General features: G+C 41.8%; 5 protein-coding genes and 2 long non-coding RNA genes across 12 annotated transcripts in view; 2 read left to right on the forward strand and 5 right to left on the reverse strand.

Moving 5' to 3' along the window:
- Nucleotides 1–12,251: 12,251 nt before the first annotated feature.
- selenok (selenoprotein K) lies at nucleotides 12,252–20,514 on the reverse strand. The gene is made up of 5 exons (XM_067998741.1): nucleotides 20,428–20,514; nucleotides 15,799–15,889; nucleotides 15,606–15,692; nucleotides 13,158–13,247; nucleotides 12,252–12,508 (listed from the first exon to the last, which is right to left on the reverse strand). The coding sequence occupies exons 1-4, from the start codon at nucleotides 20,444–20,446 to the stop codon at nucleotides 13,163–13,165; spliced, it is 282 nt and encodes a 93-aa protein (XP_067854842.1). The 5' UTR covers nucleotides 20,447–20,514; the 3' UTR covers nucleotides 12,252–12,508; nucleotides 13,158–13,162.
- A 53,386-nt stretch (nucleotides 20,515–73,900) lies between these two features.
- On the forward strand, nucleotides 73,901–707,042 carry cacna2d3a (calcium channel, voltage-dependent, alpha 2/delta subunit 3a). Its single transcript, XM_067998742.1, has 38 exons — nucleotides 73,901–74,007; nucleotides 74,410–74,491; nucleotides 187,942–188,058; nucleotides 274,428–274,487; nucleotides 346,236–346,398; nucleotides 374,204–374,335; nucleotides 380,980–381,040; nucleotides 381,127–381,277; nucleotides 383,891–383,965; nucleotides 421,770–421,859; nucleotides 430,254–430,367; nucleotides 453,964–454,042; nucleotides 464,636–464,769; nucleotides 472,103–472,120; nucleotides 482,056–482,127; nucleotides 482,456–482,536; nucleotides 487,909–487,983; nucleotides 525,955–526,038; nucleotides 528,347–528,418; nucleotides 530,078–530,139; nucleotides 530,250–530,317; nucleotides 533,975–534,020; nucleotides 535,235–535,332; nucleotides 535,430–535,523; nucleotides 540,667–540,762; nucleotides 565,224–565,345; nucleotides 574,737–574,817; nucleotides 616,352–616,413; nucleotides 620,984–621,028; nucleotides 621,923–621,985; nucleotides 636,039–636,109; nucleotides 638,091–638,166; nucleotides 639,228–639,280; nucleotides 645,006–645,061; nucleotides 660,784–660,895; nucleotides 702,478–702,587; nucleotides 704,765–704,847; nucleotides 706,950–707,042. Exons 1-38 carry the CDS (start codon nucleotides 73,901–73,903, stop codon nucleotides 707,040–707,042), a joined length of 3,258 nt encoding a protein of 1,085 aa, XP_067854843.1.
- On the reverse strand, nucleotides 264,769–392,130 carry LOC137334183 (uncharacterized). The gene is made up of 3 exons (XR_010966091.1): nucleotides 391,993–392,130; nucleotides 268,176–268,247; nucleotides 264,769–265,091 (listed from the first exon to the last, which is right to left on the reverse strand). It is a non-coding gene; the product is annotated as an uncharacterized lncRNA (long non-coding RNA).
- On the reverse strand, nucleotides 583,821–605,091 carry LOC137334181 (leucine-rich repeat and transmembrane domain-containing protein 1). Its single transcript, XM_067998743.1, has 3 exons — nucleotides 604,775–605,091; nucleotides 591,909–592,505; nucleotides 583,821–585,235 (listed from the first exon to the last, which is right to left on the reverse strand). The coding sequence occupies exons 1-3, from the start codon at nucleotides 604,779–604,781 to the stop codon at nucleotides 584,802–584,804; spliced, it is 1,038 nt and encodes a 345-aa protein (XP_067854844.1). The 5' UTR covers nucleotides 604,782–605,091; the 3' UTR covers nucleotides 583,821–584,801.
- Nucleotides 707,043–724,778: 17,736 nt separating the features above from the next.
- LOC137334182 (uncharacterized) lies at nucleotides 724,779–843,747 on the forward strand. The gene is made up of 3 exons (XR_010966090.1): nucleotides 724,779–725,206; nucleotides 837,398–837,737; nucleotides 842,266–843,747. It is a non-coding gene; the product is annotated as an uncharacterized lncRNA (long non-coding RNA).
- A 19,478-nt stretch (nucleotides 843,748–863,225) lies between these two features.
- On the reverse strand, nucleotides 863,226–895,896 carry wnt5a (wingless-type MMTV integration site family, member 5a). Of its 3 annotated transcripts, none has more exons than XM_067998746.1 (5): nucleotides 895,834–895,896; nucleotides 884,691–884,821; nucleotides 882,877–883,124; nucleotides 880,003–880,295; nucleotides 863,226–865,637 (listed from the first exon to the last, which is right to left on the reverse strand). In XM_067998746.1, the coding sequence occupies exons 2-5, from the start codon at nucleotides 884,768–884,770 to the stop codon at nucleotides 865,179–865,181; spliced, it is 1,080 nt and encodes a 359-aa protein (XP_067854847.1). In that variant the 5' UTR covers nucleotides 884,771–884,821; nucleotides 895,834–895,896; the 3' UTR covers nucleotides 863,226–865,178. The 3 variants fall into 3 exon arrangements, with proteins under 3 accessions (XP_067854847.1, XP_067854846.1, XP_067854848.1); XM_067998745.1 differs by lacking the exon at nucleotides 895,834–895,896 and adding an exon at nucleotides 894,910–895,342; XM_067998747.1 differs by lacking the exon at nucleotides 895,834–895,896 and adding an exon at nucleotides 893,504–893,700.
- A 38,188-nt stretch (nucleotides 895,897–934,084) lies between these two features.
- LOC137334185 (ERC protein 2) overlaps nucleotides 934,085–1,153,433 on the reverse strand; it is a 631,578-nt gene continuing 412,229 nt past the window's right edge. For 2 of the 4 annotated variants that reach the window (XM_067998749.1, XM_067998748.1), the window contains 5 exons: nucleotides 1,152,725–1,152,885; nucleotides 1,073,572–1,073,719; nucleotides 1,062,432–1,062,560; nucleotides 992,002–992,190; nucleotides 934,085–936,473 (listed from right to left, as the gene is read on the reverse strand). In XM_067998749.1, the coding sequence (XP_067854850.1) occupies nucleotides 936,336–936,473; nucleotides 992,002–992,190; nucleotides 1,062,432–1,062,560; nucleotides 1,073,572–1,073,719; nucleotides 1,152,725–1,152,885 (765 nt within the window). In that variant the 3' untranslated portion in view covers nucleotides 934,085–936,335. Of the gene's footprint in view, nucleotides 936,474–992,001; nucleotides 992,191–1,052,397; nucleotides 1,052,478–1,062,431; nucleotides 1,062,561–1,073,571; nucleotides 1,073,720–1,152,724; nucleotides 1,152,886–1,153,433 lie in introns of those variants that run through there. The other 2 variants (XM_067998750.1, XM_067998751.1) reach the window with 2 other exon arrangements.

The raw sequence follows: 1,153,433 nt of genomic DNA on the forward strand, positions 1-1,153,433 counted from the left end.
TTGCCCGTGCTGCTTCCTGTGTATGTGTCTCTGCAGATCCTGTGCCCGTGCTGCTTCCTGCGTTTGTGTCTCTGCAGATCCTGTGCCCGTGCTGCTTCCTGTGTTTTTGTCTCGACAGAACCTGTGCCCGTGCTGCTTCCTGTGTTTGTGTCTCTGCAGATCCTGTGCCCGTGCTGCTTCCTGTGTTTGTGTCTCTGCAGATCCTGTGCCCGTGCTGCTTCCTGTGTTTGTGTCTCTGCAGATCCTGTGCCCGTGCTGCTTCCTGCTTTTTTGTCTCTGCAGATTCTGTGCCCGTGCTGGTTCCTGCATATGTGTCTCTGCAGATTCTGTGCCCGTGCTGCTTCCTGCGTATGTGTCTCTGCAGATCCTGTGCCCGTGCTGCTTCTTGTGTTTGTGTATCTGCATATCTTGTGCCCGTGCTGCTTCCTGTGTTTGTGTCTCTGCAGATCCTGTGCCCGTGCTGCTTCCTGCGTTTGTGTCTCTGCAGATCCTGTGCCCGTGCTGCTTCCTGTGTTTGTGTCTCTGCAGATCCTGTGCCCGTGCTGCTTCCTGTGTTTTTTTCTCTACAGATGCTGTGCCCGTGCTGCTTTCTGTGTTTGTGTCTCTGCAGATCCTGTGCCCGTGCTGCTTCCTGTGTTTGTGTCTCTGCAGATCCTGTGCCCGTGCTGCTTCCTGTGTTTGTGTCTCTGCAGATTCTGTGCCCGTGCTGCTTCCTGTGTTTGTGTCTCTGCAGATCCTGTGCCCGTGCTGCTTCCTGTGTATGTGTCTCTGCAGATCCTGTGCCCGTGCTGCTTCCTGCGTTTGTGTCTCTGCAGATCCTGTGCCCGTGCTGCTTCCTGTGTTTTTGTCTCGACAGAACCTGTGCCCGTGCTGCTTCCTGTGTTTGTGTCTCTGCAGATCCTGTGCCCGTGCTGCTTCCTGTGTTTGTGTCTCTGCAGATCCTGTGCCCGTGCTGCTTCCTGTGTTTGTGTCTCTGCAGATCCTGTGCCTGTGCTGCTTCCTGTGTTTGTGTCTCTGCAGATCCTGTGCCCGTGCTGCTTCCTGTGTTTGTGTCTCTGCAGCCCGTGCTGCTTCCTGTGTTTGTGTCTCTGCAGATCCTGTGCCCGTGCTGCTTCCTGTGTTTGTGTCTCTGCAGATCCTGTGCCCGTGCTGCTTCCTGTGTTTGTGTCTCTGCAGATCCTGTGCCCGTGCTGCTTCCTGTGTTTGTGTCTCTGCTGATCCTGTGCCCGTGCTGCTTCCTGCGTTTGTGTCTCTGCAGATCCTGTGCCTGTGCTGCTTCCTGCGTATGTGTCTCTGCAGATCCTGTGCCCGTGCTGCTTCCTGTGTTTGTGTCTCTGCAGCCCGTGCTGCTTCCTGTGTTTGTGTCTCTGCAGATCCTGTGCCCGTGCTGCTTCCTGTGTTTGTGTCTCTGCAGATCCTGTGCCCGTGCTGCTTCCTGTGTTTGTGTCTCTGCAGATCCTGTGCCCGTGCTGCTTCCTGTGTTTGTGTCTCTGCAGATCCTGTGCCCGTGCTGCTTCCTGCGTTTGTGTCTCTGCAGATCCTGTGCCTGTGCTGCTTCCTGCGTATGTGTCTCTGCAGATCCTGTGCCCGTGCTGCTTCCTGCATTTGTGTCTCTGCAGATCCTGTGCCTGTGCTGCTTCCTGCGTATGTGTCTCTGCAGATCATGTGCCTGTGCTGCTTCCTGTGTTTGTGTCTCTGCAGATCCTGTGCCTGTGCTGCTTCCTGTGTTTGTGTCTCTGCAGATCCTGTGCCCGTGCTGCTTCCTGTGTTTGTGTCTCTGCAGATCCTGTGCCCGTGCTGCTTCCTGTGTTTGTGTCTCTGCAGCCCGTGCTGCTTCCTGTGTTTGTGTCTCTGCAGATCCTGTGCCCGTGCTGCTTCCTGTGTTTATGTCTCTGCAGATCCTGTGCCCGTGCTGCTTCCTGTGTTTGTGTCTCTGCAGATCCTGTGCCCGTGCTGCTTCCTGTGTTTTTGTCTCTACAGATTCTGTGCCCGTGCTGCTTTCTGTGTTTGTGTCTCTGCAGATCCTGTGCCCGTGCTGCTTCCTGTGTTTGTGTCCCTGCATATCTTGTGCCCGTGCTGCTTCCTGTGTTTGTGTCTCTGCAGATCCTGTGCCTCTGCTGCTTCCTGTGTTTGTGTCTCTGCCTATCTTGTGCCCGTGCTGCTTCCTGTGTTTGTGTCTCTGCAGCTCCTGTGCCCGTGCTGCTTCCTGTGTTTGTGTCTCTGCAGATTCTGTGCCCGTGCTGCTTCCTGTGTTTGTGTCTCTGCATATCTTGTGCCCGTGCTGCTTCCTGTGTTTGTGTCTCTGCAGATCCTGTGCCCGTGCTGCTTCCTGTGTTTGTGACTCTGCATATCTTGTGCCCGTGCTGCTTCCTGTGTTTGTGTCTCTGCAGTTCCTGTGCCCGTGCTGCTTCCTGTGTATGTGTCTCTGCAGATCCTGTGCCCGTGCTGCTTCCTGCGTTTGTGTCTCTGCAGATCCTGTGCCCGTGCTGCTTCCTGTGTTTTTGTCTCGACAGAACCTGTGCCCGTGCTGCTTCCTGTGTTTGTGTCTCTGCAGATCCTGTGCCCGTGCTGCTTCCTGTGTTTGTGTCTCTGCAGATCCTGTGCCCGTGCTGCTTCCTGTGTTTGTGTCTCTGCAGATCCTGTGCCCGTGCTGCTTCCTGCTTTTTTGTCTCTGCAGATTCTGTGCCCGTGCTGCTTCCTGCATATGTGTCTCTGCAGATTCTGTGCCCGTGCTGCTTCCTGCGTATGTGTCTCTGCAGATCCTGTGCCCGTGCTGCTTCATGTGTTTGTGTATCTGCATATCTTGTGCCCGTGCTGCTTCCTGTGTTTGTGTCTCTGCAGATCCTGTGCCCGTGCTGCTTCCTGCGTTTGTGTCTCTGCAGATCCTGTGCCCGTGCTGCTTCCTGTGTTTGTGTCTCTGCAGATCCTGTGCCCGTGCTGCTTCCTGTGTTTTTTTCTCTACAGATGCTGTGCCCGTGCTGCTTTCTGTGTTTGTGTCTCTGCAGATCCTGTGCCCGTGCTGCTTCCGGTGTTTGTGTCTCTGCAGATCCTGTGCCCGTGCTGCTTCCTGTGTTTGTGTCTCTGCAGATTCTGTGCCCGTGCTGCTTCCTGTGTTTGTGTCTCTGCAGATCCTGTGCCTGTGCTGCTTCCTGTGTATGTGTCTCTGCAGATCCTGTGCCCGTGCTGCTTCCTGCGTTTGTGTCTCTGCAGATCCTGTGCCCGTGCTGCTTCCTGTGTTTTTGTCTCGACAGAACCTGTGCCCGTGCTGCTTCCTGTGTTTGTGTCTCTGCAGATCCTGTGCCCGTGCTGCTTCCTGTGTTTGTGTCTCTGCAGATCCTGTGCCCGTGCTGCTTCCTGTGTTTGTGTCTCTGCAGATCCTGTGCCCGTGCTGCTTCCTGCTTTTTTGTCTCTGCAGATTCTGTGCCCGTGCTGCTTCCTGCATATGTGTCTCTGCAGATTCTGTGCCCGTGCTGCTTCCTGCGTATGTGTCTCTGCAGATCCTGTGCCCGTGCTGCTTCTTGTGTTTGTGTATCTGCATATCTTGTGCCCGTGCTGCTTCCTGTGTTTGTGTCTCTGCAGATCCTGTGCCCGTGCTGCTTCCTGCGTTTGTGTCTCTGCAGATCCTGTGCCCGTGCTGCTTCCTGCGTTTTTGTCTCTGCAGATTCTGTGCCCGTGCTGCTTCCTGTATATGTGTCTCTGCAGATTCTGTGCCCGTGCTGCTTCCTGCGTATGTGTCTCTGCAGATCCTGTGCCCGTGCTGCTTCCTGTGTTTGTGTCTCTGCATATCTTGTGCCCGTGCTGCTTCCTGTGTTTGTGTCTCTGCAGATCCTGTGCCTGTGCTGCTTCCTGTGTTTGTGTCTCTGCAGATCCTGTGCCCGTGCTGCTTCCTCTGTTTGTGACTCTGCATATCTTGTGACCGTGCTGCTTCCTGTGTTTGTGTCTCTGCAGATCCTGTGCCCGTGCTGCTTCCTGTGTTTGTGTCTCTGCAGATCCTGTGCCCGTGCTGCTTCCTGTGTTTGTGTCTCTGCAGATCCTGTGCCCGTGCTGCTTCCTGTGTTTGTGTCTCTGCAAATCCTGTGCCCGTGCTGCTTCCTGCGTTTTTGTCTCTGCAGATTCTGTGCCCGTGGTTTCCTGCGTATGTGTCTCTGCAGATCCTGTGCCCGTGCTGCTTCCTGTGTTTGTGTCTCTGCATATCTTGTGCCCGTGCTGCTTCCTGTGTTTGTGTCTCTGCAGATCCTGTGCCCGTGCTGCTTCCTGTGTTTGTGTCTCTGCAGTTCCTGTGCCCGTGTTGCTTCCTGTGTTTGTGTCGCTGCATATCTTGTGCCCGTGCTGCTTCCTGCGTTTGTGTCTCTGCATATCTTGTGCCCGTGCTGCTTCCTGTGTTTGTGTCTCTGCAGATCCTGTGCCTGTGCTTGTGTCTCTGCAGCCCTTGCAGCTTCCTGCGTATGTGTCTTTGCAGAGCCTGTGCCCGTGCTGCTTCCTGCGTACATGTCTCTGCAGATCCTGTGCCTGTGCTGCTTTCTGTGTGTGTTTGTGTATGTGTATGGATGGATGTCAGTGCATATGTCTTGAAGGGCTTGTGCTGCTTGCTGTCTTTCTTTCAAGTGCCTGTACAATTGTTGTCTGCTGATGCTGCTTGTTCTGTGTGTGTGTGTCTTTGTCCCTAAAGATCTTATGCTCAGAGTTGCCAATACTAGATGAATCCAAGGAAATTTTTAACTGTGAGCTGTGTCCCTGAGGCATCCACCCATTGCCAAAAACCTAAATATGGTTAAAAATGTTATGCTGCATGTCCTTTTATGGGCCAGTCAAGTGACATTAATGCATTTTCCTTAACTGTTTTTTCTTATCTTTCTCTCTTCATAGCACTTTTGATTGCTATGGGATTTGCAAGTGTTTTTTTCTTGCTTTCTGTCAATGAAAAGTGAGAGAAAGCAAGAGATCACTAGGAAGGCATGGCTATCCTAGCATTTATAGTCCTAATAAAAGCTCTATTAAAACAATGGGCTATATAGATTTAATTGAGGACTTTCACTATTGCATCAACTTCTTGGTGGTGCAATAGTCCCACCTCCATAATGTGCACATGCTTTCTTCTTCTCTCCAGAAAGAGAAATGTAAGGACTTATCCGTACCACACAATCCCAGTGGGAGATCATGACCCTCAGACCAAATGACTCTTGTCCATTTGGCCAGAATTGGTACATGTAATAAATGAAATTCTGCATTTGAAATCTTGTCATTGCTGTAATATGTTTAAGTGGTTGGAGGCAGTTTAATCTTTTTTATTTATGTGTATCTGAGCAAGAACACAAAAACAAGAACAGAAAAAGGGTCAGCTTAAAGGACTGCACCATTATTCAGGTAAGGTGGGGGGAGGGGGGGGCAGTTTTGCATTAAAAAAAGTCTTGAATTTGGATATGTTGAACAAGCAGGAAATATTTAGTTACACTAAGTACTGTCACAGAGATGTTTGGTGAAGAAGGAAAGATGCAAGTAAATTTAATATTTTCTCAAGTTCTGGGTCCACACTATTTACAAAATGCACATCTGCTGTTCAGAACATTGGCCCAGAATTTACTGGAACGGGGCATCTCGTGTTTGTTAGATTTTTTTCATTACCCTTCAGCTCGAAAATGTTTTGCTCTGGAAATTGCTGGAAGTGCGACATCAATGGAGCATCTGGGACCTTGGTGCATGACAGGACCAACAGCCTATCTCCTTAACCAATGAGATTTAAGGATTAAGAAAGAAACAGAGGAACGACGGAGAAAGAAATAGGATGAATTAGAGTCAAATTAGGTACAAAAAGAGAAATAAAGAGGTAAAGAAAGATTGGATAATGAGAGAGAGGAAAAAAAGCGACAGACGGACAAGTAAGAAAAAAAAATTTAAATTCAAAAAATCTCTATGAACAATTTACTACCTGCAGGAACGAGACTCCACGGTTTCAATTGTTCTTTTTCTGGTTGGAGAAGCTGAGTGGTATTGCAGGAACATAAATCTTGTCATTAATAGGGACCTTACACTGTTAAGTACCAGCCTTAACTTTCTGCAGGGAGTTTAATTGGTAATTAATGCACAAATGCAGCAAAATTTCATGAAACTCGCGGGGAGGTTGACGGTGAGCTGCCGTTTTCGTGACACTGATGGTGGAATGGCGCAAATCGTCCAGCAATTTGTGGCGATTCGCAACTCACAGGGATCTCTTCCTTGCCACAAATTACTGGACAATTTACACACTAATAACAGCACGCATATTAAACTCAGCATTATTTTGCCTGCAAATTCTGGCCCAACGAGTTAGTCTCTTCTCCACCCTCCCCCTCCCCACCCCGGACAGGTAGGTGCTTTTCACTTTATTACCACTTGCAGAAAATTAATTATGAAACTATCAAGCATTTATTAACTTTGGCTAACTGTTAACCAGTAAGTATAACAGATGTATTTATATTGCACGTGGACTTTCTTTTGTATTCTGTATTATGGAAACCAATTAAAACTTTTTAAAGTGTCGTGACATATTAAAAAGACAAAGTTAGACTTTAATAAGCACTGTACATAAAGCCAAATCTGTTGTCATCTGTTAATTTCGATGTAGCTAGGCTTATATGTCAAATTTAAAAAGCTGGGAATTTGCTTTCAGGGGATTCACAAGCAAAAGCCAAAGTATTTACATTTGAGTGCCTCTCCAATGTTGATGCCATTCAGTTTAATACAGTTTACATTCGTCTAGAGTCTTTTGATCCTGTAAACAAATTCAACAGTAACTGCGTTGCCTTCTTCTGGCTCAGTTTAAAAATCAGGAATACACAAGACACTGTATAAAACTGATGATGCAATGAATATAATCAAATGTTCATTTTTTTCCCCTTTTAATGTTATTGCTGTTTTATATTATGCTGCTTTACTTCCATTAAACCACTAGTAATGAGAATGGATATAATTCCAGCAATTTTATTCTCAACAAGACATTACTACCTCTTTAAAAGGGACTATCAGAACTTTCTAGAACAAGTAAAAATACAATTACCCTAAACTAAGCATTTTTTAAAAAATGGGGGTAAGAAACTCCTCTATTTTCTCAGCAGCCTATTAATATCTCCTGATGTCAAGGAGGCAGGTGGGTGACCCACTCATAGGCCAAAATATCACATACCTAATCATTTGGTGTGCAACAGTGAGCTAGGATCAGGGTTCTTCCAACTTTTATTCCTCCTGTGGACAGCACCTGGCCTCCACTCTGTACTTCCTCAAAAGCATGACTGTGATCAGAAATGTGATGCTTTTTTGCAGATGTTGCTTGCAAGGTACTGAACTCTAATTATCTTTGAACAATGAGCTAATCAATGCGATATGGTGGTGGGTCCCCCAAATACATTATGAATTTCCATGGCCCAAGGGAAGATCTCAAAGGATACTAAGTGGAAGATACAAAGAGTATCTGTCAGAGTAATTGATTCATATGGGCTCCCAGGGGATTGGTGGATGCCAATTTTAGTTTGAACATAGTTCTTCAGGTCCCCAGTAAGAGGGGGAAAAGGACATTCTAATCTTTCTCATTTCTTCAATGACAGCAAGGTCTCAATGCAATTAAGCTTGCGGTTTAGAAGGCACATGTCCAAATAGTTCTCCTTCATGGAGCTTCTAGGCATACAATGGAAGGATTTTGTTCAGCTCATTTTTGAGACACAGGACCAAACTGAGATCAATCTGTGGCAAAAAGGGAAAACAGTTGCAAGAAGGAGATGGTCTACTACTGTCACTTAGTACCCTTGGGCAAGATTGGTTAAAATCAACCCTTAAGTTAGGCAGCACAGTACGTTGTGTAGATGCGAGTAGGAAGTTACAAAGGGGCATAGACAGACTAACTGGGCAAAACTATGGCAGATGGAGTTCCACGTGGAGAAGTGTGAGGTTATCCATTTTGGATCCGAGAAAGACAAATCGGAATATTTTCTTAAGGGTGAGAGACTAGGAGTTGTGGAGGAGCAAAAGAATTTAAGTGTCCATGTACACAAATCACTGCGCTAGTGCACAGGTACAAAAAATAATCAAAAAGGCTAATGGAATGTTGGCCTTTATCCCGAGGGTTGGAGTACAAAAGTGAGGAAGTGATGTTTCAGTTGTAAAGAGCCTTGGTCTGACCGTATCTGGAATACTGCATTCAGTTTTGGGCACAGCCCTTCAGAAAATATATATTGGCCTTGGAGGGGGTACAGCCCAGATTAATCAGAATTACAGTGAGGCTTAAAGGAGTAAATTATGAGGACAGGTTACAAAAACTTGATTTGTATTCCCTTGAGTTTAGAGGGTTGAGAGATAATCTAATCAAGGTGTTTACAACGATAAAGGGATTCAATTGGGTAGATGCGGAGAAACTAATTCTTCTGGCAGGGGAATCCAGAACAATGAGGCATAATCTTAAAATTACAGCTAGGCCAGTTAGACGTGGAATCAGGAAGAATTTTTTCACACAAAGTGGAAATCTGGAACTCTCTCCCCCAAAAGGCTGCAGACGCAGGGTCAATTGAAATTTAAGACTGAGTGATAGATTTTTGTTAGGTCAGGGTATCAAGGGATATCGAGAAAAGGCAGGTAAATGGAGTTTGGGGTACAGATCAGCCATGATCTAATAGAATGGTGGAACATGCTTGAGGGGCTGAATGGCATAGTCCTTTTCCTACAGAAGCATGCATATCTCTTTGCAAAGCCTCTTACACAAGTACCCAGTATTAAAGTATGCAGTATTATATTTGGATATATACTTGTATATTAAGTGGCTGGCATATCACCAGCTGTCCTAAGGTCCTTTCATCACACTCCAGACAGATATAAATTATACAGCTGATGAGGAAACTGGAGGCTTCTAACATTGGGTGTGAGAAGGCATTTTCATTGCCAGGTAATGCAAATGTATATGCAATGGCTACCTATATAGGGTTACAAAAGGGCAAACAGTAACTTCTGAAGTTCCGAACGTCAAACTGGTGGAACCATTATTTGACAGGGAATGATGTGTGTTTAAGCTATGGTCAGGAGAATGGTGACAATGCACTCACACAATTCATGGTGTTCACCATGCCCTTTGAAAGGAGATTCATATATCTTGTGTCTGCCTTGAGAAGCCTCAAATCAATGCTTGTTAATTATCTAAAAAGACAGCTGGTGACTATACTCCTTGGGCAGGCAGGGGTCCTAGCAGGACAAATAGCTGGAAGCTTACCAATGCTCCGTACTGGTAAGATGCATAGTTTTTGCAGATTAAACTCCAGTAGTATTTCTATACACAAAAAGGTTTCTAGGACTTGCTTCTTGCCAACCTCTGTCCATGTCAGGCAAATGGATATTATTTCTGTGAGTTTCTCGACAGTTAGATTTGGAGATTCTTAAGCATAACAGTAAGATTCCACACGTGTTGGTCATCGAGTCAGAGTCTACAGCACAGAAATATGGCCATTTCGCCCAACTGGTCTATGCTGGCATTTATGCTACTTCTTCTAACCCTATCAGCATACCCTTCTATTCCTTTCTACCTCGTGTGTATATTTAGCTTTCCTTTAAATGCATCTATGCTATTTGACTCAACTTCTCCTTGTGGTAATGCATTCCACATTCTTACCACTCTTTGGGTAAAGAAGTATCTCCTGAATTCCCTGTTGGATTTATTAGTGACTATCTTATATTTATGACTTCTAGTTTTGAACTCCCCCACAAGTGGAAACATTTTCTCTACGTCTACCTATCAAACTCTTTCATTATCTTAAAGACCTCTATCAGGTCACCCCTCAGCCTTCTCTTTTCTAGAGAAAAGAGCCTCAGAGTGTTCAGCCCCTCCTGATAAGTACATCCTGTCAGTTCTGGTATCTTCCTTGTGAATCTTTTTTCAGACCAGGGGTTTTATCCTCTCTAAGTTTGATTAGTTAATCAATTATCTCCCCGCTTTCTATCTTAAATGTTTTAATATCTTTTTTGATCTCTTCTTCGAATATTGTTTCTCAGTATTTACCAGGGAGACTAAGTAACTATTCAATAGGTCTGTCATTTTGCTGTCATTAATCTGAGAGTTTATCTTGTGCATCCCTTAGTGGTGCTATCCCTAACCTAATTTTTCTTTTGTTATTTATGTGTCTGTAGAATACTAATTTATTTTGATAATTTAATCCTGTAGCTCCCTTTTGCTTCCTAATTTTTTTTTACTACTTTCCTAACCTCTTCATATTCCCTTTTGTCATCCTCTCCTTTATTCTCTACGTACTTAGAGTATGCCTTTTCCTTTAGTTTCAATTTCACCCTTATCTCTATTCATCCATGGTGTTTGGTTAATGGCTAGTTTGTTCCTTTTTTAAAAAAAAATATTTCTCCTGAACTCTATTGATCACAGTTTTAAATATTTCCCACTGCCATTCAATCTCAAAAATTTTTCTCATTTACTTTCCCTAATTCAATTCTCATCCCCTCAAAATTAGCTTTTTTCCAATTTTTGATCTTTGTCTGTCTTATGTCATTCTCAATCATTATTTTAAACCTTATGTTATGATCACTATTGCCTAGATGTTCCCCTACACTTCTCAAAATCTGCTTTGGTTCATTTCCCATTACTAGATCCAGCAGTGATTCCTCCCTTGTTGGGCTTCTCACACACTGAGTTAAAAAAGGAGTCTTGTACACACTGTAAAAACTCCATTCCCTACCTCCTCTTGCCAGTTTATTTGGGTGTAGTTGAAATCTTCCATGATTATTATTCCAGTTTTTAAAAAACTAATTTCATAGATTTGCCTACATATTTCTTCTTCCACTATTAGGTGGTCTGTAGAATATACCTATTAACATAATCAATCCCTTCTTATCCTTTTAATCCATATGGATTCTGTTTCTATCTTATTACTGATGTCCCTTTTTTCTATTGCCATTTTGTTGTCTCTAATTAGTAAAGCTACCCCACCCCACCTCCTTCCTTCCCTATCTTTTCTAAATACGTTATATCCTGCAATATTTAACTGCTAGACCTGTTCTTTATGCAGCCATGTTTCAGTTGCCCCTACTACATCTGGCTCCTCGCTATTAATTATTGCGTCCAGTTCCCCCATTTTGTTTCAGATGCTGTGCACATTGCTGTACAGGCAATTTAATGTTTAATAATTGATCCCCTCACTTTATTTTGTCCTTATGTTCTATAACTGTATTTGTTCCCTGACCATTTATGTTACCCGTATTCCTTACCTTGGTCTGACCTTTACACTCATCTCCTATTTCTTTTATCTTCAGACTTATGTTATTTTCACCAGATCCCTCCCCCCATCTCACTAGTTTAAAGTCCAATACACAGCCCTATTTATCCTTTCCGCTAGGACACTGATTCCACTCTGGTTCACGTGGAGCCCGTCCCAGCGGTACAGCTCCTTCCTGTCCCAGTATTCCATGAAATGGAACCCCTCCTTCCCAGATCAGTCTTTCAGCCACACATTCATCTTCCTGATCTGTCTATCCGTATGCCAATTAGCACGTGGCTCAGGTAGTAATCTCGAGACTACCACCCATGAAGTCTTGTTTTAAAAAAATTTAGTTCCTAACTTCTGATATTCTCTTAGCGGGACCTCTTCCCTTTTCTTCCTATATCATTGGTCCCAACATGGACCACGACAACTGGATCTTCCTCCTCCTCCCTTTCCATGTTCCTCTCCAGTTGCACGGAGATATCCTTTACCCTTGCACCAGGTATGCAACACGCTCTCCTGGACTCTCGGTTGCAGCTGCAGAGGACACCAACTATCCCCGATTATAGAATCCCCAGCACTACAACCTTTCTATTCTGCTCCTCCATTAATTTTTATTTAATGCAATTCGGAGCCTTTTAATGTTGGTATCCACTATTTAGTTAGTTAATTTTATCCCCTCAGATCTAATTAATTACTGATTATTTATTTATCTATTTACTGTTGCCCCTTGGTTTAAGTTACTTAGCAGTTCCTTCTCCCTTGGTACCTAATTCCCACTCTCACCAAATTTCCATCGTCACTGTGTTTAGCAAGTCACTCCAACTCTCACCAACACTTACCAAGCTCTGTGCCTAATGACATGTAGCTAACAAAAATACTGCTGTAGTACTAGGTGTTTCTGCTCCACCACTGCAGACTAAGCATCTTTAGTCTGCAAAACTAAACATTCTTAAATACTTTACTGATGACAAGACTTGAAGAACAAAAGCTCAGCTCCCTATAGGACTATTCAAATATAAGTTTTGAAAGGAATGCTTGAAAAGTCAATTTTATTAAACACAAGTACAGTTGCCTTTCCATTGTGCCAGTGCCTTTACATTCAGGTATTCCTGGCACGACGTCATTAATCTGTGTATTCAACAGACAGCAACTCTTCTGGATGGACAAGCGCTTTCACATCATCAGTAACAATTCTGATCTTTCCAATTTTCCTATCTTCTCGCAATGTTCTTGCACTGTCACCTTGCAAATGCATGTCCAGATGCCTGCTTTAGAAAGCAGGCATTTACCTGTAAAGAAGTTTTACAAAATATATCAGTCACTTTTTCCCCCCCCCAATAATCAATCCAAAGTTTGATTCCAATGTGTAATTACTACATAGCAAATGAAATTTTACAGTGGAGTATTGTGCAACACACTCTGCCATAGGTTGTGGGTTTGCACCTGGAGGTCCCCAATCTCATCTGGAGAAATGTTTAGGACAGAGCATTTCCTGATCAACCCCAATATAAGTGCATCACTGATCATGCTTATAAACCAACACCATGAAACGGATGATTTTGCTACCTACAGGACCATAGGTTTAATAGAAAAATTGCAGAATGGAATCCCTTAAAATACTGCTGAGAAACCGCATAAAACCCCATGCAATAAGAATGGAATTTGACGTATTCAGCCACTGTAATGGGTGGCCCTCCTGACTTGTTTGACTATTTTCTTGTTTGTAAATAATAAATATGGTATTCTTAAGCCTGCCATCATTATTTTTACTTGATTTGCTGTCCATTGTACATATAAAAACATGAGCCTGAAACATTACAGGAAAAAGAGTGACTAGAATTCTAATAGAACTAGTCAGTAAATAATCATTTTACATACAACTAACATTACAAACAAAGTTTAGTAACAAATATTCTTGTTTGGAAACATACGTCTTACCTTCCTCATCCCCCAGACATTGGCGGAGCTGCAGGACCTCCTCCACCATGATTTATTCGACCCATATTTCTCCGTGGAACTCCTGGAGGGCTGTTTAAAAAAAAAAATTCCTTGCTTACTAAATGAAGATTGCTATAATAGGATTCATATACACAGCCAGCTCCTATTACAGGTAATAATCCAGGATGAACAAGTGATGTACAGCAGAACCTTCTATACCAATTTAATAAGCAATCCCCAAGGGCCTTTTACATTACAGGCTAATCAGTGAGCGAGGGGACGGAGATTGCTGGTCTCCTGAATTTACTTTTAAATTGCATCACCAGTCTCCACATGAACCGACGACAAAGGGGATGTGCATGCACTAACTGGCCACAACATTTTGGCCAGCTTACATTCACAGAGTATTGACGATTACAGAGCTAAAAAGTTTGTGTTGATGCCATGACGATGCAATGATGTTGTCACTGCAGCAGCACATTTACTGGCCCCATTAAAAATGGTGGCAGCCAGGAAGACCAGTGAAGAACAGGTCTTTCTCACTGCTGGTTTTTAAAATTCCAGCAAGTTTAATTCAATGTGGTCAATGACTCCAGGAGGTCTGCACTCCAGGAGTCATTGGTCAAAAAACAATAAGCACCTCCCATCAAAGTTTGTTGCATGTCTATTGACTGCATATTAGCTACACTGTGTAAAACAGTGAATGAGAAATATGTAAGCAAAAATGTTTTGGTTTCCTCAAAATGTAATAAAAATATACCAATTAATCAATTAGAAATCATTATTTCCCCCATCATGTTTTGTCCACACAAGGCAAATGCTTGGTAGCAAAATTACATGTCACACTTTGAAATAAGCACAATTCTTACAAATGCTGAAGTTCTGTCATTTTATCTTTCCAGATTCAAGGTTTTACTTGATTCATTACTTCTAATTTTTTTTCCAATTAAATCTATAGCTTTGTTCAGTAGAAGTTTTCAGTTTTTCCAAACTCAGATGTCTAGTACATGCCTGGATATATTTTACTTATTTACATGACTTCAAAATTGGAGCGGTTATATTTTTATGTTACAGTAAATACAACACAGGTGGATAAGCATAATGATTTTGTGGCTGCATATCATAATCATTCGTATTTCTTTAATAGTCTTTTGTTTGTACAATAGATGCTATAAATGTAACAGACATTTTGTCTAATTTAGATTTTATTTATGAAAAGGAAAACAATATTACTAATGTATTGTACAAATTTACATCCAATTTGTCAAAGAATGTGTCAAAATACTGCACTAGGCAATATACTGCGAGGGAGAATCATAGAAATCAGCACGGGAGGCGGCCATTCGACCCATCGAGTCCGCCCCAGCTCAATGCAAGAGCAATTCAGCTCCCCCACCCTTTCCTTGTGGCCCAGCAAAATTTTTCCTTTCATAGAGTCATAGAAAGGAGCTAAAGTATCAGTACATAACATATACCTTGAAATTACATTGTGCAATACCATTAATGTATGTCTTCCAAAATATTGAACAGAGGAACTTTATGTGAGTGTGTTTAAGGTGACTTTATCTTATCTATTTTAACTTTTCAGGATGTATTCTAAGATCAACTTACATCCATAATGTAAGAGCTAACGTTCCAATTAGTATACTGGGCAAAAAAAAAAGTAAATTACAAATGACTGTCTTTAACTTCAACATTCTTGTTTTAAGTTTTTATATATTTGCTTAAATATTTTTGGTCAAAACACTTAGTATTTACTTTCAGAAGTTACTGAAGCTGATAGTGTGAGGGAGAAGAATTGAAGCTAATAAATCTGAGTTCATGACTATTGCCTTGGAATCACGTTGTGCAATAATAGCAACAAATGTGTTGACATATATGAAATTCCTTTGCTATTTCAACAAAGGTGTTACTGTTCATCTTAAACACTGAACAAAATTTAAATTTTACATTTTGTTTTACGACAGAGGCTCTTTAAGTTGATATAATTTAAAAAAAAAGATTGTTTATATTCTCATTATTACAGGTTTAGGCTATAGAGATTAATTGGAGCTTAAAAAAAAACTAAAAGTCGGAACTTCCTTGTCCCATCTACCATGGCATTACGTTTAAAACTAAACTTTTTATATACAGTAGGGGAGATAACACTCAAACCTCTCCTCTTTAATACCCCCTTGTACTACATGGTTACCTCAAATGACAGGTTGGATTCAGCTGTGATGACCCCCACCACTGAATGGCTGACACATAACAAATGGTCACCTAGCTGAGATATCAGAGACCACCAACACCCATAGAATGTACCCCCGTCTGAATTTCCACTTTCAGCAGAGCAGGTGTAAGGAAAGAAAATTAGAGGAAAAGGTCTGAAGGAAAAGCTTCAAAACACAATGAAAAAGGTACTTGACTGAAAGAAATACCCTCTGTTTGCTTTTAACATAGAATTACCCTCTTCCATCGTCGGGTCTACCCCAGGATGACTGACTTCCAGTTCTTTTATATTCAGCTCCAGCTGGGTTGAACAATGTCCGACAGCTAAATGTAGAACACAACTGTTTATTATTATTTCTCATATACAGCTATAATCAATATAAATATTTTGTACATTTAAGAACGATCATAAATGCAAGTTGAAACTTACAAAAAACAAACAAACTCCACTATTCCCCAGAAAAACTGAATAATTGATGACAAACTCCATGGTGTCTGACTCCTGCTATCCACAACTTGCCCTGCAAAAGAATTACAGTATATATAACACTTATGCATTTTACTCAGTACACAACAATGAAATGTAGAAATGTATAATATTCATCAAATTAACGTTTAAAAGCTCTGGTCCTCTTTAGCCCCTACAGCTTACAATGACCAGTTCAAATCTCAGGAAGCAGTTCCACTACAATCTGTGTGGAATGGGCATAACCTTGACTATTCTTGAGCTGGCTGTTTCACGAAAACCAAGTAATTATTAAAATCAACCTTCACAAAGTGTTTTTTCCCCTTGCGTAGCTTTTTATTCTCTGCAGATCTTTCTAACAGTTGTAAACAAGTACTGACGATATATAGGAGAAATATCATGGCCAGCATTGAGCCTAGGAAAATCTCTCTGTCATCTCAAATTGTCGATTACACATGGCATGGCATTACGTTTAAAACTAAACTTTTTATATACAGTAGGGGAGAAACTTCTTCACTCAGAGGGTAGTAGGTCTGTGGAATTTGCTGCCCCAGGAAGCTGCATCATTAAATAAATTTAAAACAGAAATAGACAGTTTCCTAGAAGTAAAGGGAATTAGGGGTTATGGGGAGCGGGCAGGAAATTGGTCATGAATTTAGATTGGAGATTAGGATCAGATCAGCCATGATCTTATTGAATGGCGGAGCAGGCTCGAGGGGCCGATTGGCCTACTCCTGCTCCTATTTCTTATGTTCTTATGTAAACCAATACAAGCAACTTTCCACTTGGATATGAACAGCTCTGTACTCTATTCAGAGGGGTCTGCTGGCCACGATTTTGAAAGTCCCCCGCTGAAAGGTTAAATGTTAGGGGACAATGCAGCTCATTAAAGGTCAATTTTATATTTTAAAAATAGCATTTCTGTTGGTGATCCTCATAGTACCACTCTACATTAGACCATTAATCAAAAAAAACAAGGAGTGTTATACCCAGGCAGAAGTTGAGCCCTGGCAGTAGCTGTCTGCAGAGAATATTGGCAGAGGTGTGGAAGCAGAATGTAGGCTCCCCCTCATCAAGGCAAAGGAGAGGGAGAAATTAAATACATAAAAAGAAAACTTAAACAAAAAATAGATGGTGTATTTCAGGTGTTCCAGGAGCCTATCACATCAATAATTCAGTTTTATCAAAGGCATATTTAGTACATTGGTACCAGTGTTGTATAGGAAAATTGCACTTAAACCAATTTATTTTAACACTGTCCAATTTTTTTGGGGAATACTCTCTGTCATCTCAAATTGTCAATTACAAAATGGCAGATCAATAACCAACAGTACTTCACCATAATGGTTATACATCTCAAAACACTATCCAGAAGCAACCCAAGTTTGTAAAGACACCTATAATCCAAGTGAACAATTACAATTCAAGTGAATATAGTACAAAAATTTCACCTGTACACCATTACATTTTACTGAAATGTGTTGTAACATTTTTATGTAGTGATGACATCACAATGACACTGACCTAGTTTTATCCAAAAAAAGCCAACTCATGCCTTTTAAATGTTTGCTAACTACAGCACTGAAGTAAGCGAGCATTCAGAAACACAACAAAGTTTAATCTTTTGCGGTAATATGAATTGGAACAGATATTTAATTAACATGATTCTCTCTCCCCTCCCCCAAGTAATTGTATTTGGTTCAGATTAGCAGTGCACAAATGGCAAATCTTGGATTGAAGATTCCTTCCCACCACACTTCCAAAAGTTTCAACCGTCTCATACATAGAAACTGAACAAAAAAAAAATGGAAGATCTGTACGTATGAATCCCTTAATCCTATTCACTTTATAAACGCAAGCAGTACAAATCAACATGAACCAGACCACTACACTTTTACAGGAAAATGGACAGAATCGCATAATGCAATCCCCAAAACACTGACAAAATCCCTGAATACCATTTAATAAACATAGTATTTGACATAATCAGTCACCGAACACGATAACTTCAGTTCAGTCAGGGAATTTATGCTGCTCTCTCCTAGCCTAGGGCACACTTCTCAACCTCTTAGAAGATCCAAAAGTAGAATATGCAGAGTAACACATCATTTGGCACTCAAATTCACTAGCATTAATGTGTGAATTCAAATTTTGACATGTTTAATGGAGCTAATTGCCAAGTGATAATAGAATGAAACAAAACATGTAGCACAAGCTTTTGTCAAGTTTATACATAAACTAGCAAAGATTTGACTCTGAAACTTTTATCTAATCACTAACTAGTTGGTTAACAACAACAACAACTTGCATTTATAAAGCACCTTTAATGTAGTAAAATGTTTCTAGGCACTTCACAGGAGCGTTATCAAAAAAAATTTGACATCGAACCACATAAGGAGCTATTAGGGCAGGTGGGTCAAAGAGGTAGGTTTAAAGAAGCGTCTTAATAGGAGAGGGGTTCAGGGAGGGAATTCCAGAGCTTAGAGCCTAGGCAGCTAAAGGCATGGCTGCTAATGGTGGAGTGATTAAAATAGGGGACGCACAAGAGGCAAGAATTGGAGGAGCGCAGAGATCTCGGAGGGTTGTAGGGCTGGAGGAGATTACAGAGATAAGAGAGGTGTAAGGCCAGAGGGATTTGAAAACCAGTATGAGAATTTTAAAATCAAGGAGCTCCCGGACCAGGAGCCAATGTAGGTCAGTGAGCACCGGGGGTGGGGAGGGAGGGGGGGGATGAAACAGGACTTGGTGCGAGTTAGGAAAGGGGCAGCAGAGTTTTGGGTGAGCTCAAGTTTACGTAGGGTGGAAGATGGGAGGTCGGCTGGGAGAGCATTGGCATAGTAGAGTCTAGAAGTAACAAGGGCACGGTTGAGAGTTTCAGCAGTAGATGAAAGAGAAAAAAAACAGCTGGAGAAAAGAATAGCGTGAGACAAAGTAAAACTCCCATCAGAAAGGTGTACATTTCTAGAGACAGGAACTGGTCCAATATAAATAGTTACATCTCTCAGCTTGCAGTTAACATAAGTTTACCAGCACTCCTGCCCTGGAGTCTGGTTGTGGGTTGAAGCTCCACTCCAGGACTTAAGCACGCAAGAGACTGAATTCTGGTGGGAGTTCTTCTGCTCATCCGCCATCTGTTTGGCGGATGAGCCGCAAAAACCCCAGAAAAATTGGCATAAACTCTTTTTCTGGAACAAGTGCAGCTCGTGAAGTTACGGTAGACAAGCAGGAGAACCCCTGCGACAACTCACCCCGATAATTTACTGCTCAGTCTTCAGTGCAGTATGAAGAGAAAGGCACATTCTCAGAAACAGAGTTCTGAAGAAAGGTCATTGATCTGAAATGTTAACTCTGTTTCTCTGTCCACAGGAACTGTCTGACCTGCTGAGTGTTTCCAGCATTTTCTGTTTTTAATCTCAGGAACGAAGGCCTTGATTTTAACTCCCCCTGCCTGACAATCTGACCGATTGCAACTTTAAATTGAAAGCGGCAAGGACACCTACAGGGGGCTGGATTGAGGGACAGAAAAGGCCCAGAGGTAAGTTTTAAAATTTTTTTACAAAAGTTTCCTTGTGGGTCTGGAGGAACAAGAGTGCTCCTCTGGGCCCCACAAGGAAACCTCAGGCCTCCCTTGCCCTGATTACCCCTCACCACATGCCAGGTACCATTCCTGTGGGTCACTGATGGCAGTCTCCTGCACCCAAATTCCTGCTCACACCCACCAACCAGGCATTAATTCTTACTGGGTTTGGGCAAAAGTCAGAGCATGAATATTTAAATAAGGCCTGGGAGTCAAAATCGCTTCGAGCCTCGGCATGCAAATTTGTTGGTCGCCACACACACTGATCCCGCCTCAACTTAAAATAGAGGCCACTATTTTTCAGATGAGATGTTAAACTGAGGTTTATATGCTTGCTCCAGTGGATATCAAAGATCCCATGGCACTATTTGAAGATCAGGCCCAGTATCTTGGTCAACAGTTCTCCCTCAGCCAACACTACCAAACAAATTAACTGGTTGTTGCTGTTTGCTGTCAAATGGTTACAATGTTTACCTACACAACTCACTTTACTTAAAAGCAATTATTTAATGTAAAACACCAAGATACTTTTAAGAATTACATTTGTAAAATTCACTTTCTTCTTTCTCATACTCTTCTAGCCGAATACATCCCAGTTTGTATGATTAAACGTTGTAGAATCGTGTGGCTTAAATCCTTACTGCGTAGGCACCTCCTACCATTAATTCTACAAACTATATTATCAATCTCTATCCCCCATCATCCTCCTCCTCCTCTGCATGTTTATAACACATCTTAGTTGAAGGTGCGGCAGTTTAAAAGAGTGGGTTAGAGTGACTACACCATAATGAAAATAAATTTACACACTTGTGTTTGTTATAAACAGGAAACAAGACAAACAAGACATTGCATGGGATGAAGTTGCTCCCACAGGTGAACAACAGGCTACTGGACACCAGCCTTAAGATCGCTCGATTAATTTAAACAACACCACGTACTATAACCCTGAATTAGAGACATTTGCCCACAACCTCATCAGACACGGTTTTAAACCCCCACGGATGTCGCTTTCTCACCGTTAGACACGTACACCATTTTCTTCCGATTTATCTTCGCTTCCGGCTTCGTGCAGGTTCCTTCCGGTCACGCGGCCGGCTGTACAGCGGTTTCACGGCAGCCATGTTGGAAACCCCCGCTTTCCGTTTAGCGCCTGTTCTGTTGCAGCGAAGAACTGCACTCGGATTAAAGTAAGAGTATTTAAAGAAAATCAAAAGCTTCTGCGAACCATTCCTTCCTCCAATCGATGAAATGGCGATACAGTTAACGCTGCTGTAAAACTGGCCTGTTTACATCGCGAGGCTATACAGTGTCTACGTTTCTCTTTGTTTCCTGTCCGGCAGTGATTTATATCTAATACAATTAGGTGTATATTTTAATGATGCTGCAGTCACTCTGGCCGCCTTTCTGTATAATACATCCAAAAACTTAACATAGCCCAAAGTTACCTGATACTTGTGTAACTGATATTTCTGAAGTTCGATAGCAAATTTCTTCGTGGGTTTTTGAAAAAATGCTTACTGAGACCTGCAATATATTTAATCAAAGTCACGTCAGTCACAGTGCACCCAAGACCTTTTGGATCCCCCTCCCCCTCTTGTCCAGAAGGACTAAGTAGTTGGCATGGACATACCAGTTCTGTATAATAATGATGTGGAGATGCTGGTGATGGACTGGGGTGGACAAATGTAAGGAATCTTACAACACCAGGTTATAGTCCAACAGTTTTATTTGAAAATCACAAACTTTCGGAGATTATCTCCTTCGTCAGGTGAGTGAGTGAATGAGAGGTTCTCAAATCGCATATCTTATATTAGGCTGGGACACCATCACATCAATCAAAGGTGTCGTTGATGTTCAGACAGGTTAGCCACGGAAAACAGTAGGTCCCAGTATACTGAATACACAATGGGTCAAATTACACAGACAAAGAGAGAAAGAGACCCGAAAGGCAGAGAGAGAGAGAGAGAGAAAGAGAATGTCCAGTTGTATTAAAAACAGATAACTTTTTTTTCCTGCTGGTGGGGTTACGTGTAGCGTGACATGAACCCAAGATCCTGGTTGAGGCTGTCCTCATGGGTGCGGAACTTGGCTATCAATTTCTGGAGCAGCAGAGATAAGAGGCTGTGAAAGTGAGGCGCCATGGCAGAAGACTGCAGCCTGATATATCGCCCCTATTGGTCGTACTGCATTTGTTTTATACCAACTTTCATGTGTAGGGAAATGAGCTCTCCTGGAAATTTGGACGCAGAAACTGGTATAAAATTTAGTGTAATTTCTGCGTTTCTGGAAATTCCTGGTCATCACATTGTAAGCATTTGTATTGCATTTAGAGGTTTTAGCAACAATTTTTAGTTGCATTTATATAGTGCCTTAAATATAGCAAAATGTCCCTGGGGATTTCACAGTTGGATTAGACAGGAGCGAGAGTAAGAAGTGGACTGGGGCAGTGGCCATAGGCGCTGTTTAAGTGATAGAATTTAAGATAGATTTTGAAAGTGGGGAGAGATGTAGCAAGATGAAGGGGTTTAAGGAGTGTCAGAGGGGGCCATTTGGCCAAAGGCTCAGCCATCAATGGTAGAGTGGAAATATGAGGGAATATGCAGTAGAACAGTGTTGGAAGAGCAGGTGGGTATGGACAGAGATGTAGGACTCCAGAAGGTTGCAAAAGTAGAGGGAAGTCTGGTCATGGAGTAGCTTGAAGATGGGAATGAGGATTTTGAAATTGATGTACCAGAGAACGGGAAGCTAATAGCGGTTGTCAAGGCCAGGGATGATAAGTGATCAGGACTTTGCGTGGGATAGGATGTGAGGATGGAATTCTGGATAAATTGGAGTTTGAGCAGGACACCAAGATTGAACATCGTTGGGTTGCACTTAAGTCTACATTTGGCTATGATTGGGAGTTTAGGTGCAGAGTTTCTGTCAGGGGCACTATTTGTGTTTTGGCAATACTGAACTGCAAAGATTTGGGTTCATCTACAAGCAATCAGGCAAGCAGTCCAACAGCATGGTAACAGGTATTGATTGAATCAAGGGTAGTAGTGGAGCAGTAAAGATGGCAATCTTCAGCATACAACAACAATGTGCATTTATATAGCACCTTCAACATAGCAGAACGACCAAGCTGCTTTATAGAGGCTTAATCAGCGACGACAGAGGAAAGGAGAGCGGCCTATGAAAGAGGTGGGAGTCGGAGGCCCAGGGACAGCGGTGGCGGTAGAGGAGAGGAGAGCGACCTGTGAGAGAGGCAGGAGTCCGAGGCCCAGGGACAGCACAGCAGAGGAGAGGAGAGCGGGAGCCCCAAGGGAGGGCGAGTGTCAGGGAGAGAGAAAAAAAACACAGTGACGTTAGCAGAGGGAAGGAGCTGATTGGTGAGTAGCTGTTGAGTGTTTTATTTTAAGTCTTTAGTTTATTTCTGTTAAGTTTAGTTAATAATGTAATAAATAAAGGCATGGCAGGACACCTCAGTCCCATCGAATACACATCTTGTGCCATGTGGAAACTCCAGGACGCCTCCCGTTTCGTGGACAACCACAGGTGCAGGAAGTATTGTCAGCTGGAGGAGCTCGAGCTTCGCGTTTCGGACCTTGAGCAGCAGCTGGCGTCACTGCAGTGCATCTGCGAGGATGACAGCTACATGGAAAGCATGTTTCTGGAGGTGGTCACCCCGCAGCATAAGTGAATGCAGACAGAGAGGGAATGGGTGACCGCCAAACAGACAAGGAGGACCAGGCAGGTAGTGCAGGAGTCCGCTGAGTGCATTTCACTCTCTAACTGGCATTTGAATACTAGTGAGGGAGAGGGTTCCTCTGGGGAGTGTAGCCAAAGCCAAGTCCACGCCACCTTGTTGGGGGGGGGGGGAGATTAGAAAGGTCAGGGGACCAATAGTGATAGGGAATTCAATTGTTAGGGGAATAGACAGGCGTTTCTCCGGTTGCAGACGTGAGTCCAGGGTGGTATGTTGCCTCCCTGGTGCCAGGGTCAAGGATGTCGCTGAGCGGTTGTGGAACATTCTGAAGGAAGGGGGAGGGCGAACAGCCAGAGGTCGTGGTCCATATCGGTACCAACGACAAAGGTAGAAAGAGGGATGAGGTCCTGCAGGCAGATTTTAGGGAGCCAGGAAAGAGATTAATAAACAGGACCTCAAAGGTAGTAATCTCTGGATTACTCCTAGTGCCACGTACTAGTGAGTATAGAAATAGGAGGATAGAGCAGACGAATGCGGGGCTGGAGAGATGGTGCAGGAGGGAGGGCTTTAGATTCCTGGGGCATTGGGACCAGTTCTGGGGAAGGTGGGACCTGTACAGGCCGGACCTCAACAGAGCTGGGGCCAATGTCTTCCCGGGGAGGTTCACTAGTGTTGTGGGTAGGGTTTAAACTAATTTGGCAGGTGAATGGGCACCAGGATGTAGCATTGGAAAGGAGAAATAGGGTGCACAAAGGATTGGGAGAGACTGATAGCACTAGAGGAAGAAATAGTATGGTATTAGGTGGGACCAGACTAAGAGGGAAAGCAAGAAGGTCTAAGATAGCTTTACAGTGCATAATTGCACGAAGCGTAGTAAATAAGGTTGGTGAGTTGCAGGCGCAATTAGCCATATGGGAATACGATGTAGTGGCGATAACGGAGACCTGGCTCAAAAAAGGGCAGGATTGGATTCTAAATATTCCTGGATACAAGATGTTCAGGAAAAATAGGGAAGGAAATAAAGGAGGGGGGTGGCAGTATTGATTAAGGAGAATATTGCAGTGCTGGAAAAAGAGCATGTCCTGGAGTGGTCAAGGACAGAATCTATTTGGTTAGAGTTAAGAAACAGTAGAGGTGCTTTTACGCTACTGGGTGTATTCTAGGGCACCAACTAGTGGGAAGGCTATTAAGGAGCAAATTTGCAGGGAAATTACAGAGAGCCATAGAGTAGAGATAATGGGGGACTTCAACCATCCTAATATAGATTGGGATAGTAATAGTGTATAGGGCAAATAGGGGGAGGAATTTTTGAAATGTGTTCAGGAGAACTTCGTTGACCAGTACGTTTCCGGCCCAACGAGGAAGGAGGCATTGCTGGATCTGGTTCTGGGGAATGAGGTGGGCCAAGTGGAGCAAGTGTCAGTGGTTGAACATTTAGGGAACAGTGATCATAGTATCAGAAAGTTTAGATTAGCCATGGAAAAGGACAAGAAGCACTCTAGAGTAAAAATACCCAATTGGAGGAGGGCCAATTTCAGTAGGATGAGAACAGATCTGGCCCGAGTAAATTGGATCAAAGATTGGCAGGCAAAACTGTAATTGAACAATGGGCGGCCTTTAAAGAGGAGATGGTTCGGGTACAGTCTAGGTACACACCCATGAGGGGGCAAGGTAGGGCAACCAAAGCCAGAGCTCCCTGGATGACGAAAGAGATAGAGAGTAAGGTAAAGCAGATAAAGGGGGCAGATGACAGATGTCAGGTTGATAATACAAGTGAGAACCAGGCTGAATATAGAAAGTTCAAAGGGGCAAAGAGAGAGTATGAAAATAGACTGGCAGCTAACATAAGAGGAAATCCAAAAGTCTTCTACAGGCATATAAACAGTAAACGGGTAGTAAGAGGAGGGTTGGGACTGATTAGGAACCAAAAAGGAGATCTACGCATGGAAGTAGAGGGCATGGCTGAGGTACTAAATGAATACTTTGCATCTACTTTACCAAGAAGATGCTGTCAAAGTCACAGTAAAAGAGTAGGTAGTTGAGATACTGGATGGCTAAAAATTGAAAAAGAGGAGGTACTAAAAAGGCTGGCTGTACTTAAAGTGAATAAGTCACCTAGTCCGGATGGGATGCATCGCAGGTTGCTGAGGGAAGTAAGGGTGGAAATTGCGGAGGTAGTGGTCATAATCTTCCAATCACCCATAGATTGTTCAAAAAAGGGTATAAGGATAAACTCAGCAACTACAGGCCAGGCAGTTTAACCTCGGTGGTGGGGAAACTTTTAGAAACGATAATCCAGGACAAAATTAACAGTCACTTGGACAAGTGTGGATTAATTAAGGAAAGCCAGCACGGATTTGTTAAAGGCAAATCGTGTTTAACTAACTTGATTAAGTTTTTTGATGAGGTAACAGAGAGGGTAGATGAGGGCAATGCGGTTGATGCATATACGGACTTCCAAAAGGCGTTTTGATAAAGTGCCGCATAATAGGCTTATCACCAAAGTTGAAGTCCATGGAATAAAAGGGGCAGTGACAGCATGGATACGAAATTGGCTAAGTGACAGGAAACAGGGAGTAGTGGTGAACGGTTGTTTTTCGGACTGGAGGGAGGTATACAGTGATGGTCCCCAGGGGTCGGTACTAGGACCACTGCTTTTCTTGATCTATATTAATGACTTGGATTTAGGTGTACAGGGCATAATTTCCAAATTTGCAGATGAAACAAAACTTGAAAATGTAGTGAACAGTGAGGAGGATAGTGATAGACTTCAAGAGGACATAGACAGGCTGGTGGAATGGGTGAATACGTGGCAGACAAAATTTAACGCAGAGAAATAAGAAGTGATACATTTTGGTCAGAAGAACGAGGAGAGGCAATATAAACTAAATGGTACAATTCTAAAAGGGGTGCAGGAACCAAGAGATCTGGGGGTATATGTGCACAAATCGTTGAAGGTGGCAGGGCAGGGTGAGAAAACGGATAAAAAAAGCATATGGGATCCTGGGCTTTATAATTCGAGGCATTGGGGGTGATTTAAAACCCTAAGAATGGGTGGGTTGGGGGCGAGTGGGAGTTGAAAATTGTTGTTTCTTGGGTTGCGACCGCAACCTGGCTTTATTTCTGGGTTTAACGTTGGCGCGTAAAAGTACAGGCTTTGCATTAGGAATGCAAAGTCCGAAAATTTTGCCGTTGTGATCCAAAAAACAACTATTTTCAACTCCCACGCGCCCCCAACTCACCCGTTCTTGGGGTTTAAAATCACCCCTATAGAGTACAAAAGCAAGGACATTATGATGAACCTTTATAAAACACTAGTTCAGCCACAACTGGAGTATTGTGTCTGGGCACCGCACTTTAGGAAGGATGCGAAGGCCTTAGAGAGGGTGCAGAAGAGATTTACTAGAATGGTTCCAGGGATGATGGACTTCAGTTACGTGGATAGACTGGAGAAGCTGGGGTTCTCCTTAGAGCAGGGAAGGTTGAGAGGAGATTTGATAGAGGTATTCAAAATTATTAAGGGTCTAGACAGAGTAGAAAGAGAGAAACTGTTCCCATTGGTGGAAGGGTCAAGAACCAGATGACATAGATTTAAGGTGATTGGCAAAAAAACCAAGGGTGACATGAGGAAAAACTTTTTTTTACACAGCAAGTGGTTATGATCTGGAATGCACTGCCTGAGGGGGCGGTGGAGGCAGATTCAATCGTAGCTTTCAAAATCGAATAGGATTAGGACTTGAAAGGAAAAAATTTGCAGGGCTACGGGGAAAGGGGGCAGATTGGGACTAGCTGCATTGCTCTTGCAGAGAGCTGGCACAGACTCGATGGCAGAATGGCCTCCTTCCGTGCTGTAACCATTCTATGATTCTAATCAGACAGAAAATGGAGGCCGGGTCAAAGAAGGTGCTGTTCGGAGGGGTAATAAAAAGCATTTTGGTGATCTTTAAGGAGGAGACATTGATGTAGATGTTGTGATGCATCACGGAGGGGGGAGAGTTATCTGGACAGTTTGATCCAGGAGGCAGTCACCAACCCCCTGCCCCTTAAGATAGGTAGTAGTTTAGAGTTGGTCAGTGGTCAGGGACAGGAGGATGTGAGTGCGAGTCAGCCAGGTAAGAGGACCCAGGATGCAGTGATGGAGGAGCCTCAGTTTTTGACATTGTTGTACAGGTATGAGGTACTTGCTACCTGTATGGATGAGAACAAGGGCTGAAGGGAGGATGGGCAAACTGACCACAGCATCGTGGTACAGGAATCCATTCAAGTGGGAGGAGTAAAAAGAAATGTAGTAGCTGTAGGGGATAGTATAGTCGGGGATAGATGCTGGGTGCTAAATGGGGCGCCCGTTGTTTCGGCACATTTCCTTCGTGACGTGCGCCAGACGCCATCTTGGTATAGGAGTTAGCGCATGCGCTAATCCCGAACGCTGGAAGCATGTAAAGTAGGGAGAAAATGGCTACAATCAGTGTGCAACGCTGATTTAAAGTGATACACACCATTTTGGACCTTAACGCTCAACTCAACGCACAGTCTTATCCGCGACCATCTAAACGTTTCTTACAGTGTCTGAAGGACCTCCCACCAGCGCTATTTAAAGGGCGATGCAGGTGTTGCAGGTTAGTTGTTGGTTATTGCTTCTTGCTGCTGGAGGAGTAGGAAGTGTTTTTTAAAGCTCCCTATGCTTATTGAGAGTTCCTCAGGGCAGTGTCCTAGGTCCAACCATCTTCAGCTGCTTCATCAATGACCTTCCCTCCATCATAAGGTAAGAAATGGGGATGTTCGCAGATGATTGCACAGTGTTCAGTTCCATTCGCAACCCCTCAAATAATGAAACGGTTCGAGCCCGGATGCAGCAATACCTGGACAACATCCAGGCTTGGGCTGATAAATGGCAAGTAACATTCGCGCCAGACAAGTGCCAGGCAATGACCATCTCCAACAAGAGAGAGTCTAATCACCTTCCCTTGACATTCAACGGCATTACCATCGCTGAATCCCCCACCATCAACATCCTGGGGGTCGCCATTGACCAGAAACTTAACTGGACCAGCCATATAAATACTGTGGCTACAAGAGCAGGTCAGAGGCTGGGTATTCTGCGGCGAGTGACTCACCTGACTCCCCAAAGCCTTTCCACCATTGACAAGGCACAAGTCAGGAGTGTGATGGAATACTCTCCACTTGCCTGGATGAGTGCAGCTCCAACAACACTCAAGAAGCTCAACACCATCAAGGACAAAGCAACCCGCTTGATTGGCACCCCATCCACCACCCTAAACGTTCACTCCCTTCACCACCGGCGCACTGTGGCTGCAGTGTGTACCATCCACAGGATGCACTGCAGCAACTCGCCAAGGCTTCTTCGACAGCACGTCCCAAACCCATGACCTCTACCACCTAGAAGGACAAGAGCAGCAGGTACATGCGAACAACAACACCTGCACGTTCCCCTCCAAGTCACATACCATCCCGACTTGGAAATATATTGCCGTTCCTTCATTGTTGCTGGGTCAAAATCCTGGAACTCCTGTCCTAACAGCACTGTGGGAGAACCTTCACCACACGGACTGCAGCGGTTCTAGAAGGTGGCTCACCATCACCTTCTCAAGGGCAATTAGGGATGGGCAATAAATGCCTGCCTCGCCAGCGACGCCCACATCGCATGAACGAATAAAAAAAACCACTACTTTTGAGAGTGCTTTGGCAGGTGTTGCCTTACGGGTCAGAAAGTTACAACCCTGGTGGGCTGCTAGGGCTCCCGTTGGGCATTGAGCATGATTGGGAGGCCACGCCCAGCAGGTCAAGCTGCGAGGAGATGGAGGACGAGGAGGCGCAGGACACCGAGCAGAGGCCCTATCCAATGAGGGCCTTCAGCGATCAATTCTCTTACCTCAACATGACCGAGGAGGATTGCATCCGATGCCTGAGGTTCACCAAGGAAGCCGTCACTGAGATCTGTCAACTGGTGCGGCCACAACTGCAGCTTCAGAGCAGGGCAAGGACAGCATTGCCTGTGGCTGTGAAGGTCATTGTGGCACTAAATTTCTACGGCTCAGAAGCATTTCAGGCCTCTGCTGGCGACGTGCAACATCTCGCAGTATGCAGTGCACTGCTGCATAAGGGAGGTCACAGATGCACTGTACCATATGCAGAACAGATACATCACCTTCCTCTCAACAGAGACAATCAGAACGAGCGAGCACGGGAGGTTCGCCCACATTGCTGGCTTCCCATGGTGCAGGACGCCATGGACTGCACACACATTGCCCTGTGTGTCCCACAGATCAACTCGGCTGTCTTCGTCAACCACAACCTGCAGCTGGTGTGCGACCACACGCATCGCATCTTGGAGGTCAATGCCTGCTACCCTGGGAGCAGTCACGACGCTTTCGTCATGCGGCAGTCCAACGTGCCAACTCTCTTTCATTCGACTCGGCAAGTCAAAGGCTGGCTATTGGGCGACAAGGGCTATGCCCTCACGATGTGACTCATGACACCGGTCAGGAATCCAAGCACACATGCACAACAGGCCTATAATGAGGGCCATGCTGCCACATGCAACGTCGTGGAGCACACCAGAGGCCTCCTCAAACAACGCTTCCGCTGCCAAGACCAGTCTGGAGGAGCCCTGCAGTATTCCCCTGAGTGGGTGGCCAGATTCATGGTGGTCTGCTGCATGCTGCACAACCTCACCATCATGAGGGACCAGCCTTTGCCACCAATGACTGCAGAAGATCCTGAGCCAGAGGTGGAGGTGGCGGCTGAGGAGGAAGAGGCGGAGGAGCAGGATGAGGAAGAGGCTGAGGAGGAGCAGCCTTGTCTGCAAGGGCTGTGCGTGCTCGCCTGATCTGTGCCCGCTATCAATGATTGGAACTACATCCCCCAACTCACCAACAGTCCTACATTCCCCACCTTTCCCCTCCCATAAGACAATCAAATCGCCCTCCATCAGATTACACATTGGTGTCCCTCTCAGCTCATTGCATGAATAAAAACCACCACCAAATGCAAAATCAAACTCTCATTTATGGATTAATAAATGAAAATATGCAAACATAACAGAACTATTCACCCTTGTACATTCCCTCAGTGCCTGTTGTCTGTGTGCCTTCACCTATCCTAGTGCTCCTACGAGGTGCTTCCCCAGTGGCTGGAGTATGGGTGGTGGAAGGCTGCTGGCTTTCAATGGAGGAATGTTCAGATAGCCTTGGAGGACGACCTCGAGCAGCTCTGGGCCTGGAGGGCCCAGCTTCAGACTGCATCATCTCAGCATGGGCTGCAGCAGTCTGGCCTGGCTGGCCGACAGGCAACAACACGGGCACTGTCAGAGTGGCGGGTGGGAGCAGGAATGCTGTCGTCCTGAGAGAGGTCAACGGGCCCGACTGCCATGGCGCTTCAGCACTCCTGGTGATCGGCTGGAGAATGGATTGCTGGAGTGCTGTGATGCCCTGGAAGCCCCGTTCCACAGTGGTCCCCAGAGCCACGATAGCAGCAGTCTGAGCTGCAAATGCAGCAGTCAGACCTTGGATGGCAGATGTTTGTGCTGCAATGGATGCTGTGACATCAGTCATCAGACGCTGCATCATGGTGGGTTCCACAGGTGCTCTGATGGAGGTGACCACCCGTTCCATGTTGGAAAGGATGAGCTCCAAGCTCTGCCCAAAGCCCTGTGCCAAGTTGGAGCTGGACTCCTCCATGCCCCTTCTCATTATGCGCAGGCTTTCTAGCAGGCTTTCCAGTGCCCCAAGCATTTGTTGGTGTACGCCCATCAGCCGTGTTCCGCAGCCTGGCCCATCAAAGTCCTCATCTGACTCCTCTGCAGCAGAACTAGTGAGCGACCTCACCCTCCGGTGAGTTGGCTCCTGTGATATCCGTTCCCTCCGCCCCGGCTCCTGCGCACTTGTGCTCGGTGTCTCACCGCATGCAGATCCCTCCTCTAACCTAACCTCTCAAGGATGCGCTGTCTCAGTCTCTGAGCTGGTGGAAGCAACTGTCAGATCGAGTGACGGTGTGGCTTCAGTGTCCTCCTCCTCCTCCTCGGGTGCCGCCACATGTTCATGGGTATCTGCAATGACAAAGGGAAACAGGTTGAGTTGTGGAGTGGGGAGAGGCGCAAGTAAGAAGTGCGTGCTGGCAGCATATGCAGCACGTGAGTCAGAAAAGATTATGGGAGGACGGAGATGTGGAAAAGGAGAAGGATCATTAGATATGCAGAGACCCCCTTGATCGGGACCTCCAGCGCGGCACTTTGTAACGCCTGCAGCGAAGGCCCGCCCAATAATCTGCAGTACCGTCTCCTCTAGAGTGGTGAGGACATGTAGATGTGCCCGTCCAGCCTCAGGTCCCTCCTGCTGGCGGATGTTATACGCCACCTCTCCTGCAAGACAGAGGACAGTGTGTCAGTGAGTGTCCTGCAAGGTGTGAGGGTGATGTGCCTGTCATGGTAGAATAGCTGCCAGTTTGTGTGACTTGAGTGGTGGTTGTGTGGCCTGCAAGTGTGTATTATATGCGGGTGAGATGCAGCATTGCGTATGGATGGCAGTGTTTGTTGGTGGGTGGGTGGGTGACGGGAGGTGTCGTGCATGGAGTATTGGTGCAGTTGGTAGGATGTGCCACTTGACACTTGCATTCACTCACCTTGACCACTCGTATCAAATCATTACATTTCTTGCGGCACTGCTCCTCGCATTCACCTCCTGTGCCACGGCCTGCCAATGCTTACGCAGCTGTATTCTAGACGGTCTCCGGCTACCCCGTGGTTACATGGCTGCCCTCCTCTGGTGCACACCTTCCACCAGGGCCTCCAGAGCATCGTCTGAGAATCTTGGTGCCCGCTCTCTTGCTGGTGCAGCTACACGTGATGCCATTCTCCCTTCTCCTCCTTGGCTGTGTATCTGCCATTGGAAATGTGCTTGCATCTTTAAGTAGTGCAGGCAGCTGATGACATGCGCTGTCCACACCCCATTTCCAACTTCCTCATTTTCTGTGCAGCCTCCTAGTAGCGAGGGCTGCGCTTGCTGCACGGAGATTTCAGGGTATCAGGCAGCACGAAGTTCACGTGCTGCCTGATACCCTGAAAGTAAGTCCAGAACAGACCCTTATCCAATTTTGCCCCCTCTGTTCTCTGCAGCCGCGACCGGGAGTCCCGAGGGCCGAATTGCCTGCCTGGTGCCAGGGTTAAGGATATCTCCTCACGGCTGGAGCATGAGGGGGAGGATCCAGTTGTGGTCGATGAAGGAACCAACGACATAGGTAGAACTAGGAATGAGGTTCTGATGAGGGAGTTTGAGGAACTAGGGTCTAAATTAATAAGTAGAACCTCAAAGGTAATAATTTCTGGATTACTGGCTGAGCTACGTGCAAATTGGCATAGGGTCGAACAGATCAGAGAGTTAAATGCGTGGCCTAGAGTGGTGTGGGAGACAGGGGTTTTGATTCATGGGGCTTTGGCACCAGTACTGGGGAAATAGGGAGCTGCTCCGTTGAGATGGGCTCCACTTGAACCGGGCTGGGACCAGTGTCCTGGTGAATCGAATAACCAGGGCTGTAGATAGGGCTTAAAACTAAAAAAAAAAGTTGGGGAGAGAGTTCAGGTGAGGGGAAATTTAGAAATCTAAAGAGAAAAATCAAGTAGTAGAGCAGTGAAGCGATTTGGGTAAAGATAAGCAGAGTGTGACAGGAAGGGACAGAGAGTTTAACGGTAATAGTGCATCAGTGAATAAGGTCAAGTCAAGAAAAAATAGTAAAAAGTTAAAATTAAAGGCGCTTTATCTGAATGCACAAAGCATTCAAAAAAGATAGATGAGTTAATGGCACAAATAGAGATAAATGGGTTTGATCTAATAGCCATTACAGAGACGTGGTTGCAAGGTGACCAAGGTTGGGAACTAAATATTCCAGGGTACTTGACGTTTCAAAAAGATAGACAAAATGGAAAAGGAGAGGGTATAGCCCTGATAATAAAGGATGACATAAGGACAGTAGTGAGGAAGGACCTTGGCTCGGAAGATCAGGAAGTAGAATCAGTATGGGTGGAGATAAGAAATAACAAGGGGCAGAAAACACTAGTGGGAGTAGCTTATAGGCCCCCTTACAGTAGCTCTACTGTTGGACAGATTATTAATCAAGAAATAATAGGAGCTTGTAACAAAGGTAATGCAATAATCGTGGGGGACTTTAATCTTCATATAGTCTGGACAAATCAAATTGGCAAAGCTAGTTTGGAGGACGAGTTCATGGAATGCATTCGAGACAGTTTCCTAAAACAATATGTCATGGAACCAACCAGGGAACAGGCTATTTCAGATCTTGTCTTGTGTAATGAGACAGGGTTAATTAGTAATCTCATAGTAAGGGATCCTCCGGGGAAGAGTGATCATAATATGATCGAATTTCACGTTGAGTTTGAGGGTGACGCATTTAAGTCCGAAACTAGAATCTTAAACTTAAATAATGTCAATTACATAGGTATGAAGGGTGAGTTGGGTATGGTAGATTGGGAAATTAGATTAAAAGGTATGACAGTAGATAAGCAATGGCAAACATTTAAAGAAATATTTAATAATTCTTAACAAATATACATTCCATTGAGGAATAAAAACTCCAGGGGGAAAGTGATCCATCCGTGGCTAACTAAAGAAGTTAAGGATAGTGCTAGATTAAAAGAAGAGGCTTATAATGTTGCCAAGCAGAGTAGTAAGCCTGAGGGTTGGGAGAGTTTTAGAAACAAGCAAAGGATTTCCAAAAAATTGATAAAGAGGGAGAAAATAGAATATGAGGGTAAACTAGCAAGAAATATAAAAGCAGATTGTAAGAGCTTCTACAAGTAGGTAAAAAGGAAGAGAGTAGCAAAAGTAAACATGGGTCCCTTAGAGGCTGAGACAGGAAAAATTATAATGGGGAATAAGGAAAAGGCAGAGATGATAAACAAATATTTTGTACCTCTCTTCACAGGAGAAGACACAAAAAGCATACCAGAAATAGTGGGGAACCAAGGGTCTAATGAGGGTGAGGAACTTAAAGTAATTAACATTAGTAAAGAAAAGGTACTGGAGAAATTAATGGGACTAAAAGCTGACAAATCTCCTGGACCTGATGGCCTACATCCTAAGGTTCTAAAAGAGGTGGCTGTAGAGATAGTGGATGCATTGGTTGTGATCTTCCAAAATTCCCTAGATTCTAGAACGGTCCCTGTGGATTGGAAGGTAGCAAATGTAACCCTGCTATTCAAGAAAGGAGGGAGAGAGAAAACGGAACTACAGGCCAGTTAGCCTGACATCAGTCATCAGGAAAATGCTGGAATCTATTATTAAGGAAGTGGTAACAGGCCACTTAGAAAATCACAATATGATTAGGCAGAGTTGACATGGTTTTATGAAAGGGAAATCATGTTTGACAAATCTATTAGAGTTTTTTGAGGATGTAACTAGCAGGGTGGATAAAGGTGAACCAGTGGATGTAGTATATTTGGATTTTCAAAAGACATTCGATAAGGTGTTAAACCAAGATAAGGGCTCATGGGATTGGGGGTAATATATTAGCATGGATAGAGGATTGTTTAACAGACTGAAAACAGAGAGTAGGAATAAATGGGTCGTTTTCAGGTTGGCAGGCTGTAACTAGTAGGGTACCACGAGGATCAGTGCTTGGGCTTCAGCTATTTACAATCTGTATTAATGACTTAGATGAAGGGACCGGGTGTAATGTATCCAAGTTTACTGACGATACAGAGCTAGTTGGGAAAGTAAGCTGTGAGGAGGACATTAAGATTCTGCAAAGGGGTATAGACAGTTTAAGTGAGTGGGCAAGAAGGTGGCAGATGGAGTATAATCTGGGTAAATGTGAGGTTATTCACATAGAAAAACAGAATATTTTTTAAATGGTGAGAAACTATTAAATGTTGGCCCATAAAAAGGCAGGATTCGGAGCACAGAGATCAGCTGAGGCAGCGGAGCAGAGGAGAGGGAGCGGCTCATAAAAAGGCAGGATTCGGAGCGCAGAGATCAGCTGAGGCGGCGGAGCAGAGGAGAGCCAGAGTCGGAGCGTGAGGGCAGAGAGGGACTGGATGACCACCAGACAGACCAGGAGGAGCAGGCAGGTAGTGCAGGAGTCCGCTGAGGGCATCTCACCCTCCAATCAGTATTCAGTTCTGAATATTGGTGAGAAAGAGGGTTCCTCTGCGGAGTGCAGCCAGAGTTAAGACCGTAGCACCATGGGTGGCCCAGCTGTACAGGGGGGAGGAGAAAAGTCAGGAGAGCAATAGTGATCGGGGATTCCATACTTAGGGGAGCAGACACAGACGTGATTCCAGGATGGTATGTTGCCTCCCTGGTGCCAAGGTCATGGATGTCACTGAGTGGCTGCAGAATATTCTGGAGGGGAAGGGTGAACAGCCAGAGGTCGTGGTCCATATCGGTACCAACGACATAGGTAGAAAGAGAGCTTAAGGAGTTAGGAAAGAGATTAACAAGCAGGACCTCAAGGCTAGTAATCTCTGGATTACTCCCAGTGCCATGCGCTGGTGAGTATAGAAATAGGAGGATAGAGCAGATGAATGCGGGGCTGAAGTGATGGTGCAGGAGGGAGGGCTTTAGATTCCTGGGGCTTTGGGACCGGTTCTGGGGGAGGTGGGATCTGTACAAACTGGACAGGTTGCACCTCAACCAGGTCCGGGACCAATATCCTTGTGGGGAGGTTTGCTACTGCTGTTGGGGAGGGTTTAAACTAACTTGGCAGGGGGATGGGAACCTGAGAGGAGATTCAGAAGGGAAAGTAAAAAAGCTGGAAGTGGAAGGCAGAAAAGTAGAAACAAAGGCCAGCAGCAAATAAGGTCAAAATAGGAAAAAATGTTAAAAAGGCAAAATTAAAGGCACTTTATCTGAATGCACGCAGCATTCGCAACAAGGTAGATGAATTGACGGCACAAATAGAAGTAAATGGGTATAATCTAATTACCATTATGGGGACGTGGTTGCAGGGTGACCAAGGTTGGGAACTGAATATTCAAGGATATTTGATATTTAGGAAGGACAGGCAAAAAGGAAAAGGTGGTGGGGTAACGCTGTTAATAAAAGATGAGATCAGTACAATGGTGAGAAAGGATCTTGGCTCAGATGATCAAGATGTAGAATCAGTTTGGGTGGAGCTAAGAAACAGCAAAGGGCAGAAAACATTGGTGGGAGTTGTTTATAGGCCACCAAACAGTAGTGGTAATGCAGGGCAGGTATAAAGCAGGAAATTAGAAGTGCATTTAACAAGGGTATTACAGTAATCATGGGGACTTTAATCTACATATAGATTGGGCATGCCAAATTAGCACTAATACTGTGGAGGACAAATTCCTGGAATGTATACAAGATGGTTTTCTAGATCGGTATGTTGAGGAACCAACTAGGGAACAGGCTATTTTAGATCTAGTATTGTGCAATGAGAAAGGGTTAATCTTGTTGTAAAGGAGCCTTTAGGGAAGAGTGACTGTAATATGATAGAATTCTTCATTAAGTTTGAAAGTGGTGTAGTTCAATCCGAAACTAGGGTCTTAAATCTAAACAAAGGAAACTACGAAGGTATGAGGCGCAAGTTGGCTGTGGTTGATTGGGGAACTACATTAAAAGGTATGACGGTAGACAGGCAATGGCTAGCATTTAAAGAATTAATACATAATTTGCAATAAATATATATTCCTTTAAGGCACAAAAACCCAACAGGAAAAGTGGTCCAACCGTGGCTAACAAGAGAAATTAAAGATAGTATTAAATCAAAGAAAGAGGCATATAAAGTTGCCAGAAAAAGCAGTAAGCCTGAGGGTTGGGAGCATTTTAGAACTCAGCAAAGGAGGACCAAGGAATTGATAAAGAAAGGGAAAATAGAATATGAGAATAAACTAGCGAGAAACATAAATACAGACTGTAAAAGCTTCAATAGGTATGTAAAAAGGAAAAGACTGGCGAAGGCAAATGTGGGTCCCTTATAGACAGAGACGGGAGAATTTATAATGGGGAGTAAGGAAATGGCAGAGAAATTAAACAAATACTTTGTGGCTGTCTTCACGGAAGAAGACACAAAAAACCTCCCAGAAATACTAGAGAACCAAGGGTCTGGCGAGAACGAGGAACTGAAAGAAATTAATATTAGTAAAAAAAATAGTACTAGAGAAATTACTGGGACTGAAAGTCGATAAATCCCAAGGACCTGATGATCTACATCCCAGGGTTTTGAAAGATGTGGCTATAGGGATAGTGGATGGATTGGTTGTCATCTTCCAAAATTCTATAGATTCTGGAACGGTTCCTGCAGATTGGAGGGTAGCAAATGTAACCCCACTATTTAAGAAAGGAGGGAAGAGAGAAAACAGGGAACTACAGACCTGTTAGCCTGACATCAGTAGGATGGAAAATGCTAGAATCTATTATAAAGGATGTAATAACAGGACACTGAGAAAATAATAATAGGATTTGGCACAGTCAACATGGATTTAGGAAAGGGAAATCATATTTGACAAACTTATTCGAGTTCTTTGAGGATGTAACTAGTAGAATAGATAAGGGGGAACCAGTGGATGTGGTGTATTTGGATTTTCAGAAGCCTTTCTATAAGGTTCCACACAAGAGGTTGGTGAACAAAGTTAGAGAACATGGAATTGGGGGTAATATACTGGCATGGATTGAGAATTGGTTAACGGACAGAAAACAGAGAGTAGGAATAAACGGGTCCTTTTCAGGTTGGCAGACTGTGACTAGTGGGGTACCGCAGGGATTCGTACTTGGGCCCCAGCTATTCACAATCTATATCAATGATTTGGATAAGGGGACCAAATGTAATATTTCCAAGTTACCATGTGATATCAAGAAATGGTTGAGTGCACTGGATACAGCAAAGGCTATGGGCCCCGACAACATCCTGGCTGTAGTGCTGAAGACTTGTGCTCTAGAACTAGCTGTGACTCTAGCCAAATTGTTCCAGTACAGCTACAACGCTGGCATTTACCCGACAATGTGGAAAATTGCCCAGGTATGTTTTGTCCACAAAAAGCAGGACAAATCCAATCCGGCCAATTACTGCCCCATCAGTCTACTCTCAATCATCAGCAAAGTGATGGAGGTGTCGTCGACAGTGCTATCAAGTGGCACTTACTCACCAATAACCTGCCCACTGATGCTCAGTTTGGGTTCCGCCAGGACCACTCGGCTCCAGACCTCATTACAGCCTTGGTCCAAACATGGACAAAAGAGCTGAATTCCAGAGGTGAGATGAGGGTGACTGCCCTTGACATCAAGGCAGCATTTGACCGAGTGTGGCACCAAGGAGCCCTAATAAAATTGAAGTCAATGGGAATCGGGGGAAATCTCTCCAGTGCTGGAGTCATACCTAGCACAAAGGAAGATGGTAGTGCTTGTTGGAGGCCAATCATCTCAGCCCCAGGACATTGCTGCATGAGTCCCTCAGGGTAGTGTCCTAGGCCCAACCATCTTCAGCTGCTTCATCAATGACCTTCCCTCCATCATAAGGTCAGAAATGGGGATGTTCGCTGATGATTGCACAGTGTTCAGTTCCATTCGCAACCCCTCAGATAATGAAGCAGTCCGAGCCCGCATGCAGCAAGACCTGGACAACATCCAGGCATGGGCTGATAAGTGGCAAGTAACATTCGCGCCAGACAAGTGCCAGGCAATGACCATCTCCAACAAGAGAGTCTAACCACCTCCCCTTGACATTCAACAGCATTTCCATTGCCGTATCCCCCACCATCAACATCCTGGGGGTCACCATTGACCAGAAACTTAACTGGACCAGCCACATAAATATTGTGGCTACAAGAGCAGGTCAGAGGCTGGGTATTCTGCAGTGAGTGACTCATCTCCTGACTCCCCAAAGTCTTTCCACCATCTACAAGGCACAGGTCAGGAGTGTGATGGAATACTCTCCACTTGCCTGGATGAGTGCAGCTCCAACAACACTCAAGAAGCTCGACACCATCCAGGACAAAGCAGCCCGCTTGATTGGCACCCCATCCACCACCCTAACCATTCACTCCCTTCACCACCGGCGCACAGTGGCTGCAGTGTGTACCATCCACAGGATGTACTGCAGCTACTCGCCAAGGCTTCTTCGACAGCACGTCCCAAACCTGTGACCTCTACCACCTAGAAAGACAAGAGCAGCAGGCACATGGGAACAACACCACCTGCAAGTTCCCCTCCAAGTCACACACCACCCCGACTTGGAAATATGTTGCAGTTCCTTCATCGTTGCTGGGTCAAAATCCTGAACTCCCTACCTAACAGCACCTTGGGAGAACCTTCACCATACGGACTGCAGCAGTTCTAGAAGGCGGCTCACCACCACCTTCTCAAGGGCAATTAGGGATGGGCAATAAATGCTGGCCTTGCCAGCGATGCCCACATCCCATGAACGAATATATAAAAAAAATTAAGAGCCTTGCCTGTCCCGGTCATGTTAGGGAACTACTTTCACCACTGGTCTGCTGTTCTGGAGGATGAGAGAGTTGTTACTCAGTGCCAATGCTACCTCCCTCCACATGGCACTAGAGTTTTTTTTAAGGTGACCTCCAATGGAGAATCAGCAGTCTGTCTGTTCTCCATTCAGTCTCCTTGATGAAAGTTTGGAGGTCAGTCTCATTGAAAGTGTGAGCTCTTCCTTTGTTCCTCCTTGCAATGCCCTTGTTCCTCTTCAGCTGTCTAAGCCAGATTCTCCAGTGGAAGACATTCTTGAAAAGTGGAACAAAATCACATATGAGCTGTCCAATGCAGCTATCTGACAGTGAATTTAGTGATCCAAGTACTTACCTGGATCGTAACCAACCCTTCTTATTTCACTCTGCTTAAAGAGGGAACTAACTTATGATCTTGCAGTATATGTATCCATCTCTCCTAGCAGCACTTACTTGCATACACCTCATTAAAACCCCCTCCTCCACTTTAATAGGGTGATACCACTTGAGTTTTACATTAGCTCTCCGATGCAATGTGAGAGACGGTCCTCAATTGCTAGACCTCACCTAATTCATTCAATCTTCTTGCAGGAGCATCTTGTGCACAATGTGAGATGCAGGGGACTGGAAGGGCATCCCCGGCGTCAAGAAACTCACTCCATGTGAAAGCCAGACCATGAAGCTACTGAGAAAGCACTCTGCTCTTGTTGTGAGAGATGGTAATGTCAGGGTACAAAGCTGGTGCCAGGTTAGTTAGTGGCTGCACAGCTACAAAGTCGCTGTAGCATCCCTGTAAAGCAGCACACAGAAACAAGCTTCCACATCCTTATCTGTCTCCTTAATTTCAATAGAGAAATGCTTATTTATTCTTAATTTGTACCCTTTTCTGCAGATCCACCATAGCAAATGGGGCAGTGGGCAAGTCAGGAGATGAAGAAAAGGAAGAATGATGAGGAGAAGGGATGGAACTTCTTCCTCATCAATTATGAGGATAGTGAAGGCGGGGAACATAATTATGAGGAAGTCAAGGTCAAGCCCACCCATGAGTTCCTGATCAACATGTTGCCCCGTGTTCCTCTGCCACAAACCCCTTGTTTTCATCCCTGTGTCACTTTTTTCACTCCCACATACCAGCTCAAATTCTTTCACCCAAGGGGAATTAGATAGTGTTGGTGAGGATGTGGGGCCAGGTGATTCACAGTGCAAGAGAAGTGGGTGAGGATTTGCCACCTTCCCAGCGGAGACGAAAGAGAAGGCTGTCTGTGGCTTTGGAATTGTGGGACCCAAACTCATGGCTATTCACCTGAGAAGAACGATGTTTCAAGAATATCACATCTATGCAGGCTCTGCAGTCAGGCTCTGAGGATATGTGGCAACTGACAGCTGTGACTTTAGAGTCCACAGCCCTCATTTGTGGCAACATCAGGGAAGCTTTTTCTTCAATCAATAATGCATGGAGCATGCTTCATAGAGTGTATTCTTAGAAGGTCTGGTTGCTATCCTTTATCTTGACAGACCTGTTAAGGCCTTTAGACTTCTTCCTGCCCTGTAAATCAGTGTCTGGGGTTGTGTAGCCCACACGTACAAATCTCATCACCTCCCTCCTGGTTCTGAGCTGCACTCATTGGGGACTCCTCCTCTCTATTCCAAAGAGGGAGTGCCTCCTGTCTGTAGCCTCATGCAGGAATACTTTCGCATCTGCATTAGCTAAGCTGGGGCCCCTCAGTCCTGCAATAGTTGTTTCAGTCATTCTATGCAGGAGATCTTTGTAGTCAGAAAGAAAAAAGTCTTCTGAGAATGGCTGCCCCTTCAAGTTGCTGCATGAGTTTAAAGCGTGCAGCAGCACATTGTCTCCAGTCCCCAAATTATGCAAATCATGCTGACCCAGAAATGAATTATGGCAAGGTCATCACTCGAACCATGAGGAGGGGGAAGTCCCACTCTACCACACTTCTCGTGTAAAATCTAGGTTGCAATTTCCCAACAATCACTGGTTCATTATTTCTCAGCCTGCAGTATTGATGTCACAAACATTAATTGTGTTGTGTGAATATTATCATACCTTAAAGATGTTAACTTTTAAATCTCGGCAGCACTGTTCTGCCATTGGAAGTATGATGAGGCAAGACTTTTAAAAAAAATTCGTTCATGGGATGTGGGTGTCGCTGGCGAGGCCAGCATTTATTGCCCATCCCTAATTGCCCTTGAGAAGGTGGTGGTGAGCCGCCTTCTTGAACCACTGTAGCCCGTGTGGTGAAGGTTCTCCCACAGTGCTGTTAGGAAGGGAGTTCCAGGATTTTGACCCAGCGACGATGAAGGAATGGCGATATATTTCCAAGTCGGGATGGTGTGTGACTTGGAGGGGAACGTGCAGGTGGTGTTGTTCCCATGTGCCTGCTGCCCTTGTCCTTCTAGGTGGTAGAGGTCGCGGGTTTGGGACGTGCTGTCAAAGAAGCCTTGGCGAGTTGCTGCAGTGCATCCTGTGGATGGCACACACTGCAGCCACAGTGCGCCAGTGGTGAAGGGAGTGAATGTTTAGAGTGGTGGATGGGGTGCCAATCAAGCGGGCTGCTTTGTCCTGGATGGTGTCGAGCTTCTTGAGTGTTGTTGGAGTTGCACTCATCTAGGCAAGTGGAGAGTATTTCATCACGCTCCTGACTTGTGCCTTGTAGATGGTGGAAAGACTTTGGGGAGTCCGGAGGTGAGTCACTCGCTGCAGAATACCCAGCCTCTGACCTGCTCTTGTAGCCACAGTATTTATATAAATGCAATAAATGCCGGCCTCGCCAGTGACGCCCACATCCCATGAACAAATAAAAAAAAATATGGCTGGTCCAGTTAAGTTTCTGGTCAATGGTGACCCCCAGGATGTTGATGGTGGGGGATTCGGCGGTGGTAATGCTGTTGAATGTCAGGGGAATGTGGTTCGACTCTTTCTTGTTGGAGATGGTCATTGCCTGGCACTGGTCTGGCATGAATGTTACTTTCCACTTATGAGCCCAAGCCTGGATGTTGTCCAGGTCTTGCTGCATGCGGGCTCGGACTGCTTCATTATTTTAGGGGTTGCAAATGGAACTGAACACTGTGCAATCATCAGCGAACATCCCCATTTCTGTCCTTATGATAGAAGGAAGGTCACTGATGAAGCAGCTGAAGATGGATACTGCCCTGAGGAACTCTTGCAGCAATGTCCACCTGCGTATCTGGCTTTGCTCTGACTCCGTCCCAAATCACGAGGACAGTCCATTTAAATATTAGCAGCAGGCACTTACGGCAGCATTGGCACTACTGGAGTGCCCACTCTGCGGACATGGTGGCATTTTGGAGCGGCACTTAGCTGCTCCATTGGGGAGAGGTGAGGGGAGGCACAGGCTAGTTTGACAGAAAATCTAAAGGGAACCACATATCTTCTCTATGCTCCATTGCTAGTTGGCCCCATATTCAAATGGCAATCAGTCACTCGTGGATTGATTGCTATTTGAATACAGCATTCCAGGGCCCACATATGGCCTTCGTACACTTCCTTCATTCAGGTGCTGGCTGCTCAGGATGTGTAACTGGCAGGATTTCTGGGGGAACGTGGGACCTGGCAGACATGCCCCAAAAGTGATGTTGGGTGGAGGTGGGGGGTTGGGGGGGCACGGGGGGCAGGCGGAAGAAGCACCCTTGCCCCAGAAAAGTTTCTCTTTGGAGATTTCCACCTCAAAAAAGATCAGAATGGCTAGGCCATGAAGCATAGTGACAGCTAGTGCCAAAATAGCCATTAACCATTCTGTATTCTACAACAGCTGTCTAAATTATTAATTTTCTGGAAATTCATTTGCATGGGTCTTTTTGATTAACCAAAGAAGGATCATAAAATTCGAAAAGCATATTTAGGGTTAGAGTAAACCACTAAGTCAAAATACTGTAACAAATTGCAAGAAAAGCTTTGCATTACTCTGTAATTACACAGCTTCCGTTAGAAATCTTAGTCCATCTGTGCAATCGCTGTTAGGTAGAGGTGGAATGAAAATAAATGTTTCTCACTGACATTTAAGACAAATTGAAGTAATGGCAAACTTTGGATGTATTTTCTTAATTGACTTAATGTTTAATTAGAAATTACATTTAGAGCATCTACTTAACATTTGACTGCTGGGAATTTCAAGAAATATGGATTTTGGGGATTGATGAAACCATTAATTGAAAATGAAGTGTGATTTCATTTCTGAAAATGTCAAATTCTAAACTTTAAAGAACCACACTTCCTCAATAAACTCTTGGGTCTAAGTGATACAGGCGTATTTAGTTGCCATAGATGTGAGATGGGTTAATACAATACTAATCTCATTATTTATAAATGTAAAAATTGGATGCTACTTCCATAGGCTGAGATTTGTTTTTTTTTACAAAGGTATAATTTTATTTTACAGATATACAGTGGCTTTGTCTGGTGCTGGTGTTGTGCAGTGGCTTTACAATTATTTTGCATCTATATTTGTAATTATTAAAATTATGCATAAGAACTCTTTTAATATGGAGATAATATATGATATCATGATAATTTAACAAACTGCTTTTCATATGTCTAAAGTAGTTTGGCTTAGATTGCTTAATGTGTTTGGTACATTATAGAATTGTTTTTTGGGGAAAAATAGTTTAATGAGATATATTTTAGGAAATAATGTTAGCAATATATGCCACCAGGTGGCAATGTTTGTTTTTGATATTTTCAAACTTTACAAGTATTGATGACTATAAGAAGCTACAACAATCAAAAATTCTGATGTAGCAACACATTTATTGACCTATGTTGAATTTAATATCGTAAACATTTTGTGAATTTAGAATGAAAAAATTACAAAGCTAAAAATCAGCATTGGCTTAATATCTATGTTGTGCCCAATTTGTTTAGTATACAAAGTGTACCAAAAGCTTTATTCAGCAATTTAACTAGGAATTTTCAAAATCTTGTTCAACTTTTTAAAATTCCATAGTTAACATAATCTATTGCCCATACTTTCCACGTGTTGAGATGCACTGCTTTTATGCCACTGGAGTAAGAGCTGTGCCCATTGATGATCTGGAGGGATATTTTCATGAAAATTTCCCAGATCAACTCATTTGCATAGCGATTGAAGTAGTGATTGAGGTAAAACCTGTGTAAAACAGGACTAATCTGCTGAGGTGCATGGAAGTTAGAGTAGCCTTCAAACAACCAGTGCTGGCTGAAGATTGAAGCAGCAGGCTGGGGGAGCAGCAGCACATAAGGAACTGCTTGGCTCAGTCAGTTGACTGTCAGCTAGCTTGACTATATGTTTCATGAATGTTTTTGTGCCATTTTTCAAGATTGTCTACTGGCACAGGCAGCTAATCAAGGGACCAGAGGCAGTATCTCTCAAGATAGCAGCACATAGTCTCTGGCTTTCCTCCTCTGAGCACCATGTCAGTGGAATGTGGGAGGCAACACCAGGTTGCCCAGGAACAAGCTTCAGCGATGCAGCCAGCAATGACTCCTTTCCAGGAGCAAGCTGCCATGAAAGGAGAGCCACCTTAGTCCCGTGAGCCTTTTGTAGAACATGAGCAGCCAACCACCTCGTCGCACTGGCCCTCAACTTTCACCTATGAGAAGCACTTGAATAGATGAAAGAAAGGCATGTGTGACCATCCAGGTGAAGCATTGTGTTAGAAAAGAGTAAATCGTCTAGTGTTCATTTTGGCATTCATTGTAATAAAACGGAATGTTGACTGACATCATGCTTTGTTATTCATGACTTTTAGAATCACATAGAAAAGGGTGTAATTATTTGGTGCTGATTTATTCAATCAGGTCATGATTATTGGCACGGTCAAAGAAGCCCTGATGTATTGCCATGTTCTAGGATAGGTACTGGATTGAGGGAATATTCCTTCATTTGAAGGTGGAGGAGAAGGAGGTATGGCTCCAGTGTCAATGGTAGACTGTATTACACAGAGGAGAAGACTTCAGTGATGCGACGTGTTCTGATGCCCCTTGCAGTAGTTATTGAGGACTCCTCTGAGTGCCAGAGTTTCCAACAATGTGGGGGTGCCCGAGATGTGCTCATAGTCTTGTGGGTGCCCACCTCATGGAGGTCTGATGCTCTCCCACTGATCCTGCAAACTTCAGCGGGGTCAGCAGTAGAGGGCACCAGTGGTTGTGATACCAACGTAACTGCCAGGATCGCATCCCATGGATTTTTGGGTCCCAAGAAATTACTGGTATTTCTGAATACTGTATATTAAAATGCTAAACCTAAATTATTGATGTAAATTGTTCCTACTAGTGAATCTAATTTGCTATGAATTTGTTTCATTTTTCCTCCTTTTGATGGGAAGAATATTATCAGAGCAAATTTAAAGACATATACTTAATTTATATGGCAAAAATGTATTTGCAATCAAAATGTAAAATTTGCTAATGTATTTTTACTGCTGTATCTAAATGCAACCTATGTGAAGTAACTTTCAAAATAACATGAGCCACTTACAGGGGTTAGAGGCCTTCTGGTATTTATTCATTCATAGGCTATAATTGTTTTCCTCTGTCTAATAATTTTGCATAGCAGACCATAGCACGGTGAAATGGAGTTGCAGCCATACAACAATTGCTGGTGGCATTATAATATAAATAAGGTAGTTTCTTGACTGCTCCAGCAAGCATTTTTCTTTGAAATCTAATAACTCAAAAAGACAGATTATAAAGGGCACTGAACTAAAAAGAGAAAAAGTACAGCCTAGACATTTGAAAAGTGCTAAATTGATCTTAGCAAAATGATTCCTTAGAATGAAAGTAAGAAAACTGGATATTATGTCAATGGGTTACAGCTATCTATTGGAAAATAAACAGGAATGTGGGATGAATTGTAGGCCTCAATGATAAAACACAGTAACTTGATTTTCTGACAGAATCAGAAGGTAAGAATGGAAGTGTGTTGAAGTAGCAGATGTGTTCAATGCCCTCAAGACAAATTAACATCAGTGATATAACAACAAGAGAGAATCAGGACTTGCAAGCTGTGATGTCTATTGGAGTGTGTCAGTTCTTTCTCCTTTTTAGTTGGCATTACTTCGAAAGAGTGTATTTGTAGTTTTGTCTTGAGGGAGGGCATAATTACTTGAGTTGATTATAGTTTTAGTAGTAAACTAATTGTTTCACTGTTACTTACCTCATTTGCTGATGACTTGTTTGCCATGCATCAGCATATCCGATCCACAGTGGCGATATAAATTTCATTAATTCTTGCTAATGTTCCCAAACACAACCCATGTGACACGGTATTATGCTACATCACATTTGAAAACCATGTTAGAAGTAACAAATACAGGGTGATAATGCAGAAATTCATAAAGATGTATTCTTATAGAAGAGATGGATCATTAAAATGCTCACGAAGATTGTATGTGAGAAAAAAATTGCAGAGAACAATTAAATGATTGCTGACTTTTTAAAAAACTCATTCTTGGGATGCGGGCAATGTTACAAGGCCCAATTTATTGCCTATCCCTAGTGGCCTTTAGTTGTTGGTGGTGGGCATTCTCCTTCAGCCACTGTAGACTTTGTGGTGAGGGTGCTCCCACGATGAGTTTAGGTAGGAAGTTCCAGGATTTTCACCCAGCAATGATGAAGGAAAGGTGATATATGTTCAAATAAGAATGGTGTGTGACTTAGAGAAGAACTTGGAGGTGATAGTGTTCGCATGACATTGCTGCTCTTGTTCTTCTTTGTGATAAATGTTGCAGGAGAGGAAGGCGCTGCCGAAGTGACCTTGGTGAGTTGCTCCAGTGCATCCTGTAAATTATACATAATGCAGCCACAGTGTGCCAGTGGTCGAGGAGATGGATATTGAGTCCAATTGCAGGGACGATGATTCTGTCCCCAGAATTTGGAACAGGGTCTCCAGTCTGGGTAGGGTGGGTGGGGGTTCCGCTCTGCTACATTTGGGCTGATGGAGCAGATTTCCCCCTGAAATTTGGGGATACTGAATGTCTCTAATGATCAGCATATCACTTTCTGTAACCATAAAAAAGCCATTTTAAATAGTACCTGGTATCAGTGGCTGAGTCCCTTCAATGTTTGCTGTTTAAAAGAAGCACCTGACTTCGGATACCACTCGTAGTTTGAGGGTGGGGACAGGTACTAGTGTAATGAAGGCATGAAGGATACATAATTGCATCGACATCCTAATGATGTCATTTTGATTGCATTAAAATATATTGATGAAGCTCCTGCCTGTTTCAGACAGGAGCTTCCTCTGCTGTCAAAGACACGAACAGGAAATCGAGCAAGGTGCAAACTGGGCAGAATTCAAGCGGAACTGATATTTGCCCTATTTCATGGTCTATTACACCCCATCTGCCCTTGAGATTGGTTCAATCATGTAAAGGAATCAGATTGAGACAGCCGTCATGCAGGTCTTAACAATCTCATTGCTGCCCAGTAACCTGCTTCCACATAAATCCCTGGCCGTGGTGAGGAAATGTCCAGCTGCAGTGTAATGGCAGAAGCTGGCACAGGTGATGTAGGTGTCTCTCAGGAATGCACCACATCTGTAACATCCAGATTCCCCTCTCAAATATATCAGACAGCATATAAGCCCACGCAGCCACCACATCAATAGAGGATTCTGCACCCCTCAGGTTGATCAATTAAACAATTGGTAGTCAGTAGTCGTAGACAGTCTGTAGTAATTTTTTTCTAGAGAGAGCTAGCTGTCTCTCTCTTTGTAGAATTAGCAGTCTCTCTGTTAGTTCACTTAGGTTCTCTTTATTCTGTAACAGCCTTTGCCTAGCAGATGCAGAAAGGTGACATTACAGGTACAGCGTATTAGGACAGGGAGTAAAATACCAAATTAGCTTGTTAGGCTGTACCTGCCAGTTGCAGGCAGAGGATAGTGTCACTTAATTTTATGAGTCTGAAATCAGAGAAAGTGTGAGAGTGAAGCCAGCCCAGATATCTTTGCTCGTGCATAAAGTCTTTTCAGTCAGAACCGAGGATCCAATGCAAAGTAAAATAGATAACCCCGTCGCGAAGGGGTTCGTTGACCCAACACTCCAGAAGCTAACGTCCTAGGGATGGAAGGAGAGTGACTCAACCACACCGCTCATGAGGATGGGGCCGTGTAAGCTCTGAATGTTGTTAATTACATGTGATCTTGAGCTATTTGATAGATTGGCTGTTCAAAACTGTTAACTTGTCAGCTATCTAATGAATTATTCTTAAAGCAACCTCAGATTCTGGTTGCTGCTATAGTCAATGCTTAGGGTTCATTAGTGCTGACTTACAGTGATACATTGAGTTGCCTGTGTAACCTTTGCTACTGGTTTTGTTAAGTAACTCTGTTCACTAGTGATTTGCTACCCTGCTAGATAAATTTGATTGCATTTATGCCTGTCTACTAAGTGTTCACATACCCAACTTTAAGTTGTGATTTGTAACCAATAAATAGTGTTTAGTGCAGGAGTTGTGGTCAGGCTTCTTCTTTGGTGATTTGGCAAACTCACTCAGCTTGAGGATAACCTAATTGAAGATTAGTAAATTCATTTTGATGCAAAATGGTAAGCTAGTTCGGTGAGCTGAGTCAGGCCTTTAGACCTACGATGGGAGATAAAACCCCAGTTTGTGAGCAGTTAAAGGAGGGTATTAAGGATTTGCATAGATCCTTGGTATATATTCGTCAGGATATCAAAACCCAGCTTTCTTCCAAAGGCACACACCATGCACTGTCACAAAGAGGATATGCTGGGAGAAAAGTCACTGAACACCTACTGTACCCATTGTTAGGGTAAATAAAATGTGGTTTAACTGGTACTCAAATGTCATAAAATTTCATGTAACTTGGAGTGGAATAAGATAGTTTGGGAGAAATGGGTCTTGAAGTAAGACTGAGGGAAATGACAAGGTGCTGCTCTTTGCAGAGTATTGGGCACGCAGGTGACTGTTGTACATTGGATGGTACAGACATTAAATGTATGTGTTGGTTATTGCACCGTATTTTAAAACTCCTGGGTCAACATCTGGTTCTGTAGACATCTCGAGGTCGAAATTCACTTAGCCTTCAGTTCAGTCCGAAATAGGGCTTCGTGCCAAATTAACATTATTTGGGCGAACTGCTGATGCCTGTCACGCCTTCACAGGCAAATTGCCCATTTATAAAGATAAATGTTGTGCTGCTTACCTTACTGGTAGTGGCCCAAAGGTATGTATCTTTTGCTCCTCCTCGCTCCACAACAAACTTTAAAAAAACGTACCTTTTTAATGGTGGCCGCTTGCTAAGCCATATTCAAGGCTCGAAATCCTGAGCGGAGCAGACACAAGGCAGCCCAATTTCCCAGAGGGTCCTAAAACCCCTCATTAGCATATGCAAGGGTCCGACTACCTGTTTTAGGTGGCCACCTTGGACGCCTGAACAATGGCCTGCCCTAATATCGGGTCAGACATCTTTCAGGCGGTCTTGGGGCATAGTACATTGGTACCCGAAATTGGCCCTTGCTGCCGGGAACAATGAGTTCTAATTTCTACCCCCTCTTGTTTTCTGGTTGAGGTCTTCTTCAGCCTCAAGTTGATACTGGTTCTCTTCTATGATCCATTGCAATAGTCCTTTGCAGGGTGAAATTGTATAAAGCACCACAGCTTTGAATAATTGGGATACCTTGGTCTGGCTGCACAGACTCCACTTGCTGAGTTAAGGCATCAGAACCTTTACTTCAGCATCCTAATGACCTGATGCACCAAGATCATGATAGCTGTCTGTGTCTCATTGTATTGCTGTTCAGCTCTAGTCCCTTAGGTTTTTCAAAGAGGTCATTTGTCGGGATTCTTCTGGACAGGCTTGGTCCTCTAGCAGCCATCCAAGGGGAAAGGAATGAAATCTGAGGCTCAGGTAAATGCACGTGTCACCTGCATGATGCACCTGTGTCCTGCGGATTGTGATATCATCACATATCTCCTGCTATTGTTTAGAATGACCCAGCAACACAAAACTTCAAGGCAGCACTGCCTAGACAGCCACTGACAATCCCTGTCCTTGAAGTGGCTTCAAGATCTAGCTGCAAGAGAATGCAATTTTGTTTCAGTCTTTCTGTTAAATTATATTATTCGTGTGTAGATACCCTTCCACATATGGAAGTACAGATGCCTTGGCCTGTGTACATAGTTGGCAGCAAAAAGGTGTCATATTCTTGAGCACCTAAGGTGTGAATGCATCTGCCTTGCATGCATCCATTGATGGTCCTCTTCTCCCTTCACAATCTGCAGATAGAGATACCCATACATGCTATGTAAGCTCTGTGCAATTGCAGTTTCTCTGGTAAATCTCCTCAGATGGGAGAGGTGGTGCAACATTAGGAAGTTGTGCAGAGCTTCAGTATTGAATTGAGAAAATAAATTGCAAGTTACAAGAACAAAGAACACTCCCTTTAAAAAAAGAGAACCAAACATGGCTGACTTTGGGGCCTATCCTCGAGAGCCCGACGACATGGATGGGGCTGAGTGACTGCAGGTCTGTTCAGGCACTGAGGATATATTGTGGGGCCATCGGGATATAAGCATAATTTTCAGGGCCTAGAATGCAACAAATATGCAGGCTCTCAGTGACACAGGGCTTGAGGATTTTAGTATACAGTGCTGTGCATACTGAACAGACCTCAGGCTTCAGTGCCCAATAATGCGAAGGTCGGCTTCTTCCGTTACCTCCCGATCACCTTTATGTTGTGCAGTTGACTATGAAATGTATGATTACATCATTAAGGCCTTGAAAGAAAATATATGGAAATGTATCATATTCTGTTGGAGTGGTATTTAATAGGGATTGGATAAACGTACAATTATTCAAAAATGTATGAACAGGTTAAAATGGTCTTAGTAGTCAAGACTAACATTAATGGAGTTTTTCCCCCTAATATTTAAATTTGATAGCCTAAAGCAAGTCTTCATTTTTCAAATTTCTGCTTGAAACATAATATTAACGCAGGTGGTTGCTGAACTCTTTCTAATGTTTAGCAGCTGGCAATAAAATCCTGGGTTATGATTTTCAAATGAACTTTTGTTTTTCTTTTATCTGGTGCATCAATGATTGTTGCCTGAAGAACTTCTCAAAGTAGCTTAGATGCATTAAGATAACTTCAGCACCTCTTGCCAAGCGGAAAAGAATAATTCCATAAATAAAGCATCAATACCATTGCTTGTGGAGGATGTGCGTCATATCTGCTATTGAATTTCAACAATAAAACCCTAATGTCATTGCAAGTTTGAAAATGCTGTTTGGTAGACTATGAAACATTTTAAAGGGTATTTGCATCTGGTAATGTGCTTTGCAAGATACTTTCTCAGGTTTCCAAACAAAGCTATATGCAATGAAATAATTGACAATACATTAACATTGATAGCATATACCTTACTAGATTTGTAAACATGAATGAGAAAGAACTCCCTCTTTACAAAAATGCATTGAAAAGTTGTCAGATATTTTGCTGCCAAACAGAATTTCGTGTGTATTTTTAAATTGTGAAAGCTAAAACTTTAAAGCTTAGTAAAACATGATGTTAATATTGAATGTTTCCACTAGGTGCTGATTTCTGTGGTTTGTAGAACAGAATTTTTGCCTTGTATTATGAACAGAAAGCAGTTTTCACAAACATAAATTTATATTCTTCTGCATTTATTGGTTGAAACTTGTGTTTGTGCTAAAATTTCTATTCCCAATTCTGCCCTGGTGCTAGTTTTTTTACTCTACAAGCAATCTTTGCTTCTGAACGGATTCATGATAGAGTGTGTTAATATTAAAAATGTTTTACTTATTTTTAGCTAGACCAAAATGACTGGATTGGGGATTGGGGAGTGGGGGTGGGGTGGGGTGGGAATGAGCTATTTCAGGAAACAATAAGCAAATCTAGATAGCCTCAGACCAGTATTGTTGTGCCTGGAGCAGAGATGGCGGGCAGCCCATTCACAGAGTTACCTATATTAGCTCAGAAGAGGTGTGCTGGGTAAGCCTAATTGTCCATGTCCAGGTAATAATAAGTAGGCTCTTTTCGACCTATGTGCAGAATTAAAGTTGCATTTAGAGAGTTGTTCTTATTATTAATTATTAATACTACCATGGTTGAAGATGCTGGCAGCACTCAACTTCAGTGCTACTAGCTCAATCCACTCGCTTGCTAAATCCTTTATGGGCATCAGACAATTGGCATGTATAATATCATTAGCTAGCTAATAGCTGAATTGATTTACTGAGTAGGTTATATATTGGTTTCCTTATTATTCCTGAATCGAAAGAGTAAATAGGAAGATAATTTTATAATTTAGCTGATAATGCACACATAGAGCTATAAGCACCTTTCCTGATTTTTTTTTTCTGTAATAGAAAGGGTGAAACTGATCTGTGAGACTAACCACTTCATCACATATGTGTTAACATCATACCCAGGTTCCATCCGTGAATGATTCTGAAACTTGCAGACTGTACAGGCACCATCTAGCTCTTTAAAATGCGGGATATGAGGAATAGACTCCCTGCAAAAGCAATTGGTTCTGTGCCAATTAACTCCTTTAAAAAGAAACTGGCTGAATATCTGGTTGAAAACAGGGTGATATTTTTTTCTTTTCTCTAAATAGTGGTTAAATGTCTCTTTTTTTTTCTTCATTGCACATGATCTTCCAACAACATGGCAGAAATGTGTTGTTTTGAAATGTGAAATTTTATTAAATGCAAATTTCTTAGTGGGAACGGTAAAACAATCATAAAAAAATTCAATGTAATGACAATCCTGTAACACTTCTCAAGCAGTTAATTAGACCTGTGGTGACAGAAGGGTGGGCCTAAAGGGAGCATCCAAAGTGCAGATGGACTTGGATAGCATGCCTCCTCCTCTAGAACCTGCATATAGAGAGGTATGAATTACATATGACTGCATGCAAATGAATTTACTAATACACTTTACAACCTTCCGAACTCAACATTGAGTTCAACAACTTCAGATCATAACCACTGCTCCCGTTTTTTCGGATAGCAGGTGCTGGTAATGGTTCTGCAGTTGCCATTTACAGCTCCTCTCGACCCATCTTTTGTTTCTTTACTTGTCCCATTACCACCCTTCTTGTCTTGCACCATCATCCCTTTTGGCATTTAATCTCTCCTGCCCTCCACCCTATCACAGCCAATCCCTTTTGTTCTTTCTTCCACTTCTCCCCTTCTTCCTGCCCCCCCCGCCTCTTTGCCTGGCTCTGTACTTGCTTAAAAACTGTTAAATCTTTAACTTCTTCCAGTTCTGATGAAAGATCATTGACCTGAAACGTTAACTCTGTTTCTTTTTCCACAGATGCTGCCTGACTTGCTGAGTATTTCCAGCATTTTCTGTTTTCATTATCACTAATAGCTTCAGTTGTACAAACAGGCACAGGTAAGAGTGCAGCTTTAAAAACTTTCTTTGTCCATCAACTCCAAAATAGTGCAGTATCGGTAGTTACTAAGAGATACAGCAAAACATCACCTCCAATAGCATTATTGGCCCCATTGTCTGTCCTGTATCATCTATTTTAAGACAGGATTTTACATTATGGAGTGAGCCTTTGACTTGGTAGTAGCGTTCTCGCCTCTGAGTCAGAAGGTGAACGGTTCGAGTCCCGCTCCAGACAGCCCTGACTAGTAGAGACCAGAATATGGTCTTTAAGTACTGGGTTAACATCCAGCAGGGTGCTCCCGTCTGATGAGTGTGGGTGGCCCCCTACACCATAAAGGGTAGATGGGGCTCTTTAGCCTTGGTTGCAGGCCACTGATGAGAAGGTACTCTGAAGATAACGAGAACGGTAACGCAAAACCACCTCAGCTACTCTTTAGTATGTAGCTCAAGAATCTCGTGTGATACTCGAGTTAGGACCTGCCCTTCACAATGGACGGCTAGATTTTACATTAACTTTGGATCATTCAATGCTGTTAGGCCTTGTTTATATCCATAAAGTTGGTGGATCACTTGTACTTCTGTTTATTTGGTAGAAACTGATTTGTTAAGCTGTTGCCTGAAGCCACAAATCAACTTTCAATAAACATTTTAATCCTAGACGTGTAGCCCATGTTAAGCTAGAGTTGTCTTCAATACTGACAAGTAGCTAGAAGGAAAAAGTTGATCTGAAGCTGTACAAAAAAAAATCTACCTATTCATTTAGATATTGCCTTTTTTCCTTAGGAATCTCCATACTGTTACCTTGCAATTAGAGATACAGTTTGAAATTTTTAACCTTTTGGAGGGTGGCTGATAAGTATTGTAATCTTAGAATTTTCTTTCTACAACTTCACTGCTGAATTGATAATTGTATTGTTTCTGATCAATCATCAGTTGCTAAAAAGCAGAGCAGAAGAAATGTATAAGGGCAAAAACAAAAGGATAATAGCACCAATTTTCTTTGCTGTGCATCCCAGGTGTGCCCTATTTGGGAGTGAAAAGTAGAAGAAAAATTGGTGGAGATCTATTATGCCGGTTCTCTGCCCCAGTTGCTCTGCCATGTATTTCTGGTTGTGGTCATTGGAAGCTGACCTCATTGTGACTCAAAGAGGCATTGTAATGCAAATGATGTTACAATAGGGGGTCAATTGACACAACTGTGACTTTTAACCAGCTTTCCTCTGTTTTGTCCATAAAAATTGGGCACTGGACATGGAACACAGTGTTTTAAAAGCACTTTACTGTTAAAGTGAGAGGCTGCAAGTTGGAGAACATGTGGAACATTTTTGTATTAAAGGATTTCTGATATTTATCAAATTTGTTGTTGCACTAGGGGAGCACCATGTACCCAAACATCAGGGTTCACCTGGGAAGTGCTTAGAGTGCACCATACCCTTTAGCACAATAGGTTGTCTTTTGGGATACCATCATACTTTAGCCTATTTGGAGGAAAAGAAAGAGTACAAGTCGGATACAATTTTGGATCCCAGGGAAGTGAGGCATCATAAGAGAAGGAGTGCACTAGCGTTACCCAGAAAGACAAATCTATCTGCCCTGCAGGAATTTTATGAATCTTACCACACCATGGAAAAGATAGATTGGAGAGATTTAAGATAATTGGCAAAAGAACCAAGGGGTAGATGAGGAGACGCAGCAAGTTATGATCTGGAATGCATTGCCTGAAAGGCTGGTGGAAGCAGATTCAATAGCAACTTTCAAAAGGGATTGGCTATATAATTGAAAAAGAAAATTTTGCAGGGCTATGGGGAAAGAGCATGGGAGTGGGACTAATTGGATAGCTCTTTCAAAGAGCTAGCACAGGCAAGATGGGCCAAATGGCCTCCTATGCTGTAAGATTCTGTGATTCTATACAAAGGCGCATTGGATTTGCAGGCTTTTTTTAATGAGGGCAATGGTGCAAGAGCTTTGCTTTGTTGGAGAAGGCCCCTTCATTCTGCTGTTGGATACCTACAGGGAAAGGGATTAAAATCATTTGCCCTGCCGGACAATGCATCAGTCAACTTCTTGACGCATCTGTGAACTGCGGATTCACCAACATTACTGATGTCCCCAGTCGCAGCTTGGAATGAAACATTTTCTGTGCCGGAGGTTGACTGGAGGCCAAAATGTCACAACACTGTCATGGCCTTTTCAGTCAAGCATAAACTGTAAAGATAGCTCTCCTCCAATATTCCAAGGGAGATGTGTCTTGTCCATAGGTAGAGCTTCATATCTAAAGATGGGTACGGGCAGTCTCCCATTGATGCATTTGGCCTTGTTTCACATTCTTTATTTCAACCTCTTCTTCATTCTCCAAGTAGTATAGACAAAGAGGAATTCCCATTGGAATACTCATTAAAAAAATTATAACTGTAGCAACTAAAACTGCAACTGTCAAAACTCTGGATAAAGAGATACTAAAGAAAAAGCTGACATACAACATCTCTGAAATACGATCCAGCACCATTGTAAAAATAGATACATTTTCAGATATTGCTTTAGAAAAACAGCAGGATCTTATTTTAAAGGCTGATTTTCTGTCAGCCCAGGATGTGCCTGCTCCCAGGGCATGTTTTATTTTGGTGAACTCACAGCTCCTGGCAAAATTATGGGACATTGTGTGTATGGTCAGAAGCATGTTATTACAATTCATTAACAAATTGAAATGAAGTTCTTGCCAGCTCTCAGTGAAAGATCCTAAGGCTCAAATTAAGGTATAACCATAAATTTGCATGTGGCACAGAATGGGTGAGATTCTTGCAAGATTGAACTCGATTTTCTGACTCCTCCCAACACTTGTACTGCTCCAGCAGCATTAGGGATGATGACCATAAAATTTCCCTCCCTTCTTAAACCTTCCAGTTCTGCTAGGTTCAGGAGACAGCAATGCAGTTTTTTCCCATATCTGCTGCATCAGGCGCTTCTGATAGGGTGGTAATTTCTGATATAATTGTTTCTTGCCTTTCCCTCACTCCCATAGGAGTGTTTCCAGTGGTTCGTCATTACCTCTGCTTTTTCTGAGTGACAGCCGCCATAGCACAAGAAAATTGTAATATAAACAGTTGTCCTGCTCTCCTCCCTACTATTGCAGGGGATTAAATAACTGTTTAGTGTTGTTAACAGGTGCTGGCCCTGATTGTTGACCTTGCTATTCCATTGAATAGCCTGCCGTGCAGGTGATTATAGCACAATTTATTGCTACTCCAGGCAACAGTGATCTGAGTTATTGAGTGTGTTTATTAATGCTCAAAAAAATAAGAGGTGTTCAGTTGACCCTTGCGTAATGCTCGTCCAGCAATTTCTAAACTATATCTAGGGTACTGCACCATGATATAATGTCCATTCTCCAGCGCAAGAAAATACAGTAGCAAGAGAGTGGGAGACAACAGTTTATAAAAAATTCCCTCAGACTTGCAGCATTAAGTATTGCAAGAACTCTGTGATAAGCTATCAAATACTAACGCTGTGAAACCTTGGTATAACACACCTCCTAATAACATAATCCCATTTATAACCTTTATGTTTATGGCTTCTGTTGTTCATGACTTTTCATATTGTACTTGCCAACTGTACTTGTAATGTAGTTGGCAAATCTCAGCGTTTAGTCCGTGATATATTGCTCAGCTGTTTAAACTGCTTCTAAGCAAGTGTTGATCAGCAGATTGCTGTACATTCAATAATGGCCTCACCAGCACATTGGAGAAGACTTGCCAAACACAGTTCAAGTGCAATCACCAAGTACAATAAGAACCAATCATGACCATCGGAAGTCATAAGTGGGATTGTGTTATTGGTAGTCCTATTATAACAATGTTCCATTGCACTAATAATTAATAACTTATTATGCAGTTCCTGATATATTTAATACTTTAAATCCTGTGTGTAAATGTTATTACATTTTTTTGTCCTATTGTCTTGAAATATACTCTAATGAAAGATAAAGAGCTTGCTTTTCGTTGCTGAATTTTTTCGTTAAAATAACTGTTTTTTCCTTAAGCTGCAGCAGCTATATAGAATTACATGTCTGCCTTTAGTATTATCATCATCATTAAAAATGGTACTGGGATTGGTATCAATAAACTTCAAGGTATAACAAAGCACAAGATAACATAAACTCCAGGCTTCAACTTAATATCTCATGAAGAACTCAGAAGGCATGGGAATACATGGCTGAATCTTGAATTTTTATTTTGGATATATACTGCAGTGTCAAGATCTGTGTAATGAGACGTTCATATGAGGAACTCACTGAGCTTATTTGTCTTGAACAAGGAGTGGGCAAAGTTACCCCCTGTCATCCCCTTTGATATCTTTGTTGATGATGTGTAGGAATGCATCATAAGGGACAGTTTCAAAACAATTGTTCCAGACATTTTTGAAAGAACTCTGGCAGCCCTTTTAGCAGATGATGCTGTGTTGTTGGCAGACTCAACTAGGGACCTGGTATACTCTACTCACCATCTTGAACAATGGGCTAGCCATTGGGATATGGTAGTGAGTGCTTTGAAGTGCAGTATTATGGCTTTGGACGACTCAAGAGGAGATCCTGAAAGTATTAAGTGGACGGTAGAATGAGCAAATACCCCAACTGTTGATTTAGATCAGTACCTGAGAGTCCTGATGGAAAGCAGCATCAATCTTGATAGTTCCTCACTTAGAAAGGGCAAAGGGTGCTTTGGACTATTTTGTCATCCTTTAATGAAACAAAGTCCCAGTGTGAGCTAAGCTGTGGCTTATAAGACATGTGCCCAAACAGTTCTCTCTCATGGTTCCAAACTCCTCAGAATGTAATTGAAAGATTTTTTTTGGTCTATGTGTGAGATCCAGTGCAAAGCTATGAGGTACATTTGTAATAAAAAGAGGAAATGAATGCAGAAAGGGAAGGCTTTGGTCTACACAACCCTGTTGCTGAGCACCTTGGAGGGAGAGCCAGCTTGATGATGGACACATCTCATTGTGAAAGCCTCTCACATGATCTTGATAAGTAATTGATGATTAAGCCTTACATTCAGTTTTAGATTTTGACACCTAAAACATTATGCTGTGTGTCATGTAGCAACCTGTTCTGCATAGGTCCTTCCACCATGCTGAAGGCAGGTGTCTATTGTAAACCTGATTTGAACCTAAGTTATCAGAACTTAGGTAATGTAGGTGCCTCTCTAGGAATAGAGTGTGCAATATATATTGGACAGACAGAAACTTTGCCTGCGTGGATTTCTCAGTAGCTTGGATGGAGACACTTAAGCAAAGTGATTGGCTTCCATGAGTGTCAGGTACTCTGCTGTTTTACTAGTCACCATATTATGAGGGTTGGGCTATTTGTTTCTGGAGCATTGGTTGCTGAGTCCAGGCAGCATGTTATGTTTTAGAAATGATACCAGAGCTTAAGGGGTAAAGTATGAGGACAGGTTGCATAAACTTGGCCTGTATTCCCTTGGGTTTAGAAAGTTGAGGGGTGATCTAATCAAGGTGTTTAAAATGATAAATGGATTTGATAAAGTAGATACATAGAAGCTATTTCCTCTAGTGGGGGAATCTAAAGCAAAGCGGCATAATCTTAAAATTAGAGCTTGGCCATTTAGGAGTGAAATCAGAAACAATTTTTCATACAAAGCCTAGTAGAAATCACTCCCCCCAAATGCTGTGGATGCTGGATCAATTGAAATTTTTAAGACTCAGATTGATAAATTTTTGTTGGGTAAGGGTATCAAGAGATATAGCACAAAGTCAGGTAAATGAAGTTGAGGTACAGATCAGCCATGATCTAATTGAATGGTGGAACTGGCTTGAGGGGCTGAATGGCCCACTCCTGTTCCTATGCTCCTATGTAACCATTCTGTGTTCTGAGGGGTCTTGGAGTCCATGACAAAATCAGTTAAGAATGGCTCTAGAAAATGACAAATTTAGAAGCTCCTTTAATAGAAACTGCATATTAACTTTTCAGGTGGAGATGCTTCAAATTCTCTTCAGGAAGACCGGGGTGAAGGTGAGGTAGCAGCAGAAGAAGGAGGGCCACCTCAATGCCTTGCAGCAAGAGATATGAGGGACGAGTTAAATGCATACTGATTCCAGTGACCTGCTCATTCCCCTGGCCTGAAAAGTTACACAAAGCCCCTCTGCATTAATGGTCCTTGTTACATCCATGACATCCTTACAACAATTACATACTGGCAATGAAGATGCACACGGACTGCAGTGGTTCAAGAAGGCGGCTCACCGCCACCTTCTCAAGGGCAACTAGGGATGGGCATTAAATGCTGACCTCACCAGCGATGCCCACATCCCATGAACAAATTAAAAAAAAGCTGCTATAAAACCACACTGCAGACCGAAGTGCCAAATGTGATAAGAGTGATAATTTTAATTCCCAACACAATAATTGCCTTCCATTCATTTCTCACCCAAATGTCAACCCATGGTGCCTTTCTTATACGAAGGTTTATTAAACCTACTACACCTATGAGGTGCTCCCTTAGTTGCCTCAACAAAGCTGGTAAATGGCTGCTGTTTCTTATGTTGGGACCCTAGAGATATTTGTAGTCGATGACTTCTGGGTGCTCAAACCTGTGAGGGCTCAGCTGCAGACTGCTATACTTTGGTTACCGCCGGGGCAGACTGGCCCAGTTGACTTGCTAGCACCATGGTGGTATTGGTCGAGGGGTGGTGAAGGAACAGACATGCTGACATCCTGACAGCAGGCAACATGTACTGCTCCCATTGCGTCACTGTCACTTCCATGGGGCTGGGGCTCATCACTTCCACTGATCTATGGGAGAGCAGACTGCAGAAGATGAGTAACTCCTTGAAAGCGCCTATCTATTTGGTCCACCAATCTGTCCAAGATGCACACCTGTCTCTCCAAGGTGGAGCCCAGATCCTGCATGGCAGCAGTTTGAGCTTCCACCAAAGGCGCAAAAGCTGGTGACATTGACGCCCTTTGTGAGGGCCCAGCCACAGCATCTCTGGAGGTGGCCACAGTCTCCAAGATAGACTGGAAGTGGGCTCCTCCATAGTGCTGAAACTCCTTGGCAGGCCTTCCAATACCTACTATAACTGGTATTTTTGCTTGAGAGGCAAGCAGGCTTCTTTTCATGGCTGGGCCCCTGATGTCCTCATCTCTGACCTGTTCAGCAGAGCTAAAAGAAAACCACACCCTCCGGTGAGCTTTCTCCTGGGCTGTCCATGCCACCTGTATCCACTGCTGCACACTTGTGCTGGGTGTTTCACCCCCGTGCAGACCCCTCTAACTCATCGTCTAACCCACAGGGACTGCCAATATCTATGCTAGTGCTTGGGAGGGATGGAGGCCATGATGGTGCAACTTCAGGAAGATTGTTCTCCTCCAAGCTGTATTCTCCTGCAGGGTCCAGGAGCTGAGAGGGACCTAGGGGAAAGAGAATGGAGATGAGTTAGGATGGCACTTAGAGCTTTGATAATATCAGGTGACATTCTTCAGAATGCAGTTTGAAGTTGTGAAGCTTCCTGAATATTTGCTGAGATCAATGAAGGGTTACAGGTAATATGCAGATACCCTGCTTAGATAAGCCGCCATCCTTGCATTCCCTGATGCTCATGACTTTGTCTGAGCCACTAATCTCCTGGGCTTCCTGCTCTGTTTGGGTGAGGGCTATGATGCCTGGGACTCCTCCCCTGGTCTTGCACCGCTTCCTGGAATTATGTGCTGTCTTAACCTGCAGAGAGAGAGGGCAAAAGTTAATGAGTGGCTGTTGAAAAGGTCAGTGGAGATGTGTAGGGCTTGTGTATATAGTGCATGTGCAGAGAGCTGGACAAGAAACAAGATGGAGGTGATGAATGTAAAGTGAAGTATGTGGAATGTGAAGGGAGGAAGGTGTACTGGGAGGAGTTGCTGGTTGTGCAAGTGCTACGATGTGACAAGAGAATGCTGTTTGTGTGTGGTGTGAAGAAAGCAAAGGAAGAGGTGAGTGGGTGTTTGGAATGAGAATGAGAGGTGTTGCAATGTTCCCTTGTGATTGTATGCTGAAGGATGTGATGGAGGTGAGGCGATTGTTGCTCTTGTGAGGTCATAAGAACATAAGAAATAGGAGCAGGAGTAGGCCATACGGCCCCTTGAGCCTGCTCCGCCATTAAATAAGATCATGGCTGATCTTCGACCTCAACTCCACTTTCCCGCCCAATTCCCATATCCCTTTATTCTCCTAGAGTCCAAAAATCTATCTATCTCAGCTTTGAATAGACTCAATGACTCAGCATCCACAGCCCTCTGGGGTAGAGAACTCCAAAGATTCACAACCGTCTGAGTGAAGAAATTCCTCCTCATCTCAGCCCTAAATGGCGGACCCCTTATTCTGCGACTATGCCCCTTAGTTCTAGACTCTCCAGCCAGGGGAAACCACCTCTCAGCATCTACCCTGTCAAGGCCCCTCAATCTTATATGTTTCAATGAGATCACCTCTCATTCTTCTAAACTCCAGAGAATATAGGCCTAGTCTACTCAGTCTCTCCTCATACGACAACCCTCTTATCCCAGGAATCAATCTAGTGAACCTTCGTTACACCGCCTCCAAGGCAAGTATATCCTTCCTTAGATAAGGAGACCATTGAAGCATTTCCTACTTTGAACCCAGGTCCTGGGGGTGATGCTGCTGGCAGTGACTCTCTCAGGCACCTCTGTCCAGGCCTGCTGAATAGCCACTCTGGGGATGCTGGGGAACAGTACCTTGCTCCTTGCCCTGACCTCCTCCACAGTTATCCAGTAGGGCATCTGAAAACCTTGGGGAAGCTTCCTGATTCATTACTGCCAAGATGATTGTCTCCATACTATTCCAATGAAATCTTCCAGAAGGGAATGCAACCTCACTTTAAGAGGTGCATTTCCGCTTTAAATAGGCATCAGGTGGCCTGCTGGAAAATGGCGCCATGTAAATGGGCGGTCTGACCTTCCTGACACCATTGGATGGGTAGCCTGTCAATCATGTTAACATCGCCCGGACCTCACACTGGCGATGCTTTGGGGGCTTCCCACTTGCCCCTTCCCCGTGGCCCGCCCAATTCCCACTCTGGGTTAAAATCGAGCTTAAGCTTCGTAATCAATTTAATATCAATTTTGTTGTCTAAAGTAGAAAGCACGAAAGATAGCAATAATAATTTAAGTAACTGTAGTTTCCTGTTTTTATAACAGATTTTCATTTAAGAGACTGCACAGAAAGTTGAAATATGATTATATCCTAGCAGTATTAACGGATGAACACAATGCATCTGCATCTCTAGCCATTATTTCAATACAGAAGATAAGTTGTTTATTTTCAATCAGTAGAGACCCCTTCTTTATAAAGGGAGACAAAGGAATGTCACACAAACATGTTAAGTGTTCGTTCGCTAACATTACCAAAAGTAATTTCTAGGCAAAGCTGTTATAATATCCCGTCACAACATGTACATCACTTAATAAAATGTATCATCAGACAACAAATAATCTTAGATTGTTTATATGGTGAGAAGTATTTTAACTATGTTTGCAGTACAGGTCTGTAGAGATCATCTATAATGTAATGCTGTATTGACTGACATCTTCAGTCCATGCATCAGCTGGTACTAAGTCACAAGGTTAACCCATGTGCTGTTCACCCTCCCCTCTGAAAATATCAGAAGGTTCAGATCAGGCTGATGTAATGTGGAATGTGAATATTCTGCTTCCCATAAATATGAATTTGTAATCATATTGTAAACACAGCTTATGTTATTCAGGCACTATCCAGTATTTTGTTTCACTTTCAAACAATTTTGTCTAAAATGGATGTCATGATGGTAGTGGGAGAAGGCACAAATGAAATGCTGCTCTTTTTTGCTGGGGTGAAGCTGTAATTTTCCAACTGCACTATAATTATTTCTAGTTAATTATCTCTGTAGTGCACTTTACTGCTCTTAACAAAGAGCATTTGGATTCTCTGTTTAGAACAAAAATGAAAGCAAATTCTTTTGAAGTTGCAGTGAGATGTTGACAAACCCAAACACTTGCTCTTCTAGGTTATAAAAGCAGTAATCGGGATATTAAGCACCAATTACTTTACATCAGGTTATAGAGCTCTGAAAAGCTATAAATATCTCATGGCCCCACAGATCTTGAGAGTGAGTATTTATTTGTGAAGCTGTACAAAAAAACTAGAGCGGTTGAATATTGGGAGAAAGCGGCAACAGGTTAATTGTCTGAGCCTTCCTCTCCTCAAACACTTGTACTTGTAAAAACTTGGAAAGAAGGTCGGTTGAATTTGTTAAAGGTAATAAATATTGCATTATTTCACCGCACATTATTTCACGGCATATTGAATGGTAAGTATTTTACAGATGTTCAGACCCGGTATAAATATAGATTATGAATGCAAAGACTTGTGAATATTGGGAAAGCAGTAATTATCCCTGAATTTTGTCCAGAATAAAGATTTAGCATCATTTTTTGACAAATCGTGGTGGAAGAGGAGAAGGGGACTCAGGAATGAAGAGTGCATTGGAGACACATGAGTCACAGTAGCTACAGTTTCAGGCACGGGTCTACTGTAATAAACTCAACTATCTGGGTATGGCAGAGTATCAGTGCCTGATGTTGCTCAGCAGTAGGTTATGACAAAAATGTGCCATCTGGTCCACAAAGACTTGCAGGTACAGCCAACCATCTGCCATGCTCTACCAGTGGCTATTAAGGTCATAATTACCCTCAATGTTTATGCTACAAGAGCTTTTCAGGCACTTACAGAGGGCATCTCTGGATTCAGCTTTTTTCGCTATGTCCTGTTTTCTTAAGGTGGTAACTGAAGCCCATATCATCATGCACTCTGCCACATACACCTCAATTAGAATCAGCACAGGCTAACCATTGCAGGCAGGAAGACCAGTGAATCAGGGTCTAATTTCCCAATTCTTTAAGTCAGCAAAGCAATTAGAAACTCACGATTTATTTTGGACATATTTATAATCATGGAACCAGCTATTTGCCATACCTGTTATTTTTGTTGTGTATTATATATGTTTTTTTAAACAACTAATGATTTATTTTCTGCACAACGAAAAGAATCACGGTTGCAAGACATGGTAACACTGAATTAATTTGATCAAGTTGTGCTGGTGGTAGATGTGTCTGAAGTGTTGTGCTGCTGTGGGGGGCCCCTTTGGGCGGCATGAACTTCTCTGTGTTGGTTTGGCTGTCGTAGGAAAATTGTAGCCAACACATTAAAGGGTTAATTTTGTTACAAATATTTTTGTATAGTGTTTTGGAGACCTAAACCTTTTAACTTTGGAGGGACACAGATGGGGAGATTTTTTAAAAATGTATGTTTAGTTGGTTATTAACAACAGAAAGATTGGAATTTATTTTTTTGACAATAACTTGCTAGTATATTCGGACAGGTTAATTTAAATAGCAACTCCAATCTTTGTGAGGAGTGACTGATGGATCAGATTGCCTGAAGTACAGTTTTAATCTCGATAATCTAAAAAGAGGAGGTGTTTCTCTCTCAGCCATCAGGGTGGCTATTCAGCGATTTTCTTCTGCAATTGCACAATCCATAGCTGGGTGAACGAACTTTCTGACATTTATACCAGCTGAATAGCTCGGTAGCTGCTTCTGAAGTGTTAAAGGTTCATAATTGCTTGTGCATTGTGATTGACTGCTATTCTTTTGTTATTGCTAATGAAATTGCTTCCTAAAGAATCATAGTATTTGAAGTGGCATTCTTGTGATCTTGTTAGTGCTTCATTAATTTTGTCAAATAGTAGGCATTTTTCTCATTCATTTCAAAAAATTGAAATGTCAGTCCCACAGAGTGGTATGTTAAGAACTAACCTCATGTAACTGAACGTGGTCAGAGTTTTAAATAAAATAAAAGAGTAAAAAGTCTGATCATCAAAGTTCACGCAGGAACACTTAACCGCATTCTTATTGCATTCCTGACTTTGCTTTTTTCATGCAAGCATTATCTCATTTATTTTAAACCATTAAATGCCTGCATACAATAGTGTATATAGGAGTGTAGTACAAATGCATTCAGCATGTGAATATGAACTTCATCAATCACAATTTCTACTCTTAAAAGTTTTGGCTTGGTGTTCATGCTGACCGTGTACCCTGCGCTAATTAAAAAAGTGTCATTTACAAAACTGTGAGTAGGTGGAAAAGGCATTTATCATTTATCCCTAAGGCAATATTTTCCACTATTTAGGCTTTTTGCTGTGTTGTTCGAGCAAAGCTAGCCAGTAGCATAGTGACTTGATTTCTCCCACCTGGTCACTTGAATAATTATTCATAACTGCTTGTGCAGCTTTGGCCTCTTGCAGGAAGCAATAGGAGATGTGGACTATCAAGCCAACAAGCCTAACTTAAAGGGGCATGGTGTGTTTAAAAGGTAAGTGGCTGCTTATGGGGACAAATATTATTTCAGCTTTTATCAATCTTCAAAATTAATTTTAGATATTTGACAGCATCACATTTTGGGATTTTTTTTGACTATTATTGAAAATTTGCAATGAAAAGTTTGTCTAATGGTTTGGGGTAAATGTAAAACCTAAATATCAATAGACAGTATGAACAGAAGGTCTCAAATTCAATATATGCTCTGTATTGAGTTAACTGAGTGCAGCTGGAGCACTGTATTTGACTTCAATGTTTCTAGGCTAGGAAGAGAAAAGATCAGCCTGCTCCTGGACGGTATCCTGTAACCCTGCTAAAAAGTGTGTCTGTAGAAGTTGGGTGAGGACAGATCAGGTTCATCGGTGATATCTTCCATGGTTGAATAACTTGTCAGCACTACCTTGTCTAAGTTTAAATATAAATAAATGTCATGTGGGCAAAGTACCAGAGTTCTTCCAGTGCCTATGGAACTGCATCCTAGCTTGTAATAGCACCTTTATGAGAGGAAAGGAGCAAATTGGGGGGGGGGAAAGAATATTGCATCAACATTCTTATTCTCTTCCAAAACTAGCGGCACATGAGGCAACCCACTGCTTTTACATCCAGCAGATCATGCTCTGGATTGTTTCTGTAACAAAGACCCCTTTTTATGTGGCCAGGATGCTAGCCTAACCAGGGGGAACTGGCTCGTTGCAATGGGGTGCGGGTGTCACCACTCCACTCCACTCCACTCCCATCAGAGGCAAGTACTCTCTGGGGATGACAGCCCAGTACTCTGAGGCCGGTTCACTGGTCTCCTGCTCGCTGGGGCTGTCTGGAGTGGGGCTCAAACCCATAACCTTCTGACTCAGAGACAGGAATGCTATCACTGAGGTAAGGATCACTCCTTGCACCAACATTGATGCAGGTTAATTCTGTTCTTTTTGTACATGTGATTATTTTTGAACAGGGAAGGAGGAGGAATTATTAGAAGTATACCAAACCTTATAATGCTTCACTTAAGGTAGTGAGTACAGAAAATCATGGGATTGTTCAACAGATTTTTGCTAGTTTTTGGCACAAATAGAGGGCTTATATGTGGGAAACCACTGACATTTTTGAAATTCCAAATTTAGTTGAGCTTTGCTGAGCAAAGCATGGATTTGCCTTGATCCTCTGAATTATTAAGAGTTGGGATGGTTTTGTACTTTGACCCCGTTATGGCTTTGGCCCCAATCAGAATTAATCAGAACAAAATTTTACATAAGAATTTTTAAAAATCCAAAGGTGTAGAGGTGCACCTTCATATACAAGTCTACCTGAGTGTGGTTTGAGAGCTAGAGTGCACAGAGGAGATGATTTTTCAAAGAATGAGAACCAGAGTAACCCTTTGTAGTTTGTCTCAAGTGCAAATGCCTTCCAACCCAATGACAAATCAACATTGCATATACTAAACATCTAGTTTCTGCTGAATCAAAGAAGATGTATCTTGATTCACTATTGCTGTGTTTGAGGCCAGGGATTTTCAGGGTAGCTTCGTTAGCAATTTCTTGATGTTCACTCTTTGAAAAGGCACTTGGTAGCGACAAAAAATAATCAGAATGTACAGATACATTGAGTGAGTAACAGGAAGAAACATGTCAGAGAGATATCCCAAATGAATAGATACTGCATTTTTTGCCACATTGTGATATGTCTACTTTACCAAGGAGATTCCTCCACGTGAACAAATTAATTATTTATTCACAGGCTTGAATCACTTAGCCTGCATTGATTTACTTACGTTGCATTTCCTTTAATTCACAAGTCTTTTAAGTCTTAATTCTTGCTTAACATACCAATGCAGTAGTTTAGTTTAGTAGTTCTGTGCACATAAGTAAGGACTGGTCCTATAACTGAAAGTATGATCTTATCGAGATGTGATGGACACAGTCCATTCATCAGAAAGTTTTTAACTTTGTTAAAGATGAACTTGACGTGTATAGCAATCTGAATTGCGTTAGTCTTTTTCTCCAACAATTCTATCTGAGTGAATGTGTGTACTTTGTAAGATACTCAATTACAAGCTACGTGCCCCATCGGCTGAATAGGAAAAACTGTTAAGCAGCGCCACACTGAATGCAATGAAAAGTTTTCAGTGGAGCAGATCAATGATGTTGGAAACAGGTGAAGCCCAATCCAGAACAATCAACAAGTGGCTTATTTTTTGAAATATTCACTGCAAGAACAGTGCAAAAAATGCCATGGGTGCCACCTGGTCACAGAAAGTCTACTGTAAGCTTGTCGGCTTCGTATACGAAAATTCTAATGTCATGCAGGTGCTTTCCGAGATGAAGCAAGAGCATGATAATCTTGCACGTCCTGGCTTATGAATGGCAGAATTATACTAGTGCAGTGCAACAACAACTTGTACTTATATGGCATCTTCAATTTTGCAAAAGTTCCTTCACAAACAAAGGGGGTTGGGAAACAAACACAAAGATGGTTAGGATTAGAGTTAGAGGAAGTGACTGAAGGTATGATCAAAGAGGTAGGTTTTGAAGAAGCTTTTGAAGCTGAAGAGAGATATGCAGGCAGAGAAGTTTAGAACAACAAGTTGCATTTTTATGTCTTTAACTTAGAAAAATGATCCAAAGTGCTTCTCAGAAGCAAAATTGAAAAAATGGATGCCAAGGCAAAGAAGAATATATTAGGAAGGGTGGCCAAAAGCTTTGTCAAAGAAGTGGGTTTTAAGTACGGTCTTAAAGGAGGAGAGGAAGGTAGAGAAACTGAGGCAGTTTTAGAGGGAATTCCAGAGTGTGGGGCCTAGGTGGCTGAAAGCACTGCCACTAATGATGGAGTGAAGGGAGTGAGGGATGCACAAGAGGCCAGAGTTGGAGGAACAGAGGGTTTAGGGAAGGCTGTAAAGCTGGAGCAGATTACAGAGATGGGAGGGGCAATGAAGGGATTAAACATGAGGATGAAAATTTTAAATTAGAGGTGTTGGGAGTGAGGACACAAGTGATGAGTGAGCGTGACTTGGTGCAGGATAGGATAAGAGTTTTGGATGAGTTCAAGTTTAAGGAGGATAGAGAATGGGAGGCTAGCCAGGTGAGCATTGGAATAATCAAGTCTGGAGATGACAAAGGGATGGATAAGGGTTCAGCAGCAGATGGGCTGAGGTAGAGGCAAAGGTGGATGATGTTACGGAGGTGAAAATAGGCAGTCTTTGCGATGGAGAGGATATGGGGTTGGAAGCTCAACTTGGGGCCAAATAGGATCCAAGCAATCTGGTTCAGCCTGAGACAGTGGCCAGAAAGGGGGATTGAATTAATGATAATAGCACGTAGTTTGTGCTGGGGGGCAAATATAATGGCTTTTGGTCTTCCCAATGTTTATCTGGAGGAAATTGCAGCTCATCCAAGACTGGATGGACAAGCAGTCTGATAACACAGAAGCAGTGGAGGGGCTGAGAGAGGTGGTGGAAAGGTATAACTTGGTGTCATCAGCACACATGTGGAAGCTGACCCCATATCTGCGGTTAATGTTGCCAAAGGGCAGCATGTAGATGCAGTCGAGGAGTTTAGGAATAGATTTTAACAGTGCAGGGCCGCAATGGTTGATGGTTTTGTCACCAATAGTGGAGTGGAGGGAGGAAGGAACACACAATAAGGCAGAGTCAGAAGAATAGAGGATGTGAGCTGGGATGTTGGACTAGAGTGGTAAACTGAGGCAGGGCCATGGATTGATTTGTGAACTAGGGCAAGAGTTCTGAATCAATGCTTTGAGGAGTTGGGTGTAGTGGAGGTCACTGAAGAAAAGGTTAGATGAGGTAGTCTTAGTACAGAATAGGATGCATGTGACACATTTTTGGATGAGTTGGAATTTATGTAGGGTGGAGGCCGGTGAGGAGATCATTGGAGAAGTCGAACCTGGAGGTGTCAAATGCTTGGATCAGGGCTTGAGTGGCAGTGGTGGTAAGGCAAGGACGGAGGTAAATTCTTTTACAGTGTGGGAAATAGGCTGTCTTGGTGATGGGCAGATAATTGAAGCTTAGATCAGGTTCAAACAGAACACCAAGATTGTGCACTGTTTAGCTTGAGCAAGCAGCCACAGAGGGCGATGGAATCAGGGTTTGAGTTTATTTTTTCATATTTGGCAGGAAGCAGGGTAGTAATTATGGAGTCACAGTTGGCAGAGGTGGACCTGGGTGTCACTGCGGGGTAGCATGTGGAACATGAATATGAGAATGTCAAGGTTGGAACCTCGGGAGACACCTGAAGTGACCATACACACAAGGCAAGGAGAAACAATTACAGGAGATGTGCTAGCTAATTTGGGACAAGTAACAATGCAACTGTGTGACTGTGGTACCACAGAGATGGACCATAGAGGAGAACTAATGGAGCAGTAGATTATGCCGAAAGCCCAGATAGATTGAGGGGAACAAGGGAGAACAATGCACTCCAGTTGCTGTCACTAAGGATATAGCTGGGCATTAACTAGGGTAGTTGCAATGATGTGTGGTGGATGAAAGTCAGACTGAAACAATTTGAACAGGAAATAATGGGAAAAATGAGCATGGAGCTGAGTGATGAAAACACATTTGAGAACCTTAGGAAAGGAAGAAAGGTTTGAAAAAGAACCATGGTTAGGGAGGATGGAGGGGTTGAGGGTGGATTTTAAGGAAGGCAGGTTGGGGGGTGGGGAGATGGGGGATGATGACTGTAGTTTTGATTGGGGGAACAGTGCCTGCACAAATGGAGTCTTAGAACGAAAGTCCTCTGACCAGCTTGACCTACACACTACTTGGGCAAAGATAAACAGCACAACAACAACAAATTGCATTTATTTGCAAGGGTCCAATAAGAAGAGCCAGGTGATTTTAAATCACACCTGATGGTGGTGTTGTCTGCAGGACTCTCTCAATACAGTGCACAGTCAGCACCTGAAGCTGGGTTTGTTTACCCAAGTGTGGCAGCACCAGATCAAAAGGACTTAAAAGCAGGCCATTCCTCTAGTGAGATCCAGTCTGACCCGTTGATATGCAGTACATTTGCCAAGTCATAGAGAATGTGTTGGGATTCACTATTACTGTAGTTGAAGGGGTTGATTATCAGGGTAACTTTGTTAGTAATTTCTTGAAGTTCAACCTTTAAAAAAAGCACTTGGCAAGAAATTGTTCGCACAGAAAATAATCGGAATGTACAGATACATTCTGTGTAGCAGCAATGAGCATGCCAGAGAGATGTCCCAAATGAACAGATACTACGTTGTGTGTTAGCTTGTGATCTTATACATACTTTACCAAGGAGATTTCTCCACATGAGCAAATTAATTATTCATTCACAGGGTTGAGTCACTTAGCCTGCATTGATTTACTTATCAGAAACAAAATACTGCGGATGCTTGAAATCTGAAATAAAAACAGAAAATGCTGGAAATACTCAGCAAGTCAGGCAGCATCTGTGGAGAAAGAAACAGAGTAAATATTTCAGATCGATGACCTTTTGTCAGAACTGGAAGAAGTTAAAGATTTAACAGTTTTTAAGTAAGTGCAGAGCCAGGGAAAGGTGGCAGGGTGGGGTGGGGTGGGGGGAGGGGGGGCAGCGGTGGTGGGGGGGAGAAGAAGGGGATGGAGGAAAGAACAAAAAGGAGGGTCCGTGATAGGGTGGAGGGCAGGAGTGATTAAATGACAAAAGGGATGCTGGTGCGAGGCAATTAGGGTGGTAATGGGACAAGTGAAGAAATAAAAGATGGGTCTAGAGGACCTGTAAATGGCAACAGCAGAACCATTACTAGCACCTGCTGTCCAAAAAAATAGGAGCAGTGGTTATGATCTGAAGTTATTGAAATCAATGTTGAGTCCGGAAGATTGTAAAGTGCCTAATCGAAAGATGAGGTGCTATTCCGTTGAGTTTCATTGGAACAGTGTAACAGGCCGAGGACAGAGAGGTCAGAGTGGGTGTGGGACAGAGAATTAAAATGGCAAACGACCAGAAGCTTAGGGTCATGCTTGCGGACTGAGCGGAGGTGTTCAGCAAAGCGATCACCCAATCTGCATTTGGTCTCCCCAGTGTAGAGGAGACCGCATCATGAGCAGTGAATACAGTATACTAAATTGAAAGATGTACAAGTAAATCACTGTTTCATCTGGAAGGAGTGCTTGGGGGCCCTGGACGGTGGGAAGGGAGGAGATGAAAGGGCAGGTGTTGCATTTCCTGCGCTCGCACGGGAAGGTGCCATGGGAAGGAGAGTGGGTGTTGGGGGTGATGGAAGAGTGGACCAGGGCATTGCGGAAGGAACGGTCCCTGCGGAATGCTGAAAGGGGAGGGGAGCGGAAGATGTGTTTGGTGGTGACATCGCGTTGGAGATGGCGGAAATGGCGGAGGATTATACATTGAATGTAGAGGCTGGTGGGATGGAAGGTGAGGACAAGGGGGACTCTATCTTGGTTCTGGGATGGAGGGGAAGGGGTAAGGGCAGAAGTGCGGGAAATGGGACGGACACGGTCGAGGGCCTTGTCAACTACAGTGGAGGAGAATCCTCGGTTGAGGAAAAAAATTATTTACTTACGTTGCATTTACTTTCATTCACAAGCCTTTTAAGTCTTAATTCTTGCTTAACACACCAATGCAGTAATTCTGTATTATAAGACTTAATTGAATTTGTTCTAGACCAGATGGATTCAGTCTGTTCATCTGAAAGCTTTTGCTTTTTTAAAGATGATCTTGATATGTCATGGCAATGTGAATCCTATTTGTTTTCTTCTGTGATAATTCCGACTTCGAGTGTGTGCGCTTATTTTTGTCTGAGAGTTACTCGATTCACTTTGTAGTTAACTCCACCCCGTCAGCTGAATAAGAAAAGCTGTCGAGCAGCGGCGCACTAAATGAATTGGGACGTCTCCAGTGGGTGTTCACCATCTCAAGTGTAAGGTCCGTGAGTCACTTTGAGCTCAACCCCCTGTCAGCCCTACAGCAAAGTGCTTCTCACTCAGCCTGCTATCAGTCCTGGAAGAGGCATTGTGTCACAGTTTTCAGTGCTCTTACTGGCTTTCATCAGCACTTTCCATTAATGCCTGCTCCGGTGAACCAGCGCTGCATGACTTGATGTGGGATGAATGCTCGAGGTTACCAAGAAGATAAAGGGAGCCTGCAGGCAGCTTTACATCTATAGAGTGAGCATTAATTGTGAGAAGATAGCTTACTCTGTTGAAATCAATAGACTCTTGTGGCCTGTAGCAGAGGGCACACTGGACCGGCAGTAGGTCACTGAATGATGATATTATACAGGGGACTGCATACTGCAGAGTTGTTAAGAAGTAAATGCAACTGCCTGCAGTAAAGGTAGAAACGCTGTCACTACCAAGGATATAATACCAGCAGCAACATTTTAAACTCACTGGAGCTTTCCAGTTGCTTCCCTGTTTTTCTTTTATCTGGGATGTCCCAGAAATGAAGATGAATTGACAGTCTATTTGGTTCTGTACAGCACAGTATTCCATTATTAATCAGATTTACTCTAATTTTGCAAGTCGTTCTGATCTGTGGAAGTACAATAATGCCGAGAGATATGCATATTTTACAAGCTTTCTGTAGCTTTTCTGTAATCGTGTGGACATCTTTCAGTATTACACTGGCACAAGCAAAAGAATCACAGCAACAAATTCCCCTAAATGTGTAAGTCTTGATTTCTGTTCTTTTGCATTTCATGTTCGGTCAGTTATTGTGTTTGCAGTTAAATGACTGCATGTATGATGAAATTTAAAGTTGGTTTAATACTAGTGTCTTGCAACGCTGCAGGATCTCTATGCTTCATAAAACATAACCTTATGTTCTGCATAATAGCCAGAAATCTATAGTTTAGAGAGTCTGACATGTTTGATATGCATACTGATATTTGGATCTCAAATGTGCTTGATGAAAAAATGTTACTATCTTCTTGTCAAATTACAAAATTAATCAGATATTGTTTGATGAAAAAACAAGATTACTTTCTGTAGGTTTCAACCAGAAGTTAAATTGCTTTTTTCTCTCTTTCCATTGTTATATATGTTACCATATTTTAATGTTTTTTTTTAGGGTAAAACTATGGGCTTCAGCCTTTGGAGGGGAAATCAAATCTATTTCAGCCAAATATTCAGGTTCACAATTCCTGCAGAAGGTAACAGCTTTTTTCTAATTTTTATTTTGAGAACCTTTGTTTGATTGTTTTAGAACTTAATTGCCACTGAACAACTGACTGCATTTTAAGTAGCTGAACCCTTCAAAAAGCTATGATATTTATCATTCTATTTTAACTGATGTGCATTTAACTGAACGTTTGGCAGTGCTTTTTTTTGATGGCTGTCCACTTGCAGAAGTTAAGATTTATGTCACGTATTATGACTGATACTCATTTAATTGACCATTCTTGGCTTAGTTAGCAGAGTGCAAGGCTAATTTCAGTGTTTTGACTGGTGACTGTTCAACTTTTCACTTGACTTTTTGAATACATTTTAGTGAGAAAAGAGAACCATATAGTTGTATGTGATTTCTGCAGCGCGTATGCTTTCTTCATTTTCTGTCATTTTGCTCCAATGCTGGGATGTATTACACCATTACAGATAAGAGAAATGAGTATCTTATCTGTCTGTTCAGGTGCATAGCTGGATAATATTCTGGTGCACTGCTGCAGGAGTCTGAAAAATGTTGCACAGTCCATTAAATTACTATTGTAATGAAGAATACAATTTGAAACCTGTGTCAGAAGAGTGACTTTACCACTAAAATACAAAATAAATATGTGCCTATAATAATTATAAATAGAAAAGAAGTTGCATGCTTTTAATCAGCTTATTGTTTAATAGACATGTGCCATTTTGGAAAAATTAAAATGTTAAAATCACATTATGATTCTTTGAAATAAATGAATTTTAACGTACAGATATGCCAATACGCAATATCATAAATAAATGTAGTAATGATGCATTGTGGGAGTTTTTCACAAGCGTGAAGAGCCCATATGTTACATGCACCAAGGCACAAGTAGCATAAGATCATGTTTCACAAAAGTGAAAGAACACTTTAACGCACTGTGCTTCTATCTCAAGTAATTGTATTGTGAGGTTATATGATGTTCTATTTATTACATGGGTGTCTTTTTAACAAAGTCTGGAAGACGTGATGAATAATTTAAGTACTGTAATGACTAACAGCAGTTAGGTTATTTTGTTTTGACAACCATTAGTTATCTTAATCCTAAGTACTGAAAATATTACTGAAATCCATATGGTTAATTTAAACATCTAAAATGTGTTCAGCCAGTTAGTCTCCATGATTTCATTTTATTATTTATCACTAGTCTCTAAATCATCTTGGTTGTTCTCCTTCTGTGTCATATTCAAAATCTGAAAATGTACAACAACTAGAAAGATACGTTTCTGGTTTCTTACTGTGATGGCTGAGCTATGTGATATTTTGTGCCATTGTGTGTCGACAATTTGAAATACTAATGCAACCATATTTAAGAATATGAAGATATAAAGAACCAATTTATTCTTTTATCTATTGTAATCCATGTACTATAACCCATATAACAAAAAGATAAAAGTTAAAGTATTTGGAATATCTAATATTTCCAATTATTATGCTTTGCCTTATTCTGATGTTTTGGTATTTCAGAATGTTACCTAAGTGGTCCAATATTGTCAAGGATTACATTTTAGATATACATAAATAATATATATATGAAAAAGGTTCAGATTGACTAACAAATTCAAACTAGATAGTATAGATATTGGTCATAATCATGTATTTTTAAAAATCCAACATTATAAGCATCACAAATATAAAGGGAAAAATGCTGGAAATCTTGACAGGCCCTGAATGTTTGAAGGGTTTACACCAGTAATGTTAACCTATCTTTTCCGTTTGCAGATGTGGCCAGACCTCCTGCATATTTCCAGCACGTTATGTATTACTATAAGAATCACATTAACTATAGGTGCAGATTCAATAGTTCTAACAAATTTTATCCTGATTTCTAAATTGCAGACTTATGCATTAGTGTGATGATTCTGAGTAATTACCGAAGTACAGATTTCTGAAATAATTTTCCTATATTATATATTCTCTGTGTATGTGTGTGTATATATATATATATATATATATATATACATACATACATATTGCTGCATAACCAACAAAGATGATTTACAAGATTTTTACAGTTGTCATGTAGATTTCACAGTATAAAAGGGATTGTCAGCCTCCCACAGAAGGCCCATGCTTACATTGTGTAAGACTTGGCAAAGCATCTCTGCTAACTGATGTTTCTTTGACAGCATTTAAAAATAAATTAATCTGGCTGCATGGCACCATCTTAAACCACCAGATTCAGTCGAATATATAGAGAATTTTTTTCAGATAATGCAGAAAATACTTAAAACTGAAACTATCACACTTTTGTGGTTTTAAAAGTTAGCTTTTCTTTTGATTGCAGCAATAATGCATTAAAAGAAAGATGATTGAGTTTTTAAGTGGTGCACAGGATGAGTCAACAATTTTGCAATCAGATTCTTATTGTTTATTCAGAAACAGCTGTTTTTCCATTACTGTTTAAATTTCTTCATCCATCTTTTGCTTGGAATTTTACTGTTAGTTTGTGAATGATTTATCCATACATTTAATAACACTGTCAACAGTCTACATGTTTATGAGGGTTGTATTAATAGTATTAACAAAAACCTTGGAAAAGGAGAAAAATGTTATTAAGTGTTCATAGTGCAAGAGACAATGAAAATTATAAACACATTTGAGTTGGAAAATACATTAAAAAGCTTATATTAGTTGAACATTTGAATCATAACTAGAGTTTAGCAAATTATATCTGTCGGTGAACAATATTGCAGTATTATGTATAATGAATAACTCAATAACTCACTTCAAAAATAACACTTTTTACTAGCCACATAATCAAAGACGTGTGTTTGATAATGCCATAATACTTGCACGTGGTCTGAATTTATGAAAATTGGTAAATTGTTGAGAAAATCATGAAATTAAATATATTATATTTGTGTGTGCGTCAAAGGCGGTGACACATTTTTTGAGATTTAGATAATGTGTAGGAAAAGCTGGGGTTTGTAAATCATTTATCGCAGGCTGTCCATGATTGTGCCACAACTTTATAATTTTCTTTTTTCTATTGATTATTCTATATATGATTAAAGGATGATCAGATTTGAATTGGACATGCCCCTCTTTAAGGATATTTACTTTTGGTAATTTACTATGATCATCTCTCATCTGACTTGTTTTATTAACATAGTCTGTCAGGAAATAAATAAAGAATGAATACATTTGCCAGCAGTGCTTGTACCTTAAGATGCATGTTCTATATCAACTTGTACCTTACAGTCCAGTGAAGAATGCATCATTTTTAAGGGATGATCCTACTCTAGATTAATGTTAAAATTCTTTCTTCATGGAAACATACAAAGTTAAAAGCATAAATAATGTTTAGCCTGTGATGAGTGGACAATTCTCAAATTCTAATATTTCCTAAAGGGGTTTTGGGACCCCTGTAATGTTAGGCTAGCCTTTTCCATTGTCTTGCAAACATATGACACAATGACATCATTTAGTGTGTTGAAGAAAATTATGCTGGGTTTATAACAAATTAGTAATTGTAACTTCCTCTGAAAAATGGTGACAAATTCTTTTTTCATTGTACTTTGAAATTAGTATTGTACTGAGAAAATTAATAGTCTCTTCACCAGAAGCATAACTTACTAAAAAGGAGGTAAGGTCTGGAAAATACTTTCTGTTCAAAGTCCTTCTCCAATGTCCATCTGGAAATTGCATATATATTTGTTCCCCATCATGAATGCCATGAATTTGCTGCCAATGGGAAACCTGCTATTTTTCAACACCCTCTTCCTCCTTTGCTCATAACACGTTTTTTAGGGGATCAATATAGTTTTTCCTGGGGAATAGTATGCAATTCTTCCCATAAATGGACATCCTGGAACAGCTGAGGAGGGAGGGAGGGAGACTCTAAATGGTGGTTCACTGGGCAGTCAATTTCTGACAGGTAACAAATGCAGATGTTACACCATATATTTTCCTCCAGATAGACAATGCAAATACTTCCCCTTTAAGTAAGTGATACTGATGTGGAAATCTAAGCAGTTTCAAGGCAACCTCCTATTCTGATTATGGCATATTCTTAAAATAATAGTGCACATGAATCAGTGGATAGATACAAAACAGTATTTGCATAGCCTGGATTATGCAGATGAATTTAAGCAAAGGGAATACAGATCCATAGTCTTTATTTGTCATTCTTATGCAGATGTCATTACCTAAGATGCATGGTTATTTATAAAGCATAATTATTTAACTTTGGTCTTAAATTTGTGGTAATACTTTTGCCAGAAAATATGAAGGCATTGCTTATAATAAGAGTGCATGAGTTATCTGTGCCTTTCTCTAGAAGGAAGGAAGAATAAAAATACAAATTTAAAAAATAACCTATGGAAATAGGAAACAGCATAATTAGGCAACATTACATTAGGAAATCATTTATCGCAGGCTGTCCGTGACTTAAAGATTGTAATATTATCCTACTGTTGGCTTCCATCACGAATGAAAATTTCTACTAACGTAATAAAACATATATAACATAGCAGAGGCGTTCTTTTGTGTGCCAGGTGTTGTGAAATGGTAAATGAATTTAGAATGTGTTTACAATTTTGCCACAACTAATACACAGAGGAATTTTTCCCTGCACAGTTATGTAAATGTAGCTACACAGCAATATTGATCTTTTATTTAGACAATGTTACATATTATGAGCTAGATACACGGATACTTGGGGCTGGATTTCCCTGCTCCCACCCCTACAGGGTCACAGTGAGACATATGCCTGCTTCCCAGACCCTGTCACTGGGTTGCTCATTGACCCCCATGGTGTATTGGATTGAACAGTCAAATGTTTTCATTCAATATGCTTGTTATATATATAGATGGTATTAATAATTGTAATTAGTAACTGTGTTCTTCTGGTTCATTAGTGATTCTGTTTGTTTTACATTTTACTATTTTACTATGAAAGATGAAGCAAGCATTTATACACTGATTGTTCAACGTGACAATGATATGGGTTTTAAGATAAATAGCAGCAGCTAGGAAAGGAGTGAGATGTCTGGCAATACACAGGACACAAATGTAAAAAAAAAATCATAATTTACATAGTAAAATATCACCTAACTTATCTTTAGTTAGTTTCGTGTTCACAAGGCTTGGTTCCTAACTAGGCCTTGTGTTGTTGGAGTGAGATCTGTGGTCACTGATTCCTTTTTTAAGTGCTTTTTATTTTTATTTAGTTTGCAATGTACAACTACAAAGTGCCAAGCTGTGCCACATTAATATATATAGAAATCAATTTTGCTGAAAACTTTATGTTAAAAATGTTTTTCAATATTCCCTCTAATAGTTATGTGAACACATTATCAACTATTTGGAAGATCTTGCTACAGATCTGAAAAAAAGTTGCATTACTTCATTACTTAAGGAAGAAAAAAGGCAAGGCAAAGCATGATTATAATTGTGCAGTCAATAAACTTGAACCGCTATAGAGAAACATTAATAATAATGTAGAGATAGTAGAAATGAAAATAGCAGGGTTATGCAAATTACGTTGTACATGCCATGATGGGAAAAAAGATGTACTGCAGGGATAAATTTCCATGAGTCAAATCACGCTGTCTCAGTCTCCATTGCTTTTATGTTTAAGTTAAGCTTGCATATAACAGAAAGGCGCAGTGTAGAATAGCTGGTGAACCACATGATGTAAAACAATTCACTCCATATAAGGAAATAATTGGGCTTTTTAAAAGAGAAAATTAGGAAAGTATTGGAACTGTGGAGATTGGTTGAGTGTGCAGAACGATTAGTATATACCACAATAATCATCATATATTTTATGATTTGAATATTTTACATCAACATGTCCATATACACTGATTAAGCACAAGTGTATAATAGTACATGTAATTATAATACAGTACTCAAATGCATGTATGCCTATGTACTAATAATGTCCCATCTGCACAGAGCAAGAAGAACCTAGTGGTCAGCTAGTGCACCCAAAGAATACCACCTACCTAAGCACCAACTGTCACCACTTCCATACGAACCACATACTAACAATGATACAATAATTTGCTCTTCACATGTGGGAAGACATCTGAGAACACTTTACAATATGGAGGAAAGACATAGGAGGGGATCACTAAGGTAGGATGGGGTGAGGCAATGAAGACATTTGAAGTAAGGATGAGAATTTTGCATGGGCAGCCATTGGGAATTACAAAGGGCAGGGGTAATGGGTGTATGGGACTTAGTGTGGGTGAGTATATAGGTTGTGCTATTTTGGATGAATTGAAATTTGTGGAAGGTTGATGAGGGGAAGCCATTTAAGAAGACATTGGAGAAATCAAGCCTTGCGGCGATGAACATGATAATATACACCTTATGGGAGAAGATCACTATGATGTTGAGGAGTAGCACAGGTTGAGGCACTCGTAAGGAAGTAGTAGCACTGATGGGGGTTAATGAGCAGACAGCTGGTTAGTTGTAGGGGTTACACATCTTAGTAGGTTTGCATTCCAGTGGACTATGCTGAACAAACAGCGCTATACTGTAAATTGCAAGATGATGCGGGCAATGTGACAAATTCAAAATCTCAGGTATTCACTGTTGTCTTCCACACAAGTGATGTTGTACATCAGTTATTTGTACTGCAGTCTACTATTATGTACATGGCAACACCAGTGTAATCTGCAGTGGGGACCTTGCAATGCGACTCATAGGCACGGGAAGAGTATCTCTCATTGATATTTCTGCTATTGCTATGGATGCTTTGGGCCGGCATCAGCTCACTTGGACAACAAAATTCTGAGCCCTCATCAATGCCTGTAATACAGATCAGTGGGTGTCATCAGGAGATGCCCTTCAGCAGCAGCATACATGGAGTAGTGCAGAAGCAGCTGGTTTACACTGATGTCAGCAGATGTTCAGTGTCATCACATAGCCTGAACAAGTGGAAGTTGATGCTGCCCCTGAAAGCAATGAGCCCACAGCAACTCCAGCAAAGAATGTGCATCAGATTTAATCAGCCCTGCCACCCCTGCAGCTCTCCAGTTCTCTTTACAGCCATCCACCTGGGGGAACATTTAGTCATAGGGCACATGGACCACCAATATAAAGTTCATGACACACTACAGACAAACATTAGAAAATGCATTAGACACATAGACAAGCATTGAAAAACTCAAATCAAAATTAAATCACTTTTAATATATCTTGCAGTCTGCCTGCCTTTCATTGTGGTGAACTTCAGTGATAGTGCATGGCAGATGGTTAACTGTCCCTGCAGGTCTTTGTGGATCAGGTGAACCTTTTTGTAATTCATATTTAAGTATTAAAATAACTCACAATTTCACTGATGTTTAAATAGTCCAAATCAAATTTCATACCCTGTTCTTGTGTAACAAAATTGTGGGATTTTTTTTTCTTTCAAAAATGTTTTGTTTTTAATCTCCAATTTTCATTTATCTTTCATTCTTCCTTTCTGACCTCTTTTCCTTCTATAGCACATAACCATTCCCAGTAGAAAAGGTATTAAAAGTCCTAAGCCTATCAGTGCGATTGTGTAACTGGCCACTTGGAGGTGCATGAGAGCTGCTTAAGTTGACCACTTTGATTTCCTCTCAGCAGAAAGATTTCACTTCTGCTTGGTGTCTCCCCAGATGGTCCCAGAATGGGACCTTTATTTGTTCCTATATTAACATTTATAATAAAGAGAATTCATTTAACATAATCTTTTTATAATTCACAAGTGTACATTCAGTATGTTCACATTGCAATTGTATTTTAATCACCTATATTAAAGTGTTTCCTGAATATGTTCTTCATTGAAGCAAAAATACAGTTGATTACCAGATATCTTCATTGCTATAATTCATATGCTAAAATGATATGTTTCTGCCAATACGCATGGACTAATGAAAGAAATTAGGGTTAAATTCAAATAAGAATTTATACTATTTACAGTGAGGTTCGATATCAGCTCATTGATTTCATCGTATCAATGCTACTTTTTTTAGTCTGTATTTTTGTTTCTTTTTAGTGCATTTTTTAGCTGTAGAAAATATTTTTAAGCTATTTGTGGAAAATATTGCATTGCATTAATTCTTAGAATTTAAAAAAATTCAATTGTTTGTAATTGACACTCTCAGTGTTCGTAGAGTTAGTCTTTTGAAATGAATAATCAGATTGTTGTTCAGGTGTTTTTTTCAATAGTTCTGAACTCAACGTTAGAATATTCGGCTTTCTGTTCTGAGACCATTTTATGCAGTAAATGGGCAGATAATAATGAGTCCTACTCTTTCTTACAATGTGAGAGATATCTGAGAGAACCTTTAATAAGTCATATATAGTTAGGGGCATTTATTTGAGGCTAAAGCCGATTGATTGGATACTGAATAATCTTCAAAAATTTTTAGTTGATTTTTACTGCTAGATATTTAAAAATAGTATATACTAAAGGTACTTTAGCAGGATTAGCAGCAGTCCAGGGCATTATACCAGTAGCCCCACGAATTTCTGAGCCCTTTATCTCCCACCTTTCAGGTATAGTATACAATTTGGGTTTTGTAATTCTTACAGTTATGAGATTACTTGGGTGTAGCCTGTGCTACCAGTATAGTTTGTTGTGTAATAATGAAATGACGGGAGCACCATCATTACAATAGTGAGGCAATTTTATATAATGCTGGTTTGGGAATAAGGAAGCCAGGAAGAAATGTGCTTTACTTTACTGGAAAACCAATTCTGATTGCCTAACAAGTAATGTATTTTCTAATGACCAATTATATTGTGATACATTAGTAATTCAAATACAATGGCAGTATCGACAACTAGAAAATGCCAGTCTTGCAGCTGCTGTGCTTATTGAGCACAATGCTATTGATTAATTTAAGAGGTTCAAGGATGAATCAGGTTCAGTGAAGTAAATTTTTGAAACTAACATAGATGGAGTTGTGTGTGATTTCAGAGAATTAATTGATACTCAGAATACTGTATACTTGTATTTTTGCTTGATAAATGTTGTCTCATAAAGCAATACAAATTTTTTATGCCAAAAGGTAGATTATTCCATATTTAAAGTGTGGTTAATTTTGAAGTGTAAATTTCAGCTACAGTATGCTCTGTTAGAAAATAGCAGTAGATATAGTTATTATCTTCATAGAATTACATAGAATGTACAGCACAGAAATAGGCCATTCGGCTCAACAAGTCCATGCTGGTGTTTATGCTCCACATGAGCCTCCTCTCACCCTACTTCATCTAACCCTATCAGCATATCCTTCTAGTTCTTCCTCCCTCATGTGTTTATCTAGCTTCATAGATGCATTTATGCTAGTCACCTCAACTACTCCTTGTGGTAGCGAGTTCCACATTCTAACCACTCTCTTGTTAAAGAAGTTTCTCCTGAATTCCCTATTGGATTTATTAGTGACTATCTTGTATTTATGACCCCTAGTTCTGGTCTCCCCTGCAAGTGGAACCATCTTCTCCATGTCTACCTTATCAAACCCTTTCATAATCTTAAAGACCTCGATCAGGTCACCCCTCAGTTTTCCCTTTTCTAGAGAAATGAGCCCCAGCCTGCTCAACCTTTCCTTATCGGTATAACCTCTCAGTTCTGGTATCATCCTAGTAAATCTTTTCTGCACCTTCTCCAGTACCTCTGCATCCTTTTTATAATATGGAGACCAGAACTGTTCGCATACTCCAAGTGTGATCTAACCAAGGTTCTATACAAGTTTAACATAACTTCATATCATAGTATCATAGTAGGTACAGCACAGGAGGAGGCTATTCGGCCCATCGTGCTTGTGCCGGCTCTTTGAAAGAACTATCCAAATTAGTCCCATTTCCCTGCTCTTTCTCCATAACCCTGCAAATTGTTTCCCTTCAATTATTTATCCAATTCCCTTTTGAAAGTTACTATTAAATCTACTTCCACCAGCTTTCAGGCAATGCATTCCAGATCATAACAACTCACTGCGTAATAAAATGTTTCCTCATGTTGCTTCTGGCTCTTTTGCCAATCACCTTAAATCTGTGTTCCCTGGTTACCGACCCTTCTGCCACAGGAAACAGTTTCTCCTTATTTACTCTATCAAAACCGTTCATGATTTTGAACACTTCTATCAAATCCCCCCTTAATCTTCTTTGTTCTAAGGAGAACAACCCCAGCTTCTCCAGTCTCTGCACATAACTGAGGTCCCTCATCCCTGATATCATTCTAGTAAATCTCTTCTGCATCCTCTCGAAGGCCTTGACATCCTTCTTGAAGTGTGGCGCCCAGAATTGAACACAATACTCCAGCTAAGGCCTAACCAGTGTTTTATAAAGGTTTAGCATAACTTCCTCGCTTTTGTACTCTATGCCTCTATTAATAAAGCCCAGGATCCCATATGCTTTTTTAACCGCCTTCTCAACTTGTCCTGCCACCTTCAAAGATTTGTGAATGTGCATCTCCAGGTCTCTCTGTTGCTGCACCCTGTTTAAAATTGTACCATTTAGTTTATATTGCCTCTCCTCATTCTTCCTATCAAAATGTATAACTTCACACTTCTCTGCCTCCACAAGAAGATCCTTTTTTTGTCCCTAATCGGTCCCACCCTTCCTTTGACTACCCTTTTACTATTTATATGTTAATAAAAGACTCTTGGGTTCCCTTTTATGTTAGCCGCTAATCTATTCTCATTCATTCTCTTTGCCCTTCTTATTCCTTTTTTTAGATCTCCTCTGTACTTTCTATATTCAGCCTGGTTCTCTACTGTATTATGAACCTTATATTTGTCATAAGCCTCTTTTTTCTGTTTCATTTTAATCTCTATGGGGGCTAAATTGGGCCACGTTGTGCCCGATGTGTAGGTGCTATGTGGAATCCTAAGCACCGAAAATGGCATCCAAGATATGCACGCACACTTCCGGCATGACGTGTGCAGGACGCCATCTTGGTAAAGGTGGTTGCGCACCAAACGCCGGCAGCATGTAGAGTAGGGAGATTATGATGTAAATCAATGTGCAACACCGATTTGAAGCAGCTGGTGGCATTTACCAACACCCCGCTCCAGCCAGCACTGTCTTAACCGCACACAGCTGAACAAGAGTAAAAGGCATGAAGGACCCCCACCAGTGCTACTTAAAGGGAGCATGAAGGAGTTACAGGTTAGTTGCTGGATTAGTTATTCTGGCTGCCGGTACAATCGTATGTGTTTTTGGAAGTTTCCTATACTTTGAGAAAGTTGCAATATATAGTGAGTGGTCTTGCAGTACTGTTAGTGGCATTTAAAATAGTGTGCTGAGCAAGGTTGTTTCCAGACATGGGTGGTCTGCTAGGGCTTCCTCTGGGAATTGAACATGACTGGGAGCATGAGAGCAGCCACACAGAGCAGGACAAGCTGCGAGAAGAGGGAGGAGGAGGAGACGCAGGACACTCAGTAGGAGGCCATATTCAACGAGGGCCTTCAGGGACCAATTTTCCTACCTCAACTTCACTGACGACCAGTGCATCCGATGGCTGTGGTTCATGAAAGAGGTCGTGACTGAGATTTGTCAACTGCTGCAGCTACAACTGCAGTCTCAGAGCAGGACAAGAACACGTGGCTGTCAAGGTAACAGTGGTGCTTAATTTTTACGGTTCTGGCTGCTTTCAGGCTGCTGCTGGTGATATAAGCAACACCTCGCTGTTTGCAGTCCATTGTTGTACAAGGGAGGTCACGGAGGCTCTGTACGCACTCTGAAACAGATTCATCACATTCCCTCTTGACAGAGACAAGCAGCATGAGTGAGCACTAGGGTTTGCTCGCATTGCAGGCTTCCCCATGGTGCAGGGTGCCATTGACTGCACGCGTATTGCTCCACATCAGAACTCTGCCATATTCTTGAATAGAAAGGGACTCCACTCCCTCAATGTGCAGCAGGTGTGTGACCACACGCAGCGCATCATGTAGATTAATGCCCGCTATCCTGGCAGCAGTCATGACTCCTTCAGTCTGTGGCAGTCCAACATGCCATCTATATTTCAACCAGCACAGCAAGTCAAAGGCTGGCTACTGGGAGACAAGGGTTACCCGGTGTCTCCACGTGCAGATCCCTCCTCTATCCTAGCCTCTAAAGTACGTGCAGTGTCAGTATCTGAACTGGTGGCTGCGGGTGTAAGATTGAGTGACAGTGTGTCTACATCATCACTGTTGTTCTTCCTCTGCCTCCTCTGACTGTGCCGGTTTCAGTTCTTGGGTATCTGAAATGACAAAGGGATGCGGGTTGAGTTGGGCTGACACCATCTGCAGCACGTGAGTCAGAAAAGGATGTGGGACAAGGGAGACATGGGAAGCGAGAAGAATGATTATGTATGCAAAGACCCTCATCAGCAATACCTCCAGCACCACCAGTGGCCACGGCCACAGCCACAGCGATGGACCGCCCAATGATCGTCAGCATGGTGACCCCCATGGGGGTGAGGATGTGTAGGTGCGTCTGTCCTCCCCCAGGTCTTTCCTGTGTTATGTGCCACCTTCTCTTGCAAGAAAGAGAGAAGTTTGTCAGTGAGTGCTCTACAAGATGTTTGAGTGATGTGGCTGTCATGGTTGAATAGCTCTCAGCGTGTGTGACATGTGAGTTGTGGGTGTCCGGCTTGCAAGAGTGGTAACGTGTGAGGGTGAGATGCAGCATCTGATTCGCAGGGTCGTGTACTGATTGAAAGAGTTCGTTGGTCGGGGGGTATCGTGCGTGGAGCAGTGGATGAGACTAGTGGTGCAGTTGGTAGGATATGCCACGTGATAGTTAAACGCACTCACCTTGACCACTCGTGTCAAATCATTGAACTTCTTCCTGTACTACATCCATGTGCGTGGAACAATGCTTCTGGCATTTACCTCATCCGCCACAGCCTCCTACTGCCTCTTGAGCATATGTCTGGAGGGCCTCCTGTCGCCCTCCATCTATCCACCTCTTCCACCAAGGCCTCCAGTGCACCGTCTGAGAACCTTGGTGCATGCTCTCTCACAGGCGCAGCCATTCTTTAATATCTTCCAACCCAGAATCACTTCTCACACCACTTCCTGCAGCCACACTGCACCTCCCCTGTAAGAGGTGCGGGCTGCCTTTAAGTAGTGCTAGGCGCTCTCGATATCAGGGCCCCCTGCTGGTGCATGCAGCCATTCATGGTGCAGGTAGCGCTGGCTGCACGCAGCAATCATGTAGATCATCAGTCAGCACGAATGTTACGTGCTGCTTGCATCTCAATGACTGGGCGTGGGTTAATTGCGCACCGCCATCCCCGTGCCTGTTTTTTGGGGGTTAACCAATTTAACCTGCTTTATTTTTAGGCATCTGGGGAGCTCTAGGTTTGGATGCCTTTCCTTTCCCCCTCGTACCTGAGCCAACTCCTCCTTGAAGACCTCCCGTTGTTCAACTACTGTTTTGCTTGTCAATTTTTGATTCCAATCCACCTGGGCAAGATCCCTTTTTAACTCACTGAAATTAGCCCTCCTCCAGTCAAGTATTTTCACATTTGATTGTTTTATCCTTTTCCATAACTATTCTAAACCTAATGATATTATGATCACTGTTCCCCAAATGCTCCCCCCACTTAAAGATATTCCACCTGCCCCATTTCATTCCCCAAGACTAGATCCAGCACTGTTTCCTTCCTCATTGGGCTGCAGATATACTGTTCCAGAAAGTTCTCTTATATACATTTCAGAAATTCCTCCCTCTCTTTGCCCTTTACACTGTTACTGTCCTAGTCTATATTGGGATAATTGAAGTCCCCCATTATCGCTACTCTATAGTTCTTGCAACTTTCCGTAATTTGCCTGCAAATTTGCTCCTCTCTCTCCTTCCCACTATTTGGTGGCCTATGGTATACACCCAGTAGCATAATAGTGCCTCTATTGTTCCCAAATTCTAACCAAATGAATTCTGTCTTTGACCCCTCAACTACATCATCCCTTTCCAGTGCGATAATAGTTTCTTTGATCAATACTGCCAGGAATATTAAGTACCCAATCCTCCCCTTCTTTGAGCCAGGTCTCTGCTTTTGCCACTATATCATAGTCCCATGTGGTGACTTGAGCCCTGCAGCTCACCAACCTTATTTACTACGCTATGTGCATTTACACACTTGTACTCCAAACTCATCTTAGTTTGCCACGCATTTGCCTTCTGTCTGATCCCTCCTATTTCTGAACTCATCTTTACTCTAGTGCTATTTGTCTCTCCCAGTCCTCTGTGCACCTTGTTTCTCCTCTCCAATGTTTCACCCTGGTTCCCACCCCCCTGCCAAATTAGTTTAAACCCTCCCCCACAGCACTAGTTAACCTCCCCACGGGGACATTGGTCCCAGCTCTGTTGAGGTGCAACCCGTCCATTTTGAACAGATGCCTCTTGCCCCAGCACTGGTCCCAATGCCTCAGGAATCTGAAGCCCTCCCTCCTGCACTATTGCTCCAGTCATGCATTTACCTGCCTTATCCTACTATTCCTATACTCACTAGCACATGGCACTGGGAGTAATCCAGAGATTATTACTTTTGAGGTCCTGCTTTTTAACTTCCTCCCTTCTCTGCTTTTAAATTCTATCCTTCTGTGAACCGCAGTGCTTAATTTGCTTTTTTTATGGTCTTATTAACTTGCGTCGCTACTTTTAGTGATTTGTGTATCTGTACCCCCAGATCCCTCTGCTCCTGTACCCCATTTAGACTCTCTTAATCCAAGCAATATATGGCCCCCGTGATTTTTAACGGTTGAATGTTGGATTTTTGAGCAAGCAATCAATTGAAAGTTTTGTTATTAGTGAAACTGTGTTGCACAGCGCATGCAACACTAGGGTAAATTTTCGTCTTCACTGCCTGGGCAGTAATTTCTCAGAGCAGGTTGGCTGTCCTTTATAGAACCCACATGATTTTCATTGCATTTGGGATAAAAATTGGATGAGGTTCTGCAACAAGTGAGCAGTCTGCTCTGCCAGATTACTGCCCAGGTGGTGAAGATGAAAATATACTCCACTGCCTCTTCACCTTTGGCACTTAAATCCAGCTAAATTTGATGGATTGAGAATTATTCAATCTGCTAGTGTCAATGAATTTATTTGGACTGAATTTATGCAGTCTCATTCCAGTGACTGATGAGTTTGAATCCACAATAGAAACTGGTCTTAATTCAGCTGAAACTGGTCTTAATTGAGCTGAAACATGTATTAATCTGGCAGTCTCATTGGGCTATAAATGTGCTTCTTGTGGGGAAAGGATGCGAAGGCCTTAGAAAGGGAGCAGAAAAGAGTCGTTAGAATGGTTCCAGGGATGAAGAACTTCAGTTGCATGGATAGACTGGAGAAGTTGGGGTTGTTCTCCTTAGAGCAGATAAGGTTGAGAGGAGATTTGATAGAGGTATTCAAAATCATGATGGGTCTAGACAGAGTAGATAGAGAGAAAATGTTCCCATTGGCGGAAGGGTCAAGAACCAGAGGACGTAGATTTAAGGTGATTGGCAAAAGAACCAAGGGCGACATGAGGAAAAACCTTTTTACACAGCGAGTGGTTATGATCTGGAATGCACTGCCTGAGGGGGTCCTGGAGGCAGACTCAATCGTGGCTTTCAAAAGGGAATTGGACAAGTACTTGAAGGAAAAAAAATTGCAGGGCTTTGGGGAAAGGGCGGGGGAGTGGGACTAGCTGGATTGCTCTTGCAGAGAGCCGGCAAAGACTCGACGGGCCGAAAGGCCTCCTTCTGTGCTGTAACCATTCTATGATTCTAAAAAATGGAAATGCCAAGTTTGTCCAACAGCTCTGACAATTGGACTAAGGCATCATCGGAGAAGTGTATATGAGAGATATCCTCTGATTCATTTTCAGTGCAACAGCAAAAAATGCTCTGATAACCATTTGTGGCAAAATCAAATCAATGAAGGCGGCGGAACAGGTAGATAAGGTGGTAAAGAAAGCATATGGGATACTTGCCTTTATTAGCCGAGGCATAGAATATAAGAGCAAGGAGGTTATGATGGAGCTGTATAAAACACTGGTTAGGCCACAGCTGGAGTACTGTGTGCAGTTCTGGTCGCCGCACTACAGGAAGGATGTGATCGCTTTGGAGAGGGTGCAGAGGAGATTCACTAGGATGTTACCAGGGCTGGAGCGCTTCAGCTATGAAGAGAGACTGGGAAGATTGGGTTTGTTTTCCTTGGAGCAGAGGAGGCTGAGGGGGGACATGATTGAGGTGTACAAAATTATGAGGGGCATAGATAGGATGGATACTAAGGAGCTTTTTCCCTTCGTTGAGGGTTCTATAACAAGGGGGCATAGATTCAAGGTAAAAGGCGGGAGGTTTAGAGGGGATTTGAGAAAGAACTTTTTCACCCAGAGGGTGGTTGGAGTCTGGAACTCACTGCCTGAGAGGGTTGTGGAGGCAGGAACCCTCACAACATTCAAGAAGCATTTGGATGAGCACTTGAAATGCCATAGCATACAAGGCTACAGACCAAATGCTGGAATATGGGATTAGATGAGACTGGGCTTGATGGCCGGCGCGGACACGATGGGCCGAAGGGCCTCTATCCGTGCTGTATAACTCTATGACTCAAAGTGGGCTCATTTCAATAGGGTGTTTTACCCTGTTCTGACTCATACTATGACTGGTCTGGAAGTGCTTGATTCTGATACTAGATGCCCAAAGTGGATAAGAGTTCCATTTACCCAGCACTGACAGCCATCACTTTGATAAGATGGAAGTTTGTCTTCACCACCAGAAATGTTAAAAAATAGCCCAACTCCTAATGAATTTGGATTTTAGAACTCATTTGTTTTATAGTAGGTACCACTCAAACAAATTGATTCCTAGTACAGGATAAATTGTATTAATGGTTTGATGTTAGAATTACAGAATCATAGAAAATTCAGTGCAGAAGTGGTTTTTTGTCACATTATGCTGAATCTAGCTGTCCCGCCAAAGCTACCTACTCTAATTCCATTTTTGTAGCCTTTATATTCTCCTGCAATTATTTATCTAATTTCCTATTAATGAATGACTGCTTCAATGGACACTTGTAACTATTTGTGTGAAAATATTTTTTCTAGTTTCTACCTTTATGCTTCTAGTACTAATCCTTAATTTAATGCCCCATTATCACCAATTAATTGACCAGTAGAAATAATATTTTAGTATTAACCTCACAAACCATTCCATAATTTTTGAGTACCTCTATTAGATCCTCACTTAACTCCTCCAGACATCCCCAACTTCTTAAGTCTCTCATAATAACTGTATTATCCCTGTTGTTCCAGCGTCCTTTGGAATAGGAGCCTCCCTAATCATTTTCCAGTGTGAGGAGCGTTCACCCGTGACTATAAATATAGGTCTGCTGGTATTGGGGTAGGCATAGAACATCTCTGGTGCAGCCTGCTCTGCCTGGTGCTCTTCTGTTGGTCCTCTCCTTATAAACATGCCCGATAGGGGGATTCTCATTAGCAACCCCCAATGGTGTCAGCAGTGGTGAATAAGATTCCAAGATTGAATTACTTAAACTCATTATATGTTTAATAATAGACTACATAGTACTTGTCTATATTTTCAAAAAGTGTTTTAAGCTGAATGTTTTACCCTACTCTGACTCATACTATGCCTGATATGGAAGTACTTGATTCTGATAGTTGGTGCCCAAAGTGGAAAAGAGTGCCATTTCCCCTGCACTGACAGCCATCGCTTTGATAAAAAGAAAGTTTGTCTTCTCTACCAGAAATGTTAAAAATTAGTCTCCAACTCCTAAGTAATTTGGATTTTAGAACTCATTTGTTTTATACTAGGTACCACTCAAACAAATTGATTCCTAGTACATAACAAATTGTATGAATAGTTTGATGTTAGAATCATAGGAAATTCAGTACAGAAGTGGGTTGTTCGGCACATTTTGCTGATGCTAGCTATCCCACCAAAGCAGCCTACTCTAATTCCATTTTTGTAGCCTTTAATATTCTTCTACAAGTATTTATCTAATTTCCTGTTAATGATTGACTCTGTTTCAATGGACACTTGTAGTAATTCTTTGTATGAAAATATTCCTTCTAATCTCCACCTTTATGCTTCTAGTACTAATCCTTATTTTAATGCTCCATTGTCACCAGTTAATTGACCAGTGGAAATAATATTTTACTATTAACCTCTCAAATCCTTCCATAATTTTTGAGTATTTTTATTAGATCCTCACTTAACCTCCTCTAGACATCCCTAACTTATTGAGTCTCTCATAATAACTATATTATCCCTGTTGTTCCAGTTTCCTTTGGGATAGGAGCCTCCCTAATCATTTTCCAATGTGAGGAGCATTCACCCATGACTATAAATACAGGTCTGCTGGTATTGGGGTAGGCATAGAACATCTCTGGTGCAGCCTGCTCTGCCTGGTGCTCTTCTGTTGGTCCTCTCCTTATAAACATGCCCGATAGGGGGATTCTCATTAGCAACCCCCAATGGTGTCAGCAGTGGTGAATAAGATTCCAAGATTGAATTACTTAAACTCATTATATGTTTAATAATAGACTACATAGTACTTGTCTATATTTTCAAAAAGTGTTTTAAGCTGAATGTTTTACCCTACTCTGACTCATACTATGCCTGATATGGAAGTGCTTGATTCTGATAGTTGGTGCCCAAAGTGGAAAAGAGTGCCATTTCCCCTGCACTGACAGCCATCGCTTTGATAAAAAGAAAGTTTGTCTTCTCTACCAGAAATGTTAAAAATTAGTCTCCAACTCCTAAGTAATTTGGATTTTAGAACTCATTTGTTTTATACTAGGTACCACTCAAACAAATTGATTCCTAGTACATAACAAATTGTATGAATAGTTTGATGTTAGAATCATAGGAAATTCAGTACAGAAGTGGGTTGTTCGGCACATTTTGCTGATGCTAGCTATCCCACCAAAGCAGCCTACTCTAATTCCATTTTTGTAGCCTTTAATATTCTTCTACAAGTATTTATCTAATTTCCTGTTAATGATTGACTCTGTTTCAATGGACACTTGTGGTAATTCTTTGTATGAAAATATTCCTTCTTATCTCCACCTTTATGCTTCTAGTACTAATCCTTATTTTAATGCTCCATTATCACCAGTTAATTGACCAGTGGAAATAATATTTTACTATTAACCTCTCAAATCCTTCCATAATTTTTGAGTATTTTTATTAGATCCTCACTTAACCTCCTCTAGACATCCCTAACTTATTGAGTCTCTCATAATAACTATATTATCCCTGTTGTTCCAGTTTCCTTTGGGATAGGAGCCTCCCTAATCATTTTCCAATGTGAGGAGCATTCACCCGTGACTATAAATACAGGTCTGCTGGTATTGGGGTAGGCATAGAACATCTCTGGTGCAGCCTGCTCTGCCTGGTGCTCTTCTGTGGGCCCCCTCCTTCTTATAAACATGTCAGATAGGGGGATTCTCACTAGCAATCCCCAATGGTGTCAGTAGTGGTGCTGGAAGCAAAAAGGCAAAAATTTGCACAAAGGCAAATAAGAACTTAAGTGACAACAGAAATAAAAAGTAGGAAAGACAGAAAATGGCTTTGAAGTTGTACAATCAGCTTATTTACTGTTCCCATTAAATGAACTAAACCTCACAGTTGATCCTTTGCAACCCTGAACATCCATTAATCATTGGTGTAAACATCATTGAACATCCTACACACACAATACATTAGGAAATGGCATGCAAGGCATTCAAGGCCTCATTTTAATATTTCAATGAAGTTCCCTATTGTTTCAGAGAAGCTGTCCCCTCTCCTTTTTCCCCTCCCCTGGCAATTGTGGCTAACATGCAAAGAGGGGAGAGGTCCAGCATAATGAATCTTCTTCTACTTTTTGAATTGAGTTCACCTATTTACATGTGGCAACCTGATTGGAAAATCTAAACTTATGGGTTTAAACTGTTTGTAATTAGAACCTCAGATACACTTCAGACTGATAATTAATTGCAATTTGCTAAAATAACACTCAAAACGATTAAAAATGTTCTGATCAGACATTTGGATCAAAACTTAACTTGAAAATATATATAGAAACTGAATGGCTGACAATGAGTCACAAGGCAGTAATTCAATCCAATGGTTTTGATGATGCAATAAATCACAGGAACAAATCTTTGACAAGTCAACGAATGTCAATAAGATCCCAAGATTGAATTACTTAAACTCTCACTATGTTATATGTTTAATAACAGACTACATAGTACTTGTCTATATTTTAAAAAAATGTTTTAAGCTGATTGCTGCACATGTGGCTTGACATAAGTAAAAGGCGAATAAAGTTGATTCTGACACTAGCTAAATTTATATCTGGCAAGTCAAGTTATACTTGATTTCTTTTACAACAATACCGGAAAATTGACTTTACACTATATATTACCAAAGCAGAAAGGTTCACTTTAGAGTTGTAGGTATGTTTTTCACCACCTGGTCCCCATTCAGACATTCTCACTGTTGGCTCTTCCAAAATAATAAATTATATGTCTTTTGCATGCATAAAATTGCACTGGATATAATTAAATAATATACTTTTGTCATTTGCTATAGTGTAATATAAATATTAAAAAATTTAACTTTTTAAGGGCCCATACCATCTGCACGCAGCAGATGACTTATTGGTGAATTGCGGGTACATTGTCAACAAATTTCTATCCATTGACATTAATGGGAGGAAAATCGCAAGCAATATACTTGCAGTTTTCTGATAATCCACTCACTGCTTGCAAGGCTATGCCGATCGTGTGGGGCTCAGAAAGTTCCACCCATAGTAGAGATGATAGAGAGAAAGAAATCGATAAATACAGAGAGATTGTTATTATAATACACATTTGAGATCACCTTAGTAACCCAGGTGACAATATTCTATTATCTATTGCTTTAAAATTGTGGTCAATATTTATTATAATCTTTGGCTGCAATGAATTACCAGTATTTTAACCTCACTAATTCAGTTACACGAGTACCTTGGAGAGCCATACTTCCTATTAGCATATCAAATAGCAAAGGATGATCCACTATGAATTGACATAGAATTGCATTATGACATCAGATTAATACCACATGATAAGTTCCATGTGAAAACAGCATATTTTATTGGATCAAAATAATTTTTAGACATCCAATAATGATTTACTGCAGTAACTCAAAATTACCACAGGGTGGAGGATGATTTTTAAAAAAGAAATACTGATTTCAAAAAGTTCTTGTTTTAGATTGATACAATACTAAAACATTGTATGTTAGAGGGGTAACTTTTTTCAAATGAATATGCAAAGTCATCATTTTTAAATGTTAACTTCATTTTCAAATATGTTAAACAAGATTATTTTCCTGCCTAATACAAAAGTACCACGCAAATGTTAATTGGTGAGGTTTCAATTATTTGAATCTTGGTTTAATATTTAGGTCGCACCTATCATTTACTTCATACCATTGTCTTTTGGAAACCGGGTTTAGCACAAGTGATTTAAAATCTGAGTAAATGTAATTCACGATTGATTCACAACCCAATGCATTAGGGAAGCCATGAGAGGCAGCTCTCAGTTCGACTTGGTAATGATAAGTGACCCTGATAACATGCAGAGAACCATTGTTGTGGCATCACTGGGTCATAACAATCACAACATGATTACATTTGATGCAATCTGGGATTCAGCACCGTTGAGGACCAACATCCAGATGTACAATTTTAGAAAGGACAACATCCAAGGAAATTAAGAAGCAACTAAAACAGATTGACTGGGAGAAATTGTTTACTAATACATGAGTTGAGAACAAATGAGATATTTACAAAGGCATACTGAAGAGCTTACAGAATAAGTATATATCTAGGACCAGCAAGCATAGGCTAAACAAACACAACCATAACTGGATAAACAAGACCCTCAAAGTGAAATAATAAAGAAAAATCAGCTCTACAAAACCTGAAGGAAGAAGGATGAGGAATCAACCAGGAAGAATACAAGAACCTTGAGAAACATTTTAAAAGGGTGGTCAGATGGGCAAAGTGGAACCTGGAGAACAATATAATTACAGATACTCAACACAACAGCCAGAAATTCTTCCATTACTATAACAGTAAAATAAAATTCTTCCAACACTATAACAGTCAGGGAAGAATTGAGAATCTTAAAGAATGTTAATAGGGCTGAAACTGATTAACAGAAAATAGTTAAAATACTCAATGATTACTTTCTTGAAATATTCACTAGGGTAGATTATGGTACTATTCCTCCTACAAATGGAGATAATTCAAGCATATATATAGACTTTGATATTAACAAAATGAAGGTTTATGAAGTGCTAATCATCATAAGAGAGTCATTGATTGCTGGATTGGAAACAAGCTAATTTAATACCATATTGGAAAAGGACTCAAATCTACCCCAGAAGGTTAAATGATAGAATAATTATAAGGAGAATTATCTCTGTAAAATAATAATCTTGGACCTGAAATTAGGCCGTGAGGTACTATCTCACCAATGGTTAATGCATTTTCCTGAAATTTCTCTATTATTTTAAGGGAGGTATTAACCCATTTTAAAATAAATAGATTAACACATCCACCACAATAGCGGAGAGGGGAATTTCAAATGAACACGTTCAGAGTTTGTGTGCTATTATCCCATGGCGTATTTTCAGGGCTCTATTAAAAAGCAGTCAACAAGTCTTCAAAAGCTCAACATAAGCTTAACCTGCATGCAGGTCACCACAAGCTTAACCTGCATTGGGACTTGCTGTCAATGAAGAAAGATGAGAAAGGCCAAAGTGTCCTTCGTCCCTTCTTAATGTGTTCCCAAAGGACTGTGTCTAGGCCTTACATGGCCAATCTCTTTGACTTCCCAAGTGGACTGTAGTAAACCTTATGGCTTGGTGTAGCTGAACTTATGCAAAGCCTTTCACAAAATTCTTCATGGCAGGCTGGCACATAAGCTTAAAGCCATGAGAATTCGAGGTAAGGCAGGAAATTGATACAAAAATTTGCAGAAGGACAAGAAGCAGTCGTTGTTTGGTGGTGGGGGGGTGGGGGCGGGTATGTCAGAGTGGTGGTAATTATTGAATGGAGTGCCCCAGAACTAGGTGCTGGAACCCTTACTGGTTTTAATTTATATCAAGATGGTGGACTCATCTGGCGATCTAGTGCATTTCTCCCACTGTCTTGAACAAGGACTATCCAGTGGAATATGGTGGTGGGTGCCCCCAAATACAGTATTATAGCTTTGTATGGCTTAAGATTGGATCTCAAATGTATTAATTGGTAGATATGTTCCAATTGTTGATTTATATCAGTACCTGATGGATGCTAACTTCTGCCTAGACACAATCCTTTGGGAACACACTAAGAAGGGACGAAGGACACTTGGGTTACTCTCAGCTTTCCTAAATGACAGCAGAGTCCCAATGCAGGTTAAACTTGTGGTGCACTAAGACATGTATCTAAACAGTTCCTCTTCATAGTCCAGAACTCCTAAAAGGAAAAAAAAAGAAAGAATCTATAAGATGACACCTTCAACAATGCAGTATTCCCTCAGTACTGCAGGGAGATGTCAGTCTAGATTATGGCTCAAGTCTCTGGTATGGGAATTGAATGACAACCTTCTAACTCAGAGGCGAGAGTGCTACCACTGAGCCATGGCTTTTTGATTACTTTTTGTAACTGCGCACTAGCTTTTAGTGATTTGTGTGCCTGGACACCCAAATCCCTCTGCTTCTCCACAGTTTCTAGTTTCTCGCTATTTAGAAAATATTCTGATTTGCCTTTCTTGGATCCAAATTGGATCACCTTACACTTCCCCCACATTGAACTCCATCTGCCACAGTTTTGCCCACTCACTTAATCTGTCTATGTCCCTTTGTAACTTCCTGTTCCCATCTACACAACATACTGTTCCTTCTAACGTCGTGTCATAAGGATCGATGCACCAAGTCTTTCTGGCTGCATGTTGCGCTCAAACATTTCTTCCTTTTCTTCTTCCTCTGCAAGGTTTCAGGCTGGGGTGGACTAATGCACAGCTCTACTGGGCCTGTGCCAGAGGACTTTCTTCATCTGCTTGTGGCGGCCTCCTGGTTCTCGTAACATTTTATGCAAGTTGCAACAGCTTTTGGCACCAAACCCTACCCTCTCCAGTCTTATGAAAATTTACAAATAAGTGCGGTGAAATGGTAGGCATGACAACATGAGTTCTAGGGTTAGCAATAGGCTAGGCTTTGTTTTTTAAATAGGTCCAAAAGCATTACTTAGAACTGTAGTGGCAGTATTTTAGTGTATTTTTTAATCTTAAAATATTCATAGTAATTACAGGATTTTCTGTATCTCAGTAGATTTTTTTTTCTTATCATTCATTCATGGGATGTGGGCGTCACTGGCAAGGCCAGCATTTATTGCCCATCCCTAATTGCCCTTTGGAAGGTGGTGGTGAGCCGCCTTCTTGAACCGCTGCAGTCCGTGTGGTGAAGGTTCTCCCACAGTGCTGTTAGGTAGGGAGTTCGAGGATTTTGACCCAGCGACGATGAAAGAACAGCGATATATTTCCAAGTCAGGATGGTGTGTGACTTGGAGGGGTTGGGGTTCCCATGCGCCTACTGCCCTTGTCTTTCTAGGTGGTAGAGGTCTCAGGTTTGAGAGGTGCTGTCGAAGAAGTCTTGGCGAGTTGCTGCAGTGCATCTTGTAGATGGTACACACTGCAGCCATGGTGCACCGGTGGTGGAGGGAGTGAATGTTTAAGGTGGTGGATGGGGTGCCAATCAAGCGGGCTGCTTTGTCCTGGATAATGTCGAGCTTCTTGAGTGTTGTTAGAGCTGCACAGGCAAGATTCCAATCTAACATTGAATAAAAGCTCTACATTTATTTCCTGCCATTCCTTCCTCCAAAAATTGTTTTGCCTCTTAAATTAATGAGTTGAAGTAAGTATCCGATAGCGGGAAAATTGAATTACTTTGAGCAGATGGTACATGTAGCAGATATGACTCACGGAATTTACAGTCCGCTGTTAATTTATTTTACTTCTTTGTGACAAAATTAAGCAGTTTCATTTAAGCATAGTACATTGTGGTATGATTTGCTTTATTAATGCAGAATGTAAACATTCTACTGGTCAATTTCTTCATGCATGTTGCAACGCTTTTGTGTTTTAATGGATCTGGAGGGAGGGTGGGGGGGAAGAGTTGTTTGGGGGTGCGGAGGGGCCCTCACTGTTCTTGGTGCCGAGGGTCTCAGGAATTCTTAATCCAGTTCTGTTTCAGGCTGTTCTCTTGGTCCTCTTGCTGTATGGTTACCCTTCTCCTGATGCAGAAATTGTGCAATTTACAGCAGATGCAGATCATTTTCAACACCTTGTCAGGACTATGCAGTAGTAGTCCGAACAACAGAGTCTTTTCTTTAGCTTGCCAATTGTATGCTCAAAATTTGGTTGAGGAATGAGCTCCATCGTATCTGTGTTCTGCCTCTGTTTAGAGGTTTCTGTGTTGGGTCATTAGCTAGGGCTGCAGCAGGTATTCGCAGTAATCCAGCAGCCAACCATACAACCTGCCTGTCCCTTCAAATAACAGTGACACAATGGACTGGTAAAAAAAATCAAGGCATTGTGGCTGCTTCCAGCATATCATGCATTTACTTGCAGTATTCTGTTTCTATACCCCGACACTGCTCACACATTAACAGAAGAAAAGCCTTTCGTATTTAATATGTGCCACGTAGTGTTTTACTAGAGGGTCTTGATGGCCACATGTTTACCTTTGAAAAGTCTACCACCTGGTAAAAGTGCTGCACCAGTTTATGCAGTTGATTCATTTCCCTGAAGGTGTTTCCTCTGGCATAGCAACATTACTGCCACTGGTTTTATGCCTCAGTGGACTGAAGACAGACTGATATGGCAACTGTCATCAAAACTGTGTCAAAATTTGAATACTGCAACCATGGGCAGGATTGTCCCTGTGATAAGTCTTATCTGGAGACTAGGCTCAATGAGATTGCATAACTCTGTGACAACCTCCCTCATGAAGCATAGACAGCAAGGGAATTTCTCCTCAGACATACCCAAGTAGATGTGCCTAGATACTAACACTTGCGTTCTGGAACAAGCCTGCATGGGCGCCAGATGCCCGAGATGTAATCACACTTACTTTTCTCCCCCTCTGCATGAACTCCCCTTCCTTCTCAAAATTCAGCACTGTCATTTGAATGCCAAAAGGATTTCCTGTGCTGAACACTGTAGTTGCTGCTGATAAAGCAAGTCTTACAATGCAAAATCTCAGCTACAATGCTAGCAGCAAGTAATGCAACAAACAAAATACTGATACAGGTATGTGCAAAGCAAAACAAAATCCAGCAGTAAAAGTGTTATACTAAACTGTCAATGTCACCGCTAAAAATCAATCTCCTAAAGACCAGAGCAGGAAATCCCAGTTTTATACAAGTGAGTGGCATTGAAAGAGTGAACAGGTGAAAAAAAATTAATGACTACTAGATAATAAAACCCACAGGACTCCAGAGGCAGTAGTGAAAACTGACTCTTTCCAGTCCTTCAAGAAGGATTTTGTTAGATTTTTGGAAAACAAGGTGGTGGTCATGGCATTTGAAGGGTAGGATGAATTATTCTGGAATATAAATAACGGGTTTGAAATCTCATGGGGTTTACCTGTTTGCCGATAAGGGTTCGGATAGGGATTTTTGTCGGAGGACTCCTGAATTGGCTACAGGTAGAAGGATAACAAGGTGGAAGGGTTCAGGGAAAGAATTCCAGAGTGTTGGCCTAAGATGGCTAAAGGCTCTGCTTGGATTTTTATTATAGTGTGGGGCATGTTTACATAACAACTTCAGGTTACCACAATGATGTCATTCAATGTGTTAAATGTTTTGAGGTATTAGCATGTTGGCATAGGATTAATTTTTCTCTGAAATACAGACCAGCATCAGCATAATGAACCTAAAGTAAACATAATTAAATCTTTTACATTAGTAAAACAATTAGGTTGATTGTTAACATTTCTATTGTTACTTCCAAAACAAAAGCACTAAGGGCATCAAATGGAATGTATTAATACAGGAATATTACAAGAAGTTCACAACATTTCCATGTTAGAAAAATAATTACTTTTTTACCAGATGTTGTGATTAGCTGTGCTTCAATTATTTATATAGGACCAGATTGTTTCATGTACAACAATGGTTTCCCCCATATGTGAAGTCATAATTTATTTTGCTTGAACAATATTTGCAGGACCACACTTTAATACACTGAGGGAAGATTTCTTTTAAGCACAATGTGCAACAAAATCACAAACCCATTTATAAAAATTGCACTTATGATTTCACTGCACATGTTGCACAGAGGAAATCGTTCCCCTGTGAATCTGTTGACATAGTTGTATTTTTTTTATGCTGATGGCATAAAAATGTTGGTGTTTCAGCAACTGCCTGGTCCTGTCAATAAGTTCAAGTACCTTTCAGTTCATGTTTTTTTCTGTTCCTTCTCACTGCAGCAACAATGTATCTTAGATTGTTCAAAGCTTTTAGTACTCAAAGGAAAGTTTACTTTTATAACAGTATTCCTTATATTGCACAGCTGCTAAAATTGGTCAGATCACAGCAATAGGAGCATGAATGAACATTAGTATTCAAAAAGGATTTTGTTTTGTTATGTGCAAGATCTTTTTTCTTTATTGTAATCTATTTTCTCCAATTTCTGTTAGGATCTTCAATTTCATTCTCTGAGTACGAGGGAGACAAGTAACATGCTGCCCAACTACTTTGTTTAGCACTTTTAACCAGTCTCCACATCACACATAAGAGCAAAACAGGGTGACTTGTTCATTTTCTCTCTCCCTGTGAGAAGCATTTATGCTTGTTATTTAACCACAATGTCACAGATGGCACCCCAACATTATGGGCAACATGGTAAAGTAAAACGGGCAGTACTGCCAAAAAGTTGGAGGGAGCCAACCTTTCCGAGCAATTGGCCTGTGCTGACTTCCTCTAGTCACTGAAGAAAGCATGACAGTCAGAAAAATTGTCACGAACTGCAATATTTCAGAACTGTTTCTTAAAGAGCTTATGCAACATACATAGGTTATATGCCTTTGTTCATCAATTGTGCTTGACTGTGTCACTGGACTCAGAAAATTGTCTTATAGGAAAATTAAACAAAAGGTGAGAACCAACATTCTGCCATCTCAGCACAGAGCATCAGAACACCACTGTACTGGGTACTGCATTGCCACACTCTCTTATTTTAGTTTTAAGATAAAGATACTTTAAGATAAAGATTCTTCAGTCCTCAGGGACTGGTTGGGTTGGCCAGATGTGACGTCACCCTGAGAGATTGTTGCCTCATTCTGTACCTTCTCCTTTGGATGCTGGATATCCCTTGCATATGTCCAAAGATTTGTGTGGGAGCAGATGCTTGGTCACTACTTGGAGTGGAAAGCCGAGCATCAAGGCTTTCTCAAAAAAATCCCCTAACCTCTCTGAACCAGAAGTGAAAGCCTCAGCCACAGGCACAATGTTTGTAAGGGAACTGCATCTGTGCTTTGGATTTATCCTCAAGGATCCACTGAAGATGCCCATAGAGTTGCTGCATGTTTTCCATTACTGTACAGAGCAAAACTTTTACATCTCTGACTGCCATGCAAGGAGCTCTGAACATTCTCAAAAGACTGCATGAAATGCCTCTACTTATTAATGAGCCACCGTCTATAGACAGTCCTCTAAGGTAAGAATCTACAGCAGGGGAAAAATCTGGACCTGGCCATCTGTTCAGGCTGTTCTGTTGTTCAGTGCAGCCAAAGCAACCCTTAAAAGCTTCTCACATAATGTCCCCTTCTTCTACCATCCATTGTGCTCCCTGCACTCGTGGAAAATGTAGAGGGAGCACGATAACATTCTGAATATGAACTGATCTTGCTGAATCTGGAAAAATCAGCTTTGAGTTGCATGAAGGATCGTGGTGGGGGGCAGGGGGGGCAGTGCCATTTTGCCTCAGGATCACTGAATCGGCCCCAATATACCACATTTTTAAATATATAGTTGGCTGTGGAATTCAGAAGGTTTAGAACAACTGTTCTGGTTAAGAAATTAATCTGTTTTGATTATTTTGATATTAGTAGCCACTGAAGTATTTCCCTTTGTGATTTTTTGACTGGAATTGAAATGATTCAAACTGGAAAGGACAGTTGAAGTGATGGTGTAATGTGAATAATCTGAGAAACAATTAGTGCTCTTTTAATAGATTTGCATAATTTCACGATTTTTGTTAATGTACTCTACATAAATATCTCATATAAACAAGTATCTATCAAATCATACAGAGTTCTAATGTCACAAATGCTTGTTTGAAATTACATATGCAAAAAAAATTCTGATGGCCCATTTACTTTATTATTTTGGTATTTATGACAGCTCCATCATTGATATAAATGGACAATATAACCGGGGACACTGATGTGGCCAGAGGCGATGCGCACCACCAAATGTGACGGACCTAAGTGTTTAATGTGGCGGGTAGCATGCGCACGCGCCCATCCTACACCAGAAGTGCGCTGTCTGCCATATTGGATCGGGTTCCTCCATAGGTGCCAGGGCGCACGGCGGCAGTATATAAAACGGTAATTAAAATACTTAAATAAGGCTCCTACACTTCTAGGATGCTTTTCTGAAATTGGGTTACCCCAGTGCTTCACATGTCACGTGACAAGTTCGCTCAGCAACTTGTGGAGCTAAAAGGCTGCAAGGACCCTTCAGCAGACTTATTTAAAGGGCTCATCCACTACGTACAGGCTAGTTGCTGGTTTATCGGTTTAGTCTGCTGGTTAACTTCTGGTCGTAGTTTGGCCTAATTTCTTACTTCTATAACTTAATTCTGAAAGGCTCTTGTAGATTAGATTTTCACTCTCAAATGAGGAAAAAGCAATTTTTTAAATGCAGGTCTTGAATAATAAGTATTCCATTTTCATTTGTTCTTTAGGAATATATAGAGGCCTTAACTGTTGTAATTATTGGGTTCTGCCAGACTAAAATATAATTTGACTTAAAAATAGAGCTGTTAATGAGATATTTCAGCGTTCATGTGGTTTGCCTTATTGGTTTAATAGCCGATTACCTCATTTTACATTATTCACTTTATAATATATCAAATCTACAATAATTAAGGTGAAAAGAAAACTCAAGCAGTAACCCAAACCCCCAGCTGAATTTTTTTTAAAGCTTTATCTTTTAGGGTTTCTTACCCCACACAGTTAGTGCATGGGCTGAAAATCTTCAGCCCTTTTGGCACATTCCTGCTGCAAATTCGACTGGCCCTTACAAGGCTAGTGATGTCAGAGACAGAGGGGCCGACATCAGGTGGTGGAATTTCATGTGGGTGTGTAATCAGGAAATTACACTTGAAATTTCACCCATTTTGTCAATGTCTATTTACACCCAAATTTCCTGCCAGTCTCATTAGTATACATCAGAATGCAAAAATTGGCATAAACAAGTAGAAATCAGCATAAACAATCGGGGCCCGAGGGAAGCCCCGAACATACACCATATATTTTTTTAAGTATGAAAATTAAAGTTTTAAGCCATCTAACTGTCATTCATGCACATTAAGTAAAGCATGTTTAAGAAAATGCAATCATGGAAGCTTTTCAATTTTTAATGTGACATATTGATGCCATAAAAATGCATTCAAAGAAACAGAAAACACAATGCAGGTCTCAAAATGTTTTTATTTGATTTTAATAAAACACCGGAAAAATTACTTTCTTGCTATGCCACAACACATTATTGCAAGTGCGATTCTCCCACAACACAGGCTAAAAACAGTTAAGAAAACATTTTGCTTCTAAGTAAACTTTAAAGTTTATTTTATTTTAAATTTAAATCCCTTTAACTGCATTGAAGTTTGGAACTTTGAAAACAGCAGAACTTTAACATACTCACATCTATGAATCACTCTTCTCAAAGCATTATACCAGTAAATAATCTATGCCTGTTCTGCAATAATTTGCATAAATTAAATACGGCTACTGTAGTCAGTTTGGCTTTTATTTGATACTCTGTAATATTTATTAAACTACACAAGGAATCTAGCTGCTACAGTAAAGATAAAATGTCTTCAAAAAAGCTTAGAATAAAAAATACAAAATGAACTTTTTTGAGTAGAAGGTTCCCTAATCTTTCTTCTTTATTAGTGGTGATAGGTACAAAATCACCTTGATGCTGGGCTGTGCAGCTGACATTTACAATACTTAGGCTGTGCTTATTGTGTGAAAGGCTTAGTATGTACTCACATTAATCTTGCTGTCAGTAAAGACATGCAAGGCCTATATTTATTATGTGAGGTGGGACATTATGAATAAATTGAATTCACTGTTGAAAAGACATTAGACACCTATTATATAGTTGCAATTAATCATATTGGTTCTGTTTTATTAAACTAAAGTCTTAGAACAGTAACACTAAAGAAACAGAAAATGTTTTTAAGCAGGATACAGAAACTTTCACGTGTGAAATCGTATACCTGCCATGAATGAGTTATGTAAGTTGTTCATCAAAAAACATTGAGTTTGCAACTTCCCCTACTATGCTATGTAAAAGGCCTCATTCTTCACCATTCTGTTAGATTTATTTTCCATCACTGACAGCAGATCTCTCTGTTTTCCAACACTGAAAACATTTGTAATTGCCATTTATGGTCTCCTATTTTGTCTTTTGACTGCAAGAAAGGAGAGCATTAGTGAAAGCCTTGTGATGTGTTCAGAGAATGTGCCTGTCATGATAGAATAGTTTGTATTCTGTGTGTAAGATGTGCGGTGTGGTGAGAGTACAAAGTGCAGAGTGTGTGAGTAAGAGGAGAAGGAGATGTAATGGAGTGTGGTGTAGTGAGTGAAGGGATGCGGGGGAGGAGAGTATTGTGAGTAGAGAGGGTGCAGGTGTGAGTAGATAGAGAGTAAGAGAGCAGGATTCTTACTTTGACAACTGTCATTGAACTTTTTTCTACATTGCAGCCATGTTCTGGGAGCTAAGCTCCTGGCATTAACCTCCTAATTGACCTCTTCCCATTGGCGGCGAAGGTGTTGCCTTGAAGGCTTTTTACCCCCAGGGGAACATAGGAACTGGACTAGGTCATTTAGCCCCTCGAGCCTGTTCCGCCATTCAATGAGATCATGCGTGATCTGTTATCTAACTCCATATACCTGCCTTAGCCCCATATCCCTTAATACCTTTGGTTAACAAAAAATCTATCAATTTCAGATTTAAAATTAACAATTGAGCTAGCATCAACTGCTGTTGACGGAAGAGAGTTCCAAACTTCTACCATCCTTTGCGTGTAGAAGTGTTTCCTAACTTCACTCCTGAAAATCCTTACTCTAATTTTTATTGTATGTCCCCTAGTCCTAGACTTCCCAACCAGCGAAAATAGTTTCTCTCTATCTACCCTATCAATTCCCCTTGATATCTTGAAAACTTCAATCAAATCACCCCTTAACCTTCTAAATTCCAGGGGATAAAACTAGTTTGTGTAATCTCTCCTTGTAATTTAACCCTTGGAGTCCAGGTATCATTCTAGTCAATTTACGCTGCACTCCCTCCAAGGCCAATATATCTTTCCTGAGGTGCGGTGCCCAGAACAGTACTCCAGGTGTGGTCTCACCAGGGTTTTGTATAGCTGTAGCATAACTTCTACCCCCTTGTATTCTAGTCCTCTAGATATAAAGACCAGCATTCCATTCGCCTTTTTGATTATTTTCTGTACCTGTCCATGATATTTTAGTGATCTATGTACATGGACCCCGAAGTCGCTTTGGACCTCCACTGTTTTGAGCTTTTCACCATTTAGAAAGTCAGGAGGGAGTGGCCCTGGGAGTCCTCAACATTGACTCTGGACCCCATGAAATCTCATGGCATCAGGTCAAACATGGGCAAGGAAACCTCCTGCTGATTACCACCTACCGTCCTCCCTCAGCTGATGAATCAGTCCTCCTCCATGTTGAGCACCACTTGGAGGAAGCACTGAGGGTAGCAAGGGCACAAAATGTACTCTGGGTGGGGGACTTCAATGTCCATCACCAAGAGTGGCTCGGTAGCACCACTACTGACCGAGCTGGCCGAGTCCTGAAGGACATAGCTGCCAGTCTGGGCTTGCGACAGGTGGTGAGCGAACCAACACGAGGGAAAAACTTACTGGACCTCGTCCTCACCAATCTACCTGTCGCAAATGCATCTGTCCATGACAGTATTGGTAGGAGTGACCACCGCACGGTCCTCGTGGAGACGAAGTCCCGTCTTCGCACTGAGGACACCATCCAACGTGTTGTGTGGCACTACCACCGTGCTAAATGGGATAGATTCAGAACAGATCTAGCAGCTCAAAACTGGGCATCCATGAGGCACTGTGGGCCATCAGCAGCAGCAAAATTGTATTCCAGCATAATCTGTAACCTCATGGCCCGGCATATTCCTCACTCTACCATTACCAACAAGCCAGGGGATCAACCCTGGTTCAATGAGGAGTGTAGAAGAGCATGCCAGGAGCAGCACGAGGCGTACCTAAAAATGAGGTGCCAACCTGGTGAAGCTACAACTCAGGACTACATGCATGCTAAACAGCAGAAGCAGCATGCTATAGACAGAGCTAAGCAATTCCACAACCAACGGATCAGATCAAAGCTCTGCAGTCCTGCCACATCCAGTCGTGAATGGTGGTGGACAATTAAACAACTAACGGGAGGAGGAGGCTCCGTGAATATCCCCATCCTCAATGATGGCGGAGTCTAGCACGTGAGTGCAAAAGACAAGGCTGAAGCGTTTGCAACCATCTTCAGCCAGAAGTGCCGAGTGGATGATCCATCTTGGCCTCCTCCCGAAATCCCCACCATCACAGAAGCCAGTCTTCAGCCAATTCGATTCACTCCACGTGATATCAAGAAACAGCTGAGTGCACTGGATACAGCAAAGGCTATGGGCCCCGACAACATCCCAGCTGTAGTGCTGAAGACTTGTGCTCCAGAACTAGCTGCCCCTCTCGCCAAGCTGTTCCAGTACAGCTACGACACTGGCATCTACCCGACAATGTGGAAAATTGCCCAGGTATGTCCTGTCCACAAAAAGCAGGACAAATCCAATCCGGCCAACTACCGCCCCATCAGTCTACTCTCAATCATCAGCAAAGTGATGGAAGGTGTCGTCGACAGTGCTATCAAGCGGCACTTACTCACCAATAACCTGCTCACCGATGCTCAGTTTGGGTTCCGCCAGGACCACTCGGCTCCAGACCTCATTACAGCCTTGGTCCAAACATGGACAAAAGAGCTGAATTCCAGAGGTGAGGTGAGAGTGACTGCCCTTGACATCAAGGCAGCATTTGACTGAGTGTGGCACCAAGGAGCCCTAGTAAAATTGAAGTCAATGGGAATCAGGGGGAAAACTCTCCAGTGGCTGGAGTCATACCTAGCACAAAGGAAGATGGTAGTGGTTGTTGGAGGCCAATCATCTCAGCCCCAGGGCATTGCTGCAGGAGTTCCTCAGGGCAGTGTCCTAGGCCCAACCATCTTCAGCTGCTTCATCAATGACCTTCCCTCCATCATAAGGTCAGAAATGGGGATGTTCGCTGATGATTGCACAGTGTTCAGTTCCATTCGCAACCCCTCAGATAATGAAGCAGTCCAAGCCCGCATGCAGCAAGACCTGGACAACATCCAGGCTTGGGCTCATAAGTGGCAAGTAACATTCGCGCCAGACAAGTGCCAGGCAATGACCATCTCCAACAAGAGAGAGTCTAACCACCTCCCCTTGACATTCAACGGCATTACCATCACCGAATCCCCCACCATCAACATCCTGGGGGTCACCATTGACCAGAAACTTAACTGGACCAGCCATATAAATACTGTGGCTATGAGAGCAGGTCAGAGGCTGGGTATTCTGCGGCGAGTGACTCACCTCCTGACTCCCCAAAGCCTTTCCACCATCGACAAGGCACAAGTCAGGAGTGTGATGGAATACTCTCCACTTGCTTGGATGAGTGCAGCTCCAACAACACTCAAGAAGCTCGACACCATCCAAGATAAAGCAGCCCGTTTGATTGGCACCCCATCCACCACCCTAAACATTCACTCCCTTCACCACCGGCGCACGGTGGCTGCAGTGTGTACCATCCACAGGATGCACTGCAGCAACTCGCCAAGGCTTCTTCGTCAGCACCTCCCAAACCCGCGACCTCTACCACCTAGAAGGACAAGAGCAGCAGGCACATGGGAACAACACCACCTGCACGTTCCCCTCCAAGTCACACACCATCCCGACTTGGAAATATATCGCCGTTCCTTCATCGTCGCTGGGTCAAAATCCTGGAACTCCCTTCCTAACAGCACAATGGGAGAACCGTCACCACACGGACTGCAGTGGTTCAAGAAGGCGGCTCACCACCACCTTCTCGAGGGCAATTAGGGATGGGCAATAAATGCTGGCCTTGCCAGCAACGCCCACATCCCATTAACGAATAAAAAAAAAAGAAAGTACTCTGAACTACCCGTTTTACGTCCAAAGTGGATGACCTCACTCTTGCCTACATTGAAATCCATTTGCCACAGTTTTGCCCATTCACTTAATAGCTCTCTGTAATTTTATGCTTCCATCTGCACTGCATACAATGCTACCTATCATTGTGTCATCAGCAAACTTGGATATGTGGCTCTCTATGTCTTCATCTAAGTCATTAATAAATACAGTGAATAGTTGAGGCCCCTGTGGGGCGCCACTAGTCACATCCTGCCAATTTGAGTACCTGCCCATTATCCCTACTCTCTGTCTTCTGCCACTCAGCCAATTTCCTAACCAGGTCAATAATTTGCCCTCAATTCCGTGAGCTTCAACTTTAGCTAATATTCTCTTATGAGGGACTTTATCAAATGCCTTCAGGAAGTCCATATAAACAACATCCATAGACATTCCCCTGCCCACTACTTTAGTTACCTCTTCAAAAATTTCAATCAGGTTTGTCAGGCATGACCTACCATTTACAAATCCATGCTGGCTCTTTCTGATCAGCTGAAAATTTTCATTGTGTTCAGTCACTCTATCCTTAATTATAGACTCGAGTAATTTCCCAACCACAGATGTTAGGCTAACTGGTCTATAATTCCCTGGTTTCCCCCTCTCACCTTTCTTAAATAGCAGAGTGACATGTGCAATTTTCCAATCTAAATGAATGGTTCCTGAATTGAGAGAACTTTGGAAGATTATAGTTAGGGCTTCTGCAATGTTCTCACCTACTTCCTTTAAAATCCTGGGATGGAAACCACCTGGTCCTGGGGATGTGTCACTCTTTATTTTCTTCATCACTGTTAATTTGCTTACGTTAATTATGGTAAGTCCCCTTCCCTGATTCAAATTAGTTTCCTTGGTTGTGGGGGGGGGGGTCTGGCATGCTATCCTCTTCCTCTACTGTAAATACTGACGCAAAGTAATTATTTAACATGTCCACCATTTCCTTATTTTCATTTACAATGTCACCATTATCAGTTTTTAAGGGGCCCACATTGCTCTTGATCACCCTCTTTTTCCTAATATAATTGTAAAACAATGTTTCTGTTGATTTTGATATCCCTTGCAAGTTTCTTTTCCTGCTCCCTTTTTGTAGCTCTTACTATCTGTTTTGTTACCCTTTGCTGTTCTTTGTATCTCTCCCAGTCACCAGCATCTGTGCTATTTCTTGCATTTTTGTTTGCTTTTTCTTTTAGTTTTATGTTGCCCCTTACCTCTTCTGTCGTCCACTGCTTTTTTTTTGGCAAGTAGAGCTCTTGCCCTTTAGGGGTATAAACTGGTTCTGTATCACATTAAATTCTTTTTTGAACAGGATCTCTCTCCTCCTGTCCACCACCCAGACCAGGGCCTTCAATGCTGCATCAGAGAACCAGGGTACCGCCTCTGGACCTCTTACAGCCAGTTTTCCCACTTGTGAAGATTCCCTGCTCTCTGTAGCCAGAGTGCACCTCCCCTTTAAGAGGTAGTGGCTGATTTTAAGTGGTATCAGTGAAGCCCGATTTCCTGCCCCCACCCCCAACTAAAACATGCGCACAGCCAGTGAATAGCGTTGGCTGCATGCCTGAGTCATGATTATGAGCTGGCAGCAGAAATTTCATTTGATCCCTGCAACCACATGAACAGGCACGTGCAGTGCGTGCCCCGCCCCTTGCACACTCATTTTCAGCCGCGATTTAATTTCTAGGCCCATATGTTTTCTCAGAGCTAGACTTCGCAGGAAATTGACGGGTTTTACATCCCGCCCAATTTTACTTTCCACTGTGTGTGTATGTGCTTGTACCTTTTTGCTGACATATGCAAAGTAGATGTCAATGCTATTAAATGTAAATCATATACAACCCAGGCCTTTTAACATTAGCAGTCTGCTACAAAATTAATTATTATAGAATCAAAGAAAAATACAACCCTGTGATAATAACTCACTGGTTTTATAGAAGGACTCACAGGAAATGGCAAGAAAAATAATTGCACTCATCTACCATGATTGTTTTTTCCCCCACAGGTATTAAATATATTTTTGTGGCACAGTGTTTCACATGAAAAACATCTAGTGCTGCCATTAATTATAGATTTTATTTTGACTTTTTGCAGCAGTACTGAGATTTAAATGATTGGATCACAATGGACGGAGCAGGGGCATTAAAATTAATTATTATAACCTGGTGATGCAGCGATGATCCAGTGAAGTTATGTTACCTAAGCCTGGAAATTAATCTCTGCAGTATCACCATACAAATGCTTAATGTGTTTGTATCAAATTCCTTTGCCTACCATTTAATGGAGACATTAACCAGTTTCACATAATTTTCAAGTAAGTTGCCTCACACGTCCACTAAAACAGTGGACAGAGCAATTTGGCCATAGTGGTAGGATGCAGGTTAGCATCTTAAATTCCCAACATCTACTCATTTTGGCGGTGCAGATGAAAGGAGGTTTCAAGCAGAAGCAGGGAGGGAAAATTGGAGGGCAAATCACTGCAGCAACTGAAGAATATTATTAGTAAAGGCTTGTGAGCAAATTACTTCCTGCCCAACTCCTCGACTGAGAGAAAGACTATCATTGCATTTAAAAAGCAGGTGAAAAATCCAAAAACAAAAACAAGCAAAGTTTATTAAAATTCTTTGTCCCACAGACTTTAGTATGACGGTGTTGATAAGGTTGCCTTTTAGATGGTGTCATGAAGGCACACTGCTACCAAAGGTCAATTTGATTGAAAAAGAAACAAAAATCAAGAATTAGAGTTGCTTAACATATTTATGCCTGTTTTCAGTTTATTTGTACATGTTATGAAAATAAAATGAATTATACCAGGGATAATGACCCCTAGATTTATGGGGGCAATTTCCAACTTTTGCTAGCCCCGTTTATGCTGGAAAATGGGACGCCAGGCAGTAGAAAATTAAATAAAGTTGCCCACCTCCTGATCTTCCAAGGCCAGCCTGATGCGATTTTCAGGCGGACCTGCAATTAGGAGGCCAGCGTAGAAACAGGCAGAAGCCTACTTAAACATGTAAATTGGGGTCATATACTGGTTGTAGTCGCCACTTGAGATTTTCAGTACCAATGGGCGGAGGTTACTTACAAAACAGCCACAAAAAATGTCTTTGTGTATTTTTGTGGGGTCGGGAGGAGCAGGAGTGCTTCTCCTGGCTCCACAATAATATTCTGACCTGCTGTCATGCGCTCAGTGAGCCCTCCTCCCCCCCCCCCCCCCAAGAGTGCCTCTACTCCCTTTACACTTTTCCTCTGGCTCAGCTATGGATCTGCCGGATTTTACATCTGCAGATCGGTAAGCTGTCTGTTGGCACTCATTGAGCGCTTGGCAGCTCATTAACTCAATGCAAATGAGGCCCGAGCTTGAAAATGTTTCAAGTATCACGTTACTGGTATCGGGCAGGTGTTATGATTGTTCCACTCACCTTCTCCTGACACAGGTGAATATTGAAAGTCTCCCCATGGCTTTTCTCTTCCTGGCAGTTTTGTGCCAAAATTGATGATAACAGTAGGAGATAATTATAAGCATATCATTCAATGGCTATGAACATCATGCTAGTGATGCCAATGCATGATTTTTAAATTCTACCCATAGTGTTTATAAATATCTATTTTTCAAGAATATGGCATTTAATCATTTATTAAAATAGTATTTATTACATTTAGCCTGTGTAAGCTGGTGGAACAGGATAATATTCCTTTAAACTTAGCATAGGTTTGAATGTTAGAATAGGCCATGAAAACAAATAATCTACTCCTGTTACTTTGCTGTTCCGACAAAAAAACACAGTGGCATGAAATTCTGCATGCCAGTTGGTTTTCCAACAGTAGAATGATAACCAGCTGCACAGAGAGACATCTGTCCGTTAGTGATAGATGTTACAAGTTTCCAATGTCATCTCACAAATGGGTTGCCAAAGCTATCAGAAAAACAGCAATCAAGTTCGTTACCTAAGGAAAGGGGAGGATGGGCCACGTTGCAGTTTCCACATATTTAAAGGAACTACAGATCTGACAGCTATAAATTCAGATGAAGTATTGAGCTAAGGGGACAAAGTATTTTCCAAATTGAGTAGCAGTACAACAATATTGAAGTTTATCCTTTGGCACTTCCATCATCCATTCAGATGGTGATAGTGAGACCTGTGGGAGGTTTGGGATAATCTAATTGCCACCCATTTCAGTCAAGGAAATAGTTCATGCAGAGGCACATGTTGGTCCAGTTGATACCAGGCCAGCCATTCTCAATCATCAAAGAACCTTGCATCAATAAGAAACATTACACAAACTTTTACTTTACAATAATAGAGTAATTCAAGCTATTTTGTCAGACCAGCAACTATTATCATTAAATGGAATGTATCACGTTTGACTCTGTTGGTAGCATTTTTACCTATGGGTCAGAACGTTCTGGATGTCTAATCAGCAATAATATGTAATAGAGGGGACACAAGCAAAGATTGTGATGTAAATAAATTTATTGCACTTTTCAATGAGTGCAACTTGTGCCCACTATATATATTTTATGGTCTCCTTCATGCATGTTGTATAATTTTCATCCAGTGAGTATATGCCTGTGGTGTTACATGTATCAGAGGCTTTAGTAGAAAGACCCATTTCAACTTCTGTAAACTTTCCAGGCCAAATAATCTTATGGCAGCATCATCAGGTAAGGTGAACACTTTCACCCTGTTTGGCTGGCAAGAAAAAGCTAAATATTGCTTGGTTTTCTTGCTAGTGTCATGGAATCTTTTCCAATGCTTGCTCGTCTGTGCATTTTCAGACTGTCCATGAGGAATGTTGAAAAATCAACAATATTTCTTGATGAGAGCAAGGAATACTTTGAACAGTCACTGCCGAGTGATCTCTGTCTTCCAATGGAGTTTCAGAAGAAATATCACCAGGGTGGCGTGATATAATGGACAGCCTGTTGCATGAATTTCAATCTCCTACCTGAGTTTGTAGTGCTGTACATGGGCCGTTAGTGATGGGTATCTTCTTATGTCTGTCACTGAACTATTTGAAGACAGTTCTTCATGAATGTTGACTGCTGTTATAAGGGTAGTGCAAGCTCTATCCCTGGTTACTGCAGGATAACGGAGGGACTGCCACTAAGAGCGCAGAAAACAACTTTCTAACTTACAAAACAATACCCATGCACTGCAACTTGCATACTGACAAATCAATAGTGTAGATCACACAATGGTCCATAAATTGCTCTGAGCGGTGAACCAACAGTGCTCGGCACTCATTAGATTTAATTTCACACACAATGTTACCGCGTTCTTTTTGGCGGCAACTTCCTTGAAATTCAAGTTCAAAAAACAGCAGTGTTCTTTCCTGGGCTGTGTGAGCGGGGAAAGGATCTCTGTGTCCCCTCAACCAATCAGCTTGAAGCAAGCCACGCTGTGAGAACCAGGAAGTGATTCTCATTGACAAACTGCGCAGACTAAAAACCAGGAAGTGCCCAATAAGGTTAGTAAATGTACTATAATACGAGATAGAGAAAGCGAAAGAAAGAGAGGGTGAGATTAAAAGAGTGAGATAAAAGAGACAGAAAGAAAAAGTTAAAAAAAATTAAAACATTTTCTTAATTAAAATTTTATTTTTAAATGTCCAAAAACTATTAAAATCAGGAGTAATGAGATTCCACGTTTTTAAAAGTTAATTTTCAGTGCCAAAGAGGTTGTTTGACAGTTATTAGTACTTACCACACTGTAAAAATTTAGTTTAGACCTCAAAAACTCATGATTAGTTAGTTTCCAGCTGGGCAGGAGAGCAAATTCATGCTGGTCCATTGATTGCAGCCAGCCAGGTCCCTTTAACACGAAGCTTTCAGATTACTGGTGAATCAGGTAGAGCAAATGCCGGATTTCCGTCTTTCACTGCACATGTGTGGTTACCGGAACTTGCTCTTTCCGGCCCATTGTAGTACACTGTGGTAAAATCCTAAATATAGATAACTCAGTGTAATTTTTCACTACTCCAATCAATTCCCTATTGTATTTTCAAACCCTAGTGTTTCCACAAGTGCAGTGACAGAAATGCTCACATAAACCTGGTTAGTAAATAGGGGCATTGAATACTGAAACATGGAAGTCATGTTAAACCTTTACAAATCACTGGTTGGAGTATTGAGTACAATTCTGGGCACCACACTTCAGGAAGGACGTCAAGGCCTTGGAGAGCGTTCAGAGGAGGTTTACCAAGATGATACCAGGGATGAGGGGCTTCAATTATGTGGAGAAATTGGAGAAGTTGGGATTGTCCTTAGAGCAGAGAAGGTTAAAGGGAGACCTAATGGAGGTATTCAAAATTCTGAGGGGTTTTGATAGAGCAAGTAGGGAGAAACTGTTTCCTTTGGCAAGTGGGTCAGTAACCAGAGGTCATAGATTTAAAATAATTGGCAAAGGAACTACAGGGGAAATGAGGAATTTCTTCACACAGAGGGTTGTTAAGATCTGGAACGCACTACCTGAAAGAGTAGTGGAAGCTGATTCCATAGGAACTTTCAAAAGGCAATTGGACATGTACTTGAAGAGGACTAATTTGCAGGGCTATGGGGAAAAAGCTGGGGTGTGAGACTAAATTACACAGGTCTTTCAAAGGGCCGGCACAGGCACAATGGACTGAATGGCCCCCTTCTGCACAGTGAGATTCTATGATTCTATAAAGCATTCACACTAGAGAATATCCACCTTGTCGCTAGAAAGTGGCTGCATCTAGTCTTGAATAAAATAAATGTTCACATAAAGCAACAACTGGACATGCTGCAGAAAAAACCTTTGAGAAAAAGTAAAAGTTTTTAGAAGCCGCATTTTGGCAGCTTGATTTGTCATTTTTAAACTTCTTCATAGTGAACACTAAATAAACACACTTGTGCCTGTGACTCCCAAAAATCCAGCTCACCGTGAAACTTTTCTGCCTTAAGTTTGTGCAAACCCAAAATGGGATAAAGTAATGGTTCTAACAATCCTCGCGTTTGTCTTTTAGCTGATCTGATTGGATCTGACAACGTCCTCCTACCTCCCAACTGATCTGAATAATTTTATTGGCAATCCCTTTGCAAAAAGCTGATTTTACTGGTGAAACACTGACAAGTTGACACAATGGAAAGTAAAATTGGGCGGAGTGTAAAACGGGTGCCCAATCCGATCCTGTCATTTCCCTAGATTAAAATTACTCCCATGAGTTGAACTGCTGACTATCATCATGTTACATTGCCCCAGCTGGTGAATTTTTCCTAGGCTTGCTTTCATGCACATGGATTGGGATGTGTACTCGAACTAGATATGGCCAGTGTCTTTTGCAGAATCAAATTCACCACTACATCAATAAAACACACCTCACTTGTTGACTTTTGCAATCTGGTTCTAAATTTTCCACTCAGTAGATCCATATTGGTTAAAAGTTTATTTCTTATGGGGATCAAAAGATTGATTTTCTGCATGTTAAGTTTCTAAATTCTGGCAATCACTATTCTGCTCTGTTTGCTCAATGATGTTTCTAGTGGTGGCATGGTTCTCGATGTAGGAGTCATGGGACATGTCCAGAGGGGATGGCCCTAGCTGCCCAACAGCTAGTCTGTAACCTGCCAGCCTGGTTGGAATAAAGATGGCACAGAGGATTGGTGGAGGATGAAAGAGCCATGACTGCAGCAAGGATAGCGGGCACAGACCTGCATGATGTGTTGCCCGTGGTCGCAAACTAACTATGCTGAGGGAATAGAATCCCTTTTGATTAATAAAGATGCCAGGCTGGTGACAGGGAGCATGCAAGGCAATGTGGATGCAATCTATGGCACCTTGGACCCTGGGGAAGCCTGCCATGCGGGCAAAGTCTAGTGATCTCTAGTCCTGCTTTGCTCTGTCCATAGGCAAGGAGGTGTAGGTGTTCCTCCTGGTATAGAGAGCCTCGATGACCTTCCTGATGCAATGGTGCACTGCAAACTGGGATATGTCACTGATGTCACCTGCTGCAGCCTGGAAAGAGCCCGTGACATACAAGTGAAGGACCACACAGTGACCTTAATAGCCAAAGGCAGTGCTGTTTTGAGGCTCGAGTTGTGGTGGCAACAGGTGACATAGCTTGATAACAGCGAAGGCACCTGAGACATTGCTCCTCAGTAAAGTTGAGGTAGGAGAATACCCACTGTAGATATGGCCTCCTGCGCAGTGCTCTCCTCCTTCTCCTCCTTTTTCTGGCAGCTGCTCCTGCTCTCCAGTATCTTCCTAGCTGCTCCCCCTTGTCCTCCAAACCGCCCATGACTGCAGCCAAACTATCTGAGGCAGCCAACAACAGTGCAACACCAGCAAAATCTTGTTTTCAGAAGGCAAACTTAACTTTCCAGAGTGATAAAACACACCAAAAAAAGTCTAGAAGTTAACCAGCAGCCTGAAATGAGAAACCAGCAACTAACCTGCATGAAGCCTTTAAATATCGCTGGTGAGGGGCCCTTCATGCTGGTTAATGCCACTTGTTGCTCTATGAGTTCAGCACGTGTCCATTTCTGTCTAAGTACTCTTTTAGCAAAGTGATAAATGTTAATTACTGCCAGACAACCTCTCTGGCACTGAAAATTAACTATTTCAAGTGCAGAGTCACCATTCCTTCAGGCTTTAATTGTTGTTGGAGATTTTAAAAAACCGAAAATAATTTCTTTTTAAAAAACTTTTTCTTTGTCACTTTTTTCCCTCTTTCTTGATCCAATCTTTCCCTCTCTTATTTCTCTTTCTGTACCTGATTTGACATTGAATTCACCCATTCTAATTAAACTTCCTTCTCAGTTCTTGCACTGTTTATTTCACAATCCTTCAATCTGATTGGTTAATCAGAAAGGTCATTGACCTGAATATTTAACTCTGTTTCTCTCTCCACAAATGCAGCCTGACCTGCTGAGTGTTTCCAGCATTTCCTGTTTTTATTTTACACAGTTACTTGCTCTGTTCACTCAGATTCCAGATGCCCTGTAGAAGGCGCCATGCTGTTTTCATCTCGCACTTACAGCAACTCGCAGCGCAAAATATCATGGAGATTAAACAGGCAAGGGCAAGACAAACTAACAGCGGACGCTGTTCGATGACCAGTTACAGCAAATTCTGGGCCAATATAAATCTATAAAAGAAAGCATTCAAAGGCTTTTTATGATTGTAGAATCATGCAATTTCACAGAGAATCATGGTAGGCATACTAAAATTTATCACACATGTCTGAAGAAAACAGGGGAACAACTGTACAAGGTCTTGTTGATTACTGGAATTTGAGATTTTCCTGTCTGTAGAACTTAGTGGACCCAATTTTACTATTGAATACAGAGATTATTGTACATACAGATGTGACACCAGTCTGACCCTATAAATTATGACGTTCTTACAATCCTGCCTAGGATCTAAATCTCAAACTGTACAGGTTCATATACTTAACTTTTGTATGACCTTAAATTTCTTATTTTGGAAATGGTCACACTCCTTGATTTGGTTTTGCCTTGCAGATTAAGTGAGCTTTAAGCTTTCTTGGTGATCAACTCTTTCACACTGTATAAAACAGTTCTTAAGCTTTGTCTCCAATTCTTGCCCAAGATCATATTTGAATTTCATCCCAGGACATTTTAGTGCTCAATGTTTATCTTGTGCCTTATTCTTCTGAGGTTGAAAATAGGTTCCCAATGTTGATGTTTATAGTCTCTTCTACTATATGGTGTGCCCTGGTCAGACCATATATAGAGTACCATGTTCAATTTAGATTGACAGAACATAAGAGAAATATTCATGTCATGGAAATAGTACAGAGAAGAGTCATGAGACTGATCCCTTGGTTCAAAGGATCAAGTTATGAGGAAAGACTGGAGAATCTGGAATTCTTTACCCTTGAAAAGAAGTGAGAGGGGACCTTATAGAAGTGTACAAGATGTTGTATGTTATAGATAAGGTAAATCTGGAGCTCTACTTCAAAGTAAACCAAGATACTAGAAGGTAGATTTTCAAGTTGCCATGCGGGCAAGTTAAAACCAATGGAATTGAAAATCGGTGGTTTCTATAACGGGTAGATGATCTACAATGCCAGTTTTATGCCAGGACAACAAGTTGAAACTCTACTCCTGGAACACAGGGGCAAAGACTAAAACTGGTGAGTGGACAATTTAGGATAAATGTCAGGAAGAACCTTTTCACGCAAAGAGTGATTGAAACTTTTTTGCGTGGAAAATTGGGTGTAAGTGATTTGTGTAAGCTTGTGTGCCTTTGAAATGCTTCCTCCAAATTTCTTCATGCTTTATGGCTTTTCCCATGATCTGTCCACCAATTCCACAGCTGCCTGTCAGCCAGTGGCACTGTCAATTCGAGTTTCCTGATTTTAGCCCTCATCACACTCTGGGTATGTGAGACTAAAAATAAGAGGAGCAGCGCTTACCTGTGTCATCTGATCAAGTGAAAGTTGGGGGTTTGTGAGCTTGGAAGAGTCTTTGAAGAGGCTCTGGCGTCTGAGCAACTCAGGAACAGGAATGTCTTTTCCCCAGGGCATACTACTGTATGTCATTATTATTATTATGGAGGAAGAGCCTCACAGATTGGAGGGAAGGAGAATCATGCAACATGCCAGAAGTATGCAGTCCACGAGATATTACCCACACCAAAGATTTTACAAGCAGCACAGGTCCTATGAGGACTTCTCTGAGGAGCTGTGCATCAGAAAAGTTTTCTTCTCTAAAGCCTCAATCCGATTTTTAGACCCAAAAGTCTGAAAATATGGAAAGGTCCAAAATAGTAAAGCACAACGAAAGTCATAAATTTAGTTGTTCAGTAATTTTTTCAGGTGAACCTGAATTTTTAGAGCTTCATATGAACCAACCAATAATATCCCAACAGAGCATTGGTGGGTTAGAAGGTTTTCAGCAACTGAGGCATCCCTTTGCTTTGGTTTTGATGTTTCTTTATACTGGTAAGTGGCCTGAGGAAAGAACACCTAATTACATTGACGTTAAATTTGACATGTAAACTGCCAACATTTTAATTTAGCATTACATTCATATTAAAAACCAACTCCTCAATGATATAAAACAAATTCTTTGCACTAAATTTAAATTGTAATTAGAATTTTAAAAAATGAGTGGGTTAATTTCACTAGTTAGTTGTCAAATATACAGAATATATATATTGCAAAACACTTGAGTAAACACATTAGAAAATGGACTATATTCTTTTTAGATGTGTGAAGGTTTCATGATCTCTCCTGCTGACTAGGCGCTTAAATCAATATTGCGTCACAGCCAAATTTCCTTCACTACTGTGCTGTGTTAGATATTGGCACATTTGTCAATGTTTGAAGATTACAGCAGTAAACACAACAACTTACATTTATATAACGCCTTTATCGTAGAACAAAGTCCCAAGGCACTTCGTAGAAGGGTAATCAAAAAAATGGACTCTGAGACAAAGAAGAAGATATTAGGAGGGTGATCAAAGGCTTGGTCAAACAAGGTGGGTTTTAAGGAGGGTCTAAAAGGAAGAGAAGGAGGTGGAGAGACAGGGAGGTGTAGGGAAGGAATTCCAGAGTGTGGGGCCTAGGCCGATTAAGGCATGGCCACCAATGGGATGAAGGGAGGAGGCATGCCCAAGAGGCCAGTCAGAGAATTTGGGGGGTGGGGGTGGGGATTGAGGGGTGAAGTCAAGCAGGGATTTAAACACGACAATGAGAATTTTGAATTTGAGAGAGACCGTGAGTCAATGTAGGTCAGCGAGGAAAGGCTGGTGGATGAGGAAGACTTAGTGCAGAATAGGATATGGGCAGCTGTGTTTTGGTTGAGCTGAAATTTATGGAGGGTAGAGGATGGGTGGTCTTGTTATAAGTTCTATGTATTTTTATGTGATACTGCATGAAGATGAAAGCCAAATCATCAAAGTCCGAAGCTGAAATAACACATTGGATTTACTGTAGAGAAGAACATTCAGCTACTGCTTACTTTCCCAAGAAGCATGCTGTGGATGGGAAGTAAGCAGCTTGGTCATGTCTCATGTGGAGGACAGAGGTCTTGAACATTTAAATAAAATCCATTCAGGAGAAGCAGGTGACTGCTTCTATTAAAAAGTAATACTTGAGGAGCCATGTGTAAGGGATGGAGAGTGTGGTTGTGTCGTTACAAATAAGCCTTAGGTTTGTGAAAGCAGCCCTTGAGCAAGTCAATGCTGGGAAATTGTGGCTCTCGGCCAGAAGTTAGTAAAGTACACCTGAAATAGAAAGATCGCTCAGTTTCCCCAGTGGAAAAGCGACGGTAGTGTCCCTAAAATTATGTGCAGTGACCTACTGCCCTATTGCGGAGCGGCCCCCTGAGTCAGGCGGTAGGCCCAATTAAAGTGTCAAACAGGGTCCTGGGACATACCCAGGATCCTGATTACCATTTTTGGATTCAGCTGTGCACGCTCCGACCAGCATCAGGTGGCGGTCCGACCGAAGAGGATCCCACAGGTGAGTTCCTCTTAATTTTTGTGGGGCGGAGCATGAGTGCTTCTCCAAGCTCCACAAACCCAGCCTGGACTGGTGCCATTCCGACTCCCCCACCTCCACAGATCAGGGCCTTTCCCAGGAATCTATTTTCCTCCGGCCCGGAGGCCAGCCAGGGAGACTGATATTGCAGTGATCTGGGGAGCTGGTGGGCTGCCCCAGGCAATTGGTTTCCATCCACAGCCTGCCGGCTAGATACAAATGAGGTCCGGTCCTCAAATTGGACCAGACCTCCTGATAGCATTCCGCCAGCCAGTCACACAGGTACTGCTGCGAGGGAAAATTCACCCCTCAGTGTTTTTAATAAGCAGATTGTTATTAGTACTATTTCAGTATCATCAACTGTCAACAATAACGATTAAGGAGTACTTTTTCTGTAAAGCACACGGGCCATGGTCGTTCATGATGGTTTTTCGCTATAACTTCAGCGGGACTCTGCCGAAAACGAGGTAGGACCTGTCCTAGTGCCAAGGTTTCCAGCAGAAAAGGATGGAAATAATGGGGGTGGGCCTACATAGATACCTGGCACGTGGTCAGTACCAGTACCCCTGGTGTGATCAGGCATACCAACTGAGCAAGGAGTGGATCGAGGGCCCATTTCGGGGGCCAGGCCAGGATTCTGGCTCTGGTGGAGAGCAATAGTGGAGAGAATAGAGACCAGGTGGCTTGGCAGCTTTCAAACCATGGTGGCTGTGATGCATGCTGTTGTCTCTCAGGGATTTCATGGTCCGATAGCTGCCATTAGATCAGACCTCTTGCTGCTCAATGGGGGCACAAATCCAGGACCCTGTGGAATGGCGATGGCTGGAGTCAATCTCTCAGGACAGCAGCACATGCCAGGCCTCCAGCCTTCCCACTCAGTCCACCATAGCAGTGAAACATAGGAGGCGATACCAGTCTTCCCAGAAATAAGCTCCAGCGATGTAGCCAGCAGTGGTTTCCTGCCAGAATCAAGTTGCCATCAGAGGAGGGCCATCTCAGTCCGATGACCCTGTTATAGAATATGAGCAGTCAACTACCTCCCGGGATAATGCACCTAGGAGAAGCACTAGAATAGGTTAAAGTAAGGCACGTGTAAGCACCCAGGGAAGTCTGGTGTTTGGAAAGAGTAGATTGGCTTGTGTTCGGTTTAGACTTCATTGAATTAAAAGAGAATACGTACTGTTATTGTGCCATGCTTTTCATGGAGGTTAGAGTCATACAGGTGCTGGCTTACATACTTAGGCGATGATTATTGGCATCCTTATGTGGAGGCAAAGAGGGCTGATGTGCTGTCAGGTTGTAGGATGGATAATAGAAGAGAAAATGTCCCTTTATTCAAAAGTGAGCGATAATACATTGGTGTCAAAGATAGATTGTGTTGCACAGAAGAGAAGACTTCAGTGATGAGATGTGCTATGATGCTCTTTGCAGCAGTCACTGAGGTAGGTCATTATGTTGCAATGGTGCTTGGCCTTACCAGCAATGTCAAAGTCCTGCCCTTTTTTAATGGCACAATTCTGAAGGGCACAGCAGGCTAAAACCATTCATTTCACAAGATCTGGAGTACACTACAGAGTCCCTCCTGACCTGACCAAGCAGCGAAAGACCTCAATTGTCTTCTCGATGATCACTCTTATAGAGGCATGTATCTTGTTATAGCACTCCTCCGCTGTTTTTTGGGCCAATTTTACTGGGGTCATTATGCACGGGACTTGAGGGTAGCCTTTGTCACTCAGAAGCCATCTATTGACGTGATTTTCTTCCATGAAGAGATCAGGAAAGGCCAGGTTTCAAAGCAGGAGATGCATCATGAAACTTCCAGTATGGAAGATCCTCTGTATGTTGTCACACACAGTCTGTACATTGAGGGAGAGGAAGCTTTTCTTGTTGAGGTAATTGAGGAGGTGTCCTGTAGGAGCACACAAAGCAACATGGATGTCATCAATTGCATCCTGGACTTTGGGGAAGCCAGCGACCCCTAAAAATGAATGGCCCTTTCTCGCTGCCAACTTCCTGTGATGCCAAAGATGATGGCCCAGAAATTGCTCGGAGCTGCGAACTAACAGTGCTCGCCGCTCCATAGATTTATACTAACCCACTAACTTATCCCAGTCTTTACTGCATGCACTTCCTCTAATAGGAAGCCGAGAAGGGCCCAGCATGAACTCCAGTGAAGCTATGACCCATGAGAGAAGCGAGAGGATCAATCTCTTCCCTCGATCAATCGGATTGCAGCATTTATGACAAACAGTAACTTACTGCGAACAGTTTCTGCAAGTTGGAATATAAATCATTTGTAGAAACAGTTATAGACAGCAAAAAAAGGGTAAGCAATAATCAAATTAAATAAAAGAGACAAAAGGAAAAAGTAAAAAAAAGCTATTTTAAAATTTTTTAGGCAAAATTTTTTTTTAAATGACCAAAAACTGTTGAAATAAGGAGTAATAAGACTCCACCTTTTTAAAAGTTAATTTTTAGTTGTTTGGCAGTCATTAAGACTTACCACGCTGTTAAAACTTAGTTTAGACCTGGTATTTTTAAGCGTACCTGTTTTGTGGCGATATTAGTTATTTTTCAGCTGGGCAGAAGAGCAAGTTGGCGCTGGTCCATTGCACCCGGTGATATCCTTTTAATGCAAAGCTGTCATATCATCGGTGAACCAAAAGGAGCAAGTTCCGGATTTCCACGTTTGACTGCGCATGTGCAAACACTGGAACTTGCTCTTTCATTTGGCCACTAACAACGGTATTTGCTTACCATTTTTAACCAGTTTCTGAGCCGATGAGTTTGCCAGCTGTCTTGTAAAGTGCATTAGTAACCTGATGAATGCATGACCATACTGCAGCCTGACTGATATTGCAAGTGCAGCAGAAATGTATGCAGGCTTTGGGCCTCCTAGAAGCTGTTCAGAAACAGTAGCTAGAAGGCATCTGCCTGAAGGATCCTGTGCCACACCTAAAGAAAAGAAAGGACACCTACTATTTTCTGCCTCTATGTGTTTGCTGCCTGCTCCTTCTTAGACGCTCCGATCTGAGAGGGCTAGGCACAAAAACACTAAGGCCCACTAGTTGTGGGTGCCATTCCGTTTGGGCTTCCGCCATGAAAATGAGGCGGGAGACATGAGGTGGTGAGCTAACTTCCAGATCATCTTTGAATGCTTGTGCCTTTTTGAGGTACAAGCACTTCACCCCTCCTCAAGAAAATCCCCAAAAGTGGGAGTGTAGCACAAAAGAAAGGAAAATTAATCCTTATGGCGTTTTCATTTCTCAATTCACATTAGGGAGTTGGACATTGTGCTATACATGGGGAAATGGCTGTCCATTTTTTTCTCCCAGAATAGGGGTAAAGAAAGTAGTCTAGCAATTATTTTCATGTTTTTAATGTTATGAGAGGAAAACATTTTTATGGATGTTTTGCTGTTCAAGAGATTTCCAATTTTCCTCTGTCATCAGCTGAACAGAGCCACCAGAGTAAGTTAGCATTTCTGAGCAGCTATGTAAATAGAATAAATTAGAAATGCTGATGGGTGAAGGAATTGTTTTCGTTGCCCATTTTAATGCATTGTTAGGCATATCAATGCACCTGCACAATATCTTAAAACGAGAAACATTAGCATGGATATGTACAGGTCATGTGAAATTTTTAAAGTGCAGGATTGAATTTTCTACTACCTGGAATTTTCCACATTCCAGGTAGTGGAAAATCCAATCCTGCAATTTAAAAACAGTCACTTTTTAAAAAAAATCAGAAGTTCATTATTTAATGGGTTCATTAAAATAAAAAATAAAGTTATGAGATGTTATAGTTTTACGGCAATATTCACATAGTAGATTTGTAAAATAAGTATGATGGACTTCTTGGATTTTTTAGCTCCATGTTTGCACAACATTGTTGTTATTTAAACAATAACTTTTTGGCTTGAATGTGTGTAGGTTTGGGAGGTGTAAAGTCATGCACTTACATTAATTTATCAGCTATTATTGTTAGTCTTATTATTTATAGTGTTCTGAGAGTAGATTCATTTTAAATACCAACTATACAAGCTAACTGAATATGGCAGTTTTATTTTCATGCTGTTTTTCTGGTGCTGACGGGCTCCAGCTTACCTCTTCATCATCATTTCTTGATCGTAATGATGGAAAAGGACTAATCTACCCGCATTAGCAACAGAACATATATGGCATCTGTAGATTCAGTTACTTAACACATCAAATTTAGCTGTTAATGTCATTTTCTGGGGCTGGGAATCCTGCGGCCACTTCTCTCCTCCACGGGGAATTTAGATTAATGGAATTAGGTTCCGCCGTGTTTGACAAGTTGCTGGCATGTACTGCATTTTTAGAAAGCAGATCGTATTGAAATCTGTTTATTGGCAGTGGTTCTTCACTTTGAGAAACAATTTCGAAGATTAACATGATTCATAGAAAAAATGTCAGTATTTATAACTATAAATGATTTGACATCTGATACGAGGCACAATGTTTATTTGAGCCAATAAGGAACCTTGTCCACTGATTGATTTACACTATGCGATTAGCTGCAAGGTTATGAAAAATTAGATGGACTATTAACAAACCTGTTTCTCTGTGATAAGAATATTGAAACTGTTGCACACCATTGTGGGGCAGAATTTCCTATTCCTGCATCTTGGTGTATTGGATCACCTGGGCACAGTGCATTTGGGAAAATTAGGTGGGGGGGGGAGGGTCACATGCCTATAAGGAGGTTTCTTCTAATCTTTCTTTCGTTGCTCACCAGTGCTTAGTGATCTCCTCATACTCAATTAATACCACCCCCACCCCAAGCCTTTTTCCTTTACACTCAGAAGTAGTTGCAGTTACTGTGAAGGTGATGCTGCTTTACTGTTCTTTCTGGCATTAGATCTTTGCACATACTTGTGTGCAGTGAGTGTGACTTGTGACTACTGAATCAATCCTTATTGTGCATGAGTCTGTACCACCCTTACATGATGCTATTTTAACTAACTCATTACATTCAATAATAGGAAACACTAGGTAGTTGCCACAAGGCTCACAAGCATTTTTAAATTTATGTGAAGGTTCACAATTACTTTTCCCCTTTTGTTGAGGTCATTAAACTTCTTTCAGCATTGCACCCAGATCCTTGGCCTCAGCCACCTCTTACCATGCCCTGCATACCACTGCCTTCATTACCTTCTCTCCAGGGCAGGGAAATAGGCTTCCCTGTTCTCTCCACGGGCTGTCATAGAATCATAAAAGTTTACAACATGGAAACAGGCCCTTCGGCCCAACATGTCCATGTCGCCCAGTTTATACCACTAAGGCCCCAAATTGCTTCATGTCCCTTTAGGCAGCCTCAGGCCTGTGCCATCATGACCAGCACAATAGGAAGCCTTAGCACCTACCCATGTAATACCCACAATATGCAAATTATCCCCGAGAGATAATTGCAGTGCAGAAAAGGGACATCAGGTACTGGGCTATTCCATTGCAGTGCTCATTTCTATGGGACCCAGGAAAATCGGCCCTCCAATCTGCTACTTAGATCCATCTAAACTTATACCTTAAGTTATGTTAGTGACCTGACCTAAAATAGTATTGCTACATCTTAGGAAATTAAGTACACTGCATATGGTGAGACCGCACAATCCAAATTCAGCTCAGAGTCACAGGTCTGGGCGAAAATATAAAGTCCGAGCCCAGGCTTTCAAGAGAGGCTAAAGCCTTCAAGTAAAAACTTTAATTAAGGCATTAAAAGTCACAAAAGACAATTCAATAGATAAATGTAAATGCATTGTGAAATATGTAATTTTTGAAATTTGAAAAGAGGATGGCAGAGGAAGAAGTTGGAAACGGGGTGAAAAATTGGTGAGGGGAAGAGGTCAGGGGAGGGAGAGCGGGGAGAGAGTAGCAAGAAGACAGTGATGGGGAAGAGGACGACATAGTCGAAAATAAAAATGGAATTGAGAAGAATTAATTGAATGAAGATGGGTAATTCTTGAATTTACACCGAATGGGGAGAAATGGCACTAAATAAATAAATTAAAGAAGATTGGCAATGGTGGGGATAAATGAATTAAATAAATTGGGGCAAAAGTTGACAAAATGAGGTTAATAAATTGAAAGGGCTCTTAAGCATCAGCAACTTTAATTAAATATGTCCCAGACTTCAGACTACAAAATTAATTAAAATCAGGGCTTCTCTGAGGAAAATTCATTAAATAAAAATTGGGGCTTCACTGGGGAAAATTAATTAAATACAAGGTCACCAGGAGGCCAATCGGTAGGGATGGGGAGAAGCAGCGCCAACAACTGGCTTTTTCCTTTACTTACCTCAACGCTATCCGGGATAGTTGCAGCAAGCGACAGAGCTGCATTACTGCAAGACCAGCGAGGTGGGTCAGTGAGTGATTGAGCAAGGGCAGTTAAGCAGCCAGTAGTGCCAGGGCAGCCATTTAACAAACAATGGGGGAAAAAGGCATAGGTGCAGCAGGAATACTGCCAGTAAACAGAAGAAGCTGGCGAGTGGAGTAGTCCCCAGAAACCAAACTCACACTACTCAGCAAAAGCAGCTGAGGGGAACATGAAAACACAGAATTATATGGGCTCTGACATGAATTTAATGAACTTGCCTCTACTTACCTTTAACAAGATATCTGTCATTCTCTTGGAAATGCTCTGTGGCAAATATTAAATTTGCAGTTAGAATTGACCTAAAGAGCTTGAGTTCAGTTAATTGATGGTCACGTAAAGTTACCCTCATAGCACCACTGAATGTTGTGGCCACTCAAATAATAGATAGATAGATATAGATGACATCAGAGTTGAGAACAGGAGGCACTGTGAGGTTACAACGGAATGGTTTTTCATCTTTATCACTTGTGTGTTAAACATCTCCTGGTGGAGCACAGAAAGGAAAATCTGGCACGAAGGTTCACATGCCACTTATAGAACCCACTGATTTCCTTCCATTAATTTGAATGGAAGGAAAATTAGGCAGGTTCTGTTACCAGCGTGTGATCTTCCCTGGTAGATTTTCCTTTCTGCCTTCTGCCTGGGAGATGCTTAACACCTAGGTGGCAAAAACAAAAATCGACCCCAAAGTTCCATGGACGTCAGTGGATCAATTTACTTGATGTATGGTAATATTTACATCTATCTCATTAATCACTTAATGTCTGGTATAAATGAAATATATGATGAGGGTATGATGGAATATGATCTATAATGCATTTGTGGCCCTGATTGTAACTCAGGAGCAACTTTGTCATTTGTCAGGTTAGGCCACTCCTAGAATATGAATCATATTTTATGTTTCCTCTTCAGATATTCTTGAATTGATCCTTGGAGTTTTGAATTGTGTTGGACTTGATTGTACCTACTGTAGCAATGAGAGCCATCTAAACTCTGTTACATGCTGCATAACCTTACCATGCTGGCAGACATTTACATGAATATTAGTAAGAAACCTCTGCCTTGGCGAGAGATCAAGAGAGACTTTGAAAGCCTGCATCAGGGATAACGTTTATGACAACTTTTTTACGCATCTCTATAGTTGAGAGGCTCTTGCAAATTCACTGTCTAATTTCAGTTTTTTTTCATATCAGCTTACACATTGGTGTCATCTCTGCACAGAACATGATAGATAAATGGAATTCACCAATTCCTCTTTTCATTTCATAGAGTATGGACCAATTTATTTTGCATCACCACTAATTAATGAAACAAATAAACAAAATGAGGTGCAGAGTCATTTATATTTTCAAAAAATTTAATTTACTTAGGAGGTACCCATTGTGTATATTTTTGCATTTTGCTCTGTAAGTCCCTTACATCTCTAACCAAGTGGATATGTGCTCCTTATTGTGAAACTTATACTATAAGGGAATATGCACTGTTGGGTGTGAGCATAGTAGAGGGATCCACATCACTTACCTGTATTAAGGCAAAGAATATCTTGAGCCACCTTGGGGCCGATTTTCATTGCCTTTTCCTGGTGTCAACGAGGCCTTAAATTTGGGTCAATAGCCGTACCGCTCCGTTAACTCCGTTGATGCAGTCAACTCCATTTTGAAAGGGGCCTATCACCAGCTGTCCAAACCACCCTCCCTCTTTCAGGTGATAGGCCCCTTTTAATTTTGAAATCGGGGTCAGACGACGATGGAACTGAAAATGCCCGCCAAAGGTAAGTGTTGAGTTATTTTTCTGGGCCCCGGAGGAGCAGGAGTTAAAAAATTACCTGCTTCACAATCTCTGGGCAAAGATCTTACACTTGTTTCCAAATTCTTTCACTGGAGATATATACCCCACCTACAGTTCTACACCCCAACAACCCTTCTGCAACAGTATAATATCTAACTCACCACCAGCTAAAACCATGCACAGAGCCTCAAATTTATAATATAATCATCTTGTGCACATTTTGCACATCGCACACTGGGGCATGATTTTAACTTGGAGTGGGGAACTCAGCGGGTGGGTGGATTTGTGCATGGGGAACCTGGGAGTCAAGTCTGCACGTTTAAATCTGCGATCGCAACTCGATTGCAGGCAGTTTTCTTTGCTTTCAGGTTTCCCTTTTCCAAGCTGTGAGACGGGCATACTGAACACCCGAATGATGCGATTTAAAGTCCACTATTTGCAGGGCCAGTCCAATAATGGATTTTGAAGGAGAAATGGAGTCCAGGAAAGGCTGCCCCTAGATTTAATGATGCCTCCCTGGATGTACTGCCGACTGCAGTGAGAGCCAGGAGGGAGGTAATGTTTCCAATGGATGGCAGGAAGAAATCTGGGTTCTGTAACTAAAAATGCTTGGTTGGAGGTGGCAGAAGAGGTGAGCAGCAGGAGCATGGTGCCTAGGTCTTGGGTTCAGTGCAGGAAGCGTTTTAATGACCTAATCAGGTCAGGAAAAGTGAGTGCAGTTGTTGATTCACCCACATCCTGTGTTGTTCAACACCCCCCCTCACTCTGTGTTGGCATCACATAACTCCTCACGCCCACTTAAGTGTTAGCAGCAGCAACCATCCTTCATTTTCTATGCACTTCCTTAACTGCCCATTTATTCACTCACCACTGCCACTCACCTCAATCCTGATGCAATGTGATATGTCTGTCTGATATCCACACTCTGATGCATCTCTTTCATGATCAGCCTCACCCAAAGCAATGCATTCACAGGGTGAATACGTCATCTTAAGTCACTCACAGGTCTGTTCTTTCTTCCCTTGTAGGAGAAAGATCACAAAATGCAAGGGAAAGGAGCAGAACTGGAGGTGGCCCACTAAATATTGGAGGTGACAGATGTGGGGGAGGAGGAGGCCATGGAAATAAGTTGGACTGTCGCATTCCGATCCATTGGAGATGGAGAGACTAGCAACCAGCAGGTAGCTGGTGACAGAACTTTAACATCTTTCACAGACATAATGAATTGATTTTATCAATGATGTAACTGTGCCAGACCTCAGTGTGGTCATTGGAAAGATTGTTACTTCTGCGATGAATCAGTAATATCGCTTTCTGTTGTCTTCCAGGGCCTTCATGTCTTCATGAGGAATCAACAGAAATGGAAGAAAGTGATTCCTCAGAGGTGCTCATTCCTTCTGAGGGTGCACCGTCAAAGGACGTACACCAGTGCTGATACTCACACTTCACTGAGTCCTGTTAGACAGTTATTTGCGTTGTCACCTGGTGATTTACCACTCACAAGTGAGCACAAGCAGACACTGGTGGCAGGGGCAGCTGTGGAGAGTCTGCATCGGAGGGTGCACTCCTTTCCTAGCTCTGCTCAACTGGACATAGGTGCTGAACCCCAGGGGCCATCGTTGAGAAGGAGAATGATAGAGGTGCAGCAGCAACTTTGCGAGGTAATGGAAAAAGTGCCACGCACACTCTCCACAACAGCGGAGAGGATGGAGGAGTCCAACTCCATCGCTAGTGGATTGGTGGTGTAAGTAAGTGTGAGAATGTCTGCGATGGAGAAAATGGTAGCTTCCATTGAGCTTCAAGCACGACTCTCAAATGAGTCCATGGAGGCCATGACAACGGCCATGCGGATTCTGGATGCCAACATGTCTTCCGCCTTAAACAGGCAGACAGATACGTTAACCATGGCCTTACAACGTGGTACATCTGCTTACCAACCTGCTGACCAGCAGAGTGGGGGAGTGATGTTGCGTTAGTCCGTGAGGGGGATGATGGTAAAAGGGGATATGGGAGTGGGGACTCCACTCAAAGCAGTCCCACGTCTCACCCGTTGCTCCCTCCTCAACCAGTACCTGCAATGCTGCCTTCTCTCCCGGTGGCTGAGTCTGCCCCTGCACAGGTGCAGGTGGAGCAATCTTTGGTGGGGCCTTCATGGGCTCCAAAACCCAGCGATCGTAGGCAGTCCAGGCTGGGGTCTGAGCAACCTGCCAATACCTCTGCTGAAACCACAGGGGATGCAGCAAGTAGAAGTGGTAGAAAGAGAAAAGCTAAGCAATTGTAATTCACCAAGAGTTTGCACAAGGGCAGTTGACGAGCTATCATGTTGTTAATTTATATATTTTTTTGCTATGGCACATTAAATTTATTCATTATCACCACCACTGCCAAGTCTTGGCCATTAATTTGCCCTCTCATGTGCTTCATCATGAATTCCAAGACATGATGCCATCCATTGGGCACTTGTGCAGTGGGTCTATGTGTGGTTGAAGGACTGTTCTGTGCAAAGTCGGCGGGGGTGGGGGGTGGGGCAGTTGGTGATGGTGGTTGCTCCAGGCGGCCTGAGTAGCTCAAAGTCTTCAATTTGAACATCTCATTTTGAGAACCTTTTACATGAGGGCATCCCAGGCATCATGGGCAGCAATGTGCACGGCTGCTCTGGCATTGGGTTCCCCATCTTCATTTTCCTCCTCCTCAGATGTACTGTGGAATAGGTCCATTCCACCCCCCCATCCTGAACTTGTCAGTTTGAGGGGCTCCAAAATGTTGGTAAATTTATCTGAACACAAGAATTCTCAGTCTCAACGAAGAAATCTCAGTCTAAACACAAAAAACTCCGAGCCAAACGTTTGTCTGAGAGAATTGAGTGCCCAGCTGCAATACCTCACCTTTTATTGAGGTGTGTCAATCATTGGCTTAAAGGGCCAAATGAGCTTCGGCTGCAACTTGTTTCCATTTCAATGGCATGTTGCAGAAGCCACGGAAGACACGGTCAGGAGTAGTTAAATCCGTTTCTGTTGCAGAATGCACAAAAAGTTAGGTACCTAAAGTGTTTCAACTACCTGAATTGGCCCTTTAAATATTGGCCCGCTGGCTTTAAGTGGGGACAGGACTTCTGGGTTTCTGTTGTGTGTGCACATCCTAATGCGCCTGGGTTAATCCCTGCAGTGGGCACGTTGGAGCTGGGATGCGGTCCCGCTCCATAAAGCTGCTACTTTAACTTCCCATCCGCCCCCAACCACCCGTTTTTGGGGGTTAAAATTTCTCTACAGATGCCACACTTTGTTACAGATGCAAAATAATATCAAAGAAAAAAACACCAGTCATTTAAAATCCTGGATGTTGGGTGTTTCTGACTTGGAATCTGGAACGTAGAAACATTTTCCAATCTGTGCAATTCACTCACCAAACATCAGTTAAACTCTGATTGATCTGAAGCGGTGTTTACTTAACAGCAATCAGACTTTCTGGCCTGAAAGGGAGGCATCTTCACCTTAGCAGTAGAATAATGCATTGTGCACTACGTGGTATGACTCTGCGGTCCTTATAAAAGTGTATCATCCAACTTACCATGGCCAGTGCTACTGATATATATATATATATATATAGTTACCTTTCTAATATATTATCCAGAAATTAAGAGCTCTAGCAAAAAAAATAACATAATATATGTCATTATTTGGGGTTGAAGTTTTCTTTCTTATTTGGATTTATGAATTATTTTCTGTTGCCTTTCCATTTTTTCCTTTGTGGGAAAATGCAGAGAAAACAAAGCTAAAAAATTCCCCTTGGGGTTATATTGAAATAATCTAAAAAGTAAATGATGCAATAGCATTTTAAAGTGTGTACCTTAATGCTGTATATTTAAATCTTACTCAATAAATTTTTTTCCCCAAAAATATTTTTATAAACAAAAATTAAGTTTAAAAAATTTGGTCTGAGGTTGGTTGCTTATAAAGTTTTTCTAGAGTTTACTTGGACATTCTAAGTACTTAGCAAATATTGAAGGGTCAACTGTATCAAATAATGAATAACATTAGAAACAATGTAATGTTATCAAACATTGTACTTCACCAAAATCTATAGAGACTACTGCACATTTTTGATATCTTTTGATTCCTTTTCAGCGATGGTCTATGATTCAATTGTTGAAGGAGGATACTTTTGTTTACTATTTAAATGATGTTACTATTGAGAATTACCCAGGCAAAGAACATTTTAATTTCTGAAAGTCAAAAGCCTACTGGTGTCAGAATGGGGATAGACTCCCTTCATTGCAACTGAGCTGTTCTCTACTCTACACAATATTGCAAATTGCTCTCACAAAAGAACACCGGTCTTACATGAAGTGGAACAATTAATTTCACGCTTGTCATCTCCGTTTCAATAGTATGTTGATTTGAATCAGATATTTGCAGCATATTAACATATGCAGTGGACAGTCTTGATGCTTTGTGAGTGCCCACATCACTATAATTATTTCTACCATAAAACAATCCATCAAGAAGATTAATTATACTATTGACTAAGAATGGATGGATGTTCTAGATTAAAATCTATTCACAGAGTTCACTGATAGAATAGTTTATTTGATATTTCTTCTACCACCAGTCACTGCAACAACTGCAGGGCTAATATTAGGGAAAGCTCTTAATAATTACTGCTGAGTCTAAATTTCCACCTCACTGGTTCAAAAACAAGTTGACTATTGCTTGAATGGCATTTATGACAATTGCACAAGCCAATGTAAAAAAACATCATGTAACGCTTACAACATCAACTAAGGTAGTGTTTTTCAATTGATCTCCGATGACAAGTTGGTGGGAAATTGGGGATTTCATGAAGGAGGTTCTTAAGAGGCCAGGTTTATAATCATTGCACTGAGACATGCTAAGTACTCGTCATATTATGGGGGTGTTGGGAGACAAAGTCAAAGACTGAGATAGCTGGAAGAGGTCTGTTGTTGCATTGACAGCAGCAGCTAAGATATCAACTTGACCTGAAATACTATTTCTAATAAGGGCACACCAATTGTTACATTGAATCAAGCACATCTGCATTGAATACATTTATTTCACAGTAGACATTTTTGTTCCATTTATAACCAGACAAGGTAATTACACAGCACTAAATATTATTCCTTCAGAAAGCTGAACATCAGTGTTCATTAAGTGCCATTCACAAATAATTAAGTTGGGACCATACATGTCGTTGATCTTACAAAATTCCCTGTGATAGATGACAGTGCATATCTTTGCAGCCCTAACATAGTGCAAGCTTTGGTGAAAAGAACTCAGCTTGGCCATTTCTGCTTCTTACTTCAAAACCAGTTGCAAATCAACAGTATATTGAACATATTTTTTGGCTTTTAAAGCTTGTTTAAGCAATCTGACAATGGTTTTCACAAGTAGACCACAGTTCTGACAATGTGAAACTGGCATGTCTCTGCCCTTGCAGAGGCAACACAGCCCTCATCAAACAATTAACCTTAATTGAGGAAAATTGTGTACTCTCATTTATATATGATTCTTACTATGTCATTGGTCTAGTGGATAGCAAAACATGTAACACACTTTCCTTTCAATTTCATGATATGACAACAGTATCAGATTGAAATAGTATCTTTTAATAAAAAAAGAGACACCTGCTGTATCTTTTAGTTTGGGACTTTCATGTGAAATATATGTCAAATGCCCATGGAACTCTTTTTTGTTTGAAAATCCCTTACAAATCCAGTAAGAATGAAGGAACCAGAGCAAGTTCCTGACTTTGATTCATTTAATTCCTTTGAACAGGAAAGCAATTTCATTGATGTAAAAACCCAGATATTCTATCATATAATATTACCCATCAATTATACCTTGGCAGACCACCCAGCCATTTTAATGCGGAGTAAAAATCAAAAATCACATTCCTGACTGACATAAACCACAATAAAATACTTACAAATTCCCATACAAATATATTTGGTAGCTAAATGTTGCAGGATATGCAATTTCACACTGCTAATATATCACACAATCATTTGTTTTAAATGTGACAGCTAAGACCCTTTGAAATATGGACGAAAGGCACAATCTGATCATCATCATAATTGAAAAACCAAGCACAAAGGCAACGTCACCAATACCCACATGGAAAGCTGTTATTGTCACTTTAAGAATAGCTGGTTTCCCCTTTTCTAGATCAAAGGAAAACAAATCCCTTTTGAAATGAAAAAGAAAAAAGTTATTTATTTTAATCTGCGTTTGAACAAAAATATACTATTTTTCTATACATCATTATTAAAAAGGCACAAATTTCATAATGTGACAATATTCTAAAGCAACTGTAATTATTAATATTCCTACTGAAGTGAGTACTGGGTGACCCATTGGGGGGAATTTTAACCACCCCCCCAACGACGGGCATGAAGTGTGGGGGGGGGTTTAAATTGGCAAGTTTGCGAAACCCGACCCGCTTGCTTCTGACTGCGTCTCACAGGATCAGCCCATGGATGTTTTTCAGACCCCTACACAACTGCAGTCCAGGCATCTCAGGAAGCAGGCATGCTTTTTCTTATGGGCATATCACTCACTGCCATTATCGTGGAGGAGCAGCAGCACAGGATGGAGCAAAGGAAAGCCTAGCAGCATTTAAGGAGGATGCAGCCCACCAGGTATTACTCTCTGCTAAAGAACATACAGGCCTCACAGGCAATATCAGGAACTCTCTGAGTTGTTCTGTGACAGAAGAGTATACTTTGCCAAAAAGGCAATACAGCATCTCTGTGATCTGCAGTATGAAGACCTGATGCCGCGCTCATCTTCCCGCACTGCCCTCTCAGTGGCTGTGAAGGTGTCCACTGCCTTTAACCTCTACAGCACAGGGTTATTTCAGGCAGTCATAGGAGATCACTGCAACTTAAACCAGGGAGCATTACAGCAGGCAGTCTTCAGGTTATTGACACCCTTTACAGCAGAGCAGTCCAGTTCAACGTGGGCATCACAACGAGGCACCAAAAATATAGGGCCATACATTTTTTACGGGGTTGCTGGCATCCTGTAAGTTCAGGGTAGAATCGATGGCACCCACATTACATTCCGTTACCTCAACAGGAATAGGCTCCACTCCCTTAATGTCCTAATAATGTGTGACAACAATCAGAGGATCCACCATGTCAACACCCATTATGCAGAAAATTGCCATGATGCCGTCAGCCTTCATTCGGCCCTCAGTGACCCCTTCAGGAACGAGAATCAGATCCATGGATAATTTCTGGGCAACAAAACACACCCTCTGCTTCCATGATTAATGACCCTAATCAGAGTACCTGCAATTGCAGCAGAGGAGCATTACAATGAGGCACACCCAGCTACAAGGCTGTTCATCAAGAGGACCATTGGGGTGTTGGAAGCGCACTTTCACTGCCTGGACGGGTCAGGAGGGCATCTGCTGTACAGTCCAAATTGGGTGTCTAGAATAGTGAAAGTGTGCTCTGCCCTTTACAAAATTGCTATTCAGGAAGGGCTGCGATTTGACGTGGCTGAGGAGGAGGTTCTTGCTTAGGTGGAATTCTCGCTGACTACTGCAAGGGGCATTAGAATACAAATCATTTTGGAAGTCTCCTCAGTGTACCTCCTCCCCAGAGACATTCCCTCAAACCACTACCCATCCTACCACCTGGTAACATATTAGCCCTCTTTGCTCCAACATGATCGTGCCAATAATCATTACCTGAGTGAAGAAGTCAGCACCAAGTGAGTTCACACTTTTCTGTATGCCTGTAGCCTCCATGAATAACAAAGCACCATGTCAGTGCAGTCTATTTTAATACAATAATTGCAAAGTGCAAACAGTCACCCTACACTTTCCTAACATGATGCTTTCCCTGGATGCCTACATGTGGCTTTCTATCACCAATTCTAGTGCTCCTTCTAGGTGCTACTTAAGAGTCTGGATCACGGGGGATGGTGCACAGAATGGTCAGGTTACAGAGGTGGCCCTCGTCTCATGGCAGTTGGTTCCTGGCATATAGCAGCTGCTGGCTGCATCTCTGAAGGGTGCTCCTGGGCAGCCTTCCACATTCCACTGGCATGGTTCTATGAAGGCCCAGTGTTCTATCTTGCCGGCCCTGGAGAGGTTGTTGAACTTTTTTGTGCCACTGGTCTGCACTCCTGGGGTGAGGGAGCTGGCACTCAGTTGGCCTCAGTGCTGTATTTCCATGAGATTGTGGCATCTTCTTCTCTGTCTTTGTGCCATGCCCTGGTCCCTTGTTTGGTCGCCTCTGCCAGGTTGTCCTGTGTTAGACATTCTTGTAACATGGCACAAAAGCAGTCATGAGACATTGAGTGAAGCTAGCTGACAGTCAATTGACTGAGCCAAGTACAGCTCCTTACTTACCTGCTGGATTCCCAGCACGCTGCTGTAATCCTCGTCAGAACTGACCTATTAAAGGCTGCACTCTAATTTCCATGCACCCCAGCAGATTATGCCCATTATTCACAGCTTTTACCCTAATCACTACTTCAGTGGCTATGTAAATAAGCTGACCCAGGAAATTCTGGTGTAAATACCTCTCCAGCACATGAACAGGCGCAACTCATTTTCTATTGGCATAGAAGCAGTACAACTAGAAATTATAGACCTCAGTGTCCAAAATAAAGTTTTAAACAAAGTTTGAAAAGAAATTAAATATATCTATTGAATTGTTTTTCATGTCTCTTAATACATTCATGGCCTCAGCCTGTCTCAAACGTCTAGGCTTCAGCAGGATATTTTTACCTCACAATCGTTAGAGCAAGCTTTTAATCACAGCTGTGCAGTTTGCAGAACTTTCCAGAATGCAATCTGTGCAACAGAAGTTAAAGGATAGAAAGGTGTGTCCTCTTGTGAGGATTTGAGAGTTTCTTTGCTTTTTCCAAAAGACTTTTAAAGAAACTTCAAAGCTTTTATTTCAGGCAAGTGATGAATTTATATAAATATATTACAATTGTTCCTTTCCATTATGAACTCCTCAGAGAAAAACGCAAGATGTACATATGAAGAGAAAGAGCTGCTATTATGTGAGATAAAGCAATGGGATAATTAGCAGGTCTTTTTGTTTTTTCTGGTTAAAAAAGAAAACAGATTGTTTATAGAGAATCCATTTTTTAAAATCTATCATCACTTTTGATTGTATGAATTTGGTTTAAAAACTCTCCTGAATGGTTTTTGAGGCTTAATGATTTCTTTTTAATACAAAAATTTGGAAACTGTATAAGCCATTAATTTTCAGGGGTAGAAATTTGTATGCGTTGCATCCATTTATTGGGTGTAAAATGGACACAAAGTGTATCAATTTAGCAGTGGAATGCCCTGTGCGTAATTTGTGCAGTCATTGGGCCCACTGCTAAATTCGTGAGGCCTATTTTTAGGCTTCCTGGACGACTGCCTAAAACCGGTGTAAGGCCCTTTAAATATATTAATTAGGGGTCTAGCGCCATTTGAAGGATCCCCAGTGTAAAATTTGTTACTGATGAGTGAGACAGGCCTCGGGCCAGCCACGCTCTGGATTCTTCAGCGTCCCTGTACTGCCAACTACTGGTAAGGTATTTTTTCTGTGGGGCCAGGAGGAGCAGGTGTGTTCCCCCAACTCCACAGTTTTGGCGATCGGCCCCCCCTTTTGCCTGCTCCAAATCCCCATCTTGGAACGCACCTGATTTTTCTTGTCGGAGAGCTGCCTGAGGAGGTGCGACCTGCGCCGGCAGCTCGCCCCGAATACATAGATAAGTCCCAAGGACCAATTCCTGCCGATCCTGGGCCTTTTTGTTTGAGCGTGTACTGCATCCGCAGCGCCCAATCTGGGCTCGAAAACAGGTCCAGAAGAAAATCTACACCTCAGTGTTTAATGAGTTAAGTTTTGTTCGTTGAAGGAAATTTAAGTTTATTAAAGACTGTATAAGTCAACAAACTCACTAACAGTGCATTCCTGGTGAATGCTGGGAGTGCACATGATATTCTCTTAATTAATTTTAACAAACAGAAAATGTATGCTTAAATACTTGAAGGCAAGAACATAGAAATAGGAACTGGCTGATGATGGGGAAAGTGGTGCTGGGGGAACATGTGAGGATGGTGGTTCAGAAGGAACCAATAACAGTTTGGGTCCCATTCTACTGAGCCCCCCTCACCCACAAAGTTATTGGCTACTGTTCCTTCTAATACTGCCAGATTCTAGTGATCCCCTATGCTGCCAGACTCTGTCCCCCAATATCTCAAAACCTCCTCCTCAGTGTTGCTGGGTGCCAGACCCCCCACTCCCAGATACCTGTATGTCCTCTTTGTACTCAAAAACCCATAGACTGCATTCCCAGTGCTCCCTGATCCCAAAATCACCCCCATGCTCCCAGAACTTGAGAACTCTCTTCCCCAATGCCATTAAGTCCCAGCAATCCAAATATGGGTTCCGCTGTTCTCCTGCTGGAGAACCTCCATGGAAATTCCAGGTGCTATATCTGGCTTGTGGATGTCACACATGCAAATTGTTTCACACAGATAGTCCCAATTGGCTCAGAATTCCCAAGAACCTGTCACAAAACACTAATTTCACTGTCGCTGCGTGTGTCACTCACAAGCTTCTTTCCAAATACTTTCAGTGCCTTGTGTACCTCCTCCCTCTACACACGCCAATGTTCCCTTGCATCATTTTAACCTCCACCTCACCTTAAGCAATGCCATGGGTGATCTGCTAGTTGTTTCTAATGATGTGTCACAGCTGCTTCAGTTTTAATATTTTTAATTGGTGCTTTTTTAATATACTCCAAAGAAATCTTATTGCTACTACCATTTCCAGTACCCATGGCAAGTACTTAATAAATATTATGATTAGTTCTAGAAAATGGAAGATGGGAACTGTTGCACTGTGTTACCAGATTCACCCACAATAATGATAGTATTGATGTTCTGAAAAGTCCAACTAGCAGTGAGTAGAAACAGCGGAGCCTCCATCATAGGAAGACAAGTAAGACAAATCAGTAACAATTTTTTTGTCACAAAAGACAAGGTAAAGGAATAGGAGGTTGGTGCAGTAGAAGTCAATTATGTCCACCACAGAGTGAAGCATTACAGCAGTTAACTGAGCTGACTGTGGATTGAAGCTGGCCGAGAACACCCACTGTGACGGGGACAACTGTAAAGAATGTAATGTCACCAGCATCTATTGAAATAAAGCAAGGTGTCAAGATAAATCATTTTCGCTATCAACTGATGTTTCCAAAAAGGAAGTAGAAATATTTATCTGTGTACAGTGAGATACTTCACCAAGGACTTAGGGACTGTCAATAAAATTCTTAATTTCTGGTGAAGACCTTGAATAAAAAACAAGCGCTATTGCAGAAAGAAGCTGAAAAGCTGGAGCCAGAATTGAAAAGCAAGCACATTAAATCACAAAAGTTGCTTGTGCTGCAGACAGTGATTCAATGAATTTTGTTAAACACTACCCTGTGTTTAAACTTCTACAAAGCAAGATTCCCAGTTACTAAAATAATGCCATTTTTAATTGCTATAACAAATCACATATTTACTGTTTCAGTGAACTACGACATGTATTGCAGAATAACTCAGTGGGCAAATGCACCATGTGATATGACACCACGCCAGCAGATCATGAAGGCCCTTGTTCTCTGATCAGTGGTGAGTTAGCTGATCACAGCTGGTGCGGAACAGTGCAGGTGGTCTCAGCACCTTTGGATTAGGAGGGAAAAAGTCAGCCAGGTTCCTATTCCTAATTAGGATACATTTACTGCTGGAAGTTTGTTGGGCAGGTATTGCTGTAATAGCCCCTATAATTAAATATAGGGGCCTTGATTCCGACCTACCCATCCGTTCCACCATGCCTGGAGATAAAATCTACCCTCTATTTGGTTCCCCAGCGGCTCAGTCAGTTGCAGCAACTAGGAGTATTCCAGGTTGATCCTTTATCTGTTCAGGGTTAACTAATCTCAATCAGGGCACTTTAATTGGCTCAATGGCCTCTCTTAAGAAAATAAGTCAGAGTTTCCACTCCTGATTGCTATCCAGCAACCCCTGCTGGAAGTACATGTGTATGAGTATCCAGTGAAAACAGGAACAGGCTTGGCTTGATGTCCCTTGTAGATGAATAGCCTGCCAACACTTACTGTTAAGGCTCACACACGAACATAATAACTTGGGCAAGGCACCGGACGGCGATTGGTGCTCTTGGAACTGTATCCCAATAAGAAATCAACTTCAGAAGAGATGAGGGAAAAAACTGATATAGAAGGTTGGCTAAAAATGAAATTATGTTTGAATAATTTTACAATACAATTTGACGCATTAAAATATATAAAGTTAGGCGGTAAAGTTTTACTCTAGAGTCAGTTGATACACTAGTCCTAAATTTACCAAGGTCCATTGAAATGGCTATTTTTAAAAATTTTTACTGAGAAACAGACATATTCAGAGCAATAGTTGGATTAACATATTAATTTAGTAATCACCACTGTGTCTCATGTTATTTTGAATCATGACAAGGATCTCTTGGAGAACCAGCAAGGCAAGTGAGTGTATGGTAGATGATGTTGCTGCACCCATAATAATGCCATCATATCATATTGTTTACTAATGCTAATTTCTTGTTCAGAAGCCAGAAAATAGAATGCATTCATGTTTTAAAATTACTGCCTGAAGCCACTGCTGTTTTAATAGTCAAAAATTCTAAATAAGCTCGTGTGTTCTACTGTTATTAACTTACCACTGTTCATTTGCCATAGGAAAAACTTGGCCTTAAACAGGTAGTAATTCAGTTGTTCAAAGAAAAGTGAAATATTATCAGAGATAATGTGAATAAGTTTTCATTGAGTATGTTATGGATTGTTCAATATGTTCCTATTGTGAAGTTTTGTATGGGACATAATTGAACAATTTCTTGCCCCGTCACCACACTCCAGCATAAATCGAGCAATGCACTGCACTGGCATGGAAACACCTCTGGGAATAGGCAGATACCCCAGATCGGAAGAGGCAACTTGTATGTTGCTGCCTGCAGCAGCACTAATTTCTGCTAGCTTTCGGGCCACTGGCTGCTGCCAAAAGTGGCAGGAAGATGGCTCCCAGTCCCACTGCTCCTCTTTTCTGGCCCATTACAATTCCCTACCTACCTTTGTGAAGGCGATAGAAGGCCCTCCAATCTGAAGGGGCTGACCACAATTTCTAAGGCTCGCTTGGAATGGGCTTTTTCTTTTTGTAGGTGTCTGCCAAGTGGAAACATAGGAAAATGACATGGGAGGAGCTGTGATGTCACCACAGCTTCCCACCTACGCTGGGATATGTCCCAGGAAATGTGCGTCAAGCAGGAAGGAGGAGGCGAACTGGCTCAGCGTGTTCCCACTGCAATTTTTTCTGCTCAGTGCCCCAGAACCAGGTGTACATGGGGTACTAAGCAGAGGAAAATTGACCTCTTATCTTTCCTGGTTAAATCTTGCATTGAAAGCCAAGAACACTGAACTACTGCAGTGCTTAATTATAATGTATATTAGTAATCCTGACATTATCCTGGAAGTTCTTTGTTAAACAGATTAAGACCAGTACTTTTCTAAATACTCATCCTGTTACTGATCAGTAGCATTAAGCTTGCATAAAGTTTCCAGAAGAATGCCCATTTGCTTTTATTCCAGTAATTCTCTACTGGAAACTCAGAGCCTTGTGTAAAGAGTATGTGATATAAATTGGACAGTCAGTAAGTTGATAATTTAGATTTGTTCCCTTTTTCTGTCATAGCTATCTTTTGTTTTAAGAATAGTACAGAAGAACAGTACTGTACAAATCTAAATAGTTTTAGAAAGAAAGACTGCCTCTGTAGTGAAGTGGATGCAAAGGAAGACTTTTATTTATATAGTGCCTCATTGTGCCTCTCTGGCGGCCTGACACCCCCGCTAATTTACACTTATGCCCTCCGACTTTGAGCAGGAGTCATTGTCAGGACATGTAAATGAGGCCTAGGGGTTAAAATCGTTGGATTAGATGGATCACCATCCATTTTGGCCCCTGTACCCCCGATTCCCGTCCCGAGTGAAAATATTAGGCTAATGTTTAGAGCTTACCAAAGATCTGGAGGCAGGAAACTGCGCTGACACCAGCCCTCAAAGAGTCGCAGATAAAATTGCGGCTACTTAAGAACATAAGAACATAAGAAATAGGAGCAGGAGTAGGCCAATCGGCCCCTCGAGCCTGCTCCGCCATTTAATAAGATCATGGCTGATCTGATCCTAACCTCAAATCTAAATTCATGTCCAATTTCCTGCCCGCTCCCTGTAACCCCTAATTCCCTTAACCCCTAATTCCCTTTGCTTCTAGGAAACTGTCTATTTCTGTTTTAAATTTATTCAATGATGTAGCTTCCACAGCTTCCTGGGGCAGCAAATTCCACAGACCTACCACCCTCTGAGTGAAGAAGTTTCCCCTCATCTCAGTTTTGAAGGAGCAGCCCCTTATTCTAAGATTATGCCCCCTAGTTCTAGTTTCACCCATCCTTGGGAACATCCTCACCGCATCCACCCGATCAAGCCCCTTCACAATCTTATATGTTTCAATAAGATCGCCTCTCATTCTTCTGAACTCCAATGAGTAGAGTCCCAATCTACTCAACCTCTCCTCATATGTCCGCCCCCTCATCCCCGGAATTAACCGAGTGAACCTTCTTTGTACTGCCTCGAGAGCAAGTATGTCTTTTCTTAAGTATGGAGACCAAAACTGTATGCAGTATTCCAGGTGCGGTCTCACCAATACCTTATATAACTGCAGCAATACCTCCCTGTTTTTATATTCTATCCCCCTAGCAATAAACGCCAACATTCCGTTGGCCTTCTTGATCACCTGCTGCACCTGCATACTAACTTTTTGATTTTCTTGCACTAGGACCCCCAGATCCCTTTGTACTGCAGTACTTTCCAGTCTCTTGCCATCAAGATAATAACTTGCTCTCTGATTTTTCCTGCCAAAGTGCATAACTTTTCCTGCCAAAGTGCATACTTAAAGGAAAGTGGCCACGTATTGGGATAAAAATTGTTGCAGGCTTTACGAAAGCTGTACATATTTTTAATATACATTTTAGCCTCTCCAAATGCTGTATGGGGCAAAAAAAGTGGCTGGTAAAAAAACAAGTGACCGACAAAAGGAAGCTGTCATGATAAGACAACTCAACATGCCATTTATTAAACAAACAGTCAAAGTATGCATGGCAGAAAATTTTGCCTATAACCTGTTTCTCATTGACTACTGGCTCTGACACAACCTTACCTCTCTTACACTGCTCATCACGCATGTGCATCCTTCAGCAGGGCACACATTCAAGCTGCAATTTACAACTGACACTCTTGGTACATTCATATCTTCAAAGCATTTCACACATTAAATTATTGCAACATAATCTGCTTACATGATACATGGTCCCTCACTGACACACAGGATGGCCTGCAACATCATAGAATCATATGCTGGGATTCTCCTGATAGGCTGACGCAACTTTGGCGGAAACCCCAGCGAATCCGCGTAAATGAGGTTTCAGCCGATCTTCTGCCAAAGTTACGATGGCCATTTGGGAGAAACCCTGAGGAAATTTTTGTGGATAGAATTTTACAGCACAGAAGGAGATTATTCAATGACATCACACCTATACTAGCTTCTGAAGGTGCTATCCATTTAGTGTCATTTCCGTATCCTTTACTCATACTCTTTTACATTTTCTTGTTCTTTCTTGTTCCATTATTTATCAACTTCTCTTTTAAAAATTATGGATTCCAACCACAGTTTTTGGTGCAGCATTCCATATCTTAACAACTCGCTGCTTAAAAAAAATCTCCTAATATCTCCCCTTGTTCTTTTGATGATGATCGTAAATTTTTGCCTTCTAGTTACTGACTCACTGACCAGTGAAAATGGCTTAGATTACTTTGTAGACCAAGGCTGGACTGTGGATCAACAACACCAACAGCAACTTGCATTTATATAGTGCCTTTAACGTAGTAAAATGTCCCAAGGCGCTTCACAAGAGCGTTATCAATCAAGATTTGACATCGAGCCACAAGGAGATATTAGGACAGGTGACCAAAAGCTTGGTCAAAGAGGTAGGCTTTAAGAAGCATCTTGAAGGAGGAGAGAGAGGTAGAGAGGCACAGAGGTTTAGGGAGGGAATTCAAGAGCTTATGGCCTAGGCATCTAAAGGCATGGCTGCCAATGATGGAGTGATTAAAATCGGATCTGCAAGAAGCAAGAATTGGAGCAGCGCAGAGATCTTGTAGGGTTGTAGGCTGGAGGAGGTTAGAGACAGGAAGGGATTTGAAAACAAGGATGATAATTTTAAAATTGAGGCATTCCCAGACCGTGAGCCAATGTAGGTTAGCGAGAACACGGGTGAATGGGACTGGGCAGATAGGATATGGACAACAGAGTTTTAGATGAGCTCAAATTTATGGAGGATGGAAGATGGAAGGCTGGCCAGGAGAGCATTAGAATAGTTAAGTCTAGAGGTAACAAAGGCAAGGATGAGGGTTTTAGCAGCAGATGAGCTGAGGCATTGGCAGAGACATCCTCTTGAGTGGTCCAAACATTGGAATTGTTATTTTAGCATACCTGTGGTGTGTTCCATAGCAATTCGGGAGATAACATGGGCTTGATTACATTTGTACTGTGGTACTGTGAAGGGACTTCTGATTGTAGTTATCAGCATGGATGTAATGGTCTCCCAACTGCTTATTTTCTCAAGATTTCAAGTGCAAGTGCCATAGATTACTATGGAATACAAACAACAACAACAATTTGCATTTATATGGTATCTTTAATGCACAAAAATGTCCTAAGGCACTTCACAGAGGTGTAATCAGGCAAAAATGGATGCTGCGCCAGAGGAAGAGCTATTAGGAGGGGTGACCAGAAGCTTGGTTAAAGAAGTGGGCTTTAAGGAGGCTTTTAAAGGAGGAGAGGTAGAGGCGGGAATTTCAGAATCTGGGGTCTAGATGGCTGAAAGCATAGCCACCAATGGTGTGATGAAGGGAGGGGGAATGCTCGAGGCCAGAGCACGAGGAAAGGAGAGTTCTGCGGGGTTATTGGATTGGAGGAGGTTATAGAGATAGAGAAGGGCAAGGCCATGAAGAGATTTAAACATGAGGATGAGCATTTTAAGTTGAAAGTATTGGGGGTCAAGAGCCAATGTAGGTCAGCAAGGGAGGGTAAGTAGGACTTAGTGCGGGATAGGATATGAGTTTTGGATGAGCTGAAATTCACAGTGTGCAGGGGATGGGAGGTCTGCTAGAAGACCATTGGAATAATAGAGTCTGGAAGTGACAAAGGCATAGATGAGAGTTTCACCAGCAGATAGACTAAGGCAGATGATATTGCAAAGGTGGAAGTAAGCAGTCTTTGTGATGGAAAGGATATGGAGTTGGAAGCACAGCTCAGGTACAAATAAGACACTGAGGTTACAAACAGTCTGGTTCAACCTGGCCAGGTAGGGGAATGGAATTGGTAGCAAGGGTACGGAGTTTGTGCTAGGGGCCAAAGACGATGGCTTTGGTCTTCCTAATGTTTAACAAGAGGAAATTGTGGCTTATCCAAGACTGGATGTCAGACAAGCAGTCTGATAGTTCAGAGGCAGTGAAGAGGTCGAGAGAGGTGGTGGAAAGGTAAAGGTGGGTATCGTCATCGCACATGTGGAAGCTGTCTTTGCATGATGTCATCAAGGAGCATCATATACATGAGGAAAAGCAGGGGGCCAAGAATAGATTTCTGGGGCACTCCAGAGGCAATTGCAGTAATAACAATGAGTTGAAAGCAGCAATGTGGTCTAGCAAGATCTTGTATGTCTCAACAGCTTTGTTCAGCATTGCATGCTGATCGCCAATTGGGGTGAAATCTAAAAACGGTGACCCAATAATTGCCCATTTTCACTAGCTCACCAAAGCTGGTCAGCCAACAACATGCGGTGGCTGATTACAAAAACAGAAAGACAGAATGCAATGACCAGATATAACAATTGCAGTTTGTAACATCAGAATTCTACTTGACTGACAGGATGCTGATCTTTTAGGGCAGTGTTGTTTGCCGAGTAGATCATATGGTGCAGAGCGTATATTGCCAAGTCAAGAATTTTAGGTGAGACCTAACTCTGGAAGATTTGGCTGAATACAATTTATTCTGGAAGGGCAGATGATTAGATGAGGCATTGTGTGCAGCAGGTATAGAAGTTACATTAAATCCAGCATCATGAGCCACCTAGAGAGTCTTCCTAATAGGATCAGTACACAGCTTAGAACCATGTGTTTACCATTGAAGAACAAGCATTTTATGACCACCAATTGCACTTAGCGATGACCATGACAAATTATATTGCAGTGAAAGACAAATTCTACATTGATGTGGATCAATTGATGAGATGTGCATCAGTCAAAGGCAAGCGCATATTGATGGATCACTTAAGTGCACCAATTGGGTATAATGCTATGAGCAGTAAGTTATCATTGGAACATATGGTATTGGGAACACCAACAACACCTTCTTTCTATTCTCCATGTGTGGAGCATGAGCTGGTAATCAACATCATCTTTTCAATTTTTTTATTAGTCAGGTGTCAGAAACATGTGGAAACCCACCACCATATTAGAGTCTCCAAAACTTAGCTGCTAAAAATTGTACACAAGTAGAACTTGCAGTTGCCCAATGTTGTTTGCATGCTCTCTCTCGATAGGTACACTTATCTAATTCCAGAGAGCTTAGGCGCAGGTTGGCACAACCAAGGCTTACGGACTCCCAAATGTGTGTAGCTTACTGTTGGAATTTAACCGGCTAATATTGCACAGCTTCCCAGTACAATACTTTTCACAGAAACAGAACCTGCGGGTTGAAGAGCAATTGATCACTGATTTCATTGGTCTTTACTTAACATCAGATAAGCTTTGTGACCTTAAGGGTGCACAGCTTTACTTTAGCAGTAGAGTAATACATTACATGGTGTGTGTACAAATGAAATAGTGGAGGGATGGGTGAGAATCCTGGGATCTGAGAGGAATTTCCGGATGTGGAAGGACAGGAAGGTGGATGCTGGGGCGTGGGTTAACTGGGACGTCCTGTGATATGGGATGGTTGAAGGTGGTGTTCTGTGATCTGGGAGAACTGGGGAGAGGTGTTCCTGACTGTGGAATGATTGGAGTGGTCCTGGTTTGAACTGTGCGAGAGGGGTCCCAGTGTCTTAGAATGGGGAGAGCGGGTTTGAAGAATCTGGGAGCCTTTGGGGGTGGTTCTGGATTTTGGAAGTGCTGATGAAGTGTTCCTGGGGTTAATAAATGGGGCATGGTTGCGCTGTGAGAGAGATTTGCGGGACTGTAGGCATTCGAGGATTGGGGTCTGTCAGTGTTGAGGGGTCTGGGAAGATTCAGGGGAGGGGGAATGAGAGAAACATAGCCTAATGTCCTCCCCCTGCCTTTTTGGGAAGTCAGATTCTCCTCTCCCTCTCCCAATGGTGTTGCTGTGCTCTTCCTGATGGTCAGGACCCCTATCAGGCCTTTTCCAATGCCTTTTTCACCCTTCAGTCCAGTTCTTCTGTTTTAGGTTGCTTAGAATGTGAAAAGCATTCTTTTAATATTTGCTGTCAGTTACTTTGGAGCCAAAGTTTGGAGGGCTCAATCAGAAATAAGTAAAATAAATAGGTAAGTTTAAGCACGACAGGCATGACACAAATAGTGTGACAGCAAAAATATGGTGGAAATAGTATGACAGAAATGTATTACAACAAGTAAATTTGACATTTCCAAGAAGTACGCACCATATGCGAAACTGTAAATTTATTATTATAGATACATTGGGCTTGATTTTCGCACCCGGGATCGGGAGCGTTCGTGGTGGGGGGGCTGCGAAAATCCGGGATTCTCGGGCGGGTCTGGAATGCACGCGCAGCTGCCGCATGTGGGACTCCCGCCGGCAATTAAAGCCGGCAGGGTGCTACTTAAAGTACTTAAACAGGTACTTCAGGTTGTTTACAGAGCTGATTGACCTGATATTTTAGGAGGGATGGGATTTTGAAATGAACTGAGACTGTTTCCCGTATTGCCTGTGGCAGCTGCAAAGGTCCATTTGACAGGTAGGGGGGAGACCCTCACTCATTGCAGGAGGCCACTCTGTCACTTTGGACAAAGTTTGGCCTCCACCACCCTCCCCCTAACAATAAAATTCACAAACTTGCACACTTACCCCGGGGTCCAGACACGTGTACCTACCTTGTGGACCCCCTCAGATGTACATCTTCCGGATGGGGGCCGCCGTAGCTGCAGTCATGACCTCCTCGGAGGGTGAACAGCATCACCAGCCTCGCCGGCCACGCCGTCCACCTCTGACACGTGGAGCTCCACACCACAGAGCTGTGACACATCCACCTGCACAGCAGGAGGGAGGGCAACCGCAGGGAGAAATGTGTCGCAGAGGGCACTACCCTCGCCACAGGGTCCACAGACTGAGGCTCAGCTTCCTGGACCTCTCTGAGCAGCAGTGCACACAGAGGCTCAGAGTCATTCGACATGTAGTCGTGGACATCTGCAGCCTCCTTCATGCCGAGCTGCTCCCGGCTGGCCCGAGCACCATCTTCTTACCTGTCGCTGTCAAAGTCACCACTGCCCTCAACAACTTCTCCTCCGCATCCTTCCAGGGTGCCACCGGGAACATCGCCGACGTCGCTCAGTCGTCTGCACAAAAGAGCCCTGCAAATACACCTACACCCACTCTGCAGTGACACAATGGGTGGCATCAGTTGTGGGTCTTCATTGTGATCCTCAAGAAAGGGCATTATTGCACAAACCAGACAAGATTTGCAAAGACGTGGCAGTAGTGGTGACAATATAATATGTTGTGAGTTGATCAGAAATTAAATATAGGTAAACACCATGTCAAACCCTCAAACATCCTTGTGCATCCCCTTCATGCTTATGACACGTTTGCCTTACGCTTCCTACTGCACATATGTGATGCATGCCCTGTGGCTGCAGCACAGGTATTGGCATGTTGAGTGAAGCTGACCGTGAAAGAGATGAATGAGAGGTTGAGTATAGGATAGAGCCATGAGATTGTCTGAGGATTAGGTTGAGTGGTAGTGGCGGGATGAGTACTGGTGAGGTGAGTAAGTGCAGGTAAGATGAGGATGACCTTTGAGTGGGTGTGAGGGGTGATGTGATAGAATAGTCTTGCAGTGCAGAAGGAGATGTGGGGTGGGGGCGGTGATGTGGCAGACGGAGGGGAGGGGAATGACTAAGTGTACTCACTTCGGCTGACCTACTTAGGTGATTGAAGTGCCTCCTGCACTGTATGCAGGTGCACGATATGTTGGTGGTGCAGGTGACCTCCTCTGCCACCTTGAGCCAGGCCTTCTTGGTGGCAGAGGCAGGCCGCTTCCTCCTGCCCGCCGGGGGGAAGATCCATGTCCTCCCCCTCCTCCTCACCCCATCCAATGATACCTGGAGTGAGGCATCATTAAACCTGGGAGCAGCCTTCCCCCTGGGCTGCTCCATGCTGTAATTTTTCCTATTTCCTGCAGCATCAGTCAGTGGAGGACTGTCCCTTTAAATAGGGCTCCTCCAGCTGACAGACCTTGCTGCGCATGCGCAGTCCTCCCGCCGCGCAGCTTACCAGCGGGAAACCCGGAAGCACAGGTAAGTGGCTCCAATTAGCCTGTAATTGCGTGCGAAGCACACTGATCTCACCGGGCGCGTTGCCCACGTGCCCAGTCGACCCCCCACTGCGAACCCGCCGTCCTGCTAATATTGGGCCCATTATGTATGTAAGAGAGGGTTCGAAGAATCTGGGAACTTTTGGGGGTGGTTCTGGAGTGTTGAAGTGCTGATGAAGTGTTCCTGGGGTCTCAATATGACTTTTAGTTTTGAAGTAAAGAAGACTATGGCCAGGAATTTCAGCGGAAGTGCGGCAGAAACCCTGTTTACACAAGTAAACAAAATTTCTGCTTCACTTCCGGCAAAGTAAAGACGGCGAGTGACAATAACTCCGAGGAAATTCCCGGCCCATGTAACTTGTGAAGAGCAACTTTTTTCCTAATCTATTTATACAAAGTTTATGTTCTATTCTTATTTATAGGCTCCAGTTTTTTTGTTACTGTGTTGAAAATTAATATAAAGCCACCTTTTTAGTAAAGAAGTTTTGTACTGGTATAGTAGCTTGTTTTCCCAAATGGTGCAGAATACTATGAAGAAATGCTATGGTTACCGTGGTTACGGGTAGGATTTTCAAGTATCCTGAGAGCGAAAGTGAGGGTGTATTATTGTTACATTACATCAGCTTTGCAGCACAAGTGAGCTTTGTTTCTGGTACTATTGGCACAGAAGCTCAACAGCAATTATTAGGTGCAAATTGCTATGGTTACAGCTGGCTTTTATTGTTGCTAAATACCAACACCGAGCTGTTTGAATTTTCTTTTTCAACTGCTGGTTTCTCCTGGGGAAATATTCCTAGTTACATTTGTTATCTCACGTACATTGATTAAGTTCTATATTCTTCATGCAGGACATTACAGTTATATATGGCACAATGTTGTTGGCTGCATACTTCGTATAAACATGTTCATTCCTTCATAAAATACTGAAATCAGGAATATGTCAGAAATTACATTGAATATATGTTTTCAATGATCAGACTTTTTCATCTGCAATACATATTAGTGATAAATGCTGAACCAAGCTGAATCTGAATTAGTCCAAAATTTCAAATTTCAAAAAATCTGTAAAATTTAATATTGTTTGTTTTTAACTAGGCAGATGCATCATGGATTTTGATGCATCTGCTTAGTTAAAAATAAACAAAAAAAATTACTGGAATTAATTTATGTTATTCCCTTCTTCTTGTTAAATGATAGCCAAGGATAGAATCATGCACATCAGCAAAGATGTTCACAGTTCTGACAGGCTGGTATTTCCACAGTGGTCAGGCTAGGGAATGGAGTTATGCACCCGATTCCCGAACAGTTTACTGGGGGAATGGTATAAGTACTTAATCTATGGAGGTCTCATGGTGTGCCTGTATTTGCTTTCTGGTGGCATAATGGTGTTTCTACAGTAGCCTATGTGTAGGTCCTCGGGAGTGTGCTTTTTGGCCTGACTCCTCTTCCTACTAAGTTGTCATGACGGGAAAGCCACAACGACTTCCCACGCAGACTTCTGGTTAAAACAGAAGTCGAGCCGCGATGACGTCAACCGAGCCTGGTCTGCATATTTAAAGAAGGACCTTGCTGGTTTTCTTTAGGCCTACTCAGAGGAGCAAGTTAAAATTGGAACCTTCGGGAAGAGAGCGAGATATCGCTGCGTAAGTCCCACAGGCGATTTTAACTGCCTGCCTGTCTGGTTTTACTTTCTATCAGCAGAATTCAATCAACAATTTTTATATCTCAGAGAAAGTGGATGGGAAGTGGTGTGCCTTTGCAACCAGCATCCTCTGTGAATAACCAGGTTTATTGTCAATCATAGACATTTCCAAAAATAACTTCAGATCAGATATAAGAGTGCTAAAATATTTTGCACGTTGTTATCAGTTCTTTGTCGGAAAAAATAATTATCTGAGATGGCTTCTAGGATTTTTCACTCAACCATAGATAATTAGTTTTTCAGTTACCCTCAGCTATATAAATTTTATGTAAACATGATTTATTTCTGAAATGTAAACGCAAACAATACTGCACTGTCTCTTCCTGCTTTTTTGTCTCTCAGTATGATATATTTTGTGAAATAATAAAAAGATATTATTTAAATTTTAGTTGAAAATCTTAGTTTATTGTCCAGTTGATATTGAAACTCTTTTTAAAAACACACAAACTGAAATACTATTATACGTGAAGACACAGTTTGACTTTTTGACTGAGAAAAATAAATAATAGATTTTTTTGAAATTCAGATATAAGCAACAGCAACTCAGTACTAGAAAACTGGTGAAAAAGAGGCAGGAGCCCTGGAGAGGCAGACAGACACTGCATTGTGTTAGGGGAGTGGGTGGCGGGGGGAGAGGGGGCACACAGCTAAGATCTGAAATGAGGGGTGGAAAATAATGGCTCCAGCAGGAGCCCACTGGAGCAGCTGGACTGTGCAGTAGAGATGCGGCACAGAAATAGGTGGCAGCAGCAAGAACTTGTGGAAACGGGCAGTGTAAGAACAGGAATGGATGGGAGTAGATGGGGCCTTAATGGTGGTGAGAACAGACAGGGGTCCTGTTAAGAAGTTTAAAATGAATTTTGAAACATTTAACATTTTAACTTTTTACATGTAGGTTGTAAAATCTCAGGTGAGTGCCCACAGTACCACCTAGGTTGGAGCTGGACCTTGTAGTCTCAGGTAAATAGTCAGCAGTGCCATCTACCTTGGAGATCACGCGTGAAGGATTCTATCAGAAGTAAACAAAATCAATAGGAATACATTAGCAAGACAGAAAAACATGACCAAAAGTATGATGGAAATAGCATGACAGGAAAAACATTACAGGAATTAAGTGTGACAGTTATAGGAAGTGTGCACATACACGTGACTTTTAATGTAAGATAGATATTACTGTATCAGAATACACAGTAAAATTCACATGTTGACATAAATATCGTAACAGTGTATCCAGTGTGAGATGCATTTCTAATTTTAGTAGTCTAATGTTGGATGCATTTAATTCATTTTGGTATGTGGTTGCCATCTGATTCTTGACAGCGTAATGGTGCGTTGATTTCGCATTTTGTGGACTTTGTGAAGCTGAAATGAAATAAACCTCAACTCTTATCCACAGTAGAAATAGCATCAGGTTTTATGAGAAGTCGGTAGTGGATAAAAATTTAATAGAATATGTGTTATACAAAGTAGATAAACCCAAATCAAAATTTTGAATCTGAAAACTCGGAAATCTAAGTCAGTATTTGAATTCCCCCAGTATGTTCAAACCTAATACTTTATAATAATGGTTTCCAGTATAATATTACAGAGTTATTCCTCTATATACTGTATGGGTGTTTGGCTTGGCCAGTTGGTAAGTACTCACTCAAATGCATTGCAACAGGATTTAATGATGAAGTTCATTTGCACACCGTGGCCATTTCAGTTGTAATTTCCACTTTTTTATCTATTGAAACAGCTGAGGACAAGGAGATGACAGAGTAATAGATGACCATGGTTTAACTTAGGAGATGATGGTACAGATGCAGCCTGATAGGCTTAACATTTCATCATCAACCTGCCACTGTGCATTGCTGTGGTTTAGATTTGTCTGTCTGTGAGGAGGCCAGACTCTGCAAATTCACTCATACATGGCAGTTTTATAATGAGGTGATACTTCATTCTCTGAACTAGTGAACTAGAACTGCACAAACAGATGTGGGCCTATGGCATTATTCTGTATGCAGCAAACATTAGAAAACTGTTTTTTCCCATAGAGCAGAGATGTTGTGAAAGAATAAACTGATAAAAATTCTAAGTAATAAATTCGTTTCCATTAAGATTTGATTATCCTCTAGCTCTAAACACAATTTGGAATTCATGATGACAAATTGTCACTGTTCACAGAACTAGTATGACAGTTCATGCACTAAGCCGGGAAAAGCTGTAACATAACAGTAACGCCTGTTTTTATATTTTTGTACGCATCGCTGTAATATTTGTACTAACTAAATCAAGATTGCCTTTGTGCCAGAAATAGCAAAATGATTTGGGGGGAGGGGGGAAAAAAGTTGCTATTATTTAACTCCACTATAGGATAAAGGCTAACCTCAAACATATAGTATTAATTACTGTTCATTTAATTTAAAATTCTGAAGGAAACAAATGATTCTTCTCATGATAAATATGTGTATTTTAAATATAACTTTTTTCTTATTACCCTCCCCACAAGAAAAAAAAACGTGCCATGGGTTGCGCCACATTGTAATTAGATTTACTGAAGGTAAAAAATCTTTTGTAGCAATTTAAAAATGTAAAAAAAACAAACCGCGCTTTAGTACTACCCTATGTTACCACAAAAACGGCACCATGATGCCAATTGCTAGCGCTCCTATATTTAAAAAAAATACCTAACAAAGATTTGTTGCACTGTGCAGTACAAAATATGGTTTGTTTTAGGGCAACAAATATGTTTGGGTATCTATGTGTCGTCCTATTATAAACCTGGGGAGCAATAGATGACGAGCACTGAGGTACAAGACAGTAATTGAATTGAAGTGCTCTGATGGCATCATAAACCCCAAGGTTGAAGGTGAAGAGCTTTTTGGCATCAACAGAACTTCAGTTCAATCACTGCATCTACTTCTGCCAGTTTTGTTTAATTGTTTATAATGTGTGCTAGGGGATGTTTCAGTTTCTTACTAAAATTAGCTTGAGTTCCCGGCTTCCAGGTTTTGGCCGTATTGTTCCTCAGCAGTTGGAAAATTAGGTTTCTGTATGATGAGGATAAGTGTTAGGGATAATTCATGTGGAACCTGAAGACATACAGCATTATCTGTGTGGTACTATATTAATACTGGGTTTTTTGTGTTAGTAGTACAGGAAAGTATATTGGGGTAGAAATTGGTATGTGTTGTGCCCATTTTTTGCATGTGAAATGGACACACTGCATACCAATTTAGAAGTGGGATGGCCTGTGTCCAATCTGCGCAGGTGTTGGTCCCACTACTAAATTCATGAGGCCCTTTGTTTAGGCGTTCCAGGCTGATGCCTAAAACAGGTGTTAGGTCCCTTTAAATATGTGAATTAGTGGCCTAATCCCTGTTGAAGGACCCCTTGAGAAATTCGTCAGCGATGAGTAGGACAGGCGTCGGGAATCTTCAGTGGTCCTGTCGTCCGCCAGCTCCAGGTAATTTCTTTTTTGCTGAAAAATCCTCCAATTCCACAGGGGTAAAGATTGCCCCCCATCTGGGGACTTACCTGAAGACCGCTGCCGGCGAGGCAGGCGTCTGACATCAATGTCTTAGCTCAGTCGAATTTCCTATGGAGGTGCGAGTAGCACCACCAGCTCATGCCGAGAATGCTGATGAGACCCAAGGACCAGTTTCTATCGATTCTCGTGCCTCTCGGTTTAGGTGCGTGCTGGTCCAGACTAATTTCTGGATCATTATGTGGAAAATAATAGACAAGTTATAGTGATTATAAGTAAGTAATCTCATTGAAGATTTCAGATTAGAAACCACTAAAGCAAACGTTGAGTGACTTTAGAACCATTACCTGAGATCAGTTCCACCTATCCATTATATTTTATAATATATACTTGTGGTTTTGTTCCATTTTGGGTCAGAGTTTTTTGTTGCCAGTGAGTGTAATGGTGGGCACCTACCATCGTGTATTCCATGCAAAATGTATGTTGTTCACACTGGAGGATGAACAACTCTGAAATAATCACACCACATTTAATTAGTAATAATCAAAAAGTGGCTATTCAGATACAGTATATTGTAACGAAATAATCATTTGCCTGTACTTCATAAGTCAAAACTTGAAAATTATCACATTTTATGGATTTACATTTGGTAACCAAGATATGAGTATTATGCTGTTACTTATTTAGTCTAAAATAAACAATATAAAAGATGATGTGTCCAACATTTGTCTTTTAATAAAAGACAGCAAAATGCTTACTTTTTAGCATGATAAAAAAACTAATGTAAGTTTGGTAATTAGTGGCTTCAAAATATGCACTGCTGTGATTTCTTTAGCAGCAATGAAAATCTAGTTGCCAATTATGATACACCTGCAATAATCTCTAAGCAGGTATTGTAAATGTCAAAAAGTTTATTAATCCTGCTGTGGAATGTGAAGTTTTTGGTGAAAAATGTCTGAACAAGAAGTGAGAAGATCCCAATTTAATGCCAAGGCCCTGCAGGTGCTGATAATAGACTACCTGAATACACTTTGGTGTGGGAAGACAGCCAACAAATATGCAGAGGCACCAAGTGCATAACTATGCGAACTCTGTCTCAGTTACTCCAATGACCTAGCTAAAAGAAGGAGATCTGAAAGAAGCTGCATGACTTAAAAAGAAGCATAAAGGCAAAATATGTATTACTGTAAATTAGCAGCACAGAACATATATGAACAAGTAGTTGTTAAAGATTAGAAACTGTTGACATGGAGAATTGTTAGCAAGAATGTAGCAAACAATGGGGGTTAAATTGGGCAGCCTAGCACCCGTTTTTAAGGCACTACGCCCTAAGACCCCAAAATGGTGGGCAGGAAGCATGCACACAATTCCGACCAGAAGAGTGCCGCCTGCCAAATTAGGTGAGGACAAACAAGAAGCATTCTTTATCCTCACCTGAAGCATGCATTAGGCTCTATGCATATGCAAACAAGGGGCCTAATGCCCGCTTCAGGACCCTGCTGCAACTTTGGTTTGCCCTGAGGCAGCTAGCACCAGCGCTGGCTGCTTCAGGGAAAACCAAACCTTATCATTGCATAAATGAAAAAAAGGTAAGTGCTTACCACAATCACTGCTGCTCCCGGTCCCGAGGGTATGATCTTGTGGCCATTACAGAAACATGGCTGCAGAGTGACAACGACTGGGAATTAAATATGCCAGGGTATTTAACAATCAGGAAGGACAGGCAGGAAGGAAGGGGAGGTGGGGTGGCTATGTTAATAAAGGAAGGAATCACTGTAATACAGAGAAATGATATTGGGACAAAGGATCAGGATAATGAAACAGTTTGGGTAGAGATAAGGAATAATAAGGGGAAAAAAACACTAGTGGGCGTAGTATATAGGCCTCCTAATAGTTGCAACTCTGCTGGAAGAAGTATTAATCAGGAAATAGTCTGGGCATGTAATAAGGGAACAGCTATAATTATGGGGGATTTTAACTATCATATTAACTGGACAAATCAAATAGGGCAGGGCAGCCTTGAGGAAGAGTTTATTGAGTGTATTAGGGATGGATTTCTTGAGCAGTATGTAACTGATCCTACAAGGGGGCAAGCAACCTTGGACCTGGTCCTGTGTAATGAGCCAGGATTAATTAATAATGTCATAGTTAAGGATCCCCTTGGAATGAGTGACCATAACATGGTTACATTCCATATCCAATTAGAGGGTGAGAAGGTTGGTTCTCAAACAAGCGTACTGAGCTTGAATAAAGGAGACTATGATGGTATGAGAGCGGAATTGATTAAAGTGGACTGGGAAAATAGATTAAAGGGTAAGACGGTACATGAGCAGTGGTGTTCATTCAAGGAGTTATTTTACAACTTTCAAAAAAAATATTCCACTGAGGAAAAAAGGGTGTAAAAGAAATGACAGCCATCTGTGGCTAATAAAGAAATTAAGGATAGTATCCGACTAAAAACAAGGACATATAAGGTAGCCAAACTTAGTGGGAGGATAGAAGATTGGGAAGTCTTCAAAAGACAGCAAAAAGTAACTAAAGGATTGATTAAGAAAGGGAAGATAGATTATGAAAATAAATTAGCAAAAAATATAAAAACAGATAGCAAGAGTTTCTACAGTTATATAAAAAGAAAAAGGCAAACGTAGGTCCCTTAGAGGATGAGACCGGGAAATTAATGGTGGGAAACATGGAGATGGCAAAAACGCTGAACAAATATTTTGTTCCAGTCTTTATGGTAGAGGACACTAAGAATATCCCAACACTGGACAAACAGGGGGCTCTAGGGGGGGAGGAGCTAAATACGATTAAAATCACTAAGAAATTGGTACTCAGTAAATTAATGGGACTCAAGGCGGATAAATCCCCTGGACCTGATGGCTTACATCCTAGGGTCTTGAGGGAAGTGGAAGTAGGGATTGTGGATGCTTTGGTAATAATTTTCCAAAATTCTCTGGACTCGGCAAAGGTCCCGGCAGATTGGAAAACTGCTAATGTAACATCCTTATTTAAAAAGGGTAGTAGGCAGAAGGCTGGAAATTATAGACCAGTTAGCCTAACATCTGTGGTGGGTAAAATTTTGGAGTCTATTATTAAGGAGACAGTAGCAGAACATTTGGATAAACATAATTTAATAGGACAAAGTCAGCATGGCATTACGAAGGGGAAGTCATGTCTGACAAATTTGCTTGAGTTCTTTGAGGACATAACGTACAGGGTGGATAAAGGGGAACCAGTGGACGTAGTGTATTTAGACTTCCAGAAGGCATTCGACAAGGTGCCACATAAAAGATTATTGCTCAAGATAAAGAATCACTGGATTGGGGGTAATATTCTGGCATGGGTGGAGGATTGGTTATCTAACAGGAAGCAGAGAGTTGGGATAAATGGTTCATTCTCGGACTGGCAACCAGTAGCCAGTGGTGTTCTGCAGGGGTTGGTGCTGGGTCCCCAACTCTTTACAATCTATATTAACGATTTGGAGGAGGGGACCGAGTGTAACATATCAAAGTTTGCAGATGATACAAAGCTGGGAGGGAAAGTGGAGAGTGAGGAGGACATAAAAAACCTACAGGGGGATATAGACAGGCTGGGTGAGTGGGCGGAGATTTGGCAGATGCAATATAATATTGGAAAATGTGAGGTTATGCACTTTGGCAGGAAAAATCAGAGAGCAAGTTATTATCTTAATGGCGAGAAACTGGAAAGTACTGCAGTACAAAGGGACCTGGGGGTCCTGGTGCAAGAAAATCAAAAAGTTAGTATGCAGGTGCAGCAGGTGATCAAGAAGGCCAATGGAATGTTGGCTTTTATTGCTAGGGGGATAGAATATAAAAACAGGGAGGTATTGCTGCAGTTATGTAAGGTATTGGTGAGACCGCACCTGGAATACTGCATACAGTTTTGGTCTCCATACTTAAGAAAAGACATACTTACTCTCGAGGCAGTACAAAGAAGGTTCACTCAGTTAATCCCGGGGATGAGGGGGCGGAGAGGTTGAGTAGATTGGGACTCTACTCATTGGAGTTCAGAAGAATGAGAGGCGATCTTATTGAAACATATAAGATTGTGAAGGGGCTTGATCGGGTGGATGCGGTAAAGATGTTCCCAAGGATGGGTGAAACTAGAACTAGGGGGCATAAACTTAGAATAAGGGGCTGCTCTTTCAAAACTGAGATGAGGAGAAACTTCTTCACTCAGAGGGTGGTGGGTCTGTGGAATTTGCTGCCCCAGGAAGCTGTGGAAGCTACATCATTAAATAAATTTAAAACAGAAATAGACAGTTTCCTAGAAGTAAAGGGAATTAGGGGTTACGGGGAGCGGGCAGGAAATTGGACATGAATTTAGATTTGAGGTTAGGATCAGATCAGCCATGATCTTATTGAATGGCGGAGCAGGCTCGAGGGGCCGATTGGCCTACTCCTGCTCCTATTTCTTATGTTCTTATGTTCTTATCCATGACCACCAGTCTCCCCTATCTCCCTCCCTGCCCCCCAACATCAATCCCGAGGACCCCATAGCATAAAACAATTCACTCCATATTGAGCAGAGACAATTTAGAAGGCAATGAATTTGGGGCTGTTGCAATTGGCGGTGTGCAGAATTACTGATTCTATAATTATATATTTACAAGATATGTTGCATTAACATGTCCATACATAGTGATTGTCACAATTACTTTTGAATGTATGTAATGACAATAGGGAACTCAAATGGTTAATTGTGCTTATATGCCCGTCTGCTGCTTTCATAAAGCAAGGATGCAGTCATTCCACAACTGAGCAAAAACTGTCATTACTGCCACTTGAAGTAGGTACCGGCACAGATATGCATACTAAGGGAAAAATGCTTAGTGTTAAGGATGTTGATTTACAGGGTGAGGGCCAAGCACTAGTGAGCAAGGACTAGCTGAAATGTTAGTTGATGGCCTAACAGGTATGAGGCAGTTGTCCAGCATACAAAGTGCCCCTACTGAATTTTATAGGAATGCAAACCTTAGTGGGCCTGCTTTCAAACACAGGCTGTCACTGCAGCAGCATTGTATTGTGATGACACATGATTCCAGTCACAGTACATTGGGAAGGTGGTGTGGGTGCTGTGGGGAATCCAATGCACAGATGTTAACAACCATCTCTCACATGAGTGATATCATGGATGTCATTTATACTGCAATCTGCTATCAAGGTATGGCAACACCAATGTGATTAGCAGTGGATATCTCACTTATGCAGGCCACAGATACAGTAGAAATATAGTTAAATCAACAGTGATGGAAGGAATCAGAAATCCTCGTAGAACACGCACTGTTCTATGCTTATACGGATCAGTGAGCATGATGACGAAATGTCTTCCAGAAGTAGCATTTAAAGAGTAGTACATGAGCAGCTGGCCGGCATCGTGTCAGTGGCAATTCTGTGGCATCACATTGAGAGCCTTCAGAATCCCTTGCAGCTGGCCAGTTGGCTATATGACCAGTCGCTGGTGCTACATTCTCAGCTTGTGCAGCACTTAGTAGTCAAGCACATTCACACCCAGTACTGAGTTCATTACACACAGGGGGGCTGGGGGAGGGGGGGCACCAGGGGGGAGAGCGTGATAGAAAAATGCACTAAACATGTACACAATTATTCCTCCACAACTGAAAAAGTTAATTTGCTTTTGGCATATCATACAATCTGTCATAGTATCATTGTGCAGAAAATAAAGCATCAGTTGTCCAAAAGCAAAACAAAGTGTCTGACACCTGTGCAATCCCGCTGTTCAATTTGATTGTGTCGGCACGGAATGCTGTACGAATTAATTGTATAAGGTCCTGCATGCCAAATCTTGATTCTTCTCTCACTGTTTGCTAGTCTATTTTAAGGAAGGATAGAAGTGCTCAGATCAACTCTAAATGTGGACAAATCATCCATTGGTGCTTTTCTCCAACAATATATCACTTTTTGTACACATTGCATTGGATTTCTAGGGGGCTTCTCTCACTTGTTTGCTCTAATTTCCAAGGAAATTCACCTCCATTCTCTTTTTTTACTTCCTTAAGCAATTCCTACAGCATTCCATGTGCCTAATACGCTTTAATTGTAGGGACTCATGTGAGATGTTAAGAAGTCTTGACTGCAGAATTGTCTTGATTGAAGAATTTACAGAACAGAAACAGGCCATTCGGCCCAACAGGTCTATGCCAGTGTTATGAGCCTCTTCCCACCTTCATCTCACCCTATCAACATATCCTTCTATTCATTTCTCCCTCATGTACTTGTCTAGCTTCCCTTTAAATGCACCTATGCTATTTGCCTCAACCACTCTGTTAGCGAGTTCCACATTCTCATCACTCTCTGAGTAAAAAAGATTCTTCTGAATTCCTTATTGGATTTATTAGTGACTATCTTATATTTATGGCCCCTAGTTTTGGACTCCCCCATAAGTGGAAACATCTCTATTTCTACCCTATCAAGCCCCTTCATAATTTTAAAGACCTCTATTAGGTCACCTCTCAGTGTTCTCTTTGCTATAGAAATGTGCCCCAGCCTGTCCACCCTTGTTCCGTTCAGAAAGGACACAATCTTTTCATTCACACACAAAAATCTTTATTTAGATTATCAGTCTGATCAACATCTGCCCTGTTCATATGAAGGTATTCATATCAATTCTGGCATGGGTGGGAAATTGGGGCTATGACATTAAAGCCCATTTGACTCACAGGGTGAGTTTCCGCAGAAACCTCAGAAAAATGGCATAAATAGTGTTTACACCATTTTTCCGGGGTATTTTCTTCTGAAGTTATGGCAGAGGAGTGGGAGAACCCCCATGGAAATTCACCCTGTTGTCTTTATGTTAGCTGGGTTCATCAAAATTCTTCTTTTGTCATGATCTGTAAATATACACATGCTGAAGGAACTAGCATTTACAGATTTTGTTATTTTTATTAGACACAAAGAAAGCTAATTTAATGAGTGAATGTATTTTTTGCACCAATCAGAAAACATCAGAGTTGGCATTAGTATTTGTTTAAGGAAAGGGTTAATCAGAATGACTTGAAGTGTGCTAATGTAATACCACTATTGATTTCTCTTTATTGTAGTAATGTTAATGTCTAGCCTTTCCCTATTTAGTAGGGAATCATAATTCTTAAATTGTAACATCTTAAAATACTTACAAGTGTACTAAGATGGTAACCACTGAACTTTTGAACTGAGACTGACCCTTACAGCACAGGCAGAGTTTATATGAAGTAACTACCTACTTAATGATAGAAGTTAATTGGGGACGTGCCATCATATACTGGCTCCTAGGTTTTAGGGATATTGTCCTGCAAAAGGAAAACATCTGGGCAAAACATTATACTTTTAATCAAACCGGTGCTGAGCGATACATAATCAAAGACAGACTTATAATTAATAGTAGTGAAATAGGAATTATATGTAACAAGAGAGAAATTTGTGATAAGATAACAAAATAGGGAGTTATTCTGATCTTGTTAGCCCAAAGGAAAGGGAGCGCATTAGTGAGGAACTTAGTTTATTAAATGGTTATTGTTAAGGTATAGACTCTAATTAGTTTCTCCTTATACAGAGTTGTATTTTAACTTTTGGTATAATCATGTAATGTAGAAAGGTGCAAATTGTAGGGGTAAGAGAAAGGTATTGCAATTTGTGTGGAGAGTTAGGATGTGAAGGGTTCGATCAACCTGAATACTGAACTCAGAACTGTAACATTTTGAGAACCTTATTGATTTCAAGGAATAGATAGAACATCTAAACATAAATAAAAACCATCCTCTAACGCTAATGCTAAGTCATACTTTCTGATCAAGGATAATCTCAGTATTAAGCAGTTTTTATCAATGGAATAGAAATGGCTATTCAGCCAATTATTAAGGGGCTCACATTTCCACCAACAGTGTAAATATAACCAGTGGAGCTGAAAATGTGTGTACTCAGCAATGTGGTATGAATTAATAGCACAAATCTATAAAAAGTGCAATTACATTTGACAATCCAACGACAGCTTCCAAATGTTCAATTGCATATGAAATATTAGGCTTGTTACCTAAAATATTATAAAAATAATCTCACTCAAGTTAGTTTCAATTTTTGGCACCCTAAAAAAAAATCACATCTATAACATACTTCATATTGCATTTAGCTGTCAAGGAAGGTTAGTATGTTGGATTCTAAAGTTAAGTGGGCTGAATAATGCCCCCCTCCCCCATCTATACTTATCTTTGTGCAAACTGATTTAGAATAAAAACCACAAATTATTATACTGTTAAAAATTGTTTGTGGTCAGATATTTTGTTTGAGCAAGATATTATTTGCTCAATAAGTCATAAAACACTTTTAGTGGATTGTAAAGGCCTTTGTCATGGAAATATTTTCTCTTCATAGAAATTTTGTGCTGCTGTTAGAATTAACTGAAAATTCTATTCCAATAAAACTACTAGTTCACTGTAAATTTTATAGTTCACATTGCAGGAGTAATTTTTCAGATTAACTTGTTAAAAGAGTTACCCTACATAATTCAGGCCTAAGTTAAAGTTTATTAATGTTACATACTTTAAACCTTGCCTGTGGGTTGTTCAAACCTTTCCTTCTATAAAGCTGCAATTTGTTCCTGCACTATTTAACATGCAATTTTTTATAAAGTACATCTGTAATATATTAAAATCCCTCCACTATCATGAAAACCTGATTCTCTCTTTAGCAAGAAGTAATGGGTGCTGTATTCTTCTTCCTCTTCGTGTATGACTGACAGCACTATGCTTTTGCTGTACTTAGGCTTCATACTACAATTTTTTTTTAATTGAGGTGAAGAGCCAAGGTCCATAGTGCAGGACATCACCAAAGTTGAAAAGAATAAAGGAAATGAAGTAAGTCAGGAAGTAATGATTAGAATTCATGCTGTTTGGAAGTACTTATCAAATAATGTTTTATCCGAGCTTCAATATTAAAAATATATATAGAAAACCCTGAGATTACTGTATACAATGGTTGATTGGCATTTTCAGGATATTGTAGTATTTTTGAGGCTTGATGGAAAGGAGTTGGACAATGATTGTGTTCACTGGTTTAATCATTCATTCTTATTTCCTCACTGAAAAATAGAAAATGGTGGATCTGAATTAAATCCTTGTAGCGTTTTTAGAATTCCATTGCTTTAAACAAGAAAAGCAATTTGGAAAATTTTAAATGCAACATTGTTTCACAATATGTTGCAGGCAATGCTACATTTTTTTATTTAATTATATCATACAAGACTGAAGTTTTAAATATAGAAAATCCTTTTGTCTATATAACATATACACTAATTACTCACTGTTAATGTTTTTAAGGTTTCACTGGATAATCTCTCATGTTCAGAACCAAAGATCAGTCCCATAAGCAAACTTTTGCTCCCTACTAACTGCAAAGTGACTTTATATGCACAATATCTGGTATTGAAGTATTGCCCAGGGGTTGAATGGAAATGCTTGCCTTTGGGGATCGGAGAAGAATTTCCAAAATTATTTTTTCCCCTGAATTAACCAAGGGTTTTTTATATTGTTTTTGTCTCTCCCAGGAGATTACATGGCTGCTGGTGGGTGGGAGCATTATGGCTCATGAAGCTTAATTGCAGCATGACTGCATGGGCTAGGTTTAATGGACCAGCTGTGCCTTTTCTTACTGTCATTTTCGTATGTTCGTAACTGGTTACTGAATTGACATGAGCCTTTCTTGCACTTCAGATAGTGGAAGGATAAACACTCTATAAGACCATATGACTTAGGCTATATACTATAAATCAAGTTTGTAAAAAGTAGACACTAATGGAAGATCAAGACAACAGATTTCATTTGAATTTTAGCTTACAGAATTTTTAACTTCTGGCCACCTCAGGTACATACAAATACATAACATCTCACTAACTTTTAGTAATACTAAACCGGAACCCATGTCCATAACATTAAACTTATACGTGAAGTTTTATGAACCAAAACCGAGTCTCCAGTCTCTATAATGGTGGCCTCAGAAGAACTGAACAGGCCCCAGTAAATGCTCCAGAACCTCCTGATAAAAGTAAATAGTGCATGGCTCCCCTTGGCACTAAGGGCATTCTTTGGGCTGCTCTACCTTCTGGCAGACAGATCAGGGTGTGCAGTGCTAAAGCACCCTTACAGGCCCGATAAACCTGCCCTACTTTGTTCCTTGGATTTCACTGGTAGAGTGGGTCCCCAAAAATTTCAGGGCCTCAGACTTTGGGTTAGATACGTTTAGCTGGAATTTCACTTCTATTCAAATGTACTGTGGAGCCAGATCGCTTTGTGGAAACTGCTTTACAAAGATGCCAGTATAAATGTAGCCTTACAGTGGAATGCCTGCACATATACCACTATGTAATGCATACTCATTTTGTCTGACATTTTCTGATAGAAATTTTGAAAAATGACTTCAATCGTATTGACTTTAATCTGCTGACATATAGTAAGGCCTGGTCCGAGTATAATTTATGATACAGCTAGAATACACCATGTAATGATTGATTTGCAGTGTGACTTAAGTTAATCAAATCTGCCTCAACCAATAATTGGCTCAATTGGTGGTTTAAATCCACTGACATAAAAGATTTTCCTGCCATGTTAAACCTGTGCTGGAATTTATAAACTTACATTAATATTGGCCAGAGACAGGCATGTGAGACAGGCATTTTTTTGTCTGTATAAAAATTGCTACCTGTTGAGATAGTGCTGTCAGTTCTACAGTAATATATTGGTTAAGATTTTATTCTCACTACCTGTGATTATGCTGATAGTGATCTTAGAAACATAGAAAATTTACGGCACAGAAGGAGGCCATTCAGCCCATCGTGTACATGCCGTGATATCTTGCAAAATATGTTTTTTTCTCTGTTGCATTATTTTTGTTTTGCTTGCTGCATATTTAAATCATGTGCACTTTCATGTTAATACATTTGCTGGCATCAGAAGGAATGGCAATGCAAGGTGACAGGTGTTAAAGCAATTACTTTTCCTCCAATGGCACAATATTTAGAATTGTGTTTTTCCAAAGTAAGTAGCACAAAATTAATTGGGAATCCCAGTTCTGCTCTATTATTTTATTAAAGAAAAGTTTAAAAAATTGAAATGTTTACTCGGTCTCCAGGTAGGTTTAGCTTTGGAATGAGTTGAAACTGTGTGCTGCGAACAAACGTAAACTACTTAGCACTCTTTCCTATGTTTAATTAATGATGGCTTACCTATCCTTTCTCCTTCTGTAGTTTCATGCGAATCCATCAACACTGTTATAGGAAAATTAAAGTTCATTACTTTTTGTCAAGCCATTGAATAGTTTTAGCACTATTTTACTTGTAGATAGATGACTCAGACATCAAAGTTGAATGAAGATTTTCTTCAGACAACTTGGCATTTAAAGGCCAATTCTGCAGTCGGCCACTCCCGGTGCAGAACGTTGCTTGCAGGAAGTGCTGGCTAGGAAATCATGGGCCCCATAGTGTCTGATCTTCCATCCATTTTGAATTAATGCATGGAAAATTGAGCAGTGAGCCCATTATTTTCTGGCCAGGGTTTCCGGTGAGCGTTGTTCCATGCGGAGAGCACTCGATTGCAGAATCATCCCTCTAAAGTCACACGCCATTAATTTCCGTGGAGGTTATCCTGAACGTCTGCCGTAACCATGGCGGAAGATTTGCAGAAACCCCAGTGAATCCATGTAAATGCCATCTACTCTGTTTCTCTGGAGTTTCCACGGAACTTCTGCTGAAGCTAGAGTGGACATTTGGGAGCCCCGTGGAAATTCTGCCCCATAGTAATTTTAAGAAAATTAGGAGTTGTAGATTTCATTGTAGAGAGTACTGCTTCACTTGGACATAGACCAATAGATACAGGTGTTAATGGTTATACAGCTGACTGCTCCAGAAGATTTCAATATTTTAACTTAAAATTATTAAAAGCATAACTTTTCAATGACTACAAATTATGCACAGTCTTAGAAAATTACTGTGAAATAAAATATTGCAATCTCTGGCAGTTATCAGTTTGTTTCCATGGTAGCACTGTCTGTCACCTTTGAGTTAAAAATTCATGGATTCAAGCTCCACTCCAGGACTTTGGCACATGAAGTAGGCGAACAGTTCAGTACAGTACTGAGAGAGTGCTGCATTGCTGGAGGTGCTGTCTTTTGGATGAGATGTTAAATTGAGACCCTCTCTGCCTGATCAGGTGGACATAAAAATCCCATGGTGCTATTCAAAGAAGAGCAGGGTAGTTCTCACTATGTCCTGGCTGCATATCCTTCAAAACAAAATAACAAGATGTTTAACTAATTTGCGATTTGTGGGATCTTACTGTGTGCAAATTGCTTGCTGCATTTGCTTACAATTACAACAGTGACTACAATTCAAAGGTAATTCATTGATTCTGAAGCACGTTGGGGTGTGCTGAGGACTTCGAAGACGCTATGTAAATGAAAGCTCATTCTTTTTCCTGGAGCTAACACAATAGTACCGTAGCACCTGAGGCAGCTAATTCATAGGCCTTTCTGGAGATTGTTAATTTAAATTTGGTGGTCATTTCTTTGCAACAATTTAATGTCCCTTACACTATGAATTTTATGCTCAACTGATGCATTAGTTGGTTGAATCTGAAATTAACTTATTTATGCAGCCTCTGCATAGACCCACAAAGCAGCTGCTCAGTGCTGAAGTGACATTACAATGGCTCATTGGGAGAACCTGTGATGAAATTCCTGGCAATTGTGTCAGCTCCAGAATAACAGCTGGAGTTGATACTGAGCTCCAGGAACTATTGAGAGTCAGAGTTGAAAGTATGCTATTTGTTCACTATCCCTTTGAGCTGACAAATTTGTAGCAACACATAGGGTGAATGAGTACCCATATCTGGATGAAATCATGGAATCCTAGAATGTTACAGAACAGAACCAGGCTATTTGGCCAAGCAAATTTTCACTGGTAAATTGCCTGTACACATTGGGTGATTGAGTAATGTAATACCTACATGATCCACAACACTTTGACCTTCAAAGCAAACCAGAGCACCATTTTCTGTAGACAGTACAGCACAGCTGGTGAAAGTGAGGTGCTATTATTTAATATACCTCACTTATACTAGCAATATGAGTGTATTAAGGGCATAAGTGTTATGGTGGCAAGTATATTTGGAATTCCCCAGGTATAATATTTTAACTTTTCTACACCAGCCACCCAATGGTTTTTAATATTGCTGTAGCTGGTAATGCTGTAAACCATGCAAGAAATATTATTCAAAAGCTCTATCTCAATTACTCGTCATTGAATTGCCTGAAGATTTACCATCCATGTCTAAGGATTATTAGATATTTTGGCTTGCTTCTGAACTGTATTACCGTACCCAGTCCAAAGTATATCAACATTGACACAAACCAACCAACTAGAGGATGTTGTACACTACTGAGTGAACTAGCCAACCACTTCTTGCTGAAGTCACCAAAGGCAATCAGACATCGAAATCTGTGGACTAATACTATTTTATTAATACTTCATTCATAACATAATTAATGACATCATAAGGTTAATCACTGAATTAATGCACATTATTGGGTAGATATTATTAACTTACAAAGTCTAAGACCATTACAGGCATAAACTCAGTTAAAGAGTATCACAGTATCTCAGCATTAGCTGGGCTTCTAACAATAAAACTGTTGTCCAGGATTATAATGGGCTGGATTTTCCTGTGAGCGGCGAAGCCATTCGTTAGACATGCATTTGCCCATAGACTTTTCATGGGGTTTTGCACGGCAAGTTCCTCTCATCAGGCGCTCAATCCAACCCGGTGCCCTCTACAGGGCATCTGGGACTTGTGTGAATGGGACATGCAACTATGTATCCCCATAACCAATCAGATTGAAGCATTGTTAATGAGCAGCGCAGTCAGAACCAGGAAGTGTAAGATAGAATAGTAAATTCAATGTCAAATCAGTTACAGAAAGCAAAATAAAGAGAGGGTAAGAAATATTGAACTAAAAGACAGAAAGAAAGAGTGAAAAGAAAGAACTAAAAAAATGTTTAAAAAAATGTGCAACGTCAATTAAGATCTGAAGGAATGAGACTCCACACTTGTAAAAGTTAATTCTCAGCGCCAGAGAGGTTGTTTGGCAGCCATTAAGGGCCCAATATTACCATGGCAGCGGGTTCGCAGCCGAGGGGGTCGATTGGGCGCGTGGGTAACGCGCCCGGTGAAATCAGTCTGCTTCGCATGCAATCGCAGGCTAATTGGATCCACTTACCTCTTGTTCCTGGTTCCCCGCTGCTAAGCTGCGCGGCGGGCAGACTGCGCATGCGCAGTAAGGTCTGCCAGCTGGAGGAGCTCTATTTAAAGGGGCAGTCCTCCACTGACTGATGCTGCAACAAATAGGAAAAATTACAGCATGGAGCAGCCCAGGCGGAAGGCTGCTCCCAGGTTAATGATGCCTCACTCCAGCTCTTATTGGATGGGGTGAGGAGGAGGGGGAGGAGGACAGAGATCTTCCCCCCGGTGGGCGGGAGGAAGTAGCCTGCCTCTGCCACCAAGAAGGCCTGGCTCGAGGTGGCAGAGGAGGTCACCTGCACCACCAACATATCGCGCATCTGCATACAGTGCAGGAGGCGCTGCAATGACCTAAGTAGGTCAGCCAAAGTGAGTACACTTACTCATTCCCCTACACTCCGTCTGCCACATCACCGCCCCCACCCCACATCTCCTTCTGCACAGCCAACACTACTCTGTCACATCACCCCTCACACCCACTCAAAGCTCATCCTCATCTTACCTGCACTTACTCACCTCACCAGTACTCATCCCGCCACTACCACTCAACCCAATCCTCAGACAATCTCATGGCTCTATCTCATACTCACCCTCTGATGCATCTCTTTCACGGTCAGCCTCACTCAACCTGTCACTACCTGTGCTGCAGCCTCAGGGCATGCATCACATATGTGCAGTAGGAAGTGTAAGGCAAACGTGTCATGAGCATGAAGGGGATGCACAAGGGTGTTTGAGAGTTTGTCATGGTTTTTACTTCTATTTAATTTCTGATCAACTCACATCACATATTATATTGGCACCACTACTGCCACATCTTTGCAAATCTTGTCTGGTTTGTGCAATAATGCCCTTTCCTGAGGATCACTATGAAGACCCACAACTGATGCCACCCATTGCGGGTGCTAAAATCGAGCCCTAAGACTTACCACGCCGTTAAAAGGGTGTTTAGACTTTTTTCGGTGAGATTAATTTGTATCCATTAGGTCAGTGCAGGAACTTCATGTTGTTCCCTTCATTTGAATGGGGAGCCAGCCAGCGAGATGCTGGGGGGCGTTGGAGGGCGATCCCAGGACTGTAGAGTCGGTGTAGTACAGGTACAAAAGTAATCAAAAAGGCTAATTAAATGTTGGTCTTTATCTCAAAAGGGTTGGAATACAAAAGGGAGGAAGTTATGCTTCAGTTGTACATAGCCTCGGTTAAACCCCATCTGGAGCACTGCGTTCAGTTTTGGGTACTGCACCTCAGGAAGGATATATTGGCCTTGGGAGGAGTACAGCACAGATTCACCAGAATGATACCAGGGCTTAACGGATTAACTTATGAGGACAGATGTATAAACATGGCTTGTATTCCTTTGAGTTTAGAAGATGTTCATACTGGGGCAGTGCTCAACAACAGAGGCATAGCTGGAGAAGGCATGGATAAGACTGTTGTCTCGCAAGGCATGTATCTGATCCATCTAGCCCCTCTGTCAAAGTTTCAGTAGACATGCCAGAAAATTGGCAGAGCCACACAACCACAGCATTGCAGCTGTGGGTGAATCAGTTGTAGGGTCGCCATAGGAACCAGTAAAGGATATATAGGGCCATCTGAATTGGAACAAGCTCACACTAAAACACAGCAGCCAACTAGCATGCTCATTCCTTCCACGGAGGAATCACTTGGGATACCTCAAATTTAAAATTCTCATCCTTGTATTTAAATCCCTTCATGGCCTCACCCCTCACTGCCTCTTTAACCTTCTCCACCCTTCAAAACCCCCCACCCCATTGAACTGTACATTCCTCTAACTCTGGCCTCTTGTGCATCCCCCCCCTTCACCCCACCATTGGTGACTGTGCCATCAGCCACCTAGGCCCACACTCTGGAATTCTTTCCCTAAACACTTCCAACTCTTTATTTCCCTCTTGTGCTTTAGGACCCTCTTTAAACCTCACCTCTTTGAACAAGCCTTTGGTCACCCTTCCTAATATCTCCTTCTTTGGCTCAGCATTCATTTTTTCCTTACACCTCTCTATATTAGAGACACTATATAAATGCAAGTTATTGATGTTAGAAGAAACCACAGGTTAGGAGTTAGAAGTTAGAAGTCACCCACAATACATTAACAATAAGGGGAAAATTCACTAATATCATTAATACAAGACGCAAAATAGTTGCATGTAGATCTTTGTCCAGAGAGCTTCCCTTGGTAGTATACATAAGGTAGGAGCAAAGCAAGGGATGGGCATTAATGTTAGTTAAGGAAATGTAAAGGAGAACATTGAAGACAATGTTTGAAGCCATTTTCTTGTTGCTATGTGGACAGCAGGGTTCCTTACAGAGACAGTGCAGATACTTAGCTGAATTTTCTTGGATGATTGTCTGTTGCCCAGGCCTTTCTGACTGCACTGGTGTTTGTACAGCAACACCCTCTTGGCATTGCAATCAGCTAAATCTCAACACAGAGAACTGAGGGAGGGGATCAGAGGCAATTCTTTGACTCCCTCTCTAACTGTAATAAAGGCAGTCTGATCAAGTTTGGATTTGAGAAGTCTTGTTTTCTCCCCAGCCAGAGGAACGCTGTGAAAGACTTCATGTCAAGACATGAACATATGGAAAGGTTATATTAGCAAAGGTTAGTGCCAGGTAGTTTCATGGATAGCTGGTCTGTAAAATGAATTTTGCCTGTTAACAGAGGTAGAGTAGTGTATTTTGTTATTTTCCTTGTTATGAGGAGTAATATGAAATTGATTAAATTTCAGTGAAAACTTGTGACAGTATAAAGACTATCAGGGTTTTAATGACAGATTTTTACTATTTTAGTGCAGTGGTTCAAATTCTACCAGAAAAGAAAAACAATTTTCAAAGTAATTGATTTAATCAAACAATGCTTTTTTTCAGGAGGTCATTTGAAAATGGGTCAGAAAACAAAAATACTGCAGTGAAACATAACAGTAAACACACTTGTACTATACAATATCTCATCTGGAGTTTCCTCTTTGATCATAAAATGTGAACTCTTTTTGTCTCTCTTTAACCTTGGGTGAAAAATATTTTTGATAAAATATTCCCAATTAGAATTGGGAATAGAGTTTTTCTCTGTGGTGATAGCCAAGTTGGTAGTATCAAGGTTTGATATTTTTATCAACTCTAGTCTGAAGTGATAGTGATCAGTTTGACTGTCATGAGATAACCTTTCTAAAAACCTCAAAGGCAATAAAATCAATGGGGCAGATTTTAACACATCAAAATTGGCATTAATGGGGCAGTAATGGCCTCAAAATGGGATTGATGGACTTACCCTCCCCCATTCCCCCATTAACTCCAATGCTTTTGAGATGTTAATATTTTTGAGTTTGTGTACTGGTGGAAGTAAACATATCCACTATCTCCAACCTGATCCATCAGGAGTCTACTGTTAACACCTTATTTACTTGAATGGTGATAATGGTTCATGCATTGATTATCTGACCATTGTGAAGAATTTATTTGATCTACAAATGCCTGTGCTTGGGCTTGAAAATTGTAAACAATTTTACAACACCAAGTTATAGTCCAGCAATTTTATTTTAACTTCACAAGCTTTCGGAGGCTTCCTCCTTCCTCAGGTAAATGCTTGAAATGCAAGACAATAATATAACTGAGCAACAATGGCGGTTTTTTTTGTTCCTTGGTTCACATTATCAAGTCAGCTCGAGGTGGCCAAAGTGGGTTTCATGGTTTGATCACTCACATAATGTTTTATCAAACACTTAGGGGGTGATTTTAACCCTATCCTGGAAACCAGGCAAGTGGAGAGTTAAAATCGCCCAGGTTACTTACTCGCTGGCAAGCTGCTAGGAATTTACTATTCCGAACCCTACCCAACCAGTGGAAACCGGGCAGGTGGAGAGTTAAAATTGCCCAGATAGTTATTGAAAGGAGCTAAGATTTTGGCCTCCTTATTTATTTTGAAACAGTTTAAGCACTGGTGCAAGTCAAATATTGTACTGCTGGTCACTTGCTACATTCTTCTGTCTCTGTGTAATTTTTTTTACATGTAAATAAAATGAACGGTTGGTTTTTTGAATTCTATTGAATTCGGGCTGACATCATGATATTTAACACTTTTTGGAGTGGATATGACAATCAGATGGGCAGATCACACGGTGTTCGGTGCACAATCTTGTGGTAAAAGGGTAATAATTCTGTGGTACACTATCCCATTCACGACATGCGTAAGGGTACATGTTTCAAGTGACGGGGGACTTAGTTCAATATGGAAGCTGCCTTTTTGTTGTGAACAAGAGTTAAAAGTGTTGGAAGGAAGTCCAAATCATAATAGCATGTATTGTTTTTTAACCTTAAGTCAATCATGTGATATATTGCTTTTGTAAATTTGCTGTGATGAACAAAGTGTTGTCCTATTGAGACTGCAGCAGGTCCCCAATAAACACCAGAAACTACACTCCAGATGCACCCCCCCCACCAACTAAGTCGTACTTTTTGCATTGATGATCAGCTATCAGATGGCAAGCTGTGCACCCCCTGCCCTTCAGACACACATCAAAGCCACGGTTCCTGCAGTGTGAGCACTTAAGGATTTGGATAGACTTCATTTCCTGGCTCCTCTTGCTGCCTTCGTACTGTCCTGCATTGTCTCTCTCCATCATGTAAAATAATCAAATTGATTACCAGAAGTAAACTTGAGGATCATTTTTACAATAACAGTTTAATGAACATCAGTCAACATCGATTTGGAAATGGAAGACCCTGCATGACCACACTCCTTAACTTCTCTTAGGAAGTAATAACCCAAGTGAAATATATTTGTCCTGGATTTAGAAACTCAAAGCAAAAGTGATCAAATTTGCAGATGATACCAATTTTAGGGAGGCAGTGGACTCAGAAGCAGCTGCTTAGAAACTACAGAATGAGTTGGACAAAATGAGTTGGGCAGTGTCCTAGGCGCAACCATCTTCAGCTGCTTCATCAATGACCTTCCCTCCATTATAAGGTCAGAAATGGGGGTGTTCGCTGATGATTGCACAGTGTTCAGTTCCATTCGCAACCCCTCAGATAATGAAGCAGTCTGAGCCCACATGCAGCAAGACCTGGACAACATCCAGGCTTGGGCTCATAAGTGGCAAGTAACATTCGCGCCAGACAAGTGCCAGGCGATGACCATCTCCAACAAGAGAGATTCTAACCACCTCCCCTTTACATTCAAGGGCATTACCATCGCCTAATCCCCCACCATCAACATCCTGGGGGTCACCATTGACCAGAAATTTAACTGGACCAGCCATATAAATACGGTGGCTACAAGAGCAGGTCAGAGGCTGGGTATTCTGTGGCGAGTGACTCACCTCCTGACTCCCCAAAACCTTTCCACCATCTATAAGGCACAAGTCAGAAGTGTGATGGAATACTCTCCACTTGCCTGGATGAGTGCAGCTCCAACAACACTCAAGAAGCTCGACACCATCCAGGACAAAGCAGCCCGCTTGATTGGCACCCCATCCACCACCCTAAACATTCACTCCCTTCACCACCGGGCGCACTGTGTACCATCCACAGGATGCACTGCAGCAACTCGCCAAGGCTTCTTCGACAGCACCTCCCAAACCTACGACCTCTACCACCTAGAAGGACAAGGGCAGCAGGCACATGGGAACAACACCACCTGCATGTTCCCCTCCAAGTCACACACCATCCCAACTTGGAAATATATCGCCGTTCCTCCATCGTCGCTGGGTCAAAATCCTGGAACTCCCTAACAGCACTGTGGGAGAACCTTCACCAGATGGACTGCAGCGGTTCAAGAAGGCGGCTCACCACCACCTTCTCAAGGGCAATTAAGGATGGGCAATAAATGCTGGCCTTGCCAGCACGCCCACATCCCATGAACAAATAAAAAAAAATACATAAGGGGGCAGAACAATGGCAGATAAATCTTAATGCAGACAACTGTAAAATGATGACACACATATTCCATGAATGATGTTGAAATAGCTAAGGATGAAGCTGAAAGGGGCCTAAGAGTCTTAGTAGACTCGATGCTGTACATATCCAACCAATAGAGCAACAAAACCAATGGAATGTTGAACTGCAAAGCTAAATATTAGAACATAAGTCAGAGGAAGTAGTGATCAAACTGCAAAGTGCTCTGTTCAGACAGCACTTTGAGTACCATGTCCATTTCTGGCTGCCAAGAAAAAAGGCAGACACTTAAACGCTGGAGGTAGTGCAGAGAAGAGCCATGAGGCTGATCCTCAGTTTCAAGGGCTTGAGATATGAAACCAGACTGGAGAAATGTGGATTTTTTTAGCCCAGAAAGGAGGCATCTGAGAGATGTTTATAAGATTGTTAAGGGTATAGGCGAAGTTAATCCAAAATATTAAATAAACCCCAGAAGTAGAACAAGGAGTTACAGGTTCAAACTAGTAAAAGGTAGGTTTAGGACTGATATTAAATTCTTAGACAATGTGTGATCAATGTGTGCAATACAGTAAAGTCAACAAAAGCCCTGGAATCATTTAAGAAACAATGAAATGGCACATTGAGGATATTATAATCTTTCTAGATGGATTCTTTAAATGGGCTGAGTGGCTTTCTTCATCTGTAATTGTCTTATGATCTACCTATCCTTCCGCATGTCAAAATGCACATGCTCCAAGATTCCAAAACCGCAACTACCAGTTTAAAAAAAAAGACGAATTCTATACATTTTTGTATATTTTGTAACTTTCTTTTAAATCCCAAAAGCTAACAGTTTACATCCAGCTCATTGCACTCACTTGAACCAAATAAACTTTTAGACCAACCACCTCAGCCGTAGCCCCTGCAAAATACAACTCGCATATATAGCATATGTCGGCCATGGCAGGCAGAACAACTCGATGCTGTCCACTCGCAGCACTCTCAAAATTGTATCACTGAAATGTACATTCAAGCTTTCTGACCACTGATTTGTAACAAATTTACATATTTTAGTTCACCATTCAAAGGATAATTGTTTATTTGAGAACAAGATTTCTGAAAAGTAAAACATGTCTAAAACAGATTTTTACATTACAGTTGTAAACACAAAAGTTTTCAACATGCAAATCGTCTGCATTATGTGTTGCTATGTGAAATGAATTGTGAAAATATTCAATTTTAAAACAACGTTGTGTTACCAAATGATGTTTCCTTCCTAATCGCTTCAGATTTCCTGCAACTCTCTAGTATGTATCTTCTTATCTTCTGGTTTTTAAAAATATGTTTTCAAGGATAGCTGTTATGATTAGTTTTTGTCCTATCTCTTTCTCCATGGCTTTGTTCTCTGCATGTCTCCGATCCCCTACCATACCCCCACCTAACTTGTCTTTCATTTGTACTGATTTTTTTTTAATGTCAATTGTTTGGATTTGCCAAAATCATTCAAACTTGAACTCCCTCTAGCTCACTTTTGGCAGGTTATTACTAGATGCTCAGTTGTCTTGAAAAAAATGTGACCCAAAAGCATGAAAAACATTAAATGTGCTGACAGTGAAGTAGTGGTTTTCTTTTCCTAGTGTTTGTGTGAAATGATCTGGTAAAGTGGATGCTGTTGTAGCAATGCTTTACTGCATCCCCGTCAAAAAATGATAAATCTTCTTGTCTTTGAGCCTAAATCCCTACCAACCAGAAACACTTCCCACTGAAAAGCAGTGACTTTCCAGCTGTGCTTCTAATGTACCAAAGAAAAACTTGATTAAGGAGTATTTACTTCTCATTTTCAGAAGCTACTGTTCATTTATCTTTCTAAATGAAGCTGATTTTATTAAAATATTTATATGCTAACATGTGAATTTAGCAGTGTTACTATAAAGATTTTCTACAAGTTTTCTGGTTTCCTGATCGCTACATGAGTGCAGACTATTATGCTCGGAACACAAGGGAAGCCAGCCACTGTTGCAAATCCCAGAGATCTCTCATTCTGGCTGTTAGGATCCATCGCAAAGGTAATGTACTGGTTTGCTTTGACACGGAGAGCATTGGTGACCTGTGTGATGCAGCTGTGAACTGCAGACTGGGAGATGCAGGCAACATCTCCTGGAAGGAGCCTGTGGCGAAAAACTTTGACAATCACTGGCAAAGCATGGCCCCCTGGTCCAGCAGGCAGCAAGAGGCTGCATAGGTCAGCAACAGCCTGCCTGGTGAAGCACAGCCTCCTCAGAAATATCTAAGAAAGTAAGTCTTGGCCTATAGACTCTTTGGGCTGGGTCAGACCTTCTATGAGTAGCCCTCCTCACCCGCTGTCTTCTATCAGGCCCAGCTGCTGCCTGTCCTGATTCTTCAGATTGTTGTTGCTGCTGCTCCTCTTCCTCCAAGTGTTCGTCCATCCAAAATAGTGAAGCAAAAACAGCACCCGTGATAAGCAGTGAGTGCTTAATGAGGGTAGGTAAGAGGGGGAAAAATCAGAAAGAAGCAAACTGGAAGCGCAGGAAGACTTGACTATGCACTACTCAGAATGGCACACAAATCCTAATGACCTAAGTGTTTGTAGGTGAGTGCCTCTTTAAATGCAGCTTCCGGTCAATGCAATGTGTCACACATTAGTTGAATGTGAATTCATACTCTGAGTTACTATTACATCAGTTTCTGGATTTTGGCCATGGTAGGTGGCATGGCAGCATTTCTCTACTGAAAGAGAAAGAAACACGGAGGGGATAAATCACTTAATGGCTCAATGAGCTTATCCAATGAGTGAGTGATTTCAATGGAAAGGAAAGTTGATGGTTTCTATAACAGGAACCGAACCTGCAATGCCAGTTTTACACTGTAGCAATAAGTTGAAAATTGCACCCAATGAGTAATATCAGCCTGGGAAAACTATTGGGTAGAGTATCCCAGGGATCAGATCTGGGGCCTCCTACTGTTCGTAATCTACATAAATTATTTGGATTCAGAAATGAAATTCAATTTGGTTAAATTTGCAGAAGGTACTAAACTGGAGTGGGGGGGGAGCACTCGACTTTGGCAAGGCAGCTAAGGAACTACAGGAGGTCTAGACAAATTTGCAAGTAGGCATCTGTCATAGAACTATGGCAGATTAAATTCGACGCATAGGGGTCTAAATTCAGCATCATTGCACTTGTTTTATGGGCCTAGAATGGGTGCAGTAAAAACCAATTTAGCAGGGCAGAGATCCATGCCCAATCTGCATGGGCATTCGGGCCACTGCAAAATTGATCAGAGCAATTTTTTGGGTTGGCCCATTTCAGACCAGGATTTCTAAATTAGTTTACCTTAGTTGGAGCTTGTGCTTCGACTATCATTTCTGGGTCTCGAGCAGCCAAACCAACAGTTCTTAAAGGGCCACTCAAAAAAGGCGCCAAAACTTACAAATTGTCGCTTTTTTGTGGAATGCTCCTCCTGGCTCCACAAAATAACCGTGGGCCGCTGACAGCTTGCCCTCACTACCCCCATCTGATCACTTCCCCTCTCTTGGATTTAACTGTGGGCCTTGGCCTGGGGCAAAATTGGTAAGGCCCTGACAGGCGAGCTGCATCAGGACGGCTGATTGGCGCCTGTAGTGTAGCTAAATTATTATGATGAGACCCAGTGATGAATTTATGATAGTCCTTGGTCATCTCCGTTCTGGCTGTGCACCGCCGGAATCATGCCCATTTTCATGTGCTAACAAATTTAGGGGCCATGTATATGCTAATAATAACATACTGAAAGAAAGAATTGGAGGGACAACTTAATCATTAAACTGTTGAACTAGTTAGGAAAATGATCTGGGAGTGATAGTAGACTCAAAATTTAGCATGCGTAGACATTGTTGATCCCCAGTCAAAAAGCTAACAGTATGCTGAACTGATTAGCAAGATTGCCAAATCAGCATAGTACATGTCTGAGGTCTTCATAGTGAAGCTGTACACTGCTCTGGTCAGGCCACACCTAGAGTATCGTATTTAGTTCTGGACACTGAGGCACAAGAGAAACACCCAAGCCCTGGAGGTAGAGTACAAAAGGGCCACATAGCTGATCCCCTCGTGACAGAACCGAATATGGGCTAGGCTAGAAAAATGTGGTCTCTTAAATCTTAAAATAATGTGAATAAAAGGTTATCTTATTGAGGTACATTAAATACTAGATACAATAGAAAAGATAGCTCTGCAGCACTATTTTAAGTTAAATGCCAAATGTAAAGGATTAGTTCAGGACAAATGTCAAGAAGTAGTTTTCCATGCAATAATTGCAAAGAATTACACAATGGAGGAAAGCTGAAAAAAGGTTTTCTGGGTGGAGTAATGGAAGCAAAAGCTCTGGAATCATTTAAGACGTAATTAGATGCTGCGATGGGGATTGTAGATTTCTATGGAAGGATGACTTAGAGGGTCATATGACTTCCCTCAGCTGTACTTTGTGAGCTCTAAGAGAAGAGACTGCCAAATCAGATTGAGCATTTTAAAAAATAGAGTTTTACTCAGGAGGCTGAACAGCCAAGATACCGAAGGGTTGGCTCTACAATGGATTTCAAAGATTGGTGTGGAGAGATAGAGGAAATACTGGCAACATAAGTTTTTTAACTTCAACATTTAGAAAAGTATTTTAAGTAAATAAAATATCAATGCTGAGTAGAAATGTGGTTTACAATTATTTGTTGTCATCTCCACTACATTCTGATATAGTCTGCGGAATACAAAAGGATATAAGGAGAGGACAGGGCAATGGATTAAAGTTGAAAAATCAAATTGCATCCTTTTGAGCTGTAATTGCTATGATTCTATGAAGGACTAAGGGTGACGCATCAAAGGTGAGAGATGATAAGTGTTGATCAGAGTTGTGAGAGATTTGAAGAAACTGTTCTTGAAGAACTGAAATAAACAACATGTTCATCGCCCCATTGAAGGGCACATAGGTCAAAATGCGATGATTCAACTATTGCACACGAGTGGACTGGAGGCTGTGAACATTCAATCAAGTTGGTGAATGTAAAGTGGAATCCTCAGCATTGGTATGGATAAGCTTGGATTATGAGTAGAGGAAGACATTGATATGAAGATGGAGCCGAGTGGGAAAGAGGAAAGAGTCCTGGAGGAACCCTCTAAATTAACGGACAAAGACTCCGGAGGCTAAGCCATCAGCCACAGTAGAGAGAGAGATTTGGGAGGAAAATAGAAAGTAATGAACATTGTTTTGGTGGGAGACCATGGGCTCGCTATTACCAGGGCTGTGGGTTCGCGGCGGGGGGGGCGATTGGGCACGTTGGTAACGCGCCCGGTGAAATCAGTCTGCCCCGCGCGTGATCGCAGCCTAATTGGATCCACTTACCTGGTCTTCTGGGTTCCCTGCTGCTGATCTGCGCGTTGGACGGACTGCGCATGCGCAGTAAGGTCTGTCAGCTGGAGGAGCTCTATTTAAAGGGACAGTCCTCCACTGACAGATGCTGCAACAAATAGGAAAAATTACAGCATGGAGCAGCCCAGGGGGAAGGCTGCTCCCAGTTTAATGATGCCTCACTCCAGGTATCATTAGATGGGGTGAGGAGGAGGGGGAGGACAGAAACCTTCCCCACGGCGGGCGAGAGGAAGCGGCCTGCCTCTGCCACCAGGAAGGCCTGGCTCGAGGTGGCAGAGGAGGTCACCTGCACCACCAACATATCGCCCACCTGCATACAGTGCAGGAGGCGCTGCAATGACCTAAGTAGGTCAGCCAAAGTGAGTACACTTACTCTTTCCCCTGCACTCCGTCTGCCACATCACCGCTCCCACCCCACATCTCCTTCTGCACTGCCAACACTACTCTGTCACATCACCCCTCACACCCACTCAAAACTCATCCTCATCTTACCTGCACTTACTCACCTCGCCAGTACTCATCCTGCCACTACCACTCAACCCAATCCTCATACAATCTCATGGCTCTATCTCATACTCACCCTCTGATGCATCTCTTTCACGGTCAGCCTCACTCAACCTGCCACTAGCTGTGCTGCAGCCACAGGGCATGCATCACATATGTGCAGTAGGAAGCGTAAGGCAAACGTGTTGTGAGCATGAAGGGGATGCACAAGGGTGTTTGAGGGTTTGTCATGGTTTTTACTGCTATTTAATTTCTGACCAACTCACATCACATATTATATTGGCACCACTACTGCCATGTCTTTGCGAATCTTGTCTGGTTTGTGCAATTATGCCCTTTCCTGAGGATCATAATGAAGACCCACACCTGATGCCACCCATTGTGTCACTGCAGAGTGGGTGTAGGCGTATTTGCAGGGCTCTTTTGTGCAGACGACTGAGAGACGTCGGCGATGTCCCCGGTGGCACCCTGGAAGGATGCGGAGGAGAAGTTGTTGAGGGCAGTGGTGACGTTGACAGCGACAGGTAAGAAGATGGTGCTCGGGCCAGCCGGGAGCAGCTCGGCAAGAAGGAGGCTGCAGATGTCCACGACTACATGTTGAGTGACTCTGAGCCTCCGTGTGTACTGCTGCTCAGAGAGGTCCAGGAAGCTGAGCCTCGGTCTGTGGACCCTGTGGCGAGGGTAGTGCCCACTGCGACGCATCTCTCTCTGCAGTTGCCCTCCCTCCTGCTGTGTAGGTGGATGTGTCACAGCACTCTGTTGTGGAGCTCCACGTGTCAGAGGTGGACGGCTTGGCTGGCGAGGCTGGTGATGCTGTTCGCCCTCTGAGGAGGTCACGACTGCGGCTACGGCGGCCCCCATCTGGAAGATGTACATCTGAGGGGGTCCGCAAGGTAGGTACATGTCTCTGGATCCCGGGGTAAGTGTGCAAGTTGGTGAATTTGATTGTCAGGAGGAGGGTGGTGGAGGCCAAACTTTGTCCCAAGTGACAGAGTGGCCTCCTGCAATGAGTGCGGGTCTCCCTCCCCACCCGCCCCCCCCTCTCAAATGGACCTTTGCAGCTGCGACAGGCTGATAGCTGCAACACGTTCATTTCAACTGGGAGTGTTTCCCCCAGTACGGGAAACAGTCCCAGTTGTTTCTAAAATCCCACCCCTCCTCACATATTCCCTTAATCAGGTCTGTTAATGACCTGAAATAGCAATGTAAATAGTCTCAAGTGGCACCCCGCTGGCTTTAATTGCCTGCGGGAGTCCCACATGCGGGGGCTGCGCGTCATCTGTGGGGAACCTGGAAGTGGGCGGGTTGGAGCCGGGCTCCCGACCCGCTCCGGGATTCCCCGATTTTCGGAGTCCCCCCGCCAGGAACGCACCCGACAGCGGGTGCTAAAATGAAGGCCCATATGTTTGTAACTTCTTTGGAAGTACATATATTTCTAACCTCTGAATAGATTATCATTCTTTATAGGCAATAATCATTTGATAAAATAATTCCTTTGAAGTACAATGGGTGCTATCACAACTAACAACATGATTTGCCAAAGAACTTCATTATAATTAGAGATAAAGATAGAAAATGCTGGCAATACTCTGCAGGTCAGGCAGCATCTGTGGAAAGAGAAACAGAGTTAACGTTTCAGGTCGATGCCCTTTCATCATTTTCTGTTTTTATTTCAGATTTCCAGCATCCGCAGTATTTTGTTATTATAATTAGAGACACACATTCATTTTTAATTCACATAAGCAACATTATAAATCTATCAGAAGTGTTAAATTATACTGTAAATTTAATGTATTACACAATTAAAGGAATCATTAAACAAATGATGCATACTGCTCAAGCTGTATGTAGTGTCACCATCAATCACTTTTAATGGTTTATAAAGTTTAGCTCACTGGGTCAATAACAAAGTTGGAATATTTATGACACAAGAAATGCTTTTGGACCAAATAACCAGAAGAAGCTTTTGTTAACTGTTCCTTTTTTATTGAACTTTAACTTTAGCGAAAACAAAAACTTACATCCACTCATGTAGATCTACTGTTGCAAGGATTTGGAAACGATAGAGCTGATTTTCTCGACCCTTGACTCAGGAATATTCAGTTCCCCAGGTTCAAAGGTCAGGAAAAAGTTTGGGGGGAAGACTTAGTTTGTCAATATTGCAGGGCCTTTTATGTAACCCTGGGATTTCTGGGGCTTTTTTGGGGGTATGGAGCTTGGCCTATGCTGCAATGGATGCAGGCCAAATGGAGCCACTTAAATGAGGTAGGAGGTGGCATTCCTGGCCTGCAGCTGTGCATGATTTTCCTGCTTCTGCTGCTGATCGAGCTTGCCAAGTGACAGTCGTGCGCCGGGGGATGCCTTGGGCTATGTACATGACCTGGGACAGGAAATCTTGGCACTCCTGGCCCTGGATAGGAAGGAGCAGTGCATTTCCGGTGTGCTGCTCCTGTCCACCACAGGGGTAGGGGAGACAACAAAATCTGCCTAGAGTCACTTGGATTGAAACTTGAGTGAATTGCAAGTTAAAAGTTACATGTGGCATGGTCTATTTTTATTACATATGGCAATTAGGAACAGGTGTGGGCTAAAATTTCTTCTTAGAAAAGGTACCAAATATTAAAATATTGGATATAAAATTCTGTATGTGGGGTAAGTTTTTACTGGATACTTAGCACTTCAAAGCATAACAAATGCAAACTGTCCATCACACTCGTGTTGGATTGGCTCAGATAGGCACTATCTGTTACATTGATCATGCTGATTTGCTCAATTATTGAAAGATAGGAAAAGCTATCAGTCACAAACCAGCAAACCACTCAAAATGAACTAATCAAATTGCTCATTTATTTTTCAAAGCTACCAATCAGAAATCAGCAACTGCCACTAAATGATTATAGTCAAATTGCTCAAACATTTTTTTTCCAATTTCTTTGACCAATCATGTTTTCTCAGCTAACTAACTACATACAAACCTAAAAAACACAATCACATGCAAATTTAAATAATTTACTAACATATTTAAACTTATGCTTATGTCTTATTATATTATTATATCTTATTATTTGTCCAATAAGATGCGCTCTTATGGGACTATATCTTCTTAGCCTGGGTTTGGGATTTGCTTCTTTCCTAGAGTTTTCTTTATATAATTGGGTCTTATTTATACATACAATGTATTTTTTTTTGGTGGGCAAGTGCTAGCTCAGTCCCTTTCCCCCACAAGAGATAAAGTGGTCACACTTTAATCACACTTGCTCCCCTCTGCTCCCTTTGGCCTCCTCCACATGTAATACATTTTCACAGCTGTGTTTCTAGAGGGAAGGGGACCGCGCTAGTCAGCTAGCATGGTGGCCTAAAAATAACCCACAGAGAAACTCATCACAAATCCTGCAAGAGCTCTTCCAATCCTTTAGTCTCCCCTTCTCCCCCTAAAATAGATAAAATTCTCAAACCGTGACAAAAATGCACAAGATCAATATTTTTAAAACTATGTATCTCTCCTGGTATTGCTCACAGTAAATCGTTGGATACGTTATCTGACTTATTTTGTGTTGTTTTTGTATTGCTAGTTGTACATGTCTTTCTCACTCTCTCGTCATTTCCTTACCCCATGTGATTCTATCTCCTCTGACGGCAGCACATCACCATTGCCTTGTACTACTTCATCACCTGTTACTCTGTCACATCCTGTCTACTGTCGCTTTTTGAAATGTTGCACACACTTGAGCCTTCTGTAATATTCATATCCTTTGAAACTCTACGAAAAAGAAATGTAACTGTACCAATGTTTTGGATGTGCTAATTTGTTTAAAATTTATGCTAAATTGGTATCTTTTTCAGTTTTGGTTCTGTCCTGTTTACAGCAGAAGTTGATTCTGCATTAGGATTTATTTGGAGTTTGCTGAGTTCAGGATGATCTATAAGGCTGGATGTTACAAACACTTAACACACTTGATTCAAATTTTTTACTCTTTTAAAGGAGGAGTTGACCCATTTATCTTAAATGAGCTAATGCCACCATTAAAGTAATGGAGAGAAGAATTTGATACAAACGTTCTAGTGTTTGTATGATATTCATCACAGTAATTTCCAGGCTAGAGTTTACATCAAAGAAAGAAAGAACTTTCTCCCAAGAACGATCCCAGGACGTTCTAATGCATTTCACAGCCAGTGAAGTATTTTTGAAGTGTATTCACTGTTCTAGTCAGGTTTAGGCATGAAATTTAGAAGATGATACAGTATTGTCTAACTAGAAACATTTTATTTTCCCTAGTACCTGCTAGCAAGAATAGTGTTAAACACATGAACTGATTTCCTTTTGTTTTTTTACAGAAATATAAAGAGCATGAAAAATCTGTAATTGTTGAGGAAATAGATGGCCGCCAGCTTGTCAAAAAACTGGCAAAGGATATGGAACAAATGTTTCATAATAAAGCTGAAGCAGTAAGAGTAAGTACATCCATAAGATGTTTTTTGATAATGTGCATTGTAACAGAAACCTGTTTGCATCATATAGATATTTTCAATCATGAAAACCTTCAAAGGTAATATTCTGAAACAATTAATTGTTAAAGACAACCTTTTCCTAGGTGCAAGTGCACACATGAAGATGCTACACTGTAGCAGTACACTGTTCACATGATTAATGAGAATTGAATCTGCATCCCACTGATAAGAATGTAATCCCCCTCTACTCTGAATTGCCCACAAGCTGCATCAAAACGTGAAAAATATTAATTCTGTAAGACTGTTATTGCTCATTCTAACCTAATTAATTTTATATATATATATATTGCATATAACCTGTTCCCGAGACCTGTCAGTAAATCCTCTCATTTTCTGGTGAGGTGAATGAGTGGAAGTAGGAGCGGGAACACATTGCAACTCTACTAAATCTATTCCTTTTACCTTAGCCTAACTATTTGTAATATGTACTTGTAGTTGGCCTGCATTACTTTGCAACTATAATTGTAGGTTGCCATGTCTTGGTGAGAACTCCCTGCACTGAACAAGTGGCAGGTAATGCTTTTACTATAACCTGCAATGAATTGGTGCCACACTTTTGCTTACCTCGCAACATAAGGGATTATTTCTGTTTAATACACTTCAGTTTTGCTCAAAAGTTATACTTGCTACACAATTGGGCACTTCAGCTGCCGAACACATGTATTTGCTGAATGTCATAATGTCATACATTGCATATTTGTGTGTGCAGCACCCAGTATAAACTCATCCACACATATCATGTAAGAACAAACTTGCATTTATATAGCCACCAAAGCATCTAGTATAATTTCACTTTCATTGGTCCTTCCATCCATTGTGTTCTGCCCTAACTCAAATCTCAAACATGAGATTCCTGAGCCACTTACTAGGGAAGAGTAGCTGAGGTGGTTTCTCATTGACTTCCTCATGGTTTTTATCTTCACAGTACCTTCTTTTAAGAGGGCTGCAGCCAAGACTAAAGAGCCCCATCTACCCTTTACAATGGCATGACACCCATTGGAGGCTAGTATCCCTGCTCGATGTCATCACAGTATTCAGAGCCGACATTGCACAAAGTTATTCCTAGCTGCAGAAACCTTAACTGAGGCTCACCTCGCTCTTCAGGATTAGAAACTCCTCCCTTCTGCCTATCTCAGTTGATCCTGGCAACAGCTGTGCCTCGCAATTCTCAGTCTAATTTACCCCAAGTGCCTTGCAAGTGTAATAGCAGGAAACTTAGAACTGCAGCGCAACTAGCCTTTAGTATATTTTATACAACTAAGGACACTGAGGACTCGATAGGCAGATTTCAGAAAGCGTGAGGGAATTCGGGGGAATAGATTATGGAGTGGAAATCCATTATTAACAGCTTCTAACCCCATTTTGCTGCCATGAAAGTTACTTGTCTTCTTGTGGAGGCAGAGGTACTGAATGAGTACTTTGTATCTGTCGTCACAAAAGAAGAGGATGAAGTTAATGTGGCAGTTGAGGAGGAGGATGTAGAGAAATTGTATAGGATAAAAATAGATAGAAAGAAGGTGCTAAATAGATTGGCATCACTCAAAGTTAACGGGCATGATTTTAAATGGGAAAAACAGGTGGGTTGGGGCGGGGGAGGCAGTAAAAATTTTATAAATCTAAAACCCGCCCCCAACCCACTTCCAACCCGCCCACTTCTGGTTTTAACGGAGGCGAGACGAGGGGTGGGTGACCAATCCGCTCTCAGGAGGCGGGTCGGTCATTAAAAGCTTTCAAGGAGGCTACAGGCCTCCATTTTGACAGATTTTTTGTTTTTAACCCCTGGGCGCCGGGATTCCCGGGCCTTCTCCTTCACGCCATCTGAGAGGAGGCAAGAAGACCCGAAACTGCAGGTAAGTGCCTTTATCGCACTGCTTCTGGGGCCGGAGGAGCAGGAGTGCTTTCCCCAGGCCCAACAAGCCCACCTGCAGTGACCACCCCCACGATCTCCGACCCCCTCCCCCACCACGATCTCCGACCCCCTCCCCCCTCCACGATCTCCGACCCCCTCCCCCCACCACGATCTCCGACCCCCTCCCCCCACCACGATCTCCGACCCCCTCCCCCCCACGATCTCCGACCCCCTCCCCCCCCCACGATCTCCGACCCCCTCCCCCCCCACGATCTCCGACCCCCTACCCCCCCCCACGATCTCCCCAATGACTGAGCCCCTCCCCCGATAATTGAGACCTCCGATGACTCGACTGACCCCCGATGATCCCCAACCCCCACCATCTAACACTTACCTGTTCACGTCCTCTTCCCTCCTCTTTTCCCATTCGGCTGCGGCTAGCCTGTTAACCAGGCAGGCCTGTCGGGCGGGAAACATACAAAAAAAAACTCGTCCTTACGACAAAACCGACGCACCCCCGATAAAATCATGCCCAACAAGTCATCCAGTCCAGATGGGATGACTCGAAGGTTGCTGAGGGAAGCAAGGGTGGAGATAGCAGAAGCTCTGACCACAATCCTCCTTGGCTATGGGAGTGGTGCCAGAGGACTGGAGGATTTCAAATGTTACACCCCTCTTCAAAAAAGGGGAGAGGGATAAACCTGGTAACTACAGGCCGATCAATCTAACATAAGTGGTGGGAAAGCTATTAGAGACCATTGTCAAGGACAAAATTAATTCTCACTTGGAGAAGCTTGGATTAATAAGGGACAGCCAGCACAGATTTGTTAAAGACAACTTGTGTCTGACTAACCTGATTGACTTCTTTGATGAAGTAACAGAGAGGGTTGATGAAGGTAGTGCAGTAGATGTTGTGTATATGAACTTTCAAAAGGCATTGATAAAGTACCACATAGCTGACTTATTTGGAAAATAGAAACACATGGGATTAATGGGAATGGTGGTAAGTTGGGTACGTAATTAGCTACGGGATAGGAGGCAGAAAGTAGTGGTGAATGGATGTTTTTCTGACTGGAGAGAAGTATGCAGTGGGGTCCCCTAGGGGTCAATATTAGGACCGCTGCTTTTCTTATATATAAGTGGCATGGACTTGGGTATAGGGAATACAATTTCAAAGTTTGCGGATGATAGAAAACTTGGCAATGTAGTAACTATAGTAACTACAGTGAAACCCGTACAAACGGATACCTGCAAAAAACAGACACCTGCAAAAAACAGACACTCATTGACAGTCCCAAATAATTTACGTTGTAAAATATACAAGCTGCACCTTGAAACAACGGACACTTGCAAATTCCGAACTACGGACAGCCTTCAATGCATCAAGTCCATTTACAACTTGAAACACGGGACATGCAGGTAAGGCAACAGTGCGATAGAGCAGTTTCTCTGCCGCTATGGATGCTGGGTAAAGAGCTCCCTATTCCACAAAAGCCGGGAATTGCACCTGGCAACATCAAATCTCACTCCACATGAATAACAGACACTTATTTGAGGTACCGCAAGTAATGACTAACCATTAGCCTGGCATCGGGAGTCAGAATGAGGTTAAACCGCATTAATTTTAAACAGAATCATATCCCACCTTTTCCATGGAGCTCGTCACTGGCTACTGCTCGTTGCTGTCACCCGCAGAGAGCCTCGGCTGGCCGGGGGAGTCGGGAATCAGGAACCCTGATGTTGCTGGGGTGGGGGTGGCCTGATATCACTGGGGGAGGGGGGTGGCCTGAAATCATGGAGGGGGGCTCAAAAGTTTGGGGTAGATCGAGACTGAGGAATGGGGGGGGAGAGATGGAGACTGGGGACTCGGTGGGAGAGATGGAGAAAATGGTTTCTCCCCTTCACCTGCTCACGGGTAGCCTCCTGGTTCTTCGAACTTCTTACATAACAGCTGCTGGTGCAAAACCACAAATAAAGATTCGCAACTACAGGGGACCCAACCTTTATAAGGTAAATCCAATAACATTTGTAGGGTCATGTGATCAGGCATCACATGGTCAGATGGTCAGAACATCACGTGATCATGCCTCCAACCAGAGTTGACAACCCTACTCCACCAGCATGTTAGATACTGATGAGCTGCAACAGTTCCCTACCCACTCCCAGCACTTCAAACATTAGCAGCTGTAGCACATGGAGGGAGGGGCTCCTGGACAGCGGTCTGCAGGACATTAATCTCCCACAATTTGGCTGTGACTGCTCAGGCACTCTGGCTCTACAGCAGCCACCGTGCTCTGTGCAGGCTTCCAACATAGCAGATCCCAGGATCAAGACATCCCTCCCTTAATGGTAAAGGACCCTGGGATGGTAATGAACTGGGAAACCCAATAAACAGAAAATGAACTGAAATCACATCCTGCTGGCAGGGCTCTAGAATTAGGCACGATCCCAGGTGAGGACGAAAAAAAGGAATGCTACAGGAGACATAGCCAATCTCGGGATATTTGGCTCATCCGGTTTATTGCACATGCAATGACCATTTTGAAAATAGGGACACCTGCAAATAAAGGACACCTGATGCAAGTCCCTTAGGTGTCCCTAATTTGCAGGTTTCACTATTGTGAGGAGGATAGTAGCAGACTTCAGGAGGACTTAGATTGGCTGGTGAAATGGGCAGACAGACGGCAGATGCAATTTAATGTGGGTAAGTGTGAAGTGATGCTCTTTGGGAGGTACAACATGGAAAGAAGGAAGTATATTCTAAATGGTACTATTTTGAGGGGGTGCAAGAGCAGAGGGACCTGGAGCCACCTCTTGAACAAGTAAGATTCTTGTAAGATTGATATTTTTAGAGGATAACAGATCTAAGAATAGCAGACATTACCAATTCAGCATTGTCTATTGATTTCAAAGGACTGGGGTGTTACAGTATTACACATTGATGTCAGTGTACTGGGATTGTGACACTGTTACCAGCTCGAGGATGCTGATGAATCGCTCATGGCCTTGCTAACAGTTAGTCAGAGGAAATGGTATATCTTTTAGTTGTGTTTACTGTAACAGGCCAAAATAGCAGTGGTCCAGGGTGACTTGTGCCACAGTGCCAGTGGTGGAAGGGCTAAGTTGCAGGTATTACAGTGTTGCCATTTGAAAGTAATAGAAGCAGTGATTATCATTATACTTTAGGCATTACCTCAATGCATCATAACTGTCACAAAGCATTACTAAATTGTGACAACAGGGAATAGGATACCAAACAGAAAGTTCAAGAACTTTTAAACAACTTTTTAAAAATGCATTTTTTGGGATATTTGCGTTGCTGGCAAGGCCGCATTTATCGTCCATTGGTGAAGGTACTCCCACAGTGCCGTTAGGTAGTAATTTCCAGGATTTTGAGTCAGCAGCGATGAAGGAACGACGATATCGGTCCAAGTTGGGATGGTGTGTGACTTGGAGGAGAACTTCAATGACTAATCAAAAACTATCAATGAGAAACTACTAAGGACTTATGAAACCAACCAATCCTGAATGACTAGTCAGGAGAATTATGAATAAAAGAAAGGGAAAGGCAAACCAAACCAAACCAATCACTCAATAAATTTCCAAGTGTTTCATTAGCCATTTCAGGACCTCGGCCTTTCTCAAAAGTTTGGGATTTTCCCCCCGAATAATTGATGAGAGTTTATCAATTACACCCATGCAGATAGAGCACGTGCTGGCTTTTCTCTGCAATTCTGAGTACAAATTTTTTATTCTTAATTCTGTGACAGAATCTTTCAACACTGTGTCCCCATATTTGCACAGGCTACAATTCTAGCATCAAGCCTGCTAATGCGTTCAAGCAGTGGCCCCACTGGAGTATGGGGATGTCAGGGGGAGGGCATTTAATCTGCAAGGGGCTGGCAGGTTCCCACACTGCCAGGGGCACATCTCGGACATCTCTGTGCCTTTCCCCACATGGCCTAAGTCAGGGGGCCACTTTAAATTTTTTTTTAAAATTCTCACTATCTTTGGGAGTCCAGCTCCGACCTTGACCTGGAGCTCTTGTTTGGTCCACTTGCATCTTCCAGGAGGCCGGTTTCTCTCATCTCGCTTGATGTATTGGCCTCCAAACTTATGCTGTATGCTTCTGAGGCTGAGCTGATGGAAACTCCCAGTCTGTGCCCTTGGCCCTGCCCTTTTCATGTCATTGGTTTTGTTTGGGGTGGGCAGTTACTGAAAACTCCCATGTAAGGCTGGGATCTGACATTTCGGAGGTGTTTGCAGCAGTTCTGTCAGACTTGTGCTATTTCAGAGCCTATAAATGCAGGCTTTCATATTTAAACCATTACCAAATGCTTATTTTTCACTTGAGAGAGAACATGGGGGTAATTTTAACTTCTGTTGTGGGTAGGGGGTTAAAATATTTAAAATGGGCAACTCGACTCCAACCTGCCCACTTCCGGTTTTAACGGAGCCCAGTTGGGGGGCGGGCCACCAACCCACTCTGAGGAGGTGGGTCGGTCACTAAAATACTTTAAGAAGACTGTGTGCCTCCAATTTAACTTAACTTTTAATTTTAATGTCGGTAGGCCGGGTTTCCTGGGCCTCAGGAAACCCGGCAACTGAAGGGAGGTGAGAGGGGCTGGATCCATCGGGTAAGTGCCTTTACAGCACTGCTTGTGGGCCAGGAGGAACCAGGAGTGCCTCCCCCCGGCCCACCAAGCTGATCTCCATGCGATCATTCGACACCGCCCTCTATGATCTGCTGACCGGGTTGGCGGGCGAGGGGGGTGGTGGTGGTTCGGTCAAGTTAAATTCGGCAGGACCTGCAGGAAACCCGCACTTCCCTCCTTGCAGTTATTATTGGGGTCCATAAGTCAGAGGCAATCACAGGCAGAGACAAAGACAGAAATGGAGAGAGAGAGAGAGACAGACAGAGATGGAGCAATTATGGTTATGGAGAAATAAAGCACAAATTTAATCACATACTTGTGAAATATATATTTTTCTATGCTTATTATCGTAGATTATTTCTGAGGGTTTTTTTCCTCTTAAAGGAAATCAAAATGAACTTTGAAAACTTTTAAGCAAATCAGGCTAATGATATCACTTGTACTTTTTATATTTAGTTTTTGCCTTTGAGAAGCTAATTGCATCATCTGTGTTATCTGATTGTAAGCATTTTAATTAATTACAGCTGTGTTCATTGTAGAATAGATGTAGAGTCAGAAACGACAGTATTGAAATGTTTTTTGCCATTGCATATCCCCGATTTTCTTATCCATTAAGTTCAATGGAAAAGAAAATCAGGCAGTGTGTAAAATGGGCTGCCGATCTGCTCTGGGTCATTTTGTGCCACTGCACAAGACCAACGTTCTTTCTTTAAGTTGGTAGTTCTTCCAACCACTCACCACCAGTTACAAATGGCAGCACATGAGAAAAGCACATTACTGAGGTGGGGGGCAAGTTAAACATTTCGCACCACTGTGCAAGTAACTGTTTAAAAACAGAATCGTTCCTCTTTATTATCTCTTTCATTCTCTCCCTCGGAATGCCAATTATTTTCGTTCCTTCTCACCATTGTTTTTCATCCTGACTGCTATTATTTTTTTACCAGTCCCTCCATTCAGCTGCTATTCTTCTAGACATTTCTGACATTGTTAACATTCGCTTCTGGCTATACATTTTCTGGTTTTGGGCTCCTTTCGTGGGCATCTATCTTTCTCAATTGTCTTGCTCATTTTTATTTCTCACCAACCTGGCTATCCCTGAAAGAATTTCAGCAAATATACTGAACATGCCTACAGTGTGAATATTTGGTTGAACAAACACAAATTGACTTCTGAGGTTGTCAGCACCAAACCATATCACTAAATCCTATCAGCATACAAATATGCCAACGGTACTAAATGTACACATTTCATACAAATACAGAATATAAAAATAAATTGCTTAGTAGGCTGGTAACTTATCAGAAATTAAGAAAAAATGGAATTGGTGAAGCACCTGCCGGCAGTAATTGCTCTTTGGGCAATAGGAGAAAATTATACCCAGTTTCTAATTCTTTTTAAATATATGACATAACATATATTTGTGAAAATCATTTCTAGTCATAGTTTGCATTTTACTGTAATGGAACTTAGTGACTATTAAAGAAAATTAAACAACGGCATTATGACTAAGTGGATTGAAAATTATTTTGGTAATAAAAAGGTAAAAGACTATAAGAGGACAAGATTGTTTGGAAGTGACAAATGGAATCCACGGATATCTATGCAAGTATCCTTGTTGTCTTGTTGTTTAGAATATTCATGAAAAAAAAGTACTTTATCTCACATTGGAAGGTTTGCTGATAACATTGAATTATGTGTAAAAGGAGGTTGATAACATTGAAATGTATCAGGAGAAATTAAACTGATGCAAAAGAATGCAGATAGAATTTAATGTGGTTTAATGCAAGTTATTGAGCACCAGAACAGAAAACATGAAAGATGTGTACATAGCAAATAGATAAATGCAAAGGTAGAAAAAGATTTAGATGTGATTGATGATTAGATGAAAGTATTGTCAATCTGAGAATTTTATAATCAAATTTCCTGAAAATCCATTATTATTCAGGAGAAGTATGATTGCCATTATTATTCAGGAGAAGTTTTAATATTTAAAAATATGAACTTGTTTATGCAGGTAAATTATACTGAAACAAAATGCATGACAAGAAACACTAAAATTTTTGTGCAAAGTCTTATTTGTTCACACAAAATTACAACATTATTATTCAAAAGGATTATTATTGGCATGTGTAACTAGGATCAAATATAGATTCCAATTTACAAGGTCCAAGAGGTCTGATTATCACATTTTTTGAATAAACATAAATGATGTAAAAATGTTTTATGCAGAGAACCTTTTATTCAGACAGCCTTTTGACTGCTTTTCTTTTGACATGGATGCTCATTATTGCTTTTGAATGAAAAGTAATTGCTACTGTACAGTAATTCAATTCCAGTGTGTACACGCTTCAGTTCACTGATGTGCTATGGTTGTATTGGTCGAAGAATTTTGTCATGAAACCTCAGTGTGAGACAGTCACATCCTATTACTTTTTACAGTGCATTACTATTTGCATTAATGTGATGTTTTCTCCATTAATGTAATGTTTTCTTGGTATTATGAAAGGATTTTTCTGGTTAATTTTTTGATATTGTACTACCATGACTAACTTTCAGGTGAAATTATCTTATTTTGGTCTTCCTTGAAACCTAACATTCAAGCAAGAGGACAATTTATTGGCAAAAAATTGCAGTTTGTCCCAATAAGCAATAATAGTTATTGTCGGGTGATTCTATGTTAAAGTAGTAGTCAAATATAGGTTTATCAAGGTACAACTGCTCAATCAGTTCCAGACATGGTCATCCTACATAGAACATTGTTGTTTTGATATATATGAAAAAAATTTTTACTATTTGGTACTTTTTGATTTTAAATAAATGCCATTGATTAGAGAAGTGTTGCTTCAGAGGGCCAATTCAAACAGTGGCTTCAAACATAATAGCGAAAGACATTTTTTAGTTCCCAAAAAGTTTTTTTTATATAAGAATTTCTACGACTTACAGTTTTATTCTGTAACAAAACAGATTCTTGAAATATTATTATGATATAAGGGAACATTTTCTGCTCCTATGCACTGGTAACCTGGGGGATGGGGGGATTGGGGGTGGTGTTTGGAAAATTCAGGGGAGACTCGTTGATCCAGAAGTGCACAGGGAGCATGCTGTCCAGTATTTTCTGATTGGGCTGCACTGGTAATGCAGGAGGTTGTATGTCTGGTACATGCAGGTCTCATTGAGGGAGTGAAAAGCACATAAATGAGGCAGATCTTCCATCCTCTACATTTTCCATGGTTTGCTTCTGAGATGCAACATCCTCACTGAGTGCCATTATAAAATAACGCAATTCCAAAATGACTTCTTGGCATTTAGAACTGAATGCCTTAAACGTGTGTGTATCTAGTTTCTTAGCGAATGTGAACTACTATTTTTTTCTTTCTTAGTTTGCTTTTGTTGTATTTAATTGGATGCATTTTTTTTTAGATATAGGAGTTCAATTCTGTATTTTACTTATTTTTTTTTACATTTTTCATCAGCTACCATTGAAGGGAGTTTCATTGTCAATTGAAGCCTCCGCTAGTAAGAAGGGTATTCATCTCTTGATTCCTTTTGCCATCAGGGCACTAGAGCATGAGGAGCAGTCCCACAGGAAAGAACAAAGACAGGTGTGTCTGCCTCATGCTCTTATCCAAGTAGGCAGGTGTACAGACACCACCAGAGGGATTTGGGCATGTCTGCAAAAAATCTGGCACTTTAACCACTTCAGTTTAGACTGGCATTCTCCTCCCCTCCCCCAGTTAATGCTGGCACTTTTCTTACCTGAGAGCTGTTTTGTTTTTTTGTTAAATTGTTGGCTAGCTTTTGTTAGATTTCTAGGTTGGCATGTATAAAGGAAAAACAAATCTGACAACATCTAAAAGGCAACCATTTCAATGAAAATTCAAAATCAACCCAGTATAAGCATTGCTGAATACATGTTTTCAATGAAGCGATACACCAAATCCCATGCACGCCATTATCCTTCATTTGATGTCACACCATGCATGTCCTTCCATTCAACTCCTGATTCAAAAATATACCCCAGGACAAATGAACCTTTTGCAAAAATTCTAAATCCAGTTCTGATCATTTATTACTCAAGAGTGCTTGGTATGTTGATGTTTCTTACTTCGGTGCTTTTCCTTTGTTCTGTGAGATCCAGATACCCAGCTGAGAGGCAACATATCCTGTGCCTCTGGGGCAGCAACATCTTCCTCCTTATGTGCTACCAGAAGCTGCTTATATTTATTTGTGCTCTAAGTGTCACCTGTGCACTCCCTTCTGGGTCACTCTCCAACTTCCCCAAGGTGGATATCTCTGAGCTGGTGCTTAGAAAGGAATTGAGTGAGTGATAGCGTGTGCTGTGAAGTGTTGGCAGTGTCGGATGCAGTGAGGCCTATGTCATCTTCCTCTGGCATATCTAGTGGAACAAAAGCAAAAGAGAGATTAAAATGGTTTCCTGTGATGGTTCCCTAAGGAGCCATGCTCATGTTACTTTCCGTAGATTTTCATAATGTAGTTTACTGACAGTAAATAAAGGGTACTGAGCACCTCTCGTGCTGCCTGACCAGCCTAGCATCCTTCTACTGCTTGTCTTCTTCCAAAAAACAAAGGCACAGAGGAATTCCCAATGGGAACCGCATTGTGTGAAATGATGATGGGAAAATGGCAGCAACCCACCCAGCAGCAACTAAAGTATAGAATCATAGAATCATAGAAGTTACAACATGGAAACAGGCCCTTCGGCCCAACATGTCCATGTCGCCCAGTTTATACCACTAAGCTAGTCCCAATTTCCTGCACTTGGCCCATATCCCTCTATACCCATCTTACCCATGTAACTGTCCAAATGCTTTTTAAAAGACAAAATTGTACCCGCCTCTACTACTGCCTCTGGCAGCTCGTTCCAGACACTCACCACCCTTTGAGTGAAAAAATTGCCCCTCTGGACCCTTTTGTATCTCTCCCCTCTCACCTTAAATCTATGCCCCCTCGTTATAGACTCCCCTACCTTTGGGAAAAGATTTTGACTATCTACCTTATCTATGCCCCTCATTATTTTACAGACTTCTATAAGATCACCCCTTAACCTCCTACTCTCCAGGGAAAAAAGTCCCAGTCTGTCTAACCTCTCCCTATAAGTCAAACCATCAAGTCCCGGTAGCATCCTAGTAAGTCTTTTCTGCACTCTTTCTAGTTTAATAATATCCTTTCTATAATAGGGTGACCAGAACTGTACACAGTACTCCAAGTGTGGCCTCACCAATGCCCTGTACAACTTCAACAAGACATCCCAACTCCTGCATTCAATGTTCTGACCAATGAAACCAAGCATGCCGAATGCCTTCTTCACCACCCTATCCACCTGTGACTCCACTTTCAAGGAGCTATGAACCTGTACTCCTAGATCTCTTTGTTCTACAACTCTCCCCAACGCCCTACCATTAACGGAGTAGGTCCTGGCCCGATTCGATCTACCAAAATGCATCACCTCACATTTATCTAAATTAAACTCCATCTGCCATTCATCGGCCCACTGGCCCAATTTATCAAGATCCCGTTGCAATCCTAGATAACCTTCTTCACTGTCCACAATGCCACCAATCTTGGTGTCATCTGCAAACTTACTAACCATGCCTCCTAAATTCTCATCCAAATCATTAATATAAATAACAAATAACAGCGGACCCAGCACCGATCCCTGAGGCACACCGCTGGACACAGGCCTCCAGTTTGAAAAACAACCCTCTGCAACCACCCTCTGTCTTCTGTCGTCAAGCCAATTTTGTATCCAATTGGCTACCTCACCTTGGATCCCATGAGATTTAACCTTATGTAATAACCTACCATGCGGTACCTTGTCAAAGGCTTTGCTGAAGTCCATGTAGACCACGTCTACTGCACAGCCCTCATCTATCTTCTTGGTTACCCCTTCAAAAAACTCAATCAAATTCGTGAGACATGATTTTCCTCTCACAAAACCATGCTGACTGTTCCTAATCAGTCCCTGCCTCTCCAAATGCCTGTAGATCCTGTCCCTCAGAATACCCTCTAACAACTTACCCACTACAGATGTCAGGCTCACCGGTCTGTAGTTCCCAGGCTTTTCCCTGCCGCCCTTCTTAAACAAAGGCACAACATTTGCTACCCTCCAATCTTCAGGCACCTCACCTGTAGCGGTGGATGATTCAAATATCTCTGCTAGGGGACCCGCAATTTCCTCCCTAACCTCCCATAACGTCCTGGGATACATTTCATCAGGTCCCGGAGATTTATCTACCTTGATGCACGTTAAGACTTCCAGCACCTCCCTCTCTGTAATATGTACACTCCTCAAGACATCACTATTTATTTCCCCAAGTTCCCTAACATCCATGCCTTTCTCAACCGTAAATACCGATGTGAAATATTCATTCAGGATCTCACCCATCTCTTGTGGTTCCGCACATAGATGACCTTGTTGATCCTTAAGAGGCCCTACTCTCTCCCTAGTTACTCTTTTGCCCTTTATGTATTTGTAGAAGCTCTTTGGATTCTCCTTTGCCTTATCTGCCAAAGCAATCTCATGTCTCCTTTTTGCCCTCCTGATTTCTCTCTTAACTCTACTCCGGCAATCTCTATACTCTTCAAGGGATCCACTTGATCCCAGCTGCCTATGCATGTCATATGCCTCCTTCTTCTTTTTGACTAGGGCCTCAATCTCCCGAGTCATCCAAGGTTCCTTACTTCTACCAGCCTTGCCCTTCACTTTATAAGGAATGTGCTTACCCTGAACCCTGGTTAACACACTTTTGAAAGCCTCCCACTTACCAGACGTCCCTTTGCCTGCCAACAGACTCTCCCAATCAACTTCTGAAAGTTCCTGTCTAATACCATCAAAATTGGCCTTTCCCCAATTTAGAATTTTAACTTTTGGGCCAGACCTATCCTTCTCCATAGCTATCTTAAAACTAATGGAATTATGATCACTGGTCCCAAAGTGATCCCTCACTAACACTTCTGTCACCTGCCCTTCCTTATTTCCCAAGAGGAGGTCAAGTTTTGCCCCCTCTCTAGTCGGGCCATCCACATACTGAATGAAAAATTCCTCCTGAATACACTCAACAACTTTCTCTCCATCCAAGCCCCTAATGCTATGGCTGTCCCAGTCAATGTTGGGAAAGTTAAAGTCCCCTACTATTACCACCCTATTTTTCTTGCAGCTGTCTGTAATCTCCTTACATATTTGCTCCTCAATTTCCCGTTGACTATTTGGGGGTCTGTAGTACAATCCTATCAAAGTGATCTCTCCCTTCTTATTTTTCAGTTCTACCCATATAGACTCAGTGGGCGAACCCTCGGATATATCCCCTCTCACGACTGCCGTGATGTTCTCCCTAATCAAGAACGCAACTCCCCCTCCTCTCTTACCTCCTGCTCTATCTTTCCTATAGCATCTGTACCCTGGAACATTGAGCTGCCAGTCCTGCCCCTCCCTTAGCCATGTTTCAGTAATAGCTATAACATCCCAGTCCCATGTACCCATCCATGCCCTGAGTTCATCTGCCTTGCCCATCAGACTTCTTGCATTGAAATAAATGCAGTTTAATCTAGACTTCCCTTGGTCTTTGCCCTGCTTTCTCAGACCATCTGTCCGGTCATGTTCTGTACACTCTCCCTTACTGCCTTTTGTTTCTGTCACCACTTTATTTCCCACTGACTTCCTGCATCGGTTCCCATCCCCCTGCCACATTAGTTTAAACCCTCCCCAACAGCACTGGCAAACACTCCCCCTAGGACATTGGTTCCAGTCCTGCCCAGATGCAGACCGTCCAATTTGTACTGGTCCCACCTCCCCCAGAACCGGTTCCAATGGCCCAGGAATTTGAATCCCTCCCTCTTGCGCCATCTCTCAAGCCACGTATTCATCCTAGCTATCCTGTCATTCCTACTCTGACTAGCCCGTGGCACTGGTAGCAATCCTGAGATTACTACCTTTGAGGTCCTACTCTTTATTTTAACCCCTAACTCCCTAAATTCAGCTTGTCGGACCTCATCCTGTTTTTTACCTATATCGTTGGTGCCTATATGCACCACGACAACTGGCTGTTCACCCTCCCCCTCCAGAATGTCCTGCAGCCGCTCCGAGACATCCTTGACCCTTGCACCAGGGAGGCAACATACCATCCTGGAGTCTCAGTTGCGTCCGCAGAAACGCCTGTCTATTCCCCTTACAATCGAGTCCCCTATCACTATAGCTCTGCCACTCTTTTTCCTGCCCTCCTGTGCAGCAGAGCCAGCCACGGTGCCATGAACCTGGCCACTGCCACCTTCCCCTGGTGAGCCATCTCCCCCAACAGTATCCAAAACGGTATACCTGTTTTGGAGGGAGATGACCGCAGGGGACCCTTGCACTGCCTTCCTACTCTTCCTCTGTCTTGGTCACCCATTCACTATCTCCCTCAGTAATTTTTATCTGCGGTGTGACCAACTCACTGAACGTGCTATCCACGACTTTCTCAGCGTCGCGGATGCTCCAAAGTGAGTCCATCTGCAGCTCCAGAGCTGTCAAGTGGTCAAACAGTAGCTGCAGCTGGACACACTTCCCGCAGGTGAAGGAATCAGGGACACAGGAAGGATCCCTGAATTCCCACATCCCACAAGAGGAACATGACACGGCTCTGGGATCTCCTGCCATGACTTAACCCTTAAGTTAGCTTAACAACAACTACAATGTCAAGAGAAAAAAAAGGAAAGAAAAACTACTTACCACTCCCTTTAAGGAGTTTACTCCTTTAAATTGTTCTTAATTTAGAGAATGTTAACTACACTAGGGACCTTGATTTACTAAAAAAAACGCTACTTCCTATAAGACCTGCAGACCTTCCCTTTCTTTTTACTTTAGTTACTGTAGATAAGTAGAAATACTCACCTGAACCTACTCACCAATCAGGTGCCTCCCCTGTGTCGCGTCCCAACAGCAAAAAAAAACATCATAAATAAGCTTTAAACTTGATGCTAGGCTCTTTAAATTCTCTTCCATCTTCTGCTGAACACCTACAAACCCAGGCTATCTAGTTATACAGGCAACAAAATGAATCAGCAGAAATGAGAAAAATTGATGTCATGATGTCATGTTTGCATGGGAATGCCTAAAAATGGGCAAGCTCTTCCTGTGGCCCCTGAAAACGACTATGGAAAATATGACTGGAGAAAAAAATGGATGGAGATTCAGCATTACAAAATCCCACTCAATTTTCCGATTAGATCCATCCAATTTACATCTGTAAATTAGGTGAATCTGATCAGGAAATCGATAGTTAGCTCTTCATATTATAAAATGCTAAAACTCTATTGACCACTGTGGTAAACCATTGCTATAATTCATAATTTGAAAACAGCTAAATTGTGTATTGTAGATCAGATGCAGATATGGTTACAGACACCCTTAGTAAGTTTTATTTTGAAACAGTTAAAAGCCTGGTAGGAAACTTGCCTAATGTATAAAAACATATAGCCTAGAAAACCCAGGGTTTTGAAGAGCAGAAATCCAATGTAGTTGGAGGCAGGGGCAGGGGTAGGAATTTGGGACAGAATACGTTTCCGCTGCTTTCTGGCTTTGAAAACAAATTCAGACGGAGAATTGCAGGTACCTCGTTTGTCCGCCACCCCTCTGTCATGGTGTGACCCTTGGGGCACAGTTGGACTCCCCTGGAAATCCCACCAGTTCTGCCTCTTGTACAGCCAGAAGTAAATACTCCTGCCTCTGCCGTACAGAGCCGTTAATGGTGCTCACAATGCTGTATCCAAAAGGAAATATATTCAAGAGAGATCAACTGCTATTTGGATATTGATAGAATGATACCCGGACTTCAAGGGTTAAGTTACGAGGAGAGATTACACAAATTGGGGTTGTATTCTCTAGAGTTTAGAAGGTTAAGGGGTGATCTGATCGAAGTTTATAAGATATTAAGGGGAACAGATAGGGTGGATAGAGAGAAACTATTTCCGCTGGTTGGGGATTCTAGGAGTAGGGGGCACAGTCTAAAAATTAGAGCCAGACCTTTCAGGAGTGAGATTAGAAAACATTTCTACACACAAAGGATGGTAGAAGTTTGGAACTCTCTTCCGCAAACGGCAATTGATACTAGCTCAATTGCTAAATTTAACTCTGAGATAGATAGCTTTTTGATAACCAAAGGTATTAAGGGATATGGGCCAAAGGCGGGTATATGGAGTTAGATCACAGATCAGCCATGATCTTATCAAATGGCGGAGCAGGCACGAGGGGCTGAATGGCCTACTCCTGTTCCTATGTTCCTATGATATCACATCTACGGAACAGCATTAAAAGAAGATTGGTGCCTATAGATAGAGTGGCCTGACGTGCCAAACAGAATTCTGCTCACTTTACCTGGCGGACGTCATAGTGGCGCTGTTAATGGTACGGGCACTTGCTGCTAATGACACCGGCCCTAGGATTTGGAATGGGATCAAGGAGGAGGCAAACGGGTGAGCAAAGTCCCATACTTGCCTCACTGCCGATGGCGCAGCACTGGCACAAAATTTGTTTTACTTAGCTAAATTAAGAATCATTTGACCACTGATTTTTCTGAACTTCATTTGTGCTCTTCTGCACTTTCACTTATAATTTGTTTTTCTCTGTGAAATTCAGTTATTTCAATATATGTAATTCAGTAACATGACTTTTTCAAACATCTTGTACAGATTTGACTCAATAACTTTAACTCTAGCATCACTGTCACCTACACTGGACTGTATTGTACAAACAACATTTATGTTTTTGTATGCATTTTTTGTAGATTTTCCATGGTTTACCATGACATAATCTGATATCATCCATACTTTGTTATTAGTGGTGATTTTTTTTTAGAACATTCAGGTGATTGGCTCAGTGTCCGCCACAGCCGCTAATGCTTCTGAATCAGCTGACCATGCATGATAATGTGAGGTCAGTTCAACTGAATCTTTAATTATTGCTGTCAGCATGTTGCTTACGACACAATGGGAGAGTGCCGAGTTTGTGATGTTACGTCCAAATAAACAATTAAATTGATGTGGTAATGACTAACTGCTTTTATTTCCAAGGTCCTCTGGAATATTCCGTCAAAAAAATAACAAAAGCAGTACAAGAGAGACGTTGGAGTGTAATTGCTACAATCTGCTTACTCACATCAGGGGGCCATCTAGTGTTCGATTAACACTATGCAAGTACCATACATATCACATGAAGGGGACACAATTTCTTGTACCAGCAGCATGTACTTGTGTGCTGCCACATTCAGGGAAATGGACTTTTTTGGGGTGGGGAGGAGAAGATGGCACCTAAGCAAGATTGTTTTTTTGGTGCCCTATAGTTGAGCTACAGTAAGCTGGATATCCCTTTTGAAAGTTCAGGACAACTTTGAGGGAAAAAAATAGACTTCAGTTTAGCCCACGCTTGCAACACACATTTGTAATGACTGGTAAGCTTCTTGGGTGCACTAACCACATTATAGGACCTATGGCCTCATTTATATTGCAAATAGAGTTTGAGCTTTGCACATAATTTAGTGCACATGCTCCAGAAAAGGTGATTCCAGCACACATTGCCCTGCAGTCAGCACATCAGTTGTGGAGTAGGCCTTAGGCCTCTGTGCCAAATAATACAGGGCTGTAGGTCTCAAATACCACAGGCTATACTATCAGCCTCAGTATGTTGTCCAAAGAAGTAGGATAACAACCATGTTTTCCTGGCTAACAAGTTATAGTTGGAACTTGAGTGGCAAGAGTAAATCAGGGACTGATATAGTCTGAGGCTGCACTTGTGCATTTCCTAGTGGCAAATTACAGGGATTTATTCACTCTGGTTTGGAGCAGATTATTTAAATGTCTGAGAACTTCACTATATCTTGTATACTAAAACAATGTCAAATTTTTAATTTACTTTGAATCAGTAAACTTCCTGTAATTGTAAACATGTCTTTAACTACTTATAATATGTGACATCAGAAATTTATTTAATCAATATTGACTTACAGGGAGAGGTTAGACAGACTGGGACTTTATTCCCTGGAGAGTAGGAGGTTAAGGGGTGATCTTATAGAAGTCTATAAAATAATGAGGGGCATAGATAAGGTCGATAGTCAAAATCTTTTCCCAAAGGTAGGGGAGTCTATAACGAGGGGGCACAGATTTAAGGTGAGAGGGGAGAGATACAAAAGGATCCAGAGGGGCAATTTTTTCACTCAAAGGGTGGTGAGTGTCTGGAACGAGCTGCCAGAGGCAGTAGTAGAGGCGGGTACAATTTTGTCTTTTAAAAAGCATTTGGACAGTTACATGGGGAAGATGGGTATCGAGGGATATGGGCCAAGTGCAGGCAATTGGGACTAGCTTAGTGGTATAAACTGGGCGACATGGACATGTTGGGCCGAAGGGCCTGTTTCCATGTTGTAACTTCTATGATTCTATATGATTCTATGAATATTCTTATGTTATCTATTAGAAAAACTATAAAGAAAATTTTATATGCAATGAGCTAAAGAAGAGTCAAAGTATTTCATTATGTCTCAATGCTCATAAGAACATAAATGAAGTAAGGAAAAGAAAATGCTAGTTCATTTTAAGTCATTCTCGGACTATTTTCATCTGCTCATTTATTGACACCAAGCTTGTATCCCAATACTCTGCGGATTCATAAATCGGTCTCATTTTATTTTTAAATGCTTCAACCAATTCCGTGTTCCCAGGATGAAACTCAAAGCTGCTTAAGAATTCTTGGGGGTTCTAACAGGGAAAGAATAAATAGGGCGGTGCATAATGCTTTAAACTAGCAAGATATGGGGAGGGATTTGGTAGCAATAACAAAAGCTTAAAGATAAAAGAAACAGGAGATGAGTGTAAAGGTCAGACCAGGGTAAGGAATAAAGAAAACATAAACAGTCAAGGAACAAATACAGCTATAAAACAGAAGTATAAAAGGACTGCTAAAAATAAAGTAAAGGGAATAACTATTAAAAATGAATTAAACTGCCTGTACAGCAATGTACACAGCACCCAAAATAAAATGGGGGAAACTGGAGGCAATAATCCGTAGTGAGGAACCGGATGCAGTAGGAATAACTGAAACATGGCCCTAAAGAATGGGACTGGCAACTAAATATTGCAGGTTATAACATATTCAGAAAGGATAGGGAAGGATGAAAGGGGGTGGAGTAGCTGTATTAATTAGAGATAACATAATGGCAGTAGAAAAAAGGAACATAACTAACTGAAGGATAGAAACAGAATCCGTATGGATTGAAATAAAAGAGAAGGGATCAATCACGCTAATAGGGGTATACTACAGGCCACCTGATAGTGGAAAGGAGGTGGAGGAAGAAATATGTAAGCAAATATGTGAAATGAGTAAAGGACATAGAATAATAATCATGGGGAATTTTAACTATCCCCAAATAAACTGACAAGAAGAGTTAGGTAAAGGGGTAAAGAGAATGGAGTTTTTACAATGTGTGCAGGACTCCTTTCTCACCCAGTATGTAAAAAGCCCAAGAGATGATACACTGCTGGATCTAGTAATGGGAGATGAACCAGAACAGATAAGAGAAGTAAGCGTAGGGGAACATCTAGGCAGTAGCGATCACAACAGAATAAGGTTTAAGATAAAGATTGAGAAGGACATAAGTAAGACAAAGACCAAAGTAATAAATTGGAAAAAAACTGATTTTAAGGGGATGAGAATGGAAGCTGGGAAAATAAACTGAAAACATTTACTGATAGACAAAGAAATAGAACAGCAGTGGGAAATATTTAAAATGGTGATCAACAGAGTCCAGGAGAAATGTATCCCACTACAAAGCAAGAACAAGCTAACTGGTAATGATACACCATGGATGAATAAGGAAATAAGGGCAACATTGAAACTAAAGAAAAAGGCATACTCTTAGTACATAGACAACAAAGGAGAGGATGACAAAAAGGGAAAAAAGGGTTAGGAAAGAAGTTTAAAAAAAACAATTAGGAAGGCAAAGAGAAACTATGAAATTAAATTATCAAGGAATAAGGAATATAAGAAGAAATTCTAAAGTATTCTACAGACGCATAAATAAGAAAAGTAAAACCAGGATAGGGATAGGGCCACTAAGGGATACACATGATACACTCACAGGTAATGACAGCGAAATGGCAGAAATATTAAATAATTACTTTGCCTCAGTATTTACCAGGGAGACTAACATGATAGGCATGACATTAGAAGAAGAGATCAGAAATTATATAAAGACATTTAAGATAGAAAGGGGGGAGATAATTGATAAACTAATCAAACATAGAGAGAATAAAACCCCTGGTCTGGATGGATTGCATCTGTGCATATTAAAAGAAGGAAGGGAAGAGAAAGCAGAGGCACTATTACATACATAAATAAATATATATATATATATATATATATAAAAAATCATTAGAAAAGGGAATAGTGCCAGAGAACTGGCAGGCAGCTAAATGTGATTCCGATACTCAAAAAGGTAGATAGAACCAGTCCAGGGAACTATATACCAATTAGCTTAATGTCAGTGGTAGGAAAGATAATGGAATCGTTACTCAAAGATGTAATAGAAAAACATCTAGAAACCAAAAATATAATAAAGAATAGATAGCAAGCTGGCTACAAAACAGAAAACAGAGAGTGGGGATTAAAGTTAGTTACTCAGACTGACAAAAGGTGGGAAGTGATGTTCCAAAAGGATCAGTGCTGGGACCACTGTTGTTCACCGTTTACAGAAATGAATTAGACTCGGGAATCGGAAGTACAATTACAAATTTGCGGACGACACCAAATTGGGGGGTATAGTTAATACTGAGGAGGACTGCGACAAAATACAGGAAGACATTAATAAACTTGCAGAATGGGTGTGTAATTAGCAAATGAATTTCAATATAGATAAATCTAAGATAGGAAGAATAAGGTGGCCACATACTGCTTGGATAATAAGAGTCTAAATGGGGTAGAGGAGCAGAGGGATCTGGGGATACAGATACACAAATCACTAGAAGTAGCAATGCAGGTTAATAAGGTCATAAAAAAAGCAAACCTAGCATGGGGTTTAATTCTTGGGGGATAGAATTTAGTTGTGCAGCGTGTGAATGTTGCCAGATTGAGGTGCTACCCCTTGATGCTTGTACTTGTTTCACCTTGTGTAACACCTAGTCTACCATTCCTAATAATAGATTTCCTCATGGAAGGAGTAAGTCTGTGGGCTGATTAGCTGCAGGGTTTCACTGACAGCTTACTGGGAATCTGGTGGCCTGCTGAGAATCTACTGTGCATTGTGACATCCCCGCCTGTGAGTAAGTCACATCGATGATTATAGCAACTGACTGGCGCTACCAACCCCTCAGCCATTTCCTCCCATGCCTGGCACATCGGGTGCTGTGTGGTGGATGAGTGGAGTCATTAGTCCCATAAATTGCATCTCCTTGCCTGCAAAACTGGCTTTTCTCACTCTGTAATAATATGTATGGTACTTACATATTGTTAACTCTGCATTAGATGGCCCCCTGATGGGAGTAAGCTCATCATAATGATTATGCTCCAAGGTCTCTCTTCTATTGCTTTTGTTATTCTTTGATGGAATATTCTAGAGAGTCTGGAAACAAAAGCAGCAAGTTATTACCACACCAATTCAAGTGTTTATTTGTACTTAAAATGTAATACCCAATTCTACACAAATATTGCTGTCTAAACATCTATATCTTCCCAGTGCTATTTCAGTTGCTTAGCTGACTCCTAAATGTTGTTCACAGCTGTTTCAGACAATTAGTGCTTCCCCCTTTCACTGGCTGGCCTGATGTGCAGAGATATAGCCCACATTTTAGCGCACAGACTGAAAACAGCAAACCCTCATGTAAATCAGCAGGCTTTATTACTGCCAAAACCTTTTAGAAACCCACAATTAACCTCACGTGAACAGCAATTTCTAGGCTTGATGCCTTGTGGAATGACACTCTGGTGCTAAAAATACCTTCCTCACTACACCAGATTAATGCCAACAAAACATATTTTGCTGCATTGAGAAAGCAGTTCCTGGATACAAAAAGAATCAATCTGAAATGGATGTTCAAAATATATAACATGAACAGGGAAAAGCACACAGGAATAGATTCATCAAAATATAAAACAGAAACAAGGAAAACCACACAGGAATAGACTTGTCATTTTGGTAAAAACCATTTCTATAATGCATCTCTGCAGGGTAGCACATAAAACAATAAGTACCCCTTAGTTGTAACAAAATAGTAGGCAAATAAATTCAAAAACTCATCTGAATTGCTATCTGGAGATTGCATTATGTTGAGATAATTATTTTAATGACAGCAATCATAGAAACAGAAGCCATCTGGTGCAGCCAACTTCAATAAAAGCAGTTCCACCCTTCACATTTCTCTCATCTTTTCCTTTTTTCTGTATCTTTTATTGCACATTGTGAATAATTGGTTTGGTTCTAAGTTTCATTAGTTTTAAGTACAATTAGTTGTTAAATTTGTTTAGAACACCAAACATTAAATTTTGGACTCCTAAATTATATGTATAACCCTGAGTAAAGTATGATGCATGAGGCTGATACAATTTTACAGAAGGAAACAGTAAAATATCAAGAAAGAAAGGAAGCTTTCTTCAAAAATGTAGGTGTTTGCGATATTTAGTATCTTGTAAAATTTCTGTTTCAGTATTGTTGAGGGGGGAAATTTTTCTTGGGCAGTCGTGCAAAATGGGCGATAGAGCGTAGTTTCACACTCCGTCTGATTTTCTTTTCCAAAATTGATGTTAATGGGACAGTTACGGCCTCAAACTGAGGATGCCCTGTTAACGCCGACATTCTGCCTGCTATCTGGCCGAAACGCCTGCCTGTTTTAGGTGGTAGGGTTCTTTTAATATGTAAATTAGGGTCCCATGATGCACATAGGACCTTGAATGCCATTTTACAACAGAACTGGTTGGAGCGTGTGCCGTATATTCTCTGACCAGTTTTACTGGCGATACGGCTGAAGGTGCCCGAAAAGGTAAATTTTAAATTACTCTTGTGCGGCCAGAACAACCAAGAGTGCTCCTCAAGGCCCCACAAAAATAATTGGCCGCTGCTGTTCCGAGATCCCCCCCCCTTCCACGATCGCACTTCGTCCCCGGACTTACTTTGCTGCTGGCCGGGGGTCTCCGAGCCACCCGATATTACGCCGGCAGCTCACCAGCTAAATGAGGCTTGGCCCTTAAAATGGCTCCAGCCTCTTCGTTGCCAGAACAGGTGGGCTGCCACATAAAAGTTAAAATTGATCCCGTTGACTTGCCCCTTTTAAGATGCTGCAGCTGGGGAAACACTGCTGCAGCAGTGGATTTCTGCCACTGCTAATGGAGAACACACATAGCACTGAAAACCCACCCAACAGCCCAGATTGTTGTGTAGGGCCTGGAAGAACACTCCTGCAAAAATAATTTTAAGCTTATCTTTTTGGGGGCCTCTTTGGCTCTATTGCCTGTAAAACAGGTCGGAGAGTGCATGGTGCACGTCCCGACCAGATTTGTTCTGAAATGGCAATCGGGGTCCTGTATACATCATAGGATCCCTATTTGCATATTAAAAGGGGCCTAAATAGGCAGACACTTCGGCCGCTCTACAGAAGCCCCTGTAAAGGGGCAGCAGACACAGTGCTGGCTTATTCGGAGCAGTAATTGTACCGACCCCATTTTGAGGCTTGTACTGCCCTGTTAATGCTGATTTCAGCAAGTTAAAATCGGCCCAAATGTATCAAATTCACCCTGACCCAGGAAAACAGGATGGGTCAGTGCTGGCGAGTAAAATTCCTCCTCACCCATTTCTGGCAGGAACCCTGAAGATGATGAAAATCTAGGCCAGCATGCATCAGGTTGAGATTGTAATTAGAATCGATCTTCAATTTTTGAAATATAATATGATATTGACATGGAATTTATTCTACCACTTTTACACAGAGTTAAAAAAAAATTGTTTTCTTGAAACAGAAATAGGTGAATACTACAGTGTGTGATAAAAATGGAAGCTTTTGAGTTGTGGTGAAGCAGGCAAAGTGCTGCCATCATTGTACTTTAAAGTCAGTTCTTGCATAGCATTGAGCAGCCCAGAGAGGTACTGACTGCACTGACTAATCAATTTACAATTGATTGTTCAAATGAAAATCCTTATCAACAGAAAATTAGATAACCAATTAATTTGGTGGGCATCAAGCCAGTCAGTACAGGTATGATCTGGTATTGCAAACACATTTTATTGGTTCTGTCATATTCTATTCTACAAAATGCACAATGGTGGTAGGCTTCTGAAACCTATGCTGCAGCATACAATGTAGATGTTAAAGAAATTACAATCAAACAAAAAAGGTTTAACCCTAGTCAGATTTTATAACAAAGACCATTTTCCACTCCAGGCTAAGTTTACGTTTTTTCATTTAGTTGTTCACATTTTTCTGTGATCTACTCATTATTTATGGCTTATCCTTGTGCAGTGAGCCAGCATAATGAACGATACGGAAAATCTGGTCAGCAGGTCAAATTCAAAGTCATGTATGTACTTAAAGGTAAATGGGGATGAATATAGCTTTAGCTTTTATAAACTGTAAAAATTAATTTTAAATATTTGTCAGCCTTTGACAAGGGTGGGGGGTGGGTAGAGAGGTGAAATAAGAGCTGGGCAAAAATCATAGAATCATACAGCACAGAAGGAGGCCATTTGGCCCATAGCGCCTGTGCCAGCTCTTCGAAAGAGCTATCCAATTAGTCCCACTCTCCTGCTCTTTCTCCATAGCCCTGCAATTTTTTCCATTACAAGTATATATCCAATTCCCTTTTGAAAGTTACTATTGAATAAAATAAAATTAAAATTATACCATAGTGCTTGTTTCTGGATGTATAAAAGGTGACCTAAAAAAGCAAAGGAATAACTGGTGATTTCAGAAAATATGGCTGATAACTGTGGTATATACTTGTTACACAACAAATGAACTCACAAATCCATTATTCACTAACTGTGTTAGGTCCAATTCTGATGAACTATAGTGAGAGTAATATATTCTTTATTTTCTCCTGTATTGGGGGGATTTTAATATGGATGATTCGGAGAAAGTTTAGCCAATCAAAACTGGGAATAAAACATACAACGTTCTGCAGTATGATGAGGTTGGTTGACTTGCACAGACTGTTAGAGAATTCTTTTTGCTATTTCCTCTTGGCACAGTGCTTACTTATACTAAGATGCCAGCAAATACTACTGTTCAGTAAAACATTGTTTCAGATTATGCCCTTCTACACTCTCACTCCTGCAGAAACTAAGATAATCCCTAGATAATAATTCCATAATTTATTATCTGATCATGGTACTTTCTTAAATAGAGTTCCAGTTAACACAGACAATTCTATGTGACCCTTGATTCCTCCAGGTAGGATCCACTAAAGATAGTGCAGAGAAGGCAGATAATTAAGTTTGTGGTACAAGGGTAAGGATAAAAATGCGATTGGTGACAGATTTATGGAAGAAAACCTTTAGTTTTAGAATTTTTAAAGGGAAAGGAAAGGTTAAGCAGGATATGTTTTGATCAGGTTATTTCCCATTTTCTAATGAAAAAATGTATATATTGAAAATTAAAAAAAACGATCATATTTCTTACGCCAACAGAGATCTGCCATGTTGGGACTCCTTACTCTGGCCTACTCAACATCAAAAACGTGCATCTACATAGCACCTTTAACATAGAAAATGTCCCAACATATTTTACAGAGGAGGGAGAAAAAAAAAGGAATGGAAAGGGAATAGGTGCTGAGTCATGGTCGGAGCGATTAGAAGTGGTGGCCTAAAGCTTAGTTAAAAAGTTGGGTATTGAGAAGGATTTTAAAGGTGGAGCGAAAAGAGAAATGAAGGGTTTTAGGGAGGAAATTCCAGAAACTATCGCTGAGGTGGCTAAAGGCTCTGCCTCAGTGGTAGCACAAAAGGGAGGGGGGGATGCATAATGGGCAAGAGTCAGAAAACCTAATATAGGATATAAGGCTAGAGAAAGTTGCAGATAAGGTGGTACTAGGCCATGGAGTGATTTGAAGATGTGGGTGAGGATTTTAGATGTAATGCTTTGGGGACTGGGAGCCAATGTTGGTTAGCAATGATGTGGAGCAGGACTTAGGGCAGGATCTCTTATATATACACACACATGCACAGCTTCTCTGTTTTAAAAAATATTCAACATAAATTTTACATCAGTAAAGCTTTTGAAACATGTCCTGTACATCCAGGGAGATTAGATGCACTCCACATGTTCAGACTGCATAATCCAAATTCAGCTCACAGTGTCAGAACTCTGGAAAAAGCTATCAAGTCCAAGCTCAGATTTTTGGGAGTGGCTGAGGCTATCAAATAAAACTTTAATGAAGGCATTAAATGACTCAAAAGTGGATAATTCAATCATGTTATTGTGTATAAGGAATATTTTGATTTTTAAATTTTGTTTAATCCCTTATTTTGGAGATTAGAAATTTCACTTACTGAAATAAACAGATGGAAACAATTTCAGAATGCATTATCAGTGATGTGTGAGCACCCAGTGGCAAGATTGCACAATGACAGGGTGATATACTCTCACTATAAAATAGCAGCAATTGTGTGTCACACAGAGTGACAACTTTAAAATGGAAATGGTCTATCCCAACGCCACCTACAGGAGTAATAGATGCTTATAATGAGTTTTCAATTAACCATGCATCTCTCATACTGAAATTAATAAATAAAAGGTATGCATCAATGGTCTGCTACCTGAGCCTGTAGATTTGTACCTCTTCTGGACAAGGCAAAAAATTCACAGCCAAGCAGATGAATGGGAATCTCCTTGCAATGCAGTTGTACAGGCAGAGAATACTGCATAGATATCCCAGATTATAGAAAGCCTTGTAGGGGTCTTTGCACAGACTCTGAATGAATGAGGAATGATCAATTTCTTTTATACCAATCTGTGCAAAAGACTGAATTTGAGGCAGAGATTCAGAATTTTGAAAAAAATAATTTTTGGCTTCCATCTATTGGTGGCTCTGCAGAATGTTACCAGACATTTCTATCCACAACAAATTCAGTGTTAGAAGCTTTTAACTGAATGTTCATAGATTCTCTGATTCACCAATTAGAGCATTTGTTTTGTCACGACCAAGACAAGGAAAATTGTTCTCTGATATAGTAGCTGTTATCGCACTTTGCTGCTGAATATAGGCAACAAAATACTAGTTAGGGTAGTATGGATAATTAGGTGTGGAAAATGTCCTCTGATACTTGCACATCAGAGATAGAAGATTAAGCATTTTACCCAACCTGCAATTTTTATCTCTGAATAAAAAGCATCGAGTAGCAGTCTCGCTCATTTTAAACTTGACTTTGGCTGCACATTGCTAAATAACTATGCACTTTATACTGGGCCATAGGGATATAATTTAATTTCCCTTGCCTGCTTTGGGTGCGGTCCTAGAAACAAGTTTGATATCTGCACTACTGTTATTATAGATTAAATTTCCTGGCTGTTATCAAAAGGACAGATCCACTCATTTGTGGACTCTGCATGATTAGAAGAAATAAATTTTTCTATATAGTTATATAGTCATGCTATTGAAAGACCAGAAAATTTTGTCCCTCCTCATGCTCTGAATATTGGATTTTTGGAAAAGTTCTAGTTGTAAAGTAAAATGGAGCAGTGGACGGAATTTTTGCTTATTCAAGAATGTTTCCAGTTAGACACAGGAAATTGATGCCTCTGAAATAATCCAATGCGGTTTTAAAAAAATACACTTTTGGTAACTCTTTTCTGAGATATCAAATGGAGGGGTGTAAATATTGGGGAATTAGATACTTTTCACTTTTTGTTACCCAGCATGTCTGAACAAGAACCCAGAAATTGTTGTTTGTGTGCTATTGAGGGCTCAACTTACCATTGCCTCAGATTTTTCAGTCATTAAACAGATTTGTTAACCCCACATTTTACTGTTTCCAGGAGCTGCACTAAAATGCCAGTTTTAATGCATGCGCAGCATGCCATCTGAAGAATCGGCAGAAAGAATAATTCAAACAATCAGTGGTGACCTTCAATTATGATCCATTTAAACAGCTGAAATAGTACATGAGGAAACCAGGGCAGAGCTTACTGAACAATATTGCTGAAGAATGGAGTATTGCAGACAAAGGAAAGCAGACATGGGGGGCTCAATTTTAATGGGGAAATTGCGGGTCCATTGGGAGCGGGGGGCTCCGAAAATCGGGGAAAAACTGTTCGGGTTTGGAGCCCAGCTCCAACCTGTCAACTTCCGGGTTCCCCATTGATGCGTCTGGGTGCGTGCGCGCCTCCCGAATGCGGAAGTCCCACTGGCAATTAAAGCCGGCGGGATGATACTTTTACGTAGTTGTTCAGGTATTTTAAGTACTTGAGGTACTTAATTTTCTCCAGATTTTGTCAGGGGTGCGATTGTGAAGCATCCTCAGCATGTTTCCCGTGCTGTGGGAAACACTCCACATTGCAACAGACGTGTTTCAGCCAGCAGCCAGAGGGAGATTCAAATGCTTAATTGACAGATGGGGATAAAAGATCACTTATTGCAGCAGGGCACTCTGTTATTTCAGACAGAGTTTTGGCTGCAAGATCTTTGTGTTTGCACTGAAAATTCTTACTTTCCACTCAAAATTCTGCTGTTTAGATATATTTAACTACTTTGTGGACCCCCTCAAACTCACACCATCAGGATGGGGGGGCCCCATGGCTGCATTCACCACTACATCCGAGGACGAGCAACATCACCAGCCTTGCCATGCACGGCATCCACCTCTGCCACGTGGAGCTCCACAACACAGTGCTGCGCTACAGGGACCTGCATAACAGCACAGAGGACAACAACAGAGAGAGCGATATCGCAGGAGGCACTACCCTCGCCAGAGGGTCTACAGACCGAGGCTCAGCTTCCTGGACCTCTCTGAGGAGCAGTGCATACGGAGGCTCAGTCAGTCACCAGATAGTCACGGATATCTGCAGCCTCCTTCATGCCGAGCTGCTCCCAGCTAGGCCGAGCAGCATCTTCTTACCTGTCGCTGTCAAAGTCACCACTGCCCTCAACTTCTTCATCTCCAGATCATTCCAGCGGGCCACCGGGGACACTGCCAGGGTGTCTCAGTCGTCTGCACACAAATGCATACGGCAGGTCACCGACGGCTTATTTCGCAGGGCCTCGCACTACGTCAACTTCCCCACGGACGACCTCAGCCAGACGGAGAGGGCAGTGGGATTCCACCCTGGCTGGCTTCCCACGGGTGCAGGGTGCAATCGATTGTACCCATATAGCAATCAGAGGACCTCCACACAAGCCAGGACTGTTCATCAACAGGAAGGGGTATAACTCCATCAACACTCAGCTCATTTGTGACCACCGCAAAAGATTCCTTCACGTGTACGCCAGATACCCTGGCAGCTGCCACGATTCCTTCATCCTCCGGGAATCCAACATCCCGCCCCTCTTCCACGCACCAAACACCCGCAAGGGCTAGCTCCTCGGGGATAAGGGATACCCCGTGCACACGTGGCTCATGACACCTCTGAGAAACCCCATCACCGAGCAATGTTGATTTCTATTCAGTTTACAACATGGCACAACAGAGAGGGGTGCCACTTGAGGAGGCCCTATCCACATCTGCCATCCACATTGAAGAGGAGGAGCAACCCATGGGCAGAGCAGCAGCTCATCTGGCTGCTCGTGAGGCCAGGGAGTCACTGATATGTGAATGCTTCGCCCAACAGCAGAAAGTGTGAAGAATCCAATCCTCACACCACCGGATAGAGCAGTGCCCACACCAGCCCCCCACCCCTCCTTGGACAGAACAGGCCTGCAATTACATATAAACCCACTGTAGAGTGACCCAATGGGTGGCATCAAATGTCGCCGCTCATGGTGAACCTCATGAAAGGGCCCTTTTGCAGAGGCCAGTCAAGAATGACCAAGACGTGGCAGTAGTGGTGGCAATAATACTATTTAATGTGAGTTTAACAAAAAGCAAATAGAAATAAAAATCATGACCAACCATCGTACACCCTTGTGCATACCCTTCGTGCTTACAAAACTTTTGCCTTTCTCTTCCAACTACTTCTACGTGGTGCATCCCCTGTACAATTGTAGTCATGATGTGGAGATGCCGGTGATGGACTGGGGTTGACAATTGTAAACAATTTTACAACACCAAGTTATAGTCCAGCAATTTTATTTTAAATTCACAAGCTTTCGGAGGCTTCCTCCTTCCTCCTACCTCCTTCCGCATCGTTCACCTGAGGAAGGAGGTAGCCTCCGAAAGCTTGTGAATTTAAAATAAAATTGCTGGACTATAACTTGGTGTTGTAAAATTGTTTACAATTGTACAATTGTAGTAAGACTTCCTTAATCTTGTACTCCAATCCCCTTGCAATAAAGGCCAACATTCCATTTGCCTTCCAAATTGCTTGCTGCACCTGCATACTAACTTTTTGTGTTTCTTGTATGAGGATATCCAAGCCTTTCTGAACACCAACATTTAATAGTTTCTCACCATTTAAAAAATATTATGTTTTTCTATTCTTCCCTACCAAAGTGAATAACCTCATATTTCCCCACATTATACTCCATCTGCCACCTTCTTGCCCATTCACTTAACCCATCTAGATCCCTTTGCAGACTCTTTGTGTCCTCCTCACAGCTTACTTTCCCATCTAACTTTGTATCATCAGCAAATTTGGATACATTACACTCGGTCCCTTCATCTAAGTCATTAATATAGATTGTATATAGCTGAGACCCAAGCACCGATCCTTGCGGCACCCCACTAGTTACAGCCTGCTAACCTGAGAATGACCCGTTCATCCCTACTCTCTGTTTTCTGTCCTTTAGCCAATCCTCTATCCATGCTAATATATTACCCTCAAACCCATGAGCCCTTACCTTGTGTAACAACCTTTTACATGGCACCTTATCGAATGCCTTTTGAAAATCCAAATATATTACATCCACTGGTTCTCCTTTATCTACCTTGCTAGTTACATCCTCAAAAAACTCTAATAAATTTGTCAAACACGATTTCCCTTTCATAAAATCATGTTGACTCTGCCTAATCATATTATGATTTTCTAAGTGCCCTGTTACCACTTCCTTAATAATGGATTCCATCATTTTCATGACAACCGATGTCAGGCTAACTGGCCTGTAGTTCTGTGTTTTCTCTCTCCCTCCCTTCTTGAATAGCGGGGTAACATTTGCTTCCTTCCAATCCACTGGGACCGTTCCAGAATCTAGAGAATTTTGGAAGACCATAACCAATGTATCACTATCTCTGCAGCCACCTCTTTTTGAACCCTCGGATGTGGGCCATTAGGACCAGGGGATTTGTCGGCTTTTAGTCCCATTAGTTTGTCCAGTATTTTTTCTCTAATGATATTAATTGTTTTAAGTTCCTCACTCTCATTTATCCCTTGGTTCCCCACTATTTTTGGTATACTTTTTGTGTCTTCTACTGTGAAGCCCAAGCGATGCAGATTTGAACATGTATGGTGCATAACTGGTTCATTGTCAGATCTTGCTGGATCACATTGAGTACTATCGGGTCCTGCACTCCTCTTTCAAAACTGCTCACTACTCCATTATCAGACTGAAATGCAAAGATAACCTCCGGCTTCTTTTCTCCACTACCAACCATCTCCTTAAACCCCACTCCCCTGCCCCTCCTCCCTCACCTCCAACAAGAAATGTGAGCAGCTCATGGACTTCTTTGGCACTAAGATTAAGACATCCATTCAGCTGCCTCTGCCTTATCCCTCCTTTCCACTTGCCCACCAAGCCAAACGTCCACCAAGATTCCCCCCTGCCCTAGCCTAGAACTATTTTCTTTCTCCAGTTTCTATCCTATCTCTCCTCATGCCCTCTTCGAGCTTATCTTGCCCATGAGACCTATCTACTGCTTTCTCAACCCTATTCCCACTAAACTGCAGACCACTCAACTTCCCTTTCTGGCCCCCTTGCCCAGTGAGGTTGTTAACAGTTCCCTCTCCTCAGGTACTGTCCCCCTCCCTTTCAAATCTTCCATCATCATCCCCCTCCTTAAAAAACCTACCCTTGATTTCTCTGTGCTTGCAAACTACTGCCCCATCTCCAATCTTCCTCCCTCTCCAAAGTCCTTGAATGTGTTGTTACCTCACAAATCTGTGCCCCTCTTTTCCGCAACTCTATGTTTGAAACCTCTCCCATCAGGTTTCTGTCCCTGCTGCAGCATTGAAATGGCCCTAATCAAAGTCACAAATGATATCCTATGTGACCGTGGTGCACTATCCCTTCTCATCTATCTCTGCCTGTCTGCAGCCTTTGACACGGTTGACCACATCATCCTCCTCAATGTCTTTCCTCCGTTGTCCAGCTGGGAGGGATTGCCCTCGTCTGGTTCCACACTTACCTATCCAATCATAGCCAGAGAATCTCCTGCAATGGCTTCTCTTCCTGCCCCCACATCATTACCTCTGGAGTCCTTCAAGTTTCTATGCTGGGCCCCCTCCTATTTCTCATCTACATGCTACCTCATTGACAACATCACCCGAAGACATGGGGGCATGATTTTAGCATGGAGCAGGGAACTGAGCGGGTTGATAGATTATCGCATGGGAAACCCGGAAATCAAGTGAATGAGCTGGAATCTGCGATTGCAACTCAATTGAAGGCAATTGATCTTACTTCCGGGTTTCCCGTGACAGCCAGCCAGATTGACAGGCTGGCTTCCTGTTGGGAGGGAAAGCAGCCAGGCAGCAGATGCCAGGTAAGTTTGAGATCGCGGTGGGGGAAGGCGGCCATCAAAGTGAGGGTGGTCTCGGGGTGAATTGGGATTTGTTTTGACATTTCTGGCAGTTATTTTTTCCAGAATTCAAGTTCACAACTTGGTATTTGAACTTTCAACCGATAGATTGATAGTCCAGGACCACAGCCCCCTATTCTGTCATACTCTTATAGAAAAATCGAGAGCGTACTAAAATGAGGTGCTGGACAGTTACTGAATAACACTGTTTTTTGTGAGTTCTCAGTCTGTGTCTGGCCGCAGACTATGTAACTCATTTGGTTGATACTAATTTGTGCATGACCACGAACAGAAAACCTGCTGTTTAACTGTGCATTTGATCTGGATTTGGAGGAAAAAGCTGCCTTATCTCTAGGTTTCAGTTGGGAAAAAATTACAAGGAAGCAAAATCAAACTTTAGTGCCGTGCAATTTGATATAGATTTCTGACGAAAAAAAAATGCTCAGTGTCCATGAAGTTTAGATTGGATTCAGAATTCTGTTTTCCTCAGATAAGCAAACAGTGTTAAAAAAGACACTACAGTGGATCTTCTGTTATCTGTACTCCAGTTATCTGCCTGCCCAATTATCGACCAGAATTCTCATGGACAAACGTGAGATGTTAGGTTATTGTGCGGCCTGCTTATATTTCATTAGTTATTTGTACTCCGTGTCCTTTTTTGTTAAATAAAAACATTTATTTTTTACTTTGTATTGTCTGCCTCTCTCCCCATCACTAGGGTTTTGCTATGCAAGATAAAAATTTGTGGTGATTCAATTATCCACCGATTTTTATTATCCATTCTTCCACTCTTCCTTCCTCTCAAATAAGGTTGGTACAGATGCTTGTATTAAAATGAGGGTATCACAAGGGCTTCTGGGAAAGCAGGCATACACCTAATTGATTCAATGTTGATGGTCACATACCAGCTGGATATTGAAAGAATGAAAACTCTTTGGTTCATATAGGACATATTATACGGGCCCAAATGACCCCCAGACACTTGCAATCTGTACAGTGGTATTGCCCTATCACATTGTTGCAGTCAGTGACAAAAATGATGGCGTTATTAACCCTGCTGAGACTTCCTAGATACATCTGTGGATAGCAAACACGCTGACACTTCATATGTCCTCAGCGCTAACCTATAAAGAGCTGACACAATAAAGTTGAGGGTAGTGGTGACTTTGGCTACTATCAGTACAGTACAAATGTTAGATACTGTCCTCAAGCCTTCTTGAGGCAGATGACATAGCTCTGTTACAGTATTCAGGATCAGCCTCAGCCTCCTTAGGTACATCTCTTCCATGAATGCCATGTTAACTGTACCTGGTGTAGTTGTTAGTGTTGTGTTGCATGCTGACAGGACCTGACAGTACCACCTGACATCATGGACAATCCTTTCCTGTCTTTATAGGTTCGCTTCTGGCAACCACAGTGCTAGTTTAGCACTAAATCCAACCCCCATGGTGTTCACAAAACTGTAGATTTCAACTCAAGTTACAGAGTAGCTCATCTTTCTTGACCTGAGAAAAAGATCGAACATCTTTTGTTAGATGGGAGATTTGATAGAGGTGTTCAAAATCATGAACAGTTTTGACAGAGTAAATAAGGAGAAACTGTTTCCAGTGGCAGAAGGGTCAGTAACCAGAGGACACAGATTTAAGGTGATTGGCAAAAGAGCCAGAAGCGACAGAAGGAAACAATTTTTTACACAGCGAGTTGTAATGATCTGGAATGCATTGCTTGAAAGGTGGTGGAAGCAAATTCAATAATAATTTTCAAAAGGGAATTGGATCAATACTTGAAGGGAAAAAATTTACAGGGCTATGGGGAAAGAGCAGGGGTATGGGACTAATTGGATAGCTCTTTCAAAGAGCTGGCACAGGCACGATGGGCCGAATGGCCACCTCCTATGCTGTACCTACTATGATATCATGATCTGAGTTAGTGGAGGGTTATAGAGCAGCAGCTCCATTACCCAACAAAGGCCCTGATTTATTTACGTGTTGGTTCTTTCCAGTCTGCCACTGGGGACATTTGCCGTATCAGCCCGTTTGCTGTCGCCTAATGTATCCGAGAAGTTACAGATGCATTATTCAGCAGGACTAACAATACCATCACTTTTGTCGTGGATGAAGAGCAGATAGTCAAGCAAATAGACTGTAGCCTCATCAGCAATGTTGTTATAATATGAGGACAAGCAGCGTAGGTACAATTTGTTTGTATTAGAATATAGTGCACTTTCTGCTTAAGTACCTATTATGCCGGCAATAAGACTAATTACTCTAAAGGACAGCTTCATTGTTGTGATGCACAGAAGCAATTTTAATTTGGCAGCACATAAATGGGTGAAAACTATGTGCCCCACAGTACATGCTCAGTAAGCCTCCGGGGCTAATGCAATTTACCCCTCTGCTGTACTGACATGAATTTTCTGTTTCCCACAACAGCTTCTCTGAGTAAGATAGATATTATGGTGCCCAATCAATTAAGAACAGGACTGACAGACTGCCCAAATCATTTCACACAGTTGCCTCATCTTCTGCAAGTCTCGTGATTTGCCACTCTCCTGGTTTGCTTGGTTCCAGATCTGCAGCTTTGTGGCTCTGGGCTCCATTCTCTGTTGTTCTGCCTTATTCCCCATGCCACTAGCCTTTTTAGATTCCATTTCGCACCACCTCAGATCCCACTCCCTGTGGCTTCAGGCCACGTTTGCTGTGAATCCAAACTGTGTTTCCTGTAGCTCCAGACTCCACTTCAGACTCAGTTCACCACCTTGTTACGCAACTCAAAACACAGTCCAACATCACATTACTTGACGACATGAACAACAGTTGCCAACCTTAAATTTTATATTTATATTGACATTAAATAAGGTTTGCATTTGTACTCCTACTGTACTCCAATGCCAAGCACTCCACTCTGAGTACAGTATAGCCTCTGACTGATGGGAGATCCACTAGTATTTTTAATAAACGGTGCTACAGTGAGCAAAAAAATATTCTCTGAGCATGAAAAATGTGAAAAATCCCGAACAAATTTTTCTCTTTGGCTACATGTTACAGTAAAAAGTCTTTTAAGTTTTACTTAAGGTGGTTCCCCATTAAACAATTACCAGTATGATAGATATAATTTTCAAGTAAATAACTTACAACTTTTAATGCATACTTATTGGGAAAGGAAAGTCTAAGGATGTACATTATGTTGAAACCATTCCGCCTTTTTACAGAGAAAATAAGTCTTAACAGAAATTTCTTCTGACATTTTTGTTTAAGAAACGATATCATTTTAATTGATGGAATGGAGACCCTTGCATAAAATCTTTCTTACTGCTGAACTGCTCCAGTTGCCTCGACTATATCCTAGAGCAGCTCTATTGCTAACAGTTAGGATCGCAACTTCAAACTGGACTGGGAGATATACCAGATGCACTTAACCCTAGGAAGCTTTAAAGAAAATTTACAAGACTTTTTAAGACAACGTGTAACCAAAAATAAGAAAAATCTACATTCCCAGCTAGCAGTGTGGTTTCTCCGGGTTGGGTGACTCTTGGACTGGTTTGAGATTTTGTTTGCAATGGGACACACTGGGGCACTCACTGTAATTGATGTCAAAGATGCAGCCTAACAAGGAGAGAAAACCTACTCAAAAGTTTCCACGTTGGCAATAAAATTACTGTTTTTAAAGAAACAACAAAGGCATTTCTAATGAGTATTTTTATAAAAAAGAGATAGTACTCTGAAGTTGGAGGCCTAGAAATTGGTTTGCGCTCGACTTTGGGTGCGAACCCTATGGTGGCCATGAACCGCTGCGTTGAAATTGGTCCTCTTGCATCATCAGAATCCCAGGGTGACTACAGGGCTCTCTAACCAATATGACGTGTGGCGCATACCCAGTGCGGAATATGCATGCACACGTGCATGCCATATTGGACCTTTGAACGCCTGTTTTTCACCTGAAAAATAGGCACTCTCATGATCCAATTTCTAAACCAAAGTATCCTCCCTGGATTTTTCTTGCCCTGTAATCACATAAGAAGCACCAGCAGCAGCTATTGTACCCTATAACTTGAACATAAGTTCTTTTATTTTTACTGAGTGCTTCTTGACTCCAGTTTGACGACTAGCAGGCCGCTGCCTACATCTACATTGTCCAGTTAAATGCCAGCAGCATCAAAATTGTTCTGGATAAAGAAAGCCAATCTGCATATTCCCACAACACCAGAATCTCTTGCTTACTAAATAATTAATTAGCACAATGATGGTGCTTCACCTCTTTTTAGCTTCTGATAATCTATCATTTAATGTATTTTGTTCCAAAGTGTAATTTCAGCAGAGGACATTTAAATGTGCGGTGTTTTGATACTACATTTAATGTGCATCTTTTTATAATTTAATTTGAATGTTGTGTCTTTGTAGTTCTAATCAGACAGCCACAGCTTGAGCTTTACAACAATGTCAGATGCAGTTAGTTAGAAACCAAAATTTAATGAAAATATTTGCTAACCAATTTAAGTATAAGCGATAGTTATTATTTACATTGATTGCTTCTTTTGGTGCCCTATGCTCAAATGGAGACTATGCTGAGATGAAGAAGTAATCTTAAACTGGAAGGGATAAGCTTTAATGAACTGTCAGTGAACTAATTTGTTTTCCTTGCTGAATTTCTACCTTCCCATCCTCTGCTGAAGACATGATTCCTTACTGGGATATGGTTCCACAAGGTCCAGCTGACCTCTGGTGCTTTGCTCAAGTGGCCATTATTCATGTGTGGCCTTTGACAATGAGTGCTGGCAAACTAATACATTCAGTGGGACATCATGAACGAGCCCAATACTGTCCTTTTCTGATTCCCACACGCATGCACATTCCAGCAGGGATCACTAGACAGTGACCAGAAGTGGGAAACTTGGCAATTTGCTCCCATGTAGCTCAAGGTAATTGAGACTAATTGTAGCACAGCTACTATGTCAACTTGGCTCAATTGCTATCACTCTTGTGAATAAGTCAGAAGGTTGTAAGTTCAACTCCAGGACAAGCACGTAATCTCGGCTAACAGTGCAGCATAGTATTGAGGGAGTGCTTCATTATCAGAGGTACTGTTTTTCAGATGAGATGTTAAACCTAAGCCCTGTCTGCCTGTTTAGGTGGATGCAAAAGATCCTGTTGTACTGTTTGAAGAAGAGTAAAGAGTTCTTCCAACATCCTTCCCTCAACCAGCACCACCTTAAACCTGGTCATTCATCTGATTTACTGTTGGGGACCTTGCTGTATGCAAATTAGCTGCCATTTTTGTCCAGATAACAGCAATGTGACTTCCAAAAGTAATTAATTGGACGTGAAGTCCTTTGGGAAGTCTTGAGTTCTTGATGAGGTGCTATAAAATGCAAGTTATTTCTTACTGCTACGCAAGCTGAGATCAGCTACTGAGCATAGCCCAGGATCCAATGTGAGACCTTCCTGTTCTACTCACTGCATGAACTTGCTTAGCCATTGAGGGAGCTGTAAAATTGTTATTGAAAGAACGGTGCCCTGCGGGGAGTTGAATTGATCACGGGCTGATCGATTCAACTCCCAACTATAAATATTACCTTTTCAAAAAAAAAATTGCAATTTTCGTCAGAAGCAGCCAGCCTGGTTTTGCTATGGCAAATGCCCGGGGCATAGTGCCACGATTTTCCTGCCTCCCCTAAGGCCGGTTTCCTGATAAAGGTGGGAATCCTGCTGGGAGCCCATCAGCATTATTATATATGCGCTGACCTTGGAAAATAGGATAGGGTCAGAGGCAGGCGTTTGGGTGGGCAGGACTCCCGTTGCACTCACAATGCGCTGGGATTCCACCGAGGCAGAAAATCCTGGCCTTTATGTCCAGTTAAACAGGCAGATTGGGCATCAGTTTATAGTGAAGAGCCAGAGGAAACACAATGGGCTGAATGACTGCCTTCTGTGTTGTAATTAATTTGGTTTCTTTCACAAATTTGGCTGCTTATGCTGAAGTATCTCTCTTAAAATTAAATTTCTGAGCCCACCAATTGAATTCATTTTAAAGAATGCAATCGTGCAAAATGAAAATTTACATTTAGGAAAAGTGCAATTTGAATATGCTTTTGTGAATTTCCACTGGGATTCAGTAAACAGCAATTTACTATAGTCACTGCTGTGCAACAAGCTGCTGATGGAGTCAGACTAATTGGTTTTGTAAAGGATTTAGTAAAATATTTATGCATAATAAGAAAGACAGTTTAAATGAATTAAACCCTTTAAATTATATATTAATTGAACATAAGCACATGAGAAATAGGAGCAGGAGTAGACCATACGGCCCCTCGAGCCTGCTCCGCCATTCAATAAGATCATGGCTGATCTTCGACTTCAACTCCACTTTCCCGCTTGATCCCCATTTCCCTTGATTCCCCTAGAGTCCAAAAAAATCTATCGATCTCAGCCTTGAACATCCTCAATGATTCAGCATCCACAGGCCCCTGGGGTAGAGAATTCCAAAGATTCACAACCCTCTGAGTGAAAAAATTCCTCCTCATCTCAGTCTTAAATGGCTGACCCCTTATCCTGAGACTATACCCCCTAGTTCTAGTCAGTCCAGCAAGGGGAAACAACCTCTCAGCATCTACCATGTCAAGCCCCTCAGAATCTTGTATGTTTCAACTTCTGCCTCATGTTTCCCTCACTGTAAGTTCTCTTTTTTTCTCTCTATCCACCAAAAATTGTACTTGCATTTGTGATAAAAAAGAAAGCTAATATTTGTAGCAAATAGTAAAGTTAAATAGGTGAAAGAAAGATAATAATTTAATCTATAGAAATGTAAGAAACTCACCTGGAAAATATTCAAATGTAAGTCCATAAATTGTGCGATCTGGAGAAGTGTAATTCAAGCTTAATTACAGCATACATGGAGGGGGCATTAATTTGGTGTGGGAACTCAGATCCACCAGGTTTCCACCCCTCAAAGTGCCCAGCAAGTTGTGCTTCTTCTGCACAGCCCAGTTATATTTTGGCAATATTCTGGGCACATTTCTGGGAATGTTTGGTGAGTTGCTGCTATGCATCTTGTAAATAATACATACTGTAGCTATGGTGCACTGGTGGTGGATGGAGTAGATATTGATGATAAGAGATGGTGCAGTGCATAAATATAAGATGGTGTTGCAGTCCCCTACCTTGTCCTTCCTGGTGTAGTAAATGATTTTAAAAAAATATTTGTCCTCAGGATGTGAGCTACATTTATTGCCCATCCCTTGTTACCCTGAGCAGGTTGTGGTGGATCACTTTCTTGAATTGCTGCATTCCTTGTGGTGATGGCGTTCTCATGATGTTCTTAGGGAGGGAATTCCAGCAACAATGAAGAAATAATGATATCAGGATGAAGTATGACTTGAAGGGGAACTTGGAGGGGATGGTGTTCCCATGACTTTGCTGCTCTTACCCTTCACGGTGGTAGAAGTTGTGGAGCTGGGAGGTGTTGTCAGATTAAGTTTGGTGAGTTGTTGGCATACATCTTGTAAATAATACATACTGTAGCTACAGTAGCTACTGGTGGTGAATGGAGTGGATATTGAATACAGTGGATGGGTGCCAATCAAGCAGGCTGCTCTGCACTGGATAGCGTCAACCTTCTTGAATGCACCCATCTAGGTGAGTGGTAGTATTTCATCTCATTCCTGACACTGGAGTCACATCCTCTACACAGTGCTGTTTGCATTGATGGAACCTGCCACCTTATTGCTCCATTGTTTTGCTTACCTGACACCCATTTCTAGAAACAGGAGATACCTTGTAATAAACACTTGCTACAGCCTCTTATCCAAGTAGGTGCTTTGCTTCTCCCTAGACTACTGCCAGACATGTTTCCAGCTGCATAGCTAATTTCTGCAGCTTGCATTAAAAACAGCAATGTTGCCTTTAAGGGTTTGGAGTTTGGGCCCGAAAGTTTCCATGATGACAGTGGGAGAATACATGAGAGATGCTCTTACCGTGCACTTACTGTGCTTAAGAGAGATCTCCAATGCAGAAGCTGTATGACATGCTCAATAGCAGGTTGCAGATCTCTAGTTTTTCAAAAAATACCAGAAAACCTCAAAGGCAGTCTGAGCACTGGGCATAAGTATCCTGGGAAAAAGAAACCAACAGGGGAAAATGAAAAAGCCACACAGATCCAGTATCCACCATGGTACTCCAGTAGTGACATCAGGCCAGTTCCTCTTATTTTCTTCACTGATGGGTTTCTGCTAGGTTAAAGATTCTTATGTTACTAAAAGAAAAATTTGTGAACAAATTGAATCAGGCATGTTGGAAAGAACAACCATGTGGAGAGTTATCTATTTCACTTTGAGGGGGAGTTCCTCAGTTTAAAAGGATAATTTTCTCATATGGGTCCAAGTGTGTTCTCACTGGAAATAATTTGGCTTCCGATGTGAATACTTTGCTGTAAGGTTCTGGCAGCAGCTAAATTTGTGGCTTCAGATGCTATGCTCTTCATGACACTGTCACAATTGAACCTTCTTACTCAACGATCCTCCAAAAGCACTCCACTATTCCAGAGGCAAAGATCAATCAAGTGTCAACAACCTGCTTGAAATTGTTTTCCCAAAAGATACATGCATTTCAACTTACAAATTGTATTGCCATCTCTCTCATCTTATAGAATGTATATCGTCAAATTGCTTTGACCAAAGGTGTTTGCACCCAACTGGTGCAGGTGTGACAGGCTGAATGTCCTCCTCCTATGCTGTAATTTCTATAATTTCTGTGAACCACAGACCTATCTGACCCATTGAAGCTTTGATCTACGTGGTTGGTGCTACAATATTTCTCAGTCTATTTCCTCTGCTAACCAATGCCTTTCTTAATGAACAAGTATTGCAAAGTCCATGGACAAACAAGTAGAGATCTGATACCATTCTTTGGGTCTCAACTTACTTCCAATCTGGTGCTGTTGTCATTAGATTACACTTTCTGCCTACTGTCCTACTGGAATTCAGAATGTGATGTCAGGCAGTCAGAATGTGGATGTTCCTTATGTGAGAGTATCCAGAAATGGATCTGCACAAATGGGCTCCCATTCTGATCGCATTCCCATCTCATTCTTTATGCATTCCCTCTATTTCTTCTGATGCAAGCATTTTGCTGAGCATGCTGGCAGAAGAAGCAGCAGTTATTCTGGTAAATCCTTTCTTAAAATTTATGTAAGTTAAAATAACTAACCATTTAAAAGTTGTAACTGAAATTTTAGTTAAGTAAGTTTAAATATCTGTAAACATTAAAAAATTCAAGATCTGACTTAACTACGTTGAAAGTCTGAGCATGGTCATGGTCTGAATCCCTGGACATGCCAAAGACTCAATTTATGAGCGGGGTGAATCAAAAGTGTTAGATGCTGAGGTCTACCCAATTCAAAAGAAAATAATTTTTGTCTGTAAGCAATGCCACTGGGGATCGGCAGTTTAATTTTACATTATTCTAGAAGGTTGAGGGGTGATTTAATCGAGGTGTTTAAAATATTAAAAGCATTCAATAGGGTAGATGCAGAGAAACTATTTCCTCTGGTGGGGGAATCAAGAACGAGGGGACATAATCTTAAAGTTGGAGCTAGTCCACTTAGGAGGGAAATCAGGTAGCACTTTTTCACACCAAAGATAGTGGAAATCTGGAATTCTCGCCCCAAAAAGGCTGTGGATGCTGGGACAATAGGAGCTTTCAAGATTGAGATCGACTGATTTTTGTTAGGTAAGGGTATCAAGGGATATGGAGCTAAGGCGGGTAAATGGATCTGAGATGCAGATCAGCCATGATCTAATTGAATGGGGGAGCAGGCTAGAGGAGTTGAATGGCCTTCTCCTGTTCTTGTGTTCCTATATTAAACTGACATTTGGCTTCTGTCATCAGAGATGCATTTGAATTATTCCTGTCTTTCAAAGACTTACTAGAATTGTACTATTATGATGTAGAACAATAATCTACATGGAGGTTGTGTGCTGTTTGACCTGCTACATTTTGTGTAAGTTTTGTTTCCTTTTAAAGCAACAATTTCGAAGTGAATCATTCAATTTGCCATCTTTTGACAACTATGAATTATTTATAAGTCATTCAATGAGCTCAAGAACTGAAACGTCAAGAATCTTGAACACAAGTACATTTATGGTACTTTGAGTTGTATATTCACTTTGAAATAACCTAAGCTGAAAGAAAATAATTACACAGAATTACATAGAATGTACAGCACAGAAACAGGCCATTCGGCCCAACAGGTCCATTCCAGTGTTTATGCTCCACTCGAGCCTCCTCCCTCCCTACTTCATCTAACCCTATCAGGATATCATTGCGTGACAGTTACATACAGGGTCATGTGCACACACTTCGCTCTGTACTTATAGAAACACAAAAACTTGACCATATAGATAGGAACAATAGAACTAGGTTGATTTTGTTGCCTCAAGAGCTGTATGGAAAAACTCTTTCCTTAAAGTTCACTAAATTTAGACCATATTAGGTTTGGATGTGCCTCACTGCTACCCAAAGTGGTCTTATAGTGAAATCCAAATTAGAACCTTCTCAGGACACCATTGGGCTTACTATGCGCCCACTGTACATAGCACCAAAATGAACCTAAAATTCTTTGAGCGCTTAGAGCCAGCACGCAGACAGTGCTCAAGGTTCATTATAACTACAATTTTATGTTAATGCGGAGAGAGCATTTGGTGAAGCACTGAAGACAAGTGAGGAGGTGAAAGTGCAGGTGTAAATGCAGATGACTCCAGAGGGCCAGCTCAAGGCTGCCTTCAACTGCTGTGCCCAGGTATTTCGACCTTCTTACAAATATTCTTTGGTAGCTCAACATCAGCATTTCATGCAATCATTTTAGACTGAGTTACACGGTCTGCGTAGTTTGGGGTTGTTTATAAAGGAGTCCACAACCCACATCTGTGCAGTCCAGCATCAATGTCTGACCAAATTGCAAATTACCATATTAGACCACACAATAGATTATAGAAATAACATAACAACTTCTTACTTTCCTTTCTTCAGAACACTGCACTCAGGAGCCAGTTGACACTTAAGTTGAAGGCTAATTTTTTACTAACTTTTTATTTACTTTTAGAACTTGTATAACTTATATAGACTGTGATAGCCCAAGTCCTGCATGTCACAATGAGATGATTGCAAAGCCAGCTAAGACAAAAGAACCATCTTCTATATTGTTCTTATAGATCTTGGTTAACAACTCACGACACAACCTGAGGTATAATTCCAGATGTAGCTCAATGAGTTTCTCTCTCCCCTTCCCGTAAGCCTAATCTCTTTATCTCTTTCTCTCTCAATTCTTTCTTGTTTTGCATAACTGTTACGAGATGTAAACATATGAATGAGTGCAGGCAGTATGCTTAACACAGTCTTGTGACATTCCTCTTTCTGTTGATTTTATGCAGGTGCCTTAGCTAACATAGTGAACCGCGGAATGCATTAAAGCCCTGATTTTAACCAGGGGTGGATTTGGTGCGGGTGGAGCGCCCAGGAGACCCCACGGACTTGTCAGTGAGAAGTCTGGGCCATTTTCACTCACAGGCATCATTTAATACTGCAGATCTGTCTCCCGCCCGAAGCTGATATCAAGGCCAGCAGGCGGAAACGGGAATTGGGGTGGACCCAATGGAATGATCCCCGGCACAGTGCTGGGAGATCGGGAGGGTTTCCAGAACCAATGTCAGTTGGGGGTTGGAGAGACAAGATTGCGGCAGGGGAGGCCCACGGATACTTGCGGGTTTCAGGGAGGCACTCCTGCTCCTCCTGGCCCCCAAGGAATCGTTCCAAAAATTAAATAATTTCACTTACCGTGGTCCCTTCTGGCCACGCTGCTGCCTCACGCCAGGTTTCACTGGCGGCTTTGCTGCTGTGTGAGCCTCCAATGATGTGAAGTTAAAATCGCGGTGCGGCCCAATGACATCACATTTTAATTGGCCTCCCTCCTACCTGTGGCGGGTGGCCTTCACGTTGCTTGAATCCCGGCAGTTAAAATAGCAGGGGCGTGGGAACGCTGCCAGAATGCAGTGGCTTCCACCCGGCTGGCATTTTAACTCCTCCACCCGCACCTTTCTTGCTGGGTGGGCTGGGTTAAAATCGGAGCTTAAGTGTTCGTCTGTTGATATCACCAGCTATAATTTCTAGGCTATTATGATATGATGCAGTAAAGAAAATATTGCTGGTCTTGAAGATGCTGCTGAACAAGAAGCACAGAACTTGTTTGATTTCAGTTAACCTTAACAAAAAGCTGAGGTTGCATCAGCTTTGTCAGCATTAAAAAAGTTTAACATAAATTTAGATTAAGGGAAACTTTGCATTTGATTATGCTTTTATATGAATTAAGATGCACTGTTGTTAGGGCATGATTAACAATTGCCAATTAACCTATTATTGCATCTAAATAAACTTCTTTATATATCTTTTAAAAAATCCCTTAAAACTATATTTGCACTGTAAACAGGGTGAATTTTAACTGTACATAGGTACTTTGAAAGCTGCTGTGCCTTAAATAGGGTTTCAATGTGGCTTGAATTAATGCATTAATGTATATATCTATCCTTTGAACTCAGGGGTGCAATTGAGATGAGATTCTTCATGCAGAAAATTGCTATTCTTATGGCACTAGTTTCAGTTAGGAGGGTGAGTGAGTTTCACTCCATGGTCACTGATCAGCTCCATCTCATGTGGTACAAAAAACAAGCAATTCTTAAGATACCTCAAACATTTCATTTGACTGAAACAATCTTGAAAATGTATTTTCTGTTCTTCTCATGGATGTGATGAAAGCTCACTATTACTATCAAGATAGAATGGAAAGTCAGAGCAAATCTGTACAACTGTTTGTGTCTTGTGGAAGTAAGCTTTGGATAAACCTCCCATCAAATATATAGTGCACTGTTACTGAACTCTGGGGCAAGCCAGGAGACCAAAATGTTCACTATCCAGTCCTATACATGCCTATGTTATGAGCTTGCAGGGAAGAAATATGTCGTAAGATTAACAAGTCAGTTTTACTACATTTTGTGCAAGTGCAAAGAGGTTCCAGCTTTGTGTTGATGCAAAGTGCATTATGTAATTTGGGTGTGAAGTTGAAGGAATCAAACTCTGATAAATTCAAGGAAGTAGTCGACATGGCTTCTTCCCAGGTCCTGGAACTGTTGCAAAATGTGCCGTAAAAAGTTCCTAGATGGTCCAACTTCAATTTCAAAGAGCCAACTGTCCCTTCAGTTCTTCAATGTCTTGGCATTATTTGGCATTTGGACCAGGTAACAATAGAGTTGAGAGCTCTGCATTGCCAGAAAGCCAAAGAGAAATCCAAAGCTGACAAGATAGCTCAGCATTGTTACTTCACTTTGCTTTAAGCAGTTACTGGTCTCACACAGAGCCAATAGGTTCACCCTAAAGGAACATAAGAATATAATAAGAAAATATAGAACAATAAAAAGTGTTTTGGCCCTTGGAACTTGCTTCTTCCAATGGTACTGTAACAAACTCTTCCCAACTTTTTTAATATACTGAGGAAAGTCAATAACTACAGGTAAAAACTTCGAAAAAAGGTAAAATCTTGTGAAGATGTTCATGACACGGCAGTTAATGAAGGTTAAAATCAAGGATGTCAATCTAACGTAATAGTTTACTGATCAGTTGAATTCCATAATTAATTGTACGGGTACGGTAGCACAGTGGTTATGTTACTGGACCAGTAATCCAGAGGCCTGGACGAATAATCCGGAGTCATGAGTTCAAATCCCACCACTACAGCTGGGGAATTTAAATTCAATTAATTAAAATTTCAATTCATTAAATAAAATCTGGAATTAAAATACTAGTATCAGTAATGGTGGCCATGAAACTACTGGATTGTCGTAAAAACCCATCTGGTTCACTAATGTCCTTTAGGGAAGGAAACCTGCTGTCCTTACCCGGTCTGGCCGATATGTGACTCCAGACCCACAGTAATGTGGTTGATTCTTAATTGCCCTCTGAAATGGCCTAACAAGCCACTAAGTTGTAGAATCTCGCTTAAAAAAAGTCATAAGAATAAAACCGGACGGACCACCCAGCATCAGACCACTAGGCACCGGACATGACAAAGGCAAACCAAGCCCAGTCGACCCTGCAAAGTCCTCCTCACTAACATCTGGGGACTTGTGCCAAAATTGGGAGAGCTGTCCCACAGACTAGTCAAGCAACAGCCTGACATAGCCATACTCACAGAATCATACCTTTCAGCCAACGTCCCAGACTCTGCCATCACCATCTCCTGGGTATGTCCTGTCCCACTGGCAGGACAGACCCACCAGAGGTGGCGGTACAGTGATATACAGTCAGGAGGGAGTGGCTGTGGGAGTCCTCAACATTGACTCCGGACCCCATGAAATCTCATGGCATCAGGTCAAACCTGGGCAAGGAAACCTCCTGCTGACTACCACGTACCGCCCTCCCTCATCTGATGAATCAGTCCTCCTCCATGTTGAACACCACTTGGAGGAAGCACTGAGGGTAGCAAGGGCACAGAATGTACTCTAGGTGGGGGACTTAAATGTCCATCACCAAGAGTGGCTCGGTAGCACCACTACTGACCGAGCTGGACAAGTCCTGAAGGACATAGCTGCCAGACTGGGCCTGCGGCAGGTGGTGAGCGAACCAACACGAGGGAAAAACTTACTTGACTTCGTCCTCACCAATCCACCTGTCGCAAATGCATCTGTCCATGACAGTATTAGGAGTGACCACCACACAGTACTTGTGGTGACGAAGTCCCGTCTTCACACTGAGGACACCATCCAACGTGTTGTATGGCACTACCACCGTGCTAAATGGGATAGATTCAGAACAGATCTAGCACTGGGCATCCATGAGGTGCTGTGGGCCATCAGCAGCAGAATTATATTCCAGCACAATCTGTAACCTCATGGCCTGGCATATTCCTCACTCTACCATTACCAACAAACCAGGGGATCAACCCTGGTTCAATGAGGAGTGTAGAAGAGCCTGCCAGGAGCAGCACCAGGCGTACCTAAAAATGAGGTGCCAACCTGGTGAAGCTACGACTCAGGACTACATGCATGCTAAACAGCGGAAGCAACATGCTATAGACAGAGCTAAGCAATTCCACAACCAACGGATCAGATCAAAGCTCTGCAGTCCTGCCACATCCAGTTGTGAATGGTGGTGGACAATTAAACAACTAACGGGAGGAGGAGGCTCTGTAAACATCCCCATCCTCAATGATGGCGGAGTCCAGCACGTGAGTGCAAAAGACAAGGCTGAAGCATTTGCAACCATCTTCAGCCTGAAGTGCCGAGTGAAGTCCCGATATCCCCACCATCACAGAAGCCAGTCTTCAGCCAATTCGATTCACTCCACGTGATATCAAGAAACGGCTGAGTGCACTGGATACAGCAAAGGCTATGGGCCCCGACAACATCCCGGCTGTAGTGCTGAAGGCTTGTGCTCCAGAACTAGCTGCGCCTCCAGCCAAGCTGTTCCAGTACAGCTACAACACTGGCATCTACCCGACAATGTGGAAAATTGCCCAGGTATGTCCTGTCCACAAAAAGCAGGACAAATCCAATCCGGCCAATTATCGTCCCATCAGTCTACTCTCAATCATCAGCAAAGTGATGGAAAGTGTCGTCGACAGTGCTATCAAGCGGCACTTACTCACCCATAACCTGCTCACTGATGCTCAGTTTGGGTTCCGCCAGGACCACTCGGCTCCAGACCTCATTACAGCCTTGGTCCAAACATGGACAAAAGAGCTGAATTCCAGAGGAGGTGAGAGTGACTGCCCTTGACATCAAGGCAACATTTGACCGAGTGTGGCACCAGGAGCCCTAGTAAAATTGAAGTCAATGGGAATCGAGAAAACTCTCCAGTGGCTGGAGTCATATCGAGCACAAAGGAAGATGGAGGCCAATCATCTCAGCCCCAGGACATTGCTGCAGGAGTTCCTCAGGGTAGTGTCCGAGGCCCAACCATCTTCGGCTGCTTCAATAATGACCATCATAAGGTCAGAAATGGGGATGTTCGCTGATGATTGCACAGTGTTCAGTTCCATTCGCAACCCCTCAAATAATGAAGCAGTCCGAGCCCGCATGCAGCAAGACCTGGACAACATCCAGGCTTGGGCTGATAAGTGGCAAATAACATTCGCGCCAGACAAGTGCCAGGCAATGACCATCTCCAACAAGAGAGAGTCTAACCACCTCCCCATGACATTCAACGGCATTACCATTGTCGAATCCCCCACCATCAACATCCAGGGGGTCACCATTGAGCAGAAACTTAACTGGACCAGCCATATAAATACTGTGGCTACAAGAGCAGGTCAGAGGCTGGGTATTCTGTGACGAGTGACTCACCTCCTGACTCCCCAAAGCCTTTCCACCATCTACAAGGCACAAGTCAGGAGTGTGATGGAATACTCTCCATTTGCATGGATGAGTGCAGCTCCAAAAACACTCAAGAAGCTCGACACCATCCAGGACAAAACAGCCCGCTTGATTGGCACCCCATCCACCACCCTAAACATTCACTTCCTTCACCACCGGTGCACAGTGTTTGCAGTGTGTACCATCCACAGGATGCACTGCAGCAACACGTCAAGGCTTCTTCGACAGCACTTGCCAAACCTGCGACCTCTATCAACTAGAAAGACAAGAGCAGCAGGCACATGGGAACAACACCACCTGCACGTTCCCCTCCAAGTCACACACCATCCTGATTTGGAAATATATTGTGTTCCTTCATTGTCGCTGGGTCAAAATCCTGGAACTCCCTAACAGCACTGTGGGAGAACCTTCACCACATGGACTGCAGCGGTTCAAGAAGGCGGTTCACCACCACCTTCTCAAGGGCAATTAAGGATGGGCAATAAATGCTGGCCTCGCCAGCGACGCCCACATCCCATGAACGAATAAAAAAATAAGTTCTCCCATGGTCCCAATCGAACTGGACCAGCCACATAAATGCCATGGCTATTACAGCGAGTCAGAGGCTGGGTGTTCTGCGGCAAGTTTCTCACATCCTGTCTCCCCCAAGCCTCTCCACCACCTACAAGGCAGGGGTCAGGACTGTGATGGAATATTCTCCACTTGCCTGGATGGGTGCAGCTGCAACAACACTCAAGAAGCTCAACACCATCCTACTGCATGAATGCACCTCATCCACTGGCCTAAGCATTCATTCCCTTCACCATCGGTGTACTGTGGCTGCAGTGTGTACTATCTACAGGATGCACTGCAGCAAATTGTCCCGGCTTCTTCAGCAGCATCTTCCAAACCCATGACCTCCACCACCTAGAAGGACAAGGGCAGCAGACGCATGAGAGCACCATCACCTGTATGTTTCCCTCAAAGTCACACACCATCCTGACTTGGGAATAGATCGCCATTCTGTCATCATTGCTGGGTCAAAATCCTAGAACTCTCTACCTAATAGCATTGTGGGAGCACCTTCTCCACATAGACTGCAGCAGTTCAAGAAGAAGGCCCACCACCATCTTCTCAGAGCAACTGGAGATGGACAATAAATGCCAGCCTTCCAGTGACACCCACATAGCAGAAATAAATAATTATTTGATTATCACCTGTGCTTTGTTGACAGTTAGAAATTATTGATATCAGTGACATGGAATAAAGAAGCAGGGGGTGAGAGGGAGAGACAGGGAGACATATACAGGCAGTGTGTCTTTGCTCATCATCTGATTATATTATGTGCTTTTTAATAGTTAGAAAATGTAAACATTCTTAACACCTCTGCTCTAAGGAGAACAACCCCAGCTTCTCCGATCTCTCCACATAATCTAAGATCCTAAGATGTTTTATAAGTATATTAAGGGTAAGAGGATGACTAGGGAAAAAATAGGGCCCATTAGGGACAAAAATGGCAATCTGTGTGTGGAGCCGGCAGATGTAGGAGGGGTTCTAAATGAATTTTTTGCATCTGTTTTCACTATGGAGAAGGACGATGTAGACATAGAAATACGGCAGGGGGACTGTGATATACTCAAACATATTAACATCGAGCGGGAGGAGGTATTGGCGGTTTTAGCAGGCCTAAAAATGGATAAATCCCCAGGCCCGGACGAAATGTATCCCAGGCTGCTGTGTGAGGCAAAGGAGGAGATTGCGGGGGCTCTGACACATATATTCAGAACCTCTCTGGCCACAGGGGATGTGCCAGAGGACTGGAGAACCGCTAATGTAATACCATTATTCAAGAAGGGGAGTAGGGAAAAACCGGGGAACTACAGGCCAGTGAGCCTAACATCAGTGGTAGGAAAATTATTGGAAAAAATTCTGAAGGACAAAATTAGTCTCCACTTGGAGAAGCAAGGATTAATCAGGGATAGTCAACATGGCTTTGTCAAGGGAAGATCATGTCTGACTAATTTGATTGAATTTTTTGAGGGGGTGACTAGGCGTGTGGATGAGGGTAACGCAGTGGATGTGGTATACATGGATTTCAGTAAGGCCTTCGATAAAGTCCCCCACAGGAGACTGGTCAAGAAGGTACGAGCCCATGGAATCCAGGGTGCCTTGGCACTTTGGATACAAAACTGGCTTAGTGGCAGAAGGCAGAGGGTGATGGTTGAAGGTTGTTTTTGTGACTGGAAGCCTGTGGCCAGTGGGGTACCACAGGGATCGGTGCTGGGTCCCTTGCTGTTTGTGGTCTACATTAATGACTTGGATATGAATGTAAAAGGTATGATCAGTAAGTTCGCTGATGATACAAAAATTGGGGTAGGGTGGTAAATAGCGAGGAGGATAGCCTCAGTCTGCAGGACGATATAGATGGGTTGGTCAGATGGGCGGAACAGTGGCAAATGGAATTTAACCCGGAAAAGTGCGAGGTGATGCACTTTGGAGGGACTAACAAGGCAAGGGAATACACAATGAATGGGAGGACCCTAGGCAAGACAGAGGGTCAGAGGGATCTTGGTGTGCAAGTTCACAGATCCCTGAAGGCGGCGGAACAGGTAGATAAGGTGGTAAAGAAGGCATATGGGATACTTGCCTTTATTAGCCGAGGCATAGAATATAAGAGCAAGGAGGTTATGATGGAGCTGTATAAAACACTGGTTAGGCCACAACTGGAGTACTGTGTGCAGTTCTGGTCGCCACACTACAGGAAGGATGTGATCGCTTTGGAGAGGGTGCAGAGGAGATTCACCAGGATGTTACCAGGGCTGGAGCGCTTCAGCTATGAAGAGAGACTGGGAAGATTGGGTTTGTTTTCCTTGGAGCAGAGGAGGCTGAGGGGGGACATGATTGAGGTGTACAAAATTATGAGGGGCACAGATAGGATGGATACTAAGGAGCTTTTTCCCTTCGTTGAGGGTTCTATAACAAGGGGACATAGATTCAAGGTAAAAGGCGGGAGGTTTAGAGGGGATTTGAGAAAGAACTTTTTCACCCAGAGGGTGGTTGGAGTCTGGAACTCACTGCCTGAAAGGGTTGTGGAGGCAGGAACCCTCACAACATTCAAGAAGCATTTGGATGAGCACTTGAAATGCCATAGCATACAAGGCTACGGACCAAATGCTGGAATATGGGATTAGAGTAGACAGGGCTGATGGCCGGCGCGGACACGATGGGCCGAAGGGCCTCTATCCGTGCTGTATAACTCTATGACTCTATGACTCTATGATAATTGAAGTCCCTCATCCCTTGCATCATTCTAATAAATCTCCTCTGTATCCTCTCCAAGGCCTTGACATCCTTCCTAAAATGTGGTGCCCAGAATTGGACACAATACTCCAGCTGAAGCCTAACCAGTGATTTATAAAGCTTTAGCATAACTTTGGTGCTTTTGTACTCTATGCATCTATTTATAATGCCTAGGATCCAGTAGCCTTTTTTAACAGCCTTGTCAACTTGTTCTGCCACCTTCAAAGAAGGGCCACCCTCAGGTTCCCGCATCCACTTTAAAATTGTACCATTTAGTTTATATTGCCTCTCCACATTCATTCTTCCAAAATGCATCTCTCAGAACGGTCCCAAAGAGCTTCATATAGTATGAATGACATTATGCAGTTACTGGTGTACCAATTGTTTACCCACATGGCAACAATAACTGCGCAGTGTAGTTCCAAAATTAATGCCAATACTGATGCTTACTTGGAAAATTCACCCCTCCACCTGCAGTATTGTGGAGAATATGAGAAAAATCTCTTAAAGGAGCAATTTTACTTTGTGATTTCCTTTACTGCTTTATTGAGCTTAAGTACAACATGTAGATGATTTGAACAATTAGGAATATTGGCGTAGAAATTGCTGTTGATGTGCTGTTTCTGGGTTCACCTTGGATTACTGAAAGTTTTTGGAAGAATTTTCTTCTGCCTTTTAAACTCCAGAATTGCTGTTTTTAGCTAAATCATGTGCTGTATCGACTGAATACGGGCTGATCAATGGAGCATCAAAACTGATTGAGTGACAGAGAAGTAATAAAATGACCTATGTAATATTTAAATCACTGCAATTGCGCAGGGGAAAACAGATCAAGGATTGCTGCAGCAAAATTCCTGATGGCTCATAATAAAAGGGAATGGAGCAGAACTAAAAGAGGTTCCATGCATTACAAATCCTTGATTCCATTTGAGGAGGCCACCTTGGATATCATAGGACACATTAGCAGTGAAAGAGTAGGGCACAGCAGAACTGGAGTACTTCCCAAAGCTCGGAGCTAGTATCACCTTCTTATTATGTCTTGTCCCCTACTCAGTTATTGACAAACAGGGATATTCTGAACCTGAAAAGCATCAGGCATAGTGGGGGAGAAATTGTAATGTGCCCTGCACGTTTTTGGGGTCCAGAATGGATGTGACAAAGTTGAATACAGCTGTGTGACATAAAGCGCCAGATGTGCGTGCGACGCCATATTGGTCTGGGTACTCAATAGGCATTCATGGCAGCTGCCTGCAACAAGCATAGGCATCATTTAAATATCATAAAAAGGGTCCTGCGCCTGAATCAGGACCTTTTTAAATTGGTGCTCGGGCACGCCTGAAACACCACTTCCTTAAATTGCCCAGGAAATCATGGTGGGAACAATCAATAAGCAGCTTTTGCAAGTGGTATTTGAAGTGACCCTCACCTCCATCAAGGTAAGTCCCTGGTTAATCAAAGAAGGGGAGGGTTAGCAACTTAATATTCTTGGCTACAAGGTATTCAGGAAAGATAGGGAAGGGAAAGGAGGAGGAAGGGTGACTGTATTGATCAAAGAGATATTACAACACTGAAAAGGGATGATATAGTTGAGGAGTCAAAGACAGAATCTATTTGGTTAGAATTAAGGAACAATAGAGGAGCTATTATGTTACTGGATGTATACTATAGACTACCAAATAGTGAGAAGGAGATAGAGGAGCAAATTTGCAAGCAAATTGCAGAAAGATGCAAGAACTATAGAGTAGTCATAATGAGGGACTTCAATTATCCTAATATAGAATGGGATAGTGACAGTGCAAAGGGCAAAAAGGGGGAGGAATTTCTTTTTTTCATTCGTTCATGGGATGTGGGCGTTGCTGGCAAGGCCAGCATTTATTACCCATCCCTAATTGTCCTTGAGAAGGTGGTGGTGAGCCGCCTTCTTGAACCGCTGCAGTCCGTGTGGTGAAGATTCTCCCACATTGCTGTTAGGTAGGGAGTTCCAAGATTTTGATCCAGCGACGATGAAGGAACTGCGATATATTTCCAAATCGGGAAGGTGTGTGACTTGGAGGGGAACATGCAGGTGGTGTTGTTCCCATATGTCTGCTGCCCTTGTCCTTCTAGGTGGTAGAGGTCGCGGGTTTGGGAGGTGCTGTCGAAGAAGCCTTGGCGAGTTGCTGCAGTGCATCCTGTGGATGGTTCACACTGCAGCCACAGTGCGCCATGGTGAAGGAAGTGAATGTTTAGGGTGGTGGATGGGGTGCCAATCAAGTGAGCTGCTTTGTCCTGGATGGTGTTGAGCTTCTTGAGTGTTGTTGGAGCTGCACTCATCCAGGCAAGTGGAGAGTATTCCATCACACTCCTGACTTGTGCTTTGTAGATGGTGGAAAGGCTTTGGGGAGTCAGGAGGTGAGTCACTCGCTGCAGAATACCCAGCCTCTGACCTGCTCGTGTAGCCACAGCATTTATGTGGCTGGTCCAGTTAAGTTTCTGGTCAATGGTGACCCCCAGGATGTTGATGGTGGGGGATTCAGCGATGGTAATGCTGTTGAATGTCAAGGGGAGGTGGTTAGATTCTGTCTTGTTGGAGATGGTCATTGCTTGGCAATTGTCTGGGGTGAATGTTACTTGCCACTTATCAGCCCAAGCCTGGATGTTGTCCAAGTCTTGCTGCATGCGGGCATGGACTGCTTCATCCTGAAATGTGTACAAGAGAACTTTCTTGATCAGTATGTTTCCAGCCCAACAAGGAAGGAAGCAGTTCTGGGGAATAAAGTGGGGCAAGTGGAGAATGTTTCAGTGGGGGAGCTTTTGCGGAACAGTGATCATAATATCATCAGGTTTAAGGTAGTTATGGAAAAAAGCATAGAACATTCAGGTGTGAAAATACTTATCTGGAGGAGGGCAAACTTCAGTGAGTTAAAAAGCTATCTGGCCCAGGTCGATTGGAATCAAAGATTGGCAGAGAAAACAGTAATTGAGCAATGGGAGGCTGTCAAAGAAGAGATATTTCGGGTACAGACTAGATAGATTCCAATGAGGGGGAAAGGAAGAGCGACCAAAGCTAGAGCTCCCTGCTGGAATAAAAATATAGAGATTAAAATCAAACAGAAAAATGTCAAATGCTTATGACAGATGTCAGGTTCATAATACAATAGAGAACAAAGCCGAATGCATAAAGTACAGGTGGGAACTGAAAAAGGAAATAAGAGGGGCAAAGAGAGAGTATAAGAATAGATTAGTGGGTAACATAAAAGTGAATCCAAAAGTCTTCTATAAATATATAAATAGTAAAAGGATAACCAAAGGAAGGGTAGGGCGGATTAGGGACTGAAAAGGAAATCTTCTTGTGGAGGCAGAGGGCATGGTTGAGGTACTAAATGAATACTTTTCATCTGTCTTCACTAAAGAAGAGGATGCTGCTTACGTAGCAGTAAAGGAGGAGGTAGTAGAAAAATTGGATAGGATAAAAATAGATAAAGAAGATGTGCTAAAAAGTCCGGATGGGATGCATCCTAGGTTGCTAAGGGAAGTAAGGGTGGAAATTGCGGAGGCTCTGGCCACAATCTTCCAATCCTCCTTACTAATGGGAGTGGTTCCAGAGGACTGGAGGATTGTAAATGTTACACCTCTGTTCAAAAAAGGGGAGAGGGATAAACCCAGCACCTACAGGTCAGTCAGTCTAACGTCAGCGGTGGGGAAACTTGTAGAGATGTTAATCTGGGACAAAATTAATCGGCACTTGGAAAAATATGCATTAATAAATGAAAGTCAGCACGGATTTGTTAATGGCAAATTGTGATTGACTAACTTGATTGAGTTCTTTCATGAAGTAATGGAGAGGGTTGATCAGGGTAGTATGGTTGAAGTGTATATGGACTTTCAAAAGGTGTTTGATAAAGTACCACGTAATAGACTTATTAGCAAAATTGAAGCCCATGGGAATAAAGGGACATTGGTAGCCTGGATACGAAATTAGATAAGGAATAGAAAGCAGAGAGCAGTGGGGAACTGTTGTTTTTCAGACTGGAGGGAGGTATGCAATGGTGTCCCCCAGGATGGTATTAGGACCATTGCTCTTTTTGATATATATATTAATGACCTGGACTTGGGTATATAGTCCATAATTTCAAAGTTTGCAGATGACACGAAACTCAGAAATGTAGTAAACAATGAGGATAATAATGGACTTCAGGAGGACATTGACAGATTAGTGAAGTGCAGACACAGTGGCAGATGAAATTTTATGCAGAGAAATGTGAAGTGATACATTTTGGTAGGAAGAATGAGCAGAGGCAATATAAGCCAAATGGTACAATTTTAAATGGGGTGCAGGAGCAGAGAGACCTGGGGGTCTATGTACACAAATCTTTAAAGGTACAGGACAAGTTGAGAAGGTTGTTAAAAATGCATACTGGATCCTTCCTTGGCTTTATTAATGAAGGCATAGAGTACAAAGCAAGGAAATTATGCTAAACCTTTATAAAACACTGGTTGGGCCCCAGCAGGAGTATTGTGTCCAATTCTGGGCACCGCACTTTAGGAAGGTGTTGAGGCCTTAGAGACGGTGCAGAAGAGATTTACTAGAATGGTGCCAGGGATGAAGGACTTCAGATACGTGGAGAGACCGGAGAAGCTGAGATTGTTCTCCTTAGAACAGAGAAGGTTAAGTGGAGATTTGATAGAGGTGTTCAAAATCATGAACAGTTTTGATAGAGTAAATAAGAGGAAACTGTTTCCAGGGGCAGAAGTGCCGGTAACCAGAGGACACAGATTTAAGGTAATTGGCAAAAAAAACAGAGGCGACATGAGGAAAAAGATTTTTATGCAGCAAGTTGTTATGATCTGGAATGCATTGCCTGAAAGGGTGGTTGAAGCAGATTCAGTGGCAACTTTCAAAAGGGAATTGGGTAAATACTTCAAGGAGAAACATTTGCAGGGCTATAGCAAAAGAGCAGGGATGTGGGACTAATTGGATAGCTCTTCCAAAGAGCCGGCGCAGGCACAATGGGCCGAATGGCCGCCTTCTGTGCTGTATCATTCTGTGATTCTAGTAATTTTCTTCATTTACATTTGACTTGAGGCTGGTTGCATGGTTTTAGGAAACTGCCTTAATATGCTTGATAGAAAATTAGGCTTGCAGTGAGGCTTCATGGCCGATTTCATGACTCTTGCGTGCGAGGCCCTGCCAGCCTGGCAAAACTGGTGTCAAATCAAGTGCCTTCTGCCCAGAGAGCCAGCATGGTTCATGCCTCTGCTGCAGTGCCTAGTGAATATATGCTCAGATCTTATTGCTGCTCACGTATCCACTTCCATGTTGACCAGTGGATATGCTAAGTGAGTGGCCAGCAGCTGTGGCATGGGTGGAAAAGGTATGCATGAGGCTGCTGTGTGTAAGGGTGATACCATATCTAGCCCATCCAATATCCCTGTACAAGTGACAGGAGATGTGCCAAAAAGCGGGCAGGACCAGCCAGCTACAATTGTAGCATACGTGGCTGAATCAATTACAGGATCATTGCATGAAACAGCCCAACAGGTACAGAGCCACCTGAATCACAACAGGCTGTCACTGAAATTCTGGAGCTAGCCAGCACACTTAATCAAGGGAGTCACTTAGAGGAAGCCACAGGTTAGGGGTTAGATGTCGCACATAATATACGACCACTAACGTGAAGCACTGTGGTAAAACACACTGATGTCTCTCACACATCACATAAAGTAGGAAACAAATATTGCAACCTGTCACGTGATCCAATATACCTTTGCGTCCTGCATCAAAAAAATTGTAACTCCTGTTGACTCTGATCCTATGATCTAGAAGCAAATTTAAAAAAAAGATTGGAAATTATTTTTTAACATGGTGACCTACTGGTAAGAAAAAAAAGTAACCTTAGCATTTTGCATAGTTTATAACAACACTTGTCAACTGATCTTAAGACAGTAATGCAATCAAGGGATTCAGAAAAGGAACATAAACCATTAAGCGTCTCTTTTACAGTTGCCACAATTTGATCTACTCAGCTGGATTGCTACTTTGTAAATCATTATTCTTTGAAAAGTCAGCTTGATGTAGTTGGTAGCATTCTCAACATTAAGCCAGACGTCTGTGGGTTCAAACTGTACTCCAGGACTTGACCACATAGGCCATGAGAATCCATGGCTGCTTCAGTGGACTGCTGCCATGAGTTCACTGGAGCAGCTGCAAGCTTCCTAGATTTGCTGGGTCTCGGACTTAAAGCAAAGTTTCCTATTTAGCCTTGTGAGGTAGAGACTCTGCCTGTCCCTAAAAGACCGTTGACATAAGGGGCTCAGGGCTAGGGGTGAGGACTACATAGGTTGGGCATCCCCTCAATTGCCATTTAGCGTAGAGGGCTTCACTAGGCATACCTGGTGGAAGCAGGGCCAGGACCCCTGAAGATAAGTGGGACAGAATTTTTGGGGGGTTTTTGAAGCAGACCCTTTGTAAGGGTGCTGCTTGAGGCACCAAGATTGTTCTTCTGGTGAGGGTGGATCCTGCACCCTCCCCAGACCGGCCAGCTACCATCGGCATTTGTGGGGTCTTCACCAGGGTGTGGGGAGGGTGGTGGTGGTGGTAGACATCCTGCAGATGCATCTCCAAACCATTGACTGCAACTCCTGCGGGTTCCTCTTCCTGACTCGTGAACTTCAGCGCATTTTCATAGAATCATAGAATGGTCACAGCACTGAAGGAGACCATTCGGTCCATTGAGCCCGTGCCGGCTCTTTGTGAAGGCAATCTAGTTAGTCCCAAACCCCCACTCTTTCCCCGTAGCCCTGCAAATTTTTTACATTCAATAATTATCTAATTCCTTTTTGAAAGCCACAATTGAATCTGCTTCCACCACCCTTTCAGGCAGCATATTCCAGATGATAACCACTCACCTGGTAAAAAAGTTTTTCCTCATGTTGCCTTTGGTTCTTTTGCCAATCACCTTAAATCTGTGTCCTCTGGTTCTCGACCCTTCTGCCAATGGGAACAGTTGCTCTTTATTTACTGTATCTAAACCCATCATGATTTTGAACACCTCTATCAAATCTCCTCTCAACAACCCCAGCTTCTCCAGTAAATCCACATAACTGAAGTCCCTCATCCATGGAACCATTCTAGTAAATCTTTTCTGCACCCTGTCTAAGGCCTTCACATCCTTCCTAAAGTGCAGTGCCCAGAATTGGACGCAATACTCCAGTTGTGGCTGAACCAGTGTTTTGTAAAAGTTCAACATAACTTCCTTGCTTTTGTACTCTATGCCCCTATTTATAAAGCCTAAGATCCCATATGCTTTTTTAACCACTTTCTCAACCTGTCCTGCCATCTTCAAAGATTTGTGCACATATATTCCCAGGTCTCTCTGTTCCTGCATCCCCTTTAGAATTGTATCGTTTAGCTTATATTGCCTCGTCTCATTTTTCCTGCCAAAATGTAACACTTTGCACTTCTCTGCGTTAAATTTCATCTGCCATGTCTCCACCCATTCCACCAGCCTGTCTATCCTCTTGAAGTATATTACTATCCTCTTCACTGTTTACTACACTTCCCAGTTTTGTGTCATCTGCAAATTTTGAAATTGTGCCCTGTACACCCATGTCCAAGTCATTAATATATATCAAAAAAAGCAGTGGTCCCAGCACCTCCCCCTGGGGAACAACACATTATACCTTCCTCCAGTCTGAATTTTAAAGCCACATTCTAGACAGAAGTCCAATGTAGCACTGAGAGCACTAGTCCTTCAGAAAAAATGTTAAACCAGTGATTTTTCTGCCGGTTCCACTGGTTCATCTGGAAGTTCAAAATCTTGTGGCACTATTTGAAGAAAAGTAGGGAGGTGTTCTGATCCAAAATTCTTCCCTCAATCAACACTACTAAAAGTAAATAAACTGGTCATTCATCTCACAGCTGCTATGTGCAAAATGGCTGCCATGTTCACCTACATATCAAAAGTGACTGCACTTCATTGTATGGGAAGTACTTTGGGACATTTATGAGAGATGTGATAAGATGCCACATAATTGTAAGTCCTTTCTTTATATATTGCATCCTAGATGTGGAACTTCTTGGTAATCAAGTGCAGAAATTTTGCTGAATCTGCAATAACACCATTTAAATCATTAATCATCCTGTATAAACATTATCATACATCAAGAATATGGAGAACGCTAACAGTTGATGCCCATTCAGAGAACACTGCCAGCACAAAAAACTACCAAAAGCAGAACAAAACACCGACCTAAAATCAAGGCAGTATATATAATTAAAAATAACAGGTAACAGGGAGTGATTTCAAGGCTATAATCTAATCTGTGACTCAGAAGACAGTGAATTGATGTTGCCTAAAATAGTCAGGGGGATTGCAATTTTCTGATCACCCCTAGATATTCATTATTCTATATATAAACGTCAGTAGACAATTAACTGGTACAATGTTATATTCTGTTATATAATGGAAAATGTAAGTCGCACAGGACAATGCAAGATTTTTAATTATTAGAAGTGACAGAGTTGTTGAACTATCAAAGGCAGTGCTGTTTCTGAATATTAATGATCAAATGAAACCATTTGCGGATTAACTTGTTGAAGGCTTCCCAATATTAATCTACATTTTAACCACTTTATTCATTTATACTCCAAATTAGTTCTGCACATAAAATTGAACACAAGATCAGGATGCCCTGAATATCAAGGTATTGCTTGGAATGATGAAAGCTAATCTTTTGCAAGGTTGTATCAAATGAAGTTTATTTTTTTTAATCTTCTAACTCCAAGAAATATACAACTACATAGAACCAAGGATGAGTGCAAATTCTATTTTACTTGTTTACCCATAGAAAATTCTTATCCAGCGTAAGTGGCTGGATTGGTTTGAGTTCAGCTGATTCTTGGCATCAGCATCAAACCAAATCTGACAGTGGGAAAACAGTCAAAATGCTGCTTTGGGCTGTACATTGTGAAATATGGGTTTAGCCAAAGTTAGTATTATCCTTTGCTTTTTTCCATAAAATTACCAGATTTCAAAAGTAATCATTCATTCTCTATACATGTTCTAAAGCATATCAATATCAGCCTTATAAAGTGTCAGCCATGCCTCAGTGGTAGCATTCTCATCACTGAGTCAGGAGGCTGTGAGTTCAAATCCCATACCAGAGACTTGAGCACATAATCCAGCCTGACACTTCAGTGTAGTACTGAAGGAGTGCTGCGCTGTCAGAGGTGCCGTATTTCAGATGAGATATATTTTCATTTTGTTGGAACTATTAATATTTTGTTGTAGAAATATGTTCTTCATCTGCAAAAGAAGACTGGGAAAGAATTCTTTTGTTCATTATTTGTAGCAAAATCTTAAATGCATTCTTTATAAATGTATTTATGCTTTCATTACAAATAGCTAACAGAGGAAATCTTTCTTCCTATGCCCCCACTTTTCCTCCTCCCAGCCCTGACAAAGGCTGCCAAATATTTAAAATCCATTTTGAATCTTTTCAAAGGCTGAAACAATATTTGGCCCCATGTGCAGCTACTTACCTTCAATTGGGTATATCCCTTTAAATTTGAGCAGCCAGCCAGATTTTCAACATCTTTCATTAGGCTAGCTGCCAGTACAAGGCTAAAGCTGTGCTGAAAGCTTATGTTAATTGTTCAAATGACCTGACCCCACAAAACTGTGTACAGTCAGCTCAGTGTGCGGTACACTAGATTTGGCAAGCAACCAGGAATTCAAAGCACAAATTTTGCTGGAAACACAAAAATTGGACCATAGTTATTTAGAGTTTATTAATTCAATGGGACCATCAAAATGAACATATACAACTGAAATTAATTTTTCCTAGAATTATTCAGTATCAACTTACACTTTAACATAGCAAAATATCCTAGAACCCTTCATGAAGGGGCAGATTAGATTCTAAGCAGGAAAAGAGTGAAGATCAGGGCAGTTGTCTAAAAGGTAAGTTTTGAAGATTTCAAAGCTACAGAGAGATGGAGCAAGGTGGATAGATTTGGGAAGAGAACTCTGAACTGCAAAGCCATGACGGCTGAAGACTCTGCCTATTCATGCTGGAGCAGGGATGGGGAATGCATAGTAATCCAGACTCAGAAGAATGGAGGTTGGAACATAGAGCTGGAGAAGGCTGCAGAGGCAGCATGGAATGAGGTTAAGATGAGACTTATAAAAGAGATAAGGCTTATGAAATCAATTTGTTGGAGGATGGGGAGCCAGTGGAAGTCAGAGAGGATTGACATGATGAATGAATGTTTTGGATGTAATGTGGGTACCTCAGCTCTAGATGATTTAGAGTCGTGTAGGGTTCAGCTCAGGTAGCCCAGTAGGGAGGGCATTTGAAAAGTTCAAGGTGACAAAGGCATGTATGAGGGTTTCAGCAGCAGTTGGAGTGAGGTAGGGATGGAGACTGTCCATGCATCAAAGGCAGAAATAGGAAGTTGTGATGGACTGGATGTGAGGTTTAATTGAACAGGATGCCAAGGTTAAATAAGGGTAATGGTGGGCATTGGGTTTAGTCAGCCAGTTCACTGGGTGATAATGTACATGATGGGATAGGGAGGAATGGAACCATGAAAGGGTGGTTTAATTGATGTATACCACAAAGGAGAAGTAATGGAGGAGGATGGTCAACTATATTGAAAGTGACAGAAAGGTGGAGGAGGATAATGAACTGCAGTCACATTAACCAGGAGATCATTGGTCAGGATGGTTTTGATGCTGTGAGTGTGTCAGTAACTAAACTGAAGGGATTCCATCAGAGAGTAGTGAAGATAGGTCACCATTGAGTTGGGTGATGATTCATTCCAGCAACCTAGAGAGGAAGTGGAGGTTAGAAATTGGATGGTATTCAAGATATCATCTTGAAGTGTAGAAATGCAGTAGTCATTGGGGATTCGATAGTCAGGGGGACAGACAGGTGTTTCTGTGACCGCCGACGAGAGCCCGTGTGGTGTATTGCTTCCCTGGTGCCAGGGTAAAGGACATCACAGAGAAGGTGCAGAACATGCTGCAGGGAGAAGGAGAACAGCCAAAGTCGTAGTCCATGTGGGTACGAACGGTACCAACAGAGAAAAGGGATGAGGTCCTGCAGTCAGTGTTCCAGGAGCTAGGGAGGAAGTTAAAAGCAGGACCTCAAAGGTAGTAATCTCTGGATTACTCCCAGTGCCACGTGCTAGTGAGTACAGAAATAGGCAGATAAGGCAGGTTAAAGCGCGGCTAGAGACATGATGCAAGGAGGGCTTCAGATTCTTGGGGCATTAAAACCATTTCTGGGGCAAGAAGGACCTGTTGAAGATGGACGGATTGCACCTCAACAGAGCTGAGATCAATGTCCTCGCGGGGAGGTTCACTAGTGCTGTGGGGGAGGGTTTAAACTAATTTGGCAAGGGGATGGGCACCAGGATGTAGCATTAGAAAGGAGAAACAAGGTGCACAAAGGATCGGGAGAGACAGCAATAGAGTAAGAAATAGTACAGTATTAGGTGGGATCAGACTAAGAGAGAATATGAGAAGGTCTAATATAGGTTTAGAGTGCATGTGTGTAAACGCTTGAAGCATGGTAAATAAGGTTGGTGAGCTGCAGGCGCAAATAGCCACGTGGGAATATGATGTATTGCCGATAATGGAGACCTGGCTCAAAAAAGGGCAGGATTGAGTACTAAATATTCCTGGATACAAGGTGTTCCGGAAAGATAGGAAAGGAAAAAAAGGAGAGGAGTGGCAGTATTGATTAAAAAGAATATTGCAGCGCTGGAGAGAGAGGATGTCCTTGAGGGGTCAAGGACGGAATCTATTTGGTTCGAGTTAAGAAATAATACAGGTGCCATTACTCTACTGGATGTATTCTATAGGTCACCAACTAGTGGGAAGGATATGGAGGAGCAAATTTGCAGGCAAATTGCAGAGGGGTGCAGGAACTATAGAGCAGTGATAATGGGAGACTTCATCTATCCTAATATAGACTGGGATAGTAATAGTGTAAAGGGCAAAGAGGGGAGGAATTTCTGAAGTGTGTTCAGGAAACTTTCTTGATCAATGTTGATGGCCCAACAAGGAAGGAGGCATTGCTGGATCTGGGTCTGGGAAATGAGGTGGGTCAAGTGGAGCAAGTGTCAGTGGTTGAACATTTAGGGAACAGTGATCATGGTATCATGAGGTTTAGATTAGTTGTGGGAAAGGACAAGTAGCAATCTAGAGTAAAAATACTTAGAGGCGGACTAATTTCAGTGGGTTGAGAATGGATCTAGCCCAGGTAAATTGGAATCAAAGATTGGCAGGCAAAATTGTAATCGAACAATGGGTGGCATTTAAAGAGATGGTTCTAAGTACATTCCCATGAGGGGGAAACATAGGGCAACCAAAGCCAGAGCACCCTGGGTGACGCAAGAGATAGAGAGTAAGATGAAACAGAAAAAGGGGGCGGATGACAGATGTCAGGTTGATCATACGAGTGAGAACCAGGCTGAATATAGAAAGTACAGAGGAGAAATGAAAAAGGAAATAAGAGGGGCAAAGAGAGAGTATGAGAATAGACTGGCGACTAACATAAAAGGGAATCCAAAAGTCTTCCATAAGCATATAAATAGTAAACAGGTAGTAAGAGGAGGGGTGGGGCTGATTAGGGACCAGAAAGAAGATCTACGCTTGGAGACAGAGGACATGGCTGAGGTACTAAATGAGTAACTTGCATCTGTCTTCACCAAGGAAGAAGATGCTGCCAAAGTCACAGTAAAAGAGGAGGTAGTTGAGATACTGGATGGGCTAAAAATTGATAAAGAGGAAGAACTAGAAGGGCTGGCTATGCTTAAAGTAGATAAGTCAATAAGTCACCCGGTCTAGATAGGAGCTGAGGGAAGTAAGGGTGGAAATTGCAGAGGTGCTGGCCATAATATTCCAATCCTCCTTAGATATGGGGATGGTGCCAGAGGACTGGAGAATTGCAAATGTTACATCCTTATTCAAAAAAGAGTGTAAAGATAAACCTAGCTACTACAGGTCAGTCAGTTTAACTTTGGTGGTGGGAAAGCTTTTAGAAACGATAATCCGGGACAAAATTAATAGTCACTCGGAGAAGTGTGGATTAATAAAGGAAAGCCAGCATGGGTTTGTTAAAGGCAAATCATGTTTAACTAACTTGATTGAGTTTTTTGATGAGACAACAACAAGGCCAATGCGGTTGATGTTGTGTATATGGACTTTCAAAAGGAATTTGATGAAGTGCCACATAATAGGCTTGTCAGCAAAATTGAAGCCATAAGACCATAAGAGATAGGAGCAGGAGTAGGCCATTCAGCCCCTCGAGTCTGCTCTGCCATTTAATGAGATCATGGCTGATCTGATTTTTACCTCAACTCCACTTTCCCACCCTTTCCCCATATCCTTTGACTCCCGTGCTGATCAAAAATTTGTCTAACTCAGCCTTGAATGTATTCAATGACTCAGCCTCCACAGCTTTATGGGGTAAAGAATTCCAAAGATTCACGACCCTCTGGGAGAAGAAATTCCTCCTCATTTCCGTCTTAAACGGGCGACCCCTTATTCTGAAACTATGCCCCCTGGTTTTAAATTCCCTCATAAGGGGTAACATCCTCTCAGCATCTACCATTTCGAGTCCCCTCAGAATCTTGTATGTTTCAATAAGATCTCCTCTCATTCTTCTAAACTCCAATGAGTATAGACCCAACCTGTTCAATCTTTCCTCATAAGACAACCCTTCCATACCCGGAATCAACCTAGTGAACCTTCTCTGAACTGCCTCCAATGCAAGTATGTCCTTCCTTAAATAAGGGCACCAGAACTGTACGCAGTACTCCAGGTGTGGTCTCACCAGCACCCTGTTCAGTTGTAGTATGACTTCCCTGCTTTTATACTCCATCCCCCTAGAAATAAAGGCCAATATTCCGTTTGCCTTCCGGATTACCTGCTGCATCTGTATGTTGACATTTTGTGTTTCATGTGCGAGGACACCCAGATCCCTCTGTACCGCAGCATTTTGTAGTATTTCTCCATTCAAATAATATTTTGCTTTTTTATTTTTCCTCCCAAAGTGGATGGCTTCACAAGCCCATGAAATAAAAGGGGCAGTGGCAGCATGGGTACGAAATTGGCTAAGTGACAGGAAACAGAGTGTAGTAGTGAACGATTGTTTTTCGGACTGAAGGAAGGTATACAGTGGTGTTCCCCACTAAGATCACTGCTTTCTTTGATATATGGGGCATCATTTTAGCACCCGCTATCGGGTGCGTTCCTGGCGGGGGACCCCGAAAATCGGGAAATCCCGGAGCGGGACCGGAGCCCGCCTTGAACCCGCGCACTTCCGGGTTCCCCGCTGACGCGCCGGCGTGCGCGCGCAGCCCCCGCTGGTGGGAATCCCGCAGGCAATTAAAGCCAGTGGGATGCCACTTGAAGGTATTTATTTGGCTTGTTCAGGTCATCAACTGACCTGATTAAGGGATTATGTGAGGAGGGGTGGGATTTTAGAGCAAACTGGGACTGTTTCCCAAACTGGGGGAAACACTCCCAGTTCAAATGGACCTGTTGCAGCCATCAGCCTGTGGCAGCTGCAAAGGTCCATTTGACAGGTTGGGTGGTAGACCCTCACTCATTGCAGGAGACCACTCTGTCACCTGGGACAAAGTTTGGCCTCCACCTCCCTCCTCCTGACAATCAAAGTCACTAACTTGCACACTTACCCCGGGGTCCAGAGACATGTACATACCTTGCGGACCCCCTCAGATGTACATCTTCCGGATGGGGGCCGCCGTAGCTGCAGTCATGACCTCCTCGGAGGGCGAACAGCATCACCAGCCTCACCATCCACGCCGTCCACCTCTGACACGTGGAGCTCCACAACAGAGTGCTGTGACACATCCACCTGCACAGCAGGAGGGAGGGCTACCGCAGAGAGAGATGCGTCGCAGAGGGCACTACCCTCGCCACAGGGTCCACAGACCGAGGCTCAGCTTCCTGGACCTCTCTGAGCAGCAGTGCACACGGAGGCTCAGAGTCACTCGACATGTAGTCGTGGACATCTGCAGCCTCCTTCATGCCAAGCTACTCCCGGCTGGCCCGAGCACCATCTTCTTACCTGTCGCTGTCAAAGTCACCACTGCCCTCAACAACCTTTCCTCCGCATCCTTCCAGGGTGCAACCGGGGACATCACCGACGTCTCTCAGCCGTCTGCACAAAAGAGCCCAGCCAATACACCTACACCCACTCTGCAGTGACACAATGGGTGGCATCAGTTGTGGGTCTTCATAGTGATCCTCAGGAAAGGGCATTATTGCACAGACCAGACAAGATTCGCGAAGACATGGCAATAGTGGTGCCAATATAATATGTAATGTGAGTTGGTCAGAAATTCAATATAAGTAACAACCATGACAAACCCTCAAACACCCTTGTGCATCCCCTTCATGCTCACGACACGTTTGCCTTACGCTGCCTACTGCACATATGTGATGCATGCCCTGTGGCTGCAGCCCAGGTAGTGGCAGGTTGAGTGAGGCTGGCCGTGAAAGAGATGCACGAGAGGGTCAGTATGGGATAGAGCCATGAGATTGTATGAGGATTGGGTTGAGTGGTAGTGGCGGGATGAGTACTGGCGAGGTGAGTAGGTGCAGGTACGATGAGGATGAGGTTTGAGTGGGTATGAGGGATGATGTGACAGAGTAGTGTTGGCAGTGCAGAAGGAGATGTGGGGTGGGGGCAGTGATGTGGCAGACGGAGTGTAGGGGAATGAGTAAGTGTACTCACTTTGGCTGACCTACTGAGGTCATTGGAGCGCCTCCTGCACTGTGTGCAGGTGGGCGATATGTTGGTGCTGCTGGTGACCTCCTCTGCCACCTCGAGCCAGGCCTTCCTGGTGGCAGAGGCAGGCCGCTTCCTCCCGTCCGCCGGGGGGAAGATCTCTGTCCTCCCCCTCCATGCTGTGATTTTTTCTGTTTGTTGCAGCATCTGTCAGTGGAGGACTGCCCCTTTAAATAGAGCTCCTCCAGCTGACAGATCTTACTGCGCATGCGCAGCCCGCCCGACGTGCAGATCAGCAGTGGGGAACCCGGAGGAGCAGGTAAGTGGTTCCAATTATGCTACGATCGCGCGGGGAGCTGACTGATTTCGCCTGGCGCTTTACCCACGCGCCCAATAGTCCCCCCGCCGAGAACCCGCAGCCCTGGTAACATCGGGCCCATAGTAATGACTTGGACTTGGGTGTGCAGGGCACATTTCAAAATTTGCAGATGACACAAAACTTGGAAGTGTAGTAAACAGTGAGGAGGATAGTAATAGACTTCAAGGGGACATAAACAGGCTGGTGGAATAGGTGGACACATGGCAGATGAAATTTAATGCAGAGAAGTGCGAAGTGTTACATTTTGACAGGAGTGTTATATTTGTCAATGTGAACTAAATGGTACAATTCTAAAGGGGGTGCAGGAACAGAGAGACCTGGGGGTATATGTGCACAAATCTTTGAAGGTGGCAGGACAGGTTGAGAAAGCGGTTAAAAAAGCATACGGGATCCTAGGCTTTATAAATAGGGCCATAGAGTATAAAAGCAAGTAAGTTATGTTGAACCTTTATCAAACATTGGTTTGGCCACAACTGGAGTATTGAGTCCAATTCTGGGCACCACACTTTCGGAAGGATGTGAAGGCCTTAGAGAGGGCGCAGAAAAAGATTTAATAGAATGGTTCCAGGAATGAGGGACTTTAGTTACGTGGATAGACTGGAGAAGCTGGGGTTGTCCTCCTTAGAGCAGAGAAGGCTGAGAGCAGATTTGATAGAAGTGTTCAAAATCATGAAGGGTTTAGATACAATAAATAAAGAGCAACTGTTCCCATTGGCAGAAGGGCGGAAGAGTCGAGAACCAGAGGACACAGATTTAAGGTGATTGGCAAACGAACCAAATGTGACATGAGGAAAAACTTTTTTACGCAGCGAGTAGTTATGATCTGGAATGCACTGCCTGAAAGGGTGGTGGAAGCAGGTTCAATTGTGGATTTCAAAAAGGAATCGGATAAATACATGAATGTAAAAAATTTGCAGGGCTACGGGGAAAGAGTGGGGGAATGGGACTAACTGGATTGCTGTTACAAAGAGCTGGCACGGGCTCGAAGGACTGAATAGCCTCCTGTGCTATAACCATTCTGTGATTCTATGATTCTACTTTGATGTAAACAATTGTATTTGGACATTTTTGGCAGTAATCCAAAATCAGGATTATTTAACAAGAACAGACTCTTTTATTTTCATTGCTCCATTTGTATGTTTCAATAATTTCTGTGGAAAAAATGTTTCTTGCACTAATGCTGCCGTATGTTTTAGAATGTAACAAAATCCCAGCTAGGCAAATCTTTCTTTGTGGAAGCAGTTTATAACACTTTGTGGAAACTTTGTGATAACAGTTTCAATCTTCATGATTTAACTTTAAAAGCAGCATCACAGAAGAGTTACAACATATAAAATGATTTACTACTGTAATGGATGTACTAACCACAGATGTGCAGCCCAGTTTATTGAAATCTATAACTTGAAAAGTTCTGTGTATTTCTGAGGATTGCTGAAACTGAAAATATCATTTCTGCACCTGAAGATAAAAAATTTTGACCCTATGCTCATCGTCAGATAATGTTCCCATGCTGCTTGATCAATTTTGTATTTATTGCTTTTTGATACTAGTTTATAGCTACATCTAACATGAAGGATTTTCTGCATAATTTGAAAGAAATTACTCATTTTCTGCAAGTCTTGCATTACTGGCTGTAATCCAGCAATGGCAATGGAATATTTTACCAGTAATTTGTTTTTTAATTTAAAATTGATTTGATACAGTTTCCTTAGTTTTGATTGTACTTCAGTAAGTGGAACATTAACCACTAGTTCCATTTTCTCTTCGGACCTGTAGGATGTATTAAGCTATGTATAGTTATACATAACCTGTTCTTTTGTCTCAGTAAAAGAAACATGTTGCTGATGAAAGTTTGCTACTTAATTAACCTTTTCATAAATTTGAATGCCAGTGGGTTAGATTATTTGTTATTAGTTTAACACTAATAGTGAAAGTTTGTGGTCAAAAACTTTTTTTATGGTGTATCAAATTAATCAGTGGTGCAATTCCAATACTTGGGACATGACAAGCTGAAGAACTATGAGTTGAATGCAACATGGAAAGCAACTACTTTATACATAAATTGTTTAACTAGGTTTGTATGTCAACATTTTCAATTTATGAAGACAAGAAGCAATAATAACAGTAAGTGATATTATAGGGGATATTTTCTGATCTTGTGCGCACTGCACTTGCTTGTGTGCACCTAGCCTGAGGTTGTAGTAAAATCAAGAGTATGTTTATCACTGCCTGTACTGGGATCACGCTCCCCATTATTTTGTGGCCAGACTGTGCTGATATCACAGGAGGCTCGTGTTGTCAATGTACATGGTCTCAGTATCGGTTTGAAAATGATACTAATGAGGGTGGGACTTCCCTACCCCGTATTTTGTGAGGATCCCACCAGAAATGCAACAACATCACTGAAGACTCAAATAAGATGAGCGCATTTTCAAACTCACTTCCTGGCCTTTTAGATTGAGTTTCCAAAAGCAGTTTTTAGCGGGTTAATGCATGAGTGCGAGTTAGTATTATTTTTGCCTTTTTGGATTATTTTTGTTGCATTTAGTTTGATGCACTCCTTGTTTTTCTACAAAATGTCAATATTTTTTGCATTTTTGTATTACTTTTTTTTCCACCTCATGCCATTGAAGGGAATTTAAGGGCTGGATTCTCCACTGTGATGCCGGTAGGAGAATGAGAGAAAATTTGGCCGATGAGGCCTATACCCTTATCTGGATTTTCCTACCCCTGCCTTTGCCAGGACCAGCACTGACTGGTCCTTTCTCCCTCTGGCACATGCAAACGGTGGCAGCAGTTCTGCCATCCACAATTTTCCATCCATTAATTTTAGCGCTAAATTGGAGAATTACATCTTCACTCTAGGCTGATACTTGTGAAGAAGGGCTGCATTATCGGAGGTGCCATTTTTAAGATTAGACCTTAAGAGCAGGATGTTCCCCTCATATCTTCCCTCAACCAACACCAACAAAGATTGATTAATTGGTCATTCATCTCATTTGCTGTTTGTGAGATTTTGTTCTGTGCAAATTGGCTATTGCATTTGCCAACATGACAACAATGACTGCACTTAAAAGTAATTTTTTGGTTGTGAATTGCTTTGAGAGTCATGTGAATGTGAGAAGGCGCTATAGAAATGTAAGCTCATATAAATAGGTTGTATGTGACTGTTACAAATTTGACAGATCTGCAGTAGATATTAACTTGGGCTCAGCTTCACCAGTCACTCCCATTGGAAGAACTCCCCCTCCTTTGATCAGGGGTGCACCCTAACTGCCCAATATCTATTTAAATGAGTGTGTGACTTAAGGATCGTAACATGGAGAATTGGATACTAAGATCTCGCACATGCTATCACATGTATTCTTTTGCCTTTCTGAAGGCAGATTGAGAAGCGCTCTAGTGAGGTGAGGCATGATTATAAAGTGACAAACTGGTTAATTTTATATGAAGTAAATGAGTGATCAGAATACAGTTTTTACAGTGAGATTCAATTAATCCTCTTCTGCTCCTCATACCATAAAATAACAAAATACTCAACTCTACAACTATTAATGGTGAATCTCACTTACAAGTTAACTGCACCTCACTTACACTGTCACAGGCTGTACGCATTCATACTTAGACCTGGAGTCTCTCATTCTTCTTGACTAACGAGAGAGCTCTCTCTGTCTTACAAAGGGAGAGAGAGAAAAACAAAAACTGTCTTTTGTCACCATCCTCAACACAGTATGCTGAGGACTGGCTCACTGAGTTGCCAATTAAAGTTATGCTTTGCTGCGGAAGCTTATGGCCCTTGTATATCTTTTCAGCTAAATCTCCTGCTGGGAAAAATGAATGAAAACCTTCCTAGCACCAGCGTGTGAACTGCTTTGGGACATACACAATAACTTACCATTGTTTCCTAATTAGCATCCTAGCTGGCTCTAAAGTTTAGTTAATAAATGTTGTATCTCTGAGAGTTAGCACTTTGTAAACTGAATCTAACCTTTTATCAATATCATAACATGAATTAAAACAAAATCCCTTCCAGGCTATATATGTAAAAGTCCCAAATAGTTGGCAGCTACAGAAGGAAAACAAATCTAGCAATGTATAATAGACAACAATTTTCATTAAAATTTAAAGCCAACACAAACATTGCTAAAAACACACCTCCAAATGAAATAGCCCACCAAACTCCATGCTCACCATTATTCTCCACTTGACTTCAGCTTCCATGCATGCCAATCCATTCATCTACGACAGAAATCTGCCCTAGTACAAGTGAACTCAAGTAATTTATTGCTTCCACAGTGCTTAGTGTCTCCCCGCCGGTGCATCCCCTTTGTGACTGTGTAAAGTGGGTGCTGCCTATTACCTAATCTAGTACCCCTTCTAGGTGCTACCCTACTGAGATGGTTGGCTCATGGGTGTCAATATGTGGATCCTGGGATGGAGGTGATCCTTTACCTCCTGCAGAGTCATAACATGGCACTGCAATTGCAGACTGACGCTGTGGGTCATTTGAGTAGGACAACTGGGTGGCATGGAATTTGAGACATTCTGAAAAACAGTTCTATCTTCTGTAGCTGTTCCTGCAATGCCTCTACTGCTGCGTGCTCCCTCAGCATGTCTATCTTGGAGCAGACCTCAGGGCTGCAATGAAGTAATTGAAGCCCCATGTCAGGGTACTGTCCAAACAATTCTCCAGCATGGTAAGTCCAGACAGGATAGATTCACGGATATTGGAGCCCAAGGTATCCATAGCATCGGTTAGAGTATTCCCAAAAGAATTCCAAGGTTGCGCTTAGGACCAGTGTTTTTGGGGCCAGCATCTGTCACATGCTCCAGAATGGACTGCAGTTCTTTCAAATGGTCAAACACGACTGCACAGATATGGTTAGTGGTCCCTTGCATACTATCTGTCACACCCTCCAGCGTGCTTTATGTAAGATTCTAGCTAACATATTGTCTTATTAGTGTAAGACTCTAGCTGACGCCTTGGGGGGAATTTTAACCCCCGAGAACAGTTGGGTGGGAGTTGAGAATAGTTCTTTTTTGGGTCATGACCGCAACCTGGCTCCACTTCCGAGTTTAACATGGACGCATATTAGTACAGGCTTCCCACTGGGAATGCAAAGACAGAAAATTTTGTGGTCACGACCCAAAAATCAGCTACTTTTATCTTCCTACCGCCCCAACCCACCTGTTCTTGGAGGTTAAAATTCTCCCCAAGTTGTCTTACTAATTAATAGGTTTGAGAGTCTATTGTCAGCAACTTTAATACTTCATTAAGAAATATAAGATCAGCAGATTTTCTGTCCTCTATCTATTGATACATCAATCGTAGTAAACATGCAAGTCCTGCGCATCCACAGTAACTTACATCAGTCAGCCCACTGGATGGAAACTTGGTGTCTTACGATCAAGCTGCCTCCAGGCCACTAGCTTAGGCCAACCTCTATACTTTTTCCTCTAACACAGCCTACTTCTGTCACAGGATACGATGTAACCACAGCAACTCTGCTATTGCCTTTCTTTGAAAAATGTGAGAAACTGGTTTTGTCCAGATGTGTAGTACAGACAGTAGGTCTAGGGTGGCCAACTCTGGTTGGACATAGGAACATAGGAACCTAGGAACAGGAGTAGGCCATTCAGCCCCTCGTACCTGCTCCGCCATTTGATAAGATCATGGCTGATCTGTGATCTAACTCCATATACCTGCCTTTGGCCCATATCCCTTAATACCTTTGGTTGCCAAAAAGCTATCCGTCTCACATTTAAATTTAGCAATTGAGCTAGTATCAATTGCCGTTTGCGGAAGAGAGTTCCAAACATCTACCACCCTTTGTGTGTAGAAATGTTTTCTAATCTCGCTCCTGAAAGGTCTGGCTCTAATTTTTGGACTGTGCCCCCTACTCCTAAAATCCCCAACCAGCGGAAATAGTTTCTCTCTATCCACCCTATCTATTCCCCTTAATATCTTATAAACTTCGATCAGATCACCCCTTAACCTTCTAAACTCTAGAGAATACAACCCCAATTTGTGTAATCTCTCCTCGTAACTTAACCCTTGAAGTCCGGGTATCATTCTAGTAAACCTACGTTGTACTCCCTCCAAGGCCAATATGTCCTTCCAAAGGTGCGGTGCCCAGAACTGCTCACAGTACTCCAGGTGCAGTCTAACCAGGGTTTTGTATAGCTGCAGCATAACTTCTGCCCCCTTGTACTCCAGTCCTCTAGATATAAAGGCCAGCATTCCATTAGCCTTATTGATTATTTTCTGCACCTGTTCATGACACTTCAATGATCTATGTACCTGAACCCCTAAGTCCCTTTGGACATCCACTGTTTTTAACTTTTTACCATTTAGAAAGTACCCTGTTCTATCCTTTTTTGATCCAAAGTGGATGACCTCACATTTGTCTACATTGAATTCCATTTGCCACAGTTTTGCCCATTCACCTAATCTATCAATATCGCTTTGTAATTTTATGTTTTCATCTACACTGCTTACAATGCCACCAATCTTTGTGTCATCGGCAAACTTAGATATGAGACTTTCTATGCCTTCATCTAAGTCGTTAATAAATATTGTGAATAATTGAGGCCTCAAGACAGATCCCTGCGGGACTCCACTAGTCACATCCTGCCAATGTGAGTACCTACCCATTATCCCTACTTTCTGTCGCCTTTCGCTCAACCAACTTCCTAACCAAGTCCGTACTTTTCCCTTGATTCCATGGGCTTCTATCTTAGATAGCAGTCTCTTATGTGGGACCTTATCAAATGCCTTCTGGAAGTCCATATAAATAACATCCATTGACATTCCCCTGTCCACTACTTTAGTCTACTTTATTCCTGGAGGTGTCATCACATGACTTTCTTCCTCCAACCGCCCCGCCCCCACAATCCTGCTGTTGGTCACCGAACATGTCCATACTCATAGTGCACGCCTTCTCTTGCCTGTTGGAAAGCAAATAGGCTCTTCACTACCTGATTGGGTGATTCTTGACTGTCACTCAAACAGGCTTTCTGCTCATGTCAAGTTATCCTAACATAAGTCATTTTTTTTCACTATTACCCCTAAAACCCACTTTGCACACTCAAATTATTGAAGTAACAGGGCACAGAAAGCAGCGTTTTTTATATATAATCTAGTCCTGTTAATTCAAAGTTGCTTTTTGCTCAAAAGAAAGAAAGAAAGACTTGCATTTATAAAGCACCTTTCACGATCTCAGGAAGTCCCAAAGTGCTTTACAATCAATTAAGTATTTTTTTGAAGTGTAGTTACTATTGTAATGTAGGAAACGTGGCAGCCAATTTGTGCACAGCAAGCGCCCACAAACAGCAATGTGATAATGACCAGATAGTCTTTTTTAGTGGTGTTGGTTGAGGGATAAATGTTGACCAGGACACCAGGGATAACTCCCCTACTCAAAATGGGAATTATCCAGTAGGTTGAATTAAACAATTTAAATAAAACAGCACAGGAGGCATTTTTTGCATGATTTTAATGCAAATAGACAGATAATTTGAATTAAGAGGAATACAGTCCCTGGATGGCATCAATCTTGGAACTCAACAGTTGAGGGTGTTCTTGGCCCGGCCCTCCAGAAATCTCATTCCTACTCTTCTGCTGCTGCTTGCACTTGTTCCTTCTCACTGGTGTTTCCCTCAATGTTCACTCCTTAAAGTCTAAATCTGAATCTCTGGAATGGATATTCCTTTGCTAGTGTTTGTGACAGATGTAGTGAGTGCCACTGGACTATGTTGAGTGGTGGTAAGCTTAGCAACCTCTGGGCCTACAGCTGTTGGCTCAAAGCTATAGAAACACAAGGGAAACAAGTATTACAATGTTAGCAGCAACATACTGTTTTTAATAAACATAATTTGTCAATACTTGCAATGCTGTGATGCATGCAAAGTTTGTGATTGACAGAGTGCCTGAGTGTTCGAAAGATTTTGGAATGAAGGTATAGCAGCAATGTTGGTATGAGCTTGAAGGTGTAGAATGCCCTCTTGCATGACCTTTTCCAGTTGTCTCCAACAATTCCAGCCCCGCAACAATGATTAATTATTTAAATGAACAGACCTCGCAAACTCTCTCGGGGTCCGCTCCATGTGCCCCCTGACATGCGATGCACCAGTGTAGTGCTCGTCACATGCCACTGTGCACAAGTTGTAAAATCAGATCTTATGTTTCAATAGCAAAGGTATTTGTTTTTCGCTGAAATAAACAATGAAACGAACAGTATGTGAATTAACTACAAATGTTAGAATGGAACCTAATTTTCCATTTGAAATCAGAAAAAAGATGTTGATTTTTTGGGTGATTTACATCCTGATGCAAATAGGATATAATGTTGCCTTCAAGTAAATCAATATATAACTGGGTTTTAAAATAAGGTTAAAGATCTCAAATTACCAAAACAAGTAAGTGACAAAAGTCACTAGACTGTTGCAAACAACAGTCAACATATTAAAATAGAGAAACGCATTAGCTAAGTGGTACAATTAAGTGTATTTAGACTGTCAAATTGTACAAAATTGTACCACTGTGCCTGAAAATGATTACAAAATGCTTTGTGTTTTCACCATTTTCAGGCATAATAAAGAGACATAAAAATATTAATGAGCATTTGTTTTTAAAAATAAACAATAATTTTAATAGCTATATATTATTTAAAATGCATGATGATGGCCCAAAATTCCACTTGTAATAAAAAATGAGCGAATGGCTTTTTTTCCTCTAATTAAAGGATATTAATTGCAGGAATGTGTGGCTTTGAAGCTTGCGATTTATCAATATGCAATTTCATTATAGGGTTGTTAATTATGGAGAAAAACGGGCATTATCTTGTTTTTCATTGAAAGAAAATTTCAACCTAAATTTCTTAGTGACCCAATGGATGCAAATAAAATTTTGGTTTTAATGTCTATTTGAAGCAATATTACAGTTGCTTTCTTCTCTCTCTTCGTTTTTTCTGTGTTTATCTATTTTTCTCTTGTTGTCCTCCACTTTTGTAAGTAACAAACTCAACTGCGATCTTTGTAATCTTTTGTATTTCTTTGTTAGCTGTCTTTGTAACCTCTTACTGAGTTTTTTTCCCATTTGAACTTTATCTGTCCTTTGCTTCCTCATTTCTTCAAATTAAATTATCATGCAGTCTCTTTGCACGAATGAAAAAGCCTTATTAACTATAATAGGATCATAATTTTATGGACACTGTTTTACTCATGATTTGGATGATGAAATAACTGCGCCTCCTAATAGAGTCTCCTGTTTCCTTTTACTGGAAAGTGAGAGGGTGGGATTGCAGATCTATATGTGACTAACTGCAGTTAGGCAGACCCGGAATGGACTGGAAGTAGAGAAGGCAAGAGGTGCCCGCTGGGGAGTGGAAAGGAGTCACAGAGGGAAATTTGTTTACTTCCATATAAATAGGATTTACAGGCAAATGGCTCAGTTACAAATGAGCAAAATTGTATTGCAGGTGATATGATTGGTTTGGGAATTCAGCAACATTGTATTCAAATTAGGTTTATATACAAAGGAGTTGCATTGAAGCAAACTTCATTGTATTAAATAAAAACAGAAAATGCTGGAGAAGCTCAGCAAGTCAGGCAGCATCTATGGAGAAAGAAACAGAGTTCACCTTTCAGGTCGAAGACTCTGATACTGCAACCTCCTTGCAATAAAGGCCAACATTCCATCTGCCCAATCATGTCTCCATGACTTTACTTTCCTCCCCCAGGTCACTTCTGTTTTCTGTACCAATGGCACCTAGCCTTCTGAAAGCACTCAACACTGGCCTCTGTACGTTTTTGTACAAAGCATTGCAAGTTGAAAATTCTCTCTCAAATCTAAATTCTAAACTTCCAAAGTTGCACGTACTGATGGAATTTCCAGGAAATAGAGGGAAGTAAATTTTCACCTTCACAGGCAGGTCAATAATCTGGTGGAGTGGTTTGTCTGCCCAATAAAATCAATTGTACAATGTGCGGGCGATCTGCTCTGTCAGATTACTGCCCAGGCTGTGAAGGTGAAAATTTACTCTACTATACTTCCTGGCAATTCCATGCGTGAAGGTGAAAATTGCCCCCAGGAAGTTAAAGGAACTTGCATGCATATCATTGATATAAAGATAAATTCAATGTGTACAGTTTACGAATAAGCCTAAATCCCAGTTTGTATAAGTACTATAATCTAGGGGGAGTATTTCTTTTTCAAAGTACATTATAGGAAAAAAATAATTGACTTATGCCAAATTTCTTATTTATTCTAAAATGCTTCAATTTTATCACTGAGTAAGGGCTTCCTCCTCCTCTGGTTACTCTGGTGATAACAATTACAGGGAGCAATCTAGAGTGACTCCATGGCTCCAATTGCAGAGGCCATGCTTTCAAGTTAGCTTAAGGACTGCTCCAGAATTGCCTGACCAGAAGAAACCACCCTACAGAATGGGAAATTTGCATCTCTAGCCCTTAACATGGTTTCCTACTTCCTACGGTTCTGGAACTGCACTCAGGCTGATTTAAAATCACCTCTCCCATCGTTTACTATTGAGCCACTCTGGTATGTATGGGAATGCTACCAGGAATTGACAGCACTAGTGTGGACTAACAGGGAGAGAGACCTTACTCAAGGTTTCTGTATCAATGATGAAATTGATGTTTTTAAAAATGGTTGAAGAAAGTTTATTGTTTCCCTGCATAGACTTTCCTTCACCTTTAATTATTTTCCTCCACCAGTAAGAAGAACTATCAATTAATTCAAAAGCGTAAAGAAGTATACTAAATTCAATTAAAAGCAAAATGCACTTGTGTAAACAGATACCATGAGAAACATTTCACTATTCATAGGAATATGCACTGGAACATCTATCATTTGCCAGCGTGCACCTACATTTCCAGCTGTGATCTGTGTGCCTGCATACAGCTGTAATCTGGATTTGATTTTTAGATCCATGGTGCCTCCCTGTGTCAATATCAAAAAAACAAATTAAAATCATTAAAGGATTATACCTGTACTTAGTTACCCTGAAATATGCACAGTTTGGATCCGGGGAATCTAGGTCTAAAGTGATGCACCTTCTATGCAGCCTCATTTTCAAAACCTGTCTTGTGATATCTGTTGAAATTTGATTTAAATATCCCATTGGATAATTGAACCCTACGTAGTAGAGATGTCGTCCACCTTGAACACATTGATGCCCACTACTGTGACCATCCATGCACAGAATATATTAAATTTGACTTGTTAATAATACTCAATGTGGATGAAGCCAAAATTGTATATCGTATCACAGGCACAAGGAGGTTGTGTCTCAAGGAGGTTGTGTCTCAAGGAGGCTATGGCTGAGATTTTCCTCCATGATTTTGCCCAGAATTGGGAAGGATCGCAATGCAGATTGAAGGATGATGTGAACGCTGAAGCCTACCGTTACATAACCATCCGACTTTCCCGCGAGAACAACTGGCACCTCCTTTCCCAGCTGCTGCATGTGTAGGAGGGGGTGAGGGGAAGGGGTGGAACTCGGGTCTCTGGAAGATATCTCTCCCATCTGCCCTATTTACTGGTGCTTCCTGGGACCACCATTGGAAAGGCAGGGTTAGGCCCTGGGAAATGGTGGTAATGGCCCAGAGGCCCCTCTTGGAGGAAGAGGGCCTTGTGGTGGCCTAGTCTCCCTCCAGTCTGGTCATCAACACTCACCTTCTGAAAGTTCTGGTCTTTGCCCAGGCCTTCAGTTGGGCAGCTGTTCTGATCTTTGGACGCTTCTACCCCTTAAGATCCCTCACTGCCACATACTCCATCCTTCCCAAGCACCAGCACAGAGATTGGCACCATGGGTTGGTTAGACAGTGAATTAGAGAGGTCTGCACTTGGTGAAGAACCCAGCACAAATGAGAAGGAGCAGGTAGTGATAACAGGGACAGTCCAGGCCCAGGGAGGGTGAGGTCATCTTCCAGCTCTGCTGGGCAGGAAAGAGATGCTTACCTCAGGGGTCCAGCCTTTAAAAGAAAACTCCTCATACAAGAAGAAAGAAAGAGTGTTAAACTACATTAATGTTTGATGTGAGCATTTAGTAACAGTAAATGGTTCCATTGGAAATGCTTATACTGCAGAATAAATTGTATGCTTGCATAAGAAGTTCACATCCCTGAAGGTAACATTCATATTGTGACCTGTTTGATATAAAATTATTCTAATTGAAGTACCTGCTTTAATTTTTGTAGTTCCACTTCATCTAGTGTAATTTGTTAAGTTATCATTTCATGCATTTCTCAATAGGATTGAGAGTTATGTAATTTTCTAGGTGACAAATTTCATATAACCTGAGGGACATTGTAAGCTATGGATATCTACTTCTGCAATCCTCATTTCTCTACTGCCATTTATTTATTATATTCATTTATTAGAGCTGGAGGAAATATATACTGCAACATATGCATTTTAGAAAGAAGGGAATATGAAAATGTTGCAATTAGTCACTAGTGGCCAAATAAAGAAATGTTTTTTACATTGTCCCCCAAATCTTCACTGATTAATGATAATGATTGTAGCTTTTTTCATCATAATTTGTGACCACAGCCATCCAATTTCAGATCACAATTTATATTGTAGTGTTTACTGAAATATTACCAAAAAGTGATGTGGAAACAAAAATGCACTATTGACAGAATTATCATCTCACAATTGCAAATAAATTTGTCTCGGCCCCTGTATTGGGTGGACATTGTTGTTTAGTACTGTGTGCACTTGTTATCATATGCAGTGCACAAAATGTTTGATGTCACACTCAATATGCTGAACATATAAGAGGCAATTTTGGCCCTCAGCACCTGGACCCTGGAAATCGATGGGAATCAGGCGGACAGGTGATTAAAATTGCTACAGAGTACTTATTGCATTGCTCCTGCTTCGTTCCCACTGGCTGCCATTTTAACCGTGCAGTTTTTTCAGTTGGCCAAGACACCCACCAGAGACAGGCAGAGGCCTCATGGATACATACAAATCAGGGTCCAATGACACAGTTAGGACCCCAGCGCAATTTTAACTTGAAATAGAGGACGTCCCGCCCAGTGCCCAACCCGCCAGTAAAACCTAACAAGATTGGTGTCTCAGAGCCACTGAAGTATTATTTAAAGGGGCACTCACCTGCAGGTAATTGGATCATAGGATTTGTGTACCATTGTGCTGTTTGGATTGCCAGGAGAGCTTCCAACTTCCAGATCACCTCTTTCTGATATTTTTTGCCTTACTTACATTCAGTAAGCTCTATCTGCCTGCCATGGCTGCTATTATTGCTGGTTTCATTTGGATGGAGGAACAGTTAGAGGAAGAGGGGTAGCCGCAGCAGCCTAAGCAATCAACATGAGTAGCAACTGGGCCTATTAGAGTTCAGCAGGTGAGGATGGCTGCTCGTAGGAGGCATTCCCAGCACACAGAGTGGACAGGCCAAGAGTCAGTTTCTTGGATCTTTCTGAGGAGATATGTGTCAGGAGGCTGCACTTCTCCAGGCAGGCTGTTGTAGACCTCTGCAGCTTCCTGAAACAGGACCTGCTTCCTGCTGGAGCAGTGGGCTATGCTTTGCCAGTTGCTGTAAATCTCACCACAGCCCTTAACGTCTTAGCCACTGGCTCCTTCCAGTCTGCTACAGGGTGCATCTCCCGTATCTCCCAGTCTGCAGTGCATAGCTGCATTAAGAAGGCCAACAATCCCTTGTTCACCAGGACTGACCAGTACACCACCTTCCACATTGATCTCAACAGTCAACTCGAAAGAACTTGGGGATTTGCAGTAGTGTTTGGCTTCCCTAACATCAACGCGTCATTGGCTGCACACATGTTGCCATTAAGGCACCAGGACACCAACCAGCAACATCTGTGAACAGGAAGAGCTACCACTCCATGAATCTTCAGCTAGTCTTTGATCACAGAAACAGGATCATGCAAGGTTGTGCAAGGTACCCAGGCAGCTGTCACAACGCTTTTATCCTGCGACACTCAACCATCCCCCCAATATTTGACCCTTTCATCAATATGATGGGATGGCTGCTGGGGGACAAGGAATACCCCCTACACATGTGGCTCATGACACCTCACCTCAACCCCACCATGTCTGAGCAATACAGATATAATCAATGCCCTGGGACCACCAGGATGATTATTGAATACACCATAGACCTGCTGAAAAAAAGGTCTGACGGCTCCCTAAAATATGCCCCACAAAGCATCTCCATATTGTGTTGCATGCTGCACAACCTTGCCATACAGAATGGACTGGATTTGGAGGAGGCACATCAACTGCAGCAGTCCTCATCAGATGAGGAAGACCAATGTGAAGGTGAGGAAGTAGTAGAAGGAGGGCCGCCTCAAAGCCCCGCAGCAAGAGATGCAAGCGATGAATTACTTACACAGCGATTCCGATGACCCGCCCTGAAAACTTACACAAAGCCCGTCTGCATTCGCAGTCCTTCCCTCCCTCACCACTCCTTTAATCTCCATTAAAGAACATTGAAACCATTCAGCCAACTTTTTATAAATGACATACTGACAATGCAGACGCAGAAGCTGCTATTAAACCACACTGCAGACCAAAATGCTAAATATGATTACGGTGATGAATTTAATTCCCAACACAATAATTGCCTTCAATTCATTTCTCACCCAAGTGTCAACCCATGGTGCCTTTCTTCTAAGAAGGTTTCAGAAGTCTACGATTCCTATGAGGTACTCCATGATGACCTATGAACTCCAAGAAACAGTTCAGAAATTTGGCTCACAGGCATGACACATTTAATAGGCAAAACCCATTCTAAATGTGGATATAGGAATTTATAATGTCAAAAAGTTGACACAAAAATTGTGATTAAAAACATGACAACAGGAAGTCAAGTGGTGCAGACAGGAAGTGGCATAGATGTAAGATTTTTAATAAGAGACCAATATTACTGTGTACACTGTATGCAAAGAGTGATTATACTATGATCTGTTAATAGTCTTAGCCTAATATACAAAGGCATTTTTTCTCATCAAGTTGTTCTGCCTTCCTGATTCCTTGCTAGGACACAGTTCCATGTGACTCCCTCTTGTATACTGGCCAAGTGATCATTATTCATTGCTCATCTTGACAGTGTCACCAGGCTACTGTTCCATTGGGGTGGGTGCATCAGAATTTCTGATCTTGTCCTTACCCGATATCTACACATACATGCTTCAAACAAGAAACAATGAGTAGTGATCAGGAACAGAAACTCTGACTGATTTCCCCTTTGGTAACCTAGGGGAGTTGCGATCTATGGTAGCATGCCTCCTGTCACCCTGGCTGAGATCAGCTAACTCAGCACAGATCGAGGCCCTTCCTGGTCATATACACACTGGGTAAACATGCTAAACTATCAGGGAAACCCCATGAAGTCATTTCGGTACATCGCTGCTATTATAAACCATGAAAACTGCAACTAACAATCTTGAAATCCAAAATTGGAACGACTAATTATGGCTGCAAGAATATATTTGAAAGTCTATTTGGAGACCATTTACATTTGAATTGGTTTTTAGCACACATCATCGTGAAAAATGCTTTGACCTCAAGAAAATGGCACACTATCATTATGAATTAAGTTAAATAAAGATTTGCAGATGCATGAGAATATAACAACTGCATTTATATTGTGTTTCTAAGGTAGAAAAATGTAAAAAATAGTATAGTGAATATGTTGTTGAGAAGAGGAGTACAGTCCTCTCGAGGAATCGTTTTGGATCAGAATGTTTTGATTCTGTTAAATAAATGCTTCTCTGAAGCAGAATGATTTCCAATGCCATGTAACGATCCCCTGAATTCTGCTGCTGTATTTTAATAGCACTTCAAATAAAGACTGGACTTTTATGTTAGTCTTTCTCAGATAATGCGCTGCATATTACACATTACATAGTTTGGTCCTACCTGGATTCTTTCCAAATACAGCTAGACAGAAACAATATTTACAGTTTGAAGCCTGGATTATTTTATGCTTTTTCTTATCTTTGTAAAAATAATACAATGCAGCAAAGCCCATTGAGCCCCAGTTACTGGTTGGGGAAACCATCCAGTCAAGTATTGCTGTGAGCACCTTGTCCCGGCCCAGTTTGAAGTTGCCTGACTCACAAAACACAAACTAGCCACATCTGACAGTATCTCTCTTTCTCAGTTCCAGGAGTTCTTAAATTACATCTCACTACTTAATGTTAATTAGTTTTATTAATTACCCTGAACTCTGCGGCTACCAGCATTTTAATTAAAGACTGTTCTTTGGCGTTAGTATTTCAAAAACAAAAAGTCAATGGAAAAGTAAAATTGGGCGTGGTGTAAAACGGACAGCCGATCCAATTCTGTCCGGTTCCCAATGGGTGAGTTAGGTTAAAATTACCATCAAAGTGTTAAAAAATTGATTATACTTAACGTTCAGTCCTATCTGGCTTCCTTCCCAACAAATCTAACACAATCTATAGTTTAAAGGTTCAGTTTAATTCTCGCATATTGGAATAAATTGTATTTTTTGTTTTAATTCCCTGACCCAGGATGATTCACTTATCTAATGGATACATTTTTAGGTGATTCATTTTGTTTTTTATTCTCTTGACAAGTGATTTCTCCATAACAAACTACTTGTACTGATCTGTAATTGAATTTAACAGTATTTATTTTTGCTTTTGTGGTCAGTTAATAATTTTTAATGGTTCAAAGGTAAGGATATGTTTACCAAAATCATTAAATTATAAAAATATATATACATATATACTTTGCTATTTAATGTGCATGTAGTAAATATTAGTGTATATGTGACACACTGTGACTGATTTTCATCCCCCCTCCATTAGACAGGAATGGCCGGCAGCACAATGGCAGTGCAGGACTTACTGCCCCATTTCTACTCTAGTCTTGGTCACTGCCATTTTGAATGGGGGCTTTGAAATGGGCAGCCCAGGCACTCACTGGAAACAGGCGGGAGTCTCATCAACCTATTTGAATATAGTTTTCTCTACCTCAATATTCATGTACCAAGCATATGTCAGTGACCAAAGGTAATAATGTAATATAAAAATGTAAATATAAAATAACATACAAATAAAATTAGCTTGTCTAATTTAGATGCATTTTGTTTCTCCTTCACAGCGTCTGGTTGAAGCTGCTGAAAATGCTCATTTGGAGCACGAATATAATTCAGATTTGGAGGTAAGTAAATGATCTAATCAGGAATGTGCTAGCTAGTTTATTTTCACTAATCATTGAATGTTGTATTTGAACAACTGAGTATATATAATGAAGTGTTTCAGTGTCTAAAATAGACTCTTAACCTGTTGACCTTTAGGTGGTAATGCATCATTTTCTGCTACATTCCTATGAATGGTTGTGCACCTGATTATCATTTATTCTAAGGATAATGGAAAAGTTTTCCCTAAAACCTACCTCCACAAAATGACTCGGTGTGACTAAATTTAAAAAAAATCAGAATTAGCATTACTGTTAATAAGCTAAACTCTCTTAATTTTTTGCTATCATTAAGTTTGAATTATATCATGTCAACATTTCTGCATCATATCTAATGCAAGTTGGTTTGAATTAGTGGAGTTTTATTATATTTTGAACATATTATAATTAACAATTATAGTTATAAATTCCATTTTCAGGAAGGGGAAAACAAATTGTTTTATGAATAGAGGATTTATTTAGCATTAGTGTTTTCAACACAATCTGCTGTTTGTATCCAATGACTCCTGGAGGTGAAGAGTTCTGTTTTCCCAGTAAAAGCCCTAAGATTTTGATTAGTGTTATGTAGTGATGAGGGTAGACAGTCTTTTTGGTTTGTTAAATGGCCACTGAATACCTGTAGCATATACATTTGAAGGTGGGTATGATTTGAAGTTATTGATAGTATTAAATAGATAGAAAACAATTGTATACAAGGTACAAAATAAATAAGGAAGGAGCATAACTTTTATTTCCCTGTGCAGAACTTGGAGAAGCCTATTTATTTTCGTACATAATTGCAGGATAAGACAGAAACATATACAGTTTGCCATTCTACTCAAAAAAATATTTTGCAGCAATTTTCTTTTATAAAGATGTCACCATCCTGTCCAATAATGTTGTTTCCTGAATAATCTTTATATTGCTTGTTAAATTGCTTGACATACTATCTGTTATGCTAACAGTGCGGAGACCCAGTTTATTTAACAGGATGAGGTTTAATTTGTCCATCTGTATTAACGTAAGTGCCTGGAAGTCCACAAGCAGGAGAAGAAGTAAATGGGAGTCTGGGGGCATTAATAATCGAGAAAAAGTATTGGGGACAAAAAAGGAATCAGTTGAGTGTAATAAGTGTAAAAACCCAAAATCAGGTGAAAAAGACGACGTTACAGCTGGGAGACAGAACTGAAAAGTTTGCTCAAAAGAGCCACCCAGTGGCCACAGTGTGGAATAGCATTGTGACATCAACATAGGAAAATTGAATGGGAAATGTAGACATAGACATTTATAATGGCAAAAAATTATACGAAAGTGTAGCCAAAAATATGACAAGACAACAGGAACTTAGGAAGTGCATTGTTGACATTGTCCAGGTGAATCTTAATTTTAGTCAAAATTATCCCTACATTTATTCTAATCTATCCAAATTTCTTTAATTTGCCTGATTGGCTAATTCTAATACGTGATTGTCTCCCAGCCCTGATTTCCATTTTCTCTGGAAATGCAGCAGACCAAGTAAGCTTAAAACAAACTAAAAACAATTGAACAGTTCCAAGCTAGGTGTAAACGAAGGAAGGTTTAAATTTTTTAAACACTGATTTTTACAATTAGGGCAATTTACGCCTTCTACCTATACGTGTGTCTCTTTTTTACAAAGGCAAAGCAATCTTAAAAGGTGTGTTTCAGTTCCCTCTCGCCAAGAAAATACCAGTTATGCTGTGTCCAACGTGTTAATTCACCTGCCCAATCAAATAAACCAAGAAATCTGATCTGCAGCATGACCTATAATTGACTCCAAAATTCATTTTAAGAACACAGAGTCTTGCAGCAACATACACCTTCATTCTATTTTATATGGCATAATGTTATATATTTTATTTGAAAATAACTTTTGGGTAACTCCATCTGAATCAATGTAAAATTCCATGTTAAAAAATATATGAGATTATAAAGAGAGGCCAACAATATAAAAACAGAAATAGGAAAACAAGGTTTTATGCTGGGTTGTTTTATGGATGATGATAATAATAATACTAACATTAGTAATAAAACAAACTTGAATGAGATGGATGCAGTAATTGTATCAATTAAATACGCAATTAAAACCAAGATTAACTGAGATTAAAATTTTTAATTGTGAGATTAATTTCAATTAATTTTTTAATCGCTTGACAGCCCCAGTTTGAATATTAAATATTTGATGAATTTCAATATAAAATTCTTCACAGGATATTTATAACAATATTATGAACTATTCAAGGTTATCTTTTGAGAGCCCTTATTATTTTTCTACAGTTTAATTACTCATTTGGACCATGTTTTTCCCTGATTGACAAGTTGTGACTAAAAGGCAATGCAATATCAATAGAAATGGAGGGTGGGGAATAACAACAAATAACAACAACATGCTCATTTAACATAGAAAAAAAGTCCTAAGGCTCTTCATTGAGGCATAAGGAAAAAATGAACACTGAGCAACAAGAGGAGATATCAGGAGTGCCTACTAAAACGTTGGTCGAAGATGTGGGTTTTAAGGAGGGCCTTCAAGAAGGATAGGGAAGCGGGAGGGTTTAGCGAGGAATTCCACAGTATGGGGCCTAGGCAACTGAAAACACAGCTGTCAATGGTGGGGTGAAGGGAGGATATTGTACAAGTGATCAGAGTCAGAGGAATGGAAAGTTTGGTGGGGAGATTGATCAGCTGGAGTAGGTTACAGAGAAAGGGAAGGGGTAAACCCATGAAGGGATTTAAACATAACAATGAGAATTTTAAATGAGAGTATCAGAGACTACAGAGAGGTTGAGGAGGATGGTGCAATTGACGGTGTCAGAGACTACAGAGAGGTTGAGGAGGATGGTGCAATTGACGGTGTCAGAGACTACAGAGAGGTTGAGGAGGATGGTGCAATTGACGGTGTCAGAGACTACAGAGAGGTTGAGGAGGATGGTGTGATTGACGGTGTCAGAGAGTGCAGAGAAGTTGAGGAGGATGGTGTGATTGACCATGTCAGAGACTATAGAGAGGTTGAGGTGGATGGTGTGATTGACGGTGTCAGAGACTACAGAGAGGTTGAGGAGGATGGTGTGATTGACGGTGTCAGAGACTATAGAGAGGTTGAGGAGGATGGTGTGATTGACGGTGTCAGAGACTATAGAGAGGTTGAGGAGGATGGTGTGATTGACAGTGTCAGAGACTACAGAGAGGTTGAGGTGGATGGTGTGATTGACGGTGTCAGAGAGTGCAGAGAGGTTGAGGAGGATGGTGTGATTGACGGTGTCAGAGACTACAGAGAGGTTGAGGAGGATGGTGTGATTGACGGTGTCAGAGACTATAGAGAGGTTGAGGAGGATGGTGTGATTGACGGTGTCAGAGACTATAGAGAGGTTGAGGAGGATGGTGTGATTGACGGTGTCAGAGACTATAGAGAGGTTGAGGAGGATGGTGTGATTGACGGTGTCAGAGACTACAGAGAGGTTGAGGAGGATGGTGTGATTGACCATGTCAGAGACTATAGAGAGGTTGAGGAGGATGGTGTGATTGACGGTGTCAGAGACTACAGAGAGGTTGAGGTGGATGGTGTGATTGACGGTGTCAGAGACTATAGAGAGGTTGAGGAGGATGGTGTGATTGACAGTGTCAGAGACTATAGAGAGGTTGAGGAGGATGGTGTGATTGACAGTGTCAGAGACTACAGAGAGGTTGAGGTGGATGGTGTGATTGACGGTGTCAGAGACTACAGAGAGGTTGAGGAGGATGGTGTGATTGACGGTGTCAGAGACTATAGAGAGGTTGAGGAGGATGGTGTGATTGACAGTGTCAGAGACTACAGAGAGGTTGAGGTGGATGGTGTGATTGACGGTGTCAGAGACTACAGAGAGGTTGAGGAGGATGGTGTGATTGACCATGTCAGAGACTATAGAGAGGTTGAGGAGGATGGTGTGATTGACGGTGTCAGAGACTACAGAGAGGTTGAGGAGGATGGTGTGATTGACGGTGTCAGAGACTATAGAGAGGTTGAGGAGGATGGTGTGATTAAGAACATAAGAAATAGGAGCAGGAGTAGGCCAATCGGCCCCTCGAGCCTGCTCCGCCATTCAATAAGATCATGGCTGATCTGATCCTAACCTCAAATCTAAATTCATGTCCAATTTCCTGCCCACTCCCCATAACTCCTAATTCCCTTTACTTCTAGGAAACTGTCTATTTCTGTTTTAAATTTATTCAATGATGTAGCTTCCACAGCTTCCTGGGGCAGCAAATTCCACAGACCTACTACCCTCTGAGTGAAGAAGTTTCTCCTCATCTCAGTTTTGAAAGAGCAGCCCCTTATTCTAAGTTTATGCCCCCTAGTTCTAGTTTCACCCATCCTTGGGAACATCCTTACCGCATCCAACCGATCAAGCCCCTTCACAATCTTATATGTTTCAATAAGATCGCATCTCATTCTTCTGAACTCCAATGAGTAGAGTCTCAATCTACTCAACCTCTCCTCATATGTCCGCCCCCTCATCCCTGGGATTAACCGAGTGAACCTTCTTTGTACTGCCTCGAGAGCAAGTATGTCTTTTCTTAAGGATGGAGACCAAAACTGTATGCAGTATTCCAGGTGCGGCCTCACCAATACCTTATATAACTGCAGCAATACTTCCCTGTTTTTATATTCTATCCCCGGATTGATGGTGTCAGAGACTACAGAGAGGTTGAGGAGGATGGTGTGATTGACGGTGTCAGAGAGTGCAGAGAGGTTGAGGAGGATGGTGTGATTGACCGTGTCAGAGACTACAGAGTGGTTGAGGAGGATGGTGTGATTGACGGTGTCAGAGACTATAGAGAGGTTGAGGAGGATGGTGTGATTGACCGTGTCAGAGACTACAGAGAGGTTGAGGAGGATGGTGTGATTGACGGTGTCAGAGACTATAGAGAGGTTGAGGAGGATGGTGTGATTGACCGTGTCAGAGACTATAGAGAGGTTGAGGAGGATGGTGTGATTGACCGTGTCAGAGACTACAGAGAGGTTGAGGAGGATGGTGTGATTGACGGTGTCAGAGACTATAGAGAGGTTGAGGAGGATGGTGTGATTGACCGTGTCAGAGACTATAGAGAGGTTGAGGAGGATGGTGTGATTGACCGTGTCAGAGACTATAGAGAGGTTGAGGAGGATGGTGTGATTGACCGTGTCAGAGACTATAGAGAGGTTGAGGAGGATGGTGTGATTGACCGTGTCAGAGACTATAGAGAGGTTGAGGAGGATGGTGTGATTGACCGTGTCAGAGACTATAGAGAGGTTGAGGAGGATGGTGTGATTGACCGTGTCAGAGACTATAGAGAGGTTGAGGAGGATGGTGTGATTGACGGTGTCAGAGACTACAGAGAGGTTGAGGAGGATGGTGTGATTGACGGTGTCAGAGACTACAGAGAGGTTGAGGAGGATGGTGTGATTGACCGTGTCAGAGACTACAGAGTGGTTGAGGAGGATGGTGTGATTGACGGTGTCAGAGACTACAGAGAGGTTGAGGAGGATGGTGTGATTGACGGTGTCAGAGACTATAGAGAGGTTGAGGAGGATGGTGTGATTGACGGTGTCAGAGACTACAGAGAGGTTGAGGAGGATGGTGTGATTGACGGTGTCAGAGACTATAGAGAGGTTGAGGAGGATGGTGTGATTGACGGTGTCAGAGACTACAGAGAGGTTGAGGAGGATGGTGTGATTGACGGTGTCAGAGACTACAGAGAGGTTGAGGAGGATGGTGTGATTGACGGTGTCAGAGACTACAGAGAGGTTGAGGAGGATGGTGTGATTGACGGTGTCAGAGAGTGCAGAGAGGTTGAGGAGGATGTAGATGGATAATGCACCACAGTCACAATCACAGAGCATGTCATTTTTGATTGGTGATTACCAGACATTTTCAGACACTGCTGTCTTTGATTGGAAATGTCCTTATGTGGTTGAAATGCAGAACAAAATTTCCATTACCAGCAACCATTTGACTTTCAAATTCAATATCCCATCTCCAGCCCAACTATGACAACTGAACAGAGGATAGGCACATGTTTCTTCAAGATGACACTGTGATCGTGACGAAAAATCTCACACCTAGAAATTGCCAGTTTTTACAGCTCTGTCTTCTGATTTGCTTTCTCAAACCCATCTTTGGGCATTTCTGTCTGCTTCTGCCCTATGTCATTATCCCATTCATTTCCACATGAAGCACCACCACCAGCTCCTCTCCTGCAGTCAGTCCCAGCCCACATATCCTGACTTCATTCTTAAAATAAAAATAACTATCTACACATCACCATTGGATCTCCTACTACTATACCCTCCATTTTCCTCACCATAGCCTTTTCCCTTGTTCCACAAAGTTGTTCTGGTTCTCATTATCTGGAACCTGCTTGATACTGTTATTTGCTGCTGTTACTTTTCTTACAGCCTCTTTTTACTGTAACCCAATCACTGCCTCCTCTGTTAGCTTCATCACCCTCTCTTCCAGCTGGTCCCCATGCTCCACTGTTTTTCTTACTGAGTCCCAGACCGGACATTTATCATTTATGAACCTTTTGCGCTCAGAAATCCCCACGAACATATGAACCCTACACTCCAAATCCATTATTAACTCTTTCAGGTAACTGATTAGCAAATAATATTCATAACCAGTAGCTCTGTATGATTCTCAGTTCTAATGACTATAAACATATGTTACACACGAACCATTGCTGTAATTTTATCTTCCATCCCCTTATACAATGAGGCCCTGATCTAAAAGTATTTATGGCCTTCTCACGATATTAAAACATCCTTTAAATAACCTAATATTTTACTTAACTTAAATACAGATTTAACTGACATTTAATTATATATCTGGATTAGGTGTTGCTGCAAAGATATCTCTCATTTCGCAGAATAAATTTAATTTTAAAAAAGAAAACTTTTGGCAGTCACCCAATTGCTTCGCCACTTCCTGGGAGCCTGAGAGAAATGAAATGTTGTTCATTGTGAAGAACAGCTGCAAAGTGAACTATTGCACTGAATGTGCAATTCAATTGTTGTACTTAGTGAGCCTCATACTGAGATAAAATTGAACATCCATTATATTCATTGCAAACACAATGGTTCCATACAGCAAATTATCATATTACTTTTTGCTAACAAAGGTAAAGGTATCCTTCCACACAAGTAAAGACTATGTCATGAAAATATATGTGCATATGAAATGGCATAATACTGTGATATTTGTAGTAAGGCCCATTACAAAAATTGAGCCATTTGCAAAACAAATTCAGAAAGTAGAAGAAAAAATTATGTTAACAAACCAACAAAAGCTTTGCCAATAGGAAAGAAACTCCTGAATTAATGAAAAAATACAGAGGATGAGCCATAAAATACACCAAAGATACAGAGTGATTTGAGAGAGAAGTAGAAACCGTGAACATAGCTTTGATGGAAGACCTTATGATAGTAAAGTGTTTCATTGTGTGCAGCACAAAATCCTGCCAAATGCTTTTGAAGTGTAAAATACAATGACATTAATTACAAAATTGTTCAAGAACAGAGTTCCAGAGATGTGTAACATAGGCAAGAGGATTGTCAATGGAAAGCCCATGCTAGACACCACCTAATGGGTGTGGATTAGGTTAGACTATACTTTGAGAGCCAACAGCAGCTTCCATAACTTCAGATGCATGACACCTGTCCAGTGCTGAGGCGGGAACATTGGCCCCTTAATTTAAAAAATCCAAATTTTATGTCTGTACACACTTCCTGTCAACTTGTTCCATTGTAAACTCTTATGTCCATGCTCATAATAGAAACTCCTAATTACACCCTCCTACCAGTGGTGGTGCGGTAGTGCCTCAGTTTGGTATCTGCCAGATCCTCAGCCTATACAGCAGAGAAACTTTTATGCTCCGAGCAAGTTTGCATCTCCGCCTTGCAACTGTAAATAACAATATAAACTCAACGTATTGTTTCAAAATAGAACAGAACTCAATTATCTCTGACTGGCCTGGACTAATATTTCACACCCTCTAACCCTGCTCCACCTGAAGAATTTCCATGGGGGTTTTGCCAAACATCTGCCATGGCTTTGGTGAAATAGCTGCTGAAATCCCGGAAAATATACCAAAGTTACGGCAGACCAGCGGGGGAGCCCTCTTGGTCTCATTTCCTCGTGTGCAACGCTATGGGAGCATGACTCGTATTAATAAAATGTGAGAACAGTTACAGAATGTGAATTACCTCTCATTTATATTTAGTGCTTATATCTAGCCAAACTGGAATTTAGTTTAAAAATTAGCTTTGATCCATGGCACATTCAAATTAGAGCAACATTTCAAGTAAGTACTCTTTCAGTTAAATGTTGTCTAGTCTTGTGAAATGGCATTTCATTTGAGGACTATTTTGGAGCTTTTTTTCTGAATTCACTTGTAACATTTATCAAAATAAAATATCTATTTTTCTCACTCTATGCGTGGAGATGAATAGGATATTTAATTTTGAATCCGATATTTATTGCATTACTTCTAAATACATTTTTACAGTTGGAGAGTTGACATAAACTTAGTCATGGTGACACTGCCTGAAAAACTGTTACAGTAATCCGTGACATCAAGTAATGTAATCTATCAAAGTGATTTCCTTTCCATAAGCCACTTTTACTGAGTCATTGGTTTGCTTTTTACTATTTAATGTGTGATTCTAATATTTGAAAGTAAAATGTTCATTAAATATTTGCATTGTTAAGAATTTGTTGGTGTAGAATTGCGCAGGCTTAATGCTGGGTGAAGTGCATATTCTTCACTGTAATCAGCATTGGGTCCCAGTCTGGTTGTCACCAGTGAGAAGAGAAGGCAATAGCAAAAGAGAGGGAGAACCATGAGGTTAATCTGTAGAAAGATAAGGAAATTTGTTTAGGGGTGGGGAAGGTGGAGGTAAACAGATATATAAAGAGGAGCTGGTTAATTGGGAAGATGGAGAGGGACAGGCGAGGTGTGAGATTAGATGAAGGGTGAAAAATAAAACAGGTAAAATGTGGGAATGCTGCTTATCTGGAAAATAATGAAGATACACCTGTATTATAACAATGTTCCACAATAATGGACACAGTACAGCTGGAAGAACAAACTGTTAGTTGTCAGGCCACATATGATGTAAAGTAGATTATCTCACCAAGTTCGGCACAATTTGGAGGCTTGGGTCTAGAAATTCGATTGTGCCGTGCCCGTTTTTCAGGCGTTAAATCGGTGAATAAGTCTCAGATATGGCAGGCAGGAAGCACGCGCTTATTTTGAGCTGAAAAACACTGAATAACTTATGTAAATAAAGGTCCTAAGCTGTTGAAGGACCCTTTTCCAATTCTGATATGCCCCAACGCCTGACTCGCCACGTGGTAAACTCGCTCAGCAACTTGTGGCACTAACAAGCAGGAAGGACTCTTCTCCAGCGCTATTTAAAAGGATCATGCAGTACTTAGAGGTTAGTTGCTGGTTTGTCATTTCAGGCTGCTGGTTAACTTCTGGATTTTTTTTTGGTCTGTTTCCTGACTCAGTTTCCTTGATTGCTGAGAAGAAGATTTTGCTGGTGTTGCACTGCTGTTGGCTGCCTTATAAATAGATTGACTGCAATCATAGGTGGTCTGATAAGGCTGCCTTCGAGGCTGGAGGAGGAGGGCAAGCAGCAAGGAAGAGAGTAGGAGCACCTACTATTACCTGGTAAATGCTCATCAGCCTCCTTTGGTAGGCTGAGCCCTTGAAGTTAGCATCAGAATCCTCTGCAGCAGAGCTACTATGTGACCTCGCTCTCTGGTGAGCTGTCACCTGCAGCGTCCTATCCCCCTGCTCTAACTCCTGCGCACTTGTGCCCAGTGAGTCACCATTTGAAGACCCCTCCTCTAGCCTAGCCTCGAATGTAGACATGGTGCCAGTATCTGAACAGGTGCTTACGAGGGTGAGGACAAATGAAGCTGCATCATCAGAAAGGCTGGCTTCCTCTTCCTCAATTGGTAAGGTATGTCCACATCTTCACCACTTGAAACAAAAGAGAGGGACAAGAGTTAGCTTTTAGTGTAAAGAGAGAAGTGGAGAGAGAGAAGTGGAGAGAGAGAAGTGGATGATGAAGGCATCTGCAGTTTGTCCTGCAGAGTGTGTAGGGTGAGATAGAAGTAATAATGGAAAAGGTGTGATGAAACCCTGTGCGACATCTCTTCCAGTGTTGCCAGTTGCCACGGCCATGACTTGGCCCGTGATGGCCAGCACGTTTTCTTCGGCGGGGGAAAGGGTGTGCAGGTGGGTATTATGTGTTGTGAGTATTGTGAGTAGTGAGGCTCGAGGTGGTGGTGGTGTGAGCAGAGACTAAGTCCCGATAATAACGTGGAGGCAGGAAGGGAGCAGGGGGGGCAGATTTAGCGGCTAGGAAACCTGGAAATATGGGTTTCCAGGAGGTCCTGCCGAATTCAACGGCAGGACCTGTTTTAAATTTTTCAAATTGGTTACCTGCCCAGAGCCAGCTAGATTGAGAGGCTGGATGTCGGGCAGGAAGACTGGTGGCGCCAGGCCGCAGCCGGGGAGCGGAGCGGAGTGGAGAGGAGGAGGGAGGGACAGATTATGGGCAGTGGAGGACATCAGGGTGGGGGCCGTGGAGGACATCGGGGAGGGCTGGGGAGGACATCGCAGGCCGGGAGGAGGAGATAGGGGGGTCCAATGCCATGAGGAGATCTGGTGGTGATGGGGGGGAGAATTGGACATCGGAGGTCAGGGGGGAGTTGGACACCAGAAGTTGGGGGGGGCGTGTCGGACATCGGAGGTCCAATCGCGGGGGTGGGGTCAGCCAATTGAGTGGTTCCAATCACAGGGATGGAAGCAGGTAAGCTTTGTGGGCCGAGGGGAAGCACTCCTGCTCCTCCTTGCCCACAAGCAGTGCTGGAAAGGTACTTAGCTGTTCTATTCAGCTGTTCTCGCCTTCCTTCAGCTGTCGGGTTTACTGAGGCCCAGAAAACCTGGCCCCCAGGAGTTAAGTGTGAAAGAGAGGTTTAATTTGAGGCAAGCAGCCTCCGGAGAGCAGGTTAGTCGCCCACCCCTCAACCTGTCTCCATTAAAACTGGAAGGGGGTGCGTGGAGGTTTCTGATTTTTAAATTTTTAACCCCTCCCTGCCTCCTCCCCCGCCTGTCCTGTGGGGTTAAATTTACCCCTTAAGAGAGCTTATCTCTTTGACAACTCTGGTGAGGCCGTTGAAATTGAACTTTTTACGGCATTGCAGCCATGTTCTTGGAGCTAAGCTCCTGGCCTTGACCTCCTAAGGACCTCTTCCCATTGTCGCCTGGAGGGCTTTCTGCCCCCTGGCGGTGGGGGGTTGGGGGGGGGAAGAGGATCTCCCTCCTCCTGTCCACTGTCTGCACCAGGGCCTCCACGCCAGCACGGAAAATCTTGATGCCCTCTCTGTGCTTGCTAGAGCCATTTATCTGTTCGGAAGTATTTCCCTCCTTCTGCAGCTAGACTGCACCTTCCCTTTAAGTGGTGCTGGCTGCCTTTAAAGAGAGGCAGAGACACCCAATATCCAGCCTAACAAACAGGCCAATGAATACTGCAGGTAGCGCTGGCTGCACGCCTAACTCATGATAATGAGCAGGCAGCACGAATATTACCTACTGCCTCGGACGACACTAACAGGCATGTGCAGCGCGCACCCCGCCCCCTGTGCACCCTTATTTGGTTGCGATCGAATTTCTCGGCCTTGGAGTTTAGGTAGCACGTATATCTCTTAGGAATACACATTAAAATCACTATAACAGTTAAATCAATAGGGCAGTAAAAGGTGTGTAAAGGATTTTGTAATTTATTGTCATGCTGTATTAAAACTAATCAATTCTTAATCTTAATTCAAGTGACCCACTACTAGCCTTTTCTGTGATTTGTTATTCTTCATCAAATTCTCTCTACCAATAAAAAGGGCCATTAATTGTCTTTTATATTGAATGTTTGGAGAAAGGACAAAATCAATATTAGGAATGCTGTACCATCCTCTTGAAACTAAGATGATCTCTCATTGGTATTTACATGCAATTTAGAACGATGATTTTAGGAGTAACATTAAGGGGGAAAAAATTCGACAGGGCCCATTTTCGGGCGCGGATAGCGTAATCCGTTATTACCCCGCGCCCGATGGTCCCTACGTGAACTTCGTGCTGCCTGCTAATTAGAATGATTTCTCCGTGCAGCCTCTCAGCAGCATGGGAAGCAGGAAGCCGGAAATGGGGCGTGTTCAGCGCATGTCATCAGCAGCCTGCACCTCTTGGGACATGCACAGTTCACTAGGAGGAGGGAAAGATGGCTGGAAGGATGGCAGGACCGGCGCAAGACCGGGCCCCATGCTTCTCCAATGATGCACTGGAGGCCGTGGTGAAAGGGGTGGATGGAAGGACGGCCAACATATACCCGCAGGGTGGCAGGAGACCCTTCAGACTGCAGCTCTGCAGGCACTGGCAGGCTGTGGCGCAGGAAGTGAACATCAGGAACTGCGTGGGCGCAGTGCCGAAAAAAGTTCAATGATTTGACATGAGTGGTCAAGGTGAGTGAATTCAAGTGTTAAGTGGCACATCCTACCAACTGCATCACTGCTCTACGCATCACACTACCCGTCACCCACCCACCAACAAACACTGCCCATCCATACGCAATGCTGCATTTGGCATGCTGCATCTCACCCGCACATAGTACCACAATTGCAGGCCACACAACCACCATTAATAGGTCACACACACTGGCACCTATTCGACAACGACAGGCAGATCACCCGCACACCTTGCAGGATATTCACTGACACACTGTCTTCTGTCCTGCAGGAGAAGGTGGCGCATAACGGCCGGCAGCAGGAGGGACCTGAGGCTGGACGGGGACACTTGCACGTCCTCATCCCCCCTAGAGGAGACAGTGCTTTGGATCATTGGGCAGGCCGTTGCTGCATCCGTGACAACATGCAGTGCTGGAGGTCCCGATCAAGGAGGTCTCTGCATACCTGATGCTCCTTCTCATTTCCCACATCTCCCTCCTCCCATAATCTTTTCTGACTCACGTGCTGCAGATGCTGTCGGCACACACATCTCACTTGCTCCTCTCCCCACTCCACAACTCAACCTGTTTCCCTTTGTCATTGCAGATACCCAAGAACAGGTGCCGGCACCTTCCGAGGAGGAGGACACTGAAGCCACTCGATCTGACACTTGCTTCTACCAACTCAGATACTGACACTGCGCATTCTTTAGACGCGAGTTTAGAGGAGGGATCTGCACGTGGTGAGACACCGAGCACAAGTGCTCACTAGTTCTGCTGCAGACGAGTCCGATGAGGACTTTGATGGGCCAGGCTACAGAAGACAGCTGATAGCCGTACACCACCGTGGGGTACTGGAAAGCCTATGCACAATGACAAGGGGCATAGAGGAGTCCAGCTCCAACCTGGCACAGGGCTTTGCGCAGAGCTTGGAGCCCATCATTTCCAACATGGAACGGGTGGTCACCTCCGTAGCACACCTGTGGAACCCACCATAACGCAGCCATTGCAACACAAACCGAGGTCATCAAAGGTCTGCAAGCAACGGTTGCTGCTCAAACTGCTGCAGTGGAAGCGCAGACTGCTGCTATCGTGGCTTTGGGGACCACTGGGGCTTCCAGGGCATCACACCACTCCAGCAATCCATTCTCCAGCTGATCACCAGGATTGCTGAGGCGCCGCCCCGGGAGAGTGCCAGTGGTGCCATGGTAGTCGGACCTGCTGTCCTCTCTCAGGACGACAGCATTTCTGCTCCCATCCCTGCCACTCTGCCAGTGCCCTTGTTGTGGCCTATCAGCCAGCCAGGCCAGACTGCTGCAGCCCATGCTGAGATGGTGCAGTCTGAAGCCAGGCCCTCCCGGCCCAAAGCTGCTCGAGGTGGTCCTCCAAGGCCATCTCTGCACGCTCCTCCATTGAAGACCAGCAGCCTTCCACCTCCCATGTTCCAGTCACTGGGGAAGCACCTCGTAGGAGCATTGATAGGTAAAGGCACACGAACAACAGGCACTAATGCAATGCACAAGGGTGAATAGTTTTGTTCTGTTTCCATAATTTCATTTATTCATTGCTAAATGTGACTGTGAATTTGCATTTGGTGGTGGTTTTAATTTGTGCGAGGAGCTGAGGGGGAAACAATGTGTAATCAGATGGAGGGCGATTTGATTGTCTTGTGGGAGTGGAAAGGTGGGGAGTGTAGGACTATTGGTGAGTTGGGGGATGTAGTTGACCTTATTGATAGTGGGCATTGATCAGGCGAGCACGCAGAGCCCTTGCAACAAGGCGTCTAGTCCCTGTTGCACCCTTGCGTCTTCCTCCCCTCCCTCTCCTCCTTCTCCTCAGCCTCTTCCTCCTTCTCCTCCTCAGTCTCTTCCTCCTCAGCCTCCTCCTCCTCCACCTCTGGCTCAGGGTCTTCTCCGATCATTGGTGGCAAAGGCTGGTCCCTCACGATAGCGAGTTTGTGCAGCATGCAGTATACCACCACGAATCTGTCCACCCACTCAGGGGAGTACTGCAGGGCTCCTCCAGACCGATCCAGGTAGCGGAAGCGTTGTTTGAGGAGGCCTATGGTATGCTCCACAACGTTGCGTGTGGCAGTATGGCTCTCATTATAGGCCTGTTGTGCACGTGTGTGTGGGTTCCTGACCGGAGTCATGAGCCACGGCATGAGGGGATAGCCCTTGTCGCCCAGTAGCCAGCCTTTGACTTGCCGAGTCGGGTGAAAAATAGCTGGCACATCGGGCTGCCGCATGACGAAGGCATCGTGACTGCTCCCAGGGTAGCAGACATCGACCTCCATGACTCGATGCATATGGTCACACACCAGCTGCACGTTCAGGGAGTGGAAACCTTTATGGTTGATGAAGACAGCCGAGTTGATATGCGGGGCACGCAGGGCAATGTGCGTGCAGTCAATGGCACCCTGCACCATGGGGAAGCCAGCAATGTGAGCAAACCCCCGTGCTCGCTCATTCTGCTTGTCTCTGTCAAGAGGGAAGGTGATGAACCTGTTCCTCATCTGGTACAGTGCGTCTGTGACCTCCCTTATGCAGCAGTGCACTGCATACTGCGATATGTTGCACATGTCGCCAGCAGAGGCCTGAAATGATTCTGAGCCATAGAAATTCAGTGCCATGATGACCTTCACAGCCACAGGCAATGCTGTCCTTGCCCTGCTCTGAGGCTGCAGTTGTGGCCGCACCAGTTGACAGATCTCGGTCACGACCTCCTTGGTGAACCTCAGGCGTCGGATGCAATCCTCCTTGATCACGTTAAGGTAAGAGAATTGGTCCCGGAAGGCCCTCATTGGATAGGGCCTCCTGCTCAGTACCCTGCGCCTCTTTGTCCTTCCTCTCCTTGCAGCTTGACCTGCTGTGCGTGGCCTCTCTGCATGCCCAGTGGAAGCCCTAGCAGACCGTTCATGGTTGCCAGGAATGTTGTTCAACCACAATTCCGAACCGTAAGGCAATACCTGCCAAATCACTCTCAAATGTACTGTAGGAACTCTCAGTAAGTATAGGGAGCTTCAAAAAACACTTCCTATTCCACCAGCAACCAGAAGCAATAATCGAGCAACACCTGCATGGTTCCTTTAAATAGCACTGGTGGGGGGGTCTTCCAGGCACTCTAAGACACGTTCAGGTGGTTGGGGGTAAGACTGTGCGTTGAGTTGAGCGTTAAGTGCCAAATTGGTGTCTATCACTTAAAATCAGCGTTGCACACTGATAGCACGCATTTTCTCCCTACTTTACATGCTTCTGACGTTCGGTATTTGCGCATGTGCTAATTCTTATATCAAGATGGCGTCCGACGCATGTCGCGCTGGAAATGTGTGTGCGCAGCCAAGACGCGATTTTGGATGTTGGAGAGGCCTCGTAGCGCCAAAACAACGGGCGCTACATGGCCCAATTTAGCGCCCACTGTGTTCTAATTCTGTGTAGAAGACAGTGCTGATGTTACTTCTATGAACCTGAAAGAATGGGGCAAAAAGCGGATTGGGTGACAGTCATAGGAGAGATCTTTTTGTCAAGGTGATAATGAGTTCGGCCATATGGCACAATGAACATGTTCATTCCAACAGATGGTATGTTATATATTTTGTTTTATATACACTATAACTGAGGAAATAGCTAAGCCTCTGAATTTATCCAACATATTGATTTAGATTTGCTCTCTGGTTTGTTTCTTTGCGAAATGCAACTGTGTAGCCATACTTGTGATAGTGTGGCATTGTAAAAACTGAAGCACTAATTTGATACATCTTTCTTGTATTTGTGAGGAACTTGCTAACTGCAGAAAACCAAATGATGTGATAATGAAAGTAATGTAAAAAAGAGGCTCTTGTGTTCATTGAAGCACAATGGAATATGTCGCAAAAGAATTTCATGTAATGGTTCCATCTGATTTTGCTGTACCTCCCTCGTTTGAGTTAGCTTATTGTTTGAATAATTGTAATGTTGACAGATGATGCTGAATGGAATAATTTCCTTCAATGCATTTTCAACTAGATTGGTCTCTAGAGGCACTTAAAAATTCCTATGTTTCTTATAATATCCACGTTCAGTCCTACATGAGGTGTACAGCAAATGTGATGTATTGAGTGAAAGAGAATATTATAAGTATTTTGTGGCATTTAGTTTGGTCAATGAGTGGCACTGGCATTAACAATTGAAATTTTCCCACTGAAAGTATGAAAAATATCAGGAATTACATTATTTGCTTTTGAAATATTTGTCCTTGAGTGGCATGTTATGTTGCAGACATACAAATACCACTTATACTAATCATATACTAATGCCAATAGCATAATTGGGAGACGAAATATCTAGCTGGCAATAATTTTTTACTACTGTTGCACGGTCAGTACTAACTGTTGGATTATCTGCATGCTCACAAGGCCATTGTTGGGACAATAGCTATGAGCTCTGGTAAATATCTTTAATGCATTCAATTCTTACAGCCAACTAAATGGACATTGCTGCTTTCAAGTGCCCATGAGAGACACAATAAGAACTTGCAGTGTTTTTTTCATCTGCGAATGGAAGGGACTCGGTGCCAAATGAAAATCGGTTATAGTGCTGAAAGAATGAGTCTTCTGTCTACATGCCTACATGTCAGGATGAAAGGGAAGGGGCCACGGCTATTTCTGCATTTACTTCTCAACAATGAGAGGAGATTGAATTATTGATTTTAAGTTGTTTATTGGTTTGGTCCGGGTCCAATGTACTACAATTTGAAAGTATCAGTGAAATCAGGGGGGGCTTCATGTAACTTCCATCTGTTTGGGAAAGGGTATTTTAATCAAATGAAGCCACTTGTTGAACACCCTCTTCTGCATATGAATGGAGATTTATATTTGGAGTTCTCACCCGTGATGTAATTTTCCTCTCTGTGGCCAGGATAATGGACCCTGTCAGTCAATTGTAGATGGGAGTCTTGGGCTGGATTTTAACTTGGAGCCGGGAAGAGAGCGGGGGGGGGGGGGGTGGGGGGGGGGTTTGTGGATGGGAGACCTGAAAGTAAGGGTTTCCCGCAGATCCTACCGAATTTAATGGTAGGACCTGTTTTAAAATTTTTCAAACGGTTTCCTGCCCATTGGCCAGCTTGATTGACAGGCGGGCGGGAAAGCAGCGGATGGAAGATAAGTCGGAGTTTGAATGGGGGGAGGGGGGAGGGGAGAGATCAAGATCTTTGGGGGTTGGATGGGGGGTCGGGGAGAGATCGGGATCCTTGGGGTTTGGATGGGGGAGCAATCATGATGGGGAGGGGGAAGCCGAAGATTGCTGGGGAGGTGAGAAGTCGGACATTGGGGGGATCTCAGACATGGGGGGATCTCAGACACCACAGAGGGTCTTGGACATCGGGGAGATCTTGGACATCGGAGGGGCCTCAGACACGGAGGGGTCTTGGAAACCAGGGAGGGTCTTGGACATGGGGGGGGCAGGGATCTCAGACGTCGGGGGTGGGGTGTCTTGGCCATTGGGGGGGTCTTGTATAGCAGGGGGGTCGAACACGGTGGCGGGGGGGGGGGGGGGTGTCTCGGCCATCAAGGGGGTCGTGGATATTGATAGCGGGGGTCTCGGACATCAGGGTGGGCTCGGCCGATTGCGGGGGTCTGATCATGCCAGGTAAGCTCGTTGGGCATGGAGGGACCACTCCAGCTGCTCCTGGTCCACAAGCAGTGCAATAAAGGCATTTACCTCATCGATCTGGCCCTTCACACCTCCTTTTCATTGGCGAGGTTCATGAGCCCTGGGAAACCCGCACTGGAGGCATTAAATTTAAAGGTCAATGAAAATCAATTTAAAAAGACCTAATTAACGTCTCATAAGGCCGTTAATTGCGGCAATAACTACCTGCCTGTCTTCACTAATTAGGGTCCGAACTGTAGCGAGTAGGTTACTTGCACACATCCAAATGCACCTCCGTTAAAGCCGCAAGTTGGTGCCAGGTTACGATCGTGCTCGAAAAATTGGTTATTTTAACTACCCAACCCACCTGTTCTTGGGGGTTAAAATTCCTCCCATGGTGGGGGTGGGAGGCAGGTTTCTGTGAATGGGCAGAGCTTTTGTTGATTATTTCTGCTTTGTAAGCACAACAGATGTATCTGGTGACATTGTAATTTTCTCTTTTTATTAGAGTTGTAGGATACCAATGCCCATCAGTGAGACATTGACTGGTTCTGGGTATTCTGAAGTGGGCAAATTGTTTCCTACATATCTAGAGCATTGTTACTGGCATTGAGCACTGAACGCCACAGTTCACTATGGAGAGGAGACCATAATCTGAGGAAATGGCAGCTATGTGTTCCCAGAGCTGTTAATCTGAATTCATTTTCAGTTTCCACATTTTAATGTTGTGGGCTTAATTAAATTCACATTCTTCTGCAACTCCTGCATTTTGTCTGGGTAGTATATTACTCAGCTAGGGAAAAAAGATACAATGAGTGCTGCTGTCCAATTTTCTGTAATTTTTGGAATTATGTCCTAATTATCTTTGCTGGTAATAATATTTGATGCAAATAGCATTCCCTGGAGCATTAGAAATAATAAATGTATTCCTCTATATTCTTTGTGGATTATTTTGCTGCTGTCTGATTTGCATTCATTTTCTCACCAATTTCTCAGGACATTCCTATTCCATAGGAGTATACAGTTAGACCTGTCGGGGTGGGTCTGGGTTTCACTAGCTGTCTAATAAAGTTACTACTATTGAATGCAAAACTTTGGGTTATTTTTGATGATGCCTTAGGTTATGGACTCAGACTGCCTGTTGCAAGCTCAGAAGCTGAGAGATAGGGGCACTGAATTGGTTGGTTTAAGATGTGAGTTCCTGATGTGGAAGGATGTGGGTATGTACAATATATTGTCCCTGCAACTGTGAGACCAATGCTTGTGTGTATTACCTGTTGGGGAAGGTATAGAGAACAATGGTGGTTTAACCAAACTTGTATCTCAACTGATCTACTGCACAGTAGGGAAAGAAACTGTGTTTTATACCCCAAAAGTATATAAAGCTGATGAGGATGGACAATTTGGCAAAATGACAGTTCTTGGTAGACACAGTACACAGTTAATACTCCAGATTTGTGGACTTTTAAACTTGAATTACTCTGCATTTTCTCAGGAGTTTCTAAACCAGGAATTTTGCTTAACAACTGTTCTACTTTTCAATTCCTCTGTCTGATATGTGCCAAGCGGTTACATCAAAACTACAGCACAGAAACAGGCCATTCAGCCCAAATGGTCTATGCTGGCGTTTGTGTTCTACAAGAGACTCCTCCCTCCCTACTTCATCTAACCCTATCAGGATACCTTTCTATTCCTTTCTCCCTCGTGTGCTTATCTAGCTTCCCCTTAAACATATCTATGCTATTTGCCTCAACTATTCCTTGTGGTAGCGCGTTCCACATTCTTGTTAATTGTATCCATGTGATTTATATCAATTAGTGTTAATTGTATTCAGGTGGTATGTATCAATTAGGAACTCTCTTGTATCCATTTATAAGAGAGCTGATCTAAGGTATGGTAGTGGTAATGTGGATCTCTGTGAATAAAGGCTTGAAGCAACTGAAGACTAGGATCTAGTAGTCTATCCTTTACCACCTGGCTATCCAGTTTGCAACATTCTTACCACTCTTTGGGTAAAGAAGTTTCTCCTGAATTCCCTATTGGATTTATTAACAACTATTTTATATTTATGACCTCTAGTTTTGGACTCCCCCGCAAATGGAAACATTTTCTCTAGGTCTACCCTATCAAACCCTTTTATTATCTTAAAGACCTCTATCAGGTCCTCCCTCAGCCTTTTCTAGAGAAAAGAGCTCCAGTCTTTTCCTGATAAGGATATCCTCTCAGTTCTGGTATCATCCTTGTGAATCTTTTTTGTGCCCTCTCGAATGCCTCTACATCGTTTCTATAATATGGGGACCAAAACTGTGCAAAATACTCCAGGTGTGGTCTAAGCAAGTTTAACATCTATACAAGTTTAACATAACTTCTTTGCTTTTCAATTCTATCCCTCTAGGAATGAAGCCCAGTGCTTGATTTGCCTTTTTTTAATGGCCCTTATTAACCTATGTCACTACTTTTAGTGATTTGTGTATCTGTACCCCTAGATCCCTTTGCTCCTCTATCCCATTTAGATTCTTATTATCCAAGCAGCATGTGGCCTCCTTATTCTTCCTACCAAAATGCATCACCTCACATTTATCTATATTGAAATTCATTTGCCAGTTACATGCCCATTCTGCAAGTTTATTAATGTCCTCTTGCATTTTGACACAATCTTCCTTGGTATTAACTATGCCCCCAATTTGGTGTCAGCCGCAAATTTTGAGATTGTACTTCCGATTCCCAAATCCAAATCGTTAATGTAAATTGTGCATAACATTGGTCCCAGCACCGATCCCTGTGGAACACCAATTCCCACCTTTTGCCAATTTGAGTAGCTACCCTTAACCCCTACTCTGTTTTCTGTTTTGTAGCCAGCTTGCTATACATTCTGCTACCTGTCCCCTGACTCCACATACTCTGACCTTAGCCATGAGTCTATAGTGCGGTACCTTATCGAAAGCCCTTTGCAAATCCAAATATATTACATCTACTGCATTACGCTTGTCTACTCTTTCTGTTATTTCTTCAAAGAATTCAATAAGGTTGGTCAGGCATGACTTTCCCTTCTGAAATCCGTGCTGACTATTCATTATATTTTCGTTCTCTAGATGTCTTTCTATTACTCCTTTGAGTGAAGATTCCATTATCTTTCCTACCACCGACATTAAGCTAACTGGTCTATAGTTCCCTGGAATTATCCTATCTCCCTTTTAAAATATAGGAATAACATTAGCTGTCCGCCAGTCCTCTAGTACTTTTCCCTTTTCTAGCGAATTATTATATATATGTAATAGTGCCTCAGCTATCTCCTCCCTAACTTCTTTTAATATTCGCGAATGTGATCCATCCGGATCAGGGGTCTTATCCTCCTTTGGTTTGATTAGTTTATCAATTATCTCTGCTCTTTCTATCTTAAATGTTTGAATATCTTTTTCAATTGTTTCTTCTAAAGTCCTGCCCACCTTGGCACTCTCACTAGTAAATACTGAGGCAAAGTAACTATTCAATATTCCTGCCATTTTGCTGTCGTTACCTGTGAGTTTATCTTGTGCATCCCTTAGTGGCCTTATCCCTATTCTGATTTTTCTTTTGTTATTTATGTGGATGTACAATACTTTATTATTTCTTTTTATATTCCTTGATATTTTTCTAATTGTATTTTTGACTTAATTCCTAACCTCTTCCTTTTCCCTTTTGTCATCCTCTCCTTTGTTGTCTATGTACTTAGTGTATGCCTTTTATTGTAGTTTCAATTTTGCCCTTATTTCCTTATCCATCCATGGTTTGTCATGACTGGGATGTTCTCATCTCAATTATTGCCAGCATTTTAAATACCTTATTAGGTATGCCAAATTTCAATTGGTTTTAAAATCTATTGCTTTTTTAAATGTTTGAATTTATCACATACAATATCTATTATGTGAACGGCATGCTCTTATAAAAAGAACAACTTATGTTTGTAATTTATAAAACCATCCTGTATTAGGTTGAAGTACAAGCAGTGACAATCCAAATAGCACAGCAGGAAATTTCATTGAGGCCAGTGCACTGTTGTATAAATTAAAATGTATTTTACTCAATAGACTTTAATGTGAAGTTAATTGAGCTAACTCCAGTGAAACCTTTGATCGCCGTGTTGCTGAGTGAGGTTGATGAACTTTTATACAGCCTCTTAAAACTTCAAGAAACATGAAGAGTGACTTGAATACATTGGGGGGTGAGGGTTGTTATCAATTACAAACAAGGTGAATTGGTGCCATCATAGGACTCAATGGCATATACCATTAGATAGCAACTACAGTATGGTTATTCAGGGTTAGTCTGACCAAGCTGGTCCAGGGAATTATATCTACTGCAGCAGAGACATTTAAGAGGAGACTTAATCATGGCTTTTATAAGTGTGTTGATAGGGTGAATAGGAAAAAAACAATATCCTCTGGTTAGGAAGTCAGTGACAAGGGATCATTAATTTAAATTTGTCAATAAAAGAGTGAGGAGAGAGGTTAGGATAAACTTCTTTTGCAGAAATTTGTTGGAGCATGGAATGATTTGCTAGTTAATGTGAAGTTAATTGAGCTAACTCCAGCGAAACCTTTGATCGTGTTGCTGAGCTAGGTTTCCTGGGGCATTTTCCCTGGGGTAGTGGAATATAACCTCTGATCAACCAATGCATCCATTTGCTGCCAGGAAATCTTTGTTTTTGTTTAGATGCATAGTTGTCTCATTTCTCGGTCTGACTTAAGATTCGCCAGGGCCATATTTAATGTTTTACTTAAAGTATTAACAAAAATTTCCAAAATAAAATGACATAGTTTATTTATCTGGATATAATCTAATTTTAGTGCTTGGCTTTACAAAGAAAAATGGTCCCTGGTGTGAACCTCTTGCCATTAGAGAACCTATAGAACCATAGCAGTTTACAGAACAGAAGAAGGCAATTGATCCCATCGTGTCTGTGCCGGCACTTTGCTGGAATAATCCAAAACTAAACCCATTACATTGCTTCAAACATTTATCCAGTTCTGCCTTAAAAGGTGCAATGGTGTCTACCTCAACTATTCCCTTCTGGAAGTCCATATAAACAACATCCATTGATATTCACCGTCCACTACTTTAGTCACCTCTTCAAAAAATTCTATCAGGTTCATCAGGCATTTGCAAATCCACGCTGGCTCTCTCTGCTCAGCTGAAAATTTTCAAGGTGTTCAGTCACTCTATCCTTAATTATAGACTCTAGTAATTTCCCCAACAACAGATGTTAAGCTAACTGGTCTATATATCCTTGGTTTCTCTCTCTCACCATTCTTAAATAGCGGAGTGACATGTACAATTTTCCAATCTAAAGGAACGGTTCCTGAATCAAGAGAACTTTGGAAGATTATAGTTAGGGGATCTGCAATGTTCTCACCTACTTCCTTTAAAACCCTGGGATGGAAACCATCTGGTCCTGGGGATTTGTCACTCTTTAGTGGCATTATTTTCTTCATTACTGTTAATTTGCTTACATTAATTATGGTGAGTCCCTGTCCCTGATTCAAAATTAGTTTCCTCGTGGTGTCCGGCATGCAATCCTTCCTCTACTGTAAATACTGACGCAAAGTAATTATTTAACATGTCCACCGTTTCCTTATTTTCACTTACTATTATCAGTTTTAAAGGGGCTCATATTGCTCTTGACCACCCTCTTTTTCCTAATATAATTGTAAAAAATTTTTGAGTTGATTTTTATATCCCTTGCAGGTTTCTTTTCACACTCCCCTTTTGTAGCTCTTAATATCTGTTTTGTCACCCTTTGCTGTTCTTTGTATCTCTCCCAGTCGCCAGGATCTGTGCTATTTTTTGCATTTTTGTAGGCATTTTCTTTTAGTTTTATGTTGTCCCTTACCTCTTTTATCGTCCACGGCTGTTTTTTTGGCAAGTAGAGCTCTTGCCCCTTAGGGTATAAACTGATTCTGAATCACGTTAAATTATTTTTTGAACACCTCCTACTGATGTGGTTTTACCCATTAACAGATTTGCCCAGTTGACTGTGGACAGTCTCTGTCTCATCCCGTTGAAGTTGGTCTTACCTAAATTTAGAATCTTAGTAGCCAATACGGGTTTCTCCCTTTCAAATACAGCATTGAACTTGATCGTATTATGATTGCTATTAGATAAATGTTCACACACTGTTAGGCTGTTAACTAAATCTGGCTCATTACTCATTATTAAATCTAATATGGCCTGTCCCCTTGTTGGTTCTAGGACATATTGTTGCAGAAAGCTGTCCTGAACACACTCAAGAAATTCGCTACCTTTCTGACAGGAGTTTGTCTGCTTGTCCGAATCTACATGAAAATTAAAATCCCCCATTAAAACCACTCTGCCTTTGCTACATGCTTGTCTGATCTCTGCATTTATACATTCTGCCTCTTTACAGCTGCTACCAGGGGGCCTATACACAACTCCCGCTACAGTCTTAAATCCTTTTCTATTTCTTAATTCTACCCATAAAGTCTCCACTGCCTGCTTACCTCTCGTTATATCCTCTCTTATTATTGAAGCAATTTCATCCTTATTCACTAAGGCTACTCCTCCCCCTCTACCAGTTTCTCTATCCCTCCTATAGACCTTATAACCTGGTATATTCAGTTCCCAGTCCTGACCGCCTTGCAGCTATGTTTCAGTAACGGGTACCATGCCGTACCCTCTAAGTTGAATTTGCGCCTGCAATTCATTCAATTTGTTCCTTATACTCAATGCGTTTGTATAAAGTTCGCTTATTTGGGCCACACACCCTAACTTGTCCTTCTGCTCTAATGTTGTTTCTCTCACACATTTCTTATTTCTCCTGATTTAATTACTTTACATCTTTTAGTTTTCTCTTTACCTGTAATGCCTAAAGCATAACTTCTGACCATTACTCTACTCTCTTCCTATTTGTTTGTTTTAGCATTATTGTTTATACTACCTTTTCCACCTGAACCCTCCCCCTCTTCCCCTTCCCTGTATTTACTAGTTTAAAGTCCTTGTGACTGCCCTATTTATCCTTTCCGCTGGGACCCCAGTTCAGGTGGAGCCCGTCCTAATGGTTGCTTTTTGTCAAATAATCCTGAAAAAAATTCCTTTTATCCGCTCCCTTTATACTTTTAGTTCTGCTCCTGAATTTATGCCCCTTTATCAATTCATTAACCCATGGAAATAATCTGTTACTATTTACCCTCTCAAACCCTTTCATAATTTTGAATACTTCTGCTAGATCCCTCGTAACCTTCTGTGTCCTAGTAAATAAATGCCCTGATTTTTAAATTTCTCTTAATAATTATATTCATCACTGGTCGCATCGTGGTTGCATCCTTTACAATGGTCTGATAGCCTTTCTATAATGAAGTGCCAAAAACTACACATAATACAACGGCTATGGCCTAATCAAGGTTGGCAGATGAAGGCAAAAAGTATAATTTGGTTTCTGGTCCAGCATCAGTTGACATCAGTTAAGATAACTGAGTGTCCCAGCTGTCAAGGTTATTGGCTGGCATTCAGTTTCATGGCATGAAATTTACTAAAACAACTTTTGGCACCAAACAAAGCAGTTACCTAGGAAGTGATTCCAGTTACCTGTCTCTCGCCTGAAAAACATCAGTTGGAAATCGGGGGCTCCATTCTTGCCCAAAGCAATTTTCAGGCAGGCCTTCAAATGGACGAGAAGCAGGAGGCTTTGTAAGTATGCAGATTGTGGTCCTACGGTGGTTGTAGGCCCTGATTGCAATTTTCAGGTACAAATGGCCGAACATGCATCATGCATACTCTGCCCATTTGTACCAGTGTAAAGTGGTCTAACCAGCAGTCCTTCAAGGAGGCCGCTTAAAAAATTATGCAGGAAGCTTTCAATTGTTTTGGTGGACCAAAAGGAATTGCCTCCCCTCCCTTCCCCCCACCTCTCCCTAGACCCGACCTGCTGGCCAGCTTAGCATGGGAGCCGGCCAATTTCCGGTCCTCTAGGAACTGGTGAGTTGCAGCAGGGCATCTGCTTGGTGCCTACAGCTCACTGGTGCCATGCTAATGAGATCCGGGCTTCAAAATGGCTCTGGCCTCATAGTGGCACGAATGGGTGGGCAGAGTGGCTGCTCTGCTGACTTCGTGACGGTCTTGGGCGCTACTTGAAAGTCGCCACCAAAGATCTAAAGCAGGTCTTCATCTTTAATGCTGATCAACTTTAATGCTGATCCATAATTAGACGTGGTCCAAGCAATGAAGCTAACATAGGTATGGTAATAAACCATGCAGAAAGAAGGTTGCGGACTTAATTTCTGGCTCATGCTAAGTTAGTTGATCTCAGTTCGGGCAGTGATGGGAACACTACATTGTTTATTAAATGGCAGTATTCCAGGTGATTTTTCCCTTTGAGATGACAGTAACAAAAGGTTGAACTTCTTTACAAAGAGACAGGAAGAATTTATGGTAGATAATCTAACATTTCAGTTTTTGAGAGAACCGTGAATATTTATTTATTCATTCGTTTCCTGTGGCTTGCCTTTATTCATTTATTTCCTTGTGGCTTGTCCTGTTCTATAGTCAGACACTTTCTCCCAACTTTGGTTCAACATTGTTAAAAATATTCATTCTATGCAGAAATGCTTTAAAATGTTGAAATAGAATATATTGTACATATTCCTATTACTCAGTGTTAAAGAAGTAATGTTGCTTACCTATCACTGCTGATTGTGATTCTGTGAAATGGAAACTATTTTACAGTAAGTACAATATTTTGTGTTAGTCAGAGACAGTGAGAGATTACAGACAGTGAATCACTTATGTTTCTGATTTTCTTGGCTTTAAATACATTTTCCATATGAGAAAATTTACATTCGTTTGATCAGTTTTCAGGCCAGTTGGTGCTTTTATGTAATGCATTGATTGAACTCATATATATTGAGAGAAAATGCTGTGCTGATGTATTTTTAAACATGTCTCCTGCTGTTAAAACCCTTGAGGTAGCTGGAAGTTGAGACTTTCTCAGAGTTGCTCGGTCATTTTACTACACTACCACTAGAAGGTTTAATCAAGCATGTTGAAGGGACAAAGAACATTATCTTTGTTTTATTTGCCATGTCCATGTTCCCTTTTGTTAAATAATATTTGTAGTACTTGATAATATTTGCTCAATTTAATTTATATTGATTTAAATCCTTGAAGCATTGAACTATAAACAAATGCAAGCATTATGGTAACCAGGTGCCAGGACAATAGCTAAGTCAGCATCTTTGAAGAGAAAAGATAGGTTATGACATTTAAAGAGCATACCCTTCATCAGACTGAGGGCTCTTTCAGCCCATAGTCTGATGAAGGGTATACACCTGAAACATCATGACCTGTCTTTTTTCTTTACAGATGCTGACTAAATTGCTGTGCATTTCCAGCATTTGCAGTTTTTCCTTTTTATGAACAGAATCTCAACTGTTAATACCAAGATATGCAAAGGAATTCATGCATATAAGTAGTATAATGAAATAAGAAACCTCAGTTACACTGCATTGAAATTATGAAGCTGCCTTTGAAGGCAGCCGTGCTTGGACAGAACGCTAGGTGTTTTAGATGGCAATGGAGTTAGTAAGAAAGAACTTGCATTTATATAGCATGACTTCAGGACGTCCCAAAGTGCTGTACAGCCACTGAAGTACTTTGAAGTGTAGTCACTGTTGTAATGTAGCTAATTTGTGCTTAGCAAGATCACACAAACAGCAATTAAATAAATGACCTGATTATCTATTTTAGATTTTAGTGGCAGTAAAACATAAGTGTCAGATTGCCGATCTAAGTCCTAGGAACATTAAAGTTGGATAAGTGAAACTTCCTCCACTCGGGGTTTCATACCAAAAACTCTGTTGTTTTGCAGTTCAGGTGCAGTACCAGAACTTATCTACGGTTTTCTCCTCATGGAACTTGTTTGAAAATAGAATCTACTCTTTTCTTTGCAAATTCAAGCAGTTCTCTAAACCTACTTTGCATGGTCTGCCGTTGTACACATGATTGACCATGTGTACATGCATCTTCACACTGACATCTACATACACACGTATTCTGGGGTGACAGGGTCTGCTTTCCTATTACTAAAATAAATGCAACAGACATAGGTGGCAGCAGAACTCTAGTTTATCCTCCCATTGTGTAAACACTTGCAGATCTTACACCATCATGTGCATTATTATTGCAACCTTAATAATATTAGTCTTCATTAATGTCTGCTATATTTTAGAAAGGGGAGGAACAGAGTTATACTGTGGATCTGAACACTTCTGAGACCAATCGTATAAAAGACTTTTAGAAGATTTTAATACTTACCAGTAAGCCTGGAAATTATAGTTGGCAATACTAGCGGATGAATGCTTAACTGGTTCCAAATACATTTTTCTCTCCTCTATTTGAACACTCACATTAGTTAATTTAATATAAACAGGTTACGCCTGCATTACAGGGGCAGACAGAGAAACATCATATGAATCTGTGAAGAAGTTTCTGCTATTATTAACAACTGTGATTTCGAGGCTATTTTTAAAAATATGATTCTAAACAATTTATAAATATTTCATAAATATATATAATGAAAATAAATTCTACTTACGTGTTTTGTGCTAATGCCAGCAGCAATGTGTTCAGGTTGCAATCTTCCAATATAGCTTACTACTGCTACTTCAGCTTTCTCTGGTTTCATTTAAATTACTGTGTGTGTATGTAGTGGTTGATTGACTTTGGTAAGAGTCAACATCCTTTTTCGGAAGTTAATTAAAGCTGGTAATTATTATGGACTAAATTGATAGATAATGAGTTTGGTTGTTCCATATGAGTAAGCATCTGCATGGTCATTTTCCTGACCCTACTGTAAGACTGTCCTTTAGTTTAAATTACATTGATCATTTTTTCTCAACACACTAACCTCAAACAAATAAATTGCATTTATCAATTTGGGAATAATTAAAACAGTTTAGTGTAATAAAAAAAATGGACTGGAACAAGCAATGAAAATTACTTAGAGCTTCATTACTATTTGTTAAATAACTGATTTAACAATAAAATAAGATTGCGACATAATGATAAACTTTAAGGGCTGCTGGCTTGAGCACAGGGTGTATGTTGACATGATTTAAATAGCCTGAGGTTGCAAACTTAGGAGAGGTCAACTTGTGCGAAATGTGTGCAAAGTGCAGCTGTCCTGCTGCCACTACAGCAAAACCACATTATCAGCCCCAGGTCCACCTTATCCAATATATTTTGTTACAATGCTTACTTCACCTATTTCGCTGCACAATTCCACACACTTTTGAATATTATTTACGTTTTTTAACATTTACCTATGTGATTCCAGTACACTCTTGTGTTATAAATTACAGAACATAAAGAAAAAGTTGTCACATACAAGTGAAGGAGTGAGCTCTAAATGCAACAAGATTATTTTTGGGAACCTTGGACTATTAAAACAGAAATATGAGAGTAGATTATCTGTAGTGTTCACTGAAGCAGCAGGAAAAGTACAGAGCACGATTTACCTGAATGAGGCATGTTGCATTGATCTCTAACTCTCATGTCAGCATGAGTTGAGCCTATTACTGGGTGCTCACACAATGCAGGATAGGACAGGATTTCTAATGCTGCTGCAACTCTTGAAAAGCTGCAGCAGTATATTAAAGGGATGTGGGCTCTTAAAGATAAGTGGCCACATCTGGGGCCAAAACTAGTTTCAGAATAGCAAAAGGCTGTGGTTTCCTAAAATTGTTGAAATTAATGTTTGGAAAATTGTGGGCAGCGCTTGCCCAAATTTCCAATTTGCATTGCTGATGAAGGAGGCTCCCTGCTGGCAGTGTGGACTCGTAAAATTACATCTTAAGTCCCACTCATCTATCACCACTGCCTCACTGACCTTCACTGGCTCCCTGTTCCTCCACATTCCAAATTTCAAAATCTTTATCCTTGTTGATAAATCACTTCAAGTCCTCATCTCTCCCTACTCGGGATAAATATTGGTTTGGACACTGGGAGAACTCCCCTGGTCTTATTCAATCTTTTACAGTCTGAGATCTTTGACATTCATCTAAGATGGCAGACGGGGCCTTGGCTTAACATTTCATCCAAAAGATAGGAATCATGGTAAATGGGAAAGGGTCCTTATGGCTTCTTTTTTATTACATCCAACCTCTGCCAGATTTCCTTATATTTTTGTCTGCAATATTCTACATTTCAGCAGAAAAATTACATGTATTATGTAGTGACTTAAATGTGGGTTGGAAAATAGATGTGGGTGTAGATTGTAACTATTTTCTACGTGCATCTTAAGTTTCTCTGTTGATCTATCTACAGTAAGTCCACCCACTCACTGATTTGAAGCCCCTTCCCAATTTAATTCAACTGTTATGGAAATTAGTTTAAATATTGTCATCAAAGTCAGTTAACATTAGTTCCCCCAATGTCTCAAATGGGAGAACAATGCAGCGTATAAAAATAATATCCATTTTCCTTCATGCCTCTGGGAAATGCCTTGGGATGCTTTCCTACATTAAAGGTGCTATATAAATGCAAGTTGTTGTTCTAACTGAAGTATACAGACAAGAAGGCACTAGGTTCAATTCCTGGTTTGCGCTGGATTACCTGATCTTATCTGGGATGGCAGTAAGATTACTACGATTTGGCTCAATGCCCTTGAGTTAGGGAGAAGAAAGGCAGCAATGAATCCTACTTCTGATCACTATCCATTAACCCCTGCTGGAAAGTTTGCATGTTTGAATGTTTGGATGAAGTGCCTTGAGACGTTTTATGACGTTACGAGCACTATATAAATACACATTGTTGATTTGTTGTTAATCTCTGCCAGCTTTATGTCCACTGAGAATCCTGGGGCCTTTGTCATTGCAGACCATCAGATGGTACTCCTTCTTCTGCCATCGTTTTTCACTGTTGAAGTGTTATTCCAGCTCTCTGTCTCTCTATCCCCCTTCTGAGTGACAAGCTCTGCTTCTATCCATTTCAGCAGCAGCAGCTTTATAACTGCTGAAACCTGACCCAATTTTCCTCGCTCCCTGCAATGTAGATGCAGTGAGGAGCAGGATTCTCGTTGAAATCCCACTCTGCATATTAAATGAGGCCCCCCCAACGAAAATGCAGTTAGGTACCAGTGGAATTTTGTGGTTGGGCAGAAGTCCACCAGGCCATTTTACCAACAGTGACAGGAAAATTCAGGCCTTGGTATTGGAAGTAAGGTTTATAGCATGCTGGAAAAAATTATGGCGCTTATGATCCTGAGCTGCTCTTTTCATCCATGTTCCATTTACAGATTTATTTATTGTGTAGCTGTGGCATATGAGGGGAACACCGTTATTCCTTTATTTATCTATCTGGAGTGGGTAAAGAAAACCCTATTTATTATCCAAGAATCAATCAGAAAAACACCTACGTCACTGTTTCTGAACATATCCCTCACAAACTCCTTTCCAAATCCTTTCAGTGGAATCATGCAACTCTCTTTTCTCCCCCATACTAGCACCCCTTGCAACAGCATTATTCCCAATTCACCATTATCAGTGCCATGGGAAATCCACCAGTATTATCGAAAACTCTAGGATAGAAATTAGTCCTCATCACACCCATTTTTGGGGCACAGATTCATGTTAATGGACCAATTCTTGATCCCCCGCTGGAAATGTGGCAGCTGCCAAATTGGATGTGCTAATCAGGGGCCTAATGCCAATTTTAGGACTCCGCTGCCAAATTTGGCAGAAACTTTGTGGAGCATGTGCTGTGCATGCTGCGCTCAGTTTTTCTGGGTGTACCACGTCCTGATCAGCAGTCCTTTACAGGACCATGGCGGCCGCCAAAGAAAAGGTAAGTTTCAGTTCTTTTTACATAACTTAATGTGGAGCCAGGAGGAGCACTGGCTCCTCCAGTTCACCTCCACCTCCTGAGGACTTATCTGCAGGCTGCATCAGCATCCAAGCCAAATGATTTTAAGAAGACCGATTGATGTCCGCAGATCACCAGTACTATGTAGATAAGGCCCGAGGCCCAATTTCAAGCCAGCCTTAGGCCTCCGTCTTTGGGTGCATATTCCAAATGTGCCACCCACTTCGTGCTAGTTTTTGACGTAACACCAATACCCTGGCTGTTGCGTTTGTGTGAATGTGTATCTATGTGAATATGTAAGTGTATCATTATAACATGGTAGAGATTCTTAGACCAATCAAATCATAGAGCAAAACATTGCCACCCTGTAACCTATCACATCGCAAAAGTAGAAGCAATTAGATCCCATAGACCACAATCCTTTGGATCTGTCCCTTGAACCAATCAGATACTAGAATGAAGGACGCGTCAGATCCTAAAACCATCTCTTCGTTCCTTCCAATTGGTACAGCCATAAAACGATCAATGAAAACATTTCCATGCAGTTGCAACAATTCCTCACCCATCCCTCTATCTACTGCTAAAGTTAAAGGGGTTGAATTTCTGTCGGGGTTTACAAGACCCTCCACGAAACTTTGGCGGAGTATCTGCAGAAAACCTGGGAAAATGTTGTAAACAGCTTGTTAGTTGCTAGGGACACATTAAAGAATCACCACATAGAAATGGATAGAAGTTACAATATGGAAACAAGCCATTCAGCCCAATGAGTCTGTATCAGCAATTACCTCTATGTGACCAAATCATTACTTTAGATGAAAGCAAAATACTACAGATGCTGGAAATCTGAAATAAAAACAGAAATGCTAGAAACACTCAGCAGATCAGGCAATATCAGTGGAGAGAGAAACAGTTAACGTTTCAGGTCGATGACCTTTCATCAGAACTGGAAGATGTCAGGGATGAATAGCTTTAAGCAAGGGGAGCAGGGGAAGAACAAAAGGGAAAGGTCTGTGCTAGGGTGGAGGGCAGGTGTGATTAAATGAGAAAAGGGTTGATGGTGCAAGGCAAAAGGGAGTAGCTTGGCCCCTCCCTATCCCTGTAACCTCGTCCAGCCCTACAACCCTCCGAGATCTCTGTGCTCCTCCAATTCTGGCCTCTTGTGCATTCCCAATTTAATTGCTCCACCATTGGTGGCCGTGCCTACACCCTAAGGCCTGGAATTTCCTCTCTGAACCTCTCCGCCTTTCTATCCTTCGCTTCTCCTTTAAGACGCTCCTTAAAATCTACCTCTTTGGTCACCTGTCCTAATATCTCCTTATGTGGCTCAGTGTCAATTTTTTTTATTATTCGTTCATGGGATGTGGGCGTCGCTGGCGAGGCCAGCATTTATTGCCCATCCCTAATTGCCCTTGAGAATTTTGTTTGATAACGCTTCTGTGAAGTGCCTTGGGAAGTTTTACTCAGTTGAAGGTGCTATATAAATGCAAGTTATTCTTGTTGTTGTTGACAGGACAAGTAAAGAGACATCCTCCAGTGCAATGCATCTTTTTTCTCTTTACTTGCTTCTACAATGTGGTAAGATGACAAGGTGCAGGATTTTGACTCAGCAACTATGAAGGAATAGCGATATATGCCCAAGTCAGGATGGTGTGTGACTTGGTGGGGAACTTGGAGGTGATGGTATTCCCATGCACCTCCTGGACTTGTGATTGGTGGTTAGTATTTTGTTGCCACCAACAAAATTTTATTCTCAGAAAATACATCCTTCAAAGTCATGTGTTCCCAAGATTCTGTTATTGGTTCATTAATTACATTGAAAAATAGGCTCTGCCTCATTTTCCATTAAAAGGGGAACATTGGGCTTTTTACTTCTTTATTCATTAGTTCCTGCTGCTCCTACTATCTGCACTACACAATTCTTCATCACTGCCATCCAAGCTGTACTACAATTGGTCAGTAGAAGGCATGATTCAAGCAGAACAAATTGAATAATATAATTTTTCCTGGTCCTACTGGGTAACTCCAACTTGTGGCTCAGCTGGAAAATAGTGAAACTCACTTAGCTGTGGCAAGGAAGTTTGAAAGTCTTGGGAATTAAATTTCTGGTTGGAAGTTAGGATCTTTGTGCTTCTGGATCATATTAGCATTTTCATATTTATATCAAAACGCCATCTAGCATCACAGAATTTAACGAGTTATTGTGAAGTGGTGAAAAGGTGTACTATTAATGTACCTTTACTTTTTGATCCAATGTATTTTAATTGAATTCCTTTGGACTTTTTGACTGTGCCAGTTAAACTATTTATATAAAGCGGAATTCAAAAATGTCAATCAAATTGCGTCCAAGCTTTAATTAGCATTTAAGTTGAAAGCTCTGAAGGATCACAGCATTAATTCTTACAATGCAGAAAATATTTACCATTCTGCTTATTTGCATCATTATTTAAGGTTAATGTTGATTTTTTAAAAAAGTTTCAGTGACCTCTCTGGTAATAAATGAAGATATTGAGTTAAATTATGCACTGAAATAATCAACACAGAAAACAAAACGTATCAATTAGCCATTGAAATGTTACGTTATGCTTTGATACTGCGAGCATCGAACGCATGTTCTTGCCTTGTCCAGTTATCATTTTACAGCTTTGTGGCAAAATAACTGTAATCTAAGAGACTCCGTGTTAAAAGTACCTTCTTTACAAAATAATAGACTTAGATGTATCATTGACATAATTTTATGAGAAAATTTCTGTGATCTACAGTTAGATACAGAAATTAATTGATATAAAACATTTTGTGCATAAAAACTGACTGTATGATATGTCTTTCTTATTTTTTGCAAGTAGAAATGTTGAATGTAAAACCAGTGAAGAGTAATATGAAATATTAAAAGGCTTGCAGTGCAAGAACTGATAAAGCATAGCAGCAGAACATTGGTTGCTGGAGTATTGAAGAAGCCAAATCAACTATAATAGAGAGAAGGGAAGTAATTATATAACGCTGTTAGATTTTTGTCTACAAATGCACTCTCTGAATTATACTGACCTATTTCTTGTTCTGTGTGCAATGTCATTGTGTTACTTATGTAAATGTCCATTTACAGTCTATTAAGAAAACATTTTCTCAGTGTCGTTAAGCGGGAGCAGGCTTTGATTTTTTTCTACTGGGGTCACATCAAATGTTGACCTTCTCGACAAGATTAAATTGAAGTCATTTTCCTTTAGTATTCAGCAGTCTTCTATGTAGTCAGCAAACAAAGCCTTATGATCATTCCCTTGAGGAATTTTCAAGTGTGTCATCTGAAACTGATGTCAAACTACTGGATGGATGAGAACGATGTACAATACATATTTATATTTGAAATAAAAACAGAAAATGCTGGAAAACACTCAGCAGATCAGGCAGCATATGTGGAGAGAGAAACAGAGTTAACATTTCAGGTCGCTGACCTTTCATTAGTGCAGCACATTTGTTGATCAGCTTAATTAACACTCAAAATATGTTTGCTGTTTGTGATTCTGAAATGTTTGTTGAACATCAGAATCCATCAATGATGATCTGAAAACAGTAATTCTCATTATGTAATTACAGATTGAAATATACAGGTTTTTAAAAATATTTTAGATACATTGGGGGAAATTTTCAATTTTCAATTGTCCGTTTCTCACCTGGCCTGCCTGGTGCAATTTTCAGGCAGATCTGTAAATGGGCGAGCAACCCCTCCCTCCCAAAAAGTGTATGGCTGCTTAAATATGCAAATTTGGTTATAGGACGTTGATTGCAGATTTGAGGTACAGATAGGCAGAGCATGAGCTTTGTACCAAGCATTGAACGGCCTAACCAATGGACTACTGGAGGTTGCATAAAAATGGGTCCAGGGAATTTTTAATTTTAACCTTTGACCCTTCTGGGCCACAGAAAATCCCTGGCCCACTGCTGGTCAGATCGAGGACTCCCCGGGATCTCTTGCTCCCCTACCAGACTCGATCTGCCGGCCGGCTCAGTGGCAGCTGGCCCATTTCCTGCCCTTCCAGAACTGGTAAGCTGCAGCAGGGCACCCATTTGGTGCCCACAGTTTGCTGGCAGTATTTAAATGAGGCCTAAACCCAAGTATGGTTTGCGCCTGTTTTGGGCCGTACTCAAATTTATCCCCTATTGTCTTATTTTCAAGGTCTATACATCTGTTGATTGTCATGAGTTGGAGTGAAAATGATGTCCACAATTTTTGAAAATATCTCTTTGTCCCTACTAATGTTGAATCATGTGACCCTCTGCAGTCATTGAAGTAATTACATCACAAACAAAAACTTTGGTGTCCTATGATCTACATGAAGCATTGCTCATTTACAAATTGCAACATAACAACCAGAAACTTTTTACCTTTATAGAAGACAATAATGGCAAAATAATTTGAAAAAAGTAGCCAAATTTAAAATGAATTCAGCAACAGAAAAAATATTGACAATGGCAGCTTTTGATTATTAATTGATGAAGAAATGTCCAGTTATCTTCGTCACAGCATCATTAGCTACACAAGGAACTATAATTTCCACATTTAAATAGTAGTGGATATATAATAAATAGAATATAGCAGTGCAGTTGTGGACTTATGTGATATGCAAGACCTCATGTTTCACTTGCATCTGCAGTGCTCATAAATTATTGGCCTTTCATTCTTTTGGCAGCAGTCATACATGTACTTTGAACTTTGTGTAAGTATCAACACTTGTAGGAGGCATCAAACTGAACAATTGTTTAATGGTTTACTCTAGGCCAAGCTACGCTGTGATTCAAATTTGCATTCATACACATTGGACTGATGAACAGATGCATGCTATTAATGGGATAACATCAAGAGAGTATTATTTGGAGCAGCAGGGAAAACTAACTGATATATTACAATTTTACTCACTAGGTGATCACTTTTGGTGATGCAGTAGCTACTTAATTTAAATCATTGATGTAGGTGGGCAGTCTAACTGTGAGGTTAATTTGTTTGCTTTATTTGAATTTTAAGGTTCAGTTGGCATCAGGTGAATTCCGCAGAGATAGATTCGAACTGCCATGGGATACATAAGCAATACATAGACATTTTATTATTAATCCACTACTGTGTGACATTTACTAAGAAGTTCAGTGAGTAACCACTAGAAAATACTCCAAAGCTTCAGAACATGTGGTTTGTAGTCATCAACCACTTTTAGAACACTTCATTAACAACAATGATAACATCTATATTAATTGTAAAGTCCAAAGGTTCCAATATTAACAGTTTAACTTAAGTTATTGTTAGAAAAATCATTGTTACATGATTTCGCACTATTCTATTACTCCTTGTTGTTAGGATAGTGGGTTTTTTATTTGTACTGTTCATGAGAGCTTTTTCCATCAGATGTTCCAGCTGTGATGCTTGCTCACTCTTCTGTTGCTTACTGGCCACAGTCTTATCTTCCGTTGTAGTCTCTTATGGTTGTGCTATTTTTATTGTGGGCTGGTTGGGTAGCTCCAATTGTGGTATACAGATTGCAACCACACTCTCGAGTATCTCCATAAATAAAGGTTTCTGTTTTCTGCAGGTGTCTCCCGTTTCTCCTCAACACCTTCCTATCTTTTTTATGTTCTTACATTGTAGGATCTGATATCCACTGGCTATTGCATTTGTGCTTGTAACTGTACTAACACTGACTCTTTTCTACAGTGGTTTCATTCTGTTCTGTTCTGTTCTGTTGAACATGAGCAGTGAAGCGTTAGAATCCTAAAGCTTTCTGCTACTTGGATCATCAAACTGTCTCAGGATTTTATTCTCAGGTAAAAAAGTGACAGTAGCCTGACAATTTGGTCAATCAAGTTTGCCCCATCCAAACACGGTGAAGACATGTACACCATTTTTGGGGCCATTACATTTACTCCATACAAGCTGCACTTGGAAGTAATGTGTCTAGTTTTGGTCCCCATACATAGTAGCAGATATCGAGACCTTGAATAAGGCACAAAGGAGGGCAACCAAAATGATACTAAGTCTTATTGAAGGTTAAGGGGTGATTTGATTGAGGTTTTTATGATTTTGAAAGGAATTGATAGGGTAGATAGAGAGAAACTTTTTCTGCTGGTGGAGGAGTATAGGACAAGGGGACATAACCTTAAAATCGGTGCCAGGCCATTGAGGAGAGAAGTTAGGAAACACTTCTTCACGCAAAAGGTGGTAGAAGTGTGGAACTCTCTCCCACAAAAAGCAGTAGATGCTAGCTCAGTTAATAATTTTAAATCTGAGATCAATAGATTTTGCTAGCCAAGGGTATTGAGGGATATGGAGCCAAGATAGGTGGATGGAGTTAGGATGCAGATCAGCCATGATCACATTGAATGGTGGAACAGGCTTGAAGGGCTGAATGGCTTGCTCCTGTTCCTATGTTCCTTCGGGCTCTTAATTATCAGGACAGGCTTGAAGAGTTTTGGCTATTTTTATTTGTGAAACGTAAACTATTATCAGCACAGAAGATGATTTAATTCTTCACAGTAGATTATCTGAACTACTTGTTACTTTGTTCCACAAGTGCGTGCCTATAATCAACATTTAGCTTCACAGCAAAAAAGCTATAGTCCTACCTGAGGCTCACCAAAATGGAATAAAAGCTTTCTTCTGCTTTTATTTTATTTATCCCAAGAGCATCAAAAGAAAGCAAATATCTATTGCAATTTTGCGAATTGATTAACTTTTCCCTTTTAGCTTACATAAATAATCTTCAGCACGTATTAACGCCCTTAGTCTGATACCATCTTCTCTGAAAGACAAGAATACACAGAAAAGTTGACTTTCTGAGTTTGTGTTAGAGGAGGTTGATGGCTAGGGGGATGGGGAGACACGGAGTGAGGGAGGAGAATGGGAGAGGGGAGAAAAGCTGGTGCTCAGGGTGGGGGAGGAAACAAGGGAGAAAAATTGCCTCGGGTGGGGTGGGGGAGAATGCGGGGGGAGGGGGGTAGGCAATGGGTAACGGGTAAAAAAGCAGTGACTGCTGAGTACTCCTGTGGGCAGTGAAGAAAGGAAGCAGATGGTAGAAATGTGAGCACATCTGAACAGTAAACAAATTATCCTGTGGCCAACATCTTTCCTGTTAGTGGGTTTGGTGGCAGAAATCACTACTGTGGAGAACGATGATAGCTTTTCTTTTCAGTGACTGGGATGATAAAATCAGCAGTGCAACCTCCACCTCACATGACTGATGCTTTGGTAAATACGGCTTGTATATTACCAATGCAGATTGAGGTGAGAATGCAGTGACACTATATCAGAAATTACGGAACAGTCACACAATTGGCTAGAATTTCAATCAAGGTGCACCCATTTTACAGGCATAAAATGGGCGCCTAAAGTCCCAATATAGTGGGCAGTGAGCACGGGTTTATTCTGCACTGGAAATGCATCACCTGCCATATTGGATCGGGCTCCTCCGTAGGTATCTCGGGCGCATGTGGAAGTATTAAAAATGCTTATTATAATATTCAGATAAGGTTCCTACACTTGTTGTCAGACACTTTATTGAAATTGATCTGCCCCAGCGCCTGACTCACCACATGATAAACTCACCCAGTAAAACATGGCTCTAACAAGCAGGAAGGACTCTGCAGCAGTGCTATTGAAAGGCTCATCCACTCCATCCAGGGTAGTTGCTGATTTGTCCTTTTAGGCGCAGGTTAACTTCTGGGCTTTTTTTTGCCTATTTTCAGCCTTCTGCAGCTGTATTGTGACTCCTGCTAACAGGTTTTTGCTGGTGTTGGACTGCTTTAGTCTGTCTTGAACACAGTTTTATTGCAGTCATGGGTGGTTTCGTAGATCTGCCTTTAGGACTGGAGGACAAGGGGAAGCAGCGAAGAAGACCGGATAGAGCAGGAGCAGATGATAGAAGAGGGAGGAGGAGGACACTATACAGGAGGCCATATACACAGCAGGACTTCAGGGATCACTGCTCCTACCTCAACTTCACTGAGGAATAGTGTCAGGTGCCTTCAGTTTACCTGCCGCAGCCACAACTCGAGCCTTAAACCAGGGCATGGACAGCACTACCTGTGGCTGTCATGGTCACTGTGGTCCTTACCTTTTATGCAACAGGCTGCAGCAGGCGACATCTCACAGTTTGCTGTGCACTGCTGTATCCTGAACATCACAGAAGATCTTTACACTAGGAATTACACCTCCATCACCTTTCCAATGGACTAGAGTGAAACAAAACGAGAGAATTGCAGACATCCCCAGAGTCCAAGATGTCATAGACTGCACCCACATTGCCTTGCCTGCTCCCAGAACCATACTGGAATCTTTCTGAATCGAAAGGGAGTCCATTCCCTCAATGTCCAGCTCATTTGCGACCACAGGCAGTGCATCGTGCAGGTCTGTGCCTGGTTTCCTGGCACCATTCATGATTTATTCATCCTGCACCAGTCTTCTATGCTGCCTTTATTCCAACCAGGCCATCAGGTCTCAGGCTGGCTATTGGGTGACAAGGTGTATCCCCTTCAGACATGGCTCATTGAAGTCCACGGGGAAAGAAAATCAAGCACGGTGTAAAACTGGCTGCAATTTGCTATAAGCCCCTTTTGCGCTATTAGCGGATACCATTTTCACCCCCACAAATTTTAAAAACAGGACCATGGGGAGAGGGAGGAGGAAGATCTAAAGATTACCTGATACAAATGTAATTTTTAAGAAAAATGAGTAACTGCTATATTCTCTAGATGTTTCAGAAGCAGGAAGGAAGGCTAAACCAGACCAGAAGGCCTAGATTGGAGGAAAATATTTAGAAAGGGTTCAAAAAATCATGTAAAACAAGTTACTAAAAAATTATAATACATAGTTAAACATTTTTACAATATAATCTCAGTATAAAATAGCATCTACTGTATGGGACACTAGGGTGGGTGAATCTGTGACAGGCAAGATGTGAACTACACCACTTACCACTGTAATTGGTACGACAGGCACTATAATGGATTTTACCCATAGGTAGAAGCTTTGCATGAACATTTTCAATCAAATGTGCAACCCACATGCCATCTTTAACATATAATAGATTTTTTTTGCTGTTATAGTTACGTTATATTACGATTTTTTAAATAATGCCAAGATTACATTTTAAAATGTTTGAAAAAAAATTTTGATACAAAAACAACTTGCATTTATATGGTGCCTTTAATAAAATATAATTACCCAAAATACTTCAAAGGGGCAAAGAAATCAGGACACTGAGCAGTGGTGGGACAAAGGTTAGGCGTGATGACTAAAAGCAAGATCAAAGAGGTCGATTTTCAGGAGGCTTTTGAAGGCGGCCGAGAGGTAGCAAGGTGAAGGGGTTCAAGAAAGCTTTTCCAGAGTAATGAGCTGAGATGGCTGAAGGCTCTGCAGCCAAAGCAGGAGAGGAGGAAAAGGGGATGTAAAGAGAGGACAGAATTTGGAGGAGTGGAAGCCATGTACCAGAACATAGAGCTGAAGGAATTTGCAGAGGTAGCAGATGAGGACAAGGATTTTGAATTTGATGCATTAGGGGGAATGGAGTCAATGAAGATGGGTGAGCATAGGGATGATATGGGAATAGGATTTAATGATAGATTTAAGGGAGGAAAGCAAAACAAAAAGGAATAATAAAAACAGAATCCTTTGAGAAAGCAGGCATAGCTAAAGAGTTAAACATGTAGCATGCTTGAGAGCGTAAAACTAGATTGGAAATAGTTTCATATTTAACCCTGTTTTAAGAATGGGGACCTGGAGGATAACAGGAGACTCAACTTTCACCATTCTGCTTAGTTGGATATAATATTCATTTGCACTATTTGCTAAATTGAATACTGTACCTGGATTCAGCTGTAAGTGTTTCCTTTCTTGAATATAGCTCAGCACAATTAAATATAATGTATACTGGGCATAAAATTTCCCCATAGTCAATTGCAGATTATTTCTTGATTAACTTTTGTTTGGCAGCTCATATTAAGGATATGAGATACATACCTAATATGTAATGTCTATACTGACATCCAGTCCTGGCACAAAAAGTGACCATGAACAGAATCGTTCACTACATAAAAATAATATATGTCAAGGAGCTCCATACACAAAAATGGAAGATCCCCCTTTACACAAAAAAATCAAGAAGCTCCATAAACAAAATTGATCCACCCCATGCACTAAAAAGCAATACGATTCGAGGCCCCCCTATTCTCCTATCCCCGCATCCTCCCCCTTCTTTCCTATACCCATCCTTCTCTCCTGAAGCCTGGTTCTTTCGCTGTTTCCTTCTCATTCTTTCATTATCCTTCTGCATCCTCTTTTCTAATCATCTCCTCTTTGGGTCCTTTCTCTGTCAGCTCGTCTCTATCCACTTACTCGCTCATCTGGTTGTCTTTCTCTCTCCTCTGTTCTCTCTCTTTCCCCCATTTAGGTAACTGTCCATCTTCAAAAAGATCCACTTTAAAACATGTTTTCTCTGTAAGTACTGCCGGTGGGAGAGATCTGGCCAGGGTCACTAATGTCACGTAGGGAGTGGGAGAGATTGCCAGGACTGAAGTTTTGGTAAACATTGACTCTTGATTGGTCAAAATCCCAAATCAGAGAGCAGCCTTTTCCAGTCTACAAGGCCCAGGAATTTTAAATATCATGAAGGTGCAGAAGTTGGCATTGTACATAAGTACAAAGAGTAAGGGAATCTGCAGGAGTTTCACAGGAAAGATCGAAGAAGCTCATGGGTCACATTTGGCCCACTGGCCATATCTTGGACATCATTGCTGCACATTATAAGAGAAATTATCTGACTTTGTGCTTCTGGGAGGGAACTTTTCCCACTGGAAGCACACATCGGAAATTCACGATTATGATTGGAAAGTCATGGCCTAGAAATTAGTATGGGCCTGTTTTTGCCCCTGCTCCTCCTGGTTCCACAGGATGGATTTTTATTTTTTTTTTAAACGTACCCGGAGTTGGCGGCTGCAAAGGCCGCTGAAGAATCCTGAGCAGGGCAGATCCAACGCCTGACCTATTCATCATCAACTAATTTCTTGATATGATCCTTCAACAGGCGTTAGGGCCATAATTTACATATTTAAAGGACCTAACGTCTGTTTTAGGTATCTGCCCAGGACACCTAAAAAAAAAAGGCCCTAAGAATTTAGCAGTGGGATCACGCCTGCGCAGATTGGGCGCAGGCTGTCCTACTGCTAAAATGGAATCCGTTTGCGTCCGTTTTATGCATAAAAAACGAGCATAAAGCATATCAATTTCTACCCCCATGTGTAGTGTGCAGCCAAATTTCTGTTCTGCATTCCTGGCCGGGAAACTCAGTGTGAAGTCAGAAAATTACCCCTTATAAATGATAACAGATATTGAGAAGCAATTCCATGACTGTGATCTAATTTCTGAATACAGATGACATTTATAAACTGCTTTGAGTTTTGCCCCTTGGTATTTTGATGGCATCTGAAAGACCTCCATTAAATTGCCTTGTAATCACTTCCTAGTATCCATTATTCTCCATTTAAACCTTTAGGCTTTTCTGACAAGTTTTCTATTAGTAGCAAAAGTGTCAGTGCAATAATATTAGTAGCACTCCTAGTACTTCAAATTTTATTGCTAGAATCTTTTCACTGACAAGTATGCTGATTGTTCAGAAGTAAAATGGACAGGCCAGTGACAGCTGGAAAGGGACGAATGAAAGTACAGGCAATATACTAGAGGTAATAAATGGCTGCTGCTTAACAAATATGATGAAGATTGTTAGAGCAGATGCTGTATTACATTTAATGTAGTGCTGTCCAACCAGAACTGATCACTAACCTGGAAGATGTGAACATATTTTTTTCTACTGATCACTGTATAATTGAATATGATTTTGCATTAAACACTAAAATCAAAAGTAATAATACAGAGATACACAGAGGAGAGAACACTGAGAAAAGGACAAAGAAAGTTAGATGATCGATAGTGCCAAAATGAACCGAGAGAATTTTTTTATCTGTGTCGGAGACGTATTATAAATAAGTCATTTAATTTTTTTTTGAATTTTGCTATGATATATGTGCTGGTGTTGTGTATATTTTGATACGAATCTGTTGACATAGTGTGACATGTTTCAGAATCGGGGTTTTTATTAGTGGTGCCCATGGATGGGCGAGTAGTTGGGCATTATATAAGAACATAAGAAATAGGATCAGCAGTAGGCCAGTCAGCCCCTCGAGCCTGCTCCGCCATTCAATACGATCATGGCTGATCTTCAACCTCAGTTCCACTTTCCTGCCCTATCCCCATATCCCTTGATTTCATTAGTGTCCAAAAATCTATCGATCTCAGTCTTGAATATACTCAACAACTGAGCATCCACTACCCTCTGGGATAGAGAATTCCAAAGATTCACAAGCCTCTGAGTGAAGAAATTTTTTCTCATCTCGGTCCTAAATGGCCGACCCCTTATCTTGAGACTTGGCATTGGGACACAAGGACTACCCTACCTTGTCCAGGAGCAGCATTTGGTTAGGTTGTTATTCCTGTGGCACTTAGAACAGCAAAGAATGTATTCCCATTTTGCTTCTCATCAGCCTTCTTTCTATCAGCATGTGCTATTTATGGTAAGAGGTTTTATATTACAGACTCCAGCAAGGAGGTCAAGACTGGTTGGTTCTTTCCAGGCTGAACATCACTCACTCTGATTACAATATGATAGATAACATCTTCCACTGCTTTATACCAGCAGCAGTGGTGTAGTAAAGTCAGTGTTGGGGTTGGAAGCAGGGGAAAAGTTTGGAAATGCTACTCCTCCATCCATTTCGTGCTGCCTGAACAAATCTAGTTGGGCATAAAGTTAGCATTCAGCAGTCTTATCAAAAGCCAATTTGATGCTGATTTTAATATTATAATGAGTAGCATAATAAGATGCTAACATACTTCCAGGTTTTGCAGCTGAAGTACAATTGACATTAATTGAAAAAAGGGGACCAACATTTTGGAAAATATAGAGGGTAAACGACCCTTAAAGCTGCACTTTTGAGTGTTATAGGACTGAGCAGCTTCATGTTGAAAGGTTTTTTTTTAAAAGGCTATTTTTCATTTGTTTGCCCTTTTGAAACTTTGCAGTTTGCACCTATCTCTTTGCTCTCATTTTGAAAATGCAAATGCTGAGTTCCTGATGGGAATCCCACTGTATGTTTCCTTGATGAAGAAGTGGAGCAAAGGAAGGATGCCCAGCAACACAAACTACTCTTCAAGCTGCAAATATCAACTGGGGTAATTGTACCACAATTTATCTGTGGAACAGTGCCTCAAGAGGCTGCACTTCAACACAGAGGCTGCGACAGAGTTGTGTTGCATGTTTCAAGAGACCTCTGGCCGTGTTTCACCTCAGATATGGCACTGCAAATTTCAATGAAGGTGAGCACGGTTCTTAGTTTCTGTGCCTTAGGATCCTTCCAGACACCCACAGAAGACATGACCCACATCTGCCAGTCTATCATCCATTGGTGTATACAGCAAGTGACTGATGCACTCACTGTTCGTTAGAGCCAATCAATTGATCTCCTTACCCATGGACAATCAGCAGCAACATCAATGAACTGTGAGCATTATCACTGCGCTATGAATTTCTTCTCATATGGCAGGATTCCCTCAAGTTCAGGGGATCAGAGATGGACACGTGGTCCTGCGGGCACCTGCCCACAACTCCTGTGCTCCTATGCCCTTATGAATGGTGAGGCATAATACTCCTTCAATGTGCAACTTGTGCCTGTCCGTGAGCACAGGATCATGCATGTCATTGCCCGCTACTCCAGCCACCATGCTTTCATCCTCAGATAATCAAGTGTACAAACACTGTTTGAACCACAAAGAAGATTGCAAGGTCGGCTGCTAAGAGACTAATGATATCGTTTGCAACCATGGCAAATGACATATGTGAGACATCCAGAGGCTCGAGCCAAGCACTAGTACACCCAAGTACATGGAGCCACCGAAGCAGTGAGTTAATGAGTAAGTAGATAGAATGAGAATAAAGAGGATGATAAAAATATTTCTAGCTCTCAGATTGGGGGTGGGGCTCCCCACCCCTTCTACAGTCTCTGTAACAAGTAGCCCAAGCACCACCTCTTCAAATGGACTCAGGAGCCGGTCTTTGCTGTGGCCCTTCTCTGTTCTTAATGGTTATGCATGTGACAGAAGCCAGCATTGTGGGTGTCAAAGGTATCTTGTGGCAAAATGGTCATGCATGATAAACATTCAAATGAGTGATAGGCAGTATGAGGGGACTGCGATGTGCCATGCATACTTTGGTGTTCCACAAAAAAGAATGTTGTCATGCTTGGATCACCTTAGCAGGCCAGCTAAGATCTTTGAACTTTATAATGCTCATGAATGTATCTTCTTTGGGAGTTACTATGTGCGTTGATGCCCTCCCAGGCACTTTGGACCTCTCTTAGGTACCAAAAATAGCTGCCCTCCTGCAATGCACTTGTTCCAACAGGACCGCAAAGCTGGCATGTATTCCTTCTTCTATACTACTCCAATGTGTATTGCCTGTCACAAACCCTTCTCCCTTTGAAACCTGCTGCAAGTCAAATTCCTCACTCATAAAATCATGAGCTCTCAGAGCAGTAGCTACAATGCAGGGAGCTCACTTCCTAAATGTTATTGAGATGGGCCACACATGTCTGAATGTGGGTCACCTCCAACCAAATTGGTAGGCATGAAGTTCATTGTGCCCACTTATTCAACTCTGGGACTGGAGGATTTATCTTGATATGTCCCATAGATGCAGGGGGTGCATTTTCTTGCCATTAGCAATGAAACTTGCACTGGTCTGTGCATTATAGGGGGTCCTCAATCCCCCAGGAACAAGTTTGGAGTAGGTCTGACAGGATCACATGGCTTTTGTAGTGTCCCAGTCTATTGTCCAGAGCGTTTTGGATTTGGGAGGAGGCATCAGAAGGTATGTGCTTCTCTGGCCATGGCCTTTTGAGCGCTCAGCAGGTAAGGAGGGATGGAATCTGTGGAACATGTGTAAGGTGCAGTACGTTTGGTGTGTTTCAGTTGACCCATCATTGTATTGCATGTGGTGGTTACGTGCATTTGTCTCCAAACATCTGGCAACCAAGATCTCACTCCAAGGCTGCCTTCAGGCTTTCTATAGTGTCTACCAACATGGAGGTGAGTGTGATGTACAAGACGGAGATACGTTTATAGAATTGAGGAGGTGCCGGCCTATTAAGGACCAGATCTTACTGGAATTTGCATAATATTGCTGAGTCCTAGAGGAAGTATTTAATTTGGAGGTAGCACTAGACATCCAATTGGATGAGGTGAAATTTATGTATCAGTTGCTTGAAGGAGAAGTTCCTACCTTTGTCTTGTCTAATATACCGTTTGGAGAAGTTTTTCTCCATTTGTGTCATTTGCATCTTTCTTTTAGGTGTCAGTTGCAGAACTGTCCATTAAAATCAGACCCATGAGCAACAAACTAAAGTGGCTTCTCACTCAGTCCTCTTAATGTTAGGAAATGGACACAAACTAATGACAAATTTATCAATAGTAACTATTCTTACCATTTCTTTGTTATTGGTTGCACAAATAACTTAACTGTGTTTTCTGAAAGTCATGCCTTGGAATGTCAAAAATGTGTTGGTTTGAAGGAAACTGTTTAAAAATCCATTTCCTCCAATTACTGGTATGCTTGATGTCATTTGGGAAGAATCTCTTAAAGTGCCTAGAAGAACAAAATACTGTCGTAAATTATATGGCCACAGTTACTAATAGTTAAGGGTTAAATTATGAGGACAGGTTTATATTCCCTTGAATATAAAAGATTAACAAGTGATCTAATTGAGGAATTTAAAATTGACCAAATGATTTGATTGGGTAGACTGAGAGAATCTATTTCCTCTGGTGGGGGAGTCCAGAACAAGGGGGCATAACCTTAAATTTAGAATCATAGAAAATTTACAGCACAGAAGGAGGCCATTCAGCCCATCGTGTCCATGCCGTCCGAAAATTAGCCACTCAGCCTAATCCCACTTTCCATCACTTGGTCCGTAGCCTTGTAGGGCATGGCATTAGAGCTAGGCCATTCAAGGGTGATGTCAGGAAGCACTCCTTCACACAAAGGGTAGTGGAAATCTGGAACTCTCCCCCAAAAAGCTGTTGAGGCTAGGCCAATTGAAAATTTCAAAACTGAGATTAATAGATTTTTGTTAGGTAAGGGTATTAAGGGTTACGGAACCAAGGTGGGTAGATGGAGTTAAGATACAGATCAGTCATGATCTAATTGAATGGCGGAACAGGCTCAAAGGGGTGAATGGCCTACTCCAGTTCCTATGTTTTTAATTCTTTAAAATATTTGAATGCAACTGTATAACATTGAATAAATATTTGAGATTCTTTTTATGAGTAACTTAATTAATTATTAACAATGGTTATAAAATTAAAATAATCATTCGGATTTTTAGCAGTCAATCATAAATATTCAAACCCTACATATAACTAATTACGCTGCTTTACAAAGCCAAATACTGTCAAATAATATTTACGGTAAACCCTCATCGTAAAACTCACTTGAAATTTTGTAATTTGAGAAAAAACATGGTAATCTCATGACTTCCAGTTCATTACTTTCATCAAATACTTCAGTATAATTTATTTTTGGAAGTCCTATTTTATTACTGCACTTTGGGAGCAGCAGCTGGTGAGACAAGGCTGAAGCTATCAAAACAATCTGGAAACAAAAGCCATATGAAGAGAATAACTCTCGTAAGCCTGGGGGCAAAAGAAAACAATCTGGATATAAGAGCCACAAACAAGTAGCACACAGAAGCACAAAGACAAGATGGGACGAGAACATCAACTCAGCAATGAGAGCCACAACCGGGGAACCAAAAGGGAAAGTAGAGTGAAGGGGAGAAGATGGGATGAAATGCATACCTGAAGAAGGAAGAGAGAAGCTAGGATTGAAAGAAGCAATCTGGGAATTAACTAAGCAATTAATAAGTAACAAAAAATTTGAAATCAGTAAAGAATGCAAATCAGGGGCCAGTTCTAATATAGGTACTAGTCCCAGACCAGTACCTATATAGTGCAAAGCAGAGCCAGCAGACTCAAGTTAAGCTGTCAACTCTCAATTAGTCCTCATTCAGTGACCATAGGGCTTCACTTACGTACATACGAACATATGAAATTGACAGGCAGGAAAAGACCAGCTGGCCCATCAAGCCTGCCCCACATCATGATGGCCAGACCATCATGGCTAAAACACTTCTTCCCTCCCCCATCCTCTCACCCTCACACCCACCCCTGCAGCCATATAGTCTCCTAGGAGAGGCAAAAAACAGATTTCATGACTTCACTTCATAAAAGATCCCATGGCACTATTCAAAGAAGAGCAGGGGAGTTCTTCTGATGTCCTGGTCAACATTTATCCTTCAACTAACAGCAAAAACAAAACAGATGATATGGTCATTTATTTAATTGCTGTTTGTGGGACCATGCTGTTCGCAAATTGGCTGCCGCATTTCCAACATTACAGCAGTGACTACACTTCAAGAGTACTTTATTGGTTGTAAAGCTCTTTAGGGTCCTAGGGTCGTGGAAGGTGCTACATAAATGTAAGTGCTTTTTTTTTCTTCTGATAAACTATTGTCTCAAGATGAATGAAGCAATAACATTAGCAGAGATTTTGGCTAAACAATTCAAATTACTGCGTCATTAATTATTATTGTTTGTAGAACTTTTAGTGCTGTAAATGATTACAATAGGGGGAAAAGTTGGACATCGATACATCCATTTTTCAAACGTGAAATAGGTGAAACGTGGTCCAAAATCGGGTCGTAATTTTCCATGCCTGATTGGCCCTGGAATTATACCAGGTGAATCAGGTGAGATTTAGCCGCCCAGGGCTTTGAAGCAGGCGGTGGGCTGATTTGGTTATTGAAATCAGGTTGCTACGCCGTTAGTCGGACCCCAATGTGAAATTGGACAGCAACTAAACAGCTCTCACTCGTTCTTCTGGGTCTAGAGCAGCTTCACCAGCGGCCCTCAAAGGGACCAGTGGAAGCTGCTGTAAAAAGCCCCATAGCCCCAGTGTCGTGGCCTGGAAGACCCTGTAAATCTTTGCTGCCAGTGCCAGCATAAAGGGCATCAATCCTCTCGTATGTTTGGACTTTTGGAGCTTCAGGAGTGGAGGTCATTGGCACCCGACCTGCTGTACTTACGTTAGTGGAGTGATGCCAAGCATTTTCAGGGCTACAATGTTTAACCTATATCTTTGTTAATGTTTTTTTTTATTCACACCAACAACTTGCATTTCTATAGTACTGTTCACTTTTTTTATAAGCTATTAGTGGATCTCCAGCGGTACTCCTCACAGTAAGTCAGAGGATGTACTTTTTTATAATGCTAGGAATATTGTACCATGAAAAGCACAATGTATTATTCTGCAACTGAAGTGCAGTTGTAACCAAAGTGTGGGTGTGGCTCCCTTTGAGGCTACAAGGGTGAAAAGAGCTAAATAGATGTAGTAAAAATGCAAATTATAAGAGGTAAAGGATCGATCTTATGACTTGGAGATATACAAGCATTCAATCTGTTTATAATAACCACCCACTAAAACTGAAAAAGATTGAATTATAGATATTAATTTATGTTTTGTAATTTACTGTTAAATACTAATAGATGCTGAAAAGATAACTGTACGGTGCCATTTATAACAGACCTCGCTTGTCACTCATAAATTGAGCAATTTTCCCTCTTGGGATAAAAATCATATTCAAAATCATATATTGGCTTTGGAGGGGGTGATGTGCGATTCACCAGAATGATACCAGGGCTAAAAGGGTTATATTATGAAGAAAGGTTGCATAGACTAGGCTTACATTCCCTTGCGTATAAAAAATTACATGGTGATATAACTAAGGTGTTTAAGATGATTAAAGGATTTGATAGGGTAACTAGAGAGACACTGTTTCCTTTGGTGGGGAGTGCAGAACAAGGGGACGTAACCTTAAAATTAGATCTTCATCATTCAGAGATGATGTCAGGAAGCACTTCTTCACACAAAGGCTTGTGGAAATCTGGAACTCTTTCCCCCCCCCGCCCCCCCCCCCAAAAAGCTGTGGAGGCTAGGTCAATTGAAAATTTCAAAACTGAGATTGATAGATTTTTGTTAGGCAAGGGTGTTAAGGGATCTGGAACCAAGGCGGGTAAATGGAGCAAAGATACAGATCAGCCATGATCCAATTGAATGGCGGAACAGGCTCGAGGGGCTGAATGACCTCCTCCTGTTCCTGGTAAAAAGTTAAAAACAGTGGATGTCCAAAGGGACTTAGGGGTTCAGGTACATAGATCATTGAAGTGTCATGAACAGGTGCAGAAAATAATCAATAAGGCTATTGGAATGCTGGCCTTTATATCTAGAGGACTGGAGTACAAGGGGGCAGAAGTTATGCTGCAGCTATACAAAACCCTGGTTAGACCGCACCTGGAGTACTGTGAGCAGTTCTGGGCACCGCACCTTCGGAAGGACATATTGGCCTTGGAAGGAGTGCAACGTAGGTTTACTAGAATGATACCCGGACTTCAAGGGTTAAGTTACGAGGAGAGATTACACAAATTGGGGTTGTATTCTCTGGAGTTTTGAAGTTTAAGGGGTGATCTGATCGAAGTTTATAAGATATTAAGGGGAACGGATAGGGTGGATAGAGAGAAACTATTTCCACTGGTTGGGGATTCTAGGAGTAGGGGGCACAGTCTAAAAATTAGAGCCAGACCTTTCAGGAGTGAGATTAGAAAACATTTCTACACACAAAGGGTGGTAGAAGTTTGGAACTCTCTTCCGCAAACGGCAACTGATACTAGCTCAATTGCTAAATTTAAATGTGAGATGGATAGCTTTTTGACAACCAAAGGGATTAAGGGATATGGGCCAAAGGCAGGTATATGGAGCTAGATCACAGATCAGCCATGGTCTTATCAAATGGCGGAGCAGGCACGAGGGGCTGAATGGCCTACTCCTGTTCCTATGTTCCTATGTTCAACAATAATCACTGATTATCCTCCATACATTACATCCTTTGCAGTACAACATAGGATTGATAATAATTGATTTTCTATTTGTGACACCTGAAAATGTAATTAAATCTGTGGGAGACATAACATCAACAAAATCAATGTTCATACTCGGTAAGTGGAAATGATTGATAAGAGAACTGCCGCTGCAGCAATCAGTGATTAATCATTATATCGCATTATAGCAACATAGGAACAGGAATAGGCCACTTAGCCCCTTGAGCCTGTTCCACCATTCAATGAGATCATGGCTGATCTGTGACCTAACTCCATATACTCGCCATAGCCCCATATCCCTTAATACCTTTGGTTAACAAAATTCCATCAATCTCAGATTTAAAATTAACAACTGAGTTAGTACCAACTGCCGTTTGCGGAAGAGAGTTCCAAACGTCTACCATTCTTTGCATCTACATGAAAGTCCTGGCTCTAATTTTTAGGCTATGTCTCCTCGCTCTAGACTTGTTTCCAGGGGATTCAGAGTTGCTGCTCACAAAATTTATGCATATTTAACAGCATTATAAAGCATATTAGCCCGTAAAAACATGAAATAAAAAGTGGCATAGGAGCTTAATTTCTCTTGACAGCGCACTCGAAGAACAAATTAACAACTGCGTCAAAATAATAGACAAATGTGCATACAGAAGAAATTAACCCCCATGAGGCATGAAAGAGAAGGCCCGGGAATCCTGGCCCCCCAGGGTTGAAATCGGAAACTGTGGGAAATCCAGATCTAGCTCCTGTACAAGTATTTGCAGACAAATAAATTGCCACACAGTGTTTCCAGACACAACATGCTGTACCTTCCATCCAGGTGAACTGCCGTGTTCCTATCATCTCCCTTGTTGATCCCTTCACATTGCCCTTCCCGACAAAAACTGTCCTCACAAAGGAAAAATAAAGTGCTCAAAATTTATTACGTTACATTTACAAATAAAGGCCCTCTAATGGCTGTTACCATATTTTCCCTTGGTGATCCTATAGGGAGGCTCCTCTTACTTTCTGACCAAGTGCTACATCTAAGTGTGAAGTGTATTCTTTCTACTTTCTAAGCTAGTGCTATATCTAAGTCCTCTTTGGAAGAGTAAATGCGGTGACAGGCAGCTGTTGTTCAGTGTAAGTCTCAAGAGATGGAGATGGCGTTGTGCCTCTGGATGCAGGGTTTTGAGAGGGCCCTGCTACATTTGGAGAAGACAGTGGTTACCTGCACTTGCACACTAACTGACATTTCTTCAATCCTTTGAAGAGTGTGTTGAATTGCATAGTTGTGAAGTCACCTTAAGAGGGAGCTGCCTCCTTTTTCCTGCTTTGTCCCAGATGCTGGGCACCTCTGCAGGATGACCAGCAATCTACATAAGAGAAGACCATTGGGTATCCTTGTGAAATGTGAAGTCCACTGTCTAGTGTCTTGAGCTGATCTCCCAATCTGCTAAACCCAGCAGAGAGAGGCTCCTGTAAGTTGGAGTCCAAGATCTCCATAGTCCCAGCCACTGCATTTGTAAGAGAAATTTGCAAGAGAAATTGTTTCTATCCTTGGTCGCTCTATCCTGTGAGGTTCCCTGTAGATGGCTATGAAGTCGTCATGCATGGTGGACTGCAGTTATGAAAATCCATCACACATCGCTGTACAATCTCCCGACAACCCTTGCAAATTTTCAGTAATCTCAAAAGATGTAATGAATGTTACTTGCTGATGACAGCCTGAGAGCACATGAAATCAGACATGCCTTTGAGATCAATGAGATCCCAACTGCTTTGGGGGCCAGTCGATCTTGGAGTTTAGCACTTCTACTGCCACTTGAACAGGGAGGCTTGACAGCCTGGACTTGTCCTCAGCTTAAGATTCAGCCACCTGTCCTTTGACTACTACAGGCGTGCAACCTCTGCTGAGCACTCCCTAAATATGTTCACTGATCTGTCCAAGAGTAAAATTGTGGACATTTTGGAGGTCTGTCAATTTCTGCCTCAGGGTTGTCTTTACCTAGTCTTCCAGCATGTTAAAGTTGACCAAGTGAGCATTTTAAAGATTTGATGCTATGGCCTCTATAGCAGCAGTGCGAGTGTGAAGGAAAGCAGCGTTTATAAGTTATTGAAAATACACTGAACTTGAAATGTCTCAGTTTGTGTTCCTTATGGCTATGCTGGCATCGTGCCAATGATGCGCTCTGGCACTGACCCTGCCAGAGCTTGCCAATTCCCTCTTTGATCCACTATTGCTGGTTGCTCTTTCAGCCACCAGGTAATCTGGAACTCCCTCCCAATATCCCTCCACCATACCTTCTCCCTTCTTGCTTTCAAAAGTCTACTAAAGACTTTTCTTTTCAAGTATGCTTTGAGACCTGCTATCAACCCCATTCTGTTCTTTTCCCTCTGTTTGGTATCCATTTTCTTCTTCTCATAATATAATGTGAGATGTCATTCCAATATAAAAAGCGTTATATCAAGGAATATGGGCATAGGGCGGGAAAGTGGAGTTGAGACAGAAGATCAGTCATGATCTTATTGCATAGCAGAGCAGACTCGAGGGGCCGTAAGGCCTACTCCTGCTCCTATTTCTTATGTTCTTATATAAATGCAAGTTATTGCTGGTCAGCTATATAACCACTGAATAATGTTAGAAACGTGCAATCTTGAAGCTGCTATTAATACTATGCACAGTTAATGGAATAACTGCTGAGTTTGTGCTACAGTACAGCACTAAGCTGTAATATTCCCCTCCAGTTTTATGCTATTAGCATTGTAAGTATTTTCTCAAACTAATCAAAAGGTATGTAAATCTCTGGGAAATGTATGCAAATGAAGTGTATCTGACATGCTGACCTAATTTTAATGTCACAGTGGGTTTTTTTGCCAGAAGGAAGGTTTAAAATAGCTGAATTTACAATAGAAGTAAGTTGTAGGATGCACAAACATTAAAGATGCTGAAGTGGACTAATTAATTTAAGTTTTTTTTTGCAAGAAAGGGATCTCTGGTACTATCCACTGTCCTCCAAAATTGCAACAGGAAAAGAAATGGGAGAAAGTTACTAATAGGATTAAGGCAATTTTTCCAGTTAAAAAGGTTAAAGAGGACAATCAGAATCACTTTAATGATGTCTGTTAGTGTATAAATCTGATCTGCTTTAAAATGCTTGCAAGTGGACCTGCCACCATCCAACATCTCACCTTGACATGGGGGTCGATTTTAGGATGGCCGAGTGGGTGAGTTGGGGGCGGGGGGGGCCCGTAAAATCGGGGAATCCCAGAGCGGGTCCGGAGCCCGGCTCCAACCCGCCCACTTCCGGGTTCCCCAGTGATGCAGCTCCTGCATGTGGGACTCCCACCGGCAATTTAAGCCGGCGGGATGACAATCTAAATACTTACTTACCTAGTTGAGGTCCTTGACAGACCTCATTGACAGGAAATTTTGGCAGGGGTGGAATTTTCAAGTGTTTTCAGCGTGTTTCCCATGCTGTGGGAAACACTCCCTGTTGAAGCAGACGTGTTTCAGCCAGTAGCCAGTGGGAGATGCAAAGGTTTATTTGACAGGTGGGGGAAATACCTCATTTATTGCAGCAGGGCACTCTTGTCACTTCAGACAAAGTTTTGGCTGCAACACCTTTGTCTTTACACTCAAAATTATTAATTTATACCCTAAACTCTGCTGTGTAAACACACTTACCTACTTTGCACACCCCCTCAAACTCACACCGTCAGGATGGGGGATGCCATAGCTGCATTCATCACTTCATCCGAGGACGAGCAACATCACCAGCCTTGCCAGGCACGCCGTCCACCTCCGCCACGTGGAGCTCCACAACACAGTGCTGCACCACAGGCACCTGCACAACAGCACGGAGGGCAACAACAGAGAGAGCAGAATCCCAGGAGGCACTACCCTCGCAACAGGGTCTACAGACCGAGGCTCAGCTTCCTGGACCTCTCTGAGGAGCAGTGCATACGGAGGCTCAGAGTCTGTCGCCAGGTAATCGCGGACATCTGCAGCCTCCTTCATGCCGAGCTACTCCCGGCTGGTCTGAGCAGCATCTTATCTGTCGCTGTCAAAGTCACCACTGCCCTCAACTTCTTCACCTCCGGATCCTTCCAGGGTGCCACCCGGGACATCCCCGGGGTCTATCAGTCGTCTGAACACAAGTGCATAAGGCAGGTCACCGACGGCTTGTTTTGCAGGGCCTCGCACTATGTCAACTTCCCCATGGACGACCTCAGCCAGACGGAGAGGGCAATCGGATTCCACGCTGTGGCTGGCTTCCCACGGGTGCAGAGTGTAATCGATTGCACCCATATAGCAATACGAGCACCACCACACGAGCCAGGACTGTTCATCAACAGGAAGGGCTATCACTCCATCAACACTCAGCTCATCTGTGACCACCACAAGAGATTCCTTCATGTGTGCGTCAGATACCCTGGCAGCTGCCACGATTCCTTCATCCTCTGAGAGTCCAACATCCCGCCCCTCTTCCATGCATCGAACACTCGCAAGGGTTGGCTCCTCGGGGACAAGGGATACCCCCTGCACAAGTGGCTCATGACACCTCCGAGGAACTCCACCACCGAGCAACAATGTCGATATAACAACAGCCACATTGCTACCAGATCTACAATTGAGCGTGCTATAGGGCTGCTCAAGATGCGCTTCAGGTGCCTTGATCGTTCTGGGGGAGACAGAGTGGGACGCATTATAGTCGTCTGTTGTGCCCTGCACAACAGAGAGGGGTGCCGTTGGAGGAGGCCCCATCCACATCTGCTACCCAAATTGAGGAGGCGGAGGAGGAGGAGGAGGCCGAGTAGGAGGAGCAACCCACGGCAGAACAGCGGCTCACCTCGCTGCTCGTGAGGCCAGGGAGTCACTGATATGTGAACGGTTCTCCCAACATCGGACAGTGTGAAGAGTCCAGTCCTCACCACCTGGACGGAGGAGCGGCCACACCAGCCCCCTCCCCCTGCACAAAGTAGTCGTGCAACTACACCTACACCCACTGTAGAGTGACCCAATGGGTGGCATCAAGTGTGGGTGTTCATGGTGAACCTCATGAAAGGGAGTTATTGCACAAGCCAGTCAAGAATGGGCAAGACGTGGCAGTAGTAGTGATAATAATAAGATTTATTGTGAATGGAAAACCAAACAAATATAAATAAAAAACATGACAAAGCGTCAAACACCCTTGTGCGTCTCCTTTGTGCTCACAAAACCTTTGGCTTACGCTTCCTACTACTCCTACGTGGTGCTTCCGCTGTGGCTGCAGCAAAGGTAGTGGCAGGTTGCTCTTGTTCATGCCCTGACTGATTAGATGCTTTGGGCCGACGCCCTCTGTGTTTCAGTGCCCGTGAGGGCCCCTCCAAAGACTGCTCCACCTGCACCTGTGCAGCGGCAGACTTGACCACCTGGAGAGGAGGCAGCATTGCGGATACTGGTTGAGAGGGGGGCAACGGGTGAGACGTGGAAGCGCTTTGAGTGGCGCCCCCACTTCCATGTCTCATTTCGCCATCATCCCTCTCCTCGTCAAGGCCCACATCACTTCTACCACTCTGCTGGATGACAGTTTGGAGGACATGTGTGAAGCCTTGTAAGGCCAGTGCTAGTGTATCTGCCTGCCTGTTTAAGGTGGCAGAAAGTTGCTCACCCTGAGTCCGAACGGCCGTTGTCAGGGCCGCAAAGGCCTCATTGTTGAGCCGTGTTTGAAGCTCGATGGAGGCTAGCCTTCCCTCCGTCGCAGACATTCCCGCACTTCCCCGCGACACTATCTCAGAAGTGCCTTCATGTCCCTGTGACAGTATCTCAGAGATTCCCTCCTGTACCTGTGCCACCATTCCACTCATGCAGGAGTTGGACTCCTCCATCCTCTGCGCGATTGTGGAGAGTGCGCGTGGCACCTCGCAAATGTGCTGCTGCCCTTCGATCATTCTTCTTTCAATGGATGGCCCCCAGAGTTCAGCATCTGTGTTCAGCTGAGTAGAGCCTGGAGAAGAGTGCTCCCACCGACGCAGACTCTCCACAGCTGCCCCTGCCACCAGTGTCTACTCATGCTCACTTGTGTGTGGTGACTCATCATGTGCAACCCCAACTAAGTGATGACGGGGACCCACTGAGGTGTGTGTATCTGCGCTGGTGAATGGCTCGCTCAGATGTGACGATGCCCCCTCAGAGGCCGGCAGGTCATCTGAGGAATTGCCCTCCGCCGTCACAGCAGTCGCTGAAGGCCCTGTAAGAGAACAGAAGGCAATATTAAGCATGATGACAGATGGTGCTGAAGATGACAAGGCATGTTAACATCATTTGCTATTGTGAGTGCTGAATGTTAAAGTTCTGTCACCAGCCGTTTGTTGGGTGCCAGTCTCGGCATCTCCCATGAACAGGCACTTGAGGGTGCGGCTCAATTCGAGAGGACCACCAGATGTTGCGGCCTCCCTCCGGTCTTCGCCCTCTCCCTGCATTCTAGGCTCTCTTCTATAAGGGGAGAAAGTAGAGAGACGTGAGTGAGGGATGGTGATGTGGCTAACCGCTGAATGCATTGGTTTGGGTGAGGCTGACCGTGAAAGAGATGCATCAGAGGGTGAGTATGAGACAGAGGCATGAGATTGTATGAGGATTGGGTTGAGTGGTAGTGGTGGGATGAGTACTGGGGAGGTGAGTAAGTGCAGGTAAGTTGAGGATGAGGTTTGAGTGGGTGTGAGGAGTGATGTGGTAGAGTAGTATTGGCAGTGTAGAAGGAGTTGTGGGGTGGGGGCGGTGATGTGGAAGACGGAGTGTAGGAGAAGAGTAAATGTACTCATTTTGGCTGACCTAGTTAGGTCATTGAAGCGCTTCCTGCACTGGATCCATGTGTGGGAGACGTTGCTGCTGCTGGTGACCTCCTCTGCCACCTTGAGCCAGGCCTTCTTGGTGGCAGAGACAGGCCACTTCCTCCTGTCGGCCGGATAGAATATGTCCCTCTTCATCCTCACCCCATCCAGTAAGACCTGGAGTGAGGCATCACTAAACCTGGGAGCAGCCTTTCTCCTGGTCTGCTGCATGCTGCTGTTTTGGTTCTTTGCTGCAGGAGCAGCATTGGAGGACTGCCCCTTTAAATAGGGCTCCTCCAGCTGACCGCCTGTGATGCGGGTGCGCAGTCAGCCCGCTTTGCAGGTTTCCAACCCGGAAGCCAAGGTAAGTGGCTTCAATTTACTTGTGATTGCGTGGGGAACCCACCGATTTTACTGGGCGGGTTACCCACGCGCCCAGTCGACCCCCCGCTGCCGTCCCGCCTCCCTGGTAATATCGGGGCGATGGTCACAGTTCTACTTTCAGTCATTTTAAATCATCTGCTTTTCTTCTTTATGAAAAATAATTTCCCTATCTCTTCAGGATCATTTGCAATCCCAAGATTACTCCATAACCTCCTTAATATAAGTCTGTGTATATACTAGCATTGGGAGTGCTGCTGAACATAAAGCAACAAACTGCAAATACTGAAAAGCAGAAAATGCTGGAAACACTCAGCAGGTCAGACAGGGTGTTTCAGGTGTGGACTCTTCGATAACTGTTGTTTTGAGGTTGCTCTAGATTGTGTGGATTCCACCCTGTGTATGTGTTGTCATCTTAGCTTGGAAACAATAAATACCCAGAATTGTTCAAATGCTTTTGAAGGTCAATGCAGAACATGTGTGACTAACTGAGTGTAAAATAATTACTGAGAAATGTCTTGGGAGATATGCAGATTGCTGTAACCCAAAGCTTCAAGCATGATGCCCAAATAAAATTCTCACTGGCTGTGCATGACCACCTGGAACAAGAAATGACAAAGAAGACGACGTACCACAATCCGACACTTCCTCGGATACATTCTCTGTTAACGCAGCCCCCTCCCCCCACTTGGAGTGCTAGATTACGAAATAATACATGATGAACATACTTTATAACCTGCTCCATCAGCATCGGAGGCAGCCACGATCCTCTCACGGACTGGTGGAGACCTGGCTACTTTCCTCTTTGAAGTGAACAGTTGCAGCACAACTTCTTTCCTCCTTTTCTTTTTTTCTCTTTGCCTTGAATCAGTTTAGAAATGGTACGCAGTTTATTTCAGTTTCTGCCTCAAGGGTAGATTCAGCAGACAGATAAAGGACCAAGAAATATAGATTGAACATGAATGAGATTGTGACGGACAAATCGAAGGCACAGTTAATCCAAACTCCAGTATCAATATGTTATTCAGTGGCCGTCCACTGGCCAAAGACATCATTAATTAATATAAACCTGAAAATCCTCGGCCATTATGCCTGGATCACACCCACCAGTGCCTTACTGCGCAGCCCTGCTGGAGATTGTGGGATCAGTGCAAGGGCACCTAATATATATTTGCGAATGCACATGCGGTACACTAACGATTGGGAACAAATTTAAAATGCAAACTATGAGGAGATAAGCTATAATTCAAAAATATCAAATGTGTCAAGAGGCTTAGATATACATTATACATGCTTTAACCATTTAGTAGCATCGGGGTCAGCATTGTGGAGTCTGAAAAGTCCTCCTAGTAGCCCAGCATGAAATGAGCAGCCATTCAATAGATGTGCGGTGTCCTCAACTGCACCACAGCTGCACATCTGCTGTTCCTGAATTCACTGTTGTCATTTACCACACACCTTACCACCTTACAAAGAATTACAGAGAATGTACAGCACAGAAACAGGCCATTCGGCTCAACAGGTTTATGGTTTATGCTCCACGTGAGCATCCTACCACCCTTCTTCATCTAACCCTATCAACATATCCTTCTATTCCCGCCTCCCTCAAGTGTTTATCTAGATTTCCCCTTAAATGCATCTATGCTAGTTGCCTCAGCTACTCCTTGTGGCAGCGAGTTCCTCTGGGTGAAGAAGTTTCTCCTGAATTCCCTATTGGATTTATTAGTGACTATCTTATATTCATGGCCCCTAGTTCTAGTCTCCCCCGCAAGTGGAAACATATTTTCTACGTCTACCCTATCAAACCTTTTCATAATCTTAAAGATCTCTATCAGGTCACCCCTCAGTCTTCTGTTTCAGAAAAGAGCCCCAGCATGCTCAATCATTCCTGATAGGTATAACCTCTCATTTCTGGTATCATCCTAGTAAATCTTTTTTTGCACCTTCTCCAGTGCCTCTATATCCTTTTTATAGTGTGGAGACCAGAACTATTCACAGTATTCCAAATGTGGTTTAACCAAGGTTCTGTACAAGTTTAGTACAACTTCTCTGCTTTTCAATTCTGTCCCTCTAGAAATGAACCCCCGGGCTTTGTTTGCTTTTTTTATGGTCTTATTAACCTATGTCGCTACTTTTAGTGATTTGTGAAAGTGTACCCCTAAATCCCTCTGCTCCTTTACCCCATTTAGACTCTTATTTTCCAAGGAGTATGCGGCCTCCTTATTATTCCTACAAAAATGTACCATCTCACACTTACCTATATTGAAATTCATTTGCCAATTACACGGCCACTCTGCAAGTTTATTAATGTCTTCCTGTATTTTGTCGCAGTCCTCCTCAGTATTAACTATTGCCCCCAATTTGATGTCGTCCGCAAATTTTGAAATTGTACTTCCGATTCCCAAGTCCAAATCGTTTATGTATATGTGAACAACAGTGGTCCCAGCATCGATCCTTGTGGAACACCACCTTTTGCCAGTTTGAGCAACTACTTTTAACTCCTACTCTCTGTTTTCTGTTTCGTAGCCAGCTTGTTATTCATTGTGCCACTTGTCCCCTGACTCCGCATGCTCTGACCTTAGTTATGAGTTTTCTATGCAGTACCTTATTGAAGGCCTTATTGAAGACCTTACATATAAAATATTTGAGCTTGCATCAGAGATGGCATGGCAGCTCGAAGCCAGGCAGTCTCTCATCAAGCTGAGTGATAAGGAAGGCGTTTCTCACAGAGGGAGTGACTCATCTCCATTCTGTTAGCCATAATGCGGCAGCATCCGCCATGGAGGCGGTTGGTAGCATTGTCTAAATTGGTCTTCTGCTGATGAGTCAGGGGTGAGGTGCCTCCCACATATCTTTGAAAAGTGACAATTATGGCGCCTCCTGAATTTTCTCAAGGAGGTTCTTTGCTGCAATATAACAGCTGATGTTAGGAGGCCATAAATTTGAGAGGACTGGTAGTCATTCGGTGTCTGTTGACCTCATAGAATTGTAGTCTTTGCATGCAGATTTCCTCAGACATGTCCAGGTACAATTGCTTTGTCCTGTACACACGGATGGTGAGGTAAGAGTGACTGTAGACTAAAGGATATGGAGCAATCTAGAGTAAAAATACTTAATTGGAGGAGGGCCAATTTCAGTGGGTTGAGAATGGATCTCGCTCAGGTAAATTGGAACTAAAGATTGGCAGGCAAAACTGTAATCGAACATTGGGCGGCCTTTAAAGAGGAGATGGTTTGGGTACAATCTAGATACATTCCACGAGGGGGAAAGGTAGGGCAACCAAAGTCAGAGCTCCCTGGATGACGAAAGAGATAGAGAATAAAATGAAGCAGAAAAAGGGGGCGTATGACAGATGTCAGGTTGATAATACAAGTGAGAACCAGGCTGAATATAGAAAGTACAGAGGAGAAGTGTAAAAGGAAATAAGAGGGGCAAAGAGAGAGTATGAGAATAGACTGGCGGCTAACATAAAAGGGAATCCAAAAGTTTTGTATAGGTATATAAATAGTAAACGGGTAGTAAGAGGAGGGGAGGGGCCGATTAGGGACCAAAAAGGAGATCTACGCATGGAGGCGGAGGGCATGGCTGAGGTACTAAATGAGTACTTTGCATCTGTCTTTATCAAGGAAGAAGATGCTGCCAAAGTCACAGTAAAAGAGTAGGTAGTTGAGATACTGGATAGGCTAAAAGTTGATAAAGAGGAGGAACTAGAAAGGCTGGCTGTACTTAAAGTAGATAAGTCACCAGGTCCGGATGGGATGCATCCTAAGTTGCTGAGGGAAGTAAGGGTGGAAATTGCAGAGGTGCTGGCCAAAATCTTCCAATCCTCCTTAGATACAGGGGTGGTGCCAGAGGCCTGGAGAATTGCAAATGTTACACCCTTGTTCAAAAAAGGGTGTAAGGATAAACCAGGCAACTACAGGCCGGTTTAACCTTGATGGTGGGGAAACTTTTAGAAACGATAATCCGGGACAAAATTAAGTCACTTGGACAAGCGTGGATTAATAAAGGAAAGCCAGCACGGATTTGTTAAAGGCAAATTGTGTTTAACTAACTTGATCGAGTTTTTTTGATGAGGTAACAGGGAGGTTTAATTAGGCCAATGTGGTTGCTGTTGTGTATATGGACATTCAAAAGGTGCTTGATGAAGTGCCACATAATACGCTTGTCAGCAAAATTGAAGCCCATGGAATAAAAGGGGCAGTGGCAGCATGGATACAAAATTGGCTAAGTGACAGGAAACAGAGTAGAGACGAACGGTTGTTTTTCAGACTGGAGGAAGGTAGACAGTAGTGTTCCCCAGGGATTGGTACTATGACCACTGCTTTTTTTGATATATATCAATGACTTGGACTTGGATGTACAGAGCACAATTTCAAAATTTGGAGATGACACAAAACTTGGGAGTGTAGTGAACAGTGAGGAGGATAGTGATGGACTTCAAGAGGACATACACAGGCTGGTGGAATGGGTGGACATATGGCAGATGAAATTTAATGCAAAGAAGTGTAAAGTGATACATTTTGGCAGGAAGAATAAGGAGAGGAAATATAAACTAAATGGTACAATTTTAAAGGGGGTTCAGGAACAGAGAGACCTGGGGGTATATGTGCACAAATCTTTTAAGGTGGCAGGACAGGTTGAGAAAGCAGTTAAAACAGCATATAGTATCCTGGGCTTTATAAATAGAGGCATAGAGTACAAAAGCAAGGAAGTTGTGTTGAACCTTTATAAAACAATCGTTCGGCCACAACTGGAGTATTGTGTCCAATTCTGGGCACCACATTTTAGGAAGGATGTGAAGGCCTTAGAGAGGGTGCAGAAAAGATTTACTAGAATGGTTCCAGGGATGAGGAACTTCAGTTACGTGGATAGACTGGAGAAGCTGGGGTTGTTCTCCTTAGAGCAGAGAAGGTTGAGAGGAGATTTGATAGAAGTGTTCAAAACCATGACGGATTTAGTTAAGTAAATAAAGAGAAACTGTTCCCACAAGCGGAAGGGTGGAAAACCAGAGGACACCGATTTAAGGTGATTGGCGAAAGAACCAAAGGCGCCATGCAGAAAAATGTCTTTACGCAGTGAGTGGTTATGATCTGGACTGCATTGCCTGAAAGGGTGATGGATGCAGATTCAATCATGGCTTTCAAAAGGAACTGGATAAATATTTGAAGGGAAAAAATTTGCCAGGCCAAGGGAAAAAGGGGGGGAATGGGACTAAATGGATTATTACAAAGAGCTGACACAGGCTCGGTGGGCTGAATGGCCTCCTTCTGTGCTATAACGATTCTATTTTATGATTCTATGTCTTGAATGCTTAAGATGTAAATGTGTTTGCCTTGCATGCCTCCCTTGACCTTCCTCTTTCTCCTCCAGAACCTGCAAATGGAGTGGCGTGCCCAGTGGAGCTATTGAGGCTCCCACCAATTAATGTTTCCTTTGGTAAACATCCCCAAATGGAAAATAGGGTGCAGTTTTAACACGGTTAGAATTGCTTCAAGTGGTGAACCAAAAAATAAGCAAAAAAATAAGCAAATTGCTGGATTAATTTGCAATCAAGCAGACTCTCCTTCAAGAAAAATATGGCTGAATTGGTCTACCAACCAGTGCCCATTTTTATATGGGCCCTGAGTGACTGCAATGCTATTTAGGTGCTGTGAACATATCATAGTGCTAACAATTCATTTCATTAAATTTCAGGGCCTTAATAAGCCTAGCATGTTAGGTGTGAAGGCCTCAGTGCCCAAAAATACAGGCCACCTATGCTTGATGCACATAAGTGTTATCAGTGCCAACTACCAACATGGCTCTATAAATTCTTTAGGTGTTTTAGTATGGCCTGTAAGACTAATGTACAGATTACAGATTGGTTTGGTAACATCAGTTGGCAGAATTTTAATTGTGAGATTTATAAACTTTGTCAGCCGTTTTAATGTGCTGAGGATCTCACTATGAGCTTTTGTAATCCTGCAATTCAATTTTTCCTCTCTTAAAATGGGACATCATTTTCATGAAAATAGTTTGATAGTGCATCATTGCAATACTTATTGATGGCATCATTGTTAAGAAATTACCTGTGGCTCACCTCCCTCCCCAAGCAAAAAAATCCTTTTAAGCAATTACCATAATTTTCTGTGCCCATTTTTTTCTCCAGTTTGAGATTTGCTCTCCACGTGCCACATTTCATTCCACAGCTCAGAGGAATAGCAGACAACTGGCTACCAATTTCTGTCATATGTCTGTATGTAATTGGTTGCTAGATGGTACACAAGAATGATGTGGGGTATTTACTCTCTAATTTTCACATTGCATACATAGCCAAATTCATGAACTTATGAGATGCCACTTTAGTGCACATTATATTGGAGCACTTGTGATTTTATTTAATTTGTGTAATATCATCTATTTCTTATGATATTTCACCAAATAAAGAAATTAATCTTACTACGTAATCTGAACAAATATTATTATAGTCATTGACTGTAAACTTCATGAATTTTTACCACAACCTCTTCATCTTTAACACTATATGATTCTTGAGTGCTGGAGGCTTGCAATAATGTTTTAGTTTGGTAAATGGCTGCAGCTTAAAATGGAAAAGCAAAACTTTTTCACCTTACATGTTCACATTTATAGGTGAGTCATACTTAAAATAGCCATGGCTTTTAATCATTACTGATTAATTGAACTGATAGATGGGTTGTCTTGGTAATTGATGACTCTATTGTTGAAATACATGAGCTGCGACGAATGCTGCAGCACAAGGATAAGGTAATGTGGCTACAACTGATGAAGGTTACCTGAACTCAAGTCAGCCTGAAAATCTCTTCACAGTGCAAGAATGGAAATGACCTGGTACTGATTACATCTTTGGTTGAAATATTTTGATAAATGATAGTCTGAATTTCTGTCCTCATGTGGACATGTTCATATTTCTGCAGGGAATACATTCTTCAATCAAATTCTTTATGCATGATATTTACAAGTGAATCTTACTTAGTAGGTGTTTGGAAACATAATGATGTATGAAAAGCAGGATAAAAGTGCTTTCGAGTTGCCAGACACCATGAGCAGCAGTTTTCTCCACTGGGTTATAGACAATCAATAATAATGTCACTGCTGCTCCCACTCATCCTGTAACATCCTCTTTCAATGAAAATGAGATGAGATGCAGCGGTCCTTGAACTCAGAGAGGACATTCACATCATGGGAGTCATTGTAATTAACTGGAGGATCTCCTGGACCGATTCATGATTTTTAGCTATAGCTAACCCTTTTGTTACATTGGTGTAGGTTTTCCCCCCGAGCAGACATTGGGCGGCTGGCTAAAGGGAAGCCCAGTCCATTTTAAGGACCATACCTCATTAGTTAGTGTAGGAAGTGTAATGACAGGTACTATTATTGCACTACATTAGAGAGCAGAATTGTGAAGATATGTTTAATTTGTATACTCTTGATTTGATTAACCCCTTTCTGAAAACTTTGGAATAAGTTTCTGATAGCAGTGCAGTTGAGGTTTTTGTGCTGCATTGTTGGTGCAAATCGCACCAGTGGAGCAGTGCAATTACTGCGCTAAAATTTCCCCTGCAGCTCATTTGAATAATTATTCAAAGCTGCTAGTGCAACTTGGCCTTGTGCAGGGAGCAAGCCCAATGAGGCAAGTGGAATTTTTGGCCAGAAGGTCCAAATTAAAGAGATTTCTAACAGCTTTGTTGAGGCCACTAGGGGGGCATCTCATAGAAACAGTAGAGTTAAGAAACCTCATTATAAGACTAGCGCCATGGGTTGACACTTGAGTGAGAAATGAATTAAAGGCAATTATTGTGTTAGGAATTAAATTTATCACCTTAATCACATTTGGCACTTTGGTCTGCAGTGTGGTTTAATAGCAACTTCTGAGCTTGCATTGTCAGTATGTCGTTGATATAGAATTTGGCTGAATAGTTTCAGTGTTCTTTAATGCGGAATTAAGGGAATGATGAAGGATGTAACAAGGACTGTTAATGCAGAGAGACTTTCTGAACATTTTCAAGGCAGGGGAATGAGCAGGTCACTGGAATCGCTAAGCAATTAACTCATTCCTCACATCTCTTAATTTGAGGTGGCCCTCCTTCTTCTGCTGCTTCCTCACTTTCATCCTCATCTTCCTCGTCTGCTGTTTCACTGCTTCCTCTAGATGCAGGTTTCTCTGTATGGCAAGGTTTTGCATGATACAGCACACCATTATGATGCAGAAGACTCTTTGTGAGGCATATTGTAGGGAGCCCCAGGATCTATCCAGACATTTGAATCATTTTTTCAGCAGGTCTATGATGTGCTCAGTAATCATCCAGGTGGTCCCATGGCATTGATTATATCTGCATTGCTCAGACATGGTGGGGTTGCGGTGGGGTGTCATGAGCCACGTGTAGGGGGTATCTCTTGTCCCCCCGCAGCCATCGTGTCATGGTGGAAGGGTCGAAAATTGGGGGATGGTTGATTGTCACAGGATAAAAGCGTTGTGACAGCTGCCTGGATACCTTGCACAAACTTGCAGGATTCTGTTTCTATGATCAGAGACTAGCTGGACATTGATGGAATGGTAGCCCTTCCTATTCATGGTGCCTTGATGGCAGCATGTGTGCAGTCAATGATACCATAGAGGCAAGGAAAACCAGCCACTGCTGCAAATCCACAAGCTCTCTCCTGTTAATTGTTGAGGCCGATGGGGAAGGTGATGTACAGGTTAGCACTGGTGAACAGCGCATTGGTGACCTGCTTAATGCAACTGTACACTGCAGGCTGGTGGATGCGGGTGATGTTCCCTGTAGCAGACTGTAAGGAGCCTGTGGCAAAAAAGTTAAGGGCTGTGGTCACTTTGAGAGCCACTGGCAAATCATAGCCACCTGATCCAACAGGCAGAAATTCCTATTCTGCGAGGCCACAAAGGTCTGCAACAGCCTGCCTGGAGAGGGGTAGCTTCCTGACACACATTTCCTCAGATAGATCCAAGAAACTGACCGTTGGCCTCCTATGACCAGCTCCCCCACCTTCTGTCTTCTAATAGGCTCAGGTGCTGGTTTCTGAGGCTATCGCTGCTCCTCTTGCTTCAGCTGTTCCTCCACCCAAATAAAACTAGCCATAGTAGCAGCCATGATATGCAGATAGAGCTTACCGAGAGTGGGTAAAGCAAAAATGTGAGAAAGAAGCAATCTGGAAGCAGTAAACTCTCCTGGTGATCCAAACAGTACAATGGTACACAAATCCTGTGATCCAATTAACTTCAGTGAGTGCTCCTTTAAATGCTGCATTGAGAGACCAATCCCACTGGATTTTATTGGCGGGTTAGGCACAGGGCGAGATTTCCATGAAAAGAAACATAAGAAATAAGAGCATGAATAGGCCGTACGGCCCCTCAAGCCTGCTCCGCCATTCAATTAGATCATGGCTGATCTTCAACTTCAACTCCACTTTCCTGCCCAATCCCCATATCCCTTGATTCCCCTAGAGTCCAAAAATCTATCTATCTTGAATATACTCAATGATTCAGCATCCACAGCTCTCTGGGGTAGAGAATTCCAAAGATTCATAACCCTCTGAGTGAAGAAATACCTCCTTATCTCAGTCTTAAATGGCCGACTCCTTATCCTGTATCTATGCCCTCTAGTTCTAGACTCTCCAGCCAGGGGAAACAACCTCTCAACATCTACCCTGTCAAGCCCCCTCAGAATCTTATATGTTTCAATGAGATCCCCTCTCATTCTTCTGGACTCCAGAGAGTATAGGCCCATTCTACTCAACTTCTCATAGGACAACCCTCTCATCCCAGGAATTAATCTAGTGAACCTTCGTTGCACCGCCCCTTAGGCAAGTATATCCTTCCTTAGATAAGGAGACCAAAACTGTATGCAGTACTCCAGGTGTGGTCTCACCAAAGCCTGTACAATTGTAGTAAGACTTCCTTACTCTTGTACTCCAACCCCCTTGCAATAAAGGCTAACGTGCCATTTGCTTTCCTGATTCTCTGCTGTACCTACATGCTAACTTTTTGTGTTTCTTGTACCAGGGCACCCAAGTCTTTCTGGACACCAACATTTAATAGTTTCTCACCATTTAAACAATATTCTGTTCTTCTACCAAAGTGAATAACCTCACATTTCCCCACATTATGCCTCCATGATTTCGACTTAAAATCATGTCGGCATCCTAATTGCTTCATAGGACCCCAATTTGGAAGTACTCATGAGGCCCCCACCAGTCTCTAGCGGGGTGCCTGGGTCGACTAAAAAAAGAGTGTTTAAAATGGTGGCCGGCGGGAACACAACGGTAACCGAGTGCTAAGTTCTGCACAGCAATTGTAATCGACCATCCGCCCACACCATTCCTGCCAGCTGGGTAGGGTTAAAATTGCCCCTACAGGGGCTTAAATTCTAGGGTCTCTGTTCCACTGCCAGAAGTGCAATAGAGTGGGACTTCCATACACCGACTCTTGAGGCCGTTTATACCATCCTAAATTCAGGGGACAGGGCCATTGCAATAATCGGGATTGGTAGCCCGCACCTGTAGCGATGTAATGGAATTTCCCACTCTGAGCAAGTGGCAGAAAATCAGAGCGGCAGGGTGCAACTCTAATTGGGGAGTTAAAGGCAGTTTTTGAGCTGGAGATAATTTTAAAATATTCTTCCCATGTGGGCTGAAACTTTTGACACTGTAAAATAATCAATCCCCTCGAGTGTTTGGAGCCTTTTTCAGGGCTCAATACTGAACACAGGCCTTTTCTCAGCAGGCATGGCTTCCGTTGGGCCTAACCAATGCATGCTGGCTGGAATTCCTGGGGTAAGCAGGGAACACGCTCAGCCACACCCCCAAAGCTGGCTGTGGGCACATGAAGGCTTGTCCGCCCCTTTCTGATCTGAATTTGGGCAGCAGTGTAAAATGGGTGGAAATTTGGCAGATCCAGGTTCCACTCAAAATTCTAGGTTCACCTTGGCAGAAGTCTCATTTTCTGCCCTCCTAACCCAGGAATTTCAGCCTCCCACTCTGCATTTCACCATCTCTCAAAAAAAATTCTATTCATAAAACAAGGAACCAAAGACATTCCTCAATAAAAGCCTTTGGATGTCATGGCAGTATTCTATTTCCCCCTCATTTCCTGCTCTTCTGATTCTCTCTGCCCTCTACCCCCACCATTTTATGGATTGTTAACGTGAAAATGTTAATTCCTGATGTGCCCTTATCCCCGCTGTCATATCTCTTCTGGAGACCTCACTGATTCTTCTACCAATGTCATAGACTTCCCCTCTTATCAGCCTTGCTCTTGCATTTTGCTCCTTTATTGAGGGGCAAAGAAGTAAAGTAAGAAAGTACTGAAGGCCAAAAATGAGGAAAGCAGAAAACAAAATTATTAAGGAACGGTAAGAGTAGTGAGTAGTAGACTGGGAAGATGAATATAAACTAGGTTGTGCAAATGCAAATACAACTGCCACTGCCACTTTTGCATTGTGTAAAGCAGTTTTAGGTGTGCAAAATCACAAAATTGCCAGTATAATTATGGAGTTAAACACTGATCTGATTCCAGAATGCAATGAAGTCACATGTTGTGAGACCTCCTAAAGAAGTCCATCTCAAATTGCTTTGCACTAAGTATAACTGCAGTCCTAAATGTTTTCATTCTTTAATCATCTGTCAGTTTTCTCCTTCCTCATAGGTTAAGTTACCAGGAACCATTTAGGGGAGCTGGTGTCTCAGTTAGGACTACATTGTGGGGTTGCTGCTTCAGAATGGGAACAGGAGTGGGTGGTGGTAAAAATCAAAAGCCATACTCCAGGCCCTGGACCTACAACCTCACAAGAGATCTATTAATAAACTATTATGATTGGTCAAAGTGAAGAATTATTGGCCTAGATTTTCTGATTGGCTTAATTTTATGCCAGCGGCAATTCAAATTAGGTTACCGACAGTGTTAAAATAATACCAATTGGAAAATCTAGGCTATGTTCTTGGACTGTTTATTAAGCATGAGTATCCAAGTTGTGTTACTGTGCAATTATGTACCTGCTGCATTCATTGAAAATTTGATGATTCTTTGAACTAAACAATCATATTTAGTTAATGGTAGAGCTTTTAGTTTTTAAGACCTTATATTAAAAAGCTGATGATATAACAAATGTGAATATTTAAAATGCTTGCATTTATTGCATCTCAAGTAATTGTAAAGTAGGCAATTAATAACATTAATGACACTTTATTTGGGTTATTTATTTCTGGAGATACTGCATATCTCCTGAACGTCTAAAATATTTGTTATCAGCACAGCTTCCTTCGATTGTTACATTACCACTATTTAAGATGTCCAATATTTTGTGCTGTACAACATTATGCTATAAAGCACAAATAACTGTGTGCATGCCCCCTGCTGACTAAAATGTGATGCTATTGTTTTGTTATGGTCATACATTTCATTGAGTTGATTATCCATGATGAACTTACTTTGTTTTCAGTATGAATACTTCAATGCTGTTTTAATAAATGAAAAGGATGAAAATGGCAACTACGTGGAACTTGGGAAGGAATTTATTTTGGATCCCAATGAACATTTTAATAATTTGCCTGTTAACATCAGCTTAAGTGATGTCCAAATACCGACCAACAAGTACAACAAAGGTATGTCAGAATTTTATATTGTTTCTGTTTGCTTTTCTTCTGTTAATACTGGTACTTTATATCGGATAGCTGTTAAACATCAGAAAGATTTGATTGCATTAAACCATAGGTTTAAAACTAAATGCTTTGTGCTTCAAACAGAAAGAAATACATAAACCAATGTTAGTTGTTAGTAAATTTACAGAATTTATTTAAACCAAATGATTCATAGTGGCAGCCAATTGTACAACAATCTCCAAACTGTGGGCAGTTCTGAATAATTACATCGTATTCATACATTGGACCTTCAATACCCCAGTGATCAGCTGGGATATTGAAGATTATTTCTTGATAAACATGCTTGAATCATGCTATAATCCTCCTCAGTGTATGTTATTATGCACACTGACAGTTAGTGTATACACTAACACAACTGGCCAAAAGTAATATAATCCCATGTTCACACCTATACACAATATAATAAATAATAATAGATAAAGTGGAATGATTTCAAGGATGTAGTCTATTCTCTGGGTTTAGACGATGGTTCTTAATTACTCAAGCTTGTCTTACGTAGTTTGTGATATCATGTAAATTAAATGACTGCCTTATAATCACATTCTGGCATTCATTAGCCTATATTTGATCCGGGGGGAGGAAAGATTATATGTAATATATTAAGCATGATTAAGAAAAACTATAATTTTGTTTTTACCTATCAAACTACTGATTTTTGAAAAGTGCAGTATTCAGATATTTAGTTTGTCAAAACTCTTGGTTCATTGTGAATTGAATATTTATATCATAGCTGCAAATGATAATTTCACTGCCCGGCAACGTGAAAGTTCCCTGAAGTGAATTGTCACTTAATGTTCTGATTTGCAAGGAACGTTATGAAACATAAAAGAAATCACCCATGAAATGAATAGAATATTGCACCATTGATAGCGTGCTACAGACATTCTTTTACTCAAGTGAAATACCATTTAACTCACTTATGTCTTTGGTATTTGTGACTTATAGGTCCTTTTTCACTCATGCAAAAAACTGGTATGATAATTTTCTTCACCTTGACCGTATTTACAACTGGGACCGTAATCCATTCAAAAGTAATTTGATTTTAATAGTAAAATTAACTTTCAAAGTAGCTATGATGAAGATTTCTAGAATCCATTTTTTAACCGTTCTTGGGCTATAGACAAGTTAGCTTGTCCAGGCACAATCACACTGTTTGTGTCATGGATGAATTGACTCGTCCTGCAGTAGGAGGTCTTTTTAAAAATACTTTCTCAGCCAATTTTAAAACATGTCAAAGATTGATCTTGATGTGCCTATATCAAATTTTACAATTCTGGATTTGATTGGCCTGGTTTTCAACTACAACAGAACAATTTTTACCCACCGTCTGAAAACAGGCCCAAGTTTATTAAAAATGTTCAAGCATCTGCTCCTGACACTCAGATATCTAAAACAACCCTTTCTGATACCTTGACAAACATGTAAAGCCAACTGGCATTTTCTTTCAGTTGAAGTGCATTAGCAGAGTAGCAGGAGATGTTAAATTGTTGACATATTCATGTATTGTCCATTCTGCTTCTGAATTTCTATAAATCAATGGTCCCCAAATTTCCTTGGGCATTTCACTACATATCTGGTGGAACCGACTGAAAAATGGCAGAGACTGGTTGCACCAGGTCCCCACCATTTGTGAGATTTTCCCATTGGCCTTGTAAAGGCTAGTAACTTACAAAGTCATTGATGTCAGGGGAGCCCGCAGGAACGGAAATGGGAGCAGGGACACCCTACACTGGGAATTCCTGCTTTCCTGGCTCAGTTCAGATCTGATGTAGGACTGGTTACTGGCATGGCGAGAGAGAAAAGGGATCAGCGCCTCCAGGTGGTCACAGCTGGGCCCCACCGTAGGGGCCCCACAGATGAGAGATGGTTTTCTATTTTCCCAGGAGGCCAAGAGAGCTCTCAATGGGAGCCCCTGGGAAACTCACCCAGTGGCAGGCAGGTAGGCATCAAAGATGCTCTCAATCATAGCACAGGCGCCCGCGGTCCCATACATATTAGGTGGCCACCCACCAACCCCGCAAACTCTAGCAGCATCACGGTACACGATTAACCCACACCTGGTCTTTGAGATGCAGGCAGCACATAATATTCGTGCTGCCTGGTGATTTCAGTGATTGCTGTATGCAGTCATTGCTACCTGCGCTATTGAGTGACTGCACACACCAGCAGGGGGGCCAGATATCGGGAGTGGCTGGTCCCTTAAAGGGGAGGAGCACTGTGGCTGTCAGAAGTGATGGAAGTTAATTGTGGAGTGAATCTGTGCTGCAATACAGTGAAGCATGGTGATGATGGGAACTCTGGAATTTTTAATGAGCAACAACTTGGCTGCTCAAAGTTTGCAGGACTCTTATATTTTCAAAATATAAGGTACGAGTCTGAATGGAGATCAGAAATCGCACAAGTGAAACACAAATACAGGTCCCATCCTTATGTTTAAAAACTGTTGATTTATTTTAAAACGTTGATGAAAGGTTGCTCACAACTACATCCTACATTCTCCAATCTGCATGCCAGACCCCACCAATCTGCCGATCTGAGTTTGTACTGGGCCTGCGAGAGAGCGTGCACCAAGGTTCTCTGATGATGCACAAGAGGCCTTGGTGCAAGAGGTGGACAGAAGGTGGGGCATCCTATATCTGCAGATGGGCAAGAGGCCCTCCAGGTATATGTGCCAGAGGCAGTAGGGGATGAGGTCAATGCCAGGAGCATAGTGCCAAGAACATGGATGCAGTGCAGGAAGCAGTCAGTGATTTGACATGAGTGGTCAAGGTGCGTGAATTCAACCGTCAAATGGCGTATCCTACCAACTGCACCACTAGCCGCATCCATTGCTCCACGCACTGCACCCCCCATCACCCACCTACCAACAAGCTCTTTCAATCAGATGCTTCATCTCATCCTCACACATTACCACTGTTGCAAGCCGCACACCCACAGGTCATACACGTTGGCTGCTATTCAACCATGACAGCCCCATTACCCAAACATCTTGCAGGACACTCACTGACTCACGTCCTGCTTTCTTGCAGGAGAAGATGGCGTGTAACAGGAGGCAGCGAGCGGCAGTGGCTACATGGAACATGAACCTGTGGTCCTCTCTCAGGATGACAGCATTCCTGTCCCACTCCTGCCACTCCACCAGTGCCCTTGCTGTTGCCTGTCAGTTAGCCTGCCCACTCCCTGTAGAGTATTGAAACTTTATTATATGAACATAGGAACAGGAGTAGGCCATTTAACCCCTCGAGCCTATTCCACCATTCAATGAGATCATGGTTGATCTGTGACCTAACTCCATATACTCGCCTTAGCCCCATATCCCTTAGTACCCTTGGTTAACAAAAAACTATCAATCTCAGATTTTAAATCTAACAATTGAGCTAGCATCAACTGCCATTTGCAGAAGAGAGTTCCAAACTTCTACCACCCTTTGCATGTAGAAGTTTTTCCTAACTTCACTCCTGAAAGTCCTGGCTCTGATTTTTAGGCTATGTCCCCTCGTCCTAGTATTCAAGTATGGGAGAGCTCCAAAAACAGGTACAAATGCATCAGCAGCCAGAAGCAATAATCCAGCAACTAACCTGTAACTCTTGCATGATCCCTTTGTTGGGTGAAGTTTGGGAGGCTGGCATGGAGAATGTTAGTGAAGTCGATATCAGTACCAATTCTAATGGGTAAATAAGTAAGTCTACTTAAAAAAGTTAAAGTTCCAAGTTCTACCGATTCATGGTATAAATCTCTGAATTCATGGTATAAATTAATTCCCAAGCCAATCCTTGAAAATAGCATGTGTCATCTATGGAAAATGATCTGTTGTCATATGGTACAAGAAGAATAATCTTCATTCAGCATCCATCACGTACTGATGGATTTGGGCCAAGCTACATCATGTTCGGAGGAAACCACGTGGCAGGCGATGCTTTTGAGTTACATTTTGTGAGTTCAGACAGAGCCGGATTCTTGTGGCCCTGGGCACCCAAAACATTTGGGGCCCCTCCATACCCTCTAAACAACACCTCCGATCCATTAAAACACGAATCCTGCCTCGTTTCCTTCTGACAGTATTTTTAAAGGCTGGAATACTTTGATCCAGCGTTTGTATGCAATTTTCCTGTGTTACCAGGGGGCCCATATTTGGCTGGGGCCTCTGGGCAAATGTCTTGTAGGCTCACGTGTTAATCAGTCCCTGGTTCAGGTCTTTTGCACAGCCCAGATGTGGCTCCAACATGGGCCTGTCCCCTGACAATAGCTTGCTCCCAGAATCAGGGTAAAAAGCCAGGTGTTGCCGTAGGCCTGAGATGGCTGCCAACTGTGGTTGCATGTCCTTAAACAACAGCCAAGGGTCTCCAGCCGTGAGAAGTCCCTGAATAAAGAAAGGCTGCTTACCCTTTTTTGGCCAACTTTGTCTTACAGTCTGCTGCTTTCAGACCCTTCGATTTGAGGTGGCCAGGCGCAAGTAGCTTATTCAGGTGCCCCTATGTCTGAGTGCCTTTCCAGCAAACCAGCAGGAGTATGAGGCTGGAAAGCTGGGATCTCCCCATCCTGCTTAATTTACGTGGCAACATTTTACCTGCACCTGTTGTAAGTGGAAGCACTTTGCCCACTGTTGAAAAAAACCTGGGAAATTCCAGGGCAACATACAGGGGGCCCAAGACCCAGCGTAACAGGTCTCCACCTTCTTCTCTTCTTCACACCTTGGAGCTGAGCTGGTGCATTAGAGAGGTATATTGGGCCCAAACATCTTATTTGGAAATGGATCTGGATCAGAGTAAGACTGACAACTATAAAGATACCGTAGACATATCTGCTGCATTTACTCCATTTAGTTTATGTAAACTGATAATGCTTCTTTTTTGATTCCCCTAGATCATGTCACACTGCTGGTGTAAATTTAAGACATACAATCAGGCATTTTTGACATCAGATAAATTTAACACATTTCTCATGCAAATAAGCAACTTGATCAATGTTGGTGGTAGTAAATCTGCAAAATGGGTCGGAAGCAATGAAAACAAAGAGTCTTTACTCAGTTCCAAAGCCACTTCATCCATGCCACCTTGCCTGTACTAACGAATAGTCCATCATTCTTAGAAGAGAAATCATTACTCTGATTTCTTCAGTAATGCCTATAACTGTCAGAAAAGAATCATGCCATGAGTGTTCTTCATAGTGTAAAGTGGAATCCAACAGAATGATCAAAAAGTGCACTTTGTGGTTAAAAAGCCCACATAAATGTTCTGGCAGGACCAGAGAAAATCACCGGGCAGATTTATTATAATACATAATATTTGTACTTCTATAGTGCCATATCACATCATAAACATTTTTCAAGGTGCTTTACACAATGTATTTGTTGTGAAGTGCTTTGGCGATTGGGATTTTTATTTCTGAGGCAGCAAGGGCTGATTTTACAAATGTGCGCTATTGGTGGAGAGCCACCCCTGCTGGCCATGCATATCAGGATATCAGGAGAAAGCACCTATTATTTCCCATATAGACAGTTGGCAGGTGGGGCTTCCCGCTGGTAACTCACATTCGTAGAATCAGCAAGGTGGCCTCAACTTGTAATAAAGTGCAAAACAAATTAAGATTAAGTAAAAAAAAACTTACCTTTATAGAATCATAAGGCACAGAAGGAGGCCATTTGGCCCATCGTACCTGCGCCAGCTCTTTGATAGAGCTATCCAATTAGTCCCACTCCCCTGCTCTTTCCCCATAGCCCTGCAAATTTCTTTTTTTTAAAGCATATATCCACTTCCCTTTTGAAAGTAACTATTGAATCCGCTTCCAGCACCCTCTCAGGCAAAGCATTCCAGATCATAACAACTTGCTGAGTAAAAAGAATTGTCCTCATCTCCCCTCTGTTCTTTTGCGGTTACCTTAAATCTGTGTCCTCTGGTTATCAACCCTCCTACCAGTGGAAACAGTTTCTCCCTATCTACTCTATTAAATCTGTCCTTAATCTTCATTGCTCTAAGGAGAACAATCCCAGCTTTTCTAATCTCTCCACACAGCTGAATTCCCTCATCCTTGGTACCATTCTGGTAAATCTCCTTTGCACTGTCTCCAAGGCCTTGACATTCTTTCTTGAATAACCTCTTCTGCTTCTGATCCTCTTCTCATTTGACTTTACCTGGTGGGAAAGCCATGGTAGTTTCCATAAGAAATAGGAGCAGGAGTAAGCCATATGACCTCTCGGGCCTGCACCGCTGTTCAATAAGATTATGGCTGATCTTCTACTTCAACTCCACTTTCCCGCCCTATCCCCATATCCCTTGATTCCCCTTTTTAAAAAATTTGTTCATGGGATGTGGACATCGCTGGCAAGGCCAGCATTTATTGCCCATCCCTAATTGCCCTTGAGAAGGTGGTGGTGAGCTGCTTTCTTGAACTGAGTGGCTGGCTAGGCCACTTCAGAGGGCGATTAAGAATCAACCACATTGCTGTGGATCTGGAGTCACATATAGGCCAGACCAGGTAAGGATAGCAGGTTTCCTTCTCTAAAGGACATTTGTGAACCAGATGGGTTTTTACAAAAATCCGGTAGTTCCATGGCCACTATTACTGATACTAGTTTTTTTTAAATTCCAGATTTTATTTAATTAATTGAATTTAAATTCCCCAGCTGCCGTGGTAGGATTTGAACTCATGGGCCCGATTTTACCAGTGGTGCGGGTTCCCGGCGGATGGGCAAGCGGGCGCGTTGGTAACGCGCCCAGTGAAATTAGTGGGTTTCCCGCGCGATCGCAGCAGGCAATGCACTAATTGGATCCACTTACTTGCTCCTCCGGGTTCCCCGCTGCTGATCTGCGCGTCGGGCGGGCTGCGCATGCGCAGTAAGATCTGTCAGCTGGAGGCGCTCTATTTAAAGGGGCAGTCCTCCACTGACAGATGCTGCAACAAATAGCAAAGATGACTGCATGGAGCAGCACAGGGGGACGGCTGCTCCCAGTTTAATGATCCCTCACCCCAGGTATCAATACATGGGGTGAGGAGGAGGGGGAGGACAGAGATCTTCCACCCGGCGGGCGGGAGGAAGCGGCCCGCCTCTGCCACCAGGACGGCCTGGCTCGAGGTGGCAGAGGGGGTCACCCGTGCCACCAACATATCGCCCACCTGCACACAGTGCAGGAGGCGGTCCAATGACCTCAGTAGGTCAGCCACAGTGAGTACACGTAGTCTTTCCCCTACACTCCGTCTGCTACATCACTGCCCCCACCCCACATCTCCTTCGGCACTGCCAACATTACTCTGTCACATCACCCCTCATACCCACTCAAACCTCATCCTCATCTTACCTGCACCTACTCACCTCGCCAGTACTCACCCCGCCACTACCACGCAACCCAATCCTCATACAATCTCATGGCTCTATCCCATACTCACCCTCTCGTGCTTCTCTCTCACGGCCAGCCTCACTCAACCTGCCACCACCTGTGCTGCAGCCACAGGGCATGCATCACATATGTGCAGTAGGCAGCGTAAGGCAAACGTGTCGTGAGCATGAAGGGGATGCACAAGGGTGTTTGAGGGTTTGTCATGGTTGTTACTTCTATTGAATTTCAGAACAACTCACATCACACATTCTATTGGCACCACTACTGCCATGTCTTCGCGAATCCTGTCCGGTTTGTGCAATAAAGCCCACTCCTGGGTATCACTATGAGGACCCACCACTGATGCCACCCATTGTGTCACTGCAGAGTGGGTGTAGGTGTATTTGCAGGGCTGTTCTGCGCAGACGACTGAGAGACATCGGTGATGTCCCCGGTGGCACCCTGGAAGGATGCGGAGGAGAAGTTCGGGAGGGCAGTGGTGACTTTGACACCGACAGGTAGGAAGATGGTGCACGGGCCAGCCAGGAGCAGCTCGGCATGAAAGAGGCTGCAGATGTCCACGGCTACATGTCGAGTGACTCTGAGCCTCCGTGTGCACTGCTGCTCAGAGAGGTCCAGGAGGCTGCGCCTCGGTCTGTGGACCCTGTGGCGAGGGTAGTGCCCTCTGCGACGCATCTCTCTCTGCGGTAGCCCTCCCTCCTGCTGTACAGGTGGATGTGTCACAGCACTCTGTTGTGGAGCTCCACGTGTCAGAGGTGGACGGCGTGGATGGCGAGGCTGGCGAGGCTGGTGATGCTGTTCGCCCTCTGAGGAGGTCATGACTGCAGCTACTGCGGCCCCCATCCGCAAGATGTACATCTGAGGGGGTCCGCAAGGTAGGTACATGTCTCCGGACCCCGGGGTAAGTGTGCAGGTTTGCGACTTTGACCGTCAGGAGGAGGGTGGTGGAGGCCAAACTTTGTCCCAAGTGACAGAGTGGCCTCCTGCAATGAGTGAGGGTCTCCCCCCCCCCCCCCCCCTGTCAAATGGACCTTTGCAACTGCCACAGGCTGACAGCTGCAACACGTCCATTCCAGCTGGGAGTGTTTCCCCCAGTACGGGAAACAGTCCCATGTTGCTCAAAAATCACACACAGTCCCTTAATCAGGTCAGTTAATGACCTGAAATAGCAAAGTAAATAGCGTCAAGTGGCATCCCGCTGGCTTTAATTGCTTGCGGGATTCCCACCAGCGGGGGCTGCGCGCGCACGCCCGCGCGTCAGCGGGGAACCCGGAAGTGGGCGGGATCGAGGCGCGATCCGGTCCCGCTCCTGGATTTCGCAATTTTCGAGGCCCCCCCGCCGAGAACGCACCCGAGAGCGGGTGCTAAAATCGGGCCCCATGACTCCGGAATATTAGTCCAGGCCGCTGCAATACTAGTCCAGTAACATAACCACTATACTACCGTACCTGCTACCAGTGTCCAAATATCCATCGATCTTAGTTTTGAATATACTCAATGACACAGTCCTATGGGGTAGAGAATTCCAAAGATTCACAACCCTCTGAGTGAAGAATTTTATACATTTCAATGAAATCATCTCTCATTCTTCTAAACTCTAGAGAATGTAGGCCCATTCTACTCAATCTCCCCTCATTGGGCAACCCTCTCATCCCAGGAATCAAGTAGTGAACCTTTGTTGCACTGCCTCTAAGGCAAGTATATCCTTCCTTAGGTAAGGTGACCAGAACTGTACACAGTACTCCAGGTGTGGGTCTCACCAAAGCCCTATATAATTGCAGCAACACCTCTTTACTCTTAGACTCCAAAGCCCTTGCAATAAAGGTTAACATACTATTTGCCTTTCTAATTGCTTGCTGTACCTGCATGTCAACTTTCTGTGATTCATGTACAAGGACACCCAAATCCCTCTGACTACCAACATTTCTTAGTCTCTCACCTTTTTAAAAATATTCTGCTTTTCTATTCTTCCTACCAAAGTGGATAATTTCACATTTCCCCACATTATACTCCATCGGCCACCTTCTCACCCACTCACTTAACCTCTCTGTATCCCTTTGTAGCCTCTTTGCATCCTCCTCACAGCTCACTTTCCCACCTAGCTTTGTATTGTCAGCAAACTTGGATACATTACTCTTGGTCCCCTCAGCTAAGTCATTGATATAGATTGTAAACAGCTGAGGCCCAAGCACTGATCCTTGTGGTACCCCACTAGTCACAACCTGCCAATCCGAAAATGACCCGTTTATTCCTACTCTCTGTTTTCTGTCCAATCCTCAATCCATGCTAATATATTACTCCCAATCCTATGAGCCCTAATCTTGTGTAACAACCTCTGTATAGCGCCTTATCAAATGCCTTTTGAAAATCCAAATATACTACATTCACTGGTTCCCTTTTATCTGCCCTGCTAGTTACAACCTCAAAAAATTCCAATAGATTTGTCAAACATGATTTCCCTTTCATAAAACCGTGTTGACTCTGCCGAATCATATTATGATTTTTTATGTGTCCTGTTACTACGTTCTTAATAATAGATTCTAGCATTTTCCCTACCACTGATGTCAGGCTAATTGGCCAGTAGTTCCCTGTTTTCTCTCTCCCTCCTTTCTTGAACAGCAGGGTGACATTTGCTACCTTTCAATCCACGGGGACCATTCTAGAATCTAAGGAATTCTGGAAGATCAAAACCATTATCCACTATCTCTGCAGCCACCTCATCTAAAACCCTAGGATTAAGCCATCAGGTCCGGGGGATTTGTCAGCTTTTACTCCCGTTAATTTCACCAGTACTTTTTTTTTACTAATCTTAATTACTTTAAGTACCTTGGTCTCATTAGACCCTTGGTTCCCCACTATTTTTTTTTGTGTTTTTTGTATGTTTTTTGTGTCTTCTACTGTGAAGACAGATACAAAATATTTATTTAACGTCTCTGCCATTTCCTTACCCCCATTATAATTTCTCCTGTCTCTGCCTCTAAAGGACCCATGTTTACTTTCGCTAATCTCTTCCTTTTTATATACTTGTAGAAGCTCTTACAATCTGTTTTTATATTTCTTGCTAGTTCACTCTCATATTCAATGTTCTTCCTCTTGACCAATTTCTTGGTCATCCTATGCTGATTTCTAAAACCCTCCCAATCCTCAGACTTACTACTTCCCTGCTCAGGTTGGAGTTAAAATCTTCCTTGGGGCCCAATGACATTAGATCAAGATCTGCACATTTAAAAAAGGGTAGGGTTAAAATCGGCCACATGGTCCCAGATCCTGACACATTGCCAGCAGCTGGTTGACATATCAATAGCACCCTCCACTCCCCCCAGACAGAAGTAATACATTTGTTATCTGGAACATAATCTTTTCCACTCGAACAAGATAGCTGTCAAAGGTCTGGTGGCAAAATCAAAATCCACTAGGCAAGCAAACAGTGCATACTAACACCACTGCCACTCCCTGGAATCATTCTTAAGGCTCATCCACAACCCACGCAACGCAGTAAAGCTCACTGATTATCAAAGCAATTGAATTGAAAGAAATAGTGATATTAAAATGCAAATCATAACAATTAAAATGTAAATCATAAGAGAACTATATAAACATTAGTAGATGGAATACAGTTGCACAATTCTTTAATGTATTGTAACAGTCTGTTATTAACCCAGGACCCAGGAGTGAATTAGACATGCAGACTGTGGTAGCCAAACCAGCTTAATTTATTCACCCCCAATGGGTCTTTACTTATTACATCGAACGAGACGGTCACCTGTATTATCTGAGGTGCTTCTGCTTCACTCTTCTCCATGTGGATTAGTCACCCACATTCAGTCCTTACATTGTACAATGTATTGAACAGGGACAGGTAGTACTTTCCTGCTTGCCATTTGTCACTCATGTTTTACTTTCTTTTTCTCTCTCTCTCTTTGTCGGATACAACTCTCACTCTGTTACAATATTTTAACACCTACCTTTCTTTGAAAAGGAAGCAAATAGTGGCTTTTAGTGCTTATTTTGTAGTTCTGAAGACTAAGCATTAAACATGAATTGCATTGCATCAGAGGCATCTAATAAAATAAACATAATCAATGCTTCCATTAAAATAGCAGAGAGGACTTTGACATAAGCCTGTTAAGCATTTGTGTGATAGCATCACTCACAGGGGTCAATTTTAACTCCCTTTGCCTGGTGTTAACGGGGCAGCGATGGGCTCAAAATGGGGTCAGTAGCGTTACCGTCCCGTTGCAGCCAGCACCATTTTAAATAGGGCCCATATCCAAAGCAGCTGCCTGTTTCAGGTGCTAGGCCCCTTTTAATATGGAAATTGAGGCCCTATGACATTAATAGGACCCTGATTGCCATTTTAGGTGGGCGCAGTGCAGGCTTCAACCAGTTCCACGGGCGATGGAAGAGAAGAGGCCCAGTAAAGGCAAGCCTTGAATTATCTTTGTGGGCCTTGCAGGAGCAGGAGGGCACCACTAGGGCCCACAAAAATAATCCAGGCCGCTGCTGCCCTGGAACCCCGCCCTCCACGATTGCGACTCCCCCCACCCCACGACTGACCTTGCCGGCGGCAGCTCTGACCTGTTTTCCTTTGCTAAATTTGGCAAGCTGCATCGTTTGCCTGCGGAATGTAAATGGGGTCGAAGCCTCAAAATCATGGGGGCCACTTTGCCAGTGCGCTCTGCCAGTCAACTGCCCAAAAGTCTAAATGGACCTCACAGTAATTTTCATCCTATAGTGACAATATATACACATGGTGAAGAAAGGATACATAGGATCCAAAGGATACATATGTGAAAAGTTTTAGCTTCTTTAGTTTTTTGACATGTTTGGAGTGTCTTTTGGCTGTTTGCTATCATTCTCTGTGTCAAACTGACAAATACCTCATGACATTACCAGAGGATGTTTAGATAATATAGTAAGAACTAAATGAGTCATAAAAATAAATTAGCTTTTGACCAGTTAATTTTATTATTGCCTGTGCCAATGTGTATCCTTAATTGCCTTTTCAGAAAATGACCTAGCTTTGACTTGTGGTTTTCTTTCTTCAAAATAATGTTAATGCTGTTAATGAATTTTTCATATTTCACCAGACATATTTTGAATGGTTAAGCAATCAAGAGCTTGAAACATTTGCTTAAACAATGGGACACCATTTTAATATTTATTTTGTAGCACCCTCTAGCAAATCTTGAAAATAATACATTAACTCATAAGCAACGTTTATCTGTCAAGACCAGATGTTGTTTCTGCTCTCTTAGCTTTTGCTTAACTGTCAACTGTTTAGACTTTGGGGAAGTGCAGCTATGTATTTCTTGTGCACCAACTCTGATTCAATCTTTGCAGCTAGAGATGTATCTCTCAACCAGCCAGCCAAGGAAAAGGCCAACAAAAATGAGGGATAGTTGACTAAAAGTCTTCGCTCTAATTTCCACATCTTTGTATAACATTGTAACCCATTTCGTAAACTCATAGGAGTCTTACTTCGATAGCGCCCGACAACAGGCATAAAATAGTCGGCGCTCTGGACACACGCGCCAGAAGAGAGTGGCCCGAGCACCATCCTAAATTCATCCTTGGGCTTCATTGGAATAAATCCGGCAAGATGTGAGCGTACTGATACAGCTCACCTGTCAGGGCCCTTTAAATTTTGGCGCCAAGCCAACCAGCACGTATGTCCAGAGGGAAGGCAAACAAGAGGCAAGCGCCTCTTAATGTGGTCCTCATATCTCTTTAATATGGAGGTAGGAGGAACACCGCTGGCTCCAAATTAAGTCAGTTTAAAAAAACTCACCTGCTGATTTCTTCAGTGGCCCCTGCTGCTACAGAGCCTGAAAACATGTCACCATTTTATGATTCAGATGTATTTTTATTGAGTTAACTAGAGAACTAGCATATTTTGTTTCATCAAGTAAATTCTACTGAGAAATGCCTAGTACAACTGCTTTGCCTGTATTGTTATACAGTTGCCACTGTAACAATCATAAACTGAACTTTCTGTTTCATAGCCATAGCACCCGTACACGTTTCAACACTTTGCACAGGTAATAATTTATTATGAAACATATATATTTTTGGAATCCACACTAGAAGTAGCATTTTCATGAACACGAGATTTAATATCCCTGTTTGGTAAGCTTCATAGTACCAGGTTGATTTTAATAGCTGGGCCTCCATTACATCCTGCCAGCTAGCTGCCTGACGAAAACGGGCAAAAAGAGACAGCTGACTGGCTTCAGGCAGGTCAAAATCATGGGGACCAGAGGTCGCCCACCAGCACCAATGTAAGTTGTGGTGGGAGGCTGGTATCAGGGCGGTTTGCAGGTGGAAAGGAGCAGCAGCAGAAGCCCAGACGTCCTTGATGGGGCCCAGAGGAGCTGCCAGCCATCGGGCCCCCAATTGTTGCCGCTACCTTGCCCCCTTCCCCCCCACCCCCTCACCTCCAGCCACCACGTCCTTTTTGACCCGGCCACACCCCGACCCAATTACCCCTCTTCCCAGCCACCCCCCTTTCCTGGTCAACCCCTTCCTCGTTGCCCTCCTTCCAGGTTTGCCCCCTTCATGGAAATGAGACCCAAGATCCAATATCGGGTGTACCTCAGGCCTCACCATTTGAGGTGCAGGGATTTAACCGAAAATGGGCATGCCTGAATTTCTTGGCCCACTACATTTTGTTAGGCCAGTTTCCTTATGGCAGCCGATTGCTTCTCATGAAAGGACAAGCTTTTTTCTTGTAAGAAGCATCTTTGTCGGCCCCAGCAGCATTCCCCCTCCCAGCAGCTGCCCTCAGCCACTAATTTCCTTCCCACCCACCTAGCGGGTGCATCAACTGCACCACGACTGGCACGGGGAACTGTCCATTTTATGTAAATGCACTTTATCCAAGGAATTCAGGGCCAATGGGGCCAGTAGATGAAAGCCCGGTTTCAGCAGAGTGGGAGTTTTGGGTTTTCACGGTCATAGTGCTTTTCTTATTTACTGCATAACTAAATACTAATTATATAAATAAAAAACCTTTGCAGGTAAGATGGCAGAGCAGCTTTTTACCTTTACTGTCTGTTTGGGGTATGTGTCTTTATAGCAAGAAATATATAAAACTTTAAAAATGATTAAACTAATTTGAATCTTTCCTTCTTTACCAAATACATCTGTAATAATGCTTTCTGTTAACTAAAATGCTGTACTTGAGTATACACATTCAAATCGTGTTTGTTCAGACCCTCCCTTCCAGAACTTGTTACTGTTTATACAGGAGCTCTACAACAATTAGGATTCATAAAATCAAAGATAAAAGAATGCATCTAGTGTAACTATTTAGAATATATTACCAAATATAAAAAACTGCTCTGCATCGATTCTACTTGAGTGCTTTCCGACTCCATGTTTTTCTTGCCTGCTGTATTTGTGTTCAGGTCTGTTACTGTACTTGCCCACTGTAATTGTGGGAGATCATCTAGTATATAATATACATTTTTTGTTCTTTAAAGGTATCTGAGTAAAAGCTGAAGAGATCATGCTTTGCTTCGTTTTAGGTGTTTTACACACAAAAAAAGTTAACGTTATCTTAACTTTTCCAATAATGGTTTCCCTGGGAGCCCACATCCGTAGTAATTTTTTATTGATACACAGGAGGGGTGGGTTTAAAAGCAGCAAATAATAGCACTTTGTATGAATGGCCAGATTAGCTGTTAATCATAAAAAAATTCTGTAGACTGTAGACATAAATGTATTCCGAGAACGATAGGCTGTAATATAGTGAGTCTCTTCAGCTGAGATTGAAGACTGAGAAACCGCATGAACTCCAGCCGTAGCCTCCTCAAATAGATAAGAGCCTCCAGTGGAAAACATTATTGCAGGTATTTCAAACACAGAAATATTGGTGAGTTTAATCATGTAATTTTTAAAATATTTCTCTTATGTTAATGACCATATTTCTAGTATTAAAGCTTCAGTTTAATGGAAGATCCAAAATGACAAGATCTTCAAAAAGATTTTGAGCACTTTGATTCATTCACTTTTTCTCATAGCTTTTGCTGACTTCCCATTTTTGATTTATAGAGGTAGATTTTCCTCTAGGTCTGGTTTACCATGGGAGGTGTGTTGGAGCAAGATTTCCATCAACAACCCTGAAACCGCCATTACCCAGACCCATTTTCTTTGTCGAGACTCATTAATATTGCAGGGATGGATCTCTGCCACACAGAGAGAGCCCACCAAGGCCAGCCAGAGAAATGTGGCAATGGTGCAATGGAACATCTGTAGCACTGCCAGAAAAAACAGAGCCACCACTAAAAAGGGGACGATGCACCCTGCAGATTTTCATCGAAATGGAATTTAAGGGTCCATTAATCTAATGGTTATGGTACTATATTAGTATCTTAGAGGCCACCAAATACCACCATAGAAAATTATAAAATTAAATCTAGTAATTTGTGGGCTAGTACCAGACAAGATGTAGGGAGTAGGTATCTGAGCTTTACCAACATGAGAGGAACGGGATTTGTGGGGTTTAGCAGCACTGGAAGGTGGTCCTAGGTTTTAATGGCACTGTGGTGCAGTTCCTGGATTTAATAGCACTAGGGAGGGGGTCCTAGTGTTTTCTAACACTGTAGATGAGTAGTCTGTGGTTTGACAGAACTAGGGATGGAATGTGGAGTCTGGCAGAACTGGGGGTAAAAAATTTGGAAAGAAGTTTGTAAGAGATCTCCCCAGTGAACTAAGTGTTTTTGACTGGTTCTTGGAAAATAAATTAGTGTTTTCAGACCAACAGCAAATAGTAGTAGACAGGGGAATGACTATGGTTGTAGTTTATAAGGACTACCAGAAGGCGTTCGATAAGGTTCCACATAAGAGACTGTTAGCTAAAATTAAAGCTCATGGAATTGAAGGCAAATTATTGACCTGGTTAAGAGATTAGTTAGGTGGTAGAAGACAGAGAGTAGGAATAATGGTTATGTACTCGAATTGGTAGGAAGTGACCAGTGGTGTCCCACAGGATCTGTGCTGGGGCCTCAACTATTCATCATAGATGCAGGTAAATGTGGACCAAAAAAGGATAGATCTGAGTATTTTTTAAATGGTGAAAAGTTAGGAACAGTGGAGGTCCAAAGAGGTTTAGGGGTCCATGTACACAGATCACTAAAATGTAGTGGTCAGGTAAAAAAAAATCAAAAAGGCTAATGGAATGTTAACCTTTATATCTAGAGGGCTAGAATATAAAGGGGAGGAAGTTTTGCTACAGTTATACAAACCCCTGGTTGGACCACATCTGGAGTACTTTGTACAGTTCTGGGCACCGCACCTTAGAAAGGATATATTGGCTTTGGAAGGAATGCAGGGCAAATTCACCAGAATGGGTTCAGAAGGGATCTGGTCCAGGTAAATTGGAATCAAAGATTGGCAGGCAAAACTGTAATCGAACAATGGTTAGCCTTTAAAGAGGAGATGGGTTGGGTACTGTCTAGGTACATTCTCACAAGGGGGCAAGGTAAGGCAACCAAAGCCAGAGCTCCCTGGATGATGAAAGAGATAGAGAGTAAGATGAAGCAGAAAAAGGGGGCGTATAACAGATGTCAGGTTGATAGTACAAGTGCGAATCAGGCTGAATATAGAAAGTACAGGGCAGAAGTGTAAAAGGAAATAAGAGGGGCAAAGAGAGAGTATGAGAATAGACTGGTGGCTAACATAAAAGGGAATCCAAAAATCTTCTATAGGCATATAACGGGCAGTAAGAGGAGTGGTGCGGCCATTTAGGAAGCAAAAAGGAGATCTATGCTTGGAGGCAGAGGGCATGGCTGAGGTACTAAATTAATACTTTGAATCTGTCTTTACCAAGGAAGAAGATGCTGCCAAAGTCACAGTAAAAGAGGAGGTAGTTGAGATACTGGATGGGCTAAAAGTTGATAAAGAGAAGATACTAGAAAGGTTGGCTGTACTTAAAGTAGATAAGTCACCAGGTCTGGATGTGATGCATGCTAGGTTGCTGAGGGAAGTAAGGGTAGAAATTGCAGAGATGCTGGCTATAATCTTCCAATCCTTCTTAGATATGGGAGTGGTGCCAGAGGACTGGAGAACTGCAAATATTACACCCTTGTTCAAAAAAGGGTGTAAGGATAAACCCAGCAACTACAGGCCAGTCAGTTTAACCTCAATGGTGGGGAAGCTTTTACAAATGATAATCCAGGACAAAATTAACAGTCACTTGGATAAGTTTGTTAAAGGCAAATTGTGTTTAACTAACTTGATTGAGTTTTTTGATGAGGTAACAGAGAGGCTTGATGAGGGCAATGCGGTTGATGTTGTGTATATGGACTTTCATAAAGTTTGATAAATTGCCACATAATATGCTTGTCAGCAAAATTGAAGCCCATGGAGTAAAAGGGGCAAAATTGGTTAAGTGACAGGAAACAGAGAGTAGTGGTGAACGGTTATTTTTCGGACTAGAGGAAGTTATACAGTGGTGTTCCTCAGGGGTCGGTACTAGGACCACTGCTTTTCTTGATAATATATTAATGACTTGGACTTGGGTGTACAGGGCACAATTTCAAAATTTGCAGATGACATTGATAGATTTTTGCTAGCCAAGGGTATTGAAGGATATGGAGCTAAGGCAGGTGAATGGGGTTAGGATTCAGATCAGCCATGATCACACTGAATGGCAGAACAGGCTTGAGGGGCTGAATGGCCTACTCCTGTTTCTATGTTGCTATGTTCCTTCCTATGTTCCTAGTTCTCTTATAAATTTGAATGCAATTATATAACACTGAATAAATATGTTTCTATGTCCTATTTTCCTATCACATGGTTATCTTATATTAAGAATCTCTAGTCCATGCAGAGTTTTCTCATATCAAAAGTTAAATAAAATGTCCAAAATTTCATGTGTAAAATCAAGCCCTGAAAGGGGCCTAAACTTAGTACAGTCAAGAGGGCTGGATGGCTTTCACAAATGGTAAAATGTTCATGTTTCTGTCATTTTTTTTATCTTCGGGTCAATTCTATAATTGTGCCCTGATTTCAGAATGATTTTGGTACTAGAATTTCCTATTATATATACATTAGATGTTATCTTATTTTAGAATTAAGCAGTATTTCAAGATTAGTTAATAGATTGACACTTAAGCCATTAGCTCGCCAACAAGTAAGATAGTTCAGTTGATAACTTGAAAGAGTTAACCAGAATAGGACAAGCAACATTGACGCCTTTCTGTGCAAAAGCCTTTATGACTGTTCCTTGGCATAACAAATAGGCAATACTTGAAGCAGGGCCTGTAGAATGAATAAGCAACATCATGGATGTCAAAAATAAATATGTTTTTTAATAATCAATCACTTTTATAACACCAAGGATTATCATCAATATGACAAGTAGTAATTTTTGACAGAAACATTTTCAATTCACTATTAATGACCTGGTTCTGGATTTTTTCTGCATCATTATATACAGATTTATCTACTGAATTTTGCTTTGCAGTTTACAATGCAGCAGCATATTATATATAGCAATAAAAATTACCCTAAGTATGTTTTTGATTTGATGTAAAAATTCCACAATAGATCTTAAAGGGTCAATCACTTTTTAAGGATCACTGATTGAAGAGCGATGTTTTTAACTTTAACATCATATCAACTGTCTCTCTCCATTATCCTGGGTTAGTGACTGTTACTTGTGACAGGATATATTGCAAGTAACATTCTGCAAAAATGGTCCCCGAAGAGAAGCTTATAAGATTAGGAAGTACTTATTTGTCTGTGGAACAAAATGAACTGTCAACACTGACTGGCTTGCCAGTAAATGATTTTTGTACTAAAATTCAATTCATGGGTAGAAAGGAAAAATTCTCTAAATTTTTAACTCATGCAGAAGCAGCTCATTTTATGACAATCACAGCATCTTTTCTTGCAAATGTAGAAAATTGCTCAGCTCAGTTTATATCAAAAATGCTGGTTTATCAATAAGTAACAATTGTGCTCTGATCTTCATAATACAGATGGAGTCTTCAGTGTGTAAGTTTAATTTAACAGAAAACCAAAAGCCCAAAATCCTGAAATTCCAATTGCAGGGTCAGTAATTCAAATACCACCCATTTTGAGCCCCTGCCAAAGTTGAATTTTAACCCCATGAAGTCCTGTGTTCTGTGTACGTCTGTTTTTTGTGTGTGAGAAGATATTTGGAAGTCAGTTTGCACCAGGACACACAGGGGATGAAATTGTTCTTGGGTGGTAGCGCAAAACGGGCAATAGAGAATCAGCAGCCCGTTTTACACCCCGCCCAAGGGCCCGAAATTCCAGGAGGCCTGCTGTGTCAACAGAAGTGGTGCACAGCGGAACTCCCAGTCGCCTGTGGAGCCTGTCATAATCTCCATCCCAAATTACGAGGACAGGGTCATTAACATACTCAGGCTGGGCAGCTGGCGATGTAAAGATGCCTCAGCATGCCTGATGCCTTATGCTCGATGGAGGTCCAGAAAGTTGGAGTGGTGCCATGTCGCTCTGATGCAGCATAAAAGGCCTAGGAATGGTCTCCCCAGGCACATAGCAACCCAATTCTTTAGCTCTCAATGGATTCATTACATGTTCTGTCTGGCATTTTCAGGCCTTTAATGGGCCCATAACAAAACCTACACTTTGCTCTCAATAGGCATATGTTCAGTTGAGCTGGAAGATCGGCCCATGGACCCCCACCAAAGTTTCTGAGCCTCTTCTGAACAGGTAGAAACCCCAGTAGAATCGGGTTCTGTGCCATTTTCTGGCCCACTCCGGCACTTAAGCTGACGATGCACTCAGCCGAATTGGAATTTCAGTCCCTAAATATTTATTTTACATTCCAAACATCAGTGGAGACAAAAATATTTTCAAGGTTAAATAACAACAAAATTAATTATCTTGAGAAGAAGATGGAATAGAGGTTCAATATTGTAAAGTATCAGAAAAAGTGTGCCGTATGCTTTTGTGTTTTAGAGTTGCAATTCTCTGAATATTCTATGAATGAACAGATTGCCTAAAAGTATTTCCAAGCTGGATAATCTTGTCTTGACAGCACTTAAATTGGTTTTTTTGACGAAATGATATTCATAGCCTCTTTAGCTGTTAAATTGGAATAAATTGGAAAATTTCTTTTTACCTAATCTAAAAATGGTTGTGGCTCATATTTCAGTGTAGTCAAAAGCCGATTGTGGAAGATGATCTCTGGAAGCCACAGAATTTTTTGATTGTTGTGCAAATTTCATAGCTTTCAGCATTAAAACTTATTTTATACCAGAACCAATAAATTATGCAGTATAAAATTATATGTGACATTATATAATTTTTAATAGTCTATTATGTATGGCCTTACAAAAAATGAACACAGCATTACTTTAGCAGCCATCTAATTTTCATCATTTCATATTTTTGACCCCATTGTATTTTTTCTGTGGGCACAAAAAAGTATCATTCTTTCGGATGTGGGCATTGCTGGCAAGTCCATCATATATTGCCCATCCCTTGTTGCCTCTGGGAAGGTGGTGGTGGGCATTCTTCTTGAACTGCTGCAGTCCATGTGGTGAAGGTACTCGCACAAAGCTACTAGATACAGAGTTCATGGAAATTGACCCAGCGACAATGAAGGAACGACGATATAAGCTCAAGTCAGAATGGTGTGGGACTTGGAGCGGAACCTGGAGGTAATGGTGTTCCTTTCACCTGCTGCCCTTGTGCTTCTAGGTGGTGGAGGTCACGGGTTTGGGAGGTGCTGCTGAGAAAGCCTTGGCGAGTTGCTGCAGTGCATTATGTATTAGTGCACACTGCAGCCATGGTGTGCCGGTGGTGGAGGGAGTTGATGTTTAAGATAGTGGACGAGTGTGCTGTTTTGTCCTGGATGGTGTGAAGCATCTTGAATGTTGTTGCAGCTGCATCTATCTAGGTAAGTGGAGAGTATTCCATCACACTCCTGATTTGTGCCTTGCAAGTGGTGGTGAGGCTTTGGGGAGTCAGAAGGTGAGCCAGCTTCTTACCTACTCTAGTACCCACAAAATTTATGGCTGTTCCAGTTGAGCTTCTGGTCAATGGTGATCCCCAGGATGTTGATAGTGAGGGACTTGGAAATGGTAATGACGTTGAATGTCAAAGGGTGGTGGTTAGACTCTCTCATGCTGGAGATAGTCATTACCTGGCATTTGTATGGCCCAAATGTTACTTGCCACCTATCAACCCAAGCCTGGATGTTGTCCAGGTCTTTCAGTATGAGAACATGGACTGCTTTGTGGTCTATCTGCTTTTGCTCTTTAGCGTGCATGTAATCCTGTGTTATAGCTCCACCAGGTTGGCACCTCATTTTCAATGAACCAGGGTTGGTCACCTGGCTTAATGGTGATGGAGGAGTGAGGGATATACTGGGCCATGCGGTTACGGATTGTGGTGGTTTGCAATTCTGCTGCTGCTAATGGCCTACAGCACCTCATGGATGCTCAGTTTTGAGCTGCTTGATCGGTTCTTAATCTACCCCACTCAGCACGATGGGAGTCCCAAGCGACACCATGGAGGAGGTCTTCAGTGTGAAGACGGAACTTGGTCTCCAAAAGTACTGTACGGTGGTCACTCCTACTAATGCTGTTATGGACAGATGCATCTACGACAGGTAGATTGGTGAGGACGAGGTCAAGTGTTGGTTCTCTCACTAGCTGCTGCAAGCCCAGTCTGGCAGTTGTCTCCTTCAGGACTTGACCAGCTCAGTCAGGGGTTGGTACTACCAAGCCACTCTTGGCGATGGACATTGAAGTCTCCCGCCCAGAGAATGTTCTGTGCCCTTGCTATCCTTAGTGCATCTTCCAAGTGATATTCAACACGGAGGAGGACTTATTCCTCAGCTGAAGGAGGGTGGTAGGTGGTAATCAGCAGGAAGTTTCCTTTTGCATGTTTGACCTGAAGCCATGAGACTTCATGGGGTCTGGAGTCAATGTTGAGGACTCCCAGGACCACTTCTTCACCGACTGTATACCATTATACCCCACCTCTAGTGGGTCTGTCATGCAGGTGGGACAGGACATACCCAGGGATGGTGATGGAGGAGGCTGAAACATTGGCTGATAGGTGTGATTCTGTGAGTATGACTATGTCAGGTTGTTGCTTGACTAGTCTGTGGGACAGCTCTGCTAACTTTAGCACCAGTCCCTAGACCTCTAGATGTTAGTTAGGTGGATTTTGCAGGATCATAGAATCATAGACTGGTTACAGCACAGAAGGAGGCCATTCTGCCCGTCGAGCCCGTATCAGCTCTCTGCAAGAGCATTGCAGTTAGTCCCTTTCCCTGTAGCCATGCAAATCTTTTCCCTTCAAGTGCTTATCCAATTCCCCTTTGAAAGCCATGATTGAATCTGCCTCCACCACCGTTTCAGGCAGTGCATTCCAGATCATAACCACTCGCTGCGTAAAAAGATTTTCCTCATGTCGCCTTTGGTTCTTTTGTCAATCGCCTTAAATCCGTGTCCTCTGGTTCTCGACCCTTCCGCCAAGGGGAACAGTTTCTCTCTATCTACTCTGCCTGACCCCCTCATTATTTTGTACATCTCTATCAAATCTCCTCTCAACCTTCTCTGCTCTAAGGAGAACAACCCCAGCTTCTCCAGTCTATCCACGTAACTAAAGTCTCTCATCCTTCGAACTATTCTAGCTTTTCTGCACCCTCTCAAAGGCCTTCACATACTTCCTAAAGTGCGGTGCCCAGAATTGAACACAATACTCCAGTTGTGGCCGAACCAGTGTTTTATAAAGGTTCATCATAACCTCCTTGCTTTTGTACTCTATGCCTCTATTTATAAAGCCCAGGATTCTGTATGCTTTCTTAACCGGTTTCTCAACCTGCCCTGCTACCTTCAATAACCCGTGCACATCCACCCCCAGATCTTCCTGTTCCTGCACCCACTTTCGAATTATACGCTTCAGTTTATATTGCCTCTCCTCATTCTTCCTACCAAAATGTATCACTTTGCACTTCTCTGCATTAAATTTCATCTGCCACATGTCCGCCCATTCCACCAGCCTGTCTTTATCCCCTTGAAGTCTATCACTATCCTCCTCACTGTTCACTACACTTCCAAGTTTTGTGTCATCTGCAAATTTTGAAATTGTACCCTGTACACCCAAGTCCAAGTCATTAATATATATCATGAAAAGCAGTGGTCCAAGTACCAACCTGGGGAACACCGCTGTACACCTTCCTCCAGTCCGAAAAACAAGCGTTCACCACTACTCTCTGTTTCCTGTCTCTTAGGCAGTTTTGTATCCATGTTGCCACTGCCCCTTTTATTCCATGGGCTTCAACTTTGCTGACAAGCGTATTATGTGGCACTTTATCAAACGCCTTTTGGAAGTCCATATACACCACATCAACTGCGTTGCCCTCATCAACCCTCTCTGTTACCTCATCAAAAAACTCAATCAAGTTAGATAAATACGATTTGCCTTTAAAAATCCATACCGGCTTTCCTTTATTAATCCAAACGTCCAAGTGACTGCTAATTTTGCCCCAGATTATCGTTTCTAAAATCTTCCCCACCACCAAGGTTAAACTGACTGACCTATAGTTGCTGGGTTTGTCCTTACACCCTTTTTTGAACAAGGGTGTAACATTTGCAATTCTCCAGTCCTCTGGCACCACCCCCGTATCTAAGGATGATTGGAAGATTACGGTCAGTACCCCTGCAATTTCCACCCTTCCCTCAGCAACCTGGGATGCATCCCATCCGGACCTGGTGACTTATCTACTTTAAGTGCAGCTAGCCTTTCTAGTACCACCTCTTTATCAATGTTTAGCCCATCCAGTATCTCAAATACCTTCTCTTTTACTATGACTTTGACAGTATCTTCTTCTTTGATAAAGATAGATTCAATGTACTCATTTAGTACCTGGGCCATGCCCTCTGCCTCCATGAGTAGGTCTCCTTTTTGGTCCCTAATCAGTCCCACCCCTCCTCCTACTACCTGTTTACTATTTATACACCTATAGAAGACTTTTGGATTCCCTTTTATGTTAGTTGCCAGTCTATTCTCATACTCTCTCTTTGCCTGTCTTATTTCCCTTTTCACTTCCCCTCTGAACTTTCTATATTCAGCCTGGTTCTCACTTGTACCATCAACCTGACATCTGCCATACGCCCCCTTTTTCTGCTTCATCTTACTCTCTATCTCTTTTGTCATCCAGGGAGCTATGGCTTTGATTGCCCTACCTTTCCCCCTCGTGGGAATGTACCTAGACTGTACCCGAACCATCTCCTCTCTAAAGGCTGCCCATTGTTCAATTACAGTTTTTCCTGCCACTCTTTGATTCCAATTTACCCAGGCCAGATCCATTCTCAACCCACTGAAATTGTCCTTCCTCCAATTAAGTATTTTTACTTTAGATTTCTCCTTGTCCTTTTCCATAGCTATTCCAAACCTTATGATACTATGATCACTGTTCCCTAAATGCTCCCCTACTGACACTTGGTCCACTTGACCCACCTCATTCCCCAGAACCAGATCCAGCAATGCCTCCTTCTCCATTGGAGCGAAAACATACTGATCAAGGAAGTTCTTGGGCTGGGAGTGCCCTTGTTGTGTCCTGATTCAATGCCTAGGTTGTGGCCAAGTGGTCCATCCAGTTTTATTGCTGTTTCCCTTTCTAGTGGTTTGATACTACTGAGTAGCTTGCTAGGGCAGTTAAGAGTCAACTACAATAGATTCATATTGAATGACTCAACTAAGCTTTTAATTAACACCTGTAAAATCATGGTTTATAATATTTTCCAAATAACGTAAATTGTTTGGCTTTATGGTTAATCTAGTCTATATCCTAGCTGTAAGACAGTGCCTTGATTATACTGTATTGCAGGAGATCAAAAGGATAATTGGGAGTGAAGCAACAATAGCACCATAACGAAGGCAGCAGGTTTCCAGGACAGTATTTACTTCCCAAAATATGTTCAAAGCTATAGTACCTTCAAAAGTACTCTTTCAGTGTTGTACTTTTCATATTTTTTTCACATTTTTATTGAATGAAGCATGGCATTTTCAATACATACTGACTACTTGTACTTAAGCAAAGGCTTTTGTTAACACTGCTGACACAAGGTCATCATTTTTGTTATTGTCACTGCAGCTGGAGTGAGTTAGGGGCAGATGTAACTACTTGTAAATTTTACAGAAGATAAACACAGTCATGATAAACGTTGTGCATTGGCACTACATGAAAGAAGCAATATATATTTGAGAAGAGCTTAATGACATTTCACCTATTTAAAATTATTTCACCGTTGAAATAAACCGATTCTTCTGCCTGTGGTGGTCAACATGTTGGATGTTTTTTAGCTACACTTTCATATTGCACTTATAGTACAGCACTATCTGTAGAGACAGCACTCTAATATAAACAAATGGATTCAAACTTAATTTTAATTCTTTTCAGCACTTTATTTTATAAATGGGATCCCGAAATAAATTTCAGCTCTGCCTTCAGAGTTAGTTAATTTGTACAGTTGCCAATATACGTAATTTTGGGCCCTTCCCCAAAACTGAACAGTGGTTGAATTTTAGGACAAGTACAGTGTCTCTAGCAAACAAATTCAATTTAATGCTTCAGTGGTCGTATTAGATGTAGTAATTTTATAACTATGCAGAGAAAATGATTTGTTCAAAAATGGAAGCTCATGTACAAATTTAATGATTCTTTGGTTTATTAAATTTTGTAATGACCCTTAAAAATTATAAGCAATCAATCCGATAGAAAGATACATATTTACTGATCATCTCAGCTCTTGCCTTAGTTTTTTTTCCAAAAAGCAGTGCTGTTGCACAGAGGCTCGAGTTTGCATGAAACCAAGCTCTCTCCCAATAAAGGACAGGGATAATTGTCTGCCTTTCTTTGGCAGATAGATCAAATTGCATATTTTGCTGGAAGCTCCTGTTTATTAGGACCAACTCTATTTACTGGTGTGCTGCTTGAATGTATTTTCAATCTTTTTTGACAGTGCAGATTACTCTCCACAGATATGATGGAATATACTGCATTGTTACCATGAGGTTTGTTAATGCTTTACTTTCAAGGATGCTAGGATTTCACAGTTAGCAGGGATCTGTACTTAGGGTGGTTTCATGGCTAATATAATGCCATAATTTGTTGTATATAAGTTGATATTTATCAGGCTGCAATCAGAGATCAATAGTGCAGTTTTCTGAACTGATCTACATAGCTAACTTTACCCAATTTCTCAGCTCAATACTCTTTATTTCGCCATACTCATCAATTATCTCCCTCCACTCCTTTCCTGGAGGAATTGACTCCAAACACCGTACAGTACCACACTGAGTGAACCTTAACCATTTCACCAGAATGACACAGGGGCTAAAAGGGTTAAATTATGAGGACAGGTTGCACAGATTAGGCTTAAATTCCTTTGAGTATGGAAGATTAAGGGGTGATCTAATTGAGGTGTTTAAGATAATTAAAGGAATTGATAAGGTAAATAGAGGGGAACTATTTCCTCTGGTGGGGAGCCCAGAATAAGGGTGCATAACCTTAAAATTAGAGCAAGGCCATTCAAGGGTGATGTCAGGAAGCACTTCTTCACACAAAAGATAGTGGAAATCTGGAACTCTCCCCCAAAAAAGCTATTAAGGCTAAGTCATTGAAAATTTCAAAATGGAGATTGATAGATTTTTGTTTGGCAAGGGTATTAAGGGTTACAGAACCAAGGTGGGTAGATGGAGTTAAGATACAGATCAGTCATGATCTAATTGAATGACGGAACAGGCTCAAGGGGGTGAATGGTCTACTCCAGTTCCTATGAGGTTGGTTATTTGACTGCAGTGCCATTCTGACCTCACCCAATGTCCACACGTGAGTGCTTCAAGCAGGTGATCAGAAGACCTGACCAATTTTCCCTTCTCCTAACCTAGGGAAGCTGAGGCTAATTATTGTGTGCATGTTGCTAACCCAGCTGAGATCAACTAGCTCAGCACAGATCTGGGATCGAACTTGAGATTTTTCTGTCTGCTTGGCTCAGTTACTCACTGCATAAATTCGTACAGCTCCCTATGTTTCTAAAATCTTGGAAAACAATATTTTATTTTAGTCTCGTTTGTTGCTTTTTTGGCCTACTTTTTAAGTTATTTATATCCTCTATTATAGGTCACACCATATCATGCACCATAACCTGACTGAGAAAACGAGGCAGAGAACTTATACCCAGATCTGCACTGGTGGTGCTTTTGAGGCCCCCAGAGTGACTCACCCTCCAGTTTTCTATCCCTACCCATCAGTAACTTCATTCACCATCCTCCCCTAAAATCATACATGAAATTGGAAACTCTCCTTGTGTAGATGTGAATTGGAGTCAAATTGTTTTGTGGAAAATACTTATTTGTGTACAAGACAAAGATATTTGTTTGTTCTTATTTTACAGACCCTGCTATAGTAAATGGAGTTTCCTGGTCTGAAGCATTAAACAAAATTTTTGTTGACAATTTTGAACATGACCCTTCTCTAATATGGCAATATTTTGGGAGTGCCAATGGATTCTTCAGACAGTATCCAGGTATGAAACAAATGATTGAATTACACAGTGTCTGCAAAACAGCTAAGTGGAATAATATTTACATTTTCCTATAACTTTACTGTTTAGACTTAGCTAAAATGAGAGATGCATGCCATTTCCAAACTCATAGAAAGATTATACTTGTCCCCAGGCATTTACCACTGTCATTGTTAACTTAGGGCCAATAATGTGATGTTCAGCACATGCACATGGGGTGCTGGCTCCCTCCATTATGGTGGGCTGAGGCTTACGGATTACCCAATGCACACAGTGCTGGAGAAGACCTTTCTCAGAGATAAGTGTATATTAAGTTCCAATATTCTCCCATCTGTGCAAAAGACCACTGACCATGGTCTTTCCCATTCATGGAACAGCTGTAAATCCTTCATTGTTAGGGAATGCAAAGTTTCACGACTGAATCTCTTCAACGGACTCAGGTATGGATGGTATAATTTCAAAGTTTGAAGATGACATGAAACTCAGAAATATAGTAAACAATATGAAGGATAGTAACAGACTTCAGGAGGACATAGACAGACTAGTGAAATGGGAAGACACATGGCAGATGAAGTTTAATGCAGAGAAGTGTGAAGTGATATATTATGGTAGGAAGAATGAGGAGAGGCAATATAAACTAAATGGTACAATTTTAAAGGAAGTGCAGAAACAGAGAGACCTAGAGGTGTATGTACACAAATCTTTGAAGGCGGCAGGACATATACCAGCTCCCTTTGAGCAGTGCATTCCCATTTTAAATAGGCCTCTGGAGGCCTGCTTGAAAGCAGGCTTTTTAAAAAAATAATTCCCGGGATGTGGGCATCGCTGGCAAGTCTGTCATTTATAATACATCCCTAGTTGCACTGAGAAGATGATAATGCACCATATTTTTGAACCACTACCGTCTGTGCAGTGAAAGTGTCCCCACAATACTGTTAGGTAGGGAGTTCCAGGATTTTCTGGCAATGTTATACAACTGAGTTGCTTGCTAGGCCACTTTAAAGGGCAGTTAAGAGTCAACCATGTTAGTTTCCCACTCGCAACATACAAATGGCAGTGAGGCTGGGATCCCCAGTGGATTTCCCCCACTTACTGCTTCTTCCTGGTACTGCCATGGCGAAGTTGATGGTAGGTCCAGGAAGCGGTAATAACGATTCTAGGTTCTCCCAATGGAGGGATTGGGTCTTGTAGTAGCCTCTTCTCCCTCCATTCCAATGGTCCCACTCCACCACCAGGATTTTGTGGCCCAACACTGCCAGGCTCCCTCTTGGTGGCAGGAATCCTGTTGTGAGCACACCACACAAACTGGATGAACTCTAACCCAGGGAACAGGGCCAGGGTTCTAGCGGTGTCAGAGCAGTGGACGAAAGTCCCAGTCTGTCAGAACACCGCTTCTCAGAGAATAATTGCGACCCGCATCTGCAACTGGGATTTCTTTCCCTGGCATGTATTGGACATCCAAGTTGTACTTTTGGAGTTTAAGACATACTATGTAGTTACAGTGGCCCCTGTGATGTTTTTTCTACATGACCCTTTCAAGTGGGTTTGAGGTCACTTGCAATTTGACCCTACGTACGTAGAATTTTCTGCATCCATTCACAGTAGCTAACATCTCTTTGCGTCTAATTGTTTTGTGCTTCTATCAGAATGTATAAGTTATAAGCCACAGGTTTGCCATCTTGGAGGATGACAGCACCCTACCTGGCCTGTGGTGCATCATCCTGTTGTGTGACAGCTTTTTTTTTTGTCAAAGTACTGTAACAGAGATTCCGGAGATTTTGTGATCAGTTGCCTTATTTCTTCAAAAATCAAAGTTGGAATGCTGTTTGTAAGGTATATCTTTTTTGATTAGAAAATGCTAGAAACACTCAGCAGGTCAGGCAGCATCTGTGGAGAGAGGAAGGTTGGGTTGACATTTCAGATCGATGATCTTTCATCAGGAAGTTAATCTTACCCTCCTGTCTCCACAGATGATGCTGATCTGCTGAGTGTTTCCAACATTTTCTGTTTTAATTTCAGATTTCAGCATATGCAGTATTTTGCTGCTTTTTTTCCCCTTTTTGATTTGATTGCATAGGCTCCATCAACTGCATTAGTCTTGGGGCAGACTCCATAAAGTAGTTTAAAATACCCATGATCATCTCAAGTTCTGTATTTTCTTTGGAGCTTCATATTTCAAACAACTTCAACCTTTTTAGAATCTGGTTCAAGACTGTTGGCAGCAATTAGCTGCACCAAATGCAATACTTGCATTCATTATTATTGAAGGTTTCCTACTGGCATGTTTGATAGTGCTCTGAGATTTTTGTCATGCCTGTCATTGTGTAGCTCTGAACACCATAATATCATTGAATAGCAACTTGACTCCATCTAGGTCTTCATGGACTTTTCCCTGGAATACTTCCAGTGCTGTTGAGATTCCAAATGGCATGTATGAAAGTCCCAATCATCCAAACACGGTATTAAACACTGCCAACCTCCTGCTTTTCTCATCAGGAGCTACTTGCCAATATCCTGACTTTGCATCAAGGACGGAGGAAACTTGCGTATCAGCAAGTTTATGTGCAATATCTTCAATTTTTGCCTATGCGTACTGTTCCCTTATGATTGCTTTAAGTCCCTGGAATCAATGCATATGCAAACATGATTGGAGTTTATCCTATCGATCACTACCATAAAGTTGACATTTCTTATTACCAGACCTAGTTCCACACATTTTCTTACCAAGAATCAGTTTAATGCAAAGATTCACCACATACACTTCTACTCAATAGGTAACAGCTTGTATTTTTTGTCCGTCCGGCCTTACTTTATGTTTGATGAAAGGTACCAGTTTAACAGGTAATGCCTCTAACCTCTTGTTCTTGAGCTTCATTCTGTTGGACTGCTCCCATGCTATGACATTGGCTTGTGCACTGGGGTCAAGCTTAAAGTTGCCAATCATGAAGTTTTCAACCCAATTGTCCCTATCTTCTATTTCTCCTATTTCCAACAGAGAACTAAAACAGTTCACTTTGAGATATTGGTCCCAAATACTCATGAGCCATAAATCCTGATGTAACTGTCGGTTACATCTGCTAGGAACATGTGCTGCTGACCCTGCCAGAGTACGTGAAGTCAAGTGGAGGTTCCCTACTTTGAATATTGTTGGTGAATGCGTTTGCCACTGTAGGCGCATCTCGGGCAACTGCTATCGCAGAGTGGGATGGGGGGAGTGTTGTGGGGGGGGGGTTTGCGGTGGGGAGCGGTAGTACTTTGTCTTCAGAGTCTAGGCCAAGACCCAGGCCTGGAAATCCAGATAGGCCCTATTTACACCAGCAAGGAGTCTGTTACACCTCCTTTCATCCAGTGTACCAGCTGCCCGGGTGATCCCAGGCCATGGGCGAGAAAACTTCCAGCTTGTGAGTCACTTTTTCCTTGGCCTCTCCCTCTCTGATGCAGGTGACCATGTTTGGGATGGATAGAGGTTCTACCCCAAACAAGGCCCCATGAAAAGCAGCCTCAGCTGGGACTCAGTACATCTGGCTTCTGATTTAATTTGCAGGCTTTTTATTACACTCCTGCCAAGACTTATGTTGAAAGTGTCCTGCAAGCCCTGCCGATTTTTAGGACCATTTACTCTTGATCATATAATAATCATTTTCTTTTGGTGTGTGTACCTTTTGATTAAATAACGTACAACTCTGTGAAATATCCATTTTTCCCACAAGCGGCGTTTGGCATGTACAGCCGGGCAGTTCTCCTTGCTATATGGCAGTGCTCAACATCTATTACAATTCTTCTTGTAGTTGATATTAAATAATTTCTTGTCTGTGTGTTTGATTGCATCTACAGCTGCCTCCGTTTGTGGAGCTCAGATGGATCACCTGCTTTGAGCAGTGACAATTTAATGATAGTGAAATACCCATCAAATTTTCCCATCACTGTGTCATGCTTTTCACTTTCATCGTCTTGTCAGGCTGAATGATGTGAGAATAATCTCTGCTTTATCCCCCATGCAGTGTGCTTATTCATCTAATTTCTGCTGTATCTGCTAGTCCTGACATGATACAATAGCATTCTCAACACCTTTTCAACTTGGCTATTCCTCAGGCTTGGAAAAATTAAATTTCATTGCAGGAGTTAAAGCAACATCGGCTTCTGTAGTATTTAGCTTTGCTTGAGACTTAACTCACTATCTCACCTGATGCTCATCTGGCTTTGAATTCCCTGTTTGATGCTTGCATGGCTTCTGTTCTTTTGCTTGCTTATGAAGAATACTTCAGCAGGCTAGATTAACAGCTCACTTTGGTTTTTAGTAGATATGACCTGACTTCTAACACCGTATAAAGTGTTCAGGTTTCATTGATCTACACACATGCTGATTGCACAATGCATCACAACAAGAAGTGCCAAACTTTATTTACAAGGAAAAGGAATCAGTCAAGAGACAGATAGAACTAATGGATCACATAGAATACAGAGAGATCCATTGCAGTCCTCATAATGCAAATGGAGTGTGTGCATAATACTCCATAGGATAACTGTTCATATAAAATTGGCACTCAAAAGGAGGCCTAGTCCCTTCAGATGGATACTCATTCTTAAAGCTATATTGGTATTTTTGGTGTACCTGTTTATAAGTCACCAGGGGTGATTTTAACCTAACCCACCCGGTGGGAAACTAATAGGACCAGATCGGCCGCGCATTTTACACCCCGCACAATTTTACTTTCCATTGAAGTCAATGGGTTAAAATTACCCCAACAATTTCAATGCTTGCTTGCTGCTGCTGGACAAAGAAAGATTGGGAAACTTCTTGGAGCCTTCTGACTGCTTCTTAAAGCTAAGGAATCTTACAACACCAGGTTATAGTCCAACAATTTTATTTTAAAATCACAAGCTTTCGGAGATTATCTCCTTCGTCAGGTGAGGAAGGAGATAATCTCCGAATGCTTGTGATTTTAAAATAAAGTTGTTGGACTATAACCTGGTGTAAGATTCCTTACATTTGTCCACCCCAGTCCATCACCGGCATCTCCACATCATGGCTTCTTAAAGCTGCACTGCATCTGTCATATGTGTCATGTTTGACCAGCGAACACTTTGAGTGTGCTGATTTGTGAGGAATTATGGATATAGCTACAAGTATATCTGTGTTTGCAGTTTCTAGAGAAGGATGAAGTTCAGTGGAGGGTTGCCAAATAGGCACAAATGCACCTTAGATACTCCATTCAGACCCATCCTTAATTTGCCACCCATGTATACAGCAAGGTTCTCGGATCTGGATGTGTGTGAAAACACTTTATACAGTGAGTAAGAGAGCATTTTCAACTGCCTGTTTCTTGCCTGGAAAACGAGTGACCAGAGAAAGAAAATATGGTCAGGACTTTGTGCACCTATTTGCCTGCCTGAATCAATTTTCAGGCAGGCTTTTAAATGGGGGTCCAGCATTCCCACCCAAAACAGGTGGGAGGCTGTTTAAATATGAAAATGGAGGTCCTACACCTGTTTTAGGATCCCAATTACAACTTTATGGAGAAATAGGCAGAGCATGCGCGATTCATGCCAGTCCCATTTTCTCCAGGCATTGAGAGGGGGCAGGACATCTTTCCAGAAGGGAAAGATTTTAAAAGGATTTTTGTGGGGTCAGAAGGAGCTAGAGTGCTCCTCCAAGCCCCACAAAAACCTTCCGGCCTGCTTGTTCTCCCCCTGACATTTGCTATGCTCCAATAGGTCTTGCCTGTCAGCTGGCTGCATGCGACAGCCAGCCAATTTTCTACCATAGAAAACTGACAGGCTGCAACAGAGTGTCCTTCTGGCGCTCGCAACTCGGTGGAAAAATGTTAATGAGGCTGAACCTGAAATTGGTTTGGGCCTCCTGACTGCCGTATTGGGTGGGTGCCCCAGATGCACTGCCAATATCACGCCTGTTTGGCATCCAAATAGAAAATCTCCCCCTAAGATTCCTGAAGATGGTTGTAACAGAATTCCACACGTTCCTGCAGTTAGACATGGCAACCACTTCCAGAACTGGGAAGAAATCAGTGGCTGTAAAGGTTACAGTGCATTGAATTTTAATGTGGCAGGCTCCTTTCAAGCAACCTCTTGCCACATCTCCCGACATTCAGTGTACACTTACATCCTGCAGGTTAGTGGGGCATTGTTTGCCAGGCACAATGAACTCATTAGTTTCTCTTTGGAAAGCAGCCAGCAGCAGGAAAGCACTTTCTACTGAGGACGTACAGCAGTGATATTATTATCTCATTGTGTTCATAGAAAATCATATTGGGGGTGAGTTTAAACCCCAAGAGCAGGTGGGTTGGGGGCGGATGGGTGTTGAAAATAGTTATTTTTAGGGTCGCGACCGCAACCTGGCTTTATTTCCGGGTTTAATGTCGGCACACAAAAGTACAGGCTTCCCACTGGGAATGCAAAGTCCGAAAACTTTGCGGTTGCGACCCAAAAAACCAGCTATTTTCAACTCCCACCTGCCCCCAACCCACCCGTTCTTGGGGTTTAAGATCACCCCCATTATAACAATGATGAGAAAAGTTTAAAAATGTATCATTTCGTAAGATACTAACTAACAGATGTTGACTCATTTTTATTTTGCCTTTCTTCTGATTCACATCATTTTGTTAAACTACCTGATTCTTTGAAAATAGGTATAAAATGGGAGCCAGATGAAAATGGAGTCATTGCATTTGATTGCAGAAACCGCAAATGGTAGGTAATACTTTACATGCATTGTTTGTATTTTTAAAATCTTTTTGGTGAAATTATGATGCAGCTTTTCCTTTCCTTTTGTTCAGGTACATTCAGGCAGCCACTTCGCCCAAAGATGTTGTAATTTTAGTCGATGTCAGTGGAAGTATGAAAGGGCTTCGCATGACAATAGCCAAACAAACAGTTTCTTCCATCCTTGACACACTTGGAGATGATGACTTTTTCAATGTTATTGCAGTAAGTATTTTTGCCTTATTCACAATATAACTCAGATTGTTTAGATAATAACAATCAAAAGTTATATAATGCTGATGGTAAGCTCTAGTTTCGGTCATTGCAGATTTAAATAAAACCAATCAAAATGAGGTGAGCCTTTGTCTTATTGAGTTGTTAAAAGTTACATGTACTGGGACATGTGTTTAATGCATACAATGTAAGAATGTGAGAAAGTTCTTCCAATCATCCAGTTCATAAAAGCACTGTTCAGTGTAGAACTAAATCACATGTACCAGAAAATTGCAGGTTAAATGCTCAAACTGTCCTCAGCTGAGGTTATATAGGGCTGCTACGTTTGGCCTGAGCATACTTTGACTGGGAAGGGAACAATCTTCCAGGGTTCTTGATCAGTATCCAGTCACTCCTATTTGAAAGTGCACATATGTGGACATTGGGTAAGAACAGACCCAGGTTTGGTAGTGATGCCTACCTCATTTGAATAGCATAACGACACTCACTGTCTAGGCTCACATATGGACTGGGCACCTGGGCAAGATAACAGAGTTATCCATTGCTTTAATGGAACCCTGCACCAGCAGCACCACCGTGGATTAGAACAGAAATTTGCATTCTAGCCCAATCAACAAAGTCTCTAATATTTCTGTCATCGGATATCTCAATGGTTCTGGAAAACAAGGAAGGGATAAGCTAAAAAATGAATCTCCTGATATAAGACTTATTGGGGGGGGGGGCTAGGCATTCTGTCTTCAATAATTGAGCAAAAATTCCACATGGGTACAAAACAGAATTTCCTGTTTTACATTTGTACAGATTGATTGGTAAAATTATTGGCCAGAAGAATTTCTTCCCTACGATTAGCTTGAATTGTCCACTAATGGGATCATTACCAGTTAATCTGGCACTGATGACACTTATTTGACCTCACTTATTCACAGAAAATGCCCACCAGCAAAGGTAACAGAAGTTGAAACCATGACTAGTTATAAGAGAATGACAAGACAATGTCTGAATATGAAGGATTCTGGGTAGGAAAAGGAAATTTACCTAAATTCCAATGTAACTGCTTTACACAACGTAACAAAAATACAATTGAAAAACTAGTTTCATATGAGAAAATGAAAATTAGCAATGGACACTTTTGATGTGTAAATTAGTGTAAAAACTGTAGGGGGTGGTGGTGTGTGTCAGCTTCACCTCTGACTTCTGAGCGGTTCGAATCGCTCCCACTCCCTGGGTTCTAGACCTTGGACTTATTTGGGGGTTGTGACAAACTGCAGCAGACAACTGGTTTTGGTGCAAGAAACTTTGACCTTTATTCAAGAGAGAAAATACAACACAACAATCTTAACACTCTAATAAAATGGGCAACACTTCGGTACACATGAGGAAAATTACAGTAGAAAGATACCTCACCCCTCCCAATCCCACTAACTAGCTAAGTTGGACTCTAAAGGGCCAGAGATAATGCTCACCAAACGAATCCTTGACAATAATTCACCCAGAGGTAAGTCAGAAATAGATTGTAGAGTGGAAACTTTGCGGATCTTCGGTTTTCTCCCGAGTTGGTTTTCTTTGGTCGCGGTGGCTCAATATTACCAGGTTGGTTGGTGGTAATATTCGGTTGGTTGTTTCGTAAGGCCCTTGTTGCCGCGAGGTGTCCGATGGTCACTGGGACTGTTGCTCTGGTTTCTTCTTGTGTGTTGGCCTGCTTCGAGAGCTGCTGACCTTCTCTGTAGAATTCCTTTCTGTCGCCCCCTGGCCTTGTTGAACTGTTGTCTCCCGAGTTGTTGAACAATCCTTTGCCATTGCTGACCGGTTCTCTCACGTAGGATTCGTTGGTTTCACCGGAAGCTGCTTTCCTTCCAGAGACAGGCAGAACAAGACAAGCAGCACACAAGCGCCAGCAAGAACCAGAGAGAGAGAGAGGTTTCGAGTTTCCACTTCTATATCCCTCTCTTACAATGGTCTTCGTCACTTTAAAAAAACCACTTCATGTCTGTTTAAGCAGTTCTTACAAAGTCCTTAAGAATTTTTGATGGTCCCTCATCATGTTGCAATTGCTTCTCCCGATGGATCATTATTAATTCCGATTTTTAGAGCTTGTCACACAAGGCTTCCTTTTGTATCCAACGTCCTAGGTGTTGATCGGTTTTGCTTTAAAACAAAGACATGGCCCCACCATGTCTGGAGCAGTTGCCTTTTTCAATGGCAGTGAGTGTTTACCACCTGCTGTAGGTTTTGCATTAAAACAGAGACATGTCTGAAGCAGTAATTCTCCCACATGCCACTGTGTGTGTGTTGTTGATTTCGTCTGGTGACCTCTCACCTATCCTTCCATCTTAGGATTTTGGTCAATGGCCAAAGTTTTCCATACCCAGGGAAAAGGTGAATTTCTTTAGGGTTTTTCTCTGAGTTTTGAGAATCTTACAAAACTCACAAATAGAGTGCAACACATCAGTAATTGTAAAGGTCAATTAATTTTATTTTAAACATTGATAATTTCATTCCAAGCTTTTCATATAAAATAGTTTTAATTGCACAAGTTAAGAAAAGTCATAAACACAGGATTATTTTCTTAGAAAAGCTTAACTGGTATTATATTTTCTTCCTCAGTACAATGAAGAGCTTCAGTATGTGGCACCATGCTTAAATGACACTTTAGTACAAGCAGATAGAAACAACAAAGAGGTAAGTTAGTGAACCTACATTATTTTAGTCTTTGTAAAATATGTTATCAAATCAAAATGAAGTTTATGTTCAGATTACTCATCTATTGTTAATATGCTGAAAATGTTGATTGATTTGAAAAATACAGCACAATCACCTCTTCGTTTGTTTGAATGTCTTAGAGACAATAAAGGGCTGTACAGTTTATGACAATACTGTGACACAATATTAGTGACAATTTAGACCATAATTTAAACCTAATCTGCCTTAAGGTAAAGATTAATTTAAATTAGCAAAATAATACAGATGGACACCCATGAGATGTTTCATTACAAGCTTGTTTCTGAATTATAGTAATCTACACAACAAAATTCAACTGGTACAGAAATTTTCTGATTTATTCTTTTCATTACTCAGAACAACAGGTCGGGTACTGCTTCTTTCAATGATTAACCATCTTACTGAGAATTAATTAGTTATAAACTGAGAAAAGTAATAGATAGCTTGAGAAAATATTAAAATGTGAATGTATTAAGAATTAATTAAAACTAAAATGTAAAAGTATGTAATTTTCAAATAGCTACTTCAGTAGTCTTTAAGAAAGAAATAACTTGCATTTATATAGCGCCTTTCATGACCTCAAAACTTCCCAAAGCACTTTACAGCCAATGAAGTATTTTTTTGTAGTTGTTTATATATCGCCAATTAAGTTTGATGCCAGCATAATGTTTCAACACATTGCATACATGTAAATCATTATTAAAAATATAGTTGGACAAAATAAATCAAGTAATCATAGACTATCCTACAGTTTACGACTTATTTACTATTTGTAAAAAAAAAACCCAGCAACCCAGAAACACTTTACTGGCACTTCTTTCCTCCTTTATTTTAGGCCACTTCTTTTTTACATGCAACACAATTAGCCAAATACCTGTTTTTGTCAGATTTTCAGAGTGACAAAGTTTCAGAATTTTATCATTGAAGGTAGTTTTTTCTTAAATCAGGCACGTGTTTCCTAAGCAAACTGAATATGAAGCAACAAAATTCTTCAAAAATAGCAGCCAATTTGCAGAGATTGAAATCTTAAAATTATATTCACTCATTCATTTGTTGATGTTCTTCCTTTTCAAACCCTACGTGCAGAATATAAGATTTTCTTCAACTGTCAATGGTGACAATGACCATCCCACACACATTATCAAGTGATAGATGTGAGCGGTCTACTTGCTGCCTCAATAGCTCTATAATGGTTTGATTCCTTATATTTTTTTGGCTCAGTCACTATTTTTGTCTACTATCTCTATTATGTTACATTTAATCCAGAATGAAAAGAACAAGTAATCCATTAGATGCATTGCTGCTTTGAAGCTGATGTATAGAGGTAGGGGGATAGTAGTGTACTAGTTAAGTTACTGGACTAGTAATCCAGAGGCCTAGACTAATAATCTGGACTGTGGCACCTTGAGAATTTGAATTCAGTTTAAAAGAAAATCTGGAAATATAAAAAACGTACCAGTAAAAAAAAAAGTGACCATGAAGCTGCCGAATTATTGTAAAAACCCAGCTGGTTCACTAATATCCTTTAGGGAAGGAAATCTACTGTCCTTACCCAGTCTGATGTATATGTGACTTCAGTCCTACATAATGTGATTGATTCATTACTGCCCTTTGAAGTGGACTAGCAAGCCATTCAGTCAGGACACCTAGGGATGTGCAATAAATGCTGGCCCAATCAGCGATGTCCACATGCCGAGAATGAATAATAAACAACATAATATACAAATAACAAACTACATATTAAAGCTTATAAAGCCTAAAATAATGCTGTTTTTGTTCTTAATTCATTTCCCAGAATTTAGTTGATTAGCTACATAAAACATATTGGAAAGCAGGAGTGATTACAAGGTAGCAATTAGGATTCAAATGGCGTCATAAATAATGAAACTAGCACTCAAATGAGTCCTAAGATTAGATTACAGCCTTGAAATCATTCTCTTCTATCTTAATTTCAATATAGAAAAAAGAACTTGCATTTATATAGTGTCTTATTATGTCCTGGGGATGTCTCAAAGTGTTTCACAGCCATTGAATTACAATTAATGGATTTTTGAAGTGCAGTCAAGGTTCTAATGTAGGCAAATGTAGAAGCCAATTTGAACAGAGAAAGGTCCAACAAACAGCAAATTAGATAAATGATCACCTAATCTTTCTTTGGTAGTGTTTTTTGAAGGAGGAACATTGACAGAAGAATCACCTTCTTCAAATAGTGCCACAGAATCTTTTACATCCATCTGAACCGGCAGACCTGGCCTCAATTTAAGGTCTCAGCTGAAAGACAGCACCTCCAAAAATGCAGTCCCCTTCCTCAGTACTACATTAAAATGTTAACCTAGATTATGTGCTCAGGTGCTGTGGTGAGTAGGGTTTCAATCACAACCTTCTGACTCAGAAGAGAGAGTACTACCAACTGAACCATGATTCCCCCCTCCCCTCATCCAATTTTCTCCCATTTTCTTTCTTTTCCTTTCCTTTAGGCAGTAACTCATGCTAGGGTACAGTTCAAGAGACCCTAGCCATCCTTTGGTACCTTATTCAAGAGACTGTTTGTCATGTTGAGCCCACTGAAGTTTTGATGTTATTCAACTATAGCTGAGCCTTATCATAGCATCACAACACCTACATATGCACACTTTCCAACAGGGGTCACCACACAGAAATAAGAACTGCGACCTTGACTGATTTTTCCCTTCTCTAGTCTGGGACATTGAGGCACATTATAGTGTTAGAACTGACACCTAAACGGAAATGAGTTAACTCAGCATTGATCAAGAATTCAACCTGGGACCTTCCTAATTATAGTGGCTCAATGCCATGCCACATCTTATGGTTTATTTACCCACTAAACTATATTTGAATTTGAGTTTATTTTGTTAAGTTTGATAGTCTTGTTGGTTTACCTGTATTCTTTTGTCAGGAAACTTTGTAAGGCCAAGAAGCCATGCACATATTTATTGGTAATATTGATGAAACGGAAATTCATCTTTTATGTAACAAATGCAATTAAAATTATGGCATAATTTTCAAAGTCATTTTAATCCTTTGTGGATTTCTGTGATAAGTAAATTGGCAAATGAGAGCAGTGCAACATGACATTCAGAGATGGGTTTTGTGACATAATTACTGCAGGTCTGCAGAGATAATCTGCAGTTAATTACAGGAAAATTGTATGTCCAATGTATGGTATATTGGAAGAAAATACATAGACTGTCAAATGACAGTCTTGCCATACATTTTCAGAATTACCTCAGCATTTTTATATTATAGACAATGACTATTGTTCAGAGAATATTTCTGCTAGTTACATAATACATTTAATTCAAATTTATGATAAATGCAAACTACTATTTATATGTTGAAGATGCTAATTAATTCAACTGAGCTTTGCTGAAGTTTTACTAAATGCCTAAGCTGAGAAGTTTTGATCCTGAGTAGTTTGCATTTTCAAATTAAAATGCAAGGAGCACTGTGTACGATAGCCTTGATCTTACTTTATTCATTTTACTTTGATGAGGTGGAAAGCAGAGATTTAAGTACAGAAGCAGCAAAAGTATATTTGATGAGTCAGATTTTTCTAAATCTGTTTTTTTAAGACCCTAAAGATTAATGTTTTAAAGTTCAGTTAATAAGAAATATTTTGAAATTGCACCTATATTGTGACAATGCTATCCTTTATAGTGTGGGTATTCAAACAATAACATGGGAAATAAAACCACTGATTTTAAAATCCCCTTTGTTATCTGGTATCACCAGACTGTCCTGCCTTTCTGGTATGTGACATCAAAGGTGAAGTAATGGAAAAATCTACTAATGTAAAATGTGATGGGAGCAATGGGAATTCATTAGGATCAGCTATTTCATAGGCTGAAAGAATGTCTTTAAATAAAGGAGTTCACCCATTGCTACGATAATTAAGTCTGATGTTCCCCCTTCTGAAGTAGCTAAACGGAGGTGAGTTAATTTCTGATCTGATGCCACCATTCACTGTCATTTTGTAGTATCATGCTTACCTTAGTATCTAAAATAACTTGAATAGGTTTATTAGAACATTACTAAAAGCAACATTTACACTGTTGCAAACCTCGGTCTTTTGAAAAAGGCAAAAGTGCAATCATTATACATTGTTATCCCTTATTACTTGGAGGTAGAAGAATATCAAAGGCTGTCTTTGGTCTCAAACAAGCCCCACATTTGCACTTGTTGAAGACTAATTTTCCTTTCATCATGAGTCAGCAGAAAATAGAAAAAAAATTCATGTCACGCGCCTATGCGTGAGTAAGTTGCATTTGAGATTCTAGTCCAAAGCTACTGCTATCTTTCGGTCAAAAGGTTGAACTGTCGACTTAAGAAACCAACATCAAAGGAATAAGTATAGATCATGGTAGAGCAGCCTTTGGCCTTTTGTTGCAATGTGATCATCAGTGAGCTGATCACTTGATAATTAAAGCAACAAATGAAATAAGACAATTAGCTGCAATTCTTTGCTTGTTCCTTGCACTGGCAGAGAGGGGCTGTCACTTTGAATATGTAATAATGCATCCAACTTTTTGCCTTTGAGCATTAAGTTTCCATAATCTCTTTCAATTCCTTAACCCTCAGAGAGATCTTTTACATACCCCTCAAAAAATGAATAATAGCCTGAAAAAAACTGCTGGAAAACACAGCAATACTTCCAGTTTGACAAATCTCAAAATCAACTACTAAAGTGTTTTTTTTCCCCTGAATGAGCAGTTGCATTTTTAAAGTATATATCATCCTTGTGAAAGAGGTCTTCAACAACATTGCTGGATAAATTTTTACTTTTAAAGGAGCTGTGTTAAAAATATTTTACAGATTTCACTGTTTTAGAAATAGTACCAATTTACTATGGTCATTATAGTGTATTCAATTTTTCCCTTTATCTTAAAGAAAAACAGTATTTTTGGCAAAAAACTATTAAGCTAACTGGCAGTTTTCCTCTGTCAACATTTATGCAACAGAACTTCGTGGCACTGAAGAGTTTCTGTTTAGGTACCCTGGTACAAATTTTAATAGTTCAAAAATGACATCTGAATTTCCGATATGCACTACGAGCAGGTCAGGCTCACTACCAGCAGTGCCAAGTCTGAAAATTACCCCTATAGTGTAAATGCAGCCTAAACCTGCTTGGAGGAGGAATTTCATTTTAGAGTCAGGTCAGACCTTAATTCCAGATTTGCACTACACAAGTTCAGCACCAATGTTAAACTTACAATGTAAATGCACCCTTATTACCTACACAGAGGGCCCGATTTTACCAGGGATGCGGGTTCCCGGCGGATGGGCAAGCGGGCGCGTTGGTAACGCGCCCGGTGAAATTAGTGGGTTTCCCGCGTGATCGCAGCAGGCAACGCACTAATTGGATCCACTTACCTGCTCCTCCGGGTTCCCCGCTGCTGATCTGTGCGTCGGGCGGGCTGCGCATGCGCAGTAAGATCTGTCAGCTGGAGGCGCTCTATTTAAAGGGGCAGTCCTCCACTGACAGATGCTGCAACAAATAGCAAAGATGACTGCATGGAGCAGCCCAGGGGGACGGCTGCTCCCAGTTTAATGATCCCTCACCCCAGGTATCAATACATGGGGCGAGGAGGAGGGGGAGGACAGAGATCTTCCACCCGGCGGGCGGGAGGAAGCGGCCCGCCTCTGCCACCAGGAAGGCCTGGCTCGAGGTGGCAGAGGGGGTCACCCGCGCCACCAACATATCGCCCACCTGCACACAGTACAGGAGGCGGTCCAATGACCTCAGTAGGCCAGCCACAGTGAGTACACGTAGTCTTTCCCCTACTCTCCGTCTGCTACATCACTGCCCCCACCCCACATCTCCTTCGGCACTGCCAACACTACTCTGTCACATCACCCTTCATACCCACTCAAACCCCATCCTCATCTTACCTGCACCTACTCACCTCGCCAGTACTCACCCCGCCACTACCACGCAATCCAATCCTCATACAATGTCATGGCTCTATCCCATACTCACCCTCTCGTGCTTCTCTCTCACGGCCAGCCTCACTCAACCTGCCACCACGTGTGCTGCAGCCACAGGGCATGCATCACATATGTGCAGTAGGCAGCGTAAGGCAAACGTGTCGTGAGCATGAAGGGGATGCACAAGGGTGTTTGAGGGTTTGTCATGGTTGTTACTTCTATTGAATTTCAGAACAACTCACATCACACATTCTATTGGCACCACTACTGCCATGTCTTCGCGAATCCTGTCCGGTTCGTGCAATAATGCCCACTCCTGGGTATCACTATGAGGACCCACCACTGATGCCACCCATTGTGTCACTACAGAGTGGGTGTAGGTGTATTTGCAGGGCTGTTCTGCGCAGACGACTGAGAGACATCGGTGATGTCCCCGGTGGCACCCTGGAAGGATGCGGAGGAGAAGTTCGGGAGGGCAGTGGTGACTTTGACACCGACAGGTAGGAAGATGGTGCATGGGCCAGCCGGGAGCAGCTCGGCATGAAAGAGGCTGCAGATGTCCATGGCTACTTGTCGAGTGACTCTGAGCCTCCGTGTGCACTGCTGCTCAGAGAGGTCCAGGAGGCTGCGCCTCGGTCTGTGGACCCTGTGGCGAGGGTAGTGCCCTCTGCGACGCATCTCTCTCTGCGGTAGCCCTCCCTCCTGCTGCACAGGTGGATGTGTCACAGCACTGTGTTGTGGAGCTCCACGTGTCAGAGGTGGACGGCGAGGCTGGCGAGGCTGGTGATGCTGTTCGCCCTCTGAGGAGGTCATGACTGCAGCTACAGCGTCCCCCATCCGCAAGATGTACATCTGAGGGGGTCCGCAAGGTAGGTACATGTCTCCGGACCCCGGGGTAAGTGTGCAGGTTTGCGACTTTGACCGTCAGGAGGAGGGTGGTGGAGGCCAAACTTTGTCCCAAGTGACAGAGTGGCTTCCTGCAATGAGTGAGGGTCTCCCTCCCTCCCCCCCCCCCCCCCTGTCAAATGGACCTTTGCAGCTGCCACAGGCTGACAGCTGCAACACGTCCATTCCAGCTGGGAGTGTTTCCCCCAGTACGGGAAACAGTCCCATGTTGCTCAAAAATCACACACAGTGCCTTAATCAGGTCAGTTAATGACCTGAAATAGCAAAGTAAATAGCGTCAAGTGGCAATCCCGCTGGCTTTAATCGCCTGTGGGATTCCCACCAACGGGTGCTGCGCGCGCACGCCCGCGCGTCAGCGGGGAACCCGGAAGTGGGCAGGATCGAGGCGCGATCCGGTCTCCCTCCTGGATTTCGCAATTTTCGAGGCCGCCCCGCCGAGAATACACCCGAGAGCGGGTGCTAAAATCGGGCCCAGAGAGTCTCCTCCTTTTGTTAGAAACAATCCTACATTATGGACTAGATGGGACTGCTTCTAAATCCTTCACAAAAAGGTGAGTATAAACTACTGTGCTCTTCCAAAATCCATGCAGTGAAAAAAAAATCTCTTCGTAAAAATAGAGTGAAGCAAAGGTGCTACACATTAGAAATTTGCTTGATAGCTCCCCTGAGACCCAAAAGGTGAAGGCACAGCCTGGCACAGTCAGATGCAGTACTAAACCATACTAACCAGTAGGTCCCAGATTGGATTCTTTTTCTGTGCTGAATTAGCTAATGTCAATCATGGCACCAGCTGGAGTGTTACAATTTTCCTCAATGCCCATAGGCTAGGGAGAGAAAAAATTGATGTCCGGTGATCCCTGTTAAAAAAGTGTGCATGTGATTATAGGGTGAGGACAGAAATGGGCTTGCTATGAGGTTGAAAGCCTAGGAATACACATCATCTAGGCTCACACATGAAGAATGGGTGAGATACTGTAGGACCATATCCAAAATTAATCATCACTGTTCAGAAAAGGAGGGGAGAAATTTGAAAAGAAATTTGTTTCATTCTGACATCCTCCAACTTACAAGAAATTATCATGTACCAAGGATTGATTTCTTCTGAGTCAAGTCAAATACTTAATCTTTCTGCTTACCGTAGTGATGATCTGGATTCTTTTCCCTCAGTCTGGTTCAGCAAACACTGACTCGAACACACCTTCAGAATTAAACAGATCTTTATTTTCCGCGGGGCTTTACTCTAGTGCATCGGCAGTGACTCCTACCGGAGTCCGTCGAGTCTAGCAGAGCAAGGCAAAACTACAGTCAAAGGGTTACATTCTTATACAGTTTTTGCAAGAGCACTAACATAACTGACAATCATCAGGGCCAATCGTATGCGGTATTCTGGTAGTCACGCCCCGGTTACATAGTTCAAAACACTTAAAGGTCAAGGTAATCATTAACCTGTTCCAGCTGCACAATGTCCCGTAAACAACTTAACCGGACCCTTGATCTTATCAAGTCACCTGCACTGTTAGGACATAACAGGATACTTTGTAATGAATGAAGCACATTGTTCTATTGTTCTACTCTCAGCATGTTGCAATACAGTGGTCGTGAGCTATTTAGCAAGGGGTAATGTCAGCATTCTTTTAGGGTCCCTAAGCCTAAGGATTCTCAGTAGGATCAAGTTCCTGGTTGTCAACAATGAGTCTGATGGTCTAATAACACCCAAACCAGTTGACTCCATCAAAACAGTCATCCATTGTGCACAGAGGTTACTAGTTTCCAACAAAGGTTTCAAATGTTAGAAACTGGTATGGAAAGTTGTCATTCTCTAATAGTGCAGTGTGAGGGCAAAGAGTGCCTCAAATAGTTACATAGAATTAAATAGAATTTACAGTACAGAAAGAGGCCATTTGGCCCAATTCAGTGTTTATGCTGCACACGAGCCTCCTCCCACTCTATTTACTACTTTTCACCCGATCAACATATCCTTCTATTCCTTTCTCCCTCATGTACTTATCTAGCTTCCCATTAAATGGATCTTATGCTATTCGTCACAACCACTTCATGTGGTAGCGAGTTCCACATTCTCACCATTCCCTGAGTAAAGAAGCTTCTCCTGATTTCCTCCTGGATTTATTAGTGACTATCTTATATTTATGGTCCCTAGTTTTGGACTCCTCACCAGTGGAAACATCTCCTCTACATCTACCCTATCGAACCCCTTCATAATTTTTAAGACCTCTATCAGGTCACCTCTCTGTCTTCTCTTTTCTGGAGAAATGAGCCCCAGCCTGTTCAGATGCATTGAAGGATATGCTGTTTACGAAAGGAGCATCATCAGATGATATGTAGCCAAGGATCTCTGATGTTAGGGACAAACTGATGGTCTCAATTCCAAAGTCCAGCCTCTAAGGTCTCCTTTTATTACTATATCGGCTACTTGTGCCAGCATCTGTTTCTAGTTCTCGGTGATCAGAATCGGAACAGAATGTTATATAGTTACAAGGTTAGATAAACTTGGTCTCATGTTTGCCTTTGTCATCACTCCAAGACTGTACAACCCTGACTTCACAGTTACCTACATGGTAGATCCCATGTCAAATGTAACACTAATCATAGCACTTTGGAATACTGCTCCTATATTGCTTACTGGGTCACCACATTTGTTACCATTTTCTCCATGGCAAACTGCAGTACAACAACCATTCATACAGCACATTATACACGTCAAAAATAGAGGTATTCATCTCTGAAAAAAAATCTTAATCGTTCCCAGCTTTTCATTCATCATAGTACACATGGTCACCATGACAATCTAAGTATTGTACTGGTGTTCCAACAACCTTAGGCTCACTAACATCTAACTCTTCATGTCCTTCACTTTGGGCCTTTGCTTCCTCCAGTGGAGGTGCTACATCATCCTTCTTGGAGTGTCCTCCTTTGCTGGTGATTCACTTATGTTGTGGGGGCACAGGTATCTGGCAAAAAGAAAAAGGAGGTGGGGTGGCATTGTTAGTAAAGGATGAAATCAGAGTAATAGTGAGAGAGGATATTGGCTCAGAAATCAAGATGTAGAATCAGTCTGGATGGAGTTAAGAAGCACCAAGGGGCAGAAAACACTGGTGGGAGTTGTCTGTTGGCCTCCAAAACAGTAGTGGTAATGTAGGAGATGGCATCAAATAGGAAATTAGAGATGCATGTAACAAGGGTACTACAGTAATCATGGGTGACTTTAATCTACATATGGACTGGCCAAACCAAATTAGCAATAATATTATGGAGGATGAATTCCTGGAGTGTGTACGAGATGGGTTTTTTGGACCAGTACGTTGAGGAGCCAACCAGGGAACAGGCCATCCTAGATTGGGTATTGTGTAATGAGAAGGGGTTAATTAATAATCTTGTTGTGCGGGGTCCTTTAGGAAAGAGTGACCATAACATGATAGAATTCTTCATTAAGATGGAAAGTGAAGTAGTCCAATCCACAACCAGGGTCCTAAATCTAAACAAAGGAAACTACAAAGGTATAAGGAGTGAGTTGGCTATGATAGATTGGGAAGCTTCATTAAAAGGTATGACGGTGGATAGGCAATGGCTAACATTTAAGGTATGAATGCATGAATTGCAACAATTATACATTCCTTTCTGGCACAAAAGCACAAAAGGAAAAGCAGCCCAACTGTGGCTAACAAAAGAAATTAAGGATAGTATTTGATCCAAAGAGGAGTCATATAAAGTTGCCAGAAAAAGTAGCAAGCCTGAGCATTGGGAGCAGTTTAGAATTCAGCAAAAAAGGACCAAGAGATTGATTAAGAGGGGAAAAATAGAGTATGAGAGTAAACTTGCAAGGAGCATAAAAGTGCACTGTAAAAGCTTCTACAAGAATGTCAAAAAAAAAGATTAGTGAAGACAAATGTAGGTCTCTTACACTCAGAAATGGGAGAATTTATAATGGGGAACAAGGAAATGGCAGAGCAATTAGACAAATACTTTGGTTCTGTCTTCATGGAAGAGGACACAAATAACTTCCCAGAAATGCTAGGGAACCAAGGGACTAGTGAGAAGGAGGAATTAAAGGAAATTAGTATTAGTAAAAAAATAGTGCTGGAGAAATTAATGGGACTGAAAGCCGATAAATCCCCAGGGCCTAATAATCTGCATCACAGAGTACTAAAAGAGATAGCCATGGAAATAGTGGATGCATTAGTTGTCATCTTCCAAAATTCTATAGATTATAGAACAGTTCCTGCAGATTGGAGGGTGGCAAATGTAACCGCACTATTTAAAAAAGGAGGGAGAGAAAACAGGGAACTATAGACCGGTTAGCCTAACAGTAGTAGGGAAAATGCTAGAGTCTATTATAAAGGGTGTGATAACAGGACAATTAGAAAATATCAATGGGATTAGACAAAGTCAACATGGATTTATGAAAGGAAAATCATGTTTGACAAACCTACTGGAGTTTTTTGAGGATGTAACTGGTAGAATAGATAAGGGAGAACCAGTGGATGTGGTTTATTTGGATTTTCAGAAGGCCTTTGATAAAGTCCCAAATGAGAGGATAGTGTGCAAAATTAAAGCACATGGGATTAGTGGTAAAATACTGGCATGGATTGAAAATTGGTTAACAGACAGGAAACAGAGAGTAGGAATAAATGGGTCTTTTTCAGGGTGGCAGGCGGTGACTAGTGGGGTACCGCAGGGATCAGTGCTTGGGCCCCAGCTATTCACAATATATATCAATGATTTGGATGAGGGAACCAAATGTAATATTTCCAAGTTTGCTGATGACACAAAACTAGGTGGGATCATAAGTTGTGAGGAGGATGCAAAGAGGCTTTAAAGCGATTTAGACAAGCTGAGTGAGTGGGCAAATACATGGCAGATGCAGTATAATGTGGATAAATATGAAGTTATCCATTTCAGAAGGAAAAACAGAAAGGCAGAGTATTTAAATGATGATAGATTGGGAAATGTTGATGTACAAAGGGACCTGGGTGTCCTTGTACACCAGTCACTGAAAGCAAACATGCAGGTGCAGCAAGCAGTAAGGAAGGCAAATGGTATGTTGTCCTTCATTGCAAGAGGATTTGAGTACAGGAGCAAGGATGTCTTACTGCAGTTATACTGGGCCTTGGTGAGACCACAATTGGAGTATTGTGTGCAGTTTTGGTCTCTTTACCTAAGAAAGGATATACTTGCCATAGAGGGAGTGCAGCGAAGGTTCACCAGACTGATTCCTGGGATGGCAGGACTGACGTATGAGGAGAGATTGGGTCGACTCAGCTTGTATTCACTCGAGTTTAGAAGAATGAGAGGGGATCTCATTGAAACATATAAAATTCTGATAGGGCTGGACAGACTGGATGCAGAGAGGATGTTTCCCCTGGCTGGGGGGGTCCAGAACAAGGGGTTACAGTCTCAGGATACGGGGTAGGACATTTAGTACTGAGATGAGGAGAAATTTCTTCACTCAGTGGTGGAGAACCTGTGGAATTCTCTACCACAGAAGGCTGTGGAAGCCAAGTCATTGAATATATTTAAGAAGGAGCTAGATAGATTTCTAGATACAAAAGGCATCAAGGGGTATGGGGAGAGAGCGGGAATATGGTATTGAGATAGAGGATCAGTAATGATCATATTGAATGGCAGAGCAGGCTCAAAGGGCCGAATGGCCTACTGCTGCTCCTATTTTCTATGTTTCTATGCTTCTATCTCTAAATCTGTGCTGGTGCCTGATCGAGTAGCAGTGGTTGTGTCAGTAGCTTGTGGTGTGGTTTGGTCTGGTGTGTGATCCGGTCTGGTGTGTGGTACAGCAAATGCTCTGAATCATAGATGGTCACAGTTTTGTGGGAGAAAAACAAGCTAGATGTTAAGCTAGAATATTGAGGTAATATTGTAATCAAAAAGTATTGCTCATGTGTAGCTAGTAGCTATTACCAGTTAGATAATGTTATCAATTAAGTAAGCAATCATAGATGATAACATGTTCTCTAATTCTTGAATGCAATGGGCAGAATGACATAGAAAGGAGGACACATACCAAATTCAATGGGGAATACTGCCAGTCTAGCCTCAAGCATCCTACAGGGTTTCCAGACTAAACAATTCCACAACAGTTTTTTATGCTATTGTAATCACTGAAAATTTGTGTTGCCCAGTATTTGTGGTCTTGAGCCTGGTGTTGTGCTTTTTTATATCATGGAATTTTTCCCTGAAAGGTGTGAATTACAGGATTGACACAATTGGTAATGTCATCACATGCTAGTTTTATTGTGTATTAATTAAGGGGGAAGGGCTTCCTTCCCTGACTGTTGCCCTGATGGCCAGTAACTCTTCAATAATAATGGATGCCTTAGTGTAATTAAAATTTGGTCTTTTTCAATGGTTTCCGGGTCAAAGTTGTTAAGTTTCAAATCAGCATATCTAGATGGTGACCAGTTTATTTCTTAGCAATAAGATTAGTAACATCTTGTGATGGATCCTCTGATTTTTGTAATCTACCATGATAAGTAATTGATTTTTTAAAATGTCAACTCTACACACCAGATCCAGACGAGATGTTTTAGAAGAATATTCCCATTTGTATGCTTTATTTTGACCTTGTTTAGGCTGGATGGATTATACAGGCTCCCTGTCCCTGCAGTATGCACTCACCTCCAACAGTCAAATCGGCAGCTCCACCGATATCCTGGCTGATGAGACTGCTGGAGTGATGGGAAATCAGCTGATCAGTCAGCTGTTGCAGTACTGGCAGTAACAATGGAGGTAAATTTCACTTAGAATTAGCAATCACTTCTCTTTCAAAGTGCTGATTATATTTCAAACAACTTGTTTTACCTTTTGAAAAATAAAACTAATTTGGAGTAGTACTCTCCTTTCAACTAAATCTTGTGATTTTTCCATGTTTTAGCAACAATTACCCTGTGATTTTCAGTTACACTTTCTGTAACAAATCACTAGCCTTACTTAACATGGTCAAGAGATTAATTTCCTGCTTACTCATGGGTAAACTGATTCTTGCAGTTTTGTTATTAATTTACTGCACTTCATGAACAGTTATTACGGAATTCCTCTAAAGAAATTGCAGCATTCCTGAGTTTTTGCTAATTGTTAATGTTGCAAGGATATTTCTTCTATTGAACAACCAATAGCCAACACTCAAAAGCTCATTCCTTGTGTATATGTGAAAGCAAATCTCTTATTTGTATGGGAAAATGACTGGGGATCATTCTAAGTGTGCCTAAAATAATGGTTTTGGTTCATTGATCAGCATTAATGTCAAGCTGCATTTCTTAATATTGCTTTAACTCATGATAAATGCTTGTTGCCAGTCTGGTAAAAGGACCGGTTGTGCCAATTATTGAGGGTGGGTTTAATCAATTTACGTAAATCTAACATTTTCTGTTACTACTAAACTTTTACACTGGTGCAAGTCAATACGTTGTGTGCCTTTTTTACATAGTAAGTAGAATTCCCTATGCATAATGAATGTTCATATGTTATTGGTGCATTATGTTGCATCGTCAAACAATACAAATCATTCCGAGCAATATCACTGTTTATGCCATATGTCTAATTAAATTATTTGAATTACATTGCATTTCTATAATCTTTTCAGTGGCTACTAAGAGAACATTAGTGTTTGCAACATTTTTGCATAAAACTCAAAGTATATCTTGACATTGCACAATGTTAGCAATTCCCTGTATGAAGATGCTCATGATGGAGGACTTGGGTCCAACCGAAGAAAAGGACAAAATACAAGAGTGATATTTTCCAGACTTCAGCTAGGAGGTGAGGAGCCATCATGCTATAAATTTCTGACGTGTGTTACATTGAGTTATATCGAAACTACAGCACAGAAACAGGCCATTCGGCCCAACTGCTCTATGCTGGCATTGATGCTCCACATGAGCCTCCTCCCTCCCTTCTTCATCTAACCTGATCAGGATACCCATCTATTCCTTTCTCCCTCATGTGCTTATCTAGCTTCCCCTTAAATGTATCTATGCTATTTGCTTCAACTACTCCTTGTGGTAGCGCATTCCACATTCTTACTACTCTTTCTTTGGGTAAAAAAGGTTTCTTCTGAATTCCCTATTGGATTTATTAGCAACTATTTTATATTTATGATCTCTAGTTTCAGACACCCCCACAAGTGGAAACATTTTCTCTACATCTACCCTATCAAATCCTGTCATTATCTTAAAGACCTCTATCAGGTCATCCCTTAGCCTTCTCTTTTCTAGAGAAAAGTGCCTCACCCAGCCTGTTTAGCCATTCCTGATAAGGATATCCTCTCTGTTCTGGTATCATCCTTGTGAATCTTGCGTCTGGAATCAGAAGAAGAATTAGCATGGAGGAGGTGATAAAACACAGGCATCAAAGAGATTTTAAAAAGCTGCTCTGTCAGATCAACTGATAAAATTATACAGGTAAATTAATATTCATACTTTTTCACCACATATATGAAAAGCCTTACAGTATGAATATAAGTAAAATCTTTGTAATGTGTTTACAAAATTTCATAATTAAGTTTAATTGTCTTTGGTTTAGAAAAATGTGCAAAAGCAGCTGTGATGTAAAATAAGTGAGATGGTGCAAAGTTAATTGTGTCAGACATAGTTTTATTGCATATTACTTAGACTATCTACACTTGTTCTTTTTCAGCTCTGCCTCGGTTCTCGTTGCTGAACTTTGAGAGGAGCCATCACTTGAAGTATCGTCCCAGGACAGTGCTTCATATTAAAGTACATTAGACTGGGAACTGCACAAGGAAACATAGTGCTAGCCCCCCACCCCTGTCCCCATGGACGGTGCTTCAAAGGACTCGTGGAACTCTCTACAGTGACATTCTGTACCTGCATGGGGAAGTCTTCCAGTATGATGAGCAGGTCGATGAGAGAGGCAACCCACTGTGCCAAATGGACCCATCCTGTTGTATAATGGTATGCAATAGTGTCATATCAACGTCCATTTGGGTAGATCGTACAGTGGCATAATGCACCTCATACAGCCTCTTTACCATGCTATGAGTGTGACATGGGGGTGTAAAAATGCTCACATCTAGCCACTCAGGCTGATCTGTCCCCAGGTGTTCTTATACAACTTTCTGGTTTACATTGCAGCGCCCATGAAAGTCCTCTGGAGGATTCAGCCACAGGTGGTATGTCCTCCTGCCACTAACAGCACAGTCATTTGTCAGGACCACAGATCCTGTGAATGTTTGCACTGGTCTTTCCAACTGCTGCAAAACTTTGACATCTGTACCCATGACTCCTTTATCAAATTGTACTTGGTGGATGCAGTAGTCTCGTCCTTGAAAATCTCAAAGGCAGACTTTAGACTCTGCATGGTCTTTAGTGATATTAGTGTAGAAAGTAGAGAACTACTTAAATTATATATTTGGATCAGATAAACAATCAATGAAGGACATTAGAGATTACTAATTAAAAACTTTATTACCTATTAATGGCAAGCACGAGTGCATTTTATTGACTGTAAAATGAGAATATTGTATTTATATTTCAAAAAGGATAGAATTTATTTACCAGGTTCCACAACAACCCAGAGGATCAGGTAGTGTCATTGTTGTACTTCTATTTAAATGTCTGCACAATCATTTTCTTTGTCTTCTCGGAATTTCTTAGTGGTTATTTTTGATCTTTCTGTGTATTCTAAAATTTACATCTTGCAATTCTTTTAAAGTTATTAATTCTTTTGCCTTTCCTGCCCATGTCAGAGTAATCATTCTCATCTCTAACGATGCTGGACGATGTCTTGTGGCTTTGCATCCTACAAAGGGTTCTTTTTAAAAATTATTCTGATCTCTTTCTGTATTCAATGACAACTCCACATATTTTCATTTAATTGAAGTTTGATCTCATGTGTTGTTCTTACTGTTAGTTTCCATGTTTACCGCGAATTATATCATTTGAATAGTACAAATTGCTTATTGACAGACCAACCATGGTAACGTTGTGTAATGTCAATGAATATCTAACCGGATGGCTTACATTTCCATCAACAGTATGAATAAAACCAATACAGCCGAAATGGGGCATGACTGCCTCAGAGGTAACTGTGTGGAGTTAACATCAAAATGCAATCATATGTGCTTTTATGTCCAATAGTCTGGAAACAATGACCTTTCACGCTATAACCGTACACAGAAGCACAAGAGGTTAATTTAAATTCATGCACTAAATTATCTACATGACATACTTAAGTCTGGTGCACTTGAAGAGGCTAATCTCACTAATAGAAATGAATATTAGTGGAGTAAGTTGAACACGTGGAAATTTTTAATTTACCATAGTATGTAAGTTAACCATTCTGCTGCGAAAATTTAGAAACCTTTTCAGAACTAAGAGTTGTATTTTATACTAACTATCCTAATCCTCATCATCTGAAGTAGGTGGCAAACCATACTGGAATAAGGCAAAGAAGGGACTTAAAAACAACAACTAGAAATTATACCGCGTCTTTAATATCCTAAAGTGCTTCACAGAGGCGTAATCAAAAATATGGACCCCAAGCCAAAGGAAGAGATATCAGGTTTGGCTAAAAGCTTGGTAAAATAAATAGATTTTAAGGAGGGTCTTAAAGGAGAAGAGGGGGATGCAGATGCGGTCAGTTTAGGGAGGAAATCCCACCATCATGGAGCCTAAGCAGTTGAAGGCACTTATGTCATCTCACACGTCCACCAACAAAACAAATTCTAATCTTTTATTTAGTTTGGCTCAGTTAGTAATACAAATGTATTATTTCTTTTTAATCACTGAAATCGCTCTTATAAAAGTGCTTCTACATTGACATTTCTTGTTTTCAATGTATTTTGACCAGAAGTAATGTCATGATCTGTTGACAGAAGTCTGTTAACAATTTTTCCAGCACAGTTATTGGTTGTTATTAGGCAGGTGAAAACTGTTCATTTTTAAAATTTAATACTTAGTGCACTGAGGATAAGTTTACTTGTTTTGGCTAACACTTCTACTGCATTTTTAATGTCAGAGATCCACCACATCTAGGATGCAGCAGCAAAAACAACAACAACAACAGCAACAACAACAACCTGCATTATATAGCATATTTAATGCAGAAAGTAAGAAACAATTATGAGAGATAACCAAAAGCATGTGGTATATATTTATGATTTGGACTTGAATGTGGGGGTCTTGATCAAGAAGTTTGCAGATGATACAAAAATTGGCCGTGTGGTTGGTAGTGAGGAGGAAAGCTGTAGACTGCAGGAAGATATCAGTGGACTGGTCAGGTGGGCAGAAAAGTGGCAAATGGAATTTAATCTAGAGAAGTGTGAGGTAATGCATTTGGGGAGGGCAAATAAGGTAAGGGAGTACACAATAAATAGGAGGATACTGAGATGTGAAGAGGAAGTGAGGGACCTTGGAGTGCATCTCCACAGATCCCTGAAAGTAGCAGGACAGGTAGATAAGGTGGTTTAAAAAGGCATATGGAATACTTTCCTTTATTAGCCGAGGCATAGAATATAAGAGCAGGGAGGTTATGCTAGAACTGTTTAAAACACTAGTTAAGCCATAGCTTGAGTACTGCGTACAGTTCTGGTCACCACATTACAGGAAAGATGGGATTGCACTAGAGAGGGTAAAGAGGAGATTTACGAGGATGTTGCCAGGGCTGGAGAATTTTAGCTATGAGAAAAGATTGGATAGGCTGGGGTTGTTTTCTTTGGAACAAAGGAGGCCGAGGGGAGATTTAATTGAGGTATATAAAATTATGATAGGACTAGATAGAATGGATAGAGAGGACCTATTTCCTTTAGTGGGGTCAGTAACCAGTGGTCATAGATTTAATGTAATTGTTAGAAGGATTAGAGGGGAACTGAGGAGAATTTTTTTCTCCCAGAGGGTGGTGGGGGTCTGGAACTCACTGCCTGAAAGGGTGGTAGAGGCAGAAACCCTCAACTCATTTTAAAAAGTACTTGGATGTGCACTTGAAGTGCCATAACCTACAGGGCTCTGGACCAAGTGCTAGAAAGTGGGATTAAGCTGGATAGCTCTTTTTCAGCTGGCACAGACACAATGTGCTGAATGGCCTCCTTCTGTGCCGTAACTTTCTACGATTCTATGGTTAAAGAGATGGGTTTTAAGAAGGGTCTTAAATGGCGAGAGGAAGGTATACTGGCGGAGACGTTTAGGGAAGAATTACCAGAGCATGGGGCCCAGGCAACTAAAAGCACAGTCTTCTGTAGTGGGGCAAGGGGAAGGGTGATGCATAAAAGGCCAGAGTCAAGGGAATGGAGAGTTCGGGAGGGGGTTGCAGGACTGGAGGACGTTACAGAGATAAAGAGAGGTGAAGCCCTGGATGGACTTAAACAGAAGGACGAGAATTTTAAATGTCAGGCATTGGGGGTCTGGGAGCCAATGTACAGCCAGCCAGAAATTTCGGGGTGATGGGCGAGTGGGATTTGGTGTGGGATATGTTACAGGCAACAGGTTTTGGATGAGCTGAATTTCATGGAGGGTGGAGGATGGGAGGCCAGCCAAGGAAGCATTGGAATAATTGGCCTAGAAATTGGAATTCGTTGTGCCCATTTTACAGGTATAAAACAGGCACAATGAGGTCCAATTTCATAGACCAAAGTTCTGCGCCCAAGGATGCTTGAAAGACGTCCATCCTGATATTGGGTTGGGTCATTTTTCAGGCGTCCAGGGTGGCTACCTAAATCAGGCGTTAGATTCCTTGCAAATGCGAATGAGGGATCTAAAGCTTGTTTTAGGACCCCTCGAGGAAATTGAGCTACCTGAGGGTTGCAGCCACATCACCGCCTTCACGCCTGAAATCGGACGCCAATGAATTTCTATCCCATTGAGTCTGGAGGTGACAAAGGAATGGATGAGAGTTTCAGTGGCAGATGAGCTGAGGTAGGAGCAGAGGTGGGCAATGCCATGGGATGGAAGTAGGCAGTCTTTGTGATCGGGAGGATATAGGGTCAGAAACTCAGCTTAGGGTTGAACAGGATGCTGAAGTTGAGACCAATTTGGTTACATTTGAAACAATGGTGAGGGAAGGGGCTGGAGTCAGTGGTAAGGGTATGGAGTTTGTGCTGGGGGCCAAAGATGATACCTTTTGTCTTACCAGTGTTTAGTTGGAGGAAATTACGGCTCATCCAAGACTGGATATTGGACAAGCAGTCTGATGGCACAGAGACTGTGGTGAGGTCAAGAGAGTTGGTGGAGCAGGAGAGCTGGGTGTCATCAGCATGCTTGTGGAAACTCTGTTAATGGAGTTGCAAAAGGGCAAAGAAGAAAGAACTTGCATTCATATAGCGCCTTCCACAACTTCAGGACATCCCAAAGTGCTTCACAGCCAATGAAGTACTTTTGAAGTGTAGTCACTGTTGTAATGTAGGAAAAGCGACAGCCAATTTGCGCACAGCAAGCTCCCACAAAACAGCAAAGTGATCATAACCAGATAATCTGTTTGTGATGTTGGTTGAGGGATACATTTTGGCCAGGAGAACTCCCCTGCTCTTCTTCGAAATAGTGCCATTGGATCTTTTATGTCCTGCTGGGATGGCAGACGGGGCCTCGGTTTAATGTTTCATCTGAATGACGGCACCTCCGACAGTGCAGCACTCCTTCAGTACTGCACTGGAGTGTCAGCCTAGATTTTGTACTCAAGTCTCTGGAGTGGGACTTGAACCCACAGACTTCTTACTCAGAGGTAAGGGTGCTACCAATGAGCCACGGTTGGGCAGCATGTAGATGAGAAAGAGAAAGCTATGGATAGAATCTTGGGGGCACGCCTGAGGTCACGACGTGAGGGTGGGAAAAGAAGCCATTGGTGGAGAGAGTCTGGCTACGATCGGATAGGTGAGAATGGAACAAAGTGGTGAGAGTAGTCAAGCTGGACAATGGAGGAGAGGTATTGAAGAAAGATGGTATGATTGACCGTGTTGATGGATGCTCCGAGATCGAGGTGGATGAGAAGGATTAATGTAGCATGAACACAATCACAGAGAATGTTGCTAGTGACTCTGGTTGGGGCATGTCATTCTATATGTATGTGTCTTTTCTAGTTGAAAAATTACCTTTTGGAGCCAATGTTTTAGTCATTTGTTAAGTTGCTTCCACTACCCGATATTAAACATTTATTTCAGCATCAGAGCCAACCATTTCAGGGAGATATTCATGCTTGTTGACATGCAAGCAGTGCAAGGGTTAATTTTTCTATCAATGCAAAATAACTAAAATGAATTGGTGCTTGGAGTTCAGTATATTAGCTGTAAATCATTTGGAGCCTAGAGGTTTCCTTCAAGCATATTCTGATTTCCACATTTACCCATGTTTGCCTCAGATGTCTGTACGCTGCCTCCAGCCACATCAGCTGCTTGAGCATCTGTCACTTTGACCCATAGATGTAGAATACTCACTAGTTTGAACTAAACTGTACAGATTGGCAGACACAGCTGTGCCAGTTTGAAAGGCATGCACTAACCTCTAAACTATTTTAATTATTATATTTTGTCTCCATGTTTCACAGTTACTTCCTTATCATTCCATCATAAAATAGAAGCAGAAAATGACTGGAAAAAGAGGCCCAGATTTTGCTGTCAAAATAATGGCGAAGCTGATGGTGCTCACCAATATTTATGCGCAAATGGTGCAGCAACTTCAGGCAAGTTCCTGGTGGGAACGGAGCGGGTGGTTAAAATTGCTGCTGAGTACTTACCGCCCTGTTCCCACTGGTCGTCTTTTTAACCATACAGTTTTTTAGTCGCTGAGGCACCCCTAGAGGCAGGTAGAGGGCTCATGAATACATGCAAATCGAGGTCCTGGGACGCAAATAGGACCCTAATGCCATTTTAGTGTGAAATTATGGAAGTCACGGCCAGCACCCAACCTGCTAGTAAAACCTAGGGGGATTGGTCTCTCAGAGTCACTGAAGCAGTATTTAAAGGGACACTCACCTGCAGGTAATTGGATCCTGGATCGAAGTACCATTGTGTCAGGAGAGTTTCCAGCTTCTAGACCGCTTGTTTCTCTTTTTTTTGCCTTACTTACCCTCATTAAGCTCTATCTGCTTATCATGGCTGCTATTATTGCCATTTCATTTGGGTGGAGGAGCAGTTGGAGGAAGAGCAGCAGAAGCCTCAGCAATGAGCATGAGCAGCAGCTGGGCTCGTAGCAGGCCATTCCCAGCAAATAGAGCAGTGCATCAGAAGACTGTATTTCTCCAAGAAGGATGTTACAGATCTTTGTGGCCTACTGGACCAGAGGGCCATGCTTTGCCAGTGGCTGTAAATGTCATCACAGCCTTTAACTTCTTTGCCACTCTGCTACAGGGGACATCTCCCGCATTTCCCATTCTGCAGTACACCGCTCCATTAAGCAGATCACCGATGTCTTGTTCACCAGGACTAACTTGTGTACATCATGTTCTCCATTGACATCAATAGTCAACTTAAGAGAGAACTGGAATTTGCAGCAGGGCATCCAGGGCATTATTGATTGCGCACATGTTGCCATCAGGACTCCAAAACACCAGGCATTCATCAATAGGAAGGGCCATCGCTCCATTAATCTTCAGCTAGTCTCCGATCACAGAAACAGGATCATGAAAGTTTGTGCAAGGAACCCAGGCTCTATCATGACGTTTTTATCCTGTGACACTCAACCAGCCCCCAAAATTCGACCCTTCCACTAATGTGACAGGATAGCTGCTGTGAGTCAAGGGATATCCCCTACACACATGGTTCATGACATCCCTCCACAACCCCACCATACCTGAGCAACACAGGTATAATCGATGCCATGGGACCACCGTAGGGCTGCTGAAGCAGAGGTTAAGGTGCCTCGACAGGCTTGGGGGCTTCCTACAATAGGCCCACAAAGAGTCTCCTGCATCATGGTAGTGTACTGCATCTTGTACAACCTTGCCATACAGAGATACCTGCATTTGGAGAAGGCAGAGCAACAGCAGCAGTACTTGTTGGACAAGGAAGACCAGGGTGAAGGTGAGGAAACAGCAAAAGAAGGAGGGCCATCTCAATGCCTTGCAACAAGAGATGTGAGGGATGAGTTAGTTGTTCAGCACTTCCAGTGACCTGCTCATTCTCCTGCCCTGAAAACATACATAAAGCCCCTCTGCATTAACAGTCCTTGTAACGTCCTTCACCACTCCCTTAATCCTGCATTAAAGAACATTGAAACCATTCAGCCAACTTCTATATCAGTGACATACTGATAATACATACAAAAGTACCAAATGTGAATAAGGTGATAAATTTAATTCCCAGCACAATAATTGTCTTCTATTCATTTTTCACCCAAGTGTCAACCCCTGGTGCCTTTTTTAAAAATAAGTTTACTGAGTCCACTACTCCTACCAGATGCTCCTCTGGTGGCCTCAACAAAGCTGGTGGAAAGCTGCTCATCTTGGGAGCCTTGAGATGCTCATGGCCGATGAGTTCTGAGTGCTCGAGGGCACAGCTGCAGACCGCTGCACCTTGTTTGCTGCCGGAGCTGTCTGGCCCAGCTGGCCTCCTGGCACAATGGCGGGTATTGGTTGAGGGGGCAGTCAAGGAGCTGACGTACAGATACCTTGAAAGAGGGCTCCCATTGTGCCACTGCCACTCCCATGGGGCTGGGGCTCATCAATTCCACTGATCTGCAGGAGAACAGATCGCAGAAGAAGAGTCTTTGGGCGACTTTTAGGAGATTAAGACTTCCTTCTGCAACCATGGCTGATGACAGCTATACGGTACACCAGGACACAAGCTGAGCATGCAGCCATCAGATTCCTAATTGATCACCCCATTGTCATGTTAAAAGAGGACTACAGGTTCCTGGATTGGTCAGGAGCACTCTGCAATATGGTGCATTTAGGGTTTTACGGATCGTTTTCATGTGCGTGCTGCACAACTCTGCCTTTGTAAGAAGCCTCATCATGGAAGCCCTGGAAGAGAAAGGACCCCATTTGTAGCGTGAAGAACAGCAGCAGACATTAAAGGACGCAAAGAACCCATTGCCTGTTGGAAGAGAAATGCGTATCACTTTCATACAGCATATCTTCACTTGACTACCATTCCTAGCCAATGCATTAAAAGTCCTGACTACATCTTTCCCCATCCCTTCACTGCACTACTTAACAAGTTGGCATGCACATAAACTTCAAGACCACCATAATTTTCTTGTCAACACATATCTGGGTACTTTTGACTTTGTGTGGTAGTGTAAAATGTTTCTATTGACTGCAATGGAAATAAAAATCAGGAAGGATGTAAAACAAGCTGTTGATTCACTATCACCCATTTTATATTAGTGCACAAAGTCAAAATCTATCCTGCTGTATGTGTAAAAGCTCTCTTACCACTTTGGTACTAGTATGTGAATTTTGAACTCTTAGCTCTAATCTAGTGTTTCTCCTATGCGCTACCTGATTGACAGGAATGCATGAGGTTGCTGAGTTTCTTGGGACTGAGGTGACCCTCATCAGCTAAGTCTTGGGATTGACCTCCTGCAGGCAGCACCTATTAAGCTGCTGCAATCTGCCCCTGCCTTATTTCTGACATGAGCAGGCATTGGAAGAACTGGCAGGTGGACAAATGTGGTGGTATCCTGAGAGACACCACTAATATCTGCACTTTCTGGCCATGCGCTAGCATTTGGTACTGGCTCTGCACCCCCCCCCCCCCACCCCCGCTGCTCTACGGGAAAGCAGATCTAATGGTGCCAATGCGATTAGTGATGCTTGTTCTGCAATTGATTACCAAACTTACCACATCCAGTCTGTCATGGCGACCACTGCTGCAGATGGACATACCATATCTTCCATCATAGACTGCAGTGCTGATAAATGGTCCTTCAATGTGCTCTACATGCTGCTGGTGGACTTCACTTATCTGTCCATCACTTGCCCTTTGTCTGTCCATCTAAACAATGGACCTGAAATTGCTTTCAAAATAACGGTGAGCCTAACAGCTCTCACCGTTACTAGTGACGAAATTGAAGAGCAAGTTCCAGCGACCGAACATGTGCAGTCAAACTCTTCCTGGTTTGCCGGCAATCTGATAGCTTCGCCTTAAAGGGACCTCGCTGGCTGCAATCAATAGAACCAGTGGACGAGCGCCAATTTGCTCTCCTGCCCAACTGGAAATATTGCCACAAAATAGGCACACTCATTTTTTTAAGTCTAAACTAAGTTTTAACAGCATGATAAGTCTTAATTGCCAAACAACCTCCCTGGAACTAAAAATTAGCTTTTAAAAATGAGTAGTCTCATTACTCCTGATTTTAATAATTTTTGGACATTTAAAAAAAATTAAATTAAAAAATGTAACTTTTTTTTACTTTCTCCTTCTGTCTCTTTTAGCTCAGTCTTTTAATCTTATCCTCTCTTTATTTCGCTTTCTCTATGTCATTTCACAATACCTTTTCAGGCACATCCAGGTTTTTAGTCTGCGCTGTTTGTCTATAGACTGCACTTCCTGGTTCTCACAGTGTGGCTTGATTCAAGCTGATTGGTTGAGGGGCCTTAGTGATCCTTTCACCACTCACACAGCCCGGGAAAGAACACTGATGTTATTTGAACTCGCAGTTCAAGGACGGTGCCGCCAAAAAGAACGTGGTAACTTAGTGGGTGAATTTAAATCTAATGAGCGGCGACCACTGGTGGTTTGCCACTCAGAGCAATTTATGAATCAATGTTTCCATCTTGTTCCTAGCCTCCTGCTTCCACATTGGAATCTGTGAATGAGAGTCCTTTGTCCTGAAACTGATCTTTCATTTTTTACAAGCATCATATTCCCAAGAGCTGAACTCTTCAATAAAGATGTTTTTACAGGCAAGTGTGTGATCTGTGCAGCCAAAGTATTGCGAGGATGGCTGTCAATTTAACGTGCTGCAGGTGCCCAAACAGGCAAGTTCTCAAAAGAAAGGCATTTTTAATGCCTGAAACTCACCCACGTTATTCAAATGAGGTTGTTCCCTGAAATGATAATGGGGAGAGCACTCTTGACATCGAGCAGGCAGCAGTCCCACCCCGCCATCTTCCAGTAGAGACCAAACCCCTGTGGAAAATCTGGGCTTAAATATACCACATGGTAGGGCTTCCCACGGCCACTTAATCAAAGAAATCAAGGAGGTTGATACTGTTTAGTTTAAGCATATGGGAAACAAAGTTAAATTCCCAAAAGAAAATATTGTGACAGTGTAACCTTTTCTCTACAATTGAATCTATCCTGCAGCTGTTCCAGAATATATCTTTACCTAGAAATAGTTCCACAACTCATACCCTCTTCAGTTTAATTATGAAAAATATTGGAACAAAATAATGATGGAATTTTGTATAGATAACTTATTTCAATACACCAAAATGTATAGCATTATTATAAGCCATAGATTAGTATTAAAAGTTCACTAGAAAAGAAAGTTATAAAGTAGGTCAGCATTTTGTATTGGAATGTAACACTGGATTTGGTTATGTTGGTATAGTTGCTTTGACTAAAATGTATGTACAGAATAAAGTGGAAACAGATTAGTGAATACTGGTCACACACAGAATTGCAAACCATTAATTCAGTCATGCAGCAGAATGACAGAGCAGCATCTGCTTGGGAAAAGACCCAGAGGCAGCATACATGGTTTCATTAAAATTCAAAGTGCATGAATTTTATTTTGAAACAAATTTTCCACAACTGTGTTTTATCAAAATGCATCGAACATTATAAAATGCGTCCTCAGTAAACATCATTACAGTATGTATTTTCTTTTTTTAAAAAGAACTTGTTTTCCTATTTCAACTGGTTTTGATGTGTATTGAATGCACACAGCTATCTACTATCTCCTCTGCTGTTCATTATTTAAGCTTGAAAGCCTTTATCCGACGCGTTCAGCTGCTTGAGAATATGATGTGTGTGAAAGCTGATTAGAAAATTTAAGGCAGTTGACTCTTTGAAAAATATATTTTTATTAATTGCATCAATCTACCCCCTTTCCTTCAGTAGGTTTTCCTAGAATTCCTTAGTGAATTAAAATTTAATGTATGTAGATTACGTATGGATGCAATTAACCTTTTCAGTTGTTTATCATGAGCCTGTTTGAATAATATTACAGAGCTCAGTAGTTAATTACCATTTAAAGGTTTGATACAATGAACATAATCTGATTTTATGCTTAGGTAGATTCAGTATTCCAAACATCTGCAGTGTGACTGTGCATGTCACTGCATTTACAAGAATGTTATTTTCCATACAGCTGTGTTTCTTAAGCAACTTTTATAATGGCAGAAGAAAGCAGCATACTATCTTACTGAAACAGTAGATCAAAGTCAGCAGTCTGTGTATACACTAAGACAGTTGCGTTACATGGCCTAGCATCTAAAATTACAAGTTTGAACCATGAAAAAACAATTCATAATTTACAACTTTTGATTTAAATTTTTAACGGGGTTAGCCAGTAGAGTATGTGGTTCTTTTAATTCCCATGCCTAAATAAATATTTTATAGAGCCGATTTGCTATAGAAGCTATTTATCTGGTTTAGATTTGAGTAAGTCAAATCTATTGAACCTGACCAATTGTGTAACATTTTAATCCTTTACCCCAGTCACTAACTTAACTGATAGTTTCCAAAACACCAATATCCTTAACTCAAACACAACACATTGAAGCATCTAACACCATAGACCCATGTACTCCTCACCCAACTAATCCTACTGATATTTTGGCCATGAAGAGATTATTCAGAATTCACAGAGGAGCAATGCCTTCAGAAGCCACAATTCACTGGGAAGGCAGAGACGGAGCTGTGCGCCATACAGCAGGAGGACTTGCCATCAACTCCAAGACCAGCAGTGATAGTGACAGTTACCTTGAACTTTTTTGACTTGGGCTCTATGCAGGAGGTCACTGGGGACATCACTAGCAGTCAGTCTGCAGTTCATTGTTGTGTAAAGTAGGTGACCAATTCCTTATTTGAGAGAGCAAGTAGGTACATCTCTTTCCCTATGGATAACAGAGAGCAACATGAGAGTCCTGAGTTTTTACAGAATGGTAAGATTCCAGTGTTCTTGATGGCACCCATTGTACTCCTGAAAACAGCAATGCTCCATACATGAACCACAGGGGCTTTTATTCCAATAGTGTTCAGCTTGTGTGTGACCATCTGCACTGGATACTGCGGGTTAATGCCAAATTCCGTGGTAACAGTCATTAGCCATTAATTTTACGACAGTCCGGTGTGGCACCATTATTTCCAAGTAGCCAGCAAGTCAAGGGTTTGATCCTGGAAGATCAAAAAATATCCACTTGTGTCTTGGCTTCTTTACAGCCATCCCTGTATACTAACCAAGCACAGGTACAATGAGGTTCGTGCCTCCACTAGATCCATTACCAAGCACACCATGGGCAAGCTGATGTAGTGCTTTTGATATCTTGACAGGTCTGGGTGTGCCCTTCAGTATAATCCAGCCAAAGTTTCCTGGATCATTGTGGTCTGTTGCATTCTTTATAATATAGCAATTCAACAAGGCATCCATATGAAACTGGTGCAGCAAGAGCCCACTGAAGGCAGCTGGAGGATATCACTGAGCAGCCAGCAGCACAAGTGTCTTTAGCAGCTGCAGGACCCATTGTCTAGACCTTATACAGGACACTTTCTCCTAAAGACTGTAAGAACCCTCCCCATTACCAGACCGAGCAACTTGCCCATCATTTACAATAAATCAAAATCCCCAACCTTTCCATGCCGACCGTAAATATCTGCCAGCCAGAGCACACCTCGGCGCGGCACATTTGTTTTGCTTCCTAGGCCCTTAGCTGTGGCAAAGAAAGCATTGTTCCCATTTTCACCATGCATCTGTGACATTTCCTCCTAGTATCAAATGATTTGAGAGTTTTAAAGCTTAGTTTCAATCCCATTTCTGACACCATTTATGGTTTGTAGTCTATTTTAACAACAACATTCAGGAAGCTGTCTGCAGCATGTCTCAAGGTTTGTTCCAAAATGTGAATTTGCATATCTGACCTCCAAATGGCCCTATTCAACTTTATACGTATTAGAGATTTTTAAAAGTTTTCTTTTTTGAGGTATGTTTTTGATCAACTTAAAACTGTTTTATCGGAATTGTAAAATTAATGTAAGCTTTAACATGTGACAATTCTGATTTACCTGTTTATCCATTTAAACCACTGGATAGTTTAGTTTCTCTGTGGTAATACCTGATTTGTTCTGTATACCGAAAACAAAAAAAAAAGTAAACTTATTTGCTATCAAAAGCAACACTTACATTTAGCATTTCTACGATTCCTGGTGGCCAGCTCATAGTGGAAATGACAGATGCCCATCACCTGCCTTCCATTTGGCTTCTACAGCCCAAATAGACCAAAGTAACATACAGAGCATCTTTTTTTCCCTAAAATTAAATTGTGCATATTGCATTCATTTTAGTGTATTATAGTGAGAAGCAAATAGCTAGAATCCTTGCATGTTAGAGGTGTACAATTATGTTAAAAATTTGAGTACATGATCAGATGTCAGAATGTACAACATTCCAGACTATTTTTCAGAAAATATGGTAGCTGTGGTAACCACGTATAAGTGATACTGAATTATATTGACAGACCTGTAACAAAGTTAAGGATTCAGATTCATATCATAAATGGTATAAACTTGACAAATTTTCTAATATTACTTGAGCCTCTGTTAGTTATTTGGGAAGTTATTAATCATTTTGACATTAAATAAAGTTTAAAATATTAATAAAATTATACACCTAGTAGCAGTGGGAAGAACAGCACATATAACATCACAACAGCAATACCAGCAGTGCCAAGTGAGTTAGCAGCACAGTCCATTACTGGACCACATGTGTAATGTTTCATAGAGTGTACCTCTGTCATTTACAGAGCTGGTGAGTTCCAATCTGAATTAACATCAGAGAGAGGCACAGATCTGCCATTTGCAACTCATTTGAAGTGACAACCACTCTTAAAAATAAATATCACTTTATTAATGGATTTACAATCAATATCACACTTGCTGATCATAAATGTCACTCCTAAAATTTGCTATGCTGTCCTTCTGACACTGACAGCTCTAAAGCACTGACGAGATGAGGCACTTTTTTCACAGGAGTGAAAAAGCTACGTGTGGGTCAGTCTAGACCAGTCCCAAAGATCTCCTGGTGAACAGTTACAGTTAATGCATTGTTAACAAAGGTTGCCATCACAATGATGAAGCTTTCAGAATTGTAGGAAGAAGAAAGAACAAAACAAAAATAGTAAAAGCATATGTGCTAGTGAATTGATCTAAGACCTACAAGTCATGAGGATAGAAGATCGAACAGGACAGAGTCAGGAGAACGTGGGGATTGTGGTATGATATCCTATAATTCTTCTTCATTCTGCATTCTCCACATACTGTAGGAGTTTTTCCCTCACCTTTCTGATCCAGGGGAATCAATATGCTTGACATAGAAAATGTGATGTCAAAAAGTTCATTATTAACATATAGAATCATAGAAGTTTACAACATGGAAACAGGCCCTTCGGCCCAACATGTCCATGTCGCCCAGTTTATACCACTGTTCCCAATATTGTGTCCTTCACTATGTAATATAATACAGAAGTTTCCCAGATCATTACACCTGCCTTGGATTCTCATACCATATCAATAAAACAACGGATTCAAGCTACTGAATCTGTGCTTTGTGAAATTGTTTCCAGAGATAGCACTATGGCCCTTGACACTTTGCAGACTATCCTGGCTGTGTTTGGCATTGCTTGCTGGTGAGTTACGTCAGACACTACAACAACAATATATTTATATAGTGCCTTTAACGTAGTATAAACGTCCCAAGGCGCTTCACAGAAGCATTCGCAGACACAATTTGACATCAAACCATATAAAGAGATATTAGGACAGGTGACCAAAAGCTTGGTCAAAGTGGTGGGATTTAAGGAGCAACTTAAAGGAGGAGAGTGAGGTGGAGAGGCAAAAAGATTTGGGGAGGGAATTCCAGAGCTTAGGGCCTAGGCAACTGAAGGCACGGCTGCCAATAATGGAGCGATTAAAATTGAGGATGCACAAGAGGCTAGATTTGGACGAGCGCAGAGATCCCGGAGGGTTGTAGGGCTGGAGGGGGTTACAGATAGGGAGGGACAAAGTCATGGAGGAATTTGAACACTAGGATGAGAATTTTAAAATCAAGGTGTTGATGTAGGAGCCAGTGTAGGTCAGCGAGCACAGGGGTGATGGATGAACGGGATTTGGTGCGAGTTAGGATACGGGCAGCAGAGTTTTGGATGAGCTCAAGCTTACAGAGGGTGGAAGATGGGAGGGGGCCAGGAGAGCATTGGCATAGTCGATTCTGGAAGTAACAAAGGCATGGATGAGGATTTCAGCAGCAGATGACCTGAGGCAGGGGCGGAGACGGGCAATATTACGGAGGTTGAAGTAGGCAGTCTTGGTGATGGAGCGGATATGGGATCGGAAGCTCAGCTCAGGTTCAAATAGGAAGCCAAGGTTGTGAACAGTCTTCTTCAGCCTGAGACAGTAGTCAGGGAGGAGGATGGAATTGATGGCTGGGGAACCATATTCATAATCAGCAAAAGTTTATCTTTACAGCTTACATCTGTTAATTTGAACTTATATTTTGCTCAAAAAAATCTAATTATCCAGTAGTACAAGTTAAGCAATCTTGACCAAACAGCACAGAGGCCTTTCTTTTTGCCAATACCAATTTGAATTAAGCAACTTTGAATTCAGAGAAGTAGGCTGTTTTGAGCAATCTATGAAAAGTATTGATTTTCATCATATGTCAGTGTCAATATAGCCATTACTTCATAGCCTGTCATTTCTAATATTCACTTTATTTCCTTCTCAAGTTAGCGAGCCCCATACATTTTAATAAATAATGCATTTATACCTTGTGTGAGTTTTGATAATTGGTTATTTGAAAATAGATATCTCCCCCAAAAAATGTGATTTTCTATATGCACCTTTTAAAATTTAGGATAGCATTATGTTGTAATTTCTATTTTGCCCCTAAGATTATCTCATTATGTACACTTACATTTTGAGCACCTCTTCATTCTTTGTGTGACATTTTGTTTTGGAACACATTCTTCAAAATTGGTTACTGACCAATGTTCCTTGCATTCTGTTGCTTTAAGATACAATCTGCGCACTCCTCACATGCATTCTGTCATTACAGACTAATTATATTGTGGCCTATGGCAATGATTGCCATAGTAACGACATAAGTGCAAATTGGGTGTCTTGATGCTTATATCTTACTAAATAGCATCATTTGGCCTTCGTTTTGCATTGCAAATGTTATTGTATAAAATAATACATTTCATCGCAATTTGTTATAGAAATATGTCAGAAAAGGAAAATATGTGGTATATTTCAGTAAATGATACATACAATGAATAACTCAACCCCCCCTGAAAAATACAGCATTGTAACACTTATCAAGCGTTGACTTCCCCTGTGTTTAAACAATATTTCACATCTTTTGATGTCAGAATTTTCATTATTTACAGTGTCATGTATACCATCTATTGTTCTTCAGTACAAATTACCTGTTCACCTTTGTATATTCAACTGTTCTTCATTTTCAAGAAAGAAAGTAATTAACATTGCCTTTTATATAGTGCCTTTTTGCCTCTCCCAGGAGATTACGTGGCTGCGGGGTGGGATGGAGGGGAGGGGAGGGAGGATGGGGGGGGGGGGGAAAGGGAGGATGCTCTGGCCATCATGAGTGTGTGGCAGGCTTGATGGATCAGCTGGACTTTTCCTGCCCATCAATTTCGTATGTTCGTATTATGAGAAAATGATTTTTTTGACCGACGTTGGTAGGAATGGGCAAACTAATTTTGACTTTAATGTAATCTAAAATGTGAAAAATATAATACAAGTTCTAAATTTTCCTCTTAAGCGACATTGCCCTTATTAAAGTGTTTGATACAGGAAGTTTCTGAGCTAAATGTATCAGTTCTATCTCAAAAGAAGAAAGTACTGTTTTGAATTTTCATCATTTAATTTAATTCCCTCTCTTCCCCAAAAACGTTGAATTTACAAATTATGTTATTACTCAATCCATTATATTGTAGTTGTAGAATCTGGGCGGATGTGCTGAATGATACCACTCTCTGAAAATTGTACATTTTTAGAAAGCAATCTTATACATTTTAACTATGATGGTGGTACAATGACAGCACCAACATGATGAAGACATGCTTCATGAATAAACTACAACAGTAAATGAGGGAATAGCATAGATTTAAGTCATTTCAAAACCTGATTTCATCATTTGCATTTACAGTAATTGCTAAAATATAGAGAAATTGACATCCAGCCTCATGTAATCCTAGTAAATGACACTAAATAGACAATAGCCTCGAAAATCCACAGCTATTCTGACGGATCTCCACCTTAATGAACAGAAACTAGGCTGGAACTGGATATGCCAGGTCCTGGTTTTGCGGCAATATAGCCTTGTGGGGAAGGAGCCATTGTCCACCCATTCAAGGCCATTGCCATAAGGGGGTGGGGCAAGGGTCAGGAACTACAAACATTGAAGTCCTCATGTCATGGCCCTTCCTTTCGATCCAGTATATGGTTGGCGCAGAGACCAGGCGTACTCTGGTAGGCTCAGCAACAGACGTCCAGTGCAGGTGCATGTTGGCACTTACACCAAGGTGCGCTGCTCTGCAGATTTTCAGGGCCAACAGCTTTAATCTATTGTGACAGGCATGGGATACCTCCAACATCATATCACGTTTCTATATTATAACTTTATGTGTGAATTTTTAGCTAGGCCAAATATTGTATATTTAAACTGAGTTTCTAGTAACAGCTCAGCCCCCCACTTTACGATTGCGAGACTCCCATGGGACAGCTCCGGCAGACGATCCCGCCACCTACTAAGTCTCAGTGGGCAGCCTCCCCTGTCGGCAGGCAATTTTCCACCACTTTCCCCTGACTTCCTGGACGGAATGGGTGGGAAGTTGCCCGGCAAGATTTAAATAAAGCCCGGGAATTAAAATACTCCGGGCCTCATTTCTGAAGCAGCGGATGAGTTTCTAACTCACACAGCTACTGACCCACTGAAAACTGGCCTGCAGTTAAAATTGGGTTGTGCGAACATTGGCTGACATTTACTCTAAATTGCAGACCGTATGATAACTTATGCCAGTCCACCATATTGAAATAATGCATTTAGCAGCAAAGAGGATATTTTTTCAGTCTCATGCAGCAGCAAGTTCGTTTTCAGTTGCTTGAGTTTAGTATGAATTTGACATCAATGGAGGATTGCATGACCTGTTTGCCAAACCTCTAGCTGATGCAGAGAAACGTGATGAGTGAGGATAAAATCATTTCTTTATTCTTAACTAATGTTAGTGTTTTGTCTTGTCCTATTAAATCCGTGGTTTACTTGTGTTTGATCTGATGACTCAGTAAATACCATCTACAGCAAATATCCCATTAAATACTCATATGAGATTATGTACTGCACGACTTTGTCAAAATTGCCAACAACATCAAGAAAAAGATTAAGGGGTTGAAATTCCACTGAGCTCTATTTTTAGTGCATTGGTTAACACCCACTTGTACATTTCCTATGTGTGTTATTGTAATGAAGTCATGAGCCCATTTAAAATAAATTAATTACAATAGCATGAAGAGGAATTTTCCATAAGTATGTTAACCAGTGAATTAAAATGGCACTCAGCATAATTTTGACCCACCAAAAATGTGTGGTTCCCTAATGGATCAATGGGTAAATGAGCCTTGTAGTGTGATATTAACCACACAGACCAAAATGTTCCCAATTCAATCCCTAGTCTTTGCTGTGTCAGGTGAGCACAGTTGGGGCAACATAGAGATTGCCACTAATATCCTTGTGCTAAGTAAGAATTATTAGGTAGATTCTTACTGTTGTTAGCTATCCCAGTGACTCCTCTTGGAAAGAGTGCACATGTGGACATTGTGTGAAGACAGCTAGGTTATGGTGCCCTCCATATTGAAGTCTGCCAATATTTACTTTGTAGGTTCACACAAGAAAACTTGGATGGGATACTAGAGGATTCTCAGTGCTCATGGAACTGTATTCCAACATGTGTCAGTGCCTTCAGGGAAGGAGGACAGAAGAAATGAGATACAAAAACAGTACTGAAACTACCCTATCGTACTTATCTGAGGCCCCAGGCTGAATTAAATTAAATGATTAAAGTCTTGTTTTATAGCTGATAAACTATTGGATAGGACCTGTGAAGTTGCATGTTCTTGGTGGCCGCTGGTCTTAAGTTATGGCAGAACAGCTGCAGGATTTTTATCAATCAAAGACAAATGGGGCACAGTTGTTGACTACTGAAGTCTTACAGTGCAGTGTGACTGAGAAAAATGACCCTATTTGATCAACTACTATGTGAGCAAGAAAAAGATATCACAAAACAAAAATAAAAGGAGAGATTGACCAGTTCAGGCATCAGGAAACAAATGACCCATTAACATCCTGAAAAACTGAAGAGTAAAAACAGCAATAAGGTGAGTTAAAGAGCGAAAGAAGCAGAGCAACGAAGAAAGAAAACAATCAGAGACTACATCAGAGAGAAAAAGGAGATAGGCAACTGGACCAGCCAGTTTCTGAGATTTCAGCTCATGCACCGTGACATTGAAACAAACTCTAATATTACAGTAATAGATATCTGGGCCTGCAAGTGCATTTTGCACTCACCCTGACTCTGCCCGCTCAAAACTCGAAGGGAGCTAAGATCAACCCCATGGTGTTGGCATTAAAATTAAAATTGCCTGAGTATAATATTCAGTAGATTTTGTTTTGAGGTTTGGAAGTAGTTGTACTTTTCGCAGACACTAAAAGTGTCTGGCAGTAAAAGCAATTTATTGCTACATTCTAGGTCTAGAAATAAATAGATAGGTAAATACCTGATATAAGCAAGTCTTTCTCTTGGTAAAATAAACTTGTTTTTAACTGAGTTTACTGTGCGTTATTAAATGTGTACTGATGCAAGTTTTGGGTGATGGCCTGGAACACTGACTTTCACAGGGCAGAAATTGCAATTAATCTGACTGGACTTCTCCAGATGTTTCATAATTTAGTACATTCCTCAAAGGGCTGCAGAGCATTTCCCCATTACCAGCACTGTAGATGATGGTGTTGTCAGCAATATGAACAAATCTCAGCTTGAGTAAACCCAGTAACCTTAACAGCTCAACGTAATATGTTTGGTTCCAGGGAGGGATTAAAGTATGATGGCAAGATTCCCAGTGGAAACCATACTGATAGATGATAGCCTGCTGAAAGTAAATGACAGTGCTTCAAAGTGAAAAATACAAATTTTCTGTATTAGCTTTCATGTTTACACATTAAGATAATCCAGACTTTTTTTGCCTTTGGGCAAATCTCAGCAATAGGTGGCAATAGTTGAGTCTACTGTCTTATCATAAACATTTAAAATACATCCCATCCTCACTTTCAGGCTCTTAGCTGAAACAACATTTCTGCAATAAGGCTATTGGAATTTAAGTCATGACTTTCTCGTGCTGTATTATATGCTACAATTATGGGCATACACTATCGCACGTATCTATTATAATACAAAAAACTTAGCTCCCGAGAACTGGCTCATAATAGTAGATTAGAAAATATAGTGTAGATTAATTATATTTCAAAATTGCCTTCTAGTACAAAAATAGGATAGGTCTCAAATGTGTCCACGGTAACAAGAGTATAGGGTGTCCAAGGGAAAGACAGCATGGAGCCTTGCTTGACAGAAGCACGGATTGGAGAATCAGGCACGGAGGTCATCTCGCAATTTTGAAATATAATTAATGTACACTATATTTTCTAATCTAGCCATCGGTCGGTCGGTCAGTCATCGAGGAGGGAGGTCGGTCAGTCATCGAGGGGTCGGTCACCAAGTGGGGGAGCGGGAGGGGAGGGGGGGTCGGTCATCGAAGAAGGGGGTCGGTCATCGGGGGGGGTCATCGAGGGGGGGGTCGGACATCGGGGGGGGTCATCGAGGGGGGGGTCGGACATCGGGGGGAGGGGGGTCAGAGACATTGGGGCTGGTGGTCATCGGTTGGGGGGGGGGGGGGGGTCAGTCATCAAGTGGGTTGGTCAACGGTGGTGGGGGGGTGTCAGCCGATCGCGTGTGTCGGATTGTGGCAGGTAAGCTTGTTGGGCCTGGAGGAAACACTCCTGCTCCTCCTGGCTCACAAGCAGTGCAATAAAGGCACATACCTGTCGATCCAATCCTTCTCGCCTCCTCTTACATGGCGTGAACCAGAAGGCTCGGGAATCCCAGCCCCCAGGAGTTAAAAATAAAAAAGCTATTTAAATGGAGGCATATAGCCTCCTTAAAACATTTCACTGACCGAGCCGCCTCCTGAGGATGGGCTGGTCACCCGCCCCTCGACTCACTTCCGTTAAAGCTGGAAATGGGCGGGTTGGGGTCGGGTTTAATATTTTTACAATTTTTACCTTCCCACCCATCCTTGGGGGGTTAAAATAACCCCCGATGTTTCCTCTGCTCACTATTATGGCTAAATCATAAATAGTGACCGAACGAAAAATTCCACTCCCCCCAAAAATAACTTGCTCCCTCTAGGGATCTGCAAGCCTTCACTGGCATAGGCTGCTTGGCATAGGTGTGATTGGGAATTCACTATGAAATGAGTGACTCAATAGTGAGCCATCTTGCTGCACTGTCTCAGAATAAGTTCACATATTATTAGAGATAGGTTGTTCTGCATTGTACATATAGAGCAATTTATTAATTAAATGGTAACATAAGCAGAACAAACATTTATTTGTTTACAGCTCCAAAAAAGCTGAAAATAATATTTTAAGAAATTGTAAGTTTTAAAAAATTTATTGTGCCAATTTTTTTCTCTACCAAATAGCATTTCAGAGAACACCTTGATACCCTGAATGCAAAAGGAATTGGAATGCTGGGCTTCGCTTTGACTGAGGCTTTCATCCTTCTGAATCAGGTAGTGGCATTCAATGACATCGCTTTTTCCCTTCCTGGTGAATTTATGTACTCGGCTTTAAATGGGATAAGAAAGGAGTAATGGTGAATGACCCTCAACAGAGTAAAATGGGGAGATAAAATGGGATAAAAATATTTAGAAAATTGCTGTAATTTCTTTAGAAGAAAATTTACTCAACGGTTATGACCTCTTTATGATATTTGGCTTTGCTTAGTCTACTGTTAATATAATGAAGCATTTTGAGGTAAATTTCTATTGATTTTAAATTAAAAAGTAATTGATATGTTGGAAGTCTAAGACAAAGGCAAAACAAATCATCAGTGTGATAAAATAAACTGTCAATGAAAACAAAACATGTTGATTTATGTGATATATTTACTTATTGCCAATAGTTAACACTGGAGATGGTATTCATCACTTTGTGATAGCTTGATAAATCAGATCATTAAATTGATTGTGGAAAATATGTGTTATCAATTCTTACATCAGAATTGTCAATGCATTCCATTCTCCTGAATAATATTTTTTCCCCAGCTTTATCTGTCAATTTTCCCCCTCACTATCTTCCAAATTGCCATCCAGTTTTGAACAAAACAATGTTTACTGATGGCAGCAATGAAACATATTGCAGCAACTGATTACTATTTTACAGTCTGAGAGGTTATAAGAGACACAAATACATCAACAACATCCAACAAACCACTATGAAGTGAAAAGTTAATCTGTTTTTTGATTGTATTGGTTGAGGGTGGAATGCTGTGCACAACACCGGGAAACTTCCCACTGTTTTTGAATAGTGCCATGGAATACAATGGCAGTAGCGCAAAACAGGCTGATAGCAAATCGGGTGTGGTGTAAAACAGGTTGCCAATTTGCTATCAGTCCATTTTACGCTACTGGCGTTGACCAATTTCACTCCCTTAGTGTCCACCTGAATCAACAGCTAGCAGTTCGGTTTAACATGAAGTTACATAAGAACATAAGAAATAGGAGCAGGAGTAGGCCAATTGGCCCCTCGAGCCTGCTCCGCCATTCAATAAGATCATGGCTGATCTGATCCTAACCTCAAATCTAAATTCATGTTTAATTTCCTGCCTGCTCCCCGTAACCCCTAATTCCCTTTACTTCTAGGAAACTGTCTATTTCTGTTTTAAATTTATTTAATGATGTAGCTTCCACAGCTTCCTGGGGCAGCAAATTCCACAGACCCACCACTCTCTGAGTGAAGAAGTTTCTCCTCATCTCAGTTTTGAAAGAGCAGCCCCTTATTCTAAGATTATGCCCCCGAGTTCTAGTTTCACCCATCCTTGGGAACATCCTTACCGCATCCACCCGATCAAGCCCCTTCACAATCTTATATGTTTCAATAAGATCGCCTCTCATTCTTCTGAACTCCAATGAGTAGAGTCCCAATCTACTCAACCTCTCCTCATATGTCCACCCCCTCATCCCCGGGATTAACCAAGTGAACCTTCTTTGTACTGCCTCGAGAGCAAGTATGTCTTTTCTTAAGTATGGAGACCAAAACTGTATGCAGTATTCCAGGTGCGGTCTCACCAATACCTTACATAACTGCAGCAATACCTCCCTGTTTTTATATTCTATCCCCCTAGCAATAAACGCCAACATTCCATTGGCCTTCTTGATCACCTGCTGCACCTGCATACTAACTTTTTGATTTTCTTGCATCAGGACCCCCAGATCCCTTTGTACTGCAGTACTTTCCAGTTTCTCGCCATTAAGATAATAACTTCCTGTCTGATTTTTCCTGCCAAAGTGCATAACCTCACATTTTCCAATATTGTATTGCATCTGCCAAATCTCCGCCCACTCTCCCAGCCTGTCTATATCCCCTTGTAGGTTTTTTATGTCCTCCTCACTCTCTACTTTCCCTCCCATCTTTGTATCATCTGCAAACTTTGATATGTTACACTCGGTCCCCTCCTCCAAATCGTTAATATAGATTGTAAAGAGTTGGGGACCCAGCACCGACCCCTGCGGAACACCACTGGCTACTGGTTGCCAGTCCGAGAATGAACCATTCATCCCAACTCTCTGCTTCCTGTTAGATAACCAATCCTCCACCCATGCCAGAGTATTACCCCCAATCCAGCGATTCTTTATCTTGAGCAATAATCTTTTATGTGGCACCTTGTCAAATGCCTTCTGGAAGTCCAAATACACCACGTCCACTGGTTCCCCTTTATCCACCCTGTACGTTATGTCCTCAAAGAACTCCAGCAAATTTGTCAGACATGACTTCCCCTTCATAAAGCCATGCTGACTTTGTCCTATTAAATTATGTTTATCCAAATGTTCTGCTACTGTCTCCTTAATAATAGACTCCAAAATTTTACCCACCACAGATGTTAGGCTAACTATAATTTCCAGCCTTCTGCCTACTACCCTTTTTAAATAAGGGTGTTACATTAGCAGTTTTCCAATCTGCCGGGACCTTTGCCGAGTCCAGAGAATTTTGGAAAATTATTACCAAAGCATCCACAATCCCTACTGCCACTTCCCTCAAGACCCTAGGATGTAAGCCATCAGGTCCAGGGGATTTATCCGCCTTGAGTCCCATTAATTTACTGAGTACCAATTCCTTAGTGATTTTAATCGTGTTTAGCTCCTCCCCCCCTAGAGCCCCCTGTTTGTCCAGTGTTAAATATAAATATGTTTAATTTCACTTAGCATAGAACTAAATTCCTTGTCATATGTGTCAATGTTTTATTATCTTTGATCTGGATACAGCTCATGTAATTTATGCATCATTTTAACACCTCAATTCCTCATGCCATGCTGAACAGCTCCAAGCACATACTTTACAAGATTTTTACAACTCTTTGATACTTATTCATCCTACCTCAGCAACTTTGCATCTTCCTCACTTCTCATTTATTGTCTTTAATTATTCACTTTTTAACTTTATTTTAGTCCTCTTCATTAGGTTTAGAAATCCATCCATTATCATACATTTGGCTGACAGCCATGAATGGCACAAAACTGCTGAAGGTTGCAAGCCCAACTTGAACATATAACTGACCATGGTGAAGCAGTGAGTTGGGTAGGGATCTTCTGCCCTCTCTTCCGGGGAGGGGGCAGAGGTAAGAAACGACACTCTCCATTGGAAAGTAAGTCCACTAAGGTCTGTATCCCCAAACAACTAAGGTACAATCAGCTTGCTGGATTACTATCCTGCACCTCCTGGATTCTCATCAATCCCACATCTCTGGTACCTTCCCAAAGCTTTGTGCCCCACCTTGTACTTCCTCCTCTACCTCACTAGGATTCTCTTCTTGACTTGCTGGATCTGTGCTGGGATCCAATTTGTGGCTGGGGAGCATTGTCATTGTGATTTGTGATGCTGTTCATATGTATAGACCACTGGGTTCTTGCCCTGAGAGCAGATGGGGCAATTCTGGGCCAAAACCAGATTATTTTTTTGTCAGCTGTCTTAAATATCTAAATATATTTTAAGTAATTAGGGTTCAAAATGGAAGCTGCCCCCTCACAAGGTACAAATTGGTGGACCAGAGATGCTCTATTTGAGAGAACCAGGCACGAATGTGGATCACAAACAATGGTTTCTATTTTATGGAGAGCGGTGTAATTAAAATACTAATATATGCAGCATTCAGCAAAATACTATGCCATTTCTGAGTGTCCTGTGTTAAAATTATCTTGTGGAAAGTCTCAGAAAAGGAAATACAACTGTTAGAGGCTATTGTCTCATTGTTTACCAGGAGATGAAGAATGGAGACCCAATTAGTGGGCTGTTTCCAGTTCTTTTATCTAAGTATTGTGTTGTTTAGCATCTTGCCTTTGGCTTTGCTTCTGTATTAGTGCAGGCATTGTTTATCCTGCACAAAGTATTCCAGGAGTGCGAATATTTTCCACTTTCCAATTTGGCAGGAGATGTAGTGGTCAACCTACGTATTCTGCAGTGGACAATCTACTATGGTTGGCAGTAAATTGCTAACTCAGTAAGGCAGAGAGTGAATGATGCAGGTCTGAGTTTGTAAGAGATATGGTCTGCTTAGAGAAACTGTCATCAAGCCATTTATGTAAGGAGAAGATATTGAGAATGCCTGAATCATAACTGTTATGAGTATATGAGCATAATTATCCATCTGGATGCTGTATTTTCATTATGTGGGGAGCTGTGTGCCTAAGTATAAACAGTGTGTATAGACTCATTGATGGTATTTGGCAACTGATCAGTGCAGACCTCCAACATTTGCAGCCCCAAGACCTTTGAGAGTCCCCCACTTGAAAAAATCTGCCATTCTTCTTCATATTCAATAAGAAGGCTGTTCTACTTTGTACCCTGTAGTTTTTTTGTGAGTTAGTGTGAATTGAGAATATGTAATTTGGCCTATAGAAATTCCTTCTTCTAACACATTCTCTTTCCCATCGTGTCATTTACAGAATCCTGCTAATTTCACTAGAACTACCTTGCAAATCTTTCTTTGTATGATTACAGCGGTTTTGGTTATATCGTTAACAACTGCAACTCTCCTCATGTCCCATGCTGCTAATTTACAGTAATGTTCTTATCTTAACTTTGTGGTGTATATTAAGTTATGCAACTTCTTCCATTCTTCACAGTAATGGACATGGAGTTCACATTCTCTGTGACATACTGTCACACTTGTTGCCCTGGACCAAGTTGAGGGACCTACGAACTGCACCAAAAATATCCTGCTATTTTCCATCGCAGGAAAAAATAGCTTCTATAATTTGTCAATCAGCCATTTTGGAAAAATACTACACACTGCACAGCAGGATTACCAAACTTTTCATCATTTATACTGATTAAGTAGCACATTCGCTAAATGAAAGGGGTTAAAGGATCATTATTGCAACAGTCTCATAATTGGCTGCTTATTTACTTTCTCACTCATTAAATCACGTCTCAAAACCTAGAATGTGAATTTCTATGGAGGTTCTCCTGATTGTCTGCCGTAACTTTGGCCGCGGAAGCCCTGGAGAAACGGTGTAAAGAAAGTTAATGCCGTTTTTCCGGGGTTTTCGTGGCTCTTCCACTGAAGTTATGGCAAATGAGCGGGAGAACTCCTGTGGAAACTCATCCCCCATATCTTGTTAGTACATGGTAAATAATAAAAAGTGCACTTGGCCCATTTTTCAACAAAATCAGAAAATAGGGCTCCAGATTACTTATATAAGCAATGTCTTTCAACAGCAGTACCAAGTATAAAATATGTATTTTATTGTTACTGTCATATTGCATCCTGTGAATAGAAGGAAAAAGGTTATAATAAATATTTTATATAATGGGTAATGCATAATATATGAAAGGTATATCAAAACTTGAATGTCTGCTGAATAGAAAATCTTCTTTTGCAAGTTTTTTTGAAGTTATAATAAAGAGAAAAATAATACAAAATAGTTAATATCAGTATAATTTGTTCTAATGTAAAAGCCAGATTTGACAGTTTGATAGGGTGTAACAACAGAAAATGTAGTCAGGTAAACAATAATGAGGTCGCTTTCACATTATTTCAGACCTTAGCTGAATCAAAGTAGTTATAATCAACTCAAGAACTTTCAAAGGAAAATCGGAGCTGTTTGTGTTGGTGTAAAGCATAAAATATCCATTAATTATTCCAGGAAAAGACAGGAGTTCATGCAGGCTGTCATCTTGCAGTACCCTGCAACAACTGCAATTATCTTTTTGCAAATGAATTCAATCTCACCAGTGATTAGGCCTTTTTTTTAGTTTTTAAAGCAAATTAAATCAAATTCTTTGACATTTGAATGACGAGTAATCACAATAAAGACTGTAAATGTCAGAATGCATTGAAATTTCCATGCCAAATGATAAATCATTAGAAGTTAATTGTAGTTCATCACAAAATGCTTGTCATTGGCATTTATAATATAAAGAGGTTCCATATCCCCTGGGCTATTTAATATAAGGAACATTTTGTATATATGTTGGGAGAGATCTTAACTGATGGTAATTCTATGAGTTGAATTTTATTTATAACATTTTCAAAAAGAAATTAAATGATTTCTTCCATTATTTGAAGGACGTCCTGGAACCAATGAAGAGGATTAAATGTACTACATGTTGTTAAAATCTCTATGGGTCTGTTCCTTCTTCCCTTTCCAAAAGCACATTTTAAAATCCCAAATGGAATATTGTGGTACTGTATTACTGCCATCTGGAGGAACAGAGGGCAAATTACACATTAAACCAACCAATTGTCCAGTCAATCCAAATAGTGCCAGTTAACTTCAGAGAAAGACCATTTAAATAAATTACAAGCTATTCTCGTGCCAAAGTATTACAAGGCCGGTAAAATTAGTACATAATTACCATAATATTTAATGTATGATACGTCATTTTTGCGACAAAACCACTTTGCTAAGTGCCTGTAGCAATACAGCAACATTACACATATGGTATGGTACTGTACTAACAACCCAAAGGTTATGAGTTCAAATCCTGTCATCACACATTAGGAAATGGAATTCAATGAATCTGGCAATCTTGAAAGCTGCTGAATTCTTGCTCAATAATGTCCTTTGCGGAAGGGACTTGCCACCACCAACTTAGTCTGGCCTATATGTGACTCCAATCCCATACCACATGGTTGGTTTTTAATGCTTTCTGGGCAAGTATGGATGGATAATGAATACATCCCAAGAACAATTTTTTTTTAAACTACCCGCTAGGCCATATGTCTCAATTTCTTTATGAACACAAAAAAGATTGAAAAAGAGCACTTGCATCCATCAGCCAATCCCAAAAGTCAAAGACTTGGTTGAAAGAGGAATGTTGGCTAGAACTCCAGGAGAACTCACTGTTCTTCTTTGAGCTGTGCCATGGGATCTTACCACCTACTTGGACAGGCAGATAGAGCCTTGGTTTTGTAATGTAGGGAAATGCAGCAGCCAATTTGCCTTAGGGTCCTCAGCGGGCACCCCTGCCAGCTGACCTTGCAACCCACCCCCAGCAACCGACGAGCTGCCCCTGGGACCACAACTGGCACTTGCAGCTCACCAGTCCTGTACCAATGAGGCTGGTGGACCATTTTGCTGTGGTCCTACTGGCAGTCTCATTAGACGCATACAGCACACATTGCACATGATCATGCCTCGATTTGGGTGCAATCCAATTTTAGCCCTGTGACTTTAAAGGAACTTATCAAGTTATACACTGCTCCACTATTGTAGCAGAATAATACATTTTGAGTTACATGCTATAATGTTCCTGTCATTATAAAACACCACATCCTAATTAAGTTCTGGACACCGCATCTCAGGGAGGGTACATTGGTCTTGGAGGGGGTGCAGCGCAGATTCGCCATAATGATACTGGGGCTAAAAAGGTTAAATTATGAGGGCAGGTTGCATAGACTAGGCTTGAATTCCCTTGGGTATAGAAGATTAAGGGATGATCTAATCGAGATGTTTAAAATGATTAAAGGATTTGATAGGATAGATAAAGCAAAACTATTTCCTCTGGTGGGAGAGTCCGGAACAAGAGGGCAGAACCTTAAATTTAGAGCTAGGCCATTCAGGAGTGATGTCAGAAAGCTCTTCTTCACAAAAAGGGTAGTGGAAATCTGGAACTCTCTCCCCAAAATGCTGTTGAGGCTAGGTCAGTTGAAAATTTCAAAACTGAGATTGATAGATTTTTGTTAGGCAAGGGTATTAAGGATTACGGAACCAAGACAGGTAGATGGAGTTGAGATACAGATCAGCCATGATCTAATTGAATGGCCAAACAGGTTCAAGGGGCTGAATGGCCTGCTCCCGTTTCTATGTTCCTAATACAATAAAGCCTCTTATATCTGAAACTGAACCCTGAAAGGCAAATGGCAGGAAATGATTGCCCAGCCTTAGGAGCCTTTGGATTTTCCCTCATTAATTACCTCTCAGCTGTGTAGACTTTAACTTTTTGATAACAGTAGCAGATCGATAGTTACAGTGCTCACAGGGAATTAGTGGCTTCAAAAGATAAGACTTATTTGTGACTAAAAATCGATTTTAAAAAGTCTGCTTGATCCCTTTCAAAATAAGTGATGATAAATGAAACAAAACAAAATAGACTTTATGACATATCCCAGCATACTACATCACTGATGAACAATGGGCACAAGAGGGCCATTCATCTGGATTCTTTTTTTTTCCCTTTATTATCAATGGAAGAACAATGTAACCTGTTCAAGCTCCCTAGCGCAAATAAACAAAAGAAAAATACAGGAAGCATACTGGATATGAGGTTGTTAAATACAAGTTCATTCCACAAGTGAAGAACACTTTGTGCAGAAGGTGGTGCACCTTTAATTTTGAAGCTATCTCTTCATGTAAGAAATAGTTATTCTAACAATGCTCTCTCTTCCTGTATCCTACTTTTCCTAGTTTAACAACACGGGTCATGGAAGCACTTGCAGCCAAGCTATTATGCTGATTACTGATGGAGCTGTGGATACTTATGATACAGTATTTGCAAAATACAACTGGCCAGATCGAAAGGTAAGCTGAGAATGTTTTAAGGTTTCTGTAATCATCATACAATTGGCTGTACTGATAGGAGAAGTTCTTCATGACTTAGAATAATTTATTGTTTAGCTCCTTCAATCATATAGTACCAAAACATTAAAGAATGCATCAGTACTGTACTGCATCAGTACTGTATGGAAAATGGTACAGTACACATAAACAATTTCACAGCTCTATAGTCTATACTTTCCTCATTTTGAAATAATAATCAAAATTCACCCTTTCCTTTCAAGAGAATCACATGCCAATCAAAATAATGGGTATCAATCAAAATGATGGCTGCTTCTTCTTCTTAGCTCACAAATTTTTAATCTTACCTGATCATTGAGGAGATTACTGTACTGACAGTGAGTATCACACTTCATAAGCAACTAACAAATTGTTTTACTATTGAGAAGTGTGAATATTTGTAAATCCAGCAGTTTATTCACTCAAATCTAAGGTAATAAAACATTTTTGTACAATCTTTTGTACATTCTGCTCTTTTTCTATATATTAATGACCTGGACTTGGAATGGAGAGGATATAATTTCGAAGTTTGCAGTGGACATGAAACTTGGAAATGTAGCGAACAATGTGGAGGATAGTAACAGGCATCAGGACATAGATAGACTGGTGAAATGGACAGAAACATGGCAGATGAAATTTAACGCGGAGAAGTGTGAAGTGATGCATTTTGGTAGGAAGAATGAGGAGAAGCAATATAAACTAAATGGTACAATTTCAAAGGGGGTGCAGGAACAGAGAGACCAGGGGGTGCACATACATAAATCTTTGAAGGTGGCAGGACAAGTTGAGAAGGCTTTTAAGGAACCATATGGGATCCTGGGCTTTATTAAAAAAGGCATTGAGTACAAAAGCAAGGAAGTTATGCTAAACCTTTATAAAGCACTGGTTAGGCTTCAGCTGGATTATTGTGTTCAATTCTGGTCACCACACTTTAGGAAGGATGTCAAGGCCTTAGAGAGGGTGCAGAAGAGATTTACTAGAATGGTGCCAGGGATGAGGGACTTCAGTTATGTGGAGAGACTGGAGAAGCTGGGATTGTTCTCCTTAGAACAGAGGTTAAGGGGAGATTTGATAGAGGTGTTCAAAATCATGAACAGTTTTGACAGAGTAAATAAGGAGAAACTGTTTCCAGTGGCAGAAGGATCAGTAACCAGAGATCACAGATTTAAGATGATCGACAAAAGCACCAGAGGCGACATGAGGAAACATGTCGCCTCTGGTGCTTTGATCTGGAATGCATTGCCTGAAAGGGAGTTGGATAAATACTTGAAGGGAAAATATTTACAGGGCTATGGGGAAAGAGCAGGAGAATGGGACTAATTGGATAACTTTTTCAAAGAGCCAGCACGGGCACAATGGGCCAAATGGCCTCCTCCTATGCTGTACGTACTACGATTCCATCATGTCTTCTTCAGGTTAACCCTCGATGACAACACTTTTATGAACTTTGATAGCAATCTTGAGTTCCACTAGCAGCCTTCCTCTGATCCCAGCCAATAGCCCAGAGCTAACAGCCCAGCTTTCATCCCAATCCCGATAACAGTTCCCAGCTTGCCTCCTCCCCCTTCCCCCCTCTCCTGGCCCCCACTGCCACCACGCAACTCACCCATCATACCAGCCCTCAGCAAAGCCCCTAATAACAACCCACAGTAAAACCAGTGATCCTAGCCTACTAACTTTAATGAAGTTACAGATGTAAAGTCAGCTATAATTTTATTCCTTTGTGTTTGAGAGTTATTGATAGAGTCCTGTTATTCATATGTTTCTAAAACTAGCAATTGCAAGAAAATTACTACTTTCCCTTTTAGAAATCACTGTCTTGTCCAGGAAATGACAGCAGAGAAGTCAGTCAATCTTAAATAGAGTGGACGGCCAAAAATGGGAGATACTATTAAATTCTTGTCATTTATATACTTATGAAACTATCAAGAACTCCCACAAAGAAATGAATTAGATTATAGGTAACTTGGCATCATGGAGTGAGCTGTGTAATACTAATAGGGCTCGGCTGAGGACTAGCAGCAAGATTGAGATGCTAGATGGTTCAGCTTTGGCTCAGTGGTAGCATTCTTGCCTCTGAATCAGAAGTTGTGGGTTTAAGCCCCACTCCAGAGACTTGAACACATAATGTAGGCTGACACTTCAGTGGAGAACTGAGGGGTTGCTGCACTGTTGAAAGTGCTGTCTTTCGGATGAAGCATTAAATGGAAGCCCCACCTGCCCTCTTAGGTGGATATAAAAGATCCCATGGCACTATTTGAAGACGAGCAGGTGAGTTCTCCCAATGGCCTGGTGAACATTTATCCCTCAACCAACATCACGAAAACAGATTATCTGGCCATTTATCTGATAGCTGCTTGTTGTGCATAATTTGGCTGCCACATTTTCCTACATTACAACAGTGACTACACTTCAAAAGTACTTAATTGGCTGTAAAAGTGCTTTGGGATATCCTGAGGTCATGAAAGGTGCTATATAAATGCAAGTTCTTTCTTTCTAAGTGGTGGTTGTCCCCATATTGAGCTGAAACTATCAAAAGCTGCTGAGACTTAAAGTGCTTGGCTTGAGTTTAAAAATCATTGACAGATCTTATTAGCCAAGAATATCTCTTGTTTTGGATTGAATTTCCAATGAGAAAATCTCCAACAGTTTCTATGGGCTCAATTTTAATTTGGAAGTGCGGGTGCGTTTGTGGGGGGGCTACGAAAATCGGGGAAATGAGGAGTGGGAAAAGAACCCGGCTCCAACACGCCGACTTCCGAGTTTCACACTGACGCATCTGGGTGCACGCGTCGTTCCCGAACCCAGAAGTCCCACCGGCTATTAAAGCTGGCGGGACGATATTTAAAGCAGCAATTGTATCTCATTGAGGTACTTAAGGTACATTATTTCTTACATATTAGGTAGTTAAAATGATTTTCAACTTACCTGGGCGGCTTTCCCACGGCTTCCGATTCATGCCTGGATGAAACCAGGATGTCTTCCTCTCAGATGTCTCCCTCTCCAATGTCTCCCTCCCCTCCCCCCCCCCAACAATGTCTCCCTCTCCGAGGTTTCTCACCCCCGCCCCCGCTCCGATGTTTCTCCCCCCCCCCCCCCCCCGCTCCGATGTCCGACCCAATCTTTGTCCCCCCCCCACTCTCTTTTGCAGCGTCAGATGACATCTCTCTCTTTCTTCCCCCTCCCCCCCAACCTCGGCGTTACAGCTCCCAGCTCCTGAAGGCAGTCAGCCTGTCAATCAGGCCGGCTGCCGGGCTCGAAACCCGGAAACAAGATTAATGAGCATCAATTACCTCGCAATCACATGGGGAAAGGTAAATTTTTAATTATCAGGTTTTCCGCGTGAACATAAAAACTTTTATTTTCTTTAGTAGACTGTTATGGTAGGCAGTTACAGACTGCACAGCCCCAGCAGAACTTGCAATATAATCACTCAAGTGCAGTAATGCAATCATTATATAACAGGTGAGTTGGAGTGAGTTGGGGGCTGAAACACAGTCTGGTGATTAAGGGCCCGATATTAGCACCCGCTATCGGGTGCGTTCCTGGCGGGGGGGCTTCGAAAATCGGGGAATCCCGGAGCTGGTCGGGAGCCCGGCTCCAACCCGCCCACTTCGGGGTTCCCCACAGACGCGCCGACGTGCGCGCGCAGCCTCCGCATGTGGGACTCCCGCAGGCAATTAAAGCCGGCGGGGTGCCACTTCACAGTATTTATCTTGCTATTTCAGGTCATTAACAGACCTGATTAAGGGAATATGTCAGGAGGGGTGGGATTTTAGAAACAACTGGGACTGTTTCCCACACTGGGGGAAACACTCCCAGTTGAAATGGACGTGTTGCACCTATCAGCCTGTGGCAGCTGCAAAGGTCCATTTGACAGGTGGGGGGGGGGGGAGACCCTCACTCATTGCAGGAGGCCACTCTGTCACTTTGGACAAAGTTTGGTCTCCACCACCCTCCTCCTAACAATCAAATTCACAAACTTGCACACTTACCCCGGGGTCCAGACACGTGTACCTACCTTGCGGACCGCCTCAGATGTACATCTTCCGGATGGGGGCCTCCGTAGCTGCAGTCATGACCTCCTCGGAGGGCGAACAGCATCACCAGCCTCGCCGGCCACGCCGTCCACCTCTGACACGTGGAGCTCCACAACACAGTGCTGTGACACATCCACCTGCACAGCAGGAGGGAGGGCAACCGCAGAGAGAGATGCTTCGCAGAAGGCACTACCCTCGCCACAGGGTCCACAGACCAAGGCTCAGCTTCCTGGACCTCTCTGAGCAGCAGTGCACACGGAGGCTCAGAGTCACTCAACATGTAGTCGTGGACATCTGCAGCCTCCTTCATGCCGAGCTGCTCCCGGCTGGCCCAAGCACCATCTTCTTACCTGTTGCTGTCAAAGTCACCACTGCCCTCAACAACTTCTCCTCCGCATCCTTACAGGGTGCCACCGGGAACATCGCCGACATCTCTCAGTCGTCTGCACAAAAGAGCCCTGCAAATACACCTACACCCACTCTGCAGTGACACAATAGGTGGCATCAGGTGTGGGTCTTGATTGTGATCCTCAGGAAAGGGCATTATTGCACAAACCAGACAAGATTCGCAAAGACGTGGCAGTAGTGGTGACAATATAATATGTGATGTGAGTTGGTCAGAAATTAATTATAAGTAAAAACCATGACAAACCCTCAAACACCCTTGTGCATCCCCTTCAAGCTCACAACACGTTTGCCTTACGCTTCCTACTGCACATATGTGATGCATGCCCTGTGGCTGCAGCACAGGTCGTGGCAGGTTGAGTGAGGCTGACTGTGAAAGAGATGCATGAGAGGGTGAGTATGAGATAGAGCCATGAGATTGTATGAGGATTGGGTTGAGTGGTAGTGGCGGGATGAGTACTGGCGAGGTGAGTAAGTGCAGGTAAGATGAGGATGAGGTTTGAGTGGGTGTGAGGGGTGATGTGACAGAGTAGTGTTGGCAGTGCAGAAGGAGATGTGGGGTGGGGCGGTGATGTGGCAGACGGAGTGCAGGGGAATGAGTAAGTGTACTCACTTTGGCTGACCTACTTAGGTCATTGCAGCGTCTCCTGCATTGTATGCAGGTGCGTGATATGTTTGTGGTGCAGGTGACCTCCTCTGCCACCTCGAGCCAGGCCTTCTTGGTGGCAGAGGCAGGCCGCTTCCTCCCGCCCGCCGGGGGGGAAGATCTCTGTTCTCCCCCTCCTCCTCCTCACCCCATCCAATGATACCTGGAGTGAGGCATCATTAACCTGGGAGCAGCCTGCCCCCTGGGCTGCTCCATGCTGTAATTTTTCCTATTTCTTGCAGCATCAGTCAGTGGAGGACTGCCCCTTTAAATAGAGCTCCTCCAGCTGACAGACCTTACTGCGCATGTGCAGTCCACCCGACACGCAGCTCAGCAGCGGGGAACCCAGAAGACCAGGTAAGTCGATCCAATTAGGCTGCAATCGCGCGCGGGGCAGACTGATTTCACCGGGCGTGTTACCCATGCGCCCAATAGCCCCCCCGCCGCGAACCCGCAGCCCTCCTAATATCGAACCCTAAGTCTCATTCACAAAAATCTTGAGCTTTGGTCTTATTGCTATGATTTGGAAAAGCTTCTTAGAACAAAATAAATTGTCTTGTGACTTTTTGATAACAAATCATTACATAGTGGCACAGAAATATTTCTGTCTTAAATGCTTCTTTTTAAAAATCTTCACAAGTTGCTGGCTAATTGTGTTAATCAGGTACCAGTCTGGCTCAATTGGTATCTTTATGTTAGAAGGTCACAGGTTCAAATCACACAACAATACTTGAGCACATAATCTAAATTGACAAGTCAGTCCAGTACTGAGGGTGTGCTACATTGTTGGAGGTGCCATCTTCCAGATGAGATGGAAACTGATGCCCCATCTACATTTTAGGTTAATGTAAAAGATCCCATGGCACAATCTGAAAAATAGAAGAGAGTTCTCCTGGTGCCTTGACTACCATTTCTTCCCTCAACCAACACCACCAAAAACAGACTAATTGGTCATTCATCTCATTTAGTTTGTTGGCCTTGTAGTACACAGATTGGCTGCCACATTTGCCTACACAACAACAGTTACTGCACTTCAGTGGTAATTCATTGGATATGAAGTACTTTGAGATATCCTGAGGGTGAGATAAAAGCAAGTTCTTTATTTTTTCTCTGTACACTGACTGTTGACCAAATTGATCCTTCTGGTCAGTCATATGTTTTATGCACAAGTTTGCCTTAAGTAAATTTTCAAGTTATAACACAGTATTGATTCCCATTTAACAACACAAACTATTTTTTCTGTTCCCACAATAATACACTAAGCACAACTTTATTTAAACTCTTTAGCTGTATTACACATTTTAATACAGTCATATATGCATAAAGTTACAATTGGGTAGTTTGTATGTGTATGATACCTCAGTAGATGTTTTACTCTTGCTAACAATTAGCATGTTTCTTCTTTTTCAAAGACCAGGTCATGACTCTGTTATTAGCCAATAGGAGGTGTGCTTCTGTGGGATAGAACAGTTTCTGATAACTTTTTTAACTATTTAAAATGAAACAATCCATTACTCACTTAGCTGAATGCCAACAATATTGATCCATTGAGAAGAATTAATTCTAATTAACAGTCAATCTCAGCCTCTCTGAATGAGAGTCCGGGTCTCTTCTGCTAAAGCTGCCAGATTGCCATTGTGTTACTATATGTAATAGAACTATTTTGTTGTGATAATACAACAAATGGAACTATTTTGTTGTGGTAGTACAAGGAATCAAATCTGCTTTTGTAGTCCACATAATTGAAAAGAAGTCAACCATTGAATGTAGAGAAACTTAAAGAATTCTGTGAAAGTGTAGCTAATTTTCTGTCTTTTCTGTTACAATCTCAATCCATTGTCCCACTGGTAGTAAAATTAACGGCTCTACACATCATTCAAAGGGTAGTTTTAGGCTTTATTTAAAAGTCAGAACCATCTCAAAAGCAAGTGCAATCACTGTCGCAATCATTGTGTGCTTCAGTATTCGTAATCAATAGAAACAGTGACATGGTGGCAATGTCTTTAAATCCATTGTGGAGACCTAAGTAAGGTTGATTTGTTCTCTGGCAAGTGTCAGGGAGTTTATAAAGGGTAATTTAGTTAGGTTCAGCAAATGAAGCACTAGATTTTGGGATAAGAAAGAAAGATGGGTATCAATACTGGAGCAGGTTTGTTTGACTGTTGTTAAAATGCAGTTTGAAAGACTGATGTGCTGTAGAAATCCTGCCACAAACTGATAGAGCTGGCTTTCATGCTTTAGGTTTGATAGTCATTCTGATTGTAGATTTTTAAAAATCCATTTGTAACTTCAACTATGAATGCTTTGATTTCTCTGATACAGTGGCCATTATTATCTAACAATTAGTATTCACCAGCTGAACAAACTTACATGCATTACCAAATTAATGCTGAATACTATGATACTGAAAAGAATTGAAATTAAATAGAAACATTGGGGTATAGTCCCAATTTTGCAATTGTGGGGCTGTGGTGGCTCGTGGCACTCTTAGAGGGTGGGGCATGCCAAATTTTGCAATGTCGCCCTAATTTGAATAGGTTACTAGCACACAAAAAAAAACTTGCTTTATGACCTTGGCCTGAACCACACTTGGCTGGGGAACACAAAATTCTGCACGGCAGCAGCTCTTAAAAGGGTTGCAGCTCACCATAATAAGGAAAGTTGTGACAGCAGAAAAAAAGTGGTCTAATTGGTCACAATAACACAGTGGAGACATGTGGGCAATATTGCTCCCTTTGTTCCTGTAAAGTTTGTGGTGCGACTGCAGGAGCTGTGCTAAAGGAGAGTGGCTCTATTTGGGGCTGAAGGCCACCCTCCAATAAAAGCACAGGTGCCAGCTACATAGAGGGAAATTGCCGACTGAGTCAGGTTCCTCATGCATGACTGCAAAAAGGAGGATTTGCTGGTAGCAGAAGCTCCTTACTTCAGCACATATTTCTTGTGGGGCCAATTAACGATGGCACAAACTAGGAACTGTCGCACCCTCCAAGAGGGTGCTTTTGAGATAGTTCTGATTTTTAAATATAGCCAAACATTTGAAGCATTGTAGATGACCATTGCCCTGTTGTGCACACTCTTTCATTGTACCTGAGCTGCACTTTTCTTGAAGGTGGAGGTGACAGCAGAGGAAAGGCACTTCTCTGCTTTTAGGGAGTTTCTCGGTGGAGTCAGCAGCTGTGGATGCAAAAGATAGTCTTTTTTCCCTAAGAGTTTTTCACCCAATGTTTATTTACTTTCAGTTAATGCAGACACCTTGGATGCCAGTCAATAAAGATATAATTTCTTGTGTAGTGGAAAAAGGAAAATTGGATTCATATAAAAGGAATATTTGTTAAAAACAAAGTAATAAAAGATACAAAGCAGCAACAGATTATGCAGTACTGAGATATCGGAAACGCCTAAGTGGTCCTAATTATTATAAACCATCATCCACCCACCAATTATTCTGTTACAAAGTTACTAATTTACAGCTATTCAATAAATATCAGTACAGTACTGGGGGAATACTGTGTGCTTGAAGGTGCGGCCTTTTGGATGAAATGTTAAACTGAGGCACTGTCTGCCTGTTAAGGTGGATGTAAACGATTGTACTATTCAAAGAAGAGGAGGGAGCTCTTCTGGTGTCCTGGCCAATATTCATCCTCAACCAACATCACCAAAGGAGGTTAACTGGTCACTTATCTTTGTGGGACTTTGCTGAGTGCAAATTGGTTGCTTTGTTTGCCTACATAATAACAGTGGCTACATTTCAAAAGTAATTAGTTGGCTGGGAAGCACTTTGGGACATCCTAAGGATGTGAAATGTGCTACGTAAATACAAGTTCTTTCTTCTTTTCCTGTCATGCGTGATGATGTTTCGGTGGCAAGAAACCAATTGCATATTAAACGAGTGTAAATCTTTTCTGTTGAAGAATATGAATTGCTCTGATGCCTACATAAGTACCATTTGCAATGCTTTGGACTCTGAGGTACTCTGCTACCTAGCGAAAGTTGCGTTAATGTCTGGCTTATGCCTTCTTTCTACATGCAGCTGTTGCCCCTTGAAAATATAGCATTTATTGCTTGCTTGATACATGTGTACACAGCAGATTGCTTAATGTGGTAGATATCTCCCTGGATGGCTTGGAAAAATCAGTAGCATGGAAGTTTCATGCTATTTTAACTTTGACTTCTACAGGAAGGGCTGTCCCTGATCCAGATGTTGTCTGCCACTCATTGTGCATGTGGCACATATCTGCAGCAGCCTGTCTTGTGAAGCAGAGGCAATGAAGACAGGCAAATTTAGCACGTCCAGGCACATTTAGAGTGGTCTATAAATAATGGTCTTTGGGCTTGAAGGATATGACCAAAACACCTCAGGTATCTTTACACCTGCATTTCTTGGCCTTCATGAAATCCCCTTCCTCATCTCATTAATGCATTATGGTCAGAACCCCCAAAGGAATACCCATCCTTATCTCCTTGCCTGGTGAAGTTTAAATGCTGGCAACAACTGAGACTGATGAAAGAAAGGTTGGTCAGGAGAAAAAGGTGCAAAAATGCAGGACGACCCAGCCAAACCAGCTAATACAGGAAGCAAGCTACACCAAGACAAAGTTGAAAATGGAAAAACACTTACCCACAGCAGAAACTACCATCTCCGTTTAAGAAGTCTACATCAGAGGGCATGTCCAAGGCGTCTCATATGCCCTGTTTTTATGGCTGAGGCTCATGGTGTGAGTGGCGCCTCAAACAATGATGGAAATTCAGCATGGAACCTTTAAGCTGGTCATTTACAAATGAAATGAAGCCACACCATTCCCATTTGTTCTGTTCACGTAACTTTACACATTCTTCCATTCTTTCCACTGCTGTAATGCTACATCTATACAGGTGTCTCTGGGCCAGAAATTGCTGGGAAGTCGCATCATTAGAATGATGCATTAACGAAGCTCGCCATTAAAAAAATCAAGCAATTTGCGGAGTAAAGGAGATACACCATGAGTTCCGATTCTCCGCAAATTGCTCTGCCGTTAGCATCACCAAGGCTGATAAATGTCCCTTCTTGCCACGAGGATCCCCACTGAACTTAATGGTGATCATGAAATTGCTGAATTTATGACTTTAGAACAAATTATTCTTGCCGCAACCATTTAGGGCTGGCAATTAATATCATGGAGGACCCTGTTAATGATGTGATTTATGGTCCTGACGTGGCACTCAACCTTGGAGGGACCAATGAAGCCGTGGAGTCTCACTCTAGCAGGTAGTGAATTGTTCCTAGAGGTTTTTTAGTACTTTTAATACGTCTTTGCAGTATTATTTTGCCAGCCTTGCCATCCATACCCCTGTTAGTGTCGGAAAGCAATCATTTTCAGCAGGCAAAGCTGTTTCAGAAGAACATCACTCATTCGAGTACACATTAGAAAGATTTCTTTCAGAAAATAACATTTTGGGAAACAGTATATGAGTAATTTGTGACATGACATGTAGTAAGTGTAGCATGCTTGAGAGGAAAAAGGTCACTTTGGACCTGTGGTTCCCAAAGCTCTCCATCACTCGGATTTTCCTCATATCTGGGTCTGCTGTGGACTAATTGATAGAGATTGATTGCTATGATTAGTCAACAACTCCATTATTGTATCATGCGACTACCAGGATGGTAGAAGGCGATCTAGATGGACCTTGGTCTTTCTTCGTCTAGCAATTCCTATGTTCCTATGAAAACAGTGCAATGACGTACCCACTGGGTGTTCCACTGTTCCTGATCATGATGGATGGGGCTGCTGGTTTTATACTTCATGGGTCAAGAATGTTTGTACATTTCGCACACCTACCCTGCCATTCACTCACTAACTTCTTAAGGACCAATACAGCAATTCCCAAACATAACTGGGTTACAATGCCCTCTTTCTCTGCTTGTTCTTTTTAATTTTTCTCTTACTTTTTCTTTCGGTTTCTTTTCTCTCTCCCTCTTAATCCACTCTTTCTCTATCCCTCTCTTTATACCTCTTTCTGTCTCTACATTTTGTTTGACTCAAATTCACCCTATTTCCTTCTCTGTCTTTTGCGCTGTTTCTTTCTCTATCCTTTTCGTTCTTTGGTTCAGGAGATAAGCCGTTGGGCACGATATTCATGATGTCCCAGATGTAACATTAACATCGTTGCGTCATTATTGGATCGACGTTCCTGCAATTTGTGGCGCAAATATAGTGCAATGTCAATGGTGAGCATAAAAGCCCAATTAACGGCCTTCGCCTCCAAACCCGTCATTTTCTGCAATTTCTGGCCTGTTAGATTATTCTGTTAAATGTCAAAACTTAGGACTTTAGTGAAAAGATCTCCTTGACCTGTCCTTAACAAACAACAGCACCACAGTGACAGTGCATTACCATGCTCCATTAACACTAACATACAAATTAGTGTATGAACTAGTTGTAACACTGAGTGCAAACAAAATCGTCATGACTTTGGCGATGGGATAAATGAGTGAGAGAGGAAATTTTCCCCTGGAGGGAGAAACAATTATTTCATAAGCGAAGCTACTAATTAACCTACATTTAACTAGACATTATTAATCACTTATCCTATGCTTGGTGTCATTGCTGGCTGCATAAAATCTTGAATCTCTTTTGGTTGAAATTTTTTGCTTTTATGCAAAGGCAGGAATGCTGGAGAAATGCAAACAGTGATGCAAAGAGAATGGATGAGAACACATGCAAATGAAGAAGAACTATAAAACTGTTAATTTAGGTCACACCACATGATGCATTCCAAGTGCTGGTATGTGTTCAGATAGTGAAACCACATCACTCTGCTTCTTTATGAAATAAAAAGGATGTCTTAAGTCATATGATGATTAGAAGGTACTAAGCCAATTTTTCAAATCTTGCTGGAGATACTTATATAAAATGAAATGTGTGCATTTTCCTACTTGCCAATAAGAAGTATAATAATTCCAGAATTATAGGCCTAGAAATTGATCCACGCAGGCCCGTTGTTCGGGCGCTACTCAGACTACTAAGTTCCCAATATGATGGGCAGGAAGTGCGCACACATTTCCAGCTGGAAGTGCATCGCCCACCATATCGGGTAAGGACAGAAAATACGCGTCCTTTATCCAAGCACTCCCTTTGCATGTGCAAATAAGGACCCTAATGCCAGTTTGAGGTCCCCTCTCCAAGATTGATTTGCCCTGAGGAAACTAGGCCTAGGTTTCGTCTGCTAGGTCCAACCAAGAGGGTAAGTTACTTACCTGAATATAGAGCCGAGAGAAGCGTGAGTGCTCCTCTGACCCCACATTAAAGGAACCGACGGCCACTGCTCTGCCTCCTCTTCCTCCCCCTGTTGCCGTCGCTCCTCTCTCCACATCGCCGCCGCTCCCAGCTCCAGCCCCCAATATTCCCCGACCCCTATTCTCCCAGCCTTGATTCCCAGCCCCGACTCCTGATCTCCCCCACTCCCAGCTTCCGACCCTCAGCTCCCACAATCACGAGCCTCCTGACCCCCCCATCTCTGGCTCTGCAATTTCCAGATTCCTGGCCCCAGGATCTTGAAAAAAATGGAAAGTGTCTGGTGTGTTACCTTGCCTGCCCTGATGAGGTTGTTGCACATCTTGTGGCACTGGGCAGCAATCCTTGGACAGAGAGTTGGCATTCGATGCAAGTGCCACCTTCCTCAAGGTAGCATGAGTGAGATTCCTGGCAGGCTTGTTGGCATGGACACCCAGGAGTCTGAGCCTCCTTAATTCAATTTCATCAAGGAGGACTTGGAGTCGCGTCAGAAAAAAATTGTGTTATTCTTCTGCGCCTGGGTGCCATGTTCTGCTCCTGATGGTTCTGCTGTCGACATTCTTTAAAAGTATGAAAAGAAAGATTAATGAGACATACAGTGAAGTTATCTGAGAGTCAGGTGAGTGTGTCAAGCATTGCTCCTTCCTTACATGGTTGTCCCCTTGTTTAATGCTGAAGTGTGCAGATTGAACTAACTCTTTAAAGACTCCACTCTATTTTCCATACACTCCATCAGATTACATCCATTTTACATGGGATTTATGCCAATCATCACTCCAATGTATAGGCAAATCAGCTGACTCAGAAGCTCTCATGAAAAATACCTCTTCTGCCAACTGGCGAGTGTAAATCTTTTTCCATTGACACAACAGCGCAACTCACCACATAGAAATTCAGCCCCTTAGTATTTTCACAAACTATCTGCCATAGTAAGTTCAAATCGATAAACAACTGTACAAAAGTCTACATTTTAGAAAGTCTTTCATTAAAAAAGTGGAGCAACATATTGCCCGCACTACACTTATATATAGGGAGTTTCTGATCTTATGTGCAATGTCAGGGAAAGAACCTGCATGGAGGCCAGACAAATCTTTGCTGTAAAGAGAGAAAATCAGAAGGTGATTCACCAAAGGATGCTTTTACACTCCAGCAATTGACCAACAAGAGAGACATTGCTGCACATCTTCAAGAAGATTGCCTGTCCAACCTCCAAGCAAGGCAAACATGCAAATCCCAGGGCGACCCTTAAATTGGAAGGTATAAATAATGGGCAAAACCGTATACAAATAATAGAAGAAAGTTTAGACTAGACAATAGACTACTTAATTGTCAATTTGGAATAAGTGAATAATTTTGTGAAGTAGAATATTATTTACTGAACAAGCGTGGACTGTATTTGTTTCCAAATTGTGTAATAAATATTTAAACACATAGGGGGAAAAAATTGGATAGGGCCTGTTTTTGGGTTGGGTAGCACGATCCGCTGTTATCCTGCGCCCAATGGCCACTGCGCAGGCAGGACAAGACTTTTGTCAGGCCTGAGGACTCACCTGCAATCTGCGTTGGAAATCAGCGTTGAACGAGGATTCCATGCAATTCGCACTTTCCACCAGCATGGGGGAGCTCCAATCTCTTAAAGGCAGACTGTCTGTTAGAAATTTCTTAAAGGTAGTCAGTACCTGTTATTTGCTGAAAATAACAGTCTGCTGTCTGCACGGAGTCTGAACGAAGATCAGACATCACACACGTAAAGCACAGATGCAGGTCCCATCCCTATGATTACACACTGATGAGTTATGCTTTTTTTTATTCATTCATGGGATGTGGGCGTCGCTGGCGCGAGGCCAGCATTTATTGCCCATCCTTAATTGCCCTAAACAATTTTAACAATGTTAAAACATTGAATAAAGGTTGTGCGCTACTAAATCCCACATCCTCCAATCTGCATACCAGACCTCACCAATCTGCCGATCTGAGTTTGTACCAGGCCTGCGAGAGTGCGTGCACCAACGTTCTCTGCTGATGCACCAGAGGCCTTGGTGCAAGAGGTGGACAGAAGGAGGGACATCCTATATCCGCAGTGGGGGGGCGGGGCAAGAGGTCCACCAGACATATATCCAAAAGGCAGTGGAAGGCAGTAGGGGACGAAGTCAATACCAGGCACACAGCATCATGAACGTGGACATAGTGCAGGAAGAAGTTCAATGCTTTGACATGAGTGGTCAAGGTGAGTGAGGTCAAGTGGCATCTCCTACCAACTACACCACCAGCCACATCCACTGCACCATGCACTACACCCCCCATCACCCACATAACAACAAACTCTTTCCATCAGTACTAAACTCTTCCAATCAGATGCTTCCTCTCACCCTTACATATTACCACTGTTGCAAGCCGCCCACCCACAACTCACAGGCCACACACACTGGCAGCTATTCAACCATGACAGGCACATCACCCAGACACACGTCCCGCTTTCTTGCAGGAGAAGGTAGCGCATATCAGGAGGCAGCAAGTGGCAGTGGCATTCAGCCCCTCGACTCTGTTCCGCCATTCAGTGAGATCATGGTGGACCTGTGACCTAACTCCATGTACCCGCCTCAGCCCCATATCCCGTTGGTTCACAGAAATCTATCAATCTCAGATTTAGAATTCACAATTGAGCTAGCATCAACTGCCATTTGCAGAACAGCTTTCCAAACTTCTCCCACCCTCTGCGTGTAGAAGCATTTCCTAACTTCACTCCACATCCTAGCTGCAAATGTTAAGCTATGTCCCCTTGTGCTAGTATTCAAGTATAGGAGACCTCCAAAAACAGCTACAAATGTCTCCGCAGCCAGAAGCAATAATCCAGCCACTAACCTGTAAATCCTGCATGGTCCCTTTAAATAGCGCTGGTGGGGGTCCTCCAGGCACTCTAAGACATGTTCAGATGGTCGGGGTTAAGACTGTGCGTTGAGTTGAGTGTTAAGTCCCAAAATGGTGTCTATCAATTTAAATCAGCGTTGCACACTGATCCATTTCCTCCTTACTTTATCCATTTTCTCCTTTATATGCTTCCAGCGTTCGTTATCTGAGCCTGCGCTAACTCCTATACCAAGATAGCGTCTGGCGCACGGCACACTGGAAACGTGCGTGCACAGCCATGACGCCATCTTGGCACTTTGGGAGGCCGTGTAGCGCCGAAACAACCGGCGCTACGCGGCCCAATTTAGCGCCCATACCTTATGCAGAAGTGTGTCTGAGATCTGGATTTAGGTATAGTCCAGGTGATGTAAAAGCTTTGCTTATGTGATGACTGGTATTTCTAAATGAAATGAGTTTCAGTTTCAGTTCAATTCCCTTGGGCAGTCTGCTAGATCTGGTAGTAGAGTGAGTTTGAATCCCACTTTCAAATGACATTTGAACTTGTCTTCCCTCATTGATCAGGTTTAATCAGTGCTTGGTCAGGCTGCTGCATGAGACACTGCATGACAGCAGAATGTTCATATTAGACAAAAGGAAAATAAGAGGCAAAGCTACCAAGGTCAGTACCATTCTAGCGAACATCATTTGCTGGCCAATCAAACACCAGCCATGATAAAGTATATAGCCCACTGAGCACCTCCACTCCCAGCTAAAGCTTAAGCTAAATGTGAGGAAATTAAAATACAGACAATAAAGCAAGGAGTGAAGTCCACTTTTAATCAGGCATGTGTCCATAAACAGAGAACTGCTCTAATATTTAGCACTAATAAACAGCTAGAGCTAGTAGTGTCAAAATCTGCCAGTGGATTAGAGGTCCTAGAGATGAAATACACTTTTACAGGGGAGATAATGGGATTGCACTGATGACTGAAAATTAAGCAAAATGATTCTAATCAATTATGGGTGCAATTAGTCAACTGCACACTTTTATAATTGTTCATTCTTAGTCCTAGCTCTCATGAATCATAGTTGTATGCATCTAAGAGTCAAATTTTGAAGAGTTTATTAATATACGTTATCTATACCATCATATTCATTGAATATGGATTTTTTTGTACTTGTCATAATCAACCTGTTAAGATAGAAGACTGATATGCTTTGTTACTAATGCTTATTTCCTCATGCAGTTCATAGACCTTACAGAGTGCTTAGGTCTCATAATAGTCTCTACAGCAGTTTATGCCCTAATAAATCAGACGAGCTTTGCAGAGTTGCTCCCACTAGTAATGAATCCTTCTGTTGCAATTTCCAGTTCAGAGACACAAATAATGAAGCAAAGCTGCCCCATCTGGCTATTCAGTAAGAGTGCCATTCTTCAGTTAGCTCAGTCAGTGCACTGCAGGGGAGCAGTTTGTTCAAGCATGACAAAGGTCACCGTGCTAGCAGGAGTGAATCATAGCTCTTAGAGACATGACTGACAGTAACAAATGAAGCTGTTTATGAACTTTTATCATTGAAATTGCTTTTATTAGTTGTGCTGTCAGTTATTTTTATTTTTGAAAGTGTCTGCTGGCTTCAATTCTTTTTCATTTTTTGTCCGATATAAGCAAGATACATTATCTGTCTTTTTAATCTATTATGATTTTTTCATGTTCATATTAGTTGATTTAGTCTTCATATTACACACACATAATTGATACTTGTTTTAAATATTGGTAAAGTGATTAATTTCATTTGTAGTTGCTTTATTTAAAAACAAATATCATCCACATTCTCTTAAAGTGATTAGCAAAATTCTTGGTATGTGGAAGCTGTCCTTAATAACCAGTTTGTTGAATTTCAAAGTATTTTTCAAATAAATAGATGTGTTTTCTAAATTGCAAAATGTGATAAAATTGTACCGATGCTTTCTTGTCACACATGAATAATCATTTTAATGCACAAATGGTATTACATTTACTGCAGGAATTACTATCCTGTTCCTGCTGAAGCCTTTTTCTCTTTTACTGTTCAGAACGCTCTACAGTAACCTCACATTAGTAAAGGTCCTAGCTACATGTGAACTATGCAGTCACAGAGCTACATTGCTAAAGGCATTCTGTGTATGACAAAACAATACCATTGTTTTTTGTAAGACAAAAGGTTGGCATAGTTGCAATAGGTTTTGCAAAGTACCTTGGGGGAGCTGTAGCCTAAACTGCGTGATTTCAAAAGGTTATTTTTCTGGTCCTGGACATAATCCTGATGATTTTATACTTCTTCCAATGTTAGAGAAGTAACAGTGTGTGACTGCTGTGATAGATACATACCTTTAAGCTGAAGGTAGCAAGGGTTGATACTATAACATGGGAGTCGGTTTATGTGATCAATTGTCGCTTCTGGACTATTGTTGAAGGCTTTTTAGATTGGATTTCTGTTATACCACTCTGGACGTTAGGTTCTCTTCAGTGAAAGCCAGTTTACTATAGAATCCACAGATCAACCAAGGTATTGAAAACATTTGAGCCAAGGTCTTTTAACCACGTTGCAAAAGGAAAATAGGTGAAAGTGAGAAGCTATGAACCAAGGAACAAAACAATTGGAGTAAAAAAATGTTATATTTCAAACTATTTAGGAATGAATTACAGTGTTTATTGTATATTGTGGTATTTTATCAATTTTTCAAATAATTTATTGATATTGAGTTGTGCAAAAAATTGCACGCTTTCTCAGGTCATGATAATAGGGTACAAAAGCAAGGAAGTTATGTTGAACCTTTATGAAACACTGGTTTTGCCACAACTGGAGTATCATGTCCAATTCTGGGCACCGCACTTTAGGAAGGAGTTGAAGGCCTTAGAGAGGGTGCAGAAAAGATTTATTAGAATAGTTCCAGGGATGAGGGAGTTTAGTTACGTAGATAGACTGGAGAAGCTGGGGTTGTTCTCCTTAGAGCAGAGAAGGTTAAGAGGAGATTTGATAGAAGTGTTCAAAATCATGAAGGGTTTAGCTAAAATAAATAAAGAGAAACTGTTTCCATTGGTGGAAGGGTCGAGAATCAGACGACACAGATTTAAGGTGATTGGCAAAAGAACCAAAGGCGACATGGGGAAAATCTTTCTTACATAACGAGTAGTTATGATTTGGAATGCGCGGCCTGAAAAGGTGGTGGAAGCAGATTCAATTGTGGCTTTCAAAAAGGAATTGGATAAATATTTGAAAGGAAAAAATTTTCAGGGCTACAGGAAAAAAGCAGGTGAATGGGACTAACTGGTTTGCTCTTACAAAGAGCCAGCAAGGGCTTGATGAGCAAATGGTGGGCTCCTGTGCTACAACCATTCTATGATACAATACAGAATAACAGAATACATACTACTTAGCAAGTTACACAATATTTGCAGAAATGTATATTAGGATCCTATACAGCTATACAATTCTTTATACTGGCTACTCCTTTTTGGAAGACTCAGACTGCATGGGGGGAGAGGAGGGAGGGGTAGGGAGAGGTAATTTGTTAGCCGTTGGGTTGGGGTGGTGCTTGATACCAGTGGGAGGTGAGGATGCTGGTGGAACTCAGGGATCATATTTAAGAAGGAAAAGCAAAATTGAGGCTGTGGTTTTTGTGTATTCTGCTTTCTGTACCATGAACTGTATTGTGGGCAAGGCCGTTTTGGTGTTTCCCCAAAGCATTTAAGTGTTAGAACAGCAAATAATTTGCACATTTTGAAAAAAATTGTCATGCTCCAAAACAGTTTTTAGGTTTGGCCTATCAGTGTAGCATATTAGTATACCAAAATGCTGAGCTGCAGAGTGGAAAGATGCATATAGTTCCTTACATAGCCCAGTCTTTATCTCTACTGATGCAATCGTAGGGCATCTACCGGAGAGAGTCAAGTCAGAGTGTTTTCTTTTTAACCTTTTCATGGCTGCCTCAAGAGTGACAGTAGCAGAGGCATGAGTGCAGCATACTTAACCAGGAATCATTCAGTGGGAGAGATACACTGGAGCTAAATGATAGGAGAAAATGTGTTTTTTAACTGGAAATTCTAAATAATTAACAGAATTTATCATTTAAGGTTACATACAAAAAGCAGTTCACTTGTCCTAGAATAATAAATTGTTTAAAACAAACTGTTTAAATTATATTTAATTAATCTCTCGTAATACATGTGTGTGTGTGTGTATGTCTATCTTTACTATTCCTATGAAATGCATATTTTTTAAACCATTTAATAGAGACAATTTTAGAAGTCTGTTTCAAAGCTCTGCAGATTCAATTATTATCAAGGTTTTCAAAACATGCAAATATATTCTGTTGCATCAAAGAATTGCTCATGAGGGTAGATTTTATAATTTAGCATTCCCAGTGCAGAACTTTGTACGACAGGAGCACATAGTGGGAATTCATTATTTAATGGATAGAAAGCAAGTAGGCTGTGGATCAGGAGCACTAACCTCTACACCCAAATTCTCAATATGAGCTCCTGTTACTTGAAGCTCCGCACTAGGAGCACAAAATCATAAAAATTACCCTATGGTTTTTAACAGACAAGACCATGGTCATATGTTGTGCACAACAAATATAGAAAATTGTAATAAGCAGAATATAAATAAAATTATTTTTTATACTTGATCGGCCTAACATGCAGTCTTTACTGGGAATTTTAGTTCCCGGATAAATAAGGAAGCAATTATCCTATTGTCATTTCCAAGGGACATTTATGTGCTTATATATTAAAAGAAATCTAAATAGAAACCTGAACAGCTGTGTACCCTGAAACCATTTTCAACAGAACAGCTGCAAATTCATTTTTGGATGTAACGCATGTTCCTTCTGCCAATTCAAAGCCAATGCAGCTGGAGTATTTCAAGCACTTATTAATTTAGAGGAAAATGTGATGAGAAACAGAGCACAACTCTTTTGAATTCTATTCCACATGAATGATCTGAACAGGGCACAACAATTGGTCCTGTCCCAGGGGTTCCATAATATGTTAATACCCTAAAGTATGTAAATTCTATTTATTGGCAATTTGGAACAGGTTAATTAAAGCATTTATATTTTTTCTCTTGTACCAGGCTGATGATGAAGGTTAATACTAGCCCTCTAGAGATTTTTCTTTGCTCATTTGCAGGTGTAACATAGATAATCGTTCACAGTTAATTAGAACTACAGTATTTAGGAAACAGCCATATCCTTCTTGACTTGATTATTGTGTTGGTCGACAAAAATTAGATTTTAACTCACTGAAGACTGTAGTAGAATGTCTACATCATATATATTTAAATAAAAGGGGTCTCAAATTCGGCCAGTACCATCAGAAATCAAGCAAAGGAGGATGTCCACCTGCCTCCAGGCAACGGTATTGATTCCACCTTAAATTGCGACGTCAGCCACTTTAAATAGGCAGAGGTGTGCAGGCTGTGTAAATACAACCTGCAATGTCTCATATGTGCTGGGGTGGGGGCAGAAAATAATGAAGGGGTGGATGTTACCCCATAAATTGGCAGGAAGTAGATAGAGGATTGGGCAGGAAATAAAACACCTAGAGGAGGGAAACTGGTGAGAGTAAGGGGTATGGGTCAGGGTATGGGGATGCAGGGGGAGTGGAAAACACCTGGGAGTGATGTTGAAACCTGGTGCAACATTAGAATATAAAACCTGATGCTGTTTAAAGATACAGTAGCAGCACTGGAGGAAGCAGGTGACCTGGGCGACAAGGATGGAAGCCAGATCGAAGAAATGAGTGGCAAACCTCAGGGAGTTGGATCTGCCTGTTCTTGTAACTAAGATATTGAGCAGGAGGGAAAGGCTGATTGGGGTCAGAGGCCAGAGACCTACTAAAAATGTGGTATGCAGTTTGTGGCTGTGGTAGTGAGTGCCACCTCCTTGAACCCCTGGACTCCTTTGCAGTGCAGGAAGAAGTTTAACCACCTCACCAGAGCAGCCAAGGTAAGCTATCGGCTCTCCCTGACCCTTCTTTATAGTCTCTTTATATGTGTTCATTATCGTCACAGAGGAGTCAGGTAAAAATGGGATCCGACAGTGAGAAGTGGAGGCTTTGCAGGTATCAGCCCCTGGCTCCAGCGACTGTAGATTGGAGCACTAGGACTCTAGAGCCCCAGTGACAATGTTCATTAGGGAAGCTATGGCTGTACTTAGGACCTTGGACAAGGTTGGGAGAGCGGGGGCAGGGTGGGAGTGCTCAACTGCAGAGGATAGATACATGGGTAAATTTTGGATGATGTTATATTATCACAGGAATTAATTTGCTTTTCAATTCAACAATACTTTGAAATTATGGACTGAAAACATTATACTGTTGAAAATCAGATACCAACAGTGGCAATAACTTACAATTATTTTGTGCCTTTAACTTAGAAAAATGTTGCAAGGCATGTCATAGAATCCTAATCCAACAAAAATCCCACGCCATGCCAAAGAAGGAGATATTCTGAGGGGTGACTAAAAGCATGGTTAAAGAGGTGGGGTTTTAAGGAGGGCCTTGAAGGAGAAGAAGGAGGTGGGGAAGCAGAGAGATTTAGGGAGGGAATTCCAGACAAATAGTCATCTTACTCTGGCAGCTTTGAATGGAGCTTAAACATCTAAGACTAGACGTGTAGGAGTCCCTTCCATGTTCAAACTCTGCATAGTGTAAGACTTCCATTCTCCTACCAATTTCCCATCAATGCAAAATGGTTTTCAATGATGCAAAAGCTGTATTGTAACTTGGGGGTCAGGAAGCAATTTGACTTCTGAGCTCACTGAAGCTGGGAGGTTTCAGACCACCTCTAGTTGATAGTCTCACAGCTCTTAACTTTATAAAAGGTATAACATTTTAACCGTCCATTAGATGGCAAGTGGTCCATCTGCTCTCTCCTTACATTTACAAACTCAAAACATAGATCAGAACTATTGCTAGAAAATCTTCAAAGTTTATCAAAATTTTCAAATCCTTACAACATTAAACTTAAATAGAGCTCTGAATTTAAACCAAATGTGCCATTTTATACCTCGAAGCATCCAGCCTCTATCAGTGTCCAGCTTTCACACTATAAGGAAGTGCCGATTGGATACTGACCTCATATGCTGGTCCTTTTCACATCCCACAATATACCTGAATCCTCCAAAGTGATTTCCATAGTGTGTCACAAACACTTCCAGTTATAGCAAATTTTAGGAGGTCCCACTCTGTCGGCAGGCCCTTGTATGTAACCAGCACATCTCAGAAAATTTCAGGCAGTTTATTGCAAAGTTTACCCTATGGGTTTTTTTGGTGTTAGATGTGCAGATCATTGTTTCCTGTAACAAGCCACATCAGACATGTTTATATGGGAAGTCTTGCGATTGTGAGTGTATGTTGGCAATTTGAATCAACGATCAGCAAGTCATGCGCAGCACGCACCCAAATTTCCAATTTGCCCGCCAGGAGCATGAAGTTGGAAAATGAGTGCTATCAAACTTTAGTCAACCACATATATATTAGCTACTATGTATTTGTGATGAGCCATGTGACCTTTATATATTGTGACTCTTCTGGCTTGTGGCATGTTCACCTAATCGGATATGTAAATTTTGTAGATGATAAGAAAATGAATCTCAGTCCAAAATAAAAATAAAAGTCACTGAACCGTTCTCAGCTACAGTTAACATTACAGAAAACAGTAAATGCCATTACAGTTATTAATAGGATTTATCCGAGGGATGATCTAATTATGTTTCTAATGCATGAATTTGGAGTAGGGCTGAGCTCTTTAATGGAGAAATTCTGTAGTGTAGCCTCACTTTTAGCCTTGTAATGGTGGAAAGACTGTTACTGAGCAATGTATGTGAACTGGCTTGCGCAGCATATTGTACAGGATAAAGATTCGTATACATATTTGCCTACTTATGCTCAGATAGTTTATGTTTTTTACATGGTTACTAATCAGTTGGGGTGTTCCGAATTTTTTAATGTACAATTTCTAAATTGTACTCCAGCCCCACTGAAATTAATAAATTATAAACGTGTTATTCCTAGTCTTGTCTCTTGGTCTATAGACTAAATTTAAGACATCAGAATTAAAATATAAATTCTTCTTTAATTATTTATCTAGCTGTGATAATAGTTTGTAAACTACTAGATTTGCTTTATGTAAAACACTGTCAATGGGAGACATGAAGCTAAATTCCCAATGAATGATTTTAAGACCTCTTTGATATTACACTCACACTGCAACACTGCAAGCATGGCTATAAAATAACAAAATAATATTATTTAATTAAGTTTAAAAGATGTAAAAGTCTAATGAGGTGTCTTTCTATTTTTCAGGTGCGCATATTCGCCTATTTGATAGGACGTGAGGCTGCATTTTCTGATAATCTGAAATGGATGGCCTGTGCAAATAAAGGTTTGTCTTTGATTTTAGGACAGAAATAGCAAGCAAATGATTTTGGCTTGTTAAAGTCAGAATAAGCAATAATGCAAAAAGACTCATTTCATAATAAAAGTCTCCTTTTATTGTGTGAGTAAACTTGAAACTGAATTACAATAAAGTCTTTGTTTTTTTACCGTGAGAGAAATCGGAGATTTGTGATTTGAAAGATTCCCAAGTGCATGTGAAAACTTGGACACAATTGTGACAACAAAGTAATTATTTTAATCCTGGTACTGTGTAGAGTGCTGTAAAAACTGCATTTTAATTTTATGCAAATACAGCTAATGATAATTACTACTATATCTGCTAATATTTTAGAATTAGGAATGAGCAAAAATTACCAAAAGAAAGATGAAATTAGATACAGGCCATTGTCCATAAATGTTTTGTTTCTTAGCATTATCTAATTGGGTTTGCTCTTTTGTAGTGAATGAATTCCTGTAATGTAACTATATTTGTAATATATTTCCTTTTTAAAGAATTTTCTCCTTTCCACTTTTTTTGGTCACCTCATGCAATACCTGTTATTTCTCCATATAGATATGCACATTAACTGTACAGCTCAAAACACATGGGTGAAGACCTTGATGCTCGGCCCCCATAGCACTGTTGTGCATCAGGCCCCGGTTCCCTACATTTTGGGCAAGGACACGTGAAGCCTGCTGATGGTTCGGCTCACCTAGTGTGCTATAATGTGCTCTGAGCTGCCTGTGGCTAGACTCATTATGACTCTGATTTTAATGTAAATTAATGGACGCCCCCTAATGTGACTGAAGCAGATAAGCGGTGCAGGAACAGGCTCTTGAAATAAAAAATAGTTTTGTTCCTCCTCGGCACCCCTCTCTTTCGAACAGGGCCACTCTTATTTTCTGCTCTCACTTTTTCAGCCTCCAAAGACCAATGGATTGATTGTGGCCAAACCATGAAAAAAATGATGGCACTTTAATGGCAGGCAGTAACCCTTAAAATAGCTGATGGTGTCCAACATTCTGTCCCCCAACCCTGTGGTGCATCATGCGTTGGCAGCATTACTAAAATATTCAAATAAGATCATCTCGTATTATCATGCAGCTCCTTAGGAGCAGTGATCACTGTGCCTTTGCACCAGGAGCACATTATCTGCCCCACAATCTCATTAAAATTTGATAACACGCAAGGAGTTTATGACAAAAGCATATTTGTAAGGACATTATATAAACATTTGACTGATGTTGTAATAGCCAGAATAATCGCTTATAAGCTGCTGTAGCTGTGGAAATGTTATTGCCAAGAAAGGCAAATGTTCCACGATATATAATGTGAGATAAGATTAATCAGGCATTCTAAAGTTTTGCTTGGTTTACCTATGAGAGGAAGGGAGAAACTTTGTAGAATCTCCCTTCAAGAGATGAAATGGCTTGGGTAAATTCATGATAAAATGGATTGTGCATGTTCTTTGGAAATAATAGGCTTGCTAAAGAAATGGTCTTTTCTCATTCTGTGCTTTCTTATGGTTTATTCAAACAATAGATCAGTGAATTACACACGACAAAACAAGAATGACACAAGAAACTAACGAGTAGAATAACCATGCAACAAATTCATCATATAGTATCTGTGACATTGAACATCCCTGTTATAACATTTTAAACCACTATGTGGTTAAATTGATGAATTATCCCAGTGAACAACTTTAATTTACTCCAAGCTAACTGTACTGATAAAACTGCAGTGATTTTCTTCACCCTGAAAATGTGGCATCACTTCCTGTGATAACAAGTTCCATAACACAAATCACTGGCAAACCGCAGGTTTTGCATTACATTGAATGCTTCGTTGTAGGTTAATTGTGTTTGGGCAGACTCAGCAAGTGCCAAAATAAAGTTTGTCTTGCAGACACAAAAGCCACTACTCAGGGCAAAAGCCTACCATGATACTCCAGTATGGTGGTTCTCAAAATGTGTAGCCGATCCCACTCGTGCAGCACTAGATCAGTACAGGGAGCAAGGGACAAAAGTGGAAGTAACACAGAAATGGTACGTACAGCTTTAATTGGTGTACGCCACCTTCAATTCACAAACTCAAATGGTAAGCAGATGAGTTTGTTATAGTTTATATAATTTCTATCCAAGGGCCTGCAATTGAAAATTCCATAGATTGATCTGTCACCCATAGCAATCATTGCGCTTTTGATTGATGGATTCCACTGATCGCATGTCTGATGGGCAAGACCAGGCAGGAGTTGCACTAGATCATCAATGACCAGTAAATGAAGGGTATCATCATCCTGATTATTGCCAATAAGCAATGTTATGAAGTCCAATGGAATCCAGGGAAGATTGGGGCTTGTAACGATAGGCTGATTTCCAGATTGGGCAATCCTGATGAGGACTGGTGCTCGCAAGATGTGATGGTCAGGAAATCCCGGGTGCACAGCCCCTGAATTTCCATCCATTAAGCTGGAAACTTCCTCCCCTTTGTATTTCAGCCCCCTTGAGATAAAGGCCAACATTTCATTAGCCTTTTTGATTACTTTTTGTACCTGTGCACTAGCTTTTAGTGATTTGTGCACCTGGACACCCAAATCCTTTTATTCCTTCATAGTTTATAGTCTCTCACCATTAAGAAAATATTCTGATTAGTCTTTCTTGGATCCAAAGTAGATGACCTCGCACTTCTCCTCACTGAACTCCATCTACCACAGTTTTGCCCAGTCACTTAATCTTAATCTTGATTATGTGCTGGGTCTGCACCGGAAGTGCAAGAGGCCGGCACCACCCCTTGGTGCAAGCCTCATTAAATATGTTTATGGGGCATTCTGGGGAGTGTTCAGGCTTCTCCAGAAATTGCACTACTTTGCACAACGTGCACAGTGCCATTCTGGAGTGCAAAATAAGCTGAAGCAGAGGGCTGCACAGCCAACATGACAGCCCCTGGAACCTCTTAAAGTTGACTTAATTGTCTTCATATCCAGCTTTGGAGAGCTAATTGCTTCTATTTTGGGTCAGGTTAGCTTTTGTTTTATTTTTGAATTCTGAGAGTGCCCATGCACCAAGAGCTCAACTTAAGGCCCCAAGTCAATAGAAAAAAGTAACAACATAAGGGACGTCTGGTAAGTGGGAGGCTTTCAAAAGTGTGTTAACCAGGGTTCAGGGTAAGCACATTCCTTATAAAGTGAAGGGCAAGGCTGGTAGAAGTAGGGAACCTTGGATGACTCGGGAGATTGAGGCCCTAGTCAAAAAGAAGAAGGAGGCATATGACATGCATAGGCAGCTGGGATCAAGTGGATCCCTTGAAGAGTATAGAGATTGCCGGAGTAGAGTTAAGAGAGAAATCAGGAGGGCAAAAAGGGGACATGAGATTGCTTTGGCAGATAAGGCAAAGGAGAATCCAAAGAGCTTCTACAAATACATAAAGGGCAAAAGAGTAACTAGGGAGACAGTAGGGCCTCTTAAGGATCAACAAGGTCATCTATGTGCGGAACCACAAGAGATGGGTGAGATCCTAAATGAATATTTCACATCGGTATTTACGGTTGAGAAAGGCATGGATGTTAGGGAACTTGGGGAAATAAATAGTGATGTCTTGAGGAGTGTACATATTACAGAGAGGGAGGTGCTGGAAGTCTTAACGCGCATCAAGGTAGATAAATCTCCGGGACCTGATGAAATGTATCCCAGGACGTTATGGGAGGTTAGGGAGGAAATTGCGGGTCCCCTAGCAGAGATATTTGAATCATCGACAGCTACAGGTGAGGTGCCTGAAGATTGGAGGGTAGCAAATGTTGTGCCTTTGTTTAAGAAGGGCGGCAGGGAAAAACCTGGGAACTACAGACCGGTGGGCCTGACATCTGTAGTGGGTAAGTTGTTAGAGGGTATTCTGAGAGACAGGATCTACAGGCATTTGGAGAGGCAGGGACTGATTAGGAACAGTCAGCATGGTTTTGTGAGAGGAAAATCATGTCTCACGAATTTGATTGAGTTTTTTGAAGGGGTAACCAAGAAGATAGATGAGGGCTGTGCAGTAGACGTGGTCTACATGGACTTCAGCAAAGCCTTTGACAAGGTACCGCATGGTAGGTTGTTACATAAGGTTAAATCTCACGGGATCCAAGGTGAGGTAGCCAATTGGATACAAAATTGGATTGACGACAGAAGACAGAGGGTGGTTGTAGAGGGTTGTGTTTCAAACTGGAGGCCTGTGACCAGCGGTGTGCCTCAGGGATCGGTGCTGGGTCCGCTGTTATTTGTTATTTATATTAATGATTTGGATGAGAATTTAGGAGGCATGGTTAGTAAGTTTGCAGATGACACCAAGATTGGTGGCATTGTGGACAGTGAAGAAGGTTATCTAGGATTGCAACAGGATTTTGATAAATTGGGCCAGTGGGCCGATGAATGGCAGATGGAGTTTAATTTAGATAAATGTGAGGTGATGCATTTTGGTAGATCGAATCGGGCCAGGACCTACTCCGTTAATGGTAGGGCGTTGGGGAGAGTTGTAGAACAAAGAGATCTAGGAGTACAGGTTCATAGCTCCTTGAAAGTGGAGTCACAGGTGGATAGGGTGGTGAAGAAGGCATTCAGCATGCTTGGTTTCATTGGTCAGAACATTGAATACAGGAGTTGGGATGTCTTGTTGAAGTTGTACAAGACATTAGTAAGGCCACACTTGGAATACTGTGTACAGTTCTGGTCACCCTATTATAGAAAGGATATTATTAAACTAGAAAGAGTGCAGAAAAGATTTACTAGGATGCTACCGGGACTTGATGGTTTGACTTATAGGGAGAGTTTGGATAGATTGAGACTTTTTTCCCTGGAGAGTAGGAGGTTTAGGGGTGATCTTATAGAAGTCTATAAAATGATGAGGGGCATAGATAAGGTAGATAGTCAAAATCTTTTCCCAAAGGTAGGGGAGTCTATAACGAGGGGGCATAGATTTAAGGTGAGAGGGGAGAGATACAAAAGGGTCCAGAGGGGCAATTTTTTCACTCAAAGGGTGGTGAGTGTCTGGAACGAGCTGCCAGAGGCAGTAGTAGAGGCGGGTACAATTTTGTCTTTTAAAAAGCATTTGGACAGTTACATGGGTAAGATGGGTATAGAGGGATATGGGCCAAGTGCAGGCAATTGGGACTAGCTTAGTGGTATAAACTGGGCGACATGGACATGTTGGGCCGAAGGGCCTGTTTACATGTTATAAACTTCTATGATTCTATGATAAAGAAAAATATCAAAGTTTAGAATTTTAAATTCTGGAACAGCAATCGTGTTAGGATTGATCAAAAAAAATTGATTCAGTTACTAACAGTAAATTTCTAAAAGTGAAGAGAAGTATGCTGATATATTTAAAGGTTTGGGTGTATAGCAGGAAATCAGAATATATGACTAAAGCCAGACATTAAATCAGTCATATATCCACCAAGAAAAGTGCAGGTAACAAATATCCACATCCAGATAGAATGGAGCAAAAATGTAATAAAGTCAAAGAATAATACCAGTGATCAAACCTAACAGTACATGAGTAGAATATGCCTCGACCCTAAAGATCTATAAAAGGTCTATAATGCTGATAGGGGCAGATGAAGTAGGGAGGGAGGAGGCTCGTGTGGAGCATAAACGCTGGCATTGGCCTGTTGGGCCGAATGGCTTGTTTCTGTGCTGTAGACTCAATGCAATTCAGTATTATCCATTGCAGCCCAGAGAGGAAATAAGCCCTGATTTTAACCCCCTGTGCCCAATGAGAACGGGGTTAGTGGGGGGTTAAAATAGTTGCAGCTACCTGTTCACTTGATCCTCACTGACCTTGCGCCACGTGCCATTTCAGCAGGCAGCTCTGGCCAGCCAGCGAGGCCCTTGAAGCAGGCAAGCAAGGGCTCCATTGAAATCCAATACTCTGAGTTTGGTAACGTCATTCAGACCCCGACAATATTTGAACCCTCGACAGCCGTATTCAGCGAGCTGTATGCACGTGGCCTCCGGCCGTGCTTGCTTGACTCCTGCCTGCTGGCCAAATGTCATCGACACCAGGTTTTGGTGGGAATCAGGCCTGGTATATTTAAATGAGGCCCGGGCTTCATGTCAGCGAGCCAGCGCCACGCTTGCCCCTGGCCCTCAGTTAAAATCGAGGCTGTAATGTCAATTTTATGAAACTTCAAAATCTTCAGCATGTCACTGCAAATTGTGGCTACTGGCAAATGTGGATGAAGACTTGTTAAAAATGTTCCCATTTAATAGTCCTTTTAGCAGAAAGACATATGCCAGAATACCCTTTGGGACCATCTCAGCTGCAGAAATTTTCCAACTCATAATGGAATTATTTTGAACTTGTTTCGCCTGGATATAATGGGGTGGTATCGGGGTCCAGCCTATTTCCCAACCCCTTCACTGCACGCCCACTGGAGATACAATGGGAGTGCAGTGGAGTGCCCATGCATTTGCTTAACCAATCAATATATCCAGGCTTTACAAATGCGGGAATAGATGCCGTCTGCTTGATCCTTGATGAAAACATTGCTGTTCTGTAACAGATTTTTGATTTATGATCGCAATATGTTTCTTATTAGTTCATTTTGAAAAAATACATTAAATGCTAAACACCGATAATGCTATACAAAAGAGATGCTTGTGCATTTAAATAGGAGAGAAAAGCAAAAAATGGGGAAAGAAAGAAACATAAGGGTAGGAGGAGAGAAAGTGACACAGAAGTGAAGGAGAGAGGTACAGGATTAAATAAGGAGAGAGAAACAGAAATGGAGGAAAGAGAGAGAAACAAGTGAAGGAGCACACAAGTGAAAGAGGAGCGAGAAACAGGTGAAGGAGCAAAGGGAAACAATGAAGAAGGAGAAAGAAAATAGAAGTGAGGAAATGAAACAAACTGAAATGAAGGAAATTAAAGAAAAGAGAGACAGCAGTGAAGAAAAGCAAGAGAGAAACAAAAGTACGAAGATCTTCTTAACAGATTTACCTTAGCACGAGAATTTTTTAGTGGGATCTAGTGTGAAAAAATTGAGAACCACTGTTCTAACACACTACTTGATGGGATTCCTAGCATTGTTGTTGTCGTGATAATGAAAATTGATTTTCTTAAATCAATTAATCACTTCTCTGATTATGCACCAAATGCAAAACTCTTTTTGCTAATGTAAAGTACATTAATAGCAGTATTAAAATTGGGCTGTTTATTTTTATATCTACCTACCAACCAACTTGCTGGGCGCTGCAAAATGCAGTGTTAAAGATCAATGGTAAGTGTAAAATTATACTAAAAGCTGATCCGTAGTTTAGGCAGAGGTTGTATGGTCCAAAGCACATTGCTGTTACAGAGGTCAGCAGCCCTAACATCAATTTTCTCTGCAATGATTTTCTCCATGAATGCTTTTTACTGATGGTTGCAGTTTTTAGTGTTTCGACATGCCATATTTTAAAACTAAGGTGAAAAGGAAGTGAAAAAAATTAGAATTGTTTCAATGAAAATTATGAAATGTCCCCTATTAAAGTCAACATTTCAAATATATAACAATATATTATTTAATGCAATGCTATCTCTGAGAACCATACATTTGCTAAGATTTCATTTTATCCAATGTTATAATTCAGTCCATGCATTTACCTATAATTTTTGTTAATCTTTCTGCTTAAACTGTGAATCTACTAGTTTTACAGGGCTCATAGAGTAACATAAGCACGATATAATTGAAGCAGCTTTTGTAATGTACTGTTACAGATAATGCCCTACAGATTTGTAAGCTTGAGATCGAAACCATTCCGGGATTGGGTCACCAAAAACATTGGGGGTATAAATGGTCTTGGGCGACAGTGCAAAACAGACAGTAACATATCGGGAGCCCGCTTTACAAGGCGCTCTACTTTCTTTTCCATGGATTTCAATGGAAAAGAAGGTCAGGCGGGGTGTAAAATGAGCTGCCGATTCATTATTGTCTGTTTTGCACTTCCACCCCACCAATTTCATCGCCATTGTTTCTTCTTTAATGACATTAAGAGTTAAGGAAATAACTTGCATTTATATAATACCTTTCACAACCTCAGGATGTCCCAAAGTGCTTTACAGCCAATTAAGTACTTTTGAAGTGTACTCACTGTTGTAACGTGGTGCAATGCAGCGGCCAATTTGCGCACAACAGGGTCCCACAAACAGCAATGAGATAAATGACGAAATTGGCCAGGACACCAGGCGAACTCCCCTGCTCTTCTTCAAATAATGCCATGAGATCATTTACGACCACCTGAGAGAGCAGTTAGGTCTTCAGTTTAACGTCTCATCTGAAAGATTGCATCTCCATCAGTGCAGCACTCCCTCACTACTGTACTAAAGTGTTTGTCTGGATTATGCGCTCAACTCTTTGGAGTGGGACTTGAATCCATGACCTTCTGAGTCAGAGACGAAAGTGAGCCAAAGCTGACACCATATGAATGTGCATATTGATAATGTTACTAGTCTAGTCACCCTGAGCCGTGCCACAAAATTGGTCTTAAATTTCTAATCTTAATTCTGAACAATCTGATTTGACTACGTGATACTGTTACCTAAAACGGCTACCCATATAACATTAGCTTGTGGACAGGTATGAGATTGATTCTTGGGAAGGATACTTCTGTACTTACCCAACATTTAATGCCTGTGGCTTTGGGTTACACCTCCATAAATTCTGGGTTACCATATTTGAGTTGCATTAGGCAGGCCAACAATTTAGCATTTAATATTTGTGTAATTTGGTTTACCTGTAATATTGATGTCCTTTTGCATTAAAAACAACCAAAACATCCTAATCTTTTTCTTATTATTTAATCATTCTCCCATGTTTCTTTCCCTTACTTTATAACTGCTCAACTGCACTGGCTTTCATTTGCCAGTCGAGAAGGCTGTGAATCTTTTTTGGCTTTTAATCCAATGAGGATTCCATAGCCCTCTCAACTGAAAATATTTCATATTTTCTCACTTTGACAATGAATAAGTATTTGTGAATTGCAGTTTTTGTTTGATTGGGATAAGAGAGTTGTCCTATGAGGAAAGATTGAGTAGAATGGGCCTATGCTCTCTGGAGTTTAGAAGAATGAGAGGTGATCTCATTGAAACATATAAGATTCAATGAGAGCTTGACAGGGCAAATGCTGAGAGGATGTTTCCCCTGGCTGCATAGTCTAGAGCTAGTGGGAATAGTCTCAGGATAAGGGGTCAGACATTTAGGACTGAGATGAGGAGGAATATTTTCACTCAGAGGGTCGTGAATATTTGGAATTCTCTATCCTAGAGGGCGGTGGATGCTCAGTCATTGAGTATATTCAAGACTGAGATTGATAGATTTTTGGACTCTGAGGGAATGAAGGGGTATGGGGATTGGGCAGGAAAGTGGAGTTGAGGTAGAAGATCAACCATGATCTTCTTGAATGATGGAGCAAGGCTCGAGGGGCCATATGGCCTACTCCTGTTTCTATTTCTTATGACTGTTTCATGTAAGTAAGGGAAATTAAAATTCTGAAGGAAGAATAAATTAAGTTATAAAATAAAAGAAAACGTGCTTATTTTAACTAAATACTTCACAAATACTATAAATATAGTATTGGAATGAAGTAGGAAAGCATTATACAGAATAAAAGCAGAAAATGAAGTAAAGTAGAGCAGCTGAAAGTTCTGAGCATAGCTAAGATATAACAAACCTCATTATATATATTGCTGTGTGGCATGACCTATCTGACTTTGCCATGATTCAAATTCAAGCCCATTGCAGGTAATTAGCAGGAAGAGGACATTGAGGCCTATTTTTGTCCCCATTTTTGGGCGAGAATGGGGTGGTGACAAGTTGAAAATCATGGCTCAGCACTTATTGTCCCATTCCCACTGATGTCCAGGTTTCCACCATTTAGGTGGAGTCCTTCATATGGATGGCCCAGGCATCTACCAAAATCATGCGGGCGCCTCATTACCCCATGTAAATCAAGGTCCTATGACATGCATAGGACCCAGATGCAATTTTAAGCTTTTACTGGGCAACATACATGCTGCGCAAGCCCCGCCCAGTGGAACTCTACATACAGCAGCCTAACCAGTGGTCCATAAAGGGTCCACTAGAGGCCACTTCGAAAACCAAAATGCTATACTTTTCCAGTGATACTGGTGGGGCCCCGTGGAGCATGGATAGTCCTCTGGGTCTCAGAAAAATCATCCTGCCTGTCGCTGGTCCCTCCGCTTCACCCCTCCTGCTATTGCCTGCTCGTCCCTTTAATGTGTCCCTGCTGGCTCAACTCCATGGAGGAGCCTGCGGATCCCCCCCGCCCCCCCCACCGCCCCCACCCCCGATCCAAGCTGCCTATCTGCACTCCAAACATGTGGGAAACTCACCACTGACATCTGGCAGGCAGCTGTGTGCTCCCCCACCATCCGCCCAAACCGAAAATCAGCCTAATTGTTTCCTCATTTTTTTTTTCATTTGTTTCAGTGATCTTCTCTTACTTTCTTTCTACAGGTTTTAATTTTATTCATTGATTATTTGCTTTTTTGTGATTGATGCAGTAACTACATTAGTTCATTTTAAAGGTTTTCTTCCTCTCTGAACTCTGACTGTTTTAGGATATTTCACTCAGATTTCTACTCTGGCTGATGTGCAAGAAAATGTGATGGAATACCTTCATGTTCTAAGCAGGCCAAAAGTCATTGACCAAGAACATGATATTGTATGGACAGAAGCTTACATGGACAGCTCCGTAAGTTCACATTCACTAAGTTTCTGCTTAACCAAAAATACCTTGGTGGAACATATGGGAAGGAACAACCACATAGAGCTAATGTGGAACCATGTTGCATATTTTGAAAGAAAACAGGCTCTCTGCTTTCTAGAGTATGTAAATAACTGTCAGGAGTAAATGTTCCTTTTTCCAAAGTATGTTACAATGGGCCGGAAATTGCTTTTAAAATAATGGTGAGCCTAAAAGCGCTCACCGTTATTAATGAGCAAGTCGAAGAGCAAGTTCCGGTGACCTCACACGCGCAGTCAAATTTGGAAATCCGGAACTTGCTCTTCCTGGTTCGCCAGTAATCTGAATGCTTCGCGTTAAAGGGACCTCGCTGGCTGCAATCAATGGACCAGTGCCAACTTGCTCCCCTGCCCAGCTGGAAACTAACTAATCTCACCACAAAACAGGTACGCTGAGTTTTTTTTGGTCTAAACTAAGTTTTAACAGCATGTTAAGTATTAATGACTGCCAAACAACCTCTCTGACACTGAAAATTACATTTTAAAAATGTGGAGTCCCATTCATTATGATTTTAAGAGTTGTTGGACATTAAAAAAAAATATTTTTTATTTTTCTTTCTGTCTCTTTTATCTCTGTCTTTTAATTCAATATTTCCTACCCTCTTTTTATTTCGCTGTCTGTAACTGTTTTTACAATTGATTTTACCGTTGTAGCTTGCACTTCAAGGTTTTGACTGTTTGCAGCTTGTCAAGGATACTGCAGTCTGATTGGTCGAGGGGAGAGAGCGATCTTCTCTTTGCCAACATAGGTTCTAGGTTCGTGGGAGTTAAGGCTAGACTCTCTTTAGGTTCCCATTAGAGGAAGTTCCCACAGTAAAGACCGCGGATACAATGCGGATAAGCCAGTATATAAGGAGCAGTGAGCTTGGGTTATTCGCTGCTCACAGTGATTTCCGACCCAATGTTTTCTATTTGGCAATGAATTTTTAAAAAATTGTTCCAGTTTTTTACGACTGTTTTGTGTGGGTATAGGAAATATAATTAAAAAGGAAGATTAAGTTAAGTTAAAGTAAAGGAAAGCATTTTTTTTTCAACAATTTTTTTCATGGTGGTCAACTAGAACTCCACAAATATTTCAATAGCAGTATCGGGGAATGAAGTAGGAAGGTGTTAAACAAAAGAAAACAACAGAAAATGAAGGAAAGTCGTGCAGCTGAAATCCATTCAGATTAACCATTAAATTTGGCAAGAGGGATAACATGGAATAAGAGAACAAGTGTTGCCATCTGTACTTTGTGGCACTGCAAAACTGATTACATTTGGTTGTCCATTCCAGTCCAGATGGTTTCATTAAATTTAACAGCCTCCAGAGGTTTTAATAGCAGTGTTAGGCATAAGCGAAACATACTGTGGCATTTCATGGCTCATCTTGCAAACACTAAAACTCTGGTACAGGTTATTAACATTATGGTCAAAACATTTTTGTGTCACCTAAGATGTCATAACAAACAATATCTGCAATGGGGAATTTTAAATTGTATTTTCTCTGATTGGGGTAGATTTTGACTTTGTGCGATAGTGTGTAACGGGGTGATAGCAAATCGGCAGCGTGTTTTACATCTCTCTCGAGAAAATTGGGAGAGATATAAAAAACAGCTGTCAATTTGCTATCACCCGTTTTACACTATTGCACAAAGTCAAAATCTACCCCTTTGAGCTACAGTTTGACACGATGATGAAGGTATTATCAAATGCTATAATGTCTGACTGTATTTGACCATGGGGCTGCAGACAGTACTCACCCTCTATATATAAATGTAAACAGTACTGCATCTGTGGATGGGATATATTCTGCAATGCAGCTTTAGCAGATGCATTAAACAATAATATTTCAGGCTGTGTATGAATTTTAACATTTTTGGATTTATTTTTGAAAATTGTTTGCATTTCATCAAAGAGGCAGCAATGAACTATAATGTCACTAATGAAAAATGGATATTACCTTCTGTGAAAATGTCAGTAATAATGCAAACAATATGGAAAAATGGTCATCTTCCTATTCTACTGGCCCTGCATTGAAGGTTTGTTCCAACAACAGCCTATTTATAATTGCACACTAGCTCAGTTTGTGAAGATAAAATGCAGCTGGAAATTGATGTGACAAATTACAATTGAAATTTTGGTTATCATCTTGCAGCATATTATTGCCAATCCAGTATGTGACATGATTTAGAATTAACGGGGGAGAAATTGGACTGTGTTGAGCCTGATTTCGGGGTGTGAAATGAGTGCTGCAGGGACGAATATCGGGCAGGGGTATCTGTCCTGAAAGTTCTGCGGTTGCCATATTTGTCCGGGCAACTTTTAGTCGTCCCGGGCGGTCGCCTCAACAGCGCTGAGGCAATTGGAATATGTAGATCCACCTGTTGAAGGACCTTTTTGCGAAATTGGATTGTCGGAGCGCCGGATTTGCCAATTCCGAGGCTTGCCCACTGATTTTTGGCGTCAACAGTCAGCAGGCAGGCTGCATCAGTGATATTTAAGGAGATCCTCAGCTGTTCTCAGGTAAGTCTCTGGTTAGTCTACTGGTTGGCTTGAAGGAGTTTTTTTTGCCTTCCGTAGCTGAGATATTTTTGTGGAAAAGTTCTGTAAAGTGACTTTTTGCAATTGTAACACTGTCTGTGCAAGGGCTTCAGCTGTTCATTGTGGCAAAATGGGCGTTTTGCTGGATCTGCCTTTGGGACTGCAGGAGGAGGAGAAGGAGTAAGCAAGATAGTGGAGACCTGCAGCTGATGGGACAAGAGGGCAAAGGAAGGCTAGGCTCAGGAGGCCTTGCAGTACGTGGGTCTTCCACAAAGCCATGCCACAACAACAGGTTTCACAGTGCAAACCATTGGTGTTCTGAGACATAGGTTCCACTGCAACTAAACAATAAAAGGTACCGTTGAATGATGCCTCCACCCAATGCTGCAACAGTCCCTCCAACTTTCACAACCATTCCTTTGAGCCAGCTGATTAATGCACTAATCTTCAACACAAACATCAATGCAAAGAAAATGAAGCACAGCAGCAAACGGGTTAATTATGGTTCATTTGTTTATATGAGAACTAAAAATCACCCTTATGCAACCCCCCAGTGCCTGTCTTCTGTGCTCGTTTGCCTATTCTGGTGCTCCTACAAGGTGCTTCTCCAGTGGCAGTATCGTGGGAGGGAGCTGCTGAATTTCCACTGAGGGAACTTGAGATGGCTGTGGTGGGCGACCTTGAGGAGCTCAGGTGCTTAGAAAGCCTGACTACAGATTGCAGCACTCAGCCATTGAAACTGTTAGGGCTGTCAACAGAGGCTTCAACACTGTGGGCCCTGCTGAAGTGTTCATAGAGCTGACCACATGCTCCATGGTTGACAGCATTGTCTCTATGCCCCTCTGAAATGCCCCACACAAATTGGTGTTGGACTCCTCCATGCTCCCCAACATTGTGCACAGCCATCAATCTTCTTCAATAGGCTGGGCCCTGGAAGTTGTCATCTGTGCCCTCTGCAGCAGGTCAAGGATGTGAGCTCGCCCTCCAGCAACCTGGTTCCTGGCTGTCCTAGCCTTCTGCCCTTGCTCCTGCGCACTTGTCCTTGGTGGATCTCCCCTCTACCTGACCCTCTACACCACCAACACCAGTTTTTGAGCTAGTGCCTCCAAGAGTAAGGTCAAGTGATGCAGTTCCCTCTAGAAGGTTGTCTTCCTCTGATCCAAGAGGGCCCTCAATTCCTGCTGCACCTGGAAAGGGAAGACAGGGACAAGAGTTAGCAGTTAGTGGCAAGGGTAAGCAGAGAGATGAGTATGAGTTCAAAGCAGGACCACTTTATCATGCAGAGTGTGTATGGGGAGATGTCAGTAAGAAGAGAAAATATGGTAAGGTGACCAACTACCCCGTGGAGCGTGTCCTCCAGCCTCGACATGCCACCTGCCCACAATATCCATGGCGGAATATGCGGAAAGGAAGTGGCTGAATGATCTCCCTCCTCCTGTCCATTCCTGCTCCCTGTCCTTGTGTGTCAGCTTGTCTTGCAAGAAAAAAGGGAGTGTGTTGGTGTGTGAGCTGATGAAAGGTTGTGATGATGTGGCTGTTAGGGTAGAACAGTATTGCTGGTACGTGAAAGATGGTACAGGTGTGAGGGATGGGGCTTGTGATTGTAAGGACAGTAGCTGGTGCAGAATGTGCCAATAGCAGCAGTAGGAGGTTGAGTGAAGTATGTCACTGTGATTTGAGGATTGTGATAGTGGAGAGTGATGAGAAGTGGGGGAGGGAAGGCTTGTGCCTGCTCGGGCTACAGATGATGCAGGGCTAAGTAGAGAGTAAGAGAGATGCGAGTCGGAGTCTTACCTTCGTAGCTCTAGTGCGATCTTTGTATTTCTTCTGGCATGCAGCCAGGTCTTGGGTGCAGTGCTCCTGTCATTCACCTGCTCCGCTACTTCTGACCACTGTTGCCGTGCAACTCGCCTAGGCACCCTTTTACCATCAGGAAGAAATAACAGCTCCCTCCTCCCATTGATCTACACTAACATCTCCAGTGCATGTCCTTGCTCCAGCACCTCTGCTTGTCATTTTTCACTCCCTAAATGTAAATCAACTCACAGCAGCCAAAGTGCACCTCCCCTTTAAGAGATGCAGGCTACCTTTAAATGGCATCAGTGAAACAGCAAACTGCCAATCAACAGTGCGAGGAGAATTGGTAGCTCGCCGTGCGTATTAAGATAAGGCATACACTCCATATTTGCACGCGCCTTTCACTGACGTCACGGGTGTGCGTTTTTAGCCAGTCTGTTTTAAAACAACTGAATTAATTCATATCACAACAGCACCATGGAGCATTAATGCTTATCTTTATTGAGGGTGGACTATTTAATTTAGTAATTAAATTATATTTATAATAATAGTAATTTAAAATAATTCAAAAAGAGTTTTGGATTGAATCACCATTTACATTAACATAAAGAAGGGTGATTATTAAATAGTTGAGTGAGTTGTTGAGTTTTAGTAGCCAAGTATACAAAGGGGGGCAGAAGTTAGAGATTTATAAGACAGAGCAAATTAAAAGTGTAACATTATACTGCAGATTTGCTCAAGATACTTTTTGACCAGTATTGAGACATTTAGGGGCTGGTATTACGACACTGTAGACACCATGGCCTTGATTTTAACTTCCCGTACCTGGTGGAAACCAGGCAGGATGGCAGTTAAAATGGAGCGGGGGACTTACCCACTCCTTTCCCCACCCCCAATTTGGCCGTCTGCAATTTTAAATTGGACCCCAAGCTGGTGGGGTCCTCATTAAGTATTCTAATCAGGCTCCAATGACATCATTGGGACCCGATCTGCTATTTAAACCTGAGGCCTGAGCGGGGGAGCAGGGATGGCTTCCCCACCAGGCCAAACCAAATGGGAGCAGCAGCCAGGGGGCAGAAGAGGCCCAGCAAGGTAAGTTTTTTAAATTTTATTTGATTTCTTGTGGACCAGGAGAAACAGGAATGCTTCTCCAGGCCGCACAAGAAGACTTGTGCCTCCCCTACTCCTGTTCCTATATTTTGATGTTCCCTGCACCAGGCTTCCCTCCTCCCCAGACCACAATTCCCCGACTGAGCCCCACTGATCCACTTGTGCCAGAGACTGGTCCCCTGGGTCCCCAACAGCAGCCTCCTGCCACCCAATTTTACAGCCAGGCAGCTGGGAAGTCGGCAAATGACACGCTAATGAGGCCCGGCCATTAAATTTGGCCGCGCCTGCCTTCTCCTGCTCCCAGATGGGCATGCCACTTGCTTTGCCGCGTTCCCATCCGGGAGTTAAAGTCAAGCCGCATAATCCAGGAGACATTAACAGCAAGTTGTGAATAAAATCAAAATATTAATCTAGTTTGCAATTTTGAGAGGATTTGGCAACTATAGAGTTCTATTAAGAAAAACAAGGGGTGATTCTCCACATTCATAATGCCGTTTAAAAATCGAGGGCAGCACACCTGTGATTTCCCGATGTGTACAGTCAGTGGGTGAAATTCACCACTGGCAGCGCAAACTCAGAAAAATGGCCCTACAACGTGCACATAATTAGAAAGATTTAAATATTTATTCTAATTTTGCATTGAAGATATTGGTGGTGAAATTCGACTTCGGCAAGGACGCAAAGCGAGCGTTAGCGAACCCCCGCCAAAATGAATTTCACCTCAATTATTTCTTGACACACTAAGAAACTATGGGGGAGAAAGTTGGCGAAGCGACCGCTCCAAGTGCTAGTTTGTGCCGGCCTGAGGCCCGAGCCATATTTGGCTTTAGGCCTCATTTAAATGCTCTGAGTGCCAAATCGGCGCCCCATTACAGTTCACCAGTCGGGAAGGGTGGGAAATTGGCTGATTGGCTGTCTCCAGCAGAGTGGAGGAGATCTCGGGGAGAACCTCACATGGGCTGGAGTTTTTTTGGGGACCCAAGAGGAGCACTCCTGCTTCTCCTGAGCCCACAAAAATAAAAACTTTAGATCTCCTGGGCCTATTTTGAACGGTTTCCAGCAATCCCTTCAAGGACCGCTGGTTAGGGCGCTCAATACCTGGTACAACCAGGCGGAACATGCACAGTATACACTCTGCCTATTTGTACTTGAATTTTGAAATCGGGGTCCTCTGTCTCACCTGCAAACTAATCTTGAAGTGAAGGCCTCATATTGGCGTTAGGCCCCTTATTTGCATATGCCTCTTTCGGGCGTGAGTAAAGGATGCAATTTTTTTGTCCTTAACATGGCAGGCGGCGCACTTCCAGATGGAAATGTGCGCACGCTTCCTGCCCACCATATTGGGTCCTTAATAGTCTGTGAAGCGCCCAAGAAAATGAGTGCTGTGTGGACCAACTGAAACCACTTAGAGCAGACATCAAAAATCCATGCTTTTTATACTACAGATTCAATAAAATAAAAGTCAAAAACCTAATAAAGTATAAACGATATTTTTCAGAGTAGAAAGCTTTAGGACACATAAAATTCTTTAGAAGGCAGTCTGTTTCTTAAATCTTAAACTGTAAACCAGATTATTATTTACCATAATGTTTTAAATGTTTCCTTTAAAAAAAATCCAGTGCAACAGCTTCATATTTCATTAATATATGTTCCAAATGTATTGTCTGATCATTTCAACATCTAGTTGCAGTTCATGAAATATTATGCCGGCTCATTGAAGGAAAGCTTGCTTTGAGGCAATAATTTTGTGCAGCAGGCACTGAAGATCCATTAAAAGATTATGTCCAGTTGGTAAGTGGACAAGACACTGTCATTAATTGTTCTCCTCTATTTCCTTTCTTCTTGTGCATCAGCTCCCTCAGGCTCAAAAGGTAAAATTTTGATTCAGTTCCAGTTTATCTCATACATTCATTTACACAAGTACCACTGCCAAATCAATACTGTTTAATTGTATCAGTGTAAACAAGTTACTTTGTTCAACTACATAAAGTCCAAATAATTGTTTATATGAATACAAGTGTAACTTTTTTCATCTTTTTGTTGTAAACTTTAAAGAGTTTGGAAAACACTTGTAAATTTGCTTTTAAAAAGCTAAAATTCAATGCACTTTGGCTTGAATTTTATTTAGTGCTTAAAATAATCTTTGAATTCATCTTCAAGGATTCATATAGCCTAACAGAAAACCCGAGTGCAAAAAATAAGGCAGGAGCAACTTAACACAATTTGATATCGATGATTGTGTGTATATATTTATATATATTGCTGTATGCATATTTTTTAAAATGGGTCTTTTAAATGATCAAGGAGACGAGAGACAATTTTACTGTCAACTACAACCAGATTTGGACCAGTGTAAAAAAACTGAAGTTTAAGTGTTATATAAACATAAAATCTCCTCTCAAGGAGGATTCAGACATATACGTTTTACATACAGTCATCAATTTCCTAGCCAGTAAACTAGCTTTACTCTAAAGGATCATATTCGTGGAATAGAAGATCAATCTTCATATATGCATCATAAACTTTTGTCTCCAGGGAAAAAGGCTCTCAGACAGGAATGCGGTTAACTTTTAAGAACAAGTATATAGTTAGAATCATAGCAAGGTTACAGCACGGAAGGAGGCCATTCGGCCCATCGAGTCCACGCCGGCTCTATGCAAATATGCACTTTTTTAATTCATTTCTTTTATTCAAGGAAGATCATTAGAGTCACCAGTCATTTATGAAAGTGGCTTTTTCTTGGTCGAGGCTAATCTTGAGTCTCTTTATCTGTTGAAAGCTTCATGCTACTTTTCAAGATTGTTGCAGAAATAATACACGGGAAACAGCATGATTCTGCTAAATCCATCTTGAGATTCCCAACAGAGACCACTGGTATTTAAATCAGAAACAAAAGAAGTAATTTAGCAACATCTTCACAATGGTGTGTAATCTGCAGACACTATGCTCAGTTCTGTGCTTCATACCAATCAATGTCCTAGAAATTGACCCATGCTGCACCAGTTTTTTGGGCAGTGAACGGCCTACTAAGCTCCCAATATGGCGGGCAAGAAGCGCGTGCACATTTCTGGCTGGATTTACCTCCGTTTGGCTGCCACCCACCGTATTGGAAAAGATAGATGCGCTTGTGGCAGGAGCACACACAGTCAACATTTAAAGCCCAGCAGGAATGCTCCTCCCAACCCTACATTAAAAGAACGTAGGCCGAGGTCCGAGGCCCGAGGCCCAATATCAGGGATGCCTCATTCCTCACCATTCAGGTGCTGGAACTATGCCCGGTGTCCCTGCTTGCCCAGAGATGGGTGCGCACAAATTTCTAGGCCAATGTGTTTGTGATGGAAAGTGTTTCAGGATTTTCATTTTAACGTCTTACAAAGTAACTATTCACAAATTCAAATTCTGTTTTAGGTGGGTCTCTTGAATGTAAAATATTCCACTTTAGATGAAAAAGTTACAGTATTTTTAATATCCCAAAACTTAATTTGGAAGCAGGTAACTTCATTTTCCTGATGAAGTCTTTGTTCCTAATCCTGAGAAACTTGGATTGACAATAATATGCCTTCTATGCCTGAAGTCTATGGGCTGGATTTACCTCCGTTTGGCCGCCCATTTTTGAGCATATCCGGGTAGCCAACTGAGGAGAATTGGGGATTTGAGGGCCATTGCCAGTCCACCACTACAGAAACTTACTGGTGTATATTCCTGAAACCTCGCTGGTCCGGGGGGGAGGGGGGGCATCCACAGCCACTGCACCCCTGCCCTGCTGCATGTAAAAGATGGCAGGTGGCTGGGGTTTGCTGCGGGCCTGCATTTTTCTTTGTTTCTGCTTTGAATCTGATCGCTGAAGAGACTATTTGAAGGGAAGAGGTGGTGGGGCCTGTTTGGGGCAGATTTCAGAAGCTCCATCACTGAAGGCCATGGGGACCATCTAAGTATTGTTTTTAATAGTATTATTTAAAATAGATTTTAATTATTTTTATGATTTGTAGTTTTTTTTTTGAGTTTTGTTAAGATTTTTAAAACATTATTTATTTAACTTTCTTTAAATTATTCTAAGTATTTTTAAAGTACCTGTAAGTATTTTTACATTTTGTGAAATTATTTTAAAAGTTTTTTTTGCCATATTTTTTAATTTTAAGTTTGTGAACTAGGCCTTAGAAATAAATGGGGTCTCCCTTGGACCTTCCATATTCATCTGCTTTGGAAGGGAAGATGAGGCAGATCTGGAGGAATGCTCGGCTGAACAGTGGCCTCTGCCCACTGATACCCACACATCCCATCTGTGGATGTAGGTTGGCTCCTTCACCGTGACCCTTGATTATACTTCAGAGGGCTGCACCTCCCTCACAAAGCAATATCTGAGTTGTGCCAGCTGCCGGACAGCTGCGGGCAAACCTCTTAAGGGAAACCATCAGCTGACTAAGATTCAAGGCCACTGCCAAATGAGTCTTGCCATCACAGTCCCCTTTTAACATGTAGCTCTCCTACACAACTGCCAAGGCTCCTATTTGGAGATCATTGCGCTACTCCTGCAGACAGACATTCATCCATCTTGATCCAAATTATTCTGCATGTGTCCCCATCAGTTGCCAGAACTTGTCATCAACAAAATATCTGACAATCTCTGATGTGGGCAAAGCTTACAATTAGTGCTCTTTGCAAATGATTCCCCAGTTTGTCAATTCTGGCAGTGTTATAGTCCTTTATCTGAGTGTTCAGTGTCTCAATGCCACCAGTTGCAGCACTCATGAGAGAACAATGTCCTGTGTTGTTCCCTCACTGCCTTCAGATTCTCCTTTAAATGGCCATGAAAATGCCATTTTCCTTAATGGTACCCTTCACTTCAGTAAATCCTTCCCAGAGGACTGTACTGATATTGGAAGTGCATTGCTAAATATTTTAGAACAACTACTGCAGACTGCTCATGGTGGCCTCAGAAGATATGGAAAATGCCTTCTGCTCCAGCATTAACTGGCACCTGAAGGTAGGCCCAATAGGATACCAATCCCTTGTTTATACAGTTGGCTAATGATGTGGGCTTGCAGCCTGGCCAGATCTATCTTTGTTCTCTCTTGCCAGAAGAGCTGTTAGATTTTGTTGTTCATAATATGTCCGTTTTTTTCTTTTGTACTGGTTTGGCTGAAATAAATTCTCCACGTTCACTTCAGCTATTTCCTTTGTATAGTTTTAAAAATCTATATAATGTCTTCACATCCCACTCATATGTTTTTATTTCATAATGACAGCGTCTTGTTTCCTTACACAACTTCATGCCATCCACAAACTTTAACATTCATGGGGAAGATTCCCTCTGACTACTAAGAGTAAGTGATATTATAAACATAAAGGAAGATTTTCAAACAGAATTGTAAAAGTCTTCTAAAAGATCACATTTAGGAATTCACTGCAAGTAGCAATTAGAGGAAATTGTCCTGCTATGTTTAAGATGTTGCTAATACATAGCAGCCAGAGGAAATCTTCCCACTACTTAGAATTCTCTGTTGGGATAAAATGCAATTATTAACAGTAAGGAGACCAGAACTAACCACTAGAGCTATCCACTGATCGTAACTGACCAATTGAAAGGACTTTTACTAATAAGTGCCCGCTTTCTGCTATTATCATAATGTTGTGGTATAATCTGCTCTGCGAAGCGAAATACTCTGTGTATTGCTCATTTTCCTGATTTGTTTTTATTTTTTTTCTGTCTTAGGAGTTTATCTGCCATAGCTGTACCTCATTTATGCTATTTACATTGACGTAAACACTGATGCATTTGAGAATAAGGTGTTTCAGGAAAACATACCTTTATCAACCATTTGCATACATCAATGTTGCTCCCAAAATATTTTGACATTTTTGTACACTGCAAATACTGTGGCTCTTAGGGCAGATTTTCCTTTTACTGCATTTGGGTACAAAGGATCACCTGGACATAGTGCATAGATGGCAGGAAGGATCGTTCACACATAGTGGAACTGTTCCCACCCCCCCCCCTTTTTTTCTGTCCATTTAGATAAACAGAAACCGTTGATATCAATAAATCTACAACTGTACACCTTTTCAGATATTTCAACATACACCAGTGTAAATTAAACTTAGTATTAACACAATGTATTATCTAAGGTAAGGCAGTATACTTGGCAACAAAAAATGCTGTCTGCCAAAGTAACATATGTAGCCTGTATTTGTTTGTCATTTGTACATTAGTCTTTCCGCCTGATTGATTCTTTTAAATTTACCTGGTGTTTCTTCCCTTTCTGCTGGATGGTTCCCCATGGCACTGTTTGTGAAGGCTCTTTCCCAACTACATTACTTTATATATCACCTGATATTAAAAAAACTGTCCATTGCCATCCATTTCCAGACATCTGATTGGCCCATAATAGCCTTGTGAGCATTGATGGTCTAGTGTTTACCAGGGACTAGTGGTGTCAGTGGTCCACTTCATACTTGAAGTCTTTGTTATCAACCCTTGTGTGCCATTGTCTTTGTGAGAGCTCAATTTTCTGCACCACCCAAGTGCCCCACTTCTATTCTCTACGGCTGTCCCCGCTCAAGGTGACTCTGGGTAAAGTTCCCTTTCTGCAGCTGTTCCTGTTCGGGGTAACTCTGGGCCCTATTCCCTTTCAAGGAATGCAATAGCAGTGCAAGGTTTGGTTTACTGAGATTGTATAGTAATTTTAGTGCTGTGACCCCCCCCCAAACCTGGGTATATATTTAAGAATCCCCCACATGCTGATAACTTGAAGTTAATATTCATCTGCCACCGTCCTTTTTGGAACACCTTGGTCTTGCATAAGCAACCTCCCCAGCCTCTACTAGATCATTGGGATCATGCCACTGGGAAAGAGGCACATATTCCACTGAATTCTTCCTTCATTACTTCACTTGTCATGACATAGTTAAGTATTCTCACTCTTATGTATATGCGTGTGGCTTTCCACACAGCTAAGATTAGTTTGATAGATAATTTTGGTAGTGCTTTGACTGCTTCTAATTGATAAGTAGACTATAGGTCATTTGAGAATTCTAGTCATGCAAATCAATAAGTAAAGAGCTGGGAATTTCAGAATCTCCTAATACAATAAATGTAGTCAGGGCAACAGTTAATGGTTTGGACTCTCTGAGGAACATCGAAAATTGTCAGGGATTATTTGGGGAGTTATGGGCAGTTAAATGCTGTAACCCTTATGTACTTATTAGATGCTTCTTCTTAGTTCCGCTTGGTTAGGAAGTGAAAATAGTAGATTCTTTACCTGTAATTGATAAGTAGACTATTAGATTTTTGAACATCCAAACTTACGAAAGGACGGACAGGAAAAGAGATCAGCTAGTCCAATGATCCTGTCCATAACAGACTTGATGTAATAACTCATCATGACTCCCAATGTTCCCTCCCACTAGAGTCATGTAATCTCCTGGAGGAGAAAAAAACCCTAAGCCAATTCAGAGACGAAAAAATTATGGGCCATTCCTCTCCAACCCTCTAAGGTGATCAAAACTAATTCCAGGAGATCACAGTGACCATGAGGTACAAACCCAAGTCCCAGCTACCATCTGTACATAGTGATATTAGCCAAAGCGAGGAACTTGTCTACTTTCTTTTCAACTGTCACAGCAAACTTGCACTTACCACCAAAGCCGGCAACTTGCTCCAGGCATCGCCAACCCTCTGTGTAAAGAAAAACCTCCTGACATCTAACCTAGTAGCTTGTAGGCACGACCATCTTACAATCAATAACTGAATTTTAAATTTCCATGGAAAATTATCAGCGGCTAGTTTGAGGAACAATGTTCTGTCCATAGCCGCCACTGCCGATGACGACAACAACAACAACAACTTGAATTTATATAGCACCTTTAACATAGTAAAACGTCCCAAGGTGCTTCACAGGAGTGTTATCAAACAAAATTTGACACCGAGCCACATAAGGAGACATTAGAACAGGTCAGCAAAAGCTTGGTCAAAGAGGTAGGTTTTAAGGCGCATCTTAAAGGAGGAGAGAAAGGTAGAGAACCGGAGAGGGAGGGAATTCCAGAGCTTAGGGTCGAGGCAGCTGAAGGCACGGCCGCCAATGGTGGAATGATGAAAATTGGGGATGCGCATGAGACCAGATTTGGAGGAGTGCAGAGATCTCGGAGAGTTGTAGGGCTGAAGATGGGGAGGGGCAAGGCCATGGAGGGATTTGAAAACTAGGGTGAGAATGTGGTGTTCCTGGACCGGGAATCAATGTAAGTCAGCGAGTACAGGGGTGATGGGTGAACGGGACTTCTTGCGAATTAGGATGCGGGCAGCGGAGTTTTGGAGTTTACAGCGGGTGCAAGGTGAGAGACTGACCAGGAGAGCATTTGAACAGATTAAATCGGGACTGCTTAAATGTCCAGAATTATTTGTGAAATTCTAGTAAATAAAAAGTGACATTTGATGCAAATTCAGTGCTCACTGAAGAGTTATGGCAGAGTATTTGACAAATCAATGCAGTGATGTATATTGTATTAAAACATCATGTCAATTTTACATACTCTCATTATGATGGGAATGGCTTTTCTAGCTTCTCTCTGTTCCTAAACAAGTTAAAAAAAAGCTGGTAAACATCTTTTCATGAAAACAATGGCCCTTTAAAACACACTGTGGCCTGATGAAGCTCCATATGCAAGTGCTAGATATTCATTTTATATTGAAACCAGCCCAGCCCATTGATTTAACCCATCCGGTACAGAATTTTCTATGCAGCTTTTGAGATATGCCTGTCGCTTTGAAATTATATTATTTCTTTAGCTACTGTACATTTTATAATATTTTACAGTGGAATTGGAGGAATGTATGGAATCATTTTAATATTTTCTGGATAAACTGACTGATTGTTAATGTGTTAGTTTTTACTTTTGATGCAAAGTACTGCTAGTTTTCAAAAAATTGATGTTTAATGTATGGAACATCCTTTGAAGCTCACAAAATTTGCAGATCTTTTTTCATCATAACATTTAAAAAGAATCAATCTGTAAGATTAAACACTATTTTTATAAGTGTAATTATGTAATGTTACCAGAACAAACTCCATTTCTTTCTTAATCATACAATCTGTATCATTAAACTGAATATTTCTAAACATAATAATTGTGCATTGGTAAAAAGAGTTTTCTTCTTTAACTGTATTGTTTACATAAATTTAACAGCCAGAATTATGTTATGCGTTTTATTGTATTACAAAAACACTTGTGCCGCTTTCAAAGAGTTAAACTACAGTCTTCCGCTTTATAGTAGTGTAAACAGATGATTTAAGGCTTGTATTTACTGATGCTGATTATTTGCCAGTTTCTCTTTCACATGAATTGTTACACGAGTAGGCCCAAGGGCTTGGACCATCTGTTACATGTACTTATCAAATGTCCAGTTTCCAGTGAGTGTCAGTAATACAGATTGAATGTGGATTAAAATACTGCACATATTCTTTGATCCTGGCTACTGTTAGAAATTATGTATCACTTTATAAATGTACTTCTTGAAGTATGAAACCGTATTTATTTTAGAAAAGTACAGCAAATTCATATTGGGTAATCGTAGGCACATTTACAACCTCTTTGTTCACACACATTAGAGCTGAATGACATTTATCTTACAGATGTCACTAATTCAGGCAAGATTCATTGTGAGGTGCCAACTCTTGATTCTGGATTCAATTAAACATTACCATTGGTTTCATTTGAATTCATTTTGTAGTAAATTCAGTTAAGCTGTCATTTGAAAAGGTGTATTTTCACACTATTTTTACTTAATTATTTGAATAATAATCAGACTGTAAACTCGATTTCATAAAGCTAACCATTTCTTCTGGCAATAAATTATTTCATATATGCAGTTTTTAACCCTTAGCAAATTAACCATTATTATTTTCTTTAAAATGTAAAACAGACATTTTTATGAATTAAATTTTCTTTACCTAAATCCAACAACAGGAGCATAGGCAAGATAGAATACAGACTGGTTATACTTGATTTTCAGTCAGTATTTAAACTATCTATTATCATTTTCACTTTTAGAAATGCAACTCCTGCTGGACGAGAATCAATTTCATTTTCAGCAGTCTTTTTTTTCCAAAATGACAATTAGCCTTGCGTGCCAACACTCTGCCAAATTAAAAAGTTATACATACTGTTTATGCTTTATTTGAATGTAGGCTGAAAATGAACTATTGAGGTCCATGCAGACAAAAACTGCTTCAGCTCCTTTGACTGAAGCTTTCTAAATTTCCAACTCTGTGGTTTAAAATTGCCTTGCTTAGTAGGTGGTGAGCAGATTGATAACTACATGGTGCCTTTACTAGCTGGAATTTGAAATCGTAGGATGCGAGATTCAGGTAGATATTGATTATTTTGTGCAATGAATATTCAAGATACAAAATACAGTGAGTTGTTTATAAGATGAATTTATATAAACACTGTAGACTTTCCTATTAAATGTAGGTCAAATGTGAGTCGCAGCACTACTTTAACATATCAACATTATTGACATTACACAAGATTTATTATGGCATACACTGGATAAATTATGTATAATTGCGTATGGAATCTTGGTTTGGTATTCAGTATTCTATAATAAGTGGCTTATGATGTCAAAGGTACAATTATAGTTTCACAATTTTACTATAATTGTGAAGAACCTTTCGTAAAACAGTAATTTGATATATACGGAAGGCATAATATGTTTACCTGGTGAATGATTATGATTATTTGATAACATTTCAAAACAGAAAACATACTATTTTGAGCCATGTAAAATGCAAATAGTTGGAATTTCTTTTTTTCTGTTTCTTTTCTCTTTGTTGAGACCCTTTGTCACAAGCACTGCATTACGGTACCACATAGCCATGGATCAGATTATAATGTGTCAGCCTTTTCTAATTTTATAAGTGTAACTTCTAAATGGAAAGCACCTGTGTATAAAAACCTGCAGTTCTGTTAAATTCATGGTTTACATTTTCTTTCTGCTGCACAAAAGTCTGCATTGGGTGACTCAGAAATGCAATTGCAATTATCCTGACATCACTTGGGTTTTTACAGTGTTTTAGGAATTTTGTCTAAAAATGTCATTTGTTATCTGTACCAATAATAATAATAGATTATTTAATTAATTATTTAATTAAACAAGCATTGTATTTAAATATTGACTCACTAAAATTTGATCATTGCCTTTTTTCTGCCATTTTCTCCTTACTGTTTGGGTGCTATCTCCCATTTTGTCACTTGGATCCTTTGTTGTGTTGTCTCCAGTACAATCTTGAACATTTTTGGAATTGGTATGACTACATTTAAGAGGGCATCGAATGGGTATCTACCATCCAAGAACTGGTAGCATACAGTAGCCACCAAACAATATGTTTTTTTGTCATTAAACTGAGTGACATCCTTACTGCCTCTATTGATGAACATAGCCAATGTTAAATTATTTCTAATACTAAAAGAGACTAAAGCTAACAAAAAGTGGAAAAGAAGTAATGTAATTATTATATCACTTAGAACAATCATACTTAATAATTATGGTAATATTCAGAACAAAGTTAATCTCATGGCTGATAAAACCTTTGCTTCACAGCTGGAAATGGGATAGAAATTAAACTTCGGCATGTGGGAATTAATAATATTTCTGTCGTGTTCTGATTTGTTGAAAAAGGAAGAAAATATTTAGAACTGCTACTGTGAAAGCAAGACTAGTTTATGTTACCAGTCATAAGAATGGGCAATATAGCTTTAATCCTGTACAATACAATCATGTTTTCTCCTAATTGTATTTTTCATTCTTTAGCTTGCTGCCGGTTCTGATCGAGTTCTGATGACTACTGTTGCAATGCCAGTATTTAGCAAGAAAAATGAGACAGTGAGTGTGCCTTGAATTTACTATATATATAAAATTCAGTTATTCATTTTATACCAAATTTGTAATTGACAATAAGTGCAGAAAGTATTAGCCTAGTATTAAAGTTATTTTTGGTGAAGGAAGGCGCACAATGGTCAAATGTAATCTTTTAGTTTTTATAATAATGAGAGGGAGAAATGAGAGTGTGGAGGTTATTAGAGATTAAACCGAAAGTTAAATGAATTGAATTATTGTAATAAAAACATAAAATATTTATAAATTGTTGGCCATAGTTAAACAATGAGATTCTTTCCATGGGAAGTAATTGGATGATTTCATATCTTGATAGCGCACACAAGGTATTCTTCTGGGTGTGGTCGGCACAGATGTTCCAGTAAAAGAACTTTTGAAAGTTATTCCAAAGTATAAGGTAAGCTCAGATGTGTAACTTCTTTGATAATTATGTACAAGTTAGCTGTGTCACAAAGAAATTATAAACACATCGAGGTAGAATTTCCACAGAGGTTCCTTAATCTCCCGCCATAATTTTGACAGAAACCCCGGAGAAACAGTGTAAGTGGCCATTTACAATATTTCTCTGGGCTTTCTGACAATCGCCCACCAAAGTTACTGCAGATGATTGGAAGAAACCGCACAGGAAATCTAATCATGTTACTCTGAAGACAATTAACAAATGTAATGTTAAAAATCCATGTGGGAAGGTAACAAATGTGTTGGAGATAAGCAGTATTCGAAGAGATCTGGACCAATAGACAGATGCGAATGAACGATAGATGAATTATAATGTAGGTAATGCATATCGAAACAGGTAACACAACACCAAATTACATTTATACAGTCCCTACTGGAATCCTACTGACCACCATTTTAACTGCTCACTGTAGTTGGTGGCAGAGGCATCTGCCAGAAACAGGCGGGGGCCTCATAAATTTATGCAAGTCAGGACCTCATTAAATAATGAGATGCTGATTGGATTTTAGCTCGGGCCTGAGCAGGGAACCCGCCATGGCTTTCTGGCCAGGTGAAGGCAGGTCAGAAACTGTCAGGAGGACGAATACGCCCACCAAGATAAATCAAAATCTTTTCTTTGTGGGAGCAGGAAGAGCAGGGGTACTCCTCTGGGCCCCACAAGGAAAGTCACTGTTTCCCCTGCCCTGGAATCCCCCCCCCCCTTCACCCTGTGAGATCCTCCTGAAATACTCTCCCTGCGACTTACTTCTTGCCGACAATCCTTCCTTCGGTGACAGCTGGCAGACACTGGCCGCTCCCACCCACCGCCCAGCTGTCACTTTCAGCCCGTTTTGGGGCAGCCTGCAGATGAGGTTTAAGAGTTAAAATACTTTGGGCCTGAAATCTGGGCCTGCAAATGTGTTTTGCACTTGACCTGCAAAAAAAACTAGCTGGGAGTTAAAATTAATCCCTAAGTGCCCATTTATGTTTGTGCTATTAATGTCAACCCTAACCATAATTAAAATTTGAGATTTTAGATGATACTGTTTTGGTATGTTCCTGCAATTTTAAATGATTGGGTAGGAGGATTGGTCACCTACAGCACAGGCAAATCCAGAAACTCTAACTGAAATTACATATTTCAAAATATAAAGTTCTGAATGCTCTGAAAATTTGTTGTTCCATTAGAGTCAAGTGTGCTTTCTTTTCCAGTCCTTTATAAACAGAAATTGGATGGTATAGTACCGTGACATTCACCATCAACAAAACTATGGCTGCAAAAGCACTCTCGGGCTACAGCCCTTGCAATGGCTTCTGATTATGGAATAATTGCAGGAGAACCACAACCTATAATATTACGCTACTTCTATCTTCACAACAGCAAAGTGCAAAATCTGTGTGTCTGAAAAAAATATTCTATAGTGTGTCTTTAGACAGTCATAAATAGGGTTCTCTCTCCTACAGTATAAGGCATAAAAAGAATATAGGGCTGTGAAATAAATGGTGCTCTCTTAGTGTTTAATTATATTGCTTCAATAACTGATTGAAGACAGTTTTACTATATTTATTGGATTTCAAAATTAAGGTATACAATGTATGAGCAAAGGGTTAAGTATTTTTATTGAAATACAGTATGGCCTTGTGACCTTTAATAATCACTAGGACATTGAGAACTGCTGCATAATTCCTGCAATTGTTTTTTTTTACTTCCCAGTGACCCGTATCCTGGGTCAGAGAGGGTATTTGCATTAAAACTAACAGAAGTCAAACACGCTAATTATCATTGGATTGATTTAATGACACTGCATTATGTCTAAAGTTAATGTTAAGACTTCTACTATATAGAAAAATATATTTAAAATTCACTTTTGTTTGAATAACATTATACTTATGCCTGAATAAAATAAAAGTGGCAAATGATAGGCACAAATAAAATAGGTTTGAGAGCATTTCAGGTAATAGCTCTTCCTGAAGAAGAAAGATCTAATCAGCCCAAATGTTGTCTAAATATTTATTTTTCAGTGTGTACCCGAGAGCTACCAATTTCACAATACAGTGTCGAGCTATGGCAACACAGCTTCTCAGATTGTACATCCATTTTTGTTTGTCTGCAGTTCTAACCCAAAAGACCCTCTGCTGATAATGTATCAGTTTGGTGTAACTTGTATTTGAGATGGCGTTTTTGAGCTCTGATGACTTGAATCTTAGAATTTTCTAGTTACTGCATTTATTATTGCATACAAACTTTAAATTTAAATCAGCCTAAGCTTGGCATATATTTGATAAGTGTGATAAATGTGATATTAATCAAAAATGTCTTGGAATGCCTGGCAGCTTGCTATCTCCTGTTTTATGTCTCAGTAGCCAGAATTTAAGGGGTAAATTTTAACGGGAAGCCGGAAAGAGAGTCCGGGGGTTTCCCGGACGTCCTTACGATTTTGACATTAGGACGTCTTTCAATTTTTTTCAGTAGGTTTCCCGCCTGACAGCCAGCCAGATTGATAGGCTGGCTGTCAGTCGGACGGGAGAGCAGCTAGTGAGCGGATGCCAGCAGGTAAGTCTTAAATCGGGAAGTGGGGGGGGGGGCGGTCATCAGTGGGGGGATTGGTCATGGGGGGGGCTGGAGATCCTGGGGGGGGTCGGAGATCGTGGGAGGGGTCGGACATGGAAGGGGAATCAGAGATCGTGGGAGGGGGGTCGGACATGGGCGGGGGGGAATGTCGTCAATTGCATGTGTGTGATCGCAGCAGGAAGGCTTGTTGGTCCTGGAGGAAACACTCCTGCTCCTCTGGGCCCACAAGCAGTGCAATAAATGCACCTACCTGCTGATCTGGGCCTTCTCGCCTCCTCTTATGTCACGTGAAGCAGAAGGCCCGGGAATCCCGGCCCCCAGGAGTTAAAAATAAAAACCCTATTAAAATGGAGACCCATAGCCTCCTTAAAAGATTTTACTGACCAACCCGCCTCCTGAGAGCGGGTTTGTCGCCCGCCCCTCGACCCGCCTCCGTTAAAACTGGAAGTGGTCGTCGGGTTGCAGGGGAGGTGGGGTCGGGTTTTACTTTTTTACAATTTTTACCTTCCTACCCAGCCTCAACCCACCCATTCGTGTGGTTAAAATTTACCCCAAGCCTTAGGACTGCCTGATACTTGAATTCAAGAGTCAACGTTCCCGATATTTACGGGAAGGCAGGGAGGGAGCTGGGGGGAGGTGTAGTGGCCAGGAAATGCGGGGAATGCGGAAGTCTTGCCGAATTTAACGGCAGGAGCTCATTTGAATTTTTTTTCTCCGTTTCCCGGCCAGATTGAGAGGCTGGCTGGCTATCAGGCAGGAAGGCCTGCAGCACAAGGCCGCAGCCAGGGATCCGAGAGGAGGGAGGGAGGGAGCGATCACGGGGCGGCAGGGGCAGAGAGGGAAGAGATCGCCGGAGGGAAGAGATCGCATGGGGAAGAGATCGCTGGGGGGAGATCGCAGGGGGCCGTCAGCAGATTGCGGAGAGGGAGGCTGATTGCGGCAGGTTACCTTGAGGGGCCGGGGAGAAGCACTCCTGCTCCTCCTTTCCCACAAGCAGTGCTATAAAAAACACTTACCTACTGGATCCAGCCATTCTCGCCTCCCTTCAGCTGCCGGGTTTCCTGAGCCCTGGGAAATCCGGCTCACAACGTTAAATTCAAATGGCTGCAAAAAACTGAGGAACGCAGCTTCACTAACATATCAAAATTATTGCCCCGCCTCTCCAGAGCAGGTTACTAGGCCAACCCCCCAACCGGCGTGGTAAAACCGGAAGATGGCACGTTTGTGGTGGGTTGGGATCGTGTTTCAGATTTTTACGAATTTAACCTCCCCCTGTCCCTCTCCCGCCCGTCCTGGGGGTAATGAATTTCTGAGTTCTTACTTGGCGGGACAGGTGAAATGTCTTATAGAAGCAGACCATCCAACTGAGGATAAAACAGCGTCGTCAATGTTGCAGGCACTGAAAAGGGCCTTTGAATGGCACAAAATACCACAGTACAACAATCTAATTTAAAATATTGAAAATAATATAAAATTACAGTACAAATCAATTGCTTACTTTTTCACGTAGGCCAGGAAATTCCTCAGAACTGTTCTGGCTCTGCCTCCGTGAGGTAGAAACCCCAGCGAAGTTACAGAATGGAGCCAGACAAACTGTGAGGAATCTCTCAGCCGTAATGGCCCAGAATTCGCTGTGACCGGTCAACGAGCAGCGGCCACCGTTACTTAGACTTGCCCTTGCCCGTTTAATCGCGATGATAATTTGCGCCGCAAGTTGCTGGAAGTGCGAGATGGAAACGGCGCGGTGCCCTCTACAGGGCATCTGGGATCTGAGTGAACAGGGCAAGCAACTGTGTAACTCCTTAACCAATCAGATTGAAGGATTGTGAAATTAACAGTGCAAGGATGAAAAAGGAACTGTAATTTACAGTGGGTGAATTCAATGTCAAATCAGGTACAGAGAGAGAAATAAACAGAGGGAAAGAAAGATTGGATTAAGAGAGAGAAAAAAAAGAGACAAAAAGAAAAAGTAAGAAAAAAATTAATTTTAAATTATTTTTTTAAATCTCCAACAATTAAAACCTGAAGGAATGAGACCCCACACTTGTAATGGTTAATTTTCAGTGCCAGAGAGGTTGACTGGCAGTAATTATCACTTATCACATCATTAAAAGGGTACTTAGACTTGAAATGACGCGAGTTTAGTTCGCGTCCACCATGCAAATACAGGAACTTCATGCCATTTCAATGGTGAGGCAGACAGCGAGATCCCATATTCGTGAAGCTGACAGCGGAGCGACGCATCTCAGACAGCAACTTCTGGATTTCCATGTTTAACCACACATCTTCCCTTGCCTGAAGTTGCTGTGCGATTTGCGCACAAGTAACGAAGAGCGCCATGAGCCTCACCGTTACTTTAACAGCAAATTCTGGGCCAATATAGTTCCCTCTCATCGATATGAGAGATGCCCTATTTTGTATAAGCTGGTAAATGGTGGCACTTTTCTACTTTTAGTCAACTGAGTTTGTGTCGAATGAATACGTTTTATAAATGCTGTCTTTTAATAAATTAAAATACTCATTGTACATGCTGAAATATGCATCTGACTTTATAAGAATCTTCTATTTGTTGAAACTGTTGAGATGGCAGTTTTTTATAGAATGTTTGGTATCAGTGGTTCCAGTAATGTAAATGCAATAATTATGTTAATAAAATTTAGGAATGTCAGTTTTTAAACACTAACTTACAGGATACTTGATTTCTTATTATTATGTAGTGAATTCTGATTGAAGCTTGTTTTACATATTTTTAATTACAGCTAGGCATTCATGGATACGCTTTTGCAATCACAAACAATGGTTACATCCTGACACATCCAGATCTGAGACCACTGGTAAGAAAAATTTCTGAAGATCTGCTTAGAACCGGTGTAGTGTTAAAGTCAATTGTTTGTAGTTAGTGGCATTTTTTATTGTGTTCATATATTTTAGTGAAAAAGACACAATTTTAAAACGGTCTTCTGCTTTATTTTGCAGCTGCTTTTTTTCTAAAAATAGCAAATTATGTAATTTATAAAAAAATCTTCTCCAATTCTCTCTTAATTGACTGTAATATTCAGTTTACAACAATTTAAAGATCAAATTCTTACAGTTACAGGAATCGCAAGTCTCTCTCATTGATTCTGTTTTACTGTTAGCTAATGTATTGAGGTGCACCAATACCACATTTAGAATATAAATAGTCCATTAATGCGAGTGGATTTTGATAAATATTTGGTGTTTCTAGCGATATTATTTTCAAAAATTGCTATCTGGCAATATTGTTATTATGTATATTGGTGAAAGTGTAACATGCTGATTAATCATCCATTAATGTAACACGCTGGCTATGCATTCATTAATATCTTTTGACCACAGTGGGGGCTAAAGTGGGCTGCATAGCGCCCGTTTTGTAGGCGCTACGTGGATACCTAAGCCCCAAAAATGGCATCCGAGATGCGCATACACACTTGTGTCGTTACGTGCACAGAACGTCATATTGGTAAAGGCGGGCACCTAACAAACGCCGGAAACGTGTAGAGTAGGGAGATTATAACATAAATCAGTGTGAAACGCTGATTTGAAGCAGCTGGTGGCATTTTTGAACTCCCCGCACCAGCCAACGCAATGTGCTAACAGCTGAACAGGACTTAAAGCGCTATTTAAAGGGAGCAGTCAGGAGTTACAGGTTAGTTGCTGGATTAGTTATTCTGGCAGCTGGTGCAATTATGGGTGTTTGTGGAAGTTTCCTGTACATGGAGAAAGTTGGAATATTATATAGAGAGTGGTCTGGATGGTCTTGCAGTACTGTTAATGGCATTTAAAATAGTGTACTGAGCAAGGCTGCTTCCAGACAAGGGTGGCCTGCTAGGGCTTCCTCTGGGAATTGAACATGACTGGGAGCATGAGAGCAGCCACGCAGAGCAGGACAAGCTGCGAGAAGAGGGAGGAGGAGGCGGTGACGCAGGGCCATATCCAACGAGAGCCTTCAGGGACCAATTCAATTACCTCAACTTCAGCAATGACCAGTGCATCCAATGGCTGCGGTTAACGAAAGAGGTTGTGACTGAAATTTGACAGTTGCTGCAGCCACAACTGCAACCTCAAAGCACAGCAAGAACAGCATTGCCTGTGGCTGTCAAGGTAACCGTGGCACTTAATTTTTTACAGCTCAGGCACCTTTCAGGCTGTTGCTGGTGATATAAGCAACATCTCGCAGTTTGCAGTGCACTGCTCTATAAGGGAGGTCACTGAGGCTTCGTACGCACTCAGAGACAGATTCATCATGTTCCCTCTTGACAGAGATAAGCAGCATAAGCGAGCACTAGGGTTTGTTCGCATTGCAGGCTTTCCCCTGGTGCAGGGTGCCATTGACTGCATGCATATTGCCATGCATGCTCCACGTCTGAATGCGGCCATATTCATGAGCAGAAAGGGATTCCACTCCCTCAGGATTCCACTCCCTCAGTGTGCGACCATGTGCAGCGCTATCCTGGCAGCAGTCATGATTCTTCGTTCTGCAGCAGTCCAACGTGCCACCTATATTTCAACCAGCACGGCAAGTTAAAGGCTGGCTACTGGGCGACAAGAGTTATCACCTCATTAAGTGGCTCATGATTCCAGTCCGGAACTCACGCACATGTGCACAGCATGGGTGCAACAATCCCACGTGGAATATCATAGAGCACACCATAGGCATACTCAAGCAACGCTTCCTCTGCCTTGACTGCTCTGGAGGAGCCCTGCAGTACTCAGCTAAGCGGGTATCAAGATTTGTCATTGTATGCTGCATGCTGCAAGTAGATAAGTCACCCGGTCTGGATGGGATGCATCCTAAGTTGCTGAGGGAAGTAACGGTGGAAACTGCGGAGGTACTGGCCATAATCTTCCAAACATCCGTAGATACGGGGGTGGTGCCAGAGGACTGGAGAATTACAAATGTTACACCCTTGTTCAAAAAAGGGTGCAAGGATAAACGCTGCAACTATAGGCCAGTCAGTTTAACCTCAGTGATGGGGAAACTTTTAGAAATGATAATCCAGGACGGAATTAACAGTCACTTGGACGAGTGTGGATTGATTAGGGAAAGCCAACACGGATTTGTTAAAGTCAAATCGTGTATAAATAACCTGAGAGTTTTTTGATGAGGTAACAGAGAAGGTAGATGAGGGCAATGCAGTTGATGTGGTGTGTATGGACTTTCAAAAGGCATTTGATAAAGAGCCGCACAGTAGGCTTATCATCAAGATTGCGGCCCATAGAATAAAGGGGGCAGTAGCAACATGGATACAGAATTGGCTAAGTGACAGGAAACAGAGAGTAGTGGTGAACGGTTGTTTTTCGGACTGGAGGGAAGTGTACAATGGTGTTCCCCAAGGGGTCGGTACGAGGACCACTGCTTTTCTTGATAATATATTAATGACTTGGACTTGGGTGTACAGGGCACAACTTCAAAATTTGCTGATGACACAAAACTTGGAAGGGTAGTAAACAGTGAGGAGGATATTGATAGACTTCGAGAGGATATAGGACAGGCTGGTGGCTTGGGCGGACTCGTGGCAGATGAAATTTAACGCAGAAAAATGTGAAGTGATACATTTCGGTAGGAAGAACGAGGAGAGGCAATATAAACTAGAGGGTACAACTCTAAAAGGGGTACTGGAAGAGAGAGATCTGGGGGATATATGTGCACGAATCGTTGAAGGTGGCAGGGCAGGTTGAGAAATTGGTTAAAAAAGCATACGGGATCCTGGGCTTTATAAATAGAGGCATAGAGTACAAAAGTATGGAAGTCATGATGAGCCTTTATAAAATACCGGTTCAGCCACAACTGGAGTATTGTGTCCAGTTCTGGGCACCGCACTTTAGGAAAGATGTGAAGGCCTTAGAGAGGGTGCAGAAGAGATTTACTAGAATGATTCCAGGAATGAGGGACTTTAGTTACGTAGATAGATTGGAGAAGCTGGGATTGTTCTCCTTGGAACAGAGATGGTTGTGAGGAGATTTGATAGAGGTATTCAAAATCATGAAGGGTCTAGACAGAGTAGATAGAGAGAAACTGTTCCCATTGGCGGAAGGGTCAGGAACCAGAGGGCATGGATTTAAGGTGATTGGCAAAAGAACCAAAGGTGACATGAGGAAAAACTTTTTTACACAGCAAGTGGTTAGGTTCTAGAGTGCACTGCCTGAGGGGGTGGATTCAATTATGGCCTTCAAAAGGGAACTGGATAAGTACTTGAAAGGAAAAAAATTGCAGGGCTACGTGGATAGGACGGGGGAGTGGGACTAGCTGGATTGCTCTTGCATAGAGCCAGCGCGAACTTAATGGGCCAAATGGCCTCCTTCCGTGCTGTAACCTTTCTATGATTCTATGCTGCACAACCTGGCCATCATGAAGGGACAGCCTCATGGATACCAGTAACCTCAACGACACCTCCCCATTCACCAACAATCCCACACTCCTTACCCTTTCTCTCCCACATGACCATCAAATCGTCCTCCTAATGATTACACATTGCTTCCTCCCTCAGCTCTTCATAGAAATAAAACCAACACCAACACAAATTCATAACCACATTTATAGATTTACACATCAAATGATTGAAACAAATTGATACTATTCACCCTTGTGCATTCCCTCAGTGCCTGTCGTTCGTGTGCGTTTACCTTTCCTAGTGCTCCTATGAGGTGCATCCCCAGTGGCTGGAGCATGGGTAGTGGAAGGCTGCTGACCTTCAATTGAGGAGACTGCAGTTGGCCTTGGAGGACAACCTCAAGCAGCTCTGGGACGAGAGGGCCCGGCTTCAGACTGCACCATCTTGGCCTGGACTGCAGCAGTCTGGCCTGGCTGGCTGACATGCACTAGGAGGAGCAGGGCACTGGCAGAGTGGCAGGGGTGAGAGCAGGAATGCTGTCATCCTGAGAGAGGACAGCAGGTTCGTCTCCCGTGGTGTCACTGCCACTCTCCCGAAGTGGCACCTCAACAGTCCTGGTGATCTGTTGGAGAACATATTGCTGGACTGCTGTGACGCCCTGGAAGCCCCGATCAACAGTGGAACCCAGACCTACAATAGCAGCAGTCTGAGCTTCCAAAGCAGCAGTCAGACCTTAGATGGCAGATGTCTGTGCTGCAAAGGAAGCTCTGACATCGGTCATCAGACGCTGTATCACGGTGGGTTCCACAGATGTGCTGATGGAGGTGACCACCCGTTCCACGTGGGAAAGGATGGGATTCAAGCTCTGTGCAAAGCCCTGTGCCAAGTTGGAGCTGGACTTCTCCATGCCCCTTGACATTGTGCGCAGGCTTTCCAGTGCACCAAGCAATTGGTTGTGTACACCCAGCAGCCGCCTTCTGTAGCCTGGCCCATCAAAGTCGTCATCTGTCTCCTCTGCAACAGAACTAGTGTGCGACCTCGCCCACCGACGAGCTGGCACCTGCGGTATCCATTCCCCACTGCCCTGGCTCCTGTGCATTTGTGCCCGGTGTCTCACCACGTGCACCCTCCTCTATCCTAGCCTCTAAACTACATGCAGTGTCAATCTCTGAGTTGGTGGCTGCGAGTGTAAGATCGAGTGACAGTGTGCCTGCATGATCTCGAGGGCAATTAGGGATGGGCAATAAATGCCAGCCTTGCCAGCGACGCCCACATCCCGTGAATGAATATTAAAAAAAAAAGTCTTCCTATGCCTCCTCTGACAGTGCCAGTTCCAGTTCTTGGGTATCTGCAAATGACAAAGGAACGCGGGTTGAGTTGTGGTGCGGGGAGAGGAGAAAATAAAACTTGTGTGCTCACACCATCTGCAGCACTTGAGTCAGAAATTATTATGGAATGAGGGAGAAGTGGGAAGCGAGAAGGAGGATTGGGTATGCAGAGACCCTTATCATCGATACCTCCAGCACCGCCAGTTGCCAGACCACAGCGATGGACCGCCTAATGATAGACAGCACTGTCTCCTCCATGGGGGTGAGGACATGTAGGTGTGCCTGTCCTCCCCCAGTTGCCTCCTGTTATTTTTTTTTAAATTCGTTCATGGGATGTGGGCGTCGCTGGCGACGCCGGCATTTATTTGCCCATCTCTAATTGCCCTTGAGAAGGTGGTGGTGAGCTGCCTTCTTGAACCGCTGCAGTCCGTGTGATGAAGGTTCTCCCACAGTGCTGTTAGGAAGGGAGTTCCAGGATTTTGACCCAGCAACGATGAAGGAACGGCGATATATTTCCAATTCAGGATGGTGTGTGACTTGGAGGGGAACGTGTAGGTGGTGTCTATCATTAGGCGGTCCATCGCTGTGGTCTGGCAACTGGCGGTGCTGGAGGTATCGATGATAAGGGTCTCTTGTCCTTCTAGGTAGTAGAGGTTGCGGGTTTGGGAGGTGCTGTCGAAGAAGCCTTGGCGAGTTGCTGCAGTGCATCCTGTGCACCTTCTCTGGCCAGAAAGAGGGAAGTGTGTCAGTGAGTGTCCTGCAAGATGTTTGAGTGATGTGGCTGTTATGGTTGAATAGCTGCCAGTGTGTGTGACCTGTGAGTTGTAGGTGTGCTGCTTGAAAGAGTGGTAATGTGTAAGGGTGAGATGAAGCATCTGCTTTGAAGAGTTGCGTACTGATTGCAAGAGTTTGTTGGTAGTTGAGTGACAGGGGGTGTCGTGTGTGGAGCAGTGGGTGAGGCTACTGTTGCAGTTGGTAGGATATGCCACTTGACGGTTGAACTCACTCACCTTGACCACTCGTGTCAAATCATTGAACTTCTCCCTGCACTGCTTCCATGTGTGTGGTGCGATGCTCCTGGCATTGACCTCGTGTGCGACTTCCTCCCACTGCCGCTTCAGCAAAAGTCTGGAGGGCCTCCTGCCCCCCTGCGGATAAAGGAGGCCCCTCCGTATCTCCACCTCTTCCACCAAGGCCTCTAGTGCAGTGTCTGAGAACCTTGGTACACACTCTCTTGCAGGCGCAGCCATTTCTCACTATTGCAGCACAGAGTTAGTTGACAAACGAATTCCAGCTCTTCCTGCAGCCACAGTGCACCACCCCTTTAAGAGGAGCAGGCTGCCTTTAAGTAGTGCTAGCCACTCCCGATATTGGGGCCCCCTGCTGGTGCCTGCAGCCACTCAACAGTGCAGGTAGCACTTGCTGCACGCAGCAATCATTTAAATGATCAGGCAGCATGAATGTTCCGTCAGGTTAATTGTGCACCGCGATCCCAGCGCCTGTTTTTAGGGGTTAACCAATTTAACCCCAATGTCTTAAATCCCAAACACCTCTAGGATCAATATTTATTGTTAAGAACAAGTGGGAAATTTGTTATCAGCGCTATTTCATTTTGCATTTTTTAGTCACTTTCATCCAAAAGCCCATTAATTTCTTATCATCTTCACTGTTAGTGACTTTACCTCCTGTAAGACTACTGTTGTACTAAGCTATGGGTCTGAGACCAGTAGCTGTAGATTGTGAAGTAAAGCTGGTAAGACCAGAGGTAGTTGTGGACTTTGCCTATTTGTAGTTAACATTCTACTTGCCAGAAGAGCGCTCTGTACACACTATGCTCCCTCTGATGCTATATTTTAATATTAGAAAAGAGAGGGTGACACTCCAAGCTTGATTCGATTGGTAACACTCTTACTTGAGTTGGAAATTTGTGGAATAAAGCCCCACTACAAACTTTAGTACATAATCTAGGCTGACACTTTAGTGCAGTACTGACAGTGCTACATTATTTGAGGTGCCATCTTTCAGAAGAGGCTTTGAGGTTGTGAACAATCTGGTTCATCCTGAAACAGTAGCCAGGGAGAGGAATGAAACCAGTGGCGAGGGTATGGAGTTAGTGGCGGGGCTGAAGGTGATGGCTTCGGTCTTGCCAGTGTTTAGCTGGAGGAAATTGCAGCTCATTTAAGACATGGATGTTGGACAAGCAGTCAGACAACACAGAGGCAGTGGAATGGGCAAGAGAGATGGTGGAGCAGTACAGTTGGGTGTCATCATGTCGAAGTTGACCCCATGTCTGTAGATGATGATGCCAAGGTACAGCATTAGTAGATGAGGCAGCCAAGGATAGATCCATGAAGGACTCCCAAGGTGATGGTGTGGGGGCAGGAAGAGCAGCCATTGCTAGAGATGCTTTGGCTACATTCAAATAGGTAAGAGTCTCACCGACCTAGATAACTGAAGAGATGTTGGAGGAGAATGGTGTAGTCAACTGTGTCAAAGGCTGCAGAGAGGTTGAAGAGGATAAGGAGGCATAATGCACCATGATCACAGTCACAGAGAATGTTGATCGTGACTTTGGTTACGATCATTTTGGTGCTGTGAAGAGGCAGGAGCCTCTTTGGAGAAATTCAAACAGATTGAAACAAGCCCAATCAAAGTGAAATGGCTTTCTGGAGGGATCTCCCATTGTTTAATTTTAACGTATTCAGCAGTCAGGCTGATGCTGAATTATACCACCACATTCACAATCCACATGCACCAAAAACTGATTTATACTGATGCAAATTTGGTACCCTTAATTTTCTTTCTCTTTATAATTTTTACAATGGTGATTATTTTCAAATTACCTGCTTAAATGGAGTCTGAATTGTTTTCTCCTTATATACACCAGCATAAATGTTCACTTAACCTCACCTTTCGTACTCTTTTAGTTTCCCCAATTCTAAAATACATTCATTGTATCTAATGTTTCTACTATTAGGTGTGTCTTTTAAGGAAAACCTAAAAAATTACCATTTGACTCTTACTGCGTTAAATTTGGTGCAAACATTCATATTTTAATTCTGAACAAAGCAGTGATACATTTGGTATCATTTCTTTTATATGCTGTGTTCCATTTTTTTGTGAATTTGTATTTAAACAAAATTACCTGTCTGAGAACTAACTTAAAAAGTATAGTTTTACATATTGTACATTTATTTATTTATGTATGTACTGATAACCTGAGCCCAAAAGAAATTATGGGGATGATTTCTATCTCTACCGCCTCGGTTTTCAGCATGAACTGGGCAGTAGCGAAACAACATTTTTTTTAAAAACCTGACCAGTGGAACTGAGTGCTGAACCAGCGGCCCTAAAAGGAACCGCTACAAACTGCTCCAATAAAAGTTTAAAATCCACTTTGCGAATGATTTTTGTGGAACCAGGAGGAGCAAGAACAGTTAAAGTATACAAATTTGCATATTAAATAATGACCCAAGTGTTCATTAGGTCTATTATAAAATTCAGTTATGAATAGGCAGATTCATCTTAAATATTGCAAGTTGCCAACTTGAATAAAAACCCCTATAAATATTATCAGTTCGAGCATGTGGGGGCAAATATTGGAATTATTTGTTATTTTGATTTCAGTTTGAAGCATTAAACAATGTGAATCATTTTTTAAAAATGCAGACAAAATTTCTGCTTGTTATAGATAGGCTTAGCATTCATTTCCAGCTATCTTGAACATATAAATTCAATTGTAGTTGGAATCATAATTATAAAGCCATTTTTTTGTTCTGGAGCTACAAATAAATAAATAAAAAGGACTGAGGAATTCAGTGGGAATAATGAAAGATAGTAGATTGTATGTTTGCATTTCCCTTCATTATTAATATTTAGAAGGAAAATACCTAAGCTGCTTGTAAAAAAAAAATGCAGGATAAACTTACCTTTAAATGTAGATTTTGGTAAATGACAGGAATGCATTAATTTCATACTTGATGACTTAGCCAGGTAACAATCAAGGAGGGGCAAGCAACTCATTACTCAGCTATATTTGCAGTCCTGATGTAATTGCTAATAATTAACCTTAAATTCTGCCAATACCAAGAATATTTAAGATTCTCCAAGCCTTCGAAAAGCCATTGTCGCACCATAATTCATGTATGGAAGTCACACCAAGAGACTGGCCTCTCAAAACGATTTATTGCTCAGATTTCAAGAGGGTTATATTATAGTTGTCACAAATCATAAATGATTGCCAATTATTCTAGTTATATTGAGAACACAGATATATATATATATATATATTATCAATGCAGGTTGCGATTGTAAATCAATGGTAGAGGAAGATTCAATTTCACACAGTGGTCAAATGACTGCGCTCCACACCAAAACTTAGCTATCACAGATTTAGAGACACAGGATTCTAGAGTCAAGTTTATGCTCTAGCTTTTTTCCTATTGTAATGTTAGCCCTGTAGCAATCATCCATTGCATTTTTATGTTTGGAGAAACCACTCTGCCTGAAAGTAGGAGTGAATCTGAACTTCTTCACATCTTGGAAATTATATTGAACTGAACTTTTGTGATGGTTCATTTTAGATTTAGGTTTGTGTGTTTTTATTGGAAAACATATATCCATAGAAGTCTATCCACCTCCAAAATTAATGGTGCTGTTTTAACAGACAAGGAAGGCCATTCAGTCCATCTTATTTCATTTACGCAGCAAAATTTTAACTCCCCCCCCCCCCCCCACCCAACTGTAGCATTCAATTGTTTATTAAATGATTCCATTTTTTATTGCCTCCATTATTATCTGGATGTTTATTCTATATATTGATTAATCTTTGTGTGAAGAAAAATTTCCTGATATCAACCCTAAAATTACCTTTTATTCATTGATTGCACAGTGTTCAGCTCAATTCACAATTCCTCAGATATTGAAGCAGTTCATACCCACATGCAGTAAGACCTGGACAGCATTCAGGCTTGGGCTATGTGGCAAGAAACATTTGCGCCACTCAAGTGCCAGGCAATGGCCATCTCCAGCAAGATAGAGTCTAACCACCTCCCCCTTGACATTCTAGAATGTACAAGGGCAGTAGATACATGGGAACACCATCACCTCCAAGTTGCCTTCCAAGTCATACAGCATCCTGACTTGGACATATATTGTTTTTCCTTCGTTGTCACTGGGTCAAAATCCTGGAACTCCCCACCTAATAGCATTGTGGGAGAACCTTCACCAAACAACTGCAGTGATTCAAGAAGAAGGCCTACCACCACCTTCGATGGGTAACTAGGGATGGGCAGTAAATGCCAGCTTATCTACGACGCTCATATCCCAAGAATGAATTTTTAAAAAAATAATGCAAAGATCAGACTTCAAAGTATTGGTTCTTTCAAATTGTCAAGGATTGTGATTTAGAGCAGTTTATATGAAAGTGAATGTTGCTTGGATAGTATACCAGATGTTTGAACTCCATGTTTCTATAACCAGTGATATATTTAGGGGAATGCAGTCACCACATTAATTTTTAGCTTATTTGACAGTCATCTATGTGTACATTGTCTGCATGATTTTTATTTACTGTGCAGGCAAATTATATTAACCTTGAAATTAAGATCTGATTTCGGCTTCCACCTATCAACCATGATCTGTTTAATGTTATGTGAAAGGAATCTCTGGCTTCAGTACTTGGATCTCATGCCACTATTAACTTTAACAATCTACTTGCTAGAAGCTCAGCTATCAGTTCATCCATCTGTCTCCCTATGAACATGAACCTGTCAGCTCAATAATCTAAAAACAAATCTGATCAGGTTTAATGGGGGTTAGTTCAAAATTCCTCTCATTGGAAGCTGGAGTCTATCCCTTTTACAACTAGCCATTTGAATTTACAGTGAGATGTAAATGCTGGGAATGCCACTGATGAAATAATTGTCTGAATCTGCATCAATTGTATTTTATAGGAAAATGCTGAACTGGTTGTAAAATATGAAAATTAATGTGTGATTACAGAGGTAATTCCATATATTTTGGTGTAGATCAGACCTTTAAAGTTGAATAGCATTTCCATCAATCTGCTAACTCATTTAATCAAGAATTGTATTTTTCTTTTGTTTTTCTCCTCTTGCCGCAAGAATTTTCAGCATGCCTCATTTCTGGCAAATAAGAGTGGATCAATGAACTGATCCTAGGGCTTTGCCTACATCTGTGAAGGTACTTTGAAATCTTCCCATCATCAAGCTCACTAATATGAGGGCCTGGATTTCCCTTCTCCCCTGGAGGAGGCTCAGGCAGGATTTCCACTGGCCGCTCCAACCTCGCTGCTACCCTGACTCAGTTTTCTGGGTCACGGATCATTACTATGCAAGGTGGGACCTCACCACCAAAATGGAGCGTGCCACTGCCAAGGAGCAAGATACAATGGTACTACTTACATAGAATCTACAGCACAGAAATAGGTCATTTGGACCAACTGGTCTATGCCAGTGTTTGTACTCCACATGAGCTTCCTCCCACTCTAATGACCTCTTTCCACCCTGCCCCCTTATCCCGCTATTCCCTTCTTCCTCATGTATGCATCAAGCTTCCACTTAAATGTATCAAAGCTATCTGCAGTGGGATACTTGCAGCAGCAGAAGAGGGGTTTGCTCATTTAAAGATTGTAAGATACTTATAGATGAGAAAGGCCATTTGGCCCATTTTAATACATCCATCCAGAACAACCCTACATCCCTCACATTACTGCTTCTAATTGTTCTTGAAATTGTGCCAGGGTTTTGCCTCATCCATTCTATTTAGAAGTCCATTCCAAGTGTTGAACACTCACTGTGAGAAGGAAAATCTCCTGAAAGCAGTCCTAAATTTACCTTTTACTGGTTTGAGCCTTTGTCCCCTTGTCCTACTCCCACTGTTTAATTTAAAGTAGCATTTCAGATGAACCTTTTTTACACCATTTACTAGGATATCGAAGAGGATGTGAATCCTGAAGTGATTGAGTGCAAAATGAACGATATAACGATAGATAAAAGGAACATCTTAGATAAATTAGTTAAGCTAAAGGAAGACAAAACGCCAGTGCCCAACAGGATCCATCCTAAGGTTCTGAGGGAGAAAATTGCCACGGCCCTAGAAACTATATTTCGGGGATTTATTGAGTGTGGATGCTTGCCAGAGGACTGGAGAGTGGCCAATGTATTACCAATTTTTAAAAAGGGATACAGAGCTAATCAGAGCAATTACTGGCCAGTTAAACTAACATCTGTGGTGCAGAAAATTTTAGAGTCTCTAATTAAGGACGAAATTACCATTTATGTAGATAAAGAGAAAATAGTTAAACATAGCTAGCAGAGATTTCAAAAGGGATGATTATGCTTGTCAAACCTCATGGAATTCTTTGTGGAGGTAAAAGACATGGTAGATGGGAGAAATGCAGTGGATGTTGTGTACATGGACTTTAGGTAAGTCTTTGAAAAGACTTACATGGGAGATTACAAGAGAAGATTAAGGGGTGTAGAATTGGGAGCAGGATAGCAAACCGGATTAAAATCTGTTAGAAAGGAGAAAACAGAAAGTTGCAGTTAAGGGTAGTTTTTTGGAATGATTGAAGGTTCAATTCGGTGTCACTTCTGATCACTACGTATCAGTGATATAGATAGACGCCTAGAGGGAGTGGTGTTGAAATTTGCAGGTGCTACCAAAATACGAGATATATGTAAATAAGGAGCCTAATGCCTGCTTGAAGGCCCCACTGCAACATTGGTTGGCCCATAGGCAGCCAGACACGATCCCCGGGGCGATAACACCCACTGCAGCGCTAGCACGGCTCGAACGTCATCTCGTCTTCTTCGGAGGGTTCCTCCTACAGTACCGCCTTCATTGTAATGAGCTCCAAGACCCAATATCCGGGGCTGTCCTGAATTTCTAAGGTAGTGAGTTGTGCAGCTGTGGAATTCACTTCCAGGGTTAGTAGTTGAGGCAGAAACTATGTCAACATTCACAATTAGATTGGATAGTTGATGAAGGAAAAGGTATACAGGGCTATGGAAACAGGATGGGGAAATGTGATTAGGACTATTTTCTTGCATGGAGGGTAAAGACCGACATGGACTGATTAGGCCAAATAAGCTGCTTCTGTGTTGTAACTTCTATGTGTTTAGCTCTGGAAGATCATGTGCAGGCCAAGGCAAGTAAGCAGTTAATAAAGTGCTCAATTTAACGGCAAGACCTCATTTGAATTTTTTCTCCGTTTCCTGCCTGGCAATTGACCAGATTGAGAGGCTGACCGGCAGCTGGGAACCGGTGAGGAAGGAGGGAGGGAGGGAGGGAGGGAGGGAGAGATCATGGGGGGGTCGGCCGATTGCTTGGGGAACGTCGGATCACGGGGGGGGGGGGGGGGTTGGCTGATCGAGGAGAGGGGGGTCTGCAGATCGCCGGGGGAGAGAGCGGATTGCGGGGAGGGAGAGATCGCGGCAGGTTTGCTTGGGGGCCAGGCAGGAGGCACTCCTGCTCCTCCTGGCCGACAAGTAGTGTTGGAAAAGCACTTACCTGCTGGATCCAGCAATTCTCATTTCCCCTTTAGTGCCGGGTATCCCATGCCCTGGGAAACCTGGCCCGCAGCCGTTAAATCCAAATGGCTGCTAAATCTGAGGCACACAGCCTCATTAACATATTCTAATTACTGACCCATCTCTCGAGAATGGGTTACTCGCCCGTCCTCCCAACCCAAAACCAGAAGTAGGCACATTCGCGGCAGGTTGGGGTCGGGTTTCCCTTTTTAAAGAATTTAATCCCGCCCATCCTGGGGGGTTAAAATTTCCCCCATTGAGTCTACTCGCGACAATAGACAATGGAAATGGAGATTAAATAAAGAGAGAAGCTATATGGTGAATAAGGCCAGGGAAAATGAACAGTGAGTTAAATATGCATTTCTGTATTCGCCAGGAATTTCCTAATCAGTCACTGTAACTTCAGCGGAAGATTGACGGAACAAAAGAACAGGAGTAGGCCATTCAGCCAATCAAGCCTGCTCTACTGTTCAATTAGATCATGGCTGATCTGTACATCAACTCCATTTACTCGCCTTTGCTCCATATCCCTTGATGCCCCTACCTAACAAAAATCTATCAATCTCAGTCTTGAAAGTTCCATTTGTCCTATGATCCACAGCTTTTTGGGGGAGAGAATTCCCAATTTCTGCTACCCTTTGTGTGAAATAGTGCTCCCTGATTGGTCTCGCTCTAATTTTAAAATTATGTCACCTCGTTCTTGATTCCCCTACCGGAGGAAAAAGTTTTTCTGTATCTACTTTATCAAATCCTTTTAACATTTTAAACACTTTGATCAGATCAACCCTCAATCTTCTATACACAAGGGAATACAAGCCAAGTTTATGCAACCTGTCCTCATAATTTATCCCTCTATCATTCTGGTGAATCTGCGCTGCGCCCCCTCCAAAGCCAATATATCCTTCCTGAGGTGCGGTGCCCAGAACTGAACGCAGCACTCCAGATGGGGTCTGACCAAGGCTCTATACAACTGAAGCATAACTTCCGCCCTTTGTATTCCAGCCCCCTCGAGATAACGGCCAGCATTCCATTAGTCTTTATAATTGCTTTTTGTATCAAGATTTGTGTACTTGGACTCCCAAACATTTTTGCTTTTCTACAGTTCCTAGTTTCTCACCATTTAGAAAATATTCCAATTTATCTTTCTTGGGTCCAAAGTGGATGACTTCACACTTAACACATTGAACTTCATCTGCCATAGTTTTGCTCACTCACTTAATCTGTCCATGTCCCTTTGCAACTTCCTGCTCCTATCTGCACTACTTGCTGATCCTCCTAACTTAGCGTCATCTGCATCTTGGATATACAACTCTCTATTCCTTCACCCAAGTCATTGATAAATATGTTGAAAAGTTGAGGCCTGAACAGATCCCTGGAGAACCCCACTGGTCATAACCTGCCAGTCAGAGTCCCAATCAATTTCCAACCCAAGTCAAAAGGCTACTTCCACTTCCGTGCGTTCTCATTTTTGCTAATAAAATGTCAAACCTCTTGAAGGCACAAATGGTGGTCAAACCCACGCTATTCGGTTTACAAAACTGACGCTCTACCACTTGGCCACTGTGTCAGATTGTTAACTAATTCTGGTTCGTCACTCATCACTAAATCTAGTCGGTTCTACCAAACTTTCCTGAATACATTCTACAAATGCATTGCCTTTACTAAGTGAGCTGCCTTGCTTCTCCCAGTCTATGTGAAAATTAAAATGTCCCATTATAACCACATTGTTTTGGTGAGAGTGGAGGGGGCAGGGGAGAGGGGTTTAAGAAAACAGTTGGTAATGGAGAAAAGAAGCCGGAGTTATCTTTGCTCTCCAGGATGATCCTGAAGTAGCATATGGTTTTGACAGAGTATAGTGAGGCCCAATATTGCTTGGTGTGGTCCAGCCAGATCTGGTAATGGATAGCTAAACCAGTTGTGCACTGGATACTGAAGTCTGCGCTCTTTAGACTTGAGGGAGCAAAGATGGGGGATTGACTGGGATAGAAAAGTACAAAAGTTTTGATGGGAACAAGAGCATCAAAGATAGACATGAGTGAGTGGTTAAGCAGATTGATAGCTGCAGAAGTATTGTAATTAATGAGGAGTCAAAAGCTAGGCATTTGGGATTTAGAAAGTGCAATTATAAGTGATTTGGGGGAGTTTTTTCTAGCGACAGACACGGAAGGAAGTGGGGTTAGAAGGGGTAGGAGGATGTGGGTGGTTAGGGATGCAAGGAAGTGGTCTGAGATTGCCTTGTCTGAGACCATGAGAGTAGTGAGGCCACAGGAGATGACAAGACTGAGGGGGTTGCCGTGAGCATGTGTTGGATGGTCCTATTGTCTAAGCCATAGAGCCAGGAGTTACCTTTCTATATGTTTGCTTATAAATTGTATAGAAAACCAGTTTGGCAGATGATTGTGTCCCTTTAAATGGAAAGTGGCAGAGCCCTGCTGCCATTTTATTGTTAAGATATCAGATTCATTCACTAAAGCATTCGAAAATAACCACTAAATTATTTTTATGAGCATACATTTAAAGTACCAACTACTTTTATTGTTTAGACTCATTTTCCTTGGAATGTTCTTGTGTGGAGTCAGTCATCCACATGAAACCAATCTCTTTCCTCTCTAGGAGCCCTGCCTGGAATGTGAGCCAACCTATATTTAATCTTGTACTGTGCAGAAGCTTATGCAACTATACCACTGCTATTTAATTGAAAAATCTTAAAATTATTTAAAAATTGAGAGAATGACACTTTCATTTCAATAAAAAAATGGTATTTTTAGACATTTGCCTACCAACAATTATTTTGATCTAAGTTATTTAAAATGCGGTAATATAATTGAACCCTTATGAGAGAAAAAATTGCCATCTAATTCACAATTCGAAATTAGATATGTTTTAAAGATAATTAAAGGTTTGAATGATGCTAGAGTAGGTGGATTAGTATTTAAATTAAGAAATTAAAATTCTTATGGTGGTAATATTTGAACCCAAATGTTGTTATATTGCTTCCAGGACAAATACATGCTTTACAGCATAGTACTTACATTCTAATTCTGGTGTAGGAATAAAAAGCTATAAAGATAAATATCTCAGTAATTAATTTCCAAGTCATTGTTAATAGCTGTCAACTTCAACAATTCTTTGGTGACTAAATTGTCATAAAATTTACCTTCAGTATGAAAAATGCCCTATTTTTAAATTCTGAAATAACTCATTGCTTCCCAGGATGTTAAAACTATGGAACTTTTTTTTTATCTCTCAGTTTTTCCTTCCTCCTACGATTTTCAAGCTTTTGAATCTCAAACTTGGTGTCAACCTAATCACCACTTCCTGAGTTATATCTTTTCGGTTTTGGTGATGTCCTGCACAGTGGCTTGGGCCTTTGCCTTGGTTTATTATTTAAAAGGAATTATGTAAATCAAAGTTCTCAAAAATAAGACTATGCTTTTCATTTTTTTTTATTTGGAATTAATAAATCTGTTGACACTTACAATATGCTCTCTTTAAGTACTGCCCAAATTGTCCCTGATAATTAGCTTCAACTTGCGGCACTAAATTAATACTAATTGTACATTCTTACATCTAAAGCATCATTTATATTTTCATTCTGCCAGATTAAAGGTGAATTATATTATCAATTGAGCAACTTTTTCCTTCACTTAACTAGAGACATATATGTATCGGAAAATAGATCAGAAAAATGTAGCATTAAATGTTTGAGTAATGGGAGAAAATGTACATTTACACTAATTGATTTTGTGCTCGGGTATATTAATAATTATGAATAATCAAATGATAAATGATTGCACTCCTACTTTAATTACACAACCATAAAGTAGTCAGCTGCTCTCAATCAAAGTTCTACTCTATTTTAAAAAAATTATGAGAGAATTTCCCATATTGTTGCTCATAGTCAATCACATGATATTCCGTTTTAAAACAAGATTATTATATTATGCAGAATATATTATTCTGCCTCTAAGGTGCAACTGTGTCCCCTTAAACCCACAATGCCTAACTGTTAAGTAAACATTCAGAGTTTCAGAATGTCAGTTTCAAGATTCAGCCCAGAAGCACACTGCATTTTAAGATTGTTTTGCATTTGTAACAATGTTGACATGCGCAATCTTTTCCCAAAGGTAGGGGAGTCTATAATGAGGGGGCATAGATTTAAGGTGAGAGGGGAGAGATACAAAAGGGTCCAGAGGGGCAATTTTTTCACTCAAAGTGTGGTGAGTGTCTGGAACGAGCTGCCAGAGGCAGTAGTAGAGGCGGGTACAATTTTGTCTTTTAAAAAGTATTTGGACAGTTACATGGGTAAGATGGGTATAGAGGGATATGGGCCAAGTGCAGGCAATTGGGACTAGCTTAGTGGTATAAACTGGGTGACATGGACATGTTGGGCCGAAGGGCCTTTTTTCCATTCTATAATGTGACTTCTTCAGTTTGACTTCTGGGTGCATAGACATAAGGGCCCCGATTTTAAAATCAAATTGTGGGCGCGTTGGGAGCTGTGAAAATCGGGAAAATTCCGAGCGGGTTCAGAGGCCGGCTCCAACCCGCCAACTTCCGGGGTTGCCATATACGCACCTGAGTGCGCACATGCTTCACAAATCCGGAAGTCCCGCCAGCAATTAAAGCCAGTGGGACGATAGTTAAACCATTGATTGACATAGTTGATCTTGTTTAAGTTGTTAATTTTGTGGAGATTGAGGCGGGGAGCAATTTTAATTCATCCTCACCATGCTGTGGGAAACACTCCATGTTCAAGGAGACGTGTTTCAGGCAGCAGTCAGTTGGACATTTAAATGCCCGTTTGACAGATGGGGATAAAAGGTAAGTTATTGCAGCAGGGCACTCAGATGTCTGAGACAAACTTTTGGCTGGGAGATTTTTGTGTTTAGACTGAAAATTTTTTGTTCACACTCACAATTCTTCCGTTTACACATATTTACCAACTTTTTGGACCCCCTCAAACTGACACCATCAGGATGGGTGGGGGGGGGGGCGTCATGGCTGCATTCTACCACTACATCCGAGGACGAGCAACATCACCATCCTCGCCAGGTACAGCATGCACTTCTGCCACTTGGAGCTCCACAGAACAATGCTGCGCCACAGGGACCTGCACAAGAGCACAGTGGGCAACAACAGAGGGAGCGCCGTCGCAGGAGGCACTACCCTCACCAGAGGGTCTACAGACCGAGGCTCAGCTTCCTGGACCTCTCTGCGGAACAGTGCATACGGAGGCTGAGAGTGAGTCGCCAGGTGGTCGAAGACATCTGCAGCCTCCTTCATGCCGAGCTGCTCCCGGCTGGGCCTGGTGGCATCGCATTACCCATCACTGTTAAAGTCATCACTGCCCTCAACTTCTTCACCTCCGGATCATTCCAGGATGCCACCGGTTGACATCTCCGGGGTTTCTCAGTTGTCTGCACACAAGTGCATAAGGCAGGTCACCAATGGCTTGTTTCGCAAAGCGTCGCAATACATTAACTTCCCCATGGATGACCTCAGCCACACGAAGAGGGCAGTGGGATTCCACTCTGTGGCTGGCTTCCCTTGGGTACAGGGTGCAATCGATTGCACCCATGTAGCAATACAAGCACCTGCACACGAACCAGGACTGTTCGTCAACAGAAAGGGGTATCACTCCACCAACACTCAGCTCGTTTGTGACCACCGCAAAAGATTCCTTCATGTGTGCGCCAAATTCCCTGGCAGCTTCCATGATTCCTTCATTCTTAGGGAATCCAACATCCCGCCCCTCTTCCACGCACCGAACTCCGTTAAGGGCTGGCTCCTCGTGGACAAGGGATACCCCCTGAACATGTGGTTCATGACACCTCTAAGGAACCCCATCACCGAGCAACAGCGTCGATACAACGACAGCCACATTGCCACCTGGTCTACAATTGAGCATGCTATAAGGCTGCTCAAGATGCGATTTAGGTGCCTTGATCATTCTGGGGGAGCATTTCAATACGCACCAGACAGAGTGGGACGCATTATAGGAGTGTGTTGTGTCCTGCACAACATGGCACAACAGAGAGGGGTGCCACTTGAGGAGGCCCCATCCACATCTGCCGTCCACATTGAGGAGGAGGAGGAGGAGGAGGAGGACGACGAACCCATGGCCAGAGCAGCGGCTCACCTGGCTGCTCGTAAGGTCAGGGAGTCACTCATATGTGAAGGGCTCTCATAATATCAGAAAGTGTGAAGTGTCCAGTCCTCACACCACCTGGAAAGAGCAGCGCCAACATCAGCCCTCCCTCCATGCACAAAACAGTCCTGCAACTACACATACACCCACTGTAAAGTGACCCAGTGGGTGACATCAAGTGTCGACATTCATATTGAAGCTCATGAAAGGGCCCTATCACAAAAGCCAATCAAGAATGGGCAAGACGTGGCAGTAGTGGTGAGAATGATGACATTTAATGTGAATATAACAAGAACCAAATATAAATGAAAAACATGACAGTCTGTCAGACACCCTTGTGCATACCCTTCATGATCACAAAACCTTAGCTTTTCTGTTCCTACTACTTCTGCGTGGTGCATCCCCTGTGACTGCAGCAGAGGTAGTGGCAGGTTGCACATGTTCATGCCCTGACTGCTTAGATGCTTTTGGCCCACCTCTCTGGGTTTTGGAGCCCGTGAGGGCCCCTCCAAAGACTGCTCCACCTGCACCTGTGCAGGGGCAGACTCAGCCACCTGGAGAGGAGGCAGCATAGCGGGTACTGGTTGAGAGGGGGGCAACGAGTGAGACGTGGGAGCGCTTTGAGTGGCGTCCCCACTTCCACGTACCCTTTCACCATCAACCCTCTCCTGGGCCAGGCCCACATCACTCCTACCACCCTGCTGGAGAATACTTTAGAGGACATTTGTGATGCCCTGTAATGCCACTTCTAAAGTATCTGACAGCCTGTTTAAGGCGGCAGAATGTTGTTCACTGTGAGCCTGAACGGCCATTGTCAGGGCCTGAATGGACTCATTTGTGAGCCATGCTTGAAGCTCAACGAAGGCTAGCCTTCTCTCCATCGCAGGCGTTCCCGCACTTACCTGCAACATTGCCTCAGACAGTTGCGTACGTCCCTGTAACAGTATCTCAGAGATTCCCTCCCATACCTGTGCCACCATTCCACTCATGCAGGAGGTGAACTCCTCCATCCTCTGCGCTATTGTGGAGAGTGCATGTGGGACCTATTCCAGTACCTCGCAAATGTGCTGTTGTCCCTCGATCATTCTCCTTTTAAAGGATGGCCCCCAGGGTTCAGCATCTGCGTCCGGCTGAGCAGAGCCTGGAGAGGAGAGCGCCCACCAACGCGGACTCTCCACAGCTGCCCCTGCCATCGGTGTCTGCTCGTGCTCACTTGTGTGTGGTGACTCACCAAGTGCCAACCCAACTAACTGACTGCTCGGACCCATCGAGGTGTGAGTATCTGCGCTGGTGGATGGCTCGCTAAGATGTGACGGTGCGCCCTCAGAGGCCTGGAGCTCCTCTGAGGAATCGCCCTCTGCCATCACTGCAGTTGTTGAATGGCCTGTAAGAGAACAGAAGGCAATATTAAGCATCATCACAGATGTGTCATGTTGTGATGAGCATACTGAGGTGTTCAACATGCCAATTATTCTTAAGATCAATTTATGTGTGTGATGAATGTTAAAGTTGTGAAACCAGATGTTTGTGGGGTGCCAGTCTTGGAGTCCCTGACGGACAGGCACTCGAGGGTGCGGCTGATCTGCAGGGCCTCCTGCTCTGCATCTCTGCCCAGAGGGCTGTGAATGCTCAGTCGTTGAGTATATTCAAGGCTGAGATCAATAGATTTTTGGACTGTAAGGGAATCAAGGGATATGGGGATCAGGCGGAAAGTTGGAGTTGAGGTTGAAGATCAGCCAGGATCTTAATGAATGGTGGAGCAGACTTGAGGGGCCTTATGGTTACTCCTGCTCCTATTTCTTATGTTTCTTATGACGACATGGATTTAAAGCTCAGCTCAGAAGATGAAAAGTTTCTCTTTGCCACTTGGGAAACAATGAACTCATGGCAGATACACATTCCAGTTTCCAATAGGCATGGTTGGCAGTGGCAGCTCAGAGATTCAGCAGCTATCAAGAGGTTAGATCCTTAGGCCAGGGAAGATTTTTGGATCAGGATATAACAGAATGTTCAGATGTAAAAACTCTAATAGCGCCATCTACAGCTGTCACTGGTACTACAGTTAGCACAATGGGGTTGTCCATCGGGTCAATGTGACCATGACTGTTTACAATGAAACATGTGTCCCACGCAGTGAATTTAATGTATAATAGATACATGTTTATTTAATTCTTCTTTTGAGCTACATTCAACTGTTGAACATCAAGCACAGGGGGTTATTACAAAGAAATGACTAAAGAGAAACAGGTTAAATGTGGTTTTGATGCCTGGTTATTTTAGAGCACTTAACGTAATCCACGAAGAAGTATGTTTTGGATTAACAACTCAAATAATGGAATTTCTACATAAATCATTGTGAAATAAACTGACAAACAGTTGTAATTCATTTTTATAGTGCAATAATAATAATGGGACAAACAGCTGCTCACCATAAGGTTGATGAATTAACAACGACATATGAATGCAAATAATCAGCTAAATGTTAAGAAATATGTTGTTTTAATATAGTAATTTAAAGGTAAAGGAAAATGTATTTAGGAATGTATGTCAAATATATTTAATGGGAAAGCATGAAATATTTATGTTTATGCCATAGCGAGCTGGCAAGGTATGGCATTTATCGAGGTTATACACTGGGAAATTGATAAATTTAATAACCCCTGAGCACCATGTGCCTACATAACGCAGCTTTAGTAAGTTACACTGTTTACACAATTCTCCAAAATAAATCATTATCTTGTATATTTTGCTTACATTACATGGTTAATTTTTAATGTCAGTTCTATGTTTTCATACTGACCATGCTGGCCTATGTTGTATGGTGATGGAACAATTATATTTTACAATTGCTGACACATTCCATTACCTTTCAGTATTGTCAGAAGCTCAGTCTGTGAGTGCCAGTCCACACGGGGGAATTTTGTCAAAGAGAAACCAAAATGGACAGCAGTGGGAGGGAAGCAAACCATGAAAAATAATGGAATGGGCAGAATGAAAGAAGGACATACCTGAAGTAAGGTTGATGCATTAGGGGAAACAGGCAGAAATGCTAAGATGAATGGATAGAAAACAATAACAACTTGCATTTATATAGCGTCTTTAACATAGCGAAACGTACCAAGGCACTTCAGAGAAGCATAATCGGACAAAAATGTATGCCAAGCCAACGAGGACGATATTAGTTGTCTAAAAAAGGGATAGGTTTTAAGGAGGGCCTTAAAGGAGGAGAGGGAGGTGGAGAGGCGAAGAGGTTTATGGAGGGAGTTCCAGAGTATACGACCTAGATGGTTGATGGTATGACTGTGAGTGATAGGACGAAGGGAATGGAGGGTGCATGAGGCCAGAATCAGAGGAACGCAGATTTCTCAGAGGGTTGTAGGGCTGCAGGTGGTTATAGAGATAAGGAGGGATAAGGCCATGAAGGTGGTAAAGATAAGGATGAGAATTTTAAATTTGATGCTTTGCAGGATTGGGAGGCAATGTAGGTCAGTGAGCACAGGAGTGATGTGTGAATGGGTCGGGAGTGGATTAGGATACGGACAGTTGAGTTTTGGCCGAGCTGAAGTTTATGGAGGGTGGAGGATGGGAAGCGGCCAGGATAACATTGGAACCAGTCGAGTCTGGGGGTGACAAAGGCATGCTTGAGGGTTTCAGCAGCAGATGGGCGGAGCGGGCAATGCTACGGAGGTGGAAGTAGGCATTTTTTGTGATGAAGGGGATATGGGGTGGGAAGCTCAACTTAGGATCAAATAGGATGTCAAGATTGCGAACAGTCTGGTTCAACATGAGACAGTAACAGGAGTGGGGAATTGAATCAGTGATGAGCATAGAGTTTGTCAGGGGATTAAGACATTCGTGGGAATTTTGGAAAATAATTCCATCAGTGACATTAGTAATCCTTGGAGCTTCCATCTTGTAGCATAAATTGCTTGTGTAAACATAATGCTTGCAGTATAAATGTAGATTATGTTTATGTTAGGCCATACATTCTCATCTGTGTAATTTATTCAGATATTTATTATCGTTTTCTAGCTCCATAATTCATCGAAACAGTAGATTACAAAACGTTTTATTGAGGAGATGTACTTTTGCTTCATTTCTCCATTTTCCAAGTTGAAAAGGCTGCTGAATGTATTTGAAGTGAAAAAGCACCTGTTCATTGTCAAGTGAATCCTGATAAGACTGTGATGTTAAAATGTGTATTATGTTATATTTTAAACTATCAAGGGGCCATGGAGCTAGAAACCTCAACTAGCCCATGACAACTTATTAAAATGTAGCCTTTTGGGGTAATTTACTTGCCCTGATGTTACTATAATCCCTAGTAACTGGGATTTTCAAGCCAATGAGAGGTAAAAGCCAACCCATATAAATTAACAGGGATCATTAAAGCATCTAGCATGGCTATAATAGTCTGCATCAAAATTATATTAAATATTAAACAATGAAATCTAAAATATTTGTGATAAAAATAAACATGGTGCAATCAGCAGAAAACAGCCCACTTCTAACCTTATGATGGAGGAAGGTCATTGACGAAGCAGCTGAAGATAATTGGACCTAGGACCCTGCCTTGAGGAACTCCTGCAGCAATGTCCTGGGGTTGAGATGATTAGCCTCCAACAACCACAACCATCTTCTCTCTGCTTTTACTTCATTGCATCCAACTCCTGTGAAAAGGAGACAGAAAAATGCAGTGAGGTTTTTTGTGATATTTGAACATTAGCACAAACCAACCGTGGGTACAGGACCTCTCACGTCCCCTTCCCCTACCGCCTCAGCTGAGCGGAATCATAGTATCTGAATTGCCTCCTGCTCCTCCTGATGGATTAATGGACGAATGTCTGTTGTTCCTCTTCCCGTAGCTTGCTGCTCCTACAAATTACGTGGAATTCATTCCTGCATGAGTACAGACTGGTTGTTCATTTCAGTCACAGACTTGTTTATTTGACAACTATTGGAGATTCGTATCAATTCTCTTATGGAACTCCCATGCAGAAAATAATTCTTCAAAGGACATGCATGCATTGTGGGATTCTCCAGGGATATAATGTAATTGTTCCATGTGATTAAGTTGGATATTTAATTTTGTTCACTGGTTTATACCCTTAAGTTTGTGACTGCACTTTTAGGGTTCGTATTGGTCTATTGCCTGCAAAGTTTAAAATATAATTGAATGGCAGCTTGCTGCCATCATACTTACCTTTGCTGACTGTGGAAGGTCATTAAACGTCTTCCTGTACTTGGGTGTTATGAAATTACCATTCACTTCCAGTGACATTTTCTTCTGCATAGTCCTGGTTGCTGTGTTGGCAGGTCTCTTGACGTCCACTCCCACTGCTTCATCCTCTTTGTGACTAATTTCAATCGGAAGAATATTTACGTCACTCTCTCAGAAGTGCTGCTGTCTTATTTATTCCTGTTGAAGCTATGTCTTCACTTTCTTGCATGCAGGTTCTGCTTTAAGAGAAGTCGAGTTTTAGGTGGTGCACGTACACCCTCAGAAATGCCATATATTTTCTGGGCCTCCCTGGCATAACGCAGCTATTCCTTGCAGGGCTTGCATCTTTGTTCTGCCCAGGAATATTACAATGAGCTGCGCTGTGACTTCTGGCAGTGGATTGGGGCACTCAGAATTTCAGGGTTAGGGTATAATAATACCTGCTACAGGTTCATGATAATATCAGCGATTGATGAGAGAAAACTGTGTAACTAACTAATTGAGTACCTAACTGAAAAAGAATCAACCCAAACACAACCACATTCTTCAAATAGCAGTTCTTAGAAGTTGCAGCTGTAAAGATAACTGAAAACTGTCAAGAGTCCAGAAAATTCCTTTAACACCTCTGTAACATCTGTCAACCTCCGACAAGTGTTTGATTGCATCCAGTTTCACCCGTTAATAACAAAACTCATCACATCTGGCCTCTCTGACAAGCAGCTCAATGAAATCCTATTAGCTTAGTTGACAGTCAAAAGTTGAAGGTCAAAAGCACCTTAATAAAATATCAGATTATAAAATACACTGTCCCAGAAGACTCCATCCCCTGCTCCTGTTCAGTCTTTGTCAATGGTTTAATCTGATTTGTAGAAGACAGAATACACTTCTGCTATAATGTCAATACAATGCTCTGCTAAGCTACTGACAAAATAGAATTTCAGGCTTCAGCTACTGTCACAGAATAATCTCTAATTTAACCAGAAGAAAACTTCATTATTAACATTATTATGGCAGATGAAATTTAACGCAGAGAAGGACGAAGTGATACATTTTGGCAGAAAGAATGAGGAGAGGCAATGTAAACTAAATGGTGCAATTCTAAAGGGGATGCAGGAATAGAGAGACCTGGGGGTATATATGCACAAAACTTTGAAGGTGGCAGGACAGGTTGAGAAAGCGGTTAATAAAGCATACAGGAAACTGGGCTTTATAAATAAAGCCATAGAGTACAAAAGCAAGGAAGTTATGTTAAACCTTTATAAAACACTGGTTCGGCCACAGATGGAGTATTGTGTCCAATTCTGGGCACCGCACTTTAGGAAGGATGTGAAGACCTTAGAGAGGGTGCAGAAAAGATTTACTAGAATGGTTCCAGGGATGAGGGACTTCAGTTATGTGGATAGACTGGAGAAGCTTGGGTTGTTCTCCTTAGAGCAGAGAAGGTTGAGAGGAGATTTGATAGAAGTGTTCAAAACCATGAAGGGTTTAGAGTAAATAAATAAATAAAGAGAAACTCTTCCCATTGGCGGAAGGGTCAAGAACCAGAGGACACAGATTTAAGGTGATTGGCAAAAGAGCCAAAAGCGACATGAGGAAAGCTTTTTACGCAGCGAGTAGTTATGATCTGGAACGCGTTGTCTGAAAGGGTGGTGGAAGCAGATTCAATCGTGGCTTTCAAAAAGGAATTGGATAAATACGTGAATGGAAAAAATTTGCAGAGCTACAGGGGAAGAGTGGGGGAGTGGGACTCACTGGATTGCTCTTGCAAGGAGCTGGTACAGGCTCGATGAGCTGAATGGCCTCATTCTGTGCTGGAACCATTCTATGATTCTATGATTAACGAATAGAAAAAGTCTGAAAACAACCGTTCACCACTACTCTCTGCTTTCTGTCCCTTAGCCAATTTTGTATCCACGCTGCCACTGTCCCTTTAATCCCATGGGCTTTAATTTTGCTAACAGGTCTATTATGCAATACTTTATCAGTTGCCATTCGAAAGTCCATATACACAACATCAAATGCAGTACCCTCATGAACCCTCTCCATTACTTCATCAAAGAATTCAATCAAGTTAGTCAAAAACGATTTTCCTTCAACAAATCCGTGCTGACTTTCATTCATCAGTCTATACTTTTCCAAGTGTCAATTAATTTTGTCCCGGATTATTTTCTCTAAAAGTGGCCTATGAAAGCCGGATTATCCCTCTCCCCTTTTTTGAACAGGGGTGTAACATTTGTAATCCTCCAGTCCTCCGGCACCGCCCCCATATCTAAGGAGGATTGGAATATTGTGGCCAGAGCCTCCACAATTTCCACCCTTACTTCCTTCAGTAACCTAGGATGCATCCCACCTGGACCGGCTGACTTTTATACTTGTGAGTACTGCCAACCTTTTAAGTACCTCTTTATCTATTTTTATCCTATCCAATATTGTTACTACCTCCTTTACTGCTACACTGGTTCTTCTCTAGTGAAGACCGAAGCGAAGTATTCATTTAGTAACTCAGCCATACCCTCTGCCTGCACAAAAAGATCTCCTTTTTTGTCCCTAATCGTCCCCACCCTTCCTTTGACTACCTTTTTGCTAATTATAAGTTTATAAAAGACTTTAGGGTTCCCTTTTATGTTAGCTGCTAACCCATTCTCATACTCTCTCTTTGCCCCTCTTATTCCCTTTTTTAAATCTCCTCTGTACCTCCTGTTTTCAGCTTGGTTCTCTACTGTGTTATGAACTTTACATTTGTCATAAGCCTCCTTTTTCTGTTTCATTTTAATCTCTATATCTTTAGGCATCCAGGGAGCTCTAGCTTTGAATGCCCTATCTTTCCCCCTCATGGGAATGTGTCTGCTCTATTCCCGAACCATCTCCTCCTTGAAGGCCACCCATTGTTTAATTACGGTTTTGCCTACCAATTTATGAGTCCAATCCACCTGGGCAAGATCCCTTTTTAACTCACTGAAATTAACCCACCTTCAATTAAGTATTTTTATGCCTGATTGTTCCTTGTCCTTTTCCATAATTATTCTAAACCTAATGATATTATGATCACTGATCCTCAAATGCTCCCCCATTGAAACATGCTCCACTTGCCTCACTTCATTCCCCATAACTAGATCCAGCAATGTTTCCTTCCTTGTTGGGCTGGAAACTCACTGATCAAGAAAGTTCTCTTGTACACATTTCAGGAATTCCTCCCCCTCTTTGCTCTTTACACTGTTACTATCCCAGTCTATATTGGGACAATTGAAGTCCCCCATTATCACTGCTCTATAGTTCTTACATCTCGCTGTAATTGGCCTGCAAATTTGCTCCTCTATCTCCTTCCCTGGTGGCCCGTAGTATGCCCCCAGTATCATAATAGCTCCTCTATTGTTCCTTAATTCTAACCAAATGGATTCTGCCTTTGACCCCTGAACTACATTATCCCTTTCCAGTGCTAGTCTTTGATCAATACTGCCGCTCTCCCTCTTTCTTTCCCTATCTTTCCTGAATACCTTGTAGCCAGAAATATTAAGTACCCAATCCTCCCCTTCTTTGAGCAAGGTCTCTGTTGCCACCATATCATAGTCCCATGTGGCAACTTGTGCCTATAGCTCACCAACCTTATTTACCATGCTATGTGCATTTATGCACATGCACTCCAAACTTATCTTAGACTGCCTCGCATTTGCCCTCTGTCGGATCCCTCCTATTTCTGACCTATTCTTTACTCTAGTGCTATTTGTCTCTCCCAGTCCTCTGTGCACCTTGTTTCTCCTCTCTAATGTTTCATCCTGACACCCATCCCCCTGCCAAATTAGTTTAAACCCTCCCCCACAGCACTAGTTAACCTCCCCCGAGGATATTGATCCCAACTCTATTGAGGTGCAACCCGTCAATCTTGAACAGGTCCCTCCTGCCCCAGAACTGGCCCCAATGCCCCAGGAAACTGAAGCCCTCCCTCCTGCACCATTGCTCCAGCCACGCATTAACCTGTCTTATCCTACTATTCCTATACTCACTAGCACATGGCACTGGGAGTAATCCAGAGATTACTACCTTTGAGGTCTTGCTTTTTAACTTCCTCCCTAGCTCCTGAAACTCTGAATGCAGACCCTCAACCCTTTTCCTTCCTATGTCATTGGTTCCCACGACTTCTGGCTGTTCCCCTTCCTCCCTCAAAATGTTCTGCACCCTCTCAGTGATGTCCTTTACCCTGGAACCAGTGAGGCAGCACACCATGTGGGACCCACGTCAGTGGTTGCAGAAATGCCTGTCTGTCCCCCTGACTATTGAATCCCCTATAACCTCTGCATTCTTACACTTTGCTGTGCCCCCCTGTGCAGTCCTTTGCCCCACGGTGCCATGCTCACCCGACGCTCTGCTACTGCTCTGCTGCGCTTTGGTTTAAGTACTTGTGGCCACTCCTGTGCTGCTCCGCGCTCACCCGACACTCTCGCTGTGCTAGCCCACAGATAAACTACACCTTCTAAACCAGCAAGAAGGTTGGATTATGCACTCCCAGCTCTAAAAAGAGATTACCCTAGGCATTTAGCATAATTATTCATTCAAAGTATGTTGTACTTCATATATTCTAATAGTATTTAAGTCATTATCAATATTATAAAGATTAATTAGTTATTGCTTATCTTGCTGTTCCAACATTACTTCTCAGAGCACAGTATCATTTCAGAGAAACCTGCAGCGACAGGGAGTCATCATTTTCATCTTCAAAATGTGTAAGAAAAACACTCATCTATGTTAAAGCAACTGTTCTACTTTGCAAACCAGACACTTTACTATAAAATAGATTTACCTGCTATACTCTGTAACATAGCTTCCTCAGGAACTTAAATGTAGAATAAGAGTCTTAATAATGGAGGTTCAGGTTGGAAGAGAGAGGGCCTGGAAAGTAAGATCAGATTCAGCTACTTGCAGCCACAATGTACTGGTTGCATTAGCCTTTGTCGATTGCATTGGCCTTTCTAGTTTCACAGATCCTAATGTTCCTAATATCTGCAACATTTCTTATTCTAATTTTTTTTTATTCGTTCATGGGATGTGGGCGTCGCTGGCAAGGCCAGCATTTATTCCCATCCCTAATTGCCCTTGAGAAGGTGGTGGTGAGCCGCCTTCTTGAACCTCTGCAGTCCGTGTGGTGAAGGTTCTCCCACAGTGCTGTTAGGTAGGGAGTTCTAGGATTTTGACCCAGCGACGATGAAGGAACGGCGATATATTTCCAAGTCGGGATGGTGTGTGATTTGGAGGGGAACATGCAGGTGGTGTTGTTCCCATGTGCCTGTTGCCCTTGTCCTTCTAGGTGGTAGAGGTCGTGGATTTGGGAGGTGCTGTCGAAGAAGCCTTGGCGAGTTGCTGCAGTGCATCCCGTAGATGGTACACACTGTAGCCACAGTGCGCCGGTGGTGAAGGGAGTGAATGTTTAGGGTGGTGGATGGGGTGCCAATCAAGCAGGCTGCTTTGTCCTGGATGGTGTTGAGCTTCTTGAGTGTTGTTGGAGCTGCACTCATCCAGGCAAATGGAGAGTATTCCATCACACTCCTGACTTGTGCCTCGTAGATGGTGGAAAGGCTTTGGGGAGTCAGGAGATGAATCACTCGCCGTAGAATACCCAGCCTCTGACCTGCTCTTGTAGCCACAGTATTTATGTGGCTGGTCCAGTTAAGTTTCTGGTCAATGGTAACCCCCAGGATGTTGATGGTGGGGGATTCGGCGATGTTAATGCCGTTGAATGTCAAGGGGAGGTGGTTAGACTCTCTCTTGTTGGAGATGGTCATTGCCTGGCATTTGTCTGGCGCGAATGTTGCTTGCCACTTATCAGCCCAATCCTGGATGTTGTCCAGGTCTTGCTGCATGCGGGCATGGACTGCTTCATTATCTGATGGGTTGCGAATGGAACTGAACACTGCAATCATCAGCGAACATCCCCTTTATGACCTAATGATGGAGGGAAGGTCATTGATGAAGCAGCTGAAGATGATTGGGGCGAGGACACTGCCCTGAGGAACTCCTGCAGCAGTGTCCTGGGGCTGAGATGATTGGCCTCCAACAACCATTACCACCTTCCTTTGTGCTAGGTATGACTCCAGCCACTGGAGAGATTTCCCCTTGATTCCCATTGACTTCAATTTTACTAGGGCTCCTTGGTGCCACACTCGGTCAAATGCTGTCTTGATGTCGAGGGCAGTCACTCTCACCTCACCTCTGGAAATCAGCTGTTTTGTCCATGTTTGGACCAAGGCTGTAATGAGTTCTGGAGCCGAGTGGTCCTGGCGGAACCCAAACTGAGCATCGGTGAGCAGGTTATTGGTGAGTAAGTGTCGCTTGATAGCACTATCGACGACACCTTTCATCACTTTGCTGATAATTGAGAGTAGACTGATGGGGCGGTAATTGGCCGGATTGGATTTGTCCTGCTTTTTGTGGACAGGACATACTTGGGCAAATTTCCACATTGTCGGGTAGATGCCAGTGTTGTGGCTGTACTGGAATAGTTTGGCTAGAGGCGCGGCTAGTTCTGGAGCACAAGTCTTTAGCACTACAGCCGGGATGTTGTCGGGGCCCATAGCCTTTGCTTTATCCAGTGCACTCAGCCGTTCTTGATATCACATGGAGTGAATTGAATTGGCTGAAGACTGACTTCTGTGATGGTGGGGATATCGGGAGGAGGCCGAGATGGATCATCCACTTCTGGCTGAAGATGGTTGCAAACGCTTCAGCCTTGTCTTTTATTCAAAAACAAGTATTTAAAATAAAGCACATTCAAAAGTGAAAGTTTATTATACACCCTTCAACAATACAAACAAGGTGGAGATGAAGTCCCGTCTTTGCACTGAGGACACCATCCAACATGCTGGACTCCGCCATCAGTGAGGATGGGGATGTTTACAGAGCCTCCCGTTAGTTGTTTAATTGTCCACCACCATTCACGACTGGATGTGGCAGGACTGCAAAGCTTTGATCTGATCCGTTGGTTGTGGAATCGCTTAGCTCTGTCTATAGCATGTTGCTTCCGCTGTTTAGAATGCATGTAGTCCTGAGTTGTAGCTTCACCAGGTTGGCACCTCATTTTTAGATACGCCTGGTGCTGCTCCTGGCATGCTCCGCTACACTCCTCATTGAACCAGGGTTGATCCCCTGACTTGTTGGTAATGGTAGAGTGAGGAATATGCTGGGCCATGAGGTTACAGATTGTGCTCGAATACAATTCTGCTGCTGCTGATGGCCCTCAGTGCCTCATGGATGCCCAGTTTTGAGCTGCTGGATCTGTTCTGAATCTATCCCATTTAGCATGGTGATAGTGCCACACAACACGTTGGATGGTGTCCTCAGTGTGAAGACGGGACTTCGTCTCCACTTTGTTTGTATTGTTGAAGGGTGTATAATAAACTTTCACTTTTGAATGTGCTTTATTTTAAATATTTGTTTTTGAATAAAATTTACAAACATATTAGGAAATGGAACAGGAAAAGCAGTCCTGGGAACATGGGCGGAGGAAAAGGGATACCATTAGACGTGGAACCAAATTATCTTAGGATAAACTAACAAATTAGATAATCGATGCATGTGGGTCTGTATCGGAACAATCAAACGTACAAAAAGACCAACTGGTCCATCAAGCCTGTCCCCAAAGTTAGGATAATGGCTTCAAAGGAACAGCAGAGCCATATGTCCAAAGGCGGGCACTCATTATCAAACAGCAGACAGAACAAGATCCAGCACACAGGCCATCCAGAAGCAAGAAGACCAAGAATAAAATCACCAAACTGAAACAAACCAATCCTGTAAAAGGAACAGTTTTTAAAAAAAATATACAATTCCACTCCAACTAAAGAAATGCAAGATTTGAAGGGTTCAGATTTGACGTCAATAACATACTAATAAAGACCAATGTGCTTTGGTTGTGGGTTTCATTTCATTAACAATTAACTCTCACATTTGCTGGCCAATGTGTAATGAATTTAATTGGCCATCAACCAGGTCATTAGGCAGAATGTTCCACCTTGCAGAAAAAAACTTGATATTCCATCATCTGATCTTGAGAGATTTCTCTAATCAGCTGAACTGTTTGATAATGTTGGTGTCGTGTCTCTTCAAGCAGCCTGTAGACAGTTAGCCTACACTTCTAACCAAGAGATAAATGTATGGAGACGGATGCCTGTACTAAAACATAGATAATGAGGGGAAAGCTGTAAAATAGAAAAGGAAAATAAAATACTAAAATGTAATTATTTCTTATAATTAACTGAGAAAAAGACCATTTTAATGTAGATACAAACTGAATCAGTTAGGCTTTGTCGAGATTGGAGATGGAGTGCCATCTTGTGGCTTTATATGATTTATGTCTTTACCTAAAGAAACCGAAAGTGGTCCCATCCAAAAAAAATGCTCACAGATAAAGCTATGCTGAATATTGACACGTGGGAAATGATTCATATTGCAAGCTTGGAGTTACTCATTCGATCTATTTTAGATTCAGCTGTGAATGCTCGGATTTGACCTGCTATAGGTTTAAAGGAATCTTTCCTTTTATTACGTCTCTCTATAATAAGAAACTACACAGATTGTATATATTGAGCGCTACCACAAACCTCCTGTAATGCTTAATGCCACACTTAATCATAATCTAATTACTATAATTTAGGCAAATGTATTCTAGGCAAATTTCATTCACATGATTGGCTCTTTCTTACCACTTGATTGACTCCCAACATTGATCCATCCAGCCACAACTACCATCCAACTGCTACTTTCTCAACACCTGCACCAGAAAAATCCCCAGTGATAAGAAAAATTCATATTCAATAATAAAACTGAAGTTGTTGCTTACTTTATTGCAGAACTCGTTTGTTCTGTGACTCAATGATATAACATCAAGTTTTTTTTTAACTTGGTAAACTACTGCTTTCCCTTCCTCTTACCACCACCAATGTCTCTCCTGGTAGTGTGGCCCGCAACCACTTTTCACTTATTGCATTAAGCCTCACACTTTAATTTATTTGATGCAGTTTGTGCCTACTGTTTTTTAAAAAAATACTCTTCCCCTTTGCTCACCAACTGACTGTTGCATAACCTGGAGAATATGGCTGCTTGGGCTTCTCGCTTAATCCAAAGCCAAAGAAGGAGAGATTAGGTAGGGTGACCAAAAGCTTGGTCAAAAAGACAGGTTGAAGTTGGGATGGAGGCAGGCAATCTTACAGAGATGGAAGTAGGCAGTCAAAAGGTATGAGGTCGGAAGCTCAGATGAGAGTTGAACAGGTTGCAAACAATCTGGTTCAAACTAAGGCAGTGGCCAGAGAGGAGGGGTAAAGTCAGTGACGAGGGTACGGAGTTTGTGGCAGGGGCCAAAAACCATGGCTTTGGTCTTGTAAATGTTTAGCTAAAGAAATTGCAGCTTTTGCAATACTGGATGTCTGACAAGCAGTTTGACAGCACAGAAGCAGAGGAGAGTTCGATAGAGGTCATGGAGAGGTAGAGCTGGATGTCATCAGAGTACATGTGGAAACTGACCCTATGTCTGCGAATGATATTGTCAAAGGGCAGCATGTAGATAAGGAAGAGGGAGGGGGCTTGCGGAACTCTCAAGGTGATGGTGCGAGGATGGAAAGAGAAACTAGATATACTCTGGCTAAAATCAGATAGGTAAGAGTGGAATCAAGCAAGGGCAGTCCCACCATTCTGGACAATTGGGGAGAATCGTTGAAAAAGGATGGTTACGTAGACTTAGGAGGATGGTGTGGTCAACTGTGCCAAAGGTTGCAGGGAGGACAAGGAGGGATAATGCACCATGGTCACAGTCAAAGAGAATATTGTTTTTGACTTTGCTTAGCTCCATTTTTGTGCTGTGGGAGGGGCAATAACCTGATTGGAGGGAGTTGCGAAGAGAGATGTGCACAGATCTGAGACACGATAAAATATTCGAAGACTTGGAGAGAAAAGGGAGGATGGTAATGGTGCAGTAGTTAGCAAGGACAGAGGGGATGAGAACAGGTTTTTTCAGGTAGGGGTGATGATAGTAGTTTTGAAAGGTGGGGGGTGGGGTGCAGTGTCTAAGGAGAGGGAACCATTTACAATGTCAACTAGCATGGGGTCCAGGAAGGAAATTGGGTGGTTTTCAGTTATTGGGAATGCGATCAAAGCTGCTGGTGCAGGTCTTATAGATGATCTTGGATTAGGTCCTCCTTCTATGCTGTATCATCCTATGATTCTATATGTGGGAGCCAAAGAGGATAGATTTGGTTTTGCAGTCATTAAGCTGGAGGAAGTTTTGGCTCATCTAGGTCTTAATGTTGGAGAGATAATAGTAATGGTAACAACAGTAAATGGAGCAGATGACGTGTAAATGATGGAGAGGCAGCCAATGATGGAACCCTGAAGTACACCAGAAATGCCTGTAGAGGCATGGCAGAAGGTGGTGAAGAAAGGGAAGGTAGGTTCTAGGAGGAGGCAGCAGATGTTTTTAATTTTGGACACAAGTAGATGGCTCCTTGCATTTGACGTCTGAGGTTAAGAATAGAGGGTGCAATGGAAGGTGGTCAGAGGAGATTATTTGTTGAGGAGAGGAGTTTACAGTTGTTTCTGCTCCCCAGAATGACTTCAGAACAGTAAGAGGGTTGTGGAAAGGGAGTGAAAGTAGACATTGATATGGTCAATCCAATAGATAACCAGGTTGTTGCTTACTAGATTGACAACTGGCACAATGATTTCCCGGGTGCAGAGGAAATGGAAATCTACCCCGTTGTCGGGAATTTCCTCAGGAGTTCTCCCAATCAGTTGCCATAATTTTGGCGGAAGATCGGTGGAAACCCCATTTACATGGTGTTTCAGGAGTTTCTGCTGAAGTTATGGTGGCTGATCAGGAGAACTCCCTGAGGAAATTCCCAATAATAGGGGTAAATTTTCCTTTGCCCTGCACCTGAGGAATCATTGTTCCTCAGATGTCGAACAGAAGAAAAAAGGTCAGAGACCCATTACTTCATGTCTCTGCTCCAATTGTACTGACCCAGGATTTGTTGAGGCTTTCCCAGAATACATAACAGGGCCTGTACCACTAGTAGGCACAGACCCAGTGTTGGTAGAATAATGAGGTAAGGAACCATTCCCTTCCTCCCACCTCATTTCCCTTAAATTCCAATTGTTAGCCTGTTGAAAACTGATGCGATGGTCTGCCCATGGATCTCTGCAGACTAGAGTCCCGGGGCAGACCGAAGACATAGAGGCAATTCATTATTTTTTATTTAGAACCTCTCCCGAAGATGATTTCTAGCACTGCTCGCCTTCAGATTGCTGCTCTTTCTGATCCACCTCTGCCAAGGCCAATGCTGATTAAGCACCAAATGCAGTTACCAGAGTGCAGAAAAAACTGGAAAGTTGAAAGAAAACTTGAAGCAGTTTACTTTTAATGTGAAGATTCCAGCTTTCTCGCACTGTCCTGCCAGTAATGCTGATTAAATGAGATGAACACATAGAACCAGCAATATGTTACTGCTGCAGTCTGGGGCATTTCACTCTTAAGTGTCCATCTGCCAGGTTAATTGCCCTACCACACGAGTTGATGAATTAGCACTCCAAATCAAAATTTTACTTACAGTAATTTTGTATCTGTCAGAAAATGGGCATCAAGCAAGCAGTATCCTGCACTCCTGACATTGCTGGCCACTATCGCACATTTGATGCTGGCGTTCAGCTTAAAGCTGACAGCAAATCTAGTCTATGGAGTTTCAAAAATACATTGGAAAAGTTGGCTAAGATGGAGAACAGGGTGTATTTCCGATGCGGCATTTTTTTAAAAACTGACCATCAACTGATATCTATTGTTAAACAGGGAAACAAACTTTTTGATTCATTTCATTTTTTATTTTACGTGATGTATATAAAACTTATAACAGCAATCACTGAGGGACTGGGCGTACAGCATAAAAGAACACAGTGGAGGAGATTTCCCTTTTTGGATGTCTCCTGGACACCAGCATGAGGTTGAGATTTAACAAGGAGGCACTAGCAGATTATATTCATCACCTGAACCCAATCAGGTGGTATGGTGGCATAAAATTGAATGGGAAGGATTACTGTTGAATCCCTGCCCAAACATCTAGTTTCTTACAAGTTACAAGCCACTGGCTCATGACCCCGCCACATGTAAATGATGGTGGGGAGTGTTAATTGTATCCATGTGATTTATATCAATTAGTGTTAATTGTATTCAGGTGGTGCGTATCAATGGGGAACTCTCGTATCCATTTATAAGAGAGCTGATCTGGGGTGTGCTGTGGGTGTAATGTGGAACTCTGTGAATAAAGGCTTGGAAGCAACTGAAGACTAGTAGTCTATCCTTAACCACCTGGATATTCAATTTATAACAGGGAGGTGATGCCCAGTAATCCACCCAATTACTTTGTCTTCTACTCCTACTACCAATGACCCCAGGGATTGCCAGAAGATGGATGGTGGCAGTTCCTGGGGCAACGATGGAAGGCCATTTGAATTCCCCTTGGAGGGAGAAGGCCAAGTAATGGATACCTCTGCCAGATTTCAGGACCCAAAAACTTACCAGGACCTTGGCCCTGTCTTTGACCTAAAACACAATTTTGAGTCCAATCTTCAGGTTTTTCTGACCCTTTAAAGCAGCTCCCATCTTTTCAGGTACTGCAGAGGTGCCCCACTGGCCGCACCTGTGTTTTCCTCATTGGCAGTGGAGGGCACCCTCTTGCTGGTGGAAGTCCCACCGACTCTCCTGGGTGGGTCGAGGGAAATCCAGCCCATGCAATTTTTAAAACTGAAAGCCAGCTTTAAGAAACTACTTCTGCAGGTGAAGCCACGGCAATGAACATGCTCCAATTTTTCACGGGCAAGGGATGTGACAGTGAGAAAATCATGAAATCCAGTGTGAGAGCAACTTACAGAATTTTCTGACATCTAATGAGGACTGCGTTGAGCATCAGTGCAGCCTCCTGAACAGTGACCCACTTCTTTGCTGCAAAATGCAGCCCACAATGCATTAAGTACATGGACCTGCTCATCGTTTCAAATGATGATTGTAAACTACTCGAGCGTCATAAAAAATTATAAAGACGTCAATACGTTATAATGATTCTTGTGTGGTCATTATTTTGTATCTAACTTTTCTGAACACAATGATGGGGTAAGTGTTGTATGTAAACAAAATTTTGTAGATAACAGTGAACCTTTTGTTTTTTAAAGTACGAACAAGGGAAAAAGAGGAGAAAACCCAATTACAACAGTGTTGACCTATCTGAGCTGGAATGGGAAGACAAAGATGACATTGTAAGTCCCTATTTATTTTGGATGCTTCTTAGACAGTAACACCACATTTTAGGGGTAGGTTTCTAACTTTGCCCTTTTGACAAGGAGCCTCATTCGCCAGAAGCACAAATTGGAAACCCAAGTTCACTCTGACCTTTTAAATTATGTATCATGTTCAGTACGCGTCCGAATTTCTGTTACGCACTGCCAGCATGTGGGACTCCCCGATGGGAGCATGAAATCAGAATGTACTGTAGAATAAAGATCCCCTTACTGTGCTACAACAATCTATCTTAAACCCAACCGTTGAAGAAGAAAAGAAAAACAAAAAAGCTGGAAATACGCGGCATCTGTGGAGAGAACAGCTAGCTGATATTTTCATAGAAAGGTTACAGCACGGAAGGAGGCCATTTGGCCCATCATGTCTGCACCGGCTCTATGCAAGAGCAATCCAACACGTCCCACTCCCCCGCCCTTTCCCCGTAGCCCTGCAAATCTTTTTCCTTTCAAGTACTTATCCAGTTCCCTTTTGAAGACCATGATTGAATCTGCCTCCACCACCCACTTGGGCAGATTCTAACCACTCGCTGTGTAAAAATGTTTTCCTCATGTCACCTTTGGTTCTTTTGCCAATCGCTTTAAATCTATGTCCTCTGGTTCTTGCCCCTTCCGCCAATGGGAATAGTTTCTCCCTATCTACTCTGTCTAGACCCTTCATGATTTTGAATACCTCTATCAAATCTCCTCTCAACCATCTGTGTTCCAAGGAGAACAACCCCAGTCTATCCACGTAACTAAAGTCCCTCATTCCTGGAATCATTCTAGTAAATCTCTTCTGCACCCTCTGTAACGCGGTGCCCAGAACTGGACACAATATTCCAGTTGTGACCGAACTAGTGTTTTATAAAGGTTCTTCATGACTTCCATTTTGGGTTTGTACCCTTCTTCAAAACTAACAAATGAGAGATGTACAAGCATATTGATCTTGGTTGCGGTGGGCAGAGACTCCACTCTACAAATCCTTCCAGAAGCTGAAGTGCAAGGCCGGATCCTGGCGTATCCAGGTCCTGGCCCAGTTTCCAGTCATTTGAGTGAATCCCCACTGAAGTTATGATGAGTACGCTGGAACAAGCGTGAACTTTCAGCATCTGAGGTGTCAGCGGAATGATTGTTGGATCATGTAACAGGTCATCTCAGTCAACTAATAGAAAGAAGCATCAAAGAAATTAAAGAAACAAAGGACTTGTAAAAGCTAAGGCAATGGAAGGCCCAAGGATAATGCACGAAAATGGCAAAAATGGAAAATGTAGAAAACCTGGGGATCAGATTTAAAATTAAATCAGACTTGAAATTTAAACAGAAAATGCTGGCAAAGTAGAGCAGGTCCACCTGTTCCATAAAGCAAAAGGACAGATCAACAGGAAAAGTACAGTCCCCCATATCCCATCAGTACTGTGTTCTGATGAAGCGCCTCCTCACAACAAAACACCAATAACTTAATTTCCCCTGACAAACTCACCCCCCAAGTGTCTGTTTATCTCATGCGTTGGCATCACTTTAACAATGGGTAGAATGACATTTAAGAGTAATTTTCCAACTTCATGCTTCAGACGGGGCATGTCGCCCACCAAGTACATATCAGAAGTTCAGACACAGTACCTGTGACTTTGTGATTATTTTAAATGGTCACAAAATCATGGACAGTAAACTTCTAATCAGGGTTCTCGGCAAGTGAGGTTCCCTGCCGGTAGCACCAAGTTAGAACATTACCCCCCTGAAAATTCAGAGACTGTTACTGTTCTCAACTACAATTTGCAGCATCTGGTGTATATGTGAATTTGTCTGTAGATGGGAATTCTATATCGTGCCCGTTCATATTAAGTTAAATCTACATATTCTTCAAAATGATTTAATGTGTCTATTTTAAAGTATAGTTTGTAGTTAGTTCACATTTAGCCTTTAGAAACTTAAAATAAACCCAAATGTATCTCGCATTCACAATCCCAATGAAAAGTTCAACTATCCAGATATTAATTCTGCTCATAAATAAAAACAGAAATTTTTGGAAACAGTCAGCGGATCAGGCAGCATCTGTGGAAAGAAATTCTGCCCATCAACACAATGTTGGTTTAGAAGGTTATCTCAGTGGTAACGGTTTCTAGAAATATCCCCACATTAAGTCACTTTCCACTAAAGGAAAAAATTAACTGGGCAAGTTTGGTTCAGTTTAAGACACCATCATCAGTATGAACTGTAATTTACAGAAGAAGGGATATTTTCTTCCTTTAGAGCTTCTGTGAGAATGTTAATCATTTGCATTATTTTATAGCTTCGCAATGATATGGTAAATCGGAAAACAGGAATATTTTCCATGGAGGTGAAAAAGACCGTGGAGAAAGGGGTAAGACATTTCTTCTCTCAGATTAGATAGAAAGAAACTTTCTAACAAGCCATTTGATCATTGATTTAGAATCTAATTATACTGAAGTGTCTCCTAATAATTTTAGGGAAAAATGAGTGATTTGCTATTGAATGCTTAGATCTATCCAACGGTACACCTTTGAATCCTGATTAGTTATGATAATAAAGAATGAGATAAAATGCCTCATTTGTTTATAATGAGCCCTATTGAATTTCATTTTTTCATGACTTTGGATCAAAAACTTGAATGTAATTAGCCGCCAGCAGTACATGCTTTTTCAGATCAAAGTAAAGCAAGGGGAATAATTTTAACAGAACCCACCTGGCAGGAAATCGATGGGATCCGATTGGCTGCCCGTTTTATACCCCACCCAATTTTACTTTCCATTGACTTCAATGGAAGTTAAAGGACATTAAAGCCGGAGAGAACATTTGACATAAATTCACCAGGATGATGCCTGGAATGGGAAACTATAATTATGAGGAAAGACTAGAGATACTAGAACTATTTCCAGTGGAGCAGAGATGTCTAAATGGAGATTTAATAGAAGTTTTTTAAAATTCTGAAAAGTTTTGATGGAGTGGATAGGGAAAAACTATTCCTCAGGTTGGTGACAAGAAGTCATCAATTTAAAATTAATCACTAAGAGAGTGAGGAGAGTTTAGGAGAAATTTATTTACACAGAGTTGATGGAGCATGGAATGCTTTGAACAGAGAGTGGTTGAGGCAGAGACCATTGCATCTTTTAAGGGAAAATTGGACAAATATTTGAAGCAGAGAAAGTTATAAGGCTATGGGTAGACTGTGGGCAGTGGGATTGATTTTGGATTGCTTTAGTACTGAGCCAGCACAGACACGACAGGCCGAATGGCCTCCTTCTGTGATAAACTTCTATGGTTCTATCCTTTACAACTGCACGCACCTTGTGGCAGTCCTGCAGCTATCTGGAAAATGTTGATATTATTTCTTCAAAATGTATTTTCAACACTGCTATGCAGTTGTTTGCAGGCCTTTTTGTAAAGTCGCATTACAATTGTCACTTTTGTGAAGATGGAACTTCTGATTGACAAAGTTCACATATGAACACTTAAAGCACTCAGACTATATTCCAGTATTGTTGCACAGGCATTAGCCCATTTAAGTTAATGCACAAGGGAATGTACTACAAGTGCATTAAGCACTCATTGGTGAACTTTGCCATTTATGTATGGATTTCTCCAGACGACAGGGTAAGTATGTGTTCCAGGGAAATGCTACAGTGGAAGAAGCTATGATTAAAGCTATGATTTAGGACATTGACTGTTAAACCAAGCACAGAATATGCAGCAGAGTTCTAACCACTTTGTTCTTTTGAATTATTTTGTTCAAATTTCAAACTTTACTGATTTAGAGTTTACTGCTTGGTACCCTAAATAATGTCGACATACCTTTATAGACTGTACAAAGTTATTTTAAAAGCAACAGATTTACTGAAATTTCAATGATGTTTTCAGCAAAGGTATCAAGAGAGTCACACAAATCTTCTACAGAGGTTATATAATTAACAAGTATTAAAGCAAAAGCACTAAGAGTCTTTCATACAAATCTTCAGCAATTTGTAAAGTGCCAGTTACTACTACTGTTTTTTTTTCATGTTAGAAACGAGTCTTTGTGATGACAAATGATTACTATTACACAGACATCAAAGGCACTCCATTCAGGTAGGTTTAATCATTCTCCATACTTGCCAAATTTTTCTGAAATTACGTAAAAAGCTTCCAAGGAAGTTTTTGATACCAACATGTAATTGTCTGCATTCTCCTGTGCACAGTCTAGGTGTGGCTTTATCCCGAGGACATGGCAAGTACTTCCTCCAGGGAAATGTTACAGTGGAAGAAGGTATGATTAAAGCTATGACTTAGAGCATAACTGTCAAACCAAGCACATAATGCACAGCAGAGAGTAGTGGGATATATATAAAAAAAAATACCAGCCACTCAGTAACTCTGAATCTCATAATGGTGCAAGTACTTCTTACAATAACAGTGTTACCTTCACTTTATTTTTATGTGCTATTTCAGCTCACTCTATCCACTTTTAAGGGCCAGTTTTCTAAGTTCAACTGCTGGTGGGGAGGCCCTCGAAAAATCTGCTCATTAAATTTCATATAAATCTCCTACTTTGAAAGATCATGTTTATGGCAATTCTACTACCAAATTTTATTGCAATTTCCCTAGGGCAGGCATTACCAAAGAGTTCAATTTAGTGGCCAATGACCATGTTGTCCTCCATCATATTGTTTCCAGAGTTTTCAGGCAGCAGCCTCATTATTCTATGCAAATTGGAGTCTTTTTTTATTCATTCATGGGATGTAGGTGTCGCTGGTGAGGCCAGCAGTTATTGCCCATCCCTAATTGCCCTGGAGAAGGTGGTGGTGAGCCGCCTTCTTGAACCGCTGCAGTCTGTGTGGTGAAGGTTCTCCCACAGTGCTGTTAGGAAGGGAGATCCAGGATTTTGACCCAGCGACGAAGAAGGAACGGCGATATATTTCCAAGTCGGGATGGTGTGTGACTTGGAGGGGAACGTGCAGGTGTTGTTCCCATGTGCCTGCTGCTCTTGTCCTTCTAGTGGTAGAGGTAGTGGGTTTGGGAGGTGCTGTCGAAGAAGCCTTGGCGAGTTGCTGCAGTGCATCCTGTGGATGGTACACATTGCAGCCACAGTGCGCTGTGGTGAAGGGAGTGAATGTTTAGGGTGGTGGATGGGGTGGCACTCAAGTGGGCTGCTTTGTCCTGGATGGTGTCGAGCTTCGTGAGTGTTGTTGGAGCTGCAGTCATCCAGGCAAATGGAGAGTATTCCATCACACTCCTGACTTGTGCCTTGTAGATGGTAGAAAGGCTTTGGGGAGTCAGGAGGTGAGTCACTCGCCGTTGAATACCCAGCCTCTGACCTGCTTTTGTAGCCACAGTATTTATATGGCTGGTCCAGTTAAGTTTCTGGTCAATGGTGACCCCCAGGATGTTGATGGTGGGGGATTCGGCGAGGGTATTGCCGTTGAATGTCAAGGGGAGGTGGTTAGACTCTCTCTTGTTGTGAGATGGTCATTGCCTGGCACTTGTCTGGCGCGAATGTTACATAGTATCCCAATGCAATTTTAATGGCCACGGACGCTCTCCTCAATAAATCCAGGTGGGCAAGAGGAAGAGTCCCAAAAGGTTAAAATTATTTTTGTAGGGCCAGGAGGAGCAGGTGTAATAAAATGGGCTTCTACTGCTGTGGCTTCCTCCTGCCATGATTGCACTCCTCACCTGGACCTACCACCCAGCCAGCTGGATCGGGCTTCGAGCTGCCCGATATTGCACCTGCATGGAGCGAGCAAGCTGCAACAAGACACCCGTTTGGGCTATGCAGCTCGCCGGATGTATGTTAATGAAACCTGGCCCTCAAAATTGACTGGGCCTCCTGCCGCAGGTATCAGGTGGTCAGCTTTTTGTTTCGTCAGTCAGCCACCTGGAAATTCAATTCCACCCTCTTGTTTTGTTCAATTCTTCAATGACACAATGAATTTGTGAAGGACATGAAGACAATCAAATGCTATCACCTCATGTTTGATAGCTTTACCCTTTGTCCTTTTTCAAATATCAACATATTTGATCTTTCTCCTCTGACTTTAAATGGAATTTTTTCTAAGAAGCTTGACAGCTGATTTTAACTTTCATTGGTGGCATAAAATGGGCGATAGTGGATTGGCTGCCTGTTATACACCCCACCTGATTTTTCTTTCTAAAGAATTCATTGGGAAGGAAAAACAGGCAGCCGATCCATTACCACCTGTTTTCTGCCACCACCGAAAATGAAAATCGGCCCTTTAGTTTCCTCCTTTTCGTGCAAATCATTCGGGAATTATCAAGTAATATTTGTGTAATTGGTATCCATAATCACAAATTCACAAAAAGTCAATAAGGTAAAAAACAGAAAACCTTACTCTGTACATCTGCAAATTCATTGTAAAAAGTGTCCCAAGTATTAACTGTTGTTAAATATTTTTCACTGGAGTTTCACTGTGTCACATTGAATCTTACACCATCTGGGTTACCATGAAAGTTTCAAATGTATGTGTGCTAGTTTATAAATTAAAGTGTCACTGATTATTATTTGATTTCTAATTAATAGACAAAATCTAACTGACAATAAGGTCAGATGGAAATATGAAAGACAATAGAGCACAAAGCCTTAATTATCAACAGTTAAACGGTGGAAAACAATCAATGTATGTGTTAAAATAAGAATATTTTTTTCTGTGTTAGAGAGTTAATGGTTGCTTTATGTTCTTGTAAACTAATTTTAATATAAATTAATGTAATTATCTTTTTTTATATATATATATATTAAAAGAATGTGTGCTATAAAGGGGTTCTTGCTACAGATTGAGACTCAGGTACTTGGGCCGATTTTTGTCCTTAGGTCTACGTCATTTCTAATTGTTTAAGAACTGCTTCAAAGTCTACCCAAGAGCTCAAGTGCCAGTTTTATACAATTCTCCATTGTAAGTTCATTGGTATAATTATTCACAGCACCATGTAGCCTTAGACAGATCAGGTACACTGGTGGTCAGAGAGGAAAATTGTACGTAAATACATGAATTAGTTAACAACTGATACAAAGGCTCATGAAAGCCTAAGTACCAGAGGAAATAAATGAAATAAGTAACAAAAAGGGCCCATAAATGACCTAAAAACACTTAACTGCAAAAAGGGCCCATAAATGACCTAAAAACACTTATCTGAACCACTGCGGGCCTTTTAAAGGCCCTCCCACTTGAAAGGTAAATCCTGAGACCCCCCTTCCATCAAGGTTTCCCATGTGTGTTGTGGACTTGGAAACCAGCACGCCAGCCAGCCACAAAATGGAGCAGCATCCTTCCATGGCCCTTTTTGAATAATCTAATGAAGCTCCTGCCTGATTCAGACAGTAGCTTCCAATACTTGCCAGAGGCCAAACTGTAAATTGGAGCAGGGCTGAAATTAGGAAGCAATCTGGTGGATCTCACAGTCAGTTGCAAAAACAGGTGCAGACAAGGCGTATCTGATACCAAAATCAGCCCACTGTGTTTGGTGTAAAACGGAAATGCCTTCAGTGATTAGGGTGCCTTTCAGGTAACCAATGTATTCCATAAAATCATATCTGAGTTGAAGCTGGACATATAATACCTTTTATTCCTGATTTTAAAAAAATAGAAAGTCCTGTAAGTGCCTGTCGTACATCATTAAAATTTGCACAAATTATGTTAAAGTTTGATTGTCAAATGGATATGGGCATGAGGGATATATAAACTTTACTATCATAAGAAATAAGAAATAGGAGCAGGAGTAAGCCAATCGGCCCCTCGAGCCTGCTCCACCATACACAGCAGATAGATGACAGTATTCTGTGTGAATCTTATTGAATGATGGTAGCTGTTTAATCTAATTACTGAAGACAAAGGACGCATCGTCCTGACGTATGCAGTCTATCAGAATGTTATTTGTTTATCTAATTACTGGTTTGTTCTTTATTAAGGTTTGCATGACCTGGATCACCCTGATTTATCACTGATGGAGGAATGGTAAGAGACCTTAGTCTCTGCAAAATTACCTGCATATAAAAAAAATTACATTGGGGGGGGGTAAATGTTTGGTTCTCAGATTTTATTCTTGTCCATAAATTATGCCCAGTTATAGTAACTGTTACAATTTCAGCTTGCACCATATACTTTTTGTAATGCGCAAAGCAAAAACTCTGCTTCTACGGGCAAGCCCACATCACCTATGAACTGGAAGGTGACTTTATACATGAATTAATTCAGGATAACAATGATAACAATTAACCCTTTTTACCATTGAGGTATGCACTGAGAATGGTCCCAATTACCACCATATTCTCTCGGTCTGTCCAACTGGTGGAAAAGTAATATACAGACTGTGTGGAGGTACTTTTCACTTTTGGCAGGGATGACAAAATGGTGACAAATCTCAAATCGGTAGTAGATCTCAAAATTAACACTCCTGGTTTAGACTAGGGACCATGATGCAAGATTTAAACATAAAATACACTCCCAGCACATCAGCTGTCCATGAAGGAGAGATTCACAGAAAAATCTTTGAAGCAGAGCTGCAATTATACCCTATCTTTACCATGGAGTCCAAATTCAGACAAAGGAAGATAATACAAAGGACCCATAGTTGTAGCCTGATGTATGCAGTCTATCAGAATGTTATTTATTTGCCTGTCACGGACATAGAACGTACAGTGCTGACCTGCACCATTTCCAGTGCATACCTTAACAGTAAAAAAGGGTTCATTATTTATCCTGTGGCCCATTATCCCATATTACATTGTGCATACTGTCACATTCCAGTTCATGGGAATTGTGGATTTGATTGATGAAGTCCTTTGAGCTATGTGTGCAAAAACGTATCTGATATGTGCAGAGTTGATATAAGCGCTGATTTTCCTCTGCGTTATACCCTGGGAACAGTCACATCCTGAACGCAAAGTGGAGAAAAAGAGGGCAATGATCATTGACACCAGATTGCTGCCCCCTTTGCCTTGCTCTGGGATCCATTTGGCTCTTCAAAACTGGCCTAAATTGATTTTTTTCTAGGGCAAAATATTAATACTGGGCACAAAGCAAGGTGGCGAATATTCAGTTGTGAGCACTGTTGCCCTTTATTTTATTTTAATGCAATTGACACATAAGCAAATTCAGATATACAATCACTGTATATATCTGGGCACTTGCTACTAACATGGTGGAATCAACTTTTCATCTGATTTTAGGAACTACTGTGATACTGACATACATCCTCAATATCGCAACCTCTTTCAGCTTGAAGCTGTCAAACTCTTCCTCACAGGAAAAGAGCCACTTCTACAGTGTAAGTGTAGCTTTTTCATGCTGTACAATTTTATTTTACAATAGAACACGACTATAAAATGAAAAAGACAATATTTGCTTTAATTTTGTATACACAGGTGACAAGGAATTAATTCAGGAAGTACTTTTTGATGCTGTGGTGACAGCACCACTAGAAGCTTACTGGACCAGCTTAGCTCTGAACCGATCTGAGTAAGTATGTAACATCCTTATAGCATTGAAAAGAGTAAGAAGAACAAAAACTTTTCTTGTTGTTTTATTAGGTTTTTCAATCATTTTACTAGCTATTATTTCAAATTTCTCCTTTTTAACCCTACTTTCAAAGCTTTTTATTACATGATCAGGTGAGCACTCAGTGGACTTGTCCCTTATTTCTGATGCCATTGCTAGTCCACAGATCAAATGGTAGTAGGTAGAATACCCCAATGTGGCTAGTTTGAGAACAACAAATCTCCTCACCTACTGATAGAAGGGGTTATGTATAGTCCTGTATGTTTGTGAGAAATAAGCGCATGGAAGATTAAAATGTTCCATTATCCAGTCTCTAAATTATATCGATATAATGCTGAAAGCATTATATAAAATACCTAACTTCTGTTAGCTGAACATTAGGTCATTTTCTAATTCCCAAATATCTACCTCACTTTTTTACTTTATGGATATCAATAATTTCTAGATTTAATTTTTAACAAGTTTTTTCACTTTAACATTTTTGTTTCTCAGGCGTATACATTGATTTCTGAAATCCCATAACCTATCAGCACCATAACAGAACTATTGCCCAACCCTTCTCCAGGTTGTTGTTAGGCTTAGTAAATCAAGTCACTTAACATACATTCAATAGTAGCGGTGAAATTATTCTATGGTGTTACATCTAGTTAGCATATGCAATAGTATTGGTAAAATTATTCTAAAAGAAGGTTCAGTGATAATTATTATTTGAAGTTAGCAATCAATAAGTTGTGTCATAATAGATGACTACACTAGAGAAGTGTTTTTGGACCAAAGGCAAATTGTACGTGCCAAATTGTAATGTGCCAAAGATCCTAAGACAGTGACTAGTGCAGTATCATTTTCATATCACAGTTGATTATTTTAGCATGGAGAATATGATACACACACTAATGCACTCTATTAAAAAATAAACATAATTACTTTGTCTGTAAGATGAAGGAAGAAGGCTTGTGTAAGTGCCATCTTCTTCATTGGCAAATAAATGGGTGTGGACGCAAAAGTTATCTTACATTTTTCCTATCTTCTCGTTGTTTGTCAAAGAGAACATTCTAAAATGCTTGTATTATATGTGCAACCTAAAAACCAATAAATAATATTTATCTACAAAGAACTTTTTTGATCGCCATGTATTAAGAAAGTTACAGGAATTGAACTCATCAACAGTTGAAAATTTCTGTATTGTTTGACTGCTTATTCACCATTGGAGGATGTTTTTACTGTGCGGGTGTGTCCACAGAACACCACTGAGACCACTGAGAGGCCATATAGCACATCATGTGGAATGTGACCACTTTCTCCACATTACGGCAGTGACAGCTCCTTATTCTAGATTCTTCTTCCCTCCATCTGCATCGTGAACAATGTGCAAGCTCAAAATTCTACCTTGCCACATCTGCTTCCTATTCTCACTCAACTGTGCACCTGTCCAACATTGCTTATATCTTGATTCTGTCCATTTCCGTCTCCATTTCCAGTCATCCTGCACATCTTTTTTTAATGACTGAAACACAAGTTTTGTCTCTGGTTGATTGTTCCTCTTCAGATGTATTTCTTAGAGTATCTGTTCCACATTCCAGTCCACAGGAGCAACATAGAGTAGGTTTGTTTTGACTTGAATTACCAGACTTTGACCTCCTGTGGCTAAAAATATCTCTTCCTCACCTCACTAAATTGTGCAATGTCTAACTCTTTTTTAACCTTGATAACTGTCTAGAACTATTCAATTTTTCATCAAGCAAAATTAAATCTATCAACTCTAACTTTCCCTCTACTGAAAGCAATGATCTCAATGACTCCAGTGTTCACCCTCAGCGTTGGTTCCATTTCTCTTCTTGTGACCATGCTAACTCATCAATCAGTCGACCTGTATCCTGATCATTTGATAATTCAGTGTGTCTGCTAAAAGTTTTCCTCATCTTCAATCCGAACTGTAACACTGAAACTGTCTCTTCACAGCTGTTTTTTTTTTCTGATCACTGACTCAGACCTGTCCCTTGGAGAATATCCTGTAATGCAGAGAGTGGTTAGAATGTGGAACTCACTACCACAAGGAGCAGTTGAAGCAAATAGCATAGATGCATTTAAGGGAAAGCTAGATAAACACATGAGGGAGAACAGAATAAAAGGTTATGATGATAGGGTAAGAGAAAGAGGGGTGGGAGGAGAGTCCTATGGAACATAAATACTGGCATGGACTAGTTGGGTAATATGGCCTGTTTCTGTGCTGTACATTCTATGTAATTCTATGTAAATTACATTCTGTAAACCAGTCCCACCTTGTTTTGTAGTATAAGTCATTCAACAGGGACAGTCTTAGAGAATTCTTTGATGCTTTTCCCTGGACCAACTGCTGATTTTACTCTCCTAAACCTTCTATGTGTGTCATTAAATTAACTGATGTTATTCTAACTGCATGGAAGGTTTAATACCTGGTACTTTGCCTTCCATCAGATCTGATACTTATTGTGCATCTGCTGTTTCTTATAAAAATTCTGCCATCATATATGACGCCATGATCAGTCTGTAGCATCTTCAGACTTTACTCTTAACTTCTGCAGATCTAGTGGTAGAGGTGCTGAATGCAACTTCATTGAAAAGAAGCATCAACAGCTGTCCTGCCACCCCCCCCCCCCTGCAGCAACAGTTTCTTCTGGCCCCTTGAGCATCAGTAAATCATCTGTGCAATCATTCTTCCATCTTGCTATCTTTTCTAAAGAGAAAATTGACTATTTTGGTTCACTTTTCTCCTCCAACTCTAATCCTGGTGAAGAACCAATCTCCATTCTGTCCTACTATTATGACTGACATTAAGCTTTATTTTTGACAGTTCTGTTGGATCTTCCGCTCTCTGGACTGGTTGGATGGTACCCCTGCCATCATCCTCAAGGTGTGCACCTCTGAACTTATCCTGGCCTATACTTTCTCTTCAATCTCACTCACTCCCCGTTCTTCTCTTTCTCTTTCTAAATTTGTTCATGCTCACTCTCTTCCCCAAAGAAACATTTTCCCTCTTAGCCTTCAGACTATTGCCCTAATGTCTTTACATCAGTATTTTCTAAAACTATGGAAAATGCTGTTAACTCTCAAAATTATTAATCACCTTGAAAGTTCTGGCTGATCCATGATCATCAGAATGGTTTTCAGCATGACCATTTCATGGTGATCTTGTTGCCTTTGTTTTGCACCCCTGGAACTTTGCTCTTGATCACTTTAGTGAATCATCTGTTGTTGCCTTGGAAAGCCCTTACCATCATGAGGGTTCTATCCAAAGCTGTGTTCACAGATAATTAGTTTCCTTTTAAATCACTCTGTTTGTGCTGTAATTCATGCTCATCCTCTGATTTTTTTTCCATGAACTCAAAATGAGCTCCAAGATGCTATCCTTTTAACTACTTTGTGCCTTCTTCATAACAAAAACCTCTCCATTCTTTTGCTGATGATTCTACTTTACATTCAACAAATTCCTTTAGATCGCATACCCTCGGTTCACACTACTTCCAGGTCTCTCACAGTATAATGTGTTAATCCCACATCTTGATCTCCTCCTTGCCCTTAGATGGGGCAATAAAAATCATGTTTCTTACAGCTCTTCAAAGACACAATTCCTTCATGTCTCCTGCAAGTCAAACCAACAACTCTTACCATAGATGTTAGCCTTGGCTCAAAGACTTGAGGACATAATCCAGGCTGACACATCAGTACAATATTGTGGGAGTGCTGCACCCTGAGAGGTGCTGTTTTTTGGATGAGACATTAAGCACTTCTGCCCTCTCAGGTGGACATAAAAGTTCCCATGGCATTTGTTAAAGAAGAGCAGGGCTGTTCTCCCAGTACCTGGCCAATATTTATTCCTCAACCAATATCATTAAAACTGGTAATTTATCTCATGCTGTTTCTGGGACCTTACTATTGGAAAATTGGTTGCCCCATTTCCCCACATTACAATAGTGACTGCACTTCAAAAATACTTAATTGGCTGTGAAGTGTTTTGGAATGTCCTGAAGTCATGAAAGGCGCTATATAAATGTAAGCTCTTTCTTCCCTTCTCTTACCTTTCATACCTCCACCATTATTTGTTCCTCAACTATTGAATTCTTGGCCCCACTATATTTTCTGGCCTCAGTGGTACTCCCAACTCTCCTCCATTCCCAAAGCTTCCTCCAAGAAGCTTGATTTCTTCTTTCATGCAAAAAACATTTGTTCCCCTCAACAGTTCTTAGTTCTCTATAAAACTCAATAAAGTCCAAGACTAGAATCTTATTCCCAATTCTGGTGAGGCTCTTTTAATACTTTTCTCACTCTTAGACAGGATATAGAAAAACAAGTTACATTTTTATAGCACTCCTCATGTACAGAAAGATCACTCAGAGCGCTTTACAGAGCAGAGGAATGAAGTGGATGGTGAGCAGCAGGAGAAAACAGGAAAGGAGTTGGAGGGTGAAGCTAAAAACACAACTGAAAAAGGGGGTTAGAAGGCTTTCCTTGACACAAACTAGGCCAAGATTCAATTCATGAAGAGAAGAGAGACCTTCTCCATAGCTGACATGTGCCTCCTGTCCTCACTGACAAAGGACACATTCTCGGTGATGAGGATAGGTCCTAACGCCAATTTTTCCTCTTCCTAAGGTAGAACATTACACAAAAGTGAGCCACTCGACCCAGTGGCCCACACATTGATCAGTTAACCTTGCATGTATGAAATAGCTGAACATGAATCTTGGATTGCTGTTCAAACATATGCCTTCTGAACAGAATCCCACGCTGCAATCAGACAGTTCCAGATTCTATGATCTATGATCTTAAGAGATATTTTAATAAACATTTCAGACATTAAAATATTCCCGTGTCAAAATGAAATAATATACACACAGTCTTCCCTTCTTTCCTTTTCTTTTTTGTCTGTTCCACACTTCATATTGTTTTATTTGAGGTCTTTCTTTCTTTCTGTAGTATTGCCAGCTATGTATTCAATGATTAGACAAAGATGAGATAGTATTGCAGTATGAGTGCTTCATATTTTCAGCTGCAATATGGATCTCATTTTGGGTGGGTTGGTTGTTCTGTTTTAAGTATACTTATCCTGTCGGATATATTATTCCAGAAATGCTGACAAGGGAGTTGAAGTTTCTTTCCTGGGAACTCGCACAGGCCTAAGCCGTATCAATCTATTTGTCGGACCAGAACAACGTAGTGATCAGTAAGCTTCATTGACAATTTATTTAACAGCAGAAAATATACTTCACTTGCTTCCGTTATATTTCATAAAGAAGTAACTATAAATCTCTTAAGTTTTCAGTAAGTAAAGTTGCCCAATGATTACATTTTAATTAGATTTATTTCATAATTAGTTGACGGTGTTATATTGTTCAATGAAAGTTTTGTGAAGCATTCATAATGATAATCTTAATAGTACTTTTCTGTAGCATTTTGCAATCATGAAAGAACATATTTGTTAAAAAAACTGATAATTATAACCATGAAAATCCTGGAAATAGATTCTGAAATCATCTGTGAATATTTTTCATTGCAATTACTCAATTTAATTGTAATGGTCTTTTTTGGCCTTATTCCGAATATTGTTCTTTATATTTCTGTCCGGAATATGTCAGCTTTTATCCTGTAGGTAAATGATTGAATCTTTAATAATGATGAAGCTTTGAAAATACTGTTAATTATCACAGATTTGGGTTATTAGATATATTGCGAAAATGATTATAGTGGCCCAGAATTTGCTGGAGCAGGGCACCTTGCCGCAAGTGCCGTGAGTTGGATTTTTTTCCTCACCCTTCAGCTCAAGTTATTTTTGCACCTCAAATTGCTGGAAGTGCAAATTGGTAACAATGCAGCGAGGTCAACGAGGCATCTAGGACCTTGGTGAATGATGTGACTATCAGTCTATCTCCTTAACCAATGAGATTTAAGGATTGAGAAAGAAATAGAGGAATGACGGAGAAGGAAATAGGGTGAATAGGTTCAGAAAGAGAAATAAGGAGGGAAAGAAAGATTGGATTAAGAGAGGGAGAAAAAAGAGGCAGAAAGGAAAAGTAAGAAAAAAAATTAAAATTTAAAAATCTCTTCGAACAATTTACTACCTGCAGGAATGAGACACCACAGTTTCAATTGTTCCCTTTCTGGGCTGGAGAGGTTAAGTGGCATTGCAGGTGAAATGCTGTCATTGCCTACTTGAATTATAGTGGAAGAGGAAAGTTAATAATCATGTGTGATATCTTTTAGGATTGGTGTGGACATTAAGGATGTGAGTAAAGCAGCTGTGACACTTGAAAGCTTTGGCTTCTGCATTCTTGCAAGAAAAGCGATTTTTTTGCTTCTAAAATGCTTAAAATCTAAGAGGGGTTAGAGATTTTGCCTCCTGAGTTTTGGAGACAGTATCTCATTGATGTTAATATTTAAAGGTTGATATCTCTGCAATCACCACAGGAGCTATGTATAGATAAGTGGTAGCAAACCCATTTGATATCTGTACAGAGGGAAACAGGAAACACTTCAGCCACTCAGCCACATTTGCTTGCCACCTTTACCTCTTGTGATACCAAAGACAGAGGCAGCAGTGTTGTCGCAAGCCATCAAATTTGGTGGTGCTTGCTGTCTCTGATTCACAACACATCAGAGGTTTAATATATTACAAGGTTGCTGCCAACATGAGTAGTGCTGTCAGCAACAATGTTGTTATTTAAATGAGGTATAAGATATATCATAATACTTTCTTAAATAAAACTGGCAGGGTCATTGCTTCATGATGTGTGAACAAAATCTCAGCTATATAACTCGGAGGGAATTAAGGAGAAAACAAAGCCCCTACAGTGAAGTGATATGCGACCAAAAAGCACTGACTGTGTGAGGTTCTAATTTGATTTCTGTAGTCTTTAGGCCCAAACATTCAGTGTTTGCACATAAGGTTAACAATGCTACCAAATAACAATTCTAAACAATTTTACAACACCAAGTTATAGTCCAGCAATTTTATTTTAAATTCACAAGCTTTCGGAGATTTTCTCCTTCCTCAGGAAGGAGAAAATCTCCGAAAGCTTGTGAATTTAAAATAAAATTGCTGGACTATAACTTGGTGTTGTAAAATTGTTTACAATTGTCAACCCCAGTCCATCACCGGCATCTCCACATCATAAATAACAATTCAACAGCTAAGGCACAAGCACCAAGGCCTGTCTTCAGCTGGGGAGAAAACACCAGATCTCCTCCTAGCATTTGAACATCCAACAGCACAACTGCAGACAATGTTGGATAATGCAAACTCATAGCACAACACGACTCTAATCATTTGCACTAAAACTCTCAACTCGTGGCAAGCAGCCCAGATGACTGCAGGGAGGAGAACCAAGGAAAGTGACAGCAGACTGGGGGAATGCAGAGCTCCTCAAACACTGCCAGTGTAGGAGTGATGCCTTAACCCCATACAATGACAACAACAACTTGCATTTATATAGCGCCTTTAACATAGTAAAACATCCCAAGGCACTTCACAGGAGTGTTACTAAACAAAATTTGATGCCGAGCTACATAAGGAGATATTAGGACAGGTGACCAAAAGCTTGGTCAAAGAGGTAGGTTTTAAGGAGCGTCTTAAAGGAGGAGAGAGAGGTAGAGAGGCGGGGAGGTTTAGGAAGGGAATTCCAGAACTTAGGGCATAGGGAGCTGAAGGCACGGCAGCCAATGGTGGAGCGATTAAAATCGGGGCTGCGCAAGAGGCAAGAATTGGAGGAGCGCAGAGATTTCGGAGGGTTGTAGGGCTGGAGGAGGTTACAGAGAGGGAGGGGTGAGGCCATGGAGGGATTTGAAAACAAGAATGAGAATTTTAAAATACGATATGTGGTTGGAAGCTCATCTCAGGGTCAAATAGGACGCCAAGGTTGATGGATGATAACATCACATCAATGGAAGGTAACTATAGGCATTTTTACACAGTGTGGCATCCACGTTCTGGCTTCCTGCATTTACATTGCTGAACCTGCTGCCCTTATCCAGATGTCTGAATCATAGATCCATTAGGATATGAAAAATTAGGTGTACCATACTTGGTTAGCTTCCCACGTCCAAAGGTCTCATTCTTATCCTTCTAGCACCAGGAGGCCAACCCTTAAACACATGTGCACAGTTTATCAAAGTCAGAACTCATACACATTATGCATAGAGCAGCACTAAAGGTAATGAATGGATGCACTAATCCCCCTCCGGTCCAGGTCACTACAATTATTCCTTTCAGCACAATCATACAGCTTTGGTCAACTTCCCCCACAATGCAACCTGTGTGACTTTGCACAACCCCTATTTCAATTTGAACTGCCCTCCTGATCGATTTTTCGCTGGGCAAGCAGGGTTAAAATCACCCCTTTTGTGACTATCAAACCCTAAACCCTAGATGGTCATATTATTTGTTTTTGACCCATCCACAGAACAAATGGTGCATATAAAGAACTACTCACACAATGCTTCCTACAGCATTGAATATATCAATATATATTTGTTGTTCTTTACTGAATCAGGTAGTTGCTATACCTCCAGCACAAACAAATAGGATAGGATATAAAGTTGATTTAAAAATGAAAGGAAAAACATTGAAAATTATTTAAAATCCTGTGCCTTTCTGACTGAAAGTGAGCTGGATTTATTTAATAACTCAATGACGAATGTACTGGGGCTCTACATATGGGTGTCAGTGTAAGTTAGCAGCAGCACTCCCTACTCTTTGGACAGTGTTTCTCTTGTGCAATTAGGTATTCCAGGAGAGATAAACAGTGCTGGAAGCATGCCTTGCCTTGTGTAAAGATGTGCTAGTCTAAGTTCGATCACATGCCATTCACTGCAATCTGCAAATGTTATTGTATTTACTTAATGGCTTGATTTCTGTGCTTTGCTGAAGGTGCCATTGAAGGGTATAGTTTTAAAAAACTGAGCTGAGTATGATAGTGCAGAAATTGAAGCTCAAGGATGGCAATGCATATTCTGTTTTATTGATAACTTGGGAATCATAGAATCATAGAAGTTTACAACATGGAAACAGGCCCTTCGGCCCAACATGTCCATGTCGCCCAGTTTATACCACTAAGCTAGTCCCAATTGCCTGCACTTGGCCCATATCCCTCTATACCCATCTTACCCATGTAACTGTCCAAATGCTTTTTAAAAGACAAAATTGTACCCGCCTCTACTACTGCCTCTGGCAGCTCGTTCCAGACACTCACCACCCTTTGAGTGAAAAAATTGCCCCTCTGGACCCTTTTGTATCTCTCCCCTCTCACCTTAAATCTATGCCCCCTCGTTATAGACTCCCCTACCTTTGGGAAAAGATTTTGACTATCGACCTTATCTATGCCCCTCATTATTTTATAGACTTCTATAAGATCACCCCTTAACCTCCTACTCTCCAGGGAAAAAAGTCTCAGTCTATCCAACCTCTCCCTATAAGTCAAACCATCAAGTCCCGGTAGCATCCTAGTAAATCTTTTCTGCAAGGAATCTAATACTTACCTTGCAAATTCATTGTCGCTGGACTCATCTTCAGAGCTGGAGACACCGCCTGCTCATCACTTGGCTTCTCCACCAGGTATGGGTCGTCCTGCTCCTGGCAATAAAGCAAACAAGGCAGGCCGCTGCTGCAGGCACAGCAAATCCCCTCGTGGCTGGTCCTGCTGCACTGCCGTAACTTCACAGGCAGTGCAACAAGCCACTTCTCTGGCGAACTTAAAGGCAGCAGGAGCAAGATCAGCGGCCAGCCACATGGGATATTCCAGCAGGGAATCGCTCAACCTGTTGATAAGTTCATGGAGGCACGTAGGATGGTATGTGGCAGGAATTGACAGTTTGGGCCATTGGTGGCACGGGGGCACAAACTGTAATGCGCAAGTGATTTTTTTCCTGAGTCGACAGTGCCCGGGAGATCGATTGTCTATTCAAGGAGACTGCCGAGCAATCTGGGAGGGTTGGTAACCCTACCTTCAGGTCGGTAGTGTTCCATACTACTTTAGACAGTGTCTACCCAATGGGTTATCAGGCAAGTTAGTATTTCTATTAATGAAGCTCTTTCTAACCACATCTCATTGAGCCAGTGCCAACCCTCCACATTTTCCTTTTCCTGCTGGGAGGTGTTTGTTCTCCGTTCAGGGCCTCCAGATATTAACGTGGCTAAGATTGAAAATAGAGGGTGGGGGAGAAATTGACTCTGTATTCTTCCACTCCATTTCATTGTGCATTCGTGTTTGAATTGCACCTTGTCACGGATACACCCCACAATATAGAACCGTAGAAAAGAAACAGCACAGAAGGGGGCCATTCAGCCCATCGTGTCCGTGCCGGCTCGATATAATGTGAAGCTTTGAAGAACTTTTTTTTTTATTCGTTCACGGGATGTGGGCGTCGCTGGCAAGGCCAGCATTTATTGCCCATCCCTAATTGCCCTCGAGAAGGTGGTGGTGAGCCGCCTTCTTGAACCGCTGCAGTCCGTGTGGTGACGGTTCTCCCACAGTGCTGTTAGGAAGGGAGTTCCAGGATTTTGACCCAGCGACGATGAAGGAACGGCGATATATTTCCAAGTCGGGATGGTGTGTGACTTGGAGTGGAACGTGCAGGTGGTGTTGTTCCCATGTGCCTGCTGCTCTTGTCCTTCTAGGTGGTAGAGGTCGCGGGTTTGGGAGGTGCTGTCGAAGAAGCCTTGGCGAGTTGCTGCAGTGCATCCTGTGGATGGTACACACTGCAGCCACAGTGCGCCGGTGGTGAAGGGAGTGAATGTTTAGGGTGGTGGATGGGGTGCCAATCAAGCGGGCTGCTTTATCTTGGATGGTGTCGAGCTTCTCGAGTGTTGTTGGAGCTGCACTCATCCAAGCAAGTGGAGAGTATTCCATCACACTCCTGACTTGTGCCTTGTAGATGGTGGAAAGGCTTTGGGGAGTCAGGAGGTGAGTCACTCACCGCAGAATACCCAGCCTCTGACCTGCTCTCGTAGCCACAGTATTTATGTGGCTGGTCCAGTTAAGTTTCTGGTCAATGGTGACCCCCAGGATGTTGATGGTGGGGGATTCGGCGATGTTAATGCCGTTGAATGTCAAGGGGAGGTGGTTAGACTCTCTCTTGTTGGAGATGGTCATTGCCTGGCACTTATCTGGCGCGAATGTTACTTGCCACTTATGAGCCCAAGCCTGGATGTTGTCCAGGTCTTGCTGCATGCGGGCTCGGACTGCTTCATTATTTGAGGGGTTGCAAATGGAACAGAACACTGTGCAGTCATCAGCGAACATCCCCATTTCTGACTTTATGATGGAGGGAAGGTCATTGATGAAGCAGCTGAAGATGGTTGGGCCTAGGACACTGCCCTGAGGAACTCCTGCAGCAATGTCCTGGGGCTGAGATGATTGGCCTCCAACAACCACTACCATCTTCCTTTGTGCTAGGTATGACTCCAGCCACTAGAGAGTTTTCCCCCTGATTCCCATTGACTTCAATTTTACTCGGGCTCCTTGGTGCCACACTCAGTCAAATGCTGCCTTGATGTCAAGGGCAGTCACTCTCACCTCACCTCTGGATTTCAGCTCTTTTGTCCATGTTTGGACCAAGGCTGTAATGAGGTCTGGAGCCGAGTGGTCCTGGCAGAACCCAAACTGAGCATCGGTGAGCAGGTTATTGGTGAGTAAGTGCCACTTGATAGCACTGTCGACGACACCTTCCATCACTTTGCTGATGATTGAGAGTAGACTGATGGGGCGGTAATTGGCCGGATTGGATTTGTCCTGCTTTTTGTGGACAGGACATACCTGGGCAATTTTCCACATTGTCGGGTAGATGCCAGTGTTGTAGCTGTACTGGAACAGCTTGGCTAGAGGCGCAGCTAGTTCTGGAGCACAAGTCTTCAGCACTACAGCTGGGATGTTGTCGGGGCCCATAGCCTTTGCTGTATCCAGTGCACTCAGCCGTTTCTTGATATCACGTGGAGTGAATCGAATTGGCTGAAGACTGGCTTCCATGATGGTGGGGATATCGGGAGGAGGTCGAGATGGATCATCCACTCGACACTTCTGGCTGAAGATGGTTGCAAACGCTTCAGCCTTGTCTTTTGCACTCACGTGCTGGACTCCGCCATTATTGAGGATGGGGATGTTTGCAGAGCCTCCTCCTCCCGTTCGTTGTTTAATTGTTCACCACCATTCACGACTGGATGTGGCAGGACTGCAGAGCTTTGATCTGATCCGTTGGTTGTGGAATCGCTTAGCTCTGTCTGTAGCATGTTGCTTCCGCTGTTTAGCTGTGTTTATACTGTGGGTATGTACTTACTCAGAATCACAGGACACAATACTCTGGAATACTTACATTCGGTAATTGATAGATCGGGGCGGGAACTGACAATTCGGGCCGTCGGAGGGACGCAAGAGCAAACCATAACGTGGAAGTACTGTACTTTTCTCCCAGATCTTCAGCAGCAGTGCCCGGGAGAATGATCGTCCATTCCGGAAGACTCCTGGGCAATCCAGGAGGGTTCGCAATCCTATGTGGAAGTGAAACCATTTTATTCCCTGCACAGAGGGAAGGAAGATGTTTCCATTGCTTTCAGTGCCCATCTTTTTTACTTATTCCATCCAGCCTATTGTTAAAATCATGTTAGGTCTGAATTTGTTGACAACTTGTGCCATAGTAATGAAGCATCCAGAGCGTATGCCATTATTATGGTGCAGAAATTCCAAGAAATTATAGCGTGAGTGACTTATGCCATTGTGTACATTTTGCCACGCTATCATTTGCTAGAAATTTTGTGCTGCTCCACACAGACTGAAAAAGTTGAACAGCTAATTATCATAGCTCTGCCCTTCAATAAAATCAATGGCGAGATTGAGTTTGCTGAATTAACGCCACTGTGACCGTCACTGCCACTTAGACCATTACAGAATGGCGCTGGAGGGCTCAGAATCAGTAAAGTATTCAATTGCTCAGCAGGTCGCCTGAGGGTAGGACTTGTTCTAGGAACTACAATGAAATCTTAAACCTCAATTAAGTAATAAAATAAGTGCTTTGACAGCCAGGCATGTTCTGATTCCCCCCCGACTGATACTATTTTTATATTAATATTTATTGGGCTCATTCATGGATTGCAACCGGTAATGACACATGGTTAGGGATCGCACACCGTTCAGGAGACCACCCTATGTAAATGGGCCCATTCTTAATGCTGATTTATGTTTTTATAAAGAAATAAAGACTTGCATTTAAATAGCACCTTGCATGGCCTCAGCACATTGCAAAGTGCTTTACATCCAATGAAGTACTCTTAAAGTACTCCTCCACCCTCACTTCCAACAAGTGCGAGGAGCTCATGGACTATGTCACTAAGATTGAAACCATCCGTTCAGCTGCCTCTGCTGCTTCCCTCCTTTACCCTAACCCACCAAGCCAAACTTCCCCTACAGTTACCCCTGCCCTTCCCCTGAACTTGCATCGTTCTCTAGTTTCTCTCCTACTTCCCCATATGCCCTCTCCGAGCTCATAGAATCATAGAATGGTTACAGCACAGAAGGTGGCCATTCGGCCCATCAAGCCCGTGTCGGCTCTTTGTAAGAGCAATTCAGTTAGTCCCATTCCCCCACTCTTTCCCCGTGGCCCTGCAAATTTTTTCCCTTCAAGTATTTATCCAATTCATTTTTGAAAGCCACAATTCATAGAGTCATAGAGTCATAGAGTTATACAGCACGGATAGAGGCCCTTCGGCCCATCGTGTCCGCGCCGGCCATCAAGCCCTGTCTACTCTAATTCCATATTCCAGCATTTGGTCCGTAGCCTTGTATGCTATGGCATTTCAAGTGCTCATCCAAATGCTTCTTGAATGTTGTGAGGGTTCCTGCCTCCACAACCCTTTCAGGCAGTGAGTTCCAGACTCCAACCACCCTCTGGGTGAAAAAGTTCTTTCTCAAATCCCCTCTAAACCTCCCGCCTTTTACCTTGAATCTATGTCCCCTTGTTATAGAACCCTCAACGAAGGGAAAAAGCTCCTTAGTATCCATCCTATCTGTGCCCCTCATAATTTTGTACACCTCAATCATGTCCCCCCTCAGCCTCCTCTGCTCCAAGGAAAACAAACCCAATCTTCCCAGTCTCTCTTCATAGCTGAAGCGCTCCAGCCCTGGTAACATCCTGGTGAATCTCCTCTGCACCCTCTCCAAAGCGATCACATCCTTCCTGTAGTGTGGCGACCAGAACTGCACACAGTACTCCAGCTGTGGCCTAACCAGTGTTTTATACAGCTCCATCATAACCTCCTTGCTCTTATATTCTATGCCTCGGCTAATAAAGGCAAGTATCCCATATGCCTTCTTTACCACCTTATCTACCTGTTCCGCCGCCTTCAGGGATCTGTGAACTTGCACACCAAGATCCCTCTGACCCTCTGTCTTGCCTAGGGTCCTCCCATTCATTGTGTATTCCCTTGCCTTGTTAGTCCCTCCAAAGTGCATCACCTCGCACTTTTCCGGGTTAAATTCCATTTGCCACTGTTCCGCCCATCTGACCAACCCATCTATATCGTCCTGCAGACTGAGGCTATCCTCCTCGCTATTTACCACCCTACCAATTTTTGTATCATCAGCGAACTTACTGATCATACCTTTTACATTCATATCCAAGTCATTAATGTAGACCACAAACAGCAAGGGACCTAGCACCGATCCCTGTGGTACCCCACTGGCCACAGGCTTCCAGTCACAAAAACAACCTTCGACCATCACCCTCTGCCTTCTGCCACTAAGCCAGTTTTGTATCCAAAGTGCCAAGGCACCCTGGATTCCATGGGCTCGTACCTTCTTGACCAGTCTCCTGTGGGGGACTTTATCGAAGGCCTTACTGAAATCCATGTATACCACATCCACTGCGTTACCCTCATCCACACGCCTAGTCACCCCCTCAAAAAATTCAATCAAATTAGTCAGACATGATCTTCCCTTGACAAAGCCATGTTGACTATCCCTGATTAATCCTTGCTTCTCCAAGTGGAGACTAATTTTGTCCTTCAGAATTTTTTCCAATAATTTTCCTACCACTGATGTTAGGCTCACTGGCCTGTAGTTCCCCGGTTTTTCCCTACTCCCCTTCTTGAATAATGGTACTACATTAGCGGTTCTCCAGTCCTCTGGCACATCCCCTGTGGCCAGAGAGGTTCTGAATATATGTGTTGGAGCCCCCGCAATCTCCTCCTTTGCCTCACACAGTAGCCTGGGATACATTTCGTCCGGGCCTGGGGATTTATCCATTTTTAGGCCTGCTAAAACCGCCAATACCTCCTCCCGCTCGATGTTAATATGTTTGAGTATATCACAGTCTCCCTGCCGTATTTCTATGTCTACATCGTCCTTCTCCATAGTGAAAACAGATGCAAAAAATTCATTTAGAACCCCTCCTACATCTGCCGGCTCCACACACACATTGCCATTTTTGTCCCTAATGGGCCCTATTTTTTCCCTAGTCATCCTTTTACCCTTAATATACTTATAAAACATCTTAGGATTTTCCTTTATTTTGCTCGCCAGTGTTATTTCATGGCCCCTCCTTGATCTCCTAATTTCTTTTTTAAGTATCCCCCTGCACTTTTTGTACTCCTCCCGGGCTTCCTCCGTCTTTAGCCTTTGAATCTGCTTCCACCACCCTTTCAGGCAGCGCATTTCAAATCATAACCACTCACCGCGTAAACAGTTTTTCCTCATGTTGCCTTTGGTTCTTTTGCCGATGTCCTTTAATCTGTGTCCTCTGGTTCTCGACCCTTTCGCCAATGGGAACAGTTTCTCTTTATTTACTTACTCTAAACCCTTCATGATTTTGAACACTTCTATCAAATCTCTCCTTAACCTTGTCTGCTCTACGGAGAACAACGCCAGCTTCTACAGTCTATCCACGTAACTGAAGTCCCTCATCCCTGGAACTATTCTAATAAATCTTTTCTGCACCCTCTCTAAGGCGTTTACATCCTTCCTAAAGTGCAGTGCCCAGAATTGGACACAATACGCCAGTTGTGGCCGAACCAGTGTTTTATAAATGTTCAACATAACTTCCTTGCTTTTGTACTCTATTTATAAAGTCCAGGATGCTGCATGCTTTTTAAACCACTTTCTCAACCTGTCCTGCCACCTTCAAAGATTTGTGTGCGTGTACCCCCAGGTCTCTCTGTTCCTGCACCACCTTTAGAATTGTTCCATTTAGTTTATATTGCCTCTCTTCATTCTTCCTGCCAAAATGTATCACTTTGCACTTCTCTGCGTTAAATTTCATCTGCCCTATGTCTACCCATTCCACCAGCTTGTCTCTGTCCTCTTGAAGTCTATTACTATCCTCCTCACTGTTAACTACACTTCCAAGTATTGTGTCATCTGCAAATTTTGAAATTGTGTCCTGTACACCCAAATCCATGTCATTAATATATATCAAAAAAAGCAGTAGTCTATCATTTTGACCATGAGACCCACCTCCTGCTCTCTCGACCCTATTCCCACCAAACTGCTGACCACCCAACTTCCCTTCCTGGCCCCCACGTTAGTTGATGGTGTTAACGGTTCCCTCTCCTCAGGTACTGTCCCCTCCCCTTCATATCTGCTGTCATCACCCCCCCTCCTCAAAAACCTACCCTTGACCCCTCTGTCCTTGCACACTACCGGCCCATCTCCAACCTCCCTTTCCTCTCCAAAGTCCTTGAACATGTTGTCGCCTTCCAAAACTGTGCCCATCTTTCCCGCAATTCCATGTTTGAATCCCTCCAATCAGGTTTCTGCCCCGCCACAGTACTGAAACGGCCCTTACCACATCCTATGTGACTGTGACCATGGTAAACTATCCCTTCTCATCCTTCTCAACCTGCCTGTACCCTTTGACACGTTTGATCACACTATCCTCCTCCAACGTCCAGATGGGTGGGACTGCGCTCGCCTGGTTCCATTCTTACCTATCCAATCGTAGCCAGAGAATCCCCTGCAAAGGCTTCTCTTCCTGCTCCTGCACTGTTACCTCTGGAGTCCCCCAGGGATCTATCCTTGGCCCCCTTCTATTTCTCATGTACATGCTGCCCCTCGGCGACATCATCCAAAAACACAACGTCAGGTTCCGCATGTACACTGACGACACCCAGCTCTACCTCACCACCACCTCCCTTGACCCCTCCACTGTCTCTCATTTGCCACACTGTTTACTCATCCAATACTGGATGTTGGACAAAGATTTCCTCCAACTAAATGTTGGGAAGACCGAAGCCATTGTCGTCGGTCCCTGCCACAAACCTTGTTCCCTAGCCACTGACTTCATCCCTCTCCCTGACCACTGTCTGAGGCTGAACCAGACCGTTCATAACCTTGGCATCCTATTTGACCCTGAGATGAGCTTCCAACCACATATCCGCTCTATCACCAAGACCGCCTACTTCCACCTCCGAAACATCGCCCGTCTCTGCCACTGCCTCAGCTCATCTGCTGCTGAAATCCTCATCCATGCCTTTGTTACTTCTAGACTTGACTAATCCAATGCTCTCCTGGCCGGCCTCTCATCTTCCACCCTCCATAAACTTGAGCTCATCCAAAACTCTGCTGCCTGTATCCTAACTCGCACCAAGTCTAATTCATCCATCACCCTTGTCCTCGTTGACCTACATTGGCTCCCAGTTCGATTTTAAAATTCTCATCCTTATTTTCAAATCCCTCCATGGCCTTGCACCTCCCTATCTCTATAACCTCCTCCAGCCCCACTGCCCTCCAAGATCTCTGCGCTCCTCCAGAACTAGTCGCACCTCTGTCCAAGCTGTTCCAGTACAGCTACAACACTGGCATCTACCTGACAATGTGGAAAATTGTCCAGGTATGTCCTGTTCACAAAAAGCAGGACAAATCCAATCCGGCCAATTACTGCCCCATCAGTCTACTCTTAATCATCAGCAGAGTGATGGAAAGTGTCATCGACAGTGCTACTAAGCGGTACTTACTCACCAATAACCTGCTCACCGATGCTCAGTTTGGGTTCCACCAGCACCATTCGGCTCCAGATCTCATTACAGCCTTGATCCAAACATGGACAAAAGAGCTGAATTCCAGAAATGAGGTGAGAGTGACTGCCCTTGACATCAAGGCAGCATTTGACCGCGTCTGGCACCAAGGAGCCCTAGTAAAATTGAAGTCAATGGGAATCAAGGGGAAAACTCTCCAGTGGCTGGAATCATACCTAGCACAAAGGAAGATGGTAGTGGTTGTTGGAGACCAATCATCTGAGTCCCAGGACATTGCTGCAGGGCAGTGTCCTAGGCCCCACCACCTTCAGCTGCTTCATCAATGACCTTCCCTCCATCATAAGGCCAGAAATGGGAATGTTCGCTGATGATTGCACAGTGTTCAGTTCCATTCGCAACCCCTCAGATAATGGGGCAGTCCGTGCCCGCATGCAGCAAGACCTGGACAGCATCCGGGCTAAGGCTGATAAGTGGCAAGTAACATTCGCGCCAGACAAGCGCCAGGCAAAGACCATCTCCAACAATATTCAGTCTAACCACCTCCCCTTGACATTCAACGGTATTACCATCGCCGAATCCCCCACCATCAACATCCTCGGGATCACCATTGACCAGAAACTTAACTGGACCAGCCACATAAATACTGCAGCTACAAGAATAGGTCAGAGGCTGGGTATTCTGCGGCGAGTGACTCACCTCCTGACTCCCCAAAGCCTTTCCACCATCGACAAGGCACAAGTCAGGAGTGTAATGGAATACTCTCCACTTGCCTGGATAAGTGCAGCTCCGACAACACTCAAGAAGCTCGACACCATCCAGGACAAAGCAGCCCACTTGATTGGCACCCCGCCCACCACATTTATATTTACTCCCTTCACCACCCACGCACCGTGGCTGCAGTGTGTACCGTCTACAGGATGCACTGCAGCAACTCGCCAAGGCTTCTTCGACAGCACCTCCCAATCCCGCGACCTCTACCACCTAGAAGGACAAGGGCAGCAGGCACATGGGAACAACACCACCTGCATGTTCCCCTCCAAGTCACACACCATCCCGGCTTGGAAATATATCGCCGTTCCTTCATCGTCACTGGGTCAAAATCCTGGAACTCCCTACCTAACAGCACTGTGGGAGAACCTTCACCACACTCACTGCAGCGGTTCAAGAAGGCGGCTCATCACCATCTTCTCAAGGGCAATATGGTGCCCACATCCATGAACGAATAAAAAAAAATTCTTGCCTCCTGCGCATCCCCAATTTTAATCGCTCCACCATTGGTGGCCGTGTCTTCAGCTGCCTAGGCCCTAAGCTCTGGAATTCCCTCCCTAAACCTCTCCGCCTCTCTACCTCTCCTCCTTTTAAGACGCTCCTTAAAACCTACCTCTTTGGTCAGCTTTTGGTCAGCTGTCCTAACTTGTCCTTATGTGGCTCAATGTCAAATTTTGTTTAATAATCGCTACTGTGAAATGCCTTGGGACGTTTTACTCCTGTAAAGGCGCTATCTAAATGCAAGTTGTTCTTGTTGTTGAAGTGTCGTCACTGTTATAATGTAGGAAACGCAGCAGCCAATTTGTACACAGCAAGGTTCCACAAACAGCAATGTGATAATGACCAGAAAATATTTTTTTCCATCAAATATTCTTTATTCATAAAATTTGCAGCAATACATACAATACAGTTGTCATATCACATTCCAAACGTACACAATACAGATTATACAATTTGCAGGTTACATCAAGTGCAGTTCAATGAACACATTGTATATAATTACAGTTCATGACACTCCAGGGTGCCTCATTGCATTACACTCAATACAGATTGTTGATTACAGATTCATTACAGGTACATTACATCAATTTGAATTTTACATTCTGCCCGGGGGGGTTTTCCCTGATTGCAGCCCCTCGGTATACAATGGCGGGAAGGCTCTAAACGGTTGCCTTTCCCCACAGTCCCTTTGCGGCAGCCGCATCCAGCCTCAGTGCGTCCCTGAGTACGTAGTCCTGGACCTTGGAATGTGCCAGTCTGCAACACTTGGTCGAGGACAGCTCCTTGCACTGGCAGACCAGCAAGTTTCGGGCAGACCAAAGGGTGTCTTTCACCGAGTTAATGGTCTTCCAGCAGCAGTTGATGTCCGTCTCGGTGTGCGTCCCCGGGAACAGCCCGTAGAGCACAGAGTCCTGTGTTACAGAACTGCTCGGGACAAACCTGAACAGATACCATTGCTTCTCTCTCCAGACCTTCCTTGCAAAGGCACATTCCAGAAGGAGATGGGTGACGGTCTCATCTCCACCGCAGCCTCCTTGGGGACAGCGCATGGTGGCGCTGAGACTCCGGGAATGCATGAAGGATCTGACGGGAAGGGCACTTCTCACCACCAGCCAAGCAAGGTCTTGGTGCTTGTTTGAAAGCTCTGGCGATGAGGCGCTCTGCCAAATGACATTGACAGTCTGCTCGGGGAACCAACCGACAGGATCCACCATCTCCTTTTCCCACGGGGTCTCGAGGACGTTACGTGCGGACCACTTGCTGATCGCCTTGTAGTTAAAGGTGTTTTTCTGCACAAACTTTTCCACGAAGGACAGGTGGGGCGGAACGGTCCAACTGGACGGAGCGTTCCGTGGCAACGTGGCCAGGCCCATCCTTCTCAACACCGGGGACAGGTAGAACCTCAGCACGTAGTGACACTTTGTGTTTGCGTACCGTGGGTCCACGCACAGCTTGATGCAGCTGCACACAAAGGTGGCCATCAGGATGAGGGCCACGTTGGGCACGCCTTTCCCCCCTTTCACTGGAGATTTGTACATCGTGTCCCTGCAGACACGGTCCATTTTTGATCTCCAGATAAAGTGGAAGATGGCTCGGGTGACTGTCGCGGCGCAGGAGCGAGATATGGGCCAGACCTGCGCCACGTACAGCAACATCGAGAGCACCTCGCACCTGATGACCAGATTCTTGCCCACAATCAAGAGGGATCGTCAATCCCATAGTCCCAGTTTCTGCTTGACCTTGGCGATATGCTCCTCCCAGTTTTTGGTGCATGCCCCGGCCCCCCCTAACCAGAATGACCAGAAAATCTGTTTTTAGGTGTTGGTTGAGGGATAAATATGGCCAGGACACTGATGAGAACTCCCCTGCTCTTCTTGCCATGGGGTCTTTTACATCCATCTAAGAGGGAAGACGGGACCTTGGTTTAACGTTTCATCCGAAAGACGGCACCTCCGACAGTGCAACGCTCCCTCAATACTGCACTGGGAGTGTCAGTCTAGATCTTGTGCTGAAGTCTCTGGAGACTATACTATGGTTTCAGTACAAGCTCATCAATCAAATTAAATTTGACCTAGACATTCTGTCCGCACATACTGCGACCCAGTTCCATATTATCAGATCGGAACCATTGCTTCTAAACACGTCCCTGTTAAATAACCTAATGTTGTTCCTTTATGTGTCAGGCCCTGGTACCTTAGACATGCGTCAAAAATTGGCTGCACTGCTCCCGATCCACTGCTATGTTTCCTGCAGGGAATACTAATTATTTTTCCAGCAAATTGTGGCATGATTTCACCACTGGAGGATCGAGGAGCACAACGGTCTAATTCATGGCGTTTGTCGCCAATACTGCCATTCCAATGAATTCCAGGCCATTGTAACATAAACAGGGCAATTTTAACAGCACCAGAGCTGGAATTTGGATCAACAGAACTGCTTCCTCGAGTCATTTTGCAATGTAAACTGTCTATTACCTACACTCAGTCAGTGTGAAAGTATCACCTATTGTTCCAAATCCTGTAACACCTGGGCTTGGTTAATTGAATTTCCAAAAGCAGGGTGTGCCCCCAGATGGTTGCTGTTAACCCCAATTAAGTTAACAAGATGCCCAATTAAGTTGACGAGGAGTTGTGGAAAATCTTTGTACTCTGTTTCAACAAGGAAGTGGTTACCATATTGCACCTGGAAATTTGTAATTTTTTTAAGAGGACAAAGCACAAGGACCTTTTAAAAGTTCACAGTGGGAGCTCCCCAGCTTTTTCTAAACTGTTTTAAGTGCAAGCATAGTAATCTTTTTTTCAGATTGTGGTACAAGTAGTATAGTGTCTTTTGGTTTGCCCTGTAGCACCCAAACTATAACTTTACCAACTACTGGATAGAATACCCTTTCTACATAGACATTAGCATAATAATCTGAGCATACACATCTCTTTTTCTAGTCTCAGCACTTTGTAATTTTGAAAAGTTCATATTACTTTTAAATACAATACATAAGTAGTACCTTTTATAAACTCATTTTAAAACGCATTTGTACATCTATCAGCTTCAAAAGGCAGCAATAGATTTCAAAGTCCAAATGGAATCATTAAACTTCAAGTACGAAACACAGCCCTTAAAAATCAATGTGTATAAAAGATTGAGTGGAGCAGTTTATTAGAAATGTCTTTTCACTCCCACAATTTTGATTCAAATCTAGCCCAAGCTGATGATATTAAACTCTCCTCTGTCTGCTGGTGATAAAGTGAAATGAATTTGGCAGTCTCAATTGGGTGAATGTCCACAGCACAAAATTATTCACGACTCAGCAATAAATTAACAATCTCACTCAGAAAACCCACAAAGAGGGTTGATGTGTTAAATGGAATGTAACAATGAATGGTGAAGTAAGGAGTGCTTTTCTAAAGGCTGATTCAAGGCACATTGTTAGACTTAATGGAGAGAGCTTCACCCTGAACCTAGCCATCATATACTTTAAATGAAAACAGAAAATGCTGGAGAGAGAAAAGTAGGATTAACATTTCAGGTCACTGAAATGTCAACCCTAACTTTTTCCCTCCACAGATGCTGTCTGACCTGATGAGTGTTTCCAGCATTTTCTGTTTTTATTTCAGATTTCCAGCATCTGCAGTATTTTGCTTTTCATCATATACCTTACATAGGAGGGCTTGATGGTGCAAAAATGTGTAAGATGTTCAATTCCCAGCACTGACGTCTCTTGCCTTAATGAGCACCAAACAATAAAAATTGAAATCACGCAAGACAACACTAAAATAGTTCTGTCTTCCTGGAGCAATTTGGAACAGCCTTCTTGGGAAACTCCATGTTGTAATTGACATTTTAACTACTGGGAAAATTCATACTATAATGGATCCAATGTCTCTTGAGATTCACAATGACTAGTTATACACATTCACTGTAATTTTTGTGATACATCCGTATATCCATTTCGTGTGTTATGGTAGATCATTCCAAGGATTGTGGCAGATGGAGTCAGTAAATGAATGACAGATAGACCAGCGCAAACTGGGCGCAGGGAGCAATTTCTGCACCAGAACGGGTAGGCCCGAGGCACAACTGATATTGGGCCTCGGGCCTCTTGCCGTCGAAGAGGCTTCGAATTTCAAGGCCGCTGTGTTGCCAACAGCGATCCTCAGGTAGGTCATTAAAGGGGAAGCAATCGGGAGTGGGGCAACCAAGAAAGGGAGGGCGATCAGGATGGAGGTGATTGGGAAAGGGTGGGCGACTGGGAAAGGGAGGGTGAGCAGGAATGGGGGGGGGTCAAAATGGCGATCAAGGGGGAGGGACAAGCCGGTGATTGGATGGGGCTCAAGGCGACAGTCAAAGGGGGGTGGTTAAGGGCAACGCATTTGCACAGGGGGCCTCAAACAGGCGTTAGGCTCCTTATTTGCACATGCAAAGGGACTAAAGCCTATTTCAGGTGAGGGCCCTGGTTTTTAATTTACCTACACCAATATGGCGAGTGGCGCAATTCTGACTCATAATAAGCGTGCGCTTCCTGCCCATCATGTTGGAGGCTTAAGTGTCCGTTTAGCACCCGGGAAACAGGTGCAGCCCCCTCAAATTTCTAGGCCATAATATTTAGAAGAGGCATTATTAAGGTGAACATAGCTGAGGAAAAGTTATAACGATCAAGGTACTTCCCAGATGGACAAAATGAGCGTTCAGCTCAATCCCAGACAGAAAAGGGTACTTGGCTTCATTTCAATGCATTATAATATCACCTTTTCAGTGAGACCACTTTAGATAGAAGAGTCCCAACATTGATGTCAGCCTTGACCAAATGGCAGTGCTCTTGCCTCTGAGACAGAGGGTTGTGAGTTCAAGCCCCACTCCAGAGATGTGAGCACGTAATCTAGGCTGGCACTTCAGTGTCGTAATGAGGGAGTGCTGCACTGTTGGAGATCTCAGGCGCTAAATTGAGCTGTGTAGCGCCCGTTGTTTGGGCACTACATGGCCTCTCCGACATCCAAGATGGCGTCTTGGATGCGCATTCACGTTTTCAGCGTGACGTGCACTGGATGCCATCTTGGTGTAGGAGTTAGCGCAGGCGCAGATAATGAAAGCTGGAATCATGTAAAGTAAGGAGAAAATGGCTTCAATCAGTGTGCAACGCTGATTTAAATTGATAGACACCATTTTGGGACTTAATGCTCAACTCAATGCACGGTCTTAACCCCGGCCATCTGAATGTGTCTAAGAATGCCTGGAGGACCCCCCCACCAGCGCTATTTAAAGGGACCACGCAGGATTTACAGGTTAGTTGCTGGATTATTGCTTCTGGCTGCAGAGACATTTGTAACTGTTTTTGGAGGTCTCCTAGACTTGAATACTAGGATGCGGGGACATGACCTAACATTTAGAGCCAGGACATGCAGGAGTGAAGTTAGGAAATGCTTCTACACGCAAAGGGTGGGAGATGTTTTGAATGCTCTTCTGCAGACAGCGGTTGATGCTAGCTCAGTTGTGAATTTTAAATCTGAGATTGATAGATTTCTGTGAACCAAGGGTATTAAGGGATATGGTGCTAAGGCGGGTATATGGAGTTAGGTCATAGGCCCACCATAATCTCATTGAATGTTGGAACGGGCTCAAGGCGCTAAATGCCACTACCACTTGCTGCCTCCTGATATGCGCCACCTTCTCCTGCAAGAAAGCGGGACATGTGTCTGGGTGATGTGCCTGTCATGGTTGAATAGCTAGTGCGTGTGGCCTTTGAGTTGTGGGTGGACGGCTTGAAACAGTGGTAATGTGAGAGGAAGCATCTGGTTGTAAGAGTTGAGTACTGATAGAAAGAGTTTGTTGGTATGTGGGTGATGGGGGGTGTAGTGCGTGCTGTAGTTGGTAGGAGTCGCCACTTAACAGTTGACCTCACTCAACTTAACCACTCATGTCAAAGCATTGAACTTCTTCCTGCACTGCATCCATGTTCATGATGCTGTGCGCCTGGCATTGACTTCGTCCCCCGCTGCCTCCCACTGCCTTTTGGATATATGCCTGGAAGGACTCTTGTGTTCCCCCCCCCACCGCCAGCGGATATAGGATGTCCCTCCTTCTGTCCATTCCTTGCACCAAGGTCTGTAGTGCATCAGCAGAGAACCTTGGTGCATGCACTGTCACATGCCTGGTACCAACTCAGATCGGCAGATTGGTGAGGTCTGGCGTGCAGATTGGAGGATGTGGGATTTAGTAGTACGCAGCCTTTATCCAATGTTTTTACAAAACTCATCAGTGTGTAAGCATAAGGATGGGACCTGCATCTGTGTTTTACGTGTGCGATGTCTGATCTCCATTCAGACTCCATGCAGACAGTAGACTGTTATTTTCAACAAATAACACTAACCAGCTACCTTTAAGAGATTTCTAAGAAACATCCTCCCTTTAAGAAATTGAGCTCCCCCTGGTGGTGGAAAGTGCGAATTGCATCGATTCCACTGCAAGGCCCGGAATGGAACACTGATTGCAGGTAAGTCCTCTGGTGGGCCGAAACTTGCGTCCTGCCTGCCCAGGGGTCATTGGGTGCAGGGTAATAGCACATCATGCTACGTACGCCCAAAAATGGCCCTTATCCAATTTTTCTCCCGTTCTGTTTCAAATGCAATGCTAAACTGAGGCCTCATCTTTTTTTTATTATTCGTTCATGGGATGTGGGCGTCGCTGGCGAGGCCGGCATTTATTGCCCATCCCTAAAATCTGCCCCTGTCATGGATGTAAAAGATCCCATGCCATTATTTGAAAACAGCAGGGGAGTTGCGCTGGCCAATATTTATCCCTCAATCTAGGAGTGGTGTTTCCCTTGCAGGGGCCCTGTACAAAGGTTCGGATTGAAGCCCCTACAGAGACATACAGTGCAGGTGCATGGGTTGCCTGGTGCTTATGCTGCCTCTGCCTCAACCAACATCACTGGAACAGATTATCTGGTCCTTTCAATACAGAAATTGCCTGCCATGTTTCCTTACATCACATCACTGACTACACGTCAGAAGTACTTCATTGGCTGTGAAGCACTTTGGGACATCCTGAGATATTGCATTAACCATATCTTTTCCATTTAACCATTAACCATTTCTTTGCACTAACCATATACTGCACAATTTACAGTGAATAACACAATGCTATTGGAGCAACAGAATACAACATTTTCACAGCTTGGCAATGTCAATGCAGATCATTTACTGTTGTTGGCCATGTAACAATGTATTGGACAAAAAAAAACAGAACAGTTTAGCACCTGCGGTCGAAGGGGATTCAAGCTGTTTGCATCAATTCTGCATATAACTGGTCTCATTCTCAAATCTAATAATCTCAATACATATTTTAGGCTTGAAAGAAAAAATTACCATGCAACACAAGAGATAATTTCCTCAGTGATATATCAGTGATATCTTAAATATTCTATTTTAGAATATTTCTAGTTTAATTTTGATATCTGAATAGTCCGGTGAGCTGTAATTCACAACCAACCCGCCAGCTATTTTAAGTTTACTCCGAATCCTTACAGTACTTTTGCCTCCTCTTGCTAAAAATACAAGAGTTAACCTAAAGCAGCTTCAATTAAAAAAAAATCTTTTAAGATTAGTAAACAAGTCAAAGTGCTCCATTTTCTTTTTTCCCCCCTCATCACTTGAAGCAGCTGAGAACCACTGATGTAATAAACAACAATGCAAAATATATGTGAGTTATTTTAAACAGTAGTGTGCCCAGTGCCCTTTATTCAATAAAGCTTAAATTTCTGTAATTTATTTTTTAAAAAGCTGTTTTAATCTTTTCTCACAGCCTTGTGCACGGATGTGATTGACTTCGCTGTCATATACCTACCATCATTTGTATTATATGTTGCTGAACAAATATAAAAATATTTGCAGAACACTTCATTACTCCTTTATATTCCAAGTAAATGAAGCAACGTTAACTTTGAAGCACACAAGACATTGTTAAGTTAAAAACACAAAAGGCACTGATGATTGAAATTCCACAGCACTAATTTAAGGCATTTTGGTTCTTTACATTCCAATAGTATTCAGCTCTTTAATCAATACCAGGGTCAACATAGGGTTTTGGCACAATTAAAATTGAGTGTGCAGCTTTAAATCAAATTCTGTACAGACTTCAGACCAACTTTTTATAAATGAATAATTACCAGGCTGATTACTTTGTTTAAAGATTACTAGAACAATGTTATCAGTGTCCAGATAGTCGTGTGTTTCTGACTCTCCTGAATTGTCTTTTGTTTGGTCTCAAGCTGACGTGGCATACACAGTTTAAAACTGCCGATGGAAAGGAGTTGCCAAGGAGATAGGCTGGCCGTCAGTTGTAGGGTTCATTGCCACGAGGGCTGCCATTCATGGCTCTTTGTTGGTTGCAATGACACCATTAGAGAGCTTGATAAAAGTGTGCCTGAACCAATTAAAGTCACTGCTGTGATCAGGTGGCTTGAATAACATTGTTGGTGTTCAATATTTTTTGATTTGGGCCTAAAATTAAGGCCATCTGGGGTGAAATTAAGTCCTGCCCATTGGGATTTATGATTTCAGGGTGATAATCAGAAATACTTGTGCTTTGCACTGTAAATGCCCTCTTGAAGCATGTTCTCCTGTGTTCTGGAATTGGGAGATGTTAGTTTAGGGAATTACAATAATTAGCTAGTAATATCAAGGTAAGAACCACTAAGTACAATTATGTATTTTTTATTTTCACTAACTAGTATTATATTGTTAGTTCTTTTACACCAAATCCCTAATATCCAATTTAAAATGCATTTTTCTACAATTTCTTCAATAAAGTATCCAGTGATAAAATTGTGCTGAATTCAATGCTGAATGCTCATTTGTAAGAGTTGCCATGGAAATGGAACATTCTGTGATTGAGAGTGTACATTCCAGGCATGCCTTTAATGCTGAGATATCTTTTGATTTTAATAGTGTACATTTCTGTTACTTTTAGTGTTATATCATGGCTGTGTATTGTGAGCTTTCTTCATCTAGAAGGTCCTAAAGTGCAGCATATGATGACCTAGCCTAGTAAATGCAGGGTCATCATAATAATAGATTTGCAGGCAAGGCTGCATGTTGTGGAAATAAAAGTAAAATAAAAGCTAAGTACTGAAGAAGAAGAATTTCTGGCCCTAGCCCACCATGTATTAAATTGTGGGATTGGGAACTTCTACCCTTCAGCACCTAGTTACATATCTCGCAACAAGATTGGGAGCCACATTATTACAGGTCATGAGACAGTGATAAAATTGGGAAAGGATTGCTTAGTTCAGTAAAAAATGCGAGAGAGAATTCCTGACTCATGGAATGGCAAGAGGAAGATGGAGTGTGCAATCGGGATGAGGAATTAAATCGCACAGCAATTGGATGAGTGACCATTAGCCAGAAAACCAAATCATGTGACAAATACAGAAAACGCTGAAAGGTTGACTTTAAGGTTATAAATGTGTATCTGAAATTCCATTTTTTTAGTGTATTTAAAATATAAATTCCCCCACCACAAGTATCATGCCCTTTATCTCCCTGGGAAACACACCATGCAGCTAAGAGAGTGTCCTTGTGACCTCTGCCAGTATATGTTGACCCCTGAGAGCCATATGAACACGGCCCAGGGTTGACTGTCCTTCAATTTTTCCCTGTTTCCCTGGAGGAGGTGCCAGTCTCTGCATGGGTAAAACAGGAAACTCAGCTGAATGCATATTAAATCTGTGGGACACTACACCATGGTACTGTACATTACTGCTTCAGTGAGCTGTGAAAGAGATTACTGTCTCATCTCTAACCTGCTTAATTCATGTATGCAAATGCCTCAGAAGATAGAAATTAAGGGTATTTTTCAATGTCTCATTTCTAAGTACTGTCAAGCCATCTAAATATAGAGAGAGATTGTTAAATGGACCACAAAAGTTTGAATAGTAATTTTTAGTGTAAGTTTGTAGTTAAAATGATCCACTTCAATGACTGAAATTATAACTTTTTCAGAATCTAGCTCCTGACCATCTGATTATAAATATCAGCTTTTACCTGTGTGCAGAATTGTGCGTCACCATCAGATCAGTTATTATATTGGTCAATTAAAATTATAAATCATGTTTCCAAAAGATAATACTTGTGATTGAATTTGGTTAATGAAAACACTAATTTTGTTTTAATAGTAGGTACCTCAGACCAAGTTACCAGTTAGTTTGTGTAGCAGGTTAGGTAGCAATGGGAGGGAATTATTATTAAGAAGGATTAACAATCCTTGGTAGCCTTAACAATAACATATTTTGAGGGGAAACAATCTGTTTTAACTATAACTTATTAACAGTAAAAATATTACATCTAGCCTTTTTTTGGAAATGTTAAGCAAAATGAAAACTGCATGTAATTCATAATTTTTTCCTCTGTTTCAAGAGATTTCTTGAGTGCACAGGACAGGGAAAGCATTTTTACTGCAGATCATTTCCCTCTGTGGTACAGGAAATCAGCGGAACAACTTCCAGGCACTTTTGTCTATTCCATTCCATTTAGTACAGGTTAGTGATTTGTTTTTGTACAGGAGTACCTAAGGTTGGTATTAATTATTAATTTTACAATCACTTTTATGCAGTTCACAAATGGTTTCTTAAAATGGATTTAAACTTCCAGCAGTTAAGTTATTTCTTTCATTATATGACTCGTCCTTTGTCTACTTAATTACGAGGAACATTTATTAGCTGTTTCTTATTTATCTATGCTATTTTTAGCCATGTGTGTTGTCATGACATTTTATTTTGCTTCTTAAAACCATGGATAAATGACACCACTACAGAAATTTAGTTCCTGTGCAAAGTCTTCTGTATTACAATGACTAAATAAGTTAAATTCTATTTTTATTACATGAGATTTCAGACACTTACTTGTCAGCTTGCAGTGACTGTATGAATGTACACAAAGCAAATATAATTACACAGAGAAAACATATTTAAGAACACCACTGTTGCCTTTTGGAGATCTCATTCCTAGATTCTGACCATTTTCTAATTGCGCCCACTGGTTTATGGTGACTGAATAAGTCTAATTGCATTTTTGTTACATGGAATTTTATTGGTGTTTTGGGGATTATGTTCTGTGATCCCATTCATTTTTCCATGGAAACTGTAAATCAGTGACCATGCTTCTGACATCATTTTATTTTGAGCAAGTAAATTGTTGTCCTGTTGTTTGGAGGGGAAAGTCATGGCAACCCAGATGAGCAAAGAAAGCAAGCATAGAGTGTGCTGGCAGAGGAGTATACCCTTGTTATATTAGCAAGTGAAACTGGAATGTTCTCAATTTCCTGTGCAATTTGGTTTCCAAATAAAGATGGTAACCAATTGATGTACAGCTATCACTTCTAGTAGATGTATACAGAAAGTGGATCTAGTCAAACTGCTGGCTGGTTCCTCCACACTGTTTATCACCTCACAGTCATTTACATACATACAGGTACACAGTGATGTTATCATATGTGATGTAATCACATAATCTTGCATTTTAGTAGGCAGAAGATGAATGCTTACAGGCAAGTTCTGCTCCAAAGATTTTTTCAATATCACTTAGGTAAGATGACTATTCTATTTGAAATCAACACACACACACACACACACACACACACACACACACACAACTTCACTTTACTTTTACCAGGTTTCCTTTAAACTAATTCCAGAACATAAAGGGAGGAATTTTAACCCCCATGATGGGCGGGACAGTGGCGGGAGAGTAGGTTAAAATTGCAAAAATCTAAAACCTGACCCCGACCCACCGCAAACGCGTCTATTTCCGGTTTAACTGAGGCAGGTTTGGGTGCGGCCAAGTAATCTACTCTGGAGAGTCAGGTCAGTGATTATAATATGTGAATGAGGGGCCTTTTGTGAGATTTTGGCAGCAATTTGAAATTAGCGCCTCCTGCATAGGTTTCCCGGGGTTCGGGAAACTTGGCAGTAAAACAGAGGCGAGATTGAGCGACACTTCATGGGGCTGGTTAAAGGTCAGGTATCTCGATATGTATAAAGACTCAGTACTCACAGCTGCTTTTTTAGTTTCCTCTGGAAAATGATTTGATGAGAATACTTGTTGTGAGAGACATATTTGTATAGTTTGGAGGTGTTCACACAGAGAACACCAGGATGAATGTCACCATGGCTGCTTTAGATTGGACTTCGGACAAGGAAGACAATCATCATCCACAGCAGCAAAGTTGTGCTGTGGAGGGAGCTGCAGGTGGACCACAGAGAGGGGAGCAACAGAGAGGGAAGCATCAGAGGGGTCGAGTTCGCATGAGGCACTACTCACCTAACAGGGTGTACAGACAGAGGCTCAGCTGCTTTGACCTCTTGGGAGAACAGTGCTTCCAGAGGCTGAGATTGTCATGTCAGGTAGTCGCAGATATCTGCAGCCTCCTAGAAGAAGAGCTGCTCTCTGCTGGACCTGGCGACCATGCATCACCAGTGTCTGTGAAAGTCACCACTGCCCTTAAATTTTTTGCCCCTGGTTCTTTCTAGGTTGCTACCGGAGACACATCGAGGGTTTCCCAGTCAGCTGCACATAAATGCATAAGGCAAGTGATAGATGGATTCTTTGCCAGGGCTGGGAGTTATGTAAACTTTCCCTGTGATGACAGTAGTCAGAATGAACGGGCACTCGGATTCTCGTCTCTGGCTGGCTTCCCACGGGTGCAGGGTGCCATCGACTGCGCACACGTGGCAATCCGAGCACCACCAGATCAACCAGGAGTATTCGTCAACTGCAAGGGATTTTATTCCATCAGTGTTCAGCTGGTGTGCAACCACAAGAAAAGGGTCATGCAGGTCTGCGTCAGATTCCCTGGGAGCTGTCATGATGTTTCCATACTGCGGCAGTACAACATCCTGTACCTGTTCATACCTGGAACCGAAGGGGTGGCTGCTAGGTGGCAAAGGATACCGCCTTCAAACCTGGCTGATGACACCTCTGAGGAACGCCATCAATGAACACCAAGAGCGCTACAACGACAGCCATATGACAACCAGATGTATCATCGTGCAAGCCATCAACATGCTCAAGGTGCGCTTCAGGTGTTTGAACAGGTCTGAAAGCGCCCTTCAGTACTCAGCAGCGAGGGTCTCTAGGATAATCGTGTGCTGTGTTCTGCACAACATAGCGCAGCATCAAGGACTTGAGGTGGAGGAGGAACAAACCACTCATCAAGCATCACCTGATGAGAATTCCAATGAAGAGGAGGAGGATGAGGAGGAGGAAGATGAAGATGGGATGCCCAACGCCTGACCAGCCGTTCACATTGATGCTCAGGATACCAGGGATGTCCTATTAGCTCGAAAGTTCAGTTAGTCACTCACACTGGACCACAGTAACTAGCAAATCCTCTGACCCCTCCCCCTCCCCACTGATACAAAGCAGTCCTGTAACTAACCATCCACTCATTGCACATGCACCAATAGGTCCCTGTCAATTCATGTCTTCACATTCATCACCAAGCAACTGGAAGGGTGAGTTGCCACTCGGCATGCAAGAATGGACAACACAGGAAAGCGGTGCAAATTAATACATTTTTTGATTTGACAAAAAAAGGAAACTTAATAACAACATTTTCGCAAACACCCATATGCATACCCTTGGTGAATTACAAAGTTTTTATTTTCCTTTGCCTACCGTTCCTAAGTGGTACAACCCCAGTGGCTTCAGCAGAGGTAGAGGCAGGCTGGTCTGATCCCTACTCTGACTGTTGAGATGCTTTTGGCCAACGACCTCTAGGTGTTAGAGCCCAGGAGGACCCCGCCAAAGGTGGCTCCACCTGCACCTGTGCAGGAGCAGACTCGGCCATCGGAAGAGGAGGCAGCATGTTGGGTACGTGGTCAGCCATGGGAATGCTTTGAGTGGAGTTCCAACTTCCAAGTCCCCTTTTGCCATCAAGCTGTCTCCTGAGCCAGTGGCACATCACTCCTACCTCTCTGTAGGGAAGCAACGTGGTGCCCATCAGTGATGCCTTGTAAGGCAATGGCTAAGGTTTCTGTAATCCTGTTTAAGGCAGCAGACATGTTGGCATCCAATAGTCTGCAAGGCTGTGGTCAGGGCCTGCATAGACTGATTTAGATTGCCGCGATTGAAGTTCCACGGAGGAGGCCACTCCGTCTATGGAAGACATCATCGCAATGGCCTGCGACGTCAATCCACAAATGCTCGAACTGGACTCCTCCATCCTTTCTGCTATTGTGGACAGTGTGCCTGGCACGACTGCCAGTACCTCGCAAATTTGCTGCTATCCCTCTATGATTATTCTTTTCATCGATGGCCCCCAGTGTTTAGTATCTATGTCCAGCTGAGCAGAGTTTGGAGAGGACTGCACCCTCTGACGTGGACTCCCCACAGCTGTCCCTATGACCACTCTCTGCCTTTGCTCACTTATGACTCACCAGGTGAAAACCCATCTAACTGTGTAAGAGGACCCACCAAAGTGCTCGTATCTGCGCTGATGCCTGGTAAGCATGTGTCGTGTAACAGTGCACCTCAGAAGGAATCAGCTCCTCTGAGGAGCCATTGTCCAGAAGGTCCATGGGCTACTGTTCTTTGCGTGATGGCCCTGAAGGAGAAAAGAATTAGTAATGGCAATTTAAAAAATGTTACTACTTAGCATAATTAAGATGATCATATTTCACTCAGTGTTGAAATCAAGTCAACATGACTGAATCTTGTATGAAATGTGGGTCGGAGATATTTAATGCTGTCACCGGGTAGCTGCCAAGTCCCAGTCTCTCCATCTCTGATGGTCAGGGATGCAGTTATGGCACTAATTTCCATGCCCTTTTCCTCTGCAGATGTCTGCTGCACTATCTGTGGTGGGGCACCTCTGGTCCTCTCCCTCTCCCTTGTATTTTGTGCTCTCTTCTCCTGCAAGGGGGAAAGACAGACCTATGAGTATCTGTACGGCATGTATTCACCTGATGGATACAGTGCATTCAGCGAGGGTGACTATCAGTCAGATTCATCATGAATGTCAGTGATATGCATTTGAGGACGTGTGCTTACAATCGGGTGAGCTGACTGACGTGGCGTCACATTGCATAAGGCTATTGGGGTGAGTGGCAGTGGTGGATGGATAAATGGGGACGTGAGGAAGTGCACAGAAAATGAATGATGGGTTCTCTTAAGTGGCTGTGGGGAGTGATGTGATGGAGTACACTTGGCAAGACAGAGTGAGGAGGGAGGTGCACTACAGGATGTAGGTGAATCTGTAACGGTGCTTTCCTGACCTGGTTAGGTCATTAAACCGCTTCCTGCACTGGATCCAGGTACGGGACACTATACTCCTGCAGCTGACCTTCTCAGCCACCTCTAACCACACGTTCTTGGTGACAGTGGCAGGTTTCCTTTTGCCGTTGCTGAGGAATAGTGCCACCTTCCTGCTCCTTACTGCACCCAGCAGTACATCAAGTGAGGCGTCGTTGAAACGGGGTACAGCCTTTGAACATCCTGACTCCATGTTCTAACTTTTCTGTTTCTTTACAAATGCTCCCAAATCCTCCAAATTCCATCTTTGAATTGGCCCTTTAAATAGCCGAGTTGAGATCGTATCATGCGGATTCGCACCACGCCCGCTCACTGGAGATGCGAAACCCGGAAGTAAAATGATATTGAGTTATCCATGTTGAAATCGGACATTCCCACGCATTCAAACACCTTCTGGGTTTTGCGCCCACTATTGCCCCCCTCCAGCTCAGAACCCACCCCTGCATTATTATCGGGCCCAAAGTATTAATCCACATGAGGAAGTTAGAATTTTTGTAGTATAAAAGAAATCAGTCCTTTCGTCTTTATGTAAGGAAATGAAGCAATCATGCCATAGAATAATATGCTAAGTACGTGGAATATGTCTGTTATTCTAGATCATCCTGTTGTATTATTTCTGGACATGGCACAAAATTATGCTGATGTCCTTGAAAACTATAAATAAGTTTTCTTTGTACTGTTTATATTTAAACACAGTCATTACAATCTGACATTTATCACAAAGAAGAAAGCACTTCCTCTACATAAGATTCTGATGCCTGCCTACATCTGGGACTCGATGTAAAGAGACTAAAACAACAGAAGGTTATCTCTATAAATAAGAATATAATGATTGGCTATAAATATGTTTCATAACCATGTAAATCTAGAGGCTTACGAGCTGAACAATGACAGCAGTGTGATTACATCAAGTCATCACACTGGCATTCTGTGTTTCATGAAGATAGAACGCAGAGATCAAAGGCTGAGGCTGGCCTCGCTCCAGGGCTTGCTTTGCTCTATGGTGCTGCTGGTGCTACATCATTATAAAGTCATGGCTGGAAGGATGAGATTTTATACCAGTAAAAGATTGAGGAATTTATTTATAAAGTTTATTCTGAAATTTAGTGCATAGTGGATTCAATCCAGCACAAACTATGTGTTTGAGATAAGGCCTAACGAACAAAAGCTGACCGCTAAAGTCAAAGAAACAAAACTACTTTAAAATAAAAAAGGTAAAAAAAAGCTTCCGTTAAGTTAATAGCTAGACCTATACAAAAAGCCCAATACTACCCCATCCCAATTCACAACACCACTAAATTTAAACAACCACCACAAAATAACCCCAATTGATGATTTACATTATAAAACTCTGACCAAAAACCATGAGTGAGTTCTGTAGACTGAAATAAAAAGGGGGCAGATTACCTGTACCTGCACCTGGGGCTATATTGGATCACTTGGGTGCAGTGAGTAGATGAAAATCAGGTGGGAAGATCACATACCCTTAACAGTGTCAACAGAGCAGAGCAATCCCTTCCCCCTTTCCTTCATTTGTCTAAGGCTTACTCTCCTTTTCACCTCTATGTTTCAGATATTCCATCTTCCTCTCATGGCTAATTTTTATGGTGCCTGCTCATTCCTGTGTCTCTGAAATCCTTCCTCTTACCTGTCGCTATTCCAAGATTTGCCATTATTTCTATTTCACTGATATTCCCCAACATTTTCAATGTGTTGTTAGATTCTGTTCCCCTCCAAGGTTTTGAATCCCTTTGGAGCCTTTGGAATTCTTTCCTCTACGCTCCTCATCTTTCACCCAGGGCAATGTTCATTTTAAATGTTGCCACCTGTCACTTTACTAAAATTCTTCCCAGTTTTACAATTTCTAACAAGTAATGATGCCCACTCCTGAGACACGATGTTCAGCTGGCTGCTGCAGGGATCTCGTGAGATAGTCTCATAATACAATGTCAAAATCTTGAACTTTCATCCTCTGCACTGTTTGGTTCAGTATTTCACTGCAGCATTGGAAGCAAGAGCCAGGGAATTATAGGCAGGGAGGTAACAAGGGAAATCAAACTCTTACGTACAAAAAATAGAAGTGGCAAATGTCTGGATTTGCATTTGTTATGTTTTAAGAAATCTAAACTTAGGAATGGGAGAAAAATTAAAGTTACACTTTGGGTACTTGAGGTTGGTTTGAACCAGTGGGTAGGCATTGAGCTATAAAATACAAAATATAATCCACTATTCTTTAGGAGTTATTTATGAGTTTTAGCATGTATGCAACCCAAAAGATTAACAGGAAATGCAAAAGTCAGTAAAAGAAATGATTTAATATGAGATTTGGATCTATTGTTCTCTATGTTCTAATCTTCTAATCTCCTAATCTCCTAATTTTCCCAATAACAGCTGTTCCAGTTCAGGCTTTTCCCCAACAATTTTAATTTGTGTTCATAGCAGAAAGGCTGTTTCCACAATCTGACTTTCCAATGAACTAAAACTTGCTCCCTTATGTCTTCCATGAATGGCATCACACTAACAGTGGTCTGTTAACTATGGTATATTCCACCAGAGACTATGGGCAGGATTTTAACTGGGAAAAACGGGTGGGTTGGGGGCAGGGGGGCATTGAAAATTGCAACAATTTCAGACCCGCCTCCAACCCGCCCATTTCCAGTTTTCACCGGGGCGGGATGAGGGGCGGGGGACCATCCCGTTCTCAGGAGGCGGGTTGGTCACTAAAACCTTTCAAGGAGGCTACAGGCCTCCATTTTATTTTAGCCCCTGGGTGCCAGGATTCCCAGGCCTTCTCCTTCATGGCCTGTGAGAGGAGGTGAGAAGGCCCGAAGCTGCAGGGAATTGCCTTTCTGGCACAGCTTGTGGGCCTGGAGGAGCAGGAGTGCTTCTCCCAGGCTCAACAAGCCTACCTGCAGCGATCCCCCAACAATCGCTGACGCCCCTACGATCGCCCCCCTGCGATGACCCCCGATCCCATTCCCCCCCCCAGTGACTGACCCCCGATTCCCCCCCCCCCCCGGATGACTGACCCCCCCCCCAATAACTGACTCCCCAGTGACTGATCTCCGATGACTGACTCCGCCCCACCTCCCCCGATGACTGACTCTCCCCCGTGATCCCCATGCCCCCTGGTGTCCCCATGCCCACCCACACTCCCATGCCCATCCATGCCCTCCCCCCATCCATACAATCTAAGACTTACCTGAATACTTACTTTCCGGGTTTGATTTGACCCCCCCCCTGCCCTCTTCCCAGCTCCAAGTCAAAATTCTGGCCTATGTGAAATGCCCCCCACATTTTCCTGTTATTCCAACAGGCTGTAAATATCACACTGCCAGACCCATTATGTCCTGGCCAAAAATAATCGATTTATTTGTAAAGTAATACATAGAAGCAGTAACACACGTTGAAATACTAAATCTACAATATTAGACTTACACAATATATAAATTGTCACAAAACAAGAAGTTAGTCTGAAATCTTTGCCATTCTTTTCAGTAGCTTCTGACCGATTCTCTGATGGACATAACATGGCAAATTACCTTAACAGAGCCCCAGTTAGCTCCCTCACCTGGTTGAGGCAGTATGAATCAGGGAACTCGAGACTAAAAGGCTATTCTTCAATTATACACCTGTTGTTACTTTGATGTTAAAACAGGTCTATTTGCTGATCAAACAATGGTCAGTTAAGATGTTAACCATTTTTAACACTAAGTAAATAAGGTATGAACTGTAGTCTCCTGGCCAACCTATATTCCATTTGCTTTTGATACCTGAAAGCATTATAAACCACAACTGTTTGTCCCATTGTGAACTGGAATTAAACCTATAAAATACCCATTATTCTTCAAAGGATCAATACTTTGATTAGCTTGAGTTCAAAGCTATTGGGACTTCAGCCCAGAAAACCTGACCAGGATCATCTTGCTGCAGATACAATGAGCTTCCCATAACAAGAACACAGGCTGAAGCCAATTTTTAAAACACATTTGCCCTGTCAAAAATCATAGAAAAATATGATACAGATATCCTCCAATATTGTCACATCAAATTGAAAATTAAATTAACATTACTGCTGTTGTAAAATCCAGGAAGAAAACATTTTTAGCTGAACAGAAGATTTATTTCCTTATTGTTGAATTGGTATCTGTTGAGAAACAGGATTGAAGGTTATAAAGTTATTGCACTATAATTCTTGATTATTTTTTCAGAGGAGTTGGGAGAAGGAATGAAAGTTCCTTAATGTAGGAGAGCAATAGATGGTGTAGGAAGGAAGTGCACGATAGAATATTCATACATGACTCTAAATGAAGCAGGCTTGATGAACTGAATAGTCTTTTCTTGCTCTGGATTTTCTTATATTCTTATTGTTGTAGAAGCATGGACATGGGGTAACTTCCACAAAAATAGATGTGTATTGAGGGAATAAAGATACTTTTAACATGTACACTTATGGGCCTGCAGCATGAGGCTCCAGCAACACTATATGTTTATCCAGTGTTTGAACAACTGAAACACTTTTCAGCAGTTCTATTTCACTGAACCAAAGGTGGTTACAATAATTATTCATGATACAATCATTTTATTTTGATACTAATAAAGTATAATTCATTTTGATAGAGGCAGAAAATAAAAGTAATGTTGTGACAGCTAGTACAACCGTGCAGCTTTTGGACAACAGAAAATCGCCAGTGGTTGCAGGTAAGCACTTTTTAAATTCTTATTAACCATTGTATTGTAATATTTGTTTGTTTATTATCTGAACTAATTATGGTTCTCCACATGTAAGGGTAAATTCACCAATCCAGTGGGGTGTGGATCAGAGAATCTTTACTACACTATGTACCACATGTACCCTAACAACATCCATCTCTACCTTTCCACCACCTATCTTGACCCCTCTACTATTTCTTAAAACCCATCTTTTTGGCCACCCCTTCTAATATATCCTCTGTAGCTTGTCATCTAATTTTGTCTGACTACGCCTCTGTGAAGACCTTTGGGACATTTTTCTACTTTAAGCATGAATTATTGCAATTGGATGGGAGAAACAAATTTTGAAAAGTCAATTACTATATAAATGAGTTTCTTTGTGAAAAGGCTGGGCAAATATCTGATAAATATGTGATTACGAACAGCTGAGGTGTACCCCATACATCCTGTAGCAAACAGTGAGGTTGCAATGAACTGACACCAACTATGGAGCAATAGGACCATAGGAACCCACTGTACAGGCTGGAGATGTACAATTCCATGGCAGTTTCATAAATAGAGTCAGGCAGCTCTGTAGCAGCCTCCAGGCTGGCATGAAATCTCAGCCTTGTTGTTTCCTATGGAACAGTCCCTGGTCACATGGGATGCTTCCCATTGGTGATATCACCAGAGTGAATTAGCAGGGTATCCGGGTGAAGGTTAGTCAAGCAAGAAAATCGATGTTTCTTAAAACTTCAAACAAAATTCTCCTCAGTCTATTATTTTACTCAATAAAATGAAGGAGTACTTTGAATAAATCAAGCAAGAAAATCATGACTGCCAGCAGTGTTGTGCTCAGTGTCATATCTAAGCACGTGGTAGATGCTGAATACTGTGGGCATATTGAGCCATGATACTTAATGACTTGGATGTGTACCTTGTTTCGGAAAATGATTCAGAAAAGAACATTCACTCTTGATGTTTCCCACCTTATTATTATGTACACATTAAAGATTAACTTCAGAACTAATAAAATAATTGAAACAGTACTGTAATTCCATAGACTATATATGAACTTGCTTGTTTAATTATGAGAATCTAATTATAGATAATATATATCTTCATGAAGTCTTCTGTTGAGTTCCCTTTTTAAAACACCAGCTGATGTGACAACAGAAGCAACTTATCCTAATTGCCATAATATTGCAGTAAATATATATCAATTCACAGAACAGAAAATACTAATTGAAGAGAAGGAAACACAGACATTTATGTAAGGTTCAGCATATACAATTAACAATTTTGGAGCAAAGTGACTATTGTTGTGATGGCACAGGTGGAAGCCATTTTGTTATACACAGCAAGATCCCACACACAGAAATGAAACAAATGACCAGTTAATCATTTTTGTTGGTTGCTAGGGGAATGTTAGCCGTAACATCAGTCAAACATGTTCTTCAAGTAGTGCTATGATATATTTAACATCCAATGGAGTAGGCAGGCAGTGCCTCATTTTACCATTTTATTTGCAGCACACCATTTTCAACATTGCAGCATTCCCCCAGAACTTCACTAAAATATCAGCCTAAATTATGGCAGGGATTTTAACTGGTTTCAGTTGGATTCCTGCACGCCCGCGGCAGAATTAGGCCACAGCGATTTTATCTGCCAAGCCTCGTTAACATGCCACTGGCTGATTTGCCATCCAGAACAGGCAGAAAGTTTTTTTTTATTCGTTCATGGGATGTGGGCGTCGCTGGCGAGGCCAGCATTTATTGCCCATCCCTAATTGCCCTTGAGAAGGTGGTGGTGAGGTGCCTTCTTGAACTGCTGCAGTCAGTGTGGTGAAGGTTCTCCCACGGTGCTCCCAAGGTTCGCCCAAGTGGGCAGGAACTAGCTGATGGTCTGTGAAAATTGGAGTAGCCATGGGCTGCTCGCTGCCACTCGGATAAGTATAGGATTCTGGGGGGCCGGTATGGAAGCAGGGAGAATCTGGGGCATGGGAGGCCTAAAATTTCCTTGTGGAGCCCAGAAGAGCAGGAGTGCTCCTCCTAGCCCCACAAAGAAAAGTAAAACATTTACCTTGAATGGCCTCGTCTGGTTCCGATCCTCTTCTCACTTGACTTTACCTGGCGGGAAAGCTACTGTGGCTTCCCTGCTCAGATTGGAATTACAATTGCGGTCAAGGCCTGATGATGCCATCGGACCTCCAGCTGCATATTTGAAGAAGAACCTCACCAACTTCAGGCAGATGCTTTTGCCACCTGCTCAGAAGAGCGGGTTAAAATGAAGATGGCGGGTTATCGGCAGGTAAGTCACCCGCTCGATATCAACTGCCTATCCGCCTGGTTTCCAATGGGTGTGTAGGGACTGTGGGTAGGGTTAAAATCGATCCCTATGTTCTGGAGTGGGGCTTGAACCCACTACAGTTTGATTCAGAAGCAAGAATACTATCAACTGAGACAAACTGGCACAAGATACCAACTTAGCCACTTCTCCACTTTCAACAAAATTAGTTAGTATATTTGAAATATGATCATTAAAAAATTATCATTGGGTAATTGAAAGCTTAGTATGTCCTGTTTTAAACAACGCATTATGTATTTCAATTATTGTGTTATAAATTAGTTCTATTGCCTGCATCTTCACTTTAATCTGAAAGTGGTTTTTAATTGAGTGTTAGCTAAGTCTATTTATTCATGTTAAAAAAATATCAAAATGCATAACAGTTTGTTCTAAATACAGTACATATTCTGTTGTCCAGTCACATTTTCAAAGTTCAAAGTCCATGCACTTATTAATTGAGTGAAGCATCATGTTACAGGTCAGGCCTATTGTATTTCACTCTATGTGAATGTTTTGAATCTTTTGAATGGCAAGGAATATTAATAAGATTTATGTTGTCCTCATATTAATTCCCCGCCATAATGGTAGTAGATAAGTGTTCGCATCTAGGACTCGGTGTCATTTACTGGAAGACCAGTTTGCAAACAAAATTGCACAACATTCCCCACTTACCATGTCATATGAGGAACCCTGAATGAATGTGCAAAAATGAGGTTATGACAATCTAATTTTTTTTGCACAATCTAAATTAAATTTGAACAAATCAACATTTTGCAAGTATTTTGCCCAATGACCACCATTACATTACCTCCTCTATCATCACCAGCACCAAATACATAAACGAAAAATGATGTAGCAGTTGAGTTCTTCATATATACACTTTCGGCAGCATTTTAACACTGCACTTTACAATGAGCTCAGTGACTATGGAACTCTGCACATATACGCAAGCATGCATAGAGTTCCATTTTCTGGCCAGTTAATTTTTAATGTTAGAAGAGCACAGGCAGTGGATTCTACTTTGTCTTAAGACTAAAATGATTCAAAAGCAATTTTATAAAGTGTCTCTTGTGATGGTCTCACATCAGCGTGATTGGGAGACAGATTGCTGGCTTAACTTCCTGAGTTATATTGCCATTTTTGCATCAGTGAACATCTGAAACCGCCTCACATTGACACAAAAACTTTTGTTTAATGACACTCCTCCAAGCCAGTTAGATATGAACACTGCTTACACTTGTACTATTGTATGCTTCTCATTGTTTAGTATCGTGAAACTCAGCACTGATTATGCAACAAAAATATTTGAAACAAGGGCCCATATAAAAGAACAAAAGGATGTTAAATGTAATTAGTACCTGCAGTATAATGGAATCTTTAGTACTGTGTCTGTTGCAGATAGCAATGTAAATTTGCCACAAAATCAGAGTAAAGAGTGGCTGAATCTCCAGTTTGGCTGCACCACCACCACTGAGACCCACACATTGAGGTTGTCCATAGTAGTAGTGCACTGGGCCTTCTCCAGCACCAGGAGCTGGTACAGTGTTCCTGAATTTGATGTGCATCATCTGCATTTAAACCACTCAGTATGGTGATACTATTGGTATGAGTCCAATCACTCATGTAGGTAAATAGATATGATGGTTGTGCTGCCAAGTTATAGTCACCACATACACATGGTGCTCCAGGACTCTGCATTCTGAATACTAAGCAAGTACAGATAGGTAGACAGACATTGTAGTCCTTTGGAAACAGATTGTGTGCTTATGCTGTCTTCTGATTCTGAAAAATTGACTGAAATGTATATATTCATATACACATGTATACTTACAGCTGTCATGTTCTAAAGAACGGGGGTTAAGTTGGTTAACCCCCGAAAACGGGTGCTGGGATTGCGGTAAGTAATTAACTTGCGTCCATTCATTGCAAAGCAGGCAGCACGTAACATTCGTGCTGCCTGATGTTTTAAATGATTGCTGCGTGCAGCAATTGATTGGCTGCGTGCATCAGCAGAGAGCACCGATATCGCGAATGGCTCGCGCTTCTCAAAGGCAGCCTGTACTTCTTAAAGGGGAGGTGCATGGTGGATGCAAGAAGTGGAGGGAGTCATTCCAAAATTGAATCTGATACTTTGAGGAATGGCTAAACATGTGAAAAAATGTGCACCAAGGTTTTCCGATAATGCAAGAGGTGGAGAGAAGGAGGGGCATCCTGTATCTGCAGGGGAGCAAGAGGTCCTCCAGACATATGCTCAAGAAGCAGTGGGAGGAAGTAGCGGAGGAGGTAAATGCCAGAAGCGTTGCTCCAAGAACATGGATGAAGTGCAGGAAGAAGTTCAGTGATTTAACACGAGTTGTCAAGGTGAGTATGTTCAAATTTCAAGTGGCATATCGAACCAACTGCACCACTAACGTCATTCACTGCTCAATTCTCTGCACCCCCCATCACCCACCTACGAACAATCTCTTTCAATTAGTACTCAACTGTTCAAATCATGTGCTTTATCTCACCCTTACACATTACCACTGCTGCAAGCCTCACACCCACAGCTCAGAGTGCAAAACACTGGTAGCTATTCAGCCATGACAACCACATCACCCAAACATCATGCAGGACACTTACTGACACACTTCCCTCTTTCTTGCAAGAGAAGGTGGCGCATAACAGGAGGTAGCAAGAAAGAATTGGAGGACAAGCTCTCCTACATTTCTTAACTCGCTTGGAGGAGATAGTGCTGGCCATCATTGGAAGGGCCTTCGCTGAGGCCGTGGCCACTGGCGATGCTGGAGGTATCGATGATTAGGGTCTCTGCATACCTAATCCTCCTTCTCTCTTCCCATTTATCCCTCATCCCACAATCTTTTCTGACTCACGTGCTGCAGACGGTGTAAGCATGCACGTCTTAACTTTCTTTCTCCCCTCACCACAGCTCAACCCGTGTCCCTTTGTCATTTCAGATACCCAAGAACTGGAACCTTCCCAGTCAGAGGAGGCAGAGGAAGAAGACAGTAATGATGAAGAGACAGTCACTCGATCTTACTCTCGCAGCCACCAGCTCAGAGACTGACATTGCATGTACTTTAGAGGCTAGGATAGAGGAGGAATCTGCATGTGGTGAGACATTGGGCACAATTGCACAGCAGCCAGGACAGGGGGCAAGGATACTGCAGGTGCCAGCTCGCCGGTGGGCAAGAACACACACCAGTTCTGCTGCAGAGGAGTCAGATGATGACTTTGATGGGCCAGGCTACAGAAGAAGGCTGCTGGGCATACACAACTAAATGCTTGTTGCACTGGAAAGCCTGCCAGAAAGCCTGCACACAATGTAAAGGAGGATGGAGAAGTCCAGCTCCAACTTGGCACACGGCTTTGTGCAGAGCTTGGAGCCCATCCTTTCCCACATGGAATGGGTGGTCACCTCCATCAGCACACCTGTGGAACCCACCATGATGCAGCGTCTGATGACCGAAGTCACAGCTTCCATTGCAGCACAAACATCCACCATCAAAGGTTTGACTGCTGCCTTGGAAACTCAGCCTGCTGCTATTGTGGCTCTGGGTATCACTGTTGAAAGGGGCTTTCAGGACATCACAGCAGTTCAGCAATCTGTTCTCCAACAGATCACCAGGCTTGCTGAGGCACCACCCCAGGAGAGTGGCAGTGGCACCATAGAAGACAAACCTGCTGTCCTCTCTCAGGATGACAGCATTCCCGCTCCCACCCCTGCCACTTCACCTGTGCCCTTGCCATTGCCTGTCAGCCAGCCAGGCCAGACTGCTGCAGCCCAGGCTAAGATTGTGCAGTCTGAAGCTGGGCCCTCCCGGCCCAGAGCTGCTCGAGGTCGTCCTCCAAGGCCATCTGCGGTTCAGGCAACGGAAGCGTTGCTTGAGGACGCCTATGGTGTGCTCTATGATGTTCCTTGTGGCAGCATGGTTCTCGTTGTAGGCCTGCTATGCATGTGTGTGTAGGTTCCTGACCGGAGCCATGAGCCATTTCATGAGGGGATAACCCTTGGCGCCCAGTAGCCAGTCTTTAACTTGCCGTGCTGGTTGAAATACAGGTGGAACAGAGGACTGCCGCAGGATGCACTGCATGTGGTCACACACCAGCTGCACATTGAGGGAATGGAATCCATTTCTGTTCATGAATATGGCCGAGCTCAGATGAGGAGCACGCATGGCAATATGTGTGCAGTCAATGGCACCCTGCACCATGGGGAAGACTGCAATGTGAGCAAAACCTCATGCTCACTCCTCCTGCTTGTCTCTGGCAAGTGGGAATGAGATGAATCAGTGATTCTCACTGCGTAGATAGCCTCAGTTACCTCCCTCATACTGCAGTGCACTGCAAACTGCGAGATGTTGCTTATATCTCCAGCAGCAGCCTGAAAGGAGGGAGAGCCATAAAAATTAAGAGCCACAGTCACCTTGAAAGGCAATGATGTCCATGCCCTGCTTTGAGGCTGCTGTTATGGCTGCAGCAGTTGACAAATTTCAGTCACGACCTCTTTAGTGAACCGCAGCCGTCGGATGCACTGGTCATCGCTAAAGTTGAGGTAAGAGAATTGCTCCCTGAAGATCCTCCTTGGATATGACCTCCTGCTGAGTGCCATCCTCCTCCTCCTCCTCCTCTACTAGCAACTTGCCCTGCTCCGCATGGCCTCTCTTCATTCTCCCAGTCATGTTCAATTTCCAGAGGAAGCCCTATCAGGCCACCCATGTTTGGAAGCAACTTTTTTCAGCACCATATTTTAAATGCCAGCAAAAGTACTGCAAGACCAGTCAGACCACTCCATGTAGAATCATAGAAATTTGCAGCACAGAAGGAGACCATTTGGCCCAGCATGTCCGTGCCGGCCGAAGAAGAGCTATCCAGCTTGATCCCACTTTCCAGCACTTGGTCCATAGCCCTGTAGGTTAAGGCACTTCAAGTGCACATCCAAGTATTTTTTAATTGAGTAGAGGGTTTCTGCCTCTATCACCCTTTCAGGCAGTGAGTTCCAGATCCCCACCACCCTCTGGATGAAAAAAATTCTCCTCAGCTCCCCTCTAATCCTTCTACCAATTACTTTAAATCTATGCCCCTTGGTCGCTGACCGCTCTGCTAAGGGAAATAGGTCCTCCCTATCCAGTACCGTCATAATTTTATATACCTCAATTAAATCTCCCCTCAGCCTCCTTTGTTCCAAAGAAAACAACCCCAGCCTATCCAATCATTTCTCATAGCTAAAATTCTCCAGCCCTGGCAACATCTCTGTAAATCTCCTCTTTACCCTCTCTAGTGCAATCACATCTTTTCTGTAATGTGGTGACCAGAACTGTACGCAGTACTCAAGCTGTGGCCTAACCAATGTTTTATACAGTTCTAGCATAACCTCCTGCTCTTATATTCTACGCCTCAGCTAATAAAGGAAAGTATCCCGTATGCCTTTTTAACCACCTTATCTACCTGTCCTGCTACCTTCAGGGATCTGTGGATATGCACTCCCAGGTCCCTTTCTTCCTCTACACCTCTCAGTATCCTCCCATTTATTGTGTACTCCCTTGCCTTGTTTGCCCTCCCCATATGCATTACCTCACACTTCTCCAGATTGAATTCCATTTGCCACTTTTCTGCCCACCTGACCAGTCCATTGATATCTTCCTGCAGTCTACAGCTTTCCTCCTCACTATCAACCATACAGCCAATTTTTGTATCATCTGCAAACGTCTTGATCAAGTCCAAATCATTAATATACACCACAAAAGCAAGAGACCCAGTACTAAATATTGAAACTTTAGCCAAGTATAGGAAACGTCCAAAAACATGTACAATTGCACCAGCAGCCAGAAGAAATAATCCAGCAACTAACCTGTAAGTACTTCATGATCCCTTTAAATAGCGCTGGTGGGGTGGTCCTTCATGCCGTTTAAGTCATGTTCAGCTGTGCGAGGTTAAAACAGAGTGTTGGCTGGAGTGTGGAGTTCCAAAATTTCACCAGTTGCTTCAAATCAGCGTTGCATATTGATTCGCATCATCATCTCCCTACTCTACATGCTGCTGGCAGTTGTTAGGTGCGCTGGCAAATCCCTTTACCAAGATGGCATCCTGCGCACTCCCTGTTGGGTGTGTGCACACATCTCAGACGCCATTTTCGGGGCTTAGGTGTCCACGTTGCGCCTACAAAATGGCACTAAATGGCCCAATTTCACCCCCTTTCAAGTTAAAGTATAAAGCTTTTAAAAGTATTTGGTTGGTACATGTTTCTGTTGGAAGGTTTTCACTCATACTTTTTTTAAAAAAGGTATGTGTAACAAACATAATCTAAATGTAATTTATTTAAACACAATAAAACAATTTGCAAATGGAGGTATGTTCATCAAACACAATGACATGTGTGGCCCATGATACTGCCTAACTGGGCACTTTATGAACATGCTCCACAGATGTTCTTCTGGTTCATTTACTCTGGTTCACAAGCATCATCTGTTTAGAAACCATTATTGGCACATGGCAAAATCTGCTGAGAATTATTTTTACAGTAAACATCATATAAAACTAAGAAAAGTAAAAATAACATACAAAACATACTAAGGACTTTGAAAAGCTTTATAAATTCCATTTTATGTCTTGGGGCACAGCACCTTTGTTAACACATTGATGTAATTGAAGAAGCTAAAACAGATGTACATAATGTTGTCAGCCCTTTAATTTGTAGGCCCTTCAAATGTGTTTGTTACTGATTACAGAGGATGCTATTCACAAATCATATATTTTAAATCATTAGTTTTACATTCTTATCTACCTTTTGATTTATTGTTTTAATAATTAAAATTTGATACTGAATTCTAGCAGAAATCTTGATAATCATTAGCTTCTTTTCCCATTTAAAAACAATGGAGAGGTACAGTTATTGGTCATATTAATGTGAAAACATTTTCAGTTTATTCTGAAGTAGTTTAAAGTTCTAGTGACTTTGGCTTTGAAATTACAATGTGCTATAATAGCTTATGAGCACTTAGTACACTCATGATTTTTTTGTTTATTTTATTTTAAACAAGTGAATGTCTTTGTTAAAATAAGGGACAAATGAATTTCATGTGGATGCATTAACCATTGGCACACTACTATTCCACTGCATAATTTCAAGGCCATAGTCTTTGCGGCTTACCTGAATTGAATAATTTTAGCCCAAAAACCTAATACAAAATAAATTGCTAAAATGTATCTTCAGTAAAGAATACCAATATGTTCCCAGTCACATCTTGTATATTAGACTAATATAGATCTAGAATAAACCATATTTTATAATTAATGTTCAAATGAAAAAGACAAAAGATCCTTCTTGCAATATATCCTGGAATGCATGGCATTCCTTTGTGATGTCTTCAATCATCATGTCTTCTCTATTTCCCTTGTGTGTTGATTCTTCAACGTATTCATAATTGTGTTGACACTTTAAAATCAAACTAAACTAATATACACAATAAATGATTTACATGCAAAATTCTGAAGGTCCAAAGTGCTCTAACAAATTTAAACGGTCTCAGATGTTAGATATCTGCTCACTTATGAAAGATATGTTGATCATAGATTGTCACCATTTATGACATGTTTGATTCTAACATTTTGTCATGATATTTGAAAAGTGAGGCAGGAAATTGAAATTCATGCCAGTGAACTGTCCAACGGCTCCTTCTCTTCAGCACTTCCCTGTTCAACCTCTGGACCCAGATGTTCCAGTTTCTTTAGTTCCCTGTGATATTTAGCCATAACAGCTGCATAAGAACAGCCATAAATTGCTGCTGCCAACATCATCAGGCAAACAATGCCACAGATGACTCCCGTTATCACAACTGTGGCAATAGCATGACGTAAACTGCCAGGTCGTTGCTTGGCCTTTGGATTGCAGTCTGCTTTGTTGTCATTTTCATTTTTGTCATGCAGGTTTTGTGTAGTGGAACTTTTGTGGTCAGAGTCAGCATGAGATGATTTGTGCTTAACAGAGGAACATGGCTGGAATAATTCATGAGGAATTTTCATAAGGTCTTTTCTCCTTAAATCTTCTGGTTCTGTACACAGTATCTCATCAATCTGGCCTCCTATATAAAACAGAATGAGTCATAGCATGGAATTTGTTAATGATTTAAAGTTTTTTAAAAATACACAGAGCAAATTCATTTTCATATGAGCTACACAATTATTACATCTGGAAGGATGCCTGTTGACATTTAAAGAGCAATTATGCCAAATAAAGGAATTCCAAGTCCCTTCCCTTTTTTTCCTGTTTCTCATTTTTTTGGATTTACTTCTGAGCAGTTTCATAATAAGTGGACACCAGCCAATAAGATTACAGATTAAGGAACGCTTGTTGATTCTTTAGATGTTTGCACACTGAGACGTTTTGTTGTAATAAGGTTTTATATTCTGAAAATGTTAAATCATGATCTTAAAAGAATTCAGAGTTAGCCAATTGAATATGTAGTGATTTGTGAAGTCTTACCTATCACATACTGTTTTTTCAAACCTAGGATTCATGAGAAGAAGGGCTTAGGTCGAGCCTCGCTGCCTTTTTCATGCACCACTGCTCAAGAATATGCTCTAATAAATCAAAATTACCAATTCCTGACATAAACAGATACTCAAAATTCATCCAAGTTGGGGGTGGGGGTGAGTTTACAAGTGTTGTAATCCTGGGTCTCTAACAGATCCAATAGTTATACAATGCTAGGAATTTATGAACATGTAGAGATGATGAAGTTTACCCACAGATACCCACTTTTTGAGAAGTATAGTATACAGTTATGGCAGTGTAGTGTCACAGTACTGGATTAGCAACCCAGAGGTTGTGTTTTTAAATCCCACTATGTCAAGTTGTGGAATTGAATTGAATAAATCTGGCAAAGAAAAGGATGACTAGATTGTAAATACTCAACTGTTTCATTCCCTTACTCGCCTACACATGTCTCTATTCCACACTGTGTAATTGACTCTTAATGCCCTATGAAAAGGCTTAGCCAGCCACTCAGTTGTATTCTGAGCAGCAAGGGATGGGCAATCAATGTGGTCTTGCCAGTATCACCTGCATCCTGATAACAAAGAAATTTAATGAATAGTATTGAACCAATCACAATAGTCCAAATATTATTACAAGTTAGTACCTAACAAGCTGAAAACAAGCCTCTTGACCCTTACAAAAACATTAGTTACAGTTATAGCTCTGCTGATTGGAAACTTAAACTCCATGGCTGAAACTACCAATGATGCATGTTTCACTAATACAAACGTCAATTGATCATGAAAAGTGTCAGCCACAAGGCAAGCAACGTTAAGCTCTGATTCTCCCATGCTCCTGCCCCAATCTAGATGAAAAAGCAAACCTGGGAAGTTCATGGAAGTCATGATCAAACTGTTCAGTGCTCCGGTCAAACCACACCTTGAGTACTGTGTCCAGTTATGACACAAGGGAGACATTTAAGCACTGGAGGCAGTGCAGAGAAGGAACGCAAAGCTGGTCCTGGAGTCAGGGATCTGGAATATGAGGAAAGACTGGAGCAACTCAGGCTTTTCAACCTGGAAAGGAGGTGTCTGAGAGGTGATCTTATAGAGCTATATAAAATATAAAATGATATAGAAATTGTAAATCCAGAATGTTACTTTAAATTAAATTGTGGGAATAAGACGGGAAGAGATGGGTTCAAATTAGTAAAAGATAACTTTAGGACTGATATCAGGAGGTGCTTCTTGATAGAGAGAGTGATAGCACTTGAAATGGACTTCCAGATAGAGTGGTGAAGGCAAAAACCCTGAATGCATTTGAGAAACAATTAGGTACTGTTAGGGGGGGAGGGGGGGTGGGAACGGTAGGACACTTCTGGATGGACGGATTCATCTGTAATTATCGTGAAGCTTTTAGAAACGATAATCCGGGACAAAATTAATAGTCACTTGAACAAGTGTGAATTAATAAAGGAAAGCCAGCACGGATTTGTTAAAGGCAAATCGTGTTTAACTAACTTGATTGAGTTTTTTGATGAGGTAACAGAGAGGGTTGATGAGGGCAATGCGGTTGATGTGTATATGGACTTACAAAAGGCGTTTGATAAAGTGCCACATAATAGGCTTGTCAACAAAATTGAAACCCATGGAATAAGAGGGGCAGCATGAATACAAAATTGGCTAAGTGACAGGAAACAAAGAGTAGTGGTGAACAGTTGTTTTTTGGACTGGAGGGACATAGGAACATAGGAACAGGGGTAGGCCACTCAGCCCCTCATGCCTGCTCCGCCATATGATAAGATCATGGCTGATCTGTGATCTAACTCCATATACCCGCCTTTGGCCCCTATCCCTTAATACCTTTGATTGCCAAAAAGCTATCTCAGATTTAAATTTAGCAATTGAGCTAGTATCAATTGCCGTTTGCAGAAGAGAGTTCCAAACTTCTACCACCCTTTGTGTGTAGAAATGTTTTCTAATCTCATTCCTGAAAGGTCTGGAGATATACAGTGGTGTTCCCCAGGGGTTGGTACTAGGACCACTGCTTTTCTTGATATATATTAATGACTTGGACTTGGGTGTATAGGGCACAATTTCAAAATTTGCAGATGACAAAAAACTTGCTAGTGCAGTAAACAGTGAGGAGAATAGTAATATACTTCAAGAGGACATACTTGGGCTGGTGGAATGGGCAGGCACATAGCAGATGAAATTATACAAAAGATGAAATGATACACAAGCAGTGAACGGGTAGTAAGAGGAGGGGTGGGGCCGATTAGGGACCAAAAAGGAGATCTACTCATAGAGGCAGAGGGCACGGCTGAGGTATTAAATGAATACTTTGCATCTGTCTTTACCAAGGAAGAAGATGCTGCCAGAATGTCAGTAAAGGAAGATGCAATTGAGATCCTGGATGGGCTAAAAATTGATAGAAGAGGAGGTACTAGAAAGGTTAGCTGTTCTTAAAGTAGATAAGTCACCCCCGGTCCAGATGGGGTGCATCCTAGGTTGCTGAGGGAAATAAGGGTGGAAATTGTGGAGGTACTGGCCATAATCTTCCAAACAGTCTTAGATACAGGGGTGATGTCAGAGGACTGGAGAATTGCAAATGTTCAAAAAAGGGTGTAAGGATAAACCCAGCAACTACAGTCCAGTCAGTTTAACCTCGGTGGTGGGGAAACTTTTAGAAACTATAATCTGGGACAGAATTCGCAGTCACTTGGATAAGTGTGGATTGATTAGGGAAAGCTAGCACGGATTTGTTAAAGGCAAATCGTGTTTAACTAACTTGATAGAGTTTTTTGATGAGATAACACAGAGGGTCAATGAGGGCAATGCAGTTGATGTGGTGTATATGGACTTTCAAAAGGTGTTTGATAAAGTGCCGCATAATAAGCTTGTCATCAAGATTGAAGCTCATGGAATAAAAGGGGCAGTAACAGCATGGATACAGAATTGGCGAAGTGACAGGAAACAGCGAGTAGTGGTGAACGGCTGTTTTTCGGACTGGAGGGAGGTGTACAGTGGTGTTCCCCAGGGGTCGGTACTAGGACCACAGCTTTTCTTGATATATATTAATGACTTGGACTTGGGTGTACAGGGCACAATTTCAAAATTTGCAAGTGTAGTGGACAGTGAGGAGGATATAGACAGGCTGGTGGCATGGGCGGACACGTGGCAGATGAAATTTAATGCAGAAAAATGCAAAGTGATACATTTTGGTAGGAAGAATGAGGACAGGCAATATAAACTAAAGGGCACAATTCTAAAAGGGATACAAGAACAGAGAGATCTGGGGGTATATGTGCACAAATCATTGAAGGTGATAAGGTAGGTTGAGAAAGTGGTTGATAAAGCATAAGGGATCCTGTGCTTTATAAATAGAGGCATAGAGTACAAAAGCAAGGACGTCACGATGAACCTTATAAAATACTGGTTCAGTCACAACTGAAGTATTGTGTCCAGTTCTGGGCACCGGACGTTAGGAAAGATGTGAAGGCCTTAGAAAGGGTGCAGAAGAGATTGACTAGAATGATTCCAGGGATTAGGGACTTCAGTTACGTGAATAGACTGGAGAAGTTGGGGTTGTTCTCCTTGAAACAGAGAAGGTTGAGAGGAGATTTGATAGAGGTATTCAAAATCATGACGGGTCTAGACAGAGTAGATAGAGAGAAATTGTTCCCATTGGCAGAAGGGTTGAGAACCAGAGGACACAGATTTAAGGTGATTGGCAAAAAAACCAAAGGTGACATGGGGAAAAACTTTTTTACGCAGTGAGTAGTTATGATCTGGAATGCGCTGCCTGAAAGGGTGATGGAAGCAGATTCAGTTGTGGCTTTCAAAAAGGAATTGGATAAATACTTGATGGGAAAATCTGCAGGGGTACAGGGAAAGAGCTGGAGAATGGGACTAACTGGATTGCTCTTACAAAGAGCTGGCACGTGCTCAATGGGCCGAATGGCCTCTTTCTCTGCTGTAACCATTCAATGATTCTATGATTTTTTGATTTAGAGTTCCCTGATATCAAGGGCAAGATTCAGATTCCCACAATCAGGAAATGCCACTGATTTATCCACCAAGAGTGCATCCTTAATCAAGCAACCTATCTTCCATCACCTGCTATGGGCAGTGTCAAAAGAAAAGTACAGTTTGCACAAAATAAGATCACAAAAAATGCACAAGAGCCTGAAATTCCAAGGACCAGGGAAGACATAAAGAGGGTAAATTGCTCACACGGGACTGCTTTATGCACAGAACCCGGATCTGCTGGGTTTCTGCCTTTTCTAAAAACCGACCCAAATTCTGGTGTGATGGGGGGAGGATTGGTTGAGTCTTCCATCAAAACTCAGCTTTCGGGGCGTGTCTGGAACGTTACTGGGCTACCCTGCAATTCCATCTAGTAAGTCCTCCTTAGGCCTGAGAGCAGGTCTTGGTTTCATTATGGGCCTTCTAAAGGCCCCAAAATGCTGCACTGAAAAGGTAATTGATCCTAGCTCTGATCTGGGCATGGGTTTACAGGGCCATTAAGTATGCAACATGACCTGCATTAAATGGATCATCTGTACCCTGGGTTAATGAGTTTAACTGATATTTTGCCAATGGTTTCACCAACAAACATCCAACTTAGGAAACATAAGGTCCAATTTTAGCTGTCAGCGGAGAACAGGGATGTGGCATGCGGAGCGCGTAACCCCTTGCCCGCGCTTGCCAGCACGAGGCCCGAGCCATTTTGAGGTCTCATTTGCATTCCACCAGCGAGCTTTGGATGCAGTGGATGCCTTGCTGCAGCTCACCAGCTCTGTGAAGACAAGAATTCAGTCGGCTCAATGTGGAGCGTAGCGGGGGGGGGGGGGGGGGGTCAGGCAGGCCAGTAGTGGGCCAGTGTTTTTTTGTGGGTCCAGGAGGAATAATCCTGCTCCTTTTGGCCCCACCAAAAAAAAAATGAATAGGAGCAAGAGTAGATCATTAAGCCCCTCAAGCCTGTTCCGCAGTACACCAGATGGTGTCTGATCTAGGGTCTGTACAACTGAACCATCACTTCCAAGCACCTTGAGATAAAGGCTACCATTCCACTAACTTTTTTGATTGTTTTTTGTACCAGTGCATTAGCGTTTAGTGATTTGTGCACATGGAAACCTAAATTCCTTTGCTCCTCCACAGCTCCTAGTCTCACCATTAAGAAATATTCCGATTTTTCTTTCTAAGATCCAAAGTAGATGACCTCACACTTCCCAACATTGAACTCCATTTGCCACAGTTTTGCCTACTCACTTAGTTTGTCTGTGCCCCTTTATAACTTTCTACTCCCATCTATGCAACTTACTGTGCCAACTAACTTAATGTCATCTGTAAACTTGGACATGCAACTCTCTCTCTGTCTCTCTCATATATATGTTTGTATGGTGAAAAGCTGAGGTCCCAGTTCAGATCTCTGGGGAACAGTACTTGTCGCATCACACCAATCAGAGAACATTCCCTTTATCCCTGCTCTCTGTCTCCTACCTTCCAACCAATTACAAACCATGCCCCCAAGGTTAGCTCCAATTCCAAGGGCTTTCATTTTTGCTAATAATCTCTTGTGTGGAACCTCATCAAATGCCTTCTGAAAGTCCATATAGACAACATCCATAGACACTCCCCTATCCACAGTGCCAGTGATGACCTTAAAAAATTCAAGTAGATTAGTCAGTTCCAGTAATTTCCACACAACTGATGTTAAACTGACAGGTTTGTAGTTTTCTAGTTTCTCCCTCCCTTCTTAAATAATGGAACGACATTTGCAATTTTCTAATCTAAAAACATAATTCCCAAATTTAGAGATCTTTGGAAAATTAGGACTAATGGATTTGCAATTTCGTCATCTATTTCGGGTCCTGGAGATTTGTCTATCTTCATTTTACTGGGCCCATTTTGTGAGCAGCCTCCAGTGGTCCCTTTAAGGATCTGAAGATATTTGAATGGCATTGGTACCAAATAAAGGAAATAAAACCCCCTGGTCCTGAAAGGACATGCCGGGGTGCTTAAAGTGGTTCATATGAAATTTAAGCAGAGGCATTAACCAGCTTAAAATAAATTAGTTAACATTTCAACTAAAGTATTGAAGAGAAGAATTTTAGACAAACGCATTTAGCATTTGTATGTTGGTATTCAATAGTGTAATTTCAAGGCCCTGTTATTTAGTTTTGATTCTGTTTAATTTTGTAATATTCTATCTGGTTTTGAAGACTGACAGCACTGATTATTACTGAAATGGTAAAATCATATTTGTCTACTAACCTTTGTATAGAAAGCTCTCTAGCCAGAGTTTCAGTCCAGTCACATGACAGTCGCATTTCCAATGGTTTTTCTGGAACAATAATACCTGTAGGTTTGACAGTGAATCCAAAAGGGCCCTGTCCATTTGATGAAGTTGGTTTTGATGCATAGCAAGCCAGGTCAGATTCCTTTGGTTCTTGAACAAGCCCTCAGGCAAACTTGTAAGATTATTAAATGATAAATCCAGTTGTTTGAGATTTTGGGTTGAATGAAGGATTTTGTTGTCCATATAGTGAATGGAGTTATTTGCAAGATTCAGGTTGAGAAGATTATGCAGTCCATCAAATGTATTTGATGATAAACTTGAAATAATGTTATTTGACAAGTCTAAAATTTGCAGCTGAGACATATCAGTAAATGCTGCATTTGATATTGTGTGAATATGGTTGTTCTGTAAGTATAGAATTTCTGTGTCAGGAGGTACACCTTTTGGAATCTCTGACAGTCCATTACCTGTGCAGCTCACTTCCTTCAGAGTAATGTTGCATAGACATCTTTCTGGACATCCAATAGCTGAGTGTGCTAATAAGAAACCAAGAATTCCCAAAGCGATTTCACCTGTATCCAATGTAAATGGACAGCTATAAATTCAATTACCTGTTGAGTTAATTGCACTGATTGTATATGACAATATTTTTAATTGGAACGGCACAATAATGGCCCGGAATTTGCTGTAATGGCAACATTGGCAACTAACGCCATAAATTAGACCATTGTGCTCTCTGATCGGCCTGTGGCGAATTTACTATGGCGCAAGTTTCCAGCAAATTATGGCCCAAATTTTCACCTGTTTTCCATGTAAACAGACATGATGCAATTAGGGACAATCTAATAAGGAAAACCCACTGTAATACTGGGGGTAATTTTAACCTAACCCTGAAATGTAAAATCGAACGGCCAATCTGCTCCAGTCTGTTTCTTGCCGGTTGGCTTAGGTTAAAATGACCTACACTGAAACAGATTGCTCATGCAGAAGATCATTAAGGATGGGAAAGAAATGACAAATATACAGTGCAAATTTTACAAACTCAAATATAATATAGTGGCTCCTAATTCGGTTAACATGGAACAAATGAAAAAAACATGTGTGATTAGGAGAACACTTAATAGGTTTTGGAGTCCAGGCTCTTTTTTATTAGACCCTTACACACAAGGCTATGTTAAGACTAGATCCCTTACCAATAAGGGTCTTGCACGCAGTCAGCACATAATCAGATAATTGTTGGCAAACTGCCTGCAATTTTCCATCCATTAACTTCAATGGACAGAAAACTGTGGACAGCACATCCACATTTATCTGCTAGGCATTAGTTGTCAGCGAGGATCATCTGAAGCACAGGGCCTCACAAAATGTACCCTTTTATTTTATACTTTTACTATAAAATTAGAGTTTGATAAAATGTGCAATTGTTATTACTAAGGTTGATAAATTTACTGTGTTGCCTTAAATACAATCATCATAGTTATGAATTTATTTACTTGTATTTTCTCTGTGCTTTAAGTTATCCCATCCCTTTAACACCCTCCCCCCAATTCACGCACTATTTTAAAGCAAAAAGAGCGCTCACTTAGCCGTCTCCCAAAATTCTGGTTATGTTTCACCGTATCTTGGTTGTACACAGGTACGTGGGAGTAGTCTGAGATGCCTTGTGATTTCTGACTTCAATGTGTAAAGGTCTCCTGTTTTCTTTAATTAATGCAGTAATGTAGCTGGTGTACATTTGTTCAATATGATGTGTTATTGTGCTATCCTTTTTTCTTTGTAAAATAGTGCACCATTCAATAATTTGTGTGCTTCTCCTATGTGTACCACTAATCGAAGGAGTAAGTAAGCTGGATGGTCTCCCCTCCTCTTTCAGTTAGTAGTATATGTAACAGAAGCACACAAGTTATTGTGTGGTGCACTAGGGTTCGTCTGCTTCTTGAGAACATGATGGCTAGCTACCTCCCTGTGCTAGTAACCCAGCGGGCTTTGCAACTGCACCCAAGGATGTTAAGTCCACATGCTTTCAATGTTTCCCGTCACTGGTGCAGAGGCATGAGAACCAGCCACTCACTTGAACTACATCATGCATATTCTTGCTAAGGGCTATCTCCTCATATAGGCACTGATTTAGTTGAGCACATATCTGCATTGTGGTTGTCCCAATTCTATCCTAAAAAAAGTTGAAGCCACACACTTTTCTGCCATGGAATATGGACCTTAACAATTAAAAAGCATCAATGGTAGCATTCAAGTGAGGTACTCCTGCAGTGCCTTTTTACTGCCACTGAAATCTCCATAGCATTCTCTGCATCCTTGCAGGTTTTTTTTTGTATTGGGCAGGCAAAGCTTTGTCATCCCACCAACCTCCTAGCTGATGACAAACATACTAAATTATTGCCATACTATCCTGCAGTGTGAGGTGCATGAATTCCAATTCACATACAGTTCATGGTCATGCATCATCCTTCATTTGACACCTATCTAAGAACATAAGAACATAAGAAATAGGAGCAGGAGTAGGCCATATAGCCGCTCGAGCCTGCTCCACCATTCAGTAAGATCGTGGCTGATCTTCAACCTCAACTCCACTTTCCTGCCCGATCCTCATATCCCTTGATTCCCCTAGAGTCCAAAACTCTATCTATCTTAGCCTTGAATATACTCAACAGCCTTGTGGGGTAGAGAATTCCAAAGATTCACAACCCTCTGAGTGAAGAAATTCCTTCTCATCTCAGTCTTAAATGGCCAATCCCTTATCCTGCAACTATGCCCTCTAGTTCTAGACGCTTCAGCCAGGGGAAACAACCGCTCAGCATCTACCCTGTCAAGGCCTCTCAGAATCTTATATGTTTCAGTGAGATCACCACTCATCCTTCTAAACTCCAGAGAATATAGGCCCATTCTATTCAATCTCTCATCATAGGTCAACCCTCTCATCCCAGGAATAAATCTTGTGAACCTTTGTTGCACCGCCTCTAAGGCAACTATATCCTACCTTAGGTGAGGAGACCAAAACTGTACACAGTATTCCGGGTGTGGTCTCACCAAGGCCCTGTACAATTGCAGCAAGACTTCCTTACTCTTGTTCCCCAACCCCCTTTCAGTATAGGCCATCATATCATTTGCCTTCCTAATTGCTTGCTGTATCTGCATGTTAATTTTCTGTGTTTCATGTACAAGGACACCCAAATCCCTCTGAACACCAACATTTAATAGTTACTCACCCTTTAAAAAATATTCTGTTTTTCTATTCTTCCTATCAAAGTGAATAACCACACATTTCCCCACATTATACTCCATCTGCCACCTTCTTGCCCACTCACCTAATCTGTTTATATCCCTTTGCAAACTCTTTGTGTCCTCCTCACAGCTTACTTTCCCACCTAGCTTTGTGTCGTCAGCAAACTTGGATGCATTACACTCAACTCGGTCCCTTCATCTAAGTCATTAATATAGATTATAAATAGCTGAGGCCCCAGCACTGATTCTTGCGGCACCCCACTAGTAACAGCCTGCCAACCTGAAAATGACCCATTTATTCCTACTCTCCATTTCCTATCTGTTAACCAATCCTCTATCCATGCTAATATATTGCCCCCAGCCCATGAGCCCGTATCCTGTGTAACAACCTTTCGAGTGGCACCTTATCAAATGCCTTTTGAAAATCCAAATATACTACATCGACTGGTTCCCCTTTATCTACCCTAGTTACATCCTCAAAAAAGGCTAATAGATTTATCAAACATGATTTCCCTTTCATTAAACCATGTTGACACTGTCTAATCATATTATGATTTTCTAAGTGCCCTGTTATCATGTCCTTAATAACGGATTCCAGCATTTTTCTGACCACTAATGTCAGGCTAACAGGCCTATAGATCCCTGTTTTCTCTCTCCCTGCTTTCTTGAATAGCAGTGTTACATTTGCTACCTTCCAATCCACTGGGACTGTTCAGAATCTAGGGAACTTTGGAAGACCCACTATCTCTGCCACCTCTTTTAAAACCTTGGGATGTAGGCCATCAGGTCCAGGGGATTTATTGGTTTTTAGTCCCATTAATTTCTCCAGTACTTTTTTTTTACCAATATTAATTATTTTAAGTTCCTCCCTCTCATTAGACCCTTGGTTTCCCACTATTTCTGATTTTTTTTTGTGTCTTCTGCTATGAAGATATAAAATATTTGTTTAACATCTCTGCCATTTCCTTATTCCCCATTATAGTTTCTCCTGTCTCAGCTTGTAAGGAACCCACGTTTATTTTCGCTAATCTCTTCCTTTTTACACACTTGTAGAAGCTCTAACAATCTGTTTTTATATTTCTTGCTAATTTACTCTCGTATTCTATTTTCTCCCTCTTTATTAATTTTTTGGTCATCCTTTGCTGGTTTCTAAAACTCTCCCAATCCTTATATTCGTTGAGAATTATGAAATATTTCTTTAAATGTTCACCATTGTTTATCTACCGTCATATCTTTTAATCTAATTTCCCAATCAACCTTAGCCAATTTGTCCCTCATACCTATGTAATTGGCTTTATTTAAGTTTAAGACTCTAGTTTTGGACTTAAGTATGTCACTCTTGAACTCAATATGAAATTCTATAATATTGTGATCACTCTTCCCCAGAGGATCCCTTACTATGAGATTACTAATTAACCCTTGCTCATTACATAAGACCAGATCTAAAATAACCTGTTCCCTGGTTGGTTCCATGACGTATTTTTCTAGGAAACTGTCTCGAATGCATTCCATGAACTCATCCTCCAAACTACTTTTGCCAATTTGATTTGCCCAGCCTATATGAAGATTAAAGTCCCCCATGATTATTGCATTATCTTTGTTACAAGCTCCTCTTATTTCTTGATTAATACTCTGTCTAACACTATAACTACTGTTAGGGGGCCTATAAACTACTTGCACCAAAGTTTTCTGCCCCTTGTTATTTCTTATCTCCACCCATACTGATTCTACTTACTGATCTTCTGAGCCAAGATCCTTTCTCACAACTGTCTTGATATCATCCTTTATTATCAGGGCTACCATAGAAACACAGAAAATAGGAGCAGGAGCAGGCCATTCAGCCCTTCGAGCCTGCTCTGCCATTCATTATGATCATGGCTGATCCTCTATCTCAATACCATATTCCCGCTCTCCCCCCATACTCCTTGATGCTTTTTGTGTCTAGAAATCTTAAATATATTCAGTGACTTGGCCTCCACAGCCTTCTGTGGTACAGAAATCCATAGGTTCACCACCCTCTGAGTGAAGAAATTTCTCCTCATCTCAGTCCTAAATGTCCTACCCCGTATCCTGAGACTGTGACCCCTTGTTCTGGACCCGCCCCCCCCCCAGCCAGGGGAAACATCCTCCCTGCATCCAGTCTGTCTAGCCCTGTCAGAATTTTATATGTTTCAATGAGATCCCCTCTCATTCTTCTAAACTCGAGTGAATACAGGCCAAGTCGATCCAATCTCTCGTACGACAGTCCTGCCATCCCAGGAATCAGTCTGGTGAACCTTCGCTGCACTCCCTCTATGGCAAGTATATCCTTTCTTAGGTAAGGAGACCAAAACTGCACACAATACTCCAGGTGTGGTCTCACCAAGGCCCTGTATAACTGCAGTAAGACATCCTTGCTCCTGTACTCAAATCCTCTTGCAATGAAGGCCAACATACCATTTGCCTTCCTAACTGCTTGCTGCACCTGCATATTTGCTTTCAGTGACTGGTGTACAAGGACACCCAGGTCCCTTTGTACATCAACATTCTCCAATCTATTGCCATTTAAATAATACTCTGCCTTCCTGTTTTTCCTTCCGAAGTGGATAACTTCAAATTTATCCATATTATACTGCATCTGCCATGTATTCGCCCACTCACTCAACTTGGCTAAATCGCCTTGAAGTCTCTTTGCATCCTCCTCACAACTCACGATCTCACCTAGTTTTGTGTCGTCAGCAAACTTGGAAATATTACATTTGGTTCCCTCATCCAAATCATTGATATATATTGTGAATAGCTGGGGCCCAAACACTGGATCACCGTGGTACCCCACTAGTCACCACCTGCCCCCAAAAAAGAACCATTTATTCCTACTCTCTGTTTCCTGTTTTTTTATCCAATTTTCAATCCATGCCAGTGTATTACCCCCAATCCCATGTGCTTTAATTTTGCACACTAACCTCTAATGTGGGACTTTATCAAAGGCCTTCTGAAAATCCAAATAAACCACATCCACTGGTTCTCCCTTATCTATTCTACCAGTTACATCCTCAAAAACTCCAGTAGGTTTATCAAACATGATTTCCCTTTCATAAATCCATGTTGACTTTGTCTAATCCCGTTGATATTTTCTAAATGCCCTGTTATCATATCCTTTATAATAGACTCTAGCATTTTCCCTACTACTGATGTTAGGCTAACAGGTCTGTAGTTCCCTGTTTTCTCTCTCCCTCCTTTTTTAAATAGTGGGGTTACATTTGCCACCCTCCAATCTGCAGGAACTGTTCCATAATCTATAGAATTTTGGAAGATGACAACTAATGCATTCACTATTTCCATGGCTACCTCTTTTAGTACTCTGGGTTGCAGATCATCAGGCCCTGGGGATTTAATGGCTTTCAGACCCATTAATTCCTCCAGCACTATTTTTTTACTAATACTAATTTACTTTAATTCCTCCTTCTCACTAGTCCTTTGGTTCCCTAGCATTTCTGGGAAGTTATTTGTGTCCTCTTCCGTGAAGACTGAACCAAAGTATTTATTTAATTGCTCTGCCGTTTCCCTGTTCCCCATTATAAATTCTCCCGTTTCTGACTGTAAGGGACCTATATTTGTCTTCACTAATCTTTTTCTTTTTATATACTTGTAGAAGCTTTTACAGTCCACTTTTATGTTCCTTGCAAGTTTACTCTCATACTCTACTTTTCCTCTCTTAATCAATCTCTTGGTCCTTTTTTGCTGAATTCTAAAAAGCTCCCAATCCTCAGGCTTGGTACATTTTCTGGCAACTATATATGACTCCTCTTTGGATCTAATACTATCCTTAATTTCTTTTGTTAGCCATGGCTGGGCTGCTTTTCCTTTGTGTTTTTGCGCCAGAAGGAATGTATAATTGTTGCAATTCATGCATTCGTTCCTTAAATGTTAACCATTGCCTATCCACATTGCCTTTTAATGAAGCTTCCCAATCTATCATAGCCAACTCACTTCTCATACCTTCGTAGTTTCCTTTGTTTAGATTTAGGACCCTAGTTTTGGATTGGACTACTTCACTTTCCATCTTAATGAAGAATTCTTTACCCTGCCTCCTTTTCCATTTTGTCTGTCTTTTCAAAAAGTCAGGTACCCTGGAATATTTAGTTCCAGCCTTGGTCACCTTGCAACCACGTCTCAATAATGGCTCCTAGATCAAATCCATGTATCTCTATTTGTGCCATTAATTCGTTCGATCTTGTTCTGAATGCTTTGTGCATTCAGATAAAGCGCCTTTAATTTTATCTTTTTACTATTTTTCCTTGATTTGACCCTATTCACTGATGCATTATTACCATTAAACTCTCTGGGCACTAAATTGGGCCATATAGCGACAGTTGTTTTGCCGCTACGCAGCCTTTCCAACATCCAAGATGGCATCTTGGCTGCGCATGCACCTTTCCAGCGTGGTGTGCGCCGAGCGCCATCTTGGTATAGGAGTTAGTGCATGCGCAAATACCGAACGTCGGAAGCATGTAAAGTAAGGAGAAAATGGATACAATCAGCGTGCAACGCTGATTTAAAGTGATAGACACCAACGGAATACACAGTCTTAACCGCAATGATTTGAATGTGTCTTAGAGTGGCTGGAGGAACCCCACCAGCACTATTTAAAGGGACCATGCAGGATTTACAGGTTAGTGGCTGGATTATTGCTTCTGGCTGCAGAGACATTTGTAACAGTTTTTGGAGGTCTCCTATACTTGAATACTAGGACTAGGTTATATAGCCTAACATTTAGGGCCAGGACACGCAGGAGTGAAGTTAGGAAATGCTTCTACACGCAAAGGGAGGGAGAAGTTTGGAACGCTCTTTTGCAAACGGCAGTTGATGCTGGCTCAATTGTGAATTCTAAATCTGAGATTGATAGATTTCTGTGAGCCAAGGGTATTAAGGGATATGGGGCTATGGCAGGTATATGGAGTTAGGTCACAGGTCCACCATGATCTCACTGAATGGCGGATCAGGCTCGAGGAGCTAAATGCCACTGCCACTTGCTGCCTCCTGGTATGCGCCACCTTTTCCTGCAAGAAAGCGGGACGTGTGTCTGGGTGATGTGCCTGTCATGATTGAATAGCTGCCAGTGTGTGTGGCCTGTGAGTTGCAGCTTGCAACAGTGGTAATGTGTAAGGGTGAGAGGAAGCATCTGATTGGAAGAGTTGAGTACAGATGGAAAGAGTTTGTTGGTGTGTGGGTGATGGGGATGTAGTGCGTGGAGCAGTGCATGCGGCTAGTGGTGTAGTTGTTAGGCGACGCCACTTGACAGTTGACCTCTCTCACCTTGACCACTTATGCATTGAACTTCTTCCCACACTGCATCCATGTTCATGATGCTGTGCGCCTGGCATTGACTTCATCCCCCACTGCCTCCCACTCTCTTTTGGGTATATGTCTGGAGGGCCTCTCCCCCCCCACCCCCAACCCCGGATATAGGATGTCCCTCCTTCTGTCCACCTCTTGCACCAAGGCCTCTAGTGCATCAGCAGAGAACCTTGGTGCACGCACTCTCGCAGGCCTGATACAAACTCAGATCAGCAGATTGGTGAAGTCTGGCATGCAGATTGGAGGATGTGGGATTTAGTAGTGCACAACCTTTATTCAATATTTTAACATAACTCGTCAGTTTGTAAACATAGGGACGAGAGCTGCATCTGTGTTTTGCATGTGCAATGTCTGATCTCCATTCAGACTCCGTGCAGACAGCAGACTCTTATTTTCAGCAAGTGACAGGTACCAGCTACCTTTAAGAGATTTTTAAGAGACAGCTTGCCTTTAAGAGATTGGGGCTCCCCCTATTGGTTGAAAGTGCGAATTGCATTGAATCCTCATGTCAATGCTGATTCGGAACACTTCTTGAAGGTAAGTCCTCAGGCCTCACGAAAGTCTCGTCCTGCCTGCACAGGGGCCATTGGGCGCTGGGTAATAGTGGATCGTGCTACCCGTGCCCAATAATAGATCCTATCCAATTTCCCCCACCCCCACCCCGCCTCCGTCCCTTCCTGACACACTCTGCTTAGAATTACCCAAATCTCTGGACTGCTTTACAGCCTTAACTTTTCTCTTTAGTGAACCCTACCTCCCTCCCCTTTTAGTTTAAAGCCCTATCTACTGCTCTAGTTATTCAATTCACCAGGACACCGGTCCCAGCCCAGTTTAAATGGAGCCAGTCCCAACGGAACAGCTCCCTCTTTTCCCAGTACTGGTGTCAGTGCCCCATGAATCGAAACCCCTGTCTCCCACACCACTCTTTGAGCCACGCATTTAACTCTCTGATCTGTTTGTCCCTATGCCAATTTGCGCGTGGGTCAGGTAGTAATCCCAAGATTATTACCTTTGAGGTTCTGCTTATTAATTTGGCCCCTAGCTCCTCAAACTCCCTCAGCAGAACCTCATTCCTAGTTCTACTTATACCGTTGGTTCCTATGTAGACCACGCAACTGGATCCTTCCCCTCGTACTCCAAGTTCTTCTCCAGCTGCAAAGCGATATCCTTAATCCTGGCACCAGCCAAGCAACACAGCCTTCGGGACTCCCGGTTGCGAGTGCAGAGAACAGTGTCTATCCCCCTGACTATACTATCCCCTACCTCTACCACATTCCTTTTTACTCCCCCCACTTGAATGGCCTCCTGTACTACAGTGCTGTGGTCAAATTGCCATCCTCCCTGCAGTCTTTGTTCTCATCCACTCAGGTAGCAAGTACCTCGTACTTGTTGGACAAGGTCAAAGGCTGAGGCTCCTCCATCACTGTATCCTGGGTTCCCATACCTGTCTGAGTCGCAGTCACATCCTCCTGTCCCTGACCATTGACCAAATCTGAACTACTACCTCCTGGATCAAAGTATCCAGATAACTCCTCCCCCTCCCTGATGCATCACAATGTCTGCAGCTCAGACTCCAGCTCAACAACTCTGAGCCAAAGTTCCTCGAGTTGCAGACACTTACTGCAGATGTGGTTGCTTGAGATCTCACTGGTCTCCATAAACTCCCACATGCTGCAGTTACAACACACCACCTGCCCTGCCATCTCTATCTAACCTTGTTTTATATATTTAATTAATCAAAGTTTTTATGTAATTAATTGACTTGGTTTATTTTTGTTTTCTTTTAAAATGAATTAATTTATCCACTTCAAATTAGATTCCCGCTCTTTTTAAAACTTTAGTTTTTAGGCTTCTTAACTAACACTAACAGACTAACCACTAAAAATACTAACCACCATTAAAGACATTAACCACTAAATACAATAACCACTAAAAACACTAAATACTTACACTGAATTATCCTTGGTGCTCCTCTGTGACATCATTTTTTGTCTTTTTCTTGACTCTTATGGATTTTTTTGATTTCACCTTCGGATCTACTCTCTCCGTGCTTTTTATTGATCCTTCGGATCTACTCCCACCGTGCCTTTTATTGATCCTTCGGATCTACTCTCTCTGCGCCTTTTATTGATCCCTCAGGTCCCCTCTCCACGCCTTTTATTGATCCCTCAGGTCCCCTCTCTCTCCACACCTTTTATTGATCCCTCAGGTCCCCTCTCTCTCCACGCCTTTTATTGATCCCTCAGGTCCCCTCTCTCTCCACACCTTTTATTGATCCCTCAGGTCCCCTCTCTCTCCACACCTTTTATTGATCCCTCAGGTCCCCTCTCTCTCCACACCTTTTATTGATCCCTCAGGTCCCCTCTCTCTCCACGCCTTTTATTGATCCCTCAGGTCCCCTCTTTCTCCACGCCTTTTATTGATCCCTCAGGTCCCCTCTCTCCGTGCCTTTTATTGATCCTTCAGGTCTGCTCTCTCCGCACCTTTTATTGATCCTTCAGGTCTGCGCCCTCTCCACGCATGATTCACTAAGTGACACAGCAGAGCCAGTGGCTACGCAAGATCTATGTCCAGTACCAGCCCCCCCTTCTCTTCCCTGGAGGGCGTCATCACTGAATCTAACCGTCCTTTGACACTATATTTGAACAATTTTCCTTAGTGACAGAAGGTTCTCAAAACCCTCTGTTTGGCGAAGCTTTGAATCATCTCTCCTAATCCTCCCAGAAATGCTTGGTGCTGCTTCTTTTCTACCCTGTAAAATGCTTTGGGACTATTTTTTTACATTAAAGGTGCTATATAAATGCAAGTTGTTGTTGACTACCTTAAAAGAGTCTCATTAGTTCATTAACAAATGACTCGCCAGCATTATTGTGGTGTGTTGTACTGCTTCCTATTTCAAAAAAAGAATTCTGCTGAAAAATCACTTTTTCCTGATCCTGCGCACTAAAAGTTGACTTGTTTAAGCCATTTTTCAGGCGAAAAGAGTAAATTCGATCCCTGCATCTCTTATTTGACTTCCTTGCTTAGTTTTACCACCGGCCACAGATTATGTTGTCTTTTTCTTTCTCTGCATTTCTTTTCCTTAAATATTTTTTATTTAATTTACCACGAGCATATAGTATTTAACCCTCTGACTATTGAAAGAGTGTTTCAGCTTTCAAACTATAATATTTTCTATTATATAAGATCTAAAAGTAGTAAATTGTCTAGTGTTGAATATTTCTTAGAGAAGTGCATAGAAGTACATAACGATAGTACATTCCTTAATTCATAATATTGGAATTAAAGAAAAGGATGATATTTTAGTACATTTGTTGATTTTGCTGCAGAATTGTTGATACGGCCCTGAAAGAGTTACGCCTTTATTTAGATGCACAAATTGTTGGGCCAGAAATTGCTGGCAAAATAATGGCAAGTTTAACGTGCACACCGTTATTAGTGTGTACATCGTCCAGCAATTTGTGGCGAGGAAGAGATACGCCATGAGTTGCGAATTGCCATAAATTGCTGGACGATTTGTGTCATTCCGCCGTTAACCTCACGAAAACAGCAGCTCACCTTCAACCTCCCCGTGAGTTTCGTGAAATTGCTCCATTTGCATATTAATTACCAATTAAACTCGCTGCTGAAAGTTAGAGCTAGTACTTAACAGCTTTTTAATGATGAGATTTATGTTCCTGCGATGCCACTCAACCTCTCCGGCCCAGAAAGGGAACAATTGAAACCGTGGAGACTCATTCCTACAGGTAGTAAATTGTTGTTAGAGATGTTTAAAATTTTTAATTTAAAATTTTTTTCTTACTTTTCCTTTCTGTCTCTTTTTTTTCTCTCTCTCTCAATCAAATTGTTCTTTCCCTCTCATTATTTCACCTTCTGTACCTGATTTTAACTCTAATTCATCCTATTTCCTTCTCCGTTGTTTCTTTCTCAACCCATAAATCTCATTGGTTAAGGAGACAGACTGTTGGTCCCATCGTTCACCAAAGTCCCAGATGCCCCACTGCCCTTGCCACACCATTATCAGCTTGCACTTCCAGCAATTCACCGTGCAAAAAAATTTTGAGCTGAAGGTTGAGGGATAAAATGTAACTAACACGGCATGCCGCGAGATGCTCTACTCCAGAAAACTCTAGCCCAATATTTTATGTACAATAGTAACTTCAGAAGCTGCATCAAAAAGTACAAGAGACAAATTCTAAATGACCATTTCCCAATGTTTACTTATACAAATATAGTAGATCAGACATTTAAAATGTAGCCTTACCTCTCATTGTTTGTATCTGGTATTTTTCTTTCCTTTTAGGTAGAATTGAACTAATCCAGAGATTAATATAACATAGAAGTTTCACATAGAAGTTAATACTGATTTAGATTTCCAATGTTCAGGATCTATTGCTCCATTTCAATGCAAACTAAAGAGTTTTTTGTCACCTCAGGTAGAGTCGAGCAGCAGTTAGTAAGAGTGATTTCTTTCAGGGTGCCTAACTTTTACTGGATTAGACTATCTGTGTTTCCACAGTTTTTTTAACGTAATATGGGCCAGATTTCTAAGACGTCTCTTCACACACCACATGAGCAGTGGCTGTCAGCTTATAGAGGACAGCTGTGCCTCACAAATCAAGATTTGATAGCTCAGGGTTTGCGTGTTTTTTTTAATCTGCCTGAAGTTCAGTGGACAAAAATAAACCTGCCTGCTGAAATCCAGGGCAAATGTTAAATTATTTGTACATGTTAGCCATGCTCTAACAAACCTATTGAATTATATAAGATCACACGTGGTTTTCAATGTGCATTGATCCTGATTTGAGGTAATGACCTGTATAATATCTGGATGAGTAACCCAGGCTGTCAGTCTGGCCGGGCATGAGACTGCAGCATGTTATTTAAATGAGGCCCTGCCGTTAAGATCAACGAGGCCTCCAAGTCCCCAGCCTACCTGGATTTTCCATGTGCTACCGTGCTCCCCCCACCCTCCCCATTAATATCGGGGCCATTAAAACAGGACCGGTGCTCTAACAGTGTGCTAACTTTGGCTGGTATTACATATTTTTAATTCTTATCCAACAGCACTGAGTAAAAACAATCTTAAGCCATGCTTGTTAAATGTTTGTAGGGTAAATTTTTCAAATGGGGTTATCCATTCTACTGGCTGGATTCGGGCATGTGGGGAATGGGAAATTGGAATGTCATTGCTTTCATTCGTTCCCCACTGGAAGCATCCCATTTCAATCTTCTACTTTGGCCGTATGCCCAAGTAATCCATTCCCGCCCATTCTGCATGTGAGCTTAATTTAACAGGCATCCCCCGTGCATCTTCCATCTATTCTGCCCAAAGTTAATTCTCCCTATGCAGACCAGACGTAAAAGGTAATCTGCATCAGTAATGTAGATATTAAAGCAGCGCAGGCTTTTTTATTTAGGCTATTTTGGATGGATTTTGCCTAGTTTTGCAGAACAGAATGTGGAGGAAACATGCAAACTGAATCTTTGTTTCAAGCATCCCAGGGAACCTCACTGTAAGCAATATATAACCAAGACTTCATTAAACAGGAAGATTCTTAAAGAAGTAGGGATCTGTAAAATGTCTCCTAAAGTACTAACTTCCATCCTCGGAGGTGTGCCACTGCATCTAACTGGAAGCTACAGAGAATAGTGATGTTTGGCAGGTCAATGTAAATTATTGCTAAAATTGCTTTGAACCTATTTCATGTTTTAACTGGTACAACATGAAGAAAGGCACCTTAATAAAATGAAATGAGGCTTTTTATTAGGAAGAATGAGGAGAGGCAATAGAAAGTAAATGGTACAATTTTAAAGGGGGTGCAGGATCAGACAGACCTGAGGGCGTACGTACACAAATATTTGATGGTGGCAGATCAAGTTGAGAAGACTGTTCAAAAGGCATACGGGATGCTTGGCTTTATAAACAGAGGCCTAGAGAACAAAAGCAAGGAAGTCACGCTGAACCTTTATAAATCACTGGAGTATTGTGTCCAATTGTGGGTACCACACTTTAGGAAGGATGTCAAGGCCTTAGAGAGGTTACGGAGGAGATTTACTAGAATGGTACCAGGGATGAGGGACGTCAGTTATGTGGAGGGATTGGAGAAGCTGGGGTTATTCTCCTTAGAGCAGAGAAGATTAAGGGGAGATTTAATAAAGGTGTTCAAAATCATGATGGGTTTTGATGGTGTAAATAAGGAGAAACTGTTTCCAGTGGCAGAAGGGTCGCTAACCAGAGCACACAGATTTAAGGTAATTAACAAAAAGAACCAGAGGCAGATGAGGAGGAATTTTTTTACACAGCGAGTTGTTATGATCTGGAATGCACTGCCTGAAAGGGTGGTGGCAGCAGATTCAATAATAACTTCCAAAAACGAATTGGATAAATACTTAAAGGGGAAAAATTTGCAGAGCAAGAGCAAGGGAATGGGACTGATTGGATAATTGGATAGCTTTTTCAAAAAGCCCGTACAGGCACGATGGGCTGAATGGCTTGTTTCTGTGCTGTATCATTCTATAATTCTATCTGCAACAGCACCAAGAGGTTCCCTGGACAAAATGTTATGGAAATATTGCACTGCAAGTGTTCAGTGCCTGTGTGTTCAGAGTTTCTTTTCACTCTGTTGTACAACCCTTTCATTTATGTTTTGTGTGCTCTGTATCCTAATCTTGAGCTCTTAGGTGCTCTCACAGGGGCAGGTATAAGCGAGGGAGGTGGCTGGCTGCTGGCTGTCAGTGGAGACCTTTGGGGATTGAAATGGCCCTTTGATTCCTCATACTGAGCTATGAGGTATCCTTACAAATTATTCCACCAAGTCCACATCAGTGTGGCTGCCTGATCCAACCTACATTCTGCCATACCTTCTGTCATTTGGGGTGGGGTGCTGGAGGGGTCATATATGGCATTATCCTGATAGCTAGCTAGTCATGTCCCTGCTGCTGGGCACATCTTCTGTGTGGGAGCAGACATCTGGGCAACAACAGGGGCTGTGACACCTTGAATAATGGTTCTCTTCATCCAGTCCCCCAATAATGCAGCTTCCTGCACAGCTGTACTTCTCCCCACTTGGAGGATGCTTGGCACATCCTCTAATGGCTAGAAGCAATGTTGGTTCTCAGATGGCATCCTTCTTTTAAATGCAGGCCCTTTGAGGTCCAAGTCACAGCTCTATGACTGAAGAAGGTCCTCTGGGCAGCAGGTTCTTTTCCCCCTTCTGCCATCACCACAACCATCATCTGCTCCTACTCACTCTTACGCTATGTGTCACCCAATGCACCCACATCAGACTGAATATCTACATCCCCTGGGGTGGATGTACCTGCTCTGGTGCTTGCAACAGGTGGCATGACTGATGCAGGTTGTTGAGAAGTGCTGGCCTTTTGGGAGGCTTTGAAAGCAGCAACTGCTTCTTAACAAACACCTATAAAATGATAAGAACACGGCCTCATGATACCCTTTCAAATACTGTTCACGCCAAAATATACTATGTGACATTGTATAGTGTTTGAGTATTTTCCTGGGGGCAGTGAGTGTAAGTGCATTGTACTTCATGCCAGTGATTGCCAATTTGGCCTGTTTGAAGGAACTCAGGGCTTAGTGGTACAGGGTCATCTTCCCATGTGCGTCAGCTCCTTTCTGTTATGCGCCACCTTATTTTACAAGCAGAGAAGCAGCTTTGTATAATTAATCTACTCCTGTATTTTGTAACTTATGTTTTTGAATATCATAGAATTATGAATTAATTAATTTAAAAAGGCGCATTTCTGAGATTTCATATACTACAGAACATAAATTCACTCACAAATCTACTCAGTTATGTTTCTATTTCATTTTTACGAATCAAGTGTTACTTCCCAGTTTCAATATATTGATCTATCATCCACACTGAGCAGAAGGGCACGTTCCCTGATCTTTAACTGTTGCTTGGTGGCAGCTCATTATTTTCTTCTTCTTCAGCTGTCATCAAAGCTGCTTTGCTGTTTTCAGCATGCCAAGCTCCAGGCTTCTTGTATATCAGTTGCCTTCTCTAGTTTGCAGCTGCCCATCTCGTGTCCTTGCTATAACTGGAAACCTGCACATGGGTAAGCCATCCATGAATTCAATGCTAGAAATATCTGTCTGTCAGCAAATGCTTTAGATTTGATTTCATTGTACACGCACAAAAACAACCAGCATGAATTTTTAAAACAACATAGTTTATTCAGATTAATATAAACACACTGCCTATGAAGTTGCATGTTATATTCTTTGTAGTTCCTTTGGGTGTAATTAGACAGACATAAACATTTTAAAATAGATTTGTAACACTGAGTTGAATAGCACTCAGGACACAAATGATAGCTAATTATTTATTTTAATGAGTGCACATTAGGATGTAGTTACATGAATTCCCCCGGAGAAAACACTCAATAAAATATTGTTGTCTAAAGAATTTGGTGTAGATTTTCATCTTCACCACTTGGGTGATAAACTGGCAGAGTGGATGGCCTGCTGTTTATATAACCCGCCCGATTTCCATTTGCACTGTAATCAATGGCAATGCAAATTGGGCAAGTTCAATAACGAACGGGTGATCTGCTCCGCCAGGTTACCTCCCAGGGGATGAAGTTGAAAATTACCCCCATTGGATCTTATTTCCTAATGGCATGGGATAATCCTCTAATTCATATTTTATTAATCATGTTATCTACTCATGGCGTTAGCCCATATTAGAGTAGCTTTAGTCAGAGAATCAAATGACAGCAGTGAAAAAGCATCTTCAGTCAGCAGCTTTTTGAAACAGCAAAAGCACTCTCCACAGCAGTTCCTCGTAACCTCGCTAAGTGACCAGAGCCGATTCTACATCATGTCCTGTTGGTAAAGTAACGGGGGTTTAATTTACAGAAAAGCAACAACCCGACAATACAGAACCATCTTTCAAAAGAGCTCTGTTCTGTAAACCCACTGTAAACTAGAATCTTGCTACGGTCATAAAGTCCAAGCATACAACATGATTGGTTTTGTGTGATTTTTGGCAGTAAAAAGATCTAGACATGCCAGTGATTAATATAGTTATTGTCAGCCGCAACTCAGTGGTGGCACTCCCCCTCTGAGTCAGAAGGTCATGGGGTCAAGCCCCACTCCAGAAACTTGAGCATATAATCAAGGCTGACACTTCAGTACTGAGGTAATGCTGCACTGTCGGAGATGCCGTCCTTTGGATGAGATATTAAACCGAGGCCCCATCTGCCCTCTCAAGTGGATGTAAAAGATTCCATGGCACTTTTTGAAGTAGAGCAGGGGAGTCTTGGCCAACATTTAACCCTCAACGAACATCACTAAAAAACAGATTATCTGGTCATTTATTTCATTGCTGTTTGTGGGACCTTGCTGTGTGCAAAGTGGCTGCCACGTTCCCTGCATTACAACAGTGACTATACTTCAAAAAGTACTTCATTGGCTGTAAAGTGCTTTGGGATGTCCAGAGGTCACAAAAGCCACTATATAAATGCAAGTTCTTTCTTTTTAACTTAAATTCTTTTGTATTCTTGCAATTCATTTTTAAGAATTGACAAAAAAAATGAAGTTCCAGCCTCTTCCTTTGCTCTTACCCAGCCTGTTTGTGATGATCACAGTAGTTTGCCCCTTTTTGTTCATCATGACTTTCATTACAGAATACATTATGCATTCTTCTTCTGTCACTCTGGATATTCAGCCCTTCTTTCCTATTACCTTCATCCTGTCTGCTGTAATTTCTGCCCAGTGAGCTGGAAACCCTTTGTGAGTTCTCCTTTCTCTGCCATAGAGCTGTTGATATGTTCTTTCTGAACTCACCAGACTCCATTTCAAAAGACATAGTTGAGGAAATGAAAAGCTTGTAAAAACATAGGCTTTAGAACTGCAGTGGTGCTGATTGAATGGTGTTAATAGAAGCTGTTACCAGTATTTTGGGGAGTAGTGTTAGATCTAGTCACATGTCCAAGTATCCAAGGGGTAGTTGACATTCCAATTCCACAGCATAGATACGATCAAAAGAGTTCAAATGAAAAATCCTGTCATTAAAGGCCCATATTACATCACTGAGATTTTGGCATTTGTCTTGAACACCATTACAGAGAAATGTATGTTCTCATAGATAAACAAATACCACAAACATTGCCAATTTTGTAGATCGTATCTTACAGTCATCACTATTTTCATGGCGGTATTAACTCACTTAAATAAACAGCTTAATAACACCCATTAAAACAATGTACAAGGGAATGTCATACATATACGTTAAGCATTCATCCATTAGTAATACCAACAGTAATTTCTATCTTAATGCGGTCTCTTACCTTAAAATGCAATTCATTTAATTTTCACATTGTCTGCAAGAGATGTAGAATCATAGAATCATAGAAAGGTTACAGCACGGAAGGAGGCCATTCGGCTGATCGAGTCCGTGCCTGCTCTATGCAAGAGCAATCCAGCTAGTTCCACTCCCCCACCCTATCCCAGTAGCCCTGCATTTTTCCTTTAAAGTACTTATCCAGTTCCCTTTTGAAAGCCACGATTGAATCTGCCTCCACCACCCGCCCTGGCAGTGCATTCCAGATCCTAACCACATGCTGCGTAAAAAAGTTTTTCTGCATGTCACCTTTGGTTCTTTTGCCAATCACCTTAAATCTATGTCCTCTGGTTCTTGACCCTTCTGCCAATGGGAACATTTTCTCTCTATCTAAGCTGTCTAGACCCTTCATGATTTTAAATACCTCTATCAAATCTCCTCTCAACCTTCTCTGCTCCAAGGAGAACAACCCCAACTTCTCCAGTCTATTCACGTAACCAAAGTCCCTCATCCCTGGAATCATTCTAGTAAAACTTTTCTGCACCCTCTCTAAGGCCTTCACATCTTTCCTAAAGTGCGGAACTGGACACAATACTCCAGTTGTGCCCGAACCAGTGTTTTATAAAGGTTCATCATGACTTCCTTACTTTTGTACTCTGAGCCTCTATTTATAAAGCCCAAGATCCTGTATGCTTTTTGAACTACTTTCTCAACCTGCCCTGCCACCTTCAACAATTTGTGCAAATATATCCCCAGATCTCTCTGTTCCTGTAGCCCTTTTAGAATTGTGCCCTCTAGTTTATAGTGCCTCTCCTCATTCTTAGTCATTAATATATATCAAGAAAAACAGTGGTCCTAGTACCAACCCCTGGGGAACACCACTGTACGCCTCCCTCCAATGTGAAAAACAACCGTTCACCACTACTCTCTGCTTCCTGTTACTTAGCCAATTTTGTATCCATGCTGCTATTGGCCCCTTTATTCCATGGGCTTCAATCTTGATGACAAGCCTATTATGCGGCACTTCATCAAACGCTTTTTGAAAGTCCATGTACACCATATCAACCACACTGCCCTCATCGACCCTTTCTGTTACCTCATCAAAAAACTCTATCAAGTTAGTTAAACACAATTTGCAGTTAACAAATCCGTGCTGGCTTTCCCTATAGAACCATAGAAAAGATACAGCACAGAAGGGGGCTATTCGGTCCATCGTGTCCGCGCCGGCTCGAAGAACAACCAGGTGCCCTTTCTAATCCCACCTTCCAGCACCCGGTCCGTAGCCCTACAGCTTGCAGCACTTTAGGTGCAGGTCCAGGTACTTTTTAAAAGAGTTGAGGGTCCTTGCCTCTACCACCAATTTGGGCAGCGAATTCCATACACCCACCACCCTCTGGGTAAAAACGTTTTTCCTCATGTCCCCTCTAATCCTTCCACCAATCAGCTTAAATCTATGTCCTCTAGTTCTTGAACTCTCCACCAGGGGAAACAGGTACTTCCTGTCTACTCTATCTAGGCCCCTCATAATTTTGTACACCTTAATCAAGTCTCCCCTCAGCCTCCTCTGCTCCAAGGCAAACAACCCCAGCCTATCCAATCTCTCCTCGTAGCTGCAATTTTCAAGCCCAGGCAACATTCTTGTAAATCTTCTCTGCACTCTCTCCACAGCAATTACGTCCTTCCTATAATGTGACCAGAACTGCACACAATACTCCAGCTGTGGCCTTACCAGCATTTTATACAGTTCCATCATTACATCCCTGCTTTTGTATTCTATACCTCAGCTAATAACGGAGAGCATTCAGTATGCCTTCTTCACAACCTTATCTACCTCTACTGCCACCTTCAGGGACCAGTGCACATGCACTCCAAGGTCTCTCACTTCCTCTACCCCTCTCAATATATTCCCGTTTACTATGTATTCCCTTTTACTGTTTGCCCTCCCTAAGTGCATTACCTCACACTTCTCTGGGTTGAACTCCATTTGCCACTTTTCCACCCACTCCATCAACTCATTGATACCTTCTTGGAGTCTACAGCTATCCTCTTCACTATCAACTACACGGCCAATTTTTGTGTCGTCTGCAAATTTGCCAATCATGCCCCCTACATTCAAGTCCAAATCATTAATATATACCACAAACAGCCAGGGACCCATCACTGAGCCCTGTGGCACACCACTGGAAATGGATTTCCATTCGCAAAGACCCTGTCTTTGTCCCTAATCAATCCATACTTGTCCTTCCCTCATCAATTCACACTTGTCCAAGTGACTTCTAATTCTGTCCCAGATTATCGTTTCTAAAAGTTTCCCCACCACCAAGGTTAAACTGACTGGCCTATAGTTGCTGGGTTTATCCTTACACCCTTTTTTGAACAAGGGTGTAACATTTGCAATTCTCCAGTCCTCTGGCACCACCCCAGTATCTATGACGTTTGGAAGATTATGGCCAGTACCGCCGCAATTTCCACCCTTACTTCCTTCAGCAACCTAGGATGCATCCCATCTGGACCGGGTGACTTATCTACTTTAAGTACAGCCAGCCTTTCTAGTAGCTCCTCTTTATCAATTATTAGCCCATCCAGTATCTCAACTATATCTTCCTTTACTGAAATTCTGGTAGCATCTTCTTCCTTGGTAAAGACAGATGCAAAGTACTCATTAAGTACCTCGGCCTGCCCTCTGCCTCCATGAGTAGATCTCCTTTTCGGTCCCTAATCGGCCCCACCCCTCCTCTTATGACCCGTTTACTGTTTACATGCCTATAGAAGACTTTGGATTCCCTTTTATGTTAGCCGCCAGTGTTTTCTCATACTCTCTCTTTGCCCCACTTGTTTCCTTTTTCACTTCCCCTCTGAACTTTCTATATTCAGCCTGGTTTTCACTTCTGTTATCAACCTGATATCTGTCATATGCCCCTTCTTTCTGCTTCATCTTACTCTCTATCTCTTTTGTCATCCAGGGAGCTCTAGCTTTAGTTGCCCTACCTTTCTCCCTCGTGGGAATGTACCTAGACTGTACCTGAACCATATCCTCCATAAAGGCCGCCCATTTTTCAATTACAGTTTTGCCTGCCAATCTTTGATTCTAGTTTACCCGGGCCAGATCACTTCTCATCGCACTGAAATTGTCCCTTCTCTAATTGAGTATTTTTACTTTAGAGTGGTCCATGTCCTTTTCCATAGCTATGTGAGGAGTAACTTTCTTACATTACCCAGTGGCAGGGAGTGAAAATCAAAAATTTGGGCACGTGCAGCACCTGAATGATTAGAAAATTGTGAGCTGCGTGCACCTGAATTTCCAACGCACATTCTGGCGGGCAAGGTGCACAAACCAGGAGTGGAAAATTACCCCTGTGGTCTACAGAATTAACAGTGTTTGAGATACTTGTTCATAAATTGCAACATCCAAAATGTCAGCTATATGGAAACCAACATTGGACTTTGTTTCTATTTGTCGATCGCCCGAGGCATTACACATGAGAGTCATGACCAAGTGTAGTCTTTGGGTGTAGTGGGGTTAGAGGCTTGGGGATAATAGAGCCAGGGCACACAGATGTAATTCAGTCACCATTTTAGAGTCCTACAATTTGTCCTTATTTTTATATTTCCATTATAAATTCCTATGTCCACATTTATAATGGAAACTATCTCTGTAAACTTGTCACGCTGGAATTACACCTTCCCACCAGCGGAGGTGCTGCAGTGTCACCACTGATAGAAGGGTATAATTACATTGTGACAAGTTTACATAGGCAGTTTCCATTATGAATTGGACATAAAAGTTTACAAAGGAAAAAAAGTTGACAGGAAGTGTGTACCAACATAAGGTTTTTAATATATTATAGAGTATTTGTTGTTACATTATGTGCAAAATAAATATTTAACCTTTTGCTGCTAAGAATGTCAGGAATTTCCATTATACTGATGGCGATTGGCTGGATAGTTCTTATACAATTACTTTGAAAAGGGTTCATCTTTTTACATCTTATTTGGACAAGGCTGACAGTAATACAGACTGGATCTTGCCCATTGCAGGAATTAATTAAGAAACCAGTCACATTTAGACAATATATAGTGCTGTACGTCCATTCATTGATCAAAATCATTCCATCCTGTGTCATTACCATTCCCAACCCACTAAGCCATCAGCCCCTAGCAGGGATCCCTCAGAAGTCAGATTAATGAGATGCTGAATTGGAGGCAGGTGTGGACAAAGCATGATCTTAAACATCTCCAAAAGGGATGAGAAGGAGGAGTTAGATGGGATGGCTATATTTATTTGCTCAAGATCTAAGAACAAGGTTTGGATTCTGGTGCTGACTAGTGATAAACACAACAAATACATTAGTTGACAAAATCAGAATATAGTATTGAATGTATATACTGGTGATGATACAGGCATTGTTTTTTAATGAGCCACAGAGCCCCCCCACCGATGGACCTTCACAATTAAGTATATCTCCTGATAACCATTGGTTACACCTGAAGAATATACTTGAACAAGATCTCAGAGCCACTGGCACCTGTGTAAGCCATACTTCAACATAGATTGATCTTTTCAGGAAATGAAAAGCAAGGGGAGAATATTTGGAGAGGTAAAAAGGCCACAGTTCCTGCAAAATGTGGGTGAAAGGTTATGTTAAGACACCCAGACTTTGAGAAGCTTGTTACAAGAATAGGTTCTGAAAATGTTATATGCTTCCAAAATCGAATCCCAGTGTTCAGAGATAGAAATGATTAAAAAAGACTTACTGGTTCTAAATTTAAATTGATGGGTCTAAAACGGGCTCAATGATAACTAATTTAGCAGGGCAGAGGCCCGCGCCCAGCATTCGGGCCACTGCTAAATGAGTCAGGCTGTTTTTAGGTGGCCCCGGCGGCCACCTGAAATGAGTGCAGGCCACATTGAAATGAGGCTCCTGCATTCATTTCCCACCCTGATTGGTAAATTTGTTTACACTAGTCAGATCTTGCGATGCACAAGCTCTCGTGAGCAACCTAACCAGCAGTCCTTAAAGGGACTGCTGGATGCCGCTCAATAAAAGACCCCAAAACTTCCGAAATGTTGTTTTTTGTGGAGTCGGAAGGAACAGGAGTGCTCCTGACTCCACAAAACAACTGGGGATCGCCTTTGCCCCACTTCCACTCGCCACCCCATCAGGCTTACCTGTGGGCCTTGGAGCAAGGCAAAATTGGTAAGGCCTCAATAGACAAGCTGCGTCGGGGCACCTGATTGGCATCCGCAGCTCACCTGAATTATTATAATTTTAGTTTTTAGTTCAGTCCTCGGGCCTGTCCGTTGTGGTGCAGTGTCGCTGTGTGCTGCTGGAATCGTGGCCGGTTTGCAGCATTCAGAAATTTAGGCCCCGTTGTATCAGTTGAAACCTATTGATAAAAATTGACATTCACACCTTTATTCCAAATATAATTATCAAAGTTGAATATCTGTTAAGAATAGATGTGCATTAGTGTATGATGAAAATGAACATCAGGTAGTTGAGCTATATTCTTCTGCTTTTTAACAGCTGTAGGTATTCAGATGAAATTGGAGTTTTTCCAAAAGAAGTTCTGGACTGCAAGTCGACAGGTGAGCTTATTATATCAACATTTATGTTCCCAATTTTGCTGCAAAAGATGTTTCAAATTAATTTTTATTTTTATATAACTTTTGCAAACCACATGTTGGTCAAAATCAGGTTACATTTGTGACACTTCATTATAGCAATGACTTTTTAATTTTGAATAAATTGTGTGTCATAGCACCATTAAATCAATCTGTTCAAATTCTAATTAATCTCTAGAAGTACATCATGTCAAATAGTATAACAAACATATAATACTTTATTTTAAAGAATGCATATTGTAAGCTATAAAAATAAATACACAAATTTAACAACCTCGGAACTGAAATAGTAGAAGTTGCCCAATGAATTAAATACAGTATACACCAGGATATTGTGCATTGAGGGTCTTATCACATTGAAAATCAAAGTTAAGGCTGTAATACACAGAAAAGGCTGTTAATCGGGAAACTGTGGCATATAAGTTATTTCACTATTAGCTAAGATAAATTGCCACTGTTAAGACAAACTTTTTTTAAAACATAGAAATATAGACAAATTTCCATTAAAATGCCCAAATCATTCGCTATTATCTCAAGAATCAGTGAGGCAATTTTCATTTCCATAGACAACCAAACTTGATGACTTGCTCTGTTTCCTGGTTGTTGCCTGTTAGCTTGACAGGGATTAAGTCAGCTTGCCTGTTATGGTACAAATTGGTCAATTTGTACCAAAATCAATTATATTTGATTTCAGGAATGTCTGCAATGATTGGTGGCTTTAGTAACAAGTAATTATGGTTTATATTCCAGCTAATTATATCCAAACTCCACTCAGACCTAGAAACGTATAGTCTCTACTCCAGCTAAAAATCATTTCCCATTTGTTTTTCCAACCCTTTCAAACTAAAGCAACACTTATTTTTATCTTGACATGGACTCCCTCTCCATTCCTGCTGAGTCATATGTTTGGTACAAGCTAATGCAAGTACACTGAAGGTGCATTGAAGTAATCCTAAAACACTGGAAGATAATTAAAGGGAAGAGACACCAAAAGCCAGCATGACTCATGATCATAAATGTACATGTGACAACCAAAGGTATCCAGGACTTATATGTTTTCTTCTGTTTACTGCAAAAGAATGATCAAGCAATGTTAAATCAAGCCATACTGTATATCTAAATATCCAATGAATATTTAAAAATTAAATTAGAGACATAAGAAAAACAGTGCCTATTATAGGCTGCCCAAATTATAATAGATGTTGGTGCAGTATTGCTCTGTCACTATTTAGTAAATGCTGTATCATATATTATTTATATGGCATACTAAATATAGCTAGAGGAATAACATTACAGCACTAATGTTTTACTCACTATGGAACCTTGAATGTGATACTGCACTTCTGCAGATTTGATATGAGAGTCTGAGTAAACTCATAATTTCAGAATTTTACAGGGTCAGATTTGACAAGTGGCACATTAGGGAAATGTTTACTCATCCAGACTTTTTGGGGGTAATTTTAGGAGGCAATTGCAGGTGCATTGGGGGCAGGGGGCGCTCCGAAAATCGCGGAAATCCCGTTCGGGTTCGGAAGCCGGCTCCAACCTGCCGACTTCCGAGTTTCCCAGAGACCCAGCTGTGTGCACGCGGGCGACCCGAAAACAGGAGTCCCGCCGGCATTACAGTTAAAGAGCCAAATGTACCTCATTGAGGTACTTAAGACACTTTACTTGTGACAGAGTAAGTCATTAGAATTATTTTTAACTTACCTGGGCGGCTGGCCCACTGCCTCTGAATCACACCTGGTGAAACAAGGAACTAAATAAATTAAATAAAAAACCATGGAAGGAAGTGAAAACACTAAATGAACTTACCTTTGCACCCTGCTCCGATGTCCGTGCCTCTCGCTCTGATGTCCCCCTCTTCACCCCCCCCCCAATGTCCCCCTCTTCACTCCCCCAATCTTCCCCCCGATGTCCCCCTCTTCGCTCCCCCGATGTCCCCCTCTTCGCTCCCCCGATGTCCCCCTCTTCGCTCCCCCGATGTCCCCCTCTTCGCTCCCCCGATGTCCCCCTCTTCGCTCCCCCGATGTCCCCCTCTTCGCTCCCCCGATGTCCCCCTCTTCGCTCCCCCGATGTCCCCCTCTTCGCTCCCCCGATGTCCCCCTCTTCGCTCCCCCGATGTCCCCCTCTTCGCTCCCCCGATGTCCCCCTCTTCGCTCCCCCGATGTCCCCCTCTTCGCTCCCCCGATGTCCCCCTCTTCGCTCCCCCGATGTCCCCCTCTTCGCTCCCCCGATGTCCCCCTCTTCGCTCCCCCGATGTCCCCCTCTTCGCTCCCCCGATGTCCCCCTCTTCGCTCCCCCGATGTCCCCCTCTTCGCTCCCCCGATGTCCCCCTCTTCGCTCCCCCGATGTCCCCCTCTTCGCTCCCCCGATGTCCCCCTCTTCGCTCCCCCGATGTCCCCCTCTTCGCTCCCCCGATGTCCCCCTCTTCGCTCCCCCGATGTCCCCCTCTTCGCTCCCCCGATGTCCCCCTCTTCGCTCCCCCGATGTCCCCCTCTTCGCTCCCCCGATCTTCCACTCTCCCCCCCTCCCCCCCACCCCCCACCCTGGTCTTCCATTCCAGCGGTGGATGACATCTGGCTCTCTCTCTTTCTCGCCAACCCCCTCGCGTTGCAGCTCCTGACGGCAGCCAACCTGTCAATCAGGCTGGCTGCCGGGCGCAAAACCCGGAGAGGACATTAATCATTATCAATCAGCATGCGATCGCGTCGGAAACGGTAAGTTTTGTTCATGGGGGTTTGCCATGTGCACCTTCACCTCCCCTCTCCCCCCGCTGCCAATCTGCCACCATTGTAAAATCGAGCCCTCTATTGCTTAGTGGGCCATTGACAACTAGACCTGTTTGACAGACCCTTCGTGTCTTTTGAAGTGTAAATAAGGAATTATGTCAATCGTGACTCATCTACTTTGTCATCTAGATGACAAATGGCCTTTGGAATTGACTTTTATCTTTCAAACCCTAATTTGTTTTTAAAGTTGTTTCCAAAATGAATGGTGAAAGCCATGCAGATGAGGAAAGTGAATTAAAGTTTAAACATTAGTTTTATTTAAATAAATAATGTTTAAAAATAGATTAGGCAGAAAGAAAGTAAAATTAAAGTTTTTAAAACAGAATAGGAAAGTGAGAAAGTGGGAAAGGAGAGAGTGGAAGAAAAGGAGAGATACTAGGGCACATAGAATTAAATGGTTTAAACTTTTTTATGTTCATTTTCTCAAGGTTTAGTTTTATAGCTTAGAATTACTGTAAAAGTGCTTGCCTGATGGCTCCGTGAGTTTATCCAGTGAGTAGCAGAGCTGCACAGACCCGGAAATTCCCAGGTTCGATTCCAAAACTGTGCTGATTAAGCTGATCTCAGCTAGGGCAGTGGTGGAGCTTGTACAATTGGTCACAGCCAGGGTTCCCGCTCTTGATCACTATACAGTGACCCCTGCTCAAAGTGAGCATCTGTGAACACCAAGGCTATAAGGCAGGATATCTTGCTGACATTCACTGTTGCGGCTCAAACATGAATAATGCCTACTTGGATTACGTACCAGAGGCAGTCTGGTTCCCTAGCAAGAGAGCAAGGAGAAAACTGACAAGAAAAGAAAATATGAAAAGTATGTCTATATTATTGTAATAAAGTTATTCCTGACATTTGAGTAGCTTTATTACTGAAATATTAGTGTTTGTTTCAACATGAAAATGTATGAGTCAAAAAATTACAGAAACATCTAGCCCAGAGAGACAATCATTTTCCTGAACCTGGCAGCAGTCTATGGGTTAAAGCTGGCATTATTTTACTTATGGTATACCTATACCTGTTAATAAAAACGGCAATACAACAATTGATATCTCATATCTCATTGGAATTGTACAGGGAATGATGTTATAATTAAATGCTTCCTTATAGGATAAAATATACAACATGGATGCTCATTCTTTATACCCACCTATTTTGTTACATTTTTGAAAGATGGAGAGACTTGCAGCAACACCTCAACAGCTCTTCACAAACAGTGAATTAGTTTGAAGTGAAAAAGCAATAACTATAGTTGCTTTTGTATTGCGATAAATCCCGTACAAGTGGCATCAGCTCCCAATGCATGGGTCTTGTGCAATTGACTGCAAACTAGAACTAAACTTGCTGGGATTTGCTAAGACTGGCAGCTGGGAAGACCTATGCTTATTGTGTCTTCCTGACCCCAGGCCTTAACGAATCCCAGCAAGTTTTGAGATGGAGCTGGCAGCATCAGACTCACGCACAAGGAGCTGGTACCAGGTCTCAAAACAACATAAAGGTAGCTTATGTGTATCACAAAATAGGAGCTCTTATGCTGCACACAACCAGCTCATTGCTAGCATTAAAAAAAAGTGACAAGTTCAAATGGGATTTTGCCAACTCTGTAGTTATTACAATAGTTTAATGCATTACATAATTATATGATATATTAAATTTGGTGCTTAGTTTGTGGGGCATTTTGTATTGGTTTTTAAATCAGTTTCTAGTCCTGTCTTTGTTAGTGCTTATAGTATTACCATCTGTTACAGTGTGCTTCGCTTGATGGGAAATGCACTATCAGCTGTGACGATGATGTAAGTATATTTGTTGGTTTTGCCAACCTATACTTAAAATATATGGGTCTAGAAATTGGATAACGCTGCACCCATTTTACAGGCGTGAGACGGGTACCAAATGGTCCAATATGGCGGGCGGCTGGCACATGCGCATACTGGAAGTTCCTCACCCTCCGTATTGGTTAGGGCTCCTCCATAGGTGTCCAGAGCGCGCGACTGAAATTGACGTTAGAACCATTGCAGATGCAAATCTGGGGCCTAACACCTGTTTCAGGCCCCTTTGCAAAATTGAACTGCGAATGACTGCGTGCTGCATGCAATTTTTTCAGGCGCTCAGCAGCCAAACCAGCAGTCCTTAAAGGAACCACTGGAGGCTGCCACCCGAAATGTAAGTTTTAAGTTTTTTGCACATCTTATCGTGGAGCCGGGAGGAGCTCCTTCCAGCTCCACATTAAAACCGTGGGCCACTGCCAGCCACCGCACGCCCCCCTCCCAATTGCCTCCTCCCGGACTCTCCTGATGCCCTCAGCCAGCTACCCCTTTGCAGCCAACAAGCTGCCTCATGGGCTACAAATGGCGCCCACAGCTCAGCGGTACTATTCTAATGAGGCCAGCGGACTAATTTGCTATGGTCCTGCCGCCGGTCTTATTATGCGTGTGCATCGTTCACTGCATCGGGATCTTTTTGGCTGCAATCCAATTTCTAGGCCGTGAACTTTTACTACTTTTACTGAGTGACATTGTACATATGTGCTATCCTATAAAATATTATATTTTTAATATTAATAGATTACTTATCAGACTATACTTCAGTGGACCATTATCTAGAATTGCGACAATTTGATAATTAGGTACCTAACTGCTTCTTTACAACAATATGTTATAACTGTTTAAAATATTTTATATTTCCAGATAATAAATTGTTACCTCATAGATAACAATGGATTTATTTTGGTATCTGAAAGTTATGATGAGGTAAGTTTTCGCAACAGAACATCATCTACACCAAGTAAAACTTTGGGATTAAGCAATTTCATGATCATTTCTGCATTTATCTGTAACTGCATTTGTAATGAACTTAAATTAACTGGGAGCAGGTTTCGGACGGGTGAGGGGTTGGGCGAGCGTCAAACTCACCCGACGTCATCAGTTTGAGGATGGGCTATTTTAAATCTAGGGCCTCATTCGCATCCTGCCGGCCAGCTGTTCACCCAAAATGGTTGGGAAGAGGCAGCTGGCTGGTTTTCAGTAGCTCAAAATCATGCGGCCCAGATGCAGGCGCCCCGATCAGTACCCTGTTAAAATGCCATCAGGGTCCTAATGAAATCATAGGATCCAAATTTGCTTTTATTACTGAGGCTCCAGTCTGAGTCAGGCAGGCGCCTTGGTTGCCTGAAAAAAGGCCCAGTTAAGATGGCAGCGGGTGCAAATCGAACTATTTTAACTGCACGCCCGTCCTATTCTCGCCAGGGAGGTTGGGATCAATTTCCCCCCTTTATGTTTATTGATACATGTCGGTCATTGCAGATGATGCTTACTGATCTGTTCATAAAATACAATAGCAAATAAATCACTTTTTAAAAATGTACCATATTATTTATCAAGTGCATTCATAATAAAGAGTACAATCTTGATTCTGATTTCAAAGATGTTATGGTAGTTCAAAACAAGTCACCTTGTATTCAAATTCAAGTTAGTTACAAAATCAAGGCAACAAAAGCCAAAATATTTATCTACATTTGACAACACTAGATCACTAAGCTCACATTTGCAAATCAGCAAATGTTGGCTATTTCCTTTTTGCAGTTAAAATTGTGGTTTTAATCTATTGTGATTTCTTATGCAATTATAAGCTAATGTTGAACTTTCTGTGCACAGACATCCTTCTGTGTGAAGTAACAGAGTCTGACAGTTGTTCAGATGGTTCCAATACACAATTATTAAACAATGTACACAGTTCACATTCCTAATTAAAATATTTCCAAATGTCTTGTCATTTCATATCTAAGTTGTTAAAATAACAACATAGGTTTAGGCAAAATTCATCCAGTGTTGCATTAACCCTATAATGCCATCCACTAATTAGTGTTTTTACCTCAGTTTATGACGTGATAAATGTGCCTAAAAACGAAGTTGATTGAATGATTGAGTGATGAGGAGCTTGTGATATCTATCATATGTAACTAACCATGGTATATTCTGTTTGCACTTTTAGCTTTTGGAGTGGATTTAAAGGAACATTTTGCAATAAAATAAAAGCAGTCGAAAATATTTGTTTCATCATGGCTGCACTTCCTGGCCACACAAACCCAGCTTGGGCCGCTGCCACTCCGGTTCCCCCCTTCGCCGATCGGGTCTCCCCCAGGAAGCTACCTTCTTCTGGTCCGGAGGCCGACCAGGCAGCCTGGTATTGCGGCAACCTGGAGCCAGCAGGCTGCCCTGGGGCACTCTGTAGCCTACCAGCCCAATACAAGCGAGGCCTGGTCCCCAAAATGGACTAGGCCCCCCCAGCGGGACTACTGGGAGGCTGGTGGTGCGTTCCGCCGGCCAGCTGCTCTGAGGGGTAATACACCCCATTATTTCGAATACACAATTGTTTCCTCACTGCTTCTCACTAATAAACCTGCTTTCCACAAATGTAGGGGCCACTCAATCTATCTTGTTCCCTATATAAGCCCACCTTTGCTGCATTCTCCATCCCCATATGAATTCCCCCCACCCCTGCCAATTTTCCTCCCTTTATTTGCTATCCTGCCCTCAACTCTGAGCCACTGGACTTCACCACTGGCTTTCTTTACTGCCTTTTAAAAAAAATATATAGTGCACATATGCTTATTGCTTTAATAAAGAAAAGAAAGACTTGCATTTATATAATGCCTTTCAGGATGTCCCAAAGCACATCACAACCAATGAAGTACTTTTTGAATTGAAGTCACTGTTGTAAGTAGGAAACATGGCAGCCAACAACAGCAATGAGATAATGACCAGATAATCTGTTTTAGTGGCGTTGGTTGAGGGATAAATATTGGCCAGGATACAGAGAGAACTTCCCTGCTTTTCTTTGCATAGTGCCATGGGATCGTTTACGTCCACCTGAGACAGCAGATGGGGCCTCAGTTTAACGTCTCATCCAAAAGACGGCACCTCTGACAGTCCAGCACTCCCTCAGTGTTCAGTTATGTCTGGCACTTTAACAAAAAGAACATAAATAGAGGGAAATTGCACTATGCAATATTAGCATACAAATGTGTTAAGGGATTCATTTGCAATTTGTTGAAGATACTAAATCATTTATTTTATCTTAATCCAAAAGAGATTTAATCACAATTTATATTGTTAAAAAGTAAGTGCATAATTTAATAACATACGCATAGGTTGTTGTATTCAATGATAAATTACATTTTGGGGAAATCAATGGCCTCGATATTAATCCCCCCATGATGGGCGGGAGAAGATTGGGAGGGAGGGGGATTAAACCGTCAAATGCGCGAAACGCGACCCTAACCCACTACGCATGCACCCATTGCTGTTTTCACGGCGGTGGGTGTCGTGGTGTCCGAGTGTCTCGCCGTGGAGAAGTGGGACACTTCATTAACATAGTTAAATCAGGCTTCCACAGTGCAATTAGGAGTCCGATTTGAAATTAACTGCTGCTGCGCAGGTTTCCCAGGGGGTCAGGAAAGCCGGCAATGAAAGGCAGACAGTAGCTGCCGGCTACACAAGGTGTGAGTGCCTTTTACAGCACTCCTTTTGGGCCAGGAGGAGCAGGAGTACTCCCTCCCCCCAACCACCCCCCCCGGCCCCTCAAGGAAGCCTTCGACCTACCCTCTCCCAATCGCCAACTTCACCCCCCAGTGTCCTCTCTTTTTCCTCCACCCCCCCATCCCACCACAATGTCCTTTCTTTTCCTCCCCTGCCTCAATGTCCGCTCTCTCCCCCTCCCCCCCCCCCCCCCCCCACCCGGCTGCAATGGCCAACGTCCCTCCCTCACAATTGTTGGGGACCGTCCCAAAGGGTGTGCAGTTGCAGCTTTCTGCCACTGCTTTTCTCTCCCGGCCGCCGGCCAGGCTGGCTGCTGGGCAGGAAAAGGATCCAAAAATGATAATGAGGCCTTGCCGGATTCCTCAGCCATTTTCGGCCTCCTCTGCACCTGCCCTGCCTCTCCGTACATATTGGAGCCAATATGTTTTAAAGCAATGGAAAGAATCTCAAAAGAAAAGCAAATTGAGGATTGAAAGCTAAATATTAGAAAAAAGTTGATAATGAAAATAAAATACAAATAAGGGATAACATAACTTGTAATATTTGTTGAATACTTCAAAATTATGTTTAATATTTTTCTCTGTGAGCAACACTGTGGAAGATCAACTAGTATTTTAAATTATCTAAGTGATACCGCGTGTAGGTCCAGCATAAGAGCTGTAAAATAGAATATGTGTATAACATCAGTAAGTTAAAGAATGAATTTAATTACACACAGGATTCGTTTTCCACATGGAAATGCAGACATTTGAAACAACTGAGATATTTTGTATTTTTTAATTCAACCCACCTGTTGATTTCTTATGGAAACATTCCTAAAAATTGAAAAATATTTTTTTAAATAAACAGTTACATTAAATACAGAAAGGTCAAAATATTTGACATAGTTGAATGGTTAAATGTTTCTTCAACGCCCTGCCACCCCCACCCCCACCCCCCCCCCCCAGCCCCAACCCCAAATGGAATTAGAAACAGAAAGAGGACTTTGACCATTAATGAATTGAAGGTCAAGTATCCGGTGGAATACAAAAGAGACAAAATTAGTATTTTTCCCTCTATGTTAGAAGGGGAAAGTTGGTCTTTATGCAAATATCCCTATTAAAGAGCAAATCCATGTGTTTCCTATTTCCAACAAGCATTGTGCCTTGATTTGGAGATTGTATAATCAGATTTCCTACTGAAATACTATCCTGTAAACAGGTTTCACATTTAATGAAGAAAGGAGCACTTAAAATAAAACTGAAGCAGTCTTTGTTTTTTTTTCATTATTCATCAGATTCCTCAGCTAATTTCCACTGTTGTGTGTATTTATTTTATAATAATAATGCAGAAACATATTCAATATAAATTGTGTTGGTTATAAGCCTGTTATTGTATTTTGATCAAATGACAGTGTTTTAGAGACTATTCTGAAAGACCCAGGTTCATATAGTTGACAGGATTGAACAGCTGAATTAGGTTTAATTGCTGGCACAATGTAGGGCAAGCCCAACATTACAGCTAAGCAATCTGATCTATGTCTCAACTCACAAAAAGATTTAGGGTGCTAAATTGGGCCATGTAGCGCCCATTATTTCGGTGCTACACGGTCTCTCCAACATCCAAGATGGCATCTTGGCTGCGCACGCACGTTTCCAGCATGATGTGCGCCGGACGCCATCTTGGTATAGGAGTTAGCGCATGTGCAAATACCGAATGCCAGAAGCACACTAAGTAGGGAGAAAATGCGTGCAATCAGTGTGCAATGCTGATCTAAAGTGATAGACGCCATTTTGGCACTTAATGCTCAACTCATGCACAGTCTTAACCCTGACCATCTGAACGTGTCTAAGAGTGCATTGGAGGACCCCCCCCCCCCCACCCCCGAGAGCTATTTAAAGAAATCATGCAGGTGTTGCAGGATTATTGCTTCTGGCTGCTGGTGAAATAAGAAGTGTTTTTTCAAGCTCCCTATGCTTAGCGTTGCTACAGTACATTTGAGAGTGGTTTGGTAGGTACTGCCTTATGGTTCGGAAAGTTATAACTGTGGTTGAACGACATTGCTGGCAACCATGGGTAGGCTGCTAGGGTTCCCGCTGGAAATTGAGCACGACTGGGAGCGTGCAGAGAGGCCACGCACAGCAGGTCAAGCTGCGAGGAGAGGGAGAAGGTGCAGGGCACTGAGCAGGAGGCCCTATCCAATGAGAGCCTTCCGGGACCAATTCTCTTACCTTAACGTGATCGAGGGGGATTGCATCCGACGCCTGAGGTTCACCAAGGAGGTCGTGACCGAGATCTGTCAACTGGTGCGGCCACAACTGCAGCCTCAGAGCAGGACAAGGACAGCATTGCCTGTGACTGTGAAGGTCACTGTGGCACTGAATTTCTTTGGCTCAGGATCATTTCAGGCCTCTGCTGGCGACATGTGCAACATCTCGCAGTATGCAGTGCACTGCTACATGAGGGAGGTCACAGACCCACTGTACCAGATGAGGAACAGGTTCATCACCTTCCCTCTTGACAGAGACAAGCAGAATGAGCGAGCACGGGGGTTCGCCCGCATTGCTGGCCTCCCCAAGGTGCAGGGTGCCATTGACTGCACGCATATTGCCCTGCGTGCCCCGCATATCAACTCAGCCGTCTTTGTCAACCGAAAGGGCTTCCACTCCCTCAACATGCAGTTGGTGTGCAACCGCACGCATCGAATCATGGAGGTCGATGCCCACTACCCTGGGAGGAGTCACGACCCCTTCGTCATGCGGCAGTCCAACGTGCCAGCTATCTTTCACCCGCCTCGGCAAGTCAAAGGCTGGCTACTGGGCGACAAGGGCTATCCCCTCGTGCCGTGGCTCATGACTCATGGTCAGGAAACCACGCACACGCTCACAGTAGGCCTATACTGGGAGCCATGCTGCCACACGCAACAATTTGGAGCATACCATAGGCCTCCTCAAACAACGCTTCCGCTGCCTGCTACTGGTCTGGAGGAGTCCTGCAATACTTCGCTGAGCGGGTAGCCAGATTCGTGGTGGTATGCCGAATGCTGCCACCAATGATCAGAGAAGACCCTGAGCCAGAGGTGGAGGAGGAGGAGACTGAGAAGGAAGAGGCTGAGGAGGAGGAGCCGGAAGAGGAATTGAAGGAAGATGCAAGGGTGCAACAGGGACCTCATGCCTTGTCTGCAAGGGCTTTGCATGCTCGCCTGATTCGTGCCTGCTATCAATAATGTCAACTACATCCCCCAACTCACCAACAATCCTACATTCCCCACCTTTCCGCTCCCACAAGACAATCAAATCGCCCTCCATCTGATTGCACATTGTTTCCCCCTCAGATCATCGCACAAATAAAAACCACCACCAAATGCAAATTCACAGTCACATTTAGCAATGAATAAATAAAATTATGGAAACAGAACAGAACTATTCATCCTTGTGCATTGCCTTAGTGCCTGTTGTCCATGTGCCTTTACCTATTCTAGTGCTCCTACGAGGTTCTTCCCCAGTGGCTGGAGCGTGGGTGATGCTAGGCTGCTGACCTTCAATTGAGGAGCGTGCAGAGATGGCCTCGGAGGACCATCTCGAGCAGCTCTAGGCCGGGAGGGCCTGGCTTCAGACTGCACCATCTCAGCATGGGCTGCAGCAGTCTGGCCTGGCTGGCTGATAGGCAACAACAGGGGCAGTGGCAGAGTGGCAGGGGTGGGAACAGGAATGCTGTCATCCTGAGAAAGGACAGCAGGTCCGACTGCCATGGCGCCACTGCCACTCTCCCGGGGCGGCACCTCAGTAATCCTGGTGATCAGCTGGAGAATGGATTGCAAGGAGTGCTGCTACACCCTGGAAGCCCTGTTCCACCATGTTCCCCAGAGCCACGATAGCAGCAGTCTGAGCTTCCATTATAGCAGTCTGAGCATGCATTGCAGCTGTCTGAGCAGTAACCGTTTTTTGCAGACCTTTGACCTCGGTTTGTGCTGCAATGGAAGCCGCGACATCGGCCATCAGTTGCTGCATTATGGTGGGTTCCACAGGTGTGCTGATGGAGGCGACCACCCGTTCCATGTTGGAAAGGATGGGCTCCGAGCTCTGCGCAAAACCCTGTGCCAAGTTGGAGCTGGACTCCTCCATGCCCCTTCTCATTGTGTGCAGGCTTTCCAGTACCCCAGGCATCTTCTGCAGCCTGGCCCATCGTAGTCCTCATCTGACTCCTCTGCAACAGAACTAGTGAGTGACCTCGCCCTCCGGCAAGCTGGCACCTGTGATATCCGTTCGCCCCGCCCCGGCTCCTGTGCACTTGTGCTCGGTGTCTCACCACATGCAGAACCCTCCTCTAAACTACCCTCTAAAAGACGCACCGTGTCAGCCTCTGAGCTGGTGGAAGCAAGTGTCAGATCAAATGATGGTGTGACTTCAGTGTCCTTTTTTTTTATTCGTTCACGGGATGTGGGCGTCGCTGGCAAGGCCGGCATTTATTGCCCATCCCTAATTGCCCTTGAGAAGGTGGTGGTGAGCCGCCTTCTTGAACCGCTGCAGTCCATGTGGTGACGGTTCTCCCACAGTGCTGTTAGGAAGGGAGTTCCAGGATTTTGACCCAGCGACAATGAAGGAACGGCGATATATTTCCAAGTCGGGATGGTGTGTGACTTGGAGGGGAATGTGCAGGTGGTGTTGTTCCCATGCGCCTGCTGCCCTTGTCCTTCTAGGTGGTAGAGGTCGTGGGTTTGGGAGGTGCTGTCGAAGAAGCCTTGGCGAGTTGCTGCAGTGCATCCTGTGGATGGTGCACACTGCAGCCACAGTGCGCCGGTGGTGAAGGGAGTGAATGTTTAGGGTGGTGGATGGGGTGCCAATCAAGCGGGCTGCTTTATCTTGGATGGTGTCGAGCTTCTTGAGTGTTGTTGGAGCTGCACTCATCCAGGCAAGTGGAGAGTATTCCATCACACTCCTGACTTGTGCCTTGTAGATGGTGGAAAGGCTTTGGGGAGTCAGGAGGTGAGTCACTCGCCGCAGAATACCCAGCCTCTGACCTGCTCTCGTAGCCACAGTATTTATCTGGCTGGTTCAGTTAAGTTCCTGGTCAATGGTGACCCCCAGGATGTTGATGGTGGGGGATTCGGCGATGGTAATGCCGTTGAATGTCAAGGGGAGGTGGTTAGACTCTCTCTTGTTGGAGATGGTCATTGCCTGGCACTTATCTGGCGCGAATGTTACTTGCCACTTATCAGCCCAAGCCTGGATGTTGTCCAGGTCTTGCTGCATGCGGGCTCGGACTGCTTCATTATCTGAGGGGTTGCGAATGGAACTGAACACTGTGCAGTCATCAGCGAACATCCCCATTTCTGACCTTATGATGGAGGGAAGGTCATTGATGAAGCAGCTGAAGATGGTTGGGCCTAGGACACTGCCCTGAGGAACTCCTGCAGCAATGCCCTGGGGCTGAGATGCTTGGCCTCCAACAACCACTACCATCTTCCTTTGTGCCAGGTATGACTCCAGCCACTGGAGAGTTTTCCCCCTGATTCCCATTGACTTCAATTTTACTAGGGCTCCTTGGTGCCACACTCGGTCAAATGCTGCCTTGATGTCAAGGGCAGTCACTCTCACCTCACCTCTGGAATTCAGCTCTTTTGTCCATGTTTGAACCAAGGCTGTAATGAGGTCTGGAGCCGAGTGGTCCTGGCGGAACCCAAACTGAGCATCGGTGAGCAGGTTATTGGTGAGTAAGTGCCGCTTGATAGCACTGTCGACGACACCTTCCATCACTTTGCTGATGATTGAGAGTAGACTGATGGGGCGGTAATTGGCCGGATTGGATTTGTCTTGCTTTTTGTGGACAGGACATACCTGGGCAATTTTCCACATTGTCGGGTGGATGCCAGTGTTGTAGCTGTACTGGAACAGCTTGGCTAGAGACGCAGCCAGCGCTACCCACGCTGCTGAGAGGCTGCACGGAGCTATCATGATAATTAGCAGGCAGCATGATGTTCACATGCTGCCTGCGTAGGAGCCATCGGGTGCAGGGTAATAGCGCATTCCGCTACCCGCGCCCAAAATCAGCCCTTACCAATTTTTTTTCCCCCCTTAGTTTCCACTTGATCATATGTATAATTCCACCCTAAGAGAATGGAACTTGTTAAGAGAAATGCCTAAACTCTCTGAATTCATTTTTGCCATAATCTTTTACGTTCAGCAAAAGTATGGTAAATATCATTTAAGTATCCAAAAGTGCGTTAGCTCATAAAAAGGTACCTTATCTCCTTTGCAGGTCAATAATTTTCGTATTTGGGGAGGGAGACATTGAAACAAGGGATGCAATGATGTATAGCATTGTGTCATGCGCTTGTAAACAAATGAAAAAGCTGTGCCAAGTACTTTTTTTTTTATCAAGACACTACTGCCTTAAGATATAAGAGGGGGGGATTTTAGCTCCATTTTAGCTCCTTCCCCCAGAGGAGTTAAAATCGAAGCAGTAGACCTACCGCTGGTTTTCCATCCTGCCTCCATCTTCCCACCGTTGGTTTAATAGGCGGCTGAAGCACCCGCCTAACTCAGCCAGGAGCCTCATGAATACATTTAATTCAGGGTCCTATTACATAGATAGGACCCCAAAGCTATTTTTACACCTACTGAGAAGAGCGTCTGCCATGGAAACTCTGCTCAGTAGAAGATGTCAGCCAAGAAGCGGAGGCCCTCACAGGTAGGTGAAAAAATGATTCTCGTGGGGCCAGGAGGAGCAAGAACATCATAATGAACAACAACAACTTGCATATATATAGCACCTTTAGTGTAAAAAAATGGCCTAAGGAACTTCACAGAAGCGTAATCAGACAAAAATGGATGCCAAGCTAAAGAAGGAGATATTGGGAGGGGTGACTAAAAGCTTGGTCAAAGAGGAGGGTCTTAAAGTAAGAGTGAGAGGTAGAGAGGCAAAGAGATTTAGGGAGGGAATTCCAGAGCGTAGGGCCTAGAAGGCTGAAGGCACGGCTGCCTATGGGGCATAGGGAGGAGGGGATGCAGTGGAAGCCAGAGTCGGAGGAATGGAGAGTTTTTGGGAGGGGGCGTTATAGAGCTGGAGGAAGTTACAGAGATAGAGAGTGGCAAGACCATGAAGGGATTTAAACATGAGGATGTGAATTTTATATTTGAGGTGTTGGGGGAGTGATGGCCAATGTAGGTCAGCGAGCACAGGGATTATGGATGAGTGGAACTTGGTGCAGGATAAGATATGGTCAGCAGACTTTTTAATGAGCTGAAATTTATGGAGGGTGTCAGTTTGGGGGCTGGCCAGAAGAGCATTGGAATAGTCGAGCCTGGAAGTGACAAAATCATCAATGACAGTTTCAGCAGCAGATGAGCTTGTGCAGGATGCCACACAAAGTAGCCCGACCCAATATGGCGGGCGGCGCACTTCCAGCTCGTACAGAGTGCGTGCTTCCTGCCAGCCATGTTGGACATTTTGTGTCCGTTTAGCGCCTGAAATAGGGACACAGCGTGATCAAATTTCTAGGCCACGGTAGCAGTTGATTTTAGTCATGATTTTTTACTTTAAATATTTTCTTTCAGTTTCAAATTTAGCTGAAGTAGCTTCCTCTAAGATGACTATTGATTTCCTGTCTGTGGACAAAATTCTCTTCTAAGAAGGAGATAGGGTAATATTTCTCGTTTCTGCAGTATTTTTAGACGTATCCCACAGCAAATTAAATTTACTGTAAGCTTTTGATGTTTACCTTTAAGTATCATTTACATGTAATTGCAATAGTCTGTCTTTTTAGGCAGGAAAACACTTTGATTGGTAGATCAAGTTCTATGTGGGTATCTTATGCTGCAGGAATTCTGAAAAATTACAATCTGTCCAGAAAGCTGGCCCAATCAAATGCATCACTAACGGTTCCACTCTGGAATTTTAATCCTTCTGAGAATTACCAATGTGCACTCATCTTAAATTCATTACTGAAACCATTGTAACACAAATAGAATTTCAGGAATCACAAAGGATTTTGAAACATCAGGCCTCAAGGGAGAATTTGGTCCTGTAATTAATGGGGAAATGTTTCCATTTTTTACAAATGTCATCTTTCACTGTAATGACCATATAGGTAATATATTTCAAATTGTTAAATGTTGTCTTTGAAATAAATTTTAAAATGCACCTTTTGTGTGCTTATTTTGTACGTTCAAACTGAAACAAAAAGATAATGGAATAACATTGTGGTCGGACTATTGAGTTCTGTTTCATATCATAGCTTGTCGAAAGCTTTAGGGAAATTTGAGGATAGTGTCTGCAATAAATGCATGTACTTTTTTACATAAAATTTAAAGATATTTGAGGCTGATGTTAGTTTGAAATAATTAAATTACGCTTTTTTGGAGATGTTCAGACACAAATAAACTCGCAATGTATTTGTATCAAAGCAATCTTTCTGGGCAACTGTTATGATCCACAGTAGTAAACTGACCTATTAATATCTTTGATACTGACCTGTTAATATCAATAATATTATGTTTTATCCCTAAAAATTGATAAAGAAGAGGTACTAGAAAGGCCAGCTGTACTTAAAGTAGATAAGTCACCCGGTCCAGATGGGATGCATCCGAGGTTGCTGAGGGAAGCAAGGGTGGAAATTGTGGAGGTACTGGCCGTAATCTTCCAAACATCCTTAGATACGGGGGTGGTGCCAGAGGACTGGAGAATTGCAAATTTACACCCTTGTTCAAAAAAGGGTGCAAGGATAAATCCAGCAACTATAGGCCAGTCAGTTTAACCTCAGTGATGGGGAAACTTTTGGAGAAAAGATACTTGTGGAGAAACAATAATCCGGGACAGAATTAACAGTCACTTGGACGAGTGTGGATTGATTAGGGAAAGCCAACACGGATTTGTTAAAGGCAAATTGTGTTTAACTAACCTGATAGAGTTTTTTGATGAGGTAACAGAGAGGGTAGATGAGGGCAATGCAGTTGATGTGGTGTATGTGGACTTTCAAAAGGCGTTTGATAAAGTACCGCATGGTAGGCTTGTCATCAAGATTGCGGCCCATGGAATAAAGGGGCAGTACCAACATGGATACAGAATTGGCTAAGTGACAGGAAACAGAGAGTAGTGGTGAATGGTTGTTTTTCGGACTGGAGGGAGGTGTACAATGATGTTCCCCAAGGCTCAGTGCGGGGACCATTGCTTTTCTTGTCATATACTAATGGCTAGGGCTTGGGTGTACAGGGCACAATTTCAAAATTTGCAGATGACACAAAACTTGGAAGGGTAGTGAACAGTAAGGAGGATATTGATAGACTTCAAGAGGATATAGACAGACTGATGGTATGGGTGGACACTTGGCAGATGAAATTTAACGCAGAAAAATGTGAAGTGATACATTTCGGTGGGAAGAACGAGGAGAGGAAATATAAACTAGAAGGCATAATTCTAAAAGGGGTGCAGGAACAAAAAGATCTGGAGGTACATGTGCACAAATTGTTGAAGGTGGCAGGGCTTGAGAAAGTGGTTAAAAAAGCAAACAGGATCCTGGGCTTTATAAATAGAGGCATAGAGTACAAAAGTAAGGAAGTCATGATGAACCTTTATAAAACACTGGTTCGGCCACAACTGGAGTATTGTGTCCAGTTCTGGGCACCACACTTTAGGAAAGATGTGAAGGCCTTAGAGAGGGTGCAGAAGAGATTTACTAAAATGATTCCAGGGATGAGGGACTTTAGTTATGTGGATAGACTGGAGAAGCTGGGGTTGTTCTCCTTGGAACAGAGAAGGTTGTGAGGCGATTTGATCGAGGTATTCAAAACAATGAAGGGCCTAGACAGAGTTGATGGAGAGAAACTGTTCCCATTGGCGGAAGGGTCAAGAACCAGATGGCATAGATTTAAGGTGACTGACAAAAGAACAGAAGGTGACATGAAGAAAAACTTTTTTATATAGCGAGTGGTTAGGACCTGGAATGCACTGCCCGAGGGGTGGGGAGGCAGATCCAATCATGGCCTTCAAAAGGGAACTGGATAAGTACTTGAAAGGAAAAAATTTGTATGACTACGGGGAAAGGGTGGGGGATTGGGACTAGCTGGATTGCTCTTGCTTTGAGCTGGCACGGATTCGATGGGCCGAATGGCTCCTTCCATGCTGTAACCTTTCTATGATTCTTTGTGAAAATTGTCATCAGTTCAATAAATTTTCAGAATTCCTGATGAATTAGATGATCTCTCCTAATTACAGAAATACTGCCCTCTCCTCACACACTTTTGACTGAGATAGAGATTACAATCAATCATTTACTTTTACATCTAACTAATAGTATAATTATATTCTGCATTGCAATACCTGAGATTTAAAATGTTCTCGGCCAAGAAGCTATTTCTATATTAGCTCAATTTACCAATTTTACCAATGCATTATACCAATGCATTAGCTGTAAATACTGTAAAGTCTGAAGATCCCTCTTCCTGCTCTTTAGTTGAGGAACATTAATTCTGTCAGTAATTGTTAACTTGGGGTTAACTTAGAGGAAACCTAATGCAACAATATTTAAAATCTGAATAAACTGATTTATAAAAATACCATGACAGAGGTCAAACATTATGTCATATATGAAAATACAGTTGATTTAACATTTTGTTGATGTGAACTTCCTAAAAGAGGACTCCAGGTAGTTCCCCATCCAAAATAAATGTTGTTTTGTCCTCTAACAAAGAATACAGATGATTCCAGCTTCCGCAGTAATTCTAGCATTTAGTCTGATTATATTCACACTATACATTTCAAGTAATGGTCACTTCCAACATTGTATTTGTGATTCATATTTGAGATTTGTATTTCAATCCTTTACTTAAATACTAGAAAGCATATTTTATAAAAATGACTATTCCCTTTGACAGATGAGATATTCAATACCAGCTGTATGAACCATTCACTTTATGGAACACTAACATACCTTTTAATATAATAAATGATTGCCACATAGCAGTTTAAAACTTGTTATTCAGATTGCTTCATATCCTTTTGTGAATTTTATTTTGTCTCTTTTATAAAATGGTCTGTTATATAATTCACCTGTTTGTTGTAGAAGCTCTCTCGTCTGCCCTTTCATGTAAAGTATTATCATCATAACTCATCTTGACTGCTGAGCCTTCCGTGATTTCTGAATACTAATGAACTCTCCAAAACCTATCTTTGTAACTGTCACATTAGAACATGTCAAACACTAGTCTTTGTCACTTTCAATTTTATTCTTTACAGCTCCGTAGTGACTTAAGCTCCTCTTAGATTGTTTTTTTGCTTCTATTCCTCCTAGACTGGAACCTTTTTTGGTGAGGTGGAAGGAGCTGTTATGAATAAACTATTACTGATGGGCTCATTTAAACGGTAAGAATAATGTACAATGATACAGAAATCACATGGATGCATGCAAATTTGAATCACTTCATAAATGTTATATATATAAAAAATAGTCAATCATTGAAACTTTTTTTATTAGGATCAAATATTCAACAAATAAAACTGCGTGAGATTATCAAAGTCATATCCTTAGTGCTTCCAATCTTCAGGAATCTAATCCTATGACACTTTACAAGATACGATAATCAATAAATCCCTGATTTTAACTCAGTCTGCCCAGCGCAAACTGGGTGGGTGGGTAGTTAAAATGACGGCCGGGAGGTACATTCTGCATTCAAATGCCCAACGCTATTTTAACTCAGCAAAAAAAATTGTTCAGTAGGGAAATCGGCCCAGATAGGTGGGGGCCTACGTAGCATTCAAAAGTCACGGCCTGCTGATATCATCGGCGCCACAATGCAATTTTAACTAGAAAAATTGGGAGGCCTTTGCGGTGCCAAATCAGCTAACGAAACCTCGTGGGAGGCAGCAGAGTAGCCAAATGAGGCCATGGTATGTCTTTTTAAATAATTTCTTTGAGGTTTTTTGTGGGCTCGGATGAGCAGGAGTGCTCCTCTGGGCCCTGCAAACAATCCTTGGGCATCCCCAGCTCTAGCCTTCCCTCTTCCTTCCAGCAACACTCACCTTATGCCTGGGACCATTCCCATGGATCCCCAGCGGCTCCCGCTGAAATCATTGTTCCCGCCCGCCTTGACGTCATTCCTACTGGCTTCACATTGGAGACAGTTCAGAACAATTCAAATGAGACCCGGGAGTTAAAATTGGGGCTAAATTCTCTGATGATTAAGAAATATTGGAGTTGGTATAGATGTGCTTCTTTATGCTTCTTGCAAGCCAGTATAACCAAAGAGTATTTGAATTTTAAAAAAGCAGGCAAAAGGTTTCCCTACTATTGGCACTATATTATGCTATAGTGGTCGGCCATGTCAAACGTTGCAGAAAAACCTTTCAAGGAGGAAAAGTGCACCGCAGTCACAGAGGATGTCATTGTGACTTTGATTAGGGCCATTCAGTGTTGTAGCAGGAGTGGAAACCTGATTGGAGAGATTCAAACATGAAAGATGGGCACAGATTTGGGAGGTGACAATACATTAAAGGACTCTGGAGAGGAAAGGGGATTTTGGAGATGGGGTGGTAGTTTGCAAGAACAGAGGGGTCGAGGATGGGCTTTATTGAGGATGGGAGTGATGAACCCTTTTTGAACGGGAGGGTGACAGTACCTGAAGAGAGAGAACCATTTACAATGTCATGCATATTAGTATTATTTTTCACCTACATCAAATTTCAACAGAAATGACTATAAAAATCACATTACCTGGGTGTGAAATCTCACTCTTTTGTTGCTCAAGTACTGTAATGGGAAGAAATAACAACTAATTGGAGAAGAAGCCCTGCACACGAGTCATCAGTACAAGCTTAATGCTAACAAATAACTCTTTCTTTAAAAAAAAGATTATTAATGTCAATAGAATAAAATATCACACTAGCAGCAGCCTATTCATAACTGAGTAATACCTCAAAACTTATACTTACTAAATTAGGAGTACATTATGTACTCTTACTGGTCCAAGATCAATGACAAATTGCTGTTGTTCACAATTTACTTGGATTTGATAAAGCGGCACCTGTTCCATATAAGTTTGGTTATCTAACTCTTTTCTATCTCAGTCTGTTGCACAGAAATTAGTGCATGTTTTAAACTGTGGTTTTCCTTAACAAAAAGTTTGATGATGAAAATATTCATCAATCCCTTGTAGAAGAACATTCAAATATTTTATTGTGATAGTATTTTATATTTGTTACGATGCCTTGATCTATTGTATTTTGTGTGTTTTCTTAATTTCCTTTTTTTTTAGGTTATGGTCCATTATTGAAGTATTGATTTTGATTTTTAAAATCTGATTGTGTTTCTTTTCCAGTTAAGTAGTTTTCTGCTTTTCTTTTTTAGAGTAACGCTTTATGACTACCAAGCCATGTGTAGAACAACCATAGACAATAGCGACAGTGCACACAGCTTACTGGATGTAAGTACAGTGAGCGTTACAGTAATGCTCCATATACTGAAATTGGGCGTTTACCAATTTTAAACAAAAATTTTAGGCTCCTGATAGTAAATCTAGAAACTAGTTTTGTTAATCTTAGGAAAAAAAATCTACTAATTTATACAGCACTAGAAAACTGTCATTGTGCATAGGAAGGTTGTTACTGTTTTTAATTTTTGAGTAATGATATTGTGCATAGGAAGATTGTTACTGTGTTTAATTTTTGAGTAATGATATTGTTGCTGCTTACAGCAGGTGTGTATTAATTACATCATTGCTTCTGGATGCACCTAATTAATTCCTTACCTGAGCATCCTTCAAATACAAGAACATTGAAAATGCAGTGAAATCTTATGCCTTCATTGACTGCAGTTTTATGTAAATAATAAAATGTTGCTAAATAGTTTTAGGGGTATGGTACTCGAGTGGTTATGTTACTGCACTAGTAATCCAGAGGCATGGACTAATAATCCAGGGAACATTAGTTCAAATCCCACCACGGGCAGTTTGAGAATTTGAATTCAGTTTAAAAAAAGTCTGGAAACTAAAAGCAGATATCAGTTAAAAAAATGACCATGAAGCAATCGGGCTGTTGTAAAAATCCAACTGGTTCACTCATGTCCTTTACCCAGTCTGGCCCATATGTGACTGCAGTCCCACACCAACGTGGTTGACTCTTAACTGGCCTAGCAAGCCACTCGGTTGCATCAAACCACTACAAAGAATAACAAGATGGATGCCCACATCCTGAGAATGAATAAAAAAGAATACATATAAAGGTAAATTCACCAAACCTGCATTACCTTTGAACACAGCAGAGCCAGGGATCAGTGAATTTACCCTATAATGTCTTAATTTTTCAGCAACATTCTTAGCAGTTGACTTTATTGGTACAATTTGTTTTAAAGTTTAACATTTTATTTCTAAGATCAAATGAAATCATGTCTTGACACAAACTAATTCCACCAATTTCTGACTTGTTGGTACTAATGGAGATCAGAATATTCATGACTGCTTGAACTAATTCAGTTACTTCTCTTCAGCCTTATTATGTCTTCTTTGCTGCAATAAAGTGGATTATGACTGAACTCATCTTGTAAGTAAATTCTATGTCGAGTTCCTAAAGCATGATTTGTTGTTATTCATATTGATTTCAGTTGTCATGAACTCAAATAAGAAACCATACATTAATTGCACCCTTTTTGTATTTATTTATAAACCTGTGATATAACATTATATATTTCAGCATATTTATACATGATATAGTTTGAGTTTTTGTGATGCCAGTAATGTTTGTGGTCAACACTTTGAATTTAGTTATCATGGATACAATTCAGTATTATATAGAACTAATGAAAGAAATATTCCATTAACTTTTCTTCTGGAAATTTCCATAAGGAACATACTGGGCAGGATTTTGCTGTGAGCAGGTGCCGTTTGTTAGACCTGCACTTACCCATCGACTTCCTATGAGCTTTTGCACAGCAAGTTACTGTCAACAGGACAGCCATTCAGCGCAGCGCCCTCTACAGGGCATCTGGGACCTATGTGAACAGGGCAAGCAACTGTGTGTCTCCTTAACCAATCAAATTGAAGAATCATTAATAACAGCGCAGTCAGAATGAGAAAGTGCAAGTTAGCATAGTGAATTCAATCTCAAATCAGTTACAGAAAGTGAAATAGAGGGAAAGAAAGATTGAATTAAGAGACAGAGATAAAAGAAACATAAAAAGTAAAAAAAATGATAATTTTTTTAAATGTCCAACAATAATTAAGATCTGAAGGAATGAGACCCCCACACTTGTAAAAGTTATTTTTCAGTGCCAGAGAGGTTTGGCAGTAATTAAGACTTAGCACACCGTTAAAATGGTACTTAAGACTTGAAATTACTTGACTTAACTCTTTTTGGCGCGTTTAGTCCGTATCTGCAACACCAGTACAGGAACTTTACGCGGGGAGCCAGACACCGAGATGCCGTTTTCGTGCAGCTTTTGGAGGAGCATCACATCTCGGAGAACAACTTCCGGATTTCCACGTTTAACTGCACATGTGCGGTCACCGGAAGTTGCTTTCTGATTTGCACATGAATAACCGTGAGCGCTGTTAGCCTCTGTTATTTTTACAGAAAAATCTGGTTCAATAAGAATTCTGAGTTTATGATAACTTTGCATCTTCATTGTTATTCAACCAGGCATTTTAATAATTTATTAACCTAACATCAAGATCAGTCGGCCTTAGTTTTCAACTATTTTGCTTTGTAATGCAGGCAGAGCATGCATTTTCACATGTTCTACCACCATTAAATAATAACATTGCAGATATACATGATGACTGTACTTCATTTCAGAAAGTCAGAGTTTAAATCCTACTCAGTACTGGTGAATAAATGTTAGCTTTCAGCTACTGACTGTTAAAGATTCAAAGTGACATGGGTTTGGCATTTTAGTCTAGTTTACGTCACAAAATGATTTCTAAATCAGTCAAATGAGCTGAATGCCTTTAATCTCAGCACCAAAAGACTTCAAGATGCTGAGAATGGAAAGACTTATCCAGTGCCCCTCTGACGGTAAAATTGAAGGTTGCCGTTGGTGTTGAACTGCACTATACTTAAAAGAAAGAAAGCCCAGTGCATGTATTTTTAATACAGAGTGCTGCTCTATCTTTGTAAATTTTAAAAAATAAAATAAGAATGTATCTCCCCCCTTGCAGGAGATAACTTGAACTTTCCCTCCCATGTCCAATGCCATCTTAAGTCTTTCAAGTCCCCCCACTCACCTGGAGCTTTATCCAATGACATAGGTTACTTCCGATCAGTTTGGATGTAGATCCATTCTACCCAAGGTAGCAAAAGTTAATATCAGCCAGGTGCAACTTTATACTCAGACAGTATTAATTTCCTTCCTCATGTGCCACTGATTCATTATCCAGGTCAATCCAAAGGTTAGGTTTCCTCATAACCAAATAGAATCACTCAGTGATGCACACAGAGCACTGCAAAACCTACAACATTGAATCAGCATTTGGTTAAAGTGATGACCCAAAACAGTAGGTCTACGTGGGAGGAAAAGTGACTGACTAAATTAAAATTCTGTCATCTAGTATAAGAGAAATGTTCCTCATTTAATGAAGTAGGCCATGTTGTAGTTCCTGATCTCTTTAAAAAAAAAGAGCCTGCACAAGTCATCTATTTATTCAGATTGGAACCAGCAATAATAAGAATAACAGGTCACCAAAAAAAATCCATATCATTTTTGTTGCACCATGGCTGTTATCATCTTTTTAGATAAGAACAGTTTGAATGGGAAATTTACGCACAGAACATTCAAGTAAAGATCACATCTGTGGGAGTGGATCTATAGGGCCCGAATGTCATGGCTGGGATTAACAGAGAAGCAGTGTCTAGGTTAAGACTGTCCAGGACGGTAATTGAACTATGTCAAATAGTAGCAGATAGTTTGAAGATCTCCTTCATAACTAGAATTGCCTTTCCACTGGGTCATTTAGTTGCCATTAGTTAAAGTATAATGTGCATCTGCATTCAAGATGTATGGCAACTGCACTGTTCCAGAGGGAGTGCAGGCTCATCTATATCCACAGACCTGTGAAGCAACAGTTGGAGAAAGCAATTCTGTGCCAGGATCTTGGGTGTCATTGATTGCAGCAGGTATGTGGAGATAAGTGCAATCACAATCAATCCTAAGACTTACATCAACCACTAAGACATTCAATCAATGCACAGGTGGTCTGTGAAATACAATGGAAGAACTTGCATGTTAATTATATTACCCAGGATCAATACAACTCATTTGTCCTTAAAAGGTTGTCTCTGTATTTTAACGTAATGACTCTCTGGAAACCTGGTTGTTGAGGGATTTGGGCTATGACCCGCTACACAACTCAGAACAGAGATATAACTAGTCTCTAGTTACAGTGTCATTAGTATTTCAATTTACAGTGCGAGCCAGCCAAAGTTGTGGAATGATTGTGGCATGCTTATAATCTTGCTATTGAGAGGGGGTTTTGCTTTGAACTAAATGAGGAATACATGTGCCATGTCCATGGACAACAAAGGACTCCAACAGCCTGCTCCAACAGAAGATTAGGTAACATTGGCATAGAAGGTTAGGAGCAATCTGATTGAACCCATTTCAGTTTAATGCAATTCAAATAGATTGTATCTTAAATGAGACCTTGGTCTTTTGTCAAAATAATCAGTTTCAATAATTTACTCATCTACATAGTTCTTTGTCTAGTGTTGTAAACTGCACACAGCTGTATTAAAAAATTTTGATCATAACACTGCATTTTTTTAACCACATGGACAGTGACATTTTGCTATTTTCTCTTAACAAGGTGACTTCATTGTGGGCAAATTTCCCAACTAAAATGATCCCAGGTGGATATATTATCTAAAGTACTGAGTTGGCAAAATGCTTTTGCAATCAAGTGCTTTAAATAATGTTTCCCACCTTGGATCATTTGTACTGGAAAACCTGCCCACAATTGAGTTTGCAGAAAGCAGAAAGAAGTCAAAAGGTCAAACACTCATGTGGTGGAAAAATGCATTGTTACAAGCTGGAATTCTCTTTAAAAACTTCTGCAGAGTTCATACCATTGGGTAGAGGATTTCATTTGTGTCCAAATTATTGGAACATTGAATTTTAAAATAGAGTTTTGTTTTCCTTTAACATATTCATTCTGAATTGTGCAAGTTTAAATGGTCTTGTTCCTGTCATTCGTATCCAGGAAGCAGACGATCATAAGGCTGCCATTATATTATTTCTTTCTCACTGATGCAAAATGGTTTCCAATGCCAAAACTGTAATGTAACTCAAAAGTTAGATCTGACTGCTGAGTGCACTGAAGCCAGGAGGTGTGAGCCCCCATCTAGTAGATAGTATCACACCATTTGAGTTTGTTGAAGTATAAGTCTACTCCAGTACAAAGCCATGCATTATTGTGTGTCCAGGCAGTCTTTTGAACCCCCGGTCTCTTTATAAAATTAGCAAGGAATCTGTTAGGAGAGAAGCACTGTGCTCGCACATTCTCGACCAACATTACAATTTAGCTGCACGTTGCACTCTATACATGCCAGCCTAAGATTATCTGCAGAAACTGGCACTCATTGCTCCTCTTCAGATGGGCATGCCTCTGTTTATTCCTTTTCGGTTAGATGTTCTACGACTTGTTCAGCCAGTGGTACAGTTAATTCTGACTCCGAATTCAGTAAATGTATTGCCATCCATGGCTACAGATCCTGTATTCGCCCAAACTTCATAGGAAAGATACTTGCTTTTAAGGCTGCAGAATACTTAACATAAATGCCTATGTAGCAGGGCATCTTTAGCATTTTATGCTGTGAACAAAATGCAGACTTGTCCGGATATATTTTGAGTCATTTCACACAATGAGGTAGCTTGCAAGCCACGACGGCACATCTAAAAACTACCGGCCCATTGCCCATGATTTCCCAATGCTGCTCATGCAAGATACCTCGCCACAATTGAGGACTCAGAAAACCAACCCTGTTCCTATTGTTTTAAACCTTATTTTTCAGTATTTGCCCATATTTTTCTGGAAGTTTGCCAGTTCAAGTGTACTTCTAGGTAATGTATGTCTCCTTATAGTTCATACTATTAATCAGTATAGGCTGTAGATCTGGTGTGAAAGAGAAATTCAACAGCACTGACAAAGCTGTCAGTCTAAATGTAACTATCATAATGCATATTTTCTCAGTCTGTCCTCACCATTATTACTCCTAGTAGTTGTTCATGGCCGTAATATCTGTTGTCTAGTTTTCAGTGTTAATACACTCATTGTGTATTGTTTGCCATATTTGTATCTGTACATTTGCTAAGCTGAAGCTAAATTTATTTAAAATCATTATCAAAAAGCACACCAGAGATAGGTTATCTACTTTCTGTGATTTCTAGGCGCCCTTTTTGAAAATTGTAGTTTTAAGACAATCAATTTTGACAGCATTTTTAAGTCATCTATAACGTTACAGATTTTAGATTAGCACTCAAACTTTCCTTAGCAGTATTTAACACTCCATTTTGTGTTGATGACTGGTATTTTAGGATTTTTGTTGAAATTAGTAACATGAGTTGTTTTGTGCCAACATATACATACTTCTTTCACTTACCACAGGTAAGAAGACTGCAGTGTGTTCATTCACCTCGTTGGGTTCTAGGGTACTGCAAATATTGTCCGAAAGATTAAAGTATAGGGAGACCATCCATTCACAGTGATCACCGAACATTTGTTTCAATAACAAATGATCCTACCTTGAACTTACATTTGGCAACAACTTTCCTGCAAAGACATCTGAGATTATCCCACTGCTGACCATCATAAGAAGCTTTTGGTGTACTGTATTTTCCTCCTAGCACTATATCTGCATTTTTCTTGTACCTCATCACTAGATCCAGAAGTAAATATGCCCTTGTTAATAACAAGCCATCTCTGATGATTTAGCAAATTTAGTGTCATTAATTTGGAGACTCATAATATATGGGGATTAGTCTAAACTGAAATTTGTGTACTTACTCGAACATAATAACACATTTCAGAATTAAGCTGGATTAGCCAGTTTATATAATTTTTAAACAAAAATGTATTTTGAGGAGAGCAGTAAAAACTGTAAGTGTTTAAATGTGTCTCTACATATCCCATTGCTACACTGCAGTACGTTAATAAGAAAACTGGCAAATTGGTCTTGATAGTTTTTGAAATCCAGCCACAGCAGCCTATTAAAAGAAGGTCTTAGTGGTGTAACTATTATAAATATCCTAACAAAGTTCATTTTTAATTTTTATTAGATTTCTGGTGGAATTCAATCTTTGCAGTTGGTGGAATTCAGACTTCACAGTGAAAGGTAAGATCGGTAACTTTTTTTTACCAATAACTCAGCAAGCAGAATTACCTTCCCCGATATTTAGGGGGAGGCGGGGAGGCAGCTGGGGCGACTGTCAGTGGCCGAGAAACCAGGAAATATGGGAAATGTGGAGGTTCTGCTGAATTTAACAGCAGGACCGCATTTGAATTATTTTTCTCTATTTTCCTCCCGGCAGCTGAGTGGCTGGCTGGCTGTCGGGTGGGAAGGCTGACTGTTGAAGGCCGCAGCCGATTGCGAGGGTAGAGATTGTGGAGTGACTGGAGATCGTTGGTGGGGGGGGGATGGTGGTGGGTACAGGTTAGCATTGGGAGGCCGGGGGGTGGGGGGGGAAGCATTCCTGCCCCTCCTGCCCCATAAGCAGTACTGGGAAAGCACTTAACTGCTGGATCCGGCAGTTCTCGCCTCCCTTTAGATTTAGCTGCGGGGTTTCCCAAGCCCTCCTGCAGCCGTTAAATCCAAATGGCTGCTCAACTGTAAGGCACGCAGCCTCGTTAACATATTATAATTACCGCCTCTCAAGAGCGGGAGTGAGTCGCCCGCGCCCCAACCCGCCCTGGTTAAACCGGCAGTAGGTGCAATCGCGGCGGGTTGGGGTCGAGTTTTAAGAATTTAACCCCCCCCCCCCCGCCTCTCTCCCGCCCGTCCTGAAGGGTTAAGATTCCCCCCATCAGCTCAACTTCAAGCCTAGCCTTTTAATGAAGTAATGTCAGTTTGTCTTTTCACCTCTGCGACCTGGGTTTGATTGAGTCCAGCCAAGACTGATGGAAATCTCAAATCAGTTCCTAGTGAGTGTGAGTTTGCAGCACAGAGTTGACTATATTTTTGCACTAAATATCAGAGGACAATTAGATGATGATGGAGGAGTCTGGGATATTGGCTGATTGATATGATCCTCTGAGTATGTTGGGCTGTTGCTTAAATAGTCTGTTGGACTGTTTCCCAACTTGGGCACCAGATCACAGATGTTAGTGAGGAGTACTTTGCAGGGTTGACTGGGCTGAGATTGGTTTAGTCTTATGCTGATTGATGCCTGGATTGTTGCTGATAAGCCCATCTGATTTTCTGCTTCTTCAACTTTTCAGAAATTGTTTTCAACTGGATGGCTTGCTAGGGTACTTTAGAGGGCATAAATGGTCAACCACATTGCGTGTGATTGGAGTCACATGTAGGCCAGACTGGGTAGATTGAAAAATTGTGTCTTTTTTCAAATTTTCTTTAGAACAACACAGATTGCAGGGCAATATGATAGAGGTGTTTAAAATTATGAAAGGATGGGTCGGGGTAGATAGAGATACACTGCTTCCAATAGTTGAGGGGGTCAAGAGCAAAGGGTCATAGATGAAAGATTAAATGTAAGAGATTTAGAACAGAGGGCAGGAGAAACAGAGCAGTGTTGCGAGGATGTAAAATTCACTTCCAGGGTTAGTGGTTGAGCCAGAAACAATGTCAATATTTAAGATTAGATTGGATAGGTGGGTGAAAGGATATGGAAACAGGGTAGGTAAATGTGATTCGAACTATTTGTTCATGTGGATGGTAAACACCAACTCAGATTGGGTGGGACAAATGGCCTGTTTCTTTGTTGGAGTAGCAAGCTCCCTTCCCTGAAGCACTTTAGTGGGTTTTTACAACAATCTGGAAGATTTCATGATTATTTTTCTGGCACTAGCTCCCATTTTTAAAAATTTATTCTCGGGATGTGGGGATCACTGGCAATCCCTAGTTACCCTGAGAAGGTGGTGATAGGCCTTCTTCTTGAACCACTGCAAATTCTTGTTAATCTTTGTACCAGTTTGATACAACTGAGTGGCTCGCTAGACCACTTCAGAGGGCATTTAAAAGTCAACTACATTGTTTGACATATATAGGCCAGACCAGGTAAGGATGGTAGGTTTCCTTTCCTAACGGACATTAGTGAACTTGTTGGGTTTTTACAGCAATCCAACAGCTGCATTCAGTTTTACTGATACCAGCTTTTTATTTCCAGTTTTCATTTTTAACTGAATTAAAATTCTCAAATTGCCATGGTGGCATTTGAACTCACGTTCTTCGGATTATTTGTCCAGGCCTCTGCCATAACCACTATACTACCGTACCCTGAGTTACCAGAGTTTATTGAATTCAGTTCACAACTTGCCATTGTATGATTTAAACTCATGGACCTAAATTTTTACTTTGAAAAACGGGTGGATTGGGGGCAGGGGGGCTATAAAATTTTTTAAAATCTAAAACCTGCCGCCAACCCGCCCATTTCCGGTTTTAACGGAGGCGGGACAAGGGGCAGGCGATCAACCCACTATTAGGAGGCGGGTCATTAAAAGCTTTCAAGGAGGCTGCGGGCCTCCATTTTGACAGGTGTTTTGTTTTTAACCCCTGGGTACCAGGATTCCCATGCCTTCTACTTCATGCCATGTGAGAGAAGGCGAGAAGGCCCGAAACAGTACGTAAGTGCCTTTATAGTCCAGCTTCTGGGCCCAGAGGAGTAGGAATGCTTTCTCCAGGCCCAACAAACTTACCTGCAGCGAACCCCCTCCCCACCATGATCTCCGACCCCCAGCCATGATCTCCATCATGCCCCCCACAATCCCCGATTCCCCCCACGATCTCCGACCCCCCGCGATATCCGACCCTCCTCACGATCTCCGACCCCCCCACGATCTCTGATCCTCCCCACGTTCTATGACCCCCCACACGATCTTCGACCCCCCGATGACTCCCAATCCCGACCCCCCCGATGACTCCCGATCCCGACCCCCCGATGACTCCCGATCCCGACCCCCCGATGACTCCCGATCCCGACCCCCCGATGACTCCTGATCCCAACCCCCTGATGACTCCCAACCCCAACCCCTGATAACTCCCGACCCTGACCTCCAATGACTCCTAACCTCGATCTCTCCAATGACTCCCAACCCCGACTCTCGACTTCGACCTTCGATGACTCCCGACCCTAACCCCCGATGACTCCCAACAACCCCCCTCCCCCCATGACTGACCTCCCCCCTGCACCCCCCCATCTAAGACTTACCTTCTCTCATCCATTTCCTTCCTCTTCTGTCCGACTGACTGCCGGTCAATCAGGCTGGCCTGTCAGGTGGGTAACCAACAAAAAGAAGATGTCCTTACGTCAAAACCGTAAGGACATCTGGGAAACCAGTACTTCCAGGTTTCCCGTCAGGAATTCCCCCCCCAAACACACCGTTCCCCCCCCCCCCCACCATCTTCCTGGCTCAGAGTAAAAATTTAGGCCCTGATCTCTGGGTTGTTGGTCTAGTGTCAGAACTAGGTTACCATATCCACTTTGAATGGTAGTACAAAAGGAAACCGATTCTTTTTTACATGGTGGACAAGAAATTAAATTTAGTTTACAAAGAAAAGAGATTGGGATGTTTAGAGACGATAGAAGTAAAGTTAAATTAATAAAGATGGGAAAAGAGTAAAAGGGAAGACAATGCGTAAATATTTAAAATGTTTACTTTCAATTGTTCTTTAAGCATTTATTTTTATAGCACAGGATTACATTTTATAGTAAGAAATTTTATAGTTGAATTGAATTGATTTATTACTGTAATGTCGGTGTTTGTTTCAGTGCCACTAAGTGTGAGCTGACCTTAAAATAATGATCGACTCAGAGAGACTTGAATTTCCTTGAACTTGCCAGCAGTTTAAGAGCTAATTTTTGTGGATACTCTGATGAGCATGTGAACATTTTAATTATCCATGTACTTATATCAGTGTAGTTTTCTGATTATTTAAGTGGCGTTTTGCTGCCTTAATTCGGTGCCTTCTAAGTGTGAACTTAAGTTAAATTGTTTCTGTTGCAGCTCTAAATTCAGTGTAGTTTCCTAATTGGTTACAAAGCTACTGAAACTTTTAGCTTCATAATCCGCTGGTAGTTCAGAAATGTAAACATTCCCTTTCAAAATCAGTTCTGCATATTATAGTGCTACACAGATGACAGTTTTGAAAGGAAATGTTTACAATTCTGAACTACTATTGAATCACATAACTCTAAGTTTTTAACAGTTTCACTATAAAATTACATTGCATTTGGATCTGGAACAGTCCAAATTGCATGATAGCCAACAATTGGGGCTAGAAATGGTAATTATTTCATTCATATCATCACCTAACTTATGAAATATAATATTTCATCAGAGAGTTATTAACTGCAACAGTGGTATAGAGAACAACAAAAGAACCAATCTGAATGCAGTAAGTAAAACCACACATAGTATCTGCTGTTCAACGGCCTTTGTGTCAATGTTGAGTGTATGTAAAATGATTAAATGTACATTTTTACAGCAACCTTACTGCTAAAAATAGAATAAACAGAGCTTTCAATATAAGGGATATAAAAACAGAAAATGCTGGAAAAGCTCAGCCAGCGAGGCAGCATCTGTGGAGAAACATACAAGAGTTAACGTTTCAGGTCGAAGACCTTTCGTCAGAACTTCGACCTGAAACATTGGGCTTCGTGGCAGGGGGGGCTCCGAAAATCGGGGATTCCCGGGGCGGGTCCAGAGCCCGGCTCCAACCCGCCCACTTCCGGGTTCCCCAGTGACGCGCTTAGATGCGCGCGCAGCCCCCGCATGCGGGACTCCCGCTGGCAATTAAAGCTGGCGGGATCCCACTTAAGGCAATTAATTTGATAGTTCAGGTCATCAGCAGACCTGATTTGTAGGATATTTTAGGAGGGGTGGGATTTTCAACTAAACTGAGAGTGTTTCCCCTACTGGTTTGACAGGTTGGGGGGGAGACCCTCACTCATTGCAGGAGGCCACTCTGTCACTTTGGACAAAGTTTGGCCTCCACCACCCTCCTCCTAACTATAAAATTTACCAACTTGGAACTTCAACCCCAGTGTGCAGACACATTTACCTACCTTGCAGACCCCCTCAAACGTACATCTTCCAGATGGGGGCCGCCATTGCTACCGTCATGACCTCCTCTGAGGACGAATAGCATCACCAGCCTCGCCGTCCACCTCTGACACGTGGAGCTCCACAACACAGTGCTGTGACACATCCACCTGCACAGCAAGAGGGAGGGCAACCGCAGAGAGAGATGCGTCGCAGAAGGCACTACCCTCAACACAGGGTCTACAGACCGAGGCTCAGCTTCCTGGACCTCTCTGAGCAGCAGTGCACACGAAGGCTCACAGTCACTCGACATGTAGTCATAGACATCTGCAGCCTCCTTCATGGCGAACTGCTCCCGGCTGGCCCAAGCACCATCTTCTTACCTGTCGCTGTCAAAGTCACCACTGCTCTCAACAACTTCTCCTCCGCATCCTTTCAGTGTGCCACCGGGGACATCGCCAGCGTCTCTCAGTTGTCTGCACAAAACAGCCCTACACCCACTCTGCAGTGACACAATGGGTGGCATCAGGTGTGGGTCTTCATGGTGATCCTCAGGAAAGGGCATTATTGCACAAACCAGACAAGATTTTCAAAGATGCGGCAGTAGTGGTGATAACAATTTTTTATGATTTTTTGCAAAACAAAGGAAAATAAATCAAAAACATGACATTTCGTCTTACACCCTTGTGCATCCCCTTTGTGCTCACAAATCCTTCACCTTACGTTTACGGAACCCCTACGTGGTGCTAGCCCTGCAGCTTCAGCAGAGGTAGTGGCAGGTTGCTCTTGTCCATGCCCTGACCGATGAGATGCTTTGCGCAGACGCCCTCTGGGTTTCACTGCCCGTGAGGGCCCCTCCAAAGACTGCTCCACCTACACCTGTGCAGGGGCAGACTCGGCCACCTGGAGAGGGGGCAGCATTGCAGGTACTCGTTGAGAGGGGGGCAATGGGTGAGACGTGGGAGCGCTTTGAGTGGCGTCCCCACTTCCATGTCCCTTTTCACCATCATCCCTCTCCTGGCCCAGGCCCACATCACTCCTTGCACCCTGCTGGAGGACAGTTTGGAGGACTTGTGTGAAGCCTTGGATGGCCAGTTGTAAGGTATCTGTCAGCCTGTTTAAGGCGGCAGAATGTTGCTTACCCTGAATCCGAACGGCCATTGTCAGGGCCTGAATGGACTCATTGTTGAGCCGTGCTTAACGCTCGATGGAGGCTAGCCTTTCCTCCATCGCAGAAATTCCCGCACCTACCCGCGACACTATCTCAGTGATGCCTTCATGTCCCTGTGACAGTATTCCACTCATGCAGGAATTGGACTCCTCCATCCTCTGCACGATTGTGGAGAGTGCGCGTGGCAACTGTTCCAGTACCTCGGCAATGTGATGCTGCCCCTCGATGACTCTCCTTTTCACGGCTGGCCCCCAGGGTTCAGCATCTGGGTCCAGCTGAGCAGAGCCTGGAGAAGAGTGCTCCCACCGACATGGACTCTCCACAGCTGCCCCTGCCACCAGGGTCTGCTCGTGCTCACGTGCATGGTGACTCACCATGTGCAAGCCCAACTAAGTGAGGGCGGGGACCCACTGAGGTGTGTGTATCTGCGCTGGTGGATGGCTGGCTCAGATGTGACGATGCACCCTCAGAGGCCGGCAGGTCCTCTGAGGAATCGCCCTCCACAGTCACGGCAGTCGCAGATGGCCCTGCAAGAGAACAGAGAGAAATATTAAGCAAGTGGACAGATGTTGAGGTGCTGCAGATGCCAAGTGATGCTAAGATCATTCGCTAACATGAGTGCTGAGTGTTAGCTTTCTGTCACCAGCCGCTTGTGCACTCCCAGTCTCGGCGTCCGCCACGGACAGGCACTCCGGCGTCCGCCACGGACAGGCACTCCGGCGTCCGGCTTATTTCGAGTGCCTGCTGCACCGCATCTGTTAAGGCCACCTGGTGTGGCGGGCCCCCTCTGGTCCTTGCCCTCTCCCGGGCATTCTGGCATCTCTTCTCCTATCAAGGCAAAACACAGAGGCGTCATTGACTGATGGTTGCATGGTGACCCGCTGCATGCATTGGTGTGGGTGGGGTTGGAGGTGGGGGTGAGCGTGATGGAGATGCACGGGAGTGTGCGTGTGAGATGAAGCCATGATATTGTATGAGGATTGGGTTGCGTGGTAGTGTTCAAATGGGAACTGGGGCGGTGAGTACATACAGGCAAGGTGAGGATGATAGTTGAGTGGATGTGAGGAGTGATGCGAGAGCATTGTGATGGCAGTGCAGAAGGAGTTGTGTGGTGGTGGAGGTGATGTGGAAGACGGAGTGTGCAAGAATGCGTAAGTATACTCACTTTGGCTGACCTGGTTAGGACATTAAATCTCTTCCTGCACTGCACCCAGGTTGTGGACACATTGCCGCTGCTGGTGACCTCCTCACCCCATCGGGCAGCACCTGGAGTGAGGAGTCAGAGAACCTTGGAGCAGCCTGGCCTCTGGCCTGCTTCAAGCTCCTAAATTGGTTCTTTGCTGCAGGAGGAGCATTGGAGGACTGCCCCTTTAAATAGGGCTCCTCCTACTGACAGCCTGTGATGCGGGTGCGCAGTGCGCCCACCTAGAACGGGAAACCCGGAAGCCAAGGTAAGTGCCTTCAATTAGGCTGCGATTGCGTGCGGAGCACCCCAACCCCCCACTGCCAACCCGCCTCCCTCCTAATATCGAGCCCATTAACTCTGTTTCTTTCTCCACAGATGCTGCCTCACTTGCTGAGCTTTTCCAGCCTTTTCTGTTTTTATTTCAGATTTCCAGCGTCCGCAGTATTTTGCTTTTAATATGAGGGTGTATTAGAAAAAGGTTAACACTTTGGAACTGGGAAGAACACAACTATATCACAGTTTAAATCATTCTCAGATCAGAAAATAGAATTGCTTTAAGAAAGAATTTAATAAAACTCAAAACGATTCTTAGCGATTACAGTGAACCCTTTATTATCTGTCATTGTGGAGGGATCCCCATCCTCATGGATAATCAGAATCGACGAAAAGTTGAGACTTTAGTTTATTAATAACAACGTAGAAGTGCCCATGAATAGATGTTTTCCATGGGACAATGGATTCTCCCCATCTGTCTTTAAGCAATTTCTCCTATAAGCAACAAAGACCATGGCTAGAATTACTGTTGACCTATCTGAGTGAACAAACACTTAACACATTCATCTGCTATTTTAGTAGAGGCGTTAACCCATTTAGAATAAACAGGCTAATGCCTCTGTTAAAATAGTAGACAAAAGAATGTCAGGCAAAGGCAATAAGCACTCGCCTGCTAATATCATCAACAGTCATTTATAAGTTGATATCCCCTTTTATTAGTAATAAAGATTTTATAATCCTAGGTAGGTTGTAAAGTAAAACTGTTGACAGAAACAGCGGCAGGGTTTGAGGCAGGCCCAACTGACCTTGTGGAGAATTGGTGTCCTTGTGATTTTTACTCAGAACCAACATTCCCAGTCGAGATTGAAAAAGTTTGCGGGTAGAAGCTCTGAACAAGACTGTGACAGAACACAATAGAATTCATTTTTATCAATACAAAGTAGGAGCTTCTTTTGTGAGTGTGTGTGTGCGCAGTGAACGAGTCTGAAGGAGAAATACTTCTGCACCAATAGCCCTGACTCCACAGGATGCTCATAGAATCATACAGCACAGAAGGAGGCCATTCGGCCCGTCGTGCCTGTGCCAGCTCTTTGAAAGAGCTAACCAATTAGTTCCCACTCCCCTGCTCTTTCCCCATAGCCCTGCAAATTTTTCCTATATATCAATTCCCTTTACTATTGAATCTGCTTCCACCACCCTTTCAGGCAGTGCATTCTAGATCATAACAACTCACTGCATAAAAAAAATTTCCTCATCTCCCCTCTGATTCTTTTGCCATAATCTGTGAAAATTTACATAGATAATCGCAAACACAGATAACGGGAGCACAAATAACTGAAGCTCTTCAGCAAATACCATATTAAAAGCTGCTTTTATTACAGTTTTCCATTATTATTTCATTATAACTTGGCTTAAAATATGCTTCTACTTATTGCTACATTTGTATTAGCAACTTACTGCTGTTGCAGTTTGGTGAAAGAAAGCACTGTAGCTAGGCTAGACATTCATCTATCAGTCAACCGACCACTAGACGGCGTGATCCAGACATCTGCACCCTTTAGACAGCTATTTTGAGGGTTGGACCTCGTTACTATGCTGCCAGTGAGCCAAATGGGCACCCTGTTGGCTCTTGGCTCCGGGCCAGTGCAATATTGGGTAACCCAGAGGCTGACCTGGCCGGCAGAATGGCTGATCACGCCTAGTGGTCCACATTATTCTTGTAGAGCTTAGAGGAGCTTACTTTTTTGGTGCCTCTTCTGCTGTTGCACCCATCAAAGTTTTAACCGGGGTCCTATGTCTGTCATAGGACCTCCATTTATATATTAAAAGGACCTACCACCCGAAACAGGCAGATGCTCCAGCTGCCCGGTGGAAGGCCCCCATGAGGATGGCAGTAGCCAGAACGCCGGCATAAATGGGGCAGAAAGCCATTTTCAGGTTGCTACTGCTTCGCTTACGCCGGGCAGCCCAAGTTCAAATCTACCCGCTATCTCTAAGTCGTGAGCCTTGGTTCACTACTGTTGTCACTGAGACAGAAGGTCATGGCTTCAAGCCCCACTCCAAAAACAAGCACATAATCTAGGCTAACAATAGTGCTGTGCTGAGAGAGTTCTGCACTGTCAGAAATGCTGCCTTTCAGATGAGACATTACGCAGAGACTCCATCCCCTTCTCAGGTGGACAAAGAGAACTCTCCTGCTCTTCTTCTTAGTGCCAGTGGCACTAAGAAGAAGAGCAGGAGAGTTCTCTTTGTGATCTGGCCAACATTTACCCCTCAACAAACACCACCAAAATGGACTATCTTTTATTTATCTCTTGTTATTTGTGGGGCCTTGCTGCATATAAATTGGCTGTCGCATTTCCCTACATTACCTGTGGTCATAAAAGGTGCTATATAAATATAAGTTCTTTCTTTCATGTGAGTTTTTGTTACTGATGCTGCTGTAATTTTTTTAAAAGGAACTAAATCTACGCAGTGAATGTGATGTGGGTAAATTCATCAACCCCTTGCTCCCAGAGGGGAACTGAGCTTGAAGGGAACTTGGGTTCGAGAATTAGCTTTGCAGTGTTTTGCGCACTGGAAGTCTGGGGCCAGTGAACTTACCTGAAAGTTTCCTATTTCACTTCTAACCACTAGATATCGGCACCATTATTTTCTATAATAATACATCTAGACGGTGAACTCCCACAGGAATTCTCCAGCTCATCTGTTGTAACTTAGGCGGAAGAGCCTTGGAAACTCCAGAAAAACGTTTTTCCGGATTTTCCGTGGTTCTTTCACCAAAGTTACGATGAACATGTAGGAGAATCCCTGCAGAAATTAACCCCTCCCCCACCCCCTCAAAAAAAATACTACATTTATCCTATCATCTTCCAAACTTTTTTTGGATCTCCTATGTACTTCTCGACTTGTCTAGTAATTTTTCATCATCTTGCAATTGTGGGTGGCTAAAAATGAGTCAATCTTCAAGGTCTGCCAGGACTGTAATGTTTTTATGATTACAGCCACAGAGATGTAACTGAGTGGTGAAATACTAAGCATTAGTTAGTGAACTGTCCCATATTCGTGCAGCTTTTTTCTTGCCAGGTTCAACCCTTCAGGATTAAGAATGAGGCCAACTCAAATATGAGCTCCCCTCCCAAAAAGATCTCCAACAGAAGTTTCCCAAACAATAAATACAATGTAACTTGGAGGGAGTCGTCTCACTGCAAAGTACCTCCGGAGTCCGGTCTCACCATTGTTTGAACAGTCTGTCAACTTTAGAATATTGTACTGTGAATAAAATTGCAGCCCCACAAAGTTTAAACATTCCCTCAACGGCAAGTATCAAGAACCAGCATAATCTGATAGTAATCCCTTTTATTTTTAATCGACCCAGAAAAGGATGGTTCATTAAGGTCCTTTTCAACTCTACCAATCTTTTTTTTTGAATCCCACAAATAAACCCATTCAAAAGAAAGGATAGTTTTGAAATTCTGCAGTAACTTTGGATGTGAAATGTGCTGTACTGTTACAAATACCCCTGCAGATCACTGAAAAATTACATTAAAATATTAATGAAATATATGTTATTATCTTCTGGACCTCCTTGGTTATGTATTTAAGACAAAATAATTTACATATCAATCCTAAATTACTTCACACATCTGTTTCTGGTTTCTACTTTTGCCAGAAAATGTTTCTTTGCCATCCAGCTAAAGAAGGACGTTCCATTACCTTGAAATGTTTGGAACCAATTGTTATGTGATTCATAGATCCTAATCCTATAGATCCTTTCTAGTCAGTTGTTTGCCCCTTATTAAAGTAGAGCTTGTTATAAATTGAATTGTACTGATTCTTTTGAACTGGTTCGATAATTTATGTGAATTAATATGATTTGGCGGTTAGGTTATTATTAAATAAAAGTTATTCATTTTCAATCTACCCTACCACTAATATCAGATTTCACTGTAAGGAAGTGGGTGTGAATCCTCATGAGGTCTCTAAGGCTGCCAACACTTAATATATTTTTGTGAATGGAAGATTTTATTCCTTTAAACAATGTTTATGATTTTAAAGAAACAAATATATTCACAAGAATTACAATGAATTACAATGCATACAGCTCTAATCACATGTCTAAACATGTAGGCTGCCTCAATTATCAGCTATACCAATCACTGTTATGCAAGCAGGAGGAGAATTGTCATACAGATGATGAAGAAGTATAATTCATGGATGTCATGATCATCAGTATAATAGTTGCCAGATTGTTATATGCTGATTGGATCTCCCATTAATTTGTCATGTTACTTTGCATGGATAGCCAATTTCTAAGGATCAGTTTTCATCAACACACTATGAATATACCTTCTATTCTAATAATTAACCTACCCATGGGAGAGACTTGTTTGTACATTTTAAAAGTTTCCCCAACTTTCAAAAAAATATTTCTGAGTAGAAACCATCTGGCACTTTGGAAGACAAGTTATTTTTAACCTGTATTAGGGATATATAAATGAAATGAACAGGAATAAACATTCCTATTCTTTTCTCAATATTTCATGACTGCCTCCATACTGTCAGATTGTCTGTCCAACATCCAGTCCTCAATGCATCACAGCTTCATTCCGTTCAACATCAGGAAGACCAAAGCTATCATCTTCAGCCCCACCACAAACTGCACTGAAAATCTACAATCCATAACTCTGGGTCATGGTCTTACCCTAAAGTTTCCATTTGGCATTATTGAAGCAGAGCCTCCACCTGCCCCCAAACAAAGCCATGTATGTAGAAGGGGACTCCTAACGCCATAAGGGTTTGAGTGGTGGAGAGACAGGCAATATTGTGGAGGTGGAAAGAAGCGGTTTTGGTGATGGATCAGGGGCCGAAAATCTCTGGTGGTTGCATTTCACCATAAGGACCAGGATCTCTTATAAAGGGGGCCAATGTGGGTACTTCGGTTTTGTTTCTAGGGGGGGGCTAGCATTCCCTACCCAGTCTCAGCAGAGGATGGCCTATTGTACGGCCTGTGAGGGCAATCAAGCACCCAGGATGCGCCCTCAATGGTGTAGGCATCCACCATTTGCATGCAAATCAAGGGACCTCCTCCTTCCCCCATGAACTTTGACAGGATCAGTGCTGGAAGTCCCAGGAGGTGGGATGCAGCCACTGTGGATTTTGGGCATTGGGAATCAGGAGGCACATGACGGTCTCCTGAGTACGCTTGAGAAAAGTTGGCTGCGTGGTGATTCCTGGGTGTTCTTTTGCCCACGAGGCTCATGACAATTGTAGTCCTGGGGCTGGGCTCATTACTTCCAGTAATCTGTGAGAAAGCAGATTGCAGAAGATGGCCGTTCGATCCACCGTTATCTACCCTAGAGAACCGCAATTCAACTTGGTATAGATCACTTTGCCCTACTTCCAGAGACAAGTGAGAATTTTATTACATGCAACCTACAAAATTTGTGTAATGTAATTTCATGAGAAAAATAAGTCCCTATTTTATCTTTTGTAATACGCTGGCTCATCCCATTTTGCTTATGTCTTTCAATATCTTGTTATTTAAGTTGTTAAAGAATGCCTTTTCTTGTTATACACATTTGCAAGTATAAATATTCATCTACTTTGGGGAATTGTTCAAATGGGGAAATAAAGCATGCCAGTGCCCTTTTCGAAAGATTCTGTTAGCATTCAGTGTGCTCTATTTGCCATTTGTTACTTCTGCGTCCATATGCTGCAAGCAAAATAGGATTAAGAGATGAAATTAGAATGTGTGTGATAAAGATATACCAAAATATTGGCAACTTTATAAAGTGTTTTGTCAGATCACTGTTACATTTGCACATGTGCCAGGAATTATCACTTGTTCCATGGGAATGGGTCATGATTTTTGACTGTATTTGATGAATTGATGAAGCATAGTCAAGCGATTGGAAGAAAGGAGATGGTAATCAAGGGTGTGCACCACCAGATGGAACAAGAACTGTCAGTTATGGCAAGGCAATGCCAATGGGATACAAGCCAGCAGTCAATGAGGGCAATTATAGGGGATTTGGAACAAGATACAGCAGTCTTGTCTCATTAGTATCATCTGTGCTTTGTAATTTTGTAATGTAAATCTGTAATTTTTAAAGTTGGGATACAGTGATGAGTGTGGAAACTTTAAAACTGGTAGAATAATAGCACAATCACAGTAATATGTCACGAAATTGTTTAAAAAAAACTATATCTAATCCCGCTCAAGGCTGAAGTCAAAAAGATACATACAAACTTTACGGAACTTAGAAAGTGGAGTAAATTGAATAAATGTCCTTTCATGTACCAGCACTATTCCTCTGGGCCCAAGACATAAAAAATTGTGATTTCTGTGCCAGAAAGCAGTGCAAATGGCACTTAAAATACATTTCATATATGATGCTGGCACAACTCCCAAGCAGGTGGTTAAAATACCAGTTTATGCCATAAGCACAATCTTCGTGCAATCACTGCCAAGATTGAGCCTTTGTGCAAAAAATTATAAAATTGCTCCAATCATTGCTGTTATTGTTGGGACACAGAACATTTAGTAGACAAGTTAATTTGTACTGAGTTCTCTGGTCCAGAACACTGATTTCACAAAATTATCCTACAGGCAGAATACAAAAGATGTAACTGATTCAGTATGGTGCTTTGTGATATGGTTTATAACTGAAATCACAAAAGGTTCCAGGTTCTTTAACAGGTTCCTTTTAGCCTTTGAAATCTATTGTGGTCTTTTCAACAGAGGTGTAAATATGTTTACAATTATTTATCCTATTCAGGCAACTGTATTAAAACAGAACATTTATACAAGGGAAAATTCTACAAAGCCTTTAATAGTCATAAGTCAGAGTATTCCTGAGATCCCTGAATTAAAAGTGAAAGAAGTGAAAGACAACATCTGTGGTGTTTCCCCATTTAACTTTTCAACAATTGTAATTTCTGGAAAAATACTTGACAAGTAATTTTTCTATGAAACTAATGACATGAAGATTAGAACTATCAAGGTTATTTTTAAACTAAATCTGGTATCAAAAAGAACCACCTGGCTTGAATTTGGGAGGGGTGGAAATCTGATCGGCTGTAGATCTTCAATATAAAACACGTGAACTTTTATTAGTTACAGAGACTCCCTGCAATTGCTCTAAAATACCACATGGTGGCGTGAGGAATGCATTGTCCGAAAATTGACATTTACTACATTTTCAGCTTTTTTTTAACTCTTACTATCATCAATACGATTTCACACATAGAATGTTACTGCAGTACATAATATTAAGTTGGTTTTGACATGCTAAAACTATAGTTATCTCTCAGTTTTTGGTAATTTTTATTCACTGGTGGTAATTACAGATTTAAGTCAGGTTATCGAACACAATGGGCCAAATTTTGCTGTAGCAGAAAATCTAATGCTGTCTGCTGTTAGTTAGATTTGCCCTTGCACATTTAGGATTTTAAATTGTTTTTGTGGCAAGTTGCTGAAAGTGCGAACTGATAACGTCGCAGCGAGGGAAACAGCCATCGGGGACCTGAGTGAACCAGGCAATCAACCGTGTATCCCCTTAACCAATCAGATTGGAGGATTGTGAAATTAACAGCGCGAGGACTGAGAAGGAAATGTAATTTACAGTGGGTGAATTTAATGTCAAATCAGGTACAGAAAGAGAAATAAAGAGAGGGAAAGAAAGATTGGATTAAGGGAGAGAAAAAAGAGAGAGAAAGGAAAGGTTAGAAAAAATTTAAAATTTGACATTTTTAAAATCTCCAACAATTAAAACCTGAAGGAATGAGACGCCACACTTGTAATAGTTAATTTTCAGTGCCAGAGAGGTTGTTTGGCAGTAATTAACACTTATCACGTCATTAAAAGGGTATTTAGACTGAAATGGACAAGACTTAACTTCCTGTGGCAAGTTTAGTTCGTATCTACCGCACAAATACATCAGCTTCGTGCAATTCAATGGCGAGCCAGACAGCGAGATGCTGGGGTGACGCAACTCAAATAGCAATTTTTGGATTTTTGAGTTTATCCGCGCGTCTGTCCCTCGCCTGAAGTTGCTGTACCATTTGCGCATAAATAATGGCGAGTGTCATTAGATTCACCGTTATTTTGACAGAAAAATCTGGGCCATTGGAGTTTAACAGATATAATTTGCATTTCACAAAATTAATCATGGCTAATACTATGGTTGCTGCATATTTCTTTTAGCACAGAGACCTAAGCAAGTTCTCCAGCCATGTGACACTGAATATCCAGCCTTTGTGTCTGAACGAACTATAAAAGAAACTACAGGAGCAATCAACTGTGAAGGCTGCCACAAGTAAGGCATTTCCCATTTCTTTTATCCCGTGTTTGCACATGCACATAAGCCCCGATATTTACGGGGAGGCAGGAAGGGAATGGGGGGACTCGCAGCTGCCGGGAAACCTGGAAATGTGGGTTTCCCTGGAGGTCCTGCCAAATTTAGCGAATTTTTTCTCCGTTTCCTGGCCGGCAGCCAGCCAAATTGAGAGGGTGGTCAGCTGTCGGGCAGGAAGGCCTGCACTGAAAGGCCGTAGTCGGGGACTGGAGAGGAGGGAGGGAGGGAGAGATCACAGGTCGGAGGGGGTTGAAGAGATCACGGGTCGGGGGGGCTGAAGAGATCGCAGGGAGGAAAGCCGATCGCAGTGGGTTAGCTTGGTGGACCAGGGGGAAGCACTCCTGCTCCTCCCGGCCCACAGACAGTGCTGGAAAGGCACTTACCTGCTGGATCGGCCGTTCTCACCTCCCTTCAGCTGCTGAGTTTCCCAAGCCCTGAGAAACCCGGCCCTCAGATGTAAAAGTCTGTTAAAATTTGAGGCACGCAGTCTCATTAACATGTTTAAATAACTGACCCGCCTCTAGAGAGCAGGTTAGTCACTCGCCCCTCAACCCTCAACCCATCTCCATTAAAACCGGAAATGGGAGCATTTATGGCAGGTTGGGGTCAGGTTTTTACATTTTTTAAATTTTGACCTACTCTCTCGCCCGTTGTGGGGGTTAAAATTTCCCCATTGGCTCAGTTTATGTAATTCATCAATAAGCTCTCCTAATGATATTCTTGAAAAGTAAAACAAATGTACTGAAATAAGAGAATAATCATACATAGCTGTTCCTGGATGAATATTTCAAATTTTCACCCTGGAATTCCAAACTGTTCAAACACTTAACTCTATATTATTATTACATATTTATGGGTACTGCAAATCCCCACAATACTTCCTTCAGTTCCAAGATAGGGCACTCTGGACCATGGATGTCTCCATGTTCCATTCAAAGTCGCCATATGTTCGGTCAACAGGAGGTGCTCTGAAGTTGAAATGAGCATGAAGCTTGAGTTCTGCTGTTTTCCTTCCTCTTTTGAGATAGAATGCCTCCATATCACCTAATCAAAGTAAGCAAGTTACAGTGAAGTGCAGCCAGAGATTCAAGCTAAAAGCTTATGGTTAGCAGTCACCCGCACAGTCACTTGAACAAGTGGGGTTATCTCAGGCTTTTTGTGATAAAACATTTGTTTCGTACATTGTATAATCAACAAAGACCCATAGTTTTGTCAGTAAATGCCTTTGTTTAAAAACTGAAAAACTTGTGTTTATGCTGTTACTGAACAAGTCAAGTTATTTAATTGCCATGATTAACAGGAAGAATTCTAAATATTGTTTTTGCAGCAGTAAGGTACTTTATTGTCTATCATTTTGTTAAATCTAATGTAACACAAACAGATTGACAAATCATTCTTTGCACTTAGCCTCACAGATAAGCAGCAACTCTTTAGTTCAAGTGATACAACTGGTGATTTAAGGTTTAAAACATAGTACCTGATTTCAAAGGATTTAAAATTAAATTCTAATTTCTTCAATACTGCTTTTGGTTAAAATAGTCAATGAAAGAAAACAAGAGAGCGATTACTTTAGAACTGGTTCTTTTATCATCCCTAATTTAATGTTGCTATTTTAAAGAAATATTAAATAGATTTGGGTATAGTTTCCATATTTGTATTAAAAATATGTCTAATAATGCTGCTGCAATACTATGTCATATCTGGGTTAACAGCATAAAAAGTACACGGGAAGAGTTCCTTCATTACTGAGTGTAGGATTAAATGAAAAGCTATGGCAACAGGTGAGGCTGCTATAAGCTGTTCCTTTTCTTTTTCAGTTAAAAATAAACAAGATAATATTAAAAGTCACAGAGTAAAGGTGTTTTTGTTCCACTGCTAAAATAAGTACTGGACCAATTTGATTATTTACATCTCAGAGTTTTTCACAGAGCTCATATGATTAGCAACAACTCCTGATGTGCACAGGAAACAGCAATGATTACTAACTATTTACGTGTTTTATGAGATGAAAGACCAAGAAATTACACTATTATGAAAAAAATTATAACTTCACATAAGGGGAAGGGTGGAAGTCAATAGAAACAGAGGTATTACCATAAAGGAAATTATATATAAACATTTTCCATCATGAAATACATTTGTTTCTGTCCTTAGACAGTGTTAATCTTAACACAAAAACATTGTTATGTGGCAAGTAGCATGTAGAATTACATCAACGGAAGGTTAAGTACCTTCTGCCATTAAGTACAATGGAAAGGAAAGTCGGGCTTGTGTATAACAGATGCCTGATCCACTATCGCCAGTTTTCCGCCCAGCAGTGAAAGTTAAAATCTACCCCACAGTATTGGTAAATATCTGCTACCAGTAGGAGGAGCTTTAACGCTATTGGTTTTACTTGTTAGGACACTTAATTATGAGGTTTATTAAATTGCTTAGCTTGTCACATTAATAGGAAATGATTATGAGCATGAGAGTGTATCAATTGTACAACTAGATATACAATGCTAAATGACAATAAACCAACTTTAATCAACAAAAGACAAAAGGTATTTTTGTGTGCATTAGTCGGTACCGTTTATAAATGTCAAATAATTACAGGAGTAAAAATGTAAAAAAACTAGGTCGATTGACTTAGTACAGCTGTTGTGGAATACCGAGGGAATCTGGAATTTTGTCTGTTATACACTTGTTTCCATTTGCAACGTAACATTCATAGAAATATATGGAGTGAGAAACAATACTTTATAGAACAAAATCAATAATAAGCTACTGAACTTTGACAACTGCTGTGGTAGAAATTCACAATGTAAAAATGGTCACTACGGTATTATGTAAAAGACAGCATATTATTATGCATTTGGTGATTTTTATGAAACATTTTATAATCAACTTACACTAAATTAATGATTCCGAAAACTAAAATACTTTAGTTTGATGGACTAACTGCTCCAGCCTAATCAAGAATAAAACAGAACCTTTTCCAGTTATTTCCAAATCAGTTTTTACAGATCACTTCATTTTAAGTTTCTTCATTTTTGATTGACCATTTACCTTCAAGAATAAGAAAACATTTCCTAGGAAATATTTGACATACAACTTACCACCCATGTTTAAAATTACACATGGAGACTTAGAAAACTAAAACTGAAGCCTGTTCATGGTTTCTTTTTCTATAAAGATATGCAACAGTTCCACAAAGGCCAACTAACTGGCTATTCAAGATGGGACAGCTCAGTTTTCAACATAGGTCAAAATGGTATGGACAGCAATTCTGTTCTGTACTAAGCCACACTAAGTAGATGTATCTCCCACAACTAGTTTAATGTAAATGTGATGCCCTTAGACAGCCCTTCAATTGTTTTTGCCCCACCCCAGTTTTGACATTTGCTGTCCTAGGTCTTCACGCACTGTACACCTTTGCCTAGCTAATAGCAGGTAGGAAAACCTGCTTTCAGGCCTTTGCCAGTGTCACAGAGCTCATGTTCTGATTTTCTTTCCAGTGCGAAGTGTTTTGTTTCTGCTTGGCATTTCCCCCCCTAGCAGCCCAGTGGCATGGAGAATTGCAAGCCTGGACCCAGATCTTACCACTCTGGTACAGTTACTGGTGCATGAACATGTCCAGCTGGGCTGCCAAAAGTAAGTGTTCTCAATAAGTATATTGTCCAGCTACATGTAAGGCCAAGCTTATTAGAAGCATGCCCTTTTGTCAGTCTTTAGATAAGAAAAGTAAGAGTGGTAATGTCCTGGGCAAGATATCTCTTGATTTGTGTATAACACAGTCATTGCAAACAGTAGATTCAATAAAGTATCACACTATATAGGTAAAATATAGTAGTATATTATGTGAAATTTAATTCATAAAATACATTGAATTTCTACCCTGTCCATTGTAATGCCTATGATGTTGGTTTGTCTCTACTTTTTAACATTGATTGTATTTAGCCAACAACTACAGTTTCCAGATGGTGCATTCTAGCACATGTAGGCCTATCTGCATGGATTTATTTTCAAAAATTGTTATGAAATACAAAGAAACATGCAAATCTTGCATGCATCTTGTATATTTTAACATCTCTAAAGAATATTAAGATCAATAATCCCACTGTATCTACTACTGTTCAAAGTGATTTCTATAATCGTGTGGTTGACTGCATATGTAAAAACATTTTATGAATGGGATCAATTACAGATCTTCGGATTGAAAAATTCTGACAGTACGTCAGAAATTAAATCACACAGAATATATGGATAAATGTTCATCCTAAGGCTGTGTAATGTACTGTTTAGCTGTGTCTTGATTAAAATTGACCCTTATATTCTCACCTGAATTTTTCTGATTTGACAACTGGATACAAGAAGTACAGCTAGTGCAAGGTCATTAGTTCTGTGAATTAATCTTAAAACCTGCCATAGATTCTAAATCATTTGTGTCTTTCACACAATAGAAGGAGAAAATATGTGAATGGGTGGAACTTAAAATAAGCTCCTGCAATTATGATATCTGTGGGTGTTTGACTAAGTTCATGAAAAATGGCTCAGATGCCAAGCACAGACAGACTTGTAAGGATATTGGCCAAAGCTGAATCCTCCCTTTTCAAAACCCCCACAAAATACAGTGACTGGGTGGAGAGGTTACAGTTCATTATGCAATTAATCATAATACAAGATTCGATGTATCATAGATCAGCAGGAAGAGACAGTTATGAGGAAAGATTAATTCCACAATGTATTTATGAATTGGTGTGATGAATTATATGACTTAGAATGTCCTCTCTGCAGATGACCTTGAGAGATTTTCAATAACCGAACATTCCCAGTGGGTAATGGGATTACTTTGACATAGCGGTAGCAGACTTTGTACTGGCTGACTCAACATGGAGTAAACCAATGGCAAAGCATGCTGAAATGGATCTGATAGCAGCATAATTTTGTCAAGGTTTGATCCTTTTTTTAGTGGAAAGATGACCTTATTCAATTATTAATTGTATAAACAGAGACATTACTCTTGGTGATTTTAGCAGATGAACTCTTAGTGTATTCACATGACATTCCCCTGTATTCTATTTTAACACAGTTGTTAACCCATTTATTTTAAAGGCTGTGCCATTCATTAAAAAGATCACTTTTTCATTCTGTCATTTATTGAGGGGTAGCTGCAGAATGCCTTTCTATAATGATTAAGCCAATGACAATTTCTGCCAGAAATAATCATAGCTACGATTATGAATAGATCAATTTATCATAAATTATTATTTCAGAATAAAGAAGTGATTACAAGATAGCAATCTGAGGAATTCAGATGATGTCACAAGAATAGCAGTCACCTGTACCCTGAAATCATAATCTAGACATCACATTCTGATTTTTGCAATTACTTTTATATGCACTGTTTCAATTTTACATGGTGATTCATAGATATATGGAATTACATGGAAGTTACAACACAGAAACAGACCATTCGGGTCAACCAGTCCATGTTGGCATTTTTTCTCCAACGAGCAATTTATTGTGTTTGGTCAGTTTCTGTGTTGACAGCAGCTGGCAGTGTGGTTTGAAACATTATAGGGCTGATTTTAACTTTTGGCGGTGGTGGAAAACGAACTTCAATGGAAAGGAAAATTGTGCAGGCTGTATAATTACATAGAATTACAGAGTCTACAGCACAGAAACAGGTCATTCAGCCCAATGGTGTCAATGATCCACATGAGCCTCCTTCCACCCCTCTCCTCATCTAACCCTATCAGTATATCCTTCTAGTCGCCTTGACCACTCCTTGTGGTAGCGAGTTCCATATTCTGACCACTCACTGGGTAAAGAAGTTCTTCCTGAATTCCCTATTAGATTTATTTGTGACTATCTTATATTTATGGCTCCTAGTTTTCGATTCCCCCACAAATGGAAACATTTTCTCTACATCTACCCTATCAAACCCTTTCATAATCTTAAAGACCTCCATCAGGTCATCCCTCAGTCTTCTCTTTTCTATAGAAAAGATCCCCAGCCTGTTCAGTCTTTCCTGAAAGGTATAACCTCTCAGCTCTGGTATCATCCTTGTAAATCTTTTTTGCACCTTCTCCAGTGCCTCTATATCTTTTTTTAATAATATGGAGACCAGAACTGTGCACAGTACTCCAAGTGTGGTCTAACTAAGGTCCTATATAAATTTAACATAACTTCTCTGCTTTTCAATTCTATCCCTCTAGAATTGAACCCCAGTGCTTTGTTTTTTTATGGCCCTATTAACCTGTGTTGCTACTTTTAATGATTTGAGTATCTGTACCCCCAGATCCCTTTGCTCCCCTACCCCATTTAGACTTTTATTTTCCAAGGAGTATGTGGCCTCCTTATTCTTCCTACCAAAATGTACCACCTCAAACTTGTCAATATTGAAATTAATTTGCCAAAAGGCAACCAATCCGCTAACCCCTATTTTCCACCCCAACCGAAAGTCAAAATCATGTTGTTAACTCATGGTGGTATGCACATGAGAATTATTTGTTGCAAGAACTCAAAGCAGTTGTAGATTTCTAATGAGCATAATGTACAGCTGCCATCACTTAAATTGAAAGAAATTTAATGACATTTGGTCGTTACAAATTGTTGAAATCATAATTAATTTGAGCACTGGATCTCATTCCCTTGTTTCCAAGTTTCTTACCTTATTGTGATAGAAATGAACTGCAGAACTGGTTCTTTAAAGGGAAAGGAAAGTCTAGGGGAATACTTTTTAGTCAAGGTACTTGATATTTTACAAAAAAAATATACTCATGAATATGAAGTTTGATGTTTTCTTACCAGCATGGAGACCTATGAGTCAAGCCTTCCTTCCTGCTATGCCACTCTGGTGATGTCGCTGACAGGCGTAGCCTGTGTGTTCTAGAATGGTTCCTTAATAAACTGTGGGGCATATAACTTTGATCACCTAGGAATGATGAGAAAACTATGTTGTACAACTTAAGCAACATAATTATCCCTAGTAATGTCTATAATTTGACTTAGTAATCTGTGTAGTCTGAACATTCTGCTTCCTACCACCTGATTTATGGCAGCACTCAGGTGAACAGGGGTAGTGATCTGTTATGACGGATTCCCGCCCACTTTTGCACTCACGTATGTTCCACCATCATTTCAAACATCCCATTTTCCATCATTATTGTCTCAATTGCACCCAGTCATATTCTTACCCGTATAGGACAGATATCCAGGGTTGCTGATGCTAGAAAAAAGGTGGAAGTGGGTTTAAGGAGCCCAACAAGCACTTTTAAAAGATTTATGAAAACCTATTTCTCAGGCGATGCTGGTGATTTATTTATTTTTGTATTTGATAATTGGTTTACCACTTATCTTAGTGCATTTTATTGCAGGGCTGTTATTTCGTCTTTCCTCTCCAGTTGTACAGAGGGTACAAAGGGTTTCCTGTTGAGAATTCCACTGTATCTTTGTTTTTTGAAGGAAGAAGAGAAGGAGCAAAGGAGGGATTCCAGGCTGGTCAGGCAGCACAAGAGGCAAATGGCACCCACTCATGAATGCCCCCACACCAAAATACAGACTGATGCACTGCTACCTCCACTTGTAACACAAACCATGCTTGCAAAGGCTCCTGTGCTTTACAAAAAAAGCCATCAACAAGTTATGCCACATGTTACAATCCGACCTAAGCTCTACCTCCATGCAGGAGAAATGGGAGGAGAAGTGGAGAGGTTTAGGGAGGGAATTCAAGAGCATGGAACCTGGGCAGCTGAAAGCACTGCGGTAGTGGACTGGGAGCCAATGGGCGTCAGTGAGGACAGGGATGATGGGTAAGTGAGACTTGTTGAAGGATACCATAAGGGCAGCAGAGTTTTCAATGAGCTGAAGTTTATGGAGGGTGGAGAATGTAAGGCCAGTCAGAAAAGCATTGGAATAGTCAAGTCTGGAGGTGTCAAAAGCATGAATAAGGATTTCAGGAGGAGATAGGCAGAGCTGGGTGATGTTACAGAGGTAGAAGTAGGTGATATTTGTGGTGGAGAGGATATGGGGTCAGATGCTCAGCTCAGGGTTGAATCGGATGCAGAGGCTGCGAGCAGTCTGATTCAGCTGGAAACAATGGCTAGTGAGGCGGCTGCCGTCAGTGGCGAGGGTAAGGAGTTTGTGATGGGGGCTGAAAACAATGGCTTTCGTCTTACCAGTGTTTCCCTGGAAGTTTTTATCATCCAAGACTGGATATCAGACAAAGACTGACAAACAGTCTGACAAAGATAGAGGCAGTGAATGGGTCAAGGGAGGTGGTGGGGAGTTAAAGCTGGGTGTCAGTAGCACACATGTGGAAGCTGACCCCATGTCATTGAATGAAATCATCAAGGGCAGCATGTAGATGAGGAAGAGGAGGGGGCCAAGGATTGATCTTTGGGAGAGTCCCAAGATGACGGTGCCGTGGCAGGAGATGCTCTGGGTTTACTCAGATAGGTAAGATTGGAACCAAGCAAGGGCAGTCCCATCGAGCTGGACAACAAAGGAGAGGTGTTGGAGGAGGATAGTGATGTGGATTGTGTCAAAGGCTGAAGAGTTGTCGAGGAGGATGAAGGGGTATGATGCACCATGATCACAGTCATAAAGAACGTTGTTTGTGACTTCAGGTAGAGCTGGCTCAGTGCTGTGGGAAGGACAAAAACCTGTTTGGAGAGATTTGAACAAGGAGTTGCGGAAGAGATGGGCACAGATTTGAAAGATGACAACACATTCAAGGGTATGGGGCGGTAGTTTGCAAGAACCGAGGGTTAAGGCATGTGTTTTTTGAAGAGGGGGTGATGGCGATGGTTTTGTAAGGGAGGGTACCGTGCCTGAATAGAGGGAACCATTTACAATGTCAGATCGCATGGAGGCCAGGAAAGGAAGTTGGGTGAGAATGGAGTCAAGGGAGCAGGAATTGGATCTGATGAACAAGATGAGCTCACAGGGAGGAGGTGGGAGAGAAAGTAGAAGGGGTTCAAGGCTAGGGTAGGGATGACTCGGGGACAGTTTAGCTTGGTTAGCAAGAAGAAGGGGAGAAGCAGCAGAGGCAGTCAAGAAGATAGTCTCTATCTTGGTGAGAAAGAAATCCATGAACTCTTTGTATTTGTTGTTAGAGTACCCCAGTGCAGTATTAAGAGAGTGCTGCACTGTCAGAGATGCCGTCTTTCGAGTGAGATGATAAACCGAGACCCCACCAATAACCCGCTCACCGATGCTTAGTTTGGGTTCCATCAGGACCACTCAGATACAGATGTCATTACAGCCTTGGTCCAAGCATGGTCAGAAGTGCTGAATTCCGAGGTGAGATGAGAGTGATGACACTTGACATGAAGGCAGCATTTGACAAGTGTGGCATCAAGAAGACCTAGTAAAACTTAGGTCAGTAGAGATCAGGGGGAAAACTCTTCAGTGACTGGAGTCATACCTGGCACAAAGGAGGTTGGTTGTGGTCATTGGAGGCCAATCATCTCAGCCCTAGGACATCACTGCAGGAGTTCCACAGGGCAGTATTCTAGGCCCAACTATCTTCAGCTGCTTCATCAATGACCTTCCCTCCGTCATAAGGTCAGAAGTGGGGCTGTTCGTTGATGATTGCACAGTGCTCAGCTCCGTTCGCAACCCCTCAGATAATGAAGCAGTCCATGCCCGCATGCAGCAAGATTCGGACAATGTCCAGGCTTGAGCTGATAAGTGTTAAGTAACATTCACAGCACATAAGTGCTAGACAGTGACTTTCTCCAACAAGAGAGAGCTCAACCACCTCCCCTTGACATTCAATGATATTACCATTGCCACGTCCCTACCATCAACATCCTGAGGGTCAACCATTGACTAGAAACTCAACTGGACCAGCCATATAAATGCCGTAGCTACTACAGTAGGTCAGAGACTGGATCTTCAGTGGAGAGTGGCTCACCCCTTGTCTCCCCAAAGCCTCTCCACCACCTACAAGGCAGGAGTAAGATGGAATACTCTCCATTTGTTTGTATGGGTGCAGCTTCAACAACACTGAAGAAGTTAAACACATCCAGGACAGAGCAGTCTACTTTATTGGTACCTGATCCATCAGCCTAAGCATACATTCCTGAACCATCGCCACAGCTGTGGTGTGTACTATTTACAGGGTGCACTACAGCAACACGTCAAGGCTTCTTTGGAATCACTTCCCAAACCCATGATGTCTACCATCCAGAAGAACAGGGGCAGCAGGTGCCAGAGAACACTATCACCTCCAAGTTCCCCTCCAATTCACACACCATCCTGATTTGGATATATATCGCCGTTCCTTCATCATCGCTGTATCAAAAATTCTGGGACTCTCCAACTAACAGCATTATGGGAACTCCCTCACCACACGATCATCAGCGGTTTAAGAAGAAGATCCACCACCACCTCCTCGGGGCAATTATGGATCGACATGAAATAACGGCCTTGCAAACGATGCTCACGTCCCAAGAATGAATTTTAAAAAGCCAGATCTGGTGTTGCATGGCTAAGCCAAGATGGCCAGTTACACCTTTTCTGGTGTAGATGAATTCCTGCATTTAACATTCAAGAAAAATAATTACTTTCTTGCCAAGATAAGAATTTACTTTGACAGCTCAGAAAAGAGATGTCAGTCAAAAAGTCTATCTCAACACAGGTACAAAAGCGTTTGCTGCCCAAGCAACTCATTAGACGTTTGAGTCTGAGGGAGAAATGTTTGCTTGGGAGAATTTCAGCAGTTCTTGTCTTGGCTGCCGGACAGAACACCTAACTGTGATGAGATGCTCCATCACTTCAAACCTCCTCCCACACAAGAGTTTAATCATATTAAGGGAGTGGAGCTCAACTGAGTTTTTAGGCGGATTCCACTGGCATATTTAGGAAACAGCAAGTCTATCTAGTGAGCGGTACAAGCTGAGCTGTACAAGCCAGAAAGGCCCGTGTTTGAACCCTATTCTCTACTGAGTTAGTTGATCTCAACAGCAGCAATAGCAGTAGAGCTACAATTGGCCCCAGCACCACTGAGAAAATCAGCCAAGTTCCTGACCCTTACTTGGTGACCTGTCCTGGGGTATATGGGCAAGAATGAAAGGCGGTGACAGGATTGTCCCAGATGTGATGCTTCCACTGTTGAGTAGCCGATCAGATTTTGATGACATAGTAAATACAACAAGTTGGCATCTCTGTAATAAACATTCTTGTGGTTTCAGCTCTTTAGGTTCTCACAGAAATAGGAAGAGGAAAGTTTAGTTAAAAAGGATAAAATGTGAAACTAACTTTGTTTAGAAGAATATTTCTGACTACCCTGTTGATTCAATGAGTTTATCCAGTGAGTAGCTGAGCTATACAAACCAAGAAAGCTCCAGGTTCGATCCCTGTTCTGTGCAGAGTTAGATGATCTCAGTCACAGCAGCAATGGTAGAGCTACATTTTGGCCTGCCACCCCGGGGTTCTCACTCCTGATTGCTAGCCAGTGACCCTGCTGGAAATACATGGTCATGGATGTCAGACAAGGATGGGATTGGCTCATTGTGATGCCTTTCAGAGTTGAGAAGCCTGCCAACATTCACTATCAAGGCTCATATATAAATAATGGTCATTTGAGCAAGGTACTGGAAGGGCGACTACCTATGGAACTATAACAAGCAAGCACTCGGTGTCTTCAGGAGAGATAGGAAGGGGAGATGAAAACATTAGTAAGGGAAAAAATGAATATCAAATTGTATTATAATGATTTCAGATCTTACAATGGGGCAGAAATTGCTCGGAGCGGTGAACCAACAGTGCTCGCCGCTCCATAGATTTATACTAACCCACTAGCTTTACTTTGGGCACTTCCTCAACTAGGAAGCAGAGAAGAGCCCAGCGTCAGTTCAAGCAAAGCTAGGACCTGTGGGAGAAGCGGGAGGATCACGCTCTCCCCTCGACCAATCAGATTGCAGCATTTTTGACAAGCTGCGTAATTGTCTCTGCGGGCTTCCAACGTTAAAACCAGGATGTGAAAGGTACAACATTAAAATCATTATAAAAACGGTTATAGACAGTGAAAAAAGAGAGGGTAAGAAATAATTGAATTAAAGAGAAGGGAAAAGTAAAAAAATTTTTAAAATTTTTTAATTTTTAAAATATTTTTTTTTAATGACCAATAACTATTAAGATAAGGAGTAATGAGATGCCACATTTTTAGAAGTTATTTTTTAGTTGTTTGGCAGTCATTAAGACGTACCACGCTGTTAAACTTAGTTTAGACCTAGTATATTTAAACGTATTTGTGGCGATATTAACTACTTTCCAGTTGGGCAGATGAGCAAGTTGGTGCTTTTTCAATGATTTCACTGATTGCAGCTGGCAATATATCTTTAATTCAAAGCTGTCAAATCGCTAGCGAACCACTAGGAGCAAGTTCTGGATTTTGGCGTTTCACTGCGCGTGGGCGAATGCCAGAACTTGCTCCTCCATTTCACCACTAACAACGATGAGCGCTGTTGAGCTCACCATTATTTTGCAAGCAGTTTCTGCCCCAATATGTGCTGGGACTGCATTTGGGAAATAACTTTGCTCATCCCCAGATTGTAAAGTGTGTTAGAGTCCTTTGACATATAGTGCATGAATGATTAGTTTGTTTTCTGCACAATACTTTCTTCATGACTGGCTAGTCCCTCACAAATGGGTATTTTCCAACAATGGAAAGAAAATGAAAATGAGTTCATTTCAGTTCCAATGTAGAGTCTGCGTTGCATTTGAAAAGACTGGAATTTAAACTGAGACAAGGCTGAAAATCCTATCCTCATTAATTTGAACAAAAAAGTAGTCACAAGTAAAAATTGGCGGCATTCTTTTTCACTACAAAGAGCAAAAACCAGAATTGTGGCCCCAAAATGCTCCTCCTGTCTATCATGTTCACTGATTCACTAGCCTCCACGGCAATACAGATAAGTAACTATATCTACTGATTTTTGGAGTACAGTAATCTTGGTCTGTGTTCTGAAGGATACACAGCAAATTTGTATAGATTCCATAGAGTGTAAAATAAATACTATAATGAACCAGAACCTGTGGAATCCCCTATCTGTGGCCCCTAAAATCACTTCCTGGGGTTTAAAGTGAGACAGTATTATTTTTAAAGCAATTGAGTGTCTGATAAGATCGTCATATTTTAAAGAAAGGTTTTTTTTTAGCAAAATTGAGTTTATCTTTTCTGGCTGTCACTGCACCAAGCAATCTACTTTAATAGCATAATGATGGAAAATGTTTGCATGTTGTACAGCCCAATCATGTAGCAATTAGATTTTTTTAAATGCATTCTCGGGATGTGGACATTGCTTGCAGAGCTGGCAGTTTTTGCCCATCCCTGGTTGCCCTGAGAAGGTAATAGTTGAACTTCTTGAACTGCTGCAGTCCTTGTGGTGAAGATGCTCCTACAATGCTGTTCGATAGGCAGTTCCTGGGTTTTGACCCAGCGACAATGAAGGAACAATGATATATGTCCAAGTTAGGATGCTGTGTGACTTGGATGGATAATTTGGAGGTGATGGAGTTCCTGTGCACCTGTTTCCCTTGTCCTGCTAGGTGGTGAAGGTAGTCCACTGAAGGACTATAAGGAAGTTAAATCTGTCTGCTTGTGCAGATTCTTGTTTGCTTGTAGCCAGAATATTGGATGGATCATATTGACAAGATTGGACAGCTCACCTTTTTAGCATCATCACATCCCACAGCAAGTATTCACTGTCAGTTGAATACAGACTATCATAAGTGTCAATAGATATGTTGGCAACATTTCTTGAAGATTTGGACAAGCAAAAATGAAAGTGGGGAATGCAACCTCACTTTAAGAGATGCATCCCTGCTTTAAATAGACTTCAGAAGGCACATCGGAAATTGTGCACATCGTGTGGGCAGGCTGCTTGATTCCCAACACGATTGGGAGAGCAGTCCATAGGTCAAGTAGAAATGAGAGTCGTGAGTTAAAATTGCCCATGCATCATGCCAATAATATCATGAGGACTTCCCGCCCGTCCGATTGGCGCCCCAAGTTAAAATCAGGACTTTGATTGTTTTCATGTTATTTTCCACCTCTCCACCTCTCTTTCGCTCTGTTCAAAAAAAGGACCAGTATAATTTCCAGTTCCCAGTTCTCTTGAAGGATCTACACCCAAAACATTAACCTGTCTTTTCTCTATTCAGACACTGACAGACATTTGTATTTCCAGCATTTTCTGATTTTATTTCAGATTTCAAGCATTTGAAGTTTTTTTCTTTTTATGCCCCAAAACAAAGCATATATTTCATCTGCATCTGCACCTGCACATAAGATGTAATTTGCCAATCTTGCATTGCTCTCTGGGAACCTTGCCCATTGGCCATGTATATTAGACATTAGGTTGGTTTTCCAACCATTTAAATTAATGATTGGGAAATCATACCTAGTGCACACCCAAATTTGAAATATGCACTATCAACTGACAGCAGGAAAACAGAGCAGGCCATGGACAGTGGTGCTCAGTGATCATTCAACAGAGGGTGCACTTGTAGCAGGAAGAAAAATGTCAGCTTGCCTTTCATCCTCCTCCCCCCAAAGTAATACATTCTTAGTAGTCATGAGGCCCTCATCAGAGCAGCCAATAGCTGACAAACCTACAACCATCCAGTTAGAAAGTCAACAGTGTAACTACTGGGCCGTCTATAAAAACCTTGAAATATAATCGTATTTTCATTTAGGAATTGTACTGTTGCTATCAGGCAGAGCTGTCAAAAACAAAAAAGTTTCTATGTTCCTGTTGCTTGAATTTTATCTTTATGTTTACCCAAGAAGACAGTGACTTATAGAGTGTGCATCAAACTGAAGTCAGTGGATCAAAGAGAACAAAATACTTATTCATGCATTGTGTATTTCATATAAGTGTTCTTCAAATGGCAGATTAATTCTGTAGGTCTTTTATTTATTTTAAGAATATAAAAGAAATTCCTCCCCTAATACTTCAGATACCCTTAGGGTCCAGGGATTTTACTTATTAGCTTTCTACTTGATATTAAATATTCCTTGTGCTTTGCCAAGACCACCATGCAGCAGCAGGTATGCCCTGCATCTGGTCTTATTCCAGCATTATGACAGGACATGGGCTGGAATGTAGCTGTCTGAGCAGCTCTGCTAATTCAGACCATGTGGCTAAAATCTCAGATATGGCAATGGAAGATGGAATTAAGTCAGAATACCCCACACTTTGACTGGCTAAAGAGTTTGTAAAGATCAGTTTTTGTTAAAAAAAAATAGACGCATTACTGATATTTCTATGAAATTATTTGACATAAGCAAGGACTGCAGGTGCCAAAAGAACAAATGGAATCCAGAATATAATTTGTGAGATTTGAGGAATATTGAATAAATCTAAAATATATTTCTAAAGGAGGAAAATCCTGATTAAGTAAATTTGCTTGTTTAAAATGTACTAAACTATATTTTATAAAGTATCTCTAATCTTGTTCTCTTCAAAGTGTGCTGATTTAATTTTTGATTATATTATTTAATATAATCATGAGTATTTTTAAATATTGTTTTATGAAGAAAAAATACTCTAGTTGGTGAATATTAGGTAATGCTAGAAAACTATTATTATTTGCAAAGAAGTATTCTGACCAAATAATTATTTGGTGCTTTTAATGTGGTTTTAGATTTTACATTTTACCAAATGTTACGACTGGCTTTGTAGTTTTCATGAAGCTGGCGATATCATAAACTGGAAGAATCTTTAAACTTTTAAAGCACTCAGGTCTCAAAGCAAACTTTTTAGAAAAAATAAATAGAATGTGTACTTTTACGAGAGTTTCATTTGTTTTCCATTTGCCACATAAACCTTTCAATCGTAACTGATCCATCCTTCTACAACCAGTAGAGCAGTAGACCCCTATGTGGCTTTTGATCTTTATGAATTAGCCATCAGAAGACATATTTTAATGAGATAAAACACACAGCGCTGGCAGCTCTTCCCAATTTGAAATGTCTCCAGTATCTTTGTTATCTTTGTTTCTATGCAGTCAGTCAACATCAGCCATCAACGTCAATAACATGAGACTTGGGGGGAAAACAGATAGGGGATGGAAGATTACAGAAGCAGAATAGGAAGGGAAAAGTTTTGACATTACTTAGATTTCTATCAGTAATGCACGTCTGCTGGTCCAACCATCCCTAACTTTGATATATTCCATGATTTCAATAACTATTGATTGCATCTTTCTTTAATATAGTACATCTTAGGACTCGCAGTGGAGATGCATTTAGACATGGTCATGAGCTGACTTATGGATATCCTTCTGCCCAACAATGCATTCTGATCATCTGAGTTAGCTACTAAATTGTTCTAGAGAGAATAACATGCACCCTCTGATTGATTTGCATTAAATTCCTATTGAGTTGGCCTGTCTTTTTGGTGTAGATTTTGCAGATAGCAACAGAACGCCCTCAAATAGACAATAACAGGAACCTTCAATTCAAAGGAAGAAACTGTGATTACAAGGGCTTGCTTCATCATCTTCCTTTGAATGTGAATAATCTCTTGGATCTCTTTTTATCCTCCTCTCCAATTGGTTTCTATCATTCTACCCAATTGTAAAGTGACTGAAAAGCTGTAACTAACTTGCAAATGATGAAGACAGAATATCCCCCCCCACCAGAGTCACTGGAATACATGTTCAAATCTACAGACAAATCCTTAACATGTAACATGTCTGGAAGTAAATAGTTGTAGATTCAACGATTTTTTAAAAAATTGATCAAGCAATTCTAGTTTACTTTTTCCAAACAAGTATCCTTAATTTATCCTTTGTTGAAAGTTGGTTCACGGAAAGAAAGCACTTGCATTTATATAGCACCTTTCAGTACATCCCATAGCGCCTTACAGCCAATTAAGTACTTTTGAAGTGTAGTCACTTGTAATGTAGGGAAACATGGCAGCTAATTTGCGCACAGCAAGGTCCCACAAACAGCAATGAAATAAATTACCAATTAATCCATTTTAGGTATTGGCTGAGGGATAAATGTTAGCTCAGAAAAATTTCCCAACTCTTCTTCAAATAGTGCCATGGGATCTTTTACATCCACCCAAGAAAGCAGATGGGGCCTCAGTTTAACATCTCACTTCCTCAGTACTGCACTGAAGTGCCTGTCTAGATAATGTGTTCAAGTCTCTAAAAGTGGGGCTTGAAGCTACAACCTTCTGAATCATAGGCAAGAGTGTTACCAGAATCAAGGTTGTTCAGCCTTATGCTTGCCACTTAAATCGAAATAAATTCACTGATTTCGCATTATGAAATGATATACAGATGTGTTGTAGTCATTGATTCAATGATCATTTGGCCTACACTAGTCAGATTGATTTAATTTACGAAATTCTGTTTACTTTTGTATCACTGTGATGACTACTTGGTAGTTGAGGTACATGGTTCGAGATAGCAAATGATCTCCTTCACTGCATAATTGCAGAGTTCTGGTTATTGTACGAACAACTTTCAAGGTAGAATCTCCTATTAGTTCTAATGGGAATCAGAGAGAATTCATTAAAGCACAATTACAATGGACTAACTTAAATGAATGAATAGAATTCTAAGAGATAGGTGGGTTGATGGAAAAAGGTTTGCTACATTATTACAACAACAACTTGCATTTACATAGTGGGGTTGAATTTCCTTTGGGGTTCTCATGCTCATCTGCTGTAATTTTGGTGGAATAGTCGCGGAAATCATGGGAAAAAGGTGTAAGCAGAAATTCACCCTCAGCGGGTTTAATGTAGAAAATATTCCATGGCGTTTTACAGAGGGGGAAAATAATAAAGTAGGTAAAGCTGACCCATGGTGCAAGAATTAAGAGAGCTGACTGAGAGCTTGGTTTAAAGATGGGTTTTAGAAGGTGTTTAAATGTGGAGGGAGATGAGAGATGGAGCGGTTTAGAGAGAGGGTTTCAGAGAGAGCTCTGCTACCAATGCTGGGGGCAAAAAGAGGGGAGGATCCACAAATGGCCTGAGTCAGAAGACTAAATATTGTGGATAGGGATATATGGCTGGAGGAGATTGGGCCTACTCATGGAGGGATTTGAAGATCCAAACATGGATTTAAAATTTAACGCATTGGGGACAAGAAGCTAATGTGAGTCAGTCAGGATAGAGGTGATGGGCAAGTGCAAATTAGTACAGGACAAGATACAGACAATTGAGTTTTGGACAATTTGGAATTTAGGGAAGGTGGAGGATGGGAGGCTCACAAGGAAGGCTTTGTTGAAATTGAGTCTAGAGATGACAAAAGCGTTTCAGCAATGGTGGGGCTGAAGTTAGCAATGTTGTAGAGGTGGTAGAGGTCATGGTGATGGACAGGGCGCCGGTTTGGAACCTCAGCTCTTGGTTGAACAGATTGCCAAGGTTTCGATTGGTCTGGTGCAGCTTAAGTGAATGGTCAGGGAAGAGGATGGAGTCAGTGAGAAGGGAGCATAATTTATGGTGGGGGCTGAAAACAATGGCTTCGGCCTTCCCATTGTTCACTTGGAGGAAATTTTGACTCATGCATGGCTTGATGTTGGGCTGGCAGTCTGACAGCACAAAGATAATTATGGTGACAAAAGAAATGTAGAGCTAGGTGTCATCACCATTTGCACGTAAACTGATCTGTGCCTGCAGATAATATCATCAAGGGGCAGCATGTAGATGAGATAAAGATAAATATTTGCATATTCCAGGCAGTGATTAAAGTTATTCTATCGGGTTATTGATTTGTAACTTTGCTTCATTAATTCAATTAATTAAATAAAAATCTGGAATTAAAATACTAGTATCAGTAATGATGGCCATGAAACTACCGGATTGTCGTAAAAACCCATCTGGTTCACTAATGTCCTTTAGGGAAGGAAGCCTGCCGCCCTTACCCGGTCTGGCCTATATGTGACTCCAGACCCACAGCAATGTGGTTGATTCTTAATTGCCCTCTGAAATGGCCTAGCAAGCCACTCAGTTGTAAAATCTCGCTACGAAAAGTCATAATAAGAATAAAACCGGACGGACCACCCGGCATCGGACCACTAGGCACCGGACACGACAACGGCAAAACACCAAGCCCAGTCGACCCTGCATGGTCCTCCTTACTAACATCTGGGGACTTGTGCCAAAATTGGGAGAGCTGTCCCACAGACTAGTCAAGCAACAGCCTGACATAGCCATACTCACAGAATCATATCTTTCAGCCAACGTCCCAGACTCTTCCATCACCATCCCTGGGTATGTCCTGTCCCACCGGCAGGACAGACCCACCAGAGGTGGCGGTACAGTGATATACAGTCAGGAGGCAGTGGCCCTGGGAGACCTCAACATTGACTCTGGACCCCATGAAATCTCATGGCATCAGGTCAAACATGGGCAAGGAAACCTCCTGCTGATTACCACCTACCGTCCTCCCTCAGCTGATGAATCAGTCCTCCTCCATGTTGAACACCACTTGGAGGAAGCACTGAGGGTAGCAAGGGCACAAAATGTACTCTGGGTGGGGGACTTCAATGTCCATCACCAAGAGTGGCTCAGTAGCACCACTACTGACCGAGCTGGCCGAGTCCTGAAGGACATAGCTGCTAGACTGGGCCTGCGGCAGGTGGTGAGCGAACCAACACGAGGGAAAAACTTACTTGACCTCGTCCTCACCAATCTACCTGTCGCAAATGCATCTGTCCATGACAGTATTGGTAGGAGTGACCACCGCACAGTCCTCGTGGAGATGAAATCCCGTCTTCGCACTGAGGACACCATCCAACGTGTTGTGTGGCACTACCACCGTGCTAAATGGGATAGATTCAGAACAGATCTAGCAGCTCAAAACTGGGCATCCATGAGGCGCTGTGGGCCATCAGCAGCAGCAGAATTGTATTCCAGCACAATCTGTAACCTCATGGTCCGGCATACCATTACCATTACCAACAAGCCAGGGGATCAACCCTGGTTCAATGAGGAGTGTAGAAGAGCATGCCAGGAGCAGCACCAGGCGTACCTAAAAATGAGGTGCCAACCTGGTGAAGCTACAACTCAGGACTACATGCATGCTAAACAGCGGAAGCAACATGCTATAGACAGAGCTAAGCGATTCCACAACCAACGGATCAGATCAAAGCTCTGCAGTCCTGCCACATCCAGTCGCGAATGGTGGTGGACAATTAAACAACTAACGGGAGGAGGAGGCTCTGCAAACATCCCCATTCTCAATGATGGCGGAGTCCAGCACGTGAGTGCAAAAGACAAGGCTGAAGCGTTTGCAACCATCTTCAGCCAGAAGTGCCGAGTGGATGATCCATCTCAGCCTCCTCCCGATATCCCCACCATCACGGAAGCCAGTCTTCGGCCAATTCGATTCACTCCACGTGATATCAAGAAACGGCTGAGTGCACTGGATACAGCAAAGGCTATGGGCCCCGACAACATCCCGGCTGTAGTGCTGAAGACTTGTGCTCCAGAACTAGCTGCGCCTCCAGCCAAGCTGTTCCAGTACAGCTACAACACTGGCATCCACCCAACAATGTGGAAAATTGCCCAGGTATGTCCTGTCCACAAAAAGCAGGACAAATCCAATCCGGCCAATTACCGCCCCATCAGTCTACTCTCAATCATCAGCAAAGTGATGGAAGGTGTCGTCGACAGTGCTATCAAGCGGCACTTACTCACCAATAACCTGCTCACTGATGCTCAGTTTGGGTTCCGCCAGGACCACTCGGTTCCAGACCTCATTACAGCCTTGGTCCAAACATGGACAAAAGAGCTGAATTCCAGAGGTGAGGTGAGAGTGACTGACCTTGACATCAAGGCAGCATTTGACTGAGTGTGGCACCAAGGAGCCCTAGTAAAATTGAAGTCAATGGGAATCAGGGGGAAAACTCTCCAGTGGCTGGAGTCATACCTAGCACAACGGAAGATGGTAGTGGTTGTTGGAGGCCAGTCATCTCAGCCCCAGGGCATTGCTGCAGGAGTTCCTCAGGGCAGTGTCCTTGGCCCAACCATCTTCAGCTGCTTCATCAATGACCTTCCCTCCATCATAAGGTCAGAAATGGGGATGTTCGCTGATGACTGCACAGTGTTCAGTTCCATTCGCAACCCCTCAGATAATGAAGCAGTCCGAGCCTGCATGCAGCAAGACCTGGACAACATCCAGGCTTGGGCTCATAAGTGGCAAGTAACATTCGCACCAGACAAGTGCCAGGCAATGACCATCTCCAACAAGAGAGAGTCTAACCACCTCCCCTTGACATTCAACGGCATTACCATCGCCGAATCCCCCACCATCAACATCCTGGGGGTCACCATTGACCAGAAACTTAACTGGACCAGCCATATAAATACTGTGGCTACGAGAGCAGGTCAGAGGCTGGGTATTCTGCGGCGAGTGACTCACCTCCTGACTCCCCAAAGCCTTTCCACCATCTACAAGGCACAAGTCAGGAGTGTGATGGAATACTCTCCACTTGCCTGGATGAGTGCAGCTCCAACAACACTCAAGAAGCTCGACACCATCCAAGATAAAGCAGCCCGCTTGATTGGCACCCCATCCACCACCCTAAACATTCACTCCCTTCACCACCGGCGCACCGTGGCTGCAGTGTGTACCATCCACAGGATGCACTGCAGCAACTCGCCAAGGCTTCTTCGACAGCACCTCCCAAACCCACGACCTCTACCACCTAGAAGGACAAGGGCAGCAGGCGCATGGGAACAACACCACCTGCACGTTCCCCTCCAAGTCACACACCATCCCGACTTGGAAATATATCGCCGTTCCTTCATTGTCGCTGGGTCAAAATCCTGGAACTCCCTTCCTAACAGCATTGTGGGAGAACCGTCACCACACGGACTGCAGCGGTTCAAGAAGGCGGCTCACCACCACCTTCTCAAGGGCAATTAGGGATGGGCAATAAATGCCGGCCTTGCCAGCGACGCCCACATCCCGTGAACGAATAAAAAAAAGCATAAGACATGCAAGAGTAAAGAAGACACATGTTTTTTCTGCTTTTGTTACTTTCCATATACTAATTAATCGATTGTCCGGCCAGCAGGAGAAAATCATAGTGACAATGGGAATGATTTTTATCTCCTTACCAGCCCAATGGTTGAGCCCATTGCCTGCGTGGCATCAGTATGAACATCCCTGACAGATGCTATTACTGATATCATAGACTCCTGCTGGGGGGGACTCAGCAGCAAAGGGCCTCATAGTGACCACACGCACCATGGTTGACTGCAGAGTGTCGATGCAATGTGCCAGAACCCCACACAAATGAGTAATGGACGCCACCATACTATCCAACATGTTATGGAAGCTCCCTGGCAGGAGGTTCGCTGCCTTGAGAAATTGCTGACGCACAGAAATCATCCTTTTTTTAAATGCTGAGACCCCTGAAATCTGCATCTCTGTCCTGTTTAGCAGAGATGGGGTGTGACTTGGCCCTCCGACTAGCTCTACCTTTGGCCTTTCTTGCCACCTCCACCTTCTGCTGCTCACTTTGTGCTCATTGAATACCTCAGAGCTCTCCCCTCAAACTCACCACCTAATTTACACTGTGCAGTTTCTGTGCTGCTGCTTGGCATGGTAAGAGTGAGTTCCAATGCATTGTTATTAAGATTTTCATCTTCACTCAGTCTGGCACTAGAAAGCCTGAGTGTTATGATAGATCAAGAAAAAGGGGAAAGGCACAAGGGTTAGTATAGGGTATTGATGGCAAGCACTTGCCAGAACACTGACAGCACAATTTCACACCAGGTTATTACATTCAGAAGGTGAGTGAGAACGTGACTAAAAGAGTTAAGCATAAAGTGAAGAGGTAGGAAAAATGCACATAAAGCCTGCAGTGACACCAGGCCGCCAGCTTCGCCACCTCTGATGCTGACTTCTGCATCTATTGCCATTATGTCAATGGTGGCCTTTTCCATAGGGGTGAACATTTGTAGAGTAACAAGGCTTCCCCCGGTCCTGGTACTCTTCCTCCTGTTGCGGGGAGCTCCTCCTGCAAGAAGAGTGGAAGCTGGAAAATATATGCCCTGAGCAAAGACTTTCAACCCTCGCCGTGTAAGAGCCAGCTTACCACAGCATGCGTGACGACATCAAGGAACAGCAAGTGTGGCCGCAGGTGTGGCCATAAGGCAGAAGTAGTTTTAAAGGCTGTAGCAGCTTTTGAGTGAAAGGATGTATAGTGAAGTCTTCCTTGCTGACCTATGGGAAGTGGAAATGGAAATGATTGGTTGTGCGGGGGCAAAGGTGAGGTCCTACAGAGCTGTGCATAAAGAATGAGAGATGTGAAGAGGTGTCTTACATTGGCACTCCTGATGCGATCATTAAATTTCCTTCTACACTGCAACTAGGTCCTGGTAAATGCTGCTCACATGCCACCTCTCGCCATACCCATTCACCTTGGCACCTGCTGACCTACGAAAGAGAAAAGGACCTCCCTCCACTCACGAACTTGCTTGACCAGCATCTCCACAGCTGCATCCAAAAACCTTGGGGGCCTGCTGAAACTCTTCTTGCCCCCAGACATATTCCTGCAGCTTCACAATGTGCCTTTCCTGTTTAGCCACAAAGAAATTCACCTCCCCTTTAAGTTGCTGCACGCTCTTGAGAACCTACAGAAGCACTCAAATTTCCAACTCCTAATCAACAAGCTTCCTATGGGAAGTGTGTTTCATTCTATCAGTTTGCCTGCTACATGCTAATGCAGGATGACTTAGAACAGTTATGTGCATGAACTTTTGTTTCTGTCTCTTGATAGAAAAGTGGTATTTTATCTTTTATGAAAGAAACTTATATTTGCATCAGCATCCAACTTTATTTTGGCTGACTGACATCAAATATATTATTTTCTGTAGATGAAAAGTTTTGGACTGAAGCCCCAAAAATTTGACATGCATTTCACCTTGACAGGTGATGGTCGATCAAAGTGAGCAATCTGTGCCTCCGAGGGATTTCAAACTAAATAGGGCATGCCACCAGAACTTCTAATGCAGCATGACTTCACAGACTTCTTGCATTCCTGCAACTTTTCAAACACATCTCAATGAAAGTATCTCAAGAGGTGGAAGCATATCATGCAGGAGGGATCACCAGACCCCCAACAAGGAAGTCATTTGATTGACACACTTGCATTGCCAGCAAAGAGCCTAGATGGTTTTCATGCTAATACAAAAGCAATCCTACAAATTGATTCCATCTGATTTGGTTAGGCCAATGAATTGCAATAAATCCTAGGATTGTTGCTCAAAAAACAATGATAAGTTCTACATCATCTGCCATGGTGACTGTCATTGTGCCAATACATATGTTACACTTAGCATTCAGACAGTACTAAAAAACCCTCAAAAATCCCAGCATTTTGGCACCAAGGAGCTCTAATTCCCAGAACTGAAGCAAAATCTCAGCATCAAGGCTACTTTAGTTTCCAGGTCAAACAGTAATTATAGAATACTTTAAATTTATGTGTGGTGCCATCAAAGAGATGGCCACAAAACTATTTTAAAAATGGCACAGTCTGTGTAAGTTGGTCAGATCTTGATAGCGTTAATATTAAGTGGCACACCACACAATCTTTGGTGCACAATCCCTACCAAGTGCACTTCTGGGATTTTGCTCAGACTGAATTTGAGCCACTGTATCATACGCAGAGTCTAAATAAGAAATGGCAGGGTAACAATACCCGACCAATACATCAAGACCGACCAGTTACAGGGACCAACAGCAACAGGCTTCACTTTTGACTTGTCCATCAATAACAGCTCTGCTGTAGGTCTAAATCCAGCTTTGGGCCCGGTTTCCTGAACAGCCACTTCAGGAATGTAGGAGGAACTAATTAACAAATTGTCCTAGCTAGAGTAAACGAACTCTGAAGATTCCCCCATTCCATTCAGAAGGCTCATTCTACTGTGTTTCCTTTGTCTTTTCTCATAGTGTCCCAGGTAGAGAAGTATGGGATGTCACTTAACATGCTACAAATCCTCTTTCATTCCTCCTTTCAACAAAGCATAAGAATAAAAGCAATTTGATTTTGTAGGTAGGAGTATGTCTCTCAATGACCCCTTCAAATGACAATGCACCATGTTTTACTACAATGCAATTTGTGACTAGTGTGCATCAAGATTTTGCAAGGAACCAGACACTTGGACAACTAAACATATAAATAATTACATAGAATTTTACTGCGCAGACCATTCAGCCCAACAGGTCTATGCCGGTGTTTATGCTCCACACGAGCCTCCTCCCACTGTACCTCATTTCACCCTATTAACATATTCTTCTATTCCTTTTTCCCCCATGTACTTATCCATCCTCCCCTTGAGTAATACAACTACTATAGCAGTACATATTGGATGTCCTCAATTTATGCATGAACTGTAATATGTTGGGTATCTTGTTCCAAGGGGTCAGGGTATGTGATCTACACAGACCTCTGAGTGAAGCTTTCAGAGCTTCGCTTTAATTGAAAACAGCTCTATGGGGAAAAGGTTGAGACAGCATTCAAAGATTATAAGGATCTCTAAAAAAAAATCATCGCCGCCGAATTCTAAGTAGAGCTGCTTTCATTCTATAATGATTCTAATAACCACTGCTTCAAATGCAAGGGAGCAGGCAGACTGGGACAGACTTGAAAGGCAACGGAAACCTGGATCATCTCATTGCTTGGTCCTCCTGTATATTGCCACCACTTCTGAAGCTTTGTCATCCTCTCTAGCTACATTTCTTGAAAAAACTGTAGCTAGCACTTGTTCTGAGCATTGACCAATTTTGCATCATTTGGCAAAAGGATGGAGTAGATTTCAAATCTAAATTTCTTCTGAAAATCATGGCTGAATTTTACTTTCCATAAAGTAATACAATCGCTACTTTTTATCCAGCTGTATGTGTGTCTTGTTATGTCTAAATAACCACATGTATTAGTGTGGTAATGACTAGCTGATTTTATTTCGAGTCCCTCTAGAACATTCCGGTCAAGGAATAGCAAAATTAATACAAGAGAAGTATAATTTCTATAATGTGATTACTCCGATCAGTGGGCCATCTAGTATTCAGTTATCAATATGCAAGTACATAGGAACAGGAGTAGGCCATTTAGCCCCTCGAGCTTGTTCCGCCATTCAGTGAGATCATGGCTGATCTGTGACCTAACTCCATATACCTGCCTTAGCCCGATATCCCTTAATACCTTTGGTTAACAAAAAGTACCAACATATCGGGGTCGATTTTAACTCCCCCCACCCCAAACTGGCCAGCCGCAATTTTAAATTGCAGGCGGCAAGGACACCAGCCCCAAACCAGCGGGGTCCACTTTAAATATGCAGATCAGGCTTCGATCACATCTTCGGGGCCCGAGTCGCTAACCTGAGGCCTGAGCGGGAGAGCAGTGGTGGCTTCCCTGACAGGCAAAACCTGCCGGAAACAGCCATCAGGCCAGAAAAGGCCCATTTAGGTAAGTTTTGGTCAGAAAGTCAGCAAGTGGCATGCTAATAAGGCCTGGCCATTCCTGCCCGGGAGTTAAAATCAAGCCCATCATCTCTGAGGTGGAATGTAAGTTCTACTGTGTGGGAAATAGCGTTGTCTTATCACATAGACTACTTTAAGGATACCAAAAAGCTACGGCAGTTGTTTATCTCCCAAGATATTTAGGCATTTTCTCTGACTTCTATAAAATAAATGTTGGTTAGGTAGCTGTTAGTGTGCATCTTACATTTTTACCAAAAAGCAGGGCGAGGACGTCTGAGTAAACAAACAAAATTTGACCAGAGGCGTTTCACAAGCTAAAATCTGTCCTTAAATACCATGTGTAAACTATTTCTTGGGCCACATCTGTACTTGTATCTTCAGGTGCAGAAATTCATCTTGGGGATAGTGCAAAATGGGCACCAGCAAGTCGGCAGCCCATTTTACACCACGGCCGATTTTCTTTTCCATTCAGGTCAATGTATAAGACTGTCAGGTGCTGTAGAGCAAGTTTCTGACATCCATCTCCCAAATCTGTCACCATCTAGAGCGTAAAAAATTTATATTCACCAACTGACTGTGAACAATGATACAAGCAATTTACTAGCAATATATAAAAAATTAATGGCAACTGCCAATGTAAATTTGCCATCCTGTAATTATACCTTCCTGCCAATGGAGGTGCTGCAACATCTTTTGTAACTGATGTGAAACAATCCATAAAAAACTAAGAAAGAAAGTCAGTTATTTTGTGATGGGTTCTTCTGACCTGGAGCCAGAAATTTACAACCAGTCACAACTGCTCTCTGATTGACCCTAAGAGTTTACAACCAAGTACAATCACCTGGATTTCCCTATTTATTTTACGTCCCCAGAGGAAGTATTGAGCAATTGTCTTAAAGCGACAGGGCAGGTTAGCAGCTAAAAATTACCACTACGCGTTAGACTCAAGACTATCATGAGCCACATTGCGGAGAACCTGTTAGTCCTGTTAAATGTTTTCATTATTTGTCAGCACTAATAATCATTTTAACAGTGTGACAAAGTCTAATTCAGAAATCTTAGCTCACAAGCTAATTTTCTCACATTTGACCCTTTGTGATGAGATCATTGGAAGATATTAGTTTTCCCTCAGCGGAACTTCTAGATTTTTTTAAACACATCTTATACTATTTCATTTTATTTTCCATGGGTATCAATATACACAGTAATTTTGCAATGGGGAATTGTACATTTAACCTTCAGCGTGCTTTTGTGGCTTTTAAAATATCTACATTTATATGTCATCTAAATTTCATCTTGAAAGAAGTATTAGCTGTTATAATGCAGAATTAGAGTAATCTAGATATCATTAAATATTTATGTTAATATGCTATTCCTTGAATAAGCAAAAATAATTTTATTATATTCCCAAATTATTACAGATTTGAAAGTATTGTATATTTTGAAATATGAAATGCTAAATGTTTCTATCTTAAATCAATCAACTCCAGTCAAAGGACATATTGATATTTATAAAATAACAAGGTAGGTAAGAGGAACTAGGATGGTAGTGAGTTAATTCAATCAAGTGGTTCTAATGAAAGCATAGGCTATAAGACTGTCAGTAGAACCAAGAAATTGAATTATTATCTTAAACATTTCACCCAGTAGCTACTCTTTATAATATTAAATAGCTTATTAATTTTAGTACTTGTTTTTAAATTTTATTCGCATGAAGTATTGTGCACACTAACCATGTTAGAAGTAATATGACATAGATGAAAGGATAAGATATTAGTGACCCAAAAGCATGAATGCATTTGGCATCATATCTATGCTATAGTTATGAAGGGATATTCTGACAGCTGATTACAGGGAAATAAATTATTCATTACATATTATAAGGCATCAAAGAAAGTAGATTATCATAAACAATCTAAGTAACTGCTGAACAAAAATAACATAGAACATCCTATGTAAGAGATTTAAAAGTAATACTGCATTAATTCTTCAAATGTCACTGCTGAATCTCATTCGCTTTTGTTCTTTTCTAATGTTATGTTTATGTTGTGATAAAGGAAGCTTGAGCTTACAACAGGAGAAAGTCTTATTGCACCATTTAACATTCAATATACTGTAGCTGTTTAAATGAATGGACAATATTATGTCATAAACCACAGATTGTATCACTACTATTATGTGCCTTATGTCTATTTTTCTAACATGTACAACATGGAGTTTTATTCATTGAAGTTATAAATTCATGTGAGTTTTAAATAATCAGAGCTGCTCCAGATTATAGTAGATTGAAGGCAAATGTATGCTATTGCTTTCATGCCAATGATCGCTGAAGGGCATTAAAAGTATCGTTACTAAAATCTCCATTAAATATTATAAAACTGGAGCTTCCCTAACAGCCCAGTGGGTAAGTGCAATTCTCAGTTGCATAATGCACCATACATAGGAGAAAGGTCCCATATATGATCCTTGATCTGTACCTGGTTAACTCAGTGAGAGCATAGTCTAGTGGCTATGGTACTGGACTAGCAATCTAGAGATCTTGGGCCCGATTTTACCAGGCCTGCGGGTTTCCGGCGGGTTGGGTTTCGGGAGCGTGGTCAACACGCTCAGTGAAATTAGTGGGTTGCCCGCGCGATCGTAGCAGGCAATCCACTAATTGGATCCAATTACCTGCTCCTCCGGGCTCCGCACTGCTGGTCTGCGCGTCGGGCGGGCTGCGCATGCGCAGTACGATCTGTCAACTGGAGGCTCTCTAGTTAAAGGGGCAGTCCTCCACTGACAGATGCTGCAACCAATAGAACACATTACAGCGTGGAGCAGCCCAGGGGGAAGGCTGCTCCCAGTTTAATGATGCCTCACCCCAGGTATCACCAGATGGGGTGAGGAGGAGGGGGAGGACAGAGATCTTCCACCCGGCGGGCGGGAGGAAGCGGCCTGCCTCTGCCACCAAGAAGGCCTGGCTCGAGGTGGCAGAGGAGGTCACCTGCACCACCAACATATCGCCCACCTGCATACAGTGCAGGAGGCGCTCCAATATCCACAGTAGGTCAGCCACAGTGAGAACACGTAGTCTTTCCCCTACACTCCGTCTGCCACAACACTGCCCCCACCCCACATCTCCTTCGGCACCGCCAACACCACTCTGTCACATCACCTCTCATCACCCCTCATACCCACTCAAACCCCATCCTCATCTTACCTGCACCTACTCACCTCGCGAGTACTCACCCCGCCACTAACACGCAACCCAATCCTCATATAATCTCATGGCTCTATCCCATACGCACCCTCTCGTGCATCTCCCTCACGGCCAGCCTCACTCAACCTGCCACCACCTGTGCTGCAGCCACAGGGCATGCATCACATATGTGCAGTAGGCAGCGTAAGGCAAACGTGTCGTGAGCATGAAGGGGATGCACAAGGGTGTTTGAGGGTTTGTCATGGGTGTTACCTATATCGAATTTCAGAACAACTCACATCACACATTATATTGGCACCACCACTGCCATGTCTCCGCGAATCCTGTCTGTTTTGTGCAATAATGCCCGCTCCTGGGTATCACTATGAGGACCCACCACTGATGCCACCCATTATGTCACTGCAGAGTAGGTGCAGGTGTATTTGCAGGGCTCTTCCGCGCAGACGACTGAGAGACATCGGCGGTGTACCCGGCTGCACCCTGGAAGGATGCAGAGGAGAAGTTGTGGAGGGCAGTGGTAAATTTGGCAGCGACAGGTAAGCAGATGGTGCTGGGGCCAGCCAGGAGCAGCTCGGCATGAAAGAAGCTGCAGATGTCCACGACTACATGTCGAGTGAATCTGCGCCTCCGTGTGCACTGCTGCTCGGAGAGGTCCGGGGAGCTGCGCCTCAGTCTGTGGACCCTGTGGCGAGGGTAGTGCCCTCTGCGACGCGTCTCTCTCTGCGGTAGCCCTCCCTCCTGCTGTACAGGTGGATGTGTCACAGCACTCTGTTGTGGAGCTCCACATGTCAGAGGTGGACGGCGTGGATGGCGAGGCTGGTGATGCTGTTCGCCCTCCGAGGGGGTCATGACTGCAGCTACGACGGCCCCCATCCGCAATATGTACATCTGAGGGGGTCCGCAAGGTAGGCACATGTCTCCGGACCCCGGGGTGAGTGTGCAGATTGGTGACTTTGACCGTCAGGAGTGGGGTGGTGGAGGCCACACTTTGTCCCAAGTGACAGAGCGGCCTCCTGCAATGGGTGAGGGTCTCCCCCCACCCCCCCCCCCCCCCCCCACCTGTCAAATGGACCTTTGCAGCTGCCACAGGCTGACGGCTGCAACACGTCCAGTTCAACTAGGACTGTTTCCCCCAGTGTGTGAAACAGTCCCATGTTTCCCCAAAATCACACACAGTCCCTTAATCAGGTCAGTTAATGACCTGAACAAGCGAAATAAATACACTCAAGTGGCATCCCGCTGGCTTTAATTGCCTGCGGGATTCCCACCAGCGGGGGCTACGTACGCACCCCCGCACCCGGAAGTGGGCGGGATCGTGGCGCGATCCGGTCACGTGCCTGGATATCGGGATTTTCGGGGCCCCCCCGCTGGAAACGCACACGAAACCCGCCGGTAAAATCGAGCCCCTTGAGTTCAAATCCCACCATAGCACATTGTGAAAGTGAAGTTAATAATTTGTGGACTGGAACTAGGAAAACAGTATAAATATGAAAGCTGCCATGTTGGTGTAAAAACTCAATTGGTTCACTAATCCCCTTCAGGGAAGGGGCCTGCTACCCCTACTTGGTCTGGCTTACACCTGACTTCACTATGTGATTGACTTTTAATACCTCAGTACAACCAGGGATGAGCAATAAATACTGCCTTGATAATAACAAATGATCTGTGACAGTGATGGTAGGAACACTACTGTTAGCCTCAAAACCCAGGACTTTGGAAAGAAAAAATCAGGCAGGGTTCTCATTCCTAAGGTGTAAGTCACCATCAAGGCTCAAAAGAATAAAAGAGGAAACAATGTAAATAAGGAATTAGTGATTAGGTAATACCAAACTTGGAGAATGTAGAAGAATTGAAAAACTGTGGGAGTGGATTTCCACATTTTTGAGGTTCTGTAAAACAATGAATCAGAGTAGGGGACACTGCAATAAGTCTTAAATTCAACACACTGTGGAAGTAGAGAGAAGGAAGCACATGTAGGATTGTGTATCTGAAGTTTACAACAAGAGAGGAAAGTTCAGAGGACCATAGTAGTTTCCCTAAAATATAAAAAGGCAAAAGAAATACATGGAGATAGATGTTGGACACTAGATGTGAAAATGGGACCATCTTTTAGATGATTGGCTTTTTCCCATATTCCATATCCCATATGGGAGTGTGATAAAGGTGCTGGAAGAGTTTCTGCAGGTATAGGAATGGTATTCAAGTCAGGGACAGACGTAGGCTTTAATCATCAAGAGGAAAAGGAGTTTTTGACAGAAAAAAGGCAACTGAGCTTCTTGAGGGTAACTCTAGTAATAGAGGAAATATGGGAGTTCCATTCAAGGTCAGAGAAGATTGTGAGGCCAAGATGTAGAAGGACTTTAGCTGGAGCCATCAAAAGTAAGAAGTATTAGCTATTGGGGTAGACATGTGGAATGCCATCCAAAGCTGACTAGACTTCTGATGCCACCTTGGCACATGCACAAAGACTGGCCACTTAGGCAAGTTACCAGAAGACAACTGGCACCCATGGAACAATATCCCTGCAAGAATCAGCACCTGCAGGAAAGGAGAGAAAAAAATGGGAAGGGAAGTATAGTTGTGGTTAAAATTAAATATAATATTATTAGTAAAGCTGGAATTGGTTGTGTTGTGAGGATTGGTAGATACATTTAAGTAGTGAGTGAAGGCAGGATCAGGCTTGGCTATGCTGCCACATGATCAAAGCCTACTGACACTTAGGCTCACACATGGAGAATAGCAGTATGGGTGAGGTAACAGAGTTGATGGCAATGCAACTGTGCCCCAGAACTAATCAATGCCTTCAGGAGAGGTAGGGAAGAAAAGGAAAGAAAATTGGAAAAAAAAATAATCACACAGCTATTGTTAATAAAAAATGTTACGTCAGTAATCCAAAAGACAGCAAAGAACGTTTTGGAAAGCTTTGCTGTGGTAGCGCTATTCACATGGAAGCACTAATCATAGCCATTTAGTCTCACTTAGAGATCAAACTAGAAAATGAGAATATGTGACATGCATTTAGTTTTAAACAAGGAAGCTTTGTTGCACGATAAGTAATACTCTACTGTAATAGCTGGACTGTCTCAACACAGAAATAGACAATATTACCTTAAATTAAATTCAGCAAACTTTCTTTTCTGATGTCCCAAAACAAAATGGGTTTAAATTACATTTTTTCATACTATTATTATAACTATTAATATTAACAAAATAAATGTGTGTCGTAGGTGCAGATTTAATTTACAGAATATTAGACAATTAGGTAGAAGTTATAAAATGTGCAGAGGAATCAGATTGCCATAAAAGTATTAAGCTTGGATCTGGATATCTTTAAGCTTAAAAATAAAAATATTAAATTAGTGAACATTTGCACCATGGCTCATTTATCATTAATTCAGCAAACTAAATTAAACTAAAATTACTGAAAAGTATTTTTGCGTAAGTAATTGGAGTTGTAAATTGCCTTTAGGTGAAACATAAAAGTGAATTTTGCACTTAGAGTATTAGAAACCTGGGCCCTGAAATTACACTTTGGATTACCAGCATTTGAACACTTAATGGGGGAGAAAATCAATCTTGTTTCGCCTGTTTTTTGGGTGAAAAATTAAGTTTAGAGCATTGAATTTTGGGTCGTGATCTCTCCCAACCCATCTCTCCTAGAAGTACGCCAGCTGCCAAATATGAAAGCTCGCGACTTCCAATTCAGCAGGGTTCCCAACTGAAATGGGCATTAGGCACCTTGAATATGCAAATAGAGGTCCTGAGGCTGATTTTTGCGCCCCGATGCAAAATGAGTGAGCAAATGGGCAGAGCATGCACCATGCTCCAGTTGTCCAATTGTTCCGGATCTTGAGCGGCCCAACCAGTGTTCCTTAAAAAGACCACTTGTAGGGCAAATTCGCCCTTTTCCAATGATCAGCATGACTCCAATATGGTACAATGGTGTTTTATTAAGCTTTACACAATGGTCAGCACCTATATGTGCCTAAGCAGTAGTTATCAGTACAGAACGAGAAATATATCACCCGTTCCATACTGGGTAGAGTTCGTGCCCACTTTACAGGAGTCTTGAAGGAAGCTTCCACCCAGCCTTGGGTCTCTTTCGTCCGTTGGCCCTACCCCGCATGGGGTTTCCTCTGTTCGTTGGCCCTTGGTCCTACCCCTCCTGGGGTTTCGTCTGTTTGTTGGCCCTTGGCCCTAACCTGCCTGGGGTTCTTCTTTTCATTGGCCCCTGGCCCTACCCCACCTGGGGTTTCATCTGTTCATTGGCCCCTGGCCCTACCCTGCCTGGGGTTTTGTCTGTTCATTAGCCCCTGGTCCTACCCTGCCTGGGGTTTCGTCTGTTCATTGGCCCCTGGTCCTACCCTGCCTGGGGTTTCGTCTGTTCGGATCCAGATCCGAATCTTCTCCTTGTTTGGCCGTTGTTGCCTGGTTCCTCTCCAGCGTCAGCCCTCACTCCTGTCCTGATTCTCTACAGTCTAACTCTCGCAATGGGTCTCTCTTTTATGCCACTTTTGAGGCCGGGCACAGGGCTGGTATTGACATAGGTAATCACCCTATCGGGGTCCTTTCAAAGGGCGAGGTGACCAATAAGATGTCATATATCTTCCTAACAAAGGGAGAAGAGTCGGCCTACTCCTTTATCTCCACCTTTTGTGGGCAGAAGATGATTGAGTGGCCCTCAAGATGCCATACCCCTAAGTTGGCCAATCCTCAGCTTACAACTCCAGAAAGGGGCTGCTTCTCCATCCTATCTCGTTATGCTTTTCCCAAGGCTGGAGTTAGCAACTTTGGGCCTGTTTTCTCACATTCTATGTCTGTTCTCAAGCAAACAATTCTAAGGCCCCATTATTATGTTCAGGTTGACCTTTGGCGGTTTGGACAGCTGTCTCATCTTATGACTAGAACTACATCTTGTTAGTGCAGCTACAGCTACTGCTACATTAGCAATTTCACAATTCTGTTAATTATATTAGAATCAAAATGCTTTGTTTCTCTTATGTACACTCAATGGCTTTGTAAAACTCACAAACACACTTGTGTACGTTAACTACTATATACTGTCTGATTAATACAAAAGGTGATCATATAAAAACAGTAAAGGTTGCAAATCAAAGATACTTGTAGCACATTGGGTCAAAATATGCTAACAGTCATCTATGCTTGATTAGTAAAAGGGTGACTACACAAAATGCACGTGATACAGGTTTGATAAGTAGCGGTATAGTCTTTCACACTGGAGGGCGCCCACAATAAGCTAAGGAAACATTTTTACAGTTTCAATTCTGAGGTATTCCCCTGTGCTTTGCCAAACACATGAAGTATCCATACACCAGTATCCCACGGCATCATTTCAGGACACAAATAACTTTGTGCTGACACCAGAATTTTGTATTTAACTGATATGCTTGGTTGAGATATTCTGTGCTTGGATTAGGCACACATTGATCTGAAGTTTCACTGTAACAAAAGCAAGGGGTTCAGACTACATAAAAAACATGACAGTGAAGCTGGAGCCATTTGTTGCAGAAGCAAATACATGAAATTGATCCTGTGATTGTTAGAAGAGTATCATAAATTATTTTCATAAATTGTAACACCGGACCCCTATTATTAACATGAAATAATACAAAAATAAATGCCTGAGAGCATACATTCTATCTAAAGTTTCTAAAAGTTATAAAACTGCAAGAAATTATTTGTATTTTCTGCTGTGAGCTTTCTGAGGTGACAAAACACTCCAATGCGATACTTTGCATGTCAAGCACTCACTACATGGCAATATCTAGACGCATTTTCCATTTCAAAACGGAATGAAGGTTCAGCTGTTATTGCATCACTCAGTCTAGTGTAATATTCCAAATATTTATGTAATTCATTTTTTTCTGTAAGATTAGGGTTAGAAAGCTACATTTAACTGTTTTAACATAAAATATTTTTAAACCAACCATTTTTCATGATTAACAGATGAAGGGGTCTAAATTCAACATCATGGGCCTAAAACGGGTGCAAAAATAATCAATTTAGCAGCGTGGAGGCCCGCTCCTGACCTACATGGGCCACTGCTAAATGGGTTGGTGGTTTTTTTAAGCAGCCCTGGCAGCTGTCTGAAATGAGGCTCCTGCACCCATTTCAGACCCAGATTGTTAAATTCATTTGGAACAGTGGGCACATGTGATGCACAAGCTCAGACTGATATTTCCGGATCTTGAACAGCCTAAACGGGGCTGGTTACAGGGACTGCTGGACACCGGTCAAAAAAAGGCTGTAAAACTTACAGGAATGCGGTATTTGTGGAGTCGGAAGGATCATGAGTGCGGGACACTGCTGGTCCACTCTCGCCTTTTCCCCCCACCCGATTGCATCCCCCTCTCCCGGACTTACCTATGGGACTCACCAGTGGCCGATATCGATTAGGCCCCAACTGGCGAGCTGAGTCCCACAGCTCGCCTGCATTATTGTGATGAGGCCCAAGGTCGAATTTAGGATGGTCCTTGGTCCCCTTTGTTCTGGCGTACCGTCGCTGCCGAGATCGCGCCCAGTTTGGGGCACTGATGAATTTAGTCTCCATAGATTTTTCTTTTATAGACATATGACTAAGGGTAGATATAATGTTTCACTTTATTATAATTCTAAATTTCTTTTTCATGCCATTGTAGTCATCAATGTCTATGTTTTGACAAAATAGTTAAGTGACTACTTATAGCATTTACTTTTTGCAACTTGTTATGAAAAGATGGCTTACAGCTTTAACTCCAATTAGAATATGTGTGATGGGAGATTTGAAACTAACATTGGAGCCTGTTCTTTTAACTGTCTTGTTTATACATTTTAAACCATTTCCAAAATCAAGCTCCAAAGTATGAGTGGCAAAAGGAACTTATTGGCAACTTATTTCCAATGTAATCCAGAATTAAATAAAGAACAACATGCCGAGCTTCAGACTTAGCCTAGTAATAGGAACATTTTTCAACATCAACACACATTAAGGATATTAAGTTGAAATATAGTACAACAAAGGGATGGGGTTATCGTTCTCAAGATGATATGCTAATAATGTCAAAAAGCCTGGAACCATCATTCATTTTAGTGCAGTTCAAAGCTATAGTTCAGCTTTGAAGCTTCCACCACCTCCACATTTTTCCACCCTGATCTCCTTCTCCTGGCCCTGATCTTGCTTCCCTTATCTGTGATTTCAATTCACCAAATGTCAGCCAAATCTTTGAAGCATCATTATTCCACATAGTGGAAGCTTTGAAGATATGAAAATACAGCTGTCACTCAGCTGGAAAGTGGTGATGAAAGAATTAGAGTTCAATTATAAAAGAGCCATCTAAATTGTGTACAAATACCGTTGGAATTCAAGTCAAATATCATTGGTACAATTGACTAGTATTACCTATCAAGCCATCTTCAGACCTTTCAGGAGCGAGATTAGAAAACATTTCTACACACAAAGGGTTGTAGAAGTTTGGAACTCTCTTCCGCAAATGGCAATTGATACTAGCTCAATTGCTAAATTTAAATCTGAGATAGATAGCTTTTTGGCAACCAAAGGTATTAGGGGATATGGGCCAAAGGCAGGTATATGGAGTTAGATCACAGATCAGCCATGATCTTATCAAATGGCGGAGCAGGCACAAGGGGCTGAATGGCCTACTCCTGTTCCTATGTTCCTAAGATGATGCCAGAAAGGATGTTACACCAATGAAGTTTGACTTGAAGATACAGTTCACTATTTACAAACTGATGGTATCCTTGCAATGTTTGAGGCCTGTGGCATTCAGTGATATTTACAATAACAGATGCCATCACAGTGTATCTCAGAGCATGCACAGTGCCACAATGTAGAGGAATCCAAGTGCAATCCAACACTCTGCTGCGTTCCTATCCAGCTGTGAGGTTTGTTTCCAGTGGGGGGAGGGAAAATCTGTTAGTGTTTCCACCTGGCAACTGTTTCTATACTTCCTGGCAACCAGACAAGAACTACATTGGTAGAGGCCTGGGAGCAGACTTGCTACACAGCCTTGTTATTTCTGATGCTGATGTTTTATTGGATTTCAATGTGCTATTTTTTGTTGAACCGATGCATCAAACTGAAACCCTTGACAGGATTATTATATTTGAAGAGAGACTATGAGAGTATCCGTGTATATTATGAATGTGTCAGCCTTGGCTCAGTGGTAGCAATCTTCTCTCTGAGTCATGGGTCCAAGCCCAGCTCCAGAGACTTGAGCACATAATTCGGACTGACACTTCAGTGCTGTACTGAGAGAGTGCTGCTCTGTCGGAGGTGCCATCTTTTGGATGTGATGTTAAATCAAGGTCTCTCTCAAGTGAGCATAAAAGATCCCACAGCACTATTCGAAAAAGAGCAGGAGAGTTCTCCACTGTCTTGGTCAATATTTATCTCTCAACCAACACCATTAAAAAAAATTGATTATTTGGTCATGTATCTCATTGCTGTTTGTGGGAACTTGCTGTGTGCAAATTGGCTGTCACATTTCCCTACTTTACAACAGTGACTACACATCAAAAGTACTTCATTGGCTGTAAAGCGCTTTAGGATGTCCTGAGGTCCTAAAAGGCACATTATAAATGCAAGTCCTTTCCTTTCCTTTTATTACCTGTCAAGAAAACACAAAATACAAACAAATTACTGCAGAAGTTAATAAAATCTGCTTATTGTAAAACTAATCTACATCAAACTAGCGTAACTGGTAAAGTTATTTCTATATCCTTTAACATGGGAACTAAAGATAAAAGGCCCTTGTCAAATTCACAGAAGCCGGCTCCATTAAGTGCAATAAATATAATAAACTACAAATAAATTATTCAAGCTACTGAAATTTTGTGAGATAAACCTTAGCATCAGGAATGCCTCTTTCATCAAACATGCTTTATATTCAGATACCATTATATAAGTCCTGTATCAATAGCATCAAAACTGAACGTAAAACTGGCAAATTTCATAATATTGAATATGAATTGCAGGAGAGTTCTAGTGTATCCTACTATGACCAGTAGGGAGCCAATATTACTATTTGCAATCCCTTCTACATTGCAGCTGTATGTGCATCCTGTTATTGCCAGAAAGGATCCATTACTATTATGTGAAATCCCTTCAGCAGTATTATTGTATCACTGCTTTTGACAAATGAAACATATTGTTCTTCCATATAATGTTTATTATTAATACATATTGCAATTGTATATTTTCCCAGTTTACTGCTAATTCCTTTAATTGTTCATCACATTAACTCGTTGAGAGGCACATTCATCAATCTTACATTAAAATAAACGTTCACTAATAGCTATATAGTGAGACCTGTTGCATCGTGATGATGTCATAATAGGTTATTCCTTGTTGTGAAGCTCCTGATATCATAATCAACCTACATATATTTTATTAAAAACGTTGGTTTGTGTCCTATTCTGGCCATCTGATTGACCTGTTCAGTCCGTGTTACCTTCTAGTGAACTGATTGATCTGTGAGGACCACATGGCTCATACCTTATTAACTTTTCCAACAATTTGATTGGTCTGTGTGAATTATGTAACTTATGCCCCCATTATTCTTATAGTGATCTGATTGGTCTATGGAAACCACATGACCCATGGATATCAGGACTCACCTGATTTCATTTCTTCCAGTAGCTCTTACTCCTCACCTCTATTCCAACCTCTGCCATTTTAATCTTATTGGTCTGGGATGACAGTTTTTCCTCTAGGGACCTTTGTTACTGTTTCACTATTCCTGGCCTCCCAACCTCTGTAACTGTTTTTTTCTTTTCCATTAAAATTTTTGAATGCTGAATGCTGTAAGCTGCAAGGAGGCTGGGACCTTGGCCTACTGGTGCTTTTGCTCTTGTTCTGATTAGCTCGCTTCCTTCAAACCCAGCCTCTGACTTTCACCATCGTTCAAACAGTAACTCTAAAGCGTAGCCTCCTGCCCATTCTCCTATCTTCCTAGCAGTGACTCTGGCCCCAGTTTTCCACTCCCCTCACCCAGACATGCCCATCTCATGGTCCCTTTCCATTCCCAGCCCTAACATACTCTCCACCCCTAAGTACTCCAGAGCATGGAGCGATGATCAGTAGGAAATTAAGCATAGATGTACATGGGCCTGAGAGCAGAGGCAGACCTGCCTGGGTTGGGAAAACAGCCAGAACACTCAAGGAAGGCTTGGCTAGGCAGGGAATGCTCCCCTGAGGTCCCACACTATTTACCATCTGATGCACAATACAAAAGTTTTCCATGAATAATTCCTTAATGGAGCAGTTAAACAGCCAATGCAGTCATTGGATTCTGCTGATTACACCTGCTATTTTCCATGTGTAACAAGGCAGGAAGTGAAGGCCAAGAAGTAAAAATGGGAGTCCTGATTGAGGGCTGCTATTTATATAACTACAGCCACATTATATGTGCAAATTTATTTATTTTTGTAACTGTAGTACAAAGTGCAGAAATTTTATTTATTTACCTGCAGATAACCAGGAACACACTATTTATTTATGTACATTTTTTATCTGTGAACATTGTCACAGGAGATCCACTTGTACGGTTGAATTCTGATAATCTCATAACAAATATATTTACCAATATATTTTATACTTGAACCAGTGCTTCTATATTATTGGATTGAATAGAAATAGTATACGGTAATTCTATGCTTAGATGGGTTAGATTCCACTGTCGACTATACCCATTTACTAAGCTCAAAGTGTCAGAATGCATCTTCTTTCAATTTGCAGTAGCTTTGATTCATGAATCTCCTGTAGCATAGGTTAATGGCAAAACATTTGAAGATTTACTTTTATTGTTCCTGTCGTTGGAATTCTCAGAAACTTGAGCTTGACATTTATGTGTTTTGATCTACACTTAACAAAGTGTCATTTGTGCAGGTCAAATATTGCAATTATTATTGGTGTCAATTACAGGCACACATTGATGTATGTAACATTGCACTTGTCCCTTACAAATATGACAAGTGACCCTTTGCATCTGCAATGTTGCAATTCTTACTTATTATGTAACATGTTGTGAGTGGTTGGTGCAGTTAAATCTTTTTAATTCAAGTGTATCTGAGCGAGAACACAAAGGGGTGAACTTAAAGAAGAGAAATCCTGGATCGACAATATCATCATTCAAGAAAGGTGGAGAAGTCTGCAACAAAAAAGGTCTACTTTTAGATGCAGTTCATAAACAGGAGCTCTTTAGTGCCAATAAGCCCAATGAAGAAATGTTGGTGAACAGAAGGAAAGCTGTAAATTTATTTTTTTATATGTTTAGTTTAAATCCATTCTCTAGCTCAATGGACCAATACTTTTGTTTGATTCTTATAGGTGAGTTTAAGTTTGATCATTCTGTTTCTGGAATGTTTTATAATTTCTACTAACTTTGTTCAGAATATTATACTTTCTACGTCTAAACATGTAGGAAGCATGGAAGCAAATTTGAGTCATCATTTAATACCTGTGACTGGTTTGCCAAGAAAATACCTATTTTCTGAGTGGTTCATTCAATACTTGAAATGTATGCAACTCAATGAAATGACTTCAGTGGCAAATAAAAGTTATTTTTAATCACGCCTGTGCCTAACTGAGGTAGAGAAAAAAAAAGAGCATGGGGAAGAAATGTAACAAATATTGAGAAACAATCTCCTTTAGAGCTGGCTGGATTTGTACTGGAAATTCAAATTGCCTAATTCCCCCTGTGACATAAGCCTCACTACAATGGAATTGAATCCAAAATAATTCTACAAATATAAGAATAAACTAAATGTTTACCTACCAATTGGAGTTGCATGTAGGGACGAATGTTTTAGGAAATGATATACATCTAAAGATAAATCTACAGTTAAATAATGTGTTCCTTTTTTTTTGATGTAGGTCATTTGTGATCCAACAGATTCCAAGCAGTAACCTCTTCATGGTAGTTGTAGATGCCAGCTGCGAATGCACTATTGGACCAATTACAATGGACCCTATAGAAATAATATATATCCTTTGTTGTAGCCTATGGATTTTATCTGTTTTTAAAAATTCTTAATTTTGTGAATGCAAGTTTTCCAGCTGGCAGATGTATTAAAACAGATGTATAATAACAAAACCTCAAACTAATATCTGTATCTATTTATACAACGCATTGCATATGTAACTTGGCAGTAGTTGCGACTGTTGTCTGGTTATTTTGGAAGACACCCAAGCAGATATACATCAGTCCTCTATTTGTTTCATGTCAGTTTATCCTATTTCATTTAAATTTAATTAGTGAGTATTTTTCCCCCTATGTGGATACAGTTCCATTTGTATAAAGGAACATCATATGAATGTGCTAATCATTCATTCACTAATACTGCTAACAACAGTTTCTAAACTTTTTTTTTATTCATTCATGGGATGTGGGCGTCGCTGGCGAGGCCGGCATTTATTGCCTATGCCTAATTGCCCATGCCTAATTGCCCTTGAGAAGGTGGTGGTGAGCCGCCGCCTTGAACCGCTGCAGTTCGTGTGGTGAAGGTTCTCCCACAGTGCTGTTAGGAAGGGAGTTCCAGGATTTTGACCCAGCGACCTTGAAGGAACGGCAATATATTTCCAAGTCCGGATGGTGTGTGACTTGGAAGGGAACGTGCAGGTGGTGTTGTTCCCATGTACCTGCTGCTCTTGTCCTTCTAGGTGGTAGAGGTCGCGGGTTTGGGAGGTGCTGTCGAAGAAGCCTTGGCGAGTTGCTGCAGTGCATCCTTGGGATGGTACACACTGCAGCCACTGTGCGCCGTTGATGAAGGGAGTGAACGTTTAGGGTGGTGGATGGGGTGCCAATCAAGCGGACTGCTTTGTCCTGGATGGTGTCGAGCTTCTTGAGTTTTGTTGGAGCTGCACTCATCCAGGCAAGTGGAGAGTATTCCATCACACTTAAATTTATAGCCTTATTATTCATTTATTTCACCCACTAAATGTTTTTTCAATTGCATGAAATAAGTGACTAATAATAGTATAATATTTGCCTGTACTTCAAGAATAGTACAGTCATGCAAACTGTAGAATCCCCATGAACTCTGTACAGATCAGGAACGTATCACCAGACATTCCCAGTCTGTTTGGCTCAATATCACACTGGATATTGCCATTGTCCAATAAGCTATCGGTGTAACCCTGTCTTTTTCCATTTTTATAGTGAACAAGAAAAGATTATCACTTGAAGACCTATGTCTGAATTTAGCAACACCTCTGATGCAACCTGTGTGCAAATACAAGTTCTGTACCCCTAACCAAAAAGCAATCTCAATCTCTGGAATTAATTACACGCCAAGTATCAGGTTTAAAGAAAAATCTCCAGTACATATTTTTTATTCATGCTCAGGATGTGAGTGTCGAGCAGGTGGTTCATTCTGAAAATCTCGCTGAACCCGACGAGCAGGCAGTCGCACCTGTCGGCCTGATATAGCAAGTAAGATCGGTTAAAGAGAGAGATCAGTGTCAAGGCCAACATTTATTGCCCTGAGAAGGTAGCAGTGAAACTAAGTGTCTTGTTATGCAACTTCAGAAGACTGTTAAGAGTCACCTGTGGGACTGAAGATGCATATCAGCCAGACCAAGTAAGAATAGCAAGTTTCCTTCCCTGAAGGACATTAGTGAACCAGTGTTTTTTTTTAAACAACAATCCAGCAGCTTTATAGTCACTTTTTTACTAATACCACATATTTATTTCCAGATTTTTTTAGCTGAACTCAAATTCTCAAGCTGCCATGGTGGGATTTTAACTCATGTTCTCCAGATTATTAGTCCAGACCTCTGGATTACTAGTCCAGTAACATAACCACTACATTACCGTACCACCCCGATCCAGGACTGTGCTACTATTGTTCTGTATCAGTAAACGTAAATTCACAAATTGAGACAATTCAAAAGATACTGTATTAATATATGTGTGTTAATGCTGGGCGCATATCTACTGGTCACTACAATACTCCATACTATTAGTGAGGATCGTATCTGTCCCCAATCTGTCCTTATTTTCTTTTATCTTTTCTAAGTTTGAGACGTACTATGATTTCAATCAGTTTAGCTGCACTCCAGTCAAAAGCATACATTAAAATATAGTCATTTAAGAAAATATTTGAAACTTTTAAACTGACATCCCGTGTGTATGAAATCTTATTCCTTAATTGCAGTGAACATAATGAATCCATGAAATGTGATCATCTCAGATCTCAGAAAATCAGAAGACGTCCAGACGCCTGTCATCCATTCCATGCTGAAGTAAGCAATTATATTTAAAACAGATTATTCAAAATACATCATATCATTATTTTAGGACCTTGTTAACTTTTTTTCTTTCCATAGATACTTAATACACATAAAGGAAGACTTTTCTAGAAATAGAATAGAAATCATTACATACAGTCATGTAGAACAATGCGTGTGCTGCTGATTATGTTAATACAAAGAATTTAATTTTTTTATTTCATTAAGTAATTGGCTTACCATTAGGTGTTATCATTCTAAATGCAATATTGCAATAAAATAGTTTTCCCTGTTGTCTACTGACAAATCAGAGGGATATAATCTTCAAGAAGTGACTTCAGTGAGCAGTAAGTGGACCACTTTGCCTTTTGAATGATGTCAAAATGAAATATCCTTTGGCTTGTAAGCTTTTAATGAAGATCACTGCCTGCTGAGGAACCCAATAAGCTTACTTAGTGTGGCCTAAGTGCTGGTGAATTAACATAGCAAAAAGATATTCCATCCTCACTATTTCCAGCAAAATCATAAAGGTGTGTTTAAAAAAAAAAGTTTCATTAGAAATATGGATCAGAAGAAATCATTCCACTATGTTTACAATGTCACTAACACATAGTAACTAGAAGAAATCTTCCCCTTTGGTATTATCACTCTAAATGCTGTCAGTACATGTTTATTATATTTCTGGACTGGAATCATGAATATTTGTATATCTAAATCAGCCACAAGAGATGAAATAGTTTTACCATTAGCTTGTGATGTACTGGAAGTAACCATCATTTTGAAGATGTTACTTCATCCTGTGAGTGAGCTAGGTTAGCTTTGACCTCTAATGCCCTATAACGGTTATTATCTCAATGAACCAAGTGAGGTTGAAACCCGTGCTTAAAGATATAATAAAGCAAACAATGTACTGAACTGTTTTTTCTGGTTAAAATTCTAAGATAATAGTTATGGTTATGAAAATATAAAATACGAGAGGTAGCAGTAGAACGTTAGACTGAACCCAGGTGGTCACAACACTGATTCCAACAACAACAATAACTTGCATTTATATAGCGCCTTTAATGTAGTAAAACATCCCAAGTCTCTTCAGAGGAACCATACTCTGAAAAAAATTGAAACCGAGGCGAAGAAGGAGATGTTAGGACAGGTGACTAATAACTTGGTCAAAGAAGTAGGTATTAAGGAGTGTCTTAAAGAGGAGAGAGAGGTAGAAAAGTGTAGAGATTTAGGCAGGGAATTCTAGTTCTTAGAGCCAGCCAGGAGAGCATTGGAATAGTCGATTCTTAAGGTAACAATAGCATGGATGAGGGTTTCAGCAACAGAAAGGCTGAGGCAGGCACTGTTACAGAGATGAAAGTAGCCAATCAACTTTACGTGTTGTCAACATTTGTAAAAACAACTCCCAAGGCACTTCACAGTGGCTTAAACAAAAAATAGAACCAATCCAGAGAAGGAGATATTAGGAGGGGTGACCAAAAGCTTGGTCAAAGAGGTGGGTTTAGAGAGGGAATTCCAGAGCATGGGGCCTAGGAGGCTGAAGGCATGGCCACCAATGGTGGGATGAAGGGAGGTGGGGTTGCACAAGGGGCCAGAGTTAAAAGAACTGAGAGTTTGAGGGATGGAATTGTGGGGCTGGAGGTTACAGACACAGGAAAGGGCAAGGCCATGAAAGGATTTGAATATAAAGATGAGAATTTTAAATTTGAGGCACTGGGCGAGCAGGAACCAACATAGGTCAGTGAGAACAGGTGTGATGGGCGAGCGGGATTTGGTGTGGGATAGAAATTGGACAGCAGATTTTTGAATAAGGTGAATTTTAAGATGGTGGAGGATGGGAGGCCAGCCAGCAGAGCATTGGAAGAGTCCGGTCTGGAGATGACAAAGGCATGGATGAAGGTTTCAGCAGATAATGGCCTGAGGCAGGCAATGTTACAGAGGTGGAAGTAGGCAATGATGGAAAGAATATGGGGTCAGAAACTCAGCTCAGGTTCAAATAGGACCATTAGTAATAACATTAATATTAACCATTAGTAATAGTAAATTCTTGTCCTGGGAATATGTAATTATTTTCATTAAATGTTTTATGTCCTTAAAATAACTTTAATCATTTTCAGGAAAATGCAAGAGAATGTGGAGGGGTACTGGGCCTAGGACCTTGCCTTGCAATTCTCCTGCTGCCTCTCATCATCACATTGTCTCAGAGGTGACAAAACTCTAGTATTAGCATTTTGACATGCTGAATCCATGGGAAGAATCATAAACTGAATGACACGGTGTAGAGGAAATGCCAAGCAGTGGAAAACCCTCTTCTACATTACACAAAACATTAGAAACTGAAACTGTTGGTGGAACCATGCTGAAGATAAATGTCAGACCAGAAGTAGGTAAAAGATTTGCAACTTATGCAAAATATATACAGGTATTGTCATTATGGTAACCATAAACTGTGAGACTAAAAATTCACTTTGCAGACATCATTGGTGATTGATTGTTTTGAGCCTTGCCTTATCCTTAAGAGATTGGACCTGTTTGTGTACATTTTTAAATAAATGATCTTTTGAAAACAGCAGGTTTGATGTAGCATGGAGTACCTTTTGTTGTGTCAATTGTTAACTCTATGTTCCATAGATGCATCTTTTTTATTTCTCTATATCATTTGTACATGACTTTAATATAAAGGAAACTGGTTAAGTAGTTGTTTCTGTACACGGATTGTTTACAGTGCTAAAATATTGTCAATAGTTGCTAAAATCCTGATAGAAATAGATATGGAATGCAAAATCACCTTTTCAACAGATTTTAAATTCAAAAAGAAACTATATAATTACTGCAACAATCAATGTTTTAATTGAAATTCTCATTTGCTCAAATTAGCAATTTGTTGTTTTATCGTAGGTCTTCATTTCCACATACCAAAAGCTGGGAATATTGTAGCAAGAATTATTCTTGGTTAACCAGATTTCCAAATATGCACGTTTTGTATGATATGCCCAGTGATGCTGAATATTATAAAGAGGAATATTGAAGATATGTATGAATATGCGTAGAATATTTGATCATTCACATTACTCTGAATAAAGAGAAACATTGTAATGTTGTTGTATTTTTATTTTAATACAGAAACGCTACTCCATTCCTGCAAGGAATAATTAAATAAATTCAGCTAACAGAATCACAAGTCAGGGTATAGGTAGATACTCTGAATTTCTCTGTATTTAAAGGACACTTACTGCATTCACATTGTGCATCAATAACCTCAACCAACGTTAAATTTATCTCTCCTGTATGTAGCAACTCTAAACTGATTTGTTAAAATAATATAGCAAAATAATATACATTTTAAGCTAATTTATCCAGATTGTAAAAATACATAAATTAAAGTTTTATGGTGCATCCTGTTTTAATGTACTAATTGTGGTGATGTGGAACTGCTGTTGACGCTTTGTAAAGAGATATCAAAACATCTAGCACATATAAATGGTGTGGCAGATCTAAGGAGGATTTTGAGTTCAAAATTAAATAATTAATTAATTTTGAAAATAAAATCTATTGCAGAAAAATCCATTCTAAAAAAGTTATGAATGTGATCATATTTGTGTGTGTCTGTGTCTTTGTGTGTGAGAGAGTGAGAGAGTGATTGTGCCTGTATCTAATTCTAATTCTCTGTAGAAGGTGAGAAAAAGAGAGATGTACAGATAGAGACATACAAAGAAGAGAAAGAAATTGCATGAGGCTTACAGAGAGAGTAATTGAGAGGACATAGAAAGAAGAAAAACTTACAGAAAGTGGGAGAGAGAGAGGAAGATAAAGAGAGATACAGAGAGATGACAACAAAAGAAAATGCATGAGACCCACAGAAAGAGATGGAAATAATGAAAGACAAACAGAAAGAAAGAAAAAGACAGAAACACTTCGAGTGGAAGATGAGCAGAGTCAGTTACGGGAAGAAACACATTTTTTTCGTCCTTGAACAAAACCACAGGAAATCAACTAATTACTAAATAATTTAAAAGTATTTAGAGTACTAGGCTGCTATAAACATTTTTAAAAAGTTCTTACAACAATGATATATTGCATGTTAGGATGACATCAATAATGCAATTCTGACAAAACTGAGGCTGCACATGCCCATGGTAGTAGTGCAGGGGTCAGGCTGCATCCTATTTTGCAATCTAAGGCCCAATTCTTGACTTTCCTAAGCTCCCAGCAAATGGAAACTATAGGGAATAAGGTGGGAAAAACTGCCCTGTTCATTGACGAAGACCAGAGCTCCTGCTGCAGGAGGACCAACATAGGACGTTGACTCTTTTAGGGGCAGAAGGCCACCCTCATATAAAGCCAGCAACACAAGCTGCATGGAAGGAAGCAGCCAAGCAGCTCAATGCAGAAGAAGTATTCAGGCATCTGCAGAATTACAAAAGTAAGTGGATCCTCTTTTCCATACATGCAATCTCTCTATCCATGGAAGGCATGGCACACGGAATGTGTTTCACCCCTACTCCCCTCACGGGTGTCTCCCTTTCCTCAGCACTCTTTATTGCAACAGAAGGTGCAGGGCATAAATGTAGTGATTCATTGTTATACCTTTCACTCATAGTTGCAAATTCTGCTCCAACTTACTTCTGTCACAACAAAGGCCAAGTGACCTCACTTGCTGAGCCTGGAACGCATGTGTTGTGGTTGCAGGGGTACTGTTTAGGGTGCAGAAGGAGTTCCTATAATGATCTTTAGTGTATTCTACTTGCAGACTAACTGCTGACAGAGAATCCAGACTTGCAGGGGCTCTGCAATTCTGAAAATCCTCTCCACCCACGAAGAGATGACCCTCATCTTCTGCCCACGTGAGAGTATGGGAGGCATTGGGGAGACACAGCTTGAAATAATGATGCAACCAAAAGCAAGTATCCTGCATTTTTTCTGATCTATTCCACATTCCTGGTCATTCTCTTCCCTGGGTCAATGGTTGGTAAACTTTTGTATGGCACTAGAACAGTTTTATGTTTTTCCATGAATTTAAAGGCCATGTCGGGGTACATTGTAGCACATTCTCCTTTTCTCTTTCTTTAGGTGTGCCCCAAGTGGAGATTCAGGACTGAGTGGTTTTGCACACAACACAGCATCTTGCATCTAGCACTCTCCCTGCACAGACAGGAGACAGACAATTAGTGAGCTTGAGGAAAGGATGAAATACTATTCACTAGTGAAGAGGAGCAAGTGGACAGAGCAGGAGAGGAAGAAGAAACATCTGGCTATGCTGTAAGCCCACACTGTTTCTGCTACGTGGACATGGGATTAGTATCCTATTGGCTCTGCCTTCAGAGACCAGATGATGCTGGAAAACACATCATTAGCATGCAGCAGTTGTCCAAAAATATGCAGAACACCTCAGCTATCACTGCAGTGCTGCAGTGAATTTTCAGAAATGCAGAGTGGAATGCAGCAATTGCTATCTTCATAGCCGAGGCAGTGAGGAAACAAACATAGACCTGTGTTCTGTCAAGAATGTTACGACTGAAACCATGGATTCCTTGGGCACCCAGTTTAATATGTCATCCATTAAACAGCAGCTTCAACATATAGCACTTCCTCTGTATTCCACTGATGTGTCAGCCTAGATTATGTACTTAAGTCATGTGTAACCACTGGGATCACACCTCATGGATTTTGGGGGTCTAGTTTTCCAGTGGGAGCATTTTTCAACTTGTAAATATTTTGCAAAGATTTATTTGTACGAAAAGGCAGTAACAAGAAACCAATCATAACTTTAGTTGCGCTGCCCTTACATTTAAAGTGGCTAATTGTTGCAGCAATACAAGTAGCACTTAAGAAGGCTGATTGTCCAGAGAAGTTCTTGTCAATCCTGAAACAGCTCCATGATGGTATGTTTGGTAGAGTGAGTATTGATGGTACTCTGACCAGACTGTTCCCTATTTCGAATGGTGTAAGCAAGGATATGTACCGGGTCCTGTTCTATTCACACCCTTTTTTGCGGCTTTGCTGGATGATGCAACTAGGAATCTTCAGGTAGGAGTTGGGATATAAATCAGCACCATGGGAAAACTGTTCGATCGATCGAGACTACAAGCATTGACTAAGGTCTCCAAACAAATTATATAAGAATTTTTGTATGCTAATGACTGCGCGCTTGTGGCACATTCCGAAGAAGACCTTCAGCTGATGATTGATAGATTCTCAGCTTCCACTAGCAGTTACGAGCTTACTATTAATCTGAAGAAGACTGAAGTAATGTATCAAGCAGCTCCTGGGAAGACTATCTTTGTAGTATACTATGATTATGCAAGGATTGATAAGGAAGTGATGGCTCACAAGCATAGCCTTTGGTAGACTGTACAAGCGTGTTTGGAATCAGTGCAGTATTAAGGTTTCCAATAAACTGAAGGTTATTAAGGTAGTTGTCCTTACCAATCTCCTGTATGGATGCAAAATATGGACACTCTGTAGAAAGCACATTCAATCGCTGGAAATATTTTACCAAACTGACCTTCACAACTTAGTTCATATTATATGGCAGGACAAGACAACATACTGACAGCACCAGTATTAAGGCTATGATACTCAGTGCTCAGCCTCATTGAGCTAGACACGTTGTTGGGATGAACGACTTATGATTGCTGAAGTAGGTGCTTTATGGAGAACTGGTGAATAGCAGAAGAAAGAAAGGCGGACAACAAAGGCGTCACAAGGACACACTGAAGATTCACTTGAAGCAGTGCATCAAGGTTGTTGACACAGGGTAATGACATGCTGAAGTGAGAAAAGGCATGAAGGGCTTCGAGCTACAGTGCCATACCAGTGTGCAGGCAAGATGCGAGAGATGGAAGGATTGGCAGTGTCAGAGAAATCAACAAAAGAACCCCCCGTCCCCAGGAATGTGGTTATATGAGGCTTGTGATAGACAATGTCTGTCATGTATCGGCCTGCAAAGTCATCAATGCACCCATCTACCATGAACTTCTGCTCCCTTCATCATCCTCGAGTAAGAGGGACATGCTACTTCAAAAAGTAATTAATTGGCTGTAAAGCTGTTTGGGACATCCTGAAGATGTGAAAGGCATTTAGAAATGTAAGTTTTTTTTTTCTTTCTTTCTTTTGACTGACCAACGAAAAAAATAACAAAAAAAAATTAAGATAATAACTTCTTGAGAGGTACTGTGCTGGATAATTCATCATTTTTGATTATAGGTGAAAGAGTGGTCGATAAAATATAGCAATTGTTTGCTGATGCCAACCTTTGTTAAATTTATTTTCCAGGAGAAATTCAAAAAACATTTCACTGTCTTTGAGGGGGTCTCTTACAAACTTCTTTACAAACACTTTCATTGGAGATGTGCAGCTCTCCTCTACATCTACACCACAGAACCACCCCACTCCCCATAACAGCAATATCTTAGACTCACCATGAGTAAAGCCACAAGAGATTTGCCATTGTTTAAATGAATTTTGTGCTTTTGTTAAAAATATAAAAGACGATAAGGCTACAAATGGAATAACCATTACATAAAATGTCCTTTAGGCTTTTCTGATCATCTGTTATGTGAACTTCAATGTCTGGACTGTTCATTGGTTTTGAAATACAGCTATTTAAACTGGCTTTTAGTCAATGGAAATCCATTTTTTTTAAACTTACCCTCACCACTATGTGGAAGTCAAGAGAAAGGAGAAACATAATAAGTAAAATATATTGAAATCAACTTTTTTGGGGAGAGTTAGAAAAATAGGATATATTAGATTATGTTGGGAAAAGTAATGGAGAAAACAAAGTTTAAAAAAATAAAATAGGACTCAGAGAATGGTGGAAAATATAGAGTGATTAGAATTAAAATGTTTACACTTTTAGTGATCAATGAAAATTGATTTTGAAGTGTTTAATTTTAATCTATAAGGCTATTATTGAAATAAATCTACTCATGACATTTTATGCAATTTTAGTATTGACTCTGCATCAACACAACATATGAGCTGAAAACATACAAAATCATCTAGCCCAGGGGATAATTATTTCCCTGGAGCTGTCAGTAGTCTAAGGATTAAGAATCCTGCTCCATACCATGTTTTTAAAGTGTAAACAGCAAGGGACACAGAACAAACCATGCAGGACTCCACCAGGCACAGCCTCCACACTGAGCCATTCTCATTTATAATCAACTTTTGCTTTCTATTGCCAAGTCAGGTTTCAATCCAGCTGGCTAACATACTTCTTTAAAAGCCAGTTTGAAAGTCTAACTAATTCATATTGCCCCATTCAGTTGGAGATGTAATCATGCCATATTGCCTAAGGTTATTACAATAACTCCTTTAGATCATACAAATTGAAAATACATCTCGTTTACTTTTAACAAAACACATCTTCCCACACGTATTAAATAGTTACTTAGAACTTATTAGTAATATATTATTAATGTAATTCATTACAAAATGTGCCACTACGTTTAACCCAATAAAACCACTAAATTAACAGTAGAAAATACTTTAACTAATTGCATCAAATTCAACGAACAGTTTAGTCTTACCATATTAATGCAAATATAGGCTGATCCTGCTTATAAGTTGTACCTCGAACTTGAACTCTCCACCGAGGGAAAAAATAATTATTAACTTGCTTACTGCAACTTAGGCTGACAATTTAAAAGCACAGCTCATGTAATATTCTTTGTCGTTCAGACATATGGTGGGAAATTTTAACCCCCAAGAACAGATGGGTTGTGGGTGAGTTGGTAGTTAAAATAATTGATTTTTGGAGCGCGACCGCAGCCCGGCTCCAGCGCTCACACGAAGCGGCGAGTAAGCTATTCGCCGTAGATGGGACCTTAATTAGTTCAGGCGGACGGGTAGTTATAGCATCAGTTAACGTCCTTATTAGACGTTAATTAGGTCTTTTTAAATTGAATGTTACTGACCTTTGAATTTAACGCCTCCAGCACGGGTTTCGTGAATCTCCAGTGAAAAGGAGGTGAGAAGGGCCGGATCATGAGGTAAGTGCCTTTATTGTACGGCTTGTGAGTCAGGAGGAGCAGGAGTGTTTCCTCCAAGCCCAACAAGCTTACCTGCTGCAATCAGACCCGTGCAATCGGCTGACCCCACCCACCCACCCACCTCCTCCCTCCCCTGTGTCCGAGACGCCTCGATGTCCAAGACCCCTCTGGCCGAGACTCTCCCCCCACCATGGCTGAGACACCCCCCCAATAGCCGAGATCTCCCCCCCACCCCGTTGACCGATACACCCCCACCCCTCCCCCCCGATGGCCGAGACCTTCCCAACGGCCAACTTCTCACCTCCAACGATGGCCGTCTTCTCACCTCCCCCCCCCCCCCCCCCGCAACCCATCTAACCCCCAAAGATCCTGATCTCCACACAACCTCCCCCATACAAAGCCCGAGGACTTTGATCTCTCCCTGGCTGCTTTCCCACCCGACAGGCACCCAGGGAGAGATCAATCTGTCAATCTGGCTGGCTATCGGCGCGAAATCTGGAAGAAAAATTTTTATCCTTCAATTAAATTGTGATCGCAGATTCCGACCCGCCAACTTCACTTTCAGGTTTCGTGTCCGTTAAGCACCACCCCTGCCATCTTCCCAGCTCCAAGTTAAAATCTAGGCCATGCTCTCGCACCACATATTTAGCCCTTACAGGGAAATTCTAATAGCTTATTATTGTAGCCATATTATACAACCATATTTATTTTCTCTTGCTATTAGTCAAAGTAGCTGTATTGCTCTGTACTAGAACTTAATAATAAAATTTCTGTCAGATACATTTGCATGCTTTGTTAAAAATACCTGCCTTAAACTCCTTCCCAGCTCTCCTCATAATCAGCTTGTAACTGAGTGAGACACAATAGAAGGTCTTAGGTTTGATTTGTGGTCAGTACTGAGGTAACTTATATCATCAGGGGTAGCAGTACAGGAAAGGTAATGGGCCTTAGCACCACTGGACTAAGTTGGGAAGAATCAGCCAGGTTCCCACATGATTATTATCGACTGATGCCTGCTGGATGTGCAGTGTGTGGACATCAGGTGAGAACAAGATTGGAACTCTTTAGGCACATACAAGAAGAAAAAAGAAAGACTTGCATTTATATAGCAACCTCAGAACATCCCAAAGCGCTTTACAGCCAATGAAGTACTTTTGAAGTGTAGTCACTGTTGTAATGTAGAAAAGGCAGCAGCCAGGACACCGGAGAGGGCAGACAGGGCCTCGGTTTAACATCTCATCTGAAAGACGGCACCTCCGAGAGTGCAGCATTCCCTCAGTACTGCATTGGAGTGTCAGCCTAGATTTTTGTGCTCAAGTCTCTGGAGTGAGGCACTGCAGCATGACCGGCACCTATAGAACTGTATCTCAACAAGAATTAATACCTTTAGGAAAGGAGGAGGAAATTGGAGGGGGAATTTTTTTAAAAAGATGATTCTTACATATATACACAAGTAATATAGGGGATAAAATTGGACCTTGTTGCATCTGTTTTCCAGGCGGAAAGCAAGTGTAAATTGTTCCATTTTAGGGGGCCAACTTCCTATGCCCGAAGAGTGTCGGAAGCATCTCCAACGTCGTATTGATTTGGCCATCATAGAGGCATCCTTGGCCCTCTTGAATATGCTAATAAGGGGCCTAATGCCTATTTTAGGACCCAAACCATGAATTCATTTACCCTAAACGCAGCAAGTGTTAGGCCTGCTGCATTCAGGATTTCCTGGACAATGTGCGGCCGAACCAACGGTCCTTAAAGGGACTGGTGGAGGCCGCTACCAAAAAGGTAAGTTTTTAAAAAAATACTTACTTGAACATGGATCCGGGGGGAGCCGGCCACCTCTTGTCCCCCTCCTGATTGCCTCCACCTCCCAGAAACACCCGAGGCCCTTGGTCGGCGTCCCAGCCAGTTGAATTCGCTCCCCCGACTCGAGCTGGCTCTGGGGCTGTGACCAATTTATCGTGGTCCTGCCGCTGGCCACATTAGGCATGTGCTGCACCGGGATAGCACCCTGATTCGGACACGATCAAATTTCCAGGGCATACACACTATTTGTGGCACACCCTGGAATTTTTTTTTACATTAAAGGCACTATATAAATGCAACTAGTTGTTGTACCACAGCAGTCTGTCAGTTTCTATCAAGACAGGCACGTTGGCGTGTATAATAGACTTTGATTTGAGTACTAAAATCACCTCTTGTTTACATTTTAGTAAAACTTTATCTTCTTTTAAAGGATAGATATCAGTAGTCAATGAGTAAGTTAAATTAGAAAATGGTATTGAGCTGTTTTCCACTAAATTATCATGTGCTCTAATAATTAATATGCCAAACAGTTGTAAGAAAAAAGATCATTATGCATATAAGCGTATAAGACTTCCAACTAGGAACCAATGGAGTCTCCTGGTAGTTAAACTAACAGATGACTGGTGTGCAGTTGACATTTATTGCAACTTATATTTTTATATATATATTACCAAAACATTATTTCAAAATTCAATCCACATGTTTGTAAGGCTTCAGACATTCTCAGATGTACAGATTTTTGATCTCATGACTTGCTATAAATCATTTTCCAAATTGTTTCAGTAAAAATAAAATTCACTCCTGTTCCAGTATAGTCCCTACAAACTAGCTGTGGAAAATAAGCACTCATAATGATAAGAAACTCTATTAAGTTGTGTTTCTTTGTTTTGAATTTTTGGATTGCTAACTATCTCTAGATGTAATCTGACAATACACTCTGAGGCCTCGATTTTAACTCCCCGACACCTGGCAGAAACCAGATTAGGGTGGGGGCAGTTAAAACGGAGCAGAGGATTTACCCACTCCTTTCCCATCACAATCTGGCTGACTTCAATTTTAAATTGCAGGCGGCGAGGACACCCGCCCTGGCCTGCAGGGTCCTCTTTAAATATGCAGATTCAGCTCCAATGACATCATCGGGTCCCAACTTGCTGGTTTAACCTGAGGCCTGAATGGGGGAAGCAGTGGTGACTTTCCCACCTGGTGAAACTTGCCAGGACCAGCAATCAGGGCCAGAAGTGGCCCAGTCAGGTAAGTTTTTACATTTTCTTTTGTTTCACTGTGGGCCAGGAGGAACAGAAGTACTTCCATTATCCCTGGAGATGGCCTCATGCCACCAGAGTACCCGCACCTGCCCACCAGTCAGACGGTGATTCCTGGCAGGTTTGGGCAAGAGTCCGATCTTGCAAATGTAAATGAGACCCGGGAACTAAAATCTCTCCGGGTATCAGCATGCAAGCTTGTTGCTCACCTTGGCCCCCGCCCCCCCACACACACACACACACACACCCATCCCTCCCTGAGTTCAAATCGAAGTCTAAATGTCAGATTCTGACATTGAAAAGTTGTGAACAAACATTCAAATCATGTTCTTTGTGGAATCTACAGAACTTTTTAAATTCCTTATGGCTTCAAGCAGGTTTTCTGTATACAACATAAATCATTATTTCCATTATTTGCATTTGTGCTAAAATATCAGCCTACGAGTCATTTTAATTTTTCAATTTAGGATCCCATTCCATATCCACTGATAAGTGATGTCTCTATGCAACAATCAAATTTATTTAAAAACAAATATCTGAGTCCCAGAATGGCTAGATATACCAGGAAGTCCCAGGTTTAATCTGTGCTGCATTAGCTGATCTCAGCCAGATTGGTGGTAGAAGTATTACAATTGTCCTCAGGGCACCCTAGGCTAGGAAGGGGAAAAAAATCAGCCAGCGTTCTTGCTCCTGATTGTTATCTGGTGACCACTCACCAGAAAATGCACATGTGAGTGCATCAAGCAAGGACTAGTTTAGGTTTATAGAATCATAGAAAATTTACTGCACAGAAGGAAGCCATTCGGCTCATCATGTCCGCGCCAGCCGAAAATGAGTCACCCAGCACTTGGTCCATAGCCTTGTAGGTTATGGCGCTTCAAGTATGTTTTAAATGCGATGAGGGTTTCTGCCTCTACCACCCTCTCAGGCAGTCAGTTCCAGACCCCCCCACCACCCTCTGGGTGAAAACATTTTCCTCAGCTCCCCTCTAATCCTTTGACCAATCACTTTAAATCTATGCCCCTGGTTATTGACCTCTCTGCTAAGAGGAATAGGTCCTTCCTATCCACTCTATCTAGGCCCTTCATAATTTGTACACCTCAATTAAATCACCCCTCAGCCTCCTCTGTTCCAAAGAAAACACCCCGGCCTATCAAATCTTTCCTCATAGCTAAAATTCTCCAGTCCTGGCAACATCCTCCTAAATCTCTAGTGCAATTACATCTTTCCTGTAATATGGTGACCAGAACTGTAGTACTCAAGCTATGGCCTAACTAGTGTTTTATACACTTCTAGCATAACCTCCCTGCTCTTATATTCTGTGCCTCAGCTAATAAAGGAAAGTATCCCGTATGCCTTCTTAACCACCTTATCTACCTGTCCTGCTATCTTCAGGGATCTGTGGATATGCATTCCAAGGTCCCTCGCTTCCTCCACACCTCTCAATATCCTCCCATTTATTGTGTATTCACTTGCCTAGTTTGCCCTCCCCAAATGCATTACCTCACACTTCTCCGGATTGAATTCCATTTGCCACTTTTCTGCCCACCTGACCACATGGCCAATATTGATACCTTCTTGCAGTCTACAGCTTTCATCCTCACTATCAACCACATGGCCAATTTTTGTATCATCTGCAAACTTCTTGATCAAGCCCCCTATGTTTGGGGCCTTGGGGCTTGACCAGGATGCCTCCGACATTTGAATACTATGCCAATACTCACTCTCTAGCTCACACATATGGCCACTTGAGTGCAGTACCAGAGGGTAGGAAACCTATGGAATTATATTCCAGAAGAGATGAGAAAATTAGGAAACATCAGATGGAAAAATCACAGCAGTTTTTAAAAGGAAACAATGTTTTGATTTTACATGACTTCAATATAGATCTACAAAAGATACAAATTCCAGAACTGTGTAATGTCAAGAACTACATCCAATGGAGCAAAACAGAACAAGAGTCAAAAATATAGGATTACTTTAACATCATTACAGCACTGAACCAGAAAACTTGTTGCTCATTTTCCATTAAAACTTTGAACATATATGGTACAGATTTGTACCAAAATGTATACCAATCGAAGCAAATGACAGTCAGTCCCTTCCCAGAAGTGGAAAAGTATCAAGCAGTCTGTGGCCTTTCCTGGGTGCTTATTCAACAGGATAATATCTACTCAAACACCCCTTTAAAGGGAGAGGCAGGCTAACACAGGCCACAAGTATATCTTCCATCCATCCAAGTCATTATAAGAATAGCAAATCAACCCTAGATACCTCTGCCCAACTATACCCTTCCCCCACCTCCATCATCAAAAAAATACCCTGACCCTGAAGTATGCAAAAAGTTACTTTCATTAGCTTCCCATGTTTACTTAATTTCCTCTAAAAACACATGATCTGTACTACCTCAGAACTGTTGGCATTCACCTGAACCATAAACAGGATTAGCAGCTCGTTTAATGGCACTTCTGACAATGCAGTACTCCCTCAGTACAATGGCAGGATAGATTATGCACTCAACTCCTACACTGGGACTGAAAACTGCAACCTTCTGACTCAGGCAAGGGTGCTACCAAATAAGCCAAGCTGCCAATCCTGGAGAGGTAACAAGAACGAGCTTGTCTTTTGATAATTGATCCCTCTCAATTTAAGCCTCCCTCTAAATTGCAACCTTTCTTATTCATCTCTATTTTATTGATATCATAATGGTCACATTCCTCTGAACTTACTTCTCTTGTTCCCTCTAAACTGTTGTACACGCTATGTATAAGAGCCTATGCTCTTCCTCTTTCCTCTGCACCTGCTGTATTGAAATCAATTCTTATTACATTGCCTTCTAGGTCATTCTTTCTCAGAACCACAAAACTGTTTAACACTTTACTCCCATCAGTCTATTGGAGGAATATGATACAGTAGCTATATTAGAGACTTGGCTTAGATTTGGATAGGACTGGGAACCTAATATTCCTGGTTATGATATTATCAGGAGAAATTTAAGGGGGAAAAGGAGATTGGCTAGCAATATCAATAAATAAATCATAGTGCTAGAACATAAGGACTTTCTAGGGGATTGCATTAAAACAGAATCCAAATAGATAGAGTTAAGGAACAGAAAGGGAAATGGTACAATTGTCATTGTGCGTTACAGTGGCGATGATATAGAAGAGGAAATTTTTAGATAGCTCAGGGAAATTTGTAAGACCAACTGGGCAATAATACTGGATGAATTTAACTTTCTCAAGATAGATTGGGATAAAATGGGGAGCACTTTTTAGGATGTTTCCAAGAAAGAAAGACTTGCATTTATATAGCACCGTTCACAACCGCAGGACATCCCAAAGCGCTTTACAACCAATTAAGAACTTTTGAATGATACCCGGACTTCAAGGCTTAAGTTACGAAGAGAAATTACACAAATTGGGGTTGTATTCTCCAGAGTTTAGAAGGTTAAGGGGTGATCTGATCGAAGTTTATAAGATATTAAGGGGAACAGATAGGGTGGATAGAGAGAAACTATTTCCGCTGGTTGGGGATTCTAGGAGTAGGGGGCACAGTCTAAAAATTAGAGACAGACTTTTCAGGAGTGAGATTAGAAAACATTTCCATACACAAAGGGTAGTAGAAGTTTGGAACTCTCTTCCACAAACGGCAATTGATACTAGCTCAATTGCTAAATTTAAATCTGAAATAGATAGCTTTTTGGCAACCAAAGGTATTAAGGGATATGGGCCAAAGGCAGGTATATGGAGTTAGATCACAGATCAGCCATGATCTTATCAAATGGCGGAGCAGGCACGAGGGGCTGAATAGCCTACTCCTGTTCCTATATTCCTATGTTCCTATGAAGTGTAGTTCCTGGAAACGCGGCAACCAATTTGTGCGCAGCAAGGTCCCACAAACAGCAATTAAATAAATAATCAGATCATCTGTTTTAGGTGTTGGTCAGGACACTGGGTGAACTCCCCTGCTCTTCTCCAAATAGTGCCGTGAGATCTTTTACCTGAGAGGGCAGATGGGGCCTCCGTTTAACCTCCCAGTCAAAAGATGGAACCTCCAACAGTGCAGCACTCAATCCTGCACAAACGTGTCAGCTACGTGCTCAAGTCTATGGAGTGGTGTTTGAACTCACGACCTTCAGACTTAAGGTGAAAGTGCTACCCCTGAACCGCAGCTGAGACTGCTTCTTAGATCAGTAATTTGTCAGTCCAACAAGGAAATAATCGTTGCTTGTTTTAGTTCTAGGAAGTAAAGTGCAACAAATGAAGTGAGAGAGCAACAATTGGGATAAAGTGATCACAACATAGTTAGGTTCCGTGTGAAGATAGAAAAGGATAATGAAGAGTCAATGGTAAGAGTGATGAGCTGGAAAAAGGCAAAGTTTTGAGATAAGAAATAACTTTCATCCAAAATTAACTGGGCAGAAAAGCTAGCAAATAGAACAACAAATCAATCGTGGAAAATCTTCAAAAATGAGTATTAGGTAGCTATATTCCTACAAAGTGAAAGAGGAGTGTATCAAAGGTAGTGATTTAGGGACAGAGAGATTAAAACTAAACTGAAACTTAAATGGGAGACTTATGATAAAACCAGGGTAAGCAACACTAAAGCAAATCATGAGGAATAAAGAACATGCAGTGGGGAGAGGCCAAAATGAAATATGAAAAAAGCTAGTAGATAATATAAAGGGAAATAGTAATAGATTTTATAAGCATATTAAAGGTAAAAGAATAATTAATGAGATGGTAGGACCACTCCAGAATGAAGGGGGAATCTAGGGAATCTAATTGTGAGACAGGAAGGTATGGCTGAGATATTAAATAAATATTTTGCGTCAGTGTTTAGAGGAGATGATGGAAGTAAGAATGCAGGTTTACTAGTGGAGGACATTAGAAATGACTGTAGAAAAAGATAATGTTCTGAAAAGATTCTAAAAACTTCAAAAGGATAAGTCATGGGGTCCCGCAGGCAGGCATCCTAGGCCATTGAAAGAAGTTAGAGAGGAGATAGCAGAGGCTCTGACCACAATTTTTCTTAGATTGCGAATTGTGCTGGACGACTGGAGGGTAGCCAATAACACTTCTGCTTAAAAAAGGAGAGAAGGATAAACTAGGTAAGTAGAATTTCAATTGTGGGACATCTCTCAAAATCCATAATTAGAGATTGAATTAGTGAGTATTTAGAGATAGGTGGGATAAAAGGAGCATGATATTGAAATTCCTAAGTAGTGGTATTGGCAAACATTAAGGAGGGCTGTAAAAACCTTCAGGCAGATATAAGTAGGTTAGTGTAATGGGCAAACAGGTGGCAGGTGCAATTTAATTTTAAGAAGTGTAAGATGATGCATTTTGGAAGAAAAACAGAGAATGGGAATACACACTAATTGGAGAGATGCTAAAGATGTAGCGGTAGATATTGGTATGCGTTGCACCCATTTTTTGGGCACAAATCGTAATTTTGCAGTGGGACAGCTTGTGCCCAATCTGCACAGGCATTGGTCCCACTGCTAAATTCGTGGAGCCCTTTTTCAGACATCCCACGCACTGGTCGCGCAATGCCAAGTCTGGCCTGAGAACGGGTCCAGACTAATTGGCTCGACCATAGTTCCATGAAAATTCAAGTGCAGAAAGATGAAGCCATAAGTAAGGCCAATAGCATTTTGGGTTTTATAAATAGGGACACAGAATACAACAGAAAAGAAGTAATGAGAAATTTGTACAACATAACGATTAGACTACAGTTAGCGTACTCTATGTATTTTTAACCAACCCATTATAGAAATAGCATTAAAGCCATGGAAAGCATACAGTGTAGATTCACCAGGGATGAGAAACTAATTATGAGATACTTGGACTATTTTCACTGGGGCAGAGAAGTCTAAGAGGAGATTTAATTGTTTTTTTTCAAATTATGAAGAGTTTTGATAGAGTGAATAAGGAAAGATTATTCCTTGTGGTTAGAGAGTCAATGATGAGGAGTCATTAATTTCACTATGAGGAGAGAGGTTACAATTTTTTTTCACACAGAGGGTTGTTGGAGCATGTAGTGCATATTCAAAACATTGGCCCTAATGTATCCTACCACCTGATAGAGGTTTGTACATTCTTATCAATCAGAAACCCAGAGTAAAAATCTGAGAAAAATAAACAAGATAAAATGCATCAAAAATTAAAAGTTTTGGTATTTGTCCATCAGTAAATATATATTAATTAAAGCCCATTTTATTGTCAAAAGATGTTTTGCACAGAAACTTGCATCTGCACAATACACCTTTCTTGTGACTTTATTCCTAAAAAGTCAAAGGTATCATTAACTAAACCTACAAGAATATTGTATTGCACAGTCATGTGAGAGCAATTAACTTTGTCTGTAACTGGAGAAAATGTATTACAGTCTGGGGCTTACTTAAAGATAAAACCAGTTAACCTTTCCATGCCCTGAATTGCATTTTAAATTTTGCTTTTCAGGCTGTTGATACTGCAAGGAATTACATTTCTACTGATGACCACCATTCACTAGTTCCAGGTTTATTAGAGTCAAAAGCATTCATTCTTCTGCACAGAGAGAGAGACCTCTGACTTTAGTTAGATATTTGTGCCTATGGAGCTGAATCACCCTACCCTTTAACCACTTAACTTCTGATTTTGAAGGAATTTGGTGCTTTTCCAACTCTTGTTAAAGATTTCTTCGCCCTCATAGTATATAAATTCATGAAATATGAAAGTCTAGATATTCATGTAGACAAAAGTATTTCAACATGATGGCTCCATGAACAGGCCAGAAGGCCACGTGTACAAGAATGTCTCCCAACTTACAGCTGAGTATAGTTATGTGGACGGACTTCTGACAAGGGTGATTTGATTGAGGTTTTTAGGATTTTGAAAGAAATTATAGGGTAGATAGAGAGAATTTTTTTCCATTGGTGGGGGAGTCTGGGACAAGGGGACATAACCTTAAAATTAGAGCCAGGCCATTCAGGAGAGAAGTTGTGAAACACTTCTTCACGCAAAGGATGTTAGAAGTGTGGAACTCTCTCCCATGAAAAGCAATAGATGCTAGCTCAATTAATAATTTTAAATCTGAGATTGATAGATTTTTGCTAGCCAAGGGTATTAAGGGATATGAAGCCAAGGCGGGTGGATGGAGTTAGGATACAGATCAGCCATGATCTCACTGAATGACGGAACAGGCTCAAGGGGCTGAATGACCTACTCCTGTTCCTATCTCTTTTGACAAGTTCAAATTGTCATAAAGAATTTATTGCAAATGTGAGAATTTAGGTTTTTCCAGGGATTTAAAGAGACGAGGAAACGCGGCATCTGTGCTCCCAAAATGGCATTTCTTCCCCCGACTGGAAATATTTGCAACTCTATGAAAACCTATACGCACGCTATTTTGTAAGGCATAAGTTGAGAAATATTGCAAGATTACCGCAACAAAAAGAAACAATTGTTGTTATCTCAATATCTAGTGTTCCTTTTTCTTGCTATTTTCTCTCATTAAAGTGTTGACTCCTAGCTGGGATGCGGTTCTACAGGCACTGGTTGCCCTCCAGTACTTAACCCAAGTGGGCATTATTCATATCTGAGCTTTGACAGTGAGCGTGGACAGGTTATTCATGTGCAGGATGTATCACAGCTGAACCTGATTCTAATCTTGTCCTAATCCATTGTTCACCTATGGACACTTTGAGAAGAGACCCTGAAATGCAATTAAGAGCAGGAACCATGACTGATTTTCTCCTCCTTAAGGGGAGTGGGCCAATTGTGAATCCCTATTGCCACCCTTATAATAAGGCACTTGGTGCAAAACTGCCTACCTGCTGTTGCTGTCGTGAGGTCTCATTTGCATAGATCCGGCATACTACGTGCTCCTAACCGAAGCTCACCTGTTGAGGAGGGCGGTAAATCGGCTGGCTCCAACGCGTAACCAGCCTGGGAGGGAGGGAATCTAGTAGGGGGGCTCTGCATCGGCTGCTAGCGTGCTGGAGTCTTTTTGTGGGTTTGAAGAAGCAGGAATGATCCTCCTGGCCTCTCAAAAATAAAAGTCGAAAATGGTTTCGGGCCATTTTCTGAGCAGCCTTTAAGGGCCGCTGGTTAGGCCACTCAATACTAGTACAAATGGGAAGAGCGTGCGCAGCGCGCACTCTGCCCGTTTGTACCTCAAAATAGCAATCGGGGTCTTTTATGTACATCATAGGACCCCAGTTTGAATATTGAAAGTGGCCTCCCATCTGAAACAGGCAGGCTCTCCAGCCGTCCATCTAAGGACCCCTACCAAGAAGACGGCAACTGAAGTGCCAGCGTAAACGGGGCGGTAAGTGACCCGACGCCTGTTCATGCCAGGCAGCCACAATTAAAATCAGTCCCTCTATGTTTGAGTCATGCACACGGCTTTGATGATCTTGGCACTGTGGGGGACAGTTCACCGTATCTTGTCGGATTAAAATGGACCAAGAAGCAATTTACTCCATGAGACAGATGACAGATCGAACTCAGCTATCATTGGAAAAACTCACTGAGCCATTTGGGGAGCCTTTAATGTTCTTACTGCACAATTTTAAATTGATATTTGTGTTGATATTTAGCTATAACTTTTTTTATTTCCATTTATTTTTAATCTTAAATTGTAACTGTGCTATAGATTTGTGACCACTGGGAATTTTATTGAACCTTTATAAAATCATTGTGTTCCTATCCATGATCTGCATTCCACATGTCTGGCTTGATTCAAACATAGGCTCTAGAGGTGAAAGGACAATTGTTAACATGCTACCCTGCTCTTATTCCCTGCAGTACATTTTTTTCTGTTTCCTTATTTTTAAAGCATTAACTCACTTGCAGAGCTAGCTGACTTGTACACAACTTTATATATAAAAACATTTCAAATATGAACCTCTGAATGTATCATGTTCATAATTTAATTTAGAACGGCATTTGATAAAGTACCACATAACAGACTTATTTGGAAAATAGAAGCACATGAGATTAAAGGGACGGTGGTAACTTGGGTATGTAATTGGCTAAAGGATAGGAGGGAGAGTAGTGGTGTACGGATGTTTTTCTGACTGGAGAGAAGTATGCAGTGCGGTCACCCAGGGGTCGGCATTAGGTCCATTGCTTTTCTTGTTACATATAAATGTCCTGGACTTGGGTATAGGGAATACAATTTTGAGGTTTGCGGATGATAACACAACTTGGTAATGTAGTAAATAATGAGGAGGTTAGTAGCAGCCTTCAGGAGGACATAGTCAGACTGGTGAAATGGGCCGACACATGGCAGATGCAATTTAATGTGGATAATTGTGAAGTGATGCACTTTGGGAGGAACAACGGGGAGAGGCAGTATAATCTAAATGGCACCATTTTGAGAGGGGGGGCATATTCGTAAACCTTTTAAGGTGGCAGGGCAAGTTGATAAGACAGTTAAGAAAGCTTATGGGATACTTGACTTTGTAAATAGGGGCATTGAATACAAAACAAGGAAGCCATGCTAAACCTTTACAAATCACTGGTTAGGCCTCAGCTGGAGTATTGTGTACAATTCTGGGCACCACACTTTAGGAAGGATGTCAGGCCTTAGAGGGAGGTTTAGCAGGGATGTGGGACTTCAGTTATGTGGAGAGATTGGAGAAGCTGGGATTGCTCTCCTTAGAGCAGAGAAGGTTAAGGGGAGATCGACTAGAGGTATTCAAAATAATGAGGGGTTTTGATAGAGCAAATAGGGAGCAACTGTCAAGTGGGGCGGTACCAGAAGCCATAGATTTAACATCATTGGCAAAAGAACTAGAGGGGAAATTAGAAGAATTTTTTTCACAGGGTTATTAAGATCTGAAACCTGAGAGTGTGGTGGAAGCAGATTCCATAGGAACTTTCAAAGGGCAATTGGTGATGTACTTGAAGAGGACTAATTTGCAGGATTATGGGGATAAAGGTGGGATGTGGGACTAAATTGGACAGCTCTTTCAAAGAGCCGGCACAGTCACGAAGGGCCAAATGGCCTCCTTCCGTGCTGTAAGATTCTTTGATTCTAAAGAAGCCAGTTGGCTAAAAAGCATAGCTGAAACTTTCAAGGACACTCAACTCTGGAAACATTGATATCTGGCTCAAACATGCTTCACACTGGCTTCAGTGTGTTTAAAAGTGCCATATTGACCAAGTTACCCTATCAAATTACACCATGTTTTGAGATGTGCACACAGCTTTGTTCATCTGCTCAACACATGAGTGTAAGTTTGATTTTACTGACACCATGGGGATAGTTATCTAACTCTTAACTGATTAAAGTGGACCAAGAAGCAATTTACCCCATGAGGACACAGCAGTCAATGTTCAAACATTTCAAAGAAGCAGGTACATCAAGCAGATTTAATATTGTTCAACATGTCTTCCTGTTATTTTCCAGTAGTGGCTTTTGCATTGAACCTGATCCTATAAGTAAAAACATAAATAGAGCGAGTGACCTCCATACCAGTTGGTAAAAATAACACCATTCCTCAAGCCAGCCAAGAAATGCAAAGAGAATGCAAGGGTAAATTCACCAATTTCACGCTCTCAGTTGGAAGCCATGCTCAGAGGGAGGGCAGGTCGGAGATTAAACTACAACACTGTAGCACCAATTCTCCAATTTGCGCTCCTTTTGAGTGTGATCCCTGCTGCGAGTGCAGGATCAGTGAATTTACCCTTTTATTTGTTAATTGCAGCTGGTATCCAAGTTAAGTCTGGTAATTAAGACACTTTGCAAAGTAAAATAGATGTTGTACAAGATCACTAATTAATTCTTAGCACTGGATGTCATAGTGCCATGAGCTTGCCTCCAAACCAGGTCATTAGAGCTTCAAGTTGCAATCCTGCCTGTCATTTGAATCCAACCATTACTGTTGGGTTTAGTTTTTCATTCATCTATCAAACCACTAAGGAAGTGACTTTCTTGACTTCACTAATTTTTTGCAAAGAAAAAGATGTGATAAAACACCACATAATAGACGTTGACAAAATTGAAGACCATGGGATAGTGTGGATACAAAATTGGCTAAGAGACAGAAAGCAGAGTAGTGGTGACTGTTTTTCAGACTGGAGGGAAGTACACGATGGTGTCCCCCAGGGGTCAGTATTAGGACCACTACTTTTTTTTGATATATTAATGACCTGGACTTGGGTATAAAGGGCATAATTTCAAAGTTTGCAGATGACACAAAACTCAAATGTAGCAAACGATGAAGAGGATAGTAGCAGACTTCAAGATGACATAGACAGACTGGTGAAATGGACAGACACGTGGCAGATAAAATTTAATGCAGAGAACTGTGAAGTGATATATTTTGAAAGGATGAATGAGAAGAGGCAATATAAACTAAATGGTACAATTTTAAAGCAGGTGGTGGAACTGAGAGAAATGGGAGTGTACGTATACAAATCTTTGAAGGTATTAAGACAAGTTGATAGAGCTGTTAAAAAAGCATAAGGGATCCTAGGCTTTATAAATAGATGTAAACAATCTTACAACACCAAGTTATAGTCCAACAATTTCATTTGAGAACCACAAGCTATCGGAGGCTTCCTCCTTCGTCAGGTGAATGTCCACCTGAGGAAGGAGGAAGCCTCCGAAAGCTTGTGATTTTCAAATAAAATTGTTGGACTATAACTTGGTGTTGTAAGATTGTTTACATTTGTCAACCCCAGTCCATCACCGGCATCTCCACATCATTTATAAATAGAAGCATAGAATACAAAAGCAAGGCAGTTATGCTAAAACATTATAAATCACTGGTTAGGCCTCAGCTGGAGTATTATGTCCAATCTGGGCACCACACTTTAGGAAGGACATCAAGGCCTGGGAGAGGGTACAGAGGAGATTTATTAAAATGATACTGGGGATGAGGGACTTCAATTATGTGGAGACTTGACGAGCTGGGATTGATCTCCTTAGAGCAGAGGAGGTTAAAAAGGGATTTATCAGGTGTTCAAAATTATGAAGTGTTCTGATAGAATAAATAAAGAGAAACTGTTTCTACTGGCAGGAGGGTCAGTAACCATAGGACACAAATTTAAGATAATTGGCAAAAGAACCAGAGGCCAGATGAGGAGAATTTTTTTTTTACACAGCAAGTTGTTATGATCTGGAATGCATTGCCTGAAAGGGTGGTGGAAGCTGATTCAATTGTAACTTTCAAAAGGGAATTGGATATATACTTGAAAAGGAAAAATTTACAGGGCTACGGAGGAAAAGCAGGGGAGTGGGACTAAGTGGATAGCTCTTTCAAAGAGTCAACACAGGCGGGATGGGCCGAGTGGTCTCCTTCTGTGCTGTATGATTCTACTCTGTCATGAGGACAAAATGGTGGCATGTAAATAGAAAATGCTAAGAGTATGTACAGTATTCATCCATATTTAGTGCTGCTCTAAAGATTCCTACCCCTGTTTAAAAAAAAAGTATTGATAAACATGAGTGAAAAGTCTGGAACAAAGCTCAATTTAAATTAATAAGACCAATCATGAAAAACTTGTGCAAAATTATACAGCTGTGGTGGATTATTGATATATCAATATTTTCCTCCATCTCAGAACTGACATTGGAGAACTTAATGAAAACAAAGATTCTGAAGTATCACCACAAAAGTGACTGATCTAGAAGAGATTTCTGCCCCAGGGCACTGATGTTGCGGTCATTGCCAAGAGTCTTCCTGTGCAGGAGTATTGGGTGGCCCAGGAACTCAGGGCCTCAGAATTCACAGCAGGTACTACCCCAGGTGGCAGTCTACTACCTGGGCTTGATGGAGTAGCAACATATGAGAACGCTTTTGCTCTTAGAGAGATGTGTCATCTTGTCCAAGAAGACCTATAGGGGTAGATTTTAAGTCTAGACAGAATGCCCACCTGCTCCTGTTGGTAGGAGGCTCAGTACATTTTGAGGGGCGGACCTCATTGCCATGCTGCCGGTAAGCTGCTTGCCCCAAATGGGAGTCCTGCTGCGTACAGTAATGAGGCTCCTTCCTGATACAAGTGGGCAGCGAAAGGCCCCAGTAAATGTGACAGCCGAGCAGTAACGGGATGATATGTGTGCGGACAATGGTGTGAACTGCTGAGAGTTTGGTACGTGTGGGAGTTTAAGGGTTAATCTCTTTAAAATCTAGTGCATATTGCTTTCAACTGTTTAAGTTCAATTTTTTAAAGTTTAAATTTTTAAGTTTCTGTCAGGCTTCAGCAGAGAGAGCTGCTGTAGCAAGTTAATTGGTTAGCTAGATTAAACTGGTACTTGAAGGTGGGGCAGGCCTGACTCATCAGAGTCACAAACTGTAGAAATACAGGGGCCTGTGAGTGCGAACAGCACGGTGTGCGGACAGCACAGTGTGAACTGCTGAGGGTTTGGTACGTGTGGGAGTTGGGGGAAGGAGGTGCTGCTTTGCCTTGCTTTTCCTAACTTTTTCCCCAGAGCGGCAGTGAACCTGAGAGTAGAAGACTGAGATTGGGGAATAAAAGCAGCAGCAGACCTGCAACAAGAGACAACTACTGTGCGACGTCACAGGTGAGGCAGGAGAGTCCGAGAGGTGAGCACAATATAAAAGGAGAGACCTAGAGCGGGAGGAGAGTCTGAGAGTCCAAGGCAAGTCATGGCAGCACAGCTCGCACCCGTGATATGCTCCTCCTGCACTATGTGGGAAGTCATGGACACTACCAGTGACCCTGGCGACCATGTGTGCAAGAAGTGTGTCCAGCTACAGCTACTGGCTAACCGTCTTTCGGAGCTGGAGCTGCGGGTGGATTCACTGAGGAGCGTCCGCGATGCTGAGACTATCGTGGATAGCACGTTCAGTGAGGTGGTCACACTGCAGGTAAAGATTACGCAGGCAGAAAGGAAATGGGTGACCGCCAGGCAGAGTAAAAGGACTAGGCAGGTAGAGCAGGAGTCCCCTGGGGCCATCTCCCTCTCAAACAGATATTCTGCTTTAGATACTGTTGGGGGAGATGGCTTATCAGGGGAAAGCAGCAAGAGCCAGGTTCGGGGCACCATGGGTGGCTCTGCTGCACAGGAGGGGAGGAAGAAGAGTGGCAGGGCTATAGTGATAGGGGATTCGATTGTAAGGGGAACAGACAGGCGTTTCTGTGGCCGCAAACATGACTCTAGGATGGTATGTTGCCTCCCTGGTGCTAGGGTCAAGGATGTCACGGAGCGGCTGCAGGGCATTCTGGAGGTGGAGGGTGAACAGCCAGTAGTCGTGGTCCATATTGGTACCAACGACATAGGTTTTTAAAAAAAGGGATGGGATCCTGCAAGGTGAATTTAAGGAGTTAGGAGATAAATTAAAAAGCAGGACTACAAAGGTAGTGATCTCAGGATTACTACCAGTGCCACGTGCTAGTGAGTATAGGAACAGGAGAATAGACAGGATGAATGCATGGCTGCAGGGATGGTGTAGGAGGGAGGGATTTAGATTCCTGGGACATTGGGACCGGTTCTGGGGAAGGTGGGACCTGTACAAGCGTGCCGGGTTACACCCGAGCAGGACCGGGACCAATGTCCTCGCGGGGGTTTTTGCTAGTGCTGTTGGGGAAGGTTTAAACTAGAGTGGCAGGGGGATGGGAACCTGAGCGGGGAGTCAGAAGGGAATAAAGTTGAGAGCAGCAAGAGAGAAGAAGACCCAGGGGAAATCTACAATACAAATAGTACAAACAGTTGTTCAAGAACAAGTGAAAGGGAAAAGCGTAGAGCAGCGGAAAGAAAGTGTACTTTAAGCACGACAGATGAAATAAAAACTAGAAGGCGTAAGGCGATTAATCCAGCATCAAAGCTATGGCAGGGGGTTGGGAACCTGAGCAGGGAGACAGAGGAAAGCGTGTCAGGAAGGGACAGAAGGTATGGAGTAAAAGGTAAAGTGTTAAAAAAGGAAAAAGCAGGAACTAAGTGTCACAAAACACATTTGAAAGTTCTTTATCTGAATGCACGTAGCATTCGTAACAAAATGGACGAGTTAACGGCACAAATAACTATGTGATCTTGTGGCCATTACAGAAACATGGCTGCAGGGTGACAACGACTGTTAAATACCCTGGCATATTTAATTCCCATGGCATATTTAATTCCCAATCAGGAAGGACAGGCAGGAAGGAAGGGGAGGTGGGGTGACTATGTTAATAAAGGAAGGAATCACTGTAATACAGAGAAATGACATTGGGACAAAGGATCAGGATAATGAAACAGTTTGGGTAGAGATAAGGAATAATAAGGGGAAAAAAGCATTAGTGGGCGTCTTATATAGGCCTCCTAATAGTTGCAACTCTGCTGGAAGAAGTACTAATCAGGAAATAGTCGGGGCATGTAATAAGGGAACAGCTATAATGGGGGATTTTAACGATCATATTAACTGGACAAATCAAATAGGGCAGGGCAGCCTTGAGGAAGAGTTTATTGAGTGTATTAGGGATGGATTTCTTGAGCAGTATGTAACTGATCCTACAAGGGGGCAAGCAACCTTGGACCTGGTCCTGTGTAATGAGCCAGGATTAATTAATAATGTCCTAGTTAAGGATCCCCTTGGAATGAGTGACCATAACATGGTTACATTCCATATCCAATTAGAGGGTGAGAAGGTTGGTTCTCAAACAAGCGAACTGAGCTTGAATAAAGGAGACTATGATGGTATGAGAGTGGAATTGATTAAAGTGGACTGGGAAAATAGATTAAAGGGTAAGACGGTACATGAGCAGTGGTGTTCATTTAAGGAGTTATTTCACAACTTTCAAAAAATATATATTCCACTGAGGAAAAAAGCTTAATATGATTAAAATCACTAAGGAATTGGTACTCAGTAAATTAATGGGACTCAAGGCGGATAAATCCCCTGGACCTGATGGCTTACATCCCAGGGTCTTGAAGGAAGTGGCAGTAGGGATTGTGGATGCTTTGGTAATAATTTTTCAAAATTCTCTGGACTCGGCAAAGGTCCTGGCAGATTGGAAAACTGCTAATGTAACACGCTTATTTAAAAAGAGTAGTAGGCAGAAGGCTGGAAATTATAGACCAGTTAGCCTAACATCTGTGGTGGGTAAAATTTTGGAGTCTATTATTAAGGAGACAGTAGCGGAACATTTGGATAAACATAATTTAATAGGACAGAGTCAGCATGGCTTTACGAAGGGGAAGTCATGTCTGACAAATTTGCTGGAGTTCTTTGAGGACATAACGTACAGGGTGGATAAAGGGGAATAAGTGGATGTAGTGTATTTAGACTTCCAGAAGGCATTCGACAAGGTGCCACATAAAAGATTATTGCTCAAGATGAAGAATCACTGGCCTGGGTGGAGAATTGGTTATCTAACAGGAAGCAGAGAGTTGGGATAAATGGTTCATTCTCGGACTGGCAACCAGTAGCCAGTGGTGTTCCGCAGGGGTCGGTGCTGGGTCCCCAACTCTTTACAATCTATATTAACGATTTGGAGGAGGGGACCGAGTGTAACATGTCAAAGTTTGCAGATGATACAAAGATGGGAGGGAAAGTAGAGAGTGAGGAGGACATAAAAAAACCTACAAGGGGATATAGACAGGCTGGGTGAGTGGGTGGAGATTTGGCAGATGCAATACAATATTGGAAAATGTTTTGGCAGGAAAAATCAGAGAGCAAGTTATTATCTTAATGGCAAGAAACTGGAAAGTACTGCAGTACAAAGGGATCTGGGGGTCCTAGTGCAAGAGAATCAAAAAGTTAGTATGCAGGTGCAGCAGGTGATCAAGAAGGCCAATGGAATGTTGCCGTTTATTGCTAGGGGGATGGAATATAAAAACAGGGAGGTATTGATGCAGTTATATAAGGTATTGGTGAAACCACACCTGGAATACTGCATACAGTTTTGGTGTCCATACTTAAGAAAAGACATACTTGCTCTCGAGGCAGTACAAAGAAGGTTCACTTGGTTAATCCCGGGGATGAGGGGGCGGACATATGAGGAGAGGTTGAGTAGATTGGGACTCTACTTCAGAAGAATGAGAGGCGATCTTATTGAAACATATAAGATTGTGAAGGGGCTTGATTGGGTGGATGCGGTAAGGATGTTCCCAAGGAAGGGTGAAACTTGAACTAGGGGGCATAATCTTAGAATAAGGGGCTGCTCTTTCAAAACTGAGATGAGGAGAAACTTCTTCACTCAGAGGGTAGTAGGTCTGTGGAATTTGCTGCCCCAGGAAGCTGTGGAAGCTACATCATTGAATAAATTTAAAACAGAAAGAGACAGTTTCCTAGAAGTAAAGGGAATTAGGGGTTACAGGGAGCGGGCAGGAAATTGGACATGAATTTAGATTTGAGGTTAGGATCATATCAGCCATGATCTTATTGAATGGCGGAGCAGGCTCGAAGGGCCGATTGGCCTACTCCTGCTCCTATTTCTTAAGTTCTTGTAAGGTGTGCACTGCGACTTTAGCTCCGCTACTGCCCCATTCCCACTGGCTGGGCCAAGTTAAAATCGGCCCTACAGTCAACTACTTACACTTCACTACCAGTGGCCATGAAAATCACAGGCACAGCCTTCAACTTTTATGGCACAGGGTCTTTTCAGACTCACACCAACAATTCTACAGCTTACCAATATAGAAAGGGCAATTATGTGCAAATGGTATATGACTGCTGCCTGAAAATTATGTTTGCTAATTTTGACAAACACAAGCATCTCAACTATTTTTTGAAAAGAGAAATATCCGACATAAGTACTGCACTTAATTAGCGCGAGCTGTTCCACATATTTAGCTTCACTTTAATTGCACCTCCTGCGAGCCGATGATTGCATTGACGGCAGCCGAACTCATAATACTCATTGTGACCAGAGGTGTCGGTCCAATAAATAGCAGGGCCTGAAAGGCAAAAATAAATGGTGAGCCCCAATCCTCCAGTGGCAAACTTACTGGAAAACTGATTTGAATCCACCACAGCGAGGGTAGTGATGAATCAGGGAGCTCAGAAGTGGTGCTACCACTCAAACATTCTTTTATTCAATGTTAATGCTGCCACTGCTTTACAAAGTTCCTCAATTTCAAGATCGTCACAGTTAAGTGGTATTTTGATATCCAGTGTGCGATTGCCATGTGAACTGTGATGACCTGTTTTAAACAAGTATTCGGATGTGCTTTGTGACTATCTGAAATATTAGTAGCAAGTTGTACATCATTGGTCCACACACATTAATAAGAATTTACTCACTGATATCAGAAACACAAGTAATTGTATGAACCTTGTACAAGACCTTGGTCAGGCCTCAGTTGGAATACTGTGTCCAGTTTTGGTCTCCTCACATGGTGGCTGATATTGAGGCTTTGGAAAAGGTGCAGAGGAGGGCCACTAGTCTAATTCCCAGTTTAAAGCATCTTAGTTATCAAGATAGGCTAAAGCAGCTGAGACTCTACACTTTAGAGAAGCGTAGACTTAGGGGTGATCTGATTGAGGTTTATAAGACGATGAAGGGAATAGATTCTAGTTGACAGTTCTTTCCATTAAATAGATTAGGGAGAACTAGGGGTCACAATTTTAAGTTGTCTAAGGCCAGAGAATAGTGGATCCCTGGAACAGGCGGCCGGCTCGTGCAGTGGACGCCAATTCGCTGAATTCCTTCAAGCAAGAGCTGGACCTGTTTCTGACTGGGACGGAGATCACCTCTTACAAAAGTTAAGTAATGCATTGAATTTAGGGCCAGCGTGATCTCTTGGACTAGTTTCAACTGCCAAAGGGATCGGAGAGGAATTTCCCAGATTTTTTTTTCCCCAAATGGGCCTTGGTTTTTATCTGGTTTTTCACCTCTCCAAGGCGATCTTACAGTTTTGAGTGGGATGGGGAGTGTATATATTGTGATACACAAGGTATCACAATTGTATGGATCAAGCTGGATGGACCAGAGGGTTTTCTCCTGTCCAGCATTGTTCGTATGTTCATAACCCATTGCCCTTGTTGCTCCTTTTATTCATTAATAACAGGCAGCTGTGTGAAGCGGGACAAAAGGGTGGATGCTCTTTCTGTGCCCAGAACTAACCATGCAATCATTTGAGGCCACCAACTCCTTTTTAATTAACAGGGTTCCTGCAAGTGGCAAGAAAACTAGCACGAATCCAGGAGATTTGCGGGAGCTCCTGTTTTGAATGGGGGGGTGGAGCTGGCTTAATCAATTTTTCAGGATTTCGGTGTAGTGCAAAAGTCACAGGAAATGATGGCGTTGTGAGAATAGAGCCGTTACTAACACCATAATTTCTTGGGATTTTTGTGACTAATAATGGCGTTCGTCGTAATTTCGCCATTACTGTGGCAGTATGGCCCAGGAAATTCCTGGCCATTATTTCTGGCAAAGACTGCATTGCATTGGCACATGCACCTTCCTGTAGTTTGTGGTAAGAGCTGCGCTATTGGGGCTGGGAGGTGTGGGAGCTTTCCACTAATTAGGCCCAGCAGGCATGGGGTTGAGCCTGCAAGGATTGTGAAGCCAATCATGGTCTTTGTGGTTTCCCGAAATTTTCAATTAATAAAGGAAAAGCCACATTAGGAAGAGAAAGTTAGAATACTCCATCTGCTTTTCATTCTTAATCTATGACAATTCACCTTAATTCTAACTATACATTTAACAAATATAGTTCTATAGTTTTCTCAAATATCGAACAGTACATTTTATTCAGGCATTCAAATAGATTATAGAGACACAGTAGAATGCACAGATGCACAGATATTTTCCCATTAGATTTTTAAAAAACATAAGAACTTTGGGCTGATTGATTTTCTCATTCCTATCAGCAAGCTCTTCAGATACAGGATGCACTTGGAGCATTTTCAACTCCTTCCAGCCATGGCATGAAGCCAATATAACACTGTTTCCTTTCCAAAATGCAATCTACTATTCCTTTTTAAATGCTTCAGGTGAATCCACATTTGTATGCTAGGTTCAGTCAGTTCCATAAATGAACAACTCTTTAGTGTGAAGTTGTTACTCCTTAAGTTACATTTATGATTTCCTTAGCTTATAATCGGGTTCTGTGAAAATAAATCATTGAAGTATACTTCTAACCACAGAAAGATTTCCATGTGGCAGTTGTAGTAATTGGCAGAGGGATTTATATTTTGTTTAATTTATAAAAAAATATACATTATGGAATGTTCAACCTTTTTTATTTTTCAGTTTCCCCCAACTGTAGATTCTCCTCATGAATTCTGACCATGAATTCTGGCCAAGAGGGCATCTGCTCCTAGGCTCTTGGCAATGCTACTTTCCAACTGGATATGGGGATGAGCAGGCTGGTTCTCTCTCTCTGACATTTTCCTCCTTCTTTGTGGTGAACCACTCAATGCCATCTCCTTACTGCACAGCTGAGATCAGGGAATTACCATGTGGGGAACCACAGACACAAACCCACATCATACAGTTCCATGGCACACATCAGTCTACACACTGTTCCAGCAAGCCCAAGTTAATTATAGGATACATTTTATGACTTAGTGCTGCCACAGTGACAAGTGAAACTTTGCATTTATAATTTTGCATTGCTTATTTTGTAATATGTTCTGAGTGGTTGGGGGCTGTTGAATTTCTTATTTAAGTGCAGTTAGCTTGAATAAAGGAAATCCAAGTAGTACTACACCACCATTGAAGGAAGGAAGATCTCTATAGAAAATCCTGAAGTCAGATGTAGTATAAAGCAGGATCTCTTGGGTAACAATAAATACCAAGAAATGTTTAATGAAGACAATGCATTGGATTGATATTTTGTCAAATTTTGGAGTTTCGGTAAATAATAAAAACCCACTCTCTAGCCTCGTGGATTAGTCTGTTTATTTGATAATTGTAATGCGACAACTCAGTGAAATTGCTATGGTGCTGAATAAAAGTTTTTATCCACGCTCCATTCACCCCCATGTCTAATTGAGATAGCGAGAGAGAAAACAGAGAAAAGAAAGATAAGGAATGCAGAAACACAACACTGGGTATCATCAGATATGGTCAGATACATAATGGAAGATAGAAGTGCCTTTTCCCCTTCAAGACACTAACACAGATGGGAGCTCTTATCGGGAATTTGGGCACAGAGATCATCGCACCCAATTTGCAGCCAGCAATGTATGGACTAATAGTTCTGACTCTCAACTCTGCTTCACTACTTGTAGGACAATGTAGCATATAACATAAGGGATCAAACATGGACAGGAGGAGGGCCTCATAATAGAAAGCCCATAAGGGGTCCTTTGAAGAGGCTGCACTAGAGGTCATTGGCACAGTGGGCATAGAGGGAGTGGGAGTAGGTGGGGACAAGGCCTCCCCCTAACTCAGAGCTGGTACATCTTTATCATTTTTTTTTCTCACCTTATTCATTTACTCACTGCCCTACAGGCATAACCTCAAGCACAACACCAAGTAACGCAGTATACTCTCATCTAAGCAAGTTGAAATAGTGTTATGCAGCTAATATTCTTAACATGATCTTCTCCTGCTGGAAGAGTCAAACAAGAAACAGTGCCAGGTCCCAGTGTCACAGATAAGTCAGCATCCTGCATCACTCACTCCTCACTGCACAAGCACCAGTGCAAGTATATCCAGCCCGTGGATTTAGGAAGTGAATTTCAGGAGGAAGCACCAAGTGAAGCACTGAAACTGACTGAGGAGAAGTAAGTAGACGTGACACTGGAGAGACAGTAATCTACTGACTGCAGGTTCAGCTTGCATAGTTCCTCAGCTGCAGAGCCCTGGAATTCAGATTTCACACAGCCAGATTTTAAAAGAAGGATGCTCTCCGAGCACCAACATTTTATGTAGTGGAGGATGTTCCAAGCATTCTGCAAAGTCTGGCAGCAAGTCCAGCAGAACCCACTAGTCACATAGAATCATATAGACCAAATGGCCTCCATCTGTGCTATCATGCCTCTACCAGCTCTTTGAAAGAGCTATCCAATTAGTCCCAGTCCCCTGCTCTTTCCTCATAGCCCTGTAATTTTTCCCTTACGAGTATATATCTGTGATGTGGAGATGCCGGTGATGGACTGGGGTTGACAATTGTAAACAATTTTACAACACCAAGTTATAGTCCAACAATTTTATTTTTAATCCCACAAGCTTTCGGGGACTTTCCCCTTCCTCAGGCGGTGTGGTCATTTCCACACCGCCTGAGGAAGGGGAAAGCCCCCGAAAGCTTGTGGGATTAAAAATAAAATTGTTGGACTATAACTTGATGTTGTAAAATTGTTTACAATTGTCAACCCCAGTCCATCACCGGCATCTCCACATCATGGCTACCATCGACACCACAAACTGCCGGCTCACAGTGGAAAGGATATCCGAGTATATATCTGTGCAGTTGTGCACAAAGGCTTCTGAGCACTGCAATCTAGCATGCAGTATAGGGCAATTCCAGGGCCCAGTGACAGAGGCCCTAAGCCCAGTTGGGGTATTTCTCATGAATGCTCAGGCTGCTGCTGTAGAGCCCTTGAGCTGTGATCTACAACAGGCTATTTTGTCCAGTTTCAACATGGCGAGGGGTTGAATGGAGAGGGCAGTTATGTAGGCTTTAATAGTTTCAGTGCAGTCTACAAGTCTGCTCCCAGGCAGATCATTGTGCATACTGAGTGAGCGGCCAACAGCAGGAGCATTCCAGGAGTAGGTACAGATGAGATTTCAGCCTCTCAGGGCAGTGCCATTTCTGGTCTATTCCATCTACCCTCCCCAAAATGACAGAAAAGGTGGCAGAAAGTGGCAGCAGCAGACATGGCAGAGCCATCTGATAGAAGAACACAAAGAGGGCCACGTTGTTTCCAAGAGGTGCTAACTGACACCCAACAGCCAACCACTTCACTTCTGCCACTGAAAGAGCACATAGAAGGAGAACAATATTGGTAAGTAGAATGAAAAAACGTACACCATCACTAAGGGGGAGCACCAGCATAAATGTTATTGAGCAGTTGTAGGGAAATAAATTTAATTTAATTTCTTACCACTTTGTCCAGGTAATTTCTTTCTGCTGCTGCAGATTAACATACCCACAAATGCTTTCCTTTATCGTGTACCAATTAAGGCATAAAATACAGCTATTTGGGGCATTTTTAATGCATTGTGGTAACAATGACTTGTCTTGGCACACCTTGAGGTGGAATGAATGCTGGTATTGTTGGAGTCACTTTATAGAGCCACTTTTCTTTAAGGATCTTCTTGTTCTTTACAATTGGTTTATCTTTGATATTTGAAACAATGATTGAGCTGCTTGTTTAAATGCATCCAAAATAATTTACCTAGAAACACAGGAGTCCCTTGGAGTTAGACTTAGCCATGCAGTTTCCCTTTAATGCCTGGAGGTAACACTGAGCGGTACTTCCACACAAACAGCGAGAGGTTTACTAAAGGCTGTCATTGGCAAGCAGCCTTCATGCAAATTGAGGCTGTCACTCAATGAGCTGGAGTAAATAACACAGCATAGCGCCTGAACGTAAAATATTAACAGGGCAGTTTCCAGCAGGGACTGGGTGAAAGTGATCAGTGCCTAATTTCCAGTTCCCACACACATGAATCATGTTGGCAGTACTGATATGGCTAGTTGGAAAATCTAGCCTATAGTTACAAGAATTTCTATCTCCTGTGAGTTTTCAGCCTCATAAATTGATTTATGTTTCTGGTATGTGAGGTTTTTTATTTTCTCAGATTCTGTTCAGGGGTATTCTCCAAATGTCATACTTCAGTTAATTCTCAATATACATGGTTTGCAGTTGGAATAAATACATTCCAGTTCCTGTCACATTGTAAGATAGATGTAGTGTTATACAGGAAACCACTCGTCAGATACACTTTTTCCACAGTTCAATCAATTTCTGAAAGAGTTTCTTCAAACATTTTTTTTCTTGTATGGAATTTCCTAGTTTAATAAAACAGAAATTTGTGCACATCACATTTTGGACCATTAGAAATCTAATATTCCCATCTACCTCTTTAAGCAAATGGATAAGTTTTATAATGTTAAGGAACATTCATGCTAGGATTTTTCTCAATATATTACTTGTAGAAATTTAGAAGGAATAGAGAAAGGATCACACTATAATCTGTCTCTTTTACTGCATCCAATATATTCACGATAGCTAAAATGTTTCCCACCTCTTTTAAAAACAACAACTATGCGGTTGTTAAAAGCATAACAATTAACTATTTGCCATTTGTTTGACAGTTGCTATTATATTGGGTTCTTCTCAATGTCCGGAGTGTGAGAACATTCATTATCCTATATGAGCCAAAAAGGAAACCGTGGTACATTGATCTCATCACATGCAGTATTACCATATAAACTGCTGATCAAATGTCAGGCTTATGAAGCACTCCATTGTACACAGTGCCAAGGTGATGCCAGCGCCCACTGTGTGATTGGAATATGACTGAATCTCTGCTGTGTAGAGATATAACCACTGGAGAGACCATTACCACAGATTTCATCATCTTCTTTTGATGTATTATCTGCTTCTGTACATTTCATATTTACTGAGTCATTTGTTGATTTAAACAGGTGAAAAAAGTTCAAATTAAAATTTCCACAACCAAGAAATTTAGCTTTCAGTATATCTGCTTCTGTTCTGACTGTTTTTCTATAATAAGCACTACTGCAAGACACTTCCTCCCAAAATTCATATTATTGAAATTGCATAAATCTTTGAAATGGAAAGACACATTTTACAAGAGGTGTAGTTTTATTTAGTCAGTCTGTAACAACAATAAAACAAATAGCTCCTCCACTTGCAATTAAAACCATGCAGGAATTTGAATTGCAACTGCATTGCTCATGAATGTTTTCACACATGAGTGCACATGACATAATCTAAGTAAATTACAAATGTGAATTTATATGCAACTTTATGCGACATTAACAATGTTAATGAGGCCAAAAGAAAACCCATCATAACTGAAGTGGTACAATTGCAGTGATGTATTTCCAGACTAGACCTCCTATACAAATACCTCACTCATCGACTGTAATAGTTCAGTTCTCTGCTCTGCATTACCTAAAATTATAGGAACATCTTATAAATCTTTTTTCATGGCACAAAGTTAACCAAAAATATAAATACTTTTGTGCAGCCATCCAATAAAATTCTTGTTCTATACAGAGCTCTTCTCTTTCTGAATATTCAATAAATGCTTAAACAGCAGCCCAAAATTAATCGTTCTATAAGCTTTTTAAACTTTTGTGCAACAAATCATTATATTTTCCTATACAGAAATGCAGTAGAAAGCAGTGTTGTGAATGATATCTTGGTACCGTCAAGCATCAGTCAGATCAAATAATGCATCATAAGGAAAAAGAAGTTCAAATGGAGAAAATATTGAATTAGAATTCTAGATTTTGAGAAGTTAAAAAAGGAAGTGATAAAAGAAATGTTAAAATGGTTCCATTTTAACTTTTTTACTAGTAACATTGGGCCAGACTTTGCTGGAAAAATAACGGCGTGTTAACAATGCATGCCGCCATTAATGCGCAAATCGGCCAACAAATGCAGGAAAGTAAGAGACATGCTGTGAGTTGCAAATCTCCAGAACTTGCTGGTTGATTTCGCCACTCCATTGTTTGCTTCGCCACAAACGGCATCTCATCCTTAGCATCCCCGTTATTTTGAAGAACTTGTTGGATTTGCACATTAATTATCCCTTAAAGTCGCTGTAGAAAGTTAGGGCTGGAACTTAACAGCGTAAGTACCTTTTTAACGACATGATAATTGTTACTGCAATGCTAATCAATCTGTCTGGCCCAGAAAGGGGACAGCTTAAACTGTTCAATCTCATTCCTGCATGTAATCAATTGTTGTTTGAGATTTTAAAAATGTCAAATTTTACATTTTTAATTTTTTTCTTACTTTTGCTTTCTGTGTCTTTTTTCTCTCTCTCTTAATCAAATCTTTCTCTCCCTCTCTTTATGTCTCTTTCTGACCCTGATTTGACTCTAATTCACCTTCCTTTTCTGGCATATCTCTCATTGTTTCTCAATTCTTAAATCTCATTGGTTATGGAGACACACTGTTGGTCCTGCTATTCACTAAGGTCCCAGATGCTTGTTGCCCTCACACTTCCAGCAAGTAACGGCGCCAAAAACTTTAGAGCTGAAGGGTGCAGAAAAAGTCTAACTAACGCCGCATGTCACAAGATGCCTCGCTCCAGCAAGATCTGGCCCAAAATGGTTTAGAAATTAGTATTGGTGATCAGTGACTGAACACTTAACATGTGTGTATGACATTCCTTTGTCTGCAATTTTAGCAGTGGCATTTAAAGTAAATGGGTAATATCTGCATTAAAATAGAAGATGAAGGTATGAAGTATGAACCCAGAGTGATTCCAGGGATGAGGGACTTTAGTTACATGGACAGACTGGAGAAGCTGGTTGTTCTCCTTGGAACAGAGACAGTTGAGAGGAGATTTGATAGAAGTTTTCAAAATCAAGAAGGGTCTAGATAGAGTAGATAGAGAGAAACTGTTCCCATTGGCGGAAGGGCCAAGAACCAGAGGACATAGATTTAAAGTGATTGGCAAAAGAACCAAAGGTGACATAAGGAACAACTTTTTTACACAGCGAGTGGTTAGGATCTGGAATGCACTGCCTGAGGGGATGGTGGAGGCAGATTCAATCATGGCCTTCAAAAGGGAATTGGATAAGTACTTGAAAGGAAAAAATTTGCAAGGCTACAGGGATAGGGCAGGGGAGTAGGACTAGCTGGATTGCTCTTGCATAGAGCCAGCACAGACTCGATGGGTTGAATGGCCTCCTTCCATGCTGTAACCTTTCTATGATTCTATGAACCCATAAAGCATTTGTGCACTAATATCAACAACAGTCATTTCTTGGCTTAAAAATGTTGATTTAACTCTAGGGATGAAATTGTACTGAACCATACCTTTAAAGCACAATTACATTTCAGAGTTTATGGAAGAAGCAAGCCATTTGAATCTTGTTTTATTCTACCAGTGAGACTAACTATAAAATTGCAAAATGAGTTGTAGTGGTTAGTCTCCCAAGTAATAAAAATGTAACTAACAAACAGCTTCTCCCTGTGTTTATTTCAGAATGTCAGTAATCTACATCATTATAGCTTTGAATTGTGAAACCCAGCAGTTGTTCTAAAGAGGTAAAGTCTTTCAAGTTGGAATTAGCAATGCTGTTTTATTCAGGTAGGTTAAAACACATTGAGGCTGACTCTAACTAGCCGTAATTGATGTTAATGTGGCAGCAACCTAGGTTCACTAGGTTGATTCCAGGTATGGAAGGGTTGTCTTATGAGGAAAGATTGAACAGGTTGGGTCTATACTCACTGGAGTTTAGAAGAATGAGAAGAGGTCTTATTGAAACATACAAGATTCTGAGGGGACTCGATAGGGTAGATGCTGAGAGGGTGTTACCCCTCATGGAGGAATCTAAAACTAGGGGGCATAGTCTCAGAATAAGGGGTCGCCCGTTTAAGACGGAAATGAGGAGGAATTTCTTCTCCCAGAGGGTTGTGAATCTTTGGAATTCTTTACCTCGAAAAGCTGTGGAGGCTGAGTCATTGGGCCCGATTTTACCAGGGGTGCGGGTTGGCAGCGGGTGGTCGGGCGGGCTCGAGGAAAACGCGCCGGCCAAATTGAGTGCGTTGCGCACGCGATCGCGGGATGATTGATGTGATTAGCCGGCAGTTACGGGTTCCGCGCTTCTCAGCTGCGTGCCGGCGGCCTGCGCATGCGCATTGACGTCTGAGCGATGGTTGCGCTCTATTTAAAGGGGCAGTCCACCAAAGCCCCTCCAGCCACAAACTACACTCCATCAAGGATGGAGGAGCACAGGGGTAAGGCTGCTCCCCGTTTCACGGACCACGCCCTCCAGGTGCTGCTGGACGGGGTCCGCATGAGGAGGGAGACGCTGTTCCCCACGGATGGAAGGAGGTGCCCTGCCAGCGCCACCAAGAGGGCATGGGAGGAGGTGGCCGCGGAGGTCACAAGCAGGGGAAACACCACCCGCACTTGGATTCAGTGCCGCAAGAGATTCAATGACCTCACCAGGTCCGGAAAAGTGAGTACACTAACGCATTCTGCATCACTCCGTCTTCCACATCACCTCAAACACCTCACAACCCCATCTCCACTGACAGTACTGCGCTCCCGCACCAATCCTCACAGCCACCCAACTATCATCCTCACAGTGCCTGCATGTACCCACCGTCCCTGTCCCCACTCGACCACTACCACACACCCCAATGCCCATACAATGGGATGGCCATGTGGCACACGCATCCTCCCATCCATCTGGCACACGTTCAACCCAATCACACCAATGCTTGAAGCGTCTCACATTGTAATCATCACTCAATAACGTTTTTGTGTTTTGCCCTCACAGGAGAAGAGGGCCAGGAACGCACGCGATAGGGCATGCACCGGAGGGGGCCCGCCACACGAGATGGCCCTGACAGACGCCGAGGTCGAGGCACTGGAGATCAGCCGCACGCTGCATTGCCTGTCGATGGCGGATGGCGAGTCTGGTTCTGGCGAAACGGCCGGTAAGGGAAAGCTGGCACTCATCACTCATGATCGTGAATGATCGTAGCATCACATGGCATATGCCGCACCGCCACATTTGGTCACATGCCTGATATTTCCCTCTGTTCTCTTCCAGGACCGTCTGCGATCGACGTCTCGGTTGAGGGCGATTCCTCAGAGGACATGCCCGTCTCTGAGGGTGCATCGTCACACATGAGCCTTGCATCCACCAGCGCAGATACACACACCTCGGTGGGTCCCCCCCCTCAGCTAGTTGGGATTGCACATGGTGAGTCACCGCGCACACATGAGCATGAGCAGACCCTGGTGGCAGGGTCAGCCGCGGAGGGTCCGCGTCGGTGGGAGCACTCTTCTCCAGGCTTTGCTCAGCCGGACCCAGATGCTGAACCCAGGGGGCCACCTGTCAAAAGGAGAGTCGTCGAGGGGCACCAGAACATTGCTGAGGTACTGGGAGAGGTGCCACGCGCACTCTCCACAATCGCACGGAGGATGGAGGAGTCCAACTCCTGCATGAGGGGAATGGTGGCACAGGTGCAGGAGGGTATCGCCGAGATAGTGTCGCAGGGACGTGAAGGCATCTCTGAGATAGTGTCGCGGGTAGGTGTGGGAACGTCTGCGGTGGAGGACAGGCTAGCCTCCCTCGAGCGTCACGCACAGCTCACCAATGAGTCCATCCAGGCCCTCACAACGGCTGTTCGGATTCAGGGTGAACAACATTCTGCCGCCATCAACAGGTTGACAGATACATTGGAGGTGGCCTTGCAAGGTCTCACCCACGTCATCCAAACTGCCGTCCAGCAGGGTGGAAGGGGTGATGTGGGCCTTGGCCATGAGAGGGAAGATGGTGAACGGGGAAATGGAAGTGTGGACGCTACTCAAGGCGCCCCCAAGTCTCACCCGTTGCCCCCCTCTCAACCAGTGCCCGCAATAGTCCATCCTCTCCAGGTGGCCGAGTCTGCCCCTGCACAGGTGCAGGAGGAGCAGTCTGTGGAGGTGCCCTCACGGGCACCGAAACCCAGGGGGCGTCGGCCCAAAGCATCTACCCGGTCAGGGCACGAACAGGAGCAACCTGCCACCACCTCTGCTGGAGCCACAGGGGTAGCACCACGTAGGGGGTCCCGAAAACGAACGCCTAAAGTTCCGTGAGCACACAGGGATTGCAACAGGGTGTTTGTCGTTTTTTTTTAATTTTCTACTCTTTGAATGTCACCACAAAATAAACTCACTTTTTCTCACCAATGCTGCCACCTCTTGTCCATAATTCTGCGGCTTGTGCAATATGTCCCTTCCCTGCGCCTCATCATGACGACGACCACCCCGTCCCACCCATTGAGCATAATCCAGTGGGTGCAGGTGTACAGGCACCACTCTTCTGTGGAGGGAGCCTGTATGGACCCTCGTCTGTGCACGTTATGACATGTGAACGCCTCACACAGTGTGATGTTAGGAGAACCGTTGGCATATGAGTGCCTCCCTGGCCTGACGAGCACGCAGGTGAGCCGGTGTTCGGCGCATGGGTCGTTCCTCCTCCTCTCCCTCTTCCTCCTCCTCCTCTTCCTCCTCCACCTCCTCCTCATTGTCGTCCTCAATGTGGGTGGCGGGTGTGCATGGGGCCTCCTCCAGCGGCACCCCTCTCTGTAGTGCCATGTTATGCAGGGCACAGCAGACAACTATAATTCGTCCCACTCTGAATGGCGTGTATTGGAGCGCTCCCCCGGAACGATCAAGGCACCTGAAGCGCATCTTGAGCAGCCCTATAGCCTGCTCAATTGTAGACCTGGTAGCAATGTGGCTGTCATTATACCGACGCTGTGGCTCGGTAATGGGGTTCCTCAGAGGTGTCATAAGCCACGTGTGCAGGGGATATCCCTTGTCGCCGAGGAGCCAGCCGTTGCCGGCGTTGGGTGCGTGGAAGAGGGGCGGGACGGTGGACTCCCTGAGGACGAAGGCATCGTGGCAGCTGCCAGGGTATCTGGCGCACACGTGTAGGAATCTCTGGCGGTGGTCACAAATGAGCTGGGCGTTCATGGAGTGATACCCTTTCCTGTTGATAAACAGCCCTGGCTCATGTGGAGGTGCCCGTATTGCTATGTGGGTGCAATCGATTACACCCTGCACCCGTGGGAAGCCAGCCACAGCATGGAATCCAACCGCCCTCTCCGTCTGGCTGCGCTCATCCATGGCGAAGTTGATGTAGGTCGAGGCCCTGCGGAACAACCCATCGGTGACCTGCCTTATGCACTTGTGTGCAGACGACTGACAGACCCCGGTGATGTCCCCCGTGGCACCCTGGAAGGATCCGGAGGCGAAGAAGTTGAGGGCAGTGGTGACTTTGACGGCGACGGGTAAGAAGATGCTGCTTGGTCCATCCGGGAGCAGCTCGTCATTGAGGAGGCTGCAGATGTCGGCGACTACCTGGCGAGTGACTCTGAGCCTCCGTATGCACTGCTGCTCAGAGAGGTCCATGAAGCTGAGCCTCGGTCTGTAGACCCTGTGCGGAGGGTAGTGCCTCCTGCGACGCATCTCTCTCTGCGGATGCCCTCCATCCTGCTGTGCAGGTGGATGTGCCGCAGCACCGTGTTGTGGGGATGCATGTCTCTGAGGCGGACGGCGTGGACTGCGAGGCTGCTGAGGCTGGTCATCCTGTTCGTCCTCCGAGGATGTCAACGCAGCACCCATCTGGCAGGTTTAGGTTTGCGGGGTTGTGCACGCTAGAAAAGTGTGTCCTCGCACAGGGGTTGGACTTCCACGCCGGTGAATCTTCTTGCTTGGAGGAGGGTGGTGGAGGGCAGGCGTTGCCCAATGTTACGGAGTGTCCTCCTGCGTTGGTGAAGGCTCTCCCCCCCCCCCACCTGTGGAATGCACCTTGGCAGCTGCCACAGGCTGCTGGCTGCAACACGTCCGTTGAGAGTGTGAGTGTTTCCCCCAGTATGGGAAACAGTCTCATTTCACTGTAAAATCCGACACCTGTTAAATAAACAGCTCAATCAGGTCATTTAATGACCTGAAATACCAAGATAAATACACTCCAGTGGAACCCCGCTGGCTTTAATTGCCTGCGGGATTCCCACCAGCGGGGCCAACGCACGCACCCCCGCACGTCATCGCGCAACCAGGAAGTGGGCGGGATCGAGGCGCGATCCGGTCCCGCTCCTCGAAACCGGGATTTTAGAGGCCCCCCCGCCGAGAACGCACCCGGAACCGGGTGCTAAAATCGGGCCCATTGAATACATTCAAGGCTGAGTTAGACAAATTTTTCATCAGCAAGGGAGTCAAAGGATATGGGGAAAGGGCGGGAAAGTGGAGTTGAGGTAAAAATCAGATCAACCATGATCTCATTAAATGGCGGAGCAGGCTCGAGGGGCCGAATGGCCTACTCCTGCTCCTATCTCTTATGGTCTCATGGGCTCAAACTGGGGTCGGTGGACTTACCGCCCCATTTAGGCTCTGGCCACTGCCATTTTTAAAGCAGCCTTCTCATGGTTGGCTACAGCACAGGCAGTTGGCTTCTTTGCTATGCAAATTGGGGCCCTAGAACATAGTTAGGATCTTGATTGCAATTCTATGGGACACAGGCTGATCGTGGACCGTAGGTCATAGCATTCGGCGGCCTAACAGCAGTTCCTAAAGGGACGCTGCTGCCTGCTCCAAAAACAGGCCCAAAACTTTTTTCCAAGTTATATTTTTGTGGAGTTAGGAGAGGCAGGAGTGCTCCCCCAGCTCCACAAAAATTCTCTGAGGTGCTGGTGGCCTGGGGTTGCCCCTTCCACTTCACCTCTGCTTTCCCCAAGGACTTAACAGTGGGCCGGTGCGATGTGAGCCACCTGATATTGGACCAGCTGAGAGCTGGCAAACTGCAGCGGGGACACCCGTATGGGGCGTGTAGCTCACCAGATGTATGTTAATGAGACCCAGCCCTCAAAATGGACCAGGCCTCCTGCTGCAGGTATCAAGTGCCTATGCTTTACACTAGCCAACCACCCAGAAGTTCAAATCCCTCCTAGTTTCTCCCCAGAACAAAGGTAGATAGACCAACAACCCTTGGAGCATTTTCTCTTAGAATGGTGTATCATTTTGACTTTTTTTTTAAATCATATAATCTATATTTGATTATCAGCATAAGTTCAAAGTAAAGATATGTTGTATGTGTGCAGGAATATCACCTGGGCAAAGAAAGTGATTATAGTGCCCTATAGCTTGAAAAGTATATAAATGATATCTACTGACAAGTCATTTGAATCTTCAGTTGCTTGGCTTGAAAAGAAAACAATTCCCAACTCATTCTAAATAGCCAAGTACCAACCTGTCATGTTAATGCATGCCCATAAAGGTTGCAATACCTTTTGGAGGCAGTTCCCAAATTCTGATGGAACCTTTGTATATTAATGGCTGAGTGTAAGTAACCTTAGACATGTCGGTCCTTATTTGGACTTTAGTAGTACTGTATACAGAAAAACCTTGCCAGCATGAACTGAAGTGTTGTGTTCTGCATTTCCTTCTACACCTCTATCACGACAGGCTTGTAAAGCTACGAACAGCTCAATATCAAGCACAAAAAACGGGAGGGGAAACATACCTTCCAGGTGCTACATTATTGGGATAAAATACAAAGAAAACAATGCATATTATGTCATTCTAAGGTCCTCCCTTTCAATACTGCAGTCATCATCCCCTCCTCAAAAAACCTACCTCCAAAACCCCTCTGTCCTTTCAAACTTCCACCCCATTTCCAACCTCCATTTCCTCTAAAGTCCTTGAATCTGTGCCCATCTTTCCAACAACTCCATGTTTGAATCTCTCCAATCAGGTTTCCACCCCTGCCACAGAACAGAGAGGGGCCTAACCAAAGTCATAAATGATTACTTCTGTGACATTATTCATCCTCATCCTCCTTGTCCTCTGTGCAGCTTTTGACTCGGTCAACCAGACCAACCTTCTCCAATGCCTCTCTTCTGTATTCCAGCTCAATAAGACTACCCTTGCTTGTTTCCACTCTGACCTATCCAATTGTAACCACAGTACCTCCAGTAATGGTGTCGCTTCCTGCCCCCCACAACGTTTCCTCTGGAGTCCCCTAAGGATTTATCCTTGGCCCCCTCCACTTCCTCATCTATATGCTGCCCCTTGGTGACATCATCCACGGAGATGAAGTCGGCTTCCACATGTATGCTGAGGACATCCAGCAATACCCCTCCACCACTTCTCTCAACACCTCCACTGCCTCTGGTTGTCAGACTGCTTGTCTGATATCCAGTCTTGGATGAGCCACAATTTCCTCTAGTTAAACATAGGGAAGACAAAAGCCTTTAGCACCCACCAGAAACTCCATACCCTTGCCACCAATTCCATTCTCTTCTCCCCCCCCGCCCCCCAATCACTGTCTCAGGCTGCAACAAGACCATTTGCTGCCTCATCACTGTACTCGACCCCAAGCTGAGCTACTGACCCATATCCTCTCCATCACAAAAACTATTTCCATCTCCATAACATCACCTGCCTACGCCCTACCTCAGCCCATCTGCTGTTGAAACTCTCATCCAGACTTAACTATTCCAATGCTCTCCTTGCCAGCCTCCTATCCTCCATAAACTTCAAAACTCTGCTACACTAAGTCCTGCTCATCCATCACCCCTGTCTTTGCTGACCTACATTGGCTTCAAATCCCCTAACGTTTCAAATTTAAAATTCTCATCCTCATGTTTAAATCCTTTCATGGCCTTGCCCCTTCCCATCTCTGTATCCACCTCAACCCCTCTAACACCCCCAAACTTTCTGGTCCTCTGACTCTGGTCCTTGTGCATCAACCCACAATATGTCAGTTGTGCTTTCTGTTGCCTAGACCCCACACCACAGAATTCCCTTCCCAAAGCCCTCCACCTCTATAGCTCTCTCTCTTCCTTTAACATCATCTTTAAATCCATGTATTTAACCAAACATTTTGTCACTCATCGTAATGGATCCTTCCTTGGCTCAGCATCCAATTTTTGATTACGACTCTGTGAAGCACAATGGGACGTTCTGTACTGCACCATCTACTTAACTACAACAGACACAAAAGTAATTTATATTTATTAACAGGAATTAATGGAGTCAATAATGCAGCCCTTACAGCATGCCACCAGAAATGCCAGGGTCATATTGTTGGACACCAGCAGGCAGTGAAGGGTTGCTACTACCCATTGTGCATGGCAGTTTCCTATATGAGAAAAGGGAGCAAGGAGCAGGGGGAGTAACAGATAAAGGAGGCAGGAGTGCCGTGGGGGCAAAGGGAAGAAACAGTGCTTGAATTTTTTTTTTAAATGATGGCAGTATCACCTACAGTACCTATTCCAAATGGGCACTGTGTGGCTAGAGCACTGTTCAGGCATGCCAGCTGTATTATGGGATGGCCAGCTAATTTAAATAGAACTCAGGTTCCTAATGAGCATAGTCAAATGTTGATGTATATTCTGCAAAGAAATGTTGATATATGTTCTCAATTATAAAGACTTTGGAAGATACTTCCCAGTTAATTTCTCCCACCTTAATTTTTCCTGCTCCCTCTAGTCTTTCATGATGGAATAGCTGTGCTACCTTCCTTTTAGTTTCTGAGCAGTTTCTGCTCCTGGGTTCCTCTTTTGGTTTCTCTCCTCACTTAATAGGCCTAATTCAATCTTTCTGGGATTTTTAACAACATCTTTAAACCTTTTCTTGACACTGTGTCAGCTGCTTTTGTTTTCAAGGATTGTGTTCAACCCCCAGTAATCTAATTCCAATTCTCTTTTCTCATGCATGGATTTGATAGATTAATAATCTCACTTCTAAAAATTGGATGCTGTTTTGCCATTAACTCCTCCACCATAAGCTCCTGCTCTGTAAATATGCATTTTCTCACCTTTCTTCATTCTAGGTTGCATTTTCCAACCATCACTGTCATTGCTGTCATTCTGCAGTGACATGGAAGTGCCAAAAGATTCATTTCTGCCTCATTCAGAAACTTAACTGCATTCATGGCTCTGGTCAGGTGGTTAGATGACTTATTTATCACCGGCAGTAAATTACCAAGCAATGGGTCTAAATAGTGGATATTAAGCATTTGGCAGTGACTCAATGCAGTTAGCACCCAGTTACTGCCAAATATTCCTTTACACCAACAAGTACGAACATGTGAAATCATAAATCTTAGTTCTATTTATTATCAGAGCACCAAAGCACTTACTCAATCAAAAAAGCAACAGAGTATGAGCATTTGATTTCTGTGTATTCACTTTAGAAAATCTAGCATAAATCTAAAGCTTAGATTTTCGAAGGTTGCGTTTGCAATTAATTTTTTTTTACAGTCAGGAAGAAGCACAGCAAAGGACATTTATCCGTCTTGTGGATGAATGAAATTGTGGCCTCTCTCCAGGAATAAGAAGTAATTTTATTAGCAATCATATAATCTAATTAGTCAACCAGTGAGGGGGAGGCTAATTCAGGAAGTCATTTTTTATAAAATAAATCTGCAGGAAACCCATCATGACCAGGGGCTTTTCCTGGATGCATACTTTGTACCATAAGTACAACTCAATTCACTTCATTTTGCACATCCTGGGTCATGCCAGATATATTCATCTTGGAAAATTTGTGGAGGAGCATTATCTTAACAGCTTAAAAGGGTTGATGAAAGGATAAAATTAATAAGTCACCAGGCCTGGAAGGCCTTCACCCCAGAACACTGAGGGAGATTTATGAGGAAATAGCAGAGGTACTAACCATAATTTTCCAAAATCCTTTGGAATGTTTCATGCCATTGTACCAACACACTTTGGCATCAAGTGATAAAAAGTGGGTTTCTGCTGTCAATTCCCCAAAGTGAGTTCCTAATCTCACTCAGGTGAACAGAGCAACGTTCTGAGCAGAAAACAGAGACATTCTCAGACAAATCTTAAAAGTAGGTTATAACAATAATTATTATTTTTAAAGTCTTTCATGTAATGCTTTAGGAGACATGTAAAAGTCTCATGTCTGAAAGGTAGTGCTGAGTGATTGGTGGCTCAATGGAAAGAACACTGCTTTTATTCTCTGCAACCTGCATTCAAATTCTGCCTGCATTCATGACATGGAAGTATCCTCTCTCTGATCGATGTAACATTAAAATAAGTTTGGGACAGTCTCAATCCACTTCCTAGCCTGGCAAATATACAGCACAAATCTACTTCTAATTTGGCAGTCAAAGAGAGACCATAAGGTTGTCTATGTTGTCTTCTTCACCTGACAAAGGAGAAAGCCTCCGAAAGCTTGTGATTTTCAAATAAAACTGTTGGACTATAACCTGGTGTTGTAAGATTCCTTACATTTGTCAACCCCAGTCCATCACCGGCATCTCCACATCATGGAAAAAAAGAAAATGTCATACTGGTGCAGAGGCATGTGACAGACCTAAGGTCCCAGCTTTCCTTAGATTATAAGAATCTTCATTTATATTTTTACAGGAATGTGTACCTAAGCTAATATCGTAGCAACTTTATAATGTCTTTTATGATGGCTATCTGGGAGAGATTTATTTTGTCTCGGTGTCTTTTCAGTCAGGATAAATGTGTGATGGTTTCCTCAGCCATGTGTATGATATGAATTGGCTGCCACATCTGTAATGGTTGTCTCACCAGAAGTAAGATGTAATCTTACTTCTGGTGAGACAACCTCTTTACCTGCTTACTGAGAGAGGCTCTGGGGCTTCTTCAAAGAAAGTTCTTTAATGAGGGAGAAGTTGTCATCACTATTCCTAAAGGCTGAACTATCAAAATAAGTTTTGGGTTTTCAAAAGCCAGATGGGTGCACATTTTGTCAGAATTAGCAGGGCTGATTTTAACTATTGGCATTGGCAAATAAACAGGCGCCCATGATACACCCCGCCCAATTTTCCTTTCCATTGACTTCAGGCGAATTGATTTTAGTGCGGAAAACCAATGTAAACAGCTTCCTCCCCATTTTCCTGCCAGAAAAAGTTACTTGCCCCAATTTTGCACTGAAATTATGCCAAAAGCAGTGTGGAATTTCTCCACCAATGTGCTCGTCTTATGATGCTCTAGTTGAACCCATCACCGTTGAGTAGGTTGCTCTCTTCCTAGCAGCTGTTCCTCTACCTCATCCTCCAGCCCCAATAGCACCCCAAGCAACATACCCATATTTCACCAATAATGAACTGAAGCCCCTGCACACCGATATTGCTGAAGCTGCTAAAAGTCACTTGTCCATGTGTTTTGCAAAAAGCTAGAGCAGCCATGATAGCCACAAAAAGGCCTACAAGTCCACTCACAGCCCAAAAAGACTAACTGGAGAATTAGCTGAATTCAGCTAAGGATCCCTTTGAATGTGGCTGATTCAGCCTGCTTGCCAGCTGTTGGCACCAAGAATCACTGGACAGGGTTAAGAATCCATGAATCCGGTGCTCCTACATTTCAATTTGGAAAAGGGTCCTTCATCAGGATGGATTCTTACTTTAATATTTTAATGAGGCCCCCGCTGCTCACAGGCTAAAAGATGCTTGATCCAATATAGCAGCTGGCACACACTTCCAGGGGAGATCGGACATGGGAGATCACAACCCGAAACTCGTCCCCCCAACATTCATTTTGCACTTAAAAAAACTCCCGCCATGACGTTGAATTTCTCCACCCAGAAAGCTCAGTTATGCTGATTACATGCTTCGCCAAAATTTTTAGGTGTTCAGAATTGGCATAAATGCAGGAAAGTCACATTCTCTGGTCCTTTTGCATGGGTGCGGGGCTGTGTTAACAACCTAAATGTGTTTTTGAAGGATGTAACACAGTAACAGTGTAAATGATCAAGGAAATTCATGCATAGTGAAGTTCCACGTTAAACCGGCATAAGTCATTCATGTGCGAATTTCCTTGGGAAAACATAGCTCTTATACCATTGTTGTACCAAAAATAAGGAGGAAATTCAGGGTCTTTGTTTTAATATTCTGATGGTATGTTTAACCAGGATAATGGTAGCTACATGTGCCTCATTATATAACTGAACTACTCATTTGTTTTTGTCTTAATGGTGTCATGCAACACGGATGATGAGGATATTAATAACTTCAGCATATTCCTGGTGTTAAACAAGGAAAATTCCACCACCTGGTAATTAACGTAATTTGTGAGCTCTTAATGAGGTTTGCACATGAAAAGTTCAATAATCCTCAGTGCTAAATACATTGCTTGGCCGCAGAATAGCTCTCTCTGCATTTTAATGAGAAACAGGCCCAAGGCCTGCTCATCTGAGTCTCTGCCCCCTACTCCCCCTATTGGTGCCATTAGTACTGGCGCACCCAACTGCATAATTGGTCCTGTGAGGTAATGTCTTTTGAAATAAATTGATAGGGTTTTTTCTTTTGAGATTGTTAAGGATATCAGAAATCTAGAAGCTATTCTTTTCTCACCAACTGTCTAGGTCATGTCTTTGCAGAGATATTTTTATCCTTCCAAGCTGTGAACTGATAGAACCTTTAATTTACACAATTCTCTAGTTTTACTTCAAATTTGCAGACAGACAATTCCATTTCCTCAATTATAAACAGGATTTAACCTCTGCTTTAAATGAACAGATCTCTGTTCAGATTGCTTCCAAATCTTTGGAACTTGCCAAATCGTGGGAATTCTTCGGTCTGTGCAGCTTAATACGGTGGTGAACATGCCGCTGCCTTAGAACTCACTGCCAATAAAGCAGCATTAGTTTTATTGATAACCACAAGTGTTTTTTTTTTTACCTTGCGTGCCTAAAGTAGTTCCAGGAATAATTCAGGAAGCAAATTAGCACCTAGAGGTAGATTAATAACAAGCAATAGGCAAATGGTGAAATATTGGATAGGTCATCATAAACTCACTAACGTGCGACTATCATCATGTCTATGGAAGCCCTCTTACGTAATTTTATTAGAAGGAAACATTGTAGGGGACATTCTAGATCTTGATTGGATTTTGTTCAATATGTTTTAGGTTAGAACGCCAGCTTGGATATCAGCAAAAACAATGCTGATATCAAAGACATGGAAGCTCTTTGTTTGTAATATTTGTTAAAAAAGTGAGTGGAAAGATTTCAGAATTTGCTAAGCTTCAAATTTCTTTAAATAAGAGTGGGAAGTATGCATACTTTGTAACTTGTTGCTGAAACTTATATTATGTGACCTGTACAAAAAAGAGAAATACTAAAACTTTAGAAATAAACATTCTGGCAATATGTTGGAGACTGTCTATATCTTATGGAAATATGCTATAACTAATGGATTCATAACATGATTGTGTACATTGCAAGCTGTCTTGAGGACAAATTAAAAAATGACAGAAAAAATGACAGTGATATTTACCTTATTCAAGATCCATTCAGACTTAATTTTCTTTGAAAACAATTCATGTATAATTCCTGTCAGTTTGTTGCAATATCATTTATACGTGCAATCAATTAAATGTGGCAGCTTAGCATCAGGCACTCATTATAGCATGTCATTCAAGTTCATATACAATTTATTCCGTATGCTGGCCTACAGGAGCTTTTGAAATTTTGAAAACTGGCAACATCTACAGATTCTTCAACACACATTTTCTCCTTGAGTTGGAGTGATCTCATGACAAATAAACAAAATTGGGTGTTTTGTTTTCAGGTTTAATATCACTACAAGTTGTAGTCATTTTATGAAAAGATAAAAAGCAAATGTATTGCTATGATACTGTGACTAGCTCAAGTTCAAAATCTGGATATATATATATATTGTGCGAAGCAAAAACATTCACAACTGTGCCCACTTCCTACCAAAGAATTTCTTTCAGTGTCCGTAAGAAGGTGATGAATAGAGCGCGAATTTTGCTTTCATTTTGCACCAAGTGAAACCATAAAGCACGCCCAACATAGGTACATTACACATGCAGTTACAAGAACAAGTACAGGCACAACACCAGGAAGTTGAAACAGTTTATAAAACAATCCTTTCATTACAACTCAGCACACCCCATTTGCAGCAGTGTGACATTTTCATTCACTACAATACTCCATGGTCTCCCATGCCATTAAGCAGATGGACTAGGAAGTAGCACATAGATTTTAATGCAAGTAAATGCAAGGAGTTCTAAATGCAAGGAGTTCTATTTTATTTATTCGTTCATGGGATGTGGGCGTCGCTGGCAAGGCCAGCATTTATTGCCCATCCCTAATTGCCCTTGAGAAGGTGGTGGTGAGCCGCCTTCTTGAACCGCTGCAGTCCGTGTGGTGAAGGTTCTCCCACAGTGCTGTTAGGTAGGGAGTTCCACGATATTGACCCAGCGACGATGAAGGAAAGGCGATATATTTCCAAGTTGGGATGGTGTGTGACTTGGAGGGGAACGTGCAGGTGGTGTTGTTCCCATGTGCCTCCTGCCCTTGTCCTTCTAGATGGTACAGGTCGCAGGTTTGGGAGGTGCTGTCGAAGAAGCCTTGGCGAGTTGCTGCAGTGCATCTTGTGGATGGTACACACTATAGCCATGGTGCGCCGGTGTTGAAGGGAGTGAATGTTTAGGGTGGTGGATGGGATGCCAGTCAAGCGGGCTGCTTTGTCCTGGATGGTGTCGAGCTTCTTGAGTGTTGTTGGAACTGCACTCATCCAGGCAAGTGGAAAGTATTCCATCACACTCCTGACTTGTCCCTTGTAGATGGTGGAAAGGCTTTGGGGAGTCAGAGGTGAGTCACGCGCCACAGAATACCCAGCCTCTGATCTGCTCTTGTAGCCACAGTATTTATGTGGCTGGTCCAGTTAAGTTTCTGGTCAATGGTGACCCTCAGGATGTTGATGGTGGGGGATTCGGCGATGGTAATGCTGTTGAATGTCAAGGGGAGGTGGTTAGACTCTCTCTTGCTGGAGATGGTCATTGCCTGGCACTTGTCTGGTGCGAATGTTACTTGCCACTGATCAGCAAAGCCTGGATGTTGTCCAGGTCTGGCTGCATGCGGGCACGGACTGATTCATTATCTGAGGAGTTGCGAATGGAACTGAACACTGTGCAATCATCAGCGAACATCCCCATTTCTGACCTTATGATGGAGAGGAGGTCATTGATGAAGCAGCGGAAGATGGTTGGGCCCACAACACTGTCCTGAGGAACTCCTGCAGCAATGTCCTGGGACTGAAATGATTGGCCTCCAACGAACACTACCATCTTGCTTTGTGCTAGGTATGACTCCAGCCACTGGAGAGTTTTCCCCCTGATTCCCATTGACTTCAATTTTACTAGAGCTCCTTGGTGCTACAATCGGTCAAATGCTGCCATGATGTCAAGAGCAGTCACTCTCACCTCACCCCTGGAATTCAGCACTTTTGTCCGTGTTTGGACCAAGGCTGTAATGAGGTCTGGAGCTGAGTAGTCCTGACAGAACCCAAGCTGAACATCAGTGAGCAGGTTATTGGTGAGTAAGTGCCACTTGATAGCATTGTCGACGACACCTTCCATCACTTTGCTGATGATTGAGAGTAGACTGATGGGGCGGTAATTGGCCAGATTGGATTTGTCCTGCTTTTTGTGGACAAGACATAGCTGGGCAATTTTCCACATTGTCGGGTAGATGCCAGTGTTGTAGCTGCACTGGAACAGTTTGGCTAGAGGCGCGGCTAGTTCTGGAGCACAAGTCTTCAGCAGTACAGCCGGAATGTGTATTGGATACAGCATAGGCCCATAGCCTTTGCTGTATCCAATACACTCAGCCATTTCTTGATATGTCGTGGAGTGAATCAAATTGGCTGAAGACTGGCTTCTGTGATGGTAGGGATATCGGGAGGAGGCAGAGATGGATCATCCACTCAGCACTTCTGGCTGAAGATGGCTTCAGCCTTGTCTTTTGCACTCACGTGCTGGACTCTGCCATCATTGAAGATGGGGATATTTACAGAGCCTCCTCCTCCCTTTAGTTGTTTAATTGTCCACCACCATTCACGGCTGGATATGGCAGGACTGCAGAGCTTTGATCTGATCCGTTGGTTGTGGAATCGCTCAGCTCTGTCGATAGCATGTTGCTTCCGCTGTTTAGCATGCATGTAGTCCTGTGTTGTAGCTTCACCAGGTTGGCACCTCATTTTTAGGTACGCCTGCTGTTGCTCCTGACATGCTGTTCTATGCTCCTCATTGAAACAGCGTTGATCCCCTGGCTTGTTGATAATGGTAGAGTGAGGAATATGCCGGGCCATGAGGTTACAGATTGTGCTGGAATACAGTTCTGCTGCTGCTGATGGCCCACAGCGCCTCATGGATGCCCAGTTTTGAGCTGCTAGATCTGTTCTGAGTCTATCCCAAATAGCATAGTGATAGTGCCACGCAACACGTTGGATGGTGTCCTCAGTGTGATGACGGGACTTCGTTACCACAAGGACTGTGTGGTGGTCACTCCTAATACTGTTATGGACAGATGCATCTGCGACAAGTAGATTGGTGAGGACAAGGTCAAGTAGGTTTTTCCCTCGTGTTGGTTCGCTCACCACCTGCCGCAGGCCCAGTCTGGTAGCTATGTCCTTCAGGACTCAGCCAGCTCGATCTGTAGTGGTGCTACTGAACCACTCTTGGTGATGGACGTTGAAGTCCCCCACCCAGAGTACATTCTTTATATCCTTAGTGCTTCCTCCAAATGGTGCTCAACATGGAGGAGGACTGATTCATCAGCTGAGGGAGGGCAGTAGATGGTAATCAGCAGGTTTCCTTGACCATGTTTAACCTGATGCCATGAGATTTCATGGGGTCCGGAGTCAATGTTGAGGACTCCCAGGGCCACTCCCCCCTGACTGTATATCACTGTACAGCCACCTCTGGTGGGTCTGTCCTGCCGGTGGGACAGGACATACCCAGATATGGTAATGGAAGAGTCTGGGACATTGGCTGAAAGGTATGATTCTGTGAGTATGGCTATGTCAAGCTGTTGCTTGACTAGTCTGTGGGACAGCTCTCCCAATTTTGGCACAAGTCCCCAGATGTTAGTGAGGTGGACTTTGCAGGTTCGACTGGGGGCTTGGTTTGCCTTTGTCGTGTCCAGTGCCGGGTGTTCCGATGCCGGGTGGTCCGTCGGTTTTATTCTTATTATGACTTTTTGTAACAAGATTATACAACTGAGTGGCTTGCCTGGCCATTTCAGATTTCTATCACAACTGGTTCAGTAAATTGAAGGACACATCATGACTTTCTTACGTAGAGAACACATCGAATTCAGGGATGCATCTAAATTAATATTTTTAAAACAAACCAAAAAAGTAAATTAAAATGGTGGAATGAGGGCAAATAATGCAAAACACATCCTGCAGTGCCCACTGGTCATGGAAGGCATCTGGTGAATAGGTGCACGCCCTGGCTTGGAAATTCCACTGGGGTTCTATCAATCTCCTGCCATAACTTTGGTGGGGGACCAGCAGAACTCTAGAGAAACATTTCTTTGGCTTCTTCCATTTTTTATTATTGAGAGGTCAAACAGATGAAATGGGCAGAATAGAGTGAAAGCAGAAGGCAGAAGGGAGTGGATGTGGGCATGAATTCTACAACTGCTTGGACTTTACTGCTTCCAAATTGTTCCTGGCATAAAACCTGCCTAGAACAGTTAGTTTACTTTATGCAGGCACTGAATTGGAACAGAGAAGTTGGTAAATTTAGACTGGCAAATAGAAGCTGCGTTTAAGCAGATGGTGAGTCTGTTTGTCCTTCGAATGCAAGAATACATGAGGCATCAAAGAGTCAGCAGCTTATGCCAATTCAGTTTAGCTCATTTTAGTATACCAGTAAATTAATTCTGAAATTCGCAAATAATTAATTGGGTGACCATCAACAGAAATCAGCAGAAAAAGTTTACCCACGTTCAGTCTGACCTTAATTTACATTCAGATTTTAGTGGTAAAGTGTTAGTGTTTCACAGGCTTTTCCTCATACCATGTGTGAAGGATTTTTACAGCTCAGTTCAGGGCAGGCTGACTCCACCTGTGTTGCTAGCTGGACATATGTGTTTTGGGTGCATTTAAGAGTTTAAAGAAGGAAATAAAACGTACTTGATGGTAAAATCCTATCGGCAAAGTAACACGGATCTGACATCAAAGCAACATACTTAAAAAAGAAGGAAAATGTAAAAACTGGAAGACTGAAAGGAACTTATCAGACTTCACCAGTGGCCATTCCTTTTCAGTGCCCCTGCCCATCATTTCAGCCTAATTTAAGAATGCCAGTGTTGCTTTGTGCCGTGCTTAAAACCTGCCACTATATGAAAGGGCATAAGAATTGCTTAAAAAATGTGCCCAACTTTGCACTAGGGCTTATAGATAATGAAAGCAGGGCATGTGTCACCTAGTAAAATTGACAAACTGTTAATTTTAAGAAGATCTTTCACTGAACATTCTGACTGAATTTTAAATAATATCTTTGAAGCATTTTGAAGGATCAGCGTAATTAAACTGAAATGGACGTTTGTGTTACAAAAAGAATGTAATTGTTCCTGTACTTGTTTTTCATTATTCGTTCATGCTATGTGGGCGTCGATGGTGAGGCCAGCATTTATTGCCCATCCCTAATTGCCCTTGAGAAGATGGTGGTGAGCCGCCTTCTTGAACCGCTGCAGTCTGTGTGGTGAAGGTTCTCCCACACTGCTGTTAGGTAGGGAGATCCAGAATTTTGACCCAGCAATGATGAAGGAACGGCAATATATTTCCAAGTCGTGATGGTGTGTGACTTGGAGGGGAACGTGCAGGTGGTGTTGTCCCCATGTGCCTGCTGCCCTTGTCCTTCTAGGTGGTAGAGGTCGCAGGTTTGGGAGCTGCTGTCAAAGAAGCCTTGGGGAGTTGCTGCAGTGCATCTTGTGGATGGTACACACTATAGCCACGGTGCGCCGATATTGAAGGGAGTGAATGTTTAGGGTGGTGGATGGGGTGCCAATCAAGCGGGCTGCTTTGTCCTGGATGGTGTCGAGCTTGTTGGAGCTGTACTCATCCAGGCAAGTGGAGAGTATTCCATCACACTCCTGACTTGTGCCTTGTAGATCGTGGAAAGGCTTTGGGGAGTCAGAGGTGAGTCACGCGCCACAGAATACCCAGCCTCTGACCTGCTCTTGTAGCCACAGTATTTATGTGGCTGGTCCAGTTAGGTTTCTGTTCAATGGTGACCCTCAGGATGTTGATGGTGGGGAATTCAACGATGGCAATGCCATTGAATGTCAAGGGCAGGTGGTTAGACTCTCTCTTGTTGGAGATGGTCATTGAATGGCACTTGTCTGGCGCGAATGTTACTTGCCACTTATCAGCCCAAGCCTGGATGTTGTCCAGGTCTGGCTGCATGCAGGAACGGAATGCTTCATTATCTGAGGAGTTGCGAATGGAACTGAACACTGTGCAATCATCAGCGAACATCCCCATTTCTGACCTTATGATGGAGGGGAAGGTCATTGATGAAGCAGCTGAAGATGGTTGGGCCCAGGACACTGCCCTGAGGAACTCCTGCAGCAATGTCCTGGGACTGAAATGATTGGCCTCCAACAAACACTACCATCTTCCTTTGTGCTAGGTATGACTCCAGCCACTGGAGAGTTTTCCCCCTGATTCCCATTGACTTCAATTTTACTAGGCCTCCTTGATGCCACAATCAGTCAAATGCTGCCGTGATGTCAAGAGCAGTCACTCTCACCTCACCTCTGGAATTCAGCATTTTGTCCGTGTTTGGACCAAGGCTGTAATGAGGTCTCGAGCCGAGTGGTCCTGGAGGAACCCAAACTGAGCATCGGTGAGCAGGTTATTGGTGAGTAAGTGCCATTTGATAGTGCTGTTGACGACACGTTCCATCACTTTGCTGATGATTGAGAGTAGACTGATGGGGCAGTAATTGGCTGGATTGGATTTGTCCTGTTTTTGTGGACAGGACATGCCTGGGCAATTTTCCACATTGTCAGGTAAATGCCAGTGTTGTAGCTGCACTGGAACAGTTTGGCTAAAGGGGCAGCTAGTTCTGGAGCACAAGTTTTCAGCACTACAGCCGGGATGTTGTGGGGGTCCATAGCCTTTGCAGTATCCAGTGCACTCAGCCGTTTCTTGATATGTCGTGGAGTGAATCGAATTGGCTGAAGACTGGCTCCTGTGATGGTGGGGATATCGGGAGGAGGCCAAGATGGATCATCCACTCAGCACTTCTGGCTGAAGATGGCTTCAGCCTTGACTTTTGCACTCTCTTGCTAGATTCTGCCATCATCGAAGATGGGGATGTTTACAGTGCCTCCTCCTGCCAATAGTTGTTTAATTGTCCATCACCATTCACGACTGGATATGGCAGGACTGCAGCTTTGAACTGATCCGTTGGTTGTGGAATCGCTCAGCTCTGACTATGGCATGCTGCTTCCACTGTTTAGCATGCATGTAGTCCTGTATTGTAGCTTCACCCGGTTAGCACCTCATTTTTAGGTACACCTGGTGCTGCTTCTGACATGCTGTTCTACACTCTCGTTTGAATCAGGGTTGATCCCCTGGCTTGTTGATAATGGTAGAGTGAGGAATATGCCGGGCCATGAGGTTACAGATTGTGCTGGAATACAGTTCTGCTGCTGCTGATGGCCCACAGCGCCTCATGGATGCCCAGTTTTGAGCTGCTAGATCTGTTCTGAATCTATCCCAAATAGCATAGTGGTAGTGCCACACAACACGTTGGACGGTGTCCTCAGTGTTAAGACGGGACTTCGTCTCCACGAGGACTGTGCGGTGGTCAATCCTAATACTATTATGGATAGATGCATCTGCGACAAGTAGATTGGTGAGGACAAGGTCAAGTAGGTTTTTCCCTCATGTTGGTTCGCTCACCACCTGCCGCAGGCCCAGTCTGGCAGCTATGTCCTTCAGGACTCAGCCAGCTCGATCTGTAGTGGTGCTACTGAGCCACTCTTGGTGATGGACATTGATGTCCCCCACCCAGAGTACATTCTGTGCCCTTGATACCCTCAGTGCTTCCTCCGAGTGGTGCTCAACATGGAGGAGGACTGATTCATCAGCTGTGGGAGGGCGGTAGGTGGTAATCAGCAGGAGGTTTCCTTGACCATGTTTAACCTGATGCCATGAGATTTCATGGGGTCCGGAGTCAATGTTGAGGACTCCCAGGACCACTCCCTCCTGACTGTATATCACTGTACCGCCACCTCTGGTGGGTCTGTCCTGCCGGTGGGATAGGATATGGCTATCTTACATAGAGAACACACATAATTCAGGGATGCATCTAAATTAATATTTTTAAAACAAACCAAAAAAGTAAATTAAAATGGTGGAATCGGGGCAAATAATGCAAAACACATCCTGCAGTGCCCACTGGTCATGGAAGGCATCTGGTGAATAGGTGCACACCCTGGCTTGGAAATTCCACTGGGGTTCTATCAATCTCCTGCCATAACTTTGATGGGGGAACCAGCAGAACTCTAGAGAAACATTTTTTTGGCTTCTTCCATTTATTATTATTGAGAGGTCAAACAGATGAAATGGGCAGAATAGAGTGAAAGCAGAAGGCAGAAGGGAGTGGATGTGGGCATGAATTCTACAACTGCTTGGACTTTACTGCTTCCAAATTGTTCCTGGCATAAAACCTGCCTAGAACAGTTAGTTTACTTTATGCAGGCACTGAATTGGAACAGAGAAGTTGGTAAATTTAGACTGGCAAATAGAAGCTGCGTTTAAGCAGATGGTGAGTGTGTTTGTCCTTCAAATGCAAGAATAAATGAGGCATCAAAGAGTCAGCAGCTTATGCCAATTCAGTTTAGCTCATTTTAGTATACCAGTAAATTAATTCTGAAATTCGCAAATAATTAATTGGGTGACCATCAACAGAAATCAGCAGAAAAAGTTTACCCACGTTCGGTCTGACCTTGATTTACATTCAGATTTTAGTGGTAAAGTGTTCGTGTTTCACAGGCTTTTCCTCATACCATGTGTGAAGGATTTTTACAGCTCAGTTCAGGGCAGGCTGACTCCACCTGTGTTGCTAGCTGGACATATGTGTCTTGGGTGCATTTAAGAGTTTAAAGAAGGAAATAAAACGTACTTGATGGTAAAATCCTATCGGCAAAGTAACACGGATCTGACATCAAAGCAACATACTTAAAAAAGAAGGAAATTTTAAAAACTGGAAGACTGAAAGGAACTTATCAGACTTCAGCAGTGGCCATTCCTTTTCAGTGCCCCTGCCCATCATTTCAGCCTAATTTAAGAATGCCAGTGTTGCTTTGTGCTATGCTTAAAACCTGCCACTATATGAAAGGGCATAAGAATTGCTTAAAAAATTTGCCCAACTTTGCACTAGGGCTTATGGTAATGAAAGCAGGGCATGTGTCACCTAATAAAATTGACAAACTGTTAATTTTAAGAAAATCTTTCACTGAACATTCTGACTGAATTTTAAATAATATCTTTGAAGCATTTTGACCCAGCGACGATGAAGGAACGGCAATATATTTCCAAGTCGTGATGGTGTGTGACTTGGAGGGGAATGTGTAGGTGGTGTTGTTCCCATGTGTCTGCTGCTCTTGTCCTTCTAGGTGGTAGAGGTCGCGGGTTTGGGAGGTGCTGACGAAGAAGCTTGGCGAGTTGCTGCAATGCATCTTGTGGATGGTACACACTGCAGCCACAGTGCGCCGGTGGTGAAGGGAGTGAATATTTAGGGTGGTGGATGGGATGCCAATCAAGCAGGCTGCTTTGTCCTGGATGGTGTCGAGCTTCTTGAGTGTTTTTGGAGCTGCACTCCTCCAGGCTAGTGGAGAGTATTCCATCACACTCCTGACTTGTGCCTTGGAGATGGTGGAAAGGCTTTGGGGAGTCAGAGGTGAGTCACTCGCTGCAGAATACCCAGCCTCTGACCTGCTCTTGTAGCCACAGTATTTATATGGCTGGTCCAGTTAAGTGTCTGGTCAATGGTGCAGCAGTTGTTTTTGAAAATGTGTGATTGATGCTCCTGGGAACACAGCTGGAAATTTACTTGGACATTTGACATCAGCTTGGGTGACTAATAAAGAATGAGCAATCAGATAGATATTATGTGGTTTCTTTGATATTTTGATGTAGCTTCTCAAAACCAAAAGCAGTGCTATTTTGGAAAACAAGCAATTATGTGGTATTTTCACTCATTTTTTTTGTTTCTTCATAAACCACATTACGTCCGGTTTAGCATTTTGTGTTAGGCTTCAAGGAAACCAACAATGTGCTTGGCCCATGATGAGGTCAGTCAAATTAACTGTTACCTCATTCCTGGTGAGTAAATTAAAATGACACAGTATAGGCAATTGTTACTGTAATGGTTTGACAAATTCTCATAGGAGGCAAAATAAAACTAATATTAAATCAGATTACAATAAACCACCTTAATAAAACGTGCACTCAATGAAGATTGACCATTTGCACTTATGTAAAGGAACTTTGATTTTTAATAATTCATTTAGAATGTGTAAAAGTAAAAAGTTCCTTTAAATAAATCGTAGGATATTTCTTGTTCTGTTATGAGTTATCCAGTTGCAGTACTCCATCGATGAACGTTCACTCACTTTTACTTTGAACTTACCCAACTTGCTAGATATAATCAATAGCTATTGGAACATCCAGAAGCCCCATCCATCCATCTCCCTCCCCACTCCCCATTCCCCCAAAAATAATTTATGAATAGAAAAGAGAACAAATTCAAAAACCATATTACTTTAAAAAAGAACCTTATATTAAAAATTCTGATAACTAATTGTCAATGTATTAAATCTTCAGTGAGATCAGCATGCCATATCTTAATAAAGACTCTGGGAATATGAGTATTCTTCCCACATCACATTTTATTTACATTTCCCACCTTTTTGGTCATCCTATGCTTTGGACCATGTCCTGACTGAAAAGGGTGGATAAGTAAATTTAAAATTCTCATCCTGTGTTTACATCCTTCCATGGCCTCGTTCTTTCCCATCTCTATAATCTTCTCTAACATTATACCCCCCACTCAAAGTCTCTGTTCCTGTTTTTCTGGCAACTTATACATCCCCCCACCCTTCACCACACCATTGGCAACCACACCTTCTGCTGCCAAAACCCACCCTCTGGAATTCTCTCCCTCGACTTCTCCACCATTATCTCCTCCTTTAAGACCCTCCTTAAAATCTACTTCTATGGCCAAGTCTTTTGATCATCCCTCTTAATCTTTCCTCCTTTGACTCAGCATCCATATTCCTCATGCATCTGTGAAGTGCCTTGGGATATTTTGCTACATTAAAGATGCTATATAAATGCAAGTTGTTGTTCTTCACCTTAGGCTTCTGCCAGTGGTGTTGTTCAGCTAGCCAATAGGAAGTGTACCAGAAAGCAGCAGAGTAATTTGTCCTCAAACTGGAATGCATAACTGCATAACTACTGCTTTGCTCCTCAGTGAAACGGAGAGGAGAGAGATGTTTAAAAGGCAGACACATAGGGGCAGATTTTAACTGCCTCTGTAAATGGGGTAGTAGCAGTCTTAAACTGCTGTCAGGTCACATACCACCCCATTTACGCTGACAATCCAGCCACTGTCATCTTGGGTAGGGCACTCGCCTGTTTCAGCTGGGAGGCCACTTTTAATATGCCAGTCAGTGTCCTACAACTTATATAGGATCTCAATTGCAATTTTGAGGTACAAATCGGCAGAGCATGTGCCATGCATGCTTTGCCCATTTGTACTGGCACTGAGTGGCCTAACCAGAAGGCTTTAAAGGGGCCACTGGAAGCCATTTTTAGAAATTTTTAATTTTATTTTACTGGGGCAAGGAGGAGCAGGAATTCGCCTCCTGGCTCCACAAAAATACTCTGGCGTAGCCACCGCTCCCACCAGATCAACTCCCCCCCCCAGGCTCTGACTGTTGGCTGGCTTCACGTAAGAGCCGGCTTATTTCCAACCCCCACCCCCAATCAGCAAGCTACCTCGGTGCACCAGTTTGGCACGTGCAGCTCACCGCCCGCATGCAAATGAAGCCCAATCCTCAAAATGGCTCAGGCCTCACAGCAATTACAAGGGACAGGTGGTGGGCTCATTCCACCCACTGAGCCCCCATTGTACACCAAAATTTAAAATCTTTGTGAAGTATAGAACTTCCGTTACACATTACTTCAGATGCAGTGGAAGTTACATTTTTCCTTTTTAATTTCTATCATTCAGTAACTACAAATGTAATCATATCTGATTGACATCAATGTTGGTTACTTTGTTAATAGATCGTAATTCTTCAAAGTCAGTAAGAAAGGGATTGAGTTCCTGCTGATTATATTATTGTAATTGATAAATCATATTACTTTATTTCAGTCTTTCCCTTGTTACTAAATAGTGTAGGTTTACTTTTAGCCTTTACATTGCAGATGGTTTTCATCATACATTTAATTATATTACCTGTAAAAAAAATGAACCACAGTTAATTCTATAAATTAGCGGACACATTGATCACAATCTTGCTTTACATTTCTGCATTGAAAACATATTAGTAAACAGTGGTCAAGTTTCTCTATAAAATGATACTTTGTTTTCTTTCAAGTATGCCTGCAGTGCTCAGGTGAATAAAGACAATGTGACAGACACAGCCAGAAGCTGACATTAAGCCTAGATTTTCCAATCAACTTTATTTTAACATTGGTGTTAACCTATTTATTTTGAGCAGGTGTTAAAATAATGCCAATTGGAAAATCTAGGGTTTAGGCACAAATTAAGTCTGGAGAATGTTTAACAGTAAATGGGTCATAAATTCTTAAGCGCCCAAATTAGGCGGAACTCCAGCAGCGCTCCAAAATGGAGAGGCCCGAGATCCGAAGTAAATTCGTCCTCAGCCACATTAGAATTAATCAGGTGAGCTGCAGGCACTCTTAACCTCTTAAACTTTAGACTTACTGGGGTCTAAAATTAACATAATTGTGCCCATTTTATGGGCCCAAAACAGGCGCAACAATAATCAATTTAGCAGGACCGAGGCCCACGCCCATATTGCACAGGGATTGGGGCCATTGTTAAATTGGTCGAGGCTTTTTTTTATATGACCCCGGCGGCCGCCTGAAACGACCGCAGGTCTCATTTCAATATTGTTCTGGCAGGCAAGCTGTGTCGGGGTGCCTCATTGGTGCACGCAGCTCGCCTGATTTATTCTGATGAGGTGCTGTCCCTGCGCACCACCAGAATCGTGCCCAGTTTGGGGCACTAAGCGATTTAAGCCCTGCTCCTTTAACTATGCTGAGTTTTGCTACAGCTATTACACATATGAAGTACTGCCAAATAGATTAAATTGTGTGGATCCTATGCGCAGTAGTTTACATCAATGATTTCTGTACCTGGAAAAAACATGGGGAATGTGGGATTGCTTAAAATTAATTGTTGTCATAACTGGGAGTATGGGATTATGTAGTTAAAACCAGAAGCCTTCTTGCTTGGATTGGCAATCATTTATTGTCAGTTGGAAAAACACCACATCCTGTGAATGTAATCTAAGCTCCATTGCATGTGCAATCTTTCAGTTTCACCACAAACCAGTAAGCTTGGGTTTTTAAGAAGTCTTTTTTACTGTTGCCAGCTTACGTCTTAAAAATCATTTTCTGAATGTCATGAGTATTAGAAAGTTTGTATCTTTTAATGTCAATTACCTACCAAACTAAGGAAGATTTCCATTTCTTATCATTTGCTTCTTGCAAATATAGCTCTCAATATTTATTATTGTAAAACAGAATTGATTTTTTAATAATCTTTCCAAACTGTGCCAAGAGCCATGAGGTAATAGATGATGAATGAGGACACTTAAATATTAGGCTTTACTGCTAAAAGAACCAGCAAGTTAACAACGATGGATGAGCCTCTGGGGCCCATTCATTTGTAAAAGAATAGCTGTACTATTAATAAATTGATGTTTTAGTCAATGAACACCTGAACAATCTTCATCATGCATGCCACAGGAATACTTCCAAACAATAGGTATTTGGCTTAAAAGTTATAACGTAAGGATGAAAAATATTATTGATGTTATTTGCCTCCACTTATCTGGAATTCACTCCCCCTAAAGGCTGTTGATGCTGGGACAATTAGAGCTTTCAAGACTGAGATTGATAGATTTTTGTTAGGCAAGGGTATCAAGGGATATGGGGCTAAGGCGGATGAAACATAGAAACATAGAAAATAGGAGCAGGAGTAGGCCATTCGGCCCTTCGAGCCTGCTCTGCCATTCAATATGATCATGGCTGATCCTCTATCTCAATACCATATTCCCGCTCTCTCCCCATACCCTTGATGCCTTTTGTGTCCAGAAATCTATCTAGTTTCTTCTTAAATATATTCTGTGGCTTGGCCTCCACAGCCTTCTATGGTAGAGAATTCCACACCACCCTCTGAGTGAAGAAATTTCTCCTCATTTCGGTCCTAAATGTCCTACCCCGTACCCTGACACTGTGACCCCTCGTTCTGGATCCCCCAGCCAGGGGAAACATCCTCCCTGCATCCAGTCTGTCTAGCCCTGTCAGAATTTTATATGTTTCAATGAGATCACCTCTCATTCTTCTAAACTCGAGTGAATACAGGCCGAGTCGACCCAATCTCTCCTCATACGACAGTCCTGCCATCCCAGGAATCAGTCTGGTGAACCTTCGTTGCACTCCCTCTATGGCAAGTATATCCTTTCTTAGGTAAGGAGACAAAAACTGCACACAATACTCCAGGTGTGGTCTCACCAAGGCCCTGTATAACCACAGTAAGACATCCTTGCTCCTGTACTCAAATCCTCTTGCAATGAAGGACGACATACCATTTGCCTTCCTAACTGCTTGCTGCACCTGCATGTTTGCTTTCAGTGACTGGTGTACAAGGACACCCAGGTCCCTTTGTACATCAACATTTCCCAATCTCTCACCATTTAAATAATTCGCTGCCTTTTGGTTTTTCCTTCTGAAGTGGATAACTGCACATTTATCCACATTATACTGCATCTGCCATGTATTTGCCCACTCACTCAATTTGTCGAAATCGCCTTGAAGCCTCTTTGCATCCTCCTCACAACTCACAATCCCACCTAGTTTTGTGTCGTCAGCAAACTTGGAAATATTACATTTGGTTCCCTCATCCAAATCATTGATATATATTGTGAATAGCTGGGGCCCAAGCACTAATCCCTGCGGTACCCCACTAGTCACCGCCTGCCACCCCAAAAAAGACCCATTTATTCCTACTCTCTGTTTCCTGTCTGTTAACCAATTTTCAATCCATGCGAATATGTAACCGCCAATCCCATGTGCTTTAATTTTGCACACTAACCTCTAATATGGGACTTTATCAAAGGCCTTCTGAAAATCCAAATAAACCACATCCACTGGTTCTCCCTTATCTATTCTACCAGTTACATCCTCAAAAGCTCCAGTAGGTTTGTCAAACATGATTTCCCTTTCATAAATCCATGTTGACTTTGTCTAATCCCGTTGATATTTTCTAAGTGTCCTGTTATCACATCCTTTAAAATAGACTCTAGCATTTTCCTTACTACTGATGTTAGGCTAACTGATCTGTCGTTCCCTGTTTTCTCTCTCCCTCCTTTTTTAAATAGTGGGGTTACATTTGCCACCCTCCAATCTGCAGGAACTGTTCCATAATCTATAGAATTTTGGAAGATGGCAACTGATGCATCCACTATTTTCTCTTTTAGTACTTTGGGATGCAGATTATCAGGCCCTGGGGATTTATCGGCTTTCAATCCCATCAATTTTTCCAGCACTATTTTTTTACTAATACTAATTTCCTTTAATTCCTCCTTCTCACTAGTCCCTTGGTTCCCTAGCATTTCTGGGAAGTTATTTGTGTCCTCTTCGATGAAGGCAGAGCCAAAGTATTTGTTTAATTGTTCTGCCATTTCCTTGTTCCCCATTATAAATTCTCCCATTTCTGACTGTAAGGGACCTACATTTGTCTTCACTAATCTTTTTCTTTTGACATACTTGTAGAAGCTTTTACAGTGCACTTTTATGTTCTTGCAAGTTTATTCTCATACTCTATTTTTCCCCTCTTAATCAATCTCTTGGTCCTTTTTTGCTGAATTCTAAACTGCTCCCAATCCTCAGGCTTGCTACTTTTTCTGGCAACTTGAGATGACTCCTCTTTGAATCTAATACTATCCTTAATTTCTTTTGTTAGCCATGGCTGGACCATTTTTCCTTTTGTGTTCATTGCACCAGAAAGGAATGTATAATTGTTGCAATTCATGCATTCGTTCCTTAAATGTTAGCCATTGCCTATCCACCATCATGCCTTTTAATGAAGCTTCCCAATCTATCATAGCCAACTCACTCCTCATACCTTCGTAGTTTCCTTTGTTTAGATTTAGGACCCGAGTTTCGAATTGGACTCCTTCACTTTCCATCTTAATGAAGAATTCTATCATGTTATGGTCACTCTTCCCTAAAGGACCCCGCATAACAAGATTATTAATTAACCTCTTCTCATTGCACAATACCCAATCTAAGATAGCCTGTTCCCTGGTTGGCTCCTTAACGTACTGGTCTAAAAAACCTTCTTGTACACTCTTAAAAAAAACCATCTCGTACGCTCTAAAAAAACTATCTCGTACACTGGAGTTGAGGTACAGCTGGATCGTCAATGGAGTTGAGGTACAGATCAGCCATGATTTAATTGAATAACAAGCTCGAGAGGCTGAATGGCCTATTCCTGTTCCTATGTTAGTATGTTACAACATTGGCTGTAAAATGCTTTGGGATAGCCTGAGTTGTGAAAGGCACTATATAAATGCAAGTCTTTTTTTTTCTTTTCTTTTTATGTTATACAAATTCTTAGATGGCTAAATTTCCCTTTAAGAGGAACATGTTTAGATGCAATATAAATGTTCCACATATGAACTGTGATTTATGCCAGGAGACATCTTTCATTTTACAACAATGTCCTTAATGCAAACAAACAGACTGGGAGTTTAACAGATTTCGAAGATCTCTTGTGGGCTGAGGCATTCAAGTCTTGATCCTTCTCGCTTCCTCCATATATTTCCCTTAATGGTACAGCTTCGAAGAGATTGGAATTGTCTAGTCCACTGTCTGTTAATCTGCATATGTTAATATTTCAAATAAGGTGTTCCAGCCACAAGCAACTTAATTGTTTCTGCCCAAAGGTATTGAAATAAATAAAGGAAGCCCATTTAGGGCAGATGTTTGCTATTGAATACACAAAAGAGATTGCATGCAAGCAGTTACAAACATTTGTCATCAAAACAATGAGGTCCTCACAGCTGTCTAAACCTATTTTAAATTGTGTTTACTCTATCTGACATTACTTAAAATAAAATAAAGACATACACCCTACTTTTCACAACTCATTGGTAACATTTAATTATTGATCAATTCATTATGAAAACAAAACCAAGTTTAGTCTGGTATCCTGAGTGTGCTCATTATAATTAGCCACATTTCAGAAACATAAGGGTAGATATTAACTTTCATTGCGAGGCAGAAAACTGGTGGAAGCAAATCGGACTTTCATTATACACCCCACCAGATTTAAAGTCAATGGAAAGGAAAATCAAGCGAGGCGTATAATGGGCAGTCTATCCGTTATCACCAGTTTCCCACCAGGAGGCTGAAAGTTACCACTTGCTTTTTGGTGGTTCTGAGGCACGAAACTAAGTAAAATGGGATGGTATTGGCTACCACCTCAACTATAGTGGTAAAAACCTCCACTAGAATTATCTTCCCTTAGAAAGAGATCACACGGAAGCAGCCATTTTCTTTGCTACAGCTAAAGATTGGTTCTACTTTGCGCTCATATTGATTTCAGTTGCTCTGGAAGTTCTATCAAGACTTTTACTGCCCTATCAAGTCAGTTCTGCAGAAAGTACAGTTGCAGACTGAGGACATCAATTTCTCAATGGGAATCTCTCGATTCATGTCTTCTGAGGACAAGAAGGAGGATGAGGAGATGTAACAGGCTAGATTGGAGGCTCTTACGGTGAGGCATCACCAAACACGTATGTTCCCTACACCTAAATATCCATTCACCAGTGATTACAGACAATGAGGTTTTACTTAGAAGTTTCTGCACATCATTACCTTAGAAGTGTACATCCCCTAATCTGCAGCCCACTTCCACCAGGAGGACAACATTTTATGCACCACTCAAGGTCACCTTTTGTCTTGAATTTCTTTCCAACTGGGACCTTCCAGGCAGCATCAGGTGACTTTGCTACATTAGGCAGATAGCAGCTCAACATTGCATAAAGAAAGTGACTGATGTTTGATTCAGGTGAGCCACACAGTTAATATCCTTGCCAATAGAACCAGAGAAACAAAGAGATAGAGCTATCCAGTTCTACAGACTGGCAGGGTACCCATATGTGCAAGGAGCAATTGACAGAACGCATGAGACGTTCAGAGCCCCATATGGCAATCATTCAATTTCATGAACAGGAAAGGCTTTCATTCTATTAATCTATAGTTAGTGTGTGCCTTATCCTAGACATAAATTTCCGATACCCAGGAAGCTGTCATGATGCTTTGGTCATACGATAATCTACCATACCAGCCCTGCTGACTCAAATCCATGTATCAGAATGGTTGCCTGGTGATTACGACAATTCCACGCAGTTATGGCTTTTGACATCAATAAGGCTTCTGCAGACAGAGAGAGACAACAGATATAATGAGACCCATGTTAGTACAAGAAGTGTCATAGAGCAGAATATAGGCATCTGACATCTTTTAGGTGCCGCGATAATCCAATGGAGCCCTAAAGATACAGCCCAGTGAGAACCGCCCGAATCATCGTAGCTTGTCGTGTATTACAAAACATCAGAATGAAGAAAGGATTGTTGCTTCCGGAAGCTGAAGGGAATAGTTATGAAGATGAGAGAGAAACGGCCTCAATCCCCCACAACATGGGGAAGGTGCACAGGAAGGAGATGCCATGACCAGGACAGCCAGCGGCCATAGTAAGGAGGACACAACTTATAGCCCAGTGCTTGCAATGAAGAACAGTTGATACACCAAATATATTTACTTCAAACAAATCTGTTCTCTCCCGCCAATATCCTCAGATAGAAAGTACTGCTCAAAAGGCTCCTCCATCATTAATAGAAAAGATTATCAGTGTATTAGAAACAACAGAATAATATCTTCCTTAAATTGTCACTTTGACACATTTTATAAGATCTGATATCTGATCCTGATATTCATTTCTCTTCCTGACCGACTGCAAACAGGTGGGGATTGAGAGATACTGGGGTAGATTTTCAACTAGCGTCCAAAACAGGTACCGAGTGGGCGGGGCATCCGCTACATCTGCCCAAACCTGATGACACGAGGCACACAGCTCTTTGAGGTGTGTGCCTCATTTCCATAGTAAGGGTGAGCTGTGAGCATTACTCGCACTTGTAATTGGCAACTTGCCCACTGGGTGATGAGAAATCTGATGGGGCTTCCACAATTTAAAGATAGCGTACATCTTTTAAAGGGAGCTGCCTTTGATGATTGCTGAATTAAGGTCTGACTCCCAGCCAGAGACCAGGAAGGCCACCTATAAGATACTAATGACCCCAAGGCCAGAAGGTTGGATCTCATGGGGGGGCATTTCCAGTCCAGATGGGAGTCCTGCCACCCCTCCCACCTGGAGATGCCCCCCATCTAACAGTGGGTTGAAGAGACTTGGCCATTTTGTATATTACTGGAACTTTAAGGATTAACTAGGCAGTTCAGGTAATATGTAGTCATCATATACGGTCATCAATGATAACACTGCAACTCTGCAGAAACAACATTATGCACAAGCACACACACGCACACACACACACACACACACTAATATTTTGCTGAAAACAATTTTAGCATGCATTACTTGTCATTAATAGTAATGGAAGCTACAACTGGGCTTCCATTAATAGCAATGGAAGCTACAATGGAAGCTACAATGGAAGCTACAACGCCATCAACGCTCTCAAGACCAACCGCAACATCGTCATCAAACCAGCAGACAAAGGAGGAGCCATCGTCATACAGAACAGAACGGACTATTGCAAAGAAGCATACCGACAACTGGACAACCAGGAACACTACAGATGGTTACCCACAGATCCGACCAAAGAACACACCCACCAGCTCAACAAACTGATCAAGACCTTCGATCCAGACCTTCATAGCATCCTACGCACTCTCATCCCACGTACTCCCTGCGTGGGAGACTTCTACTGCCTCCCAAAGATACACAAAGCCAACACACCCGGACGTCCTATCGTATCAGGTAACGGAACCCTGTGTGAGAACCTCTCTGGATACATCGAGGGCATCCTGAAACCCATCGTACAGGGAACCCCCAGCTTCTGTCGCGACACTACAGACTTCCTACAAAAACTCAGTACCCACGGACCAGTTGAACCAGGAACACTTCTCACCACGATGGACGTCTCGGCATTATACACCAGTATCCCCCACAATGTCGGCATCGCTGCGACAGCATCAATACTCAACACCAACAACAGCCAATCTCCAGACGCCATCCTACAACTCATCCGCTTCATCCTGGATCACAATGTCTTCACCTTCGATAACCAGTTCTTTACCCAAACACACGGAACAGCCATGGGGACCAAATTTGCACCCCAATACACCAACATTTTCATGCACAAGTTCGAGCAGGACTTCTTCACTGCACAGGACCTCCAACCAACGCTATACACCAGATACATCGCCGACATTTTCTTTCTATGGACCCACGGCGAAGAATCACTAAAGAGACTACACAATAACATCAACAAGTTCCATCCCACCATCAAGCTCACCATGGCCTACTCCTCAGAATCAGTTTCTTTCTTGGACACACGAATCTCCATCAAAGACGGGCACCTCAGCACCTCACTCTACCGCAAGCCCACGGACAACCTCACGATGCTCCACTTTTCCAGCTTCCACCCTAACCACGTCAAAGAGGCCATCCCCTATGGACAGGCCCTGCGAATACACAGGGTCTGCTCAGACGAGGAGGAATGCGATGGACACCTACAGACGCTGAAAGACGCCCTAGTAAGAACGGGATATGATGCTCGACTCATCGATCGACAGTTCCAACGGGCCACAGCGAAAAATCGCATAGTCCTCCTCAGAAGACTAACACGGGACGCAACCAACAGAGTACCCTTCGTCGTCCAGTACTTCCCCGGAGCGGAGAAATTACGCCATGTTCTCCGCAGCCTTCAACATGTCATCAATGAGGACAAACACCTCGCTATGGCCATCCCCACACCTCCACTACTCGCCTTTAAACTGCCACCCAACCTCAAACAGACCATCGTTCGCAACAAATTACCCTGCTTTCAGGAGAACAGTGTCCACGACACCACACAACCCTGCCACGGTAACCTCTGCAAGACATGCCAGATCATCGACACAGATACCACCATCACACGAGAGGACACCACCCACCAGGTGCATGGTTCGTACTCCTGTGACTCGGCCAACGTTGTCTACCTCATACGTTGCAGGAAAGGATGCCCCAGAGCATGGTACATTGGCGAGACCATGCAGACGCTGCGACAACGGATGAACGGACACCGCGCAACAATTGCCAGAGAGGAGGGTTCCCTCCCAGTCGGGGAACACTTCAGCAGTCAGGGACATTCAGCCACCGACCTTCGGGTAAGCGTACTCCAAGGCGGCCTTCGAGACACACGACAACGCAAAATCGTCGAGCAGAAATTGATAGCCAAGTTCCGCACCCATGAGGACGGCCTCAACCGGGATCTTGGGTTCATGTCACGCTACACATAACCCCACCAGCGAACAAAAGCTATCTGCTTTCAATATAACGGGTCATTTGCTGGCTTTCTCTGCCTTCCGGATGTTTCTGCCTCTCTCTGTTTTTTTTTCTGTTTGTTTTTTTTTGTTGACTGTATATTCGGGGGCTCTGTAGGTAACACCTCTCTGTCTGAACACTGTGATTGCCTTGGCAACGGGCAGTTGCAAAGACTATCTGTAATCACCATGTATTGTTCTGTGATTTATAAATGCGTAGGCTTCGAGGAGTTCCTGACATTTACCTGAGGAAGGAGGAAGCTTCCGAAAGCTTGTAAATTTCAAATAAAATCGTTGGACTATAACTTGGTGTTGTAAAATTGTTTATAATTGGGCTTACCTATGAGGAAATGCTTTTTTCCATAAAGTTAAAGAACCTATCACTTGATCATAAATTCTACAAGCACAAGTATTTCAGATAAATAGATAGATTATGAGTATTGCAGACTTCAGACAGACATACTCAGAAGGAAAATATTTTTTTCTATGAAGGCAAGAAATCCACTCCTTTGATCTTTAACTCTCCTATAGGAATGAACCTAAATATGCAGATTTGAACAAAATACTAATAGAACATTACTAGCATAAATCCATTCAGAATTTTGCCATTTCCATTCAGTGTGTTACCACAGCTGTGTAGAAAAGTATGAATTAAGTACACACAAAGCAGATGCACTCAAATAAAGACATTGGGCCGGATTTTGCTGTGAGTGGCGCCATTCGTTAGACCTGCACTTGCCCATAGACTTTCTATGAGCTTTTGCAGAGCAAGTTCCTGTAAATTAGAGAGCCAAAAAGCACGGCGCCCTCTGCAGGGCATCTGGGACCTGTGTGAACAGGGCAAACAGCTGTGTATCTCCTTAACCAACCAGATTGAAGCATCGTTAATGAGCAGCACAGAAACTTAAGCAGGAAGTGTAAGTTAGAATAGTGAATTCAATGTCAAATCAGGGACAGTAAGTGAAATAAAGAGAGGGAAAGAAGTATTGAATTAAGATTCAGAGTTAAAGGAGACAGAAACAAAAAATAAGAAAAAAACATTTTATTTAAATTTTTTTTAAATATCCAACAATAATTAATACCTGAAGGAATGAGACTCCATGCTTGTAAAAGTTAATTTTCAGTGCCAGTGAGGTTGTTTGACAGTAATTAAGACTTACCAAGCCGTTACAATGGTACTTACACTGGAATAGAGAACCCCGAACTTTTTTGGCGCGTTTAGTTCATATTTATGAGGTAAGTACAGGAACTTCATGCCGTTCAACAGGGAGCCAGTCAGCGAGATGCCGTTTAACTGAGCATGTGCGATCGCCGGAAGTTACTGTCCGATTTGCACATGAATAATGGTGAGCGCTGTTAGCCTCATTGTTAATTTTACAGCAAAATCCAGCCCAATAAAAAATACCATTAAATCTGCATGAAATCTGGATACAAGCAAAATATTGCCAATACGCAGTTTGTTATTAAACCTTACCATTGCCTTTTCCCTAGTAAGCTCATTATATGCCATTTTTATTTTGTTTCTTTAACACAACAGAATTCTACTTTAACTTAAAAAAATTAATGTTAAAGTGAAAGAAAAGAAGCAAAGAACCATCATTTATGGAGCACCTTTCATGACCTCAGAACGTCCTAAAGCACTTTACAGCCAATTAATGACTTTTGAAGTATAGTCACTGTTGTTATTTAGGCAACTTGGCAGCCAATTTGTGCACAGCAAGTTCCCTCAAGCAGCAATGAAATGAATGACAAGTTGATGTGTTTTTGTCATGTTGGGTGGAGAGATAAGTGTTGGCCAGGTCACTAGGAGAACTCGCTGCTCTTTGAAAAAGTTTCATGGGATCTTTTATGGCCACCATCAATGACTTGGCCTTGGACGAGCAATGTGATAGCACAATGGTGATGGAGTCAAGGCTGATGGCAGAGAGGTAAAGCTGGGTATCTTCAGCATAAATGTGGAAGCTGAAGCTATTCATATGGATAATGCCACAAAGGGGTAACATATCCACAAGAAAAATTAGAAGGTCATGGATAGAATCTTGGAGTACGCCCAAGGTGACTGTGCAGGCATAGGAGGAGTAGCCATTGTTAGAGATGTGCTGGCTATATTGGGAAAGGTAAGAGTGAAATCATGAGAGGGCAGTCTCATGAAAATGGACTATGGAAGAAAGACAGAGTTCTCTACCATACAAACATCATGCTTAGGATAAAGGGAAGTGGGAGGGTAGTACAGACACAGTCATAGAGGATGCCTTTAGTGACTTTGACCAGGAGAGTCTCTATGCTGTTGGCAAGTGGAACTAGGCTGAACAGAATCAGAAAAGAAGTAGTGGGAGAAGTGGGCACAGAGCTGTGTAACAATGCTGTGTTTAAGAAAAGGACAGGAAGGTATTTTCTACGAGATTTCAGCTTTTCAGCGAATGCAAAGCCCTGATGAAAGAGTTAAATGTTTCACGGGTTGGAATTCCAGAGTAAAACTAGGATTAGATGCTCATTTGAAATGTGACAGGTTTGACAGTTCTCAACTTGCTGTTTGCACAGGGAGCCTATAATACAGTATAGAAAGTCAACAGCTATGGAATGACAGGTCACAGTATTACACATGATGCAAGTCATATGGCCACAAGTATTAAAAATTATAGATTAAATACACCTATTATAGTAAGGATGGGAACATATTTTTTGGCTGTTTCACTGTACTGTTGTTTTAAAATGTTACCACATGTCAAATCATAATGTCATATTATAAATACTATTCACAATTCTTATCACCATTCTCTGATACAGAGAATTCCAATGGTACATTTAAAAAGACCATGTTGCCTTGTAAAATAAAAACTCCATTGGGCTAAATTGGGAGTATGAAATACGGCAGTAATTCCATGCACCATCATTTGATCACATCCTTGAAAATAACGGTAGATTTATCTTGCTCCCCCCTGCTTTGTCCACATTGAATTGTCATCTTGTACAATATTTTTGAAAAATAAAATAAACCTTTTAAAATGTATTGATAATGCTGACTTTCATCTCATTTTGGACATTTTGGATTTTCACTAAAAATAAAAATTGTACAAATCAAAAATCAATAAGATAATATCAGTTTAGATGGGAAGATATCCAATACCTTTGATCAATGAATGTAGTGGCAAAAAGATTGGAAAGACATTTTTTAAAATGCCTATTTGTTATTTAAACCATTAGAATAAACATTTTCCAGTGAAAGTAAACATTTTACAGATTTATCAGACCTGTCTTTCAAGCTAAAAGTTTTGGAACCTTTGATCAGAAGATGTTAGTGAATAGATTTGTTGGCCCCTTTTTGGCTCTGAAACTTTTACTTCATAAAATTCTTGATGGTATTCAAATAACATTAAAATCATTAAACTATCAAAATTATCTAAAAAAACTTATCTTTGCCAAACTTATTTTTAAAAAGTTACATTTAGTTGTATCAGGGTACTTGGAAGCACACTGCTATGAAAAAAAAACATTCAAATGATAAATAGGAACGCAGGCCATAGGCAAAATAAGTTACAATGCACGATTCACCCGGTACTAATTACAACTGCTTATATCTTCCAGTACTTCAGACACACTATTTTCATTAACTTGTAGCCTCTTGAAACACAAAGAGTTTAAGGCACGAACCCTAGGCAGATGTCCCTCTTCTTCCAAGGTGAACCTTTGCGATCTAAGGGGCTTTTTTATTGTCTGTAAAACAAACATGTTTCCTATTACATTTTTTTTCTAAAATGGTATTTTGAACAAAACATAGTGATGAATATTGTAAAACCAAAATGAGAACAAAGTACAGACATAGGCCTCATCTCTGTTTATAGTAAAGTCTGAAAAAAATGGAAATCTCTAACGTGGTATTTTTGAAGTGGTGCAGAACTGTTACTTAAGCCCTTCAGATGTAAAACTGTAACTTGTATTTTCAATTACTAGTACACTTTACTTAAAAAAGAATGCATCAATTTAATTTAACTTTTTCATAAACAAGTTAAAAAGTTAGTAGCAGAGGTTATTTGACCTCTGCGCATGATTACAGGCTGATGATGCGCTGACAAATAAGCAGTAAGTCTGGTGGGAGGACAGACTGCTCAGTTCAGTCATGCCATATTGAGAATGACGATAAAATGATAACACATGCAAAATCAGAAAGGTGTTTTGAAACACCTGATTATAAAATGAAGAGCATTAGAAAAAATGTATTAGAGCACTTATTCAACTTACCTTTTCGGAATTGGAACAATTTAACTTACAATGTTTTGACATAATGAACTAGAACTCCATCATGGATTATTTCTGTCCATTTTTTTTGCTGACATCAATAGTCATCCTATACATATAGAATCATCATGCATAAAGAATCTTCCAGCTTGTCTTACCTTAAGGCACATACCACAGTGTATAACGAATGATTCAGTCACAAATAGGTTATGGTCAGCACTAGAAGTGGGACATAAATCATATCCCAAGGGTATTCATATGTATTTGGTTCACATAATGTATTAGAAGTTAATCTGGTAAAAGAACTGAGTAAAGAGTTTTTTTTTAAAAAGATGGTTTTAATGGTGCAGTTCTTTTATGGATTGGTTCCAGTGCAGCTGGAGCCCGTATGAGTGCTAATTATTCTATTGTTGTGATGTGGTTTCAGGATGTTTACGCTTTGAACATTCTCTTCAAACAAAATTTCAAAGTTCCAGTAATTAGAATGCGATGCATTGATATGTCCATGAAAAATGAAAAAAAGAATGGAAATATCACATATGTATAAATGTATTTTTTTTGTCATAAGTGTAGAGATTTGTAGAAGGCAAGGAGTGAATGTTGTTCAGTTACTCTCCTTTCTTTTCAATTTTTTCTATTTTTCAGTTTGTTTCTATTCATTTTCATTTTTATATTTAATTTCCTTGAGTTTCATCTTTTTTTAACCTTTTCCATTTTATGTTGTAAAAAATTATAGGGACTGAGAATCCACTTGTCTGTAGGTCATCCACATTATTGGATGCTGAGACCTGAGGCCTGAGCCTGCGGTCTGCTGTGCACTCCTGCTTCTCCAGGGCCCACAAAATAAATGAAAAAGGCCTAGGAATTCGATCGTGTCCAAAAACGGGCGCGTAGGGGGCGGAGCGCGTGCCGCATGCATCTGTTCATGTGGGAGCAAGGACCACGTGAAATTGGTGCTGGCAGCTGATTATAATGGTTCAGGCTTTCAGCGCTATTATTGGCTGCATGCCTGTATTGAGGGGGGAGGGGCATAAAATCAGGCATCTCTGACACCACTTACAGGCAGCCAGCACCTCTTAAAGAGGAGATGCACTCTGGCTGCAGACAGGAGGGAAAGCTTGTGAGCATAGAAATGGCTGAAAGATATCAGGCTTCTGGGTTTTTCCGATGCCGTTTTGGAGACCCTGGTTCAGGCAGTGAACAGGAGGAGGGAGATACTGATCCCCCCAAGGAGCAAGAAGTCCTCCAGGCAACACCTCCGTCGCCAATGGAAAGAGGTGGCTGAGGAGGTCAATGCAAGGAGCTTAGCTCCCAGGACGTGGCTGTAATGCCAAAGAAGTTTAATGACCTCACCAGTGTTGTCAAGGTAAGAATCTTACCTCTCACTTCAATTACTCTCTCCTCACAACTGCAGTCCCACTACTCACACTTCCCTGACCTGTATCCCTTCACTCCTTCAATAACTACGCCTGACTTATATCCACCTCCTTCAGCTCCTACTCACAGCACTATTACAACCTTCACTTCCCCACACCTCACATCTTGCAGACAAAACAGGAGAATTGGGCACAGAGCTGTGTAACAGTGATATGTTCAAGAAAATGATAGGAAGGTATTTTCTAGAGTAATTACATCTTTTCAGTGAATGCAAAGCCCTGATGAAAGGGTTAAATGTTTCGCGGGTTGGAATTCCAGACTGAAGCTAGGATTAAATTATCATTCAAAATGTGACGGGTTTGTCAGTTCTGTTTTTATAGGAAGTCTATAGTACGGTATAGAAAGTTAACCGCTAAGGTCACAGTATTACACATGATGCAAGTTAAATGGCCACAAGTATTAAAATTATAGATTAAATACACCTATTATCATAGAACGGATGGGAACACATTTTCTGGCTGCTTCACTGTACTGTTGTTCTAAAATGTTACCATATGTCAAATCATAATGTCATATTATAAACACTATTCTCAATTCTTATCACTATTCTCAGATCCAGAGAATTCCAATGATACACCACACATACTTTAGAGGGTAGGCTAAAGGGGGGGGTCTTCACATGGTGAATCACCGGCCACAAGCGTGCAGGAGCCCGGGTAGGGCAATAGGATGGCACAGCTGCCAGCTCACCGGAGGGCGAGATCACTTGCTAGTTCTGCTGCAGAGGACTCAGATTTTGACTTTGAAGGTCCAGACTACCACAAAAGGCTGATGGGTATATATCGAGAAATACTAGATGATACAGACGAGAAACAGGCAGGCGACATTTGAAAATTGCCCCTACTTTTCTCAAGAAAGGCCATTATAGAACTGTGCTGTCTCCTTTCGTCAGACCCAGAACCTACTTCCAAGACAGGGGGAATGCGACTATCAGTTACTGTCAAGCTGATGGCTGCCTTGAATATTTTTGACACGTGGCCCTTCCAAGTAACAGTGTAACATAGTAACGGTTTCAGGCAGAAAAACTTTGGTCCATCTGGTCCACCTATCCACAGTATTCCCTTGGTGCATTTCTAATAATCCTGAATCCCATTTGTTGACAAGAACCTGTCTAGTTAAGGTTTCTTGTGCCACCACCTGTGCTTATAATCTGTTCCACATTGTTATCACCTTTTTAGTAAAAAAAAAGTTCCTCCGACATTTTCTATTTTCTTTCGTTTTCCTTACACAGTAGAAAAACTTACTTCAATCTAATTTGTCCAAAGCTTTCATAATTTTAAATACTTCTATCATATCCACTCTCAGTCTTCTCTTTTCAAGAGAGAAAAGACCCAGGGTAGTCAATCTTTCCTCATACATCATTCCCTTAAGTTCAGTCATCAGCCGTATCTCTCCTACTTTGATACATCAAGCACGTTCCCATTTAGCACATAATCCATCTCAACTTTTCCTCTGCCAATCTCATAACATTACATTTCCCTGCATTAATTTGGGATCTGCCATTTCTCCACCTGCTGATTGAGCTCGTCAAGATCCTTTTGAATTTATGTGCATTACTTAGAATTACATATTACATAGAATGTACAGCACAGAAACAGACCACCCAATAGGTCCATGGTGGTGTTTATGCTCTACACAAACCTCCTCCCACTGTATTTCATTTAACCCCATCAACATATCCTTCTATTCCTTTCCCCTTCATGTGTTTATGTAGCATCCCCTTAAATGCATCTATGCCACTCGCCTCAACTACTCCTGTGGTAGTGAGTTCCACATTCTAACCACTCTCTGGGTGATGTTGTTTCTCCTGACTTCCCTATTGATTTATTAGTGACTATCTTATATTTATGGCCCCTAGTTCTGGTCTCCCCCGCAAATGGAAACATCTTCTCTAGGTTTACCCTATCAAACCCTTTCATAATCTTAAAGACCTCAATCAGGTCATCCCTCAGTCTTCTATTTTCTAGAGAAAAGAGCCCCAGCCTCCTCAATCTTTCCTGATAGGTATAACCTCTCAGTTCAGGTATCATCCTAGTAATTTTTTTTTGTACCTTCTCCAGTGCCTCTATATCTTTTATATAATATGGAGACCAGAACTGTTCATACTACTTCAAGTCTGGTCTAACCAAGGTTCTATACAAGTTTAACATAACTTCCCTGCTTTTCAATTTTATCCCTCTAGAAATGAACCCCAGTGCTTCGTTTGCTTTTTTATGGCCTAATTAATCTGTGTCACTGCTTTTAATGATTTGTGTATCTACAGCCATAGACACTGCCCTTCTACCCCATTTAGGCTCTTATTTTCCGAGGAGTATGTGGCCTCCTTATTAGTCCTACCAAAATGTACCACCTCACACTTATCTATATTGAAATTCGTTCATTATCTTAAACCTTATTATGTTGTGATCACTATTGCCTTGATGTTCCCCTATGCTTACTTCCCTTATCTGTTCTGGTTCATTTCCTATTACTGGATCTCTTTTTGGTCTTTTTATACACTGGGTAAGAAAGGAGTCCCGCACACATTGTAAAAACTCCATTTCCTGTACCCCTTTACTTACATCTTATTGCTAGTTTATTTGGGGGTAGTTAAAATCACCCATGAATTTTATTCTATGTCCTTTACTCATTTCATAGATTTGCTTACATAGTTCTTCCTCCACTTCCTTTCTACTATTAGGTGTTCTGTAGTATACCTCTATTAGCGTGATCGATCCCTTATCTTTTATTTCAATCCATATGGATTCTGTTTCTATCCTTCTGTTAGTTATGTCCCTCTTTTCTACTGCCTTTATGCTATCCCTAATTGGTATAACTAGTCCACACGCCGTTCCCCCCCCCTCCCCCCCCATTTCTTCCTTCCCTATCCTTTCTGATTATGTTACTACCTGCAATGTTTAGTTGCCAGTCCTGTTTTTTATGTAGCCATGTTTCAGTTATTCCTACTACATCTGGTTCCTCACTACAGCTTATTGCCTCCAGTTCTCCCCCTCCCCCTGTTTAATTTTGGACGGTGTGTACATTGCTGTACAGGCAGTTGTTTAATTCATCTTTAATAGTCGTTCCTTTTACTTTATTTTTAATAGTCTTTTTATACTTCTGTTTTATAACTGCATTTGTTCCTTGACCGTTTATGTTTTCTTTATTCCTTACCCTGATCTGACCTTTACACTTATTTCCTGTTTCTTTTATCTTTAGGCTTTTGCTATTGCTACCAGATCCCTCCCCCCATCTTGCTAGTTTAAAGCCTTACCCACCACCCTATTTATCCTTTTTGCTAGGATCCGGTTCAGGTGGAGCCCATCCCAGCAGTACAGCTCCTTCCTGTCTCAGTACTAGTGCCAGTGTCCCATGAAATGGAACCCTTCCTTCCCACACCAGTCTTTCAACCATGCATTCACCTCCCTGATCTGTTTATCCCTATGCCAATTAGCACGTGGCTAGGGTAGGAATCCTGAGGTTACCACCCGTGAGGTCCTGCTTTTTAACTTATTGCCTAGCTTCTGATATTCCCTTAGCAGGACCTCTTCCTTGTTCTTCCTTATGTCATTGGTGCCGACATGGACCACGACAACTGGATCCTCCCCGTCCCTTTCCAAGTTTCTCTTCAGTTGCTCCGAGATGACCTTTATCCTTGCACCAGGTGGCAACACACCCTCCTGGACTCTCGGTCACAACTGCAGAGGACACTATCTAGCTCCCTGATTATAGAATCCCCTATGACTACAATCTTTCTATCCTAATCCTCCCCCCTTGGACTGCCTCATGCTCCACGGTGCCTTGGTTAGCATGCTGGCTATCCTCCCTGTAGCCTTCATCCTTATCTTCACAGGTATCAAGTACCTCATTCCTGTTGGATAGGCCCAGACTCTGCGGGACCTCCTTCTCTATCTCTCCCACGTTCCCACTCCCCTGCTAACTAACAGTCACACTCTCCCCTTCCTGCACCTGTGCTTTCCTCTGAGATGTGACTGTACCCTGGAGAAGACTATCTAGATATTCTTTCCCCTCCCTTATCTGCCGGAGTGTCTCTAACTCACACTCCAGCTCAAAGACTCTTAGCCAGAGTGTCTCAAGCCAGAGACATTTATTGCCGATGTGGCAATCCTGGACAGTCTCGCTGACTACAAACTCACACATATTACAGGCCTGACACACAGCATTGTACTAGGTCAGTAGATAGCCATGAAACTGCAGATGCCAAGGGTTTTAAGGTGGTGGATGCCTGAGCCTAACCACTCTCGAACATGTCTATAGTTACTTGAGTGGAATGTCTGGTGTTATGGATATCACTTCACTCTGGGAGACATCTCCATCTTCTCCTGCTATTCTTACTGCTGAATACTTCCTCAACAGGCTAGGGATCTGTGCTATAGTTGTTCCCCAGCTTGGTAAATACAGATAAGGTACACTGCTGCAGTTTGCAGCTCAAGGTTTCCAGAGTATCTGTCAAAGAATTTGTGACAAAAACTAAGCCTGAGCAGAAGAGGAAGAAATCTTCTTGCTGCACAAGTTGGTCCAAGTACATGGTCAAGCATGTGCTTCCATCTTAATAAGTTATCTTACAAAACATCTTTATTGCTCATCACAGTAAACCATCAAATGTAGCACACTTTCCCACTGGTCATCTTTCTAAATGTACAGGCATTCTAAATGTACAGACATGCTCATGTGCTTCCATGACACTGTATAATATTGACTGCGTCACCTATTATTAGGGTCAAGTATGAAGCACCAACTGCAATCATATCACAAGGTTCCTTAATCCTGCATGTTGATACATTCATACGAGGTGGCTCATGTCCTGGACATTTCTGGAGCACCGATCTTCCGCTTTCCAATATATATTCCTGTTCTATCCGCTTGGAGAAGAAGGCTGCATATAACCAGCTTATGAAAGGCTTTGGAGATTATGGGAGCAGAAGCGATAGAGGGAGCAGGGAAAGGGATGTCAAAGGCCTCTCCAAACTCATGGCTAGTATCATTCTTTTCTTATCTCCTTATTCATTCACTCGCTCATTCAATCACTCAAGACATGATGCAGTGTGTTCTTGTATGTGACTATGAAAATGACCAAAGCAGTATCTCCCTTCAGTATGTTGTCCAAATCTGCATCATTTAATAAAATGTAATTTTCCATTATTATAAGTATTTGGAATATTCTGTTCATTCATACCAAAATACCACTTACAATTCTAATCACTATAAAAAGCAAACACTGTATGCACAATACTGTAGGCTTGCCAAGCAAATCAGGAGACTCAGAAACAATTCAGCTGATTTTTGGTCTGTAACTACTCCCTCTGGAATGAATTTTGATTCAGGCTGTTGATTAAGAATGTAAGAAAGAATTTAATGACAAAAAAAGCACATTTGGAACATGTGTCTGCTCTTCCAATTGGGCATATACAATTTGCAATCCTATGGGGTCTCTAATTTATTTAATCTCCTGTGGGAGGTAAATTACTATAGGTAAGACCTTGAAGAGAAACTACATTTTCTTCTTGAGCCAACAATGGGAATTGAATGAAAATTCCACAATAGCAATTGAATGTTACAAAAGTATATTACTAACCCAGTGCATTCTACAGATTACATTCAGAAATTTGCTACAGAACAAGAGCCTGAATGCTCCATAGAGGATTCGATCATCTCTGTTTGTACTTATCACTAACTTTCAAGCTTTTCCATAACCAGATATCTATCTGGTATATTTACTACTCTGTGGGGGAGAAAAATTCTGCTAATCTCTAGTCTCAATTGAGATTTGTTAATTTTACATTTATTTCCTCCAGACTTTGACGAGAGTTTGTTAGACACCTTGGGCCCGATTTTAGCACCCGGTTCCGGGTGCGTTCTCGGCGGGGGGGCCTCTAAAATCCCGGTTTCGAGGAGCGGGACCGGATCGCGCCTCGATCCCGCCCACTTCCTGGTTGCGCGATGACGTGCGGGGGTGCGTGCGTTGGCCCCGCTGGTGGGAATCCCGCAGGCAATTAAAGCCAGCGGGGTTCCACTGGAGTGTATTTATCTTGGTATTTCAGGTCATTAAATGACCTGATTGAGCTGTTTATTTAACAGGTGTCGGATTTTACAGTGAAATGAGACTGTTTCCCATACTGGGGGAAACACTCACACTCTCAACGGACGTGTTGCAGCCAGCAGCCTGTGGCAGCTGCCAAGGTGCATTCCACAGGTGGGGGGGGGGAGAGCCTTCACCAACGCAGGAGGACACTCCGTAACATTGGGCAACGCCTGCCCTCCACCACCCTCCTCCAAGCAAGAAGATTCACCGGCGTGGAAGTCCAACCCCTGTGCGAGGACACACTTTTCTAGCGTGCACAACCCCGCAAACCTACACCTGCCAGATGGGTGCTGCGTTGACATCCTCGGAGGACGAACAGGATGACCAGCCTCAGCAGCCTCGCAGTCCACGCCGTCCGCCTCAGAGACATGCATCCCCACAACACGGTGCTGCGGCACATCCACCTGCACAGCAGGATGGAGGGCATCCGCAGAGAGAGATGCGTCGCAGGAGGCACTACCCTCCGCACAGGGTCTACAGACCGAGGCTCAGCTTCATGGACCTCTCTGAGCAGCAGTGCATACGGAGGCTCAGAGTCACTCGCCAGGTAGTCGCCGACATCTGCAGCCTCCTCAATGACGAGCTGCTCCCGGATGGACCAAGCAGCATCTTCTTACCCGTCGCCGTCAAAGTCACCACTGCCCTCAACTTCTTCGCCTCCGGATCCTTCCAGGGTGCCACGGGGGACATCACCGGGGTCTGTCAGTCGTCTGCACACAAGTGCATAAGGCAGGTCACCGATGGGTTGTTCCGCAGGGCCTCGACCTACATCAACTTCGCCATGGATGAGCGCAGCCAGACGGAGAGGGCGGTTGGATTCCATGCTGTGGCTGGCTTCCCACGGGTGCAGGGTGTAATCGATTGCACCCACATAGCAATACGGGCACCTCCACATGAGCCAGGGCTGTTTATCAACAGGAAAGGGTATCACTCCATGAACGCCCAGCTCATTTGTGACCACCGCCAGAGATTCCTACACGTGTGCGCCAGATACCCTGGCAGCTGCCACGATGCCTTCGTCCTCAGGGAGTCCACCGTCCCGCCCCTCTTCCACGCACCCAACGCCGGCAACGGCTGGCTCCTCGGCGACAAGGGATATCCCCTGCACACGTGGCTTATGACACCTCTGAGGAACCCCATTACCGAGCCACAGCGTCGGTATAATGACAGCCACATTGCTACCAGGTCTACAATTGAGCAGGCTATAGGGCTGCTCAAGATGCGCTTCAGGTGCCTTGATCGTTCCGGGGGAGCGCTCCAATAGACGCCATTCAGAGTGGGACGAATTATAGTTGTCTGCTGTGCCCTGCATAACATGGCACTACAGAGAGGGGTGCCGCTGGAGGAGGCCCCATGCACACCCGCCACCCACATTGAGGACGACAATGAGGAGGAGGTGGAGGAGGAAGAGGAGGAGGAGGAAGAGGGAGAGGAGGAGGAACGACCCATGCGCCGAACACCGGCTCACCTGCGTGCTCGTCAGGCCAGGGAGGCACTCATATGCCAACGGTTCTCCTAACATCACACTGTGTGAGGCGTTCACATGTCATAACGTGCACAGACGAGGGTCCATACAGGCTCCCTCCACAGAAGAGTGGTGCCTGTACACCTGCACCCACTGGATTATGCTCAATGGGTGGGACGGGGTGGTCGTCGTCATGATGAGGCGCAGGGAAGGGACATATTGCACAAGCCGCAGAATTATGGACAAGAGGTGGCAGCATTGGTGAGAAAAAGTGAGTTTATTTTGTGGTGACATTCAAAGAGTAGAAAATTAAAAAAAAACGACAAACACCCTGTTGCAATCCCTGTGTGCTCACGGAACTTTAGGCGTTCGTTTTCGGGACCCCCTACGTGGTGCTACCCCTGTGGCTCCAGCAGAGGTGGTGGCAGGTTGCTCCTGTTCGTGCCCTGACCGGGTAGATGCTTTGGGCCGACGCCCCCTGGGTTTCGGTGCCCGTGAGGGCACCTCCACAGACTGCTCCTCCTGCACCTGTGCAGGGGCAGACTCGGCCACCTGGAGAGGATGGACTATTGCGGGCACTGGTTGAGAGGGGGGCAACGGGTGAGACTTGGGGGCGCCTTGAGTAGCGTCCACACTTCCATTTCCCCGTTCACCATCTTCCCTCTCATGGCCAAGGCCCACATCACCCCTTCCACCCTGCTGGACGGCAGTTTGGATGACGTGGGTGAGACCTTGCAAGGCCACCTCCAATGTATCTGTCAACCTGTTGATGGCGGCAGAATGTTGTTCACCCTGAATCCGAACAGCCGTTGTGAGGGCCTGGATGGACTCATTGGTGAGCTGTGCGTGACGCTCGAGGGAGGCTAGCCTGTCCTCCACCGCAGACGTTCCCACACCTACCCGCGACACTATCTCAGAGATGCCTTCACGTCCCTGCGACACTATCTCGGCGATACCCTCCTGCACCTGTGCCACCATTCCCCTCATGCAGGAGTTGGACTCCTCCATCCTCCGTGCGATTGTGGAGAGTGCGCGTGGCACCTCTCCCAGTACCTCAGCAATGTTCTGGTGCCCCTCGACGACTCTCCTTTTGACAGGTGGCCCCCTGGGTTCAGCATCTGGGTCCGGCTGAGCAAAGCCTGGAGAAGAGTGCTCCCACCGACGCGGACCCTCCGCGGCTGACCCTGCCACCAGGGTCTGCTCATGCTCATGTGTGCGCGGTGACTCACCATGTGCAATCCCAACTAGCTGAGGGGGGGGACCCACCGAGGTGTGTGTATCTGCGCTGGTGGATGCAAGGCTCATGTGTGACGATGCACCCTCAGAGACGGGCATGTCCTCTGAGGAATCGCCCTCAACCGAGACGTCGATCGCAGACGGTCCTGGAAGAGAACAGAGGGAAATATCAGGCATGTGACCAAATGTGGCGGTGCGGCATATGCCATGTGATGCTACGATCATTCACGATCATGAGTGATGAGTGCCAGCTTTCCCTTACCGGCCGTTTCGCCAGAACCAGACTCGCCATCCGCCATCGACAGGCAATGCAGCGTGCGGCTGATCTCCAGTGCCTCGACCTCGGCGTCTGTCAGGGCCATCTCGTGTGGCGGGCCCCCTCCGGTGCATGCCCTATCGCGTGCGTTCCTGGCCCTCTTCTCCTGTGAGGGCAAAACACAAAAACGTTATTGAGTGATGATTACAATGTGAGACGCTTCAAGCATTGGTGTGATTGGGTTGAACGTGTGCCAGATGGATGGGAGGATGCGTGTGCCACATGGCCATCCCATTGTATGGGCATTGGGGTGTGTGGTAGTGGTCGAGTGGGGACAGGGACGGTGGGTACATGCAGGCACTGTGAGGATGATAGTTGGGTGGCTGTGAGGATTGGTGCGGGAGCGCAGTACTGTCAGTGGAGATGGGGTTGTGAGGTGTTTGAGGTGATGTGGAAGACGGAGTGATGCAGAATGCGTTAGTGTACTCACTTTTCCGGACCTGGTGAGGTCATTGAATCTCTTGCGGCACTGAATCCAAGTGCGGGTGGTGTTTCCCCTGCTTGTGACCTCCGCGGCCACCTCCTCCCATGCCCTCTTGGTGGCGCTGGCAGGGCACCTCCTTCCATCCGTGGGGAACAGCGTCTCCCTCCTCATGCGGACCCCGTCCAGCAGCACCTGGAGGGCGTGGTCCGTGAAACGGGGAGCAGCCTTACCCCTGTGCTCCTCCATCCTTGATGGAGTGTAGTTTGTGGCTGGAGGGGCTTTGGTGGACTGCCCCTTTAAATAGAGCGCAACCATCGCTCAGACGTCAATGCGCATGCGCAGGCCGCCGGCACGCAGCTGAGAAGCGCGGAACCGGTAACTGCCGGCTAATCACATCAATCATCCCGCGATCGCGTGCGCAACGCCCTCAATTTGGCCGGCGCGTTTTCCTCGAGCCCGCCCGACCACCCGCTGCCAACCCGCACCCCTGGTAAAATCGGGCCCCTTGTTTCCGTCAACTTTACCCTTACTCATAAAGACTAGATCATGTCTCCTCTCAATCCAATTTTTGCAAAGAAAGTCAGCACATTAGGGTAAATTGGTAGAACTTAGATCCTGAATTTACATTAAGGGCAATTATCGCATTTGTCTGAAATTCAGTTTTTGAAAAAATTCAGTTTTCAGTTTTCAGCTGATTAAAATAAATAGTTAACACCTCTGCTGAAATAGCAGAGAATTGAATTTCAGACAACTACTTTAAGCATTTATACACTAGGATTCTTCAGTGGCCGCCAACAAAAGGTCATTTTTTTTAAAAATAGAAAATTTTCAAATACGTTGCTGTGGTGCCAGCTGGAGCAGGAGTGCTTCACAGTACTTGCAAACTTGTTGCTCCACCAGACCAGGAGTTACCTTAGGGCCGCCAACAGCAAGGCAAGCAGCCCGACATTCATCTATTTAAAATGGGCGAGCTGCCTGCGAAGGCACAACAGACACTGACAGCTCATCCAATTAATGCAAATGAGGCCAGAAGCCGAATAGGAACATAGGAACAGGAGTAGGCCATTCAGCCCTTCATGCCTGCTCTGCCATTTGATAAGATCATGGCTGATCTGTGATCTAACTCCATATACCTGCCTTTGGCCCATATCCCTTAATACCTTTGGTTGCCAAAAAGCTATCTATCTCACATTTAAATTTAGCAATTGAGCTAGTGTCAATTGCTGTTTGCGGAAGAGAGTTCCAAACTTCTACCACCCTTTGTGTGTAGAAATGTTTTCTAATCTCGCTGCTGAAAAGTCTGGCTCTAATTTTTAGACTGTGCCCCCTACTCCTAGAATCCCCAGCCAGCGGAAATAGTTTCTCTCTATCCACCCTATCCGTTCCCCTTAATATCTTATAAACTTCGATCAGATCACCCCTTAACCTTCTAAATAATTTTGGGCTGCCTCAGGCCCCCCACTTCGGGTGCGTGCTGACAGACCGCCACTGGTAAGGCGCTCGAAAACAGGTCATACCCAATCTTTTCCCCCTAGTGTTTTGAGTTTGGCAGTCATTCTCCTCAGAAACTTTTCTCATGCACTAATATACTTTTGAAGCTAATATAATCAAAACTGAAAATCATATTTCTATTGTGGTCTTACCAACATATAATAAAGAATAAACCACTTCTATCTTGCAGTCAAAAGATTAGAGGGGTTTTTTTTGGACTTGATTCATTTAGTTGGCAACAGCCTGCCATTTCCTAAACAGTCAGTGAATGGCAGATAATCAGACCCAAATCTTCCTTTCTACTTTTATCAGTAACATATATTTATCTTCTACATGTGTTTCATATTTCCTTTGCCAGTGTCAGTACCTTACTTTTTTCACACATAAAATCCTCTCTTTGATTAGTTAACCAATTTATTCAATTTCTCTCTATCTAATTCATCTTTCTAAATGTTAATCAATCTCTATTGCACTGGTCACCTGAACACATAGATTGGTGTTATTAGTTATTTTGTTATTACTCGAACTGCACTGCTCTGCATCTGTTAGTAACAGTAGAAATAGTAGAGTATCCAAATCTTTAGTCCACTGCTTCACAAATACATCTTTGTCCATTTATCACCTTCTGGTTCTCTATTGCTGAGCTTGTTTTTCATCCAGTTGACTAATTTGAAATCAGTTCCATTCTCTTATATCTTCTCTTTTTTAAAATAACAATCCAGTAGAGAATCTGGTAATATTTACTTGGTGCACATAATTTACATAAAAGATACAAAACATAGCAGGATGGATTTTCCTGCGCAGGGCCTGTCCTGGGGCAATTTGAGCAGAGTGCACCAGAAGTGCACTCCACCGGGACAATGACCTCAGCATCCAAACTCCCTGTCAGGCCTAATTTAAATAGCATAGGCACAAACTGGGCGCACTATTGGGTGCGGATCACAGCATAGAGGAAATATGGATTCTTCTAGGGCACTAGTGGTATAGGCAACATTAAAGGGGATGGTGCAGGAGAAGCCAAGCACTAGATCCTGTTAAGGTAATGATTTTCAAATATTGTGAAGAAAAGTAAACATGCATAGATATTTCTCTTCAAGGTTACTGACAATGAGTTTGGAAAAAATAAATTTGTGAACAAAACATAAATATTCAGTTACTTTTCCCACATTACACTTTCCTAGAAGCTGCTGTGTAATCCATGGCAGCAAAGAGGCCCCCATGATTTCGAGAACCGGGCCTCCTTTAAATCCGCCTGGGTAAGCTGCAGACACCAAATGGGCATCCTGAGTCAGCTCGCCGTTTTTTTGCCATCAGGAATGTTGGCCGACTGGGTCGCTGGCAGCAGCTGCAAGTAGGTCCTGGTTGGGGGGGTGGGGTGGGAAGTCCAGGCTGGCAGGTGGTGCCCGGAGGAACAATCCTGCCCTTGCTGCCACCACAAGGATAATGTGAAGCTTACTTTTACAGGGCCTTTTCAGCTGGTGAAACTAGTAGGAGCATGTGCCATGCTCGCTACGACTAGTTCTCTCCTAAAATGGCAATTAGGGTCCTATCTATGTCATTGGACCTTGATTTGCATATTAAAGGGGGCCTACCACCTGAAACAGGCCGGCTCTTCGGTTGCCCAACGGTCGACCTCTGTGAAAGCCCCAACAGGCCGATCATTGGCATTAACGGGGAGGTAAGTCTACCGACCCCATTACAGGCTGTTACCACCTCATTGACACCAATTTCAGCGGGTTAAAATCAAACCCAGTGAATTTTTTAGGAAATTTGTATGCAAAGCCATCTGACATTAATTTGCATGTAATATGCATTGCTGTGCCCTCTTCAGGCACAGTATGGTGCAGCTACCAGAAAAGCCAAAGAGGAAATAGCATGATTCAGGTGCAGAACAGGGGCAAAGATTAGTGCCCAATTTTCTTTTGCATTGTACCCGTTTTTTTAGGTGCCATTTGGCACAGGCAAATCTACCCTATCCAGTTTTGTTAACAAAAATGACTTGCATTTATGTAGCAAATTCCAAAGCATGGCACCTAGATGGCTGAAGGCCAATCATGAGATGAAGAGAGGAGGAGTTACACAAGAGGCCAGAGTTGGAGGAACGGAAGGGGTCATTTTGATTTCGATTTTGGACAATATAGTAAAATGGCCGATATCGGATCAGCTGCCCATTTTTGTCAATGGAAATGAAAATCGGGAGCGATGTATAACGGGCAGCTGATCCGATATCGCCCGTTTCACACTATCGTCCAAAGTCAAAATTACCCCCGGAGAGTTTTGAGGTGGGGTGGGTTGTAGGGCTATAGATGGCTACAGAGACAGGGACGGGCAAGACCATGAAGGAGTTTAAACACGAGGATAAGATTTTTAAATTGGAGGCATTGGAAACCAGGAACCAATGCAGGTCAGCAAAAACAGAGATGATGGGTGACTTGGTGCAGGATAAGAAATGGGCAACAGAGCTGAAGTTTACAAAGCACGGAAGATGGAACATCTGCCAGGAGAGCATTAGAATAGTCAAGTCTGGAAGTGACAAAGACGTGATTAGGATTTCAGCAGCAGATGGGCTCAAGCAGGGGTGGAGGTGGAAGTAGGTGATCTTAGTGGTGGAGAGGATATTGGTTCAGAAGCTAAGCTCAGGGTGGAATAGGATGCTAAGACTGTGAAGAGTCTAGTCAAACCTGAGACAGTGGCCGGGAGAGGGTTGGAATCAGTGGCAATGGTGTGGAGTTTGTGACAGGGCCGAAGACAATGGCTTCAGTCTTATTCAATGTTCAACTGGAGGAAATTGTGGCTCATCCAAGGCTGAATACCAGACAAATAGTCTGACAACACAAAAGCAGTGGAGGGGTTGAGAGAAGTAGTGGAGAGGTAGAGCTGGATCAGCAAATATATGGAAGCTGAAACCATGGGCTCGATGTTACCTGGGCTGTGGGTTCGTGGCGGGGGGGCCGGTGAAATCAGTCTGCCCCCTGCGCGATCGCAGCCTAATTGGATCCACTTACCTGGTCTTCTGGGTTCCCCGCTGCTGATCTGCGCGTCGGGCGGACTGCGCATGCGCAGTAAGCTCTGTCAGCTGGAGGAGCTCTATTTAAAGGGGCAGTCCTCCACTGACAGATGCTGCAACAAATCGGAAAAATTACAGCATGGAGCAGCCCAGGGGGAAGGCTGCTCCCAGGTTTAATGATGCCTCACTCCAGGTATCATTAGATGGGGTGAGGAGGAGGGGGAAGACAGAGATCTTCCCCCCGGCGGGTGGGAGGAAGCGGCCTGTCTCTGCCACCAAGAAGGCCTGGCTTGAGGTGACAGAGGAGATCACCTGCACCACCAACATATCGCCCACCTGCATACAGTGCAGGAGGCGCTGCAATGACCTAAGTAGGTCAGCCAAAGTGAGTACACTTACTCATTCCCCTACACTCCGTCTGCCACATCACCGCCCCCACCCCACACCTCCTTCTGCACTGCCAACACTACTCTGTCACATCACCCCTCACACCCACTCAAAGCTCATCATCATCTTACCTGCACTTACTCACCTCGCCAGTACTCATCCCGCCACGACCACTCAACCCAATCCTCAGACAATCTCATGGCTCTATCTCATACTCACCCTCTCATGCATCTCTTTCACAGTCAGCCTCACTCAACCTGCCACTACCTGTGCTGCAGCCTCAGGGCATGCATCACATATGTGCAGTAGGAAGCGTAAGGCAAACGTGTCGTAAGCATGAAGGGGATGCACAAGGGTGTTTGAGGGTTTGTCATCGTTTTACTGCTATTTAATTTCTGACCAACTCACATTACATATTATATTGGCACCACTACTGCCACGTCTTTGCGAATCTTGATGTTTTGTGCAATAATACCCTTTCCTGAGGATCACAATGAAGACCCACACCTGATGCCACCCATTATGTCACTGCAAAGTGGGTGTAGGTGTATTTGCAGGGCTCTTTTGTGCAGACGACTGAGAGACGTCGGCGATGTCCCCGGTGGCACCCTGGAAGGATGCGGAGGAGAAGTTGTTGAGGGCAGTGGTGACGTTGACAGCGACAGGCAAGAAGATGGTGCTCGGGACAGCCGGGAGCAGCTCGGCATCAAGGAGGCTGCAGATGTCCACAACTACATGTCGAGTGACTCTGAGCCTCCATGTGCACTGCTGCTCAGAGAGGTCCAGGAAGCTGAGCCTCGGTCTGTGGACCCTGTGGCGAGGGTAGTGCTCCCTGCGACACATTTCTCCCTGCGGTTGCCCTCCCTCCTGCTGTGCAGGTGGATATGTCACAGCACTGTGTTGTGGAGCTCCACGTGTCAGAGGTGGACGGCTTGGCCGGCGAGGCTGGTGATGCTGTTCGCCCTCCGAGGAGGTCATGACTGCAGCTGCGGTGGCCCCCATCCGGAAGATGTACATCTGAGGGGGTCCGCAAGGTAGGTACATGTCTCTGGACCCCGGGGTAAGTGTGCAAGTTTGTGAATTTGATTGTCAGGAGGAGGGTGGTGGAGGCCAAACTTTGTCCCAAGTGACAGAGTGGCCTCCTGCAATGAGTGCGGGTCTCCCCACCCCCCCCCCCCCCCAACCTGTCAAATGGACCTTTGCAGCTGCCACAGGCTGATAGCTGCAACACGTCCATTTCAACTGGGAGTGTTTCCCCCAGTATGGGAAACAGTCCCAGTTGTTTCTAAAATCCCACCCGCCGGCTTTAATTGCCTGCGGGAGTCCCACATGCGGAGGCTGCGTGCGCACGTCGGCGCGTCTGTGGGGAACCCGGAAGTGGGCGGGTTGGAGCCGGGCTCCCGACCCGCTCCGGGATTCCCCGATTTTCGGAGCCCCCCCGCCAGGAACGCACCCGATAGCTGGTGCTAAAATGGAGGCCCATGTCTGTGCATGAAGTCACCAAGTAGCATGTAGATGAGGAAAAGGAAGGTGCCAAGGATAGATCCTTGGAGGACTCCAGAGGTATTGGTGCGGGCTGAGAAGAAAAGCCTTTGCTGGAGATACTTTGGCTACAATTAGGTAGGTGAGGGGGACCAATTGAGGGCAATTCCACTAAGCTATGTAATGGAAGAGAGGCTTTGGAGGAGGATGGTGTGGTCGACTGAGTCAAAGGCTGCAGAGAGATCAAGAAGCACAAGAGGTGTTAATGCACCATGGTCACAGTCACAGAGGATGTTATTTAAGCGTACAAATATATCTAATATTGATGAATAAATGATCTCAGAATTATATCCTGCTCCATCTTCCCAGTAAAAATTATATTGGCTAACAAAAAAAGAAGAAAATTTTAAAGAAGAGCAATAGAGGACATACAATTTAACTAACTTGTTTCCTGCTCTCCTCTGATACGCATCTTAACTAAGATATCTATATTTACATTATTGTAGTCCTTGTCATTAGCCTACAGATTACTGATGTGTTCCTGTGTCCCAATGGCAGCCCATGTTAGTCTTTAGCCATAAAGAAACACACTTACGGCCAACAGCTAACATTGTCTTTAATTAAAAGACGTAATCATTCACCCTTGACATAGGGGAGGGGAGTCGCAATATATATACTATAAGTATTTTGGGATGTCTATTTCTACAGCGTAGAAAGATATAAATTAATTTGTCTCATTCCATGCTTAAAACAGCATCCATTAGACTTGCTTACACCTATTAATTTAAAAAAGCCTTGTGCATAAAAACACCAATACAGTATGAAATATGTATTTTGCCCTATTGCACTGTAATAAATCATTTTGCCTCCCATTCCCATCATTGAAGATGTTCTTTATATCCTGTTCCATCTCTCACATACTTGGTCTGTATTCTTTTTCTGGGCATCAAGCCCATGAGATAGCATGCAGGATAAAACATTTTCTCACTTTTGGCACCAGTAGCAGCAGTGGATACACCCATGTAAAGCGTGGCCAGATGCAGAGCAAAAATCCATTGATTCATCCAGAACAACAAGCTTTAACTTTAACTCCAACCACAAAAGAACACCATCTCCTGTACTGAGGTAAATATTACTCCTTCCCATAATCCTCATGGTCCATTTGTATGCACTATCAAGTTAGTACTAAGTTACTCCAGTTTTGAGCTTTGGACCTACCAGCTATCAGCAACTGCACTGAGAATTTCCAAACTAATTTAACATCAGATAGTCACCTTTATCTACAAATCCCTCCATGGCTTCACCCCAGACTGTGACCTTCCCACTTTTATATTCCATCTGGCACCTTTGTTGCTCTAACTCTGGCCTCCTGACCATCCTACCCACTTTCCATTCCATCGTCTCTAGCAGAACTTTTAGCTGTCTACTCTCTGGAACTCCCATCCTAAAGTCCCCCATCTTGCCTCCTCTCTCCATACTTTGAAACATCATTTCAAAACCTGCCTTGACCATGTCTTTGGTTACCTCTACCATAAGAACATAAGAAATAGGAGCAGGAGTAGGCCAATCGGCCCCTCGAGCCTGCTCCGCCATTCAATAAGATCATGGCTGATCTGATCCTAACCTCAAATTTAAATTCATGTCCAATTTCCTGCCCGCTCCCCGTAACCCCTAATTCCCTTTACTTCTAGGACTGCAATTATACAAGTTGTGCTCAGTTTCCATTTTTGCTCCTCTATGAAGCATCTTGGGATGTTTTCCTACATTAAAAGGTACTATCTAAATGCAATTTTGTGGTCTATGTTGAACCACTGCTGATAGATATTATGCCTGTCCTGCATTTTACTTAGAAGTCATATAATAAACGTTTACCAGGTGCTTCAACAATCTATTTCACTTAACTAATAAGTAAATTAAACTCTGACCATTAAGCTAAATTACTGCATTAATAGTAGTTTGAAGATAAAGCCTAAATATAAGTGGTTAAAATGAATACATAATAGAAGAACATTATAATCACTTAGATCCTGGCAGTAAAATAGTTTTTTTTATGATTAGCACCTTGGTTTTTGCTGCAGGATGAAAAATGTCTGTGCCAAGTGAGGAAGTGTTCAGCAGAGTGAAATAGATCAGAAGATGGTCTGAGAAAGGCCTGTTTTATAAAAAAAATCCCTGAGGGCAGGGAGGAAGAAATGTCGAGTCAGTCAGATTAACATAAGAAATATAACTTTTTGGGACTATCAGGGGCCTAGTCAAATGCATATTTTCAAACTTTACTTGGCTTAGGGCACCAAGGCAAATCTCTGATGCAGTTTGACATTATGCCAAACCTCGAAACATGGACTGGGCGCAAGAATTTATTTCTGAGACTGACTTTTTCTTCTCCTGTTATCAACTAAAACTCAATACTGCTTGTACCTAAGTAATGATTTTAACTTTATTAGCACCACATGAACTGCAATGTCCCAAGTATGTTTATAAGGAATAGAAACAGTAACTAAAAGACAACAGCAGAAAGAACATTGATGGAGTGAAGGCCTGGAATATGGCATTTAACGTAGATAATACATAAACGAGGAGCTCTAACTCACTAGAAATTACACTGTGGGATACTAGAAATGTGCACTTAATGCATTCATCTGAAATTCCCCTCTCCACTATTTTAGTAGAGGCATTAAGCCATTTATTTTCGACAGCTTTCATAAAGTACAGATAAGGTATAGATTAAATTATACGTGACAGTAAATGGTGAAATATTATAAAACTAGCACATTAAGGATATTAATGATAATTATAAAATATTTATAAGATAGGCATATGATTATTTCTAACTCCTGAAGAGCTATGGAAGTACCCAAAGCATAAAAGAACGCCAGACAAAAAGGGAAAACTGGGTGTGAACATCTACCTCATCTGGAGACTAGGCAGCAAGCCAACCAGTGAGGGTTCAAAGTTGTACTCAAACTTCTCTGACAGGATATTATTTAAATAGTCAGCCAGTCAGGGCCTTCTGCAAGGTGCCAGAAAACATCCATCAGGGCCTTGCAGTAAGCTTGTCAGCCAAAGTTGTAGGCAGAGAGCCAGGTTGTCAAGTTTTGGGCTGGCAGCCAGTCTGTCATGGTCTTAGGCAAGTAGCCAAGCAGGCACTTTGAAGCTTACGGGGTTAGCCAGCTGGTATGTGAGGGTGACCTGTCAGCTCAGAAATAATATACTCCAAAGGTCACGAGTTCTGAAACTAATTTAGCAGACAGTGTCCTCATAACAATTTGGATATGAGTTACCCCAGCATTAGTTCCTCTAACTACACCAGGGTTTGTTCTGATTAAATTTTCAATCACATTCTCTTCTCATTATGACATTTAAACTTATGTCCAAAAGATTCTTCATGTAATGTAATTGAATAAATGCATGATTTATACTTTCATTAAGTAAACACTGTACAATACATTTATAATATATATAGAAAATTGTGAGCTCTCTTTTTATTGTTCCTATTTTACCCATTTATTTATTTCACCTCAATTGAGTCACTTTGTCCTGTGCCTTTGTTTTCCAGGTAGTTGAGATAGCAGCATGTCTTAACTCCTATATGAGTTCTAGAACCAATACTGGTTAATTAGCAAAACAGATCCATGCATTTACTGGTCAAAGATTTCATAAACGAGTAAATCCTATCCAATGAAACCCACAGCATGTTCAGATAAGAAAGTTGGAATATAAGTGTCTGCAAGGACTCAAGCCCTTAACTATGAAAGTGTGTGGCCAGAAAATAGTCTCATAATGAAGATCTAAAATAGGTTATTGAGCCATTCATAATGTGTAATGTTCTTAGCATTGAGTAAAGATGCTGGAAAAGAAAGGACCAGAAATTCTGAAAGAATATTGGCGTGTTCACAGTGCCTACCATTATTAGTGTTTAAAAAAAACAGCAATTTATGGTGAGGAAGAGATATGCCATGATTTCCAAATCGCCACAAATTGCTGGTCGACTTGCGCCGCTCCGCTGTTAGCCTTGCAAGAACAGAAGCTTGCCATCAGCCTCCCCATTGACATTCAGTGAGTGTCAAGAAATTGCTGGATTTGCACCGTAAATATGAATTAATCTCGCCGCAGCCATTTAGGGCTGATAATTCATGTTGCAATGACCCTGCTAATGACGTGATTAATGGTCCTGACATGCCACTCAACCTTGAAGGCCCAGAAAGGGAACAATGAAACTGAAGTCTCACTCCCACAGGTAGTAAATTGTTCCTAGAGGTTTCTTAAATTCTTCATTTTTAAATTTTTTTCTTACTTTTCTTTTCTGTCTCTTTTTTGCTCTCTCTCTCTTCATCCAATCTTTCAATCTCTCTCTTTATTTCTCTTTCTGTTTTTAATTTGATTCTAGTTCACCCTATTTCCTGCTCTGTTGTTCGCTCTGTTTTTTTCTCTTCTTAAATTTCATTGTCTAAGGCGATAGACCATTGGACCCGAGGACCTGGATGCCCCATTGACGTCGCTGCACCATTATCAACTCGCATTTCCAGCAGTTTGCGGCGCAAAACAATACGATCTGAAAGGTGAGCTAAAAAATCCAATTCACGGAGCTCACCATGAGATGCACCGCTCCAGTAATTCCTCGGCCATTATTTACTGCACTTATGCTGCATATAGTATAATTGCACTGGGCAGTAATATAAAGTATAAATAGCACAGCCGTTGATGATTGGCAGCAATGTATACAGAACTCAAGTCATCAAAATGAAATGAATGTTGCTAAGCTCCCACATAGCATTCACACAAAGATAAAATAATGCGACAGTTCAACATGCACAATGAAGGTAAGTGTCTTCAGAACAAAAATCTGAATATATATATTAAGTATTCTTGAGTTCATTTTCAGAAATATTTATTGACTTTGTTGTTCTGTTCATGTTCCATTTCGAAACTTAATGGAATCAATTAACAAAAAAAAAACCATGTAACTTCATTTTGATCTCAAAATCTAGGCTGACTGTCCAGTGCAGTACTGAGGGAGTGCTGCATTGTCAAAGATGCCATCTTTTGGATGAGACATTAAACCGAGGCCCCGTCTGCCCTCTCAGGTGAATGTAAAAAAATCTGATGGCACTATTTCGAAGAAGAGCTGGGGAGTTTTCCCCGGTATCCTGGCCAACATTTATCACTACACGAACATCACTAAAACAGATTATCTGGTCATTATCACGTTGCTGTTTGTGGAATCTTGCTGAGCGCAAATTGGCTGCCGTGTTTCCTACGTTACAGCAGTGACTACACTTCAAAAATACTTCATTGGCTGTAAAGCACTTTGGGATGTCCTGAGGTCATGAAAGGCACTATATAAATGCAACGGTTCTTTTTTTTTCTTTAAATAGTTGTTAAATCACAAACTAAATTCTCTAATTTCTGCATCAAAATATTATCTGCTGCTGATTAAAAAAGACACTTGTCTAGTTTAACTGTGATAACCTCTAACCATCTTAGGAACATAGGAACATAGGAACAGGAGTAGGCCATTCAGCCCCTCATGCCTGCTCCGCCATTTGATAAGATCATGGCTGATCTGTGATCTAACTCCATGGGCCTGATTTTAGCAGGCCTGCGGGTTTCCTGCGGGTTGGGTTTCAGGTGCGTGGCCTCCGCGCCCATTGAAATTAGTGGGTTGCCGGCGCGATCGTAGCAGGCAACACACTAATAGGAATCAATTACCTGCTCCTCCGGGCTCCGCGCTGCTGGTCTGCGCGTCGGGCGGGCTGCGCATGCGCAGTACGATCTGTCAGCTGGAGGCTCTCTAGTTAAAGGGGCAGTCCTCCACTGACAGATGCTGCAACCAATGGAACAAATTACAGCATGGAGCAGCCCAGGGGGAAGGCTGCTCCCAGTTTAATGATGCCTCATCACAGGTATCATCAGATGGGGTGCGGAGGAGGGGGAGGACAGAGATCTTCCACCCGGCGGGTGGGAGGAAGCGGCCTGCCTCTGCCACCAAGAAGGCCTGGCTCGAGGTGGCAGAGGGGGTCACCTGCGCCACCAACATATCGCCCACCTGCATACAGTGCAGGAGGTGCTGCAATGACCGCAGTAGGTCAGCCACAGTGAGAACACGAAGTCTTTCCCCTACACTCCGTCTGCCACAACACTGCCCCCACCCCACATCTCCTTCGGCACCGCCAACACTACTCTGTCACATCACCCTTCATACCCACTCAAACCCCATCCTCATCTTACCTCCACCTACTCACCTCGCCAGTACTCATCCTGCCACTAACACGCAACCCAATCCTCATACAATCTCATGGCTCTATCCCATACTCACCCTCTCGTGCATCTCCCTCACGGCCAGCCTCACTCAACCTGCCACCACCTGTGCTGCAGCCACAGGGCATGCATCACATATGTGCAGTAGGCAGCGTAAGGCAAACGTGTCGTGAGCATGAAGGAGGTGCACAAGGGTGTTTGAGGGTTTGCCATGGGTGTTACCTATATTGAATTTCAGAGCAACAAACATCACACATTATATTGGCACCACCACTGCCATGTCTCCGCGAATCCTGTCTGTTGTGTCCAATAATGCCCGCTCCTGGGTATCACTATGAGGACCCACCACTGATGCCACCCATCGTGTTACTGCAGAGTAGGTGCAGGTGTATTTGCAGGGCTCTTCCGCGCAGACGACTGAGAGACATCGGCGGTGTACCCGGCTGCACCCTGGAAGGATGCGGAGGAGAAGTTGTGGAGGGCAGTGGTGACTTTGACAGCGACAGGTAAGCAGATGGTGCTGGGGTCAGCCAGGAGCAGCTCGGCATGAAAGAGCCTGCAGATCTCCACGACTACATGTCGAGCGAATCTGCGCCTCCGTGTGCACTGCTGCTCGGAGAGGTCCGGGGAGCTGCGCCTCGGTCTGTGGACCCTGTGGCGAGGGTAGTGCCCTCTGCGATGCGTCTCTCTCTGCGGTAGCCCTCCCTCCTGCTGTGCAGGTGGGCGTGCAACAACACCGTGTTGGGGGGCTCCACGTCTCTGTGGCGGACGGCGTGGACTGCGAGGCTGCTGGGGCTGGTCATGCTGTTCGTCCTCCGAGGGTGTCCACGCACCACCCATCTGGCAGGTGTTGGTCTGAGGGGTTGTGGGTGGTTCCTCGGACTGGGGCTGCGGTTTCGTGTCGGTCTGTCCTCTGGCTTGGCGGGGGGTGGTGGGGGGCAGGGGTTGCCTTATGTGATGCGGTGGCCTCCTGCGTGGGTGAGGGCTCTCCCCCGTGGAGTGCACCTTGGCACCTGCCACAGGCTGCTGGCTGCAACACGCCTGGTTGGAGAGAGACTGTTTCCCCCAGTGTGTGAAACACTCTGCGATGAAGGTGAAATCCCACACTTCCTCTTTTGACAGCTGATTCAGCTCATTAAATGACCTCAACAAGCAAGGTAAGTACACTCAAGTGGAACCCCGCTGGCTTTAATTGCCTGCGGGATTTGCACCAGCGGGGGCCACGCACGCAGCCCCGCACGTCATCGGGGAACCCGGAAGTGGTCGGGATCACGGCGCGATCCGGTCACGTGACCGGATATCGAGATTTTCGGGGCCCCCCCCCGCTGGAAACCCGCAGGAAACCCGACGCTAAAATCGAGCCCCATATACCTGCCTTTGGCCCATATCCCTTAATACCTTTGGTTACCAAAAAGCTATCTATCTCAGATTTAAATTTAGCAATTGAGCTAGTATCAATTGCCATTTGTGGAAGAGAGTTCCAAACTTCTACAACCCTTTGTGTGTAGAAATGTTTTCTAATCTCGCTCCTGAAAGGTCTGGCTCTAATTTTTAGACTGTGCCCCCTACTCCTAAAATCCCCAACCAGCGGAAATAGTTTCTCTCTATCCACCCTATCTGTTCCCCTTAATATCTTATAAACTTCGATCAGATCACCCCTTAACCTTCAAAACTCTAGAGAATACAACCCCAATTTGTGTAATCTCTCCTCATAACTTAACCCTTGAAGTCCTAGCTATCTGGCAGATTTGGAAATACCAGTTAGTCTATCTTTCCAGCAGAACTTAGATAATCCCTAGATTGACCCTCTTATGCATCTTTAACTCATTAGAAGCTATTGATCAAAACTTCCTCTTAACATTAAATGATCTCATAGTCTGTAAGTTATACTGTCAATTTTGTGTTGATCTGAAGTGGGTCTACTCAACACAAAAGTGACAGTATAACTTGGGCTTCTGGTCAGCGATCTGACTCCTGAGCACACTTAAACCATGTAAGTACTTCTGGTAAGTACCATCACACTGCTTGCATTTCACATAGAATATAGTATAACTCCAGCCTGGTAGGAAGTCAAGATTTAAAAGTGTCCTAGCGATCCACTGTCATTGAAGTCAATGTGAGATGCAGTCAGCGGTACAACTCAAGTCTTCTGGCCAAGCATCCACACTGTACAGGTACCAGTTTGAGCAATATAACTGCATCAGTGTATCTAAATTGCTGATCTTTACAAAACAAATGACCTGCAGAAATGCAGAGCTGGTTTCCCTAATTTATGTCCCAGATGTGAATTTTTGGCTGAAATATTTTTCCCTTAAATCTTATATTTTTAAAACAAATGGCATACACATAGAAAGAGAAATATTGGAAGGTTGAATTTCCTCTGTGGGATACTTTTAAATCACACTATATGTTCCAATTTAATGCAGTCTGAACTGTTCTCAGTTCTGGGCACCGCATCTCAATAAGGATATATTGGTCTTGAAGGGGTGCAGCACAGATTCATCAGAATGATACTGGGACTAAAAGGGTTAAATTATGAGGACAGGTTGCAAAGACTAGGCTTGTATTCCTTTAAGTATAGAAGATTAAAGGGTGATCTAATTGAGGTGTTTAAGATGGTTAAAGGATTTGATAGGGTAGATAGAGAGAAACTATTCTTCTGGTGGGGTAGCCTAGAACAAGGGGGCATAACCTTAAAATTAGAGCTAGGCAGTTCAACAGTGATGTCTGGAAGCACTTAGTCACACAAAGGGTTGTGGAAATGTGTACTCTCTTCTCCAAAAAGCTGTTGAAGCTGGGTCAATAAAACATTTCAAAACTGGGATTGATAGATATTTGATGGGCAAGGGTATTAAGGGTTACGGGAGCAAGGCGGGGAGATGTAGTGAAGATACAGATCAGCCTTGATGTAATTGAATGGCGAAACAGGCTCAAGGAGCTGAACGGCCTACTCCCATTTCTATATTTCTAAGTCGTTAACCCATTTATGTTAAAACAAGTAACACCACCATCAAAAATAGTGCATACAGAAATTTGACACAAACAGATTAACCAATATGCAAAAAAATAATGCACAGAGAAATTTCAACTACTTGATGTCAATTTTTGGAGTATTGGAGAGGGAAAATAGAACAGTAGCATTAAAATCATCTTTTCTTGGGGTCACACCGGGAGGGGAAAACAAAAAAAAACAACCAGAGTTCTTTCTCCAGATCACTAACCGGTGACCCCTGTTGCAAGGCACATGTATATGGACAGAAGGTGAGGACGGGATCAGGCTTTGGTTCTCATGCCCCTATGGGCAATTATCCTGCAAAACTCACTGAGTTGGCTTTCACATGAAAACTGTTCTGGTAAAGTATTAGAAATACTGCCAGCACCATATCCCAGCAAATCACCACTTCAGGAGAGGAGGGGAGAAAAATAGAAAAGAAAAAAAGCACAATATAAAGTGCCTTGGTTCAGGCTGTCAGTAATTCTACTGCCCAATTACCATTGGGTGGACAATGGCCCAGTGCCATTTTGCAATATGGGTTTAATAAAGTAAATGTTAGCACTCCAAACTAAAAACACCAATTTAGCCAGTTATTAGGTGATAGAATCCAATTAACATGTCTGCTATTTTTCCAGTTCTTTAAAACCCTCATGCCACCAGCATTATAAGTTAAACTTGAACCAGGTTTTATTATCTTTGACAGACTAAAGTCATTATCTTCAATTTCAATTTTTAAAATGCATGGCAGAATTTGTAATATAAAAAAGTATTTAAACTTTACTCGTACATAATGGGCCAGACGTTGCTGTGATGGCGAACAAACAGCACTAGCTGTTCTTTAGACTTGCAATTGCCCATAGATTTTTGAGCTTTTGCACAGCAAGTTCCTGTAAACTACAGATCCATTCAGCGCGGCCCCCTCTCCCGGGCTTCTGGGACCTGTGTGAACAGGGCAAGTAGCTGTGTCTCTCCTTAACCAATCAGTTTGAAGCATCGTTAATAACAGCGCAGTCAGAACCAGGAAGTGTAAGTTAGAAAAGTGAATTCAATGTCAAATCAGGGACAGTAAGCGAAATAAAGAGAGGATAAGAAATATTGAATTCAGAGACAGAGATAAAAGAGACAGAAAGAAAAAGTAAAAAAATGTTTTAAAATGTAATTTTTTTTAAATGTCCAACAACAATTATAGTGTGAAGGAATGAAACTCCACACTTGTAAAAGTTAATTTTCAGTGCCAGAGAGGTTGTTTGGCAATCTTTAAGACTTACCGTGCTGTTAAAAGGGTGCTTAGACTTGAAGTGACTGGATGCACCTTTTTTTGGGTGAGATTAGTTTGTATACATCAAGTCAGTGCAGGAACTTCATGCTGTTCCATTCATTTTAATGAGGAGCCAGTCGGCGAGATCTCCTTCCCGCGAAGCTTACGGAGGAGGATCGCATCTGGTACAGCAACTTCCGGATTTCCGCGTTTATCTGCGCATGTGTGGTAGGCAGAAGTTGCTCTACCATTTGCACAGAAATAACGGTGAGTCCTGTTAGCGTCGCCGTTATTTTCACAGAAAAATCTGGCCTAATAACAACTGCATCAAAGTAGAACATTTTATCATGATATTCACTGATGTGGCAGATGGAGTATAATGTGGAGAAATGTGAAATTATCCACTTTGGTAGGAAGAATAGAAAATCCGAATATTTTTTAGTTGGTGAGAGATTAGTAAATGTTGGTATTCAGAAGGATTTGGGTGTCCTTGTACACGAATCACAGAAAGTTAACATGTAGGTGTAGCAAGCAATTAGGAAAGCAAATGGCATGTTAGCCTTTATCACAAGGGGTTGGAGTATAAGAGAAAGGAGGTCTTGCTGCAATTATATAGGGCTTTGGTGAGACCACACCTGAAGTACTGTGTACAGTATTGGTCTCCTTACCTAAGGATATATTTGCCTTAGAAACAGTGCAACAAAGGTTCACTAGATTGATTTTTTTTCATTCGTTCATGGGATGTGGGCGTCGCTGGCGAGGCTGGCATTTATTGCCCATCCCTAATTGCCCTTGAGAAGGTGGTGGTGAGCCGCCTTCTTGAACCGCTGCAGTCTGTGTGATGAAGGTTCTCCCACAGTGCTGTTAGGAAGGGAGATCCAGGATTTTGACCCAGCGATGATGAAGGAACGGCGATATATTTCCAAGTCGGGATGGTGTGTGACTTGGAGGGGAACGTGCAGGTGGTGTTGTTCCCATGTGCCTGCTGCTCTTGTCCTTATAGGTGGTAGGGGTCACGGGTTTGGGAGGTGCTGTCGAAGAAGCCTTGGCGAGTTGCTGCAATGCATCCAGTGGATGGTCCACACTGCAGCCACTGTGCGCCGGTGGTGAAGGGAGTGAATGTTTAGGGTGCTGGATGGGGTGCCAATCAAGCGGGCTGCTTTGTCTTGGATGGTGTCGAGCTTCTTGAGTGTTGTTGGCGCTGCACTCATCCAAACAAGTGGAGAGTATTCCATCACACTCCTGACTTGTGCCTTGTAGATGGTTGACAGGCTTTGGGGAGTCAGGAGGTAAGTCACTCGCTGCAGAATACCCAGCCTCTGACCTGCTCTTGTAGCCACAGTATTTATATGGCTGGTCCAGTTAAGTTTCTGGTCAATGGTGGCCCCCAGGATGTTGATGGTGGGGGATTCAGCGATGGTAGTGCCATTGAATGCCAAGTGGAGGTGGTTAGACTCTCTCTTGTTGGAGATGGTCATTGCCTCACACTTGTCTGGCACGAATGTTACTTGCCAATTATGAGCCCAAGCCTGGATATTGTCCAGGTCTTGCTGCATGCGGGCTCGGACTGCTTCATTATTTGAGGGGTTGCGAATGGAACTGAACACTGTGCAATCATCAGCGAACATCCCCATTTCTGACCTTATGATGGAGGGAAGGTAATTGATGAAGCAGCTGTAGATGGTAGGGCCTAGGACACTGCCCTGAGGAACTCCTGCAGCAATGTCCTGGGGCTGAGATGATTGGCCTCCAACAACCACTACCATCTTCCTTTGTGCTAGGTATGACTCCAGCCACTGGAGAGTTTTCCCCCTGATTCCCATTGACTTCAATTTTACTAGGGCTCCTTGGTGCCACACTTGGTCAAATGCTGCCTTGATGTCAAGGGTAGTCACTTTCACCTCACCTCTGGAATTCAGCTCTTTTGTCCATGTTTGGACGAAGGCTGTAATGAGGTCTGGAGCCGAGTGGTGCTGGCGGAACCTAAACTGAGCATCGGTGAGCAGGTTATTGGTGAGTAAGTGCCGCTTGATAGCACTGTTGACGACACCTTCCATCACTTTGCTGATGATTGAGAGTAGACTGATGGGGCGGTAATTGGCTGGATTGGATTTGTCCTGTTTTTTGTGGACAGGACATACCTGGGCAATTTTCCACATTGTCGGGTAGATGCCAGTGTTGTAGCTGTACTGGTACAGTTTGGCTAGAGGCGTGGCTAGTTCTGGAGCACAAGACTTCAGCACTACAGCTGGGATGTTGTCGGGGCCCCTAGCCTTTGCTGGGATAAGAGAGTTGTCCTGTGAGGAGAAATTGAGTAGAATGGGTTTATATCCTCTGGAGTTTAGAAGGATGAGGAGTGATCTCATTAAAACATAAAATTCTTAGTGGACTTGGCAGGCTAGATGCTGAGGGGCTGTTTCCCCTGGCTGAAGAGTCTACAACTAGAGGTCATAGTCTCAGGAAAAGGGGTCGGCCATTTAGGACTGAGATGAGGAAACATTACTTCACTCAGAGGGTTATGAATCTTTGGAATTCTCTACCCTGGAGGGCTGTGGTTACTCAATTGTTGAGTATATTCAAAACTGAGATCGATGGATTTTTGGACACTAAGCGAATCAAGGGATATGGGAATAGGGTGGGAAAGTGGAGTTGAGGTAGACGATCAGTCATGAGCTTATTGAATGATGGAGCAAGCTCGAGGGGCCCTATGGCTTACTCCTGCTCCTATTTCTTATGTTCTTATGTTCTTATGAAATATTAGCAGTTTTTCCTGTGCTTTGAGTTACAAAGTACTGCATACAGAGCTTCCAGAGAATCAAGCACTGGCAGGATCCTTCATCCTCCAGAGTGCTTCTCTGACTCAGGACAACCTCAACCAAGGAGAATTGAATGCTGACCCCAGAGCCCTTACAGAAAGACCTCTAGAGAACTGCAGAACACTTTGAATAATAAGAGTAGAGCAGGGCTTTTGGTTTGATACTAATGTGGTGAGCAGTTTGGCTCTCTTGCTATCCTACAGCACCAACTGTGCCTGACCTTATTGCACAATATCATGCAATATGGCCAACTTAGTGTACATCTGCCAGTTACCAGACTGTACACTGGCACAGACATTGTTGATAGCCTGATGAAACAAACCTATATCCTCCTCCAGCAAGCTGGGGGGGGTGGGGAGAAACAGCATCTATTTTGTGTGTCTGATATGGACCCAACTCTGTTGTTTCAGACCCTCCACCTGTATGATGTTCCCTAATAAGGTTTTGTCGAGGATTCAGTGACAGAATGATGGTAAGTGGTAGCAAATTTCAATTGGGAGAGTTTGAGAAAATGATGACAAGCCTTCGCTCATTGGGCTTTTGATGTTTCCTACTGGCCAGTCTGGGATTTGCAAAAAGACTGTAGTGCAGAGCAATACGCCCTTCTGTGGTGATGAATAGCACAGATCAAGACAAAAAAAATCAAAGGGTGGAGATATAATTTTTTCAAAAACTTTCTGTTTATAAAATCCTGGAAACATGGAAAGTAAGGCCATCATCAACTCCATGAGTTTCTTTTGGTACCCCATAATTATGACAGCCCCCGCCCATCTATCATTATTCCCTGGCTAGTTCTCAGTTACAAAGCAACCAAAAAATAAAATGTTGTTCTTCAATTGTATGACCATTTCTGCACTCTGTTAAAATGTGTATGGTGCTATTTTAAATGGCATCTTGACTTTTAATCAGACAACCACATAATAACTACATTTCACCAAGCCAATTTTTAGCTGTACACCTCAGTGTTGTTTTTGTCAGTGGAAATGAGGGCAAAAATAACCATTGATGTAAATTATTGTATTCCCATCAAGAAAGACAAAAGTTAGAACCAAATTTCTCACAAGACTATAATTAAAATACTAATATCTGAAAAAAAAAGGGATGAGACTAAAATACTATAAATTAGTTCTAGGGCTCAAACAATGCTGGTCAGTATTCCCATTTTGAAATTCATATAATACCATAAGACCCTAAGAGATAAGAGCAGGAGTAGGCCATTCAGCTCCTCCAGCCTGCTCCGCCATTTAATGAGATCATGGCTGATCTGATTTTTGCCTCAACTCCACTTTCCCACCCTTTCCCCATATCCTTTGATTCCCTTACTGATCAAAAATTTGTCTAACTCAGCCTTGAATGTATTCAATGACTCAGCCTCCACAGCTTTTTGGGGTAAAGAATTCCAAGATTCACGACCCTCTGGGAGAAGAAATTCCTCCTCATTTCCGTCTTAAACGGGCGACCCCTTATTCTGAGACTATGCCCCCGAGTTTTAGATTCCCCCATGAGGGGTAACATCCTCTCAGCATCTTCCCTATCGAGTCCCCTCAGAATCTTGTATGTTTCAATAAGACCTCCTCTCATTCTTCTAAACTCCAATGAGTATAGACCCAACCTGTTCAATCTTTTCTCATAAGACAACCCTTCCATACCCGGAATCAACCTAGTGAACCTTCTCTGAACTGCCTCCAATACAAGTATGTCCTTCCTTAAATAAGGGCACCAAAACTGTACGCAGTACTCCAGGTGTGGTCTCACCAGCACCCTGTACAGTTGTAGCATGACTTTCCTGCTTTTATACTCCATCCCCCTGAAATAAAGGCCAATATTCCATTTCCCTTCTGGATTACACTGACATTAAAAGAGTGATAAGATTATATTAGTACAAATTAGTATTTGACAAAACACCAGTAGTATTTTACAAGATGTTTGTTAATGGGAACTGTAAGATCTAAAAGGTTAAAACAGGTTGAATCATATGAAGTTATTAACAAGCTAGATTTATGAAGGTTACGTTTTTAAAAAATCAGACTAAACTCAATTTCAAAAAGAGAAAATTCTCAGGTTTGTTGGACAGATTTTTAGGTATTGAATATTAAAAATTAACTTGTTAATTAAAAACAGAAAATGCTGGAAATACTCAGCAGGTCAGGCAGCATCTGTGGAGAATGAAACAGAGTTAACATTTCAGGCTGATGACCTTTCGTCAGAACTATTGTTAACTAGACAGACCAAAGCCAACTTAAAAAGGTAAGAAAATATCAACAACAACTGGCATTTATATAGCACTCATTGTGTAAAATAGTGGGAGGATTTTGTATCTTCACACTCTTCTCTTGGAGAACAGCGTGACGTAATGGAAGGATTCACAGGCTGATTAAGTCTATCAGGTCATGACATGAACACTCCTTCCTTGGCCGTAACCATCTCAATACCAGCTGATAGGGTGATTAGACCTATATGATGGGAGGGTTTTATGGGCTTGCACAACCCATACAATGAAAGAGGGGATGCCACCCACGGCCACTAGACACGAGTATCCCGCTGGATGTCAACCCAGAATTCAGAACCAGAGCTCTGGTCTCTACTCGCCGGGACAGTCTGGAGTGGGGTTCAAACCCTGCACCTTCTGACTCAGAGGCGGGAATGCTCCTACTAAGCGAAAGGTTCGCTCCAATAATGGGGGTAATTTTAACCCAACCCACCTGGTGGGAAACTGACAGGATCGGATCGGCTGCCCGTTTTACACCCCGCCCAATTTTATTTTGCATTGACTGTCAGTTTTTGATCAGGCAGGTTAAGTTAAAATAACCCTGTATGTTTCAAAGTGCTTTAAAATGGGAGGGATGGACACCAAGCAGAAAAAAGAATGGAGGGAGAGGGTAAGTGAGCAAAGGCACATTCAAAGAGATGGGTTTTAAGAGGCTATTGAGGGCAGGAAGACAGATAGCAAGGCAAAGTGGTTTGGGGAAAGACTACCAGACAGTGAGGGGCATAGTGAACTTATCTGTGCAATGTGGGATAAAATTTACTGTTTTATTTCACATTTGGATTGCTGTGGATGAGCCAGGAAATGTAATTCTCCAACGTTTTCTGAGTGCCAAAACAATAATACTGCAACTATGCAGTTTGTTTATAATGGGACTGAAATATATAACTTTCTTCCTCCCCATATAACTTGTCATTATCTTTTTTGGTCTTTGTTAGTATTATTAGAAGTTTAACTCAATAGAATTCTAATAAGTTTTAGACAAACCCCAAGAAATGATTGTTAGTATGAGGGCTATTAATTTCCATGATTGTAATTCTTTCACAGCGCCACCCTGTGGAATGTTCGTGGCCAGTAATCAACATTCTTAATGCAACTTTTAAGATGTTTGATGTCAACAGCAATCAATGAATACTAAGTACGGAAGTTGAATGCTCTTTTATTGGGACAAGTGCACATGATTTCTAAACAACAGGTTAAAATCCTCTGACTAAGCTAATCAACGTATGAAATTGTGTTGAAACCCTGCTATCATCAAGAGCCTATGGCCCAGATATTCATTGGCACCTCACCCGTTTTACAGGCGTAAAATGGGCGCCTTAGCATCCAATATGGCGTGTGGCGTGAGGCATGCAGCGGCGCACACTCTTTCTGCGCCATATTGGATTGGGCTGATCCATAGGTATCCAGGGATGCTTATTAAAATATTTAAGTAAATAAATTCGCTTTTGTGAATTTGTTCTGCCCCAGTGCCTGACTCATCACATGATAAATTCGTTCAGCAACTCGTAATGCTAACAGGCAACAAGAACTCTTCTGCAGCATGATTTTTTAAAGAGCTCATCCACTCCATATAGGTTAGTTGCTGGTTCGTTTTTTTAGGCTGCTGGTTAACTTCCAGGCATTTTTTTGGCCTATTTTCTTACTTCTACAACTGATTTCTGTCTTCCGTTAAAAAGTTTTTGCTGGCAGTGGACTTTTGGCAGCCTTCAAAACCATTTTACTGCAGTCCTTGCTGGTCGGCCTTTGGGGCTGGAGGAGGAGAGGTAGCAGCCAAGAAGACAGGAGAGAACACAGGCAACTGGGAGAAGAGTGAGGAGGAGGACACTGCACAGGAGGCCATACTCACAGCAGGTCTTCAAGGAGCACTTCTCATACCTCAATTTCACCGAGGCACCTGTGCTTTACCAAGGAGGCTATCACTGAGCTATGTCACCTGCTGCAGCCACAGCTAGAGCCCCAAACCAGGGCATGTGCTGCACAGCCTGCAGCTGTCAAGGTCACGGTAGTCCTTAATTTTTATGCAACTGGCTCCTTCCAGGCTGCAACAGATGACATCAATTTGTTGATCACCATTGTATCAGGGAGGTCACCAAGACTATCTATGCCAGGAGGAAAAGCGACATCTCTCTCACAATGGGCAGAGCAAAGAAGGACGAGGGAGCACTCGGCTTAGCCCGGGATGTAGACTTCTCCAGGGTGCAAGGTGCCATAGACTTCATCCACATTGCCTTGAATGCTCCCCATCACCTGCCTGGCATCTTGTTGAATAGAAATGAATTCCACTCCCTCAACATCCAGCTTGTTTGCGACCATAGGCAGAGCATCAGGAAGGATATGATTGCACTAGAGAGGGTACAGAGGAGATTTTCAAGGATGTTGCCAGGACTGGAGAATTTTAGCTATGAGAAAAGATTGGATAGGCTGGGGTTGTTTTCATTGGAACAGAGGCGGCTGAGGGGTGATTTAATTGAGGTGTATAAAATTATGAGGGGCCTCGATAGAGTGGATAGGCAGGACCTATTTCCCTTAGCAGAGAGGTCAGTGACCAGGGAGCATAGATTTAAAGTAATTGGTAGAAGGATTAGAGGGGAACTGAGGAGAAATCTTTTCACCCAGAGGGTGGTGGGAGTCTGGAACTCACTGCCTGAAAGGGTGGTAGAGGCAGAAACCCTCAACTCATTTAAGAAGTACATGGATGTGCACTTGAAGTGCTGTAACCTACAGGGCTATGGACCAAGTGCTGAAAAGTGGGATTAAGCTGGATAGCTCTTTTTCAACACAATGGGCTGAATGGCCTTCTTCTGTGCCATAACTATCTATGATTCTATCATGCAGATCTGTGGCCAATTTCCCGGCAGCACTCATGATTCTTTCTACCTGCGCCAGTTCTCTGTGCCGCCTTTCTTCCAACCAGGCCGGCAGGCCACAGGCTGGCTGGACGACAAAGGCTATACCCTTCAGACTTGGCTCATTACTCTTGTCAAGAATCCAGGCACAGCTACAGAGCTAGCCTACAACAAGAGCCATGCTGCCACCAGAAAGGTCACTGAGCAAACAGTCAGCATGCTCAAGCAATGCTTCCGTTGCCTGGACCATTCGGGAGGAGCTTTACAGTACAGCATTGAGCGGTTATTCAGATTTGTGGTCATCTGCTGCATGCTGCATAACTTTGCCATAATTGAGGGACCAGCCTTTACCACCACCTGGTCAGCAAGAAATGCAGGGAGAGGTGGAAAGGCAGCACGAAGAGGAAGAAGAGCAATAAATGCTGGCCTTGCCAGTGACGCCCACATCCCATGAACAAATTTTAAAAAAGGAACAGCATCCACCACCAGCGCCCCTAATTGCGTGAACCAGCGCTCCCATCCCCAATACACCAACTGTCTCACAATCCTCATCACCACCATCATTACTAACATCATCCAAATGTCTTCCTTCAGTCCAGCCTTATGGGTTTTTGCCCTCACTTCACTATCAATATTAACACCAACACCAAATCCAGAACAAAAAAAATAGTCAACAACTCAATTCCATCTGTATTTATTTAACAGGGATAACTAAAAATCAACCTTTTGTATCCCCTTAGTGCCTGTCTTCTGTGCTTGTTTACCTATCCTACAAAACATATCCCCAGAGGCTACAGCTTGGGAAGTGGGAGGCAGCTGGTCTATCAAAGAGGACACTTCAGACAGCCTTGGTGGGCAACCTCGAGCAGCTCTGGGCCTTGAGGCCCAAGCTGCAAACAGCATCTCAGCGTAGGCCAGGCCAGTCTGGTCCAGCTGACTGAGTGGCCTTCTTTGATAGTCTGGGCCATTGAAATCAGCATCTGAAGTCTGAAACAGAGCTAGTGTGTGATCTCATGCTGGCACCTGTGGCGTCCTATCCCCCTGCCCTGGCTCCTGCAGACTTATGACCAGTGATTCTCCACATGAAGACCGTCCTCTAACCTACCCTCTAAACTACGCATGGCACCAATCTCGGAGCTGGTGTTTGCTAGGGTCAGATCAAGTAACACTGCATCGTCAGGAAGGCTGGCCTCCTCTTCCTGAAGTGGCACAAGAGCATCCACATTTTCATCACCTGAAATGAAAGAGGGGGACAAGGGTTAGCTTTTAGTGTGAAGGGAGAGCGGAGAGAGAATTGGCTGGTGAAAGCATCTGCAGTTTGTCATGCAGAGTGTGTAAGAAGGGAAAAAGGTGTGAAGAAACCCTGCACAATATCTCCTCTGGTGCTTCCACTTGCGACAGCCATGACTCTCCCCCTGCCCGTAACGGCCAGTACGTTTGCTTCCACAGGGGAGAGGATATGCAGTCAGGCTCAGCCTCCTCCAGTCGCAGCCTCTTATTGCAAGTTGTACTTGACCTTCTCCTGCAAGGAAGAAGTGTGACAGTGACATCCTTGTGAGGTGTTCAGAGAATGTGTCTGTCATGGTTAATAGTTTGTATCTTGTGTGGTAAATTTGAGGTCTGGAGAAGTGAGGGTTGCAAGTGTGGTAAGAGTAGGAAATGCAGAGTGTGTGAGCCGGAGGAGAGGGCGATTCAGTGAAGTGTGGAAGCGGGGGAAGGGTGTATGGTGTATTGTGAGTAATGAGGCTGCAGGTGGTGCAGGTGTGAGGAGAGAGTAGTTGAGGTGAGCAGTAACATTCATACCTTGACAATTCTGGTGAGATCATTGAACTTAGAGAAGTTTAGTTAAGCCAAAAGAGAACAAAGTGCTGGGACCTGATGGCGTTCTGAGGGAAGTCAGAGACAAAATAGCAGAGGTGCTGGAACTTATATTTCAGGGTTCTATTGAGAGTGTATGTGTACTTGAGGACTAGCTACACAATGTAATATACATTTTCAAAAAGGGAGACAAAGCTAATTTATGTAATTGCAGGCCAATTACTTTAATATCTGTGGTATGGAAAATTTGGGGATCTTCAATTAAAGATGAAATTATTAAATATCTAGATCACAAGATCACAAGCTTATTATGGATGAGGAAGACCATTCGGCCCATTTCATTCATCCATCCACCACCCCTCGCCCTCCTTCCATTGTAACATCTAATCTTTATTTGTCGATTTGTTATCAGTAGTTTATTTCTAGAACTAATAGAATCACTTGAAGTCCAGATTATATTCAGTAGATGGATTTAGCTTGATTTCAAATTAATTAGTAACTAGTTACTCTGATTATTTATTTAAAGTTGATCAAATTTGATGAAGTTTAAATCAAACACTTAGCTTGATTTCCTCCAGCTCCACCATCCTCCTTCTGTTCTGTCTATGACATCACTTTTTTAGATTTTTCCTTGAATTTGTTCAAAGTGTCTATTGAAACCACTGAGTCAGTCAGTGAGTTGGAGGCGGGGTGAGACTTATGGCAGGACTTACAGCAAAAAGTCTATTTTACAGCAAACAAAGTCTATTTACTCAGCAACCAGCATTCAGAGTCCATTTAAACAGCGCACTACAGCAAACAGTCTACTTATTCAGCAAACCGAGTCTATTTGAAAAGAGTCTCTACAAACTACAGCAAACAGAACTCATGACCGAAACTACATCACTGTCTCCCGATAAAAGCAGGGATTTTTCACCTGAAAAATCCAGTGAGTAGAGAATAGCTACATAATAGAAATTGATTATTTCTCCAGTAAAATGCAGTGAGTGGAGAATAGTTACATAATACAAATTATGTGCGTAAAATCAATCCCAGTAACTTACAGCAGTACAATCTCCAGATGTGATTGACACGGAAAATACCTGACCATCTCCATTCTGGCTGGGAATAGTGGTGTCACTATTTGCAGCCAAGTTTGTTGTGCCAGGTTTTGCTGCCACCGCGCTCTTTTTAAACTGCTCTGCTTTCCCGCTCTTTTTAAGTTCAACATGGAGGAGTACATCAGTTGAAGCATAGAGTCCAGGAAGTGTTAATCAGCTGGAGGTTTCCTTGCCCATGTTTGTCCTGAAGTCAAGATACTTCATGGGGACTGGAATTAATGTTAAGGAGTCCCAGGGCCATACACACCTGACCATATACTACTGTGCCCCCCACTTTTGGTGTATCTATCCTTCTGTTGGGACAGAACATACCTAGGGATGGTGATGGAGGAGTCTGGGGTGTTGCCTGTTACATATGATTGTGAGTACAATATATGTGTCAGTCTGTTGCTTGACTAGTCTGTGGAATAGCTCTCCCAACTTGAGCACTAGCCCCCAGATGTTGGTGAGAAGGACCTTAGCTGGGATTGCCTGAGTCTTATCCTAATCCAATGCTTGGATTGTTGCTGATAGATCTGTCTGACATTTCTCTTATGATTCTATTCTGTAGCAGTTGTTTTACAACTGACTAGCTTGTGAGACCACTTAAGAGGGCATTAAGAGTCAATCACATATTGTGACCAGACTGGCATGGGTGGCAGGTTCTCTTCCCTGAAGGGCATTGGTGAACCAGTTGGGTTTTTACAACAATCAACAGCTTTCATGATTATTTTTCTGTCACTAGCCCACAGATTACTAGATTTATTAAATTCAATTTCACAACTGGTGGGATTTGAACTCATGAGTTATGGGTTTCTAGCCCGGTACCATAATCACTAGGCTGATATACCCAATAATGTTTTTTAAGTGCCATAAATCATAGTTGATAAATCATTAAAGATCCACAAGCAATGTGACAAGACCATTGGGAAGGCAAATAAGGTTTTAGGTTGTATTGTCCTATTTCTCATCTACCTGCGACCCCTTGGCAACATCATCCGAAAACACAACGTCAGGTTCCACATGTATGCCGATGGCACCCAGCTTTAACTCACCACCACCTCTTTTGACTCCTCCACAGTCTCTCATTTGTCACACTGCTTGTCCGACATCCAGTATTGGGTGAGCAAAAATTTTCTCCAACTAAATATTGGGAAGAGCGAAGCCACTGTCTTTGGTCCCCACCACAAACTCCGTTCTCTAGCCATCGACTCCATCCCTTTCCCCGGCCACTGTCTGAAGCTGAACAAGACCATAAGCAACCTCAGCATCCTATTTCACCCTGAGATGAACTTCCAACCACATATCTGCTCCATCATCAAGACTGCCTACTTCCACCTGCGTATCATCACCGTTCTCCGCCCCTGCCTCAGCTCATCTGCTGCTGAAACCCTTATCCATACCTCAAGACTCAACTATTCCATTGCTCTCCTGGCTGGCCTCCCATCTTCCACCCTCCATAAACTTGAGCTCATTCAAAACTCTGCTGCCTGTATCCTAACTCGTACCAAGTCCCGTTCACCAATGACTGCTGTGCTCGCTGGCCTACATTGGCTCCCGGTCCGGGAACGCCTCGATTTTAAAATTCTCATCCATGTTTTCAAATCCCTCCATGGTCTCGCCCCTCCCTACCTCTGTAACCTCCTCCAGCCCTACAATCCTCCAAGATCTCTGCGCTCCTCTAATTCTGGCCTCTTGTGCATTCCCGATTTTAATCGCTCCACCATTGGCGGCCGTGCCTACAGCTGCCTAGGCCCTAAGCTCTGGAATTTCCTCCCTAAACCTCTCCGCCTCTCTACCTCTCTCTCCTCTTTTAAGACGCTCCTTAAAACCTACCTCTTCACCTGTCCTACTATCTCCTTATGTGGCTCAGTGTTAAATGTTGTTTGATAACACTCCTGTGAAGCGCCCTGGGACATTTTACTTTGTTAAAGGCACTATATAAATGCAAGTTGTTGTTGTTGGAACAGAATAATACAATATAAAACTAACAGAACTACACTTAGGCTGTACAAGGCTTTGGTATAACTGTACTTACATAGGAACAGGAGTAGGCCATTCAGCCCCTCAAGCCTGTTCCGCCATTCAATGAGATCATGGCTGATCTGACTTGGAGTATTATGTCCAGTTTTGGCCTCTATATCTGGCATGCAATGTGCAGAGGAGATCCTGGAGAAGATTATGGGAGAGCTGAAAGGAAGAGATTATGGATTTCTAGCTGGTTGGAATTGATTGTTAAAATGCTCCCTCTCAGGGATAGAGCCCTAGCCTCCATTTGTTAAATGGCATCAACAGGCGGAATAATGATTGCTTGACCAGAAATACAGTTGCATCATGTGCATAACAAAGTGAGGATTCCTAGCCAACACCAAGAATACATATTATGAAATTGCACATCCCCAACCTATGATTTTTTATCCTTTAAATAGAATTCCTCAACATCTGCTCTCCAAGTGTGTCAAGAGCAGTGAAGCAGAAATTTCCAGCCCTACAGCCTGACCACTTGGTGATTGGTTCATGCCTTTTCTCATCTCTTTTCGTTTCATTCCCATTAACTCCTTTTGCTTCTCTCCCATAAAACTTTCTGTTTCTCTTTGTTTTTCTCTTATTTCTTCCTGCCTTTCTTGCCTCTGCCAATTTTACTTTTGAGCCAAGCAATAGAAGATGCCCAAAAGCAAGTTGTATTGACTTGCCTTCCTGTCTTCCCTCCTACCCAAACCACCCCACTTCTGTGAGGTGAGGAAAGCATCTCAACTTTGTTACAGACACTCTAAATTAGATAAATTTAAACATAAGAAAATGTCAAACCATTGCTGCTGCTGAAATTTAACAAGGATGTCTAATTGCTATACTGAATGAATAAATGCTCGCAGGTGTGATGGCTCATGAAACTGTTGCTTCATAGGTAAATTAAGCCAATTATTTTTAATGCTTCCATGTGCTTTTTATTACTGACAATATGTGGCACACTGATTCCATTGATGAGAAGCACGGTAGTCTAATTGTGATTACCATTGTAAAAAATTCTTTAATTAGACGTACGATATATATTGGGCCGGAACTTGCTCCAGTTGGCATGGCAAGGCTCTCAGCACATCCTGTGGATAAAAAATATGAACATACTGCGTCGGCCATGACGTCCATTTGCTTAATTTTGAAATCTTCTCCATTGGTGCACTCCGAGATCAGCGCAGGCCATGTGCGCATGCAAAGACTGTGAGAATGGAAGCCCCGCCCACAAGCGGGCAAGTAATATTCATTTATAGGAACATAGGAACAGGAGTAGGCCATTCAGCCCCTCGTGCCTGCTCCGCCATTTGATAAGATCATGGCTGATCTGTGATCTAACTCCATATACCTGCCTTTGACCCATATCCCTTAATACCTTTGGTTGCCAAAAAGCTATCTATCTCAGATTTAAATTTAGCAATTGAGCTAGTATCAATTGCCGTTTGCGGAAGAGAGTGACATTCCCTATGTTAGTCTAAATAAAAATTTAACATAATAACATACCTTATAAAATGGCAAGGAAATGATTTATAATGTACTGAAACATACAGAAATTAAAAGTTTTTTTAAAAATTATTTTTTGATACTTTTTTTAATGATCAAAAAATATTAAAATAGGAATAATTACACATTCCACATTTTTTTAATTTAATTTTTTGTTGTTTTGCAGTCATTATAAGTCTCCATGCTTTTAGAAAGTAGTGTAGGGCTGGTATTTTCAAGTGTTCCCTCTCGTGACATAAGTATCTTCGACCCAGCTGGGCAGATGGGTAAGTTTCCGATTGTTTGGTGATTGTCTTTGATTGTATTGATTGTGGCGTGGTTGGCCCTGTTGGCCAGAGGCTGCAAAAACCTATTGAGTTTAATTCGAAGTGCTAACAAAGACACTGACCTTTTGAACTGAGGTGACCTGGAGTTCAGTCACTGGTCTGAACTGGCCAGAACCGGTTTGAATTTGTTTCGCTTCTTAGAGAGACAAAGGAACGGTGATGCTACCTAGGCCCTTGGAACAGAGCCAATCAGGGGATGACATCGATCACTCCAGCAACTTTGAGCCAACCAGAGAAGACAGCATCATTCGAAAAGACAGACTTGGGGAATAAAACTGAAGAATTGCTGGTTTGGTCCCAGTGTGTGTCTTTGTTTGTTTGTGAGCAAGAGAGAGAGAGTGTGTGTGTGTGTGTGTGTGTGTGTGTGTGTGTGTTTTTGTTGGTGTGTGTTTGTGTCTTTGTTTGTGAGGGAGACTCCGGAGACTAACCCTCGTGGAAGTGGGAACCTTACGTCAGGGACGTAAAGACTACGTCAGGGACGTGGAGACGACGTCGGGAGTAAGAGGGAGAATTGCCTGGCCAGCAGTGTCTCTCCTTTCCGGGTAATATAATATCCTTTCTATTCTGTGACCACTCTGGGAGTGTTGTCAGAGAAACCTAGTGGGTGTGCGTTTAAAGCCTAATACTCAGGGAGTGTTATCAGGAAAACCTAGTGGGTGTGCGTTTAAATCCTAGTTTGAGTATAAACCAGTATAACCTGCTGTAAACTACATGCCTATATCTAACTAGACGTATAAGCGGTATGTACATGATCTAATAACGTTAATAAAGCGAATTGAGAATTAAGAGAGAATTGACTCTTCCTCTGCGTACTAAGCTAAAACCGTTAACCGGTGACTTCCAGTCAACAGCCCTTTAATTCAGGACTGCCAAAACGCCGTTGAAACAATCAGAGCAAGTTCGCGATATCCGGGTTTTAATGTGCATGTACGCACTCGCAAACTTGTTGCGATGGATTCGATGGCAGTTGGGATGGACGCCATTATGGAGCGGCATCCAAGGTAAGTAAGTTCTGGACCATTATTAAAGTAAACAAAAAATGTTCATTGATTTTCTTCTTTACATTGCAGTGTGATAACTTTCATCAGACCAAAGCATATCAACCTTCTTTTACATAGTAATAGTTTCTTTTAAAAAAAATTATACAGCAAAATAATGGCCCAGAATTCACTGTGGAAATAAAGGTGAGGCTAACAGTGCTCACCGTTATTTATGCACAAATTGGACAGCAACTTCCGGCAAGCACACATGCGCAGTTAAACATGAAAATCTGAAAGTTGCTATCCGAGATGCACTGCGCCTCCATCAACTTCACGAAAAATGATTCAAATACATTGAAAAACTTGAAGTTCCTGTACTTATGTGGGAGATACGGACTAAACTCACCACAAAAAGTTTGGGCTTATCCATTCCAATCTAAGCACCCTTTTAATGAGGTGATAGCAGCAACAACAACAACTTGCATTTATATAGCACCTTTAACGTAGTAATAACTCCCAAGGCGCTTCACAGGAGCGTTATCGCATTTGACACCGAGCCATATAAGGAGATATTAGGACAGGTGACCAAAAGCTTGGTCAAAGAGGTAGGTTTTAAGGAATGTCTTCAAGGAGGAGAGAGAGGTAGAGAAGTGGAGAGGTTTAGGGAGGGAATTCCAGAGTTTAGGGCCTAGGTAGCTGAAGGCACGGCCGCCAATGGTGGAGCGATTAAAATCGGGGATGCGCAAGAAGCGAGAATTGGTGGAGCGTAGAGATCTTGGAGGGTTGAAGGGCTGGAGGAGGTTACAGAGATAGGGAGGGGGCGAGGCAATGGAGGGATTTGAAAACGTGGATTAGAATTTTAAAATCGAGGTGTTGCTGGACCGGGAACCAATGTAGGTCAGCGAGCACAGGGATGATGGATGAATGGGACTTGGTGCGAGTTAGGATACAGGCAGCAGAGCTTTGGATGAGCTCAAGCTTATGGAGGGTGGAAGATGGGAGGCCGGCCAGGGGAATATTGGAATAGTCGAGTCTAGAGGTAACAAAGGCACGGATGAGGGTTTCAGCAGCAGATAAGCTGAGGCAGGGGTAAACTATCCTTCTTCATCCTTCTCAACCTGGCTGCAGCCTTTGACACGGTTGACTACACTATCTTCCTCCAACGCCTCTCCTCTGCCAAAACCGCTCACTATTCCAGGATCATCCTGGAACAGTGAGCAGTTTTCGCTGAGGAGAGCAGGACCTGATAGTGCTTTATGTGGTCCAGCCAGATCTGGCGGTGATTGGCTAAACCAGCTGTCCACCATAAACTTTCAAGTCTGTGTCCCTTGGACTTAAGGGAGCAGAGTTGAGGGCCGTACCAGGGGGAATGACCAGGGTGAGTGGGAGTAATGGTTTTAATGGGGACAAGGGCATCAAAGGTGGAGGTGAGGGTATGATTGAGCAGATTGGTAGCTACAAAGATATCATGGTGAATGGAGGGCCAAAGGCTAGACAGTTGGGAATTTGAAAGTGCATTTGTAAGTAACTTTGGGAAGAGTTTTTTCCAGCGGTGGACACAGAAAGAAGTGAGGTTGGGAGGGGGAAGGGGGATGTGGGTGGAGAGGAATACAAGGAAGTGATCAGAGATGCCCTTATCCGTGATTGACACGATGGGAATAGAGATTCCACGTGAGATGGCAAGGTCGGGGGGGTTGGCTGTGAAGTGGGGAAGTTTATATGGAGGGAGGGCAGTGAATTCAGTGGAGAGAGAGCATGATGAGTTGAGATGGAGGTTGAAATCACCGAGGATGAGAAGTCGCTCGGTGCAGAGGCTGAGGGAGGAAAGCAGATATCTCGGTGAGAAACTTGTCGTGATACTTGGGTGGGCAGTATAGGATGAGGACAAGTCTTCGTTAAGTCTTAGTTACCGCCAAATAACCTCTCTGGCACTCATTCCTTCAGCTTTTAATTGTTGTTGGAGATTATTTTTTAATTTAAATACTTTTTTTTTACTTTTTCTTTCTGTCCCTTTTTTCTCTCTCTCCTAATCCAATCTTTCCTTTTCTCTCTATTTTGCTTTCAGTACCTGATTTGACATTGAACTCATTATTCTAACCTACACTTCCTGGTTCAGACTCTGCGCTGCTCATTAACGATTCTTCAATCTGACTGGTTAAGGAGATACACAGTTGATTGCCCTGTTCACACAGGTCCCAGATGCCCTGTAGAGGGCGCCACGCCATTTGGAACTCTAACTTACAGTAACTTCCAGCGCAAAAGCTCATGGAGAGTATTTGGACAAGGGCAAATCTAACAAATGGCAGGCGCCGTTCATTGGCCGCTCACTGTGAATTCTGGCCCATTGAGAATCATTTGCAAGATGAACAGTGGAACGGACTGAGGAACAAACATTACATCTTCTTATGAGCAGTCTAAATTAATCCTGACCTGGGTGTATAACAGTCCTAGCCTGCATAACATTTCTTGCCAAACCGGTTGTGTTTCTATCAAAATTCAACAAATATCAAAACATAGCATCAATTTTAACCCTACCCGCCTGGCGGAAACCAGATTAGGCAGCTAAAGTCAAGCAGGTGACTTACCTACCAATGTCTCACCTCGATCCCGCCGTCTTCAATTTTTAACTGCTACCTGAGCAGGCGGCAAAGGCATGCACCTGAAGCCGGCAGGGTCCTTCTTTAAATATGCAGATTGGAGTGTGATGATGTTATCGGGCCCTGACTACAATTTTAACTCTGACCTGAGTGGGGAAACCACTGCAGCTTTCCTGTCAGGTAAAGTCAAGTGAGAAGTAGAAGATAAATGCATTACTTTCCTTTGTGGGGCAGGAGGAGCGGAGCGCTCCTTCAGGCCCCGCAAGGAAAGTTTGGGCCTCCCCAGCCCCAGATAGCCACCCCTTCCATACCATGAGCCCCACCCCCCTCCGGAACCACGGTCCCCACACTTACCTGAGTGCCAGCGGGTGGCCAAGGTCTGCCCAAATTTCCGCTGGTCGGCAGCCACTTCCCGCTTGTTCCAGGCAGGATGTCAGCTGGCGGCATGTTAATGAATCCTGGTGGCTAAAATCACCGTGATCTCATTCTGCCGCGAGTAGGGAGGAATCCATCTGAAACTAGCAGTTTCCTGTCATAAATCCTATGGCAGTTAAAATCCCACCCATAGTGTAAGCATTTGCTATATTGTTGCTTTGTATACAAATAATGATACTTGTTGTCTGAACATATAAAAGATCATTTTCCAACTTCATGCTCCTGGCAGGAAGTCTTTCCTGACAAGCGTCCATAATTGGAAAGTTGGGCCTGATTTCAACAGAAATCATAATACACCACAATACTATAGTGAATCAAAGCATACGCCATCATTCTAATATTATTAAAGACAAATCTATTGAGAAAACAAGATCTGATCCACCTCAGCAACAGAATAGGGGCACTTTTCCAGGGTGGTAACCTTGCGGAACAGATCGCTCACCTGTATATAGAACCCTGCCATATTTCATTTCTATTGATTTCAATATCAGTTTACTGCTCAAAATTACCCCCACTATATCTGGCAATTTTGAAGACAAAAATTTGGAAATAAAGCTGATTAAGATAGCCTTTGCAAGTAAGGAAAGCGTCTAGTTAGCTAGCTTTTATTCTGTTTTATAAATGTTTGTCTCCCTGTCTTGCCATCGTCTAACTTTAGACAGTTAAAGTGGCAACAACCCAAGATGGTAATTATTTCATGTTAATTCAACTTCTGGGCAAGCCTATTTTGATGCAATAGTCCATGAAGGAAGTACCAAATTATGACCATCTTCAAAATCTGAATCACTATCATCTCTCCTTCCCAATTTATAGTGAATTAAGAATGAGAAAAAAATCTTCATGTTCTACTGTACAGAAAGAATTTATGCTTCAAGTTACAATTTGTTGTCCTTTAAATGTAATTTTGGGATGTGTAGTTCATTCAATTACCTGGTTATGTTTGATACAGGTAACTAACAAAGCTCCTTGACTATTTATCACTTTCTAGATGAAACTAGAATGGAAATCTATCCAAATGTCTACAATTATCAATTGGTACATGATTTGATGAACATTGTTATGACAGATAACCAGGAATATGCAACAAAATACAACCTTTTCCATCACTTAGTTTTAGAAATCAGATGATTCCAGATGACAATAAAGAAAAAAACTTTGGTTGGGGACCCTTTCAGATTTTCGGGCTGTCCTTGATTTAGACGTCTGGACCTCCCACTAGAATGTCGATCAATGCTGCCACAGCTACTTCCTCAACCCACTGACAAATCATGGGCATTACAGGTCGGGAGGAGTGCTACTTATAGGGATAACCATAAAATGTTGCAAAGGTTTGGGAGACATCCACAATGTGAGATAAAGACTAGCAGGACATATGGACAGGGCGGGGACAGTTAGCCAAATAAGAGTTCTGTACACAAATACATGTAGCGTAAGAAATAAAACAAGTGAGTAAGAAGCACAAATTCAGCTTAAAGGGTACGATGTAGCAGCCATTACAGAGAGCTGGGCATGATTAAGAGCTAAATGTTCCAGACCATATGATCTTCAGAAAGGACAGGAAAATTGGAAAAGGAGAAGGAGTAGCAACACTGATAAATGACAGTATTACAGCAGTAGAAAGAAGGAATTTCAGTCAGGGTGATCAGGTAGTAGAAACACTTTAGGTAGAATTAAGGAGCAGCAAAGGATGCAAGACTCTGGTAGGAGTCTACAGAATACAGACTTCCTGATGGTAGTGATGTAGTGGGGGGATTTATAAATACAGAGATCACGGAAGCATGTGGAGACGTTAATTTTCATATAGATTGGGAAGAGCAGAGTAGCTCAAATCAGAAAGGTAATTAATATCTTGAGTGCATTCAAGATAGTTTTCTGGAGCAATATGTTCTAGAACCAACAAGGGGGCAGGCCATACTAGATTTAGTAATGAGTAATGAGCCAGATTTAGTTAATAGTCTAACAATAAGGGAACATTTATCTAACAGCAATCATAATATGATCAAATTCAATGTCAGGTTTGAACAGGAGAAACGTAACACAGTTTCTAAGATTCTAGATTTTGGTAAGGCTAACTTTAACAATATGAGACAGAGATTGATGACAGCAAACTGGTCAAAATTGTTATCAGGTAAAACTACAGATGAACAGTTGGAGGTGTTCAAAAAAGAAGTTAGCATAATACAGGACCAGTATATAACCCTAAGGGGCAAGAGCTCTACTTACCAAATAAACAGCCATGGTCGACAAAAGAGGTCAACAAAATAAAACTAAAGGAAAGAGCATACAAAAGTGCAAAGACTGGTGTAGATCCCGGGAACTGGGAGAGATATAAAGGACAGCAAAGGAAGACAAAAAAATAGTAAGACCTGCAAAAAGGCAACACAAAAAGAAACTTGTGGGGGATATCAAGATTAACACAAAAAGTTTTTACAATTATATTAGAAAAAAAATGGTAGTCACAGGTAATGTGTGCCCTTTAAAAATAAATGTGGGTAATATTGCAAATGAAAATAAGGAAATGGCAGATTTGTTGAATAATTACTTTGTGTCAGTCTTCACAGTAGAGGAAGAGGATACCTGACATTCCAGGGAAACTAATAATGAATCAAGGACTGGAACTCACTAAAGTAAGCAAGAAAACAGTATTAGAAAAAATAATGGCAGTAAAGACTGACAAATCCCCAGGACCTGATGGTTTCCACCCCAGAGTTTCAAAGTAAGTAGATAAGGAAATTGCAGTTGCTTACAAAGCTCTCTCGATTCAGGAATTGTCCCTTTAGGTAGGAAAATTGCAAATGTAACTCCATTATTTAACAAAGGAGAGAGAGAAAAACCACAAAATTATAGACCTGTTAGTTGTGGGGAAGTTATTGGAATCTATAATTAAGGATAGAGTGACTGAGCACTTAGAGAAATTTGAGCTGATTGGAGCTGACATGGATTTGTAATGGGTAGGTCATGTCTAACGAACTTAATTAAATTTTTTGAGGACATAATTAAAGCAGTAGACAGGGGAATGTCTATGGATGTAGTTTATATGGACTTCCAGAAGGCATTCAATAAGATTCCACATAAGAAACTGTTAGCTAAAATTAAAGCTCATGGAATTGAAGGCAAATTATTGACCTTTTTAGGAGATTGGCTCTGCGGTAGAAGATAGAAAGTAGGGATAACGGGTATGTACTCAAATTGGAAGGAAATAACTCATGGTGTCCCAAAAGGATCTGTGTTGAGGCATCAACTATTTAGTTGATTTATTAATGACTTAGATAACACAATAGAGAGCCACTTATCCAAGTTTGCCGATGACATAAGGATTGGTGGCGTAGTAAGTAGTGTCGACGGGAGCATAAAATTACAAAGAGACGTTGATAGATTAAGTGAGTGGGCAAAAATTTGGCAGATGAATTTCAACACAGGTGAGTGTGAGGTCATCAATTTCGGACCAAAAAAGGATCGATCTGAGTATTTTTTAAATGGTGAAAAGCTAGGAACAGTGGAAGTCTAAAGAGGTTTAGGGGTCCATGTACACAGATCAATAAAATGTAGTGGTCAGGTACAAAAAATAATCAAAAAGGATAATGGAATGTTAGTCTTTATACCTAGAGGGCTAGAATAAAAAGAGGGGGAGTTTTGTTACAGTTACACAAAGCCTTGGTTAGACCACATCTGTACTGTATACAGTTCTGGGCACCGCATCTTAGAAAGGATATATTGGCCTTAGAACGAGTGCAGCGCAGATTCACCAGAAGTTACCAGAGCTCCAAAGGTTAAATTATGAGGAGAGATTACATAAACTAGGCTTGTATTCTTTGGAATATAGAAGTTTAAGGTGTGATTTGATAGAGGTTTTTAGGATTTTAAAAGAAATTGATAGGGAAGATAGAGAGAAACTTTTTCCACTGGTGAGGAAAGTCTAGGACAAGGGGACACAACCTTAAAATCTGAGCCAGGCCATTCAGGAGAGAAGTTAGGAAACACTTCTTCACGCAAAGGGTGGTAAAAGTGTGGAATTCTCTCCCAAAAAAAAGCAGTAGATGCTAGCTCAGTTAATAATTTTAAATCTGAGATCAATAGATTTTTGCTAGCCAAGGGTATTAAGAGATATGGAGCCATGGCGGGTAAATGAAGTTAGGATACAGATTAGCCGTGATCTCACTTAATGGCGGAACAGGCTCAAGGGGCTGAATGGCCTAATCCTGTTCCTATGTTCCTATGTAGCAGATACAATGTGGTTATAATGGGAGATTTCAATTTTCACAGACTGAGAGAAGTAGAACAGCTCAAGTAGCAAAGACAATAAATTTATATAATGCACATGGGTCAGTTTTCTAGAACAATGGGGTAGAAATTCAACATCGTTGCACCCACTTTACAGCATAAAATAGGTACAACAATAACAAAGTTGGCATTGAGAAGGACTGCATCTGATTTGCACATGTATCCAGGCCACTGCTAAATTGGACAGGACATTTTTTAGGCAGCAATCGCTGCCGCCTGAAATGAGCACAGACTTCATTTTAATATTGAAATAAGCTTCTGCGCCCATTTCCGGACCCTTTCACGAAACTGGTTAAAAGTAGTCAGAGCTTGCTCTGCCGAAGCTTCAACTACTTTTTCAGGCTCTACGGTGGCCTAAAGTTTTCCGTGGCCTTTAAGGAGGCTGCACTTTACAACAGAAGCAATCAATGAGTTTTGGCACATTACTACGGGACACAGCCAGGGAAACTGTTTTACATTCACCGTGTTTCTCTCCTGCTCAGTCACTCCCTTTCAGTCAGTTTCAAGTAATAGCCGCATTTTCTTCTGAAAGAGGTGCATGTTCAAATTTTCATAAAATTGTAATAGTCACTTTGAAAAAGTATCATCATAATATTAACTTAAAGCAGTTCATCTTGAAGGTATCTCTGAAAAAATAATTAATATTCAGTTATAGAGGGCTGTCCGCAATAGCAGCAAATAGGGTCTCAAGATGCATTTACAATGGCAGAGTTGCCATTCGTACAATAACACTATTTGTACATTTTTCTGGCAAGCATAATTCTTCTTTAACTTTTTGGTTGATTTCCTGGACCACCCTGAGGTTTTAAACATTTGCTACAGTATTATCTAGAGAAAGTCTGGCTTTTACACTAATAAGGATTTAGAAAAAGGCTGTTATTTTCTCAAATTGTACCACACAAGAAAAATATATAGATTCTTAACCCTTTCTTAAGCAATTGTTTCCGCAAGTACTTTTAATAGTCTTGTCTTTGGCATTGTAGAGTAAGAATTGTAGAATTGTAGAGTTGCCACAGAATACCAAGTCAACGTTCCACTTCAAACTACTCACAGCAGGACATATTTCATAAATTTACAACTACTGACTGTGAAAATTATTCCCCCATGTTCATCCTGGCAGTTCTAACACAGATTATTTTACTGTCAGTACACTTAATAGTCTCCATCTTGTAATACTAAGCTTACAATATTCATCATGGACTGGACACTGTACTTTCAAATATCCCTGTAATTCAAGTACCTTTTATGTTCAAGACTGAACGTCTGTAAAAGACCATTGTTCCCCAAGGTATTTTATCTCTTGTTGAAAGTGAATCAAGTCTGCCTCGTTCATCAGCCCAGGAATTGGAAGATCAATTAATACAATAAATGCAAGCCAGCACAGATTTGTTAAAGGCAAATCATGTTTGACTAACTTGATTGAGTTCTTTGATGAAATAGTGGAGATGGTTGATGAGGGCAGTGCAGTTGATGTTGTGTATATGGACTTTCAAAAGGCGTTTGATAAAGTACCAAATAATAAACATGTTAGAAAAATTGAAGCCCATGGGATTAATGGGGCAGTTGTTGCATGGATTCGAAATTGACTAAGGGACAGAAAGCAGAGAGTAGCGGTGAATAGTTGTTTTTCAGACTGGAGGGAAGACTGCAGAGATATACCCCCAGGGGTTGGTGTTGGGATTACTGCTCTTTTTGATATACATTAATGACCTGGACTTGGGTATGCAAGGCATAATTTCAAAGTTCGCAGAAGACACGAAACTCGGAAATGTAGTAAAAGTGAGGAGGATAGTAATAGATTTCAGGAGGACATAGACAGACTGGCTGGTGAAAGGGGCAGACACATGGCAGATGAAATTTAATGCAGAGAAGTGTGAAATGATACATTTGGGTAGGAAGAATGAGGAGAGGCAATATAAACTAAATGGTTCAATTTTAAAGGGAAAGCAGGAACAGAGATTCCTGGGGGTCTGGACAAGTTGAGAAGGCTGTTAAAAATGAATAAAGGATCCTTGGCTTTATAAATAGACACATAGAGTAAAAAAGGAAAGAAGTTAAGCTAAACCACTGGTTAGGTCTCAGCTGGAGTATTGTGTCCAATTCTGGGTACCACACTTTAGGAAGGATGTCAAGGCCTTAGAGGGGGTGCTGAGGAGATTTATTAGAATGGTACCAGGGATGAAAGACTTAAGTTACATGGAGAGACCAGAGAATCTGGGGTTGTTCTCCTTCAAGGAGAGAAGGTTAAAGGGAGATTTGATAGAGGTGTTCAAAGTCATGAATGGTTTTGATAGCGTAAATAAGGAGAAATTGTTTCCAGTGGCAGAAGGGTCCATAGCCAGAGGACACAGATTTAAGGTAATTGGGAAAAGAACCCAGAGACGACATGAGGAAAACATTTTTTACACAGCGAGTTGTTATGATCTGGAATGCACTGCCTGAAAGGGTGGTGGAAACAGATTCAATAATAACTTTCAAAAGGAAATTGGATAAATACCTGAAGTGGAAAAATTTGCAGGGCTATGGGGAAAGAGAAGGGGAATAGGACCAATTGGTCAACCCTTTCAAAGAACTGGCACAGGCACGATGGGCCAAATGGCCTCCTCCTGTGCTGTATCATTCTATGATTCTAGATATAGGTTCCTGTTAAGCAAATAAGTAAATTACCACAAATGTTTATTAACCTATCATAACCTATATTCATGACTGCACATTGAGACCTAAACATGCCTGTTCCATAGCATAAATTTTGATAAAGCTGTACTTGGAAGTTTTATAAAAATTTATGCCATTATCCTAAATAGAGCTTACACGATTGTAGAAAATCAGAGAGCTCTGTAGGAAATGTTACAGAATATTACTAGGCAGCATTTTAACTTTATACATGATAATTATATGAACTGGACAAAAAGCAATTAGTAATCAGGAACCACCACAGTGGCTCCACATATGGAATGGCTTTGCTTTTAGATTTCTTTTACTGTAAGGCTCCCTTGTGCTCAATAGAACTGCAAGTCATTAGTTAAGCAGTTCTGAGTGCATGAAAAAGTTTTAAAATCTACATTCTCCACTCAAAGAATTGCCTCTATTAAAGGTTATAAGTTTAGTAGAAATACTTCAGTTAACTTTTCCCTTCTCACTCTGACATAGATCTGCAACTATTTGCCAAACTTACATTAACCATTGCTGTACCCCAGGTTTAGCAGCCAAATGTAACAATGTTAAAACAAGGTCCCTGGTTGCCAGGTGACAAAGTGCGCTACCATTTCTGTTTTTAGACTGTTGCAGGATCTCAGTGAATTGAAACCTGTCTTGCTTCAACAAAATTCACTCCTGATTGGTAACTTATAATGACTTGAGAATAATAGTCACTTAATTCTTACATTACTGAACAAAGAGAGAATTACAAACGGGTACTGTACTGTGAATTGTGTTTTAGGAACCAAGTAGATTTTGCTGTGTCTTTGCCACTGTCTTTGTTACTGGGGTGCTGAACCTTTTTGGTACAAACCAGTTCAAAAACTGCCAGTCCTAAGCAATTATCTTTAAACTATTCCTGTTGTTAGCAGGAATATGGCCTGCTCTCTAAGGAATTTAATTTGCTCTGTGCATTAGAACTAGCATATTTGCTAATTGGGCATTATGGGATAATAATTTTATGATTTGGCATTAACTACTGCCCACATTCCTAAATCTGCTCTGGTTATAAGTATTTCTAAAGCACGTTAATGCACAGACCCAGTGATGTTCATACATTGCATTTATTTCTCCCATTTAAAACTGGCACAAAAGCACTGAAGGGAATTGACAGAGGTGAGCATAGCCGGAGTTGCTGCTCAAAGCAGAAGTCTTCAGTGATCTATACAGCATAGGTGTCATATCAACTTTGTTGAAGCTAAACATTTTACATAGAATTGCATAGAAATTACAACATGGAAACAGGCCATTCAGCCCAACCAGTTAGTGTTGGTATTTATCTTCCATGCAAATAGTAGTCCTAATCCCAAGTGCCTGTTCTGTTTCCATATTCCATTTGTTCCCTTTTCTTGGAATCACCCATCCAACATTTTCTTAAATTTTGACATGGTCTCTGCTTCAATCACTAATTCTGGTAGTGTATTCCACAGCCTCACAGTTCTCTGTGTTAAAAAGCTTCTCCTGCTCGCTGTCCTAAATCTCTTATATTTAATCTTATATCTATGTCCCCTTGTTCTAGACCTTTCAATCACTGGAAATAGTCTGCTTCTATCATTTGGAGGAGGGGGAGCAGCAACAAGAGGATACAATGGCCCGAGAGGATCCAGGCCATAAGAGAAGGACTTACAGGACCTCCTACCACTGATGCAGTATGAATACCACCGATGTGCCACCTACATGGTCCTCAATGAGTAACAGTGCGTTAACTCCTGGAACCAGTCACAGCTAAACAGCAACAATCCAACAGCACTCTCGATGAAAATGAATGTAACCGTGGCAACTCAACTTCCATGCTACTGGGTGCTTCCAGATACCGACAGGACATCAGCCAGTATGCAGTTCAGCAAACCATCACTAAGGTAACAGATTTTGTCTGCTTTGCACCAAGGAAAGGCTTATCCTCCAGGCACAAAACAGGGGAAAAGGGATGGAGAAGCACTTGCTCAGTGAGCAGGCACAAGAATGGTAATCCCGTGCTAATGAGTCAGTAGCAATACCACAGTGCCTCCCATCTTATTTTCCTGGGTCTCTGATGGTGCATCTTACTACTTGTACCCAGCCCTCTTAGATCAGAGGATCTGAGTAGGGCTTAGGTGCAAACTTTCAGAGCCAGCCATTAGGGTAAACATTTTCCTTCCACATCACCAGCAGGGTGGACACAGGAGGTGCAAGCCTTTTGACTGCTGATTACCATTGCTGAAGGCCTCTTCTCTCCTGAAACCAGGCATGAGCCCCTGTCAAGAGGCATTTCTACACTCAGCCACCTCAGGCCTATGGTAATCACCTGAACCCAAAAATACAGGCATAGAGAAGAGATGAAAATCAGCCCTGTACGCTTGTGCCGTGCGTCTATGTCCAATTCAACAATGGCATGTGCACCAGCTGCTGTGGCAGACCCAATTTACTAGTTGTATGACCTTTCCCTGAATACACTTCCCATTGACTGCACTCTCATCACCTTTTGTGCAGCTACAGATAATACCCTCCTTTTTATTCAGCAAAAAAAGTAACGTATCTTGAGGGAATCAAGGGTCCCATAAGTTTTCAAGAGCAGGACAGGATGTGAGTTGGCTTCTGGGAGAATGCTAAATACAAAGTGGTTTTGGGTACATGTCAATGCAAAAGTGGCAGTAAAACTTGGGAGTCAGTCTCAATCTGACTCCCCAAGCGTATTAAAGCCAAGCAGTGTGAGTCAACCTCAACCTCACACTGCTCTTTAATGATGTGAGAAAGCAGATGTTGCTGTTGACGCTCTGCAGACATTAAGAAATAGCCGCAGGGGAAGCAGAGCTTTGAGCATGCAGGAATCATAGAATGAGAGTGGTTACAGCACAAAAGGAGGCCATTCGGCCCATCAAGCCCATGCCAACTCTTTGTAAGAGCAATCCAGTTAGTCCCATTCCCCCACTCTTTCCCCGTAGCCCTGCAATTTTTTTTCCCTTCAAGTATTTATCCAATTCCTTTTTGAAAGCTATGATTGAATCTGCTTCCACCACCAGCGCATTGCCGATCATAACTACTTACTGCATAAAAAAGTTTTTCCTCATGTCACCTTTGGTTCTTTTGCCAATCACCTTAAATCTGTGTCCTCTGGTTCTTGACCCTCCCGCCAATGGGAACAGTTTCTCTTTATTTACTTTATCTAAACCCTTCATGATTTTGAATACCTCTATCAAATCTCCTCTCAACCTTCTCTGCTCTAAGGAGAACAACCCCAGCTTCTCCAGTCTATTTATGTAACTGAAGTCCCTCATCCCTGGAACCATTCTAGTAAGTATTTTCTGCACCCTCTCTAAGGTCTTCACATCCTTCCTAAAGTGCGGTGCCCAGAATTGGACACAATACTCCAGTTGTAGTCGAACCAGTGTTTTATAAGGGTTCAACATTACCTTCTTGCGTTTGTACTCTATGCCTCTATTTATAAAGCCCAGGATCCCATAGGCTTTTTTAACCACTTTCTCAACCTGCCCTGCCACCTTCAAAGATTTGTGCACACATACCCCCAGGTCTCTCTGTTCCTGCACCCCCTTTAGAATTGTACCATTTAATTTATATTATCTCTCCTCGTTCTTCCTGTCAAAATGTATCATTTCGCACTTCTCTGTGTTAAGTTTCATTTGCCATGTGTCCGTTCATTCCACCAGCCTGTCTGTGTTCTCTTGAAGTCTATTATGATCCTCCTCATTGTTTACTACACTTCCAAGTTTTGTGTCATCTGCAAATTTTGAAATTGTGCCCAGTACACCCAAATCCAAGTCATTAATATATATCAAAAAAAGCAGTGGTCCTAGTACCGACCCCTGGGGAACACCAGTGTATACCTACTTCCAGTCTGAAAAACAACCGTTCACCACTACTCTCTACTTCCTGTCACTTAGCCAATTTCATAACCATGCTGCCACTGCCGCTTTTATTCCATGGGCTTCAATTTTGCTGACAAGCCTAATATGTGGCACTTTATCAAACGCCTTTTGAAGGAAGAGTGATAATCAGAGCCCACAGTATAGGGCTAATTCTGGGGCCCCAGCGAGGAGCCACATTGACAGCGAATGCAGGCCAGAGAATCGTAGTTACAAGGTTGTAGCCCTTTCTCCGTCTGACTCACAGTTCCTTCAAACGCCAGTTCCTCACAGAATTAGCCCATGTAACTCCAGTCTTGTCGGCTGCGCTTCACACCCGGCAGCGACCAGTCTCAGACCAGTGGTGTAGCACAACAGAAATGTGAGCCAATAGGAGACATTTAGAACCAGTTAACAAGTTAAATCTTCAGGAGCTGGAGCTGTTCCAGTTAGCAGAAAGCTGAAAAACATTTAGCTTATCGTGCTGACTGCTAATTGGAGTGACTAATGCTGCCAACTTCACTCCTTAACCCTCTGAGTAAGAAATGCTTTGTAACCTTCAAAACAGTCACTTAGATGGCAAAAAATAAATTCTGTGTAACTGTGATGCTGAAAATGATCAGAATTATGCAATGGATTGTAATATTTATAAAATCGCCAGATTTTCCCCTATTTGTCAACAGTATTTGGAGTCTAACCTAAAATACAAAAATGCAATGCTTCAGTGCTCACCTCCTTGAGTTCCAGTTATCATTTGCATTTGTTGTCTGCTTGAATCTCAGATTGATAATTCAGTGTTGTTGCTAAGTTGAGTTAGTTGAGCAAAAGTCCAAAATATTAATATAACATTATATAGTGTGCAGAGATACGGAGGGACTACTACTCTCTGGGCAAGGGCATCTACAACTCCCCTAACACACATAAACACTCTTGCATAACCCCTAGACACCTTCATCCATCTAATGTCCTCACATCCCCACATCTCTCTCTTCATCTCTACCATCACAATTGCCACACACTCCAGAAAGCTGTAAGATGCTGTCTTGTCCTGCTCACTGGCAGTGCTGACCAGTTGCTGTTCCCGGCCTATAGTGATAGAAAAGTGGCTGTTGTTACAACACCAACTACAATAGAAACCTTCCAACGGGGCTGGCATTACAGGATACAAACTGGGTCGGCTCTTTGTGTGGTTGAGCATATGTCTTTGTGAGAATGAGTGAGAAAAGGGACAAGAAAGGGCTTCAGCACTAACCCTCAGACTCCACTTCCTGCCTCCACATTTATGGTGCCAGCCACTCAGCATTGCAAGCCCCTTTTTTCGCTCCAGCCTGCTGAAGCCCTATCATCTGCCACGAAAACACGAATCCTACATAAAGAAGTAGTGATGATTGCCTTCCCTTCCCAACAAAAAAGGCAGATAGTAAATGGCAGGAAGAATGTAATTATCCTCCAGCAGCCCCATTATACTTAGTTCCCCTTTGGCCAGCATTTTTATGTAATGGTTTTACTATAATTAAATGAAACCATGTGTTACAGTAAGAAACATTAACAAGAAAGTAATTGAAGAAATAACTAAAGGAAAATGCGTCAGGAAAAAGATGGCACCCATTACAGATGCCCAGAAATTGTAGCATTTTACATTTTGATACAGCCTGGTATTTTAAACATATAGCTATTATCCACAAAGATAAGTAAAATGATTCTGTATGCTGAAGATTTTCACATCCCAGATCTGGTAAGAGGAGTTGTTTGTAATTAAGAGTATTTATTTTTAAGCACTCGTCTCACTGATAACTCAGATAAACCCAACAAAGTATAAAAGCAGTTTTAGTACTTTAATGGGGTGCTGTTCTCATCCCTCTCCATGCTTTGGCTCTTATCTTTATCCAAAGTCTTACTGTAATTTTATTTTTTGGGAGTCTCTCAGTCTTTAATCAGTTATTACTAGCTTACCAGAAGTATCCAAAATCTCAGTTTTTTCAGCTTGTAACTTTGTGCAGCATCATGTCCTAACATTGTATCTTCTATACATACTTAAGCAAGATGTATTCAGGGCTCTAACTTTACTATATTAACCTAGACCACCACACTGCAAAAAGGATCCATTTGATCTGTACATCAAGTACAAATGGACCATATGCACAATAGCTGACGTCCAAAGACTTCCCAGTACATGACAGGGCTTCCTGTCAGTTACTGAGACTCCCATGTGCTCACAGTTTGCAGTAGCTGCTGAATCTCATGTATGCTTCTTAAGTGGTAGCTGAAATCTCACACACACTCACCAGTCACTAATCTCTCAGAACTGTCCCCTGTTGAAATTAGAAATTACATTCTCACCAGGAGAACGTTTAGTGCTGTGGTTTTCGGACAAAGAATTGGAATGTTTTTCTTCAGTGAGACAACAGCTAAGCTTTGAGTCCATCTGGTAGGACAACTAAAATGTTATATGTTAAACATGTGCAGCTAAGGGAAAATTGATTTGAGGGTTAAATACCAGTTGTCAGATTTAAAATGTGAAAGTTATATTTTTATTTTGTTTTTGAAGGTGGATGACTAACAAAGTGGCTTCTTTTTTAATGTGATATGATGGAACATCTGAAGATTTTGGTGTGCAAAGATTTACTTTTGGCTGGGAAAACCTCTGTACTAGTTTATATTTTTTCCTCAAAATAAAATCCAATGTCATTATCATTTCGAAGGATTAAACCAAGAACACTTTATAAATGTTCAAATTGTAGGTGGTTTAATGAATGTTGTTGTGGACTAGTGTAATTTATCACCTACTGTCCTGCTGTCTAGTGCTCTGAAAAGTTTAACTTCAAGCTTGAATATAGGATACACACACTATGCACAATTTCCTGTTTTAATCTGTTAAAAGAAAACTTCAATTTAAGTCATGTGAAATAATCATGGTTTCTTTTCATTCATCATTGCTCAACTCAATTACCTCCTCAATTATAGTGTCAGCTGTGGCTCGGTGGTAGCTCTGAATATCCTCGCTCTTTCACGCCCGTCTATCAATCCCTGACTCTGACCGCATCTCGGCTCATTAGAATGGCTCCAGCCTTAAGTTAAAGAGTCGTATACTCGAATTTCCTGCACGCTGGTTCAAAATGGGAATAAAATTAAGCCCAGAATTTTGGGCGCAGTAGGAAATAACATCATTTTTCTGGTGTTTTATTGCTACTTTATTTTTATCTTCACTGAGACCTGCACTGTATTGTCTGTTCCATTGAATGTATTTTTATGGCATCAGTATAAGTCAAATTAAATATTGAAAAGCTTCCACAATTGCATGTTCTTAAACAAGTTGTGTCTAATGTGCATATAAATGGAATATATGTTATGAATTTGGCGCTTTCCTCGGATCCTGATTGTTTACAAAGATTTCCACATGTTTACACCCATTTTAACATTTAATGTTAATGAGACTGGCAGGAAATTTGGGTGTAAATAGACATCGACAAAATGGGCATAATTTCCGATGTAACTTCCCTATTACGCTCCACTGGAATTTCCACTCCTAAGTGTTTTGAACTTCTGCCTAGAAAGCAAGTAGTAACAAAGTTTTATTTGCTCAGATCCATAATTATTGCCCAGAATAAATCTAATTATAGAAAATTTACCACAAAAAATTATTGTTATAATTGTTTATACTCAAGAATGGTACAATGTGTAATGGTATATATATTAGTGCATTATTCTATAAAAACAAGACAACTGTTATGTACACAGCATACCATAAATATGGGAATAAAGAATAAAATACTAATGGAGTAAAATGTTTTCCCTAATATTTACAATTATTACTGAAGTAGAAACAACTGTACTATGGGCAAAACAGGTTCGAGGAGCTGAATGGCCTACTTCTGTTCCCATATACTGATGTAGAATTAAACTGTACATCTAAGTTTTGCATGGTTGTGTGAATGTAAAATCCTATGTAAGATTGAACATTATTACATCTCTAATATTTAACTTCAATGATCCATGGAAATTTTCTGCTGCAAGGTTTTCTGCTTAGCATTTACCAGTGATTTATTTTCACAGGTTACATGAACTTCTCCATTATTAATCAAAAATGTGTATCAAAAATCCATTGCATGTCTTGTTAACTAAAATACCATATTGAAAGAAATAAAAAATGTACAATACTCTTTTTTAAAATTGCTGGCTTCCAGCAGCTGCTTCTGAATAAACAATAAGCCATTCCCTTGTGAAAACAGAAATGAACCACTATTTCATCCACCATAATAAAGTCTGGCATTTCAATTAAAAAGCACACAGGGTCACAGTTGGGAGCGGAAGCTGCCGTTTGCAACCCTATCCATACAATATCTGCCATTTACTGATCTTAAACTTCTTCCTGCAATAAAATCTCATCCAATAACATCCCTGATCTTAATAGCCCGGGAAGGGGTTAGTCTCCACTTTAAAACACCTCGGAGACTTTTTTACCCAAGCCTCACAATGGTGAAATCCTGACATAACTGGTTCTGCCTTTGACTATAATCTGTAATTCTAAAATGACAGAAGAATTGTAACTCTGTCCTACATTTTAAACAAAGCCAAAATACAATTTTCATTCAACGTAAAGATGCATTTGGGATAGCTATAAATAATCAATTGAAATATTCCTAATTAGATACTATTTATCCAGAAATTGCACTGTGAATAGCTAGGGATAGCCTCCCTACAGAAGATCTCCTCCAATGCAAGAAAGACTCATTGTAGCAGTTTATCAGCCTCAATACAGAAAACGCTAATCAAAATACAGAAACTTCGGAAACTTATATAGAGACTGTCAGATGATAAACAAGGCCATAGTTTACAGTTTTCAAGGAAAAATAGACGAATCCAGGGGTTCCCAAAACATTGGAAAAAATCCCAGAATCCCTTGAAATAAATACAGAATTATTCAGTCACCATAAACTGTGGCCTTAATTATAAATGGATGAAATAGTGGAATGCAATCACAAAAAATACCAATAAACATCCTGGAATCTTGTGTATTAAAAATGGAATTTGGCTTTTTCTAGTCACTGCAAACCAGTTTCGCTGTTAATAGGCAGTGAAAATTGTTAGTCAGTCACAACCTGTAACAGATATTTTAAGAAAAAGGTAATTACAACTACTACAACAGATTTGGCATAACACAGTGTAGCACCTCTGACATAGGAGAACATCTCAGGTACTTAACAATGTAGAGAAAGAGCAGGGACAAGAGACATTAGGAGAAATCAAAAGCAAGATCAAAGGATTTTGAAGGGAGTGAAAGAAGTGGTGAGGGAGGGTAAATGGAAGGTGCACAGTACATGAAAGATCAACCATAGATGGATGAGAATTCTATTCCATGTAAAATAGCAGAATTGATTATCAGGAGTAAACTTGAGCACCATCTGTACAATACCAATCTAGTAAACAGTAAGCAACATGGAATCAGAAGGGCAAGGTCCCGTCTGACCAAGCTCTTTGACTTTTTTGAGGAAGTGACAACCCAAGTGAGCATAGGTAAGCCCTATGATATTGTGTACCTTGACTTCAAAAGGCCTTTGACAAAGTTCCACATGAAAGGCTATTAATTAAACTCAAAGCTGTAGGGATTCAGTGTAAACCTAGGAAATGGATAAGAAAGGTAGCAAACGAGTACTCAGTAGAGCAGTTACATTAGAGTACAGGTGTGCCTCACGGCTTAGAACTGATCTGGATGCAAAAACTCAATGGTTAAATTTGCAATTGTTACCAAACCAGGAGGGCAGTGGAATTGGAAGAGGTAAGTCAGAAATTACAGAACAGTAGAATATAAGTCAGAAGAGATAATGATCAAACTTCATACTGCTCTAGTCAGACCGCACCATGAATACTGCATCCAATTCTGGTCACCAAGAAACAAGAGAGACATTCAAGTGCAGGAGGCAGTGCAGACAAGAGCCACAAGACTAGTTCCCAGTGTCGGGGATAGGAGTTATGAGCAAAGAATGGGGAAACTTGGGCTTTTCAGCCCGGGTTGGAAACATTTGAGAAGTGATCTTATAGAGCTATAGGTAAGATTGTTAAGGGTATAGAAAAAGTTAACCCAGAATATTAATTTAAATAAAACTGTGGGAGTAGAACTAAGAAGACCAGTGAGGAGGATATTCACAAAGTCAATCTTTAATATGATGAAGGCATGTATTAGAGTTTCAGTGATGGAAGAAGAAAGGTAGGGTTATAAATCGAGAATGTTCCTCAATTGGAAAGATACAGTCTTAGAAATTGACCAAAAGCAAGGTAAGCTTCCTCCCCTCCATAGGTTAATGTTATATAAATATTGCCAGCGTACGGTCAATCACTTGTTGGTGTCTCAGCGTCTGACAATCCCGACATACCAGCTATTTATCCACATCAGTCTCCTATCACCGACAGTGGGAACAAAACAAATTATGGCAGACTTGCCCCATATTTCAAGCATGAGGTGGAACCTCCCACGGGAAATATTTGGAAGCACGTATCTTAAGCTACTTTGAGCAGAAGTACTTCTAAGAGTTAAATCGTTTGGAAAACTGATTACTGTCTAACATCTACTCATGATTCCTTTTTCATTTCCAACAACGTTCACCTGAGGAAGGAGGAAGCCTCCGAAAGCTTGTGAATTTAAAATAAAATTGCTGGACTATAACTTGGTGTTGTAAAATTGTTTACAATTGTCAACCCCAGTCCATCACCGGCATCTCCACATCCTTTTTCACTGACTGTATTCAGTCTAGATGAATCATTCTCCAGATAAGGAACTTAATTTGTCATCACTAGAATGGGCTTGGAATAGAACAAATATCAGATGCTGATGACATCACACAGTTTGAGGGGAATATTAACATCAGTCATCGGGAAATTGGCTGGAATCCATTATTAAGGAAGTAGTAACAGGGCACTTAGAAAATCATAATATGATTAGGCAGAGTCAACATGGTTTTATGAAGGGTAATTGTGTTTAACAAATTTATTAGAGTTTTTTGAGGATGTATCTAAAGGGGAACCAGTGGATGGAGTATATTTGGATTTTCAAAAGGCATTCGATAAGGTGCCACATAAAAGGTTGTTATGCAAGATAAAGGCTCATGGGGTTAGGGTAATATATATTAGCATGAATAGAGGATTGGTTAACAGACAGAAAACAGAGTAGGGATAAACAGGTCATTCTCAGGTTAGCAGGCTGTGACTAGTGGGGTGCCGCAAGGATCAGTGTTTGGGCCTCAGTTATTTACAATCTATATTAATGACTTAGATGAAGGGACTGAGTGTAATGCATCCAAGTTTGCTGATGATACAAAGCTAGGTGGGAAAGTAAGCTGTGAGGAGGACACAAAGAGTCTACAAAGGGATATAGACAGGTTAACTGAGTGGGCAAGAAGGTGGCAGATGGAGTATAATGTGGGGAAATGTGAGGTTATTCACTTTGGGAGGACGAATAGAAAAACAATATTTTTTAAATGGCGAGAAACTATTAAATGTTGGTGTTCGGAGAGATTTGGGTATTCTCGTACAAGAAACACAGAAAGTTAACGTGCAGGTACAGCAAACAATTAAGAAGGCAAATGGTATGATGGCCTTTATTGAAAGGGGGTTGGAGTACAAGAATAAGGAAGTCTTGCTACAATTGTACAGGGCTTTGGTGAGACCACACCTGAAGTACTATGTACAGTTTTGGTCTCCTTATCTAGGGAAGGATATACTTGCCTGAGAGGCGGTGCAATGAAGGTTCACTGGATTGATTCCTAGGATCAGAGGGTTGTCCTATGATGAAAGATTGAGTAGAATGGGCCTACATTCTCTGGAGTTTAGAAGAGAGGTGATCTCATTGCAACATATAAGATTCTGACGGGGCTTGACAGGATAGATGCTGAGAGGTTGTTTCTCCTGGCTGGAGAGTCTAGAACTATGGGGAATAGTCTCAGGATAAGGGATCAGCCATTTAAGACTGAGATGAGGAATTTTTTCACTCAGAGGGTTGTGAATCTTTGGAATTCTCTATCCCAAAGAGCTGTGGATGCTGAGTTGTTGAGTATATTAAAGGCTGAGATAGATAGATTTTTGAACTCTAGGGGAATGAAGGGATATGGGGATAGGGTGGGAAAGTGCAGTTGAGGTTGAAGGTCAGCCATGATCTTATTGAATGACACAGCAGGCTCGAGGGGCCGTATGGCCTACTCCTGCTCCTATTTCTTATGTCCTCCCAGTGGTAGTGATACAATGGAATGGGATTTCCACCTGCCCCTCTGTCACCACTGAAACTCTGACCCAGTTTTCTGGGTTGTGGTTCATCTGGTATGCTCAGTGAGCCCCCAGCATGATTCCCTCTACCAAGAGGTAGCTGGGGAGAACTTCAGGGCCTACTGCCACTTTCTCATCATGGCCCCATGAAGCAAGGGAAATCCAATATGGATCCGGACCCCATCCCCACCACTGTCATTTGCATGTAGTGGGCATGGAAGAAGTGACCAGCAGCAGTCCTAGTGGGGCGGGGGAGGGAACTTAAAGTCAGATGGTGAGGTAATGGTGGGCCTTACCACCCAAATATTCCATCAGTTTAGGGTGGGGTTATAGAAAAGAATCCAGCCCAAAGAAGCATTAGCATTTAAGCCAGCCTTATGTCAGTAACACAAAAGTCATGTAGTTATATCTCAACTCTCTGTATATTATAATACCAGCAGTAAGGCATCACACAGTGATTATTATACCTGTGGAAATTTCTTCCAGATAATACCATTTCTGTACAAGTTCAATTGCAAAATTAGTCACTTGCTGAGCCAAGATTGTCAAAGCATTAGTCGATAGGAAATCTCTGACTTGTCCACTGGCACCTTTCTGCCCATCCAGCAACCACAGAGGTCAAGTTGCGTCACCCAATTTTATTACATCAACATGTTTCATTAGCTACATAAGTTCCTCAGTCTTCACCATCATGTCTCTACATGCCTTATTCCTTTTCGCTAACTGTGAACATTTTCTAGATGCCACCTAAATGACCAAGGTGGAAAGAATGGCTGGCTGCTCTTTGCCTATATGAGTATCATGGGACAGAAATGGTTGTTGTCTCTGACAGAGAAGGATCAGCTATAGGTTGTATCTCCAAATCAGATGCTGGGGCTGCGAAGTAGCATGTTCAGATGTCTGGGGGACCCGACAGAAACCTTCTGGACCTGAATTTCTGACAGAAAGATAGATCCAGCACAGTACTGCCTGGTAGGTCACTATCTCCGATGGGACAGTGATTGGCTGGAAGGCAAATCGAATGGTCCCAATCAGAGCTGAGAATTCTTTGTCTATGATCCTCTCAATGCAGATGCTCAAGGTCTCCCTGGCAGCAGTGTAAGCTAACGTTTGGAAAACAAACAAAACTTCAGGGGCCTCATTCATGTGGGCATTCTCTGCAAGTCTTTTTTGAGTTCTTCATGGAGTGTTGCAGCAAGAAGAACCCCTCCCCTGTGGTGCTGCATGTCCTGAAGCAGACCAGACAGACGCAACATATTTTGACAGACAGTCTGCACATAGGTTCACTGCTCCATTAGCATCCTTCGTTTGTGTTGACCGGAGGTCACTGGTTACGGTTACTGGCTTAGTACAAAGAGGAGAAGAGTCAATTCTCTCTTAACTCTCAATTCACTTTATTCATGCTGTTAGATCATATACATATAGCTTATATGTCTGGTTAGATATAGGCATGCAGTTTACACCAGGTTATACAGTCTTATACCCAAACTCAGATCTAAACGCACACCCACTAGGTTTCTCTGACACTCTGAGTGGTCACAGAATATAAAGGATAATACCCGAAAAGGAGAGCTGACCCTGGCCAGGCGTTCCGTTCTCTCTCTCTCTCTCTCTCGACGTCGTCTCTACGTCCCTGACGTAGGGTCTTCCACTTCTGCGATGGTTGGTCTCCGGAGTCTTCGCTCTGGCTCCACGCCCCAGATCCTTCATTCTTATTCCAAATCTTATCTTTTCAAGCTGTGCTGTCTCTCTCCCTTTGGTTTAGGCCTGCTCGCTTTTGCCTGGGTCTTCTCCTCATTGGCTCTGTCCCAAGGACTTAGGTAGCATTTCCTCATTACTCCTTTTCTAAATAAGGACTTGTGTCTTATCACATTTCCTTTGTCTTTCACAAAACTTGGTTAATTCAAACCGGTTCCAGACAGGTAGGTCAGTGACTGAACTCAGGTTACTTTAGTTCAAAAGTCATTCCTGCCTGTGTGTATCAGCAGCTGACGTCTCAGGTTACTGCAGCCTCTAGCCAACATCTCCCCCCTTTTGATCCAAAGATGCTTATCTTAGGATCATTATTCTCCCTTTCTGTGTACCACTCCTGAGGTTGTCATTGTCCCCCAATGGGCAGGTTACATCCACGATATCTTATGGTTATAGAAAAATATAAAAGAGAAGCGTATACATGGTTATAGAAAAACATAAAAGAGAAACGTATATAAAGTATACTTCACACAGTGTCCTTATATTGATAATCGCTTCTTCTGTTTCATTATAGCACTAACATTCAATCGTTGCAAAATTTCCTTTTTCCACCTTCTAAGCTGATATACATTGACTATGACAAGCGCAATGCACATAAAATCACAACTACAGCAGCATGTGATAAAATCCTGACCCATGGATGTATTTGAACATTAGATCCCCAATTCCAAAACTTATTCCAGAACCCGGGGTCCTGTAGCAGTTCATCTGCTTTATCAGCATAGTTCTAATTATTTTAGTGTGTTTAGTCCATTGATGAATTATCTCATTGCTCTATCCTTTCCCTGTGTTGTGTCTTCCTTTGTACAATTGATGATGATCCAGCCAATCTTTCTAAAACACCTGCTATATCCACCCCAATCAATATATCTCTGGTATGCATCGCTACCCCAGTCAATATTCACATAGGTGTGGTCCCAGTGGACCATAATTTTACCTCGACCGTCGCTCCCCGATGGTCGCTCAATAAATGGACCCACAAATTGACTAATGACTTTTCCCTCTGGGATTACCGACAATGTCATCTCTAGAACTTTATTGCATAAAAACTGTACTCCCGCTCCCTCCGGTATACCCAAAGTCTTTCCCGCGGATGCTAACCCATCCACTCCCGTATAATACAAATTTAAATCCTCTCTTTTCCCTTTGTTGGTTTGGACTGTCTTATTCTGCAGAGCAAAGTTGTTCCTGGTTTCAGAATATCCTTCCGCCGTCGACACTGCTTCAGGCACGTTCATTAGTCGTGACAGCTCCGAGGCAGGTTCACCCGCAGTTCTGATGATGGTCAATCCAATAGCAACATTTGAAAGCAGGGCCCATGAGCTCTGTATCCTGAAGCTCCTCAGCCAAGGTCTGACACCTTTGGAGCCTGTGATCAAAGATGTCATCATCCTCTTCCTTCATCCCCCCTTCCTCTGGCCATTGGGCATTGTGTATTACCCAGTGCGGGTCCTTCCTCATTACTAGTCTGAAGCTCCTGGGTGCTTATCTCTGGCCTAGTGCCTGGAAGTGATGGAATGAATGACAATGTGGGTGATGGTGTGCAGGAAAAGCAGTAGCCAGGGTGGAAGAAGTCCTCTTCCTCCATGTTATCATGCTCTGTAGGCTACATTTTGTCTGGATGCAGGAGAAAATAACACAAATTAATATAAAACTATTCAACAGTGAGCTGCAATGAATCTTCCAGAGTGCAATACATTCACAGTTGGCTAGCTGAGGGCACATGCTGAAACCTGAGAAGTCAGCAACGTTTCATTTATGAACAAACCTCTTTGTGCCAACAGCCCACCAATCCCTCCGTCTCCAACTCTTTCTGCCACCATACGTCCTATGATGCTAAGTGCTTCCTCCTGCTTATGATATCAGCCTCATTCTGCTCATTTAGGAACTCAGAAGGGGACCCAGCGACTGTTTGCTAACTGACTCATAACTGTGATACACAGAGGGCTAGCAGTGATAGTTTCAGTGGGAGGCATGCAAAGTACTGGTGACCACACAAGGGTATTGATGGACCGTATATGAACTTTGGTACTTCACAATGTCATGGGGCATCAAGAAATCAAGACCTTTGTCTCTACTCTAAGGCTCAACTGATCTCCCACTTGTTAAAGCCAACAAAAACAGACTTGCATTTTTACCGTGATGAGTTCACCTACTATTTTGGTTGTAACTTAGTAATGTTTTGGGCAGGAAAAGATCATTGGTCTATCTAGCCTACGCTTTCAAGCCTTCAGATTCCATACTGTGATTCTGGAACTAATAGCCCTGTATCCCCTTTCCTAATAGAAGTTCATCCAGTCCTTTTAAAGAAAAATAGCCTCCATGGTTTTCTGTTCCACCAACCACACTGGTAATCTGTTCCATGATTCTATCACTTACTTGCTCTATTCACGTGACTCCTTCCTAATAAGTGCTTCACATTGTTACCTTTCCCCTTGCTTCCATGGTTTACATTGTTTCCAAATGTTCTATTCATCCTATCAGTTGAGATTAATATACCTGAAGGTCATCCTGATGATAAAGACTTCCTTACCTCTGAAATTGTTTTCAGTGGGCCAAGATTTCAAACCCTCCCTTCCACACCATATGTTGAGCCATCAATTGACCTACTAGAATGTCTCTAATGGATCCAGCATCTGACATAGGGATATAATAATCCTGAGATTATTATGCTGGAAGTCTTTTTGCACCAATATCCCTTACCTTCAGCAACATAAAATTCAAAATAAAAAAATAATTTTTTATCTTGAAATAATTAGTACATACATAAAATGTTGAAAATCTCTGTGAAAATCCACATCCTTGATCAATTTCTCGCCCAAATCCTTTCAACACTTGAATTCAATGAACAATACATTGTTACTCCATTAGTTTGAGTTATGCTACTAACTATATCAAAAGCTCCAGAACTAGCTGCGCCTCTAGCCAAGCTGTTCCAGTACAGCTACAACACTGGCATCTACCCGACAATGTGGAAAATTGTCCAGATATGTCCTGTCCACAAAAAGCAGGACAAATCCAATCCAGCCAATTACCGCCCCATCAGTCTACTCTCAATCATCAGCAAAGTGATGGAAGGTGTCATCGACAGTGCTATCAAGCGGCACTTACTCACCAATAACCTGCTCACCGATGCTCAGTTTAGGTTCCGCCAGCACCACTCGGCTCCAGACCTCATTACAGCCTTCGTCCATGGACAAAAGAGCTGAATTCCAGAGGTGAGGTGAGAGTGACTGCCCTTGACATCAAGGCAGCATTTGACCGAGTGTGGCACCAAGGAGCCCTAGTAAAATTGAAGTCAATGGGAATCAGGGGGAAAACTCTCCAGTGGCTGGAGTCATACCTAGCACAAAGGAAGATGGTAGCGGTTGTTGGAGGCCAATCATCTCAGCCCCAGGACATTGCTGCAGGAGTTTATCAGGGCAGTGTCCTAGGCCCAACCATCTTCAGCTGCTTCATCAATGACCTTCCCTCCATCATAAGGTCAGAAATGGGGATGTTCGCTGATGATTGCACAGTGTTCAGCTCCTTTCGCAACCCCTCAAATAATGAAGCAGTCCGAGCCCACATGCAGCAAGACCTGGACAACATCCAGGCTTGGGCTCATAAGTGGCAAATAACATTCGTGCCAGGCAAGTGCCAGGCAATGATCATCTCCAACAAGAGAGAGTCTAACCACCTCCCCTTGACATTCAACGGCATTACCATTGCCAAATCCCCCACCATCAACATCCTGGGGGTCACCATTGACCAGAAACTTAACTGGACCAGCCATATAAATAATGTGGCTTCAAGAGCAGGTCAGAGGCTGGGTATTCTGCAGCGAGTGACTCACCTCCTGACTCCCCAAGCCTTTCCACCATCTACAAGGCACAAGTCAGTAGTATGATGGAATACTCTCCACTTGCCTGGATGACTGCAGCTCCAACAACACTCAAGAAGCTCGACACCATCCAGGACAAACCAGCCCGCTTGATTGGCACCCCATCCACCACCCTAAACATTCATTCCCTTCATCACTGGCACACAGTGGCTGCAGTGTGGACCATCCACAGGATGCACTGCAGCAACTCGCCAAGGCTTCTTTGGCAGTACCTCCCAAACCCATGACCACTATCACCTAGAAGGACAAGGGCAGCAGGCATATGGGAACAACACCACCTGCATGTTCCGCTCCAAGTCACACACCATCCCGACTTGGAAATATATCACCGTTCCTTCATCGTCGCTGGGTCAAAATCCTGGAACTCCCTTCCTAACAGCACTGTGGGAGAACCTTCACCACATGGACTGCAGCGATTCAAGAAGGCAGCTCACCACCACCTTCTCAAGGGCAATTAGGGATGGGCAATAAATGCTGGCCTCACCAGCGACGCCCACATCCCATGAACGAATAAAAAAAAAGACATGGCATAGTAGGAAAATGAGGGATGTACAGTTAATACTTAATATAGTTAATAGATAATGCCAACCCCAACTTTGGGATTCATCATTAAATTAATTTGCTAAAACAATTTCAAAACTATCCAATCACGTTTTATAATCATACTTACAAACCTTATGAAGCCATGGTAATGCAGACACAAATAAACATTTAATAACAAAAAAACTGAGGTTTAAAAATTCAATAAAATGTTTTAACCCATGTAACCCCTTAAAATCCCAATAATTCCATGATGATTGAATAAGCCATCTTAACATTAGTTTGAATAAAAAAATATAGATTTGAGTAGATTGAGTTTAACATGATGGATTAAAATCATAGTAATACCCATTTTACCATAATACTATTAGTATTAGAAGTGAAAGTAATTTGTCAAATCCCAACCCTATACCTCGTTCTGATTAATTTTCCTTACAAGTTCCTCAGGCCTGGTACTCACAAATTCTTGCTCCCAAGACCATTAAATTAAGATAAGTTGCCTACCGCCACTAGATTTAATTTCCAATTTGTTTTCATTAATAGTGATACATTTTGACAGAATTCTATGAACAGTGCTACTACTTTATCAAAGCTTATTACAAAAGTACCTTTTATTACTATACAACTGCCGATGGGTATCTTCCAGTACTTATCATCTGTTTCTTAGGAGAACAGCATGATACGTGGAACTTAGCCCTCCCACCTCTGCTAACTGTCCAGAAACTGTTATATGGTCAATGGAAGCTCCAGAGTGCTTCCATATGATAACATTAGCTGACATTGAAGAGTATTCACTGACAGGAATATATCATGGCTGGAATCTGCCCAGATTTTTCTACAACACACTGGTATAGATACAATTTTTATATTAAATCTAACCACCAACTCAGTACAACCTCCCTAGAATTCCAAATCCATTATTATATTATTAAATATGCTGCTCATAACCAGCCATTTTTCACAACTTTCAATTGTTTTTATATTGATTAGACTCCTGTGGCTCAAATTCATTTTTAACAACTTTTAATTATGTTTTAAAAAATCATTAGCCCTTTCCGTAGAGATCACCATCTTTTATCAGCCTACTTATTAAATCTGAAAAAATTGTTTAATTTTGCACTAATTGATCCTACCTTCAGTTCTACTGGCTTCTTATTTGGGGATCTAGAAATCATTCATTGTAGCCTGGAATTAAGTTGCCATGCTACAACACATTTTGGAAGAAATGCTGCTGAGTCAGGTTGTGCAGAATATGTTTCTCACTCTCCACCCCCATCAAGTTGGTTCAATGTTACATTTTTAAAAATAAACTCAATTTCAGCAGCATGATGGTACAATACATTGGCACTTCAAAGATACTAGGTTAGAGACCATGATCATCTCCAGAGAATGGTGTATGATGAAGAGGTAAAACACCAAGAAAATACAATGGGAACAGATAACTTGGCACCAAAAGAAATTAAAAATCAATTTGAAAGATATAACTAAGTAAATATTGACTAGAGTTTAAGGCTTGTGATAAATTATCATCTATTAGGTTAGAGGTGACATCAAAGGCTCAATTTTGAAATGATGGCGGGTTGGCAGTGGGGGGGGGTGGCAAACCCAAATAAAAAAAACTTACCGTTTCTGACGCGATCGCAATGTAATTGATGGTGATTAAAGTTCTTTAAAGGTTTCACGCTCGGCTGATAGGCTGGCTGCCGACAGGAGCTGCAACGCCGAGGAGGGAGAGAGAGAAAGAGAGAGAGCAAGATGTCATCTGGCGCTGGAATGGAAGATCGGGGGGTGGGGAGAAGCAGAAGATCGGGGGAGAGAGGGCAAGATCGGGGGAGAGAGGGCAAGATCGGGGGGGGGAGAGGGCAAGATCGGGGGGGGAGAGGGCAAGATCGGGGGGGGAGAGGGCAAGATCGGGGGGGGGAGAGGGCAAGATCGGGGGGGGAGAGGGCAAGATCGGGGGGGGAGAGGGCAAGATCGGGGGGGGGAGAGGGCAAGATCGGGGGGGGGAGAGGGCAAGATCGGGGGGGGAGAGGGCATCGGGGGGGGGGAGAGGGCAAGATCGGGGGGGGGGAGAGGGCAAGATCGGGGGGGGGAGAGGGCAAGATCGGGGGGGGAGAGGGCAAGATCGGGGGGGGAGAGGGCAAGATCGGGTGGGGAGAGGGCAAGATCGGGTGGGGAGAGGGCAAGATCGGGTGGGGAGAGGGCAAGATCGGGGGGGAGAGGGGAAGATCGGGGGGGGGGGGAGGGGAAGATCGGGGGGGGAGGGGAAGATCGGGGGGGAGAGGGGAAGATCGGGGGGGGAGAGGGGAAGATCAGGGGATATGGGGGGAGAAGGGGAGATCTGGGAGACATCGAGAGGGGGAAGAGGGGGAGATCGGGAGTAGTGGAGGAGATCGGGGGGACATCGGGTGGGGGGATGAGGGGAGATTGGAGAGGGAGACATCGGTGGAAAGGTAGGTTGATTTTGTGTTTTAAATTTGTGCAATGGTTTTTTATTTAATTTATTTTGTTTATTTTTGCCTGATCCGGCCCTTCAGGTGTGAATCGGAAGCCGTGGGAAAGCCGCCCAGGTAAGTTAAAAATCGTTCTAACTACCTAATATGTCACAAGTAAAGTGCCTTAATTACCTCAATGAGCTACATTTGGTTCTTTAACTATCATCCCGTCAGCTTTAATTGCCGGTGAGACTTCCAGATTCGGGAAGCCCGCAAGCACACAGGTGCGTCTGTGGGAAACTCGGAAATCGGTGGGTTGGAGCCGGCCTCCGAACCCACTCTGCATTTTTGCAATTTTTGCAGCACCCCCAGCCCTCAACGCACCCGCAATTTAAGTTTAAAATTGAGCCCCAAGTGTGCAATAAGGCCATCAGATTTTAGAACATAACACTGGTACCTTCTGAAATTGTCAGCTTCAAAGTGTACCACTGTAGCCCTCAATAAGAGTCACTTATAAATTTATATAAGAGAAAAGTGATCAGGTTACTAAAATATGCTTCTGCCTTTTAGTGAAACTTATCATTGGACTGATTACTTAATATGCTGGACATTACACCCGAGATAATCCAGGGACAGTTATTTCAGTGCATTATTTTGTTCAGGAGTTCTATGTAATGGGAATAAATGGTTGGATTTAGTATGCATTTATCCAGAAGCACACTGTAATACAGACTTGGCTGAAACTGGCTACTTCCAGTAAATACAAAGCATATTCGGATGACATTTGAAACTGGTTGATGTTGATAGTTTATTTTTCTATCCTCTCCACTTTAGTTTATTAAAATAGAAATTGGGATTTTTGTGAGAAATCTGGAACACTATCAGCAGCCTGTGGAAACTGAAATTTGGCAGACATTTAGAATACTCATTGCTGTAATCGCCATACCCTGGAACTACGTTTTTTTTCCAGAACAAGATAAATGTCCTTGACAATGGTGATTATGTTTCACAGTGACAGATTGTGTTGGAACAGAGCTTGGAAAGTGTTTCGCCATAGGCATTTTACAGATGTGTTTTTGTGGATGTTGTTGGTGCTTTCAGTTTTACAGCAGATTTTAAATATTTATGTTTAATTTTGTTATTTTTTATTAAAGTGTAGGATAAGAGCTGCAGTTACAGTTTATATAGTCTTATGCTAGTTGTTTCATATATAAGGTTAACCCAAGTACTTCAGGGTGTATCCATAATTAGCTGCAGTAGAATTAAAGCATTAATGTTTGTAATCAGGAAAACAAGTCACCCACTTCCAAAAAAGCTGATTAAGATCCATTAATGGCACATGTTTGCTCACTGCGATAATTTAGACCATTTTTACAATGTGGTTAATGTCAAACCAACAATCAAATTTAGAGAAGTTGTAGATGGGTATCTTCCTTTCCCTGAAATGGTAACAGAAAATGTTAAATGGTTCAGTGGAATTAGTAGTTTCAGTTTTATTAATTGTATCTCATTTATCTCTATTAGGGCAAAGTATCTGGCAGTATGGCTTCACTGAATGAGCCCATCACACTTGTGCAGCAAAAATCTAACCTAGAAAACATTCCCTTCCCAAAGTTGTGGGCATAGGAACAGGAGTAGGCCATTCAGCCCCTCGAGCCTGTTCCACCATTCAATTAGATCATGGCTAATCTGTATCTTAACTCCATCTACCCCTCTTGGTTCTGTAACCCTTTATATCCTTGCCTAACAAAAATCTATGAATCTCAGTTTTTAAACTTTCAATTGACCTAGCCTCAACAGCATTTTGGGGGAGAGAGTTCCAGATTTCCACCATCCTTCGTGTGAAGGAGTGCTTCCTGATAAATGCCATCCATAACCCATTTGAGACAAAAAACCCAAAAGCCATTGCATGCATGAAATAAGCTATGTAAACATGGAGTTCAGTTACACTGAGAAAACAAAGCAAAAGATGCATATCAAGCTGACGAATGTGTAAATGCAGGCCATATTGAAATCCATCCTCCAACCAAGACATACAACTGATTTTTAAAAAGGTCAAACCATCAATCCACTGTGTCTATATAACTGAACAAATAGAGTACTTTTGTACATACTTTGGCAAACAACCTTTAAACACTGCATCAGACAGAAAAAAAAGATAATTACACCACAGGTACAATGTCCACCCTTTTTCATTACACCCATGTGACAATGTTTTGGTAACATTCCATCCCCCAACACAAAACATCACTTAAACCCATAGAAACTGTCCCAGAATCATCAAACGTTTCAGCATAGGAGGCCATTTGGCCCATTGTGCCTATGCTGCCTATCTAAAAAAGCTATCCACTTCGTTCCATTCTCCTACTCTTTCCTCTTCCCTCTTTTTTAAAAAATTGTATCCACTTCCTATTCCTAAAAGCTATTTTGGATTCTGATTCCATATTGTTGTGGATGGAGCATTCCATGTCCTAATGACCCGCTGCATTCAACAAATTCTCATAATTTTCTCCTTTCATTCTTTTAGTGATGACCTTAAAATTTATGCCCTGTATTAATTGACTCACTGACCAGTGGAAGTAATTTTCCATATTGAAACCCTCAGAATTTTGAACACCTGTACCAGATTTCCTTGGCGTTCTCTGTTCTAATGAGAGACCCCAGTTCCTCTATTCTTTATTCATAACTAACCTCTTATCTCTGGCATCATCTTAGTGAATCACTTCTGTACCGTGTCCATGACATCCTTTCTAAAGCAGGGCACACGAAACTGGACACAATATTCTAACTACAGCTAGATACAGTGATTTGTATTGGTTTAGCATTACCGCTTTTCTGTTAACTTGATGCCCCTATTTATAAAACCTAGGATTCTAAATGGCTTTGTTACAGCTTTATCAACCAATCTTCCAATTTTTAAAGATTTGTGTATCTGAACTCCTAAATTGCTCTGCTCCTTTGCTCCTTTTAAAGTTTTATAATTTAGTGTATATTTCCTCTCTTCATTCTTCCTCCCAAAATGTATCATCTCACATTTCTCTTCATTAAATTTCATCCAACATCTATCTACGCAATCTAATCTGCATCTACCTGAAGTCGCATACAGTTCTCTCCACAATTAATCACTTCCTTATTTTTCTGTCATCTGCAATTTTGGACAAAATTGGACTAAATTCAACTCCATCTTATTTAGTTGTATTAAGAAAAGCACTGGCCCAGACACCACTACTTATATCCCTCCAATCCAAAAAAAACATGTTTACCACTACTCTGTGTTCTCTGTCCTTTGACCATCCATGCTGCCCTATTTCCATCAATACCATGAATCTTCATTTTCCAAACACAATTTGCAACTTCTTATCAAACACCTTTGTATTTCCATATACACAACTTCTACTGCATTTCCTTTTTAATACACTGTTACTTCCAAAAAGGATTCTATTAAATTTGACAGACCCAAATTGCCTTTTACAAATGTGTGCTGGCAGTCTGTAATTAACCCATAGCTTTCTAAGTGAGTATTAACTTTATCCCACATTATGGCCTGTAGATGCTTACCCACTACCAGTATTTATAGTTGGTCCGTAGTTAAAAGGTTTATCCCTTTCTCCCTTTTTGAATAGAAGTGTTACATTGGCAACCCTCCAGTACTCAGCCACAACTGTTATATTCAAGAGTATTTGAAAAATTGTGGTCAAAGCCTCTGCTATTTCCTCTCTGAATTCCCTTAACATTTTAGGATGCAGGCCATCAGAATCCAGTGCCTTTTCCATCAATTTTTTGAATACTACTTTTAGAGATAAACACTTACTTGAACTATTATGGTTTTATGTTTATAAAACATATTCAACAACCATTATCCCATCTTAATATGACAGTATTTATATAAAAGAAATACATTTTACCTTCCTACCCTTAAAGCTGTCCCACTTGCTAAGAATTGGCAATGAAAATATGAATTCCACCAAGAGTGGCTGAAGCTCTCCTACTTCCACTACACAGATAGTGAAGCAATTTTTCATTAATTACCTGTACACAGCGTCTTTGTAAAAATAGTTAACGATTTTGGGCTACGGCAATTTTTAGTGGTAAACAGGAACCCAGTTTGTTAAATTGTCTCCTCATTACTGCCATGAAATGACTATCAGTAACCAAGCTTCCGACACAGATACATCATTTCCAGAAAGGAAGAACATACATTTATATAGCGCCTTTCACGACCTCATGGCGTCCCAAAACGCTTTACAGCCAATGAAGTACTTTTGAAGTGCAGTCAATGCTGTAACGTTGGGAAACACAGCAAGGTCCCATGGATTCCCTAGGCGTGTCCCGATGACATATTAATTCCAAAAATTGTCAGTTTAGAATAATCAAAACCTGTGATTACTGCCCATCTACCAACTTCTGCTTCCTCAAACTGAAGATGGAGTGAAAAAAACGAAACAAAATCCCTTGACTGTTCATGAAAACCCACAAAAGCTATCAAACGTTGAATATTTGAATTCGGCTGTACTTTTACTGAAGGAATAACGATTCCGTTTGAAAGCAATATATGTCGCAAAGTAATACAAGTAAGGGGGTTGTTTTAAAATGAAAATCATGAGAACTAAAGTTTTCTGGGAAATAAATGGACTTGACCCACGGAATTCAAGAGAACGGAACCTTTTAGAGACTTGAGATATGTCGCTCTGCCAGTTACACGGACGAAGTCCATTTATTTCCCAGAAAACTTCTCTGTCTGGTGGACTGTATTTTGACCTGCAAACCCAATGGTGGAAGGAACTTGTGGACTGACAGTAAATACATGATACAATTCGTCATTGTTACATAAAGCCTGCTTTAAGAGTTTTACCATTTATGTACTGGACAATATACTTGGAAATGGAAACAATTGGAATAATTATAGCGAGCAAAGCAATTCTTCGTGTAAAAGATTGCCTTTGATTTGAAGGAATGTACGTAAGAGCGCTATTTGGAAGACGAAGGCTCTGATGTTTGGCAACGAAGTAGACTTTTATTATATAAACCGACCATCTGAACAGATGCTGCAGAAAAGCGCCGACATATTTTTTAATTGTTTGCACAATTTCCCAAACAAAGCGCATTTATCAATAATACGATGAAGGGGGGGAAAGGAACTGAAACAGATGTTCACTGTCGAAATACCACGAATTATTTTCTTGCAGAGAAGCCGTTTCTAATGGCGAAGTTATGTTTGTAATGATGCCTTTGTGGTCCATTCTCAAGCATAGCAAGTTTTCACAATGCGAGTGTCTGTTATCACCAAGTGGACGTTTGATAAATTTCAAAAAAATTGTCGAAAAGGGACGGTTACTTCACCCGTTGTTACTTACGAGTTTTATAAGCTCGCACTGTACTAAACTAAACTAGAATCTCTGGCATTTTTATACGGTTAAGTCAGTGTGTGAGCTCATGTTGCGGGGGGGGGGTGCTGTTGGGAGATGGGTAATATTTTAATAGTGGTTTTTTTATAGAAGGGAACATAGTCGATTTAGAGAGAAATAAAAACTGTTAAGCGTTCAGCAAACCGAATGCTCAGGTGTTCTAATTTGGTCCTGCCTGTCATTATGTCACCCCTAGAGTCTTTGTAACATCCCCATGGAAATCCCATTCTGACAGGCGGATTCTGGGGGCTTTGAAATTTCTATAAACAGGAATTGCAAACTGATTTTAGAATATCTGGTTTGCATTTAAATTGATGCTGATAGATATTTCCAGACCAGATACAACATTTTCCTTCAAAGTGCGGGCAGATCAAACTACTAATATAATATAACAAATAAAGCTAACAAAGTAAGCTGGAAACGTTTGAACTAAAAGATGGTTTGCGACGGCCAATAAAGGAAGACGCAGCTAGTTCCGATTTATACCTCAGGGTGTTTTCGAACATATGGGTTTGCTTTCGACCGACTTACATTCGGTTGATACCAAGTTCCAGTAAGACAAGAAAAAAACAATATTTCCTCATTTAGAAAGGTTTGGAAACAGATGGAGTAAATGACGTGCGAATCCAGACCCTGTACCCCTTGAACCGCTCTATTTTGGAGCATCAGAACATGAAGAGGACTTTAATTTAACAGGGTTAACCTTCCTTCGGTTAATGTCTTCCTGTCGCCAAATCAATGAAGAGGAAGCAACTCTCAAATTTAACTACAAAGGACTGGTAACACGTTCCGTTTCTTCCATAAAAGTGGGAGAGGTCAGTAAAAAAAGCCAGTGCGACTCCTCAGACGGTCCTGTCAGAACACACCAATGCTAGGTTCTTATCTGCACTTCAGCTCTCCAAGAACGGCAGAAAACGTGTACCCCATTCCCCATCCCTTCCTCCCCACCCCAATCTATCTTGTTAAAACGATGGTGCCTGTTAGCACCGAGGCCTCCGATTGATGACATTTCCAACCAATAAAAGAAGCAAATTATTTCCCTCTTATGTCTTGAGTGTTAAGCTAATAATTTCACTAGAGATCCCGACTAAAAAAAATACGATTAAAAACCGTATCCCTCGATTTAAGGAAAATTTGGTGGCTGAAACGGATGAAACAGCTAAGAAAAACGTTGAATTAAGGAAAGCACTTTCTGGAACAAACACAATCTTGCATATGTTGATATACAAACAATAACACATTTCGAACTATAGCAGTTTTATTTTCAACACTGAAAATAACTCTCCTTATAAATAGCCATTAAACATTAAGGGGTGGTATAAGGATTAAGGTTACTCAATGAACCCTGGTCAAGTACGGTTCCATAGTCAGACCACCAAATGTATACAACACAATACACTAGATTAAAGTTATCCACGGTTAAATTAATTGCAATGACATTTTTTACTGGCCAGGGTTATATCTATTTTTGCAACATTGTACCGTTATAATTTTTAAAAATCCACTTTAAAATGTACAACACTTAAGACATGTCGAATACGTTGCCATAATGAAATGTTGCCAGAAACTTGAGTTGGTGCAGTACCACAGAGACAAATATTGCCCTATTAAAAAGTCACCAAGTGTAGATGCGAGTTAAAAGGATCTGAGGCCATATTTCCCGTGTATGCAAATTTCTGTGCTAACCCGACATGAGACGTCTCGTGTTTCTTTGGAACAAACGCAACACAAATTATAAACCAATTCAAACCCAAAATGTGCCCCAAACGATTTAATAAATGGGAATGGTGTGGTGCACAAGTGCTGTTTGTAACAATTTTACAACTTATGTCAGTGCAACATTCCGGTGGAACTGGAGGCCCCCAAACTGTTTTGGGGTTGAAAAAAAAACACATTACAAACATTAGCAATGCCCACTTAGCGCAACATTTCCACGGATTTAAAAAAGAACCAATTGAAAGTGTTAGATGACTACTAATACAGCAATCCGTTAAAATGCAGAAAGGTAGACAAACCTACTCTAGATATAACTTGTAAATAAATACAATTTAAATCGCTGATTGTAGACGTATATACAAAGTTGGAATATTAGACACCAAATAAACCTTAGTTTGCCCGTAAAATATAGTTTACCATCCCAGCAAGTCCTCCCGTTTTCGACCTGCAGTTATATATCTATTATTTTGGAAACTAAAATATTGCAATTAAGGATGACCTCTAAATTACTGTCCATCTGTGCTGCAGCTCTCGCAATCTCTTCATTAATCGTGGAGATTTATTGGTTTAAATACATAGAAACCAGATTGCCACCACAGCGAATATTTTCCGCAAAATAAATACATGACAAGCGATGAATTAAACCATGCTTTTAAATATTAGAAAGCGACATAGAAATGGATTTCTCCGTCAGATGACATGAACCCGGGGAATTTTCTGTCTCAGAGCGGCGAACGGGCGATTGTCAACAAGTTGGCTTTTTGCGTGCTTTAGTGAATTTTCTGAAATATATCTAATAAATTGTTACATTTATATAAAAAAAATCATTCACTTTCCAGATTGCTGGCTTGACGTCGTTTTCCTTGAGAGCAAGTTAGTTAAGAGCGTTCAGTCGGGTCTCTTCTATACCCATTCCCCTCCCCAAAGAAGGATGCTCAGAATTCAGTCATTTATCCTTCAAACTAGGCAATGCCAATCATTTGGCCAGTCTGGACTTAGTACAGATGGGATCAGGTGACTGAATGGCCCTCGCACTTTTCCCATTGGTCTCCCCATAAAGGAGTTAAGAAGCGAGACCGCTCTTCCGAGTGTGGTCATTGCAGATTGTGTTAAACAGTGCCCTGCTGTTCTGGATTTTTATCCGGTCACAATATTAAATGTTGATCGTAGTCTGTAGATGTTCGTAGGTATCAGATCACTGAACGGACGTATATTACTGCTTTTTACTTACATATTAGTCTGTGTTTAGCGTTAAATCTATTTTGATGGATCTTCGGATGGGTTAGAGTCGACGTGGTATTAAAGTTTACTCTTGGTTTGATCAGTTTACTTTCGATTAGCTCAAGTATTAAGAGGCAATTCGAGTAATTGCAGCTACGGTCGAGTCCTCCTCGATGTCTTTAAGCTCTAAGAGGTCTCTGTAGCTACAGTTTGTTTTTTTTTTGGTTTGGGGTGGGGGGGGGGGTGGGGAAGGCTGTTATTTGCAGACAAACTGATCGACCACCTCGGTGCACTTTTTGCACTTGACGTAGCAACACCAGTGGAACTTGCAGTGACAGCGCTCGGTGCGGACTGTCTTGAATTGGTCGTAGCCCCGGCCGCAGCACATGAGCTCGCAGCCGTCCATCCCCTCCGAGGTCTTGTTGCAGAGGCGGCCTTGGGTGCCCAGGGAGCCGGTGCTTTCGTTGCGGACGCAGTAGTCGGGGCTCTGGTCGATGTAGACCAGGTCGAGGGTGGTGGGCGGGTTGAAGCGGCTGTTGACCTGCACCAGTTTGCCGCGGCCGTTGAGTTTCATGGAAGCCGCGCTGTCGTATTTCTCCTTGAGTGCGTCCCCGACCTTCCGGAAATCGGCCAGTTGCAACCAGCACGTCTTCAGGCTGCAAGAGCCCGAGACCCCGTGACATTTACAGGCCACATCCGCCAGGTTGTACACCGTCTGTAAGACACGTCAGAAAGTATCGTGTTAAAAGGCTAGCTCAGGAAACAGTTAAATTCAACAGCTTCGCAGCCGGGTGAAAGTAACCTGACTGTCCAAACCCCAGCCCCATAGTCTCTCTCACACCCCCAACCCTACAGACTCTCTGACACCGTAAGCCTTACAGACTCTCTGACACCCACAGACCCTCTCACATTCCAAGCCCTACAGACTCTCATCACCACCACCCCCCACCCCCCCGCAACAACAGACTCTCTCACCTTCCCCACCCCCAGCCCTACAGACTCTGACACCAAAATCCCTACAGACCCTCTCACACCCCCAGCCCTACAGGAACCAAATAATAATGTGTTTGAATTTAAGACACCTCAAATCCCTGTTTTAAAAAGATATATACTGTACATTAAATTCTTGCTTGATTTTAAAAATGAGCCCTACAGACTCCCACCTCTAGCCCTACAGATTCTCTCGCACCCCATGCAGCACCTGTAAAGCCGATTTAAAATGCCCTGTGGGTCTATTGGACTTCCTTGGCATTTTATAAGCAGCTTTAAAAAAATGTTTCGAGAAAACAGACATTTTATTTTCTAACTACTATAGGTCAAGGCACAGTACTAAAACAGTCCAATATCCAAGATCTTCTCCTGACCAGTATCCCAAGTGCCTCTATAAAAATGTTGGTCCTAGTGGAACCTGTAGAAACAGAAGTGTCCAGAGTCTGTTTGCCATGTAAGATCCAACAAAATCTGTTCAGCACTGTGTGTTCAGAGTAGAATCCATGAAAAAACCCACTTCCCACCTGTCCTTTCAAAACAATTCAAAATCCCACTGGACTTATCAGTGTCTTCTTTAGCTTAGCTTCTGGTGTGCATTGGTGCATGTACTGTGCTTTTATAAAAACTTTGATTAGTATTCTACATATTTGACTGAACCTATTCATTAATTGTAGCATAATTACTGCTGTAGATGTAAAATAGTTCATCCACAATCTTCAAATATTTTCTCCCAGATTATAATGTACAATCTTAAAATCTAAAGGGAAGAACATTTATGAATACTACTAAGCTTTTCAAATCAAAAGTTAGTTGATCAATGCAGCTATTGGCTCTCCCTCTAGATCCTCAAAGTGTATTAAGACTGGTTCAATCATATCTGCACATGAACAGTAATCCAAGAAGGACCAAGTTTGAGGATTACCTAAAGGCACTACAGTGAACAGCACTTGCAAATGTAGGCAGTTTGGAGTCTGGATAGGATCGAGACCCACATTTTCATGGGTCTTGCAATCTGTCTTAATATTGTACATCCATTTTGTGTCAATAAAACAGGCAAGGTGTTCCATGTATCTGTGTGCTTGTCAAACTATGTGAAATAGCATCATCAAACAAGCTGACAGATGCATGGAACTGGCTCTGTGTTAATCCCATGACCACCTTGCATTATCATAACATTAATCTGTCAAATTCACCTCCAACAGGCCTATTGGGAGAGCAGTGACAAAGTACGAGCAACATATGTATCTGAGGGAGCAATGCAGGGATGTCATTTAATTGTTGTTTCCCCAGAGGCTTGATCAACCGACCAGTTAGTAGCAAACTCCTAAGGGAAATGCATTGGCATTCCATCGAGAGGTTGCAGAGTGCACCATATAGGGTTTTTTTTAGGTTTACAACATTATTGCCTCGAACACCAGAGCAAACACTGCTGGAGGGAGAAGCAGCAGAAAAATAAATGGCTGCCAGAGGGCTGAATAACTAAAGCACTCCTGCCTGCCTCTATATAGTGAGTGAAGCAGGTTTGCTCCCACTAACCCATATGGACCTTTCTCAACCTTTCCTAGCCAACGTGGAAGGTACTTGCAATAAAAGCGTTGTTGTTGTTCAAGAAGCAACTTTAAAACAGTTGCACAAACACAATTATGTAAGCTTGTTATAAAAACCACCCTGCAATTAAATAAGGTAACTTGTAGGATCAACTTACATAACTAAGTTCCCATGGAACTATTTGGAGAGCAGAGAATTCTGCTGGTGTTCTCGCCAACATACCTCCCACAACCAACGCCATCAAAAAACAGATCCTCTCATTTATTGTTTATGAGATCCGGCTATGCACAAAATGGCTGTCATGTTTACTATGACTATGCTTCAGAAGTAATTTATCTGTCGTGAAATGCTTTGCAAGATCCTGAACGACATGATAAGGTGCTATATAAATGCAAGTTCTTTCTTTCAACGGCATGGACACTATGAGTCAGCACTGGAGAACCACTTCAGCGAGCAGTTCTCTAATAGAAATGGACCATAAAGTTTTAGAATCTACTGGATTTAAACAGTCCATGAAAATATGGTTAGTAGTACCTTGATAATTGCATTTTTTTTATTCGTTCATGGGATGTGGGCGTCGCTGGCAAGGCCGGCATTTATTGCCCATCCCTAGTTGACCTTGAGAAGGTGGTGATGAGCCGCCTTCTTGAACCGCTGCAGTCCGTGTGGTGAAGGTTCTCCCACAGTGCTGTTAGGTAGGGAGTTCCACAATTTTGACCCAGCAACGATGAAGGAACGATGATATATTTCCAAGTCGGGATTGGTGTGTGACTTGGAGGGGAACGTGCAAGTGGTGTTGTTCCCATGTGCCTGCTGCCCTTGTCCTTCTAGGTGGTAAAGGTCGCGGGTTTGGGAGGTGCTGTCGAAGAAGCCTTGGCGAGTTGCTACAGTGCATCCTGTAGATGGTACACACTGCAGCCACGGTGCACCATTGGTGAAGGGAGTGAATGTTTAGGGTGGTGGATAGGGTGCCAATCAAGCGAGCTGCTTTGTCCTGGATGGTGTCAAGCTTCTTGAGTGTTGTTGGAGCTGCACTCATCCAGGCAAGTGGAGAGTATTCCATCACACGCCTGACTTGTGCCCTGTAGATGGTGGAAAAGCTTTGGGGAGTCAGGAGGTGAGTCACTCGCTGCAGAATACTCAGCCTCTGACCTGTTCTTGTAGTCACAGTATTTATGTGGCTGATCCAGTTAAGTTTCTGGTCAATGGTGACCCCCCAGGATGTTGATAGTGGGGGATTTGGTAATAGTAATGCCGTTGAATGTCAAGGGGAGGTGGTTAGACTCTCTCTTGTTGGAGATGGTGATTGCCTGGCACTTGTCTGGTGCGAATTACTTGCCACTTATCAGCCCAAGCCTGGATGTTGTCCAGATCTTGCTGCATGTGGGCACGGACTGCTTCATTATCTGAGGGGTTGCAAATGTAACTGAACACTGTGCAATCATCAGCGATCATCCCCATTTCTGACCTTATGATGGAAGGAAGGTCATTGATGAAGCAGCTGAAGATAGTTGGGCCTAGGACACTGCCCTGAGGAACTCCTGCAGTAACGTGCTGGGGCTGAGATGATTGGCCTCCAACAACCACTACCATCTTCCTTTGTGCTAGATATGACTCCAGCCACTGGAGAGATTTCCCCCTGATTCCCATTGACTTCAATTTTACTAGGGCTCCTTGGTGCCACACTCAGTCAAATGCTGCCTTGATGTCAAGGGCAGTCGCTCTCACCTCACCTCTTGCAATTTATGAAGAAAACATAGATTGAGTAGCAATCCAATGATTTTAGCCAAATCATCTGGTGCAGGAGGAGTTCAGAACCGAACTTGTACCAATTAAGGGAATAGTTAAACTTCATTCTCGAACCACCTGTACTTCAGAAGAAAAAGTGCAGCATGGCTTCAGTACATGCACCAGTGTACACCAGAAACTAGGCTAAGAAAGACACTGATATGTCCAGAAACAAAGAGTGCATATTTTTATTTGAATATATTGTACCCAAGTTATGTGATCATGCTAAAATATAGCATCTATAGGGAAAGAGAAAACAGTGGAAAGTGCTCTTAATCAGTATTAAAATAGGAAGTCCCCTTTATCCAGTATTCCTTTGGAAATAGACAATATTTAAGGTGCTTACTGGATACATCAAATACCATGTCTTTCAGTCTTATGACACCCAACCAGCAATGATGTTTAAAACCTCTGGGGGTTGAATTTCCACAGGAGTTATCTCACTTGTTCACTGTAACTTTGGCAGAAGATCCGTGGAAACACTGGAATAACACAATTTTTCCGGGGTTTCCGCAGTTCTTCTGCACAAGTTACGGTAGATGAGCGGGAGAAACCTCTTATGTTTAATTATTTTAGTTACGTTAATTATTTTCGACTGAACCACAAAAATTTTGTCATAGACTCAACATATTTAAGCTTCAATTGTTTTAAGTTACAATGGAAAGAACAATGTGCAGAATTTAACTCCCTCTTCATTCAGCTTATAAATGTTAACCAGTTATAGTGGCAGCCGGCACTCCAGACTCAATCCTCATGACACTGGGCTTGATAAGCCAGCACTTCGGGTAAATTTTAACCTCATGAACTGGTGGGTTGGGGACAGGTGGGAAGGTAAAATTGTAAAAAACTAAAACCCGATCACAACTCGCCTCCAAATCACCCACTTCCGGTTTTCAAGGAGGCGGGTCGAGGGGCGGGTCGGTCAGTGAAAGCTTTTAAGGAGGCTGCAGGCCTCCATTTTGACAGCTTTTTTATTTTTAACTCCTGGGGCCAGGATTCCCGAGCCTTCTGGTTCACGTCACGTAAGAGGAGGCAAGAAGGCCCGGATCGACAGGTAAGTGCCTTTATTGCACCACTTGTGGGCCCAGAGGAGCAGGAGTGTTTCCTCCAGGCCCAACAAGCCTATCTGCTGTGACCCTACATACGCAATCAACTTCCCCCACCCCATGATCTCCGACCCCCCCCCCCACGGTCTCCAACCCCCCCCACGATATCCAACAGCCCCCATGATCTCCGACTCCCCCACGATCTCTGACCCCCCCACCGCAAGATCACCCCTTCGATCACCCCTGACCCCCCGATGACCCCCAACACTGACTCCTAATGACCCCTGATCCCCCGATGAACCCCGACTCCCCCTATGGCCCCCCCCATGACCGAACCCCTCCGATGACCCCCAATAACCCCCCCCCCCATCTACGACTTTACGACTTACCTGCTGCCATCTGCTCCCTGGCCGTTCTCCCGTCCGACTGACAGCCAGCCTGTCAATCTGGCTGGCCTGTCGGGCGGGAAACCTACAAAAAAAAATGGAAGACGTCCTTACGTCAAAATCGTAAGGACATCTGGGAAACCCGTGCTTCCGGGTTTCCAGTCAGAAATTCCAACCACCCCCCCCCCCCGCCCTCTTCCAGGCTCCCGGTTAAAAATTACCCCTTTATCTCTGTTGGTATCAGTTTTGACTGACATTTGGAATGTTCAAAGGGTTACACCTTCTGAGAAAATGTCCATATTACACACTGAGCGTACTGTACAAAATCAGTCAAACCTGCACAGCTGCATATTTTGAAGAGTTTCTTTCTTTCGACAACCCCCAAACAAACAGAAACTGTATTTTGATATCCTCTTATTATCAAATTTATAGAGTATAAATAAACAAAACACATAAAATTAGCAGTTTTATTTTATGCTAAATGTAATCAGTTAATTCTTCCCTTTATCCAACGCTTTAGAATATCAATTGCCATTTCATTCTGCACTAAGTGTGGTTCATTTCAAAATTATATAATATTCTCAAAATGAGAGGATAAAGTTTCAAAGGGACATAGACTTAAGTGAGTGGGCAAACTATGGCAGATGGGATTCCACGTAGGGAAGTGTGAGGTCATCCGTTTTGGATTCGAGAAAGACAAATCGGAATATTTTCTTAATGATCAGAGAATAGGATCTGCGGAGGAGCAAAGGGAATTCAGTGTCCATATACACAAATCACTAAAAGCTAGTGCACAGATACAATGAAATGTTGGTCTTTATCTCAAGGGGGTTGGAATACAAAAGTAATGAAGTGATGCTTCAGTTGTACAGAGCCTTGGTCAGACCCCATCTGGAGTACCGTTCAGTTTTGGTCACCAAACCTCAGAAATGATATATAGGCTGTGGAGGGGGTACAATGCAGATTTACTAGAATGAAAGCAGGGCTTAAAGGTTTAAATTATGAGGTCAGGTTGCATAAACTTGGTTTGTTTTCCCTTGAGTTTAGAAGGTTGAAAGGTGATCTAATCAAGATTTTAAAATGATAAAGGAATTCAATAGGATAGGATGTTGGATAAGGAATGGACATAACGCAAATTTGCTATTACCTATTATTACCTATTTTAGCAGTGTAATAAAAGATTGGAGAACAAAGACTAAATTAACCCTTCCTGATATTCAAACAGGTTCTCATCAAGGCATGACAAGCCTGCTAATATTATGGGTAAGATCATATCTAGTTCTTCTAACATAAAAATGCAAAGCTCGACCTGGTTGTATCTATGGGTCTTAACTTATGCCACGCAATAGGCTTTTTGTCAGCCAATCAGTGTCCACTTTTCCAAATATAGGCCTCAATTCCAAAACTGACAGAGATCCAGGAGGAAGAAAAAAATAGAAAGGGGGAGTATTTAGGTTAAAAACCGTTGATGGTTAGACAAAAAAATAAGAGAATGCGGGGAAAGGCAAGACACTGAGCAGACGTTATTAAAATGTTTAAATATTTATTTCATTTGTCCAAAGTCCAAATTTCAATAAAACTACTCTTTGGATTCAATTATTCAAGTGTCAGTGGGTGACCTTAAAACTTTTTTTAAAGATGGCTAGCCTCTGAAGGCTGGAATGTCCTTGGATCTGCAGATAGTTTAAAGGTTAACACTTTAAAAAAAATCTTGCCCAGTTTCTATACTGAACATGGAGCAATTAATAACAGTGCAGCTATGACTTAAAACATCTAATCAAGCTGCACTTTTTTTTTCTTCTGTACATTTCTAAGTGCCCAGTGCTACCTTCCACACCTTCAAAAAAGTCTGTCGATCTCCCTGGGGACACCATCAATACTGATCCACAATCCACCATGAAAAGCTGTGCTTCTGTAAAGATGTAACAGAACTTGATAATTTTTCCAACTTTAAAAGCCCGGACTAGAATTGCTGCATATTTGTGAGACGGGGGATAGATAACTGTGAATGGTGATTTAGCCTAGTATTTGAACTTAGTACCTTTGCTTTGCAAGTCCAACGCAACTGTTGCAGTTACTAAGCTTACAAGTTTAATCATTTCCAATGAGTACAAATTATTGCATCTCATAAAAAAGAACTGCACACATAGCATTTGTGTCCTTGTGCTTGGTTAGTTGATGAGAACGGATTCCAACTGCTTGATTTATGAACACTGCAGAACAGCCCTGGGAGCACTATGGAGAATTAAAAAGGAGCAAATTGTTTCCATGCTGGTAGAGTTCACATTTACCATGCAAGCATGGCATACATTTATCATGAAAAGTTTTATTAAAATGAGTTTTGTACCGATGTAAAGCACATTTCTCTGACCAAATTGCAGTGTACTACAGTTAATATGTAAAAAATGTAATGTCCATGGTATTGCATTAATCATTAGAAAATGAGCCCTGCAAAATATCCACATTAACAGATTTATGCAATTACATTTTCTTTCATAAATTGTCACAAATTGTAAGTACTTGTACTTACGTTAGAGAAGGCAAGAATTTGGTATTAATACTTGTGTATTCGGTTAGATTTAAAAGTATAGTGATAGGTCCCCGATGTCTAAGTGGGTAAATGCACAGTGTGGTATGGTATTGAGTCACAATCGATTCACAATCAGCCTTGGTGTCTCCAGGCTTTGGTGGGAAGGGATGGAAGAAAAATAATTAGGCTACTGTTCCCCATTGGAATCCAACGAGCCCTGCTGAAAAGTGCTTGTGAGGGTGCTGGTGAGGAGAAAATTGGATATAGCTGCAATACCTCCCCGCAGTTGAATTGTTGGCTGAGACTCATTGTCTAAACCCACACATGAAGAATGATCAATTGGATAAAGTACTGGAGGTATGCCAGCACCCATTGGACTCTAATCGAACATAAGTCATGGAAAGGAGACAACTGGGGAAGGGGTAGGGAAATAGTATTAGTCTGTATTTTATATATGTTATGTACATTAGCTAGCTTGGAAATATTTTAAAAGCAGTAAATGTTTCTGTTTCTATAGCAGCTCTCGTTATTATACACATTCTGCATTCATGAAGGAGAGAGGATACTGGACATTAATTTGAATTTAGCATTTATTCCTGAAGTGATGGATCAGATAAAAAGTGAGATATTCAGGATTCCTTCATTACGGCAAGGTGTTTGGGACTATATCTGTGAGGAGATTTTTGGGGTTCCATTTTATTTAAGTGATAGCCATATAACTTTGAGATTTTATTTTAATGAGTTGGGTGTGGTGCAATAATCAGGGACTTTTTCCCCCTGCAAACACACCAGAATGCTCAGAAACAGCACAATAAAGGAATTGTCATAGTTACTGTTGTATATTCATTGATCAGAAGGGCAAGCAAACAGCTGATTGCTATATACCAATGGCTCATGGAAAAGCAGCTTTAGAATCATTGAATCATAGAATGGTTACAGCACAGAAGGAGGCCATTCGGCCCATCGAGCCCGTGCCGGTTCTTTGTAAGAGCAATCCAGTTAGTCCCATTCCCCCGTTCTTTCCTGTAGCCTTACAAATTTTTTCCCTTCAAGTATTTATCCAATTCCTTTTGAAAGCCACGATTGAATCTGTTTCCACCACCCTTTCAGGCAGCGCATTCCAGATCGTAACTACTCGCTGCGTAAAAAAGTTTTTCCTCATGTCGCCTTTGGTTCTTTTGCCAATCAGCTTAAATCTGTTCTTGACCCTTCCACCAATGGGAACAGTTTCTCTTTATTTACGCGTTTCATGATTTTGAACACTTCTATCAAATCTCCTCTCAACCTTTTCTGCTCTAAGGCTTCCCCAGCTTCTCCAGTCTATTCACGTAACTGAAGTCCCTCATCACTGGAACTATTCTAGTAAATCTTATCTACACCCTCTCTAAGGCCTTCACATCCTTCCTAAAGTGCAGTGCCCAGAATTGGACACAATACTCCAGTTGTGGCTGAACCATTTTTTTTAAAGATTCAACATAACTTTCTTGCTTTTGCACTCTTATGCCTCTATTTATAAAGCCCAGGTTCCCGTATGCTTTTTTAACCGCTTTCTCAACCTGTCCTGCCACCTTCAAAGATTTGTGCACATATACCCCAGGTCTCCCTGTTCCAGCACCCCTTTTAGAATTGTACCATTTAGTTTATACTGCCTCTCCTCGTTCTTCCTACCAAAATGTATCACTTCGCACTTCTCTGCGTTAAATTTCATCTGCCATGTGTCCGCCCATTCCACCAGCCTGTGTATGTCCTCTTGAAGTCTGTTACTATCCTCCTCACTGTTTACTACACTTCCAAGTTTTGTGTCATCTGCAAATTTTGAAATTGTGCCCTGTATACCCAAATCCAAGTCATTAATATATATTAAAAAAAGCAGTGGTCCTAGTATCGACCCCTGGGGAACACCACCGAATACCTTCTTCCAGTTCAAAAAACAAGTGTTCACCACTACTCTACATTTCCTGTCACTTAGTCAATTTCGTATCCATGCTTCCACTGCCCCTTTTATTCCATGGGCTTCAATTTTGCTGACAAGCCTCTTATGTGGCACTTTATCAAACGCCTTTTGAAAGTCCATATACGCATCAATTACCTTATCAAAAAACTCAATCAAGTTAGCTAAACACAATTTGCCTTTAAAAAATTTGTGCTGGCTTTCCTTTATAAATCCACACTTGTCTAAGTGACTATTAATTCTAGTCAGGTTACTTCATGTACATTGAAATCACTCTACATTTCACATAGTTGAGATTACCAGCATGTATCATATGCAGTTTCACTCACATGCATTGTATAAAAGCTACTATTATAACCTGCTCCATCCAGTATGGATGAGATTTCTTCTATACCTGATATAAAGTTACAGCATCGATTCAACTTTGCTGCACACAAAGCCAGCACTGAATAGAGAATAAATGGATCTCAGAGAAGTTAAGACCATAATCCACTGAAGAGGTTCAGATAACCTAAACCACAAAAGCAAAACTCAAGCATTTTAGTCCTCTGAAGCAATATTAAATCTTAACTCTTACAACACCACCGCATGCTATCAAATGAGCAGGGCTGCCAACAAGTTTACTCGTAAGTAGCAAACACCTCTTGGTTTTTGATGAAATTTTCATATCAAGATTGATCTGATTGTATCTACAAAATTAATCTATAGATTAGAATATAATCTAAGCTATTCATTCGCTGCAAAAACAGCTTTCAAATGGCTTAACATCTCCATTAAAGTATTGGACAAAGGAATTTCATACAAAGCATTAATGTTAATATGCTAATATCATACAGTACAATCTCACCCCAAAAATGTTTAAAGCCCGTAAACAGTATCAACTTTACCTATAACAACCCACAATATAACTGAATATATAATAGTAAACAATTTTACAACACCAAGTTATAGTCCAGCAATTTTATTTTAAATTCACAAGCTTTCGGAGGCTTCCTCCTTCGTCAGGTGAACGATGTGTGACGAAGGAGGAAGCCTCCGAAAGCTTGTGAATTTAAAATAAAATTGCTGGACTATAACTTGGTGTTGTAAAATTGTTTACAATTGTCAACCCCAGTCCATCACCGGCATCTCCACATCATGAATATATAATAAGCATTGGCTGCTTTTAAGGAGGTACTAGAAATCACTTTGTCTGAAAGTTTCAGAGGAAGACTAAATCTTTTAAATATCCAATGTTTCAAGACAGTATTACACATTTGTGTCATTGTATTATTTAATAGAGGAGCACTTTATCACTTATTTCTAAACAGTTTTACATATTTTACATATGCTCACTTCCAGCTGTGAGCTTCGCCTTTTTTTATACATTCTTGGGATGTGGGCATCGCTGGCAAGGCATTTATTACCCATCCTTAGTTGTCCTGAGAAGGTGGTGATGGGCGGCCTTCTTGAACCACTGTAGTCCTTGTGGTGAAGGTAATCTTTGTAGGGTTTGATACAACTGAGTGGCTTGCTAGACCACTTCAAAGGGTATTTACAAGTCAAACACGTTGCTGTGGGACTGGAGGTCACATATAAGCTAGACCAGGTAAGGACAACAGCTTTCCTTCCCTAAAGGACTTTATTGAATCAATTGGGTTGTTACAACAATCCAACATCTTCATTGTCCCTTTTACTGATATCAGCATTTTATTTCCAGATTTTTCCAAACTGAATTTCAATTCTCCAACTGCTATGGTGGGATTAGAACACACGTTCTCTGGATCATTAGTCCAGGCTTCTGGATTACTAGTCCAGTAATTCCTGCAGGAGCGCATATTAGGAAACCTCGTGTATACTCTCCAAGATTTTCCATCCATAATGGACAGAAAATTGTGGAGCTTGTGTCCATAATTTCCCAATATATGCTCCTGACAGGCAAAGCTCCCTATTGGTGAGCGCAATTTTGTAAAATTGGCCCTTTATGCCTTTTTAAATTTTAAATATAATAATTTGTTCAGCATCACACCACCCAATGTAAGAAAAATCTGAGGCCTGAGAAGTTTCTATATGCTACACTGGTACAAATGGGCACAAAGATAAGAAGCTCTAATCTCTTGTCACAATGACAAGTTTCCAATCACTGACCCTACCAATACCATTAAAGTGTGGACTGGTACAAGTATAGAAAAAAAATGTGTCTATGGGTATAGTTCAAAAAACTATTATTATAACAACTCACTCAAGTAAGCCTTGGGTATTTATTAGCATTAGACCATATTTCACTACCAAGGATTATGCCCATCATTGTCAGTTTCAGGTTAGGTCTTTAGACAGCTGGCTATATACATTAGTGCACATGGAGACAAACTATAAACTATTTGGAATGGATGACAGGGAAATGTAAAAACAATTGTAATGTTCCATATGTTGAAATTTGAGCAAGTTCTACTGCTGCCAAAATCAATTAAAGTTTGTCAGCATTCAAGCAAAATCAGAACAGGTAGCTCAAGCCAGTGAAGGAGCTATGTTGCATTAAAACAATCTGTTACTGTTTAGTATTCTTTTGGTAATTGGAAATCACCAAAGTACAGAACTATATCAATTTCTATGGTCTTGGAATACACAGAACATTACTGCAGTTTTTATGGAGTGATGCACAAGTTTGTTTTTAACTTATGCCGTTGAACAGTTTCTCCTCATGCTCAAACCCCAGGTGGTACAGGGACCATCAATATGAATAGCTGAATTAGAAATCTGAATACAAGACTGTAGATAAAGTCATTAGAATAGTTATATGTACTTCATGAAATTATAAAAATCTCTGACCGAACATTGAGATTGGTATTAGTTAATCTCACACTGTCAACAATTGGGGCAGGGAAATTAAATACTTCTAGCTGAGCACATTACTTAACCCCTTCATGTTGCATTCTCAAATATGCAAGAACATTCAATAAAACAAAGCAGGAGCCCTCAACGTAGGGTGTCGAAAAACCTGAAAAGCACCGCAAATCCTTTTATTCTAAAAAAAGACTCCAGTTCCAACATATAAAAGAAAATTTCTTGAATGGAGGGTAGAATTGGGGCAGAGAAGAGGGAGCTTTATTCTACACCTGGCTGTGCTACACCTGACCTAGGACAAGTTTATGCTAACAGAGTACCAAAAAGTATACTATTCCCCAGCACCAGCATCACTTGCCTGTTGATTTAAAAAAATCAATTGTGTCGAACAAAAAAAAATTGAAAAATTCTCCCAGTTTGCATATAATTATATAGTGAATTGAGAGAACGTTTCCAGATTTATATATGCACATATACACACAAATTCTGCTGCTTCATAAATTAATATAGATAGCACTACAATAGGAGGCCAATGATGGATGCTTTATTTGAAGAATGTTTCACATGTTATGGGACATATTAAAACATATATTCAAATTTTTTAATTAAAATTTTTAGTGTAATTTTTCTCCCACTTTTTATATATTCCTCAATTGAAAAGCAAGACTATATTCTCTTTGATGTTAAAATACAGCAACTGCTTTGTGGGTAAAAGTGGCAACAAATTTGCACACCGCAAGATGCCACAAACTGAAAATGAGATGAATGGCCAGTTAATCTGATTCTAGTGGTGTTGGTTCAGGGAGAAATTTTAATCAAAAGAACAGGAGAAATCCCCGCTCTTCTCCGATTAATGCCTTGAGATCTCTTACATCCACCTGAATCTCTAGAATTGGCAAACTGGCCATGTTTAACATCTCACCTGAAGGACAGCACTTCTGACAATGTAGTATTCCTTTAATACCACAATGAAATGTCAACTCCGGAGTGGGGCTTGAACCCCTAAATTTTTTGACTTAGAGGCTACCTACTGAGTAAAAGTGATACTTCATGGCATTCTAAAATTGGTCACAAGTACTTGTGAAAAACCATATATAATTAATTGCCGTCACATCCCCACCATCCAGTGGCCCAGTTCAAACCAGCAGCTCGCTGGACTTCCATGCCTCCATGATGGTAGTATTAGACTACTAATGGTTAAACCTTTACCCATGCTATTTCCACTGAGATGAGAGACACATATGCACCAGAGCCAATCACACAGAACCCTGCTCCTTTCTGTTCAAGTAATTGAACTTGCCCACCTAAAATTCTCTTAAATATTTCTTAACTGTTCTAGTCTCCCTTGACCTTTGTAACACTTCTGCTCCTAATCCTCCAGCTTTTCCAGAGCTCAATAGTCAGTAGTGTGAACAATGAACTATGCAAATACAGACTCATGTTTCGATATTACATTCACGAGCAATAGACTACATCCCTGTACTACTTAAGCACCAAGGGCTAACATGTTTTTCAAGAATGTATAACAAAATCAAATTGATTTTAAATGCAGGAGAAGAATTTTATGTATGAAATAGGATACATAATTTGGCAGCAGTGTTTTATGAGAGATAAAACAACCAAATGAATCAGGCCTATAACTTACTCATGTCTGTGGTTTTGGAATTATTAGGCCTGATATCATGCAATATTTTTGTTCCTGGTCATATAGACTATTATATTAATGCCATATTCATTCAATTAGAATTCATAATGTGGAAACAATGGAATATGTGGTTTATCCACTCATTTGGAAGATCTTTGAAGTGCTCCCTTTACTTGGGGAATATATTGCCTATCCCACAGCTTCCCAACTGCATGTTTTCAATATACAATATAGGACCAGATTTTAGCCTTTAAAAAAAAATGCAATAAAAAAGGAAAAATTGTATTACCAAATACCTCTTCAATCTATTCCTGTGGAAGCACATTAAGTCTCTTTATCAGAAATAAACTCAAAGTATAAAAGATCAATTTACCCTTCTTCCAGCCTCGTTGTTATGCAGATTCATGAATGTCCTGGCACTATCATAAGTTCCTTTCTGATAGATCTTCTCCCTCTCCCTGGCATCCACAAACTCCTTTGCAAACCTGTAGCCATACTCTACATTATCGCCGCAGCCACCCCATAGCCAGTCACGTGGTAAATCCTTGGGCCGTGCAGCACGACTGCAGCCACATGTGGCCAGCTCCCCCTCACGACAAGCACGGCTGATAGCATGCACCACTCCAGCAGCAGAGATCCCGTAGGTGAAGGCAGTCTCTCGGCTTCCTATTGAAAAATATAAATGGCTTCAATGCAGAAGGGTAAATCAATCACACTGTGTTAAAAAAACATTCAAAATCAGTTGATAACCTAGTTCCTACGTAATATGACTATTTGAGGGAAGAACCAGAAGGCTTTCAATAGTTGGGAAGATGAAATAGTCATACATCCTACATGCTATCCAAAGAAGGGAGAAAAACCTACTCATGCCAGAGTAGCACTACACGGCTGACTCTCTCAAATACACTGTAGCACAACTCTGCAGTACATTTAAGAATATGTAAATTATTTCTAGAGTTTCAAGATCTTGAGGAATTAAAGCTAGAAAAAATGAAAAAGCAAGGAGCAATTTGCAATCTTATTCTGAAAAACCCTTTGAAAAAGTATCAAGCATAACCTATGTAGGATAGGTCTGCATCATTGTTGGTCATCTTATTCAATACTGTGCCATAATTTGAAATTCAATAGAACTTCAATAAGAGAAAAATACATAAAGGTAACTCCACTTAAGAATGGTAAATGAATATAGTGCAGTTATTACTGAAAAGAGGTTTGAAAAGGTTACTTGCCACTCGGGAGTAATAAAAGTCTAGATTAACTTTTCACTTGTCATTTTAACCAGAGGAAATAAAATTGAATAAAATATGGCTTTTGTATAGGCAAGGAGCTTGACTGTTAGTTAGAGGAGTGCTACAAGAGGCCACATAAGGATCAGATGCAGAAGAAAAGCAAAGAGACTATGAAGGATTCCAGATGGAGGAATGCAACTTGAAAGCAAGCTGATTCCTATGCTTTTCAGCTGGCCAAAGCTGGAAAGTAATTAGCCCCAGGGCAGCTTGCCAGTGGTACTACACAACAGCTAAGGCTAAAGTGGAAAGGGAAAGCAATAAAAAAGTAACATCATAAAGCATACAGAAACAGAAATAAAATGAGTCTGAGTCATTATACCAGCTCTTGCACAGGACATGAGGGATGGGCAATATTTGTTCAGATTTTTCACCAGGTCATGGTTTCAACTGGTCTGCAATTTGTAGTAAATCACAAACAGAAATGAAAGTTATTGGAATTTCCAATACTTTAAGAAACTAAATCTATGGTGTCATTGGACACTGGCCAAAAACTGGATATGTGAAATGCAACTGAAGGTGTGAAGAACACAGTCCCTGCCCATGACTAAAACTGCTGCTAAACAGTAATGTTTAATAGATTTTCAATGTGATGAGGTTAATTAGGATAAAAGTTGCCTTGAACGTAGAACTTGGTTCCAGGACAGTACTTCAATGACAAGAAGTAGAGAAGTCATGCTACTCATATCTTATAAAAGAAAGGAAGACTTGCATTTATATAGCACCTTTCATGATCTCAGGACATCCCAAAGCACTTTATAGCCAATTAAGTATTTTTTTGGAAGTATAGTCACTGTTGTAATGTAGGAAATGCGGCAGCCAATTTGCACACAGCAAGGTCCCTCAAACAGCAATATGATAATGACCAGATAATCTATTTTTTAGTGATGTTGGTTGAGGGATAAATATTGAATCAAATTATAGAATTGAGCTGGCAAACTTGAAGAGTGAATAAATGTAAAAGTTTGCATGAAAGATTCAAAAAACCCCATTTCAAACATAAGTAGTACAAATCTCTAGCTGTTTGAGCGTGGCTCTTCTCCCAAACCTGCTGAAGACCTAGCCATCATTAAACCATAATTATTTATCTTCTGTGCTGTTCCTATAAAAATAAAAATGCTCCCATCAAGATGAAAAAGACATGCAGAATCCACATGTTTGATGAAGTTAATAATGTTGAAGGGATTGGGTTTAAAAAACTAAATTAAATCCCAAAGTACAAATCCCTATTTGTTTTAGCTAGTACACGCCTTTAACCAGAAATCAACTGCCAGTTAAAACAGGCAATTCTATCCAGATTCTCCAAACATTAATAACTTACCAACAGGGAGTAGAGCTCGACACATGCATGTCCAAAGATCTCTCCTGGTGGTGAAGATGTGATTTGCAAACCACCAATGCAACAGGGGTCTTGCTGGCTACAAACTGTACTTTGCAAGTTCTGGTCTTAGAGTGACAGCACAGTGTAACTGCAGTGAGCTTTGTCACTGAATAGAACATTTTAAATTGGTTGACTATATCTACTTAATTTGTTTTACTTTAAATGCAATGACCCATTACTTGTAGTCAATGTATGCCTTTACCTGAACTGATGTAGTTTTGTTTTAGTAAAGACTTGCTGTCATTAAGATTTTTTTCTCAAACGGGACTTCAAGGATAAATGAAGAAAAATTATAGATGAGATAGGAATATAAAAATGCATCAGATACTATAATTTAAAGAGAAAAAATAGAAGCAAGAATAATAACAAGAATGGAGAGGCTTCAGGAAATTAAAGCACAAAAACAGTAAAGCAGTCTGTACAACAGGAACTGTGCGAACAAACGCACACACAAGTTGTGTCAATTTGTATATTTCTGTAGTGCAATGAGAGAAACACATACATACCTGCATAAACACACACATACACACAAAAATTACAATTCCTAAGGAGACATTGCATACTTTTGGGGGAAATGTACCTATCTGCATGACCCTGCCGAAGACAGACGTGTTATCAACAGTACTGCAATTCCACCGCCGGTGTCTGAACTGATGTTGACATTCCTTGATGCCAGTTTTAGCACCCTCTCCAATATACTGCATGTGATCCCGGTACAACTGGCAAAGCTTCTTCTGTCCTTGAGAAAGCCCAGCCAGCTGGCTACACAAAGGCTGGGCTCCTATAATGTACACCTCTGGTATTTGAATGGGATTCATGGCTAAAGACCTGAAGTAGGAAAAAACAAAAGTTCAGCAAAGATGGCATCTCCATTCATAGTCATTTCAATAGGCTGTAATCTATAGGAAATCCTCTAAGCATTTTATGAATTTGGCCAGGGAGAAAAAGAATAGGCCAAAAATATACTGAATCTATGAGGCACTGTCTACAAGGGAGAGGTAGTAAATGGCGAAGACAAAGCACTAAAATCATTCAGCACATGAACTTGTAGTGTTACCTACAGCAAGAAAGTCTGTGTCAAAATTGAGTCAGTTAAAGTACACATCAACTCTCAAATGTTCAGAAAAGTTTAATTAAACATTTTACCATTTGAAAAAGTTATTTTTTAAATAATTAAAACATGTTGATTAATCATTTTAATTCTGCAAATATCCTTGCTTATATCCATTCCAGTATGAAAACAACAGTTATAATATTCAAAAACTAGATATAGTGCAGAAGTGGAAAGCATTAATTAATACCGAAAAGGTCGGAGCACTTATTTTTACGGTTCAGGTTGAATTACAGTACTTAGAGCTCCATTAAATCGACTAAAATCGGGTATATTTATGATTGTATTTTAAGTTGCGTTTACAATAAGGGTGCGATTACTTTTGAGAATACTGTGTGAATGTGTGTAAAAACACGACAAATTTATTGAAACGTGGCTGTAGAAACCCCATCGCTCTCTAGTGTTTGTAACTGGTGTTGGGCTGGAAAACTGCCGTTTATGCAGCCAGTCATTCTTGTACCAGTATTTCGATCTAACACTGTCATTTAACATTGTCAAGTTATGTGCAACATAAATAACCCTATCGTAATACTTCACGCGATTCAGATGTATCAGCTCTTAATGAAAATGCTACAAGTCGGGTACGAACTGTATTAAGTATTAAAGATATGTGCAGTACCAATCGGTAACTGGTCAATGCTGTACTTATCTTGACAAGCATAGGCGTAAGGAAGGAGGTGGTGAAACTCAATAGAAATAGAATGACTATCCCAGCACGGGTTTCCCAAAACCCTACCTTACACGTACAGCTGAGGGGTATAATGCTTCTTTTGTTCAAGAGGAATTCAGTTCCCTAATGTGGCAGCATTCCTTAAAAAAAGACACCAATAGGAAGATTCATCTATACAAGGGAAGTCCTACATTCTGCCAATTGCTTTGAAGTCACCTAAACCATCATTCTCGATATTAGGACATCCCAATAATGGAACGGGTCCGCCAACTTGCATAAAGCATTGTTGCCGCAACATCCGTTTTACAGCGGTCGATCCGATTTCCAAATTCTCCCATCTCTGGATGGAGTACTTTGGGGGAAATGGACCATGGAATTCGGCAATTTTAGGTATATACTCAGGAAACGAATATTGGTTGCTAGTTAAAATCCACTGAAAGGAAAACTATACGCAGACAAGTATACTCGAACCGACTTTGTACTGGGATGATGTCGACATGCGTATACATCTATAAGATCATAGTGTTTGAACTGTTTTGCCCCTTATTGATTAAACTCAGTCACCGATGACGTTTATAATGAACGCATATTAGATTTTAAAAAGTAGACTCACCACCACGAGCTTGCCTCTACTAGGACCTGTTTGCAGCCCGATAAGAGAGTGGCAGTAACCAGCAGGTACCTCCAGGCCATGGCACTTTTCAAAGCTGAGTAAACCGCTCCTTGCACTGTCTCGCCTCCACTCTGCACAACACAAATCATAACTCATGCACATCAAGGAAGCCAGAGAGGATAGACAAAAGTTCACAAGAATTGTGCCTAGTAATACAATAATGCTAACAAGAACCATTAGGTGAAAAGGTGGCTCCTTGAGCTCAAGGACCATCTCTAATCTCCTATTGGCTGACCAACAATTACACTGATTCACACACATCTGGTATAATTTACCAGATGTGTGTGAATCACTGTAATTGGCGGACAATTACAGTCCAGGCAAGATAGTATTAAAAAAAAGACCATTTGGTCATAAAGTTGCTGTTACGCCTCAGTGAGGCAAACATGGGCACAATATTATGTACAGAAACAAAGATTAATATATGACGTGATTTACAGTTCATCTACTTGGGATAAGTACCGGCAGTAACATCAGTATAGCTTGATTCTTAATAAATAATAGTTAGGCAAGCCACGTTCAGTAACTCCTGAGAGTCAATGTCATTTTTAAAAGTCTACATAAATGAACATTTCACGCCTTTAAACATCCTCTGCCGTGTTTGTGAAGACTGAATATATCGAAGAGATTATATACGGGTTTGTTTTTGATAGTTTTGAAATATAGCCAAAGTAACCAAACGAAAAGGGAGCAGTCTCCATAATTATTCTCAAAGGAGGTGATAATTTAAGTGTAAATATTTGCCAAGAGGTGGTAACTCCAGATTTGGGTTTGGAGTATAAAAACTCAAGAGATGATTATCGGAAGGAATGTGTCCATATATTGAGGCGGGATTCTTCAAAACACCCTGAATCATTCTAATCTTCGCGAAGAATGATCGTGCAATTAATTTCGCGTGTAGTGTGCTCCAATCGTTCGTTTTACATCTTAGTCGTGACATTGATCGCTATGAGAACTGGTCCAAAATTAGGTGAGAACCCGAGTCTCCAGACAAAATATACAAGTGATTCCTTTTTAAAAACAAGTTTATATTCACAAAGGCCGAAACCATTAGCCCGTTTTTGTACACGAAACAGGGCTACTAGAAGAAAACAGCTGCTTGATTTTATAACAGGAGATTACATAGCTGTATCTTAACAGGTCAGCTATTTGTAAAAACGATTTTGTTTTTAGCTATTTAGTATAGTAGTTGTGTCGTTCTTTAAATCTATATGGACTAATTCATTAATATTTCCACCCCCTCCTGGTTAAGAATGCCGCCTCTATTTAAAATTTCAAAACGAGTTCAGATAGTCAATTTAAGAATCTCTTAAGATTATTTTGGAAGGGCAAAGGTTGACGAATTACACACGAAATACTGTAGAGCTTTAAGTCCATTTATGCACACAGCTTTATCTAACTAAGTAGGATCGAAGTCTTGAATTCATGGCTCAACTGGCTGCAGGATATTTCCCTCGGGAAGAAACACTTCACTAACAGGTGCCAACTACTTAGAAAACCTTAAAACATTTTCCCGAACGATTTAAAATAAATAAAATATAGGAAAGGCCGGCCAGCATCACTTTCTGTCTAGATAAGATTTATGTATAAAAAAACCGAATTCGTCTATGGTGATGCGACGTCGCGTTAAACTGCAGCAATGGAGATACTGAAAGCAGGTTATACAAAGTAAGATAGCAAGTAATTTTATTAACTTTCTAAGGTGCACACACGTCACGTCCTAAAGAAATCCCTGCGATGGACGCGGAGAATGCAGGTAATTGAGAACACGTCGAACTAAAAGACATCCTAGAGATCATATTGCTGCCTTTGTAATGAAATGATCCGTGGCAATGTTCTGATTCGTGGCATAAAACGAAGGCATAAAATGAAGTCTCAAATTCAACTCCTTTACCTACAGACTCACAACTAGCTTTTAGACTTGTGTACAAATATTAGGGTTCTGTATTGGAATAACGTATACACTTTCTGAAATACAATCTGCTGAGCCTCACACACAAAAATAACTTATTTTAACAAACCCAAAATTTACCAGTTGAATATAATATAAATCAATTCAATATCCACTACAGCTAGACCAGGCGATTACAATCCAAGGCAAGCACCGTATCGATCCAAAACACAAACGTTACTTTGAGCGCAATTCTCTAAAAGACCTTTTATATTTGGCAACGTTAGAACAAATTAATTTTATTGACAAAGTACTCACCCAAAATATATTTAGTTAGTACGAACTTAAGCCAAAACTTGAAGGGGTTTGGTTTGTTTTATAATTAGTTTATTCCCTGCACTTTGTCGACCCCGAGTTAACTGTCAAAGTATGAAATTTCCAAAGTATTTTATTTTCTACAAAGCCATATAAATACTTCCGTCACCAATTTTTAATCAAATCCGACCATAGAAACATCTGTTCTTTATGTTACCAAGCTGCAGTGTATATAACTTTTTTTTTAAAATCCTAAATAGAACAGGACCGCGCCCATAAATTAAAGACCATTTCAATTTCCAGCCTAGCTGGGTTCCTGTTTCCAATTTCAGACTCGAAGTTCTATATAAGTTGCACTACTCCTCTTGCTGGTTTCTATTTGTAAAGCATGATATCAAATTATCAGAAATAAGTTTTCATCAACAATTTACATATTCTAAATGTTTCCGTTCAGTCCTTTGATATTGACCATCCCATTCCATTTTTGGCAGGCGATAGGAGAACAACGTTTTGTAATTCTTCCCATCTTAGGACTGTACACAATCAAATAAGTTTTGCAAGCTCATTAAAATCTAAAGAAACAGGCTTTCTTGAATATCAGGATGACATTTTAAATGTTTTGGTTTCAACTAAAATAATCTTACTAAACAATCAAAAGCACAAAAAGAACAGTGAAGTGCGATCCACTTGCAATGTAAAACATTTAGATTGATTGCCAGAATTGTGCTTGTGGATATGATTGCATTGTTCAACATGTTGTACTTCTGGCGTGAAAATATATGAGAACTTACTGCCAACCGACCAATATAGGAATAATGCTGAACATTCAATAAAAATGTGACAGTGCGATATTGCGCAACTGCATCAAAAAGGAGCCGGTCAACTGGGAAGAAAACTAATGTTACGTTTCTATTAAGCTACAACATGAACACAAAGTCGTCGTTTTCAGATTAAAAGTTTCTAATATCCATTTTTCTCATGACATGTAATAGATACCTGCACGTTATTATAGGATTTTGAGTAATGGATTTGGTTGCATTCATCTCGGCCATTTATTAACATACATGATTCTCTTAGCATATAAACGGGAAATATAGCTTGTAAATTTTCATAAACTTAACACGCAACAGTATTTTGCCAATAGATTCGTTTTCATTCTTCCAACGGTTAATAATTAACCTCCCATTTTTTAAATCTACCCTCACGTGGTACAATATTGAATATTGAAGTATTGTACTAGTGCCTCTCCTCATGACATGGACTCCCAGTTGCAGGCATCTCCTACAAACATGAAACACCCACCCTGCAATCAGTCTTTGGTCAACCCAAGAAGAATGCTGTATGGAAGAGATAATGTTACCATCTGTAAAAGGGAACAGTCCACGGATTAAAAAGGTAACGTTATGCCTCATATCCCTTTAAAATATGATCTGGTTTGAGTCAGTCTGAAAATAAATGTGTTGGGAAGCGTTGCAGCAAATAGGTCAGATGTTCTCAACAGGTAAACTTACTAAATACAGAAATAGTTATTTAAATATGAAGAGTACGTATTTTATTACCTCCACTTACATGAAGTGTTTGTTACAATCCCATTTTCGGGCAACTCGTTCGGATCAAAAAGCAATCTAGTGTGTCGAAAAAGATTAACCTACTCTACGAACCACACTTGTGTAAATATCTCTAACCGTTTTGAGTGTATCAGCTCACATCATATTCCCCTCCAAGGTAAATCTGAAGACGATCGTTTGCGCCCAAAATTCCTTGGAACTTCCCCACCCACTTTTCAGATACCATTTGAAGGCCATTGAAACGTCTGCTACAACGCAAGACCTGGTTGCTTGCTTGTAAGAGGCAAGTGTTCGTGTCCTCCTCTGTGCAAAAATAAAATGCACATCGAAAGGTTAAAAAACTGTCATCGTTTTTTCTTACGTAACCTTCACTTATCGGCCATATTCACTAATGAGAATATAATTAATTATCATTACTTCAAACTGCTGAAACTGAAGTATGATGTGGAGATGCTGGTGATGGACTGGGGTTGACAACTGTAAACAATTTTACAACACCAAGTTATAGTCCAACAAATTTATTTTAAATTTTAAACTGAAGTAATGCATTTTATATAGGTGTTAAAATAAAGTATTGGATCAATAATTAAAAAGTTTATTCAAAGTCAATTCTAGGAGATAGCAATTTTCATAGAAACTAATATACTGTAAACGAGTTTGAACCAAAAGGCATGTTATAGGATATTTAGAAGGGATTAGATAACAAGATGTAAAACATTTAATCAGCTAGTACTAAACAAGATGAAAACAGAAAGTTAAACTTTGCTAATCTTGAGCGGATCATTGTTTTAATGAACGAATTACATGTTTCAATATGTCCACATGCCATAAACTACCATCGATCTGTAGTTACAAGTTGATTACAATAAAGCTTCAAACGCTAGCTCTGGCTTCTATTATTATAAAGATAATTAAAAGTTCTCGAAATAAATTTCGAAACCAAGTGTGAACCTTAAACCAAAAGCTTATGATTGCACCAAACCAATGGATATATCCAAGTCAATGTAAATCCAGTTTTGGTTGCCACATGAAAACTCCTTTTAAGCAAGTCAGTTTGGGCACAGTAGTGAAAATAAAGCAAACGGCGTGATAACACCGATATACTGTTAAAGTTATTATATGATACATTACAAACTATATACAGTAATGTTTAAAGTCCATTTTTAAAGCAAACAGTATCCGCCTCCGATCACAATGACGAAGACCAATTTAATCATTTGAAACGTTAAGATTAAAATTGGTCCAATGCTGTTGAGGGAAGGTTTTTACTTTGCGGCTTCTGTACGTACAATTGTCTTGAGAAGATATCTGCGAATAGCAGAATACTTTGAGAGCTGCTTTCAAAAAACTAACTCGCCCTTAAGAGAATTAAGAAACTTGTTTAGTGGGCAAATAGGCCTTATGGTTAAAAAAAATAAACAAAAATAGAAACAAGAATGAAGCATGAAATTAAACATTTCCCACACCTGGCCGTAGACAGTTTACGGTAACGGAGGTTGTAAATAGTAATATAAAAGATGTGGAGAAGGAAATCCAATTTCGTCCTTAATTTTGTAGTGAGCGATATGGTTCACGTCAAATTCCAGTCTTTAGACCGATAGATAAAATAAAATGTCCTTTAGGCTCTGTACTGCTTTTTCATGTTTTATCACTGAAATATTCAGACTGCAATCTGATACACTAACAGATGATAGGATTGTGTGGAGTCAAGCGTCCTTCTATGGTTGTTTGATGATAATCAATGCTAGATAAGTGCACTACCGCTAGTAGTCACAATATTTGTTTATATAAAAAGTACTAAGTGCACTTAGTACATGTTAGGGTAGCATCAACAAGTTATGTAAATATCTTCCTAAGCAGAAATATTTAAACAGGAAACAGTTTCAATCACATGGGCTGGGTGGAGGTTGCAGAACACATTTCAATATACTTCCAAAACCCGGATTTCCAAATTAGTACCATTGACAGAGGGAAGTGAGATTAATGATCGACTGTAAGACATCGAACTAATAATTATTTACACCTACATGTGTTGATCATTATTGCCTTACTGTCACCAGTTTCATTAGGGAATAAGAACCACTTATTTCTACAAGCGAACGGACTATCATTGAGTTTACTGCACAGAGGAGGCCATTCGAGCCACCTTGTTGTGCCGCTGCTACTGTTCAATTGGAGTCATCCCACTGACCTTTCTACCATCCTTTTATATTCTTAGAATGCAAATAATAAATATCAGTTCTTCACTGCACCAAGCTAAAGATGCCCTTTTAGAGGCGGAGAAATGGAGAGGGGGGAGGAGATGACAGACAGCGTGCCAGACATCTTTACCAAGCTTGCCCCTGTCCAGTGCCCAAACATGATAGAGCACAGAGCAGCTTCACCTTATATCCGTATCCCGACATCAATCACCAAAATGTCGCGGCCTGTTCATTTATCACTAAACTTGTCTCCAGATACACTTACTTATTTGAAAATTCCAATGTCCAAAGCCAAATTGAAAAGCAACATCAAAACCATTGTCTATGTACACAAGGTACCGTTACGGGCAAACTAGAGACGCTCAGCTGTAAGTTTAATGCGGTCTGCACCCAATGACCACTTTGTACAGTACGGTCAGAGAGCTGCACTGCATCTCGCAGAAAGTGGATGAGGTTTGTTTACAATTCAAACTTTATTTCCGCAATACGTTTATACGGTAACGATCAAAATAAGAGACGTGAATTTATTTAGGGTTTTTATACAGAAGGTTTTCAACTGCATAAATACTGCAGAGTATTTACATTTTTTACAGCTGTTTTCTTTCATTATTTCGCAGTTTTGAAATCGATGATTATTTTAAAATCACAACGGCAAAAGGAAATTGGCAAAATAAGGGTTACATTGGAGAAAGGAGCGAAGATTTGAAATCATAACACTCAATAGTCGTACAGGATTTGTATTCGACCTAAACACTCGATCTATTTAATATGTTAAACGAATGCAGGGGACTTAACCCCCAATTAATTAGAAATGGGTGGTGTAAAAATTGAAACTTAGTTTGGAATTTGAGTTCCTCCTCCCCCCAAAACTTCTCGTCAATGTGGCAAAGGCCGCATTTTCAAACCCAGCTCGGGGCTGGGTTTCCAAAGGTCCCATGTTCAACACTTGGGGGCTCCATTTCCCCTTGAAAGACATAGTGTGAAGGAGCCAGCGCTCCCCCGAAAACAAAGCATCCCAAAGCCGAAGGACACTGCTCACTTCCCGGTTGTGTGACTCCGGAATAGTTTCCACTTTTATTTCACCAACATTAATTGAACCTGTTCAACAGTCTTCGCCAAAACGGTGAATTAAACGCAATTGCTGCACTTTCATAAAATAACTATTTTCAAATTCAGCTTCATTTTTAATGTTGGGGAGTAGATTGCATTGGTTCAAATTGTAATATCACACGGCTAAAACTGAGATACGGGTTTTTAAACCTATCAGTAACTGCTACAGTTTACTTGTTACATTGCATTCTTTCATTAGTACAATGTAGTTTTCCGTTTGAACATAACGAACTCTAATCCTTTTAATCTGTATTTTAGAAAGACCTTCCCTTGCAAAGTTTTAAATGCATTTTGAGCCAAAACATTTATCGCAATGTCAATGGCATAGTCACTTTGATCAGTCAAAACTTAAATAAAAACAGTTAAAGAGCCCGGAGTAGTTAGTGGGGCGTGATGCCTTCTCATTGATCAGAGTATAACTCTACCCAAAAAATAAACAAGTCCCAAGTATTGTTACAGGACGGGACAATAATCTTTATTAAGATTATTATGCAAAGCTATTGAACTTTGGAAGCAGCCATTGGCTAACAGGATACACAGAACTGATCAATCCTAAATTTGCGCTTTAAAACATCTTTTTGGGAGAAATTAGTTTCAACTATTAAATTTCTACCAAAAAAAACAAATCTTACCCCTTTTTGGCGCTTCACTTGCGCTTTGGTTTCCATTTTATCAAGTTGGAGGGGGGAAAAAGACAAGATAGCCACAGCTACTAACCCAAATCCCAAAGACAGGGAGCTTATCGTCTCCACTAACATTTACTCTCCCTCCCTCTTCCAACAGCCTACCATCTCTAGTATTATACGCCATAACACACAACTTATTGCCCCTACTGACATTCACCCTCTTCCGACGGCAAGCATCTAGTTCTCCCTGCTCTTACCTCTCTCCCCTCCCCCCCCCCCCCGATCCTGGTGCCCCTTTCTCTTTGAGGGATTCCGAATCACCAGCCAATTATAGCACGTTATTCCTACTAACATTATACTTCTGCCCACAACAGATAGCCTATTGCTTCCACTGACATCCATACCCCTCCTTCAACAGTAACAGCAACTTACCATTTCAGGGACTCGGAATCACCATTCGGTTATACACTGCTCCTGTTAACAAGTCGCCTTCTTTCTTCCCCAAGGGCAAGCAACTCGCTGCTTCTTTTGATACTTACCAGCTCTACCAACCCCCCTCCCTCCCCCCGTTAATGCCTGCACCCCTTTGATTTTAGAGATGTAGAGGTTTGTACACGTACAACCCCGTTAAAAGTGAATCGGCCAATTTAACAATTCAAGGATATAGTCTGAAATAATGCAAGGCTTTTTACTTTAAAACTCGTCCCCGCCTCTGTAAATAAAGCAAGGGGGAGGGCGAGAGACAAACATCCTCAATGTTCTAAAACCAGAAAGTCTGAATTGTTCTGGAATTATTGTTGCCCTTTTCATAGTGCGAATTTTCAATTCGGTCAAACCCTTCATTCTGCTTCGTTCAATCTTTTGATTCCGCAGTCAGTATTTAGACATAATGGTGGTAGTTTTCCGATGAAGATGGAATTCGAGCCACGCGATGCATGCAAACTAAGAAAATATTGCATTTTACATTTGCATTCTTCTCTAAATTGCTATGCTTTCGCTTAGTCTTTCGAATATAGTTTGCGCGGCAGTGAGAATCTATTACCTTCAAATACACCAATTTAACTTTTATTTTCACTCTCGAAGTTTGATGGCGCTCGAAAATCCGGGCCTTGCGTTTACCAACCTCACCGAACTTTTTTTATACCGTAGCTTTTGAACAGATACATTTTATTTGCCATCCCTTGGCGAACCCAGAATCACAATCTTTCAGAAGTCCTCCCTGCCCGGGTCAGTTGGGGTTAACAAGCCTTCAGCTCACTGGTCATCTGAGACTAGTAGACGGCTCTATTTTCTTTGGCACTTAATTAAAATCGAGAATTTAACAGGTTGTAAATCAAATCATATTCGTTCTAGTCACGGATTACGGCAGAAGTGTACACGTTCAAGAACTAGGAATCATTACAAGCTAGCAGCGCAACATATTTCCTGTAGTTGCATTTTTCTACATTCTCGAAGCGTCATTCCACCAAACTGACACGGTAGCTTAAATGTGGTTTAAAATGCATCACTTTGATTTCAACGTGGTATCTAATGGGAAATTAAAACTTTTGATTGCATTAGGTTCGCGTTGATCGCGTACAATACATTGTCGTTAAAATGTTAATTGTAAGATTTTAAAATAGTCATTGAGCTGCTTTTTGGCTTTTCAGCTTGAATTATGCATGCTTAAAAAGATTAACATTCGAGATTTTTGGAGTGAAGGCATCTCCACTAGATGGGGCTACACACCACTTTGAAACGCATAGTTAGGTTACTACCACACGGATTTAAAATTATATTTGTAACATTTAAAATATTTGAAATGTAATTAAGCACATACTCTGGGTTTCACGTCATTAAACAAGTACTGTACATTCAAAAAGAGAAGAATGCAACATTTACACGCTGCGAAGAAAGCAATACCTGAGCTACCATTTGACACACTATGCATGTTTATCCAAGTCGAAACTAGTTCTAATATGTACTGGACTCCAGTCATTTAATTGCTATTGTATCCTATCGTATAAAAGTACGCTTATATAGTTAAAAGGAAAATGAAGAATCCTTGCATCCCTTGAGATGGTGTTAGTGAACGCTACAAAGTTATAGCAAGCTTTCTCAGACGGCGTATCAGTCGTAATCTGCCAGTGTGCCAGTTATAAAAGCCACTTTGTGTCAGTAGTAAGCTCTTCAATTTTTATACAATCCTGAAGCAAGAAGCAAGGTTCCCGACTGAACTTATAGTCAACACACACCCAGACAGGCACACACACGCTTGTAGAGCCTAACGTTAGTTTACGACCATATCCGATTTTAGAAATGGTCACTATTCACACAGCTACCACACGCTTATACAAAAGATTGCGCAGAGTATACTTGCAGAGTCCCTTTATAAAGGAACAATAACAAAATGTACATCTCCGCTTAAAAGGAGCCACAAACGATGCTGCAGTCTCATTGCAGACCTACCCCCATATTTCTTTGGCAAAGCGGTCACCAAGTAATCCAAGATTACAGTATCAAGCAGGTAATTCCTCTGCGGTGATCTTGTGCTTAACGTCTTGATCCCCACCATCAAAGCATGAAACGGGTTAAGCACGAGATGTCCTTGGAGTAAGGGCTCCTAGGATCAGCACGATGAAAATTGGCTTTCAGATCGAATTATTTAAAGCCAGATCAATGAATTAATCGTCTCAACCGTATTGCCCTTTAAACTGATCCAAGCGGAGAATAACGCCACTATTTCTCTTCCAAGGAATGAAGGCTATTTACAACAATGTCCATCTGCAATAGAAATAATTAGTGCTCCTAACAAACTGTGGGCGTGATGTGCGGAAACACTTTGGAAGAAATAAAATATTCAGGAACAAAATGCCTTTGGCCAGATCGTCAGCAATAAACTTCTAGTCCCCCCCCCCACCCCCCCACGCTTCTGATCTCCGTTGGCACAGGTTTCAATAGGCAAGCTTCGGGAAAGTTTCCTTTTTCAAGTCCAAATAAAGTTTTTGCTCGAACTTTGATTGGGATTTTGCAGCCCTAATTTCCACAGTCTTCTGAGCTTTTAGAAAACCGAATTCGCTGGTAGCAAAGTGTCTTGCAAACATGGTTCAAAAGTCCTTTCTGACATTCTGAGGCTGTGGTCAGAAGCCTATGCTTAAGAGTTTGGAGATTTCCCCCCTGATTGCAGCCGCTAAGTATTTCCTGAGCTCCACTCTGCGGCTCACCCTTCAGATTTGCACCAGGAACCCCAAGCCCTTCACATACAATCCACTCGCGTCTGCAGCAAGAACAGCCTAGAAACACAGCTCAAGCGAGGCAGTGCGATTCGGAGAGGGTCATTATCCACAACAGCCTTCCTTCTCACTTCTAGTCGCTTCGGTCCCTCGGTCTCACCTGTCCGCTGTGATTCTTACTCTGGCTCTTCTCCTAAACTCGAAGCTTTGACTCCTCCCGCGGGCAACCGAATCTGCAACTCGCGCATGCGCTAATCACTCTCTGACCCAACTTTGGGCAGACCTACATTTAAAGCTGGATGTCTCCCCCCCGCAAAAAAAGCATCAAAAAATTTTGCAACGGATGTTTACCGAAGAGCAGCCAGCGATTATCAATTATTTTGCATTTCAAATAAAATTATAAGCTACTTAAAAGTGAACAATGAAAATCGCAACGATGCTGAATGGAGCTTAAATTTTCACTCAATTACAATAAGGTGTAAACTATGAAAATATAATTAGAGTGTTTATTACGAATTGGCATGAGGAGGAATGTGTGTAATTGCTGATTTAAAAAAAAATCATGCAACCATCGGTTTATATTTCTGGTAAAATACAGTAGAAAGAAAACCCATTACAATGGAAATCCATAGGCAATGCACGTAGAAGCAATGGGAGAATATGAAAATGCACTTTAGATTAGAGGTGTGCAAGTTTTTGTCTTGCTGCATAGGTGTGTAACATGGAGCTTGGGGATATATATAAAGTTTACATCCGTTATTTTGCATGTGTATAAAGTTGCGGATAGTAAGAGATACTGGTGAACTGATTCGGATTTATCCACCAATAAGGCAACTGCGTTAACAAAGATCCGTTTCCAAATCTCCATGTGCACAAAATTCGAACAAAAAAACGAGACATCTAAACACTGAGTTGCTTGAGATTGGAGGGCAAGAGCCGCATGCTGGACATCCTTGCTTTAGATGTCATAGATCATAACCTAGATCAAGTTTTACATCTGATTAGCATGTTAAAGTATTTGCCAGTTGCTAAAAATTGCTGTCTCTCCGCCGCCCCCATAGTTTGTTCGATTTTACTTGGAAATAAAAAGTGAGGCAACAAAATGAAACCCCAGCGTTTATTATAGGCATCTTCTTTTAGAGAATAAAAATAGCCCAATTTCACGGTTAACGCTGCATGAGAGAACAATCGAAAGCTGCTACCCTACAGCTAGCGACTCTGATCACTGATTTTTCCAACATCCAGGAAGTTTAATAAGAAGCAAATGAAGTTAATAGAAAAAAAATCGAAATCGGGCCTCCGCTACTTTCAGAGAAGTGTCGCCTGCTTATGTAACCGCAACAAGAAAAAGTCGACACACAACCCCTAGATTGAATTCATATAACCCACTTCAGTATTAAAGCCATAGAATCGTTGGATCTCATCATCTTTCATTAGAAAAGTCCATATAATCATACTGTGGTCTCGCTCAGTGTCAATCAGTTCCTAGTGCAACTCCAGTGCTGTAATTACTGACGGTCTTACGTCCGGAAAGAGTGGGAGAGAGAGAAAGACCGCTGCTGTATCTTGTCCCCTACAGCTAACATTTTCGGGTTTACAGCAACAAAATATTACAAGGGTGACATTTTCCATTAAATAAAGATTTTCAGTCAAACTAACGGTTTTAATGGTTGTTAGAAGGCATTTCAGTTTAGGAAGACAAAAGGGAACACAGTCTGTTCAGTTTATAGTCCTGTTTCTAAACAGGATATACCCCCTTGTAATTATTTGTTAATTCTAGCTTTCATTATGTTTGACTTATCTTTAGGATCTACTGAAACCAGCCAAAATCTGCATACACCTTGAATTTATGGTAGAATTCATATAAAATACGTATAATGTTCGAAACGAAACGTTCACAATAGCAGAAATGTCGCCGTGTTGGCACCAAGGCGCGGATACAGTACTGGGGGGTGATCAAGGCTTTTCTCGTTGCTTAACCTCGTGGGATTGAAATCCACATAACCAGTCTACTTCAAAAATTATTTCTCAAGGGAAACAAATAGTAAATACTAAATCCTTCAGTTGCTGCTAGACAATTTACCTAATCACAAGCATTATATGTAATATGTAACTAAAACTGTTCTTTTAAGTTATTATTTGGCTCGCAAAACAACCAGTTGTATTTGTCTTCTGCATTTGTGTAACTGAGGAATTGAATAAAATCGTCGACTAAGAGCTGTGCAGTGTAAATGTTTTTAATCGAGGACGTCTTGCGTTACTATGGATAGTAACACGAATATTACGCTGTTTGTGATATAGTGTAACCTTGTTATAGAGGAGCATTTATTACTCAAATTAGAAACTGGATTCAAAAATTGTAAATAGGATAAAATTGTTACCTGAATCGCCACTTATACTTATTGTTGGGATATAAATTATTAATAATAGCCTGCTTGGGACAAGGTTACCGGAGTTTTCCATCAGAAGATTGTGACAAAATTATAAGGTAGGCGAAACACATAGCGCAATCCAGTAATACAGTACCTGCATTAACCAAAAAAAAAGCTTGAGACCTTTGCAGACGCTGTGGAAAAACAATGGTATCTTGAATAGCCCTTAGTGTTTATAAATCAATTTCTACACAATAGGAAGTGCAAGGAACACTACATTGGGATTATATAGAATCAGCGACTGCAAAAAGGCAGATATCCATAAAATATTATAATACACAGCTTCTCATTCTAATATTTTCCTTTGTGCAATTCAAAATGCTCCAAACACATTCAAATCAGAGATAGAACGAAACCACGAAACCTTCCATTTTAATTCAAAAATCCACAGACAGAAAAAAAGTTAAAATAATGTTCAAATGAAGTATGAGATCAGGCCAGGTACAACCCCAGAAACGCTCTCTAGTGTTATTTATTTTAAATTAAGCTTTGAAGACTAATGGATTCGTAGTAGAGTGGCATTCTACTTTATCAGGGGTTTCACAGTGCTAACTGGGAGATGTGGGGAATACATTCCACTGGCAACGCAGCAATTCATTGCTTGGTGGTAGGTTTTACATAGAATTAAATAGAATGTATAGCACAGAATTAGGCCATTTGATCCAACAGGTCCATGCCGGTGTTTATGCTCCACATATAACTGATGCACGTAATCTGATGGAATTGAGTTTGAAGTCTTCTCCCTAAACATCTGCATTTACTGTTATAGTCTTTCTGACTGGTTAGCGTTCTAGCTGTCATGGAAGACTTTGCTCACAACAATAATGATGAGCTTGCCATTTAGAAAACATGTGTGTCTTTCAATAACCAATTGTCATTTGTAAATAGGATGCTGCAGAGTCAAAACTCTCCTCCCATTTGGGAAGTGTCCTATACAATAAGGACGGAGAACACATTTCCAGTTGTAAGAGGTAGTTTGAAAGCCATGAGTTCAATGGGCAATGTGCAACTCTTATCATACATTAAGGATCCATGGGTGTTATTCATTGAAGAACAGGACGTCCCTTAACTACAACCACCAAAATAGATTAACTGGTCATACGTCTAATTGCTGTTTGTGGGATCTTGCTGCATGCAAATTACCTGCCAAATTTGCCTGCTGAACAACAGTCACTCCATTTCAAAGTAATTCGTTGCACATGAAGTATTTTGGGATGTTTTTGGGAGATATGATAAGGCATTAAATAAATACAGATCTTTATCTGGCTATGGGATCAATGGATAGGAATGAAGACAGGCATTGTTTTTCCTTGATAATTTATGCATAGACCTTTGAGGGATAAGACTCATTTGAATTTTCTCCTGGAGCTGGACTTCCTCAGTTTCCTTTTTTCTTTTGTGATGAATCTGTGTGCAATGCCATTTCTGGAATATCTGCTTTGCCACTTCCTGGTGAGCGCAATAGCAAGGCTGTGCTGTTTCTCTTTTCAGATTCTCTGTTCTTGCCAAATGTTGGACCAATAAAGATATAATTTTGGCTATTGCATCAACACTCAATCTTCAGAGTATTTTGCCATCCAATTCTTATTTGATCACTTTGTGTTGTCTGTCAACCAACCGATTGACCTTGTATTTGAAGATGGAAAAATAGAGAGCCAGCCACACTACTGTTAAATGCAATCTATCTATTTGCCTCTTGAAAATGAACATGTTCCCTTTGCCCATCTGTTCCCCAGATGTGTTCCCTAGCCAGTCAGGGAGGAATCTGGCAAATATCAAACAAGGCAATGAATGTCATAGGCTGACACCTGCCATAACTGTGCCCCTTTTCTATAACCACCGAGAAGCCTTTGTGGATGCAATATCTATCCATACTAGTTGAGATGTAGGAGAACATTTGGCTTGGCATATGGTCTGTTGAGAAATTTGCAAAATGTTTATGGATATTCAGATAGCATTCTTTCGACAGTGAGATTAACCCAAACATAATGTGGAATCTGGCACCAAGGAAGCTAATTGTCTGGGAGCATTCTATATGAGACTTCAAGAATCATGGAAGTTAAAGCACAGTAGGAGGCCATTCAGCACACCACACATCTGCCTTTGCCAGGTCTTCAACTGGAGCTATCTACTCTAATTCCATTTCCCCATATCCAATTCTTTTGTAACTTATGTTATAATCACTGACTCAATAGCTACTATATTCCTTTTATCTATATGCTCTCAAAAATTAAATTATATTTTATTCATCAAGCACAAATTGCCCTTTAGAAATTTGTATTGACTGTCCCTAATCAGCCTATGCCTTTCTAATTTTTCACTAATTTCATCCCATACTATGGACTCTAATGGCAGATTTATGAATGTGCATTAGTCTCACCTATCAGCCATGCATATCAGGAAATTGTGGACAAGCTGCTCAGGATTTTCTGTCCATTAAAATGATTTTATGAATGCATGCTACCTGTCCTGTAGCATGCATTCAGAAAATCATCCCTTAGAAGTTTGCCCACAACTATGGTAAGGCTGACTGGCCTATCATTTCTTCTTTTTGAACAGGTATATATTTTCCACCCTTCAGTCCTTTGGCACAATTTGTGTTATGACTAGTGTCTCCATCCCAACTTTCTTCAACATTCTGGGTGGTATGTCATCTGGATCTGGTGACTTTTCTAATTTTAGTCATATTAATTTTTCAATATATTTCCTTTTGAGGAGGATGTGAAAGTGGCTCTTTCACATCCTCCTCAGGTACTCCTGCAGTCCCATTTTCTCCTTCCTCTGTAAAAACTGAGGCATCTCTGCCATTCACTTCTTTCCAAGTATAAGTTGGCCCTTTTCATCTCAAATTGATCTCACCCATTCCTTGACTATCTTTTTACTTTTTATATTCTTATAAAAAAGCTTGCTATTTTCTCTTCATATTGACTGCCAGTCTTCTTTTGTGCTTTCACTTAGGCTTCCTAATCTCTCTTTTTGCTTCAATAGTACATACTTTTTATTTTCTTCATAGTTTTCTTCTGCCTATATTTATTATATGCCTTTTTTCAAACCTAATTATAAATCTAACCTCCCCGTTTATCCAAGGACCCCCAGTCTTTTCTCACCCACTTTATTCCTAGTTGGCCTGTAATTAACCTATATGTTATTCACCTTGTATGTGAATACCTTCTACTACTGGTTCACTCTTTGATCTGCTATTTTTTTCTTAAACCGACTAATCTGAGCTAAATGCGCTTTCATCCCACTAAAATGATCTAATTTCTGGTCCAATACTTTACACTTGATTCATCCTTTTTCTTTACCTATTTCAACTTGAACCTAATAAGGTTATGGGGGATGAAATTTGATAGTGCAGGCCTGCCGGTGCGAACTGGGTGCAGGAATCAGTATACCCAAGGCACACGCGATATTGGGCCTCAAACCTCATTTAAATTTGACCGGCGAGCTGTGGATGCCTGCAGCATGTCCCCAGGCAGTTTGCAGGTGAAGTGGATTTAAATTTTGGGTCACTGCGTCGCCAGCATTGGCCCTAATGCAAGTCTTGGGAAAGGGGCAGGTGATCCGGAGAGGGGGAAGACGATCGGGAGGGGTCTGAGCTGGGGCCGGCAATGGTCTTCGGGTTTGCTCCTTCCTGTTCCACATTCAGGTAAGTATATTTTTTTAAAAACTACTTTTTTGGTGGTCCCTTTAAGGACTGCCGATTAGGCCTTAAACAGGCTTTAGGCCCCCTATTCAATATGCAAAGGATCCAACATCTGTTTCAGGCGTAGGTTCAGAATGTTATACTTCAGCCTTTACCAATACGGCAGGTGGCGCACTTCTGGTGTGGAATGTACGCCGCTCATCATACTGGACACTTACGCACCTGTTTTGCACCTGTAAAATGGGCACAACATAAACCAATTTCTAGGCCATGGTCTTTATTCCACCAGTGCTTTCCTACCTGCATGCCATTACTTGATCTGCTTCATTACCCAGAACCAAATTTATCATTGCATTTTTCCTTGGAAGACATGCAACATACCAATTAAAGAAACAGTTCCCTATTTTGATCACAAACATTTGTCTTATCCCAATTAGCCTTAAGATAGTTAAAGTCCTCCATTTCTATTATTCTGTTACTACAAACATCTCCACATTGCCTACAAATCTCAATTTCTTTCTCATTATTAGTGCTCTATAACATACTCCAAATATGGTAACAGATCCCTTATTAATTTTAACTCAACCCAGACAGACTCCATCTGAGTACCATCAGCAATGAAAACTTTTGTTCCTACAAAGCATGTGCTTTTCCCATTTTTCATTCTGTCTCTCCTGAATGGCAATCAAATTTGCTGCACACTCATGGCTACCTGATAAACAGAGCTCCTTGTTCCTTCCCTGAAAATTTGCTCGCACGAACCAGTCACCTAGATGTGGCTTGACATAAAGGGGCAGAGTTTCCGTTCCTTTGTGCCAGTAATACCAGCACAATCCGGGCAGAATTGGCCGAACCAGTGCAAAAGATTGGGGAATTTGAAACGTGAGTTATACCCCAAACCACTTACCTTAGGGTTTTCCGCGATCTTTTACGCTGGTTTAAGGTTCAGTTCACCCGGATCAGGCCCCGCCAACAAAACTGGCCATACCCCCAGGTTAACATTGCGAGTTTCCGTCGATTGTACTGGTTCGGGAAGGCTCTTCAAATTGCACTCATTTTCTTAGGCGCACAGGCACTAGTAGGCACGTTTTAAAAGTTTTTACATATCAAAAAACATTTAATTTACTAAAAAACTGACTAGTGTACAACAATGAAACTAAGAAATGATTCACTATTGTTGCTTTAAGTCATTTTCAATTATTTAAAATCAGGTTACTCACAGGAAGCACTAGACATTTATTAAAAATGCTTATTTTTTGTGATAAACCCATTTTCAGCTGTATTATTAAAACTGCACCAGGTTACCACTCTTAAATACGTTAATGAATATTTTTTAATGCAAAGGAACAAAAATAAACAATTACGTTCTATTACGCTGCCAGATTGCATTGATTCATGGAAGATTTTACATTTGTGATTATGCAAATGCTTTTTAGCGGAAACTTGAATTGTAAACTAACCAGCGCAATTTCACGTGCCTTTTGAGCACAATTTCCCAATTGCTCCCAAAGCGGAAACTCTGCCCCGAAGTCTTTTCAGGCAATGTATGCTTCTGTCAATGTTAGGAACCAAGTGTAGACCCCAGGGCTGAAGCAAGGCCAAAGGGAAATATATTGTATTGGTACCACGTGCCTGTCATTTTTATACTGTTCTTAACTATTAAGTTGTATTATATCTTCTTTGAGAATACTGACTTCTAAGGCAGGTTCAAAATGCAATGCTAATCAGCTGCAGGCAAGGATGAAGATCTCGGAAAAGATCATTTGTGAACTTCTGTTTGCTGATTCCATAACTTTCTATGCATCATGGACTATTTTGCATCTGCAGCTATGTGCTTCAAGCTTACCAGAAGACAAAAACAGCAGCAGTGCTTCATCCTGCTTCTGGCAATCAGCATAGCACCAGCAGCTGAAAACAGCCCCCAGTTAAAGAAAAGAAAGAACTTGCATTTATACGGCGTCTTTCTTGATCTCAGGAAATCCCAAAGTGCTTTTCAGCCAATGATGTACTTTTGAAGTGTAGTCACTTCAAAACAGGGAAACATGGCAGCCAATTTCCGCACAGCAAGGTCCCACAAATAGCAGTGAGATACATGAACAGATAATCTGCTTTTTGATGTTGTTTGAGGGATAAATGTTGGCCAGGACACCTACTTCAACAGCATAATAGGTGCTAAATTGGGCTGTGTAGCGCCCATTGTTTCAGCGGGTGCTACACGGCCCACTGTAGTGCCACTTTGGTATAGGAGTTAGTGCATGCGCAAGTACCGAACACCAGAAGCATGTAAAGTAAGGAGGAAATGGATACTATCAGTGTGCAATGCTGATTTAAAGTGATAACACCATTTTGGGACTTAACACTCAACTCAACGCACAGTCTTAACCTCGACCATCTAAATGTGTCTTAGAGTGCCTGGAGGACCCCCCACCAGGCGATATTTAAATGGACCATGCAGGATTTACAGGTTAGTGGCTGGATTATTGCTTCTGGCTGCCGAGACATTTGTAACTGTATTTGGAGGTCTCCTATACTTGAATACTAGAACTAGGGGACATAGCCTAACATTTAGAGCCAGGACGTGCAGGAGTGAAGTTAGGAAATGCTTCTACAATGCTCTTCTGCAAATGGCAGTTGATGCTGGCTCAATTGTGAATTCTAAATCTGAGATTGATAGATTTCTGTGAACCAAGGGTATTAAGGGATATGGGGCTATGGCAGGTATATGGAGTTAGGTCACAGGTCCACCACGATCTCATTGAATGGCGGAACAGGCTCGAGGAGCTAAATGCCACTACCACTTGCTGCCTCCTGGTATGCGCCACCTTCTCCTGCAAGAAAGCGGGATGTGTGTCTGGGTGATGTACCTGTCATGGTTGAATAGCTGCCAGTCTGTGTGGCCTGTGAGTTGTGGGTGGGCGGCTTGAAACAATGGTAATGTGTGAGGGTGAGAGGAAGCATCTGATTGGAAGAGTTGAGTACAGATGGAAAGAGTTTGTTGGTATGTGGGTGATGGGGATGTAGTGTGTGGAGCAGTGGATGCGGCTAGTGGTGTAGTTGGTAGGAGACGCCACTTGACAGTTGACCTCTCTCACCTTGATCACTTGTGTCAAAGCATTGAACTTCTTCCTGCATTGCATCCATGTTCATGTGCTGTGCGTATGGCATTGACTTCGTTCCCCGCTGCCTCCCACTGCCTTTTGGGTGTATGTCTGGATGGCCTCTTGCACCCCCCCCAACCCCCCACCGTGGATATAGGATGTCCCTCCTTCTGTCCACCTCTTGCGCCAATTCTTCTAGTGCATCAACAGAGAACCTTGGTGCATGCACTCTCTCAGGCCTGGTACAAACTCAGATCATCAGGTTGGTGAGGTCTGGATGCAAATCGGAGGATTTGGGATTTAGAGTGTGCAACCTTTATTCCATGTTTTAACATAACTCATCAGTTTGTAAACATAGGGACGGGAGCTGCATCTGTGTTTTGCATGTATGATGTCTGATCTCCGTTCAGTCTCCGTGCAGACAGCAGATTGTTATTTTCAGCAAATAACAGGTACCAGCTACCTTTAAGAGATTTTTAAGAGACAGTCTGCCTTTATGAGATTGGGGCTCCCCCTGTTGGTGGAAAGTGCGAATTGCATTGAATCCTCGTGTCAATGCTGATTCGGAACGCTGCATGAAGGTAAGTCCTCAGGCCTCACGAAAGTCTCATCCTGCCTACGCAGGGGCTATTGGGTGCCGGGTAATAGCGGACCGCGCTACCCCTGCCCAATAATAGGCCCCATTATGTCTAAACCAATGTTATCAGCCAAAAGAGCACTGGTGATGAGGGTGTAGCTTTAATGGCCAGGACACATCATGCAGACAGATGTTACAAGTTTGACAAAACACATTTTATATAGTAAGCAGCATGATGGTGCCTGCAACTATCTCAGTCAATGAAAGTACTACAAAGATGTATTGAAAATAACACTGAAATTGTATGAAAATGCACGACACCAAGCAGATGGAACACAAATATCTACTGCTTGATTAGGGCTAGATCATTGTGTTTCCCCATTCATAGAATTACCTAGAATGTCCAGCACAGAACAGGCCATTCAGTCCAACTGGTCCATGCTGGTGTTTATGCTCCACACGAGCCTCCTCCCACCCCTCTTCATCTAACCTTATCAGCATGATCTGCTATTCCTTTCTCCCTCATGTTTATTTAGCTTCCCCTTAAATGCATCTATGCTATTCGCCTCGACCACTCCGTGTGGTAGCAAGTTCCACATTCTAACCACTCTCTGGGTAAAGAAGTTTCTCCTGAATTCCCTATTGGATTTATTGGTGACTATCTTAAATTCATGGCCCTTAGTTTTGGTCTCTTCCACAAGTAAAACATCTTCTCTCCGTCTACCCTATTGAACCCTTTCATAATCTTGGGACTGGCAAGGTTTTAAAAAATCTGCTTGCAGTCACATTCAGATAAGCAAATGTGGAGGTTGACCATCTGTAGGACAGTGTATTTCAGTTTCGGAACAGCAAGAGATGGAAATGCAGAGGGAAACCAGCCACAGTAGTGTTGACAAAATACCAAAACATAAGTAGATTGCAATGGAAAAAGAGAGAGCTAGAGGTGAAAGATTACTTGCCAATTGGATGACAAGCTGTTTCTTACTTCTATCCAGGAGTGGGGGAGAAATGCTAGATAGGCCTCCATTGAGCAATGTTTAAGTCTTGGATGAAACTGTATTTTACAGTAAGTTAAGAATTGTTGAAGGGAAAAGTGTTTTTCACAAGAGGAAGCTAAGCCTCTTGGAGGCTATTTTAACAATGGAGGCGATGTCAGAGTTCCTTTTGAGATCACAAAATATAAAGCTAAGAAAGTAAGTTGATGAAGGATTAAGGGTGGAGCCACCAGAAGATAATAGGTGATTGCTGCTCATTGGACTTGCAAAAGAAACTGATGGGGAGAGTTTTAACCCCAAAGACTGGGTGCGTTGTGGTCCAGTGGGAGGTTAAATAATAGATATTGGAAACCGGACGCAATCCTGGCTCCAACGCACCCACTTCTGGGTTTAACCAAGGCACGTTAGGATGCGCTCAGTCAACCGAAACTCGGAAGTCCCATCCCCGCTTAATGCCGGCAGCAGGATTGTTAAATGGGCAATTTAGGTTATTTAAACAGTTGAAGTACTTAATTTTTGTGGATTCTGCAACAGAAACGGATGTGGCTTCTCCTGCATGGGTTTCCCATGGCTTCTGAAACGTGCCAATGAAACAGAGGCGAGATGCAGTCGAAGCTCATTTGGCCTTTTAAAACTGCGATTGACACATCTCAATAAAAGGTCAGGTATTGCAGCTGGCCACTCAGTTCTTTGTGTTTAGACTGAGAGTTCTTTGTTGAGACTTGTGTTCAGACAAATGCACCAACATTTTGGAGCCTCTCAAACAGGCAAGATCAGGCTGGGGGGGGGGGCGCAATAGATCTATTCCAGGGTACATCTGAGGAGGAGTAAAATCACCATCCATGGCAGGCACAACGTCATGTCGTGCAGTTCTGGGGTTTGCAGGTGCACAAAACAGAGGTGTGCAAAAAAGATCTGAAGCACAGCAGGGAGGACACCCACAGTGAGCGCAAGGTTGCAGGAGGCACTACCCACATGAGAGGGTAAACAGGCAGAGGCTGAGCTTCCTGGACCTCTCTGAGGAGCAGTGCCTATGCAGGCTCAGGTTGAGTTGACAGGTAATCGCAGACATCTGCAGCCTCCTTCAGGAAGAGCTGCTCCCTACTGAACCTGGTGGCCACGCATTGCCTGTTGCAGTAAAAGTAACCACTGCCCTCAATTTCTTGGCCTCTGGATCCTTCCAGGATACCACCAGTGACATCTCCAGGGTGTGTCAATCGTCTGCACATAAATGTATAAGGCAGGTGACGGATGGGTTGTTTGCCAAGGCGTCCGTTTACGTGAACTTCCCCCGCGATGACAACTGCCAGAAGGAGCAGGCACTAGGTTTTGACTCTCTGGCTGACTTCCCACGGGCGCAAGGCGCAATTGATTGCACACATGTGGCAATCCGAGGACCACTACATGAACCAGTAGTATTTATTAACCAAAAGGGCTATCACTTCATCAATGTGCAGCTGGTGTGCGACCACAACTAAAGATTTCTGCAGGTATGAGCCAGATTCCCTGGCAGCTGTCTTGTCTTCATATTGCACCAGTCAAACATTCTAGACCTCTTCCAGACAGGAGACAGACTTAAGGGCTGGCTCTTTGGAGACAAGAAATACCTCTGGCGAGCATGGATCAGGACACCCATGAGGAACTCCACCAACGAGGCACAAGAATGGTACAACCAGAGCCACATGACCATCAGATGTGTCATTGTGAAAGTCAAAGGCATGTTAAAGATGCGCTTCAGATGCCTTGATATGTCTGGGGGAGCCATCCTGTACTCGCCAGCGAGGATCTCCAGGATAATCGTGGTGTGCTGCATCCCGAACAAAGCACTGCTGCAGAGAGGTTTAGAGGTGGTCGAGGATGAAGGCAATCATCAATCATCCTCCGTTGGAGGCAACATTGAGGAAGAAGAGGAGGAGGAGGAGGACGAGAATGAGGACTATGACAATGGTGCACCCATCGCTAGACCAGCTGCACACATTGATGCCCAGGATGCCCTCATCTCTCACAGGTACTCATATTGACAGTCTAAAAATAAAGATATTTGAGATACTCATGCCGCCTGGCCCAATCACCACCACGACCACCAAAACCCTCCATCCCTTTTCACAAAAGGATGCATACAGCAATTGCACAGCCACCCAATGGGTGTTATTATGTATAGGCATTCATCATGAAGCAAATGAAAGGTCTACTTGAAAGTCTGGAAGCAATAATGGCCAAGATTTGGAAGTGTTGATAATGAATAAATTTTATGTGCCAACATAAAAAGAAATAGAAATCACAGCATAACATTTGTTCCAACACCCTTGTGCATACCCTTGGTGAACTATAACTGCTTAAACTTATGCTTTCTACGTGGTGCATCCTCTGTGGCTTCAGCAGAGGTAGAGACAGGCTGCTCAGATCCCTGCCCTGACTGCTGAGATGGTTTTGGAGCCCGTGAGGGCCCCGCCAAAGATTGCTCCACCTGCACTTGTGCAGGGGAAGACTCAACCATTGGCAGAGGAGACGCTATTTCAGGTATTGGTTGAGGGGGAAGGGGCAACAGGTGAGAAGTGGGAGCGCTCTGAATGGAGTCCCCACTTCCATGTCCCCTTTCACCAACATCATTCTCCTGGGCCAGCGCCACATCACTCCCACCATTCTGCAGCTTGGTGAAGATCAGTGACGTGTTGAAAGGTCACTGATAAGGTATCCGACATCCTGTTTAAGGCGGCAGACATGCTGGCTTCCAAACATGCCGACTGTGCTAATGCCATGTATAGACTCATTTGTGAGCTGTGCTTGAAGCTCAATGGAAGTGGCCACTCTCTCCATTGCAGACATTCTCCTACTTACATGTGACATCACTCTACTAATGCTGGAGTTGGACACTTCCAGCCTCTCAGTTATTGTGCAGAGTGTGTGTGGCACATCTTCCAGTATCTCAATCATTCTCCTTCTCAATGTTTGCTCCCGAGATTCAGCATCTGTGTCCAGCTGAGCAGAGCTTGGAGAAGTGTATGCCTTCCAACATGGTCTCCCCACAGTGTCTGCTCGTGCTCACTTGTGACTTGTGATTGACAACATGACAATCCAACTATCTGTATGAGAGGACCCACCGAAGTGCGAGTATCTGCGCTGGTGCATGGCTGCATATCCTGTGACGGTGCACCCTCAGAAGGAATGAGATCCTCTGAGGAATCAACATCATCCATATCTGCAGTTCTTGTACGCGTGAAGGCCCTGGAAGACAAAAGAAAGCAGAATGACTTAGTCTTGGCACAATAACAATCTTGCCAATCTCCATACTCACACAGATGCATCACATTGCATCAGGATTGGGGCGAGTGACAGTATTGGTTGCATAAATGGGGAAGTGAGCAAATGGATAGAAAATGAAGGATGGTTGCTGGTGACACTTGAGTGGGTGTGAGGAGTATTGCGAAAGTGTAGGCTTGTCAGGACAGAGTGATGAAAGGAGGGTGTCATACACAATAGGATGAGGGTGAATCAGCAAATATTCTCACTTTTCCAGACCTGGTCAGGTCATTGAAGCACTTCCTGCACTGCAGCCAAGTCCTGGGCACTGTGCTTCTGCTTATCACCTCTTGTGCTACTTCCAGCCAAGCCTTTTTGGTGACAGAACCAGGTTTCTTCCTGCCATCCCTTGGATAAAGAACATCCCTCCTGGCTCTCACTGCAGCCAGTAGTACATCTAGGGAGGCATCAGTAAATCTAGATGCTGCCTTTGCTCTCCTGGACTCCATTTCTCCTTTCTCCTCCAAAATCCATGTTTGAACTGGCCCTTTAAATATTGCCGTTCCGATCGTATTATTTGGGTGCGCAGTACGCCCGCTACGCAGCCTGGAGATGCAAAACCTGGAAGCAAAGATAATTGCCCGCAATCGAGTGCGATCGCAGATTTAAACGCGCACAGTTGAATTCCGGGTTCCCCACACTCAAATCCACTCACTCACTGAATTCCCAGCTCCAAGTTAAAATCCAGGCTCATGTCTTTGAAAAACTGAAGGAAAATAAATTTCCACTGCCCTATGAGGGCATGGAGGAGATCAAAATGTCGACTAGATAGTATAGCATCCTGCTGATTCACATGTTCTCAGTGTGGCAGCCGTGTCAACATGCAGATATATCCGTTACAGCAAAATTTTGATCATCAGTACGGCCCATAATGATAAAATCAAAACCGCACCCGTTTAACTATGACTACACATGGCTTAACCTCATCATTCACATTGGTTTACGTTGGCTCAAGATAGACGGAGAAATAACCGCCCAATCCATTACATGTGGTATAAAATATAATTAAATAGCAAAACTCTGCCCAAACATAACGCATCGTTGCCAGCTTAGTACCCTTGTTACACATGGCTGGATCTGATACAAGATTATATTCTAAACATAGTGATCACTATACTGCTATTCCCTCAACAGAGATACATTATGAACACATTATACATATGACATAATAGTAAACCATTTTCCTGGAATTATGACACAGGCTACCAGAGGCATGCTGCAGGCCTTAGAAAACTTTGAAATTGTGTTGTCAGACATGAGGGCAGCATACTCCCTACACTGAGAGGGCGCAGAGTCTGCGCCTCAATTAGTGACCCAACCCAACTTTTTGTTGGCTCAAAGAACAGAACTCTGTGTTCTCTGTGGAAAACAAAAATCTTTTTCCCCACTAGACTTCAAACAAAGAGGGCCTACAATCAATAGCAGCATGCTGCTGCAAGTGAAAAAGAAGAGTGGCATTTGGAGTTTGCTGGTCTCTGCTTGAGCACCACTCTCCTGGAGCCTGTGCAAAAATCTAGGAGGACTTATAGTTTTTCACCAGTCCCATTAGCTGGTTGGGGTGGTGGGGGGTCATTCTCAAGGGCATCAACTGCTGAGATCAATAGGATTCACTGCTGCCTCATTACCCATTTCTGCCTCTAAAGCTTTTCTCCTTATTGTTCTCAATATATAGCTATATCACTATGGTAGTAATAATTTAAAACAAAGGTTCCCATTCTCTTAGCAGAAGTTCACTACCACCACCATTTTGCTAAAGCTCCTTTCTGTGCAAACAGACTACTTTAAATTCATTGTCATAAGGTAAAATGGTTTCAGATAAGAGATGTTTTTATTTTAATTTGAAACCTGGCAGGAGACTTGCATTCCTCAGAGAGCGGAACGTGGTGGTGGTTTGAACTTTCCTGGCAGTCAGTTTCTGCTAGGGGCCTGGGCAACAACAATGGAACCAATGGCAGCTGTAATGGAGGTAGCTTTTGTACTGGTTTCTGGGTGGCATTCTTCTGGGTCAGATTCAGAGAAGACAGGAACAAGAGTAACCTAGAGAGAGAGAGCAGCAGCAGTACATTCAGGACAGACACCAAAGAATGACTCAAAAAAGCCAACAACAGGAGAATTTTCTTGTTGTACAATAACAAAGGATATTTTCTATTATAGCCAACTTCAGATACGTGCACAAATTGTCCCATCACAAAACTCCAATGTACAAACCATTTCCTGTTTCATCCTGATCCAATTATAGCACTTAGACAAAAAAATCCTGATCCATGCTTCAATATTCCTCCAGTATCCTTTTTCATAGTGAGATAGTCAGCACACTAAATAGTAATGTTCCCAATCCTGGCTAAGTGGAGACAGGATTGTCTGGATTCTATCCCAAAGCTAGTCAATGAGCTGACTGCCTGCAATTTTCTGAAGTCCGCTCATTTGCATGATTATCCTGCATTCCCAGCACAGCTTTGGTCTTGTGTTGAAAGCTCCCCTAATGGAGATGTGAAAATCTGTCTAGCATGCAGCCCTTAAAAGGCAGCAGCTCAAACTTGAGGGATTGCAGCTGCTTAAAGGCAAATGGCTGAATATGAAGACAAATATTGTTTCAATTTTGATAAAGGCTCAAAATGAATTTACAATATTTGTCAGCCTTTGCCAAGTCTGGCGAGGGAGAGGAAGAAGTGAAAGGAAGCCCAATCTGGGAGCACGAATCAGAGTCTCTGGACAAGCGCAACACACAAATCCATGTTTGATGGCTGGCGAGGTGGACATGTTGTTGCACGACATGGGTTGCAGCATCTGAGAAGGGTTGCCCTGTTTGGCACTCAAGAGTAGACTTCCCACAGGACAGCAGTGCACCATGCCTGTCAGGAGGTGGCAGCCAGGCTCAAAGATCTACACAATATCCGCAGCACCTAGGAACAGAAGCAGGAGAAGATGGCACATTTTAAGGAATGTGGCAAGGTAAGAATTGCCAACTGTATCATTTCCAAAGCCAAGAGTCCAAGATATTACCAAAGCCATGGGAACACAAGAGCTGTCAAAGAGCACACCATCAGACTGCTCAAGCAATGCTTTAGCTGCTTGGACAGGTCTGAGGACTCTATGCCACACAGCCCAAAGAGAATCACCTGCATTGTAGTTGTGTGCTGTATTCTACACAACATTGGTATGCAACAGGGACTGCACATGGAGCCTACATAGCAAGAAAACCTTTCTCGATCTGATGACAAAGACTCAGATGATGGTGAAGACGGAGTAGAAGCGGGCGGATGACAGAGCTCTTCACCAACAGTTGATTGCCTCGCCAGGTTCCACATGTACACTGACGACACCTGGCTTTACCTCACCGCCACCTCTCTTGGCCCCTCCACTGCCTCTATGTTGTCAAACCACTTGTCTGACATTCAATCCTGGGTGAGCCAAAGTGTCCTCTAATTAAACCCTGGGAAGATTGAAGCCATTGTCTTCAGTCCCCACCAGAAACTCCATTCCCTAGCCATCGATTGCATTCCCCTCCCAGGCCATTGTCTGAGGCTGAACCAGACTGTTCACAATCTCGGCATCCCATTTGACCCTGAGCTGAGCTTCCGACCCCATATCCTCTTCAGCACAAAGACCGCGTACTTCCACTTCCGTATCATTGCCCGTCTCCACCCCTGCCTCAGCCCATCTGCCGCTGAAACACTCATTCATGCTTTTGTTACCATCAGACTCAATTATTCCAATGCTCTCCTGGCTGGCCTCCCCTCCTCTATTCTTCATAAACTTAAGCACATCTAAAACTCTGCTGCCCAGATCCTAACTTGCACCAAATCCCATTCACCCATCACCCCTGTGCTCGCTGACCTACATTGGCTCCCAGTCCAACAATGCCTCGATTTTAAAATTCTCATCCTTGTATTTAAATCTCTTCCTGGCCTTGTTCCTCCCTATCTCTGTAACCTCCTCCAGCCCTACAACTCTCCGAGAATTCTACTAACTCTAACTCTGGCCTCTTGTGCATCTCCCACTTTCTTTGCCCCACCATTGGTGGCCGTGCCTTCAGCCGTCTAGGCTCTAAGCTCTGGAATTCCCTCCCTAAACCTCTCCACCTTTCTACCTCTCGCTCCTCCTTTAAAATGTATCTTAAAACTTACCTCTTTTATCCAAGCTTTTGGTTACCTATCCTAATGTCTCCTTTCTTGGCTTGGGATCAATTTTTGGCTGATTACGCTCCTGTGAAGTGCCTTGGGATGTTTTATTATGTTAACGGCGCTATATAAATGCAAGTTGCTGTTGCTGTTGCCCAACGCTTCAGCTGATCTATTCCTTCCCCTCATCCTACCCCCGCCTGCCGCATTAACACTATTCTATACCATCTCTATCACCCTGTAATAAAGAACTTCTAACCTCTAACCAACTTTCATAGCTATGACACCTGACACTTCAGGCTCAGTATTTACTATGAAACCACACTGCAGACTAAGTTGCAAAGTCAAAAGCTGTGATTTTTTTTAATGGCTGATACAAAAGCTATAACATTATAATTTCACCCATGGTGTTTCTCTTAAATTACGTCTATTCTAACACTCCTACAAGTTGCTCCCCCAGCGGTGGAAGGCTGCCGATGTTCAGATTAGGGTCCTTGAGACACTAGGGGTCTATGACCTCCAGCAGCTTCGGCCTGAATGGTGTGGGCCTCAGACTGATGACATCGGGCAAACAGCACAATTGCCCTGCCACTGCTCGCTCAAAATACCACCTGCAGTTAAAATCAGTCCTACTGTATCTTTTGTGCATGCACTGGTTGAAGGTATGTTGGGGAACCAATATTCTAACATTTATACCTTTCCTGTATGCATGCTCACATTTTTTGTGTATAGGCACCTGGATCTTTTGGGTATGAGTGTTCGCACTTTTTGTATATGTGGGCTTGCATCTTTGTGTATAGGATCCACTGATTTCTTTGTGTCAGAATGCTTACTTTTTGTGTATGGGAGCTTGTATTTTTTGTGTACACTTCTTTCAAGCAACTCTTAAGAAACCAAAAGGCAAACTGTGAGGAAGAATGCAAGAGATTGCAGGATGACATTAACAGGTTAGCAAAGTGGGCAGATCAGCATTAGATGAAGCTCTACAGAGAAATGCAAAGTAGTAGCAGACTATGGGAAGACCTGGTAGAGGTCTTTAAAATGATGAAGGCGTGTGAGAGGGTGGATGTGGAGAAACTGTTTCCACTTGTGGGTGAGTCCAGAACAAGGGGCCATAAATATAAGACAGCTACTACCAGATCAAATAAAGAATTTAGGATGAATTTCTTTACACAGTGAGTGGTGAGAATGTGGAACTTGCTGCCACAGTGGTTGAAGCAGATAGCATTGATGCATTCATGAGAAGGGAATAGAAGGAGCAGGTAATTAGAGTGGGAGGAGGCTCATGTGGAGTATAAACGCTGGCATAAGCCAGTTGGGCCAAATTACCTATTTCTATGCTGGAGATTCTATGTAATTCTATGAAACAGCTGAAATTTTGTTGGAATTTTGTACCAATGGCAAACTTCCAATTAAAACAGTTATCGGAACTAGCCACTCATTCTGTTTTGCACACTTTAGAAAAGATGAATTTGGTCATGCAGGCTTTAAATCATTGAATTGTAGAATGATACAGCACAGAGGGAGACCATTTGGCCCATCATGCCTGTGTCAGCTCTTTGAACGAGCTATCCAATTAGTCCCACTCTCCTGCTCTTTCCCCATAGCCCTGCAAAAGTTCCCCCTTCAAGTATTTATCCAATTCACTTTTGAAAGTTATTGAATCTGCTTTTCTGCTTCCACCACTCTTTTAGGCATTGCATTCCAGATCATAACAACTTGCTGCATAAAAAAATGTGTCCTCATGTCGCCTATCTTTTCTACATAAGGTCCAATCATATACAAAATATTCACCACTTAGGTCAATGGAAGAGATAGGTATGTCAAAAGTAAAAGTTTTGTCCTAAGGGCATTGGTTTACGCTAAGCTGGAAAATTATAAAGGGGTAGGTTAATCAGGGTAAGTAAACAGTAAGTAAATTAACAATAACAGTATTGTAAGTCTTTAGTTTTTTTTTCTGTTAAGTTGAGTAGTAATCTAATAAATAGAAGCATGGACAACCACAGGTGCAGGAAGTGTCGTCAGCTGGAGGAGCTCGAGCTCCGGGTTTTGGAGCTTGAGCAGTGGCTGGCATCACTGCAGTACATCTGCGAGGATGAGAGCTACATGGAAAGCACGTTTCTGGAGATGGTCACCCCGCAGCATAAGCGAGTGCAGGCAAAGAGGGACTGGGTGACCGTCAGACAGACAAGGAGGACCAGGCAGGTAATGCAGGAGACCCCTGAGTGCATCTCACTCTCTAACTGGTATTCAGTGAATACTGGTGAGGGAGAGGGATCCTCTGGGGAGTGCAGCCAGAGCCAAGTCCATGGCACCATGGGTGGCTCAGCTGTGCAGGAGGAGGAGAAAGGTCAGGAGAGCAACAGTGATAGGGTATTCAATTGTTAGGGGAACAGACAGGTGTTTCTGCGGCCGCAGACGTGATTCCAGGATAGTATGTTGCATCCCTGGTGCCAGGGTCAAGGATGTCACTGAGCAGCTGCAGAACATTCTGAAGGGGGAGGGTGAACAGCCAGAGCTCATGGTCCACATCAGTACCAACGACATAGGTAGAAAGAGGGATGAGGTCCTGCGGGAAGATTTTAAGGAGTTAGGAAAGAGATTAATAAGCAGGACTTCAAAGGTAATAATCTCCGGATTACTCCCGGTGTCACGGGCTAGTGAGTATAGAAATAGGAGGATAGAGCAGATGAATGCATGGCTGGAGAGATGTTGCAGGAGGGAGGGCTTTAGATTCTTTTTTTTTATATTCGTTCATGGGATGTGGGCATCGCTGGCGAGGCTGGCATTTATTGCCCATCCCTAATTGCCCTAATTCCTGGGAAACAAGGTGCACAAAGGATTGGAAGAGACAGATAGCACTAGAGTAAGAAATAATATGGTATTAGGTGGGATCAGATTAAGAGAGAATACAAGAAGGTCTAAGATAGGTTTACAGTGCATTTGTCTAAACACACGAAGTGTAGTAAGGTTGGTGAGCTGCAGGCGCAATTAGCCACATGGGAATACGATGTCATGCGATAAAAGAGACCTGGCTCAAAAAAGGGCTGGATTGGGTACTAAATATTCCTGGATATGAGATGTTCAGGAAAGAGAGGGAAGGAAAGAAAGTTGGGCGGGGGGGCGGTGGTGGCAGTATTGATTAAGGAGAATATTGCAGTGCTGTAGAGAGAGGATGTCCTTGAGGGGGTCAAGGGCAGAATCTATTTGGTTAGAGTTAAGAAACAATAGAGGTGCTATTACATTACTGGGTTTATTCTAGGGCACCAACTAGAGGGAAGGATGTAGAGGAGCAAATTTGCAGGGAAATTACAGAGATGTGCTAGAGCCATAGAGTAGTGATAATGGGGGACTTCAACTATCCTAATATAGACTGGGATAGTAATAGTGTAAGGGGCAAAGAGGGGTAGGAATTTTTGAAGTGTGTTCAGGAGAACTTTCTTGACCAGTACATTTCCAGCTCAACGAGGAAGGAGGCATTGCTGGATCTGGTTCTAGGGAATGAGGTGGGCCAGTGGAGCAAGTGTCAGTGGGGGAACATTTAGGGAACAGTGGTCATAGTATCATAATGTTTAGATTAGTTGTGGAAAAGGACAAGGACCACTCTAAAGTAAAAATACTCAATTGGAGGAGGGCCAATTTCAGTGGGATGAGAACAGATCTGGCCCGGGTAAATTGTAATCAAAGATTGGTAGGTAAAACTGTAATTGAACAATGGACGGCCTTTAAGAAGATGGTTCGGGTATAGTCTAGGTACATTCTCACGAGGGAGAAAGGTAAGGCAACTAAAGCCAGAGCTCCCTGGATGACAAAAGAGATAGAGATTAAGATGAAGCAGAAAAAAGGGGTGCATGACAGATGTTAGGTTGATAATACAAGTGAGAACCAGGCTGAATATAGAAAGTTCAGAGGGGAAGCGAAAAAGGAAATAAGAGGGGCAAAGAGAAAGTATGAGAATAGACTGGGGGCCAACATAAAAAGGAATCCAAAAGTCTTCTATAGGCATGTAAATAGGTAATAAGAGGAGGGGTGGGACGGATTAAGGACCAAAAAGGAGATCTACGCTTGGAGGCAGAAGGCATGGCTGAGGTACTAAAGGAGTACTTTGCATCTGTCTTTACCAAGGTAAAAGTTGCTGCCAAAGTCACAGCAAAAGAGGAGGTAGTTGAGATACTGGATGGGCTAAAGATTGATAAAGAGGAGGTACTAGAAAGGCTGGCTGTACTTAAAGTAGATAAGTCACCCGGTCCAGATGGGATGCATCCTTGGTTGCCGAGGGAAGTAAGGATGGAAATTACGGAGATACTGGCCATAATCTTCTAATCATCCTTAGATATGGGGGGTGGTGCCAGAGGACTGGAGAATTGCAAATGTTACACCCTTGTTCACAAAAGGGTGTAAGGATAAATCCAGCAACTACAGGCCAGTCAGTTTAACCTCGGTAGTGAGGAAACTTTTAGAAACAATAATCCAGGACAAATTTAAGAGTCACTTGGACAAGTGTGGATTAAGTAAGGAAAGCCAGCACAGATTTGTTAAAGGCAAATCGTGTTTAACGAACGTGATTGAGTTTTTTGATGAGGTAACAGAGAGGGTCAATGAGGGCAATGTGGTTGATGTGGTGTATATGATCTTCCAAAAGGCGTTTGATAAAGTGCTGCATAATAGGCTTGACATCGAAGTTGAAGCTCACGGAATAAAAGGGGCAGTGGCAGCATGGATATGAAATTGGCTAAGTAAAGGAAACAGAGAGTAGTGGTGAATGGTTGTTTTTCTGACTGGAGGGAGGTATACAGTGGTGTTCCCCAGGGGTCGGTACTAGGACCATTGCTTTTCTTGATATATATTGACTTGGACTTGGGTGTACAGGGCACAATTTCAAAGCTTGCAGATGACACAAAACTTGGAAGGGTAGTGAACAGTGAGGAGGATATTGATAGACCTCAAGAGGACATAGACAAGCTGGTGTAATGGGCGGACACATGGCAGATGAAATTTAGCGCAGAAAAATGTGAAGTGATACATTTTGATAGGAGTGGCAATATAAACTAAAGGGTACAATTCTAAAAAGGGAGCAGGAACAGAGAGATCTGGGGGTATATGTGTAGAAATCATTGAAGGTGGCAGGGCAGGTTGAGAAAGCGGTTAAGAAAGCATTAAGAAAGCATATGGGATCCTGGGCTTTATAAACAGAGGTGTAGAGTGCAAAAGCAAGAAGGTTATGATGAACCTTTATAAAATACTGGTTTGGCCACAACTGGAAAATTGTGTCCAGTTCTGGGCACCGCACTTTAGGAAGGATGTGAAGGCCTTAGAGAGGGTGCAGAAGAGATTTACTAGAATGAGTCCAGAGATGAGGGACTTCAGTTATGTGGATAGACTGGAGAAGCTGGGGTTGTTCTCCTTAAAGCAGAGAAGGTTGAGAGGAGATTTGATCGAGGTATTCAAAATCATGAAGGGTCTAAACAGAGTGGATAGAGACAAACTGTTCCCATTGGCGGAAGCGTCAAGAACCAGAGGACATAGATTTAAGGTGATTGGCAAAAGAACCAAAGATGACATGAGGGGATCTCATTGAAACATACAAAATTCTGAAAGGGTTAGACAGACTGGATGTTTCCCCTGGCTGGGGGGTCCAGAACGAGGGGTCACAGTCTCAGGATACGGGGTAAGACATTTAGGAATGAGATGAGGAGAAATTTCTTCACTCAGAGGGTGGTGAACCTGTGCAATTCTCTACCACAGAAGGCTGTGGAGGCCAAGTCGCTGAATATATCTAAGAAGGAGATAGATAGATTTCTAGACACAGAAGGCTTCAAGGGGTATGGGGAGAGACTGGGATTATGATATTGAGATAGAGGATCAACCATGATCAGATTGAATGGCGGAACAGGCTCGAAGGGCCGAATGGCCTACTCCTGCTCCTATTTTCTATGTTTCTACGTGGTAAAACATTTTTACACAGCGAGTGGTTATGATTTGGAATGCGCTGCCTGAGGGGGTGGTGGAGGCAGATTCAATCATGGCTTTCAAAAGGGAATTGGATAAGTACTTGAAGGGAAAAAATTTGTAGGGCTACGGGATAGAGTGGGAGAGTGGGACTAGCTGGATGGCTCTTTCAGAGAGCCAGCACGGACTTGATGGGCTGAATGGCCTCCTTCCATGCTGTAACCATTCTATGATTCTAAGAATATATATAAGCCCCAGTGTTCCTTTATTCCCAAGTTAATCAAATTATAAGATCTTTGAAGTACAGGGAATATTTCAAAGGCTGATTTCATTTCAACCACAGTGTTGTGTTTTCCAATTGCTGTCAGGTATCAAAAACAGACTATTAAGCTGCCTGGAAATCTTAGTTCATACCTTCCCCTCCTAAATGTTAAAAATGTTTAACATTTTGGTTGTCTAACTATTGAGAAAATTTTATTTGGTCTTTAGAGGTAAATATGCCTTATGACTAACTGTTTCTTGGAACTTTAGTTTCCTATATTGCCTTCACAGGGACGTCAAAATAGAAAATCTGGTTGTAATGTTGTCCCATGATACCATCCGAGATTGTTACTGAGCATTTACTCAAAATAACTGCAAGGATTTTGAACTCTATCTTTTCTTGTTTTTAAACACTTGAAAGTGTATATAAGTATCCTAGGTACCTTTGTGGTTCTGCAGATTATTTGATCTGTAGGTAAATCTAAATAGTTTTAGCCTGTGCACATTAGTCTACTGATGCCTTAATTGCCCTTGGAGGTGATGGGAGAATGCGACAGAAATTCCATGTATTCTCCAATGAGTGATGTAATTGTTAAACTTGGGCATGGTAATCTATGTATGGAGATTAAAGACACGGGTTGATAAGGGAGTCAGTCTGCACATGTAAGCTATAGTCTAGTTGTGAATACAAGAAAAAATGTTGGGGATAAAACCTGAACAGCAAAAGTAAGTTTCTTCCATATTGCATGTGTCAAACAAATTGCCACTTGCTTTAATCTAAATCTCCGAGGCATAAACCATTCAAAGTCTTAAACATCTCTTTATCATAACTCAATCAGATCTGAAGATAGGTTGTCATATGCTTCATATTAAAAAGATGATTATCATTAGCTTCCCTTTGTAAAACTGGAATGGTGCTTTGCCACTGTGGACCTTTTGAATCATGTTACGATGCACATTCATTTCAGCAGGAATACATGAGAATTATGTAAAGTTTTAAAAAAAATATCTGTGAGGCAGTCCAGTGAGTCACACAGTAAAAAGACTGCTACTCTTTAGACCTTCTCAAGCACTGACATTTTTGTGCCACATTTCACTCCGATATACCCCCCAAAGTTATTCTTTTAATAACTTAAATCATCCTTTACTTGAAGGCCTAGCACTGAAAATGAGGGGAAAGAAACATGTAATCAGTCCTCCATAAAATTTATTTCTGCTGCAAGTTTTGGGTCTGTGCTAACCTCTGAAATGCCACCTTTGCACAATCCTCCAACAGCTTCAAGAGTTGAAGAAACTACCTTGATGGTAGTGATCCTCAGTTAAGTTTGTCCACAGTGACTTGAGGATTAAAACCGGCAGTGGGGAGCTTGCTGCCACGCAGATCTCCATTTGGATTAAGAAGCTTAATTCAGCAGTGAAATTTAATAGAATTGGCACCTCCTTTTAAATTTTTCACAGTATCATTAATTCTGGTTCAATTCCTAACACTTGGTGAGATGTGCCGTTCTCTCAGCTTGAAACATTCCAGTGCTACATTCTCATCTCTCTTAACTGTGATTCAAAGATATTTACCAAAATTCTAGCTAATCATCTGAATAGATTTGTTTCTAAGTTGGTCCAAACTGCTCAACATATTTTATATAGGAGAGAAATTCATGATAATGTTGTCCAAAGACTTTTAAATGTTATCCATGCCTTCTTGGAAGTTTACCAGCCTGGTCCTCTTAATGCTGAGAAGTGAAATAGTCTTTGTAAAGGCTCGGTTAATCTTCTTACTGTACTCTTACCCTTGATCTTTAGTGGTCATTAATGGGACTCTTTTGAGCTATTCAGAGGTACTTTACAAGGGTGTCCACTGTTGCCTTGTCCTTTTCGTTGGTCATTGAACTGCAAGGGATTTGAGTGGTGGGCAGAGAACACAAAGTAACTCTTTATGTAGTTGAAATTCTATACAAATGTATCCTTTACCATCTGGAGTGCATTAAACAATAGAGTCTCTTCTCTGGGTATAAAATCAATTCTGTTAAGTCAGAGGCCTGAAATTTTGCCCAGCCTCTATACCTTGTGATAAATGATTTTTTCCCCCACTTCATTGGATCAGTCAGGGATTCCAGTATCTGGATACAGACTACTCCTCACCTACACCATCTTTGTTGAATCCTCCTATTCTGGGAAAACATACGCCATTGGATAATCTCCCTTCTTGGCAAGGTTTTGAAAATGAACATCCTGCTTACATTATTTTACATACTGACACGGAGTTTCAGCCCCATGGCTCTTCTCTGCACTGCCTCCAGCATTAGAATGTCTCTCATTTCTTGCTGGCCAGAACTGGATGCAACATTCAAGGTGTGATCTGACCAGAGCACTATACAGTTTGATTATTCCCTCCTCTGACTTATATTCCACTGTTTTGGTTATGTAGTTCAACTTTATTTAATTGCTGCTCATTGGCTGGACATGTGTAGTGTCAAGTCTATTAAAATTCCTAGGCTTCTTTCAGCTCCATCCTTAGCTGTTTCAATGCCATTCACAGAATATGCATGTCATCTATTTTTCCTTCCTAGTATAGCACTTTACACTAGTCTGCATTAAATTTTATCTGCCATTGTTCTGTGCACTTGTATATTTTGCCTAATTTATTCTGTAAATCAAAGCTGTCTTTTCCAAATCTACTTCCCTCTTCTGCTTTGCATTGAATTACTGATCATCTGATCATTTAATAGCCTCTTGTTTGAAACTTTATCAAAAGTGTGAAGCTGGATTAGGTGCAGTGTCTCTGTGAACTTTGGTCAATTGGGGTGGTGGGGGATTGGAACCGGAAGGGTGACTTGAGAAAACTTTTGGGTAATTGATGGCCTGGTTGGTCCATGAAAAATCCAAATCTCACTGCTTCTCCTTTTTAAAATTAAAAAAATCTTCCAATTGTTAAGTGTAAAAGTGCTTAAAATTAATCAGAATGCATCAACAGTGTAAAAGTTTAAATTTGTGCAGAGGAGCTTGCCCCAGATCCTCCTAGAAATGCACCACAAATGTTGTGCATTTACCATTTAGATTTTCATTACAGGTTTTCATATACTTATTTTTTTTATCCTGCAATACAAGGGAAGGGATGTTGGGAGACCAATAACTTAAGTTACAAAACCTCTTTTCACATATTGGAGCCGTTCAAGTTGTCAGCTTTTTGAAGCTGTTGGTCTGCGTTTGCTGGTTTTCTAAGTTGGCCTGTATGATTCAGTGCTTATTTCTGTGGATGTGGTGAGCATGGCTTGATTGCGCGAGATGTAGGCAGCCATTCTAAATCTTTCTATTGAGGAGTGAAACACAATTCTACAGGCAGTCTGCATATTGGCAACCAGCAATTAGCTGTGAAGAGCAGTTAAAATGTTTATGTTTAACACACTGCATGCCAGTGCTAATCCACCTCTGGTCCTCCAAACTCTTAGAATTATGTTGGAAGGTTGGCATTCCCTTGCACTTTTTATGTACCTGTACCAAGGTTTGAGTTTAAATGTTACATTTGGGAGACAATTAAGTCCATAATGTGCATCACCTTTGATTCCAATCCCAATACTGAATTGACTATTTTGGACTGCAGTTTCCATCATTCCTATTGGACACTTCCGATACCAGTTGTTATTTTCTTAGCAGCCATGTTTACTTTTACATTGTGTTTTTAATTATGAAACCGAATTTATAAACTGTTATTTTTGAACACTTTTCACAGTGGTGACCGTACACAATATAGACTTGACATTTCAGTGCAGTAGTGAGGGACTACTGTATTGCCAGAGGTACCGTCTTTTGGATGAGATCTGGTCTGCCTCTTCTAGTGGACATAAAAATCCTGTGGCACTATTTCAAAAGCGAAGAGTCCTGGCCTAAATTCTTCTCTGACATCATCAAAAATAGATCAACTGGTCATTCATCTCATTTCTTGTTTGTGGGATCTACTGGTTCATAAATTGGCTGCCATGTTTATCCACATGACAACACTTCCAAAGTAATTATATGAAGGACTTTGGGTATGATAAAGCACTATGTAAATAAAAATTCTTTCTATTTCATAGGGTCATGTCCAAATGGAATTAGCAACTGGGTTGAAACTGCTCAAAATGATGTGGTGAGAGTCTTTTCAATTTGGGCCATGGCAGCCAGCAAGAGAGAAGTCTTTGGCAGTTTCAACCCTTCCACAGAGTTCTGATTTCTCAGTAAAGTGCTGACGCTCTTATATGCTGAATGCATTTATATTTGCATCTTTAACATGAAAATAAATCCCAAGGCGCTTCACAAATAGGGGTAAGGGAAATGGATGTCACCCAGGAAGAGCTTGATTGAAAGTATGACTGAGAAAATGGGTTTTGAGGAGGTATTAGAGGAGGAGGGGTTTATGGAGAGAATTTTAGAAAGAAGGGCCAAGGCAGCTGAAGACAATGCCACCAATGTTGGGGCAAAGGGAAGGGAGGGACACAAGGGGACAGTCAAGAGCAAGAGGTATGGGAGGGGATAGATGGCTGGAGGAGGAATTTGTAGATGAGGACAAGGATTTTAAACTTAAATGTGTTGGGTTACTGGAAGTAATGTAGATCAGCTAGGTTTGAGGTGATGGATGAAGGGGACTTAATGAGGAACAGGATAGGAATGACAGAGCTTTTAACAAGTCTGAGTTAACGGAGGGTGGAGGATGGGAGGCCAGAAAAAGAATGCATTGGTATCATCTAGTGTGGGAGTGACAAAGGCATGGCAAAGGTTTAATGGCAGAGGGTCCGTGGAAGTAGGCAATGTTGCAGAGATGAAAATATGCAGTTTTACAAATAGATAGGATCTGGGGTTTAAAGATCAGCTTGGGGTTGAACAGGACAGCAAGATTGCGCTTGATCTGTTTCAAAATGGCTGGGAGGGAATGGAGTCAGTGGCAAAGGAATGTGGTGGGAACCGAAGGCAATGGCTTTGGCCTTCTCAAAGTTGAGCTGGAGAAAGTTGTGTCTCAGCCCAGACTTAATGTTGGACAAGCAGAACTTCAGAACTACAATAATAAGAAAAAAATGTTTTTATCATGAACTTGTAATATTTCAAGAGATTAATCTCCACACAAAATGAAATTCTTGGTAAAACATTAAAAAAAAACCTTGTAATACCCTAATATCAATTGATTTGATGATCTCTATTTTATGGTCTAATCTTTCACTCCTTATCTAGTAGTCAACATTTGGTGGTGACAACAGAAGATAAAGATCATAACAAAAATCAGCTGTGATAGTACAAAACCTCGAATGGCAAATGTTGGCAACAATAGGGAAAGATCCAAAACTCTGGCAAAATTTAGCAACAGCAAATGCAAAGATTAAAACTGGATTGGCATAATAGGTACATAAAGTGAAAAATGCTGATGTGAACATATTCTGGAAAGATCCTAATACAATATATGCAATTTGTGAGCCTTCCCCAATTGTGCTCCTTACACAGGAAATAATGGTAGTGTAATTCGAGTTCCATTATATGCAGCTTTCTCCCATGAATTGTACACAAAATTGGTATAAAACAGCTGTCTGAAAAAAAATTTGTTACAGACTAACATGATATTGCTGTTCTAAGGACTGTATGAAACCCTTCGAATCTCAGTATTGCTGTTTAGAACATCATTGGAAACTCTTACCTGAATGATATTACAGTTTTCTAACACCTCCAGCTTCTTGTTCTGTATGTAGTAAGTACATGTGGATGTACACATGCAAATGATAGTGTTATATTTTTGTTAACTTTTAGAAGTCTCAAGTTTATAATCCCAGTCAAGTGGGATTATCTCCATCAAAAGTTCTATGCAATGGTTACTAAGAAACAATCCCCACCTGACAAACAATTCCTCAGACTGCAATGAATATCGGCCTAGTGCTACCAGCTCTCATATTAACAAGTTGCTGAACAGGATATCAGTTACCTCACACATCAAAACACTCCTGATCATACTACCGTATTCTCTTAATCACACTGTATTAAAAAATAACCCATTCACCATAAAATCTTAATCTTTCTATAAAACACACCCCTCATCCTGAATTGAACTGGAAAAGATCCCAATTTCACCACCACAAAGCTGCATTTTCATATTTTATTCAAAGTGCACAATCCAACAGTAGCACTCAGTATACAGATTTTTAAGTGGGTGGCTGAATTTCATTGGCTCTTTGCTCCTCAATCTCAACTAAGCAACAAGTTTTCCTTCGCCTTCTGATCCCTCACTTTACTGATTACTGCTCCCACTTGCTACTAGTTTCTCTCAGACCATTACGTTAGGCTTGCATTATTCTAGTGAATCTTCACTGTATCCATTCCATGGCTCTGATATCTTTCCTTTCATGGGCACTATTCCAAATGTGGCCTCATCAATGACCTTCACATCAGTATTCTGAGATGCATACCGTCAGTTTCCTCCACAGCCTGCACCATGGCAGTCCAATTGTGCACGTCTGCTTTGTACAAGTTTCACAGTGGGACCTGCTCAACTGTTCACAAAGCACGCCTTTCATCAAACAATTAAGGTTGATCTTCATTGAGCTAAATGGAAATTGAGCCAGTTATTGCTGAAAACCTTATTTTAAACAGTGTTCCAAACCGACTTAGGTTCAAAGATATTGAAATTTAGAATTCTGTAGATTATGCAGAATATTCCCATTATAAAGAAACGCCTGGTACCTACTTGACACTCCCAACTTGGAGACATTGGCCTAGAAATTCAATTGCGCCTGAAAACGAGCAAGCATGGGGCAGGGGGGGGCACACTGCATGTGTCTATTCACGTGGGCGCATGGACAACGTGAAATTCATGCAGGTAGCTCATTATAATGAGTCAGGCGTGCAGCCAACGCTACTTATGGTGGTGGTGGGGAGGGAGGGGCAGGAAAACGGGCTTCTCTGATACAATTTAAAGGCAGCATCTCTTAAAGGGGAGGTGCACTTTGGCTGCAGACAGCAGAGAAACTTTGCAAGTGGAGAACTGGCTGCATACAGAGGCAGCACCCAGGTTCTCTGATGCAGCATTGGAGGCCCAGGTCCAGGCGGTGGACAGGAGGAGGGAGACCCTGCTTCCCCTGGGGGGGGCAGAAATATGGCTGGTGAACTTCAGGCACGGAATGAGTGCACGTACACTGCCCACCATATTGGACCCTTGTGCATCTATTTTACACCTGTAAAACAGTTCAACATGATCCAATTTCTAGGTCATTAAGTCATGATAGGATTTGCACTAACAAGTTGCTTGGTTACACCAGTACTGTGAAAGACAAGCTTGGAGATTTTTCTTTGCATCAGGACTGCATAAGAGCGTATGGGGGTTAAATTCAATAACCCCCGAACCCAGGCACGGGGGTCACAGTGCCCGATTCACCTGCGTCCGGTCGTTCCGATGCAGGCAGCATGTGAGATTCGTGCTGCCTGGTCATTTACCTGGTGCGAGCAGCCAGAAATAGCTGCGATGTTGAATGGCTTCTCACCAGCAGGGGGGCCCAATATTGCGTGAGTGCCTCCTACCTCTTAAAGGCCATCTGCACCCCTTATGTGCAAAATATAAGATATGGGTCCGCACGGAGATCAGACATCACACATGTAAAACACAGATGCCCATGTCCCTATGTTTACAACCTGATGAGTTATGTTAAAACATTGAATAAAGGTTGCGCGCTACTAAATCCCCCATCCTCCAATCTGCATGCCAGACCTCACCAATTTGCTGATCTGGGTTGGTACCAGGCCTACGAGTGCGCGTGCGCCAAGGTTCTCTGCTGATGCACTCGAGGCCTTGGTGCAAGAAGTGGACAGAAGGAGGGGCATCCTGCATCTGCAGGGACTCTGGACCCCATGAAATCTCATAGCATCAGGTCAAACATGGGCAAGGAAACCTCCTGCTGATTACCACCTACCGTCCTCCCTCAGCTGATAAATCAGTCCTCCTCCATGTTGAGCACCACTTGGAGGAAGCACTGAGGGCAGCAAGGGCACAAAATGTACTCTGGGTGGGGGACTTCAATGTCCATCACCAAGAGTGGCTCGGTAGCACCACTACTGACCGAGCTGGCCGAGTCCTGAAGGACATACCTGCTAGACTGGGCCTGCGGCAAGTGGTGAGCGAACCAACACGAGGGAAAAACTTACTTGACCTCGTCCTCATCAATCTACCTGTCGCAAATGCATCTGTCCATGACAGTATTGGTAGGAGTGACCACCGCACAGTCCTCGTGGAGATGAAGTCCCGTCTTCGCACTGAGGACACCATCCAACGTGTTGTGTGGCCTACCACCGTGCTAAATGGGATAGATTCAGAACAGATTTGGCAGCTCAAAACTGGGCATCCATGAGGAATTATGGGCCATCAGCAGCAGCAGCAGCAGAATTGTATTCCAGCACAATCTGTAACCTCATGGCCCGGCATATTCCTCACTCTACCATTACCAACAAGCCAGGGGATCAACCCTGGTTCAATGAGGAGTGTAGAAGAGCATGCCAGGAGCAGCACCAGGCGTACCTAAAAATTAGGTGCCAACCTGGTGAAGCTACAACTCAGGACTACATGCGTGCTAAACAGCGGAAGCAACATGCTATAGACAGAGCTAAGCGATTCCACAACCAACGGATTAGATCAAAGCTCTGCCATCCTGCCACATCCAGTCGTGAATGGTGGTGGACAATTAAACAACTAACGGGAGGAGGAGGCTCTGCAAACATCCCCATCCTCAATGATGGCGGAGTCCAGCACGTGAGTGCAAAAGACAAGGCTGAAGCATTTGCAACCATCTTCAGCCAGAAGTGCCGAGTGGATGATCCATCGTGGCCTCCTCCCGATATCCCCACCATCACAGAAACCAGTCTTCAGCCAATTCGATTCACTCCATGTGATATCAAGAAACGGCTGAGTGCACTGGATACAGCAAAGGCTATGGGCCCCGACAACATCCCAGCTGTAGTGCTGAAGGCTTGTGCTCCAGAACTAGCTGCGCCTCTATCCAAACTGTTCCAGTACAGCTACAACACTGGCATCTACCCGACAATGTGGAAAATTGCCCAGGTATGTCCTGTCCACAAAAAGCAGGACAAATCCAATCCGGCCAATTACCGCCCCATCAGTCTACTCTCAATCATCGGCAAAGTGATGGAAGGTGTCGTCGACAGTGCTATCAAGCGGCACTTACTCACCAATAACCTGCTCACTGATGCTCAGTTTGGGTTCCGCCAGGACCACTCGGCTCCAGACCTCATTACAGCCTTGGTCCAAACATGGACAAAAAAAGCTGAATTCCAGAGGTGAGGTGAGAGTGACTGCCCTTGACATCAAGGCAGCATTTGACTGAGTGTGGCACCAAGGAGCCCTAGTAAAATTGAAATCAATGGGAATCAGGGAGAAAACTCTCCAGTGGCTGGAGTCATACCTAGCGCAAAGGAAGATGGTAGTGGTTGTTGGAGGCCAATCATCTCAGCCCCAGGACATTGCTGCAGGAGTTCCTCAGGGCAGTGTCCTAGGCCCAACCATCTTCAGCTGCTTCATCAATGACCTTCCCTCCATCATAAGGTCAGAAATGAGGATGTTCGCTGATGATTGCCATGATGTGGAGATGCCGGTGATGGACTGGGGTTGACAATTGTAAACAATTTTAAAACACCAAGTTATAGTCTAACAATTTTATTTGAAATTCACAAGCTTTCGGAGGCTTCCTCCTTCCTCAGGTGAATGTTGTGGAAATGAAATCCTCGAACCCTTCGCATTTATAAATCACAGAACAATGCCTGGTGATGACAGATAGTCTTTCCAACTGCCCGTTGCCACGGCAATCACAGTGTACAGACAGAGAGGTGTTACCTAAAAGGCCACCGAATATACAAACCACCAAAAAAAAGAGGCAGAAACATAGAAAAGACAGCAAATGACCTGTTATATTAAAAACAGATAACATATGTTCACTGGTGGGGTTACGTGTAGCGTGATATGAACCCAAGATCCCGGTTGAGGCCGTCCTCATGGGTGCGGAACTTGGCTATCAATTTCTGCTCGACGATTTTGCGTTGTCGTGTGTCTCGAAGGCCGCCTTGGAGTACGCTTACCCGAAGGTCGGTGGCTGAATGTCCTTGACTGCTGACATGTTCCCCGACTGAGAGGGAACCCTCCTGTCTGGCGATTGTTGCGCGGTGTCCGTTCATCCGTTGTCGCAGCGTCTGCATGGTCTCGCCAATGTACCATGCTCTGGGGCATCCTTTCCTGCAACGTATGAGGTAGACAACGTTGGCTGAGTCACAGGAGTATGAACCATGCACCTGGTGGGTGGTGTCCTCTCGTGTGATGGTGGTATCTGTGTCGATGATCTGGCATGTCTTGCAGAGGTTACCGTGGCAGGGTTGTGTGGTGTCGTGGACGCTGTTCTCCTGAAAGCTGGGTAATTTGCTGCGAACGATGGTCTGTTTGAGGTTGGGTGGCTGTTTAAAGGCGAGTAGTGGAGGTGTGGGGATGGCCATAGCGAGGTGTTCGTCGTCATTGATGACATGTTGAAGGCTGCGGAGAACATGGCGTAGTTTCTCCGCTCCGGGGAAGTACTGGACGACGAAGGGTACTCTGTTGGTTGCGTCCCGTGTTAGTCTTCTGAGGAGGTCTATGCGATTTTTCGCTGTGGCCCGTAGGATATGTCGATCGGTGAGTCGAGCGTCATATCCCGTTCTTACTAGGGCCTCTTTCAAGGTAGGAGTGTGATGGAATACTCTCCACTTGCTTGGATGAGTGCAGCTCCAACAACACTCAAGAAGCTCGACACCATCCAAGATAAAGCAGCCCGCTTGATTGACACCCCATCCACCACCCTAAACATTCACTCCCTTCACCACCGGCGCACTGTGGCTGCAGTGTGTACCATCCACAGGATGCACTGCAGCAACTCGCCAAGCCTTCTTCGACAGCACCTCCCAAACCCGCGACCTCTACCACCTGGAAGGACAAGAGCAGCAGGCACATGGGAACAACACCACCTGCACGTTCCCCTCCAAGCCACACACCATCCCGACTTGGAAATATATCGCCGTTCCTTCATCGTCGCTGGCTCAAAATCCTGGAACTCCCTTCCTAACAGCACTGTGGGAGAACAGTCACCACATGGACTGCAGCGGTTCAAGAAGGCGGCTCACCACCACCTTCTCAAGGGCAATTAGGGATGGGCAATAAATGTCGGCCTCGCCAGCGACGCCCACATCCCATGAACGAATTAAAAAAAGGGGGGGGGCAAGAGGCCCTCCAGACATATGGTCAAGAGGCAGTGGGAGGCAGTAGAGGACAAGGTCAATGCCAGGCGCATAGCATCACAACCATAGATGCAGTGCGGGAAGAAGTTCAATGCTTTGACACGAGTGGTCCAGGTGAGTGAGGTCAACTGTCATCTCCTACCAACTACACCACTAGCCGCATCCACTGCTCCACGCACTCCACTCCCCATCACCCACCTACCAATAGATTCTTTCAATCAGTATTCAACTCTCCCAATCAGTTGCGTCCTCTCACCCTCACACATTACCACTGTTGTAATCCGCACACCCAGAGGTCGCACACACTGGCAGCTGTTCAACCATAACAGGCACATCACCCAAACATCCTGCAGGACAATCACTGACACGTCTCACTTTCTTGCAGGAGTTGGCGGCGCATAATAGGAGGCAACAAGCGGCAACAGCATTTAGCCTCTCAAGCCTGTTCCGCCAATCAATGAGATCATGGTTGATCTGTGACCTAACTCCACATACCCGCCGTAGTCCTATATCCCTTAATACCCTTGGTTAACAAAAATCTAACAATCTCAGATTTAAAATTAACAATTGAGTTAGCATCAACTGCCATTTGCAGAAGACCGTTCCAAACGTCTATCACCCTTTGCGTGTAGAAGTTTTTCCTAACTTCACTCCTGCAAGTCCTGGCTCTAAATTTTAGGGTATGTCCCCTCGTCCTAGTATTCAAGTATAGGAGACCTCCAAAAACAGGTACAAATGCATCAGCAGCCAGAAGCAATAATCCAGCAGTTAACCTGTAAATCCTGCATGGTCTCTCTAAATAGCGGGGGTGGGGGGGGGTCCTCCAGGCCATCTATGACATGTTCAGCTGTTCATGGTTAAGGCAGTATGTTGGCTGGAGCGTTGAGTGCCAAAATGATATCTATCCCTTTAAAATCAACATTGCACACTGATCTAACGCATATTCTCCTTACTTTACATGGTACCTGCGTTTGTTATCTGCGCGTGCGCAAACGTCTTCACCAAGATGGCATCCGGCATATGTCACGTGCACATTCCAGACGCCATTTTGGGACCTTAGGAGGCCCCGTAGCGCCTAAAAAAATGGGCGCTACACAGCCCAATATTTACATACAAAATGTTTTTAAAAAGTCTTCTCTGGATATATGAGCATTGCAACATTGGCAAGGTCACATTTACTGCCCATCCCTAGTTGCCCTGAGGTGGTGCTCAACCTTCTTGAATAGCAATTACAATTGAGTGGCTTGCTAGGCATTAAGAGTCAACACGTAATGTGGGACTGAAGTCACATGTAGGCCAGAGTGGGTAGGACATTAGTAAACCATTTAGGTTTTTATGAGAATTGGCATTTTTCATGGTTGTTTTTTCTAATGCCATCTCATAAATGACCATATTTAATGAACTCAAATTAATAACTTGCCAGAGTGGGAATTGAACTCATGAACCCTGGGGTCATTAGTCCAGTACCATATCATGTTACCATAACCAGTAATATATATTTAATGAAATGAAAGCTTCCCTTACAGATAAGTGATCTCCGGATATGCTGATTAAGAGGTTCAACCTCAGCAAGTTGATAACTATAAAGGGGTGATCATTGAAATTCAGACATGAACCAATGTACTTTAATTTTGTATTTCTTTGCATATTAGGCCTATAAAGACCACCAGAATACTAATGTTTTAACAGTGATAATTTTGCTGAATTGCATATTATTTGATACATTAACATTAGCCTGTCTCAAAATGTTTATTAATTTTGTAAAAATGTATTTTGCTGCAAAAGATCTTTCCTAAAATGTGCAGAATAATAGATGTCTTTACGTTTTTTTTACAAAATGTTATAATCTAACCACATTAATTGTGCTGCATGTGGAGCTCAAATATTCACCACACTGCAAATCTTTTTTCTTCATTGTTGCACAGAGCTTCTATGGTCCTACAAAATACAACTGTAATAGTTAGTCATGCTTTCATTTAGCCCTGTTTTTTTATTAGCCGGTATTGATAGAATTGAATTCTGCAGTGATCTTTCCACTTATATTTCAAGCCTATAATTCCCATGCAGACTAGCAGTCAAAAATCAGGTGCCACAGAAAATAAATAGAGCACTGACATATTTTACATATAATTTCAATACCTGGAGCATGCAAAATGAAATTAGAATACAGAACTACATAAAGGTTTCCAGATTTGTTTTGCTTTTTGCTTATAAAACTCAACATGGTTTCCATAAAAATAGCAGCCAAATACCATTACTGGAGAAATGTACTCTTATTTTCAAAATGGTTATGTACAAGTAAATCATTTCCCTACATGTAACAAACTAATATGTTGCTGGGACCAAGCAACTCAAGCAACTGAGTGATTGACTTCCAGCCAGGTCACAAGATCAAGGCCTAGTGTTACTTGCAATTCAAATTCAGTTACCTGAGTTTGATGAGTTTTTGACAGTTCTCAGCTGGATGGCCAAGGTGATGGAGTGCTAAATGAATGCCAAGTTATACCTTTGAGAAGGGAAAAACTGACGTCTGCTGGCTCACCCAGCATATTCTACTGGCCAATCTCAGAATTATACTGATGACCACTATGGAGAAAGCAATGTCCTCCTGAGTGAAGGTGGTTGTATGGACAATGGGCAGTACATGAAAGAGGGGAAAATAGCAAAGCAGAGAAATTGGTGAAAGTTATTGTATGTTAATTTTGACATAATGGTAGATTTGGATTCATTCTTAAAATAAACTAAAAAGCGGCATTCCACAAAAAAACAGTTTTCTTTATTAAACAACAAGTGATATCAGAAAGAAATCTTTATTTAATGAATATATAAACAAGCTGGGCAACACTAAATATTTCTTGCACATTGATAACAATGTTTTGAACTTTATATACCTCTAAATGTCCACGAGATAATGGTGTACAGTAACAGTTTTAAAACATGCCCATGGTGGATAACCATACTCAAGGATTCCTTTTGGTACCATGTCAACATCTTCACTACATATCAACAGCAGAACCCATGACATGCCACGAACTTGAAAATAATAGGACTAAAGAGGTTACTAAAATCTGACAGAACACTTAAAAGGGGCTACCTGGGGAATTGCTGATCTACATATTCCAGCGCATCACATTCAAACACCATTCTACACAATTACATTGCAGGTAAGCATTGTGTCAACATTTTTATGATCCGCTTGTAAACACTATTTGGAAATTAAATCTTTAATCCACTTTCAAATGAAAAGTCAAACTGAAATTGCGTGCTTTTTGATACACAAATCTCAAATACAAAAATTACTGTACAGTAATTGACACAGTATATAGTACAGGTGTAATAACAATCAGAACACCAGTCAAGTTATTTATTTGAAAACAAGCCAAGGGAAAAGAGAAGTTGTGTTAATGGTAATTAATTTTGTAACACTCAAAGCGAGATGTCTACCAATGACGCATAAATAAAACATTACTGTCAGTTTGTCACAGTGTTTATCTTAACCAGAGTTCTATGCCAAAGTATCAAAAGAAAATATCTTGAAATTCTGTAAAACATCTAACGAGAAGTGTCCTTTTTCATTTGGTAGAACAATTTTCTTTTGCCCAAAAAATTTTTGTTTTGATGCCCTGATTTGAGGTTAACCTTTATGATCTATATTACTATAATCTGGGAACAACATAATTCCCCCAATACAATAACTGTTCCAAAATTGGCACATTACATATAAATGATCTAACAGCTAAACATCATTGATTTTATGCTTTTACTATGACATTTACTTAACATTAGGTCCTTGTGGTAAGAATTTCCTACTTCAAGTATTCAGTTGTACTATAGAACATAGAGAACTGCTTGTTAGGGCACTCAAAGGATCACAACCCCAATGTGACAACAATGTTACATACTACTTTTTGTTGCCTGTGTTCTCCAGGAGTGCAAAATTTGCCAGATGTGCTGAACATATTCCAAAGAACTTTGCCCCTTTACTGAAGAAAGCTCTGAGGTTTGGTTTCACTTAAGCAGTAAAAAGTTTTCTATTGCATTTCCACTCACAGCAGTAAAGTGCTTCTGCCGCTGAGTATGATTATGCATTAAAAACTCAAATTATACAAATGCACAAGTTGCCATACTTAGAAATCAGCTGCAAGATGCTGTTAACTTTCTTCAGGAATCTTTCATAATGGCATAAAGTACAACTATTACCATCAGAGAGCTTTGCTACATCAGCAAGTAAGAATTGCACTACAAATCCTGCTTCTTTTTTCCTACTTGCTGACATGTGCTTTACATATAGCAAATCCCAGTCTAGTGGGCCAGTTCCAGAATTTTAAATACTCTTCCATTTTAACAACATCTCTTGTAAATTGATCATCTAATGAACATATCCAGACGTACAGTACATTTTGAGAGGCACAGGTTTCTTTGTTCAGAAGGATAATCCTCGTCAACTGTTGATAATTCTTTCACCTTTAAAACTGAACTTTTCATCACACAAAAGATAAGTTTTATATTTAATGCATTGTCCACTAAAATGTTAAAATATTATAAAAGTTCTTATCTCTTTCCTACCAATCTGGAAATTCAGGTGTGAGCATAGCTAAGGTACAAGAGAGTAAGGAAAGATTACCCGTGGAATTCCCTGAACCCATTGTAGTTGCTGAACCGGCAGAAGTTGACAATAATGGGTTAAAAGCTGAAGCTGGGTATATAAAAAAACTGCAAGCAATGGGCATCTCAAGAAGGTAGTCAAGGTGCAGCTGAACACCCACCTAATCATAATGTAGACTTTTCAGAGTACAGATTATTTCCATCTTTCTTAATAGTAACTGAGAATCCTATTATTTCTGGAATGATACTCCTAATACTGTTAAGGTATACACAAATACAGTTGGATGAAGATTGGCTTTGAAACAACGGTGCAGTGTTTAGTGGTGTAGAAGCTGAATGGGTTTTTCTTTCTACTCACTTCACAATGAGCTACCACAATTTCAATACTGCTTCACTTTCTGCTTGTATCAGGCTGCTTCTTCCAGCATCTTGATGACTTGCTCCAGGATGTCAGGGCACAGATCTGAGATTCGTTGAAGCAAGTTGTCTGTGTACTCCTGTAGTGCCACATTTTCCTTTCCTCCTCTCTCAAGCTCCTCTGCTAGCTAGTAAAAACATCAATACAGAGTTTAGATTTTTCACTCAAATGGCTATTTAGAACAAGTTGACATTTATGTCCGATAATGTTAGTGAGCAATGTAACTGTCACTTGCTTCATGGTTGGGACTAGAAGAGCAAATGATATTACTGCGTTGATGTATCTCTTTTATAATAAACATCCTGACTCCTTAAGTAGATCCCACTCCAAATTCCTTAATGGAAGGGTTCAAAGTGGAAATTAATGTAGATTGTATATTTTGCTTATTTTAAATGTTATATATGGAACTTTAATTACCCAAAGCTTAGTTATTCAGATATGTTCAAGCAAAGGAAGAAGTGCCATATAAGTGTAGAGATATATATATATACTCATAATTAAAAGAATGATAGGCACTTAATTTTTTTAAAAATGAGAAACTAAGGATACTGGGTAGCGCCTTCGAAGAGTGCACTACCAAGGGTAAAAAGAAGCAAGACGATAAACCAGGAGCAGTGAATAGTTGATACGAAGCTCAAGCTTCATAAGCTTTAAGATGGAAAGATGAAGGAAAAACTAAAGGAGGTAAAGAATTCCATAGTTTTGAAGTCCTGGGAAAGAACGAGTTAAAGTAGGGGGCTGTGTGATGAGTCTTGATTTCAACACAGTGAGGATTATAGAGAGGTGGAGTGGTGTGTAGGAAGTGTACTTGCAGCTTAGGGGGAATGAAAACACTGAAAATAGCAGTCTCAATAAAACAGGGAGCGAGAGCGAGAGATGTTAAAGGCCAGAAGTGTCCAAAGGCTAGGAGAGGAATAACCTATCAGATGGTAAGGTTTTCATGTATCCGCTCCATGAGTGTGAAAAAGGAGTTAGAAGAGCGTCCCCAGATAGTAGTGCAATAGTGCAAGTATGGCAGACGTGGGCTACACAGAGAATTAAGTGCTGTTGCAGGGAAAATAAATGTTTGACAAAAAGCAGAAACTGACGTTCTTGGAGACAGCTTTAGCAATGGAGGAGATATGGTAATTTCATTTGTGATCAGAGGAGATAGTAAGGTCAGGAATGTCAATAGATGAAGGAGAATTGAAAATGGAATCATCATAAGGTAGGTGGCAACTGTTGGTTGGACTTGAGCGACATGGAAAAACTGTCTTTGTGAAACTTAAAGAAATAAGATTTTCATTTAGCAACCAAATCACATGGAGATCAAGATATAGAGATTCAGCCACTGCATTGTAAGAACATAAGAAATAGGAGCAGGAGTAGGCCACATGGCCCCTCGAGCCTGCTCATGGTCGATCTTTGACCTCAACTCCACTTTCCTGCCCGGTTGTGAAAGGAACGAGGTGTGAGTGCATTGACGGTGTGAAACATGAAGGAAGCTGATGAATGTAAATTAGAATCATCAATAGAGAGATGGATAACATTGAGTGATGAATGGAGCTCATCGCTGATATAAAAAAAGAGGTGCAGGAGAGAGGACAAAGCCCTGATAAAAGTAAGAGGATGGGCTATCAAGTACAGCATAGAAGCGGCCATTTGAGAGGAAACTGGGTAACTATGCACATGGATTTGGTGTGAGGCCACATAATAGCAACTGGTTTATAAATGTATGGGGCCAGATCTGTGAAAGGCTTTGCCATTGTTCAAGGCAATAGCAGATACTTTACCAGTGTTTAAAAAGAGTTTCAGCATTAGCAGCAAGATCCCCAGTGGAATCGCCATGCCAAAAACTGTAGTGGTGATTACTGATGAAGCCAGAACTTTCAAAGTGACTGATAATTTAAAAGTCAACATAACTTTCCATAACTATAAAAAGTACAGATGTAACAGGGCAGTAGTTTGAAGGGTAAGAGGCATCACTCTTCTTAAGGAGAGTGAAGGCACGCAAATTTCCAAGGAGAAGGAAAGCTGGATTTGGAGTAAAAAAAAAATGAAAAGATGGCATAAGACAGGGTTAAGTTTGAGGGGTATATCTTGATGATGATAGGACAAATATGCTCAGGAGATATTTTCCTGGAGTGCAGAGAACATCCAAAATATATGGAAAGGTAAAACCTGGTATCAGTCATAATGGAAGAGTGGGACAGAGGATGGAGATTCTCTGCCAAGGTTATCAAGATTAGCATTGGCGGAGCAAAAGGAAGCCAAAAAGTGTCAGCTTTCCTCTTTGGGACAGCTAGCAACTGTACCCTCAAGAGAGAAGAAAACTGGAAACGAAGAGCCACAGAAGTTACAAGAGGCACGTGCTATAGGAACTGCCACCAGTTTGTCTGGTGGCAGTAACAGCAAATTTCTAGAAATTCTGAGCAAAGATAAAGTTAGCGTGGAATGCTGCAGACTGATCAAGACATCAGGAGTGATTAGCAGAGCTTTGACTAGAAACAGCAGGGTGAGAGGCATGATTTAACCAAGACATAGTGCAAGATACGATGGAAAGAAAAAAGTAGGGTAGAACACATTCTATGTCAGCTAGAGCACTATCAGTTACTTCACTGGTACAGACAAGTGGATCAGAAGAAAGAAAGATGCAGCTGGGCAAGGAAATAATGAACAATTCTCAAAGACCATTCCAGTTGGCTGACTTTTAAGGGTTGCTTTTTTGAGTCTTGCTCATGGCCAGGTACCAGGCCACTGCATACTCAGGTAAGAAGAATGTAGGTCCACTGCCTGTGATTTTCTGATTCACACTGTCTGTTGGCCAGGAATCTTACTACAGGCAATGACTTAAAAACAATCTGCTACATAATTCCAACAAAGACAGGACTAGTATACAGAATGTGATATATTCCAAGCGGCAGATATGAAACAATGTTCAAGAATCCAGTAATTAATTAATTGTGATAAACGCTATTTTAAATTAAAATATAAAATGTCCTCAACTAGACGCATAATTGGATAAAATTATATCATATATGGAAAAAGACCTTGGATCTTAATTAACTTCAATGGGGTAGACACCCAAAGAGCAATTAAGGATAAGGATATGCAGTGTGGGGAAGTGGCACAAATGCTATACATGTTATGACATTTACTACAAGGTACCTTACAATAAAGACAAAAGGAGAACACAATCCCAGCTGTGATTTTGTGTTTTTAAAGCAATTGTCTCCACACTACCTTCACTTTTCTGTGAAATGTGGATACTATTAACAAAAATTGAAATTCATCTTTGTTGAAACTCAGTTTTGCTCAGGAACTTTTTAATTAATTTATTGCATATTTAAGGTTCACCCCTTCAAATTTACTTTGACACTGATGCAGGAACCATGGTTAATTCAAAAAGCTAGCCAGCACAATAAATGTTAACACCCAGCATGACATATCAAAGTTATCTGCAACACAAATCAATGAAAAGGGTAGTAATTAAAACTTTCTCTTCAACACATGGCTTTATTGAACATTTTAGCCTTCATTAAATGGAGTACACCAATGATTAGTGACCTCAATAACCTACCTGAATTGCAAGGCCAGTAATTCTTGTGACTAGTTAATTTTTATGACCTCATTAGCAAACAATTTCTCTACCCAATTTGCTAGGGTTAATGTTGGCATTTAATGTGTCTGTTCTATCATATTTCATTTTAACATTTCTCCACACTAAAAGTATTGTGTCCCTACAGAGATAAAGGTCTTGCATACATGTTGATCTATTCCCCTCTAGAGTGTAAACTTTTTGAAGTATATAATACAGAAAAATGGCACACTGTTATGATTGCAATTTGAGTCTCTATTTCTCTTTGGTTCAGCTGCGGCATGACAACGTATTGAAGTCACATTACCCATTTGTTCCGATATTCAAATTACACCATTGCATTGCAAAATATTAAATAATAAATTTATATTCAAACATCAAGTGGACCATTTACCAGGAACAACTGTGAGCCCTATTAAATTGTAGTCCACATATGTGAATCCAAAAGGCTTAAGCATCTCCTGACAAATCCAATTACGTTTTAAGAAAACCACAATAACCATGCTTGTTTTTCATAAAGATTCATTATTTTGGTCCTAAAAATAAAATACGAGTTAAAGTAAATTATCTATATTTCAACAGGGACAGTCAATTTAAACTGGATATATTTAAGCACACCTTCATTACCACATACTTCACATTCCATAAAGTATCTGTTTTGCAGTGACCTCAGATCTGAAGTAAAAACCCCTCCCCTGTTACATGTGGCCAACAAATGTTGCTTTAAACATGTGTCCAGATACCACAGCAGAAAACCAGGAATAGCATTTGAAGAAACAGCTTTCCTTTTTTCTAACAAGGCACACATGGTACCTGAAGAAAAGACTAAATACAGATAGGGTAAATTAGCTTAACAAAACAGAATAGTATTATTTTATTGTTCAAAAAGGAGTTTCCAGCCGAGCTATGGTATTAAGGTTGTCTTTATCTAAAAGTCCCAGCAGGCATTCTGCCTATGTGAATTCCAGAACTAAACGATCGTATCATAACTTGTCATCTTAGAAATTCTACCTCAATGCAATTCTTTCTTCCCTGGAGGTTTATTTATTGTCTCTGTGATCAAAGGAAAAATGTTTTTCCTTAATTACTTATTTTTCTTGATATGATTAGATTACTGCGAAAGTAGTAATCCAACGATTTGACTTCTAACTATTATTCTTTGTTTCACCTTAAGCTAGCCCTGTAGTATTTAATTTAATAATGCTGCATACTGAAACAGGGAAGCATATCCAAAAGCCATGTTTTTGATGTGGATTTATATCTGATGCTTCTGACAGCCATGAATAACAAAAATTCTGCCAATATGTTTTTCATCACATTCTAATATAGTACAACGGCACAGTTAAACCTAGCTTTTAGAAAACGGTGTTCTCTGGAGGACAAGATGACACAGTAGGTTAACACACTGTCCTTTCACCTCTAGGACCTGGGTTTGATTCTAGTCTAGACAGATGGGATGAACATCAGGTGCTTTTGTGAAATGAGTTTGGACAATTTTAATCTAGTTCCCAGTGACATGGCTCTACAGCAAAACCTGCCTTAATTAACAGTCATTTTCAGTCTTACTCAAAGAGGCCACATATAGAAGCAAAACTGTTACACTGATGTGACAGGAGATGAGGAGAATTGGCTAGGCTTTGTAGAGGAAAACTGGTCCTGTATCTAAAGTTTGCACAAAAAGTAGAAAATTATTCAATTCCTCAATAGCTAAATCTATCATCTGGAGTACAAATTCCTTGTAGAAACAAAAAAAGTACACTTTAAAAATTCAAATAACATCATCACAGTTTAACTTTGATATTATATGCAATGGTGTATTCCCTCTCAAACTTGGGGCATTTTGTGCTTTTAATCTCTCCGGCTACAAGTAGCAGAAAATGACCTGTATCACGGCTTCAGCTACATAGGAATTTTGAGGAAACTAGTAACTTGGCATTAAACTCATCAAACATGCTCTGCGAATGAGGCATTTGCATTATCCCTTACATTCTTTTTGCTCATTTCCTGAGTATGGTAACACAGCAGATGTCTGGGGAATATACAAAAACTTATGGGGCTGGTGCTTTCCTCAATGTGCTGGATTTTAGAAATATGCTTATTCCTTGATAAAACATGTCACAATCCATCAGATTCAGGTGTAGGATCCAGATCTTGAACTTGACACTGAATTCTTATTAGGATCATAATTTCTGCCAAACCATGTACCCATACAAGGTCAAATGGGCTGCAGAAGAGATCAGTTGGACCTCTGATTATATTCATTGTGCCCAGAACCCATTGTGACAAAAATTAAGCATTTTTGTTCATGGTACATTGTGGTATTGGTTGGTTTCTTCCTGTCATGGTGCATATGAAGTTAGAAACCAGAGTCAATCACAGAAAATGGCCCAGTTTGTTTTGATGCACTATACCCTGAAAATAGATGTTATGTCTGTTCAGGTACCTGAGGGAGTGACAAAGCCACCCAATTCAAATACAAGCATCTTGTCAATTTCCTCTGTATGAACGTTTGATCGGTGGTTCTTTTTGAGTTCAAGAGACAGAATTAAATTTCCTTTGTCCTTGTCATTTTAAAAAAGTATTTCTCAGCTTGTCTTGCTCAAGTTAAAGAATCCTTCTGAAGTTATCAGTGACAGAGAGATACACCAGAGAGACTCCGTGGACAGTAACCAAAAATCATGAAGTAAATGGTAATATTCAGGACCTTGTGTCCAGTCCAGTTTACACTGCAGTTTCGTGTAGTGGATGCAACTGTTAATTATTTTCTATCTTCTGAGGAGGGATATTAAGCCTGTAACTACTGGAAGTCCAGTGTGCCACTGCTGCTCTTCATTTATCGATCTACTGTTTAATAAATCTGTTTGTCAGTTTATAGCTGGAGCCATGATCTATTGAAGTTTATTCTACTGCCTTTCCAGAGTCAAAAAAGATCATGAGGGCACATGATATAGCCAAAAGACCGTAATATGTTTTTTTCATTCGATCCCTGCACACAGTAATAATGATCTAGATATGAGAAATAAAGGAACGCTCTAGGCTGCAGAGAGAGGTCTGAGGTCATGAACTCAAGAAAAATAAGTAGATTAAAATCGCTGAAATGTAATGCCCTCATTGGTTACTTTTGCCTTAACAAATACTGAGGCTTTGAAGTTTTTGAATGTTGTTCCCTAAAACTGCCCACAAAATTTGTAGGCAGCAAAACTGTGGATTAAGAGAAAGTCAATGTGCCTGTCAGTAATGGGCAAAGGTTACCTGTAATTAATGCAGAAGTTAAAAAATGTTTCTTCCTTGTGTCACTCCACACAATACAGGTAAGACAAGCGATTCAACTGGAAAAATCAGAGGGCTGCATTTTTATTTATGTACTAATGCAAACAGTATAATTGAACATTTAAAAAACCTGTTGACCCAATCAAAAGCATAATAAATACTTTATCACATCATGCCCATTGAGTAATCTCTGTATTTGAACTAGAAATATTGGATCCACAAAACATTGTGGTTAATACTTTTTGTAAATCCTAAGCAGCCCACTCCTCATTTATCTGATTAGTTTTATTTCCCGGGTAAGATCACTCATGAATGGTTGATTAAGTTATGAGTTGTAGGTACACATATTTAGACATTGTTTTTGATAGATACTTCTCTTTTAGATTTTAAGCAATTTATAATAGTTATTCTATCTCAATTTATTAGGACTAAAAAATCAAATGATTCAATTTGTTTTCATTTTTCATGCACCTTGACAGAAGACAACATATGGCTTTAATACTAATGGGAACACTGCCACATAGTTTGCAGCAGGATGACTACATATTTAATTTGACTTCTGCCAAAGTTCAAACCTGTGACTAGCCCTTTCCAAAGCAAAAGTGGTCAATGAAATCCCACTGAAAATAATGAAAATTCCCAAAGTGGTCAACCAAATCCCACTGAAAATAATAGAAATTCCTAAAATGTCTCAAAGGTGAAGAGTTGGAGTGATGTAAACCACAGTACCATTAAACAGTTTCAGATATGTTCAACATCTTGGTTAGTTGGATTTCAACTAATATTCAGGTTTTTAATACTGTGATCATAGCAAAATTCATTTCTATATTAAAATAAACCAGATTAAAATGCAAAATGTAGAGCTCATTGTTAGTTTGATGGGTAAATGCACTGCATGGTGGTGAGCCAAATAGACCAGGAAGATCCTGAATTGAATGTCTGAATTGTGCAGAGCTTGATATCACTTGATAAGCAAGAAACAAGGAATATTGGCCAGGATTCCTGCCCATTATCACTATTCAGTGACCCCTCCTGGAAGAATGCTTGGGGAAAGGTTTGGCTTAGACAAAGTGCCTTTTCCCCCCATGGTCAAATACCTTCATGTCACTAAAGTGTTTAGGTTTAATACATGAACAATGGTCACTTAGGCAAGCTATCAAGGAGCTGCTGAAATCATATGCCATGAGTCCTCATTTTCAGAATACGAAGGGAGTACAGGGGAAGGAGGTGATTGACTCTGCCTCATATATGTAGGGCATTGACTAATAAGTGTTCAGAAGTACTAGTCTAGCAGTATTCCTTTTCATTTATGAATATACATTCAACAATTCAGGATAACATTCATGATGGAGCACAAGTCATGGCTGTGTGGTTTGTTGCCTCTTCCAGGAAACTATATTACTGGGGGTGGGAGGATTGATAGTGCATATAGGCTTGATGTGCCAGATGAACTTTCTTGTCTATTTTGCATGTCTGTGCGCTATTTTCAACATTTTATATATATATTTTTTTAAATTACCCTTTTATTTTAGGCCTTATAATATTCCAGACTTTTGTCGAAGGCTTTTCCACAATTGGCACACTTAAAATTCTCTGTTCCAATTGGGTCATTTTGAAGAGTCAGAGCCAAAGAAAGTTTTTCTTTTTTGGCCCCATAAGTCCCTGTTAGTTGCAATTGCTTAATCCAGCTACTTCAAGCACTCCCTCACAGCATGAGCACATTTACCATCTAGCACTTCATTCATTCAGAATTGTAAAATACCGCTGTTACTGTTTTTCAACTCTATGTGCTACTGTGTCGAAAATCCAGACGTTGGTTGCTAAGGACATTAAAATTCTAATAATGCAGATCAAGGCAAAGTGATATAAAACCATCAATCTTCCAAATGCTTAGCTAGAGCAGGGATATGGAGCACAATTTTAAATGAGTGATTTTGTACAGGGTATGGGGGAAAGGAATTATAAGAGTACTGAGATTTTGAAAGCAGACCAAACCACTAAGGTGGTCCTGTAAAACCGATATTTAACAGGGGGGAGTACTGATCAGAGATTTAGGTTTAGGAAGGCATATCCATGTGGCAAGACTGAAGTGGAATTTTTTTGGCCCAACTTCTGTTGGGAGGGCCATGGCAAATAAGTGCATTCCTGATATTTCATAAGAGGATTATACCCTGCCAAATTTAGTTTTCAGCTAAGAGGAAAGTATAAGTCAGTATAAAAGACATTTTCACTCTTTCTGCTTTTCCTCAATCTGGAAGCAGCAGCTAGGGAGAAAAGCAACACGTTTTTAATGTGTTAAAAACAGAATTATTACACAGCTTACTTAGGGTACCTGGATTTAATACCTTCTATGCAAACCAAAGAATTCAACATTAATTTAATATGTATTTGGCTAAATCTCATCCACCTTCACCTAATATCTGTAAAAGATCCAATCATAGGGAGTTAAAGGCTGGACAACAAACTATAGAACAATGCAAGCTGAAGATCATCGAGTTTGCTTGTGGAATAGGAAGAATGTATTTTTAAAAAAGTCTTGTTTTCAAAGCATCCATAAATTAGATTATATCTTAACATATAAAAAGTTAAATAGTGCTATTAGCCAAATTTACTTTGTTTTTGCATAAGCAATATTCTTAATGGCATTTTTTTTGCTGAATTAGTGATCCTAAACATTGTTTCACCACAACATCCAATTCTTAAAACGGGCCACAAATTTCTCTTCTTCACTGCCCCTCGTTCACACCAAAAAAAAGACAGCAATCTGAAAAGAAACAAAAGCATCTGCTGTTTGCTTCCAGAACCCCTACACAATAAGCAACCACAGCAAATACCGAAAAGAGCATTAAAATCTGTGTCTGCACTTCTCAGACTAATGAGAGCAAATATGCTTAATTTCGTGACTTGACACAATTGGTATTTTAACAAGGCTGGGCCATGTGCATGTGAATAGTCCAGCTTTCATGTAGCTGCAGTCCATCAAAATGCACCCCATGTCACCTGAAACTGCTTTTCATAAAAGTTTCACATAAAAAGTTAATCAGTAAAACATCTTTAAGTGTACCAGGAATTAAAAACTCCCCCTTGCCTTTTTCTTTAAACTGTCTTAACACAATGACAATGTAACAAATATAAAGGCTAAATGAAAAAAAGATGCTAAATTGCTGTTCTGATTCTTCAAGCTGCCAGCACAGTTTGAAAATTAGTAAATGAGGAGACCTGGTAATAAATAGTTGGCCAAGACTTTTTTCTTATTAACGTGGCATGCCATTTACCCTTATGCAAGGGACTAATTAGGAGTCTACTAGAACATCAAGGTTTCAGAATCTCTGGTTTTTAATAACATAGTGTGCCTGTCTGCCATCTGGGAGCGGCCTAGGCTCTCTCTTCAACAGCAGGCACTGCCCTAGGGCAAAAGCAAGTGCAGACAGGAAGCCCAAGATGCGAATACTGTTGCATTTGTGACCCTATACACAGCCAGCCATGCTCTGCCAAATTTCCAATCAAATGGCAGGAATCTTATTAGGAAGTTGTTATGCTCTATTTGCCCTTGCCTGTGGCTTGTCTACTTTACTCAACTCCTGCTGGGGCTTTTGTGGCTCGAGATGGTCACAATATACGAGCTACATCTTCAAATGGACTGGCCAGCTTGATGCTGAGCTGCCAAAAGTGTAACTTACAATGACACAGCTTTAACTGCTAAGTGCAAATGAGCTATTCCTCCTCTCTGCTGACATGTTTTAGAGTCTGTGAGTTGTGATCATTGAGCCTATTAAAGCAGCAATGTGGTAGCAACTACTTCAATGTGTTTTCAACATGTTTAAGTGACTGAACACATTTTCAACAATACATTTTTGTGAAACGTCATCCTACAAGACTATGAAACGGAAGAGAGACAACATAACAAACACTGAACTCCTTCCTTCTCATGCCAAAAGAAAAACAACTCAGCTTTTGGTTGTAACAATTAAAAGCTTTTAAATTAAAATATTTTCTGTAAAAACCTTCAGGAATGTGGTAAATTGGTACTTGCAATCTTGGCCAAGCACCCTAAATGTGGCAATTAAAACCTTTACAGTTAACTGCCTGAGGAGATACAGTACCACACTTGTCTAGTTTTTCTGCTATACATTCAACAAATAAAGTTGAAAATATAATCATTTCCATATTAATATAGCAGAAAGACTAAGTGTGAGAAACATATTCATGCTCCCACTTTATAAGGAAATGATTTTCACTGTAAGAAAGCTACTTTATCAAAACTTTTACTTACAATGATGAGGATTTGAGATTTCTAACATTTAACCCTATAACACAAATCATCAAACTCCAAACTTTATATATCTAAATCTTCCTTCCTTCCAAAATACCTGTTGGTTCCAGTATGTAGTAGAAACTGGTTAGCAAATATTTTACCAAAAAAAAATAAGGCTGCCAGTTTCTTTTGGGAGAGTTAACAGATTTATTGGAAGCTTGTTTTAAAAATATATTTTCTTGGGATGTGGGTACATAAATCAAACCATCTTCATTGCCCATCCCTAGCTGCCTTGCAATTGAGTGGCTCGCTAGGCCACTTCAAAGGACAGTAAGAGTCAACCACGTAGTCTGGACTCAAGCCACATGTAGGTCAGACAGGGTGGGAGTGGCAGGTTCCCTTCCCTGAAGAACATTAGTGAATAAGTTTGATATCTATGACAATCTTGCAGCTTTTATTGTAATTTTTCTGGTGCTAACTAAATACTGGAAGATGTACCACAGTTGCTTAGCAACTTTATTTTCACATCTTAGACGAATTTCTTCTTAATATTCATATATGAGGCAGTCATTTACATCAGGCGTCAGGGGAGATGATGAGTAAGGCCAACAGAGCAGAAATATATCTTTTAGAAAATATACAAATTTTTCCTTGTACATAGTTCCTGTTTCACGCGGTGGGGGGGGTGGGGAGGGGGGCGGGATTGACAATCATAGTTCCTTCTGCATTCCTGTGCTGATGGGCTGAGATCAGCTTCCATCTGGTCTTAATCCTGCCACAGGTAACACTGCCATAGAAAGAAAAAATATCAGATGACTGGCTGTTAATAGAATTGTCCACCAGCCTATTGCCTGACCTGAGCACCATCGGTGGGTTCCTTATTTCCAGCCCTTGGAGATATTGGACAATTGCATGCCAAACAGAACTACCAGTACTATTCAGACACAAACCAAGCTTTCAAAGGCCCAGCATGGGCACGATGGGCCGAATGGCCTCCTCCTATGCTGTACCTACTATGATACCAACGGCTCCGACAGTAGCCCTGTTTGCAATGATTGCTGAGTGGGAAAAATCATCCACCAACTGTAAAAAAGCACTATCAGGTAACTTTGCGAGGTCCCGCTCCTTGTGTGGGGCCTCATTAATGGAATTAGTGGGTCGGAAAATTGGGCTAAAATGTTGTGGCCCCATCTCTGCTACGGGGTTTCCATGCCAGGAGTGTACCCTCACAAAATTTAGAACTTGATATACTGGTCGATCTATGCTGCCTTTACACATTGTTTTTAATTAAAGAAAAGCACTTTGATAGTACAGATTAAGTGCTGTGTTTGCAAAACTTTAGCAATTTTACCTTTTTCTGTACTACCAGGAATAGACCATATCCAATCTGGACTACTGTGTTCAATTTTGAGCACCAGACCTCAGGAAGGATATACTGGCTTTGGAGTGGGTATAGCAGATTCACTAGAATTGTACGAGTGCTTAAAGGGTTAAATTATGAGGACAGTTTGCATACAACTTGGCTTGTATTCCCTTGAGTTTAGAAGGTTGAGGGATGATCTAATTGAGGTGTTTAAAATGATAAAAGGATTCAATAGGATAGATATGCAGAAGCTATTTCCTTTGGAAGAGGAATCCAGAACAAGGGGGGGCACAATCTTTAGAGCTAGGCTACTCAGGAGTGAAATTAGGAAGCACATTTTCACAGAAAGGGCAGTGGAAATCTTGAATTTTCTCCCCCAAAAGGCTGTGGATGTTAGATCAATTGAAATTTTCAAGACTGAGATCGGTAGACTTTTATTAGGTAAGGGTATCAAGGGATATGGAACAAAGACAAGTAAATGGAGTTGAGGTATAGATCAACCATGATCTAACTGAATGGCGGAACAGGCTCAAGGGGTTGAATGGCATACTCCTGTTCCTTATGTTCCTAGACCTTTATGTGAATTAAACAGATTGTTAGCTGTTGCAGAAACATTAAAAGGTCATACTAGTAGGAGCATCATGGTTGGGTTTTTTCTTTACCTCCCAACAAAACAATTTCCTCAGGAATCACAGATGATCCCACAATTTTGTTAGTCATTCTTAATTAAGAAAAAAGATAATTCTCCCATTTTTTGGAAAAACATGAATCTTTCTCTCGAGAATAATGAAGCTGTTTAGAGATCTTCATAACATGGAAAGCAGTTAGCAGGCATAAACTATATGCAAGTACCATGTAACCTACAAAGCAGTACGTACTTTGTAGGGTAGATCTTTGTCTGTACTGCCTGGGTATAAAGTACTGCCTGGGAAAAGCATGGGGGGGAATATTGGGCAGGAAAGATCGCTTGTCCATAACACATCCTGCCCGATTTTCCTTTCATTTAAATTAACGTCAAGAAAATTGGGTGAGCTCCATTACTAGCATTCAACAGTGACTGCACTTCAAAAGTATTTCATTGGTTATAAAGCGTTTTGGGACATCCCAAGGCCGTGAATGTTGCTATATAAATGCAAGTCTGTCTTTCTTTTTTTCAATCCTTCCATCCGATTATCTTCTCTACGCTCCACCTAAGTGATACCTTCTTTTATCGCAAAAAAACAAAGGAATTTTAAAAAACTGTGACTATGGAATCTGAATAAAGAACTTATTGGGAAATCAGGAACAGAGTGCATAAAAAAAAGGTTAGAATACAAAGAATGCTTAAAGGGATATTTGTTCTGTAAAACTGATTTCTAAGAACAGTAAACTGGGAAAATGAATACAGAGAATAAGCAAAAGGTTGAAGTGTAGAAATATGACCAATACCATTGTCCGCAGATGAAGAACTAACTCCAGACCCCTGCAATTGTTTGCAGACTTCAGCATGACCCAATCCCCCTGGAACTCTTGTTCCACCCCCCAGTGTCCTGTAGACAGATCGTCACCATATGCACCATATTCACCTCTATGGCTAAAGGTGAAGCAATATCTGAGGGAAGTTTAAAAAAAAGAGACCCTGACCCTCCAGTAATGGAGGAGGAATGGTGAGAGGTATAGAGATCGATCCTCCACATAACCATCGACAGAAAAATGCACCAAGGCCAACTCATACCTTGCATGTACTGCAGCACGAGCAAGATCCACAAATGTTATCCTTCTATTCAGCCATGTTGGACAGCAGTCTAGGAGATCACAAAGACCTTGAAGTTTGCAATCCCAGAAAACCCAGAGTGCTTGCTGGACCCACTGGACACTGAGAGCCCCCTACAATGAGCAAGCTAGCATAACTCTCACAATTAGCTGCAAGAAGGTGAACCCTCTTTCTGTGATGAAGTGCACCCCTGCCCAGAATAAACATGTGGTTGAAGCATATGTGGGACATAACCCAACAGAGTGAGTATTGCCCTGGAACTAGCATACGGAGCAGCAGGGGTTCATTCAACACAAACTGTTCTCTCATCCTACTGCCCAACCCCCCCCCCACCAACTCCACCTACCCCCCCCCCACCCACCACCCCCAGCATAGCAATCCATCCACTGATTATGAAGGACAATGACTCCAGCCGCTATGACAATTAGTAAGCCAGGACTTCCTCCCAGCCCGAGACCTAACTAATCCTCAGAAACCAAGTTCAAACAAGTCGCCTCAATCCCTTGATCTGCATTGCTCCCAGTGCATGCCAATAAACCTGGATGTATCAGTTCACTCCTCCCACAAGCAACAAGCAATCAAAATGTACAATGATTAAAATATATATGTAAATATATACTTCTAAGCATTCAATTCAAAAAAAAAAGTCACAGAGTTGGTTTATTTCCAATTCAGCCAGTTGGAAATTAAAGTGACTGAATATCAAGAAGTGAAAAAAACTGAAAAACCTGAAGGAACACTAGAAGTTGCTTGAGGCTAGAATGATGAATGTTGCAGTGACTATTAATTTTCAGGACACTATTAATTTGCAGTACACAATGCTGCATTTCAGGTGAATGAAAATAATGACAAAACCAATGCCCAAAAGGAGAGGGAAAGCTAAGTGAAGCAAATAAAATGTTGACAGCTGGGTTGAAATTGTACATTTGAAGTAGGGCTGTACATTCCTGGATGAAGCACTCAGATAGGGCACACAATGGCAAGATGTGTCTTTAGTAAGGTGTTCCACAATGAATGTTAAAAGGCTATAGAATGTTTTCCAAAGAAGGAACATAAACATATTGTGAGTAAGTAAAAAATAAAAGGCCCTGAGGTAGTATCTGATTTGTTTTCAGTATTAGTAAAGAAAGAATAAGTATAATAATTGACTTAAACAAGTTATTAAAATGGTGCATACAGAAGGCAACTGATATTGTAGACAATTGGAGAGCTTTCTTGGGCAGAAGGCTCTTACATGGTAAGGATATTTTGCACATAACAATATGACAAACTGAGCTATTGACATTAATTCACAAAAAGTAGATTGCAGTAATTTAATCTAGATTTGGAGGGGAGGGGTTAATAACTCGAGTAAACATAGAACATAAACAAATAGTTATTGCTGACCAAGAGGCCGGAGGAATAACATTGTTTAGTGTAAAGAAAGAAATGCAAATATAATAAAAAGTGCAATCAGTGATAATAGTGTTGAAGGATAAGTTAAAATGCTGTTGTACCAATGCAAGAAGCATTGATAATCTACTGCAATTAAAAGCATGTGCAGCTAGCAAAAATACTGACATCATAGAATTACAACTTCAGCCAGAAGATAGACAAGGACTAGAGCAAAGATAATTAGAATACTGGCATTATTATTAGGAAGAAATTAAATCATTGTTAGGATAACAAAAGCAGTAGAGGTAGAAATTAGTGATAAGAATAAAAATGTAATGATTGCAATAAATTACATAGAATCTACAGCACAGAAAGAGGCCATTTGGCCCAACTGGTCTATGCCAGTATTTATACTCCACACTCTAATTACCTTTTCCCACCCTGCCCCCATATCCCTCCATTCCCTTCCCTCTCATGTATGCATCAAGGTTCCTATTAAATGCATCAATACTATCTGCTTCAACCACTCCATGTGGCAGCGAGTTCCACATTCTCACCACTCTCTCTGTAATTCATCCTAAATTCTTTGTTTGATCTCCTAGAGGCTATCTTATATTTTTGCCCCCTTGTTCTGGACTCACCCACAAGTGGAAAGAGTTTTTCCACATTCTTCCTTATCGAATCCCTTCATAATTTTAAAGAACTCTATCAGGTCTCCTCATAGTCTTCCATTTTCCAAAGAAAAGAATTCCAGCCTGCTTAATCTTTCCTGATGGCTGCATCCCGTCAATTCTGGTAACATCCTTGTAAATCTTTTCTGCGCTTTCTCCAGTGCTTTAATATCCTTTTTGTAGTATGGAGACCAGAACTGCACACAATACTCCAAGTGTGGCCTAATCAAGGTTCTATATAAATTTAACATTATCTCCATGCTCTTATATTCTATTCCTCTAGAAATGAAACCCAGTACTTTTGTTTGCTCTCTTTATGGTCTTATCAATTTGAGTTGCTACTTTTAGTAATTTATATATCTGTATTCCCAGATCTCTTTGCTCCTCTACCCAATTTAGTTTCTTACCTTCCAAGGAATAACTGGTCTTATTTCTCCTACCAAAATGAGGCATCTAACTCTGCTATATTGAATATCAAGGACTGGGATAAAACATTGCCATATTTATTGTCAGCCCACAAAAAGCTACCCCAAGAATCTATAAGGTTCTCACAAGTTTAATTAATATACAGACGCTGAGTGTACTGCATATTACTGCTAATCAGAACGGTACGGTCAGGGATGACCACTGACAAAGACAGAATTGTAGTATAGGTACAACATGGCCTTCCAAAATATGAAAGCCTAGAGCCAAGAGAGTGAATATTACAGGCTATTTTATATCAGGGGATATCATAGCCAAGCCAAAATCAGTCCTCACCTAACATCCACACTCATACTTCGACCAGATGCTTGCTTGCTGATCAGTAATCAGGAATAGGAACCCTAGATGATATTCCCATCCCCAACCAGGGACATTGACCTTCAGGCCAACTGTAGCATCTCTACTGAAATGAGCTAATTCAGTGCCGACAGGTGATCGAATGAGGGACTTCCTAGTCAAATACCAATTGAACATTAACTGAGTGTAAATCCTCTCTCTTCATGTAGGCCATTGTGTTGATATGAAGAGTCCAGATGCCCACATAGATAACACATGACTCTTTGCACTTGAGGGAACCTTGCCACTTGGCGAAAACCGTGTGTCCTGTCCAGTTAATGACTCCTTTCCAAGGAAAAGTGAAGATCTTGCCTACCCTTTTTCACTTCCCTAATACATGTGTGCCCTACAGACTGCCTGCTGTGGCAGATGTCTCTTGGGATGGCAGGATGTGGTAGCATGAAAGCTTCATATTGTGGTAAACTTTATTTCTTTGGTCAGAGCTAGGCCTGATCCAGATGTCGCGTATAAATTGTTGTGGAACAGATGTGGTAGCCTGTTTCATGAAGGATATCTGGCAAAAACAGATATCCTTCTGACATGTCCAGGTACCATTCCGGGGTAGTAATGGGTACGGCCAAAATGGATCAGGGTCACTGCACCTGAACTTGTTGGCCCTCAAACTCTTCTTCCTTATCTCGACTATGAAGCATGTACTCAAAAAGGGATATCCATTATCACCAATCTGCTTCAACAGGTGATGTACAAGGACCACTTTTTATGGGAGTGGTTTGCAGTTTGGGCCACAGTTTGGCCAATGGCATAAAATTCATCATGGGACCAGTTACCATTGGATTTTATTGTTAAAATGAAGCCACACATCCAAAAAGCCAGTTGAAAAATCAGATGCGTGAGATCAGGGGCCCGATTTTACCAGGGGTGCGGGTTGGCAGCGGGTGGTCAGTCGGGCTCAAGGAAAACGCGCTGTCCAAATTGAGTGCGTTGCGCGCGCGATCGCGGGATGATTGATGTAATTAGCCGGCAGTTACGGGTTCCGCGCTTCTCCGCTGCGTGCCGGCGGCCTGCGCATGCGCACTGACGTCTGAGCAATGATGGCGCTCTATTTAAAGGGGCAGTCCACCAAAGCCCCTCCAGCCACAAACTATACTCCATGAAGGATGGAGGAGCACAGGGGTAAGGCTGCTCCCCGTTTCACGCCCTCCAGGTGCTGCTGGACGGGGTCCGCATGAGGAGGGAGACGCTGTTCCCCACAGATGGAAGGAGGTGCCCTGCCAGCGCCACCAAGAGGGCATGGGAGGAGGTGGCCGCTGAGGTCACAAGCAGGGGAAACACCACCCGCACTTGGATTCAGTGCCGCAAGAGATTCAATGACCTCACCAGGTCCGGGAAAGTGAGTACACTACGCACTCTGCGTCACTCCGTCTTCCACATCACCTCAACCACCTCACAACCCCATCTCCACTGACAGCACTGTGCTCCCGCACCAATCCTCACAGCCACCCAACTATCATCCTCACAGTGCCTGCACGTACCCACCGTCCCTGTCCCCACTCGACCACTACCACACACCCCAATGCCCATACAATGGGATGGCCATGTGGCACACGCATCCTCCCATCCATCTGGCACACGCTCAACCCACTCACACCAATGCTTGAAGTGTCTCACATTGTAATCATCACTCAATAACGTTTTTGTGTTTTGCCCTCACAGGAGAAGAGGGCCAGGAACGCACGTGATAGGGCACGCACCGGAGGGAGCCCGCCACATGAGGTGGCCCTGACAGACGCTGAGGTCGAGGCACTGGAGATCAGCCGCACGCTGCATTGCCTGTCGGTGGCGGATGGCGAGTCTGGTTCTGGCGAAACGGCCGGTAAGGGAAAGCTGGCACTCATCACTCATGAGCGCGAATGATCTTAGCATCACATGGCATATGCCGCACCGCCACATTTGGTCACATGCCTGATATTTCCCTCTGTTCTCTTGCAGGACCGTCTGCGATCGACGTTTCGGTTGAGGGCGATTCCTCAGAGGACATGCCCGTCTCTGAGGGTGCATCGTCACACATGAGCCTTGCATCCACCAGCGCAGATACACACACCTCGGTGGGTCCCCCCCCTCAGTTAGTTGGGATTGCACATGGTGAGTCACCGCGCACACGTGAGCATGAGCAGACCCTGGTGGCAGGGTCAGCCGCGGAGGGTCCGTGTCAGTGGGAGCACTCTTCTCCAGGCTCTGCTCAGCCGGACCCAGATGCTGAACCCAGGGGGCCACCTGTCAAAAGGAGAGTCGTCGAGGGGCACCAGAACATTGCTGAGGTACTGGGAGAGGTGCCACGCGCACTCTCCACAATCGCACGGAGGATGGAGGAGTCCAACTCCTGCATGAGGGGAATGGTGGCACAGGTGCAGGAGGGTATCGCCGAGATAGTGTCGCAGGGACGTGAAGGCATCTCTGAGATAGTGTCGCGGGTAGGTGTGGGAACGTCTGCGGTGGAGGACAGGCTAGCCTCCCTCGAGCGTCACGCACAGCTCACCAATGAGTCCATCCAGGCCCTCACAACAGCTGTTCGGATTCAGGGTGAGCAACATTCTGCCGCCATCAACAGGTTGACAGATACATTGGAGGTGGCCTTGCAAGGTCTCACCCACGTCATCCAAACTGCCGTCCAGCAGGGTGGAAGGGGTGATGTGGGCCTTGGCCATGAGAGGGAAGATGGTGAACGGGGAAATGGAAGTGTGGACGCTACTCAAGGCGCCCCCACGTCTCACCCGTTGCCCCCCTCTCAACCAGTGCCCGCAATGGTCCATCCTCTCCAGGTGGCCGAGTCTGCCCCTGCACAGGTGCAGGAGGAGCAGTCTGTGGAGGTGCCCTCACGGGCACCGAAACCCAGGGGGCGTCGGCCCAAAGCATCTACCAGGTCAGGGCACGAACAGGAGCAACCTGCCACCACCTCTGCTGGAGCCACAGGGGTAGCACCACGTAGGGGTACCCGGAAACGAAAGCCTAAAGTTCCGTGAGCACACAGGGATTGCACCAGGGTGTTTGTCTATGTTTTTTTTAAATTTCCACTCTTTGAATGTCACCACAAAATAAACTCACTTTTTCTCACCAATGCAGCCACCTCTTGTCCATAATTCTGCGGCTTGTGCAATATGTCCCTTCCGTGCGCCTCATCATGACGACGACCACCCCGTCCCACCCATTGGGCATAATACAGTGGGTGCAGGTGTACAGGCACCACTCTTCTGTGGAGGGAGCCTGTATGGACCCTCGTCTGTGCACGTTATGACATGTGAACGCCTCACACAGTGTGATGTTAGGAGAACCGTTGGCATATGAGTGCCTCCCTGGCCTGACGAGCACGCAGGTGAGCCGGTGTTCGGCGCATGGGTCGGTCCTCCTCCTCTCCCTCGTCCTCCTCCTCATTGTCGTCCTCAATGTGGGTGGCGGGTGTGCATGGGGCCTCCTCCAGCGGCACCCCTCTCTGTAGTGCCATGTTATGCAGGGCACAGAGCAGACAACTATAATTCGTCCCACTCGGAGTGGCGTGTATTGGAGTGCTCCCCCGGAACGATCAAGGCACCTGAAGCGCATCTTGAGCAGCCCTATAGCCTGCTCAATTGTAGACCTGGTAGCAATGTGGCTGTCATTATACCGACGCTGCGGCTCGGTAATGGGGTTCCTCAGAGGTGTCATAAGCCACGTGTGCAGGGGATATCCCTTGTCGCCGAGGAGCCAGCCGTTGCCGGTGTTGGGTGCGTGGAAGAGGGGCGGGACGGTGGACTCCCTGAGGACGAAGGCATCGTGGCAGCTGCCAGGGTATCTGGCACACACGTGTAGGAATCTCTGGCCGTGGTCACAAATGAGCTGGGCGTTCATGGAGTGATACCCTTTCCTGTTGATGAACAGCCCTGGCTCATGTGGAGGTGCCCGTATTGCTATGTGGGTGCAATCGATTACACCCTGCACCCGTGGGAAGCCAGCCACAGCATGGAATCCAACCGCCCTCTCCGTCTGGCTGCGCTCATCCATGGCGAAGTTGATGTAGGTCGAGGCCCTGAGGAACAACCCATCGGTGACCTGCCTTATGCACTTGTGTGCAGACAACTGACAGACCCCGGTGATGTCCCCCGTGGCACCCTGGAAGGATCCGGAGGCGAAGAAGTTGAGGGCAGTGGTGACTTTGACGGCGACGGGTAAGAAGATGCTGCTTGGTCCATCCGGGAGCAGCTCGTCATTGAGGAGGCTGCAGATGTCGGCGACTACCTGGTGAGTGACTCTGAGCCTACGTATGCACTGCTGCTCAGAGAGGTCCATGAAGCTGAGCCTCGGTCTGTAGACCCTGTGCGGAGGGTAGTGCCTCCTGCGACGCATCTCTCTCTGCGGATGCCCTCCATCCTGCTGTGCAGGTGGATATGCCACAGCATCGTGTTGTGGGGATGCACGTCTCTGAGGTGGACGGCGTGGACTGCGAGGCTGCTGAAGCTGGTCATGCTGTTCGTCCTCAGAGGATGTCAACGCAGCACCCATCTGGCAGGTGTAGGTTTGCGGGGTTGTGCACGCTAGAAAAGTGTGTCCTCGCACAGGGGTTGCACTTCCATGCCGGTGAATCTTCTTGCTTGGAGGAGGGTGGTGGAGGGCAGGCGTTGCCCAATGTTACGGAGTGTCCTCCTGCGTTGGTGAAGGCTCTCCCCCCCCACCAGTGGAATGCACCTTGGCAGCTACCACAGGCTGCTGGCTGCAACACGTCCGTTGAGAGTGTGAGTGTTTCCCCCAGTATGGGAAACAGTCTCATTTCACTGTAAAATCCCACACCTGTTAAATAAACAGCTCAATCAGGTCATTTAATGACCTGAAATACTTAGATAAATACACTCCAGTGGAACCCCGCTGGCTTTAATTGCCTGCGGGATTCCCACCAGCGGGGGCTACGCACGCACCCCCGCACGTCAGCGCGGAACCCGGAAGTGGGCGGGATCGAGGCGCGATCCGGTCCCGCTCCTCGAAATCGGGATTTTAGAGGCCCCCCCGCCGAGAACGCACCCGGGACCGGGTGCTAAAATCGGGCCCCAGGTGTCTGATTATCTGACCTGTGCCCACTGCATGTGATGGCCTGCCAAACCTAGCCTTACATAACTTGAGACTTTTTTTTACATCCAATTGTTTCTTGGAATCTAATGCTATGTACAAGAGTTGTTACTTAGCACTTTTTATTTTTTCCTGCTGGAGGGAAAGCCAGAGGATCCACTGTGTAGTTAAGCAAGCATCAACAAATGAGTATCAAGCTAAAAGAAAAGGCTTGGACAAATGCAAGGAAAAGTGAAAATCCAGTGGTAAAAGGGAATGTTGGCCCATTAAAGACAGATGCAGGCGAGACTATAAGGGGTAACAAGGAAATGGCAGACTTGTTAAATGAATACTTTATCGTTTTTCAGAGTGGAGGAAGAGGTCAAAATAATACAAGAGAATGGTACAAGGGAACCTAAAAATAAGTCAAGGGGATGAACTTAGTGGATTTAATTCAAGTTTAAAAAAATGGTACTGAAGAAAATAACAGGACTTAAGATAGACACATCTTCAGGACCTCATTGATTTGATGGATGGTTTCCACCACAGGATATTAAAGGAATTAGGTGAGGAAATTACAGAAGCAAGTGTCATAATTTTCCAAAGCTCTCTAGAATCAGGAATTGTGCCTTTGGATTGGAGAATTGCAAATGTCACTCCATTATTTAAGAAGTAAGGGAGGGAAAAACCAGAGAATTACAGACCTGTCAGCTTAACATCAATTGTGGGTAAGTTACTGGAATCTATCATCAGTGAAAGAGTGACCGAGTACTTGGATATACAAATCTCTATTCCTTCATCCAGATCATTAATATATATGGTAAAAAGCTGAGGCCCCAATACAGATCCCCAGAGAACACCACCTGTCATTTCTCATTACAGTCTTGGTCCAAACATGGACAAAAGAGCTGAATTCCAGAGATGAGGTGAGAGTGACTGCCCTTGACATCAAGACAGCATTTGACCGAGTGTGGCACCAAGGAGCCCTAGTAAAATTGAAATCAATGGGAATCGGGGAAAACTCTCCAGTGGCTGGAGTCATACCTAGCACAAAGGAAGATGGTGGTGGTTGTTGGAGGCCAATCATCTCAGCCCCAGGACATTGCTGCAGGAGTTCCTCAGGGCAGTGACTTAGGCCCAACCATCTTCAGCTGCTTCATCAATGACCTTCCCTCCATCATAAGGTCAGAAATGGGGATGATCGCTGATGATTGCACAGTGTTCAGTTCCATTTGCAACCCCTCAAATAATGAAGCAGTCCGAGCCCGCATGCAGGAAGACCTGGACAACATCCAGGCTTGGGCTCATAAGTGGCAAGTAACATTCGGGCCAGACAAGTGCCAGACAATGACCATCTCCAAGAAGAGAGTGTCTAACCACCCCCTCTTTCTCCACTGATTTTACTGTCACTGTTAACTTGGGTGTTACTGACAGAGTCCAGTCTCCAACAAATGTGTGAGTTCCAGGATTTTGACCCAGCGACGATGAAGGAACGGCGATATATTTCCAAGTCAGGATGGTGTGTGACTTGGAGGGGAACGTGCAGGAGGTGTTGTTCCCATATACCTGCTGCTCTTGTCTTTCCAGGTGGTAGAGATCACGGGTTTGGGAGGTGCTGTTGAAGAAGCCTTGGCGAGCTGCTGCAGTGCATCCTGTGGATGGTACACACTGCAGCCACTGTGCGCCGGTGGTGAAGTGAGTGAATGTTTAGGGTGGTGGGTGGGTTGCCAATCAAGCGGGCTGCTTTGTTCTGGATGGTGTCGAGCTTCTTGAGTGTTGTTGGAGCTGCACTCATCCAGGCAAGTGGAGAGTATTCCATCACACTCCTGACTTGTGCCTTGTAGATGGTGGAAAGACTTTGGGGAGTCAGGAGGTGAGTCACTCGCCACAGAATACCCAGCCTCTGACCTGCTCTCGTAGCCACAGTATTTATATGGCTGGTCCAGTTAAGTTTCTGGTCAATGGTGACCCCCAGGATGTTGATGGTGGGGGATTCGGCAATGGCAATGCCGTTGAATGTCAAGGGGAGGTGGTTAGACACACTCTTCTTGGAGATGGTCATTGTCTGGCACTTGTCTGGCCCGAATGTTACTTGCCACTTATGAGCCCAAGCCTGGATGTTGTCCAGGTCTTCCTGCATGCGGGCTCGGACTGCTTCATTATCTGAGGGGTTGCGAATGGAACTGAACACTGTGCAATCATCAGCGAACATCCCCATTTCTGACCTTATGATGGAGGGAAGGTCATTGATGAAGCAGCTGAAGATGGTTGGGCCTAAGTCACTGCCCTGAGGAACTCCTGCAGCAATGTCCTGGGGCTGAGATGATTGGCCTCCAACAACCACCACCATCTTCCTTTGTGCTAGGTATGACTCCAGCCACTGGAGAGTTTTCCCCGATTCCCATTGATTTCAATTTTACTAGGGCTCCTTGGTGCCACACTCGGTCAAATGCTGCCTTGATGTCAAGGGCAGTCACTCTCACCTCATCTCTGGAATTCAGCTCTTTTGTCCATGTTTGGACCAAGGCTGTAATGAGAAATGACAGGTGGTGTTCTCTGGGGATCTGTATTGGGGCCTCAGCTTTTTACCATATATATTAATGACCTGGATGAAGGAATAGAGATTTGTATATCCAAGTTTGCAGATGACACTAAGTTAGGAGAAACAGTAAGTTGTGTGGATGAGAGCAGGAACTTCCAAAGGGACATAGACAAACTAAGTGAGTGGGCAAAAGTATAGCAGGTGGAGTTCGTGGTGGGGAAGTGTGAGGTCACCCACTTTGGATCAGAGAAAGACAAATCACAATATTTTCTTAACGGTGAGAGACTAGGAGCTGTGGAGGAGCAAAGGGATTTGAGTGTCCAGGTACACAAATCACTAAAAGCTAGTACACAGGTACAAAAAGTAACCAAAAGGACTAATGGAATGTTGGCTTTTATTCACCTTTAATTCTAGTTAATTTAATTCTATTGGCTATTTTTCAGCTGTTAAAATCATCAACAGACACCAGACCATATGACGCAAAGAGCAAATATTTTGCAAGCTACAAGAGTTCTCAGTACTTTTATGATTGCAGTGTTGAGTTAAAAAAAATTGCACCTTCTGAAAAATACCTGTTCTGCTAAAATCACTCTGGTTAAAGTACTTAGCAGGAAAGGAATAAACTAAGACTGTACAGCATTAACAATGTTTCAGAAAAGATTAATTTATGAAATTGAAAAGCAACAAAGTGGTAAAAGTTGAACTTTATTAGCTTTGGACAGGACTAATAAAGGACTCTACATAGAGCTCTTTATCAATTGATAATGTATTTAGAAGTTAAGTGGCTACAAACTACAACATGGATTACCTAAGGGGTTAAATTAGTGCCCTCTTTCTCCACTGATTTTACTGTCACTGTTAACTTGGGTGTTACTGACAGAGTCCAGTCTCCAACAAATGTGTGAGTTTATCAACATCAAAGACTAAGCTGTCTTCTTTCATTTTTTTATTACTCAAACAAGATAAAAATGACCTCTGAGCAGCATGGAATTCTGCAATATATATCCAAGAATTAAAGATCAGCATTGCAATCCTGATTTTGTGTTTATTCAGAGTCAGATCACTGCGTGAGGTATGATGTACTGTTACAGCAGAGAATAATTTTTGCTGACATTTCGGGAATGGCTGATCTGCATTTCTCCAACAGTGCTGACGTTTACTTGGAGGAGACTGAAAGTTGGAATAGTTTGATTCTGAGATAATTCTTTCAGTTTGTGTACTCTGTTACAGCTGTAAGTTACCAGTGTTAACTCCCTCTGGATCCTATTTTAAACTAATCTTTTCATAACATTCTTCAAACCTTCACATTTCCACATTCTTTGAATTATTTAAGTATTGTTTTTACAGCCCATGGAGAGTGACAGATAGACAAGCCTCCAGTATCAAGAAAGAATCGCTTTAAAAAAGACAATATCTGTGCAACTTATGAGTATAAGGGAGCTATGTTTGCTTTTCAGATAGGCCCAAAGCACTGCAAGCTTTAGATGGGAGAAATATGTTTTTGCCTTTATTTGACCATTACTAACTTGATCTCTTATATCCTTCTCTCCTTGAAACTTTACACAATTCAGATAAAACTAATGTCTGACAATCAAATCAAGCTGAAAAGATTCTGGTGATTGAGTCAATTATTAATTGAGGAAGGGAGTGGGCTCTAAGTTAAATGAAAAACATCTCTCAAATAATATGAAAAGATCCCACAACTAATTACATAATTTTCTTCATCTGAGAAAACAGAAGCTGAGAGAATGCAAACAGTACCACACAGAATGATGGGGTGAACTACATGAATGATAATCTCAGTCATTACCTCTGACTTACAATGCACATTTTAGCAAAATGTATTTTTGTTTTTAATACATTCAAGTGCTTCATACATTTACATTTCATTGTTTAAATTTTATTCCTGGAGTTGCTCCAGAACTCAACATTAAAAAAATGTAGCATTATATTTGTGGTTACTCCAATATATAATGGCCTTTTGTGCATTCATATTATAGCAATCTTCTGAATACCATTTTGCATCCTATTATGATCTTTAGCATTTTGAGTATGTCAAATAGCATTCTTATAGGTAATCGTAGTTATACACATACAGAGCTACAAGGTGCCAGGTAAATGATAACATTGTTAAACCAAAATTGTGGTACAGAACAAACTTACTTATAAGATTACTTTGCTGCGGAGGGAGGAGAAAGAGAAAACTTGCACCAATTTATACTTGCAGTAAAGTCATTGACATAGTGCAACAGGCCTAACAAATGTGTGTTTTCTTGTTGCCTGGGGGAGGTAGGGGGTGGAGACGTCATTGAACTGCACATCTGCATAACATCAAATACACTTAACTCAGCAGTGCATGCTTTTTCCTCAAGGGACAAAGGAAGCAGAAATAAATTAAAAGCTGAGAAAATTGTGATTTCTTTTTGCAATTAAGATTATGCTGGATTTATTCATTGCAACGTATCAGTATCAATAGCATTCATGCTTAGGAGAATGACTATTTGTGGTAAAACAAGTTGTGGATTCTCATTAGCAATAATTTGCTTTAAGTAGCCACTGAACAGATGTAAAATGTTGCTACATAACTTCCTGTTTCTCTGGGATTTATGTGCCAAGATTCCCTGGGAAACCTAATCTTCAACACCTTCCCACCAATGCCATACGACCATGAAACCATTAAAAAAAATCTTTTCAGGCTTCCAGATTGGATCAGGCTATGTGGAGTCTCAATCCTATAACACACTTCAGAAAAGTAAGGACTTGGATTTATTCTAGGTTTCCTCAGGATTGCTCCATCTGGATTTCTAGAAAAATACAATTTGGATATAAAACAGAGGGACCTGAAAGGCACAAACATCCATATTGAATGTACCTTGGGATTTCCCAACATCTAGGAACAAACATGTTTATATATATATAATACATTTACAATAGATAATTGTATCTTGACTATCAAGAAGTGAAGGCCAAGCCTAAGTTGTCTGTACAGTATATGGGTTCTATCAATGATTCTCTAAATCCTTGGGAAGCCTGGAACCATAACAGGTTCTGTGCCCTGATGAGCTGATGCCGACTTTCTACTGGGAAAGTGATGAACTTGCAACAAGCTGCCATTAGCCTGATGCATCTGTGGACAGCTGATTGACTGATTAAGCCTAGGTCACCAGTGGTGGCATGAAGAATTCACTGGTGTAAAAGTTTCATGCAGTAGTTATCTTCACACCCATAGGAAAAGTCATCTCTATGGTACAAGCTGTCTGCAAGTCTGCTTGAAAGAAATGCCACAGCTATACATTAGCCTCCTTTGTCAAACCAGAATAAAACTGCCCCTGCAAACATAACATGTTTTATTTACTAAATAAATAAATGAAAGTGCTTGCGAGGCAAGACTCTAATTTTGGTGTTCAGGTTGTCACAATTGTGCTTGATAGCAATTTTGAACTTTATTTCAATTGCTCCATTACAAAGCAGCTACAAGTCTACGTCTGCAGCTCCATAAAACATAGTAACAGCCCCAACTTGGTTACTCATTGTGTCTCTCTCTTTTGCCCTTGTTACAATGGTTAATGCTATAAGCTCTGCTTTACATTTGATATCACTAAGTTGAATTCCAATTAAATCATAAATAGGGAGTGCTCCACAAAACACTGCTCCCATTTGCAATGCTCAATTTGCAATGAGCTGCATTTGGCAGTGAAAAAAAATGCCATGACCTTCCAATTCAGAAGTCAGAGTGCTATTAACAGAACTAAGCTTCCTTTATCTATATATTTAATTTTTGCTTCATACCCTTTTTAAAAGCAGAGGAAGATGATAGGCAACATATAGCAGATTACATGTAGGTACATGAGATTTAAAAGTAATGAGGGGGGAGCTGTGGGGGTTTAGGAGTGATTATTGGGAGTGCTGGACTTTAGTAGTATGGGGTAGCAGTATTGCACAGGGATTTATTAGCACTTGGGGATGGAATGGAGATTTTGTTTACTGGGAGATTCCTGGAGCTTGGTAGTAATGTGAATATGGGGTACGGCAGCACTGGGAGATGGGTGTGATAGGGAGAAAAAGAAGTACCAGGGTCTGTCAGCAATAAGGGCAGTATTGGGGAGGACATCAGGACCAGAGCAGTGACAGGGGTTCTACGGTGTACCAAAAGTGGGGTGATCCCAACATCAGGTAGCATTTTGGAGGAGGGTCCAGAGGTATAGCAGTACTCAGCAAGGTGGAAGACAGAGGCCTGGATGCACCAGGTGTTGCTGCCAGGGTCTCCAAGCAGCAAAAGGAAGAGGGTGTTCTAGAGTGTGGGAGCAGTTGGGAACAGGTTCCCTGGGTCTAGGAGCACTAGGGAGTGGCCCCTGGAGTCTAGCAGGTGGAATTCTGATGTATGGTAGTACGGTAGAGGTGTCATGGAGTTTGGGAGTACTGGGAATAAGTTGTCCTGGAGGCTTCTAGCACTGGGAAGGGGAATGATGAGATACGGGAGTAGTGTTGGGATCTGGGAGCAATGGGAGAAAGTTATGGGGTTTGGGAGCAGCAGACAGGTTGCTGGGATGTGAGCAAGTGGGTTCCAGGATGTGGAACGAGTGGGAGGGGATGGTTCTGTGGTCTAGGGCCACTGGCAGAGGGGGTTTGTGGATTTGGGAGTGGGTTGGTGATCCAGGGTGTGGGAGAACTAGAGAAGGGGTTCAGGGTCTGGGAGGATCTGGTAGCGGGGTCTTACGCTAAGCAGGGGTTCTGAGGTCTGACAGTATTTCTGGGGCGAGGCGCTGAGCCAGGGACTCTTAATTGTCTGAAGCACTTAGTGCACTTAAACTGTATTTGTTGGCTCTATATTGTTGTGTTTGTATCTTGTGCTTGTGTTATGTCATAATGGTCTGTATCTTTCTGTCACTGTGGTGGTGTGTTTGTAATGTTAAGGCTTTCTTTGTTTATAGTTATGTTTGTTGGAGGTTGCAGAGATGGTGAGGGCCACGCATAGAAATTGGATCATGAGCAGAGCTGATGATGGAAAAGGCAAAATGACCATTAATGTTGATATATATCTGTAAAGAAAGAGGGAGAGACAAATAGACACAAATAATCCCATTACGTTCCGCTGGCCTGATGGCCCAGGTTGGATCCGTCACTTCATCAATTACCCACCACCAGTAGTGTTGGGATCTGGGAGCAATGGGATGTGAGCAAGTCTCATAAGGCAGCTGACTGTATCCACTTTCTCTTCCCCTTCCAGTTGCTCCCCTTCCAATCCAGTATAGATATTTATCTATTAGCAACTCTGCTCACAGTGAGTGGCGGAGACAGAGAAACATAAGAGCACAGAGAATCCAGCAAAAGAGAACATAAACCAAGAAACAGATCTGGAGAAAACAGAAATAGAGAACAAGACCAACACAATAGAAGAGAAGGAGGAGAGAAAGAAGATGAGAAAGCAGAACAGCAGAGAGAGACAGAGAAGCAGCAACACAAAGATGATAGTGACAGGTGAGAGAAAGACTCCTCCACTCACTGTGAGCAGAGTTGCTAATAGATAAATATCTATACTGGATTGGAAGGGGAGCAACTGGAAGGGGAAGAGAAAGTGGATACAGTCAGGTGCCTAATAACATAAATGGAGAGGAGGGGAGGTATAAAAATTGAATGGTTGAGTTTGGGGAGAAGAGAAAGTTGGGAAGACACGGGAAGGTTGGGAAGACACGGGAAGGTTGGGAAGACACGGGAAGGTTGGGAAGACACGGGAAGGTTGGGGGGATGGAGAGAGCCAGATATATAAAAATTGGATCACAAGGGGAAAGCATATATATGCTATCAATTAATTGCTCGTTTAGGTTTATTACAAATTAAAAATAAATAGCTGCAACTGCTTGTTGATTGATGGTAGAATGGATTATCCAGGGTAGTTTACTGTAGTACATTTAAGGAAATAAAAAACAAACACACTTCTCATCTAACCCATTTGTAAAGAAAGAGGTTAATTACTGCATTATTGCTGCGCAATCTGCTGAAATATTAAACACATACTGGAAACTACTGTTAAAATACATTTTTGATTTTGAGACAATTCACCAAACAATATTACTTACTAAAAAGCCCTTATTTCGTAGGGAGTTGAAATCCCCCATTTTGAGTTTAGAGTAAATGTTCTGACCTACAAATAATATCAGGCAGGTAGAAATAGCTCAAGTAAGTTCCTTGCTGATTCCACTTAAAAATCCAAGCTTGTGTGTCAAGCAAATAACTCTATTAAAAGTGCAAGCCAATGAACAGCATTTTTATAACACCTTTCATATCCTCAGGACATCCCAGAGTGTTTTACAACCAAGTGCAGTCACTAGTACTATGTAGGAAAACACAGCAGCCAATTTGCACATAAATAGCAAATGAATGAATAACCAGTTAATCTATTTTTGGTGGTGAATTTACAAATAGTATATGCCAAAAGTAATTCAATGGTTGCAACGTTACTTGGAACATTCTGAGAATCTGAAAGGCACTGTATAAATGCACATTCTTTCTTTCTTGCATGAAAAGTGCAAACAAGCAAATGCATTTATTATACTAAGTGCTCTATTGGTAAAGGCCATATAGGTCGAAGTTATTCTTTTGTCTGTAATAGCTCCAATTACTTTTTGGAGTGTTACATAAAAATTGTGTGATTATTGTCAATACTTGGTGTATGGAATAAGCAATAGCTCTTATTCTATTACATATATGCCTAGTGATGTCATGAAGGGCTCCAGGTTTGCTGCTGCCTCTAATATTGTGGCTGCATCCTTGAAGATATGCTGCCAACTACAGACTGCAACATCTGGGTGCACTTACTTTATAAAATAGCTATTTAAAGAGTTGTAGGTGGCTCCACTGAAATGGTCCAAGAATTGTAACCAGACTTTGATGTCATCTTCAATTGCTCTGATTGCAGCAAAAAAACTTTGCTGTGGATAATACCAAGCATCTGTTGAATGCCCTGCCAATAGACACAATCCTACAAGTGAAATTAAATTATTTAACATACTGCAGCTTTTCTTATCTGCATCTTGTGCAAGCCTGGACTACAAACCTTCTCATCTAGGAAGCTGGAAGCCATGATCACTGCTCTGCAAAATATGAATCTAGTTACTGAACCTAACTTCTTCAATATAGATACAGAAAGAAAAAGTATTTAACACTTGTTGCATTGGTTTCCACTTGCACAAGTTGAGATATGTAAACCATGAACAAAATGTCATCCAATGAGAAAGACAGTTTAACAACATGAGCCCTACCCAACAGCATAGATTTGTGTTTACCATAGTAATAGTGCACATGCAACTAAAACCTAATCATGCCATGTGGGTGCATCTGCAAGAGACAAGAATATCTCCCTTAGTTAGCAAAGGCCCTTGTACTATTTCCTGAATAATATCAATAGCTTGGTTCACTTTTTTTTTGTAGAGGTGGTTTCACAAGATCATCTGCTCGCCGGCACCTTGCCTAAATGGCCATTCTTCATGTATGAGCTGTGACAGTGGGCACTAGCAGGCTTTTCAACAATGTCAGGCACAACAACTGAGCCCAATCAGCTAACTCAGCACAGACTAAACATCAAATCGGTAACCTTTCTGTTCAGTAGTACCAGATAGTAAATTTATCCACTCAGCCATTAAGGGGAGCTTGTTCTAGGCCTTTTGAAATGAATTCTAAAGGTTTGTGAAAATACAAAGGATAATAACTTAGTTTATTTGACTCAGAATTACAGTAATACTCTCTCATGGACTTTGAAGTCCATGTATTTTGTGGGGTCAAACATTTCTTTATGTGATGCAGTTACTCACAAGTAGCATTTACACAGTTCTTTGCTAACAGTCTAAGCATAGTCTTTAGGCTTGGCTGTATTCCTAAATGACTTCCAACAAAGGGGTGTTACTGGTTATAGTCACACTATTGTTTATGGTTATGGTCCTCTTAATTCGTGATGGTAATTCATAACTCACTCTATTTTAGGTCACATGTCCTGTGCCATTAGCTGAAAAACTGTTCACCAGAGGAGGGATTTATTGCTTCTGTTTTGAGATTCCTGCTTCAATGGCATCTTCATGCATTATCAGTGTTTAGCTTATCATGGCAATTCTCCAAATAAACAGTAACATAAGAATTTTCACTTTTAGTAGAACCTCATTAAATTGTTCTCATCTTCAGCTCAGTAGTAAACTAAATTGTCAAGGTGATCACTTGTTAGTACAGTAACAATATTATAGTATTCACTATTTTATATATTTTCTTTAGTTGGCAATTACAATTGGCATCTCAGAGGTCTAGTTCATGCGATGAACACATAATTCAGGTAATTGGGTACTACGCATTCATTCCTCAGAAGATGGGTCTGTCTCCCTCCTGGCAATCTGGCACCATTAGCAACATTGCCTCCTGCTGACCGGTTTAGAAATTTCTATAAATCTTCCTCTGAGTCTAAAGATATTGAGATCTTAGTTTGGCTAAATTAGAAGGTGGATCACAGGGCAGGTTTGGTGGTTGAAAGACCGTTGGGATCTAATTCCCCACCTTACCCTTTTCTGCTCTTTCTCCTTCGAGAAGGAAATTTGGGTTTAACATCAAGGGAAGTACAGTCATTGATATGTTGTCTGTAAAGCCCTTTTTATGCTCTGAAGCAGCAGCTTTGATGCAACAGAGAATCTGTGATACTACACCAGCCTGGGGTGATGTCCACAATAGCAGGGGATATGATAACCATTCCAGGAAGACTTGCATGTAAGAAACAAAACTCTGCTGGAAACAAGGAAATAATTGCATTGAAAATAAAATCTATGAGATCTATCAACTAGAAACAATTCCTAGTTGATTTTACTTTATTGCTCAGTTTTGAAAAAAAAGCTATCTAGATCTAGTAACTAGATCTCTAACTAGAATCTTTTGATCTTTTACTTTTCCCTTCCCTTTTCTCTCTTAGGAACGCTGCCGCATGTCCTTCTATTGTGTATTTCATTCCTTGACTTCTGCCCTCTAGCTGTGTACAAATATTGTTTGAACATTATTCAAAGACTTCCTTCCCCATTCCACTGTCCTTCCTCTTCGAAAATAAAATTCTATCACTTAAGCAATATTGGTTCAGAGGTCAAGCGCCATGGTGCTGAAAGTATTTCTGGCCCATTCCAGCATCTTGCAGGTTGAGAATATCGCTTATGATCCTTGTAGCATTGGTGAACTATGCACAGCTCTAGTTGCTGTGGCTTAAGGGGCCCATTCAGGTCGTAGGGCAATACAGAGAACAATAAGGCTGATATCTGGTGTCAAGGCAAGAGAGCTATGAGAAACAACTTGATAAGCTAGTGTTCATTAGACTTGTTGAAAAATTTCAGAAAGGACCTTGAAGAGATACACGAGATACTGAACAGGATAAAGAAAGTGGAGTGAACCAATACTTTCAGATATATCAAGCAATAGGACAATAGAACAGAGATCAGGGTTTTTTAGGGCAAATTCAGGACAGACATCAAGAAACATTCTTTTCAATAATGTGTGATCAACAGCTGGAACAGATTGCCAGAAATGGTGGTTGAGGCCAGGACACTGGACTCATTTAAGAAACGCTAAGATGCTGTAACAGCAAGATGTCAAAATCGATATTTTGTTTTATTCTGGAAGCATGAAGTCAAATGGGCTGAAGTGCCCTCTTCATCCAAGTCTATCATGTGGACCAGTTGAAGCCCTAATTAAAGCAGAGGTCAACAAATCATTGTTTGAATTACTACCGATGCAACTAATGCAGCAGACACTAGAAAAACTTTGTTTTCTGAACAGGAAGATACAATTAAAGAAAAAATTGTAAAAAATGTTTACTTTAAATAACATGCTTTGCCCCGCCCCCAAAATTATAGTCTTTCCTCATATTGCAAGTACTTGATTTCAGCTCTTGGGAAGGTGTTGGGCAGAGGCAAGTCATTTGCCCATCAGATGATCAAATTGGTGGGCAAGTCAGCCAGAGCATCTTTTATGGACCTTAAGGCAGTTAAATACAGAGCAACATTACTGATGCCTAAAAGTATATCATCTGCCTGTCCTGTGTGGTGAGCACCAGGATTCGAGAGAGGTAGAGGTGGCACAGAATAGAGAAAGTCAAAGCCAGGATATGGATAGCAAAATGTTAACATTCTACTCGATGAAGAAAAAATACTAATTATAAAAAGTGTTGAATTTTTAGAGTGGCATTGTTTGATAAAACATTTTTTTTTAAATAATGAAATACTTTTTAAAGAGATGCAAGGCAGCAAAAACTATTTTGGTGTTTGAATATGCTGTTAATTGTTGTTAACAGTAATCTAACTTTATACTTGCATAATGGCACTATAAACTAAATGGTACAATTTTAAAGGGGGTTTAGGAACAGAGACCTGGGGGTGTACGTGCACAAGTCTTTGAAGGTGGCAGGACAAGTTGATAAGACTGTTTAAAAGGCATACAGAATCCTTGACTTTATAAATAGAGGCATAGAGTACAAAAGCAAGGAAATTATGCCAAACCTTTATAAATTACTGGTTAGGCCCCAGCTGGAGTATTGTGGCCAATTTTGGGCACCACACTTGAGGAAGGATGTTGAGGCCTTAGACAGGGAGCAGAGGAGATTTACTAGTATGGTACCAGGAATTGGCAGAAGAACCAGAGGTGACATGAGGAAAAAAATGTTTACGTAGCGAGTTATGATGATCGGGAATGCAGAGCCTGAAAGAGTGGTGGAAACAGATTCAACAGTAACTTTCAAAAGAGAATTGGATAAATACTTGAAGTGGAAAAATTTGTAGGGCTATGGGGAAAGAGCAGGGGAATGGGAATAATTGGATAGCTCTTTCAAAGGATGGGCTGATACAGCACAGAAGGAAGTTTATCATTCTATGAATTGTTTCTGAAGTGAAAAAGTAATTGTAAGATAGTAAATGTAAGAAATTTTATAAACATGTATATATTTCAGTGCATTTAGAGATTTTAAGTTGTTTAGTTTACTGAATGCATAAAAATATATTTATTGTTCATAGAAATGAAATACTATATACCTACACCTGTTCACAAAATCCTTTGTAGATTTGCTAAAATTACAGATTGTGCTACTGTCTAAATCCATTAATTGCACGTATTTATTTTTTGAAGAAAGGAACAGAAAAACAGGGTATGAGACGTGCGTCAAAAATTTTAAACCACTGGAGATTTGAGAGATGGCTGCAAATGTAACTTTTATTAAAAGTTCTGTAATACAACTTAGGCAAGCCATAAAATAAAGCACACTCCCTTCCACTATGGTTAAAAGATTTATGCCTTACAAGCCCGCATGTGGGAAACGTTATCACTGATCTCATAACACACCATCTACTGCGTGTGGTTTAGGATTTTTACAATAGAACTATTCTAAAATCTCAAAGACATTAAGGCTTAAGTAGTTAAACAAAGGCCAACCAGAGTTTTGGTGTTCAACTGGAAAAAAATAATTTTGCCAGCTTGTTTCTGAAACCTTTGTTACGTGCTAAGCAGAACAGGTGACTTTTCTACCTAACTTGTTGTTCCATCAATCATAATCTGATCCCTTGGCTTTCTTGGCCGGATTGGTTGTAGAAAGCATTATCAGCATTCTCAGAGTGCACAGAACAAACAACAGAAATATGAGGAGACATTTAAAGATAATCAGAAGGGTATCTGATAAACAAGTAATGAGGCCATCCCCCACCCCTCAACAAAGAAAACTCTCAATGGATCATGGTCAAAAAATTGTTTGTTGCTTGATTTAAAAAAATAAATTAAGGTAATATTCTGCTATAATTAGCTTAGTAAAATCTGGCAAGAGAATGTGAGGATACTTGAATATTGCGATAAGCTAAGTGGTTAAAATATTTACAACATACAAGAAGCCCCCATAGCAAGCTGTGTATGTGCATCTAGCACTAGAAATGAATTTAACGAGGTCAAAACAAAACTCATGCTTGCGGAACTGTCTTTGAGGATGCACAGGGCACAAAGTTCAACATAGCTTATGATGGTCTTCAAAGGAATAACGTTAGCTCATAACATTGCTTTGAAAAATCTGATTGATGACCTGAAACACTGACTTTCCTGTGCAGTTTGTACCATCAGATTATAATTGTAATGTGACATACATCTTCATACAATTATGATACTTAGTATTACTGACGGCTAGTAGTGAGTTAGAGGTAATTCAATTAAGCCATAACTGTTGAAAGTATATGACCTTAAACTCATTGCTAGCCATTTATTACTCTGTTACAAATTGAAAATTTTACATTAAAAAAAATTGAGAATTTTCAGATTTTCTTACCATTGGCACACTGAGCACATTAAAAGGTAAAGTGAAAAATTAATAGCCCTGATTTTAACTTGGGATGGAAATCGGGGCTGCGGGGGCCAAAACAGGCAGCGATCCATCTGGACCCCCCCTGGAACATGAGGCCTGGGAGATTTTAACTCCCGGGTCACATTTTCACACCCTGACACTCACTGACTCCTGTCTGAAGCTGGCGAGAATTGTTAATGTCGGCAGGCGAGAGTGGAAATTTGGTGGTGGGGGGGGGGGGGGGGGTTCAGGCTGCCACCAGGGACTGGTGCAAAAGGTCTCCGGGCAAGGTAAGTGCGGAATGGGGAATCGGCAAAGCTTGTGATCGGGGAAGAGGGTGGGGTGGGAAGCCCAGGGCGGGGGAGGTCCAATGTATCTGTGTGGGGCCAGGAGGATTACCCCTGCTCCTCCTGGCCCAGAAAGAATCTGTAAAAGTTTAAAAAAATAAACTTACCTGGACCTCCTGTGGCCAGGATGCTGCAGGTCTGAGATTGTACGGCCCTCAGTTAATCTAGCACCCCATCGCCACTTAAATTAGGTCTTCGTTCCTCTGGGCAGGGCGCCCTTCCCGTGCCTGACTCCACGTAAGTTAACATGGTGGGGGGCAGGAACGTGTCGGGAACATGGCATGAACCCCTCCCCGCCCTCTTAACACCACCCACCCCACACGCACCACTCCCAGCGGGCGAAAGGGGAGGGGGGGGGTCAAAATACTCCCTAATAATTTAACAGCTGAAGGTAAGTGGAATCATACAATGGGTATGGTAGCATAGTGGTTATGTTACTGGACTAGTAATCCAGAGGCCTGGACTAATAATCCAGAATCATGAGTTCAAATCCCACCACAGCAGCTGGGGAATTTAAATTTAATTAATTAAATAAAATCTGGAATAAAAAGCTAGTATCAGTAATGGTGGCCCTGGAACTACCGGATTGTCGTAAAAACCCATCTGGTTCACTAATGTCCTTTAGGGAAGGAAACATGCCGTCCTTACCCGGTCTGGCCTATATGTGACTCCAGACCCAAAGCAATGTGGTTGATTCTTAATCGCCCTCTGAAATGGCCTAGCAAGCCTCTCGCTACGCACGGTTCAAGAAAGTGGCTCACCACCACCTTCTCAAGGGCAATTAGGGATGGGCAATAAATGCTGGCCTTGCCAGCGAAGCTCACATTCCATGAACGAGTAATAAAAAAAAAATCATACAACGGGCACTATAGAATTACAAGCATTTTCGGCAGTGAATTATTGTGACATAAAATCTATGAAGGCAACATTTTCTCTTCTTGCCTTTTCATTATTAGAGCTTATTTCTCCTTTTTTGGGGGGGAGGAGAGTTTAACAAATAAAATATTTCCATGGAATTTCACTGAATAGCTCAGGAATGTTAAAGAAGTTGCACTCTATGCTTTAAAAAAATGTTTTTTCAGGTAGGTGGATGGTTGACCACAGACAAGTCCATGGCCTCCAAAATTGTAACTCTGTACCTGCAGAGAAATATGGCCCAAGGTGAAACCATGAAGATTTTATCTCCCTTCTGACCGTCAGATGCCTCACAGTCACTTGTTACTGTGGCTAATATCCCAGTTGATGACAGAAAATCTTTTTGCTTACTTTCATTCTTATGTCACTTTTCAAAAATGTATTTTTAAAAAAATATACATTTGAAAGTTTTTTGGGGAATCTATTCTTGAAAGGCAGTCTCATGGACTTTAGGCATTATGCTTGGTTAGGTACAGTGCATCGCACGCTGATATGGGCATGATGCCAGGCTGCAGGGGACTAGAATGTAGAAATGGAATTCCCCACACTAATGTGAATTTAAATTGGTATCCCTAGCAGAAAAAAAGTGCTTCTTTGCTTTCCAATTTCTTTTTTTTTAACATTATAAAAGTGCTGCACTTGGTTCTCGGAGGTTAGTGGTTGAATCTCACCATTAGTGATTCTATCACAAACAACTCACCTTCGGTAGAACAATCCCAGAAAGCTGACCGTGGCTGTGTGAGATGGTAAAGGCAAATAAGTGTTGATAGTGCACATATTCAGATCTTATTAAGAAATGATAATCAATTGCTCACTTTGGTTTGAAACTGTGAATGTTTTGATCTACTTTGTTCCTAAAAACAAAGCTCCACGTGGTTAAATGAGTTTGCAATTTGTGTTACTTTCTCATTAAAAAATACCATGCCTAGCATTTCTCTGAAGTCGGAAGCTCCATATAGTGAACTATTAAATGTTGCCTATTGAGGTAATCAGATGTATAGAAGAAAAAAAACTATGCTGATATGTGCATTTTAGATGAACAGACATCATTAATAAACAATCCAGTGCTTCAATCTACACCAGTGAATGAATTAGAGTCACTTTCATTTGCAATGTTGGCCCAAGCATGAACAAGTATACAAATATATAATTTGCTTATTTTCTTTAGCTTTTTATTTTTCTTCTTTCCTCTTTAGATTACCGCTAGCTGATAGAATGGCTATCTGACAGTTCTGTTCTATAACTCCTGCCGATACCTCCAAAACAGGGATGTCCATTTACGTTCTATTGGATGTCACACTCCAATTCCACATCTGAGATCTTGTATATGACAGAATGTTGGGTGCAAACCTAAATAATGGCTTCCCCCTTAAAAAAAGTGACAGTCCTGCATTCCACGGGCTAGATCTGAAATTAAGACAGCTTTACACACACACTGCACATCAATTAAGTCGAATTTTGAACCTAAAGTACTGTTCCTCAAACAAGGTGCAATTCGTGTGCAAGAGTTATTCATAATTCCTAGGTTTTAGGAACTAGTTACCAACTGTTACGCTGCATTCATAGGTACAGATCATACATTGCTCAAGTAATGTAGATTCGGGAAGAACGATGTACCCAAAGCACCGAATTAAATGTCTCAAGTCTCTCAGAGATGCCTAGCACAGTGGCAGATCTTGGAGGAAGAGGATGATGCACTTATTTTGCATCTAAATTTCAGCACTAAACTACCAGAGTTGTTTAATAGTATTGTTTCAATCATCCTAATCTTCCATTTTGTTCCTATAGTTAACAAATGTAGCATTATGATCTTGATCACAGGAAATTCTTTCCACTTTTTGAAATTTGATAGCTTTGGCTACGATTGGGATTGTATTATTTGAATTCTATGAAGAGACAGCTACTGATATTCTAAGGGTATGTTTATACTGCAAGCTTAGCATTGGTGCAAAATGATTTCTGTTGTGCATCAATAGCAAACTTCCAGTCTAAATCCAGAGTCAGAGTCCAACCTGACTTCCAGGCAAAGTGAAGTGAGAATAGTCTAAATGACAGGTTATAAAATTAAATGCAGCAGCCATTAATATATCAATACTTTACAATGCATTTTTTTCTAATTTAAGTTAAGCCAGTTTTCATTCAGTAGATGCTAGTCCCACATGTGGGCCTGATACTAGGTGATGATGATTGACAATTTCATTGCACAAGTTCAATAACCCATAAATTGTAAGGAAAAAGTAGTACTGTTCTGTGCTCATTTACTGAATAAGATTGACTGAAAATGGAAAGTGTTACTGAATATATTGGTGAATATCATGAACTTGAAATAAAACTTTTAAAATAGTAAGAATGGCTTACTGAAAAATCATTTAACTGCAAAAGAGATTGTGAAATAATAGGATTTATAAATGTAAAATTCTGTACAGTTTATTTATCCCCAAACCCTTAAAAATTCAGCATCCCTACTTGGCTTTGTATTACACAAGGTGAATGCTGGAAATAATCCAAAAATGGCATTTAGCCAAAACACAACAAAAATACATACTTTCTTTGAGTTGTGAGATTTTTAAAAATAAAATATAAATCGCTATACAAAGTTGTTAGAAGAGAGTGAAAGAGGTCACTTAATTTGAATTAACTGGTTACTGGCCATGTGACCAAGACTTGCAAATTCACAATCATGTTGGTGTACACATACTGTACAGGCAACGTTCAAGAGCTACTGTCAGCCGTTATTCAATGTAAAAGTGCCAAAAGGATAATGTGTACATGAAATCTTTCTGGTCAGTGTGCAGGCGACTTGAAATAAAACTCCAAGTGAATGGCATAGGCCTCTGTACCATGTCTCCAGCACACCTGGCACCTTGACATTGATCGTCATTTAACTTGTTAAATGATATGCTTGTTTTTTGCAGCCAGCCAAGGAATGGCACGCACTACAGGTGCTGGTGAAGGAAATTTGAGTGGAAGCAATATTTGTGTAGCAAGGTTTTAGCTGACTGTCAGTAATTATTGAACATTCCAGGTAGACTGTGCAACAAAGCACTCACCACTAGTCCATTTTTGGACAGATACAAACCTGACAGCAGTAAAAGATGTTCTAATTTGAATCTATATACAGAGGAGTTCCTGTCTGCACACTAACACTTCATGCTAGACCAGCATGTATTTGGCTCATATGCCATTTTTTGACTGGCACAGTTCAAATAATGTTGAAAAAAGTCAGAGACTTCACCTAGACTAATAGAGCACACGTACTGGTGTTTTTGCACGATACTTAACATCTGTCCATTAGAGGAAAAATGTCAATAGAGAGCTGTTGCTTCAGGACATGCAGAGACATTCATTTTAAAACCTAAAAACAGCTGTGAACCTTGCATTTTGCGCAATCCATATTAGAAGCAAACAGTGTTGGAGGGCCAAATACTGTAGGGCACTGTTTTGAACCAGAAGATTAGCTGGACTGACAATATGCAAGACTAATTTAATTTTAAAAGATATTTTAATGATGATCAAGATGACCCCGTTCCTGTTTGAAGTTTGAAATGCATTGCCAACTGCCTCAGAATTAAATTAAAATTTTAACTGGAATGCAAAGCTCAATACATATTCAATTCTATAGCTCCCTTATTAACATTCTACACTGTAGAATTCTATACTACAGATAATGATATTGTGGAACGGTTTATATTTGTGCAAAGGAAAGTTTGCAGGACAGGACATGTGCATATTTGTGGGAAGCTTTAAATTCTATTACGTGCTCCGTGCTGTAAAGAGGTCCATGTTAACCACAATAATGTTTTTCCAGATCAGGGTGCCTTGTGAAAATAGCAAAAAGGATTTTTATCACAAATATAAAAAGTTCTACAGTAGGTATTACACAAACGATAATGGTATTTAATATTCTACTTTTTCAAGTGTAATCTAAACTTATTTAAATAGCAGCAATTTAGTATAATAAAAAAGGTAATAGTACATTCAAATGAAATCCAGTAAGTTCAAACTTGATCAAAAATCTATTTTCTCCTATTTTCAAATGCACTGTGACATACTACCCTTAAAAAACATTTTTTTTTGGGAGTATAGAAACAACATTTTTCCCAATTTTATCACTTCTCATGAAGGCAAGAACCCTTGTTGGGGTACAGCTTTTTGAATGCTGGGAATCCTGTGTTAACCTCAACAAAATGATCACTCTTCGTGTGTGAGCTGAGGCAGCCTGAGACAGGATATTCCATCATGGGACCACCACAATACAGTTTGATCTGTCTTCATCCAATGTCCAACAACATGTAGTTTTAGCAGTGGTTTCACCAAGTTTACTTTAACAGCACTCCCAGCCCCACAATCTCTACCATCTAGGAGGACATGAGCAGCAAGATCATGGGTTCATGCTGCAAGTTCTCCTCCAAGTCGTACACCATCCTGACTTGGACATTTATCATTATTCCTCCATTATTGCTGGGTCAATATCCTGGAAGACACCACCTCGTGACAGCACCAACAGCACAAGGATTGCAGTGCTTCATGGAGAAGGCCCATTATCACCTCCTCAGAATGACTAGAGATGGGCAATAAATGCGACCGTCAGTACCACCCATATGTCAAGAAGAATATATATTTTTTTTAAAGTCATAGGATAGCACCCTAGTTGATTTTACACCTCTCTAATCCAGGGCATCTAAGTCAATTATAATGTCTGTACTGCTTCCCCAACTGATATCAGCTAACTCAGCCAAGACCAGGGATCAAACCTAGGATCTTCTGGTCTGCATTTATTAAATACCTCACCAGGTGGTGTACTTACATTCTAATTTCTTATGTTTATTTTTTCCTGCCACTTTGCTTAAATCTTGCTAGACCACATAACAATTGTGGCAAACAGAGCAGAAGGATGGCCTACTCCCAAGCCTCTCAAATGTAGCTCTAGAATGTGCAGAATACAGGACAGATAATGAATCTCCTGAATTTTACAGAAAGCTGCTGCCTAGCATCAGTCAGCAGAGTGGGGGCTCAAACTTGCACCTTTCAACTCCATGGCACTGCACAGTGATGCTCTAATATTGAGCATCAGCACACTGCCCATCTTTAATCCCTTTCTGGTACATTTTAATAGAAAACTTTATCATTCCCCCATAGCTTAGAAAAGGCTGAACACTGATATTCCATCTGCTTCCCAGGTGAATGAAGAGAAAGCTCCCTTAATTTCCTTTACTGTAACTGTCACTGAGGAAGTTTACAATAAGCTATTGTACAGCATTCATAAAGTCTCCAGTTACATCTAGTTTACAAAAAAATATGGTCAATAGCAACCTATTGATATGAAATCCAAAGATCAGTTTGTTTGTGACCAATCATAAAAGGCAGCTGGATTCATCATGCTGACAAGGAGATTTTCAAGAAGGCAGCTATTTCATTCTAGTAAAAGATGAAGATCAGTTCAAATGTCCTAATAAGGACTAAAAATACTTGTAATTTGCCCATATCAAAATAATTTTTCTCCTCCATTATTCCTTTTGATTTTTTCCCCTTACCCCTTCTCTCCTGACAGATGTTTGAATTCATTTCCATAGGTAGCAGCAGCAGCTCTATAGCACATTACCCAAATAGGGATTCTTCATGTGTGAGCCTGGACACAGTCAGTTGGCTATTCAACTGTGGGGTCTTCATAGGTGAACACAAGCCTTTCCTCACTGTGTTCACACATGCCACTTCCAACATGAACTTTGGAGAGCAATCTGGAGCAGGAACTCAACACAGTTTTTCAACTTCCCTAGGTCAGGGTGCTGACGCCAATCGTTATGCCCAATGCCACCTCAACTGTGATTAGCTGAATCAACACAGACCCCAAGGCTTGCACCTCAAATCTTCCTGGTTTGTATGATTCAGTGCCATATCATATATTGCATTGGGAGCAGGGCCATACTGGATTTCCAACAATTCATCTTATTTGTTTGTGTCAGCCTTAGCTCATTGGTAGCACTCCCATCTCTGAGTCAGGGCGGGTGAAATTGGTCAATGTCAGTAGCGCAAAATGGGCTAATAGTGAATCACAATGGAAAAGAAAATTGGGGCAGTGTAAAACAAGCTGCTGATTTGCCATCAGCCCATTTTGTGTTACTACTATTGATTAATTTCACCTCCAGACAACGTAGGTTGAAGCCCCACTCGAGAGACTTAAGCGTACAATTTAGGCTGACACTTCAATGCAGAACTGAGGCAGTACTGCACTGTCAAAGGTGCTGTCTTTCAGACGAGATATTAAACCAAGGCCTCATCTGCCCTCTTAGTTGGATGCAAAGGATCCCATGGCATTATTCAAACAAGAGCAGGGAAGGTGTACTGGCCAACATTTATCCCTCAGATAACACCACCAAAAATAGTTTACCTGATCATTTATCTCATTGCTGTTTGTGAGACCTTGCTGTGTGTAAATTGGCTGGCGCATTTCCCTACATTACAACAGTTACTACACTTCAAAAGTACTTAATTGGCCATGAAACACTTCAAGATGCCTTGAGGTTGTGAAAGGTGCTATGTAAATACCAGTTGCTTCGTTCTTTATTTCATAAACATATTTTGCATTTAATGGGGAAATAGCATTTTCCCCCCACTGGTGAGGAAGGCCTGAACAATTTATAATCACGTAAATCTTCATTCATGAAGATTTCATAATGCATCACTTCATTTAGCTCGTGAGATGAGCAGTCACAGAACATTTAGCTTGTAGATTTTTTTTACTTTCAGCGAAGGACTCTACAAATATGTTAAACATCAGCAGAACTAAACATGTGCAATTCTATACAATCTTCTCCATCAATTAGCACAGACAAACAGGGGATTTAATAACTTGCATACAATTTCATGCAGCAGCATTCCTTCCAGGATACCATGGATGGTTTTTAAATCCAGTTCAGTGATCCACAAATTCTCAACTAAGCTTCAATGCTTAATTTAGTATCTGTTTCACAGTAGAAAAATGTCATAAATAAAAGAATATTGCCTCAAGAGAATCGAAAGAGTGTGCAGAGGGTGTTATAACAGGCATTAGTACACACTAGAGGCAACCTGAAACCAAGGGGGAGAAATAATTTTTCTACCACTGCCAGAAACTAATGCAGTCACTGTTTGAGTATACCCCCAGGCTCAATTACTGGTCAAAGCAGGAGAGAAATCTAGTACGTGGTCATGGACAATCAGCAGCCAATATTCCCAGTGTATTTATGAATGTTTGGTTTAACGATACTAGGGGTCAACAGCCTTGGTTCATTGAAAGTATGAGGGCAATAATCCTGTTTTAATAATACCAAAGACAACACTAATACAACTGTGGTTCTTTCGACAGGAAAACAGAGGAATTAAACGGAAACTATTTTATTGTTCGTGACATTCCCCTTTAGGCTAAAAGTATTAACTTGGCCGTGTAATATATTTACCATCTTCACCACTTGTTCAAATCCCTTATCCTGGGTCATTTATTCATTTTAAAATGCTCAATTTCTTAATATAATTCTCTTCTTTTTGTGTGTCTCTTAAAGCAGTGCCCCCAGTACTATAACATGTTCAATAACTGAATATTTTTGAAAACATTAGTTTGTCCCTGTATTATTTGCAATCTTCAATTTTTATTACTGGTATAAACAAACAATGGTACTATAGTTACAATGCCAGCTTTCCAATGTCATGGGTTATAGTCGATGGTTGCATATAATGGGGACCAACAGTTCTGATGAATTTGGAGGCACAATCTTCCTTTCCACTGGGGGTCAGATGAACACAGATAAGATAAATAGGGGCAGGAAAGACTATTTGGTCCATCCTAGCTCATCTGTCCAGAAAAAGCTATAGTCCTCCTTATAACAGTACCCAACAATTATTTAAGTGATTGCAAGGTTTTTGCCTCTACTACACGACCCAGAAATCCATTCTATGTTTGATCGCTCTTTGTGTGAAGAGCTTCCTGACATCAATTTTAACTTTGCCTTTCATCTGTTTGAACCTGAGCCCTTTGTCCTACTGCTTCTGTTAGAGTAAATATATTCCTATGAGGTGAAAAGGGGCTGTACCAAAATATAGAATTCCATGGATTATTAGAGATACTAAAATTAAACTGAAATTTAAAAGTAAGGCATATGCTAGTTAGGGCCAACAGTATTAAATATAATCATGAGGAATATAGAAGTGTAGTAGGGGTGAAAAGGAAATTCAAAGGGCTACATGTAAATATGAAAAAAGATAATATATGAGTAAATAGTAATGGCCTTTATAATCGTATAAAGAGAGAATAGTTAATGAGAGGTTACGACCAGTTGCGAATGAAGAAGGGAGGCTAATCTGCAGGATGAAGATATGACAGCGATATTAAATAAATATTTTGCATTGGTTTTTACAAATGATGGTGGAGGTGAGAACAAAGGTGTACTAAAGGAGGATATGGCGCAATTGGTAGAGCTAACTGTAGAAAAGGAATTGTTCTTAACAAAAAATAGCAGAAGTCAGGTGGATAAATCACCGGGCTCTGATGGACTGCACCCGAGGCTATTGAGGTCAGAGAGAAGACAACAAAGGCTCTGGCCAAATTTTTCATCTTAAATATGCAAACTGTGCCATGGGGCTGCAGAGCAGACAATGTAATACCATTGTTCAAGAAGGGAGAGAAGGATAAACTGGGTAACTATAAACCAGTTAGTCTAATGTTAGTTGCAGGCAAATTATTAAAGTCCATAATTCGAGATAAAATCAATAAGCATTTAAAAATGCATGGGTTAATCAAGGCCTGCCAACATGGATTTGTGAAAAGCAAAACGTGTCTGACAAATTTAATACAGTATTTTTTTAAAAGAAGTGACCAATTAGATAGATAAAGGGAATGCAATAGATGTAGGGGTGAACTTCCTCGCCAATGGAAAAAAAATGTGCCCGCGGAGGGTCAGGAGAGATACTTACATGAAGGTTTCCTGGGTTAGCTTATTTGCATACTTATTAGAATAGTGATTGACATAAATCCTGTGTAAAACAGGTGTAATCTGCTGCAGTGCATGGAAATTAGAGTGAAGCCTTTAAAAAGACACTTCTGGCTGAACAATTCAGCAGCCGACAACTAGGTATGAAGGTGCAGCACTTGGCTGATTCACTTGACTCTCAGAAAATTTCACCACACGTCTTCATCACTCTTCTCCTTTTCCTTTTCCTTCCTTGCCCACTCTTCACCCCTTTAACGGAGCAATTGTACAATTAACCCTTCACAATGAACTCTGGCTATGGGGGTTTGAATTTGGGATCTTGCACTTCAATGCTGCCTGACTCTCCTTTGTGTGCTGCTCCTCCTCTCCCATGATAAATTGCACACGAGTATGCCCATGGGCAATGCCATACCTGCTCTGGAGAAACCCCCACCGTGGGCAGAGGTTTGGTTTTGGAGGGGGGAGGGGGGGGGAGGGGGGGGAGGGAGGAGGAGGAGCAAGGGGTGGTCAGTGTCAGTGAGAAACAATTTCCAGGTCTGTGTCGGCAGAAAAAAGAAAATTGCTACAAAAAGTGTTTCCTAGCTGCAGAAATTACTAATCAGACTATCTAGAATCTTCAAGCTCACAAACTCCTCACTGTTGCCTGTCTCAAATAATCCCAGCAACAGGTATGCCAGAGTGTAAAAGCCACTGACCTTTATTACCATATATTTAAATGAGGGCACAAGGGCGGATCGAGTGAAGAGCCAAAATAATGTGAGGGAACTCGGCAGAAGCGATTTAATAACGGAAATCTAGCGGAAACGGGTTCTGCTCAAATTCCCTGCCATAAAAATTTACTTGTCCTGTTTATGCACTGGAAATACAGCCAGGAAACTCCTTTAGTGTACAGAGATTTTCAGAAGGCATTCGATAAGGAGTCTCACAAGAGGTTCTGTAGAAAATTCAGGCATATGTATAAGAAGAAATGTAGCACTATGAATAGAAGTTAGCCTATAGCGAGAAAACAAACAGGGCAAATGGGTGTGGCTTGGATTGGAGCAGGGTTGGAAGGATTGCACTCCAGGTTAGCGCTTGGTTCACTTTTAGTCTCGAGTATAAGGAGCACAAATCTTGAAATTTGCTGACGACACACAAATGGGAGTTCTGGCAACAGTGACAAAGACTTGTGGAAGACATAGGTTAGTAGAACCGCCAAGCAGGTGGAAGTTGCAATTTAATGTGGTTAAGTCTGAGGTGATTCATTTTTGGGAGAAAAGAAACAAGAACTGGGAATATACATAAATGGAAAGTTACTGAAAGATGTGGATGAACAGAGAAACATACAAATTAAAATACATAATTCTCTGGAAGTAAAAAAGTTCATTAGAATTTTTTTTATAGCTGGGTCAGACAGTACAAGAGTAACGTAATGATTAATTTATATAAAACATTGGTTAGGCTACAGTGCTTTGTGAAGTTTTGGTTGCTCCATTATAGAAACAACATTAAAGACAATGAGAACATATAGTGTAGATCCAGCAGGATTATGCAAGGGATAGTTATGAGGAGAGACGAGATGCTGGGACTATTTCCACTAGAGCAGAGAAGGCGAAGAGGAGATTTAATAGAAGTTTTAAAAATTATACAGGGAATAGGGAAAAATATTTCCTCTTGGAAATAAAGAGGGTCATTAATTTAAAATTATCACTAAGAGATTGAGGAGAGGAGAAATACCTTCACACAGAAGACTGTTGAAGCATGAAATGTTTTGTTACAGGGTTGAGACAGAAACCACTAAATCTTTTAAAACAAAATTAGATAAATATTTGAAATAAACAAAGACATATGCCTATTGGGAGAGAGCAAGCCAGTTCTGAATTGTTTTGGCAAAGAGCTGACACAGACATGATGGGCTGAGTGGCCTCCTTCTGAGTGTAAACTGCTAAGGTTCTATGTTATGATTTAACTTGAAATAGTATTCTGGATTTACACATTCACCACATGCCATGGCCTGGAGGTCGGTATGTAAGCTGCTGTCTATTCTTTCCCTATTGCCACCAGAGATGCCGTTTCTGGTCACTGGCAGCTTTTAGGTGGGAGTCTGCTGAGATTCCAGTGAAGCTGCCAGGCATTCCATTGATGTCTGAAACAAAGAAAAAGCTTCCCTGACGTTTCCACAAGTAAGAGCTGTAGACTCAAGAGTCACACCTGCCAGTTGCCACATCTCCTTGGAGACTGACTTCAGAGCCTGCACGTAGGTAGGGTGCTTCTCGAAAATCCATCTTTTCAGACAAGTACCCATGAGTTCTGGGTCCCATGATTCCAAAGCCAGAGGCAGCCTTCTCCTCAGCCTCCACTGGAAAGATGCCACATCCTCACCCATTTCCCATTCCTTCAGTTCACTCAAGCTCTATAAATTACCCAGTGCCACTTCCTCACTAACATTATCTAATTCCCCCGAGTGAAAGTATTTGAGTTGGTGGGAATGAAGAAGCAAGTGTTGCAGGGGGAATATTGAAGAGGTTGGGGGAAAGGAACATGGGGAAGATTTATGCAGAAAACTCATGGATGGGCCAAAGGAGATATTGGGCTCTATTTTCGCACCCGCGGTCGGGTGCGTTCGTGGCGGGGGGGGCTGCGAAAATCCTGGATTCCCGGGGCGGGTCCGGAGCCCGGCTCCAACCCGCACCATTTCCGGGTTCCCCAGTGACGTGCTCACATGCGCGCGCAGCCCCCGCACGTGGGACTCCCGCCGGCAATTAAAGCCGGCGGGGTGCCACTTAATGTACTTGAACAGGTATTTCAGGTTGTTTACAGATCTGACTGACCTGATATTTTAGGAGGGATCGGATTTTGCAATTAACTGAGACTGTTTCCCATACTGGGGGAAACACTCCCAGTTGAAATGGACGCGTTGCAGCCACCAGCCTGTGGCAGCTGCAAAGGTCCATTTGACAGGTGGGGGAGGGGGGCACCCTCCTCCTAACTATCAAATGCATAAACTTGCACACTTACCTCGGTGTCCAGACACATTTACCTACCTTGCGGACCCCCTCAGATGTACATCTTCCGGATGGGGGCCGCCGTAGCTGCAGTCATGACCTCCTTGGAGGGCGAACAGCATCACCAGCCTCGCCGGCCACGCCGTCCACCTCTGACACGTGGAGCTCCACAACACAGTGCAGTGACACATCCACCTGCACAGCAGGAGGGAGAGCAACCACAGAGAGACGCTTCGCAGAGGGCACTACCCTCGCCACAGAGTTTACAGACTGAGGCTCAGCTTCCGTGGACATGTAGTCGTGGACATCTGCAGCCTCCTTCACGCCGAGCTGCTCCCGGCTGGCCCGAGCACCATCTTCTTACCCGTCGCTGTCAAAGTCACCACCGCCCTCACCAACTTCTCCTCCGCATCCTTCCAGGGTGCCACCGGGGATATCGCCGATGTCTCTAAGTTGTCTGCACAAAAGAGCCCTGCAAATACACCTACACCCACTCTGCAGTGACACAATGGGTGGCATGAGTTGTGGGTCTCAATAGTGATCCTCAGGAAAGGGCATTATTGCACAAACCAAACAAGATTCGCAAAGACGTGGCAGTAGTGGTGACAATATAATATGTTATGTGAGTTGATCAGAAATTAAATATAGGTAAACACCATGACAAACCCTCAAACACCCTTCATGCTCAAAACACGTTTGCCTTACGCTTCCTACTGCACATATGTGATGCATGCCCTGTGGCTGCAGCACAGGTAGTGGCAGGTTGAGAGTGAGGCTGACCGTGAAAGAGCTGCATCGGTGAGTATGAGATACAGCCATGAGATTGTATGAGGATTGGGTTGAGTGGTAGTGGCGGGATGAGTACTGGCGAGGTGAGTAAGTGCAGGTAAGATGAGGATGAGCTTTGATTGGGTGTGAGGGGTGATGTGATAGAATAGTGTTGGCAGTGCAGAAGGAGATGGGGGGTGGGGGTGGGGGTGGGGGTGGTGATGTGGCAGACGGAGTGTAGGGGAACGAGTAAGTATACTCACTTCGGCTGACCTACTTCGGTCATTGAAGCGCCTCCTGCACTCTATGCGGTACGCGATATGTTGGTGGTGCTGGTAACCTCCTCTGCCACCTCGAGCCAGGCCTTCTTTGTGGCAGAGGCAGGCTGCTTCCTCCTGCCCGCCGGGAGGAAGATCTCTATCCTGCCCCTCCTCCTCACCCCCATCCAATGATACCTGGAGTGAGGCATCATTAAACTTGGGAGCAGCCTTCCCCCTGGGCTGCTCCATGCTGTAATTTTTCCTATTTTCTGCAGCACCAGTCAGTGGAGGACTGCCCCTTTAAATAGGGCTCCTCCAGCTGACAGACCTTGTTGCGCGTGCGCAGTTCGCCTGCCGCGCAGCTTACCAGCGGGAAACCTGGAAGCACAGGTAAGTGGCTCCAATTATCCTGTAATTGCGTGCGGAGCACCCCGATTTCACCGGGCACGTTACCCACGCGCCCAGTCGACCCCCTGCTGAGAACCCGCTGCCCTGCTAATATCGAGCCCATTAGGAGGGATGACCAAAAGCTTGGTCAAAGAGGTGGGTTTCAAAGAAGGTCTTAAAGGAGGTGATGTGGGGAGGTTTAGGGAAGGAATCCAGAACCAGAGTCAGAGAAACGGAGAGTTCTGGGATTGCTGTAGGGCTGGAGGAGGTTATAGAGATGAGGAGGGGTGAGACCATGAAGGTTTAAACATGAGGATGAGAATATTAAATTGGAGGCGTTAAGGAACTGACAGCCAATGTAGGTGAGCGAATACAGGGGTGATGGATAAGCGAGACTAGATGTGGGATAGGATACGGGCAGTAGATATTTGGATGAGCTGAAGGTTATGGAGGGTGGAAGATGAGAAGCCGGCCAGGAGAGCATTGGAAGAGTCAAGTCTGGAGGTGACAAACACATGGATAGGATTTCAGCAGCAGATGGGCTGAGATGGGGTGGAGACGGGTAATGTTATGGAGGTGGAAATCGGTGGTTTTTGTAATGGAGAGGATATGGGATTGGACACTCAACTCTGGGTCAAATAGAATGCCAAGGATAGGAACAGACTGGGTTAACTAAAGTCAGTGGCTGGGGAGGCGGCTGGAATTGGTAGCAAGGATACGGAGTTCGTGGTGGAGCCGAAGATGATGGTTTCCCAAAGTTTAATTGAAGGAAATTGCGGCTCACCCAGGACTGGATGTTGGACAAGCAGTATTGCTTGCATAATATATTCATACAAGTAGTTCAATATCTATCCTATTTATACACAGTAAAGGTATTTGTAAAAAAATGAATTAAAATTCTAAAATAATTTAAATTTATTTTGGTTTATCACTTGGAATAAAAACTCAATAAAATTTAAGTGCTAAAATGGCCGGAATGGAACCATATGAACTAGAATTCAAAAACTGCAATCTTTGCCCAATTTCTATGATTTCAGACTGGAATGGGCTTTTAAGTAAAGAATGGTGGTGTACACGAGCAGGGAAAGAATCCACCCTCTATGTGAAAATGCCACCATAATCTGTATTCACCATCTTGGTCAGTTATGAGCAAGTGGCTGTCTTCTGTAGCTGGAGCTACTGCAACAATATCTGTTCAATAAATTTATCATCACTTATTACTATTCGGAGGGCACTAATTATTGACGATCTAGAGGGAACATTTGGTCTCTGGTAATTTAATGGAGTGCACGCATCCATTTTTTTTTTCCTGAGGATCGAGTGGGGAAGGTGTCTAAAGTCCAGCTGACTAATGACAGAGCATTTGTACAATTATTGCAGTGGTGCAGGCAAGCTCATTATTCCTAGGGAGAGAGGGATTGAGATGGTGAGGGTTGGTAGTTAGTATATATAGCCAGCTTTGCAGGTAGTCAAAGGTAGCTTGTGTACCAACTAGCAGAATCAGTTATTTGCTTATTGATACCTAATTAAAATCTTCAAAACCAACACAATTCTGAATGCCAAAGAACCACAATGTGTTATCCATAATTCTTATTCTTTTAAAAGAATAAAAGGCTGACAAAAATCTTACTTGAAGTTTTGCCCAAGAGTCTACCATTTCTTTGTGCATCAAACTGAAGTTTAAACTTGCTTATATTACACATTTAGCTTTGTAATCTACAAATGGTTGACCTATGCTTCAGGACAATTGTAGTTATTAGCTTGTTCCTATGCTCATTTTCAGAGTGTTATGGTACCTTAAAATAACATGAAATAACTTGGGAATATCAACCGCTGAGTCCAGCACTCTTCCAATTTCAGTGCTGAGTCGAGCACTTAACTGAAATAAAAACTTTATTACAACACTATGCTGCTCTCCCAGTGGGCAGCTCTTCTACCCTCTTCATGTGATGGAAAGTGTGAAAAGACTGCTCGCTGGGAGAGCATTATACTATAGTGGTAACATTTCATTTCAGTTAAACATTTAATTCAGTTCTGAAGTTGGAGGAGTGCTGGAAATGCTCGGCTGAAGTTGGAGGAGGACTGGGCCTGCTTTCCGACATTCCTACACCTTACTACAATTCTGCAGCAATCCTAAAATTAACCCAGAAATGGGAGGACAGCTATTAACATCCTGGCATAGCTGTTTATCGATTACAAAGTCAAGTAAAACAGACAAAGTTTGAACTTATTTATTTTCCCAAAAGAAATTGGCAAATATTAGCGAATGAGCTCAAACAGGATTTCTCAGAACCCTGAAAATTCCTTTAGGTTTTTAGTGTACTAAAATAATTTACTTCATCTTGAGAAGCCTGACAATTTGTGGATATCCTGATATGTTTCCTTTACCTGTCAGTGTTAGTGTCAGGCAAAAGTATGGATTCTATTACATAAGATTCATATCATAGAATGATACAGCACAGAAGGAAGCCATTCAGCCCATTGTGCCTGTGCCGGCACTTTAAAAGAGCAATCCAATTAGTCCCACATCCTGTAAAACATTACAATTATTTCTTGTTTGACAACTTCAACACATGATCAATAAGTCGGTATTTTCAAATAAATGAATGCTTCAATATTAACTTGGACTCTTGCATATGTAATATCAGACACCATGAGTAAGTGGCCCTTCCATTGCAGCCCCAGAAATATCAGAGCCATAGAAGAATGTCTGCAGTTCTTTTGGGTTTGAGTTCTCTACTTGTGTTGCTTGAAAAAATAGACAATGGCTATTGTCTAATAACAAAGCAGTGCTCCAGGTCCTGGATGTTATACAAATGATGGTTTTACAGCAGCCAGTTTTGCTTTCCAACTGTACACGCGTGGCTATTACAATGTTTTGGTGTGCTAATATATTGCTAGCAAACATACCTTCCTGCAATGGCTGTGAAGGTCTGTATGGGCCAGTGAGCATACTAACTGCTTCGTTATCCTGTATGGGCAGGATAAGCTGCTCAGCCTGTCAGCACTCAAAAAAAACCCATAGCTGCCTCCATCTGCAAGCACATGTTCTGCTTTTGTTGCCAATAAAGCAGCCGCAGAAAACATTGTTTTCAGTAGCGAATGGGGCCGCTGCAATTCAGCGCTGTTTACGTTGTCGGTTTGCAATGGACAACGAAGTTCTCGTTGATGACAACCTGGCGATGTAAATAGTGCACAAGGCTCAAGCATGGATCAGAAAGTAGAAGTTTATTTAAAACCTTTATTTCTTTAAAAAAAAATGTGCTTCTTTCTAGAACATAAAAAAGAATGTTGTACACTTTTTTTTAAACCCAGCTACTTTTCAACGTAACCACAACAGAGGGGGGTCTCTCACAGTTATCTTTCATATTATCAGCTTTCTAAAATCAGAATGTGTTTGCATTTACTCAGCTGTTCCCATAGTTTCACGTTTCATGAGCTGTTGTTACAGTTCGTAGTTTCCCATGTGACTGGATTAAAAGCTACATAATGAGCTATTTAATAGCTCAAAGTTGCTTTGTGTACCCACTGGTGCATATGTTCAGATTGCTTAACTTTTATTATTGTGAAGCAGCAAAATCTGAAAACCTCTTTATTTTCAATGGAGCAGTACTTCAATGGATTCTTTGCGATTTACAGATACTACTCAGCACGGTTTGGGTGAAGAGGTCAAATACCTATGTAACAAATTCTCCAACATCTTCTCATTCACAGTATCCATAAGTACAATTGGAATACCATTTTCATTATTTTATACTACAAATAGCTCGGGTTAGTCATAGGTAAATGTTCCATAACAGAACTGGTGTAGGATGCTCTCTCATTCACTCTTAAGCACTAAATTTTAAGCTAATAAAGATTTTCCACCTTACAATCAACTGCAAAGAGCACAGTGATCAGTCTTTGTCATTCTTGATTTAAAGAAAAGGTAACATTTCTACCTGTAAATTAAATATTTTGTGAACGTCTTGCCTTCCCCCAGCTGTAGAATCTCAAGCAATACTGCAACACCCAAAACAGTTCTGTGAAGGATATAATTAGAATATCTCACCTGTTCAGGTGTCAAACTCTGCAACTGGCGCTCCCGGGAAACCTCATCCTCCTCTTCCTCGTTGACTGGTAATGATGGCAATCCTGCCAAGACTTGTGGATTCCGCTCCAGGCAAAGTGTGGTCAGGTGATCGATGTACAGTTTTAATTTGATGCGGTGGTTGAATGCCTCCAACAGTGACTGGATCATCTAACATAAAATGGGATTGAGTTACAACAGATAATTAATAATGGAGAAATACAGTTCCTCATCAGAACTCTCAAACAATTCTGAGTTTCTCAAAACATGTAATCTCTACTCCTTACCCTCCTGAGCAAACATTTATTTTACAATGGATAATCATTAAAGGGGGGAGTAAAGTTGGTTTCCCATATTAACTAAAACACTAAAATTTGTAACTAAAAATGTTAATACAGATCAAAAATTTAGCTAATCTGAAATATTGTAAATATTCATTGCACGTTTAAAAATCTAGTGCTTCTGTATTAACTGTGAAACTTAAGCATGATGGCAACAATTACTGAACCAACAAGAACCGACACAGCATTTGTACACTTAACTATGCTCAATTATAAAACACTGTTTTGCTGATATAAGATGGAGTCACTGACAAATGACATCAAAAATGTTTCAAACAAATTGTAAAACATTTCCATTGGAATTTAGAATAACCTTAGGTCAACAAGATTAATCTTCAAATGCAATTTACAACAGCAGCTACTGTAAGGCCATATTTCACACAATAAAGAATAGATATTGAATTGAGATACACGAGAGTCTCAGTAAATGTTCACAACTATTTCCTTGATAAAGGCATTCAATTTGTACTTTATGCTATTTAATGAATTTAGTATCTTTCCAGGGAAAGAATGGAAACATCACATCACACTTTTTTTCTATATTTCTTTTTAAATATAACAACCAGGAAGATTGTGACTGTGTGTAACATACTTCAGAATGAGTCGGGAGTATAAAAAGGTGAATTGTGTGTATAAAAACCATTATAGGATCCCTTGTAAGATTGGAACATTATGTTTTTACGCTGATTACCATGTAGAAGTTATCCAAGTGCACTTAATCACCACCACTTTGCTGAGACAAAAAAACTATCTTAACTCTACTAATTTTGTTAGGCACACAACATTCTAAATAATCTGAAAGTGTGAGGGATCTGAACTACAATATTTTGCCTTAAGCATCAGATGTAAAAGAGATCATAAACTAAATATCATTGCAAGTTAGTGCTTTAACTTTGACAGGCCCAATTATGTACATTTTATGATCCTGATGTGACTTTCAAATGTGAAGGCAAATTTCAACTAATTAAGCACCACTATTGTACAGTTAACACAATTCAAGTTCCACTATTAAGTATCCCAGAAATCACACAAACGGGTGCTTTGTACAGGTCTTTTTACATTATCCCAACAATGTACCCTAAACACAGTAATATTTATATTTCCAACACCTACATTCCTCATGGCCTCCTTGAGGTGGATTGCCAACTGCAGTCTTCAACCCTCTCCAAGTGATGTAATCTCACAGCATAGTTTTGCTTTGTCCACTTACACCACCACAATGAAAATGGAAGTATAGGCACTTTTATATTCATATTTAGTTCATTCAGATCACAGAAGGGTAGTGCCCATGTGCTGGTTTCCTGTGTTCATATTGCTAAAACAGGCTCCCATATCTCAGTGGTGGAATCATAGACCAATTTCTTTTCACATGTCTATGATACTATCTTCTGGATAAGGGAGCTGCTGAGCAGTGTAAACACAGGGTGCTGGCGCACAGATGCAGCTTTCGCACTAACCAAGCTAAAGAAACACCAATTTAATAACACCTTATAATTGCAACCAACCAGTTCCAGCTGAATTCAAACCCCATTTGTAAGTGCTCTAATTAATATCCCACCACCCGCCCCCAGAAAAATATATTTAGAAATAATTGGAAATTAAGGCATTATGATCTTAACAACTTGCACTTATACAATGTCTTTAATGTAGAAAAATATCCCAAAGTGCTTCAGAGGTGTGATCAGACAAAAATGGATACTGTGTCAAAAGAGATACTAGGAGAAGTGACCAAAAGCTTGGTTAAAGAGGTGAGTTTTAAGGAGGGTCTTAAAGAAGGTGAGGGAGATGAAGAGGTTTAGGGATGGAATTAAAAGAGCTGAAGGCATGGCTGCCAACGGTTGTAAGGCTGGAGGAGGTTGCAGAGATAAGGAGGGGTGAGGCCATGAAGGATAGGAATGTGGGCAGCAGAATTTTGGATGAGCTGAAGTTTACAGAGCATGGAGGATGGAGGATGGGAGGCCAATCAGGAGAGTATTGGAATAGTTGAATCTGGAGGTGAGACAAAGAAATGGATGAGAGTTTCAGCAGATGGGCGGAGGCATGCGGATGTGGAAGTAGGCGGCCTTTGTGATTTTGAAAGCTCACCTCAGGGTCGAATAGGAGTCCTAAGTTGCAAACAGTCTGATTCAACCTGAGACAGTGGCCAGTGAACGGGCTGGAATCATTGGCAAGGTATGGAGATTGCGGCAGGGGCCGAAAACAATGGCTTCCACCTTCCCAATGTTCAAATTGGAAATTGCGGCTCATCAAAGACTAGGGGCTCGATTTTAGGGTCGGGTTACCTGCGGGTTTCCAGCGGGGGGGCCCCGAAAATCCCGATCTCCGATCACGTGACCGGATTCGGACGAAATCCCGGCCACTTCCGGGTACCGCGCTGACGTGCGGGGCTGCGCGCGCAAGCCCCGCTGGTGGGAATCCCGCAGGCAATTAAAGCCAGCGGGGTTCCACTTGAGAGCACTTAACTTGCTCGTTGTGGTCAGTTAATGAGCTGAAGCAGCTGTCAAAAGAGGAAGTGTGGGATTTTACGTTCAAATCAGTCAGTTTCCCACACTGGGGGAAACAGGACCCTTCAAACCAGGCGTGTTGCAGCCAGCAGTCCACGCCGTCCGCCTCGGAGAGGTGGGGCCCCCCAACACGGTGCTGCGGCACACCCACCTGCACAGCAGGAGGGAGGGCAACCGCAGAGAGAGATGCGTCGCAGGAGGCACTACCCTCCGCACAGGGTGTACAGAGCGAGGCTCAGCTTCATGGACCTCTCCGAGGAGCAGTGCATACGGAGGCTCAGAGTCAATCGCCAGGTAGTCGCCGACATCTGCAGCCTCCTTAACGACGAGCTGCTCCCTGATGGACCAAGCAGCATCTTCTTACCTGTCGCCGTCAAAGTCACCACTGCCCTCAACTTCTTCGCATCCGGTTCCTTCCAGGGTGCCACCGGGGACATCACCGGGGTCTGTCAGTCCTCTGCACACAAGTGCATAAGGCAGGTCACCGATGGGTTGTTCCGCAGGGCCTCCCACTACATCAACTTCGCCATGGACGAGCGCAGCCAGATGGAGAGGGCGGTTGGATTCCATGCCATGGCCGGCTTCCCACGGGTGCAGGGTGTAATCGACTGCACCCACATCGCAATACGGGCACCTCCGCATGAGCCAGGGCTGTTCATCAACAGGAAGGGGTATCACTCCATGAACGCCCAGCTCATCTGTGACCACCGCCAGAGATTCCTACACATGTGCGCCAGATACCCCGGCAGCTGCCACGATGCCTTCGTCCTCAGGGAGTCCGCCGTCCCGCCCATCCTGCAGGCACCCAACGCCGGCGACGGCTGGCTCCTCGGCGACAAGGGGTATCCCCTCCACACGTGGCTCATGACACCTCTGAGGAACCCCATCACCGAGCCGGAGCGTCGGTACAATGACAGCCACACTGCTACCAGGTCTACAATTGAGAAGACCATAGGGCTTCTCAAGATGCGCTTCAGGTGCCTTGATCGTTCTGGGGGAGCGCTCCAATACACACCATTCAGAGTGGGACGAATCATAGTTGTCTGCTGTGCCCTGCACAACATGGCCCAACAGAGAGGGGTGCCGCTGGAGGAGGCCCCATCCACACCCGCCACCCACATTGAGGAAGGCGAGGGCGAGGAGGAGGAGGAGGAGGAGGCAGAGGAGGAGGAGGCGGAGGAGGAGGACGCGCCCGAGGATGTTGGACGACCCATGCGCCGAGCCGCGACTCACCGGGATGGTCGCCAGGCCAGGGACGCACTCATACGTCAACGGTTCTCCTAGAGTCAGACACTGCGATGCGCTCGCATCTCCTCACCTGCACATGCGAGCGGCCATACCAGCCCCCTCCACTGAAGAGTGCTGCCAGTAATCCTGCACCCACAGCAGTGTGCCCAATGGGTGGCAGGAGGTGTTCGCCGTCATGATGGCCTCCACGGAACGCAACTATTGCACAAGCCGCGGAAGAATGGACGAGAGGTGGCAGGAGTGGTGAGAATAGACTATTTAATATCTGGAATTCTGACATCATTTAAGAAACAAAGTACAAAATAATAAACACCCTGGTGTATTCCCTTTGTGATTATAAGGCCTTTGGAATTCTTCTCCGGGAACCCCTACGTGGTGCTACCCCTGTGGCTCCAGCAGAGGTAGTGGCAGGTTGCTCGTCTTCTTGCCTTGACCGGGTAGATGCTTTTGGCGGACGGCCCCTGGGTTTCGGTGCCCGTGAGGGCACCTCCACAGACTGCTCCTCCTGCACCGGGGCAGGGGCAGACTCGGCCACCTGGAGAGGAGGCACCATTGCGGGTGCTGGTTGAGAGGTGGGCGACGGGTGGGACGTGGGGACGCCTTGAGAGGCGTCCCCGCTTCCATGTCCCCGGTCACCATCATCCCTCTCTTGGCCTCGGCCCACATCACCCCTTCCACCCTGCTGGACGGCAGTTTGGATGGCATGTGTGAGGCCTTGCAAGGCCACCCCTAGTGTATCCCTCAGCCTGTTGGTGGCGTCGGAATGTTGCTCACCCTGAATCCGTACAGACGTTGTGAGGGCCTGCAAGGACTCGGAGTGGAGCTGTGAGTGACGCTCGAGGGAGGCCAGCCTGTCCTCCACCGCAGACAGTCCCGCACCTACCCGCGACACTGTGTCGCCGGTACCCTCCTGTGCCTGCGCCACCAATGCCCACATGCAGGAGGTGGACTCCTCCATCGCCTGCGCTATTGTGGACAATGCGCGCGGCACCTCTGCCAGCACCTCAGCAATTAGCTGGTGGCCCTCGACGACTCTCCTTTTCTCTGGTGGCCCCCTGGGTTCAGCATCTGGGTCCGGCTGAGCAGAGCCTGGAGATGAGTGCTCCCTCCGTCGCGGACCCTCCGCGGCTGCCCCTGCCACCAGGGTCTGCTCATGCTCACTCGTGCGCAGTGACTCACCAAGTGCTACCCCAACTAGTTGGCGAGGGGGACCCACCGAGGTGCGTGTCTCTGCGCTGGTGGATGGTTGGCTCTGATGTGACGATGCACCCTCAGAGACCGCCATGTCCTCTGAGGAATCGCCCTCCACGCTCGCTTGATCCAAAGACGGACCTGCAAGAGAACAGAGGGCACTTTGAGGCATGTGGACCAACTTGACAGTGCGCCTGATGGCAGGTGATGATACGGTCACTCGCGATCATGGGTGTTGAGTGTCAGCTTTCCCTTACCGGCCGTTTCGGCAGCGACACACTCGCCATCGGCCACCGACAGGCAATGTCGCGTGCGGGCGAGGTCGAGCGCCTCCACCTCTGCGTCGGTGAGCTCCACCACTTGCGGCGGCCCACCTCCGGTGCGTGCCCTTTCGCGGTTGTTCTTGCTCCTCTTCTCCTGTGAAGGCAAAACACAGATGTGTGAGTGGGTGCGTCTTGCATCGTGAGACGCATCGAGCATCGGTGTGGTTGGGTTGAGCGTGGCGCGGAACGGATGGGAGGAAGTGTGGGCCACGTGCCCATCCCATTGCATGGGGATTGGGGTGTGTAGTAGTGTTCGGGTGGGGTCAGGGACGGTGGGTACTTGCGTGCACGGCGAGGATGGTGAATGAGTGGCTGTGAGGATTGCTGATGGAGCGCAGTGGTGGCTGTGCAGGAGGGGGTTGTGATCTGCTTGGCGTGATGGTGGGGACGGGATGTGGGAGGGTGCGTTGGTGTACTCACCTTGCCAGACCTAGTCAGGTCATTGAAGCGCTTGCGGCACTGCTCCCAAGTCCTTGGGGTGTTGCCTCTGCTGCTCACCTCCGCCGCCACCTCTGCCCATGCCTTCCTGGTTGCGGCGGCAGGGAACTTGCGCCCATCCTCAGGGAAGAGTGTTTCCCTCCTCCTCCTCACGCCCTCCAGCATCAGCTGCAGTGCCAGATCTGAAAAACGGGGCGCAGCCTTTCCCCTTTGTTGAGCCATTCTCCCAGACCTCTTGCTTGCAGCAGGAGGGGCTTTGGGAGACTGCCCCTTTAACTGGAGCTCCTACATCGCGTCGACGGTACTGCGCATGCGCAGCCGGCCGGCACGCAGCTGGGGAGCGCAGAACCCGGAAGCAGGCCTTAATGGGTTCAATTATCCCGCGATCGCGTGGGGGACGCACACAATTACCCGTCCGCGTTTTCCACGCTCCCGGAGGACCACCCGCTGGGAACCCGCAGGCCTGCTAAATTCGAGCCCTAGGTGTCAGATAATCAGCACAGATGCAGTGGAGGGCTCAAGATAGATGGAGCTGGGTGTCATTTGTACATGAGGATTCTGACATCATGGGGGAGAAATTCAACTTGGATGTGGCTATTTTTTGGGCATAAAATGAATGATAGGGAGATGCATTTTGGGTTGTGATCTCCCATGTCCGATCTGCCCTGCAAGTATGTCGGTTGCCATATGGGAAGCTGGCTCCTTTTAGTTGTCCAGGGTACTCTCCTGAAACAGGTACCTTTGTACAACAACAACTTGCATTTATATAGCGCCTTTAACGTAGTAAAATGTCCCAAGGCGTTTCACAGGAGCGTTATCAAAAAAAAATTCACACCGAGCTACATAAGGAAGTATTAGGACAGATGACCAAAAGCTTAGTCAAAGAGATAGGTTTTAAGGAGCGTCTTAAAGGGGGAAGAGAGAGGTAGAGAGGTTTAGGAAGGGAATTTCAGAGCTTGGCCTAGGCAGCTGAAGGCACGGTCGCCAATGGTGGAGCGATTAAAATCGGGGATGCGCAAGGAGCAAGAATTGGAGGAGTGCAGAGATCTCAGAAGGTTGTAAGGCTGGAGGAGGTTAAAGAGATAGGGAGGGGCAAGGCCATGGAGGGATTTGAAAACAAGGATGAGAATTTTAAAATCGAGGCGTTCTGGGAGCCAATGTAGGTCAGCGAGCACAGGGGTGATGGGAGAACGAACTTGGAGTGAATTAGGATATGGGCAGCAGAGTTTTGGATGAGCTCAAGTTTATGGAGGGTGGAAGACAGGAGGCCAGCCTGGAGACCATTGGAATATGCAAATCAGGGTCCTAACACCAGTTGTAGGACCCCGATGCAGAATTCAGATACAAATGGGCGGATCTAGTTGTACTATGTCTAGAGTGGCGTAACTAGTACTCCTTAAAGGGACCAGTGGAGACAGCTCAAGAAATGACCACAACATTTTTTACAAGTTACAGTGCACCTGGCTCCACAAAAATACTGCGGGCTGCTGCCCGGCTCAGACACATCCCCCTCCGCTTCTGCCCTTCTCCTTCCCAGGTCTTACTTACGGGCCGGTTTGGCATCGGAGCCAGCCGGAATTCGTCAAACCATGACCGGCAATTTGCACCAGCACACCCGATTGGTGCCCACAGCTCGCTGGTTTCATTCAAATGAGGTCTGATGCCAAATTTGGCTTGCAGAGCCAGGCCGGCAGGTGTGTGAAACTGTTTTGGGTACAAGGCAAATTTCTCAGTCATTGTCCTTGGATGATGTTGCCAAGGGGCAGCATATTGATGGGGACAGAGATAAAGATAGATCCTTGAGGGACTCCAAAGGCATTGGTCCAGGGAGAAGGGGGGAGCCTGGGGGAAAGAGAAACCATTGTTGGAGAATCTCTGGATAAGTCCTCCTGCACTGGACAATGGAAATGGTTGATTGTGTCAATGGATGCAGAGGGGTCAGACGACATTAGTTTGATAAGCTCATCATCATATGACATTGAATAATTAGGATCCATTTTGAAAACTCTATTTCAAGTCTAATGACAATCAAGGTAATGGCTGGTTATACATCATTTTATTGAGCATAACTGCCTCCATAACTGTGCCTGTGAGACCTGGAAAATATTTTTCTATTTTGAAATTATTTAACTATCTTTGAAAAAGGGTTGTTGCAGATTAGTTGGAATGTGTTCATTTTCTTACAGTGACCACACGTCAAAAGTAATCATTGGCTGTGAAGCACTTTGGGACATCCTGGGGTTGTGAAAGGCACTATATAAATGCAAGTTCTTTCTTATTATATGCCAGAATCTATTAAAGATATATCTGCTTGACTGGAGGAGACTGATCTGAATCGTGAGAGAAATTGGAAAGTTCTGTTCCTTGAAGGAAAAATAATAAGTTTTGATTTAAAAATTGTTTTAGGAAACACTTGTCTGCATACTTTCTTTAGAATAGGCAGACAAAAATACTATAAATATAATCTGAAGCTGTAATTAGAGTGTGTTCAGGCATGACACATGCCACAAAACATGTCATTTTTCACCGTCCATTTCATCCAGCGAGACAGCTGCAGGTGATTTTGCAAAACTGGCAATAGGTATGGTATGAACAAAATTAAAAATGAAGGTTATTCAAATTCATGCAAGGGCACTTATATTTTTAAGCATACTCTAACTTTAACGTTCTATAATATATAGATGACAGACAATACAAGCCCATTTACTTCAGCGAGTAGTCATGGTACTCAAATAAATAATCAAATGCTATAAGTTTTGATAATGAAAGCTGCTGATTAGTTGGCTTGGTTAGTACTATAAAGAGGGTGACGACCACACTTCTATCAAATTGACGCTGATCATGGTGCTGTGGGAACAGATGATAGGTTAAAACCTTGATATATATTTTACATGCATATGTGTGTATTGGTAAAAATTACATTACATATAATTTTTTTCTGGAAGAGGTGACTCGTGATTGCATTTTGTATCATCTAATCTTCCTTTTTGTACACCTTAATTAATATCAAATATCTCGCAGTAGGAATGATATTCACTCTAAAGTAGATATCATTCCCTTGCATGCAAACTGCTTTGGTGTTTTAGAATTGGAACAACTGCACTATGTAGATAAAATCTTTGAGCAGGGGGATAGGGACACAGCAGTCATTTTTGTCTTCACCTCATTGGTGGTAATCTTGACTACCATGCCAACCGACATAATAAATGGTTCACACTCCCTCAGGCGCTGTCCCTTTCAAAAACACCCCCTCCTCAAAAACACCCCTCTATCATGGCAAACAATGGCCACATCTCCAACCTCCCTTTCCTCGCCAAAGTCATTGAACATGTCACTTCCCAGATCCATGCCCATGCCTCCAATAACTTCCTGCTTGAATCTCTCCCAATTAAGTTTCTGCCCCTGCCACACCATCGAAATAGCCCCAACTGTGACTATGATCATCTTTTTCGTCCTCCTGGACCTCTCTACAGCGTTTGATATGGCTGACATACCTTCCTTCGCCATTATCCAGCTCTACAATTCCCTCCCAACTCTCCATTCCTCTGATTCTGGCCTCTTGTGTATCGTCCCCTCCTTTCGCCCCACCATTAGCGTCCGTGCCTTCAACAACCTAGGCTCCATGGTCTGGAACTCCCTCCCTAAACCCCTTCACCTCACCTGCATCTCCTCCTTTAAAACCCATCTCTTTGACCAAGTTATTGGTGAGCCCTCCTAATATCTCTGTTTTTGGATCGCCAACCATTTTTTCCCTCACACCCCTGTGAAGCACTTTGGACATTTCTATACATTAAAGGTGCTATATAAATGCACATTGATTTTATTCTTTTCTTCCCCCCTCAGCACCATATTTTCACAACACTTATTCTGTTCCTTCTCATTTTAACAGCATCACTCGTTTCCTTCTCCTCATGGTTGTATTGAGTCTCTTTATTCCTGCACTGAATGAGCTAATTCCAACTCAGTCCCCATCTTTCTGGGCTCAGGACTCATTTTTACTGGTGATTGTTTCTGGTAATTTACTTTACTTCTGGTAGTTTACTTTAAACTTTACTTTTAGGTCTGAAGATGAAATTTATTCTACTTCAGATGCAAGTCATTACAAGTTGGACTCTCTTCCAATATTTTTTATTCGTGTCCAATTCAAAATGCAACTTCCATTGGCAGACTCATGCCTCCGATGATCCAAAACTTATAACTTTATGTATGGAGTGAATGGGTTTGCATATCACAGGATTAACTATTAGCCTTTTACTGAGTGATCTCACACCAATGTTCCATGTATTTTGTCCACAACACGCTCCTGTCCTCTTCAATGGATGGGAAAACACAAAATAACAAAAGCATTTACAATCTTTTTCAGAGTCTTTAAATTGAGCCTGTTGATGTTTATACATAGAGCATGCCCTCCACCCCCCCCACACAGAGTTCTATCTCACCACTGGACTAAGTGAACTCAAGCACCTAAGGTTGCCGTTCAGATAAGCTCCTCATTTCCTTTGATGTGAAGGCCCAGTTCTTTCAGAAAAACGCTTTCTCCAGATTAAAGCAGGCTTTTCCTGTCACAGGTGTTAATTTTGAGACAACAACCATCACCCCAACAGGATACTCTAATAGCAAGTCCTTACAGATAATATAGCTATCTCTCTACTCGCAGTGACAAACTTGAATATGCTGTCTAAGGTTTTAATCAAACAATTTCAACCTGGTGGGGGTCAGAATTCAGGGCATACCATAAACAGAGGCAGGCTTTCCTCTTTGAATCAGAATGTCTCTTCTCGTCAACAGTTGACAATTATGTACACCCAGGGCCTCGTGTCAAGATAAAGGAAATTCTTACAGCAACAGCATACGTAACTCCATTAAAAATCCCAGTGTATTTGTTCAGCTACAATTTCACACAACACAGAAATATTTTATAACATGACACAGAAATGATCCCATGTCCATCACATTTCTCTTATCCAAAGAAAATCAAATGCAAAGGTTAAAAATACTGTATTTATATGCACCTGACAAAATACATGGTTCCATTCTTCAAACTGCACCAATAGTTTTGTGACAACCCATTATCAAAGGCTTGACTCACATTCTAAGCAAAGAATTTTTTTTGAAAAAGTAGAAATTGCAGAACAGCTGAATTTAATTAAAGGTCAAGGATACAAAGGTTCTTCAAACATGTGATTAATTCTGATAAAGAGAGTCACTGTAAACAGCAGACAGTGCGGATACACTAAATAAATCCAGTCAAGTACTGGCTTGTCATATATTCTTTAAATAAACTTATTAAGTTTGCTATGTACATTTCTAGTGCGTTGTGTGAATCATAACTGAATAGTATTTTTTATTAATTCATTTTTTCAAGCTGTTGTATTTACTTAGAAGTAGCTGAGGGCTTTGTTTGAAGTTAAGTCTGCCTGAAAATGCAAGCCCTCCAGGATATTGTTGCTCAGGTGATTGATTCAATTTTTGGAAGGACTACAGGGCCAAGGATTGTGCAATGTTTTCTTCTCAATAAGAGATATCCTTCCAACACCATCATCACAAGCTAGAATGTTGTGTAATCATTGTCCAAGAACAGGAGATTACTTTGACCAGTGGGAGCATTGTGCTTAGCTGCTTTTAGTGACATATCAGAAAAGGACTGGAAAGTGTGAAAACTAATGTGTTGAATTCACAGAACACCACTCACAGGACAAAGAAACTGACAATGTAAGAAATGGTTTATGCCTAGCGTAACCCTACCTTGTCTATACACTGATGATGAAGTACGTGCACATTATCACACATTTACTTCACAATCTATCACAATAATCTCTTTAACCCTGTGCACTCAATATTTTCAACAGTATTTCAAACTTTAGTCTCATTTTTGGGACAAAAGGAGACTGATGACAGCAACTGGTTAAAATCAACATTAGCAGCTCGGTTCAATTGTTCTTAAGTCTAGAATATATAAAGAGTCTGAAAAATTCAAAATAAGAAATCTGTCTTTTAGGTTTACTCAGCAAAGCAAAATTACTTCAATCCATTCTAATTTGATTGACTGCTCCATAAAGTAGTCTCAAAAGAATTGTTCATGGGTTAAGATTCACTACATGCATTTAATCCATGGGTTTATCAGCTTTTATTCAGGTACGCATACTTAAAGGAGTAGCATTTGTAACTATATATCACTTTTATCCAAACCTGTCACTTTCACATGGGGGCAACACTTGATGTTCAGGCCTTTTTCACCAGATTAGTAGGGCAGCTGAAAGATCAACCTAACCCAGGATCAACTACTTCTCCACAGTTCAAAGGCAATGGCCCCAGCACTGGTTAAACCGTAGGCTTTGCTTTGAAGACTTGCCCTCAGGTTCATTAAACATATTTTGGTTAGTTCTTGCGATTTTCATGTTAGAAAAATGTAATTTGACTTTGAAGTATTGCACTAGTTATGATAGGTCTGCTTTACGTTTATGTTAACCCTCTCATGGCTACAAACTTTAAACAATGTGCCTTTGGGACTGCATAATCCTCTGTTGCTATTTCCATTGTATGATTTCTCTGTGCTCAATAAAATGTTACATAGCAACCAGAAATCCCCACTGTAATAAAACCTTTTAAATAAACATAAAGGGGCTGATTTTCCTGATGTTAGGAAAAAGGGAGCAGAGATCGATAACACCAGATCTCTGTCCCTTTTTAATTGCTCTGGGATTTCCAGAGCTTCTCCTGAGGAGTGAGGCAGTGCCTGTGCCTGCAATAGGTTCAAAGAAAACACATGTAAATGAGGTGGGAGGGGGCATTTTCGGCCTCCAGCCTCAATTTCCTGTCGTTGAACCTTAGTTGCGCCCCAAGAAGCTGGTGTTGGGCTTTGCGCTGGGACGTCTCTCAGTTTGGAGCAAATGAGGAAGCCTTGCCAACAAGATAAAAAGAACTCTAAAGGTATGTTCAATTTTTTTTAAAACAATGACCTACTAGAGCTTTGGGTCTTGGGAATTTCTGGCTGCTGTTTTCCAAGGATAGCAGCCAGAACTTCCCAGACCAGTTGCTGCGCTTCACTTTTTGTCCTTGTTTCCAGGTACCAAGCCCTGCCAAGAAGCGGGCCTGTGACCGAGCCATATAAATGACCGGGCCCATCAAATTCAGGCGCAGCTTGGCCTAGACATGTACAGTGCACTTAGCTTGAGCTGCTTGCGTGTCCAGCGCTGAGGCAGAGGAGATCAGGAAACTCTGCTCCAAATTCTCTTGTATACATTTGAAGGTAATTTTTCTCCACTTCAATTATTTTCTTAAATAGCTATGATGGGTGTTGAATATTTCCTTATTTCAGAGATACATAACTTAGTGAATGTAATATTTCAAAGATTTAAATTGATCCAGGATATTTATAATCCTGAATATACTGAAATTTCCTCAAGAGTACCACTCAATATTTTGACAACTTCTATAATGATTTTATCTGAGATGATAACAGTCAGCTGATATTTCAAATACATACATTTCTTAATAAAACATCTGCTGAGGAACTTAATCATTAAATATATGAAGACCAAGATAAGCAAAGGAAATTAACAGTATCAAAGGTGTAACCCCTTAAAAAGCTAACTGTAATTAAAAGTGATACAATATAAGTAATACTGACATGGATTTCTCTGGTGGAAGACAAAGCTCTGTAATAGGAATCTTAGATCTTTATCTCAGTGCGAAATCTGTCATCGCAAAGCCAAGCTTCTATCCAGACTAGTGAGGAAATACCAAACTGATTAAAAAGGCATAGAGAAACTGATCTCCTTCCTGTCACCTAGCTTTAACAAATTTCACAAAAGATTAAAGTAGACTGCCTGTTGTAAACAAAATGGAAAAGGTATAAAACTAGTTTTCCCCTAGATTATAGCTCAGATTTAAGATGGCTCTGCTCTGTTATCAGTTATTTTTCTCAGTTATAGGTTATTACAATCCTTCAAATGTGCATCTTTATCAAAAGGATTAAATATTTTAGACGACTTATTTCATTTAACATGTAAGTATCCAGTTTTCAGATTTGCGTACAAACGAGAAAAAAAAAGGAATTTCTGGCCACAATTACAAATGCAGTACATACTATTTTTTAAACAATATTCTTAAAATATCTTGGTAAAACAGAATATATTAGAAAGCAATACTGCAATCACTGTATAAATTATTACATTTCTTGTCTCAAATAACTATCATAAAGAAACAATTTTAATAGTTTTGATGGTGTTTTTTAAACCCTGTTCCAATTTGTCAATTTTTTAAAAATTAGTTCCTGTTGTAAAATTACAGTGTCAAACCAAGCTGCCATATCTCAACTGAAGACTGCCCTATACTTCAGGTGCCTATTCATGCTAATTTTAACCCGTGAAAATTTCAGACAAGGAATGGTCTCAATATGGTGATTTCAAGTTCTTTGGACATTATATTAGATGCATCAGAAAAAAATGAAACATTTATGGAAGTGTGGAAAGCAGCATGCAAGTTTCAAATTGTTCAATTACAAAATGGTACACAGTGGGACCATTTAAGCTTCACACTACTGAAAACCTGGAAATCAGTTTGGACCCAGACTAGAAATCCATCTGTAGGAGCAAAACAGTCGAGGCAATACATTTTTAGAAGAACCTGGATTCAAAGAATTTTCTCTCGTATGCCCCCTTTTGCTCCAATAACTTGAGAAGGCTTGAGAAGGCAGGAGAAGATAGGGCTAATGGACACTTACCCTGTGCTTTTACATAATGCATGGCTTTTTGTTTGCATACTGAGAATTATCATCCATTTCGAGGTTACTGCTGTTTTCTTAGTATTGTGAAACATGTTTACCAAAAGATCCTATATATATACACATATATATATATATATATATATATATGTGTGTGTTCCACTTTCATACAGTTTTTTTTTATGGTTTACAAACCTGGGGTAGGAATTTATATGTCAGACTATCTAGACATGTTGCCATCTGCTTGGCCTGCATAAAATTGAGATTTAACCAATGTACTAAATTTTGTGCTAATTCTGGTCATTTCTGTCCACTGTCTTCAATTTTCATGAATCAGAATAAAATATACCCGATACAAATTTCTCAAACTGTTAACTAGCTGTGAATGTAAGCCCTTACACATGGACAGCATATCACATTTACAAAGCAACAATCATAGAATAACTATTGCATACATGTCTGCAACATTCCCCTAGACTTTACAAAACATTCCTGCCCCTTTTGCAAAACATCCCTTGATGTTGAGTAAAAAGATGTCAGACAGAAAGCATCTGTCCAAGAGTTAAGCTGAGTGAATGAGCACAGGCAAACTTTTCAGGACACCCATGAAATTAAATAGGATCAGCCTAAATTACTGGCTGTTGATCACTGCTGAAACGCAAGGATCACTAACCAGACCACTCAAAATCTAAAATAATCACAAACATCGACCACTAACCAGACCACTCAAAATCTAAAATAATCACAAGCATCGACCACTAACCAGACCACTCAAAATCTAAAATAATCATGAGCAGTCATGCACGCTAAACAACTTAATTTAAGTCTGTTTTAGGCACACTGTCTGACTATGGCCAATGAGCTGAATAAGCCAGACCACTGTTGCAGAAACAAACTAACTTGCATATATTCAAATATAGCTGAAAACAAAAAGGTCATTCGTTTACAGCAGTTTGAAAATTAAAATATTAATCTTTTAAAATCTGAAAAGTTAATTTTTCAATTAAGTCTTTTTAGTCTTCATTTATAAACATAGCATTTTAAAAGGGTAAACTTATATTACAATATTGTATAGGCTCCATTTGAAACTTTTGTCCTACAGCTTCTGGATTCTTTGTGTATAGTATAAATTTAAAAACCAAAAACAATTGAATTAATTAGTTCTAGGGTATCATAATAATAGGTTAGTGGAACATTGGTGCTTGTTCTCAGCTTTTCCAACAACCGTCATAATTAAATTAGTATTTTATACATCTATTGGTTATATTAATGACACTGTCAAATAGACAGGTTATCTAGGGTACCCCTGCTCCCTCCCTGGTACATCACCATTTATTTTAATGCCGTCTACCCTGTGAACATGATGTCAAACGGCCAGACATCCAGACACTTCACAAAAAACCCTAAGATGACACCAATGTTTGATAAAAGCAGTTGAACATCAAAACCTTTGAAGTCAATCTGCAAATCCAATCCACTCATTTAGCTAGCAGACAATTCAAAGCCGAATTACAGCATTGCTGGAGACACTGTAGACAATCTTGTTGAATGGTGAATCCTCTTCATCTGGTAAATATATACAAAGCATTTGCTATCAAGTCAGGTGTCAGTATTATGGTTTTTCCATCCCAATGTTTAGAAATAAAGGCTTGTGGAATATGAACCGCAAATCCCCCATCTTAGATTTAAATAGGATCCTTTAGAATGTGAAAAGCTACGAGACAGACCTACACATTTAACAGAAAAATCTATCATTTCTAAACAGCGAAAAGGAGTGTTACTTCCACTCTATATTCCAACCTGTATGTAAAATAACATTTTTGTTTCACTTCTATTTGTGAACAATTACAAACCTATTGTTCCTATACTATATATTGCTTACAAAAGTAATTGATTAAGTTTATGTCCAGCATAAAACTCAGCATAAGTTTGTTTCTTTGTAAACATAATACATTATCCTCGCATTATAACCACTTTGCAAGCATCAGATGTTTGAATTGTAAATTCTAGGTACACTGCAAGCAAAGAAAGAGAACTTGTCTTAATGCAGTGTAAGAAATCTGAACACGTGGAATGAAGGAAAATGATAAATACTGATTGTGCAAAAAATCATCAATGACTTTACAGGAGGTGCGAATGATTTTTTAAGTTTTGGTACTGAAATTGCCTTAACTAATTCTGGGCTCAGTGCAGAGCACGAGTTTGGTAAACAGAAAAGTTAAAAAAAAATAAGCAAAAGAAAAAGGGGTATCTGTGACCTAATGGCTGAATTCAATGTGAGGGATGGGGTGTGGCCAGGATTCAGCACAAGCTGGGGCAGGTCAGAAGATACCTTGATCTGACAAGCATCTGCTGTTTATTCTAGGTCAGAAGCTTAGAAGCCCATTTTAGAAAACAAAATTCTAGAGACAGCCTGTTCAGCTTAAAAGGTATCCTTATGGGAAGTGAATTTCCTCAGAGCTTCTCCTGCTCTGCCATCCTAGCTTCACTGGAAATGCGGCAGAAACCCCGTTTACGCAGGCAAATGGGGTTTCCATCGCACTTCCAGTGAAGTTATGGCTGCGGAATGGGAGAAACTCTGTGGAAATTCATCCCCATTGTTCTTAAATTTCAAAGTAAATATGTCTATAAGTGATGCTGAGGCCCTGAAATTCCATAGGCAATGATCTTGATGGTTGCGCAAGGATCACACCTCCTGGTGCCCTCCAACACCCATCCACCAGAGCTTCTGGGTCAGTGGGAGGGCACCTCATTTATATGGGGCTAGTGGGTGAAAATATCACTTGGGCACTACTTGACATCCCCTGCCCCACACGTCAGGAAACTGGGATGGCCGCCCACCTGTGGTGGAGCGTAAGCTGCCCAGGTTTACCCACCACTCCTGCTACTGCTACTATGATCGAGGAAGTAATTTTCTACAGGAACCCTGCCTCTGGTCTGTCATTTGCCTTCAAAGAGGCAATATGAAAAATGGCAGAAACAGCGAGACCCTAAAGAACTGGGTCAACTCAGTTTCCTTAGGGGCTCCGCTGGTCTCCTGCCAAAATTATGGCTGGAGACCGATAGACCCCAAAATACCACATGGATTCTATGAACTCAAGATACTGTACAGAGTTTCCATAAATATTCCAGATGAATCTTTTACAGCTGCACTGCTTTAACATTATTTCACCTGCAGGACAAAAATAAAAATTAATTAAACCTTTTATAAAAAAAAATCTTTAACTAGTCTTGTTTAAAAACACTACATTCCCTTTCAAGGCTATTATCGCAGCATGACAAATATTTCACAATTTCTTAGAACTGTTGTTCATCAATCTTAAATATAGGGTTACCCAAGAGAACCATTTGCGATTTCAACACAATTACTAACAAAAATGCTTAAGTAACTGGATGGCATACAGTGGAGCCAATAATGTAATGGCAGCACTCCAGCCACTTAGTGTCTTTTACTATTAGGCACTATAAGGGAAGGTTGGTTATTTTAAAAAAATCTGCATGGCCTTGCATTCTCCTTTTCTTTCTTTATCTCCAAAGGCCAACTGTTGAATGGAGTTGATTTGCCCCAAACAATTGGGGCCAAGAGGAAACAGAAGTGCTCAGAGGGCAGCCAGCAGCCCTTTTATAGCTACAGGTGCCTGAAATCCCACCCCCTGTGATCTCACTGCTCTCCTAGTGCATCATTATGTGCTGGGTGCCAGCATAGTATGCTGATTAGTTAACCTCACGTTATAGAGCAAGGTCAGCACAGAGCATCTGATGAGCAGAGGTTTTGGCACCACTGCACCGGAACCATATTATTAGCCCAATGTGTCAGAACATGTGAATGTTCTTTTTCTAAGTTAAAAGGCTAGAATTAACTGTTAGACTGCAGGTAGGCTTTATGGGCCAGTCATTTAAAAATAAGTTTCCAGTTTACATACTGAGACACTGAAACAAAGAGTAATACTCTGGTAATAAAGCTACTCAAATATAAGGAGTAGTTTCATTACTGGAATGTTAACCCTAAACCACAAAAGTAAACATACAAAACAAAGTTTTAAATAAAAATGATTTCAAACATTTAGCTTCTGCTTGCCTAAATTTCCCTGTTCCCATTCTCTTTTTATTATTTTAATTTTTTCCCCAATCTAACCTAAACCAATCTTTCCATTCCAACCTTTTCTCTCTAGAAATAAAACTTTAAAACATGCTTAACAGATGCAACCAATGCAGCAGCAATCAGAGTCAATGAGGTTGTAAGGATGAAGAGTGGTGTGAAGGAAGAGGGGGGTGGACAAGAGGCCGGAGTTCACAGAAGGCTGGAGCAGGTTACAGAGATAGGGAAGGGGTGAGGGCATGGAGCTATTTTAACACAAGGATGGAGAATTTTAAAATGAAGGCATTGAGACCAGTATGCAATGTAGCTCGGCGAGCACAGGGGTGATGTGAGAATGGGATTTGGTGCGAGTTAGGATTGGATGTTTTGCTTTGGATGAGGTTAAGTTTATGGAGTGCGGAAAATAGGAGGCTGGCCAGGAGAGCATTGGATTAGTTGAGTCTGGAGGTAATAAAACCATGGATGAGGGTTTTAGCAGCTGATAAGCTGAGGCGGGGCGGAAACGAGTGCTGTTACGGAGGTGGAAGTAGGCGGTCTTGGTGATGGAGCGGATATGGGGTCAAAAGGTCAGCTCAGGGTCAAATAGGAGGCCGAGGTTGCTAACGGTCTGGTTCAACCTAAAACAGCCATCCCTGTGCTCGCCGAGCTACATTGCATACTGGTCTCAATGCCTTCATTTTAAAATTCTCCATCCTTGTGTTAAAGGCCAGGGAGGGGGACTGAACTGGTGGCTACGGAATAGAGCTTGTGGTGGGGGTTGAAGACAGTGGCTTCGGTCTTCCCAATGTTTAATTGGAGGTAATTTTGGCTCATCCAGGTCTCGATGTCAGACAAGCAGTCTGACAACACAGGCAGTGAAGGGGTTGAGAATGGTGGTGGTGAGGTAGAGCTGAGTGTCGTCAGCATACACGTGGAACCTGATGGTGTTTTCGGATGAATTCGCGGAGGGGCAGCATGTAGATGAGAAATAGGAGGGGGCTTCAGAAGTAACGGTGCGGGAGCAGGAAGAGAAGTCATTGCAGGAGATTCACTGGCTATGACTGGATAGGTAAGAATGGAAGCAAGCAACGGCAGTCCACTGAGTTGGCAATGGAGAAGAGGCGTTGGAGTAGATGGTGTGGTCAACCGTGTCAAAGGTTGCAGACAGGTCGAGAAGGATGAGGAGGGATAGTGCACCACAGTCACATAGGATGTTATTTGTGACTTTAATTAGGGCTGTTTCAGAGCTGTGGCAGGGGTAGAAACCTATTTGGAAAGGTTTAAACAGAGTTTCAGGAAAAATGGGCATAGATTTGGGAGGCGACAACACATCCGAGGACCTTGGAGAAAAAAGGTTGGAGATGATTTAGTAGTTTATTAGACTCATAATATAACTAGAATAATTTGCAGAAGATTTGATCTTGAGACATTATGGCAGCAGAAAAATAAAAACCACCAGCAAATAGAATTGTGCTGATTTCCTGTGGAGTGTATTAGGAAGTTTACAGTCCACCTTTGATTTTACAATTCAAATATTGGCAACATAAACTGTAGCATAATCTAACTGATTTTAATATGCAAGATGTGATCTACACAAGTCACTTAGAACCCATCTAAAATATGTTTCTTTAGAAAGAATTAAGAAGAATGATACAACCATCCATAGCCACCTAAACCATTAATGAGAGGAATTGTCATCTTAGCTCAGGATCGTAAAATCAAACCATCCCTATAAATTGGTACTGAAGCAAGAATAATCAAATCTTTGAACACTTCAAAGTAGCAAGCTTTGCTTTTCAGTAACAAAACTAAATCTGTTCTAATTTCTGCAGATACCTGAAGGAATGCAGAAATTGTTTCACTGGGTGATTAAGCTGCCAATTCAGTTCCGTGAAATCAAAAACTATGTTTTGCTGAAGCAAGTATCATTTAACAGTTTGACATCAGAGTTCAAGAGTGCATTCACGGGTCTAGAAACATTCACTTATGCAATAGATAAAATATGGTATAGCACGTGTGGTCCATCAGATGAAAAATACCATAAAAATATCTGTATGAGTAATAACTTTTTAAATAGGTTGTCAGTAATTCAAGGCACCGTATCAGATTCTCAAAGTGATAGTGCATTTAGCATTGTGTATTTCTTTGCTGGCATTCTTTTTATTGTCCTGAGGTGAGAATTTCACTTCAATAATGAAAGCTCATTTTCATCACTCTCCAAATCAGAAACAATTCTCTCGTTTTAACCCCAAATATATTTCATTCACCCTTGTGTACTCATATTTATATTTATTTATTATAATTTGTTACGACATCTGCCCTCCTTTCCATAATCCTTCTTCCTCTATTGCATTTTTTTTTAAAAATGGATGCAATCACATTCACAGCTTTTATTTCTTTTGTACTCGTGTTGGTCTTTCCAGGTGATTTTCTTGAATTTTTACTGGTACCTTGCTCTTTCTACCCCCTTTATACCTTCCTTTCCTCTATTTACACTCTTCTCTTTCCTTGCAATTCTGCTTTCCTGGTTTGACTTGTACAATCCCATGACCGAGAATGTTGAATGCGACTCTTGCACATGCTCAAGGCCTGTAAATGTGTCCTTTCCTGTCTTGCTCCACCTGACAATATATTTCCAAAATGGACCAAAAAATGTTGTTGAAATAATTACAAAATAGTTGTAAGGCATAAAAGGACATATCTGGAATTTCTTGATGGTGTGGGCAAATGGAATATTGGCCTTTATGTCAAGGGGATAGGAATACAAAAATACAAATACAAAAGTGAAGAACTTATGCTTCAGTTGTACAAAGCCTTAGTCAGACCCCATCTGGAGTACTGCCTTTAGTTTTGGCACTGCATCGCAGGAGGACTTTTGGAGGGGGTGCAACACAGATTTTGCAAAATGATATCAGTGCTTAAAGGGTTAAATTATGAGGACCAGTTGCATAAACTTGACTTGTATTTCCTCACGTTTAGAAGGATGAGGGGTGATCTAATTGAGATCTTTAAAATGATAAAGGGATTCGATCGGGTAGCACAGAGAAACTATTTCCCCTGGTGGGGGAATCCAGAGCAAGGGGGCATAATTTTAAAATTAGAGCTAGGCCATTTAGGAGTGAAATCAATAAGCACTTTTTTTTTTAAGAGAAAGGGTAGTGGAAATCTAGAACACTCTCCCCCAAAAAGCTGTGGATTCTGGGTCAATTGAAATTTTCAAGACTGAGATCGATTGATTTTTGTTGGGTAAGGGTATCAAGGTATATGGAGCAAAGGCAGGTAAATGGAGTTGAGGTACAGATCAGCCATGGTCCAAATGAATGGCGGAACAGGCTTGAGGGGCTGAATGGCTTACTCCTAATCCTATGTTCTTATGACAAGGCAGTGATGCACACATGGTTGAATAGCTTGCTGACAATTACTGTCAAGGGCAACACATGAACAGTGAACATACTGCACAGGAACTAGGTGCACATGAAATTGCAATCCAACAAGGAGTCAATGCCTAAAGCAAGAGGACAGAAAAGGAGAATATTGGAGAGAAAAAAAAATACAACTCTAGCAGTTTAGTGAAAAATAACCCATGGAGTAAATCAGTCTACGTGATTTACTTGTTTCTCAGAAGTGTGGCTTTTGCAGCCTGACGTGGCTTATGATTTGATAAAACACCAAGGGTAATTGTGTGTTTTTAATTTTGGTAAAGAAAGAAAAAAAACTTGCATTTAAATAGCACCTGTCACGACCTCAGGATAGGCCAAAGTGCTTTACATACGAACATACTTTACACCCACTGAAGTACTTTTGAAGTTTAGTTACTGTTGTAATGTAGGTAACTGTTACCTAGGCAACTGTTTTATCAACTGGAGCTAGTGCAAACTTGCACATTCCTTTTTGTGGTTCCTTAAGCTTTGCTTGTGGTAGTAAGATATTGATTCTCAAAAAGCATTCTTATCTAAAGAGCATCAATTGCTCACACTTTTGCACACTGTATCAGAATGGATCCCCACCTGTTAACCAAGATGAGTATCTGTGAGACAACATAAAGACCACATTCATATTATCGTGCTTTAGAAAAATGCTCACTATAAATAACTGCAAAATTACAGCCTTTTACAAAGCACAGAATAGCTAATGAATTAAAGAACTACTTGATAGCATCTGAAAAAGTTGAACTGAATTATTTGAGGGATTAATCTAGTGGTGAATATGGTTTTACATGTGCAGATTTGGATGAGCTTTGCAGGTACAAATAAAGAAAAGTACATAAATCTATTCAGCCACAAATCACATTTGGTGAAAGGAATGCTATAACTCAACAAAAAGGGAAAAAAAAAAATCATAATAAAAAGGCACTGTCATGAAAAGTAACAAGTTATTTTCTCATTTTTGCACACTGCTTTAAAGAGTTTGTTGTAGGGAGAGAGAAAACAGAATATTTTGGTAGACTATGTATCTAGTAGGGCTATAATTAAAATATTGGATCAGGATTAGTTCCTGTATTCATTAATTGCAGCTAAATTTACAATGCCAAGTTCTACTTAATGGGAGATAAGTCTTCAATGACAATCGTGTGTATCAGAATCTATCACGGCTGTCTTCATGTTTCATTTCAAGGAGTCATTGTTACAGCCCAAAAGAAATTAGCCAATAACTGTACATCACATGAAGTTTTTAAAACCACTCAGACGCCCAGGAGCTGCGGCCAATGGAATTTGATGGCTTAGTCATCGCTGTAAAGTAGGTGACAAATCAAGGGTCAGGTAGTACAGCAGGTCTACATGCTGTCCTTTCACCTCTGGGGCCTGGATTCATAGCAAATCTGTCAGTCCAGAAAATAGAACTGTTTAGTTTGCAGTATTTGAAACATATGCCATTTTATTAGCTGCCCAAAAACAAACCAGCACATGATTCATTTAAATAATGTTAGTGGACTGTAGGAAAAAGGGGTCCTAAAAGTGAGTATACAAAATTCTATTATTCAACTAGTTTCAGTACCAATAACTAACTCGTACCTCTGCACATCAAGTATATTCAACCAGTTACACTTAAAATTGGATACCTTTTTTCTTAATTACAATTAACTTGTGTCCAGAAGAATGTATATCAATTTATTTTTCAAAAACCATTCATATAAAATATACTATAAATAAGCAGATTGATAGTTTCAACAGTATAAAGCTAGCTCTTGTGCTGGGGACCTAAATTCACATCTGAAGCTCAACATACAACTGAATTTGGTTATTGCAAGGGTTGAGTTTTCTTGAATCTAAGTCATCCTGCCGTATTTACAAGGGATATTAGTGCGAAAAGAAGAGAATGCTGGCAGGGGGCACATAAAATCTATATAGCCCAGGTTATCCTGGTCACCTGCCCAAAGAAACGTGATTTGTGTGTTCGTGAAGAGAGGAAAAGTGAATCAAATGTGGGAAGTACAAAAATGATTTAAAATGTACAAGTGCAATTTTTACAAAATTCCTACACTACGCAAGATTGCCCCATAATTCATCATTAGAGGGAAATGCCATGTCTTCAACTTGCTATTGGAAGGGTGGAGAATATAGCCTTGTCGCTGTATTCAGTCGTCTCCCAGCCTAAATCACACCTCTCTGCCCCTAACAAAAAGGGAAGTTCTGGCAGTTGCAAAGTTTCTAGTTTAGCCAGGTTCAAATGGTGGGGTGGGTCTTCATTTGTCATTGAAAAAAAGAGTAAAAATCGTTAGGCGTTTTCATTTTTCTGGGGCATGGTACTGAAGCACGCAGTAACCATGTGCAGTATCGTGACATACTAGCCTGAAAATTCAAGGTTGTTTTGCCCCACACATGAGATTGCCAATCTTAGACAGGTTTCCAAAGTGGAAGCCAAGTGCTTCCTTAAAGGAAGGGAGTAAATCAATCTAAGATTGCGCACAGCAAACTATTCTTAGATATTGCAGCAGCCAACACAAGAGCAAAACTTAGGGAGGCATGGGGTCTGTAATACCAGAACTATCGGTCTGCTTATTTATGACATGTTTTGAATCTTTTAGATGAATGGTTCATGAAAAAAAAAATTAGCGCACAGCTTTCTAGACACAACAAATTAATGGTAAATCAAGAAACAAGACATCCAATTTTAGGTACAGCTTGTTGACTACATCTAGAATGTGCAGAAGTGAGTGCTATCATCATTGAATTTAGATGGGTTCAACTGGGAAATGGTATGTTGCAGGATAAAACCTAAACAGAGGAAAGAAAACAATTAAAAATAGAAAATTGTGATAAAAAAATCAAGTTAAGAGTCCTTTGAACTAAACTTGCAGGGTAGTTCTAATTTTACAGTATCAAACTATCAAATCTGGGAAACTGGGGGAGAAGAAAAATGAGTTTCAAATTGTAATCACTAATTTTTGAATTTGCCTAATCTCATCGCTGTGTTTTACTAGTTTTCAGCTAGACTAGTATATGGAACATTCCATAAATTCAATGATTCAGAAAATGTCAATATATTACTATATATGGTATATGCCAAAATTATCGCTTCTGCCCACCCCCCCCCCCCCCCCCCCCACATCTTTCCCTGTCTGTTTTGTTCCACTGCTGCTTTGTTCTCCCTTGCAGATCGGCACAGACTTCAAGGTTGCTGTTAGTGGCGGCTCTGAGCTAATGGTGGTGCTGGGGGGAGGGCGTGCACTTCTGCTAGGCTTTTCTGGTCCATCCTGTTTTCCCTCTACCTTAAAGCAGGAACATCCCACTGCTATATAATGTTCCAAGCATTCAATCTAAAGCCTTCAGTACAATCGAGTGCAAAACGTGCAATTAAGCAGCAGAGAGTATTGAGCGATAGAGAACTTGCGATTTAATTTTTCCGTCAATACATATGGTCAAAAGCTCAGGTAATAAAATAAGCGGTATAAACAGGTCAGTGTTGGTTTTCTTATCAAAAAGATGTCATGCCTCCTCCACTAAGATTTTGCACAACCAGGTCTGATCTATGTATAGTAATACACCAAGCCAAAAGCAGTTTGCTCGATAACAATTTATTGGTTAATTGGTTGAAATTGCTTTCCTATACCAGCTGGCTTGATGGAAAAAATAGCTCCATATTTTTCTATCAAATTGTTTACAAAGATTAAATTGAGTAACATGGGAGCATATGTGGAACTTATTTTGTGAACTGCCATATTTTTTTAGAAAACATTATCCAACATATCCAATGAAGTCAATTCAACACAACTTTTTCAATTTAAAAAAAAAATCTTTCAAAACTGAAATTATAGTTAGGGAATTACATTTTAGCTTAAAAGCCATAACATATACGCATGTCTCCTGATCCTCTCTAATCTATTTAACTCAAATAGCCTACCCGCATTGGCCGAATCTAATCTTTTCATTATTTTAAAGACCTCAATCAAATTTCCTTGTAGTGTACATTTTTCTAGAGTAAAAAGAAGCAGCTCTTTAAGCCTATCGTAGCCTTTAAACCAGGTATCATTCTAGTGACTCTCTTATTTTCCAGGGCCTGTATATCACCCTCCACTATCAGAACAGAGTACTAGTGAGCTTCCAGGTAGGAACACCCGATTCTGATGGGGCATTAACTATCTAGAGCTGAGTGGGAAGACTCTAATCCTCAAATGACAAGGCTTCCCCTCCACTTCTATCAGTGACCCACATTGGCTGGTCAATTACCAACAGACCAATTTTTGTTGAAGTGTGGACAATAAAATAACTTCTGTTGATTTTTGTCTTCTAACACCCAAACACCTCTTGGATTACTGCACACCTGCCTGGTTCAAGTATCAGATTACCAAGTTTGTCATAAAGGGTTGACTTTGTTTTGAACTTGCATCGAGTGATCTATCATCTGGGAGCCACCTCTACCCAATAGAGCCTCTGCTTAACTCTGCCTGTCCCCCAGGAGATTGTCACTATTTAGAAATCTGAGTATTCATGGACTCCATTCCATCCTTTTAATCTCCTCAGGGAAAGTTCTGCTTGCTTACTCTCTGATCCTAAAAGGTTATCAAGCGAAACTCCAGAATATTCATCCATCTTTATGTCCTCGCATGCTGCACCAGGAAAGAGCCCCTCCCCCAACTTTATTTAACTTCTTTTTGAAGTGTCTAATCATCTTTGCCTGAATTGCTTTTTCTGGGAGTCTGTTCCCCATATTCACTACACTGGAGAAAAGTTTCTTCCAATCTCATGAGGCTCATTAATTTTAAACCTGTCCTCTGTATATTTGTAGTGACTGTTCAAGTCAACTAGTGTAAGGAATCTTACAACACCAGGTTATAGTCCAACAGTTTTATTTGAAAATCACAAGCTTTCGGAGTTTACCTCCTTCGTCAGGTGAGTGAAGGGTTCTAAAAACGCATAGCATATATTAGGCTGGGAGACGATCACAGCAATCAAAGGTGTCATTGGTGTTCAGACAGGTTAGCCACGGAAAACATTACATCCCAGTATATTGAATACACAATGGGTCAGATTACAAAGACAGAGAGAGAAAGAGACCCGAAAGGCAGAGAGAGAGAGAGAGAATGTCCAGTTGTATTAAAAACAGATAACTTTTTTTTCCGCTGGTGGGGTTACGTGTAGCGTGACATGAACCCAAGATCCCGGTTGAGGCCGTCCTCATGGGTGCGGAACTTGGCTATCAATTTCTGCTCGACACAGAAATTGATAGCCAAGTTCCACACCCATGAGGACGGCCTCAACCGGGATCTTGGGTTCATGTCACGCTACACGTAACCCCACCAGCGGAAAAAAAAGTTATCTGTTTTTAATACAACTGGACATTCTCTCTCTCTCTGCCTTTCGGGTCTCTTTCTCTCTCTGTCTTTGTAATCTGACCCAGTGTGTATTCAGTATACTGGGATGTAATGTTTTCCGTGGCTAACCTGTCTGAACACCAACGACACCTTTGATTGCTGTGATCGTCTCCCAGCCTAATATATGCTATGCGTTTTTAGAACCCTTCACTCACCTGACGAAGAAGGTAAGCTCCGAAAGCTTGTGATTTTCAAATAAAACTGTTGGACTATAACCTGGTGTTGTAAGATTCCTTACATTTGTCCACCCCAGTCCATCACCGGCATCTCCACATCATAAGTCAACTAGGTTACTTCCATCTACATCATAGGTACCTCTCAGCCTACTGGAACAATTCACACCTCAAAATCAAGAGGAGAACAATTCACACCTCAAAATCAAGAGGACAACAAACATACATTTATTTAGGATATTTCATGGCCCCAGGGTGTTCCAAGGAGCGTTGCAACCAATAGATTACTTTTGAAGTACAGTTACTGTTATGTAGGCAAACATGGCAGCAAAAATATAATTTCAGATTAGTTCTAAGAAAACTTTAAAAATTGGACATATTAGCATAATTTTTTAAAAAATTTATAAATTGAAATTTCATTTCATTTCAGGAAATTGAGGAACAGAATATTTGAGAGGAAACTGCTTTTATTCCCGTTCCTACCAATTACAACATGTATGTATGCTAGGCTTAAAGTTGCATGTAATTTTTTGGTGGTAGTAATATTTGAACAGCATAAGAGCAATTTTTGTTCAAGTGTGGATTTTTCTTTATGGAAAGGATTTTGAGATTGAGTTCTGTTTAAGAGTTCTACTTTAAAACAAAGCAAATCTGCAAATTTTAAAAAAGGCTACAGGCTGCAGACATTGGAGAACGTGTATTAAAATCAGATGAGGCAGGACAACCAGGAATGTTAAACAACTCGTCATCTCACCTCAGATGGATAAACAAATATCAATCCCACTGTGGTGAGGATGACTCTATTCATGTGGGCATGGCATGAACCTATGTGCGGAGGATATACTCCTGGGAGAGGAGGTAGTCGGCTTTGTGGTTACTCACTGCTCAGGAAGGTGTCAGAGAGACCACTCCTCTGTTTCGTGGGGACAGAATTAAGAGAGAAGAAAGGGACATAGAGACACATGGGCAGTCAAGTTTTAAACAAGAAACTTCAGCTCACAACCCTAGGTCTAAAGCTGTATCCTAAAAGAAATGCAAGAGGCTATTATTTGCAGTTAGTCATAGTCTGAAAGAAAGATAAAGCAAGTAAGTCAGCCTTCAGAAGGGTGTGTAGTTTATTACTTTTTCTACGTTTACGAGGAGAGAAATGAGATTCAGCTCAGTAAGTGGAATTTGCTTTGACTATTTATTTGCTGTCTGAGAAATAGAGCAGCGTACTAATTCATATCAGGCCTCATCTCACAAGTGTTTCTCAGTCCTCCTTTGGAAAGATTGGAGCAGTGCACATGACGGCATATGCAAAAGACATGGGGCCCGAATTTAGCATCCGCTATCGGGTGCGTTCTCGGCGGGGGGGCCTCGAAAATCGAAAAATCCAGGATCCCGAACGGACCCCGCCCACTTCCGGGTTCCCCGCTGACGCGCCGGCGTGCGCGCGCAGCCCCCGCTGATGGGAATCGTGCAGGCAATTAAAGCCAGCGGGATGCCACTTGAGAGTATTTATTTAGCTATTTCAGGTCATTAACTGACCTGATTAAGGGACTGTGTGTGATTTTGGATCAACATGGGACTGTTTCCCACACTGGGGGAAACACTCCCAGATCGAATGGACGTGTTGCAGCTGTCAGCCTGTGGCAGCTGCAAAGGTCCATTTGACAGGTGGGGGGGGGGACCCTCACCCATTGCAGGAAGCCACTCTGTCACTTGGGACAAAGTTTGGCCTCCACCACCCTCCTCCTGACGATCAAAGTCACCAACTTGCACACTTACCCCGGTGTCCAGACACATGTACCTACCTTGTGGACCCCCTCAGATGTACATCTTGCGGATGGGGGCCGCCGTAGCTGCAGTCATGACCTCCTCGGAGGGCGAACAGCATCACCAGCCTCGCCATCCACCTCTGACACGTGGAGCTCCACAACCCAGTGCTGTGACACATCCACCTGTACAGCAGGAGGGAGGGCTACCGCAGAGAGAGATGCGTCGCAGAGGGCACTACCCTCGCCACAGGGTCCACAGACCGAGGCTCAGCCTCCTGGACCTCTCTGAGCAGCAGTGCACACGGAGGCTCAGAGTCACTTGACATGTAGCCGTGGACATCTGCAGCCTCTTTCATGCCGAGCTGCTCCTGGCTGGCCCGTGCACCATCTTCCTACCTGTCGCTGTCAAAGTCACCACTGCCCTCCCGAACTTCTCCTCCACAGCCTTCCAGGGTGCAACCGGGGACATCGCCGATGTCTCTCAGTCATTTGCGCAGAAGAGCCCTGCAAATACACCTACACCCACTCTGCAGTGACACAATGGGTGGCATCAGTGGTGGGTCCTCATAGTGATACCCAGGAGCGGGCATTATTGCACGAACCGGACAGGATTCGCGAAGACATGGCAGTAGTGGTGCCAATATAATGTGTGATGTGAGTTGTTCTGAAATTCAATAGAAGTAACAACCATGACAAACCCTCAAACACCCTTGTGCATCCCCTTCATGCTCACGACACGTTTGCCTTACGCTGCCTACTGCACATATGTGATGCATGCCCTGTGGCTGCAGCACAGGTGGTGGCAGGTTGAGTGAGGCTGGCCATGAGAGAGATGCACGAGAGGGTGAGTATGGGATAGAGCCATGACATTGTATGAGGATTGGGTTGCGTGGTAGTGGCGGGGTGAGTACTGGCGAGGTGAGTAGGTGGAGGTAAGATGAGGATGGGGTTTGAGTGGGTATGAGGGGTGATGTGACAGAGTAGTGTTGGCAGTGCCGAAGGAGATGTGGGGTGGGGGCAGTGATGTGGCAGACTGAGTGTAGGGGAAAGACTACGTGTACTCACTTTGGCTGACATTTTTGGACCGCCTCCTGCACTGTGTGCAGGTGGGCGATATGTTGGTGGCGCAGGTGACCCCCTCTGCCACCTCAAGCCAGCCCTTCCTGGTGGCGGAGGCGGGCCGCTTCCTCCTGCCCGCCGGGTGGAAGTTCTCTGTACTCCCCCTCCTCCTCACCCCATCTAATGATACCTGGGGTGAGGCATCATTAAACTGGGAGCAGCCTTCCCCCTGGGCTGCTCCATGCAGTCATCTTTGCTATTGGTTGCAGCATCCGTCAGTGGAGGACTGCCCCTTTAAATAGAGCGCCTCCAGCTGACAGATCTTACTGCGCATGTGCAGCCCGCCCAACGCACAGATCAGCAGCGGGGAACCCGGAGGAGCAGGTAAGTGAATCCAATTAGTGGTTTGCCTGCTACGATCGCGCGGGAAACCCACTAATTTCACCGGGCGCGTTACCAACGCGCCCGCTTGCCCGTCCGCCAAGAACCCGCACCCCTGGTAAAATCGGGCCTATGATATCCAGTTCAGGTTACACAGGGAATCCTTTTATAGATATCGGGTAGTACGAGCACACCTGTATAAATGCAAATCACTCAGACTGCTCACAGGACTGATCAGCACCGCTGTACACTAGGGAACATCTAAAGCGAACACTAAACTTGTAAACACCTCTTGGTTTTGACCATTTATTTTTATCCACATTATACAAATCAAAAATAAAAAGGCATCTGCTATATAATCTTAATTTTATTGTTCTTAATTATGATAAACAACAAATCCAAACTGTACAGACTCTTCATTGATAGTTTCATTTCAGTGAAAGACTCTTCTGCAATATATCTCTAAGCATATTGTTTTCAATCTTATTGGACTGGAGGGACAAGTCTGAATTAGTTTGTATTCAGTTTTCTAAAAAAGAAAATGATATGTAGAAAGAAAGGCGTGCATAAGCATTGGTGAGACCAGTAGCGTCAGCAGTTCCCGTTAGTGATCCGAGCGTCTTACTTTTATGGAAGCTGAGTCACACTATTTCTATTTGGAAGATAGAGTAACCCTGGAATGTTGTAATAGCATCCCATTGTGATCTGAACTGGATATTCATGTCTTCATACGTATGCTTTTTCAATCTTTCAGAAGGTGGACTAAGCAAAACAATTGGTGAGGTTAAGGCCATTATGAATTGATAGGTAGCTTTATTTCACCGTAAGGTGAACATACAGAACATCCGCTATAATCAGGTGCATTTAATTCCATCAGTAATACTTATCTTTGTATTGTAATACAAAATAAAGAAATGCCACACTTCCCCACATCAGTGGATCATCTTACTTGACTTAAGATAATATCTGATTATTCTCCCCTGCACTACAACCTTTTTGCAACATTTGTGGCCTGACTGCCCTGCAGAATTCCATTTCAGAAACCTGGCTGCCGGCCTGTACTTATGTTTTATCTCTCATTGTTCACAGCCAGAAAGGGGCTTCAAAGGCACAATGGGTGTGAGGTTTTTTGGATTGTTCTGACAGTTGAAAGAATTGCTTATTATTCTTAGTCTATGAAAATACATCAACACTAGCTTATTAGCATCTTAACTGCCTATTGTTTGAGCCCTTGTTTTTAACTCAAGTGAATGCACTAGGATTTTAAAAAGCCAATGTTAAAAGTAACTCTCTTTCTAAATCCTTTCTATGTTAAAATGGTGGAGAGGTCCCGAACTGTGCTACCAGGCATAAAATAATTGATCCTACAAATAATACACTTACTAGGTGGGGGTATTTGTTCAGCCACATACAGTCATACAGCTCTGTGGCTAAATGCATTGGTAAAAGAAAGGGCACATACGTAGGGAAGAAATCAAGAGGGTGCTGTGTCAGAGAGAGAGAGAAGGCAAGAGTGAGCAAGAGATTTTTTCCATATTTGTTTTCAGGATCAGGGTGATGCCAGCAAGGCCACATTTAATGCCCATCCCTAGCTGCCCAGAGAAGGTGATGAATGACCTTATCTTTGAACTACTGCTGTTCTTGTGATGATGGTGCCCCCACAATGGTGTTATGTAGGGAATTTCAAGATATTGACCAAATGATGACGAAGGAATGGTGGTATATATCCAAGTCAGGTTGGTGTGTGGGGAATGGAACTTGGAGGAGATGGGTGTTCCCATTACATTGCTGCTCTTGTCCTTCTCAGCGGTAGAAGTCACAAACACGTACTGTCAAAGTAACCTCGGTGAGCTGCTGCAGTGCATCCTGTAGACTGTACATATATTAGTCACAGTGTGCTGGTGGTGGACATCGAGCCCAGTGGCAGGGACATCCACCAAGCAAAATGCTCTGTCTTGAATGGTGGTGAGATTCTTGAGTGTTGCTGTAGCTGCATCTATCCAGGCAAGTGGTGAGTATCACAATACACTCCTGACTTAGCCTTGTAGATGGTGCACAAACTTTGAGGTGAGCCACTCATCACAGGGTAACTCGCATCTGCTCTGGTCTTGCTGCTACGGTGTTGATATGGTTGGTCTAGTTAAGTTTCTGGTCAATGGTAATACCTAAGATGTTAATAGCGGGGGACTTGGTGATGTTGGTTAGGAAATTTCTTTTGTTTGAGATGATCATTATCTGGTATTTAAATGATGTGAATGCTACCTGCCACTTGTCAGGCCAAACCTGGATGTTAATTAGGTACTTCTATAGGCTGGAATGGGCTGTTATCAGAGGAGTTGTGAACGAAGCTGAACATGATGGAATAATCAGTGAACAGCCTACTCCTTACATTACGATAAAGGAAAGGTTATTGATGAAGCAGGTGTAGTTGGTTGAGGCTGAGATTGCTTCCCTGAGGAACTGCTGTACTGATTTGGTGGGGTCATAATGACTAGCCTCTGACAACCACAAGCATTGTCCTTTGTATCAGTTATGATTGCAGCTACTGCAGGGTTTTCCTTTGATCCCCACTAATCTTAGTTTTCCTTGGGCTCTTTGGTGCCATGCTCAGTTAAATGGTGCCTTGATGTTAGAGGTGGTTACTCTCACCTTTCTACTTTCATTCAGCTCTTACATAAGAACATAAGAAACAGGAGCAGGAGTAGGAGTAGGCTATACGGCCCCTTGAGCTTCTCCGCCATTCAATAAGATTTGGCTGATCTTCGACCTCAACTCCACTTTCTTGCCCGAACCCCATATCCCTAGATTCCCCAAGAGTCCAAAAATCTTTCTATCTCAGCCTTGAATATACTCAGCGACTGAGCATTGACAGCCCTCTGGGGTAGTCCCTCTTGGACTTATGTCCATGTCTAGTTCAAGGCTGTGAGAAGGTCTGGAGCTGAGTGGTTCTGGCATAACAAACTGAGCATTGGTGATCAGGTTATTGGTGAGTAGGCATCTCTTGATGGAACTATTAATGACTCCCTTCATGACTTTACTGATAATTGGGAGGAGGCTGATAGAGCAATATTTGGCTGGTTTAGATTTAACCTGTTTATTGTGGATAGAACAGGCCTGAGCAATCTGCTACAATGTTGGGTAAGTGCCAGTGTCTCAGTTGTGCAGGAACAGCATGGCTATGGAAGCAGCTAGCTCTGATGCACAGGTAGTCAGTGCTGCAGTAGGATGCTATTAAGGCCTTTGCCTCGTCCAGCCACTAAGAAATCTTGAGATTTAAATTGCGTTCTAATATAGTGAAATCCCATTAATCAAATGTGGAATTCCAATAATTACTTTTGTTTTTTGTGGTCTTCGATTTTTTTTCCCCTCCAGTCTCCTTTGGCCACTTTATTTTATGTCTGTACAGTACTGAAGTGGTGTGACAGATCATAAGGTTGGGATTCAAGGGGCCTCAGCTGGACTGGGATCCTACAGAGCAGAAACCAACCCATACTATAGGCACGATATGGATAGGATCTTTTGAAAATGAACTGGAGCTGATTTAACTGAAGATGATTCATCGTCCAACCCTTGATTTGTCTCTATTTTAAAATATTCTATAGTTAGCATTAAATCAATGCAGCATAACCACAATACTGATAAGCATTAACTTCACTCGAATTAGATATCTTTCTCTAACAGAAACATAAAATAGATGAACTGAAAAAAGTAGTTTATCCATGAAAATGCTTGCCATTTCTCTATAAAATCTGCAACTGCAATGACCGTCTCATCCAGTATTAGCCTGATAATGAGATGGACAAATGCAATGGACAAATGCATTAAAAAAAATCAATGGAATCATCTCAGATTACAGCTTGTCAAACAAACAGTTCTCACTTGCTAAATACTAACTTTTGTTACAGATACCACCATTAAAACAGTATCAAATTGAGAAGTCTGGACTGTAGACAAGGGACTTTCTTTAATTAGTGGCTTTTATTGAAGACTGGATGCTAAAACATGCTGCTCTAACTAAAGTTCACACTTGATGCCAGAAAAGGTGATAGGTCAGTGACATTCATGACCTACAGGTGTAACAAAGCCCAGTGGCCTTTCTGACAGGAAACACAGAAAAGCAAACAAATAGTCACCCCAGGCACTGCCCGATTACTTAAGGCTCTATGTGATTGGCAGTTGTGACATTATGTCAAGGGCTGGCTAGGGAAGGACACTTGTCAGTACTCCACAAAGCGCCCAGATAAGAATGGCTTAAACGGCAACATAGTGGAATTGATCTTTTATTTAACACAGCAAGTTAACATGTAAACAGAACAATGAATAGCCTTTGAGCCCTCTAGTTTCACATGAGGTGATAGCACAAAACAGATCACTTAGGTCTGATCTCAGCACCTGTTTTGGGAGTGTACTTTTTAAATAATTTTAGCTTGTCAGTTTCACAACATAAAAGGATTCCAGTGCATACTGATATTTACTAATTGGCCAAAATGAGTTTGAATGGTATTTAATATGAGTACAATGGAAGTTAATTATTTTAAACATCTACACTTAGTGTAGTGGAAAAAACTGGAATTGGGATTAAAATCTTTAAAAGATAGCAAAACTCATTTTTGGTTACAACATCCCTTTAAGAATTATCAAGTTGCCAATTCCAGATTAATTTATTAATTTAAAACATGCTTTTTGAAATATAATAATCAAGTCTAATTAAGAACCTGAGACATCAATTGACGCAACAGAAATACAATTACACAAGATGACCAAACACTTCTGCCTTAAGTTGCAAAGTTATCAGACCAAACCAAATTTAATGACACTCTTAGCATTTCTTCTACTCTTGCCTGAGGATCTCTAAGATGTATTGTGATACCCTATATTCAGAGTTTTGTTAACTGGTGCTAAAGCATAACAGGCAAATAAGAGTTTTTAAAAAAAGAGGGGTTTTTGATAGGGTGAATAGGGAAAGACTATTACCTCTGGTTGAGGTATCAGTGGCAAAGTATCAATTTAAAATGGTAACAAAGGGAAAAAGAAGACGGGTTCAGAGAAATTCTTTACACAGGGAGTTGTTGCAGCTTGGAATACTTTGTCAGAGGGAGCAGTTGATGCAGAGACCATTGTATATTTTAAGGGACTAATAGAGAAACATTTAAAAATGAGGAAGATACAGGGCTTTGGGGACAGTGAAGGGCAGTGGGGTTAGTTTTAGGATTGCTCTTGCAAAGTTCCAGCACAAACGTAATAGGCTGACAGCCTCCTTTCACAGAGTGAACTTCTGTGGTTTCTATAATAGATGCACAAGCTTTCTAAACCACTTAAGATTACTCTGCATAATAAGGATATACTGAATTACCACGTGCAAGATACTCAGTGACTGGTTATTTTCTACATAATTATCACTCAATATTCATCATAAAATTCACATTTGTGCCCTTATCTAAGGATTATTCTTTTCATTTTGAAATTCTCATTTAGGTTATTCTGATAATAGGCACATCCATTGTAGGTTTACCACCTCAAATATGTATTGAAGTGTCAGCCTTGGCTCATCAGTAGCCCTCTGAATCAGAAGGTCGTAGGTTTAAACCACACTCCAGATTCTTGAGCACAGTAATCCAGGCTAACACATCAGTGCAGCTCTGAGCGATTGCTGCACTGTTAGAGGTGCCGTCTCTCATAAGAACATAAGAAAAAGGAGCAGGAGTAGGCTATACTGCCCCTCGAGCCTGCTCCGCCATTCAATCAGGTCATGGCTAATCTTCGACCTCAACTCCACTTTCACGCCTGATCCCCATATCCCTTGATTCCCTTAGCATCCAAAAATCTATCCATCTCAGCCTTGAATATATTCAATGACTCAGCATCTATAGCCCTCTGGGGTAGAGAATTCCAAAGATTCATAACCCACCGCGTGAAGAAATTATTCCTCACCTCAGTCTTAAATGGCCGACCCTTCATCCTGCGACTATGCCTCCTAGTTCTAGACACTCTAGCCAGGGGAAACAATCTCTCAGCATCTACCCTGTCAAGCCCCCTCAGAATCTTATATGTTTCAATGAGATCACCTCTCATTCTTCTAAACTCCAGAGATGAGACATTAAACCGAGATGCCCTCTCAGGTGGACACAAAAGATCTCCTGGCGCTATTCAAAGAAGAACAGGGGAATTCTTCCAATGTCTTGGCTAATAATTATCCCACAACCAACATCACAAACAGATTATTTGGTCATTTATTTCACTGCTTTTGTGGGACCTTGGTATGTGTAAATTGTTGCCATGTTTTTCTACATTACAGGAGTGACACTTCAAAAGTACTCCATTGGCTGTGAAGAGTTTTGGGACATCTTGTTGTTGTGAAAGGCACTATATAAGTGCAAGTTCTTCTTTTCAAATCACTGCAAAGTGATCATTTATTTTAGGTAGCATCGCTGGAGCTGGGCGATGCTGTGTAGGGGAAAGAAAGTCGTCTTGGTGCCAGATCGGATGTGGGGGAGGAAGTTAAGCTCAAGGTCAAGCAATATGACGTTGCCGAAGGGTTATATATAGATACTGAAGTGGAAGGGATGAAGGATGCAGCCGTGAGGCACACCACAGATGACTATGACAAAGCAGTACCAAGGAGATGGACTGCGGAAGAGAGGCAGTGAAATAAAATGGAGTGGTCAAGGGCGGGGAAGACAGCAGAGAGAAGTTGAGGAATATAAAGGAATGATGGTTACGCACAGTCACAGTTACACAGGATGTCATCGGCAACCTCAGCAAAGGCAATCTTACTGCGACTGGAAACTGGATTGGGGGGACCTGAACAGGGAGCGGTGAAGAGGTGAGGCCATAATTGGGTGATAACAACATGTTCAGGCACCTTAGAGAGAAAGGGTAGATTGAAGATGGAGCAGTAGAAAATAGTGGAACTGAGGGTGGGCTTTTTAAGAAGGTGGGAAGGGAAGAGAGGATACAGTTTTGAAAACTACGGGGCCAACATCAGATAGAGACACGATGATGTTGTCGACAAGCATGGGGCCAAGAAGGGTGGGAAGTGAGGAGTTGAGTTGGGTTAGGGTCAAGGAAGCAGGTGCTAAGCTTCATGGGAGTGGAGTTTCATGAGGACCTAGGGAGATGAGAGGGAAACTGCAGGATGAGGGTTTTGTTTGTGTGTGTGTGTGTGTGTGTGTGTGTGTGTGTGTGTTGGCCGGGGCGGGGGTAGTGGGGCTGATAGAAATGGAGTATGAGGAAAGGAGCAGGCAGAAAAGACTGAAACAGCCACATGAATGACCTTAATTCTGGACGCATTACATGAGTTCCTTGCATTTGATATTAGAGGTGAAAATGGAAGGTGTGGAGGAGAAAAGTCAAGGAAGGTAGTTTGTGGAGATCCTTTAGAAAAAGTACTTGCAACTTGTCCTGCATCGGTTATCAGGGCTACACTCAAAGAAATTAACTCTGTATTGTGGACTGGTTCCCAGTGTATCCCTTATTTATCTAAGAATGTATATACTGTGGGCTGTTGTAGCTATGGGGACTTTTAAAGGACTTATTAACCATTTATAATACATTTGCAAACATCCTACACTCAAAATAACCTATTGTTTCACCTTTTCAAAAATAAACATTAGACCATTTATCACTTGTTTTAAACTAACATAACACAACCTTAGCTAACATTTACTGATTGATTAAGAATTCTGCATTACTTGGGGCTTATCCAAATAGTTGTAAATTTGTTTTTAAAAATGGCATCTAACATTGTTTTGGTTAGTTTTGAGCAATAATAGACCATTTTAAGTGAAACTTTTCCAAATATGTTGAAAGTCACACTCATATCACCAGAACGTTAAGATTGGCTTTATACACCTTCCACTTCAAATGTAAATCTAGTTTTCCAGATTTGAATTAGTCACCAGAACAAAGATGTTTTAAAGTGGTCCCAATTCAGTATACTATATATAAAACTGCAGTACATAATGGCTACTGAAAGCATTGCTTTGCAGATCGTGGTCTTCAGTGTTGTTGATGCCTGACAGGGTGTCCTGCAATCGATGGCACTGACAAATGTAAATCTACTGTTCTCTACATGACTGACACAAATGAAGACCCACTTTTTGTGGATTTCTCTATTTATCACTGGAACCAAAACCTCTGCCTAATAGTCTCCTAAATTCAGAGTTCGACTGAAAGTTGGTAAGCTTCATCAGGACATAAGCTTATCAATGCAAGGGACCATCATGGGATCACTGCAATAAGCGGGTGCATGTGCAGGACAACAAATGTCATGGTGCCAATTTGAGAGAACCGCACATGCATGGGACAGCATATTTACATAACTGCTTACACAGAGGTCAGAACCGGACCCTGATAAAACTTAAGTGTCCTAAGTCATTCTAAAACACCTGCTTCCCCGCTTACTCCCAACTTCCTAATAAGCACCTTTGTGGAAATTACACAAGGTTAAAGACAAAGAAATGAGCCTTAAATGGTGGACCAAATATCACAGCAAACTGTAATATGCTCATAATTAGCACTTATTAAAAATATTACATATTCTAAAACAATTATAAATTGCCTATAGTTCTATGTTTGCTGGTTTATTGAATTATTATAGTGGTATAACTTTATTTTCAAATGATAATTAAAATGATATTCAGTACTGAAGAGGTGTAAGGGTTACTTATGAAATCTGTACAATTACATTTTTCCAATTAGGAGAAAACAATTCCTGAACTTGGATTTTGTCGTAATGCCATTTATTCTGTAGATATTCCGACTTCAAGGATGTAGCATTACAAAGAAAATCCTAGTCCCATTCTTTATCATGGACTTTGGCAGTGTTTGACCAAGCACTTCTTTAATCGAGCTTTGCTACGAAAACCTGGAAGTTTAAATTTAAAAATTGCCACTTATACATTGAGAAAATGTAATTATGGGGCACTTCAGATGTAATCACACACTATTCATGGAAACATGACGCCCTTATTAAATAACTTACATCGTTGGGACAGCTCTAAGTACTAACCACTGGATAATAATAAAGACCTGAAATATTACCCTCATTCATGAACAGTTTAAGTCCTTGGGTTTAAATCAAAAGTAGATTCTAAATGCACAATTACTTCTCAAAACAAGTCAGTTGTGTTGTGTGATACTAATTCTACACTCTTTATACCTTTACTTTCATCACTTAAAAATTAATAGCATAAATTGGTGTTGCAACACAGCATACTTTCATGTACAGACTTCACCCATCAATCAGCAAGACTGCTTATTTCTACCTCTGCAACATCTTCCACCTCTGCCCTAACTTGCTCCCACTGCTGCCAAAACCCTTAACCATGCTTTTGTCGCTTATAGGCTTGACCTCCTATCCTTGAGCCTCCATTAACTTCAACTAATTCAAAACTCCACAACCCACATCCTGTCGTGTGTGCCCATCACCTCCATCCTTGCTGACCTGCATAGCCTCCTATTCTCCAATGCATCAACACCTCATCCTCATTTTCAAGTCTCTTTGTGATCTTGCCCCACCTTCTTCTGCAACCTCCTCCAACCTTACATCCCTACAGTGCCCTTAGGTCATCCAAATCTGGTTTTCTGTGCATCCTCCCCTTCTTGACCCCAGCACTGATGGCAGAACTTACAGCTGCTTCAGCCCTGTTCTTTAGAACTTCCATCACTAAAACCTCCATCTCCATACTTCTCCCTCCACCTTTAAAAGCCGTCTTACAAGCATCTCTTTGACCAAGTTTTTGGTCATCTCTCTTACTCTCACTCTATAGTTTAGCATCTGATCCCTTTTCCCCTCGGCAAAGTGCCTTTGGATGTTTGTCAATATTACAGGCTCTACATAAATGCAAGCTGTTATGCTGCTTACAAAACAGAGAATTACAGAGAACATACAGCACAGAAACAGGCCATTCAGTCCAACAGATCCATGCTCACTCATGTGTTTATCTAGTTTCCCCTTAAATGCATCTATGCTAGTCGCCTCAACTACTCCTTGTGGTAGCGAGTTCCACATTCTAGCCACCCTCTGGGTAAAGAAGTTTCTCCTGAATTCCCTATTGGGTTTATTAGTGACTATCTTATATTTATGGCCCCTAGTTCGGGTCTCCCCACAAGTGGAAACATATTCTCTACGGCTACCCTTTCAAAATTTCGAAGACCTCTATAAGGTTACCCCTCAATCTTCTCTTCAAGAGAAAAGAGCCCCAGCCTGTTCAGCCTTTCCTGATAGGTATGACCTCTCAGGTCTGGTATCATCCAAGTAAATCTTCTCCAGTGCCTCTATATCCTTTTTGTAATATGGAGACCAGAACTGTTCACAGTACTCCAAGTGTGGTCTAACCGAGGTTCTATACAAGTTTAACATAACCTCCCTGTTTTCAATTCTATCCCTCTAGAAATGAACCCCAGTGCTTGGATTGCTTTTTTTGTGGCCTTTTAACATGCATCATTACTTTTAGTGGTTTGTATATCTGTACCCTCTACTCCTCTAACTCATTTAGACTCTTATTTTCCAAGGAGTACGCAGACTCCTTATTCTTTCTACCAAGATGTACTACTTCACACTTACCTATATCAAAACTGATTTGCCAATTACACACCCATTCTGCAAGTTTATTGATGACTTCCTGTATTTTGACGCAGTCCTCCTCAGTATTAACTATATCCCCCAATTTGGTGTCGCGCAAATTTTGAAATTGTACTTCCGATTCCCGAGTTCATAACGTTTGTGAATGGTGAACAATAGTGGTCCCAGTACCGATCCTTGTGGAAAAACCACTTCCCACTTTTTACCAGTTTGTGTAACTACCTTTAACCCCTACTCTGTTTTCTGCTTTGTAGCCAGCTTGCTATCCATTCTGCTACTTGTCCCCTGACTCCACATGCTCTGACCTTAATCATGAATCTACTATGTGGTACCTTATCAAAGGCCTTTTGAAAATCCAAATATATTACATCTACTAAGTTACCCTTGTCCACCATTTCTGCTATTTCTTCAAAGAATTCAATAAGGTTGGTCAAGCATGACCTTCCCTTTTGAAATCCGTGTTGACTATTCTTTATTATATTTTTGGTTTCTAGATGTTTTTCTATTACATCTTTGAGTAAGGATCCCAGTTTCTTTTCTACCACCAACATTAAGTAAATTGGTCTATAGTTCCCTGGACTTGTTCTATCTCCCTTTTTAAATATAGGAATCACAATAGCTGTCCACCAGTCCTCTAGCACTATTCCCTTTTCTAAGGAATATTTCTATATATGTAATACTGCCTCTGCTATCTATTCCCTAACTTCTTTTAATATGCGCAGATGCATCCCTCTAGACCAGGGGTTTTATCCTCTCTAAGTTTGATTAGTTTATCAATTATCTCCCCCTTTGCTATCTTAAATGTCTTTATATCTGTTTTGATCACTTCTTCTAGTGTCATGCCCACCATATTAGTCTTCCTGGTAAGTACTGAAGCAAAGTAATTATTTAATATTTGACATTTCGCTGTCATTACCTGTGAGTTTATCGTGTGTATCCCTTAGTGGCCCTATTCCTATCCTGATTTTTCTTTTGTTATTTATGTGTCAGTAGAATACTTTACTGTTACTTTTTATATTCCTTGAAAATTTAATTTTGTAGTTTCTCTTTGCCTTCCTTAGTGCTTTCCTTGACTTCTTTCCTAACCTTTTTGTATTCCCTTTTGTCATCCTCTTCTTTGTTGTCTATATACTTAGAGTATATGTCTTTTTCTTTAGTTTCAATTTTGCCCTTATTTCTTTATTCATCCATGCTGTCTCATAACTGGCTAGTTTGTTCTTGCTTTTTAGTGGGATATATTTCTCCTGACCTCTACTGATCACCGTTTTAAATGTTTCCCACTGCTGTTCTACTTCTTTGTCAGTCAGTAAATGTTTCCAGTTTATTTTCCCTAGATCCATTCTCATCCCCTGAAAATAAGCTTTTTTCCAATTTATTACTTTGGTCTTTGTCTTACTTATGACCTTCTCAATCTTTATCTTTAACCTCAATATGTTGTGATTGCTATTGCCTAGATATTCCCCTACACTTTAATTCTCTTATCGGTTCTAGTTCATTTCCCATTACTAAATCCAGCAGTGCTTCCTCTCTTGTTGGGGTTTTTATATACTGGGTAAGAACATGTTGTAAAAACTTCATTCACTCTAACCCTTTATCATTTTCTTGCTAGTTTATTTGGGGGCAGTTAAAATCTCCCACGATTATTATTCTATGTCCTTTGCTCATTTCACACATTTGCTTACATTTTTCTTTCTCCACCTCCTTTCCACTATTAGCTTGATTGATCCCTTCTTGTCTTTTATTTCAATCCATATGGATTCTGTTTCTATCCTTCTGTTAGTTATGTCCTTTTTTTCTACTGCCAGTTTGTTATCTCTAATTAGTACAGTTACTCCACCCCCCCTCATCCTTCCCTATCCTTTCTGAATATGTTATAACCTGCAATATTTAATTGCCAGTCTTGTTCTTTAGGGCCATGTTTCAGTTATTCCTACTACAGCCGGTTCCTCGCTATGGATTATTGCCTCCAGTTTCTCCCGTTTTATTTTGGATGCTGTGTACATTTTTGTACAGGCAGCTTAATTCATGTTTAATAGTTGTTCCTTTCATTCTGTTTTCAACAGTCCTTTTATACTTGTGTTTTATAAGTGTATTTGCTCCTTGACTGTTTATGTTATCTTTATTCCTTACCCTGGTCTGACCTTTACACTCATCTCCTGTTTCTTTTATCTTTCGGCTTTTGTTATTGCTACCAGATCCCTCCCCCCATCTTGCTAGTTTAATGCCTTATGCAGCACCATGTTTATCCTTTCCACTAGGACTATGGTCCCATTCTGGTTCAGGTGGAGCCCGAACCAGAAGTACAGCTCCATCCTGTCCCAGTACTGGTGCCGGTGTCCTATGAAATGGAACCCCTCCTTCCACACTCTCAGCCACGTGTTCACCTTCCTGATCTGCCTATCCCTGTGCCAATTAGCATGTGACTTGGGTAGTAATCCTGAGATTACCACCCTGCTTTTTAAATTCAGTTCTGAGCATATGATATTCCCTTAGCAGGACCTCCTCCTTGTTCTTCCTTATGTCATTGGTGCTACCAAATGGATCTTAACCAGTTTATTTGGATGAGACCCACAGACTGTAGGCCCAACACTTGTCCACAAGGAAGGAAAGCTAGTGGAATGAGTCATCTCAGGCCACTTATAGAACTTCTAATGGGCAACTAAGCTGCAGAATTGGCAAAAGTAAAGGAGCATGCTGAGCATCTGCCCTTTTGTTTGTGGACTCATAGGTGTGTGGTGTCAATAGGTAGGATTCTAAAGCAGGAGAGAAAACTACACTTTCTTAAAAATATTATCTGTTGCACTTAAGTGCTTACCCTGGTTAAACAGATTTTGGTTAATTTTCATTTTGTTATATAATTTTGATGATTGTATGTGAATTAAAAACCTTTAATCATCAGATTAACAACCTTCACTCTCATCTTTGCTATTGCAAATCTACTAATCATTCACAAAAAGGAGTCAGTTTGACACTTCATTATTTACTGTATCAAAGTTCATTAAATTGTGCCACATCTGATATAAAGCAGTATGTTTCTAAATAAGCTTTTGTACTACAGTATATTTAATCTGTACATTCTTAAGGCCATGCCCCAGTCAAGTGTATATATTGTGAAAAAAATGAATTACCTTGAAGTATATTGGATTGTTGAAAATTAACATGCAAACTCTTCTAAAATAAACCTAGCATATACACCGTAAAAAACTTAAATTATCTTACTTCCTCTTACATGTAAGAAGACAATCTTCAAATAGTTAGCACTGCTTTGTCACTGTTGTTTAAAGAGGAATGTACTTGTGTGTTAATCGCCTGCTGGGTGGAGGTAGGTAACCTGTCCTTTGATCAAAGGGGCAAGTGATGGTTTTACTTTACATCCTGTCTCTCTTTAAACTGACCCATTGCTGCAGGGATAAATTTCAGGATTTCTCTTTATACTGAGTATTTTGTTACTTATTGCATACCATCACTCAAGACATCAGGGTATAATCCAAACACTGTTTGTGGTCCTTTCACATGATGGCCATCAAAACGTTACCAATTCAAGTCAACCCTAAAGGATTTCAAATGTTGAAAAGGGACTAGCGCCTTTCGTTGATCAAATTGTAAAAACTTGTTTAGAAATTTGCTTCTCTTTTGTTTTAAGTTGTAGTTATCCAAAATTTATGTTTACCAGTGCAATGTTTAAATCTTGTGTAACAACCAAATAGGTTAAGCATTTATTGCTGAAGGTTTCAAAGAGTTGACAGAGAATAAAATGTTAAAAGTTACACCTGCAGTAAAACTGCAAAGGTGTAAGAGTCAAGAGTAATGAAAACTAATGTACAAGGCATACTTTCCAAAACATCAGTCTAAAACTGTGCCACAAAACCAGTATAGCCTTTCCATTTAAGGATGCCTTCCAATCCTGTTTTTTCACACAGGTATTTGTGATGACTATATCTATTTACTTTAGTCATGAAAAGACCAACTTGAATATTTAAGTTGATGAAATGGGATTGTGGTTACCAAGGTGGTTTTCCTAGCTACCAATGGATCTCAGTTTATTCACAATCAATATTAATCTGTTTTGATTTGATGAGCTGATTTTAAAAATTAGATTAATTTGTCCTAATTAATAGGTTTCAATTTATTTCTCTCATCTCACAAGTATCATAATATTCTTGGGAGTGGCTAAAATTGGATCTCACATATTCTGGCCAAATAAAGTTCACTATTCAAGGCCATTTTGTGAAACAATCAGGAGCTTTCAGTACAGAAAGTGTTAAGAGTGTGGCATAGAATATAAGTTTATATGTAAAGAAAATCCTTAGTGATATACATTAATAACTGTTCCATATTTTGGGGAATGTTGATGTACAAAGGGACCTGGGTGTCCTTGTGCACCAGTCACTGAAAGCAAACATGCAGGTGCAGCAAGCAGTTAGGAAGGCAAATGGTATTTTGGCCTTCATTGCAAGAGGATTTGAGTACAGGAGCAAGGATGTCTTACTGCAGTTATACAGGGCCTTGGTGAGACTACACCTGGAGCATTGTGTGCAGTTTTGGTCTCCTTACCTAAGAAAGAATATACTTGCCATAGAGGGAGTGCAGCGAAGGTTCACCAGACTGATTCCTGGGATGGCAGGACTATTGTATGAGGAGAGATTGGATCAACTCGGCCTGTATTCACTCGAGTTTAGAAGAAAGAGAGGGGATCTCATTGAAACATATAAAATTCTGACAGGGCTGGACAGACTGGATGCAGGGAGGATGTTTCCCTTGGCTGGGGGGTCCAGAATGGGGGTCACAGTCTCAGGATACGGGGTAGGACATTTAGGACTGAGATGAGGAGAAATTTCTTCACTCAGAGGGTGGTGAACCTGGGATTCTCTACCACAGAAGGCTGTGGAGGCCAAGTCACTGAATATATTTAAGAAGGAGCTAGATAGATTTCTAGACACAAAAGGCATCAAAGGGTATGGGGAGAGAGCGGGAATATGGTATTGAGATAGAGGTTCAGCCATGATCATACTGAATGGTGGAGCAGGCTTGAAGGGCTGAATGGCCTACTCCTGCTCCTACTTTCTATGTTTCTATGTTTCTATATTTTGATAGTAACTTTGGATCACATTCAATAGACTAAGATAAAGCATGTCTGAGCTTTGCAATTCTGTTTTCACATTGGAAAGTACCACACTGGAAAAGATTATGTAGTCCATCTGTCCAGTCCTAAAAACAAATAAGTCTTCAAGCACCCACTCCCTCCAACCTCTTTCCAATTCTTCCTTAAAATTTTCCACACTATGTGCCTCTAGTGACTTTCTGTGCAGTCTGTTCCACTGTTTCATCAACCTCTGAAGTTAAATCTAAACTGCCTGTGCACCTTCCCTCTTCTAGGTTTGAGCCTGTGTTCCCTGGTTCTAGAGTTTGTGGTGGCAATCTCAAACATATCAGGGTCCAGCTTATCTAGTTCCATTAAGAATCATTATTACTTAAAATAATATTTCCCTCAAGTCTTCTCTTCCACAGAACAACCAAGCCCAGGCCCTTCAATTTTCCTCACAGCTCAAATACCATAAGCTTTTCTTAGTTTGGTTGTTCTTTTCTGTACTGCCTCTAATGACTAGATATCATTGCTGTAATATGGTGACCAAAATTGTACACAATACTACAGATGTGGCCAAAGCAGTGTCCTGTACAGATTCATACATCTTTTGATAATTTGTGTTCTATGCCTCTGGCTACACATCCCGAGATCCAGTTAGCTTTCCTTACTGCTGCTACACATCCCGAGATCCAGTTAGCTTTCCTTACTGCTGCTACACATCCCGAGATCCAGTTAGCTTTCCTTACTGCTGCTACACATCCCGAGATCCAGTTAGCTTTCCTTACTGCTGCTACACATGTGCTGTCAGTTTCCGTGAGCCGTTCATCAATATTCCCAGAACCCTCTCATAGAATTACACAGAAAGTACAGCACAGAAACAGGCCATTTGGCCCAACTGGTCAATGGTGTTTATACTCCACATGAGCCTCCTCCCAATCTAATTACCTCTTCCCATCCTGCCCCTCTATCCCCTTCTCCCGCGTGCATGCACCAATCCTCCCCTTAAATGCATCAAGGCTATCTGCTTCAACTACTCCATGTGGCAGCGCGTTCTGCATTCTCACCACTCTGTGTAAAGAAATTTATCCTAAATTCTTTATTTGATCTCTTAGTGGCTATCTTATATTTATGCCCCTTTGTTCTGGACTCACCCCACAAGTGGTAACAGTTTTTCCACATCCATCCTTTCGAACCCTTTCATAATTTTGAAGACCATCATCTGCAGCGGTTCATGGCAGCGGCTTACCACCACCTTCTCAAGGGCAATAAATGCCAGCGACGCCCACATCCCATGAACGAATAAAAAAAAAGTCTCTTCTTTTCCACAGCAAAGATCCACAGCCTGCTCAATATTTCCTGATAGTGCATCCTTTCAATTCTGATAACATCCGTGTAAATCTCTTCTGCACTTTCTCCAGCACTTCAATATCTTTTCTGCAGTATGGATACCAGAACTGCGCGCACTACTCCAAGTGTGGTCTAACCAAGGTTATATATGAGCCATGGAGTTTATATTCCCGCAATATATATTCCCCTTCCCTTGTCCATTAGCTTGTACTTGTCCACATTAAATGCTGGTTTCCATTCATTGGCTCAATTTCTCAATTTATCCAGATCACTTTATATTTGGTTCACCTGTTTCTGACAACAACTACATTTGAACTGCAGTAATTCTACTTGCCTTAGTAGATACATTGAGGTTGGGACATTGGCAAGTGTACAATACTTAACAAGTTCATTCCGCTGAGACAAAAATTAAAATCCAAAGTAATTCAGTCTTGTTTAATGATTAACTGTCCCTAGCATATGAATAAATATTGCAAAGAACTCTGGCACTGTGTTCAACAGCAAAAGTCAATTTTGTCAGCTGATACAGAAGAAATTGCATTTATTACTCAAACAATCCAGTGTTGCTGCTGTGATTTATAATCAGAAGCTGGCTTACAACATTAGACAAAAGAGTTTTGTGATTTTAAAAAAATGAAACAAAAGCAGCTGCTGAATACTGTATGAACTATTTATAATCTGGTGCTTTTAATGAATCAAATAATCTGCTATGCAATCAGATTTGTAAAAGACAGTGGGAAACTGTGCTAGACATAACCATCAGCTACTCAGCATTGACATGAAAGTCGCTTCCTCAGAGTTGTTGATTACGAAATACTGAAACTTAAGAGTTTGAATCTTTTAGGCTACAAAATTACTAGCTATTTTACTCCATAAGATCTGCACCAATTTCCCTTGCAAACTTTGATGAACTATGCTATTAAATATAAACTATGTCGACCGGATGCATCAGATTAAAGAAATTCACAGCTGCTGTTAAGCTGCAGTTTTTAACAGATGTATTTGTTGCACATCAAAGTTTGGTGTCCTTGCATTACAATATACTTAGGTAACACTACACAGCCACTATTTTGGCTTAATTCATGATTTTATAAACTAGACAAAATTCAAGTACCCAATAAAGAAAATCTTTAACATACAATGAATACTAAAAGCTGATTAACAGATTGACAACAAAAACAAGGGTTTAAAAAGAAGTTCACGTATTTGAGATTAATTAGTAAATTGTCTAATCAAAATGTAATCTTCAGTGATGCTTAACAAATGCATTTGATTCTTTTCCTTAGGTTTTCAACTGTAGCATACTTCACATTTTGCCACTTCAATTTGCCATTCCTCTACTGGTCATATACTTTAAAAATACATAGACAATTAAAATGAATACTGCACTAGAAATTCTGTACTGAAGTTAATCAGATATTTGAAGTTCATTAGCCAACTAAAAATATATAAAACATATCTGTCAAAATAAACAATATCTATAGATAATTGTTTTCCTTTTCTCTTGACTCAGGAATTCAATGCTAAATGTGTTGCCATTTTCCTTTATTTCTAACTTTACCTCCATTCTATTTATTTTGTATTCTTCCATATTTTTCCTTCAATCTTTATTTTATTTTGTTTTGATTTTCATTTCTCTTTACTTTATTCACTTTCCATATTTTGGGCCTGAAAACAAGTTCCATTACCTCATTCAAACTTCTGGACTGACTTCATCTGCTCTACCATTGGAGCTATTCTTTCAGTCACTATGCTCCTGCTCTTTGTAACTTTCCCTAAACCACTTTGCCTTACTGCCTCTCTCTCTTTCTTCAAAGGCCTCTTAAAAACCCATCTCTTCAATCATTCCTTCAGTCTCCCCTTTTAAGCTTTCCTATCTCCTACTTGACTCATCTTCCATTTGTAAAGCAGCCACAATGTTCCTCAATGTAAGGGACGCTATAAACATAAAAAATGATTCCATTCTGGCCTCACTCATATCCTTGCTAGTTCAAATTCCTCCTTTGCATTGGTTTTATTTCAATCCTGCTGCCACCACCTTGCAAAAGGCTTGTTTTTTTTTAAAACATACCTCCACCACCACCAGTCACGGCAAAACCACAGGTCGAGAGCTGGAACAGATACACAGAAGTGAGGTGCAAAAGGAAGTAAGAAAACCCAGGCTCCAACAGTAGCTTGGTCCACATGGTAAGCTTCTCTATGTCCTAATATCTTAATTCTTTAAATCTATTCCAGCCCATAAAAAAACATGGTTAATTCCATGATTCTGCACTTCAACTGGGGAAGCCACGCTGAAAATGAGCTCAGGTCTGAGACCAGGGCCACAACATCGTAGCAGCGATTCTCTCACCCGATGTGCCGCTTGTGAGAATAAATTATACTTTTTGTTGAAGATTGAATACCACAATGGATGAAATACACTGTCCCTTCAGTTCTGGAAACTGGGTTTTATTCCAGTATACAATGAAAGGAAAATATCTCCCCTCTCTGCAGAAGTCCTATAGAAATTGAGTTATAGAAATAATTTTGTGTTGCAGCCCTATCCCCACGAACAACTATGTTGAGACTGCCCAAACTTAATTCAGATAGGATCCTCATAGGCAGTAGAGAAAGGAAACTTTTCAAGCTATTAGTCTATGCTTCGTTCAAACCTAGTGGTAAAAATACATTGTGGTAATTCCCAGGCATGAGTTACAAGTTTTACACTGCTAATGTTGCCACTGATTTTTAAAATTGTAAATGAACAACAGTTCAAAAACTACTTATTGAAAAATTACTCATTGTTATATTTCCTTTAAAAAGTTCAAGTACGACTGTATTGATACATGGAGAAGGATTATAGTCAAAACATTTTTTCAACAGGCTGCCTAAGCACAGCTTCTATTCCAACAACAAACAAATCCTGGCAAGAGTGGATATGGCCAAGAATGTATTCATATGTATAAACAGGTTATTATGAACTATGAACATAAAATTATTATGTGCCTATGAAAATAAACAGACCATTATAAAGCAGCTTGTGCTGGCGGGTAGTGTTGTTGGGTTTAGTGTACTCGGAGCAAGTGATAATGAACAAAGGGGAATATTTGAATGAAGTTTTTCTTCATAAAGTACAAATTACTAGGTGGTAGTAATATAGGCTATGTCTGCATAAGGTTTACCTGTGAAACTGAGATACAACTTAATGAATATTAAAACCACATTTGTTGTGGTGTTTGTATTTTGTTAAATGAACTTAATACAGTATTTGCCAAAATGTTGAAATTGGTTATATTAGCAAACACTACAGTTCAGCAGAATATTGCTAAATTTCACATGCAGTTCATTTGTATTTCTTGTTACCTGCTGTCACATTTCAGAATTTTTGATTTTATGTTCTTCTTGCAGGTTTCATGTCAGTGAGAGCTGGACATTTACCAATACTGCTTTTTACTACTATCAGACATGCTGGCAAAAGCCCCTCAGCCATTGATCCTGAAAGGCTTCATATACTTTGCTCCCTCAGACATTTGATCCCCACCTCAATACGTCCACTAATTTCCAACAAAATTAAAAAGACTTTGTATAAGAACTTTAACATGAAATACCAGATGAACAACTGGAGCAATATGTATTGTAATTTACATAACTTCCACCAACAAGAATTGTGAAGGGCAGATAAAAATCTGCATTGTGCATTATGAACCCCAGTACAGCCACATCACCCGATTTGTTGAGTACCAGAAATGCTGCATGTTGCAGGGGAACTAGAAACCTGTTTCATATCTTTGAGATATCCCCACATATCCAACCACACAATAAACAAAACTTTTTTGTTGAACTAAACACAATCAATTGCCTTCTTGGATGCCCACTGCAGATCCTTCTTGACCCTGGCATGGATTGCTAATTAACCTTTAGTTCTCACCACATGATGCTGCATTCTAGTCACATGGCATAGGCAATGATTTCATTGTATTCTTCCAGTTGGCATGGACAAACTGACTGAATCACTTGCTCTCATGTTGAACCAGAAAAATCCTTGCATTCACACAAACAACTGAACCCTATGAATGATGCTGAAGATAGCCTCCTGGATGTTCTTAAGGATACTGGAAAAAGACAAGAGTGGAGTATAGGACTTATACCTTCCCCTTCTCACAGGAAGGTGATAGGGATCACTGGGATTCCATCCACAAAATGGCTAGAACCATGATAAATTCATAATAACCCTTCCAACAGATCTAAGTAAACAGTGCACCTCTCCATGCCCCAACAGCTGAGACTAGAAGTTGCTGTTCCTTCTTCCTAACGATACAGCACAATCTTACCCTGACTTCCCAAGCTAAGCAAGGGCCTGGAAAAGGGAGCATTCCTTTCCACATGGAGAAAGAGGATGATCAGAGTCTTGTGCATGAGTCCATTCAACAGCAACAGCACTTGCATTTATATAGCACCTTTAATGTAGTAAAACGTACCACAGTGCTTCACAGCAGTGCAATAAAGAAGGACACTAAGCCAAAGACGATATTAGGAGGGGTGACAAAAACCAGGTTAAAGAGGTGGGTTTTCAGGAGGGTCTTGAAGCAGAGGGAGGTGGAAAGGCAGAGGGGTTTCGGAAGGAAATTGTAAAGCACAGGGCCTAGGCTGAAGACACAGCCACCAATGTTGGGGCAAAGATCGGGAGATGGGGGTAGAGGAGGTTACAGAGATGAGGAGGTTACAGAGATAAGGAGGGAAGAGCCAACGAAGAGATATAATACTAGGATGAGAATTTTAAATTGGAGGAATTGGGGGATCCGGAGCCAGTGTAGGTCAGCAAGGACGGATGACTGGTGAGCGGGACTTTGTGCAGTATAGGGTACAAGCAGCACAATTGTGGATGAGCTGAAATTTACAAAGGGTGGAGTACGGGAGGCTAGACAGAACAGCATTGGAACAATCGAGTCTGGACGTGACAAAGGCATGGATGAAGGTTTCAGCGACAAATGGACTGAAGTAGGGATACAGGTAGGCAATATTATGGAAGTTGAAATAGGCAAGCTTTGTGATAGAGGATATGGGGTCAGAAGCTTAGCTCTGGGTTGACTATGTCAACGGCTGCAGAGGGGTCGAGAACTAGGAGGGAAAATGCACTACAGTCACAGAGGATGTCATTTGTGAGCTTGGTTAGGGCCTTTTTGGTGCTATGGCAATGACATAAACCTGATTGGGGAGATTCAAACATAGAGTTGCAGGACAAATGGGCACTGATTGGAAAGGCGACAACACATTTGTGAACTTTGAAGAGGAAAGGGAGGTCGCAGATGGGGCGGTAATTTGTAAGGAAAGAGGGATCAAGGGTGTTTTATTTTGAGAAAGGAGATAATGATCATAGAATCATAGAAGTTACAACATGGAAACAGGCCCTTCGGCCCAACATGTCCATGTCGCCCAGTTTATACCACTAAGCTAGTCCCAATTGCCTGCACTTGGCCCATATCCCTCGATACCCATCTTCCCCATGTAACTGTCCAAATGCTTTTTAATAGACAAAATTGTACCCGCCTCTACTACTGCCTCTGGCAGCTCGTTCCAGACACTCACCACCCTTTGAGTGAAAAAATTGCCCCTCTGGATCCTTTTGTATCTCTCCCCTCTCACCTTAAATCTGTGCCCCCTCGTTATGGACTCCCCTACCTTTGGGAAAAGATTTTGACTATCGACCTTATCTATGCCCCTCATTATTTTATAGACTTCTATAAGATCACCCCTTAACCTCCTACTCTCCAGGGAATAAAGTCCCAGTCTGTCTAACCTCTCCCTGTAAGTCAAACCATCAAGTCCCGGTAGCATCCTAGTAAATCTTTTCTGCACTCTTTCTAGTTTAATAATATCCTTTCTATAATAGGGTGACCAGAACTGTACACAGTACTCCAAGTGTGGCCTCACCAATGCCCTGTACAACTTCAACAAGACATCCCAACTCCTGCATTCAATGTTCTGACCAATGAAACCAAGCATGCTGAATGCCTTCTTCACCACCCTATCCACCTGTGACTCCACTTTCAAGGAGCTATGAATCTGTACTCCTAGATCTCTTTGTTCTATAACTCTCCCCAACGCCCTACCATTAACGGAGTAGGTCCTGGCCCGATTCGATCTACCAAAATGCATCACCTCACATTTATCTAAATTAAACTCCATCTGCCATTCATCGGCCCACTGGCCCAATTTATCAAGATCCCGTTGCAATCCTAGATAACCTTCTTCACTGTCCACAATGCCACCAATCTTGGTGTCATCTGGAAAGGGCACAGCACCTGAGGAGAGTGAACCATTTACAAAGTCAGCTAGTAGGGGTGCCAGGAAGGTAAATTGGGTGGGCAACAGTTTATTGGGAATGGGGATAAAGGAAGCAGGAAGTGGGTCTCTTGTACACGATGAGAGGGAATGAGGAGAGTAGGAGTGAAACTTGAAAAATAAGTGAGGGCAGAGGCAGCCTATGAGGGGTTTGACTTAATCAGCGAGTGGGGGGCAGTAAAAGCAGCTGAACAGATAATCTCAATCTTAGTGACGAAGAAGTCCATGGGTTTCTGACCCCATATCCTCTCTATCACAGAGCTTGCCTATTTCCACCTCCATAATGTTTATTGGAGTTGAGGGTGCACGGAGCACGGGACAGGTTTTTAAAGGAGATAACTGGTAGTGGATAAAAGAAGCCGGGGTGGGGGGGGGGGGCATCTTTGCCCTTGAGGATGATCCTGGAGTTGTGGATGGTTTTGGCAGAGGAGAGAGAGATCTGATAGCGCTTAATGTGGTCCAGTCAGATCTGGGGATTGATGGTTACACCACATTCACATACTTTTTCACAACAATTGCCAATATCGATATTAACATTAATGCAGATAAACATCAAGCTTATGTTATGATTTTTATGTTTAATGACTACAATGCATTTCACTCACATAGCCATTTTTGTAATTATCTTTGTTCAAAGAAAAGTAGCAAGTTTGAAAAAAGGTAGATAGAGTCATAGAGTTATACAGCACGGATAGAGGCCCTTCGGCCCATCGTGTCCGCGCCGGCCATCAAGCCCAGTCTAATCTAATCCCATATTCCAGCATTTGGTCCGTAGCCTTGTATGCTATGGCATTTCAAGTGCTCATCCAAATGCTTCTTGAATGTTGTGAGGGTTCCTGCCTCTACAACCCTCTCAAGCAGTGAGTTCCAGACTCCAACCACCCTCTGGGTGAAAAAGTTCTTTCTCAAATCCCCTCTAAACCTCCCGCCTTTTACCTTGAATCTATGCCCCCTTGTTATAGAAACCTCAACGAAGGGAAAAAGTTCCTTAGTATCCATCCTATCTATGCCCCTCATAATTTTGTACACCTCAATCATGTCCCCCCTCAGCCTCCTCTGCTCCAAGGAAAACAAACCCAATCTTCCCAGTCTCTCTTCATAGCTGAAGCGCTCCAGCCCTGTTAACATCCTGGTGAATCTCCTCTGCACCCTCTCCAAAGCGATCACATCCTTCCTGTAGTGCGGCGACCAGAACTGCACACAGTACTCCAGCTGTGGCTTAACCAGTGTTTTATACAGCTCCATCATAACCTCCTTGTTCTTATATTCTATGCCTCGGCTAATAAAGGCAAGTATCCCATATGCCTTCTTTACCACCTTATCTACCTGTTCCGCTGCCTTCAGGGATCTGTGAACTTGCACACCAAGATCCCTCTGACCCTCTGTCTTGCCTAGGGTCTTCCCATTCATTGCGTATTCCCTTGCCTTGTTAGTCCCTCCAAAGTGCATCACCTCGCACTTTTCCGGGTTAAATTCCATTTGCCACTGTTCCGCCCATCTGACCAACCCATCTATATCGTCCTGCAGACTGAGGCTATCCTCCTCGCTATTTACCACCCTACCAATTTTTGTATCATCAGCGAACTTACTGATCATACCTTTTACATTCATATCCAAGTCGTTAATGTAGACCACAAACAGCAAGGGCCCCAGCACAGATCCCTGTGGTACCCCACTGGCCACAGGCTTCCAGTCACAAAAACAACCTTCGACCATCACCCTCTGCCTTCTGCCACTAAGCCAGTTTTGTATCCAAAGTGCCAAGGCACCCTGGACTCCATGGGCTCGTACCTTCTTGACCAGTCTCCTGTGCGGGACTTTATCGAAGGCCTTACTGAAATCCATGTATACCACATCCACTGCGTTACCCTCATCCACACGCCTAGTCACCCCCTCAAAAAATTCAATCAAATTAGTCAGACATGATCTTCCCTTGACAAAGCCATGTTGACTATCCCTGATTAATCCTTGCTTCTCCAAGTGGAGACTAATTTTGTCCTTCAGAATTTTTTCCAATAATTTTCCTACCACTGATGTTAGGCTCACTGGCCTGTAGTTCCCCGGTTTTTCCCTACTCCCCTTCTTGAATAATGGTACTACATTAGCGGTTCTCCAGTCCTCTGGCACATCCCCTGTGGCCAGAGAAGTTCTGAATATATGTGTTAGAGCCCCCGCAATCTCCTCCTTTGCCTCACACAGTAGCCTGGGATACATTTCGTCCGGGCCTGGGGATTTATCCATTTTTAGGCCTGCTAAAACCGCCAATACCTCCTCCCGCTCGATGTTAATATGTTCGAGTATATCACAGTCCCCCTGCCGTATTTCTATGTCTACATTGTCCTTCTCCATAGTGAAAACAGATGCAAAAAATTCATTTAGAACCCCTCCTACATCTTCTGGCTCCACACACAGATTGCCATTTTTGTCCCTAATGGGCCCTATTTTTTCCCTAGTTATCCTCTTACCCTTAATATACTTATAAAACATCTTAGGATTTTCCTTTATTTTGCTCGCCAGTGTTTTTTCATGGCCCCTCCTTGATCTCCTAATTTCCTTTTTAAGTATCCCCCTGCACTTTCTGTACTCCTCTAGGGCTTCCTCCGTCCTTAGCCTTTTGTATCTGCCAAAAGCCCTCCTTTTTTTCCTAATCCATTCTCGTATATCCCCTGACATCCAAGGTTCCCTGGAGTTCTTGGAACCACCCTTGACCTCCTAGTAGCACCTGGTACAACCAGGATTCATAAAAAGGATCATATAAGTGAGTTGGCTTGCAAGTTTTCAATGTCATGAGTAAAGGCAATAATCTAGAATTTTTGGTTAGGCAGTAAGAGTAATTAAAGTTATAAACACAACATGTCTGGGCATTACCACTATTAGCAAAATCCTATTTGACGAATTGGCAGACGTAGAAATGTGATGCTGTGACAGTATCACCTGATGCGTGTCCAAAGGAATCCAGTTCAACAGTCTGATTATGGAGAAATGTTTGATGGATGGTTGTCCACTAAATCAGGGTTAGGTGCCCTGGCATCTGAAAAAAGGTTATACCTCGATGCATTTGCTTTCAGAGTTAATTTCATAACTGCCTCAAGTAGTTGTTTCCTCATGTTGATCAAGTGTGAGAGGAGCTTACAAAAATAACAAAGGTAGATTTCATCTTTGAGGAATTTAATTTTATGTTTGTTTCAAAAGTATTAACTTTGATGCAGAGAATAGTAAAGGTTTAGACCACAAGAAGGAGGATAATGACATGAGTTCACAATGCTTCTCAGTAGCCTGCTTTAGGCAGGAGAGTGAAAATGCATTTATGGAATAAATTTGTGCTGACTCACATTTCTTGTGTTTGAAAACCTCTGCATCACCCACCTGAGACCTGATAGTTTACTGAAGATGGTGGGATTGTCTTTTTCTTTTCCTTAAGAACACAGAGAATGTGAATGATTCAAAATGGCACTGGGGATGTTTTTTTTAAAATCAGTTACAGGAAAGAGCTTCCAGAGTTATGTAAATTGTTGATAATTAGTACATCATATAGAAAATATTCAATATAATCTCTAAACTATTAAACACAATCAACAATTCCTGTCAACAGTCCAAAACCAGACACAATACTGATTGTGTAAAAGCTTCTCTCTTGTGGTAATGAAATCAATAGGAAGGTGACACACAAGATGAGAAAAATAGCTGATAATGGCTCATCTAAACAATTGTTGTTAACAGTTAGCTCAGATGTTCTGGTTGCATGGTTCAGCTTATCCATGGTATGGGAGGATTATAGAATGATACACAATGGGGGCGATTTTAAGGATAAATGGGATCGGTGCGGCCGGAGGCCAAGGTGGACGGGAAACTGTTAGGCCCTCTGCAGTGAGGAGCCTGGAGATTTTAACTCTCGGCCCTTATCCTTTGATTGGAGTCAGTCTCCCCCGTGAACCCTGGTAGGAAAAGCTACGTGGCCGGCAGGATGGTGGGAGCAGAATTTCGGGTGGCAGGAGGCACCCATTCTAACGGTCCCCGAAACTAAGTAAGTGTTTGGGAGAGGGGTTGGTTGAATGGTCGGACGAGGAGGGAGGCCCAAGGTTTCAGGGGGCACTCCAGCTGGCCCACAAGGAAGCAGCATTTTTAAAAAAGAAACCTACCTTTCAGTGCCTCTTACGGCCCCGGATCCTCTTTCCAATAGATTTGACCTGGCGGTGAAGCCATGAGAGCTTTTCTATGCAGACCCAGGGTTAAGACTGCAGTCGGGCCCCGATGACGTCATCTGCACATTTAAAGCAGAGCCCCGCTGTCCTTTAGCGGGTGTCCTGCTCGCCTGCTAAAAAAAGCAGGTTAATATTGGGCTCTGTGGGAAGGCAGTGGAATCGGAGGGGGATCTGTCACAAGGGGCATTTTAACTGCCCACCCAGTTTCTGCCAGGCAGTGGGAATTAAAACTCCCACCAGCATCTTCCCTCAGAACAAAAACGCTGTAATGTGTTCAATACCCAATTCATTCTGAACGAGAATCTACAAATTCATACATATAATGGTAAGCTTGAAGCAGCATTAGAATACCATCAAGCAGTAAAATTATTTTTGATCAGATGTTGATGCAAGGAACAGAACTAAACAAAACTCTGTAACTGACACCTCCAGACAGAAGAATGGAATTTCACGATCAGATGAGAGCTCAACTGTTTGTATAACACCAAGATTAAACACCGATTGAAAATGAGTCTCTACAAGAATCTCTAGTTTCACAGACCATAAAAATCCCCGCACAAGCAACATCAAACTGTCAAAACAAATTCGTATTAAAATTCTCGCAGAGTACAGAGACAGATGTCTATAGTAACCTTGGTTCTTCATCTGTGTTTTCTTTCATTTAGATTCAATTACCAAAAGAGACAGGAAATTAGAATTAATTAGTGTTTTTTGCAATGGTGCAATCTTTATTTTTCATGTGTAGTATTTATAAATTAACTGTAAGTAGCTCATTTCACTGTCACGCTGTTCTGTTCAAACATTCAGTTTTCCCTACAAGTTGTTGAGCAAAATTACTTCTCAAATTAATTTCAACTTCATTTCCACTGTTTCAGGTCAATATGAAAGTTGCTAAGGAATGATGTGTATTGGCTTTCGAACACAGATGTGTGAAATTGATGCAAACATCAACCTTTTCTGATTTGATGAAACATTATTTTTAAAAATGTAGATACCTTAACTCAGTACATAATTTCACAGGAATTTTATGCATAACTACCTTTAGTATCTGTCACTAAATCATATTGTGGAAAACCCGCAATGCTGCTTTGTTCCCACAGCACCTCAATACATCCACTGCTGATCAATTAGAGAACAAAAAGCAATTATCTGGATACAAATCTGTGGGGGAAAATTGTCTTTGACTTGGATCAGGTTAGGCTTAAAAGTTTGTAACTAGTGAGGAACCTTTTCAATGAAGTAGTGTGTTAACAAACTAGCTTTCTAAGTTTTAGTCCAATTTTTCTTCCCTGTTCTTATGTCAATCTTTACTCCTTTCTTACAAACCCGTTTCCTCATATTCTTCCAGTCTGTAAAATTGGCCATGAGTTCTATCCCTGATTTTAAAAGCAATATTGCTTTATACAATCATCGGTAGCAACATGCAAGGATTTTCCCACCAGGAAGCTCCCTACATAAGAATTTATTTGGCTAATGATAAATGTTATCTGTGTATCTTCATTAGAACCTGAATTTATATGTGTGTGTGTGTGTGTGTGTGATATTAATTGTTATGTTATGAAGGCCTTAAGTATTACTTTTTCACATTGTTAGTACTGATGCAAAAATCTACTGTTGTGAATAATTTCTCACCTGCACTGCTACAAAATCAGTTTCAAATTCATATTTCTTTAGAAGGCAATGTGGACAGAGAGATGGTGACACAAGAACAACAAACGTTAGAACACACACAAAGAAAGATTGCACAAAGAGCAGAACATTTGAGTATTACAGCGTCCAGTGCAATCTGATCTGAGAAGAGAAAATCCAGGCTCTCACCCCTCAGAACAAAACTGTAGCTTTGGTTCATGTGTACTGTTACGCCCATATGCCCTCCTCATCATCCTATTGGTCGATATGTTTGAGGACATGCATGGCAGCATTGGAATGAAACAAAGAGAGGGTTAGTCAGTTTGACGCATTAGAACATTTTTATCTCTGTTGGTAGAAATGTGAGTTTGTTTAAAATAGACAGCCTGCAGCTTCAGCACAAAGACAAACAAACATACAGATTGTCTACAGAGACGATTTCACCCTACTGGAACCTACAAAACAGAAGCCGAAGCAAAACAAGCAAAGAACAACCAGAGTCCATTTTATAGAGGTACTTACCCAGTATAAGGGTTTAGAATTTTAAGGCTACTTTTTGACTGTTTTGTGATATCTATATACTCTACAATAAATAACTCCTATTCTTATAAAACAATTTTCCAACAAAGCCAAAAATTAAGCAGGTTTAGACTGTGCATTTTCACAATGCTTGCAAATATCTGCTGCAAGCCATTCCATTAAAAAATCATATTGTGCAACTTCCTTTTCAAGTTTTTGGCACAACTCTTTCGGTATCAAACTGCAAATCCTACAGAATTTTACCATCTATCATTGTAAATGGGGCCTGCTTAATGGCTAATGTGAAAGATAGATTTCAAGTTCACAAAATGTACATGAACAAGAAAATACTTCTTTATTTACAGAATACCAATTTTGTTGCTGAATTCAGCCATCCCAGGAATAAAAGAGACTTAAAAGTGTTAGCTATTATAAGAAAACATGTTAACACACATCTGAAAAGCAAGAGATTAAAATAAAGAAACTGGACAGTGAAACATATTGGTACATGTTCCAGCTAGGCTGGATTTATACTAAATTCCTTTATGCACCTTTTTGACACTGGTGTTTACATGTTGAATGTAAATAGATTGTCGCATGTGTTTAAAAAAACGTACAAACAATGAGTTAGGTACCCATGGGAATTCATAGATTGGAAAATATACCCTGTAAAATAAAGATGATTTATCGTTAATTCCTGCTAGAGTTAATAACTTGCTGCTTCTTAATGAAAGAGATCAAGACATTCTTGTTCTTACAAAACTCAACAGAGCAAAAATACTGAAGTTATAATTAACTTACATATCATAACAGTGTTTTGAAAATAGATTTAAAGTAGACACACCAATCTTATCCACTCCAACATATACTTAACAGATTCTGCATTTTGAAACTTTAGACAGTTGTGTTTCCATGGCCACCTGGGTCAAAGGTGAATAATATAAGGAGGACATCCAGAAATTCAGATGGTTGTTTAGGCGTGAATTGGTTATATCACTTTAAGAATGGAGAAATCAATTTGAATATGCGGCTTAAGGGATCTGGACTTTCAACAAGCAGCCGTGTCAAATTGTTGCCTTTAGCTGTAGACTACGAGAACTATTGCACTTCTAGTATTTCACCAAAAAAAAATGAAGATAAACACAGACAGACTTAATCACAGCAGCACTGGGAGACGGATGACCCAGCTATGTGCCTCTATGAACACCAACCGCAATTATCTACTTCTGCCACTTAGCATGGATTGGTAAGTTAATTACTTGCTTCTAGTGAAACATGTACTGTCCATTTTACACGCTAATACTTATCTTGTTACAGCCTCAAATCAATTTGCTTTAATCTCCACTCAGAAATTGCAATAGATCTTCTCTTGGATTTGGTGATTACAATTCAGAATGAACCCTTTTTATTTTTTTAAAAAAGAACTAGAGAAATTTCTTTTTGAAACAGGAGTGCAAAATAATTTATTTTGTACTTGGTCCCTGAACCAGTTATCCTTTCAAAGTACATTAGAATTAAGTGAACTAATGTGGCAATTATTAAGACAACTCAGACAATCCTCTGTACTCCCCTCTAAAATTTGTTTGGCACCATTCTGAACACCAGAGGAAATGGTGGGACCTAGGAAACCTCATCTAGCTCTTTTAAACATACGTGCTGATTTTCAGATTACTTAGCCTTTTCTTCATTTTGAATTTCTGATTAGCACAAACTCTCTCTGCAAACCTAGTGTTTCAAACCACTTAATTCTGAAATCATTCTACTGTGATTGATGCAGCCAGGTTTCAGCTAAGGCAACTTAAAAGGATATGTAGGAAGAAGAACTTTCAATATTTTCAATATTCAACCATAAAGTTAATAGCTACCAAGAAAACTAGCAAAAGCTGACAAACAATTACAAAAAAGCTGAAACAGCCTGCAAAAAAAAAATCTTACAGCACAAAAACCTGCGGTCCAATCTATCTGATGGGTTCAGGTTGCCTAAAATCTCGCCCTCTAATGGTTCTGGCCAACTTCCAACTAATTTGATTGGTTCTGACAGCCTCTTGTCCTGCCAGACTATCTGATTTGGGTGATAGCAACAATCTCTAACCCAATTGTAAAAAGAAATTCTCCTGAAACACTGACCAGCTGACACATGGATTGAAATACTGACTGCCAGTTGTCATACATGGAAGATCTTACTTCCTTGTGCATCCTATAGGCACACAGTCTTAATTTTTTAAAAGAGTAATTCTCCTCTAACTCTCTGCTGACTTAAGACTTGGTAGCAACAGACACCTTCTGTTGATGTTTGACAAGGGAAGCCCATGAAATTTGCCTGCAGAGGGCCATTCAGTTCAATCAGGAGCCACCTTTTTATTTTTAAAAGTAGTTCTGCTAAAGTCTTTTAGTGTACCTTAACAGCATTACGTAAAGAACAGGTTTGAAAAGTTACCCAAGTTGGTTAACAGGAAATAGTATTTTTGTATTGATTTGGGAATTTCTCAGCAATTCAATCCTCATTTTTTTTAAAGTTCTTATACATTCTCCTCAATTCACTCTTCACCACTCACCTTTCCCAGCCAAAAGAACAGGAGAGTGGCATGTCTCCTCCAAAGTCCCTCCAGACTTGTTACTTGTAAATGTGTGAATAATAAGGATAACTAGCCCACTGATCTTCCCTTTCACCTATGTAAACTCAATGTAATATCTATCTCTGTTTGCTAATGTTAATTTTAAAAAGTTGCCATCTGCTTTATGCTCAGACTGATCTTTTCCACTAACAACAAACAGAGGAAAATATACCCCAGTGTATGTAGAAAGAATCAGAGGTCCAAACCTCTATCCTAACATTATATATACTGCATTGGGGCTCCAACACCCGGTGCCACTATGACATTTATTTCTAATATCACTCAAATAAAGAGCGAAGTCTTAAAAACTGTCCACAGCAGTACTGTGTACTTCAGTTCATTTCTTCCCATTTTTGAGGGCCCTCGCTCATTCCTCCCACCTCCTGACTTTCTTCTTCAACTTAGGAAGAGCTTGAGGAACAGGCACTCAACCACATGCTAATATCTATTTTATAATATAATTATCAGAATACAAATCTAATTTTTTGTTTAAAAACTGAATTTAAATGCAGTCAATCCACTGCCAAATCTAACCCAGAGACACTCTTCTGCAATATATATATATATAAAAAAATTTAGTTATTTCCTTAACTTGTTTTCATTTAGATTGAGTTGTTGAATAGGTGATAAAATGGGCTATAGTACAATCATTTGCAAATTAATTATTTTTATCTACAGTTTAGGAACAGGTGTAGGCCATTCAGTCGCTAGAGCTAGTTCGACCATTCTATCAGATCATGGCAGATGTGTACCTCTACCCGCCTTTGCTCCGTATCCCTTAATACCCTTAATTAACAAAAATCTATCAATTTCAGTCTTAAAAATTTTAGTGATTTGTGTGCATGGTTACTTAAATCCTTTTGCTCTTCCACAGCTCCTGGTCTCTCACCATTAAGAAAGTATTCCAATTTTGTCTTTCTCAGATCCACAGTGGATGACCTCAAACTTCCCCACATTGAACTCCATCTGCCAGTTTTGCCCACTCACTTAGTCCCTTTGTAGCTATCCCTTCCTGTTGCCATCCACACAATTTACTGTGCATCCTAACTTAGTGCCATCCACAAACTTAGATTTACAACTCTCTATTCCTTCATCCAAGTCATTTATATATATGGTGAAAAGCTAATGTCCCAGAACAGACCCCTGGGGAACACGATTTGTGACACTCTGCCAATTAGAGTATGTGCCCTTTATCCCTACTCTCTGACAACATCCATGACATTTGCAATTTTCCAATCCAAAGGCACAATTTCTGAATCTAGAGAACTTTGCAAAATTATGACGAATGCTTCTGCAATTTCCTCACCTATTTGTTTTCATTCAAACCATCAGGTCCTGGAGATTTGTCTATCGTAATTCCCATTGTTTTCACCATTACCATTTAAAAAAATTATATTCAGTTCCTCCTCTTGACTAATTTTTAGGTTCCCTTGTATCACTGGTATTTTGTCCTCTTTTTCCGCTGTGGAAACAGATGCAAAGTATTCAATTAACAAGACTGCCATTTCCTTATTATCCATTATAGTCTCACCTGTATCTGCCTTTAATGGGCCCACATTCCCCTTCACCACTCTCTCTCTCTCTCTCAATATATTTATAAAATGTTTGCTGTTAGATTTGATATCATATTCCCCTTTTGCACCTCTAATTACTTTCTTTGTATCCCTATGTTGTTTTTTATAGCGCTCTCAGTCCGCTGGATTTCCACTTTTCCGTGCATTTGTGTAAGCCTTTTCTTTTAGCTTAATACTGACTCCTTACCTCTTTTGTTGAGCATCGTTGCTTAACAACACAAGTGGAGGTTTTGCCTTTTAGGGGGTATGTACTCGTTTTGTAACATACCAAATCCTTCTTTGAATACTTCCCACTGTTTGTAGGTTTACCCAGTTCAGACCAGTTTACTGTGGTCAATTCATTTCTCATCCCTTCGAAGTTTGCCGTACTTAAATTTAAAACCTTTGTTTGTAACTCTCCCTTCTCCCTCTCAAACCTAATTTCAAATTCAATCATATTATGGTAACTTCGCAAGAGGTTCCCTTACTGTCAGATTGTTAGCTAATTCTGGTTCATCACTATAACTAGTATGGCCTATTCCCTTGTTGATTTTGAAACATATCGGTCTAGAAAACTGTCCACTAGAAATTCATTCCTTTACCACTTGAGCTGTTCGGTTTCTTCCAGTCTATGTGAAAATTAAAATCTCCCATTATAACCACATTGTTTTTGCTACGTGCTTATCTGATCTCCGTATTTATACATCCCCCCCCACCCCCCACCCCGTCAGGAGGTCTGTAGACAACTTATACCAGAGTCATGCATCTTTAACTAAGGAGGGCCTTAAAGGAGGACATGGAGGTGGAGAGGAAGAGCGATTTAGGGAGGGAAAATAAGATCTAACCCATCTAAATGGATTAATTAAAATCTTTAAACCAATGGCAATGAGTCTTTTCTAATGAGGTTGGACCTTTATACCTTGTTTGCCAGCTGAAGTGAAAAGAGAACAATTACCAAACAGCATATATTTTTTTTTTTAGAGATTTGAATACTACAGGTAATTTACTAGGGAACTCCCTTAGGTATTACATCAATTGTCTTCAATGCCAAAAATGCACAAACACTTTTGAAATAGCATAAAATACCACACAAGCACAATTATGCACAATATTTTATGGCAAAAAGGTATTAAAGACATAAAGCAATGGAAATGTTTTGAAAATGAGATCCTTCTTGTTTATAATGTCATCCGTGCCTCCATAATCATTTTGATGACTGTATGATTTTTCCAATCGTCTTTTTTTCGGGGGGGGTGGGGGGGGGGGAAAGAGAAGACAGTTCCTCATAACAAAAATTCAAATGAGTGGCACTTGAGAGTTTGAATTCATGTGAATTTGATAAACATGTAACCAGTTTGCCATTAAATGTTATGCTTGGATTAGGATCTTCATTTTTCTTAATGGTGAGAGACTAGGAACTCTGGAAGAGCAAGAAGATTTGGGTGTCCATGTACACAAAACACTAAAAGCTAATGCACAGGTACAAAAGGTAATCAAAAGTAATCATACTAGTATCTGCCTAGTGTGATTTTCAGCCAGCAGAGCCATATTACAGGTCACACTGAGTTTTGCGTCTGCGTGCTTGGATGCACATACAGTGCTCTGCTCATGGGCAGCTAATTTGCTATGTTATCACAGTATGGGTAAAAAGATTCCACACTAAGTTTATAAAGTTCAAGGGAGATTCCACAGACCTGGACAATTTAAAAACATGGCGTTGCAATGGACTGGAGTTATACTGCACTATGTGCAAAGTCCAAGTGGTGTGAGACTACTTATGAAAAGGGTCTCACACATATTGGCTCAGTGCACTTGGGAATCAGACTGGAAAATGACTCTTGACTTCACACTGCAATTTTTTCATTTAAGCACATCTGGAAGCACCTCACATCACTGCAAAAATGAAGGCATAATGGCAGCCTAAAATATTCCAGTTCTATTTGTTACCTGAACGCAAAGCACAGCGGCAATATCATTATAAAAACCTTACAGTCTATGTGTATTTGTGAACTGTTGAATTCTGTTTCCATGTTTCTCAGAATATCTTTCTTCAATGAAGCTGCACTCATCCACAAAGGGACAGAGACATTGTATAACTGTTACCTTAACATCACTCAAGTCAAACATTTTAAAGTGTGCTTCTTTTGAATTAAAAGTCATTTTAAAAAAAAATAACAACCTGCATTTATACAACACCTTTAATGTAGAAAAACACCCCAAAGCACTTCACGGAGGTGAAATCAGAAAAAAAGTCAACAATGGTAGTGCATGAGAAAAGTGGACACTGGTATGTTACTTAACTAATAATCCAGAGGCTTGGAATAATAATCCAGAGAACGTGAGTTCAAATACCACCATGGTAATGTGACAATTTGAATTCAGTTTTTTTTAAAAAAAAGCTGGGAGCAGTAAAAATGGATGTCAGATCGTCATAAAAACCAAACTGGTTCACTAATGTTCTTTATAAAAGAAACTAGCCGTAATTATCCTGTTTGGCCTATATGTAACTCCAGTCGCACACCAAGGTGGGTGGGCTCTTAACTGCCCTCTAAAATGGCCTGGCAAGCCACTTACAGTTGTATCAAAGCACTGGCACCTTCGCCACGCATACTGCAGCGGTTCAAGAAGGCGGCCCACCACCAACTTCTTACGGTAAATAGGGATGGGCAATAAATGCAAGCTGTGCCAGCAATACTCCCATCCTGAGAATAAAAGGAGATAATAGTAGGTGCAACCAAAAGCTTAATCAAACAGGTGGGTTTTAAGGAGGAGGGGGATGTGGACGAGTTTAGGGAGGGAATTCCACAGCATGAAGCTTAGGTAGCTTAAAGCACAGCTGGCAATGGTGGGATGAATGTAGGGGGAAATGCATAAGAGGCCAGGATCAGAGGAACGTAGAGATCTTTGGGGGTTGTAGGGTTGGAGAAGGTTACAGAGATAGGGAGGAGAGAGACAATGAAGAGAATTTTAAATTGGAGTTATTACGGGGAACAGGAGCCAACGCAGGTCGGCAAGGACAAGCGTGATAGTTGAGCAGGACTTGGAAGCAGAATTTTGATGAGCTGTGTAGAGGGTGGAAGGTGGGAGGCTGGCTAGGAGAGCACTGGAATAATTGAGTCTGAAGTTGACAAAGATATGGATAAGAGTTTCAGCATAGGCTGAGGCAGGGGTGGAGGCGGACGATATTATGGAGGTGGAACAGGTGATTGTTGTGATGAAGAGAATATGTCAAATAGATCACCGAAATTGGTTCAGCCTGAGAGAGTGTTCGTGGAGCGGATGGGTTTGGTGGCAAGGGTATGTGTTAATTGTATCCATGTGATTTATATCAATTAGTGTTAATTGTATTCAGGCGGTGCATATCAATTAGGGACTCTTTTGTATCCATTTATATGAGAGCTTATCTAGGGTGTAGAGGTTGTGATGTTGATCTCTGTGAATAAAGGCTTGGAAGCAACTGAAGACCAGGCTCTAGTATTCTATCCTTCACCACCTGGCTATCCAATTCATAACAGGGTATGGAGTTTATGGCGGAAGCCGAAGACAATGGCTTCAGTATTGCCAAAGTTTAACTAGAGGAAACTGATGCTCAACCAAGACTGGATGTCGAACAAGTCGGACAACACAGAGGCAGTGAATGGGTCGAGAAAGGTGTTGGAGAAGTAGAGTTAGGTGTTGTCAGTGTACAGGTGGAAGCTGACCCATGTCTGTGGATGATGTCGCCAAAGAGCAATATGTATGGGGAGGTGGGGGGGGGATGATGTGCAAGGATGAATTACTGGGGACTCCAGAGGTAACGGTGCAGGGCATGGAAAGAGAAGCCATTGCTAGAGATACTCTGGCTACAACTGAATAGGTAAGAGTGGAACCAAGCTAGGACAGACCTGCTGAGCTGGACAATAGAGAAGAGCCATTGGAAGAGCTTGGTATGGTCGACTGTGTCAAAGGCTGCACTGAGGTCAAGGAGAATGAAGAAGGAAAATGCACCATGGTCAGGGTCACAGATGACGTTGTTTCGGGCCATTTCTTTACTGTGGCATGAATGGAAACCTGATTGGACAGATTCAAACATGGGGTTGTGTGAAAGATGGGCAGAGATTTGGGAGATAACATCATGTTCAAAGAGTTCATAGAGAAGAGGGAAATAAACTCCAAACTATATTTTCTTGTAAGCCAGGGCAGCAGTTCAAGATGATACAGGTTCAGGGTTTTGGAGAGCAAATTTAGGACAGATGTAAGGAAGTATTTCTTTACAGCTGGAATGGGTTGTTAGGAAGGGTGGTTGAAACCAGGAAACTGGGTTCATTTGGGAAACAGCTGGATGCTGTAATGAAAAGACTGTAGAGTTGGTATTCTCGAAGGATGAGATCATATAGACTTGAAGGGCCTTCTTCATCTGAGCCTATCTTGTGACCTTATGAACCCTTTACAAATATCTCACTTGATTCAAATCATACAGTAATATATCGACAAAACTGTTGCAGTTGTCAACTAGCATATATCTTACTGTCCACTAAAAATACTGCAAAAGTGCCCCTTGGTTAAACTCTTGTTCAAGGGGCATTCACTAAAAACATAACTTCAGCTCTGAATAGCACCAGAACTACTAAAGTTATAAAATCAAGTCTTAATAAAAGTGTAGATTTTTGTCTTCACTGCCTGGGCAGTGAAGAAGATAATTTATACCCAAGTCTTTAGTCACAGGTGACCATGCCTACAAGGCAAGTTAAGTTCAGATAACAGAGGAAGACAAAGACAAGGAATTTCCACAATGTAATGGAAAACATGTCAGAATTGGAAATATGTCTTTAAATAACAAATCACTGAAGTTTATCATCAATAAAACTGGAATATTTGAAGAACCAGATTTCTTTTTACAGAAAGATTTGTGTAAACCTGGCATCTGTTATGCACCCGTTTAGCTATAAAAATATTAATTGAAGCATCATGATAAGGAAAATATTATTAATCCTTTGCGAACCAAATTTCATATTAGAATAGATGGCCACAGTCCTATCATGTAACATGTACACAAATTACATTCTGGTTTGCTAGGATTAGAGAACAGTCCTTCAGTTAGGCTGTTCCATAGTAAACTGGAAACATTTAACCTCATTCAGTTTAATGCAAATATGTCCAAAAGTGTAAAGATTGGTTTGCATTTTGCTCTGAACAATATTAATACAATGACATGTTAAAATGTGAACATAAGTATATTACACTGCATGCACACACAACTATACACCATCATTCACATAGGTTAGCTTACCCCTTCCTTAAACTTAGCACTATTCAGATGCCAGGCAAGTATAGATAGCAAGCGCTTTCAGTTCTTGTAATAAATTTGACTTGTCGACTGAACTGGAAAGCAATTATGATAAAGGTTGAGCTTGTGTGATCAGTGGCTGGCAGTACCTTTTCTAATTTGTCATGGATGCGAAATGGAATTTATCAAGTGGTTGCTTTAAAATGACCCAACAGAAGTGCAAGGCTGTTTAAAGGCAAGATTACTTTTGACTCACCTGATCAGGAGAAGGTCTATGGTTACTGTGCTGTGATCTTGCCGGTGAACGATGGTGATGGTGATGGTGATGATGGTGGTGATGATCGTCATCATAATTATCTGCCATGAGTTTCATCCGATTTTGTGTCTAAGGAAAGAAAAGTAATAAATTATAAAAATGGTCTAATCTTTCAAAAACTTGTTATGGGATAAAAGCTAAAATGCCTTTGATATTGAAACTGATCCAAAGCAGAGCCAATAAACTAAAACAAAAGAAGGAATGAAAACAACTGCATGCTGGAATTCAGCTCTAATTTGGACGTTCATTCTGTAAAAGCACCGCTGAAGAGAGAGAAGGAAAACAGTCCATTAACAGCCAAGGCTTCTCCTCCAAATTATGGCAAAGCAACTGATCTTCAGGTAGTCATGCAAAAATTAACAATGTTTTAAAAAAAACATATATACTTGAAGAAAAGCAACATCTCATTCAAAATGGCAAAAGCTTTCATTTAATCACATTCAAAAGCAAATCCTAGAGGAATTAGATCATCCTGCTTTGGCAAGTAGAAGTTAACCTGGTTAATGAAAATTAATCCTAGAAAATATTAGCAAGAAAATAATACGGCATAGTTTATTCATTCAGAAAGCTACAATATACAACAATAGCTTCTACCATCAGCCTGGGGTGTGTATCCAGGGCATCAATCATTTGTATGCTTTCCTCCATCTGGAAACAGGGTACAGCATTAGCACTAGATTCAATGCTGTCTAGCATCAGAAACAATATGTACAGTGTCTCTTACAGCATTTATTCCTCCCAATTTTTATTTCATCCTGTAAGGTCAGGTTATCATTATATAATATCTGAATCTTACAATAACTTTCTATTCTAATGCCAGTAGTGTATTTTTATTCAGGGAACTTGCTTTCAGATATTGGACCTGTAGTCAAGGTTTACTTGAAAGCATCTTTAAAGATCAAAGACAGCTTGGTCATGTGCTAAAATACTGGAAAGCTCACCTACCATTTTCAAATAATTAATAAAAACAGAAAATGCTGTAAACACTCATCAGGTCAGGCAGCATCTGTGAAGAAAGGAAGATATGGCTAACATTTCAGTTCTATGGCCCTTCATCAGAGGGTCTGACAAAAGGTCATAGACCTGAAACATTAACCCTCTCTCCACAGATGCTGCCAGACCTGCTGAGAGTTTCCAGCATTTTCTGTTTTTATTTCAGATCTCCAGACATGGCTGAGTTTATTATGATGGACGCAAATCTGATAATGCATGATTAGACTAGTCCTGTGTCAAGTATGCCTGCATTTATGGCCCACAGACTTAAGGGATCATAGGTGAGGCAAGGGCTTTGAAAGCAAAGCTGAGGAAGCAAACGAGCAGGTGGATAGTGGTAGAGGTGTTGTGATGGTTGGAAGACCAGAGGAGAGGGATTTGGGAGTTAGAGAGTTAATGAGAAACCCGGACACCGTTTTTTAATCTCATGATAATGAAAGTAGTGGAGTTGGAGGAAAGCGGAAATCGTGGGTGGTAAGGGAAATGAGGAGTGGTCAGAGGTAATCTCATCAGTGATTGAGGGAGTGAAGATGAAGAGGTTGAGAGAGATGACGTGGCTGAAAATGTGTTCGGGCCCAACCCTGACCAAGATCCTCTCCACCTCAACCAAAATGTGGAAGTGCCATCAAAAAATGATGATAGACGATGTGATGCAGAAACTCTGAAGCAGTGGAACTGCCAGCATTTGACTGAAATGAACATAGAAAGCTCTCTAACTCTGCTGGACCTGAAAAATTCAAATTGATCTTGGCTATCCATGTGCAATTCTACTGATATTGACTAGTAAATATATAAATGAACAAACGACAGACAAGAAATAAAATCTCTTCCAGTGGAGGAAATATTGTAGCAAGCTACAAGAAACAACATTTAACAGCAATCCTCATAGGAATCAAGTACCACTTAACAGCCAGAATCCAGACACACCTCAGAGGATAGCACAGGTACAGGAGGGGGAGGGTGTGACTGGTAGAAAGCAGGGTAGTGGGAACAGAGGTGAGATAGAGGAGGAGGAGGTCCCTCAGACACTAGTCCTGTCCAACAGTACAATGCGCTTGAAACCTGTGAGGATAAGGAAAAAGTTTGTGGGAAGGACAGCCAGAATGCTGACCAAGGCACCCTGGAGCAGGAGGGTGTCCAAGCGGAGGAGATGCATAATAGAAAGGTGGTACTTATATGAGATTCGATAATAAGAAGGATAGATACGATTCTTTGCAGTTAGGATCGAGAGTCCCGAAGGGCGTGTTGCCTGCCTGGTGCCAGGGTAAGGGACATCTTGAAACGGTCGGAAAAGAATCTGGAAAAGGAGGGGGAGAGTCCAGTTGCTGTGATCCATGTCAGAACCAATGACATAAGAAAGGATAGAGAGGTGGTCCTGCTAAGGGAGTATCAGGAGTTAGGAACTAAATTGCAAAGCAGGACCTCCAGGGTAGTAATCTCAGGGTTATTACCTGAGCCATGTGTGAATTGGCATAGGGACAAACAGATCAGGAAAGGAAACATGAGGCTGAAGGATAAGTGTGGGAGAGAGGGGTTCCTTTTCATGGGACACTGGCACTAGTACTGGGACAGGAAGGAGCTGTACCTTTGAGATGGGCTGCACCTGAACCAGGCTGGGACCAAGGTCATAAGAACATAAGAAATAGGAGCAGGAGTAGGCCATATGGCCCCTTGACCCTGCTCTGTCATTCAATAAGATCATGGCTGATCTTCCACCTCAACTCCACTTTCCCACTCTATCCCCATATTCCTTGGTTCTCTTAGTGTCCAAAAATCTATCTATCTCAGCCTTGAATATACTCAATGAGTGAGCATCCACAGCCCTCTGGGGTCGAGAATTCCAAAGATTCACAACCCTCGAGTGAAGAAATGTTTCATCATCTTGGTCCTAAATGGCCGACCCCTTATCTTGAGACTATGACTCCTAGTTCTAGACTCTCCAGCCAGGGTACATCTACCCTGTCAAGCCCTGTAAGAATTTTATACATTTCAATGAGATCACCTCTCATTCTTCTGAACTCCAGAGAATATAAGCCCATTCGACTCAATCTCTCCTCACAGGACAACACTCTCACCCAGGAATTAATCCAGAGAACCTTCGCTGCACCCCCTCTATGGCAAGTATATCCTTCCTTAGGTAAGGAGACCAAAAGTGTACACAGTACTCCAGGTTGGGTCTCATCAGAGCCCTGTATAATTGCAGCAAGGTCTTCTTACTTTTATACTCCAACCCCCTTGTAATAAAAACTAACATACCATTTGCCTACCTAATTGCAGAAAGGAACGGATAAATAGGGTGGTTAATAAGACTTTAAACCAATAAAGGGTGGGGGGGGAGAAAGAGAGGGTTCAGGCAAAAATATCAGTAAAAATGATAAACAAGAGTAAGAAAAAGGGACCAGAGTAAAGTCCAGGCCAGTGTTGCAGAAACCATTAACACTCCAGGTCTGGGAAACAATAAAATACCTGAAATAAACACAGCGGGAGTGATAAATAAGAAAAATGATAAGGTAAAAAGTGTAAAAGTAAAAAAGGACAACTACTAAAGACGATTTAAACTGCCAGTACAGCAATGTACACAGCGTCCAAAATAAAAACGGGGGAACTGGAGGCAATAATCCAAAGCGAGGAACCAGATGTAGTAGGAATAACAAACATGGCTGCATAAAGAACAGGACTAGCAACTAAATATTGCAGGTTATAACTTAATCAGAAAGGGTAGTGAAGGAAGAAGGGGGTGGAGTAGCTGTACTAATTAGAGATAACATAATGGCAGTAGAAAAAAGGGACATAACTAACAGAAGGATAGAAACAGAATCCATTTGGATTGAAATAAAAGATAAGAAGGCATCAATCATGCTAATAGGGGTATACTACAGACCACTTAATAGTGGAAAGGAGGTAGAGGAAGAAATATGTAAGCAAATATGTGAATTGAGTAAAGGGCATAGAATAATAATCATGGGAGATTTTAACTATCCCCAAATAAACTGGCAAGAGGTAGGTAAAGAGAATGGAGTTTTTACAATGTGTGCTGGATTCCTTTCTTAGCCAGTATGTAAAAAGCCCAACAAGAGAGGAAGCACTGCTGGGAAATGAATCAGAACAGATCAGAGAAGTAAGCATAGGGGAACATATAGGCAATAGCGATCACAACACAATAAGGTTTAAGATAAAGATTGAGAAGGACATAAGTAAGACAAAGACAAAAATAATAAATAGGATAAAAGCTGATTTTGAGGGGATGAGAATGGAACTAGGAAAAATAAACTCAAAAAATTTACTGACAAAGAAATAGAACAGCAGTAGGAAACATTTAAAATGGTGATTGAGTGTCCAGGAGAAACATATCCCACTAAAAAGCAAGAACAAACTAGCCAGTAGTGACACACCATGGATGAATAAAGAAATAAGGGCAAAATTGAAATTAAAGAAAAAGGCATACACTAAGTACATAGACAACAAAGGAGAGGATGACAAAAGGGAATACAAAGAGGTTAGGAAAGAAGTCAAAAAAACAATTCGGAAGGCAAAAAGAAACTACAAAATTAAATTATCAAGGATTATCAAAAAAATAGTAAAGTATTCGACAGACACAAAAATAACAAAAGAAAAATCAGGATAGGAATAGGGCCACTAAGGGACACACATGATAAACTCATAGACAATGACAGCGAAATGGCAGAAAGATTAAATAATTACTTTGCTCAGTATTTACCAGGGAGACTAATATGGTGGGCATGACCTTAGATGAAGAGATCAAAAAAGACAAACGATTTGGACTCGGGAATCGGAAGTAAAATTTCAAAATTTGCGGACGACACCAGATTGGGGGGTATAGTTAATACTGAGGAAGACGACGACAAAATACAAGACGGCATTAATAAACTTGCAGAATGGGTGTGTAATTGGCAAATGTATTTCAATATAGATAAGTGAGAGTACATTTTGGTAGGAATAATAAGGAAGCCACATACTCCTTGGAAACTAAGAGCCTAAACAAGGTAGCATTGGGATTTAGGGATACAGATACACAAATCACTAAAAGTTGCGACGCAGGTTAATAAGACAATAAAAAAAGCAAACCAAGCATTGGGGTTCATTTCTAGAGGGATAAAATTGAAAAGCAAAGAAGTTATGCTAAACTTGTACGGAACCTTGGTTAGATCACACTTGGAAAAACGTGAACAGTTTTGGTCTCCACACTATAAAAAGGATATAGAAGCACTGGAGAAGGTGCAAAAACGATTTACTAGGATGATACCAGAAATGAGAGATTATACTCATCAGGAAAGATTGAATAGGCTGGGGCTTTTTCTCTAGAAAAAAGACTGAAGGGTGACCCGATAGAGGTCTTTAAGTATATGGAAGGGTTTGATAGGGTAGACATAGGGAAGATGTTTCCACTTGCGGTGGAGACCAGAACTAGGGGCCATAAATATAAAATAGTCACTAATAAATCCAATAGGGAATTCAGGAGAAACTTCTTCACCCAGGGTGGTAAGAATGTGGAACTTGCTTCCACAAGGAATAGTTGAGTCAACTAGCATAGATATATTTAAGGGGAAGTTAGATAAACACATCAGGGAGAAGGGAATAGAAGGATATGTTGATAGGGTTAGATGAAAAAAGGTGAGAGGAGGCTCAAACACGCAGAAACACCAACATAGACCTGTTGGACCTCTTGCCGAATGGTGTTTCTATGCCGTACATTCTTTGTAGCAGCCAATTTGCTGCATGCCTGAATTTCCCCAATTAATTTTCCCCATTTTAATGGGACTAAATTCCTGCCAACAGCAGGTAGCTCCTCTTTCTCTCCAGTTCCATGGATGGATCACCTAAGCAAGCTGTCTGGTCGACTGTGTGGCTTTTAGAAAGCAAATAGACCGTACATGACAGATTTCTCAATTTGCTTCAGAGGCAATTAATCCTTATTCAATGTTTTCTGTGATCAGTTAACAACACAATGTCAACTACTGATGATAGAATCTCCTAATAGAAATAGCTACTTCACAAACTAAATCTGGTCTTAACAATTGACAGAACTTAAAAGAAAATAGTCATTTACCAGTTAATATTATGTAAAGAGTACTAGAACTAAATAAATTGGGACATAATATTAGAAATTTGGAACCGGTCATCTGATTGGGTGGCTAAATGCCCTTTAAATGATACATTACAATAATTGTCCAAACTACATGGGACAATAATGGGCACCCAGGAGGGATCACAAGGTACCAACTTCTCATTTCCAAGTAGAGAGATGGGGACCGTTATGCTTTCACCATCACATCAAGATCAAAAGAGCAAATTTAACAAAGACAGCTTCCTGAAATAACATCAAATCAAAATATATTACTTGCACAGCAAGACTGCATGAGAATGGAGCTCGTGTGTTCTCAAGCAGCTTCAAAGATGCAGTTGAAGCTGACACAGTGATGCAGGAAACTGGAACACCAGATCACGTGTTACAGAAATGCACCTGTAAATTCAGCAATTTCTCACTGTTTTCCTACAAAGGGGCCAATCATGTTAGAGGGGTTTAAAAAGATGTTTGGTAGTGGAGAAAAGATGGCAGAATTTATATTTGCATTCCAGGTTGATGCTGGAGTCGTGAACAGTTTTGGCAGAGGTGCGCAGGGCTCGATAGTGCTTGATATGGTCTAGCCAGATCTGGCTATGAATGGCCAAACCAGATGTTCGCAAGAAATGTTCCCTTTGTCTGTGCCTTTTGGACTTGAAGCAAAGATGGGGGCTGTAGCAGGGGTATGACCAGGGTGGGAGAGAGTTAGTGTATTAATGGGGAGGTGATCATCAAAAAACGAGATGAGGAAGTGATTGAGCAGATTGACAGATTCCTAAGTATTGTGGCCAACGGAGGGGCAAAGGCTAAACAGTTGGGAGTTAGAAAATGCAGTTGTAAGTGGCTTGAGGGAGAGTTTTTCCAGGGGTGGATGCAGAAAGAAGTGGGGTTGGATAGGGGATGTGAGTGGTGAAAGATACAAGGAAGTAAATCAGAGATGGTCTTGCCTGTGATTGAGATGATGGAAATAGAGGCTACGTGAGATGGCAAGGTCGAGGGGGTGGCCGTGAATATGGGTAGGAGAGTTTATATTGAGCGGGTGGTTAAGGGAGTACAGGAGGGCAATGAACTCAGATAAGGGAGGGCAGGGAAATTGTGAACACAATTCAGATCATCAAGGATGAGGAGTTGACCAGTACAGAGGCTAAGGGAAGTAAGGAATAAGAATATCTTGATGAGAAACTTGGGATGGGGCTTAGGTGGGTGGTAGAGAATGAGGATTTTAAGGAGAGGCAAGTGGGATGGAACAAGGTGAGGTGTTAAGGGAGAGAAGATGCCAAAGGAGCAGGGGAAAAAGACCAAGGTGAGATCTGGTGATAATGGCCACACCACCACTACAGCGGTTTGGGCAGGGCACATGGTGGAAAGTAGGGAGGGTAGGCTTCAGTTAGAGGAAAAGTCATTACCCATAAGCCACGTTTCTGTTAAGGCCATGATGTCAATGCAATCATCCACAATAAGGTTGTGGATGGCCAGGGCCTTCTTCGCAAGCAAACGGACATTCTGGAGGGAAATACGAGAGGGGTGGCGATTGTTGATCTCATAGCAGAGTCCAAGGTGTCAGTGGTGGGAAGGGTGAGTGCTCTGGGCGGGATGAATGGTGACAAGGGTGGGGCAGTTGCTACTCATAAGGAGGTGACAAGTGCCTTGATGAACCCTTAGCAGGATGCTGAGAGGGGCACAGAATGTAGCCGTGGGCTTATCCAAGAGGGATTTAAGTCTGGGATCACACAGAGTGTACGAAGGCAGAGGAACAGCAAAGGGTTGGGGTGAGAGAGAAATGAAAGTTGCATGACTAGGTGACAGGAAGGGGAGAAAACGGGAGAGAAGGACCCAAGAGGGGTAAAGAGAAGAGGGAAAAAAGGGGAGATAGAAGTAATGGGCTCGGGTCTGAAGTTGCAGCCAAAATGCACACACGAATAGACACAGAAGAAATTCAAGCTACATAGCCATGGCAAAGATTACGATAGATATGTCCTGGCTGTAAACAGAAGATAGAGAGGAAACAGTAAGAGAGAGTAAAATGTGAAAGTCTGAGGTTCTGTGCTGGGATGAAGTTGACTTGTAGACAGGGTGCAGTCAGCTTGGAGCATCGACAAACTAATGTCTAGATTCAGAAATAGTTCTGGAAGGTGAGTGAGTCCAGGAGCTGATTGAGCGGCAGAATATCAGTGCTGGAGGTTTTACATTGGAAAACGGAGAGTCGAGGAAGTGTGGAGAATCAACCATGAGCCAGCACAGGTTGATCCAGGCGTCCAGCGGAGTGAGTAGCGGCTTTGGTGATTAGCAATGCACACAAACGGATACAGGATACCAGCAGAGGAATGAATGGAGTCGACGGCTATGGGAAGCAAGTGGCAAAGCAAAGGCAGCTTGGCAGCAATGGAGCAGAATTCAGAGCAGGTTGGGAGCTAGCAGGAACAGATCAGAGCTAGCTCAATGTAGAGTGAAACATTTTCAACAGGAAGGTCTCCACTGAGGTACTCTACAAGAAAGCAAGAGTAAAAATCCTTATGTCGATGAACTGTTCTAGGATTCATCACTTTCCTAACTCTTAAACCACAAGTCAGCTTGCAGTTGATTGCTGCAAGCAAATCCATATGGTTCTATGCAAAAGTGCACTTCACTAGTCAGAGTCAAGGGGAACCAATTTTAGTGAATTTATTTACGAAGAAATAGCAGTACAGTACTACAAACAATAGACACAAGATAAAAACATTAGCAGCATGTTGTGTCCAGTGTAGGTGTGTGGGCCTTGGGATGTTTTACTACATTAAAGACACTATATAAATGCAAGTTGTTGTTGTTACCATCACATCTATGTTTACAATCTGGGTTCTGATTGGGTGGCTAGTCTTTAGTGATTTTTTTCCTTGTTCTTTATCAGGTTAGCATGGGATATGAAAATGTTTCACCAGAACTGTTTGGGTGTTTTTCAGGATTCCTGCAACGTTTTATAAAATCTCCACCTTGCCTCTCAAGGGAAGCACAAGGCAAGTAATGTCACACATTTTAAACCAGTGAGAAAAACTGCAGAAAGCAGGAAAACAAAAAAGAAACATTCCACATCAAATTGGCAAAGCCAGATTTTATTGCCAAGGCAGTTCTAACTGGCATTCCCATGAGTTGTTACATTCTTCACCCACAGCAGAGCTGTGCTCAACAAGGTGCAAAAAATCTTGCTTGCCTGTGAAACAGCAAAGGAAATCAGTGCTAATCTTATCTTTGTAACTGAAATTCTGCTAATCGTTATAAACAAGGTCAAACATACACGCACAAATAGGAAATGGATTTGGAAAGTAAGATTTGATCTGTATAGCCGAATGGTCATTGCGAGCGGTGAACATTAAAACTGAATTTCACTGAAATGGAATTTTGTCTCGCCTCTGGATAATGTGCAAAGAGGCATCATCAGGGACTGGGACATCAAAACCAGGAATGCACCGTAATGACTGAGTAGATGGCTGATGCTGCTGGAACTTCACAGGACAGCATCACCACCAATTCTATGAATCCTAGTGAGATTGCAGAAAGCATGTAGCGCACTGCCAGGTGAAGATTCTCGATAAACTTTTGATCTCTTGGAATGTGGCGTAGTAGAAAAACTGGAAATTGAAGCCAACTACACTAGGCTGAATGCAAACTGTATGGTGCTAAGCTTGTTCTGATTAGGGTGCACCTAAAATGTGAACCCACCTTTCTCCTTCAAATGTTGATAGACCTATGCATTTGCAGAATTTTCTGTTTTTATTCCTGTCAACTGCTAGACTTAAAGCCCCATTATGCTATGATCTGATGTGCAGTACACAAACCTGAGCCCATTCAGAATTAAAAGCAAATATTATATTTCATAGTGTAAATTCCACCAAGTGGGACCCATCACATAATACAGTTAGAGTTCAAAATGTGAATAAATAAATGCTCTGCAACTTTTCAAGAATAAAGTCATTGATTTTCAAATAATATCAACAGCAGCCAAGAGTTACCCAGAATGGAAAGACCCTACACATGGAGTGTTGCTGCTACTAGTGCCAGCAACTCGTATATGTAGGTTGTCTGCAGAAGATCTACTTTGTTGGAATCAGAGCCTAGTTGGAAAACTAGTGTGGTAAATATAATGACAACATTGAACAAGTCAAACTTATGTACATGCAAATCACTTTCATGCTTGGTGGCACATTTTAGTATACTAATTTTGTTTAAAAAGATTGGAATTGACTGTTTATAATTTATTATTCTTACTCTGAGGACGGCAACAACATCTGCTAATAATGCAAGGTCACACTTTTCCACAACACACTACTGTTCCCGTATTCTTCGGTTTTTATCTTATTCTGTAATAATCAGCTCTATATTCATACAATGTTATGCATATCCAATTATTTGAATAAAAACATGCTAGTTTCTCAGCGAGCTCCAAATATCTGAATCCTTAACTGGAATTAGAACAAATTGCAAAAACTACAGGACAACAATTATAATTTTGATCCAAATGAAACTTTTACACGATAGGCAACAGTACCTGCATTAACACACTTTTCTAAATGAAAGAAAGGGAAGTGTTCCTGGATCATTAATTTGTCTCACTTATATCTGACAGGTTCTTTGAAGGTTTGTAGCAAACCTGCATGATCTGAAGAACCTGCATGAATGGTACATTTTCTTTTTACAGCAAAGGAATTTAAAATGTAATTTTGTAAAACATTAGCGAAGTTTTTTTTTTAAAAACAGGACACAGTGAATTTTTTTGCTGTCACTATACAGTTATTTCTCATTTCAACAGGACCATCAAGGCATATTTACTACATATTGATGTGCACTCGAGTAACTGTAGTCATTATATTTTAGGCATTCCGTTTATGTTTTATTTAATAAATTTAATTGTTATGACTTACAGAATCTACTAAAGGACAGTTGGCCATAAAATTGTAGAAGTAAAAGATGTATTTTTATTCTCCTTGTAGAATAATTTAGCATAGCACCAGCAAACACAATGGAACTTGCCTGCTGTTTCAGCTGTTGCACTAGTCGGTCCTTCTCACGTTTCAGAGCTATCACTTCATCTTGTGTCTTTTTCTTTTTAGAGGCAGACAATTCTAATAAGGCGATGTTTGCATCCTTCTCACTGATGGCTGCCAGCAGTGCTTCTTGCCTGCAACAAAAACCACAGCCTGGTCAAGGAATCATCATGATTATCTGACATGTGCAATGAGATTTTATTTCCAGTATATAAATTTCACAAGCTTGCAGGGAAAATCCCTATTACTATTCATATCTCTTCAAAAATGTTCATTTTTGGAGCCAGGGGACAATAATTCATCTACTGATTTCATGATTATTGTCCACAAATGCAGAGCAATATTCCACCCACTTTGCCCCAACAAGGTGCTTCAGCTACAAACTCTGAAGGCCACCCACTATTGCACCAGTGTGGCATTTTTTTTCCTTTTTCCAGCCCCTTCAATGCCAAACTAAGTGTAGTGTTGTGATGTAGGCCCATGCCCACTAGAATCTAGTTTGGCATTGACAGGCCTAAGGAGGTAGCTGTGGGAAATGGTAAAAATGCCACATTGGTGCAGTAGGAAGTGCTCTTCCGAGTATGAGGCTGAAGCACCTTGTTGAGGCAGCGTGGAGAGAGTATTGTATAGCATAGCTAAATGCAGAACATGACCTGGAAGTGTTTGATGTGGACACTGGGTGTCTGAAATCAATTCCCCAGCACTGACATTCCTCATCCCTTACCTTAATGGAATACAATTTTTTTTTAAAAGACAAAATACATTTTCTTAAAGGAACCACTTTCGATTCAATTAGGTACATTTTTCTGGCCATTTCATTCAAATTTTCTCCTAGGTATCTGAGTGATTAGCATTAGCCACATATTACAATACTTCTATAAAAAAAAGTAAAAAATTATTTTCCAAGAAACACATATCTTATTGTATTTCTACATTAGTACATTTTTGCTCTATGCAAAGAAGCATGTTAGCTGTTTCAACTTTAAACCAAGCAGAGTAATCTCCACTGAATCAGAAAGATCAAATTTCATTGAATGATTTACCCTGTACAGATTGCTGCACTACACTGAAGAATAGACTTTTGCCATGAACGATTATGCACTCGTAACAGTCGGTATCCTTCCAGTGGCCAGCAGATAATGTGACTGTGGGATGCTTCATTATTTTCTTTTGGAAAACAAAAACTAGAAAAAAGAATTGGTCTAATTCATGCACTTCTCATTAAGATCTTAAGAGCTTTGTTGGGACCTACAGTGACTTTTTATTAACTGTTAAAATCAAATCTAATTGACGCCATCTTAAATGGTTTCTAATCTAAACAAAGCACACAGCTTATTCAAAACCCTTCCCACATATTTTGTCACTATTACTGGGAACTTAAATAAAAGCACTAAGTTAAGTCCATATGATTGCTTTATTTGCCATACAGGGTTTTCAAGAGCCAGTTAAAAATGGATTTATAGGATTTCAAAGGGGATATGGGCCCTTGGTTCACCTAGTCTACTGTACGTTTAAACATCAGAGGACAAGCACTAGTTTTGTTTATTACACTATATGTGGCTGGGATCTGTCTGGACTCTACAGTACTCTTAAAAATCTGAAAAACATCCATTTACTGTTGACCATCCAAGTAAACTTCAGCTAATACAAATATGAATTGGAAAGCAGCTGCACAACACATTTAGTGCATGCCACCTTCATCTGAAGTGCTCTTCAATTAAAAATATTAGCCTTCCAGAATTTCTTTTCTTAAAAATAAAGGCCATTTTTCACATTTTAATCCATATTGTAACTTTGAAAATAAACAACATTACTGCATTGGAATTCAGCACCACGTTTTTGGTGCAATTATCTGAAGAAAACATCTGGACTTGGCTAGTATATTCAATTAACTATGTCTAGCACAGAATCCTGGCTCTGATTCTGTGCCTAATCGCAACATTAATCATTTCATTCCACTGCCTCAACTTAATATTGCTCTGTCTCCCAATCCTTTCATTCTTAGTTTACCCAAAAAGAATGAACCAGAATAAACAAGCAACTTGAGAATAGTGGAATATAAATCCACAAAATAATGTCTGGAGTTACAGAATATGTACTTAGCTTAAGATGGCTAAAAAACAGAAAAGGTATACTCATGCAAAGCACAATTCTGGGGACAGCTGGCAAATGATAGGGAAAGGATTTTATATTTAATAGGGAAACCCAATACCACATGAAAAATAGATAAGGCGACACATTACCAAAGGGCAAAAATCCACAAAATGTAGCTGCTAAATACTGATAAAAAGGAGTACAGTGTATTATTTTATCAAACTCTAGCCTAAACAGCTGTCAAAGGAATAGTTCTTAAACAAATATGGGCAAAAATGGAAGACAGTGTGTAGAGCACCATCAACTTTTAACAAATGTCAAAATTGCAGTGCCAACAGCTGTCAAAAATAATGAAAAAAGGAGGTTGAAGGGAACCGAAGGAATTTAGATACCACTGACTGTGGGCAAGGGATTGCAAAGAATTGAATATAAACAGAAATTTGCCGTAATTGGCAAATGGTAAGAAAGTAAACTTTTCACAATGGCACAAGTTAAAATCATTTAATACATCTCAAAATGTTTCAATGCCATCAACATTTAAAAAAAAAATTTATAACCAATTTTTCTCTCCTTTTCTGAAAATGTCTCCATATAGATCCATAAACAACAGTCATCCAAGTGGCCATTGTTCATGTGTGAGCTTTCACAGCGAGTGTCAGCGAGCTATTCAACCATTTGGGGGGCATCTTAGCCAAGCCCACTTCTGTTCACACCCAATGTTCACTCAGTGCACTTCCAGCAGAGGTTGCTGAATAGCATTCAGCAAGAACCATGTTTGATTTTCCCCATCCTAACCCCAAAGGTACTGAAGCCAGTTGTTGTGCCTCTACTGATGTCACGGCTGAGAGCTGCTAACTCAACACGGACCACAGATCAAACTTGGGGCCTTTCTGGGTTCTACAGCTCAGCTATTCACGAAAAAGCTTAACAAGCCCACCAGGGTAGCCACCAACAAAATTTAGTCTAGAACCCATAGCTCATGTTCAGCAAAGCTCTTGGCTCTGGAAGAAATGCTGCAGTAAAATTATTTTTTGATATATTCACTGGGGATAAGCAAACAAAATAGGACAAATATTTCACAATGAGACCCAATTTACTTCACAGAGTGGTCTACTTATATCCTACATTAAGGCTTTGATGTACTCAAAAAGAATAGCCACATTTAAATACTCAAGAGTCTGTACCACATTCTTAGGTTTAAGAGTGGTTTGAAAAGAATGACAACTTCTAATAAGAGCAATCTGCGTTCGAGGGAAAAACAGTCCAGGCACACTACACAAGACACTGTTATATCCTGAAGAAAATAGTTCTTCGACTACATCACCGAAACTGGCTTGTGTAAAAAAAAATTGGAGTGCTGTTTATTAAAATCATATGTAAGACATGTGAAAGGGAAACAACAGACATTTCGTCGGCATGCAATGGTAATGAAACAGAGAAATAGAAATCAAAGTACTAAATAAATGGCATGATGGCAAGCATATAAATCCACTGAATTCCATCCAACATGATATTTTACAAGTAAAGTAGCTTGAGTTAATTTATTTTACTGTACTGGGTTCATCTGTATCAGATAGAAGTCTTACTAAGTAGTGCAGCAGTCATTATCAGGACTTGCACGATTTTTTTTTAAAACAGCAGTTTGGAGGTAAATTCTCTGAATGTAGCTGCTGTTATTGTGGAATCTTTGCTCTATATATGAGCTAGCCTCCCCTTTTAGAAGATCAGACTGGAAATGAGTTGAGCTACTGTTTGGAATGAAACATCGAAAAACATGGATAGAAATGTGCTGAGTGAGCTGGAAAAACATGGATGGTGCGACTTACAAAGAACCAGAGGGAACACAGCCATATGATATCCAATGACAGCCAGGGTTTTTTGTACACTATGAACACAGATGCACAGCAAGGCAAGGTCATGCTTTAAAACTGTTCAGAAGTATTTTGCAATCAAATTACACTGCACTTATACGATGCTACCTTTCCAGCTGTGATGATTTTGCCAGACTGTTGAATTATTTGAAATAAAACACACGTCTTTAGTTGCTGCAGGTGAAACTGTGTTTAGTTCCTACCCTATAAATGCACGAATTTACGAACCAATTGGACCCACCCACTAATTACAGGATGATTTTAAGGATTTGTGGACAAATTTTCACAAAATGACAATCATGAGACCACAGGCAAAAGCATTGCTCTAACAATGCTACTTCAAATGTTAATATAAAAAAGGTGGCTGAAAAATCTCAGATCACCCTATTCCGAGCAATGGTGCAATATCAACATAATAATATAATTTACTGTGCAAATTTCATCATGATTGCCATTCTAATTATAACAGAAAAAAAAAAATCAGGAAACACGAACAAGAAAGGTGATGAGGTTCAGTTACCCGGGGAGAATTATTTCCTGAAAAATGGCAGGAATAATGGAATTGTATTGCACAATATTAAGACTACCTGCATGTTAAAACTGTAGTAGCTTTCAAGAATTACTTGATTTGATTAATGATATTGTCCATCCCTAAAACGGTGGCGGTAACAGTCAAGAGTTCTGCTTAACAGCTCAAGCCAATTTGTCTAGGTATATGCCCAACTCACCATTTCAATCATAACTGGAAATGTTTTGCTCCCTTCCTCTTCATTGCTGCCACAATTTTGAATCCACTCAACTAAGCCTTGGCCGGATCGTGGCAATATCTTAAATGACTCAATATTTGCAGGTGATATTGCTCTTGATGAAGCAACTTTGCATGCAAATACTCCTCCGACAACTGTGCGAAATGTCCACAGAGACCAATTGAATAAATAAAGCTCTCAACAGCTCCTTCCGGAAATCATAGCTTGGCTTTTCACAGAAAAGTAATTTGAGACTCATCACTGAAACTTGTATCCATGGTTTCATTACCTCAAGCCTCAACCTCTGCAATGGTCTCCTCGCCAATCTCATGTCACTCTATGCAAATTCCAACTCATCCAAAACTCCACTGTCTGCATTCTGACCTGCAGCCTTTATCCAGTCCTCACCGATCTCCACTGGCTCCCATCCCCCAACCCACCAAATTCAAAAGCCTGCCTTGTGTTTGCAAATCCCTCTATGGCTTTGCTCATCCGATTCTCACCCTTCCTCCAATTCTATGTCTGAGGCCAGGCCTTCAGCCCTCTCACTCTTTCCTTCTTTGATTTTTTCCCTTCCAGTCCTCCTCGCTCAGTGGCAGATCATTCAACTGTCTTAGTCCTACAGTCTATAACCCTCCTTGCACCTCTTTGTCTTCTAATTCTCTATCTGCCTTTAAACATCTCCTCAAAACCTATCTTTTGTCAACTCGAATTCTTCTACTTACTAAATTCGCAATTTCCTATGTAAAGTTTCTTGGGGAATGTTTCATTACTATAGAAATGCAAGTTGTTATTTTTGTTGATTATTTTATCTAAATATCAGCTTACCAATGTCATCTGAAAATGACAACAGATACAAATCTCTTCCTTACGTGATATATTAGAAGCTTGAGATCACCTGGAGATTAAGTTCTATTCGACTTGATGTGAAGATTAACATCTACAAGTATTATTCTTGTTGCCAAAGACTAACGTTGCTCAGAGGCTCAAAACCCACTTGAGCAGTGATGCCACTAGCTGTCCTCAGATTATATTTGGGCTCAGACACACGGATCACACTATAAAGGAGATTTTCTACACTGTCTTGAAGCGTTGTGTCACCTGCCCAAATTCGTCAAGTGCAATGGGCAAATTTTCAAGAAACCTGAGGATGAACTTATATACTTTGTCAAACTACCCACGAGCAGCAGAGTAACACACGATAAACAAACAATATGAAAAGCAGCACAGGAGCTAATTCATTAATTAAATAAAATCTGGAATTAAAATGCTAGCATCAGTAATGGTGGCCATGATTGTCGTAAAAACCCATCTGGTTCACCAATGTTCTTCAGGGAAGGAAACCTGCCATCCTGACCCGGTCTGGCCTACATGTGACTCCAGACCCACAGCAATGTGGTTGATTCTTAATTGCCCTCTGAAATGGTCTAGCAAGCCACTCAGTTGTAAAATCTTGCTAAAAAAGTCATAATAAGAATAAAACCAGATGGACCACCCAGCATCGGACCACTAGGCACTGGACACGACAAAGGCAAACCAAGCCCAGTCGACCCTGCAAAGTCCTCCTCACTAACATCTGCCGAAATTGGGAGAGCTGTCCCACAGACTAGTCAAGCAACAGCCTGACATAGCCATACTCACAGAATCATACCTTTCAGCCAACGTCCCAGACTCTTCCATCACCATCCCTGGGTATGTCCTGTCCCACCGGCAGGACAGACAGACCAGAGGTGGCGGTACAGTGATATACAGTCAGGAGGGATTGGCCCTGGGAGTCCTCAACATTGACACCGGACCCCATGAAATGTCATGGCATCAGGTCAAACATGGGCAAGGAAACCTCCTGCTGATTACCACCTACCGTCCTCCCTCAGCTGATGAATCAGTCCTCCTCCATGTTAAACACCACTTGGAGGAAGCACTGAGGGTAGCAAGGGCACAGAATGTACTCTGGGTGGGGAATTCAATGTCCATCACCAAGAGTGGCTCAGTAGCACCACTACACCGGGCTGGCCGAGTCCTGAAGGACATAGCTGCCAGACTGGGCCTGCGGCAGGCGGTGAGCGAACCAACACGAGGGAAAAACTTACTTGACCTCGTCCTCACCAATCTATCTGTCGCAAATGCATCTGTCCATGACAGTATTGGTAGGAGTGACCACCGCACAGTCCTCGTGGAAACGAAGTCCCGTCTTCGCACTGAGGACACCATCCAACGTGTTGTGTGGCACTATCACCGTGCTAAATGGGATAGATTCAGAACAGATCTAGCAGCTCAAAACTATGCATCCATGAGGCGCTGTGGGCCATTAGCAGCAGCAGAATTGTATTCCAGCACAATCTGTAACCTCATGGCCTGGCATATTCCTCACTCCACCATTACCAACAAGCCAGGGATCAACCCTGGTTCAATGAGGAGTGTAGAAGAGCATGCCAGAAGCAGCACCAGGCGTACCTAAAAATGAGGTGCCAACCTGGTGAAGCTACAACTCAGGACTACATGCATGCTAAACAGAGGAAGCAACATGCTATAGACAGAGCTAAGCGATTCCACAACCAATGGATCAGATCAAAGCTCTGCAGTCCTGCCACCTCCAGTCGTGAATGGTGGTGGACAATTAAACAACTAACGGGAGGAGGAGGCTCTGTAAACATCCCCACTCTCAATGATGGTGGAGCCCAGCACGTGAGTGCAAAAGACAAGGCTGAAGCGTTTGCAACCATTTTCAGCCAGAAGTGCCGAGTGGATGATCCATCTCGGCCTCCTCCCAATGTCCCCACCGTCACAGAAGCCAGTCTTCAGCTAATTTGATTCACTCCACGTGATATCAAGAAACGGCTGAGTGCACTGGATACAGCAAAGGCTATGGGCCCCGACAACATCCGGCTGTAGTGCTGAAGACTTGTGCTCCAGAACTAGCTGCGCCTCTAGCCAAGCTGTTCCAATACAGCTACAACACTGGCATCTACCCGACAATGTGGAAAGTTGCCCAGGTATGTCCTGTCCACAAAAAGCAGGACAAATCCAATCTGGCCAATTACCACCCCATCAGTCTACTCTCAATCATCGGCAAAGTGATGGAAGGTGTCGTCGACAGTGCTATCAAGCAGGACCTACTCACCAATAACCTACTCACCGATGCTCAGTTTGGGTTCCGCCAGGACCACTCGGCTCCAGACCTCATTACAGCCTTGGTCCAAACATGGACAAAAGAGCTGAATTTCAGTGAGGTGAGAGTGACTGCCCTTGACGTCAAGGCAGCATTTGACCAAGTGTGGCACCAAGGAGCCCGAGTAAAATTGAAGTCAATGGGAATCAGGGGGAAAACTCTCCAGTGGCTGGAGTCATACCGAGCACAAAGGAAGATGGTAGTGGTTGTTGGAGGCCAATCATCTCAGCCCCAGGACATTGCTGCAGGAGTTCCTCAGGGCAGTGTCCTAGGCCCAGCCATCTTCAGTTGCTTCATCAATGACCTTCCCTCCATCTTAAGGTCAGAAATGGGGATGTTCGCTGATGATTTCACAGTGTTCAGTTCCATTCGCAACCCCTCAGATAATGAAGCAGTCCGAGCCCGCATGCAGCAAGACCTGGACAACATCCAGGATTGGGCTCATAAGTGGCAGGTAACATTCATGCCAGACAAGTGCCAGGCAACGACCATCTCCATCAAGAGAGAGTCTAACCACCTCCCCTTGACATTCAACGGCTTAACCATCGGCGAATCCCCCATCAACATCCTGGGGGTCACCATTGACCAAAAACTTAACTGGACCAGCCATATAAATACTGTGGCTACAAAAGCAGGTCAGAGGCTGGATATGCTGTGGTGAGTGACTCATCTCCTGACTCCCCAAAGCCTTTCCACCATCTACAAGGCACAAGTCAGGAGTGTGATGGAATACTCTCCACTTGTTTGGATGAGTGCAGCTCCGACAACACTCAAGAAGCTCGACACCATCCAGGACAAAGCAGCCCGCTTGATTGGCACCCCATCCACCACCCCAAACATTCACTCCCTTCACCACCGGCGCACTGTGGCTGCAGTGTGTACCATCCACAGGATGCACTGCAACAACTCGCCAAGGCTTCTTCGACAGCACCTCCCAAACCCGCGACCTCTACCACCTAGAAGGACAAGAGCAGCAGGCACATGGGAACAATACCACCTGCACGTTCCCCTCCAAGTCACACACCATCCCGACTTGGAAATATATCGCCGTTCCTTCATTGTCGCTGGGTCAAAATCCTGGAACTCCCTTCCTAACAGCACTGTGGGAGAACCTTCACCACACGGACTCCAGCGGTTCAAGGCGGCGGCTCACCACCACCTTCTCAAGGGCAATTAGGGATGGGCAATAAATGCTGGCCTCGCCAGTGATGCCCACATCCCATGAACGAGTAAAAAAAAAGCAGATGTGTACTCTTCCATTAAAGGTAACTCAAGGACAATCAGTGGCAATATTCAAAGTTGTGGAGGCATTATGTGACTGTCTACAACACTGTCAAAGGATGCTGTAACATTTTTCCATTACTGCAGCATCAAAAAGTGACAGGGCATACTGGCGACAAAAAAAAATACTTTATTTGCTAGTCAATATCCAATGCAATGTTGATAGCAAATCAAGTGATACAGGCCAGCCAACTGTGGGTTATAAAAATAAAAGTTCATTCATCATATTGGACATATCGCTCATACTTAACATGGCTCAGCAACAAGTATTCTGCAAATCATCAACATTCTTATGTTCTTTCCTCTTGCTGTTCTTTTATCGTGTGTCATTTTCTTCTTTTGCCAGTATTCAGTTTTCCCTCAATCTTTCATGAATTTTCATTTCACTTGAGTTCTCACTGGCATTCAATTTCTTTCACTTCCTATTCATCAAGGTAGCGTGATAGAAACAACAGGGGAATACAAAAGGAAACCAGAGACACTGAAAAATACAAACAGGGGAAAAAAACAAGACAAGTGAGGGGAATAATCAAGAAAACATAAAGCTGTGGTCAGGAACAGTGAGGAGAGGGGCTGAGAAAACAGAGAGAAGTCAGAGCAAAATGCAGGGCTAGGGGAGAATCAATGGAGAGCAAAGAAACCCAAAGAAAGCAGGTATGAAAGAATGATACAGACTATCGACACTGAGCACATCAAACATATATAGTAATGAAAATGGGAACTTAACACAAAGTGAAATTAAATAACCATTGTTGAAATTCTCAGTTTATGAGCTTTCATACTAAGTACAAGACTTTATTTGTACTGTATGAACAACTACTAGTCTATATCTGGCAAATGAATCAGTCACCTTAATGAGAATAGCTCAGTTTAAGTATCTGAGGCACACATCAATAGGACAAAGCTTCAAAGATTAAAAATACATATTTATGGTGAGTTATATGCTGTGGACTCATGTCACCAAGGACCAGGTTGAGGAAATCCAAACACTTAGGGGGCGATTTTAACCCTGCTCGCCTGGAGTAAAAAGGACGGGTTAGCAGTTAAAATCGACCGAGTGACTTACCTACAGATGTCCTGCCAAGATCCCACTATCTTCCATTTTAACCTGCTCTTCTCAGCAGGCAGCATAGGGTCCCACCTGAAGCTGGTGGGATCTTTCTCTAAATATGCAGATGTCATCAGGCTACAACCCCAATTTTATCTCTGGTCTGAGAGAATAAGCCCCTGCAACTTCCCCGCCAGTGAAGACAGTGAGAAGAGGGTTGGGACCAGTTGGGGTCATTTTTTTTCTAACGTTCCTTCTGAGGCCAGAGCAGAAATGCGCTATCAGGCCACACAAGGAAAGGGGCCTTCCCTGCCTCGGGCTTCCCCCTTCCACACCCTCCCAAAAAAACCCTCAACACGGCTAATCTCATTGCCATTGAGCCTCCCTTTGGTGCTGCCTGCCAGCCAGCTGCCACTTTCCACCCATTTTCGGCAGGCATTCATGCAAATAATGCCCTAGAGTTAAAATCCCCTGGGCCTCATGCTGTCAACATCAGGCACATTTGCCACTCATCCTACCCCCAGTTAAAATTCCCCCTTCGGGATCATTAGAACTGGCAGACAGGAAAGGAGTCAAACCCAAATTCACAAACTAAGACTTCTTAAAAATCAAAGATTACTTAAACAATAATTAGAAATACTCAGTTATGTATTCATTGAAAAGTCTGACAAAATTGTTGAGACATACAGATGTAAGAAATTTTAGTACTCATGCTCCAGCTTTCAGCATTTTAAAACAGTTTTGCAGATGTCAGTGACCATGTTAAATTTCAGAAACAAGACCTGGTTAACATACTGATTCTAGAACAGCAGCATGTTTTAAGAGGAGTTAGATACAAGTGCCTTGCATAGCTTGTTATGCCTATGATGTTAAAAGAGTGTAGGTATCAGAAAAATGAGTATACAGTGACATACTTAGGCTCAATTATATGAAACTGCCAGGCCAAGACTGGTAGCTGGATTGTGCGAAAAGCTGCTGGCAATATCCAAGTTGTAATGTGGCCTGCGACTCACTCTGTCAACAGAAGAAAGCTCCGTGCGTAAGAGTTTACACATATGTACAGTGCTCTGTTCCCCCATGGCTATTATTTTATATGTTAGGAGAAAGCGGTGGGAGCATCTGTTTTCTTATAACATTAAAAAAGACTTAATTCTAAGTTTAAAAAGTGCTCAGGAAATCTATTCAGACTATCTGAATACTTTTGAAACTGGATGGAGCATGACACCTATCCTATGCGCAATGGTTTGAGATGATCTCATGCAGGTGGGCTCACACAGCTTGGGATTGGTGTACTACAGACCTAACTCCCAAGTTATACTGCCACTTTTTTGTCAGCGTGCACCTAAAATTGCTTTCCAAACTCAATTTTCACATCAAGTGGCTGTGCTTTGATTATTTCTTGCTGTTCAATATATGATTCTTTTCTGATAATGTTACAGTATGACACTATTATTTTCCCGCCCCCCCAATATTCTCATCCCAATCAACTATCAAGATCTTAATGCAAGTTGATTCTGTCCAGAGTGCAAAGAGAATCGGAATACCAGTAAGCGTCAGAAATATTTACTTCATCCTGATTTGCAACAATTATATTCTGCAGGAGCAATATATTCAGAGGCATTACTGCTATTGAGGAACTTTGACTGCTTGTCTGATGCGGCAATAGTATCTTCAGCCCAGCGGGAGACGCTGTTGATTTCAGGTGACTTGTTCTCGTATTATATAAATGAAATCCAACCACAACAAGACTTTTAAACTTTAGTGCTGCTTAACTTACACACATTTAAGCATGAATAAAATGCACTATATGCATTAAACTACATAGTGGATCCGCGGATATCAATTATTTTCATTATCTATCTGGGGTGAGGGGTGTGGTGGTCCCCTCCATTATGGCAGATAATTGAGGTGCCACTGTAATTCATTCCAACTTTTGACCCTCTTTATACTTTATTTGTTCAATCAGACAAAGTAGTAATAGCTGTTGAAAATTCTGCCCAAGGGGCAACACAATCAAAATCATCACAAAGCTGTAATCATTGAAAACAGTAACTTACAGCAATTTTAAAATGATTCATGCCTGAAAGTTTTTCTCAGTTTAACCATGATAGTGCCACTTCATGCTTGTCAATTTTTTAACTGCAAAACTGAAAGCGACAGCAATAGGAACCCCGGCACCCTGGCTGAATCCTGCTAAATGTTTGGCTCGTTTGCAGAATATTTTATGCTTGGATCAGGGTTTCTGTAAACTGCAGATAAAACAGCTAACTTTCAGATCTTTGTACTACAGCCCATTAGTCATCTGTCATGCAATTTAATCTAAACAAAGCAAACAATAAAAACTTAACAAAAAACTATATTCTACACAAAAGTGATTTAAGACTTCTAAAATGTGCTGTTGCTTCCAAGTGAAATTTGACATTGGACAAACCATACTTGGGTTGCATATCTTTAGAAAATGGATAATTTCATAAATGAGTTTAATGCAGTGAAAGTAAACAAATTGCAATCTGGTACTTGGCACTTCAATGTTGGGATCACGCATGTATTCGCACAAAGACATCTGTTCTACTTTCCTTGATTAGTGTGTTTGCTGCGCATAACTAGAAAGGAATTCTTAGGCTGTATTTTTACAACTGGCATTTTAACAAATCCTGCAAGATTAAAAAAAAACGATACGACTTTCATCACATAGTACACAAGGTCATGAGCAGACCTGCTCCATGGAGGGGACGAGCAGGTTGACAAACTATTCCAAGGCCTCTTGCCAATGTTTTGGGCTGCTGAGTGCTGTACAACCAATGCTCAGGGTGACTCACCATTTAACCGAGGAATGTACTGAGGCACAGCTCAGAACAAAGTTTATTCACTGGGGAATGATCAATACAAATCCACACTATTGATCTATTATTTTCCTAACCGTTAAGACTATTTTACACAATATATTACATTTGATGAAAGAGGAACAGCTATACAAGACATTCTTGATATGATCACAAATGTTGAAGAATTTAAGATGTGTCACAGTCAGTCAGCGTCAACAAAGAAAAATAAAACTTAATTGAGTACCAGTTATACATGAAGGTAAGATTATAGCATAGACTCCTAAATTACAAATCAGTGTGTGCTATCAAATTCATTTCAAGATGAATAAATATGATAACTGATTGAGTCTTTTAATTAAAAGAGAAAACTGCATTTTAGTTTTTATACTTTGTGTGGCAATGGTAATAGTGAAAATCTTTTAAATTTTCAACAATCTCAAAAATCAAACTTAACAGATAAAGTTAAACTAATTAGATCTGTTCAACTCCGGTTAATTCAGTTATAATAGTCTCCCACGATAAATCAAAATCTAGCTTATCTTTACAGTGCATCAATGGTACAAGCAAGAGAATGACTAATTTAGCTTCCATGAATAGTATCTTACAAAAATGTTTAAAAAGTCTCACTTCTGCAAAATCCTTAACTTACATCTACACCTTTTACAAATTGCTGTGTAACAGAAATGAGCCCGATCTTATGCCTGTTCTTCAGGTGTAGTACAATGTTATCGATAGGTTTCAAAATCCAGTACCATCTTTGGTTGAAAAGTGTTTGTTGCATTTTGCCAACAACTGAAAGACAGAACTGTCCCAGGAGACAAAATAAACAAAAACTTTTGAACCATTTATAGCAGCAAACACAAGCTGAATTAATCCACAAGCCAACTCCCATTTGCCAAATATAAATGGTACTTCTTTTTTTAAAAAACGATTCAATTTTTCAGACATTGGCGTTTCAGGTCATGGATGAAGCACTGCAATCAATACAACCAAAATTCATTGCCTGCAGACCAAAATTAACATTTTATCAGCGAAATGAAATGTACCGGAAAGTTATTTCAGAGTATCTATTCTTGCCACATGGGAATACAATAAAGTGAATAAAAAAAATAAAGCAGCTTGTTTGATGGCGTGAATGCTTTCTATATTTGTCTGCATTGGTTGACTTACTAGCATGTTATTTTGTTGCTGTATGGTGTTAAGAATTGCAATGTAGCAATTTTCCTTGAGGTAGCTGACACTGCCTTTTGGAACTTAGAACAGAAGATCCCCAGGCCAGTGTCAACATCTGCAGGGGATTCCGCCACACAGAAATGTTTGAAAAAGGAAAAGCGGCCTAATCATGGCCATCAAAAGAAATTAAGGATAGTATTGGATCCAAAGAGGAGTCATATAAAGTTGTCAGAAAAAGTAGCAAGCTGAGCATTGGGAGCAGTTTAGAATTCAGCAAAAAAGGACCAAGAGATTGATTAAGAGGGGAAAAATAGAGTATGAGAGTAAACTTGCAAGGAGCATAAAAGTGGAATGTAAAAGCTTCTACAAGTATGTAAAAAGAAAAAAGATTGGGAGAAATGGGAGAATTTATAATGGGGAACAGGGAAATGGCAGAGCAATTAAACAAATACTTTGGTTCTGTCTTCACCGAAGAGGACACAAATAACTTCCCAGAAATGCTAGGGAACCAAGGGACTAGTGAGAAGGAGGAATTAAAGGAAATTAGTATTAGTAAAAAAAAGTGCTGGAGAAATTAATGGGACTGAAAGCCGATAAATCCCCAGGGCCTGACAAGGGATGGGCAATAAATGCCGGCCTCGCCAGCGACGCCCACATCCCATGAACGAATAAATAAAAAAAAAATCTGCATCCCAGAGTACTAAAAGAGGTAACCATCGAAATAGTGGATGCATTAGTTGTCATCTTTCAAAATTCTATAGATTATGGAACAGTTCCTGCAGATTGGAGGGTGGCAAATATAACCGCACTATTTAAAAAAGGAGTGAGAGAGAAAACAGGGAACTACAGACCAGTTAGCCTAACATCAGTAGTAGGGAAAATGCTAGAGTCTAATATAAAGGACGTGATAACAGCACACTTAGAAAATATCAGCGGGATTAGACAAAGTCAACATGGATTTATGAAAGGGAAATCATGTTTGACAAGCCTACTGGGGTTTTTTGAGGATGTAACTGGTAGAATAGATAAGGGAGAACCAGTGGATGTGGTTTATTTGGATTTTCAGAAGGCCTTTGATAAAGTCCCACATAAGAGGATAGTGTGCAAAATTAAAGCACATGGGATTGGGGGTAATATACTGGCATGGATTGAAAATTGGTTAACAGACAGGAAACAGGGAGCAGGAATAAATGGGTCTTTTTCGGGGTGGCAGACAGTGACTAGTGGGGTACCGCAGGAATCAGTGCTTGGGCCCCAGCTATTCACAATATATATCAATGAATTGGATGAGGGAACCAAATGTAATATTTCCAAGTTTGCTGACGACACAAAACTAGGTGGGATCGTGAGATGTGAGGAGGATGCAAAGAGGCTTCAAGGCGATTTAGACAAGTTGAGTGAGTGGGCAAATACATGGCAGATGCAGTATAATGTGGATAAATGTGCAGTTATCCACTTCGGAAGGAAAAACAGAAAGGCAGAGTATTATTTAAATGGTGATAGATTGGGAAATGTTGATGTACAAAGGGACCTGGATGTCCTTGTACGCCAGTCACTGAAAGCAAACATGCAGGTGCAGCAAGCAGTTAGGAAGGCAAATGGTATGTTGGCCTTCATTGCAAGAGGATTTGAGTACAGGAGCAAGGATGTCTTACTGCAGTTATGCAGGGCCTTGGTGAGACCACACCTGGAGTATTGTGTGCAGTTTTGGTCTCCTTACCTAAGAAAGGATATACTTGCCATAGAGGGAGTGCAACGAAGGTGCACCAGACTGATTCGTGGGATGGTAGGACTGTTGTATGGAGAGATTGGGTCGACTCGGCCTGTAGTCACTCGAGTTTAGAAGAATGAGAGGGGATCTCGTTGAAACATATAAAATTCTGACAGGGCGAGACAGACTGGATGTTTCCCCTGACTGGGGGGTCCAGAACGAGGGGTCACAGTCTCAGGATACAGGGTAGGACATTTAGGACTGAGATGAGGAGAAATTTCTTCACTCAGAGGGTGGTCAACCTGTGGAATTCTCTACCGCAGAAAGCTGTGGAGGCTAAGTCACTGAATATATTTAAGAAGGAGCTAGATAGATTTCTAGACACAAAAGGCATCAAGGGGTATGGGGAGAGAGCGGGAATATGGTATTGAGATAGAGGTTCAGCCATGATCATATTGAATGGCGGAGAAGGCTCGAAGGGACAAATGGCCTATTCCTGCTCCTATTCTCTATGTTTCTATGTTTATGGAACAATTGAATTCATGATACTGACTTTAGCAGGGATTTTGAGTTACCAGGTATGACGTGTGTTTTCTTTCTAAACCATTATCACATATACTTGTAAAAGGTACAGCTTACCCAACTGTTCAATAATACAAATGAAATAGCATCTCTGCTCATTTTTTTTAAACAAAGTTTTCATGCAATCACATCCAAATATTAATCTATCATACAACAATAGACATCTGATGCAAAGCACTGAAAAAAGAACAGTTGAAATCAATACTATCAACTATTTCAGCCTGTTCAATCCCTGTGTGGTATAAACAGAATATACACTGGAGACCTCTGAATACTAAATTTGTTCAACTAGCAATTATGACCCCAGCACACTTGACAGTTTACAGGATTAATTCCAACTCCCAAAGGCCTCCATAATGCATTCTGTTCATATGGAATACATTTAATAATGGCTGATGAATTAAAAGAGACATTCAGTACTGGTTTCTTTTGAGCAGGCAAAGTGAATATATGAAATAAATTAAATAAAAAATCAAGGTGCCTAGCTTTAATCCTCATTTCTTTGGGACAAAGTAATGTTGACTTAAGTTTGCCGGGCTAATGCTGTTTTAAGGTATACTAACAATAGCCAATATCCTTCATGTTTATTTCTTAAAAAAAGTTTCAAGATCACTTTCATTTAATGCTCCAATAACTAATTCCAGTTCTCAATTCAGTCCTTTAAAGCCTAAATTAAGAATGCAAAACACATGCAAGATCCAGACCACTCCACTTGGACGCAGGAAACTTTTGTGAAGCAATAGAAAGATGTCTCATTACCACTGCCATGCACTACATCAAATCTCAGAGGTAATTAGTGCTATTATGAAATACAAATGAGATAAAGAAACCTCTCTGTCACCTAACGTCTGTAAGACTTTGATACTTATAAAAACATAATGTAAATTCATAAAGTTTAAAAACCTGAATGGAATAGGCCCTTCTGTCCATTTGTTTTCATATCCAGCAAACGGTCATTAAACTATTACCTAGATTTGTTCAAATGAGAAACTTGCTTTTTCAGTTTACCCAAATTATTGTATTATATTATTGATACTGTGGATTTTTTCAAAGAAGATTTTATCATTTATTAAGTGTGAACTATTTACTTTTCAAACTGAAAAGCACATCAACTGAAACGCTCTCTCTTATAAATGCCCAAATAATTGATAAAATATTGCAAATTTCTATTTTCAATATACTGCAAGATACCCTGGAGTGGAATTCTGAAATCTTTCCTCTTTTTAACTGTAAAATGCAATGATCCCACAATGACTTTTGCATGAAAGGTTTTAGTTATGTACTATGACTCTCTGAAGGATGGGAAATACATTCAAGTATTGCATTTCTAATGTGTTTAGATTCTGTACATATCTTGACCACTTTTAGACTTTGTTCCAGTTTGTTACCTTGGTCCATTTTAATGAAAAATTGTTTGTTAAGGTGCTAACTAAAGTCTTTTACAACAAAACACTCAATGAGTTCCATGCTTCTAACTTATGGAGAAATGCCAATTGGCACAATCATAAGTGGCCCATTCTTCTTGATTCAGCTATCAGCATTAGTCTCTGGGATATATCTCCAACAGACTGAAAAATACTTTAACGTTTCTTCTTTTGTCAGGAAAACCATGCACAAGTTGCAGTCTAATTTATTAACTGCAGTGTATCCATGACAAGTAGCATCAAAAAAGAGAAAAATGCATTCTGTAGTGGATATAACATGATTTATTAGTTGGAAATATTCCAAACATATTTTTTAATCTTTAGTTTCTTCTTATTCAAAAGCTTGGCTTGCCATAGAGAATTCAATTCCATGTACAGAAAACATACAATGGAAACTGTGCATGGTTTATGTTTATTCTCCAGTATGACCCATATCTCAGGAAATGAGAAGTTTAGAATAGTTAAAGCTGGTACTCATGTCATCTTAAAAGCAAATGCATATCTATAAAATGAAAACCTAAGTGAAGAAACAAACTAATAATGTGCAATGCAGATTCAGCAAGCTAAATGTAGATGTGAGAACAACCATGATTAGAAGCACTGCAAGTTGCAGGTTAATGGAGGCGAGGTGCTAATTCACATTACCAATACATTGGAGCAATTTTATCTGACCCAGACATCAAATATTACTTTAACCTTTCATAAAGAACAAAGTATATGCTGGATTTTGTCCAAACAAAAACTGCAGCCCAATTTCTCCCAAACAGTGGCGATCAAATAAAGCCCATGAGGTTCAATGAAGCTGTTTCTAATATGTTGACTCTAAAGGCCAAGCAAAGTTGCTCTGTCACAAGCATAGTTAACTGAGTGATGTGACTACTATAATAAATGTGTGTGTGTGGTAACCTCCAAAGAACACATTTGGTTTAACTTTATTTTATTTAGAGTATCAGCTTTATCCAGAGTACTTAAGTTCGTTTTAAAGAGGAAACGAGATTGCTGCTGTAACAAATTTGCAGCTGCAGATAATAAACAAAGAAAAAAACAGGTAGACAGAGATAGAGATAACAAATGGTGCAAAGGAAAAAAAACAGCCTAGTGTCTTGGTCTTGCAAACAATTTCATTTAAAACATGAGACACTGTAGTGCTGAAAAATGTCTCCATCCCTTAGATATAGAAGTTCAAATGCAGAGTCAGCCAGAATTGACTGAACTTGGGTTGCTGGAGCAAGGATTAGCCAAAACTAATTGTGTTATTCGCTTGCTGGCACTTAGTAAAATTAGGACCAAACAGTTGTTCTGCTTACAACTGCACCCTGCCGTTAGGTTGTCTAATATAGAACCACCCTCCAAGAATAAAAGGAAAAAATGTCTCCTTTCTCTCCTAATTTTTTAATGAAATATTTTTTTCAGATGGAGTAGCATATAATGTTAAACCACTAACAACAACTTCTTGCATTTACATTGTACTTTTAACACAAAAACATCCCAAAGCAGATAAGCATGAGGAAAATGGACACAGAGGTGATAAGGGAGAGAAGAGGTGAAGAGGTGACCAAAAGCTTAGCCAAAGAGATGGGTTTAGCAGAAGCTTTCAAAGGAGGAGAGCTGAAGGAGAGATTTGGGGAGGGAATTCGAAAGTAGGACCCAGGTGGCTGAAGGTTCTGCATCAATGGTAGGGTGGGGGGGGGTTACAAAAAAGATAAGTCAGGGGAATGAAATGTTCAATAGGGGACGCAGGGCTGGAGGAGATTGTAGAAATAGGGTGAGATGAAGCTATGAATGGATTTAAAGATGACGACTTTAAAGTTAATCCTTTGGGCCATCGGGAACCAACATAGGTCAGCAAGGTCATGGGTGATGGGGAGTAGGACTTGTGCAGAATAGGATACATGCAGCAGAGTTTTGGAAAAGTTGGAGTTTATGGAGGGTGGAGGCCACTAAGGAGAACATTAGAGTCATTGAGTCCATGTGTTTCTCAGGAGCTGAGGTAGGGCAGAGGCAGGTGAGGTTGCATGTCCCCACGTACCATGGGGTGATGGATTCCATTCTCAAAAATATTAACTTTTTAAGTCCAATTTCAAAATGTGGTAAAGTTTTATATCATGTTGTTTATCCCAATCTCATCTACAATCAAATTAATGCAACCTGGAAATTAAAATACTACTAATTTTATTTAGGTGAGTATGAAAAATTACAGCAACAAGTTACTGAAGGTCAGGGAGTAAGGTGAAATTAGACTTCCCAAGATCTATTACAGTTGAATGGAACTAATTGGAAATTATAATTCAGACTTCAGGTAGAATATGTTCCAAAAAATCTGAACGCTCTCACTATCAACTTACTCTTTCTGTTCAATCCACAAGATGAAATACAGTTGATTTCATTAAATTGATGCAAGTATAACCTTAAGTTACTTGCAATTTAGGGACTTCATTTAATATTTAAAAAAAACACTGAAAGCATGCAATAGCCTAGCCAACGTAACATTTTGAGTCAAACTTTGAGGATGGTAACATACTTATTTGAAGAATTTCCCAGCAACATGAATTTTGGTCATGTTGGGAAATCAGGGATAATTACAATATCTTTTTGGAATTGGGAATGGCACAATCCAGGGTTTGAGGAATGAGTGGCTGTATGTATAGCAACAATAATGCTGTCTTGAGTTTATTCTGTCTCCTACTCAACCACCATCACTAATCCCAGTCTCTTGTCCGCACTTAGCTTTAGAAGTGCCAGTCTCCAAGACGAACAGGTCTCTTTTGTTTGTGACCTCTATTGTTTGATCTACTTTTCAGAAAACAAGTAACCTTCAGCCAACTCAGCCATCTGCTTTTCAGGCTACATTTTAGTACTTTAATGGTGGGACATGTAAGCTTTAATTAGAGAGGCATACTTCCTTTTGTTTTCGTCAACAGTTTTCTCCACCACATTCTTCCATCATCTTCAGAAAACACTGACTTTTTGCTGAGATGCCTTTTCTTGGGTGCTGGAAACTTTCTGGTACTAATACAACAACTTACATTTATATAGCACCTTTAACATAGCAAAGCATCCTCAGGCACTTGACAGAGGCGTGAGAAAACAGACATCGAATCAAAGGAGAGAGCTGACAAGTGTCAGCTTGGCTTAGTTGTTAGTATTCTCGCCTCTGAGTCAGAAGGTTGTGTATTCAAGCCCCACTCCAAGATTTGAGCATATAATCTAGACTGACACTTCAGCGCAGTATTCTGAGAGTGCTGCATTGTTCCTGAAATGCTGTCTTTCGAATGAGACATTACCCTGAGGCCCTATCCACCTGCTCAGACTGATGGGAAAAGATTCCATGGCACAATTTTAAAAAGAGCTGCAAGTTGTCTTGTTGTCCTGGCCAAAATTTCTCCCTTAGCCAAGACCACCAAAAAAAACCCCAAATTAATTTCCATTCACGTACTTTACTTTTAGTGGGACCTTGCTTTGCACAATTGGCTATTATGTTACCTTACATACCAAGTGACTTCATTTCAAAGTAATTAACTGGTTGGGAAGTGCTTTGAAATGTCATGAGGAAGTAATAAGGTATTATGTAAATACAAGTTCTTTCTTTCTTACGTTGCCCAAATGGAGATTATTCAGATGTGAACTTCAATAGTAAGCCTGATTCTATCCTCATCTGACATTGACACACATTCACTTCCAACAACAGTTGCTAGATAGCAATCAAGAGCAGGATCCCTGGCCAATTCTCCCCTCCAATACCCAAGAGCACTGAAGCCAATTAAAGCATACAACTGCCACCTCAGCTGAAATCAGCTATCTCAGCAAAGGCCAGAAATCAACCCTGGGATCCTCCCAGTCTGTATGGCTTAGCTGCTCACTGGATAAATTCAGGGAACCATTGTGGAATCCTGAGACAAATTTCCATGAGGGGAATACCATCTGCAACAAGAAAAAAGGTCGTAATTCCCACATCTGGAAGAAACAGTCCAACAGATGCGCTGGAAGGCAATATCACAAATTAAGTCTGAAGTACAATTAGGCTAGTGGTGTGCAACAAATATGCTGTAGAAATGTAAAGTATCTAGGAGGATGCTTGCATGACATGCAAGAAAATTGTGTTGCTCAAGCAGAAGAATACTGAGCTCGAGGACTTGCTGGCTACAGTCCTCAACGTATGTGGGGAGGATAGGTTTCTGGAAGACATTCCAGAAAGTGGTCACTCCACACAGATGAAATTAGAGAAGCATTCTAGATTCTGACGACCCACAGGAAGAGGAGGCAAAGACAGGAGGAACCAGCACAGGAAAAGCATATAATTCTTGACACATATGATAATATTGAGGAACAGGGAAAGGTAATCAAGAGCAAGACCACAGCATAGCAAGGGGTTACCCATGGTAAAGAGAGAGATACTAACCATGGGAATAGTAGCTGTGGAGGATTTGATAATTGGAGGATAGACAGCCTTGCACCTGTGACTGGTAGCCTTGAATGGTTGATTTTCTCACAGGTGCAAGATAAGGGACATAAAAAGCAGGTGGAAAAACTTCTAAAAAGGAAGAGAAACCATGCAGAAGTTGGCGGTTAAATAGGAACCAATGACACAGAAAACAAATAGGATGGAGATTGTGCACAGAGGGCTTGACAAGTTAGTTTGTAGACCAAAGTGCAAGGCCTCAAGTATAGTAATCTCAGGATTACTGCTGGTGTCATCTGCTGAATGAGTTAGGGAAAAGCAGATTAAACATGTCAACATGTGGCTATAAAAATGGTGTAGAAGGATCCGGTTCAGATATCTAGGATGTTAAGACATGTTCTGGGGCAGGGAGAAGCTGTACAGATGGGATGGGTTTCACCCAAGTCACAGGCTGGTGGAATGGGCGGACTCGTGGCATAAGAAATTCAATGCAGAAAAGTGTGAAGTGATACATTTCAGTAGGAAGAACGAGGAGAGGCAATATAAACTAAAGGGTACAATTCTAAAAGGGGTGCAGGAACAGAGTGATCTGGGGGTATATGTGCACAAATCGTTGAAGGTGGCAGGGCAGATTGAGAAAGTGGTTAAGAAAGCATACGGGATCCTGGGCTTTATAAATAGAGGCATAGAGTACAAAAGCAAGGTGGTTATGATGAACCTTTATAAAACACTGGTTCGGCCACAACTGGAGTACTGTGTCCAATTCTGGGCACCGCACTTTAGGAAGAATGTGAAGGCCTTAGAGAGGGTGCAGAGAGATTTACTAGAATGATTCCAGGGATGAGACTTCAGTTCTGTGTATAGACTGGAGAAGCTGGGGTTGTTCTCCTTACAGCAGAGAAGGTTGAGAGGAGATTTGATAGAGGTATTCAATATCATGAAGGGTCTAAACAAATTAGATAGAGAGAAACTGTTCCCATTGGCAGAAGGGTCAAGAACCAGAGGATGTAGGTTTAAGGTGATTGGCAAAAGAACCAAAGGTGACATGAGGAAAAACTTTTTTTTTAAAAACACAGCGAGTGGTTGTGATCTGGAATACACTGTCTGAGGGGGTGGTGGAGGCAGATTCAATCGTGGCTTTCAAAAGGGAATTGGATAAGTACTTGAAGGGAAAAAAATTGCAGGACTACAGGGATAGGGCCAAGGAGTGGGACTATCTGGATTGCTCTGGCAAAGAGCTGGCATGGACTCAATGAGCTGAATGACCTCCTTCTATGTTGTAACCATTCTATGATAAGTCAGACCAGTCCCAATATCCTAGCAATGGGATAGGGTTTACACTAATATGGCAGAAGGGAGGGGTAATCTGCACAAATCTAGAAAGAAGGAAAACAATGGGTGATGACAGTAAAAAAGATACAGAAGTTACATATTATGTACCAGAGAAGAGGTTGATAGATGACATTGATAGAACAGCCAAGTGTGGGGAGTGTAAGGATATGGGCACATAGGGAAATACTGACAAAACAAAAACATAGCAGCCAAGACAGTGGGATAATTGTATTCCTTAAAGTTTATATATATATATACACCTCGCAAATTACTTTGTAGTGACAGAAAAGTGGGATACCTTTTATGTGAAAAAGAAATTAATTACAACAGAGATAGACCTTTCTGGTCCAGATGCAGATAAGATGGAAACCCTATGGTTAAGGATGGGAGACATGAACTAACTATGGATATCTGCTATGGTCAGCAGGAGGGTTTGGACTAAGACAAATATTGTTAAATAAGGGAGCATGTCCAGGAACAGATGCAGTTTTTATGGGTGACTTCAGCTTATCAGGGAGAAATTGTGAAGCCTATATAGGATGCAATAGGAGCAAAGACATGATCCTGGACACAATATTGGATTGTTAGATGGAACAAGTAGTCCCGGCCCCTAGTAAACAGAGGAACTGATTTTGAGAATCAGGATGTAGTCGAGCAAGTCAGTCAGAGAACATCTTCTCAATAGCAACCACAAGTGAGTTTAGTAAACCGAAAATTTCAGAAGATCCATTCTCAATTTATAAAGCAACTGTTTTTTCTCCCCAGGTGCAATTCCCGAGTCCCTACACCATCAGTTGTGAACAACAGGGCCGGGAATTCACTCTAAACCATGTTCTAGGAGTTACATCTGGAGATGGCTCTCACTTTGAATTTCCCTACTTCTCTGGAGTGTGCTTGCTTTCTGCTCACTTCCCTGTAGTGATGGGGTTGAGATCAAGAATGAAGTAAAGTGGGGGAATTAAACAATAAGCCTAAATCCTATCACTTCATACAGCTTTTCAAATATAACAACTTCCAAGTTTTTAAATGCAGATTCCATAAGCAAAAAAAATCATGTTGTAGTAATTATTTTCTGATTTATTAATTGCATATTTTATTGAGGCACCACTAAAGACTGTGTTACAAATGGATTACCCTTTGAAAACTATAAATGGATCACAGGCTATTTGCTCTTTTAAAAAATAACACATCTTGCACAAAAAATGTGTGCACCTTGCCACAAAATAATTGATAGTTTCTAACCAAACACATACCTTTAAGCAACAAAAGATCCAGAACTCATTTCCAGCCCTAGAAACCACAATTCAGGAACTTATTGCAAAAGTTAAAGAGCCAGATCTATGTGAGCATTAGGTCTGTTTACATTTATACGGTACCAGTAAAAAATAAATAACATCAAAGGAGAACATTATTACTTTTTGCTGATACTGGTCTCAAATGTGACTGTCTGTGTTTCAAATATAAAAGTAAAGCAGATGAAGCAACACTTAACACAGTTCAAAATTATTAGTTTAAAAAAAACATTAACACTTTAAAAAAAAAGTTCACCACTGCATCTGTTACTTAAGAGGATGTGAAGAGAAGAGTCTGGGTTTTAAACTGCCTAGAGGCTACAAGTGTGTGTCTTTGTTGTTAGTGCCAATTATGGCATGCCTGGTTTATTTGATACCACAGTTCCATGGATGGAAGAGTTTGTGGCTGTGAAAAACAAAGTAGCAGGAAGGGTTTTTTTTATAAAATAAAAAGCCATAGCAATTTTGGTCCTTTTATCCTCAGACACACAAGAGGTAAAAATAACTTTCCCATCCTGTTTTAAACCTTTTGGCAGATTTAGTAACACGTCGCCAAATATCATTTCAGTGTCAGTACCAAAGAAATCGAATAGTCACAAGGAAATTAAATTTATACCACATCCTGCAAAAGCAACACTGACAGAACTTAAGCTTAATTGTTACTGTGAAATTTTATCTAGAACATAGACTGAAAACCCTTTTTAATATAGAGAATCCAACATCTCAAAGAAACAGCCTTGAACATTTTCTATCAGAATGTGAGTGTGCAGTTTAGCCTTTATTACACTAAACAGGTTTTGAATCAACTTATGTAACAATGAACAAATGATGATAACTACGGTATGCTGGTGCTGTAATATGCGGTATCCTGAAACAATAGGGCATAGGGTTGTTTTCCACAATCCCTTTATTTCTGCTATGGCATTCTGTGAAGTCCTTTGGAGGTACTGCATAATTTCCCCACTTCTGGCGGAGGAGCGGTCATAGGAACAGGAGTAGGCCATTCAGCCTCTCAAGCCTGTTCCCCCATTCAATTAGATCATGGCTCATGCACCGCATAATGGCTGCTTATACCCGACTGCAGGTCACCCCTTGCTCCTTCAGCAGGCGACTGTTGTTCACTGGCTGACCACAGAAAGAGAAGAAATGAAATATCTCACAAAAATGTCAGCAAATCACACATTTGTGTAATAGAATATATGTTACTCAGTGCTGTTTTAAGTCATAGTAGTAAATGGTAATTTGGGCAAGATGTGGGATGGGGTATAGCTCACAAGAGTCCCAGACATCAATAGACTGGGGGCACAAGTGAGGATAGATTGGAGAAAGGCTCTCATTCTCTTCTTTCACATCTCCAACTCCACAGCATAGCACTAAAGGCAAATGGCAGACAATCTCAGATTGCAACATTTAGGCTCGCACACTTTCAGCACTCCCTTTTACTCTGGTTTTCTTCACCCTCTGCTGAAAAGCCCACAAGTGGGTTAGATGTTCAATTCCTCAGGGGCTGAGAGCCTGCAGCATTAGATTAATTCTAGGAAAACAGTACACTGGAAGAGATGCTTTGTGAGGGAGCTGACGAACTGAGGTCATTTGGCTTTGTTTTTCCTCCTTTTGATTTTCAACATTGGCAATCATTTCTCTAGATTCCTTAGGGGAGATTGCCTAACAGCAAAATGACATGAGCCAAATTATTTTTTATACTTCTCAATTGACAGTCTGTTACTACAGGAGTATTAGGTGGTTTTAAAAAAAAAAGTAGCACTTGCCTTTGCAAACAGAGGTGATTTCACTATCCAGCGGGTCAAGTTAAGTCATGACTGTTACCATGGCTACTGACACCTCTATGCGGAGAGGGGGCGACTGTATTATATAAAACAGCAAGCGATGATAGATTGTTACACAAAATCTTGGTGCTTAGACTGCCCTCAAGCTTTGTTCTTTCAGTCTTCATATCATCTGACCCCTTGAATTGTGTAACTACTTTACAATTCACTTGTACAAAGATAATAGACTTGAACCTTTTCAAAACAGGGGATTCTTGTAGCTGTCATGCTGTGGATGTCAGGCAAAGAAATGATAAGCCTGTGACAAAAAAAAGCAGCATTTCACTCAAATGAAATGCAATGTTTGTCTCAGAGAAACATTCAAGACAATCTATTTAAAAATAAAATCACTAAACAGAGTCGCTTTCCGGAATGACTTATTAAAGTTGCGGATACTTGTATCTCAGTTGCGTGATCAAAGAGGTTTTAAAATTGATAGGGTTCGAAACTTTGTTTAAAATTGGAAGTGACAATAAAAAGGGACATTGTCATTAAAAAGGAGGAAATTCGACTTCTGCGGTAGCTTAAAAAGGGCAATAGCGAATTGGCAGCCCATTTTAAACTCTGCCCGATATTCTTTTCTATTGATGTCAATGCTATTCCCCATTTTGCGCTACTGGCAGAGTCAAATTTCACCCTTAGAGATTTGACAAAAAGAATTGATATGATGACAAAAAGTGGTATAAAAATGCTACAAAATACTGTCAACGTTTTAAACCAAAGCACATGGCCACATCAAGTGTAGTGCATTGTTATTCTATATATTGATAAATTTACAATTTTGGGCATCCTGTCCGGGAATCCACAAAGGTTTGCACTTCAAACAGAAGGGGGGACTATCTCCCATGGCTATTCTCAAACACTTCCTAGTATGCAGCTCAATAGTGCCATCGGCAGACGTCACCAGTATGTTGTCTTGCCATGGAATTTTGGGAAATATGGAGAGGCTTAAAGACACGTGATTAAATGACACAATTAAAATCAACGGCATGACACAAAGTTCCAAGAGATGCCAGGATCAATTCAGGAACATTTAGTATTGTTTCTCCCTGCTTCTTTTAAAGTGTGAAGCTCGCTCCCCTCGCTCCCCACCCCCCCCCCAAATAGGACTAATACTAAATTAGTAAGAACTAACATTAAATAGCTTTCCTCATGCAGAGGAATGTCTTAGAGCATTGTACAATGCAGAAAGTAGAACACTAATCATGAAGTGGAGGAATTTGGAGACAGCAAGAGAGACCGAAGGCAGGGTGAAAGAAATTGATTTTTTTAGGAAGCCTTTGAAAGCAGGAATAGAGGTAGCAAGGTAAAGGTGCTTTGGAAGAGAAGGCTAGAGATTTGAGGTGTAGTGGCTGAAAGATTGGCCTTCACGGATGGAACAGGGAACAAGCAGCAATCATTCGTCAGAGTAACAGAGAGTGCAGGCTACTGCATAGGCCTGTAACTAAAAAACTAATGTACTGTACACTAATCTTGGAAGTGACACGTGAGGCTACATAATCCTCATTACAGTAATAATTTCAAAAAGAAACAAAATCCAAATTATATAATCAGCTAAACTACTCATGAATTATTTGTGAATAAAATATTTTAAATCTAGCATTAATTTCCTAAAGATTCTCAAAGTTGCACAAAGCAAAGATTAAGGTTAATTAACAGGAAATGTTAAGTAAATATAGGCCACATGATCTTCCTTAAGAAAACAGATGAGCAATGGTTGTGTTTTCTTTGTATTAAGTTACCCAGACACATTAACAGAACAAAACATTATTAAGTATATTTGGATAATATGACAGCGATAGGTACTGGACCTTTATTTACATTTGGAGGTGTTTTTATGGCCCTTTTCTAAATGAGAGGCAGTATACATTACATAAATAATTTGGGTCAAAATTCTTTTTCAATATACACCATAAACAGAAAAGGTTTTTTTTAAATAAAAAAATTATATATATTCAGGTCAACTGCAATGACTATATTGTAATTCCTGGTTTTCTGCCTTTAACTGATACCTCTTTTGGCAGACTTTAAGAATGGAAATTACATTAATGTCTATATTTTTGAAGTGGTTTGATGGACAAAATGCATTGCCAATACAAATAAATGTTAATGAAATACAATACCATTATACCAATATTGTAAAATTTGAGGAAGAGATTCAAACATGTAGATTCCAGAACATTGTCAAACATTGAGACCAAATTCCATTTTAAAAGTAAAGCAAGTTTTCAATATAGGGAACATCTCCCTATTAATTAAAACCACATACCCATGAAGAGCAGTGCATAATCCACTGTTGTTTTAAAATATTCCAGCTGCTTATCAATTCACATATTCTAAATTAAACCCACTGAATCAATTCATTAGGGTAGATTCAGGCTGTGTGTAATTAAAATAAAATGTTACTTTAAACTATCAGGGATGATATTCAATTGGAAGGGAGCGCATATGTAAAATTAGCATTGACTTTTTGTGTCTGATACCAAGGTATAAGTAGGATGATTAATCTCACATTGCACGTAAGGAAAAGGAAGCCATCAATCAGTTATAATTATTGCTCTCTGCAGCAAAACATGGAAGAAATCGCAGTAACTGGGCTGTCACATTTTTGCAATGGCACGGAAATCTTAACACTTCAAAAATGTAAAGTCATACCTCCTCTTAAATCCATTACCAGATTGCATTAAACATTTGTGTGTGTGAAGCTCTGAACATCAGCATTTAATCTACAGTAACTGATGAGGCTCATTCATCAATCAGTGCAACTCTGTTTGATCACTCTGAAGTATTGCTTAGTGTTAGTATTTTGGGAACCTTTACAGTTGAATCGCAGGAATGGATTCTAGCCAAGTTTACTTTTTCTGCTCCTAATGCTTCCATAAGTATGCTGAAATTAATTATACATACTTACAACAGTTTTAGAAGCATTATGAAGAGGTTTCTGTGCATTAAGTAATGGGCAATAGGAGACAGACAGATAAAGATGAGCAAAGAACTTCAATTTGACAGGCCTGTTTAATGGGCACTTAATGCTGGTATTTTAGTGTTTTCTGTCAATCCTATGTACCTAAAAGTGCTATATTTTTACTTTGCATTCTTTTGTTCCATTATCTTACTTTGAAGAACAAAGTAGAACTCTTGTGTGGATAACAAACATGAGAGATGGGAAATTGTTCATTATGGTTCTACTTGATACGTTAGTGTAGATTTAGTTTATTTTATAACATTTTGGTGGGCAGTTTTTTAAAAATAAAAGCCCTTGCAGCCAGTGGTTTTATGTCTGTTCATTTAACATTTGTTGTCAGGGTGGATGTAGGTTGCTAGAATGTGAAAGTAGGATCAGGGTGCACATCTCCACTGAGAGACTTCGGAAAAAAGTTTGCAAGAGATTTCCTCAAGAGGGTGATTTATCTTATCTTCTAATTTCCCGTTCTGACAAAGGGTGTACACTCCAAATGTTAACCTGTCTTTATAGATGCTGGTGGAACTGATGTGCATTTCTCACATTTGCAGTTTTTTTTTTCCTTTTTAAGAACTGTTTTTGATCAGTTCCTGAAATTTTCCTTATCTACTGCAAATAGAAAAATAAATAAATTTATATCCCTTACATATCATACCTATGTAAATAACTAAATATCTACAAGTAACTTGGGGGAGCATCTCTTTACTTTCAATATCCAGAGTGTGGATTTTGATAGTAAAGTTTAAGAAATACATAAAACCTATGAGGGCTGATTTTAATTTGAGGTGCACAATGGGCAGTCGGGATTTTGGGAGAGGCCTGCATGGGCCGGTGGCAGGCTGAAGCTTTTTGGGCGCCCAGGAGAAGTACTCTGGTTCCTCCTGGCCCCACAAAAGTAAGAGTTAAAAAAAACTTTTTGACAGTTTTCTGAGCAACCTCTAGTGGTTGCTTTAAGGACTGCTGGTTAGGCCATTCAATGCTAATATCAATGGGTGGCACGTGCACAGCACACGTTCCGTCCATTTGTACCTCGAAATTGCAATCGGAGTCCTATACCCATCATAGAACCTCAATTTGCATATTAGAAGTAGCTTCCTGCCTGAAACAAGATGATGCTCTGACCACCCATCTCAGGACCCGACCTAAGATGGTGGTGGCCAGAGTGCCAGCGGGGGAGAGTGTGACCCAGTGCCATTTTCAGGCCGCTATTGCCCAATTTATGCCAGGTGTAGGCATTTAAAATAGGCCCCATGGAGATTGAACTAATTTGATCCTATTCATCCCTGAGCTAAGCTTCCGACGCCATATCCTCTTCCATTATAAAGACTGTCTATTTCCACCTCCATAACATCACCCAACTCTGCCCGTTTCAGCCCATCTGTTGCTGCAGGTCTCGTCCATGCCTATATCACCTCCAGGCTTGACTTTTCCAAGGCTCTCTTGGCCAGCCTGCCATTCTCCACGCTCTGTAAATTTCAGCTCATCCAAATGTCTGCTGCCAGTATCCTCCTCCATCTTTTAATGGTAGATTTTGTTGACTACTCATGTTTCGATTTGTTGTTTTTAAAATATCCTTTGTAAATCCCCATTGTAAATTTTATACCTATTTCCCTTGTATTTAATTCATATGTTTTCTTCCTTTTCAATTGTAATTTGTTGCTATCTTATGGATACAAACTTTGAGCGAATCAGTTGCAATATATATAATATATATAACAAAAATGTGTTATGATGCCTGACACGATGGATAAAATGCATTCTAAACATAAAATATTTATTAGCAGATTTCCCTTGGCATTGCTGAGGGTATTCCGATGGTATGCTGTTTTACGACAGGAAGATTATACCATAAAATGCACAATGTGTTATTCTGCTGCTACGGTGGAACTATGTTTAAGTTGGCCTCTCCCTTTAAGGCAAGAAAGTTAGGTAAGTGTGAATAGCTTAAAAATTAATTACAACATAATTGATTATATTGTACTCATTTTTCTGTAATATTTTGAAAACATTTGTGACAACTTAGAAAACAGAGAAAGAGTTGATTGCAGCATAGGAGTTTTTCTCCAGTACAGGCTCAGGAGCTGGGAGATACAAAACTAGAACGGTTCAGCACTACACTGGTGGAAAAGTGTAATTACAGCATGACAAGTTTACAGAGGCAGTTTCCATTATAAAAGCAGGGCGAGAATAAAAAAAACCCAGAAAAGCAAAGCACCACAAAGAATATAAACAAAGTATATAAATAATAGAAATTCGATGGAGTCTGAGATGCTGACAATTATAGCACAATAAAAGTTGAGAACATTGTGGTGGGGGGGGGGGGGTGGAGTGGAAGAGAGAAAGAGAGAGAGAGAGAGAGAGAGAGACTTGTACTAATAGAAAAATAGCATTATGTCAGAACCAGCCATTAACACTTACTGAATTTGCACATTATTACTTTACTAAGTTGTTGGACTTTTGTATAAAATAAATCAGGCTATGTATGCGGCAAAAGAAAGCAAGCCCTTTTTTGTCTCCACGAGGTGTGAAATGGTACATTTCCCATTTCAGGCACTTAAACTCCCAGGCTAAGTACAACATGCACAGCTATAGCATAAAACTTCCTGTACGCTGCCCAAAAATATGCCTCAGCCACAACATTACAAAAAGCGCACCTAATGCACCAGTGTGACATTTTAATTTCTCACACTAATCATCCTTCAAATCTTTTTAAGTGAGATAGTCAATTTAGTAACTAATTTTGTGCAGTGGACCAAGTTAACTAAAAACGGGTTAAGATTGTTGAAGCTCATTGGATATAGGAATATTGCAACTAGCAGAGAGAAAACTTTCAACCCATCGGGCTGTAGGCCATTCGGCCCATCGAGTCTGCTCTACCATTTTATTGATAATGGTAGTTCTTTTTAATGCCAATTCTCTCCCTTTTTTCTATCCTTTAATACTTTTATCCCCTGTCCATCTCCCTTTTAAACACTTCAATTGACTTTGGATCTATAATCTACTGGGGCAGTGCATTCCATATTCTCATAACCCTTTGCATGAACAAAATTTTCCTGGATTTTAACTGACTTATCTTGAATTCTAAGCTTATATACCCTTGCTCCGAATTTCCCTAATAGAGGAAAATATCTTTTCCAATTATCCTCTTCAAGGGCCTTCATTATTTTCAATACCTCAATTAACCTCATCTCCAGGGAAAGTATTGCTCAGTCCTGGAAAACAGGCATGGTGACCTGCTTAATGCAGCCGTGTACTGTAGATTGGAAGATGAGATTGATGACGCCTGTCGGAGACTGGAAGGAGCTTAGTGGCAAAGAAGCTAATGGCTGTAGTGATTTTCACAGCCACTGATAAAGCATGACCTCTAGTCCAGCAGGCAATAGGTCCTGTTGCAGAGGGCTGCAGAGATCTGCAAAAGTCTGCCTGGAGAAGCGCAGCGTCATGAGGCACTGCTCTTCTCATCGTTCACCTGAGGAAGGGGGAAGCCTCCGAAAGCTTGTGAATTTAAAATAAAATTGCTGGACTATAACTTGGTGTTGTAAAATTGTTTACAATTGTCAACCCCAGTCCATCACCGGCATCTCCACATCATCACTGCTCTTCAGTTAGATCCAAGAAAGTGACTCTTGGCCCATGCACCTTGTGTGCTGGGCAGGGCCTCCTATAAGCAGCCACCCTCACCTGCTGCCTTCACGTAGGCCCAGCTGGTGCTGATACTGGTTGCTGAGGCTACTGCTGCTGCTCCTCTTCCTCCAAGTGCTCCTTCATCCACGTTAAGCAATAATAGCACCCATAAGTAGATAAAGCTTATTGAGAGCAACACAGCAAAAAAGGGAGAAGGCAGCAATCTGGAAGCTGGAAACTCTCCTGGCAATCCAAATAGCAGAGTGATCCTGTGATCTAATTAGCTTCAGGTGAGTGCCCCTTTAAATAATGCTTCAGTGGCTCCGAGAGAACAATCTCACCAGGAATGACTGCAGATTGGGCAGGACTTCCGTGATTTGTGGTTAAAATGGCAGCGGACCGGAGCATGCCGGGAATGCAGTGGTATGTACTCGACTGCTATTTTAACCACCTGCCCGCCCCATTCCTGTTGGGTGGGCAGTGTTAACATTGGGGCTTAATCACATGTCCCAGTAGTATACTATAGTGAAATCCTAAATACATGAATCTCAGTGTAACCTAACTGATGACCACTCCAAGCCCACTCACTATTTTTTATTTTTAAACTCTGGAAATTCCACACGCAGTGGCAGAAATGCTCAAATAAAGCCATTTGATGCATTTATACCAGGGACCAACCTCTATCACAAAAAGCACTGTATCTAGACATGAAGAAAATAAGCCGTCACATAAGACAACAGCTAAGCCAGAATAATGCCCCAGAATGTCTCCGAGAAAAATGAAGTTTATTCAAGCTATACTTTAACAACCTATTTGTTAGGTAACTTCTTTGGCAACAAACACTAAATAAACACACCTGCAGCTACAACTCAGAAACCATCAGCTCATCTTAAAACTTTATAATATGAAGTTTGTGTGCTATGGGAGAAAATAACATCTAGTCAATTAATTCTGACAGCCTCCAGTTCTGCCTTCCAACTGATCCAATTGGTTGATACTGACAATCTTCAATCCCAATGAAAAAAAAGTACATTTTTCTTGAGTTCAGACGCTGCTAGTCAAGTTAGATATTTTAATGGTGAAAATAAAAGTAGTTGTACGGACGTCAATCCACTTTACGGGATTTAGTTTCTTTCATTGGCAATCTAGCCTCAAAAACATCATGTTAATTGTGAGTTGAAATCTTTTATAACATGTACCTAGGACAATTGTAACTGGCCATGCATTCTACATTCACATGGCAAAATTGGTTCACTATCACATCTGTTCCTGTCCTGGACCCCATGACAGCCAGATGAGGGATTGCGTAGATTGACAGTTTGCTAATTTAACTATAATAAATAAACAACTACCTTCAGGTAGCTAGGGTAAATCAATATTGTCAAAACAAAACCCTTAGAGCAGACCCCTTAGAGTCACACCTAAATACTAACCCGCCTTTTCCTCTTTTAGATAGTGATCAACCTACTGTGTAGTTCATGCATTTTGTGTTTTTAAAATGTTAAAACACGTGAGGCTAGAAATTATTCTTGGTGATTAACATTTTAGCACATTCATATGATCTTTCTCTGTCCGTTATTTAATGGAGGCATTAACCCATGGGGTCAGTTCCCAATAAAAAAAACATTCCAATCTGTGTCCTCTGTGGGCCAGTTCAGATTTCTTGCATACACTGCAACAGACACATTATATACAGTAACAAAATATGGCCGCCTTTTCTTTGTTCTTGCATTTGCAATGCATACGGGTCACTAAATCTCAGAGTGGTTCCTGTTCTAAATTCCAATTGGTACTAACTGTTCTGAAATGGTATTTATTGGCCCTAACCGGAATTCGAAGCAGGGGTGGGTAAGAGAAAAGTTGACAAGTCTGGAAACAGTGGCAGTTTATTAGGAATTTCAAATTCATCCTTTAACTGTGTGCAAAGAATTCGATAGTCATGTCCATTAACAATTCAGCAAAGCAATTAAATGCCCTAAATCTAAGTGGCTGGTGTGAGAGTAAAGAGCCTTTGTTAACATACACTGCTGTTAATTTTGAGATAACAGTTTGTTCTAGATGAAACAGAGAGCTGTTGTCTTTTGACAGCTTGCAGCAAACCACACGGGGGTGGTGAAGACTTTATTGGCAGAGTGGACGAAAACAGAGCGAAACCAAGTGCATCTTCTGATACAAAACTCAAATATTTAACGTTAAATAATAGAGGTAAACCATGTCCTCTTTGTGGTTGTGATGTTTGTATTTTTGCCTAACTTTTTTTTTAAAACCCCACAGAAATAGAAAACATTTCTGGCCAAGGATTTAAAAACTTAAACCAGGATTCTGCTGGGTGACATCTGAAATAGATACATGGATTAGCAAAACACGTTCCACTACTAACACCGATCATCCCAAGCAAAGCTGTATGATGATATTCTCATCAATACATAGCATTGGAAACTTTGTAGGCATTTAATAAATGATGGGAGGAAAAGCAGCACAGAATGGATATTCTGACCCAGAATTTGCTGGAGCGGTCAACAGAGGAATGACAGAGAAAAAAATAGGGTGAATTGGAGTCAAATTAGGTACATAAAGACAAAAAGAGAGGGAAAAAAAGATTGGATTAAGCGAGACAAAAGAGACAGAAAGGAAAAGCAAGAAATTGAACAAAAAATTAAAATCTCTAAGAACAATTTACTACCTGCAGGAATGAGACTCCACAGTTTCAATTGTTCAGTTTCTGGGCCAGAGACACTGCAGGAACACAAACCTAGTCATTAAATTGTTTCTTACACTATTAAATACCAGCCCTAAATTTCTGTGGTGAGTTTAATTCGTATTTACTGCACAAATGCAGCAATTTCTTGAAACTCATGGGGAGGTTAATGGTGAGCTGCCACTTTCGCGAGGCTAACGGCGGAGCAGCGCAAATCGTCCAGCAATTTGTGCTGATTCCCAACTCATGGGGTATCTCTTCCTCGCCACAAATTGCTTGACGATTTACACTCTGATAACAGCGTGCGCGTTAAACTCACTTATTTTCCCAGCAAATTCTGGGCCATTATTCAGAGAATAGTCAGGGATAAACCACTGGACATAGAAGCTCTCCCAAGAAAGCAAGGGACAAAATAGCATGAGTGAACTATGTAGGTTGAGCTCATACTTATGCTGCATTTCACATTTAAATATTTATTACTGAGTTCTCAGTTTACAGTACAAACGTGGTACAAAATGTGATTAAACATTTAGTCTACTTTTTTATTGATTTTTTTGCTGAGGTTTTCTGATTAAGGTGAGGAATGACAGTGTTGAAGAAGGAACATTTTCTTACATTTGTCCAATGTCAGCATCAAGTACCCTTACTTTATGCATTTCAAGACAGAGTAAAGTTCACTTTATTTTACTCCAACATGATGCTGTAAATCCAACATTGGTAACCACACAATGTGACACTACATGTTTCATATCCCACACCACCCATCCATGTAGTCTTTATGAGTGAGATTGTCAACTTAGTGCCAATTGCTGTAAAATTATGGGTAGCTTGTCCATTCATCACCACTGAGAACTGATTTGAGGCAGCTCAAACTTGTTTTAGTTAGGATCTTATCCAATCAGGCCAGTTTTAATTCAAACCCAGGTTCCAGAAGTGAAACGAGTCATCATCTTTACTGCTTGGGCATTAATTATCGCATGGGTGAACCACACAAAGGAAAATTTGGTGGGAAGGATTATATGCCGCTTACAGAGCCAGCCAGATTTTCCTTCTCCTGATGGCAATGGAAAGAAAATCAGGCAGGTTCTGTTACCAATGTGCGATCCTCCCACCACATTTTCCTTTCTGCGTTCCGCCCGGGTGATGCTTAGCGCCCAGGCAGTAAAGATGAAAATCTACACCACTATCACACGTCAGTTTTATTTTAGTTTCAGCTCTTATAAACATAGAGGGTATTTTAATACCTCTCATACCTTTATGTGGTGTGTTTTAACTCTCAACAGAAAATTCTGACTGCCATCTTGAAAATAGAGATTAAAGTTAAAAATGATGTGCAGTTATAAGCCATGATAATTATTTATAAAGCCATTTTAAACTTATAACTTTATTTATTGGTTGCTTAAGTATCACAACAAATATATTTTGTAAATGATTTTACCTCTAACTGTCAGTATGTGTGACTGACAATGTTCAGTTTTATTTGGTCTTGAAGCTTCAATAGGAGTAACTGTAGACGTGTTTCTGTCCAGACACTATGGGATGGAAATTTGTCTGGGCCCATAATTAGTGCTGTGCGGGCAGCATGCACCCCAACCAGAAGCCTGAGGCAAGCCCGAAATTGGGCCTCTGATCCCATGAAATTTTTTGCAGAAGCTACCGGTGCCTACCACACCTCCATGGGCAGCTCGCGCATTTACTTAGAAGAATATCGGGCAGCTTGCCTTGCCAGCAATGGCCTGAAGTTAAGTCCCAGGAGCGGGGGTTTCGAGTGGGCGACAGGGTGGGGGGGAAAAGAGAGGGGGGGGAAATGGATGAGAACGATTGATATGACTAAGGAGTTGGGGAAACACTCCTGCTCCTATTGGCTGCACAGGAACTTACCATTAGTTGGCGGCTGCTTCTGAGGCCACAACAGCTGCCGAAATGGGCGCAACGAGGTCCAATTTCTACCCCTATCTAGATTTATCTATCGATCAAGTTTCAGGAATCTGCCCACAGTGCTTAATATAAAAACAAAACCAGGTATCAAAAATAATTGATTTCAAATTTAGGATCGTAGTGAGTTTAACATAATCAGGGACTGCCATATGTTTAATTTTTTTTGTCAAAAAGTCACATTTTCACCAATTTCCTTCAAATTGCATGCATCAGTTTATGTGCAAGTCATGGCTACAGCTGTAATTCTGTGTTCTGAAAACCCAAGGCTAGCAATGTTCAAGATGACAAGAAGGCATATAAACAAAAAACATACATAATGTATTGATGCAAATATAAACCAAAGTTTCAGAATACAGCTGCAGTCATTACCTGCACATAAACTGATGCAAGCAATTTTCAAATTGGTGAAAATACTTTAGTTAAAAAAGAAAAACTTGCATTTATGACCTCAGGCTGCCCCAAAGTGCTTTATTGCCTATGAAGTACTTTTGACATATAGTCACTATTGTAACGTTATACAGCATCTCAACTGTATGGACAAACACTCATTTTAAATGTGACTTTTTCTTAAATCCATCATAGAAGACAGTACTGACAAAATTAGAAAAATAAGTGAAGCTGCTTGTACAGATTACTGCCTCCAGGTTATTTACATCATTTCCTCCTACTACTGCCAGGCCAGTAGCTGTGTTATTCAAGTACTTATTTCATCACAATGCAATTTTTTAAAAAGCAGTTCCAGGCTGCTCCTCAATACACTGGACATTTATCATATTATTCAAATTATATTTATATACACATACATATGTTTCCTTTTGTAACTATCATCAATAATAGTAGTTACCTGGTACAACATTAAGGGTAGTGCTTAGATGACTGTGTAGCTGTTATTTCTTTCTATAGCACCCCACAAACTAACCAACATTCAGCAGAACTTGTAATACAAGAACTGTCTTAAGCAAATCTGAACGGTTTATATTGTCTGACTGTACCATGAATTCATTCAAGTTTTATATTCACAAACATATTTTACTCTGTAGTCACTCTGCACAATGTTTAAAAAAAAATTTTCTATGGTTACTATGGAGGTACTGTTTATATGTTTATTTTAACTTAATGTCATACTGATGTTTGTGCTTGCACAGTCATTACAACTTAGTCCCATTTGTAAGAATTGTTTGCATATTTAATTTTACTCAATAGTGAGCCAAAGTTTCAAATAAGCAGAATCATAAAAACATGACTTAAGGCCAGATTTGCCTCGGGCAAATACCTTCCCTTCAAGGATGCTGGGAAAGAGTTTGTTAGACTATTGTTTTGTATTAAAAACTCATGTGTTTGTTCAGCACAACATGGGTCGCTGCAATGAGTGAATGATGTCTTTGACATGGCAAACCTCTAATTGTAACAAGTCCATACCGACTAAGTTTTACCAGATGCTGCAATGGGTTTGATTAACAACCACACTGGATTCCATGTACAATCTGATAATGATGGTTTTACTACTCAATATTAAAAACCTCAGCTTTTATAAAGGAAACATTATGTCAGCAAAATCAGGATTACAATTTTAGGACTAAAGTTCACCTCTACCCTACTTACTATGGAATTCATTAAAGAGACAGTATCCTCTTTTACAGACCTATCCAAAATATCTTATTCTACAACAAAAAGTAAATAAAAACTTACCATACCTTGCAGGTATTAGGAATTTGCTGAATATAGAACTCTGGTTTCACAAATCCCATAATATTAAAAGGCTCAAGTACCTATGATTAGTCTCTAAAAGACCAAATGGAACAGCTCTCAAAAATACACACTTTTATGTCTACGTATAAATGTAAATATTGTTTAAATATTCAAATGAAGCATTTAAAGTTGAACACAACTAATACACTTTTTCTGATTGGTAAAATGTATCTCGTCTAAAATCCCTTTAAAGGCATGGCCAAGTTCAGTAATGCTCCAACTTACTCTGGGTAAACGTATTTAACATACCTTGACCTTTACACCAAGCTGACAGGAAAGTTACATAGGTCAGGGCCTAATCTATATAAACCAACAATGCTTCTAAAGCATAATCCTTAAAACAATACAGCTACTCTCTTTAATCTAGGTACTAGATTTCATGAAAGCACATATGCTTCATAATGCTTTTCATTTAAATTGCATTTTTTTAAAAGTATATATATTTTTTATTTTTATTCATGTTTCAATGCCAAGAGTTGAATGATGTAAGAGTTAAAGCTGGGCTCCACACAATCCTGTCAATTATTAAAAGGAATGCTATAGATAAACAGTCTTGCAATTTCAAGAATCATATCTGCTAAAAAGAGCAGGTGTTCTGCTCCTCTGCCATTAAATGAATTTTTCTAAGAGGTCATGCATGTAAAATGGAAGTCAGAAGTAAAACTGTTTCACTGATAATGCACAGGTCAGTGCTTGAAAGATATAAATTAATGATCTACATTAAGTATCTTCAAAGGTCCACTAAACAATCTTATATGTATATTTAGGACATGTACATATTCCTCCTTTACTTTGATTTAATGTACCAAATGTAATGAAACAGCTGCAAAAGATGCCACAGACACAATCTTCTGTCACAAAGGCCAAGAATGAAACACAAAAAAATCAAGTGCAACTTCAATGGGACCCAAACAAGAAAAAAGGCTAGATTTCCAATCCCTGGAAATGATACTTTTCTACTAGAACATGAAGATTGATGAACCTAAAGCACAAGCATAAGATAATGAGTAAGAACAAAGCAGGAACAAGAATATGTGGGGGGTGAGGAGTGAAGGGTTACCTGTGCAATAGTGATCAACACAAGAGAACAATGTTACCCCAAAAATCGAATCAAGACCTATTTATGTTGTTAAAGATGGTGAAGGTTAAAGTTTCTCAATAAGGCTCTTTCATTTTCTAATGAAAGTCCAAAACACAAAGCTACTTGTATTTGCCAGTAATTGGTGCTAATTGGGCTACATCACTTGGACAATCCATAGGATAGTTACTGTAGGAAATGGAAAGGTCATAATGGTGCAGCACAGGTACTTTTCTGAAATTGAGATTTAGGTGGACTGTTTATAGGTGAAAGTACCTGAGCTGGAAACGTTTGTTTGCACCCAGTGAACACCAGAAGGAAAAAAATAGTTCAATACATATCCAAGAATTGTATTCTATGTTCAAAGTTAAAGTGTGGGAGTAGAGGATTTATATTCTGTGAAACTTTAGAATTAGAACAGAAATCAGTGATGATCTTTGGGAAAAATTGTGGTTCGGCTGGTAGACAACCTGATTCTATGTGGTAGAAATTGGACCTCATTGCACCCTTTTACAGGCTTAAAATGGGCACAATGAGACTTAATTTTTTTTTAAGTCAAGTCCTGCGGTCCAAGGATGTCTGAAAAACGTCCAACCCGAAACTGGGTCAGGCCATTTTGCAGGTGGCCAAAAACTGGTCCTTACATACGTAAATGAGGGGTCTAACACCCGTTTTAAGTCCACTTACAGAAATTCTACATCACAGGCTGGAGCAGATGTCTTGTTCAGGTGGACAATAAAGATCCGACAGCATTATTTGAGGAAGAGCGGAGTAGTTCTCCCAATGTCCTGGCCAACATTTATCCCTCAACCAAAACCATCAAGAATACCCCACAGATTAACCAGCCATTATCTTATTGCTGTTTGTGGGACCTTGCTGTTTGCAAAATGGTTGGCTTGTTTGCTTATATGAAAACTGTGATTACACTTCAAAAGAAATTCATCAGCTGTGAAGCACTTTGGGATGCTCCGAGGACAGTATCAGCATTATATAAATACAAGTTCTTTCTGCCTTTCTCTCTTACTAAATGAAGTTCTGCATTTGGGAAAATTCAGGTTTCTGTGGGTCCTTTGTTTCCTCTCCACCTTTAGTTTTTGATATACTGACCAAATAGTTAGGTTTCTTTTTGTTAAATTTCTGATTTTTACTCACTGCTAAAGGCTTCTGACAACTCCCTGTTTAAATTTATTTTCCATTTTGCTTGTACTTCGGGACAAAGAAAGACAACATTGAAGATAAACAGGGATTTGTTATTCATGCAAATTTACTTTAAGGTTGTTGGGGAAGGAGGACAACCAGACCTTTCACCAAATGTATAAGATGTCGTTGTGCTGTTGTCAGTTTCTGAGTGAATTTCAAGTACAGGTCAATACGGGATAGCTCTTGGTACAATATGTGAAATGAAAGCCAGTGAGCAATACAATTCAGAAAATATAAATTAAGGGAAATGAAAGACGCTTCGCCATCATGTGATCAAGGTTTTCTGAGGGAGGGCGAGAAGGGGAAGGAATCACTTAGATAGTATCAATAAATAAAAACAATTGTAAACAATTTTACAACACCAAGTTATAGTCCAGCAATTTTATTTTAAATTCACAAGCTTTCGGAGGCTTCCTCCTTCGTCAGGTAAACGTTTACCTGACGAAGGAGGAAGCCTCCGAAAGCTTGTGAATTTAAAATAAAATTGCTGGACTATAACTTGGTGTTGTAAAATTGTTTACAATTGTCAACCCCAGTCCATCACCGGCATCTCCACATCATAAATAAAAACAAGCACACAAGCAAAACTAATTAATTGCCAAGAGGGTGAGAATGAAAGCCAAAAATGAATAAATAAAATATATTCCTCCAAAAAAAGTTGTTTGGCATTAGGAATAATAAAAAATGTTGTAAACTCCTAAAATTTGTGATGAATTATAACAATGGAATTGGAAAAGTTAGAGTAGATTTCAAAAATAAACTTGCAGCCAAAAAATTCTGGAATGAATGATCATAGGTACCTTGACAATGTTACAAACCCATATTTAGATCTTAGAAAATAATGTCTTGCATCTGTGCAGTGTGTTATGAATAAAGCATATATGCACACACATTAATCTGCAAACATTATCTCTATTATATATCTTTACATTATAAAATATAAAAAGTATGTTGTATAATGAGCATTGTCATACACTTCCTTTGACACTGTCTCACACCTCCAGTATTGCTTCCCTATAACATTTCTCAGTCACACTTAAGCATAATCAAATTGATTATAATTATCCGCAAATTTATTAATCTACAAACATTACAAACCCTTACCTCTGGGTGAATAATTTCACCACATGATTGATTCCCAGCCGTGGGTTCCCAAGTCCCAACTCCTAGCTTTGACCAGCTCCAGTGGCTTTGGAAAATTGAGGTATTACAACTTTGCCACCACTTTTTTTTAATTAAGTTTATTATTTGTGATTTTTCTTCATTCATTGGCAGCATACCCTTTCCTCCTATGTATTTATTTCCCTGCCTTTTTTCACACCTATTTATTTGAAGCAAGACCTTGCCTGCTCATTTATTTCCCCCACCACTGCCGCCTTGAACAAGCTCTCATCCACCCCGTCTAGAGCAATTGCGAGAACAGATATGCCAGGGTAAATTATCAACCAGTCCAGGTACGGGAGTGAATACTGAAGCCACAGCCTCTACAGCGGATCATACAGGTGGCATCATTACCACATGTCTCTGCAACCCAGACAGCAGACTTTTAATGATGCTCTTAAGCTCATTGCAGTGCAAGCTTCAAAACACTTCAATTTTGCTTTGGGGACACAGTTCATTCATGTTTTTCTTCACAGCTCTTATTTGTAGCTTTCTCTATTTTATTCCTTTCATTCTTCATTATCTCTACCATCAAGACACAGCACAAATCCTACTCCAACTCCTTCCACAAAAACAATTACCAAAAACAATTAAGTGATAGAGGTGCATTTAACTCCCATTTCATTTTACCACAACCCCAGTACACACTAATTCAAACCAACCCTTCTCCCTCCCCCATCTCTGATCCCACAACCATCCCATTCTCCTCGCCTACACCCTGTTCTTCCCATCCAAGCTTGTCTTACTTCCAACTCTACTGCTTCTTATATGTGGACAAAGGAATTTATAATGAAAAAAAAAGACAGGAATTGCGTTCAGATATAACACTTTTGGTATTGCAGTCCATATTTCTCACCCCCAACACTGTAAATGTTAACTGTTGTGTGCTAGACTCTGGCCAATGTAATTAGGGCACTCACCCATCCTGAAATCTTTTGTTATTAACAAGTTAATCAGAATATATTTTCTTTGTGGACTGTATTTTTGCAATTACCTTGCTATTGTGCATCATAATATGAGTAAAAATTAAGCCCCAACCTCAGTGAAACTGCATGGATGGGTCTCTGAAGCACTAGATTTCACTATTCCTAAGTGATGTGAGTAGAGTATAAACGTGGGCAGTACACTAACACCAGTCTGAAAACAACAGACAATATTAGGTATGCTATATCGGAACTCTGGATTTTTTTCAGTTATTAACTTTAAGGTACTGTTTAACATGCCAACTTTACAATTTCCCAACGGTATCTAATTTGTACAACAATTAATTATAGTAATTAAGGTAGGCATCTTGGACTGGCTCCTCTGAGTCACAATTCTAAGGTCGGTGCTTGAATGTCTCTATGGTGCTTTCAAACCTTTTAAGACAATTATCTTCCCCTTGAACTTCATCTACCAGTATAATGGGAACCTGTAACCAATTTGTTAATGACATCTGCTCTATAACATCCACCATTTGAAATGGGGCAGGGGCAGGCTTGTCCAAGGAATTGTACTCCATAAAGAGACATAGGAAACCAATTTAACTTGTCAAGGTGGCAGCCATTAGCTTGGAAAGGTTATGCAAATACTGCAGAGGGATGATAAACTGCAGGCCTCTCTTACTGTGTCAAACATAAATAAACCCCAAAAGGAACCAAAGGCTAACATGTTTGTTGTACATTGCAGGCAGGTGAAGAAACACCTTCATGTTAGGTTAGCCTGGTGACTCCCAGAGGCACAGAATCCCCAGAAAAAAATCTGACGATCTTTGATTTAAGTCCAAAGCTCAGTGAATGTGTATCGAACAGCTGTTTTTTTTCTCTCCCAGCACTTAAGTCCAAGGGACACTATACAAGCCTATGAGCTTGCTGTACAGGCAATTTCATAGGACTGAAGCTACTTAATAGAAAAATTAATACAGCAATGCACAAAATAATCAATTTAAGCTTCTCAAATTAGACCTCACACTATAAATCTAGAGTAAAAATCTTGCATCTGTAATATTTGATATTGTAGTGAGCCATATAATGTTGCCAATTAATTTATGCTAACCACATGATACCAATCAGATCTCAACATTGTTGGTATGTGGTTAGCATTGACCATAGACAAGTCTCATCATTGGACAAAAAAAGTCAACCTGCACCCACTCCCCCTCCCCCCCAACCGCCCATTAATACGCCACCTCAAGCTTTTTACCCAGATTCTGCTCTTTTTTAGACCACCTTCTCTCTCCTTTTTACATAGGTCCATCCTGAGTACTTCAGCTCTTTTCCCTCTATCCCACCAAGGTCTTCACTGAGCACTCACAGTACAGCAGCTAGCTCCTGCCCAACCAAATCTCGTGCAGGAACCAGTTTCCTGCCCAAACTAACCTCAATTGCAATGCAGCTGTCAGCTCCCCACTGGCCCAATCCAACCAAGAGCAGCAGCAGCAGCTAGCCCCTCTCCATATGACCCTGGGAATCCGCCAGCCCCTACCCCACCTGGAGTGTGCTTTGCTCAGTAGGGGACCATTTAAATACCATTAAAATGGCAGTATCTTTTTTATTTATTTTTATATTATGACAATGCTTACATTCTTGATAACCAAGTTTAGTTTGGTGCTTGCAATATAGTTTGAAGCTCACAATTTATAATATTTACTGATTTATTTATTGGATGTTCATTTAATAATTTATGATGGAATAAGTCATTTACTCAGTATCTACAAAATAATAGCCCTGGGGAGCAGAGGATAGTCTCACCTGATGGGAGCAGAGTGCCCTTCCCCCCAGTTCCCCGCATCGCAGCCTCGGCAATCATGAGACCAGACTCCGGCCTCTTAATACTGGGTGAACATCCAGCAGGGTACTTGCGCACGATGGGAGTGGTCACCCCCCACCGCAACTAGCCGGTTCTCCTTACAGGGAGTTGTGAATCAGGCTAACGACCTGTCCACATAAAAAGGACTTTGTTATGGGAACAATCCAGAGTGCAATCTGCTGGATGTAAAGCAGTGGAAGACATAGATTGCCTTATGTGCCATTAGGCATGGAAGAGGACAGAGAGATACATATAAATAAAAAGATGTCACAGATTTATGGTTTCAAGTTTGATTCATCTGCAATAAGATTCTATTAAGCATGAGAAGAAATATGTTTCCAATTGGGATATGCTCTGAATAAAGTCTCAAACAATTTTTAATAGCTTGCGGACTGCATTAACGATTTTTGAAATCTCTTATCTATCAGTCTGAATGTTTGAGGAGATCTGCACTGAACATGAATAATCTGTGTAAAATTTATTCACAAACGTTACTTTTATTATTTCTTGATACTATTGTTATTAAGTGAACTTTTTGAGTGGACACATATTTCCAGTTTTCAAAGTATACACAGATTTTCTTCAACACAGTATTTACAAGTCATTTCTGTAGACTGCCAACATATTATAGTAATTAATATAATTAAAACGCATTAATTGCATGACATTATCCATTCATAACAAATATTAAGATCAAAATATTAATTTGATAACATGTCACATTTTGGGATCTTTTAATCATTTGCCCTCAGGAAGGATTTGGAAAAAGAGTAACTTTAATTGCTGTGTTTTGAAGCTTAGGGTGTTCATGCCAGTTTTTTAAAAAAAAGTTTTGAGGCAATACAAATGAGCTAGTTTTGATGTTTCCTCAAAAAGTGTAAATAATAATCAATTTGCTAGCTTGTCTGGTTAATGGAGAAACATCTCACATCCATTCCATTAAGACTTTGATCGCTTTTTGATGCAATGAACAGTGAGGGATACAAAAGAGGCAAGATGAGGAGAAAATGTTTTATGCAGCAAGTTGTTATGATCTGGAATGCACTGCCTGAAAGCATTGTGGAAGCAGATTTACTAATAACTTTCAAAAGGGAATTGGATAAATACTTGAAGGAGAAAAATTTGCGGGGCTATGGAGAAAGAGCAGGGGAATGAATGGGACTAATTGGATAGCTCTTTCAAAGAGCCGGCACTGGCACGATGGGTTGAATGGCCTTCTTCTGTGCTGTATCATGCTATGATTCTATGAAATATGATTTTCTACAATTGTTCATGTTGAATTTTATTAAAGAGAATCGAAGTAAAATACAGATTCAGACATTTTAATTTGTAGCATTCTTGGGGGTTAAGGGGGAAACAAACACTGATTTTTTAAAAAATTCGTTCATGGGATGTGGGCGTCGCTGGCGAGGCCAGCATTTATTGCCCATCCCTAATTGCCCTCGAGAAGGTGGTGGTGAGCCGCCTCTTAAACCGCTGCAGTCCGTGTGGTGAAGGTTCCCCCACATTGCTGTTAGGAAGGGAGTTCCAGGATTTTGACCCAGCGACGATGAAGGAACGGCGATATATTTCCAAGTCGGGATGGTGTGTGACTTGGAGTGGGACGTGCAGGTGGTGTTGCTCCCGTCTGCCTGCTGCCCTTGTCCTTCTAGGTGGTAGAGGTCGTGGGTTTGGGAGGTGCTGTCAAAGAAGCCTTGGCGAGTTGCTGCAGTGCATCCTGTGGATGGGACACACTGCAGCCACTGTGCGCTGGTGGTGAAGGAAGTGAATGTTTAGGATGGTGGATGGGGTGCCACTCAAGCGGGCTGCTTTGTCCTGGATGGTGTTGAGCTTCTTGGATGTTGTTGGAGCTGCACTCATCCAGGCAAGTGGAGAGTATTCCATCACACTCCTTGTAGATGGTGGAAAGGCTTTGGAGAGTCAGGAGGTGAGTCACTCGCTGCAGAATACCCAGCCTCTGACCTGCTCTTGCAGCCACAGTATTTATGTGGCTGGTCCAGTTAGACTGATGGGGCAGTAATTGGCCAGATTGGATTTGTCCTGCTTTTTGTGGACAGGACATACCTGGGCAATTTTCCACATTGTGGGGTAGATGCCAGTGTTGTAGCTGTATGGAACAGTTTGGCTAGAGGCGCGGCTAGTTCTGGAGCACTACAGCCGGGATGTTGTCGGGGTCCATAGCCTTTGCTGTATCTAGTGCACTCAGCCTGGCAGCTATAACCTGCAGGATTCGGCCAGCTCGGTCAGTAGTGGTGCTACCGAGCCATTTTTGGTGATGGACATTGACGTCCCCCACCCAGAGTACATTCTGTGCCCTTGCTACACTCTCAGTGCTTCCTCCAAGTGGTGCTCAACATGGAGGAGGATTGATTCATCAGCTGAGGAAGGACGGTAGGTGGTAATCAGCAGGAGGTTTCCTTGCCCATGTTTTGCTGATACCATGAGATTTCATGGGGTCCGGTGTCAATGTTGAGGGCTCCCCGGGCCACTCCCTCCTGATTGTATATCACTGTACTGCCACCTCTGGTTGGTCTGTCCTGCTGGTGGGACAGGACACAACCAGGGATGGTGATGGAAGAGTCTGGGACGTTGGCTGAAAGGTATGATTCTGTGAGTATGGCTATGTCAGGCTGTTGCTTGACTAGTCTGTGGGACAGCTCTCCCAATTTTGGCACAAGACCCTAAATGTTTGTGAGGAGGACTTTGCAGGGTCGACTGGGCTTGGTTTGCCATGTCCGGCGCCTAGTGGTCCAATGGCAGGTGGTCCGTCCGGTTTTATTCTTATCATGACTTTTTTTAGCGAGATTTTACAACTGAGTGGCTTGCTAGACCATTTCAGAGGGCAATTAAGAATGAACCACATTGCTGTGGGTGTGGAGTCATATATATGCCAGACCGGGTAAGGACGGCATCCGGTAGTTTCATGGCCGCCATTACTGATACTAGTTTTTTTAATTCCAGATTTCATTTAATTGAATTTAAATTCCCCAGCTGCCGTGGCGGGATTTGAACTCATGGCTCTGGATTATTAGTCCAGGCCTCTGGATTACTAGTCCAGTAACATAACCACAATGCTACCGTACGGTACTGAAATGTTGCTTTAGTCCTCAAAGGGTTAGAAGTTTATCTTAGAGGACAAATCAGGTTGTTGGAGACACACTTCAAGCTGTAAGAGCATCTCTTGATTATATCGATCTATTTGTTTTGTACGACCAGAATTCTGAGCATTACTCTGAAGTCACTTAGTCTAAAGAAAACTTGCTAGCTGTGCAATGAGCAAATCAAACATAACAATTAACAGCTGTGTCCACAACTTCCTACACACTATTTCCCCTGTTTTAAAATTACAAGGTATACCTGATATAGCCCAGTCCTGCCAGCTAGCCATGAGGCCACTGTAAGCCTCTGGCTCTAATTGGATGATGTGGTGCATAGTTAGAATGAATAAATGTTTCCTCAGTAAGTCGTAATGACAGTAAGCCAGGCCTGATGGTACAGAGGGAAGACCACAAGCTCCACATGTTGGTCCAGAAATGCAAAAATCAGGATAGATGTCTTGATGGTATCAATTGTCTTTGTTTTGCAATTTATGGACATCTTAGCTCAGTTCAGATTCCCAGTCACGTAATCAGTGAAGTTTGCAAGTGAGTAAAAAACAAAACTTTTATTTGGATGACTGCGTAGCAGTCAAACAGTCACAGTAACTGAATTATATTTGGAATAATTTGGGGGGAGGGGAATTGACAATACATGTCCCCAAGTACACATCTATATGTCTGGATTCAGTTTGCATTCCAAAGATCAATGACTGTTCCACTTCAAGCCTTACTCATTTGTTATGGACGTAAGCAATAGGTTTGCTAAAATGCAATGTCTGCTTGCCACAGATTAAAAAAATAATTTTTTCTTTCAAAAAATTATTTAGCTGTTAGACTAGCTTGCCAACTACGAGTCTGCCTGTAAAAAACAAATTGTCCAGACTTGTTTTGCATATTTGAACTAAATAAAGATTGACAGCGGGAATATTCCACAGTATTATCTAAAACAAAAAGTGAAATTAAAAAAACAATTTTTTTTATATAGTACATGTTATGGATGAAAACACAAGTCTCAATAAACAGCTATTTTCGGCATACATTTGTCGAAGTAATTTTCAATTCTAATACAACATTTTGTCAAGCACAATTGTACTATGAGATACAGGGTAAATACCATGCACAGAACATGCAAATATAATGGGGGAAAAAAATGGAACCTAGAAGCAATGGTGCTTTCTTCCAATATCTGCTGAGATTTGTTAATAGAAGTGCAAACTGATCTGATAATATCAAACAGCTCGCATAAAGTATCAGAATTTACATCGCAAAGATATTTAAAAAGTTAACGTCACTTACTATTTTAGACATGTATAGCATCTTTGTTAAATCATTTTTATTGCTGGGATTCTTATGAATAGAAAATCATAGTTAAATCATATATAAAGACACTGCTGCTTTAACAAACCTTTTACAGAAAGCTGCACTGCTGCCCTCATCTGAACCCCAGTTAAAATGTTTAAATTAACCAAGTGCATTTTCTTTTGCAATACATTTATCGTGGGGTAAGAGAATTTCGAGATAGAAAGAAGATAGAACTTGCATGTATGTAGTGCCATTCACGAGCTCAGAAAATCTCAAAGTGCTTCACAGCCAATAAAGCACTTTTGAAGTGTAATCACTAAGGGAAACGTGACAGCCAATCTGCGCACAGCAAGGTCCCCAGACAGCAATAAGATGAGTAATCAAAAAGGGTAATCAAATGTTGGCAAGTGGGTTTGAATTCAGAAGTGAAGCTTCAGTTTAGTCAGACCCCATCTGCAGTACTCCATTCAGTTCTGGGCACCGAACCTCAGGAAAGATATTGGAAGGGGTACAGAACAGATTCACCAAAATATCAGAACTTACAGGATTAAATTATGACAACAGGTTGCATAAGCTTGGCTTATATTCCCTTGAGTTTAGAAGGCTGAGGGGTGATCATATTGAGAAATTTAAAATGATTAATGGACTCGATAGGGCAGATATAGAGAAACTATTTCCGCATTTGGGGGAAAACAGAACAAGAGGGCATAACCTTAAAATTAAAGTTAGGCCATTTGGAGTGAAATCAGGAAGCACTTTTTCATACAAAGGGAAGTGGAAATCTGGAATTCTGCCCCCCCCCCCCCCCCCCAAAAGGCTGTGGATGCTGGGTCAAATGAAATTTTCAAGACTGAGAACGATTGATTTTTGTTAGGTAATGGTATCATGGAACATGGAACAAAGGCGGTTAAATGGAGTTGAGGTACAGATCAGCCATGATCTAATAGAATATCGGAACAGGCTTAAAGGGCTGAATGGCCTACTCCCGCTCCAAAGCTAACAGAGTCATATGAGTGACCAGATAGCCTTCTTGGAATACTGCCATTGGATCTTTTATGTCCACCTGAGACGGCAGATGGAGCCTCGATTTAATGACAGCACCTTCAACAGTGCAGCATTCCGTCAGTATCGCACAGAAGTATCAGCCTAGATTATGTTCTCTCTGGAGTGAGGTTTGAACCCACAAACTTTTGACTCAGAGGTGACAGTGTACATTGCATTAATCAGCTGTTCATGGGTCAGGGAAAGAGACTTGTACAGTGCATTGATTAGCTGTAACCCGGGTCAGGGAGAGAGGCTTGTACAGTGCATTGATCACCTGTTCATGAGTCAGGGAGAGATGGGCTTGTACAGTGCATTGATCAGCTGTTCATGGATTGGGGAGAGAAGGGCTTGTACAGTGCACTGATCAGCTGTTCATGGGTCCGGGAACAAGGCTTGTACAGCGCATGGGTCGCATGCAGCTGTGCATGGGTCGGAGGAGATGGGCTTGTATAGTGCATTGATCAGCTGTTCAGGTTGCAGAGAAGCAGCATGGGCTGCTGGTGAACTAGGTCAAATGCTTAGTTCAATAGCCACAACAGAACATATGTCTGGGCCTTCCCTCTTATGCCCTGGATAATTCATCATGCCATAAATAACCATGCTGTATTTTATGATAAAACTATTTTGGCTAGGTACCATAATTCTAACTTGTCAAGGTAAATTATCTAAAAGCACTGATTTCAATATTAAACATAAAATTCTGAACTCAATTTCCTCTTGGGTGACAAGTACATCCGATTTCTTCAGCTAAAAATTAGTTTGAGAGTTTAACAGGTACAAGTTCTTGCGAAAACAAATTAAATGCATTTGCTCCTTTTTAAAAAAAAATCATCGGTTTCTGCAGAATTATATCTTTGTATTTTTAGCTTGACAGTTTGACTTTACTCTCCCTCTCCACCAGAAGTTCCCACCAGGGCTGTATACCCTATGCCGCAACTATTTAGGTCTAAACCTCTGTAGCTGGATAACTGCCTCAGTGATGTTACAGACTTCTTAATGTAACAAAACGGGGCTATTTAATGCCATTCTGAATATGGAGCTGAGCCAAATTACATGAAAGAGGAAAAGACTGTCAAGAATCCTATCGTAAACACATTGAAATAGTCCCTTCATAACCTAATTCTAGATTCATACAGACAAGCAATTAAGATGTAAGTGGAATCATATGGTGCAGAGTAGGAAAGCTTACACTACATGGAAAGCAGCCTTTTTTGGAGTTGGTCTGTTGCTATGCCTTTGTAAGCTTAGCAAAAATATTCACATTACTTAAAATGTGAATATCACTTTTACTACCAATACCTTGTAATATACCACTACATGAGCACTGTCCTTAGGCAAACAGATGTTACAGTAAACACCAGCAACTGCCTATATGTTAAGTTTCAGCAGAATGAACAAATCATATTGTTAGCATGAAGTATTATATCTGTTTTTCAATCAAGTAGTTAAGTCAGGATGCTAAAAATGTAACTTTTTTTTTAAGAACACTGATTCCTCAGTAAAACCACTATTTATTTCAACTGCTTTCTTTTAAGCTTTTCTCCATTGAAGGTCACATTCCAAAAACTTGGAAAGCATTCCATTTTTCACTTCTACTATTTGATTTTTGCAATTTTTCAGGTTGAATTTCTTGTCCTTATAAATGGTAGAATCCTTTCTCCTGGATTAAATGTATTAGACTGTTGGATGTCAGTTTGAGAAATATGGCACGCTATAGGTGGCTCTACTGCTGGCATGCGGTTCTAATCTAAGCCTGCTTTCCTGCTGTTGAATGTGAAGCCTATTACAGCTCCAGCACTCAATACTGCATGAAGCCCCATAGACTTATATGTAACTCATTTCCCCTTTTTAAAGACCACACAGAATGCTGTACACAGCTGAAAGGGTTACCTGCGTACAAAAAAACGGCCTTAAAACAAGCACTGAGACTTAAATCTTAGCAATGTATTGTAATTCATTTCATACATAATTAGTCAAAATGATTCCTTTTTAATCTATTCATACCCAATACCTATTAGTAGCTATAGCCACAGACATTTAAAACAATCCAAGCTACAGGTCAAGAACATATTATGCCAGCTCAAAATGAGATAGAAATAACTTTGTTCTTAACAAAATCTGACTATCAAAACCACATGACTCGGAGACAGAACCCAAGGGAACACCAAATTCAACCAACCCATTTTATAATTTGTAACTTGCACTTTTTAAACTTTGTGTAATCATGTGCAATCTATTTTAGTACTTTAAGGAAATATATTGTGCTTTATTGCAAACAGAATCATAGGAAGTTATCCAGCTCTAATTTAAAAGCTGCCATGGTTTTTCTGTTCCTCCACCCACGGCTAATGTGTTCCACTATTCTGTCACCTTGTTACTAAAAAGAACTTGCCTAAATTTCCTAATTTTCTTTTGGCACCCTTAACTTTAAACTGTGTCCCCATATCCTCAATCCTGTGCCTCTCAAAGCTTTCCTGGATCTAAAATCTCCAAGCAGAGAGAATCTTATAATGCTTCTATCAAGTTCCCATTCAACCTCCTCATCTCCAGTAAGTGAAGTCCCAAGGCAGACAATCTTTCCTCATAATGCAGCCCTCTTGTTCATCTTTATCCATCTGTTCAATAACCTCTTCAAAGTAGTCCAGTAAATTACTCAAACATGATCCAGCCCTTCTAAACTCAGTCTGTCCTTTGATTATGCTAACTAATAGTCTAGGTAAGTCTCACACGTCAGTAATTTTAAGTTTCATACTTGTCCCTTATTGTTTAAAAAAAAAATGGGTGTCACATTTGGAACTTGTCAATCGATTGGGAATTATTGTATCTAATGAGCTTTGAACAGATATCAGAAAGGGGATTTGCAATCTCCTCAGCCAACTACACCAACATCCTTAGATGGAATGTCAGAGCCTGGAGCCTTGTTTATTTTCAGTTTCCTGAACCTTAATATTATGCCTTCCCGATCTGCTCTCTCCTTCATACTCTTTGCTCAACTTTGCCCCCCCCCCACCCCCCCGACAGTCACATCATTTAATAATTTTGCCACTTCCCTATCCCTGTAAGGGGCAATTTTAACCCTACCAGCATGGCAGAAATTGGTGGGTGGGTAGTTACAATTGCCCAGGTTACTTACCTGTCCTGGAACCGAATGGCCATAATTTTAACCTGCTCATCTAATTAGGTGGCAAGGACACCTGCCCAAAGCTGGCATGGTCCTTGTTTGCATATGCATGTCAGGTCCCGATGACGTAATTGGAACCCAGTTGTAATTTAAAGCCAGGCCAACTCAGTAGCAAAGTGGATCAGGGCCAGAAAAGGCCTAAAAAAAGTGACCTTTTACTTTTTTTTCTTTAACTTTCCTTTTCCAGGCCCCACAAGGAAAGCTTAAAGCCTGCCATGTCATGGTCTCGCTACCCCTTCCCAATTGTGTGACCCTTATGGGACAGTCCCAACAGCTGATCCCGCCACTTACCTGGTCTCGGCGGGCAGCCTCTGGGCCATACAATTTTCTGCCGCTTCACGCCCAGAACATGTGGGAAGTCAACTAGCAGGAATTAAATGAGGCACGGGTTGCCCACCCACCCAAAACTGGCTGGGAGTTAAAATCAGGGCATACTTTGCCACTGCTATCAGTAAATGATCGAGCAACCCCTTATACCATTCTCTTAATCCTGATATAAAGAATTATTTACTATTGTCCTTCATTTTTACCACTTTATTCCGCTCATGTTCCCACCTTGTGTTGCGTTAGTTTCTTTGTCTATTCTCTGCTCGAGTTCATAGTTCTTTTTAACCTGTTGCTTTACTGTGTATTTCAGAATTTTAAATGCCTTTTCTTTCTTCCTAACTATTGCTTTCCATAGATTCCCCTTTCATCCATGTCAGTTTTTCTCTCCTGTTTGGTTATCAACTTGTTTCTTGGATAAACTCCCACTGCAATGTAAAAAAAAACTTTTCCTCAAAACACTCCCATTTTCCCTACACATTTTATTTCTTTTATACAGGATTTCAACCCATCAAAGTTTGCTCTTCTGAAATTGAATTTCTTCATTGTTTATTTTATCCGTTCTGCCTTAATTTCAACCTTAAAACATTGACAACTTTATGATCACCTAACCCCAAATATTCTCTTACTTCAACTAGACTCATTATTCCCTCCTGTGATGTTTCCTTCCCCCTTGTACATTCCTTCACCTGTCGTTTTAAGAACTCACCAATTGTTTAAGAAAAGTACTTCAATAAACTCCTTCACGCATAATGACATGCTGCCAATATAAGTCCCAGTCAATGTCTAAGATGAAAATCCCCCATGATTACAATTGAGGCTTAGCATTAATCTTTTCATCACCTCCTACAGCAGTAAATTCATCTTTGTTTTATTTATACACTGTCATATTTTTTTTTAAAACAGCAAAATAATGAGACTTTTAAAAATCCCATACTACATTATTTGGTAACAACCAGCGAACAAAGAAATTTTCTGGTTAGTTAGCAAGATCTAGTTACAAAAAGGAAAGATTTTTCGTCTTTAAGTGACACATTTAAATCATCTTCCACCTGCCATTGTGGAAATTCTACCACTTTAGCAGATCTTGTAGGACTTCCCCATACAATAGGCTGTATCTATCTTCATTTTTTGATCAAACAAAAATTATGTGAGGCAGTCTATAGAATATGTATTTAACCCTACCATAGATTTAAAAATAGAACAACTTTTTAAGTAATTTGATGAACGTAATTGCAAAGTTACAACAAATTAAAATTTTCTTTACTATACCAGTTTCTTATATATTGCAGGTACAGTACAACACAAAAACTTTCTTCCTAGACTATGGTATGAACAGAAAGTGAGTATGAAGAATGGAATGATAATATCAGAGTGCAGAAATTAAGTTCATTAATTACCCTTTATGTTTTAGGGGAAAAAGGAGAACCCCTCTGTTGAGGAGAGTGGTACATTCCTATTCCAGCAGAGCACTGCTGAAGTAAATATCCTCAAATGCAGCCAATGGCCCAGAAATTGCTTTAGAAAAAATGGTGAGCTCAATAGCGCTCACCGTTGTTAGTGGTGAAATGGAGGAGCAAGTTCTAGTGTTCACACATGCGCGGTGAAACGCGGAAATCCGGAATTTCCTCCTCCTTGCTCGCCGGCGTTATGACAGCTTCGAATTAAAGGGATATCGCTGGCTGGAATCAGTGGAAACAATGGACCAGCGCCAATTTGTTCATCTGCCCAGCTGGAAAGTAACCAATATCGCCACAAAACAGGTGTGCTTAAAAATACCAGGTCTAAACTAAATTTTAACAATTTTTAGTAAGTCTTAATGACTGCCAAACAACTAAAAATTAACTTTTAAAAATGTGGAGTCTCATAACTCCTTATTTTAATGGTTTTTTGGTCATAAAAAAATTTCTTTAATTAAAAAAAAATTGTTAAAGAAACTTTTCCTTTCTGTCTCTTTTATTCGATTATTTCTTACCCTCTTTGTTTGCTGTCAATAACTGTTTTTACAAATGATTTTAGGGTTGTACCTTTCATTTCCTGGATTTTATGTTCCAGCTTGCAGAAACTGTTCACAGCTTGTCAAAATTGCTGCAATCTGATTGGTCACGGGGAGAAATTGATCCTCTCACTTCTCCCATGCGTCCTAGCTTCGCTGGGCTCTTCTCCGCTTCCTATTAGAGGGAGTGCCCGCAGTAAAGACCACAGTAAGTTAGTGAGTCAGTATAAAACTATGGTGCAACGACCACTGTTGGTTCACCGCTCCAAGCAATTTCTGGGTCATTTATGTTTTATGAAAGTGTGGGGAGCATCTGTGCGGCATTGTAAATGTCCTCCAATGCAACATTCTTTTAATTTATTCTTATGATCTCCCATTTCAATTTGTCAGAAATGTAATATATGTTCCACCAACTAAAGATCCTGTCTGTGGTTGGTAACAACAGGTTTATTTAATATCTTACTTTCATAGGTTGCGAACAATTGAAGAAATTTCCCAACCCTTCATTCTGCCAACATAGCAATTGTCTTTTCATATCCACACTTCAGATTCATGTGGATCAGGAAAGAAATGTAGAATACTGCTTTCCCAAGCAAGGAAGAATTCGAGTATGATCTCCAGCAGGAATTTAGAATGAAATCTGAATACTGTTCCTTCATCATGCCTGTACAACCATGGCAAGTAAACCAAAAGAACTGGATTTTAATCCTCTATTTAGTAAACTTTGCAGATAGGACAAAATTCTCGTCACATATAATGGGATTATTCACATTATCCTGGCATCGAGTAACAGTTTTTTCCTAAGTATTTCTATGTATGTATGTTTTCTAAATGCAAAAACAGTATTTGTCACCTATATAGTACCCCACTAACAGTTAACTTCTTTTGTTAACTATGCAAACAAATAAAGGGTGCCAAGCCTCTCCTCCTACTTATGGAAAGCTGCTGTTCCTAGTCTGGTTTAGCAGAGGTGAAACTCCAGGAGGAAAAAGAAGTTTGAGAATCACAGTTTGCACGGCCAACATTCCTCTGGCAGGGAAACAGGAATCCGGGTTCCACGGAGGTGTTACAACATAAATTCCACCTGGGATTTGGCCAATTTACCAAGTAAACAAACTGCCTGAAAATGGAAATTATTTGCCAACAGCTTTCATTGCTTGGAGTGTGATATTACTAGCCAAATGTGTAAGAAAGATTTCCACTCAATTTCTTCTGGCACTAGCATCTAATTGAAACACATACATTGTAAAGATTCTGGGCACTGATGCTACAGTACAGGGTGGTATCTAGTACTGGTAACACAGCACCATATGGAGTCAGATAAGTGTTCTGACTCTGCATGGCTTTGTGGAAATATACATCTTTAGATGGGTATACTGCCTGAATAATTGCAGACAATGCAACCACCTTGAATTTCTTTTTCACTGAGAAGCTTGGTTCAGCTTCCTCTTTTCGCCATTTCACTTAATCTTATTAGGTTTCCCCACACTATACACCATTGAGTTTCTGAAGAGCAAAAGCAATCTGTTTCCAGGCTTCAGCCTGGCTCAGCGGTAGCACCCATACCTCTGATTCAGAAGATTGTGACTCCAGAGACTTGAGCATGTAACCTAGGTTGACACTTCATTGAAATACTGAGGGAGTGCTGCAATGGTTGGAGGTGCCACCTTTCAGATGAGACATTAAACTGAGGCCCAGTCTGCCCTCTCAGGTGTAGATTCCATAGCACTCTTTGAAGAGGAGCAGGGGAGTTCTTCTAGTATCTTAGCCAAAATTCATTCCTCAACCAACTAAAAAAAAATCTTGTCATTTATCTCATTGCTGCTTGGCCAACAGATTAGAATCACTCTTTTCCCCTTCTCTGATTCTGATCAGAATGTGCTCATTATTCTTGGTGAACAAGGGAATTAGGGGTTAAGGGGAGCAGGCAGGAAATTGGACATGAATTTAGATTTGAGGTTAGGATCAGATCAGCCATGATCTTATTAAATGGCGGAGCAGGCTCAAAGGGCCGATTGGCCTACTCCTGCTCCTATTTCTTATGTTCTTATAACAACACACAGATACCTCTGAATACAAAGGGCTCGAATTTAGCAGGCCTGCGGGTTCCCAGCGGGTGGTCCTCCGGGAGCGTCGAAAACGCGGACGGCGAAATTAGTGGGTTGCCCACGCGATCGTAGCAGGCAACACCCTAATAGGAATCAATTACCTGCTCCTCCGGGGTCCACGGCGCTGGCCTGCGCGTCGGTCGGGCTGCGCATGCGCAGTACGATCTGTCAGCTGGAGGCTCTCTAGTTAAAGGGGCAGTCCTCCACTGACAGATGCTGCAACCAATGGGACAAATTGCAGCATGGAGCAGCCCAGGGGGAAGGCTGCTCCCAGTTTAATGATGCCTCACCCCAGGTATCATCAGATGGGGTGAGGAGGAGGGGGGAGGACACAGATCTTCCCCCCGGCGGGTGGGAGGAAGTGGTCTGCCTCTGCCACCAAGAAGGCCTGGCTCGAGGTGGCAGAGGGGGTCACCTGCGCCACCAACATATCGCCCACCTGCATACAGTGCAGGAGGCGCTGCAATGACCGCAGTAGGTCCGCCACAGTGAGAACACGAAGTCTTTCCCCTACACTCCGTCTGCCACAACACTGCCCCCACCCCACATCTCCTTCGGCACCGCCAACACTATTCTGTCACATCACCCTTCATACCCACTCACACCCCATCCTCATCTTACCTCCACCTACTCACCTCGCCAGTACTCATCCTGCCACTAACACGCAACCCAATCCTCATACAATCTCATGGCTCCATCCCATACTCACCCTCTCGTGCATCTCCCTCACGGCCAGCCTCACTCAACCTGCCACCACCTGTGCTGCAGCCACAGGGCATGCATCACATATGTGCAGTAGGCAGCGTAAGGCAAACGTCTCGTCAGCATGAAGGGGGTGCACAAGGGTGTCTGAGGGTTTGTCATGGGTGTTACCCATATTGAATTTCAGAGCAACAAACAGCACACATTATATTGACACCACCACTGCCATGTCTCCGCGAATCCTGTCCGTTGTGTCCAATAATGCCCGCTCCTGGGTATCACTATGAGGACCCACCACTGATGCCACCCATCGTGTTACTGCAGAGTAGGTGCAGGTGTATTTGCAGGGCTCGTCCGCGCAGACGACTGAGAGACATCGGCGGTGTAGCCGGCTGCACCCTGGAAGGATGCGGAGGAGAAGGTGTGGTGGGCAGTGGTGACTTTGCCAGCGACAGGTAAGCAGTTGGTGCTGGGGCCAGCCAGGAGCAGCTCGGCATGAAAGAGGCTGCAGATGTCCACGACTACATGTCGAGCGAATCTGCGCCTCCCTGTGCACTGCTGCTCGGAGAGGTCCGGGGAGCTGCGCCTCGGTCTGTGGACCCTGTGGCGAGGGTAGTGCCCTCTGCGACGCGTCTCTCTCTGCGGTAGCCCTCCCTCCTGCTGTGCAGGTGGGCGTGCAACAACACCGTGTTGGGGGGATCCACGTCTCTGAGGCGGACGGCGTGGACTGCGAGGCTGCTGGTGCTGGTCATGCTCTTCGTCCTCCGAGGGTGTCCACACACCACCCAACTGGCAGGTGTTGGTCTGAGGGGTTGTGCAGGGTAGGTGTGTGGTTCCTCGGACTGGGGCTGCGGTTTCGTGTCGGTCTGTCCTCTGGCTTGGCGGGGGGTGGTGGAGGGCAGGGGTTGCCCTATGTGACGCGGTGGCCTCCTGCGTGGGTGAGGGCTCTCCCCCGTGGAGCGCACCTTGGCACCTGCCACAGGCTGCTGGCTGCAACACGCCTGGTTGGAGGGAGACTGTTTCCCCCAGTGTGGGAAACTCACTGCCTTGAACCTAAAATCCCACACTTCCTCTTTTGACAGCTGCTTCAGCTCATTAACTGACCACAACGAGCAAGTTAAGTACTCTCAAGTGGAACCCCGCTGGCTTTAATTGCCTGCGGGATTCCCACCAGCGGGGCTTGCGCGCGCAGCCCCGCACGTCAGCGTGGTACCCGGAAGTGGCCGGGATTTCGTCGCGATCCGGTCACGTGACCGGAGATCGGGATTTTCGGGGCCACCCCGCTGGGAACCCGCCGGAAACACGCTCCTAAAATCGAGCCCAAAGTGTCTGAACCTGAAAGTGATGAATCCTTAAAGGGCAAGATGCAAAGTTACAATCTTTAAAAGCACTAGAAAAATCTTAACATATAGCAAGAATGAACACAATCTCTAGACCATTCCTGCTTTTGAGGGCAACTATATTCTTGCTGTTTGCATTAGTAATCAAATGATTGATCATAAGAATTCGTATACATATCAAATCAATGTCTTTTCTCACTTGTTTTTTGTACTAGTCCTCCCAATCAGTTTTTCCGAAATTCAACACAAGCTGATACAATCAATACCTTTTGAAATGATCTCCAAAATGACCACTCAAAATGTTGTACTTCTGGGCTGTGTGCCTGAGACCTATGATCTGGATGCAGCTAGATGTAGCTTCAGAGAAGAGGAAGCCTTCCCCTTATTGTTATCCTGTAGGGACACACACCTAGTCAGAGCAAATTCCATACTCAACCTAGTCCTCTATGGTGTCTTCCACAGCAATGAGAAGATTTATACTGACTTTAAGGAAGGATCTGGACCAGTGCATTCACAATGAAATACTTCTTTCCCAATTGTTCTTTACCGCCGTGTGGTATTTGGAATTGAAGCTATAAAACTTGTGGATCAATTTTGTGTGATTCATTATCATGTCAACAGAGGACATCACTGCTTCAGCCATTCCGGCTTGTAATGAGCGACGATTGAATACAATTCAAGTGTCACACTGCTAGATATGAAGAAGTGATCTGTTGAGTCGATGGATGAGACTCAGTTGTTGTGGGCGCATTGATGGGAGAAGAGTCCAATCCTGATCATTCATATCGGATTGGAAGCCAGATCAGGCAGATAGATTGTTTGCCCTGTGTGCAAAGCTCTTGGCAGCCAGGTCTTGCAACCCTGCAGCCTCACATTCAATCAAAACAACCTGGCAGATCTGTAACATTGTGGTCTGTTGGTGGTTATCACTTTGCAGGTTTCAGGATTAATATTGCAAGATTTTAAGGCTGCCTTTAGCGTGTCTTTATAATGTTTCATCTGCCCAGCTCTGTCACGATATCCAGATTGCAGCTTGCTGTAGAAGACAGCTTTGGAAATTCCACAATCAGGCATGTGAACGACATGTCCAGGCCAGTGCAACTTCACTTTTTTGATCATGGCCTCAATTCCAGTTACATTGCAATGCTTGAGGACATCAGTGTTAGGCACCCTGTCCTGCCACTTCATGCCAGTCATATGTCATGGACAGTGCAAGTAATAATGGTCACGTTGCATAATGTGATGGTGGTAGCAGATCCGCGACTCCGATCCATATAGTCGGGCAGCGAGGACAATCGCTTGGTATATAGTGACTTCTGTTGGCAGACTAACCCCTCATTCCTGCCAGAGGCTCCGCTCAAGTTTGCCAAAGGCGGAGCTGGTTCTGCCAATCTGTGAGTGATGCTGTTGTCGATTATGGCGTTCTGAAAGAGAGCGCTACCCAACTAGCAGAATTTGTCCATGACCTTAAGCGGTACATTACTGATCATAACCACAGAACGACCAGGTATGGGCTAGACCATGGCATCAGTCTTTCTTAATTGATTGTAAAGTCAAAAGTCGAGCAAAGCAGTCGGATAACAGCTGGATATCCAAGAGTATGGGTGAGTAATGTGCAGTCATCGGCAAAGAACATGTTATCTGCATTACTTTGGTTTTAGTTCACAACCAACGAAGGTTGAAGGTGTTACCATCTAACTGGCATTGAATACAGATTCCCTCGTCACAGTTCTTGAATGCCTCGGCAGTACCACACCAAACATTATGCTGAACAGTGTTGGGGCAAGAACACAACCTGGTTTGATACCGTTAGTGACTACAAATGGTGATTACACGCGACCTTAATCTGTACTCGGGCCATCATACTAATATGTAATTGTCGAACAATGGTCACAAATCTGTCAGGGCATTTGAACCTTAGAAGAATCTCCCACACTGCATCACGATTGACAGAGTTGAATGCCTTTGTCAAGTCAACAAATACTACATCTGGTGCTCTTCTAAGAAAGAAAGATTTGCATTTATAAAGCACCTTTCACAACCTCAGGACATCCCAAAGCACTTTGCAGCCAATTAGGTACTTTTGAAGTGTAGTCACTATTGTAATATCTTTACACTTTTCCTGTATTTGGCAGGCGGATAAAATCACGTTGGACATTCTGCAACCAGCCCAAGATCCGCATTGGCGTTTTGAGAGAATTTTTTCCGCTGTTGTTCATTCAGTTGGCAAAGCATGATGCGGGTGGGAAATTTACCCTGCTACCAATAGAAGCAAAATGCCGCTGTGGCCATTGCAGCATGATCACCTTTGTGCTTGTAGAGGTGAATGATTTTGGCAGCTTTGAAATCTTGCGGTAGTTTCATGTTCCCAGATTTTATTGTAGAGGGCGAAGAGTCTCTTCTTAAGTTTGTGGCCTGTGCTTGTAGATCTCTGAACTGGCTGCTTTTCTACGCCATATTTGCTTGATTGCAATTTGGATTTCGAAGCTGGTCTTGCACAAGTAGTTGTGGTATATCGTTTAGCACGTCAGATGATACAGCAGAAGGACAGTTGAGGTCTCAGCATTCCAAGATTATGCTTAGACAGTTAGGAACTTTGTGCCATCTTCCCTCAGAATCGGGTCAGTGCCACTTGTTTTCGGTCCAAACACAGCCTTTAGTACATCGTGGAAACGTTTCATGTTCTTTTGGTCAGTGGCTACTTGCAGCACCTCAGTCTTCATCTTCCTTCATAGAGCGAAACTTAGTTTGAGCTTGCTGCTTTAATTACTGGTATGCAGTCTTCTTCACCAAGCAACTTTTGTTATTAATCCAGGCGAGGCGAGCAGTGTGCATAGAAGCCAGAAGTGGTCTGATTTCCTCATCATTGTCATCAAATCAATCTTGGTTTTTACATTTAATGAAGCCAAGTACTTCTACAGAGGTGATGTATACAGCTTTCTTGAAGTTTGCCCACATGCTTTCAGCGTCACTCGTTTGTTGCTCAGATGTGCCACTCGATAGCTCGCTTGATTCTAGTACTTTCTCAAGCTTACTAATCAGCTCAACAAAGGTTTGGTGATCCCGAGGATATGGACATTGAGTGGTCTGACTGAGGATGACTGGCAGTGCCAGAGTTGCTTTAGACGAATGGTCATTCTCACAGTGCACCTATCTCACCATCTGGTGGTCAGACCAGCAACTCGCACCACAAATTACATGGCCGATCCTAACATCTTGAACGTTGCACTGACACACAATAACATAGTCAATCAGGTGCCGGTGACCAGAATGAGGATATGGTCTTGTACTTGTTGAAACATGGTGTTGATGATGGCTAGCTGGTGTGTAGTCAGGAAGAGTGTGCCATTGGAGTTTTTGTTGCCAATTCCATGATGCCCAATTACCTTTTTCCATGATGTGTGATCGCAGTCAACCCAAGCATTCAAATCTCTAAAGTGTATTAGTTTTCCTTTCTTGGTGTTGATCTGATGATGTTGGCAAGAGTGACACGTGTCAAATCAGGATCTGACTCCTGAGACATACTGCCACTTTTGTGTCGATGCACTCTTGAAACCGCTTTATATCAAGGCAAAAGTGTCAATATAATTGCATCCTTGAACCAATTCAATCATGCTTAAAGGGAGAACATGGTGACAAAATATTGGACCTGATTTATGTACACAGGATACGTTCACTGCAAAATAAGTTTCCTATGGGTAACAACCATGTATAGATAAATACAATAGTCACTGTGTGGAGCAGGGTAGAGATTTGTCAAAACCAATGGTTATGCATCTTCACTTCACCTTCCTACAAAGCAAGTACACTATGACTAAATGTAGCATTAAAACCAGAGACCAATAAGGTTTCCATAACTTTCCGTTGCTCATTACTGATATTAAATTATCCAATCTAGTCACAATTTTTTTTAACCTTTTGATCCTAAAAAGAAAATAAGCTTTCTTCTAGCAATTTATCAATTGAAATGGACCATAAGGCTTTCAAAACTATTGCATGGTTGTCCTGTAAACTGAAGTTGTTAAATAATGTTCATAAAATGTACAGTAAGTGGTAGTGTGGTGGCACAATGGATTAGAGCGCCAATGCTGTTGTAGAGAATGGGCTCACATCTGCAATGCCCCACATAGTGAATTGTTGATTTTGGGGAGTGGGGGTGGGGGAGCGAGGCACTCAACAGAACCCAGGTCCACCACGAAAGGAGGGAAGGACAATTAATGATGGAGTCATCCTGATCCATCCTGGTGGGCCTTCCAATCACCACTTCAAGGTAACTGGCATCGTTTTTTAAATGGAGAAATTATGCATATCCTGGGATACCAAAAGTCAATGGAAAAATTTAAATTTATTTTTTTTTCAAAATGAGGGAAAGGAAGGCATTCAAAGCATGTCCATCTTTTAAAGGAATCTTGAATCTTAGAAATTGAACTACTGCATCAAGTGGGGTGCAAAGTCTAGCATTTTTGAGTTGTTGAAATATCAATTTAAAATATGTGGCTCCCTGCATATTGTTAAAATACATCGAAACATCAGAGAAAAACGCATTGGGCCATAATTTGCTGTCAAATGGTGCCGTTATTAATTCGCAAATGGTACAGCAACTTCAGGCGAGGGGCAGATGCGGGCTTAAACTCAAAAATCAAATAGTTGCCTTCCGAGTTGTGCCACTCCGCCGTTAGCCTCGCAAAAACGGCATCTCGCTGACTGACTCACCATTGAATGGTGTGAGGTTGCTGTACTTGCGCGGTCGATATGAACTCAAATCACCACAGGAAGTTAAGTCTTGTCCATTTCAGTCTAAACTCCCTTTTAATGACATAGTAAGTGTTAATTACTGCCAGTCAATCTCTCTGGCACTGAAAATTAACTATTACAAGTGAGGAGTCTCATTTCTTAGGTTATAATTGTTGTTGGAGGTTTTTAAAATGTAAAATTTAAATTTTTTAAAAAAATTTTTCCTCGTCTCTTTTTTTCTCCCTCTTAATCCAATCTTCCTTTCCTCCTCTTTATTTCTCTTTCTGTACCTAAATTGACATTGAATTCACCCACTCTAATTTACACTTCCTTCAGTCCTTGTGCTGTTAATTTCACAATTCTTCAATTTGATTGGCTAGGAGATACACAGTTGCTTGCCCTGTTCATTCAGGACCCAGATGCTCAGTTTCCCTTGCTACAACGTTATCAGTTCGCGCAAAAGATGTAAAAACCGAAACTTGCAAGGGCAAGTCGAACTAACGGCAGACACCATTAGATGCCCTGCCACAGCAAATTATGGCCCATTATGTTTGGTAGCAATACAAAAAAAAATTAGAGCCAATAAATCACAAGTCATTGCTTACGGATAGTCAAGTCTCAGTGTTCCCCTTTCAAAAATGAGCCTAAAATTTAAGGTTGAAACATTGGCAGATATTCATAGGCAGGTAAGCAAGTGGCACCATAACATAAAATGTCATTGTTTTGAAAGATCAAAATTTATTTTCTTAAAAATCTTAAAATGACAGACTTCTTTAATATGTTATTTTAACACTTCCTCTAGCATTTAAAAAGACTGAACTGTGCTGCGATAGCAATAGGGCACCACAATTGGCCTATGTCCCAATTTGGGAGCTGAAAAAAGAATCAACCAAGTTTTCTGCTCCTGATCATTATCCAGTGATTCCTACTAGGAACTGCATATGTGTGGACAAAAAGTATTTGGTTCAACTGCCAACAGCAATGCTTCCATGATCAAATAACTTACTGACACTCCTTGGAACAGAGAAGATTGAGAGGAGATTTGATACAGGTATATAAAATCATAAAGGGACTAGGCAGAGTAGATAGAGAGAAAGGGTCAAGGACCAGAGGACATAGATTTAAGGTGATTGGCAAAAGAACCAAAGGTGACATGAGGAAAAACTTTTTTTTTTACATGATGTGGAGATGCCGGTGATGGACTGGGGTTGACAATTGTAAACAATTTTACAACACCAAATTATAGTCCAACAATTTTATTTTAAAATCCACAAGCTTTCGGAGGCTTCCTCCTTCCTCAGGTGAATGTGGAAATGAAATCCTCGAACCTATCGCATTTATAAATCACAGAACAATGCCTGGTGATTACAGATAGTCTTTTCAACTGCCCGTTGCCAAGGCAACCAAAGTGTTCAGACAGATAGGTGTTACCTACAGGGCCATCGAATATACAAATGGCCAGAACTAAAAAAACAGATGATGTGGAGATGCCAATTAAAAAAACAGAGCGAGAGAGGCAGAAACATAGAAACATCCGGAAGGAAAAGACAGCAATTGACCCGTTATATTAAAAACAGATAATATTTGTTCGCTGGTGGGGTAACGTGTAGCGTGACATGAACCCAAGATCCCGGTTGAGGCCGTCTTCATGGGTGCGGAACTTGGCTATCAATTTCGAGTTCCGCACCCATGAGGACGGCCTCAACCGGGATCTTGGGTTCATGTCACGCTACATGTTACCCCACCAGCGAACAAATGTTATCTGTTTTTAATATAACGGGTCAATTGCTGTCTTTTCCTTCCGGATGTTTCTATGTTTCTGCCTCTCTCGCTCTATTTTTTTAATTGGCATCTCCACATCATCTGTTTTTTTAGTTCTGGCCATTTGTATATTCAGTGGCCCTGTAGGTAACACCTATCTGTCTGAACACTTTGGCTGCCTTGGCAACGGGCAGTTGAAAAGACTATCTGTAATCACCAGGCATTGTTCTGTGATTTATAAATGCGATAGGTTCGAGGATTTCATTTCCACATTCACCTGAGGAAGGAGGAAGCCTCCGAAAGCTTGTGGATTTTAAAATAAAATTGTTGGACTATAACTTGGTGTTGTAAAATTGTTTACAATTTTTTTTTACACACAGCGAGTGGATGTGACCTGGAATGCAATGCCTGAGGGGATGGTGGAGGCAGATTCAATCATGGCCTTCAAAAGGGAACTGGATAAGTACTTGAAAGGAAAAAAACTGCAGGGCTATGGGGACAGGGCGGGGGAGTGGGACTAGCTGGATTGCTCTTGCATAGAGCCGGCACGGACTCGATGGGCCAAATGGCCTCCTTTAGTATTGTAACCTTTCTATGATTCTATTACATAAGTTCACATATGAAAAGTGGGTACTTTGGGCGGTACCTGAGCACCGTCAATGTCCATGGAACCTGATGTCAGGATGTCAATTCGGTGGGGCGGAAAGGACGACTAAACAAAACTATACTGTTGCCTAAAAACTTGCCATCAGTGCACTGAAATTTGAGATACTGTAACTTATTCATTTTAATTTGCCATATAAACTCTGACATGATCACATTCCAAGCAAAATGATTAGAAATGCCCCAAGCCATGTTTAAACTCTATATATTCTCAAGTTCTCACTGAATTTAATTTTGAGAGTCTTAACCATTTTGATGTATTGCTGTTATCTCTCTCTGAGTTGATTTGAGCCAGTAGTAGAGGTGCTAAATGGAAACATCCTCAATTAAAATAGTTTGCTGAGATTTCATAGACAACGCAAGCACACAAGAACAATTTGTAAAATAATTCCCAAAAGTAAAAACTACAATTGCTCAATTTGATGCATGGGTCTCTAAATGGCATTTTGGAACCTTGCTGTGAGTATAATTCTATCCAAGTCTATAAATTTTACTGCTTACTACTTATATCAATTTTCCCAAATTGTTGCCACTTGGGGAGAAAAACCTAAATTTACAGCAGTACAAAACCTTTTATTTTAAGGGGAAGTGCTGAATGAAAGAAAAAAATACAATTTCACATAAAAAAAGATTAAGCACTTTCAATATTCCTTAAAGGAACACTCTAGGATATGGCCTTATCCTCAAGTATTCATGAAAATGAAAAAAAAATTCCATGATGCCCGTTACTTTTGGTCATGTATGTGAAGGATGCCTGTGTGGTAATGCTATAACAAAATATGTTGGGCTGGATTTTGCTGTGAAAATAACGGAGAGGCTAACAGCGCTCATCGTTATTTCTGTGCATATCGGACAGTGACTTCCGACGACCACACTTGCGCAGTTAAACGCAGAAATCCGGAAGTTGCTGCACCAGATGTCCTGCTCCTCTGTAAGCTGCGCGAAAATGACATCTCACCGTCTGGCTCCCTGTTCAAATGAATGGAACAGCCTGACGTCGCAGATACCAACTAATTTCGCCAGAAAAGGTTAGGGCTTGTCCACTCTGATGTAAGTACCCTTTTAAGGGCGTGGTAAATCCTAGCGACTGCCAAACAACCTCTCTGGCACTGAAAATTAATCTTTAACAAGTGTGGAGTCTCATTCCTTCAGATTTTAATTGTTGTTGGATATTTAAAACAAAATTTAAATACATTTTTTTTAACTTTTTCTTTCTGTCTCTTATCTGGGTCTCTTAATTCAATCTTTCTTACCCTCTCTTTATTTCGCTTTCTGTACCTGATTTAACAATGAATTCACTATTCTAACTTACACTTCCTGGTTCAGTCTCTGCTTGGCTTATGGTTCAATCTGATTGTTTAAGGGGATAGACAGTTGCTTGCCCTCTTCTCACAGGTCACAGATGCCCTGTAGAGGGCGCCATGCTTTTTGGCTCTCTAAATTTACAGGAAGTTGCTGTGCAAAAGCTCATAGAAAGTCTGTGGGCAAGTGCAATTCTAATGAACGACAGGCGCTCATAGCAAAATTCGGCCCGTTATGTTTTTGTGCACAGGCTTAGAAATGCCACAAAAATGTGACAAACAAGCCATTTCAGAATGACTTTTCAGGAAGAAAATAAACTTAGTAATCTTTAAAAACAAAGATTGTCATTATTTTCACATAAATGTTCAAGTATGAGGCTAATATTGGGTTTTATCCTGGAGTATCCTTTAAAGGCTGCACATTATCTCAAAGAGGGGAAAGGTGTTAGGATGAGTCCAGAATCAATTTCATAATAAGCGATTGTCTTGATTCGTGATCTTTTACCTTTTTTTCCCATAGAAAGGATTTGAGTTACTTTAATTGTTATTGTAGAAGTGTAGAGTGTTCAGCCACACAGAGGCAGATAGGGTTTTTGGGCAGCCAGACTGCACTACACCTGATGCAGGAAGACATAGCCCTGTGTGTCTTGCCTATTTAAGGGAAGGCATGGTATGCCACATGGTACCTGCCTAGCTGAGGACAGGGAGAGCCACTCATTGCATGCAGCTACCTCATCCAAATGGTGTATGGATAGGTGGAGGCAACCTGTGGCGGAACCAAGCAGCAGCACCCAGCTACCATTCTGGAATGAAGGTGGGAGCGTGTAGTGGAATAACTGCAGATGCAACACCGCCAATTCAGGGCCCACTAGATGGAACAAGTGAAATATATCACACAAGAGGTCAGAGGCAGAAAACACAGAGCTGCATGTCTCTCGGGCAGATTTCTATGCAGTGCATGGGTTCCTAGAGTGAGAGGTTCAGCAAGTATGGTGGCGTACCTAGTGATGAGAGCACGCACCTCACGAGATAGATATAGGGCTCACAGGCAACGGATCTACACAAGGGGAGTAACATTTTAGGATCTTTCAACCATATTTCAACAGAAAGGGTTTCAAAAAAAAAGTTAATCTAAATGTTATCTTTTAAAAGCATTGTATATTTGAGCAAGTTAAATAAAAAGGGTCCGACATAGTAAGTAACTAGCTCAAAGTTAGAATGCGGAGAAGTTAGTCTGTTTAAGTTGTACAAGATAATGACCCAGAGATGAGGTATTCTATGGTTTTATCAATTGAACTACGTGAATCTTATCATAACTATTGCTCTGTATGGTCACCTTACTGTGGAATAAAGCAACATAACCATTCAAGTGTTACATAACAAGGGTTAACTCAGTCTGTCTTTGGAAAGATTGAAGAAACATATCGACATAATTTGGTCCAGATCAGAAGAGGATACATTTGTAACATCCTTGGGTTATACTATCGTACAAGTAGATATAAGGCAATGTAAGTCAACTTTCGTAAAAGACAATCAGACTACTTAAGGGAGTAACTGATGCCACTGAAGCTGAGAAGGTATCTACGACATATATGAATGTGTAACGTTGGTAGCAGCTTGGATACTGAGTTACACGGGGGACAAAGCTGATTTAAAACAGTTTAAATTTAAATTTGTAAGCAACAGCATCAAAAAATGTCCAAATCCAAAGAGGTCAAATTTGTGTTGGCAAGGTTGCCGCCTGATAAAGAAAGCGAAGGAGGGATAACGGGCTGGACTTTGCTGTGAATATAAAGGTAAAGCTAACAGCGGTCACCATTACTTATGCGCAAATCGCTCAGCAACTGCCAGCGAGCACACACATGCAGTTAAAAGTGAAAATTTGGAAGTGGCTGTCCGAGATGCGCTGCCCCTCAGTATGCGGCGTGAAAATGGCATCTCGCTGTTTGGCTCCCCACTCAAATACATCAGACGGCGTGAAGTTCCTATACTGACGTTGTAGACACGGACTAAATGTGCCACAAAAAGTTAGGGCTTGTCCATTCCTGTCTAAGTACCCTTTTAATGGCCTGGTAAGTCTTAATTACTGCGAAACAACCTCTCAGGCACTGAAAATTAACTTTTACAAGTACGGAGTCTCATTACTTCAGCTTTTAATTATTGTTGGAGATTTTCTTAAAAATGTAAATAATTTTTTTTTCTCTTTTTGTCTCTTATCTCAATCCAATCTTTCTTTCTCTCTACTTCGCTCCCTGTACCTGATTTGACAATGAATTCACTATTCTAACTTATACTTCCTGGTTCAGACTGTGCAACTCATTAACGCTTCTTCAATCTGTTTGGTTAAGGAGATACACAGTTGCTTGCCCTGTTCACACAGGTCCCATATGCCCTAATCGGATCTCTAATTTACAATAGCTTGCAGTGCAAAACCCCATAGAAATTTTATGAGCAAGTGCAAATCTAACAAATCCGGCCCAAAGTCAGGTAAAAGAACTCGAGTTTCAATTAGATCTTGAGCAACTTACACAGAAAGAAGAGCAACAGAAAAGGGAAGAACAGCAAGCAACACAGGAAGAAAAGGGAGAACAAGAGCAACTAAGATTGCAGGTGTCAGTATGAGGATAAACAGCGGAAGCATGAGGTTGATGAGGAGGAAGAACGTAGTTATGCTCTTGAACTGACAGGGAAACATGCATCAGCGTGTGTCCAGTAAATGAAATCACAGAACTTGGGGTCCACCATTTCATTAAATTTATCTTATTCCAAATTTTGAAGAGGCAAATGATATTGATAGTTTTATTCAGGCATCTGAATTGTTAGCCAGTCACCACAAGTGGGACAAAAATGAATGGGCCAACCAATTCATGACATCACTCAACAGAAAAGCACTTGCAGTGTTTTATCATGTTAATCTTGCCAATAGAATGGACTATCATAGTGTGAAGTATGTTATCCTCAGGGTTAATGACCTAATGTTTAAAGTATACTGAAGAATTTTAAGAAACTGAGAAAGAATCCAGGTAGTACTTATAGGGATATGGCTATCAAGTTCAGAGACACATGGCAGATATGGCTGATAATTGAAAGTGTAACAGACTACAAAGGTCTTAGTTGTCTAATGTTAAGGGACAGATTTCTGGAGCTAGTTCCAAACGATTTAAGAATTTAGTTACTGGATTGGGCTATAAAATTCTCGAGTAGCTGGGCCCACATGTTTGTTATTTTATAGCCTCGTAAACACAGGTATGCCCCATGAGTGGGAGATCAGATGCTTCATGTCATCCTACCAACAAACTGGTCAGCGAGCCTGCTGACAGCAAAGCCCAGGTGAGGTCGGTGGGAGAGCAATCAAACAAGTTAGAGATCTGAATACAATGAAATCAGGTGTTTTAAATGTGGCGAGGTAGGCCACAAGGTAAACCATGGCTGGTCTCTTAGTAATGCTGCAACACAAACTGGGAAACCGTGTCAGCTCGTTTGGTCTGAGACGGCCAGTTATGCAGTGATTGTTGATGTAGATAGGTTGACTCTACCTTCACCCAGTCAATTTAAACGGAAGACAATATAGGCAAGAGCGAGACACTGGCTGCTCATTCACGGTAGTACATGGCAGACTGGTGAAGGACTACCCCTATGTAAATGGATAGGTTGTCTGCATTTGGGCACTGTAGATGAGCGCAGAACTACTCGTGGCCAGAGATTGGTTGGAATAGCCTGGTTATGCAGGGGTCATGGAAACAGGAGATTATTCATCCATGCTATTCGATGTTTTAATAAGGAATGATGAAGATAAAGAGAGGGTTACAGGCAAGCAGCTCCTGGAAGAGGAGAGTAGCGTGATGTGGTGTAGGGCTGGCCTTATTAGCCCAGTGCAGGCTGTTGCAGAACATGCTGACCAGGTTTCACAATGTCTACAGCTTCCCACAAATACAAATGAAGAAATTTAGGGATCTAAGGCGATTTCAGATGGAGGGCTTGCTGGGTTGGCTTCAAGCACCATACAGTTGGGCAGGGTAGCAGCAAGCAGCACACAATGTTTCCAATGATTTCAAAGTTCATATCCCAGGATGGACTGTTCAGTCACATGGGCATATGGGGTTTCGGGCTGCAGGTCTACATTGCACCTTGTGCAGGAAGACAGTGCGGTGTGTCTTGCATGCTCAAGTGAAAGGCATGGTAGACCACGCGGTACCATCCCAAGTTGGGGAGGGGGAGAGCCTTTGATTGTGCGCATCTACTGTGTCTAGATGGTGTATGGATAGGTGGAGGCCACTCCAGGAGCAGCACCCAGCTACCATTCTGGGATGAAGCTGGGGTTATTCAGGGCAATAGCTACAGAAGCAACACTGGCAATTCAGGGCCCGCAAGAGGCATATTCCGTCATACAATAAGTTGTTGCAAGGGGTCAGAGGCAGAAGGCAAAGGCGCTGCATGTTTCTTGGGCAGGTTTTCATGCAGTGCATGGTTTCTGGGGTGGGGGGGGGGGTCGGAGTTTAGCAAGTCACAACTAGTGAGGAGTGCATGCTCTTCATGAGCTAGCCATTGGGCTCACATGCAAAGGACCCACATGAAGGGAGTCAGAAATGTCATGGTTTGACCCTATTTACACAGAAATATTTGAAAGAAAAAGTTACTTTAAATGTTGTGTTTTAGATGCATAGTGATTTAAGCAAGTTAAAAAAGGGGTCTGAGATGGTGGGTAGCTATGATGCTAATAAGCTAGCTTTGATGTTGTTTCCTCATAGACTGCAAATAATAAACAATTCAGTCACTTGTTTCTGTAGTTGATAATCGATTCTTTTGGAAGGCTTTTGATCTCTGTCTGTGAACAGTCAGAAAAAAAGCCAAGCTACAGATATCTTAAAAAGCAGCCTAGCTTCTGCAACAGAGAAGCTGCTGATGCAGGAAGTCCTCAGAATAGACAGGTTCAAAAAGTCAGAATACAGGACAGTTAGTCTGTTTGCATGAGCAAGACAACCCACTGAGTTGGGGTAGTGCATTTTGTTTATGTTATTACATGGAAGTAAGTTGCATCGATTGAACGACGTGTATCTGATCACAATTATTGCTTTGTACGCACACCTTAATGAGGAATAAAGCAGCTTTATGATTCAAACCAAGCTTTGACTGATCTAGTGTCAAGTCTCTCTGAAACAAGACCGAATTAATAAATCTATGTGCAAAAGGGACGAGGGTCCAGTTCAGATTACATGGGATGCTATTGCTACATTCTTGGGTTAAGCTCTCGTACAAATAAATATGGGGCAATATGAGCCAACTGCCAAAAACATTCAGACTCTAAAGGAGCTACTGACACCACAGAACCCAATAAGGTATCTACACCAGACCTAAATTTGTAGCCCATAGGTGGGGAAAATTTACATCCACTAAAATCTGTTCAAATATGTTTTTCAAGAGTTCAAAATGTAATCAAATGCCATCTTCCACAGCACCTTTCATATGAAGTTAACATTTTCAAACTATCTCAAAATAAACTTGCATTTCCACCACAATCTGCAATACTCGAGTCAATTTATTTACAGGCAGGAATGCATTTGCCTCCATTTTGCATTAAACAATGGATTCAGTTAGTGGATGTAATTCTACAACTTTTCAACACCTGACAAAGAGGCCACTGCCATTTCAAAAGCTAACTTAAGTCATTATATAACTGATTTAATGGAAGGTATCATTTTGCTTTTATACCTTTTTATTAATGTAGTGATTCTGTTACTGTGTTGCTATCCCCCAAAATACAACTATAATTCATCACCAAAATAATATACTGACATTATGTGACTATGGTCCAATGCTAAACTTTGGGAATGTCTTCCAAACATAATAAACACTGCAACAATGTCATAGCAACCGCACTTCTTTTTTAAATTGATTTTAGATTTTACTGCCAAATAAATGACTGCTACCCTTAGATACATTCTTATTCACAAGTGTTTTACTGCTTTCTGCCCATTTGCTAGATCCTTTCACATAAGAATTGCCTCACCTTGCTCCAATATATTTAATCTACACGGTGAACAAAGCCTTTGTTTGGGTTTCCTCTAATCTTTACAATGTTTGCAAGCTTGTGTGAAAAGAGCTGGTCAAGGCCTGTTGTCTTACAGGTCTGCTTAGATGCAAACACTGTCATAGGAGACTTTCCACCAAGTAGGTGGTTTTTTAAGAACGTCTGCCACAATTCAAATAACTTCCTGTGGAAGTCACAGTTGTATCAACATCCTGCTGTTTTGTGTGTCGTGAAGTATTTAACTGTGGATATGACTTTATGTTCCCAGCATGAATTCCACAAACTAACTTCTTGAGGGCAATTCGCTTTCTGGAGAGAGTGCTTCAGTTCCAGATGGACAATCCAAAAAAATAGTAATTACAAGTAACTATTGCAGAAGTTTTATAAATATGTAGTAATACATTTTCTTGATCAATTTATTTTGTAAACCTTCATCTTTAAATGTTCACTCAAAAATAGATTATGCAACATGGCGTAGCTGGCTGTAAACAGATTTCAGTAATTACTCATCACATTTAAAATTGGTATTTCACTGACATAACAACGTACTGAAAATCAGAGCAATATTTTTGGACACCACCCCCCATGTGCACAGGATGACCATTCAGACTTCTTTGTGAACTGTTACAGTAGTGAATTACTTGTACAAAAACTTCCATAAATCAAAATAATAAAAAAATTAAAATAACTTAAGCCGCATTACTTACCTGTTTTTCTGAAGGCGCTGAAATTCATAAGATGCTATTTTTCAAAATTCTTTACAATAGGTTATTTAGCATAACCGATCTCCACTGCATTAATATTATTAATATTAATAGATTTTCCTTAACTCCTAACAAACCAGCTGGCTATAATCCAAATCTGCCTTTCTCATGACTTCATCCCTTTTTAGTCTCACTGAAAGTGATGAGTCTTATAGCTGGGCAGCTACAATGTCAAACAGACCAAGAGACCCAAGTTTAAATCACAGTCTTATACTTAGGCTTTCTTTAGAAGGAACATTTTAATTGCTTTGGCTTTATTATATGTGGAAGGAAAGAAAATCCATTTGGGGGAGGAACCCACCTCTTAAGTACACCACCTGGTGGGTCAAATAAGGACTAACTTCACCATGTCCATCAACTTGTCTGCAGGCCAGTACAAAAAAATTAGTAACTGTGGGTTGTTGAAAACACAGTAACTGAACATTTACTGAACAGGGTTTGACTGTGAACTGCATATAAGCACTGGCAGAAACAGAAAGTTTGAAAAATCTGAGCTGTGCCAAAGTCAAACATCCCAGGTACTTTTCAACTCCAATGCAGGCCGAAAGGCATTGCCTGCCAAGCTAAATATACTGCTGGGCACATGTGGATCCCAACATGATGCCAAGGCTTCCAAATGGCCCAGAGATTCTTGTGTGTACAGGAAAACTCAGGCGAAAATTTTCTTTGCACAGAGACAAATGTGTACCCAAGTCTGGATCATTCCACTCATAACTAATGTAAGCACTTCAACTCAAGAGCAATAGGGCTGCACATGGCCTTATAAATGAACTAGCTAAAAACCAGACAACATTTCTTGTACTTCAAAACAGCCTAATTGCAAATATTTCCTTTTACAGGCTGCATCCATAGTTTTTGACAGTTTACAGGAAAAATAGATGCTTAATAGATGCTTAGTGCTACCCAGGGACATTTTGGGAAAATACAAAGCTGAGCTGAAACAGGGTTAGTGTAACGTTATCTGTTTCCTGTGCTGATAGTCAGAATGATCCAACATGATAATACAGTACAAAGGAGATGAAAAGTGCAATTGAACTGTTGACTGGGAAGACAGCATTCTCTTAAAATGAGAGAGTACTGTAATGAAGGACCAGATGCAGTACTGAATTGGAAGGAGTGTGTATCAGAGTTCCCTATTGCCTCTTCAAAATACATCATCGTTAATTGCCAGAGTGCTTCAATAATCAGGACAGGATGAAGATAATGGCAAAAAAAAAGTGTGAATTTCAAAGTCAGGTAAATAATTTTAATAAGGTTGCCATTTTTTAATACATTGATTTCTTTAGCACCTTTATTAAGACTGACTTAAGATGCAGTTATGTTGTCACTTTTGCGTCAATGCACTTTAGCCTCAACATCCCACTCTGACTCAGAATATAATAAAACCAAGTAGGGTGTGAAGCCAGATTAAAAAGTGCTCAGACAGTCCATTAGACCTCCTCGGCACTTTATGAATTTACTGCAAAGTCTTTTTATTATTAAGGATCTGGCCACTACCACCTGCACTCGCAAAAGAGTAAAAATTTGCTGACTAGAGAGAGGCTCCATGGAAGCATCTCAGACCAACAGTGCAATATAATTTTGGTGTTAATGTATTTTAGGTCTAGCATACCTCCAGACTTTTTACCTTAAGACTTCCATAGTCAGAAAAGCTTCAGAATGTGTTAATAGCTGAAACCAACATATGCAAGTTTATTTCATTTGCACTGATTCTTCTAGCGAGCTAGGATTTCTCAACAATCGTACTCAGCGATTGAACAAAGCTTGCCCTGACTGAAAAGTTTTATGCTCACAAATTATAAGGCCTCACTAATAACATAGTGAAAAGCAATTTATTCCACAAACCATATCAGTTAGCAAAAGCAGATCAATTTTAAGAAGTTTTTCTGGCTTGAAAATCCTACTTGTTCCACACATCCACTGAATGTGTTCAGATTTTAAACAACAAAAGAGAATTTGCTAGTCTGTATGGTGCACATTCCTTACCTTTGACAATCAAATAATTTGAAAACTACCCAGTATGATGACTATCACAAATCTTATAATCCCATTCTATGAAAAACTGGTTGGTTGACAAGTGGGACTGACAGCATGGTCAAGCATCATACAACAACTGACCATTCTCGCAGTCTTATTAAAGTCAGTTTGACCAACAACACAATTGCAATGACATCTCTCTCAATTTTGTTTAAGGGCACCGGTGAAGAAAATCTTAGCTATAATGGCAATTACTGAAAGTAATACAGCTTTAGATAAATCAAAATAGTGATTTTTAACCCACAATTAACTGTTGCAGAAATGCCTTATCATTGTAGTTAAGTCAGTATGGCTGTCTCTAGCCATTTATGACTAAGGCGGTTTACTTTAACACAATCAGTTCACTTGTTTTACCATAAAGAACAGTGGCTTAACCACTTCAAGTTGCAACTCCAGCATCAACTAAGAAAGCTATTTGTTACTAAGCTGAGCCAAATCCAACAGCAATCAAGTCATTCACTTTGTAAAGTGTGATTATAGGTATGTTGTTCTTCATGGCTGTTTTTGCTACAATTCCATTAAGAACAAAATTAACAATTTCAACACAGTATTGGGTATTACAATGATGTATTTGAGAGCATTTCAATCAATGTCCAAACTCAATCAATACTATGAATTGTTAGTAAAATGAAACTGAAAAGTATTTTATCACTTCTGAGAAACCATCACTCAATCTCACTTTTGTTTAAAAAAAACTATCCTAATTTTGTAAGCATCTTTCCTTTTCCATGAAATCTATGAAGAATTAATGTAATTAAGGCAAACAATTTTTCAGCAAGTACTTACTTCATCTCCAGCACTTCTTCTAGCTGTTTTCTCCGTTCTATCCGCAAGTTTGCAAGATGCGCCTCCCTCTCAGCTAGAGACTGCTGTGTTGAGGTCAGCCTGACCTTGGTGGAATCCAGTTCCTGCCTAGTCTTTTCCAGTGTGGCCATCAACTCTTCTAACTGTTAAGCAGAAGCACAGTAAGATTTCAAATAAGCTTTTAAATTCACAAACCAGAAATACTTCTGTGGTCTACATCAAAAGCAATGATTCCCTGATACTTGCTTATCTGAAAGTTTTGACAGTGTCTAATAATAGTGGAGCCTGCCTTAACTTGTTCACAGGTAAGTGAATTATAATTTTGTTCAATCAGCCTAAATAATTTTATTTAAACTTATTATCTGCATTTCAATTTTAGTCAATAAGATGTTTACAAATTGATCAAGAGCACTGTGACAATAATGGTATAACAATGGCAACAAGTCACTTTGATTACTGGCAGATCTCCTTCCCCGTAGGTCAGAGGATATGCTGTTTTATAAATAAAGGAGAATCATATGATTTAAGTGCAATGTATTATGCTGTATATCTGAATAAAGAGGATTCATAGTTGTATTGCTCATGTGGTGCCACCAAGTTTCCATACCAGCCTAAATGCTGGACCGGGGTGGGGAGTGAGTCTTTGTACAATAATAATGTTTCAAAGCACTTTCAACCTTCATTGCAAAGT

The sequence above is a fragment of the Heptranchias perlo genome, chromosome 17, assembly GCF_035084215.1.
Source record: "Heptranchias perlo isolate sHepPer1 chromosome 17, sHepPer1.hap1, whole genome shotgun sequence".
NCBI classification, from domain to species: Eukaryota; Metazoa; Chordata; class Chondrichthyes; order Hexanchiformes; family Hexanchidae; genus Heptranchias; species Heptranchias perlo.

Bases quoted from the DNA above. Each gene is read 5' to 3' on its own strand.
- wnt5a (XM_067998745.1), bottom strand. The intron at 883,125-884,690 runs GTGAGTCTACTT...TTCCTACTTCAG, and splicing joins GTAGAGGCAAGCTCGTGGTG to GTCTTTAGCCATGAATCCCA. The intron at 880,296-882,876 runs GTACATTTCCCC...ATTTTTCAATAG, and splicing joins CGGCAGGGTCATGCAGATAG to GAAGCCGAGAGACTGCCTTC.
- selenok (XM_067998741.1), bottom strand. The intron at 15,693-15,798 runs GTAAGTTTCAAC...TTCTACATTTAG, and splicing joins GTGGAGTTTGTTTGTTTTTT to CTGTCGGACATTGTTCAACC. The intron at 13,248-15,605 runs GTAATTCTATGT...TTTTTTAAACAG, and splicing joins AGACCCGACGATGGAAGAGG to CCCTCCAGGAGTTCCACGGA.
- LOC137334181 (XM_067998743.1), bottom strand. The intron at 585,236-591,908 runs GTTAGTAGACAA...TGTTTTATATAG, and splicing joins AGAGAGCTTTCTATACAAAG to GAGGCCAGATTGATGAGATA.
- cacna2d3a (XM_067998742.1), top strand. From the start codon at position 73,901: ATGCATATTTTACAAGCTTTCTGTAGCTTTTCTGTAATCGTGTGGACA. The intron at 346,399-374,203 runs GTATGTCAGAAT...CTTATTTTACAG, and splicing joins GACCAACAAGTACAACAAAG to ACCCTGCTATAGTAAATGGA. The intron at 383,966-421,769 runs GTAAGTTAGTGA...TCTACCAAATAG, and splicing joins CAGATAGAAACAACAAAGAG to CATTTCAGAGAACACCTTGA.